General features: G+C 42.0%; 3 protein-coding genes, 4 long non-coding RNA genes and 1 pseudogene across 18 annotated transcripts; 3 read left to right on the top strand and 5 right to left on the bottom strand.

Annotated features, from left to right (window-relative positions):
- Positions 1–109207: 109207 nt before the first annotated feature.
- On the top strand, positions 109208–125778 carry LOC125432454. Its single transcript, XR_007244474.1, has 3 exons — positions 109208–109835; positions 113931–113936; positions 125767–125778. It is a non-coding gene; the product is annotated as an uncharacterized LOC125432454 (long non-coding RNA).
- Positions 125779–129383: 3605 nt separating this feature from the next.
- On the bottom strand, positions 129384–151165 carry LOC125432455. The gene is made up of 3 exons (XR_007244475.1): positions 151155–151165; positions 137784–137789; positions 129384–129489 (listed from the first exon to the last, which is right to left on the bottom strand). It is a non-coding gene; the product is annotated as an uncharacterized LOC125432455 (long non-coding RNA).
- Positions 151166–180030: 28865 nt separating this feature from the next.
- Positions 180031–185038, bottom strand: LOC125432453. The gene is made up of 2 exons (XR_007244473.1): positions 184992–185038; positions 180031–182044 (listed from the first exon to the last, which is right to left on the bottom strand). It is a non-coding gene; the product is annotated as an uncharacterized LOC125432453 (long non-coding RNA).
- A 23108-nt stretch (positions 185039–208146) lies between these two features.
- On the top strand, positions 208147–828899 carry NFIA (nuclear factor I A). 2 transcript variants are annotated; one of them, XM_048495977.1, is made up of 11 exons: positions 208147–208574; positions 403335–403866; positions 658113–658178; positions 686431–686505; positions 702940–703057; positions 708610–708737; positions 739471–739599; positions 761039–761217; positions 766419–766584; positions 783160–783251; positions 821997–828899. In XM_048495977.1, the coding sequence occupies exons 1-11, from the start codon at positions 208479–208481 to the stop codon at positions 822012–822014; spliced, it is 1599 nt and encodes a 532-aa protein (XP_048351934.1). In that variant the 5' UTR covers positions 208147–208478; the 3' UTR covers positions 822015–828899. The 2 variants fall into 2 exon arrangements, with proteins under 2 accessions (XP_048351934.1, XP_048351935.1); XM_048495978.1 differs by lacking the exons at positions 208147–208574; positions 783160–783251 and adding an exon at positions 397398–397794.
- Positions 486534–504860, bottom strand: LOC125432452. Its single transcript, XR_007244472.1, has 3 exons — positions 504724–504860; positions 489706–489710; positions 486534–486544 (listed from the first exon to the last, which is right to left on the bottom strand). It is a non-coding gene; the product is annotated as an uncharacterized LOC125432452 (long non-coding RNA).
- Positions 521946–522499, bottom strand: LOC125432451 (annotated as a pseudogene).
- An 83283-nt stretch (positions 828900–912182) lies between the features above and the next one.
- Positions 912183–937126, bottom strand: TM2D1 (TM2 domain containing 1). 4 transcript variants are annotated; one of them, XR_007244558.1, is made up of 8 exons: positions 936922–937126; positions 935545–935618; positions 934338–934446; positions 929216–929307; positions 926748–926821; positions 920746–920863; positions 920295–920407; positions 912183–914350 (listed from the first exon to the last, which is right to left on the bottom strand). XR_007244558.1 is itself a non-coding variant. In XM_048496916.1 (7 exons), exons 1-6 carry the CDS (start codon positions 937080–937082, stop codon positions 920753–920755), a joined length of 621 nt encoding a protein of 206 aa, XP_048352873.1. In that variant the 5' UTR covers positions 937083–937125; the 3' UTR covers positions 912183–914350; positions 920746–920752. The 4 variants fall into 4 exon arrangements, 1 of the variants encoding a protein (XP_048352873.1); XR_007244557.1 differs by lacking the exon at positions 920295–920407 and adding an exon at positions 918207–918270; XR_007244556.1 differs by lacking the exon at positions 920295–920407 and having other exon boundaries at positions 912183–913344; positions 913382–914350; positions 936922–937125.
- Positions 937127–940258: 3132 nt separating this feature from the next.
- PATJ (PATJ crumbs cell polarity complex component) lies at positions 940259–1151968 on the top strand. Of its 8 annotated transcripts, none has more exons than XM_048496105.1 (46): positions 940276–940374; positions 941268–941478; positions 944898–944955; positions 945058–945224; positions 951645–951851; positions 953664–953803; positions 955035–955230; positions 957411–957539; positions 962475–962696; positions 964538–964628; positions 968729–968820; positions 969455–969596; positions 971133–971267; positions 986215–986291; positions 989422–989478; positions 992838–992972; positions 996826–996993; positions 999302–999442; positions 1017713–1017922; positions 1020459–1020578; positions 1024557–1024901; positions 1025324–1025414; positions 1026733–1026871; positions 1031585–1031656; positions 1033354–1033531; positions 1037244–1037354; positions 1038014–1038085; positions 1044839–1044947; positions 1072774–1072970; positions 1084043–1084134; positions 1096967–1097039; positions 1099623–1099709; positions 1103820–1103888; positions 1104128–1104242; positions 1107355–1107491; positions 1114951–1115034; positions 1119674–1119867; positions 1122750–1122897; positions 1126083–1126169; positions 1129365–1129482; positions 1130965–1131005; positions 1131551–1131673; positions 1132667–1132771; positions 1138556–1138659; positions 1142238–1142361; positions 1149714–1151968. In XM_048496105.1, the coding sequence occupies exons 3-46, from the start codon at positions 944934–944936 to the stop codon at positions 1149858–1149860; spliced, it is 5613 nt and encodes a 1870-aa protein (XP_048352062.1). In that variant the 5' UTR covers positions 940276–940374; positions 941268–941478; positions 944898–944933; the 3' UTR covers positions 1149861–1151968. The 8 variants fall into 8 exon arrangements, with proteins under 8 accessions (XP_048352060.1, XP_048352065.1, XP_048352069.1 ...); XM_048496106.1 differs by having other exon boundaries at positions 940319–940374; positions 941216–941478; XM_048496103.1 differs by lacking the exon at positions 941268–941478 and having other exon boundaries at positions 940259–940374.
- The last annotated feature ends 1465 nt before the right edge of the window (positions 1151969–1153433 follow it).

The raw sequence follows: 1153433 nt of genomic DNA, 5'->3' as shown, positions 1-1153433 counted from the left end.
AAGAACGCTGTTTGCAAAGCAGCCATGTGAAGAACCGGGGTTCAGCCGATGTGCTACCTGTCTACGAAGCACCTGCCCATGCGAATGCTTTGTTGCTGCAGCATTGCCAATAACACCGATGGCACAACACTGTCATTGGCTGTGCAGAAATGTCCTCAGATTTTGCCCCAGGCTCCATTTTCCCTAGCTACTCCTCTGCACGCAATGTTCCCGCTCACCCACCTCCCACCAGCTGGGTTCCCAGTCAGCAGCCAGCAGCCAGCAGTCCCTTTTGCCCTTCCCTCTGGGCAGAGGCGTAGCTAGGGAAAATGGAGCCGGGTGCAAAATCTGAGTTTTGTGGGGGGCCCCCCCATGGGTGGCTGCTGTGATGCTGGAATCCACCCCCAAACAGCATCACTTGCAATGGTGTTTAAACTAGGGAGCCCAGATTCTCCTTTCAAATCCACCTTAAAGGGAGAATCTGGGGTCCCCAGTTAAAACAACATTGAAAGTGATGATGTTTTGGGGTCGATTCTCCCTCACCCTGAAACAGCATCACTTTCAATGTCTGTCTGTCTGTCTGTCTGTCTGTCTGTCTGTCTGTCTGTCTGTCTGTCTGGCTGGCTGGCTGGCTGGCTGGCTGGCTGGCTGGCTGGGACGGGGGACGGAGCTTCAGACATGTAATGGGGAGGGTTGAACATGGGAACCCCCCTTACCTATGTCCTTGACACACCCCACCACTTGTCACCTATCATCAGCAAGGCTGCCCAGTACTTCCTGTTTTGTAATGATTCCTGTTATCTGGTCCTCCAGTTGTGTGAATGATTCTTATTAGATGTGACTAATCCTACCTTTAGGGCCATTGTCACCAAGATGGAGTCTCGTACCCAAAAAGGCAGTGACTGACAAAGCCCCAGCCCAAAACCTGATCATTCAAGGAAGAACTTACCTTTGGTCTTGTCATCATGTTCCAGGACCCTTTTTTGTAATTTCTCCAACAGAGACTCAATTCTTGTAGTAGGGAGTTTCTTGTGATTACTCACAGATCCTAGCAGAAGCTGTTGCCATCCTGATAAAACTGATGGGCTTTGACATGTGTCAGGCTTGGCTCCCGCCTCGCCTGGCATCGGAGCCAAGGTCACATCTGCATTTGCAGTTATCTGTATATGTTAATAGGCCTTTCTCCCTTAATCGCTACACTTTGCAACATAGTGAAGTAGGCCTCACTTGTTCCTGCCCCCCACCCCCACCCCCGGGACTGGATTGAGTCTATCACTCAACCTTGAAACACTTGGAACACATAACAATGCTTATCTCACCTAGTTCTTCCGCTATTCATTCTATTGTGGGAAAGATGGGAGGGGAGAATTCAAAAAGTGGGAAATGTTTGAGATAAATATGGCTGCAGAAACCAGACTCACTACTTCTGGCTTTCTGCAGCAAGGATACTGACACAGTTCAATAAAAGCTCTTGAACCCTTCTTGAGTCTCAATTGTTGACTGGAATAACAGACCTTTACAACATGGTGGTTTGTGGATGATCAATGCCACAACACATAACTTGTTGTCACAAACATGACCTACCATCAGCCACATAGTTCTGGTCTTGAAAGCATTGAAAAAAATTGTTCAATTGTTCAAGCCTGCTGTCAGCTCCTGTGAAATAATGTTTGTGGATTAGACTTACTGCTCCTACAGAATGTGACCTTCACACCCAGTGTGGGTACCAATGTCCCCTCCCTTCCCTCCCTTGCATGCCACCCTTCCCCCTCCCCTCCCCTCCCCTTGCATAGCACCCCTGCCGCTCCCTCCTCTCCCTCTGCTAGGGTGGGTGGGCTGTGTCCAGATGCCAGGCCCCTTCCCCTCCCTCCCTTGCATGCCAGCACTCCCTTCCCTCTCCCTCCGCTGGGGTGGGTGGGCCATGTCCAGATACTGGGCCCCCTCCCTCCTCTCCCTTGCATGCCACCCCTCACACCCTCCTCTCCCTCCTCTTCCGTTGCATGCCACCCGCACCCCTCCCTCCCCTCCCTCTCCCTCTGGTAGGGTGGGTGGGCCATGTTCAGATGCTGAGCGCCCTCCCCTACCTCCCTTGTATGCCACCCCTCACCCCCTCCTCTCCCTTCCTCCTCTTCCCTTGCATGCCACCTCTCCCCTCCCTCCCCTCCCTCTCCCTCTGCTAGGGTGGATGGGCCATGTCCAGATGTCAGGCACCCTCCCCTCCCTTGCATGCCACCCCTCAACCCCTCCTCTCCCTCTCTCCCCTTCAATTGCATACCACATTGAGACAAATTATCTGGCCCTCACCTTCGCCAGTCCTAACTCCTCACACACATGTGAGCACTGTATTCTGCAGTCATAGATTTCTCAAGGTCTTTGAAATGGCACAACATTTCACCTTGACCTAGTGGCTAGTCTGTAATGAGGAAGCATGACTAAGCTACTGATGCTGATCACAACTTCCATGCCAATGTAAACTGTCATTGATGCTGACCTGTAAACAAACAACCCCTTTTTATTGTTCCCTGGAATCATTCTGACATAAGTTAAAGGTTTTCTTACCATGCTCAGGAAGGTGTTCTTCCCAGAGTGTCCTCATCTCAGAGACAAATATAACATCATCCTCGGTGGAGCTGTTTGTGGAGGATGATGTCTCCATTTGTACTCTTTGAGCAGTAAAAGTTGATGTCCCCAAACGATGGGTGATTTTTGTCAAATGCTCAATCTGTCACCAAAGGTCAAAACCAGAGATTACAACCTGAAGATACCTTGTTCTGTTTTTACAAAAGTATAAATTGGGGAATTGGGAAAAAAATCTCAGTTGCTATAGATACCCTGTTTCCCTGAATATAAGACATCCCTGGAAAATAAGATGTAGTAGAGGTTTTGCTGAAGTGAGTACAGAAAGATCTGCAAGCATTGAGGACAGAAGTAGGAAAAGTAGGAAATCCAAGTTTACTCTATGAAATTTCAATCCATAAAGAGAAGCAGTGATTTTATTCTACTGTACTTGTGTACAATTTCATTTCGCTTAGATGCCCACATCATATCAAGGATCTGCTCTTTTCCATTGACTGACACTGCTTTAGGGGAGATCTCGTGAACCCTTTCGCTTTATTTTGCAGGAGTAAAACAAGCTGTTTATCCTCTTAATTGTTCTCCTCTTCATGTTCCTCCTCCTCCTCCTCACTCTCCAAGATGTCACAATCAGAGACAGTCTCCTCCATGGCTCCCTCAGCAGGCACCTTAATTATGGAGTAGTCTAGAATTGCAAGAAAAGGAGAATTATTATTTACATGTTGTTATCTATGTCATGGACATGATATTCTTATCTGAAGAAAGAACCTTCTCCAATAGTGCTTTGCTCTAAGGGAAGTCACATGTTCTTGATTAGCATGCTGAATGTAAGAGATTCACAGCTGCAATGGTACTGCAGCTTGTAAGAAGAAATTGTCAAAACTGTAAACTCACCCATGTCCACTCTAGATGGAAGGCTGCTTGCAAATGGTAACTAGTGGATGTTTGAGCATGCCCGATGTAGTCCATATTAGTGGGTGCTTGAGCATGTCTGATGTAGTCCATATTCTTAAGAAAACTTCTCAGTGGATTGACTATTTAACTTGTTAATTAAAATATTGAATGAAGATTGGTGCTTCTTATTTCAGACACCAACACATTTCCCATTGATGAACAAAATTATGACTTATGCTTCCTGACTCATAAAGTTACTGAGCATATCTTCCTAGCAAAGCAAAGCAAAGGGACAATGTATAGAAACTAAACAGACAGTATCAATGCTCAAAGCACTGGACTGAGATGATGACTAATTCTTTGAGGGCAGTAGGTCAAAACCAATTGCAGAATCCATTTGAGCCAACCATTGATAAAATGTAGATATGAAAAGTTTTTAACAAGAGTTTAATTAAGCAATGTAAATGTTTCCATCTGCACATACCTACGTATTATACTGCTTAATTAATTCCAAGGTGGTGACATACCATCTCACAGATTTCTTAAATATTTTTTTTTTCGATTTCGAATACCTTTAATGGCATATAAACCGCATATACATCACAAATTTAAAACAAGTTTTACAATTTCAAGCGCATTGAAATAACACCGTTTAAAAATTTAGCTACCGCTTCCAACAGATCAAGGTTGTGGCTATTTAAAAGATATATAACCTTCTGATCATCTGTTATGCCTTCACTTCCGTACAGGGAGGGGATTATATGCTTCTTCCTATCTTTCTCATAAAGGGAACAATTCAACAGCATATGAGATACTGTTTCCACAGAACCCATGCCACAGGGGCATTTCCTTTCTTTGTGTGGAATACCAAGATGACGTCCCTGGCTAAAGGAAGAGGGCAAAGCATTACACCTAGCTAAGGTGATTGCTCTGCGCCACCGGGCCTCAACCAGGAGGTAGAGGTACCGGGCTGCAATTAACCTATCCACCGGTATTCCCAGAGAGATCGGGGAACAGGTTTTATTGGCTTCCTCTAGCATCTGTTGGAACTCTCTATCAAAAAGTCTCTTCTTGATAGCCCCATAGACCTCCTGCTCTGTTAGCATCAGCAGGTCCTCTAAGGAAATACCCAGCTCATTGAGTTTGGCTTCGATTTTAGCCCACCATCTTAAATATTTAATGATTAATAACCTCTTACAGGGACAACAAAATGCCCACTTATTCTTTCTAAAAAAAACCCCAATCCGTCTGCAGGATTCTGCTATCTAATCCAACATTTACTGCTGAGCTTCAGCGTTTGCATACCACATAATCGTATAAAAATGGCATGTCCTCCATTTCTACTTCATGTTTAATGCACTAGAGACTTGGGCTTTTTTCCTCTTCTCTTACTAATATTATTACTGAAGGTGGATCCCATTTCAAGCCTGACCAAAAAAACAAAAAAATGTCATGTGGCTTACTTGGTGATTTATGACTACCCCTTTGGAACAATAACTATTTATGCATTCATTTATTGTGTAGCTCGGTGTCACATTTTTGGCAAAGTCACCCAAAGCTCTGTAGTGTGTCCTATTTCTCTTTCCCTCAGAAAATGTTTAACAGAACTGCCATTTAATAATGATTCTGCCTTTTAATTTGCTTGAATAAAACTACTGGTTGTACCACTTTACTCAGCTTTTCTTTTGATTAATGGGAATACATTTCTGTACACGGCAAGAAGGGTTATAAGCATTAAGGACTGCAGGAATTCTAATATCAGGTTTCAAAGGTAAGAACCCAAAGGGCATAACATGTATTGTTTGGAGGCTGATCCATAATGAGTTGAAATAAAAAAAAGTGGAAAATACTTTTGTAAAAGTTTTTTTAAGAAAGGGTGTTGGCAGTACAAATGGTTTTCCTATATGCTGAAATCTTCAGCAAAGGAGAAGAGACATACATGTAATTGACAGTAATAATAGATTACCTACTTTCCCACCATAACTGACGACTGAACAATTAAGCACCATCTATTATCATTAGCATCTGGTTATCTTCAAATAATATAACAGCAATAATATTCAGTGAAACCGGGATGTGAAGTTGATTCATTCGGCAAGCTGATTCACTTGTCTTCATTATTATCACACTATCATTTATCAGATAATGGGTCTAAAGTCCAAACAGCACATATGTAACTAACTAATGGGGACCCGAAAGCTAGCACATAAGAGGAATTAATTGGGGTCTGTACTACAACCATGCAAGAGAACTGTTGTTTTCATGAACAGAAACACGGTGGACTGTGGCTGTCATAGCAGAATGGTATTAAAAAGAAAGAAGGAAACCCTTCAAATTACCAAAACAAAAATAAAAAAGTATGGAACAGTATAACCGGTATGAGGGACAACATTCAACTGAAACATCTTGAGCCAACTAATTATAAATAACAACTGTATTCTAACAATATGTACAACTAATGTAATAGTGGCATAACTCATAAAGAGAGGGCGAAACAGTTGCCCTCAACAATCTCACTCCAAGGGGTACCGTGGCAGTCCAGCAGCCTCGGACACAGGGCCGGGGGGGGCGGCGTGGTGATGCTCATCTGAGATACTATCACCTTCAGGACGTCCCCTGTCCCGGTGATTGATGGCATGTGGAGGTAATCTTAGGCTCTCTCATTAAGGACTACCAAGGAGAAGCTGGCTATCCCTGCTAGTGTACCGTGTCACCCTAAGCGCGCGGCAGATATTAGCCTCCGTCCACGGCTTCTGGAGGTGCCGTCTCTGAGTGGCCGCTGGAGCACCCTGCAGCAATTGTGCTGGGTGACTTCAACGTCCATGTTGATTCGGCCTCCTGCGTCATCCAGTGGCCGCTACGATCTGAGTGTCATCCATGGCGACGCTAGGCCTCTCTCTTATAAATACTGGTGTCCCTACTCATCAAGGAGGCCACACTCTGGACCTAGTCTTCGCGGCAGGTGTGCATGTGGTCTTATCCTCTGTAGAAAGAGTGCCGTGGTCTGACCACTATGTCCTGAAGGCTCGGATTGATGCTCCTATGCCCCCCCCATCTAGGTGACGGGCATATTTTAGCCCGCCCGCGGAGACTAATGGAACCAGAACGGTTCCAAAATGCTCTACGGGAACTCACGCCCACTGGCGCTACTCTAGATGAGCTGGTAGAGAGCTGGGACACCAGGCTCTCTGAAGCCATCGACGGTATCGCTCCAAAGCGTCCTCTCCGTACCTGCATCAACCCGGCTCCTTGGTACACCGAGGAGCTGAGGAAGATGAAAAGGGAACTGAGATGGCTAGAGCGAGGGTGGCGGCGGGTACTTGACGAGGGGTCAAGACACTCATATCGATCGTTTATGAAGTCCTATGAGAGTGCTGTGAAGGAGACGGCTGGGCATATTTTGCTTCCGCTATTGAATCTGCTAGTTCGCGCCCAGCACAATTGTTTCGTGTAATTCAGACGTTGACGACCTCTTCGATAGGTCCAAAAGAGACTGATTTGGCATTAGGCTGTGAGGCTTTTGCGAACTACTTCACACACAAAGTCCTGACCCTCCGCCAATCCCTCCCTGCCACTATTGATACGGTATGTGAACTAGAGGCCCCTGGGCCGTCTTTGGGTCCTTTCTTGGACCACTTCAGCTTACTTGACCCAACAAATGTTGACAGGATCCTGGATGCTGTACGATCTACCACTTGTCCTTTTGACCCGTGCCCTTCCTGGTTGGTGAAAGCCGGCAGGGAGGAGCTTCGGAGCCACCTGTTGGATATAGTCAACTGCTCCCTTGAGCAAGGAGTTTTCCCTGGTTGGCTTAAAGAGGCAGTGGTCCGCCCGCTCCTAAAAAGACCGCACTTAGATCCTGGAGATCCGGCTAATTACCGCCCAGTTTCTAATTTACCATTCTTGGGCAAGGTAATTGAGCGAGCGGTGGCGGCTCAGCTCCAGCGATTCCTGGATGACACAAACATACTGGATCCCTTCCAGTCTGGCTTCCGCGCTGGTCATGGGACCGAGACGGTGCTGGTCACTGTTGTGGACGACCTCCGACTACACTTGGACAGAGGCGGTTCGGCGCTGTTGGTGTTGTTAGATCTCACCGCAGCGTTCGATATGGTAGACCACGACCTTTTGGTCCACCGCCTCGCTGGTATCGAGGTCCGAGATTCAGCCTTAAATTGGCTGATCTCGTTCCTCCGAGATCGGGGACAGCAGGTGGCATCGGGGGGGTGAGATCTCCAAGCGTCGCCCCATTATGTGTGGGGTGCCGCAAGGAGCGATACTCTCCCCGATGCTTTTTAATATCTACATGCACCCCCTGGCGAGTCTAGTTCGGAGTTTTGGGCTGCGGTGTCACCAATACGCTGATGACACCCAGCTCTTGTTCACAATGGAGGGCAGCCCGACCTCGGCCCCTGATGCTCTCCAGCGTTGTCTTGATGCTGTGGCTGGTTGGTTGAGTGTAAGTCGGCTGAAGTTGAATCCCACTAAGACAGAGGTCCTGTGGCTGGGCCGGGGGGAGTGTCCGGTGGCCTTTGGCCTGCCTACCCTTCTTGGCGAGACGTTAAAACTAACTTCGTCCGCCAAGAGCCTGGGGGTGACTCTGGATCCATCTCTATCATTGGTGGTCCAGGTCACCCAGACAGCCCAGGCAGCTTTTTACCATCTGCGGCAGGCACGGCAACTGGCCCCGTATCTCTCCCGTTCTGATCTGGCCACTGTGATCCATGCCACGGTCACCTCTAGATTAGACTACTGTAACTCGCTCTACGCGGGCTTACCTTTGGCCATGATCCGGAAACTGAAACTCGTACAGAATGCGGCAGCCAGACTCCTTTCCGGAGCAACTGCACTGGCTGCCAATCGAGTACCGGGTCATGTTTAAAGTTTTGGTTTTGACCTTTAAAGCCATTTGCGGCCTTGGCCCTGCATATCTAAGGGACCGTCTCTCCCTATATCACCCTTCTAGGCCCCTCCGTTCATCAGAGGCGGACCTACTGGTAATCCCTGGCCCCAAGGCGATCTGGCTGGCCTCTACAAGGGCCAGGGCTTTTACGGCTCTGGCCCCTACCTGGTGGAACAGGCTTCCAGGTGAGATCAGGGCCCTGCGGGATTTACAAAGTTTCCGCAGGGCCTGTAAAACGGACCTGTTCCGCCAGGCGTTTGGCCAGCCGGGATGATATCAACCGCGATAAAAGCAAACATCTGGCCTCCCGTGGGTTCATAAAAGGGGGAATAGAATAGCTGAAGCCATCTCTAGTTTAATATTTTATGTATTTTATGTATTTTAATTAACTTATATATATGATGTTTTAAATTTTTATTTTGTTGGAAACCGCCCTGAGCCTTCGGGGAGGGCGGTATACAAATACAATCAATCAATCAATCAATCAATCAATCAATCAATCAATCAATCAATCAATCAATCAATCAATCAATAAAAAACAGGGTACCACATTGCTATATGCAATATAAATGCACGTGAGAAAATTGAACAAAGAATTAAATATATAAGAATTGATTGAATCAATCTAATGCAAATCCATTAAAAATCCAAGAGGCATAAGTACAGAAAAATAGCATTACTGTTTGCTAGCAGGTTATCTCCTTCAAATGATTACAATATTTTCTCACAGAATGGCACAATTAAGGTACTAAAATCTAAAGCATTTCAGTCATGCCTGAATACAGTTCAAGGTTGTAGCTGTCCTCTCCTAACTTTGGTTGCGAGCCAAGATTTAGGACAATGGCTACCGCTTGGAACAACAGCATGTTAAGACTCCATCAAGATCCATCCTATCACATGTAACAAGATCTACAACATATACAGAAAATGGCTGGAAAGATTGTCCAAAAATTTCCAGTATAGTGTCATCAACATACCTATTTACACTGAATCTAGTTCAGGACTTTCGCCATTTCAGCAGAAGTTGTTTGCAACCTATCTTGCCACCAAATGCTATTTTTTCTATTAATTATTTTCTTTTCCCTTTTTTTCTTTTCCTTTTCCTCCATTTGGTTCTAAAAATGTTTTCCCTTCACTTGGGAAAGCAATGGAAGAAAAATGAAGGGAAAACATTTTTAGAATATATATATTCTATCTGTTCCTGGGCCAGCTTTCTTTGAGAGTGCAGTCACATTGAAATGGTTTTTATTTCTCTTCCCCACCAAACACCTGGTCCTTATCCACACCCCATGGAGTCTCCAGACCTCCCCTTCATTTTCTCCTCCTCATTGCCTTCTGTTTTCAAAAGGAATTTTTTTGAAAAAAAACCCTGTCATATTACATTGGCAATGTAACGATTGGCAAGACAAAGCCAGGTCAATTGTATCAGCTTTGTAAATTTCATTTTTAATTAGTGATATAATTAGTAATATCACATCAAGGCAAAGATACACTGTGTCCATAGTTAAGAATGAGGGAAATTGACAATGGAAGTTGCTTTTGCAGGAGGAAATTGATTAGGGACTGCCACATTAATGATCATGTGATACTGCAGCTCTAACTTAGCTAGAAAATGTGGATCTTTGTGTTTGTGTGTGTGGGGGGGGGGTGGTTTCTGTTCCTTCAGGTAATTATGCCTTCTCCAGTAGGTTTTTTTACCTCTATTTTGTGCAAACACCTGACCCTTTTTCCCACCTCATGTAGTTGCACAACTTCACCTTCTGTTTTCATAAGGAATATTTAAAAAAATTCCTTGTCACATCAAACTAGTAATGTAACATTGGGACAGAGATACAAACTAACATGGTCAATTGGAGCAGCTTTGTCAAATTCACATAGCATGTATGGTCTTGAAAAAAAATCTGAAAATACAAAATGCATACATCACATGCTCACACAGGTAACATCTTCCCCTCCCAGCCACTTTTTGCCCTCACCTGAACAACAAACTTTACTGTTTCAAACAGGGGAGTTACTTACCACAGAGAATAGGTTCTTCCCCCCACCATAAGAACATAAAAAAGTGATACTGGATCAGGCCAAAGCCCATCAGATTTAGCAGTCTGTTCACACAGTGGCCAACAGGTGCCTTTAGGAAGCCCACAAACAAGATGACAGCAGCAGCAGCAGCCTGTTTGTGTCCCACAGCACCCAATACAGTAGGCACGCTTCTCTGATACCAGAGAGAATCCATTTTGACTTATAGCCATACATAGCCCTATCCTCCATGAACATGCTTATTCTCCTCTTAGAGCCTTTCAAGTTGGCAGCCATCACCACATTTTGGGGCATAATTTAACTATGTGTTGTGTGAAAAAATACTTTTGTCTGTTTTTAATATCTCACCCTTCAGTTTCAGCAGATTACCCCACATTATGATTATGAAAGAGGGAGAAAAGCTTCTCCTTGTTCACTCTCTTCACACTGTATATAATTCAATAGGTCTCTATCATGTCTCTCCTAACCGGCTTTTCTTTTCTAAGCTGAACAGCCCTAAGTGTTTCAACTGTCCCTTGTACAGAAATTGCTTTAATCCCCTGATCATTATGGTTGCTCTTTCCTGCACATGCTCAAGCAATGCAATATCTTTTTACAGGTGTAGTGATTAAAACTGTACACACTATTCCAAGTGTGGTCTCACCATAGATTTCTACAAGGGTAGTGTGATAGCAGCAGTCTTATTCTCTATTCTTTGGCTACTTATGGCCAGCATGGAATTTGCCTTTTTCATAGCAGCTGCACACTGGGTTAACATTGCCATTGAGTTATCCACTATCCCCAAATCCCTTTCTTGCTCTCTCACTGCCAACACAGATCCCATCAGTGCATATGTGCAGTTGGGCTTGTTGTCTTACAGCAACGGAGGCAGCATGTCGTTTCAGCCAGTGAGAGAGCAGGGAGCAACTCTGCAACTCTGCTTTCCTGCTTCCCTTCCAGCCCTTTTATTGACAGTTACAGGTGGAAGATCGAACATGGCATGCGGGTGGGGGGAAGCACAACACAATGGACGGGGCAAAGAGCACAGGGGGATTTGAGCAGGGGAATTGGCCTTTGCACGTGCACACATTGGAGCCAGAGAGTCTTGCAATGTCAGCAGTTTCTCCGAAACTACACTTTGGAAGGAGAGGTCAGTCGGGGGAATGTGAGAGACCCTTTTCCGGCGGTGTGTCACCGTACTCGAGCGTTTCCCAGGCACTCAGGCCCTCCAACATCTCCTCTTTTTCTTTAATTTTAAATGGGGTGCACTGTTTGCCTTGGGTTCTCCTAACTTGCGGAGGTCACCCTCAGCGCTTTGGATCTGGCCCAATTGTTTGTACAAGACAAATGCATTTTTCTTATGTAGGGGAAAAGCAGGGCGTTTCTGCCAACAGTTACTTAACAATCCTAAAACACATTGAAATAAACAGCTACCTAAAAAAAGACATGCAAGCAAACCAATCAATGTTTGAATTATAGTACCAGTAGGTGAGAATTGTCAGAAAGATTGAAACAGCTTTGCATTGTAAGTTGCCAGGCCTGAGAGGCCTATGAGGGAAAGGACAAGGGAAACATATTCTGCTTTGGGGAAAAGCTGATATCACTTTGACATGATGAATCAAGAGGGATGGTTGTGTGATGGGCGTGGCCGTGACCAGAGTGAACGGGGTGAGGCAATTGAGGCAAAATTACAGTTAAACGACTAAGACAACACACAGTCCCCGCAGTCAAGTTTGCGGGGATATAATTGAAAGTTCTTTGACCACAAGTCCAAAACCAACCGGGAGGGAGCAATATGTGTGCATTAACATAAGAAATGTCCTCTCTATGGGAGCAGTTCCATTCGGCTGGCTCAGTGAGTGGGCCAGGGCCGGGCCGGGTCCCGGCGGGAGCATAAATATGAGCACAAGTAAGTTCTTATGATTATCAACATTCGTAGAAAGGAAAGAAAAGGCACCCTTGGGAAGGGTTTTCACGATAGGGCCCCAATCAGGGCTCGTGGAATGCTTGATGGTGGAAGCATCCATGAATTGTCCCAGTCCAGAGTCATTTAGAAATTGCCCAGGGGCTTTGCAGAGCAAGCAGGAGCTCAGCAATCTTCCTGCCCCCAGATGTTGACTCAGGAAGAAAGTAGAAACGTTAGCAGCTGAGGCCAGTCTCTCCCAAAAGTTCTGGTCTTGTGGCATGGGTGGCAAGGGAGAGCAAATTGCCACAGGCATCAGGAAACAGAGAAAGCACAAAATTGTGACTGTAGAATTTGCATTTATAGCCGCAAATATTGCAATGCAGAGGTTTTCTGGGGTGACTGGTTGCCCTTGTTGGTGAAGCAATCTCTGGGGCTGTTGGTCTTGCTTCAGGGTCACCTTTTCCATCTCGGGGATTGGGTTGGCCCATCCTTGATGCCAGGCCATGGGTGGGACGAAAATGCCTTGCCGGGAGCCAGACAGGACCTGAGGGGAGAAGAACAGAGGCGCAGCCCTTCCCCCAAGTTATTAGGGGGTTGGCTCTTGCCAAGTTAAATCTGGTAGTTGATTATAGTAAATCTGAGCGGAGAGGTTCCGCTTGCTGGCCGGAGGGCAGAGTGAGTAGATTTAAATTCTGTGAAAAGGACTTTTGCTACTGTGAGTGATTCCTTGAATGATTAATGATGGGGGGGGGGATCTCCCCACATCTCCCCTTTCTTTGTTTGTTTATTTGGCCAAACTAAGCAAGGGAAAAAAGGATTAAATGAATTAGACTAAACATAACCACACGATTCAAGCATTTTGATGGGAGGAAAGCAAAATGAAAAATAAAAGGCATTTCACTAACTAAAAATAAGACAAAAACAAATGGCAAAATATTTTTCAAAACACTGGCATTTTTCTTTAAAGGGTTAAGAAAAGGGAAAGCTTTAAAACTAAGCAAGTAAATGCAAAAAATTATACCATAAAGGCAATGAAAAATCTCTCCATGAGGACATTAGAAGCTTTTTCATGGAACAAGGACATAACACAGAGCATATACAGTATAGAACACGTATGGCATGGTTGCCAGTTAACTGGAGTGGTCTGTATTGCTAAATTTTCCGTTCCTATCACCATTAATCTTTCTTTTCAAGCAAAGTCTTTCAAAGATTCTCATTTCTATGCGTTTTGGATCATGGGTGGCCTTTCCATAGTCCAAACACACAAAATGTTTTATTCTAACATTCCAAATCAGTACTTTTGTGGAGTTAACAATATGAGCTGCAGCTTCATATGGCTGAGTACACTTTCAGTACAGAATCCAATTTAGTTAATTTATCATTGTCTCAAGTGGACAGACCATGTGGGATGAGTGTAAGAGATAAGATTTTAAACAACAACTGAATGCAAAATATCACAATAACTTTTCCACCTTTTGAGCTGTTTGTAAAGTGGCAGAGATATAATACATCCAACATAGATCGTGTTTTATTTGACACACCTAAATTAAAGGAAAGAAATTGAGTTAGATTCTCTCCCCCTTCCTGTTCCTGAAAGGGTGGGGCCATCAAACTGTATTTGATAAAACACCTAAATAGAGGAAATAAAACATCTGAGTTAAATCCCCCCTCTTATTTCCAAAGAGGTGGGCTGCCAAGCTGGATCATTTTTGTTTGATACATGCACCTAAATAAAAGGAAAAAGGTTTGAATTAGTTTCTCCCCCCCCCCTTTTTTTGGTTTTCAAGGAGGTGGGGCTGAAGCTCTTCTTTGCTTGCTACAGATGGAAAAGGGTTAATCATTCTTAGACTTTTATCTATATGGGATTAGGGGGTGAGCGTTGCAATGTTGACTTTTTCAGAGGTTTCTCTAAGGCAGTTTCTCTAAGACAGAGAGTTTGTGTGAGATTTCTTAAGAATGGCTGCATTTAAAACTGGAAGCTCTACAGTTGAGCTGAAATCTGAGATTCCAGATTTTAAAAGGTACAAACATTTTTCCTAGTTCTCTTTATATTCTTCAGTTGCAATAAAAATTGTTAAGATGTTTTCTCCTGCCAAAATTTCTAGATTTTTGTCAGACAGTCTTTGTTCTTTGGGAGCTAAATGTACAGTTACATTGTCTAAAAACACTGAGTTTAAGTTTCTTTTTCTGGTGTCTTGGAACAGCTATCCAATTCTGTTCTGCCAATGAAACTTGCTTTGCAGGGGCATTTGCTAATTGTTTTCTATCTGGAGCCCTGAGTTTAGAACTTTACACATTCTCAGAGGCTATGACTTCCTTTGGTCTTTGCTTTGGGGAAACTGAAGCATCAATCATCCTCTCGTTTCCTTGAGAAGGAGGAGGACTTGGGAGTGGCTCAGCTTTACTTTTCTGCTTAAGTCTGGGATTTCTGATTTGTCTTTGAGACAGGCTCGTAATTTTTCTCTAAATTCCTGATTGCTTTTTTGTTGAACTGTACCTGAATTTTGTTTCTTGATGGGGTTTTAAAATTCCTTAATTTTGTTTTGCCTACTTTTTAGTGGGATGTTTTAGAGAAGGAAGGTTTGAATTTAGGGTTGCTGGCTTTGTCTTTTTAGCCTATGGTTCCACTCGCCTTTATCTCAGTTCTTTGCCAGATCCCAGGCACCAATTTACTGTTGGTCTCTGGCTGGAACCTTATGAACCCCAGGCATTCCTAGCCGAATTTACCTAGGTCTTGGAAATGGGTGAGAAGGAGCACAGAATGGGGCTTTTTCTGGACTTTATTATCTAGGAGAGAAGTCACCAAAATTTCTGTGGGCTTCTTGCTGCATAGGGACATTTCTGTATTTAAAACTCTTAGCTCAGCCCAAATTTTGGCAGTGTTGGAACAAGGGCTGGGATCTAACATTTGCTGGAGAGCTGCGAAATCACTCTGTGGCCAAGAGAAATCCTCAATACTGTCTTGGCTTTGCTGAGGGTGGCTGGATCCTGTACCTTGCTTAAAATCCAGTCCGTTTTTTCCTATGTTTCTGCTATCCTGATCTTGCTTCTCAGTGAAGTGTGCCGGGCACAGGGCAAGGAGATCTGCATTTTCTATACTGAGAGTTTCCTTATCTTGCAGTTCAGCTTTAAGGCATTCTGCTGTTTGTAAGGACAGCTCTCCCTCGCTCGGCTCTGCTAGAGCTGGGAGGGGCTGGTCGGATGGAGGAGAAATAACAGGGGCAGACGGAGGGTGGGCAATGGGCATAGGGCAGGCGGGGGGTGACAGCAAGGGCGATTTGGTGGGGGAGGAGGAAACGAGGTCCGCCACCGCTTTAGAGCGGTCGGGGACTTGCTGCTCGATTGCGTGCCTACACTGAAACGATGAGTGGAGGACACGAATCAGAGCGCTGGGTTCTGAGTGAAGCATCAAGCCAATACTCTGCCTGTCCTCTGGATTGGGCGTCCCCAAATCCGGGTACCAGGGGCATTGCCTGTTTACTTCCTCAACCAACTCGCGCAAATCTCTAGTTGCTACAGGACATTTCGCCTTATGAGTCAGGAATTGTAATTCCTCGACGTGCCTAGCTTCTCCTGAGCTCAGGCATGATCCCATACTCACGTTGATAAGGGGTCCAAGAAGAACGGGGTGCACCAGGGGTCTGTTCCAGAAGACGATGAGTTGGGGTGGTGAGTTCCGAGGGCCCCATATTGGGCGCCACTTGTTGTCTTACAGCAACGGAGGCAGCATGTCGTTTCAGCCAGTGAGAGAGCAGGGAGCAACTCTGCAACTCTGCTTTCCTGCTTCCCTTCCAGCCCTTTTATTGACAGTTACAGGTGGAAGATCGAACATGGCATGCGGGTGGGGGGAAGCACAACACAATGGACGGGGCAAAGAGCACAGGGGGATTTGAGCAGGGGAATTGGCCTTTGCACGTGCACACATTGGAGCCAGAGAGTCTTGCAATGTCAGCAGTTTCTCCGAAACTACATTTTGGAAGGAGAGGTCAGTCGGGGGAATGTGAGAGACCCTTTTCCGGCGGTGTGCCACCGTACTCGAGCGTTTCCCAGGCACTCAGGCCCTCCAACATGGGCTATTTTCCCCCAGTATGCATCGCTTTATACTTGTTCCCATTGAATCTTATTTGCCATTTTAATATTCATTCCTCCAGTCTGAAGAGATCCTTTTGGAGCTTTTCACAATTTGTTTTTGTTTTAAGCACCCTAAGTAATTTGATGTCATCTGCAAACTCGGCCTCTTTGCTGTTTACCCCCAGCTCCAGGACACTGATGAACAGGTTAAAAAGCACTGGTCCCAACGCAGATCTCTAAGGGACCCCATTGCTCATATCCCTCTATTTCTGTTCTCTGCTTTTCTAGCCAGCTCTCAATCCATAAGAGGATTTGTTTTCTTATCCCATAACTATGAAGTTGCTTAGCAGTCTTGAGTGGGGGGGAGGGGTCAAAAGCCAGAGTCCCTCTTTCCTGTAAATTACTGTTCCCAATCTTCCTTAATACAACTTACTGTGAAAGGGATAAAAATACTAAAGCTTAAGTAAAATTAAATAAATGTGGTAATCAGTTCCTGATAGTTCCCATGCTGGTAGTCCTGGTGGTCAAAAAGTATGAACTACCATGATTAATGATTCCATTTGGAACAGATTGATTTCTTTTGCTTTTTATCCAGAGTTTACTAGGCAAATCACCATATACTCAACCTAGGGTTGGCGATTCGGGTAGTCCAAATCGCCGAATATGCTCAAATTGGGGCTGATTTGGGCATATCCGGGCCACATTCAGCCCAAATACAATAGTCCCAAGTATGAGCCGATCCAAATACAAAGTATTCAGACCGGCTTGAATTGACATTCAAGATTTGGTGGCATTAGATAATTATTTAAACAATCCGCTGGGGGAAAGGGGGTTGGACTCTTTAGTTGGTTGTATTCTGTCCACCAACCTTCCCCAGGGAAGGGGCTACATAGGGAAATTGTTTAAAGGGACTCCCAAATACACCTGATTCCTGGGGGAAGTGGGATCTTTCAGTCCCATCCCATCCCCCGCACCCTTCTCAGCACTGCTGACTGAATACTGAACTGCTCTGGACTCTCCTAAGCAGCCCAGCACTCAGCATTGCTGGGAAGGGTGCCAGGTGTGTGTGGGGGGGGGAATGGGACAGAAAGCAAGTCTTTCAGTTCCATTCCTCCCAGCACCCTTCAGTTCCATTCCCCCCAGCACCCTTCCCTCAACTGCACCCTTAATTTTTTTTAATTTTAAAGACTACTGCATATGTGAATCCTAAAGCTTCTTTCTAAGCCATGAAAGTTTTTAAGAACACACACAGGAATGCGTACTTTACAGGAAAGAGGGACATCCAAAATGGAGTTTTTCACTTGTGTCCCATATAATATAACTCTAATATCAGCAAAACCTTATTGCGACAACTTGGATTTTTCATGTACTTCCTCTGGGATCCACAATAAGCTGATTGCCAAATAACAATGTGCTCATCTCAAATGCAAATGTAGTCTGAGCCAGGTGAATAAATTGTCTATTATTAGGCTTTTTCATGCAGTAAATGCTTTTGTTTCCTGTTCCTCTGTCTTAACACCTGCTGTTGCAATGGATACCAACTTTCAGAGCATCATTCCCCATTAACAACAGAATATAAACTAGTACAGAATTGCTTATACAGAAAGTGATTAACTTTTATAAAGGGAGCTTTGTTGAAGCAATAAGAGGGAAGGCATAGAGCAGTAGAACTGGGGCAATTCTGAATATAAATCATCAATCTCCACTGAGTTAGTGCAGCAAAGGAAAGACATTCAAATGCATAAGGTGCACTGAGGAGTGTTAAAGGCACATTAGAGGCTATTTTGGAAAAAATGAACTTTTAATGGGTGGTAATAATTGGCAGCTTGTTCTGTTTTTTGTTTTTTAAAAATCCTGTGTCAATGTGTTTTTACACTAATACAGAATGTTTGACCAGTTTGTGAAAGTGTTTGTGGCCAAAATTAAGCAGTTTAGAGAATGACATGTTTATCTTCAGTAGAACAGTTAGGCTTGTCCAGTAGAACCTTAGAGATCAACTTGTGAGAAAGTTTATACCTGGAAACTCTTGAAAGTTTATACCTGGAAACTCTTGTTGGTGTCTACAGAACTACTGGATTCAAATCTAACAAAATTATGCCATTTTAAAGCACATAATTTTATCTGTAATTAAAATGGCAGAGAAGAGCATTCTTGATTACAAGTTAATCCTGTGACTGAAATCAATGTCTGTTGCTATGCCCTAGCTTGAAAGGAAGGAAGGAAGGAAGGAAGGAAGGAAGGAAGGAAGGAAGGAAGGAAGGAAGGAAGGAAGGAAGGAAGGAAGGAAGGAAGGAAGGAAGGAAGGAAGGAAGGAAGGAAGGAAGAAGGATTGTGACGGACGGACGGACCGGACGGATATGTGACGGACGGACGGACGAACTAAGAGTGAAAGCCGAAGTTTTTTCCGCGGCCAGATTCAACTTGTTCTAGTGGGTTTTCCAGGCTGTGTGGCTGTGGTCTGGTGGATCTTGTTCCTAACGTTTTGCCTGCATCTGTGGCTGGCATCTTCAGAATGATCTTCTGAAGGTGCCAGCCACAGATGCAGGCAAAACATTAGGAACAAGATCCACCAGACCGCAGCCACACAGCCCGGAAAACCCACCAGAACCAGAACTAGAGTGAGTTGTAAAAAGGTGGCCTTGGAGATCTGGACAATGTGGCCACAAATAAACTGTTCTGGTCATCTCAGATAAACTGCCTGCAATGATACCAGCTGGATAACACAGTGAATGACCTGTGCACCATCTGATGACTTCACCCCAAAACTGCTGCAAATTTCACCAGTCAAACTTAGAAGGTGTGAAAGTATTGTTCAGATGTGAGCCAATCACCTGGTCTAGTCAGCTTATGCACAGAGTTTGTTCAAGACTAGTGAAAAAGTCATGAGCCAAACTGGTGGATGTTTAAGCATCCCTAACAATTAACTTCTAAATCAGAGGTGCCCAAACGGTGTTCAGGGGTGCCATTGTGCTTGCTAGATGTTTTTCAGAAGTGGGAGTACCAAGAGGGCTTTTTTGATGTTCTGATGTTTACTGAATAATGCTGACAGTGGCTTTAAATGAATTACTTTACCCATGCAAATAGCAGTGTCATATTCTAAAAGCACAGGGGACTTCCTTCTGAATAAACATGACAGGTCAGCATGGCTTAAATGCTTAATGTACCTAACTGGAACTTCTGCTGAATTCATCAGATCTTTCCTATTTGAATATATTTTTATTCGAGTGAAAGCTGATAATCACACTACATCAAATTTTGGTTACTTTTCAAAAACCTTTTATGTTCCTATCAAAATCTGTCTACAGTCTCACTCTTACTTCATAGGTGTACAAGGAGATCTTATCACCCCTTAAGCAAGACATCATCATGAGAAATAGTGCAAGTTGAAAATGGCTTGGCTCATGAGAGCGGGGCTCATGTGAAGCAAAAGAAAAAAAGCCAGGAGAAGCATTTCCCCCTTTTTCTTTTGGATAAGTGTGTTAGATCCTTGCAAAATGAAGACAGATACTGCCAGATGTGGCTTGCTTAGGTAGTTCAATATGCATACTTATTTTGTGTGTACTTTAAATGGTGTGTTAATTTTAAAAGCAATCCCATTAAACAGAGCTTCCATTTGAAAGCTACTATCAGAGTTATACATAACCCCATTCTCTGGCATTTTATGGTTGACGCCACCTCCTGTGGAAGCAATTTTGTGGTTGCACCCATCACCACCTGTCAGAATTCAAAATCTGCCTACAGTTTTAAAATGGTTGGGGACTCTTATTTTAAATAGGAATTAGAAATCACCAGGGGGCACTTTTGGATGTTAGATTCCTATATTTAGATACAGTAATTCTCTGAGCATGAGTGCTATAGAGCAACAGCAGAAAGACTTTTTGGCCTCCTAGAGTATTGGGTCACCATTCTATGAAATAGGATCCTGGACTAGATAATCGGATTAACACAGCTATGCTATTATATTAACCAACCTAGATAGTGTTAGTTTTCAAATTGTCTTGCAGTGTGTCACATATAAGTAGTCAAAAACAAAATGAGGAGGATCCGGACATTTATAAAGAATGGCACAGGAAGAAAGACTGACAGGAACCCCTGGTCTGTTCAAGAAAAGTACTTCTGTGTGAGCAAAAGTCTTTATTTAGTAACTGCAGTTCAGAGAAAGATATGACATTAGACATTTATTGACAGAACTGGGAAACCCTGCCAAAAACCCCTTTCAAATAGGGAAGAGAACTCATTGCCCAACTCCAAGCAACATCTCCTATCTCACAGACACCCAACTCTTCCCTCTCTGCTGGAAAGGAATGTGGCTGGCCTCTCTTATCACATTCTATTCCATCTAGGTGGGCACAGTAAATAACCCCAGGTGTCTAATGAAAAATAACAGGCTGTGAATTCCCAGGACTAAATTCAAGGGGAGGGGGACATAAACTATCTTACCCACCTCCTGTCAGGAAGGGGAATCATGGGCCTTTTCCGCACGGGCCAAATACGGCGCCCTGGGGATGGCAAAAAGGCCGTCCCAAGGGAGCCGTTCGCACAGGGGGCACAGCTGCTTTGCGAAGCCGCCATTTTCCTACCTCGCTTCCCCAGCGAGGTTTATGGAAAACGGCGGCTTGGAGCCGCTGCCGTGCAAACGGCAGCGGCTCCAATGCGCATTCCCTCCCCCCGTGTCCAGTCCACCTACCTGCTCTGTGGCCCTCCGGTGTGTCGCCGAGGCCTAGGGACACGCCCCCTCTGTCCTGTGACACCGGAGCGGTTGCGCAGGGCAGGGGGTTGTGTCCCCTGGCTTCGGCGACCTGCCAGAGGGCTGCAGAGCAGGTAGGTCGACCTGACGACGGCACAGCGCACGGAGGTTCTGGGACCGTTCATGTGAACGGTCCCAGAGGGGTTTGGTCGGTGTCATGTACGCCTACCCAACCCTTACCGTGGCCATGCGGAAACAGCCATGGTTAGGTTGGGAATATAACTGGGCATGACAAAGACAGAGAATGGCTCCCTGAGAATACCTACTTTTCACTTATCCTCAGAAAATTTGAGCTCTGCCTCTACCAGAGTTAGATGCTATCAGCACTGATCAAGATAAAGATGAAGCCAGGATGAATACTGATTACTTTGTCCCCCTTCTGCTCTACATGGGGCAAGGTACTGGGGATCTCCTTCCCTTTCTACCTATGCCTGCCATGGTCCCTCCACAGTGTCTTAGTATAAAAAAAAGTGCTGATGACTGTAACATTTTAATAACTTTTCTTTAGATTGTTTTGTAGCAACTATAATCTTAGCTATACTGTTTGTACTCTTTTTGTTCTTTGCTAAACATTTCTACAATAGGTCCTGATCAATATAATTTAAGTTTACTGCATATTTCACAATTGTGGGCCAGATGGAGTTATTATTTTACTAATGTCTAGCAACTCAGATGAAAGCCAAGTTATAAAGTCCCAATACTGGAATGTATTAAAGAAATGATCATGTACAGTACAGAGCCATTATATCTCATCCAAAGTATATATACAAAATTTCAAACTTTCTCTGCTACAAAATAGGATTTTTTCATTAAATACAAATATCTCACACAGGTAAATCAGAAGATACGTAGTGGTTCTTAAGCTCACTGATTTCAATTTGCTACTTTCCTGGCACTCCAGTCATAGTTAGTCACAGTAGAGCATGGGGAGGCAGAGGCATAGCTAGGCAAAATGGAGCCCGGGGCAAAACCTGAGTTTTCCTCTCCCACCCTGCCAGGGGCATATCTATAGAAAACTGAGACTGGGGCAAGAACTGAAATTGAGCCCCCACCCCTCTCCAAGTGCCTCACTTAACAGTTTTCAAATCAACACTTTAGAGAGGAACCAAGCTTCTCCCTAACCCCATCACTGAACCTACAGGGGCCTCTAGAAGGTTTGTTGGAGAAGGGCAGCACACAACACCAACAAACAAACAAATGACCAAATAAATAAATGACCAAATAAATAAATGCGTTTTGCTCACATCTGTGGTTGGCATCACTGATTGTCATGCCCCCCTCCCCCTACAGCACACCCAACTTTCTTTGACAGAAACTCACCCAAGTTGGGAAAGTACAACAACTATTCCCGAGCAGAAGAACTGCAGAGAAGAGAATAAGCCAGTTTTTGGAAGTGGTCCCAGTAGTATAGGAACTTGATTCTTGTGGGTCATTTTTATCATACAAGGTGTCTGCATCCATGGTTCCCCATCAATCTGCATAGGCAGAGATTTGCTGGGGCTGATGACAACAGATGCACACTGAGCAGTATAACAGATTGCACCCCAGTACTGAGAATTGTTGAGCATTAATGGTTCACATGAGCTCTGCAAATCCAGTGGGACAGCTGTGCAACAGTGGAACACTAAACAGTTTCACCCAGCTGACAGCTGGTTTATTCCACTTATTCTCAGTGGGAAGATATGGGTGGGATACTGACAAAGTAAATATTTTTGTTCTATCCAGGGTAAGGTTGCACAGATTAAGTTGAGGGACCTTGGTAAGAAATGTTTACCAGGGGTATCCCATGTCCTCAAGTGCCCATCATTTTGTCACGTGAGGGTGCACTGGGTGCTGGCCGGATCCCTGCACCTGACCTCTCCCATGGTGCAGTGAACCGCTCAGCACCCAGTGGTTCCCCCCATGCCAGGGTGCCACTCACCGGCCAAACTGCTTGCCGCAGCTGCAGGTTAGCTCCCATCCCCCCCCCGGGAGGCCAGGGAGGGCAGGAGCCAACCTGTCATCACGGCGCCCACCCAAGCCGCCTGTTTGAGCTGCGTTGCACCAAGCCCCACCCCCGTCCTCCCTGCAGGCCAGCTCCTGCCTTCCCAGGACGGCTGGAGAGGGCAGGGCCCAGTGAGAGGCGGCCCAGGCAGGTGCCACAGTGGCAGGCCAGCCCCTGGAGGGCAGGAGTTGGTCTGCAGACACAGCGCCCATCCAAGCCACCCACTGCCGAGCTGCATCCCCCAGCCTCCCTGCAAGCCAGTTCCTTCCCTCCCCAGGGAGTCTGGGGAGGGCAGGGCCCAGCAGCAGGCAGCCAAGGTGGGTGGCCTTGGCAGCAGTTCGGCCCCTGGAGGGCAGGAGCTGGCCTGCCCCCTGCTGCTGAGCACCATCCCCTGGTCTCCCTGCAGGCTTGCAAAGGTAAGTGGGGTGTGGGGGCATGGTGGCGGGGCACCCCAAGCAGGTGTTGCCCTGGCTGCCATTTTCCCCTGGTATGCTTCTGATGTTTACCCAGAGAAGAGGGAGGCAAACTCAGCATATTCAGAGATAGGATTGAATTCTGAAGGGATTCACAGAAAGACATATCATGGCCATGTATGCAAGGGAGAATCAGAGAAGAGAACATTTTTCCACAGTCTGTTTATTAGAGAGTTGTGGCTGGAGTTGTCTTTCTGTGTTAGAATTTAACATTCAAAACATTGCTTGTAGACTTCTAGTTCCTTTCTAAAATTGCCTCATATATTTGTTCATCAGTTTAAGAGATAAATCCATGTCTCTGCTGCTTAAGAATAATCACATGACCTCAGGAAAGTGGGGTCATGGGGCTTATGAATCTGCCTGAGCCACCAAAGACAAACAAATCTGGAAATTATTAGTCTTTGGGCAGCTGTGTTTTGGCACATGCTGGAAAAAAGAGTTATCAAGACAGTGTTCAAAAGGTTGATCTATGTCTTTCCATCTTCAAATGTCTGTTAAATTGCCACTTGCTTCACATGGTTTCTGAGAGTTTTGCAGTTTCTTCTCTGCTGCATTGTTTAAACTGTCAAATAATAATATGTTCCTGGCTAATTTTTTACAGTGATATGACAAGCTATGAGTAAATTGATTCTTATTTACTGTTGTTAAAAACTAGGTTTGCATTTATTAACAGCATTCCAAAGATTGGTCTTTTGTGGTTTACACACTGGAAAACAGAGAACCTACACTATTTAAGAAGTTACGCAAAATTATATGTGGTATACTTATTATCTGGTGCATCTTTTGCAACTGATTTATCAATTCACAGCTTTTGCGAAAACCAAACAGAATAATCATGAAGACTTTTCTCACAGAGGAGTTCATGTATGAACTGGTTTCATATTATGCAGTAGCTAAATAAACTTCTTGGTTTCTGTTCTAATGTGAGCTGAAGATGAAATCCAGTAAAATTCTCAATGTAAATCAAACTTTGTGAATATCCAAACCTTAACAAACTTCAAAATTAACAAAAATCATTATTACTTATGTCAGTCTTTAATGTGCCATAGTACTTCTCTTTTGTTTTGCTGCTGTAGATTAACTTGGCAATTTATCTAGAATTATCACAACTTTAGAAACACAGGTCAGTCATCCTACTTTTTCTGCAGAGGGATTTGTGCCTTGGGTATGCAGATCCTGGAACACAGGACCATGTGATTGTTTTTAACTGTAGTCAGACTTCATGTGACAAGCAAATAAATTGTACAGAAATTTGGCTTCCTCTGAGGGATAAATACCTGTCATTGGAAAGGGGTCCTTGCACTATCCCACTTTAATATTGCACTTCAACAATTTGCTTTAAACTTGGCCACTAAAAAACAGGTACTTAAAATGGTCTTTCAGATTTTCAGAAAAGATTTCAGGGTTCACTTTTGGCAAGTCTTCAGAAGAAGAAATTTCCAAAATATTAAAATACAGAGCATGTGTTTCTCTAGGTAACTGTCCTATTAATCCAATACACACAAGGATTAGTTATGAGTCTTTGAGATGGATTTGAACGTTCACTAAAGAATACAAATAAGAGATTGTCTATTAAGTATGTATCCTGCCTGTGATGATTGCAGCTTCATTTACTGAGTGGTCTTAGTTGTCTATAGTCATGCCTGTACCATGCAGAAAGTCCATACACTGTTTGGATGCATGGTTCCAGTCACAGATGATTAAATATTCACCAGATGCTTGAAACTCAAACTTCATCATTCATGTTTACTCAAAATTGAGCAGTTTGAACAACTGATTTTATATGCTCCAAATTCCAAGCAAGCAACTTTTTGAGTAGTGATATTCAGTGTGGTTGCTGGGGGAATTGACACATGCTCACAGTCTTTGTTGGATTGTGTGTGCCCAAGGTCATTGCTGAACAGATTATACATAATTTAAAATTAAGTATACTAGAGTATGCACTGCTTCTGCACCTGTGTAGTTAACATTATTATGTTAGTACATGCTCAAAACTAATTGAATCTAACTACCAAGCAGAGATGAGACATCATTAAATACAATCCAAGTAAGACAAATGAACATGCTCAGATTTGGGAACTTGGCTGAGAAGCAAAATGACAAGAATGGAACACTAGATTGGTAAACCACATGGATTGATTGATAAATCCTCCACTCCTCCTCTTATCTAGTGAATCAGATTTGTTTTCCCACTCTTACCTTCCTGCTGGGTAACCTTGGGCTAGTTACAGTTAATTCAGAACTCTCTGAGCCCCGCCTACGTCACACGGTGTCTGTTGTGGAGAGAGAAAGGGAAAGAAGTTTGTAAGCCACAAGTCTCCTTACAGGAGAGAAAGGCTGAGTATAAATCCCAACTCTCCTTTTTCTTTCCATTCTACATAGATGGCCTAGTGCAGCCCAAATATGTTAGCATATATCAATAAATTATGACATAGACCCACTCATTCAAGAAAACTAGTTGTCCCACGTCTTCATTTGAGAAAGGGTTCCTGGGACATTAAAGACACAAGCACAGCAGCTCTCCCCCATATTTTAACAAATATAAAATGCTATGCATGTTATACTTGTTAAAATATAACAAAGTATGATAGTTTAGGGACAGTATTGGGGAAAGTAGTGTGAGAATACACATGCATAGCATTTTGGGATACAATTTGAATATAAAAAAGTGAATATTTGGAAGGTTTTAATATTTAATAATGCTGCTCACAATTTGCCAACAAATCGAGATTTTAACAAAGAAATAATGAAGCATTTCTGTTTGTTTTTCAGTAGAGTATTATTTTTGGAATGTTACCACAGTTAGAGAACAAGGAGGCACTTGTGTCATGCAGTTATGTGCAAGATTTGGACTACGGCATGCAACAAACACCACAAAGCTAGTTTAATGTCTTAATGTACAAAGAAAAATGCTGCAAGAAAAATGCTGCGTTAATTGTGCACAATTTTAAATTAATTCACATTTACCTTAAATTTAATTGATCCTCATTTCCTGAAGCCAGGTAATAAGAAGCCTGAACAAGATACATAGGATCTGTACAGTTTCCGCAAATAAGAGCAATCACAACCAAAGTTATGGTACCAGGTTAGATTGCTAGTGAATTAATACTTCCTCATTTTCTTAGCTATTGTATTTCATCCATACACACGGATGAACCAGACCTTTGGATTAGTCTGAAAAGAAATTGAAAGCCCAAACATACCTCATCTGCATTAATCTCTACTATTCTCAGCTGAATTGCAGGGTGTATAGCTTTATTACTATTGCAATTCTTTTTTTTTCCTTTGCCACCATGTTACTAGTTTCTTAAATGTGGATAATGCTTTTATATAATTCTTCCAACATATTTCATCCTATGCCTCTGTTATTGTTCAGTTGTGCCTCCTGATATTCTTTTGTTTGGGGCATTGCTACCCAATCATGCATGACACAACTCTTCCTGAAGTAAATCTCCTTTCCCACCATACATCCAAGGAAACTATCAGTCTATACTTAAACTAACCAGAGTGAATCTGATGCATATGCAATATAAAAGTGCATTGTTTCAGAAGGCAGTTGATTCTGCCTGTACTACTAAAGTGCCACTTTAGCGAGTTGTCAATCTCAATTAAGACATCATCATGTCAAACTAACAGGTACAGCAGTACAGTCTATTGTTGAACTGTGTGTCAGGTGAAACAAGTACTAATTATACACTTAGCCAAATATGTCTGTTCAGAATTGCTTCAAAACTAAGGTTGCTATGTTATTATGAAATGGTAGCTTACCCTGTTCTGGTTTCTGCCAAGTGGCAGGTGGCCTTACAAATATGCAACTCAGCATGTTTTGTTTGGTCCCCACAGCTGTTCTACCAATCAGTTAAGGATGTCTGTGACCAAATGCTAATTAGCTTCTGTTAATCTGCATACTTGAACAGCTTCCCTGGATTCCTGTTTTGATACTGAAGATGCCAGTTGGATTAAGAACCAGAAAAGATTTTCATTTCATGTTGAGAAAAACAGGATTCATATCCCTTGAAAGGGCTTTTGCCACTCTTTGTATGTGTGTATTTGACACTGGCTATAACCCGATGGTAGCAAAGTCTCAGTGATAGAGGATGCTGCCTCCTTTCTTTTGAGCACAAGAGAACTTCTCCTAGCCCTATTAAAACCAGGCATTTTACCATCTGGTATGTGAACTGACACTGGTAAATACATTGACAATCATTCTGCAGGTCTGCTGCTTCACTTAGGACCCAGATGATGCCTGCATGGTGGATGAAACTAAGCTTGGAAAATAAAGTATGGTGAGATTAAAAAAATATTGTAAGAGACAAGAAAACGTCTATGTTTTTGCTGCTTTGTTTCTTTTTGCAATAGCTGGCTGGCTGAGTTTACTACTACTGCTAAGTCTGCTGAGAAAGGAAATGGTTGGAAAATAGCCCCATTGGGACCACTGTGTTTAGTCTTTGCACCTGTATTTCATCAGGACACAAACACCAAAAATGATATAATTGAGTAAACTTTAAAAAACCAATTTTCAGACATTTTACTTGGGTTTGGTATTTTGTTCCTTGCAACAATGAAATAATATTTCTTGAAAAGCACTTGTAACATGTGATAGCAAAGCAGAATTTGTCTTTTTAATCCTTTATTTTGCTTTTTGATGACTCATCAGATGTTGCTTGATAAATTATTATATATGTGTGCTAGGTGGAGCAGCAACTGAAGTTTTTTGATGTAGGTTTTTTCTTCCACACCTCACCTACATTCCATGGAAGGTATCCGGTCCTGCATCGGATTAAAAAAAGCCGACATTTCCACACTACCAAAAAGTGCTGTTGCCCTCAATTGCCAAGGATGCCTGATTGGCTGTCGTACAGCGCAGGGGCGGGTACTTTCAAATGCGTTGCCGCGTGACGTGGCAATGAAAAGGTGACACTCCTGTCTTCCTATTGGCTACCATTATCTCATGCTTTCTCATGGGGGTATAACGAGATCTCAGAAACCTTCCTTCTAATTGCCTATTGTGCGCTGGTGCTCCGCATTCCCACACATTAAGCCTTCCCTTTTTTTAAAAAAGGACATTTTCCAGCAGATCTGTTGGCAACCCAAAAGCATGTACAGAGTTCTTTTTCATTTACAATGGAGTGGCTCTCCACAACTGAGCACAAGACATCCTTGGTTGGAATGTGTCTTTTGAAAAAGCATCAAGGACCTGGCTATTTTTTTGCTGAGATGAAATTCTGTCTGCTCCAGACTAATGAAAATAACAGAATACAGAGTTGCACAACAGAAGACAGAGCTGGTACCTGCACTTTAAAAACAAACTGTAGTATTTTCACTTCACTGGGGTTATTAACTATCTTGGTGATTCTAATCTACCCTCCCTTCTATTCCAGCCCCCAGCTTGTCATGCCTGGATCCTCCTCCTCCTCCCCCCCTCTTGATGAGCATCTCCAGAGTACAGGCTGGTTGCATCCAAAGAGGGGGGCTGTCTGGGGGGCACATTTCTGAAGGCACAGTCTCAAAACATATAGTGTCTCATCAGGAGACTGCCCTGATGATCCCTTTAGGTTTGGTGAGGATTGGTCCAGGGAGACCGAAGTTATGGACCGTCAAAAGGGGTGTCCCATCCCCCATTCTTTCCAATGGGAGCTAATAGATGGGGCTACCCTTTTGAGGGTCCATAACTTTGGCCCCATTGGACCAAACTGCACCAAACTTGATGGGTGTCATAAGGACTGTCTCCAGATGATACCCCGAAATTTTGGTGCCGATACGTTAAAAAATGTGCCCCCTGCAGGAACATCCCAAAAATTTGCCCAAAAACCTTTCTTCTGCTGTGAGTTTTCTGCATTGCTGTCAAGGGGGGGTGCAGGCTGGGGGGCACATTTCTGAAGGCACAGTCTCAAAACTTTCAGGGTCTCATCAGGAGACTGCCCTGATGATACCCCCAAGGTTTGGTGCAGTTTGGTTCAGGGGGACCAAAGTTGTGGACCCTCAAAGGGGGTGGCCCCATCCTTTCCAATGGGAGCTAAGGAGATGGGGGCTATCCTTTTGAGGGTACATAACTTTGGCCCCCCTGAACCAAACTGCACCAAACTTGGGGGGTAGCATCAGGGCAGTGTCCTGATGATATGCTGAAATATGTCTAAAAACGCACCCCCTGCTGGCACCAATGACCTGGTGCAAAAAATGGGTCATGGTGGGGTGGCTGCCCAAGGGGGGGCACCAACTCAGGTTTTACCCAGGGCTCCAGTTTGCCTCATTATGCCCCTGGATAGCTTCCATCCCTCCACTGTGGCAGAGAATCCCCTTCCTTCTACAAGAGCATCTCCGAAGTACCCACTGGTTTTATCAAAAGGGAGGGCTCTCTGCCTCGAACCCCCCCCCCTAAAAATCTATACCTACATCCCTGCACCCAGCCAATGGAGTTCTTTCAGCTGGCCCAGGAGGTTTGTAATTCCTGGCTCTCCACACTGACTGAAAACCCTTTGGAGGGACTGGGGCGGCATAACAGTGACACCCCATCATGCTGCCTCAGGCTCTGAATGGGGCTTCCTAAATGCCAAAAATAAAGTTGTTAGATATCATGAGGGTTCTGGCACAGCAAAGAAACAGATTTACAGTCCTAATCTCATGGGTGGTGGTGAACAGCCAATGAAGTCAATGCAGGCTCATGCCAATGTGTTTGCACTCATGGCTGGTATAATTGGCACTTACATAAACTGGGAGGGCAGATAGGGAGGAAAGTCAGCCACTGCTTCCACAACTGTACTGGCCTAACATGGAGGCTGAGGAAGCTGGGGGTGTTCTGGGTGTTTTGGCCGCTGCTTTTGCCCCGGGAATGCTGGCGGCAGGGGAAAAGGATTTATGACACCTAAAGTGGCTTAAGTCCATTTAGCATTATAGAGGGCTTTCTGCCAGTAGGGTGTTTGGTTTTTTTTGCTTTTCTGCTTCCATGCACTGCGGAAAGCCTTCGGAGGTGGTGGAGTGGTGCAGCAGCAGCACCATCTCTGGCCACCTCAGGCTGAGGATTAGATTGCCCAAATGTCCAAATGATTTTAAAAAATTGTCAGAAACTCCCTGAGGTCCTGATACAGATGGGTAGCAATGCTAAGCAGATCTACTCAGAAGTAAATCCCATGTTATTCAATATAGTCCACTTTACTCAGAGGCGTAGCTGGGTCATACTGCGCCCAGCGCATGCTCTGTGTTCTCTGCCACCCACAGTGCCCCCCCAACACACACACTTACCTTGGGGCTCACACGGTCTCCTGGAAAGTGTAGTTCCCACCAGGCTGTTTTCAGCCTCAAGTGAACAGGCTGCTTTTTCCAGCCTCCACTTTCAGGCTGAGCTAAGGTAAGTGGTGGGGGGAGCTGTGAGGGGTGGGGTGATTTTCCACCACCCAGGTGCGCGTCCACTGCAATGCGCACCCCCACCCCTGGTAGCTCCGCCTCTGACTTTACTCCCAAAGAAGAGTCCTTTGAGTCCTCTTTAGAGGCCTTGGGGATCCTTTTTGACAATTTTTGACAAGAAAGTTTTTTTTCTGCTCAGATGTTTGGGATTTTCCAGTAGGTTCACGTCATTTTGAGATTTCAGTTTTTCTTTTTTAAAAAACCCTACCAAACATTAAAACCCCCACATATTTTAATGTAAAGATGAAATGAAGAAAATCAGTAAAACTATTGTTTTAATTTTCAGGTAAAAACTAGAGGTTCAGCAAGGTAGCAGTTTTTTTGCAGGAGAGAATATTCAATTCAGTGTGAATATTCTTGTTCAGTTCTATTCCAGTTGTGTGAATATTCTTGTTCAGTTCTGTTCAGCACCCTTCTTTTTGTCTTCTGACACTTTACCATTCTAGAATTAATCATATGGGTGCTCACATTCAATCAGAGAGTATATAGTAAAAGAGTCACAATCAGTATGCAGTGGCGTATTTGCCTAGGGATGAGGGGTACCCTCTGTCCCTAGGTGCTGCTAATCTGGTCACATGAGGGGCACAAAATTGGCCCCCCATGTGACCAGGAAGACAGTGGTGTCGTCAAGCACCCTTGGCCCCACCCATGTCATAATCTACATGGGCGGGGCCAAGAACACCCCAGGACACCACCCCAGCCTTGCCCCCTCCCAGCTCACGAGTCCCAGCTCCTAGCCAGAAGCCAGCAGTTCCTTCTGCCCTTTCCTCTGGGGAGAGCATAAATGTCTGCTGTCCCTCTCCTCCAAGAGCTGCTTTTACAAGCACTGAGGCCAGGAGCAGGGCTTGGGGAGGCATGGCCATGCCCCCAGGGGTGGCGTGGGGCATGGCCCCACCTCCTAAGGCCTGCCCCCTTGGCCTCAGTGTTTATAAAAGCAGCTCTTGGAGTACAGGGGACAGCAGTCGTTTCTGCTCTCCCCAGAGGGGGGGGCAGAAGGGACTGCTGGCTGGAAGTGGAGGGGAGGAGCCCCACCCCACCCCCAGGCGCAGTGAGGGGGCGCCCGGAGACAATTTGTCTCCAGGCACCATTTTACCTCAATATGCCTCTGTCAGTATGTCACATAGATTATGTGATGATGTCACCAGGAACTATTGGAAATGAGGCAAAAGTAAGTGAATAAGCAAACACTTTCAAAGACTGAGAGGGGAAAACAAGATAAGGCAGCTTTTTGATGGGGGTTGTCAAAAGGTCTCTGAACAACTAAGTAGCTCAGCTGTAACTTAGAAAATAATTTTCTGTTTAAAGTAGTGTGGGTCGCTGAAAATCAAAGCCTGTAAGAAGTTGCTTGGGACCCATTTAAGTCTTCTGTCAGTGAAAATGCTTGCTTCTGTCTTTCACCTATGTTCATGTAATGCAGAAATAACTCTTGTCAATACATTTTGGAATCTGCATCTAGCTCTTTGATCTGGGATTTTAGTTTTCAAATTTCTTATCCAATATTTATTTCCTCACCACCACCCTCTCTCAGGCAGAAGTACCTATATGCACAAAATAAGAAGCATCTAAAGTTTTATAATGCAGTTAAAATAGGTAGCCCCAGTTCTGTTCACATACAAAAACTAGGAAAACATTTATCATGAAACATATTTCCTCTTACAGTATTGTAGAGATCTGCAAACAAGTTCTGAGGACATATGGGGCCATGTGTTTCCTTAAAGAGGTGTTATATACTGCAGCATATGTACTGCGTGATACAGCTACTACTGTGGCAAACATTTGTTATTGCTTAGAGAGCAGGTGCATAAAAGCCCATGTAAATAGACATTTTCAATGGGCTGGGGTTTCTCTTCCTTTGTAGTTGGTGAAAGGTCAATATATTTGTATGTGTAAGGCAGTGGGGACAGTAGTTATGTGGAGGTATTTTTCCAGCTTTCAAATCAATACTAGGGGTCAGTAGCAAGTGTGATCATAGCATGTGTAATCAAAATCTCCCATTCTCTTCTAGGGATGCTGCAAATGTCTCACAAAAGCTGTTCAACAGTTGGATTTATCCTATTTAACACTCACAATTAGACTGTGAGCTGATCGTCAGAGAGATAGTTGGTTTTCATTGAGAAACTTGGAACAGATGCTGAACATGTTTGCAACTTTCTGTTGGCCAGAAACCAGTGAATAGCCACTCAGGTTCTGATCCAGCACCAGCAAAATAGCTACATAGTGAAGATGCAAAACAGTGATGAGAAAGAGTTTGTTTTGCCTCCTGGCTCCGAACTCAGTGAGGAGAGAAGTAATGTTTCTAACCTCCTCATTCCAAAGCAGGAGAAGGGGGGTGGGTGGCTGGCTTCTCTCATTTCCTGTATAGGTCAAGTAGATAGGTTGGGGTGAAGGAAAATCATCTGGGTTTGTCTCAACCTCTTCCCCACGCACAAATGTTTCAGCTGAGCAAATTCAGGTAATGCACTAGAAGCCAGATCTTGATTCCCCCTCCCAATCTTTTCTGGGTATCCAGCAAGAGTTCTTCAGCAGAGGGTCAGAAGATGACTCCTGGATGATCCATTATCAACTGAGAGTTGTCTTCTGGTGACTCCAAGGGACCTGTTCCTGTAAATACACACAAAAATATGGTTGCCAAACCCTTCTCTCAATAACTGGCAAGGTGTAGGGGGACCTACAGGGGGACCTACTGGGTGGTAGGACCCTTGCTAGCAGTGTGCAGCAGAAGTGTACATTAGGGCATTGTTGTCACAGCAGTTATCCAGTCTATGGAAGATGGAACATCTGGAAGCAGCTCCACAGGTGACTTGCAAATGAAAAAAAGAATAGCCCAGCCCAAACCTACCTGGCAGCAGACTGATAAGGAGGCAGGACTCAGAGGAAGTGACAGTCACTTTAAAGCCCACTAAGGGGTCAAGCCCAGACCACAGAGGACTTTACAAGGATTGAAAAACAGTAAGGAGGCCTTTTGCAGCGGCGCTCCCCGGTCAGGAGACAGGGAAGTGCCCCAGAAGGCACTGCAGCTGCCCCACTTTTCCATTGTAAACATCTGGTCACCTTATACAAAGGCCTCTAAAGTGTTTTAAGTGAAGTAGGCATATACAACAAAATTATTAGATCAATAAAATACCTTCTTAGATAAGCATTTAAAATTCAGTATTTGAGATTTCAAATAGCAGATAATTCTTCCTCAGACTGGTGCAGTCTAATCACTCTATTTATGGTAAGGGGAGAAGAGTTCACAAAGTAGAATAAATGTTTCCATAAATGCTTGTGGTCTTTTACTTGTTAGAAAACGAACAGCAGTAGCAGGCAAGACATTTCATATTCTCAGTGACTCTACAAATCTCTATCAACTGTGTCTGGGCCTTGGCCTTCTCTATCAACTTGTCCTTGGCCTTCTTTTTAAGGATATTTATTCAGTAGGTGAAAAACACAAAAACAGTGTTGTGAGCCAAGAGTGCAGTTCTCCTTGCTGATGTGATATTGTTCTTCCTTTGTCTGGTGCATATTAAAATAATATTTTTTCTTACCACTCTGCCTGCCACAAGAGCAAGTACATTTTCCTCAGCTTGTTAAATATTTAATGTGTTTTTATTTCAAATTCCTTCAGCATGTAGATAACATACAACTGAAGCTTTATTTTTATCTCACATTCTACAATGCCATTCACCAGAGTTTTCCTTTCTGAGGTCTTTTCCACATGCACAGTTTACCACAGATTTCCCCAGTGGTCAAACCTTGCCTCTTTGCAACATTTTCTATGAAATCATTCTGTTCACTTCCTTCCCCCCAGTTTTGTGTTTTTCCCCTCATCTCCTCAGTTGCATTTTATTTCACACACTACTGCTGGGGGCTCAGGAAGCTGTGACAGGAACTGCTTTTTTCCAGTTCAGTGGCGAGTCCAGGCATAGGGGCACATCCTTTTTGGGGAGATGGAGTTTGCATGCCGGATCTCTCGTCAGCTGGGGACCTCAATAAGAGGTCTAGGGCTCAGTAATGCAAGCTGCATTACTCTGCTTGGAAGCCTGCTACCCCTGGCAGGAAGGGGTGTCAACTAATGGGCCGGCACTCAGATGGCACCTAGTAACTTGCTTTCCAGAGTTGGGGAATTGGGGACGGTGCTGAGTGTGGTGTAGTGTGTATGTCCTCTTAAGAGGCTAGTATTTAAGGACATGTAAAGAAGAGGAATGCATGCAGCTGTGAGAGTCTTTTACAGAGTGTTTGGTTGAACTTGAATAAAGTTTGATTTCAAGGCTTGGAGGATTTATTGTAAAGACATAACATTGGCGACAAAGGATGACTTGTTTGCCTTTGAACCCATTGGTACCTTTCTGCAAAGTCCAGGTGAGCCTCCAACCTCTTCTACCACTTGGATTCATCTTTTTGATAATTATCTGCTTGCAATTAGTGACACAGAAGTGTCTGAAGAAAGGAAGCTTGCTCTGTGTGTCCACTCTTTGGGAGCCGAAGAACAACATATTTTCTACACACTTTCCCTTAGTGATGATAAATATGAAACAGCTTTGGCTGCACTGAAGAATTTTTTTGTGCCCAAGGTTAATGTGATTGCTATGCACTACAAGTTCTGCAAGTTTGGAATGCTGGCTGACGAGATGATAAGACTGGAAAAGCTTCAGGCTGCATGTTCAGCATGCTCAACCCAGCAGAAGTTAAGAGGGTTTTTGATGACCAAATGGCCTAGTAAGGAAAAGGGGCTTTGGCCAGAATTGATGCCCTATTTTAGGGTATGTGAGGAGTTATCTTTACAAAATGGCTGTATATTACGAGGAACACATTGACTGCTGGTCCCAGAATCATTGCGGCCTATGCTGATACAGCTTGCGCATGATATACATCAGGGTATTGTGCGGACTAAGCAGAGATTGAGGGATCAGTATTGGTGGCCTGGGATGGATTTTGAAGTAGAAGTGGCCATTAAGGGTTGCATTACTTGTCAATCTCATGACAAAACAGCAAAAACACAACCAGCACCATTGCAGCCAGTTCCGTTCCCCCATTCTGCGTGGGAGAAGCTTGCTATTGATATTGTGGGACCTTTTGAGAATGCCCCTATTGAGTGTCGCTATGCTATTACTCTAATAGACTATTTCAGCAAGTGGCCAGAAATAGCAATTACATCAGGAGCAACTTCTGCTGCTATAATTAAGTTCCTCTCTGTAGTCTTCAGTAGGGAACAGGTCCCCAAAGATCTGGTCTCTGATAATGGTGCTCAATTTACTTCCTGGGAGTTTGAAACCTTCCTGGCAGAACAAAATATGACACATAGGAAATAATCAGTGTATTATCCACAAGCAAATTGAGAAATTGAGCGCTTTAATTGAAGTTTGAAAGATAGCCTACAGACAGCTAGATTGGAAGGAAAGGCATGGGTTGCATTTGCCACTGATTTTCTGCAAGCGTTTAGGGCAACTAAACATGCGACAACTCAGATCACCAGCAGAATTATTGCATGGGAGAGAAATGCATACTAAGCTGAATATTAGTGGATTCCCAAAAGTAAGAACTGATGTACCATCAGAATCTGACTTGAGGAAAAGAGTGGATCAGAAGCAAAAGCAGTATAAGGCTTATGTTGATAAGCGTAAGGGTGCTAAGGATATTTCATTTGAATGTGGATCATAGGTGAGAGTAAGAAGACCAGGGATTGTGCGAAAGGGAGAATGTAAACTTACCCTTTAGGATAATGGAAAGGAAAGGATTATATACTTATAGATTATCAGATGGTCGTATATGGAATGCTTCACATTTGGTACCTGATCATGGTAGGGGTAGCAAAATGGGTTCTGAAAAAGATGATGTCTTTTGTTGCCAGTAAAGAATGAGGGTGAAGTGGTTGGTGGAGAAAATAACTCTGATTCACACCCAGGATCTTCAGGCATGTCCCCACAGAGGCCACCAGGACAACAAGGATCTTTGGATACGCTTCAACAGACACCATCATCACCATTAATCCACAATATGCCACCTGTTGTAGTGAACAGAAGTAAAAGGACAAGAAAATCACCTGTTTGGACAAAGGACTATGTTTTGGGTTTTAAAAAAGCAAAAGGGGGGAAATGTGGTGTAGCATGTATGTCCCTCTAAGAGACTAGTATTTAAGTACATATAAGGAAGGGGAGTGCATGCAGCTGTGAGAGTATTTTACAGAGTGTTTGGTTGAACTTGAATAAAGTTTAATTACAAGGCTTGGAGGATTTATTGTAAAGACATAACATTGGGTTCAGCAGGCTTGCTGCCAGGTGGTCAGGATATGCCCCTTATGATTGGCCAGTTTCCTTCCCTGCTAAGCAGAGGTGGGATCCAGCAGGTTCTCACCAGTTCCCGAGAGTGGGTTACTAATTATTTGTGTGTGCCGAGAGGGGGTTACTAATTGGGTCTGCTTTTCCATTTCCATGCCCTCGCCTCCCCGAGAGGCATACTGCCTTTGAACGTGAAAGTTCCATATAGCAATTGTGACTAATAATGTAACTCCCTGAACTGGGTTAATCCCTTTCAGGTACTGCAATTCATTGATTCTCAGCCTTTCGTACCTTTTATCTCACCAGTCTCTATCAAAGAACCTGTGTGTTTCACCATTGCTGTGTTCAGATTTGGTGGTTGGGGCATTTTCTATAATATGATGATGATTTAGAAATGACCTGGTGCAAAAAAATTTTTTGGAGTCGTGGTGGGGTGGCTGCCCATGGGGGGGCATTCAACTCAGGTTTTGCTCAGGGCTCAGGTTTGCCTAGGTACGCCTCTGCCCCCTTTGCTGTGGGGGGGCTGGCAAGGGAACCTGTTACTAAAATTTTTGGATCCCACCACTGCTGCTAAGTAAAACAGTCTATGGCTGAGTTCATTCCAATCGAAGCTTTGTTTGCCATGTTATTGAGTTAAGCGAGCCCTCCGCACATCAGCACGCAACACATTTTGCAAGTATCTCACCAAACACAATGCCTATTAAATATTTTTGAACATTAAATAGCAATATTAATAAAAAGAGAGTTTTTGGTTGAATGTGTGGTTGTTAATCCAAAATAACAAGAGTAAATTAAATTTGTGTAGCCAATGCAAAAACAAGTATAATTTTCTTCATGTTAATTTTCTTCCTATGTCTAATAACATCATGGTAAAACAACAAGAGAAGTGCAGGATTTCAGAAACTCTTTATGAACGGCATGGTGAGCTGAAAACTGTCCAGACAGATAATGGGAAAGAAGGTTTTTTTGTTCCTAAGAGGATGCACTAGTCCAAGAGATTAAGGTCTACTATGAAAGTGACACCGGCAAATAAATTCAAAAGACCACCTATTGATATTCAACATCCCCCCCCCAATACTCCAAATTAGACTAGAACAGAAATTTTAACCCTACCAGACCCAAAGCATCAAACAGACCTATGCATAAATTTTGCCACCTAGGCAGTAACAAACAGCAGACTTAAGTTACATTTTACACCATTTCCCAATCCATAAAATTTCTGGAATCCCTGCAATGAATTCACAGTAACTTTTACTACACATTTTAGGATAGCATTTACTGATTTTTTTTCTTTCAGTAAAATTATGCTGGAATATCTCTACTTGCTTTGCTACATTCTTGGTTTTAAGTAGCTTAGGAAATGAATAGCTGTTTAAGCAGTTTGGATACCAATATTATAAGGACAAGACTAGACAACATCTCATCTATGTTTATGTGATTCCCAGGTTTTTCCTGGATGGTTTCTTTATTTAAATTCTGGATTAAGATCAGCAGACGTACCAACATGCAGAGAACAGTATGTCTTTAGGCCATAGCAGAATCAGTTGAATGTCCTGGGACCACAAGCACTTTGCTCAGTCTTTTTTAATGCTTTTCTAAACATGCTAACCATTGGTGCATTAAAGAAAAACCTAGTTTCCTGAGTACAGTGATATTTAATCCTCAATTACTTAAATGCTACAGACAGACTGTCCAGAAAAGTGATGCTTATAAAATGCATTCCTCACTTCTAATACATTTGGTAGGCTGAGTAGAAGCCTATTGAAACATTGCAAAGGTATTTTCGGATACTGCTTTTTGATACTTCTGCAAGTCTGGAGTGTGAGGAACTTGAAATGGTACAGTATAGCCCAGTGATGACAAACCTTTTCAAGACCGAGTGCCCAAATTGCAACCCAAAAACCACTTATTTATCGCAAAGTGCCAACACGGCAATTTAACCTGAATACTGAGGTTCTAGTTTAGAAAAAACGGTTTGCTCTGAGGCACGCGTTACTTGGGAGTAAGCTTGGTGAAGCAACCATGCAATGCTTCGAACGGGTGAATCACGATCCTAGGAGGGCTTACTCAGAAGCAAGGCCAGCCTAGATGTATGTGTGTGGGGTGTGTGTGTGATTTTCCACTCCCCCTACATGACGAACTCTGTGTGCACATGCCCACAGAGAGGACTCTGAGTGCCACCTCTGGCACGCATGCCATAGGTTTGCCACCACTGGCAAATTTCATCATTGCCCCATTTCATCAGATTTTGGAAACTATATGGGTTAATACTTGGAGGGGAGACCTCCAAAGGGAAGATTCGGCAGAGGAAGGCAATGGCAAACCACGTCTGCTTAATCACTTGACTTGAAAATCCCACCAGACTTGACAGCACTTCACATGCTCAGACACATGTCTGGATTCCATTGCAATTGCAGTATTCAGTATATTTGCATGTGTTACTGAAAGTCTGTTGACCGTATAGTAAACTTCATTGTTATTATATATGGCAAATGGAATGTTTGAGATTTAATCAAGAAGCACAACAAGACAAACACAGTCTTGGGAGAGAAATTATCTCAGCAAGCTCCCAACATATTCTCTGGTCTGCTTTCCATGGGTATTTGTACTAAATCCATTATTAGAGTAGCAAGTGTAAAGGTTTACTACTGTGAGGTAAGTTTTGTGGTGAGCAAGTAGGATATGGAGATCACGAAGTCAGGAGTTGCATGTAAATAACACCGAAGATTTGTTATTTACAGGTTTTAAAAAACAAATCAGCAGTGCAAGTCTACAGGTAGTCAAGGGAGAAACCTGGTTGAAGCTCATAAGTTTAAGCTATTTGTGGCTTCAGGGTATGGTTTAAATTCTCTTTAATACATTCAGATACAAATAGATTTTCACTGTCAAGCCACTAGGTTGGATCCTTTCACACAGGATTACATCCACACTATTCTGCTCTTTTCCAAAAATCCAACTAAATAGTTCAAGGTCTGCTCATCACTAGAGACAGACTTAACAATCAGATTATTCCCTCCCATATATAGAACGAAACTACCCTGCCATGCTACCAGGAAAAGTTACCCTACAAACTGTTCTCTTGCTGAGGCAGACCCAAACTATTTGTATTACGCACTCTCTCTGAAAGAGATCTGAACTAACTCTTGCTGTGCTCCCCACTCCAACATTCCATCTCTCCTCTGAAAGGTAATTGGATGCTGGAGTAGTGCTCCCGTAGGAGCAGGGACAAGAGAGCTGAGTAGCTTTTTTCCCTTCAGGGGCAAGACAGAGTCACAGTGGTATGTGCAGCTACTTCTGTCTCTGTGTCTTGTCTTTCTGTCCCTCTCAATATCATTGTCCTTACTCCCTCCCCCCCTCTCAGAGCCTTTCTGACATAAACATTGTATTAAAAATTAAACACCAATTAAAACAAAAGCTAAAATATGCATAAAAACATAAAAACAGAACTTGAAACATAGCTAAGGAAAGATGGATCATTGAAGGAGTGCTAAACTAAACAAAAAAGTATTCACCTACTTCTGGAAGATAGCAACACAGGGGACAGCACAGTCTCCTGTGGAGACAGTTCCAGGGTAGTGATTCCACAACTGAAGAGATCTCTTCCTAGATTTCTACCTGCATAATCTCAGAAGGCAGGGAGACTCAAAGGAGGGGCTCAGACGATGACTATAGCAGTCAGGCAAGTTAATAAGGGAATAGGCATTCCTTCTGGTATTCTGGTCAATATACTGGCTTTAAAGTCCAACACCAACACTTTGAATTGTGCCTGGAATAAGACTGAAAACTAGAGTGGATGGGCCAAGAATGGAGTGTAATTGTCCCTATCACCAATCCAGACAATATTCTGGTTGCAGCATTCTGTACTATCTGAAATTCAGAATCCTTTTCAAAGGGAGCTCCACCCAGAGTGCCAGGCAGTGATCTAAATCAGATGCAGCCAGGGCATGAACCAGAATGGCCAGATTTTTTCAGCTTACTAGTCAAAGCTGGTAAAGTTTTTCAGCTTACTAGTCAAAGCTAGTCAAAGCTGGTAAACACCAAGGACCCTGTCCACATCCTCAGAAAAGCAAGACCTGCTGAGAAAGAGTCAGCATGGCTTTTGCAGAGGCAAATCCTGTCTTACAAACTTACTAGAGTTCTTTGAGGGTGTAAACAGGCATGTGGACAGGGGTGAACCAGTGGACATTGTCTACTTGGATTTCCAAAAGGCTTTTGACAAAGTTCCTCACCAGAGACTGTTGAGAAAACTCAGCAATGAAGGAATAAGAGGGGAAGTCCTCCTATGGATTAAAAACTGGTTGAGAAACAGGAAACAAAGAGTGGGTGTAAATGGGAAGTTCTCACAATGGAGAGATGTCGGGAGTGGTGTCCCCCAAGGATCCGTTTTGGGACCAGTGCTCTTTAACCTATTCATAAATGACCTGGAAGTAGGGGTGGGTAGCGTGGTGGCCAAGTTTGCAGATGATACCAAATTATGTAGGGTGGTGAGAACCACAAAAGATTGCGAAGAGCTCCAAGCGGACCTTGATAAATAAGGTGAGTGGGCTCAGAAATGGCAAATGCAGTTCGATGTAGCAAAATGTAAAGTGATGCACACAGGGGCAAAAAATCCAAACTTCACATACACGCTACAGGGGTCAGTGCTATCAGTCACAGACCAGGAAAGGGATTTAGGCGTCTTAGTTGATAGTTCCATGGGAATGTCAACTCAATGCATGGCAGCTGTGAAAAAGGCAAACTCTATGCTGGGGATAATTAGGAAAGGAATTGAGAATAAAACTGCAAAGATTGTCATGCCCTTATATAAAGCAGTGGTGCGACCGCACTTGGAGTACTGTGTCCAGTTCTGGTCACCGCATCTCAAAAAGGATATTGAGGAGATAGAAAAAGCGCAGAGAAGGGCAACAAGGATGATTGAGGGACTGGAGCACCTTCCCTATGAGGAGAGGCTGCAGCGTTTGGGACTCTTTAGTTTGGAGAGGAGGCGGCTAAGGGGGGATATGATTGAAGTCTATAAAATTATGCATGGGGTAGAAAATGTTGACAGAGAGAAATTTTTCTCTCTTTCTCACAATACTAGAACCAGGGGGCATTCATTGAAAATGCTGGGGGGAAGAATTAGGACTAATAAAAGGAAACACTTCTTCACGCAACGTGTGATTGGTGTTTGGAATATGCTGCCACAGGAGGTGGTGATGGCCAGTAACCTGGATAGCTTTAAAAGAGGCTTGGACAGATTTATGGAGGAGAAGTCGATTTATGGCTACCAATCTTGATCCTCTTTGATCTGAGATTGCAAATGCCTTAACAGACCAGGTGATCAGGAGCAACAGCCGCAGAAGGCCATTGCGTTCACATCCTACATGTGAGCTCCCAAGGGCACCTGGTGGGCCACTGCGAGTAGCAGAGAGCTGGACTAGATGGGCTTTGGTCTGATCCAGCTGGCTTGTTCTTATGTTCTTCTTATGTTCTAAAGGTACTCCTAACCACAGCTGCCACCTGCTTATACAGTAGTAACCCTGGGTCCAAGGGCACCCCCAAGAATGAACCTGTTTCTTCAAGGAGAGTGCAATCTCATCCAGAACCTCATCCCTTTAAGTCTCAGGTCAGACCCTGTGTTCACCAGTAGCACTTCCATTTTTTTGGAATTAAGCTTTGGCTTATTTGCCTACATCTACCCCAGACGTCCACTCCTAACTGCCTCCAAACATCAGTTCAGGATATCTAGAGCCTTCATTGGATGGACAGGAACTGCAACATGGAACTAAGAGTTATCTACATATTGGTGAAAACCGGGCCCAGATCTCTGAACTCCTGGCCCAGTAGTTTCATGTAGATGCTGAAAAACATAGGGCACATGATGGAACCCTGTGGAACCCCAGAGATCAAAGGAGAAACAGCAGTCTCTAGCACCACATTCTGAAACCTATCTCAGATTAGATTGGAACCACTGCCTCTCAGTCCTTCCAGGTAGGACCAGATTGGTATCTCCAAGTCCCAATCCAAAAGGGCAGTCCAGAAGAATACTAATCAACAGCTTTGAACTCTTCTGGTGCAGGTCATCCACCAGGGTGGCCAATATTGTTTCATTCTCATAATCAGGTCTGAAACCAGACTGGAAAAGATCTCAACATCCACTTCATCCAGGAATACTTGAAGTTTTCTACCTATCACCCATTCAGTCATCTTGCTCAAGAATGGGATATTTGATTGTTCAATAGTTATTGAAATCTCATGAGTTTAGAGTTGACTTCATTAGTAGCAATCACACCACAGTTGGTGTCAAAGCTGGAGCAACCACCTGCTCCCTCAAGGAAGTATTGATCATCTCTCAGACCCAGTCAGTTAGCATTCCCACCCCAGCTTATTTAATTAGTCAGTAAGGGCAAGGGTCTAAGAAGCAGGTGATATACTTCAAAACACCAAGGACCCTGTCCACATCCTCAGACTGAATCAGAACATAAGAACTAGCCTGCTGGATCAGACCAGAGCCCATCTAGTCCAGCACTCTGCTACTCGCAGTGGCCCACCAGGTGCCTTTGGGAGCTCACATGCAGGATGTGAAAGCAATGGCCTTCTGCTGCTGCTGCTGCTGCTCCCGAAAACCTGGTCTGCTAAGGCATTTGCAATCGGAGATCAAGCAGGATCAAGATTGGTAGCCATAGATCGACTTCTCCTCCATAAATCTGTCCAAGCCCTTTTTAAAGCTATCCAGGTGAGTGGCCATCACCACCTCCTGTGGCAGCATATTCCAAACACCAATCACACGTTGCGTGAAGAAGTGTTTCCTTTTATTAGTCCTAATTCTCCCCCGCATTTTCAATGAATGCCCCTGGTTCCTAGTATTGTGAGAAGAGAAAAATTTCTCTCTGTCAGCATTTTCATACGCCATGCATGCCATTTTATATGAACTTCAATCATATCCCCCCTCAGACGTCTCTCTCCTCCAAACTAAAGGAGGTGCCAAACACTTTGCAGCCTCTCCTCAAAAGGAAGGTGCTCCAATCCTTTCAATCATCCCTTGTTGCCCTTCTCTGCGCACTTTTTTCTATCTGCTTGATATCATTTTTTTTGAGATGTGGCGACCAAGAACTGGGAACACAGTACTCCAAGTCGCGGATTAGCACCACTGCTTTATAAGAGGAGCATGACAATCCTTTGCCGGGTTTATTATCAACTCCTTTTCCCTAATTATCCCCAGCATAGAGTTTGCCTTTTTTCACAGCTGCCATGCATTGAGTTGGAGCATTCTGCCATGGAACTATCAACTAAGAGCAGCCCAAATCCCTTTCCTGGTCTGTGACTGATAGCACTGACCACTGTAGCGTGTATGTGAAGTTTGGATTTTTTGCCCCTGTGTGCATCATTTTGCATTTTGCTACATTGAACTGCATTTGCCATTTCTGAGCCCACTCACCTAATTTATCAAAGGTCCACTTGGAGCTCTTAGCAATCCGCTTTGTGGTTCCTCACCACCCTACATAATTTGGTATCTCATCTGCCAAACTTGCGCCACCACACACTACCCACCCCTACTTCCAGGTCATTTTATGAATAAGTTAAGAGCACTTTGGTCCCCAAAAGCGGATCCTCGAGGGACTTCCTCCCAACAATCTCTCCATTGTGAGAACTTCCCATTTATACCCACCCTTTGTTTCCCTGATTCACTCAACCAGTTTTTTAATCCATAGCGGGAGGACTTCCCCTCTTATTCACCTTCATTGCTTGCAGAGTTTTTCTCAACAATCTCTGGTGAGGAACTTTGTCAAAAGCCTTTGGAAATCCAAATGTGACGAAAATATCCACTGGGTTCCCCCATATCCACATGCCCTGTTTACACCCTCAAAAAAGAACTCTGAATATGAAATAGAATTTACAGTAAAGACAAGGAACTTGCCTCTGCAAAAGCCATGCTGACTCTTCCTCAGCGGAGTCTTGCTTTTCTACATGTTTTATAATTTTTATCTTTTAATGATAGATTCTACTAACAATTTACCAAGGAACAGATGTCAAACTGACTGGCCATGTAATTTCACGGGTCCCCCTAGACCCTTTTCTTAAGATTGGTGTGACATTGTCCATCTTCCAGTCTTCAGGGATGGAGCCTGATTTCAGGGATAAGTTGCATATTAATGTGAGGAAGATCAGCAATTTCCATGCTTTGCGCTCTTTAAAGAACTTTCTTGGATGGCTTGAGTGCAATCTGGGCCAGGGGATTTGGTAGCATTTAGTTTATCAATGGCTGCCAGAACTTCTTCCTTGTCTACCACCATCTTCGCTAGTTCCTCGGATTCGCCTCCTAAGAAGCTTGGTTCAGGTGCAGGAATGTTCCTCACCTCCTCTTGGGTGAAGACAGATGCAAAGAATTCATTCAGCTTCTCTGCAATCTTCCTGTCATCTTTTAGCACACCTTTTGTTCCTTCATCATCTAACGGGCCTACCACTTCCCTAGCTGGCTTCCTGCTTTTGATGTACTTGAAGAACTGTTTGTTGCTGGTCTTGATGTTTGCAGCCATGCGTTCCTCATAATCCTTTTTTGCCTCCCTCACAGCTAACTTGCTTCTCTTTTGCCACCATTTGTGTTCTCTCTGAATAAACTGAAATGTTTCCTAAACAGCAAGATAAGACTGCATCCTGGCACCTTCTGACCTTTTTACTTAGTTATTTACCATTTAGTTATTTGTTGAGGTAGTATTTCAGTCTACCTATAATTTCTGACTCTACCTTAATTTATTTTTTTTAAACTTAAGTGTTGTCTTCCTCACCATCTCCCATTCCCAGCCCTACTCTGAGGTATTGCTCAAGAGTGTGCTTGTTTCAAGAACAGATAAAAGATCTGCTGCCTCAGAGATGTAGGAGTGAATGCATAGACAGACATTTCACTGAGCATTGTTGATAGCACCTTCCTTCAAACCTGGGATGCATGATTTCTATTGGCAGTAATACTAATCTTTATTATGTTTAATTTATTCTTTGGAAGCATGAAAGCTCTTATGTATAAAATCTTTCCTGTTATATTAGTTAGTAATACTTATTAGTGTAATTATCTTACATTCTAATACTGAACTTGGTCAAACCTTTGGATACTTAAATCTGGTGACTGAAGATGCGAACGGGCGAGAGAGATCTTTTTATAAATCTGAAATGGACCTCAAGTTTGCAGAAAAAGTTGCAAATTGATCATGGAAACATAGAGTTGGAGGAGACCACAAGGGCCATCAAGTTCAACCCCCTGCCATGCAGGAATACACAATCAAAGCACTCCTGACAGATGGCCATTCAGCCTCTGTTTAAAAACCTCCAAAGAAGGAGACTCCACCACATTCCAAGGGAGGTATTCCACTGTCATACTGTCAGGAAATTCTTCCTAATGTTTAGGTAGAATCTCTTTTCCTGTACCTTGGATCAATTTCTCCATGTCCTAGTCTCTGGAGCAGCAGAAAACAAGCTTGCTCCCTCTTCAACATGACATCCCTTCAAATATTTAAACATAGCTATAACCCTTTAACCTTCTCTTCTCCAAACTAAACATACCCACTGTCTAAGTTTCTGTTTGTAGGGCACGGATGCCAGACCTTTTACCATTTTGACTGCCTTCCTCTGGACCATTCCAGCTTGTCGATATCCTTCTTCAATTGTAGTGCACAGAACTGGACACAGTATTCTAGGTGAGGCCTGACCAATGCAGAATAAGAAGGTACTAGTACATCCCTTAACAGAGGTCCATCTAGGGAAAATGTAGCCCAGTGCAAAATCTGAGCCCTCCCCCTTTCCTCGTATGGGCAGCCACACTCCCCCACCATGATCAAACAAAGTTTTTTTTAACCAGGTCTTGAAGTCAGTGTATGGACCCCGGGGGGGAGGAGAAGAGGTGGGGGGGGGCAATTTTCCATCCCCATGTGGCTAAATGGCTGTAGGCCAGAGGCATTTGGCCCCCATATGTCCCCCTGGGTGATATGCCCCTGTTCCTCAATCTAGACACTATACTTCTATTGACGAAGCCCAGAATTGCATTGGCTTTCTTGGCTGCCATATCACACTGTTGACTCATGTTCAGTTTGTGGTCTATTAACACTTCCAGATTCCTTTCACATGTAGTGTTGTCAAGTCAGGTGTCACCTATCCTATATCTGTGCATTTCATTTTTTTCTGCCTAAGTGTAGTATCTTACCTTTATCTCTGTTGAAATTCGTTTTTTTTAGTTTTGGCCCAGATCTCTAATCTGTCCTGGCCATTTTGAATTCTGACCCTGGGGTATTAGCTACTCCCCCTAATTTGATGTCATCTGCAAATTTAATTAGCATACCTTCTATTCCATAACCAAGTGATTGATAATTATATTGAATAGCACTGGGACAGAGCCCTGTGGCACCCTACTATTCACTTCTCTACAGGATGAAGATGAGCCCTTGGTGAGCACCCCTTGGGTTTCATCAATCAACCAATTCAAGTTCATCTAACAGTAGCATTGTCTAGCCACATTTTACTAGCTTGCTTGCAAGAATGTCACGGGTCACCTTGTCAAATGTCTTCATCTACAAGCTTGTCACTCTACCAAAAAAAGGCACAAAAATTATGAACATGATGAAAGGAGTGCCTTAAACAACAGATTCCCTCAGTGGCTCTTGCTAGTCATCCACAGCATTCCAGGCTTCAGTACCTGTGAGTAAAAAGAAGGGAGAGAAGGGGACAGGACTCCTTCCAGGTCCATTTTGGGCTTTGAGGAAGGACTTGTTGGGGTAGGATTTTGGGTTTTGAAATTCCTGGAGATTTTGTCATAGAGTTTGAGGAGGGCCAAGTTTGGGGAAGATGGGAAGAGACCTCTGCAGGGTATATTACCATAACGTCTCCCTCCAAAACAGACATTTTGTTATCTGGAGTTCATTTGTAATTCTGGGAGGTTTCCAGTTCCCACCTGAAGGATGGCAACCCTAGGCCCAGCAGCAATCTCTGGGTGACTTGATATCATCTGATTTGCATGATTCAACTAGGCCTAGCTGCTTGTTACTGTTCAACAGCAGCCACCCTATGAAAGTCACTGCCGTCCAAATGACAATGATCAGTTCCCCTGGAAAAGAAATGACTCATTTGGAAGGTAGACTTGATGGCATTTTATCCTGCTGAGTTTGTTTTCCTCCTCAAACCTATCTGTCTGTGCTCCATCACCAAATCTCCTGGAATTCTCCAACCTGGAGCTAGCAACCCTAAGGGGGAACTAATTTCTATAGTTGGAAGATCTGTTGTGATTCCAGGAGGTATCCAGACCCCACCTGAAAGTTGGCAACACTAGCAGGAGAGAAGTAAGAAGAAGGGCAGAGGTTATTGGGGCTTTCAGAAAAGGAGAAAAGGAAGTAGTGGAGGAGGACAAAATGGCATGCTTCCTACAACTCCTAGCGCCCTCCCACTTGTTAGATACTTATTCATATGGTTCATATCTTAAAGTAATTTATTTTCCTTTAAGAAAAAATTACAGAAGAAGCATTTCATCTTTTCCATGAAAGTGTAGTGCCTCATGTGGTGGACATGGGCATATGTCTGTGACATTTGTATCCTGATTTCTGACTTTCCTATCCTTTGCTAAGGTTGAATTTAACACTGCATTTATGACTTGTAGCCTTTTCTAAACTACAACCATTATTTCCAGTGCCAACACTACATCCATGATTTTTGGTGCCAACACTTTAAGCGTATGTTGTACTAGATCTTTATCTGGTATAAACCCGTACAGTTACATTAACAGCAACTGGCTACTCTTTCAGACAATGGAATGTCTGGCTTTATAACTCCAACTCAGCTTTTTATTTTAGCTGAGCAACTACTATTACTGCATTTCAAACTAGGATTAATTTATTTTTGATAGTTGATTTATGGTGTATTGTGATGAGGTGCTGGAATTGACTTCTTAGCAAATTGACATAAAAGGAGGGGAAATGCACAATGCAGGAGGAAGAAATGCACTTGCTTCTGTAGAGGGCTAAGTTTATTCTTGTCTTTATACTTCATTGCTTAGGGCTACCTCAACTATGAGATTTCTTAGATGTCTTGTTTGCTTTCATCAGATGGAAGTAATACAGAATTATGTAAATCAACTTTACATGAAGTAAAGAATCATGGACCAGCCAATAATGTTTATGCATTAAGAAAGGGCATATTATCCTGGAAGAAATAACACAGGGAGCCGATCATAAGCAAACATTTCTAAACAGGCAAAGGGCTGGTCCCTGCAGCATAATATATTATCATATTTCCACATAATTAGTTTGTTTTCCACTTGAAATCAGAAAATGATTCGACATTGCAGCCTGTGCCTTAGGATGGTACATACAGTAGAATTCTCGTGTGCAGGTTCATATGTTGAATAATTAGCAAGAATTAATCTGTTGAAATTAAAGTTTCAAATATTATAGAACTCATGAATAGTGTATGCGACAATCAAGTAAATTAAACCAGAAACAGAACTTAAGAAGCCAGACAATAGCAGATGACTGCTGGCAATATGTTTTTTAATCAGTGAGTTTACAAGCCAGAGGGTTTAAATATGGTTATTGACTTTGGGAAAATATTATACAAAACTCTTTTCAGGCACAATAAAGGGTGACTTTGCTAGGTAAGCATAATTTTCTTTTAATTTTTGGAAAGAAATTAAATAACATTCCTTCAGTGGGGAGCTTTTACCATTCTCTAACACATAGAAAGCAGAAAAGTGTAGTTTGAAAATGAATTTTTTCCAGCTAAGATACAATATGGATGGTGGTAATCCAATTTTGCCATTTAAATGTATATTCCTGAAGCCATATATGCGATGTCTGTGGTTTACTTGTATAAGTCCCTTTCCAGCTATCTTTTTTAAAAGGCTAATTTTACATGGCAAACAACTAATCAACATAAAAGATTTATTTACTGTCTGTGTTTTATTGAACAGAACTGTGCCAAAGGAAAAAGAAACAGCACTCAAAATAGCATGGTGTTTATTAATGCTCAAGTTAGTGATAGAATGGATGAAACACAACATTTTGCTTTGGAAAAAAAAGGCTTTAAATCTGAGCTCAGATTTGACTTCCAGTAATCTGCATGATTCTGTTATAGTTGAAGTTGTTTCCAAATCTGTATTAAAAAAAATGGTGTTACAGTTAGCTGAACCCTCTCTGTTGAAAATGAATGAATGGAGCTGGTCCAGTACATTGGCTGTAGACCAGTCTTTAAAATACAGCGGAACAATGAACACCCAGATTCACAGCCAGCTGGTATCATGCCTGGGCAGTGAGGGTGTCAAAATATTAGTGACTTTTTTCATTTGTCAAACTCATTGCCAATATGGGAAAAGCTTGGGCAGCTTGCAAATGCAAAGCTTGCGCTGATATCATTGGGAAAGCTTGCCTTAAGAATCAGTGCTTGATATCCTTATTTTACACACTGCCCTCAGTCTGAGGACAGGGACGGCAAAATAAAATATCTTTTACTTAGAAGACAGAAGTGGTTATTGATTTATTGTCAAACATCAACAGTTAATTTATTACAGTGGTTCTGTTTGCCCTATAGTAAAAATGGATCCATCAGCATTCTTGTTCTTAATTTTCTGCTGTCGAGTAAGTCAACCGTTCAATTCATCCTAGAACTTAGTATGCAAGGTCACAGGGTGAAAGTAAATATATCTATACAAAATGTAGATAAGGGAAAAGGGAGCAGAGTGCAGAGAGAAATGTTTGCCTGTATTTCAGCTACAAGAGGGGAAATAAACATATGTTAATAGTGTCTGACACTCTTTCTGCTCCAATAAGTTCTAAAATTGTATTTTTTTTCTTCAAACAAGAAATGTTGTTGGCATTTGGAACATATTGTAGGGATCTTTTCCCCTTGTAGTTTCAAACAAAGAAACCAGAATGACTACATGATGAAACTAGAATTGGAAAGCATTAATAACATTAATCAGTATATTATTTAACAGACAAATCTATTATTACAGCTTGTCAAGTAAAAAATAGAGATGCTACTAAATTTCATAAGCTTACTTGTTCAAGTCCAAAATCAGTCAAAATGACAGAACTACACGAGCAAGCAGCACTATTAGGCAAATAAATAAATAAATAAATAAATAAATAAATAAATAAATAAATAAATAAATAAATGATGTGTGAGAAAAAATATTTGAGTTGATGACCCCTTTGAATTTTATCTATACTTCACTGGGAGACCTAGATCATAACTAGGGTTTGCAACAAGAAAAAAATTGCTACCATTTTGGATCTGCGATTTAAAGGAGGGACTTTACAATGATCACTGATTTTCAGGTAGGGCATTACCTGTTCAGGATTTGAATCTATGTGTTTTGGGGGGCAGGTTTAGAGTTTCAGAACCATTAATCTTAATGGGGAATCAATTTGAGGGTTTGGGGTAGCTGCTTTTAAAGATAATGCACCAGGTTTGCATAGAACATTGTCTTTTTTCCAGTCTAAAAGCCCTATAATTTTTAGTACATTGGACAAAGGGGTTTAATTTTACAGAATTATGAAGCTGGTACCTTTAGACTGAGGAGCACTTCTCTCTACTGATTCTTTTGGGGGGTAATGACACCAATCACCTGCATTTAAAACCCAAACCCTGCCTCCATATGTTTTTTACGTAATCTTGCAGTGAATGATTGACGATTTAAAATTTTTACTTTTCTGCTGAAAAATCGGTATTTCCCATCCTTCCTTGTTGTGATCAATGGAATCCTTTTGCGTGCGGAGGTGTGGGAATTGGCTTCATTAAGTACAGATAACCTTTATTTGTTGGAAATGAACTCGGCCGCAGCCCAATTTATTTTAACAGTATAACAACCTTGAAGCTGGGCGAGCGTATCAGAGCACATCCTGGCCCCCAGGCAGCAAACACTGAACCTGGTTATCAGGGCAGCCCCAGCTGACCCCTCAGGCCCTTCGGACAGCAACAACTGCCTGGCACATCCCCCAAGGGAACCGGGAACAGAAAGTTACTAGGTGCCACTTGGGTGGTTACCCATTTAGTGACACCCCTTCCTGCCAGGTAGCGAGCTCTCCGCATGGCCCCAAGGCTTGTACTATAGAGCTCTCCACTACTGCAGACCTCATATGGAGGCCCCCAATGCGGTAAGGTCTGGCATGCAAGCTCTGCCTTCCCGAAACGGATGTGATCTTATGCCCCACTACGACAAAAATTATACAAACATGTAAACATAACCCAAGAGAAAAACATTCAACAAAGGGAGGGTGGGAGGGTCTTTCCCGTCTGGACCCAGCCTTTAAAGGCGTGCCCGACCCCTGTCACGTTACGGTTCCCAGTCACTTGACAGGTCCTACGACCACCAGGGAGGAGTGAGTTCCACTCCTTCCTCCCTTGCCACAATGGGTGCCACCAGGGTAAGACCTGGTGCATTTAGCATTTTACAATGTAAAGAATACTTCCTTTGAAGAAAACCTTCCTCTCCACTGGCCCATCAGTCAATTTTTTTTAATTAGTTCCAATTTCTCAGACAATTGAGTATTTCTGAGTAGGACTGATGAATAAATCATCCAGTTATCTTTACACTGTTGTCACTGGGCATCCATTGTAGAGGTACTTTATAGCCCCATCAACAGCTTGAGGCACCAGGACATAGCACCACTGCCACACCACCCCGCCACCTCCAGAGGGCTATTGGGTGGCATGGGGAGGCAAAAAAGCAATAAACCTCCCCAATTGGCTGAAAGCTTTCCATGGAGTTGAATGGGTTTAAGCTTTTGGATGACATGAGTCTGGGGCTCCAGCTGCTGTGCCCCTGGTCCAAAAGCCCAGGTGGAGAACACCCAGCCCCTTCTTCTGTGTTGATGTCCAATTGGATGCCAATTCAGCTCCTAACACTGTTCTCCCTTCTGGGTTGGGTGCCACTGAGGTCCTTGGCACTCATCCACCTCCCAGTTTGCCCACCCACCAGCTCATTTGCCAAATGCACTGGCAAGGGGGACAAATGTGCCAGCTAGTGCAAATTCTATTGAGGCATCCACCCTTGTCCCTTGAATGGGGCTGTTAATTAGTAATTAGTATTATTACTGTTTAAGCAGTATCTAGAGATGAATGCAGCAGCAAGGGCCTGGGGTGTGGGGGTGTCCAAGTGTTAATCTACATGATATGTTTATTTACAATTTTTCTCCAGGTTTACCACTGTGATCAGAGTCACACATCAGCTCCAAGAATGTTTTTAAAGGCCTTAGAAGCTGATTTTGCTGAGGGGTAACATGGGTGCTGGAGCAGGCTCTTGATTCCGCCCCCCCCCCCTTCCCAAGTCTTTTTCCTGATTGTGAACAATATCCTGCAGGAAGGTGTTTGCATAAATGTGGAGTTGTACGTGGAGCAGTTTGAGCATCCACAGCTTGAAATAGACTCCTCCACAGAAATTCCTCTTCTGGGACTTGTGTCCAAAGGTGATTAGCTGAGAACATTCACCTCCTGATCACTTCAAAGGATCTGACTGGAAAAGAGAAATGCCACTGCCTAGGAAATTTGGAGAATCAAAGAAAAACCAGAGACATGCTGCAGTGCTGATAATAAGCACCTGAACACAAAAAATAACACAGTTTTTTGTAACTCCTAAGAATTCCACATTTGAGTTACGATTTTAGAAAATGATGGTTACAATCCAAAATAGCTATTTTCCATGTACATTTTCAGCTCAGAAATCTAGTGATGCATACCCCTAATAGTGACACTGCCAGAAAGCTCCCACAGCAGCCTTCAGGCAACATTACTATGTGTATCTTCCTGGCAAAACACAGGTGAAAAACATAAGGGTTGTCAAGTCAAACAAATTATTTTTCCCACCACATCATTCTTTTTTTTAAAGTGTGTAAGTCTATCTTCCCCATTTTGATTTTGTTTTTTCTTTTGTAAATGAAACCTGCGAATTTTTACTTTTTGTGCCAAATTTTTCTTGTTAAATCTATTATTTTTCAATACTAATTGTGTATCAACACATCAGGATTGTACATCATATATATACTATAAATGCATATGAAGGCCTTAAACGATAGATATAGAAATAGATATAGAAATGCATAAAAGAAACAAATGATTTATCAGTACTAGCAACAAAAAATTAGCAGAGCTAACCCATTCACAATAAACAACACATGGAACCAAAAAGAAAATGATCTAGATGTTTCTGGCTGTTGTAACCAAATAAAGAAACAAAATATTGTCTCATGTTGCTGTTTCTTGGTTATTTATGCCTAATAGTTATGCCCTGGGGGTCATTGCAGATTTTTTTCATATTTTTAAAAAAATTATTTCATGAATAGAGTTCTAGTACCTTTGTAATTTCTTACATTGCCACCATGAGAGAAAAAAAGTCCTTCCTTAATCCCACATTTTGAAGCACATTGGAGAGCATTTTTTGTATATCTTAGAAAGTGCTACAAGAGCTAAGTACCATCTATGGAATATTTTACTGAAAAAATTTCTTTTAGATCCATATTTAGTGTAAACATTGATATGTTTCCATAATTTGGTCCATTCCTCTAACTTAATAGTTCATCCTATATTCTGCGCCCATTTAATCATAACTTCTTTTACCAATTCTTCTTCCATTTCAGCGATAATAATTGTTTATATATTTTTCCTATTAATTTACCATCATCTTTACATAGTGTTTCTTGAAACACTGTTTTATCTGGTCCAAAACCACATTCCTTGTTATCGTCTTTAAAACATTGTGTTAGTTGAAGGTATGTGAACCAGTGGCATTCTTTGATTTCTGGACTTCAGTCTAATTTATCTACCTTCTCTTTCTATAATATCTCTGCAGCTTAACCAGTTTCCCCCTTCACTATCTTGTTTTATTTGTAGTGTTTCAGTCCTTGACAGGCACACTGCCATGCTCTTATGGAATTGATCTTTATATTTCATCCAAATTCTTATTAAGGATTTTTAAACATAATTATTCCTAAAAATTTGTAACAATTCTGTTTCCCTCAGACCACAAATAATCATCCTTTAATTATATTATGGCTTTCTATTTTTAAAAGTTTTGTCTTTTCTTAACATTATTCATTCATTTAGCCCTATAATGCCACAAAATAGGACTGTACATCTGGTACTGCTGTTCATCCTCTGTCTTTAGCATCTATTAATGACAAATATTTTATTTTGGGTTTCCTTCCATTCCAAATAAACTTCACTAAGTCTTTTCTCCACTGTTGAAATAAAAAAAAATCTATTAATGTCATCTATTAATGACAAATATTTTATTTTGGGTTTCCTTCCATTCCAAATATGCTTCACTAAGTCTTTTCTCCACTGTTGAAATTTAATTTTTTTTAAAAAAATTATTTAATCAATAGAGTTTTAGTACCTTTGTAATTTTACAAAATTTCACAGAAATGTTTTTCTATGAAAATAATAGGAATATTTTACAATAGATGTAATATTTTAGGCAAAATATTGATTTATATTATTGCTATTGTACCCATTAGTGAGATTGTAAGCTTTTGCCATCTTTCCATTTCTTGTCTAATTTCTCTCCAAGTATTTTCATATTTCATTTGGAAAAGTATATGATTGCTCTTTTCTATTATAATTTCATATGCTTAATAAAGGTCTCTGAATTCTGAATTATATTATCATTCTTAATTATTTTACTCTTTTAGTCAGGCTAAATTCTGACTTTTGTTGTAGTTCTAAATATTTGCTTTTAGCTAAATTTGTAGATCTCATTTTGTTTTTTGTTTTTGCTTATTAATCTTTAATCCTGCTAGTTTTCCAAAACTATTTACTGTTTCTATTACAGTACTGATCTTTTCCAAGGGCTTATCAAGAAATAACACCAGGTCAACTGTGTAAGCTTTTAGTTTAAAAATTTCTCCTTTTACCTTTACCCTTCTATCTTACTATTATTTCTTATATTTTTGTATTGTCAAAGGCTTTCACGGCCGGATTACAGACTTCCACCTGTGATACACCTCTGTAAGATGCCGTTAGGAACAAGATTCACCAGACACGGCCACACAGCCCAGAAAACCCACCAGAACCAGACTTATATTTTTGTTTAGTACCTCCAGAATGGTTATAAATAATAGATGGGATAATGGACATTCTTGTCTGGTCCCATTATATGACTTTTTTGAATAGATGACTTGTTGGAAGTAATTTTCTCTTCCCATATACTGTAACACTTTATTCATGAAGACCCAAGTTACATTATCAAATGCCTTCTTTGCATAGATAAAAATCATAGCTGATTGTTTTTCTAGAAATTCTACAATATAACATAATTCTGATGTTATCCTAAATTTGACTCTTGGGCTGTTCCACGCAGCCCAATAACAGCGCCCCAGGGATGGTAAAAACACTGTCCCTGAGGTTTCACACAGCAGGCACTGCTGCATCGCAGCAAGCGGCATGAAAATGAGGCACAAAAATGCGGCCAAGTGGCACGAAAGCGCCACTTTTTAATCTTGCTCAATGAACCAGGTTTTTCAAAAGCAGTGCCTTCCACCCGCTGCCATACGAATGGCAGTGGGTGGAAGGCAGCGTTTTCCCCCCATCTTTCCCAAATGCCTTTTACCTTCTCCTGGATTCCGTTGCATTGTGGAGGCCAGGGGATATGCCTCCTGGCCTCTGGCTCCAGAGCTGTTGCTCTGTCCATGGGGGCATGTCCCCTGGCCTATACAACACGACGGAAGCCAGGAGGAGGTAAGAGCTGTTTGGGGATGGCATAGCTTGTGTGAAGGCTGCCCCATTGGTTGTGCACCCAATGGTACCATCCATGCTAATGGCCCCAGGGGGTGTATTGGCATAAACTATGCCAATGTACCCCCCACTCTGCTGGCCATGCAGAAACAGCCTTGCATTGAAAACTCAGCTGGAACTTTGTGAATGTAATCCTGTAGTACCATTTTTTATCTATTTGCTAAAATTGCCACAAATATTTTGTATGTTTAACAGGGATTTAAGTCTATAATTTTTAACTTCCATGTGATCTTGGTCTTCTTTGGGTATTAGTGATACCTTCCATGACTGAGGTATTTTATTTCCTTTTACAATTAAATTCATTATTTCTGTTAATTTTGACCTCCTCAAATATTTTATAATATATCACAGTATATCAATCTGGGTCTGCTGTTTTCCCAGTTTTTAACATTCTTATTGTGTGTGTTACTTCTTTTGTTGTTATCAGTTTGTTAACAGGCTTTTTAATTGTTCTTCTGTTACCTTTGGAATTCTTTACTTGTCTAAATATCTCAATATTTTCCCTTCATTTATGTTTCCCCTTTATACAAATTGGCATAATATTTTACAAATAGTTTTTTATTTATTTCCTTTCAATTACTATTTTTTCACCTTCCTTAATATTAGTTATCATCTTTTTCTCCTTTTCTTTTCTTAGAAGGTAATCATTTCCTTAGTTTATTTGCTAATTCTCTTTGTTCCAAATATTTCAATTTTGTTGCAGTCTCATTGTAGATCCAATTGTTTTTTCAATCCCAATATTACTTGTTTTATTTTTTTATTTCTTGACATACTTTGTAGTCCTTTTTCTTTCTTATTATTCATCCATAATCAATCTGGTTCCCTCCTTTTTTTGTTTCTTCAAAAATCTTTCTTGCTGCTGGAGCAAATACATGTAAGCTACCAGTAAAGGCAATGAACAGATACTTTTATTTGTAGGCACCTAGTGTGCCTATTGCTGTTAGTGTATCTCTTAGTATTGCTAAAAATAACTGTTACAATCTGTTATTCTTTACAGGATTAGAACTATACATGAGGAAGAACACAAAAAACTGCACACTAGCAATGCATGATTATATAATCAGTAATTAAAATTTGGAGTCTATTAATATAGCTGTTAAAACTACTCTGAATTGAATTGAAAAAGTAATTAAATACATAAATGATGAGGGAAAGTTGGTACTACTTCTGTTCATTAAGTACTATGTAGTGAGGAAGGAACTTGGAGAGCCTGATTCAGCAAATGAGTGTGCGACAACAGTGCGGTTCAGGAAAAAGAATTTACCAGTTTTGCTGACAAATAGGATCCATGAGCAGCATTTTGTTTAGGCATTTTACCTCTCATTTTTCACCCCCAAAAGACCAAAAAGCAGCTTACCAAACACATCAAAATACAGTATGAATAAACAATTTAAACAAACAAAAAGAATACACTGAACTATATCCTGGGCAGACCTGATTCACTTGGTTCAACTCACAAAAGGCCACAGGCTTTTTAAGAGCTAAGGACCAACTTTCACTGAAATGGCAGTTCAGGTGACAAAATAACATTGAAGGCAGAAGAGCTCTGGACTCCTCCTAGTTTTTCTCCTGAGCCATTAAGGATCTCTAGTCCTGGAAGTAAGGGAATGTATGCAACATACTGCCTGTCATCCTGAAGCCACCAAAGCTATAATATCTGAGGCAGATCAGCAGAGGCTAATATATTGGGAGTGGAGGTGGAATATTATATTTTACAAACATTATGAACCACTGTGAGGGCCTTGTGGTCAAAAAGCTGGATATAAATCACGTTAATAAATTCACATATTCCTATATTCAAGTCTGCATATTAGGCTCTAAAATGGCAACATTTTCTCCTATGGGACTGCCAGAGGATTAAAATGTGGTTAACAGGAATGGATATCAGGGACCGATATCTTCTTCCTGCCCTCTCTCTGATTGGCTCACTGATGGCAGTTGGAAGCTTTAAGAAGATGAAGCTTACAAGTGGAGCTGAATCCAGACATGGTAAGCAAATAACTTGGTTGTATCTTGCCTTCCCTCTGATGACTCATTGATGTCACCAGGAACCATTTATTTACCTAGAAAATGAATCTCTAAGACTTGTCTTAGAAACCACCCAGTATAGGGCAACAATAATGATAGCTGAGAACAGTAATCTGGAATACGACATCTGTCTGTCTGTCTATGCCAAGGTGGCTACAAAGTAAAACCCAGCAACAAAGTCCACAACATTAGCTAACAATTAATAAACTGTTACAAATTGTGTATTAAAAACCCTTCCAGATGATTAAATCGGCATAAACAATGAACTGTTTAAAACAAGTTTCATAAAAGAGTTCTCAAACTGAAAGCTGGCTATAAAAATCAATGTTCAAAGACAATGTTCAAGCCTGGATTTTTTAAAAAGTAACTTTTTTTGCAATAGTGCAATAGGCAATAGTGAATGGTTCCCAGTTTATACTGTGAACTTTAATGTTTAATTCTTCCCTTTCTCCATTCCTGTACTTTCTTGAAGTGGAAAATTATGTTCCTAAGCAAAGTAGTTTCATTTCTTTCAAAATGCTTTTCATTTCATATCTTGCCTGATGGAACACAAAGAGTGTGCCAAGTGCCACTGACCTTAACTCTCCTAAATCAAAATTATCTGATGTGATATCTGGAAATCTTTGATGTGTAGATATGCTAATCAGTTAAGAAATGTCAAATTTGCATATATTTCAAGTGACCCAACAATATTTACCTTAGAGCAAAGTTTCATATTTTTCTGACAATTGCAGCATTGAACAAGTGACTCATTTAGCATATTTAAATAGCATTATGTCACGGGGATTTACCAAAGAGTTGTTTGAAAGCATCAAAAAGATGAACATCACTGTCTGAAATTAACAACAAGCATAATTTGATTTGACAAATGATGTTGATTTCAATAGGGTCAGTAGCTGTGGAAGAGGCTGAGGACAAAATAGTGCCTTGAAGCCTTGATAAAACTGAATATTTAAACAGTTCAATATGCAAATTTCCTTTCTACCTGTCAGTAGTGACAAAAAGATAGAATAGGGTTAGAGTGCTAGAAAAGCATGGAGTACTTTATTGGTACCTGATTCTTTTTTAAAAAGTTATCTATTGTTACGTTAGACTCTCTTTTTTGAAAATGACAAAGAAACCATAATTAGAGTTGATTCTTGCCTATAGCTTAAGTGAAGAAAAGTTACCATAATTGAGCTAGCAAAAAACCCAGTGATTCTACAACTTTTTTGTGTATTGGCAATCTGTGAAGTGTTTGAAAAATGAGCTTGGTTGACATCCACTGGATTTTATGCATGGCCAAGAATGACTCTACATATGCATGCAGTACTATAATAAACACACATACATGTGAGCTTTAATAGAGTGGAAGGTGAATAGTCAGCAACCCAACTTGACCTATTTGTTACTAGTTGAGAGAAAGTAGAGATGAAAATTTCTGGAGAAGTGTTCTGTTAAAATCTTTGTTGTTATTCTATTAAATAGACTTGAGTAGGATGGAGAGAAGACAGGTTTAGAATTGCTGTCTAAATCAAGTACATCTGAATAGTACCTTCAGTGAGTCATCAGAGATATGTTACGCTAGTTCTAAAAGGTCTTAATATCTGTTGAATTCTGATTCCAGTTTATCGTGCACTGGAACATTTCCCTGAACAGAAGATAGCTTTACCTTGGTAAACTCGCTCGGTGCTAGCGTGATCGATTACATCTTAATATCCCCCTATCTACACCAGTGTGTCACATCTTTTAGCGTTGGGGACTTATTGCTAAGTGATCATCTTCCACTCAATGTAACTTTTTCATTTGAGGTAAAGACTAATACAGAGGACCCCACCAACTTTAGGCATCAGAAAATAACATGGTCACCTCAGGTGGCAGCTGCTACAGAAACACTACTTAGCTCTTTTACATTTAATAAATTAAAAGAGAATATATTACAGGCTGACACACCAGAACGTGGAATACATCACTTTGAATAACTAGTTTCAAATTTAGCAGGGGAACTTCAAGCCGTCTCCTCGACCAAATCTAAGGCTGTAAACGGTCATAGAGAATGGTTTGATCGCTACTGTATTGAATTTATCAACTTAATACGATCATTATATAGAAGTTACCGCAGCACAGGTGAGGAAAAGCTACTCAGCAATATAACCCAACTGAAAAAGAATTTCCAAATTATGGTACAATGGAAACGAAAAATCAATTCGAACAGCAGTGGAAACAACTATATCAAGCCACTTTAACAAATAACATTAAGCAATTCTGGCAGATCATAAATAGAAGGGCCCAAACAAGCAGTATCCAGTTGCCCCATATTTCACTAGACCGATGGTTCAGTTATTTTTCTAATCTGTTCAATGCTAGCCTAACTGAATACCCTGATTCCACTTCAATACCAGAGGAGCTACCAGATTGGCCTGAGGTTAATCCTCAAGAAGTGAGTAAACTAATCAGTGGTTTGAAAAGCGGTAAGGCCCCAGGTCCTGATGCAATAATACCAGAAATACTTAAATCCTCACCCAAGTGGTGGGCTACAACTCTGGCTTCCTTATTTACCCATGTAAATAACACGGGCCGCATCCCAAAGATGTGGCTGGCGTCTATAGTTGTCCCAATCTACAAAAGGGTGATATTACAAATCCTTCAAACTATCGTCCTATAAGCCTATTATCTGTAATTGGCAAACTATATGCAAAACTACTCCTTAGGAGAGTGGAAGATTGGGTCAAGCAAGCAGAAGTAATAGGACCGGAGCAAATTGGATTCACTAAAAATAAATCAACACTGGATCATGTAACAGTTTTAGCACACTTAGCTAACAAAAGTATAACTCATAATAACCGTAAACTGTTTGCAGCCTTCCTGGATTTAAAAGGGGCATTTGACTCCATATCTAGAGCCCTACTGTGGAGAAAATTGACGGCGTTACACATGGACCCCAGACTACTGTTTCTTATAAAACAGCTACACACTTGCACTAGCTGCAGAATAAGAGCCGCAACAAAAGGACCGCTCACAGAAAATATCATCACAACCAGAGGGGTCAAACAAGGCTGTACATTGGCCCCCACTTTGTTCAATATATTCCTTAGTGATCTAGTGCCAACCCTCCAGAAGGCCAATGGGCATGTTCCAAAACTAAGCACTAAACACGTGCCCACGTTACTGTATGCTGACGACACCGTTCTTCTTTCCCACACTAAAGTTGGTCTCACTCGTCTCTTAAATTGCTGTGCTGAATATTGTAAGAGGAACGAACTGGTAATTAACTATGAAAACACCAAAATAATGGTCTTCGCTAGAAGACCCCCTAGTCATACATGGACCATCAATAACAGACCCATAGAACAAGTTAACCAGTTCAAATATTTGGGCATAACTCTTACTAGCAACCTTAATTGGGCAGTACATAGAAAATTAGCACTCGCTGCAGCTAACAACAGTGCCCTAGCAATTCAGCGTTCTTTTTCACTGTGGGCCACCAGTATATACCATCCGCATTGAAGGTGTTCAATGCTAAATGCGGCTCTCAGCTCCTCTATGGAGCACCCTATTTGGATCGGAGCTATAAACAAAATATAAACACAGCCCAGTCCGTTTCTTCCACAAAATTATGGGCTTACCAAATTGTGCTTCATATGCAGCCCTATGTTTAGAACTTGGGCAAATATCATATGCCACGATGGCCTGGCTGAGAACTGTCAGATACTGGCTACGTATCCACTATTTGCAGGATCACTCCAGTTTGTTACACCTCATGCTTTCCGACTATGCAAATTCTAGGTGGCTGAAACTAGTTGAGGGAAAAATCAACACTCTTGGCTTTTCATTAGAGTCGTTAGTCCCTCTTTCCCTATCAGAAGCATATAGCTTCTTGAAAACTAAGCTATTAGAACAAGAGTATCGGGATATGATAACAGCTCTTGAGGAAAAGCGTGTTCCCCCCCTGACCCTGCTTATTCCAATTGAACAAGGACACATGGCCAATTATTTACAGTGGATCACCAACCCTAAATTAAGAAGAGCTTTAACACTGGCCAGATTCAATCTAATGCCTTCTATGCTGCTCTATGGCAGATATCAACAAATTGATAAACAGAGGAGGCTATGTCCATGCAATATGGGTCAGGTGGAGACACTCGATCATACCCTCTTTCATTGTGTAAGGTTTGCAAAAATCAGAATGTCACAATCTGCACTTATCCCATCTCTGTATAACAATCTAACTGATGCTCTTAAGATACCTATGCTTTTGAACAACATGGATCCCACAGTGTGTGAGAATGTAGCAAAATTTCTGCTAACAATAATAGACGTAAGTCTAGATGAATACCAACCAATGTCTATGTATTATGACCACATATAGCCAGCAGTAATTTTGCTAGCTTCTGTCAGTATCCGATGACGTTTAAGTGAGTTAACTTAGCTGAAGGAATGTCCTATAGTTACAGAAGGACCATGTATATATTTTAGTATTTAGTATTTTAGTACCAGTGTCTATAATTGTGAGCAATAATGGGCAAATTTTGTATGCTGATTTTGTATGTTTATTTTATGCCAATAAAGGCTTGTGACTACTCAACTTTCCCCACTTCCCTCTCCCTTTTCAGACATCTGACTCCCCAGGATGCTTTTTCTATGGATACCCTTTTACCTAGGAGCAGCTTTTCAGGAGGCATTTGAGGCAGCAATGGGAGGGAAAAGTTGTGGTTTGCTAATGGAAGTCCCTTCTGCTAGTAGAAATGATACAGTGAATCCAAGCCACAGCTTTTCTGACTAATGAATAAAATTAGGAATCATTCCACAGTCTTATAAAAATTATCTGGAACAATATACAGATGGCTAAGTGGAAATAGTTGGTGTATGATAACATTTCAAAAGCATAATAATAGCAATCCACCTAGAGCCAGCACAGTGTATTGGTTAAGAGCAGGTGCACTCTAATCTGGAGAACTGGGTTTGATTCCCTGCTCAGCCACTTGAGCTGTGGATTAGCTTGTGCACTCAACACATGCCAGCTGGGTGACTTGGGCTAGTCACAGTTCGTCGGAGCTCTCTCAGCCCCACCCACCTCACGGGGCGGGGGAGGAAAGGAGATTGTAAGCCCCTTTGAGTCTCCTTACAGGAGAGAAAGGGGGGATATAAATCCAAACTACTACTACTACTACTACTACTACTACTACTACTACTTCTTCTTCTTCTTCTTCTTCTTCTTCTTCTTCTTCTTCTTCTTCTTCTTCTTCTTCTTCTTCTTCTCAGCAATGGTACTTACTGCACTTCTCGTAGAGACCTACATTTATAATTACCATCAACCAAAAGAGCCACATTTACTTCTATCCCTGTCATGAGGTCTGCAACTTGGAGACACCCACAGCTTACTCAATCCTCAGCAGCAGCTGTTTCAAGAGGGAAACCACCTGCCAATCATAAGCCCTATTGGGAAAGAGTCTTCCCCACTTTTTAAAAACAGGGTGCAGGTGTTGATGAACAGTTCTCAGAAGAACCATGAGTGGCATTTCTATGAGCCACATGTGGCTCCTGAATCACTGAATGAGGTTCACTGAATTAAAGTAATCATGCTGAACTTTTATTAATATCTGTAATGTTTATGTGTGTACTAGATCCACTCTGTCATCTTTATGAAGCGGAAGGACAAAAGAAACTAAAGGAGAACAAACAATCCTTATGGATGTATAAATGAATACTATCCTAGGGCTTTATATCTTAAATACGTATAGAATGTAAGAATATTTCACCCCTTCTGGAATTTGTTGGAACAAAACTTAGATGAGATTACACTTTGACATGGGCATTTATCATGAACCAAACTGAACTGGCTATTAATTTTAAAAGCATATAAGAAGCAGAATGAGCTGAGTGTTTAACAGAATTGCAAACATTAAATTATGACAAAAATATTACATGGGCAGTTTTCAAAAACCTGAGATATTGTGTATAATATTGAAACACAAGGAGAATGCATGAATGGAATAGATCAAGAATTGTAGCCAGATGGAGTTCAAGCGCCAGAAAGCAGTTGATATTTTAGACCATGGCCCTGAATTTGATGACCAGTTGTTTCAATGGCCTGAGACATACTTACTAAAACTCAGTTGGATTACTTGTACCCAAACTAGTAAGTTAAATAGTTTTACTATGATTTCTTTGCATATATTCAAATATCCATTATTTGAATACACATCAAGTACAATTCCTACGTATTTAGACACTTCCATTCCCCCAATCCAGATGTCTTCAGTCATCTAGGCTATAAATATATCACAATGTTAAAAACAACAGTTATTCAAATATATAATTATGTGAATGTTTGAATGTTCCCATACTACACTCATTGCACAAGCAGCAATATGTCCTAATGATAAGATTGTAACGTTAAATGTTATGCCATATTTTTCAAAAATAGGCTAGGAAAAATGTTTTTATTCTAAGACACAAGGAAGGTCAATTGAATGCCATTCATAGGTCAAACAGAAAAGCATGTCTTTCTCCAGGAAGTAAGTGTGTGTGTGAGTGTGTGTGTGTGTGTGTGTGTGTGTGTGTGTGTGTGTTTGTTTGTTTGTTTGTTTGTTTGTTTGTTTGTTTGTTTGTCCGGGTATGCCCCATTGAGGCATATCAGCACCTTTTTCTGATTGGTCTCTTGGGCAGCAGTGAGACTTCAGAGAAAACATGACAGAATATATTGTATGCCATTTTCTCTGCCACCTTCTTTGCAAACTGGCTGCCTTGTACAGGAAGAAGCAAGTGAGACTGCAGAGAAAGTGGTATGGCAGAAAATGTACTCTTGAGCACAATAACAACTTCACAGTCAGGTTCAACAGAGTATATCAGCTGCCTTGTCACCTTTTCTGCAAGCATTCATGTAAGTACTGGCACTTTGGTTTAAGCACTACTTTTCTCTATTTTTATCTTCTCAGGTGCCCAGTTGCTACACTGCCATGATGCAGAAGCTGTTTTTGCCTTCCTTCCATTTCCATAACAGGAAAATACTAAGGGTTAGGCAGGTTGGAGGCATTTGCCACAGTTAATCGGGAATTTGGCAGGAAAGTGCATGTGCACCCTGTTCTCAACTAGGCACTTGCTGGCTTAAACTCCCCCCATCCTACTGTCTCATTTCTTAGCAACCCATGTTGTGAAGTAACTGCTTTGTGGCCAAACAGGATTTTTTTTGTCTATCTTGACTAGCTTTTGGAAGGGCATTTTTTCATTAGTTTCACACTGCTGTGTTCTGGAGTTCTTAACTTAAAGAGTCTTTGTTCTAGGTTGGGTGGAATAGTACAGGTGTTTTAGTCAAGTTAAGAATATTTGGACTCTGACCTGAATAGCGCACACTAGCCCAATCTCATCAGATCTCAGAAGTTAAGCAGAGTTGGCCCTGGTTAATATTTGGAGACCACCAAGATATCCAGGGTTGCAATTCAGAGTCAGGCAATGGCAAAAATCTTCTGAATGTCTGCTGCCTTGAAAAAAAACCCCAAGGTCACTGAAAACCCCTAAAGTCAGCTGTAACTTGACAGCAAGAAAATCTTCCTCCAGCAGCGTGAGACAACACTTGATGAGGGATGGTTTCTCAAGGCAGCTTCTCATGGCTTACCAGGCTTGGGAGAGGGGGGGCATTGGAGAGAGAACTTGAACTCTACTGTTGTCCAGCAAGGGATGTTGAAGGGCCTAGTATTCTTGGCAAGCCTTTGGGTATGCAGACAAGGAAAATCTGGATACAGCATAGATGCTAGTCAGGATGGGATTGCCTGTGATGCAGGATTTTCTTTACACTTGCTTGTAAGGTAGTATCTCTGGAAGGCCTTCCTCTGATAAGTGTAGCTGTCATAGCAGAACACTATAGGAGAGGTGGCCCTGCAAATAGACTGGTCCAGAACCATGAAGGACTTTATAGCTAATAGCTAGAACCCTGAAATTCATATGGCATGTGATCAGTAACCAAGGAAACATCTGAAGAATGGAAGTAATGTGAAGATTTTGCTTCTCAGTCAGGCTACTGCATTTTGTACCAACTGGAGTTTCCAATTTGTTCTGAACAGCAGACCCATATATGGTGCTTTACAGTAGTCTAGCCTTGAGTAGTCTAGCATGGATCCACTTGGCCAGGTGAGCTAAATCATGGTTGAGGGCCATCTTTTGATCTGAGCTGGTAGAATGCCTTTTTTGTAGCTGCATTAGCTAACTTATCCAACAGTAAGGGTGAATCCAGAATCGTGCTTAGGCCCTGAGGGACCCTTGTGGTATAACTAATATTTTTTCTGTGAAATTCAATTATTGAATTTGTTTTGCAAATGCTTTTTTAAATTACTATTTCCCAAGGCCAATAGAATAGTAGAGTTAATCCATTTTTCACAGAATCTAAGAATTTCATGAGTTGCATTGTTGATAAATATTGAAACACTCATAAAACTGGTTCAAAATACCAATATGTGGGTTTTTTCACCATTTTAAAAATGGTTAAACAACACAGTTAAGAAAGAAAGAAAGAAAGAAAGAAAGAAAGAAAGAAAGAAAGAAAGAAAGAAAGAAAGAAAGAAAGAAAGAAAGAAAGAAAGAAAGAAAGAAAGAAAGAAAGAGCTATGTATAAAACCAATGAAGTGGAGCCAGTCTGAATTAACTGGAAACTGCAGAAGTTTCAAGCAAGATGCATACATCTCCGACCATTTTAAGAATGTTCAGTGATTTTTGTTATCATAATATACCTTCCATAGCTGCAGCAAGATTATCTTTTTACCTGTGTTACAGTACTGAAATGCATTTTTGACCGTACACTGGCCCTGTGGAATTCTTTGCCATCTGAGATTCTGAATGTCTGCTGCCTTGAAAAAAACCCCCAAGGTCACTGAGAACCCCCAAAGTCAGCTGTAACTTGACAGCGAGAAAATCTTCCTCCTGTGAGATGTGGTAGAGTTCCACAAGGCCCTGAAAATGAAGATGTTCTGCCAGGCCTATAGCTGAGGCTGCCATAGCTTACTGTCAAGACTCGTCTCTCCCTTCCTTTCCATTCCATTCCATTCCCTTCCCTTCTCTTCCCTTTCTTGTACTTGTTTCCCCTCTTCTTTCCCTTCTATAAGAATAGAAATTTAAAAATCATGAGGGTGGGGGAGACTTTTAGAGGGGTTTTTTTGTATTTTTTAGGAAATGGTTCCGTGTAGGGGTTTTTTTTTAATTCAGAACCATTGGGGAGTCTTGTGATGCTTTGATTATCTAAGTATTGCATGTTTTATATGTTGTTGATGTTTGTAATTAATTTAGCTGGATTTAATGATCTCTTAATGTCATCAACTTCGCCATTTTGGCAGATTCTGTAACTTTCAAAATCCAGTCCTCTTTTGTGGGTGTCAAATTGTTTTTCCTTTTTTTGCATAAAGAGTCCTTGCTGTAGTCATTATATGTATAAACAGAATTTTAAACTGCTTGAAGAATCCTCTCCCATAATTCCCAACAAAAAGGCTTCAGGTTTTTTAAAAATAAGATAGCTAAATATCAAAACCAGCAAACATACTGTAATGTTTTTGTCTACATCCAATTTCTCGGACTCACTCAGTAAAACAACATCAAAACACTTCCAGCTGTTTTGAAGTTGGTCAAGCATAACCTAAACCTATAGGCAAAGATCCACCGAGTATTTACTGCTTTAGAAGTGTTGCCAGTTTTTTCCTTCTTTTTCTGACATTAGAAAGCAGATCAGCCAAGACAACCTTAGCCTGCCAGTCAGTTTAACAAGTGTCAATGATGTTTGGCCTTCCACAAAAATACAGAAGTTTTTGACTTTTTCATGAACTGTCATGGTTGTCAAAATGTGGTATTTAAAAATCATCTTTCTAATCTAATGCAAATATTTTGCCCAGGTTACTGCCCCCTCCCACACAATGATGGCACAAGACAACAAATTTTTGAGTTAAACTAGTTTTCTTTGTTTAAATTATTTAAATTAAGTTGATAACATACATAATTGCTTATTCCAATAAACTGACAATTCTGATGGTGGGTTATGCTAGGCATCTGACTGGTCTGTCTTTTGGGCAGATCCACATCAGATCCAAATTCAGCCAGCTCTTCCACCAGCAGTTCTTATCATTGCCTGAATAGTAATATGTGCAGAGAGGTGCCAGGCTTCATCTCTCTCCTCTGATGTGCCACGGGGCTCCTGTCGGGTTCAAAAGATGCCACTCAGCACCTGGACACCCTTTGCACTACACCAGAAGTCTCAGGGTGCTTGCCCATTAACCATACTTATCCTGAGCAACTCTCCCTATTCCTGCCAACTAGTTGTAGTCTAACCAATATTTAAAAATCAGACCTATTTAAGGAGGAATACCCTGTCCACACAGACCACATGGACCAGGCAAAAAAAAAGACCTTGCCCTATGCCCACCTGGCGAGATCGTGCAAAATTCCTGTCCAACACTAGAAAAGTGACCATCTAATTTTGTGTATTAAGGAAGGGTTGGTGGGGCAGCCACAGCAAAATGCTGTGGATGAGAGAGTGCAGCTGATTTTTTTAAGTTTGCTACCTCTTTTGATTGGCTGTCCAGATTCTCAGTGAACCATATGCATTACATGCCACATTTGAAGTTTATTGGGCAATTTGATCCACAGTATGTCTTGCTATGAATTTATGTTACTTTAAAAGATTATCAGATAGTATCTGCTCTTTATTTTAGATCTCTCTGTTGGTCACAGCCCATCATTCAGAAGAGACACACTTTAACTATCCTCTTCTACAGCCATTGAACCAGTGATTACCCTATAAAATTCCTTCTTACCAGGAATCCTTATCTACCATTTGGCAGTCAGAGATTCTATAGGTTATGGTGGGTTTTCAAGGCTGTGTGGCCGTGGTCTTGTTCCTAACATTTCGCCTGCATCTGTGGCTGGCATCTTCAGAGGTGTATCACAGAGGGAAGTCTGTTACACACTGTGTCCAGTGTGTAACAGACTTCCCTCTGTGATACACTTCTGTGGACCCAGTGTGTAACAGACTTCCCTCTGTGATACACCACTGAAGATGCCAGCCACAGATGCAGACAAAACATTAAGAACAAGATCCACCAGACCATGGCACACAGCCCAGAAAACCCACCACAACCAATTTAATCCGGCCGCGAAAGCCTTCGACAAAGAGATTCTATAGATTACTACTCACAAAATTGATTATGATCTTAGTAGTTAACTTGAAAAATCAGTTCTCATAGTTCATCATTTTATTTCATTGATACAATAGATTAATGTTAAAAAATTCTGATTTTAACATGGAAGTGCTGGATGTGTTTGTTTTCTTTTCTGTTTATGCTTTTAAGTATATAACATGATGAAAACATGCTTTTCTTCTGCTTCATATTTCTGCCACTATCTTTCTAAATAGCAAATTTCAACCACAGAGCATTTTCCCTGTTCACATGCAAAATATAAGTGTAATGCTTTTGATTCTGAAAACAAGTCAATAAAAAGGCATACAGCTAAGGTACTAAACAGTTGGTCATAGATCTGAACACCTGAATTCAAATCCTACTGTAGTAGTGGTCTTGTTCCATGGCCTAGAACTAACCACTAGTCCTGCAACTTATTTTCCCTCTGGAAAATGTGAATCATAGGCCGTTTCCGCACGGCAGCGGAAACGGCGAGGTCGGCGCATTGCGCGCCGACCCGAAGACGCTGGGACCGTCCGCATGGACAGTCCTGGAAGCAGCCGGGCAGCCGGCGCCGCGGAGCGCTGGAGCCCGGCCGACCCGGCTTGTCCCTGGGCCTCCGGCACGTCGCCGAGGCCTGGGGACACGCCCCCTGGCCCTGCGCACCTGCTCCAGCGGCGCAGGGCAGGGGGGCATGTCCCCAGGCCTCAGCGACGCGCCGGAGGCCCAGGGACAAGGTAAGTGCTGGGCGGGGGAGGCGGCGTGAAGCCGCTGCCGTTCCCTCGGCAGCGGCTTCACGGCGGCGTATCCCCAGAAAGAGCGCTTCCCAGAGCTCTGGGAATACGCCGGCTTCAGGCCGGGCAGGTGGCGCGAGGGCGGCGCGGCTGCGCTGCAGCTGCGCCCCCTGTGCGAATGGCGGCCTGGAGACGGCGTTTTTACCATAGTTAGAGATGCTTTGAATTTCACTGCTAGTACATTCAACTGTTGAACTTATAAAAGTAGCAATCAGATGTGAATCAATCACTTGGTCTGCTTGTTGATCATTGGATCAGGTTTGAATCAGGTTTTCCCAAAATTGATCATGCACAAAGATGTTGCCAATTCAAACCAATTGACAACAGTTAGCATCACAAAGGACTACTTTAACAAACACCAAAGTGCAGGATTGTATTGAAAAGCAACATTACTCTATGACTATGTGATTTATGTGGGATCTAATTATCTGTTTAAGCCATTGCCTGTTGAACAGAGCAAATAAGCAGCAGGGATAGGAAGGGGGTTGTGTGAAAAGTCAATTGTGCTATAATGTTTGGTTATTGAGAAATACAGTTAAACAACCTGCTGAGCACCCATGAATAAAACAAACCACTGAACAAAATGTCAACAAATGCATAGCAAATAGGACAAAAGCCAACCGGGTGAGTATTTGAGCATCCCTAATCATTACTAACTATTTCACAAGGTAATTGTGAAGAGGAAAACAATTTGTAAAGCAATATTTTAAATGCTACAGAAATTATAAATAATTTAACCCAAATATTTTGGTTTTCTTTAAACTTGAGAAATCTTGGGTGCCTATCTTTAGCTGAATTACTGTCCCTTTAGTCTGTAATCATTAGAGAGATGCATGATGTAATTAGACAGATATCTTACCGTTGGGCTACACTAACAGACATGAGTGTTCTCTACAGAGAAGATGCACATCAATAAACAAAATCTGCAAATTGTCACCATGCCCAGACTTGTTACGAGTCATTATGAGGAAATCAGTTTGACTGGGCCTCATTCCTCAAGGTCAGTGCCAAGGTTACTTAACTTATTTTTGTGGACAGTCACTGGAAGAGTTGCCGCCTTCACCAAATAAGTAATGTATAGTGCCAGCCCTTCCGTCTTTGTTTTTCAAAAGGTGGCCTATGTAGGCCTATGTAGGCCACACTGAGTCTATCATCTCCAGCAGGTTTGTTAAGCCCCTATGTCTTCTTCAGTAGCTAGTGACCTTTAATAACTCAAGCACACAAGTTGAAAAGCCAGGCCACAGAGGGGGGCAAGAATGGTCTCATTACTTTCTTTTACATAATGATCATACTTAAGTGCTCTCACTCAGTTTCTACACTTTGCGAAGGGTTACAGCCAAATAATTTTGTCATCAAAATACCATTTACATTGGCAAAAAGGCACATATTTTCAGAAACAGATATATAAAATGCATAAATTTACAATACTATAGAAGCGCAAACCTGTACCAGGGACATAGGTATAAATTTTTTATGGAGGTTCGGGGGTGGGGGCACACCCCACCCGTCCCTAGGGCATGGCCATGCCTCCCCAAGCCCCGCCCCCGGCCTAACGCTTATAAAAGCAGCTCTCCAAGGCCGGGGATAGCAGACTCCCCTGCCATGCCCTCCCCTGCCCCCCACCAGCTGGGCTCCCAGCCGGCAGCCGGCAGTTCCTTCTGCCTTCCCCTCTGGGCAGAAGTATAGAGGGAAAATGGAGCCCAGTGCAAAATCTGAGTTGGATTCCCCCCCCATGGGCGGCCACCCCACCAGGTCATTGCAGGGGGTGCATTTTTAAACATATCAGCACCTGAATTTCAGTGTCCCTGTCCTGATGCTACCCCCAAGTTTGGTGCAGTTTGGTTCAGGGGGGCCAAAGTTATGGACCCTCAAATGGGTAGCTCCCATCTCCTTAGCTCCCATTGGAAAGAATGGGGGATGGAGCACCCCCCTTTGAATGTCCATAACTTTGGCCCCCATGACCCAAACTGCACCAAACCTGGGGGGTATCATCAGGGCACTCTCCTGATGAGACCCTGGAAGTTTTGAGACTGTGCCTTCAGAAATTTGTCCCCCCCCCCAGCCTGCATCCCCCATTGACAGCAATGCGGAAAACTCACTCCAGAACAAAGATTCTTGGGCAAATTTCTGGGGTGTTCCTGCAGGGGGCACATTTTTGGATGTATGGCACCAAGCTTTCAGGGTATCATCTGGAGACTATTCTGATGGTACCCACCAAGTTTGGTGCAGTTTGGTTCAGGGTGTCCAAAGTTATGGACCCTCGAAGGTGTAGCCCCATCTTCTATTAGCTCCCATTGGAAACAATGGAGAATGGGGCACCCCCTTTGGGAGTCCATAGTTTTGTTCCCCCTGGACCAAACTTCACAAAACCTGGGTGGTATCAGTAAGAGACTTTCCTTATGATACCTCCCAGGTTTGATTCAGGGTGTCCAAAGTTATGGACATCATCTGGAGACTATTCTGATGGTACCCACCAAGTTTGGTGCAGTTTGGTTCAGGGTGTCCAAAGTTATGGACCCTCAAAAGTGTAGCCCCCATCTATTAGCTCCCATTGGAAACAATGGAGGAAGGGGCACCCCTTTTGGGAGTCCATAACTTTGGACCCCCTGAATCAAACCTCACCAAACTTGGGGAGTATCATCAGGAGAGTCTCCCAAACAATCCCTGAATGTTTGGTGCTGATAGCCTAAACCAGGGGTAGGGAACCTGCGGCTCTCCAGATGTTCAGGAACTACAATTCCCATGAGCCCCTACCAGCATGGCCAATTGGCCATGATGACAGAGGCTGATGGGAATTGTAGTTCCTGAACATCTGGAGAGCCGCAGGTTCCCTACCCCTGGCCTAAACAATGCACCCCCTGCAGGCCAAAAACAAAAAAAACTAAAAATGTTTTTAAAACCCACAAATGGAGGGGGGTGGAGCTTCAGACATGAATGGGGGGGTTGAACCCAAGAACCCCCCTTACCTACGTCCTTGACCTGTACATACATTTAATAATTTTATATTCAGACATCTTCATGATTTAGTGTCACCTGTCTCCATATATCACAAGACAGAAAACAAAACTTCGTTTAATTCTTTCATATCATTACGTGTTTTGTACACAACACAGTCATCTTAATTACATCAAACAAATCTTGCATTTTATTTGTCAGCCTACTTATCTCATGAAAAATATGTGATTTTCAATAACTACCAAAGCACCCTCTAGTAGATTCAAAAGTACTTTTTGAACCTTCTTTGATACTGCTGCAACATAATTTAATAATAATATTTCAGGCCATCCAGAGATTGTTTGGGAAGCTGAAGAAGGATTCATTATTGTGTGGTTTAATGAAAGATTGTTCAGATTACCATCTTGGGCATCCAAAATTAGAATTGCCATTTTGACACGATGTTGGGTGGGGGACATTGGGCCATTCCTATTCTGTCGGTCTCAACAACTTCAGATAGTTGTTGGGAAAAGATAACCACATACACTACCCTTGGAGGAAAAGCAGGATGAAAATATACTAGACAGATAGTTTTTAGGATTCCCTCTGTTTCCATTAGGTTTTACTTGTACATTTGTAGATAAATACATTTTACAAATGACATGATAGACCTCCAGTGCTTTCCTTCATCCATTTGTACATTTGTAGGTAAATACATTTTACAAATGACATGATAGACCTCCAGTGCTTTCCTTCATCCAAAGGCAAGTAAAGCTTGCAACACTGCTGACTGATTTCTCAGCACTTTGGGTAATGAGCAGCAGGGGTGTCCACCAAACTTGGGGGGGGGGGGTTTGAGGGATTTTTCAAATTCAGTATATTAAATCTGAAAATTTTCAGTATTAGGGGAATATCCAAATCTCTGTACCAAGATGGGAAATTTTTCCCAGGATTTTTGGACATCCTAAAAATGTTCAACTCCATTGTAGTCTATGACCAACCTTTCCAGGGCTCTGGTAAAGGCACAAAATTTTCAGCATAGCTGCTGGTCAGTCTCCTTACAAGAATGCCTGAGTTTGGTCCCCAAATGAAGGAGAAATGGGGCCCAATAAAATTGGACCCCCTGACTCAATCTTTACCGAACTCAAGAGTTCTTGTAAGCAGAGTCACCATCAGCTATGCAGCAAATTTTGTGCCTCTGCCTTAATAACAGCCCCCCGAGCCCCAAAAAGATTTCCCATAGACTATAGTGGAGCAAAAAGGTTTAAAGGTTCCCATTGAACTCCATAGGAAATCCCCAAAAGCCAAAACAAAACACACACACACACACACACACACACACACATACACATTTTTGGGGCTCTTTTGGCTGCTGGTGAGGATGCAATTTTGTCACACACACAGCCCCCCAATCTGCACAATATTGAAAAGTCACCTTTTTTTCAGTTCTGCAAAGCCAAATGAACACTTCTAATGAACAGTGCATTGTTATAACATACAAGTTTATATTTGCTACAACTGTGTGACACAGTGTATAACAGACTTCTCTCTGTGATACACCTCTGAAGATGCAGGCAAAACTTAGGAACAAGATCTACCAGACCATGGCTACACAGCCCGGAAAACCCACCACAACAAGTTTCCTAAATGTGTTTTTCTGTGAAGGGTTGGGAACGATTGCAGAAAATCCAGGAAGGCAGAAAGTTCAGATTTTCATTCTCCCAGCCATACAGCAGCAGCCATTTCCCCCACCATTGGGAGGCTTTAAAAAAGGGGGATGTGGAATATTATAATAACATTTTCTATGCCTTTCTGCTGGAGTTGCCAACTCCAGGTGAGAAATTCCTAGAGAGGGAAGGGGCTTCAGCAAGGTATAATGCCATACAATCTACCATTGAAAACAGCCATTTTCTCCATGAGAACTGATCTCTGTAGTCTGTATTAGTTGTGTAATTTTAAGAGATCTCCAGCCCCACCTGGAGGCTGGTAATTCTGCTTTCCTCTTTAAAAGAAACAGGTCTGAGACTATTTTAAAAATGAATTCAGAGAACCAGATTTAAACAAAATAACAAGAACCAATGCTGATATTTTTTTAAAAAAAAACTGGAAAAATGGAGATGGCTTCTACCAAGAGACTGGGGGCTGGGAGATTGAGGGGGAAACTGCCATGTGAAATCCCCACTGCTATTGAGTATACCAGCAACCTCAGCAGCAATGGTGAAACTACACAAGCCTCTGCCCCTGGGTGGAAAGCTCTTTTCATGTGATACTGAGGTGACATGAGCATAGGAATAAGAAATCTAAACAAAGCCTAATGACTGATATAACCTGGCTTTTCTTTGTTTTCCTAAAAGAACCATTAAACAGATGGCTTAAAAGAGAAAAATTACAGTATCACAGAGGTGTAGCTCCAAGGGGACAGGGGGCAATGTCACCGAGGGTGTGGAGAGGGCATGGGGGTGTGTGGCGGTGCATTCCGGGGGCATTCTGGGGCATGGCAGGGGTATTCTGGGGCAGGATGGGGCCGGAGGATGCACCAGTGCACCGGGCACTTTCCCCCCTTGCTATGCCTCTGGTCTATCAGGATCTATTTGCTGCTCAAGGGAAGTAACTAAAGCCCTCCTAGCCATACCAGGAATAAATGAGAGAACAGCATGCTTTTTGTGTGGGAAAAGTTGGCTATAGCCATTTTATTAACAGAAATTGGTTCAAGGTAAACATAGCATAAGGCGCAGCATGGGGGTCTGATTTGTGTACTGGGCAGCCCGATGCTGTCCCCCAGACACCTAAATTTTTCTACAGCATGCCTGCTGATGAAAAATTACCACACGCCTGGAGCAGCAGTAAGATTCCAGATGGGCGGTTGCCACTTCCTGAAGACTCTTTGCTGCCAGGGGCGCAAGCCATAGAAGCCCACGTCTGGGCAGGTTACCCCTCGGCTTGCTCTACCCCAAACCTCATAAGGGGGTTCCAATTAAGTGGGTATTTCGCCCGCTGACCCCAAGCTAAAGATCAGTCCCGCATGCGCAAACCGCCATAGAGCTGGCCTCCAGCTCCCACCAAACGCCATCTATACCTTGAGCCAATCACATAATTTGCCACGTATGCTATGCAGCCAACAGTCCATGCCCCAGGAAGATAAGTGTACCCTGTCATCCCTATAAAGGGAGGCCAGTTTGTGTGAAATGTCCCAATGAGCTATGCACTGTCCCCCTTTTGACCGAACAAAACCTGAAATGGCACGACAAGTGTTAATCCTGGCTAAGTCCACCTGTTTTGGGCAGATAGCACGCCCGCCAGCTGTGCCTCTCCAGCAGCTTAAGCTAAAATAGCATGGTCTCAGGCAACATGCCACAAATCAGTTCCAGATCTTCTAGCATCTTGTGAAGTAATGTAATCTGCTGGCCCGCAGGTAAATCATTCTCCCCGAGATGTATGAGGAGGGTATGAGGAGCTCCCAGATGATCCACCTTGTCCTGTAGCACGGGCAAAAAGGGGGGGCATCCCACTGCAATCCTCTGAGGCCAAACCACGAAACCCGGTTCCCTGGCAGAAGACCCCAGTTCCATCTCCATCCTGATGATGACGCGTAGCAAGATGCCCAGTGGACGATGCTATGTCCAATTATCCAAATGGACCGAGGACCTGTGGAAACTGAGAGACAAGCGAGTCAAGCATGCGTGATGGACCTGATGTAAGCCTTGTAAGCATAAGATCGCCATCTACCTAAAGACTGAATGAGTTCGGCTGACCAGCCCAGGGAAGCCGCAGTGGATGCCGCCCCAATTCTAAAGGAGTGAAGGCCAAAGGACAGATGACAGAGGTGGATTCTCCTAAGACACATATGGAACACACTGGCCAACTGATAATGGGACAAGCAGGTCCCCTCCTTGTGGATGAGTAGTGGGCCCGGGATGTTGAGGTGGGCAGCTGAGTATGCCTCCATCAGTGAAATGGGGCAGGGGAGACTCGGTGGGATAGAGCGAATAATTACATCTGTCCCCCTCCCGTGCCGGTCAGTTTTTGACCGGCTAAGGTGTATATGTAAGGTCCAGCCCACAATGGTGATGTCATCTCATGCCAGGGCTCTGGCTGTATTCTCTGGAATGCACCGATAAATGCCAAAGAAAAGGCTGCCCTGAACAGTAAATTTTCGAAATGGAACCTACAAACCAGGGGGAGGGTGGACAGGATCTTTCCAAGCAGGGAAAGAGAAACCAGCCGCCACCCATCCTGTTTGCGGTGGGCCATCCTGGCCTACCCTTTTATGGCCTGGCGGGCAGCATGGGAGCATGAGGGATCCAAAGGAGAGAAGATTTTACAGTGGAACGATACCGCCGCCATGAAAATGCGTTGCGTCCATGCGGACCGTCCTGTTCATTGCATGTGAGCCAGGTAGCGAAGGACAGCTTCTTCCGTAAAAGGTGACTTGCCCCTGCCTAAAGAAGTTGAGTGGAATTCCAGGAAGTCCCGTTGGCCCTCTGGTATGCCTACCGTGTTGCTGGTGTCAACGATTCCTTGATGCCTATAGCCACTAATCTTTGCCAAGGCTCCACAGTTCCTGAGGGAAAAGGTCAGGGTTAGCTGCCACGCCAGGGGCCAATGCCCAGAATTTGTCCATGAGCAATCTGGAAAGGGCATCAGCTATGTTATCCACTTCTGTCACGTGCCTAGCTGAAAATGAGATGTTGTGAAGCAAACAGGTGGTCACAAACCTCCGCACCAAGCTCATGACCCGCTCAGAGCGAGAGGACTGTTTATTAACTACCCGGACCACCTGCATCTCCTTGAGGGTGCATTTGCTGCGCTGCAAGAAATCCTGCAAGAATGAAAGCATTTTAGCAAGTTTATCTGGCGGCAGGCTAGAAGTACCCTTTACGGTGTCCAATGTAATACCTAAAAAGACTAAAGAAGAAGCGGGGCCCTCTGTCTTCTCCGCCGCCAAAGGTATGCCCAGATCTGCTGCTAGGCTAGTGAAAGCCTGCAGCCTGTCAGCTCATTCTGGTGTGCCAGCCTTTCCTATGATCAAAACATCATCCAGATAGTGCGTTATATGAGGAGAGGAAGCCCTGAGAGGAAGCTTGGCCCTTGGCCGCCCATTCAATAAATGTGCTGAACATCTCAAACGCCGCACATGCCACAGAGCACCCCATTGGCATGGATTTATCCATGAACTATTGCCCCTGAAACTTGAAACCCAGCAAATAGAAGTCATTGGGGTGAATGGGCAGCAGGCGAAAGAAAGACTGAATGTCACATGTTGCCATCTGTGCCCCAGGGCCGCAGGAACGGACAAGGGCTACTGCATGGTCTAATAAGGCATACTTGACAGAGCTGACCTCAGGGTCGATGCCATCGTTCATCGAGGAGAGATCCTACCTGCTTGTTATTCTTTGTTCATTCTGTTTTCCACCACTTGGGGCAAAGCCCTAGCCGACTTAAAGGTTCCCGCAATCTGTGAGGGCTCTAGGGCCTGCATAAGGAATTCTCAAACCCTCGGTAAAACCTTCTAACAAAAACTGAGATGCCTGCTTGTTGGGATAAGCCTGAAGTAAGGGGAACAGGGCAAAAACATTCACAGGGGAAGAGGCCAGGCTGGTGAGGTCCCAAGATCCCCCCGCCTCAAGCAGGGGTGGTGGTCCCGGGGTCTCGACCCTCCATCCTTTCTGTTGTTGGGGCCGGTTGTGGGTCGGGCACCCCAAAAGGGCTGAGCAGTCTTACCCTTTGGGCAGTTAGTGTGTGAGTGGGGACTAGCACACTGATCATGGACAAGATGCCACCGTGTTTTATACGTATTGGAGGCACTTTTCTGAAACTGTTTGTCATATCCTATAGCTGCAGATTCCCCAGCAATTGCACGTGCCCTCAGCACATTATTATAATGAGCCATTAACTGCCAAGCCCTAAGCGGGTAAGCTACCGATATGAGCATGGCATATATTTCCCATAACCTGAAAGCCAGTTAGTAAAGGTCCGGTCCACCTTTGGAAGCTGCAAGCCCTGCTTAGAAGAGCCCCCTGGAACCTCCTGGGCCCCTTCAGGCACAACAAAGTAAAAAATATTGACATGGTAGCCATCTAAGGCCCATTCCTTAACTTTCCTAGGTGGATGCCACCCCTGGGGACCCTGAAGCATTTTGCCAGTGAACAATACCAAGTCATTGTCTGTCCCATCCTGTGGCAAGCCTCAGCTAAGATTGCGACGCTTGGCCAAAGTGGGTGGCAAAGCAGGGATGCCCTCCTGAGAAACCCAATAAAACCCATCTGCCTGAGCAGAGTCCTCATCTGAGGACAACTCACTGAATGAAGATGTGTCTCTGTGCTTCCTGGAACATCTGCGATGACTGGCCTTGCATTTTCTGCTACGGGATTGGTGATGCCGCCACTGTTTCTCCTCCGCTTCACCATCTGTTGAAGAAAACTCCCTCGCCTTCCTGCTGTTGACCTGGTCAGAGAAAGAAAAAAACTCCCCTTCCCTGGAGTCCCTGGCCGCATGATCACTAGTGCTGAGAGCGTCTGGATCTAGCAACCGATCTTGGGCCTCTGACCAGTTCTCGCTCGTGGAGAGCTGCATCATGGATTTAGCCATGTTTCTCATAAAAATGGGTCCTATGCTCAGCCAGGGGTTGTTGCCTGTCAGGGTGGGGGCAATGCTTTTCTTTCTATGGCTGTCTTTTTGCCCAGAGCTCCTCCTGGCAGGTGGCCATGGTGATACTGAACGCGCTGGGCTATTGGCCCGCCTAGAAACCTGAGGGTTGAAGCTAGCCCTGGGGATGGGGGACCCTGGCCTGCCCTTAGAACTTTTCTTGTGGGGAGGCCTGGTGGTCCCAGCAAAAGTGGCCCCACTTTTTGGTCTCCCTCAAATACCATTCAAAAAGAACTTTCTTCATCAGCTCCCAGAAGGCCAACAATGAAGGAGGTGACTAAGTCTCTTGGGGCATGGAATTCCAAAGCTTGGGGGCTACAGCTGTAAAGACCCTCTCCCCAATGTTATGTTAAGAACAAGAGACTGAAATGTAACAACTTGCATAAAAATCTTTCCATGAATGTCTTCATCAAAGAGTAGGTCAGTATATACCAGAACCCAGTAGAAGCTGAGTCTATGTATTTATTGCACTTATATCTCACCCTCTTGCCATTAATACCAAGTTTGGCTTACAGAATATAACAGTACAGCTCTAATCAGAGCTACACCCTTCTAAGACTACTAAACTCAGTGGAGTTTTACAAAGTTGTAAACCCTCATTTAGCCACTGCAAAATTCAAAAGGGAAACAAGTGTAACACCTAAAATACTGACAGCCTACAATTGCAACCTCACTATAAAAATCACAAAACTAAACAGATTTAAAAATTACAAGACAACCCATTAGACCTATAAATGCAGTAAAGAAAAAGAATAGCAGAGGAAGACACAACCATAGGTCTTGCAGTAGCAGGAAAACCAGCCATCTGCCAGTAAGCACCATCACGTACAGAAGGGCATGCTTGGCAATGAAGTCTTCTGCCCTTTTGTTGTTACAACCAGTTCTAAATAGTGGCAAAAATAAGTCAAAATCAGGGGAAGAGCTTGAGATACTGTAAAATACTCTGTTTTACAACAAAGTAGGGCAAAAACTTGGAGTCAGCAGATTGTAGATGAGCATCATGTTTAATGGTGCAAAATATCCCCAGAAATGTGAAGAATATAGCGTGTTCTATCTCTCCCATTGTGGCCACTGCCCTTACCTGCTCACATATGTAGTGTAGTGGTTAAGAGCAGTGGACTCTGATCTGGAGAACAGGGTTTGATTTCCAACTCCTCCGCATGAAGCTTGCTGCATGAGCTTGGGCTAGTCCTCAGCACACACACCCATCTCACAAGGTGTCTATTATTCATCATCAAACTTCCAGATGGATCCTCTTCCAAAACTAGGCAGAATAGCATGTTCATCCCAAGCTAATAGTATAATGTTAGTGCTTCTCATGGGACAGTTTAAAAGGATTTCAACAACTTTATATTTAAGGATCATGAACTGGCATATCTGAATGACTGCCATCACCAATGTGAACCTGCAGTAGTAGCCTCAAATCAACTGGCACTGACCGTCTTTGAATGGAGCAGCGGGCGGCGCGAGGCCTGCCCCGCCGGGCCCCCTCCCCCACCAGCAGGAGCTGGAAAAGCAGGCTTCACACAGCGGCAGGAGGGGAAGCAGCATGAGACCTGCCCTGGTGAGCCCCCTACCCCAACCGGCTGAAGCCAGAAAAGGAAAGCCGCGCACAGTGGTGAGGAGCGACGGGCGGCACGAGGCCTGCCTCACCGGGCCCCTTCCCCCAATCTGCCAAAGCCGAAAAAAGAAGACCATGCGCAGCAGCGAGCGGCATGAGATTTGCCCCACCGGGCCCCTTCCCCCAACCGACTGGAGCCGGAAAAAAGATGTCCGGGTGCAGCGGTGAGGAGCCTGCCCCTCCGGGCCCTTCCCCCAAACCGGCCGGAGCCAGAGGGCCGTGCACAGCGGCACAAGGCCTGCCCCGCCGGGGCCCCCTCCTCTCGCTGGGAAGTAAGGTAAGGAAGTATGATAACGTAAAACTATTTTTGCGATGTCCTTTAGTGAAGAAGTCCAGTAGAAGTTTAGTTCACATCACCAACTCCATTCAAAGTGTGTATGCCACTGAACCCACTCCTCATCCTCCATGGAAATGTTATCCAAATAAAAAGAAAATGATATTTTAACAGCATTCATCCTGATTTCAGTACAGATAGGCTAGCAGGTTTGATCGTGTATCAGATTGTCTCCGCTAGGGTGAGTTCTGCATTTCCAACCCCAGGATACTTCACGATCATTAGTGAGTTCTGCACAGCATACATATAACAGGTTGCAGTCATTACAAAGGAACCCATTTTCCTTTTACCCATTCACATGCATGTTCTTCAGGCAGGGAGCCCATGAAACAATGCGGGTTGCTTTTGTGCCTTCGTACCAAGACACTTCTGGGTTGTTTTTTTAATTTCCTGCAACACATGTGTAGCTACACAGGCATACAGAAATGAACTCCTGCAACCATTCTGATCATCCCACAATACAATTGACTGCGTAGCTGCACATGTGCAACACACAAAATTCAAAAAAAGAAAAAGGAAGCTCCCTGCAATGGCAAGGCAATAATGAACGTATTGCTGTAGATAGGTCATACTGGCTGCCGTGGGGAAAAAAGTGCGTGGGGGACTTTGTACTCTGTCTGGAACTCAGATCAGCCCAAAACCTGCACAGAATGACAGGCAGGCAATTTCTCCCTGCCAGTGGATGGCACAGAAATTAAAGTGAATGAATGGAAGGAAGGTAAATAAAGTTTCTCCTGATTGTTGTGTTCCTGAGAGCACCTCAAACCTGGAATTGTACAAAAGGATCGCTGGTTTAGCAATCTTCAAAAAATCCTGGGTTGAGGGGAATAAAACAGGTCAAACTTATTTTGGGAATGGGACCTGTGCAAAGTCCCCATCCGCCCCTCCCGGCCCAAACAGTTTATATACCATCCTACACCCATAAGATTTGCCCTGTGTGGAATCCACAATTGTTAAATTTACCTAGTGTATAACTGATAAGCTCATTAGTAAATAAAAATTTACTGTCAGACAAAGATGTTTTAAAGAAAACAATGTTATTTCAACATAACTATAGAATTATAAAAGCACACAGCAACAAAAGGATATGTACTTCACATGCTTCACTGCAATTGCATTCTCATTATAATTTTGCAGTTAGTTGCTATGAGCTGAGATCATGACAACATGCCAATTTTTATATGGGATTGAAGCCTGCCTAACTTTAGTAAATTGAAAGCTGCACAAAGGAAAAGAGATAACCATGTTATTATTTTTATTAGACAATTGCTATATTAAGAGGATGTGATCCAGCTGTGTTTGTTTAAATAAAAGTGTGATTTGAATACCTCCTGTAGCTCTGCTCCTGCCAATGAATAAAGATAAAATGCAGCTCTCCTTGGATGCAAGACTCCAAGTTCTAGCTGACTCAGAGATTTATTGTTTAACATAAGGAAGCAAAAAGCTCGTTGAGCAGACCACACACAGGGCTCTTTTGTGTATTGTTTCAAGCCATAGTGCTAATAGATTTGTTCCACGAAGGCTCGCAGCAATTCAGCTGTGCTAAAATCTCCACTTAACTGTGAAAAAAATAAAATAATGATCTCTAAATAGCAAAATGCAGTTTAGATCAAGGCCACAAATAAAATAAACAGGAAGCAGTACAGTTAAAAAGCTGCACTGAATCATGCTTATGATAATGAAATTAAACCTTTACTTCCTCAAAGCTTCCTTTAATGTGGTTTTCAGTTCCTGGGACTTAGGCAGCTACCAGGATACAATCTATATAGAGCATTATTTGAATTGCATTCTGTCTCTCAGACGTGGATTCCATTAAGCAGTTGAAAGAATGATGGTGATCCAAAAGGCTGTTGGAGATGTAATTTTCCTTGTGGCATAATCATGATTAAAGAATTGGAAGAAAATTCACTGTCCATATTACATTTTTTCTGGAGTACAAATTCACCTCCCCAGTCACAGCAAAGCAATGTTAATTATTACAACTGCAGCAAAATTAACCACTCATTGAACTACTGTTTTGGAAGGGTTACATACAGGAAAGATGGGTGCAGGTCTCTGATCTGTTCCTGAATTCTTAAATAATTGAGAACATTATATTTACCTAGGTCCCAAATGGCCCCTAAAGTATTGTGGAACATTCCTTATTGTTGAAGGGAATGAGTTCACATATCCTATGACAACAACACAGACATTTGGGACTGTGGACTTACACCATCTTTTTGGTAGTGTAATTCCATTAAGCCCAGTGGGGGCTTTCTGGCAGTAGAGAGAGGTTTTGTGAGCTTTTTTGCCTCCCCACAGCACTAGAAAGCACTTTTGGGAATGGCGGGACAGAGCGGTCGCAGTGCCACATCCTTTGTATGAGGCTGTTAGCTATGTGGATGTTTATCCTTCTTTTATGATGCTGATTACCAAATTGCTCTTGAGTTTTTGGAAAGGAAGTTCTAACAGACAATTTTGAGTTTTGGATATCGCTTCTTTGGCTAAGAGACAGTCTTTTTACACTTTGATGCTATTTCAGTTCAGCATAATTAATGTGTGGAGATAAATATATAGGTGAGATTCATGGGGAGAGTGGCTTTAGGGAGAGCAGTTTTGAGCTGATAAGAAGGGTAAACAATCTTTATCTGCACACCGTTCTTCTGCTAAGGTATGGCTTTCCTTTGGCTGCTCTGTATTTTTTTTAAAATCAACATATAGAAAATATATCACTGCAGCTTCAGTTCATGGCTCAGTTTAGTCCACAGAAAGAAGTAGGCATTGCATGGAACACATTGTCATCATCTCAGTACTAAATTACAAGAACAGAATTAGTGCAACAAATTTGCAGCAAAAATATCCAGCTTCTGCAAATTTGCAGGCAATTTTTTAAACCATGTATAAGATGAGCCTCCCTAATGGGGAGCAAAGGGCCACAAATCCCTACTCTAAATTTCTGCCAATGTTCAGGCTGCAACAAGAGTCAGAATTCCAAGATTTTGTCATAGAACATTAAAAACACACTACCCTCTCTTCTGTATAAACTGCAGGACAACAAGCTACTTTCTGTTTTTGTACACATGTTCACCCATCCCTGGGCCACATTTTCTGGAATCCTAATTTACACCTTACAAAATGTGCACTGCCATTTTCCTTTGTTTTCCCTCCCATGTGTAGAGTAGGGATCGTCACTTTCTTTCCTCGGTTTGTCCTTAAGATGTACTAAGGAAGAGTGTCCCCTAGTTCATGTTAAAAGAATTTGGAAATGCAAGATTTAACAATTAACCTTTGATTTTAGAGCATCTGATTTGTCTTGCCCAAGTGATAGCTGAATCCACAGCAGTCAGTTCTGCCACTGAATGAATGTGCATCGTGTACATTAAAGAGTTTGTGGGTGTTTTAGAACATTTACTTCAGTAGTTTTCATCAAGGTCATGTGCCTAAATAGTTCTGCTCTCCCAGATAAGTGAGGCTGTCACCAAACCAACAAAAACAGGTTCAAGAAGGAGCTGGCTGGGAATATGGATACTGGATATGGCTTTATTATGCCTGGCTTCAGCAGAATATCCAAGGCAACAGGGGAGGGGAGGGGAAGGGGCAGGGGGAGCGGGAGGAAATGTGAAACCATTGAAGGTACAGGCTGAGTTATGGAGGCGGGGGGAGAGGAGACTACAGAAAGAGGGAAAATGCTTGAAATGTCTGCAAAATGTAACTCAATTATCTGAGATCAGCCATAACAAGGGGAAAAAATTGCATAAGACTGTAAGAGTTATAAGTATCAAACAGCTACATTTACTGCATTTATAAACAGATATCTTTTGGCAGGAGTATTAAAGAGGCCTCCACAAGGCATGAGATTCTGGGCTCAAATCCATTCACTCTGTGAATTAATTGACTTGTTTGAACTCTGCTGTTTTCAGTTTTAGAATTCACTGTGAACATGTTGTACATATCTCAGATATCAAATAGCAAATGTTCTGAAGCCAGACTCTGAAAGGGAGCCAGAAAAATTTTCATTAATCAGGACTGTATGCTTTCTGAGAAAAGGAAATGGGACAACACCAAGCTCAATAAGGAAAACATCCCTCCTATTTCTGTTTCCACCTATTTCTCAATGACTGTTATTAGTCCATGTTTGTATCACAGCAGTGTCTTTTTTTAAAAAAACCTCAAATATGATTGCTTTGTGGAAAGAACGGTAATTTGCAATTCATGTCTAGGCTTAAAAATAAGATATAATCAGGAATTATGAAGGGGGAAACATGTATGTTTGGGTTATGTGCTGTCAAGTCCCTTCCAATTTATAGTGACAGTATGAATTAATGACCTCCAAAATGTTCTGTTGCTGCCATCTCTTTTCCTTTGCACACCCTTCCTCACAGTTGAATAGTTGTTCTGCCAAAGTAATACTGTGAGCAAGTCCCACGAGGCACACACAGAACATGGGGAACACTGTTATGTTTTGTGTCTCATAATGAACCCTGCAAGGTGGACACAGTAGAGAATTCTTGGACAATGACCTCAGAAATGCTTTCAAGGAAGCCTTTTTGGGAAAAGTCAGGAGTGCCAACAGGCCTACAACAATGAAGCCATGCCAGGATAGAAGACAAAGATGCCTCTTCCTGAATTTTCTTTTACATGATATGCAATCACTGACCATTAACACAATTTGGATGTTCAGTATCCTGTGACAGCCTGGAACCTCTCGTTCAAAGCTTCCTATTGTCCCCAAAGCTTCTGTCCAATACAAGACTCACATTAAAATCTCCACCTTTTGTAATGCTGGATTATAATTCAATCAAAAACTGGTCTTTCTGATGACATTTAGTCAGTTCTGTGGTTTTCTTCCATTATTATCAATCATTTCTTTATTCTCTGTTGTAATCTTTTGTTTTCTGAAAAGAACCTATTTTAAGCTATGGGCAAAAACTGTATAACTAACCAAATTTCAGACCCAAGAAGGAGGGTCTGATTCTGAATACCAGCTAAACTGCAAGTGACTCCTGATATGTACTGGATCCCTCCTTTTTCCATCTGATTTCTTTGCAGAATAGGACAGGTAATTTTTGGTCTCCATATGATCTATTCCCCCATTTTCCAAGGTTTTTTTTACATCTTCAGCTTAAATATTAACTCCTGTTCCAAGTTGGAGTAGCTCTGCTGAATAGTTGTTGCTATATTGATTAGAATAAGAAATATGTTTGTACTTTGAACCCTTACCACTTTTAACCAATACAAATAGTTATTTCTTCCACCCTGGACATTCTACAGATATCTGTAGAATACTCCACATGCTTTACTACCATCAGATCCTCTAAAGATGCCAGTTCCAGATGCAGGCAAAACATCAGGAGAAAATGCTACTGGAACACGGCCATACAACCCAGAAAACCCACAACACCCTAGTGATTCCGCCTATGAAAGCCTTTGACAATACAACTCTGTTTCTCTGAAATAAGGTCTCTGTCATCTGTTTCCTACTAAAGCCTTGATCACAGCCACCTCTTTAAGTAAAAGATCCTTTCCCCCTGTACTCTTTACAAGCATGCAAGCTAATTCTCATATACTCTGAATTCATGTTCATATGTTTGTGGGGGTGTGATAACATAGTCATTAACAGCCTTGCTCAGTTCTTAAAAAATTAACGTTGTAGCTTTCCTCAATGAGTTTATCTGAGTGCTGTAGACTATCCTTTAGTTCTGTTTTCCAGAAGGGAGCTCTTGAATTCTTGAAAAAAAATCGACGTTTGTTGTTGAAGAACCAGGAAAAGTTTAATACAGCACAAGAGCCAGGAAAAGTTTAATACAGTTCTTCAAATTCTATCTTGAGGACGGTTTCAATTACATTTTAGGTTTTAGAATAGAAAGCCTCTATGTAGTTATTCATCTGCCTTTCACCATCCCAACCTCTGGCTAGGGATGTTTCCGCACACTGGCGGAAACACACCTCCATCGGCATAAATTATGCCGGTGGAGGTTCTGAAACTGCTCGTACGGTAGCGTGCAAGCAGCCCCAAAGATCTGCCGAACTGGAGAGGTGGCTCCGCATGGAGCCGTCTCCAGTTCAGCCCCTCACTGACCTTCCCGTCCAGCACTGCTCTGGAAGGCTGGAGTGACACACCCACATTGGGCAGCATGGGCATGTCCCTCCAGCTTTCCAGAGCAGTGCTGGATGGGAAGGTCAGTGGAGGGGACGGGAAAAGCGGTGTCTTCCCCCCGATGCTGTTCACAACGTGCTGGTGGGAAGACGCCTCTTTTCAAAAACCTCACTCAGTGAGCGAGGTTTGAAAGCAGTGCCTTTGTGCCACTCGGGGCCGGCCAGGACAATGCTGCTGCAATGCAGCAGTGCCTCCTGTGCAAACAGCACCCCAGGGACAGTGTTTTCACCGTCCCTAGAGCACTGTTATTCGCCCATGCGGAAGCAGTCTAGGACCGTGGTGGTGAACCTATGGTACTCCAGATGTTCATGGACTACAATTCCCATCAGCCCAATTGGCCATGCTGGCAGGGGCTGATGGGAATTGTAGTCCATGAACATTTGGAGTGCCATAGGTTCGCCATCACTGGCCTAGGTGGTTCAATGGAAAGACCCCACAAGGCCATAAGGCTGGAGCACCACCTGCAGAGTTATTGGCAGGTGCTAGCACTGGGCAGGGGTCTGCCACTCAGGCTGTCCTTTCTTCTGCTATTGTTGGGACTCAGCAGCAGAAGGAGGAGGAGCCTGAACTTAGGGGAAGAGATTATTCCAGCTATACAGCTGAATTTTGTGGTTTGATTTGAAAGTTGGCTTCTCAGTGCTTAGGATGGAATTGCAGTCATTTCTTTCCCAGTGAAGAATAATAAAATTCTTTAGCAAAATTGACATTAAAATTGTTAACAGTTTCAAAATACTATAAATTGCTGTCTGTTTTCATGCTTTTCTCAAGCTGCTCTTGGGGCATTTTCAGCCAGAATTTTCTAAAGCAGATCAACAGCTTGACAGGCAGATTCAACATAAATACACACAAAAGGCAAAACTAGCAAAGAAAGTGGACCAGAAGGAGGAAAAATGAAGTGGAAATATACAAAAGCTAAAAGAAATGAAAAAATGGCCTAGTTGTGCAGCCCCTCTTGGAGGAATATCAATACATTGAGGACCAGTTTGGGTTTGTAAGAGTGAAATAGGTTTATTAACTTCAGCACTTCTTAAAATGCAATCCCAAGCAGAGTTATATCCTCCAAATTATCTGATGTTAATGGGTTTTAAAGAGTGTAAGACTCTTTAGGACTGCACCTTAAACACTTTTTTACACTAGATTATTCATTCACACCATTTTTGAAGACTAGCCTCTGAACAAGAATTGACTACATATGGAACTACAACCATCATGTCACTGTTCCTACATGACATGCAGGAACAAGTCTCAGAAGCAACCAATTATTTATCTCCTGAAGGAAGTTTCTCCTAGTTAGTGAGAAATTTCCCCTAACTAAGAATTAGCCTAGAGGCATTTAGGATCATATGGCAGATATTTCTATTCATGGCCAATGTAGACGTCTTCTCATTTTGTGTTCCTATAGTTCATTGGGTAATTATATGTAAGAGATAAATGGGCTGTGTGGTTCTGTGTGGTTTTAATCATAGCAATTCTATCAAAAGGACATTTTTCACCTTTGATAACAACATAATAGAATAATGGAAAGATAATCAATAGCATATTTTTCTAGTTAATTACAGCCCCCTGAAGTTTTTTTTCTTAATGAATTACAGTAAGTGATTACATTAAAAAAGCAAAAAGGCAAGAGAAATAACCCTGTGAAGAACTTCTCTATCATTGAAAGCTAATAAGAAAATGTCAACCACTTATTACTTGAAGGACAGCATTTTTTTAAAAATAGACCATATAAGAATGGGAAGTTTCATCTAAGCACAGCGTTCACATAGGACACAAATTGGATCCATAATTGATTTTATTAGCATTTTAACTATAGATCATTAAGAAGCTATCCCACCAGTAAGCAAAATGTGCTCCTATAGCTTAACAGAGAAAGCCTTAGAAACTTGAGAAAAACTCCTTTAACCTTTTCTTTAACACATAGGACTTATCTTGGCATTTGTTGAAGGAAAGTTAAAGGGAGCTGTGTATATTTCCACTACATGGGGGAGGAAAGCCAGTGTTTTAATGTATGTTGTGAACCATCATGGCCTTGAACATATGAAGCTGCTCTAAACTAAACTGATCATTGGTCTGTCTATTTTAACTAGCAGCAATTATCTGGGGACTCAGGCCAAGAAAGGTCTTTCCCAGCACCTTCTACCTAATATCCTTTAACTGGTGATGCCTAGGATTGAACTGGGCTGGAACACTGTGCATGCCACAATCTGCATCGCAAGCATAGGAAGGAAATAGATACTTGAGCCCAGGGGGACAGAGGATGAGCTTCAAGCTGATTACCTGATATGGACTGCAACACAGGGAGTGTGTTGAATAGGAATTAGAATAGGAATTGCTTCTGAGAAGGCCTGTATAGGACTGCTCCCATGTCATTTCAGAATAGTTTTTTTCTTGCATAATTAATTATACTGTATATTTGAAGTTTGGTGTTGAGGGCAGGTTATATGTTTCCATCAAGCAGGAGAGCTAATGCTTGGATCCTGCCAAAACTACCTGTGTAGTCACAAATCCTTTCTTGGCATGTATCCCTTCTTTAGTGACCAATGCTAATATTTACTATATCCTTTTACAACATACTTTAAAGCACTCTCTAATTAACAAAATTCCTTCTCCAAACATGAAGTCACATTCAAGAAAAAAGCAGTGTTCTAGACTTTAAGTGTTAAGATGTTTTTCTGGTACAACTTTTTAAACCAAAGCATTGCTAAGTTAGTCATAGACAGTTTTAGCATGTCCATTTTGAAAAACTTTTTGATATTTCTAAAAAATTCTATTTTATGTATTATTTATGTATAATAATAATAACAAACCTTTAATGACATAATATTAGCATTTATATAATACATGTATGTATTTTTCCATTTTTTTAGCTTTTACCACAGAAGCAATAAATTAATACTAACTTCTAGTATTTACTTACACATTTCTCTTTCTTTTTTTCCTTTGGTCTGCCTCCCCTTTTCCCCCTGGAGTCTTCCAGTTTTCACTGCCAAAAATCAATTCTGCAATTTTCCTTATAGCAGCAAAATAAACACAGCCCATTGGTCTTGGCTTCTCCTCAAGGCAGCTTCCTTTCCCCAGCAGGGGTCACTCTTGGGCAATCCAAATGATACTTGGCCTGACTCTCTTTACCTGCCTCTGGCTACCCTGAAGAACTTACAACTTCTTAGGGCTGAACTCCAGAACCTATTTCATGGGATATTAAAGTTGTTTCCATTAAGATCAACCATCAAAAACAAACAATATTAGAGCCTCTTTTCAAATGTTGTTTGTATATTCTGTAGAAAAGTCAAGATAAATGGATTGTTCCTCACTTTGAAAGATTTAAGGGAGCATAAGCAGGTTAACAAAAACTTCAGCTTCAGTTGCAAGTCACTATTATCAGCCCAAAATTTACTTCCAGGGTTTGCACAAGAGCTTTTTGCCCTTGTAATAGAGAACCAGTGTGGTGGAGAGTCTGTTGAAGTGGTTAAAGTGTTGGGCTAAAATCCAGGAGACTCAGGCTTTATATTCTCATTCTACCATGAGATGGTTTAGAGCATGGCCATTTTGAATTTAAGTTTTGCAATGTAAGTAGTTGCATAATTTATTAAGGGTTTTGTAAAATATAAAACAAAACAGAAATAAGTTTTGGTATCACTGACAATTTTCATATAGTTGATAGAAATTCTTCTCAGTTGATTAGGGGTAATGCAAATCGATTGGAGATTGTAGAGTTTATGTTAAATTAAGTAGTTGGTAAATATATATGGCCCTGACCTGGATGGTCCAGGTTAGTCCAATTTCATCAGATTTTAGAAGATAGGCGGGGTCAGTTCTGGTTAGTACTTGGATGGGAAACCACCAATGAAGTCCAGGGTTGTTAAGTCTATGGGGTCACCGTAAGTCATCTGCAAATACACCACTTTCCAACACCAATCAATCAATATACACACACAAAACATGATAATATGTTGTATGTTTTCCAGGTTAACTCTGAAACTATGACTGTATGATAAACTATGACTTGACTAAATTTTAGTTTAGTATGTTTCTGGAGGCAAGCTACCCAATAAAAGTTTGGAGCAAACCAAGGATCCTAAACTATGGGTTGTTCCTAGGTTCGTAGCTGTGATTTGTACTGTCTATTGTTATGACAAGGGAATGACATAGAGAACATGCTGAGCAGGTGAACATACTGTGTTCAACATCTATGTTCACTTGTGAGTATAGTCTCAGATCTCTTCACCTCACAGCTATCTGACTAGAACAGCTATCAAAAAACTTTGCAGACTACCTTCCCTCCCATTAAAAATACCAAACGTTAAAACCTGTTAAATGATGCCATGATTGTAATCTGATTAATTTGCTCATTCTTTATTTATATGATTGGCTGCAGAACAGCAAGAACAGATCTGCAGGAAAGGGGAAACATGAGCTCCCATTGGGCTGTGTATAAATATGCATGCCAGATACGGACATTGTACTGCACTACTTGAATACTCAAAATGTAATCTGCCAAAGTGGCTCAAGATGCTTGCAAACAGCCAAACGATTTTTCAGAAATTGATTGCCAGTCACTGGAGGCAAATAGAACAAGAGCCAAACCACTGGGTGTTTGATCATTCCTAGGCATGACTGCTGAATGCAGAAACTCCAGTTTCCACTGCCACCTGTGTTCAGGCTGGAACACACAGGCCAGCAGACAATTCTTCACTCCAGCTGTATTCAGCTACCAGTGGGGCTTTCAAAGGATATTTTCTCCCTCCTTCCCTCTATCATGCTTCTCATAATTACTCATGATGAAGCAGGGATGTGATTCAGATATCTCATCATAAACTAAAAAGGCAGTGAAATCACAGAAAGAGGTATACTGTATCACATGTATTTTGTTTTAGAGGATAGTTTATAGCACAGGTGTCAAACTCGCAGCCCTCCAGATGTTATGGACTACAGTTCCCATCATGCTGGCAGGGGATGATGGGAACTGTAGTCCATAACATCTGGAGGGCTGCAAGTTTGACACCTGTGGTTTATAGGATACATTCAAGTAGCTGGACAGAAGGGAAGAAGACAATGTTAATTAGCAAGAAAGAAAGGGGATACAGGCTATAAATGGTTTGCTTTGTTTATGTTTAAAAGTTCAGGAATTCTCTGAACTGGCTAAACAGAAAGGGAACTGGTGATCCTTAGTCAAGAACAAAGAGGAAGCTGGCAGTGAAAGGGGGCTTGGGATATGATCCAGAGATTCCACTTGGAGGTGGGAAAGGACATAAGCAGCTAACTTTACTGGAATCTAGGAACAAACTGTGGTCTGTTATTTATATATGACATATTAGCTGATGTTTGTGCAATGAACTATGGCTTATTGTGTCATCTGAATGGAGCCAGTGTAGAAAACAATCACCATCTGTATTGCTCGCCAGGTTACAGGTAAGTCCAGGGCCACAACAGATCTCCCAACAAAGGCTCTAGTTCAAAGTCAAGGTCTAGGATCCAGTTGTGCACTCCAGAATCATGGTCCAAGGTCAGGTAGCTAGATTTCAAGCTGGAGGCAGGTTGTTCTCTTCCAGGGTCTCTTCTTCCCCTGCTAAACTAGTGGAGTCCATGAAATCAGTATATAAGGAATTCCACCTTCTTTGAGAATATTGTTGGTTTATCCATGCATTGGAAATGTACAGTTTTATTCCTTCCAGATCTAGTTTCTGTCATCTTACTTTTGTATTCAAAACCACTGTGATCAAATTGATATATATCCCAAAGGATTAATTACTGTGCATTCGGAGATTAGAAATATTGAAAAAGAGAGAGAAAGGGCTTGTAGTTCAGCCGTGGAGCATCTGCTCTGCATGCAGAAGGTCATGCATTTCATCCTTGGCATCTCCAATTAAAAATATTTAGATAAATTTAAAATAGTGAAATTAATGTTCAAATAAATATATATTTTAAATATATATTTTGTGAAAGACCAGGGACACACTTTGCCAGTTAGAGTAGACAACCCCTAACCCTGATGATTTGGCTGAAGCCCATTATCCAACAGAGTGGGCAAAATGGGTTTACTTGTCAAATCACATAGTTAGTGTCTGTTGAAACATTTCAAGCAATAAGTACACCTTTTCCTGTCTGTGCATTAGCTGCCTCTTGCCATGGGAGGCATGCTTAATATTTCATTTTGCCACACAGCTGTAAAGCAGTCATGTAGCTACCACAGGGCAGGGGCACCTCACCCCAGGTGCAACCCATTGGGGTCTCATGGGGGTGAAAAATCACTCCCCACCCTCCCCCTTTCCCCTTCACACCACCGCACCAGGCTTGGCAGAAGCCACTGCAGGGCCAGCCTCTCCAGGCCAGATCCAGCGGAGGTCACCAGGGGGAGAGCTGGCTGGGCTGGGCTGGGCTGGGCTGGGCTGGGCTGGGCTGGGCTGGGCTGGGCTGGGCTGGGCTGGGATGGGATGGGATGGGATGGGATGGGATGGGATGGGATGGGATGGGATGGGATGGGATGGGATGGGATGGGATGGGATGGGAGCCGCCCAGCCAGGCTGTTTTTTCTGAGACTGAAGACTGCCCCTTCCTACATCTTCCAGCTGTTTTCTAAGAAGCATTATAGGAAATGCTGATAGCAGCCAGTTTCCCTCTTTATCATCTATGTCTCTAGATCAATTGAGAATCATCTCACCAAGAAACATTAGTTTTGATCTTTTAACATTATATATCTTAGCTTTGTTTAAATCTTCCAGGTTTGACTGAAAGGTAGCATTTTTCACAAAAATAAATCAATAAATCTGTTGCTACAAACAGTCCCTTCTTTGACAGCATATGGTCTGACAGTTTTCTTTTGTTAAGAGGCTGTAGTTACAGCATAAACCTCCTTTTCTTTTCTCTCTCTTCTCCCCACCCCACCCCCTTTTGATTTTAAACGAGCACAACTTGGAGTGTAATTTTCATTGCTTATTTGGAAAGGAGACAGCAACTGGTTTTTAATGGTTCCAGAATGGTGATTCACAGCACTGTCCCAGATGCTGTCACTGTTGCTACCCGAACAGATTCACAACATCTTGTCACAGGCACACATCAATGCCTGTGCCTGCTGCCTTCCTCCCAGAGGACAGCCCAACACCTGCTGCTGGCAGTATGCCGGGCCTTCAGGGAACAAATGTGCTATTGCTGTTGGGTGATAGGATAGGACAGACTCTACATTTCGAGTGAACTGGCTAAAGGCACCCTAAGGCTCCCTGAACCCAGACCTGCCCCCATGTGGCTCCCAGTTCTGGGAGAGCAAGAAAGCATAAAGTGGAGGGTATTCTGCCACTCCTTACAAAAATGCAGGACAGGAATGAAATACAATAAAGGGTTTTATTCCTTAACTGCAGTTTGCAAAGAAAAATATCTTCATCATCATCATTATATTGTGGATTTGGGGCTAGGTTTTTCCCCCCTTCATCAGTACATATGACATTATAAACTTATGAGGCTATCCTAATTTTTTGACAACTGAAATACAAACATAGCAGTTTATTGCAGATATAATGTACATATCATAAGGTGAACATCCTCGCCCTTGACAGTTTATAGCACTAGAGATTATAAATTGCTTATTTTGGGAGTTGCTTTGTCCTGAACTCTATTTTTCTATTGTTAGCAGAGCTACTAAGGGATGATGAATAAAGACAACAAAGGACAGATAAAAGGGCAGTCGATATTGTTTAACAGATGTTTGTTTGAAGGCAGAAACTTTTGTGGAGGACAAGACAAACATTTTTAACATAGCTGCAACATTTTTATTTTCAACATAAGTGCAACCTGCAACATTTTTCTGAAGGTCTTTTTCAACTGGCTATAGTGGGATTTCTGGATTGTGTGGCCATAGTCTGGTAGTTTTTGCCCTTAGCATTTTGTCTGCTTCTGTGGCTGGCATCTTCCCTCCAAGGCAGTATGGGGTGATTGGGTGGTGGGGTTTATGTTTTGTACACCTCACAGAGGCACATTTTTATGTTTCTGAGTTCATTTACAGTCACAAATAGCAGCCATCGAGTCACCGGTGGCAGCCATTGCGGCAGAGGTGAGCAGCACAAGGCAAAAGGAATGGGGCAGCCAGCTCTGAGGGTGCAGTTGCAGGGAGCTGCAACTATTGGCCCGAGCTGCAAAGGCGGGAACAGCAGAGCGCTTATAAGCACCACGCCCCGAGCCTCGGCCTTCTTGGCTAGCCAAGGCTCAAGAGCGATGTGACAGCGTTCTAAGAGTGAGTCGCGGCCTAGCTTCGGCACCGGGAGAAATTGCCTCTGCCAGGCGCTTGACTGGAAGTCGTCGTTTCATCGTGCAGTTAAGGCTGTGGTCCTGCGTGAGGGGAACCAGCTGCAGTATGAGAGCGGGAACAGCCGCGAAACCCCCCCTCTCTCCAGAGAGGGGCGTTAGAATTTGGCAAGTGGCTTTCCCATGGGAACAAGGGGATTTAACTGGATTTACAATGCCCCCCAAGCGTTCAGGAAGCAAGGGTCCAGCTCCAGGAGATTGGAGGGCTTCAGGCAGGGGCAGAGCCCTGTTTATTGGGGTGCGTGCCCAGACAGGCCCGTCTGTCCACGAGGTCGACCCAGTAGTGGTTAGGCTTGGCGCTAGTGCTAGGGCTCAGTCAGCGGAGCACGAGGCAGCACCATGGTGGGCTCCTGTTGGTGAAAGACGTAGCCCCACCCAGCTAGCCCGGCCAAGGGATTCCAGTGTCCCGGCCCAGGAATGGAGTTCCGAGGTGCAGCCCAGCACCTCTGTGGGCACGGCGGCCTCGGTGCCAGGCCCCAGCAGCAGCTTGATGAAAAGTTTGGCTGAGACCTTGCTGCATTTATCCCAAGCACTGGGAGGGTCCCTTCCGATACAGTCGGACCTTGCCGACCTTACAGGAGCGGGCGGCAGCACCCCGTCTACTCCAGCGGCTGTGGCTTCCTCGGTGGCTCAGAGTGGTATCAGCTGCATGGCTTCCACTTCCCAGCTATCTCCTCCCGCCGGTCCATCGACATCAGTCGATGTGTCCGTGGGCACTACAGAAAGAGAGGGGAGCAGACGGAAGCGATCTTCACGGCCCTCTCGGCCCTCTCGGAGGTCACCCAGTTCTTCGACTTCGAGTGAGTCTTCCGATGACGATGCGATACAGGCATCGGGAGAATTCTGGTTTCAGGGTGAAAAGGTGCCTTGTCTCCCGCTTTGGTTAGCAAAACGTAGGAAACTGAGCGGCCAGGAGGTGGCACCCTTTGAAGCCACCTCAGATGACGCCAGGAATCCTCCTGGGTTGCATCTACCTAGAAAACTCAGGGAAAGGGCCTTAGACGGTTATTATACTGATGTATTTAAATGTCTACGTCAGGAAGGGGAGCAAGGCTTGGCAAGCGGCCACACAGATAAGACAAAGAGGGATAGTCAGGCAGCCGTCAGGTCCTTTGACAACTGGTTGAGGGGGTTCGGGTACTACCTGGCCCTTATAGCCACCGCATACCTCCTTCGAGCCTGGCATTTGATTGCTCACATGACCCATGTTCTTCAGGCTCGGGTTCTAGCGGCAGCCATAGCCTATGATGAGGCGCTCAGAAAGAACGCTTCACACAAAAGCCGTTTCCGTTGGGACTTGATCGACAACCAGACATGGATGGTGGTGGTGCACCCCTCCATAAAAGGAGCCAGTGACAACAGCTTAAGTGATAAAGCACCGAAGGGCGCCCTGGCCAGAAAGGTCCCGTTAAAAGGGACATGTTGGGATTTTAACAGAGGTTCCTGTCAGTGGCCAAGATGCAAATACGAGCACCTCTGTTTGAGTTGCTCTGGCTCACACACCAAGGCTCAATGCACGAGGGGAACCTCTCAGCAGCCCTTTCGTCAGGGCCGGAACCCTGGCTCCGGCCCCATCTGAAGAGACAACAGTAGCCAGGGAGGAACAGCCGTGTCCCAGAAGAATTGAGGCACCGGATCCACTTCAGTTCATGGCTCCTTCACCGGTTTGTTTACCCGTCTTTGCCAATGGCAAGAACAGTACCCAAATAAGCCAGGGGCCGAGTTCTTGAGGGAAGGTTTCCTTAGGGGTTTCAGGATTCCATACATGGGTCCCAGGAAGGCCTCCTTTGCACCTAACTTAAGATCTGCAAGAGAATTCCCGGAGATAGTGGCTGAGAAGATCAAGACGGAGGTGGAGGCCGGCAGGATTGCAGGCCCATTTGTCAGCCCTCCTTTGGCGATGTTAAGGGTCTCACCAATAGGAATCATGCCCAAGAAGGCCCTGGGGGAGTACCGCATGATCCAGCACCTTTCTTACACCAAAGGAGGATCAGTAAATTACTTTATTGACCCAGCCAGGTGTTCAGTTCGGTACGCCACCCTGGACGAGGCGGTAGAGCTGATCAGGGTGGTTGGCCCCGGGGCCGAACTGGTGAAATGTGATATACAATTGGCTTTCAGACTCCTGCCCATTTTTCCTGGGGATTTTGACTTGCTGGGGATTTGTTTCCAGAATCACTGGTATGTCGACAAGGTGATGCCGATGGTCTGTTTGATTGCATGTTCAGCATTTGAGGCATTCAGCACCTTTCTGGAGTGGGCCTTTACCCGCAGGGCACCGTCAGGCTTAGTGACCCACTACCTGGATGATTTCTTGTTTATTGGTGGGCGGGGAGCAGGGGAATGCCAAAGGGCATTGCACACCTTCCAGATCTTAATGGAGGAGTTGGGAGTTCCATTAGCCTCCAAGAAGATGGAAGGACCTGCTGTCCACCTCAGCTATTTGGGTGTGCAACTGGACACCATCCAGGGTATGGCATCACTCCCTCAGGACAAATTGGCGGCCTTTGAAAGCATCATAGCTGAGGCATTGCATAGCAATAAATGTAGGCTCCATTTTCTCCAATCCTGGGCCATGTAAACTTCACCTGCCGGGTGGTTTCTCCAGGCCGGGCATTTTGCGCCCATCTGGCCAGATCCCTTTCAGGCATTCCTACCCCACATCACTGGATCAGAGTCACCAGGGGCATGAAAGCCGACCTGAGGGTGTGGCAGCACGGCCCTTAACGGCGCTTCGCTCTGGCAAGCACCCATGCAACCAGGTTCTGATTTTCAAGTTCACTCAGATGCCACAGGCAGGGTTGGCTTCAGAGCTTACTTCCAAGGGAAGTGGGCCTGGGGCTCATGGCCTCCGGCCTGGCACAGGACCGGCATCACCAGGGAACTAACATTTTTAGAGCTCTTTCCCATCCTAGTAGCGGCCCACTTATGGCACAGGCAATTTCAAAACAAGAGGGTGTTGTTTTGGTGTGACAACCAGGCTGTGGTTAGAGTAGTCAATCGCCAGTCCAGCAGATCGGAGCGTGTAATGCGTCTAGTTCGAAACTTTGTGCTCACTTGCTTGTTGCACAACATTTCCTTTAGGACAGCTTTTATTTCAGGCCTGACTAATGAAATTGCTGACGCAGGTGGATCGCTTCAGGCATTTGGTTCCAGAGGCGGAGCGACACCCAGAGATCGTGCCAGTCAGCCTTTGGGACCTTGGCAGCGAACAGTAATAGAAGGTGTCTTACGTTCTTTAGCTCCGGCGACTCGCCGGACATATGAAGGGGCCGTGAGTGCTTTCCAATCATTCGCAGCTACCGCCAGTCGCCCCCTCAGCCAAGGGGTCGGGGAATGTTTACTCCTGGAATATCTGGTACACTTGCACGATTTGGGGTTGCACGCCCGCACTATTCGGGGGCAGTTGGCTGGGATCGCCTTATTTTGCAGGTTGTCTGGCTTTCTGGACGTCATGTCGTCCTTTCTAGTACACAAGCTGTTGGCAGGCTGGCACCACTCGGTGCCCGGCCAAAAGGATCTCTGTCGCTCCATCACCAAGGGGGTGTTGCGTGCCATCATAAGAACATAAGAAAATAAGAACTAGCCTGCTGGATCAGACCAGAGTCCATCTAGTCCAGCATTCTGCTACTCGCAGTGGCCCACCAGGTGCCTTTGGGAGCTCACATGCAGGAGGTGAAAGCAATGGCCTGCTGCTGCTGCTGCTGCTCCTGAGCACCTGGTCTGCTAAGGCATTTGCAATCTGAGATCAAAGAGGATCAAGATTGGTAGCCATAGATTGACTTCACCTCCATGAATCTGTCCAAGCCCCTTTTAAAGCTATCCAGGTTAATGGCCATCACCACCTCCTGTGGCAGCATATTCCAAACACCAATCACACGTTGCGTGAAGAAGTGTTTCCTTTTATTAGTCCTAATTCTCCGCCCCCCCCAGCATTTTCAATGAATGCCCCCTGGTTCTAGTATTGTGAGAAAGAGAGAAAAATTTCTCTCTGTCAACATTCTCTACCCCATGCATAATTTTATAGACTTCAATCATATCCCCCCTCAGACGTCTCCTCTCCAAACTAAAGAGTCCCAAACGCTGCAGCCTCTCCTCATAAGGAAGGTGCTCCAATCCTTCAATCATCCTCGTTGCCCTTCTCTGCACTTTTTCTATCTCTTCGATATCCTTTTTCAGATGTGGCGACCAGAACTGAACAAAGTACTCCAAGTGCGGTCGCACCACTGCTTTATATAAGGGCTAGACAATCCTTGCAGTTTTATTATCAACTCCTTTCCTAATTATCCCCAGCATAGAGTTTGCCTTTTTCACAGCTGCCATGCATTGAGTTGACATTCCCATGGAACTATCCACTAAGACGCCCAAATCCCTTTCCTGGTCTGTGACTGATAGCACTGACCCCTGTAGCATGTATGTGAAGTTTGGATTTTTTGCCCCTATGTGCATCACTTTGCATTTTGCTACATTGAACTGCATTTGCCATTTCTTAGCCCACTCACCTAATTTATCAAGGTCCGCTTGGAGCTCTTCGCAATCTTTTGTGGTTCTTACCACCCTACATAATTTGGTATCATCTGCAAACTACCCACCCCTACTTCCAGGTCATTTATGAATAAGTTAAAAAGCCCTGGTCCCAAAACGGATCCTTGGGGGACACCACTCCCTTCATCTCTCCATTGTGAGAACTTCCCATTTATACCCACCCTTTGTTTCCTGTTTCTCAACCAGTTTTTAATCCATAGGAGGACTTCCCCTCTTATTCCTTCATTGCTGAGTTTTCTCAACAGTCTCTGGTGAGGAACTTTGTCAAAAGCCTTTTGGAAATCCAAGTAGACAATGTCTACTGGTTCCCCCTTATCCACATGTCTGTTTACACCCTCAAAGAATTCTAGTAAGTTTGTAAGACAGGATTTGCCTCTGCAAAAGCCATGCTGACTCTTCCTCAGCAGGTCTTGCTTTTCTACATGTTTAATAATTTTATCTTTAATGATAGATTCTACTAATTTACCAGGAACAGATGTCAAACTGACTGGCCTGTAATTTCCTCGTCCCCCCCTAGACCCTTTCTTAAAGATTGGTGTGACATTGGCCATCTTCCAGTCTTCAGGGATGGAGCCTGATTTCAGGGATAAGTTGCATATTAATGTGAGAACATCAGTAATGTCATGCTTGAGCTCTTTAAGAACTCTTGGATGAATGCAATCTGGGCCAGCGGATTTGGTAGCATTTAGTTTATCAATGGCTACCAGAACTTCTTCCTTGTCTACCACTATCTTCGCTAGTTCCTCGGATTCACCTCCTAAGAAGCTTGGTTCAGGTGCAGGAATTTTCCTCACCTCCTCTTGGGTGAAGACAGATGCAAAGAATTCATTCAGCTTCTCTGCAATCTCCCTGTCATCTTTTAGCACACCTTTTGTTCCTTCATCATCTAATGGGCCTACCGCTTCCCTAGCTGGCTTCCTGCTTTTGATATACTTGAAGAACTGTTTGTTGCTAGTTTTGATGTTCGCAGCCATGCGTTCCTCATAACCCTTTTTTGCCTCCTTTACAGCTAACTTGCTTCTCTTTTGCCACCATTTGTGTTCTCTCTGGTATTCTTCATCAGTTAAGTTGGACTTCCATTTTCTAAAAGACATCTTTTTTTCCCTAATAATTTCTCAACCTCCCTTGTTAACCATGGTGGCTTTCTTTTGGACTGTGCGCTGCCTTTCCTAACCTGCGGAACACATTCCAGCTGAGCTTTTAAGACTGCGTTTTTAAATAACCTCCAAGCACCTTGGACATTTTTGACTCTCTTGATTTTCCTTTTCAGCTTCCTGCGCACTATCCCCCTCATCTTTGAGAAATTTCCCTTTCTGAAGGCGAATGTAACTACATTAGTAGTTGTCACTTGTTCGCATGCAGAGATACTGAATCTGACAGCATTGTGGTCGCTGTTCCCTATCGGCTCAACAACACTGACTTCCCGCACCAGGTCCTGGGTCCCACATAGAATTAGATCTAGGATCACATCTCCCCTGGTTGGTTCTACAACCATCTGCTCTAAGCCACAGTCATTTAGCATATCCAGGAATGTTCTCTCCTTACTATGATCTGAACATGCATTTTTCCAGTTTATATGGGGATAGTTAAAATCGCCCATTACCACAACATTTTTGCTTTTGTTGGCCTCTCTAATTTCTTTTTCCATCTCAGAATCCTCTTGTGCACTTTCATCAGGGGGACGATAATATATTCCTAATGTTAAACTATGCTTCACCCCTGGTATTGATATCCACAGTGCTTCTGTAGAGGAATCAGCTCCCCCTGCATTGTCTATTTTATGTGACACTATGCTCTCTTTGATGTAGAGGGCCACCCCACCCCCCAATACGCCCTGTCCTATCCTTCCTGTAGAGCCTGTAACCTGGGATAACAGCATCCCACTGGTTCTCCTCATTCCACCATGTCTCTGTGATGCCCACTATATCAATGTCCTCCTTCAAAACTCTGTACTCCAGCTCCCCCATTTTAGGTCGAATGCTTCTACTATTAGCATAGAGACACTTGTATACTCTGTCTCTGTCCCTAACCTGGGATTTATGTGTTTTGCCCTCTAGCCTTTTGTAGACACTATCACTTATCACATTGCTATGCTCCACGCTTGTATGCGGTTGATTTAGAAAAACCTCCCTCTCTGTCTGCATCCCCATGGACTCTGTATTCCGAACCGAAGTCACCTCAGCTCCTGTCGGCTTTCCCCCAGGGATCAGTTTAAAAGCTGTTCTGCCACCTTTTTAACGTTGAGCGCCAGCAGCCTGGTTCCTCTTTGGTTAAGATGAAGCCCGTCCCTTTTGTACAGGCCTGCCTTATCCCAAAAGGTTCCCCAGTTCCTGACAAATCTGAAACCCTCTGCCTTACACCACCTTCTCATCCACGCATTGAGACCCTGTATCTCCGCTTGCCTAGCTTCGCCTCTAAGTGCGTGGAACAGGTAGCATTTCGGAGAATGCCACTTTGGGGGTCCTGGATTTTAACTTTTTCCTAGCAGACTAAATTTAGCTTCCAGGACCTACCGGCTACATTTCCCACTGTCATAAGTAACAATGTGGACCACAACTGCTGACTCCACCCCAGCACTGTCCTAACAGCCTATCTAGGCGGCGTGACATCCATAACCTTCGCACCAGGCAGGCAGAGTCACCATGCGGTCATCACGCTTGTCACAAACCCAACTCTCTATATTCCTGATGATCGAATCACCCACTACAAGGAGCCCCCCACCTCCCCGAGGGGTATCCTCAGTGCGAGAGGATATCTGACCACCAGCTAAGGAAGGGGTCCCATCTAAGGGAGCATCTTCCACTACCACAGACTGGCACCCTCCGTCACCCAGACTCTCATTCTCCATGACATCTGAAGAGATGTCACCTTGGGAGTGGGACCCGGCTGCTAGGTCCCTGAAAGCCTCATTTGTTGCCCTCTCTGGATCTCTCAGCTTCGCCAGGTCTGCCACCTTGGCTTCAAGAGAACGCACACGTTCCTTGAGTGCCAGGAGCTCATTGCAGCGAGGGCACACCCATGACTTCTGCTCTATGTGTCACTCAGTGCAAAACACTGGAAAGCCCCCACCCCCCCTGCTGGCTTCCTGCCTTCAAATTTTGTTTAGATATTCAAATACTGATTTTAATTAGTGCCTCCCTCTTAAGGTTTCTATACCTTCTACTATCCCTTAAAATATGTTCTTATTTAGTAAAACCCCTGCGCGCGCCGGTGTTCTTTCTGGCCCACTGCTGTTCTCCACTGCTCCTCTTCTCTGCTGGTTCCAGAGACTAACTGAAAAGATTTAAAAATATGAGAAGCCCCACCCCTTCAGCACTAACTGAAAAGATTTACAAATGTGAGAAGCCCCACCCCTTCAGCAGCCTGCACCAATCAGCAGCCCTAGGACAAGGAGAAAAAAAGAGAAACCCCCTGTTTAAAATACACTGTTTAAAAGATGTGGCTTTGAGAAAAGCCCTCTGGAACTCCATCACCGGGGTAATGCACAGAGTTTGTTCAGTGGACTACGAAATTCTGTTGTTCACGGCCACATTTCACTTGGCCCATCATGGGGTGTTCAGGCCCAGTGAGTTCGTCACCCCCTCCCGAGCTGTGAGGCCAGCTAAGGTGCTCCAGTTCCACCACTTAGTGGTGGCAGAGGATGCCGTGCATGTTTGGCTCTCCCATATCATATGTCCCTGTGCCTCCATAGCAGTCTGGTTGCCGTTCAGGCCCAGGTGGGAGGGCATGCTTTTCATTCATCAGGACTGTTCTCCGCTGACCAGATATCAGATGTCAGCCATGTTAAGGGGTTGCCTGAACAAATTGGGGTTGCCCTGCAAGGAGTTCGGGCTCCATTCATTCCGCATAGGGGCAGCCACTGCAGTGGCCCAGGAGGGCAGGGCCCCTGATCAGATTCAGGCCGTAGGCAGGTGGCGTTCGGGAGCCTTCAAGGCCTATGTGTGTCCTCACTTATCGCTTTAACCCCCCTTTGCAGTCTAGCCAGCATCGCCACAGACTGCCTGCCGGCAGGTGTGGATCATGGGGCACAGCATCGTGGAGAGAGCTTAGGCATACGCAACTTCTTCTGGCTGGGACCTGAACCTCGGGCTGGACCCGGTGATGGAGTTCCAGTGGCTGGGACAAAGTGGCATGAGATGGGCCGAGTTACAATGGGGCAGTGTGCTTGGCTGTCATCCACATGGGCCGCCCAGACGTGCAGCTGGGCGAGAACGACCTGCCGGCCATGAAAGGCCTTGAACTGTCCCTGAAGATGGCCAGCGACCTTCAACAACTCCATCGCCATTTGCCCAACACCAAACTGGTCTGGTCCAGGCTGCTGCAATGGATCCTGTGGAGGGATGCTGAGTGCCCAGGTAAGGTGGACTGTGCCAGGTGGAAGGTCGACAAGGCAGCTGCATAGTTCGTCCTTTCGCTCCACAGTCGCAGGGCGGGGGGGTGTCCCCAGGCCTCGGTGATGCGCCAGAAGGTCACTGGGAAGGTAAGTCAATTGGGAAAGGGGGGATGGCGCCTTCCAGCTGCTGCCATTCGCACATTTTCAAAAAACCTCGCTCGGGGAGCAAGGTGGGATAATGGCAGCTTTGCGCCACTGGGGGGAGCGAGGGCAGCACGGCTGTGAAGCAGCTGTGCCCCCCATGTGAACAGCTCCCTAGGGACAGCATTTTTGCCATCCCTAGGGCGCTGTAAACGGCTCATGCGGAAAGTTTGGAGAGGAGGCGGCTGAGGGGGGATATGATTGAAGTCTACAAAATTATGCATGGGGTAGAAAATGTTGACAGAGAGACATTTTTCTCTCTTTCTCACAATACTAGAACCAGGGGACATTCATTGAAAATGCTGGGGGGAAGAATTAGGACTAATAAAAGGAAACACTTCTTCACGCAACGTGTGATTGGTGTTTGGAATATGCTGCCACAGGAGGTGGTGATGGCCACTAACCTGGATAGCTTTAAAAGGGGCTTGGACAGATTTATGGAGGAGAAGTTGATTTATGGCTACCAATCTTGATCCTCTTTGATCTGAGATTGCAAATGCCTTAACAGACCAGGTGATCGGGAGCAACAGCCGCAGAAGGCCATTGCATTCACATCCTACATGTGAGCTCCCAAAGGCACCTGGTGGGCCACTGCGAGTAGCAGAGAGCTGGACTAGATGGACTTTGGTCTGATCCAGCTGGCTTGTTCTTATGTTCTTATGTTCTTAAGGGCCTAAGATGCAAAAAGGTCATACTTGATAGTTATTACATTATATAGAGTTACAGGTTAAGATTTCTTATTTAGGAATATTAAGAATTGATTGGTTTGTGTTAGATACTTTATTTGTACTTTGGTTCATATACTTTGGTTCACTTAAACCTAAAAAGAGGCCCCAGTTGCAAAGGCTTTTGCCCTTCAGATGGCCAGCCAGAAAGAGATAAAGAAACAGGATAAATCAGGTTAAATTCAAGTGTCAAGCAGGCATAGGAAGAAGGCCATAACAAATTAGCAGTAGAAAGAACATTTTGGCCCCAGTAATCAAAATAACAACGAGCTATAGAAGAAAACCAGAAAACATCTTTTGTTATTACAAGCAGACATAGAAAAAACATTCAGAGATAAGTGATAAGGATGGCCCAGGATGTCAGGATGGTTGTAAAAACAATTAAACCATTAAGGTGCCAGGATGTCTCTGGAGGAGTCCTTGATGGGACTCAAGGGGCACATGATTGCCCTGTGACTTATCAATTATTGCCTGTAATGTATGCTCTTGAAAGGGTATAAGAACTTTGTCTTTTGCTATACTAAGTGGGTTCATTTCCCACTTCTGAATGGACCCCAGCCTCTCGAAAATAAAAAAATATTTCTTTTATAATATTTTATGTGTGGCAATTTGCTGTTGCAGCTCGGTCTGCAGTAACACCAAAACAAAACAAGAAAATAAACCAGAGAGGGAGAATTTGATCCCTGTGTTAAACTACTGGAAACTGCAGGAAACTGTGAAAACAGCAATATCTAGTGCAGGGGTAGGGAACCTGCGGCTCTCCAGATGTTCAGGAACTACAATTCCCATCAGCCCCTACCAGCATGGCCAATTGGCCATGCTGACAGAGGCTGATGGGAATTGTAGTTCCTGAACATCTGGAGAGCCGCAGGTTCCCTACCCCTGATCTAGTGGGTAATGGCATCTACCAGAAAGGGTTCACTGTTCCTTAAAATAGCCACAAAATGGCCACTGATCTTTAAAAAGCATATCTGCCAGTATGCTAAGTCTCAAGGCAGAAATAGATTATCTGAAAGACTCTGTTAAAAACAACAGTCCCAAGATGATGTCTGAACTTATAAAGGATATTAAAGAAATAAAAATTGATTTTTTTTGAATTTTTGAAAAAAAGATAGCACAAATAGAAAAAAAGGTTGAAAAGACCAAGAGGAAATGAAAACTTTAAAACAAGGTGTGGACTCTGTACAGTGATTTAACCATTCTTTGACTGGAATATCAAATCAGTGAGACAGCCTGGAGACTTAGAAAGGTACCAGAGGGTTCAAATACAGCAAAAGAAGAATTGAAAAAGAACATTCCCTCAGTCCTGGCTGATCATTTGATGATCCAAGAAGAAATAGTGTCAAAAATTGAAAAATTCTACAGAGTCACATCAATTATATTAGGTGCTGAGGCAGGATAATGGCGTCAAGATGGAGCCCAGAGCAAATGCAGTGGTCGGGAGCTCCAGTATTAGTTTCATTAGAAACTTTTTAGGGCTTTTGTTAGAGTACACTGAACCTTCATCTGACAACCTGGTTGGTTACTTAATGAAACAATGCAAAGTGATGCAAGATAACAACGATTTAAGACAAAATAACAACTTTATTTGTCCACCACGCTGCATGGAGGGCAGCGGTGGCAGCTGGCCCATCTCAGCAGTTGCTGGTCCCTGGTCCCCAATAGGTGATGGTCTGTTGTCTTGAGCGAGCTGGGTGAATTGGATGAACTTGGAGAGGTCGGTGGCAGAGACTTCTGGATTGATGAGGAAGGGGGGGTTGGTGGCAGAGACCCCCGTACAGTGTCTGCCTTTGGCCGAGATTCAGGGCAGGGGCCAGCCGAATGTGATCAGGACAAGACAGTGGAGACCACATGGCCTGCACCATCTTAGAGGATGCTTGGACAGAGAGGGGAGTCAGTGGCAGGGACTCCCCTGTAATGTTGCAGCGCCCTTTGATAGAGTGAAGAGTATGGCAGTGAGCGGGGGCAGTGAGAAGTCTCCCAGAACACCTTTTCTAGAGTTTTTTGCCCAAATAACGTTTCGAGAGCCTCCTGCTCAAAGAATATTTGCCAGCCCCCTTTGCAGAGTGGAGAATACCAGGGGGTGCTTCTGGGACATTGCATTAGTGGTGACCCCCAACAGACGGTTAACAACAGTTAAAATGACATGGTTGGCAGCGGAGTTATCGGAGGAGGGGCTGGCCTTTCTGTGCTGAACATTTACATTGTCATTTTGTTGTCCCTCCTTAAGTGCAGCTACTATTAGGTATTAGGTACAGGCTATTAGGTATTGTTAGTGAATTAGTTAGTGTTCTTAGTTTGGGACTGTAGTCTCCTTATGTTAGTAAATGTAGTGTAGGCACTAAGTAATTCAGTAAGGTCATTCCTTGTAGCAGCTACAGGGTAGTCTAGTTTAGGGGAGTTAGTTTGGAAATGTTCATAGTCTGTTCCTGGCTATTTGTTGATTTTGATTATGTATTACCATGAAGTTTATACCATTTAGTGTATATTGGTGCATTGTTAACAATGTTGAGATGTAACCATGAAATTCTATTAGTTGTGTATTGCTACTCTGATACTGTTAAATTATTGATCCATTATATGTATTGATGTATTGTATGTATTGATGCATTTTAAGCTTTAGGTATTGCATGGATTAGTTGTATTTATTGTTAGTACTGCTGTTTAGGGTGTTAGAAGTTGTATAGCTTGTAATTTAAGTCACCATCTGAAATGAGGCTATTGTTACCATGTGTTTTGCTGTATTGCTAGTATGTATTTTTGCTGGGTTGTGAGCTGCCCTGAGCCCTTCGGGGATAGGGCAGGGTATAAATATAATTGAAATGAAATGAAAATTTTTTAAAAAGTCCAAAAGTGAAAGGACTGTGTAGAGACATTGTTATCTATTTCCACTCTAAAGAAATGGCAGATCATATTCTGGAAACACACAGGAAATCAGCAATCAAGATAGAAGACAAGGACATCATCGTGATGAGAGAATCTTTAAGAGTCTTACAAAAAAGGAAAGATTATGCATTTTTGTGGACACTTTAAGAAGAAACCAGATAAGATTTTTATGGCTTAGAGGGAAGGAGTTTTCTTCACTTACAAGGGACAACAGTAAAGAATTACTTCAATAATGATTGCCAAAGAGATCTTCAAGAACATTTTAAAAGATCTTAAATAAAATTGTTTTATAAAATCAATTAATAATTCAACACAAGGGGAAGTAAATGTGCTTATTAAAGATTAATGGTAAATAAACTTTGGATGGTAGATTCATATATAAAGTTAAAAGAAGGGGCTAAGGGAGGGAAGGGGAATTTATGTTTAAAATCTTTGACAGTGGGAGACTATTTAGGAGGATAAGATGTTTTTTTAAAATTTGTTTCAAATTGCCTCAAATTGTAAGCTGATATATTAGACAAAGTTTAAGGAAAAAGAGGAACCTATGTTGGGCTATCAGTTTAATAAGCAATAAAAATGTTATGGATAAGATTGACAGCAGGGTATAGGTAGGAAGTCAATTAGTTATATGCAGTCCAAAGCTTTGGTCCATTCTGCACAACACATATAAGACACCTCGTCTTAAAAAGAGGCAACTTCTTAATTTCACTCTGCACGTTCAAAATAAGATGTCCTGGAGACATCTTTTTAAAAGCTGCCTCTCATTCATTTTCCAGACAACACAGGCATCAGAAGAAGGAAGAGGTTTTTTCCTGCCTGACTGGTAAGCTCTCTGGCCAGTTTCACCTTCCGCTTGTGGCTTACATTTTGTGTGCTGCTGAAGGGATTCTCCCTGCCTCAATTTGCTAAAGGGTGCCCTAGGACATTTGCTCTGCAGGCTCTGATCCTAGGTGCCTTTTCAGTATTTTGCTTCTCACTGGGCAGTGGATCTGCACTCCACAATCCCAATGCTTTCCATTGGAAGTCCACCGAGCAGCTAAGATTCTTATATGTGTCTCTGCATATCTTTGAATGCAACTGCTCCAAAATAAAAAATTAGTAAATCTATAAATTGCCAGAAGCAGCAGAAAGAGCTGAGTACTACTATGTACTTTTTAGGCTGAAAGGGCACCTAGAATCGTAGTAGTAAAAAACCAGTATTTTGTAATTCCTATATACACTTTTCCACAGCTACTTGGAATGTGACAGACTCCTATGGAGGTAAAGGAATCTCTCTTTGCAGACCATAGCAGTTGTTGTATTTTTCTGGTGGGTCTGAAGACTTTTTGAAAGTTATGTTTTTTCATCAGTTTTTTCGTTCAAGAGCATCAGTGTCATAGTGGTTAAGAGCAGGTGCACTCTAATCTGGAGAACCGGGTTTGATTACTCACTCTGCCACTTGAGCTATGGAGGTTTATCTGGGAAACTAGTTTAGCGTGTGCACTCCAACACATGCCAGCTGGGTGACCTTGGGCTAGTCATAGTTCTTCTGAGCTATCTCAGCCCCACCCACCTCACAGGATGTTTGTTGTGGGGGTGGGGAAGGGAAAGGAGATTGTAAGCCCCTTTGACTCTCCTTACAGGAGAGAAAGGGGGGATATAAATCTAAACTACTACTACTCTTCCTCCTCCTCCTCTTCCCCCTCCTCCTCCTGTTTTTCTTCTTCTTCTCCTCCTCCTCCTCTTCTTCGATTAGTGATCCCCTTGATGTATGGTAGAAATACCTTCCCTATGGAGAGCTGTTTTTCCTCAGTTCTACATTTTTCTCCTGGTTGTATTCAGATACTTGGGTTTATAGCTCTTCTGATTTCTGTTGTGGAGTAGCCATTTCCATGCAGAGTCCAGTCTAGGTGACTCAGTTTATCAGGGAGAAGGTGATCCATTTTGCATGATCTACGAGTGTTTTGATTATGTCCCTTTTGGTTGAGGGTGGGGATGGGAATTTTTATGTAGATATTGGTCAGTATGGGTTAGTTTTCTATAGGCTGTGTGGCACAATCATTGGTTTGTTTTGTGGATGACCCAGGGACGGATCGAGGGGAAAAAATCCTGGTACTCTGGTGCATCCTTCAGCCCTGATATGCCCCTGTCCACCCCATCCCACCCTGGAACACCCCTGGAATGCTTTCGGAACACCCTTGCCACACCCCGCAGGGGCGCATGCCCGGTGCATCGCACACTTCCCCTGGAGCGACACCTCTGGGATGATCATGACATACAGAAATGACAGTTCTCTTTTTTCTTGTTCCATGGTAAATTGAATGTTTGGTTTGATACTGTTAAGATAGTCCAGAAATTTCATCAATTCATCCTTGCTATGGCTCTAAATTATTTTTAAATCTATAAAAGTTAATTCATTCTTTACTTCAGGTCTTGCTGTGACTCATCACTGATCATGTATCCATTTGTGAACATAAGAACATAAGAACATAAGAACAAGCCAGCTGGATCAGACCAAAGTCCATCTAGTCCAGCTCTCTGCTACTCGCAGTGGCCCACCAGGTGCCTTTGGGAGCTCACATGTAGGATGTGAACGCAATGGCCTTCTGCGGCTGTTGCTCCCGATCACCTGGTCTGTTAAGGCATTTGCAATCTCAGATCAAAGAGGATCAAGATTGGTAGCCATAAATCAACTTCTCCTCCATAAATCTGTCCAAGCCCCTTTTAAAGCTATCCAGGTTAGTGGCCATCACCACCTCCTGTGGCAGCATATTCCAAACACCAACCACACGTTGCGTGAAGAAGTGTTTCCTTTTATTAGTCCTAATTCTTCCCCCCAGCATTTTCAATGAATGTCCCCTGGTTCTAGTATTGTGAGAAAGAGAGAAAAATGTCTCTCTGTCAACATTTTCTACCCCATGCATAATTTTGTAGACTTCAATCATATCCCCCCTCAGCCGCCTCCTCTCCAAACTAAAGAGTCCCAAACGCTGCAGCCTCTCCTCATAGGGAAGGTGCTCCAGTCCCTCAATCATCCTTCTTGCCCTTCTCTGCACTTTTTCTATCTCCTCAATATCCTTTTTGAGATGCGGCGACCAGAACTGGACACAGTACTCCAAGTGCGGTCGCACCACTGCTTTATATAAGGGCATGACAATCTTTGCAGTTTTATTCTCAATTCCTTTTCTAATGATCCCCAGCATAGAGTTTGCCTTTTTCACAGCTGCCATGCATTGAGTTGACATTCCCATGGAACTATCCACTAAGACGCCTAAATCCCTTTCCTGGTCTGTGACTGATAGCACTGACCCCTGTAGCGTGTATGTGAAGTTTGGATTTTTTGCCCCTATGTGCATCACTTTACATTTTGCTACATTGAACTGCATTTGCCATTTCTGAGCCCACTCACCTAATTTATCAAGGTCCGCTTGGAGCTCTTCGCAATCCTTTGTGGTTCTCACCACCCTACATAATTTGGTATCATCTGCAAACTTGGCCACCACGCTACCCACCCCTACTTCCAGGTCATTTATGAATAGGTTAAAGAGCACTGGTCCCAAAACGGATCCTTGGGGGACACCACTCCCTTCATCTCTCCGTTGTGAGAACTTCCCATTTACACCCACTCTTTGTTTCCTGTTTCTCAACCAGTTTTTAATCCATAGGAGGACTTCCCCTCTTATTCCTTCATTGCTGAGTTTTCTCAACAGTCTCTGGTGAGGAACTTTGTCAAAAGCCTTTTGGAAATCCAAGTAGACAATGTTCACCGGTTCACCCCTGTCCACATGCCTGTTTACACCCTCAAAGAACTCTAGTAAGTTTGTAAGACAGGATTTGCCTCTGCAAAAGCCATGCTGACTCTTTCTCAGCAGGTCTTGCTTTTCTACATGTCTTATAATTTTATCTTTAATGATAGATTCTACTAATTTACCAGGAACAGATGTCAAACTGACTGGCCTGTAATTTCCCGGGTCCCCCCTAGATCCTTTCTTAAAGATTGGTGTGACATTGGCCATCTTCCAGTCTTCAGGGATGGAGCCTGATTTCAGGGATAAGTTGCATATAAAAGTGAGAAGATCAGCAATTTCATGCTTGAGCTCTTTAAGAACTCTTGGGTGAATGCAATCTGGGCCAGGGGATTTGGTAACATTTAGTTTATCAATGGCTGCCAGAACTTCATTATGTCCTTTGTGGTTCCATGGAGGAGCATGTGGACTGGACAGTACATGAATACAGCCAAAAGCAATTTCCAGTTCAATTCAATCAACCCACACCATCACTGCAATGGTAATTGGTTTAATCACTGGTTCACTCATTATATTTTTTCATGCATAAGGAGAAAAATGAAGTTGCTCACAGCTCATTACGAAATAGGTCAGTTTCACTATGTGCATATTGAGCTTCTGGTCCTCATTGAGATCATAGTGGCTGTTTTATTCTACCATTGTTGAGAAACCAGGGAAAGTGTACCTGCTCTGGGTGTTTCACAGTCATCTATTCTACCTGAGGCTGCTAAGCAGTTGTAAGGGATCATTGGCTAATTTGAATACATTCTTTTTTTGAAAGAGAGTTTCTTTTCTGGTTAAAAACAAATAATCAGCCAGAGTTTGGAATTGTACTGCTGCATGTGCTAAAATCACAGGATACATGGCTGAGTGCTAAACGTAACAAACTGAGGAAGAGGAGCCAAGTTCAGCCATTTTTGAGTGTTATCGCTGGATTTGGCAGGAGAATGAACCCTGGGGTCTTTTGGTCCTAGCCATGTTGAGAGAATATACTTGTGCCAAAGTATATTACTGCAATTTAAGGAAAATAAGCCTTAACTTTGTTACAATGTGCTAATTACATGTGTTTTCTTTTTAAAAAACTGGTTGAAAGGCTAAAAAGCATATTCTTTTCTCCCTATCTTGAATAAAAGACAAACTACCTTTCTGTAAAATATTTGCACTTTGGAAACTGCATTTAAGGAAACAAATTGTATTATGTAATAAAAATAATCAGCTTCTCAACTGCCATGTTCTGGATTACCATTACCAGATGTCCAATTTTTAGCTGACATGAACCAGAGGGGGAAAGAATGCAGACATCTGCATTTTGCAGGTGTTTATTTTTTTTTTAATGTAAGTTCACTACCTCTGATCTGTATAGTTTAAAAAAGATGATATGAGGCCCTGGAAAGCTTGAAGCACATTTGGATCTTTTTAAAGACTGGCCTCCAAATATTGTTTGCATTAATACTGCTATCCAAAGAGAGAAGGGTAGCTGAAGGACTGCCTGTGATATAAAAAGTCTCCCAGGTTTAGATCCCTCTTTTAAATTCTTCCCAGAGAGATCATCACTGAGGGATCTTCACATCTGATCATTTTTTCCACTCTCTTATGATGTCAGCTTGTTATTTTAATAGGTGATTCACATAGTGATTTTGCCCCTCATTTCTCTGAATGAGGTTAACTATATAATCACCATCATTATATGATATGATACATGAGCTGCAGCTACACTCTTTGCATCAACATCTTTATAGTTCCATCATACAGAATAGTGAGAATAGCAGCAGCTCAGTTGCATGGGGATGTGTGGAGACTCATTCCATCAAAGACACTAACACATACTTGTTGGAAAAGAAATCAGCCACAGCCCAATTTATTTTAACATATAACCAAAACCTTGAAGCTGGGCAAGCATACCAGAGCACATCCTGGCCCCCAGGCAGCAAACCGCTGAACCTGGTTATAGGGCAGCCCCAGCTGACCCCTTAGGCCCTTTGGACAGAACCCTTGTCCGGCACATCCCCCAAGGGAACTGGAACAGGAAGTTACTAGGTGCCACATGGATGCAAACCCAATTTGTGACAGCCCTCCCTGCCGGGCAGCGAGCTCTCAGCATGGCCCCAAGGCTTTGCCTTCAAGAGCTCTATCGCCACCTTGGACCTCATATGGAGGCCCCCAAGGTGGGAAGGTCCGGCATGCAAGCTACTGCCTTCCCCAAATAGGATGTCCACTTATGCCCTGACCGCCACCGAGCTGTTAAACCAACAGCTCCCACCCCAGCTTCAGCTGCCCAGAGTCACACAGCTCAGTGCGTGACACAGTTACTGCATCAGAGCAGACCGGATTTGCCCAGCTCAGTGCGGGCCACGAAGCCACTGCAGCAGAGCATGACGGACATCATGTAACCAGATGTCCTGGCCCCAATCCGATAAGTGGACTCCATGGGCAAAAACAATGCTGGTAGAGCATGAGACAAATCAACATGGGGAATAACATCCCCTCCCATGCTCAATACCAACCGGGTTGCGGACCCACAAACTTTGGACCTGGCTTTATTTACTCTGGCCGGAGCCACGGCGTTCCTCCAAGTCCTCCGCTCTAGCAAGCATGTCCAAAACAGCTTGGTCTTTGGCATCTTGCAATGGAGCAACTTCAAGTCATCCCTCATGGAGTTCTGCAACGCTACTGCTTTGGAAGCAGTAATGTCATTTTCACCCAGTTGAATCACGATTGCATCCGGGAAGCCAAATTGAAGAACTGAGTTCCGCAACTGGAGGAGTAGAGAAGGCCACATCATGCCTTGCCTCGCCAGCCAGCGAATGTCCATGGAGATGTCCAGCCCAAGGTGTTCTCCCCATCCAGACTTCTTTGCGTAATGCCCAGCCCAGTACACAATACTGTGACCAACCAGCCAAACTTGGTAACGACGGGCCACCGAAACTATAAAGAGAACAGAGTTACAACGAAAGGTGAGGCCGGACATAAACACGATAGGCCAAAGACCTCCAGCAGCCTATAGCCTGAATCTCAGCTGCAGAGTGTCCCTCTTGAGAGGCCCTGGTAGCCGCCCCAATCCGAAAGGAGTGGGAACCAAACTATTCTGCAGGGAGGCCCAAAAATTGTAAGCAAAGCTGCAGAACAGCTGTGAATTGGTATCTGGACACTGCTAATCCATCGTTATAAATGAACAGCAGACCTTGCCCCTCAGGGCAGACAGCCAAAAATGCAGCCATGTGAGCCACTGGACAAGGAGCCCCTGGTTGGGAGGGGGACAATGTTACTCTCGTTCCCCAACGTCGCTGGTCAGTTTTGGACCCCGCCAGCCATATAAGCAAGTCCCCATCAACCATGGACACATCGACCCTTTGCAGAGCCATGGGAGCCAATGATGTAGTGGACGGGGCAACTAGCTCTCTACACCGAAAGGCGCCATAAAAGGCCAAAGTAAATAAGGCTTGGAATAGCGTAGCCTCATAGGAAGAGTCACAAACTGAAACTGTGGCATTAAGTAGAGTTCCCAGGAGCTCCTTTGTAATGGGCCGCCTACTGTCTTGTGGCCCGGGGGAAGAGCGCTGCCACCCAGCCACGGCTCTTCGAGCTTCAAAAGAGCGGGAATGGTCAGTTATTCCCAGGGCCTAGCTAAAAAAGGATATGGCCGCCAAATGGACCTTCATAGTTTGGGCAGCAATTCGGTGGTCCCTTAAATCAACCAAGTACTGGAGCACCAAGTCCTTAGAGATCCCCTGCCAGAGAGGCTCACCGATGGATGCCGCAAAAGCAAAGAAGGTGCCCAAAGCCTCTTCATACACGCGACGTGCAGCTGGAGCCAGTGACTGCAAGACACCTTCAGCTATGGCAGTGATGGCGAACCTTTTCGAGACTGAGTGCCTGAATTGCAACCCAAAACCCACTTATTGTGGTGCATATAAAAATGGTGATGGGAAACCAGAGTGGACAGCAGGGGCAGTCTTAAGGTTTTTTCGTACTAAGGGAGGGCACTATGTACCAGCTGCCATTAAACTATACCAAGCAAAGATTCTGACACAACTTACGTACGGTGTACATTACAACAAAAAACAGTGGCAAACAATATCATTAGAGAGAACCCAAAGTAAATACTTGAGAGCCATTCTACAGGTTCCGCCTGGTGTACTGAATACCTTTGTAAGGTTAGAGACGGGTCAAATGAAAGTTGCTGACAGAATTTTCTTACTATCAGTTTATCAATGGCTTAATGTTTATACAAACCCTAAAGGACTTTGGCCCCTAATAGCCCAAGACTCTTTCCAACCTAGATGGATGTGTGAAGTTAGGGATGGCCTGCACAAGAGAGGCATATCACCTAGTGCTCTCTTGACACAAGACTTGTCCTCAGCTAAGACTACAGTCAAGCTGAGAGTTCAAGATATGGCTCATCAACAAGATATAACAGCATTCCCCAAATTTAATCTCAAACCATCCATTAAATACACTTTGGGCCCTTCCCCCTATCTATATAACTTGGACAGCCAGTCACTTAGGAGGGCTTTCACACTCACCAGATGTGATGCTCTTCCCTCAGCAGTGCTTGAGGGCAGATATAAAAAAATTCCATATATCGACAGGCTTTGTCCATGTGATATGGGGGAAATAGAGACCCTGACGCATATTTTTTTACGATGCCCCACTCATAAAGAAATGAGGGCAAAACTGTTTGACTCTCTTCCAACATCAATTTTTCTTGGCCCTGAGGATTGTGCCATGGAAAGACTATTAGAAGATGCCAATCCGAATATAACCAGAGAGGTGGCAAAATTCAGTGCTTATGTGGTTAAAAGGCGTGGACAAGTAGGGCAATAAAAATAGGAACTTTGGATTAATGATTTTATCTTTTATTCAATTTTATTCCAGTTTTTTAACTTGAACTTACATTAAGGTTTGGACAAACAGTCTTTGGAAACTGGTTACTTCAATTTTATTTTGTATCTGGTCTGGAAATATATTATCTGGATTTTATGTTTTATATCTGATATTTTCTGGTCTTTGACCGAAATAAAATATTGATTGATTGAACCCACTTATTTATCGCAAAGTGCCAACATGGCAATTTAACCTGAATACTGAGGTTTTAGTTTAGAAAAAAACAGTTGGCTCAGAGGTACATGTTACTCAGGAGTAAGCTTGGTGAAGCAACCGTGCAATGCTTTCAATGGGTGAATCATGACCCTAGGAGGGTTTATTCAGAAGCAAGCCCCATTGCCAGCAACCGAGCTTACTCTCAGGTAAAGGATCATGCCCAGGCCAGGCTAGGTGTTTGTGTGTGTGGGGGGGTAATTTTCCATGATGAACTCTGTGCATGCGTGCCCAATGAAACAGCTCTGAGTGCCACCTCTGGCACCCGTGCCATAGGTTCGCCACCGCTGAGCTATGGACTGTCGCCAAGATGCCACAGATGCTCTGGAAACCTCTCCGGAAACTGGCTGGCCTCGGGAGCTAGGGAGCGAAAGCGGCTGACCTGATGACGAGACAAAGCGTCAGCTATGTTGTTAGTTATACCTGGCAGGAAAACTGCCTTAAAAGAGATGTTGTTAATCAGGCATACCAGTACAAATTCTCTTACTAGCCGCATCACTCGCTCAGACCGGCTAGACTGCCGGTTTACCACCCTGACCACAACCTGGTTGTCACACCAGAATTTAACTGCGTGGTCCCGAAACACATGTGAACCTTCCAGATGTGAACCGCGGCCACCAGCGGGAATAACTCCAGGAAAGTCATGTCCCGCAAAATTCCGGTCTGTAACCACGCTGGTGGCCACTCCCCTGCACACCACTGGTCCCTGAAATAAATACCAAAACCTAGAGAACCAGCTGCATCGGTGTGAACCTGAAAACTATCCTGAAGCTCCCAGGGAACATGCCAAAAGGAAACCCCGTTGTAATGCTCCAGGAAACGTAACCAGACTAACAGGTCCTGACGAAGACCCGAAGTAACCCTGATGTGATGGTGGGGAACTGAGTAGCCTGCCATGGCCCTGGCTAGGCAGGAACAAAAAGCCCTTCCCGGGGAGACCACCCTGAAGGCAAAATTAAGGTGCCCGAGCAGGGACTGTATTTCCCGTAACTCGCACTTCTTTTTTGTGCAGGTGTCTGCAATAAGTGTGCGTAAAGTTGACAGCTTGTCGAGAGGCAGGGAAGATGTTCCTGCTACCATGTCTAACTGAATCCCTAAATAGGTTAAGCAAGACACAGGCCCTTCAGTCTTGTTGGCCGCCAAGGGAACCCCTAGCTCCGTCACTGAAAAGTCCTGAAAAGCTGACAACATCACTGCACAGTCATCAGTGCCTGCCGTACCTACAAACAAAAAATCATCAAGATAATGAGTAACTTGCGCTGATGGCATGCAATCCTTGATCGCCCACTCCAAAAAGGTGCTAAATTTTTCAAAGGCTGCGCAAGTTATAGAGCATTCCATAGGCATGCATTTGTCAACATACCAATGTCCCCCAAATTGAAAAGCCAAAAGTTCAAAGTCCCTGGGATGTATAGGTAGCAGCCGAAAAGCTGACTGTATGTCATATTTTGCCAACAGCAAGGCTGTTCCTGCATTCTGGATGAGACTCACTGCCTCATCCAAAGTGGCATACTGGACAGAGCAAATGCCCGGGTCGATGAAGTCGTTCACCGACCCCCCTTTGGGATAGGACAAACGCTGAATCATCCTATACTCCCCAGGGGCCTTCTTAGGGACCACCCCAAATGGGGGAAACCCTAAGATTGGGCAACGGAGGCTCTGCAAAGGGGCCTGCAATTCTACCTGCCCAGCATTCCTTTGAAATTTTGGCAGCCACTATCGCAGGCTTGCCACCCTGCTCCCCAAAAAGGGGATATGAAAACCAAATTGAAATCCTTCCTTTAAGTACAGTGCGTCTTCCCAATGCGGATACCTGTCCAGCCATTGACATAAAGGTTGCACGTGCACCGGGGAAGGGGCGAGACACTGCAGAACCTTCAGGACTTCAGGCCTTCTGGATGGGGAAAGATCCTCCCTGGCCACCACCGTCCTTCTTAGAGCCACCAGAGCCAGGGTTCCGGCCACGTCGAAAGGGAGGCCGAGCCAGTTGTGGGCATTGTATCCTTGTGTGGGCCCCAAAGCACCTAGAACAGCTGTGCTCAAACCTGCACTTTTCTTTTTTTACAGGAACCTTGGTTAAAGGCCCAGCAGGCGAGACACGGAGGATCTCGCTGGCCGACCCCTTTTTTTCTCAGCCCTTCAGTGCCACTAGGAGTGACCTTAATTACATTTGGTATCCACGTTTGATCATGGATGAGATCCCACCTGCGCCCTGGACAATGTGAAGCACTCTTTCGAAATGCCTCATCATACCTCATAGCTGTTGCGCCCCCTGATAGGGAGTGGGCCTTCAAAACGTTGGCCCAATGAGCAGCCAGGTGCCAAGCCCTTGAAAGGTAAGTGGCTCCAATCAGTGCCATATACTCTGCGAACCCCTTCAACCCGTTGTTGAAGGAACACTCGGCTTTTTCCCAGTGTTCCCTTTTCTTTCTGGCCGAACGGGAACCAGACTCTTCAGGATCTTCTTCCGGCCGCAAAACTGTGAAGATATCCACGTAATATCCATCCAAGGCCCTTTCTCTCAGCTTTCTAGGTAAATGAGAACCTGGAGGGCCTCCAGGATCCCATGCTGAGGAGAAAGCTGAAGCCCCTGAAGTCCCAGCACTATCCTCCCCTGCCTGCTCCCCTTTTCTCCTTTGAGTAATCCAAAGGGGAAGAGCTGGCACATTTTCTCCTCTCTCCCAATAGTCCCCTGCTGCCTGGGCAGAATCCTCATCCGTGGACTCACCCGAGGAGGACGAGCTAGGGGACCGATGGGAGGACTTAGAACAACGAGAGGTCTTCTTCTCTCTGCGCCTGGCTCTGGCTTGTGCCCCCACAGTCTGGCTGGAAGAGCCTGCTGCCACCTTGACACCGCCCGGCACCCTTGTCAAAGTACTACTCCCAGCTGTCAACTCGGGACCCTGCACTAAGGGGCCTGCAGCCACCGAAGGAGCCAAGCTTACCAAAGGCGCCAAGCTTCCCAAAGGCACCTGGTAACCCAAGCTCTGCTGGACCTGAGTCCCACCAAAAGGGATGATGGGGGAGCTTTGTACCTGAGGAGGCCAAATACAGGGAGTAACCTGCTGGCTCCCCATAAAACGCCCCGACGATTGCCCAAAGCCAGGAGTGGGGTTGAATTGACCTGAACACCCCATGGCTGGGTTCATGTTCATGCCCATATATGGAGAATATGGGTAGGGACTTGGCATAAAAACAGGACTGGTAGGAGTGGGTATGCCACTTTGAGCAAGAGGAGCCATAAAAACCGCAGGGTTGTTCATTCCAACTCGCGTGGAAGGTGGTCGAGCCGGTCCTGGAGTACCAGGCACTGGTTGAGCCAGCAACTCCGTGATGAGCTCCCGCCCCGACCTAACTGTTTCAGATTGGCTGACTGCAGGAGTAGTGTGCTCGTCTGAGTTGGAAGAGGTGGCAGGCACTCCCATCTGAGTAATAGTGGCTGGCAACCCCTGAGTTGCCTGTGGCATTCCCGCCTCAGCATCCCGGGTGACCCCCAGAGACCCCCAGAGTGGGTCCTGCCTGCCCCTGCTCAAAAACCCTGAGAGTTGCTGCCCGACCAACATTCTGTGCCTTCTTTTTTGCACCTTTTGGCTTTGGAGCCATGGCACTGAATGTTCTCAAACTATTATATATAATTGTACACTCTAAAGTACCAAAGTGGCACCAAGTGCTGGAGCTGGCCCTGGAAACCGCACCGCCACCTCTGACTACTGCAACCTGGCAACCCTTTTTTTTAAAAAAAATGGGGCTTTTTAAGCAGCCCTCAGATCAGCGAGCCTATGGGTTTAAAACAAAATGGCCACTGGTCTTCTTCCCACCAACCTGCCTAAAATGGCCGCGAATGGTTTTCACAGGTACTTAACTGCCAACCCTACTCCTCCCTGCGCTGAACCAGACCTCCAGGCCACCGCCGAGAGGTCGTCAGTTTTGGCCCTGCAGCAAACTAGCTCCTCACCCAGCTGTTGCCCTTCTCGGGGGTGGGGGTGTCAGCCAAAATGACCCGGGCGAAAAAATGAGCGCCGCTCCGTTCGCGTGAGCCCTGCAAAGCCACCCCCACACCAGACAATGCGCCTTCACAGACGTCTAAAGCATCTGACTGTACAAGGCCGTCACAAGATTTAAAATGTTGTAATAAATAATAAAAATGAAGAAAACTTCTTTTTTTACTTTATAAGCCACCCAATCCGATGCGGGGTGTATCCCCCTCTGGATGCGGCGCAGGCTTACTCTGGCAAAGTGCCCTCCCCGAGATGATTCACATGGGCTGCTTCCACACATGCAGAATAATGCAATTTCAATCCACTTTCACAATTGTTTGCAAATTGATTTTGCTATTCCGCACAATAAAATCCTGCTGCAACGTGCATTGAAAGTGGATTGATATTATTTTGCATGTGCAGAAGGGGCCATGGAGTGATATGCTGGTGGAGGGGCACTTAAACTGCTGCCCAGCAACTGCTGAACCCTGGGATGCCTAGCCAAAGTGCCCAGCTTTCCACTGGTGCTTCCCCATCACCCTGAGCTGTGGCAGCATGGCGGGGGTGTGCCAGGGCATTCACAGAGGTGGAGTTGACTTTAGTTGGCTTCCACTGCCAGTTTAGCCCTTTTGTGTCAGCAGAACTGGAATTGGACATTTTTTGTGGAGTTTCTCCCTGTGCGGAGTTAATGGTAAGATTTTTTTCCCCCACACTGTGGGAAAATCCTTTGAAGTGGGTGGGATGGCACCAGAGAAGTGCTGTCCCCACCCACATGACAACTCTAGATTGGCGTTTTGGGTTATATCTTGCCTTTCCCCAACAAGGCCAGACTTGGGACAGCTTACACATAAACAATATTAAATATGATAAAAATTCAAGCCTAATATAATCCACATCTTAACAATAATTAAAAACCTTTTGTGCCATTATGCTCTCCAACAGGGGATGACAAAAATATAATAAGAACCAACTAAAATTCAACTCTGATCCATTCAGTAAAAAAGGGGAAGGCAAAGAGAAGGGGGAGGAGGAAAAGGGAAGGAGAGGACAGTGCTGCCTACCTAAATAATCTGCATCTATTTTTCAAATTTATTGCCCCACAGAGCTCAGGACACACTTTGCTCTCTATTCCTAATTATCATCACCACAACATTTGAATTAAAAGTAGAGTGATGAACTACCCAAGATCATCTCATGATGTTAGTAACTATGGGTATCCTTAGTCTTAGGCAAGTATTGCTGTGAACAACAAAAATTAGAAGAAAGATAAAGGAAGGTTTGGGGATTCTCCATACATTATGAACTGTGGGTAAGGATGAGTGGTTGTAGAGATCGACAATTATTTTGGGGACATAGGTTCACTAATCAAAGTGCTTAAGCTGAACATTATGGTTTTCTTAACCTCATCTGAAACGATTCTGGTATATATATACCTTAAACCCTTCAAAATATGGTAAATATTATGACCTGGATATAAAATATCACAATGTTGTGTGTGTAATTTTACATAATTTTAGAATAGTCTGGACATACTTTAGCTGTTAAAAATGGACAGTAATAAGATTGTTTCATTTATAATGACAATGTGGGGGCTATGTGTTGGTTCTTTTGTTAAAGAAATGCACACAACATATACTATTTGCCTTGACTTTTTAGAGAAAGTGATTTCAGACAAATTAATTAAGCAATAAGACATGACAGTGTGTGAATCACTCTGTAATGATTTACACTTCATTGTGGTGTTAGGCACAAGGCCAAAGGCCAAATGCTGTCAAAACATCTAGGTGTAAATTATTTGATTATCTGAGCCCTGGAGTCTTCCAGCAATTAAAAATGCTTCACTGTAAAATTTTTACATAAAAATTCAATGGTACCTATTTTATAGCTATTTCACTCATTTCATGGTGGGGTGCATTAGTCATGACTTTGTTTAAAGTATAATACATACAGCTACTGTTTTATTTCACATGGCACTACATTCTCAGATGTATGTCTACCCATAAGCTCTTTGTCCAAGCAAACTACCCATTCTACTTTGCTCTTCTTATGTTTGATGTTATCCCCTGCATGTGCAATTACTAGGTACTCCCCTTAGCCCTTGATAGTGCAGAGGAGAGACAGAGATAGTGTCTTAACTATATCTCTAGATAAGAGAGAGATTACCTAACTGTATAACTAGATGAGAGAGAGACTAACAGCCCCATCCAATGTGCGGGGTGGGGAAGCAAAAGGGCTTTAGGAAACAGCGCAGCCTTGTGTTGGTGCATTTGTCCTCCCCAGAGCACTTACCTTGGTGGAGGTGACAGATTCACCAGTGGCTGCCTGTCCTCAGCCCCATGCCGCAAAACCCAGTTTTCCAGGCTGCAACAGGATAGTATTGTATTGTGGGTGGGGGTTTTCAGTCCAGGGAGTGATTCACATTTGCATGCCCTGCAGCAGCAGCAGTATTAGTGAATGCAAATCCTGTGTTTGGGTGGAGTCCATTGTTCATGAATTTAGTATGCCCTTGGGGTTTGCTTTTCGTGTTTTTAAGTACTGGTAGCCAAGCTTTGTTAATTCGCAGAGTCTCTTCTTTCCTGTTGAAGTTGTCTTGGTGTTTGTGAATTTCAATGTGCAGTCTGACATAGTAACCTTCTGAATTGTCCAGAATTTCAGTGTTTTCAAATAAAATGTTATATCCAGTTTTGTTTAAGACATGTTCTGCAACTGCAAATTTTTCAGGATGGTTAATATGACAGTGTCTTTCGTGCTCCTTAATACGAAAAGAATGTGAACTGGGAACTCACAGATTTTTCCATGCACACATAGCTTCCATGCATATTGACCAGAACACTAGTTGCAGGATTGTCCCTTCTCAAGTAATGCAAGGTCGAATGCAAAGGACTGCATATTCTGATAGTCTTTGTGACTGTGCTACTGTACAGATTGAAACTTTGAAGCATTGCTTATTTGAATATGTTACCTTTTGCAGTGTTAGAAATACGTGGATTATGCAATAATGAGGAGCTGTCAACACCAGATAAGGTTAAGAAACTCTTGGCAGCCATGAATTTAGGAGTTATGTTGGCTGTAGCTAAATTTTTGCTCTTGTAATCATATTCAAAGGATCTCAACTGGGTAGCTATTTAAATTACATACTTTTATTCTTATTCTTCTTGTATCTAGTATGACATTGCTCATGGCCTGTAGGCTAAATGAGCAGTATCATTAAAGTATTTTTAAAGGTTGCTGTTTACATATACAGAAAACTCATGCCTTGACCCATTTGCAAGAAATGGCAACTGCAAGTATCTTCATATCACATATTTACTTAGGGTAGAAGTGAGATGTGTTCCTCCAGTACATGAACTAGCTCTTCTGAAGAAAATGAAGGTGAGCAAGATGAAAGAAAAGAGCTTTCATGGAGATATTACTGGCATATACAAACTGTGTTATAAATTATGTATCTATAGAACACAAAAATCTGCAAGTGTGCAAATCTATTCTATTGAAATCCTGTCCTACAAGCATAGAGTTTATTTCTTCCTTTGGTTGTGTTCCTGGCATACACAATATGTTTTTGTTCTTTTTGTGCCTATTTTCCCACTCATTTCATGCTGTTACAAAAGACACAACATGTCCCCAATGTATCTTACCCAAAACTTACTCAATCAAAACTGTTCAAATAGCAAAAGATATGATTTTACAACCAGTTATAGAAAATGACAAAGGAACAGGCATCAGGATTAGTTTATGTAGAATGGGCGCTATAGTAGTGCACAGTATTCAGAACACTAGTTTTGTCTTTTTTATTATTAAAGAAAATGAACACATATTGGAAAGAAAGCAAAATGAAAGTGAAAAAATACGAAGAAGGAATCATTAATGTTCTGGTCTGTTTTCAAAGGCCATGAAAGATATATTCAGCTAATGAAGCTGTTTGTAGAAGTAATAGCACTATTAATTATAGTCAAATATAATCACACAAAACTGAAAATAATAGTCTATATTAGTGACTGACAACTGACAACCCACCACCAGCAAAGTCTGGCCCACTGAACTATAAAACAAGAACTGCTAAAAGAAACAAGCAGGCATCGTTGCTTTATTCCATAAGTAGAGCAGGGAGATGAAGAAAGAGGTGTGCAAGTTTGCAGCTTTGACATAACATTTGAAGGGGGAACTTGCATATTTCTGATGAGATGATATTTAGGTCCTCATAGCAGACACCATCACACTTATTAACCGGATTTTCCCTAAGGACATCACAGCCCTGTTTCTACATTGCCTCACTACAAGCTACTTCCAATGAGATAATGAATTCTATGAACAGAGAGATGGGGTAGCCATGGGTAATAGCAAATTTTTACATGGAACACTTTGAAAAACAAGCCCTGGAAACAGCACCAAAAAACCCCACTATATGGTTCCATTTTGTGGATGACACGTTCACATTTTGGAGCCAAGGAGAACTTAACAAATTTCTGGACCATATTAACAATATTCACCCGAACATCCAATTTACTATGGAAAAAGAAAACAAAGAAAAATTACCATTTCTAGATGTCTTAGTCATCCACAAACCCATCCAACAATTGGGCCACACAGTGTCTTTATCGTGTCTTTATGCCTGGCAATCTCTTTGCATTGTTGTTTAGGATGCAAATCTTTAATTCATCTTCTTGGAAGTGGAGATGCTTCAGAAGAGCCCAAAAGGCTTTATCTTTGCAGCTGCAGAGAGCATCAATTCAGATGAAACTGCTTCTATGATAAAAGGGTGTTTGGATTGCAGCTTTTCCCATGTTTTGTGGAACTCCCCAACATTTTATGGTTGACTTCAACCCCCAGAGCAGTGATTTTTGTGGTTGCTTCCACAAACCTGACAGGCATTTTATGATGGAACACACTACTCTTCCTCAGAATTCCAAAAGCCTCTGCAGGCTCAGAAAAATTGAGGACCTTGACTAGGGTTGCCTTTTATTGCTCAGGAAACTCATTTAATTTTTTGTCATCATTGAGAGCTTAAATAAATATAAGGATGCAGGTCTATTATTGTCTAAGCATGTGCAAGCATATGAACATGTAGACAATCAGTGTCAATATTATTTACTTGGACTGGCAGCAATTCTTCAGGGTCTCAGGTAAAGATCCTTCTCAACACCTACTACATGATCCTTTTAACTTGAGATGCTGTGAATTGGACTGGGACATTCTGCAATGTGCTGCATATGCTCCACTACTGTGCCATGTCCCCTACCTGAGCATTCAATAGGTACACGGTAATATAAATTGTTGCAGAATGCAACCAGTGCAAGTGCTATACACTGCAGTACTAGATAAATGCAGAGTTACATTTATCTAAGTCCACTAAAATCCATAGTCTTATAAGGGTGTGACTGTTCATGATTGAACCATTAATTTTCCATATCTCCTCTGCAAAAATAATTTCATAACTTTTGTCAGAGTAATAACTAACTTCAAATTGAGTATTGAGTTCCACCGAAGCTCTATTTCATTCTTTCCATTCTTATCATGACCAGTGGATTTTTGTTAATTACTGGTAGAGTGCTGCTAATGTAATGGTTGCAGAAGTATCACATAATGACGCTATCCCAGGGTTAGCCTAATATGCTGCTAACATTTTATTTCACATGCACAAGAAAATTTAATAGTAACCTTATATGTAAGGCTGCAATTCTAACCACATTTAGTATAGAGTAAGTCCTGCTGAACTCAAAGAAAGTAACTGAGAAAAAAATACATAGGATCACATCGCACAATGGATTTGCTCACAGGGGGAAATTCATGAAAATTTTCTTAAAGTTGAAACAGAAGATACAACAGCAAATGGCAAACTTCCAAGCTTAGAAAGTTGCAAATATTGCAAAAATATTGATCATTAATACTCATAAAGACATCAATCTCAATGGTGAGAACTGACCTTCAGATTTATATCCCCACTAGAAAATTCAATCTTTACACATGCATTCTGATAATCTAACATGTCATAAAAACATGTATCTAATCTGGAGGAACCGGGTTTGATTCTCTGCTCTGCCGCCTGAGCTGTGGAGGCTTATCTGGGGAATTCAGATTAGCCTGTACACTCCCACACATGCCAGCTGGGTGACCTTGGGCTAGTCACAGCTTCTCGAAGCTCTCTCAGCCCCACCTACCTCACAGGGTGTTTGTTGTGAGGGGGGAAGGGCGAGGAGATTGTAAGCCCCTTTGAGTCTCCTGCAGGAGAGAAAGGGGGGATATAAATCCAAACTCTTCTCTTCTTACTTCAGTTTGTGAATAAAATTGAGATTTTTCCCCCCCAGCTAAACTGCAGGTAAATGCTAAATGCAGGTAAATGCTAAATGTATGTCTTTTTAAATAATAACGCCAGGCTTTCTATTCATCAAAAATTCCAGTCTGTTCTCCTCGAGCTTTGGGCATCCTTCCCAAGTACGGAGTTATAGCCAATTACCTAGCAGCTACTTTACCGGTTGCCCACCGTCGGGCATTTATGTTAGCCAGATTCAACAGTTTTCCTTCAGCCTCTACCAACGGAAGGTATTACCAAATTCCAAAACAACAAAGACTCTGTCGCTGTGGCTCCACTGACTCTCTTACCCATGTCCTCCTAGAGTGCCAAATAAATGCTGATGCGCGTCTCAGACTAATCCACCCTTTATTAGTGGCGAGGAAAATTTCTAACCCTACCGTTGCCATACGTTTTCTTCTTGGAGACTACAATGCTCATACAACACGTATGGTAGTTCTATACCTGACAACCATTTTAAAGTGCTAATTTATTCCCATTTTATTACTTTTAACTGTATTTAAAAAATACATATTTATATATATTATACCAGTACACTAAACCATATTGATTTATTATTATTTGGCACAGAATCAAATTTTAAATATCATTATCAGACAACGTTAAAACGATTAATTTGCTTTAACAGTACAGAAGCCGAGTTATCTGAAGTTGTAGCTAAATTTCTTTTGAAAGTCTTGTGGGGTCAGAAAAATACCTCAGGTTTTGCTAAGCTTAGCCTTGTATTACGTTTTGACACTTTGTCTTTTCTTCTTTTGAAAATGCCTAATAAAGGTTACTGAACTGAACTGAACTTTAAATAATAGTTTAGCTTCAACCCCTCGTGAAAACCAGGGGAAATAGTCCCTTTTGACTACCAAAAATGTTATATTCAGGATCATAGGACCTGCATGTCAAGTGGGATGGGGGCTTTAGCAAAGGGGGTTGAGCTAGTACAACATCTGGCTGAATCCAACCCACTACTTCTGTATTTGGAAACCTTTGTCAGCAGTCAGTATAACACTACAAAGCATTTTGTGTGGATTATGAATTTATGCCATCTTTATACTAATTCTACAAAAAGATATGAATATGTGCTTTGCAATATATTGCTGCTGTTTGCACTGGTAGTGACCCGAAAAATTAATATGAGACCTGTAAAGGTAGGGTTCTAACTAAGCAACTCACATTCCCGAGCACTGGCGTAATGCCCATTGGGCAAGGTGGGCAGCTGCCCAGGGCATCACCTTGTGGGGGGCATCAAAATGCTGGGTTCGTTTTTGGGTATTTTAGTGGTTTTCCATTTTTGGCCTGCAGGGGGCGCAGTTTTTAGGCTAGGGGCACCAGAATTTCAGCGTATCATCAGGAGACTGTCCTTATGCTACCCCCCCCAGTTTGGTGAGGTTTGGTTCAGGGAGTCCAAAGTTATGGACTCCCAAAGGGGGTGCCCCTATCCCCCATTGTTTCCAATGGGAGCTAATAGGAGATGGGTGCTACAGTTTTGAGGGTCCATAACTTTGGCCCCCCTGAACCAAACTGCACCAAACTTGGGGGCATCATTAGGGCAGTCTCCTGATGAGTTCCTGAAAGTTTTGAGACTGTGCCTTCAGAAATGTGCCCCCCACAGCCTGCAACCCCCATTGACAGCAATGCAGAAAACTCAATGCAGAACAAAGATTCTTGGGCAAATTTCTAGGATGTTCCTGCAGGGGGTGCATTTTTGGATGTATCGGCACCAAAATTTCAGGGTATCATCTGGAGATGATGGCATTTAAGTTTGGTGCAGTTTGGTTCAGGGGGGCCAAAGTTATGGACCCTCAAAACTGTAGCCCCCATCTCCAATTAGCTCCCATTGGAAACAATGGGGGATGGGGCACCCCCTTTGGGAGTCCATGACTTTGGACTCCCTGAACCAAACCTCACCAAACATGGGGAGTAGCATAAGGACAGTCTCCTGATGATATGCTGAAATTTTGGTGCTGATATGTCTAAAAATGCACCCCCTGCAGGCACCAATGTCCTGGTGCAAAAAAAATTTGGTCGTGGTGGAGTGGCCGCCCATGGGTGGGGGGGGGCATCCAACTCAGGTTTTGCCCAGGGCTACAGTTTGCCCAGGGCTGCCTCGTTATGCCCCTGTTCCCGAGTCAAAGAAAATTTGTTTCACCAATCATTTTATTGGCCATATAGCCATGGTTGGCTCTGGAGGCAAGGGAACATCATACCTGGAGTCCATGTGCCTTAAAACCATGAACCTAGTCATTATTTCCATAAACAGGTTGCTTTATTTTCCACCTGAGGGTGGGACCAGTACTGCTTAGAGTCCCCAAACGACAATAATGATACAACACTCCTGTCTGTGGGATAAAAATTCTGGCCATAGCCATACAATTTTATTGGCAAAGGATGAAAAGAAGTGTGAGGCACAGCATGAGATCTGATCTGTACACTGGGCAACCCCAGTGCTGTCCCCCAGTAAAACCTTCCTCCAAACTTTCCTCTGTTGGAGGAAACCATTAACCTTGCGCAGCAATCGTGGAACTCAGCTGGGCAGAAAGCCTCTTGCTGGAGATCCGTTTTGATCATACTGGGCCCTTTCCTGACTTTTCCGAAGGCTGGACCTCGCCATGTGGCTGGGGCCTGGATCCCTCCCCACCCCCACAAGGGATCCTGCTGAGCCCATCTGGCCCTGCCAGAGGTGCCCAGTGGCTCAAAGGCTGGGCGTCACTTCATGACTGGTGGCTGGGGCCCAGATTCCTCCCCACTCCCCAAAGACGACTGAGGGCCTGAGCCTGTTTTCCCCATTGCAATCCTGAGACCTTGCCATCTGGAAAGGGGGGGTTCCCCCTCCCCGCTCCCAGGAGAAGATCACACCTTAACTAAATTTGTAGCTGTCGCACTCAAAAAGGAGTGGCCCAGAGTCGGGTGAAGCCTTGTAAAGGCTCCCGACCGGCCCCTCTTGATGATGTCATGATGCTGCACTGGCGTCATGACATCTTCCCTATAATGGGCATGGCCACCACCTGCCTTCTGCCCTTCTAAGGGCAGACTGGGCCCTCTTTCATGTGCCCTTTTCTGGGCAGCAATGGCTGCTGCGCTAAATCGCAGCCACTCTTTACCAATCCAGGTATTTGAAGATGTGGTTCACTTCATACACATCCCTTGGGGTTGCAAAGCATTACGTAGGAGAAAGACCACAAAACTGCAACTTGCCTCCTACTTCTCCCTTCTTCTCCTGCCCACCTCCTCCCATTTCTCTTTCCTCTTTTTTTTAGTCTCAGCTTCACATCTGACCTTTCATCTATGCTGTGCCCTGCTCTTCTCTGTTTTCTTCCCTGCCTCAAGACACCTGGGCCCAGAATGTCATTATTCAGCCGCCAAGGCTTGCTCCGTGCCTCCACACTCTTTGGGCTACAAGGGCAGGTGTGACCAACCATGGACCTCCTGATGTTCGTGGACTATGGTTCCCATCAGCTGGTTATGGCAAGGGCTGATGGGAATCATAGTCCATGTACATCTGGAGGGCCAGGATTGGACACCCCTGTACTAGGATATACTTACACAATGCAATGTTAAGTGGAGCATTTCTGGAGAGCTTCATATTTCTCTAAAGGGTTCACTGCCTAATATGGTAGTAACCGCTCCTGTAAATGACAAGTGCTATCTCTCCTTATATTTTTTTGCTAACATGTGGGAGGTTTTTAAAATGGTAAATTTTCTGTCAGTAAAAATTAGAAACTAATTTTTAAAAATGGTGCTGAAATAAATGTAAATCAGGGAATTGTTTTCCATTGCATTGCTTCATAATACAAAACAGAGGAGTGGAAGTGTCGTGTAGCAATTAATTTTAAATGATGGCTTTAAAATACAGTTAAAAGTCTAAAACTTCATGGATCATGAAATAAAAATCTGTGGATTTGCTGACATAGTGGCAGAAGGAGTTACAGTAACATGGCTTTATACTTGGCTAAAACCTAATATGCAAATATCCTGTGTACATTAGGGAGGGAAAATCTTTCATAAAATCCCCTCCTTCCAGAAGGTTATACAGGATTATTCTGTTCCATGATACTCCTTTGTACAACAGAATGTACATCAAGTTCAGACATTAGTAACTTCTTATATGTTTGCAAAAATTAATTTATCAAACATATGGGCAGAGGATTTATTTTTAATCTCTTGATTTTGTATTGCATTCTTGTAACTGATGTTTTGCTGCTAATAACTGATCTTTGGGAGTTAATGCATATTATGTGATATTCTTTAATCTTATTATAAACCCCTTGAGATGTTCTCGTTGGTTGGTTTGTTTTCACTTTCTCTCTCTTTACATGGCTGCTATGTTCTACTTCACATTCAATTATTTGAAACAGTTATAATCCATGTTCATCACACCAAGGGATTTGTAATTTCATAAGGAATTAATTACTTTCAAGAAAAAGTAATTATTATATGATTACTTAATAATGGGGCTGTCTAATAATGGCTTCTCTTGGTGATTTTGAAATATTGTCTAATACCAGAGACTCCTGGTCTTAATCTCCTGGTCCATGTTACAACTGATACAGTTATTTCCAGTTTGCTTTATATTTCTTTATATAGCACCTGTGGTTTATGCTAAACTCTCTGGATTATTGAAAATAAGACTTAACCTTCCAAGATCTTTTGGAAATTGATTCAACTATTAACGTACTACATTGAGGGCATCCAAATCTTGTTTTACATTCATGTTATATAATCATATACTAATAAAAAATAGAGCATTTTGCAATGTTTTGTAAAAAAAAAAGAACAAATTTATGACTTAATATTAAGGCAGAGCATCAGTCTTTGGTCTAGAATCAAATAAGTTCTCTTCAGACATTTACATCCACACGAACTTGGAGCCCACCAACTAAGCATAATGAAAACATGAATTTACACTGTGCACCTATGATGGAATTGCCCTTTTCTTTTGTTTATCAAAAGAAATATGTCAGAAATATGTGGCACAGGAGAAACTTTTTGAAGTAAAACTTAAACCAGCGTTGTCTTCTTTGAGGGAAATGGTTATACACAATTGATATTTTGTAATTCAAGATATATCTGAGGTGATTCACAGGCAAATATTGATACTTTATTAAGTATTGAGACTGATTTCTCTTGGCAGCTTTGTTTCATAACCATAAGTTTCTTCTAATAATTCTTAAGATGGAGGAGTTAGAAATATATACATAATTTCCCAGTTTCTTCTTCCTTGCTGCCTCCCAAGCCCAGGCAGAATTTTTCAGAATTTTTCAAGTTTGGCTTTAAAAGGCCTGAAGATTTTCAAAAATGACCAAAAAAGCTGTTATATGGTTTCAGTTTTTTAAAAAATGCTGGGTATTTTAAAGTTGAACTTGAAAAATACCCCTCCAAAAAAATTGTGTACACTCCTAATGTTATGAACTGTGAGTTGAACAAATCTTGAGGACATCATACACAGTTCTATCTCTTCCATTTTGTCATCCCAGCACTTATGTAGGTGAGCCTGTGAAAGGACGAGTTGCCCAAGGACATATGAGTGAGAATTTGAATCCAGCTTTTCCAAATCCTAGTCTGATCTTTTAGCCACTATGCCACGCAGGCTTCTTATGGAGGAAGTTCCATTTCAAAGTCACATGGCATGGATGCAGTAAGCATGGAGAATTGGGCAAAACTGTTACTTCTTCATGCACTAGTGGAGTTTCCCCTGGTGGAAGAGGCCCACAGGTAGAAAAGGGAGAGTAATTTTGACCAATTTCTCCTCCTCACAGTAGCCATCTTTCCAACATGGCTTATTGTCCTTTAGAGTCCTCATCATAGGGTGAAGATCTGATTCTACAAACATGTTCATGAGTCCCACTGTTGTTGTTTCATGTATGCAAAGTTAATTGGAACTCATATATGAATTATTTGTAAATTCTCCTCCTTTTTTCATTTAAATGTTTCAAAGTGAAAGAAGATTTTTTAAAACGGAGACCTAAGAAAATACAACTAAAACAAAACAAAACAAAAATCTTGTTTTATTCTGAAGAAATAGGGCTATACTGGCAACACATGTCAAAACTATGTAACTCTCGCCTAATTTAAATGCATTGTCGTTTAATGCAACATATGTTCATTTTTTAAATACTTGCCTTGCCAGAAGCTATGGAAATGGCCATAAAAATAAATTAAACCAGACATTGTCTGGTAAAGTTTAAGGGCGGCGGGGGGGGGGGGGGGGTTAGCTTTAAGATATATTTCACTGCTATAGTCACCTCTACTGTATTTTATATACTGTTATTAAGATGATTAGGTTACTGTATACATGATTAGACAGAAATTAATTAAAGTATTGCAAATGGCTTCTGATAGTACATGAAGACAAAACTGGAATGCATTTTTAGGTGTTTCGTTCCACAATTTGTATAGATAAAAATGTTTGGGACAGATCAGTTAGATAATAATGAAAGTAACAGATTCTTTGTGGGACTTCATGTCTAAAAAGACAGAAGCTGCCAATAACTTTTTGGGTGTCATGTCCTTTGTGCTAGAAATCTTCCCTCTAAAATTCCAACAAATGTCTAAATATGGTATGTGCCTCTTGCTAATTTGGATTTGGAACAAACCTTCTTTACTGACTGTTTTATCAGAGATCTGGAGATCAGAAATATAAATATAAAAGTTTTTTAAAAGTGTGGTTTCTGAGAAAGAAATTCTGGTAGAGAGACAGAAAAGATGAAATTCTGTTTTGACCCTGCATTCTTGCCATTCGCTTATACTGTTCACCGCCCTGAGCCCTTCGGGGGAGGGTGGTTTATAAACCTAATAAATAATAATAATAATAATTGGTGAGGATTTTGCAATTCCTTCAGAGAAACTTTGCTCATATAAGATAGATGTGGGGACCCACAAGAAATTTACAACAGTATTCCATTCTTCCCACCTTTGCTTTCTCCCCTCTCCCCCTACTTCTCTCTGTCTTTCACTCTTTCTTCTTCCTGCCCTCATCACTGTCCCAGCCTTCCACCTGCTTCCATCTGCCATGAGGGTAGTGGTTCTCCTAGATTCACTACAGATTTCCACACTATAGAGAGCAGTTCTCCTCAGGGTCATCAGCTCCAAGTTGGGAAATTCCTGGAGATTTGGGGATGGAGCCTCGAGAAGGTGAAGTTTAAGGAGAGAAGTGCAACTATTTTCTCCAAGTGAACTGATTTCTGTCATCTGGAGAGCAGCTGTTGCTCCAGGTGATCTTCTACAAGCACTTGGATCTTAGCAACTCTAGTTCCCCTGGAGAAAATGGCTGCTTGACAGTGGTGTCTAAAGTATTATACCCTTCTGAGTTCCCTCCTCTCTTCAAATCCCACCTCCAGGCTCCATGAATTTCCAACTTGATTTAGCAACTCTATCGCCTTTCTACCCATCAGCCTACCTACTTTAATCTGTCCCTCTGTCTTAAGGTTTCTTTCTACTACTCCCCCACCCCCGTGCCATCCCCACAGCCTCTACCTTGGAAAACTACAGTCTTTCTCCCTAGTGGAGACCAAAGTAGCCTATATTAGTCTCCTCCCCTCCTTTTTATTCACACAATAACATTGTGAAGTAAGTTAAGCTAAAATTATGTGACTGGTCTCAAATCACCCAGTGAACTTCCTCAGCAAGATGGGGATTTGAACCAGGGTCTCCAGGACCCTACTCTGAAATGTTAATGGCTATAGCACACTGGGTTGTATAGGGTGGTTGCTGTTGAACAGTAGCAAACAGCCAGGCAAGTCAATGATACAATTCAGATGGTATCAAGTTATCCAGAGGTTGCTGCCAGCCTTAGGTTTGCCAGTCTCCAGATGGGACCTGGAGATCCCCGTGAATTATAACTGAACACCAGCCATCCTCAGACTCCACACAAAAAATCTCCAGGAATTTCCAAATCTGGAGTTGCCAACCCTAGGCCTCCCCTTCATGAGTTCTCCCTCAAAGACCAAAATAGACCTGAAAAGGATCCTGCTGTGCTCTCCCACCCACCCCCACCACATTTTACTCACACAAACTGAAGCCTGGAATGCTGTGGTAGCCTAGCAACAGCCACTGTGGGAATGTGTTGCTTAAAGCAGTAGGAATTCCTTTTATCGTTTTTCGAGTTTTGAAACCCCCAGTTAATACTTTAAAAGATTTCATATTTTTCTGCAAATCTGGGGCCCTTTTCAGGTTTGTAGAAAGATGTCTTGCCTGCTCATAGCTCCAGCCATCTGATTTAAGAATCTAATGGTTTGTCAGACTTTGTTGAGAATCTAGCAAAGACAGGGATTGTAGTGTGTGTTGGGGGGAGATTCTATGACAGTGGTGGCGAACTTATGGCACGGGTGCCAGAAGTGGCACTCAGAGCCCTCTCTGCGGGCACACGCAAACAGAGTGCCCCCCCCCCCATATTTAGGCTGGCCTGGGCTGCTGGGCTTGATTATTAGCATTAAACCTAAGACCTAGTTTCGCGGAAGCAGTGTAGGTAACCCTGTAAACGCTGTTAAACCCCACTGATTTTCAACTAAAGCGCGATCCTTTACCTGGGAGTAAGCTTGGCTGTTGGCAATGGAGCTTGCTTCTGAATAAACCATCCTAGGGTCATGATTCACCCATTGGAAGAGTTGCATGGTTGCTTCAAAGCAAAGCCACCGATTACCACCAAGCTTACTCCCAAGTAACGCACACCTCAGAGCCAACTGTTTTTCCTAAACTAAAACTTCAACATTCAGGTTAAATTGCCGTGTTGGCACTTTGCGATAAATAAGTGGGTTTTGGGTTGCAATTTGGGCACTCGGTCTCGAAAAGGTTCACCATCACTGTTCTATGATCTATGTGGGAGGTCAAGATGGGACTGGGGATTCCAGTGGTTCTGGGGTGGGGTAAATATAGTGGTGGGAGAAGGCCAAATGAGAGAAAGCAGTGGAGATGCAGACAGGCTCGGCTGCCTTCTGATCTTTGTCCCATTCCAAGACATGATGGTGACAGCCTGAGGAGGTTGTACCCTTCTCTAACACTGATTTTGATCAATGCCAAAAGGTTACAACATTATTCTGTAGTGCAAAATGTTGACCTGGCATCCATTACTGAGACCTGGGTTAGGGAGGGCAAGACAGTCACCTGAAAAGAGCTGGCTCCACCAAGTTTCTTGGTCCATCAGTCTTGGAGAAAAGGTGGGGTAGGGTGGGATTGCCAATGTTTGTCCAGGAGGCTTGCCCTTTCAGAACTCTCCCCATCCCAACAATATCTGGCATTGAATAGTAGGCCTTGTGACACCCTACGCTCCTTGTCTTAGATTATTTCAACACCTATGTGAATTTGGCCACATCATCACAGGCAATGGCCCTGGTGTTTTCCATGTCAGCACTGGGACTCTCCCTGATTGAAACAGACTGCACCCATCAGGCAGGCCACACATTGGATTTCATCAGATTTGGGTGGATATAGCCTTGATGTCTATAGAGTGTCGTGATCATACCACTTTGCTTTGAAGGTGCAGATGGATATCAATGCCCTCCCCATCTATGTGATAAGCCTATTTATGCCCACCCATGGAGACTTATGGATCAAATAGGTTTCCAGAATGTCCTGTGGGATGTGCTGGTGGAGGACTGGATTTGCTCTCTGAAGCAATTGAGGGAATCACTCATCATCATCCTTTCATTTATCATACCAGTCTGGCTCCTTGCTATACTGAGGAACTGAAGCTGAATAAAAGGGAGGTGAGACAACTACAGTGAGGTTGACAGCAAAGTTGCGATCAAGCTACAAGAACATTTTATAGGTCGCTAATGAAAGCCTATGAGAAGGCAGTGAAGGTAGCAAATAAGAGTTTCTATGCTTCTTCTATTGTGACCACAAGCTCTTGCCCAGCACAGCTATTTGATGTGATTTAATCTATGATATCCCTGCTGATGGTTCTAAAATTAATGAATTGGCACCCAGCTCTGAGGCCTTGAGGAGCTTCTTTTGCAGGCAAAGTCTTGTCACTCTGCCATAACCTCCCACTGACAATTGATATAGTAAGGGAATTGGAGGCCCCTTGGCTGTCTTCTGGTCCTATACTGGACAACTTTGATCTGGTCTCCCTATCTAATGTTGACAGAGTACTTACAGCTGTAAGATCTACCACTTGCTCTCTTGACCGATGTTCTTCATGGCTGGTGAAGGTCAGTTGTGAGATACTACAGGACCCCCTGTTGGAAATTATCAACTGTTCCCTATCACAGGAAGTTTTCTCAGGGAAGCTAAACAGGCAGTAGTATGCCCCCTCTTGAAAAAGCCATCATTACATCCTCTGGATCCGGCAAACTGCTGCCAAGTGGTGGAACAGCTGCAGGCATTCATGGAGGACACATTGGTATTGAATACCCTGAATGGACTGGGACCATTGCACCTGCCAAGCCATATTACTCCATATTGCCCTCAGAGGGCACTGCAGTTAGCCGACAAAAACCTCCTGATAGTTCTTGGCCCCACTGATATGTGTTTGGCCTTGTCCAGAGCCAGGGCCATCTCTGCCCTGGATCCAGCCTGCTGGAACTGTCTGCTGACATCGGGCCCCTGCAGGATCTTAAACAGTTCTGCAGGGCCTATAAGATGGAGATGTTCCCTCAGGCCTTTGATTGAGGACTCTCGGGTGCCTCAAGGCCATCACTCCCCACAATGACCATGCAGTTACAATACAGTACCATCTTGAGTGATTCCACTGCCTACACCCACTCATGCCTGGACATTTTAATGAGAGTTCATGTTCCCAAACTGGGCTAGAGGAATTTTTATAGGTTAAATTGTTTGCCATTTTATATTTCATTTTATTGATAATTAGCCTAATTATAACCTTTTATGTTTTACTATATTGTTTTAAACACACTGTACACTTCCTTGAGCCTGAAATTGTTGGGATATGGCAGGATATAAAGCAAACAAGCAAATAAATAAATGAAGATTTATTATAAATGAATGAAGTTGAATAAAATGAATAAATGAAGCCCGGAAACCACAAAGCACCCCAAATGAAGATTTGTCAGACTATATTGTATTAGCAGAAGGCTAAGGAATAAGAAATCGTAAGAAAAGAGTGCCTTTAATCATTCACAAAATGCCTATCCCAAATTAATATTTGGGTTAACAGGATAGACAGAATAGCCTTGACCTCTCTGCTTGTGGAAATTAATTTAGAGTTGATATATGTCAAAGTACTCTGGTATAATTTCTGGTTGTACTGGGCTATTGTTAAAAGGATGTATACATATAAGCATTTTAGAAAAAAGAATGCTGCCAAGAAAAACCAAGCTGTTGCTGAAGCAATTTGCCAATCCTTTTCCAAACAGGATTCCACTTCACATCTAAATTGTGATACAGCCAAGACTCATCTAATAGCAGCTGGCTCATAAAAATAATGAGACCAAATCATCAGCCATCTCCTGACCCATATCTGTACTTACAGTACAAACCCTTTAATATAGCTAGCTACATCCTCTAGATCCCCAGACCTTTCTTTGAACTTTTGGCTGGAACACAATTGATACACAGAATTAGAATAGATATTAGACCTGAAACTGAACTGCATTAGGGGGCCTCTCTACATTCATATGCATCACAGAATTATAGAAGAAATTGCTACCAGTGTAATAGAATGATTCTGAGTATGCACTCCTAGTAATTAATGAAAATGAAACAAATTCCCCATCTGAACAGACTACAATGAAAAAAAACATGACCTCCATTTTGTTCTGCTTTCTTTCATTATTGCAATCTCTGCCTCTAACACTGCTAGAATTTTCCTAATAGAGAGCCCAGTATCCCCCCTTAGCCAAAGGGAGAAAGAAGAGCGCATCCAAGCAGCCAGTCAGCACCCATGGCTGAACCCCGGCACCAACCCCAATCCATATTGGGGAGGACAGAGAAGGTACAGGGCCACCTGGGCGCCCACCCTCTGTGGCCTCCTTCCTGCTGGGGTGTCGGGCTCAATTTCAGAGGCCTCCATGGCATGCACCATGAGCCCACCCCACCCCAAACTCTTATGGAGGCCCCCAACCATGGGGAGGTCCTGTGCGCAAGCTCGGCCTCCCCATAATGATGCACTCCTCTGCCCAAACCACCAAGGCTACGATGATATGAGCAGCAAAAATCCTGCCCAAATAGGGAGAAAGGGTGGGTCAGTTTGCTCCAGGTGTCGGAGAAGGTCAGAGCAACCGTGTGCTGCCTAATATATAGGGAGCGTGCTCCACCCCTCTTGCTTGTGCGTCACATGTGATCAGGCCGGGTACGGCTCGGCCGCCCAGCCGGCCCAGGGCACGCATGCTCACTGCTCCAGAGCTCACCATGTGCCCTGCCCCCTGTCTCAATTACAGCCCAGTTGATTCTGTGCCGTTATTTTGTACAGTTTGTGGAATGGTTCATACTTTTTATGGAAATCATCATAATATTGTTCAGTAAATACAACACTTTCTGCAAAGCAAGAGCCTCCAGGAACAGCAATATGGTTGTGGAAAGCTGGAGCTTTTAAGCATGACTGTTTTGTGAGATGCCCAACAGGGACAACTCAATTTATATGTGCACATTTCTATCAAAACATTCTGTTTGAAGCATTTATATGCAGTGTAGTTGCTTTTCCTTCCCTTTGCCTCAATTTTAGTTCTTAACCTTATATATTTTTCACAGTCTCAGTGACTAAAGAAATTATAATTCTAGGAAGTTCCGCATAATTTATATTGAAAACATTGCAGAATGTCTAAGAAAAGTGTATCATTGTCTTTTAAACTTTATGATAACTACCATTGAATCCATCCTTGAGTCATTCACCTGAGGATGGCCAAAGGAAAAAGTTATAAAGGAAAAAGTAATTGTTATTAATTATATATAAGCCAAGCATATGTAAGTATGATTGGCTTTGTCCTGCACTGTTCCTTTCCAAAGTGGTAATATTCCTCCAATAAGAATTAAATATACCAATATCACACAGAATTTCATGAAATATAAGAGTTTATAAGAAGTTAGTGATAAATTACTGGGAAGAGGAACTAGAGTACAAAGATAGAAACCTTTCTGAATCATGATTGCTCTCAGTTTTTTATAGAGATTCAAACGTTGGGCTAAAGAGAGTTTCACAGGCATTGTTTAGCCATTTCTCTGACAATGAAATATCTATAAATATCAATAAGACCAAAATGATATCCTTTGGAACTGCCCATCACCACTAAATAGACAGGTGATAGGAGAATATAATCATCATCAACACCTTTTATTGGCATGTAAATAAGTCAGATTAAGCATAAAACTACCCACTTAGTCAATGTCAGTAGGAAAAAAAACATAAAAGCTATTTGTGATTGATTGTCCATATAATTAGTCAGAAGTGACTTTGAGGTTTCGAATCTTCATTGCCCTTATTAAAATGCAGCGGCATCTGTAGTTATCTGCGAGTTTTTGTCACAGAGTAAGTATTTAATTTTTCCTTTGTCAGAAGTCAGAAGAGCTTTGTTCAAATGGGCTTTTATGAACATGTCTCTTAAGGTTGTATAAAATTACAGTATAGAAATACATGTTCGATGGTCTCAAGGACATAGGTAAGGGGGAGGTTCTTGGGCTCAACCCCCCCCCATTCATGTCTGAAGCTCCGCCCCTCTGTGGGTTTTTAAAACATTTTTAGTGTTTTTTTTTATTTTTGGCTAGCAGCACCAAAATTTCAGGGATTGTTTGGGGGGAGGCCTCTGCTGATGATACTACCCAGGTTTGGTGAAGTTTGGTTCAGGGGGTCCAAAGTTATGGACTCCCAAAAGGGGTGCCCCCATCCTCCATTGTTTCCAATGGAAGCTAATAGAAGATGAAGGCTACATCTTTGAGGGTCCATAACTTTGGACACCCTGAACCAAACTTCACCAAACCTGGGATGTATTATCAGGAGAGTCTCGTATAAATACCACCAAGGTTTTGTGAAGTTTGGTCCAGGGGGTCCAAAGCTATGGACTCCCAAATGTGGTGCCCCCATCCCCCATTGTTTCCAAGGGGAGCTAATAGGAGATGGGGCTACACCTTTGAGGGTCCATAACTTTGGACCCCCTGAACCAAACTTCACCAAACTTGGGTGGTATCATTAGGAGAAACGCCTAAAGATACCCTGAATGTTTTGTGCTTCTAGCTTAAAAATTGCACCCCTGGCAGCAGGCACCCCCCAAATTTCCCCAGATTCTCCTTTTAAATCCACCCCCTTCGGCATGGATTTAAAGAGAGAATCTGAGGTCCTCAGTTTAGAAGAAGAAGAAGAGTTTGGATTTATATTGCCCTTTCTCTCCTGTAGGAGACTCAAAGGAGCTTACAATCCTCTTGCCCTTCCTCCCTCACAACAAACACCCTGTGAGGTGGGTGGGGCTGAGAGAGCTCCGAAAAGCTGTGACTAGCCCAAGGTCACCCAACTGGCATGTGTGGGAGTGCACAGGCTAATCTGAATTCCCCAGATAAGCCTCCACAGCTCAAGTGGCAGAGCAGGGAATCAAACCCGGTTCCTCCAGATTAGAATGCACCTGGTCTTAACCACTACGCCACATTGAAAGTGATGCTGTTTCAGGGTGGGGGATAATCCACCCCAAAACAGCATCACTTTCAATGTTGTTTAACTAGGGACCCCAGATTCTCCCTTTAAGGTGGATTTAAAAGGAGAATTTGGGCTCTCTAGTTTAAACACCATTGAAAATGATACTGTTTGGGGGTGGATTCCAGCATTACCGTGGCTGCCCGGGGGGGGGGGCACAAAACTCCGATTTTGCACTGGGATCCATTTTCCCTCTATGCCTCTGCCCAGAGGGGACGGCAGAAGGCACTGCTGGCTGCCGGCTGGGAGCCCAGCTGGTGGGAGGCAGGGGAGGGCAGGGCAGGGGAGTCTGCCATCCCCGGCCTCAGAGAGCTGCTCTTATAAACGCTAGGCCAGGGGTAGGGCCATGCCCTAGGGGCAGGTGGGGGTGTGGCCCCCGAACCCCCCCATAAAAAATCTATACCTACGTCCCTGGATGGTCTCTATATGCCCCTGTGAACAAGGGCAAAGTTGCTCACTATACGGGATATTTGCAAATCTTCCCTTGTAGGTGGCCTGTGAGAGAATGTTAAGTCTGGCTTGCATAAAAATATGGCGAGAGCATGGAGAAGTAAGAGTTGAAAAGTATGCTGGAAGGAGCCCAGGTCCTGGAGAAGAGATCAAATATCAATAGGGATCAAGAAGAATATAACATGTCTGGCTATATAAATATTTGGGTGTTATCTTCTGTAACAAATTATGAACTTATATAAGCATAATGAAGCTGCCTTATACTGAATCAGACCTCTGACTCATTAGGATTAGTTCTGTCTCCTCAGACTGGCAGTAGCTTTTCAGGGTCTCAGGCAGAAGATTTCCACATCACCTACTGCCTGGTCCTTTTAAAGTGGACATGTGAAGAATTTAATCTGGGATTTTCTGCATGCAAAGCTGAGGCTCTTCCACTGAGCCACAATTAATTATAATTAAGGCCAAAAGGGAGATTGGGGCAATCATTAAATTCTTCTTCTTCTTTTTGGAGCTCAATATACCCAAAGATAATGAATCAGCTTTTATATGCAACCCCAATTTGGGTGCAAGTAGCTATTGCTCCTTTTGAAATAATTCAGTTCAAATTGTCGAGAACTTTAAGTGCCCAGGATGTACCTTCTGCGGCCCTCAGATTAGAAACTGGTCTTACATTACTCATAAATTTGGCCTGGCTGGTAGCCTTTAGATTTGGAATTCAACTTTTTATCAGTGATCTGAACAATTTTCTTTTCAGTTCCATGAACAGCATTGACTCCTCTGCAAGTAGCTTTTGATACTTGTTGGGTTAGTTAGATGGGATACAGAATTTTAAAACTGGGAAAATTAACTTTATAAAATACAAGGGCAATCCTAAGTAGAGTTATAATTTTCTAAGTTTAGTGAAGTTAATAAGATTAGAAGGGTCTATCTCTATCTCTACTTTGGGCAGTGGCATATTTGCCTACTCTTCTGGTCACGTGGGGGGCGCAAAATCGCCCCCCCCCATGACCAGGAAGTCCTGGTGTCTCATCGTTTTCGCATGCCTCGACCCCTCCGAGAGCCCAGCCCGCAGGGGGAGTCTGGGGGGGGGAGGTGGGCACCCTAAACCTTGCCCATGTCCATGGTGACATAGGGAGGTTGAGGGCAGTGAGGTGGAGCCGAGGTGGGCAGGGCGGGGGCAGAGCCTGGGGGCGTCCTGGAGACAACTTGTCTCCGGGCGCAATTTACCCCTGGTACACCTCTGACTTTGGACAGACTGTAGATTTTACACACACACACACACACACACACACACACACTAGTAAATAGACTGCATTTTAAATGCTGTCAAATTGAAAAGGAAGTTAAATGCTAAATCTTTTAATCTGTCAAGGCAATTAGCTGGCAACAGCTAGCATGGCACAGCGATTAAGAGCAATGGGGACTCAAATCTGGAGAATCAGATTTGTTTCCTGACACTGACATTCCTGCCGGGTGACTTCAGTCCAGGGGCATATCTGCCAGAAGGATATGGGGGGGTCACATGTCCCCAGGCTCCACCCATTAGATCATGTGGGGGTGCAAAATTGCACCCCACACCCCTCCTGTAGAAAGGCGTTCCCGCCCGGTGCTCCCCCCTCTGCCGGCTGGGACTGCTGCCTGCCTCCTCTGCCTGCTGAAGGAGCAGCCTAGCAAAATTGGGAGCCTGTCACAGGCCTTCCAGGCACCCCCCAAGCCCGGCCCTGCGAGGCTACATGGGACCGCCACCCCCTCCTCCACCGGCTGAAGGAGCAGCCCAACCGGGCTGGGAGCCTGCCATGGACCCACCAGGCAACCCTTGGCCCTGCCCTACCAGGTCCAGCCCCACCAGGCTGCCCAGGACCATTAACTTCCTTCTCCACTGGCTGGAGGAGCAGCCCTCTTCCTCTCCCCCCATAGACCAGCCTGCCAATGATGAGAGGCTCAAGCTGGGTCCAAGGCTGACCCTCCTTTCCTCCCAGGCTCGAAAGGGCAGCAGAACAGGGCTAGCCATTGGAGCCCAAGGGAGATATGCTGGCCGCCATAAATGGGCCATGGGGGGTGTGGTGGGGGACGCTTGAGCAGGTGTTGCCTCGGGCGCATTTTCTCCTAATATGCCTCTGATTCGGGCTAATCACTGTTCTTTGGAACTCTCTCAGCCCCACCTACCTCACAAGGTGTCTGTTGTGGGGAGAGGAAGGGAAGAAATTTTAAGCCCCCTTGAGTCTCCTTACAGGAAAGAAAGGTGGGGTATAAAACTAAACTCTTCTTCTCCTCATGTTGGGAATGATGGCAACAAACCATCATTCATGTCATCAAAAAAAGCAGGGAAAAATGTTTGGTTGTGACTTTTATATTTGCATTAATTCCTGAAATATGCATCTGAGCTGACATTGTAAGGGTTGCTGGTGCAAAATGTGGAAATTTGTAAATGGATGCCAGTACTGAGTGCTTGGGTTAGATAACATATAGCAACTATCTCATGCCTGAATTGTTTTCTATGTTACTAAGTTGCCTGATATTAGATTCTCTACATGAAAGAAATTATTTTTAACTTCTTTCCAGGAAGATTGTTTTCTTTGCACAATTACCACTGCTTCCATATAAAAAAATTGTTCTTGTCTAAATGGTCTCCATTGAGTTTCTACATTAATCTTGTGGGTAATAAAATATTTATGTATGTATGTATGTATGTATGTATGTATGTATGTATGTATGTATGTATTTATTTATTTATTTATTTATTTATTTATTTATTTATTCATTTATACCAAAACATGTAACAATGTCTAATTTATGGCCAAATATTTATAAAATTAACTTGTCCAAAACAAACAATTTTTTTAAAAAAAAATCTCCTTGAATAACCTACCAGAGGCACTGCTCCAGGAATGCAAATGCTGACATTTATGAGCAAATGATGGAAATAAGAGGGACAACTGAGCCATTTGCTTATGGAACTTGAAAATTCATAAGATTTGCCATAACAGGTCAGAATTTATTGTGATACTTGGCTTGTTCAGGACAAATAAAACATGTATTGGTGAATGAGGATTAAATGTGGTCATCAACCAAAGCGACTTAGTGATACCTAGAAATGAAAAATTTACATGTAAAAGTCAGATTTTATGATGTTTGCCATGTTCTGCCAAGATATTAGAATTCCAGGTGAGACAATGCTATTCTCAGAATTTTAAAATGTAATATACTATCTGTAGGATGTGGTGGGAAATATCACGTCACCCCAAAAATGTGCACACTATATGGTGAAAAATCTTCATTTTTACATGCATATTCAAATCTGAAATTACCAAAAATGTAGATCTAGAGCCAATTGTTGATCAGAGAAAAGAGGGCAGGGATATTGGCTCATCATATAAGATACATTTTTATTTCATGGGTGACACCAATGCATCATTACATATGCTTAAACAAGGGCTGAAGAAATCAAACTTGTTGTACAAAGGAGAGATCAAATTAATTATGCTAAATAGCTGAAAACAGAGAGAAATGAAACAAAATTAGTCCTTCAAATAAGGCTCAAGGCAAAGCCAGCAATGAGACTACTCCAGAGTGATCCTCTGATATTTACAAACCAGAATCTCATGCTATTCCCTCTGGCTTCTGCTGACACTGGTTTCCATTATCGCTATGGACCTCTGCAGACAGATCACAGCATATGGGAGCATAGAGTGCAAGCTGTGGAGCTTTTAGATGCAGTTGTCACTGGAGTTATTACAGCTGTTTTTTGATCCAGCAAATATATGTCATCCTAAATGCTATTTACATAATGGGATTCTTCTTTCTTTCTTTTTTTAGAACAAACATGTTTGAGGAGAACCTGTCTTTGATTTCCCAGCTTCACATGTGATCCATGAAATGCATACAACATTTTTAGCACGGGTTAAATGATGTCACCATGGTTGGTGAAAGAATCTCAATCTTGTTTGTGCTAAATGTATTTCAGGTGATTCCTGTGATATATATATACTCCAAACTGCAGAATTTGGTGAGAATTTAGCAACTGATATCATTTACGAAAAGAGCTGCATATACCTGAGAAATGCTTGCAATTTCCAATACAGTCTTCCTCACCGTTAAGGTATGGAAATAGAAAGTAAAACTGAAGATGTGGGACAGTGGCTGCATGAAATTTCTGGCTGTAAAGTTGCTTTTAATGACCCATAAAACTCTTTGACTCATCCCTTTTCTATCAAACACAGAATACATTATGCAAAATAAGAAAATGCACCCAGATCCACTGACATTTCATAATGTATACAAATTGCCAGATTTGTCTTTTCCTAAATTTTGGGCTACCCTGGAGCAGAATTTTACTATTACAATTCCTGCAAAATTCTAGAAATTTAGCTATCTTAGATAGTAGGAAGTATACTAAAAGTATTATGGTACATTAGACACAATGATGTATTTTCTAAGTAAGAAACTTATGTTTTCAATGTTCCCCATCAATGACGTTTTGATTTGAAAGCACAATTCTATTTTTGTCTTCAGATGTCATAGTGATAGTAAAGGGAGGTGATGCCCTGGATTGAATTTCTGTATTTCCTCTTTCATGCCTGGAGGGGGCATGGCTAAGGGTGAGGGCCATGGTTCAATGGCAAAGCACATCCTTTGCACACAGAAGGTCCCAGGGTTAATCTGTTGGAATAAGCGACTTCTGCATGCCTGGACACTGGGGGGTGCTGTATATCACTCCAACTGTGATGTTGCCTCTCTTGTTTGCCCTCCTTGTCTGGGCCAGGAGACCGCCCACTAACTTCCTTTCTTCCCCATGCTAGCTTCACTTCTGCTCTAGCCTTTGATCCGAGCGCATGGTCAATGGCAGCCTGCTCAGTGGGGCCTTTGCCACTGCAGCATCCACTCACTTCCACACACGTGATGGCGCGTTAGTTGTGCCCACTTGTCATAGGGAAAGTAATCTCTTTAGATAGGGTTCTTTCTATCTACCTTTTCTTGGAACAAAGTTGTGAACTGAAGATGATTGAATAAATGTAAGTTTTACCTTTTACGTTTATGTCTCTGGAGAAGTTTCTAGAAACTGCATTCACACACACTACTGGGCAAATCCATGACTCTAAACGAAATCTAACATAATCACCAGAATCTCCAGTTAAAGGATTCCATGGAACAAGTGTGGAGAAAAGCCCTTTTCTGCCTAAGACCCTGGAAAGCTGTTGCCAGCCAAAGTAGGCTTAAAAAGTAATAAGCAATATGAATCAAGGGCCAGTTTAAATGTTCATTTTAAACCAGAACACACGACAGTCCCATGTATTCAGTGAACATGTGGAGAGCAGGTTTACAAGTCCTGCCCCCTCCCTCTGCATAACTACCAGGTGCAACTGCATGGAGGAAGCGGACACATGTATGCCCCCGGGCAGTGGCATAACTAGGCAAACTGGAGCCCTGGGCAAAACCTGAGTTTGATGCCCCCCCAGACGCGTGCCCAATGCAAATCGCACCCCCCTTGTAGCTACGCCCAGTGGTGTATCTAGGCAAACTGGAGTTTGGCGCCCCCCATGGGCAGCCACCCTCCCCCACTGTGACCAAGCAATGATTTTTACACCAGGTTGTTTCAAAGTCATCATCACATTATAGAACATGCCCCAACTCACAAATCCGAACACAGCAATGGGCCATGCCACACAGCAGAAATAATTTTTTGAAAACATTTTCAAAATGCTTTCAAAATGTTTTATTACTGCTATGAAAACATTTTATGGTGTTGTATCCAGTACCCGCAATTGGGGGAAACAGCATCACTTTCAATGTTTCAAAGGAGAATCTGGGCTCCCTAGTTTAAACAAGTGATGCTGGAATCCACCCCCAAACAGCATCATTTTCAACGGTGTTTAAACTAGGGAGCCCAGATTCTCCTTTTAAATCCACCTTAAAGGGAGAATCTGGGGTTCCCAGTTTAAACAACATTGGAAGTGATGCTATTTTGGGGTTGATTCTCCCCCACCCTGAAACAGCATCACTTGCAATGTTTAAACTGGTGACCTCAGATTCTCCCTTTAAATCCATGTCAAAGGCGGGGGGATTTAAAAGGAAAATCTGGGGAAATTTGGAAGGTGCCTGCTGGCAGGGGTGCAATTGTTAATCTAGCAGCACCAAACTTTCAGGGTATCTTTAGGAGACTTCCCTAATGATACCACCCAGGTTTGGTGAAGTTTGGTTCAGAGGGTCCAAAGTTATGGACCCTCAAAGGTGTAGCCCCCATCTTCTGTTAGCTCCCATTGGAAACAATGGATGATGGGGCACCCCATTTGGGAGTCCATAGCTTTGGACCCCCTGGACCAAACTTCACAAAACCTGGGTGGTATCAGTAAATGATTCTCCTGATGATACCTCCCAGGTTTGGTGAAGTTTGGTTCAGGGGGTCCAAAGTTATCGACCCTCAAAGGTGTAGCCTCATCTCCTATTAGCTCCCATTGGAAACAAACCAAACCTCACCAAACCTGGGTGATAGCATCAGGAGAGTCTCCCGAAACATCCCTGAAATTTTGGTGCTGCTAGCCTAAAAACTGCACCCTCTGCAAGCCAAAAATGGAAAAACACTGAAAATACAAAAAATCCCACAAACAAACCTGCGCCCACCACAGGGCTGCACCCAGGGCAACTGCCCACTTTGCCCAATGGGAGGAACGCCTCTGATGCCCCCTCTACAATCAGTGGTGCTGCTTTGCTGTTCACAGAAAGGGAGAATTTGTGCAGTCCCTGACTCAATGCAGAAGATGCAGGAGATGGCCAGGCAATCACAGAGGCTGGGTCAGCATGCTCATGTCCACTCTCCCTTCCTGCATTTTCAGGTAAAACATGGGGCTTTCATGTGTCCTGGGATATTCTTTTTCCTAGAATGTAAGAGTACTGTTACAGCAGTATGAGCCACTTTGTATGAGACATCTCATAATGAAGAAGAGTTTGGATTTATACCCCACCTGTTTCTCCTGTAAGGAGACTCAAGATGGCTTAGAAACTCCTTTTCCTTCCAATCTCCACAACAGACACCTTGTGAGGTAGGTGGGCCTGAGAGAGTTCTGAACAAACTATGACTATGACCAAGCAGGAATGTAGGAGGGGGGGATCATGACCTCTAGCTCTGCCTGCAATTGGGCCCCCACCATCTTCTCCAAGACCTTTCCCCAAAAAAGGATGTTAGCCTCCAGGTGGTAGTTGCTAAGAACCATCAGATCTAGAGCCAATTTCTTCAGGAAGGGGTGGATCATGACATCTTTTATGTCAGCTGGTACCTCAACCACCTTCAGAGAGACATTAATGACTTGCTGGATCCACCCAGCCAACTCCTGACAGAGATCATCAGTTTCTCTGGATAAAATGGATGCTTTGGAAGGTGGACTTTATGGCACTATACCCTGCTGAGGTTGCTTCCCTCCCCAAAACTCACCCTCCTAAGAGTCCACTTTTAAATATTCAGGAATTTCCCAATCTGAAGCTGGCCACCCTAAGAGGAACTGATCTTTGTTATAGAAAGATCTGTTGTGTTCGCAGGAGAGGTGCTACTACCATTGCTGCTGAGGATGAGGGGAAGCAGGTAGGTGGCTGGCAATGCCACACCTATGGGAGGGGGAGAGAAAGCAGATGGAAGGCCAGGAAGGTGATAGGTGGTAAAAAGAGAACATGATTGGGTGAGGCAGGAGAAACCAAGGTAAAGAGTGATGGCATGGAAAGCAGAAAGACAGTGACAGGCATGAAGGAGAGAGAAAGTAAGAAAAGGGAGAAAGAGGAGGGAGAAAGAGTGAGAGGACAGGCAACTCAATCCAAAGGGGAGCAGTAAAGCAGTGGCCAGGGTCGGTGCCATGGCACGACCTCCAAAGATGAAATTGGTGGCACAGGTGCCATGGGAGAAGTTAAAAACCCCTTTCTCTCCTGAGAAAACCCATCATCAGGAATGAGTTACACCATGCTTTTTGATGGAGTAAGTCTGTGCCACAAAAAGGGGCATTTCCAGGGTGAACTCTGTGGAAATTCCCTAGGAACACCCCCATAATTTTTTTTGCATACCAGTAGAAGTAATGGAAAAGGGCCAAACTTCCAGATTTAGGCATCGTAGAGCCATGTGATGCCCTGCCTCCGTGGTAGGTGCCTTTGTGCCAGCATCCATGCCACCTTGCTTGGTGCTAGTGGTGCCAGTGCCAGTGATAGGGTCACATTACTTGCAATGAGACTTCACCCTTTGGATTGCACAGTAAGAGATGTAGGGGGAAAGAAGGGATGCAAAGGTGGGGAGAATGGGTATAGCTGGTCCTGCAAGTTTCTTGTGGGTCTCTTTGATAATGAAACCTTTAATGCCAGCCACTGGTGCAGGTGAAATGTCAGGAGAAAATGCTACTGGAACACCGCCATAAAACCCGGAAAACCCACAACACCCTAAAATGAGGTATATTAATAAAAGCTTACTGTTTGGAAATATGCCAATGAGTTATTTGGGGAAAAAATAAGAAAAATGTACTAATTAAATCCAAAAGTGGGAAGAAGGTGTGAAAAATCTGAACATAAGTTTCATGACACAAATATATGGCTAAAAAGGAAATGAGTTAACACAAAGAAAATATTCAGACATTAATTGGATTTATAATGGACTTTTCAATAGGTAAGCAAACTCAAATTAATTTTAAAACATCGGTTATTATTTTCATAAATACTACTACTATGCAGCACTGATAGAATCATATGGGGAATGTTTTTAGTATTGAAATGGATGGTCTGAGATAGAGCACATTAATACTGCTTTAAAATCATTATCTATTGTGTTTCCTCACACTACCCATATTCAGATCTTTGAATAAAACTAGCTGTGCTCTAGGCTTGTGCAGTTACAGGAGGGGGCATGTGTCCAGTTCTGGGAGTATCTAGCTAAAGGAGTCTCAGCTGATGGGATTTGGAAAGTTCTCTGGTACTGAACCATGGAAAGCTGCTGCTAGTTGCCAGTTGGCACAGACAATGTTCTGTTAAATAGACTAACAATATACTTTTAGAAGGATCGCAATTCAAGGCATTTAGGAATAGTGAAACAAATCGCTTTAATCATCCCATTGTGTAAAATCTGTAAAGCTCTTGGATAATTTTCAAGACGACATGCAAAATACAGTTCTAAACAGAGTTACCACCATTACCAATTTACTCTTGCAGTTAATTGGTATTACTGAGCTTAATGTTCTACTGTAAATAGCATTAGCTTATTATTTAATAGATAATCAGTGCCATCATTGAGGAAGTTCGCATCTATGACAGTCTTTGCTTTGATTCAGTAGTTCTGAAGTTATATCCAAGTTCCACACAGGGCTTAAAAAGATTGCAAATGATTAAAGCTGAAGTAACTACTAGTCTGAATCTTTGTCAGCATCTCCATTTATAATCATACAAGCTGAAGTCAGTAAAAATGGTTTAAAGTTACTGAATAGGAATCATACCATACAGTTTGAGGAATTGTAAAAAGTAGGTGCATGAGGATCTTGCTCTTCCAGTTTCTATGCAAAAGGTTCTGCATGCATGAATATGTGCAGTAGCGTGTAATACATATTGCCATATGTGCAGTGTTACAGACAACCAAGAACCATATCATAGAAAGTATTACCATAGCAAGCTGTTACCTACATTCATTCAGGGTCAATGCTGAAAAATAGAACTGTTTCCCTGTAGTAGATTATCCAAAATTGCCAACATTGTGACATACGTATGCAATCCTTATCCAAATATGGTTGTGGATTTTTTTCTGCTGTCAAAAGTTTTGACAGCCTCATCTAACAATTTCAAGAGAAGCTAGAATTTTGTGACTATTTCTGTGTAAACCAGTATTTTTTTTAGAGGGCTATTAGATAACCAGGTGTTATGATTTTTCTATAATCTGATGAAACATTGTCTTGACACGGCCATCTTGAACTGGTACAGTCTAATATTTAATATTGTGATCACTGCCACAGAAAAGCTATAAATGTAATGTAAATCCATTTCACCCACTTACGTTGCAAGTACCCAAGACAAAGTGCATATTATAATCAGAGTAACAAATTGCAATAAATAAGTAAACATGCATAATCTGACTCATTTTGGAATTTCACCCAATGGTCCTCCACTCCTTGCTGTCTGCCTCTCTTGATGATTTCACCTACTCTGAATGAACAATGTGACAGGAGTACTATTGGAAGTATGCATAAAATAAAATGGTAAAATTTAATTGTTTTTCCATTAGATAACTATGAGGCTGAATTGGAAGATTAGTGCACCAATGGCATCACAGTACATATGAACCCTGTTGCAGTGAATGCATTACAACCCCTGTATAGTGAACTGATTTTTTTCTTTTTACTTGTGTTGACTAACCTTCATGCTACGTTCAATGTATGAATATCTTGTTACTTAAAATGATAGAGTCTGCTCCTTTGAGGATGGGGATTTAGTGGGGACAGACTGTTTATTGCAAGAAGGGGTAACCGCATATCTTTGCCACCTGAGTTTACTTAGGTTTTTCTCCTTAGAAATCCTCAGGAGTCAGAAAGTAAAGTTTAACATTTTTATGAAGAAAATAAAATAATAAATTTACACATGCACAATAGTAAAAACACAAGTACACAGAGAATTTCAAGAATCCGAGGTGAGAGGAAAGGTCTGGAATAGAGTAAGTCATTGTGGGAAGAGGTGATTGCTACCTGCCTTCAGGGGTGTACCACCCAGGGAGACATGTGGGGGCACATGACCCCGGGCAGCAACCGTTTGGTCATGTGGGAGGTGGAAAATCACCCCCACACCGCTCCTCCTTCCCTGGTGTCCAGGGATAGGAGCAGCCCTCCCCAGCCCTCAACTCTCCCTGGCCCTCACCCAGGGCCCTTGCAAGGCTGCATGGTCAAGAGGAGACAGAAACGCTTGGAGGCTGGTGGTGGCTGTGCCTTGGCTCCCTGTGCTGGGAGCGCAGTGGCTGTGGAGCAAGGTAAAGGCTGGGCTGTGAACTCCCTCTGACACCAGCCTCAACTCAGGCAGGCTAAAGGAGCCACCACCACTTCCTCCACCTCCCAGGCCACAGCACAGCAGCAGCGAGTGGAGGATCGGAAGGAAGGGGTGCAGGAGGAGGAGTGAGCACAGCCTGGCCCAACAAAACTCTCCAAGGAACTGCCCCAGGTAGGAGGGAAGAGGCTGCCAGGGGAGGGAGCCATCCAGGGAGGTAGGCGACGGCAGGCTGGTTGGCCAGCGTGCAGCCGAGAGCCTACCGGGCTTGAGGAAGATGGTCCGTGGGGACCCTGCAGGGGAAGAGGGACAGTCTTCAGGCATGGAGATGCTTCTAGCTTAACAATTTGGTCTTTCTCAGAGCTTTTGATGCTTCTAGCTTAACAATTGCACCCCTGACAGCAGGCACCTCCCAAATTTCCCCAGATTTTCCTTTTAAATCCACCCTCTTCTGCATGGATTAAAACGGAGAATCTGAGGTCCTCACTTTAGCTGGTGGGAGGCAGGGGAGGGCAGGAGAGTCTGCCGTCCCCGGCCTCAGAGAGCTGCTCTTATAAGCGCTAGGCCAGGGGTGGGGCCATGCCCTAGGGGCGGGTGGGGTGTGGCCCCCGAACCCCCCATAAAAAATCCATACCTATGTCCCTGCCTGCCGGCCCTCCCCATTTGATGTGGGCCCCCATAAGAGGCCTGAGGATGGAGAGAGCCTGTGAACCACATGCCTAGGTGGGGGCTGCTGGTGGCTCATGCCCCCTGGCAGCAAGGGGAGTTCATCTAGAGGCCAGTACCAAGATGGCTTCCACTATCTTGCTGCTCTAGGTATTGGTGTTTTCCCCATCGAGCTGGGGGAACGTTACAGCAGACGTGCTGCCCTGTGGTCACTGGGCGACAGTAGACATGCTGCCCAGTACCGGATCTGTCTCCTCTGCTTCTCTTCTGCTTCCTTTTGCCAGCAAACCAATGAAATGGCTGTGGCCAAATTTTACCCACAAAATGGGTTTTTCTGTGTCTCCTTCTGCACCCTTGGACTGCTTCCTCCCTTCCTCAGGCAGCAACACCATTTCTTTTTTATGATAACATCAACACACCCACATTTCTACTGAGTAAGGTTACAGCAATCATACATAAAAGGTGAAGTAGGGAGCCCCTTGCTTTTCAGGATCAAAGAACAAATTGCCTTAGCAGCCTGCTCCTCTGGCCAGCTCTTTTGTGGAAAGTTATTTAAATTATACTAAAAGACAGCCTACTGTAGTGTCAACAAAGTGAAGATAATCACACGTGCCAATCTGAAATTATACATCTTCCTGTATTGAATCACTGTCAGTTTCAGGCATACACTGAAAATATTTAACACTACACATGTCATTCAGTAGCCTGTGGGCTTAACTTTGTCAAAGTCATTTTGTCCTTCAGTTCAGAGTGATAATTGTGTGGACATTTTTCTAGAAAAATTAAAAGTAGGATAGCGGTACTCCATTTAGCTTTTTCTTCCCAAAAGTATCTTATTAGATCAGTGACTTACATAGATCTCCCCATCCTTCATAGAACATGTGGAGGATGTCTTGAACTCATGACTCATTTGAAGAAGAAGAGGAGGAGGAGGAGGAGGAGTTTGGATTAATATCCCCCCTTTCTCTCCTGAAGGAGACACAAAGGGGCTTAAAATCTTCTTGCCCTTCCCCCCTCACAACAAACACACTGTGAGGTAGGTGGGGCTGAGAGAGCTCCGAAAAGCTGTGACTAGCCCAAGGTCACCCAGCTGGTGTGTATGGGAGTGCCCAGGCTAATCTGAATTCTCCAGATAAGCCTCCACAACTCAAGCGGCAGAGCTGGGAATCAAACCCAGTTCCTCCAGATTGGAATGTACCTGCTCTTAGCCACTACACCACTGCTGCTCCACCATCTTTGCCATCTTATTTATAATCTGTCAATGATGTGTTCCAAACATTCTTACCTTTGCAACATCACAAGACTGGGGGGGGGGGAGTGCCTCATACTACCATCTTGATCTTATCACAAAGTCAGCATGACAGAGGAAAATTATGTAACTTTGGCATTTGTCCATTCAAATTCAAACAATTCCATATACCTCCAAATCCATTTCCAGTGGTGGACAGGGGCCCTAAGCGTCTATCTCTCCAGTGCCAAAAAGATGTATTTAAAACTTTTGTTTCCATATACCGTATATACTCATGTATAAGTTGACTTTTTCAGCACATTTTTGTGCTGAAAAAGCCCCCCTCGACTTATACACAAGTGAGGTGGGGAGGGGAAGCTGGCCAGGCTGCACCCTGCACCGGGCTGCAGAGATCCCCTCCCCATCTCCTTTGGAGACCCTGCGGGGCCTCGGATGGAAGTGGGGAGGGAAAGCTAGTTTATTGATTTTCTTTGAAATTAATATTCAAAAACATTTAACTTACGGATGCCTCAATTTTATTGGTATCTATTTTTATTTTTTATTGGTATCTATTTTTATTTTTAAAATTTACCAGTAGCTGCTGTATTTCCCACCCTAGACTGATACTCGAGTCAATAAGTTTTCCCAGTTTTTTTGTGGTAAAATTAGGTGCTTCAACTTATACACGAGTATATACGGGTACATTTAAACAACTGACAAAAAACTGGTTGTGATTACACTCTGCTTCTGTGTCTCAGTCTATCACAATTGTTCAAATCTGGAAAATGAAAATGATTATTACACATTCTATCCAAAAATATCATTTTTTAGATTTTTCAAATAATGTATCTAATGATATTCCAGTGGTTTGAGTTTTATGACATTTTAGAAGAAATGTGAGAAGACAGTAAGAACACTTCTCTACACTTTTTTTATGTGCATATGTACCAAATGGCCATAAAGATGGACATAGGACAGAGGAAAAGAAACAGCATAGCTGTGTAAGAGTAGAAAAAAGTTTTTTTAAGTTAAGCTAAAAGTTTAAGTTAAGCTTTTTTAAAGCTAAAAGCGGCTCCTTGAATTGATTCCAGAAGGGTAGACATGTTGCTGAATATGGAATATTTACAAAAGAATTTACTCATATCTGGAGGTGCAGTATAATTTGAATTTCCATAGCAACAAAAACCTCTGGGCAATTTGAAGAATAGTGCCATAGTGAACCATACAACTGTAATGTATGAGATTTATAAATGAATATCTGTGTTCCATCATCAGTAAAGCATTTCAGTCTTTTACATGTATACAGCTTTCTGTGGATATACTTTTTTGTCATTTACTAAGAACATTAAATACAGTATGAATTGAACTGATAATTATTATTTTAAAAATTTAAATAACTTTGTTCAAAGAACAGTTATTGGGAACCATTCTAAAAGAAACAGGGTACCTTCTACTCTACTAAAAATTAAGACCACCGAACACTTTCAATAATCTCACCCATTATCAGTTACATATAATCTGTTATGGAGTTGTGTAAAATTACTTAACCACATCAAAGCAGGAGTTTCGGTTTTCAAATTCAAGAGGCAATCTTACAGGCAATTCAGCCAAGGAAATGCCTCACTAACTGTGTTTCACTTGGATCTAAACAATAAGGCCATTCTGAGACAGAAATATTAGAACATTTTTTTCCTTATTAGCTTTTCTCATTAGAAAAAAGGCTAGCAACCTATCAATTTGGTCTTTCTCAGAGTGGTTCTTAAAAAATCAACACAATGTAAAGAAAAGCAATTATTATTTCCAAGGAAGGATTTTAGGAGTTTTTAAAATGTTGGTCTACAAGGTGTTTTGTCACTTTTTATCCAATCTGAAAAATAAGGAAATGCAATGTTCATTGAACTTTTAACATGTTTCAGGGATGTTTGTAGATAATCATGAAAAAATCAGTCTGAATGGCCCCTGAATTATTCCTTACCCTGGAGCATAGCAATTGCTGCCTTTGAAGCTTTGATGGTTTCTTCATTGGTTCAGAAAAGCCTCTTTGATAATTTACTTGGGCCCTATTCAATTTAGCTAGATCTCTACTGAAGTATAAACTCATGAAAAATTTTATGTCTTTTTCGATAATCTTTAAGACCTTTATAGAACATTGACTTGGTTAAGGCCTCAAACAATCTTTCCCTAAAGATTGGTCGCATAAAAAGCCTTTACCATGAGTGACGCTAGCAACCGTTTAGTAGCGCAGTGAACTCATACTCAATGCTTCTGAGTTGATTTGACTACACAATAGGATACAGGGCATCATATTCTCCCTGTAAAAAATGGGTTTACTCCAACATGAGCATCATGCAAGATCTATGCAGCAATCCACATTTTCCTGGCATCCCCTTGCTTCAACATTTCTTTCCAGCCCCAGGAAACATTATTCCAAGGTTCACAAGACCTGCATAGAGTTATAGCTATGTTGGTCAGAGAAAGGCAAAAATCCCAAATAAATTTATTTGCTTTTACTTGGAATAAGTGTTACTCTGGTTTCCTTTTGAATCCAACAGATGCCCAAAGACCTCTCAGTTTAAGCTATCATAGAAAAATAAGAAAAGGATTAACTTTCCTGCTATGGCAAAGGCCCCAACAGACTGAATCCAAAGTCCTAATGGAGTAAACAGGGTGCAGGAGTGTTTACCTAGCAATAATGATTAATCTATGTACAGCAGCACAATATCAATTTCACGGTATTGGAACCCAATGGAGTTTTTGATTTAGCTAGCATAATGACACATATCAACTATGTTAGAATAGGAGAATGTTTATAAAAATATAATTAATTTTGTAAACAATAGACTTTTATGTATTATGTGGAATAACAAATTTCAAAACAGCTTTTCATATAACATGTTATCTTTATAATAAGTATTTTCTGTATGAGTAAAACATTTGAACAAAAAAATTTTAAGTGTTTGTGCAAACAAGCTTTTATTCTTTTCATGCAAACCTCAAGCATTCTATGTACAATCAGTATAACTGATTTCATTAAACTTATTCCATTATGACAAGTGTCCCATCAAGCATCATAGACTAGCTCACATGAAACAGCTATCTCTTAGAAGCTATTTTAAACTCCCTCCACCAGTTTGTTGCAGACAGAAGTAACTGAACATTTTCTTTTTACCTTATAGAAAAGATACCATAAAAAAACAATTTGAAGAGACATGTCATGAATTATGCCTAAAATCATTTTGATTCTTAATACCCTAGTTTTGAAAACCCAAGTTCATGATGTCCAAGCAACTAATTCCAGCTACTTGGTAAGCAAATATTCTGTTTAGATCTTTCCAGTATGACCATCTATTGGCAGATAGCATTGTACAGGTTTGGCGGAGGGTGATGACCTTACCAGGGAAGAAAGAACAATATGTTGCTTGCACCCTCTGGAAGGCAGGCAGCTAGTTTGTCAAACAGGATTGCAGGCTGTTGCAGAGCAAAGCTTTTGTCCTGTAAAGGGCAAAATTATCTTTTTGGTTTGATAATTATCTTTATTGGTTTGGCAGTTTGGCTCGCCTCGTCTTCGGCGAGCCCCGTGGTATACAGCGGAGCTCCGCCATATGAAGCAGGGGCTCAGACGTCTACACCGAGCATGGAGGAAATCTCGTGATGAAGTGGCATGAACATCTTATAGGATGTTTATGAATGCCTATGAGGTGGCGACGAAGGAGGCAAAGAGAGCTTTCTTCTCCTCCCCTCTCGCATCTGCTAGCTCTCGCCTGGCACAATTGTTTCGAGTGATTCGATCTTTGACCTCCTTGTCGGAGGGTTCTGTAAATTCTCAATTGGCTATTAGCTGTGAGGCATTTATGAGCTTTTTTGCAGATAAAGTCACATCACCCCACCAGGACCTCCCCCGCACTCTGTTTACAATTAGTGAACTGGAGGCTCCCTTGCCGTCTTCAGGCCCATGTTTGGCACAGTTTTCCCTGCTCTCCAAAGCCACTGTCGACAGGGCCTTGGCTGCTGTTAGACCTACTAGCTGTCCTCTGGATCCGTGCCCCTCCTGGCTTGTCAAACTCTGCCAGGAGGAGCTACAACCCCACCTGTTGTAGCTCCCTTGAGCAAGGAGCCTTTCCGGGTGGGTTGAAGGAGGCAGTGGTCCGCCCACTCTTGAAAAGACCATCATTAGATCCTGGCAATCTGGCCAATTATCACCCCATCTCGAATCTTTCGTTTCTGGGGAAGGTAATTGAGAGAGAGGTGTTGGAGCAGCTTCAGGGTTTCCTGGATGACACAGCAGCTTCCGATCCCTTCCAGTCCGGCTTCCGTGTTGGGCATGGAACGGAGACCCATGTCGCCGTCACAGACATGCTCCATATGCAGCTTGACCAAGGCGGATCGGCGCTGCTGGTATAGTTAGATCTAACCGCAGCATTTGATGTTGTCGATCACGACCTTTTGACCCACCGCCTGGCCGCCTCCAGGGTGCGGGGCATTGTCCTTCAGTGGATTGTCTCGTTTCTCCGGGGCCGGAGTCAGCAAGTGTGGTGTGGGGACCAAGCCTCTCAGAGGTCCCTACTTCATTGTGGGGTGCCTCAGGGAGTGCTATTGTCCCCACTGTTATTTAATATCTATATGCGACCCCTTGCTCAGCTGGTACGGAGCTTTGGGCTGATCTATCATCAGTACGCTGATGATACTCAGCTCATTCTGTTGATGGAGGGGGGAACGGTAGTCGCCCCTGCAGCTCTACAGCATTGTTTGGAGGCAGTTGCTGGTTGGTTGCAACAGAGCAGGTTAAAACTTAATCCATCGAAGACGGAGATCCTTTGGCTCGGTGGTGGTGGGGAGATTGGGAATTTTCAGCCACCAGTGTGGGAGGGGGCCTCATTGGTGCCGACCTCCTCCGTTTGCAGCCTGGGGGTCCACCTGGATTTGTCTCTTTCCATCTTCGCCAGGCCCGGTGGCTGGCTCCCTTCCTCTCCCACACGGACCTGGCCACAGTGATCCATGCAACGGTCACCTCCAGGCTGGACTATTGTAACTCGCTCTATGCGGGCCTACCCTTGAGGTTGATATGGAAGTTGCAACTGGTCCAAAACGCAGCGGCCCACTTACTCACGGGGGGTGCCTTCCGTGACCATATTTGACCTATATTGTGTCGCCTGCACTGGCTCCCGGTTGAGTTCCGAATCATCTTCAAGGTATGGGTGCTTACCTTTAAGGCCTTACGCAGCCTGGGACCCTCATACCTTCGGGACTGCATTACCCCATATGTCCCTACTAGGCCTCTGTGTTCAGCAGAAGCCAACTTGCTGGCAGTCCCTGACCCCTCCATGATGTGGCTGGCCTCCACTCGGGCCAAGATCTTTACAGCCCTGCCCCCTGCCTGGTGGAACACTCTTCCTCCAGCTGTCCGGGCCCTGCGGGACCTTGGTGAGTTCCACAGGGCTTGTAAGACGGAGTTGTTCCGCCGGGCTTTTTGGGTGTCCAGCCGCTGAAAGTGCCCCCCTCCCCACTTTTTCATTTTATAGGTAGGGTCCATTCCATCTGCAGGACCCACCCTTTTTCTCTCCCCCCTCAGGAGGGTCTAAGAGGGATTTTGCGGGCATTGCTACATTATCTATTAACTTGCTGCATTTTAAATATGTTATTAGTAATTCATCGATATTTGATTTTATGTTTATTTGTATTTGAATTTTATGTTGTTCACCGCCCAGAGCCCTTCGGGGGTTGGGCGGTATATAAGTTTGAAAAATAAATAAATAAATAAATAAATAAATCTGTAATGAGAATGAGTGTAACAACAGTTTCTCTTATTGAGAAATCAGTGAGTATCACATTTCAGAGATTGCTTGATAGTTTTGAATTCAGTTAATAGCCATGATGTCATTTTATTTATTTATTTATTATTTAATTTCTAGCCTGCCTATAGACAAGATCTATAGGTGGCAACAGCATTAGACACATCCCCTTAAATCATCTGTTAAAAATGGCATACAAAAGTTAAAAGCAGCATACATCTGTTAAAAAACAGCATACAAAAGTTAAAAACCCAACCCCAACCGTCACCCCCAGCACCCCAACCAGCAGCAGCAAAGTGGGGACATCCAGGGAGACTAACCAAATGCCTACGAGACTAACCAAATGCCATACAGCCCCATGTAATCTTGAACAGGGAGACTAACTAAAAGCCATATAGCCCCATGTAATCTTGAACAAAGTGCCACTGTGGTCTGTGCCCTCATAACACATGGATCAGATTGCTCTAACTCATTTCACAAGGGATTGCCATTGGAGACTTTCTGGGAAATAGAGTTGGTAGAGACTTCTGTGGCCAAAGTGTTGATTGGAGTGGGTCATAGGGATCATACCATTCCAGCTTTTTCCATCTGAATTGGCTTCCAATTTGTTTCTGGATTCAGTACAAGGTGCTGCTAGTGACTTTTAAAGCCCTGTATGGCCTGGGACCAACATAACTCAATGACCACCTTCTTCTATACAAATTTACCTGTACACTTTGGTTATCTTCACAGGCCCTGCTTCAGTTGCCCCTACCATCTGATAGGTAGCAGCCTGATAAAGGACCTTCTTGGTTGTGGCACCAAAACTTTGGAATGCTCTCTCCAGGGAGATTCGTCTTGTCTCCCTCTAACAGGTCTTTTCTGCAGAAACAAAATAAAACATCCAGAAAATGTCTTAAACAAACCCATCTCCTCATTTTTTGTTTGCAAGTACAGACAGAAATAAAGCATTTGAGGAGACACACACACACACTGCCGGTGTGTTATTTTTCCTGTCCAACTTAAATCTTGTTACTGTCATTTTCCCCCACCAACCACCTCTATTCTTCTGCTTCACTCCTGTACCTGTTGTAAAGTTAGACTTCCTCGGCTTCATTTTGTAAAGATATTCTGGAATATTTGCTGCCTGCCTTTTTACTGAATAAAGTACATGATGGAACTCAGCTCTTCTTGCCAAATTCGGCAACATATAGTTTGCTTGGGTTTTTTTATTTTAAATGACGTGTCTTTAAAGCTTCACAGACTCAATATGAGAAATGGCATGGATTCTCATATCGAATCTGTGAAGTTTCAAAGACATGCCATCTAAAATAAAAATTTAAAAATGGACAAACTATATATTGCCAGAATCAGCAAGAAGAAATGAGTTTAGTTACATCTTTATTCAGTGTAAAGTCAGGCAGCTGTCTGCCGAGCAGATATTCTAGGAGATCTTTACAAAATGGTGGCAGCAACAGCAAATTGCCAACAGGGGAAAATGAAAGTAAAAAGGTTAAGTTGGGTGGGGAAAATAAATTAGGCTGCTCTCCGCAGAGCATTGGGGAAAGTGTCTTCAACCCATCCTGGGCAAAAAAGATCTCTAGTTTAGCGATTTTTGAAAACCCAGGTTAGGAGAAAAAACCTGACTTGAAAATGTCTTGGGGAAGAAAGCTGTGTGGAGTCCCTCCCCCAAAAAAGCTTCTCATAATGTCCTCAAGACATTATATTTGTGCTGTGCAGAAAAGATCACAGTGTCTTTCATGAGCAAATGAAGACTTTTTCGTTTTGCTTGGCATATCCTCAATAATGGTTGCTAGCCCTCCTTACTGTGTTTATGTGTTCAATTGAATTATTTTATAATTTTAAACATATTTTAAATTGCTGTTATGTTTAATGTTTTTATGCATGGTTCCTTATGGACCATGATCAGGTGGAAAGGTGGCATGCCAATGGCCCGTTCAGCAGCTGCACACCAGCATATATGAAACCGGTGTGGCCCCAAAGTTGCTCACGTGTTGAGATGCAAGTGGCCCCAGAGTGGCTGTGGCCTGCAGATGAACCTCCGCATGGAGGCGCCTTTGTTTTGTTTCCCCACACTTACCTTCTCTCCCTGTGGAGCTCCACAGGGATGAGGAAACGCACCCACGCTACCCTCCAACCCCCAGGGGTCGAAGGGCAGCGTGGGCATGTCTCCTCATCCTTGCAGAGCTTCTCAGGGAGAGAAGGTAAGTGTGGGGAAAGCAGGAGGCACCCAAAAGTGGCACCTCCAACCCAATGCCATTCGCATGGAGCCAGCTGGGAACACACTGTTTCTCAAATGTCTAGCTCATTGAGCAAGGCAGGAAAACAGCATTTCCTGACATGTTTCAGCACAGAGGCAGCAGCCATGAGAACAGTGCCCCTGGAATGGTGTTTTAACCATTTCAGGGGCACTGTTTCTGGCCCATGAGAAGTGGGCCAATGTTTTAAATACATTAATAAAATGGACAAAAGCCATGTGGGATGAGTGCTGAAGTATGTAGTAGAATTAAGTGAAATTTAGTGGGAAAGTTGGCTGGCTCCAACTCATTATATTGCAAGAAGTTCTACTCATGAGAATCAAGAGAACATAAAAGGTTTTTTTTTCAAAATTGTGGCCACTTAATGCAAAGAGATTTGGGGTAGATGGGAGATTTTTATACACTAAACTAACTACCTTTTCTGAAAGTGAAGCTCAATTGCCAAGTTTCAGCCACAAGTGAATTTCTATCACCAAGTTAATCCATTATGCCTGGAAATAAGAGCTCACAGCAGAATTGCTGACATAATCTTCACAATGGCAGCAGAACTGTTTGCGCTATTGCAGCACAGATCCAATTGCGCTTCAGCCAAGAACACCTTGACAATCTTGTTTGGGTCTTTTGATTAGTTTTCTGCTCCTGTATGTTGGAACTCAATAGAACTAATAGAACTGGGGGGTGGGGGAGTTGCAAAGGTTTGGTGATTACCCAGCACCATCGAATGCTTCTGAAGCAGAACCAGTCTGGGTGCAAATAACAAATGAATTGTCAACACTGCTTGGTGAAGTCAGTACAATGTTGTTCATACAGATGCTTATTTATATTCAGCTAACTCCTTCTTCCTTGCCCCTTTGTTAACATTATGGAGGAAAACTGACTCCAGCTGCCAACGCTGTAGAAGTCTGTGCCAACAATTTAAAAGCACACTATAGCGGAACCGAAGATAAACATATAGTCACCAGCCTAAGAGGAAGAAATGTATGCAAGGCTGCTAGTGTTTTGCAATTCTATTTCTGGCCATGTGAAATTAATGAGGCACTTCTTAGAGAAAGATTAATTAACACCTGGGAAATAGAAAGATTTATGGGGACAAATTATGTTTGACAGGATCCCTGGACAAATCCATTTGTAGCTATTTCAAAGAAATATATGGTGCCACTGAGGCTATTTTTCCCCATACCAACATTATTGATTCATTGGGTTCCTTTGAAACTGAAGGAGTTAATCTGAAAGAAAAAAATCTACCTCAAAAATCACTATAACAGATTATATTTACGATGCCAGGATTTAAATTCTGTGCTTTAGCACTGTTTACTTGCTTTAGCACTGTTTACAGCTTTAGCACTGTTAACTTGGAAGAGCAGAAAATAGAGTTTTAGGCCCAGCAAAAGTTTTTTTCTGAAGAAATTAGGAAAAAAAACACATTTGGGTCTGCATCAAGATTTCCTCAGGAGGAAATCCTCCAATCAGTAGAAAAGTTCCTGTGAAACTAAACCAATGTATTTAAATACTATGAATATGTTTTGATTTCTAATAAGTTAACTGTATACTACTTTGAAAGTAAAAAAGAAGGAAATGTAAGAATGAAGAGAACTGGAGAGCATGTTTCCAATAACATATGATGTTTCTGGTTCTTAGCATATGTAACTGAGTCTATAAGAATTGTACTAGAAAACAGAGAAAGCTATTTGTCATGTGTTGCTTCTCATTAATATTTTTATGGTTAGAGATAAAATACATGGTAGGAGTACAGACAGTTTGTGAAGACTAGAGTCTAAATTACTAGCATTATATTTTGTCCTGCATTTTTTTTATTTCCTGAGATGTCCCCAAAGACCTAACTTTGCTTTAATTTTGGCTCAGGAATATCCAAATGCACATGTCTGATAGTTAATCATAACTAAGCAAAAAAAAACACATTTTCCATGTGTTCAATATATTACAGAGTGACCCCTTCTGTAGTTTCATCCTCTGATGTGCTGTTATGGATAATACAGATCATTAAAACATTCATAAAATTAAAAATGATCTCTTGCTTCACATTTCATCCCCTCCCATTTGCCCAAAGTTCATCTATTTTCATTTATCCATTTTAATAAGAACCTATAATTAGCCTGGTTTTGTGGGGTTTTTTTAATAATTTAATTAAACATTTTCAAAACATGACTTTGTAGTATGCATTGAGGATGTCAAAGCCCAATTCAGATGATTAAAATCCAGAGGTGGTGGAATGTACAACAGATTCGCATTGGCTGTCCTCGTAAGTATACAGACTCTGCTTGCATGCCCCGGGAACTTGCATACCATGAATGTTTATTCCTTTAAGGAAGTAGATGTCCAACTGTGGATATGGGCTCCAATTTGGGTCATGGCTTTTTTGCTGATGGGTCATGAAGTTAGGAAGAAAGAGGCAGAACCAGGTGAGATGGTAGAGAAAGCTCTGGAAACCTTGGCACAATTTTCAAAATGACCATGAAACATAGCCTGTTGTTCTCCAATAACACTACATAAATACTAAAAATGAAAAACACAATATCTACTTAGTCAGCTACTTGTGTTCTATGTTAGGAGGAAGTAAGTAGTGTGGAATGAGTTTGCAAGTAGGTCCCTAAAAGTATAAGAAATTTTAAAATGAGTTATAAAATGAGGTTTGCTTAAAAACGTTTGAAAACTGTCAGAGGCATTTTCCCCATGGTCAATATATTCTGGGAGGAGGAGGTGAAACATCGCGGTTTGGCAATGACTTCTGCATGGCTTCCGAATCTAACTCAGATCCATCCCACAAGATTTCCCTTATCCCACACCTTTCAAAAAATGATAAAATTGGCAGTTCTTTTTTAAAAACCACGCCAATCCCACTCCCATGCAAACACCACGGGAGATGGACCGGTTTATTTTTCCTGCCTTGCCACCTGCAGCCCATCAGAACATCGGGAAAATGGAACAGTTCACACATGCGCAGCAATGTCGGCAAGGGGGCTATGCAAGTTCTTCCTCCCAGCCTGAACGCGCTGATGGGCTGCCATGCGGAGGGAGAAACCGAGATAGAAACATCCCAGTAAGTATGATCCTGGTTTTCCCCCGGGATATTTTGTCCATCTGGAAAACACCTTTGTCTTCCACAAAACAGTCACATGTTTTCCTGCCAGATTTCCATATTTGTTAGAATTAGATAGTCTCTTATATATTCTAGTTATGGTTTATAGCAAAAAAGTAAGGGATTGAGGATGGTTGGCACAGCAATCTTGTGAGTGAGTGAGTGAGTGAGTGAGTGAGTGAGTGAGTGAGTGAGTGAGTGAGTGAGTGAGTGAGTGAGTGAGTGAGTGAGTGAGTGAAAGATAGCAAGTGAGAGATGGCAAAAGGAAGGAGATATTCATGTTCTTCTTGCTTAGAAGTTGGGAAACCTGCTGGAGCAGAATAGACTTTTTCACTGTCAGAAAAAAGGCATCTATTGACCCAAATGCCTACCAAAACAAAAGAACATGGCTGTTCATTGTCAAACAGAATCTCATTGTTTACAATGGCATCCCAGTAACTTTAATTTTGTGTGTGTGAAATTTAAACTCTCAGCATAGATTACCTTACTTGAATTCAAACATATGTTGACCAAATTGAATAATATTTACAAGAACCTTTTCGCAATAATCCCAGAGAGATTGATTAGTTGGCCCAATCAGCTGGTCCATTCTGCTGGAACTATTCAGGGTTGACTAAGTAGGGCTGTATGCAACTAGTGTGAGGGTAACCACCTTGAATCAGCTTACCTCTTGCCCACAATTTGGTTTAGAGGGAGTTGAAGTGGTAGAAACCTCAGAGGTGGCAGCAAATGTGTGGTTCAGGTCGCAGACCTCCAAAAGGCATGCAGCCCAATTCATCTGGAAGTGCTTCTTTGGTGGTTGGACCACTATCCTAGTAGAGCTGATACAGCAGGATTTAAGTAGGGTTTAGGATACCCTACTCGAACCCTAGTCGTTTCATAAAACAAGAAATTTGAAATCAGTTGAAGGTGTTGAACAACTATTTAGAGATAAGTTACCGGTAGCTTTTTTTTAAAAGGAAGGCAGGATTTCCAGCCCTTGTTCAGTGGTTCTGTTGTAAATTTTTAGAATTTATCCACTAGGTGTAGTTCCAAAGGAAGCCCAAGGGCAGTATAGCTTGGGTGGATCCCAGCCTGAATGCTCTGCCTGAGTCTCTGGATCTGGTCCTGCAGGAACCACTGACTGCTCAGACTCTGCAGGCAGTGCCTGGGAATCTGGAACCAAAACTGTCCCCTCCTCTCCATCTGAGTCTTCCTCCCAGTTGTCCCCAGCCAGACCAGGCTGAGCCATAACATTACCCAAGAATGAAATATGTGACACTGGGCAGTAGTTGGCTGGATCAAGTGTATCCAATGATGGTTTCTTTAAGAGCAAACTTACTGTTGCCTCTTTCACACTTTCCCCCAGGAAAGCTCTGGAAAGCAGGGACAAATTGATGATATCCATTGAGGGGGGTGCACACCTTCACCACTGGCTTTACCAGTCATAAGGGGCATGGATCCAAGGGGTAAGTGGCAGGCTTCACAGTTGTCAGTATCCTGTCAATATCAGATCATTCATTTATTACGGTCAACTGACCCATACAAGCAACGATACACAGGTTACAAAATGCAGTACAAAATCAATTAACTTAACAAAATAAGTTTATAAATTAATGAAACAAATAAACTATTAATACAAGAAATCAGCTTCTGGGGTTCTCTAATTTTTAATTCTGAGTATCTCCACCAAAAATTTTGCTACCTCCAGGATGATCCTGAAGTTCTTTGGATAGTAAAAACAAGACTGTACTGAACTTCCTCTCAGATTTGTCAATAGGGAGAGAATCCTTTGTTGGCACTAACAATAGTAAAATGTACAAAATAAAAGAATGTGCAGCAGGGTTTCAGTGTCCTGGAAATTATAGGGACACAGTCTAAGACAGTATGGAACACCTGTAAACCTACCACGAAGGTTTTCTGATGGAAATACATTTAACCTTGCTTTTGTAAACTGCCTGCAAGAATGAGAAACAGTCAAGGTCTTAAGATAATTTGCACAGCAATAAGGTGCAATGTAGTTTATATGAAAAAAAAGGCTGCAGAGCAAACAACATGAGAATAGGACCAAAGATTTGCTGATGTAAGATCCCACAGTCTTTGCTCTATTGATTTAAGTGCTAAATCATACCCACAAGGGCAAGAAAAGAGAAAGAGACATTGATTGAGGGAGCTTTCCATGGATCCATTTTCATCCAACTACTGGAATAATCATCCTGGGCAAGGTAGATTAATAAACCTGGGCCTATGAGAAGATCTTTATCCTGAGCCAAAGGCTCAGTGCTACAAAAATATGCCCTGCTGGTCAGGGGACATTAAAAGACACAACTGGGAACTTTTTGGATCACTATTAAAAATCTAGCCTGGAATCTATTGAGCTCCAGTGACGTTCCACTAATTCACTTTGCTACAGCATATAACAATTGTATATATTACATATACTTCCATCTATATATATAAAAAGCAAACAGTGACTTTGTTAGTCACTCCCTAACGCCGAAACGGCTGGACGGATCGCCCCCAAATTTTCACATGACGTTCCTCCCTGTTGCGGGCAGGTAATGGGACCTTCAAATCGCCGAAAGTCCATACCTGAGCCAGGTAAAACGTCTTTTTCCTGGTGCACCAGGCCATGAAGCAGGCTGTGTTTAACTGTCACCCTTAGAATGTTCGTGCAGCCTGTCTATCTGTGGCCTGAGGGCTTAGAATGTTCGTGCAGCTGGGCAGAGATGAGCAGTGAAAACAGTAAATAGGTAATACTGGTAGGTAATATGAGTGGAAGTGAAACGATAATAACACACCCCTTTGCCGCAGTGAGACGCCAGGTGGGGTCCCCCCCTCACCCGCAGGTAACTTTCACTCTCTGGGGCTCACCCACTGCTATCACATCATCACACATCCAGCTTCCATCCTCACACATCTTCACTCTGCCCCCCCCCTCACATCCAACCACCACTTACCCACTTCCTCACCCATATTCGCCACAGCTCTCTTTTACTAAAAGCAAGCTGGAGTTTGCCTTTTTTCTTCTACAGTGAAAAACCACTGGGTGGGGGCTTAACCAACACTACTGGCTCCGCTTCTTTTGCACATGGCCCTTTAAGAACCCAGGGAGCTGGCCTCAATCTGAGCGCCTCACCACCCTGCCTCTGCTGCCTGACTGGGATAGCCTCCTTGCCCCAGTTCTGCCTTACCCAAGCCAGGACTGGGCATGTCAACCAGCCTCATGGACAGCGGGATTCGCATTCTGGACAGTTCCGTTGTGGAATGGAAAGGGTTACCTTATACTAAAAACACAAGGCACCATCATATAACAATGTGAATTGAAAAGGGGAAGAAGGATTCCATTTGACTACCCCCAAAGGCTATGCTGTGGATCATTGGACCTGCATAGACATCTGTGTGGGTTACGGACTGTGATGAGAAGGACAATTGCCACAGCAATGCGGGGCTGGGCCACGCTAATATAGAATAAGTATGCACAGGGTAGCCAACTCCAAATTGGAGTTGGGGATGGATTCTGGAGAAAGCTGGGTTTGAAAATGTGAGGGATCACAGCAGAGTTCAATACCAGACAGTCCACTCTTGAAAACAAGAAGAAGGAGGAGGAGGAGGAGGAGGAGGAGGAGCAGGAGCAGGAGCAGGAGGAGCAGGAGCAGGAGCAGGAGCAGGAGCAGGAGTTGGGATTTATACCCCACCTTTTCAACTGTAAGGAGTCTCAAAGCAAATTACAAACTTCTTTCCCTTCCTCTCTCCACAACAGATACCCTATGAGGTAGGTGTGGCTGAGACAGTTCAGAGAGAACTGTGACTAGCCCAAACAGGAATGTAGGAGCAGGGAAAAGAATCCAGTTTACCAGATAACAGTCTGCCTCTCATTAAGAGGAGTGGGGAATCAAACCCAGTTCTCCATATTGGAGTCCACTGCTCTTACACCATGCTGGCTCTTTACTCCAGGAGAAGTGATCCCAGGGCCTTTCCCCACTTACCTTAAGCCCCGCGCTACTTGAGGAGGGTAGCGCGGGGTCCCTCGGCACTCCCCACTGAGAGGGGCGGCGACAGCGCAGCCGCCCTGAAGCTGCTGCTGTCGTGCCCCTCAGCGCGCAGCATCCCAGGCGCTCTTCTTAACGGCGCCTTTTTTTTAATTAATAAGTTTATTAGTAAATTAAAATATAATACAATAATAGATAACTTGCATTATACATAAAAAAAACCTTACTGTATATAAAGTTGGAAATAATACATCGTCACGGCGCCTTTTGATGGCCCCGCACAGAGCGCGGGGTCGTGGGGACGGCCGGGCGTGCGCCTGGGATGCTGCTCGCTGAGAGCAGCGCGCGGCATAGAGGGGAACGATGGGAGTGGGGAAAGGCCCCCAGTCATCTGTAGATCAATCATAATTTCAGGAGCATTCCAGGTTCCTGCTGGAAGTTGGCACCCATATAGAGCACCTAAACTCATGTATTCTAAGTGGTCTTACAGTTTAGAATAACTATGTTACTGTTTATAAGCCCTGTTTAAAATAATGTCAAAGGTTGATAAATGTCATTTTGGAAGGTATGATTGGGTTCACTTTCCTCCTGAACAGTAAGGGACAAAATTGATTATGAGGCAAATTCTTTTTTCAGGCAGTAGAAAGTAAGGGCATTGCACACAATGGAGGTGAGGAAAGAAAATGAAACTATAAAATAGTACCTGACACTGTCTTTTCAGCACCAATTATAAGATGCTGTACAAGCAAAAAGAGAGCAAAGAGGAAGGATCGCAAGATGGAGGGAATTGTTGTCCCAGCTTTTAATACAATTATATTTATGGCTTCTAGCACATACAAGTATATAAATAATGCCTATACCTTATGAGACTAACAGTGCAATCCTAAACAGAGCCATGCTTTTAAGAGTACATCAACTTTAAAGGACATGACTGTGCTAATTATTGCAGGATAAACAAATACAGAAGTCCAGAAAACTGATCTAACTGCTAGTAGCATATCAGAAGTGATATAGATAAGCTTTGCAATCAAATTCATTGTAATTTATAACCACTAATCTGTTTCTGACTTTTCTTTGTTCCAGAAACATTTATTACATAAGGAAGATTCTGATACATTTTCTGAAAATGATGTAAATGTTATTGCAGGATCACACTCTCAAAACATGCTGTTTGTTGGGTAGTTAACAACATCCCTCCACAACAGAAAGAAAATATTAGAGCATTTCAAAAACTTTCATGTGAGACGGGGATGCTAATTTGAAAAGTGCTTTGCCTGAGATGGAGGAGGGAATAAAAAATACTTTTCGTTTTCTGAGCCTTGCTTTCAGAAACTTAAAAAGAGAGCGAGAGACCAGGTTCACTGCATCATTCCAGAGACCTCAAACAAAATAATTCTTTGTTCCCTAGTGAAACATATCTGCAGAGAAGCTGACTTGCTTCCTGTGAAATACAGCCCCACAGATGTGCTTTGCTGCGAGTCACCCTGCCTTTGCTTCCTTTGGTCAAGTCGTCAAGAATAGGCACTTTGTGCTACAGTGAAAATGATGCTGGTGGACTCTCCTGATCTCTACTGAGATTAAGCCCTTCTTGCAAATCAGCCCAACTTCCTGATGACTTTTTTTAGTTTCGTTTAGGGGTTTTTTAATTTGCAAAGTAAGGTGGAAGAGCAGAATCACTCTAACAAAAAGAAGAAAGAGGTTAAAAGTTTTCAGACTATTATAAATGCAAAGAACTGGGTGACAGAAGGCCTGATGCTGTGATGCTGTGAAATATGCAACAAACTGCACACAATGTTGCATGAACTGTTGCAATCATGGAACTCCAACATCAAACTGGGTAATAAAAAGTATCTCTCAGTGTTCCCGATATGGGTCAGGGCCAGGGTGCTGGGGAACCAAAACCATTTGAGTGTAGACTGCTGTTGTTTTAAATCCCAGAAGGCAACAGACAAACCCAGTAGACATATATTTCTCCTTTCACTACCAGGCTTTAAAGGAATGTTTTTGAAACTCAGTGGTTAAGTTTGAGTTTGCCTCTGTACGATGTGCAGAATGGTCATGAAATACAGACTGTTGCATAGTAATGATGTGTATTTTTGTTAAATGATTTTGTTAAATGTTGTGAGAAAATTGTGGATTGAAGAAAAATCTTGATTTTTATACAGCACAGAGAAAGGGATTTGGGCGTCTTAGTTGATAGTTCCATGGGAATGTCAACTCAATGCATGGCAGCTGTGAAAAAGGCAAACTCTATGCTGGGGATAATTAGGAAAGAAGTTGATAATGAGGGTGATGACACTCAGCTCATTCTGTTGATGGAGTGGGGGGCAGTCATCGCCCCAGCAGCTCTACAGCACTGTTTGGAGGCGGTTGCTGGATGGTTACAACAGAGCAGGTTAAAACTGAATCCATCAAAGACGGAGATCCTCTGGCTGGGCCGCAGGGGGGAGGTGGGGGATTTCCAACCGCCGGAGTGGGAGGGGGCTTTATTGGCACCGGCCTCCTCCGTTCGCAGCCTGGGGGTCCACCTGGATTCGTCTCTTTCAATGGAGACCCAGGTGGCCCATATAACCCAGGTTGCGTTTTTCCAATGGAGACCCAGGTGGCCCCTTTCCTCTCCCAGGCGGATCTCGCCACTGTGATCCATGCAACGGTCACCTCTAGGTTAGACTATTGTAACTCGCTCTATGCGGGCCTCCCCTTACGTCTGCTTCGGAAGCTGAAGCTGGTCCAGCATGCGGCGGCGCGTGTTCTCACAGGTGGTGCCTTTAGAGAACATATCCAACCTGTGCTGCGCCGCCTGCACTGGCTTCCAGTTGAGTTCCGAATCATTCATAAGGTATGGGTGCTTACCTTTAAGGCCTTACGCGGCCTGGGACCTTCGTACCTTCGGGACCGTCTTACCCCATATGTCCCTACACGGCCTCTACGTTCGTTAGAGGCCAATTTACTGGTGGTCCCTGGCCCCTCGATGATGCGGCTGGCCTCTACCCGGGCCAGGGCTTTTACAGCCCTGGCCCCTGCCTGGTGGAACACGTTACCACCAACTATCCGGGCCCTGCGGGATCTTGGAGAGTTCCGCAGGGCCTGTAAGACCGAATTGTTCCACCGGGCATTTGGAGGGGCCGGCCGCTGATGCCCCCTCCCCTTTTCCCCTCCTTTTATTTACATTCTGGGTTCTCCGCTTCTCTGTTTTATTTTCCAGGGTGGATCTATGAAGTTCTGTTTTATGATTGGATGCCAATATAATATTATTGATTGTGGTTTTAATGGGGTTTTTATTGTAACTATTGTTTTATTGTGTTGTTCACCGCCCAGAGCCCTTCGGGGGAGGGGCGGTATATAAAACCAATAATTAATTAATTAATTAATTAATTAATAATAAAACTGCAAGGATTGTCATGCCCTTATATAAAGCCATGGTGCGACCACACTTGGAGTACTGTGTTCAGTTCTGGTCGCCACATCTCAAAAAGGATATCGAAGAGATAGAAAAAGTGCAGAGAAGGGCAACTAGGATGATTGAAGGATTGGAGCACCTTCCATATGAGGAGAGGCTGCAGCATTTGGGACTCTTTAGTTTGGAGAGGAGGTGGCTGAGGGGGGATATGATTGAAGTCTATAAAATTATGCATGGGGTAGAAAATGTTGACAGAGAGAAATTTTTCTCTCTTTCTCACAATACTAGAACCAGGGGGCATTCATTGAAAATGCTGGGGGGAAGAATTAGGACTAATAAAAGGAAACACTTCTTCACACAACGTGTGATTGGTGTTTAGAATATGCTGCCACAGGAGGTGGTGATGGCCACTAACCTGGATAGCTTTAAAAGGGGCTTGGACAGATTTATGGAGGAGAAGTCGATCTATGACTACCAATCTTGATCCTCCTTGATCTCAGATTGCAAATGCCTTAGCAGACCAGGTGCTCAGGAGCAGCAGCAGCAGAAGGCCATTGCTTTCACATCCTGTACGTGAGCTCCCTAGTGGCACCTAGTGGGCCACTGCGAGTAGCAGAGAGCTGGACTAGATGGACTCTGGTCTGATCCAGCAGGCTAGTTCTTATGTTCTTATGTTCTTAACTTTACAAGTGGCGCCTCAAACACACAATAGGTTTTGAACTGGGTTGCCATTTTTGTATGTTTGCTGTTTTCTTTATTCCTTGCTTTAAACCAACCCAGCATTGTATGGTCAAGTGGAAAAACAGCAGAGAGGAAATGCCTGCTTTCTTCTGTAGCATGGCTATCATGCAGATCATGACTACTTTTTAGAGACCAGTTATGTATCTGGATGTCCAGTCACAAGATTTCTCTTCACATGTAATTAGGCCTTAACCCTTCATCTTAGATTAAGACTGTATTCAGCTATTGCATTAAACCCTACATTAAACCAACATTTTTGAGTAACTGGCAATGTTATAAAAGGGATTGTTAGCTTCTGTGACAATTACTAGACAATGCTTTGCTCACACATCTTGCCCCCCCTTTCCATAGTCCATGTGCAAAGAATCCTGGTTAGAAGTTAACTTTGACTACCATGATGAATGCTGATGCATGCGCTAACAAGAGTTGATTCCCATCCCCTGCAAGGACTCTAAAGTATAGTTTAATACACATGTATAACCCCCGTGTGTGGGCAAAAAACTAAGCCTGGTTAAGGCATGTGCCTATTTTCATACCTCAGTATAAGTCAGATTTAATTTCTAACCAGAATTTTCCTTGTGAAAAGAGAGAATGAAAGAATAATGCATACAAGCCCAACAATAAGCTGATTAGGGAATCTTAGCATGATATCTGAATACATTTTAAAAAGCAGATTCAAATAACTCTTCTGGAAAATATTCCAAATATGACTGCAACTTGCTAGAGCCTGTCACAACTATGTAAGCTTTGCCACCTCAGCTATTTGTATAAAGTTGCCACAGTATCTTAAGGGCACCGAATGATGCTTTGCTTTGAGTGCCACCAGCACTGGAGGTTCAGTAGATGGCACCATATTGCAGGGCCTTTTTGATAACAGCACCAAGACTCTGGAACTTCCTCCACATAGAAGTTCATTTGTCACCTTCCCATTTTACAAAAACTTCAAGAGAACAGTTATATGTTTCTTTTAATGCCTATTGGTTAATATTTTTATTTGGTTGCTGGGACTGACTGATGGTAGATTTCTTCCTTCTAATGATTCTTCATAACTTTTAATTGCTAGTTTGATGTTTTTGTTGTGATATTTACACTGCCATCCCTAGCAATGTTACATTGACCCTTTCCGCACAAATTCCCCAAAACATTTGTAAAACATTTTCAATCCCCCCCCTTTTACCATGATGTGTGTCTGCACTCATCCCCTCCAATCATTCTATTTCACTATTTTATGCTTTCTCTTTTTTCTTCCTTTTCATTTGAGAACATTGCTTCAGTGCTTTACAGCAGAGTACTGCGATTTTCTGCACCTTCTGTAGTTCATCCTTCAATGATTACCTCTCCCCCCCCCCCAAAAAAAATGCAGAAAGATGCAGGGAAAACAGGGGAGGTGCAAGGAGTGAGCTGAGAAAATGATGCCAATGAGGAACTGCAGGGAAGCCAGAGAGGATTGGGAAATGTCTTAAAGGGACCACATAGGCAAATGAAGCCATTTTGAAAAGTTTTCAACTGAAGAATCATTTTAAAATGGCATTCATTTAAAATAATTTGACACTGCAAATGAAGCATTTGGGGGTAAAAACAATGTGGAACTCCACAGAGGAAATGTTTCATTTCCTGCCTCAAAAGTGTCTGCAGAAAGGCTTATTGACTTCAACGGGTTTAAAAGAGCGTGGTCTGCTCTGCACAGTCTAAATAAGACACCCTGGGGATGCTTAAAAAGGCATCCTGGGAAGGCACTCCGCATAGCTTTTTTCCAAAGACATCCTCAGGATGCCTTATTTTAGCTCAAGGCATCTTTTTAGAGAACGCTTCAAAGTGTACCTTTCCCCCCTAAGCTTCCTGCAAGTTGTCTCCTGCCTTGCTGTGTGGAATAGGTGTCCTATTTTTCCCACCTGACCATTTTTTAAATGTTCAATGAGCTAACTGCCTGTCTGCAGTTTCACTGCCTTGAGGCAGGCGCAGATAAACCTCATGTTTGGGGGTATGTGTATCCCCCCAGTGTATTCACCCTTACCATTCCCCCCCAAAAAACATTGCCACTGCTGCTTCTCCCAGGCCCAGTTAGTGTCCAAACTTCTATAGCTGGGCCTGTAGCAGCTCCCTACTTCCAACTACCATAACTGTTCCTGAGCCAGCAAGGAGGTACAATTTTACATTGCCTGGACATGGGCAGTCAGTGGTGGTGGGGGGGGGGGGGAATTAACCTCCCAAATTATTGTTTTAAGGATTTCAAATGTTTCTGCAAACATGGGGGTTTCCCAGGTTTGCAGAAACATCAGTTTTCTTTCTATGTGGCCCTGATCCTCAGATTTAGTTATCAACTAATAGGGGGCATACTTGGAAAATAGTACAAAGATAAATCTTCTATTCCATTCATGACTTCCTCTTCTTCCTAGTGTTGTCCCACTAATGCAGGGTTCCACTAATGCAGGGTCCGCCACTTCTCTCGATCAAGTGCATTGTCTCATAGCAAGCATGTAACTTTCAGATCCGCATTGATGATGTCTTGCCATCGTTGCTTTGGCCATCTGATTGGCCACTGACCAGTAACCTCAATGTGATAGGTGATGCTGGCAACAGTGTCCATTCATGACTATTAATTTTTAAACCTATTGGCAACATAGGAAGGCAGAGATTCTTGGAGTGGTAACATATCAGCAGACTTAAAGCGGAGCTACTTAGAGTAGAGAAGAAGGTCTAGTAGTCTTCCTGCACACACTGCAGCCTCCTATCACTTTAGGAAAAGAAAACTGTCCGTGCAAGATGTTGTTTCCAATAGGAAGCTTTTACTTAGCAGTTGCAAGATTACACAAGACTATACTAGATAAGACTACAATGCTATACAGAACACTTCAGCAATACTATAACTAGAACAGACGAGAGGAGAAGAGAATACTGCATATTTACAATGCACAGCTTTATACATTCAAACTAGATACTTTTCCCGGCAACAGTCTCCCATTGGACCAGATTCACAGTTGAATGCACCAATCACATTAAAGGTCAACTGTAGCTGGTTGCCCCCAGACTTCCCGGCTCCTAGCCCTTGTTGCTGGGCAAACCTTTTTGCTGACTAGAAAATGACCTTGTGTACCTTTGTTTTATATATCATGACATACCATTCATGTGCTGAGTCATCAGTATCATGTGTCAGAAATGAAATGTTTACTACAAACACACACCTGCTGTTCCTTCCATGTGGAACCTGTTTGAGTGATAGTGGGTGGGTACAAAAGTTGCAAATAATCTTTGTTGAATCTAAAGTGAGGCAGACAAGCCTCACTGATGATTACAATTAGCAGAAGCTGGCTTCAAAGGCTTGTAACACATTGCAGATCTTCAGTCATCAAGTGAAAAGATACTGAGTGAACATGCATGTCTGAATTAACCATAACTGAGGAGCCTGCATTATACTTTCAATGTATATTCATTGGCTGTGACATAATATATATTATTAAACTAAGAAACTAAACTGTCTCCAAGTTTAGAGACTAGTTGTAAAGTGATTTTCAGGGGGCAACTGTGACGAGGATATGAATAAGAAGGAGCCCATGTTACAAAAGACCTTCACACTTCTGATTGGGAAAGAGATAAATTTTCCTTTCTTGCTAAAACCACAACCCCAACCCTTAGTAAAAGGACTGAACTCTACAGTAAATTCTCAGTTGTTGAGTTTAGTGGTAAAGATCTAGACAAACATTCATTTTGTAAAACACCATGGTGTACATCAGGACCAACAATTTTTCTAATTAACCCTATTAGTTAGGCACCCTGTGTTCTAATTTATACTGTCCAGATTCAAATGTGGTTAAGACTATTTGTTTTGTTTTTTAAGTCTTTTGGTGCCATGCTAAAATAATGCAGGGTTTTTAAAAAACAACATTGTTAACTGCTGCGACTCAGCTTACATTCTCTCTTGTGGCATCAAAGCAGTCTGCTAGTAACCTAGATATATACATTCCAGCCATTCCTACAAGACAAGCTTCAAAGCCCATCAGGAAAGGTTTCAGGACCATTTTCAGTTACACAGAGAACATCTAATCCCAGCTACTGAGGCCAGTTCATTTTATATGATTGGTCTGTCCAAAGAGATAAAAGGGCAAGCCCTAGATTCTTTCCAGGGTCACCAAACAGCAATTGAAAAGAAAACTGCAGTACTGCACAGGGAAAAATGAGGCTTTTTTTAAAAAAAGGGGGGGGGGTCAGAAATCTGCAGGGAGAACACAAGCCATTATTGCTAGCAGCAATCCTGGGGAAGCCAGGGGCCATTTAAAAATGCTCTCACCGTAGGCAGCCTCCCAAAGGTGAGTGGCAGTGTAAACACCACTTGCTGCCTCTGATTTTATACTTCATCCTTTTCCCCAATGTGGACACGAAGTTGCTTATATCATCCCCCATCCCTCATTTTGTCCATTCAACAATCCTGTGAAATGGGTTTAGCTGAGATTGTATGACTGCCAAACTCACCCAGAAACTCTGCATAGCAGAGTAGTGATTCAAACTTGGCTGACTCCGATCCAGTCCTACACTCTAGTTTAACCACCACACTGCACTGGCTCTGTAATATATGCAGAGCTGGACCCAAACTGCTGCTTGCACAAATGAAAGATTCTGAAGACTCCTTCCTCCAACTGCAGAACCTTACACCACATCCCATCTTGATCCTGAAAACCACAGTGATTTAGGAGGTAAAGAATAGATTCATGTGATCCTGCATATAAAAGGATGATGATACTAAATGATGCTTTGCCTGTGATGTCACTAGAAGAAAGGTCTGTGGCTGACATTAAAACCGGTATTTTGCCTTCTCATAAGGGTCAGTGATACACTTCATAAGGGCAAAGGCAAGGAACTGAGAGCACCAAGTGTTAACAGGCAGCAGAATGTAGATCCTAGTCAGAGGAGGGATATGAAGGACCATGGATGTAATTTTGCGGTACAGACATAGATCCAACAAGAGTCATAGCTCACCTGCATTCTTTGGTTCTACAGCAGATTTTATGCCTTCCCAGACTTGCCACCTCAATGGTAAATTGACATGTCCTTTAAGAAGAAATGTCCTGCATGAAGCCTTGAATTCCATTGCCTCTAAGTGCCATTTGTCATTTCAGGATTATTCTTGCAGCTGATGTCAGCACCAGGGTTAGAATGGAGACTTAGCAATTCTCAGGTATTAGTAGCTGTTGCTTGAGGAGAGGGTCTGCCTTCATGATAAAACCAAGTTACAATTTTCAGAGAAAAAGTCAGAAGATGCAATCTCTTCCTGAAGGAGTGTCATGGGATGTCCTCCTTTGGACTGACGCTTGGGTACAGCAGATATTACAAGGTCTGTAAACTAGATTTTCCATCTTGACAGTATTGAAGGCATCTGAGGTATGAAGAAAGGGGACAACAATTTTCCAGACGTGCATGATCTGTGTATGTATGTTAAGTGCCATCAAGTTGCTTTCAACTCATGGCAACCCTATGAATTAATATCCTCCTATTGCTAGCCCCCTTGGTCAGATCTTGCAAACTAGGGGTCATGGTTTTCTTTATAGAGTCAATCCAGGTCATGTTTGGTCTTTCCCTTTTGTTGCTGCCTTCAGCATTTTTTAGAATTGTCTTTTCCAGTGACTTATATCTTCTCAGCATGTGACCAAAATAGAATAGCCTCAGTTTAATCATCTTAGTTTCTACAGAGAATTCAGGATTGATTTGATCTAGATTTGTCTTTTTGGTTGTTCATGATATTCTTAAAACTCTCCTACAACACATTTCAAAAGAATCTACTTTCTTCCTGTCAGCTTTCTTTGTTGTCCAACTTTCACTCTCATAAAGCATGAATTAACTTGATCTTGCCAGTGACACATCCTTATGCTTAGGTATCTTTTCTAGTTCCTTCATGGCTCCCCTTTCCCAATCTCAGCCTCCTTCTGAATTCTTGATGGTGGACCCAAGAAAAAGAAAATCTTAAACAATTTCAGTTTCATCAATGTCAGTCTTGAAGTTCAGTAATTCCTCAGTAGTCATTATTTTTGTCTCCTTTATGTTCAGCTGTTGTCCTGCTTTAACTTTAACCTTTAGCAGTAAACATTTCAAGTCTTTACTATTTCCTGCAAGTAATGTCCTGACATCTGCATTTCTTAAACTGTTAATGTTTCTTCCACCAACTGTCGCTTCACCGTCATCTAAATCTAATCCAGTTTTCCCTATTATTGTTCTGCATATAGATTGAAAAGAAAAAGAGATTAATAAAACCTTGTCTGACACATTTGCCAATTGGAAACCATTCTATTTCTCCATATTCTGTTTTAACAGAGTACAGGTTGTGAATCACAACAATTGGAGTCTGTGACACACTCATTTCCTTTACAACCAGCCACCATTTTTAATGATCCACACACTCAAAAGCTTTGCCGTAATCTGTGAAACACAAGCCACCACCTTAAAGCCTATCTTGGCTAACTGATCCTGATTGGGCCCACAGTACAGCTAGAGAAGGCACTTTTGTCACACACATCCCCCCCCCACACACACACACACACACTTATGCTTATTAAAGTGCCAAAACAGTCATGGAGGGCAATTGTTTTGGCAATTGCAAAGGTGCCAGAGGGAAACAAAAGTGCCTCATTCTACTGTGCTTCGAACTTGATCAGCATTGGAACCTCACAGCATTTTAAAATCTCTTGTTCACCTAGAGAAAATGGATCAGTTCTCCCTGGAGAAAGTGGCAGCTTTGGAGGAGAGACTATATAATATCACATTCCCAGTGAGCTCCCTTCTTTCTCTAACCCTGGTCTCACCAGACACCACCACCAAATATCTAGGAATTTCCCTACTTGGAACTGGCAACCATAGCTTACAATAAGTATGAACCTCTATATATACCCCATAAGGCCAGTGGCATATTTGCCCGGAGACACGGGATAACCCATGTCCCCGGGTGCAATTAATCACGTCATGTGGGGGCATGAAATTGCCCCCCATGTGACCAGATGCCTACTGACCCAGCAGCAGCATCACGAGAGAAACTTGAGTCACAGCTGCTGGGCAGGGAGGAATAGCTGCCTTCGGCTCCTCTTCTCGGCCCAGCAGCCTGGGCATGAAAATTGTGCCACAGATGCTGTGCACTTGGGAAGGGAAAGGGGCTGCCCTCAGCTCCTCTTCCCAGCCCAGTAGTTGGAGCACAAGAGAAACTCGCATTTCAGATGCTGAGCAGGGAAGAGGGGCTGGAACTTCCCTGACTGAGCAGGGCTTACCTGCAAGTAAGCAGGGCTCCGCAAGGGGGGGGGGGGAAGCGCCCAGAGGGGTTCTTACCTCTGGGCACCTCTGCATAAGACTCCTTCCAATATTTGTGATTCTGAAAGTCTATGATCTAGGCATTAATATTGCAGCCAATCACAAATCAGTTTCTGTTAAATCTGTGAAATTAAAGAAAAATGATACAGTCTTCTGAATAATTTGATTCCTAATTGGACAAAGCATACCAGAAGGATAATTCTGTGGTTACCAGTGTGTAAAATATGGCTGCCCAATAATAGCAAAGAGAGCAACTGTTCCATAACTTTGCCAATGTTTATCTAACACAATGACATCTACCACATCATTAATCAAATAGAACATTGGAAATAAATTCATTCCAATGGAATGGCATCAGTGGATACATGTTGCTGCATTTGGCAAAACTTTTCATATTAAATTTGCCATTTTCTTTTATTTTTCAGTTTTATTATTATTCTTATTAAAAAAATATTTTGACATTGCCAAGCACAAATTCAGGAGACTGATACCATAAATTAAGGGATGCTTCAAGCAAATGTCAATTTTTCTGACTTTTGAATCCAAAACGACTCAGAGATTTAAACATGGTACATGTAACAAATGTTCATTTATTTTAAGATATGCCTAGATACATCAACAGATTTGTAACTCTTTTTGAGCTAAGTAAAATGCAAAAACTCCACAGCTTGCTCATCTTTACCTTTTAAAATATTATTAGCAAAGACAATGCAATTGTTATTTAATTGGTTTATTCAACTGTGCCAGGTGAATGAACATCTACCTTTCCTCCCTCAATTATGCTTAATAAAACATATATTTTACATTACAAACCCCATGAAGATTGTAATTAAATGCACAAGCAAGCTGTCTTTCAATACAACTTTAACAAAAGCGATCTGAATCTTTTAAGTCTCTTTCCATACGGATTATGGCTCCCCTGCTGTTTAGAAAAGATAATTTCACTTGTAACCCTAATAACTTGAGCATGGTGAAGGCTGACTCTGTGAAAGGAATGCACTTCACTGCACATCTTGGCTCAGTTAGAAATCGGAAACAGATGGTCCTTGCGGCTGGCTTCCCACTCGGGTCCGCTCAGTGCCAGCCCACGGTCGCTGGCTGGTTGCTGCTGGCACTGTGTGACTTGAACATAGTAGGACAGTGGCAAAAGAAATCAAATCTTTTTCATTGAGCAGTGAACTCTAATGTGGTTTGACAGATCTGACATTCTATACCCAACATCTAGTTAGAATATATTAACCTTTCAGTTTTCTTAAGCACCACTCTTACACATTATAAAGCCACTTACTGAGAGTTTTGTGGATGGGAAAGGGCTTTGAAAAAGTTGCCATTCCAAAATAAGGCCCTTCAATGTGCCTCTTGAAATTGTGAGAAGAAATACTGTGATCACAAAAACAAGATTATTAATGTGAAATTCTTGACCTTTACTTTCCTTCTGTCTATTGGGGTCCCTAGGGATGCATCCATTATCTTTTCTGTTTTACAAATTAGCATTGGACTTCCAGTTCCACCTGTGTGCTATATACTCCTCCCATCATTATCTCTTTGCTTCTGAATTTTCTACCTCCTTTCAGTCTTGCATTTTCAGTTTTCCACTGTCCCCAACTAAGTATGTCTAAGGCTGAACTTCTCATTAGTCCTTTCAAGCCTTCCTTTTGGGATATTCTCCATATTGCCTGACAAATATAGCCATGCCCCCTACAGAACATGCATGGAGCCTCAGGGCTGCTTCAGCATAAGCAACTCAAATGGCATGTGAGGAGGCAACAGATGATGGCAGTCATCACCTCCTGTGCTACATTTATGCCACTAGGGTTTTAAGACAATCTGCAAAGGTATTAAATGCACATCAGCTTGAGCCTTACCTAGGTAGCAGAAGAGGAGGCACTCGTTTCTTTCATATCAAGTTTGCTTGCTTGGGGTTACTGTTGCAAACAGTCCTAGCGAAAAATGTCCTGTGCCTTTAACAAAGGATAAATGTGCAGAAGTTGGCAGCTGAAGCTTTCCAAGGCATGGAAATAAAAAGCATCACCTGTTAAATAACAGCTTTCTCTGAACCAAACATTTCAAAAATTTTGAAAAGAATTGTTTTCATGATTTTTGTCCACATAGTCAGTAAAAATAATATGTTTCAGGTAAAAACCATTCTTTTCTTCACAAAAATGTACATGTGGCTTCAATGCTATGGAGATTTGATATCTGAAGCCTTGTAAATTCTGATGTCGAATCTAGGTAGCATCAAATCCACCACACATAAAAAGAAAAGATGGCATGTTCATATAATCAGCAGGGGAAACTGAATTTATTAGTGTACAGCAATGACAAAAATGGCACACATACACACGATGCACTCTAGCTATGTCCAATCTTATATATTGATCTTACATATAATTAAACAACTTAACACTTCTATTTGTATTAACACTTCCTTATTTCTCTGACAAAGTTCTTAAAGATACAGCATAAGTCTTCCAACTCTTATAACTAAACATAAATAATCACTTAGTCCATTCAATTCTTTGTTCAGAAACAACACTTCAGTTCCATAGTCCAAATTCCAATTCTATAGGTTCTACATAAAAACGTCTCGGGCGTATAGAACGTTTTTCGTGTGTCTTTCTCAGTATGCCGGTACGTTCAATCAACTTCCAACAGTTCTTTGAGGCTTCTAATGGGTATATCTGAAATTAAATTTACACAAATTAAATTTACACAAATTTACTCATTTACTCATGTTTTATTTTTCTGCCTCAAAATGTTTTATTTGTGTTGTGTGGAAAGGACCTTTATCTCATGAAATTTCTGTTCAAGAGACAGCACATTTTTCTTCCTGCAACCCTACTCAGAATCCATCAAAAGTGAGGTTCCAAAGAAGCTGGCTACCTTGGATTGAAGAGGGCCAGGTGGCCAGCAACAAAGGTGTGCACCTTATCTGCTGCTGCCTACCCAAGATATTTCCACCTTAGGCAGTGGCAAAGCGCCAGGGTGTGTGTGCATGATGCACCGGGCGTGTGCTGGTGCAGGGGCATTCTGGAGGCATACTGGGGGCGTTCCAGGGCATGACGGGGGTGGGCGAGGCGTGGCGAGAACTCAGGGTGCATGCATGCCCCTGGCACAGTTTCCCCTTGCTGTGGCTCTGACCTGAGGTTGGCTGCAGTGGCATTTACTCAGCACCCTGATTTGTAGCTTTCCAAGGTTTCAGAGAAGAAGGCGCTTGCAATGACTTGATAGTTTGAACCAGCTGTGCATAACCTTGGGTTTTATCTTTTACTTTTTTATTCCCAATATTCCCTCTTTTATTCCCAATATTCAATCTGTTGCAAAGCTATGACTTGCTCCCCTACAAAATACTGCAAAAATATGGGTCTTTCTCTGCTGTCCACTGTGAAAACATACATGTAAACAAATAATAAAATGTTAATTTCTATATTTGAGCAAACCCAAGGTGATCATGTCACACACACACAGGAACATCTGCCATGTGTCAATCCAAGAAGGAAACTACGCAGAAAGTGTTAACAAATGCCAGCACTCTAGTAAATTCAATATGAATTATTATCCCTATCAGAAATAGAATCCTTTCCTTTTATTAATTAAAGTCATATTCCTTTGCCTGCTGAAACCCCACCTTGAGCCAATGTGTGAGTGTGATTACTTGTATTGCCAAATTTTCAAATTTTGGCCAGTCTTTCTGGAATATAGGTTTATAATTCTGGAATACCAATTTATTTCTGGAGTAAATTTATAATAAAGCTTAATCGCAGGCCTGCTTCATACATTTTCAAAGTTTAAAAGTCACTGCTTCCCTATCACTGGATTCCATATCACTTAAGTAACGTCTGAAGGATAAATCAAATAGATATGCCATTCCCAGCCCCCAGTACCCCAAATAGGTCAAACAGAGGAATAAGCAGTCCCTAGATGTTTTACACATCTCTGATTATTCAGATCTTCACATGTTAACAAAGTAATATATAATACTGGGAGAATCCATTAGTATATAAATGGTTTCAAAAACTGGTCCACACACACACACACACACACACACACACACACAGAGAGAGAGAGAGAGAGAGAGAGAGAGAGAGAGAGAGAGAGACACACACACACACACAGAGAGAGAGAGAGAGAGAGAGAGAGAGAGAGAGAGAGCGCTCTCCATCCCTCCATAGAGCCCAGCAAGAGTTGACTCCTGCCCCCTGTATAGTAGGTACAAATCAGGGGCGTAACGAGGCAGCCCTGGGCAAACTGTAGCCCTGGGCAAAACCTGAGTTGGATGCCCCCCCCCATGGGCTGCCACTCCACCACGACCAAATGTTTTTTGCACCAGGACATTGGTGCCTGCAGGGGGTGCATTTTAGACATATCAGCACCAAAATTTCAGCATATCATCAGGATACTGTCCTTATGCTACTCCCCATGTCTGGTGAGGTTTGGTTCAGGGAGTCCAAAGTTATGGACTCCCAAAGGGGGTGCCCCATCCCACATTGTTTCCAATGGGAGCTAATAGGAGATGGGGGCTACAGTTTTGAGGGTCCATAACTTTGGCCCCCCTGAACCAAACTGCACCAAACCTGGGGGGTATCATCAGGGCAGTCTCCTGATGAGACCCTGAAGACTTTGAGACTGCACTCTTTCAAAATAAATGTCTCCAGCCTGCAACCCTCATGGATCAGCAATACAGAAAACTCAATGCGGTGAACAAAGATTATTGGGGCAGAATTTCTGGGATGCAGTTCACTGCAAGGGTGCATTTTTGAATATATCAGCAACCAAACTTTCAGGGGTATCATCTGGAAACTGATCCTCATGGTACCCCCAAAGTTTGGTGCAGTTTATTTAAAGAGAGGAATCCAAAGTTATGGACCCTCAAAGGGGGTGCCCCATCCTCCATCTCTTTGCTAAGAAGATGGGGGGCTACCGCTTTGAGGGTCCATAACTTTGGACCCCCTGAACCAAACTGCACAAAGCTTGGGGGGTGCCATAATCTCCAAATGATAACCCCTGAAGAATTTTTTGGTGCCGATACATCAAAAATGCACCCCCTGCAGGAACATCCTAGAAATTTGCCCAATAATCTTTATTCTGCATTGAGTTTTCTGCATTGCTGTCAATGGGGGTTGCAGGCTGTGGGGGGGCACATTTCTGAAGGCACAGCTGATCAAAACTTCTTTCGGGGGTCCAGTCTTCATCAGGAGACTGTCTTTACGGGATCGATACCTCCCAAGTTTGGTGCAGCTTGGTTCAGGGGGGCCAAAGTTATGGACCCTCAAAACTGTAACCCCCATCTCCTATTAGCTCCCATTGGAAACAATGGGGGATAGGGGCACCCCTTTTGGGGGTCCATAACTTTGGACTCTCTGAACCAAACCTCACCAAACCTGGGAGGTAGTATAAGGACAGTCCCCTGATGATACCCTGAAATTTTGGTGCCGCTAGCCTAAAAACTGCGCCCCCTGCAGGCCGAAAATGGAAAACCACTAAAATACCCAAAAATGAACCCAGCATTTTGATGCCCCCCACAAGGTGATGCCCTGGGCAGCTGCCCACCTTGCCCAATGGGCATTACGCCAGTGGTACAAATGGCTACTACTAAGTGGTTGTCTGAGTCCTGAACAGGGTGGGCATGAGCGGTCATTACTGTGAAGAGACGGCCTGAGTCCTAAACATAGAAGGCCCAAGTAGTGGAGGTAGAAACCTGCTCTTCTTGTTGTTTGCCTCCTCTATTGTGGAGCAGGGTCATGGGGGGTCACACACACGCCCTAGCACAGAGACCAGGGCAGCTGCCCTAGTTGCCCATTGGCTAAGACTGTCCCTGCTGATCCTGTTAAGATTTCTGCCCCATCTTGGGACACTCTGAGAAGCAGCAGTCTGAAATGCAGTGTATTAACAATGTCATGTTGTGTGGGATTTGAGTGTGTATGCATGTGAATGCCCTACGGATGCATCTGCACTGCGGGATATACTGTTTAGACTGGAGAAGATAAGACGAAAGGGAAAGATGGTTTCAGTCTTTAGAAATCTGAAGGGCTACCACATAGAAAACAGAAGAGAAATGTTGTCTTTTGCCCCAGAGGGCAGGATTACAACTAATAGGCAGAAGTAGTTTTCAGTATGTATTAGGAAAAAAAAACTTCTTATTAGTAGGAGCTGTCCAACTGTGCAACGGTCTCTCATGGGAGGTGGTGGACTTTCCATTGCTGGAAGTATTTAAGTAGAACCTTGAAGGAGGTAGCCATTAGGATTACATACATGTGTAAGATATTCCAATTTTGTTGGATATGGGGTAGGGCTTTGCCTTTTCTCCTCCCAGTGTCTGTGCTGTTGTGCCAGATTTCTCCTTGAAGTCTGTACTCACCTGCTTGCCTACTGCTCTCCAAAGCTTATCCCTTGTCCAAGAAAATCTTTTTCAAGGTTCTCCTGCTGTTGCCTGTTTGCCCAGATGCCTTACCCTCCTTCAGCCACCAAATGCCCTTGCCTTGTTAATCTGTTTCATCGTGATACCATTCTTCAGGCTAAATGGCTACAGTGCCAAATTTCTTCACTGTGCACTTCTGTCTGTGTTATTGTGCATTTAGAAACTTTCCATGGACATAGGTAAGGGGGGTTCTCGGGTTTGAACCCCCCATTTATGTCTGAAGCTCCGCCCCTCCATTTGTGGGTTTTTAAAACATTTTAGTGCTTTTTTGGTTTTTGGCCTGCAGGGGGCGCATTGTTTGGACTAGGAGCACCAAACTTTCAGGGATCGTTTGGAGGACTCTCCTGATGATACTACATTTCCCCAGATTCTCCTTTTAAATCCACCCCCTTAGGCATGGATTTAAAGGGAGAATCTGAGGTCCTCAGTTTAGAAGAAGAAGAAGAGTTTGGATTTATATCGCCCTTTCTCTCCTGTAGGAGACTCAAAGGGGCTTACAATCTCCTTGCCCTTGCTCCCTCACAATAAACACCCTGTTAGGTGGGTGGGGCTGAGAGAGCTCCAAAAAGCTGTGACTAGCCCAAGGTCACCCAGCTGGTGTGTGTGGGAGTGCACAGGCTAATCTGAATTCCCCAGATAAGCCGCCACAGCTCAAGTGGCAGAGCAGGGAATCAAACCTGGTTCCTCCAGATTAGAATGCACCTGCTCTTAACCACTATACCACATTGAAAGTGATGCTGTTTAAGGGTGGGGGATAATCCACCCCAAAACAGCATCACTTTCAATGTTGTTTAACTAGGGACCCCAGATTCTCCCTTTAAGGTGAGAATCACCATTGAAAGTGATGCTGTTTGGGGGTGGATTCCAGTATCACAGTGGCTGCCCCGGGGGGGGGGCGCAAAACTGAGATTTTGCACCAGGCTCCATTTTCCCTCTATGCCTCTGCCCAGAGGGGAGGGGCAGGGGAGGGCAGGGGAGGGCAGGGCAGGGCAGGGGAGTCTGCCATCCCCGAGCTCGGAGAACTGCTTTTATAAGCTCTAGGTGAGGGGCGGGGCTTGGGGAGGCATGGCCATGCCCTAGGGGTGGGTGGGTGTGTGGGCCCACCCCCAACCCCCCCATAAAAATCTATACCTACGTCCCTGAATCTTTCCTATCAATTTTGCAATAGTCAGTGTTAAACAGGAACACTTTCTGTTCTTCAAAAAGGAACGTACCACCCTAGGAATATGGGGAAACCCATGTTCCCGGGAGCATGCTTTTTAGTCATGTGAGGGGACACCAGATGCCCCCCATGATGGAACAGTGTGCATCCGAGCCACCCACTGTGGCACCCCGCTCCCCTCCTTGCAGGCTGGCTTCTGCCCTCCCCAACCTCTGGGAGAGCAGGAACCAACCTCCAGGGGCGCAGGGGGACTCTGCGGCAAGCAGGGGTGCCCTGCCCTCCTGGGCTCCCTGCAGGCCAGCTTCTGCCCTCCCCAGGGCCTGGGGAGAGCAGGACCCAGCCTCCAGGGATGCACGGGGAGGCAGGGCTCCACGGCAGTGGAGTTCCGCCCTCCCGGGCTCCCTGCACTCCTTTCACTATTTGGGAGTGACCTTTCAAAATAACCCTAAATGGACAAACCATCTGAGACAAATAACCATTTTGACCCACTGTAACATAGCAGCCATTAAACATTTCTTCTTCATCAAAGGAGGCCAATATGTACCATCGATCATCAAGGTCTGCCAATCAAAACTTAAGTGTATATCCATGCCAATAAATGTTATTTTCAGTGGTGGGATTCAAATAATTTAACAACTGGTTCCAATGGAGGGATTCAAATAATTTAACAACTGGTTGTTTATAAGCACCATTTTAACAACCAGTTCTGCCGAAGTGGTGTGAACCTGCTAAATCCCACCACTGGTTATTTGTATATAACAAAAATGAAAGAAATAAAACAAACCCACCCACCCCACTCCACAGTGTACAAGTCTAGCAAATAGCCAGAGAGTATCCTTTGCAACATCAGAGTCAATTCAATGAGTATATTGTCTCTAAATTCAGGAAACACTGAAAACTTAAAATCTGTGGTAGCCTGCTCTCTTAGTTTTCTTTAACATGAGTATGACACACAGAAATTAAATAAGTGAAACTTTTTCCTGTTTCTCAGAGTCTACGTTGGAAAATATGCATTTGCTAAACTGGCATGCCTTTTGTTAAAAGAATCAATAAAAATACTTCCATGCTGGGAAGAACTAGACTGAAGTGCAATAGTCTTTAGGTCATTTGCCATTACTCTTTTTAAAAGTTTTGCTCTCTCTTTTCCACTTTCATTTGAAGCACTTCTGTTTTTCTTCAGTCCCATTGATCACCTTTTCTAGTAGAAAGAGGTTTTTTATAGGTGTCTTACTGCTTTATATCTTACTGCTAAACTTGCCAACTGTGTTGTGGAAACGTTCCCATGCCCTTAACTACTAAAAGAGATTCAGAAACAGGCAGGTGAAAAGTTAACCTAGCAATTAATCTGCATGCCTAGTAATCTCATGCCTATTTACATCCCAAAGAACTCTAGTAAGTTTGTAAGACAGGATTTGCCTCTGCAAAAGCCATGCTGACTCTTCCTCAGCAGGTCTTGCTTTTCTACATGTTTTATAATTTTATCTTTAATTATAGATTCTACTAATTTACCAGGAACAGATGTCAAACTGACTGGCCTGTAATTTCCCGGGTCCCCCCTAGACCCTTTCTTAAAGATTGGTGTGACATTGGCCATCTTTCAGTCTTCAGGGATGGAGGCCGATTTCAGGGATAAGTTGCATATTAAAGTGAGAAGATCAGCAATTTCATGCTTGAGCTCTTTAAGTACTCTTAGGTGAATGCAATCTGGGCCAAAGGACTTGGTAGCATTTAGTTTATCATTGGCTGCCAGAACTTCTTCTTTGTCTACCACTATCTTTGCTAGTTCCTCGGATTCGCCTCCTAAGAAGCTTGGTTCAGGTGCAGGAATTTTCCTCACCTCCTCTTGGGTGAAGACAGATGCAAATAATTCATTCAGCTTCTTTGCAATCTCCCTGTCATTCTTTAGCACACCTTTTGTTCCTTCGTCATCTAACGGGCCTACTGCTTCCCTAGCTGGCTTCCTACTTTTGATGTACTTGAAGAACTGTTTGTTGCTGGTCTTGATGTTCGCAGCCATGTGTTCCTCATAACCCTTTTTTGCCTCCCTTACAGCTAACTTGCTTCTCTTTTGCCACCATTTGTGTTCCTTCTCGTATTCTTCATCAGGCAAGCTGGACTTCCATTTTCTAAAAGACATCTTTTTTCTAATAATTTCCTCAACCTCCCTTGTTAACCATGGTCTTTTTGGACTGGGTGCTGTTTTTCCTAACCTGCGGAGCACATTCCAGCTGAGCTTTTATTACTGTGCTTTTAAATAACCTCCAAGCATCTTGGACAGTTTTGACTCTCTTGATTTTCCCTTTCAGCTTCCTGCGTGCTATCCCCTTCATCTTTGAGAAATTTCCCCTTCTGAGGGCAAATGTAACTACATTAGTAGTTATCACTTGCTCGCACACTGAATCTGACAGCGTTGTGGTCGCTATTCCCTATCAGCTCAACAACACTGACTTCCTATACCAGTTCCTGGGTCGCACATAGAGCAATAGGGAAGCTTCTGAACCAAAGGCACAGCAGAAAGTGGTGGAAACAATCTAGATCAGCCATGTGGAAACAGTTGAACCCTTAAGAGTCTGAACTATTGTTTTCTTGTACTGGGTTTTACTGACTATTTCTCAAAGCTCTTAGTCATAGGGGTAATCCTTGTTTTATGCTTTCAACTTATTTTCCTTGAGGTAAGAAGAGTTGTGGGATGTGGAATTATATAGTATAGCCCAATTTTGGAAGTTAAGCAGGGCTAGTACTTGGATGGGAGATCACAAAGGAAGACAATGGCAAACCACCTCTGCTTACTCACTTGTTATGAAAACCCTATGGGGTCTATATGAAAAAGAAAGAAGAAAGGGGTGTCTTGCGGAATATCAAATTTAAAAGAAAAACCTACTATACCCGGTCTACAGATAACAGAAAAGCTACTCCAAACAGTCAGATCCACACAGTATATGCACTCAAATGTGCTGTATTTATACATGCCAATCTTTAAAGTGACTAAGTGCTGCAGATATACATAATAATCAAAAGCAACCAAATAACATACATGAGTACCAGCCGGTAGACAAGCACTGAAATGAAAATAATAACCGAAACCTGGTACAAAATTCTCAGTGCAGGCTTGGCTGAATAACTGGCATTCAAGCAGTTGAATCTCAGGTAAATAGTGAGGGTGCAACCAATTCCTGGTACATACAGTCTCAATATGATGGTTTAAAGGCAATGTCACATAAAGCAAACAAGCAGATAGATCCCAAGGAACATGAAGATGGGAAACTCCAGATCATCCCTGTTTCACTGACAGACAGCTTTGCCAACAATTATTTATTTTCAAGTGCTTGCCCCCAATAGGGGTTATAGCCCATGGTGCTATAATCATGATATAAAAATATATATTAAATTAATTAGCTGCTGTGAGTTACAATATGTATGAATATGCATGATTTGATTATGTGTCCCTGCATTTCAGTGGGTTGGACTTGATGGCTCTTGTGGTCTCTTTCAACTCTATGATCCTATCATGAAAAATACAAAGATAAGGATAAATATGGTATAAATAGGATGGAATAAATAACCTTGTAAAATTCATAAATATTGGCTAAAAGTCTAACAGTCTAAGGCCATTTCTACATGGTCAAAATATCCTGGGTTGAGCAAGAAAAATATCCCTGTTCAGCCAAGATGTTCACATGGTTCCTGATCCTAAAGCAAGTTTGCCCCATGATATTCCCCTCATCCCAGGGTATTAAAAAAACACCAAATTGATGGTTCTTTTAAAAAATCCCACGGTGAGCTTTCTAGAGCCTGCTACAGTGCAAACATCAATTGGGAGCAGAACTGGTTTATTTTTCCCGCCCAGCCACCTGATCTCCCCACCTGATGTTCATTCAAGCTGTCACTCAAAAACAACACCCAATCAAGACACCGGGCATGCTCAGATATGCTTGCAATGTAAATACAGAAGTCCTGGGATCGTGCAAAACAAGCTGAAGTATTTCCTGCCAGTCTTCACTGGATTTCTTCAAAAAATGGGCAGCTATGCAAACGGGGACACCCCGGGATAAAATAGACCCAGGTTAACAAAAACTGGAGTTACACATGTATAATTTTGCTGTGCAGAAACAGCCATAAATAGTAAAAGTCCATTAAGTATAAAAATTACATCTATCAAAAGAGTATACATCAAAAAGAATAGAAATAATTACTCACAGCAAAGTGCAGCTTGTAAAACTTCTCAGAAAATAAAGGGCTAAGTAACAGAATGTCTTCTTTATAATGTGCAGTAAGTTATGTAATAATATATATTGTGAACTACACCATTATAAGGTTCAGCTAATAATCAGCAACAGCTGTAGATCTGATGTAAGTAACTGATACTTTGTCTTTAATCCACAGATTTGCAAGAACTCAAAACCACGAAGATGCACCCATCAGGAGAAACACAAGGAGCAATATATATAATACAAATAAAAAACATTATAAATAACAGGAAAAGTCTATCTAATTATTAAGTCCATATGGATGATAACGTTCAAAGGTGAAAATAAACTTGATCTCAAGCTGGAGCAAATGTTTATAGATATCAATCTGTTTAAAGAAGTCACCCCTATAGGAAAATAAGACACAAAACTTGATGTCATTTCCTGTTTCGTCTTGTTCCATGTCATGCTGACCCACGGAGGCTTCTAAAGGACTTGCTCATACTTTGTATTTATGTTCTGTAAATCTGGTCTGACTGGGTTTCTGACATAAATTAGGGCACAAGGACATTCTAAAAGATAATCACATTATCCAAATTAAAATGTGTATATTTTGATATATTCATGGACATAGGGCAGATGGAACAGTGTCCACATTTGTAATGCCCCTTCACTGGTTCACTTCAGGATTGGGTTCTAAAACAAATCAGACCTAATCAAAGAATCCCATAAATTGGTTTTATGTCTATTCTAGGTTGTAATGCACGTATCTGAAATGTTTTGCCAATGGTTCAGATTGATTTGTTTAATTATATTAGCCATAGGAGTGTAGTCCATGGCACAAATCATTCTGGCTTCAGAATGTAAGGGTTTATTGTGGGGGGGGGGGGAGCTCTTTTCTATCTTTTTATACAGCATTATGCCAAACATTATTAAGGATTTACTCTGGTACAAAATTTTAAAAGGTTGCCCCTTACTCTATCAAATTTCCTCATATCTCAGGAGTTACTTTTAATTCTGAGTAGCTGGCTATAGGAATGTCTATTGTTGCTGGCTATTTTTAAGATGCCTGGGATGATAGGAATGGTAGAAGAAGGCGATGCTGTTGTCTACTGGCTTCACATAAGGTTTGGCTGCAAGAGTGCCAGTGGAAGGAACAAAAACCATAGTGTCCGAAAAACTGACAGGTGAATGATCTGCAATGTGAGAAAACCGAATAGATGGACTGTATTCATCCATTGCATGAAATTATTAACTAGAGTAAAATCAGACAAGATGATAACTACATCATCAATGTAACACCTAAACATTATAACTTCATTCCGGAAGAGGTAGACCAATGGATTTCAGTAATTGCAGAAGTTCTCTAGATTATCCATATTCAAGTTAACAACCCCAGGAGCCAGAGGATTTCCCACGGCCACACCTCTAATTTGCATATAAAATTGCTGGTCAAATCAGAAGTAATTTTTTCAGCAATAAGGTCTATAAAGTCTATCAGCTCCATACGAAGAAAGGTTGGTGGATTGTGATCTACTTTGTTAACTGTAATATATGTTTTAATATCTGGTGCAAATGGTTGAAAATAAAAGCCTATGATTTTGGCTAAAGGTTCCAAAATTGAACCAGAGCCAGATGACCAGACTTTCAGGCAGAGGAAATCCCAGTTTTGCACATAAAGCACAGGGATTCTCAGATATTTGTACACCAAGGCCCCTTCTGCACAGCAAGGGTAGAGCAGATAAATCCTGTTTTCGCATTCGCATGCCTCTGTGAAGACAGCGACCGGAGCCTGCAGAAAGAATATAGGTTGCTGTCACGCCTTCGTACAGAGGCATGTCTTTTTTTAATTTACCTCCCTCTGCTGTGTAGCTACATGGGCAGGCACAACTGGACCTCCACAGCCATGCTGACATCTTGTGAAGCCACGGGATGTCCCTGTGGCCCTGTGTGGCTATGCAGCAGCGAAGCAGGAAATTTTTAAAAAGGGAAGCACGCCTGATCAAAGCGCCTCCTGACCAACTGTTCACAAGTGGCTGCAACTGGGTTTTAGAAAAATAATTGCGGATAGTGCTATTCTCAAAAAATCTGGTTTAGGGGACTTAACACAGGGCAGCTTTGCTTTAGAGACAGGATCCATGTGAAGTTCTCCCTCCCCCACCAAAACAGTTTTTTTACCATTCGTAGCCTGGGTTTATCGGTCCATGCAGAAGGAGCCCTAGAAGCGTTTGGTAATTTTTATAACATTTTATATGACTGGTAGGATCCCCAGGAATTTTCTGATAGTAATTAGCATCATTGAGTTGTCTGTTAATACCTCCTTTGCCCGCTACTTTAATTATGATTTGTGGATCATCTGCTAGCTGTCTAATGATCCTTCTGTCTTGTATGGAGAGATTCTTGGGGCAAAAGTAATTCTTATTTTCACCATAAGTTGGGTCACCATAAGTTGGTTGTCAGTTAACAACACTTCACAGACACACCGAAAGGGATCTGTGAACTGCTAACTTTCAGGGGCAGGATCAAAGCATTTAATGACTAGTACAAAGTCTTTGACACCACAGTTGTTATACTATTCGCACTCCTGTTGGTCAGCAAAGGCATCATAGGTTTGCCAGCTCCATATGAGGTTTGAGATCTCCTGGAATTCATATTATATATATATTACTTCCCCTGCAGAAGTGAGTGTACTTACAGCATTATATCCTGCAGAGGTCCTTCCTCTCCAAAAACCTCCAGGCTTCACACCCAAATCTCCAGGAATTTCCCAACCTGAAGTTAGCAATTTTGACAGCACATGACATTCTTTCTGATGTGATGATATCTGTGATTCATACACACAAGTCACATTGTAATGAAAGCCAGCCCAAAATGTAGGGAATGACTTCAGATATGGAACCTGAGAAGGTTTATCATTCAGGTAGATTTAAATCAAATCTGCGATTTAGGTAGAATTCTTACTGCTTGTTATATTAGAATGAAGAGGAGGTAAGATGCTTCACTGTAAAGAAACCATGTTTGGATGTATTTATTGTATACTTTACAATTGAAGTTTGTTCTCCTCTCCGATATTTGTGTATATTTGTTTAATCTCGTGATCAGTATTTTTGTTTGTAAATTAGAACTGTAGACAGGATAAGTCTCCCTATCTTGAAACCAGTAGGGAAAGGAAGAGAAGAAGAAAAACAAGGTATAAATCCAAACTCTTATTCTTCGAGTATTCTACCCCTGATTTGCAAGCAAAAGGGAACATCACACATGTGCCACTGAAGTACTACTTTTGGCTGCTATTGCTATGCAACCTTCCAACATCAATGGCAGCAGTCCCCTAATCCAATGAGCAAGCCTGGTTGCATGTAAACAATGTTAGGGAAGTGATCTGTTAACACAGCCAAAATGGAAAAGAAAATTATTATTCAAATGACACGTTCTGCCCATCACCAGCAGTCTAAGTGGTAACTCATCATCATGTCAGGATCATTACATTAAAATGTGGAATAAGTGAAAGACACAGAGTGCTCTGTACTGCAGATAATAGAACCCTGGATAAAGGTCTATTTTATATGTAATACTATATAATACAGAATTTCACCGATGAAAACTCTCTTAAAGAAAACATGTTGTCTCCACATAAAAGAATCTCATTCTTTATTTATTTATTTATTTATTTATTTATTTATTTATTTATTATACTTGTATGCTGCCCTCCCCTGGAGGGCTCAGGGCGGTGAACAACAAGATAACAAGATACACAGAGAGAGTACAGATAAAATCAATAAATATCAAAGTTAATTAATAATAATTATAGCTCTATATTCATTAAAACCAAACCCCATTAAAATGCAGCTTCGAAATACCAAGCACTTCTAAATACCAAGCGACCTACTATCAAATCCCCTAAAGGAGGGGGGAGGGGCGGTAGAGTCCACTGATGTTATAGGGGGGCATCAGCGGCTGGCCTCCCCAAAGGCCCGGTGGAACAGCTCAGTCTTGCAGGCCCTGCGGAACTTATAGAGATCCCGCAGGGCCAGCACAGCTGGAGGGAGAGTGTTCCACCAGGCAGGGGCCAGAGCTGTAAAAGCTCTGGCCCGGGTGGAGGCCCACCGCATCATTGAGGGGCCAGGGATCACCAGCAAATTGGCCTCTGCCGAACGCTGATTAGGGACATATGGGGACATATATATATGATTAGGGACATATGGCTGATTAGGGACATATGGGTGTGTGTGTGTGTGTGTGTGTGTGTGTATTATATATATATATTATATTATATTATATAATTATATATTATATAATATAATATAAAATATAATATAATATTATATTATATAATATATGTAAAATAGGGACATATTATCTCCTTATCCTGATTAGTTCCTGATTAGGGGTCATGTTCAGAACAATCATTGATTTAATTCATTAATTTATTTTATTGACTTCATGGTAAAAACTCACAGGTCATTTCATAATAATTCATAAAGGCATCATTGATTGTTAGCAGGTGGTTTAAGTTGCTTTCAATACAGTTATATGTTAAGAAAATCTTTACTGATGTACATCCTTGTGATCTTAACAATCACCCATACCATATTCTCTGGTGCATACTACTAACAAACCTATGTTTGTCCAGAGATCAATGATCTACTTACTTTCAAATTTTTGTTTGGACTACAGGACATAGGTCCTTCAAAATATTTCCACAGGAGATTTCTTAGTTATGACATCACAAATATTAGTAGCAATGAAGCAAAGTCAGCAGGACCCAGTGGTGGGATTCAAACATTTTAACAACAGGTTCCAATGGTGGTGGGATTCAAATAATGACCGTTTGAAGTATTTAAAAAGTTCTATATCAAAAGGTAGTGTACTATTTCTTTAATACACACACACACACACACACACATATACATACACACACACACACACACACATACATACATACATACACACACACACATATAAATATACATATACATACATACACACACACACACACACACATACACATACACATACATATATATACATATACATATACATACATACATATATACACATATACATATACATATATATATAAATGATGACATAAGTAAGGCTTGCAGGCAGCAAAGAGGGGCTGCCCGCCACCTGCTCCCTGCCTGTAAGCAGTGGGGCGGGAGAAACTCGCTCCCCAGCTTGCAGGAAGCAAAGAGGGGCCACTGCCACTGCCTGCTCCCTGCCTCCAAACTGGGGGATGAGGGAAACTTGCTCCCTGGCTTGCAGGCAGCAAAGAGGGGCTGGAGCCCAAGTACACCTCTGTCCTTTTATGCCATGTATATTTATCTCTTTTGTAGCACAATAAGTTAATCAGGTCTAGATACTGCAGTTCTGTTTACCTATGTATTACTTACAGTTAGTAGAATTATAAGAGGCTAAGGAAAAGTCAATAGAATATAGGTTACACAAGCCTTTTGAGAGAGAGAGAGAGAGAGAGAGAGAGAGAGAGAGAGAGAGAGAGAGAGAGAGATTCATCTGTGCTCTACTTAAAATGGACCACATGCTGAATCCCACCTGAATCCCACCTAATGGACTGGTCATTATGATCACCAGGTCATCCTCCCCTCATGGCTAAGCCATTTCAGTAGTAAGAAGGGCCCTCATGGGGAGACAACACTCAATCCACCCATGTAAGGAGACCAGCTCACTTGATAATCATACAGCTCAGGGGAGAGTATTCATTCATTTATTTATGTCATTTATAGTCCATTTTTCTCACTTGGACTCAAGGCAGATTACACAGAAATCAACAGTAAATATACTGTAAACAATATGATTAGGGTTATAGAACCAATCAGAAATCTAAAACAAGAACTGAAGCAAAGAATAAGTCTTAACATGATATTTCAAATGATGCAAAAATTACATAGTATGAACCTAGTTTCAGCAAGCTGAAAACAGTAGTATACATTATTTAACATCTATATGTGACCCCTTGCTCAGTTGGTGCGGAATTTTGGGCTGACCTGTCATCAGTATGCTGATGACACTCAGCTCATTCTGTTGGTGGGGGTAGGCCGACAGCTGCCCCTGTGGCTCTACAGCATTGTTTGGAGTCAGTCATTGGTTGGTTGAAGCATAGCAAGTTAAAATTGAATCCATCGAAGACAGAGATCCTGTGGGTGGGTCATGGGGGGGATTGAGGGTTTCCATCCGCCAGTGCTGGAGGGGGTCACTTTACCAGTGGCCTGCTCGGTCCAGATCCTGGAGGTCTACCCGGACTCCTCTCTTTCTAGGGAGACCCAAGTGGCCCAAGTGACCCAAGTAGCCTTTTTCCATCTCCGTCAAGCCTGGCGTCTGGCCCCTTACCTCTCCCAGACTGACCTGGCTACAGAGATCCATGCCACGGTCACCTCCAGACTAGACTATTGCAACTTGCTCTACACAGGCCTTCCCTTGCGGTTGATTCGAAAACTGAAACTGGTCCAGCATGCTGTGGCATGGCTTCTCGCAGGGGGTTCATTTAGGGATCATATCTCCCCTGTGCTGCACCAACTGCACTGGCTCCCAGTGGAATTCCAGATCACCTTCAAGGTGTTGGTATTGACCTTTAAGGCCCTTCATGTCCTGGGGACCTCATACCTTAGGGTGGTCAATGGAGTGAGCGTAGAACGGAAGCAATATGTGTTTTATCTATCTTCTGATAATAGCTGAGCAGCAGTATTCTCTACCAACTGGAGTTTCCAAATTGATTTAAGACCAGTGTACAGTGCATTACAATAGTCTATTCTATATAATATCCAAGGGATAGGAGATGGGGGAAGGACCCAACCAAGACAATTTCCCCATCCCTGTCCACCTATGATAGTCAAAGAATTCTGAAGAACATATGTCAGCTGTTAAATATTTCCTTCAGTGAAATACAGTTTTGTGGACTGATTGATACAGTAGGTCCCAATGACTCCTTTCTGTTAAGTAAGTAAGCTTGCTGTGACAGAAGAAGCTTTCCTCACAGTATGCAAAATGATTTTTTCTGAAATAAGAGTCCTTGCATAGCAGAAAGAAGTCTTTGGGTCTACTTTCATAAGTCTCAATTCCAAATATCCATGTTATGTTCCCTGTTATATTTATTCAGATAGACATGTATATGCTAGTACCATAGGTGGTTACATGCAGTTCTCTGCAATTTTCTTGCAAGAGACACCACTGAATATCAAACTAGCAGAAAATGGGCTCTTTTGTGGTTATAAAGGATAGATGAAGCCAATGACTGAAATTCAAAGAACTGTACTACTTGTCTACACACCCAATGAGATTTTAGAACCCCTATTTTTAATAATAGCCTTTGCTGTTATTATGTACAATAATGTACAATTATGTACAATAATGTACAATGTAACCGTGAAATCCTCAGAAAATAATAATCTGAGAACAAGACCATCCAAGTAGACTTGAGTAGGATTCTGTATAAACCTACATTATTCTCTAAATCTAAATCTGAGACTGCTCTCTAAATCTGCTAAATCTGAAACTGCTCTCTAAATTTAAAATCTCTAAACTTCTGAAACTTAATTTCACAACCTATTTATGATTTGGCACAGGAAACCGCAGTTTAAAGGAAATCTGATCGGCCATTCTCAGACTTGTGGGCATATCTAAAATAGTTCTCCAGATACTAGACACAATTTATGGTGCAGAAGAGATAAGGATTCGGGATTTCTTTGCCTGTTTGGCAGAGAGTATCTGGGGACTAACTGGATATTGGGGTGCTGTATGGCCATGTTCTAGCAGCATTCTCTCCTGACGTTTTGCTGCATCTGTGGCTGGCATCTTCAGAGAATCTGAAAGATCTCTGAAGATGCCAGCCACAGATGCAGGCGAAACGTCAGGAAAGAATGCTGCTAGAATACGGCCATATAGCCCGGAAACCACACAGCACCCCAGTGATTCCGGCCATGAAAGTCTTTGACAATACATTTAACTGGATATTGATTAAGAATTAGTATCACTTTTTCCAGATTATGTCCATGAAGAGTCTCCAGAAAATTTCATTCATTTATGACTTGCAAGTAATAATATTTTATTAATTTTAAAAATTGCACCCAACTTTTGTACACACAAAACAACATTATAAGGTATTAAGATGTAATTCCAGAAAAGCAAATATGAATTTTGCAATGTTGGTTGTGTTGTTTTGTGGATTGCATGTATTTGTCTTCATACGTCTACTGTATTTGGTGATTGTTTTTCCCCTTCCATGTATATAATGGAGCTAAACAAAATAATGTTGTGTATGTGTGTGTTTACATGGGACACCATCAAGGAAGATCAGGGTTGTGATGCAGAAGAAGGCACTGGCAAACTACCTCTGCTCATCGCTTGCCTTGAAAATCCGATGAGCAATTACTGTAAGGCAGTTGCAACTTGACAGCACTTAATTTTACACACACACACACACACACACACACACACACACACACACATTCAACTTCATATATCTTGTCTTAGTGAATGTTTTCAAAATATCTGCATAGGTCAGATTAAAGCAGATATAGAATTGCCAGAGGGCCTGGAGAAAAATGTTCTGCCCCTTAGAGATCTAATGTGTTGAAATGGACAACTAAGAGCCCCATCCAAATTGAGGTCTGAATCTGAAAATGGGAATAACATGTGGTTTTGGCTTTCCTGGCAGATTTGGCCTTCCTGGGGCACTTGGTTTAGGCAGAGGGGTAATTCCACTGGGGTATAGCTGCTGTGGCTCTCCCAAGGACTGGGACATCATGCTGGATGCAGTGCTAATATCCCAGCATAGCGGGGATAGGCTTGGAGCATGGCCAAGGGAGGAGTTGACATTAGTCAGCTGCCTCCCTACCTTTGCTGGTATTTTGCTGGCGGCCTGTACTACACACATAAGCAACCCAAAATGTGGTATAAGTCCATCGAGGCCCATAGAGACTTCTTGGCAGTGGGGAGGCAACGCATCGACGCTGCAGCCCACCATCTCCTGTTTGGATGGGGCTGTAAAGCTTGTCATGGCATGGAGGAAATAACATGCCATTAAGCCTCAATTAAAGGGACAGGATATTTTTTTTCCTGGCAGGTGGTAGCTCTGGATTGGTGCATGATTAGAAGACAATTGTTTGAATCCAGTCAACCTTTCAGTCAATCTCATCTAATTCCCCTTCTTACTGTAACGCTGTCCCATATAACTTTTGTTCAATAGGTCCCATGATCCCCAGAGTAACTCTCCCCTTTTCCCTCCCCTTTTCACCAGCAGAAAAATTGATTAGATACAACCTAATGGCTGCAGTCTTGAAAACAGTTTGCTGGATGTGGCCCCAATGAATACAATAGACTTACTTCTGGATAGTTCTGCTTAGGATTGTTCTCAATACTACTATCTTCAGATGCTTCCGTACTTTTAATTTTTTTAATTAAGCAGACCTTTGAAAAATGAATATTTTTGAATGTTTATGCACCAAATATTTAACCATTTGGATCTTTAACCTAATCGAAGAAAAATTTCCTGTCATTTTTTCATGTTTAATAGTTGAAGCTTTCCACGGCATGAAAATAAATAAAATAACCACGTGACACCTGCTGCAGATCAAACCACTATTAAAGGGACAGCTAGGTGAACCATTTAGAAGTTGGCAAAGACAGACAATTAGATTTTTTTTTTGCAGGGATTCACTCTCTTCTTTGCTAATGGTTATCTGCATTTCTCTCAACTAGAGAAGTTATGATTGTCACTTTTAAATGAGTGAATTCTAGTATTCAATGTTAAGACTCATGTATACACAGATCTATTGTTGTGTATGACTTCTTTTTCATAGTCCTCATTAAGTAACAAAGGTGTGCTTAAACACTAATTAGAATTCATACATGACATATTTTCTGGCTATGGAAGTCTAAAGAGCTTCCACAGAACAGGGCTTGATAAAAGAGGAAGGGAATTAAGGGAAAGGAAATACCCTGTGTAAGTGTAAAATACCAGTTGGACACATCTTGTGGAGTTAAAAGTACTTTACAGGCCTTGTCTCTCAGTCTGCTCATTGTAGTTCATTAAATGAAACATTACCATAATTATCTTTACTTCTCCTAGGTAAAATTCAGTGCTGCAAGCTCATTTCATTCCGTACATAAAGTAGTGCACTTTAGCAGCAGAAGGCATTCTTTTCTGTGGCAAATGCATTCTGATTTTCCTCCAAAGCAAGTGTATTTGTATGTGGGTTATTTATTATTCAGCATTAATTAATTTTAAAATAAGGAAACACTGGCACAGGCAGGTACTTGCATTAACAAAGAAGCACTTCGCTTGGGGATAGCCAACTGCTTTATTGTGCCTTAAAAATATAAAGAATTTAAGTTAGAGGAAAAACATCATTTGTGATTAATTAGGTTTCTAATGATAGTATTTTTCATTGACATTCACATGTCATATTTTACAGAATAGTGATTGACAAGAGTTAAATTCAAACCATGTTGACGACTTTTAGTGTGTGGGGTTTATTATTTCATTTTTTTCTTTTTGTGTTTGAAGGAAAACTGTTTAGATGTTTGTTTCCAAAATGGCATCTGTCAGCAATCAAAGGGGGAAAAATTGCATAAAACAAATGCAATTGTTTAGAGTAGCATTTCCTGGATCATGTTAAATGCTTGATTTGCTCCCCATTATGTTCACTAAATAATTTTGTTTTCCACAATAATTGTAATATTTAACATGTTGCATTTAATCTTCTTTCAGGGCTATTAGTAACAGCTCACTTAGAAAAGGAGTAGTCACTTGACAAGAAAGACCTGCTGCCACCCACATCATATGGAAAATAATGGTAAAATCAACTGTGTCCTAATTGTCCTGGATCGAAAACACAGCTATTTAACAACATTGATTCTTCCTCTGCATCAGACTACTGTACTGTCCAGAATCAAATGATTTCATGCTCTTTTCACTGGTAAAGCTAAATTTTATATTCTTCCCTAGTGATTGTTGGAAGTGTTTTTCGTGGCTAATTTGATGGCAGTTCTGGATCTGGAAGAGAAGTGAACTACTGACAGAGTAGAAAACAGAGAAATGTTTTCAAAATATAAAAGGTATTAAGAATTATGCCATCCATACTAAGACGCATTGGCGAATTTTTTAGTCCTAGCTAAGTGCATCTGGAGTGCTTTATTACCTACATTTTGTAATAAGAGAGAGAAAGCAGTGTTGGCTCAGTGCCTATACACAACTCAATTAACAATCACAAGTGCAGACCAGTGGTTTACTTCGAGAAGCAGGGAAGGATGAAATTTGATCTGATGTTGGTTCAGATGATTATTGCTTAATCTTTTTACTTCATATTTACAGTGGTCTTTAGATCACCAAGCAGCGAGCCGAAGAAAAGACAGGTACTTTCAATGAAGATAAAATGAACATACTATGTTCTGGGCCTTCTGCTGCAAGGGCACCTGTTGTCAACATTCACTTTTTTTCTGGATTCTAAGTACAACTTTAATACTTCATGTGCTAGCCAGAGCTTTTCTTATAAACATGACTAGTATTAAACTTACATGCTGATGTTATCATAGATACGTAAGCTAACATGTACACAGACCTAATCATGTTCTTGTGTACATGCCCACATGCCTCAAGCAAAAAGAATAAAATATGTTATTCAGAAGTAAATGCATGCACATAATTTTGTCTGATCATAAGAACAGTATCAGGAGAATTAAGTATAATATTTGTTCTTTTTGGCTCAGAGATAAAATCTGGTAGGATAAGCCAAAGTGTGCTCATTTCATCTTCTCAGAATTTCAACCGCTGAATAAAACCTAGTTCCCAACCATAGGGAATGACTATTATATAAGTTGTGCAATAAGAATCTGCAATGCATTTTCAGAAAACAAAATGTGAGATTCTTATCATCGAAAGATCTGCATATCTTCACAATCTCCCATTTGCGGTGTATTCTTTCTTCTATGGCTAGGAAAACAAATGGAAAAATCTATAAAAATGACAGCCTGTTTATTATTAGAGTCAAATTCAGTTTTGAATGATCCTAAAAAGTAGAACACCCACCTCTTTTGTAGGTTCAAATGTTCCTTTGCATACTTCTAAATAAAATATCTTCCTTAAGCATTGCCATTTGGATTCTTCATAACTGTTTGTAGAAGCATATGACCAAAAAATCAAAGTACTGTAAAATGCAATGGGATAGCCACATCCAAAGTTCTTCAGCTGCAATCCAAAGTACCCTGATGGGAGTATATCCCATTCAACTTATCAGGATGTACTTCTAAGTAAACATACATAATGTTGAATTGCCACTCAACTAAAAACATAGGCAAATTATACACTTGACCTTTAATTTCATGTTTCAGCCATTCCACACAAGGTGTCTTTTTGGCACTTAACCAAAAATTTCTGTCCTACTTAACCAAAACCATTATTTTCTTCTTTTTATAGTCATATCACTTTGTTGCACAAAGGGGTACATAAATGGAAAGTGCTGAAGACTTACATGAAAGGCATTCCATAATTGCTTTGGGTGTGGTGCAATTTGAATGACCGAAAAACATGCTCCCAAAATGTTTCATTCATGTTCAATTTGGGGTCTGTGGAATACCATTTCACTGGTATGATGTAGGGCACAGTACATTTTGACAGCTCGGTATTTTTGATACACAAAATTTGACAGAAAAGTTAAGGTCCTGGTATATAATTTTAAAATTCCATCAAAAATAAGGGGAATTTTTCGAGTAAAAAAAAATTAGGGCTGTAGAATAGATCTTTACAATAGACACTTGACATCCATTTCCATGTTTCAAGGACAGCTATCAAAAACGCAGGATGGAGTCATACCTTAGATATTTTTTTCGGAATTGTAATTGACAGAGCATTTCAATCAGAGATAAAGATAATGTTTTAAATAACTGAAAAGAAAAAAACCTTTAAACTATTTTTATTTTATTTCCTGAAAAGATTATATTCAAAGTTTTTAATAGGTTTTTTAAATTAAATCTACATTCAAAGGGTTTTTTTTTCCCTTGGTCACGTTCATGGGAAAAGTAGCTGTGATAAACAGATACTGAATCAGACTGAAAATTCTTTTTTGAAAAAAACCCTCAAAACATTGCATGATAGTCTCTAAGCAGTTCCATCTGTCAAGCAGAAATTTTAGGCTAATAGCCTGTGGCGATCTCCCTCCGCAGTCCACTACCTGCCTTTGTCCTAAGTCTCTATTCATTTTTTTTAAAGCTGGAAGGGGTGGGGGAGAATAAAAAGGAAAGAAGAAAATCTTGCAGACCAAAATCATCTGAGTGATGAAGCCCTAATTTTATCCGCTCCCCCTTTGATGTTCAGCGGTGGGTTCTTAGTTTAGAAAAATAAAGGGAGAGGGAAAGAGGGAGAGGGAGAGAGGAGAAGAAGACAGTGCTAGGAGCAGATGACTTTTCATCCCCACTTCACCTTGCCACTGGGTCTGTGAGAGATTGGTTCACTGTCAAGGAGATTTTTTTTACCCATGATTCCATGTGGTATGGACTGGGCTACATGTTGCCCAACATGCCAGTGCAAATGTTTTCTCAATTAGGTGTCTTATCTCCCGTGAGTTAGCATCAGATGAAGCTTGCTGACAGCATAATGGCAGGGAAAACCTCCGACGGATCCATCAAATGGCAGCTCTGCTATGACATCTCGGCCAGAACTTGGTGGATGGTGAGTTGGCAGCATGACTGCTTTTTTTCCCCCTTTTTTTCTACTTTCCCTCCCTCTTTGACAAAATGTCCCAGACCTCACATTTATCAAATTAACATTTGGATTTTTTTCACACTCTTCACTGGAGGAGCCTTACACTTGTCCCACTTGTGTGTTTTTCCTCTGTAACAAGAGACCGTTCATATGCCCTACAGTTAAGACAGTGGCAGCTCTCCCCCCCCCCCCCACCCCTTCCAGTGTTCTTTATACATTTGGAGAAGTAGTTTGTAAAGCTTTCCTTTCAAAGGATAACTTTTTCTCAACTCCTTTTGGTCCCTGTTGTCTTTTGTCTAAGTGTGACATTTTAGTTTTTTGTTCTCTGTGCATATGAGGCTGCATGTTGTAGAAGTATTAAATACGTCAACATGTAATTTTGCCAGGCAATATTAACCAGCAATGGGGAAAGGAAATTGAAGGCATTTCAGAATAGACCAATTTTAGTAAAACTCACTGGTGGTATTGTTGGTGGAACTGTTTGAATTCATGACGTTTCAGCATCTCATCAGAAACTTGGTCTAACTTTTCCCTTCATTTGCTTACGTTAGAATAGATTCCCATCCTGTTATGATCTGTTTCCCACTCCAATGTCGCTTGGGCTTAATTAAAAGTTTTAATAAAGTTCCAAGAGACATCTTCAGAATGAGTTAACTCGCATGTCATGGTCACTCAGGCCAGACAACCTTTGACATCTTGAATCTATCAAGAGGTGAGTTAGGAGGATGCACAATAGCCCATTGTGGCAGAAGATGCGAGCTCTGTTGTGTCAAAGAGAGCCCTCAAATCATTACTGCACTCGTTAGCTTGCTGTCCGTTAGGGATTAATTTGTTAGCAGGGCTTTTTTTTTAGTTTTCTGTAATTATTATTCTTGCGGCAAAGCGTGAATTTTTTTCAGTGAGAGAAATTTTGCAGCCAGGACAATGCACATATTATCTGCTTCTAACTGGACCGTGAACCTCCGTTCAGTTCACATACATATCAAGAGGCTTTTTTGTTGTTGTTGTTGTTTTAAAAGGGACTGGTGATTGGAATTACAATGAAAATGATCATGCCATTGTCTTGTATGATATGCTGAAACAAGTAAGTGGGAGCAGAGAGGCTTATGCATATACACACAAACTCAGGAAACATCTCCCCGATCAGTTTGGGGGTCATTTGGAGAAGTAAGCGTCTGTGGACTTAGAGAAGAGGAACAAGTGAAATATGGAAGGCTTTCTTTCTGCAGCTTGGCGGAATTCATTGCTTGCATCAAAAGGTGTTTGTGCTGTTAGTTTTTTGTTGGGGTTTTTTTTTGAACTTTTATTCATTAAAAGGGTTTAACTGGTGGTTGCCAAATAAATGTTGTGTACTGATTTTGGTTAATTAGAATAGAGGAAATCTAACCGCTTTATTCATACTATGATTTTCCAATTAGACTTTCTGCCAGTAGAAAATGCAGAAGGTATGTTCTTGGATGTTCTTGCAATTTTTCCTGAATTTAGCCTGTTAAAACTGAAATGTGACTGTTCACTGTAAGTTGTTTGCAGGGAAAAGCTCTAAATGGCACTCTTCTGTAAAGATATTTGATGCCACTCTGTGATTTTAAACCCACTTTGTCCTTATAGTTCTCCTTTTTAAAAATTGTCTTCTTGTTATGATGAAGTATATTACTGTTCATAATTTCCCCAGAAATCTTAACAGCATTGCCTCGTTTTTTGAAAGTCTATCAAGAAGTTTTGTTTCTTTTAAAAATCCTAGTTACTTTGCAGATGTCTAGCTGCTATGAATATAATATATAAAAAATGCTGGAAACATTTAGTAATGTACTTGACAAGAAAATAAACAAATTTCATAACCACACAGGCTGTTGTTTAAATGAAACCTTATAGAAAGTTCTTCCTAAAGTTTTAATATGCCACATAACTTATTTTCTGAAAGTACACAGTCACAAAAGGAGCATGTTAAAGCACTGCACTAAAAAAAACAGCGGTTTTCATTTTCCCTGAAATGAAACATTCAAGCATTTTTACAATTGATATGTCTGTTTTTAGGCGATTCAGATTTTGATAGAAAAGTAAGCCATTTTCATACACACACACACACACACAGCATATTCTATCCCCAAACCTCATAGCATCTGATAAGTTCTTTTAATCAAAATTCAGCTACAAGATACATTTTAATGTACAAAGACAAAAAGGAAGCTTTGAAAGTTACCTCATGTATCGTCTGGCTGCACAAAAAAATCTCAGCTACTGCCTACTGCTAAACTTCAGTTTGGTACTGCCAGCATACAAAGAGATGAGTGAATGCCCTCTTTCCACCCGCATGGACTCAGCTGCCAACACTGTGATGTGCAATTTTGCTTTTTAATGAGTCGTAAACAATTTATGTGTGTCAATGGAGCGAGTTTGTTTTATTTCGGGGAGCAGGTTTGGAATCAGTTTGAAGTGGCTGCTGTCTCTACTGTACAAGAGTATGTGATCCAAATGTAAAGGTTTTGTGGCGTTTTGATGAAAAGACCTATTATAATGAAAGAAATGCTTGTATAAAAGGGTGGGCACAGTAATCTCTCTCTCTCTCTCTCTCTCTCTCTCTCTCTCTCTCTCTCTCTGTTTCTCTGGCTTGATTTCATTGCAATCTATGGTGTCTTTGTCACTAAATAGTTGCTTGCTGGGATGCCCAGTGAAAATGCAAAGGTTTTTTTAAAAAAAGTTTTTGGTTAATTGTCTATGTATATTTGGAAAGAGTGATAAAAATGACTTTATAATACAAACTTATTATTATATCTTCTACTCCATTCTTATGCATTATCTTCCTGCACATATCTGACAGAGTGGTTTTTAAATCTGGCCTTTTATTGACTTTAGTTGGACGTAACATCAAGTAATATGTTCAAGAGCAGTCAGACATTTCACAGTACTGTAAGCAAGGCTCACTACATGTGTGTGTTTTAGCAATAATTACATTTGTGGTATTGACTTGCAAGAAATCTTTTGAAATCTAACCCTCTCTTCCCTCATGCTTTAATCATGACATTCTTGAAACAGTTATTAATTTAGGTCTAACACTTCTGTGACACTTTTGGTTTAAAAACTTCTCATACACATCATGCAGACTCCAAATGGATATTTCCCCACTAAGGTGAACAAAGCTGGAGAAACATTTTCATTTCAAAATAAAAAGTAATATCCACAAAGTATTAAAATATAATATAATATTGAAATCAGTGTTAAATGGTTCTGTATTGCTGCGTATATAAGAAAAACCAGTACAGCTAGCTTGGTCAACATTTGTTTCTGGTTGTTAATTTAACTTTTCATTCATGCTTGCTATTCTATATAGGATAAAGTGATAAAGGAGTTGCAGATTTGGATACAATGCCCCTTGGACTTTAGTTGCTGAACCAAATTCAGGTGCAAGTTTAGGGCAAACTTGGACTAACAGAAGAGATGGAAGGAATGATTCTCAGGCATAGATTATATGGTTCATATCAGGATCAATAATTATTTCAAATGTTAATCATTTGTCTTCTTCTGGTGCCGTAAAGATCAATCATACTTCTTTATTACAAAATGAGGAATTTTGAAACGATTTTGAAGAATAAACAGAAATGCTGTTATTTAAAAAGTAGCCAACACTGTGATATGTGCAGAGTTTTATTTAATATACTTGCTTGTCACTTATTACATCTGCAGTTATTAAGAATCAACAATAATTTAGGATTGCACTGGTTTAAATGTTCAGTGACATCTTATTATTGTGCTGCATGACCATTTTTCTAAACTGTCTTCTTTTTCCCACTACTATTAATATTTTAAATCCTGGAATGAGTTTTCTTATGTGTAACTTGCAGCCCCTACATTTCTTCCAAACACATAATTCTTGGTGGACATTTTTGCTGCATGTATGTTTGTTCTTAGTTGTCAGTAGAAGTGATTAAAATTGCTCAAGCAGTATTTCACACACCTAAACACTCAAAGAGATTAAAATTAGCAGTTCTTGAATTAAGAGCACATAAATCTTCAAACCAAAGTATCAACAGTAGCATGTTTCACAAGTGTTTATCCCATGAGCTAATCTATAATTATTCCATTAAGTATCATAACTTTTTGTTTCGTGTCATGTAGATATTTGATCTAGACTGCATGTAAGCATTTGCAAATTGTACTTGGCTGCCTTAATTTGTATTTCTCATCAAACTTAATACCATGAGATTTTCATGTACTAACATCTTGGCCTTACCACTGGGGAAAAAGTAACTATAAACAAAATAATATCACCCTAAGAACTTTTATTACAAAATGTTTGAAAAAAATTATCTTCTTGCAATACTGTATAATATCTATAAAAGCAAATTATCCTGTTTTATAATATAAACGTGTTTTTTTTTCAATTTATTAGCAACCTTTTCTTTTTGTTATACTTTGCTAATTTATACAGAGGATATTCCTGCATTTATTTCTTGATGCGCTAAATATTTTGTTCTTTCATCCTCCCAACCCAAGATATCTTTCAGAAGCATACTTTTCCTCCATTTCATTTTTATCCTCTTCCTTCACCTGTCCTAAATATTGTCAGGAATGTTTCTAATTTAAAGCCAAAAGAGCCAGTGGCTGATTAGAAGACAGGAAATTGGAGGATTAAACTGTCTGGTTGAACTTCCTTTACTTATCAGCACTCAGTAACTTACACTGGATTATAAACTCAACAACAGTTACAATGTTATTTTCCCTGCTGTGCTTCATTTTTCTTTCTTTGGAAAATCTAAAAATTAGGCAACTGATGACTTTGAGCTGGGAGGGGGTTGAAAACTGGTGGAAGAAGTTTACATAAGTATGGTGTCCACTGCTTTACATTTCAGGGTTTGTCTGAATTTGTGTGTGCTTGTGATAGATAATGTGAACATGTAAACAGTTGACAGGGCAGAAGCAAGCATCATGTCATATTTTTCAAGGATAGTTGTATTATTTGGTAAGATAAGAATGCATCACATTAACTTTTCTTCTCATAAGCACTGAGAGTCATCTGTAATATAATAATGGTTTGTGTGAAGTATCCTGGAGGAGAAACAGAAGAATTCCAAGAGATTCTTTTTTGAGGCAGAAATCCCTGAAATAGCATTTTGTTCCATTGCTTGACAAGGGAGGGAGTTGACTTCTTCCACTGAGGAAGCATAAACACTAAAATGACAAGGGGCATTGCTTATTAATAGTTCAAGCCCACCTTCAGACATTGTTGACTATATCAGGAGAGCAAATAGAGCTTTCTGTTCCGAAGTTGCAGCAGTATGGGGTATTATGAAACCTCTGCATCCCACATTGTATCCCACTGATTTAAATTAAATCCTGTGTGTAACTTTAAAAAAAACAAAACTTCTGCCTTTTTGATTGCAAAGTTAAATTTGAACATACTGTGTCGAAAGTATCTAATATAATTGATTGGTGAATAAATTGGCCCATTCACACTCTCACCTTCCCTGCCACACATGCACATTCTCATGCGTGTAGCACATGAACATAACACAGTACTTTAAGGAGCTCAGGACTGTTTGATGGCAGAGCATCTCTAGTATTAAAACAGGAAGTTGACACCACCACCACTGTCTTCTTCAGTTTTGCACAAACATGCATACATACTCATATGAACTCCACCTTATCAGTCTACACATTTTATGCGGGATAATTTCTAATGGTTAACAGTAAGATAGTGCTGGCAGCAGAAGGAGGAGCCAAATTAATTTTTAATTTAGTTGTTAAGATTCTCTATGGCCCCTTCCACACACGCAAAATAATGTGTTTTCAAACCACTTTCACAACTGTTTGCAAGTGGATTTTGCCATTCCGCACAGCTTCAAAGAGCATTGAAAGCAGTTTGAAAGTGCATTATTCTGCATGTGCGGAATGAGTCCCTGTGTTGTTTGTATAATAGTTCTGTGCTTTGGGTTTCAGAAAATGTTTTAGCCTTTCCTTGAGCTCTAGTAAAACAATGGAAGAGCAGTGCCAAAAAAACAACAGATAATGAGGTACCTGGATTTGAAACTGCTAATATTCAACTGATTGTGTACAGGTTGAATAGTTAGACATGGCTGCTGGCAACAACAGATAGCGAAAGATATTCTGAGACCTTCGGACACCCACTTATTTAGAGCAGCTATCAACCTTTACTATGATACCAGTAATTGATTTAGACAGTTTGGTCAAGGAATGTGTACCCATACCCAAGATGTCCCTACATTCCTGGTATCTTCAAGTGTATGAAGATTTACTTATTCTATTGTTTAATGTCCTTATATACTTGCTTTGTGTTCATCAGTATTTGCCATTGTTACAGGGACCACATGTTATGATATGTCATTCAGACCATTGTTGTTTTGCAGGAAGTATAACAACTTGTGTGGTATGCTCATACTTTGATCATGAATTAGTAGTGACACAAAGCCCAGTATATAAACTATTGCCTTCTATAGTAAATGTAATTGCACAAGTGTACAGGAACTCTTCCTTTCCTTTTACTAGGAAAGGACATTTTGGGCTATGTACATTTTTGGCTGTGTAGAGCAGAACAATAGAAACAGAAGGGGAAAACTTTTAAAAGTTCTGAAAATTGACAGTGCCAACAAACAGTGTTAAAACAGAAATATATTGTATTTGTGGCTGCATGTGTATTTGTGGGTGCATGCTATACCAGTGGTGTTGAGGTTTTCTGAATATGCGCATGAATTCAAGGGGGTAGACCATTAACAAAAGGTGTCTATTATTAATGACTTAACAATCATATCAAAACCATACTCAAGGGCTCAACATGCAGTGTCTAGTAATATTAACATAATGTATATAATGACAATTGTCCCAAAGAGCTTTGCATTTATGGCCACTGAAATCAAATCTCTGGACTATTTCCTATACACCAAATTGCTGAGACATAGTTTGGGTAATCTATGCATCCTTGGAAGAGACAAAACAGATATATTAACTAATGGAACTAAATTCAAACCATTTGCTACATGTAAACATAGATTTTTCCAGAGGGCTGTTAAATATAAACCATCATCCAGCTTCAGACATGTCATGGAATGGTATAATGCAGACAACACATGCTTTGTAGATTTTACTACTAAGAAATCACATCACTCACATTTAAAAGAAACACATGCTACATTTAGGCTACAGTCCTAAGAAAACCTTCCTGGGAGTAAGTCCTATTGGGTCAAATGGGATTACTTCTGAATAGATCTGCTTAGGATCTTTCCCCTTAGTGTGCACCAACCACACCAATTAATTTTGAAACAAAACTGGATAACATGTGGGATTGAATCAAATGCAGGATCACAGAACAAACCCCATTGCACAAAACATGCAAGAACAACACAAAAGAAATAGTCTATTCTAGTAGAATCTAGTCTAGCAGAACTTTAAATTCTATGTAAGTTTTTTATACAGATGAAAATTTTGTATCTGCTTTTGGATATGTGGAATGCCATCAATGGTACCCCATGTTGTCCTGTTGCCATAGACACAATATCTCTTGAAAGCCAGACTTATCGCTGTTGAGCTACTCTGGCAAGATCTCAGAGGAGGGGAAACTACTACACAGCAGTTCTTTTTCTGACATTTAATTAGCAAACTATTTTAGAGAGCAATGACTTAAGGTGCATCCAGATGGTACTGTTTCCTTGAGAGATTGGCAAATTGACTTTGCAAATCCTGGAGCCAAGTGGCATTGTGGCTTTTTAGCCCTTGCTGTTGTAATGTGGAAATCAGATGGCAGCCCTATATAAAACTCCAGTGGATCATGTGGCTGATGCCTGCATAGAAGCACTTGGTATATCATTCTGGGTAGTTCCAAATAGTATCTTTCCGTGTAATGTGGTGCTGAATACTTCTCATCTTATTCTCCTGTTTCTGTGTAATGAAGCAGCTCAAACAACTATTGATATTTGGGGCAGCTTGCTGAATTTGTTTGTGTAGAATTATAGTCTCTTCTACCCTAGATGCAAAAACCTTGTGGTTAAGAGAGAATCAATATGAGGACCTGCAAGAAAATTGCAAAGAGAAGATTACTCCACCTTTTTTCTTCAATTCTTCCCCTTCTCTGCCTCTCACTCTCCATCCTCGCATGCCTTCACTTATTCTTCTCTTTCTGCCTTGCTACCTCAGTTCTCTCTTTCTCTTTTGGATCTATTACCCTAATTCTCTTTCTTACCCCCCTACCCCAACTCTCTTTTTAACTTTGTGCTCTGCTACGCCAGCTCCCTGTTTCCCTCTCTTTCTGCCCCACTACCCCAACGGTCTTTCTGGTCCCCTATCCCAGCTCTCTCTCCCCTCTTATTCAAACTCTCTCTTTCTCTCTCCTTTCCCCAACTCTCTCTTATCTAGGACCCCTTCTGCACATGCAGAATAATGCACATGCAATCCACTTTCACAATTGTTTGAAAGTGGATTTTGCTATTCCGCACAGTAAAATCCCGCTGCAAAATGCATTGAAAATGCATTATTCTGCATGTGCAGAAGGGGCCTAACTCTCTGCCATCCAGCCACAGCTTTTGTTCTTTCTTTCTACCCACCTACTCTAACTCTCTCATTCTATTTATGCCCTTACCCTAACTTTCTCTTTCTTTCTTCCCTTCCCAGCCCAATTCTTGGTAGGCTGCCTGGACTGATCTGATTGGGCATGCTGAGGCATCTCCCCGCAAAGACCTTCTCTCACTCCCACAACTGTAACAATTGTGGATGCGACAATGCCTCCCCCCCACACACACACACACAAACAGCCTGAGGTGGGACGGCCCCAGCAAGTATGATGGTGAGGCGGCAGCTGTTGCAGCTGGGCAGCTCACAAGTGTTGCCTTCTCACTTTCATTCTCTCTTTCTAACCACCTACCCTAGCTGTCTCTCTTTCTGTCCCTCCCCAGCACTCATTCTCTTTCTGCCCTTACCCCAATTCTCTTTTTCTCTCTTCCTCTCCAGCCCAATTCTTGGTTGCTTGCCTGAACTGCTCTGGATGGGCATGCTGAGGCATCCCCTCCCCCTTCCTGCAAAGTCTTGTTCTCACCACCTCAGTCAGAACAATTGTGGGTGCAGTGAGGCCTTACCCCTCCCCCCCAAACAGCTTGGGGCGAGATGCCATCTTACCCCTCTACCCAGCAAAAAGAATCACACATGCTCCACGCAGTCTTCTTCAACCCCTCCCCTTTCAGACCTTTGCCCATGACCTTTTTGAGGGAAAGTGAGCTGTCACCAATATGACTAAGCCTTTATATAATAGGATGTATGTTTTGAAGGATCAGAGAGATTTTTGCTGTTCTTTAGATGATTCTCTTGAGCTCATTGTAGCAGGTGTAAATGCTATTTATCCAAAAAAATTAGTCATTTTAATGTACAATATACAATCTAGCCAATTTTTCATTCCCATTATGAACACACAGGGATTTGTTTCCTTTGTCTTTCCTTTTTCCTTTTTTTTTGTGATAGGACTCACCAGTACTACCAGTATACTTGTGGGTGGGGGAGCTTTCCCAAGTTCTGATCCTTGTGCCCCATCCCTCTCCACTTAGCCAGAGAAAGAGAAAGTGGACCTTCAGGAACGGTTTGGTTGGGATCTGCAGTGGGAGGAGGGAATTAGTGGAAATCATCAGAACTTTATATATAAGAACAGACACCTTTTTAAGTACTCTGAACACATACTTACAAAAAGAATTCAATGCTTAACATCACATGCATTCACTTTTCATGTGAGGGTAGTATAATCATATATGAGCAAGCTGCGCATTTATACTGGACAGAGAGCTCTCTTTTTAAAAATCAGTAATCATATAGTTTAGTGGTTCAGAATGAAGAGGGAGCTAAATTCAGCAAAGAGTACTTTTTGAGGATATCATGAGTTCTAAGTGTAGATCAGTAAAAGTAACCATGTATGCAACTAGGGCTTCTGAGAGCCACCATAGGCCTTCAGACAATGGTTCACTCTGGACAGGAGTTCAAGGCCACCTAGGCTGTTACTTTTTGACTAGGGCAGATGCATAGAAGAAGACATCAATGCATGTATTCGTAGTTGTATGCAGAGCTATATGAATAGCTGTTCTCATCTCTGCCTATATTTTACACCTTATTGATGGAGCTAGCAGTCTTCCTGCTGGGGGAGGGTTTTTTTAACAGTGGGCTTGCGGGGTGCCTTTGAATTTCTGAAATCTGACATTTGAATTTGATTTTAACCACTGTTTTTAAAAAGGGATTGGTAATTTATTTGTTTGGAAGTTTAATTGTTTAATCTTGTTTGTGTTTAGCTGTATTATGATTTGATTTTGTTGTGCTCCGCCCAGAGCTCTCCGGGGATAGGGCGGTATATAAGATTAAACAATCAATCAATCAATCAATCAATAACATAAACAAACAAACAAACAAACAAACATAGTTGCTTTTCCCCAAACCAGTTGCAGGAACATAGATCTCTGTTCTGAACTGCTGTCACCGCTATCTAACTTTTACCTGAGTTAGATCTCATAGCCTATTCATATGAAAGAATGAGAACACCTGCTAGAAATAGCAGTCTGATCTTGTAACTGATCATTGGAATGGTTTAAAATGAAGAAATGGTTAAATAGCATAATACGGCCTAGGAAAGGGATGACCAACCTATGGCAGTCCAGATGTTCATGGACTACAATTCCCATCAGCCCCTGCCAGCATGGCCAATTGGCCATGCTGTTAGGGGCTGATGGGAATTGTAGTCCATGAACATCTGGGCTGCCATAGGTTGGCCACCCCTGGCCTAGGATAGATCAATCTCAGAAGATCTCTGAAGCTAAACAGGATTGGCCCTGCTGAGTATTTGGATGAGACACCACCAAGGAAATTCAGGGTTGTGACACAGAGGCATGCAATGATAAACTTCCTCTGAATGTCTCTTGCCCTGAAAACCCTATAGGGTGACCATGCTGGCTGCACCTTGACAAGACTTTCCACCACCATGGGTAAAGGATAAAATGCCCTATGACATTAATGTTTGAAATTATTTTAATCAGTACACTAAAGTGCTGGTTAATGCAAACAATTACATGTATTACATGACTATATGCATTGCATTTTTTAATTAAAAACCCCTCTATTCTATTGCAATATGCAGAAGGGGCTCTTGCCTCTCTCTTGGGGTGATTTTGCACTTACCGTGTGAATTCAAGTTCAATGTATGTTCAACCCAAGTGTTCCCCACATCCGGTGAATCCGACGTGGGTTCATCCTGCTCTGTTCCGTTCTGCCATTAAATTTTCGACTCCACCTCTGAGGTGGGGTAAACCTGCGAAGCTAGGTTGAATTCAAGCGAAGTGGGGAATCTTCATCGGGTCGATTTGCCAGTTCAACCAATCACAGACTAATGTTTTGAGCATGCGCAGAATGGAAGACTCGCCCTGGCAAAAAGCGCGCCTTTCCCCCCCGCTTCCGCATAACACTGACGACTATGCGCAGTAACGAAGGGTAGATTGCCTGCCGCTCATAGCAACGAAACGGCAACATTTTTCCTTCACAGCACTGTTTCGCCCAATCAATCGCACCTCATCCCTCCCTCCTTTCGGGTGGTGCGTTATAAACGTTTGGCATTTTGGAGGGGACGTCAATGCTACGTAGCTGTAACATTAAAAAAATGGGGAAAGGGGGACGCATGTTCTCATTCCCACCCAAACGCAGCAGCCAATCAGGCACGACGAGTGAATGACATGGCGAGGTGATCCCGCCCGCTGAACTCGGCTCCAGCAGGACAACCTCGGCTGCTGTGGGAAGCTACGAGGGATTGATATAGGTCGACTCTTTTCAGCCTGATGAGTCGACCCTATGTCGATTCTCAAGTGCAAAATCGCCCTTGGAGTTCTTAAGGTTTTCTGTTCTATGTGTTATGGTTATCTATCTAAGGGAAGTTGTAGAAGGCATTATTTTAAATGACAACCATAGACACAGAGACAGGTAGTCTCCCTTCTTTCAGACAGTTTGGAATCAGAAATCTATGGACATCCAGTCATACAATCTTGGGAGTTTTGATTGCCAGATCACATGAAACCATCATGGAATTCTTGAAATAGATCCGTGAGATGGCAGCTCAATATGTCAGCTGCTCTTGGCGGCTCTTATAAACAAACAAATGTGTCCCATAAAAACAAAACTTTTCAAGTGATTCAAGTATCATCTAGACTAGACCTACTTTATAATTTATACCAGGTCCATTCACATCTGAACATGACCATAATAACAACTATAGGAATCATCTTATTTACATAAATCAATGTTAACAGCAATATGAATTAGATGAGAACTTGGCACTGCCATTGGCAAGAGTGCCCTTCTGTTCTTGGGCTGTTTTTACATGGCCCAATTATACTGGGGTTGAACTGGGATCATGTATACCTGGGCTTTTTTATCCCAGTTTCTCCCTTTGCATGGCTCCCCGCTTCTGCCCAGGAGCAGAGTTAGATCCAATAGGAAATGCTCCGGTTTGTTCCGCATAAGCTGGACTTCTGTATTCAGTTCGGAAGCATGTCTGAGCACACCCAGTGTCCCGCGTTCTGATTGGCTGTTGTTTTTGAGTGGCAGCTTGAATGAACATGAGGCAGGGGGCAGGAAAAATAAACTTGGTCTGCTCCTGATTGGTGTTTTTGTGTATGTGCTGTGGGAATGGAGGAAATTGATCTGTGTTTTTAATGATTTAAAGTAAGATTTTCTGTCAGAAAGAGAAAACCAGTGAATAGGTCTGCTAATTGATTTAAAATAAAGCTTGTACTGAGGCAAATAGACCAAGTGATTGTTCTGATTGGCTGTCGCTTTTGAGTTGCAAGCACCTGTGAGCTTGTCCCACATTCTGACTGGCTGTTGTTTTTGAGTGGCAGCTTGAATGAACATCAAGCAGGGAGATCAGGCAGCTGGGCAGAAAAATAAACCAGTCCTGCTCCTGATTGGTTTTTGCACGGTACAGGCACAAGCAGGGCCGCACTGGGATTTTTAAAAAGAACCTCCAAACTGGCGATTTTTAAAAAGCCCTGGCTAAGGTAAATATTACGGGGCAACACTGGGGCAGAACCTGTGCAGCTTTGGGGACCCTGTGAATGCCTGGCTGCACAGGGATATTTTCCGTGCTCACCCAGGGATATTTCGACCGTGCAAAAACACACATAGTGTATGTGGAGGAGACATACAGGCACTGACTACTGCCATTGTGATTTATGAACTTCTATCTTGCACTCTTGTATGGCCAGTCAGCCAGAGTCTTGGGGACTGGAGGCAGTGGCAGCAAGAACAGACTCCAAAGGAGACATTTCCCCTTTGGTTAGACCTGGGGGAAACATATGTGCAGCCTAGTTCTAGCTCAGCAGTTAATGTCTTTTCTGCTAAGTCAAGATTGAAGCAATCATTGATCAATAAAGTTGTGTGTTTGCTCCCACTGCAGTCATGTTGAAGGATACAGAGGGGTACTGATTTACACTCAGAGAGACCAAAAGTCAAAACCCCACTCTTAACTTTTGAAATAATTAATGATAGTTACATGTTTATATTGAAGGGAAGGCAACATGGTATAGCCTGATCTCATCTAAGCTAAGCAGGATACATACTTGAAAGGGAGACCTCCCAGGAAGACTCGGCAAAGGAAGGCAATGACAAACCATCTCTGTTTCTCATTTGTCTTGGAAGCCGCTTGCTGGTGTCACGTACGTTGGCTGAGACTTGATTGCACTTTACACATGCACGCACGCACGCAAGCATGCACACACACCATACACATTTATTTTGTAGCACTGAATTTTCTGATTTACCAAAGTTGGAAACAGCCTACATATGATGTGCTCAGATCTCTTGTAAAAGGTAGGGCCATTCAATTGAGACAGAGTGAGCCACAAAGGGGAAAAAACCAGATGCAACACAATGGACCCATTGTGCAAGAAGTTCAGGTTATTCCTGTAAATGAGCTAAATCGCACAAGAAAATTGAAGCAAAGACAGTATTTCCACAGACTTTTATAGATTCTGCCCTAAGGGAATATCACTCCCATGTTTCCATATCTAACATCCTCTATAGAGGTATTTGATGCACAAATACGAATACTAAAATACATGTAGGGAAGGGACCTTCCTGATGCCACTGGGCCATGATTAAGCAAAAGGGATAACTGAATAGCCATTTGCACACTTCTGATCTCCTTTGCATTGAGTACATTGTTTTCAGGTTTGATTCTCGGTTATGCACGTGTTTCTTTCTCTTCAAAGGGCACCCCGTCTTCAGAATCCCCACAGTTCCCAAAAACTCTGAAAGTGCAATTTTACCTCACCCTTTACAGGGAAAGTGAAAGAGATTAGCATGGGTTTAGCTTTCTTTGGGTTTTCTTGCTCCTTCCTAACTTCTCCTGCCTACACCACAGCAGTTCTTTCCACTCTTTGGGCCACCATTTCAGAAGGATCAGAAGGGCTTTCTTTTTTTATTATTTTCACTCTAAAGGTCTATCGCTGGAACCATTGACCCAGTAAAGAAATTGATATAGTCCAACAAACTAATTCTAGACCAAATACAGGAAAAGGTGCAGGGGGGTGGCAAGCACCCCCCCCCCAAATGGAGATTGCACAGAAACAACAAGGAAGCAGCAGGCAGGAAAAATGATGGATAGGTTCAAATAGGGACACTTCACACTGGTAGAATTCCTGTGCAAAAAGAAAAGCAGGAAACCCCACTGTGAAGCAAACAGCCGCGAAGTAAGTAATGCATGCATAGATGGCCATTTATTCTGGTCATTCAGAGGTATCCTTAATAAATATAACCAATATTAGGCATGTAAAACAGGCCTAAATACTTTTGTGTTACTGCTCTATTTTCACACTGAAAGATAAAGGAAAAGATTTTTGCAAAATCACTATCATACTATGATAATTAAATACAGAGTTAGTGTATAGTTGTATTAGGTAACATAAATTGAATTTAAAATTCTTCCCACATTGCAATTATAAATATGTTTTCAACATCAGCTCTCAGAACTGCATACTGACATTTTATGGAGATAATACTCTGCATTAGCATTGTATCATAATTGATGTGAGGTTCAAATCTATACCAAACATTGATAATTTGGAACACAGCATGTGGGACATAAAAACAATGACTTGGGCTATAGCTCCATGCATTCAGGGTTTTGGTGCTAGACGTTAAAACCCTTTAAAAACGTTTAAAAAGAGTTCCAAGTGGTAGGTGGCCATCTGCCAGTGTGGCCCACCCACCACTTGGAACTCTTCTCAGCCCACTGCCCCCCCCATCTAACTGACCCCTTGGCTCGCCACCAGTGGTGTTGACCACTGTGAGCAGAAGTGAGGCAATGGTGGCAAGAGGTGAGGCCACTCAGAAACAGCTGAGCATTGGGATGACTCCCCATGCCCTGGGGAACCATTCACCTGAACATAGCTAGGGAGTGGGGGTGGCAGGGCACCCTGGCAGTCACACTTACCCTCTCTTCCCCAGACTCCGGCGACACAGAGCCCCTCATTCTAGGCAGGGACAGACAGCTGTGCCAAGGTTTCCAGGTCCCAGACTCTCAAGGTTGCAGAGAGATGGAGCCAACTGCAGCACTAGGAGGAGGAAGAGTCAGGGGAAAACAGATTGGGTCACAAGTCACTGAGCCACCTGGGAGAAGGGCTAAGGAAAGAGTCAGGGTGGGGATTGGATAGCTAGGGGAGGGGTGGAGAAACTCCCTATAAAAAGAAAGGGCTTAGGAGGCCAGGAAGGAAGCTGGTGATGGAGTTGCCATCAAACTGGGTACCTGCAGTGTACCTGCAGTGACAAGGCTTCTTCAGACCCTGCTTCTAAGGCCAAGCAGAAGAGTGAGAACTGGAATTCAACCTGGGGTGACCTCCCAGCCCAGACCCAGGGTGTCTGGCTTGTTGTAGGTCACGAATTCTCAGGTCCACATGGGAATCACCTGCAGCATCTGTTCCAGGACCACCTGGTCAACTATGCATTTCTCTCCATCCATCATTGGCTGGAGCCACCAGTAAGCTACATTTTTCAGGCAGTCATGAGCACTCTGGGTCAGTCAGTTTTCAGCCAGAGTATGTCTTGCAGATTCTGCCTATATGCCTCTGGGGAGATTTCATACTGCTTTAGGTTGACAGCCTTTAACTTGTCATAGTCCTCCCCCGCTTCTTTGGGGAGTGCTTTAAGGGCAGCTTGTGCTGGGTTTGTGAGGGACCCAGGATGAAAGTCCATTTGTCCTTTGGCTAGCTAGACATCTTGTTCTGGGACCTGGACTGGGAGATTGCCCAGGGCTGGGTTCCAGTTCTTTCTGCCTCAAGTGGGCCTCAGAAGTGGAGTCTAAGGAAGCCTTGCCACTCCTGATACAGTGTGGCCTTCATATCTGAGGGACAAATTCTTCCAATATACCCCCCTCCCTGCAAGAATACTGTGTTCAACTGTAAATCATTTGCTGGTGGTCCCTGACCTGAAATTTATCTGTCTGTCCTCAACCTTCTCAGCTTTGGCCCTGGTCTAATGAAATTCTCTTTCGAATGAGACCAGGGCCCCCATTTCAGTCGATTTCGAATACCTTTAATGGCATATAAATAGTTTAAGATTAACTTAGCAAGATAATAACAGCCTTTACAACTTCTGACGAGTTAAAATAACACCATTTAAAGTCAACAGATTTTATTTCATGAGGACTAAGCATCCTTTTTGGCCTCATAGTGATGAGAATAGTTGAGAATCTGTAAAGGGAGGGGCAGAATAATTAATGGATTTGAGAATGAGAGAACTGTGGGTAGACATTTCTAGTCATTTATCCCATCCCCCAGTAATTCTCCATGGGCCCAATTTGTTCCATCGTTAAGGGTATATTACAAAGGCAATGGGGTCACAAACTGAAAAGATTGTGTGGGATCGTGTTCATGGGAGATTCTTTTTGCATGAATTACAATATTAGTTTGAGAATTAAAAAAGATGTCTCCACTCCCAAAAATGGCCTAAGGAGAACTGAGCATCTGTGTCCTCGTAATATTCAGGTAAGAGCCAGTTAACATTGGGGATGTTGGGAAATGGGCCTGCTAAAGCAGTTAAGAGTTTGTGGGTGGGATACACTGTAATGTATAACCATGGCCTGAGAGGGGTCCAATCTGTAGATATAATAAAGCAAGACATACTTGATCAGGTTGTTGTAAGGAGTATCTCAGCATAATGTATGTAAAATACTTTAAAAATCCTGAAGTGGTACCATATATACTCGTGTAGAAGTCGAGGCACCTAATTTTACCACCAAAAACTGGGAAAACTTATTGACTCGTGTATAAGTCTAGGGTGGTAACTCCAAAGCAGGTGGGGGCAGGGAAGAGCCGGGGCACCCGCTCCCCACCGGATTGCTCCCCTGCCGCCTCCTGGATCCCCACAGCAGCCCCAGCCCTTTTCTGCTCTGGTGTTTCCTTGCTTGTAAGCAAGGAAATGCCAGACAGAGCATTTGCCTGCTTTTGGAGTTTCCTTGCTTGCAAGCAAGGAAACCCAAAAAGCAGACGACTGCTCTGTCTGACATTTCCTTGCTTGCAAGCAAGGAAACACCAGAGCAGGCGGGAGCAGGGAGCCAGGACCACCCATGATGCCGGGCGCAAGCCTGTGGGGTGCCCAGCAGACTCCTGCCCACCGCCCCACCGCTGCCCATCCTTCCCCTTACTCACTCACTCAGCCACACATCTTTTCCTTTCCGGCTCTGAGGCTTGGCCGGCTCTGAGGCTTGTCTTTTCCTTTCCCCAACTGGCTCTGAGGCTTGGCTCCAAGGAAGCTGCTGCTTGGGCAGGGTGTCTCTATCATTCTCTTAAAAGGGAAATGCTCCAAAGATTGCTTAAGCCAGCTTAAGGAATCTTTGGAGCACTGCCCTTTTAAGAGAATGATAGAGACACCCTGCCCGAGTGGCAGCTTCCCTGGAGCCAAGCCTCAGAGCCAGGGAGGAAAGGAAAAGATGAGTGTGTGAGTGAGTGAGGGGAATGACGGGCAGAGGCGGAGGGTGGCTCGTGTATAAGGCGAGGAGGGCTTTTTCGGCACAAAAACTGTGCTGAAAAAGTCGACTTATACGCAAGTATATACGGTATATAAATTATCCTATTCCATGAGATGCTAAGTATGTCTACTTGGAAGTAAGTCTGTTTCTATCAGTGGCACTTACTCCCATGGGAAAGCTATACTAAGGCAAACAATATATGAAGGATCTGAGTTCCCTGTCCTACTCACTTTCTCACAGCTAGGTATAGAAGTTGCTGTGCTCCTGGCCACTGCAGTTTGTTCCCTGTCCCCATTCAATTGTCATTCCACTGAAAGAAAGAGCAGCTCTCTCAGGTTGCCAGAAGAGCAACAGAATCACCATTTCACCTTCTTCCCATACTCATTCTAGAAGGAAATGAGAGACCACTTAAGGTTCCTCTTTTCCTAGGGACATCTGGAAATATCCCATTTCTCAGTGGAAAGCTACCTGGAGGAGACATCAGAGCATGACTCTTGCCCTCTGGTTATTCCATTGCTACACTTCTTCAATCAGGAAATGGGAGTTTAACACAGTAGCTCTGTTCACAAGTTACAGTGAATGCAATCCTTGTGTACAGTTTACAATCAATTGTTATTTGTGTGTGTGCGAAGTAATTTCCCTGTTACAGTGTATTGTCGAAGGCTTTCACGGCTGGATTCAACTGGTTCTGGTGGGTTTTCTGAGCTGTGTGTTTGTGGTCTGGTGGATCTTGTTCCTAAAGTTTTGCCTGCATCTGTGGCTGGCATCTTCAGAGGTGTATCACAGAGGGAAGTCTGTTACACACTGTGTCCAGAGAGAAGGAAATGTTTGGGGTATATATTGTCCATGTCCCTGTTACAGTTGATGCATGTACAGTTTTGTGTGTTATTAAGCCCACATTTATTCTGGTATTAGTTTTATTTATAATGTGGTCATATGTTTGCTTTTAAAAAATTTTACAAATGTATACATGTATAGGTAGGATGTATGTTCATATTGCATTCACTGTAGCCTGTGAATAGTAGTAGTACTGTTAACCAGGGTTGAGCCCTTGGCTAGTGCCTATGCCATTCTCTGAGGTGACCTCAAGTGCATTCTCTCTCTCTCTCTCTCTCTCTCTCTCTCTCTCTCTCTGAGAATCATATTTCTATTAACTCTAAGTGCCTTTTATGTACACAAAAGTATCTTGTATGTATGTAAAATCATCCAACAAAGAACCTCCCTTTCATCTATAGAAAGCATGTTGGGCCCACTTTTAAATTGACTACACTTTAAAATTCCTTTGCTCGTTTTCTTTCAACACTTTTATTCCAGCCTAATTTCTACTATTGGAGCCTGATTGAGAGAAAAATTCCTAGAAAGCAATGATGTAAGACACAAGAGATGCTACAATTTAACTTCTGTTGTCTATGAAGAGAGGAGGAGGTGCAGCAGACACTATAATAACCAGTTGGTCTCTTAGAAGGAATGTGCAAAAACAATATCTAAATGGATTCTATGACCATTATGCAAGATAAGGGAAGGCTGCCTGAATATATAATATAGATGCACAAGACTTGAAAAGATAGTTAAAGCTGTTTTTTAAAGTGGTATAACAAATCAGACCTCAGTTTTCCAAAAAGTATGTGAAATTTTAAAGATTGCAAGGGGGGAAGGGAAAATGAGTTTGTGACTGTGCTGGTTTCAGCCAAGCACCACTGTCTGCAACCAAACACAATCTATTCAGATTAAACTTTCTGAAAAGCTGCAGAATTGGGGTGCAGGGGAGGGAGTTCAGCATTTGCCCCAGGAAGGGGAACAAGGATTTCCAAACTTTTCCTCTTCCAACTATCTATGAACTACCTCTGCCTTTACCTTTTAAATAAGTGTACCTTTGCTTGTTACTTCAGATTTAGTCTTAACCTTTTTCTTTTAGAATTTTACGTTACCAACCTCCAGTTTTACGTCAGTGCTACATCTATATTCCAGTAGTTATTTCCACCTTGCAGTCTGTAACATTCAGACTTCTACACAACCAGGTGAATAGATACTGCTGGAACATAAAATGCCCTTCCAGAATGAACTCCAATTCAGTAATCTAGATACATTTTCATGTTATCCATGACAGTATTTCATTCAACTGATTTCCCTCAGCTATATCCATTCTCCTGATTGCAAGTTGTAGGCTCCCATGATGCATCTCTGACATGTTGATCTATCCTGGATCTTTACCTTTGCACCATTATACTTGTTGCTGTCTCCCTCAGTTAAGAAGTACAAGTAGCCATGGCATTGCCAGCTGCAATCCCAGACTGGATCATTATTCAAGATCTGAGGTTAATCAACTGCAAATTCCATTAGCTTCATACAGGGTGAAAATAAAGAACAGACGGTCTCATGTGCAAGCCAGAAGTCAGGTGCAGTACAATGAAGAAAGCCATCAGGTATAAGGCTTTTTCCATTCCTCAAAGGAACATTCCTTATGATAAGAAGGAAAAGATCAAATGGACATCTGGGGGGAGGAGGGCCACAGAGGGAGCAGGATTTGCAGAGAAACATCTGTAGAAATGTTATTAAGATACTTCTTCTCTTCCAGTAAGAAATAATAGTGAAATCCTAAACAGACTTACATCCTGCTAAACCCACTGATGTCAGAATGCACTTTGAATCTCATTTGTGCCCCAAGTGTTCATTCTACACGTGTGCGCAGAACTATTTTTCTTAATACTTAACATTAGATGTCAGGTATATTTCCAGTCTTCTGAAGTGAACGAAGATCAGTTTTTTGCAAATTATGCTTGAGGAAAAGTCAAATCTCTACATGTCCATCCTGTTCATCAGGAATCCCACTGATTCCAGTGAGATGGCTTAATAGCACTGTGGCGAAACGGGCTTGCTTTTGGCTGGCAGGCCCTATTTCACACTCTGCACACCCCCAGGAGTTACTGACTTTTCCTGGGGAGGGCTAATTTTCTCTTTGGGTATGCTGCCACCACCTGATCAGTTGAGGACTGCCTGCTGGGGAAGATCAGGATTTCCCAGCTTCCTTTCCCACTGCACGAGGCCCCTGCCTCAGTTTCCCCTTGGTTCCCCTCTCCTGGGTTCCACAGGGTAGACTGGAGATCCTGGAGGAAAAGCTGCTCAGCCTTCCTCTACCTCCTGGTTACATAGCGTGTCCAAGACAGTAGGGCATAAGTGGTACAGAGAACTTTCCTCCACAGCTAAGGTTTTAAAAGTATTTATTAAAAGGAAAATGATTACCATATGTTTTAGCACACACCAGATTTAGCAAGGGTTACAAAATAAAAGGAGATAAAACGCAAATCCTCTTTTCCTATCACTAATACATACCCTGGCTAAAGATGGTAGAAAGCAGGGTAGGTCCTTAAAGCTTAAAATGTTGCCATTGGCAAAGAGCTCACATTACCTGGCTGAGCACATGGTCCAGAAAATGGATGCCGCCTTCCCAGTTCAGGCAAGAGCTCTGCTCCCCTCCAGAGAGACCTGAGCCAAGAGACCTCGCCCCTCTCTTCCCCTCAATTTATCAGATCCCAGACCCCACCCTCCTTTGACCAGGTCAGGCTGGGTCAAGATATCATTTCCCCCTAGGTCAGGTAGCATTTCCTGATGTATCTCTGGGATTTCTTAGTCCTCCAAATCTCTGGTACCTGGTTGGAGAAGGAGAGGATGAAAGAAAAAGGAAACAGAAGGGGGGGGGAGGAGCCATTTCTCCACAAGCACAGTCAAATGAATGTGACCTAAAAAGTAAAGATCTACAGTGGGGTTTGCTACCAAGCAAGCATAAAGAGTCATGCTACTAAACAGCTAAAACGTAAATATCAAATTCAGTGATTAAATCCTTTTCCACTGCTTTGATTTTGTGGTACATTATTCCCAAATAAATAACTGCATAATAGATGTTTTCCCAAGAGTGTTCTCTGAAAAAAATCTGTTTCCTTTTAACATATTAGTGCTGCTTAACTAGCATATACAAGTTTGAAAAAAAAATCCTGATAAAAATTAATGAAGGATTAAAGTTGTAGTTCAGACTGATGTATCAAATACGTAACTAAATAATATTCAGCTATATATTTTTTTTAAGTAATGAAAGGCGTTTCTGGCAGTTTACAGTTACCATTGATTTATTTGTTGGGTGTAAACACATTAGTAGTAAGGTTTCACACACACACCCTTTCCATCTTTCTGCAATTAACTATTTACATGAAAACACCTAATGACACAGGTTTGTTTTAGGAGCTGATTTTTGCTCTTAGTCCTCTTTGTGTATGCTCCATGCCTTCAGAAGTATTAATAATAATATTTTGCTAGATGATTATTTGCATCCCATAAACAAAGGACCAAATGACATATTGGTACCACCAAAACAAAAGGCTAAATAATCTAATCTCTGGGAACTGTAAACTAACAACTGCTATCACAAATAGTCTCTTTCTGATCATCATTTGTGGTAAAATGAAAGATGCAATTGTCTGAAAGTGATGAATATGGGATCCATGCTGGCAGAAGGGTCAAAGGTCATTTCATGCAAAGGTCTTTTTCTCTCTAGCACCCTTTCTTTTGTATAGCATAGTTTGGCAGCTATCCCCTTGCACTTCGGCTACCTGCCAATGCATCTGGTACTGTGCAACTCTCTGGTACAGACTACAAAGCATCACTCAGTAACCAGCAGCTTCACATGGGGCCCCTTTTACAGGATGACAAAGAAAGCTGGGCTATACATTCTACCGTCCATGCCCATTAAAAAGACTCTTAAATTGCACTGCTGCAAGTTATTGTTAATTATGTAAGTTACTAGATCTGTATGATCTGTTCTGAGAGCAATGATTACTTTTGCTGTATATGCAAACGGCAGAAATTTAGAATCAGTTGATTGGGGATCAGTACATAAATCTTTGATGTGAGAGTAAAAATGGAAATGCTAATGGTAAATCACTCAAAGGTATGCAACGAAGAATGAAACTCTTTTTAGAGTATCTGCGCTAATGAAAGGTGGGACTTTCAATGAAAAAGAAAACTGAACTGGAAGAAGTCACTTTTGAATTTGTCTCATATTATATCACCATGCAAATGACATTAAAGTGACACTAAAAATAACAGTATTTTAAGCCATGAGGTGTGATGTGTGTGGATGGAGTAGCAGCTGCTTTTAAGAAGATAAGAATTGTTATTTTAAAGTGTGAAACAGGTAATACTGCACCCATTTCTTCCACTGGAATAGAACAAACTATTTAGAATAGCCAGTCAGTTTTTCAGTTATATTTTAAGAAGAAAAGGAACAATATAATTCAAGCTTCCCAAAAATTCAGTGCAGGGGGTTCAGGCTTTCTTTCCTGCTCTCATATTTCAGGTCTTTTGTGACGTGTTATGCCAAATGAAAGGGCTATTTTGGCTATGGAGAAGTTTAGTGAACAGAGTTTCTGTTGCCTTTTGCACACAAGCAGCATATATTGTCTAATGTCTTGTTATAAAGAAAACCAAATTCTTTTTGAAGGTCAGTTGAAAGATATGTTAATTTTTCCCAAAGCCAGTTTTCCTTTGTTGGACAACAAGTTGTTCAGATTTGAAATTTTTAAAAGGTTGTGACTCTTGAGAACTAGAAACGTTACTGATTATTAATATAAATCTTTCAGTCAGCTATTGATTTTATATAACAAATTTTACTCATTGGTGAGACAAATCTTCAGGCAGTGGGAATCTGCATTGTTGAAATAAAATTACTGGGGCAGATCTTCCCCCAGCTTTCATGTAGGATGTTGATGGGTGACTTCTAGGGTCACTTGAGATAACATATATTGAATCCATTCTCTACCAATTACAAAGCTTTCAAAAATAACAAAAAGCATGAGTAACTACAGAGACATTTTCCTTGTTGTTTTGTCTTACAATACTGATGTATGCCCATTTATGCTCTTTCATAGTCCTCCTGCAGGGTTGGCAAGACTCCTGAAATGCACACCAAATTATAGATAGAAATAGGCAATACAAGTTTGCTGCAAGGTCCATAAGCAGTTTATTCCCTCTTCTTTTCTCTTTTTAACAAAGTCTAATAGACTTAGAAAAACAAAACACAGTGAAGGGGAGGTTACACCCCCAAGGTTTTGGTTTCTGGGTTTGTTTGTTTTGTTCCATTTGTGCCTGATATTCTGTTTCCCTGCTTGTTCCGATACCAGCTACTTAAAATTGTTATTTATAATTTAACGTTATACAGAAGCATTGTCATATCAAACATAGTGAAATGGATTCCAAAAACACCATCTGGTATTTGGGAATGCACTGTGAGTTGGGAACGTGAGAAGAGATATTCTTTGCCACTTTGCTTGGGACTCAGCCATTAGCAGTGTAATTGCCAAGAAAAGGTGACAGGCTTCAGGCAAGTGGGTGTTTTTTCTTCCTCAGCCTGTTAACTCTTTGAGTCCTAAACTAAATGCAGCAGCCATTTTCAGAACATGCCCACTTTTTTATATCAAAAAGGCAAGTACTCCCTATTTTTTGAGTATTGAATTATTGAGCTTCTTAAGAACAGAAAAATAAAGAAAAGAATTAGAAGAGCTTATTAGAAGCAGAAGAATTAAGAGAAGAGAAAAACCAGTCATTTCTGCCTTAAAAACCCCAGTGTACATAATAGAACAGTCTACATAAGAAGTGGATTTGCAGTGATTAGATTTTACAAGCTTTATCCAAACACTCATTTAAAACCCATCACTGGTTCCTTCTAATCCATTCCAAATTGCAAAATCCATATTGTGAAGGTCATCTGTGACCATTCAAACCCACATTTATTTGATGCAGTCTGTGGCCAGAATCCAAAGAACCATGAAACTAGTTCCAAGGGGGGTGTAGGTTTTTGTTTTCACTAACAACACCCCCTACCCCCATTCCTCACAGCAATCTTCAGGAAATTAGCAAACGAGTTTGTGATATGATGTGGGAATAATATGGCATGGGGGGTGGGGTGGGGTGGGGAGGGGAGGGGAGGGGAGGGGAGGAAGTCATACATTGTACTGGGTTCGTACAAACCAGTTGTGACGATCCAGCAGCTCTTTAGAACTTGGCCTGTCTTTTTTTCTGTCTTTTAAATATTTTAGGTCTTTAGTGAACACTGAATTCCAAGGCTATCTACAGCAACTAGAGCATTTTGTATGAGAATGAAGAATAAATGTGTTGGGCTGTTTTTATTATATTTGCTTTCACATTGAAATTGTTACAGTCACCTCTATTAAAAACTAATTGCAACTGAAAATTCAGGCCATTGAAATGAACAGTTCTTTGCAGAAGAAGGTCTTTAGTTCATGGTAGATGATACTGAAGATCTGTATCACAATTTATATAACATCAGCATTTGTATTTTGCATTTTAGAAGGTCAATCTACAGAACATAATTTCTGAAATGTTGTAGGTTTCTTTTTATAAATATAATATGGTTTGGGTTTCCTCCACTGTGTTCCCCCATATAGCAACTGTTTAGAAAAAGTAAGCCTATAACAGGAGCCAGGATGCATTATTTATGACAGGGAGTGTGCATTCTGAAGGAAATCACTTTCATGTGGGACTCACAGAGGATTTGCCTTCCCATGAAGATCCACCAAAGCCTGAACCTGAGTATTTTTCTGGAAACAATGTTTTATTTCAAATATTACATTGATCGTTAAATAGTCAAAACATCCTTAGTGTACAATTGTGACAAGCCTTTTTTCCTACTGAGGGACACACACAACCTCCTAAGGTTTTTGGGATCTAGGTTTGTTTTGAACTTTAAACCTTCCCCTAGTATCCAGTTGTTCTACAGGTAGTGCCTGTATAGGCTTCGAGTTGGCTGCTGTAAGGTAAGTTTTGTGGTGCATAAGGAGATTATTGGGATCACTGAGGTTGGATTAATATATAAACAACTGGTTTTAAAGGAACAAACCAGCAGCACTGGTCTCCATGTAGACAAAAGTGGATTCTGTACAGCATATTTATAACTCATTATAAATACGCTGTGCGGAATCCACTAAAATAGAAATCTGGCTGCGGCACAAAAATGTAAACTGGTTATGGCTTCAAAGTACATTTAGATTTTTCTACCATACTTTCAAGCACACACTTTCATTGACTAGCTACTAGGTTGGATTCCACCCACACCAGCCTGCTCATTTTCCAGAGTCAGTACAAGGTCTGCTCATCACCAGAGACAGATTTAACAATCTAGCACTCTCTTCTCTTCCAGAGACTGAGTTAAACCATTCTGCCATAGAACCAGGCAAAGCTATTTTTTCACTCTGTTCTTTTTTCCTGAGCCAGACCTGAGCTGCCACTGAGGCAGAACTCAACTCTCTCTTTCGTGTGTTCTCTCCAACATTTCATCCCCCTTCTTGAAGGTGATTGGATCCTGCAGCAGCATTCCAATGGGCTCCTATGAGTTGCTTATTTTCCCTTCTGGAGCAGGACAGCCTCCTGTTCATCACACCAATGAATTTAATTAAACCTATGAATAAAATGAAATCTGTTACAATGTATATATGGACTGTATTAAATGAAGTTTCTGAATCAGTCTCAATGGCAATCCTGAATACAGTCAATTACAGTAGTCTAGTCTGGAGGTGAGTGTTGCATGGATCACTGTGGCTAGGTCAGGATGAGACATATAGGGAGCCAGAAGCCTGGCCTGGTAAAGATGGGAAAATGCCAGCTTGGCCACATAACCTGCACTTTTGTAGACAAGGAGGCATCCAGGATCTCATCCAAACTCTTGATGTGGACATACATGTTAGTCTGACACTGTCAAGAGCCGAGAGCTGACCTCGTCTTCTTGAATCCCCCCAGCCCAGCCATAGTACATCCATCTTTGATGGGTTTAAACAGATGGCTCTGTTTCAACCACTTCACCATGGACTTCAAACAGCTGACCAATGTATCTGGGTCCAATCCAGCCTGAAACTCTGGAACAACTGGACAAGAGGGCAAATGTAGTTGTTAAATAACATTGGTGAGTGGGGCTCCACACAGGTGACTTGTGCTAACCTTTGTGCCTGACCTGGAGAACAGAGGTCAGTAACTGCAAGGCTACTGTCCCACGTATCCCAGTCCCATGTATCCCAGTGTCAACAGTGCAGTGAGTCAGAATGTTGTGATTGAATGTCAAATCAAGTAATAGCAGCAGCACTGACCTGCCCTGATCCAGCTGTCTCCTGACATTGTCTTTGATTGTGACCAAATCTGTATCTTGACATTGTCTTTGATGGTGACCAAAGCTGTCTCCATCCTGTGGCCAGGTCAGAAACTGGACTGAAATAGGTCCAGAGATGATGTCCTCCAGAAAAGCCATGAAGTGTTCTGCAGCTGCTCTCTCGGCTACCTTATTCAAGGACAGAATATTTTATACTGGTCAGTAGCTGGATGGATCAAGAGGATCCAGGAATGATTTTTTAAAGACCAGTCTTACCACTGCCTCTTTCAATGCACCCCAGAAAAAAAACCAAGTAGACAGGGATTGATTAATAATGAACACATGGGACTGCCAACCTATGAACAGGCAGTGGCACTAAGGGAAGATTATGATGCTCCACCCCTGCCCTATCCAAGCCTTTCAGGAAGATTTAAGGCATTTAAGAAGTCTCTCTCACTTCCTGGCCCTTAATGAATCAACATGACTTCTTGAAAGATCGACTAAATCTTGACTATCTGTCTCACTGTCTTTCACCAGCCAGGATGGGCATGGTCAGGTGGTAGGGTTTCACAGCCACCAGGACCCTGTTCATATTGGACTGGAAGAGATGGCTGAACTGATCAAAAATAGGATCTGAAGATGGTCCAGTATCTGTTTTACTATTTTGATTATGATGTTTCAATGTGATACACTTGGATTAATTTATTGTATTTTTTTGTTGTTCACCGCCCTGAACTCTTCAGGGGAGGGCCGTCTAAACATTTAAATATATATTTTTTAAAAAACCTTGATGGGGAGTTGGAGCAACAAGATTTTATTGCAAAAAAGCTCGCAAATGTCTCACAGCTAATCACCAAATTCCTGATATGTGAAGATCTCACAGTGAAAGCCTCAATGATCTAAACAACCTAAACCATTGCACTGGGCAAGAGCTAGCAGATGAGATGATGATTACATAATCCTTTTTGAGCCGTCACCACCATCTCGAAGGATTTCATAAGCATCATATGAGATGTTATTACCACTTCATCACGAGTACTCCTCCAGCCCTGCTCTAGTCATCTAAGCTCCCTTTTTTCCCTCTATAACTCCAAGGTGTACCAAGGGGCTAGTTTGGACTGGGGATGAAGAAGATGTCAGGGAGTGATCTCATCAATGGCTTCAGAGAGATAGCTATGTGAGTCCTCTATCTGCTCATCTAACAAGTTGCCTGGAAGCACTGGATCCTACAGAGCATTCTGGAAACCAACTGGATCCAGAAGTCTCTGTTGGTTAGCATATATCAGCTGATACAAGAAAGAGCTGGGGTGCTCAGACAGACCTTAAGGGAAAAATGTTCCAACCATGGCACTGTCTCAACAGATATCAGGCTAATATCCATCCCCATCCCCATGCCAAAGGCAAAGCAAGGTGTAACCTGCTTGGAGCATAAGGTCTGTTATAAAATGAGACAGTCCCAGTGTCACTATGGAAGATGACAGGTATTTGGCCTTTATGGAGGCAGCCACATCAGCATGAATGTTAAAATCCCTCAAGACAATCAGCTTGGGGAACTCCAAGGCACAACCCAACACCACCTTCATCAGGCTCAGTAGGGTATTGGCTTCTGCGTTAGGTGGTTGTTATACCAGCCAGGTAGCCAAACTCTCTTCAGTATTCCACATGAGACCCACACAATCAACACTTAGGATATTGGGGATGGGGATTGCCCTGAAATAGAAAGACTCTTAAATAAGCATTACCACCACAGCTCTGCCCTTTTGTCTGAAACTGATGATGGACCAAGAAGCCAGATGAGGGCTGATTCTTTCAGGGCAATTGTTTGGCCTTCCATCACACATGTCAGGTCCACTTTATGACCTGCAAAGTGAGGCCCGTTCTGCATGGGCCAGAATCACTGATTCTGGCCCAGTAAAACATCATTTGGGGGGACCCTTCGCACAGGCGGCGCTGCCAAAATGATGCAGCGCCACTCTTCCCCCCAAAAAACAATGTATTCCAACCTCACTTGGGAAGCAAGGTTTTTGGAATACACCGACTTCCATCCAGTGCCGAGCAAACAGCACCAGGTGGAAGCCAGCGTATTCCCTGCGCCGGCCCCAAATGTCTCCTTATCTCCTCCTGGCTTCCGTCACTCTGTGAAAGCCAGGGACATGCCTCCTGGCCGCCGTCCCTGCAGCTATCACTCTGGTCATGGGGGCATGTCCCCTGGCCTCCACAGAGCGACGGAAGCTAGGAGGAGGTAAGAAGGCATTTGGGGGGCTGCGCAGCCATGCAGAACCTGCTCCGCCAGCTGAGCAGCCAGCAGGGCCGTTCGTGCGAACGGTCCCGGGGCTTGCATAGGCATGAACCATGCCAATGCAGTCCCGCTGCTCTGGCCATGCAGAAACAGCCAAAGTTTGCAGAGTAGCAGTCTTATTATTCAGCTGCAACCTTGAACCATGCATGAGCTAGAACCATGTACCAAGTAATCAAATTATGTATTTGCATGTGTAAATGTGCTCTTTAGACTTGCTTCCATGTGAATTAATTCAAAAATTGGCAAGCAATGTTCACTCAATCAGAAACACTTTTCACCAAAAATTAACACCCTTGCATAACTCTTTTTAACTTGTAACGACAAGAACTCGGAATGCTAGTGCAGTTGCTTTTTCACACTATACATACAGGTTGGTGGACGAATGCATGTCAATAAAACCCCAGAGGTGGACCAGCAGGTAATTTAAATTGATTTCCATATTAATATTTGATTTTGTTTTGTCAAGGGCTTTCACAACTAGAATCAACTGGCTTTTGTGAGTTTTCCAGGCTGTGTGGTCATGGTCTGGAAGTACTTGCTCCTAATAGTATGCCTGTGAAGATGCCAGTCATAGATGTGGGCGAAACATGTGGAAGCAAAACTACTGGACCATGGCCACACATCCTGGAAAACCCACACAACCAGTTTCATTTGGTTCTTTGATTTTTTTAAAAAAACCATTAATCATTATCTGAAAGTAAGTGTGTGTGTGTGTGTGTGTGTGTGTGTGTGATGTATGTATACAAATAGGAAAGCATCACAGTTGAAAGAAATAAAGCATGCTCCCCAATATGTATGTGTTTGATTTATGTCAATAATAAACACAAGTTTTATTCGTCTAACTACATCAAAAACTGTGATGTTCTAATAATCTTTTAATTCCATCACACTACAGTATGCAAAATAAAAGATCTGAAATGAATGTATCTATTGCCTGCCAAATTAAAATGGCATGAAAGCTAACTTTCTTGAGCTTGCTCTTGGTTAAAATATTTATATCTCCATCAGTCCTTTGCATGTGCTCTGAGAGGGTGACTGAGAAGTCATTCATAAGCATAAGTTCATGAACAAAAGTCGTGCCATCACAGAGCTGGCAAAATCTTTAGTTCAATTTTCACTTGGGATTACATTGCATTTCATTTCAGTCTGCAATATTTCTAATGTAATTTTTTCCATTTTAATGAAATATTAGTATCAACAAGAGAAATGCAAACCATTTCAATTAGGCCAGCAACTCTAGCTCTGCAGCATCACTTATTTTTGACAATTTGGTGTTTTCCATATTATTAACTTCAAAGGCACCTTTAGCCATGAAATCAACACATTTGTAATTATTATATATTATCATTATTATACAGGAGCTTCTTATGCAGAATATTTAAAACTAGGCATTAGTTTCAAGAGTCTGAACCCTTCCTGATATCTACCAGAGTATTGTTTACATTGGGTTTCCATTAGGATTGCCTGCTCTGGGTTGAGAAATACCTGGAGATTTTGGGGTGGAGCCAGAGCAGGACAGAGTTTGGGGAGGGGAAGGACTTCAACAGGGTATAATGCCATAGGGGACACCATCCAAAGCAGCCATTTTCTACAGGTGAACTGATCTCAGTTGCCAGGAGATCAGTCATAATAGCAGTAAATCTCCAGCTACCACTTGGAGGTAGGAACCCAAGTTGCCAAAAGTCAGAAAATAACTTGACCACACTTAACAGACACCTATTTTTAAATGCTCCTCAGTGTAGTGTCAAAATAATAGTGCAGTGCCAATAATAAGACCATGGTCCTGAGGTATTTCCTGGAGGACCAGAGGGTGGACCTGGCTTGTGTCACAGAGATCTGGGTGATGGAGGGCATGCAAGTGGCCCTCAGTTAACTCACCCCATTAGACTCTGTGGCCATCCGTCAACCTCGGACTCAGAGCCAGGGTGGGGGGTTTGGCAATGCTGATCCGGGTTTCCATTTCCTTTCGGACAACCCATACCCCTGGGCCTTTGTTGGAACTCCTTGGAGAAGTTGGTTGTGCTGCTGGTGTACCAGTTGCCTAGTGCACCAGCAGCCAACCTGCCACAGCTGTTCGAGGTCATGGCAGAGTGGGCCTTGAGGTATCCCAGACTGATAGTCTTGGGGGACTTCAACATCCACCCCGAATCAGTCACCTATTCAGCAGCTGCGGAGCAAGTGCCATCCATAACAATGCTCGGCCTCACTCCTGTGAATATCGGAGATCCCACACATCAAAGTGGCCACACTCTGGATCTGATCTTTGGGATGGGTGTGAATGTGGTCCTTGGCTGGGTGCTTAACGACCACTTCATTGTTAAGGCCCAGATAGAAATGGCTGCGTCCCCCATCTTAGACGTCGGGCAGTTTTTGGCCTGCCTGCACAGGCTTATGGACCCACTTTGGTTCCAGAATATCCTGCGGGAGTTTCCAGCTGCTGGAGACTGTTTTGAGGAGATGATAGAGAGCTGGGAGACCAAGCTCTCTGAAGCGATTGAGATTGTTGCACCAAGATGCCCTTACACCAAGAAAGCCACAGCAGGGGGGAGGAATGACACACCCTCTCTATCCATGCTCCAAATCAGCTCTCTGGTATATGGAGGAGCTAAGGAGGATGAAATGGGAACTGAGACGGCTTGAGCGAATGTGGCAGCGGTGTTGTGGTGAAGAGATGAGACACTCATATAGGATGTTTATGAAGGCCTACAAGAAGGCAGTGATGGAGGCTTAGAAGAAATTCTATGCTGCTTCCATTGCCTCTGCAAGCTCACACCCAGCTTAGGGTAATTTAGGGTAATTTGGACGCTCATGACCTCTTCTATAGGTCTTAAAATGCAGGAATTGGCTTTTGATGCCAAGGCTTTTATGAACTACTTGGCAGACAAAATCTCATCTATCCACCATGACTTGCCCACCAGTGAATGAACTAGAGGCCCCTTGTCCATTTTCCGGCCTGCTTCATGCCACTGAATTCATCAGGATACTGACTGCTATTCGCGCAACCACTTGTTCTCTTGATCCGTATCTCTCCTGGCTGGTGAAAGCCAGCGGAGATGTGATATGGGACCCATTATGAGCAAGGAGTGTTTCCAGGGCAGCTGAAAGAGGCAAGCCAACTGAAATTGGATCCAGCAAAAATGGAGGTTCTGTAGCTCGGTGGGGGAGATTGGTCAAGGAATTCCAGCTGCCAGCTTTGAATGATGAGGCTCTCCATCTTGCCTTATCAGTCAGGTGCCTGGGCATGACCCTGGACTTCCCCCTTTCATTGGAGGACCAGGTCACCAAGATCAGGTCACCAAACCCAGGTAGCCTTCTTCCATCTGCATCAAGCGCAGCAGCTGGCCCCCTACCTTTCTCAAACCAAACTGGCCACATTAATCCATGCAACAGTCACCTCGTAATTTGCTCCACACTGGCCTACCTTAGAAGTAAATCTGGAAGTCGAAACTTGTGTAGCATGCAGCCACTAGGCTCCTTACTGGAACTTCTAGCCAGGACTACATTACACCTGTCCTGAAAGATCTCCACTGGCTGCCTGGCAAGTACCAGATCATCTTCAAAGTTTTGGTATTAACGTTTAGGGCTGTTAGCAGTCTTGAACCTGCATATCTGTGTGACCGCCTCTCCCCATATTGCCCTCAGACACCCATCTGGTTTACAGAGGGGAATTTGTTGGTGGTCCCGGGCCCCAGGGATGTTTGACTGGCTTCGACATGAGTATTCTGAAAGTGAGTATTCTCAAAAAAGTCATGCCTCCATGCGAAGGCGTGTTGAAAGCCCACATTGCTTCCTTGGGCTCCGGTCACTGCCTGCACAGAGGCATGCAAACAGGGCAGGAGGAAGAGTGGGTTCCTTTATCCTGCCTGCAACCTGCTTTCCCTGTGCCATGCGGAAAGGGCATTAGGGAACTGGGTACTTTTAATCTGGAGAAGAGAAGGTAAAGTGGTGACATGGTAGCCATGTTTAAATGTTTGAAAGGATGTCATGCTGAAGAGAGAGAAAGCTTGTTTTCTGCTGCTCCAGGACAAGGAGACTAGGACAAGGAATAATGGGTTCAAGGTACAGGAAAAGAGATTTCACCAAAACATTAAGAAAAACTTCCTGATGGTACAGGTTTTTTTCCCAGTGGAATACACTGTCTTACAGGGTGGTGGAATCTCCTTTGGAGATTTTTAAAGAGAGGCTGGATGACCATCTGTCAGGAGCACTTGGGCTGTGTACTCCTGCATGGCAAGGGGTTGGACTCGATGGCCCTTATGGTCTCTTCCAACTCTATGATTCCATGATTCTATTAATTCTGAAGACTTAAATTCAGATTTGGATAACAATTACTACAAAAACAAGATTGAAATGACAAATCATAATAGAAGCATAATATGAAATATCATGCAAATATTTCATTTTCTGTCCACATTCAGTCCTCAGTCACTACAACTGTTTCCTACCCATTTTCAAGACTACTTGTCATACAGTTTGAGTAATCATAAAATGAATGGTGGCTGCTGTAAACACACTTAGAGCAGCCATCTGTAATAACTCCCTGCATGTGGTGACAGTCTCTTGAGAGCAATTGCAAAACATTCTACGAAGGCTTAGGGATGGCGTACCAGCATCATGGTTCTTTGCACAGTCACTGCATAAGATATGTTTAAGTGGCCACCACATGCCCAGCTGGTTATGTGAATCAGCCATGTGTCTAGTGTCTTCTAAGGAACTCTTTGAACTGAAAATAAAAAGCAACAATAATCTCTCTCCTCTTCCATACCCCAATTCCTGTTTCTCATTTTGATAACAGTCAGATACTCAGCTGTGGAAGATATTTTTAAAACAGCAGCATCTGGCTGCTTGGCAGAGACTCGACAGACAGTTGGTTGGATTGCTTTGGAGCTGCTTCTGGATCTGTCACATGTTTTGGCTCTGGAAAAAATAGTGTGCGTTTTTTGGATGTATTTCTTCTTTGACTCACCTTTTGAATCAGTATTGTGTCTTTCCGTTTATTTGCCAAAGAAGGATGACTTCAGTCTATCTCCAGCTTTGTTTACAGAAAAAAAGTCTTGCTTCCTCTATTCTTTCTGCGTGCCTCACAAGCAAATCCCAGCTCATATTACAGCTGCTTAAACCATGCCAGCAGAAGTGGACTCATTTATGAAGGGAGCTCTTGGCTTGGCACTCAGACCTCTTACAGGCTTTCAAATGTTACTTCCCACTGAGAAGTAAATTATCATTCTCAGAGAAGCCAATAATGCTAGCCTCAAACCAACAAATTTTTAAAAGTTCACAAATATTTTTTTCTTGCAATAGATAGTTCTCTCAGAGCATTCAGTTTCTTTTTGTTTTTTAAAAATGTAAGTACAAGCAAACTACTATCTTACAAGAAAATCTGTGGCTTCACAGTCATAGATAAAGGGCCACAACTGTAATCTAAATATGTGATTTCATCATTCAGTGCTTTGCACAAGTAAAAATGGCCTTAGAAACATCAAGACTTTCTGATTTAGTTTCACATAGCTATATTTGATCTCATTGGTTAACTGACAGAATGAATTGTTTAACTGGAATTTAGGCTGAAGGAGTATCACATCATTGGCCTGACCTCTTTCATTGCCAATATCTGTAATGGTACAATGCAGGAGAGAAGGCATTACAAACTTAGAAATGTGGGTGTTCCTTTTGTCTTTTTCTTTCTTAGCAAATGTTGTAAGTTTTACAGAATTGTATTTCTTTGACCTACTGTAGCTAGCCAAGATAACCCAGACTTTTATAGCTTATCAAGGCACTGAGGCTGACAGAAACAGGTGGATTCACAGCAGGGAGTAGAGACAAATTCTTCAGCTCGAGTTCTGTTGGGATTTTTTTAGGATGTTCAACAAATATAATTAAACCAAGCATCATTAAATGAGCTTTATTTAACATGTAGAGACTAGAGTTTCCCTATTAATACTAACTGCTCCGTTTTTCATATTGTTTCTGTTTTCAAACAGATGTATCATGTAGGGAAATTCTATGTATTTATCACTCTTCTCTTACCTCTACACTTTTGGAATTAACTACAAGCGTGAACATTTGAAATAAATTGTTGCTACAGTTTTGATATTCAAAAATAGATTCAGGATTAAAAGATCCTATTTTACATTTTTTTCTTTTTTCATGTAAGAGTTTTCATTATTTTATTAAGATCCATGTGAATATCTGTTTTGTACGAACAGTAATATTCAACATCCTGCTATGTGCTTGCTCAAATGCTGGTAACATCCCGTACCTATGACAAATCTCTCCATGGCTTACCAGTACAATGGGGAGGCATAGGACACAAGTAATGAGACATTTTTAGGTATCACTGCCAAAAATACCACTATTTAGGGAAGGTTTTTTTTTAAAAAAAAATGGCAGGGTAGTAATTTGAAACTGGGTCAGATAATTTTAGGACCCATGTGGCGTAGTGGTTAAGTGCTTGCTCTGCCACTCATATAGTCAGGAGTTCGAGCTCCCTGTGGCAGAGGCAGGGCTACCAGGGGGCAGGGGTGCACCACACACAGGGCGCATGGTTTTGGGTCACATGGTTTTGGGTGGGGGCACAAAATTCCACCTGACCCCTCCCCCTTCCCCAGGCCCCTTCCCCATAGCGCCCCCTTGCAGCGCCCCCCACTTCCTTTCCCACACTTACCATAGTTCCTTTCCTTTTCCTAGAACTTTTTCAGGCTGAAAAAAAGGCCTGTTCACAGTACAGGCTAAAAATGGCCTGAAGAAGTACAGTTCCCAGGAGACCTTGGGGCTCAAAAGGTCTCCTGGGTATAGTTCCCATCAGGCTGTTTTTAAGCCTGAACTGTGAATAGGCCTTTTTTCAGCCTGAAAAAGTTCTAGGAAAAAGAAAGGAACTAAAGTAAGTGTGGAACGGGGGGGCGCTGCCGAGGGCACTGCTGGGGGGCCATAGGGGGTGGAAAATGTAGACTGTGCACTGGGCGCAGTTTGGCCCAGCTACGCCTCTGCCCTGTGGGTCAGATATCCTGGCAGCTGGCTCATGGTCAAATCAGCCATCCATCCATTCCTTGGCCAGTAAATGAGTACCTAGCACATAGCTAGGGGGTAAAGAATAGCCAGGGAAAGCAATGGCAAACTACCCCACAAAAATAGCTTGCCTATGAAATCACTGCTTGCAGTGGTACCCCAGAGTCAAACATGACTGAAGGGGAAACTTTATTTATTTATTTTATTTATTCGTTCCACTTTTATACCGCCCTCCCCCAAGGGCCTTCTTTTACCAGATAATCTTGAAAGGAGGTGCTATGTCTCGCATCTATGCTCATCTAGTCTCCAGATAATTCACAACCTTCTCTGTATTTTCCATGCTGCTCACAGATACCAATTCTGACATAGCATACAAGTGACCATGTTCTGTGTAGCAGCACTTGAAATAGGCTGCAGGATGACCTGTCCAATAAAGTGGGCTCAATTATTTGATTTGACAACCAATTTGATTGTTTATTATGCCTGTTCCCCTTCTATAGTTTTAAAGTTTTATGCTCTTTTAGTATGTATGCTTTTATTCTGTTTCCTTTATATTCCCATATATGTTGGGGCCCCGAATTCCTTTTACCAGAAGGTTCTGCTTTTATTCCTTTTAGATATATTTTTATTTTATCCTTTACTTTATTTACTTTATGCTGGCATATGACTGTAATAAAGGTTGATTTGACTTGACTTCTCTGTATTACAGCATCTTTTAGGTCAGGTTTACAAAGCATAAAGTTCAGGTGATGATTACTAGCCAAAGTAAAAGCATTCTCATAAAAGAGGCCTCCCGCAGGCCATGTCAAAAATTTGTCAGGCATACAATATCTACCTTTTGAAGAAAATGTCCGTTAAATGTTATGATGAAGTTAAGAAAATACAAGTAACACAGATAGAATTGCCAACCTCCAGGTGGGATCTGGAAATCTCCCAGAATTACAAGATGTGTCTGCTAGGGGAAAAAAATGATTGCTTTGGAGGGTAGACTCTATGGCATTATTTTCAGCTAAGGCCTCTCCCCATCCAAAATCCTGCCTTCTTCAAACTCCATCACAAAACCTCCAGGAACTTCCCAACCTGGAGCTGGAAACCCCAATCACACACCATCTGGCTGTCACTGGTTGTCACAAAGGGACTGTAAAGCTTTAGGCCAAATAGCTATTAAAAGAGATGTAGATGCCCTCAAAATGGAGACTCTGTGGTCAGTAAATAACATCTGTTAAAGAAGTTTTAAAAAGCCTTTGGAACAAATCAGATGCCCAGTTTTAGAGCCTTTCAGTGGAAAATCATTGATCCCAGACGTTTCATTGCTGTTTTTGAAAGGTAGTTTCCAGTTGGTTATCAGATCACTCTGCTTGGCAATATCAGGAGAATATAATACAGTCTCTAATTCTCTTCTTCCTTCAAGAATTCTTGCTAAATTCTGACTGTTCCTGTATACATAGGTTGGAACAGAGTGCTAATCTTATAGCATCCCATAACTCTTCTTGGTGTCAATGAAGAAGCTATGTTTAGATGGTTGACTCTTTTGACTAAAGGGCAGTGGAAGGAACTAGAGGAATAAATTACACAGACTAGTTTCTTTGCCAGAATTTTTTTTTATTCCCAGTTTTGCCAAACACTAAGACCAAGATTATGACTCATACTAATGTGACTGAAATCTTGTGGCAGGGCTTCCTCTTGGCATAATCATCTAACTTAACTAAAGCCAAAACATCAATCAACTTTACTAATTTCACTTCTGGTCTGTGGTCCCAGCTTGGTGAATTTGTGTTTAAACTATGCTTAATTATGAATTTGCTCTGTGGTTTCATGTATGTGGCCAAAGAAAAGAGTTCATATTTTTTTTCTGACAGGTGAAGTTCTATTGATCAAATGCCCCAGGGCTTTCACATGTATATTCCTTGCTGTATGAAAAACCATGTATGCTAAGAAGTGTAGCCTGCCCTGTCCCTCCTCTGACCAGCTACCAGGACTATATTAATGTTAAAATTATCAGTAGCAGTGCTGAACAGTGATTCATGAGAAAAATATTGCTACTTGTTTGTCAGGGCTAGAAATGAGTATGCCACAGAATCTGATAGTTTTAATGTGCAACCTATATTCTGTTTAAACAAATGCTGTTTGGATAGAATATGGAGAAACAGAATGGTTTACAATTGACAAAGGGGTAAGACAAGGACATATTTTATCTGTTCGATCTGTATGGAGAACATATAATAAGGAAAGATGAATTAGATTTAAACAAAGGTGGAGTGAAATTTGGGAGGAGGAACATTAACAATTTAAGATATGCAGATGATGCCACATTACTGACAGAAAATGGTATGGACTTGAAACAACTACTAATGAATGTTAAAAAAAGAAAGTATCAAAGCAGGATTACATCAGAGCATCAAGAAATTAAAGCAATGACAACAGGGGAATTACACAATTTTAAGGCTGAAAATGAAGAAATTGAAATCAAAATGAGACTGAGATTGGGAAGGACAGTCATGAAGGAGATAGAAAAGACTCATATGTGTAAGGATGTGTTGCTGGTGGCCCAGATCAATTCAACTATGGGCTGGTGCCCCATAGTTAATTCATGCCATAGTATTCCCCCTTACTATGTATGGGTTTAAAAGTTGGCAGAAAGTAACAGAAAGAAAGTAGATAGAAAGAAAGTAGATTGTATTAGAGGAAAGTTTTACAGATACCGTAGACCACCAAAAAGACAAAAAATGTATTCTAGATCAAATCAAGTCTGAACTCTCCCTAGAAGCTGCAATGACTGAACTGAGGCTATCATTCTTTGGTCACATAATATGAAGACAAAAGTCACTGGAAAGGACAATAGTGCTACAAAAAGTTGAAGGCAGAAGGAACAGAGGAAAACCCAACATGAGATCGATTGACTTCATGAAGGAAGCTACAGTCCCCAGTCTGTAAGAACTGAGCAAGGCTGTTAACAATAGGACATTTGGGAGGACAATAATACATAGGGTAGGCATAAGTCAGAAGTAACCTGATGTAACTTAACACATACATGTGTGTGAATAAATATGGGATTAGGTTGACTGACAAAGAGAAATAAGAAAATGAAAAGTGAATGTGCAAAGTACCAACAACAGTGTGCTGATGTCACTTCTGAGAAAAAGCCAGAACCGATTATGGTTACCTTTAGGATTTGCTGGAACTCTACACTGCCACCCCACCATGTCCCTACCACAATCCTTCCAATGTGGAATCTTAAATCGGTATCTCATGGTTTTCTGTTGTCCATTGGCCCTCGGGCTGCTATAATATCCCTTGATAGAACACCGGAGGCTTCAGATCGTCAGTCAGCTCTTGTTAATTCTCCTGGGGTATTTTTGATTGGGGGGGGGCGTGTGGGGTGGAAGGTATTATACCACCTTTTACCCTTGCATTGTATTTTCATTAAATTACTGTCCCTAAATATCAGAGGGCTTTTCTCCTGGCTAATTTTAATGCTTTACCCTCTTCTGTTTTGCTGGATACATTCTGAGACGTAGCTTACTGGGGCAGATTGTGTCCTTGTAAATCTGGTGCAATTGAAAGTTTCACTCATATCTTCTCTGTTGGCATCCCCTTTGAGATTTCTGGATTGAGCCTGTTATAGCTTTGATTGCTTCTTCTGCTTCCCCAGCTTAGCACATTGGCGCCGCTGCTCCGTGGGCCCCCAGAAGCTCTCTAGCCTCCCATCCCCACCCTCAACAGCCAGCCCAGGCCCACGAAACAGCTGTTCTGCAGGCCTGCAGAAGCCCTCCCGCATCCTGCCACCCCCAATAGCCAGCCCAGGCTATTCCAGCTGTTCCATGGACCCTCAAAAGGACTCCCATGCTCCCAACCCCACCTCCAACAGCCAGCCTAGTTCATGGAACAGTGGTTACATGGGTCTCCCCCCTCCCCCCAACCCAAGCATCTCCATACTACCTTCCCCTCACTCCAAGCCTCACCTTTCCACCCTTCCCCATCCCAGTATTCAGCTTCCAACTCTCCCCCCACATCACCCAACCCTGCCTCACCCCAAGCATTACCTTTCCCCCCTCCAAGTCTTACCTTCCAACTCTTCCCCACCCCAAGCCACACCTTCCAACCCTCCCCCCACCCTAAGCCACACCTTTCCCCCCACCCCAAGCCACACCTTCAAGCCTCCCTATTCCATCCTCCCCAAGCTTCATATTTCCACCTTCCCCACACCCCCAAACTCACCATCCATCCTCCCTGCCACCCCAAGTCTCACTTTTCAATCCTCTCGCCACCCCAAGCCACTCAATTCCATCCTCCCCCACCCCAAGCCACTTCTCTCCACCCTCCCCCTATCCTCATCTTCCCTCCTACCCCAAGCCACACCTATCCAACCTCTCCCACCCCCAAGCAACAGACCCAGAACTAGGTAGGTGGCAAGCATCACACCAGGAGTGGGGGCACTACAGACCCAGTAAAGCCCATTGCAGGGGGAGATGCTTCCACTTTTACCCATTACTAGGGCCCATTGCATCTCCCCCACAATGGGCTTTGCTTCTAGTCTGAAATAAAAGAAAAACAGTGTTTTCAGTGCCTTTACACCACAGCAGGGACGTAGGTAAGGGGGGTTCTCGGGTTCAACCCCCCCATTCATGTCCAAAGCTCCGCCCACCCATCTGTGGGTTTAAAAAATATTTTAGTGCTTTTTTGTTTTTGGCCTACAGGGGGCGCATTGTTTAGGCTAGCAGCACCATACTTTTAGGGATTGTTTGGGGGACTCTCCTGATGATACTACCCAGGTTTGGTGAGGTTTGGTTCAGGGGGTCCAAAGTTATGGACTCCCAAAGGAGGTGCCCCATCCTCCATTGTTTCCAATGGGAGCTAATAGAAGATGGGGGCTACACCTTTGGGGGCCCATAACTTTGGACACCCTGAACCAAACTTCACCAAACCTGGCAGGTATCATCAGGAGAGTCTCTTACTGATACCACCCAGGTTTTGTGAAGTTTGGCCCAGGGGGTGCAAAGCTATGGTCTCCCAAAGGTGGTGCCCCCATCCCCCATTGTTTCCAATGGGAGGTAATAGGTGATGGGGGCTACACCTTTGAGGGTCCATAACCTTGGACCCCCTGAACCAAACTTCACCAAACCTGGGTGGTATCATTAGGAGAGTCTCCTAAAGATGCCCTAAAAGTTTGGTGCTGCTAGCTTAACAATTGCACCCCTGACAGCAAGCACCCCCCAAATTTCCCCAGATTCTCCTTTTAAATCCACCCCCTTCGGCATGGATTTAAAGGGAGAATCTGAGGTCCTCAGTTTAGAAGAAGAAGAAGAGTTCGGATTTATATCCTCCCTTTCTCTCCTGTAGGAGACTCAAAGGAGCTTTACAATCTCCTTGACCTTCCCCGCTCACAACAAACACCCTGTGAGATGGGTGGGGCTGAGAGAGCTCCAAAAAGCTGTGACTAGCTCAAGGTCACCCAGCTGACATGTGTGGGAGTGCACAGGCTAATTGGAATTCTCCAGATAAGCCTCCACAGCTCAAGCGGCAGAGCAGGGAATCAAACCTGATTCCTCCAGATTAGAATGCACCTTCTCTTAACCACTGCACAACATTGAAAGTGATGCTGTTTCACAGTGGGTGATAATCCACCCCAAAACAGCATCACTTTCAATGTTGTTTAACAATGTTGTCCCCAGATTCTCCCTTTAAGGTGGATTTAAAAGGAGAATTTGGGCTCACTAGTTTAAACACCATTGAAAGTGATGCTGTTTGGGGGTGAATTCCAGCATCACAGCGGCTGCCGTGGGGGGGGGGGGAGACGCAAAACTCAGATTTTGCACAGTGCTCCATTTTCCCTCTATGCCTCTACCCAGAGGGGAGGGCAGAAGGAACTGCCAGCTGCCGGCAGGAAGCCCAGCTGGTGGGGGCCAGGGGAGGGAAGGGCGGGGGAGTCTGCCGTCCCCGGCTTTGGAGAGCTGCTTTTATAAGCGCTAGGCAGGGGACGGGACTTGGGGAGGTGTGGCCATGTCCTAGGGGCGGGTGGGGTGTGACCCCACCCTCAACCCCCCCATAAAAAATCTATACCTACATCCCTGCACCACAGGGGCAGCAATTGAGTTTAAAATACAATATGATTTTCAAGGCCTTCTGTTACTTGGAAATAAATAAAGGCTGGTATACTGGCTTGCTTTAAAGTTACCACATCCTCTATTTTCTTGCCCTGATGAATCAAGGGTTCCAAAGAACAAATTAAACAATGTACAAGTTACTACAGCCCAGCTCACCAAATTATAATTATTTGTTTTTGAGGTTTAAAGAGTGCTATAGAGTTGTAGAGTTTAGAGTTGTGAAGTAAGTGGGGCTAAGAGAGTTCTGAGAGAGCTGTGACTAGCCCAGTATTACCCAGCAGGCTTCATGTGTAGGAGCAGAGAAACAAATTCAGTTCACCAGACCAGAGTCCACCACTCATGTGGAGGTGTGGCAAATCAGTTCTGCAGATTAGAGTGCCCCACTCCTAACCATGACACCACTACAAATTAGAGTGCCCCACTGACTAACCACTTATACAGGTTCGTTGGATCTCATAAGATCTTAGAAGCTAAGCAGAGTCAGCCCTGGTTAGTTTGTGGATGGGAAACCACCAAGGAAGTGCAGGGTCACATTGAAGAAACAGAAAATGGCAAACCACCTCTGGATGTCTCTTGCTCTGACATCCCTATGGGGTCATTGTAAGACAGCTGTAAGTTCAGATCACTTTCCTCCACCACCACCACAGCAGCACACTGACTTTACTCCAAAATTATTTCTGTCCCTTCTGAGTAGCCAGGTACAATTCAAGGTGCAGAATTTTATTCAAGCAATTACTACATATTAAATTATTTTACAAACAAGAAAAAAGACCTTTTTTACTTATGTCAACACCAATTTGGTAGCCACCATTTTGGTCTTCCACTCTTCTTCCCAGTTTGATGATACTTGGGTTTGCAGATCCCACTTCCAGGATGTTAAAATAAACCCTTATGGAAGGAAGGAAGGAAGGAAGGAAGGAAGGAAGGAAGGAAGGAAGGAAGGAAGGAAGGAAGGAAGGAAGGAAGGAAGGAAGGAAGGAAGGAAGGAAGGAAGGAAGGAAGGAAGGAAGGAAGGAAGGAAGGAAGGAAGGTGCTTGTGGTTGTTCAGTATCAATGATAGTCTACTGAATGGACACACAATCCATTCCTAATCTCTCAAATGCTCTCTGCCTTGTCAAAGAAAATCCTGGCAACAGTAGAGAGTCATTTGAGGCTACTGCTTCTTCCTTCAGCCAATGGAACACAAACTTCCCACGAATGTTCAATAAGTTTCAGTATAGTATACTGTTACGAGTGAATGGAATCTTCAGAAATTCTGTAGTAGAAGATACTCTGCGAGTAGCAGAGTGCTGGACTAGATGGACTCTGGTCTGATCCAGCAGGCTAGTTCTTATGTTCTTATACAGCTATATGGTCTATACAGTGATTGCCATAAACAGTGGAATATGTGTTCATACAAACTTAACATTTTTTGTAATGCATGACATAGTTCTTTGCTTACATAAAACTAAAGGTCCTTGACAACCAAATGTGGGCAAATAATCCTTTGAAACAAACAGAAGTACAACCAGGGAGATTATTCTAACAGAGAGATTATCCCTCAAAGAGACGGAGAAAGTATGAAATCATGCAATGTCATCATAGCTTTAAAAATACCAGCTGCCATCCAGTTGTTGCTCTTCTTTTCAGTGGAGTTAGCCAGTTAGCAAAGGGACAGATCACATATTGACATAATCCACCTTGACCAGCTACTTAAGCCACTTTGGTGTAGTAGGATATTTCTGGTTTATTTTTGTTTACTGTCATGGGAATTAAGGTCACTTTTGGCCTCACCTCAAGCAGCAAGGTGATTTCAGTTCTATAGTCAGTACTACAGAGATCAGTGGCTACTGCTAAAATGGACTATGACCTTTTCTGCTTATGTCAGTGGATGACTCTGAAGTGAGTGCCGAAAGCTCTTCAAGAATGAGGATACTCATGCATATTACCAAGTGGTGAGTCATCGTTGCTTATGATCACGCATCTAGAGATTAACCCTATTTTATGTGGCTGCTCACCGCACCACACCAAAGGAGCAAAATTCTTCAAATGGGGCACATTATTCCCTAACAGAGAAAATGTGAGCAAAGTGTTCTTTTTAATTACTTGGGAAGGACCAATTTACATCTGGAAAGGATCCACTATAGTTTTAGACAGTGGTTTTTATATTTTCAAAAGGGGCCAGTACTCACATACAAGGTTGCACTGATTTCCAATTTTTCCCCCAGGACTTGGGAGAGCCCCCCCACCCCGGGTGATAGTACTCAATACTATCAAGTACAGCTACAATAAATCCTTGTTTCGGACTTAATAGTTATAGTTACAAGCTTTTTTTTTCCCCATCTACAGCCTAAATCCTGGCCATTGTTATGTCTATTTATGTGTCTATTTTTCTCTGAGGATATAGACTGGAATGTAGCAGATAACAAAACTGAGGACAGACGTGCTTTTCTACACATTTGTAGCCTTCATGTAGCACAGCTGATCTGATGCAAATGATTCTTCCTTACACCAGATGATTGGGAATAATACTTTCAGGTCCATGAGTTTTTGATTTTCTGGAATTACTGCCATGAGAGGAAGTTCAGGAAAGGGTAAATATTATAATCCTCCACAATGCTGCTACTGGAGAAATAGTTGCTTGTTTGCCCTGATGTCAAGATCCTCCTGGATATAGAAAGGTTACATATTAATATGTTGGGGGATTTCTGATGTATGTTTGTTTAACACTGAAGACATTTTTGACACATTTCAAAAGTGCTCTAAGAGGACTTTAGACAGATTTTGTTTGAACTAGCTCTGAGACTCAGTTTTTGATACTTCCAATCTTGGAGACAGACATATTTTCATAAATGCTCGACATCATGGCAGAGTGAAGCTGCTAAAATGTTGAGTAATTTCAGTCCTGGTCTTGATAACGGTGGCTGTCTTTGCCCCCATTTTTTCAAAACAAAATAATAATAATACTTACATTCAGAAGCCCAAAGACACAGCCTAACAAACTGTCTATTTAAACCCAAAAAAGGCTTTTTTCGCACAACCAAAATAAGATCTCCTAGGGATGTCTTAAAATAACCTGTCTTCTCATTTTTTTTTATCTGGACAACACGGACAAAAATAGTTTGAAGAGACAGTGAGTTTTTCTCCCACCCATCATGCATTTTATTTTTCCCACCTGATTTATAAGTTTTCTACTTTCATTGTCCCCTGCCCATCATTTTCTGCCGCTTGACTCCTCCATGCTGCCTGCTATTTGCTGAAGATCCCCTGGGATGTTTGCTCTGCAGGCATCACAGCCACTCTTCTTTTTAGTCAATAAAGTACATGATTGAATTCAGCTTTTTCTGACAATTTCAGCAATGTATAGTTTTTCCGTTTTTAAATTTTCAATGGTGTATCTTCGAAGCCACGACGACTCAAAATGAGAATCCATGCTGATTCTCATTTCAGATTGTCATGACTTCAAAGACACATCAAACATTTAAAAACCTGGGGAAACTATACAAAGTCAGCAGGAAAAGCTGAGTTCCATCATGTACTTTATTGACTAAAAAATCAGGTGCTTGCCAGCAAATGGCAGGCGGCAAGGACGAGTCAAGCAGCACAAAATGGCAAGTGAGGGGAAAATGAAAGTAGAAAGCTTATAATAAATTGGGTGGGGAAAATAAAATGCATCTTGAATCCATCTTGGGGGGGAGGAGATTGCTAGTTTAGCATTTTCAAAATCCATTGAGTTGAGCAGAAATAAAACGTCTTGAAGACATTTTGGTGGGAAAGCTGTTCAGAGGTCCTCCCCAAAATGCTTTAACGTCCTCAAGGTGTTTTATTTATGCTGTGCAGAAAAGACTAAAGCTGACATTAATTCAGTAATAGATTGTGGCCAGATTGTTGGTATTAGGGATGCCAAACTCCAGGTGGGACCTGGAGATCCCCCAGAATTACAGTTCATAGCCAGACTACAGGGATCAGTTTCCCCAGAGAGAATGGATGTTTTGGAGGGTGGACTCTATGGCACTCTTTTCCAGGCTCCACCCCAAAATTTGCAGGAGTTTCCCAACCTGGAGCTGGCAATTCTACCCCATCATCCCCCGCCAGTGGCCAAAGGGGTCCTGGCAACCCTTGTTGGTATCCCATTTTTGTTATGGACTAAGAGAGCAAGCCAATGAGTTCAGTCAGGCTTAATAGGAGAAAAGTGGATATTATTCAGTCTCCTGAGAACTATAAATATTCCAAAATTTATTTTATTTGAAGGTCTCAAAAGATATATGTATTTGTTTTGTTGTTGTTTAGAAAAAGTTTATTCTCTCAAAATATTTTAATTACCGTATATACTCGTGTATAAGTTGACATTTTTGTGCCGAAAAAGCCCTCCTCGACTTATACGTGAGCCACCTACCGCCCCCACCATCCACTGCTGCACTGCCGCCGCCCGTAATCCCCCTCACTCACTCACTCGCTCGCTCGCTCGCTCATCTTTTCCTTTCCCCGGCCAACTCTAAGGCTTAGCTTCAGGGAAGCTGCCGCTCGGGCAGGATGTCTCTATGATTTTCTTAAAAGGGCAATGCTCCAAAAATTGCTTAAGTAAGGAAACCCCAAGCAAGGAAACCCCAAAAGCAGGTGAATGCTCTGTCTGGTGTTTCCTTGCTTGCCAGAGCAGTCAAGGGCTGGGGCTGCTGTGGGGATCCGGGAGGCAGCGGGGCGAAGTGATCCGATGGGGAGCAGGCACCCTGGCTCTTCCCTACCCTTGGCTGCTTTGGAATTTCCTTGCTTGTGAGCAAGGAAATGCCAGACAGAGCAGTCGTCTGCCTTTTGGGTTTCCTTGCTTGCAGGTGAATGCTCTGTCTGGTGTTTTCTTGCTTGCAAGCAAGGAAACAACAGAGCAAACAAGGGCTGGGGCTGCTGTGGGGATTGAGGAGGCGGTGCGGGGGGAACGATCTAGTGCGGAGCACGTGCCCTAGCTCTTCCTTGCCCCTTTCTGTTTTGGAGTTACCACCCTAGACTTATACACGAGTCAATAAGTTTTCCCAGTTTTTGGTGGTAAAATTAGGTGCCTCGACTTATACATGGGTTGACTTATGCACGAGTATATACGGTATCACTTTTAACAACTGAACCAACATGATGGTCAAACTGAAGCTCACTACATCCTATTTAGTGTTAACACACTGGTATCTGAATAGAAAATAGATTTTATAGATGGTTCAAATGTTAATTCTGAATTCCCTATCTTCTTTTTCAAAACTGACTCCTGACATCATTATGTTTCCTGTTTTCACTTGGTCTGTTTTTATTTACCAAAAAGGCAAAATATTTGAAGTGGAAATAAATGTTTCACACAAGTGTTGACACGACAGGAGCTATATATAGCCTCAGCCACTTCTTAAAATATGGGGAGGGGGTGGCCAGATGAAGATTAATAGCTCTAAACATTTTTGCCTGCTAGTGAATTGGAAGTTTGTCATTAGATCTGTACATACTGCTATGAAACTGTTGGGAGTTTATATAAACTATTCATACATTTCCCTACTCAATAAGATTTTGATTTTAAAATGATGCCTTATTACGTACTCTGCCATTATGTGCCCTCATGTGCTTGTGTTCACTATGTTTTAGAGCTAAAAAAAGGTTTGAGAACAATGATATTCCCAAAGAGTTGTATGTTGAGACTAAAATTAAGTGAAAGCGACTAATTTAAAAAAGAAACTTTGTCACCTCTGTGTAAAAGCAGATACTTTACACTGATGCCCAGGAATGCATCTCACCCAATTTGCATGATATTATGCACAATAACAACTATCTGGGTCTTTATGTTGCAGTGTCTCCTGATCCTATATAGTTATCTGCACAGAAGGTAGCTCCCTGGAAGCATTTCAGATTGGGAAACTGGTATGGGGAGGGAGTTGAACCCTCTTCTCCCCACATACTGCAGTCCTCATTCAAACTAGGCCTATGCATATCTGAAAGTTGAGTTCCAAACACAAAATTCACAAAATCCATCTATCCTTCATTTTCTCTCCTCTCTTCCCTCATTTTCCCTACTTTCAGGTTCAAACTACAACTTACCGTATTGAATTATTACTGAATTTGTATAAAAACTGAGCATGTGTGTCCTAGGTCTCAAAATAAAAAGAGATAAGAAGCTCTCCTACTGAAATGGGTAGGCGTTATATTGGTTAGATTTGTAGGACTGTGTCCATAATAATTATAAATGTGATCAAAAACAGAAATCTTTCTTACTGTTTCCAATACTGTTTTATAAGATGGACTGTTCCAGATTGTGCAGAAAAATGTAAGAATCAACTTTTAAAAAATGGTTTACAATGTATAAAACATGTTTTTGCCTTTTATATTTTTGTACTCAAACAATTTGCCTTTTCCTTGCACTGAACTGTAGCTTATTTGTGAAAGACATGAAGGCTGGGTGGACATAGAAAATTAAATAGTTATCTAGAAGTCATTTGTTCAATTTGGCTCATGGTAAGGCTGACCTGGCAAACCCTTAATTTCCATGCATCCTTCATCCGGATGTACCCAATTACATCCACTTTCCTTTTTACATGGTCCTGTGAGTGTGAGCACATTTACCTATGAACATTCAAACATGTTTCACTTATCATTGTACTTACTCAAAATTCTGGCTTGCATCTTTAAAGTTCTTTTCTGTCCAGTAACTCTTAGTCTTCTGTGAAAATTATTACATTCATAAAGCTTCTGGTAATAGAGACTTCCCTTCCCCCATGTAGCTGTGTTTCCACAATGAGTGATGACACTTAGATTTTTGAAACTATCACTTGGTTAATAACTTTCCAACCATTATTTTTGGATCAAATCCATGGAAACAGAATGTGAGAAGTGAAATCTAACGAGTGTCTTGAAGAAAGGATAAAGAGCTTCTGTTATTCCATTAGAGTCCTAAGAGTTTTAACTTCTGGCACTCCTGTCACGTTTCCGAAGGGTAACAAAAGGTTTGTCAGAAGGGGGGTTCTTTTCAATTTTGTCATACTGTGTAGCACATTTCATCAATTAAAACAGAAACGGCCTAACAATTACAACAGGGGCAGAAATAAAGGCTGTTACCGTGTGATTTTGCCTTGTGGGCTGATGTAGGTAGGGTTTGTTAAATAGTGTGCTAAGCGGTGACAGCCTTGCGAGAAACAACTTACACAATACAGTTTTTGTGCATCATATAACAACTCTGAAGTCACATAGTGATTGGTTTTAGCAGGTTTAAATGAAGATGAATGATTTATGGCCCCAAACTCTTCCTCTACACATGTCTCAGAAGTCAACAGGAACACACTAAAATAAGATTTTAAGACTTCAGCCTAAAAGTACGCTAGAAGTAGTCTATGCTTGATGCAATGGGTTTGCTTCTATCATGGCCAATTTAGCCCTTTATCAGATGTATTTTTTAATGAGCCTCTTCCAAGAATATAAAAAATGCAGGGTTCAATGTTAAGAACAAAAAGATCATGCAGATAAGGTGTGATGAAACCCTACCTGCAGCTTATCTCACCATAGCCTGTCCCCTAGCCTGGAACTACTATTTGGGACCACTTCCTGGCTGAGATGAAAGCATCATTGGAGGAACAGAATCATGGGAATCAAGCAAGGGTATGGGTTCTGTCTCACTCTGTGGTGAAACAGGCCTCACAAGCACCTGTTTCTGCACCTCAGAAAATGGGAAATTACTCAGCCAACCTGGGTCTCTTCCTCTACTCCTGCACATTTCTCTCGGGGTATGACCACAAGCAGTAAGCCAATTTATTGTCGAAGGCTTTCACGGCCGGAATCACTTGGGTGCTGTGTGGTTTCCGGGCTGTATGGCCGTGTTCTAGCAGCATTCTCTCCTGCGAGGCTTAAAACGCAGTCAGGAGGAGAGAATGCTGCTAGAACACGGCCATACAGCCCGGAAACCACACAGCACCCAAGTAAGCCAATTGTCATAAATATGGTCAGAATGATAGGGGAACAGTTGCTACACTTCACCAGAAAGATCACAGAGGATGTTGTAGCACGTATAAACAGAGCAAAACTGGTCTCTCAGAGACAGTGGCATTCCTGCCTAGGGACAGGGGGTACCCTATGTCCCCGGGTGCCCCCCATTTGGTCACGTGGGGGGGCGCCACCATTTCAGGGTCATTTGTGTGATTTTTAAAAAGTTTTAGTGTTTTTTACGTTTTGGCTTGCAGGGGGCACATTTTTAAGGCTAGCAACACCAAATTTTCAGGGTATCATCCAGAGACTGCCCTGATGATACCAACCAAGTTTGGTGATGTTTGGTTCAGGGAAAGCAAAGTTATGGACCCCAAAGAGGGTGCCCCCATCCCCATTGTTTTCAATGGGAGCTAACAGGAGATGGGGGCTACCCATTTGAGGGACCATAACTGAACCTAACTTCACCAAACTTGGGTGGTATCATAAGAATAGTTACCAGATGATACCCTGAAAATTTGGTGCTGCTAGCCTTAAAAATACACCCCTTCCAGGCACCCCAAGGAAGTTACCCAAGATTCTTTGTTTTGCAGTGACTTTGCTCCATTGTAGCCAATGGGGAATTTCTGTGTAGGCAGGCTGCACATTTTTGAAGACAGAGGCACCAGATTTTCAAGGTGGCTCAGGAGGCCCTCCTTGTAATAGCATCTAGACATAGAGACCTTTGCTTCTGAGGGTTCAATTTTATGGACCCCCAAAAGGCTTATTTTATTTCCCCGCTCCTGCACATGAAAGCCTGCGGGCTGAGTTCTCTCAGAATTCTCTCAACTCGTCCCCCCCCCCCACTCCAGAAGCAAAGCTCACCAAGCTTGGATGCTATTACCCAAGACCTCTTGGAGCCACCTTGAAAGTCTGGTGCCTCTATCTTCAAAAATGTGCAGTCAGTGCTTACACACTCAGAAATTCCCCAGAATCTGCCAGGCTCTTCAGCAAGTTCTGTGGTGGGAAAAATTACTTTTACCACCATAGACTTCAATGGGGCTTTCTGTTATGCCCAGATGGCTCTGTGGTAGAGGTTTCAATGGGAGGGCACTGTGGTAGGGTCTTGCTCTGGAGTGGGGGTGCATTTCCTGCCAAGGGCTGCTGGTGTGAGTCTCCTGAAAGGAACCAACCCAAATTCTGCTAAAATGCTGCTTGGGAACCAAGTTGAAGAGAGGTGAAACCCTGATGCCCACAGCATTCAGCCATCCCAGGCAAACTTTTAGTGCCCCCACCCAGAGCAAGACCCCACTACCACATTGCCTCCTGTTGAAACCTCTACCACAGCACCAGCAGGGCATAACAACAGAAAAGCTCCCATTGAAGCTCTATGGTGGGAAAAATAATGTTTCCCACCATAGAGACTTGCTGAAAAGAGCTCTGGCAGATAGTGGGGAATTTCTAGGGAGGTGTGTAAAGCACCGACCGCACGATTTTTAAGATAAGCCAGGCTGCTAGACTTCTCAAGGTGGCTCCAAGACGTCTTGGGTAATAGCATCCAAGCCTTGGTGAGCTTTGCTTCTGGAAGATGGGGAGGGTCGAGTTGAGAGAGAGAGAGTTCTGAGAGAACTCCAGCCCAAGCAGGCACTTCATGGGCAAGGAGCGGGGAAACAAAATAAGCCTTTGAAGGGGGCCAGCTTGGCAAATTGAACCCTCAGAAGCAAAGGTCTCTATGCCTACGGATGCTATTACCAGGAGGGCTTCCCTGGAGCCACACCTTGGACAGTCTGGTGCCTCTATCTTCAGAAATGTGCGAAAGCCTGCCTACACACTCCAGTGGAAATTCCCCATTGGCTACAATGGAGCAAAAGTCACTGCAAAACAAAGAATCTTGGGCAACTTTCTTTGAGGGTGCCTGGAAGGGGTGTATTTTTAAAGCTGAGTGACAATCTCCTGCAAAGATTTTCAGGGTATCATCTGGTAACTATTCTTATGATGCCACCCAAGTTTGGTGAAGTTAGGTTCAGGGGGACCAAAGTTATGGTCCCTCAAATGGGTAGCCCCCATCTCCTGTTAACTCCCATTGGAAACAATGGGGATAGGGGCATTCCATTTGGGCATCCATAACTTTGCTTCCCCTGAACCAAACATCACCAAACTTGGTTGGTATCATCAGGGCAGTCTCTGGATGACGCCCTGAAATTATGGTGCTGTTATCTTTAAAAATGGCCTCCCTGCAGGCCGAAAAACACCAAAAATGCCCCCCAAAGCCCAAATACTTTGCATTCACATTCATATTTGGGCAGGACATAATTGGACACTTTTTGTCCAAATGTGCCCAAATTTGCCCAGATTCTGGCTGAATCTGGTATTTGTTTCATCTAAATCTCCAACCCTCAAAAGTGATGTTGTTTCAGGGTGGGGGAGAATCCACCCCCAAACAGCATCACTTTCAATTTTGTTTTAACCGGAGACCCCAGATTCTCCCTTTAAGGTGGATTTCTAAAAAGAAGAATCTGAGCTCCCTAGTTTAAGCCAAATCTTCACTTATGAAAGTGATGCTGTTTGGGGAATGTGGATTCCCACTGGAGGTAAGTTTCTTTGTAGAGAGATGATGCTGACATTTGTTTGGTAAATGTTTTGCTGGTGGTGGTTTGTGAGAGATTTACATGCTTAATACCCACTTGCACTGGCTTGGAGTTGTTTCTCAGGCTAACAACCTACCTCATAGGGTTGTTGTGATTAGGAAATTAGGAAAAGAGTTGGTGGGGAGAGAGCCATGTATGTTTTGCTGGGAGTGGGAGGTGTTTTGTGAGCTGGTGCAAAAAATAATTGTTTGTCATGGTGGGGGAGGGTGGCCGCCCATTCGCCGTGGGGGGCGCCAAACTCAGGTTTTGTCCACGGGCTCCAGTTTGCCTAGGTTCGCCCCTGCTCAGAGAAGCATATCAAGAAGAGAGTATAGAGCAGTGGTGGCGAACCTTTGGCACTCCAGATGTTATGGACTACAATTCCCATCAGCCACTGCCAGCATGGCCAATTGGTCATGCTGGCAAGGGCTGATGGGAATTGTAGTCCATAACATCTGGAGTGTCAAAGGTTCTCCACCACTGGTATAGAGAGTCTCGTTCTCAATGGTTCCAATATTGAGGCATCTTCCCTTGCTTTCTCAGGATCATGTCCTCTTGTCTGCTCTCTTGTGTTAAGATGGACTCCTTTTGAATGTGTGTACAGAGCCTACTTCATACACAAGCACAGAAGTTTTATTTCGAGCCTTTCCCACACCCCATCAAGCTCTCATTCTTCTCCTGGTTGCCATAAAATCCACTGTTACCTTGGCCTTCTGTGGCTCTATGGTTTAGGCATGACACAGTCCTCCTTTGGCTAATATCTGCATTTCCATGGCCCCAAATGGCTCTACATTAGGGAGGAAATTCATACCCATTTGAGTTTTTTTGTTCAGCTTTCCTCTTGCTAACCAGCAAGGACTCTTCTTTGGCATTAATCTTAGAGTGGAAGGTATTTCACCACACTCCTCACCTACATGCCCTTTTGCCCTACAACATCAAAAAATAATTTACTTGCATGAAATAGCCATTGGAGACCAACTATATAGTTTTAATATCACCTCCAGCACAATTCCTCCAGATAGAAGCAATTGACATATTCCTTTATTAGTAAGTAATCAGTAATCAGTAAGTAATCAGTAATCAGTAATGTTTAGTAAGTAATCAGGTGACATCTGCACCTGTGGTATATCTGCATATTCCATAAGATTTGCCATAAGATTTCTTTTCTTTATAAGAAATTGGTAAAAATCAGTGGACTCCAATCTGTAGAACCAGGTTCAGTTCCCCACTTCTGCATGTGAAGCCTGCTGGGTGACCTTGCTAAAAATATTTTCATGGACCAGTCACACAGAGGAAGGCAATGGTAAACCACCTTTGAATATATCTTGCCTTGAAAGCCCTTCTGGTCACTATAAGTCAGCTGTGACTTGACACACTTTCTACTAACCCCAATCTTCAGATGAAAGGAGACATACAATATTTCTGCATTGTCCACAACTAAATCTTTGTAGTAGGTCATCTTCACTATGTTTTGCTTGGAGAATGTTGCAGTTTAAGAGCATTTGAATGTTACATTAATGTGTCAGTCTGTTGCTGTGAAATAATGAAACTAGTAAACACACTGTTGCTGTCATAAAAAGCAGATACACTGGCTTGACTGCAAAGGAATGCACATGAGAACCAAAAGGGTTTTTTTTGCCTCCTATCATTCCAGTGTCTGTTATCCCACAAATGTTTTACATACTTTTTCAGAGCGTAGGATACGATCCCCAATTCTGCCCAGTCAAGTCTTGGAGCCAAGATATACCATCACAACTGCCAAGGATTCTGTAGATTCATGGGGTAGTCAAGTTGTTCTGCCATAGAAAAGCAAGATTCAAGTCCGGTAGGACCTTAAAAACTAGCAAGATTTTGGGGCATATAAATTTTTGAGTGTCAAAGCTCTGTTCATCATAGTATCTGATGAAGGGAGCTCTGACTCAAGTAAGTTTATACCCCCAAAATCTGGTTGGTCTCTAAGATGCTCCTAGATTCAAACATAAAATCCCACTTCTCCCATGGCAAGACATGGGTTTCCTCTTATCAATTGCAAAACTATCTGTAATTGGTGTCTTGCTGCTGGACTACACAGTATTCTCATTCCTAATATCCTTAGTACTTGCTGAGGTTTGGGTTGCATGCATAAATGCTGGGTGGAAGGACAAATGATTTATGCACAGTGCACTTAAAAATTCTTGGCAGTAGGGGTATGTACCATTTTTTCCAGTGTATTTCAGGTTCAGGTTTAATAGTCCTGCAAATTTTTGAAAAAGTTGAATCCCCATACTGGCTTTTTTCAGGAATTCAAAATTTTTCAGGTCTATTAAACCCAAACCTGAAAAATTGCATCTTTCACGGAACTCCTCATGATCTTGACAGTGGCAAATGGTGCAGAGATGAAAGCTGGGCTGAGTCCCACGGAGTTCGGAAACAGTTGAAATTTTTTAGGTTTGGGTATCACCAAACACTTGGCTGAAAATACCAGAGCCAAACACCTGGTTGAAAATACACTCAGCTCTGCACTGCCTGTGCACTCTGAGCCCACACAAACTTTGGTGGCAGTGCACACGTGAATACTGGGCCCAGCCCAGCCAAGCATTCATCAATGCGAAGCCTGCCATTTCCAAGATCCAGCCACCAGATAAGTGAGGGGGAGAAAGAGAGAGAGGGGAGAGGGGTTTTTTTATGGTGATGGAGCCAAAGTGGATTCTATAACACTGGAAAAATGGTATTATTCAGGATCCACTTTTCAGCTCCCTTAAATCATCACCATTTTTTCAATTTTGCTTTGCTGAATGCATACCCCTACTTGGCACTTTAAAAGAGAAGAAAACAGAACTTCAGAACAGCTCCCAGGAGAATCTCCTTATTTGTCAGATAAACTATACTTATTACTAAATAAAAATGTATATGATTTATGAAACATCAGTCTTTAGTCTGCAAATGCAAAAAAGTGGTTTATTTGTTCATATTGAAAGTTTTTTGTTAACAAGTTAGCTGATGTAAATGGAACTGGGGTAGTTTACCCACTTGTGTTTTCTTCTTGAGGACAAGGCCAAGATTGCAAAGGAATGGCGTATTGGCAGGCAACTCGGTGAATCTTGCACAATAAGCAAATAATATACAATTACTGCATTTATCTATATAGACTGAGATCTCCAGTTCTTGTGGTACTCAAGATGTTGAATGAAAGGGAGTACTGTTCAAGTAGGATTTCTTCTTTAAGATAGGCCTACATGGGAAGCATATTTGAAAACCGTTTCTAAGAATGGGGACTTATGTTTCTAGGTTTGTTATCTGAGCCACAAAATATGTACTAGGTGATACATTAGAACCAAACATTTTATTTAAAAATAGCCATAATAAATACAAATATTTCTTGCTAGAATGGCTTACGTGGATATCTGTCTTGCACCCATTCATAACAATTGTAATCTTTATAAAGCCATCCTAAATAAAAATACACTCTTCTAAGTCTTTTGGTTTCAGCTCTGCTTAAGACTGCACTGTTAATGAGGCATGGCAGTATGCAGTAAGGTTTGGCATTTATCTTTGTTCCCAATGTTAATTCCCAACCAACTATTAGAACGAAACCACACAGCTAAAATGTAGCTGAAATGCCACTTACTGCATTCTTAATTTTGTGTGGTTTTCAAGATTCTTTCAAAATAAAAAAAAATTATATTTACAGACAGGGAAAGTTTGTTCATTATCTTTTATAAATCAGACACACATCATCTTAATCATCATGACTGCAAAGTGGATCAATAGGAGAACTGGAAAGCAGATATGTAACTTGCTGATCTATAAAGGTTCTCCAACAGCCCAATCCAGATGGAAGGGTCAAACTCACTTAGGGGGTAGCACAAAGGCCCACTCCACACAAGCCAAAACCAGCACCCCAGGCACAGTAAAAACACCATTCCTGGGATGCAGTTTGCATGGTGGCCGCCTCCCAAACAAGGCAACACCGTGCTTTCCCCCCACAACTGGCGGGAAAATGCTGTTCTTGAAACTCGTCCAATGAACAAGGTTTTTCAAAAACATCATTGTGCACTCGGTGCCATGTGAACGCTTTTAGGAGCCTCCTGTTTTATAAAAACCTACCTTCTCTCCCTGCACAGCTCTGCAGGGATGAGGAGGCACACCCACACTGCCCTCTGACCCCTGAGGCATCACTATGGCCATGGGGGCATGTCCCCTCATCTCTGTGGAGCTCCACAGGGAAAGAAGGTAGGTTTTTAAAAAAACAGGAAGTGCCTCCATTTGGAGGCACCTCAGCAGACCGCGGCAGCTCCGGGGCTACCCACATGGAAGCATGCAAATGGTCCCAGGGCTCCACCAGCATCATGTATACCAGTGTGCAGTTATTTCACTGGTCCATGCAGAATGGGCCTGAGCCATGTATGGGAAAAGGGGTATCCCCTCAGCTCTATGGTGGGTGAACCTGGAGGTCTGGGCTGCCACAGGGCCGCGCTGGAATCTGGACTAGACATCTGGCATGGGGTGGCATTCCAGGAGCAGAGCTGACATCAGTCCACTTCCCCCCTGGGTTTGCAGCCAGTTGTACAGCACCATGACCCTTTTGGGTGGCATAAGTCCATTTGGCCCCGTGGAGAGCTTCCTGGAGGGTTTTTGCTTTTTTCTCCCTTCCTGTGTCTCTGGAAAGCCCATTGGTGGTGGCAGTGACATAGGTATAGATTTTTATGGGGGGTGGGGGCAAGGCCATGCCCCCACCTGCCTCTGGGGGTGTGGCCACACCTCCCCAAGCCCACCTCCAGCCTAAGTGCTTCAAAAAGCAGCTCTCCAAGGCAAGGGATGGCAGACTCCAGTGACCCGCCCACTCCGCCTCCCCCACTGGCTGGGCTCCCAGCTGGCAGCCAGCAGTCCCTTCTCTCTCCCCTCCAGGCAGAGGGGTAGCTAGGGAAAATGGAGCTCAGTGCAAAATGTGAGGGTTTATGCGACTCTCACCATGTAATGCGACTGCTGTGATGCTGGAATCCACCCCCAAACAGCATCACTTTCAATGGTGTTTAAATTAGGGAGCCCAGATTCTCCTTTTAAATCCACCTTAAAGGGAGAATCTGAGGCCCCCAAATAAAACAATATTGAAAGTGATGCTGTTCTGGGGTGGATTATCCCCCACCCTGAAACAACATCACTTTCAATGTTTAAACTGGGGACCTCAGATTCTCCCTTTAAATCCATGCCGAAGGAGGTGGATTTAAAAAGAGAATCTGGGAAAATTTGGGGGATACCTGCTGTCAGGGGTACAATTGTTAAGCTAGCAGCATCAAACTTTCAGGGTATCTTTAGGAGACTCTCCTGATGATACCACCCAGGTTTGGTGAAGTTTGGTTCAGGGGGTCCAAAATTATGGACTCTCAAAGGTGTAGCCCCCATCTTCTATTAGCTTCCATTGGAAACAATGGGGGATGGAGGCACCCACTTTGGGAGTCCATAACTTTGTACCCCCTGGGCCAACCTTCACCAAAACGGGGTGGTATCAGAAGCAGACTATCCTGATGATACCACCTAGGTTTAGTGAAGTTTGATTCAGGGGGTCCAAAAATATGGACCCTCAAATGGGTAGACCCATCTACTATTAGTTTCCATTGGAAACAATGGGGGATGGGGCACCCCTTTGGGGGGTCCATAACTTTGGACCCCCTGAACCAAACCTCACCAAACTTGTCTGCTATCATCGGAAATGTCACCTGACAATAGTCTGAAATTTTGGTGCTGCTAGCCTAAAAACTGCACCCTCTGCAGGCCAAAAACCAAAAAAACGTTAAAAATACAAAAACCCACAAATGGGGGGGTGGAGCTTCGGACATGCAATGTGGGTGTCTGAATCCAAGAACCCCCCCTTACCTACATTCTTGGGAGGTGGCACAGTATCACCTTCACTGTGCCGCCCCTAATCGCCACAGGGGTCGGGACAGCACTCTAAGAACGTCTAGATGTGACAGCTGCACTTTGTCATTTTAATAGAAGTGATGTAAGTGTTAAAAGAGTTTTGAGTGAAAACATTTTCTGCTGAGCTATGACATTCTCTCTCCACACACAAATATAATACATATCCATTCTCCCCTCCCCCCCCCCATACTCCATTTCAAGGGAGAAGGGGTTTGATTGTTTAACCAGTCAGCAACTCTGTATGAACACAGCAGAAATCACAGAACCCCAGGAATTATAGTTTTGTGACATGCCCAAGGCATTCTTGGCAGAACTACAGACTACAGAACTATAATTCCCAGGATTATTTGGAGAAGCTATTATATGTAAACTAGTTTCAAATCAGTTTAAAATTATAATGTTTAATGTTGGTGCACATTTAGGTTACTAAGATCTTGCTTTGAAATCTGCTGAACTCTTTATACCTCTTATCCTACCAGTTATTTGAAACCTATCACAGAGAAGGCATACATACCACTGATTACCTAAAAGTGTATAGCTCAATTTAAACTAAACCTTAAAAAATAGATGTTTGTGGCAAATTGTATTAAGGCTTGATGTCTGTGGATAAGTGATCTGTTTACTGTTTCTGTGTAAACAAGATGTTCATTTACAGATAGCTGATGTATACTTTTTGGCCATGACTTCATGTGTAGAGAACCAGGTTAGATTCCCCACTGCTGGGTGACCTTGGGCTATTCACAGTTCTCTCAGATTTATCTCTCAGCCCCACCTACCTTACAAGGTGCCTATTGTTGGGAAAGGAAAAGATTGTGATTGTAAGACACTTTGAGACTCCATTCAGCAGAGGCGTATGGGGGCCATATGGCAGCCCGAGGAAAAAAACCCTCTGGGAGCCCCTCCAGGCAGAGCCCTGCTTACTCACAAGTAATCCCAGCTTACTAATGAGTCAGGCTCCAGCCCCTCTTCCTGGCTCATCAGCAGTGGCATGACTTTGTCTCACGCCCCAGCTACTGGGCCAGAAGAGGGGCTGCAGCCCGATTCACAAGTAAGCGGGGTTTACTCACAAGTGAGCACTTACTTTTAAAAGTGCTTACTCACAAGTAAGAGCTGGGGCCAGCCCCTCTTCCCAGCCCAGCAGCTGGGGCGTAAGAGAAAATCGTGCCGTGGCAGCGGGGCCAAGAAGAGGGGCCGGAGCCTGACTCACAAGTAAGTGGGGATTACTCATGAGTAAGCACCTACTTTTAAAAGCACTTACTCATGAGTAAGAGCTCAGCCCCTCTACCCAGCCCAGCAGCAGCGGCGCAACTTTCTCTTGTGCCCCAGCTGTTAGGCTGGGAAGAGCGGCTGGAGCCCGACTTGTGAGTAAGCAGGGCTTACTCATGTGTAAGCGCTTACTGGTGAGTAACAGCTCTGCCAGTCCCTCTTCCCAGCCCAGGAGCCACAGCATGAGAGAAACTCGCACAGGCACATGGGCTGCTGGTCCGGAAGGCATCTGGTCAAGTGTGGGCCAATTTTGCACCCCTCACATGACCAGATTAGTTGCATGTCCCTGGGCAAATACGCCACTGCCTTTCAGTACAGAAAAGTGGAGTATAAAACCAACTCTTCTTTTTTTATGATCATCTTATGATAAACCATTCTTGTGCATGTTCCTATCACGTGAATCAGGATATCTCACCACAAATCCATTCCCCCTCCCCAGTGCATTTTGTGACATGAAACCATAGAATACTATGAAGACTTCCCATGCCAATGAGAGATACCTGGGGGAATATCTGGAATTATTAGGACCCACATGGCAAATTTAACTCATGATTACAGGAAATTTGTCACACAAAAATCTCCTACCATAACAAGAAGACAGTATATATGTAGTTTCACATGTATCCAAAATTACTTCCATGCATAGTATCAGTGACTCTAGTCTCAACCCTGGTTTTACCCATCTGTGTGCCCCCACATGTCAGCATCTCTTTAGGTGACAACAGCAATTTCTTATGCCCCTGCTACAACATACCAGCAGTAGGTTATATGTTAAAGCATTATGACAGACATATGGGTCCAGAGCAAAGTCAAACTTCATTTGTGTATTCCCTAAATAATACTAATACAAATTATGAAAACAACCGAACTACATCATTTTCTAATGGTATTATGTTCCAATAATTTGTTGTGGTGGTAGTATAAACTGGAAGCAAATACAGATGGAGGTAACTAGAATAGGAAATATGAGCAAAGTGGTTACATCCTTTTGCAATCAACTGTTAGAAAACCTGGCCATCATCTGTTCAATTAGATGGCTTTTCCAGTTTCCACTGAGCTGAGTTTTTAATTTACTTAATTGCAACCATCTAGGCTTGGCAGTTAAAACAGAATGTTACCTGTGGGATGGGATCAATTAAAGGTTTCAAAATTCAATTTAGGATCATGATTAGCCTGCTTTATATGGGTTGAATTTTTCCTAAATCATATAATTGCATAATTCAACTATTTTTGATACATAATGTAAATGAACCCTTTATTTCATTTTTAACTGAAAACAGATTTTAGCATCCTACTAGTAAGAAAAAAGCAGCCTTCAGAAAATATGGAACCCTCTGTTCAGTTAGAAAAAATGAAGCTATAATATATGGAAATGCTGTGTATGATGTATTTGGCAGCTGCAGTTCTTTAGAACTTAACTCATTTCAAGAACTTCTCTATATATTTTATACACCTTTTAAGTTACAATCAGAAAAACAAGAAAACCGACTGCAACATATATTTCATACTATGTCTCTGGAACCAGCTTCTGAAAATAGACAAAGAAACTTCATGTTCAGACGTAGAAAAATGATAGCAGCAAGAGGCTATTACAGGGGTTTGTGCATCTTCCAAATTTGCTCTGACTCAAGTACTTTTGTAGTGGAAGTAGGAGGGAATAATTTGTCTAAGGTAAATGGAATACTTAAAACAAATGCAGCATGTAAGGCATAGACTTTTTTGCAGGATTCTGTAATTTTACATGGGTCTGCCTCCCATGTGCCTCTCTTCAGCAAATTAATTGTATGGGAAATGAGAAAAGCACCACTAACACCCCTTTCACAAATAATGAAGAGAATACAAATGTAAAAAGAAAAATCAGAAGTGCCTCATTCATACTGACCTGTTTTCCTCTGGAGTTCTTGACAGGTTCCTATATATAGGCTATTGAACTATAAGACAAGACTCCAGAATGTAGTTGGAATGCAAAAAAAGGATGTTTGTTTTTCCAAACCAAGAAGTGTCAGTACCCCTTCCAGCATCAGCAGTACTGATCAATTTTTAAAAGAGCATTTCAATGATGGTAGTCTTAGTAAAGTTGTAGAGTTTTCTGACAGGGGCTCATTCCGCACATGCAGAATAATGCACTTTCAAACTGCTTTCAGTGCTCTTTGAAGCTCTGCAGAATAGCAAAATCCACTTGCAAACAGTTGTGAAAGTGGTTTGAAAATGCATTATTTTGCGTGTGCGGAAGGGGCCAGAGAGTCAGAAGCCTTCATAGTTATCAGTTTGGTGTTAGACCCTCCCTCTTTCTAGATTACTCTAGATTACTTTCTAGATTACTCACACTGCTATTGTGCACATAAAGGACATATTGTTACTAATAATATTAACTATATGAAGTGCTTTCTCCCTAATTTTTCAAGGAACTGCCCATACATTATCAGAGTAATACTTATGCATAACTCTGTGTGGTAATTTACTGTTGACTTCCCAGTTTAGGATTGGTAACATAGTATGACAGATGGACATTTTGAGTAATATTATGGTCAGAAATATTTGACACTCAAGAGGCTTTTTGAAATACAATCTAAAATGGTACTGTTTCTTTTTGTGAGATTTAAAAGTCAGGTTAGCAATTGTGCATAACCTTCAAATCCCATAACCCCAATTGTGCATAACCCCCCAATCTCCCCAAAAATGCTTCTTAAAACGTCCGCAAGACGCAAAAATCAACTGTGTGAAACAGCAAAATTCACTTGCAAAAAATGGTTAAAATGCATTGGAAGTATATTGTAAGTGCATTATTCAGGTTATGTGAAAGTGGTAGGAGAGTTATAGAACTTCAGAGAAGAAGTAGGACATTGCTTTGTCAGGCCACGTCGTGTATGGCCCTGTGCAGTTGTGTTTATAAAGAATGGTAAGGAAAGAAACCCAAGAATCAGATTTCAAAATAGATAGATTTTACTGTGCAGAATAGGTATTTCACCCACAGGGTGAGCTCTCTAGAGAAGAGTTACCCTTACCATACAAAAGACCTCATCTTTTATAGTTTCCAAGAATACATACATCATAATTCATAATCATACCTGCATACATAATCCATATAATCATTTTTCCCATACATGCTTTCTTATTGGCTAGTCTACCTATTTCTTGTTTCCAAACGCTGGAATTTTCATTCTCTCTACCCATATTCAAGGGGCCGTCATAAACTGAATTCTGTCTTTCTGGTTTTCAATCTAGATAACCAGCTCCCAACATTCCTAAGTGTGGGTTAGAATCCTGAAGTTCCCTTTCACAGGGTGAAAGATTTCACATACAACTTATTCACATTAAAAGATTAAAAATGATTTTAACAAATATACTATGTGATTCTAGTAGAATATAAATCTCTCATTATCATTTCAGTATTCATTAAAATATAGAAAAACACATTTTCAATTAATCAAATTCCTTTCTGGTCTAACATTTGATCTCTTTATTGTTGCTATGTTTATTTTTGCTATGTTTATTTCACATAGACCATCACATATAGCTAGTTATGCCAAACAGGTCTATAAGATATGTCTTTTGTCATGTCTTAGCGGCGCCCTTAGTGACCATATCATTCTTAGTGATATAATCTTTTGCTTGCCTACATTACTGCTATGTAACAGCATAACCAGTTGACCTAGAGAGAAAACCCTTTTGAATCCTTTGATTCTATAAGCCCCTTATTCTTTAATTTTAAATACAATTTTTGGACATATGGTTCTCCAATCTCACAGCTGTAAGAATAGCAATCTGGAGATAAAGAATGACACTAATCACGAAAGAAAGTGCTGACCTCACCATCCTATCTAACCGGCCTTTCGTATTGCTGCCTTCTGGAGGGCCTTCTTTTTGTACACCAGGCATTGTTTACTACAACAAGAAACTCAGAGGTTCAATTTACACTGAATCAATCTTTAAAGCATACAAGGAGGTTAGGTAATTGGGGATTGTTAAAGTTTTGACTCAGTACCTGCAAAAGCAAAATACTGGATCCTAACAACGTCCAGAGTTTGGAGTTCTATACTATTTACTTCCAGTTCCTTTCATTGATTTGGTACCTTCCTACTGCATTAAGATATATTTTCATAAACATTTATGTTTCACATTTACATATATTGTCCAAAAGATCTAAGGATCTTGTATACATTATAATAAATTCAGTTTGCGGCTTATAAGAAAATACTTTTCCATTTCTGTGCCCCTTTTGGCTGTTGCCTCATTGTTTTTCATTTAGGTCTCCCCTTCTGGCTTTTGATGTTTCGATGTTGCACTAGGGCAGAATAGCCACATTTCTCCATTGAGCTCACCAACTCTGAACCAGGAGCATAGTTATGTGCCATGTCAGCAGTTGACTCAATTTTTAAAAAAACTTTCTTCTATAGAAAGTTTAGAGGAACAATTCACATGCGGGAGAACTCACCTAGTGCTCTTTTGACACAAGACTTGTTCTCAGTTAAGACTATAGTCAAGCTGTGCGGAAACGGCGAGGTCGGCGCATTGCGCGCCGACCCGAAGACGCTGGGACCGTCCGCATGGACGGTCCTTGAAGCAGCCGGGCAGCCGGCGCCGCGGAGCGCCAGCACCCAGCCGACCCAGCCTGTCCCTGGGCCTCCGGCACGTCACCGAGGCCTGGGGACACGCCCCCCTGGCCCTGCACGCCTGCTCCAGCAGCGCAGGGCAGGGGGGCGTGTTCCCAGGCCACGGCGACGCGCCGGAGGCCCAGGGACAAGGTAAGTGCCGGGTGTGGGAGGCAGCGTGAAGCCGCTGCCGTTCGCTCGGCAGCGGCTTCACGGTGGCGTATCCCCAGAAAGAGCGCTTCCCAGCGCTCTGGGAATATGCCGGCTTCAGGCCGGGTGGGCGGCGCGAGGGCAGCGCGGCTGCGCTGCAGCTGCGCCCCCCCCCCCCGTGCGAATGGCGGCCTGGAGACGGCGTTTTTACCGTCTCCAGGCCGTCATTTTATGCCCGTGCGGAAACGGCCAGAGATATGGCTCGCCAACAACATATAACAGCATTCCCTAAATTTAATCTCAAACCATCCAGTAAATACACTTTGGGTCCTTCCCCCTATCTATATAACTTGGACAGCCAGTCACTTAGGAGGGCTTTAACACTTGCCAGATGTGATGCCCTTCCCTCAGCAATGCTTCAGGACAGATATAAAAAAATTCCATATATCAACAGGCTCTGTCCATGTGTTATGTGGGAAATAGTGACCCTGACACATATTTTCTTACGATGCCACACTCACAAAGAAATGAGGGCAAATCTGTTTGTCTCTCTTCCAACAACTATTTTTCTTGGCCCCGAAGATTGTGCCATGAAAAGTCTACTAGAAGATGCTAATCCTAATATTACCAGAGAGGTGGCAAAATTTAGTGCTTATGTTGTTAAAAGGCGTGGACAAGTAGGGCAATAAGGATATGAAGTCTGGATCACTAATTTTACTACTTGTAAGCAGGCAATGCAGGCTGGCTGTCCCCGTGTGTGGTGAGTGCGCAGGAGCAACCGGCTGCCCCTGAGGCCCCACCGCCGCTGCCGCCGGACATACAATGGGGGGGTCCAAACTCGAGAACCCCCCCCCCCTTGCTTATGTCCCTGGGGTTTGGGCAAACAGTCTTTGGAAACAAGTTACCTCAATTTTATTTTGTATTTGGTCTGGAAATGTACAATGTGGATTTGATATTCTATATTTGGTACCTTCTGGTTTTTGACCGAAATAAAATTGATTGATTGATTGATTGATTGATTGATTGATTGATTGATTGATTGATTGATTGATTATATGCCGGGGGGGGGACCAAAACTCTATCTTCAAAACCTCCTAACCTCTTTTTGGCCCATTCTGCACAACACTAATAAAACATCTTCAGGATGTTAAAAAAATGTTTTGGGATGGAGTTCCACACAGTTTTCCCTCAAAATGTTTGGAAATTTTTATTTTTGCTCAAAACAAACTTCTCATGTAGAGTCTTTATAACTTCTAAGACACCTCACTGAAAACAAAAAAGGAAAAACGACACATGAGGAATAGGCAGTAAAAACTAACTTTATTCATGTACTTTACAAACAGAAATGGCAGGTGGATGATTTGAGCAAACATCCATGGGAACCTTCTGCAAATAACGGGTGACATGGAGAAGCCTGAAGCAACAGAAATGGCGGGTGTGAGCTGCACAAATCAAAAGGAAAGCTGTGGGGGAAGTGGACAAAAGAGTCATTTTTCCTCTGTAATGCTTTTTTCCCTGTGACATAACAAAATATTTTATTTTATATGCCTAATAAAGCTTGCTGCTGTTGTTGCTATAACAAAAGAAGCCAAAACCGTTCTTTTTAAAATGTCTGCAAGACGTTTTATTTGTGTTGTGCAGAATGGGCCTTTGACATGTAAAGTGATGGGCAGGTCCATCAATAAACTAACAAGTTCTAACTAACAAGAAGTCCATTAATTTTTCTAAATATTCCTCTTTTCTGCCCTCTAGCTGGGGCAAAGAAATGCTATTCCTTTAAAGAAGATTTTACTAATTAATTTATTCCATCTGTTCTACAACCATGACAGGAAAATTTCATAAACAGATTTGATCCTTATATTGATAACCAGGTCAGAGAAGAATGAAAGGATATGAAAAGAGAGAAAGAAGGAAATAAACTAGGGATCATTTTTATAACTTCATTCTGAATGGCTGTAATCCAGATTGCTGATCTCCACAGTAGGATGAATTCACTAGAGCAATCAACACATTGACATTATTTAGGGAACTCAGGGGCATTCTGTACATGCAACTTATTTCTGCTTTTCTTAGCAGTCAATCTGTTAGTACAGGAATTGTGCTGAGCATGGGGGTTCTGCATATTTTCCCACCCTCCCCATTTCTATACTTGCCACATCAGTTTATTTTATTACAGACATGCCTTTAAAAAAATCAGAATTTTGATGCTGTCCTCATCAATTTAAAAAAATGGATGGAAATGCATGTCCCTGTGGGAAAATGTGGGGAAATGTCCTCCACATAAAGGTTTGTCCCAATTTTGGGATGTTTGGGGAGCAAACTTGTTTTTTAACGTTCTCCTGTCAACCAACAGCAGTCAAAGGAGTCAATTTTTCACCCATTTAATCATTGAAAAATAAATATATTAAGAGGACTGCTGGACATCAAGACATTACTATCAGGAAGATTTTTAAAAAATCAGTTACTTGCCTAAGCAAGGGGGGAAATCCTCCTGTCTGTCAGAAGAAAGGAAAAGGGTTCAGGGCCTATCAAAAGAGTCAACCACAAAAGCAAAGAATGAAGGCTGAATGGCCAGAAAGAGAAATGGTTGCACACGTGCCTTCTGGAAATGCAAAGAAGAAAATGGCTGCTGCAAAAAGAAAAAATCAGGGCAGAAGAAGGGGGGGAAAGTATAAATTGCTGTAAGTACACAAGAAGGTCAATCATTGCTCCTGTTCTTTCTTAACAGCAATACACAGTTATATCTTGCTATTAGGTGAATGTTGTTGTTTTTTTAAAAAACATACACACACATGTACACACTTGAAAATTTGCTGACGCAAAGGATTACAATTCTGCATTTACCGAGATGGGAGAAAGAGAATACTGGAAAGTCCAGTCAACAGAAAGTGGGTGGGAAGAACCAACAAAAGCATGGGAAACAGAGCATACACAAACAAATGTGATTCAAATCTGATCACTACAAAAAGATTAGAATAAAAGTGGTCCCAAAAGAGCTAGTAAAGAAACAGGGAAAGTGCAAGGCAAAAGCTAATTGCTCAAGAGACTGTATGGAAGACAGGGGGAAACTGAAGCAGTACAGGCCCAAAACCAATGCAATCATGCCATGTGGAAAACCTCTTAGCAAAAGAAAATCCAGTATGCCTTAAGTGAGCCCTGAAATGTAAATAGTTTAAAATTGTGATGGTGTGATCTTGGTCAAATTACAAGTGTGTCCAGTTGTGTATGCTTGGATTAAAATGAATGACTAACATTAAGCAAGCATCAAAAATAGTTTCTGATGTTTTTGTTCAGCCCATTGTGATAACACACTACCTCAGAACACATGGAATATTTGTATCAATTTAACTATTCTACATCTCATATGATTTCTACATTATTAGCATTATTATGAATATAAAATGGAACAGCCCCATATAGTGTTCCTTGCCATACTTGGAAGAAGAATATAAGTAACCCTGTGACTTCAGTCTGAAAGGTGAAATGTACAACAAGAATCCATTTTAATTTGAGATGCAGCATACATAAGCCTTGACCTTTGAGAAACAAACAAGGCTATCTATCACAAGCAACAATGTGACAGGATCCAAGAAAAAAGGAATAATCACAAGCCAAATTTTTGAGACATGATCTAGATATTTTACTTTCACAGTTCTGGCCTTAAACATGACGACACTCCCAAGGTAACAGTAGGAACTGTAAACAGAAGTGTTACATATATCACACTGCAGCCTAATGGCCACATCCAAAGTGGGGGCCGAATCTGCCCATGGGAGCAGCTCATGGCTGCTTTGGCAGATTTACCCTCTCAAGAGCACTTACCCTGGTGGTGAGCCAAAACTGCCAGTGTGCGGCCGCTGTGCCTTCCCTGGCAGTGAAAAGCATCCCTGTACCTCTACCAGCACAGAAACAGGAGCGTGGCTGAGGGAGGCTGTTCATCACCTTGCACCAGCAGTAGCAGCAGTTAGTTTAGACTTAAGCCACTGAAAAGGCAGCGAAAGTCTATTAAGCTCCAAAGAGGCTTCTCCACAGCAGGGAGGCTTTTTCTCTTCACAAGCCTCCCCACATCACTGGGAAGCCTCTCTGGGATCGGTGGGGTGGCGCAGCTATGGCGCCAGAGCCCGCCACCTGGCCATATGGATGGGGCTGCCCATCAGTTTGAATTTACTGCTACTAAGAAGTAAGTAGTACAGATAGCAAAAATTACACACTAGCATACTTTACAACATTATGAAGTATTCTAATGCCACGTTGCTTTATTGGTTATATAGTATGACATTTTCCCTCACTAAAATGGTCATCTCAAGTGACAAGCTGAATGTTTTCTTGTTCCACAGTAACAAACAACATGGGAACGTTTCTGAAACTGTTGTGCCAGTTTAGGTTTAGGTAGCTATAACTGGAAGTGGCAATAGGTAGATGATCAAATATTTCTGAGTTTTTACCTTATGAAACATAGGCCGTTTCCGCACAGCCCTTTAATGGCGCCCTGGGGATGGGATAAACGCCGTCCCCAGGGAGCCATTCGCACAGGCGGCGCTGCTGCTAAGCAGCAGTGCCGACCTGGCGTCGCTCCCCCTCCCCCAGGGCAGCGTCAGGCCGCCCTGAAAAACAACCCTTTAAAGGGTTGTTTTTCCCCCGACAGCGTGTTCCCGGTGGCACGGTGCGAACAGCACCGCCGGGAACACGCTGTTTCCCTTCCCTGTTGCCCAGCTAATGCTGAAGTTCGCTTCACGCCGTCCTCCGACCCCTGGAGGTTGGAGGGCAGCGTGGGCGGGGCTTCGACGGCCAGCAGGCCGACGACTGGACAAGGTGAGTGGGACGGGGAAGGGGGAAGAGGCGGCTCCATGCGGAGCCGCCTGCCGTCTGCCGGCCTCTCCGGAGGCCGCCCGCATGCTTGCATGCGAACGGCCTCCGCCTCCACGCCGGCAGAATTCTTGCCGGCATGGAGGCGCCTCGACGGCCGTGCGGAAACAGCCTTGGAGATTCCTCTTCTAATCCCCAATATGGCACCTGTCCCATGTTTCAGAAAAGCAGGCAAGACTCTTGTCCAGTGGGGCTTGTGGTTGGCAGGTAGTTCCCACCTTGAACCAGTCACTGCCAAAGGAGCAGGTAAGCTGTGAGCCTCCCTGAAGTGCAGGTCTCATGCCAGGGATGGATATAAATGTGATTCCTTTGGTTGATGGTAACTGTGAATAAAGCTCTACACAAGCCATAGAATAAATATTACTGTTTCAGCCAAATGCTTATTAATTGAGAGAAAGTAAATGAGAAAATTGACTGGAAAACCATTAGCAATATGTGAACAGAATTTTGATTATTTCAAATATACTAAGAGCTAGATTTCTACAGTTGTTCCTTTTTCCTGAATGTCTTTGGATATTTTTTTAAAAAGCTGTGTTGTTGTGTTTCTATGGTGCTTTGATACTTGTGATTTATACTGTTTTATTTTTCACTGCTCACATTTTCTCATGCTAATATCGTCTTGTCAAGGATACTTCACCCTTTCAGTTATTTTTCCAAGACATATTACTTACAGAACCCAATTTACTATTTACAATTGACTTCACCTTTCTGATGATTCTGTCACATTGCCAAAATTGATTGGTTATACCATACCAGGGACTTTAGTGATGGGTGGATATTACTATACTGAAAATAACTAAAACAAATACATTAACTGTATGATCCCTGCTTCACTAAGATAACCCATGAAACTTATTCAAAAAACATTACACTGATTCTCAATTTCTCTCAGACTTGTAATTATTTATCCAATTTTATTTGGCTGCATATTCATTGTATGTTCTCTAATTGTCTGGAATCATCCATGTGACACAGAGCAATAAAGAAGCAACAGTAGCAAATGAAGCAATTGCACTGAATACTGCAATTTATATGGTGAACTTTTGCTGCATAGCGCATACACACACACATTCCAGAAGGTGAGGTCCATATTACTTCAATTTCATCTATTACATCCTAGCACTTCTGTAAAACATATATGCTCATTGCAAAAAGCACGGCTGATGGAGATCATTCCTAGAAGTAGAGCCAAATATTAAATTTTGATAGTTCCTTAATGAAGGATAAATTGAGGGTTGGCTCTGCAACATAATGTGGCACCCACATGCTTCTGGGATTGCTACAGTCTTTCCCATGTGGTTTACACGGCTGTATTCATCATATAGCACCTAACCACTAATTATATGTTAGCAGTGTTGGCTTCCCCACTGTTGATATTATCCAGCCACAAAAGGGATTAAAGGTAAATAATATGAAAATAGTTGTAACACAGTTTTCCCCAGGCATACATGGTTATTTCTTCCAACTGACATCTAATCACATACAGCTCTTCCTATGTAGAGTATGCTCATGATTTTTTCTAGAAACTAGAAAATCTGAAGGAGACCTAAGATATGCTCCCATGTGAATAGCAATGTCCATTCTAGATTGCTCATAAACCAGACAGCCCTTACAATTTACAGAAAAGACAGAGCCATCGTTTTAAAGCAAGGATGAATTAGCATGTAAAAATCATATCTGCCAAATCTAATGTATGAGCTAAGATTTCCAGGTGTATTATTACACCTAACCCATTGTATTATCATACAGAACTAACATTTTCCCCCTTCATTTCTAAAGAGAAAGTCCAAAATATTTCAGCTATGTTTTGTTGTAACATGTTGGGCTGGGAATTTATTATCTCAGCCCCAGTAGGTCTTAATAAGCCTTACACAACTGTTTAGCCGTTTATTCTATTAACGGCTGTTCATTCCAGTCGTTACACCTGAATATTCATGATCTTACTATTCCCAGTGCTTCAGTGTAGCAGCTGTTTGAAATCCACAGCAAATGTTCAAGAGAGTTCCACAAATATAAACACCCTCACAGCTAAATGTTTGGAGCCTGTGCATCACCAAGAAGAGACATGAAACATTTATGTGAAATGATTTTTTTTTAGGACAGCATTTATAAAGCTTAAATAGTTCTTGTCCTTTGGGGAGCACTTCAGTGTGATTTGGGAGCACTTCACTGCAGAAGAGAATATGTCTGGAAAAGCTTATGCCCCACTAAGATGTTACTTACCCATCTAAACTATAATTCAGCGCAATAATGGAGGATTTCAGGTTTAATTACAGATTGAATTGGTGGTATCCATTGCTGGAGGTTATTTCAGAGTTAATTGAAGTGGGCTGACAGGGAGGTGGGAGCTGAAATAAGTGAGCTCACCCAAGATAAATGTTCATAGGTCTTTAATACAAATCTCCCTCATCCCACTGATCATATTCTTAATTTGAGCAGCTCCACACTTTACAAAGCGAACAAGATTGCTGCATATTACATAATGTTACACCACTGTTTTTCCCCCAGCGTAATTCAAAGTGTTGGTGAGGACGTACAAAGACCGAGCTGAACTGCCAAGGACAAGCAGATCATGAGAAGAGATGCTTCTCTATGTTGCTACCTTCTCCATACTGGCATGAGCCAGCCCCTGAGTTCCATTTCTTCAGTCCCCTCCCTTCTGGATTATGTCATCAACGGGAGAAAAAACTGTTATCCACACACTCATGTATTTATTTATTTATTTATTTATTTATTTATTTATTTATTATTTATTTATTTATTTATATTTATATACTGCCCTCCCAGAAGGCTCTAATACATTATAACTATGTGAAATTTTTACTTAGACAGACAGACTCATAGCATAGTGATTTTCCAGTTAAGGAAAATAGTAAGCTGTACTACAGTTCAGAATGCTTGAAACAGACCCCTGACAAAATCTTAGCGTTCTTTCAAACAGCCCCTATAATCTGTTTCAGCAATTGGTTGCTAACAGATTTTTTTTTGTCATTTCAGACACAACTATTTTTGATCCTGGATGCTAATGGATTTTTTTTTAACCTTTTCATACAAAGCCACTTCTGTCCCCTTGGTCAAGTGGGGTTGAGCAGGTTTTATATAAACTGCTAAATCCCATTTTCAGGTCTTCTTTGCAGTTCTGATCTCTGCACTGTGCTGTTTTAAATATCTGGAGCACTTCTGAAAGGATTGCTTTGCATCTGCCTTTTATCATGGTATTTTTTTTTGCATTTTTGAGTGTTCCAGCTTTGAGCTACAGAGTTAACCAATGCAGAAATGCAGTGCCATATCATGAACATTCAGATGAACTGCTATATTGGTCTAGCACTATAGGGCAAAATTTAGAACAACAAAAAAGAAAAGAAAAGAAAAAGAAAGTGTCATGGAAAAAGGGGGGAGCGGTGTTGTTTGAAAATGGCTAGAGTGATTCAGAGCCCTTTAGAGATGACACAATGGACTGAAATGTACTCAGAATTGGGCCAACAACAGATAATATCCAGTTTAGAAGAGTAATGTGAAAGGGGCTATAATGAACTACAATCGAAACTACAATCGAAAGGAACAGATATGAGTAGATATCCACACGAAAACTAACTCAGTTACTAAAATATGGGGTCTTAGGAACATATTTTTAAGTTTACATTGTTTCTAATATAGAGTCATAGAATCATAGAGGTGTAAGAAACCACAAAGGCTATCAAATTCAGCCCCCTGCCATGCAGGAACACACAATCAAAGCACTCCCAACATATGATCATCCAGGCTTTGTTTAAAAACCTCCAAAGAAGGAGACTCCACCTCTCTCCGAGGCAGTGAATTCCACTGTCGGACAGCCCTGACAGTCAGAAAGTTCTTCCAAATGTTTCGGTAGAATCTCTTTTCCTGCACCTTGAATCCATTACTCCATATCCTAGTCCAGTGATGGTGAACCTTTTCGAGACCGAGTGCCCAAATTGCAACCCCAAACCCACTTATTTATCGCAAAGTGCCAACACGGCAATTTAACCTGAATGCTGAGGTTTTAGTTTAGGAAAAACAGTTGGCTCTGAGGTGTGCGTTACTCAGGAGTAAGCTTGGTGGTAATTGGTGGCTTTGCTTTGAAGCAACCAAAGCAACTTTGAAGCAAGTGGGTGAATCACAATCCTAGGAGGGTTTATTCAGAAGCAAGCCCCATTGCCAACAACCAAGCTTACTCCCAGGTAAAGGATCATGCTTTAGTTCTTCACATGAAAATCAGTGGGGTTTAACAGCGCTTAACAGGGTTACCTACACTGCTTCCCCAAATCTAGGTCTTAGGTTTAATGCTAATAATCAAGCCCAGCAGCCCAGGCCAGCCTAAATATGGGGGGGCACTCTGTTTGCGTGTGCCCGCAGAGAGGGCTCTGAGTGCCACTTCTGGCACCCGTGCCATAGGTTCGCCACCACTGTCCTAGGCTCTGAGGCAGCAGAAAATAAGCTTGCTCCCTCTTCGACATGGAATCCCTTCAAAAGTTTAAACATAGCTATCATGCCCCCACCCCCTTAACCTTTGCTTCTCCAGACTAAACATCCCCAGATCCCTCTCTTCATAGGGCATGGATTCCAGACCTTTTACCATTTTGGTTGCCCTCCTCTAGACATGCTTGTCAATATCCTTCTTAAATTGCAGTGCCCAGAACTGAACACTGTACTCTAGATGAGGTCTGACAAATGCAGAGTAGAGTGGTACAATTACTTCCCTCGATCTAGACACTATACTCTTATTGATGCATTCCAGAATTGTATTGGCTTTCTTGGCTGCCATATCACATTGCTGACTCATGTTCAGTTTATGGTCTACCAAGACTTCCAAATCCCTTTTACATGTACTGTTTTACATGTATCATGTGTCACCCATCCTATTATCTGTGCATCTCATTTTTTCTACCTAATTTTAGAATTTACATTTATCTCTGTTGAAATTCACTTTGTTAGTTTTGGCCCAACTCTCAAATCTGCCCAGATCATTTTGAATCCTGCCCATGTCCTCTGGGGTATTAACTACCCCTCCTAATTTGGTATCATCTGCAAATTTGATTGATATGCCCTCTATTTCATTATCCAAGTCATTGATAAAAATATTGAATAGCACTGGGCCCAGAACAGAACCCTGTGGCACTCCACTACTCACTTCTCTCCAGGATGAAAATGAGTCATTGATGAGCACTCTTTGTGTTTGGCCAGTCAACCAATTACAAATCCATCTAACAGTTGCATTGTCTAATCCACATCTTTCCAGCTTACTTGCAAGAATATCATGGGGCACCTTGTCAAAGGCCTTACTAAAATCAAGGTATGCTACATTTACAGCATTCCCTTCATCTACCAAGTTTATCACTCTATCAAAAAAGAGATAAGATTCGTCTGGCATGACTTGTTTTTCAGAAACCCATGTTGATTTCCAGTGATTACATTATTCCCTTCCAACTGTTTACAGACTATCTCCTTAATAATCTGCTCTAGAATCATTCCTGGTATCTGTTCATACAATCAGGACTGCCAAAAAGGAAGAGCTAAAGGGATAAATATTCTGGGGAACCCAGTCCCTTTGATTTGCTTTCATAAAATATTTGGGTTGGTGTTCTGATGGTCCCTTGTGGCTTTCAGCACTCCCTAATGCAAATAACTTCTCCCCTTGCTCCAAGAGACCATAATACAATACAACCATAAAACTCCACTCATTATGTAACTCATGATTCTTTTGGGGGGAATCTGGAGTTCAGTCAGGTTTCTCATTTGGGAGACATCCTGTCATTCTGCTCAGCTTTAGTATTCACTTCATAATTCAAATTCTTGGCTTCACCTTCTCACAACTTCACCTTAATGCCATTCTTCAAATTTTCTGAAGTTGTTCAAGAATTCTTTCTTTTGCAATAATCTACAGCATGGGTCCCCAACACTTCTAAGGCCATGGGCACCTTTGGAATTCTGACTTAGGGTGATGGGCTCAACCATAAAATGGCTGCTGTAGGGGTAGAGCCAATCACAAAATGTCAGGGTGTGAGGTGATTTATGAGTCTACTAATAACTTTTCAGAATTTCAACCTGGAGATCAATTTAGCAAACACACAAGTTAACTTCAGTTCAACAGCAAAGATTATTGTGCTGTGATGGCTGCAGCTTATGGAACTTTAACAAATCTGCACAATCAAATCTCCACTGGCCAATCAGAAACTCTGTTGGGCAAAAACTCCACTTGCCTCTGCCCACTCCCTAAAAACATTTGGTGGGTACCAGGAAAGGGTACCCATACTACTAAAGTACACATACTAGTCCCTTTCCTGGTACCCACCACATTAGGGACCCCAATCTCAGTGTTGAATCTCATCCATCCCCATATTAATCCACATGTAACAAAAACTGAAGTCAAACAACATGATTCTGATTACTTAACATATTTGAATCTTCAAAATATACCCAGGTGGGAAGGGCAATTTCATATCATTCATACAGGGAGCATTTTTTGTTAGGGCAAAGAACCATTTGGAAAAGTCAGTCACATGCTAATCTTACCACAAGAGTTTAAAGAGTCTGCAGCAAAGTTTACAGCATCACTGGGATTTCCAGTGAGACACCAGAGAAAGAATTGTTCATACACAGACCTGATCTCTGTGAACAGTAACGGTTCCACGATAATAACGAAATAATCCATTTTTACCAGATGAAAGAAGGGGGATCAGGAATGTAACTTGAGCTGAGGCCCATAATGGTGCCAAAAGCTTATAGTGGAAAATATCTAAAGAATCCGAGACTCCCTTTGTTGGATATGAATGATTTCTTTTTTCTTGTGAAAAGTGTATGAAGAAATTGAGAAGGGCCTGAGCGGATTTTATGAGAAAAACCTCTGTTTGGGAAAGAACGACTGGTGTTAGGTTGCAAGCCAAACACATCTCACTGTTACGTAACAAAGGGCGCAGCTGAAAGATGTTCAAAGAAAGATGCACTGCAAGTTTGAACTTTTTAATCTCTTGCATCTTTCATGGCCAAAAACAGTGGAAGGAGCTAGGTTGGATCATTCAATGAAAAGTAATCAGCATAGCTAACTGCCCCTTTGAACAAAGCAGAATTTAGTCATTCATAATGTAATTATCTGCAAAATAGATGACTGCAGAATCAGCTATTCACTTTGCATTTTTCACTCATGTGAATTGTAGTTATTCAAGCTGTGACCAAACTGAATTAGTGGAGCTTCTCTTAGTTTATAAAAGATTGCAGTACTACGTATGGTTACTTCATTGTGCTTTCTTTTCCCAAATAGCTTTCATACACTTAATAAACAGATGAGTGGGGGGATATTCTATTTTAATACTTAGCTTTTTTAAAATCTGTCAGCATCAGAAGTAGGCAGTGTTAGACTGTGGATAAGCCACTACTGATCACACTCACGGGTCCACTTCTCTCCTTGTGCTCACACAGTAGTCTTCCACACCTTTGTAGCTTACAAATGCAGAACTCATAAAGGTTTCAAATAAGAGATTCTGAACAGGAAGTAACTTTTGTCTGTTGGTCGCGGGAGGGGGTCACTCTACCACCAACCTCCTTGGCCTGGAGCCTCGTAGCTTTTTTCCATCTGCGCCAAGCTGCAGCGTTTGGGACTCTTTAGTTTGGAGAAGAGACGTCTGAGGGGGGATATGATTGAAGTCTATAAAATTATACATGGTGTAGAAAATGTTGGCAGAGAGACATTTTTCTCTCTTTCTCACAATACTAGAACCAGGGGGCATACATTGAAAATGCTGGGGGGAAGAATTAGGACTAATAAAAGGAAACACTTCTTCACGCAATGTGTGATTGGTGTTTGGAATATGCCACAGGAAGTGGTGATGGCCACTAACCTGGATAGCTTTAAAAGGGGCTTGGACAGATTTATGGAGGAGAAGTTGATTTATGGCTACCAATCTTGATCCTCTTTGATCTGAGATTGCAAATGCCTTAACAGTCCAGGTGCTCGGGAGCAACAGCCACAGAAGGCCATTGCTTTCACATCCTGCATGTGAGCTCCCAATGGCACCTGGTGGGCCACTGCGAGTAGCAGAGAGCTGGACTAGATGGACTCTGGTCTGATCCAGCTGGCTTGTTCTTATGTTCTTATGTTCTTAAGCTAGGCAGCTGGCCCTTATCTTTCCCGGGATGACCTGGCCACTGTGATCCATGCTATGCTATGGACACCTCCCGGTTAGACTATTGTAACTCGCTTTATGCGGGCCTTCCCTTGCAGTTGATCCAGAAACTGAAACTGGTCCTGCATGCAGTGGAATGGCTCCTCCCAGGTGGCTCCCAGTGGTGTATTTGCCAAGGGACAAGGGTCACGTGGGGGGCGCCAAAATTTCAGGGTCGGTTGTGTTTTTCCCTTATTTTTACTGTTTTTTTTTATTTTGGCCTGCAAGGGGTGCATTTTTAAAGCTAGAGACATCAAAATTTCAGGATATCATCCAGAGACTGTCCTGATAATACCACCCAAGTTTGGTGAGGTTTGGTTCAGGGGAGCCAAAATTATGGACCCCTAAAGGGGGTGCCCCATCCCCCATTGTTTCCAATGGGAGCTAACAGGAGATGGGGCTACCCATTTGAGAGGCTCCAGACTTTCAAGGTGGCTCCAAGAGGTCTCCTGGTAATAGCATACAACCTTGGTGAGCTTTGTTTTTGGGGTGGATGGGGGTGTGAGTTGAGAGAGTTCTGAGAGAACTCAGCCAGCAAGCTTCATGTGCAGGAGTGGGGAAGCAAAATAAGTATTTTGGGAGGACATAAAATTGAACTCCCGGAAGCATAGTTCTCCAAGCCTGGATGCTATTACTAGGAGAGCCTCCTGAGCCACCTTGAAAGTCTGATGCCTCTATCTTCAAAAATGTGCAGCCTGCTCACACACTTAGAAATTCCCCATTGGCTACAATGAAGCCAAGGCATTGCAAAACAAAGAATCTTGGGCAAATTTCTTGGGGTGCCTGTCAGGGGTGTATTTTTAAATCTAGTAACACCAAAATTTCAGTGTATCACCTGTTACCTATTCTTATGATACCACCCAAGTTTAGTGAAGTTAGGTTTGGGCGGGGGGCAAAGTTATGGACCCTCAAATGGGTAGCCCCCATCTCCTGTTAGCTCCCATTGGAAACAATGGGGGATGGGGCACCCCCTTTAGGGGTCCATAACTTTGCCCCCCCCCCTGAACCAAACCTCACCAAACTTGGGTGGTATCATCAAGACAGTCTCCGGATGACATCTTGTAATTTTGGTACTGCTAGCTTTAAAAATGCGCCCCCTGCAGGCCAAAAAACATTAAAAATACCCCAACAGTCTGAATACCTTGCATTTAGATTCGTTCATATTTGGCCAGAAATTCTGCCCAAAATTCGCTCAAATTCACCCAAATTCTGTCCAAATCTGGTATTTGTTTCATCCGAATCTCCAACCCTAGAAAATGGTGTTTTTTCGGGGGGGGGGGGACCACCCCCAAACAGCATCACTTTCATTTTTTTAACTGAGGACCCCAGATTCTCCCTTTAAGGTGGATTTAGAAGAAGAATCTGAGCTCCCTGGTTTAAACACCATTAAAAGTGATGCTATTTGGGGGTGGATTCCACTGGAGGTGTTTTGTGAAAGATGATGCTGACATTTGTTTGGTAAATGTTTTGCAGGGGGTGATTTGTGCGAGATTTACATGCTTAATATCCACTTGCACTGGCTTGGCACTATTTCTCAGGCTAACAACCTACCTCATAGGGTTGGTGTGAGGACAAAATTAGGAAAGAGAGTTGGTGGGGGAGAACCATGTATGTTTTGCTGGGGTGCGGGGGTAATTTCGTGAGGGATGATGCTGACATTTGTTTGGTAAATGTTTTGCTGGGGGTGATTTGTGAGAGATTTACATGCTTAATATCCACTTGCACTGGCTTGGCACTATTCCTCAGGCTAACAACCTACCTCATAGGGTTGGTGTGAGAACAAAATTAGGAAAGAGAGTTGTGGGGAGAGAGTCATATATGTTTTGCCAGGGGTGGGGGGTGTTTTGTGCGAAAAATCATTGTTTGGTCATGGTGGGAGTGGATGGCCGCCCATACCGGGGGGGGGGGGCACCAGCTCAGGTTTTGTCCCCAGGCTCCAGTTTTCCTAGATTCGCCTCTGGTGGCTCCATAAGGGATCATATTGCCCCTGTGCTATATCAGCTGCACTGGCTCCCAGTAGAATACCAGATCACTTTCAATGCCCTTCGTTGCCTGGGGCCCTCATACCTTAGGAACCATCTCTCCCCATATGTCTAAAACTACCTACTTCTGATGCTAACAGCTCTGCGATCCACGGAGGAAAATCTGCTGGTGGTCCCCAATCCCTCGATGATGTGACTGGCCTCCACCTGGACCAGGGCATTTACTGCCTGCATTGGCCACCATGTGCTGTGCTGGTCCCCTCCCAGGGGGGGTAGGGTTTTTTCTTCAGGCTGCCAATTAATGTTAGGTTTTTCTGTTTGTTGAGATTATTTAACTAAGTTTGTTTTAATTATTAGATTGTGATTTTATTGTTCTTTTTATTCTTTGTACACTTCCCAGAGCCCTTCAGGGGTGGGCGGTCTATTAAATTGATCAAATAAATAAATAAATAAATAAATAAATAAATAAATAAATATGCAGTCTTAAGACAAAGCCCTTTGTGCAAGAAAATCTTACTGGTAGCTTCTTGCCAAAGGACCTATAAACATTTGGAGGGTTTTAAATGCAGTAAGTAGACTAAAAATGTCTGAGAGATTTTAAATCCTAAATCATCAGTTTTACGAGTAAAAGATTATTTGTCAATTCTGATATTCTTGATCCCCTAGCTGTTTTTATTTGTCATTCCTCTTTATTACTATAGATGCAAAAACCGTAACACTCTGCCTTGCTCTTCCCCTTTCAGTTAGCAGGACGTATGAGCTGTTTCTTCTTCTCCTCTAGTCATTTCATTCTTGCATGCTAATATATTTTTGCAAATTATTTACTTACCTACTTCATGTACAGTCTACCTTTCTCAATGAAACTCAAAGCCTCTGTCCTGCACATGGGAACTGGCTGGCTTCTGGGCTGTTACAAGAGGGCAACAATTACGTGCACACACACACTCACACACACACACACAGCTCTGTTATCTGTCAGTGCAGACAAAGTATTTAGAAAGAACTCCTTCCCAAAGACTGTGAAAGAGTGCCAATTATCAAAATGTAGAAATACTTTGGGCAGAAATGCCAATTTAGATTATTTCAACTGGTGAGAATACCTGCTAATTATTCTGGTTAGATGATGTCTGTTCCATGCACATATTTTCTGAGTCATTTTCTCTGCTCATGGTTCCTTCTACCTACCACTTTCCAGGAAAGCAGAAGACACCAAAGTAAGCAAATAACTGTCAAACTGGAAAGTTTCCATCTTGAAATAATTCAGTCCATATTCTGCATATTTTCCACACTTCATTTGTTCATTTGTTTGTTTGTTTGTTCATTCATTACATTTATAGTATGTTCTCAAGGGGGCTTCCAACAATACAAAAATACAATATCATTTGGCAGTGATTCAGGACAGATCTTCATTAGTACATTTCTGACTAAATATCCCTATTAACAGAAGGAACTTCATAACCTGTGTGCACTGGTGTAGTGAGGGGACATGAGGGGGCTAGAGCCCCAGGCACCACTTCCAGGGGGGCACTTTGCAGGGCTGTGCCCCCCTTTGCAACTGCACCTCAGCCCCAAACTCCCTGTGGAGTTCAGGGTAGGAGTGCAGTTAAATGCCAGCCAGCAGGGCTGACCCCACTTCCAATCTCCATGTGGAGTTTGAGTGCAGGGTCAGTTGGCTCACTCCACTCTCACTCCTGATCTTTATGTAGAGTTTGGAAGCAGCATGGCCCATTTGCTTCTGGCTTCATCTCACCTGGGTCCAATTTTAAAGGTTACTTCCAGCCTGCAGTTTAAAGCTGACCTCCAGCCTTGCTGAAGCCAGCAGCAAACTGATCACCAGGGGCTGACTGACTCTAGCTTTATACTGTTGGCTCTGCCCCACACCCAATTCACCTGACCAGAAGTGGAGCATGGGGATGAAGCCAACAGTAGAGCAGGTCAGCCACCAGTGCTCTGGTGCTAGCCTCATTGAGGCTTACAGCAAGCCGAGGCCAGCATCAAATGGGCCCATGCAACTCCAAACTCCATGTGGAGATCAGGGTGGTGAGCTGGCTGGCCCAACATTTGAACTCCATTTTGAGTTTGGCCTCAGGGCCAGTCCAGCTGTGCCATCACCCAGCTCCACAGGGTACAGTTGTAGGGGGGTCAGTGCTCAAGTTGAGCCCCAGGAACCATTTAAAAAAACTATGTCCCTGCCTGTGTGCTCCCTACTCTTATCCTGTTAACAACTATTTTCTTGTCCAGCCACCTCCATTTTGGTCTGTACCAGCATTATATTTTTAATGTGAGACATTATATTGAGTAAAAGAGGAAGAGAGAGAACAAGTGTGTACCAATTTATATAGAAACAGCACCTTCCACATTTCAGTTTAAGAATGTCTGAGAGTATTTAAAAATACAGTGAAACTTCAGCTGTAAGGGAATATGAGTATGACTGTGTGTTTTGTATGTACACAAAGGCAGATAAATCTTTTGACTTCATTGACTACTGCAGAGTATAATAAGGAATAGCCTGTTGATTAGTAAAGCAATTAAAAGGATCATCATATTGATTCCCACCCAGCTAGGCCCAGACCTCAATAATGAACACAGACTGGTTTAATGAGAAGAAGGGCAAGATTTACTAGACACATGTGCCTTGCATTAGAGAGAGCTGAAAGGAAATAAAATGCTGACCCATCCAGTCATGGGCCATCATGCCTCTTATTCCAATAAGGAGATAGCAAAAGGGCATTGGAAAGCAGGCCACAGCAATAAAGGAGCTTTGCCTGTTGAAATCATTGAAGGAAAGTGGTTTTAAAAAATGTTATTCTGCTTCCAAACGTTTGTCTTATATTTTATTTTATTCTTCCTCGCTTTGTGCTTGACAATCGAACGCCTGTTAGGAATGAAAAATACTCAGCTCTACAAGAGTGCTGTTATGATTCATTGCAGAGACTCAGACACATTCCAGCTTCCACTTCAGGAGTAATAGAAAAGGGTGTCAGAGTGAACAGTGAAGAAAGGTACTGGAAAGAGCAATTGCAATTGCTTAGATGAATTGTCAGCTGATCTAGGAGATGTATAGAAAAATCTTGTATGTAATCTTGCATGCTATAGCAAGATTGTTTCTCCCCCCTCAAAGTCTTTAACTTATACTGCTGGTTAGTAGATAAGTGACTTATTTTGTGACAAGAGTTTGATTTAAGTCACACGTGCATTATAAAAAGTGGGAAGGTAGAAATAAAATTGTAAATCAAGCTTCCTTCACTAATCAATACAGAAACTCAGTTCAAGGACATTTAGAATTGCCTTTTGATTTGGGGGGTGGGGGGTCTACATCAGCATCAAAGGGAAAACTGAAAATATGTTACCTAGGAGTTCAGCCTTTGGTATGAATTTGAAATTCCATTGACTTTCACTGAGCTGAGTCTGCTCATTGTTTACCAGCATCAGATGGTGAAGCACAAAAAGGGGGTAAACTAAAATAAAATGCAACACAAAATTAAGGTATATCTCAATGTTTCCAGGTATGAATCTATTTGTACTTCTGCATTGACATACATCTTTTTTTCAGCATGAATGAGAACGGTCCATTGGTCACTTACCGGAAAGGGGCCTTCTCTTGGTAGGCAGGAGGCCATCTTGGTGGGTGATTTCCACCCCATCTCAGGGAGGCAGGAAAAAGAATCTGTCATGTCCTTTCTTGCCTTGGACAAGAAGTGGGGTTTAGCCAGTTCGCAACCATTTGATGGAACCGTTCGTTAAATTTTCTTCAGTTAGGGGAACCGGTTGTTAAAGATTAACTTCAACTTCTTTGATAAATTTTCCTCAGTCCTGCAAACTGCTTGTTAATGATTAACTTCAACTTCAACTGACCCGGCATATCTGTTAATGATTAATCCCCCTCTCTCCAATGGGAGTTAGTGGTGTGAGGCACTGTTTTAAAAAGTATCCAATGAAATCCCTTGGAGGAGGGGCATACAAAGCCTCAGTTGCGAGAGGAGTGGGTGAGCGGCAAGAACACCAGGAGATTATTTAGCTGGTTCCTCCTGGCTATTAAAGTAAGTAAGTTTTGTTAAACTGTCTACCCTGGTGCCATGGGGATGGGGAGGGGAGAGTTTGCCCAGTGCTTGGGTTCTACTGGCAAAATTTTCTATCCTGGTGACATGGGGATGGGGAGGGCAGAGTTTGCCCAGTGCTTGGGTTCTATTGGCAAAACTTTCTATCCTGGTGCCATGGGGACGGGGAGGGGAGAGTTTGCCCAGTGCTTGGTTTCTGTTGGCAAAACTTTCTACCCTGGTGGCATGGGGATGGGGAGGGGAGAGATTGCCCAGTGCTTGGTTTCTGTTGGCAAAACTTTCTACCCTGGTGGCATGGGGATGGGGAGGGGAGAGTTTGCCCAGTGCTTGGTTCTTGTTGGCAAAACTTTCTACCCTGGTGCCATGGGGATTGGGAGGGGAGAGTTTGCCCAGTGCTTGGCTCCGTTTTGCAAAACTGGCTATCCAGGAGGCATCGGGGCAGAGAGGGGAGATTTTGCCCATTGCCTCTGCTTCAGTACCACCCACCCTGCTCCGGAAATCCCCACACCCAGAACGCCCAGATCACGCCCCCGCCATGTTGTGCCCCACCCTGCTCTGTTGGCACTACGCGACTGTTTGAATCCCACCACCATCAGAACCTGTTGTTAAAATTTTTGAATCCCACCACTGCCTTGGACTCCATTTTCCCCAGTACACTCCTGACCGAGCAGTAGTAAAAGGTGAAAACAAGATGTAGGGAATAAGAAACAAGATACATAAGAATGTTCTGATGGAGACAGCAATATGAACGAACAACAACTTTAACTATAACATTACATTAACAGGAAGTGATATGTAACACAACTGTTGGGTGAAGAAGACCATAGTCCATTCCAGATGCTAGCGATGCAGTGGGAGGGACAAGATGGCCTCCTGCCTACCAAGAGAAGGCCCCTTCATGATAAGTGACCAATGAACCATTCTTTTGGAGGCGGAGGCCATCTTGATGGGACCTCCCCAAGCAGTGTCCCTTAAGTAGGGTGGGCTAATGCTAAGCATCTAGTAGGTCCTCCAGCACTCTTCGCCCGAAGACGGTCTCAGCAACTCCCCATGACTGCAGCTTGTAGTGCCGCCTGAAAGAGGATGGGCTGGACCAGATGGCTGCCTTACAGATTTGCTCGACTGAGACATTGTGGTGGAAGGCTGCATTTATCAAGAAGATTTTACGCCTTATGTACTTCTACTATGCATGTTTTAAGTGTTGCGCGGACATTTGCAGACCACTCTGCCGGTGAGATTGTTTGTTGACTCAACCAGTCCACACTCAGATTCAGTTTCCCTCTGGTGTGTTCGGCCTGTAGACTCAGAATCTTCCCTTCAGCCCAGGAGAGTATCTTGACAGTTTCTCTGTGAAGCCGAGAGGATCTGGAGCCGCCCTGATGGTTCAAGTAGGTTTTGGCTGCCACACTGTCTATTCAAATCAACACATCTTGGTGTTGAATGGAGGTGTGGAAGTGTTGGAATGCCATGTAGATTGCTCTGACTTCCATAACATTTATGGGAAGCTTGGATTGTTGTTCTGTCCACTTCCCCTGAGCAAATTCCTCTTCCAGGGTGGCACCCAATCCCTTAAGGCTTGCATCGGTGAAAATGTGAACCCAATGGTTGGTTAGGAAGACCTTTCCTTGCACCAGGTTCCGTCAGATCATCCACCAGCGGAGCTCTGACTTGAGGAACACTAGGATATTCAAGGACAGTTCTTGTTGATCATTTCCCACTGGTATGGTCGGAGAAAGAGTTGAAGGCTCTGAGAAATCTGCCCCACTGGAGAAGATCGAAGGCGTCAGTTAGTACATTGAGCAGTTTGGCTTGGAAAAGAAGCGAGGCAGACCTGACTTGAAGCACGGTTGCCACCATCTGCTGTATTTTCAGAATCTTGTCCTCTGGCACGAACACAGTGTTTATGGTGGTGACGATAATGGCCACCAGGTGGGTTAGTCATTGTGTGGGAGTGAAGTTTCTTTTCTCCTTGTTTATTAAAAAAGCTGTTACTCTGCAAAACCTGCATGGTTAGGGCTAGATCTTGTTGCGCCCTTTCCCTGGACTTTGACCTGACCAGGATGTTGTCCAGGTATGGGGGAATGTGTACCCCCTGGTGGCGCAGAAGCATGACCAGTGCTAGTAGAAGTTTCGAGAACACACGTGGGGCAGTCGCCAGTCCGAACAATAGAGCTGTGAACTGATAGTGTGGATCCCCCATCGTGAATCAAAGGAATCAGCGGTGAGTTTCCCAGATAGCAATGTGCAAGTAGGCCTTGGTGAGATCCAGAGATGCTAGAAAATCTCCCAAACGAAGGGTCTCTGTGGATCTCAGAGACGCCATCTTGAACTTGCATAGTTTGATGTATGAGTTCAGTGTCCGCAGGTTCAGTATTGCATGCCAGTCCCCCTTCTTCTTGGGCACTGTAAAGAAGTGAGAGTAGTGACCACAGAACTTCTCCAGTGTGGGAACTGGTTCCATGACCTGAATGTATAGCAGGTGACGAATTGCAGACGGAGTTCAAGAGGCCTTCTCTGGTCTGGAGCTGATTGGAGAGGGAAGAAAGTTAGAAGGAGGTAGACAGGTGAACTCTATTGCATATCCTACTGACACCACCTCCTGAGACCAAGTGTCGACATGGTCCCCTTTCCATTGAGTTCAAAAGTGGAGAAGGTGACCCCCTACAGGAAGGTCCCCAGAGTCAGGATCTGGGAGGGGTGTCCACCCTGGGCACTTTATCAAACTTGGATTGGGGACAAAAACCACCACAACAACGGAAGGAGCCTCTGGGTTGCCAGTTGGAGGCCCTGTTGTCTCTAGAGGCTCAAGGGAAAAATCTCTGGGGGTGGAAGGATGGTCTAGGCCAAGAAAAACTCCTCTCTGTCCATATGGTTTTAGGCATGGCCCTTTTCTTGTCTAGTTTCAGCTAGAATTTGTTCTAAGTCCTTTCCAAAAAGCATTCCCCCCTGGAAGGAGTAGGCTGCAACTAGTGCCATAGACTGGTTGTCTGCTTGGCATGGCCATAGCCAGGCATTCCTTCTGGCTACCACAGAGGAAGCCATGGACCTAGCCGAGAGCACAAGCACATCTAGGGTGGCATCAGCTATTAAAAAGGAGGCGATCCTAATCCTCTCTAGACCATCCCTGATTGCCCACTCTCCAGGTGGTAGCAATTCCATTATGCGGCCAAGCCAGACCAGAATGGCTCTGGCCACTGTAGAGGCTGGGGCAGTTCCCTTCATAGCAAGGGCTAAAGATTCATAAGCACGCCAAAGTGCTGCATCTGATCTTTTCTCACGTGGATCTCTGAGGTTGCCCTCCCCATCTTTGGACACTAGACCTGAGGATTGGACAGCCGCTTTGGGGGCATCCACTAAGGGCACCTTAAGTAAGCTATCCACAAAATCAGGCACCACATATTGTTTCCGGGCCACGAAAAGAAGATGCTTGTTAGAAGTGGGTGCCTCCCATTCCTTTCTGATTCTTTTAATAAAGTACTCAGGTAAGGGAAAGACTTTCTGAGAAGTCTCATCCTGCGGGAAAAAGACCTTGCTACCCTTTGTGCAGCCACTATTGACTGGCAGTGGATTGGAAGCCGTTGCCTGGGTCCCTTTAGCATCCGGGAGTTCCAGGGCTGCAACAGTTCTTGCAATGAGGAATTCCAGATCTTCCAGGTTGAAACACCTGAAGGATTGATCTGACGTGGAGGCTTGTGGCTCTTCAGAGTCTGAAAAGTGCTCTGCTGAGCCTTGTTCTACATCCTCCACACTGAGCTCATCTTCCTGCTGATGAGAGGAGGGAACTTGTGATGGGGACCTAGGACAACCCCTAGTATGCCCATGCAGAGAGGCGGCTGCTGCTGCTGCTGACTCATCAGGGGGAGGGGGAGTACCAGTAACCCTGGGTCCCCTGCCCTGCAAATATGCCTCAATATGTTCTTCAATGGCACACTGGAAGACAGAGGCAAATTCAGAAGAGAGAAGAGCCTGCCATTCCATAAGCGAACCTGGGATCAAGGGAGTCTGACCACGTCCGTTTCCCCCACCCCCCCCTTCACCAGAGCAATCACTATTCTGAGGAGGTTGACCGGTCTCTTCTTCTAGTATGGGGGGGGGCATCCCTGTTGTCTTCTGTTGGAGCCATGCCAGGCGTGAGCCTCCTAGAGCAAGTCACGATCGGAAGGGACAAGGTCTTGCTGGTCGCAAGCCTGCCCTTCTTAGGAGGCACCTTTTGTCTTCGTTTTGCACTTGCCACCCGCAGGCTGCTCGAGCTGTGGCTGCCTGCCGCGGCTGAGTGCTCCAGCTGTTCCCTCCGGTGTGGTAGTTGCTGTGGCGGCGGTCCTTTTGCCACGGAGAGTAATGCAGCTTGAGTTTTAAGGGGAATGTCCCTTCCTAGCAGTAACCCTAGTGACTTCTGCCGCAGTCCTGTGGAAGTTTTCCCTCTGAGGGGAGAACTCTCGCTCCACCATTTTGGCAGGAAGCGGCTGAAATGGCAAAAAAACCAAAAAGCCCTAAAGAGACTAATATTTCCTTAACCTCTCTCTCTCTCTCTCTCTCTCTCTCTCACACACACACACACACACACACACACACACACATAGAGGGGGCAGGGTAGACACTAGACATAAGACCAACACATTAGATGAGAAGAGAGGTAAAAGGTAGATAATACGAAAGTCAGGATGAGGAGTTCAAAAAAATCCATGTACTTTCTGTTGAGCAAGGAAAAATACTGGGAAAATGGAGTCCAAGGCAAGACAGGAAGTGACTGATTCTTTTTCCTGCCTCCCTGAGATGGGGTAGAAATCACCCACCAAGATGGTCTCTGCCTCCAAGAGAATGAATTGGTTGCATGCATAATTTGTGAGTGAGAACGAGTACCCTTTTCTTAGGGTAGAACTTTTATTTATTTATATATTTATGTACGTAGTTACTTACTGATACTATTTCTGTGTTGCCTCTTCAGAGTCCTGCTTGAGGCAGCTTACGGTTTAAAACCCCAGTATAAAACACAAGCCATTAGAAATAAGCAGCATTAAAATTGTCTGTAAAGTAGCACAGACTATTAAAATCCTGTTAAGATAAACCCTAATTAAAACCTGGGGTAAAATGTCTTGTAGCCTCACACATAAAAGAAAGTAAATTAGGCACTAGGCAAGTCACAAGGGAAAGGGTAAAGGTATACCTGAAAGAGAAAGACACAAGGCTCTGCTTGGTTCCCTTGCTACCTGTAGACTGATCCAAGTGACATCTTCCAGGCTGGGCATGATACAGCCTAGCTCCACCCCAAAGTCAATTTAACCTGCGAGTGACAAGCACATAGGTACAGTTGCCCTTCAAATGGATCTGGCCCCATGCCTAAAATTGCCACAATAGGACTTGTGGGGACTGCTGAGGCCTGAGCTCTCCTGGCTGCCAATCCATAGGGGGTTTTGTGCCAACATAGTCCTTGAGGAGGTTGGCTGCTTGCCTGAACTAGAGTCCTTCTTGGATTCCATAATACAAGTCCATGGAAAAGGAATGCAAGACCTGAAGAATCTGATATTTTATTTTATGTCTTAATTAAGCAAGACTTAATTATTTTATTATATCTATTTGTTGTCTATACTACTAGTACATTATTATAATTTGCAATTTTCCAATGACTGAACAGTTATAAGCTACACTGGTGCCCTGTAGGCAGCCCACTGTACAATGGGTGAAGCCTGCACTATGCCCACAATGGCTTGAACTCAGAGACGTTCCTCCCATTGGGCAAAGTGGGCAGTTGCCCAGGGTGCCACCTTGTGGTGGGCGCCAGAAATGCAGGTTCGTTTGTGGGATTTTTTTGTATTTTCAGTGTTTTTTCCATTTTTGGCCTGCAGGGGGTGTAGTTTTTAGGCTAGCAGCACCAAACTTTCAGAGATTTTTCAGGATAATCTTTTGATGATATCACCCAGGTTTTGTTAGGTTTGGTTTAGGGAGTCTAAAGTTATGGACTCCCAAAGGGAGTGCCCCATCCCCCATTGTTTCCAATGGGAGCTAAGAGGAGATGGGGGCTACACCTTTGAGGGTCCAAACTTCACCAAACCTGGGTGGTATCATCAGTAGGGTCTCACGAAGATACTCTGAATTTTGGTGCTGCTATCTTAATAATTGCACCCCTGATAGCAGGCACCCCCTAAATTTCCCCAGATTCTCCTTTTAAATCCACCCCCTTCCTGCCAATGCTTGTTTTCTTTCTTTCTTTTTTGTTTTCTCTCAATGCCTAATAAAGGTTGTTGTTGTTGTTGTTGTTGTTGTTGTTGTTGTTGTTGTTGTTAAATCCACCCCCTTCGGCATGGATTTAAAGGGAGAATCTGAGGTCTCCAGTTTAAACATTGAAAGTGATGCTGTTTTAGGGTGGGGGAGAATCCACCCCAAAATAGCATCACTTTCAATGTTGTTTAAACTGGGGACCCCAGATTCTCCCTTTAAGGTGGATTTAAAGGAAGAATCTGAACTCTCTAGTTTAAACACCATTGAAAATGATGCTGATTGGGGTTGGATTCCAGTATCACTTGTTTAAACTAGGGAGCCCATATTCTCCTTTTAAATCCACCTTAAAGGGAGAATCTGGGGTCCCCAGTTTAAATAACATTGAAAGTGATAGTGTTTCCCCCAATTGGGGGGACTGGATATAACACCATAAAATGTTTTCATAGTAGTAATAAAACATCTTGAAAGCATTTTGAAAATGTTTTCCAAAAAAAATTTCTGCTGTGTGGCATGGCCCATTGCTGTGTTCAGATCTGTGAGTTGGGGCATGCTCTATAATGTGATGGTGACTTTGAAAGGACCTGGTGGAAAAATCATTGCTTGGTCAAAGTGGGTGAGGGTGGCCGCCCATGGGGGGGCATCAAACTCAGGTTTTGCCCAGGGCTCCAGTTTGACTATGTAAGCCACTGCTTGAACTACAGCTGAGGCAATCAGAAAAAGGTGGAGGGCCCTTTTATGCCCCTTTCTTTCCTTTCCTTTTTTTAAGGGGAAGAATCTTTGGTCTGTTTGATCGGTAGTGGGGGGAAGGTGCAAGATCCAGGCCCGTTGGAGTATTTAGTAGTGCTTCAGCTGGGGATACCAAGGAGAGAGGATGGTGGTTGGTTGGTTTTTAGCCATACTGGGCAAAGAATTCAGGAGACCAGAAGCTGGCTGCTTAGACATCCTCTCCCCAGTGTTACCCCCAAACCCTGTAACTCACTACTGCCACTTGCCTTCTCCCCCGTCAGCCACTAGTTTCAGATCCCTTTGGCTGCTCTCCCCACTGCCTGCTCAGAGGAGCTCCTTGCAAGTGGAAGGTCACTTGAGGGCAAGCCCTACCTGCAGCTGCACCACCACTTCCCTTGTCTATCAACTGCCCACCTGCCTGATCCCTTTTGGTTGCTCTTCCCTTCACCTTGAGAGAGAAGGCAAGAATGAGTCAGGAAAAGGAAAGAGGATTTGGGGGTAGCCAGAAGAGGGAAATAGTGTGAGGGGGGAAACACAGGGCAAAGTAAAATGCCTCCCACAAGTCCTCAAGCATTCCCTACCCTGTAAGTGGGTCTGTCCCAGCAGCTGGCACTATACAACTTGGCCATAGTTTTCCTAGGCAGAGGCTGCCAGAGTGGGGTGGAGCTGAGGACAGGATGTCAGATGAAGTTAGATTGGCTGCTTGGTTAGAAGAAAACAGAAAGAGTGGCTACGGGGGCTATCAGGGGGGAAAAGATGACATAGTGGGAGAGGGAAAATTAAATGACACCCGAAAAGTCCTTGTGAGTTCCCACTTGTATATTTTAATGGGAAAGTTAGCCAGATCTGAGTGTACTTAACTTCAGTGATTGGAGCCATAAAGACAGCTCTTTCTACAAATCTAAAAAAAAGGCTTGCAGAAAAAACTGCAATCTAAAAAAAGCAAGAAAAGTAAAGAAGTCATGGAAGCTTTCTGAGAAGGGAAAGAGGAAATAGTGGGGAAGAGGGAAATGATCTTCCCCCCCCCCCCGCCCCCAAGCAGGTCCTTCCAGGGTCCAATTTTTTCTGAACTAATTCCTGAATCACCTGGATTGTTGATTGTACAGGTCTTGGTTAAAAAAAAATAAGCTGACCACACGTCCTTCTTTTTGTATTTTTTTGGTAAGTGCTGCTTTCCATTTTTTCATGAACAACATTCCAGGGGATGTCATTGTAAAGCAGATAAACTTTGATTAAAATCTCAAATATGCTGACTTCTGTTTGAAGAAATAAACCAAATAGACTTTGATTGCTTGTACAATATAATACCTGTTAGAAAATGTTCTTATCCTTCACACAAGATTTTTAAGAGTTCTGCAAGAGTGCAATGATTTGGAAAAAGTCCTATAAGAAGTTTTAATTTCTGAACTTCTTTTATAGGGTGTTTTTCACTCTCTGCCTTTCCTAAGTGATTATGCATTTATATTAAACCCTGAAAATAATGGAATTATTTTTTGTAACTCAATCAAACCCAAAGTCCATTAAACGGGCATCCTTAAAGTATTCTAGTTAAATGAAATTTAGTAGAATATTCATCTATATCCAAGATTTAGGTCAACCACATTGTGTATACAGCTTATTGAAGCAAAAAATACTTTTCACTGGAGACTTCAGAGGCTACAAAAAGCACCACCTGGTGGAAGGGGAGGGAGGCGGCCCATCAACTGGTCGAGGCCCACTCACCTTGGTAGAAGAGTATGGAAAGGAAGGGTGATAAGGGAGGGGGCCCATCATCTTTTCAGTGATTATCTTCTTCCTCTTCTGTGCCTCATTCTCTTCTTCTCAGACTCAACAACACATCTTTTATCTGTCTCCCATCTTCACCTATGTTGATCATTTATTTACTTCATTTATACCCCCACTTTCTCCACAGTGGCCCCAAACAGGGGTATGTACTCCAATATAAGTTCACTGATTTCAAAAGAAGAAGTAGACTGCACTGAGAATATATTGATTTGTCCTACTCTTAATCTTTTTTTCATGATTTATAGAATGCTATACATAAGCATGTATCTGCAAAACTTTCACATGACAGTCTATACAGCAGGCAAGACAGCCTCCTGATTTACTGTCACACAGACTTTTGTAGGATTGCTGACCAATATGTGGTAGTTGTGGACAAAAAAAGGGCAGGGAAAACTTGCCATTTTTTCATGCAATGCATTATAAATCTTTACCTAAATCATACTGGGTAGGGAAACAACATTTGCATGAAAAATAGTAAGGAAAGGGCAACTTTATGTCATGTTCCAATGAGGGGGAAACAACCTTTCATTGTCAGATTTTGCCTCCATGAGAACAGAAGGTTGAGCCCAAGGTGAACTGCCAGAAGGAAAAATTGAGGGAATCATAGAGAAGATGGGTCTTGTACATAATTGGTCTGATGGAGTGCTGCCCACTCTATCATCACGGCTGAAGTGTGGCTGGCCCTCTCTGCAATAATGCACGTGCATTTGACAGCTCAAGACTCTGTGTATTAAGGACTTTGTTTAATCAGGAAGGCTGCCCTGCCTGTCAGCTCTTCAATCCACTGTGCAAATCAAAAGATCTGGTGTTAAGCCTTATGCAAAAACTGCCATCTTAACAACAGGGAGTTTCATTTCTCTTCCTAAAGAACTAGTATTTTATTTCTTTTCTTTTCCTTTTTTTCTTTTTGCTGTATTTTTTCTGGATTATTTTTTCTTTGTACAGAGATTTTATTTATTTATTTATTTATTTATTTATTTATTTATTTATTTATTTATTAAATTTATAGGCCGCCTCATCCCCGAAGGGCTCGATTTGTTGAGTAATTACACAAGAACATATTTTAGTAATCTTAGAAATATGGTGTACAGAGAATATTGAGGCCTTTTCCAGCCAACTGTGAATTCTCAGTTGAAAAGTAGACTTGGCGCAAGTGTTATTCACTAATTACTGAACGGCACAGCATTCATATTATTCCTCTTCAGGCCTGGGGCTTGTGCAAGTCCATGGCAATGCCAGCTATATGACTGCACCATTCAGGTCTGGATGTCTGCTCATACATACAAAACTATGGCATTATTTGTAAAGTTCAGCTGAGTAACAGCATAGAATCAATATTCGACTCACTAATAAAAGAAACCCTGCGTGACACCACTTTCATTCAAAACTGCATTAGGAGTGGTTTCAAGATATATAAGCTGTATTGGGAAACATTTGTCTAAGGAGCTGTGTTCAGTTAGGATAAACTACATTACAGACATACATAGGCTTAAATAAGTCTGCCCCAATCAGTGAATCCTAGATACTGTAGTTATGCAAGGGAAAGAAGGTTTGCGATCACTCACATATTTTAAAATTCTTATCAAAAAAATTCTGAGAATTTTCCATAGGGAATTATGAACTAGTATAACTTGTATAAACAGTACAAAATTACAATATGTGCCAGCAGCTGGAAAGTGTCTTCATGCTTCATCTGAAGCATGTCCAAAAGTACCAGATTTTTAGTGGCTACTTAAACATCATTTTCTTTGAAATCAAAAGTTCCAAGATATGTATTAATTTAGGTACCAGCAAAACAACAATGCACTGTATACTCAGAACTCTTATTAAAATTTGAAAGTATCAGGCATAATATATCTCAAACCTTGATCTGTGGAAAGCAGCTACTAGTTCTTCCGTTATTATGCTAATTTTCCAGCAGTCAGGGTGCAGTAACTGGAGGCCATATATTACTCATCCAGAAAATGTACAATCACTACTCATATATGTATCCATTTCCTGGCTCTATACTGTGATGCAGACAGGAGTTGGGCTTAGATGTTATACCAACAGGGAAGGCCTGTGTTCATAGTTATATTTGCACATTTTTTTTGCTTTGACTCTCATTTTGTCTTTTACTGTGTAAGCCAGAATCATCAGACACTGCTCATCCTCTTGGCATGACCCAGTTTATGAATGGGTTTACTCCTCAAGCAACAGGTCTGCCTTTGTTAGAAATATATGTGGTTTCAGTTTCAGTACCAAAAGCTATGAACAGATACAGTTGAAGGCTATGAACCTTCATTGGATGTTAAAAGGCTATGAACTGTCATTGGATGTATAATGGAGGAACTGTATCTGTCATCTATTTACTTCAGGAAACTTACCTTCTGCTGAAGTAGCAGAGTATTTTCAGTTAATCATTTTCATTGCCATTTTGCACTTTGGTGATAATTATAAAAACCATCAATATTTCAGCACCCATGCAATAATATCAAGTTGTTAAAAGTTCAGTGTATTAATCATCATATATTAACCAAAATAAAATATTTTAAAATGCACTAACTTCTTACCACAAAGTAGATGAAACCAGATAAAATAACAGCGAGCTAATTAATATTTACTAATGGACTCATTAACTTTCTATCCCAAAGTCAAATGGGAAGATTTTCTTCTGACACTAATAATGCCATCCAAAGCAGAGTTTCACTCTTCTAAGTTCATGGAAGTCAATGAGCTTAGAAGTATATAACTCTGCCCATCCTAATGAGGTTTAAACAAACGTGAAATTAGAAGTTCCATATATGTTCCATGCCACTTGCGCTGTGGGGGCTTATTTGGCAAACCAGATTAGCTTGTGAAAGCCAACATCTGCCAGCTGGATGACCTTCAGCTAATCATAGTTTTTCGGAGCTCTCTCGGGCGGATTCCACATGGGCCAAAAACAGCTGTGTGAAAATGCTGTGAAAACGGTGTAAAACCCTTTACACTGTTTTAAGCTATTTTACAGCATTTTCACACTGCTGTTTTTGGCCCATGCGGAATCCGCCTCAGCCACACCCACCTCACAGGATTGTTGTGGGGGGAGGGCAGGAAGGGAAAGGATTTGTAAGCCCCTTTGAGTCTCCTTACAGGAGAGAAAGGGGGAATATAAATCCAAAAGTCTTCCTTTTCTATAGAAAGTTCGGGGGGGGGGGTGTTGTTTTTTGTCTGTGGAGCGTGTCTTTTTAAATGATAGGCATTAATGATACACATTTGGATTAGGGGCACAAGGGGAAGGGTCCGCGTATTTACCTACGGGACATGGGGTATCCTATGTCCCCAGGCGCCTCCTAAGCCCTTTTCACACTGGCAAAAAATGTACAGCAGATGTGGATTAATGCTATGTGGAGCAGCATCTGAAGCTTTTTGTTGTATATATATATATATTTTACACACTTCAAACACATTCCATGGAAGGTATCCAATCCTGCATCTGATTCTGGAAAGCTGACATTTCCACACTACCGCAAATTTGAATTGTCCTTGATTGCCATGGATGCCCTGATTGGCCGTTGTGCCCTGGCAGAGCGGGCACTTTCTAATGCTTTGCCACGTGATGTGGCAACAAGAAGATGACATTCTTGTATTCCTACTGGCTAACGTTATCTTATGCTTTCTCGCGGGGGTATAACAAGATCTCAGAAACCTTCCTTCCAGTTGGCTATCGTGCACTTGTGCTCCGCATTCCCACACATTAAGCCTTGACTTTTTTTTTTAAAAAAGGACATTTTCCAGCAGATCTGTTGGCAACTCAAAAGCATGTACAGAGTTCTTTTTAATTTAATAATGGAGTGGCTCTCCACAACTGAGCGCAAGACGTGCTTGGCTGGAATGTGTCTTTGGAAAAAGCAACAAGAACCTGGCTTTTTTTTTTCTGAGATGAAATTCTGCCTGCTCCAAGACTATGAAAATAACAGAACACAGAGTTGCACGACAGAATACAAAGCTGGTGCCTGCACTTTAAAAACAAACTGTAGTATTCTCACTTCACTGGGGTTATTAACTATCTTGGTGATTCTGATCTACCCTCCCTTCTATTCCTGCCCCTAGGATGTCATGCCTGGATCTCCCCCCACCCCTCTAGAAGAGCATCTCCAAAGTACACACTGGTTGCATCCAACCTCCAGCCTCCCCCTGGGATCACTGGGGTTATTAGCTATCTTGGTGATTCTGATCTACCCCAAATGGAGAAATAAATGTAACCCTCTCAATTCTTACCCCAGTGGTTAGGGAACATGTTTCACTGCCAGTTCATACCCTAAAGCTGGAGCTGAGTCAAAAAAACCTTAAGTCTCTCTTGATTACAAGAATGTGCTCTTCTCCATGAGTTTGGGCAAGCTAGTAGATTTTTTAAAAAAGGAAAGTGCCAATAGTATGTAGATAGCCCCCCCCCCCTCCACTGTAGCAGAGAATCCCCTTCCTTCTACAAGGGCATCTCCGAAGTACATGCTGGTTGAATCCGAAGGGGGGGGCTCTCTGCCCCTTATGGACAGCCTCCCCCGATTAAATGGTATAACAGTGAGCCCTGTTCCCTTCCTGCTGATCCAACAAGTGCTCAAGATCTCTTGTTCTTGCTGTGTAAAGGTAATGGAGAACGTGACCGACCGCGAGGAGCAGTTAGAGGGCGAGTGAGAGCAGATCGGAACCTAAAAATCTGCGCTCGCAACTCCATTTCAGTAGTGGCTTCTGATTGGCTAGGTCAGGGGTAGGGAACCTGCGGCTCTCCAGATGTTCAGGAACTACAATTCCCATCAGCCTCTATCAGCATGGCCAATTGTAGTTCCTGAACATCTGGAGAGCCGCAGGTTCCCTACCCCTGGGCTAGGTCGAATTGTGTCAGTGCTTGGGCGGGCATTTTGAAAGTGGAGCAGTCGCAAGGTATAACACACTAGCCGAGCACATCTGGAGTTAAACCATGTCTTTTGAAAAAGTTGTACACACATCCAGGAGCAGGAAAAAAGTGAGGTAAACGGTCAGATGTGGAGCAAATCAGAAAGTGAGCAAAACTGATCCGTACTAAGGGGCTCGAAAGTGTGGATAACTTGTAGAATATGGAGCAGCCTCAAATAATTGTTCTAGAACAAACCTGTAGTGCGAAAAGGGCTGTAGAAGGGGTGCAAAAATTTCAGGTTCATTTGTGTGTGTTTTTAAGTTTTTTTCAGTTTTTGGCCTACAGGGGGTGAGGTTTTTAGGCTAGCAGCACCTAAATTTCAGGGAGCTTTCAGGAGACCCTCCTGATGATACCACCCAAGTTAGGTGAGGTTTGGTTCAGGGGGTCCAAAGTTATGGACTCCAAAAAGTGGTGCCCCATCCGCCATTGTTTCCAATGGGAGCTAATAGGAGATGGGTCTACACCTTTGAGGGTCCATAACTTTGACCCCCCTGAACCAAACTTCACCAAACCTGGGTGGTATCATCAAGAGAGTCTCCCAAAGATACCATGAAATTTTGGTGCTGTTAGCTTAACAATTGCACCCCTGACAGCAGGCACCCTCCAAATTTCCCCAGATTCTCCTTTTAAACCCACCCCTTTTGGCATGGACTTAAACTGAGAATGTGAAGTCCCCAAAGTTTAAATATTGAAAGTGATGCTGTTTGGGGGTGGATTCCACTGGAGGTATTTTGTGAGAGATGATGCTGACATTTGTTTGGTAAATGTTTTGCTGGGGGTGATTTGTGAGAGATTTACATGTTTAATACCCACTTGCACTGGCTTGGAGCTGTTTCTCAGGCTACCAACCTACCTCATAGGGTTGGTGCGAGGACAAAATTAGGAAAGAAAATTGGTGGGGAGAGAGCCATGTATGTTTTGCTGGGGGTGGGAGGTGTTTTGTGAGCTGGTGCAAAAAATCATTGTTTGGTCGTGGTGGGAGATGGTGGCCGCCCATACGGGGGGGGGGGTCACAAACTCAGGTTTTGTCTCCAGGCTCCAGTTTGCCTAGATACACCTCTGGGAAGGGAACTTAAGCTTTTTTCTCTTACACTATTTTCCTGACTGGATATGACCCCACAGAACTTATGTATCACTGTTCTAATTGCATCAGGGTCCTGAGTGTTTGTAATTCTTTTTTTAAAAAAACTGGTTGGAAATTCTATATGTGGAACTCGCAGTGTCATATCTGTTTTGAACTTTGTAGATCTGTGAATACTCTATGTGTTTAAAATGTGCTGTATAACTCAGTAGGTACTAAGAATGAATAAAGAACCCACCCACTGGGTTCAAGGTCTTTTTGAAGAACAAGACCATTGCAACACAATTGCAATTGCATCTGTATAAAGAAACATTATTCTCTTTTTTGGCAAGAAGAAGCCTATATATTGAGGCAAAGTGTATAGAAGGGATCCCTATCACTTTTGATCCTGTGGGCACCACTGGAATTCTGATACAGGCTGGTGAACACAACAACAGAATGGCTACCATAGGAGGCAGAGCCAACAACAAAACATTAGGGATTAAGGTTATGCATAGCTCTAACGGTCAGTATTTCAGGCAGAAATGCTGCCTGAACGAATATGCTGTTTTAAAATATTTCCTTGCATACACTCAACTTATCATGCAGTGAAGCTCCTTGTAACCGTTTTTGCTGAAGTAAGTGTTTTCTGAATCTGCACTGCTAACTATATTTCCAAAGGTCAACTAGAAATGTTGTGGCTACTTTCTAAAAACAGTTTCAGGCACTAAGAAAGGTGTCAGCAGGGGCATGGTGCTCACAGGCACCATGTTGGGCATGCCTGATTAACACAAACTCACAGAGGTCAATACATAGACCTAACCTGGTAGGTCAGTGGGAAAGAGGACTAAAATTGAATATTGGCACAGGTGGTTTGAGCATTTCATAAAATTCTGAAATGACTGTCACTGGGGAAAACATGCCTTTTTATCTATTTAATTCATGCATACCCCATTTCTCTCTGCCAAGGGGGACCCAAGTAGCTTACATTGTTCAACTTTTCTCCATTTTATCCACACAACAAGAAGGAAAAAATAATTGACATAACTGCCATAGATAGAACGTTCACTCTTTGAAAATTCTCCCAGTGTGCAGTGCAGTGCTTGTACACCACTATGAAAAACCCAACGCAATGCTGTGAGGTAGGTTAGGCTGAGAGTGTGTTACTGACCCAAGGTCACCCGCCAAGATTCTGTGGCACAAGCAGGGATTAAAACCCAGATCCTCCTGATACCAGTTCAACATTCTTAACCACTTACCAAATCGGTATGTGGATAAGGGGGAACCAGTGGACATTGTCTACTTGGATTTCCAAAAGGAAAGGTCCTCACAAGAGACTATTGAGAAAACTCAGCAATCAAGGAATAAAAGGGGAAGTCCTCCTATGGATTAAAAACTGGTTGAGAAACAGGAAGCAAAGAGTGGGTGTGAATGGGACATTCTCACAATGGAGAGATGTAGGGAGTGGTGTCCCCCAAGGATCCGTTTTGGGATCAGTGCTCTTTAACCTATTCATAAATGACCTGAAAGTAGGGGTGGTAGCGTGGTGGCCAAGTTTGCAGATGATACCAAATTATGTAGGGTGGTGAGAATCGCAAAGGATTGCGAAGAGCTCCAAGCGGACCTTTATAAATTAGGTGAGTGGGCTAAGAAATGGCAAATGCAGTTCAATGCAGCAAAATGTAAAGTGATGCACATAGGGGCAAAAAATCCAAACTTCACACACACGCTACAAGGGTCAGTGCTATCAGTCACAGACCAGGAAAGGGATTTGGGCGTCTTAGTTGATAGTTCCATGGGAATGTCAACTCAATGCATGGCAGCTGTGAAAAAGTGCAAACTCTATGCTGGGATCATTAGGAAAGAGAATTGAGAATAAAACTGCAAAGATTGTCATGCTCTTATATATAAAGCAAGTGAGATGCTGACCGCAAGACTTGGAGTAACTTGTGTCCAGTTCTGAGTCAGCATACATCTCAAAAAAGGATATTGCATACATAGAAAAAGTGCAGAGAAGGACGATGAGGATGATTGAGTGACTGGAGCACCTTCCTTATGAGGAGAGGCTGCAGCGTTTGGGAACTCTTTTTTTTAGTTTGGAGAGGGAGACATCTGAGGGGGGATATGATTGAAGTCTATAAAATTATGCATGGGGTAGAAAATGTTGACAGAGAGAAATTTTTCTCTCTTTCTCACAATACTAGAACCAGGGGGCATACATTGAAAATGCTGGGGGGGAGAATTAGGACTAATAAAAGGAAACACTTCTTCACACAACGTGTGATTGGTGTTTGGAATATGCTGCCACAGGAGGTGATGATGGCCACTAATCTGGATAGCTTTAAAAGGGGCTTGGATAGATTTATGGAGGAGAAGTTGATTTATGTCTACCAATCTTGATCCTCTTTGATCTGAGATTGCAAATGTCTTAACAGACCAGGTGCTCGGGAGCAACAGCCACAGAAGGCCATTGCTTTCACATCCTTCATGTGAGCTCCCAATGGCACCTGGTGGGCCACTGCGAGAGAGCTGGACTAGATGGACTCTGGTCTGATCCAGCTGGCTTGTTCTTATGTTCTTATGTTCTTATGATACTATTAATTTTGGACATGCACACTGGTGAGACTTTGGGCACTCATTGTGGCTATGCCAGCACAAATGTTGTGCAAGGAAAACAGTAGTGTTAGTCCAGCGTACATACACACTGTTTTGGTGCTTTCAGTACAAGTGGACTTCATAGAAAACCTTTCCTGATCCAACTAGTTCTGGTGGGTTTTCCAGACTGTGTGGCCGTGGTCTGGTAGATCTTATTCCTAATGTTTCACCTACATCTGTGGCTGGCATCTTCAGAGGTGTATCACAGAGGGAAGTATGTTACACATTGTGTCCAGTTAGGAACAAGATCTACCAGACCACGGCCACACAGCCCAGAAAACCCACAACAACCAGTTGAATCCGCCCATGAAAGCCTTCAACAATACTTTTCCTGATCCAGGTCGTATATGGCATTGACTCATCTAATATCCATTATTACAATATAAGTAACTGGTGAATATATTTTCTTGAAATGTATTCTGTGGTATTTGCTTTCAAAAATAATATATTCTCTGGATTTCACTTTTATAAGGTTCCCAATTATGGATTCTGCAGGCAGCATTACACATAGAATGCAAGACATTAAATATGATAGCATAATACTTTGTTTCCTTAAAGTTTGACAATGGCTAAAAATATACATGCAGCAATTCTGAATTTCAGAAAAAATATATAGCCAGATTTTATGTTTATACATATTCCTTTTCACCCCAGTCAACAGTGTTTTTTCGAAACATAATCTCCACTTGATATGGAAATTAATTTCTTTCACTACTTTTTCATCATACAACATACTGAATAAAATTCTCAGTGACATCAAGGCAGGAACAACCAAACAGGAAAACATTTTCTGTGTTATTACATCATCAAATTGCTTTAAGTAATAATACCAACAAAGAATTATTCATAACACTAATTGTTGCCATTTCCAATACAATCAAACCAGAGTAATTTTCAGAACACTATAAACTTTTTCTGCTGTTCTGATACTGTCTTCAATTATTCTGTTTCTACAGAAAATATACTGGGCAGAATTCTCTTCTTGATAGATTCTATAATGAATAAAATTTTAAAAAAAACTTGCCATAAAAGGTCTAACAGTCTTGGTCTCCTGTCTTTGTGAGGACATGAATAAATTAGCATCCTGAGTGTAGAACATTCACTTTTACAGTAGGTGGTGTTCTTGTTACACTTTCATACATGGCAAGCTAATTAACTGTCTTAAAGAGAACATTAAATTATTCTCCCCCCATGCCTGCCTAGAACATTTAAACATTTAATGTGCCCTAGCAATTCAATTATATTTAAGTGAACAGCTTAGCCACAGGTTTCTTCTATAATACCATTAAGAATAGATTTCACATTTTCCTGTAGATACAGATAAAATGAGAGAACACAAAAAGAGAAAAACCTTTTGTTGCACTCAATATAATTTAAATAATATTTTATAACTAAATCCAAAGATTGTTTAAACTAAGGCAGCATATTCACGAAATATCAAAATCTGAGCCAGCATACTTTTAACCTCAGAATGTTATGTGGCCCAAATGAAACATCATCTTTTAGCTTTTGGACCTGGACTAAGTCATTTGATTGTGACCATTTTTCTAGTGGCACTTCATTCTGATTTCTAGTCCAATTTTCAAATTTTATTTCCCCAAGGCAGTGGGGGAAAGGACAGGGAGAATACCGGTATGTTTGAATATATGAGTCTGACAGGCACATCATCCAACCACAACATTCAGCTCATATAGTGTGGTTCCTGGTCCAACTTTTTGTTCACAGGTCCCCTGCTCTCTGCCATCCATCATATTTTAGGCTCACTTACTTGGGGAGAGCTTTCATTCTGTACCACAAAGAGTGGTCCTTCTGATGGGGGGAGTGTGCAAATACTTCTGTTGTAGCAGATGGTACTATGGCAGAAGAGCAGAGGAAACACAGGCAGGGATGTTCCAACAAATGCCCATTTCCTCTCCTTCCAGTAAACTGACTGCATGCCTGGCATTTTAGGGGGGAAAGGAAAAGGCTGTGTTTGTTTTCTCTGTAAGGCAGTAAAGCTAACACCATTTGGACTTTAGGGTGCTTTTTTCTGAGACAGTTTTCTTTTAATTCACCTGTACTTGAGACAGGTGTGTTTTTTTAATGTTGTCAGAAGGAGGTAATGCCCATGCCTTCCTGTTCCTTAGCTTGCTAAGTAATGGTACTTAGGTTTCTACAAACAACTGATCTCATAGGCTTCTTAGTGGACAGACACACACACACACCCCTCAAAACAGCATTGGGGGCAGTGGTTGGGGGCTGTTGTGGAAGGTGGGAAAAATTGCTTCCTGAAGTTTGAAGTTTTTGTGCCTGCAGAGACAATAGTCTGAATCTAAGTCCATGGCCATTTATGCATGCAGAGTTTACCTTGCAGCTGTGTGCTTCACAGTGGTTTTTTCCGTGGTTTCCTGTTTCAATGGGTAAGCTGGTTTGTCCTTTTGCCTGCCCTCAACTTCCTTGATCCATCCGCACAGGGAAGAACTGTTGTTGTGTGGGCAGGAGAAACCAGGAGGAGTGAAGAAACCCAAAGAAAGCAAAACACATGCTAATTCCCATCACTTTCCCTAAGTGGGGGAGGATTCATGTTTTGCCAGGTTTCAGAAACTGCAGGGCTTCTCTGATCTGTGGCACAGTGAGCTGGGGGGGGGGGGAGTATGAGCAACCAAGAATCTGACCCAAAGTGAATGTGTGCTCACTGTGGGGCAGACTACAAGTGCATAAATGGCCCATGTCTCCACTGACTCATAGCCTGCAAAAGGGAGACCTTTACCCAATTCTTTCCACAATTTGGCAGTTAAAAACCCTTGAATATTGGCAATGATACACACTGGTAAGCATTGTAAAGGTATGGATTCACACTGTAAACTCAACAACTGTGTCCACTACACAGCCTTGGTTGGACAAGTTACTGCTCCCCCCTATTCATACTATACTATTGTGCACCTCCTTACCACTTCCTCAGACTAACAGGAGGATACTTGGCTATCACTACAACCCCCTCCCTGATAACTGTTACTGTCCTCAACCACTTGCCTGGCAGAACCATGGACCTTTCTTGCAGTCCCTGCAGAGTTGCAATAAATCCTGCAGAGTCCTGGTCTCACTCAGCATAGCATTCCACCACTCAACAGAAGTTCCACCAGGCCAGGGACAAAAGGGGCCTTGTTCTAGTCAGGAACAGCTTTTGGACCAGACTGGTTATTTGCTGAGTGCAAGACTCATTGGGGGATATATGATGAAAGTGGTCTTGCAGTTGTGATTATCTTGGACCATTTATGACTTTGAAAGTTAACAATACATCCTTGAACCTGATCTGGTGCTCCACCTGAAACTAATGCAGCTGGTGAAGCAGTGCCAGATATGGCCATGCAAAGGAGTATCTGTAGGGACTCAGGCAGCTGTATTTTGAGCCAGCTGGAGTTTCTGAAGTAGTCTCAACAGTAGACCAGTGAGTTACTGCAGTCCATTCTGAAGGTGACAATTGCATGGATCACTGTGGCTAGGTCAGATCAGGACAGATAGGGGGGTGGTAAAATCAGATCACGACAGCTAGGGGATGGCACACAATATTCATGACCTGGACCTACTTAGATAAAGAGTATACTGCCTATGTGAACCACTGTTGCATGAATAAAAGGAAATAAAAAGACTGAAAAGATTATGACAGAAATTACGAGATGCAAGCTAAAATTGATTATTCCAGAACAGGAATCTTGCCAATTTGTAGACAGCAATCAGGTCTTTATGTACAATGATGCATTTCTTTGCACAGTAAATCCATAGTTCAAATGTTTCCAAACTCAAAGAGGGAGTCTCTGCTTTGCACCCATATACTTAACTAAATAAATTTGGTAATTTTTTTCCCCACAAGCTAAGTGCTTTTAACATCTGCATGATAGGCAGAAATTCAATAGAACTGTACTTTTTTGTCCTGGCATGGAAATGTACTAATAGGGAAGTTGAACCCGGAGGTTATTTGTCCATCATTCAGCTGGTGAAGCTTAATGAAGTACTAAGTTTTAGAAGTGGGTGAAAAAGTGGCTCCGGGAGATAGACCTGGGCACCATCACCAACTCCGAACGGTAGACCAGGAAGTCGTCGCCAACCTGAAGGAAGTTTGTAGCCTGAGGGTAATAATGGATATTGACCAACAGAGGCCCAAGTCTCCCATAGGGCACTTGGTGCCTTTTATCAGCTTTGGCTAAAGATGCCATCTTCCAATTGGGACCTGGAGATCCCCCAAAATTACAGCTCATCTCCAGACTACAGAGATCAGTTCCCTTCTAGAAAATGAATGCTTTGGAGGGTGAAGTCTATGGCATTGTACCCCACTGAGGTCCTTGCCCACCCCAGCTCCATCCCCAAATCTCCAGGCATTTCCCAGTCTCGATCTGGTAACCCTTCCCCTACCCCCAGTCAGCAGGATTTGGCAACCCTAGCTTTGGCTGATATGCCAGCTACAGCCATTCCTTGAAAAGTGTGATCTGGCCATAGTGATCCATGCTCTAGTTACATCTAGGCACAATTTAAAGTGCTGGTTCCTACTTTTGAAGTCTTTGGAGTCGGAGTACTTGAATAACAACCTTCTCTCATATTATCCTGTCTGCTAATTAAAATCTGTCTCACATGGCACCCCACTTTTGAAATGCCCTTCCCTTGAGGCTATGTTGCTTTCTTTTGGGTGCCAGGCTAGAACAGTCAGTGGTCTGTGTTTTATGGCCTATGTTTTTATGTTGGGCTGGGTTTTTAATGTTTGATTTTAATTAGTATCTTCTAATTTTTTTTAATTTTGTAACCCACCTTGGAAATATTTCTGGTGATGTGACATAAAATTTTTCTAAATAAATAAAATAATCCTGGCCAAGGCTGTTCCAAAAATATCCCTCATGCTATATGGAATCCATGCTAAGACTATCTGTGGCAAACAGGGATAACACATGAGAAAATAAAATTAGGAAACTGGATCATCATGGCCCAGATTATCTCTTGCTAAGTGACCTTGACCCAGTCACGCTATAAGCCGAAGCTGTTCAACATGGTTGTTGTTGTGACAATAAAATAGAGAAGAAAAGAATGTTGTAAGGGAGAAAGGGAGAATATAAATGAATGAAATCTGTAGTCTAAATCTAAATACATACATTCACAGATATTCCCCTTATTAACACATAATACTACTAATACAACTTTAATACTACCATTATATGTTTCTGCTGCCTCTTTCACAGGTTACAAACTCTTCTCTATGTCTACTCTGCAAGTCAGAATGTTAATGGTCTACTCTCTAACATGGGAACAAATTTTGCAAGATGAATCCTTTATGAAAAAGATCAATCCTTGACAATTTCATTCCAATTTTATGACTGGAAGAGAGTTAGATCAAAGAATTTGCTTCCCTCTAAATCTCCCAAAATAAAAAAAGGACTTAATTTTTTTTTAAAAAAACCCCTAATACATGAAATAACTAAAGAAAGAAGTATCTTTTAAAATTAACAAATTAACCAATTAAAATGAACCAAAATTAACAGAAAATAAACATTTAAAAACTGTGTACATAGTTTGTCATATGCACAGAGAAGGATTGCTTTGATTTACCAAACGGTTATTCCTCCTCTATCCCTTTCTGCACACTGTTTGGAGCACATTTAATACCAATCATAAATGAAGAGGTTTGAAACACTCATAATCCCCTCAAAAACAAATAATCCCCTCAAAAACAAATATGTTTTCTAGAATTTTAGAATGCAAGGGAAAGGACTGTTTGGAGAATTACTTGATTTGTGATCATATTTGCTGGATGTCTGATAAGAGATATTCCTATAGTTCCATGAAAAATCTTATAAGGAAGGTTGGTCAAAATTTGTAACAAGGATTGGAAAGAACAGGGTCAGCCAAACCCCCACAATTACTTGCCAAAACAAGAGGAAGCGTTACAATAAATGTATTGTGTTAATTGCTCATATGAGAAATCTTATAGTCAGCAATCAATGAACAGAAATTCATGTCAAATACACAAGAAATATTTCTAACACACAGTCCATTTCTACTCATTCATAGTCCATTGAGAAAATGAGTCAAAGCGCGATGAGACCATAGTCCACTCACCAAAGTACGTAAAAGCCGGAAAAAACCAGCTGGGCAGGTTGAAGACGTGGAGCGGTGAAGATGGTCTTCTAAAGCAGCATGCAATTTCACAAGCAGCAAACAACAAAACGCCTATGCGCTAAAGTGCGTTTTCACAGGTCTTCTTCAGTGCAAAACTGTTGTAATAATACTAGTTTCCATTCAGTCATACAAAATTGCTACTAGTTACCAGTCTGTGCTACAAATCCTTCACTGGATGTTACCTCTTGAATCCGTAGTAGAACTATGAATGAGTAGAAATGGACTGTGTGTCCTCGCTCCTCCCCAGCAGCGCAAAGCCGCTGTTTCCCAACCTCGCTCCCTGAGTGAGGTTTTTGGGAAACAGCAGCTTCCAACCGCTACCGTGCGAATGGCAGCAGCTGGAAGGCACCATCCCTCCCCCCTTTCCCAATCAACTTACCTTTCCTGTGACCGTCCAGCACGTCGCCGAGGCCTAGGGACACGCCCCCTGCCCTGCGACTCCGGACCGGTCATGCAGGGCAAGCGGCGTGTCCCCTGGCCTTGGTCGCAGAGAAGGTACGCAGGGAAGGTACGGCACCATCTTCCCGGTAGTTTCCGGGACCGTTCGTGCGAACAGTCCCGGGGGGGTTGGGTCGGCGTCATGTTCACCGACCCAACCCCCAGGGTGGCCGTGCAGAAATGGCCATAGACTGGAACTGAATACTGTACTTTTATGTATCATTTGGTGTAGCCCTTGATCTAGCAGTATCATTTTATGTAGCTCTCTGGAGTATCCCAGGGTCTAATAAGATTTTTCTTACAGCTTTGTTTCCTTTTTTAGATGAAAGAAAGTATTTAGGTAGAAACAGCTGAATTACAGCCTTGAGGAGAAAATGCAAAAAACTAAGTCCTATGAAATGATTTCTATCCTGCTTATCTGTTCTTTCATAGTTTTGAAGAACCTATTTTTTCTGACACCTCTAGTTTCACACTTGTTTTAATTGGCGCAAATAGGCTCAGAGGTAATTTAATGAACAATTGTTATGGCTTCTATAACTGCTGGTAAGCTGGTTCTCCCCTTTCCTCAACCTCCAACATTCTTTGAGTGGTCCACATACCAAATGTATATTTATGTAAAAGCAGCCCATGTTTTTTTCATATGACTTCTGTCTAGTTTTAAATGCAGTATGTCTGGCCTGAGTTATGTTATTCTGTCAACATGCTTTAGTTTGGCCTATGCTCGAAGTAGCTCTCTGTACATCTGGCTCATGAAAAGTAGATATCTGTGCAACTAGTCCAATAAATAGAGAGAAATTCAATGAAATATTGTTTCATTCTGGGGAATGAAATAACCCCTTGCATTGCAAAATACAACAAAGGCAGACATTTCTTGCTTTCTCCAGAAAAGCTTGACCATAAATCAGCACCAAGGAAAAGTGAGAAGTTTAATACGGCTCTCATTCCAAATGTAAACACACTCATTCATATGCCAAATAATGCGGATTAAGTTAAGGTAATTTATCATGCATTATGGATTATTTGTAATTCATTATGCAGTTTCGTTTAAAACATATTGCCATCTGTAAACAATAATAGCAACGACAGCTATGCATTCAGTTACTTTTTTTCTTGTTAAGTCACAGGTGATATATGGCTAAAACAAAAGGTTTTCAAGGCAAAAAACAGTCATAGGTAGATTGTCATTGCCTGCCTCTGCATTATAACCCTGGATTTCCTTGCTGGTTCCCCATTCAAATGCTAATCAGAGCAAATGTTGCTTAACTTCCAAACTCTGACAAGATTAGGTGAGCCTGAGTATCCAGGTCAGGGCACAGTTATCTAACACAGTGTATATTTTCCCTTGAAATCAATGGGACTTAAAGTTGCATAATTTTGGCTGCATGATGATAATGTAATTAGAAAAACTGGCACATTAATCCTTTGATAACTTCTTGCTGAGTTTCTACTTTCAATACTGGATTTGCTGGTAGATGAAGGCACAGGTCTTACTCTGCATATCTAACCTTTTCCTTCTGAAATGATCAGGGCCGGAGCAAGGGGCGAAGGGGGCCGGTGAGGAGGAACTGTGCCCAAAGCACACGTGCACCCTGCGCCCCCTGCCACACCTCCACCCCCCCCAAGAATGTTCCTGGAATGCCCCACCATGCCCCTACCACACCTCCTCCATGCCCCCGCACCGGCATGCACCCAGTGCGTCACGCAAGCCCACCCCTACCCTCTTGGTGCGTCACGCACGTCCACGCCCACTGGAGGTGACCCATGTACCTCAAAACTCTGTTGACATACTTGCCAACAACTGTCTATCCCCAAAGTTACTTTAGAGCTCCAGGATCTGTGCTGCAATATCTTTCTAACTTTATAAGCATAATAAAAAAATAAAATCCATGCCATACTGAATTCTTTGGATTGTTTTGTTTTACACTACAGCAGTCATCCAACCCCCAAAGCTAGAACTCAGTAGGTTGATGACTTACAGTTGAGAGGCATATATTCAGAACCAATTTGCTCCATTTACTTCATTTAAAAAAGTCCATCCATCACCAGAATTAATATTCATCTATGTGGTACTCATTTAGTATTCAACATGGGTAACAATGGGGAAATGAACATCTATCCTAAAAGAAAAGCTCAGAAGAGAATTTTTGCTTTAAAACAAGTGCAAAGTTTGAGGTAGGGAGTAATTGAGATAAAATTGCCAACTTTTTATTTAAAATGCAGGCATCTTCAGCAAGATCCAAACAATTGTCACAAGTATGCAAGCAGATATAGACACAGAGTTATCTTGTTTGACTTTTATAACTTCAAAGTTTCCTGCAAGCCATGAAATGGCACCAGAAGTCCACTTACAGAAGACAAGCACCACTTAATAGTTTGATGTCTTCTGCATGCACACACATACAGCAAACTGTTGGACCTTAATACCCATGTATACTATAACTATGTGCTGCATATTAAATACAATTTCCACAGTGGGTTAAAAAATTGGCTTGCAACCCTTGTTTATAACTCTTTAAAATTCCCATGTTGTCTTTCTCAGAGGCCCTTTCTGCACTGCAGAAAGGGTGCTCCTCCAACGGCAGGAATTCTGCCGGTGGAGGGGGGGCCGTTCGCACGGGAGCATGCGAGCGGCCCCCGCAGAAGCCGGTGTGGGAGAGGCGGCTCCACACGGAGCTGCCTCTTCCCCTTCCCTCTCCCACTCACCTCATCGCCTTCGTTGCTCTACTGGACTGCTGAGACCCGCCCAAGCTGCCCTCCGACCTCCAGGGGTCAGAGGACAGCGAGGGAGGGGTTCCGCAGTCCAGTAGAGCAACGAAGGCGACAAAGTGAGTGGGAGAGGAACAGGGAAAACAGCGTGTTCCTGGCGGTGCCATTCGCACAGCGCCGGCGGGAACGCGCTGTTTTCCCAAAAACCTCCCTCCAGGAGGGAGGTTTTTGGAGGCGGCCTGACGCCGCCCTGGGGGTGGGGGAGGGGAGTCAGGTCGGCGCTGCTGCGTTTTAGCAGCGCTGCCTGTGCGAACGGCTCCCTGGGGACGGCATTTTTGCCGTATATGGCCCGTGCAGAAAGGGCCAAAGCTACAACATGAAGTCACTAATGAAATTAATGGCAATAGATTATGCTATGGGTGGTTATCTTATTAATTCATTGCCACAGGTTATGGTGAGATCCATAAATTCTTGTTTTGGGGGAGGCTACTCTCTTCCCTCACAGTGGGGACTGCTTGATCCTTTTAACTGGAGCTGTTGAACCTGGGATTTTCAGTGTATCATATAAACTCCAACGTCCCTTAAAATCCTTTTAGAATAGAATAGAATAGAATAGAATAGAATAGAATAGAATAGAATAGAATAGAATAGAATCTTTATTGGCCAAGTGTGATTGGACACACAAGGAATTTGTCTCCGGTGCATATGCTCTCAGTGTACATAAAAGAAAATACATTTGTCAAGAATCATAAGGTACAGCACTTAATGATTGTCATATAGGTCTAGTAAGCAATCAGGAAACAATCAATAGTAATAAAAACATAGAATGTAAAATCATAAAATAAAATGAAATGTCAGCACAGGCTATAGTCATACAGTCATAATTGGGAGGAGATGGGTAATAGGAATGATGAAAAAAAGTAGAAAAGCAGTTATTATATAATAAATATATAATAAATAGTTCTACATTATCGAGGGAATTATTTGTTTAACAGAGTGATGGCATTCGGGAAAAAACTGTTCTTATGTCTAGTTGTCTTGGTGTGCAGTGCTCTGTAGCGACGTTTAGAGGGTAAGAGTTGAAACAGTTTTATGACCAGGATGCGAGGGGTCAGTAAATATTTTCACAGCCCTTTTGACCGCGTGCAGTATACGAGGTCCCTCAATGGAAGGCAGAAGTTAGCAGCAATTGTTTTTTTCTGCAGTTCTGATTATCTCCTCTGAAGTCTGTGTGCGATCTTGTTGGGTTTGTTGCAGAACCAAACCACACAGTTATAGAGGTGCAGATAACAGACTCAATGATTCCTCTGTAGAACTGTATCAGCAGCTCCTTGGGCAGTTTGAGCTTCCTGAGTTGGCGCAGAAAGAACATTCTTTGTTGTGCTTTTTTAATGACATTTTTGATATTAGGTGTCCATTTTAGGTCATGAGATATGATGGAGCCTAGAAATTTAAAGGTCTCTACTGTTGATACTGTGTTGTCTAGTATTGTGAGAGGAGGTAGGATGGGAGGGTTTCTCCTGAAATCTACCACCATTTCTACGGACAGATTGTAAGGGGCAATAGCTCCTCCTCTTTAAAGGATGGCAGAATACATGTTACAATGTACATGCTGGGTGTATATTTGGTTTGACCATTCAAATGAGCAATCCACAGAAAGTAGTGCAGGACTGAAAATCTTTCCAGGGATGAAGCCGACATTAGTCAGCTTCCACCGGACTTTCACACTGGGAACACCTCCAGCTCACCTGTCAGGCTTATACCACAAAAACATCAGATGACAGCACAAAAATGTAAGTCTAATCCTTCAACAGGGCTCTTTGGGTGGCAGGAGGGATTTTGAATCACCTTCATGCCTGCACTGCCTGGAGCCCTCCATCTTTGTCATTTCATCCCCACCTGCCACAGCACTCCCCCCACCCCCGGTCTGGATTGCCTTCTTTGTCTCATGTTCTAGCTCATTCTTCAATATGCCAACATGTATGAATAATATCTTTTTGCTCACTACATTTGTTTGTTTATTTAAAGTATTTATATTCCACCTTATATCCTAAAATTCAAACTTACAATTCAGGTTGCAAATTCATAAAAACAACATTAATCCATCAACAAGAAAAAACAACACACAAAATACAAAAACAGCTAGCTATGCCAAAATAGTTTACTGCACAGACTGCCCTTGGAAATAAAACCATTTTCCATTCCTTCATGAATGAAGGTGCCATTTCAAAGAACTGAGGTTATCACACACACACAAACACACACACACACACACACACACACACACACACAATGACTTGACTATTGCCAGACAACCCAAAGCAGAAGGTTTTCTGAAGAACACAGCTTGCATTTGGGAATACATGAGTTTTATATGAATCTGCTGAACTGGGTTTCATAATATTACCTTCCTCCTTGCTTGAATGAAGATTTGGACTTTCTTATCCATTAAAAGTGTTAACTAGCTTACCAAAACTAGCTTACTGCTCAACATAACTGGTATATGTCTCTGCATTTTTCATGATTGGACTTGTATTTTACATAATTACATTTCACTCTGTACCTTCTGCATTTCATGGCCCCTTAACACTGTTACTTGTTTCATGTTTCTGTATTATTACATAAACTCACTGCATAGTGTGGCTCCATTCACTACATCTGAAGAAGTGAGTTCTAGTTCATAGAACATATTCTGGAATAATAAAAAGTATCACAACTCTCTTGCTTTGTTTGTATTAGAAAGCATGGAACTCCCATATCTTGTTCTACACAACTGGCATGGTTTTTTTCCCTAGAAAATACTTGATATATGACATTATTGACTGAATTAAAAAATGCCCCAAAACATTATTTCCAAAGATCAGGTGTAATATTATTGGTACTGCAATACTAGAGATGGTTTGACCTGTAAATTCCAGATGTTCTATAGTCCTAAAAAGATCGTTATAAACCATCTGGGAAGTTATACAACATAATCTAGTGCCAACTCTCATAGTTCTGCATAAAAGATTGTTATTATCCTTGTTCCCTTCTTTTTTACTATAGTATTTATACAGCAAAGCTATTAGAACCTATTTATTTTTCATATTGACAGAAGTTGGTGAGTACTGTCTTAATCTTTTCAAATTCTCCATTTACAAAATTCAGTGGAGACTGTCTCAATTAGGGTCATCTGGTCACACATCCCCTGATCCTTTGATCGCTAGAGCTGCAAGACTATATCTGTAATCTGTAGGCCACCATTTGGGTTAATGAATCGGCTTGGCTTTAATTCTTGCCCAGATGTAATCTTTTAGTTTTAATGATTTAGTCATTCTAATTGACTGTAAACAGCATCTTGAATATATGTAAAATGCTCTCTTTTTTAACATTTTGTCTCTATCTCTAATTAATTGTAGAGCAATTAAATTAAACTCTGATCTATTGGGATCAGGATTAAATCACAGAGTGGGCTATACTTCTTCCATCTTTGGTGAGATCATTATTGCCAAGACTAACAGTAATCAGGAAAAGAGGAAGGAACTGATGTAACTGAAGAACACTGTCCAATCCCATTTTATTCTGAATATTCTTTTCTCATTAAACATCTGGTTTGGCTTAATGCACAATCATAGCTTCTCTTATATAACAGCTTTACTAAAGGATCGCAGAACACAGCCTCATCAAAACAAATGGGAACTAGATTACAGATATCTCTAATGAAGAAAGAATGAGAGAAGTACAGAAGATGCAAAGCATTCTTGCAAGGTCACTTCAGGTCCAAACTCAACAAAACAATGTCTGCTTCCATACATCAACTTCCCCCCACATAGAAAGTAGATCCTCATGATATCATGCTTGTTCTGAGTATGACTCATGGCATTTCTGGGGTCTTTGTCTCTGGATTAAAGAGGATCTTTGGAATAGCTGTGGGGGGCATCAGTATAGGCACTCCCTAACTAAGAACTAATTATATTATGCTGTCAAGTTACAGCCAATTGACAGGGAACACACAGGGTTTTCAATATAAGTGACATTCAGAGGTGGTTTGCCATTGCCTGCCTTTTTGCAAGAACCCTAGTATTCCTTGGTGGCCTCCCAAATACTAACCAGGGCTGACCCAATTTCAGTTCTGAGAGTTGACAAAATTAAACAACTCTAGGGTATTCATGTTAGGACAGGTACAAGTTATGCTTTCAGAAATAGCACAGGACAACTTCCACGTACCACTCCTTCCCTTTGAAAAGGATTTCTTGTTCTTTCCCTGCCAACTACAGAATGGCAGAGTATGGAAAGGGAGGGGAAGAGGCATGTTTTCACCTCTAACGTGGCTGCAGCTGTTAATGACAGATAAATGTTTCTTATCCTACATTCTTCATTCATACTTAAAGTCAAGCATGGAAAGTTTAGATTAACATTAAATGCAAGAATGAGGTGCTGAACCTGTCTCGGTCTTGTATCTTTCCTCCCTATAGTGCTGCAGCCATTCAATCCTCCAGTCATTTTTCTGCATTCCCAACTCACTTCTAGTACAGGGATCAAGAGAAGTAAGAGTAGCCAACCACAGGAACGTAAGGTATGAAAGGTTAATTGCCTTTTACTGTGGAATACATATCTTCCCATCCAACAGGTATATTAAAATAGAACCATAACACCAACATACACCTCTCCAATTTTGAGTCACTGGTTGCATCTCAGGGTGAGAGGAAAAAAGATGTGTTTTTTAAAAAAACTGAAAGGGGTATGAAAGGGGTATGGAAATGTCAGACAAAAAATGTAGGAATTTGAGGAATCCAACTGGCCCCTTGTTACTTGTATATCCTGCTGAGCTGGCATCCCAACACCACCCTCTAACTACATGGAGGATATGGCCTCTGAATCCCACTGACATAGCTTGAACCCTTTGCCACCTTATACTGGACTTTGCAAGGTGGGAGTGACCTATGTAAATCAGCAGAAGGAATTAATATTACCCATCCCTACTGACCAACTGCTTAAGCTAACTGGGAAACATTAACTTTAGGTGGAATGATTCTGTGTTCTTGGAGTGCTTGACACACTGGCAACAGAAATTAAACTTAATTCACAATAAATAAAACTTGTTTAAATGTCCATATTTCTGTACTAGCTTTCAAAGGAAAATAGAGCACTGTCACCTTCAATCTAATTTTATACTAAAAAGTCAGCAAATTGATTAGAATTATGCATTTTTGTGCCAAGTGATAATTTACTGCAATTAATTTTTTAAAAATCTATTTCTATCAATTACGGTACTTGCTCTTTGGTAGGAAAGAGCTATTTCAGTGTTGCTCAAATTGTGTAGTGTTTTTTATTTTAACTCTTAAGGTTTTCAATTAAACTGTTATAATTTGCTTTCCTTCTGCCAAAAACAATAAAGACTTACTATGCACTAATAATGTTAGCATAACCTTTTCTTTAAGAAAAAAAAGATCCAAACAAATTCCAGTCACAATTCAGACTTCCACTGAATCAACACCCCTATTGTTACACCTGCAAACTCTACATAGAAAAGCATACTTCAGAATTAATGAGCACAGCTGCAGTCTCTTACATTCAACACTTGTAAAATAGACCTCTTTAAAGTGCCATTATCACAATATTGATAGAGTTATTTATAGTACTGCAAACGTTCCCAGTCATAACAGAGTCCTTGTTATTCCACACAAACCAAATCCCCCATAGTAATACATGCTGTTGCCATCTTCTGGCATCTTTCCAAAGCCCAAGATAAGGCAGCAGGTGGACAATTCTTCATAGATGAGCTCAAAAACACATGAGGAAAGTTGACAGTAGCAAATTTTATAGGAAAGGATGGGTCAGAGTGTCAGGTCTCCAGCCTGCAGCAGAGTTCTTAGGCTTATTTCATGTATATCTCTTCCCACCCCCACTTTCAGAATGGTCTGTGAAAAGGCAGCAAGAAGCAATTGCACAGGTACAAGTGATCTGACCAGTGCTGACCAAATGACAGCTGCTTTTCTTTCTTTCTTTCTTTCTTTCTTTCTTTCTTTCTTTCTTTCTTTCTTTCTTTCTTTCTTTCTTTCTTTTTGTCGTCTGTATTACCATGGCTCAGCAAAACAGACGCAAGACATGGTTGCTGAAAATAAACCTCTCAGGTGCCAACTTCTGTTGCAAGGGGAATAACAGAAGTGCTGGCTTTGCGTTATATGAGCACACAGCTCATAATGTTGCATGAGGTGTTGCACAATGTGTGGTGTTCAGACTAGCACAGTCCCTTAGTTTTTGGGACTGTGTGGGAACCAACTTAATCCTGCTAGTAAACTCAGTTGTTTGGCTAATGCGTCAGACTCCACAATATGCGCTTGTGCAACTGTACTCCTGCTCAGTTTTTGATAAAAACAACTCTGCAGGAGGAGTTTGAGCTTTTAGAATGGAGATGAGATCTGCATGCCTGACTGTAACTGACCATAACATAAACGCATTAATGTGCCATTCAGAGAAAGCTAAACACTTAAATCTCACAGAATTCACATAAAGTATGTCAGAATTTTTAAAAGTCCCCCAGTCATTATTTTGCACCATACTAACCAATGTGTAATCCCTGTTACAGTAGATGTTTAGTATTGGTTTTCTTGATTTCAGTGGAATTTAAACACCATACAGTTAATTTTATCTGAACTGCTTTTTTTCTCTACAGGCTATATACAGTTAAAATCTTGGGATGTTTTTTAAAGTAGTCATTATTCTATTTTTAGCTGTTGTAAATTAACAATTTCATAATGTACTGTTCAAATCTGAAAGGCAGCCCAAACCGTGTTTAATTATAAGTTCTTATTTGCATAGTTCCAGTAGTCACAATTCATGCTACCTTGGTTGTATAACTTTTTTTTTCTTTCCACATAACTGGTATTCTGACATGAGTAACTTTACAGAATTTATCAGCAGCTAAAGCCATCATCTGTTAAGGACATTTTGGAACTTCTTGACCACAAGGACTTCTGGATAAGAATTAAGAACTAATGAAGGTAAAACTAGGTATTTTCATGCAAACATGTGGTCCTAGTTCCACAATTGCTAAGATATTAGGACAGGTCATGAACATTAGCACACGAAAAAGGGCTGATTGATGCCTTTACAGTATTGTCAACCATTAATTCGGTTTATTTGTACAAGTAATAACGCACAATCTGGAAGTTCTCTTGCACAGATTCTACTAAAATTAGGTGGAGTTGTACAAGTTGGGTTAATTAACAATAATTAAAAACTATATAGGACAACCATATTCTTCAAAGATTCTTAAAATATATATACAAAATAAATGATCCCATTATATAAAGGAAAGTGAGAAAATGGCAAAGAAGAAAATGAACACTGTTGTTGGTTTTTTTAATGTACAGACATAAATGATAATTAGTACTTCTGAATATAAATAGGGAACACCAACAAGGCTTTCCTAGTAAGTGATAGAAAAGTAATGTATTTATCTGCCTTTCTCCGCAGTCTTTCACTTAGTACTTAGTTGATCCTGGAGGCCCCTGTTCTGGTGCAGAAGCAGGGTTGTCAACCTCTATGTGAAGCCTGGAGATCGCCCACTATTACAGTAGCTTTCTGGATAACAGAGATCATCTCCCCTGGAGAAAATGGCTGCTTTGCATTGTACCCTGCTGAGGTCCCTCCTCTCCTCAAACTGTCCCCTCACCAGGCTCCACCCCCCAAAATCTTTAGGTATTTCCTGACCTGAAGCTTATACCTAAATACCTTATAAAGGTATTTAGTCAGCCAACTTCCTCTTGGTCATCTGCAGGGGATGACTGGGTTGATAAATCCTGGAGATTTGGGGATGGAAACTGAAGAGGACAGGGATCTCAGTGGTATACAATGTCAGAGTCTACCCCCCAAAGCAGCCATTTTCTCCAGGGGAGATGATCTCTGTAGTCTAAAGATGAGCTGTAATTCTTTGGGATCTGTAGATCCCACTTGGAGGCTGGCATCTTTATGTTTAGTTATGGCTGATTCAGCATCAGTCACAGACTTGTATGCTCTTAAGAAATAGCCTGCTGTGTCTCAGATCAGTGGGCCAATTCACCCTGGCAAAAAGGCCACTTTCTCACAAGCAGAACTGGACATTGCCTGTGCCAAAAGGATCACTTAATTCACTCATTAATTCATTAATTCAAATCACAACTTTGCATGCCACCTCAAACATTCCTAAAGTAGTCTGACACATTAATCATAATGGATAATGCATTTTGTGAAAAACACCCATGTTCAGAAAAGTAGCATGAGTCAGCCTCTAATCAGGTAAAAACAATTATAATTCATGTAGTTTCTGTCCAAAGAATTCATTTCTTATTTAATTTTTCAACAGCAGTTTATTCCAGCACAGTTAACCACAGCAGTAGCACTATTCATATCACTTGGACTATTCAGCAGAAAAGCAAAAGGGTGCTTTGTTCCATATTCTGAGAGCTCCAGAAATACATGGATGCCCACCCATCAACTCTGAGCAATACAGTAAAAGATATACATTCACTCATTTCTACTATGGCAACACAATTAAACTCAATCATAAACTAATCCCCATGTGCTACCCTCTGCTGCAAGGCAGGAGCTTTTGGGAGGCTGGTACAGAGGCAGCAATTTGCATCCCCATGTGATGACATCACCTCTGGCATGATACAGAAATGCTGGCATCACACTGGGTAATGCTCTAGCTTCCTAAAACTCTATGGGCAAAGTCATAGCATGCCCCCCTGGTATGTTGATGGCACTTTCACCAGAGGCGTAGCTAGGCCAGAGTGCACCGGTGCATACTCTGGCTTCCCCCCCCACAGCCCTCCGTCCCCCCTGCAGCACCCCCCCATGGCAGCACCCTGCGGCACCCCATTCCACTTACTTTTAGGAAAGGAGCAGGCCAAAGAAGCCTGCCTGCGTTGCCTGGGCCTGGTGGGAACTACATTTCCCAGGCAACGCAGGCAGGCTTCTTCTTTTGGATGTTCCATTCCTAAAAGTAAGTGAGGGGTGCACTGTGGGGGTGCTGTGGGGGGCGGGGGGCACAGCGGAAGGGGGAAGGGGGTGCTGCGGGGGGAGCGGGGGGCGCAGGGGGGCCACAGGGATTTTTCTGCCCCACATGTGACAAGAAGCGGTGCGCCTGGTGCGTTGTGCACCCCCTTTCCCCTGGTGGCTTTGTCACTGCCTTTCATATTGCACTGTAACTGGCATCACCATGCAGGAATGTGGATCACTTTCTCCCCCACCACCCTTTTAGCCAGGCTGCTTCCACCTGCACTACAGCTGACTGTCAGCAGGCAGAGGCAGGAAGCACTAGGAGAATGCTCACAATAAGCAGGCACCTGAGAACCCTAGGCCACTGGCATGAAGAAAATGTGCATGAGTAACTCTTGTTAAAGTCAACTAGTGTGGGGTGGAGCATGTGCAGTCTGTAAGAAAAGGCCTTTACTAGACATGCTCCTCTGCTCTGCATAACTCTTTATTTTTCTGCCAGCACCCAGACACTAAAATTTATTTACTATTTATTTAAAAAGTTTTAATCCATCTTTTCAGCAAACCTGCCCAACGTGGTTTACAAAATAAAATATAATAAAATTATAAAACATTGTTATTAACATCTAAAATTTTAACAATGTACAAGGAAACGAGAAAGGGAGAGATCAGGCAGTCGGTTTAAATGCAAAATATTAATTATTTATTACATTTATATCCCACCTTTCCCTTCCAAAGTCTGGGTCAGGGCAGCATACAAAAATTTTAAAACAATTCCACTGATACATAAAATTTAACTATCATTACAACTCAGGATAATATCAAATTTAAGCCTATTAAAAATCTGCTCAACCAAGATCACACATAAGCCTTTGCGGAGCTCCCCCTCCCTCCCCTTCCCTTGCATGCCACCCCTCCCCCTTCCTTCCCTCCCTCCGCTAGGGTAGGTGAGCCATGTCCAGATGCCGGGCCCCCTCCCTCCCCTCCCTTGCATGCCTCTTTCCCCTCCCTCCCCTCCCTTGCATGCCACCTCTCCCCCTCCTTCCCCTCCCTCCCCTAGGGTGGGTGGGCCATGTCCAGATGCTGGGACCCCTCCCTACCCTCCCTTGCATGCCACCCCTCTGTCCCATCCCTCACTCCCCTTCCCTTGCATGTCACCCCTTCCCCTCCTTCCCTTTTAGCTGGGGTGTGTGGGCCATGTCCAGATGCTGGGGCCCCTCCACTCCCTCCCTCCCCCTCCCTCCACTCTTTTGCATGCCACCCCTCACTCCCTCTCCTCCCCTCCCTCCGCTAGGGTGGGTGGACCATGTCCAGATGCTTGGCCCCCTCTCTTGCATGCCACTCCTCACTCACTCCCCTCCCTCTGCTAGAGAGGGTGGGCCATGTCCAGATGCTGGGGCCCCTCCCCTCCCCTTCCTCCCTCCCTTGCATGCCACCCCTCCCCACCCCTCCCCTTCCCTCCCTCCGCTAGGGTGGGTGGGCCATATCCAGATGCCAGGCTCCCTCCCCCTCCCTCCCCTCCCCTTGCATGCCACCCCTCCCCCTCCCTCCCCTCCCTTGCATGCCACCCCTCCCTCACTCCCCTCCCTCACTCCCCTCTTCTTGCATGGGTGACATCAAGAGAGGACAGCATGTTGTAGGGAGGCCAGTAAATGGTATCAGGACATGCAATGACCCTCAACCAAAGACCTGGTGGTGATGTAAGATGCAGACATTAACAGCCTTGAAGACTGAATGTCATGAGAAGTAGAACATACTCTTCAGCAAATTTACATACATTTCTGAAATTACTGATCTCCAGGCTGCAGAGATCAGATTCCCCATTATTGAGAATTGCAGTTTGGAAAGGCAGGCACTATGGTATACAGAGGTGGGATCCAACCACTTCTCACCACTTCTCTAGAAGTGGTTACTAATTTTTTCTGAGTGCCGAGAAGGGGTTACTAAAGCAACCTCCCTGCCCAATAGGGACTGGAGGTGCGTGTGTGCGGCGGCCTCACTGTTTGAATCCCACCACCATCAGAACCTGTTATTAAAAATTTTGGATTCCACCACTGATGGTATACCATAGATTCTAGATGAAATACCTCCCCAAGTTGCGTCCTCCATAGGTACCACCCTGAGATCTCCTGAAATTTTCCACGTCAGGGCTGACAACATAAACACATGCACACCTTCTCCTATTCCTTTCACACTACCTTGGCCTTGTAAATGTACAATGTAGCAGTGAGGCCTAAAAACATTTTCCTTGGCTCACAGAGGTTCACTACGACACAGTTTGAGACCTTGATAAAGCAGAATGCTTCAGTTATCCCACAGCACTTACTGTCCACCAATGATTGGAGACACCCTGAACTTCCATCAAAGGACTTAGAGTAGTGTACAAAGAACTCCCTAGCAGTCCACATGTTGGGCCACTCTAGGCAAACTTGATTTTAGAAATGGAACGTGTGACCCATTCACAGTTTGTTCTATTGCTATTTCAAATCCTGTCTTCCGAAGTGCACAGCTTGCTGCGTATATGCTACAAAATTAATACACTTTAAAATCAGAGAGGGAGTCCTCATAATTCACATGGAGCTGTTTTTAAAATTTGGACATTGGTCAAGGACAGCTTATTGATTGAATTTAACTGCATATATTTTCCTGCCCATTTTATAGTAGCCTATTTTTCACGTCACTTGAGAAGGCTGCTAATGTTTCAGTAAGAGAATATGCCAACGCAGTGCTTTAATTCATTATCTTTTGGACACACAGTAGTTGCAGCTTGGCCTGAATTAAACCCTATGGAGAATGTGATAGTGTAATTACTTGCAGGTATCCAAAATTGCTTTTAACTGAATTCTCTGGGAGAATATTCTTATGATTTGTTCTGCACTCAAATCTGAGGTAAATGTCTGGTGTTTCAGTGATATTATAAATATTTCATCAACAAAGCAGAGACTTCTTTAGTTACTCAGGAACTTAAAAAGTCAATGATTTGGTGAAACCTTGCTCAATTAAGAATGCCTAATTACATAAATAAAGCTGTCACCAATTAGTTTTGCCCCTTTGTCATAATGCATACACATGGTGATTTCTGAGGGAACAAGTTGTGATTTTTCTTGTCTTCTCTAAGCTGTTCAGAATCTCTTGAGATTTTTGTAGGCAAAACTGAGTATTAGGCAGATTGCCTTATGCACATCCAAAAATTTATGTCATTCTGACACAAATTGTAGTTAAGATCTAGATGTTCCCAGATTAGAATGATCTATAGATGGTTTAAAAGGGTGAGGTAATGTTGACAATGCTTGTGGCTGCAAAATGGAGCAATTTTAAAAATGTATTTCTTTATTCAAAGTTGCTTGTGAAACATCTCAAGTTGCATGGAAGGGGGACTTCAGGTGCCAAAGTGAAAGATTCATTATAGGTCCTATTCTTAGATACACTGAAAATTAGCCCTCTATTCCTCACAATAACCATAGCATAGCATAGCCGCCCTGTCCTTTGGGAGTGTGGGCGAGGTATAAGTGTAATAAATAAATAGTAACCATTAGGGACAGTTCCTAGTGCAGAGGTATTGTACCTTCACAATTGTTTTCTTTAGTTTGCCTATGAATTCAAGAGTATTACTTCTCCTTAATTTCAGTTTATGGGTGTTTACTACACATTTTTTTACTACAAATAAAAGGGGGCAGGGTGTTATGGCCCTAGTGAGGGGTACTAAACTGCACACCCACATTAACATGTTTAATATAAACATAGCACGAATTTATAAGGGAGAATTAAAATAATGTATTCACATTTCTGTTCCAAATCACTCCCACAAAGCTTCTAAAATTTTCTCAAGGTTTCTTTGTCTTGTGAGATTTTGGCGATCATTTTGATTGCCTGATTAGCCAAAGCACAAGCTTACTTGTTACAAGTTTGCAGGGCAATCAAAATGATGCCTACCACTCAAATGAGAGGAAGAAAGTTCACAGTTCCTATATCCTATATATGGCTTGCCATACTGTCTTACAGAGGACTGTGGGAAAGCTTTTTTTAAAAAAATAGCTGCTCTCACTGGGGCTGCCAACCTCCAGGTGGTGCCTGGAGAGTTCAGAGAATTGCTGTCCAGACTGCAGAAATCAGTTCCTTGCCCTGGGGAAAATGGCTGCTCTGCTTTGGTGAGTGGATTTTATGGCATTATACCCCACTGACCTCCCTCCTCCTCCCAACACCCCACCTCCCCAGGTCCACACTCAAATTTCAACAGGAAATTGGCAATAATAAATAAGACTCTTTCCTGGCATTCCTGTCTCCCTCACTATGGCAGGGAAATGAAATTTAAAAACAGCATGGGAACAGCACAGCTGAAGAAATGAAAAAGCTGTCTGCTTGGTTCTAGTCCTGTTAGAGGTGATTTCATTTGGATGTTCTTAGTCTTCAAGAGTTAATGAACAGTGTGTGCCTTTTGATTATTTAGTTTTCAACTGCATATTTCTAGTAATTTCAGGCATTGCCTGACTTTACAAATTCAATTTTTTGAACTGTCATGGATTCCAGCAATTGAAGACTCCTTACCTTATTTCTGCCTGAAAGTACAGGAAAGTTTACAACTGACTCATATTTAAAGCCTATTGAAGAGTCACATTTCACTGGCCCTTTCTTCACAATTCACCAAAAATGTTTGCAAAACATTTGCAAAACATTTTTAATTCCCCATTTGTTAGCACTCAAAGCAATTCTTGGCTGCCATTTTGTGATTTTTTTCCAGGTTTTTAAAAAATTCAGTGCTTTAGTGTTCTTACTGCGATTTGCCATAGCTTGAGTAATTGATGCTTCATAGATTTCACCCACCCACCCCCATTTAAAGAAAACTGATGAAAATAAGTAGGCAAGATGGAACAGCTCAAGCTCAGAAAATGGTACTGAGGAGGAAGTCTGGAGACTGCAGAGAGATTCATGAGAAACATCTTAAAAAGGTCGCACAACAAGTCAAAAAGTTTTTAAAATGTTTCAGCAAAAGAATTTATATTCTTGAAAATGCATTTAAAATGTTTTCAGGCTGGAAATAAAATGGTTTGGCATAAAAACTATGGACAACTCTTTGAAGGAAACATTTTATTTTCTGCCTCGAAATGTTTTAAAGTGTCTGTGCAAAAGATCTACTATGGCTGGTACTTAGAGTGTTGTTGTAACCCTAATAAGAGTTTTATTTATCTACTAGCGGTACCCGGCCACGTGTTGCTATGGCCCAGTCTGGTGAGATGGGAAAGAAATAAAAGCGAAAGTGCATGTTTGAAGATGTTTGATGTAACAATGCTTGTAGGTATGCAATATTTCTTGTTGTCGTATTGTCTGTGCAGATGTAGAGATTGTGTGGTTTGCCGACTGTGGGACACGCAACATATGATTGGCCATGTGAGGAAGAATCCGTGTCTAATGTAAACCACAGAATTTTAAAGACTGGCCCTGAGCGTTGCTAATGGTGATTGCCAACGGCAATCAAATGGGGAATTGCCATCTGTCAAATTGAAATGGGATATCTATTGGAATCCTCTGTTGATGTCACTAAATTGCACGGTGGTCACGAAAGAACTGTGCGAAAAGCGAGGATGTTGCATTGTTGAAACAGATTGGGCTTTGGGCAATGCAAGGGGGGTCCCATGGTGCTTTTACCCCCACCCCCCAGGTTTCCCCAGCTACAGCTTGGGGAGCCTGAAGGAAACACAGTTGGGGATAGTGGGCTTCCTGACCAGGCGGGCAAAAACTTATTATCCGAGAGAGATTGAGAAGTTGCAGGTCTCGGAGTTTGAAACAGATACCCGTTTGCATTCGTTGTGGCCATTTGACCTCTCCCTGCCAGATTTCCCAGTCTGCATTGGTGAGGCTTCAAAACGAAGATCTGTGATTATACTGTGTGTCAGAGAAAGTTGTGTAATATGGTCAGTTGAAGTGTAGATGTTGAGAAAACTGTCCACAGTAGAATAGTCCCAAACGAATATGAGCACAGGCAACCAGAGCACAGGTAACATCAGAATTTATGAAAAATAACTGTAACAATGCAATTGGAAACATTGAAGTAGAAGCGTAAAAGTGGAAATTTGGGAACCATACATGGTTCATAAGTCGGAAACATTGAGATGGAATCATAAAGTAGTGAGTATAGCGTGTGTTGCTGTAACGTTCACTGTTTTTAAAGAAATGCATGGTTTTACCTGTCACAGGTGTGACACCTGTATCATAGTATAATAGTAGGTATATAAAAACATGCGTGTATTCAAATGCAACATTGTGTCAAAATTCCAAACCAATCGGTGAACAGCTTTCGGAGATTTAAAGGTTGAACAAACGAACATTTACATTTTTATTTATATAGATGGCAGGTCTGCACAATCTATAATCCACCAAGTCTAACACAGATATTTAGAGTAGCATTTCCCACTCTGTAGGTCCTGACCAAATGTGGGTCATGATGTCTGTGGGTCATAGGTTTTTGCAATTGTATTGATTTGGATCTGCAGGGAACACAAGTCAGATCCAGGAACACAAAACCAACTTGTTAGAAATCGTAACATTATGTTTGAACCTTAGCTTACAGTTTTTTTGACTCAGTATTGTCTGAAATTCTCTCTACTTGCAAAATCCAAATAATAATCTCACATAGCATTCTCCAGTCAATCAAATGGGGAATAGGGTGGGAGTGGGGACAGTACCTTAGCTAATGAAGTATTTAAGCACCTTTGAGTAAAAGAAATTAGATCACAGATGATATGTTATTTTCAGGGCTGCTGAACATTGCAAATTCTCCAGTGGAACAGTACTAACAGAATATACTTGCATGGCTGCATTTGCAGACTCAGCTTGCTGGTTGTCTGCCTAAAATAACATAACACCCACATGTAACTGTAATTGGTTTGCATATTAAGCAACTCTACTGCCGTTCTATTTTTTAAAATCTCATATTAAAAATTAAATTCTCAAAAACCTTTGAATCTAAAAAATGCAGTTCTTTTTAAGTGCTGTTTGATAATGCTTTCAGGTTAGATATTCCTAAATGTCAATTGCAGTTGCGTGCGTTAATAACTCCCTTTCTCTATCCAAACCACTTTGCAGTTGTATTATCACAGGTATGAACTACTACTTACTACATGGGCCATTAGGCTTATTCACAATGACCTTATGTAGCACAGCTTTCAAAGGAATCATATTAGGCATCATGTTCTTTTATGCTATTAATATAATACTATGAGAACCCTGTGCAGAATGCATAGGATCACACATTAAGTAGCCTTTAGTTTAAATATCAAGACTTGGAACTCTTATAGAGCAATCCTGAGGAGAGTTAGCCCTTTATAAACCCTATTTGAATGGGCTTAGATTTAGGATTGAAGTAATTCTGCATAGGATTGCCCAGCAAGTCAGTCACTTACTTTAAGACCTAAATATTAGAAAAGGGCATGACTGCTCACTCTTGTTCAAAACTAATTTAGAATAAAACATCTCTTGTATGTATGTATTTTTATTTACGATCAAAAAATCCATAGTCACAGGTTAAAAGAATTTAAAATTTTTGAACAAGTTAAAAGGCAAAATTCTAAAAATAGAAACAGATTAAAAATATACAGATTAAAACCAAGCCTGTTACTAGCCAACAAATAATCTTACAATCCAAGTTAAAGGTGGAAGCCCTAATCCTTGCTGCCACAGACAGAAATTTAGCAACTGCAAAAGTGATATAGTTATGTTTGTCCTCTAGGAGAGTCTTTACCAGCTTTACAGGCAGATAGTATTGCCAGCCTAGTACCAGCGGTATTAAACCATCTTGATGTATCCTCTGGTATAACTTACAAAAGAGCAAAACATGTGTCAATGATTCCACTTCATTTCCATTACACGGGCAGAATCTTTTAGAAAATGAAATACCCAGAAAACGACGATGTATAACCTCGGAAAGAAGCATGTTAAATCAGGCCTTTGCAAAGATTACTCTTTATTGAAAAAGTGATAAATTTGACAGATAATTTGCTGGACTAAATTATTATAATTCAGTCACAAAAAACAAGGAGAGCAGACAGATAATGATTGAATTCAAAGTTCGGCCAAGGTAAGATCCTTGAATCTCTGGATCATGGTTTTCAAAGCCATATCAGGCCCCAATAAAATAAGAAAAGATGGAGAAAGGTCACATGAATTTACTTTGCATTCAATAACCCTAGCCCATTTAGAATAATCTTCAGTAACTAGGTGCTTTAATAAACCTGTCCTTTTGGCAAAAACAAAAACCTTTCATCATAATTTTATGGTGGCAATCCATATCCTGAATAAAAGTGGAAACTCTCCAGTTTCAAGAAGAAGATCAGAATTGGGAACACAATTGGGGACCTGTAAAAAGGATGTGAAGAATTTTGCTTGCACTCTATAAATTTCAGCATTAGCCCCCTGAATCCAGACAGGTGCAGCATACACAATTTGAGCCACGACCTTTGTATTAAAAACCTTGACAGTGGATGATAAATGATTACCTCCTTTAGTATGATAAAAATGGAGAATACTGTTAATATCAATTATTGCTTTTTGCTTTGTTACGTTCCTATGAAAAGACAAAGATAGAGCATGTTGAAAGTTAACTTCCAAGTATGAGAAAGTTCTGACCTGTCCCAGGATTTGGCAGTTAACAGATCATCTCCGAGACACAAATTTCTTCTCAAAGACCAGAATTTTGGATTTCCTATAATTTATTTCAAGGTGATTTATCTGGCAGTATGAAACATCTCTGGAACAACTCTGGAACATCAGACTTGTTAATGTGATAGGCCTAAATTATTTACTGTAGCTTTGGTCCTCCAGGTTTGGGTCCAGCCCTGATGCACAAGTGCCTGTCACGGATATCATCATCCTGCTTTATTATTCTACACCTCACTGCAAATGTAGTGATGCCCCGTGGAAGTGGAATTACAATAAAATTTCTGAACCATATTCTAGTGGTTCAAAAGAGTTTCCTTACTAAGCCAAGTTTCCTTACCAAAGCGGGGAGGCAGAGTGTGGGGGCGGAGCCCTGCTCCACCCTGCCCCCAGGCATGGCGGCGACAGCAAGGGGCGGAGCCCCTGCCCGCTAGTGGTGCGCCTGGAGACCATTTACCCCCGGTACGCCTCTGGGTAGCTGCACCTTCACATCGTGTCCCCAATATTCAATCTCCACCTGTATAATATCAGCTTTCATTGCAGAGCATTTCTAGATTAGTGAAAGCAACCCTCCACACCTGCAAGAAGCAAAATAATTTTTTTTTTTGTTGAAGCAAGTCTTGGTTTTAGATTTAGGAGACCATTTTATTAATAGTCTATTTGAAATCTGTGGAGCAAAGGTCTCAGAACTGGAGCCCAGTTACCAGCCTTGAATTAACCATAAGCACATGCTTAGGGCACCAAGGGAAAAAGGGGTACCATAGAAAGTGAAAAAGGGCATCACCACTACAAAAAAAATTACCATGGCTAAAAAAGGGTGTGTGAAAAGGGGGGCATTACCATCACAAAAAAAAGTTAGTTCAACTTCAGGTGAACTAGGGGTCCACAACAAAGGCCCTCGTCACATCTATGTATATCTTACAGATAGAAATGCAGCCAATACCCTTAACTAAAATGCAAAATGTCTCTATCCCATCTTAATGCCAAAATGTCTCTATCCCAACTTAATATTGCCGCCTAGGGAATGTAAATTCTGGCAGCTAAAGTTACCGACTATAAGTCGAACTCGTAGGAACCCTAAGAGCAGGCAGTTTTTCTTGTATATGCATATTATCACCCTGTAAGTTTTAATATTTTGATTTGCATTGTTCCTTCATGGCAATTATAAATTCTTGAAAAATTGTATTTTTCTACTGTCCGGCCCTAGTTAACAGCAAATAAATTGCTTTTTGATATAAAGTGTTAAATAAATGAAATAAAAAAACAGGTTATATTGTGAATATAAATTATGAAATCTGGTCAGACTGTCCTACCAGTAATCTGAATTATGAATCTTGCAAATGGAACGGCCAAGGCACCAAGATTGGACAGTGTTTATGGCATCAGTCGGATTTAGTCCCAACCTGGCAGTTATCTGCACTAACATCTCCAGTCTAGCCTGTCTTAAAGCTTAAAACTAACAGCCAGAGTTAGACCTTCTTCCTGGTCCAAAATATCCATGGGGAGAGATTTCAGCCTCTTATGCCCTGTTGTTAGACCTCAAGATGAATTGGTTGGCCACTATGTGAGACAGGATGGAGTACTAGATGAACCACTGGTCTGAAGCAGTAGGGTTCTTGCTATGTTCTTGTTTCAGGGGTAAGATGGGATTTGAGATTGTTGCGAGGCAGCACTGGCCATTTCTGCACGGCCACGCTGGGGGTTGGGTCGGCGTACATGATGCCAACCCAACCCCCTCCCGGACCGTTCGCACGAACGGTCCCGGTAATGAACGGGAAGACAGTGCCACGGAGCGCCATCGTCTGATCGACCTACCTTCTCTGCCACTGTCTGGCATGTTGCCAAGGCCAGGGGACATGCCCCCTGCCCTGCGTGACCGCTCCGGAGTCGCAGGGCAGGGGGTGTGTCCCCAGGCCTCGGCGACGCGCCGGACAGTCGCACAGAAGGTAGGTTGATCGGGCAAAGGGGGGAGGGATGGCGCCTTCCAGCCACTGCCATTCGCACAGCAGTGGCTAGAAGTCACTGTTTTCCCAAAACCTCGCTCGGGGAGCGAGGTGGGAAAATGGCGGCTTCGCGCCGCTGGGGAGGCACAAGGGCCGTGCGGCTACAAAACAGCTGCGCCCCCCATGCGAACAGCTCCCTGGGGACGGCGTTTTTGCCGTCCCCAGGGTGCTGTATTTGGCCCGTGTGGAAAGGGCCACTGTTTTGTAAAGGAGTTTCTAAGAATTCAAGTTATTGGATGTGAGGAACTTTGAAGAGTCACACAAAAGAACTTTGAGCAATATTCCCATGGAGTATTCAGGCCATCAAATTACTTCCTCTTGAAAGCTCTGTAACTGAGAGACATGCCTTGATATCAAAATGGATGTGCATGAACACCTGCAAACCACACTGCCTCTCATCATTAACCATTCTTTACAAAAGTTTAGGTATATCAGCAGGTCAGGGCAGTCACAATTTGCCACCTGTCTTGTTTCTTTTTAATAGGTAGAGAACCTTGACTCTTTTCAAACATTAGGTCTCCTCTCTCCTCTTTCACAGAGACATCTCCAGACAAAGCAGCCCATTCTCATTATTATCCACTCTTCTCCTAGCTACTATACATGGCTACTGATGTTAGGGAACCCAAGACTTGTTCCTCTTATTCATTGCCACCACAAAGTTAATTGAATTCACTGGTTACTGCCATCAAGATGCATGTGTGTGTGGTATTTTCCCTGAAAAACTAGACTCTAATTCAGTCAGAATTTCAACAGAGAAAAACAGTTAATTTTTATTTATAACTTCAACAATATGAGGGGACTTGATGGGAAGAATATATAAGATCCTGCTGAAATATGAAACAGAAACAGAACAGGTAAAGGTCCACATGGTGAAATAGATGCAAAACTTCAAAGAGATAACTTTTCAGCAATGGGAAGCAATACAGTCAAAATCATATTAAACTTACTGCATGCAAAATGTTAAAAGAGAATTGGTATAAAATGTTTTATAGATGGTATATAACTCAAGAAATTATTAAGAAGATGAGTAAACATAGTGATGGTCTTTGTTGGCGATGTTAGGAAGAGGTTGGGTCTTTTACATGTGGTGGACTTGTAAGAAAATCAAGAAGTTCTGGATAGAAGTACATATGAAAATGCAAAAAAAATACTTGAACTAAAATTTCCTTTTATTGCTAAAACTATGCTATTAGGCATTTTGCCTAAAAATCTTCCAAAGAAGCTTAATGAACTATGCTGGCAAGGGTAATAGTTGCATCCCATTGGAAAAAACAGAACTCTGGGAAAATAAAGTTAGAGAATATGCTACAATGGTTAATTAACAAATCTTCTAAACAATAATCTTATGAGAAATGGAAATAGTATTTCTTATATGAGGCTGAATCCATTATGTAAGAATAACAACAATAGTAAGAATATTAATTTGTTATCGATTAAGATATAAATAACTGCTTCCCATATACTTACTGTTGTTTTGGAACTAAAGGTTAGAAAGTAACAGATTTGAAAACTATGTAATGTTTTCTCTAAATTACCGGTACATTTGTGCTGTAATTCTAAGATCCAATGAGTTAGAGCTAAAATATATATAGTTTGTGGGTAACTGTATTTTCTTTTTCCTCCTTCTATATTTGCTTATCTGTTTTTAAACTATATGTGAGAAAATTAATTAAAATATTATTAAAACAATATGAAGGGACTCAAAACAGCAATATGCTGTTCATAATATTTGAACTTATGGTTTATTGAAAATGGACAAGCTTATTATATACAATAAATAGATAGTGTTCATGTACAAAATCAACTGATTATATAATCCTAAACAGAATCATTCCTTTTTTAGTCCAGAGTTTAACTCGGTTTAGGATTATACAGAAACACAACTTATGTTGTCTGTATTGCACTTGACATAATATTCTGCATTGTGATAGGCCTGCTACTGGGGGAAAAAATAAAGTCTCTTGCAGACGTGAGGGTTCATACAATGCTCTGAATACCTTGCTGTTGTCCTAGACATTAATTTTGCAGCCTTCACAAGCACCTGTACAAATATTCAGGCACTTGGGACTATGTTAGGCAGTCTCTGTTAATTCTATGATTTTTAACAATAAGTGATCTGGATCCATATTATAAGCATTTAGTCAAGAGCACAGCAAGGGGCCCATTCTCCTGTCTTTACTCATGCGTTAACTCCTATTGACAGGCATTAATAGGAGTCACTTGCACATATGGGGAAGTGAATAGTCCCAAAAGGAGTAGTATAAACTACTCTGTGCATATAGAGAAGGAGCTTCAATAGGAATGTTCAGGAATGCTGTGGTGAAACAGAGACATTTTTGCTTTTTGTGAAAGGAAAAAGCAATATCAGATTTTGCTCCTCACACACATAGCCCTAGAATATAATTCAGCCTGAAAACAATATCCAAACCAATGTCAGACAAGATTTTCAACTGTAATTAGTGCTTTAGGATGAACATGATCTGGGAAGAAAAATAAAGAAACTGACCATGACTAACAGGAGAATCCAATTTATGAATGGTTAAAGCCAAATGTCCACATTATATGGAAGCTGTGGATACCACTACAATCCCAAACCATATGGACTCCTTTCAGTTACTGTTTTATATATAAATTAAAAAACTAGTTTTGCCCTCAAGTCCTGATTGGAACCTCAGCAGCTCTTCATTGTAGATGGATTTTCTTCTCATAGTAGCATGGAAATATAGCAATACCTTTCAATGCAATAACCTAACCATGTGGAATGGTTTGGGATTCCTGCAGCACTCTCATCACTAGGAAAACTGGGCCTAAATCTTACTGAAGTCAAAGGGATTTAAATACATGGGCACAGCTATGCCTTTAATTTTGCACATTATATCGCTACAGCCTAAAAGGTAGAAATTACCTCAGGAAACCCACAGTGGCTTCAAGCCAGTGTTCAATCATACATGCCTAAGGTTAAATGTAGGCCACACTAGATCCTTGCATGGCAAGTTTCCAATTCAGTTCCAGCAGAGGGAGAATCATGCAGCAGGTGCACCTGCTGTTAAAACAAATAAGGTTGGTGCACATTTTGTGATGGGTAGAAAAATGTGCCCTTCAGAGTATATAATTAGAGGGCTGTGGACTGGAATTTTTTTAAGAACATACATATTCTCTAATCCTTTCTTTAAAATCCATGAGAATTGGGAAAACAAAAGCCCTAAGAAGCATCCCAAATGTAGATATAAGTGATGGACAGTCCAGCCCTGGGGAGCAAAACAAGACCTGAGGAAAAATATAGTTGACTTCTACTCTATTTTGGCATTGCTGTAATTTCTCTAATAGTTGTGTAACAGCTGGCAAAAAATTCAGTAATGTTTGTGTTTTATCCTGGGAAGAGCAACTTTAAAGTAAAGTTCTGGAAGAAGGAGGAACTCTTTACAAAAAGGATATTGTTTCCACTGAGCTTTGGTCCCAGGAATGCCGGTGGCAAGAAAGATGGACTAAGTCAGTTTAGCCCTATGGAGGACTTTCTAGCAGTGGCAAGGGGGTGGGGTTTTTTGCTTTTTCTGCCTCCCCACTCTGTCAGAAAGCTCTCTGGAGGTGGCAGGGCAGGGCAGGGCAGGGCAGGGCAGGGCAGCAGCAGCCCCGTCCCTGCTTGCCTCAGGTTGTAGATTGGGCTGCCTGTTTTGAATTTTTCCTGTTTTGAATCAGGAACTTACCAAGCTTTCCTCATCTGCATCTTAAGAATATTACAGCCCCATCCAAACCCGCGTATGGTGGGATGAGGTGCCACTGCAGCTCTGCCCTGCCACCTCCAATAACACTTTCTGGTGATGTGGGGAGCTTGGAAAAGCCCCAAAACTCCTTGACACCAGAAAGCCCCATAGGGTTTAAAGGACATATGCCATCAAAAGGGTGGTGTAAATCCAAGGGCAGGTGCACCATGCAACCAGCCCTAAATCCTGGGCTGGGAACACCTCAGCCTGCCCCCTGCCATGCTGATGTCTAAGCAGGCTGCCAGCACAGCTCCACCGTGGCCCAGACTTCCGAGTTTTGCAATGGTGGGGCTGTGAGACTAGAGTGTTTGCTCTACTGGGGTAAGTCCCCAGGGAGGGCAAATGCACCAGCATGAGGTTGCACCTTTTCCAGGAGCCCTTTTGGGTGCCCCCCCCCCTGCTTTTTGGATGGGGCTGTCAGATGCATAATTGTACAAGAGTGCCAAATACCCAGAGTCACTAACTGATAATCAGAAGTCACTCTTGACTCAGTATGCAAAAGGGAGGATAGGAGGATGGGACCATGAAAGCACAAGAAGTTTTCCTTTAGCACGAAACCATGTGTAAACCTAATATTTGTAAATATGCAATGAAGGAATGTTTGAGACACTCCTTTAAAGTTAATATCCCTGCACTCAAGTCATTTGAATGCTGGTCATGCAGAATATAAAATTGCAATTGTGTAAGACTGAAAGGTTTGAACTCACTTAGGCTGAATGGGATTTAAATCTAAACAAGCCTGACAAACTGATGGGCAGGACAGTTATTGGAGTTAGTATGTATTCCGCAATTCACTGCTAACTCTTTTCAAGTGCACAATTGGCTGAAGAATTTGGCATACCACGGGCTCTAAAATTTAGTTTTCTTTAAAGTACCAGTAAGCCACTTTGAAAGTAGACTGCACAAGATTTCCAGAGAGTGGGGGTAAGACTTCTACGTCTTTTATTTCTCCATGAACATAAACAGAAAAACAGAGTAAATTGCTGCAGATGGTGAGACCTTTCTTCGCTCAATAATCACACAACAACGACAGGCTGGAAAAGGAATGGGCCGCAGCCCAGTTTATTGAATATATAATAACATAATCAAACCAGAACTATGTACATAAGAGCTGGGCGGCAAACGGGTCACACATCACATCCCAATATCCATCGGGACTGACGGGAAGGGAAGACCCAGAGATAACACTCCGGCTTCACCCTTCCCGCCCCTGCTGAGGAGACGGGCACCGGCTAAGCCCATGGCCGCCTGACAGCCCGGCCTCCTCCCGTGCTTGCTGGGGTGTCGGGCACCGGCTAAGCCCATGGCCGCCTGTCGGCCCGACCCAACCCCACTCCCTGGGGTGTCGGGCAGCGGCCCGGCCTGCCGGCCTGCCAGCCTACCCGCCCCACCCCCGGCCCTTCCACAGGGCACAAGCCTGAGAGACCCAGCCGGAAGGCTCGTTTTCCCCCCAGATGTGCGAAACCCGTTGCAAACCCGCCAGGACTGCGACAGTAAAGGACCACAACCACCAACCCCTAAACCACAGGGAGGGCAGGTGGGCCACGCCTTGCTGGGTCTTGCCGCCGGGAAGGGCGCGGACTGAGAGAGGCGTCCTTATATACCCTGGCTCCTCCTGCCTTTACGGCTGGGAGCCAATCATTGCACCCGGTTTTGCAGCATGCCGCCAAAACCGTGCATGCCCATATTTTGCTCCGTTGCTCACCCCGGCAGCAATGGCTGCCCCTGGTTATTCGGGTGCATCTAATTTGCTGCAGATGGTGAGACCTTTCTTCGCTCAATAATCACACAACAACGACAGGCTGGAAAAGGAATGGGCCGCAGCCCAGTTTATTGAATATATAATAACATAATCAAACCAGAACTATGTACATAAGAGCTGGGCGGCAAACGGGTCGCACATCACATCCCAATATCCATCGGGACTGACGGGAAGGGAAGCCCCAGAGATAACACTCCAGCTTCACCCTTCCCGCCCCTGCTGAAGAGACGGGCACCGGCTAAGCCCATGGCCGCCTGACAGCCCGGCCTCCTCCCGTGCTTGCTGGGGTGTCGGGCACCGGCTGAGCCCATGGCCGCCTGTCGGCCCGACCCAACCCCACTCCCTGGGGTGTCGGGCAGCAGCCCGGCCTGCCGGCCGGCCTGCCAGCCTGCCCGCCCCACCCCTGGCCCTTCCACAGGGCACAACCCTGGGAGACCCAGCCGGAAGGCTCGTTTTCCCCCCAGATGTGCGAAACCCATTGCAAACCCGCCACGAGCTGCCCCCCTTGCAGCTCCCCGCCCAAGCTCCTCAAGCCTGAGCCTGTCTGGACCGGACCCAACAGTTAAGGGTGTACCGGACCGATTGAATCCACAAGTCCATGCCCCACCGGGACAGGCGGACGCCATCCGGCTCAAAAAGTTCTTTGTTGTCCCGGGTGATTTCAGCGTGGTCCACCACCGCTCCCCCGAGGGAGAGCACCACCTTGGCGGCCGCCTTATTTACTTTCCTGCAAGCCCTGTCCACGGCGGTGGGGTCCACCGCTCCCCTCCAGTGGACCCGCTGAAGCAGCTCGGACCAAACCAAAGTCATGCCGGGCCGATGCCTGGCGAGGCTCCGAAGCGTGGTGGCCACCGCATGACGGAGCTCCAAGCCCGACCTGGCCGGGAGATCCTCCTCCCCCAGGTGGATGACCAGGAGATCCGGTGTGGCCAACTGGAAAATGTACTCGATGAGCTTGGGCTCCAGCTCATGCCAAAGCATGTGCCCTTGCCCCCAGCCATGTAATTCTTACGTGAGCCCCAAGTCCGAGATGCTGGCCCCAGTCGGATGAGCAGGCGTAATCCCTGACTCTGTTGACGAGGCTGTGCCCCACGACCCACACCTGTCGAATAACAGTCTGCGGCGTCCCTGGAGGCACTGTGAAGGGAATCAACAAGTCAGATGGGGGCGGATGTAAGCCCGAAAGGCCCCCGACCGCCACCTCCCCAAGGTGCGGATGTCCTCCTGGGCCCTGCCCTCCTGCGCCGCGGACGTGGTGGCCCCAATTCGGAAGGGGTGCAACCCGAAATCGGCGGCTGGCAGCCCGGCCCGAGCCAAGCATGCCCTGAACACCGCCAGCAGCTGGAACCTGGGGAGGGGGGGACCGTCCTCGTGTATCAGGAGCATGCCACCCAAGCGAGGCCTGTGCCGGAGCCAAGAGATGAGGGAGGCGAGGGGGCAGGTGGCGTCGCCTGGCAGGACTGGCATGGTGACCCAGGCACCGCGGCCTTCTTGGTCGGTTTTGGAATGGGCAAGCCACGCATAAACCATGTCCCCAGACAGGACTAAGTGCTCCCTTTGCAGCGCGGTGCTGGACGGCCGGTCCCTAGTGGGGGCAACTAGCTCCCCAAGCCTGAAAGCCCCATGGTGTGCCAGGTGAAAAGCGGCTGCGAAAAGTAACCGCTCATAGCGTGAAGCGCACACCTGCCGCAGCTCCCCGGTGACCGCCCTTAACACCTCCCTGGTGACTGGGCGCCGGAGGTCCCTCTGACTGGGGCCCACCCGCCGGCAGCCCGCCACCAGCCGTCGAACATTGAACGCCTTGGTAACATCTGGGAAGCCCGAAACCCTGCAGTAAAAGGCGATGCCCGCCAAATGCACCCCCATGGAGCGTGGGTGCATCCCCCGCCCATGGAGTTGTACCAAATACTCAAGTAGAAGGCCTGTGTCCACCCCGCCACGGACAGGGCGCCCCTTAGACGCTGCATAGTTCCGGAAGTCGCGCACGGCTCTGTCGTACTGCCTACGCGTGGCCGGTGCCAACGAGTTCAAAACACCTGTGATGACGGCTCGCTGCCAAGGTTCCACAGGGACGCCGGCACTGTCGCCGGGAACAGCTCCGCCCCGGGGGCCAGGCGCCGGAATCGATCCACCTGCTGGCGAGATAAAGCATCAGCGATCTCATTTTGCAAACCTGGAACGAAAGCAGCTTTAAAGGAAATGTTATAGGTGAGGCAGGTAAGAACAAGATTGCGAACCAAACGCATGACCCGTGCAGATTTGCTAGACTGCCTGTTCACCACGCGCACCACCGCCTGGTTGTCGCACCAGAAAAGCACCCTTTTGTTGAGCCAGAGATCGTGCCAAATGTGCACCGCCACCAAGATGGGGAAAAGTTCTAGGAAAGTGAGGTCCCTGGTGATGCCCTGCGTGTGCCATGCTGGAGGCCAGAGGCCCTGTGCCCACTGACCCTGAAAATACACACCAAAACCGTGAGCCCCGGAGGCATCAGAGTGCACCTGCAACTCCAGGCCGGGCTCCAGAGGTGTCTGCCACAAGGAGATGCCGTTGAAGCCTTGAAGGAAGGACAGCCAGACCTGCAGGTCGGCTTTTTGGCCCCGGGAGACCCTGATGTGGTGGTCAGGGGACTTGCAGCCAGACAACAATCTCGCCAGCCGGGAGCAGAAAGCCCTGCCCGGTGCAACCACCCTGCAGGCGAAATTGAGGTGGCCCAGTAAGGACTGCACCAGGCGCACTCTGCATTTTCGCAGGGGGAGAACGGACTGAAGCAGGTTGGTTAAGGCCAAGAGTTTATCACCAGGGAGTGAAGACGTGCCTAGTACCGTGTCCAGGTGGATGTCCAAGTAGCTGAGGGCGGGGGAGGGGCCCTCTGTCTTGTTAGGGGGCCAGGGGGACCCCCAGCTCGACAGCCATGGTCTGGAAAGCCTGCAGGGCGACCTCGCACTCCCTGGTGCCCTGCCTGCCGATGAACAAGAAGTCATCTAAGTAATGGGTCACCAGCCCGGAGGGCACCCGCTTCCTGAAGGCCCATTCGAGGAAAGTGCTGAAAGCCTCGAAAGCGGCACAGGCAAAGGAGCAACCCATGGGCATGGCCTTGTCCACGTACCACATGCCCTGGAAGTGGATGCCCAGCAGCTCGCAATCCAGCAGGGAGATGGGCAGGAGCCGGAAGGCCGACTGGATGTCACATTTTGCCAAGGAGGCACCCGTGCCGGCCTGTCTGATGAGGCAGACAGCCTCGTCCAGGGTGGCGTACCGGACTGTGCAAAGCTCAGGGTCGATGTAATCGTTCACTGAGTCGCCCCGGGGGTAGGAGAGGTGTTGAATTAAACAAAACTCCCCCGGGGCCTTCTTAGGCACTAAGCCGATGGGGGAGACCCGAAGGTTAGGGAGAGGAAGGTGGCTGAAGGGGCCGGCGATGCGACCGGCCTTGATTTCCTTTGCAAGCTTGTCAGCCACCACGCCCGGGTGATCGCGAACAGATTTTAAGTTGCTCGCCTGGTAGGCCTTCCTGAGGCCACAATAGGGGATCCTGAAACCTGTCGAAAAACCATCACCCAGCATGCGCGCCGCGCGCCTGTCGTGATAATATTGCAGCCAGTCCAGCAGCACCCCCACCCGGACAGGTGTGGGGGCCAAAGACTGCAGCAGGGCGAGGAGTTCAGTGCTTCTGGGCGGCGGCGGCGCTGCCCTGGCCACCGGCATCTTTTTGGGAGGGCCCGGCGCCAGGGGACCGGGCCTGCCGAAAGGGAGGGCGGCTGGCTGGCTTGGGGCAGCCCGCCCGGCTGTGATTTCCCGAACAGTTGGAGCAAACGTGCTCAAACCTGCACTTGGGCCGCTGGCAAGCGCCTCTATTGAATTCCCAACAGAGCCCCTTGACCCCTGCCCGCCCTGGGTAAGCCCTGGCGGACTTTCATGGCAGGCTGGACCACGACCATCCATGTTTGGTCGTGAATGAGATCCCAGCAGAACCGGCTCTTATGGGAAGCGTTCTTGTGTATCGCCTCATCGTAGGCTATAGCCGCGGGTTCGCCGGCCAGCGCCCGGGCCCGCAGCACATGGGCCATATGGGCCGCCAAGTGCCAAGCCCGCAGGGGGTAGGCGGCCCCGATGAGGGCTAGGTATTCAGTGAAACCCTGCAGCCAGTTGTTGAAATTCCGCTCGGCCGCCGCCGGGTCCCTCCGTTTTTTGTCGGCCTTCCCGCCCGACAAGCCATGTTCCCCCTCCCGCCGAGGAAACTTGAAAATATCCACATAGTACCCGTCAAGTGCCCGCTCCCGGAGTTTCCTGGGGAGATGGGACCCGGGAGGGTTGCCGCTGTCGTCAGGGGCCGGGCCAGGGGACGGCGCCTCAATCCCCCCCAAGCGTCTCCGCTTCGCGAGCCAAGGGGGGAGGGCGGGCACCTTCTCCCCTTGGAACCAAAACTCCCCGCTAGCCTGCAAGTCGTCGTCCTCGGTAGACTCACCCGACGATGAAGAGCTGGGAGACCGTCTGGAGGAATGGGAACGCCTCGATGACCGCTTCTTCCTCCGGCCCTCTCGCTCGGAGGGACTGACGGACGCGTCCACCGACGTGGACGCGCTGACTGGTGGGGAAAGCTGGAGGTCCTCCGCCGTTCCACTTGTGGTGCCCGCCCGCGCCGCGCCAGCCGCCGCCGGCGCGGTGGGTTCAGATTCCCCTGCGCCGCAGGGGGTCCCCGAATCCCCCGCCGCTCCGCCGAGGGCTTGGGAAAGGTGCAGCAGCGTGTCCGCCAGGTTCCGGACCAGGGCGGAATCGGGGCCCGGCTCACAGGCAGGCCCGGGCCGGGGGACCGATCCGGCGCCATCAGAAGTCGAAGGGAGAGCCTCCCCAGCCGGGGAGGACTGCACCCCCCAGTCCCACCGGCCTGCCCCTGCCGGTCGGGGACAGGCCCAAGGCCGCGGCGGTGGCCGCCCATGCGGCCACTCCGATGCGACCCACCACGGGGCCCTCGTCCGAAGTCCCCGGGCCGGACTGGGCCCGGACCCTGTTGAAGAGGGCTTGGGCTCTGCCCGAAGGTGCCGGCCCCCCCGCAGGGAGCTCCTTGCTCTTGACCCGCTTTGGCCCCATTCCGAACTTCGAGACCGGCTGTCGACCAAAGGAAAGCAAAGAAAAGGAGAGGAAACAAGGAAGGTGAGTAAGAATGGAAGCGAGAGAGAAAAAGAGTGAGCAAAGGCCGCAACCAGTCTCCTTCCGGGCCTTACACGAGACACCGACCAAAACTACCACGCCTTGCTGGGTCTCGCTGCCGGGAAGGGCGCGGACTGAGAGAGGCGTCCTTATATACCCTGGCTCCTCCCGCCTTTACAGCTGGGAGCCAATCATTGCACCCGGTTTTGCAGCATGCCGCCAAAACCGTGCATGCCCATATTTTGCTCCGTTGCTCACCCCGGCAGCAATGGCTGCCCCCGGTTATTCGGGTGCATCTAATTTATCCAACAGAAAAAAATATGCATATTTATTTGATTTGCATAATTGTTGTTGGTTGCAAAATTTTGCTTACTGGACAGAATTAGAATCTCTTGGTGCAAAATTTGATTTCAAAAAATCCTTTTTTAAACAAAGTGTATGTACAGGGTCAGTAGCAGGTGATGTAGACAGTTCTCTCAGGAACTAATTACAAACCTGATTCCACAAAGACATATAAAGTTTTCATGAATGCAGTTGGTGTTATTGATTCAAACCAGCAAGATGCTTGTTCTCTGCAGGGTTTCATTCACTTCTCACACCTGTGGTTCTGCAGCACTGGTTTTATGTATACTATGCTCTATCAATACACCTAGTGTTAAAGCAGCACTGACACTGATGTATTTGTCCACTTCATTCCTTGTGGTTATTTTGAGCTTTCACCACTCTAGATAGCAATATTTTCTGCCCAATTGACAGTGGTAATGAATCACAGGTATGTAGATGTTCACCATGGTTAGTAGCCACTGAAGGACCTATCCTCCAAAGTTGTTTGTGTCTTGTGTGTTTTATGGATTTATTTTCAAGGTTGAAGAAGAGTTTGGATTTATGTCCCGCCTTTCTGTCCTGCAAGAAGTCTCAAAGTGGCTTACAATCTCCTTCCCTTCCTCTCCCACAACTGGCACCTTCTGAGGTAGGTGGAGCTGACAGAGTTCTTGAGAGGACTGTGACTAGCCCAAGGTCACCCAGCAGGCTTCATGTGCAGGAGCAAGAAAACAAATCTACGTCACCAAATAAGAGTCTGCTGCTCATGTGGTGGAGTATGGAATCAAACCTGGTTCTCCAGATTAGAGTTCCCTGCTCTTAACCACTATATCAAGATTCATTAGTTGAAAATGAGCGAACATTTAAACAAGGAGGTTCATGATAAGCAGTGCAGTCCTAAGAATAGTTACACCCTTCTAAGCCACTGAAGGCAATGGGCTTAGAAGGACGTAACTCTGTTTAGGATAGCAGTGTAAATCTGCAGCTTCTTTAAGCTTATCTAAATAACAACTATAGGCCCATATTTTGGATTAGGCACCACTGTGCAAGATGATAATCAATCTTTTCTCTACCTGCACCTTTACCTCTAATCATTTCCAGAAATAAATTCACCCTCTGACAGCATTATTTTCATCAGTATATTTTTCCTTCAAGGATTGAGAACACTAGTGTGTGGGCGGGGCGGGAGGGGGGGAGTGATGATAAAATTGTACTAGGGGGAGAATTACAGCTGTTCCTAATACTATGACACCAATCCAGGTCAGGGATTTCCAGCAGTTATTACTTAGAAAAGTTTAACTGGATAGGGAATGGATACCCAGCATCTTGCCTAAGTTTGACCTCTTGACTCTGCCTAGCACCTCTATTGTCCTTTAATCCCCAAAACAGTGTAGACAACCTCAGATTATTTGTCAAGACTGAACCTGACAAAACGTTGCAATCGTGTTTAGCTTCCCACAAGTGAGTCTGCCGAGTCATAATTGAAGGTTTGAAAATCAAATGATTTGAGTGCTAGTTTTAATTACCGTTTGGTGAACTTTAGCGTATGAGGGTTGTCACAACTTTCCTTGAGGATTAATTTCAAGCCAGGCATTATAGTGGGAAATTATTAACTTGTACTTTGGTTCAGCAATTATCTGCATTGCAAGGTTTATGCAATTAGCTGTTTAAGATGTCATTATATTTTGCCATCTGGTACACAGGAGTTTATGCATATGAACAGGCATGTGCTGAAGTGATTCTGACTATATGATTCTTGTTCTCACCCAAATCATCAGTATAATGAGTCAGAGGCATAGTGTACACTACACTAATGGCAGGTGCATATCATCAAGCTTTATTTTAATAGACTTCTCCCTCCCACTCTCTCTCTCTGTGCACTTCTGAAGTACACTGAACAAGTGCTGGAAAATTAATTACTCGTTTTCAATTTAGCTGAGTCTGAGGACATGTTATTGCAAAATGCTAAGGAACATCAGTTTTCAGACAGAGAGCTACTGGATTTATCTTGAGTTCCTTTCTCTTACCTTAGGGCTGTATTCTGCTTTTTTGGTATCAGTGAGCATGTATCTTTGGAAGTAATGGGAGACATGGGTTCAGTTATGTATGTAGGCAATTTCAAAAACAGGATTGAAGTGCAAATATCTGGAAACTGAACACCAAATTTAATCAGTACAGCAAGCGTGGCATTTGTTGCATTCAGATAAATGTAATAAAACATTTTGCATTCTAAATACAGTTGCATCTTCTTTTTTCTTCTTCAGAGACTGAGTCTTTATCAGAACGGCTTTATGCTAAGAAAAGTTATGCAAACTAAATATTGCTTGCAGTTGCACTGAGATGCTTATATATAAATCCAAAAGGAATAAAACAAAAACATTTCCCTATAATGCTGTTCTTAAAGGCACAGGAGCTTGGTGATTAAGAAGGGGGAATCCTATTGTCTATGCTTTTCTTGTGACACCAGGAAAAAATCCATTTTTTAACCTAGCGTGAAAGCCAGAATCATTTTTAGTGTAGCAACTCCTTCTTTGATTGTAATGTAGGATGCAGTGTACATTGTGCCAACAGGCATTTGATAAGATTGTTAATATCTACTTCTAGGAGCCAAACAATATACCTGCATTATAATGTTGTAAACTGAAATTAGGACACATAAATCCTCAGTGCTGTTCTTTAAATTGACCTGTTGTTGAGGAAGCAGTGCCATGATTATTACTGTGTTTGCCTCAAGTTTACACAAACTCTGTAGAGAAACAAGAAGCCAACACTAGAAATAAATACTCTATGGTGCTGTTTCCCATGTAATCTGCACATTTATATAAATCTCTAGGGGCTCATCTCCAAATGATTTACAACCACACTCCAGTGGGACATGTATGCCATCAAATATGTTCTTAAATAAGAAGTGAAGAAATATTCTATTCAAGATGCCAGAGCAGAGATGATTCACAACAGGAGACCCCCCCACCAACCTCCCACAAATCAGTCTCATGCAAATGTCTCCCATTCCAGTTCACTCTGCTGATCACATATTCACAGTAGTGTTTCTGTTTGCATGGCCTGCCTGCTGTAGTTCCCCATATCCTGGTATAGAAAACGATGATCCAATCAGTATTCATTTCTCACAGCTGTGAAACTTGGGTTAGTTCTAGTACATGTATAAATATTTTATTTTCCCTTTACTTCCATAGTACAGTACTCTCAATTGCTTGGAGCAATGAATTATATTTTAGATGTTGAGAGGGAAATAGAGGCACCCTACAAAGTTTGTTTCCAATTAGAAACCCTGAGAGTCACAGCATGAGAATTACATTTTGTGTAATTGTGTCCAAGTATATCTGGCACTTCACTACTGAATTACATTAAAAGAGTGCCCTCTACTGTTCCACTATATTAAGTGAGGAATGGGTGTTCAACTTTGGCGTACAAAATGAGTGGTAAGTTATAATGGGCAATTTATAGTAGGCAATTTTTCCCCACTACTTATAAAACTCTACTGGCATATAGTATTTCTATGGAATACATTTAATGTACTGCTTTAGATTAGATCGCTCAAAATTGTTATTTCCCTGCTGAGGTTGTTGGATTTCCTCTCCAGGGAAACAATAAAATATTATTTCAAATCCAGGAATAAACCATAAAGTATTTGCCTTGTCTCTTATGAAAAACTTTGTGTGATTCATTTTTCTATATGTATTCTGTGCAAGAGAAGTGTTTTCTACAATTATTCATCAATTAAGCCATAGTAGCTACCTATTCATTTTCATATATAGAATCACAGTATTGTGGTAAAATTTGGAGGACCTAAAAAGAAATCCCGTAAGCACACACAGCTCCTAAGAGATACTAGGGAAGAAAGAGTTGTACTTTGTACAAAGTTGTACTTTGATTAGGATTTAGATTTTAAAACAATATGTGTAGCATTGAACTGCTAAGGAAAAAGGTGGACCCAGTTAATGGTGCAGGAGTACCTAATGCTTTAGCATTGTAAAAACTAAGCAGATACAGGCATCATTAGAGAAATCCTGGCAGCCCCATAAAAAATTCTATGAACTTTCTAAAGGAAAAACACAATGCAGATGTAGTACATTTTTAAAGGATATTATTCTTTGTTTCAGCTTTCCTGGATAAAATCAAAGCTATGGTCTGTTTTGTTAACTTTTTATTTTTCTTTAATTACTGCAAAAATACGTTTAAAATATTAGTTAAAAACGTGATTTTTAAAAAATCATTATAAAACCATTCCAGATAGGACAATACATGAAATGTAATTCTAATAAATCAATAGGATGACAGTTTCCTTGGACTGCTTGCATTTCTCTAACAAGTGTTTATAATGCCTCAATGGGGCAAAACATTTTTACTGCTTTTTTCTCAGATTTGCAACAAACTGAAAAGGAAAAAGTACCTTAAAGTACTGGGGAATTCTTCACCAAGTGAATTCACCAAGTGAATTTCTGCCTGTCAGAAAACAGCAACAAAGGTGTAGGAATCCTGCCACAAAAGGTTGAAACTGAGCTGGATATAAAAACTCTTTACTACTGTGAATAGCTGCTCCTCTGATAGTTGTCTAACAAGCAAAGCTTCTCAAAAGAAAAGTAACTAATCCAAATGGATAGGTACAAAGCATATTCAAAAGATGTGAATCTATCCCAATCCTTTATTAAACTGCCATATCATGGGAATTTGGGAGGCATCAATTGCCCTAGTTTTGTAGCCAGAATTCATAGATGCCATTTAGATATTTTTTTAATACTGAAATGTTTCCTCCATGCAGAGGCGTATGGGTAGGAAATGGCAACCGGACACAACTCCTTCTCTGGGTGCGCCCCCCCCCCCCCGCACATGGCCCCGGCCCCATATCAGCTGGCTTTCAAAAGCTCTGGTTTGCCTGCATGGAGGTTAGGCCCTGCCCCTGAGCCCCAAACCCTGGTCTGAATGGAGGACAAGGGCATGGCACTCTATTCCAGTTAAGGTGATCATTTCAACAATGTACGCATGAGTCTTTGCTAAATATGCAAACTAATAGTTTGCAAATTTAGCAAAGGCTCATGGATATGTTGTTGAAATGATCACCATAACTGAAAAAGATCATCCAAGACAGGACTGGGCCTGCTAAAGGGCAGGGCAGGGCTCGAGACAAGGCCATGTCCCTGACCTCCATGCAAAGCGGAAGGCGAACCCCACCCCGATATCCGTGCAAACTGGAGCTTTTGAAAGATGGCTTTTCAAAGTACAGAGGCAGCAGGGCTCTGTTCAGGCCAGGGGTGTCCCCCCCCAGCCACTGTGCTTTAAAAAGCCAGCTTCCAAAAGCTCTGGCTTGCCTGCACTAAGGGGGGGCACCCCCTGGTCTGTACAGAGGTTGGGGGTGTGGCCCCACTCCCCTTCATGCTTTCAAAAACTCCAACTTTGGAGGCAGGAGGGGCCGTGGCTTGGTGGCTGCAGTGCACGCCATTTGGTTACATGGGGGGCACCCATGACCAAAACTCATGCCCCAGGGACATGGGTGACCCCATGTCCCCAGGCAGATTTGCCACTGCCTCCATGTGCTAAATCCTGGCTACAGCAGCTGTGTACAGAAAGTACTCTGTGATCTAATAGGCTCTCCAGAGAGGACCAGGTCACTTCCAAATTTTAAAGTCCCTATGTGTGTTAAGTGTTGTCAAGTTGCTTCAGTAACCAACATAAGTTTTCAATATCATCTCTAGTGCCTCTTTCTTTTCTGGATCCAGCTTGAGCATCAGATATTTCTCATTACATATGTGGCAACAGCCTTTGTTAAAAGACTTTGAGCATCACATGCGAAATTAAAGTGATGGTTTGATAGTTGCTGAACTCTTTGACATCTCCTTTTTTGGAATTGGAATGTAAACTGCCTGTTTCCAGTCTTTGTGCCATTGTTTTGTTTTCAATTTTTGATGGCGTATTCTTGTTAAGATTTTGATGTACTCCATTTCTGGAGCTTTGAATAGTTCTATTGATATCCCATCTACTACTGACCATGTGTTTCCCCCAATTGCTTTGAGTATAGTTTTCATTTCACTTTCTAAGACTGTAAGAACATAAGAACTAGCCTGCTGGATCAGACCAGAGTCCATCTAGTCCAGCACTCTGCTACTCACAGTGGCCCACCAGGTGCCTTTGGGAGCTCAAATGCAGGATGTGAAAGCAATGGCCTTCTGCTGCTGCTGCTCCTGAGCACCTGGTCTGCTCTCTGCACTTTTTCTATCTCTTCAATATCCTTTTTGAGATGTGGCGACCAGAACTGAACACAGTACTCCAAGTGCGGTCGCACCACTGCTTTATATAAGGGCATGACAATCCTTGCAGTTTTATTATCAACTCCTTTCCCAATTATCCCCAGCATAGAAAAAGTTTGCCTTTTTCACAGATGCCATGCATTGAGTTGACATTCCCATGGAACTATCAACTAAGACGCCCAAATCCCTTTCCTGGTCTGTGACTGATAGCACTGACCCTTGTAGCGTGTGTGAAGTTTGGATTTTTTGCTCCTATGTGTATCACTTTACATTTTGCTAAGCATTGAACTGTGCATTTGCCATTTCTTAGCTCCATCTTCACTCTGAATTCTCCTATAAAGGTCTGCTTTGGGAGCTCTTTCAAGCGAATCGCTTTTATGGCGGTTCCCTCACCAACTCTGCTATAATTTGGTATCATCTGCAAACTTGGCCACCATGCTACCCACCCCTACTTCCAGGTCATTTATGAATAGGTTAAAGAGCACTGGTCCCAAAATGAATCCTTGGGGGACACCACTCCCTACATCTCTCCATTGTGAGAACTTCCCATTTATACCCACTCTTTGTTTCCTGTTTCTCAACCAGTTTTTAATCCATAGGAGGACTTCCCCTCTTATTCCTTCATTGCTGAGTTTTCTCAACAGTCTCTGGTGAGGAACTTTGTCAAAAGCCTTTTGGAAATCCAAGTAGACAATGTCCACTGGTTCCTCCTTATCCACATGCCTGTTTACACCCTCAAAGAACTCTAGTAAGTTTGTAAGACAGGACTTGCCTCTGCAGATTCTCTTCAGAAGATTCTTCTTGGAAAATCTGTCATCCTTTCATCTTTTCTGTATATTTCTTCAGTGTATTGTTCCCATCTTTTTTTTTTCCTGTTCAGGTAGTCTATTTCCATGTTGCTCTTTCAAGATGCCAACTGTGCTTTAAATTTCACTTTGATTTCTTGGCTTTGTGAAACAGATCTCTTGTTCTTCCTTTTTCTTGTTCTTTCATTTTTCTCATGTTCTTTCTTATTTCTTTACACTGGTTATTATAATAGTTCTCTTTGACTCTACATGTAATTACTTAAATGCTGCATTTAGACTTTTGATTCTATTTCCTGTCATTTTTTACTTTTGCTTCTCATTTGTCTTTAGCAATTGTCCTCATTTCTTCCCAAGTAGCTGATTGAGTGCCAACTCACCTGGGGGTACCATCTTTTAGCACTATATCTTTTTTCATTTTGAATTGTCTCATTCAGTGTTTTCAAGGTAAGGGCTGGCAGAAGTGGTTTACCATTGCCTTCTTCTGCGTAGGGTTAGCTGAAGCGGCACTGCCATTGTCTAGGAAAGATCTTACACCGGTGTCATCTTCCATTTCTACTACTGCTGCTGCTCAATAACTACCTTCAAAGATTCTTTTGCCCCATCATCATTGGAACTGTCTGCTAGTGTGGCCTTTGATCCCTGAAGCAGATGGATTCTTCTTACAGCCCCATCCAATGAGGGTAGGGGGAGAGAGACAGACAGACAGACAGACAGACAGACAGACAGACAGACAGACAGACAGACAGACAGACAGACAGACCTGTTTGGAGCAATGCAATCCTGTGCTGGCACATTTGCCCTCCCTGGGACACTTACCCCGGCAGAGGTGGCAGAGATGTCAGTGGCCACCTGTCCCTTAGCCCCACTCTGCAAAACCCAGAAGTTCAGGCTGCAGCAGGGTTGCACTGGCATCCCATTTGGACACCAGCATGGGGGAAGGACTTTGGTATTCCCAGGGGCGGGCCCACCCCTGGCCTGAACAGAGCCCCACCGCCTCTGTGTTTTGAAAAGCCATCTTTCAAAAACTCCAGTTAGCCTGCATGGATATCTGGGTGGGGTCCACCTCCTGTTTTGCACGGAGGTCAGGAACATGGCCCCGTCTTGAGCCCTGCCCTGCCCTTTAGCAGGCCTAGGATTTACAGCTGGGAGTGCTGCACCCCAGCCCTTGGACTTATACCACCCTTTTGGAGGCATAAGTCCTGTAAGCCCTATGGGGCTTTCCAGGAACTGGAGGATTTTGGAGCTTTTTTTTGCTTCCCATACCACTGGAAAACCCTCTTGGGGGCAACAGGGTGGCACTGAATTGGTGCTGCATCCCGCATCTCTGACTTTGGTGGGACTTTGTCTGGTGTCTTAGCTGAAACCATTCTGTCTTGAGTGACTCCACTAGGAGTTGACCTCTTGATAAAGTCTAGGCTCTTATAATATTGCTGTTAGCTTTGCTTAGCTGTTAAACTCAAATGTACTAACTGTGAACGTATCTTTGCTAACACACACAACCCCCTCCCTACATTATTGTGTAGATTAGTTACACCATGCCTTGTGTCACATTTTCCCAATTCACTCACTCATATTATGCTTACTTAAGACTCAAAATCTGTCATTTTGTAAATAATTTCACAGAGACAGAAGATCTTAACAACAAATTTATTCTCCAGGTACCTTCGTATGAATTCCTTGATTCTGCAGTGCTCTTCTTTGTTACTATGAAAAGGAGAAGAGTGGGATTTGCTCATATTTGGAGTGGTTAGCATTACACGGATGTTCTGTCTTCTAGACCAGCCCATCTATTCAGTAACGTTTACAGAAATCAACCTGATACAGTTGACTCTTCAGGATTACATAGTCCTACAGTGTGTTTGTATATGCATGTGGACATTTTCAAGATTAAACTGGGGTTGGAAATATAAGTGAGGGATAGTGTGCTGCAGATGCTTATAAAAGAGAAGTAAAGAGTTTCCTGCTGAAATTTTGAGTTACCTTGCTCATTTGTTGTTTAACTACAAAATAACTTGTATCATAAATACAGTCAGCACCATCTATGCTGATGAAAATTTAGTTCTTTATATATCTAGGTTTTGGAAGCAGTTTCCTTTTTGTGTTAAAATTTTGTCATGTTCTGTTGCAGTAAATTCCGCTTTCATACAACTCAGTACTCAGTTGCTAAAGTCATGATTTCTCAGAGCTTCTCTCATATTCTTTAGCATGCAAAAACCATTTTACAGTCTCTGAGGGGACACTACCAAAGGTTCACCTCTAGATGGCGAGCTAACTGCCTCACTGAATTTTTCGAGAAGATAACTCAAAGCATTCCTTCAACTGTCATGCATTCAAGACTCCAGAAATGCTTAGCTGTTTCCCTTTAGCTCCCACTATTGATTTTTGTTGTTCTTCTTGTTTAAATATATAGATATACCCCAGCCCTTAGGGCCTAGCGCTACTCTTGATGAAGAAGAATGTTTTCACTCAAAACACATTTATTTGTAAAGTGGAGTGACACCCTGACTGCTAAAAGCCACATTAATATGCAAGCTAGTGAGCTTTTGCATACCATTTACTATCCCAGACAGATTTCCTGCTTAGCGCTAGAAGAGGGAAGGGGAGGGGGGAATAGAGATTGCCCGGAATCAAATGAGCAAGACCTTGTCCTTAGAAGTCGTCATTATATGAAATAGTAGAGACGTGAAGAGGAATTAACAACTCTGAAAAATGTATGAAAATCTCAAATTGTACTTGTTTTCCTTAATTCCATGTAGAGTGTACAGAGAGCTCTATCTGAAATAGCAATATAGGAGGCTGGTAGTAATCTTCTCAGTGTCTGTAGTACTTCCACTGAAATTCTTTAACATATGTTTGTTATTGCTGTTGTAATTCTTGTTATTAACATTATTATCTACTTTACAGTTATCCAGAAGCTCTCCAATTACTGTCTGTTTCTCTTTCATAGAATCCATCAAACTAAACACAAAGATTTGGATAGTCCTGATGTATATAATGTGAGCATAGATGTACACATACACTCATCCAATCCCCTATCCCCACACAGACACACTATATTGAAATTACAGGTTTTCTCAGAAGTTTGAAAGCTCAAATAATCATGTATACCTTTCTTTGTTTTCAGTATCTAACTACAGTTCAAATTTTTTTACAAAAATCCACAGTTCATTCTCATTCTTCTTTCAGTTATGAACAGTAGAGAAACTATTCAGAAAGGTTTAGAAAGTTCCTTGTTTGTCTTTCTGTCTCCTGCACACAAACTCACACCCCCACCTTCAGACAGAATATTTCCCTTACTGTTTTGATGATCGCAATCATCCATAGGCTGGCAGATAAAGATAATCAGAGCTAATATTTCTTCAGGGTTTCCAATCTCTGTGTTATATTACCTCCTGCTAAGGTGAGTTAATAAGCAAGTAGCTTGTTAGCTGGTTATTACAGACCTCTATGCAAAGTAATCAATAATAGGAAACAGAATACAAGGGACGAGGAGTATTTAATGCCAGAGCTAGAAATCTAACCTCAGAATTGCTTTTCCTGTCTTGTCGGTGTCTCTGTGTGGATGGTAGTGTTTACTTTCAGCTTAATTGCATAACCTCACCTAAGGGACGCTACCAATTAATTTGCTCTTTACTTTTTTTCTGCGTGAGAAACACATCAATTGTTTGTTGCATATAAGTCTATATTCTGTGTCCTAAAACTTTAACATAAATTCTACTTTCTGGTAATGCCATCTGTGAGTTAAAGTTAGTCCCACTGTACTGGTTTTGTCTATGCAAGCAATGGCATCATTCATTCAAGCCTGGATAAACATAATGTGCAAAGTTGGCTATTATGGATATTATCAGTAGCAACTCCTGTTATCAGGTAAAAGCAGGACTTAGGTCTTCACTTCTTGCTTGCTTGCTAATATGGCTAAGATAAATCTCCTAGTGAAGATAAAGGAAGGCTTTTCTGACTGCACCATCAAGATCTTCTTTCGCATAGAATATTTTTAACAATAGGAATAGCAGGTTCCTATCAAGCATGAAAAGTGGGTTCAAAACAATCCCTTCCTGCAGATGCAGATAAATTTTGAGGTGAATGATCAAAGCTGTACTTCTTGGAATCTGGCATTTTCTGTGTTCTCTTACCTTGCCTGTGTTTTTATTCAAAGGTGCTTATTATCAGTAATCAGAATAACATCTTTTAAATGGTAGCATAATTTTTGCTATTTTTGGGAACACAATATAAATATAAGCTATAGTAACAGTAAAGTATGCGAGAAAGCTAACTGGAAAAATGTACTTTTTATAATATATAATAATATACAGTATACATGGTTGTTAAAGTGAGCCCAAAAATATTTTTATCCTCAGATTTTCCATCTCCAGAATATATTTATTTACTATACAGTTTTGCTATTTCTATTATTTTAAATAAATTATGTTTAATTTAAAAGGCAAGCTAGTTAGAGATCAAGCACACTTACGCTTTGTGGTGTGTGCATATATATTATGGTGTGCGTGTATAAAATCTTTATTTATTTTAAACGTTTTACTGTGGATTTAAAATATTTAAACAATTAAAATACAGTTTAAATGATAGAATTCAATTAAAAACACATAAACAAACAACATTTGAAGGAAAGTCAGTAACTGTTATTGAGTATATGCCAATGGGTATAGTGTTCACCCTAATTCTTAACACAATTATCTCAGCTAGAGACCTGCATATCACATTTGTTCATAGATTTTATTTGCATATGTGATTTCTTTCTACTGGAATGCACAGGGAAACCATTTCAGAAGAAGTTCCAAAGTCTTACTGCAGGTCCTGTTGCTAGACTGGTACTGGTAAAGGGAAGAAAGTTATTAAGGATTTCCATATAACATTTCTTTGTGACTTCTTTCACTTATTGTTCATATCAAAAAGAAAGCTATTGGAATATCCCCTATACTGCAGACAAATGAAGCAGCCAAGAGCTGCCCCTCTACCCCCAACAATAACATCCCAACCTTACATATATTTATATGGATTACACGTTGAATGACTTACATCTGTTATGCTTTCAGCTTCCACTCCCTTGAATTTGTGTTAAAACACTGAATTCAGCAACTTCTGATACCTGTAAAATAGAGTGTACTATACTTTCTGTCCCACATAATTTACTGGAGGAGAGGGTAGGATGTACTTAGAAATAGGAGCAAAATCAAAGGTTATAACCCATTCACACACTTCAATATCTCATGTTTGCTACACAAATAATCAGTGCAAGTCTTATTCTGTATGGATCGTGTTAATTGAATAAATACATTTAAACATAGTAAAAGCAAAAAAGAAAATACAAGCATATCATTATGCTCCAAATATAACTGTGAGCAATAGAGATTAACAACAGTACATAAAGTAATGAGAGAAGACCATCACCAGTAACTTGATAATATATAATAATTCCAGAAGGGTCGTTGTATTGGTCAATCAAAGAAAAATAATGTGGGAGGCCCATAACACCTTAAAGACCAACAAAGTTAATTTCATCATGAGCTTTAATGTAGTGACTCGCAAAAGCTCATGCTAAAACAAACTGAGTTAGTCTTTAAGGTGCTACTGAACTCCTACACAATTTTGATAATATATAAACATTCACCTCTAACAGTGATGGGTTAATGCAGACAAGCAGTGAAACCAGAGTGAATGCCAATTATTTCCTAGACTCAATGAATGTCCTGAAACCAACAATGGAGATTTATAAAAATACAATGAACCAGACATTTTATTTATACCTTTCAATAATCCTTTGGCCTGAAACCAAATGCAGCTCTGAATGAACTGTGACTGAGGGATTTGGGTTTATTTTAGCAATCAGAGTCAGCAGCTAGGCAAGCCTGTTTCGTATCCTCTGAAATGAACAGAGAATATATGCACTTTGGGCAAACATTTAGGAGTATTTGTTTCTTATTTATTTATGATATTTATATTCTGCCTCTCTTTGTTAAAAGAAAAAAATACAAGGCCACTAATGAAGACTATTACATACAATCAATAAAAAGGAACTTAGAAGGGGCCTCTCTAAATTCCATACCCTCTTCTATATAATGACTAGTTGTTTATGGTAGGAGAGGAAACACTTAGGACAGGCTACTGTTTTGTGCAAGCATGAATTACTATAAAGTAGATCAATTCAATATTGTGCATGTGTTTCAATCATAAATATATATCACGCCAACACTCAATTTTTATGATCTAAATAGGTGTGATCAGTTTAAAAAGTACCTTTTTAGCCTAAGCTTCCTACCAAACATTAATCCATACACTTAGTCCCAGAAAGAGTTAAATCATACATGCTCATAATTTTTATGACTTCAGTGACTTCATTGGACTTAGAATGGTGTAACATTATTTATAATTGCACTGGTAAATTCTCCCCTGATATATTGAAATTAATATGTCCTATAGCTGCAACTGCAGTCACAGATTATATGCATTACCAACTACACCATTAACATATGCACACAATCACACTTCAGTGTTTTACAGCTATCACATGGAAGGAAATTGATATGGGATTATATCAGCACAGGCTGACAGGAACAGGAAAAGGAAGCTGAGATTTAGCATTGCTCTGCCATTTGTTCCCAGTTTCACTCTCTCTGCATATGAGCGTATTGTACATGTGATACATCACAAGTCAAATCAGCAGGGAGCATTGTAGCCTGCTGTGCAGTGCACCAACATTGGGGTGGAGGATCTCTCTCTCTCTCTCTCTCTCTCTCACACACACACACACACACACACATACACACACACTATCCTCCACTCACCCCCACCCCTCTCTTATTTATATATGCTCTGACTTCAATGGCCCAGTTTAGTCCTACTTGCCATATCTCATACGGCATTCTCCACCATCTCAGCAAATCCTAGATACCTATCTTCTTTCTGTTTTTGCTTTGCCCAGTCCTTTTTAATTGTATCAGCATCATTTTCCAACCTTGACTTGTGCATTGAGCTTGGCAAGTATAACTGAAGTCAGCTGAGATGCTGGAATGATGCCCTCCCATATGTTCTAGCTGGAAGCTTCATCATAATGCTCAACATACATGTAACATTGATAAGCCAGCTGGAAACGCTCTGCTCAGGGAAGAGTTTGAACAGGGTTCTTTGTATCTGTCTTTTGAAGTGATTTCCATCTGTCCCACAACTTGCAATGGCTTGAATAACAAAATCTTCAGTTTAGGCACAGGCTGCCAAATCAAATTAAGGGGTTGTGATAGCTGTTTATAGGACAAGAAGCTTGGTGGCTCATCTTGGAGCATTTTGAATGGAACTTTAGCCTACAGCTTGTGTAGGAAAGTAACTGCCGATATTATTCTCTTGTCTCATCATTCAAGAGGTATTATACTGGCCAATCTTACAGGGGTCTGTTAAGGAAAGTTCTGAAGCAGCACTTCAGGTGCCACACTATATCATTAAAGCAGAAAGTGGAAAACAGGAAGGTGCCATTGTCCTGAGATGAATTGTGATGACACAGAAGGTCCTATTTGATCTCTAGAGGCTATAGGATCGGTTGGCCACACAAGTTACCATACCATAAGACAGCAAAGTCCAGAAGCAACACATGGGGAGCAGCAGTGGTATAGGAGGTTAAGAGCTCGTGTATCTAATCTGGAGGAACCAGGTTTGATTCTCCGCTCTGCCACCTGAGCTGTGGAGATTTATCTGGGGAATTCAGATTAGTCTGTACACTCCCACACACGCCAGCTGGGTGACCTTGGGATAGTCACAGCTTCTTGGAGCTCTCTCAGCCCCACCTACCTCACAAGGTGTTTGTTGTGAGGGGGGAAGGGCAAGGAGATTGTAAGCCCCTTTGAGTCTCCTACAGGAGAGAAAGGGGGGATATAAATCCAAACTCTTCTTCTTCTTATCCTGCCTTCACATCTCATTTCTTTGTGTTTTGCTTTTTTTAAGCTACAGATGAGAATGTGATTCTGGTTTCCATCTTAATTAATTACTTGAGTGTTACATTGTTTTGATGCTGAGCCTTTTTTTGCATTCAGGTTTTTTTTTCTTAAATTGCTTATAGGTTTGTCAATGTAGTGTAAAAATTGGTCAAACGTTTTTATTTATTTACAAACTTACAGCCCCATCCAAAGAGGGGGGTGGTGAATCCACTCATGGGAACAGCATGCAGCTGCATGGGTGGATTTGTCCTTCCTGGGACACTTGTCCTGGTGAAGGAGCGATTTTGCAAAGTGCGGCCACCGCAGCCCTCCCTGGTGCTGGGACACAGTGCTGGGAGCTGTGCCGACATCCCAGGGGATGGGCTGAGGGTATGGCCAGGGGAGATGACATTAGTTGCCTCCTGGTCTTTGCTGGCATTACGCCAGCCGCTTGGACCTGCTGCAAAAAGGCTGCATAAGTCTGTTCAGCCCAGTGAAGGCTTCTAGGCAGCAGGGATGCTTTTTTACTGTTCATGCCTCCTCACACTGCTGGGAAGCCTTTATAGTAATGGGTGGGTGGTGCCATATCAGCACCATGACCCACTGTGGCTGAGTTTAAAATGGGACTGCCATTACTTAATTATTTATGTGTTTATGTATTTATTTAATGGTTAAAATATGCTGGGTTGTCAGAAATATATTTGTACTCATAATTCCAGTGGCGTAGCACTCAGGGAGACAGGGGGCATCTTGCACTGGGCACACACTGGTGTGGGGGCATGGCGGGGGTGCAGGGCACACATGTGCCCCGGGCCTCACTACGGCTCTGCGTAATTCTATTTTATATAGAACTCAGTGGTATATAGAACTCTGTATCATATAGAATTCAGTAGTTTAGGAATTCAGTAAGCTGGTACACCTGTTTGTACATAATACAGAGTGGCAGTTTTTACCTACAAATAGTTCTTGTGGCTTACTCCTTGACATTAAGCCTTTGAATATCTTTTTAAAGACTAATTTCACACAGCGTCTTATCCTATCTGTTCATACACATACACATGCAAGCACAGTGTAGGCATACAGAGGTTACATTATCTCATATACTTCAAAAGGACTAGAAACTGCCTCAGACAAATACAGAATGTGTACTGCGTGGTTTGCTTGGGGTTGGTTTTAAAGTAGTTACCGTATATACTCATGTATAAGTCGACTTTTTCAGCATATTTTTAATGCTGAAAAAGCCTCCCTTGACTTATATTCGGGTCGACTTATACTCAAGGAAATACAGTAACTGGTGCTCTACTATAGCTAAGCTCTGTTTTTGTAAGGCAGGGTCCATTAGGGGGAGATAAAGAGCTCAGATTTTCCATATAAGGAAGAAAAGGCTCCATTTCCTCAGAATTCAGTTCCTCAGAGTTGAGTTGTTATGAACTGCATTTGCATATTTCAGGTATGAGAATGTTTGTTGAGAACTCCTTGACTTGAACTCCTTTTCCATTTCTGATAATATCCCTCTTAAAATCTAAGTTGCGTTACTTTTGGACATACAGATGAGGAGGAGGAATCCAGTTTTGAAGGATTTTAACTCTTGTGTGTTATCTTGGTTGCTGATTGAGCTAAGGTTTTTGTACTTTTAAAGTTATTGTTGATACCATATTGTTCTTGTTGACCCTTTTTCCAATTTTACAGAGCTTTTCAGTTTTTTCTTTGAAATAAATATTCAAAAACATTTAACTTACTGATGCCTCAATTAATGTAATTTTATTGGTATCTATTTATATTTTTGAAATTTACCAGTAGCTGCTGCATTTCCCACCCTAGACTTATACTCGAGTCAATAAGTTTTCCCAGTTTTTTGTGGTAAAATTAGGTGCCTCGGCTTATATTCAGGTCGACTTATACACAAGAATATATGGTATGTAATTTGGAAGCATATACTATGGCTACAATCCTGTTCATAGCTAAGAGCTTAACAGCATGATCCTACATCTGCTTACTCATCCATAACTCCCAAGTGGGTGTGCTCCTAAGTTAGTATGCCCAGGGGTGCAGCTATGCAGACTGTTCCGATCTGTTCCATGTTCCACTGATATCACCCCAGACTTCCCTCTGATGTGGCATATTTCCATACATGGGAAGATTTTTTAAAATGAGGAAATGTGAGCTACACTATATGCTATGCCAGAAAATCCATAGTCAATCTCCCAACTTTTAAAAATTTAGAAGCATTGAGGGAGCTGTAATGTGGGCAGGATGTTCATTCCTGTACCTTTTCCTGATCTAAATAATTACCCATAGGCTGCTGTTTGCTCTGTGGGAAGCAAATAAAGATGAGACAAGCATTTCTCCCCCATCCCTTAGGGCACATTACAGTGTGAGGGGTTTATTTGAACTGAGGAAATAATGTACAGAAAAGGGGGAAATCTCCCACAATCCCACACTGATTCCCTGTTCTTCTGTAGCTGTAGGTGAATCGTCAGTGTAACATGTAGTTTGGATCTAAATCTGTGGGCTCTAATATTTGTAACCCATTCTTCTGCCAAGAAGCTAGTCAGGGCAACTCGTATCTCATCCTCACAGCAGCCTAGGAAGCTGGGCTTAGCTGAGAGTGATTTGCCCTGCTGCATTAGCCTGTGAGTTTTGTGGAAGAGTGGGGATTTGAATCCAGATTTTACTTGTCTGATGGATTGTAGGATATAGTGTTGATAAAAGCTAACACTCACATCTGTCATAATATTCCACACTATTTGGGGTTGGGGGGGATACCACCTCCTCTGAACACCAGCACCTGGAGCTGCCCCCAGCATTTTCTAATGCAGCCTTGCCATTAACCAGTTATATTCTTTCCTAGGGTGAATAACAATTCCTTCTGCCCAAGCAGCTTGCTCTGTTCAAGGTGGTGTAATGGCCACTCAATCACCCAGTGGGCTGGGAGGTTTGTATTGATCTGCGAGGATGCGCCAATGAAACATGGGCCAATCAAGCAGTTATCTATTACAGGCGGGGTATGCAATATTTTTAATGCTTAAAATAGCCAATGCTGTAAGCATTTCTATCTTCTGTCCTTCTAAATACTGTTTCTCTTGTAAGCCCTTTCCTGACCAGAGCATATGTTAACTTCTTAAGAATGAGGGCGGATACGCATTGTAAACTGTGGTGGTATCAGTTCAATGCTTCCTTTTGTGTCCCAACCAGAGAATATGTGTAGAACCCCACCAAAAGCAGTGGACCACGAGTGAAGTGACTTTGCAGGGTTAGAATGCTGCTGGCCTTCGCCCTTTTGTTTGTACAGCACCAGGCTCAGGGCACTGGGTCCAGTGATGGTAGGGATGGCACAAAGTTAGCAGCTTTAGCCTTCTCTTCATTCTAGCTTTAGCCTTCCCAGATTCTACTCTTGTTTAAGGCTGCAATCCGATGCCCACTTCTTGGGAGTAAGTCCCATAAAACTCTATGGGGTTTACCCCTGAGTAAACATGCACAGGATTATCCTGTGTATCTAAACAGTAAACACCCCTCGAACATGGGCTATAGGGTGCCTTAAAAAGTACGAGTGAGCAGCAATAGCTGTGACGGAGGCGATAGTGAGAAAACGAGCCTCAGATGCCCACTGAACCCGTCCTTCCTTTGCACGCCTTCTGCGGTTCTGTGGCTCCGCGCTGCTTTCCTTCCAAGCGCACACGCATGCTCGCTTTTCTTCCCCGGCTCCATCCCTTCCACCTTCGTGTCCGGGACTGCCTTGGGACTCTTTTCATCCCTGTGCCTCTGGATCACAGCAGGGAGCGGGACGCCAGCAGGTCTGTTTGTCGTCGAAACCCGGGAAGCCCTGCTGCGATCGCCAGCCCACCCTCGCACCCCCCCATCCCCGGCAGGACAGGAGATTGGGCCACGCTGACTGCAGAGCCGCCGCTCCCAGGGATTTCCCCACCGACACTCGCCTTCTGCAGGCGCCGGGGTCGTCGGTTCTGCGCTTTTCTTTGGCCGTCGGGGTGGGCGTGCGCGCCCGCGAGGAAGAGCGGACCGCCAGGGCAAAAGCGTGTCCTGCTTGCCAGTGAGCAGATTCCTGTAGGGGCTGCCTTAACGTCAGATTCACCTTCCCGACGTGCCTGTCTCTCTGACTAGGCTCTGCCCCGCCATCACAGACACAACCGCTTGCCACTGGCAGGAAAAGGATTCTGTCCTCTCCCCCACCCCCACCCCCCCACCCCGCCCATGCTAATCTACCTGGATTCCTCTCCCCTCCTCCCAAGGAAAAGCGCAGGCTGTCTCGCCCCGCCGCCGTGCTGCATCTCGTCTCCCCATCGGTGATTTTTTTATACATATATATATATATATAGTGACCTAGCGGGGACCTGCGATGGAAGCGGTGCGTGATTCGCTGCGATAAATCACCTTGGCTATCCTCAGTGCTGAACTTCCATTATTCAGCTGAACGTTGGTCGGTATCTTTTAAATATATATTTATATAGAGGATGGACTGCGGCAAAAAAAAAAAAGGAGGCACTCGATGGAGCCGCTGCAATTCTGCAGCAGGAGCGATTGGCACAGTCTGGACTGGATTTCCTCACCCCCTTTCTTTCTGCAAGTTCCAGCCTGCGTTTCTCTCGGCTCCGTCATTCGAAGTGACTCCAAACCAACCGCTGGATTTACACGAGGATTCGGTTCTGTACCCGAAGCTCCTTTTATGTGTTTTGCAATTGGTGTATGTTTGTGTTTGTGTGTGTTGCTTATTGTGTGGCTTTCCTACAAATTTGAGAAGCCCAGCGTTTCAGATTGTGCAGCCCTATGTAAACTTTTAGTATACACGCTTCTCTTGAGGTCTTTGTACAACGGGGGGCGGGGGTGTGTGCAATAGCTAAAGACGTATCGGGGATAAAAAAAATATCCAAAACGCTTCCGTCCTAATCAGAATCCAGGTATTATTTTGCTTGAACTGAACCTCCAAACGCCCTGGCTGCATATTCAGGAACCGAATAGGAAAATATCGATGGTGCTAATAGAAATCCTTGTGAGCTATGTGACTATCTGCTCGCCCCCTCCTAATCAATATCTTCAAGATGTTGATGCTAGGGGCGCAATGGAGGATCTTGCTGACCCAGCAGTTCCTTTTTAAGCATATACCATTACGTAGGCAGTAAAAACGGGGTGGATACCCACATTCTTGCTAGTGGCCATTTGACACTTAATAATGATAAGCTCATGTAGGGAAAGATCATTGCAATAAAAAAAAACCCAGAAAATCATCAGCTTTCTATTCTGTAGAACTGATTTTTAAAGTGACACGTTCATACCATAGAAGCCCCTGCAAAATGCCTTCCATACTAAGCAGATAACAGGCAACAGATCTGCCAGCCTCAAGCCTTAATTGTGGTGTCGGTGAAAACCTCATCACATGTTGGCACATATCATTTTAAACCCCACCTTTTTATTTACTTCTCTGTCAACTTCCTCAAAACGTAAGTATGGCTTTAAGAGATCTTAACTGGAGAACAAATTGCAAATTAGTATCCGCCAGCTCCAGCCATCCGCAAGCTCCAAGGCTGCTGGAATTTCTATACTGAGCTGAGCAACAGTCCAGATCGAGGAAGGATTAATGGAGGCCAGGGGTTGGGGAAGAGACCTTCTGCAAAACAAAGTCATTTCGGAAAATCAATAACAATGCTTTTTCTTTCTCTTTTAAAGCTCTTTCAATGAACATATTTTCCAAAAGAGCCATGAAAGAATTGAGAAGTGCCATTTCAAATATGATAATAATAATGACAATAATAACAACAATAATAATACCCCCCATTTTTTTGTAAATGACAGTTTTGTCATCACACTTATGTAACTGTGTCCACTGTGGAGATGTGTGTGGATGTCAGCATGGCAAATTCAATCACCCTTTTTAGATTGGGTCCACTGGGCCCTATTTAATTATTTAACTGGGCCCATCCTTTGCTGTATTTTCATTGAAGTAATTAGAATTAAGTGGCCTATCATCATTCTCTGTGATACGAGGACATTATGCTCATTTAGCCACTGCAATTGGTACCAGAATGCCTATATTTCTATAGAGCCTGGTTTCTTTAAGTTATTTCTTCTTATTAAGTAATGCTAGTAGTGATCTAGCTTGAGGTGGAAACTCAGCGTGAACTGAAACACATGAGAAATTCTCTCTATGGGTATGTGTAGTTTTCCAACACAGATTGGTTTGCAATTGGCTAAAAACATTCCCAAAATTGAATTTAAAATGTTACTTGGTCAATTTGAATCCAATCCAACCATCCGCTGCTGGTTTCAGAACTGCAAGCCAAAGGAACATTCAGCCTGATCCTAATCAGAAGGATGTTCCACTACATTAACATTTCCCAATAAGTGTATGTAAGATTATGGCTTTATAGAACTGAAGAAAAAAATCAGACCCAGTGAAGGATAAATGTTTATTAGCAGCTATTCCAAAATGTTAATCCTAAATATTTTTGCAGGTAAGTGGATCATACTTGGTTTGGATAAAATTTGCTGCCAAGTGTGTCCTATATGTTATTTACTTATTCTTCAGTGACTTTTCTTCAAATACTAAAAGGTGTATACATATTAAAACAGAAATCTAAAAGTCTCTTGGAAACATACAACAATCACAAGTTAAACATTAATCAATATATAAAAACTGAATGTAATTTTATTTCTTTCAGAAATCATGAAAAGGGCTTCTATTAAACCATGTGATAGCTCTTCATGAGCATAGTAATATTCATATGTTTTTCATAGTTAATAATTATTCTATCTCAGCCTGACTGTATATCTTAATGCTTTCAATTGGGAGGCTAGAAAATAAAATTAATTTCTGACAAGATCCATATGTGCCATTATATACAGCATTATGTGTTTTGCCTAATCCTATAGTCATTAAAATGGAAATTATCTGAACACACTCCCAGGGATAAGTTATTGGCCATTAGTTTAGAAAGAATTACTGTCTTCATTGATTTTGGAAAAGTTTTTCTCTGTGGGTGCAATCAGAATGTTTGTGTTTAAATGATGAACTCGCCATTTTACTTTTGTGTAATGGGAAAATATAACCATAAATATTCGCATTTTGAAAAAATATTTTCCCTCTTATTCTGTAGAATAACCTATATATGTTGTAGGTATCATACATTCAGAAATGAATTCAGTTCATGATTTTAAAAATTAAAGCAGAGTATGAATTAACAATAATTAACTATGTAGTGTAATGAAATACTCTCTCTGTCCCAGAATATGCATTAACTTGTACTTGTTCCATGAAGTTATTTATACTCTGTACAATGTATTTTTCACCAAATTCAAATATGGAATTATAAATGGAGTCTTGAAACACACACTTTAGTCCATTTTTGAAAAAGTAGCAAGTGAACTTTGCAAGTGCAGCATAAGACTTCAGCTTCTCTGTGCTTTTATTGAAAAGCCTATTATCATTAGAACTGTATAAAAAATTTTCAGATACTTTCCAGTTTTTACATATGGCTATTGCTCTTGGATATTGTTCTTGGTGATGAAGTTGTCTTGCTAAATTCAATTATATCATTACAAGCCACATTTTCACTCTCATGACTGAATTTCAGCTTCAACAGAATATCAAGTTGTGTGTGAATACAATAGTTGTACTACCATTTTCACTTGTTCACACTGCAGCAAAATAGTCATATAACTCAATTAACTATCATATCAGGAAATACTGTATACCATAATTTCACAGTCTTGCAAATGGTAAAAAATGGTGCAGATTTTATGTACATATTTGAATATCACATATAGTTTATTACTCAGCAGTGGAAGAATACCAGAGTAGGTCCCATATTATCACCCGTTTGTCAAATGATTAAATGTTTCCTGTTGCTTTTTACTGCTTAATATCCAAATTAGATATGTGATATAAATTAACTCTGTGCTTCACAATGATCAGATCCACTGCTGGAGAACATATATACTGATTACTTTGCTGTCAGAATTGATCTCCTTTTTTATAAGGGAGTTCCAATTAAAAACCCAGTGTTTTATAGAGACAATGAAAAGTTTCATTGCACCAATAGTTGATTAGCACTTGGTTAGTATAGTAATAATTAGCTTTTAGTTAACTTTAGTTATGTATAATCTCTGGATGTGTGGTACAAAAATTAGTTTCATTTTATATAACTCGAGACCTAGCATTTTACCTCAAAGAAAGATTAGTCCCTACTTCAGGTATGCTGTATTTTTCTTGGCAAAAAAGGGTGGGTGTCATATTATCATACAGGTTACAGTTGAGTTTAGTGATATAAAGGTTTCTGTGTACAACATTTTAAATGGGAATCATCTTACATTCAGGGTTGCCTTCCTTTCAAGTAAATAAAGTATGACTTCTAAAATATGAGGATAAATGTATATAAATCCAGGTAAATTATACATCGACAGTACACTTTTCTTGCATGTGGGAAGAAGTATAGTCCTTGGCTGGCTAGCTGATTCGGTAACTGACAATTTATTTTAAAAGCCTTTGAAAATTTTGATCCAATAGTTAAACAAAGAATGAAAGTTCAGACTACAAACTATGGTATTGCTCAGTCCATTCTATCATTCATTCTAGTATTCAATTTAAAATTTCAAACCATGTATGACTTTCCAAATATTTTAGGGCAAACTACATGTTACACTTTCTTTCATAACTGTGCGATTCGGGGGGAGGGGGTTAAAGCTGCACTGCAAGTGGCAGAAGGGTTTCACCGGCGTCCATAATACCTAATGCCATGAAAAGTGACACAAACGCCAGCACTGAGAGACTTATCTCAACAGCTGGCCGCCACAGTGCCCAAACCCAGAAGCTGGGCTGCAGAAATTCACACCTGCATTCCAGGGGCATTCCCATGATGTTCCCAGTGCACTTTCAGATTGGGAATGCCCCATTCCAGAGGCACAAACTTACACCACCCAAAAGGGGGTGTAATTCATTTTCTACTATGGGCTTTCCTGGGAGAGAAAGGAGTATGTCTTTGTCCCCCAGTGCATACGCTACCAATTGCCCAGCTGCCACTCTACTCTCTCCCCCCTTTGGATTGGACTGTCTACGTTCAATAGTCTCTTCCCCATTGCAAAGGGTATTCAAAAGGCTGAAAGTTTGCTATAAACAAGGGTCTAGATTAAAAGGCATGCTTAACTTCTCCTACATTTACTTTTCTCTGAGACTTTTCATCCTAAGACATTTTTCCTTCTTCAGGTTTACATGTCCCCTGTGTTTCTAATGAAACAAAAGCCTCCCTTGAATCAGGTGTGTGGGGGGGAGCAGATTTCCAAGGGAAATGTAACTGGTAGAAAAAGGGGTCAAAAATAGTTGCTTTGCTCTCCAATGCAAACTACCATCTGATGTGCTTTACAACAGAGAAGGGGTTTTCTCTGGAGCATCTTTACATGCAGCTGTATTGTAATATGAAATTTACCCTTATATATCACATCCATGTAAGATTGGTACCACTTGCCCTGTTTGTGAAGAAAAAAATCCGTAAAAACTTTGTCAACCAACTATTTCTGCAGATAAGATTGATTAACTCTGAGATAGCAATGCTAGCTAGCTCTTTTGATGTGACACCATTTATTTCAGTGAAATTACAAGTGACGTTCAGTCAAGTTACAAGAGAAGTATTTTTTTTTCGGTTGTGAGTGTAAACTGTTGTCAAGTTACAGCAACCCCATAGGGCTTTCAAGGCAAGAGATGAACAGAGATGGTAGCAACCCTGGACTGAGTAGCAACCCTGGACTTTCTTGGTGGTCTCCTATCTAAGTATTAACTAGGACCAGCCTGCTCAACTTCCATGATCTGATGAGACTGGGCCAGCCTGGGGCATCCAGTTGAAGGCACTTTACTGTTAGGATTTCCAAAACCTGTAGCTTTCCTTCTCATTCCTTGTCTAACCTTATTGGGATTCTTACTGAGAATTTGTATTAATTCTTCACTTAGCAAGGAGATAATGGTAGGTAGGTCCCCCCCCCCCAACCTTTAAACAGCAGTTCTATCCCTCCTTAAACATTGGGATTAGTTCAGGATAAATCCTTCAAGTTTGATGTATGCCTCCAAGAGGTTTTAATTTAATTTTAGGCCTATCTGGATGATGATTCTGGAATGTTATATTCCCAGAGCCTGCTTGTTAGGATTATTAATTAGTAAAGTACAGTGACTGATTAACGTACCTAGTATTAACCATTTTGAAAATGGATGGGACTATAATTTGGTTTAACCTGAAATATAGGATTTTCCCTGGACATACATCAACACTAATTCCAATGTCTTTGGTCATTTAGGCATGCATTACTTACCCTGCAGCTGTTTGGTTTGCATTAGGTTTTTCCTGTGTTATTTTATTTACAAAGGGATTCTCCCCCTGCAAAGTGTCTCTAGCCAACTGATCTGCCATTTTGCCCACCCACAGCTTCCTTGTTCCTTCCATGCAATGTCCATTTGGGAAGTTGCCTTCCACTTTTTGTGTGTGCACGCACACACCATCTTTGGTGTAGTGTTATTTTGTTATCCTATCAATTTCTGGTCATTTTGAATTCGTCGACCAAAGAGTGATAAAAACTGCTGTTGTGTGGGCAGGAGAAGGTGGAGAGGAACAAGAAAACCTGAAGACACCTTAATGCACAGGGATCTCCTTTGCAAAGGGAGAGGAAAAAGTTGCACTTTAACAGGTTTCAGAAACTACAGGGATTTTCTGAGCTGAGAGGGTGATGAGTTCCAAAGAGAGGAAAATGTATGCATAACCAAGAATCAACCCTGAAGGGAATGTATTCTCAATGTGAAGGAGATCACAAGGAAGATGGTGTATAGTGTTGTATTTTTTGTTTTCCTTCCTCTTCTCAAATCATCTGTGGAGAACAAGTCAGGAGGGATGAAAATACACTCAACTGACAAAACCTTGAAACATCATTCTTCTGTGACCCAATTTTACATCAGATTTTCCTAGTAGTCTATGGAACTATCTTTATTTTTTGTAATTGACAGAAGAACTTGCCAAGTGGAATGCCAAGCAGTTGTGCTAAAGCAAATGCTTCATTTTTCTTAGTCAGTTTACTCTGTCTACAAATGAGACCACAAATATTGCATAGTTTTGGTCATCCTGGGCTAAAAACTATATTTGTTCATCTGGATTCTTTCTGAAATGGTGGAAGTTCATTTCACAAATCTAGATTTTTTCAAAGTTAAATATTGTAAGAGTATTATAAATAAAACTTAAAATATAATTGCTCTATAATATAATATCCACTTAGGCCCACTAACTAAACTCAAACCCAAGTAGGAATGTTTCTGGGTGGAATGTTGGAATGTTGCTTTGGTGGTTTTTGGAGATACATCCTTCAATAACCATGAGAAAATCAGTGAAAATATAGATTTTATTTATTTTTATGTGAGTGTACAGGATGTGATGTACAGATGGTATAACCAAGAGTGCTCAACCCAGTATAGAGACAGCACCAAAAGGAAGGGTTAGATCACCTGTGGCTGTTCAGAACAATATTATTTCCTTTCATTATATTGCAAATAGTTGTATTCTGGGGTAACCTTATGATATAGTTAGATATAGCCCCAGTGGAGCACTTCGTTTTATTGTCTAGCCTCAACATTAGAAAAAATGAGTAATGATTTGCAGTTTTAGTCCTGACATAACAAAGATGCACCCTCTGATGAGATTGTGTGCATGAATACTTTCAGCCACCAGCACAATTTGAAGGTACATTTATTTATCTGCCTTCACCTGTGCTAACTTTGCAAACTTGCTCCCTTGTTTTATCCAATAGTATTGTGAACTGAATGTGGTGTGGTGGTTGTTCTCAGACTTGATCCAGGAAAGTCTGGGTTCAGATCCATACTCAGTCGAATGATCATGGGGCTTTTTCGCACACAAGGTTTGTTCTGGAATTAATGAAATGTGCAGCGGCATCCCGACCTTTTTGTTGCCATTTTGTCGCTTGACAATGTCCGCACTTCAGCCGGTTGATCTGGACCTGCATCTTACTCCAGAAACCCCGACAGCTTGCATTGCTGCGGAATGCAATACAAACGGAAGTCCTGATTGGCTGCTGTGCCGTCCTTGGGCGTGTTGTTCGTGACGCTTGGCCCAGTCGTCATGTTCTCACACTGTGATGTGGCAATGAGATGATGACACTCCACTCTTCCTATTGGCTACCGTTATCTCGTGGTTTCTCGCGGTAGGTATAATGAGATCTCAGAAAACTGTCTTCCCATTGGCTATCGTGCACTTGGGCTCTCACTTCATTAATTCCCCTCATATTGATTTCTCACACGAGCAAAATGATGCTCAGAATCCTCCAGCAAAGAATGTTAGCTAATGGCCCTTTACGCACTTTCAATGAGATGTTACTTGTGTAAATTACTGCTAAATTTGTTCGACTCTCGAACGTGGAAATAACAGAGACCGTAGAAAAGTCCTAAAGCAGTTCATTCCAGGTAACATGAAGAGTAACAATGCAAAGCAGGATCTGAGCTCTCCACCCTGTTTCATCCTACACCAAATGGCAACAGTTTCTACAGAGCTTCAAAGAACCTGGGAACCTTTCACACCTCTTTGAAGAAGAGCTGGCGCCAGGAGATTGCCAGGAAGGGAAGGGGGGAAACAGGGAAACATTTACAATTCATATACAGCAAGACCTCAAGGCACTGACAGGCATCCTGACAAAAGTAATGTGTGGGTAGTATTTCAAGGATCTCGTGCAGCACAGGGGAACGGGAATGTGCGAGGGCGGGAGGGGGCAGGAATCAGCCACTCTGCCAGCCTTGCACATCTCCCCCCTCTTCTGGAAAGACACTTGCAGCCCAACTCCAGGCAAGAGAGTCAGCGCGCCCCTCCCTGCCCTAGCTCCCCCAGTATCCTGCAAGCTGCTGTGCCACCAAGGGCCCCGGCAGCTTTGCAAGCAGGAAGGATGGGGCACAATGGAAGTTGGGCGCGCTGCTTTGGCTGCTTCCCCCTGTTCTACTTGGCCAGGCCCTCCCCTCCCCTTCCCCTCCGCCTTAACGTTCCTGGCGTTGGCCGAAGCTGAGCCCATCACAGCTGCCGCTCTGCCCGCACTTCCATCGCCTCCTGTGGCTGCCGTGAGCCCGCTCCCTCCTGCAGCGGCCACCGCACCCAGGGCTCCTACGGTGCCCACTGCTGCCCCAGCTGCCGTCGCCGCTGCTGCCGCCAGGGCTCCATTTTCTTGCTCGTCCCCTCTGCTGTTGGCGCGCTTGTTCTTCTTGCCCTTGTTGCTCTTCTGGTTCAGCATTGCCAAGGGAGGAGGAGGAAGAGCGGGTCGCAGTAGGAAGCTGGTGGCGGCTGTTGCTACTTTCCCCACTGCTGCTCCCACCAGCACCACGGTGGCTTAGTGCAGCCCCATTGTTAGGTGGCGGCGAAGCAGCAAGCAAGCTGGGCTCTGCCTCTCCCCCTCCAGCCCAGCCGCATGCACCCCACCGCCGCCAGGCCACAGGAAAGAGCGCCAGCCCAGGGAAGGAAAGGCGTGTCTCACTTGTTTTGATTCCACTTTCGGCCCTATGCACTCTAGCCCCAAAGTGTGGCTGACTGCTGATGCTGAAAAGACAGAAGAGTAAATTCCCCCCCACCCACTTCCCCCAAAGTGTGGCTGAGTTATTGAGCTCTGGAGCTCTCTGTTATTATACACATTTTAGATTTCGTCACCAGATAAGTTGATGAGCAGAGCAATCTTATGCATGACCGACCACCATGAGCTGGGGGAGGCAAGTGAGACGGAAACGAAACTTAAAAATCTGTGTGCACATCAGCAATTGCCTGGCACCTTCCGATTGGCTGGGAGAAATTGCATCACCATGGGGGCGTGATTCTTAAAAGTTGCTCATTCGCGTTGCGTTTTGCACATAGGCACTGGAATGTGGAGGGAAACCGTTTTATAGAGGAAAGTTGCACAAGCATCAAGCGACAGGAAAAATCTGAAGTAAAGTTTTGAATGGGAGACAGATTAGGGGTCAAAGCACATTCCGGCGCAAGTGTGTGCGAACAAATACTACAAACCGTGACGACCACATATATTTATTCCAGAACAAACCATGTGTGCGAAAAAGCCCTTGGATCAGTTACCATGGCTTAACCAGTCCACTTTACAATGATAGCCAAATTGAGGCAATCCCCACGAAAGTCTCCTAAATCCCCTGGGAAAATGGGCAGGGCAGGGCACAATGGGCATGTAATAAGTAGATGTGAAAGTCATTGCCCAGTTAAACACTGGTGCTCTGCCCTGAGGTGAGTTATGTCTCCTTCAGGGCAGAATTTTTATTGCAGACATGCTCAGACTTATGGCATGGCAGATTCCAGAAGCCTCACAAGAGTGGGCAAGCACTGATGTTTTCCCTGCCTTCAGGGTTTCCACTTTTTCTGGTCTTTCCCCCACCCCTCATAGGCATTCTAGGGGATCAACAGCTGGCTTTTTCAAAAACCAAAAAATAACCAAAAAAATTAAAGGGCTTGTTTGTTGTTTTTTTTAAAAAAAGGCAATCTTGCAACTGACTAGGAGATACCCAGAAGTGGGGTGGGGGGAGCAGGCAAGCCACATAGGAGGCAGTGGGGCACTTCCTTGCATGTAAACAGACATGTGAGGACACCCCACTGCAGCCGCAAAACAGAGCAAAGAACCTCAACTAAAGTGTTCCTTGCATAATGGGCCATAGATAGAAGTAGCTTATTCTGGTGAAAGTTTAGTTGATATAGACTGCCCCATCCTCTCTCTGTCTCCCCTTTGCTGTTTACTGATGGAGCCTATTTGGAGGTATCCATCTGCATGCCTTAAAATCCTTCAACTGTTACAAGTACATTTGGAGCAACAGTAAAGACCACGATGTGGGGAGGTTGGGTGGGTAGCCTTTTTCATGAAATACCAAGTGAAAGGCATACTACAGTGGTGTTCTTTCTTAGCCATGCAACTTGCATTGACTGCCCTTTATTTTATTCAACAAGTATAGAGCTGTAGTAACCCATACCTTTGAAACTTTTTTTCAGCTTGGAGCTTCTGTAATTTGTATACAAAATAGTAGCATATGAGGTGGCACTCATATTGTCTCTAAGGAATAGCATGTTGAATTTAAAAGTGCCATGGACAATAAAGAGTTAAGTGACTTGGTCTCTGGTCATACCTAAGATTTTCTGTTGGTCCTGCTACTGCTGGATATAAGCACCACCTAATGCAAGAGCAATTGTCTGTCACATCTGAAATCAATGGCTGTTCTGTAATAGTAGATTCTTCAAAACAGATCTCACTTCTTTGTGATGTCTGATATTGCCATCTGTCCCCATTCCAGAAAAGTCTGAATATTTTATAAATGTAATTCAAGTTTTAATATGCCCCTTACAACCTGCTTTGTCTGGAAGTAAATGTTTTATTTATTTATTTATTTATTTATTTATTCATTCATTCAATCAATCATTTGATTTGGTAAACCGCCCTACCCCCAAAGGGCTCAGGGCGGTGCACAACAAACAACAATACAATAAAACAAATTGAATAACCCCAGTTAAAATACAAAACCTTAAAACTATAAAACTACGGCAGCAGTAGTAGCCTTCAATAAATAATTTGATTAATAATAGAAGACGTCTGGCACCCAATCCCAGTGATCAAACCCTGGGAAGGGAGGGGATTGGCAGATGGTCCAATAGATAGCCAGTGTGCAGGACGACACGAGGGGCGGGCTCAGCGGCTGGCTCCCTCAAAAGCCTGGTGGAACAGCACCGCTTTTGCAGGCCCTTTGGCGGAACTCTCCAAGTTGTCCCACACAGGGCCCTAACTGCTGGAGGGAAGGGCTGCTCCACTGAGGCAGGAGCCTGTGGGCAGTAAACGCCTCTGGCCCGGGTAGGAGGCCAACTTCGCATCATGGGAGGGGCTCGGGACCACCAGTAAATTTGTTCTCTCCGCAGAGCGGTGAGTAGGTATGACTTTGGGACGTAAGTGGGTGAGATCGACGGGTCTCCTGTAGAGGGTATGAGGGCCCCAGGCAGTAAAGGGCCTTAAAGGTCAGAACCAGCATCTTGAAGACGTGTATCTATACGCAGTTGCCAGGCCACCAAAAGATACATATGTTGGCTGCTTCAATACTGATCCAACCACTCTGTTTTCAAAGACTATAGAAAACCATTAAGACTAGCGAAAGGGGAGTGCGTGAATGTGTGTATCATTAGTAAATACACTCACCATGTCCAATGACTTTCTTAAAAACTATCTTCTGCATATATAGGCATAAAAAGGAAAAATTGCTTGCTGAAGAACATTCTCAATTTTACAAGGGAGTGAAGTCCCCCCCCCACACACACACACACACACATTTTCTGATAATTTTTGGATTATTGGGTGGAGGGAGCTTGTGTTGGCAGGAGTATTGTGGTAGAGAGTTCACTGTTTCCTTTTATCAAATATAAACATACCTAATTCTCAGTGTAGTCAAATCTAAGAAGCCCTGGCAGATAGAAAAAAATACCCCTAATTTGCAGAAAAATCTTTTCAAAAAAGGAGAGTGCCTGTAGCTTGGGGAAATGAATATCGTTGCTGGGCAACAATACTATATTGCCAGCCTTCAAGTCTTGGTTTCTGTCAGTACAGCGGAACCTCAGTTTTCATTGGTAATCTGTCCGATAAGAATTGATGAAAACCGAAACCGATGAAAACCGAGGCAAACTTTTCCATAGGAATCAATGTAAATCCAATTAATCCGTTCTAGGCACTTTAAAAAACATACCCAAAACACAAGAATTACATAAGCTGCTTTAGTTCCCACTGCGAAGAAAAGTGGGGCATAAATCAAGTAAATAATAAATACAGCTAAGTATGGGAGGAAGACAAAAGGTAGATTAGTGAATGCCTGAGAGGGAGACAATGAGGCAGGATTAACAGGAAGGATGTGGAGGTTGCAGGAGGAGAAGAGGAAATAGTGCCAGGATATGAGGAAAAGTAAGCTGCCCCTCCATAAGTCTTTGCGAGATCCCAGCTTTGCAAGTGGAGCTGGCCCAGCAGTGGCCCTACCCAACTTAGTCATAGTTTCCCTAGGTAGCGGCTGCCGGGGGTGGGGAGAGAAAATCTGAAGATTGGCATTCGAAGGGAAGCTGAAAAGGACTTTCAGGGAAAGAAAACAGAAAATAATGGAGGAGGAAAAAATGAGACAGCCCCCACAAGTTCTTCCAGGTCTCCTGCTTGTATTTCTAATTGTCAACATGGGCAAACTGGTGGATACATACATCCAGAGACTGAAGCCATGAACAGACAAGACAGATCTTTCTACAAACCTGAAAAATACTTCTTTCAAACTTTAATCTCATTTTAAACATTGTGGAAAGGAAGGGAGGGAACGTCCCATCCCCCCACCCCCCATCCCCCAGTGCCAGAAACACCTTCTCCAGTTTTAAGAAAGAAATGGCCTTGCTAGATAACTATTTATTGCCAACCTTCTGTTGTAAAAGGCAGGGGGGGGAGGGGTACAGCCATTTCCAGGGGTGGTTTCACCTTTGAGGGAAGAGGAAGGGACAGACTTGGAACAAAACATCATACTGGGAAAGGGCCCCACCCCTGACACATTTCTCAAATGAAGGAGGGAGAGAGACTATCTTCCTTTCCTCTGCCCTGCTTTCCCAATCATCCAAACACTGCCTCCTTCACCTTGGATGGGCCAGGTGCCATCTCCCTCATCTTATGTGGGGCTTGAGTAGGCTAGGCAGCAGGTCACTTATCTCAGGAGCAGCAGTGGCATAGTAGTTAAAAGCAGGTGCACTCTAATCTGGAGAACCGGGTTTGATTCCCCACTCTGCCACCTTTGCTGCGGAGGCTTATCTGGGGAACTAGATTAGCCTGTGTACTCCCAACACATGCCAGCTGGGTGGCCTTGGCCTAGTCATAGTTCTTCCGAGCTCTCTCAGCCCTACCCACCTCACAGGGTGTTTGTTGTGTGTGTGGTGGGGAAGGGAAAGGAATTGTCAGCCCCTTTGAGTCTCCTTACAGGAGAAAAGGGGGGGATATAAATCCAAACTACTCCTCCTCCTCCTCCTCCTCTCACACAGGGCTTGGGTAGGCCAAGTACCATATCACTTTGCTTGAGCCAGGAGCTGGCTGGCTCCCTTGCCTTTCATGGAGCTTGGACAGACTAGATGCTGAATACTTCAATGTGCTTTGCACAAGGTTTGGATGGGCTGGGTACACCCTATCCTTGCACAGGGCTTAGATGGGCCAGATGTTAACTTACTATCAAGTGACTTTCATGACTCACCCAGGCTAGGCTTCTTGTCACTGTTAAAAACTGCTACTGCACAAAAGCCAGTGTGGTATAGTGACTACAGCGTCAGACTAGGATCTGGAATTGTGGAAGATCAGTGGGTGGTCTTGGACCAGTTGTTTTCTATCAGCCTCACCTGTCTAACAGGGTTGTTGTTTGGATAAATAGGAGAGGATAATGATGTGAGCTACTTTGGGTCCCCATTATGGAAAAATGATGAACAAAATAATGAATACAGTTGAAGATAGGGATCAGACAAAAGGTAATTTGGTAGAGGGTGCAAAGGCGAGAAAGGAACAGGGAAAAGTAAGGATATGGGGTTGCCAGGATTTTTAAAAAAGAGGAAAAATTGTGGGGAAGGGAATGTAGGGAAAAATGTGATGCCACTTGCAAATCCTTGTGGATACCCCACGGTGCAACTCAGTCTGTCCTAATGGCCTGAACCTTGCCACTAGGTCAAACTTTTCCTAGTGAAAGGCTGCTAGGGTGAGGTAAGAAGTGGGAGGGACAGATAAGTGTAGGTTGGCTGGTGAGTAAGAAAGGAGAGAAGGAAGCCGGGGAAGTGGAGAAGCTAAGGGTGATTTCAGCTAAGGAAAAGAGGAGATAGCATGTGTGGGGATTGGGAATGAGATGGCCCCAGCAAGCTCTTAAGGGTTCTCTGCTTATATTATCTAGTCATCTAATCATAGTTCCTGAGCAGTGTAGTGAGGAAACAAGCATGCAGCCTCTGAAAGATTCTCTGTATTGCTTTCATTGCCACTGTGAACACATAGGCATGCATGTGTGGGAGTTTCCAGTACCCTTTTTTCGTGACTTTTCCAGTTCTGCCCATTTTTTGTGGCAAATCCACATTGGTTATGGGGCATGGTCCTCTTGGCTACTGTGGTGACTCACCACCTTCCTCTTGTTCTTTTATTCAGAGCACACACTACAGCACCATAATGGACTATTTCAGATTGTGACAATAGATTGTTATCTATATATATAAAAAGCTAACCATTCGTTTGTTGGTCTTGGCTCCTTAACGCTTCTAAACAAGTTGGACCTGGATCGCCCTTCAAATTTTCAAGGCATGACGCTCCTTCCCTGCTTTATGGCATGTAATGTCAGGACCTTCAAATCACTGAAAAGTCCAGTTTACACCTGGAGTTTCCAGGTAAAACCGGCTCTTTTCCTGGTGGCAATTCAGTGCCATGAAGCTGGCTCCTGCTTTTCAACTGTCACCCTTTAGACAATGGGTTCGTGCAGCCTGAGGGCTTGGTATGAGGGCTTAGAATGTTAAGAGTTTGTTCGTGCAGATGGCCAGAGATGAGCAGTGAAAACAGTAAATAGGTAATACTGGTAGGTAATACGAGTGGAAGTGAAACACGTCAGGTGGGGTCCCCCCCCCCCTCACACGCAGGTAACTTTCACTCTCTGTGCTTCACCCACTACTACCTATAATACATGCAACACAATTGCATACTCTCATCCATAGACATCCAGCTCTATCCCCTTCACACACCTCACTCTGCTCCTCCCTCACATCCAACTTCACCTCATACTTCTTACCCACTTCCCTCACTCCATATTCACCTCATACAGCGCTCTCTTTTACTAAAAGCAAGCTTCTGAGTTTGGCTCTTCTTTTCTTCTAAGAAAATCCACGGGGTGGGGCTTTTAACCAACACTATTGGCTCCTGCTTCTTTGCACGTGGCCCTTTAAAAAAAACCTATAGGGAGCTTTTCTGCCTCCTCATCTGAGCCCTCACCACCCTGTCTCTGTTGCCTGACTGGGATAGCCTCCTTGCTCAAGTTCTGCTTTACCCAAGCTAGGACTGTGCGTGTCAACCAGCCTCATGGACAGCGGGATTCGCACTCTGAACAGTCCCGTTGTGGAATGGAAAGGGTTACCTTATACTAAAAACCAAGGCAGCACCATATAATAATTTGAATTGTAAAGGGAAAGAGGGATTCCATTTGACCACCCAAGAAGAAGAAGAAGAAGAAGAAGAAGAAGAAGTAGTAGTAGTTTGGATTTATATCCCCCCTTTCTCTCCTGTAGGAGACTCAAAGGGGCTTACAACCTCCTTGCCCTTCACCCCTCACAACAAACACCCTGTGAGGTGGGTGGGGCTGAGAGACCTCCGAAAAGCTGTGACTATCCCAAGGTCACCCAGCTGGTGTGTGTGGGAGTGCACAGGCTAATCTGAATTCCCCAGATAAGCCTCCACAACTCAAGCTGCAGAGCTGGAAATCAAACCCAGTTCCTCCAGATCAGAGTGCACCTGCTCTTAGCCACTATGCCACTGCTGCTCCCAAAAGGCTATGCTGGGGATCGTTGGACCTGCATGGACATCTGTGTGGGTTGCGGACTGTGATGAGAAGGACAATTGCCACAGCAAGGCGTGGCCGGGCCCAGCTAGTAGTGCTATAATAATTGCTATTTTTTAAAAAGACTAACATAACAAGAAAAATGCTAGAAAAATAATGTTCCCATGGGATTTACAGCAGGAAAATGGGGCCAACATTAGTAGCACATCTGTGAGGGTGGAAAACATACACCATTCTTTCCAAAGAGAATGCTAACATGCTTGGATTGTGCTATTTCCAAAAGGATTGCAATTATGCAGGTTTGAGAAACAGCATTTTGAGGGCAGGGAAAACCTGTAAACGGGACAATTACATCATGTTATGTGGAAGTTCAGAAAAAAACCATTCCATTTAGAAGATGGGGCCTGGGGGGAGGCAGCAGAACTTCTGTGTGAAAACAGCCCTAAACAATTAAAGGTACAGGTTGGTAACCTTGGACTTCTTCTGGGAAAGCAGGCAGCAGTGGTGGCAAGTTCATCAACTGGTGAGGCAGCTGCAGTCTTTCCTGGACAAAACAGATCTTGGCACTGTAGTACATGCCCTGGTTGCATATGGATTAGACTACAACAATATGCTCTCTGTGGAGCTACCCTTGGAAACTATCCAGTTGCAATATATGTATGCATTTCTTTAAAAGCATGTGCATATGGGTGATTAAGCTTGCTTTAATGTTTTTATTATTTACTGCCTTATGGACCCAGAGTTTGCTGGAAAGGTGGAACAAAATCAAATAAATTAAACACAATGTTTATTCAAGACAAAATTGTATCCACATGAAGTGGGATCCATGCTTGTTATCAGTGATGTCACAGCTATTATTCAATACACTATTACACTATTGCCATTCAAAGTACTGTCTCTTGAAAAAATGCTAAATGGTTGGAAGTAGGGAGAGGCAGGCTGGAGCATTTTACTGTTGTCTTCACCATAGAGAAACTATTTGAAAATAAGAAAAGCGCTACCTTGAGAAGACATCATGGATAGTTTTGCAGGAACGGAGTAATGACTTTCCATTACATTTTGTAGTAAAATACAAACATCTGGAAAAGCTCTCAGCTTCCATTTTGTGTGCATACCAGCAAACTAATGTACTATGTAGTATTTTTACAGTGTACAGTAATGAAACTGGTGACTATCAAATAAGTAACCTCTCAACAAACATAAAACTTTTATGAAGCTCTAAGGTTTCAGTACTTTTCAGGAACGGAAGTGGAAACTTTCTGCATGCAAATAATCACTGTTAATAAGCTTTCCAGGCCTAAACATTTTTACAAAGAAGTCATCTGATTTGAACTGTTTGCAGTTTAGGAAAATACCTTATTGGCCACCCTGACAAGTAATAATTTTTATCATTGTCCCTGTCATTAACAGTGCTGTGTCCATTCTAATTCTTCCTATCTCTTCTGCCTCCCACATACTCCAACTTTGTGTAGGCCTGATTCTATTAGCCATTAAGCTGAATCCACAACTCAGCAAATGAAGCACTGGAGTGGGTCCAGGGATTATTCTGGAGAAAGGTTGGCATATAAATATTTTAAATAAAAATAGAATGTCAGTGCTAAAGTCATCATTGGTGGTACCATACTAGCAATGGACTTTACCTTGGCCATACCTCAGCCATATTTTGCAGAGGCAGACAGCTGTGCTCTGGGATGGCTATCAAAAGTACAGGACTTTAGGAGAACATCTCATGCAGGTAGGCATGGGACTGCAAACATTGAACTACATTACCTACTGCAACACAGACCACTGCTCCTATCAGAGTGGCTAACCTTCTTCATATCCATAATCTAACAATTCTTCTAGTCCTAGTACAAACGGAATGCTAGCACCTCATTAAGATAGGTGAATGTCTCACATAAGGTGTCAACCTTGAATCAGTTAAGTTTACTCTCTAATTGCAGAACCTGGATTGCCATCTGGATATTTAGAATTTAAAGAAATGACAGAACTGCATAGAATTCTAGACACCTGAAGTGGGATGACTTAACACAATAATAATACTTACAGATAATTACTGAGAATGTGATCTTATAAATCTAATATCTCTTAGGTAAACAAACAACATCCTATTAATTTACCCTTACTTACAAACTCTTCAGATGACCTAGCACAGCTTTGTACATGAATACTCATATTAATTTAAAGCGTATCCTCTATCGGCATAGCTTTCTGCTGTACACATACAGCTTTAAATACGTTTTTTAAAATGTGGACAATTTTAAATTAACAAAGAAGTACTTCCAGCATACACTGTAAATCTATCTGTAATGCAGTGTAATTTCTACCAAAACAAATTTCTACCTAAACAGGCATATTCTGAAATGGTAACTCCATAAAAATATTTCTTTTATTCCAACAAAATTTGGTTCAGGTGCAACAATTATGATAATTGTGTGGCTGCCATTGTTTGAAGACAGAATTGAGGGACTGATTTCACACAGTAGTTGCCCATCAAAATTTTAACCACATGAAGCGCAGGGGCGGAGGGGGGGTTCAGAATGTGCAAAACTAAATATTCTTTTGTAGGTTGACATGCTATTTGTAGGTTATGTTCACACAGTATGTGTTTCCCTCACCACTCTATAAAACCCCCAAACCTTCCTTGCCAGAATCTATAGCAGCAGCTAAATTGAAAGTATTCCTTGTGTGTAGTAGCTCCCCCTGACATGACAGGAAGTCTGAGGAATGGTGTCTGACCAAGGGAGCTTTGACTCTTGAAAGCTTATACCCTGAAACTCTTGCTGATTTCTAAGATGCTACTGGACCCTAACTGCAGACCAACCTTTGAAACTTTCCACTAAACAGTTATTGTATAGCTCTAACTTAAGGTCTAATCATTCTTTATTAGACATACATGCCACCCTTCTCCGCAAGCAGGCTTAAGGCAGTTTACAGAAATCAATCCCAATAAAACAAGTTCCATGCAATATTCCAGCAACTTACTTACTAATAAGCAATCAGAGGGGAATGAATTAATAGTTACAGATATAACAATAAGCCATAAACAAGTCTTGATAGATACTGTTGCTGCCGTCAACCATAGGCCTGGTGAAACAGCTCCGTCTTGTAGACCCTGCGAAACTGCAATACATCCTGCCGGGCAGGGGTCTCACTTGACCGAGTGTCTCACCAGACTGGGGTCAGAGCAAAAAAAAACCCTGTTGAGAACAGCTGGACAGTTTTGGGGCCAGGGACCATCAGTGAGTTTTTATTGGCTAAGCAAGGGCTCTTTGGGGAATGTATTGGGAGAGGCACATTCAGATTAGGTGGCACATTCCTTTTTGCCAAACAAAAGAAGACCAAAGGTGTAATTTTATTGCTTCTCTGACTCTCACTAAAGTTTCCTCTTTTAGAACTATTCCAAATACACTAAATGGAAACTTTCAAGGATTTTTTTTTGTAAAAGTAGGCAGATAAAATCTTTTCATACCCTATTTTATAGGTTCAGTACACTAAACCCTCTCACACCAAAAGATATCACTATGGTGAGTAGTGGTGTGGCAGTAGAGGGTGCTTCTGCAATAGAATACATTCCCAAAAGGTGAGGGTGGGTGGGCAGGGGAATGGGGAGGGTGTTGCCAGGCCTGGTGGGAGAGTAAAGTTTGGAGGCAAAAAATCCAAACTTCAGTCACAGACCAGGAAAGGGATTTAGGCGTCTTAGTTGATAGTTCCATGGGAATGTCAACTCAATGCATGGCAGCTGTGAAAAAGGCAAACTCTATGCTGGGGATCATTAGAAAAGGAATTGATAATAAAACTGCAAAGATTGTCATGCCCTTATATAAAGCAGTGGTGCGACCGCACTTGGAGTACTGTGTCCAGTTCTGGTCACCACATCTCAAAAAGGATATTGAGGAGATAGAAAAAGTGCAGAGAAGGGCAACAAGGATGATTGAGGGACTGGAGCACCTTCCTTATGAGGAGAGGCTGCAGCATTTGGGACTCTTTAGTTTGGAGAGGAGGCGGCTGAGGGGGGATATGATTGAAGTCTATAAAATTATGCATGGGGTAGAAAATGTTGACAGAGAGAAATTTTTCTCTCTTTCTCACAATACTAGAACCAGGGGGCATTCATTGAAAATGCTGGGGGGAAGAATTAGAACTAAGGAACGAACTGGTAATTAACTATGAAAAAACCAAAATAATGGTCTTCGCTAGAAGACCCCCTAGTCATACATGGACCATCAATAACAGACCCATAGAACAAGTTAACCAGTTCAAATATTTGGGCATAACTCTTACTAGCAACCTTAATTGGGCAGTACATAGGAAATTAGCACTCGCTGCAGCTAACAACAGTGCCCTAGCAATTCAGCGTTTCTTTTTCACTGTGGGCCACCAGTATATACCATCCGCATTGAAGGTGTTCAATGCTAAATGCGGCTCTCAGCTCCTCTATGGAGCACCTATTTGGATCGGAGCTATAAACAAAAATATAAACACAGCCCAGTCCCGTTTCTTCCACAAAATTATGGGCTTACCAAATTGTGCTTCATATGCAGCCCTATGTTTAGAACTCGGGCAAATATCATATGCCACGATGGCCTGGCTGAGAACTGTCAGATACTGGCTACGTATCCACTATTTGCAGGATCACTCCAGTTTGTTACACCTCATGCTTTCCGACTATGCAAATTCTAGGTGGCTGAAACTAGTTGAGGGAAAAATCAACGCTCTTGGCTTTTCATTAGAGTCGTTAGTCCCTCTTTCCCTATCAGAAGCATATAGCTGCTTGAAAACTAAGCTATTAGAACAAGAGTATCGGGATATGATAATGGCTGCGAGGAAAACGTGTTCCCCCCTGACCCTGCTTATTCCAATTGAACAAGGACACATGGCCAATTATTTACAGTGGATCACCAACCCTAAATTAAGAAGAGCTTTAACACTGGCCAGATTCAATCTAATGCCTTCTATGCTGCTCTATGGCAGATATCAACAAATTGATAAACAGAGGAGGCTATGTCCATGCAATATGGGTCAGGTGGAGACACTCGATCATACCCTCTTTCATTGTGTAAGGTTTGCAAAAATCAGAATGTCACAATCTGCACTTATCCCATTTCTGTATAACAATCTAACTGATGCTCTTAAGATACCTATGCTTTTGAACAACATGGATCCCACAGTGTGTGAGAATGTAGCAAAATTTCTGCTAACAATAATAGACGTAAGTCTAGATGAATACCAACCAATGTCTATGTATTATGACCACATATAGCCAGCAGTAATTTTGCTAGCTTCTGTCAGTATCCGATGACGTTTAAGTGAGTTAACTTAGCTGAAGGAATGTCCTATAGTTACAGAAGGACCATGTATATATTTAAAAGAACTAATAAAAGGAAACACTTCTTCACGCAACGTGTGATTGGTGTTTGGAATATGCTGCCACAGGAGGTGGTGATGGCCACTAACCTGGATAGCTTTAAAAGGGGCTTGGACAGATTTATGGAGGAGAAGTCGATTTATGGCTACCAATCTTGATCCTCCTTGATCTGAGATTGCAAATGCCTTAACAGACCAGGTGCTCGGGAGCAACAGCCGCAGAAGGCCATTGCTTTCACATCCTGCATGTGAGCTCCCAAAGGCACCTGGTGGGCCACTGCGAGTAGCAGAGAGCTGGACTAGATGGACTTTGGTCTGATCCAGCTGGCTTGTTCTTATGTTCTTAAACAGCCTCCCCATCCCCCACCCTGGGTGTTTAAGGTAGCTTTGTATTAGGGGCAGTGCGAAGGTGGGGGGTGGGCGGGCAAAGGGTAGGTTGCTGCCGGGCAATAGAACCCAACAGGAGCATTCTATAATGAACAAGGTCCAGGGAAGTGGCGGTGGATGAATTCAACATTTTACTTGGATTTTTCGGTGGGAAAGGGTATAGTCCCTTTGCAATTACAGCAAATCAAATGGTTCAACATGATCCCATCCAAGTTTACACAGAAGGATAATTGACCAATAAGGTGACTTCCAAGTCCATGTATACATGACAATGCTTTACTCAATAGCTTTTTTCTCCGAAGTGCAAAACAATTACACCCCAATCACAAACAAATTTATTTGGGAGGAAACGCCTATGTAATTGCGTTTACAATCACAGCAAAGGTCAAGAGGGATTCTGGGGATGCTCTAAGAAGCATTTCTTAAGAGTTAAGGGAATCGTTTGCTTCTGAAGAGATCCCTAGGGTTGCATGTAGCAGGTCTGCACTCGTCTAGGCAACCTCCCACCCCCCACCCCCATTCATTGCAATGTCCTTCTGCAGAAAGGCCTCGCAGTGAGCATAGAGAGCTCCTCTCCTTTTCTCCTTCCTTCCTGCTGCCGCTGCGGTGTCTGGAATGGAGCCTAGTCTCTTGGAAACGTTGTTCTGGCCGGTGCACGCGCTGAAAGGAATGCCTGCTGCTGCTGCTGCTGCTATTGGCCCGGCGTGGTCCTCCGTGAGAACGGACCTCCTCCGTGTGCGGTGGCTATGCAAATAGCAGCGATTGCGGAAATGCACAAGGCTGGCGGGTGGGGGGAGGGGGAGTCTGTCGAATCGATTGCAACTTCTGCAAAGTCTAGCACCATCCAAAGCACACAAGGCAAAGCCAGGGAGAGAGAAAATCTGAGAACGCAATCAGGCCTGCTTGGATCGCTTTCAAAACAGAGGGACTAGTTAGCCAGAGTGCCTCGCAAACCGTTGATTTGGAAGGGTGTTTTTTTAAAAAATATATCATACAGCAGCTTGTTAATGCTTAATTTAAAAAAAAATATCTCTGAGATTTCAACTGTTTTAATTTCAATAGGATTCTGGTGTAAAAATAGAAACATGTAACAACCAAAGAAGCAAAGCGAATCAAGCTTTTTAAAGTTTCTCACGTACACTTTATATATTGCAATGGTACGTGGTGCATCTTAACCCTTCTTGCCTTTCTTTTTGAAAAGAAAAATAATGAGTGAGATTTTTAATGGCTATTGTATCGCGGACGGTTGCTTTGTAAACTATTTTAATGTTTAACTATGTTCGCGTGTCTGCACCATGCAGAAGATAGTGGCGGGGTGGGGGGCTTTGTGTGTGCTTTCGTTTCCTTTTTTCCCCCTAGTGATTCGAGAAAACCGCTGAGCTTGACAGATTTTTTTTTCCTTCATAGCGCTTGGTTGGTTCAAAAAAAAAAAAATTAAGGTACGTGCTCAGCTCCATAAAAAGACGTCTGGGATCGGCAGCCAGCCCAGCACAAAAGGAAGCGTCTAGACTGGGGATGTAATTGACAAGTCCCTACGCTAATCAATGCAGCCAAGCTCTATGATAGACTAGAGCGCTGTCCAATGAGAGAGGAGGCTGCATGTTGCGCCATTCGAAATAACCCGAATAGGAGGCGGGGGAAAGAGACGAGTGAATTGGATTGATCCCGCCCCCAGTCCCAAAGTTTTCGGAGCGCAACGGGATAGTTGGGAGCTGTCAAAATGGGGGTGGGGGGCGGACTCATAAACAAGAGACGGCAGGGATTCCCCTGGTCATGCCAGTGTTTGAATCAGTGTTTCGCTGAATGTTGTCTTCGCATTTGTACTTCTCATAGCTTACAAAAAGGAAACCATGATTGCAAAAGCTTTACTGCACTGGTTAAGGTTTCTTATGAGGGAGGGGGCATCAGTGAGCCCTTCCCTCCACCCTGCTAATTCTTTTGGTTTGGATATGCTATCCCACTGTGAGATGTTTAGATGAGGTTTAAATTGCCCTGCGTGGGTTCAAGGGGGGGGGGGAGTCTCTAGGGATCAAAGTTATTCGGCGGAATCGAGGGTGCCAGTTATTTCCCCTTTCCTCCCCCAGCATCATCATGTTTACTGAAAGTATGTCTCTCTATTGTCAGTGGCTCTTGCTTCCAAGTAACTACATTTAGGAGTGCATCTTAGAACGTGTTTGGAAAGAACTGCGCTGCTAAAAGCCTCTTGTATAAAATTTCAATATAAAATACTAGGAACTGGTAACCGTTTAAGCAGTCAGTTATCATCTTCTGGATGTCATGTATGTTTCTCTGGGAGGCAAAATGGAATTTAGGCCCTTTCCCCAACTTGAAAAAATACATACCGGAAGCAGGATCCAGCCAAACTTAAACTCTTTTAAGTTCTGGGGAGAACGTCAATCACGGGTGCTATCAGAACTGTAATACATCATTTCGCGGGGCTTAAAAGTGGTTTTACTTTTGCCATATCTTATAGAGCCTGATTACGTCGATAAAGTTGGGTACTCCATAAAAAGGCTAGTGAGGGAGGAGAGATGTGGAGGATGCATTATATGCATCTTTCTGAGTGGGAAGAGTGGGGGGGGGGGGATCCCTCTTCCTTTTAGTTTTTCCTTGCCGGAACATGGGGGATCCACTGACAGGACGTTTGCTCAGCATCCATCGGATCAAAGTCTCTGTGAAGGAAATACAGTACAAGCCAACAAAGGCCCATGCCTAGTAACTCTTAGGAGACCTTAGGCCATGCTGTCCTGTTTGAAACTTGCTAGTAATGGGATGGAGACACGTAACTCCTCCTGCCAGGCTCCCTAAGCTTACTTTCTAAACACGGGGTTCACGTTGAGTACAGGAACCCAATCATGCCCTGCCTCAGAGGCAACAGAGGAGAATCTGGTTTTAGTAGCTGGGATCTCACCTTAAAGACGAAGCATCGTCATCTCCCCTCCAAGAATAACCGGAGAAGAAACAGTTGCTTGAAAGTATAAGAAGTTAATGAGAGAGGGGGAGAGAGTGAGAATTGTCTCGAGTGGAAAACTTAGATTTGTGCTTCTTGTTCACTCACTGAACACTCCTCAGGATAGTTCTACTCAGGAGTAGCCTCGCTTTCAAAAGACGGGACTAATCCGGAGGAAGTGGTTTAAAGATCCCAGCCTGAGAAGTTTTAAAATCATAGTAATGCGATTTCCCGTTAAGTCTCTCCTGATATATATTCAAGATGGTCCGTATAAGTGAACTCTGCTCGACGTAATTTATATATCTAAGAGGATTTCACTGAGGCTGGCGAGGTAAAAGTCCCTGCAAATAAAACACTGTAAATGCAATGCTGGGCAGCGTGCCAGGTAGAATATGGATAGGAGGGATCATGGCAGAAAGTCTTTGCGCACAGACATATACCATTTCATGATAGCAGCCTATAGCACTTTTTTCGAAGTTCTCATTTCCAATAGACATGTTGGCTTGACTTAGATCTTTGTCTGCTGTGTTTTTAATGAAGCGATCTGCTTTAAGTGTATTTCTCCCTCCCTCCCCGGGCTTTTTTAAAAAATAACATCTCTTTATACACTCAGGACGGAGAATGAACTTGCAGACATCCATCCTCTGTGCTGGAATCTTCCTGTGGAAACATTTTCCTGTGCTTTGAAGAAAACTTTCTGCTTATGTGGGGGGGGGGGGGGGGAAGGAGTTCAGATTAAGTTCTTATTCCGTCCAGGCTTTCTCCCGTCGCGATTTGCTCTGCCTACAAAGAGGAGAGTGTGTGCGTGTGTGCCTTGTAGGAAAGCGAGAGCAGAGCGCGCGTTTCCCCCCCTCCCTGTAGGTTTTGCTGGAGGGAGAGGGGGAGGCGAGGAGGAGTCAGCGGATGTAAACGGCTCGGTGCTGAACTTGGATGCAACGTCTGCCTAGAGGGCGCAAACAATCATCCCACGTCCAAAAGTCTTACGAAGGGCGCCAAAAGTTACTTAAGATAATATTGCTAACCACAAAGAGCTGGAAATCGTCGAGCAGAGCTGACTGCCAGCAGAAAGAGCACAGCCAAGGGCTCGATCCTACCTCGCTGGCGAATCTGTCTTTCCCTTTTGGTGTGCAAAGAAAATAGTTTTCACCTTACAGAATGTGTGTGGTGTTTTTTAAACATTCAAAATGGAACATTCCATAAGCCCAAATGTTAACTGATTTTATTTTAAATATATTTAAAGCCTGCCTTAAAAGAAACTCCTAGTGTTCTGTCAGCATATTGGTACAATAAAATACCATTTACACCAACAGTCATTAGATGCTATGGTATTGGGATTCTCTCATAGTTAGCTGTGTACACTTGCTGCAATGAGAGAACTTTACTTTCAGCATCTCACCACAAATGCCACTTTTTGACTATTTGTGGTTATAGATACATGCCAAGCCTTGTACATAGCAGCAAATGTCATGGCTGATTGCCCTGGGAGCAGCCACATGTTCTGTGGCCACTGCGCCCAGCAATGTGGGGGAAAGGCCCTCTGTTTAAAAATGGAATACATTGCAATGAAGGAACTTTTCTTGGCTCAGCAGCTACTCCTGGGGTTAGAACTAGATGACCAAAAAGAGCTGTTAGGGGACAAGTGAAAAGTAATAAATCACAAGTGCTGCATTTAAAAACCAACAACTGGACTCATTTGTTTTTCTTAGCATTCTTTGCTTTTTGTGAGACCTTCAGCCAGAAAATTCTGTCGAGGAAAGTTGGAAAGCTCAGAGATGCCAGAGAAAGTTTAGTTGGGTGTGTTTCCATGTAATTATTTAATTGACAGGTACCAGGCAACTGTTTTGATTTTGAAGGGAAAGGGTTGAATGAAAACTCAGCTCTTTTGCACTTATGTCATTTCCCATCTGCAAATGACACAATTAGTGAGTCACTCTTGGGGAAAGAAAGACCCTCCAGAGCACAAAGCTGAAGGTAACACAGTCACTTAGGCCTCCTGTGATGAACAGCTATTTCCTTTGAGAAATCTTCAGTGTTTTAAATAGCCTCATAATTCTTGACTCTGAAACACCTAAATCTCTTCCGCAGAAGATTTCCATGCAATATGTGGTATGCCTTGTGGTATTCTCTTCCCCTTCAGGGGTGTGTCTGTGTTTTATGAATGGTTGTGGATGTGTCTTAAAGGCTGCATCTTATTGGGAAACGGAAGGAAAACCAGAGAAGACTGTCTTCTTAGGCAATTTACAGAGCAAATCTAAGAAAAAGTTGACTGACTGGCAACTTTCCAAACCCCCAAAACCAAACCTTTTCTTGTGCCAAAACAATGCATTATAAGATAAATAAAGGACAGGAGACTTAGTTCTAAGTTAGAGCACTTTTAAGTAGTAATTTTTATTGCTAGATGGGTTTAACCCAGCCATGAAACAGTACATTTTTAGTAAAATAAGCATCCTTGCCTACATATACCAAGCATTTAAGAAAGATAGAAAGGTCTGGACAAATATCTTCAGCTCCTGTAAATCATGCTCTTGTAAAGGGTAAAGAGTGTAAGAAGGCCACCCCACAGCAGAAGAAGAATTTATATTTCTACATATGCATACAGTTTTATGCATAATTATCAAGAGATTAAATAATTAATAGTCTTAATATTTAAAGAAAATCATATGGGAAGGGGGGAGGTAGTGATAATTTCGGAATGGGCTTTGTGGAAAATAAACTGAAAAACCTATATGCAGTTCTCCTGCAGTCTTCAGAAGTGTGCCTACAAGGAGGAAAAAAGACTCTCCAATTATCTTTCGCGGTATATAAGTGGAGCTGCAATCTATATAATTTATGGATGTTGCTACTGTAATATTTTGGAAAGCCTCTGGTCGAGATCTTTTTGCGCCCGATTAATAATGGAAGTTTAGCCAAAAGTCTTTATGGCGATCTCCTTGAAGGTCTTTGAAAAAAAGCGGGGGGGGGGGGAGCCGGTGGGGGAGGGGAGAACGAGAGAGTCAGAAACGTGGAAAAGTAGTTTTGTTTGCTTAAGCACATCCTGCATAGCCTATAGCCGCTCGGGAGCCCTGCATGCAAGCGGCTCCTGACTGCGTTACCCAGTAATGCACTGAGAGCAGGGATCGGGGATTGGGAGGGCTGGCCGATCAGTAGCACTGCAGCCCCCCTCCCCCGGGCAAGGCAGCCAGCGAGCGAGAGAGCTGCTGCCGCTGCTGCTGCTGCTTCTGGTGGAGCGGTGCAGAGCGGAGCAGAAGCAAGAGGCACGCTGGCAGGTTCCCGGGGAAGCTGGAGCCTGGGGCTTGGTGCCGCTGCAGCTGGAAGCAGGGGAAGTGTGCGCTATGCCTTTAACGCCTGGGTACAGTAGACATGTATAGTGTGTAGTGTAGGGAAACTCTAGGCGGGGTTAAAGTTCAGCTCATGGAGCTGATCAGAACTGGCTGCAGTTTAGCAGAGTTGGAAATGTGAAAGCAAGAAGCAGGCTTGATTCTCCCCCCTCTTTCTTTTTTTTCTCTCTGTCTTCTCTCTCTCCCCCCTCTCTCCCTCCCTCCCTTTCTCTCTCTCCCTCTCACTCACACACCTCCAAGCCACAAACCCCCCCACAGCAATCATGTATTCTCCTCTCTGTCTTACCCAGGTAAGAAGCTCTTTGGATTCATTTGGGGGAGGGGAGGGGGTGTTGCTAGACTTGTGTGTGCTTTGCGATCGGGGTGTGAAGAGCGGGAAGGTGAAATCCGGCTTGCGGAAAGTAACTTTCTTTCCCATTAGGTTACATGTCTGCTTTCGCACGGCCATTTGTATAGATAGACACATGGCTAATGGCGCCTAGTTATTAAGGCTTTAAGTAATATTGGGGTGTGTGTTTACGGTGAAGAAGGGGGCATTAAATGTCGCCCGGGGGGATCGTGTTGAAATGCAGTGTGTGTGCTTGTGTGAGAGTTTAGGACGATCTGCACGTGTTTAGCAGTCTCGCAGCCTATTACATGCTTGGTCATCTGAAATCAATACTCTCTGCTTGTGCTTCCGAGGTGATGAATGCATAGAAAAAGAACAACCCAACAAGATATAGTTAGGTGCTTTATGTGGGGTTTTGAAAGTATAGCATTAAGTAACTGCGTGCTACATGCGTTCCCTCTGCCCCTCTCCCCCCGCCCCATATCGCTATCGCTGCATTGCTTCGCCTCCGTAAACTCCTCTCACACTTTTTTTTGTTCGGCAGCCTTGGGTTTGTATGATTTGAGCTTTTCTATTTGAGTCCGCCACGGAGAAGTGAAGGTATTGAGAAGCATGGCACCTATGTCTAGATCTTCCCCTTCTGGGCATTGTACCGGGCTTTGAACTAGAGCTGTAAGGCACCCACATTGCGCTGCTGCTCCTGCAGCAGCCTCCTGCATTCCCCGCTTTTCCGTTACTCTCGTGCACAACTCAGGTCGGGATCCTCCGAGTGTACTGCAGCCTTCCCACCTCTGCCCACCTCTTGCCTGGGCGGGCTCCGAAGGGCAATCCCAACCCAGGTCTGCCTTCTTGGCTGCCTTGAACGCGCCTTGTCACTTGCTCGGGTGTCACGTTTGCCTGAGGTTGTTTCCTTTGGGAAGTTGGGTTTGCACGTCCTGCCTGGGGAAAGCGGAGGGCGGGGAAAGGAGAGGGCTTTTTTTTTTCTTTTAAAGAAAGTTAGTCGCTCTCTTTTGTTTGCAGCGCAGCTAAGTTCCTTATGGGCTGAAAAATAATTTCAAATGTGATTTCCCCCTCTCTCCCCGCCTCCCCAATTCTCCCTTCTCTGGCTGAATTCCTCTAAATCTGAAGAGTTATGTGCCTGACGCCAAAGCTACATATGCAGCCAGTGCTGGGAAACTGCTGCTTCTGCGCCCAAGAGTTCGGGCAACTTTTCCCACCCTCCGATACTCCCTCTGCGTTGGCACCCCTCTGCCCAAAGAAAACTCTAGCAGCCGTAGTTTTTAAGATAACGTGCTCCCCTCCCCCTCCCCTCCCGGCTTACTTTACATGACTTTAAGGCAGAGGTGTCCTGAAATGTGTGTTCTAAATCTAGGAGGGGGGTTTAAACCCCATTTTCCCCCAATAGCTCGGTAATTTTGGCGAGCGTTTTGCTGCTTTTCAGCCTTAATAATGATGGATGAAAGTTTCTATGGAACTCAAAGTTTTGCCCTTCCCACTTCAGGACTTCTGACTGGCATGGACTTGTAATTACACACCTTCAGTTAAGCAGGACGTGATGTTGGTTTAAGGAGGAAACACTTTGGGACACAGACCCCCAGATTATTTCCTGCTTTTGTATAGGTTTTTCATTGCATTTGAATACCTTTGTAAGGGGAAGGGAGTTTATACAAGACATTTTCAGAATGTCCAACTTAACAGTTTAGATGCAGATAACTTTTTGAAATTCTCTGTACCTTTTTGACTTACCTTTGTCATCTATAAGGAATAAATTTGTGGTGACAACAAACCAAATTGCCACATAATGCATCACAACCATGTTAATAATTTCAGCATGGATTATCAGTAGATGTTTCTAGTCATATATTTTGGAATGCCAGAAAATGTGTGGCGTTCAAGATGAACTTTAGTGAAAAATTCTGCTCACTTATGAAGCACCTAGATCAAGATCTGTTTTTTTTAATCTACCTATGGTAGCAAAGATTGTTTCTATTTGTATTTCTGCCATCTCTGCTTCTGCTGGGCTGCATTTTGATACTCTGATTCATAGTAGGCCTTAACATACATTATGAAGAGTTCATTTATTAAGAGTTCAGTTATATTTTCTTTTTTATATCCACTATTGCTGTCATAAAATCATTGTACACTTGCCAGCGTTGTTTAGGGATTTCACAACTTTTCAAGAGAATCCCACAGATGTGGAACCTCACTATAGATAATCTATAAACACCAATGTTGATAAATAGTTAAGTAATTTTAACATTTCAGAGGTCTTGTCTTCTTTAAATTTGTCCAGCATGATTTAAAACATGACGGTAAAGAATATTTGCTTCAGCTGACGGAACTGGAAACCTAGCAGAAAGTACCTGTTAAGGAATTGTTTACTTACTACCCCATGCATGTGATTTACCCACTTGCAGTCTATTAAATATTGTTTGGACTTTACAGTGTCAGGTCATATACATAAAACTATGGTTCATAGAAATCTTAACGCTATGATATTTTTCATAGCTGGCTAACTTTGAAGTATAGGAGCTTAAACATGTTGTTTCCAAAGATTACAGGAACATAGTATGTTTTTATTTAAAGGGAAAAAACATTCAGCTGTTATTTTTGTGACTTTAAAAAAAATTCCCAGACAGTTGGGGTTTTCAAATACGCTTCTATTTTGTGATTCAAAATTTAGACACACAATTGTGACAAAAAAAGCTATTTGGAGCACAATACATACGAGCAGCGGAAAGGTGTATATGTTAACTTTTATTATTTTTTCTTTCCATAAATGTTGTAAGGTGCATATGTGAAGGCTGTGATAGTTAAAAGAATTTGTAAATGTTAAGAGTAATAGATCTTTGATCAAACTTTGAGAACTTTTTGTTTCATCTTATTGTACAAAAAGGAAGCCTCATTTCTTTTTTTGGTGGCATCTCCTTTTATAGATTCATCTATGGTCATACCTGAATATTCTTAAATACTCTTGGAAAACCTCATTGATTCAGTAACTTTGGTTCAAATAACACTAACACAAAAAAAATAAATCAGCCATTTCTCTCAGATGTGCGTATTGTGTTATGTTTGTTTTTGAATATCTTCGAAGTGAAATATTGGAGGGTAGGTTCCCCCCCCCCCATTGTACTTGACAGTTAGTTGTAAGTTTTTAAAAGTGGAACAATTATCCTTTCATACATCATTCTGAGATTCCATTTGATTAGAAGCCCTTATATTAACAATGATCAACCACTTGACTATCATCACTATAAGGCTGTTCAGTGGCTTTTGAGGCTTTTAGATAAACCTTTTAACTATCTTTCCCCTAAACAGCGATTGCCCTAGCTTTAGAATGTAGAGCAGTGGTTGTACAATTTGAAAGTAGATACAGAAGCGTAGTAACCATACAAGGATAGTGATTATGTTCTTGAAAATGGAAAGTTTTCAGCATACTACTAGGATTTTTAAAAGTAAGTTATTTTGAAATGAATAATTTTAAAAATTACTTCATGTGTCACAGCAGATGAGCATTCCAAAAGGTTCCTTTTGTGCTCTTAGCTATTGTGTGTCTGTGTGTGTGCATGTGGAAAAGGCCTCGAAATGTGTTGTAGCAGGGTTCAGAGTTTGTGCTTAGTAGCAGCGTCTACTGGTAATATTTTTGTTTTCTTTCTGTAAATGTGGTTTCCAGATTGGGCTACTCCTGTCTTTTGTCATCCCTCCCCTGTAGCCATTATTATAATATTTCTTTTGTGCTGCTTTGAAATGTAAAACTGTGGTTTTCTTTTAAAAGGGAGGAGTAAGGAAAAGTGTCATTTTGCCAAATATTTTATATGTTAACACCATCTGAACAGTCTTTTAACACCTATTCCTTTCATTATCAGTACAGTCATCTTTTTTCTGTTGTTTCTAAGAATTCTTTCTATAAAAATGTACATCACTCTTTGCGTATTATATCTGAGGTACCGTGTACAGCAGTTAACCATTTATAGATCATAGAAGAGCTTAACATGTGTTCCATTTTGTGAGTTTTTCAGATAGTATAGTTTGGGATTTTTCCCCTTTACTGCTGCATTTGCCGGAGTGGAAAACCGAACTTCAAAGATGTGCTAAATAAGGGTGCTACTTTGAAATAAGACTTTGATAATGGATACATGTAATAAACCCAAGAACTACATAAAAACTAGAAAAAGAAGTTGCCAGTGTCTTTAGTACATTCGACTAGATACTTAGGCACAACAGAGAGACTGTGTTTTGTCCTCCAATACCCAAAAATGTGTGCTGGCAAAGATCTTACCTCTTATAAAGACAAATCTGCTCAGTGAGAGAAATATTAGTTACCTTTCATAGGCATGCTTGCTCAATCAGATATTTAAATTGCATGAATATTTCTGTACATGGTTTAGTAGAAATCATATACATATAAGTAACATGCACAGATATTATAATATGATTTGTTTTTTATAGGAGGATTTGCTAAGCAGATGCCTTTTTATTTAAAAGTTTATTTTGTTTTTTGCAATATGTTTATTAGCATGGAAGAAACTTTGAAATAGCTGATTTGTTCCTATTTTTAAAGGGGTATCTATAAAGCCAAGACATTTTCAGTAAGCAGGATGAAACTTACTGTTTATTCAGAAATGTCATAATTTTTTTTTACTTGAATGACCGAGTATTGTAGCATACAGTTTTCAATTCAGAGGATACAATATTTCATCAAAGGTCAAAATACATGTGTGTAATAAACTTTAGGCTGTATTTCTCTGTATACATTTTAGAAATTTAGACACACGTTCAGCAATTAGATAATATATAGTCAGTTTAAATGATATTCTGTTAAAATATAGATTGTTTTTTTCAAACATATATTCAGAAGAGTTCTTATTGTACATCAGGTTTTGACATATCAATACTAGTTGGCATCCAAATGTTTGAATGTAGCTAAACTGGCAGGTACATGATGATCATACCATTTGAATCAGGGTCAAGGAATAAAGAAAGATGCCTCTTCTTTGCAATTGGATTAATGTCAACCCAATCTTTTTGGAGGTCTTAGATCATTGATTCTGGAGTTTTCCTATTGACTAATGGGTTTATTGTGAAGTCAGCAATTTAAAGCTTACAGCATAACATCTCAATCCTAACTACATTTACTTTGAAGGTGCTCCCATGGATTTTAGTGGGATGTGTTCTGAGTAATGGTGATAATGATTGGTATGCTGAGTTGTTTCCTGTGATTATGTTTGAATAACTTTGTTTTGTGATTTCGGAATGAGGCCTAGCTAAAAAAATTGGTTCTTGAATATATTTAGAGTCTACATCCTTTTTTCCCCAGGAATATGCAGTGAGAATATAAATGCTTATGTTGTTATTCGGAATAGGCATTGCAGTTGTTTAGTGTTTTCCGCTAATGACTTTTTGTTACCTGCCTGTAAGTTATATAACATATGAAGGAAGTAATTAGATCTTCATGATGCTAAACTGTTCTGTATTATAATTCTTCATTTTGATTTCTTCCAGGATGAATTTCATCCTTTTATTGAAGCACTTCTTCCCCATGTCCGAGCATTTGCGTATACATGGTTCAACTTACAAGCTCGAAAGCGAAAATACTTCAAAAAACATGAGAAACGCATGTCAAAAGAAGAAGAGAGAGCTGTGAAGGATGAATTGCTAAGCGAAAAACCTGAGGTCAAGCAAAAATGGGCATCCAGGCTTCTGGCAAAGTTACGGAAAGACATCAGGCCTGAATATCGGGAGGATTTTGTTCTAACTGTCACAGGGAAGAAACCTTCATGTTGTGTCCTTTCCAATCCAGACCAGAAAGGCAAGATGAGAAGAATTGACTGCTTACGCCAGGCAGATAAGGTCTGGAGGTTGGACCTTGTTATGGTGATTTTATTTAAAGGTATTCCGCTTGAAAGTACTGATGGCGAACGCCTTGTAAAGTCCCCACAGTGCTCAAACCCAGGGCTGTGCGTACAGCCACATCATATAGGGGTTTCTGTTAAGGAACTCGATTTATATTTGGCATACTTTGTGCATGCAGCAGGTAAGTGCTCCCCCCAATTTCTCAAACTTTGCATAACTTTTTGAATTTGTGAAGTTAGTAATGTAATGGTTCAGCTGGTCAGTTAAATCCTTGAACTTGACTAAGATGATGAGCCATATCAGTTTGGTTGTCAGCATAGCTGTGATTGTGTTTTCCAGTATTAATGATAAAGGAAATATAATATTCTGTAGCACTGTAGCAAGTTGATCACAGAAGCATGATATTGTCACCCGGTGTGTTGCACATTCAAACCATTTTCAGATATGTGAACATCAGCATGAAGACAAAATGCTTAGTGCGTAATTTGCAAAATATTGGGGGGCCTAGCCAAAAATTGGATTGAGGAATCAGGATACTGAGAATTTCTTATAAATTATTGTCCTAGATGTGTTCAAATTTGACCACTTATGAGATACAGATAAATTAATAGAAATATCTATTCTTTGCATAAGACCAACCCACAACACAGGTAGGCATGTCCAAAATTTGGTCACAGCTAAAGAGACTGAGTAAGGATTTATAATACACCAGCTTTTGATTTTCGCAGTCATAGACAGAAGAAACACCTGTCTAATGTAAGCCACACAATTAAAAAGTTTTCTGTTGCCACCTGTAGTGAGGGTATGGTTGTTAACCTGCTAGTCTACCCTTTTAAAACAGTGTGGCATCCATGAAAATGGAAATGAGTTTGCTACTGTTCTGCACTGTTCTGTACCCATGAATATCAACATATCTGAAAACAGATGAAAACTGTTATTGAGCAGAATGAAATTTTCTTTGTTGATTGTTTTGAGCAAGCACACAGTTTATTTTAGGCAAATTTGTAGCTTCTGATCCATTAGGCCTAAGATTGTAATAGCGTGACCTTTTGTAGCAACCTAATGGTCTTACTGGAATTTAGCCATGCTGAGATTTTAGTTTTGATAGATTGAAGAGTGAAGGAAAATTTAATACACTTAAAAATATTCATGTTGTTAACCTGATGCAGCTTTATTTATGAACTAGTATTTTCGGCAGGTGCTGCGGCTGCTATTGGATGATCTAATCATGCAAAAAACAAAAAAAAACCTTGATGCATAGTTGGCGTGTTATCACTGTAATATTGTAAAAACAAAACCCCACCTAGATGCATTGTTGGTGTGTTATCATTGTAATAACGTTATTGGTATTTGGGCCTTCATATTTTTTGTGCCATTTTATCAGATACGTTGGTAGCCTTTTACTTTAAAATTGTACGTGATACAAAATATTACATTGTGTACCTCTGCTGAATGCGTCTTTAAGATACTGGTAAAGATGAGATTTGTTTTGGAGGCAATGTGATGTAGAGGCTTTTTTTTTTAGTTGTGTGTTTTATTAATCAGCTACTACAATAGGCTGTAGTCCCAATTTGTAGTCCCAGCTTGTCTTTCAGTCTGCACAGATGTATATAATGCTGTGTTGGAAATATGTCAGAACAATTACAGATTTAATATATGGATTTCAAGTAGACTATCTTAGTTCTGAAATCACATTGCAAACTACCTTTGTATACCTGTAGATTCTAATCACGACTTTTATGTTGGTGTTATGTTTCTAACAATCTATTTATTGAATTGAAAGTGATCATTACATTTTACTGTTATAGCAATTTTAAGTGATGAGTACTTTACCTAAAAACTGCATAGCTAATTGATGATAAAGCCATTACTTTAATAATGTATGCAGTACAATATAGTTGGAAAAGCCATGAGATGCAAAGCAATGAAGAATATCATCATTGCAGGTTAGCATGATGTAGTAAGCTATGTCCACTATAAATTTAGGTATTAAAAAATAGTTTAGGCTGTTAGGCCTTATTGTGTTAATAGTGGCAACACTACTACTAATGAGAACGATTACATTTTAGAATATCTAAATACTGAAAAAGTGAGCTTTTAATTGAATTATATTTTATACATGTTTTTGCATTTATTTTTGCAAGCCTTTTGAGCAAATAAGCAATGCATTCTAATTCTTATTTCTATATAAAATACTTTATAAAAAGCATTTTGTATTATAGGAATATGTCAGTAGCACTATGTATGTAGCTATTTTTTGGATATCCCAAACATCATTCATTCATCAAACCACATTCATGGGGGTGGGATGGTTGGAGCGTCTTTCTTTTTGGTTTTGTTATATCCCATTATGTTATACCTGCATGTTTGCCAAGTTGATAAGATTGGCTGTCACAGAACTGCAGTAATGGCAACTTGTATGCATAACAAGAGAATTACAAAATAATGTCTTAAGGGTTCTTTGTCTTCAGATGTTCTTGATTTGCTGTAAGAGATTTACTATCCTGTTATTTATAGTTGTGATCTTGCCAGCATAAATCATAGATAGATAGGGCAACTCGTATATAGCTGCGGTGGAAAGCATTTGTAATAACCCAAAGGCCTGCAAACAGAAAACAATGGGGTTTTTTTTGTTTACATAAAAGATTGAGAAGTTGCCACTTACAGCATGAGGTATAGACTCCAAAACCAATTTCCAGAGATATGCCAGAATTACTGAGACCCTTCACCCACAGTGCTGTTATGTTGTGATTTGTTCCAAGACACTTTACTTCTCAATGATTTGTGCAGCAGGATATCCTAGTCTTCTTCACATATAACAATTCCATACTAGGAGCCAACAGTCTTTTAACATTGACAGAGGCTGCAATCCTAAGACACTTTCCTGGGACAGAGCTTTACTGAATAAAATAAGACATTTCTGAGTACACCTGCTTAGGATTTTTCGTCATCTGCAAGAAAACCCGTGTGCTCAGATTTAAATAATGTTTCCTCCAAAGAAGTTTAATCCTTAAAAACATATTTTTTTTTCTCCTAAGGAAACTGTATAAAAGCAGGGATGTAAAATTTGGCAATAGGTATGACCTGCAACATTTAAAGGAATTCTTAGGAAATCAGCATCTGTGGGGATAAGAATGATTCAAATGTACTGAAGTAAAAAAATTAACCTTGATTTATAGTTTTAAATAAAAAGGGAACTGCAGAATGCTGCTCTTAACTTTGGGTTGCTTTTTGCCTTTCGGTTCTCCAGCCATGGATCAGATGACAAGTTGGAAACTATTGTGGCCAACAGTTAATTCTTTGTGGGAGTATAATACTGAAGTAAATTTATGACCAGTCCTTTACCAGATGATCTGTATCAGAATCTGCAATATACTAGGCACGTGGCAGGATCACTATTTAAGTTGTTAGGGTCATAACCTTCGCCACCAGCCATTTGACCTTTGAGATAAAGTTAACCTTTGTTCATTAGTAGGCACTCAAGCGAGAGCTTTCTTGTTTTTTACTGCAGCGCAGCAACTTCAGCTAACATGATCACATTGTAAAAACCACTTGCTCAAGTAGTTGGGTTTTGTGAGAGGTTAAAGATTTTTTTCTGTTTGTTTTCTGAGACTTTTTCTATTGGACAAAGCTAACTTGTGTTTTCTTAGGCTGCACAATAGCAGATGTTTTTGACCATTATCTTTTACAGGCAGGAACTTATGCTTAACAAGTGCTCTTGGTGAAATATTTTTAAAAGTATAAACTTGCTGAAGGATGTTTGAAAATGCCAAATCTTTTTTTTAAAAAAAAACATCTGCCCATGGTATAGTATTTGAACTAAGTCTTTTACCTGTAGTTGTTAGTTTTCAATAATATTAAGACCAAAGAAGCAACAAGATCACTTTCTTCTTTGGTAACTATGAAAATGTATTTAGTTCTGTAGATAAGTGACTGTGTAGTAGACTGTACAAGTAGTCTTCAGGCAGAATTAAACCGATATTATGTATTGTTTTCGAGAGATGAGGACATTTATCCTCAGGCTAATAAAATGCCCCTTAAAACAAATGAACACAGTAATGAAGCACACTGGTATACCTTTGAGATACTGTCACAGGTGTTTTAAATCAGAAGGGTACTTACTATACATTATAATTTTCTAGTATAACTGATTGTAACTGGGTTCATTTTGTTAATAGTTGCAGACTATTTGATGCTTAGCAGTATTGTGGAATGTGTTGTAACAATATTATACTCTTCAAAAAGAGCTGTTACAGCATCTTAAAATCCTCGAAGTTTCCTGCAGAAAGTGTTTAAGTGTTTAAGTATCTCAATTACGATGTGTCAATGACCATTTTTTCTAAATATGTAGTCCTCACAAATGGTTCGTTTTGTAATATAGCATTTAAATTAAAGGAAAACAAAAGCTCTTTCCTAAGATGATGTTCATTGGGTTTTGACCTCTGTTTCCATTCTATGACAAAATGGTTTTCTATAATTTGCTGATTAACCAGATGGTCATAGTAACAGATTGAGATCCTGTTCCCTACAGCTCAAAAGTATGGATAAGATCAGGAAGGTTTTCAGTTTTTTCTCTCCAAATTGATCAGAAATGCCTGTTGAAACTGTATTGGATAAAACATGATCAACTGTAAAGGTAATGATATTCTGTATTAACTGTATAGCATAAGTATGCTGGATCCCCATTATGGAGACCATATTCCATATCAGGGGTAGGGAACCTTTGGGCGAATCCCCACTTGAAATTGCAAGTGGATCCAAACCTGTTCCTTGTGAATCCGTGTTCTCCTCATCACAGTTTCTCCCTCCCCACCACAGCGAGCACACAGCAGACACTCCCGGGTGCAGGCATCGTTGCAATCCCCACAGCCATGTGATCGCGCTTCATTGCCCTAATCAGATTGGTCGGTGTTCAGTTGGGCGGGACCTGTTAGCCACTTCAGAAACACTACCTATTTTTACCCATTAAAAAAAAACTCCTGTCGCGAACGGCTTCGAAGTGCAATCCACACTATGAATACTTGTCATTTTACAGTAAAGCCAACTTTATATTTCTGAACGCTTTTACTGTTAAAATGTCCGGTTACCAGGCTTACCGCTTAACTTGTATTGCACATGCCTCAGAAACTTGTGATCGCTCCATCAACCCGGAAGTAGACTGGCGCTAAGGGTCAAATCAATCTGATTGGCTGCGCGAAATGCATCGTCATGCTCAAGCGGGAACAACTCCAGGTTGCAAACCTTGTTCCTCCCCTCGAACGAAGCCGCAGTAAAGCTGTGATAACGTGGGCTCTGAACCACTCTGCATCCAGAGTTCTGCCAGAATGCTGGATTAACAGGGCGAACCAGAGCCGCCAGGAAATTCCGGCAGTTTGCTGCTTCACAGAAGTCATTGGGAGGACGCTCGATGAAACCGGGTGTTAGTAGAGAGTGGCCCGGAAAGAGCCGTGCTAAGGAGGCAGTAGGGAATTCGCTCGCTTTAACACCTCAAAAGAGCCATTTGGACCCGTTTTCCGGGGGTAAAGAAAACACTTGGAGCCGCTAATAATTTTTTTTTTTACATTTTAAAATAAAGCATAACTTGCACTGTATATATTGGGGTTTTACCTTTTTACTCCTGGCTCATCTCTGGAGAAGTGCATGGGATGCTGGTCTGCCCTGCTGCCTGCAGGGCGGGCAAGGATGGGGCCAGCAGCTCGGCCTCACCGGCCGCCGGGAAAGCGCCCACCCCGCTCCAATGGGGCAGACGAGAGGGAAAGCCCGCGGCGCAGCCCAGCCGGCCGCAGGCATTTGTTGCGCCTGCCCTGCTGCCTGCAGGGCGGGCAAGGATGGGGCCAGCGGCTCGGCTCGTGGAGCCGCAGTGCAAGGGCAGAAGAGCCGCATGCAGCTCTCGAGCCGCAGGTTCCCTACCCCTGTTCCATATGGAACTTAATGCAACTATATCAGATTCCCAAGGACTGTCTGAAAGGACCATCTCTCTCCATGCTATCGAACCTGCTGGTTAAGACCTGTCTTTGTCATTTCTTTAGAATGTAGGTAGAGACAGGGCATTGTTTTTGGAGTGCCTCATCTTTGGAATTCCCTCCTCTTGAGGCTTCGCTGTTTCTTACCTCATTTTCTTTTAGGCACCAGCCCAAAACACATCTTTTTGCTCAGGCTTTTAATCAGGAGTCTTCTCTTTTCAATATTTTAATGTCTGCTTCTGTTTTATGGATAGTTTTTATGCTGCTTATGTCCAATGTCCAATTGCTTTTAATGACTTGTTTTTTATATTGTGATGTGGTTTTGTTTGTCATGAGCAGGAATCTAAAGAGGCAGAATAGAAATAGAAATATGCTAAATTAATAAATATCTAAATCTAGGTTATCTCCATCCTTATCTTCTGATAGTGTACATTCTCAAGTAAGCTCCTATATCTCCCCTCCCAGTTCTTTCTGCTGGTACCCTAGGCCTTTTGTGCACTTGTGTCTGCCTCTCACAGAATTGGAACTGTAGGGTTGGATTCTTGATTATGCACTCATTTTGCCCTGTTCAGAAGCCACTGCACACTCAGATCAGAGAAGCTCTGCAGCTCCCAAAGTGTGATTTTCCTTTGCTTCGCAGGGAAGGCAAAGTGAACCAGGAAATATTATTCTTGATTAGGGCTATCCATCTTCTCCCCACCTCCCCCCACCTACACAACATCTCTTCTGGGCAGGATCTGTCAGGCTGTTTTTATTTTCATAATTTGAGCCCAGTGCTGGACCAATAGATCTGTGAAATTGACATGGTCTGTGTGCTCCTGCATGTGCGTGTGCGCGCGCGCACACACACACACACACACGGCGGCAAAGGGAGATTGCCCAGGAAGAAAAAGAAAGTGGCAGGTGGGCAAAATGGCAGATAGGATTGGGGCAGCTGGGGACATTTTGCAACAGGGGACTTCCCTTTTGAATGGAACCATGGGAAAACCCCACTGCAGCTGTGCCAAAATCAGTGAGTGCACAAAAAGCCCTAAATCTCTTCAAAATCTCTTGGTTCCAACCCTCTCCAGTTGTACAGTTTAGTCTCTTGTTTTGGTTCCCAGCATACCATTTCAGAATCATCAATGTTCTGTGGTTGTAAAGAATCCATCTTTTTTTTTCTAGTATAGGGAAGGTATAGTTATACTGTTTCTCAAGGGAAAAAACACTCAAGATCTGTACTTTCTTGCTGGTTGCTACTATGGTTCAGGAGTGACAGCAGTTTGTCAAGTATATACATTATGTGCTGCCTCAGGACTCTTTCCGAATTGTCAGAATTTCCTTCTTACAGGTAATGACCCAGCATAATTGCCCCACTCTTCTGTTGCCATTGCTATCCCATTCTAGACCTGAGTGTTCAGTCTGAAATTCATTGCTTTATGGTACACTGTGGGAAAAGGATCCTTCCTGATCAGAACTTTCTGTCTTGATAAACAAAGAAATCAATTTCTGCTGCTAGCTGAGATAGATTCTAGTTGACAGGAGCAGGATTTAGATGGGGACAACTGCATTCTCCCTGCTGTTGTAATTGAGATGGTAAGCATCCAAGTTAATTTGAACCCTTATGGTAGTGGAACTTATGAGTACTTGCTATATCATGAACTACTGGCAGTAGTTCAGTCATGTGGCTAAGCTTACTCCTGTCTCTTCAATAAGAAACAAATAAAGCTGTGCAGTATTTAGGCTTTTAATATTTCTTAGAATACTTCCAGATGTTGTCAGGAAAAAACAGGCACATAATTTGTCGGCTATTTCCTATGTCCTGCAATAGCAGATATACCCAGAGAGAAAAGAAAAGTCACAGTATAGCAAGGGAGAAGGAGAAAATATGGAGGTCGAACTGCTTACAGCTATCAGGCTTCTTTGATGATGATTTAAAAAAAAGCCAAGTTCTACTATTCTACTAGTCAGGTCTGACTTTTATTAAGTTAGGGTAATTTTAAATTTTCCTTTCTTTTCTATCCACTGATGAATACCATTAATTTAAATCTATTTAAGGCGAATGTGGAAGAAACCACAAACTTTGTTGTGGTCAATGATGTTCACAACAGGGCTCAGTGTTTTACTTGATTGAGACCTGAAAACTGACTCGAGGAGATCTGAAACACCGTGTCAGCTTTTCCAAGTCTTCCTAAGGAAGCAGTGTTATACACAAATGCTTTGCAAATGCCAATAATCTTGTAATTGTGTCTTATTTCTTTACCTTTCATATACAACTTAAGCTTGTGGTGATGGTGGTGAGTGGCTACACAAAAGACAGCATATGCACGTTTTTGTAAAAACAGCCACCCTACAGCTTTTGATTTTGGACATGCCACATTAGCCACTTATTAGTTAGGAACTTAGGACCAAATGAGCAGCCAGGGAATATATATATATATATGTGATTGTCCTATTGTTCTGTAAAGAGGAAATATGATGTCTGTGTTTTATATGGAAAGGATTGCACAGTGAGGATACCTACACCCTCCCCGTCTTTCTTTTGCTGGGCTCTATTACTTGAACTACTTTTCTCCCAGCCAGCTCTGATACTGGACGTGAACTGGGCAGAAAAGTGCTTAAGATAGTTCATAGTGAGGCAAGGTGGGGAGAGGAGGCTGTGGCTGTCCTATCTTCAGTTAAAAAAATTGCACACACCAGCCCTAATTCAGACAGGAATTGGTACAACACATGCATAAATAGACACAGTTACTGCCATCGTGTGCAGCTATGAAGCTATTTGGAGATAAGATTTGGAGTGTAAAGTGGTTGGTATCCTGATAACACTCAAGGCTCTGTTACTTTTAAAATCTCATCTGTGGAGTAGGATACTCTGGCCATGAACTGGAGGGCAGATTTAGGAGTGGATGAAGGTAGAGTTGGATATAGACTAAATGGAATGGAGATTGCCCCACATGATTGTTTGGTTGTTCTACTAAAAACTCTAGTCCATATATTGGAGTACTCTTTAAAACTGTCTGTTTTGTAGAAGCACTGTGACAGCCTTGTCTGGAAATGCTTTTTCTCATTGTTATTTGGTAATCTGGCTCTGCAGAGCTCTATAGAACAGGGATAGAGTAATACTTGTCTATTTTCTTAAATGGGAGAATTATAGAGTATACTCCATTGGTCAGTCCTGGTTCAGGCACTGTATTTAATGCAAAATGTATCAGCCCACATTGATGTTTGACAGTATGATGAGAAAACAAAGCATCAGCCTCAAATGCAATGACTGCCACTTAGTTTACTAGTACAGTTCATGGTGCTAATGGTTGCATGCACTTCCTGGACCTGGTTATCTTACAGATTACCTTGTCCTATATTAGTTATGTTGATTGAGATCTGCAAGTGAGATCCTGTTCTATATTCAGACAAATCTTGAAGTTTTTCTCAGGTCTGGAATTAAACTGTGGTTTAGAAACCTGGTTTGTATACAAGAAACAAACTCCATTTTGTCTGAGCATCTGTAGCTAGATGACATACAAATTACAGTTTGATTCAAGACTTTTGAAATCAGGATGCATTCAGTTCTATTGAGGAGGGGAGGGAGCATGGTCAGAAGCTGTGCTCATGCCCTTCATGATGCCTGAATGCAGCCATTGTTGTCCAGTATTCCCATCAACAACCAAGACGGCATTCCTGTATGCGGTTAGGCCATTTTAATTCCTTTTGAAGTTGATGGCAGTTAAGAGATATAACAGAATTGCAGCCCTAATCTTGTATTAATTCATTTATGTTTTCCAATTGTTTGCATATTATTTTAAGTGCATTCATCAGGATTTATAGAAGGCTTAGTTGTAAATAGGCACAGCTCTGTCCACAGAGTGGTAAGCTGCAGAGGTGCAGTCCAAGCTATGCTCATGACCTGTGTTTTATTATGATGGAAGTTGGCTCCAGGTTGACTCAGCCTTCAAACCTTCCAAGATTGGGAAAATGAGTACCTAGCTTGCTCGGATAAAGTATAGATGGCTGGGGAAGGCATTGGCAAACTACCCCATAAAGATAGTCTGCCTAGTAAATGTTGTGATGTGACATCACCCCATTAGTCAGTAATGACCTGGGGACTACCTTTACTTATTTTTTAATTGAAAATGTCTAGAATCTAGGGAACTCCTTGTAAACTGTATAGCACTGAACAGGAAAGTAAATGATTGGTAAATGATTGGTATTTACAAATGCCACTGAGTACTACTACATACTGCAAATAAAAAAACAAACTTGAATAAATACTTGGTGTATTTAAAGGCCTTGACTACTGTGCTTGCTTTTAATTACACTTGCAGGATAAGGGCAACGTTCTTTGCTGCTGAAGGTTGTTGCAGCTAGCAGTACATTTTCTATGTCCTGTGTAGTCAACAGACAATTCTTACTTGTGTTTAGTTCTGTGTGAGGCAAGCATACCCTCTCCTACTCCTTGATGTTAGTTGTATAGTAGACAGAATCTGTTTGATTGCAGCAAGTGTACAACTTTCTAAAAATGCCGATTTGTTTAGGGGTTAATAGGTTAGACTGGAGTTGGAACTGTGTGGCCAATTTTTTAGTCAATAAGTATTAAAATAAATTGGATGTTAATGGTTTAGCAGGTTGAAGGTTTGGCAGAAAGTTTCTTACTAGTTGATTAAATTAAATAATAGTGATTGTATGTAAAATCCAGGAATGAAGTAATTTTCTTCTGGGAAGCATTGACTTGCATAGATTCTTGATAAGTATTTTATGCAGGATCTACTGAGAGGTCTGAATCCTAGGGAGTTCACCTTTCAAAATATTGTGGTATTAAAAAATCCATCTGATGTATCAGTGACAATCATAAATAAGATGCATTGAAATGGGTTAGTGCGGAGGTTAACATATGAGCTCCATAGGTGACTTTTATTTTTATATTATGAAATTCAGATTGGCTGCTTCCTTCCCCCTCCCCCGCCCCCCCCCCACACCATCTGGACTCATTTTACTAAATATCTCCCTGGTTCCTAGTCACATCCGCCTGTGACAATGCACCTTTTTCCTCTTCCAACATATGCTGTAATCTGGATGATGGTAGACTCTTCTGCTCCTGTATGCATCTCATGTCCCAAGGCTTTCTAACAGAAATCCATTCTTTAGCTCATTCTCTAGTTGCTTAATAAGCCATGTGCAACCATAGTTGACCAATTGAGTGCTGATGTAGGTTGGAAAAGAACCAATGAGTGCAGTCCAATGATAGGTTGCCTAATGGGTGCCAGATGGGGTATTTGATAATGCTGCATCATCTAGTGTGCCAAATGGACTCCCTTTTTTTTTCTCCTCAGAGTCTCTGTATTCCACATAACTGAGAAATTACTACCTTTTGTGTTGTTTAACACAGAAAACATCATAAACTGTAAAATCCAGTTAGATTTAATTCTGGTAATTTTGAATAGGAAAAAGGTAGGTTGACATATTGAAAGACATGCTTCCATGTGTGTGGTTTTAGTCTGAAATTATTTATCATATCTGATAAAAATTTTCATTGTTTGGCCTGCAATCATATTTACTTATTGTCATTTATGCCATTTATTGTATATTCTGTTGAGCTTTTATATCAAGAACAATTCTGATGGCATACATGATATAATTGGTCACCTACAGCATTTACATTTGAAGTGAGGATATTGTTAACTAGTGAGTTCTAAAACTGCCTGAGAAGAATTAAGTTGCTTCTAAGAATGGTGTGCAAACTGGGGAAATTTTTTCTCAGAGGTGCTCATATATAATAGAGGAATACACTTGAGAGTTGCTGGTTCCAAAAGCCTTGTCACAAAAAAGGACCTTGTCAATGTGGTGAAGTGATTAAGAATAGTGGACTCTAAATCTGGAAACCTGTGTTTGTTGTCCCACTCTTGCTTATGAAGTCTGCTGAGTGACCCTGGGCCAGTCACAGCTCTCTCAGAACTCTCCCAGCCCCACTTCATGAGATGACTGTTGTAGGGAGAGAAAGGATTGTGATTATAATCTGCTTCAATACCCCTTAAGGTAGGAAAAAGCAGGATAGGAAAATCAACTCTTCTTCTTTAGAAGAAATATGTTTGTGTATATTGACATAAATGATTAGCTGAAGGTAGAGCTCTGATACTGAATTATAATGAATAAGACAAGTGGATAACAGAGACTTTGTAAACTTGCTCAGTACTTTCACAGAGAAGAAAAGAATATGTCCAGGAAAGCATGAAAAGAAAGAAATTGTTCCATGGCTACAACAGGCTTTCATGGCTTGTAATATTACAGCAAGTATTTCGAATAAAGGTTAGTTCAGGGAGGAAATGATTTGACAGTCATGGCAGCTAATAATTTGCATGTGTGAATGAGCACATGAGGATCTACTACAGCATGAAGTCTTTCCATGCTGTTTGAAGAATGGAAGAGGCTTTGTACCATAAACCCAACTGAGTTCTCTGTATCCCATTGTTGCCTAATTTCTGGGAGATTTAAATCTGGAGTGGGCAAGAGCCAGAGTCTGGGTTCTACCATGTAGCCTTGGCTTTCTTATGATGTTTAGTGGAGTGTTAAAGAGCAGTGGTTTAGCAGTTTTCATGTGACCAGAGCAATTTCACCCTCCAATACCATAAACCATTCTTTCTGGAGCAGTCTACATACTGTAGGTCTAGGCCCCTGAGTGATGTTGTTCATAGTATGTGAGCCAGATGAAATTATTTATTTTCTAGGATTATTGCTAGGAATTTCACATGTTTGCACACAATTTGGAAAATGGGAGATAATGTTAGAAATAAAAAGGTACCATGTTTCATGTCATTTTGTCATTTTCCTTTTGACAGTGTCTATCAGACAATTTCCTCATCTGCCATGTAGATGTGCTTGGGTTAGTATGGGTTGATTACATGTGCCAAATCTGTCCATCTAGAAATATTATTCATACCTACCTTGGAAACTGGATTTTATTTTTTAGGGAGACATAAGCAGGTTCTGTAATCCTCAACTACATTAGATTTAGTGTTATGGATCTTTGTGCCAGATCATTCTACAATCTCTCTCACACAAACTTTGCCTTTTCTTGTACTGCCATCTGTTTGGGAATTGTGCTGTCTTGCCCTATCAGAATATTTTTCATGTTAGAAAATAAGAAGTGTGTTACTAGGGTCAGATCTACAAAGATGACTAGACAAGAGAAAGGAGTGAGAAGTTTGCAGGACATAAAAGTTCCCATCGTTCATGTTTTCTAATCTGATGAAAACTGCCTTAACCATGTGGTCTGTAGACTTGCTTTTAATAATAGTTAAGGTTTTCAGAAAGTCAAACAGTGACAGTTTTAAGGGCGTGAATGTGGGTGTGTATATGTCCACAATTCTGTTTCTGAGTGTGACAACACCTCCCCCTGTACAAGCAATGGATTTTAGAATAACCTTTTTGGTTGCTTACTAGATCTGCATCCCAAGAGTTCCATGCATTTAGTCTGCCTTGGATCTCAGTACTGCTATTTCCCAGTGTCTAGTTACAGATCTGTCTGTAATACTTATCTGTCCCTTTATTGTCTGTGTTGCTTAGCTCCCCTTAATCTCTGTCAGAATGCAAAAAATCCATGTGTCCGGTTTCAGTGTCGCTCACAGTACTTTTAATAACTTGGTGTTCCCTTTGATTTCAGTTAACAGACACTGCACGGATGGGTTTTCCTGTATCATGCTTGGTGGCAGGTTTATAATGGATTGTTCCTCCAAAGAGATGATGCAGTACCTGTGTTTGTCTAGTCTTTCTGAACCATTTTTCCTTGAAGATATACTTGATCTGTTGCTAGGGTTTCTTTTCCTACTTCAGGATACATTTTTGTTTCTGTTGTTCATAGGAAAGTCTCTGGTTTATTTTAAAGAATCTTTTTTTTTTGCATTTTAACCCTATGTGGCATAAATCTGTAAATAATACATGTGCCATTTGATTTACCCTATAACTTAATTGATTTTGGGCACAAATACCAGCCCAAAAGCAGAAATGGAACTTGTTTGAGGTATTGCTACTCAGGTTAGATGATATACTTTATCCTAATTTATCCTATTTTATTTTTATTTTATTAGGTTTATATCATGCCCTTTCCCTTCTGTTGTCAAGTCCAATTAAAAATACACTCAATTAAAATACATAATATAGATGATACGATTAAAACATTCTCAGATTTAAAAATTCATCTGCTCCTTATCAACTTCATCTGGGATAACCAATCCGTGAGGGAATGAAACAAGAAAGGCAAAACCCAAAGCCAAACAACTGAAGAAACAAAAGCAGATAGGGGTAGGGAGGTCAGCTAAGATGTAGCTGTCACTGACTCAACCATAGGCCTTGTGGAACATCTCAGTCTTTTAATGGCCTGTGGAATTGAGCCAGATCCTACAGAGCCTGGATTTCATTTGACAGAGAATTCCATCAACCAGGGCCATAACAAAAAACAAACAAACACAAAACCCTCTGGCTCTGGTTGAGGACAGCCAGATGTCTCTAGGGCCAGGGACCAGCAATTTATTTTTATCAGTTGAGCATAATGCCATCCCGGGGGCGGGGGGGCAGTATATTGGAAGAGGTGGCCCAATGGGTACAACAGTCCCAGACAATCTAAAGCTTTAAAGGTCAACACTAAAACCTTGAACCTGAGTCACTGCAGCTGGTGGAACACAGGTTGTATGTGCCCCTATAAGAACACTCACCACTGTATTCTAGACCAGCTGAAATTTCCAGAGTAGTCCAAAGAGTAGCCCTGCTTAGAGAGTTATTGTAGTCTAATCTAGAGGGGACTGTTATATGGGTCACAGAAGCAAGGTCCAGGTGAAACAGATAGGGCACCAGCTGCTTAGCCTGATAAAAATGGGAAAATTCCACTCTGGCTATGTTTGTGACCTGGGCCTCCATGGACAGGGAGGCATCAAGAGTTGCCCCAGGCCCTTGATGGTTGGTGTTTATCACCCTGTCCAAAGTTGCTAACTGGTGTTCTCAGCCCAGATTCCCTCCAACCCAGCCACAGGACTTCCATCTTTGATGGAAGCCTACTCTGTTTCAATCATCTCACCTGACCAGTGTATTTGATACAGTATTGGCCTGGCTATCTATCAACAGATACAGCAGGTTATTATTTGCATATTGATGATAACCCAGCTCATGGCTAGTTGAGTGAGAGGGCCTCATGTAGATGTTAAATAACATTTCAAAAAATGTTTGGCCCCTGAGGGACCCCACACATCAGAAAGTGTTGTGGCAACATCTTTCCCCGCAAGCAATACCCTCTATCCCTGATCCTGGAGGAATTAAACTGTAAGACTGTCCCATGTAATCCAGAATCATAAGGTCCCATATAATCCAGAATCATAAAACATATAATCCAGAATCATAAAACTGTTCTGTAAGATCAAATAATAGCAACAGACATTGTCTACAGAAATCCTCTTTGAATACAAGAAACACAGGCTCCATCCCATGGTCAGATCAGAAACTGGACTGGAATGGATCCAGGGCTGATATATATTTTATGAAAGCCTCAGCTTTCTGCCACCACTCTCTCAACTTCCTTACCCAGGAACAGAAAGTTCGATACTGGGTGGTAGTTGGTTAGATCAGAAGGATCCAAAGATGACTTTTTCAAGAGAGGTCTCAACATTTTCTCCTTTAATCTCTTTGAGAAGACTCCTGAACTCAGGGAAAAAGTGATGATATTCACCATGGCCCCCTGGATCTCATCACCACTGGTTTTCACCAGTCATGATGGGCCATGGGTATATGAGAAAAGTAGTTGGCTTCATAGCAGTCATATTTCTTTCCACATCAGCTGAGGAGAGATGGCTGAAATGGTCCATCATAAGATCTGAAGACAGCCAGGAGGCCTGCATTTCACTCACTGTATCAATATTGGCGTGGAGGTTTTGGTGGAGTGACAAGAGTTTATCCACAGAATATTTCGTGAAGTCCTCACAGCTAATTGCATTTTAGGACCCCTCAGAGAGAAACAAGAGGGACCTAATTACTCTAAATAATTGTGCTGGGTGTGAGTTAGTGGATGCAATGAAGGTGGCATAAAACTTTTTAGCGGCCTTTTCTACCATCTCATAGGATCCAAAGAAGAGGCTGCATTGGCATGAACACTGAAATCCACCAGAACAGACATTCTGGGAAACCCAAGGCCCAACCTGATACAGCTTCTAACTGGTCTGACAGGGTATCAGTTGGTGCACCTCACAGGGAGGTGGGGCACATTTGAATATGTCTGAGTAGAGTTCATTTACAGTTGCATGTGCTATTGCATTTACAATCACATTCACTATGGCATTTTGCAATTGCATTTGCATTCACACTTGCAACTGCACTAGCAATTGCATTCCATGAGCATGTGTTTGGGTGGCCTTTGAATGCTTCTGGTTTTTGCAGTTGTCTTTGAATGTCTCTGGGTTTTGGTATTTTTTAGTACTGGTAGCCAGGTTTTGTTGACTTTCAGACTCTTCCTTTTTGTTGAAACCACCCTAGTGTTTTGGATTTAAATGTCTTCCCTGTTTAGTCTGACATAGTAACTGTCAGAGTTATCAAGAATTTCTGTGTCTTCAAATAAGATCTGATGTCCTTCTTGTTTTAGAGCATGTCCAGCCACTGCTGATTTCTCAGGTTGGATTAGTTGGTAGTGTCTTTCATCTTGTGTCAGAATGTGTTGTTTTGTTTCATGTGTTGTCAGAATGCTGTGTTTTGTAGTCCCTATGTGTACTTGTCCACAGCTGCATGGTTTGCAATAGACTCCTGTAAGGGTATCTCTCTTGTCCTTTGCTGACATTAGCATTTGTTGTATTTTTCTGGTGGCTCTGAATGCTCTTTGAAGGTAATGTTTTTCCATTGGTTATCCCATTTGATCAGTGATCCCATTAATGTTTGGTAGATGTTTTGGGGGTGTTTTTCTTCAGTCCCTTGTTTCTCTTTTGGTTTTATAGCTCTTCAGAGCTTATAAAATGAACTCCAAATAAACTCCACCCAGACACATACTAGTGCAGTTGCAAATGTGAATGCAAATGCGGTAGTGAATATCATTGCAAATGCAACAGCAAATGCAGCTGTAAATGAACTCTTTTCAGACACATAGAAATATGCCTCACCTCCCTCTGAGGTGTTCAAAATATATACCTCACCATACACCACTCTGCACTGTGTCACAGACAGAAGCACATCTCGCTATGACATACCTCTGAAGATGTCAGCCATAGATGCCATTGGAAGCACAAACTACCAGATCACAGCCATACGGCCTGGAAAACCCACAGTAGCCAGTTGATTCTGGCCATGAAAGCCTATGACAATACTTTTAGGAGTCTGTTTGACAACACCTGATTTTCTGTCTGAGGTTGGTTTCTAAGCTTTGCAGCAATACCATAAAGTATTGTGTTGGAGCATAATAATGGCCTACTGATTTAACTTTGAGGTCTCAAGCGTCCATGGAGATTCCAGTTTGAATCAAGCAGCTAGATTTTCCTTTTTTTCCTTTCTTTTTTAGCATATTATGTATGTGCCTTATCCTTGATTGGCCTTATCACACAAACAGGCCATTCTGCATGCATGTTAAAACTGGCATGGTGACATTTTTTGCAAGGGTAAAATATTGAGTCTGCTGTACTGGGTCTAGATTGAAATATTTGCTGCATGAAGCACTGAATACCAAGGGGGCAGCATGCAGCTGCTGATGGACTGCATTCCAGATGTTTATGACCATCAATTTATATTTTTTCTAACACTGTTACATTCTTGGGTATTGTGGCATGACAGCCTCAGTCCACAAGCTGTTTACTCTGTTGCAGTTCGGTAGAATCACATAAACGTCAGAGTACTCCAAAATACAAAATTTGTGGATTATGGTTTGTTTCTGCATAACTTGTGTTAATGAGCATTGGCTTAATTCAATAGTTATGACATATGGAATATTTTTTTGGAGGGAGTGTACTTTTTTGTTAGTTTCTTCCTAAAGCAGTTATGGTAACAAGGCATAGTTATGGATTAATTAATCCATAATTATAGATTAATTAACTGGCTATATTTGTAAATGTTGTGTGTAAGTTCTCACTTATAATTTTCCCCATGTCAGGGAAATACTATTGAACCAAGGGATTTAGTGAACTTTGCTGTGAGTGCCTGTGATAGCAGTCTTTTCTTATATATCTTGGAATTTTGTCTGTATACACTGATGTTGCTATTGGTCTCTCATGGATATCTTCTGAAAAGAGTAATTGTGCTTTACAAATAATATTCTGAGAGAACTGAAAGTTGTACAGTACACCTTTTGTTTTCTGAATGTCTGTTATCAAGCAGAACAAACTACAAATATATCATGTACCATCTCAGTCCATAGCTCTTTCACCTTGTCTAATTCATATGTCTAATTCTCATCTGGCAGATATTCTTCATAATCCCAGGAGCCTTTCCCCACACTGCTGATTATGCTAGAATTGAGCTCCAGAAGACATTATATATTCAACCACTGAGTAATGTATGATATCTGAAAGCACTAGTGGCGGGGAGAGATCAAAGCAGAGTTCTCTTAAAAGTTTGGTATCAAAATAATCCATTGTTAACATATTGATGTTTTGGGATTTTCCCAAAATGCAAACCAAAACTTCAGCCTGGTAACCAAGTGTTTATATATTGAACGGGTCTTTAAAGCCATGGCAGCTTTGCTTTTTTGGTGCCTGGCAATTTGGGGGAGGGGGGGATGGCCTACAGGAAAAGTGATTATTATTCTGAGACCTCATAGTACTTGATACCCTGAAGTTAGATGTTTGCATTGTCAGAATAACTATCACTTCTCTCTTCTATGGCTGTTTCTGCACAGCCAACAACAGCGCCCTAGGGACAGTAAAAACTTTGTCCCTGAGGTGCTGTTTGCACAGCTGGCGCTGCTGCATTGCATTGCAGCTGCGCTATGCTTGCACCCCCCAAGTGGCGGAAAGACGCCGCTTTTGAACCTCGCTCATTGAGTGAGGTTTTTCAAAAGCAGCGTCTTCCCACCTGCGCGGCGTCAAACCACATCAGCGTGAGGGCGCCGCTTTTGGCCCCTCTAGTGTTTGTGAGGCTGCTTTTCTGCAAAGACACTTTGCAACTTCCAGAGCTGCACAGGAAGGAAAGGTAAGTACCTCACAAACACCCTGGGCTGCTTCGTGCAGAGCCGCCCCTGCAGGCAGTGGCGGCGTCGGGACTCCCTGCACGGGACCGTGTGAGCGGTCCCAAAGCTCCATTGGCTTTATTTAAGCCAATGGGAAGCCACTTCTATGGCCGTGCAGAAACGGCCCAAGATTATATCTCCTTTTCCCTCCCTGATCTTGGCAATACAAGAGACTGATAGTGCAATCCTAATCAGAATTATATCCTTCTACTGAAGTCAGTGGGCTTATTAGAGTTTAATTCCTACTGTGGTCTACTAACCAAGAAGTTGATCTAGTGTTCTACTTGCGTTACTCATGCTTGGTAATGAGTGCCTTTTAAAAAAGACCTCGCAACACACCACCTTCAGGAGCAAGATGAGCTGACCTGGCTGTCAAATCTGAATAAGCAGCATGAGTGAAAAAGGTAATGGAGTAGGATTGGTAATGGCCATAATTTAACAATGTGCAGTGGACTAAAGTTTCACTTTGCCGTCTGAGTTGTTTTGGTATGTTTCTAAGTGTCCCAGTTTTTGTAGAATTGCTTTCTTAATATCGTTTCTCCTTTCGGTTAAATTCTTAAATATTTGGAGTCACTGGGAGGGTTAAACAAGGCAAAATTCTCATTTCTTTCCCTTTTTCTAAAAAAAAGAAAGAAAAAAACTATTTGCTGTGATAACCTGTTTGTTGGAATAATATATTTTCATATTTGAGAAAAAAGATAAAGGAAGTATAGTGCTAAGCACAGACCAGTTATTAAAAACAGTTGGAAAGCATATAAAAGGTTCGTGTGTGTGAAAAACAGGACAGCTGTGATGGTCTATTGGGAAAGTATGTACAGATGGTGGTAGGGAGAAGAATGATGACTGCATGGCTGATAAATGAAATTGCAAAAAGAGAAAGCGTGCATTATGTTGATGATCTTTGTAAATAGTATATATTGGGAGTACATCATTATAATTCTTGGTCTCTGAGCCACAGTCAGAAAGTGTGACTGTCTGTGCAAATCTTCAGGTCTGAATTTGTTTACAGATTTTTTTAAAAAAAGTTTAATAAATTATATGCCATGTAATTATTAGAGGAGATAATTAAACATATGGTTTTCCTCACATTTAAAATGTCATGAGATTGTCATAATGGCGTCGTAATACTCCAAATAAAATTGGGCCTGAATTAGTCACAGTAACATGTGGGATTTTGTGAAACAGATTTGTTTGTTTTGTATTTCAAGAAATGGAAAAAGATGAAATAAACTGGATTTGGCTTAGAGTTATGTTAGAATTTTGAAAAAGCAAAGAGGAAATCAACTTTCACAAAGTTTAAAAAAAACAAATAATTAAAATATTTGATATTTATTTATGTTTCTTTATAACACTTATATCCTATTAGGGTATCAAATCTACCCAAAGTGGCTACAAGGACCATACATGCATGAAATACATACTGGTATTATCATGTGATACATTTTATTATCAGAAATGCTTTTTAGACACATTCAATTGCATTTATTGAATATTAATTTTTCTGATATATTAATTCTTTCCAGCAACTCATGGTACTATTTTAAGTCCTTTTTGTTATAGGTGGTGCTCGTTAATGGAAAAGTTGCTTGGGGACTATGGGGTCAGCCTGCCCTGAAGAGTGTTGCACTCGCCCTTGAGTAATTAATTAAATTTATTATTACAGTTGTAGATACAAATGCACGCTCCATTTGTGACCAATAATCTGATCACTAAAAGTAAAACTGTAGCCATACATAATTAAACATATATTAATATTAATAAAATATACACAATATAAACAATTTTAAAGTAAAAGTTTTTTAAAAGATTAAGTCGTTTTTCAGAATCACATTTAACTTGCTTATTGTGATCTTGGTACACATGAGCACAAAGTTAGCCCCTTTTCTTCATTATGTGAATGTCTTCAGCTATTAGAACATTTTCTACACTTAACCAATTCGAACAACCTAGTAGTTTTGCTAATATTGGGGAGATACTTAGTCCTCATTATACTGTAAAATGGGCAACATAATAAGGTATGTCCTAGCAATTCCACTTCTCTTCTGCCAGCCTGGAGTAGTGGTTAAGAGCAGGTGGATTCTGATCCGGAGAACTGGGTTTGATTCCGAGCACCTCCACAAGAGCGGCAGAGTCTCATCTGGTGAACCAGATTTGCTTCTGCACTCCTACATTCCAGCTGGATGGTTGTCCTTGGGATAGTTGTATTTCTTCGGAACTCTCTCAGCCCCACCTACCTCACAAGGTGTTTGATGTGGACAGAGTAAGGGAAAGGAGTTTGTAAACCCCTTTGAGTGTCCTTACGGGGGGGGGGGGATTAATTCAAACTGTTCTTCTCCTGTTAAGCAGGGAGAAAGCTTCTACAATATGGTTTCTTTTTATACCTGTCATCCAAAACAACTATGCTAAAGCCACAAATGTTGGTAAAGTATACACTCTTCTAATAGGGTGAACTTCAAGCTGGAAAAGATGTGCAGCAGGAGCTGTAATATATCTGTATTTAGAAGACAAAAAATAGAGTGATCTCATTAAGTCCGGTTGTTGTTCAATATCATTTACCCTTTGTTAGGGGAGAAGCCCAACCTCACTAATTTATTCTTAACTGCCTTAATCCATTTAGGTTGAAAGGTATCTTGAACAATCACGTTTTGGGATAGGTTTATCTTAATCCATTGAAAAACAGACTGAAGGAAAGTCCTCAGCTCAGTTCTCATGGTACCAATTTCTAACTTTATCCAAGTACTGGACATGCAAGAACCTGAAGAACTGCTCATAAAAGTTTTGATTGCACTTTCTTTTAATATGGCAAACTAAGAGTTGAAATACATAGATGAATGCCATACAGTTATTATGCCAAGGTTTTAGTTTGATATAACTTTAAAACTGCTGATACATAATATGATATAACTTTAAAGCTGCTGATACATAATTACCTCCCTTAGAGGAAAAAAATCAATATTTTTTGCACTGATCTTTCAGCATGTTCGGTCACAAAATGACAATGTGTTGTGCTGGATCCTGAGGCCTGCATTGTCACTCCCAAGTATTTAAATTGATTAACCTGAGCAGGTTTATAACTTGGGGATGCTACCAGATCCTGGCCTATGGTTGGAATGTTGGCCTCCTCCAGGCACACTGCACCACTTATCAGATCCAGCTGGTTTGCCAGCATCAAGAGAGAAGCCTTCCTTATAGAATTTTCCAGCTTTTGTTGTTTTTGTACATTTCACTGTCACTGAACTATATGCCCTTGTTTTAACCTTCACTTACATTTATTTAATAAAGCCTTCTTTGGTTTTATGGGGTGTGTGACTCATTGGAAGCATATCTGGCCACAGTGATCCATACCCTGATCATTTCCAAGTTAGACTACTGTGATGCACACTATGTGGGACTGCCATTGAAGATGGTTTGGAACATCTGTTGATCCAAAATGCAAAATGTCAGGGGTTGGTTAGAGGGATCATATTACCCTTACAATTAAAGATCTGTACTGGCTACCCATCTGTTTCCAACCACAACTCAAATATATTTTTTCCCTTAAGGCCCTGAAAGATTTGGGGCCAGAGAACCCAAAGGACTTGTGCAAAGCCCTCCTCCAAAATGGGTTTTGTAGCATCCTAACACCCACTATACCTGTGCAGAATCAGCCATAGAAACATTTTCTTAATAGAAAATATTATGGGTTTTGTTTTGAAATAACATTCCATGCATATAGTGCTATGGCAGCTCTGAATTATGTTTCTACTAACCACTTTATAGCTGCTTGGGTAGCTCAGATTAGCCAGAGCTCATCAGAACTTGGAAGCTGGCATGGTTAGTATTTGGATGGAAGACCTCTAAGGAAGTTCCTGGGTTGCTACACAGCAGAAGGCAATGGCAAACTGTCTCTTGTTCATATTATGCTATGAAAACCAAATGCCTTGTGGTCACCATGAATTGGTTGTGACTTGATGGCACTTAATTATTGTTAGCCCCTTTATGGAGAACCAATGAAATGAGAATTGTGTTTTCATAAAGAGGTGGCCATTCTGAATAAAGTTATGTTTCTGTTCTTGAGGTTTCTTTTTGAATCTGTAGTATATTTCTTATATGAATTTGTCTCCTTCCCATCTATGCTTTTGTCATACTAGATCAGGGGTAGGGAACCTGCGGCTCTCCAGATGTTCAGGAACTACAATTCCTATCAGCCCCTACCAGCATGGCCAATTGGGTGATGGGAATTGTAGTTCCTGAACATCTGGAGAGCCGCAGGTTCCCTACCCCTGTACTAGATTGTGAACAAAATACCGGGATCTTTTGTATTGCCTAATATAGTTACAAGCACATACTTGCCATCATCATTATTAATATCTTTCTGTGAATATCTTATAGTAAGGACAGAAAGTCTCTACTAGTGATGACAATCTGTTATCCTATCTGTCAAGAGTGGAGCTGTCCAGTTGGAATGCTCATCTTCTGCTACTTTGACTACTTTGCCATCCCCTTTTCAGAGTGGTGGTTATTCATGCAGGTTATCTTGAGAGTTGGTTAATTTATTCATACAGTTCAGCTGTGAATGTGGTATGGGAGGGGGAGATCACTCTTAATCCAGAAAGTTCTGTGGAGACAGCCCTGTGGTTGGTTGAAAAGGTTAGGAGGATATGACTGGCAATGTCTGTTTAATAAAGTCTATGATAGAGAGAACATTTCCCTTCTTATCTCCTTTTTTTGACATCCACTTTTGTTGTCTGAAGATACTCCATGTAAGTGCTGGAACTTCATGCTTCAGCTGTAAGAGTCAGAATTGTTACTGTTAAGCCAGTTAGTTTTTTATACATACATGTATGCATTATAATTCCACTGAACTATATGTCTTGTTTTAAAGATTTTTTCCTTGCATTTTTCAATAAAGCTTTCTTGTTTTGTTTATTTGTTTTGTGTGGGTTACTGCAGAGTGACTTGAACCTACCTGGGCCTAAGTTTGGCCATGTTACTGCAACAAAGCAGGGTGAGCTTGATACCACCTCACTTTCTATTTTCTATTCTCAGATCATCTATATATAGGCTGGCCAAGTTCAGAAATGTTTTGGCTGCTGATATTAATGTCTTACGTTGTCATATAAATTAAGCTTAGGAGTGAGGTTAAATTCAGCTTTTTTTAAAGGGTTCCCAGTCCCTAGGTGGGCCTGAAGATCTGCTAGAATTACAACTGATCTCCAGATTACAGAGATCAGTTCCCCTGGAGAGCTGCTCTGAAAAGTGGACTGTGCAGCATTATATTCTCTCTGAGCTCCCTCCCTTCTCCAAACTCTGTCTTCCCTAGGCTCCCCCCACCTCCCAGAAATCTCTAGGAATTTCCCAAGCTGGAGCTGGCAGTCCTATTTTGCAGGCTTAACTAGGAGTACTTCTTACCAGTATACAGCGGAGTGTCTTGTTCATGACATATTATTATTTATATATTTTGAGAATTTGTATGCTACCTTTTCAGAACTCACTTGAGGCAGCTCACAGTTAAATCACATCCTGGAGGCTGGGCTGAAAATTGTGTAGTATGGAGTTACTGCTAGGTCTGAATGTGTGAGAGAGGGAATGGGAACATGTGACCAACAAAACAACACACTTTTTGCATGCTCATTTAAGTTGAATGGTATCTGAGTATATAACCTATGTCATGTGTCAAGCTTTTATTGCAGACTATAAGTTTTCAGGGTAAACCGGACAGGAACAGAGCGGGTCTCGCTGCACAAGTCAGATCTGCCTCTCTTATTGTGGGTAATTAATACTGTTTTTTTTATCTACATAAATCGTTAGCTTAAGCTCACACCAAACATAACCTCTCTGTGGCATTTCTCTTCCTCTCTCTGTGTGTGTGTGTGTGTGTGTGTGTGTGTGTGTGAGAGAGAGAGAGAGAGAGAGAGAGAGAGAGAGAGAGAGAGAGAGAGAGAGAAGAGGGTGTTTCTCTTTTTAGCACCATCACTAACTCCCCATTTGTATGTTATTTGTGGTAGACTGCCAGAAAGGATGTCTTCTAAGTCATGCTCTTTATTCACAGGCTGTCAGTATGTGTGTCCAAGGAGATGCTTTTGCATATATCAGGTTATTCTACCAATGATGCTCTTGTTTTGCCACCCTGTGTTGTTTGTCATTCTTTCATGAGCTGATGTATGGTGACCCTTATCTAATCTTCCCTCTTAAATATTTTTAACCATGTAAGAATCATAGAATTTTCACATGCTGCAAAACAGCATCACTACTAGGTGTTTTGCTTAAATTTTCTTGTACATCCAAGTGCTTCTATGCAGTTTTCATTATAAACAATAAACAAAGTATTTTCTGTTATGATAAAATGGACCCAAGTAATGCTGCTGCTTTCTACAAATATGCTGTCCAGCCATATTACGAACTTCAATTACGTCATCTTCTATTTCGTCCTTGTGTTTTACTCAGGAGTGAGTTGTTTCACCATAGCACATTTCCAGATCCCTGCCTAACACCTGGCAATTGATTGATTTTGTTTTAAATTGGAATATATCCAAAATTGCTTGCCAACATAGCATTTCAATATACTAATGCACCAGCCTTAGTGCTTTGACTTTCTGATCTCTGGTATTTTTAAGTTCACGTCATACAGATAGGAATTAAATGGGTGAGTTTGGAGCAAGATATTTAAGTTTTCTTATTAACAGTTCCTTTTAAACATGCATAGTAGTTTGGAGGTAGGATGAAAAACAGTTCATTAACACTGAGGAAGTAGCTTTTAAAGTGTCACTTTGGCAGGGTATTTAAAATTGGGATGGATCAAGAGGTCAGTTTTTGTGTAGTTATATGCTTCAGCTTGTTCTGTCAGTGTTCAGTACCACTTACACCAATAGACCATGTAAGATGAGGACAAGGTTCTTTATGGGAAGTTCCTATAAATCCTCATATAGCAAAATTTGCCTTTTGTGTTAAGTATGAAAGAATTCATAACACAGTGTATGTTATTTCTTGAACTCTAGTTCTGATAAACAGCATACCTAACTGGGATCCTATGAGGTACCATTTCAGATTATTGTGGTTGCTTGATAACTTTGCATGGTAGATTGATCCTTTGGTTATTTATGAACAAAGTTCTTTATTATTCTTATATGCTATTAATGTGAAGTTCAATTGTGTGCTTCCCTGCGCTTTAAAATATATCATTCTGCTTTTTCTGGAACTCTGACAAGAAGGAAGGTCTGATAAGGGGAACATTCATGACAACTGTTGATAAATTACTTAGTATTTTAGCACAACAGTTATAAAAGTAAGTTGCAAATTAAAAGAATGGATGAAAATAACCACTAAATAGAGAGAATATGCAAAGGAAGACATAATAACCATTCTTTACAAATTTGTTTCAAATTTCTGTTACAAAATATTACAAAGGTTGCATATTTTAGGGACTATGTAATTTTAAAAATCCAAACAGGGCTTAGATCATTTATTTTTATTATACAACAGTCCTGCTAATAAAACTCCAGTGAAGAAGCAATCTCACTTTATTTGTAATTTGTTTTATACTGAAGGAATGTAAATATCAGGTAGGCATAAAGCATGTTGGGGCATATAATAATTTATCTGTTAAAAAGTCATTCTTTTGATACCAGTTTGAAGCCCTGTGGTGATGTTATCACTTTAGATAACATTAAAGTGCCAGTGACTCAGTCAATACTAGAGAAATTGGGCTACTGCAAATGTCCTTGGTAACTGACCATTCTTTCTGTAGTAGCTTAGCATACAAGTTAACTTTCAAAATGGTTCAGAACAAGGGTACGCATCTCACTCTTCATTGACATCAAAATAAGCTTCCGAGCATTCTGCTGTGTCTGCCTACTTGCAGAAATATCCCTACTTGCAGAACTAGGGCGTTCAACTACTGAATGCTTTCCTTCAAAGCAGTTTCTGTCACTTGGTGATCCTCAGAATGATTAATGTCCAACTAGTACCTTTTATGCCTGTTGATCAGAGTCCGATAACTGAGGAGCAATATCAATTCTATGATCGTTCTGAGGAGAGTTGAGCAGTCAAGAAGGTTTATTTTAGCAGTAGCTTGCATAATGTCCTAAAATACTGTTATTCAATGTTCTCTGATAAAGAGGTCTGCTGCTGTTGGCTCAAACTGGGGCTTGCCACGCCAAAGTACCATGGAGCTATTTCCGTAAGTCCAAGATGTATTTGTCTTGAATAGCAGTCTTCTATACAGCTTTCGGAAAAGTTTCAACAACATGTAGGTATGCCAGCTGTTCAAAAAACAAAAGAAAAATAATCAGTTGGGCTGGCACAAAAGTTATGTGATTCTATAGAACTTGCAATCCCAACTTAGCTTTATCTTCATCATGGAATCATAGAGTTGGAAGATATCACAAGGGCCATCGTCCAATTTCCTGCCATGCAGGAATACGCAAAACACTCTTGACAGATAACCATCCAGCCTCTGTTTAAAAGCCTCCAAAGAAGGAGACTCCACCACCCTCTGAGGCAGTATATTCCACTGTCAAACAGCCCTTGCAGTCAGGAAGTTCTTCCTGATGTTTAGGTGGAATCTCTTTTTCTATACTTTGAATCCATTTCTCCTTGTCCTAGTCTTTGGAGCAGCAGAAAACAAGCTTGCACCTTCTTTAACATGACACCCCTTCAAATATTTAAACATGACTATCATGTCATCCCCTAACCTTCTCTTCTCCAGACTAAACATACCTAGCTCCCCAAGCCGCTCCTCAAAGAGCACAGAATCCAGACTTTTTACCATTTTGGTTGCCCTACTCTGGACCCATACCAGCTTGTCAAATATCCTTCTTGAATTGTGGTGCTCAGAACTGGACATGGTATTCCAGGTGAGGTCTGACCAATGCAGAATAGAGTGGTACTATTACGTCCATCAGTCTGGATGCCATACTCCTTTTGATACGGCATAGAATTGCATTGGCTTCCTTGGCACACTGCTGATTTATGTGCAGTTTGTGGTCCACTAAGACTCCCAGATCCCTTTCACATATACAGTTGTGAAGTCAGGTGTCACCCATCCTGTATCTGTGCATTTCATTTTTTTCCTGCCTAAATGTAGCATCTGGTATTTATCTCTGTCGAAATTAATTTTGTTTGTTTTGATTCAGCTCTCTAACCTTTCAAGATCATTTTGCATTCTGATCCTGTCCTCTGGGGTATTAGCTATCCCTTTAAATTTGGTGTCATCTGCAAATTGGATTAGCAGTTCCTCTACTCTATCATCCAAGTCATTGATAAAAATATTGAGTAGCACTGGATCCAGGACAAAACCCTTTGGCTCCCCACTAGTCACTTCTGACCAGGATTAAGTGGACATTGGTGAGCACTCCGTGGGTTCAATCAATCAACCAATTACAAATCCATGTAACAGTAGCATTGTCTAGCCCACATTTTACCAGCTCTTTTGGAAGAATATGATGAGGGACTTTGACAAGGCTCTTACTGAAATCAAGGTATGCTATATCAACTGCATTCCTTTTGTCTACCAAGCTTGTCACTCCATCAGAAAAAGAAAAGAAAAAAGAGAAGATTAGTCTGGCATGACTTGTTTTTGAGAAACACAATGCTGACTTTTAGTGATCTCAGCATTCCCTTCAAAGTGCTTACAGATCATCTATTTAATGATCTGCTCTAGAATCTTTCCTGGTATCAAGTACGTAGGTAAGGGGGGGGTTTCTCCAGGTTTGATCCCCCCCATTACATGTCCGAAGCTCCGCCCTGTTTGTGTTTTTTGCATTTTAAGTGTCTTTTCAGTTTTTGGCCTGCAGGGGGCGTGAGCTTTCATAGGCTTAAGAGGCACCAAACTTTCAGGGTATCTTTAGGAGACTTCCTTCCTGATACTTACCACCCAGGTTTGGTCAGGAGGTTTGGTTCAGGGGGTCCCAAAGATATGAACTCCCAAAGGGGTGCTCCCATCCCCCATTGTTTCCAATGGGAGCTGGCTAGGAGAATGGGGGCTGCACCTTTGCGGGCCCATAACTTTGGACTCCCTGAACCAAACTTCACCAAACCTAGCTGGTATCATCACGAGAGTCTCTTAAAGATACCCTGAAAGTTTGGTGCTGCTAGCTTAACAATTGCACCGCTGAAAGCAAGCACCCCCCCCCCCAATTTCCCCAGATTCTCCTTTTAAATTCACCCTTTGGTAAGGATTTAAAGGGAGAATCTGAGGTCCCCAGTTTAAACATTGAAAGTGATGCTGTTTCAGGGTGGGGTAAAATCCTGGGAACTGGGGACCCCAGATTCTCCTTTAAAGGTGGATTTGGGGGTGCTGTTTGGGGGTGGATTCCAGCATCACAGCGTCAGCCCATTAGGCGAGGGGTGGCCTTGGCATAAAAACCTGTGATTTTGGTACCCGGGCTCCATTTTCCCTAGCTATGCCTCTGCCTGGAGGGGAAGGCAGAAGCGACTTCCAACCGGAGCACAGCCGGTGGGGCGGGGCAGGGCAGAGGAGTCTCTGCTGTCCCTGGCCTCAGAGAGCTGCTTTTATAAGCACTGAGGCCAGGGACAGGGCTTGGGGGGGTGTGGCTATGCCCCCACAGATGGGTGGGGGTTTGGCCCCTCCCCCCAACCCCCCCATAAAAAAATCTATACCTACGTCCCTGTCTGGTATATTGATGTTAGGCTGACTGGGTGGCAATTATGTGGGTCCTCTGTTTTCCCTTTTTGAAGATAGGGACAACATTAGCTCTGCTTCAGACTGATGGGACTTCTCCTGTTCTCCAGGAGTTCCCAAAGATTTTAGCAAGTGGTTCTGAAATTGCTTCTGCCAGTTCTTTTAATATCCTGGGATCTCACTTTTAAGCATAAGCATTTATTGTCATTGTGCACGCACAACAAAATTTACAGCAGCATTCCTCGATGCACACAATTTCAGACTCATACCCCATCCTCACTTTCCCCTTCCTCCACCCATCCCTACACAGCCCCAAACACATCAACACGAAGCCAAGGGAGTTGCTATGGCATACACAGCTCCTAGAGTAAAGAAGCTGTCTCCTAAGCCTCTTTGTCCCTAGTTTTGATAGACCTTGTATCGCTCTGCTGGATGGTAACAGTAGTTCAAAAGAGAGAGTGTGCTGGATGAAGAGCGTGGTCCTCTCCAAGAATATTTTGGGCTTTTTTTAGGCTTCGGGAATTATAGAGTTCTTCCAAGGACTCTTCCTTTTGTCTACCAAGCTTGTCACTCCATCAGAAAAAGAAAAGAAAAAAGAGAAGCAAGCACCCCCCCCCCCAATTTCCCCAGATTCTCCTTTTAAATTCCCCAGATTTTTAAATTCCCCAGATTCTCCTTTTAAATTCAAGGAGGGGAGAGGGCAGCCGATAATCCTCTGTGCAGTAGTGATCACCCTTTGGAGCGCCCTCCTATCTGCCACTGTGCAACTGGAGAACCATACACAGATGCAGTAGGTTAAGGCACTCTCTATAGCACAGCGGTAAAAGGACACCAGGAGTTTTCCATTCAGCTGTTGTTTCCTTAAAAGAACCTTTTAAGAACCTCCCATCCATCATTCACTCTACAACACCTCCCACTCTTTTCTAGTAGTAGGAATTTATGGGAGACTCAGATAGTAGATCATACTCCCATCAGGCCCTGCCAGAATAGCCAATTGGCCATGCTGGCAGGGGCTGATGGGAATTGTAGTCCATGAACATCTGGAGTGCCATAGGTTCGCCACCACAGTTCTAGAGAGACAGAGGTCCAGCAGGGGAGAAGTGTGTTCCTGGGGATGGTTGTTTGATAGCTGTCTTTTGCCTAGGCACTCCCCATTCAAGCACACTCAGAAGCCCCTTTAGTTAAAAATCCTGTCCGGAAAATTAATAATAAGCTGCCATCAATTCTGAGGTAAAAAACATTGAACTTAGAGAGGTTTTTGAAAGATAAAACAAAACTAGATTTTATTTTACAAGCTTTCTTCTCAGAGAGGTACTTAAGCGTTTCTGGTTTCTTTAGACAGATATTTACTTAGATGTTACAGAGCAAATGCAGTTTCTCTTAAATGGCTGTTTCTGTTACAAGATAACTTCACACACGCACAGGTGTATCTGTTTAGCGTGAACCTTTTCAACACGGTCCTGAATAATCTCCTAAAGTTCCCACCCTTAACTTCAAAGGGAACTCACACTGGTTTGGGACAGATTAAGCTCTGGGGTTTCACTAAACCCACACTTAATTCTGCCAGTTAAGCTAAACATACCCTCATGGGCTCTCCAGCTCAGCATCTAGATGTGGTCTCCTCATGAGACAATAGTCAAGTCCTTTGTGTGATCTTAGTGCCCCCATGAACTCAGTTTCCCTCTTGTTTTCTGCTTATACCAGGCCTCCTAGCTGCTGGTGAAAACAAGCATCTTTCCTCTCAGTCTTTGAGATCTCTTTGAGAACACTGGCCCCTTAGTTCTCCCTCTGTCTCTGTCTCTCCCTGCCTTTAGACACAATCTCCACTGACTGAATCTGAAAACTGACGCAATCTGTGTGTCACACAAGCTCACAAGCTGCTTCATACCTCTCTGATTTGTTCAAAATCTCCCCATCTCTCTTTCTGACAATCGCTTCCTGCTTATACATTGGTGAGCACATCCTGTCTGTGGCTCTTGGCTACTGCATCTCAGCCAGCCAATCAGGTGGTGCTTTGATTAACACTTGGTGCTCCTGGCTGAATTGCAGCCTTTTAGATTAACCCTTTTAAAGCCTAATCGGTCACACACTCCCTTCTTTTTTAGTATTCTTTACATGGTCACACCCAGTAGTTTCCTAAATTTACTGAAATCAACTTTCTTAAAAGTCTAGAATGTGTGTCTGATTACACTTGACATCCCTTTTCTACTGTATAATAAACTCCAGGAGAACGTGGTCACTCCCACCTAAGGATCCTACCATTTCTACCCCATTAACCAGGTAATCATTATTTGTTAGGAGCAGATCTAAAATCCCCTTGTTGCCTCTTTATCCTGCTAATTGTTAGGAAATAGTCTCGACGTCTTCCAGATGTTAGGATTCATGTTCTTGACCACAGCATGATGCTGGCAGGGATGATGGAACTGCAGGGATCCATATCTGAGAGGGATTGGCCTATCTTCAAACTAGATGGAATTGTCTGCAAGGTAAGTGAGGAATTAGTTGAACCTCATAGTCTTGGCAGAGTTTGACTTCCAACAAATATCAGGATAATTGAAATCTCCCATTAGAACTACTTCAGGTTGAGGTCATCAGCAGTTTGGAAAACTGAGTGATCCAGTTTACTCTAAAATATTTCCTCAGAGTTAAGGCACAGTCATTTCATTGGTATGGGCTTCCAAATCGATGTTTTTAATATTGCTGATACTTTTTTCTTGAATGTTACTTTTAGGTTTGAATACAGCAGTGGTTGGCAGGAAAGCAGCTATTAAAATTAGAAAGGTATTAAGCAATCAGGTTTTTTATTATTCTTTAGCAATTTGTTTAATCCTGTTCTTAATTGGATGATTAATGTAAGTGACGTTCTTTCTGTTTCTGCATCTCTACAGATGGCAAATGGTAGGTCCCTCCTGTCTTTTAAGGATAAAGACAAGCAGTTTTAAACTGCCTCTCATCTGCTTGAGTGCCGCACCCTTTTTTTTTTTACAGCACTCCTTTCTGCAAATGACTTGTCATGAGGGACAGAAAACCTGAATTCTTTTCTTTCACCATTCTTCATGGAGGAAATCAGAAAAGGGATTTTTTTTTCAAGTTGGCTTTTTTGGGGAAACACTAGCAGTGCCTTGCAAAAGACGAATGGAAAGGGAGAGGAACTACCTTTAGTTTTTGCCTCAAGACACAAAGAATTACTGCTTTCTTTCCTTTCCTGTTGGGCTTTTGCAGGTTGCAGTGGAAGCAGACACTGGCACTTTTTGTAAAAGCCAGTTTGCAGTATGGAAAACTCCTCTCCTTTCTCTTCTTTTCCATTGAACTTCTACAGGAAGTAGCACCAGGAAGGTGCTTCTGCAAAAGCACAGTACAAGGAAAACCCAAGAACTTCCTAGGAACCATAAATATCAGGATTAGAAGGCAGAGTTGGCAGTAACTATAAATGATGGACTCAGCTGGTATGTTCAGAGCTATAGCTTGTAGGCCTTTGCTCTCAGGAATCCTGCAAGTGTTGGACCATATTGCTTCACTGGCATCTTGGGAATCATTTCACAATTATCTCACAGAGAAATCCCTTATGAAGGTTTGTATGCTGCTGCCACAGGTGCTTAGAAAGTATTAAAAAGTAGGTTATCTGCCACCTGCAAAAGCCTGATAAGAACGTAGAGAAGCCACTCATACCTTACTTCTTAAGGATGAGTTGACGGCTTTCCTTTACAGTAGTTGGTGGTTCTTATTATGAAGACTCAGTGTAGACATCTGTGGCCAAATCCTGGTTTAGGACATGGTTCAGAACCAAAACCAAGGTTAATGTGACCTTAAAACCCTTTGATGATTTCATTTCCAATTCTCTTAATGCTTTGGTCTCTGGATGTATTTTCTGGTACAGAGCAAAATTTGTAACTGTGGTTGTCAATTAGTCATTATACTGAACCATAGTTGGCACAAACCATTTGCAAATTGCTTTCAACCATGGTTTTTGATTTCAGTATGTCAGTTGCAAAATGTGGTATGTCAATTTGCACTAAATATAGTTAAGCTTCCTTAACTATAATTTGGTATGATGTGTGAATAGAGCTAATATATCATGCTTGCAAGAAAAAAAGTTTCTGAAAATGCTTGTGTAAATGTGATTATTTTAGAAATCTTGATTTAACTATTTTCATCACTGCATACACATAATGTACTTATAGCATTTATCAGAGACTTGAATGAAGGAATCTTATTAAGGCTCACTTTGTCTTCAGGATAAAGCATGGAACTATTTTTAAGTATTGATCCACAAAAAGGATTTTTATTTTATTCATACCATAAAAGTGCTTTTAATTGAGACACAGTGGTAATTGAATCTAAAAAAAATTAGAGCCTAAACTTTAGATTCTCAACCATGTAAAAGTATTATCTGAAATTATTTTGCAATGTGATACAATAAATTTAAATCCCATGAAATGGGGAAGAAACATTATGTCTTGTAAGTGTAACATATGTTTCTTTTAATATTCTGACAGTGGAATGCAGTTTAAAGGCATTCTTTAGTTGAAGATGGGGGGAGAGGAAGATTTCATTACATTCAGCACAGTATGAGACTAAGTTAAAGTAGTTTTACTAATTAAATTCAATTGCCATCCATTAGACCAATGGAATGAGATGAATCTACTATATACAGCTGACACAGCACAGGTATGCAATTTGGCTAAATGGCTATTTCTAAACTGCAGCACATATTCCTTCACTTGTCCATTTTTTTGAGACTTGGAATTTCTGCATGCACTCTGTCCCTGCTTCCAAAACAAGGGTGAATAAGAACAGGAATCTGCTGAAGGTCAAAGATACTAGTTTAAATAATCTCCAAGCACCATATGATAGATGAAATGGTTAGAGATTTAAGCCTACAATGGTGATGGGGTCACTGAAAGGGAGGTAAAGTATTTATGGACCCCTTGGCTGTTTACCTTTTGTTCTTTAATTGATATGTTTTACTTGCACAGGTATTTGGATAATTCTGTAAAACTGCTTCAACTAAGTTTGTTGCATTGAACAATTCAGTTTATAAGGTTTCTATTTACCGTAATTAATAGAATGCATGCTGTGAAATTGAGCAAGCACTTTAACATTTTTTGTATGCTTTTTTTGAGAAAAGATGCTTTTTTGAGAAAAGATGTATTCTTGGACGAGGAGTTGCTGACCCTTAGGCATTGGCCAAGGCAATCCAGAAAGACTATAATGTTTCCAAGTACACAGATTTACACATTCTGCCAAGATTAAAAGTGGTTTAAATCAAGAAGGATATTGGGGATTGACACTTTGGGATGGCATAACAGGATAGTACTTTGCATTGGTTTAAGAAATATGACTTTCCCTTGAACTGTTTTATTTCCTGGAATCATTGTGAGGGGGGGGTGGGACCTTCCAGCCGCCGGTGTGGGAGGGGGTCACATTGGCGCCGACCCCCTCTGTCCGCAGCCTGGGGGTCCACCTGGATTTGTCTCTTTCGATGGAGACCCAGGTGGCCCATACAACCCGGGCTGCTTTTTTCCATCTCCGCCAGGCCCGGCGGCTGGCTCCCTTCCTCTCCCAAGCGGACCTAGCCACTGTGATCCACGCAACGGTCATCTCCAGACTAGACTATTGTAACTCGCTCTACGCGGGCCTTCCCTTGCGTTTGATCCGGAGACTAAAACTGGTTCAGCATGCAGCGGCGCGTTTGCTTGCAGGTAGCGCCACCTGGGCACATATCCAACCCATATTGCGTTAGCTGCACTGGCTTCCAGTAGAGCTCCGGATCATCTTCAAGGTGCTGGTGTTGACCTTTAAGGCCTTATGCGGCCTGGGACCATCGTATCTTCGGGACCGCATCACCCCATACGTCCCTACACGGCCTCTTCGATTAGTTGAGGCCAATTTACTGGTGGTCCCTAGCCCCTCGGCGATGCGGCTGGCCTCCACACGGGCCAGGGCCTTTACGGCTCTGGCCCCGGCCTGGTGAAATGCTCTTCCTCCAACTGTCCGGGCCCTGCGGGACCTTAGTGAGTTCCGCAGGGCCTGTAAGACAGAGCTGTTCCACCGGGCCTTCGGAGGATCCAGCCGCTGATGGTGCCCCCCTTCTTTGGCCCTTGACATCTGGGCCAACTGCCATCTAATGAGACTCGCCATTCCTCCCTTTTGGGGGGGGGAGGGAACTTATAATCAGAATGCTGGACGCCACCCCTCCCCTTTACGGGAGGGGAGGGAGCTTTTAAAATAGACTGTTGAATGCCATTTACTTTATTGGGTTTATGGTATATCTATTAGAAATAGTTTTATGGTTTTATCGCTGCTTTTAAAATGTTTTAATTATCCTACATTGTTATTCCTATGTTGTACACCGCCCAGAGCCCCTCGGGGATGGGGCGGTATAAAAGCTTAAGGAAATAAATAAATAAATAAATAAATAAATAAATAAATAAATAAATAAATAAATAAATAAATGTAGTAATCAATCTGATTTCATAGTGAATTCTAACTAGCTACATCATCCTAGTGTGAAATAGTTGGCTACTCCTTCCTCTAAAGCTGGACACTTGGACACCCAAAGGTCTGTAATTGGCCTGGTTTCCTGGAGAGAGACTTTATCGTTGAGTCTACAACATATGAATGAAATTGAGAATTATATTTGATTTTTCTGTCTGCTATTTTTAGAACTCCATGGAAAAACTAATGAAAGCTCCATGGAAAACCTAATACAACTGAATGCACAAAGTACCAACTGAATATTATTAACTGAAGGATGACACTGCCATACAGCGTTTATTCTTTGATCTTTTCCCATGTCACAATGTATTGTGTTGATGTTTTTACGATGAGTTACTTGGATTGGTCATCTGAGGTTCATAGCTTATAGGTTTGCATGTAGGAACAAAGAAGTAATGCAGAAGGTAAGCAACAAATGAACTCCTGAATCTATGTTGTTGCTTGCAGTAGCTACTCCCCTCCCCTTTGTCTCAACAACTGTCTAGTTTAAAAGGAAAAAAATAGCAATGTGAAGCATGATCTACAAGTCTGAAATGGGGAAAAACTGCAATTCTTGGCCTTTGTGCCCTCTTCACAAGGAGATTTTGCATTCTATTAAATGCTGATACTATTATTAATTTAAAGGGTTACATTTTACTGAAGCCCCATATGGATGGTCGCAGTTAACCTGTATTCAGTGATAGTTAAGAGTGTGTACAGCATTTATCAAAACTTTCTGTAGCCTCTTTTGCTTCATTAGCATCTCAATCTCTATTCAGTAGTTAATGCCAGTTACAGCAAGAGATCTCAGTTCTTGTTTTCAAGAAGTCAGTTGTAAAATATCAGACTGTCACTTGCAATATAAAAGAGCAAAAATGATGGTATTTGAAAAAAATGTTATCACCTCATAAAATAAATTGTAAAGACATGAAAGTGATATTGTTATGCTTCACTTTTTGGAACAGTTAGTACAGCTGCTTCACATACCAGTTGTCTGGATTCCCACACTTTCCTACCAATGGAGAGGTTTACACAAGCATAATTTAAGTTACAATTACCCTAATTTACATCTTATTTGCATAAAATGTTGATGGCAGAGCAACAAAGAATTGCCTAAGAAGCTGAACCCCTGGTATACAAATGGGCTTTCAAGTTGTTTTGCAAAACATGGGCTGGTGTATTAAAGTATCATCTATGATGCAGAACTGTAGTCATACTGTTAATAGTCTCTCACACAGGAGATGTTCTCTTTTTGCTTATTAGGAGTATTTTTTTTAAAAAAGAACTTTACTTGAAATTAAATGCACATAAAATTGAAAGAGAATATAATTTTTCAACTTGGTGATGAAAAATGCCACATTGGTTAAAATAAAAAGAGTTTTCCCTTGTTACAAAGATTAAAAATAATTCTATTGCTACCAGTTCCATTTCTGACATATAAAATACTTGGGCTACAGTAATCATGTTTGAAATCTGTCTTTTAGAAGAAAGGGCCATAGGAACTGATGCATAACTTATACAATTATAGTACAATGGAGTCATTTTCTCCTTTCCCAGCACTCACTTAAAGTGACATGTTTAGAACGTTGTGGACTGGAGCCCACTTTTGATTCTCCCAAGTGTTTTTAGACTTCACAAGGTGATTGCAAGCATTGAACTTCATTTATCATATATATCCTTTTTCAGAAAAAGCTTTTCCAAAAAATGAAAGATTGCAGGCTATAGATTGTAGAAATGCAGCAGTTTGCTGTTTCAGGGGTTTAAAAATATTAATTTATAGATGTCTGTTAAACATTAAATGAAGTGTGTTATTCTTGAGAAGTACAGTTGGAGGTAGATTCAGGAGAAAGAAACATATGTTTGGTGTATTTTAGATTTATCTTTAGGACTATGCATTTTGGGACCTCAGATATCCACATTCATAACAGCATCATGATAATAAAGACAAACTGATTTTTTTGTGTGACAGGGGGAAAGATGACCATCATTGATGCAATTTGATCACTCATACTAAAATCAATCATTTCCTCACAGGTTCTTGATTTTAAAGCAGAAATTCTAACATATTATCATAAAATGTTCAGAGGATAAGAGAGAACCACCTTTTGCTGTGCATCTACTATAGCATTCTGAATCTGGCATGGCAGGAGATCAAGAGCGCAATCCAGATCCTCTGTGATGGCTGGAGGCAGTGTGGTGAAGGCTGCCTGCAATGGAGGCGTGGGGAGGGAGAAACAAGCAAAACCCCTCCCCCCACTGGGAAGCCCTCCATGGGGCCCAATGGACATGCCACATTAGCTCCACCTCTGGGAGAACCTCAGCCTGTTCCCCTCCCATGCTAGTGTCCAATCCTTACGCCAGCGCAGCTCCACAGTGGTCTGGATTTCCAGGTTTGCCCACCATGGAGCTGAGGAGCTGCCAGCTGCTGGCACATTTGCTCACTGCACTGGCAGGAATGCCCCTTACATGACTGAGGGGCAGACACACTGGTGTGGCCCTGTGCTGCTCCTTAAGTGTGCTTGGCATCCCCATCTGGATTGGGCTGCTATTCTCCATTGCAGTGACTCATACTATTAGGTCTAAATAAAAGTCCAGTTCACGCTGGCTTTTATGAATACCAGTTTGTGGTGCAATTCCACATGGGAAAGCCATTTATGGGAAGTGATTCCTCATGTCATTTGAACGTCTTATGTCTTCAAGGATTGTAATGATGTAGTTATAATGGCATATACCACAAGGATAAACAATTAACACAAGTGTCTTGTGATATGAAACTGGACCTAAGCAAAAGCTTTCAAGCCACCATCAGATCTGCAGCTATACATATGAACTTCATCCCAGGCAACACTTTAAAAAACTCATTTGGCAGGTTTTAGTTTTTCCCCAAACACGGCTAAGCAAATATGAAAATCTCTGAAGGAAAAATACAAAGCAAGCTTCAAAAATAACTGGTTATTTCATTGGCTTCCAGCATCATCAGTTAAAATAATCAGGGAGAAATGTTCAGTCGTCCAGAGGTCTGTGCTGTAGTCTCCTGCTCCAAACAACAAGCAAACATTTGATTGTAACTAGAGTGGATGAATGAAGGCTTATCATATCCTGTGCCGTTGGTTGGTTGGTTGGTTGGTTGGTTGGTTGGTTGGTTATTCATTCATTCATTCATTCATTCATTCATTCATTCATTCATTCATTCATTCATTCATTCATTTATTTTCTTCGACTTTTATACCGCCTACCCCCGAAGGGCTTCAGGAGCCAACTTTGCAGTTTAGAAATTAGATTCTAAAGGATATTTAATCCATCAGTTATTTTATTGAATTATTGATTTTTTAAAATCTAATGAATATGCAGGTGGGATTGTATTTTATCTTTCACTTAAGTATTGCTAAACATGTGGGTTAGTTAGTTGAATTTCTCCTCGAGGTGGGGCCATCTTGCCTGGGTTATTCTCCACCTATCTCCATGGAGGCAGGAACAAATTTTTTTCACTTTCTGACTTGGACTCCTCCTCTCTTCTAGGTCCAGTATTGTTCCTGCCTCATCACAGAGAACAGGTTTTTTAGATTGGGTTCCATTTGCTCCTCCAATCCTTTCTTCTGTGTGTGTATGTTTAGCTGTTAATCCCTACCCCTGCATGTGTCTTGTGAGTTCATTTTTGTTGGTGACTCCATAGAGTGGCAGAGATCCCAAGCAGCTGTGAGTACCATGGCTTAGAGGCTTCCTGCCTTTTTTCCATCTCTCTTCAATCCACTTAGACAATATGGCGGACCAATCATTCTCACCCCCTTGGTCCACTTTTCATAAAGGCACGGCCAAATTGACAGGATTGGCCCAGAATCCTAATCAAGAACCTCCCAGTAGGAGCTTCCAAGCATTCTCAGTTGGGGAAGCTCCAGATGGTACACAGTTCTCAGCTGCAGTCAGTCAAGTGGCAAGGCACCAGGGAGCACACCTAAGAAGAGGCAGCTAGAGGACACTTGCCAAGCAACCCTGCGAGAGTTCTAATGCTCTCTAAGGGAGTCCCCCGCAATTTAGATGATCCAACCGATATGGAGACAAGCATCCTGAAGAGTGAGACCGAGGCATTGGGCGTGGAGCTGCACAGCAGGCAAGAGCCATCCATGGCTGGGGGACCTAGTTTGGAGGGCAGAGAGCCAGAGGGTACTGAAGTGGGACCAGAAAATCTCCCCCAGAATTGGCAGGATTGGCTTCCTCTAGTTTTTGCCAAATTGTGAGGGATGAAGTCAGAGCCCTGCATGAGCAGCAGGATCACTCCCTACCTGCCTCCCATACTAACACTAATAGACTCCCAACCAACACCAGAGTAGAGAGTAGAATATAGGACTGCTTATACTTTCCTGGTGATGAGGACATGGAGCTTGAGGAAGGGGTTGAAAGAAAGGAAGGGGAACGTTTTTCTGATACTTAAGAATCTGCCTCAGATGGTTCTGAACAATTTTCCAGGCTTTTCAAGTCAGAAGATTTATCCTTTTTGATTACCAAGACCATTGCAGCCTTGGAATTACACAATGAAGAAGGGGTAGAGGATCCTCTTGAAGGTTCCTCTACAGCCAAACCAATTAGGGGATGCCTTCTTTCCACATAGAGAGGACCATCTCCAATACTTCCCAATGCCTGAGTTCTTTGAACACAAGATTAGAAAGGAGTGGAGCCAACCAGGCATTAATAAGACTCTGCCAACTTATATTTAAAAACTGTATGTCGTCCCGGAATACATTAATAAAACACTGCAGACCCCCTTGATAGATTCCTCCGTGGTGGCCTTGCAATCGAGGGGATTAGAGATGGCTCCATCAAGGACCCCCAGACAAACAGTCTGATGCAGCATTAAGGAGAACTGATGAATTGCTTTCCACAATGATGAAAGCCCTCGTACCATCTGCTACAGTATCCAGAGCAAGTATTGTCTGGATCAAGCGACTTCTGGACATGGTGTCACTGGAGGAACAGGGTATCTGAGAGGGCCTAGCAAGAGTTCTCTTAGGGGTTTCATTCTTGGAGAATGCCACCTTTGATTCTTTCTTACTGGTAGCCAGAGCCATGGCAGCAGCGGTGGTCGCCACACACAATAGCTGGCTTTGACCATGGTCTGCCGATACACATTCTAAGATGGTAGTGTCAGGTTGTTCCTTTCAGAGCAATATGCTCTTTGGGCCTGACTTGGACCAGGTATTAGTCGAATCAAAAGACAAAAGAAATCAATGCCTAGGTTTGTTAGGTCCAACCATACCACCCCTTTCCTAGAGCCACTTTCAGGTCTCAGCACACCCTTCCCAGAGTGACCAGAGAAGGCCCAAGAACCCCTTTGTGCCCCTGGGGTTCCTTTCAGGGGAGAGGTAATTTTTGTGACCAAGGAAAATTTGAAAGATTCAACAGATCTGACAAAAACCCTAGAGCATGACTCAATAACAGCTCCACTGGGGGTCAACTGACACTGTACCACAACTTCTGGAAAAACTCAAATGTTGACCTTTGGACACCAGATATACAATAGAGTTTACAACCAAACCAAAACCGAGATTCTTTCCGTCCCCTCTCAATCCGACAACTATCAAAGAGAAATGCAGTCTTCTGGAAATTCAGCATCTGATTCAGAAACAGGCAACAGAACTGGTTCCGGAGTCAGAGAAGTTCTTGGGCACATGTTCACATTTTTTCACAGTGCCCAAGAAAAGTGGGGATTGGGGTGCCATACTGAATCTTCGGTACGTCAACCGCCATATCTACCTCAGACACTTTCGCATGGAATCCCTATGTACCATCACAGAGGCCATGAGGCCAGGGGATTTTCTAACTTCCTTAGACCTTACAGAGGCATATCTTCATATCCTGTGGTTCAAAACCGGTATCTGCATTTTCAGTTCAGGACGCTTCCCTTTGGACTGGCCACAGCACCTCGGTTGTTCATGAAGATACTGTTTGCCCCCATCACCCAACTTCATCGGAGGGGCATTCATGTCCACCCATATCTGGACGACATATTGGTGAGGTCCAGATCGGCGGAACAAGCCAGTAGAGATGTCCAGATGGTCGTGGAAACCCTTCAACAACACGGGTTCTTGGTCAACAGTGACAAAAGCTCACTGACACCTCTACAGAGGATGGAGCATTTGGAAGCAGTCTTCTCTTCCATGGACAATGCTTTGTTCCTCCCCAGGTACAAAATCCTGAACATACAATGGAAGACTGCAGCGATGATCAATTCCCATTGCACTTCACTGCTAAGCCTCGCCAGCCTCCTGGGCAAGCTTATAGCTGCCATGGACATGCTACAGTAGAGCCAGCTACACGCCAGGCATCTCCAATGCTTCCTGCTGCCCTACCAATATGAGATTATGCACAAGAAGGATTGTTTGATCACAATTTCTTCAACTCTCAAGAACAGTCTTCAGTGGTGATTATCTTGAGACACCTTGAACCAGGGCAAGGTGTACTTGATATAGGAAAAGATACAGATCTTCACAGATGCCAGCTTAGCAGGCTGGGGGTTACCCTGGACCAACTGTTCATCCAAGGGAAATGGTCAACACAAGAAATGTCTCTGCCGATCAATGTACTGGAGACACAAGCGATTCTTCTTGCCCTCCAGCACTTCGAAAAGAACATTCGACGGCAACAAGTCTTGGTCCGTACCGACAACACCACAGCCAAGGAATACTCAAACCATCAAGGAGGATCCAGATCTTTACAACTGGACCACAAGGCCACACGAGTTCTCATCTGGGTGGAGGCATATCTATTATCATTCCAAGCCGATCACATACAAGACAAAGTGAACATACAGGCAGATTGGCTAAGCAGAACAATGATTCTAGAAGCAGAATGGACACTGAGCCGTCAAGCACTCCAACTCCTGACAAGAACTTTCGGAAATTTGGCAATAGACCTATTTGCCTCAGCTGAAAACATAGAACTTTGCAACTTCATGACGAGATACCCAAGAGCCATGGTGACTGACACCTATCGGCAACCTGGCCACACGCCCTCCTGTACGCCTACCCTCCATTTCCTCTCATTCAACGTCTGTTGAGGAGAATCATATCAGAAAAAGCCAAGGTCATACTTGTAGCCCCTTTTTGGCCCAGGATACCTTGGTTCTCTGGAATACAGGAGCTGTAGTCAACACATTATCTGTCCCTTCTGGTAACTCCAGATCTTCTCAGTCAGGGTCCCCGTAGTCCACCCAGACCCAGGTTAGTCTCACTTGGAAATTTACTTGACGGGGAAAATTGACGGGGAAAATTAGCGGCCCTGGGGTATTCCAGCAAAGTCACCGATACACTACTTGTGTCCAGAAGACCATCTACAAACTGAATATATATAATTCCACATGGAAAACCTTTGTACGCTGATGTAGAAGACGGCATCTCCGTCATTACCAGAGGTGTTAGAATTCCTCCAAAATGGCTTGGACACAGGGTTGTGATGCGCTACCCTACGGAGACAAGTCTCAGCCTTAACTACAGTTTGGCCCTTGTTTCAGTGCCTCCCGGCATCCAAACGTCTAGACATTTGTCACTTCCTCAAGGGAGTCAACCAATTGCAACCCCCAACAGTGCATAGATTTCCCTTTTGGAGATTACACTCTGTACTGTCTGCACTCACACAATCCTCACAAGACCGTTTTCCTTTGAAGAAAAGGGCTGTTGATTCTCTCTCTCTCTCTCTCTCTCTCTCTCTCTCTCTCTCTCTCTCTCTCTCTCTCTCACACACACACACACACACACACACACACACACACACACACACACACACATTAATGAAGTATTGATTCTTTCCCTGACTAATCATAGCTTCAGTGCAACCACTGACCTGTTTAGGCTGCTTTTCAGATCTCTTCTTAGCATGTGAACTGGCCTGAATAACACTTTATCTTCTGGAAGCCTAATCACTTGTGTTCCATTTGTAAGACTGATTAATTTGGTTCAGAATGTAATAGGTTAAGGATTGGGACCTTAGTGTTCTAAAATGTAAACACAGTAAATGCACTAGGTTATTTGTTAAATGGTTGTTGCTAAAGGGAAGCAATCCTAATAAATTTTACAAGCAGCATGCCTATTCTGAAAGTTTTTCCATTCATGATGGTATGAAAGTTTTGATGAGCTGACTATTGTGTTTAATTACATATTGAAGCCCTATCAGTTAGATCATGATAATTGTTAAATATATAAGAAATATGTTATCTTATTAAAGCTTCATTAATTAAAGTGATAACTTTGTTCTCCACCTGAAGATTTTTTCTCATCAGAGTATTTTAATATATCAAAGAGTCATTGGTGTCCAGATGATGGTGATTAGTTATTTCCTATGCACATACCTGGTTAGTGATCTTCATAATTTGTAGAGAACAATTACTGAGGGCACAACTAGATGATACAGAGTGCCCTGGGACAGCCAGAGGACACTATAGCAATTTTACAGCATGGACTGGGGTTCAGAGGCAGGAGAGTGTACTTTTTCTCTCTGAGTAGGAGGCCATCTTGTAGGTGATTCCCCCCAATTATCCAGTGAGGCAGGAACAAAGTAACTGCATCCTGTTACCTGTGGGAGTCACACCTTCTTCTCTAGTTTCTTTCCTGCCTCATAGGGAGAAGCAGTAGTTAGTTGCCTGCTCTACTTGCTTTAAATTCTTTGCATCTAGGATTTTTTATTTGCTATCCAAACCGTCTATCTTTTAATATTTCTAGCCTTGTGTATGTTCTCCCATCCCCTTGTGACTCTCCCTCTGTTCTCCCATCCCCACTCCTGTGTGTCATGGAGAAAGCCCTCAGATGCTCCATCATATCTTGAGCCTTACTGGGACTAGCCAATGACTTTCTATCCAAAGAGCATTTGAATGCACCAATCACGGCTCAGGAGAAGAGCAACACGGGCCAGGTGGGTTACGCTGCTTGGGGCTGCCTCCATGTTAGAGAGACTTGCAATTGCTGCTGCATTGAAGCCACACAAAAAAGGCACTAAAAGCACCAAACGCTCCAAAATGGTGGTTGTGAGTCACAGCAGCTTCCCCACTCATGAGCCCTCTGCCTCCTAAGGATCCCTGCAGATTTTGCTAACTAACCTAGAGCAGCCTGTGGATATTCCTGATCAGCCAGAAAGAATGCAGGTCACTCAGTGTGAGTGTTGGTCCCCTTCCCTTCTGGGTGAACTTTTGAAGGCTATGAGAGCCACTGTGAGAAAAGAGATGACAGTAACTGTACGGGTGGAGCTGGCAGGTATTTTACAGCAGGGGTTCCCCATTAATGCTTTTAGTTTCCATTTCCATTCCACCTCTGGCAGAGAAACTGGCCCTCAATCCTCTGTGTATGAGGGGTGGAACCTTGCCTGGCTGATTAATGCAGTCAGTTAAAGGAAAAAAATTAGCCTCACTAGAGACTATGATCAGTCCTCCGACAGCAGGGAGGACTCCAGGGAAGAGGGTGAATTCTTATCTGAAGAAGAAGAAGAGGTTCCCAAGCAGGCTCTTCAGTTCTTTAAGACTGAAGATTATCAGTACCTCCTTTCCATCACCCAGGCAGCTCTTGGTCTCAAAATGACCTGGGGCGGGGAAGCAACAGGCCCAGTTGGTCACAAAGTCCAAGCATAAAGGAAAAAAAGGAGTTCCTCCCCATTTGGCTCCAAATGAGAGGGTCTTCCCATTTCCCCAATTTTTAAAGGAGCAATTGAAGGCAGAATGGACAAAGCGAACAGGCAGATTCCAAGAGGCAGATTCCAGGGTTTGTTAAGAAGCTTTATACAATGCCTTCTTACACTAATGACCTGTCACAGATTCCCTTAATAGATGCCCATACAGCAGCCCCTGCAGTCCTCTGGTCTTCTTTCTGAAGATGGAAAGGGCCACAGAGACAACGTGGACCATAAGGCAAACCAGCTTCCCAGAAAAATGCACAAAGCTATAGCCATATCTATCTATACCTTGGCCATGGCATCCATTATCTTTTGGGTGGCCATTGTCCGGGCACAGAAAATTCTTCAACTGCTTCCAGAATTGAAGTACTGTCTCCAGGAAGGAGCATCCAGAAGCCTTCTTGGCAGATGCCCACCTCCACAACTGCAACAAGACATCTGCACTAGCTCAGGACTTGGCCAGTCAATTTTCATTTGTCTATAGTCACAGCTTACCCCTTCAAGGGTGATAAGCTCTTTGGGAATGCTTTCAACTGCATCCTCATGGGAGCAAAGAACAAGACAAAAGCGATATCTCAAATCCTCTGCAGAAGGAATAGATGTGGACTCAGCAATCATTCTTTTTGAACCCAACGTTCTCTTCCTTGCTTCTGACAGGACAGTTGGAAAGCCAGCTGGAAGTCTTCCCACCAGTTCCTCAGGAAAGGAAGCTTCAACCACAGGTTCACCCTCTAAGGGGACCAAACTGGACAGGAGGGGAAGAACAAGTCTTTACTCCTAAGGAGCACCAGTGGTAGTGGGGAAAAGTGCCACTATTTCAGGAGGCCTGACAAAGCTCAATACAGGACATCTGCCCTCTCCAGAGGAAGAATTCTGAGATCGACTTCTGGAGCAATTCTTCCTGCCCACCCAGCTTGGCCAACAAGGTTAAAAGGTACAGAATCTTCACATCTGTGAAATCTAATAGCCATTCAGACTGTACAATCTGTTCCCAGTTTCAGAGAAAACTTCTTACTCTTCATGGTCCCCCCCCCGGGGAAATTTAGAGCAATTCTAGATCAAGAGTTCTTGAACAGGTTCACAAAACTGTGACACTTTCTCATGGAGACCCTACAATCGACCTCAGAAGACTTGCTGTCCGAAGACTTCATGATTTCTGTAATCTCATTGAGACCTATTTGCACATAATGATTTACCAAGGACATCATGTGTTTCTCTAATTACGTGTGATGGGACAATACTCCCAATTCAAGGCCCTTGCCTTTGGCCTTTGTACTGTGCCTCGAGTGTTTACAAAACTAATGATCAGGGTGGCACGCTTCTATATCATCCATTACCTTGCAAAAATTGTTTGGATCCACCAGAGCATTTCTATGGATGGAAGGATTTCTACCTATAAAAAATGACTGTCTCCACCTCCTCCCTCCAGAAATGCTGCTCTTGAGGATCAGGAGACTTGTTCATCAGGAGGAAAGGCGAGAAAGGCACTTAACATAGGCACAAGTCATTCCCTTTGCAGAAATTCTCCAGAGGATGTAATCTAGTATATGCACTTGTCTCGGAGGAGGGGCCCAACTAACAAAGTCTGCTGGACTAACCTAAGTTGATACATACAATAGTTGCACGTGGGAATATATTATGGTTCAAAGAAGCAAAGGGTAGAGCTGTCAGTTCAAGGGGCACATGGAAATGGAGCTTTCCCATTTCTGCATCAGCCCTCTACATCAATGGAATTGGTAAACCCCATGCACAAAAGGCCAAAAAAGGCATGGGGAACTGCAGTGAAGATGAGAAATAGGGCAAAATTGCCAGTTCTTCCTTTAGTGCTGGTGATTCTTTGGCTAATGCCAGAAGCTAGGCTGGTGTAAAAGGAGAGAGAGAAAGAGAGGTTTTGTCTGATGTCCTCTCCTGACTGTAACCCCCATGCCAAGAAGCTGGGATCCCATGCGTTTTTGTATCTGGTACCAGTGCTATCCAGTACCTCTCTCCAAGAAACCTGCAGCAGCATATTTAAGTTTTTTTCTTATCCACATTTTATCCACAGGTCTCCCACATCTTAGTCCAATATTCTCATTGCACCCTCGTTGGTTGTCCATGACAGTCCAGAAATTCCCAGTGGTGTTTTTTTTGGGGAGAGGAACATTAAAAAAGAATGTCCTTAAAAGGGACAATTGCTCCTTAAAAGGAAAAGGTGGGAAAATTGGTTTCTGTGAGCACCTTGCATTTATAGTACATGGAACTATCATGTGTCCATTGAAGAATAATTCTGAATAGAATAACTTTAATGCAAATTTGTCACCATCTTTTAAAGTACTGTACTGTTAACGTTCACAGCAGCAGCATACACAAATTCCAGGTGCTTTTATGACAAAGGGGGCATACCTGGCTGATGATCATGGAAGCTATATGTATAGAACTTAAGCTTATAACCAGTTAGAGTTCTAAGAGAAGAAACAACTAGCCAGACCTGTCCAAGTCTTATTAACTACAATCAACAGACAGAAGACTTTGATTGTTACTTTGCTATGCCAATTAAGGATTGCAAAGATCCTTCAGCTTTCTGTTCCTATACAACTGTACCTGTCACATTTGAAATATAGTCTTTGCTTATCTATCTATCTATCTATCTATCTATCTATCTATCTATCTATCTATCTATCTATCTATCTATCTATCTATCTATCTATCTATCTATCTATCTATCTATCTATCTATCTATCTATCTATCTATCTATCTATCTATCTATCTATCTATCTATCTATCTATCTATCTATCTATCTATCTATCTATCTATCTATCTATCTATCTATCTATCTATCTATCTATCTATCTATCTATCTATCTATCATCTATCTATCTATCTATCTATCTATCTATCTATCTATCTATCTATCTATCTATCTATCTATCTATCATCTATCTATCTATCTATCTATCTATCTATCTATCTATCTATCTATCTATCTATCTATCTATCTATCTATCTATCTATCTATCTATCTATCTATCTATCTATCTATCTATCTATCTATCAATCATCAGTTGGTCGGTCTGTCTGTCTATTTATCTAATTTCCTTTCATTCAATTTGTAGGCCACTGTAATGATTTAAAATGTGCATGCTTCTTTAAAATGAGGAATAAGTTGTAGAAGGAAGGGTGGTAAAATGGGTTGAGGGTGAGGTGATTGGTTGACACTGAAGCGTGATTGTGAAAGGTTTTGTACAAAGAGCGAGAGTACAAAAAACACAGATAGTGTCAGTCTGTGGTGAACTGAAAGAGAGTGAGGCTGACTGCTAAACTGATAACGAGAAAGGGATTTGATGATGTTAATAACCTAGTGTTATACGAAGCGAAGAACTCTGGTAGAACTACTAGAGCTACTGGAAATAGTCAAATTCTAGTTGGGTCTCAGAGTTATAAAGGAGTGAGAGAGTGAATTGATAGGAAGCAAGTCACTTCAGCAGAATTTCTTGACTCAGAGGGTAGTGTTTAACTTCAGTTGACAATAAAATCAGTAAAATCCATAAATTCCAACAATATTTGGTGCCAATTACTTCAATAAGGGGAATAATTAAAATATAAATTATACCCTCTTCAAACCGCACTCAAATCAAAGAAAGGGAAAGGAGGGAGAGGAAATAATGAAGGAAAGGGTGGGAGACAGTAGGCAGGCCAGTTTGATCGATACTGTTGCTGGCCTCACCAGTAAACCTGATGGAACAACTCTGTCTTACAGGCCCAGTAAAATTGTACCAAGCCCTGCAGGCCCAGGTTTAATTTAACAGAGCTTTCCACCAGGCTGGGCCCAGAGCCAAGTAGACTCTGGTCCTGGGTGAGGACAGCTGGAGAGCTTTCAGGCCGGGGACTTATCTGGAACATACACAAGTTGTCACTGTGCTAGGTACATGCACATCTCCAATTCAGGAGAACATGAAACAGGAAACAAAGGAAATTTCTGTATCCTGGCATGATCAACTAGGTAATATCCAAAGCATTACTCAGACAACAAAATGAATTGAAAGGGAAAGCTAAAACACATCTTGGTATCAGAACTACCTGCTGCAGTGGGAAAGTACTTTGAAACTAGACCATACAGTCAGTTGCTGTAGTACAATGAAAATGTCTCAGTTGTCAGAAGATCAGAGCTTGAATTCTGCTCTCCCCCCTCCCTCATGAATGGTTAATAGAAGCTGTTGGACATATGAACATTTGTTGGTCCAACAGCAAAGTCCCAGGTGTATGTCTTTTGCAGGTTTACATAACTCCTTTCAAACGTTAAGAGTATTCACTGGAAGATAATTATGAACTGGACTTACATTACATGTCTAATTTTAACACAAATATAATTGAAGTATCCATGAGGACTGACTATCATATCTGTTGTATATAATGTTGGCTGTATTTGCATCCAGATATTTGTCCCAACATAGTTCAAGTACCCATGGGGCAGCTGCCATGCGTTGGCAGTTGGAATGCGCCGGGGCAAGAAACGTTGTACTGATGTGCTTCCTCCCTGGTGCGTACAAGGAGCGGAAGCATGTCTGGTCAAAAAATCTTGTCCCAACATTCTTTCTCCCTGTGGCACACCTAGGCCCCTTCCGCACATGCAAAATAATGCATTTTCAAACCACTTTCACAACTGTTTGCAAGTGGATTTTGCCATTCCGCACAGCTTCAAAGAGCACTGAAAGCAGTTTGAAAGCGCATTATTCTGCATGTGCGGAATGAGCCCTAGAGAGGAAGCGTGTTGAGGGTAAGATTTCTTGTCCTGATACGGTTCCTGTTGCCTCGCGTGTGCTTCTCACTTTCCCTGTGGAAAGCAAGAACACTTCTGGTGTGACTTTTGCAGTGCAAGGGTGGGACAGAGCTGGCTATGGTTAATCGACCATAGACTGAAGGGATTCATCCTCGTGTTCAGTGTTACTTCTCCTCATGCTAGCTTGCAGTGCTGCCATCTTCATGTGGAACTGCACATGCATCTGGGAAAATGCAGCACTGTGCTGTTTACATATAGCAGCATTTGTTCCACTGTGGAAGTGTGCTTAATTGCCTCACAAACTCTGGGGGAAAACACAGGCAAAAATCAATAGTGAGAAAATATTTCTGAAGTTGCTTCAGAAAGTGGCTTTTAGACCAAGATTCAAATGATTTAGGACAACGAAAGTATGTATGTAGCACTATTTAAAGTAATTGGCTTGAAACCAACCAAACATGTTTGTTTACCTGTTGCATCTGTATGCCACCGTTACGCTACAGCATTCAACCCAGCATGCATATTCTTATATATTAGGCTATCCTCATAACCATAAGAGATTATATCATATTCAGGGTCTATCAGTCAACATTTTGATTGTGTTGGATTGAAATCCATGTCATTTTTGGTCCAGCTCTGACAATTCTGTGCACTATACTGTTTATTTTTTTGCATCCTGTACTTTCAGCCCCTTAAATTTTGCAAGGCAGCGCAAAATCATAAAATGTACAAAAATATAATACAAAGCATCTAAAGCAACATCAATAAAAATCCTCAGTAAAAGGAGCACAGAACATGGCCTGTGGGGGATATTCATAACTGAGTAAGAACATCCAACAGAAGGCAATCTTTATACCTTTCATAAAATGAATGCTAGTGTACAGTGGTAGGAGATAGTTTCAGCAGGTAGCTGTGTTGCTCTGCAATGGAAGAGCTAAAAGAGCTTCATCAGGGAGCACTGAATCTCTAAAGCTTATTCTAAAAAAAATCTTGTAGGTCTTTGAGGTGCTGCTGGACTCAAATCTAGCAAATAAAAAAGTTTGTTTGGAGGTCCCCCCCTCATTAATTCTATCCAAGGCTCCTTCCGCACATGCAGAATAATGCACTTTCAAACTGCTTTCAGTGCTCTTTGAAGCTGTGCGGAATAGCAAAATCCACTTGCAAACAGTTGTGAAAGTGGTTTGAAAATGCATTATTTTGCGTGTGTGGAAGGGGCCCAAGACTCATCTCTGCCTTTACTATATTTAGAGCTCCTTGAGCAGTCCTGAATGTCTAGATTGGTTCCTTTGGATGGTAATGGAAGATACTGTCACTTTACCAGGTTGGCAATAAATTACTGGTTAATAGAAGAGTGTACAATTGATCAGTAGAGTGAGTTATAAGCAATGAAAGTGGAAGGACTAGAAAGTGATGTAAGGTCCATAGTGTTTGGAGGAGGGGAAACCTGAGCCTTTTCCGCATTCACAGCTTACAACAGTTTTCCCCAGTGGTCAAATCTTGTGTCTTGGAAAAATTTTCTTTGAAATCATTCCTCACACCTCCCCACTCACTATCATTGTGGTTCCCTCCTTGTCTCTTCAGTTGTGTCTATTCTTCACTCTACTGCTAAAAATATGAATGATTCTTGGTGGTAGTGGGATGTCATCTGTAACTCAGAAGAACAACCCTCTCCCGTTTTTTCTCTTTAATGCAGGTTTTCTAGCACTATTTTGCAGTTTTATTTTGGAACAGCAATTCAAAAATGTCTTAGGCCGTTTCTGCACGGCCCCCCAGGCGCCTCCACGCCGGCAAGAATTCTGCCGGCGTGGAGGCGGAGGCCGTTCGCACGCACGCGTGCGGCCTCCGGAGAGGCCGGCAGATGGCAGGCGGCTCCGCATGGAGCCGCCTCTGCCCCCTTCCCTGTCCGACTCACCGTGTCCCCGTCGTTGGACTGCTGGCCGTCAAAGCCCCGCCCACGCTGCCCTCCGACCTCCAGGTGAGTCGGACGGGGAAGGGAAACAGCGTGTTCCTGGCGGTGCTGTTCGCACCGCGCCGCCGGGAACACGCTGTTGAGGGAAAAACAACCCTTTAAAGGGTTGTTTTTCAGGGCGGCTTGACGCCGCCCTGGGGGAGGGGGAGCGACGCCAGGTCGGCGCTGCTTATTAGCAGCAGCGCCGCCTGTCGCGGAAGATAATGGCTCCCTGAGGAACGCAAGCAGTTTTTTTTACCGTTCCCAGGGCTTCATAAACAGGCTGTAGAAACGTCGCGAAAGCTTGGCCTCAGTCACCGAATGATCTACTACTCCGAGAACTACTCCTGGAGCCAGCATCATTACCTGAAGGAAGAGAAACATGTAGCCCTCTCTCACACAAAACCACCACATATTTTTGGCCAAATATGATCTGCAGTAATGCACAATTGTTCCTTCATCAATCTCTAATTGTATGCTGTAGTTACTTGAATACTTTTTAAAATCAACCCACAACGTCAGTGTTCTATTGCTGATGCAGTTGCCCCCCTACTTCAAAATCATTCTCTGCCCTAATGTTACATGGCTAGATCAAATATGAAATTGACAAAGCTGATCCAATTGACTTTGCTTCTTTGTATCTCTTCCTGAATGTTAACATTGTAAGTTTTATGTGAAATTGACAAAGCTGATCCAATTGATCCTGCTCCTCATATCTCTGCACTAATGTTACATTGCCAATTTGATATGACAATGATAATTTTAAAAAATCCTTTTGAAAATGAAGGAGTAGAGGAGTAGAAAATGGCTGTAAGGAAGGTTGGGCAACTACACGGGTTGTGGACAAGGGCCAGGTGTTTGGTGAGGTGCAGAAATAAAGACTGTTTCAATATGATACTCTCAAGGGAAGCAGACTACGAAATGGGTCAAAAAGAACATTGCACCTAAAATGCAATGTAAGAAAAATGTTGAGAAAGCATGTCCAAAACCAAACAGAGGTAAAAAACCTATGGAATAAAAGTAGCATTTTGCAACAAGAAACATTGTAAATGACGTGTGTGGAAAAGGCCCTGTTTATCCTTTATTAGAAGCAACAATGCAATGCAATGCAACTTATGATCACATTAATCAAAGAAGTTGTTGCTGTTCCAGACCATTCCTCATTTTTATTTGGCATGGGTAGCATGGCATTTGTTAATTTAAGTAATTAGTATACCTGAAATAGCTCCCTTTGATAGTTAATTAATAATATGGATATTTTGAAACATTTGCTCAAAGTTATAAAAGTCAAAGACCAAAGTACAATATCCTGACTCACAATACTTTATCAGAAATACTGATAATTAAAAAAACTTTATACATGATTATGCATAAAATCATCAGTACACAAGAACATTTTATTATGTCATTTGATTTCAGAGAGATATGCTTGTTTATCACGTGGTAGAATAACCAGAGTTAGGCAGAAATGTTAGTTATAAAAGTAATCTCCAAAGTGGGCTCAGACACTCTGGGCTCCCTGAAAACTTGTCATGAACCACAGATCATCAGTTCTTACAGTCCCCAATAACCAATTCTGTGTCCTCCCCACATTTGTCCCAGCACAGGCTCAAAGTTGACAGGCTGCAAAAAGACTTGTCAGAGACTTGGACACTGTGGTTTGCTCAGTTTCATGATGCTCAAGTACTTAAATGTTGTTGAACCAATATGCAGAATGAAATTTATGTCACTCAGATTCAGAAACTGGATTCCCCTCCCATACTTAAAAACCTTTGCCTTGGAAGTTGCCCATCCAGCATTACTCCAGAAGTGCAGTGATTGGAGAAATGAGCATGGATGTAGTGAAGTGGCTGCACCTTGTATCAATCTTCTGATAATAAAGAGGCTATCCCCTTTTATCAGGCCACCTACAGATGAGATAGTAGTTTTTTCTAGGCTTTGGGAATTCTTCTGGTGTAGAAAGAGATATGACTTTAATCCCTCCCCATTCCCACCCCCAATCTAGTACCAATTAGAGTTTTGGAGATATGGAATGCTGAAGTCAAGTGTCAGCTGAAAGAACAAAGAGTGAGGAGAAATAAACATTTCCCCTTTTTGAGAGCTTATTATATCCTACAGGAGCAGAAAATTGGATGGGGCGATTTCCTAGTCTTCTCCTTGTGACCCCTCATAGGAGACCTCAGTTTGTAATACTTGAAATCTGCATTAGATTTTATTTGTTACGAACAGCTGGTGAGAAAGGGAATCGGATGAGTGAATGCTTTCCTGTTCCAAAATGACTAGATTAATGGAGGGGTGCTTTTTATTTTATTAAATGTTTATGCTGCCCTTCCTCTTGCAGGCTCAAGGCAGCTCACGACATATAAAATTTACAGTATAAAATATGGGTCCAAAAGGCCACATACACTTCAACATAAAAAACATAAATAATCCATAAAAACCCAGATGGCAATTTGCATATTACTTGCTTTTATCCCATACATACCCTGGTAAAAAGCCCACTGGGGGAAACAAGGAAGAGGGAGGTCACTTCGATCTTACAGCCATTACTACCTCAACCATAAGTCTGGTGGAACAGCTCTGCCTTACAGATCCTGCAGAACTGCAACAAGTCCCAGAGGGCCCAGGTCTCACAAGATCAAGCGTTCTACCAGATGGGGGCCAAGGCCAAGAAAGCCCTGACCCTGGTTGAGGCCAGCCAGATATCCTTTGGGCCAGAGACTACCAGCATATTATTATTTGCTGAACGCAATGCCCATCAGGGGAAATACTAGGAGAGGTGGTCCCACAAGTACAGGGCCCCAGACCATTTAATTTAAAGTGCTGTAGGCCATTTTAATGATTACAGACAACACAACTATCCCCTTTGTTGGTATGTACACAAACTGAAATTTTAAACAAAGTTATACCTTTGAAAATCCACTGAAGTCAATGGATTAGAAGGGAGCAACTGTTTAGAATCATTCAGTTAGTCTTAGAATGCTGCTGAAAAGTCTTCTCTTGTTTGTCAAGTGGAGCTGATATTTGGGGTTCATAAAGAGAAAGTGAAACAAAAAGTTATAAGTGCTGTAATTTGTAAAAATGTATTAAGAGGTGTTTTTTTAAAAACTCATGTATAGCTTCTATAAGCTCCCATATTCATCTTGTTATCTCAGCCATAATTTTAGTCTTTACAGGTCTGCAGTGTGATAAAAGAAGCAATCCTAAGCAAGTCTACTTGGAAGAAAGTCTCATTTCATTTAAAGGATGTTGCTCCCAAGAAAGTGTCATTGAGATTGCAGCCAGTCTTGTAATAGGTTTCATAATATGGCGGCTGGGGGGGGGGGGGGGGGGGGTGGTTGCAATGAGATGCAGTCTTGTAATAACCTAATTGGTTGAACAATAAATCTCTGGATGTCTGACTGCTGAATACAGATGAACATTGTGAACAATACCTTCTTAAAATGTATGTAAAAGCTCTTTGTGACCTTAATTGATATGAGATCAGGCCCAGAGCCAGGACTAACCTTTTGGAAAAGCCGTATGTCAAAAAGACAGAAAATTCCCATAAAATAAAGTCCTGTGTTATTAATGTGAGAAACTGTCCCATGGAAAAAAATAATCTAATGAACTTTTTTGAAAAGAATCATGTGGGATAATTGACACCCTGGATTATATGCACACACACACACACCACGCACGCACGTACGCACGCACGCACGCACGCGCACACACACACACACACACACACATCCTTAGGGAGATACCTTAGGGACTGCCAGACTTGACCAAATGCAGTCCAGATGTAAATAACTGAGTAATGGGGAAGGAAGTTATGCTGGTTTCTTTTAATTAAAAAAGTGCTAATTGTACTGTCTTGTGACATGTCTTGCATGCATTTCCTCTGTCTGCATTATTTTAGTGGGGAAAAAGTCTGATGTGGAAAACGTGATGTTTGCACACCCCATGTATTGTAGGCCTAATTGTTCATGTGCAGTATCTTTCTATCAAGCTCCCCCCCCCCCCCCGTTAGTAATGGGAACATTCTGTTCCATAACTTATTCTTTTGTTGTTCATCTATTCATATACTTTCTCATTCTACTTCTATATTGCCACATGTGCAAGTTACAGAAAAATGTCAAGTTACAGAAAAATGTCAACCATATGTAACATACAAGATTAGTGGCAATAAGACTGAATTAATTGTGGTTTTGGCAGTCAAGACAACATAAGGGCCATGTTTTAAAGCTTTAGACAAATCCACATGTATCCTTTGCTACAGATCTACAGTACGTGTGGCTCATTAAATGCACAGCCTGCTTGGTAGTCTGGTCTGTCACACAAAATGGATGGCAGCAAACTGGCATCCTGGAGGTGTTGGTAGCACTACAGATTTTAGTACTGATGGCAGTCATTGTATATCAGGAACCTTTTTTTGCTGGTTGAAGTATGTATCGGAGGGCCAAAATGCTAATTTCAAACATTCCATGGTTCCTGATGTGTATAAAGGGAAATGATAATGGAAAGAAATGTTATTGATTCTGTAGTGCGTTCCAAAGCCAGACTTCCAGGCTATCCTGAGCAGAGTTAAATCCTACTAAGCTAGCTGAAGTCATTATACTGTTTGTATATGAAATGTGTGTTCTGAAAAGCTTTAGTCCTCTTTCAGGATGTATAATGGTAAAAGGGACAATACCAACTGATCCAAGAAGGAAAGCATCTCAATATTTGCCCACTGCAGAAAAAGGCATTACCCTCATAGGAAGCATGAGTTCAGCACTTCCTTTTTCAAATGTAATTTGTGGAAAAGTTATGCATTTATAGCTCTAGATTATCAGTTACTTTTGTGTTTGTTTTTTGAGTGGGGGTTGGGGGAAGTAAAAGTTAGCTGTATACATCTACATTTCTACTGTACAAAATGTCAGATGGTGTCAGGAGATATATTTTTGTTGATTAAGTGCCCCCCCCCCCCCAAAAAAAATCCTGAATGCTTTTCAATCTCTTCATGCAAATAAGCCTGCTGGCAGACTGAATTCATAGTAGAGAATACTAGGCAATGTGGAAAAGGGAAAAAAATGAAAGGAAGCCTTAAATATCTGTTGGTTTGACATCTTTAACAGAAGTTCCACATTCTTGCTTCAACTTGTCTGAGTTCAGCTGAGGCAAATTTCATTGCCTCCCAAAGCACTGAAATGTAGGTGACGGAAATGCCACTTTACTAATTTCAGCGGAATGTTTAAAACAAAGTGTTACTGTTTAATCTGAGCACATGACGTGCAAATGAATGTTTGAATGAAATGACATAATTGCTGGTTAGTCTGTATAATTTGGAGAGGGAGCCTGGCTCAGCACAAGTTTTAGTTCATGAGTGCTGGGCAGGATTCTCATTCCGTCCCTTGGACAACAGAACCTTTCCTTTACCTTGTGTTTGTAAAACTTTTAAAACAGACTTATCTCAAATTTGATATTTCAGATGCATGTTATTTAGTCCTTTGTTTTAAACAATAATATAAAAGCTATTGCTGACAGTTGATGATCTATCTGGAAAACAGGAGCACAGGTCATGGAAATATGATAATACATGAATACAACAAAACATTAGCATTAAAGACGAACGTTTAATGGAACGTTTCCTGGAAATACATTTGTAGGAAAGACGGTTTTACTGAGATGAATTCCAATAAGATTGGTCAAAATAGATTTAGTTATTTCTAATCAGTGTGAACCAGTGTAGATTTGATTTAAATCAAATTGATTTAAAACACAATTTTAATCACGATTTTAATTGCTTGCCAGTAAGACTAAATTTAAATCATGGTTTTCTACTTAAACAGTATTTCGCATGTTGTTGTTTCTTTCAGGCCCCAGGCCTTGCATTTCTTTGTGCTGTATTTGTATTTTGCATGCATGCCTGCTTAACTCATAGGTAGAGGAACTTATTAAACTATTCCCAAACTGGGTATTTTTTATGGCCTGCTACCATTATAGGTTTTTTTCTGCAAGAGAACAGAATGGTAAACCTCAGGCGATATACACAAAAATACCAAGACTTGTATTCTGTGCTAAAGGCTTCGCTTTCATTTTTACTACTTGCCCCTCCCTCCTCACACTTAGTTCCTTGTGTAGATCTATTCCACTTCAAACAATCATCTATTCATTGAACTTATTGAAACTTAGCATTTAGCAGGGAATGGGTTGATTCTGTGTACATATATTTGCAAAGGAACAATAGGATTAAGGTCTTTTTCTCAATGCCGTGTGCTTATTTTATAACATTTTTGCTGTGAAGAAGAGGCATATTGTCTCTGCAGACATCAATTCACAGTTCTGAGGATTGCAAAACGAAGTATCTGTGATATCTTCTAGTTAGAAAATTTTTCTAGACTAGTCATACAGAATCCTCTGGAAGAGCATAACATTATGAATGGATCAATGTAATTCATTTCTCAAAATGTTTTAACATTTCATGAATATACAGCATCAAACTACATAATTAAAACTATTTCTTATTTCATGATTAACATTTCAACTGTAGTATATCTTAAATAGAAAACCGTATTGAGATAGATTGTCCTCAAAAATGTATTTTAAAAACCCAATTTATTTTTATATATAATACTGTGCAACAGTAAAACAGTAACTGTTAAAAACTACAGTCAAGAGAGTTATTTTAATGCATACACTGTGTATAATCAGGGACTCTGAAAAATGCTGTAGTTTAAATTCTCTCTCATAGGCTGTTTCCGCACACGTGCGGAAATGCAGCTCCACCAGCATGAATTGTGACTGTGGAGGCTCGGGGACTGTTTGCACCCTATCATGCGAGCGGCCCGGACTTTCCTCCCAGCCGGAGTGCAGAGCTGCCTCTCAGTCGGCCCCCTCCTCTGACCTTCCTGGCCAGCGTCACTTTGGAGGGCTGCAGGGACCCGTCCACGCTGCCCTCCGACCTCCAGGGATCGGAGGGCAGCGTGGGCGGGTCTCTGCAGCCCTCCAGAGTGACACTGGACAGGAAGGTCAGTGGAGGCGACAGGAAAAGCAGCGGCATCCCGCCGGTGCGGTTTGCACAGTGCTGGCGGGAAGATGCCGCTTTGCAAAAACCTCACTCAGCGAGGTAGTAGCTTCACGCTGCTCCAGGGCGGCCAGGACAGCATTTTTGCTGTCCCTGGGGCACTGTATTCCGCCCATGCGGAAAGGGCCATAGTTTTTGGAGGAGTAATGGAGGAAAGATCCATGACCAGATTTGACTGGAAAGGTTATGTCAGGTACCAGCAGGTTTTTTTTTAAAGTAGCTGTTAAATAAGTGAAGTGCTATGCTAAGCTCAACAGGAAGTTAAAAAAATTATGAAAATGAGTTCTGCCCTTTACACAGTGCTTTTCCTTTGCTGTCCATGATGTTTTATAGACATTTCCAATTCCATAAAAGCAGTAACTTTGAGGAATGCACGATAATTGCATTTGAATCCTTTTTCAATAGTGGGCTAGGTCCAGCCAAAGCTGTCTTTCTCCTATGGATTTCAGATGCATAATTTAAGCACATGCTTAATTTAGGAACCAGTGGGAATTAAAGGGTTTAATTTTTGCTAGTTCAGACTGTTTGCACCCTGTAGTTTTGTGAATATATCCCAAGAGTCTGTGGATTTTCGAAGTAGCATTTAAACAATCCAGTTGTTCCTATTTACGACATACAATGCCGCCAATATTTTGCTAGTAAAAGGTTTACTGATATGTTCTACAGCTGATATGCATGGCAGGTATTTAGAAAAATAAAACTACAGTTGTGTTTCAAAACATATTTATAGTGGGATGGTACATGTTTGGACTATGAAGACAGTGGAAAGTAAGTAGGCAAATTTAACAAAGGAAGTTAAAATATTAAACATAATTAGTTGAACATCATGAACATTTTCCTCAGATATCTATCTATGTATAATGTTTTTTCTTTAATGACTGTACATAGAGTACTGCTGAGATAGTGGAAAATTTTATGCTGAGTTTTGCTGAACAAATGGCAGTAACTCAAGTTACCTGTAGGATTCAGAGTCATATGGAAACACTTAAGGGGTTCTGGAAAACGTTTTGAAATACAGAGTGTTACTCAAAATAAAAAAGGGATATAGACTGCAGTGATTCCAGCAAGAAATGTATTTATTCCTTATGAGGTGTATTCCAATGATGATTATTCTCCAAATTTTCATTTATTTTTATGGGCAGTCTAATCCCATAGTTCTGTACTAATGTACATATAAGACCCAAAATGTATAGCTTGTTATGATGTCTGGACACTAGAAAAGTTCTCTCTCTATATTATTACAATTTCATTTATTTACCTCCTAAAAGTTTATGGTGTTGGGTGCTAGAGCATCTGTTCTCTACACAATAATTAAAACTGACTTATCTGTAAGCAATAAACAACAGGCTACATACTTAGGCAGCCAAAACTCAGTGCCAGGTAAGTTATACCCATCAGCCAAATAAAATCCTCCTCACTGACTTCTTTTGGCAAAAAGGCCTCATTAAATAATCATGCCCTAGACTAATACTGTCTTTTCTACTTGTGAGCAGGTCATTCTTCAAAATGGAATCTCAGCTCTCCATTCTCAAGGGCTACCATAAGTTGACCAGCTTGCCATTTATGTACCAGAAAGACTACGCATTTTCATTGTGTACTTATAACAGCATGTTTGGCCAACTACCCCTTTTTGGAAACACAAAACAAACCCTCCCCTTTACCTCTCCTACCCTAGGGAAGAAGTGACTTAATGACTAGAAAATAAAAGAGAATTTGCTTGGGAAAACTGTGGAATTAAAGTTCCAGATGAAACATGCACCAGTGATGCATAACATTTTTGTTAATTGGGTCTTAACAGGTTTCTGACTCAAGCTGCAGTCATTTTAGAAATGGGTCACACTAGGCAGCGCTGGCAGGGTATCTCTGCAGCTACAAGAACATTTGACTTGCAGTAAAATAGCATCTAAACTTGTACTTATCTGATTTGGGGTGAATATGGCTGGCTTCAGGGAAGCTACACCAATTTATACCCATTTGATGAGCTTGTCTGGTTATAGCTAGAAAACCCAATCCTTTGAGTGCTTGGCCATTGAAGTTCCATGAATATGTGTACAGATAGCATCTGTGTACAGCTGAAAAAGAAAAAAAATGTTCAGGCATATCCTAACCACTTGTATAACACTGGATAAAAATCTTGGTCAAATGTCTGTGTGGTATTCTCAGGGATAAAAGAAACCTTAATCCTTTCCCCACTGTTGTACAAGCTCCTTAGTGGGGAATGCAGTGATGCATCCAGTTGTCTTCCTTCCTCTTCTTAGTGACTTTCAACTCAGATATTCAGGTGTGTTTATGGGCAGTTGTTTGTGCATCCATATCAACAGAATTTTTGTGGAGCATATGTCTCCATATATCACAATTATGCTACATATAAAAAGCGTGCATACCTGGGAGAAGGCTTTCTAAGTGAACGGAAGCCCCTATTCTGCAAGTGTTTTAAGACAAAGAGTTTCCTTCCACTTTTATAGATGCTCAATTTCTGTGGAGGTCTGTGGCACATATGTGCCTATATATTTGAATTGGCCTTTGATTGTCTTCAGTATTTCATTTGGCGGTAACATGGCTAACGTGTCCACAGTTAGACCCAGGACAGTCAGCTTGGCTTCAATAAGTGCCCACCAATCTGCACAGTACAAGATGGATAAGGCTAGAGAAGAAAGGCTCTTGTCACCATGTCTGAAGCAAAGTTTTACCCAATATATAAATATTATACTCCAGGCCCTGGTCTCGAGGAGGTGTTGACCTGCCTCCAGACAAAGAATGGTATAGGGTACTGAATGGGGCAAGCCAAAGGTTTTATAAAGGAAGGTAGATTGGATCCATTCAATATCCCTATTCCAGGGATGGATCCAAAGGGGGACACCATATAAGAGTTATGTGCATGCCTTAGTGTTAAAAGCTTTGAGTGTAGCAGGAAGAAATCCATGGCCCTTGCTAAGAAAAAGTGCAGTATGGTCTTAACGGTGATTTTGCTGGTAGCAATGACCCTATTCCTGTGCGAAGACCAACCTACAGGCTCAGATATTTAAAAAGCTTAACCTGCTCACTTGATTCACCATTAAGAAACCACCTAGTAGGTTGCTGTGAACTAGAAAATATTAAAATTTTAGACTTTGTATAGTTAATATTGAGGCTGTTGTTACTGCAGTATTCAGCACATTGGTCCAAAAGGTGGGTTGCTGCCTTCGCATGGAGGTGCATTTCTTTTTTTGCTACTCACCTCCCTCAACTGCAGGCAGGCATGGACCTCCACAGCCATGCTGACATCTCTGTGCCCCTGCGTGGCTACGCAGCTGAGAGGGACTGTAAAAACAAGGGAAGCGCAGTTGAGTACGGTTCCTGGGCAGCTGTTTGATCGTGAGAAGCTGCAACCCTCATTAAAACCAAAGATAGCACAATTCTTTTTAAAAAACCTGTTTCGGGGGAGTTAACACAGGGCAGCCTCACTTTAGGAGCAAGATCCGTGCGGAGTCCCCCCCTGAAACAGGTTTTTTCCCGTCCCCAGCTCGGGTTTATCGGCTTGTGCGGAAGGGGCCTTTGAGTTGCAAGAGCCATTATTGGAAGTAATGAGAGATCCTACTGTAATAGCAGGTGTTCTATTCAGTTCTTTCCCTTGTGCATGAGAGTTGCTGGAATGAACTCAAAACCCATCTTTTCAGAGTTTCTAAAGTTCTTGATAGTTTCAGCCCTTGAACATCTCTTATTTCTTTTTTAAATTACACTAGTTATTGTAGTTATAGTTTATTTTATGTTGTTCGATTCCAAAGACAATACTTCGTATTCTTCTATCTAATCTACTACAGATTTTACGCCCCACTTTATTTAAACCAACCTGAAAGTGAAAGAAAGTGCAGACAATTTTACTGGCTCAAGTACCAACCTCCCAGTGCTTACCTTTGAAGATGTTGCTGTACTGGCAAACACAAGGAGCTCGGTGAAACAAAGATTGCACTTAGCCACACAGGGAGCAATTGAAATTGAAGTGGTTCCATTGCTACATGGTTTCTGATATGCAGAAATAAATGTGTTCTGCCATGGAAATGAGTGAAATTGTAACAGCTATGCAAGTGACCATTTATATGAGATTAGACCTAGATCTCAGTAAAGTGATAAACCTTTTCTTACCCAAATCTATTTTTCATTTAAACTCTTTTATTCTGCCCAGTCTAGCCTATATTTCCCATTTCACTCTTTCTGCCTTTTTGGTGGAAAATGGGAGAAAACGTTTGCAGCATTTTTTTCACTGTGACTGGGGTGATTGTTGTGGCACTTCAGAAGTGGCAGCTATTTCACAAGAAGTACTGTGACATGTGACATAAGGCTAACGGCTTCCTATCCAAGGAGGATATGGAAGCTCCCCTCATGGTAGGAGTCACTCTGAGGGTGATTTGGGCAGGCACATCCTGGTAATGCTGCCTTGACCCTAGCGTCTTCTGAGGTCGGTCAGCAGCTGTTGCCATTATTCGAAGGCAAAAGGTGCTTTAAAAATACCAAGTAGACAAAATGGTGGTCAGCAGTTCCTCCTCCTCGAAGGGAGTCAGGCTGCTTGGGAAGCATTTCAGTGAGTCACGGAAGACTGAACACAGCTCCAGAGTTCCCTCCTGAACTCACACCACCCAAGTAATGTACCTGCAGCCAAGCTATGTCCCTTAATGCAGAGATTATGTTTTATCCACGGAGCACTGTGGGAGAAAATGTCTGATCTATTACAGAGGTATCTTGGATGTCAAGCAGCTCATTCTTCTTATCAGGTCATCAATATTGCTTCCTCCAAAAACACAAGCAATAGGAATCTGGATGAAGCAGGACATTCTTCCTGGCCTACAAAGTCTGCATGAAAAAGGACAAAGATTAGCCCTGAACAGCATTTGTCTGACTCCTCTGAATATGAGGAAAACTCTAAGGAGGAGGGACAGTTCCACTCTGAGAATGAGAAATCAGAGAAAATACAGGTTGCTAAGCAATCTTTGAGATTTTTCAAATCAGATGACTATCAATATTTGCTTGCAAAATCTTCAGCAGCCTTAGATCTTAAGTATCCCCAAGGATGTCAGGAACAACTTAGACCAAATACTAAGTCAAGTCAATTCAATGCCTTTTATTAGCATAGACAAATGGGATGTTTTCCTAACATATGCATGGCCAAAAAGGTATTGGCATTTCCTGAATTTTTTTGCGGTTCAGCTCAAAAAAGAGTGGGAAAAGTTTGCTGCAAACAGGCCATTTCCTGGTTTTACTCATAAACTTTATGCAATGCCTTATTACACTAATGAATTGCTTCAGATTCCTCTTATAGATGCACCAGTGGCAGCACTGCAAACATCTGGATTAGTCTCTGAGGATGAAGAAATACAAATTAAAGACACTTTGGATCAAAAAGCAGATCAGATCTCAATGAGAACCCATGAAGCCATTGCAATGTCTATTAAGGCTTCTGCCACTGTCTCCATAGTGTCTTCAGCAATCGACTTCAGTGTTTCCATCTGGAAATGCTGAAGTCTAATGAATCGATTTACAAATTTTAGATTGAGAATGGCATGCCACTCTCCATTTCTCTTGGGAACTGTGAACATTCTCTATGTCTTTGGAACCTGAGTGTTAGAGACTGACCACATGGAGACTTAAAGGAGAGATCTGATTTCTCATGTATACAGTACAAAAGTCACAGACCCATTATAACCTCCAGGAGAGACTCCACTAAAAGAATCTACAGTGTGACTTGGAAGGCATTTGTGAGGTGGACTAAAAGGAAAAGAGTGGGCTCCCTTCAGCTGGGAGTCAAAGATATACTAGCATTCTTACAGAATGGCATAGGTACATTCTGCTACCTTGAAAAGGCAAACAGCAGCTATAGCCTTAGTGGTTCCTGAGATCAATGGGTGATTGCTGTCTTGGCATCCTCACATTCGCAGATTCCTGAGAGGGGTTTTGTTTACAGATGAACCTCACATGCATCATGTCCTTATGTGGAAACTACACAGTCCTCACTGCCTTAACAAAGTGTCCGTTTGACAAAAGAAATAAAAGGATAAAAGAAATTTCCTTGAAACATCTCTGTATGAAGACTATATTTTGGTCACAGTGACTTCAACTAGAACAGTCTCTGAATTAAGTTCTCTCTTGGTCAAACCATTGTCGCCCAAGGGTGGGACTGGCACTGCTCAGAGTTCCCAACCAAAATTAACGACACAACACTCTTGTCTATGGGTTAAAATTTTGGCCATAGCCAAACCGTTTTATTGACAAAGGGTTAAAAGAAGAGTGAGGCACAGCATGGGATCTGATCTGAACACTGGGCAGCCTGAGTGCTGTCCCCCCGTGAACACTTTCCTCCAACCTGCCTGTTGGAGGAAACAGTTAACCTTGTGTAGCAACTGTGGAACCCAGTTGGGTGCAGGCCACTTTCTGGGGATCCGTTTTGCGCAGTGCAACAATAGTGGGACTCAGGTGGGCGCCAAGCCCGTCTGAAGATCCATTTTACAGCTAAGGGGCGCAAGCCTCAGTAGCCCCCGGCTGGGCATTCTGACCAACGGTATGCTCCACCCCAAACCTCTTAAGGAGGTTCCGCCAAAGAGGGTTAGCTCCGCAGCTCCCCTCACCATCAGATCTCATGCTCAATCGCTGGCTTGGCTATGACAGCATACACATGGATTAACACTGTCCAAAGGGGAGAGGTGGGTGGGCAACTTGACGCCACTCAGCTCCAAAGGAGGGGCCAAGAGCCGGGTTGAAGCCTTATGTAGGCTCCCGGGCACCCCTCCTGATGACGTCATGATGGCAGGCTGATGTCATGACACTGACACCTGTAGTGGGCAGGCACCTTTTTAAGGGCAGGCACAGTGGGTCCTCTTTGCAGTGCCCATCCCGGGCTGCAATGGCGGGTCCCGCTGATTTGGGGCTGCTCTTCGTTGTGCATTTTCCACAAGAATAAAGTTGTACTTTGGACTGATCTTATCTTTATTCTGAAGGTGAATTCACACTCCCATTGACAACAGGAAATTTACCTGCCATCTTTTTGTCTGGAATCAGAACATCTGAAGGAAATCTGTTCGCACATCCTGGGCATTAGAAGAGCACTAAAGGCTTTTATCCTCAGGATTCAGCACATTAACAAATTCGAGTCATTATTTATATCTATCTACAATTCCAATAGGGAATCAAAACTTTCCAGTTCTACCATCAGCAAGTGTCTATGGGAGTGCATAGTGGAGTTATACAAGACCCAGAAGCTTCCAACTCCTGGAATTACATCTCATTTGATTCACAGTGCTGCAACAAAGAATTCTTCTGTCGAAATGATATGTAAAGCAACCACTTGATCTTCCATATCAATGTTTGTTAGGCATTATATAAAACACCTATTGTTCAGTGAATATGGCCTTCAGTATAGAGTGCTTCAACACATAGAAGAATTTGACAATGATTCTCCACACATCACATAGGGACACTGTTGTGGGAGGTCCCAAGATGTCCCCTCACTCAGAGAGAGAATGACTGTTGGTACTTACCCATGAAGAGTCCTCCTCCTCTGAGTGTAGGAGGAAATCTGCACTCCTGAACCATTGTTTTTTCATGTTTGCCAGGAAACTAAAATACTTACTAGTTATTCTTGCTTTCTATTTATGTTATTTGTTAGACTCCATTGAGTCTTTTTTTCCCTCCTTGTTTTGTCCTGTTTCCTTTTACATAATTAAATTTTAGTTATTACAGAGAGTTCAGAAGGACTTCTGTTCAGAGCTGGGGAAGAAGGAGGTACGTGCCACAGTATCAGGAAGCAAAAGTTTGGTCCTGCCTTCCTGTTTGGACAGTGGGAAACACCCAAGATTTCCTCCTATTATCAGAGGTGAAGGACTCTTCATGGGTAAGTACCAACAGTCGCTCATACAAAATAAGATGTCAGGTTAAGAGTTGTGACCCAGGTATTTTCATGTTGTGCTGACATTTTATGTTTAGAACCTCTTTTGTATCAAAGGCTATGTAGTCATGAGAGCAAATGACAATCTGAAGCTGCATAGTCCAGACACAGGTTTATCGCCTATTGATAACTCACCCTTAGTTGACCTCTTGACATCAGTGGAGTCATGCTGTTTCAATAATATGTGAACTATATGGAAACATGTGGAAGAAAAATGTCCAAGAAGTCTCCTCAGGTTCTGCAGTTGTTAGTTTAAACACTTGTTGAATGGTTTAGAATTAAGCTGGACAGGATGTTAAATAGTCTACTCCTAGTCTGTTTAAAACTTTCAATATAAACAGAAACCTGACTTGCCTGCCCAGCCCTTGCTTAAATGTATTGGTAGTTTGAAAATCTTACTATCAATATTTTTCAATGGAAAATTTCTCAAAAGATGTGGCTGTCATTTGTTTACTTCAATTTGCTTGTCCAGTGTTTGACTATGTCAATGAATTCTATGCAGCATGGGTCCAAATTCTAAAAGCAAATTAAAACACTAATTAAAGCATTAATTAAAGTATGAAAAATTCAGCCAGCTATGGTAATTTCTTGCTCTTTTTAAAAATAAAGCAATCTGTACAATTCCAGATACCTCTCCGTTATTAAATCCAGAAGTATCTTCATATAAGGAAAATTCTTCAAATGATCCTAAAGTAACCATGATATTATCTTGCTAATTAGCACTATGGAAAAAAAGATCAATTAATGTTGTAATTTAAAATAGTGTATTTAGATCTGTTGACTGTGGTAAATAAATATGTTAGCTACTTCATTTGCTGATGGTAATGTGCTCTGTTTATTCATCAAACTGTGCAGGCCTTCAATGTTATTTACATGAGAATCTTTAAGGTACAATGATATAAGGGACACATTTTTACTTTATATCCATTCTTCCTCCCCAATGAGAATCCATAGCAGCTTACATCATTTTCCTCTCCTCTATTTTATTTTTATTACAACCATGTGAGGTAGGTTAGGCTGAGAGTGTGTGAGTCGTCACCCAGCAAACTTCCATGGCGGAGTGTAGGCTTGAAGTTGGGTTTCCCTGATCCTATTCCAACACTTTAACCATTATATCTCACTGGAATGTATATGTGTGTATGAAAAAGAGAGAGGACCAAACTGTAGAAATATGCTCAACTCAAAAGTTCAGTCAGTAATTGTTCACCATGTACTACTATGCATTTCATGTAATTTCTGAGGGACTAAATCTTACAAGAATTGGGACATTATGAGTGAATATGTAAAACCTAAAGAAAGGGAATAAGCTACAAATATAGGCTGTTTCTGCAGGGCCAGAAAACAGCATCCTAGGGACTGTAAGAACACCATCCCTGGGGCGCTGTTCACACGCTGCAGCAGCACTGTGCTCCCCCCCCCCCCAACACCCAGTGTGAAAACGCTGTTCTCCCTGGTGGTAGCAGGCCATCTGGTTGGGTTGTTCGCTGCCCTGCGGCGAGTAGGCAGGAAAAGGCTCTTTGGTGACTTCCTGTCAGGTGTCCATGGTGGTGCCGCCCCAGTATCTTCCTGCCTCGGTCAGAGTAGGCAGCACTATCCACAGGCTCCTAGGCTGGATTTCACAAAGCTACCTTTTCTTCCTTGTGTTGTTGTTTTTTGTGATTCCCTTGTGTGCAGTGTACGTTTGATCGTTTTTCCACTCCTTTTGTCTGCGTGCTGACTGAGCTCTCCCCTTCCCTTGTGTTCCCGCCTTTTTCTTGGCTTGAGGAAGGAAGAGCTATGGCGTCGGCGCCATTTTCTCCACCAAGGGAGTCCTTCTACCGATCGCGGTAGAAACCACTAGGTCCAGTCTCCCACACACAGCCACTGGGCTGATAGTGAGGAGACTCTTCTCGAACCCAACAGTCTCCCACACACAGCCGCTGGGCTGATAGTGAGGAGACTCTTCAGGAGCTGTGCAACAGCCGTGGGGCTGAAGCGGCCCGGGCTGCTTCAGCTTCCCAGGCCAGCAGCCCTTCATCGAAAACGCTTGGCGCACTCCGGGAACCCCCCCTTCAAGCGGCGAGCGGGCCGGATCGACGACAGCGGACAGGAGGCGGATCGTGGCGACCCGTTCGAGCAGCGCCAGGGCATCGCCCTGCCCTCGCTACCATTGATGTCTGCTGCTTCCACGAGCCTTTTCCCCACCCCGCTCTTGTTAGGCGTCTGAGAACTTCACTGCAGGTCAGTCATCAAAGGGTGCCATGGCGGGGAGGCTGACGGGAGTATCTCTGCCTTCAGACTGGAGCGCCTTCTCCCCGCAGCAACTGGTCTCCTTACTACAGGGCTCCATAGACCAGTCAGTTAGTAGACATTTAGATGCTCGTGCCTCCCCTCAGACAAGCAGACACAGATCCCCTTCCAGGTCCTGCAGGAGAATCAGATTGCTTGATTATGATGCAAGTACTTGAGTGACGGGGAGGTAGACCTGGACTCAGACGCCTTTCTGAGGGAGAGTCTTCACTACCAGTTCAGGCAGACCAGAGCCACAGATTAATTAAGGTGGAACAATTATCCACACTTTTAGCCAAAACAATGTGGAAACTGGAACTGAGGGTCTCTGAGGTGAGGCGATCCCAATGCTCCTGCCATGTCAGCCCACTAAGGGCTGCCCTAAAGGATCTCCTACATCTTTCCTTAGAGAGTCAGGCTACTCATTTTTTTTCCCGCTCCCAGAGTCTTTTGCCCACAATGGTTAGAAAAGAATGGGTCACCCCGCTTCAAACAGAGGGACTTATCCAGTCTGGTAGCTTTACCTAGCTCGGGACTAATTTTTTTTGAGAATGATTAGAACCCCTCTGGTTATTGGGTCCCATCTCCTCCACTGCATTCAGGGGTCTGGTTTCCGGGATGGAGAGGGTGATGTTAAAGACCCCATTGATCGTGCGGAACATGGTCTCCGCCCAGGGGATTCATGATGGTCTGCGACCATGGCAGCAAAAAAATCCTGGTTCTGGCCACCGTCCCCACAGCTCTCCCCATTCTTTGGCTCCAAGCCTTCAGAGCATCATTCCGCAGGTGCCAAAGCATTAGAGGGGTGGAGAGGGTAGTCATGGCCACCTCCTTCCCAGCTGATGCCACCCTAGATGCGCTCCTAGTCTCCTCTAGACCCATGTCTTCGGCATCAGTCTCACGTGGATTGCTCTGGCTTAAGCCCTGGCAGGCTGACACCCTATCTAAGACAGCGGTGGCTAGTTTGATTCTGAGGGGGACCCTATTTGGGTCAGAGTTAAATAAGACCCTGAGTGGAGACCAAGGACCACAAATAAGCCGTGCCACGGTCCGTCAGGGCTTGAGCCCAGGTTTTCTGCAAAACCTGCCCTCAAAATCATTTGCGTGGCCCCTTCCACCAATCATGCAGGAATATAAGCTTGAAGACTAGCTGGCAGTCTGTCGTCCTTCCTGTAAGACACCACGATTTTAGCAGCTCCAACTGAAGCGGCAACCCATTTCCCAGGACCGGCGCCTCTGGCATTAACAACAAGAGGCATTGACTACGCCCAGAATTTCAGTCGGTACCGGCTTCCCTTTCCTTCAGCCCGATTGGCAAGGAGGGCCGAAGCCAACCAGACTAAAGCTGGCTGTCAAACAGCTACTTACCATCAGAGCCATAGAACCCGGTACCAAAAATATCAACAAAGGGATGGGGACGTGTGCTCCCACTTTTCCCACTGTCCCCAAAGAGAATGGGGGCGTCAGGGCAGGAAATCCTCAGCTAAAAGACATGTCAATTGATCATCTCTCGCCAAATTCAGGTTTAAGCATGGAAACCATCAGATCCACCGGTTCGCGGCTGTCAGGAGAGGGGACATGATCACCTCCTTGGTTCTGGCCAGGAGGCATACCTCCATGTAGCACCATACACCTGGCTCATCATGCCGGCTTCCTCGGTCCATGATAGCGAACCTCCATTTTCAAGTACATAGCTCTGCCGATTAGATTGGCGACATCTCCTGAAGAGTTTTCCACGAAAGTCTTGATTGCACCCATTTCCCCTGCTCCGCATGATCCAAGGAGGATGCATATCTATTAAGTATCTCGGCGACCTTCTCATCAGATCTTGATCGAATACAGGCTGTCAGAGATTGTGGAAAGGGTCCAACTGGTCTTATCAGATTTTGTCATCCATTGAGCAAAGAGTTCCTTGGCCCTTCCCAACAGATGGAACTTACTTAGGAGGCATTGATGAACATGTCCATTTGTACTCCCTTTGTACCTCGAGATTAAAAGTCCAGAAAATCCAAGAGACCAAGTCTTAAGCACCTTAGCGGTCAAAATCTTCAATTTACTACAACTTGCCAGCTTGCTGGAGCCTTTACTGTCCACAATGGACCTCGCTTTAGTGGGGAATTGAGGAGCCGCATGAGGCCTCTACAAGCCCTTCTAGGACCTTATGCCAAAGCAAATCATTCTGAAGACAGATCGATCATTGGAGCACTTACTCCCACAGCTTAGTCCGTCTCAGTCTGAAAATGGTGGACCACCCACCACCACAACCCCTACAAGGTAAGTTTTTTAAGCCACTTTGCAGCAAGATCCATATCGCACTTGTGTGGATGCCAGTCCGATCCGGCTGAAGGGTGCCAAACTGAGTCACCACCTGGCTCAGGGCTCCTGATCCGGCGCAGGCTCAGCTTCCGATCAATGGCAACATTCCTAGTAGGATCAGAGCAATATGATGGGGCCTGTAATCCTGTTCAAGCAGCTTATTCTGCAGAAACGCGTAGTGCTTCCATGCCCATTTCTTTATCTACGGCGAAGTGCCATGTCAATCATCCAGAAAGGAGGCTCCAGGAATAAGCCTGCCCTACACCCAGAAGAAGCTTTAGCGTGTGATCTCATGGAAGTTGGAACAGAATCTTGCATCCCCTCGCGAGGCGGAACACACATTAGAGGCTCACTAAACCTGCGCGGAAGCTGACCTGGCTCCAGCGGACCACGCTCTCCAGCTCAAGTGGAAGCTGAACCCAGCAGTTTTCCAGACCATCCAGGAGAGCGACCGGGATGGCGACGGTGGAAAGGCCTCTTTGCATCACTCCTCAATGCTCGAATCCCAGCGTGTTCTTCACCAGATACCACCGATTACTTGAGCTGACAGCTGACCGATGCACTTTCATGGCTCCCTGTGGCGCGGGGGGGAGTTCCTCCTTATGTTTTCCCTACGATCCAAGTTTTTCACAGACTACTCCCACGTAGCGCGGCGGTCGGAGCGGAGGAAATCATACTGGGGGCTCCGAACTGGCCAGGAGTTACTAGTCACTCAGTACTAAAACAGCTATCTGTCCACACCACCGTTGGTTCTACCACAACTGCCAGACCTGCTTCCTCCCAGAGGCCCCTACATACATCGGCCCCAGGCTGGCTCAGACTAACCGCGTACAAGCTTGGCGGAGGAACTGTTAAAGAAGCGGGAGTTTATCCTAAAAGAGGTCATAAAGAGCTATTTGGCACAGCTGCTTCAGAAAGAAAGTCCAATCAAGAATTTATGACTCCTCCTGGAAGAGGCTGTATGTCGCGATAGGTGCAGTAGAAAGAAGAAGGGTCCCTAAGGTTAAGCTTCCTGCGTTACATATTGGAATTCCCTGCCCAGGCAGGGTTTGGAGTCAGGGTTGAGAAGTTCCACCCTAAAGGCGTCCAGGTAGCTGCCATTTGCAGCGGTTCTACCTGGGATGAAGGGGATGCCTATCACCAGGCACCCAGACACCACCTTGTAAAAATTCTCAAAGGGGTTTTCTCCAGTCCCAACAGCCGGTACAGCACGACCGGCTTCCCCTACCTGAAGCGTCTCCATACGTAGGTTGCTAAGAGCAGCACCACTACCAAACCCTCCTTTGAACCTTATTTAGACACATACATTTTAAAGAGTGAAAGCTTAGGATGGAAGCTTTTTTGTTCCTGGTAGCAGCCATAACCTCAGCTGGAAGGGTATTAGAGATTAGCAGAGCCATGTCCCAACTAATCAGGTTTATACGCTTTTTTTATACTTTTAGACCTGAAAGTGGCATCTAAAATTCCATTTGCAGCAGGAGGTGGTTCCTGACAAAAAAAAAAAAATTGTCCAGAATCCCACACACCCAGTAGGCTGTTGGCATCACCTGGATGTGGCGTTCTCTCAAGGCCACCTTTCCGTCACGTACGTACTAAACAAACTCCGCCAAATCCCGAGGAGGCTCTGCTTTGCTAACATCCAACCCGCCCATACGATTTGGGCGGAATACCTATGGCAACCGGCTGCTTCTATCAACTCTACTATTAGAAGGCCTGCATCCTTAGAGGCCCATAAGGCCGAAGGATTCCCCATGCGATTCCATACAGCCCACTCCACCAGAACCCGCGGCGCCGTAATCGGCTCTCCTTAAAGCATTCCCCTTAGAACCAGATTTGTAGGGCCAGCCACTTGGGCTCCACCCTCTTCATTAAGTTAAACATTATAGACTGGCATCCATTTTGATGCCATGCGAGATAGGCCTTTGGGAGGCCCGTTCTGGAAACAGGCATTATCGAGGGAGTAACCCGGAGACCCTCCCCTTTTCTCCAGGGCACTGCTTGGGAAGTTCCCAACCAGATGGCCTGCTACCACCGGGAGAATGACCCATTTAGGATACTCGCACGTGAAGGGGTCTTCTCTCCATGAGTGGTCACTGAATACATCTGAGGCCCACCGGTTTTGCTGACCGATAATGTGTTCCTCCACTAAATATCCAGCTTTACAGTTTTGCTTATGGATTTACAGTTCAGCACTGTTGAACTGTACTTTATTGGGCTCTTTGGTCCCCTTTGCCAAATAGGATTATTACGTTTCCTTCATGGTATGTTGGGCGTGAGGTGTTGTATATTTTGGTACTTTTGTTGCGTTTGCCGTGTACTGTTTACTCACCGGCTAGTCAGATGCTGAGGCGGCACCACCACGGACACCCTGACAGGAAGTCACCAAAGAGCCTTTTCCTGCCTAACCTTTCCTGCCTACTTTCGCCCATGGGGCAGCGAACAACCAACCAGATGGCCTCACGACCACCAAGGAGAAGACCCTTCCGCGGTGTAGTATCAATGGAGTGGATTTTTCAAAGGCCATGCAGTGTCGCCCACCAGCTGGCCGGTGCCAAAGAGGGCACCTTGCCCGGCGTGAGGGAGAGCGCCACTTTCAGGCATTGCCTGTTTGCGTGTGTTGTTTACCTTGTCTTCCATGGGTCAGAGGGTAGTGTGGGTGTGTCACTTCCTCCTTCTGAAGCCTTGGAGGGAAGAGAAAGGAAAACAACACACGCAGACTGGAGGCGGCTCCATGTGGTGCGCAGCAGCAGCTTCGTGCGAAAGGTCTCATGCCTCCACTGGCATTAATTATGCCAATGAACAGCCAATTCTGCTGCTGTGCAGAAACAGCCATAGAGTTGGATGCAAAGATTCCCTTCATCATGTGAGAAGTTATCTTGTGCTTCTGGAAGGAATGATATACTTTTTGCTAGAGAATAATGTAAAATACCAATGGTCCATCTAGTCTACCATTCTCTCTCCCAAACTGGTAAGGTTGCCAGTTCTGGGTTGGGAAATTTTTGTAAATTTTTGGTGAGGGGAGAGTCTGGGGAAGTTAGGGTTCAGTAGGGTATATTGCCATACAGTCCACCTTCCAAAGAGCCATTTTCTCCAGGGGAAGTGATATTGATCATCTGGAGATTGGCTGAAATTTCAGGAGAACCCCATTTAGAATTTGGCAATCGTATATTGGATTTGATTCCCTGCTTCTCTAAATGAGTTGTAGACTTTAATCTGAGGAACCAGGTTTGATTCTCCACTCCTCCATGTGAAGCCCACTGGATGACCTTGGGCTAGTCATAGTTCTCTTGGAATTCTCTCCAGTTATCTGCACTTCACTAAGGTACTTGTGGAAGTGTAGAGAAGGTGATTGTAAGGTGCTTTGATACTCCATGGCCGAATCCCCACCAGGAAATTCAATCTAGATCAAACCAAGTTTGAAAATAAACTGCACCTTTTCATCAAGGTTTCAACCTCCCCACTCCCCAACCTCTCAGAAATGTAACAATCCCCACTACCACGCAATTGCCTTCATGGGTCTCTCCTAATTGGCTGTCATTCCTTGTTAGGGTGGGACCTTTTTTTCTCCCGTAAAAACGTGCTCATCGGTACTTGACAACTTGGCATGTCTCTCCCGATCCAAGTTTCCTGGTTGGTTATCGTTCTCTTGTGCTCTAGCGAGAACATGGCTTTCTTGCATTATGCACTAATTGGTTTTTAAGAGGTGGCTACTTTCGTCCGCGCGCTCCACAGTGGGGAAATTGTTGAACCAAAGATTAGACCCCATCCCTCCCCTCAAACTGGATCGAAATGAAGATGTGTTTTTTGAGAAAAAGCAGTACTTTCAGGCAGGGATTAGAGCAAAGATGCAGGATAGAGTGGGGGAAATGAGTGCCAGAACTTTCTGATGAATCCATGCTCGTAATGCAGTCGGGGAGTGAAAATGGGGATTTTCGCTACCTGAATCCTTGATATTTTAGGTGGTGAATTATCACTGCGTTATTGAAATTGACTCCCATGGGGAATTGGGTGTATATGGGAGAAAAATAAGGCATAAAAATAAATTCTTCTTGGTTGTAGTTATGCCATTGACTTGCATGAAGTAACTACATTGGTCAGTGTCTTTAACACTAATGTGAGAGGTTTACTTCAGTTTTGTGACAGTGATGTGCACTGCAGTGCAGAAGGATAGTATGTATTTTGCAGTGCTACTTGGTACTTCTCAGTGCTAGAGCAAGCTGTCCTTTGTGTATCTTAGCTTGGGAAAGATCTGTTGCAATTAAAAGTGCAACAATATCTCCATAGGAGCTGATCCCAAGCAGATGCAAAGTTTTAGAATGTTCCCAGAAAATTTCTACAGTGAATACTTTAGTAACTAGCTCTCCTTTCCTTCCTTACTGCTCCTTCCTTTCTTAGAACTATTTAAACAGAGCAGGCTATAAGGGAGCTACAGGGATATATCTCTAACTCCCATTCCCATTAGCTGTAACTTACTTAAGTTGTATACTCCACAGTAATAAGCACAGTTCATATTATTTAAAAAGTGTCAGGCATATCATTTATGATAGGTAGTTTCTTTTCAGATCACAAGATGACCAGTATTATATGCTAATAAAGAAATGGTCCAAAATCCAGTGATTGGAGCTGTGACCAAACAAGACAGATCTTTCTATAAACCTGAATGCCCCAACTTTGCAGAAAAATCTGATATATTTTTTTAAAAAATACCAGGTATAAATTATAATTTTTAAAAACCCAGAAAATTATAAAAGAAGTGTATGTGGCTTTAACAAACAAACAAACAAACAAACAAACAAATCTCAGTGGCCATTGCTTGGCAACCACAACATTCCAAGACTTGGTTTCTATAAGTAAAAGGTGGGGGTGGGGCAGAGTCCTTTCTAGGGATGTTTTGGCATTTGAGGGAGAACTCACCAGAGCCAGGCCTGGCAGCAACCAACTCTTTCAGACTTTCAGTGAACAAGACACTGCAAGTCAGTAATGATTGTGCTCCCAGGTCTTGCATTGCCTCACAGAAACTCATTTCTCACATAAGGGCCACTATGAAAGATGAGCTAAGTGCCTTTCTACATCAAGAAGACTGTTTGCCACAGATGCAGGCATCCATTTGCCAATCCTATCCCCCCCCCCCCCCCGCCGCCCCTCATCCAGGAAGCCCAGTTCAGGGAAATACAAAAGCCTTCTCCTGGCCAACTGAGGCAGCCTGAAAGAAAGGGTGATCCAGCCCTACCAGAGATTTGACAAACTCCTCAGATAGTGGAAAGGACTCTAAAGAGGAAGGGGAGTTATCTCTGAGGAAGAAAAGAGGAGGAAGTACAAATGCCAGAGCAGGCGGCAACTTCTTTAAATGAGGTTGGATTACCAGTATTTACTGACTAGTTGCTTTGAATTTTAAAGGGGTGTGTGTGTGTCTAAGCCAAAAACTAAGTCCAGACACAATGGCAACAAGAATTTTTCCCGAAGTTTGGGGCCCGATGAAGAGTTTTCCCCCTTACCTCAATATTTTGAAAAAGAAGTCAAGGTGGAGTGTGCCAAATCATTAGCAACTAAGACATTTCCCAGGTTTCATAAAAAAGTCATATACTATTCCAACCTATACTGATGAGCTTTTACAAGTTCCTCTCGTAGATATCCCAGCTGCTGCATTGCAGTCCTCTGGTCCGCTGACTGAGGATGGGGTGTTACCCAAATTAGTCTGGTCTGTTCCCTTTAAGTTTGGGGAATTAGCAGGGAACAGACCTTGCAATGCGAGAGACTAGTCTGGGGTCTGTACCAGTATCCAGAGTCCAGATCCTCTTATAAATCTGCACAAAAACCAAAATTAAGGAGAAGAGTTACAGTTTTATTAAGATTTAAAATAATAAAATACACAAGCAATCTGCAAACACATGCACACAAAGTTTCCAGACACTTAGTAAATAGAGAGGAGAGTGCGATATATGGGAATAGAAGAGAGCATAGAAGGGAGGGCAATATTTACAGTCTTCTAGAAGAAGTCCAAGGAAGTGAGAACCGAGGCCAGCACTGTTTACAGGAGAACAGCATTGAGAACAATGGAACAAGATCCAAGAATGGAACAGGGTCCAAAGGCAAATGACAGACAATGCCACTACTGCTCATGGGCACAAGGAGAACATCCAAGTACAAAGAGCCATGAATTTTTGAGGATCTATTTATAGAAAAAGTTGACCCTCTGTCTCAATGCTAAAGAAAAAGGCTTGATGAGATAAAGACCTGGAAGCTCCCAACTCTTGATGAGATTTGGGATGTGTTAATTAAAATAAGACCAGGGACATTCCAAATTTGGATGATCCTGGAATTTTGAAACAAAGGAATTATGGAAGGTTTATGATTCTTTAATAGTTGTACGGGAGTGGTGGTGGTGTTAGGATTAAATTAGTGTTTGGGAGAAAGGATTCAGGTGATCTAACTGGCTTGCTGACTCAGGGCATGTTCTTTGAGAGATCGAGGACAGGTGTGCCTTCACAAGGCTGCCCTGCTGTTATCCAGATATGAGTGATTGAGCCTTCAGGGAAGGCATTGTGTACTGCTATGCATACTTGAGCTGGGAGAGGGAACGCTTGTGTAAGGCAAAACCCTTCTTAGTATCAAAGTCCATGAAATAAGATTGGCATCCATCTTTGTTTGGACTGTTTATCATATCAAGATACCACTGGTAGGGTTTTTTGAAAATGCCTCCCCTGTCTTTCTGTTGATTTGCCTTCCAACAGGGGAAGGCCACATCTGTGACAGTTGGGGCAGGAGAGTGGACCAAGCCTCTAAGAGAACACATGAAGCCACAGCAATGACGATCACAGCTTTTGCCAATGCCTTGACTGTTTCAAGAGCTGTGATTGCTTGGGCCCACAAGATTCTTCAACTCGCTCCTGAAAATGAACAAAGACTACATGAGGGAGCTTCTAGAATGCTGAAGGTGGAGTTATTCATAATGAATGCCACATTAGATGTGATTACCTTTTCAGCAGGGGCTTTCACTTCAGCAGAGGCTACTAGATGACTTCATTGGCTCATGACTTAGCAGGTAGATTTTTAATCAGAGGTTATTGTTTTCACCTATCCTTTTCAGGTCAACAAACTATTTGGAGAAGCACTATTACATCCTGGTTGAGACAAGGGATAAAACAAAGGAAATGGCCCAAACTGTCAGATGGGCAGACAGACGTCAACCCAGAATTATTCCTTTCACTCCTAATACTCACTCCTGCATTTTAGACAGAATTACCACAGATCTAACTGGAACTCATTCAGACAAGCTACTAAGAGAGGGAGTTTCCCCTCCCTCCCCTCTCCTCCCCTCACTCTCTCCCCGCCCTCACTTCTCTTCCCTTGCATGCCTCCCCCTCCGTCCCTTCCCTCTCCCTCCCTCTCTTCCCTTGCATGCCACCCCTCCCCCTCCCTCCCTTCCCTCTCCCTCCACTAGTGTGGGTGGGTCATGTCCAGATGCTGGGGCCCCTCCCTCCCCTCCCTTGCATGCCACCCCTCACTCTCTCCCCTCCCTCACTTCTCTTCCCTTGCATGCCTCCCTCCCATCCAACACTTCAAGTTCCCAAGCAAGAGAGACAGACTGGATCAAGATGCCAAAAAATGTCAAGGCATGACACCCTGTCAGCTCCAGTGGAAGGAAGACTGACAGAGAAACTCTTGACGGCAGATTCTTGGATCTTGGAAGTCATCTGCCAGCGTTACTCAAAAGAGTTTCTTTTCTTCCCACCATAATGACTGGTCATCTCACCCCGCTCCCACAACAAACAAAAAAAGTCAAACCTTTACAATCAGTAGAACACCTGCTGACTTTTCAGGCCATCGAGAAAGTTCCAACATCCAACACTGGATGTTTTTTACAGTTCCCAAAAAGAATTGGAGCTGAAATGTAATTGTGGATCTCAAGTTCTTAAATCACTTTATAAAACTCTAGCAATGTCAGATGGAGACTCTCCAGTTCATTGCAAAATCACTCCAACTGGGAGAGTTCTTAACATCCATTGATCTAACAGAGGCTTCTGCCAATCTACATAGGCCATTGAAAGTTTCTCAGGTATTGTGTGGGACAAAAGCACTACCAGTGCACAGCCCTGCCCTTTGGATTTTACACTTGGGATTCCTAGATTGTTTTTTTTCCAAGCTGCTGTCGGTATCCTCATCCATCAACTAGCGCTGGGATTCATATGATCCCTACTTGAATGACCTTCCTTCATTCAGCTTCTCACCAGACAGCCTAGTTAGGTGTTCAGCAGACCATCTCTACCGTAGACATCTCATCTCTATAAGAACCGAAAACATAAAAGGAGAATCAACTGTACAAGCGTATTGGCTGAGTCGCCAAAAAATTCAGGAGGGTCACTGCAACGTCCATGTCACAGTCCATGCCAAATGCCTACGAAAGCATTGTTTTAAACAAGTAAAGTAATAAGATAATTCACTTGGGTTAACGAATAAAAATGGACATTAAAATTAAGCTAGGGACAGCATTTGTGTATATTTTTGTGAGTATGTGTGTTGCTCTTTTGCTTCAGCTTTGTGGATAGTGGTGTAGTATGGAAGTTCTTGCCAAGAACTTTGAAACAAAAAGCCATCTATTGTTCAGAAAGACTTCACATCTATATCTTCGTAAAGCCCCTACATATCTGTATGTACCATCTTGACCCCCCCCTCTATTTCGCCACCTTCTACTTGCCTTCTGTATTCTGGTTTTTATTAGTTTTCTGGTTTTAGAAATGTCTGATGTTTAGATGTTGATGTTGTTTAAAATTGGTATTTAATTTATATTTAAATGTTGGAAGAAGAAGAGTTTGGATTTATACCCCACCTTCCTCTCCAGTAAGGAGACTGAAGGCAACTTACAAACTTTTGCCCCTTCCTCTGCCCACAACAGACACCTTGTGAGATTGGTGGGTTGAGAGAGTTCCAAAGAACTGTGACTAGCCCAAGGTCACCCAGCAAACTTCGGTTGATTCCGCACTTGCGTTATCGACCTAAGTTCGAGCTGAGTTCGTCCTAAGTGCTCCGCACAACCACTGGGATTGACGTGGTTTTGTATCAGCTTCGCCCCATGTAACAGTCAAATTGCCTACTCCAGTTAGGAACTACTACTTTTTCAGGGAACCACGCTCGAACTCAGCTTGATTCCAGTGAAAGTCACCGGGAATCTACTGGCGTGCCAGGAGTCCCCCATTCGAAAAGGCAATCCCACAGCTGAGTGCATTTGGGACTCTGGCACAGCTGGAAAACGCCCGTGGCCCGAAAATCGCCTGTAATCCCCTTCTTTCTTGCATTGACATTGTGGCACAAATGGCTGGTCGCTGCGTAGGCGCACATTTCCATATTGTACCAAATGTAAGCGTGACCAATCAAAAAAATGCCACCTTAATCCCTCCATTCCTGCTGGCAGTTTTTTTATAGCGTGTATGAGTGAGGGATAAGGCGGAACATGGCTGTAGAGCACGGTAGCCAATCCGGAGCGAGGTGGCAAAGAGGCACAAGGATGATTTCCACCCTCCGAGCTGGGATCAAGCTGGTGCAGTGAGAACAAAGCAATGGCTTTGACCTAAGGTTATTACTTGCCTTCTCAGGAGGAACTGGAGTGAACTCTATTTTTACTCGTGTGCGGAATCGCCCTTCATGTGTAGGAGCAGGGAAACAAATCCAGTTCATCGGATAAGAGTCTGGTGCTCATGTGGAGAAGTGAGGAGTCAAACCCAGTTTTCCAGATTACAGTCCTTTCCTCTTAACCACTACACCACATTGGCCTCCTTCTCCCTGAGCCCATGAGGGGAATGGTGGCATATGAAACCAAGAATTGAAATATATCTATATAAAGCTCATTCTGTACACAGTATCCTCCCTTTCTGCATACAGTAACAATTGTAAACAGCAAAGAAAACAGATCAGAAAAGCAGTAGAGGCTATAGAAGCTGAGTGGGTTAGGCCAGTGCAGATGAAGTATTTTCTGGCTGTGTAAGAAAAATAACTGCAGGTTACACCAAGAGGTACTTTGCAGGAAGGATTAAAAAAATCAGGGTGCTGCGGCTTCTGCAGACAGAAACATAAAAAACCTCTTCTACTGGATGTGGGAGGCATCTTGAATGGGTGTTTCCCAACCGGATCTCAGGGAGGCAGGACTTAACCAAAGTTGTCACTTCCTGTGGTCCAGTGGGAATCTGCTTTCTTCCTCAGTAATTTTCCCTGCCTAACAGGGGAATGTAGCAGCACTCTTCGAGCTCCCTGCTCACCTAAACCTTTTTCTTCTCTACACTTTTGTCGGTCTTTATTCTTCTGCTCTTCGTTTGTCTTTTGTCTGGGAGGCTGGGCTACCTCAGGGAACTCCCTCCTTCCCAAGGCAGAGGCTTCTTCCCCCCCCCTTCCCTCCCCTCTGTCTTCTCCAATGGAAGCATTGGAGCGCCAGCCCGTTTCTCCCAGGAGGAGACCTTTTCAGAGTCCCTCGGCCGGAGGAGGACTAGAGCAGCCCACAAGGCTGCATCCCCTGCAGCGCTGGGAAGCGGCAGCGGCGGCCGAATCAAAGAGCCAGCCGTGAAGAAGCGGCGCCAGGGCCGGCGCCAGCCTAAAGGCGGCGAGAGGGAAGAAAAGCGAAAAGGCGAGCGCCCGGCGCCCAGCGACCTCTGCTGGCGACAGGGGAGCAACCGCCCGAACCTCCACAGCTGCGCCCAGAGGAGACCGGAAATGGCTCCTCCCAGCCGCGGCTCCATAAGCCATGGCAGGACTGAGGGAAGACCTCCAGAGCCCTGCTGCTTTGGGCCGGCATCAGCGACCCGAGAGGGCACGCCTCGGTCGCCCGAGCAGGAGGAGGAACCCAGCGGATGGCAATAGCGGGGGCGCTTCCCAGCCCCACGGAGGCAAGAAAACCGTGGCAGCGAGGGGAAGGGGCAATCTCAGGCACCCACCTTACCGGGGGGGGTTGGCAGCAGGCATCTGCCCAGAGCTGAGTAGATCTCTTCAAAAAAAAGTCCTATGAGGGAAAGAGATCAAGAAGAGTCCTGCCATAGGCACTTCCATAGGAAGGGACAGGTCCTCCTCATCTTCCCCTCCCTCCCACCATCCAGGTCCTCAAGAGCCAGCACCCACGGCGGGACCCTCTCCTTCCCAGGAGAGGGAAGGGGTTAGTTGAAGGGAATGCATAGAATCAGACCACTTCTCCAGAACCTAGAAGAAGCCACCCACAGGGTGGGAGAAATTGGCTCCAAATTTTTTTTCAAAACAGAGGGATATCTCACTTACTCATTTCAAAAGCAATCTCGGCGATTAGATTTGAAGGATTCTGAGGTGCGCTTGGTCGACCCCTCCTCATCCTCACCCCCTCCAAGCCCATTAAAGGAAACGTCCCCTAAAAGGGATAAGAAAATTTTTTACCATACGGGGAACCATAAAGGATTTTCTTCAACCCCATTCCGAATACTTTGAAAAGCGTGCCAGGAAGGGTGGAGCCAACCGCTTCCGGCTAGCAAAGAAGTTTTCCATCTAGCTTCAAAAGCTATGCAGCCTCTCCAGAATATATCCAAAGCCTGAGTAAGCAAACCCTCTAGTAGATGCCCCATAGCAGCACTCAATCGCGGAGGTCTGCCGTCTCCCAGGATGGCGATGGCACCATAAAGGCGCCCAGCAGACAAAGCGCTGTTGGCGTGGGGTCATAAGAGACTTCATGAGGTCTTAGCCATGGCCTTTAAGATCCTGGCATCTTAGAGGCCTACCATGGCCAGAAGCGAGGGCATGAGTCTGGCCATGAAACTCCTTGACATGATCCCAACCTCCCACAGCAAAGGGTTAGAGAGGGTGTAGAAGCGTATTTTGCTGGCCGGTATCCTTCTAGCTGATTCTAACCCGATGCCTTCCATTTCAGTGGCTTCGGGCCATGGCCATGGCCTTACTCGGATTCCCAGGAGGCTTGCACCAGCGAAACAAGCTCCTGGCCGAAGCCGGACCAACATTCCAAGCAACTGGTATCCAGGTTGCATTCCAGAGGCGGCACTCTTTTTCCGGTCCAGGCCTTAGAGAGGATCACTGCGTGGAGACCAAGAGTTAAGAAGAAGGCCATGCCAAAATATTACAGATCAAGGTCCAACACCTTCCAAGACCGGCTCCCACCTTCCAGGTCCCACAGGGCACCTCGCCAGAACTCCCGCAGAGATGGCAGGGCGTAGCTTAACCTCAACAGGGATTTCGCCAAGAGAGGCCCCACCAGGGCAACTTCAATCAGTCCTTTAGTCCACCAAGCCAGATCAGGCAAAGAACCCGGGCGCGACAGAAATCGCTTCCAGCAACACCAGCAAACCCGCTGGCTCGCCACCTAACTGTGGCTGACGCCTTAGGCCTTCCAGGACCAGTGGATGGGCCGAACCGCGGGCAGCTTGGACCAAGGAGGTCATCCAATCCGGGTTACTCACATAAGAATTCAATCAAAATTCCTCCCACGGCGTTTCCACGCCTTCCCCATCAACTCAAGGTGACCAAAGCCAAAAGGACTCCAGCGGCCATTCAACACCTCCTAACCGCCAGAGCTATCCCGAGCCGGTGCACCCTCAATGCAGAGAGGCTCTGGGTGTTCTCTCACTTCTTTACCGTTCGAGAAAGAAGCGGAGACTGGAGGGCCATTCTAAATCTTCGATTCATCAATGTCGATCACATCAAGCTGCAACACTTCAGGATGGAAACCCTCCGGCTCAATCATTAGAGCAACACCTCAGACCAGGGGACTACCTAACCTCCCTGGATCCTAACCGAGGCTTACCTTCACATCCCCATAAAAGAGCCCTCACGCCATTCAGCCAGTTTCGGCCGCGGTGGGAGAACAGCAATTCAGTTCAAGGCTCTTCCCTTCGGGCTCTCCACAGCCCCAAGAGTTTTCTCAAAGGAATACTCCTGGCTCCCATAGGTCACTCCTTGCCGACAACGAGACCATCCCGCGTCCACCACCATTGCCGGGCCGACATCCTGCCATTGGAGGTCCACCTCCAGCAACTTAGCGATGAGGGGCGTCAGCCGAGACTCAGGCCGTTCTCCGCCGGCCGCGATTCCTAATCAGCGTTCCCAAAAGCCACCTTACCCCATCCCAAAGGGATGGAACACCTGGGAGCCATCGCCGACCACGACCGTAAACACTCTCTTCATCCCACCAGAAAAGATCAATAAAATAAAGGGTTGAAGTCGGAATCTAATCATAGCAGCCAGAGAAGATCATCCCTTCTACACCCACAGCCAGCGTCCCCACTGCGGCACCATGGTCTCAGTGTTCGACAATGCTTCAGTGGGGCGGAGCTCCATGCTGGCGCCCGCTACAGGTCTTCCTCCACGCCCTTTCAATACCAAATAATGAAAGAAGGAAAGACCGATGCCTGACACTTCCTCCACCATCCTCAAAGCCAGCCTCAGAGTGGGTGGACAGGGTGAAAGCCATAATCTCTCAGAGGAAGGTCTACCTTCACCAGAGGCGCATAGAGATTTTCACAGACGGCGAAGCCTGCACCGGTTGGGGAGCCACAACCAGCGACCAAGATTCATCCGAGGTCACTGGTCCCATCGAACAATCCAAACTACCGAAATCAACCTGCTTTGGAGAACCAGAGGCGATATGCCTGAAGCTTCTGAACTGCACTCCCTGATCAGAACACTACCGTGCTGATCGTCACCCGGACAATGTATCAACCCAGCATATCTGAACAATCAAGAGTGACTCCAGGTCCTCCCTTCTCCACCAGGAAGCAACAAAGATCCTAAGCTTTGATTGTGGAACTACATCTACTTTCAATCACAGCGGAGCGCACAAGGCAGCCTCAGCGTCTCCAGCCCGGACTGGCTGAGCAGCGTAAATCATCCAGGAGGCGAGATAGCATCAACCCAGCCATTTTCAGATGATCCGCATAACGCCCGGTAGCCTCCAACTGGACCTGTTGGCTTCAAAAGCAACAATTAAATTCCAGCCTTCATGTAATCCAGATTCTACCATCCAGAAGCTGTAGGGATAGATGCTTTAGCCGGAACCCTGGCCCAAATCGCTGCAATAACGCTTTCAGCCAACACCAATCCTTCCCAAGATTTACTCAGGAGAAATCTTACGTCTCCGGAGAAAAGCTTCCGTATTGATCCTGGTAGCACCATACTGGCCACGGCGTCCGGTGGCTGTCCTCCATTCTGGACCTCTCAGTAACTCCAGGGCTATCTCTCCCGACCCGCCCGGACGAATGCTGATGCAAGGCCCCATCACCATACCGCAAACCTCCAGTGGTTCAAACCTTGACCGCATGGTTGTTGAGCGAGGAGACTGCTAACAGAGAAGGGCTACTCCGTCCAGGTGGCCAACACCTCTTGGCATCGGCGATCGCCAGCTCCACAAAATAGGATCTACAACTCCTCATGGAAGATCTTCGCAGATGAATTTGCAGAAGGAAGGGCATCAATCCTGAAAAGAGCTGGCATTCCCCAAATCCTCTGGTTTTACAGGAGGGGGGTTCGAGCAAAGGCCCTCACGAGCGCCATACCTGCGGAGACAGATATGACCCCTAACCACCGTTTACCCGCACACAGTCCGATCGGGGTGCCCTTAGCCCGACACACCCGAAGCGTCATCGTTTTCTAAAGGGTGACCCAACTCCAACCACCTACCGAGTACACCGATTTCCAACCTGGCGACTACACCTGGTTCTTTCAGCCCATACCAAATGCGCCATTAGAGGCGGTTCAGTCGATCCACCTCAAGGTATTTCGCAGCATGAAAACCTTGTTTCTCCATAGCCATCACCTCAACCAGACGTGTTTCCGGGCTCCATGCTCTATCTGTGGACAAGACATGCCTTTTCACCAAAGGACCAGAAGTGGTCCTCAAGCCAGACCACATTTTATTGCCCAAAGTAAACTCCACAATTCCGTATGTCTCACAGGACATCGTAGTCCCCAAACTTCTGTCCCAACCCGTCACATCCTAAAGAGGCTGTAACAACCTCGACGTCGCGCCAGATGACCTTAAAGGTATGTCTGAGAACTGAGCCCATGCATAAGTCCAGCTCTATGTTCATCAAGCGTGTCCACTCAAACCTGGGCCTCGATGTCCTAAGCCAGCCATCCAGCACCATCAAAGGCCTGCGCCAATAGAGGCATACAAAGCCTCGGCCAGCTTGATCCCTCAGGGATAGTGGCCCTCCCACCGCAGTGCAGCGACTAGCTTAGCCCTTAGAACTCAGTCATCAGTTTCAGACATTTTGCAGAAGCTGACCACCTGGTCCTCTGTCTCTTCTTTAGCATGAACTTACTATAAAATACACTCCGCGGCGGCTTCGAAGCTGTTTTGGCGGGAGGGATGTTGGAGCACATCATTGGAGACTGATCCCTGACCCACCCGTTTAGGGACACTGCTCTGGGGAGGTCCCATTCAAGATGCCTCCCACATCCAGTAGAGCGATGACCCATTGGTTACTCACCCGGGAAGGGGTCTTCTGCTGGATAGAGAGTGGCCATCTCAGCCCTCGAGATAGATCATTCAGTCTCCAATTCTCCGCACTCTCCCTGTCACGCCAGTTATGCCACGTTGGCTACACTACACCAACATTCCTGCAGTTCTGTTAGTTCAGTTTTTGGGTTCTTCTAGTTACCCTGTTTCCAGTTATCTGTTTGTTGTTACTTCCTTGTGTACCAATTCTACCTATTTCTCCGAGGAAAGCTCCACTGCTTGGACAGGTGTCTACTGAGGAAGAAAGGTGACGCCCACTCGGACCACAGGGTAGCAGCTTTGGATTAGAATCCCTGCACCTCCCTGAGATCCGGTTGGGAAACACCCATTCAAGATGCCTCCCTCTATCCAGCAGAAGACCCCTTCTCGGTGAGTAACCAATGGGTCGTTCTGTGATCTGAGCAGGAGACTAGGCCTGGGCCATTCTGGAAAATGGAACTATCCTCATTCAAATCTGTGACCTTTTTCTGTGTAGACAGCACACTAAGCCTGTGGACACTATCCACTGTTATGAGAAGAAGGGAGAATGATATAGTAAGCTGCTTTGGGTAAACTGATTAGGGATAAAAGTGGGATATAAATAAAAATAAGAATAAATAGAATTTCATTAAATAAGAGTAATTAATCACAGAAGTATCTTCTCTATTGCTCTGTAAAAAAGAAAGATGGAAACTCTGGACAGAAAGTGACCCTTAACACAGGGAGCTTAAAATATAGCATCTGACTCCAAGGGTTTTGTTTTGTTTTGCTTTGCTTTTGTATATAGCACATTAATGTAGTAATGGAAGTCAGTGTTGTATATTGTGATATTGAACTGGAATCTGCTCATTTCAGTTGAATTAGAAAAGTGTAAATCTGCTTAAGATGGCATTGTTAGTTCCCTATATACACAACTATAAATATATCCGATGCTACAAAAAGATGTTAACAGCTGTACTCTATGCTACCTTAGCATATGTATTTTATTTTTTTATCTGAGAGATAGGGAAAAAATAACAATTGGAAATAGAAAACAAATTTGCATTTCAGTCGTTCAAAAATAATAAATATTTTCTAGAGCTTACTTCTTCAGATGCAATGGATAGGACGAAAATTGGGATGGGGAAACACGACTCTTTTGTTAATGTTCCTATTTTTTTCTCAAGCTTTCACATCCCTAGCTGCAATACTGAAGATGGACTAGAAAAGCTCATGGACTTGTTCCAGATAAACACTCATCTGCTACTTTGATTCAAATCCACAGCTGTCAGAAACATGATTGAGTGATCCTGTTATCCTGACCTGCAAATCTCAGCTATTGGAGTTGAAAAATGTCTGCAGATTCTTTGCTAGGCAGTGTTAGTAAGGAGAGGACAACTAAAGCGCTATTCTTGGCATCCATCAGACTTTTTTTTAAATTTCAGATACTCTTAAACTGCTTTTTAATATGTGTTTCAATAGCGTTCGCTCCTGATAACTTAGAATCTCACAATTAGCTGCGTTAAAAAGGCATACAACTAGAACACCAAAAGTGTTCTCTAAACCTTGTCTGCCTTAATACTTCTTTTACAGCTGTGGTAGTGTGCATCTTAGGTTCACAAGTACAACTCTAGATCTTGATTAAGGATAGTGGAGTAATTACATTGTTCTTATCAAAAGAGGCTCTTGGCTTTTGATATGTTGCTTCAGTTTTCATGAATCTTTCATCAATTTTTTAAACAGTGTGGGGAAAAATTCCAAAGGGCATTATGAAATGGTGTGAATGCCACCTGCTTCACATTAAATCACTCAGGAATGTGATATTCTCAGTAATCCAGTTTTGTTTAAATTTTGAACTCCATTCAGTTTAACAGGTCAATGATAAGTTAATGCTGTGAGATTGATTATCCTTTGCATACTTGTACAAAATCAGGAATATTGATGGAGTTCTCTGTGAATTGATTAGCCTTGTCTAAAAAAACTGAGTGTCCCATGTCATCTTCTTACTTGTGGAAGGAGCAGTTAGACAGAAGCTAGTTAGATTTGTTGTTTAAAGTGTTGCATGAAGTACTGCACCAAGCAAAAACTAATACTCACCTCAAACAGAATGTTTTGGGATAACAGCATATTATATCTACTCCCCTTTTCCAGATAGCCCAGCATTGCTTTATACATATTTCACTATGGCTTACTTTACCAATATATATATATTTAAAATTAACCGTAAAATTTCAGAGTTGCACAATCTTGATAAAATGTTTTTTCTAGACAGCAAGAGTTTTAACAAGCAAAGATCATATAAGCTGTAACAAAAGCCAAGTTGCTTTACAGAATGTTCTGTGGGATCCAGTGCCCCCCTCCCCTGAATGACTTGTTAGATGTGCAGGTAGATTTTCATAGTTGTCTCTCTGAAGTCATGAATGAGATAACTCCCCAATGGCCTCTTTGCCTCTGCATTAGCCTAGCTCCTTGGTATGCCCTGGAACTAAGGATGAAGAAGCTGGAGCTCATGTGACAAGAGTTTGGTGATGTACTCATGATGAAGGGCATCTTTTAAGACATTTATGAAATCCCATGAGGTGGTCATGAAGGTCTGCTAAAAAGAATTTTGGGGCAACTTCCATTTCATCTGCGAGCAGAGTAATTGGGCTCCTTGCATCCCTCTTGTGCATTTGGGGTCTTAAACTGTTAGTGATATGGCAATCAGCTGTGATATATTTACCAGCTATTTTGGTCAGGAAAGGGCGGGATACAAATTTAATAATAAACAAACTTGGCGGGGGGCAGGGGGGCAGCTTTGATTCTCATTGAAGTTCACAGTATGAAGCACCAGGCTATCTGTGAGGGTGAATGAGAAAGAGAAAGAGAGATGATTTGGTGTGCCATGAGACATCTCTTTTTTACATTTAATTAGACAAATTATATGCAATCCAGTAGATGCCCTGGGAATGTAATCAACATTAGGGTCAATAAGAAGATGGCAGAGAAGGAAAAAACCCTTTGCTGAGACAAGGAATTAGCACCAGGAGCCAAACATAAAAGCTAATGCAAATTTCAATATTGATTGGGATAGTAATCATATGGTATTCTTACAGGGAGAAAAGAATGATTGTAATTTTCCTTCACTCTGTTCACGTTTGCTTCTCTCCACAAGAAGATGAGGCTGTAATACATGGCAAACAAAGTTGTAGTGATTTTTCTGTGTTGCTCTTGCCTATGGTTCATGCTGACTCATGCAGGTTCAGTGAAATACTGATTCCTTTGAACAAGCAGATGGAGAAGGGAAAGTGATGAAAGCCCTAAGAGCGAATGTTACCATTGGTTTGGCATCATGATACAAAATCAAACACACGCAGACAAAATGTAGTCAAGTATTCTCTGCATTTGGAAGGGTTTTATTTTCATTAGGATTTTTTTCTGATAACTTAGTAAACATCTAAATAGGCAATAGACGTAATCCGTGGTTTGTGCATTTTCCTAGGTTGTTCCCCCTTCCCAAGGCTGCTGACAGCACATAATCCGCTTTTGTTTACTGCATTGCCCCTGGATGCATGTTGTAGCTCAAACTGACAGAGCATCCAGGCACTGCAAGTTTCTGCCCTGTAGGGCTAAAGTGATGGGGCTCGGCTGCCTTTACACAAACTCTAAGGTTGTTTAAAATAGATTGATGTATTCATGTTAGAACTATCTTTGCACAGCCAGAGACAGAAATGGCAAAAGAGTGAAATTTGAACTCAGATTGTGATGAAAACCCCTGATAAGCTGTTGATCCATAAGATATAATTAATTGTCATTCACTGCAAGGTTCTATTTTCATTATGGTGTTTTTCATTTTTAAAAATAGGGTTTGGGGTTTTTTTAATGTGGGGATGAAATGCTAAATTAACCAGTTTCCTTATGCCCAGAAGAATGCTGCGCTTTCGTCCCTTTCGGTGTGGTTCCTGTACCTTTAGCAAATTTCCAGGCATTAAATCTTATTTGGTCTAGGACAGATCATTGATGGAATGCCAAATGAAAGAAAGCAATCTTTGCCCTCTGATGGAAAATGGCAACGTATGAATCTCTCTGAGAAGAGGGTCCCATAGCTTTGGTGCCATGACCAAGAAGGCCCTTTCCTGGGGTACCAAAGCAGCTAATGCTAGATACCTTTGGGGCAGCCAGTGACAGATATGCAATCAACATGGATCTTGTCTACATGGAAATGACATCCACACATAAAATCATTACATATGAAGCGGCTCTCAGCACAGGATAAAAAGTTGCTAGATTTCATGAACTTATACTTTCAAGACATCTAGCGGACTGCATTAAGTCCATGGAATTGATGAGAATATTCCAATGAAATTAATGGACTTGGTTGACAATGGATCAGGTTATATAAGGTAAAGAGGTGGTCCTGTACCTGTATCTTAGAAACTGACTAACTTAATTTTCATCACTTCCAAAGCAGTCTTATGTGTATGTGTAAAGTGCCGTCAAGTCTCAGCCAACTTAAGGTGACCTGGTAAGTTTTTCAATGCAAGAGACTAACAGAGGTGGTTTGCCATTGCCTTCCTCTGCATAACAACCCTGGTATTACTTGGTGGTCTCCCATTTGAAAGCTAACTAGTGCGGTCATATATACACCACATTTTAATTGGTGACAATTCTGATTCTCCCTCAGAGACAGAGAAAGCTGGAAGATGAAAAGTAAACACACAGGGAGAATGAAGTATTGGCTGCTTATTTCTCCTTTAACACCTAATTGTCCTTAGGTGGTAAGAGTGGAGGAGCAGGGACAATTAGGCTTGAAATGAGAGATTAGGTAAGCAAAGTTAAGCTATATACTGACAGAGAAAGTTGGTCAGAGGTTCCTGCTTCCCTGTACATGTGCCTATCTTTAACGTGATTAATGTAATGTGTACGCAGGCTCTTATATGCCTGGTTCATTTCTCTATACAAAACAGACTGGCTGTTCCAGATAATACAGACATAGATGTAGAAGAAAGAATGCCTAACACAGTCTGCCCCTGACCAGTAACAATCGTGGCTCCCGGTTGTGTGAATACAGGTGCATGTTTTTCAGTTATTATACTGTTACACAAATTTCTGAAGACGTATCAGTCATCCCTTACTGCTTTAATGTTCTCAGTGGCATATACTCATGTTAATAGATTAGAGACTCAGACAACCAGTTGTTTTCCTTAAAACAGAGCCAAGGTGGTGTAATGGTTAAAATGTTGAGTAGGCTTTGGCAGACTTGCTTGCCCTGGAAATTTCCTGGGTGAACTTGGACCACTCAATTTCAGCCTTTCAGGCCCCTTCATATGCAGAATAATGCACTCTCAATACACTTTCACAATTGTTTGCAAGTGGATTATGCTTTTCCACACATCTTCAAAGTGCATTGAAAGTGAGTTGAAAGTGCATTATTCTGCATGTGCAGAACGGGCCTAAGTGAGGATGAAATGGAGCAAAGAAAAATCAGGCTGCAGTCTGCTTTTGGAAGAAAAGGGGATATAATAAATAAAGAATTGGTCATTACTGTAAACAGTCTTGAACAACAACAAAAGTTGGGATATAATTTTTTAAAATAAATACACATTTTAAAAATGTGTTAAGATCTGCTGTGGTCATATATTGAGACCTTTGAAAAGTCCAGTGGAATTCTTGTTCTGTATACTGTGATAATCTTAGTTTGTCCGATTAGATTTGAGTTTGGATTCCATCAGTGATGCACTAGACTTCTTCAGCCAAACTCTCCATTTAGGGTATCAGTGTATGACAATTGCATAAAGAAAAGTCTGCTTATAAGTGGGGATGCTTTTCTTGGAAAAGCCATGACTCATGCTTTATGGATGAGTGTTTTGGTCAAACAGAATGGAGTTTTCTGGAGCAAGTTGTGTATTTTTCCTTATGGTCCTAGTGTTTTGGTTGCAGACTTTGTGCTCTCTTTAGCAGAACATGTTGGAACACCTGATTTCTGAAACCAGAAGTGTGTCTTGAAGACCCTGCTGAGATCCCTAATTTATCAGCAGTCATATTCTTTTTATGAATGTTCTTGTAGCACTGAAACCAAACATAGACTTGCTTACAGTCTTTCATCATGCTTCTGTGCTGTCAGGGTCAAAAATGATGTAATTTATTTAACAAGAGGCCTTCCTACTACCACCAAGCTCAGGAATGCCAATTTTAATTAAAAAACTTTTATTTTTCCAACACATAGTTTTTATTCATTCTTTTTACCTTTTGAACTTTAAGAACTCTGAGCTGAAAAGGACCTTGGAACTAGCAGGAAGAAGTGTTGTTTTATCCTTTCAGCAGATTCCTACCATTACTTTATTCTTTATCTGAAACAAGGGAATAAAACTCCCTCACTCAACTGCCTCAAAGATTGCAAATCAGCAAAGAATCAAACCAATTATTTGAGGTTTTTTTAAAAAATTCAAACTGCTATAAAAAGCTTTGAACTTGTTGGGAATTTTCTGTTTTGCTATGGAAGTAATTACAAGTCAAGATCATGTGTCATTGTAAAGTTAGCCACTGCAATACCTATTCAGATTTTTTATTGGTTCAAATATGAGTAAGTGGCAATACTGCATAAGAATCTTAGGAAAAATAGAAATTACAAAGCAGTTTAACCGTCAATATATTAGGGCTGTGGTTTTGCTGTGTGTAACATTATTGCCTGGTGATGGAAAGGACATTCAAAGATGGATTTTTTTCTTTCCATGTAAATAATAATGGAAGAAACTTTAGAATTCCTAGAAGGAATAAGGATCAAAAACAAAGGAAAATATATTTTAAGATTATGAGAAATTATTAGCCCTAGTCCATTGGGTGAGTGAAAATTGTGTTGCATAGGAAGTGGGAAAGGAGACCAAAGATATTGTTGAAAGCCTATTCCCACTTCACATTTGTGGCCATTCCTGCTTGGTTTATGGTTGAGACTGTTTGTGACTTAGCTATTTATGCTGCAATCTTGCTTCCACCCCATGGATTTAAGTCTCATTGATGTCATTGTTCATGATTGGATACAAGAGAAGAGAATGCTGGATTGTGTAAGTCATGGAGATACAGTAAATGAGTAGATGCCTGGTGAGACATAAAAACTGAAGCAAAACATAAAAATAAAATAAATCAGAAATTTCAATTATCATTAGTGGTTCAATTTAGATGTCACAATAACTTCCAAACCATGATTTGGAAGCTGGAAATGCTCACTCCCTCCTCACTTTTCACTTTCCTACTTCCTTCTCGTGCATGATTTTGTTTTTCTTTTCATGATTTTCCTTTCCATTTCATGTTAAGATTATTGATGTAATACTGATTTACACAGAGCACAAGTTAAACATGTGCAAAGGCACCTAAATTAATGGGGATTTTCAGGCTGATTCTTATGTACACTTAAAATCATAGCTTGTCGTTCTATTCTTAATAACCAGGCTTCTGCCTGTAAATATCACAGAATGTCCACATTGCAGTTGTCCCAGCAAAAGTACTTGCATGACTTTGGTACAGTCTCAGGAATTATCCAGCCCATTCCTGTGTATACTGAAGTGAGAGTTATAAATCTGCCTATTCCCGCACAACTATCAGTTCTCGCAGGCAGAGCTCAATTTGTGGCTGAGAGTGGAGAGTAGAGTTTCAAAACCATTAGTGATTCTAGATTTCTTGGTACAGATTAAAAGGAGTCATTTACTGATCCCAGCCACAGAACCTAGTAGCAAAAAACCAGTAGCTGCACAGACCACCATTTTACTCAGTTTTGCTAAGTATAATGTACTGCTCAATAGAAACCTTTTTGTTCTACTGCACTCAAGATCTGAACACTTAACTGAGTTCTGTTGCATTAATAAGATTCCGAACAGATTTAACTACTTGCAGACATCTTGATCTATTCAATTTTGCAAAGTAAAGTGTTTTAATTAGCACAGCATTCATGCAAGTGTGATAGCAGCTAACTGATGTAATTAATCAGCATGTCAAAGGCTATTTATTTCTTGCACATGCAACCATTTTTCTGTGGTAAGGAATTGCCTGTGCTGACACAGTGTGTATGTAAACATGCTAAAGTACAAGCCATTGCCCTGACAGTCTGCACTGTACTTACAAATTATGAACACGGATTCTACTTAAATCAAGGCTAAATGAATAAGATTTGTCTTAAACTTTGTAGGGTGCTGTTAACTGCAAGTGTAATTGCAGATGCAAGAGGCTAGGATGAAAAGTAAAGAGGGATCTGAAATATGACATAGGTAAGCGATCAAGAGAAAACCCTCCACAAAATTATTTCTTTTTTGTAGCTCAACCAAGTGTAGAAAATGTACTGCTGTACTTTTCTGCTCCATGTCCCTTCTTGCCTGTTGCTCTCTAATCTTATTTTTTTGAGTTTGTTCTCCAGTGAAGCCTGAGGGAATTCTCATATAACTGAAGTTATGCATATGTGTAAATGCTTGTGGGATCAAGATTGCTGATTTCAACCATCTTGGGAACAAAAGTTTCTGTACCGAAGGGCTGGAACATTTTGACCCTAATTCCTTTAGCATTGCAAGCCACTGGAGGAATCAAAGGATCATGCTCCTATATAAATAAATTATACGGAAAAAACTCTTCCCCCCCCCTTCCAGGAAAAAAGATTTACTGTCAGAAATGATTCTATATGCAGATTCCGTGTAGATTAAAAATGACATGTATATTATTCCTGTTTGGAGGGGAAAGAAGGTGTGTGGAATTGAAATGTTCCATCTGTGGAAGCTCCTCACACAGTCTCTCCTTTTATTGCAGAAATTACTTGCATAGTTTTCATGATGGGACAACAGAAATTATTTAAAAACTGACACATTCTTTGTACCATCTCACCATTAATAATCATCTGCACCAGTAAAATCACTTAATATGTAACCTTGTTGTACGGGTGCTTGATTTTCTCATGTTTGATTTTGTTAAACTGTTTAGCTGATTCTTGACATCATTTATAAAACAAAATCTATTCATGGAAATGATTCTTCAGAACAATAGAATTAATATCACAACATTGTCACTAATAAAAGATAAACATAAATATTTGTTAAGGAGGTATAAATCACACACTCAAGCCCCCCCCCCCCCTCCAATCAGTCACCTAATGTGTTGTTAATAGTTGGGGGAAAGGACTTTCTAAATCTGAGTCTGAATGTCTGTTACTGGATAGTTTTGTTTTGTGTGCATGCTGCTATGCCAGCAAATTTCAAAATTAACATACTTGATGTGATTATGTTGTAAGATTAAATATTAATTTAAATATTCTTTTAACAAGAAACATATTATCAATGATGCAAAACCGAGCATGAGGTACAGTGTTTCAGAATGTCTACAGTAGTCAATAAACATGCATGATCTTTGTGTCCCGTTAATAGGGCCCTACATTAGATTATATAGTATTTTCTGACAACTGCTTCTAGCACATACCAGTGGCGTAGCGCCCATGGGACGGGGGGGGGGGCGCTGCCCCAGGCGGAGCAGCAGCAGAGGCATGACCAGGCTGTCCAGGGAATGGGGGTAGGGTGTTCTGGGGCTGGCAATGCTGTGGCAGGGATGCAGGGTGCACGCATGCCCCAGGTGTGGTTTCCCCTCACTTCGCCCTTGGTCCTGACACCCCCCCCCCATTTTATTTTTCAGCAGTGCTTTTAGATAAGGCCATTGGCAGTGTTCTCGCCTGTTCTGCATCCATAGTTTGTCTTAATTGTGTGGTACTGTGTAAATAAGACTTAGTTTATGGGAGACCACCACAGAAGGTCTCATGAAGCCCAGTTCTTTGTGTGGACTGCTTGGTAGTGAAATTATTTAATAATCTGTGTGCCTATTTGAAAGAGGTTTGGCTTCTTCCCATTCAGTCAGCCCTCAGGCGTGATTTACTTAACCATATGCTGTCATAGACAGCAGCTGCATTTGATTGCATCCACCAAACTCTGAGGTTTATCCTCCACTTGGCAAGGTCTTTCTCCTTTATCTGCCACTTTACTTGGCAACATGCCCCTGAAATCATTTGTATCTAAAGGGAGGATGGAGGAAACTTTTAGCATGTATTTGTGTGTTGACAATCTGAAATGATGAATCGATCCTCTGAGGATCCATAGGCAATTTGCTGAAGCATTGGTAATGAAATACCCACTGTGTGTACTTGCTGATATTGTCTGTTGGTGTATCTACAATGGATATGCTGTATCCTTATTGAAAATTCTAACCTTCTCACTGACTCCCCAGATACAGTGGAGCTGGCTATCTTTTGCAAGCAGCTTTCAGATGCCTAATTTTTTCACTCAAATGTTCTGTGTTATTTTAGCCTCTCAAAGCTTCAGAGTGGGTAAGAATGACTTAGGTTATATGATTTGAAAAAAAACATGAAGTTGAAAGTATCATGAGCTTCAATAAAAACTTCAGTGTAATCTCTCAAATACCATGCAGAGATTGTGCCAAACATAGATTTCTTGAGCTAAAATTGTGATATTGTGTATTGGGGACATGTACTTTTTTATAGAGGAGTTTTCCATAACTGTAGCTAATGTACGGTGACCCTTTAGGGTTTTCAAGGAAAGAGATGGTTGGTGCCATTGCCTGTCTCTCTATGTGGGCTGAGAGAGATCTGAGAGAACTGTGACTGTGACTGGCTCAAGGTTGTACATCAAGCTTGATGTGTGAAAGTGGGGAACTGAAACCTGTTTTCCAGATTAGAGTATTCTGCTCCAAACGCCACACCACTGTGGCTCCCATAGGTACCTTTTAAATATTTTTTACTACATTGCTACAAAGATGGTGAACCAGCCACCCTACCCAAAAAAAGATGAAGTTTGAGTATATAGTTGTCAGCCTCATCCCCCAGAAAGTGTCTATACAGTGAAGAGAAGAAAAAAGATAAACTAAATGGCTCCCATATTGCCTTCACCCTAAGCATAGTCTTTCTAAAATATAATCATAGCTATTTTTGTATAAGCTGTTCTTATTACTTTCCCTTCATTAAAAAAAATTAACCACATCATATCATTTATATCACTACCTATTCATACAAATCTAAACACAAACTAATTTTTCTTTGGTTAACTTCAAACTGTCTCAACCTATTACTTAAACTTTTGTATATCAAAGTACAATACCAAACCTTTGCTTGTTTACTTATGCCTATTTATTTGCTCTAATTGATCCATCTTTTCCCCCTGTTTCCCTACCACCTATCTTATATCTATTTCTTCTTCTGTAATTTAAGCCCTTGCTGTTACCTTCCTCTTTTCTTAATACAGTAAGAAAGAAAGAAAGAAAGAAAGAAAGAAAGAAAGAAAGAAAATAGCACATTCAGATTGTCTACAAGTCTTTTTTATTCTTGCTAAAGAACTTCCTCACTTCTTGGATAAGTGTACTTTTCTGATAGGTTCCACTGAAGGTAAAACTCAGTCCCTTGATTAGTCGACATTTGAAGGGAATCTTCTTTTTTAAGACATCCATAAGAAATGTGTGTTCTTGTCCTTTCAATAGTATTTCTTGCGGTAGTTCTCTCATTATAATCAGATTATACCCTGGCAGTAATTATTCTGCTTTATTTAGAAAAAGAAGAGTTTGGATTTATATCCCACTTTTCTCAACTGCAGTGAGTCTCAAAGCAGCTTACAAACTCCCTACCTCTCCCCACAACAGATCCCTTGTGAAGTATGTGAGGCTCAGAATTTTGAGAGAACAGTGACTAGCCCAAGGTCACCCAGCAGGCTTCATGTGGCGGAGTAGGGAATTGAACCTCGTTCTCCGGATTAGAGTCCACTGCTCTTAACTACTACACCAGTGCACTGGGCTACTAATATGTAGGTCATTATTATTAATGACATCTGGCATACAGTGTACATGCTGTATGTAACATTTCTATCAAATATAATGTTTTCTCATATGGAATATCAAAAGTCTCTCAGCCTAAGCTAGATCAGTGGTTCTCTGCTGGTGATGTATGTATCACAAACACAGAAGTAGTCTAGGTGGGCTGCTGGGTTTTCATACGTTTTTAAGAATTTAGTCACCCTCAATCCCAACATCAACCTGAAAGCATGATGTGCCATCTCCTTCCAATCTTATTTGCAATGGATTATTCACTTGTGGCCTTTTAGAATGCTAGTAGTACTCACAGAATGTCTGCCAACATGCAAATGTCCTTCTTGTAAAAAAAATGAACTTTTTGTTTCTATCTTGGTAAGACCCAGCTTCTTTGGAAGAGTGATTGATGGGATTTAAAATTTGAAAGATTGAAAAGCATTGCCTTTCAGACAAGAACAACGCTGTGTAGCTTATGGATCCTAAAACCTTGCTTTCTTGAGTTTATTCAAGGGAGGAACTTCTGTAATTTCTCAACTTTTTTCCCCTTCACATGCTTTTAAGATTTATAATGGCATCTTGTCATCATCAAAACTGTCACCATGTTCCTACTGTTTCAGGGCTTTTCACTCAGGAATTTGGAGATTTGATGGTGGCAATCAAGAATGTGACATTCTCTTTAGCTAACTGATGCTGACTGCCAAGAACTCAAAACATAGATTTATTTCTGCATTTTTCTTGTTTTCTTTCCCTTTTTTATTATCCAAATGTGTAAGTTATCACTAAGGTTGCAATCCTAAGAATAGTTTCATGAGGGCAGGCCACAGTGCATAAAATGGAACTTACTTTTGAGTGTATTTGTTTAGAATTGCACTGTATGCTTCTTGCAGTGGTATTGTCAAACTGATGGTAAATGCACCTGCAATTTTTTAATGGGAATTAAAGTTGTACATAGCCTTTTGTTAAGTTGGATCTGTTTTTTTAGCACTCTACCCATTTCAACCAGATCACTGTAGAATTTTTTAAAAAATGTGACTACACAACATACCATTCAACCATGGTATGCAGGTATAGATTAAACACTGTCCAAGGTTCCTTTTTCTGTGCACAATTAACAATTTAATGTTTATAAAGAAGCAGTCAAACAAAACTACTTTTAATATCCTCCTGGGTAGCATAAGGATTTTCCATTGGTTTTTAATATGGTTTTAACATATTATATATTTGTTTTAATATTTTTATTTAATTTCTTGATATTGTTAATTACACTGTTGCTGTGCCCCTTGGATCCTGAGGCTCTTACTTTCCTTCTTTACTCTAAGGATGAAAACAAATTTCAAAAGCCATTTGATTTTGTTTGAATATATCTGTTTTTATTTTATTTTTGCTTGTCAGAAATGAACTGTATTTTGAAATCAGTTTTGCATTCCTCATCCTGAATTTTATAAAGACAGCATAAGAATGTTGTCTATATGGCATTATACAAACAAATGAATCAACAGTGGTAAAGGAGAAGTGAAACAATGACAGCATAACAATTCAGATTTCAAGAAAATGACTCTATGGGCTCACCCTACATTTACCAAGCATGGAAATCAAGTGAAGAACTGGGATTCATTCCTTGACCTCATGCTGTTTTTTTACAAGCATTTGGAACCTAGGAAAAAGCTCACTGTTTCTGCTTCCCAAACTCAGTCTTTTTCCGCACGGGCGGAGTACAGCATCCCAGGGACGCTAAAAACAGCATCCCTGGGGAGGGGTTCGCATGGCTGCCGCCGCTGCATCGCAGCAGCAGCAGCCTCGCAACCCCCGAGCGGCGCGAAGCTGCTGTTTCCGAACCTCGCTCCCTGAGTGAGGTATTTCGGAAACAGCAGCTTCCAACTGCTGCCGGCGAACGGCTGCGGCTGGAAGGCGCCATTTCCTCCCCCTTTCCTGAACGCCTACCTTGTCTCCTGGCTTCCGGCTTGTCACAGAGGCCAGGGGACACGCCCCCCTGGCCTGCGACTCCAGAGCCATCACTCCAGGCTGCGGGGGCATGTCCCCTGGCTTCTGCGACAAGCTGGAAGCCAGGAGACAAGGTAGGCATTCGGCGATGGCACAGCCTGTGCGAAGGCTGCACTGCCGCCTGCCGCCCTCCCGGGACCGTCCATGCGAACGGTCCCAGGTGGGTGCGGAAAGGGCTTCAGTTAATTTTAAAGCTGGGGAACTTTTCAGTTCATCCACTGAGCTGGGGAACTTTTCAGTTCATCCATTGGTTGTTAAGATTATGCTTTCCCCACACATCTGTATTTGATGTGTGATAAAATTATCCTAGTACTCAAAAGGGTAATTCAGGCAACTAGGCTTCCTAGAGGTTGACTGTATGCATAGTAAATGGATCTTGAACCATTTTAGTTAAAATGTCTGGGATGGGATTGGAAGAAGATACATTTTTCAATTGCTGATTTTTTTTAAAAAAACCTGTTGCAATAGTTCTGAGATGCTTCAAATCATGTATGTTGGGGTTATACTGGTGATATTTGAAGAGAGATTTCTCAAGAGTATGGCTGTGTGAAGATATTTAGACTTCTGACTCATGTTGCTTCCATATCCACCACAATACTAAATAATGGTATTCATTAAAGCATTACATTTTATGTGAATATTATTCCTCATTTCTTGTTTTGTTGTTTTACTCTAGAGGTTGTATTGAATTGTTGAATTGTTGAACATACAATCCTATTTTTATAACAAAAATCCTATTTTTATAATATATATATTTTGGATGATAGGTTGGAGGTCTTAATTTCCAAAGTATTCCCTTCTCAGTTCACAACAAAACTGAATTTGCTGGCATTCATGGTTCACTGCAAGGACTATCTAGTTGTGTGTCTTCTCTGAGGGGGTAACAGAGGGTTGAGGGAGGTCCTGGTCTTGGAAGGTTGGAAGGTTTATTAGTGTTGACAGTGTGTGAACTTGACATCTTTTGTAATAATGAGGTTTTAAAATCTGAATTATTCATGCCTTGCTCTGAATACAGGCTTATTGTGTGAACTAGGGCTGAGCAGTGAGTAAAGATATTAATTAAATAAATGTAACTGTTCTAGGAGAGCATGTGAGAGTTTTTCATGCCTTTAGTGCAATCACAGGAAATTAGCAGTCCAGTCCAGTCAGCCTTGCTCTGGATAAACCTAAGGACAGCAAGTGGGCTTAGATTGAAATAACTCTGCACAGGGATTGTATTGTAAATGGACTGGATCCCACTTTTGGGGTTTAGCTTGCATTTTATCTGCCGCTGAGTAAAGAAGTTAGCTGTGTTCACATTTAATGCATATTTTTTATTTACATATGAATAGTGGTTGAATTTTGATTACTAAACACAATGAAGTAAATATAGTGAAGGTACCTGTCTTATCCGGCATACTTTCTGGCAGACAATATAGGATTATAAAACAAGGACAAATAGGCTTAGAGATAGCTTCTATTCTAGAGCTGTGGCTATGCTGAATTCCATGGTTTCGTGTTGGTGTGTTTGGGGCTGTGCATGGATGGGTGGAGGAAGGGAAATGTGAGGATGTGGGGTGAGGTCTGAAATAATGTGCATGGGGGAATGCTTGTAAATTTCGTTGTGCATGCACAATGACAATAAATGCTTCTTATCTTAATTAGTTATTTCAGAAAGATGGCCTTCTTAGCAGCTAATCAGAATTGTGTTGGTTGGAATCCATTTTTGCAGAATAGCCTTCTGACAGCTGGCTGATTTGTATAGCATTTTACTAACCAGTGCCCTTTACTGTGTGGCATCAAGTAGACATTAGCCACAGGATTAATGGTGCTGCAGGCAGGGAAAATCCTGACCACCTGGTCATTAAGGACTTCCTAAATAGTGTTTGCAGGAAGTTACAATAGAATCAAACTTCCTACAGGATAGTTTTCCACCCATGATGATTTAAACTTCCCCTGAACAAGTCTTCTAAATACTATGGAGGTTTTCATTCCCTACTCAAGGTTATTTCATTCTGCCCCCATAGCAGTTGCCCTGTAGATTTGTTTGAAGTGACTGTTGTCTGAGTTTGTGGAAAGTTAATTCCATTTGTCTAGCTTTGACACAGCATTTACTGTGACTTTTATTGAAGATGGAATTAACACTATTACCAGGAAGCCTGTGCTACAAAGGTCAGCGAAAGTGCAGTGCAGAGAGTTCTGTACTAAAAATATACAGCAAAAAATATTGTTCTTGCTATTTCTAAGCTCATGATAAGGCTCTTATGGAGAAGACATGAGTGATGGTTATACAGTTGTAGCATTCAACTGCATTCTCAAAGCTCATAGGTTTGAGTTACAGTCCGTTTTGCTTATATCAGGAGGTTGTCTCCATTCCCTGCAGATGTAAATAAGTACTTTGAGTTGGGTAGGTCAGATGCTGCTGTCAAGGAGCTCATTGCATTGCATTCTCTTGTTTACCTTAAGCAATGGTGAACCTTAACTAAATATAGCCTTTGGTTTAACACTGTGTCATAGATTGCTCATTTACTATACTGAAGAAAATTATACATAGGACATAATGCAGATTTCATATATATACCATGTATTGCATGTAGAATTCACATAAACTGCATGATCAGTAACTATAAAAATAACTGTGCTGTATTCTTACATGGCAATCTCCAGATAGGACTCATGCTATACATATTTGCCTGTATTATGAGAAGAGTGGTAGAAATAGATTTATGGTTGTCAGTTGGTGGATTTTGGAAGCTACATAACGTCTGCATAAAGATAGCCTTGCCCTTTGTGAACTGTTACTTTCTATCAGTTCTCAATCTGTAAAGCTTCTTTAAAATTAGAAATGCAGTAAATTCCAGAAGAAGACTTCCAGACAGATACATCTAGTGGAAATATTCATTGTGCTGCTTGAAATATGATATCACTAAACCATATCAAACACTGCTTTGGAGACTGTCTCAAGTGTCAAAGTGGATCGACTTGTGATATGCGGATGTATTGTTTCTAGAGGAAAGCCCTGCCAGGTACTGGAGCTGATTGCATGATGATTCTGGATTATAGCTGTGATTTTCAAAAGTGCACAAACTACCATTACTGTTAAGGACATTTATGAACATTATAGCAGATGTATAATCTCATACTCTTACTTGTAAAATTGTACCACAAATTTAATGTATATTTATGAATATTATAGCAGATGTATAATGTCATATGCTTACTAGTAAAATTGTAAGAGTTTAATATATATTTTGAGTTTAATATAGGAGAGTTTAATATATATTTTGGAACAACAAATATCAAAATAATGATTCATCATCCCTTCTTGAGGTGTTGCCTTCTCACATTATTGGTTAGGGATTCATAGTGAGAAATAGTGAAAAGCAGGATTCACAACTTGATTCAAAAGAAACATGAGGTGAGGAAACTAGAACAAGAAATCAGGGGAGAGAGATGGTGCCTGCCATCTCCCTGCACATAGTGGTGTGCAGGTGCTGATAAGCAAGGACAATGGAAACACCAGCTGAGTTTGGAGGTGGGTGGATCTGTCCAGGAGGCCCTCCAAAAGTAAACCAAAAAAGTTACACTACAAACAGTTCCAGCCTAGAGCTGAAGTAGCAAAAACTTGTAGGACAATAGTCCAAATATTGCAATGGAGACATCACAACCAAGTAACTTTTCTGGTGTAATATTAAATATATATTTCACACAACAAATAAAAAAAAGAATGTCTTAAGCCTCTGTATCCTTTGTTGAACATTGATATGTGAGCCACTTTCATTTAACACTGCCAATACTCCGACATGTAGCGAGTCAGGAGGATGATTTTCACAGATGAAATGTTCCACCAAAAGGGCCTTCTCTGTTGCAATTGTATACCCGTGACACATGGTCTAACATTCTCACTTCCAACTGCTTTAAAGTTTTACCCATGTAAATTAGCCCATAAGAACACTTTACATAATAAATAACATTGGTGGTATTAGAGAATCCCGTTAATCTTTTATGGAAATTGACATTCTGGAAAACCACCTCCTTAGATTCTATAGAAAGGGAACAAACTCTACAATCCCAATGTCTGCTTTAATCAATAAATCACCCAAGGTTCTAGTTTTCCTGAAACCCGGGGGATGGGGTGGGGGCTCACATTCTGTCCATTTCTGAAGAAGTGGCCAATATTTGTAGATGACATTCCTAATCTTATTACTAATATGTGGATACTCTAAAGTGCTCACCATTCTAGATTCAGAAGGTTTAGTTTTAAGCTGTAGTAATGCTCATCTAATGGTTGAACTGGCTTTCCATCTGGCACTCTGAATTACTGTCCAAGGGTAGCCTCTGTTAAGCAATTTGACCTCGATTGATCTGATTGCTTTTTTATAATTTCTTGGAATGTATACTGTTTCTTTCTGATCTCAAGAAGAGACCATCAGGTAAGCTTTTTTTAAGTGCCATGGTTGAAACAAATAAGCATTTATGTATAATGTAAGTAAGCATTTTTGTCAGTTGCCTTGGTGTCCTTGACAAGTCCATGGTGTCCTTGACAAAAGTAGCTGCTTTTTCACATAGGGCTGCAAAAATAAATCTATATATTGAGTGATGGGTTCCAAGATTGATCCAACCCTGAACACAGTAGGTCTCCCCAGAGTGTGGCAGGTGGGTTTGTGAATTTTAGGCAGACAATATAAGATGGGTATGCAAGGGACTTATTAATGGGAAATTTGGTTGCGTTGTTATCAGTGTAGCCCAGGATATTTCCATCCATAACCACCATTTTTACTACTAGCTTAATGTCTGCTGTCCAAAGGTTTGTATGAATTAAAATTTGATAATTGTTTCTGAATCTGTATTGTATAGTCCTTGGTGTCCACAATGACAAGTCCAAGCCCTTTGTCAGCAGGCTTTATACCTATAGACTTATAAATTTTCTTTTTTTTCTTTTTGGTTCTGCTTTTCAAGAAGAATTTGCTCCTGATCTGTTGAAGTGAACAGGGCTTGTTGCTCTTTAATTGTGGACAAAGGAGCTCATTTTTACCACCTGATGAGCTAGACTAGATTACTTGAATTAAACTAAAATTACTGAAAGTATAATGAGAAGATTGGTTGACATTTGTGTCAGTACATGTATAATAACAATTATTTGTGTTTAATGCAGTAAAACTTTTCAGAATAGCTCTATTTTTCAAGATAGTGCTAATTTGGGGATCTACAGACAGCCTTTGTATGTATGCTTTACAATGACAGGGCAGCTACAGAGCTAGGTATCTTTAGCAACACAACAGTAATTGAAGATATTTAAAAATGTATGTATCCTTCATCTTTCCCATATGGACTCCTGAGAAAACATGACCTTTTGAGGCCATAATCTGACCTATTTTACACTTGGATTACAGGGTACAAAGCAAATTTATAGCTGTTTATTCTCTTCTTCTATCAGCTATTAGTGTCTAATCATATGGTCTATTGATCATATGATTAATCATCTGCCTAAAGAGCCAGTAGATCTTGTGGAATGCTGCACTGCACCACACTGAACTTCAACCTTTTATACTAACTTGAAGAGTAAAAGCATTTGTCAATGCCCAAATGTGTAGTTAGTATGCTGCTAGAATACAAGGAGGTAAACCTTGTTGGTTAAATAAAAAAATATATCCTATACTGTCTGTTTTTATCTTTAAAAATGTATAACATCCCCCATGCAAACATACATCGTTTGAAAATGTCTGTATTGTTTCATTGCATCTTATAAGTAATGACCAAGGGGGGAAATGTGAGTTCTATTATTGTGCCTATTATTCCTACCATAATTAAGTATATGTTGGCATTTCAATTGCAATGCCTTATTTTCAGTGGTTTATGACATGCCCAGAAAATGTTCTGCTTGGAACTTGGTGTGAAGACTCAGTTTAGAACCAATTTTTGTTGTTTTCAAATTGTTGCTATTGTATATAAATGCTGATTGGGCATATTTTAGTACAACACTATGCGTGTTAATTTTCTATAACAAACATTCCCCCTTGCTATCCTGCAAACTGCTATTTAAAATGAGATATAAAAACAGAGGCATGTAAAGCAGTTTGTGAGACCTGTTTCCTGAAGACTTTTCAGATCTTACGATTCTGATGCCAGTGTGCTATAAACTGCACCAGACTTTAACTTCACCCCAAAACATCTTGTGCAAATACCAGCTTGCAAGCAGCGACGTAGTCCTGCTTGGAAAATCAACTGCTTTTAGCCCAGTTGCACCTTCAGCTCCTTACCGCTTACTTTGAAAAAAATTTGGAAAAATGAGGGCTGCATTCAGAACACATTACAAACTCTAATTTGTTGGCAGAGTGTCTAAACCCTAGTTGTTGTGCTTATTTATTGTCCCTGCTTCTCTTACCTCCTGCTGCAGCTCACTGAGCCTGATTGAAGCCTTCCTGGTTTGATCAAATTTCCAGTTACACATTTTAATTCTAGCGGCTTCACACATCCCCCTCCCACATCCGGCCAGGATCTTCAACTGAGATTTAGCAAAAATTTAGAGTGCCAGTTTGTGGGGAGGTATTTACTTCAGTTTGCCAAAGCAATTGCATTCAGACATCATGGCAAATTAGAGTCTGATCAAACCAGGAAACATGCAATCACTTCCTGTAGGAAGAGTGAGGGAAGCAGAGGGAGTCCTCTGCTATGTCTATGAGTGGCTAGATGTAGCTGATATCACAACTGGTATGATACTCAGTCACTTTACTATTAGATACAGTGATGAGGATTGTCGTTCTTTGGCATGTTAATGCTTAGTATAAAAGGAGCATTAATTCAAAAATGAATAATTGTACGCTTTCTGCACATACAGTAATACACCACTACTCCATCTCTGTGTTTCTCTGTCCAGTGTTTCTTCTAATCACAAAATTTATTTAAAAATCATTAAAATGACTTTGGTGTTCCTCTCTAAGTTGGAGGAGGGCACTGTTTCTGAGAAAGACAAGTTCCTTCAGCCTATGGGTGACATTCCATTTTTCCCTGTTTTGTATAAGATTAGAAATGTCCTCCTAGCAAACTGTATGCTTCTAGGTCTGTTGGAATGAAAGGCATTTTCTGCTCCAACTTGCAATCAAGCTTCATTGCCCATCCCTTTTAAAAAAACATTAATAAGTTCATTTGAGAAAATATCTTTAGCATAAAACAGAACAAAACAGAACACATAAAACCAATACAATACCCTTACCTAGATGATTACAAAACATTTTTAAACACAAGTGAAAGGAATGAACAAGAATGAAAGCCCCCAGCAATTAAGCCTGGAAGTTTATTCTCTCACACCTGAGATCACAAACAACCTCAGAGTCCCAAGTTGTACTAGTTACTATTTTAATATCCAAGGCAGTGGTTTCCAAAGGTGGCTGGAAAAGCCAATTGACATGGCAGATTACCAAAGCAAACTTCTAGTTTGTGATCCCATGGGACTTTCCATAGCAATTAGAACAACCACAGCTAAGTTCTTTTACACTAGGGACTCAGTTCTCTGGACAAGGGTTGGCAGAGGGTTCCTGCTGTGCATAAGGGTCTGTGGGAAATCTTTAATAATATTGCCAAAGTGGCTGAATTTGTGGTTGGCTTTTCTGTAAAGTGAATTTTATATCCATCACAGTAGAAATACTGAAATGGAAACTTCAGATTTAAGCCTGATATGTTTACTACTACTTACTTAGAAGGCAAACTGTTCTAATGAATTGTGCATTTTCCATTAATACAGTTTGGTTCTCTGTATAAATATCTCATGTGAAAATTTAAGTTCTGTGGGTAATCAGGAACTAGAATGAACTAATTTCAGTTCTAAGCCTTATCCTTCTAAGAATAAATGAAACACCTCTTTGACAATCATAGTGCTTATCAGACTACTTATTTGCTATCAACCAAGGCAAACTGAATTCTCATTTCAATAAGTTAATGATGAGTTATTTGATCATGGAATGCCTTGGATTACTTGTATTGCCAACTATATTGGAAAAAGACTCTCTGAGATGGGATCAATGTGCAAGACCTTGTACAGGTAGGTAAAAAAGATTGTTTCATACTTTCTCTGGTGAACTGTTCTGTAATATTGGTCCAGTGACCAAAAATGCCTAGAATGGGAACAGTCAGGGCAATACAGTTGCAACCATGTCCAGAATCAAGGGCTGTTGTGGGTTTTCCAGACAGTGATTGCGGTCTGGTAGTTTTTGCTCCTGTCACAATACCATGACATACCACTGAAGATGCCAGCCGTAGATGCAGGCAAAATGCTAGAAGCAAAAACTACCAGACCATGATCATACAGTCTGGAAAACCCATAACAGTCCTTAGATATTATAGCTGGCAGATCCAACACACAGTTATGACTATGTTCCATAGTAAATATTTATTTTGAAAATATATCTTCTTCTTGGGCTGTGTTCCCTTTGAGGGGGTTAACACTGACATTTTCTTCACCATATAGCTCGATTTTAGGCATTTTCAGGGGTAAGGTTGATAGGACGTATGTCTTCAGCAGTGTTCTCCATCTCCCATTTCTTTGGTCTTCCACATGGGCGGTGGCCACCAGGGTTAAAGTTTACAGTCATTTTTGCAAAAGAAGTCTTCTCCAGGTGCATAATGTGCTTGTACCACCAGAGCCATGTTTCCCTCATTTTCTTTGTCATTGGTGTAATTCCAAGCCTTTGCCGTATGACTTTGTTTGTAACACGATCGGAAAGAGTCAGGCCAAGCATCCTCTGGAACATCTTCATTTCCATCACATGAAGAGTATTTTCATGTTTCTGAGTTGTTGGCTAACATTCTGTTCCATATAGGGCCACAGAGTGGATAACTGTGGTGTACACTTTGCCTTCTGATGTTCAGGTATTCTTTTGTCACACAGGACTCCTGTGGTTTGCTGCCACTTCATCCATAACTCTAGATCAAGCATCTGGTAGGGTTATCCCATCTGCTGAGACCAGGGATCTGAGATATTTAAATTGAGTGGTCTTCTTCAAGTCCTGGCCATTAATTTGAATTGTTTCATCTGTTCGAGGCCACATTCAATGTGATATCGTAGCTGGCAGAAAATATATATGCCCTCTTATCCGATACTTATTTAGGGTGGTTGACAACTAAATACAGCGACCAAAAAAAGCCATTACCAAAAAGACTCTTTGGAAGGAATCTTATCAAGTTGGCTGGCTGATTGTGTGTTTTGTGTTGGAGAAATTATATTCTTTTCTGCTGCACAGAGAGCATGTTCACAATTAATTGTGATAGAAGTATAAACAAGTACTACATTCTCACCAAAAGATGCAAATGTGGTTCTGCATTGTTCAGGGGAATTGAAAGCAGTGTAAGTCCCAATATTAAAATGGCCACTGGGTATAAAAAAACACCTGCATCTCTGGAATCTCCTGGGCTATCACAGTGGTTTTAATGGCGTTCTGCTCAGTGACCCCTAAGGACTCTCCCCCACTAGTTGGTTTTTTGAAATTCAGTTCTCCGATTTTTCTAAAATGGCCACCACAGGCAAAAATGGCTGTATCTCTGGAATACTGTATCTCTCACTTGAATATGCAACTTATCCCTGAAATTGGCCTCCATTCCTGAAGACTGGAAGATGACCAATGCAATGTCACACCAATCTTTAAGAAAGGATCTAGGGGGGAACCAGGAAATTACGGGCCAGTCAGTTTGACATCTGTTCCTGGTAAATTACTAGAATCTATCATTAAAGACTATAAAATAAATAGAAAAGCAAGACCTGCTGAGGAAGAGTCAGCATGGCTTTTGCAGAGGCAAGTCCTGCCTTACAAACTTAGTAGAGTTCTCACAATGGAGAGATGTAGGGAGTGGTGTCCCCAAAGGATCTGTTTTGGGACCAGTGCTCTTTAACCTATTCATAAATGACCTGGAAGTAGGGGTAGGTAGCATGGTGGCCAAGTTTGCAGATGATACTAAATTATGTAGGGTAGTGAGAACCGCAAAGAATTGTGAAGAGCTCCAAGCAGACCTTTATAAATTAGGTGAGTGGGCTAAGAAATGGCAAATGCAGTTCAATGTAGCAAAATGTAAAGTGATGCACGTAGGGGCAAAAAATCCACACTTCACATACACGCTACATGCTACAGGGGTCAGTGCTATCAGTCACAGACCAGGAAAGGGTTTGGGGCATCTTAGTTGATAGTTCCATGGGAATGTCAACTCAATGCATGGCAGCTGTGAAAAAGGCAAACTCTATGCTGGGGATAATTAGGAAAGAAATTGATAATCAAACTGCAAAGATTGTCATACCCTTATATAAAGCAGTGGTGTGACTGCACTTGGAGCACTGTGTTCAGTCCTGGTCGCCACATCTCAAAAAGGATATTGAAGAGATAGAAAAAGTGCAGAGAAGGGCAACGAGGATGATTGAGGGATTGGAGCACCTTCCTTATGAGGAGAGGCTGCAGCATTTGGGACTCTTTAGTTTGGAGAAGAGACGTCTGAGGGGGGACATGATTGAAGTGTATAAAATTATACATGGTGTAGAAAATGTTGACAGAGAGAATTTTTTCTCTCTTTCTCACAATACCAAAACCAGGGGTCATACATTGAAAATGCTGGGGGGAAGAATTAGGACTAATAAAAGGAAACATTTCTTCATGCAATGCATGATTGGTGATTGGAATATGCTGCCACAGGAGGTGGTGATGACCACTAACCTGGATATCTTTAAAGCGGGCTTGGACAGATTTATGGAGGAGAAATCGATGTATGGTTACCAATCTTGATCCTCCTTGATCTGAGATTGCAAATATCTTAGCAGATTAGGTGCTCGGGAGCAGCAGCAGCAGAAGGCCATTGCTTTCACATCCTGCATGTGAGCTCCCAAAGGCATCTGTGAGTAGCAGAGTTCTGGGCTAGATGGACTCTGGTCTGATCCAGGAGGCTCTTTCTTCTTATGTTCAAATCTCTTGTGATCACAGCATTTTTATCTGCCCATTGTTTTTTCAAAACTCAAACCTTCCAATTATATCATTTTTTTTACCTGGTCCCCTAAGATGACTACCACCTCCTTGCAATATAAAGAAAGCCAGGAAGTGACTGTGGGTCTGTATTACAGAAAGATAGCCCCAACATTGTGGGCCTGTCTTTCTGTAAAACAAGGTTTAGCACTGCACACTTCTCCTATGCTAACAGTGCATATAACACTAGAAGAGAGAACCAGAGAAAAACTTTATCATAAGCACTAGAGAGCTATGTTGTTTGTAAAACAGAAAATAGAGGCTGGATAGACAATGATTTTGGAATGTATGATTTTAATGATAGTGTCAATTTTGCACAAACATTTTCAAGAGAACCCAAAACATTTAGACCCAGGATAGTTGTGCTTTCAGTGGAACTAGTGCTAGTGGAACACTTTGAGGGTCAAGCTGACCTGAAGTACTACCTGTGCCATGAAGCAATGTGAAGCAGACAGGATATATTAGAGAAATGATGATGTTCTTGCCTCAGGCCAACACTCCTGACACACTAGTGTGTAGTGACTGATTATCTCTTGGAGATAGTGAATGTCTTAACTCCTCTAGAATGTAGAACTTTACCCTGGTGCAAGCATTTACCTTAAAGGCTTAGTCTTTATCTAATTGCAATTATATGCAATGACAATAATGGTTTCTCCTAATTAAAGCAGACCTTCATGTTAGCTTCAGAATAGCATACCCTGCATGTTTAATACATAGGACCTTTATGAAAAAAACAAAAATCATGGCAGACATCACAGAACTACTACTACTACTACTACTACTACTACTACTTCCTCCTCCTCCTCCTCCTCCTCCTCCTCCCAGTTTTATAAAGGGGAGTATGTGAAAGAAGTGTTCACTGTGTCCAGCTTTGCAATCATATACCAATATGACCTTGATGACTTAGCAAAGGACATTAACTTGGCTCAGGCTGAAATGCAGCCACTTAAAAACATTAATTCTTTTGGAACATGCACAGAAAAATAAAAATAAATAAAATGTACCACCTTTAAATTTTTGGCTATGTTATCACATTTTGAAAATGATCTATTGAACAAATTAAGATAAATGACATCAACTGAGATGAGGCAGTCATTTGAACTTCCTTTGGCTGTATTATAGGATGCAGGTTATATTGTTAACAAATGTTAACTGTCTCACATTTCAGTATTACAAAAGACATACCAAAGAATGGTAATCATTGCCCCCCCACTCTGACCCTGTTTAATGTGATATAGTTAGATTTATTGAAAATGTATTGAGAAAAATCAGTCTTGAAAAGTCTGTCTATGAAAATGAGCTCAACAATGACCCTGTTTTTCCTTTTTGAACCAGATAGATAAATATAGTGGAAGTGATTGAAACATGTTTTCTTTAGGTATCTTTTAAAAAGTAGTTGTTTTAAATGACAATGCATAGCAACTTCAAATACAAATATCCAACTTCAAATACAAATACAACTTCAAATCCATCCAACTTCAAATACAATATCCACCTTCAAATACAAATATCCAATTCAAATACAAATATTCAAATACAAATAGTATACTATTGTTATGCTACTGAGCCAGGGGAAGCCCCATCCACAGTGGAGGTGGCAAGCCAGCTGCCCCACCAGTCCCAAAGAGGCTTCCTGGCAGCGTGAGGAGGCTCGCAAAGTGAGACAGCCTCCCTAATACCGAGAAGTATCAATGGGCCATGGTGGACTTATGCCAGCTAATAGATAGACTGACTTAAGTCTGGATTGCAGTCCACTGGCACAATGCTGGCAAAGACCAGGAGGGAGCCGACTAATGTCAAACTCCTCCCCTGCCCCACCCAGCCCCTGGTACAGCAGTGGCAGAGCAGAGATGCTGCCGCAGAGTCCTGTGCTGTGGCCCACTGCTGGCGGAGGGCAGTGGCCACCACACAGTTGCAGTTTGGTCTTCCACTGTGTTAAGTGCCCTGTGGAAGGTGAATCCACCAGTGTGACAGCCTTGCTTCTCCCATAAGCAGGTTCACCGCCCTTCCCCTTTTGGATTGGGCTCTAAAGAATGGGAAAATTCCACACTAGTCTACAGTGTTTTGTCCTTTGTAGTAAAATGAGGATATATACTCATTCAGTTAAATGATTGAAATTGCTTTGACAAAATAGAATACAATTGTCTGAGCTACATAGTAGGACATCAAGGCATCTTAGACTTGTGTATTAGTAGTCTGTGATGCTGCTGATATAACCTTCACAATTAGGGGAGTGGTGTTTACTGAGCAGTATGAAAGAATGTGGGTGAGAAGCCATCATGTAGAAGTAGAATTTTAATGTTAAGAACAAACTTTGTATTTGTGTATACCTACTAAATTTCTGTGTATCTACTAAATACTATACACACTAAATGTATATACCTACTACATCACAAGGTATTTGTGTATGCCTACTAAATTTGTCACCAATAATTAGAGAAAAGTGTGTCAAAGATATAAAATTCAGGTTTATAGGTAGAAGGAGTGACTGGGGGGTGGGGAATCCAGTAGAGATGTTCTGGTAGACTGTTCATCCCAGTGAATTTCACGACACTGCTAGTTACTATACAAGCATATATATTTACACGGTTTGGTTAGATTCCTGTTATGTGCTTAACATGATGCCATCTTTCAAAAATTATAAATTTTAATTGGTTCATTTGTGGTTTCCTCGCTATTGTTATGGAGCTGGATACAAGGCTGCATATAACCTGTGGTGAAAGATATGCCCTGGCCATCCATCTTTGCAGGTACAAATCAAAGTGCTGGTGCTTATCTTGAATGCCCTAATAGTGAAATTCTAAACAGAGATATATTCTTCTAAATCCATTGAAGTGAAGTGGTGTTAAATTCTCTGCTAAGATTGCACTGTGAATGACTTGATATAGTACTACATGAGGGGCCACCTCCATCTGTCCATCCAGCTTACCATTAAGATCTTTCCCCAAGTCCTGTTCTCTTTGCTCATGCCTACTGAGGTGAGATGGGTGGGCTTTTTCAGTGGTAGCCCCTCAGCTTTTCAACCACCCTCTCAAGACTTTCAGGTATCTGCTTTTAACTGCCCTGTTTATTTTTACCCAGGTTTTTATTTAAGGTATTCTTATCTTTTAAAACTAGTTTTCAGTCATCTGTTGACTATAAAGTAGCCCCAAACCAGGCCAAGAAGATGTTTCACAGGACTAAACTAACACTATAAAAAACTACCCTATCCATACATTATTCGTTAATTTATTTAAAAACTTTTATACCTTATTTTTTGTATAGCTAGCAGCTGTAAAAACAGGTTAATTAAAATGATAAAAATGCTTGAGCTAATAGTAAACATGCAAATCAGATCCTTTTTTCATGAGATGCATCTTTAACTCTCTCGGTTCCAGCACATCACCAGAGGCTCAGAAATTTTTATTCTAAATGCAGGTCAGTGGTTTATTCTTCTTTTGCCAGTTCAGCTGCAGATTAATATGTGGGAGTGTCAAAAGTCAGGGTCAATACTTGGCAGCCTTTGAACTCCAGTTCAAAGTTAAAAAGATAGTTGCTGACTGGGGTGATAAAGAGAATATTTATGAAACAATCAGACTACTGGCAAGTGATGGTCATTCCTTATTATTTATAAAATCAAAAAGGATTCCAGCCTAGCCTTCTTGTTTTTCTGTGTGTAGGAAACCATCTGCAGCCCTATTTGTATCCTGTAGTGATACCTCCCAAACACAGATTTACCGGCTCCATGAAAAATAGTTCCCAGTTTCCCAGTTCTTTGGATCCTGGCCATTGCATCTTGCCTGAGTATCAATGGAAACAGAATATGTCAGTTTTGAAGAGTGCAGATTAGGGAGGAATGTGCAGTTTGGAAACGTGGCAGCTTACAGCACAGTGTATGGTTTAAATTAAACCTTTTTTTGGAAAGCAGAATAGCTGCAGGCCACATTTCTAGGGAAAGCAGCAGCAGAAAGGGCTGGCTGTGGTTTCTCCTTTGCTGTGTAACAGACCAACTTTCCCTTGTTTTAACATGCGGGGAGGGGGGGGGCTGGACTCCTTCAGACCAACCACACAGCTTCTCAACTGACCACAAAAAGGAAGCTAGGCATGGCAAGGCTAGATTAATACCCACTGTCTCTTAAGCCAAAAGGGTGTGAAAACCTTTTATATGGATTTTTTCCTTTCCCTGCCTTCTGTCAGACTGACAATGTGGTCAGAGTTTAGACATCTTGAAACAAACACAAGTTTGCATTACACTATGTTCCAGGTTTTTCTAAATTGCATCTTAAATTTGTTTACGCCCACTGCTGAGCTTTTAGCAGAGCAAACCACTAATAGCTTTTCTGCTACATGCTGGAGGGATCAGAAACATAAAAATATGCTAGGAACACTTTAGGCAATTGGCTGCGCCTGATTGGCTGATGGAGTGTCATGCTTAATGAAACAAGCACAACCAGCTCTTAATAGATCAGAACTCTTTATCATTTGCAAATAATAAGGTTAGTATTATTGGACTCAGATATTCAGTTGAACTGTTGAATCTAAACTTGTGCTTGGAATCTTTGATGCCCATGTGTTCATATTTAAGTATGATGTCACACTTTCTCACTGCAGGATGACTTAGGTTGTTGTGCAGGTTTTTTGTTTAGATGTTGGAATGGACTGTTTCCATGTGTTACCAGTGGTGGGATTCAGCAGGTTCATACCACTTCGGCAGAACCGGTTGTTAAAATGGTCCTTGTAAACAACCAGTCTTTAAATTATTTGAATCCCACAACTGTGTGTTACTTCTGTTTTTTATATTAATAAGTTTATTAGCTAAGCTAGATTTGAGTCCAGTAGCACCCTGGAAACCAACAGGATTTTTGTGGTATGACTTCAGAAATACCTGATAAAGGGAGCTATGGGTCTGAAGCTTATATCCTGAAAATCTGGATAGTCTTTAAGGTGCTACTGGACTGGCATCTAGCTTTTTTATTGCAAGCCCAAATGGCTACCCTTTGAAACTGTTTTAATAGCTGAGGCTTCCTCTCTGACTCTTCTTGGGTCCCTTTTCTCCCTCAGTCTTGTTTCCAGCTTGGTATACAGTTGCCTATGCAAATTATTATAGAGCAACATTTGAAATATCACTGTAATGTTACCAGGAATCTGAGGACAGTGTTCATGTGATTGCATAATGCAGTTTAGTTAACCTGCTGAGACATTCTGATCATAAAAGCAGTGTTAGAGAATAATAAAAGGGTATATAAATTTATACTGCTTATCTGTTTTTCCAGTGCTTCTAATTATAATAGGCAGGTAGAAAACTGGACATAGAGCTGCCATTTTTAGCACAAGTCCCGTGCTTATCACAATATCCAATTCCTCCTTTAAAATGTATTTTTAATATTGAAGCACTCTATTTCCTTCTGAATAACACTTAAAGATGTATTCAGTATTGTTTACTTAATTGCTGATTTTGTATCCTCATGGGAATATTAGTGGTCTAGATGGTCTTCTTAATGGTCTAGAACTTTCTTTTGCCCAGATTTGAGCTTGTTGAATTCTATTCCCACTACTGAGGCCTGACTATCTATTTTTAGCATTTCAGTCTTAGTGTGTTGTTCTAATTCTAGTATGTGATTGTGGATTCGAAACATCAAGTCTTTTAACTGTTGGTGTATCACAATTCCAGTATGCTCCTGGTGTCCTTTGTTGTTGTTTTTTGGTTTTTTTATTAGTTTCACAAGGTTTATTTCTCTTAGAATGGTGAACTGAATAGTGAACTGTTCTCCTTCACCTTCATTCTTTGTTCCCCGCAGTCTTCCCATATGACGATCAGCAATGAGACTCACTTTACAATCAGCTGGAGTTTCTCTTCTGATGATTGAGGGCTTACCAATGTGTTGGTGGTTACCCCCCCCCCCCACAAAGGGATGTTCAACAGGATTCATAGCCATAACACCAACACAGATCCAACAGCTTCCCTTTGCCTTGTATTTATGATTAGCTCATCCAGCTTTCAAGATTGGCTTGTCAATACAGCCACCGCCAGCAACAATACCTAAAACTGCTCTGTTCACAGAGGAGATCACTTTTTTAGAGCTGCAAGACAATTTTATTTTGTTGTTTTTGGTTTCAGGATTGTGGGAGATAATAGTGGCATGGTTTCCAGAAGCTCAAGTAGTTTACCATGGTCACCAGGTTTCTGTTCAAGACAGCAGACAATGGTGCTCTCTGGCAACAGGTAGCATGTTGCCAATGTTGAGCTGAGCCTTCTTGTGACAGTAAACGAACAGTCATGAATGAATTTCCTCAGCCACAATGAACAGTTCTTTTCATTTCTGAAGCCTGTATGGATCATGGAAAACAATCTTGGCAAGAGAACTCCTCAACCAGGATCATCAGTGATATCCTTCACAATGCTCTCAGTGTACCTGTGCCTCTCAGCAAAGTAAACAGCTCTCAGATTTGCTGGACCCTTCCTCAACACAGACCTAGCACCTTTTCTTTGGCCTTGGATTACACGAGTCATCGTGTACTGGGCCCTGGTTCAGAAAGTTGCTCTTAGGTATCCTGATCAGGCCAGCCCAGTCTTGTCAGATCTTAGAAGCAAAGCAGGTTCAGTCCTGATCAGTACTTGTCTGGGAAACCACTAAGGAAGTCCAGGATTGCTTCTCAGAGATAGGCAATGGCAAATCACCTCTGACCATCTCTTGTCTTGAAAACCCTGTGGGATTGCCATAAGTCAGCTGTGGCTTAAAAGTACTTTTCAGCACCACCATCAGATTGCACATGACCACTCTATAAATACATGGGTTAACTTGACACTCACATTCTGAAAACATGGAAAGAAATCAGTTATTTATAAATTGAAATCACTATACCCCTTTCTACCAAAAGATCTAAGTGTAGTTAGTGGTGGTGTGCAGGAAGTAGCGTGCTTCCACAGTTGAAAATGGTCCCGAATGTTAACTTCCAAGTAAATGCAGCATGCCCATCCATGTAGGATCTGCCTCAAATGTTGAAATGTTGACTTTTGAGTAAACACAACATGCCTATTCATGCACCATGCCGCGTATTCATGCAGCCTATTCATGCCTTGAACAATGAGGACAATGGTGGCTTTCCAAAGCCTCCCCACGTTCTTTCTCTAGTGCTCTTCCTGGTACTTCCTTCCAGCAAAAGCCCAGAGGAACTCTCCTTCGCTGGGCGGCCCGCGCGGGGCAGTGGTCGGGTTGGTGCTGGCTCAGCAGAGGGCATTCCACTTGCAGCCAGAGTGGAGGCGGGGAGTTGAGTGGCTCGGCTGGGGAGGAGCTGCTGCTCCTGCCTTGTCACCTGGCCTGAGAAGCTGCCGGAGAGTCCCAGCAAATGTCGGTGCCAGTGAGTCCCTGCAGGGTGAAGAGGTTGCAATAGAGCCTTGGTGTGGAGCTTCCTCCTCTGCCCACTGCAGATGGAGCCTGAGGAGCCTAGATTCCCAGGGTAGTAGGTGTCTGGGTAGTAGGTCTGACTGGGACACTGTTTTGGAGAGGCATTGCAAATTGCAGGGGGGAAGTGCCATATTTTATTTTATTTATTTTTGCATTCAAAAGGAGTGGGGGGGGGGCAGAATTCAGTAGGCACTAGGACTTCCGTGGAACATTCAACTACAAAGAAGGTCCAGGAAGAAGTGGTGGATTAATATAAAATTGTACTTAGATCTTTCTGTGGAAAAGAGTATAGTATGTTTGGTACAGTAAAGTTAATTTCTGGTTGGATATGCCATGTGCAAATTCTACATGCTGCTGTTAGTGTATGTTACTATACTCTTTCTCACTGGAAGATGACAGGAAAAGAATTAAACTGCCATTTCTTGGACCTTTCTGTTCTACAATGCTCTATTTGGGTCCTAATGCTTACCTAGTTCTGTCCCCAAGGCACCAGGACCCAAGTGGAACATTCTAAAACAAAGAAGGTCCAGGAAATGGCAGATTAATTCACAACTGTCCTGCCATTTTTTTTGGTGAGAAAGAGTATAAAGTAATACATGTATATCGTGTTTGTAGTTAATTAGAAAATCTCCAGCTATCAAACAGTTTCTATTTGATGCAGAGAGTGTCCATAAAACTTTGGTTAGGTATCATTGAACCAGAAATAATAAGAAAAGAAAAATGCTTTCTGTTAATTTATTTTGCCTACACTGAGAAACTTTCATGTCATCTTGATTTTTTAATGCACTGCTGTAGAATTATATCAAGGGCCGTTTCCGCACGGAGGCGGAAACGGCTAGGTCGGCGCATTGCGCGTCGACCCGACGACGCTGGGACCGTCCGCACGGACTGTCCTGGAAACAGCCGGGCAGCTGGCGCCACGGAGCAGCGGTGCCCGGCCAACCCGGCATGTCCCCAGGCCTCGGCGATGCGCCGGAGGCCCAGGGACAAGATAAGTGCCGGGTGGGGGAGGCGTCGTGAAGCTGCTGCCGTTCGCTCGGCAGCGGCTTCACGGCGGCGTTTCCCCAACAAGAGCACTTCCAAGCGCTCTGGGGAAACGCCGGCTTCGCAGCGGCCGGGCAGCGATGCAGCTGCGCCCTCTGTGCAAATGGCGGCCTGGAGACGGCGTTTTTGCCGTCTCCAGGCCGCCATTAATTGCCCGTGCGGAAACGGCCATAATGAATTGAAGCCACTGAAGAAGAGGAATAAGAGAAGAATTTAGGTTTATAACCTGCTTTTCTCAACCATAAGGAATCTCAAAATGGCTTACAAACTCTTTCCCCACAACAGATGCCTTTTGAAGTAGGTGGGGCTGAGAGAGTTCTGAAGAACTGTCACTAGCCCAAGGTCACCCACCAGGTTTCATGTATAGGAGGGGAAAACAAATCCCACCAGATAAGAGACCACCGCTCATGTGGAGAAGTGAGGAATCAAACCCAGTTCACTGCCACATTTTAAAATCTTCTCTAAAGTTTCACTTTATAAGGTCCTATACATTAGTCCATTAGACTCTGACAGAATCACCAAGAACAGCCAAGGCAATTAAGACCGTGCCAAATTATTTCCGTTATGGGTGTGTGCAGGAGGTAAACATAAAAGAATTCTCTTATATCCAGTAATAAGACACCTGTATAGCCATAGGGCAAAAGGAGGATGTAGGTGTTTTAATGAAAGCTAGTGTTATTAAGGCAATAATAATTAGCAACCAGATGTTCTTCTATGCAGTCTTTGCCTCAGAGTCTCTAATCATAATAGATTAGGACTGCTACTCATGACTGTTTTAGAGGTGGAACAGTGATCATAAAGTGTCTTTCCCCCACAGGATTCAGATAATGTGTTGTCTTTATGAAAGTATGAAATTTCTACATGGTAATTTTGCCAGAGATATCTTGAAAGATATCAACCAGAGTATCAGCTTTTTCAGTGCATAGTAACTTACAATCTCACCACATGGGGGTGCTTTCAAAGGACCATAATCAGAAGTCCTGAGAAGAACAATGGGGGGGGGAGGGGAAGCGTGCACAGATAATACCATTTTGCTCCTGCTCTGCAAGCTTTGTCAGTGCTGAGGCATTATTCAAAAGCAAGAAGTCACTTAGTGTGAACAGAATGTATTTTCTTTAGTAAACTCTTTCAAGCTATTATTTCATAGACATTAAAATTTGCCATCTTGAAACTTGGTTATTCACTATATACCATAAAATATTTATTAGGGTCATAGAACTGTATTGCTGTAGAGAGGAAAATGTGTAGAGCAATATGCTTGCTGTACTTTTGGGTAGGAACATTTCTGCTGGATTGCATCACTGTCTGTAAATTTTATTGATTATAATTAAGTCTGTCTGTATTGTCTCTGACAATGTATATAGCCTCAAAATCAATATTTGTTATATTCATTAGGAAACCAGCTTGAGATGGATTTGAGTAGAAATAAGCAACAAAGCTATAGCTTTCTGAGTGCATTCATATAGCTCATTGTTCTTTTTGCTCCATGTGTGTGGAGGAGTAAAATAATATGGAAATGTGTTTCCATATTGTTTTACCCATTAACCCTGTCCTTTATCACCACTATATTTCAAGCCTCTAGAGCATATATGCGTTTAGTGTATGCTGCAGGTCAACTCTGATTAGAGGTATCTATAGCTTTCATCAGATTGGTTTCATCTGCATTAATTTGCATCACACATCTGCCATGCATCTGTATCCATCTGCTTTGACAACATATGGAACTATTACAGGTACAGAATAGCATGCTGCCACCTTGCTGAAATTTGTGCTGAATTAAATGGGGTAACTGTTTTTTCTTACTATAATACAAAAAGTCATACATTCTACTGTATTCTTTTTTTGGATGTGAGGGCGATCTGGCTGCGACATCTGTCACCCCATTGATCGCCAGGGTTGATTCGGCTGATCTGGCTGGCTAGGCGGGTGTCCCCTACCTCCCTCACCGCTCCATGTGCGTCCCTCCCGAAGCTGCGCGCTCGGTGGAAGAGGACGACCATCCCAGATAGAAGGAGTGTACCGTTCTTCGGTCAAGGGTATACGATACTGTATTCTTTTCAGTTTAAGAGGTGATGATTGCAGTCAATGATTTCATTAAGTGTATCTGTTCAAGTTCAACCTCACTATATTCTATTCAAGAATGGGTCCATGAGTGCCTAGTGCTCTGTTTTGCCATATGAACTTAAATGTTTTTTTCCTCCTGAAAGATACTTGCTTCAGCATTAAGTCCCAACTGTCTCTATGAAGCAAAACTGAGCTTTTTTTTTTTAAAAAAAGTTATGGATACCAATTTAATCAGTACAAGCTATTGTGCAAATAGTTCAACTGCGTACAGATAATCTGTGATCATCTAGAAAGGAGAAGATGACCCAATAGGACAAATGTAATTGAGGACCTAAGATAAACATGTTAACAACACATGTGTTAAACATATCTTTGAGAAAACTTGTAGAACGCCAACTTCTGTAAGTTATGCAGAGATGTTTTATAGTTATTGACTCCAGCTTTTTGTAATACCTGTGCCACAATCAATGCACTCAGATCTCTTGCAAAACATAATGATATAGATTATCATTATTCTCGCACTGCAGGTAAGGAAGTTAAGGCTAAAAAACCCCAGAGCTAGTCTGTGACCACTTGATCAGCTGAGGAGTATGAGGAGATTTGAACTAGGTATATCCTGGTTTATAGACTTGTCTCATGCCCCATGTTTCAAAGTCTGTTGAACTTCTCTAGCAGAAATTAAAACAACCAGTCTTTAGAATTCAGTTAGAAAAAAATGTTGTCAATGAGTAGAATATTTGGAAATATAATTGATTGGGACACTTTTTTGGAAATATAAAACGTCATGATCCCCAACAAAGAAATGGAAAACATTTCTATAACCTTCAGAATATGTCTGAGTGTATTGTCTTCTCCTCCTTCAGTATTGCATAATACTGCAAACCAATAATTTGAGTTATTTTTACCAGCAGGCTACATTGTACCATGCCTCTTTTGGGCTGCATCTAACATGCATTATTCCACATAGTGAATTTTTTTGTTGCTATTCATCCAGATTTTACATGAGTTGTTTAGTTCTTCATAGATGATATAATGCTGACTCTCAGCAAAAAAGTATTGTTAGTTTCAGTAAAAAGAATGCATGCTTATGGTCTGTTGACAACCCTGCATTAATAAATACTTAGGTAAACCTTGTTGTTTTGTAATGTGACTGTAGGGTCATTTGACAGGGGAAAGAGCCTATAGTTAAAAGGCCCAGATGGGGCTCAAATAGCTTTTGCATCAAGCTCTGTCACCCTTGCTGGGAAACTGCATACAAAATTGGCTATTTATTTTTATTTATTGCATTTTGTATCTCCGCTTTCCTCCAAAGAGTCCATAAACATATGCAGGTTTTCTCTGTCATTGCAAGAACTCTGCATGGTATGTTAGCTGAGCTGACTGGCTCAACATCTCCCAGAGATTTCCAGGAGTAAGCAGGAATTTGGTCCTGTATAGTCATTAATAATTCTCAGCATTGGGGTCAGAAGCGTACCAGGGGCAAATGGCGCCCGGAGACAAATTGTCTCCAGGATGCCCCCCAGGCTCTGCCGCCACCACCCTAGCTCCACCCCTGATGCCCCCAGGCTCCACCCCCACCGACCTCAACCCTGCCCATGTCACCATGGACATGGGCAAGGTCTAGGGTGCCCACCTCCACCCCCCAGACTCCCCCTGCTGGCTGGGTTCCCAGCCAGCAGCCTGCAGTCTCTTCTGAAGAGAGGTGGGAGTCCAGGGGGGGGGTTGAGGGCGCTCAGATGGGGTCGAGGCACATAAAAATAACGAGACAGCAGGACTTCCTGGTCACGTGGGGAGCCGATTTTGCGCCCCCCCCCATGTGACCAGAAGAGTGGCGCCCGGGGTACCCCATGTCCCTAGGCAGATACGCCACTGATTGGGGTGCTGTGTGGTTTCCGGGCTGTATTCTCAGCATTGTTTTTACATACAGGAAAAGATCCCTGTGAGTCTCCTGAAAGTAGAATAGGTTATCCAAAGAAAGTCATCTCATTATCACTGTAATTTTCATTCAACCTCTCCCCAAAATACACAAGAATACAGAAGGCCTAAGGGCTAAATTAGAGATGAAGGTGGCCACAAGTCTGCGGAGAGGCTGTTTTGACACATCAAAAAGCAAGCGGGGAATGGGGGCAAGATCAGCTATGGCCCACCTCAGAGCTTCCTGTGGCCCACCTCAGAGATCAGCCCATCACCGGATAAGTGGGGCATGTAGACCTGTGGGTGACATGCTTCTTTCTGGTTCTCAGCTGAGACTGAAAGGGCCAGACTGAATAAATGCTTGACATTCATCAACTCTTTCTTGACACCTTATTCTTGCAGGGTTTTTTCTTGTGTGGCTACTCATCATTCACTATGATTACAGTAGGAAGCTGGTTAACAGGGCCAGGAAGAAATTTTGTCCAGAGCTAATTGGCGGATAGGTTTTAGGGTTTTTGTCTTCTTCATAGTAAAGAATATGTTTACAATGTATGCTTGTTCTCACTATTAAAAAGAGCATGACCATCACAAATGGCTTCTGGCATTTAGGCATTGGCTGGGAACATAGTGTAGGTTGTGCAGGTTGGGATATTTGCATGACCAAAAAAGGGAGTTTCCTTAAAGGGCTCTGGGCACAAAATAACCAAGCTTGGGACTGACACATTGTCTCCCCAGCCAGCCAGGCAGCCTCTGTGGAAACGAGGGGTGCCCCAGCCTGAAGCCCTCGCATGGGGGCTGCTGGCTGTGGCTCCTCTTTTGCACGGAGGTTGCCTGGCTGGCTGGGGAAGAAGGGAGATCTCCCCTCTTCCTCATCCAGCCAAGCAGCCTCCATGGAAACGAGGGGTGCCCCAGCCTGCAGCACTCCTATGGTGGCTGCTGGCTGCGGCTCCTCTCTTGCACGGAGGTCGCCTGGATGCCTGGCTGGGGAAGAAGGGAGATCTCCCCTCTTCCTCATCCAGCCAAGCAACCTCTGTGGAAACGAGGGTTGCCCCAGCCTGAAGCCCTCGCATGGGGTTCCTCCGAGGTCTGTGCTGGCTGCAGCCCTCGGCCGGTCTCTTCCCTGCCGCTCTGAATTTCTTAAAGGGGCAATTCCCCAAAGATTGCTTAAAGGGGAAACTTTCCCCTTTAAGCAGTCTTTGGGGAATTGCCCTTTTAAGAAAATCATAGACAGAGGCTCAGGCTGACTGCCTGAACGGCAACCTGGAGCCAGCCTGAGCTTCGGGGAATGAGGGGAATGAGTGGGGCTGGCGGTGGTGGCCGGGCGGGTGGGAGCTGCACAACAAGCAGGAAAGAGCCGTTTGAGGCTCGGGAGCTACGGGTTCCCGACCTGTGGGCTACAATATAGCAGATGGCCTGGTAGCCTTTGCCATCATAATATCTGTTATGTGTGCATTTTTGGTTTGCCGAAAGAGATGTTCATTGGGACTGGTAGTTGGGAATCTTTCTTGTAAAGGCACTTATCAGCACTTTCTTTTTTGCGTGGCTGCATTGCTGATGGGGAGTAGTCCATTTATTTAAAAAATAATCCTTCACTATCTCATTGTTTAGTGCAGGGCAGGCAAATGAAGCATTCATATGTGAAGAAATCCACAGCAGCAGTAACAACAAAAAATTCAGGCCAGATTCTGTAATATGAAAGGTGTTCTAGTCATAGGTAATTGCATTAGAATTATGCCTTCATAGGGATTACTCCAAGGAACTCTGATATTGTAAGGTAACAGGCAATATGCTGTAATTGAACAGCAACAACAGTGTTTAGAGTGAAGAATTGTGGTTGTGCTCCAATTGTCTTCCACCTAAAGGAACATTTTACTGCTGGTGTGGTTTTGTGCTGCTGGCCTATCTACAAGGGCCCTCCCTTTCTGCACTCTACATGCTCATTGCTGGCAACTGGTGGTGGTGGAGGGTTTGTGGGGGGAGAGTGCACAGAGGGGCATGGGGAAAGTTGCAGCAGTCAGAATTGGAACTAGAGATATCACTCACTCATTTACCTTTTTGGGATACCTGATACATGCATCCCTATTTGAAGGTCTGTGGGCTGTTCCCTTTGGTATTTTGTCCTGTAGTGAACTAGTACTTGTATAGAATCTTAAGAAGAGCAGCAGGCTTCAATGATAACAACAGGCTTCAATAATCTTTGTTATTTTCTTTGGATTTGTTCAGAATATTCCCTTTGATATAGGAAGATATAGTCTCATGTGCCACACCCTATCATCTGAACTATGGTGCCTTAATAGAGTTTTTATAGTGTGTGGGATGGATGTGATTGATAGCATACTTAGTATCCTAATCTGCACTAGCGTTTAGGCATGTGGCAGGAGACAGGGAGAGTTGCAGTAGTATTTTCTTTCTGCATGTGTTACATGGGGATTTAAAAGCTGTAAAAGCCACTCCAGGGTTGTCACTGATATGCTGTTATCTGGGGCATGATCAAAGCAGGGGAGTCCTAGCTAAGCCCTGGTCCACCCTAAAATCCATTTCTGTATAGGTACCAGTGTTGCAGTGGCCCAGTGACCCATGTAGTTATGTATCAGCGTATCTCCACATATACCAGTCTGTTTCCAGCATGTATCAATGTAATGTTTGAGATATGCTGGCGTAGATTTTAACTGTTGAGAGGTCAAGTTTTGAATGGTGACGTAAGTGCATTCTAGCCATTATTTGTGAGTTTCTCACAAGATATCTGTAACCAGGCACAGCAGAAATAAAATGCATTAAAACTGCTCATGAATCCTTTCAAAAGGTTATGACTTTTTCACAGTATAATTAATTTAAGTGAAAAGATTATTAAGAAACTGAAGCAAATAGATATATGTGTACCTTTTAAGAAATATACTTATGCAGAGCAGGTTGTAGGTCAATGAGTATTTTGTATAAATGCTTATTCAAGAATATGTAAATGAACTTGAATTAAGAAGAATCTTTGTTTCAGTTGTGAAACAAGTAGATAATCCATGGCATTGTAACAGGTTTGGCAGTCACCCTTTCTATTTTTATAGTGATTTCCACTGCAATTCATTCACTGTTCACTTTATACAATATGTGAAGTTACTGTTTATTTACTACTACGGTGAGATGGGATTCTGGTTTGTGACATAAGTTGCTCTGCTCAATGCAAAATGGTTGAAAATAATAAATGATCATATAAAGCAAAGGCTATATAGTTTAGGATAGGCTTGGTGATTCAGTAAATCAGAATTTAAAAACCCACCCTCACCCCAAAAGCCATATTGGGTTTTTTCTTTGACTTTTATTGATTAAAAAGCTGAATACATCCTGAGCCAAAAAAGCCAAATAACATTTGGTTTGGGGTTTTTTAAAAATCTCCCTCCCCTCCAGCGTGATTTTCCAAGTGTGGAGAAGGGAGAGGGAGATCCCCTGCATAGAGGATCTGTGCATGCCAATACTTTTCAAGCCCTTTGGAGCTTGGGAAACAAGAACGGGGAAAGAAACAGTACATTCCTGCATTTGGGGCTAAGCCCCACAGGGCTTTGCAAGCAAGGGAGGGAGAGAGATGGTCCAATCCTGCCCTTGCTTTCCAAGTTCTGTGGGGTTTGGGAAGCCAGGGTGTGTGTGTGTGTGGGGGGGGGAGATGGCCTGATCCTGCATGCATGTGGGATTGTTTCCTCATCCCTGCTTTCCAAGTCCTCAAATGGTAGTTTTCTCCTAGGACTCGGGATATGTGGGTTGGGGGGGGGACTAATTTTTTTCAGATGGGGGGGAGAACTAAATTTTTTCAGCCCCACCTACCTCACAGGGTGTTTGTTGTAAGGGGGGAAGTGCAAGGAGATTGTAAGCCCCTTTGAGTCTCCTATAGGAGAGAAAGGGGGGATATAAATCCAAACTCTTCTTCTTCTCTTCTTTTAACCTGCATATTTTAAGTAATATTCCAAAAATTTCGGAGTAAAAAATATTTTAGAAAAATTCTGAGTTAAAAAATCCAAACTTAAAATTTAGCAGTATTTTGTAGCGGTGCTGAAACCTGTTTAGGACCTTCCTTCTTCTTCGCCTATGCACTAAATGATTGAAATGGGAGGTATCTAACATTTTGTAGTAGTAAAGTTCGGTATCATCTTCACAACCTGCGACCAATCAACTTGCCTTTTTCCTATATCAACTCATGTAGTAACTATGCTCTGACCAGCAGCCCTTACTAAATATGCCTTCATGCCACGCTGTCAGAATAGCTGCAACTCAGCACATGATTTTTCAGTGATAACATCCTGAAGTATCTCAGATAGTCTCTCCCCTTTCTAGTTTTGGGGAAACAATAGAAGATGAAGCATTTCTTGATAGGACAATATATTATATGATTCTGTGATTCTGTGTCCTTGGACAGGAAGAACTGCTGTATTTGTATCTGTTGTTCTTATGGAATTGTGTACAGTATGGGAAAATGCAATATATAGATTTTAAAATTGATATAGAGATAAAGGTGAGGTACAGAACTTTGCACCCTGATTTCACTGCAAAGCTTCAGTAGAAGACTGATTATGTTAAATTTGATAAGTTCTCCCCAAGCTTGATGCCAGACATAATTTTGGTTGTAGCTGTGACCAGGTCTTTAATGGATGAAGTCTTGCTTTTAATGTATAAAATGTAGCACTTTTAAGTGAGTAAAAAATAAAGGTGCCAGTGAACTTCAAGAGGTTTCTCTCAATGAATGAAACAAATGTATTGATGTTATTATTGTTTCATTTTTTAAAATGAAAATGTAATCATCTGCAAACATCTGACTAACTTCAGTTATGTAGGCCATAAATATTCTTATAAACAAAAGCTATATGTCAGCGATTAATTTTTTTTGCTCCTTAAAAAGAGAACCTTTTAAAAGCTGTATCAGAAATAATTCTCTGCCCCTTAAAAATCTTATTAAATTAAATCATATTTTATATGAATCAGGTACAAGATGTTAGTGATTGTTTTTTAGACTGATATATTTTAAAAGTTCATTATTGAGATGTGCAGTATTTAGTATCTTCAGTATATTGGTTTTGGAAGGAAGAAGACAACTACTAAGATGTTGCCTTGCCCACAGATAGGTTCCTTGAAGTGTAGGGCAATGAGATGCATCTTTACATTTCTGATTCTGTTTGGGAAGGTTGCTGCTGCACTTGCAAAATATTAAGTTAAACATGTGTAATCTAAACATGTGTAAACTAAACATGTGTAATCTAAACCTAACATGTGTAATCACCCTATTATGTAAAAGGGTGTCAATGTCAACACTTCAGCCTGGCTGTTTGAGGCCTATAAGCATCATTCTTTGAAATGGGTGCTTTTAAGAAGAAGAGTAGAAGAAGAGTTTGGATTTATATCCCCCCTTTCTCTCCTGCAGGAGACTCAAAGGGGCTGACAATCTCCTTGCCCTTCCCCCCTCACAACAAACACTCTGTGAGGTAGGTGGGGCTGAGAGAGCTCCGAGAAGCTGTGACTAGCCCAAGGTCACCCAGCTGGCGTGTGTGGGAGTGTACAGGCTAATCTGAATTCCACAGATAAGCCTCCACAGCTCAGGTGGCAGAGCGGAGAATCAAACCCGGTTCCTCCAGATTAGATACACGAGCTCTTAACCTCCTACGCCACTGCTGCTCCTTTAAGTTGGTCAGACTCTTCTGATGCATTGGGCTTTTCTGCATGCTTGACTTGCTCCTGATCTTCTTGGAATCAGTTTGGGCAGGGTTCTTCCACATGTCTGCTCTTTTTCTGCATTTTTACAGTAGTCAGTTAATTTTCTTCCATATGTGCCTTAAATAATCAGGACCTTCAAGGGAGGGTGGTATCATCATCCGTGGCATCATTAATGGCATCACAGCACTCCCCTTTCATTTTTGTGCATGGTTATATTGATTTATTGATATAGCATTGTAGTGATGAGTTTAGCACATTCTCTGAATTCACAGCTTTCATTTTTAAAAAATAAATCCCTAGTGTACAGTACAGTACAGTAAACCTTTATTAGGCATAAATAATTCTACATACAGTATGTTCGTTTCATAAACAACAATACAACAAGGCATCCAACACACTAAGTTAGGATAAATTATACACAAACTTTCTGGAGACCTATTGTGATATCCATAAGTTAATTAAAGCTGATATGAACAATTTCTCATGAGCCTCAGACGTTAAGTCAATGTAATTTAGATGATTTGATACATCGAGGGACACATTTTAGTACCGTCTTTGAGATATTACTTCCGCTAGATATGTAGCGACCCTAAAGGTCCCCAACATGAGTCCGATGATGCCTGTCAACCTCTTTCCTGGTACCTGCCCAGTATTTCCAGAAAGTGGGCAGGGCCAGGTGAGGAGTTTGCCTAGCAAGGATTCTGCTTGGCCACTGGAGATTTGATTGGCTGTGCAGATTTTTAAAACCTTTGATTTTTATTTATTTATTTATTTATTCAATTTCTATACCGCCCGATCCCCGAAGGGCTCTGGGCGGTGAACAACACAATTCAAAGAACATTAAACAGGAGCAAACCATACACAATACACAAATACATAAGCTCCATCCTATTAATCATCAATAAAACTCGCTAAAATATAGAACAGCGGATAGCAATTAATAAATAAATTAACAAGAGGCGTTCAGAAAACCCCAATTAAAACCTACCCCAAGAAGGGGGACGGCGGGCCCCTCAATATGAGGGGACCCTGATGTAACAGCGCCAGGGCAAAGAGCAGTAGTGTCAGCTGCCACTACTACATAAGGATCTTCTTGGGTGACTAGAGATCAACTGCAGCAGCCATTTTGTGCCTGGTTCTGCCTCCTACAACAGTAATTTTCTGGTTGCACCCACCATGCTATAAAATTGTGAGCTGAATATACCTAACTCGCAACCTAGGCTCTTTCCGCACATGCGCGGAAACGCACCTCCACTGGCATGAATTATACCGGTGGAGGCTCAGGGACCGTTCACACGCTAGAGTGCGAGCAGCCCCAACTTTTCCATCAGCCTCTGGTTGCCCCCCTTTACTCACAGTTCCATCCAGCATCGCTCTGGAGGGCTGCAGGGACCTGCCCACACTGCCCTCCGACCTCCAGCGGTTGGAGGGCAGCGTGGGCGGGTCCCTGCAGCACTCCAGAGCAACACTGGACGGGACAGTGAGGGGAGGAGGAAAGCAGCGTCTTCCCACCGGTGCTGTTCGTACTGCGGCGACAGGAAGACGGTGCTTTGCAAAAACCTCGCTCATTGAGCGAGGTTAACAGCAGCAGCTTCACGCCACTCCCGGGCGGCCAGGACGGCACTGCTGCGATGCAGCAGCGCCTCTTGTGCGAACAGCAGCCCCTGGGTCACTGTATTTCGCCCATGCGGAAAGGGCCAGAGAATGAGAAATGTAAAGGAAGCCAGTTTGCACAAAGGGTAGCAAGTTGATTCATATTTGGGCTTTGATTTACTTCTACTTGCAGGAAAAAAGTCTAATTTTACAGAATGCAAGCTTCATTTACTTGTGTGTGTACATGTGCAAACACATGTGCTATCTATATACGTGTCTATAAATATACCATTTATATTTATAGTTCCTTATTAAAATCTTCATATCTTTAGTAGCAAAGCCACTACTTTGTTTCCTTAAAGGAAAAAAATTACTATCAGATTGTTGGTGATATAAAGTTCTGATGTTCTTCACATATCAAATTATGGATGTTTTCTAGATCTCAAGATAGAGATTCAGTGTCCAATTGAATTATGTTTCTGATGTCCTGTTGCAATAACTTGGAGAATAAAATACTCAAGGCTTGAGAAATTATATGTGAAATGTTTTCCTTAAAACCCAGTGACAATTTGAAATTCACACAGTTTTTTGAAATTCACACATAGTTCTTGTCCAGCTTCTCTCTCTTTCCTCATTCATTTTTATCCCGACTTTCTTCTAAAGAGTTAGATGAGGTGCATGGTTCTCTATTCCACTGCTGTTTTATCTTTAAAATTACATTGTGAGGTGGTCTAGTCTGAAGGACAGTGATTGCTTCAAGGTCACTGAACAAGTTTCATGGTGAGTGGAGATTTGAAGCCGTGTTTGCCATCTTAGCTTTGATCCACTAGTCTTCACAAAATGCTTCTCCTTGGTGAGAGGGGACACTGAGAAAAAGAGACTCTGGAAACTGCCAATTTAGATTGTATCCAACCCAGGCAGTTCAATCCACAAGTCTTGGAGACTGGAATTGGCATTGTTGCTGTGCTGCTGTGCCACCTCCAGAGGGCTTTCAGGTGGCATGGGGAGGCAGCAAGAACCCCGCCCCCCTGCTGCCTGGAAAGCCATCCATAGGGTGGAATGAAGATATGCCACCCTTTTGGATAGTAAAACTCCAAGGTCTGCACCAAGGTGTTCCTGGCTCAAAAGCCTGAGTAGAAACTGCCTACAGTTGACTCCATCCCCAGGAATGCCCTGTTCTGGTGTCCACTTGGATGCCAGTGTAGCTTCATGGCAGCACCTACTTCTGGATTTTGCCACAGCAGAATTGTGGGGTGCCTGGATGCCAGCATCTTTGCTTTCTCCATTTGCGAAGGTGCCCCTTATGCCAATGGCCAAATATGTTGGCATGAGCCCATACTACAATCAAAGCTCATTTTGTACCCCTCCCCCAGGATTGGGCCATTAGTCTCCTGTTATAAATTTTGGATGACTCACTATGACATAACTAACAGTAGGAGTATTATTTAAAATCCATCCAAATATGGAAAAGATCCTGAGTTCTTTAAAATTGCCCTCCCCCCATTTCCTGTTTGTGTTGTGCGGATCTCTTTAGCAATTAAAATGAATAAGAGTTGAGGTGGGCTCAGAAGATATATTCTGTAAGTAGATTTATGTCTAAAATAGAAAGGGTGTCATAATAGTTAAGGAAATGTTTATAAACCTTGTGTTGAAAATCTTAAATATACCCATAGCATACATCAGTAAGGTGTAATGAATGCTTTAAAAAATCCGCAGGATGATTCTTAATTCTAATAATACCCCTCTGTGTGAAGTATAAGGTAGGTCTGAGTTTTTAGTTCCTTTAGATTATTGGTGAAACTAGTTTATGTTCATACTTCAGTGAGTACAGGGTTTCCTCTGCAGAATTCGCATCCACCTTTGGAATCAGACTGCCACAGTTTTCTATCCTTTGGTTAAAGAAACACTATCAAGCAAAAGAATGCACCAAAATCAAATTTAAGCAAGAAAAATAGACCTTATGCTATTCATTCTTGGACAGGTTTGTTAAGTGTTCCCTTCTAATCCCAGTTGCAAGTGACTTTACCTTGAGATGTGCTATTCTTGAACAAGGGTTCACTTGTTAGTTCTTTAGGATTTTTGAAAGACCTTTATGTAAGACAGTGTAAGAGGCTAATTTAATTATTCTTTACACACTTATCTAACAATCCTCTCTGTCTCTGTACTGCAGCTGTAGAATGCATTCTCCGTTTTAAGTGGACTGGTTAGAGAGTTCATAGGGTTACTTGAGGTATTGAAACAGGGTATTTAGTTAAAGCTAACCGTAGTGTTTATTGTTTTCTGAAGTATGGTAGAGAAATTAATTCTGCATCTTGTTTTTAAAGAGAACATTTTAAAGAAATGTTTAGCACTCAAGTGGTTTTATTTAACATTAGATCAAGCCCTTATCCAGCAAATGTGAACATTTGGTATCTTTTAAAATAAATGTTTGTAATACAGTAAAATGAATAGATAAACCATATTTAGTGTGAATTTACAGTGTGGGTATATGCTATCAAGTCATTCTGACTTATGGCGATCCTCTAAATTAGCGACTTCCAAAATGTTATTTCATCAACAGTCTTGCTCAGGCCTTGCAAACTGAAGGCTGTGGCTTCCTTTATTGAGTCAATTCAATCCATCCCATGTAGGAATTTACAGTACAGCAGTCCATTTGCAACTAGCTTGATAACTATTTTCTTAATACAAATATTCAGCTTTCTAGTCCTCGTGGTTTTGTTATTTAATATTAGTTAGGTTTTACCAAAAAGTTCAAAACACAAGAGGCTTATACCAAAGTCTGTGTTCACAAATTTTGGCTATTTCTTTCCCCAGAAACAGTATATTTTATTATCAATCCCAGCACTTTTGAAAATACCATAGTTCATATGCTAGCATGAGTTATCCAACATTTGTACTCTGAACAGTTTTTAATATCTTTATCTCACTTTTTAGTCAAAAGTTGCTCCCAAAACAGCTCACAGGAATCAGTAGAATACAGTGTTAATCAAAATTCACTAAAAATGTTCCCAGAGAGGGGGGAGTTTTGGCTGCCCACCTTCTCATCTCTTTGACAGCATTAGTGATGCCAACTGGAAGTTAATGGTAAGCTGGAGCTGGATCCAAGTATAATGGAGAGGTGCTGTGTATTTCCTGATCTCCCTCTGTTGGCCCCATCAAATTCTGCAAGCTGATTTGAATAATTCCAAGCATGAAATTTGGATTCCTTAACAAACGTTAGAACTTCTAAATAAATCTTGTTTAACTAAATATGTTCCTGCTGACATTGCTTCCTGATGGAATTTTCCAGACATCCTGATTGATGTGATGAACTTTCAGTTTCTGCATATGAGCATTGTAGTACGTCTGAATGTCTAACAAAAATTGGATTTTCCAGAACCACATAAAACTGAGCTGCAAGTAAGTAATGTGATATTAGAGCTGTTTGACAGGAAGAAGGGCAGGAATGACCTCACTTGGGGACCTAGAGTGCCAGGAACAGAAAACACAGGATGAGTACTAGAAGGTGAATGAGGATCAAGCCAAGGTTCAGAGCCATGGAGGAATCCTCTAAACAACTAGGTGGTCTCTCCTTGCCATCCTCCTGCTGTTCTCCCTCTGTGCTTGAGGACATCTTTGGGTGATTTTTACTGCTTGCTAGAGAGGCAGGAAATAGAATTGTTATTCTTCCTGTTCTCTGTGGAGATCACCCTCCTCTTGCTCATTTCTTGCAGAAATATTTCCACCAACTGGATTTATAATTAAGCTTGAAAGGCATTTGTAAAATGGTGTCAGTGTAAGAATGTTGACCCCTTACACCCTAAAATATCAGCCTTATTGGAATTCCTGCAAGGTGGAATAAAAGCAGGACTGAACTCTGCATCATTAAGAAGGCAAGTGGAGGCTATTGCCACCGTGGTACCTAGACAAGGGATGGGGAACCACTAAACACCCTCACATGACTAGGTTCTTAAAGGGGGCCACTTCCAAAGATTCACCACAATTACATAGCTGTCAGGCCTGCACCATTCTCGGCCTGGCAGCTTGCATGTCCGCACTAAGGCCACAGATGACCCAACCATATCATCTCCCAAGGCTAAGGAGGCCTCCCCCTGCTCGCATGTAACTAGTCAATAGAGCTTAAACGTTCATTCTTGTCTGCCTTCCTCCAAAGGAGTGAACCACTGTTCTAAATAATGCTTCGGTTCCCACCATCTTTTGTAATGCTCGTATTATGGGAATGCGAGGGTGGCAGGATTATGGGTTGAACCATTCTGTAACTTACAGGTATATACCAGAGCCAGAGAGCCAAACTTTAGTTTCGACTATCTGAGCCCTGGGCTGACACGGTTCCAATAAAGCTCTCGAAACTTTCTCAAGTCTCATTTGATGACTGGAGTAACAGACCCTAACAATAGGTTCCCTACTTGGAAGCTGAACATTGTTTTGAATGCCCTCATAAATCATTTATTTGAACCCATAGGTGATATTCCACTCAAACGTCTCAGGATGAAAACAATATTTTTGTCACTGTCACTTCAGCAGGATGGATCTCAGAAATAGGAGCCTTGTCAGTAGAATCTACTTTACGTACCTACTACAAGGACAAGGTAGTTCTTAGAACAGATCCAACATTTATTCCAAAGGTGAACATGACCTTTCACAGGCAAGAAGAAATTTGTCTGCTAACATTTTGCCCTCAGCCTAAATATTCCAAAGAAATAGTTTGGCACAAACTCGATGTCAGGAGAGCCCTTAAAGCTTATATCATTAGAACCCAGAACATTAGGAAAACTAAGGTGACGTTTATAGTTGTCTTGCCCCCCCCCCCCCCCCCCAACTTAGGAAACAAAATCTCTAATTCTACTATCAGCAAAAGTCTGAAAGACTATATTGTGGAAGCATATAAAGCACAAAAACTGGATCCACCAGCTGGTATTACCGCTTATTCCATCCGAAGTGCAGCTACCAATGCTGTGTTAATTAGGAATGTTACCATAGACAGTGGTGGCGAACCTTTGGCACTCCAGATGCTATGGACTACAATTCCCATCAGCCCCTGCCAACATGGCCAACTGGTCGTTGATTTCAACATTTAGCAGACATTATAAACTCAACACCCAGCTCTCTGCATAAGTGGCTTTAGGGAGAAAAGTTCTTCAGCACATACTAGAATCAGACAATAATGACCCACTCAACAAATAGGGACACTGCTGTGGGAGGTCCAAAGATGTGCTCAAGCTCAGAGGGAGAACTGTTGATTACTTACCCATGAAATGTCTTTCTCCTCTGAGCGAATGAGGACATCTTGCCCTCCCATTTCATTGTCATCACTATACTTACTCCTTCCTACTTCTTTTTTGTCTATTGTACTATGTTGTCAATTTACATATTGTTGGCATTAAAGCACAAAAACTTTAATACGGTTAAAATTTAAAGTTGAAGTTTTTAATCTTATAAGTAACCTCTAACTGCTGACTGGAGTTCCTGAACTGAGCAAGAGGAGGGCAATTACCACAAGAAACAGGAAGGAGAATAATTCTATTTCCTGCCTCTCTAGCAATCAATGGAACTCACTTAAAGATGTCCTCATTCACTCAGAGGAGAAGGACCTTTCATGGGTAAGTAACCAATTGTCATTCTCAGCATATATGGAAGGAAAATCAGGAGGCATGGTATGCTGGCAGTGGTCCTTCCAAAAGGCAATGAGTGTGTGAAAAAGAAAGAGAGAGATATGGAGGCATCTAATAGGGGAAGGTTTGTTATCCCAGACTCAGAGGTTTAATAGTATTGTGCTAGATGGATGGAAATCTAATTCAACATCAAATTTGGTGATTGGCCAAGTGTGTCCCTCTCAAAGAACGTCCTGAGGATAATAGGGAAAAATGATGGGGCTATTCTCAAAAATATTCTGCAGTTGTCAGTTTGGTTGAATGGCTGTATATGAGGCATCCATGATTTCCTGAATGACCACTAGAATAATCCTAAACAAATTTGTACTCTTGTAACTTCAGTAAAGTCAATGGGTTTGCAAAGGGCATAACTGTGTTTAGAATCACACTGCCAGTGATAATTTCAAATTTGAGCTTAATTAATGAGCATATACGTACTTCAAACAAATTACAATGAATGATGTTAAAAAGCTGATCTATAACCACCACTATGAGAAAAACATATTTAAACTTATTCATTCTTAAAGGCTGCCCTCATGGAAAATATTTTGATTATTTGATTCTTTGTTACTTCCTTATATTAAAACAATATACAGCACTGATGCTATCCACTGAGTTTACTAAATGGACTTTGTGAAGTTTTAGAAAATATTTCCACATAGCCATGGAAATTAGTAGCAGAAAAGACCCATATCACATTCCTGCCTGATATTAAAAGTATTCTTCCAGTATATTTGCTCTACATTTTTTAACCAGTTCCCTTGGAGGTTCTTTTGCAAGCTACGTGATCTTATTGCAGGAAGTTTCCTTACTCTCCGTAAGATTTTTTCCTTTTCTTAACCATGATGTTCTTTCCTTTATTGTGCTGTCTTATTGTTCTGTCCTGATGTTATAAGAAACGTTTAGAGACATCTCTAGTGTTATTGCATAATCAAGCCAGAAACCTTTAGCTGTTTGAAGTGTTTATCATTTAATCCACTTTTCTAGCCCCTAATTAGTTCGATGGTTATTCTTTGATACTTTGCTTCATGGGATACCACATCAGGGTTTAATTGAAGGATTGGGGATTTTCAACAGGTTATTGTGAATGGACTGATGGTTGAAAGGTTCGCATGACTTACATTTTTTCCAGTATATGTAAGCAAAATCCATATATTGATGAATCTCACATCTTGGTCTAGGTGTGAATTCGTGCATCATCTGTATGTTTCAGAGATATAAGATATAATGTTTGGGGACCTCAAGCTTACACTGCAGTTCCCCAGGTTCAGATAAATACAAGATCTCCTCATTGGACTGTTTACCTCTCTGAAGTGGAGAGAGCAAGGAAGGGCTACATGATGGAGCATATAATACTGAAAACTATATTCGTGCCTTCCTCACATACAGACTGAGAAGGAAAATGAAGTATTCTATGAACACAGTTTGGTTTGGAGAAATCATCTGAAAACAAACTGGATTAAACAGTGATATTTCTGGTCTGTGAAATTATTGTTGAATTTGTTTAGCTGTTCTTGAGTTTTCTTAATTACTACTACACAGTATTTTTAAAGCTTTATGATTTCTAGGTTTTGCCATCCTAGTGAGGATTTCTGCTTCCAAATGTGATTCTAATATTTAAATACAATTCAAATTTTGAGGCATTCCCCCATGTTTTCCATGCCTGATACTTTTGTATCCTTCTCTGCCTTTATCAGTGTGTTCAGCATTGCCCAGCTGAATGCCATAAATTTTCACTGTTTTATCACATAATTGACAATAATGTGTGTGTGTGGGGGGGGGGCATGACTTAATGCCTTCCAACATTTCTCCTTGATGTTGATTACCTCTCCATCCCATCATATTGCTGTACCATGAGATGCAGTGCAATCTAGATGCAAAGACAGCAAGTCAGCATAATAACTTAATCCAAGAGTAGACAGCCTTCAACATCTGTGGCATATCAGACCATTTTGCTTTGGGCCCAGGGTCAGATCTCTGCTCAGGCAACCATGACATAGGCAACACTGCTTGAGCAAGTGGAGAAGGCAACAGGCATGGCTTGTGTTCACTGGCACCACATTTACTTGGCTTGCTCCAAACATTCCTGGCCAACTACAAACCCATTTTCCCTCTTGGCTTGCAGATATCCCAATCTTCTCATGTAAATGGTGATTTTTTGCTAAAGTTGAGCCCCCAAAAGTTACCTACACCTGTTTTAATCAGTTGGCCATCTTTATACCAATGTCTGTAAACACGATAGTAATTTCTTTCGAAACCAGAAATACTATTGAATACAGATGTAACATCATTGACAAAATATACTTATTATTTTTATTTTACTAGCATGGCACTGTATAGCACTCTGGCACCACTGATCTGAGGACTACAGGACAATGCCATGCATCATATGGGAACATGTACAATAAATTACACATAATGTCCTGTGTTCAAACAGATTAACTACAGCCAAGATATTATTGATCAGTTATTGGTTCTTAAACCATAAAGCTCCCCTAACATTGTTACTAACCTCAATCTCTCCACTCTTATGGTACCTCAGCTGGTTTCTTCCAAACCAAGACATATGTTGAAAACCAGTGTCCCTACCAGGAGGAACACCAACAAAGACACCGCCTGAGTTCTTCCTTTTATCTATTTTACTGCAATTTCCATGTCTATTAGTGTGATGACACAGTGTCTCCAGGCCAGGAAATTAGGAGCTTAAATTTCTCATCCAGAAAATTATCTTACATGCACACAAACATGCATACTACATATTTCTGTCTCTCTACAAACATCCCCTCCCCCATATGTATATATACACCCTTTTTATATCCAATTATTGTTTTGGGAGTGTTTATTCTTCTAGTCCTTGATGAAGGCAATGTCTGGGTTTAGGGTGCCTCCTGACATTCACTTAGCCTGTTGTGAGGGGATTATAGGCTTGAAAGCGCCACACAGTAGGATTGACAAAAACAACCAAGAAATAGGTTTATTTCAGTGATATGTGTGGTTTGGTAGTTTATTTTATTTCCTTTTTTCCAGCCCTCCCAATATTATAGTAACAAAGTTATTGGGGACCTGGGAGGTGGGAAAGCATACCAGTCACAAAGCATGTTTCTTGTTTTACTGATTCAGACTTCTAACATGAAACAGGAAGACATAACTTTTCACTCTTTTTTGACAGGAACATCACTCAAATGCTACTTGTTTTCAAAATACCTAGTCTCTAAAGGCCCACTTGCCTAACTAGCAGGCCTGTTTCTAACTTTTCTCCCAACACAATCCAACAACCCTCCAGCCTTGTCGGCTGGCCAGTAGTTAATTACCAAACTCCTCCCTTTTTCTTATCAACATACCACCGCCCCCCCCCCCTTTGAAAGTAACTTGCTGAGGATTGTAGAGGGAAGAAAGTGAAACTGTCCATCACACTTAAGGTGATATGTGTAAATTGAGGGCTCTGTTTAACCTTCTGTTCATACTAGTAGAAATAAGTTAATAAGCCCTTTGTCTGTGCATGTGCTTATGAGTTTGAAGGCAGGCTCAGTGACATTGGCTATTCATGTTCTTGCTCAGCTCAAAATATGGGACCTATTAATCAGTTGCTGATCAGAATTGTAGATCAGCTAACATTGTCTCTGTTACAGTAAGAAGCATGGAGAGATGCTGTGCCAAGAAGGTATGCCAAATTATGTGCGCTCACAAAGGTAGAAACAAGTTAATATGACCTCCAGGCCAGGTCTACCAAATATTTCTTAATGGGCGGCAGACCAGTCCTCTAATTGGTTACTATTCTAATATATACTCTGCAAAGCTATGAAGCTTGCTTGTGTAAAACAAAACAGAAAAGAAAAAAACCACATGTGCATGGGATCACCAGGATAACAAAATTTATTAATCAACTTTTTTGAGTGAAAAAGTCATCAGATGAGTTGCATGCAGAGGAAACTCATGGGGACAATCTTAAAATGGCTGCAGCGCCACAGAGGCTCCTGAACCTGGCAGAAAATGGCGGGCAGAACAAGGCAAGTTCCACTAATAGTCATTTGGGGCAATACAAATGTTCTCTTATCAAATTAAAATGTTAAAAAGTGCACAGAATGATGGTTTTGATGAAGGCTGCACTTAAAAATGTTTTTTTAATTATCATAATCACTCGAAGGAGGGGGAACAGAACTAGGTGAGCACTAGGAACACATGGAGCATTCGACTATAAATAAGGTCTAAGGAAATAGTCGTGGATTAATTCACAATTGAGCTTTTCTGTGCTGGGCTCAGAAAAGTGGGCCAAATCCCTTACAAAAAAGAAAGAGCCGGCACATTTTGAGGTCAGGCAAAGCAAAATGTTCAGAACTGATTAGGACCCAGCGTGCCTAATTTTGGGCTGTACCAAGCTTCTGCACAAGGCCTGCCTCTGCCCTTGCAAGAGCCAGCAGCTGCATACCTGTCTCCACTAGCTGATGGGTGGCCACAGTTTAGGTGGTGCTGTTAGCTAGTTGTTCCTGCATACCCCATCTCTTTGCAGTAGTTCCTTACATGTGATTCCTTTACTCAGGTGAGGTGAGACTGCAGGGCTGTCAACACGGTCAGATGACTACATGTGCATTTAAAATATTAAAAACTACTTATTTTTTTTAAAAAAACTATTTAAAAACTACATACTGCTTCTCCTGATCAAGAAAATATAAAACAATTATATTCAAAACAGCACCAAATAAAACAGTAGACAAGATGCTGACTTAAACCTGACTTAGGCAAAGCCTGTCCATACCAGAAATATGAAACAAAAACTAAAATGAACTAAAGCTGAGTGAGGCAGGAAAACAGCGTTTCTGCCCTGTTTGGGGTGGGGGAAAGCACGACGTTGCCTCATTGTGGAGGCAGCAGCCATGCGAACAGCGCCCCAGGGATGGCGTTTTACTGGTTCTGGGGCGCTGTTTTTGGCCTGTGCATAATCTGCCTAACAGAGGCATAAACCAGTTAGACTTGATGCAGGGGCTGATGGGAATTGTAGTCCATAACATCTGGAGTGCCAAAGGTTCGCCACCACGGAGGGTGTAAATCTGCTTAGAACTTCATTGTGAGTCACACTTAAGATGATATCCTAAGCTGCATTAAGAGTAGAGGGAAAGAAGGGGGGGGGCACCTGTGTTCTCACTTACATTTTATTATATGGGAGACTGTAAAAATGTGCCAAGGCTGTCAGTTGTGTAACATCATACAGATCAATAATTAGTGACTATAGCTGGAGCAGATTAGGAGACCAACTTAGTCCTTCTTCATCTATTATATGCCCTTGATTCTGTCCCATTCTCTTCTGGAGTTTCCCTGGTTTCGTGAGGCATGGTGAGGATTGGCACTGCCATGTCTCCCACATTCGCTGATGTGCTTCTAGAACAGTGGTGGCGAACCTATGGCACGCGTGCCAGAGGTGGCACTCAGATCCCTCTTTGTGGGCATGTGTGCTGTCACCCCAGTTTGGGCACTCGACAGTGGCATAGCGCCAAGGGGACGAGGGGTGCGCGATGCACTGGGCATGTGTCCCTGCGGGGGCGTGGCAAGGGTGTTTCAGGGGCATGGTGGCATTGTTTCGGAGCATTCCGGGGCGGGCAGGGTGGGGCGGGGGCAGACAGGGGCATGGCAGAGGTGGGAGGCGCATGCGTGCTCCAGGTGCAGTTTCCTTATGTTCCGCCCCTGGCACTCGGTCTTTAAAAGGTTTGCCATCACTGCTGTAGAATATGCTAACAAAGGGCTTTGGAATGGGGGCCTAGGACCGGATTGTTATTGCCATATTTGTCTCAGGGATATATGATGCAGATAATTAAGTTTGTTAGTTAGACTTGATGCAGTTATTTAGTTGATTCAGTCAGATGTCAAAAACTTTCAAGGTTCACGGAACTGTTCTTTAGGAAGGTGATAAGCTCTAATGCAGACCTACAACCATAATTTGAGCATCACCTACAAGCTTAGTGTTCCACCACAGCTCCAATAAACCCCTTGTTTTCTGCTTGCTTGGGACTTCAAACGTAGCAGAATTGTTGAGTGCAGCCCACAATACATGGCTGATAAGATGTTTGCCTTGGTGGGTCACCAGTCATGCCAATCTGTGCTCTGTGGAAATGCTTTTGATGTCGGAAAAATCATAATGCATAAAGTGACTCTTAGAGAAAAAGTTAGCCCCATGAAACTTCTGTGGGTTTACTTCTGAGTAAGGATTGGGGTAGTTTTCAGCTTTCCCATGCCAGCAGACCCAGCAGTCCAATGAACTGAATTTGAAACAGTGAAGTGGTTTGCAAAATGAAGAGATGCAGCCTTGTTTCCTTCCCTTGTCACTCATGATGCCACCTCTGTGCCACTTAACCTTTGTGCTGTTTTCTGATCCATAAAGGCTGTTTCTCCAAAAGACTTTTCCTCATGATTTTGCTCATTGTTGTTCGTGGAGTGCTTTGGGAAATACGGCTGAGAGACAGGCAAAGAATCATTATGGTTAATAATCTATTATTTAAAATATTTGGGACCAGTGTGAAAAATAATGGTATGAATGTAGTGAAGTGGTTAATGTGATTGCATCTCTTACAGGTTTCACCAGATACACTCAGTGTACAATGGATAATTGTTAGCTCTTGTTGTGCAGATGCTGTTGCAGATGGAGTCCTGTACCTGCATGCATAGCAAATGAATTAGGCTGGCAATCCCCTTTATAAAGCATAAATATGTAATTTGTTCAGCTGTTGTAATTAAATATGTATGTGTGAAACAGCCACCATTCAGGTCATTAATGATGCGCTATGCCAAATTAGAGCTTACAGACAGTAATGTACATTGTTGTGTAGTGAGGGAATTGCAAATAACATAGCTAAGCCTTTTCCTAGTAAAGTGATGGATTCATTGGCATTAAATGGAATATTTATATTTCTGGCATTTTGATTACTTCAGTCTATATTTACACTAATTCACAATGAAGAAAAAAACAACTGGATAGAATATTGATGCTGTTAGTTTTATTTGATTGTTGTTTGAACGTTTTTGAGTACCCTTTAGGTACATATGTTGCAAGATTTTGTGGCATATACCATTTTGTATCCATTTGGTGCATATGCTGATTCAATAATTTTTAAAAATATAACAACTGTAATCCAGAGGCTCCCTTATAGATGAGCAGGAGCCCAGATATATACAGGGCATTTTTTGTACTTGCATAGGCTTTTCTAGGACTGCTGTGCTAGAAACAGCCACAAGCACATGATCCTTAGACACATCAAGTCTTGCCTAACATGGATGTTCTTTGTGATTCACATTGGTTCATCTCTGTTCCTCTGGATCAAGGTGAGATGGTTCCACTTGACATTTTTTAGTGCCGCTTACTCACATGTACTTGGTGGGTAGATTTGCTGTTGATGCAGATTTGCAGTCGTTTTCATACACATGGTTGTTTTGAAATCAGAGTATGTGATGCTGTGACACCTAAAACTGGAATATATTTTACGAGTGGCAGGCACACTCTCAGCTCAGTTATGAACTTTCTAATGAATTATGCGTTTTTACAAAGAGAGATTCAAAGCATCTGGGCTGATAATGGTAGCACATGTGTACTAATGATTCTGTACACAAACACTATATTGTTTTGTACTCTTAACAATTACAATTTCATTTCATTTATTACATTTATAGGCCACCCTTCTCCTTATGGGCTCAAGGCAGCTTTCTACAATATGCAAATTCAATATAAATATAATAAAACACAAGTTAAAATCCACATCAGTTTCAATAAATTATCCTAAAACTTGATGGCGACTTGCACTCAGCATTTATAACAATCTTATTCTTATGGTTGCAAATAGGAGGGTAAGAGATGGAAAGAAGGAGAAGAGGCCATTAGATTGTACACTATTGCTGCTCTCAACCAAATGCTTGGTGGAACTTCTCCATCTTGCAGGCCCTCTGGAACTGCATCGAGTTCCGCAGGACCCAGGTCTCATCTGACAGAGAGTTCCACTAGGCCTGGAGTCAGGGCTGATCATTCTCTGGCCCTGGTTGAGATCAGCTGGATCTCTTTTGGGTCAGGGATCACCAACAAGTTGTTATTTGCTAAGCGCAGCGCTCCTTGGGGGATGAAACAGCCAGCTTCAGCCATGTTGAATAGCTCCTTGAAAATTCTGCACATCTTTCTTCCCAGGAACAAGCAAGTTTTCTAGATCTGGATTGAGGACAACAACCCTATGAACCACATGCAATAAATAATTGAGAAAATTGACTCAGATGGAGAGAAAATATCTGCCGAGTTGAGGTGGTCTCATAATGTATGTTTCAGTTGTAAAAAAAATAAGAATTTCATCTATAGTATGGTATTTAAAACTTTGCATGTGTCTAAAAAAAGGTGGTTTCATAGATATTTAATATTACAAAATTTGTGCAAATTTTTTACAAAACTGTTGTTTTTGGAACATACTGCATTCTTACCTTCCATGTAAGCATATTGGAGATTCCTGTTTTATTTTCAGAGTAACAGCAAGTTATTGGAGAAAAATGATGCCTGTTTTGTAATACATGTAGTTGTCATGGACTTCAACAATATCCCTTCCCCACCCCCAACTTGATCATCAGCATTTTCAGTTTATATTTGAGAAGTACCTTTCTTCAGTGGTCAATATTAGACGGTTGTCTTACCAATGTGTTTGGGATAGTCTGGCTTATTTCAGCATGCTTACACTTCAGTATGTGGATTGATAGAAAAAAATCAGAGTGCTTTTAAACTACAGATTTATTTGTAATACTAAGACTGCAGTGTTAAGCAAGATCATTGTAATTTTGAACTTAATGGCACTTACTTCAGGATTATCTGTTTTTGGTGTCAGTGCACATGCTGCTACCAATAAAACTAATTAAAATGTTCCCATTTCCTCTTTTAGTAAAATAAACTTTAATTTGAAAGCAATATATAATTTGTCTATATAATTTGTTTGACAGTCAATCAAGTCAAGAGATTTTTTTGCTATGATGTTTGAAATTAAGAGATGAACATCGTTTGGATCTTGCAATACATTTATTAAATACCATTATAGGTGATCACTTGATTTTAGCTTTCCTCGCTGTATGCCTAACTTGTTACCTTTCTTAACCCTGTGTCACTGGTCTGTTTAAAATAGATTAAGATTTTACACATATTTTGTTTCAGTGTCTGCTACTGAGTACACAAGAGCTAATCACCTTGACCTTTCTGACAAACAGAGCAACAGAAGGAAGCCTCTCGCAGAGTTAATTCTGTCTTGTTCTCAGTGGGAACAGAACATTCCTCTATGATCCTCTTTCACATGATTCACTCAGGCCTCCTAGAAGCCACTCTTGATACTATTAGTGCTGGGATACTTAGGTCTAAAGTAGATCGACAGTGGTGACATCACAGACCATTTGTGGATAAGAGACAGATTGGACCAGGCAAGTGGAGTTGTTAAGACTCATATTAAGGAAACAGAGTAGAAAATAAGATTAGATAGCAGAGCATTTGTGCCCATTTACAATGAATTTGAATTTGCAGCCATTTAAGCCCAGACTTAAGAAAGGAGCAGGTGATTTCAAGGTTAGAATTAACAACCTGGTTCAAGTAACATTATGGAATTTCTGAATTGACCTATATTTTGTAGCAATTAGTGAGTGCACATAAAAAAGCTGATATGTATATGCAGTTTGTATTTAAACAATTGCTGAAGGGGCCATGTTTATTTATAAAACATTCTGTCTTTGTTTTCTGCTAGGACAAAACTGGAAAGTGTTTCTATTAAAGTGTTTCTATTGAAGTAACATTATGAAAGCTGACTGTCTCAGTCAGAGAGTGAACAGCCTCAGATGTCAAGACTCTAGTGCAACAATTGGTGATTCCTCACAGGCAAAATATAACAGGTTACGGAGAGTGAAAAAAGCATTATGTGGGAGACGTTCCCACAGAACTTGCCCCCCAAACCCATTTTATTTTGCTGAACCTGGGTTGAATGAAAGTTGCTAAATTAGCAACTTTTTCCCTTTAACCCAGGTTTCACATGCTTCCTGCTTGCCCCTGAGAACTACAGCAAGCAGGAAGCATTCTATTTCCCTACTCCATCCACCATTATGGTAGATTCTGTAGGCAGTCACCATTAGAGTGGATTCTCTAGACAGCCACCATTTTGTGCTGATATGTTTGGGTGGTAGGATTCTTGAGAGATTCTCTGATGTGCATTTCTCAGGGAAACAAAGCGATTCCTGTGCGAAACATCCCACATCCTGTTGCCGGACTCCCAGTGCTCTCGGATGGCCCCTGCAGCTCCCATGCGAATGGTGAGAAAGGCAACATGGGTTCTTTTAACCCATTGGTGTTGCCTGTGCAGAAGGGACCAATGTGATTGTTTTATAAGGGAAGTATTTTCCAAACTGGTGATAAAGAAACCCAAATGGATTGCTGTGAGTCCTTCCTAGAGGACATATACAATTTACACTCATCCTGCCTGTCACTGTGTTGTCTTCTCTTTCTCATTCAAAGTCCAGGGTCAGGAAGTTTTGTAAAGTGGTGTAATTTCTGACCATGCATTCTCTTATGGAATCATACTGGTTTATCTGAACATAACAACTATTAAGATTGTCCAGCAGCATCTGGTTTCTTTAACAGTTCTTCTCTCAAGGCTTCCCAAGGCTGCTTCTGCTTCTGCAGCTGTACCAATTGCCTTTTTCTTCTGTTCTACTATTAGAAATGGAACTCATCATGTTAGCAAAAGTCCATGCATTGTATTACTCCACTCCCTTTACAGACTTAAAAAAATCAAACTAGTAGTATGTTGTGTTCGCATATACATGTAATTGCTATTGTACTGTAGTCTGTTTCTACAACTTAAAAAAATAGCAGCAGGAGTAAAGAAAGTGGACAGTGGCAGAGTTTTGGCAAACAAGTGGGGGTGGGTGGGCATGTGCCTCATCAAAAGTTATTTTCAGCTTCATCTAAGAGTAATGCTGTTGGCTAAGGAAGACTGAAAGTAAAAAAAAACCAACCTGTATTATTTATGAAAGGATTACGTTACCAACATGTGAGGGAAAACAGTAGAGAAACCACTAACTGAGACTTGGTTCTTTGAAGCATTTAGGTAATCGGGCCAGAATATATGTCTCAAGAAAGAGCATCCATAAAGTGATTCTGTTTAGCCAAACAGCTGATTCAGTGACCAGATGTATGAGACTGTATTTTGAACACTTATACTGAGAGACAAGGCAATCTTGGATTCTTTTCTGAGTTGCGTCAGAGTTTAAGGAAGGCAGGGTCTCCTAGGGATGGTTTGTACAATAGGCACAAGCTGGAAAAAAGATTATCATAAATCTAAGTTCATGTGTTTTCTTTTGTCTTTAGGAACAAATGCACTCAGATGGCAAAATGTAGATATATGACAGGTGAGGCCTGGATGTTTTGTAAATGATAACTGTTGTGAAGTTGTTTGCTTCGCTAAGATTGACAACTGGCCCCCCAAAAAACCTCCTGTCCCTTTAGTAGAAGTTTAATAAGCAGAAATGGGCAGTTGAGGTTTTTCGTGCCATTGAGTGAAATAATATCACCTGATAATTTCTCTAGGTTCAACTGATAATAAAATGCAACTAGAAAGACCAATTAAGAAGTTGGCAACTTGAGGAAAGGCTTCTTAAGTTTCATTTGAAATCAGTGGAATGAAAACACTTGCTGAATACAGTTAAGCTTCCTCTTACTTGTACCTAGTAAAGGTACTGAAATGGTTAATTTGGGGCTAATTGCAAAAGTCTTCCTTTTTAACTTTATCCATTATGACCATTAACTGCCTCTTCTGTACCTTAGTATTTATTTATTTACTTACTTCATCCCAACCCCACTTTTCGCATCAGTAGGAACCCTGATCACACATTATTCTTCTCTCCTCCATTTTATCTTTACACTAACCCTGTGCCATAGGTTAGGCTGAGGCATTGTGAGTAGCCCAAGGTCACCCAGCAAGCTTCCATGGCAAAGTAGGGATTCAAGCCTGGGTCTCCCAGATCCTAGTCTTCGAATACTATACCGCACTGGCTGTCCCACTGGTACTGTAAAAATCATGGTAATGTATAAAGAGTCAATAATCATTAAATATGACTAAAAGTGGGGGAAATAAGCAGTTTTCAGGAGGCCCTTTTTCTCTTTTCTCAAGTTTAAATATACCAATTAGGCAGATAAGCAAATGCAGGGGCTTAAAGGGATTATCTTGGTTTAAGTAAGCATGTAAAAATGTCCTCAACACTATTTGATCTTATTATACATAATACTTTCAGAGGTAGCCATGTTGGTAGCAGTAGAACACCTAGATTTGAGTCCAGTAACACCTTAGAGAACAACAAAATTTTCAGGGTACGAGCTTTCAAGAGTCTAAGCTCCCTTCATCATATATTCATCGGGTATCTGATGAAGTCTTTTTGGTCTCTAAGGTACTATTGGGCTCTAATCTACCTTTGTCTCCAGTCAGCTGTGTAATACCTATTTGCAAAAGAATTATTTGATATGGTAAGAATGGATATGGATTGCTTCACACACACAAAGTGTTAAGTTCAAAAAGTGTATCAAGGGTGAAGAGGTGGCACAGATGTTTGATGTGACTCACACTAATTTCCAGAACTGAAAAGCCTTGTAAATGAATTGATGTTAGTTATAAACATATTAACTGTGGCAAAGCCATGTTAGATTAGTCTACCATTAATAAAAGGGGTGGGAGTCCAGCAGTGGCATCTGGCCAGATACTTTATGATAAGCACTTGCATGGCTGAGCCAATGAGACTTGATTGTTTGCTGGCAGTGGCTTCCTTGGCCAACGACGCAGTAAACACTTTCCTTTGGAAGTTGGTTTTCTGTTATGTCTGGCAGCCATACTGGGCTGCTTGAACTTTAGCCAGAGGCAAATATTTATACATCAGAATATGCAGTGTTCAACTGGTCAGGCCTGTGAGAATGAGGAAGAGAACTATGGGTTTTTTAAGCAAAGAGGATGTGTGTTCTTTTTAATTGCATTCATGACATGGTGAAGTGGAACCACATTTGGATCTGTTTCAGTGTTAGCAGTATACTCTGTAGCATAAACTTTACAAATGTGTATAAACATTCAGCTTATATGTATTATTAAAAGAGGAACATCCTGATGTGAGCTCTGTTCCTTTAATTCCTTTTGGAAAGTTTACAGTTAATATTTTCTCTGGAACGCTGTCAAGCTTTTGACAGAGCCTGAGTGTATGCTGAACTGTGAAACTGAGATGCAGAGCAACTTGTGAGAAATCTGTTTCTACTCAAATCTGTAAGGTTTATAAAAACTTCAGCAGAGAGGGAGAAAGAGGGGGAGAAAAATCTGAGACTGGCTCTCGTTTTGCTTCTCATGGTGTGCAGTGAGTCCGCCATTTTAAGAATTCAGCAAAGGGTGAAGCTTTCAGACTCCTTACATGGCGGCTGTATTTACTTCAATTCCAGCCAATCAAACAGTCTGTGCCAAATCATGTGACATGCCACGAATACACTTACAGTCATTTCCTTGTTTCTAAAAACTTTGTTACCTCTACAGATTATTTTACCTTGTTTTAGATGCCAAGTGTTCTTCACCAAATGTGTCTAGCTGCCTGGCGTTTGTCCATAAAGTTATTTTAGTAGGTAAAAAGTCTCCGAGCACTTGAGCTGTGTGCATTCTTTATGTAAAATGGATTTCCCCTCCTGGCCTCAATCCAAGAGCACAAAACATTCACTGGGCGAGAAGAGAGATTCTCTGCAGAGGAACTGGTGGACTGACACACTCTAATTTTTTGGCTCTTGACCAGACAAGGGAAATAGATGCCAGAATTCAACAGAATAACACATTATTGTGCAATAGGAACAGTATTCAAAGTGAGCAAAGCTCATAGGAACTGAATGCTAGTGCTTCTTCTTTTTTTTTTTTTACAATAGACGTTTGAAGCTGGCACTTAATTTTTTTATTTCGGAGGAATAAGGAATGAAATATAACTGATGTACAGAATGAATAAAACCATACAGTTTAAAAGACAAAGCAGGAGGAAAGAGAAGGGGGGGGGGCGGACGGGACAGTAGAATTAAAATTACTTTTGTGAGAATGTTTGTCCCCTCAAGCCTGCTTGTTACTACTCAGTGTTAACCCTGTGTGTTCCATTTCAGAGTATAATTTGATTGAAGCACAGAATCAAGAATGTATGTGTTTGATTTCCATATCTGATTATAGTACTAACATTGATGCTTTTAGATGAGCTATATTTCGTATCAGTGAGGAACGTTACAGTGGTGCCCCAAACCAGGCATATTGTCATATCTGTGACATATTAAATTATGATACAGTCCTGTCATCAAGTTATACCTGCTGGACAAAAATAGAATGGTTGCTAAGTCAATTTCTATTGATGAAGATATACCATCATAGTAGATATACATCATAGTAGATGATATACCGCTGGCATTACAGTCATGCTGGCATAACCAGATCATAGTAGATCTGGTTATGCCAGCATGACTGTAATGCCAGCGATATACTGTTAGTACACTGGCATAAATTCCAGATTTGGGATGCTGTGAGAGAGGAGGAAAACTAAGAGGTCATTAACACCAGTGATGGCATATTAGTACATTTCCAAGAGAGGTAGTTAGAATCTTTTAAAATCACATTGAAATCAGAAGAAAGCATTAGACAGCTGCCTTCCATATTCTCCTTCCATCGAACTCCACAGCTAATCAGAGCACACCACCCATGTTTAAAATCTTGAGTCAGGGAACACTCATTTCAAACATCAGGATATACCATGTAAGACTCTTTCCCCATACTTAGAGACACATGGGAACATTAACAATGGACTGAGGTTAAAAAGTCCTTTTTGTAAAAAGAGATTGCATTGTATAAGTAAGGGATAGCTGAGAACAAAAATGGACAGTTTGTTGCCAGTACTTGTCTTCTTAGAGGTTCTCTGCCTCATAACTCAAAATACAAATGCCCAATTACTTGTCCAGTTGAGGCTGCAATGGCAAGGTATCATAGGAGGGGCCACTCCAGGGTGGGAGAGATCTTGACTCGAAGCAGGTGTCTTGGATATCAGAAATGGGAAATCTGCTTAGCCAACACATATTTCATTTGAAAGACATGTGCATGAGTGAAACATGTGTTGGCTAAGCAGATTTCCCATTTCTGGTTTCCCATGCCTCTCAAGAATACATGACAGACAGCAGTACATCTGGAGCAGCTAAAAGCAGAGCATGGAAGTGAAGTGCATCTGTTGTCCCCAGCTAACATGCAGCTTCAAAAATCTCAGTAGTTCAGATAAATAGAAAGAATGATGTCCACATTTGTATGTGATGTTATCGGAAAGTTCCTCTTTAACTGATGTTGTTCAATAAAAGCTATATTGATTCTACCAGTGTCCATGGTGTTATAATAGCTAGCAGATACCCTCCCATACATTACTTCCCTTCTGTTCATACAAATTGGAAGTGTCTACACTGGGAAGTGTACACACTGGGGTTGGGAGTGGGATAGATTCTTATAACTTGGCCTGAGTCTTTTTATGCCACTGAATGGTCACTGGTGGCTGTGTGGGCTGCTATGGGATTTGAACTCTTGACTGAGAAGATGCTTTTAATTTATGAATGCATGGGTTTGTTTTTGCCTTCCTCTCCACTGTGCACAAGGCTTAATGTGCTCCCACAGATATGAAGCTACACCAGTCAGCCAAACTCTCCTCAGTGTCCCACACCAGGCCTACACAATTATCCGGTGGGATCTTCAGGGTTGGAAGTACCCTGTAGGAGAAAGCTTCCTGAATAAGCATCACTATCCCCAATTCTTTCTCCAGGACTGATGGAGGACTGAAAAACTGGGGAGGGAGCTGTTTCAGCATAACTGTTTTGCCCTCCCTCACCCAGGACCTGGTCAAGCATTGTCAGGTCCACTTTCTGCCCTGCAAAGTAGCACTACAGGGTGACAGTCTTACTATTAATGGACCTGCCAAATCTGGGAACCAAAAATGCAGCCAAATGATCTGCCTGATTTCAGCTAAAACAACATATTCCTCTCAATATATCTACCTGGCAGGATATGAAAAGCACCTGAGAGTTCTGTTGAATCCAACCTTGCTTATGGAAGATGATATTGGTGCAAGAAGCACAAGATTGTGCAAGTGAACTTGCTACCCTCCCATGTGGGACTGCACTGAAGACATGACAATGAAAACAAAATTGTCCTTGCCTATAACTGTATCTTCTGTGCAGGCATGCATCCTTCCCTCCTTTCCCTGTTGGGGGTTACTGTGTTTTACAATGGTGCTCTTCTGCTGTGGCAAAGGGAGAACTGAGGGAGAAGTGTTCTTTCTGCCTCCTTTTATGTGACCTTTTGGATGGGAAACCAACTTGCTCTCAGGCTCTGGACGGGAAGGAGGAGAGCACTCCAAGCACTCAAAAGTTTCTACAGCCCTTCTGCTCAGTTCTCTGTGGCTGGTCTGTGGCTGCTCAGTCCCACACTTGCCTGAACAGAACACATTCAGTGAATAACAATTACAGGTAAGTTTTTCCATTTCCTTTTCTCAGGTTCTGGGAGGGTCATGCCTGAGAACAAGCCAGGTTTAAGCTAGTATGTGTGTATGCAGACATAACACAAAACTACAGTTAAGACTTCCTTTATGTCATACTGTTCTCCACAATGAATACACAAAGCAGCTTACAACATTCTCTTGCATTTATCCTCATGAAAACCGTGAAAGATTGGTTAGGTTGAGAGTATGTGTCTGGCCCAAGGAAACTTATAAGCTCTCCCTCAGAAGCCAAAAGAAGAAGAAGCCAGTTAGTATTCTCATACCTTAATGGTTCTCACCATAACAGCATCTTGAGGGAATTAATAGGATACTTGAGGACTGATCAAGGAGTGCCTTTTACATTTGTACTTGCCACTGACAGAATAAAATTCTCAGAGATAATGATAATATTTTCCGTTAGGGAGGGAACGGAGTTTGTCTTTTTTTGGGGGGTACTATTACCATGTATCTTTTACCAATGTGATGAAAGATTAAATGTATTCCTTTTATTGTGCTTTTATGTTAATGTGCCTTGGTAATTTTGTTTTATTTTAAGGATTGAAAATGAGCCCAGGTGCAGTTAAGAATAGCTGATACCAAACAAACAGTTATTCCCGTTTAACATTCGGGAAGGATAAAGAAATGTCATGTACATAAGCAAAAGACAACTGACATTAACGCAGCAGGCAAGGTGATTACATAGCAATCTCGTAACTATATGTGATCATTATTGCTGGTCGGTGGGTTGCTTAAATGACTACCTGAAGGTTAAGTAATAGCTATAGGAGGGAGGAGAGAGGAACAGGGAGAGAGAGAGAAAGAAAAGGAGAGGAGGTGATAGAAAGGTAGACAGAAGGTTAGCAAAGTAAAGTGGATAAGAAGCGGTGTGAATATCTGTGGAAAGAGGTGTTTTCTCTGTAATACTGGCTATTGTTCTATTTGTTGAAAGCTCATGGGGAATAATAGTAGGTTTCTGAGAATATTGTTTTATTTCTATAAAACACTATGATATTTTTTCCTGTAAAATCTTATCTAATCTGAATGGTTTTGAGCCTAGCAGGTCAGTAATGACTAAAGAACCATGTTTCCATGGCTCTGTGGTACATAGAATAAAATGGCATGTGGCATCCAGTCTCTTTATTTCTCCAAGTCCATTGACTTAGCCCCATTTGATGTTAAACAACATGGGGGAAGCCATCCACAGTAATAACAGAACATCTTTAAAAAATTCACCTCCCAGGATATAGTAATGCACTCTTTCCAAATGGCTACTGGAGCCATGTGTCATTTTTATTAATGCATTTTATGTATTAGTTTTTTGGGGGTAATCTGATCATACACAAGAGGAGATGTGTTCAACTTAAACATGCACAATGAGGAAAGGTGTGATAAATATTTTAACAAATGAAGCAAATAAAATGATAATTTAACTGTGGTTAGTTTGTGGAACCATGATCCAGTTGACAAATGATCACCTAAATCCTGGTTTGCTGGAACAACTACTGGATTCTTTTCTTTGTGTCTATAACAGGGGTAGGGAACCTGCGGCTCTCCAGATGTTCAGGAACTATAATTCCCATCAGCCTCTGTCAGCATGGCCAATTGACCATGCTGGTAGGGGCTGATGGGAATTGTAGTTCCTGAACATCTGGAGAGCCGCAGGTTCCCTACCCCTGGTCTATAATCTGGGATGGTATTACTAAATAACAGCAGGCTTAACCCAGAAATAAGGCATGATGTCTGCTATTATTTATTATACAAAACCATAGTTAAGACTGAGTTAATAAATTGAATTCAGATCCTGGTTTGATGAACATTGGCTAAATATAGGTTAACCTGATCTCATCAAATCTCAGAAGCTAAGCTGGGTACTCTCTGGTTAGTATTTGGATGGGCAGCCTCCGAGAAATACCAAGATCATGACACAGAGTCAGGCAATGGCAAACTACTTCCTAACATCTCCTCCCAAGAAAATCTACTGTGGTTAATTGTTTTGATTTGTTTTATGTCATCAAGTCACAGTTGATTTATGGAGACCCTGTAGATTTTCTTGGAAGGAGACTCTGAGGAGGAGCAGGTCTCTGTGCCAGCTAATGTCCCCTTTGATTGGTGATCCCTTACCCCAGCAGATTTTGCTGCCTTTCTTTTTTTTGAGAATCTTATAATTTTCCTTTCTAAATAGAGCCATTGAAGACAAATTACAGGAATTTCAGCAGAGCAGAGAGACCAGATCTACTACCTCTCTGCTCCCTTCAGAATCAGCACAGGTTGACAACCAGGGACAGACTAGGGGTTCCCCTAGGTCCCCTTCTTGAAATCCCCTGGATTTTCCCTGTGAGGAAGAATATAGCAGGGATGAGGAGCCAGAACCAATGGAGCATTATTACTTCTGCTCCTGATAATGCTCCATTTTACTTCTGCTCCTGATAATACCTTCAGATACTTTAAGGATGAGGAATTGGCCTTCTTAATAGCCAAGACCACTAGGGCCCTTGATCTGCAAGACCCCGAGGACGCCTAAGCCACTGCGGCCAGCGCTTCTTCAGTGTCAGGGCCAATTAAAGGATGCCCCAAGGGTAGAAAGACTTCTTCTCCCAGGAAGAAACACCTCAATTGGCTTTTTCTATTCCTGAGTTCTTCATTCGCAAGATTAGGAAAGAATGGGAGGCTCCTGCCACAAATAAACACAGCTTACCAGTGGCCAACAGACACTATGTAGTACCTGAATTTGTAGTACCTTGCATTTCTTTACAGTCCCCCAAAAGACTGGGGACTGGAGAGCGATCCTCAATTTTCGGACTGTCAACAAAATGCTACAGGTACCCTTGATAGATGCACCGGTTGTGGCAACTCAGTCACCCTGGCTGACTGCAAAAGATGGTGAGGGCATCCTAAAGGACTTTATGGGCAAAAAAGCTGAGGTTATAAATCTCATAAACGTTCTCATGAATCTCTAGCTTCAGCTATGAAAGCCATAGCACTAGCCTTCACCGTGGCCAGAGCCATATTAGCCTGGGTCAGACGCATCCTTGAATTGTTGCCTCCAGAAGAAACTGCCGTCAAGGAAGGACTTGAGTGTATCAGGACAGGGTCAGCCTTCATAGTAAACGCCAGCCTCGATGCCCTAGTTCTGTCAGTACATTCCTTAGCATCAACAATGGTGGCCCAATGCAATGCCTGGCTCAGGGTCTGGCAGGCGAATAATCATTCCAAAACACTGGTGACTGATTATTCCTTTCAAGGTCAGACACTCTTTGGGAAGGACCTCGACCAAATTCTAATCAAGACCAAAGATAAAAAGAAGACCCCACCAATTTTTTTTGCTTGGATAGGACCCCTTCTTGGCCTAGGACATCCTTTCATTCCTAGTGGACCATGCCCAGAGCCCCCCGAGATGGTTAGAGTGTGCCTTGGTTTAACAAGGACAGTATGTCCAACTCTTGGTACCATAAAGGTTCTGGTTCCTTTTGACACAGAGGTAACTTCCACTCAAGGTTCAAAAGAACCCCCAAGACAGATGGTGCCCCCAAATTCTGACTCCAACAGAGAGACAGTCCCAGTAGGCGGTCACCTCCATTTTCAGGAATTCTGGAGAGGTGACTACGTCGATTCCTGGATGAGAGAGGTGGTGTCCGAAGGTTACATCCTCCATCTTCCCCCCTCTCGTTTCCTACCCTCCCCACTCAGCTCCAGATCCGACAACTATCATGGACACTGAATGCCACAGCCCACCTACTGTCCATCAGAGCTACCGAACCGGTCCTGAAGAAAGACCTCTGCTGTGGGCATTACTTGCATTTCTTTACAGTCCCCCAAAAGACTGGGGACTGGAGAGCGATCCTCAATTTTCGGACTGTCAACAAATTAATCAGGCTTCGCAGGTTCAAAATGGAGCCTCTCCGAACAATCTCAGAGGCACTCAGAATGGGAGACTTCATGATGTCCCTTGATTTTTCCGAAGCTTACCTACACATCCCAATCCTGCCCTCTCACAGAAGGTTCCTCAGATTAATGGCGGGAATGGACCACTACCAGTTCAGAGTCCTTCCATTGACCTAGCTTCAGCCCCAAGGGTATTCTCCAAGGTGCTGTTGGCTCTGATCAAACTCCTTCATCAGCAGGGCATGCACATTCACCCATACCTGGATGACTTCCTCTTCAGGTCCAGAAAGGCTACAGTCCAAGATCTAAACCAGGTGATGATAGTCCTACAACACCATGGGTTCCTGATCAACAAGGACAAAAGCTCCCTGATTCCATCACAGCGGATCCTCCATTTAGAGGCCATCATAATTTCAACCAAGAACGCCTTCTTCCTTCCAGAAGAGAAAATCACCAAGATCCAGAGGAAGGTAGCTTCCTTACTTCAACCCTGGTCAGCTTCGCTTCTGTTCCTGGCCAAACTTTAAGGCAGTCTCATAGCCTCAATAGACCTGGTTCAATGGGGGAGATTCCACTCTCGTCCCCTCCAGCAGTTCCTTCGACCATATCAGTGGGACATTGTCAACAAGAGGGATCGGACATTACCAATTCCCCAATTCCTCAAGGAACAACTCCAATGGTGGCTCCACAGGCAGAATCTGAATCAAGGGAAGCAGTATCTGACAATCATCCCGGTTCAGATATTTACGAATGCCAGTCTGCAAGGCTGGGGAGCCAACCTAGGGAATCGATACGGTCAAGGAAGATGGACATCCAGACAGTCCAAACTACCCATCAACATCCTGGAGGTCAAAGCCATCTTGATTGCCCTTCAACAATTTCAGGCTGTAATTAAGAACCAGCATGTGTTAGTCCGAACAGACAACATTGCAGCGAAGGCCTACATGAACAACCAGGGAGGTGCAAAGTTGTCACGCCTACATCGAGAAGTGAGCAAGATACTTGCCTGGGCAGAGGACAATCTCCTGAGCCTGAAGGCCAAACATATCAAGGGAACCCTGAACCTGGATGTAGATTGGCTAAGATGACAAACAATATCTACAGCAAAATGGTCCCTCAACAAAACAACCTTTTGGAGACCAAGACTCAACAGGAAGTGATGGATTTCTTGTTCCTGCCTCCCTGAAATGGAGTGGAAATCACCCCCCAAGATGTCCTCCTGCCTACCAAGAGAAGGTCCCTTCCCAGTGAGTATCCAATGGACTGTTTTGTATTGTGTTATATTGTCTTTAAGCTGCCCTGAGCCCACCCTTGGATGGGAAAGGGTGTGAAATAAGCCCACTAAACTAAACTAAACTAAAAACTAAACTTAACATTCAGATGATCAAATAACCATAGTTAGTTTAGTTAAATTATGGATTTATATGATAGCTGAACCGAAACGTAGTTACATTAATTAAAAACATTAATGCTCTCATTTATGACAATCTTCATAATTCTGAAATGTGGAGTGTCTTTTTTCCTTTACTGCATTCCTTTTGTTAAAAGGAACATCACAAAGAGCCTTACAATTATATGATGATAACTGTATGGGTTTCTACTGATCAGGGTTTCTGAGTAATAGAGAAAGGGTTAACACCCATGTCAGGGATATGAGTTGCATTATTGTATCAAATAGTGACTTTTTTCTTGGATTCAGTGGGCTGTATGATTGAAATGAGTATTTAATATCTGGTTGTCTTGGCAATGGTACCTACCATTTCATTTAATGTCTAAGAGAAATACATTGGAGATTTTATGTGGACACACATAACTGGCGGCTCAATTAGAAAGTTTGTATACTAAATATGTGCCTGTAATCCACACAAGCTAATGGCTTTGCAGTTGTTGAATATAAACTGTAATATCTATATTTCTCAGCTTGCCACAGTGGTTTTTGAAGTTTGGGAGGACTGATGCTAATCTCCAGTTTGTTTTGTGGCTTTCCAAAAATTAACTTGAAGTAAAATAAAATGTGATGTAAATCCATTCATTTTAATAGCTTCTAATGGAAAGCAGTAGGCGGCATCAATTCTATGTACCAAGTTATTCAGTAGAACTTAAAAAGGCAAACAAGATTCCTGGTATGAAAGAAGATGAACATTAAAAATGTCAGTTGTTCATTGCATTCTTAGTCTCAGAATTTCCCTCTTTGTGTTTATTGTAACTTTGACTTATACTCTTGACCTGACTGTAGAGTATATGAAAACCTTTCTGAAACATCGGCAAGCTTTAATCACTGTGATTGATCAACTGTAGCTTTGATAGTAGTTTAAAATTTGGCCTCCACTTAATTGGTGAAGTTGACAATGAGCAAATACTAGAATTGTTCAAGACATATAAATACATTGTCTGTTTAACCTTCTACACTGGGTCCAGCACCCTAAATAGTCAGATGATTTGAAATATGTGAGAGGACTTGATACAGTACTTAATTGATTTTAGCATTTTCTCTAGTTGACTTATGGTACCACTGCCTGACTTGGAGAAACTGTGCTTCAAACAATGAGGTAAAGTAAGGTTAGATGGGTGCACGTTCAGCTCCTTTACTCTATGGCCCTTTCTGCACACGGGCGGAATCATGCCGGTGGAGGCTCGGACTGTTCGCACGCTAGCATGCTCGCAGCCCTGACGTTCCCTCAGCTGGAGAGCTCGGTGGTCCCCCTCCACTCACCTTCTTGTGCAGCGTCCCTCTGGAGGGCTGCAGAAACCCGCCCACACTGCCCTGCGACCTCAGGTCTCTGCAGCCCTCTAGAGGGACGCTGCACAAGAAGGTGAGTGGAGCCAACGGGGAAAGCAGCGACTTCCCAGTGGTGCAGTTTGCACTGCACCACCGGGAAGACGCTGTTTATCAATAACCTCGCTCATTGAGCGAGGTTTTCAGGGGTGGCTTCATGCCACCCAGGGAAAGCCAGGACGGTGCTGCTGCACAGCAGCAATGCATCCTGTGCAAACGCTCTCCCTGGGATGGTGTTTTTGCCATCCCTGGGACGCTGTATTTGACTCACACGGAAAGGGCCAAAGTATCGCAGGTTTTATTTAAGGAATATGCAACTTTACATATGAATAGACTATCTCTTGCATTTGGCTGTTCACTTGGATTCCTTTAGATACAATAAAGAATATGAGAAATCACAGATCCAGAAACAGTGGTTCTTTGTTACAAAGAGAAATTATCTCAGCCATTGTCATTATTGATGTTTTGAGATCTCCCAAGCTAGCATGTTTGTTTACTGTTATGAAGGGAAATCTTAAGCTTTTGCCCTTTCCCCAGTCCATAGGACAGGCCAGGAGATTGAAAAAGGCTGCTGAAAAAGGAGTGAAGTGGAAGTTTGGCTTCTACCTCTATCTTAACACATCTATGAAGATCTGTCTGCCAGTATGGCAAGCAAAACTTTGCCTTTGCCTAGCAAAAGGAGCTTCATGGAATGAAATAGTTAGTGCTAACATAGGGCTTAGGCTTATTTGGAAACATAGGGCCCATGCTTGTGTACAGCTCAAGTCTATAGTCTAAAGTATCCTTACCAGGTGGTAAGGAATGATGTAGAAATTGAATGAGTTGCTTGTAACAGATATAATAACTTATATACTTTTTGTTTTCCCATGTGGATAAGATGAAATGTCCATAATACCGCCGCCCCCCATCCCGAGTCCAGAAACTAAGATAATGCAAAGTTTAAAAAATCAGTTCCTCACACTCTCACATGCTCTCTAGATTAAGTGGTACCCAGAATACTGTTGTGCAAGCCAGGAGGTGGCATGCCAGCTCAGCAAAGCTATCATGAGGCAGATTTACCTTATTGCTATGAAAATTGTACGCTGTACACATCAGTGGGCCTTCTCACTGCTGCTGATTTTTACATAACTATGCTTAAGTAGTTTCCTTGTATAGAAATAGTTTGACTGTCCTGAGAATTTTAAATCACAAAGAAAATACTTGCACCAGACTACATTTTCATGCTGAGCCATAATACAAAATGGAACAACACATATCAATAGCAATATTGTGATTTCCCTTTCTTCCAGCAAAGTGGCTGTTTATAACGCAGTCTACAAAGGGTTTGAAGTTTTGAGTGGTAATGTGTCCAGGCAGATCAGTAAATTGGACTGTCTCTCTTTACCATTCTTGTCGAATGGATGGCTTTTGAAGGCATCTAAGATGGTTGTCAGTTGGACTGAACATGCCAATGGAAAGGGACCTTTATGTGTTTTTATGGCTGCTGTAGAAATTCAAAAGGAATTGAGTTGCCATTGATCCAGACATGCCAATAGAAGAAGTTTTCTCTCCCTTTCTTGACTGGCTGTTAAAATAATCAGAGAGACACAATAGTTGCACAAGAAGACCAATGGAAAGTGGTTTGTTTGCCTTTTCCAGTAGAATGGTTGTCTGCTGAAGGAAAAAGGAGGGCCTCTTTGGCTCTTAGTTTATGCAGCTAATGGGACTATTCCTGCTATCTTTCCCTGTCCTGTCTAGGTTGTTACTTGCTGTACGAGACCACAGAGCAAGAGATTGCAACATAACTGATTGAGTACATATTTTCAAGGATTGAAGCCTGGAAGAAATTGGTTATTTCTGTGTAACAGCTTTTGATCTTGCTGTACACTATTTTTTGTTTGTTTTCCGTAGGCCTTCACCTCTCTGGGTAAGAAGGCAGCACGCTTTAACAAAGGCAAGAATGCATAAAGGGATTCTTTTTTTGGCAGAGCCCTCTCCAGCCAGTCTGATCTAGCACCTAGCAATGTTCTTGGTTTTGGCCAGCAACAGCTTGGAAACCAAGGTCTGCTTCTGAACCCAGATGGCCGTCCGTTGCCATATGTCAGCAGCATATGCCATTCTCATTTTTTTTTCAAAAAATTAACCACATCTATTCTTTATACACAAATGGATCTTACACCATTACATAGCAAAAATTTTATTCGGTGCTAATTCTGTTCCTTCTCTGCAGACATACGTCTGGGGTAGCACTGTGTGTGTTATACATATAGCAAACCTTTTAGCAAGCTTTCCATTTGAAAATTAAATGGTTGTCAAGCCATTTTTGGTCTAAGTGTTGATGGGAGGAGATGCAAAGTTATTCTAATACATTAGAAATAAAATACCATTGTGGCAATTTCCAGTTGTGAATTACAAAAATAAGCCTAGATTATAGACCCTATTAACATGTACAGTCAGTGAACTGCTGTTCTTGCATATAAGGTAGCCTTTCTCTGAGGTATTGCTGCAGGGCTTGTTTTGAATCTTCCTTCCTATTCTTCATTAATTTTTCAAATTAGGTCCTAATTCTGGCCTGAGCAAAGGCAAAGAAAATGACTGTTTATGTGATTTTGGTTATCCCTACCACCGGACAAATGTTCTTAAGTAATACTGCAAATGTTCTGTCTTTTTTATTTTTGGAGCATATTATAATTTTGAATTATTCTTGACATAGGTGCTGACATTTAATTTAAGATTTAATTTACATGAAGAGTTTTAACAGTGTGAAACAGACGTGAAATTCCTTTGCCACCTCATCTTTGCATGGGTAGAATCAGAAAATGCAGTGAGATCATGAGCAATGAGATCATTGGAAGCAATCTGCTACTCCATGACCACTAGGTTGCCCAGAGCCAGTACTGGCCCCAGAAAAATGCCCTCTGGGCCCCTCTCATTAACCCATACTCAACTAAAATATTATTTAAAACAAATTACCTGACTACCTCTGTTGCATATTCCTCTAGAGTGATCAGGGTCCTCAGAATTTTACCTCCTCTCAGATAAATCCAAGAGACTGACACTCCCTTGGCATCCATTTGTTCATGTATCCTACTGTATTTCCTGTGCAGTGTGTGGTGCAGTGCAGTGCTTTGTGGCATGCTGTAAGTAGAGCAGTAGCAGAGGAAGTAAGCTTACAGACCTTGATAGCTAATGATTCATGATCCTTGACAGAGTGGGTATTGAGCTCTTTGTGGCTAAGCCATTTTTCTGAAACTTCATTCACTCACTTCTTCTTACCTAGGGCAGTATTCTCATGATCTGGAATTTATAGATAGGCAAAGGAAATACTTCGTTACGTGCAAAATAATTTCAGAATGGCCTTTCCTCTGAAAACAGAAGGCAAATTGGAAAAAAAAAACCCATGCATCCTCAAAGTAGTAAATGTACAGCTTTGGAGAGAGTGCTGTTTGAATTGGGAGATGAAGCACTTCCTCTGAATTAGAAAGAAATTGATTTCATGCACCTTATTAAATGAACCTGGCATAAAGGAAGGATGGAGATCACCCCCCTCCCCCCCATGTTTATGTGTTTGAATACCAGTGTGCTAGTATTATAACATTTGCTAAGAGCTAATAGGAAAATAGCCCATATGTTTGTATGCGTAGTATCACTGTATAAAAGATTTATATATATTAGCCAACACAGAGCAACTCTTCTCTTAACCTGTGCTTTTAGAGAGCTCCATTGGGTTTCTGTGGCTGGAATTCTGGCTCCACTGAAATCAATGCTTGTGTTTCCATTGACTTTTGTGCAGGCGGTATTTCATTCACTAGCATTTACCCTGAGGTGGGAAAGGAAAATACAGAGTGCTTTATAACAAATAAGAAATACAACCCCCCCCCCACATTTTACAATTGTTCCTCTCTCAACAAGCAAGCACAGCACAAAAGCAACATTTAGATTAATTTTGAGCTCAGTAAACAAATTTCTTAAAATCTGCATTAAGATGGCTGTCTGATAATTTTGATTTGAGGGCTGGTGTTGCATTTGGGGGAGGAGGGCATTTGGCTGGGTTTCAGAAGAGTTATTTCATTAAATAACAGTAATGAGAACAGGACTTTCTAGAATGTTTGTTTCAGTTGTAAGACCACATCAGTTGTCAGAAATGGACATTGTGTTATTGATTACCCTGATAAATTAGACCTGACAATACAGTATTTTATTTGCATTGGTATTGACCTGTCCTACAACATTATAAACTTGCCACAAGTGACCAATGATGTCCAATGCACTTTTGGTTTCTTGGCAGCACAGCTATTAATACCTAAGTAGGGATAGATGAAATAAATATATAGTTCCTAGTGTAAATCTCTGCTACATATATGACTTGAAAATAATTTTGATTTCTGTCACAACATTTTGAGTATCAGAAACACACACTAGAAGTCCAGTTTACAGCTGGGGCTTGCTTTCCATTCATGATGACTGTTTCTAAGAACAGAATGATGTTCTAAGAACATGACAACTGCCTTATCAACAATAAACTGGAATGGAACTGAAATACAGATTAAATATTGAGATAGAAAAATGGACTGTATGAGATCCTTCCATTCAGTTTTGTTGTTGTTAATAATTTTGTTCAGATTCTTTAATACTGTAATAACCTTTGTCCAGTTTTGAATTTGGATGGTGCTGTGATTGGTTTCAGTGGGGAACAAACTCCTGCCAGTAGATAGAGACCCTGTTCTGGAGGCACTAATAGAACTAATCCTAGTTATATTTGCAAAATTGCAGACTGAATTACAAAGGATATTTTACAGACTATCAAAAGTACCAGAAGAAGGACCCTTCAGGTAGGAGTCCAATGGACCGTTCCCACATTACAAAAGGTCTGACAAATTTTTGTTGAATGTAGAATTCATCCCTAATATTTAGGAACTTGATACTTCCATTGCAAATAACAAACATCATTTGGTCTTAATAACATACACACACCGTTCTTAAACTAATAATACTATCTCCCCCCCTGTATGTAGTCAGGAGTCTATACTAATGGGGGAAATGGGAGTTTTGCCTTTTGTTTTGTCCTTTTTTCTCTCCCCTTCTTTTGATATATGTGTGTAACTTCCCCTTCTCTCAGGCTGATTCTGCACAGGGCAAATATAATGGGTGCAAGATGCTATTTAGCCCATTTGGTGTGTGTGGGGGCGACACTTTGCACAGGTCCCACCCCAAAACAAGTCTGCTCCATTTTATTTCCCTCAACCTGGTTTTAAAAAAATTGTTAAACCAGTTATTCTTTTGAAAAAATCCCAGGTTGGAGCCGCTACCATGCAAATGGCTAGGCAGGAGGCGCTGTATTTCCCTCCCTTCCACTGTGTCGTTCATGGTCAGGGAGAATCTGCCTGCTATTGCCTGGCTGTTGCAGGGAGACTCCTTGTTCTTTTTAAACATTTTTTGTGGATTGCATCTGCGTAGCTACACAGGTGCAGCCAGTCATATCATGGGACGATGGGCATGGCTGTGGGGGTTCATTTCTGCATTCCTTCGTAGTTATGCATGTATTGCAGGAAATGAAAAAGAGAGAGAAGTGTCTTCATGTGAAGATGTGAAAGCAATCTGGATTGTTTCCATGGGCTCCAATTGCTGCCTGCACACACACCACTGCTGCGTGAACAGCTAGGCAAGATACGCTTTGTTTCCCTCCCTTCCTCTGCATCGTCTTTGGTTAGGGAGAATCTGCCTGCCATTGCTGGCTGTTGCAGGAAGGCTCCTTTTTATTTTTAAATTTTTTTGCAGGTTGCATCTACATAGCTGTGCAGGTGTAGCCAGTTGTATCGTAGGATGATGGCCAGGGCTGTGGGGGTTCTTTTCTGCATGCCTGCCTACCTACGCATGTATTGCAGGAAATGAAAAAAAAAGGTGAAGTGTCTTTGTGCAAAGGCACAAAAGCAACCCGGATTGTGTCTGTGGGCTCGTCACTCCCTGCATGGCACACATGTGAATGGGAAAACAGGAAAACAGGTTCCTTTATCACGACTGCAACCCTTCATTCATTTGCTGTATGCAATTGACTTCTCCCTCTCTCTTGTATTGCTTGCCTTCTGTCTGCACAAGTTGAGTACCTTGAACATCTCCCTCAAAGAGAAAGCTAAAGCATTTGGAATGTTTTATCTTAGGAAAAAATAGTATGGAGAAACATGGAAGAAATTTTTAAAATTATATGTAATGTGGGAAAAATAGTAACAGAGGAGTGTTTTTTCTCTCCCTTTTACAGCATTAGAAACTTCATGTCATCTCCACATCCATTCTCATGTTCTGAACTGTCCATTTACCTTGGATTATGCCACGGTTTGCCATCATTAGACTGTTAGGATAGCCAGAAAATCAATTTATGAAATTCATATCTGGAAAAGGAAGGGGGGGGGGCTAATGTAGGTATTTGTATTACATTTGTTCATTTGTTCAAAATATTTACATGCCACAACTCTGTTTAAACATGCTTGAATCTGTTTCCAGGCCTCCAGTGCAATTAAAAAACCTTTTTGGCTTGCTGCTCCCACCATGCCCTGCTGCTTTTGATCACCTCTTTGTACAGGAGCCTTCTCTTCTGTCTTCCGGCATGGCTACCCATCCATTATTTCTAGAGTTTGCATCTAGGGAACTATATTTATGTCTAGGGGACCATTGGTGCTGGGGTAGGGGCCTGTCTGGAGGAATGCCATTGAAAAACCAAGCACATTGAGTTATTTTCAAGTCACCTGACCCTTCCAAGGGTGCATGTAAGCGAATGCTTTGCTGCAACTATTCAGCTACTATCAAATAACAGGAAGGGTACCAGAAAAAGATCCTAGTCACTCTAGATCTTAAAATAAAAAATAAAGAAATTTGTACTAGTTATGTGTCCAGCATGTGTTCTTATTTTCTATGGTGTTATTTTAGTAACTACGTCTTTTACTAACTACTAAAATATTTTAGTAACAACAAAAGTAATTGATTGAGATCTCTGGCATCTCCGAAATCTTGCATATTACTTTCTACGATTTTTGTCTTTGTTTTTTTGGCCAACGTACCCTCATGACATACCACCGTTATGTTATGGATCATAGCGGGTTGCAGGGAAGTAGTTGCTTGTTTCTTCAGATTTTGACCAAAAACTTTAGCATTAAATTTATGAATTCTATAGAGTATTATTCCATAGCTATTTATCATCTGCAGATGGTGAATGAATGTTCTATGCTGAATGTAGATGGGTGCTCTAACTTGCAGTTCTCAACAGTAAAAAAATTATTGAAGTTGCACAACTACTACTTCACTGAAAATATATCCTGCTACTGCCTTTCTGGTAGTCAGAAACTCTGTTTAGGATTGCACTGTAAATGCACCTCCATCTTTAACTCTTTTTTTCTCATGCTGAGCACTTATTGTAAAAAAAAGCCCCCTTTAGTTTTGCACATTTTACTGTGATGTGATTGTTTGTTGGCATACTATTTTTTCCTGGAATCTGGAATTCCCCAGTGTGTATTGATGGTTTGGTTTTGACATTCTGAATAATTCATATATTTCACCTTTTTCTTTTCTGCTGATGGACTATAATTTAAAAATCTTCAGTTATTCCTGTGATTAGAATTTCTGCCCTACAGGTCTATGATCTCAGCAGACTTTGACTAGTGCATCTCTGCTTGGGATATTACTGTAAATTCTTCAGTCACCATGGAAGCGATACAAATGTTTATAAGTTCTGCACATAATTACTTGAACAGTTATTTAGTGTTCCCCTGCAGATGGTCCAAATATAGGATCTTTCTGGAGTTTTAAATTTATTGTCAGTTGTTCATGTTAGAGAATCTTTGGGAAAGATCAACCCCCACCCCACCCCTTTCTGCTTTCTTCTACCTCTTATTGTTTCACACCTTCAAAGAGAACTGAAAGTTGGGGATGACATTCAGGTCAGACAGAAGCTACTGTTTTTGGTGAAAGGGACAGAAAGTGGCCCAGTCATTCAAACATAGCACCAGAATATAATCTGAAGGGATTAAGTTTTAAAAAGCAGCTAAGGAACAGACACCCTATTATTTGCTTAACAAGGTTTTGTATGTGTGCATATTTCTTTCACAGTGTGTTCTGAGTTCATTGCAAATAGTTCTTTCAGCTGCTTCCTAGACATCCTGTCAGCAAATGGATAAAACAATATGGCTAGCTCAATGGAAAAAAAAACACCAATAAATTATATGGTGAAGTTATATATGCTGTACTTTGGGATTCCAACCCCGTTCAGCATTGTATTAATGCTGTACATTTGTAAGCTTGAAAAGGTAGAAGACAGGGTGGTGGGTTACAGTAGAATTCTACAGTAAACAACAGCAATTTGTTTTAGAGTAGTTAATAGGGCAGTTTACAAAATCATGTGTGCAGAGTTTAAGATCTCAATGTAACAACTTTAAAAACAAATGCCTACTCTATGATATCTTCATGGGTGCTTAAATGGGAAATCCTTTCTGGATTCAGCATAGTACCTGTAAATGCATGAATTGCCAAATGTGAGATGGGAGAACTTGCTGAAAATTTGAGGATATATAAACTCTTTAGAAAGGAGCCGTGTGGTGTAGTGGTTAAGTGCTTGCACTACCACTGATCGTATCAGGAATTCTATTCCCTTGTTATCAGGATATCCGCAGCAGCTGGTCTCATATGTCAACTCAGCACATCCAGCTGGCTTTGGTCGGTAAATGAGTACCTAGCTCATAGCTAGAGGGTAAAGAATAGTCGGGGAAAGCAATGGCAAACTACCCCACAAAAGCGGCTTGCCTATAAAATCACTGCTTGCAGTGGTACCCCAGGGTCGGATACGACTGAAAGGGAAACTTTACATTTTAAAACTCTTTAGCAAAACAGGAAGGGGGATGGGCTGTTTCAATCATTTCTCTTCCCCATTGATTGTTTTCCAGCCCCATGCTATTTTGTCCACAAGGCTTTCCCAGCTCCCAGCATCAGCTTGGGGAATGGACAAGAGCCTGCTGAAAATTGGGGAAACTAGGAAAGGTCTGTATTTGTGAACACATTCAGTTTTGATGCAATGTAAATCGATGAAGGATGCTGAAATATCCTTCAAAATATATGAGTCCAGAAAATAGCTTTCCTTGTTTATTGGAGGGGGACTGGAGGGGGAGGGAGGGAGAGTTTGGCCAAGAAAATTTGTCCTACATTTCTGTTATCAATTGAAATACCTATATGTCACCTTTCCCCCCTGTCTCGTCCAGTTGCTATCCCATTCACACATAGATTTTTTGTATTGCTATAATGTAGATCAGTAATGATAGAATAAATGAGGACCATGTGGTTTATTCAGATTAACCCACAATTTGTTTTGCAAGGCCTGTGATTGTTGTGTTCAGGAAACACACCGGATGACTGAAAGAAGCAGCTGTGTAAGTGTTTATTTATTACTCTTGGACTGTACTGCAATCTTCAGAGTCAGAGCATGGATGTTCGTGTTCCTGTGATTATCAAGTTTCTTGCTTGTTTCTTTTTGAAGCCAGCGTACTTGTCATTCTGTGCAATTCTAAAGCCCATTTATACCATTTGCTGCTTTTTAGAGGAGACTAAATGCCTTTCCGAAATGAACTGTAGTATGAGATCGACTTTGATCTGCTAGAGATTTCTGCAGATGTAATACCCTCCAAATCTTTTTTTTTTTCTCCTGGAGATCACAAGACCCTAGGAATTGCTTGGGGAAAGTTGGAGATCTGCAGCAGTTTGGAGTCTGCAGAAATCACCCTCACCCCTTGCCTACAAAATTATTCTATGAGGTCCAAGCCATTATTTTTCTGGAGTCATTCCAGCTAGCCATTCTGGACACATGAACAATGATTTGCCCAGAGCACCCTCACAAAAATAGTGTGAGGGACAGGGACCAAAATAATTATTTGCAGTACAGAAATACACTTGTCTTCAGATGGATAGTACAATTTACCTGCAGCTGTCACTAATTTAGCCACTGTGCAGAATAATGGTACAGACAGAAGACAGCTTAACTGGACATGATATGGCAGTGCTTACATTTTCCTGTATGGTTCTGGTTTGGGAAATATTCACATACCATCATCAAAATGTGTCTGTACACAGAATGGTTTGGTCTGCCCTTTGTCTTCTGTACATTTGTGACACTTCCTAGACAATTGACAAAGTGTAGTTAAGAACAGATGTTAAGGAATTGTTCATCTGTTGTCAGTAAACCCCACTAGTCAGTGACTTGTAATCACATAATGCTTTCAGGAGCGCTCTTTCTCAAGGGAGAGGAGGACATTGATATGCTCGACTTCCTCTTCCCACAATCTCTGTGGGCAGGAAATTGATTATATTTTCCACTTCCAGGGGACCCATCACCCTTCAGTTTTTTCCTGCCTCCACCTGACAAAGTAGCGAATTTAGCCAGCTCCCGAGAATTTCCTTTTAGGAGCTTTTGGTTGCATTTTGTTCTTTCTTTTCCATATGATCCCTTCTGTGTGCCTCTCCCTTCATTTGAAAAATTCAAAAAATCTGTTTGTTCTTTGGGGCTTGTCTTCGCTGAGGCTGCCCACTTTTTCCCACTGCCGCAGTCACATCAATGTCTTCACCTGAATTGGTAGCCGAGGTCTCCCACCATGGGCCTTCCCCAAGAGAGGGTTGGGGGTTGTGATTCCCAGGCAGCAGAGGAGAAAAATCCTGAAAATCTACTGGTCAAGCCATCTCCTGGAGAAAGCCACTGTCTGCAAAGCATCCAGCTCAGACAGTGAAGAAGATGGCTTGCTTTTTGGGACCCAAACAATGCCATCTACTGACCAGCCAGGATGTATCAGCCCATCAGGCCTGCTCAGTGTGGCCATTGAAGTGGTCTCAGTCCAGGGGAGACAATTTCTCCCTTACCATATGGGAAATCAGGAATGGATAGAGACTTGTGCTATCCTGCCAGTCTTCCAGGACTGATTAGAACAATTTGTTTCTAATCAAGTAGAAAAGAAAAATAATAATTCCGTTACCCTTGTGGAAAAGACAAAGTGAGACTTCTCATCTACTTCATCCGTCCCCCTCTAGCCACACACCTTAAAAATAGCTATTTTAGGGTCTCTGGATAGAGAAAAATGCTTGAGCTCCGCCTTACCAACAAAGGCCACTTGTGAAAGGTCCCTTTGGATTAGGGGCAATTAATTATATCTTTCAGATGATATATCTAAAGCAGGGGTCTGCAACCTACGACTCTCCAGATGTTCATGGACTACAATTCCCATCAGCCCCTGCCAGCATGGCCAATGTTCTAAAGACAGGGATTCCACCTCAGAGTCTCAGAAATCTGGCTCAGATTTAGATAAAGAAGGCGTACAATCCAATAAGGAAGTCCCACAACAGAGCAAGTCAGCTCATCACATCTTCTCTCATGAGGAGTTCCCTTCCCTGCAACTACAACTTTCTGACTTTAAGGTAGAAATCTCTAAAGATGATGATGGCTCCTCTTCTGGACAGTCTAAAAGAATGGGTACTCTTTTCCTCCTCAGGAACGGTCCCCTTTGGTGGATGACCAAAGAATACTTGCTCATGGGCCAACCTTTGCAAGTGCCCACAAAATCATAATGGATGCTGGTCTGATGGGTTTGGGAGCTCTTTGCACACTGGGACACATACAAGGGACTTGGTATGTCACCCAGGCCCAACTTGGCTTCATCTGACAGGAAACTAAGCAACTAGCCCTGATTGCACAGTGTTTCTTGGATCAGGCCATTCAAAGAAGTTCCACTTCTAGAATTTGCAATAGTTCTTAGAAGGTCTTTGTTAGATGGTTCAAGAGAAAATACAAGCAACCAGACACTCTAAAACTTCCTCAGATATTATTTTTCCTACAAAATGGAGTTTCTCAGGGTCTAAGAGCAAGTGCTGTTTGTTGTCGGATAGCTGTTTACACACCATACTCTCCTTATTTCTTGGTGCACTCTTTTCCAAGCACCTAGTGGTAAAGAAATTTCTGAAGGGAGTCACACCAACTCAGCCCTCAGAAGTTCACACGTATCCTTCATAACAACTTCATGTCTCCAGGGGTTGTGGGAAGAGGAACCAAAGGGTTATTAGAGTGTTCTCCTTGCCATTGAGAGATGGTAAGTCCAGTGTTCCATTTCACCTAGCAGTTTGAACTTTTTCCTAGGAATAGTGATACACAGAATTTAAAACATTGAACCCTGTTTGATTGGTCTTTGATTACGATGGATGCTTTTGAAATTGGATATAGCAGGGAGTCAGGGGCACTAGAACTTCTACAACATGCCCACAAACAATTGTATGTCTGTGGAGAAAGGAGGTGTGAAGGAAAGATTCAGAAGGGGTGGACTTTGTTAGGACTGTTCTTGGACTCAGGGAATCAGTATCTTTGCTGCCATTTGTCATAGGAGGATTTAGCATTATTTTTCCAAGTCATTCCAAAAAACTCTGGTCATTAGTACACTTTGACCAAAGCATCATGTGAAGTAGTATTCTTAGGCTGAACTCTGCCAGTATCTTTAAAATAATGTCAAATGTATTTGGCAATAGGATAACATAAATCACTTTAATTGTTCTTTTAAAAGTGGTAATTCTTCTGCTTTCTGTTGTCAGTGTAAGCATTTGATTTTTTCAGCAATGTTCAGTAATATGTGTAAGTTTGGTATGATCTATTCCATGTCATCTGTTGCTCCAGCTCATACTACTAACACAACTTGGCAAGTGGATTCTTTTCTCAGCTTGTATTTCAAGCCTTTATGACTACATCCTGTAGCCTGTTCAGTTTTAAAGCATCTGACGGTTGTTTCCATGAGCTCCCTCCCCTTGTTTGTGTGTTTGATTGTGTGTATTTATTTCCTCCATTTGATTTTTAGTTCTTGATTTCATAAATGTTTTGTTGTGGGTAGAACAAAAGCAAAATTAGTTTTTGTTATCTGCATACTGTGCTGAAAGCTTAAATATGTAATATTCAGTAGTGTCAGAGAGGCTAACATAATATTCTCTGTCTGCCAGTGGCCTCCAGGGACTGTTCTGTCAGCCCAGGAATGCCAGGGCAGTGGGAGCTTCCTCCTGGCCTAGACGCCTTGTGCTCTCTAGCCAGAGACGCAGTGGCTGACTGCCACAGGGATTCCCCTTTTACTTGGAACAGCAAAATAGGAAGCCACAGCAGGTCATAAAAGAATTGAGACTCACACAGATAAGCAGCAGCAAGGAAGCCAGTTCAATAGACTACAAGACAAAACCAGTTGATTACTGATGCTGTACTTTCATACCAGTGAAAACCTTTGTGACTGTGATCCTCACTAGGCCAAAACTAGCATAAATTCATTGAACAAGTGAGGAATATCATTCTACAACATAAAAATTACTTCATACTCCTTATCTTTTTAATTCTCACTGTAGTATTCCCTGTTTTACAGATGAGAGAGACACTGAGAACAGCAAAAAACCAGCCACAAACATGTAAGGACAGACACACATCTAAACCCTTTTTTTGTCCACGTTTTCATCACATGCCATCTGTTTTTAATTAATGTTGAACACACCCAGTTTCCACCTGGAAGACTCGTTAGCTCTGACTGAAACGATGGGATTTTTATTGACACTGGTCAGTTAAAGGTAATTTCCGAGGGTAGCCATGTTGATCTGAAGTAAAAGAGCAAGATTTGAGTTCAGTTGCACCTTAGTGATCAACCAGATTTTCAGGGTATAAACTTTTGAGAATCAAAAATTTTGTTCAGCTTTAACTCTTAAAAACGTATATCTTTAAAATCTTGTTTGCGTTTAAAGTAGAATGGAATGGAATGTTTAATATCTATACCGCCCTCCCCCAGAGGATTCAGGGTGGTGCACAACAATATAATAATACGATACATATAACAATAACAATGATACAGGATTGCCATAAGTTGGCAGCAGCTTGAAAGCACTTTAGAGACATGCACAAATAAAATATTTGTACATTACATGATGTTACATATTACTGTTTCAGATGTTTCAGTGTTTTAATGTTTGTTGCCTTTTGCAGTGGAGTATAATGGGAGAGGCAATCCAGCACAAATATATGGGTCTCATATCATTAAATACTGTGCAGGCAATAACGAGAATCTTGAACTGGATATGGAACAAGTCAGTAACCCATCAAGTGACTACAGAATAGGTTTAATGTGCTTCCTCCACCTAACTTTTGGTAGTAATAGCTATAGTGTACTGTACCAGCAGAAGTTTTGGAGCTGTCTTCCAGAGCAGTCACATGTAGACTGTGTTATAATAGCCTAGTCTTAAAGTTGCTGAATCCTTGCGGCCAGACTGACAAGGTCAAGTAGGGGGCCATCCTCCATGATAATTGGAGATGAAGGAAAGTATTTTTCACATCTGAATTAACTTGCTTCTACAACAGTACTGATGGGTCAAATTCTTAACCAACTTAGCAAGAGTCAGATGGACCAAATATGGGAAGCATGCTCCAAGATCTTAACCTTACTGAATAGTATCACTGTCATCTTACCAGGGTTCAGTTTCAAGTTCTAGTCCCTTGACCACAGTGGGAAGACACTGGCTGAAGATAACTGCAGCAGTATCAGATATCTAGAATTGGGTGCCATTTGGCATACTGGTGACATCCAAATTAAAAATTATCTTTCCAGGAAGCTTTTTTAACCATTAAATTGAATGGAAATCAAACCTAAACCCACTGGAACTCCACAAATACAGTCTCTCACTGATCATATCTGGTTTGTAACAGCAACTCTCCAAGTCCAATCTATAAGCAAAGGTTAAACCATTCCTGAGAAAATCACTTGATACCTACTTCTGCCTTCAAATATCTCAACAGAATGAAATATTCACAGTATCTAAAGCTGCTGGTAAATCCAGTAATAATAACAAAGCAGCATATATCTTGTCTATGTTCAAAGAGAGAATGTAAACTAAAAAAAATGTTATCTTAATCCCTTAACTGGACCCCAAATCCAGCATTTCATAGGAGACTTTTCTGGACTTTTCTGAACACTTGCAGATTTAAGAATTTACACCAAAATTTCTTCTCTATGTTATGTTACAAACTGTCCCACATATTTTCCAACTCTGAATTGTGGATATTTTTATGAGGGAAGGAATTTTTTTAAGTGAACCTGGGAGAAGAGTTATTACTCAGAGGGGCCTTGTTATGCTAACTATCATAGGAGCAAGATTTTCAGCTGCTATAATTCTGCACAGCTTCACTGACTTAAGTGGAGCAGTGCCATTTTATAACAGATAAGTATCTGCCTGCCTCATTGATTAGTAACTTTTAAATTCTAAGTGGTTCCATTAAAATTAATAAGACTGCTTGGAGAATCTTGGTGTTGAAATATCAAGACTGAAAAGATAGTTCAGCTGCAACCTTGGATAATTCCCACATCATATTTGGTTAAAAAGTTTGGATTTGCATGTGTATTTTAATATAGTATTAACTAACAAGTATAGTTTTTGCAAAATGGTTCATCTCTCTCTCTCTCTCTCTCTCTCTCTCTCTCTCTCTCTCTCTCTTTTCTTTTTTATATGAAAAGTAAGAAAGTCAGTCTATGGCCCTTTCTGCACGGGCCATTTACAGTGCCCTAGGGACGGCAAAAACACCATCCCTAGGGAGCTGTTCGCATGGGGGCGCAGCTGCATCGCAGCCACGCTGCCCTCACTCCCCCCTGCGGTGCGAAGCCGCTGTTTCCAAACCCCACTCCCTGAGCGAGGTTTTCTGAAAACAGCGGCTGGAAGGCGCCATCCCCCCATTTCCCAATCGACGTACCTTCCCTGCGACCTTCCAGCGCGTCGCCCAGCCTGGGGACACGCCCCTCCGCCCTGCGACTCCAGAGCGTTGTATATGCCAACGCACCGCCCAGCGTGGCTGTGCGGAAACGGCCTATGTTTTGGAAAAGGAGAAAGCAGAAATACCTACATTTGCACATACTTTGAGCCTGAATTAATAATTTTCATTCTCTCACTCTTATATTTCATACTTCCGCAAGGAGTTTAGAATGGCATACATTGATAGAGTATTATCCCTTCCCCCATCCATAACAAGCCCAAGAGGCATATTAAGCAGAGGGAGAACTGAACACCACGGCTTAATTTAAACTCAAGTTTCCCCTTTCAAAATGTAACCCTCAGACCTCTACACACTAGCTTTCAAGTTTGCTGACCAAAATGAGAACCTTCAGCTCTAGTCTGTGAGATGTTGAGGCACCCAGGAGGTTGCGGGGAAAGTTTAACATTCGCATAGATTGTTCAGGTTTTGCGCAACATGTATTTTTCTAATTCTGAGTTACATACTCTTAAATCAGATTGGTTTTCCATCTAAATTTTTGCGAGACTGGGATAAAAAAACTAAAAGCTATATATGTGAAGAATGAAGTAAAGGTCAGCTGAACTGGTTAAGAAAGCCCTCTAAATATTGGCATGCGCTGGTATAATTAGCAAGAATTAATTCTGCAATATTTGGGAGTTTATTATCTGGAACCATACAAGGATGCTCTTTAAAAGTTTATGATATTCTGAATATATTTAAGGAAAGTGTGATTCTGCATTTATATATCTTCAGTGTCCCTTACACCACTTGTGATGAATGATAAGTATTTTCACTGTAGCTGTAAAGAGCAGGTACCAGGGGAACCAGAACCTGGGTTCTTTCATCAGACATCCTAGAAAGTCTGGAAAACGTTACTGCCTTTATAGTTGTTTGGCTCTTTTAGTGAAAGGTCCTTAAAGGCAGCTTGCTTTTTTTTGAAAAACTTATTGTATTGCTGTCTTGAAGAACTCACTTATTCTGTTGCTGTCGTGAGGAACCTTCCAATGTCAACTGAGATCCTGAGTGTTTTCTTTTAAACAAAATTACATGGTGTCACGTACTGGGTGCAAGGGTTTAATGTCACTGTAGAGAAACAGTGTTCCATGTGGTATCTTATCATTTGTGTTTGTGTGACAATAGTATTTTTGTTTTAAAAGGTAATGTTAATATTAAGGAATATTAAAATTATGAGGTAAATGTGAATGTACTTGTGAGGAAAGTAAAGGCACAAACCTATGTAGGCCTCTGGGCAGCCTTCCAAGCAGTGAAACTGATGCCTGGTTACTGTTACCAAGGAAGTTGTTTCCCCTCTGAGGGTTAAAGCAAGTCTCTTCCATATTTATACACTACAAAAGGATTCAAAATATGTCACTTATGATTGGTCAGTTAGCAGGCTATTTCAAGACCTTTAGGTTAAAACCAGTGAGATGAAAGTGTGGGACACAGTCATCTTTAATTGGTTGGTGGTTCTAGCAGGAGAGAATAAAAAGGCCAGCCTCAGCCTGGTTAGAGTTAGGGTGTAAAGAAAATTCAGTAGTTGCTTGTGGAAGCAATGGAAAGAACTGAAGAAGATTACACAAAGGAATCACTGTCTGAAGGAAGCTTGTGATCATATGGTGGAACTTAGAGGAAGATGAAGGCTGAATAAAATGATACTAGAGAGTCAGCTGAGGAATAGAGAAAGTCTTTCAGGTGCAGCACTTTTAGTGTCTTTATTTCAGTGACTTCAATAAACTAACTGATAGAATCACTATGTTCTGATATGTGCAAGTGTCTTCAAAATGTAGAAGAAACTAAGGAAGAGCCTTATCAGGAAAATGTGTAATATGGGCAAATGAAGAAGAAAAAAAGTTTTATACCCTACTTTTCTTCACTGTAAGGAGTCTCAGAGTAAGATACAATTGGAATTGAATTTTGTTCTGCTGATATTGACTAACATGGCTACTCACCTAAAATCTGTTTATATTCTAGCATTTTTGTGGTTGCTTGTTCAGAATAAATTCTTATTTACATTTCTTACTATATCTACTGAATTGTAACTAGCTCTTTTATCATGGTGTATTTATGCTTGACAGCATTGCCAAGTTTACTAGATGATTTACCAATTTATTGTGGCAGTGTGGTATTTAGACCACTGATTTAGTGAAGTCTGCCAGTACAGTTAAAAGAAATTAGAGACACCATCTTTGCTAAATCACTTTACCATTCAAAGATGAACTGTAAACATATGCATTCATTTAATTGTAATCGTGCCAATTAGAACATGTAATACTAAGAGCAGTGGTTTTTATGTCATCATAATAATGGCAGGTATTTATCTTGGTTTGGCAAGTTAGTCTTTTGATTAATAGTTGGCTTGCCTAAATAGAATGTGGTTTGCTAAAACCCACAATAACCCCAGCCCCCTCCTCTTTATTTCACAAATGCTGAGCAATAATCATGTGGTATAAATGATTAATGTAGGCATGGGTTAGTAAGTATCATTGAGGTTTAAAGACTTTTATTTTCATTCTTTTGTTGGCCCAAGGCACATACTGTAATTAAATAGTAACCTTTGGGTATCAGAAGGAAATTTCTTCGCTTTTAGTAAAATAAACTTAAGGTATAATTCTAACCTAGTTTTACCTAATTCTGCTCCTCCTCTTCAATTATCTGCTCTAAAAACATGCTGCAGGTGTTTGAAGCTCTCTCTGCATCATACAAATCATTTAGGTTACAAGTCATCATTACTGAGTTCTATGCAAGTCAACTGAAATGAATAAGAGGTGATCATGACCACTAAAGTACTCTATTAGAATAACTGCTTATGGAATATTTTGTTCTTCATTACAATTGTACCTGTGGATAATATGCATATCTGTTGTGAACTGCATACATATGTGCAAAATAATACTTTTTCCTTTATAATAAATGGAAACAGCAATTGCTTGCTTCTTCATGAGCCTGTCTGTATACTAAGGTTTTCTGCTGACCTTGATCCTGCTTCTCTTCCTTAGAGGCAAGATGTATGGCTACTGGGTTGGTGCTTCTTCTGTCCTATCACTAAGGCTTTAGAATATTACCCTGCCTGCTGTATATCACCTACACTGTTAATTTTTAAGTACCAAGTTAAAAAAATGCTGTTCTTCCTAAGTATTTGGGAGCACTTGATGGGTCTTGTTTTTTCCCCTCAGGTTTGGGAGCTGCTCTTTGTTACTATAATAATTCTATTACTGCTGGTGCTAGCCATGCTGGAACCATAGATTTGATAAACAATATGCTATATAAATATTTTAATACATTAGTAAATAAGGGAAGAGGGAAAGGGAAGCAGCAGTTTATGGGTGCATGTGTTTATTTTCTGAGTTGCATGTTATGTATTTATTTTGTACTTGTTAGAGGGAAAAGTATGAGAAGCAGCCCTGTGACTCCTATGGACTTCAGGAAGGATGGGGAACATCTACAAAGTTTGATCCAGAACTTACAGTTGTGCTGTAGTCAGATCAGAGCAAAGAGATGACAGCAACAATTATGCCCTAAAACTGATATGGAATACTGAACCTGACCCTATGCAACATGTTGCATCAGCACAGTTGATCACATGATCACATTGTAGTAAAAATACAGTCAGTGACTTGTCTATACTAGCTGCTATTTAGGACATAACAATACAATAATAATTCAATAGAATTGCACTGAAAACATAAATCTCTTTATATAGAATGTAGTATATTCTATATAATATACTACATTGGGGGGTGGGGTGGGGGGAATCGGGATGCAATTCAGCACTTGCATTAACTGAAACTGCATGGAATATTCCAAATGCGTGCCATCTGAGGTGCAGTGCCGTTTCTTCAGTTTTTAGCGTTATTTGTACATTTGAAATTCTGACCGTAAGGGAGGGAGAGCTGGGTGCACAGAGAAAAAGAAATCTTTGTGTTTTGTGGCTGGTCTAAGGTAGGATCTCAGCACAGATCAAATTTCTAATGTAGATTGTGACATGGAGACAAGCAAATTCCAGTGCTGCTATATTTGCAAATTTCAGACTTCTAAAGAGTTAAATACATTGCCTGGAACTTGATACAGAAATTATGGCTAAAGCAGGATATGGGCTGGGGCACTTGATTATTCTTTTATCGATAAATAAGAGTGGCATACAGTTAATTTCAGCACTGTAATTGAGCAATGCATTCTGGGAAGCCAAAAAAGCACTGTAAGATGAGGAAATGTTTGAGAGGCTAATCATGAGAAGAAAGAAGTCTTTCATAGCCCATATGATGCTGTTGTCAGAGCTACAGGCAGATAATGATTCCATAATAATGGCACATTGTGAATATTTAAGCTGGAAAGATTGGGACAAAATGAGCGGACATTGTTGGTTTGAAAAATTGAACAGTTGGTCTTTGGGTATTAGAAACTTGCAAAACTTACAGAGGCACATTTTCCTCTCTAAAGTTTAAACATAAGGATATACAATATTTCTTTGAGACTTGTACCAAGAAAAAAAAAGATTGCATATAAAGTTTTGACATGGGCTCTTTGTTTGCTTTGTTCATATTACTCATGATGGGCATAGCCTTTTCACACTGAACTAACAGTTATAACACATCTGTGGAGTGTAAGTCTTTTCCCACTCAGGTGCTAGAATATATACCCTGAAAACAGTTTTAACCATGAACTAAAATACCAAATATAAAATGAATACCATATTGCAAATAAGTAGGTCAATTTCTATGTTGCTCCAAAAGATTAGGAGTAAGCAGAAAGAAAGGAACTTATAGCTGGATTATAGACATTGGCCCTTTCCACATAAGAAACTTACAACGTTTTCATGCTGGAAATAAAATGTTTCCTCTGTGGAGTTCTGCATTGTTTTCTCCTCCTCCTGGTTTTGGAAATGTTTTATTTCAGGCCTGAAAACATTTTTCCTGAAGCCCCTTTTACAACAGTTCTTTTGTGTGAAACATTTTCAAGCGGCCTTCTTTTGCTGTGTGGTCATTTTCAAAAAGTTTTATCTTTCCCACGGCTGTTTTCCACACCTCTGTTCCACTGCTCAACTTCCCCGCAGTTCTCACAGCAGTCATGAAGTGTTTGGAGAAGATGAGTATGGACAAACATCATGGCAAAGAGTGGTTTGGAAAACGTTCTTCAAAAGTTTTAGCCAACTTCTGCGGAAAGGGCCATTGTCTTTGTTCTTCATTAGTACATTTTAACTGCCTTTCTAAAACATCTGTTAAATGTAGTTTCAAGGGTTCCCATACATGGGAAAGTTAGCAAGAGCATAAAGTCTTGAACCTCTTCCATCACTGCTTAATTTTAGAGCCAATGTCTGAATAGGTAGGTGATACATATGCTCACATTAGTAGGAAAAAGTCTTAAGTTTCAATTGGTGTTGGGTTAACCTGCCAGACATCCACATTTGCATTACTTTAGAAAACCAATTAATGCTATAATTCAGGTTGTGCAGGTAAAAGCATAACTTGAGTTGAGAGCATGGTAGAAATTGAAACCAATCACTTACTCCCAGTTAATTTAATGGGGCCAATTTTTCAGTGATAGTGGGCAACCTGGATGAAAGTTGCACTGTTTTAAATGTTAATGTACTATAATTTCTCCAATATCATAAATAGTTCCAAAAGTCCTGGAGGGACATTTCTGAATTCTACTCTTTATTAGCATAATTCCATCATAATCAATAAAACCAGAAACTGAAACTGAAACTATTTTAAATACACGTGTTTGAATGTATTTTGTGGTTTCATGATATGAATAAAATCACAAGAACATTCAGTTTGGATACCCATGATTCAAGAGTCTGTGTAACTTTTTAGATGTTAGAAATGATTATATTAATAATGAACACATGAATGAAAACTGAAACCTTTAAAGGAAACTGTATATTTATTTATTCTGGTTAAATAAATAGGAATTCTGGTTCCTTACCAACACGTAGATACTGAATCTGCATATATCACATAAAACTCTCTAACTGATGTATCAAATAGGTTTCTCAAATGTAATTTTTTAAAAAAGTTTGCAGTGCAGTCTGAGGGCGGGGGTTGAAAGGGCTGTGGAGCTGGTATGACCCTGGCAATGGTGTCATTGCTACTCCACACAACATTCATGCCATCCAGGCCCTTTTAGGGGGGTACTTTCATCAGTGCTGGGGAGCCATGTGGCTCTTCTCTGCCACAGGAGCCCATACTGGCACTGCTGGGGGCATTCCTGGGGAGAAAGCCAACCTTAGTCACTTTCCTCAGCCCTTTCAGCTTAGGAACACCCCATTTGCTGGTGTCAACTTGCACCAGTAAAAAGACAGGTGCAACCCATTGGGCTGGAGAGAGGAGTTTCAGGATGATTGGTAATTTTTTTAAAAAACTTTGCTGCGCCTCTGCATTCCTCTTAGGAGGCAACACAGCTACTTTATTCTCATCTGCCGCCCATTTACTTCCCCGCACCCATAGATTGGTGTGTGTGTTTCCTTTGATGTGATTTCAGTCTTTAGCAGTGGTTAAGCTACAAGGGGAGGGGGTGCACCAGGCGCATGCCTGGGGGTGCAGAAAATTGCCCACAAGCCCCTCCCCCTTTACCCGCAGCGCCCCCTGCACCTCACTCCCCTCCACTCTCCTTTCCACACTTACCTTAGTTCCTTTCCTTTTTCTTGAACTTTTTCAGGCTGCAAAAGGCCTGTTTGCAGTAAAAATGGCCTGAGGAAATACAGTTCCCAGGAGACCTTGGGGCTCACAAAGTCTCCTGGGAAGTATAGTTCCCATCAGTTTTTCAGTATCTTGGCCTAATCATGACAATGTATAAAATCAAGAAATAGGCTGGGGTGACCAGAAAGCAGTTTTCTCTACTTTTTACCAACTGCATAATCTGTATAAATTAAATCCTGAAAGGATTTAGTTGTGTTCAAATCATGGTAAAAATCTGAGTGTCCTTTCTGCAATTGGGATGACTGAAATTAAGAATAGATTCTGGTCCCCATCCTCTTTCTGGTTTTAAATTTCAGCTTATTGATTTATTAGGCTTTTTATATAAGTACAAGAATATAAGATGCATAGAAATTTTGCCAGTTAGCTACATTGTTGGACATCACAGAAGATTTATAGTACAGAGATTTAAAGGGATCAATTCTTCAGCCCTAAGAATATGTTCCAAAAAGCATCAAATTGAGCTCAGCTTTTTACATTGAGCTAAACATGACTGGGCTGCTGCAACTTCATTGAGCTTTGTTAAATTGTGTTATACTGCAACTGACCAATCTTTCCTGAGTGCACATTATTTTAAGCGACTGCATCATCTCTCTCCAAAGGTAATTAATTTGATAGGTTTTGTTAAAACAGGATGTACAGATATTTTAGAACTTTGCATTTGGCGGAAAATGCATTTTCTTTAACAGATGAGGCCATGCAAACTTCAGTTTAAAAATATGTACACTGAGGAATGTTTCCTTTGATATAGCCTAGGAGAAGCTGAGGCTTAGGGTTTTGCTTAGGAAAAGCCACATATATCAACACAAATTTGCATCTATTTAGTATGTAGCACCTATGTCAGTGGTGGCGAACCTTTGGCACTCCAGATGTTATGGACTACAATTCCCATCAGCCCCTGCCAGCATAGCCAATTGGCCATGCTGGCTGGGGCTGATGGGAATTGTAGTCCATAACATCTGGAGTGCCAAAGGTTTGCCACCACGGACCTATGTCATGATTTTCCCGCCACTTGGCAGTGAAGGCTGGAGTCCCTTCCTATGGTAACTAGTGGATCTACTACCTAATCCCTACTTAAACAAAGACATTTTAGTGAATCTAGTGAAAGACAAAATGAGAGAATCAGAAATAATCAGCAGTGTCCCTGTTGAACTTCTGCTGTTTGGATTCTTTAAGATTATCACCAAACATTTTAATTTCTACCTCTATATTTTTGAGTTTAGACTCAAAGTCTTCTATGGAAATGTTGTTTTCAAGTTTGCTTAAACAATCTTCTACCTCTTATTTTGTCTTCACTAGAACAGAATATATTTGTTTAAGTAGGGTCTTGCTCATGTATATGTATTATATTCCAGATTTTTGTAAGAACAAACTTATATATGACTTATTGACCAACACTGAAAATAAATAGAATGGAAGCACTTTCTTATTACTTGGAACTGTAGTAGTAGTATGAACAGTAATATGAATATTTACATTATAGATACCACGCACTCATGAGCCTCCCAAGACTTGTCAAAGCCAGAACGTATCTGGAAGCTGGCCGCTTGCATTGGGTTTTCAATATTAAGTTAACAGCTATTCCTGTGGAGCTTAAGGAAGCAATTGTAGAAGTGTCACTATTACTTATAAATGTATTTATTACTGTATGAGAGCAAATACTTGAAGGCATTGCTGAGCTACAACCCCACAAAGGTATCTCTTGTAGACTTAGTAAATTCTCAAGTTATACAGTCTAACTGCTAGCCTTATTATGTATAAATAATTGTTTGATTGGGGACTTCAGTTACACACCCTCTTTCTATTGTACATATTATGTCACCTGGAAGTTGGCAACCTTACCCAAAGTGCAAGTTGTTTGATATTTGTGATATGAAACTTTATATACACACATTTATTTTAAAAAAAAACTCATTTCATTTCAAGCAGAAAACCTGACCCTTCAAATCTGAACTCAGCTCACATTGGAGTTTACATATATCTTAGTATTCTCAACAGTTCTATGTGAACGTGAGTGAGCATGGATGGAGTGGGCAAGTTTTATTTCACACAAGATGCAGAAAATCCCATCTTCTGTGACCATTATGTTTTGCTAGTGATAATTGGATCTGTAGCTTTTTCTACCTTTCCAATTGAATTGATATGGAAGAGGAACTATACACTGTACCATCTGGGCCAATCTGAGATGATTTGTAATTAGATATGTAACATTTCCAGAAATTCTAAAGATATGAAAAAGGTTTTTCTCTGTTTTTCAAAAATGCCGACTTTTGAGAAATAATAAATAGATGAAACATATCAAACTTAGCCCTAATTCACTAATTCAACAATGTAAATGATGTCATTTATAACTTGTTTAGCATATAAAATTGTACAAACTGGCATAGCGATAGGGTTTTAAAGTAGTAGCTTTCTAGCGGCAAAATTGTAAATATACCCCATATAAGCAATGCAAACTGCTGCATCCTGTGCTATCTCATCATAGTTCACTCCTTCAAAAAGAAAATAAATAATTCATAGGAGTTTTTTTTTTCAGTGCTTCCTAAAACTTTCCAATTGTAATTGTAAGAAACTTAACTTGTGAGCATATGGTTAGAGATATGATTTCTGCCTTCCTTTTCTATCCGTGCCAGGTCAGTAACAGGCTAGATGAGGTTCAATACACTGAAACACAATCATCCACTCAAGATGTATGGACCTAAAACTAGAAAATTGGAGGAATGTCTGTTTTTGACAAGCCACAGTCTCAATGAAATAGCAGCTTTATAGTTTAAGAGTTCTCTTGGATTGGGGTCTTTTCTATTTTTATGTGACTTCTACAACTAGGAGCATATTTTACTAACCCGGAAATGCCAGCTGTACCTGTTTGGAGAAAAGTAAATGTAAACTGATGTGAGGCATATGCAGAAGGTCCCATGTTCAATCCCCAGCATCTCTAGCTTTGAATCATGCAGATGTGAAAGACCTCTGTCTGAGACCCTGGAGAGTGGCTTCCAGGCTGAGTAGACAATACTGACCTCAATAAACTGATTCACTGCAAGGCAACTTCATGTGTTCATGTGCATGTTCTCATTTTTAAAGCAATCTGCTGATTCAACATGCTCTATGCTGGGTGGATAATAATCCATGGTTTTTTTAAAAAAAGTCTTTTAAAACATTTTAAATCAGATTTGTTTGTTTAAATCAGATTTTTTAAAAATTGAAGGCCTTTTGAAGAAAAAAGTATATCTAAAGATAGTTTAGTTTTCTATTTAAGGTATACTATAGTATCCATCAGGAAATAAGGATTAATTTTTAATTACATTGCTTGAGACTAAATTCATGCAATACTTACATTTTTTGATAAATGAATTCCATTAATCAAGTCACAATGGCCCTTTCCGCACGGGCCATTAACAGCGCCCTGGGGACGGCAAAAACGCCGTCCCCAGGGAGCTGTTCTCACGAGGGGCGCAGCGGCTGCGCCCCCGCGCCGCCCTCGCACCTCCCGAGCCGTGCAAAGCCACCGTTTTCCGACCTCACTTCCCCAGCAAGGTTTTCAGAAGCCCAGGCGGCTTCAAGAAACCCCGCTACGCCGTGCGTAACGGCCAGGCGGCTCCAGCTCCCACCCTCCCACTCCCCCCCACTCTCCACTGTTCACCTACCATGTCTGTGGCTGTCCGGCGCATCGCCGAGGCCTGGAGACACGCCCCCTGCCCTGCGACGCCGGAGCAGTCGCTACAGGCAGGCATGGTCCCTGTGGCCTCGCTGAACATCGTACCGGACAGCCACAGTTACACTCAGGTCGAGCCGATGAAATCCGGTCCGTCTTCCTGGCTGTTTCTGGGACCATTCGTACAAACAGTCCCAGGGGGGTTGGGTCGGCGTGGAATACGCCAACCCAACCCCGATCGTTGCCATGCGGAAATGGCCAATGTCATGTTCTTTCAAAGGTTACTGTTAGATTATTTTGGGCAGTTTTCCATTTAGAACATATTATAACACATGTTTGGCTTTGCAGTTCAAAACTATAAATTTGTGCCTGCAAAGATAACTTGCCTCTTCTTTACAGTAAAAATGTTATAAAATGAGCACCTTAATGCTTAATGTTAAGGAATAAGACCTTAATGCCATTATTCCTATGCAAGTCTATGTAAACAGAACCAACCCCTTACCTCTTAAGTGCTAAGTTTCAAGAAGTGCAATAAATAGAAAATTATTTGGAGTGGAATGAATCTGCGCAAGGAGCTAGGTGTGAGGAAGGAGGGGCAAGCAGCGTTTGATCAACTTGATTCCAGTCATATCAACCTTGACTTTATGAGAGGCTATCCTTGAAGATAAGTTGGAACATAAGTTGTTAAAGAATTTGAATGGGATATGCATTCTCTCTTTGAGCTTGAGAACATCTTAGTGTTTTCCAATCACCAATTGGGAAGATAGGATCAAACTTCTGCTTTCTAGATACTCTGGAACACGCCCACTTCTTCAGTTTTTTCCTGCCTCTGGGTAGAGCAGTTTGACAGGTTGCCTGTGTTCTCACACTTCTGATTTCTTTCCTTAACTTTCCTTTCTTGTTTGTTTGTTTGTTTATTGGATTTTAAACCGCCCACCCCCGAAGGGCTCTGGGCGGTGTACAGAAGGCCAAAACAATATTACACACAATAGGCCATTTGCATTACACACCATAAAATACATTAGGTAAATTAAAACAATTTACAAATTTCTTAAAACCTAGCAGCATCAGACAACATTATAAAAGTTCATTATAAAAGTGTCTCATTCTCTGCTACCTCCTCTCTCCTCCTTTGATTCTCTCTCCTCCACTGCCTTCCTTGTTGCTTTTGTGGCAAATGAGAAAGAAACACAGTTCCCCTCAGCAGTAACTTCATTAAGTGAAGTTCTTTGTGCCTTTTTTCACAATGGCAGTTTAACAGCTTAAGGCTGTCTGCAGTAATGGAGAAGCCCAATGTGATTTTTGGTTGAAGTACAATAAGGACTTGTCAACTTCAGCAGAGTCAGAGGTGAGAGGAATTTGGACAGACACATCCCTTGGTATGGCTGCCCAGACCCAGGCCTCCTGTGTGGAAGTTAATCAGCTGTTGCCACCACCATCTGCAGCCTGCGCCTCTAAAAAGTGTGCAAACAGGCTACACTCAGAAAAAAAATGGTGGGCGTCACTATGGCCTCCATGATTTCAGCGGCAGAAAAGGCTGACTCTCAGGAAGAAGCTCTGGAGAGTACTGCAGGTCTGATCACAGCTCTGGGGAATGTCTCTGATTCCAGTTCATCAGATAACCATACTGGTAAAGTACATGCAGCCAGGGAGATTATAGGCTTCATTAGAGGTTCACACGGGGAAGAGATGTCCGATCTCTTTAGACAGCACTTGGATAATTTGCGAGGCAATGGAAAAAAGCAGGCTAGAACTATCCCTCCCCTCCTCTGGAGATGAGGATGAAAGAGAAGAGGGGCAATACTTCTCGGATGAGAAGAATGCAGAGGATAAGGTTCCTGAGAGATTCCTTACTACCTTCTGTCTAGAACCTCAGCACCTGAAGGAGAGTAAATCGGACATCAAAAAATTGCTGAAAGCATTTCTAATCTGGACAAAAGACTTTAAGAAATCTGAGTTGCTATTCATTTCTGTTTCCAACCCTAATAAGGGCTGTAAGATTTTATATATATGTATGTGTGTGCGTGTGTGTGCGTGTGTGTGCGTGTGTGTGTGTGTATACTAGCAGTACCTGGCCACGCGTTGCTGTGGGTTATTGTAGTGAAATAGGAAAGGAACAGTAGCAGCAAATGAATTGCAGAGGCCAGCAGTATGTGCTCATGGAAACGCATAGCCTGAAACTGTGTGATGTCATTGATGTATGTGACCGTATCCCTTGGGGGGAATGGAAAGGCACCCCTCCCACACATCTAGGCTTTTCTGCTCAAAGGAGAATGACCTTTCATGGTTAAGTAATAAAGGTTGTTTATTAAACTCTCCATTTATTAAAGTACTAGTAGTAAAGCCAATTTTATGGTTTAATAAAATGGGCTCTAGAGCGGTAAGGCACACTGCTTTTCCACCTGCCCGCCTTCTTCTACTTCCACAACACTTCTGACACTGCTTTTCCACCCCCGCCCCCCCAACTCACCTTTTACTTTGCAGCTGCTGGTAAGGTTGGTGTTTGGGGAGAGGGGAAATGGGGAGGCTTGGTTGGGGTTGATGTTGAGGGGGGAGTGGAAAAGGGTGCATGGGAGAAAGAGGAGGATTGTGGTGGGTTCGGCAGGGAGGGCAGTGGGAAGCCATCCTCTATGTGGGACCTGGCTTGCTCCTGTGGGGGGGGGGTACTGGTCAGAATGTGAGGGATGCACTTTCAACCAATGGGTGCACAGGACTCACTTTCTGCCCATTGTCCTGCACACCCATTGGTTAGGAGTGCATAGTCAACTCATTCCCTACGTTAGCCAAATGTATATTAAGATTAAAGTAACAAAATACAAAAACATTGAGTATTATTCATTCATTCCTTGCTCCTTTCTTCTTACTCCTGTGCCTCCTCTCCCAGACCTTGACCACTGGGATGATTAGGCAGTTGTTGTTGCTGTTACTATTGTTGGTGTGACTTGTTATAGTGGTCAGATGCCATGCAAGGCAGCAGTCAGCCAGGCACCAAATGTGCGAGTGAATAAAGAAACTTCTATTGTCCCACCAATCTTGGTGCCCCGACACCTTCTCAAGTGTGTAAGATACTGTACTATAGTTTGGTCCACTCTTTCAACTGAGAGTTATCTTATCAGATGACTCTTCTGAGGTCTGTGTACTTTTATTATTTATTTTATTGTTTTATTATTGATAATATTATTGCTGGTTTTGTTTTTGTTTTGTCTTCATAACGTTTAATTGAAAAGCAGACAAAAATTCTGTAAGTAATTAACTTTTGCCTCCTTATTTTAAATGTCAAATCTGGCATTCAAATCTTATCCTAGATGGTACATCTATCTGATTAAATAAATCTGCACGTTCAAAGGTGGTGTAATCCTGCATGAATTACTTTAAGCTCTTATTTCTACAAGACTATAATTTTTGCTTTTAAAAATTGCAGATTTCTGTTTGTGAGCTTCAAGTGTTGAATAGCAATAAAGATAAACTCGAGGGAGTGGGAGTGAATTAAGGACCAATGATAATTTTCCCCCCAGAAAAAAAAGAGTTAACCTTTGTATATTTTAGTGAACTGTTTCTTTTTAAAACCATGATGCCTTCTCTGAATCAAATGCCTGCTCAAGGGTGTAGGAAAGCTTCCTGGGAAGAGCAAAACAATCCAAGCCATATGTATTCGGCAGTTTGCCAATATGCCTAAGCCACCTGGCTATATATGCAGCCAAATATGCCATTCTGACTAGCCAGCTTTAACCTTCAGGCAGCTTCCTTTTAGCTCTTAGAAAGCTCTAAAGACCTCCACATTGCATCCCACAACTGTGCTGCCAGTAGTCTGTTCTCATTCAAACGGGCATTGGAGTTTACAGTGGCCAGACAGCTCTCAACTCCCATTCCGAATAGGTTTCTTTTGTCTGGAGAGTGGTTCAGCTGTGTTGAACCAGGGCCTGGAGACAGCAGACTGAAACCTTTACCCATATGCCACAATTAGACACATTGACTACCAAGCTACTGTTTTGTTCCCAAGGCTGTAGAGACACTCTTTGTACGTAGACTGTACCAAAGATTTTTTTTGTTGCCTCTTGTCTTTACAAAATATTAGGATGCGTGATCTGTAAGTATGAAAACACTTAAGTGTGACTCAGGCATTAATTGATAGCAGCTTACTAACTTTTTCCAGTTTTATTTGAGTTACTTTGTTTTCAGGACAAAGTTAAGAATTTGATTAAAAATAAATACTGGGACAACTGGTGGTAATAGTTGAACACTGCATATAAATCTATATTTCAGCATTTCACAGGGATGTAGATTCTGAATGTTTTTTGTCCCAACATAAATCTATTGAAATATTAGTTTTCTTTCACTATTTACAAACTGAACAGAGTAAGCCTATAGAATTTAGGAAGCACATCCCTCAACTGAGGTATAACTCCAGAATTAAATTCAAATTCAAAAGCAAACAAAACTTTAGGTAGCATTAGTTTCTTTGAACAGGTGATGTGTGTTTTCTGAGAGGCTGAAATTCAGCAGGTGACGCTTTTCCCCAGCAGAAATAGGCAATACATGATGATTGATGCAAGTAGTTTGGATTGCTGTGGTCTCTCCCAATAAAAGTTGACTTCAGTGACTACCATTCTGGAGTTTTGCATAGAGATCATGCAATCATGTGGTTTTTTTCCTGCAGAAAATTGCTCTTGCTAGAGAAGTTAAGGGTAGTGAATTGACCTCAAAACTATTTGTGAATTGCTGTGAAAGTCAGAAGAGGAAAGAGATATCTGCAGAAATCCCCAGGTGGAGGTTTCACAGTATGGAGATAAACAATATTATTTGCCAGTGTCCATGGATCAATCCAGGCAAAGGCAGAATACAACATGCAATCATCTTAGTTTGTTTACTTCATCATCATCATCAACCTTTTATTGGCATGAGTTACTTCTGCTATGTTATGTCGTAATTAAAAGCACTGAATGTCTGTCCATAAAAAGGTGTTGACCTCAGGTGCATTACATCTTTCTTCAGGAGTAATAAAGTAACATTTCCTAGAAAAACAGATAGTTTTTTGCTATATACCTAATGTCAAACTTCCTTGTGTGTTGTAATTGCCTTTTACGATGTTTGGTAATTTGTTCACTGTGAAATGGACATTTGCCAGTCAGTGCCAACTTCATTCTTGATGGTGAGTAGTGCATCCAGAATATATTTCATATCAGGTCATCTCTGTCAGAATAATCTGTTAGCTCTCTATTGATGTAAACAGGAATAAGGGCTGTTTCATCTGGCTGTCTTCAAAATGCTCGCAGTTGGGACAGATAGCAGAAGGTGTCATAAGGGGGTGTGAGTGTGTAGATAAACAGGTGTAATATTCATGTTGTTACTTCAGGGATTTTCTGGAAATGAAGCTGGTTAACAGTGCTCCAAACATATGGTGCAATATGCCTTGACATAAAACAGACTAACAAGGAAACTAATTCTGATCTGACTATGAGGTAAATTCAATGGCTAGTATAAAGTAGTGCAGGAGAGTAGAATATGTTGCAACCTGTGGTGTCTTCTGATTTTTTTGTGTATTAACCTTGTGTACTGTGCTCTATGTGTATTGAAGGTTAAACTGGTACTTCTGTTGTGAAGTCTAACTGCATTAGATACTAGCTTCAGGAATGTTTATGTATACAGTTATGTATACAGGTCCACATCAGGTTTTAGGTCTTCATGATTAGCTCAGAAATTTGAAAGCATTCCTACATACATAAAGATTTTTCTGCAAACTTAGGGTGTTACCCAAATTAGTAGGGTCTGTCCCATCTTAGGTTGAGTAATTAGTGGGGACAAATCTTGCATGGCAAGACAAGGGGTAACTGGACAGGGGTATTTCCAGTGGTTGGATTCAGCCGGTTTGCACCAGTTCGGCAGAATTGATACCTAATTTTTTGTTGAGTTTGGTGAACCAGCTGAATCCTACTTTTAGAGCCCTGGAGCAGCCAGGTGCAAGCAGGCCTCCCCCAAAGGCCACACCGCTGGCCCAGAGGCGCACGGTCCAATCAGCAGCTGGCCGCCCCCCACGGGGGGTATCCAGCAGCCGCAGCCCAGTTGGAGCCTGCCCAGGACTCCCAGCTGCTGCCCTAGTGCAGGAAGGCCACCCTGGCAGGCCACGCCGCTGGCCCAGGCATGCACCCTGATCTAGGACTGGCCAGATCCCTGTGGGGGCCTCCGGCAGCCACTGCCCACCCGGGCCTCCCAGCCAATGCCTACGAAAGCCCCCCCCCCCCCGGGCCACGCAGCTGACTTCCAGGCACGCAGCACACTCTGAGGCTTGCTGTCTCCTGTGGCTGGCCAGTGAAAGAAGCCTGGCCCATTCAGTGGCCAGGCAGCCAGCCCGGTTGCATATGGATCAAGCCACAGCTGCCGCCTTCCCTCACCTCCCTCCAGATCAACATCGAAAAGGCAGGGTGTAGCAGCCAGGTAAATAAGTGACGGGGGCAAGGCACCGTGAACCAGTGGTTAAATCATTAGAATCCCATCACTGGGTATTTTCCTTTAGAGAGCTACAGGATACCAGAATTTAAGTGTTTAACAATTTTATTACAGAAAAAAAGTAAAAGGTATACATGCAATTTTGCAAAAACACATAGAGAGAAAGTTTCAAGGAGCCTGGGATATAGATCAAAGTGAAGAGCAGATGGAAATAGTAGAGGTCATTGAAGGGAGTATGATATTTACCTGAAGTATGATATTTACCAGTTCCAGAAGAATGGTTTGAGGAGGCAGGCTGCAACACCCACATTGGATGCAAGGGAGGTGGGCAATGTCAGGCACAGTGGTACCAATCGAGAAGCAGTTCAGGGAGCAAAGGTTGAGGGACCCTTGTTTGGGAAGCCTAGTTATAGGAAAATTTGGCCCTCTGGCTATGCTGAGAGGCAATCTTCCTGGACAAAACAGAGTTTCATTCTCAGGAGAGAACAGTACAGTGGAAGATGGCTCGAATGAGTCAGAGCCAGGGAGAGTTCAGTTCTTGATTACATTTTCGGCAAAGTTGATGAATTTACAACTCAGGACATTCCAGTTCAAAGTAAGGTTTGATGGTCCTCCAGTTGTAAGACAGGAAAGGTTATGATTGGATCGTCTAGGGAAGAAAGGACTCAGGAAAGCTGATTGTGTTGAGGTAGAAGAGCGCTTGCATACCCTTTGTGAGCTAGAGGACAGTTGTGGCTTTTCCAAAGACTATGACTTTTGTTATCCAGGTTGTGACGTTTGTTATCCAGGCTGAAATTGCAAAGGCTTCAGGAAATGCATTTTTCACTGCTATGCATAATGGGATGGAGAGGAATGTGGAAAACAGAACCCTTCCCCATTCACATCAAATTCCAGAATTTAGACTTAGCATACATCTTAGTCTGAAATTAGTCTGAACACTTAGTACTGTAGCACCATTTTACCAAAGAATGAACAAACGTGAGCTTCTTCGATTCTTAGTAATTGACCGAAACTCAACTGCTACTTTTGAAGTGGCAAATTTTTTATTAATGGTCTCTGATCAACGGTTATCTAGTCTTGTTAATAGTGCTAAGTAAAGACTATGATTAATATGTAACAGAGACTTCGATGAGCTAAGCATTGTGTCTAATGTAATAATTTTAACTATGCCATTAAACATTGTCTTGTCTATGACACTAACGGACAAGTGACTGGTAGGGCACTTCTCAGAAACTTGTCCCATTGGCTTGCCATGGGCTTGTATGCCAATAAGGGAATACCATAGATTTGCAGAAGTATCTGTTTTGAGTAACTGTAGTCCCAATCTGTGGATTTTGATATCTGCAGATGGAGAAATAGATGGTATAGGTTTTAGGAAATTGTTTAAACACATGGTCAAATAGAGTATTTTGAAATAATAACTGGCATAGGAAGCTCAGTTGCCCTCAAACCCAACTGAAGCACAGATTTATTTGTACTATTTATTTGTACTTCCAAGAACCTTCTTTTGTGACTTGGACAATACTAGCTAATCAGTCCCTACTGCAGAATATCTACCTTCAGCTTGAATTATCTTGTGCAGACATCCTGGCTAGTTGTAACACAAATTTCTGATGGCTTTAGCCTGAAAAGACCTGAGTTTGGCAGCCAGTGAGTTACAAATGAGGGTGGAAGAAAGAAATCCTATCTTTTCTGGGGCTTTTTCCTTCTTGGTTTGCCTTGTAAAAATCAATATATGTGATCGATAGCTGGTTTTGAGTTGTTCACTATACGCTGAAGTTTTTCTGATGTAAACCATGAGTGTCTGGGCTTCAGACATTATAATATGTCAAAGGAGGTTTGATAGCTGCTACAGTCATCCCAAGTTACATTTTATTTCCAGTGACAGTCTTTGTAACATGAGAAGGGAAGAAATCCAACATTTCTAAGTACGGATCAATTGGGTAGTATTACAATTGCTGAAGAGCAGAACATCTCAGAAATTAGGTCTTTCACAGTTGAAAATACTGGTAATTCAAGGGTAATATAATTGCTTCTTAAATACCTTTCTAAAGTTAAACAGCCTTCTCAATCCTTCAGCCTTCGGCATCATAACATTTACAACTTTTTAGCAAAGAAACTGCCCCAAACCCTACTTGGATAAACAGAAACATCCAATAAGAAAAACAGTAGCCTTATTTATAATAAAATTCACTGCTCTTAAAATGCATGGATGGCAAATATTAAGAACTCCATCCAAACTCCACCCCAGAGGGCCGTGACGTTGATGTAGTGCCACCCCACTGCCCCCAAAAGGGCTTCCTGGCAGTGCAGGAAGCAGGGAAAAGCCATGAAGCCTCCACTGCCAAAAAGCCTCATAGAGTTGAATGAGCATCCACTGCCAAAAAGGCGGTGTATGTCCAAGGGCCAGTGCACCATGCAACCAGCTCTCAACTCTGGGGGGTGGGGGGTGGGAGCTGAGTAATGTTGTCTCTGCCCCCGGGAAAGCTACATCCCATCCCACCCATATTTACAGCTCAGCAGGATGCAAGTGCAGTCCTGCTGCAGCCCAAACTTTTGGGCTTTGGAGCAGTGGGGCTGCAGGATGTGTGGTTGGCAGCATGTCTGCCCCCTTTGCCAATGTAAGTGCCCAGGGGAAGGTGAATGTGCTGATGCAGCTGTGTGCCATTTCCACAGACCCTTTTGGCCCCCTCTCTTTGGATGGGGTTTGGTGCAGTGGCAGGATTCAAATAATTTAACAACCGGTTCCAAGAGGACTCAGTGGTGGGATTACAACGAGTTCTCTGAACTAGACAAAAAATTAGCTACCAGTTCTACTGAATAGGTGCGAATAGGCTGAATCCCACCACTGGTTTGGTGAGGTTTGATTCAGGGGGTCCAAAGTTATGGACCCCTAAAGGGGGTGCCCCATCCCCCATTGTTTCCAATGGGAGCTAATAGTAGAAGGGGCTACCCTTTTGAGGGTCAATACCTTTGGACCTCCTGATTCAAACTTCACTAAACCTAGGTGGTATCATCAGGATAGTCTCCTCCTGATACCACCCAGATTTGGTGAAGATTGGTTCAGGGGGTCCAAAGTTATGGATTCCCAAAGGGGATGCCCCATCCCCCATTGTTTCCAATGGCAGCTAATAGAAGATGGGGCTACACCTTTCAAGAAGATGGGGCTACACCCCCTTCGGCATGGTTTTAAAAGGAGAATCTGAGGTCCCCAGTTTAAACATTGAAAGTGATGCTGTTTCAGAGTGGGGAGGAATCCACCCCCAAACAGCATCACTTTCAATGTTGTTTTAACTGGGGACCCCAAATTCTCCCTTTATGGTGGATTTAAAAGAAGAATCTGGGATGCCTAGTTTAAACATCATTGAAAGTGATACTGTTTGGGGGTGGATTCCAGAATCACAGTGGCCGCCCATGGGGGGGGGGGCGCAAAACTCAGATTTTGCACCAGGCTCCATTTTTCCCAGGTACGACTCTGCTTGGAGGGGAAGGCAGAAGGGACGGCTGACTGGGAGTCCAGCCGGTGGGGGTGGGTGGGCGTGGCAGGGGAGTCTGCCGTCCCTGGCCTCAGAGAGCTGCTTTTATAAGCACCGAGGGCAGGGGCGGGGCTTGGGGAGGTGTGGTCATGCCCCCAGGAGCAGGTGGGGGCGTGGCCTCGCCCTTGAAACCTCTCCCATAACAAATCTATACCTTTGTCACTGGCAGAAAGGATAGCATACTCATAGAACATTCCCCTAGCTGTGGCTAAACTGGGTATGGAGTTACACAGCAGTGGCAGTCCCTCCCCCCCCCATTAACTTCAGTCAGGAAAATGAAAAGAACCTAGTTGCCAATGGCTGCAGCCACTCTAAAGGGAAACTGTTTAGAAAGGATTCTATACTGAAACCTTTATCTATGCGTTTGGGCTAATCTCACAAGTCACAAAATCTGGGAGGTCCTAGATTTGTGAGTGGCACTGGTCTTTTGGCTCCCAGATGATCAGGATTCCACTTACCTTGATGCTCACAGAATATATTAAAAACCTATATCAGGAGAGGGCTGAATTCTGCATTCTCAAATCCCCTTATTCAACTGAAGTATTTTAAATGCACAAGAGTGTATACTTCAGGGCTTGGTAGTTACTGCCATAAATAAGTGATCTTGAATACCTATCTTTGCTTAATGGCATAAAAAGTTTCTTAGCGGATTAAAACAAAGTATTCCTTCAGGCCTCTGCAACTGCCCAGCAGCCAGCCTGCACCATATAACCCCAGTGGACCTCTTCCTGTATTATGAATAAAAACTACAAACACCCACAAAGCTTATGGATATAGCTTCATGCAAGAAATGGAGAATGTATAAAATATTTATCAATGCACTACATATCACTGAAGTCCAGCCTAAAGAGAAGTGCTTGCTTAGCATTTTTTCTCCAAATATCAGGGCCATATCAAACAGGGACTCAGATCAAATGCCCGAAGTGTACCAGTCTAAACAAACAGTATGCTAATAATAATTGCAAAATAAGTTTTTGAAAATAGCCTTGAAAGACACCGTTACCACATAGCTGCACTTTGGAGTACAGAATCAGGATCTTGGCACCCCCAAGAACCCAATTAGAGGCACCAGAGATTGAGAAATAGAAATATTTATTTAAGCTGCAGCAGAAACAAATAGGCCACTGAACCAAATATAGCACCAATGACACATTCACAATTCAGATATTATATAGCAATTGCGAATCTCCTTTATATCATCAATTATATCACATCAGCACAGCCTTTTACATGACATTACTGGTTAAGCCTACTTCAAGTAATGTCATACATACCATGATTCCAAAGGATGGGATTTTGGCACTTCGGGGTGGAGATTTTAGTATGATAATGAGGCGAAGGGCAGCCTTCAGCCAACATTCCACCTTGACAAGAATAACAGTCCTCTGCTGAAGGCCGTATAATGACTGACCATAACTGTTACTCTTATCTTCAGTTTTGTAAGAAGAAGCTAATTCATTGCCTATCAGTTATACCAAGTGCCTCAACAAGGTCTTTAAAGACTCAGAGCCAAGGACGTATGTAAGGGGGGGTGTTCTCAGGTTCAACCCCCCCATTCATGTCCAAAGCTCCGCCCCTCTGTTTGTGGGTTTTAAAAACATTTTAGAGTTTTTTCGGTTTTTGGCCTGCAGGGGGCGCATTGTATGGGCTAGCAGCACCAAACTTTCAGGGACTGTTTGGGGGACTCTCCTAATGATACTACCTGGGTAGAGGTTTGGTTCAGGGGGTCCAAAGTTATGGACTCCCAAAGGGGGTGCCCCGTCCTCCATTGTTTCCAATGGGGGCTAATAGAAGATGGGGGCTACACCTTTGAGGGTCCATAACTTTGGACCCCCTGAACCAAACTTCACCAAACCTGGGTGGTATCATTAGGAGAGTCTCCTAAAGATACCCTGAAAGTTTGGTGCTTCTAGCTTAACAATTGCACCCCTGACAGCAGGCACCCCCCAAATTTCCCCAGATTCTCCTTTTAAATCCCCCCCTTTGGCATGGATTTAAAGGGAGAATCTGAGGTCCTCAGTTTAGAAGAAGAAGAAGAGTTTGGATTTATATCCCCCCTTTCTCTCCTGTAGGAGACTCAAAGGAGCTTACAATCTCCTTGCCCTTCCTCCCTCACAACAAACCCCCTGTGAAGTGGGTGGGGCTGAGAATCTCCGAAAAGCTGTGACTAGCCCAAGGTCACCCAGCTGGCATGTGTGGGAGTGCACAGGCTAATCTGAATTCCCCAGATAAGCCTCCACAGCTCAAGTGGCAAAGCAGGGAATCAAACCCGGTTCCTCCAGATTAGAATGCACCTGCTCTTAACCACTACACCACATTGAAAAGTGATGCTGTTTCAGGGTGGGGGATAATCCACCCCAAAACAACATCACTTTCAATGTTGTTTAACTAGGGACCCCAGATTCTCCCTTTAAGATGGATTTAAAAGGAGTATTTGGGCTCTCTAGTTTAAACACCATTGAAAGTGATGCTGTTTGGGGGTGGATTCCAGCATTACAGCAGCTGCCCGGGGGGGGGGGGATTTTGCACCAGGCTCCATTTTCCCTCTATGCCTCTGCCCAGAGGGGAGGGCAGAAGGAACTGCCAGCTGCTGGCTGGGAGCCCAGCTGGTGGGGGGCAGAGGAGGGCAGGGCAGGGGAGTCTGCCGTCCCCAGCCTCGGAGAGCTGCTTTTATAAGTGCTAGGCCAGGCGTGGGGCTTGGGAAGGCATGGCCATGCCCTAGGGGCGGGTGGGGGTGTGGCCCCACCCCCACCCCCCCATAAAAATCTATACCTACGCCCCTGCTCAGAGCCATGTCTCCCTCTTGAGCTATGGACAGCTATCTAGGCAGAATAAGAAATAATTTAAGCTGTGGGCTATTTCATTGACAAGCAATGGGTACAACTACCTTCCTGGCCAGATGGCTTGGAGGAAGGGAGTGAGAGTTATTAAAATAACATCACACACATTCCATAGAAGATCGCTTTAAGGTTACCTAACTTTAGTAAAGAGTATAGGTAAAATTCCCTCCTAATACTACTAACTAAGTTAACACAAATGTAAACTAAACTAATACTGTTAATGTCAATAACTAAGAAATGGATTTTATTCCCAAAATGATGCCTCAATAGTCTGCCTTAAAAAAATTAAATGCTATATATCAGTAAGTGAATGCATACACAATTAAGTGGAAGTGTGCACATTTAAAGCAAGTATTTTAACCCACTACACTTTCAGATATTAATCAACCTGTATTAATTGAAAGGATTTCATCTAATCTTCTAAAGAAACAGGCAAACTCTTGGCTTTCCTCTAAAGTAAGAATATATCACTCAGGCCATCCATTACTGTGCTATAATTATGGTAAGTGAAGCAGAACTGAATCGATGGAGCAATTTATCAATGCATTCCAAACTTGTGTAGTGCAGTTGACGTCATGCTGTTGCAGATACTGTCCTCAGTCTAAAAATATCCACCATGCCTGGCATTATTCTCCTTATCTATTTAATATTTAGTATTTTTATATGTAGTGTCATTACTGTGCCCAATGGAGCTATTATGAAAGTGTACTTAGTTGTCTATTTTCAGATTTCTAACATTTATTTTTTTATTAGGTAGCATCTCAAATACTTAATGTTTCCTGGGAATTAACATATCATTAGTTTCTGATGCTGCCATGTTGCTGCAGAAGGGCTTCATGGTAGGGGAGAAGCTAGCACCTATCCTTGAGGCCTTTTGGTGAGGCAGTAAGATGTAACTATTTAAATGACGTTATGAGGTGTCTTTAATGACTAAACAATAGTATCTGTTTTTCTTATTCTGTTTAGACATGTTTTAAGCATTTGAATAGATGGTTATCCCTGTATTTTATCTATTGATGTTGCCTGCCTTGGGTCTGGACCGTGTTGAGAGAAAGGTCGAGTATATAAATGTTCTAAATAAATAAATTACCACTTGAAAACTACTATCTTGTTCTCCTGGAGGGGAAGGACATCTTGAATGGGATGTTTCTCCATCCTTCAGAGAGAGGTAGGAAAAGGCTTGTTGTCACTTCCTTTAGGAGCCCGTTGACCATGTTCTTGCCAGTATTTTTCCTATCTCCTCCTAGCCTGCCAGGAAAAGGGCCCTTCACAGTGAATAACTAATTCAGTCATTCAGATTTTACCTAATTCAGTCATTCAGATTTTTACCTAATTCAGTCATTCAGATTTTTAGAGGGATTACAAAGATATCCTAAAGTCATATGTAGGCTAGTAGGTTCCTGGTTCTATTCTAATATAAAATATTTGAAATAGAGTATACTATGTTAGGAAAATTCATGGTAGATATCCTGTAAATCTGTGACAAGTTTCCTTTTTACAGAATTTTGTTTTATCATTGAAAAAATTGCAATTTTTACAGTTCCTGGGGCAGGAGTCAGCAACTTTTACTATCAAGAGACATCCCCCTCTCCCAACATAGAATAAAACCAGTATGGTACTGCAAAACATATTTCAGCCTTATAATAAACATATAAACATATTTCAGCCAGAGCCCTTCGGGGGAGGGGCGGTATATAAAATTAATTATAAATAAATAAATAAATACATAATGCACATAGCCTATTAAGTCTACATTTGGGGTGAGGGCCTGTGGAGTGCCCCTGCATCTATCTGGGTGCTGATTCCCTTGTTCCCACTCTCTGCTAAGACTTGGCTGTGAAAAGGGGAACACCAGTCTTTGACAGCTGGCCCTTCTCCCCTTCTAGAGCCTTTGCTTGTCTTTGATTTCCTTTTCTCCCTCCCTTTCTTCCACTCAGGTATGTTATGTCCTTCTCTCACCTGCTCTTTCTCTTGCTTACTCTCTCTTCTCTCCCTTTGGTGTCTTTCCAAAGGGAGAGAAGTGGCGTAGGAGGTTAAGAGCTCGTGTATCTAATCTGGAGGAACCGGGTTTGATTCCCAGCTCTGCCACCTGAGCTGTGGAGGCTTATCTGGGGAATTCAGATTAGCCTGTGCACTCCCACACACGCCAGCTGGGTGACCTTGGGCTAGTAACAGCTTCTCAGAGCTCTCTCAGCCCCACCCACCTCACAGGGTGTTTGTTGTGAGGGGTGAAGGGCAAGAAGATTGTAAGCCCCTTTGAGTCTCCTGCAGGAGAGAAAGGGGGGATAGAAATCCAAACTCCTCCTCCTCCTCCTCCTCCTCCTCCTCTTCTTCTTCTTCTTCTTCTTCTTCTTCTTCTTCTTCTTCTTCTTCTTCTTCTTCTTCTTCTTCTTCTTCTTCTTCTTCTTCTTCTTCTTCTTCTCATTTATGCTCCCCTGTTCCCTCTCGGCCAATCCTGATGCTGCTCAACTGAGTAGCTCCCACACCCTCCCTCCAAGTGGGTCCCTCTCCCGTACTCTGGCTCTCCTTTGGCTATTACTGGACAGATCCCCCTGGGTCCTATCCTTACTCTTGGGCCCGACTGGCTGCGTGACCAGTCCCCTGTCCCCTGAGCTAGGCTGCACTTCCTGCTCTGTGTTGCTTTCTTTGCCATCTGTTATCTGCCTGCTTTGTCTAGCATCATCAGTTGTGACAGGACTGACTCCCTCCCGTCCCTTGTGCAAGGGCTGATAGGCAGTTGGGTGGGTCACAGGAAGTCACTACAGAAGGGCAAAAGAGGTATGTGCAGCTCTGGTATGTTTCAGACCCCTGTCCTGGGGGATCTGGATTTGTTTGGAAGAAACCAGTTTCCTCTAATCCACTCAGTATTTGACATAATGCTCTTCAAGCAGTTACAGTCCAGATAGACAGAAAAGAACTAATGCCCATGTAATGTGGTTAAGAATTTGGAAAGAAAAAAGATTCTGTCAACATCTTATCAATTCTAAACTAGCAACATTAGTGCTGAGGCAAAAATAACTAGCTGATCCACTGTGTACTGTGTAAATACATATCTCATATCTGAAAGTCACTTTTTGAGATATTTAGATGAGTTGAGTAGCTTATTCTTGTTTGGTTGTACCATGTTAAACAGTAAATGGTTAAAATAAATAGCAAGATCTTAGAACTGGTGAAATAATTCTGCTACAGGAATACAATTAGAATAGGAATCTATCAAATGAAAATACTTCACCAATTCTGTTTGTAAGTAAATAACTTTATAACCAAATAATTCTTTGTACAGTTCAGTTATTGCTTACTTAAACATTCTGGAAATTCTGTACCAACATGTATGTGGACTTTTCATTTTACATGAATACAGCTAAATGTGTATGGGCACTTAAACATCCAGTGTGGTGTAGTAGACTTATGTGATTGTCAAACAGCTGGATTCATTCTTCTGTTCAGTCATAGACAAATAGCTGTTTCTCTGCCTGAGCTGCTTTACAATGCTATAATGGTAATGGTAAAACTATGTGTGTTGTGCTGTACGAAATGTTTTAGAAACAGCAATAATAACAGCAACTTCTGAAACAGGGAGTATGAGCCTCTGTGCATGTGTGTGTGTTTTGATGTGATGTCTCTGTAACATTCCAGAAGAAAGTTGTTTCCTGGCAGGGAAGAGTGTGTGTGTGTGTGTGTGTGTGTGTGTGTGTGTGTGTGTGTGTGTGTGTGTACCTTAAGTGAAGGTAGCATATGTGTGAACTGAATGTGCAAGCTCCTTTCTAAATATTTTGAAGTTCAGTATGAAGACATGTGCCTTACAGTTTGTTTTTGTGTTAGTGACACTTTTGCAAACCTGACACAATTGGAAATTTTAATTCCATCCTTTGAAAATTACTGTGTCAGCTCCTTTGGTTGGCAGCAAATAAGGGCTATATGTTTTATCACCTTAGATGAAAGAGCCACACAATTTTTAAAAAATTATAAGTTATAAAAATAGTGGGTATTAATGTATTAAATTAAAACAACGAATGGAGTTATTGTAGTATTTATGAAGATAAAGTGTCTGAAAATATCTGAAAAAGCAGAACACATTATATTGTTGAAGGCAGTGCTTCTTTACATAACATTTGTCTGTTTTAGCTTTCTGATACTGTTTAAAAATTTTATCACTCTTTGCTGATGAACTTTCTTTATACGAAGTAAGAAGAATCCTGTACTTTGACTCCACTACAGTTTCAGTTGCCTCATTAAACATTAACAAAAGGAAAAGTGTATTCTGCATTTTTTGAGTTATGGTCCAGATGGACAGGAATGAACTAATAGCTAGCATTGTCCAGTATATGTTATGTTTCTACTGTAGGAGTGGGGCATCTTGTGTGGGCGTGATCTCGACCAATTGCAGAGAGGCAGGAAATGATGAAATTCTTCCATGTACTTCCTGTGAGGTCTTGGGGTCACCTTCTTCAGTATTTTCCTGCCTCTGCAGAGAGCAGACGCGTTTTTTGGCTCTGGCAAAAAACCCTATTCGTAGTCTGTTTGTGTCAGTCTGTGTTTGTCTGAAGTCCTTAGAGGGGTAAGTAAGCACGATGCCAAAATCTGTCCGGGCACCCGACAGGTCCTCTACCAACAGCAAGTTTACCTTCCGGTCCCACAAATCCTTACCCCGCACGCAACGAGACGGGCAAAGACCACACTGGCAGAATCAACATTCCTTTCGGAACTACAAACAGTCCTTCAAACAATACAACAAGCCGGGCAAGTCCTTCAACTCCAATAAGAACAAGCAATGACGATCAAAGCATCCCGGTGGGAGGCTGTCTCCAACACTTTCAGCACCGTTGGCAGGGAAACCACGTGGACAGGTGGACAAAGGAAGTCATCTCCACAGGTTATGTGATAGAATTCAACGTTATTCCACATCACCACCTGTTCATTTCGCCGCTCTCAAAGGATCCGGCCAAAGCCAGCAGAACTCTGGAGGCGGTTTCCCACCTAACCAAGATCCAAGCCATCGAACCTGTACCGACAGCGGAACATTTCTCAGGGACATATTCACATTTCTTTACAGTCCCCAAAAGAAATGGGGACTGGAGAGCAATCCTCAACCTGAAGCGCATCAACAAATTCATTCGGGTCCCCAAATTCAGGATGGAAACCCTTCGGTCTATCACGGCAACTCTTCGCCATCAAGATCTGCTGACTTCGTTAGATCTGACCGAAGCCTATTTGCACATCCCTATTCACAACTCTCACAGAAAGTACCTGAGATTCGCCATACAGGATCAACATTATCAATTCAAAGGCGTTGCCATTCGACTCAGCCACGGCCCCAAGAACCTTCTCCAAGGTACTATTGGCTCCAGTCATCATGTTGAGGGAACAGGGGATACACGTCTACCCCTACCTCGACGATCTGCTGATTCGTTCACGCTCCGTCCCCAAGGCCATTGCCGACATCGAGGTAGTTCAAGAAACCCTAGCACAGCATGGCTTTATCGTAAACAAAGAAAAAAGCTCTTTCATTCCCTCCACACGGCTAGAACACCTAGGCGCAGTGCTGGACACGGTACAAGACTCCCTTTTCATACCAGAAGAGAAGGTAGAAAGAATCAGGAAAACGACATTACTAGTCATGTCCAACAGAAGATCGTCCTTGCTAAAACTGGCAAGTCTGCTGGGAACCTTCATCTCAGTAATCAACCTGACCCAGTGGGCACGTTTTCACGCGAGACCGCTCCAACGATTCCTCCGTGCATACCAGCTGGACATTATTGCCAAGAAAGACAGAAAATTGACCATACCCCCAAGAGTCCGTCTCAGCCTTCTCTGGTGGACGAACCGCTCCAACCTCAGACGGGGAAAACGTTATTTACATGCTCATCGAGCTCAAGTCTTCACAGACGCCAGCCTTCAGGGCTGGGGGGCCACACTCAGTCAAATGTATGTCCAGGGAACTTGGTCTCCGGAAGAATCTCGGCTCCACATCAATGTGTTGGAAACTCGAGCGATCTTCCTTGCCCTTCAACATTTCCGGCCACAAATTCGTCACCAACATGTCATCATAAGAACAGACAATGTTGCCGCGAAGATGTACATCAACAACCAGGGCGGCTCCAGATCAGCAAGGCTCCACTCGGAAGCAACAAAAATCCTCCGATGGGCCGAGGAGAACTTGGTATCGCTAGAAGCCCTACACATCAGAGGAGTCCAGAATCTAGAGGCGGATTGGCTCAGCAGACAGAATCTATGCGAAACCGAATGGCGACTCGATCCACGGGTCTTCTTCAAGATATGCAACACCTTCGGCACTCCGGAGGTAGATCTGTTCGCCTCTCAGAAGAACCATCAACTTCCAAAGTTCATGACCCGACACTACCATCCACAGGCAGTAGCAACGGACGCCTACATCTACAATCTTAACAGCCAGACGCAGGTCGACGGTCAATATCTACAACTGTTCATGGAAGGCCTACGTCAGGTGGTGCCATCGCAAACGACTCGACCCCACGGAACCATCCATCACCGTTATCTTGGAGTTCCTGCAACAGGGCTACTCAATGGGACTCAAGTGTTCCACCTTACGCAGACAATTGGCAGCTCTTGCTACCGTCATCCCTTGTGTGGGCGACACCCCCATCACCAGACATCCGGACGTTCTGAACTTCCTAAGAGGGGTAAAATTGTCCCAACCTGCGGTAGTCCACAGGTTCCCCTCTTGGCACCTGAACGCTGTCCTGTCGGCACTCACTAGGTCCCCGTTCGAACCCATTCAAACTGTACACATCAAATGGGTAAGAATGAAAACGTTATTCTTAATTGCAATAACATCGGCCAGAAGAGTGGCTGAACTTCGCGCCCTTTCAATAAACTCAAAATTCTGCGTGTTCCATAAGGATAGAGTATGTCTTCGTACAGATCCAACTTTCATTCCGAAGGTTAACTCCCCTTTCCACGTGCGCCAGGAGATCGTCGTTCCCAACTTCATGCCAAACCCCTCTCATCCCAAAGAGAAATCGTGGCACACATTGGACGCGCGACGCGCATTAAAAGCATACATAATAAGAACGGAGGAGTTACGCGAAATCAGAGAGTATGTTCATCAACATTAGCCCGCCCAACTTGGGAGCGCAAATGTACACGGCAGCAATCAGCAGTACCCCGAAAGCCTGTATATGCGAAGCAGACAAAGCTTCTCACTGACCGGCCCCTCAGGAAGACACAGCTCATTCAGTTCGCAATGCTGCGACCAGCGCAGCCTTCGAAATCATGCATCGGTGGAAGACATCTGCAAAGCTGCCACCTGGTCTTCCATTTCCACCTTCATACGTCATTATAAAATTCGGTCCCTGGCCTCGGCAGAATCAGCCTTTGGCAAAAGGGTACTCGAAAGTATCATCGGGGACTAATGAAACCCACCCGAATTCGGGACACTGCTCGGGGAGGTCCCACACAAGATGCCCACTCCTACAGTAGAAGGATCCATTGGATACTCACCGTGAAGGGTCTTTCTACTGTAGGTAAGTGGGGCATCTTGACCTAGTTCTATTTGTTTCCCGATGTTACTCTCTCAGTTATCAACTAAATTCATGTTTTCAGACTGTTCAACGTTTAGGGTTGTCGTTGTTGTTGTCACTGTTCTAGTGATCCTAGTTATTGCCGAGCCGTTGTTTTTCCTTCCGTGTTTTTGGTTATATGTTCCTGTTACTTAAGTGCTATACTACTATGCCAGGCGGGGGTACTGAAGAAGGTGACCCCAAGACCTCACAGGAAGTACATGGAAGAATTTCATCATTTCCTGCCTCTCTGCAATTGGTCGAGATCACATCCACACAAGATGCCCCACTTACCTACAGTAGAAAGACCCTTCACGGTGAGTATCCAATGGATCCTTCTCAGACATTATACTTTTGATTTGGATAGGTTGTATGACAACATCTGGCTATCTATAATGTTTTGTTTTCACTTTCTATTTAGAATCCTCATCTCAGCAAAAAGTACATTAAAGGGTTAAGGAGGCTTGAACTTCCTCAGTAAAATTCTGTCATCTCCTAGGGTGATGGAATAGTATTCATTATTTAAAATATTTATAATGTGTTTTGTTGGGCAGCAATATGAAGAATGGTTTTACCTGGTATTGCACTGTATTGTTTAATTTGGACTATATTTAACAGGCATTTTGTTTAAACGGTGTAAGTGAATTTTGAGTGCTTGCCAGACAAATTTTCAAAATGGTTGCCAAGCTGTAAGATGGCTGCCAAGATCTGAATACACAGAGCAGGTTCAAAATGGTGACCAACTTCACAAAATTTTCCTGGCAGTTTTTTTTTTCAAAGCGAACAAGATGCTGAACTTGGCAGCAACCTCTTGGCACTAGAATTTATAGAGTCATGCAGAGATCCGTGTAGTAACTGTGTTCCTGTTTCACAGTACTTGGCAGAAGCCTCTATAAGAGGTGACGTGAGCTGAACGAGACAGTGTAAAATAATGTTCAGCTTTTTCATTCATTGGCTGCATTATACTAAACATGAACTGGAAGGATTTGTTATTTGCAAAGTTCTCCGAAGTAGGCAGCTTTCAATGATATTTCAGGCTGTTTTCTTTTGTTATGTGCATCTAAAGAAATGCAAACTTTATATATACTGCAGGCTGCAGATTATTTTAGTTGCCGCATTTGTTTACTTACATTTATAGCAAGTTGCATTCTGGCAGTAGAGCAACTTAGCAGATTGAAATAAAATCATAAGGTTGAATTAAAACACACTGCTGTTAGTGCTGATTAGAATTTTAGCTTAGTGTAAATACCGGATGTCGTGTCCAATTTTTCAGGGACTTGGCAAAGACTCAATAGAGTTCTCTGGGCTACAGAGAAGACAGTGTGTACTTGAATGCTTTTTAACAACTTGGAGAGGTGGAACTTAGTTTTCTCTGTTAGTGTGCTGGTTAATTATATAGTTGAATAATATGATGTATGGTTCCAAGCTAGTTGTAAAGAAGGAAGAAAAAGAATACAATAATGCAAAATATTGCTTCCTGAGAACACTAAAAAGCTGAAATGTATTTAAATCCTATCTATTGCTGACTGAATGCTGAATGGATATATAGCAAAATACAGAATGAATTCCAAAGATTTTTGAATGTTTGAGTAGGTGTCTGCATATGTATTTCTGTGTTTTAAAATGTAAGAAGTTCTGTCTCAAAGGTTTAACAAAAGAGCAAGAGGCATGAATTCATGACTTCACTAGATAAACCTGCAGGGAACTAACTATTCTGAAGTTTTACATGGCCATGAGTGTCTCTGCAAAGGAACCCTAAAAAAATCAGGGTACAGTGCTGTATCCACAAGGTCATGGTGTCTTCTTATAGGATAAGACTGGAGTAGCAGTTAAGAATGGTGGACTTTAAACTGGAGAACAGGATTTGATTTCCCACTTCTCATATGCAGCCTGCTGGGTGACCTTGGGCTAGTCACAATTCTGTCAGCTGCCTCACAAGGTGCCTGCTTTGTGGGGAGAAGAGGTTCTTCTCCTCTCCATAGCTAAGTGTGCTGGATTGCGTGGTATCTAATGGGTCATCTAACTTCCAGTATGTGCAATATAAAGTTATGTTATGCTGTGCTCTTTGGTAGGATTGTGCATTCAGCAAAGCTGGACTGGAAAATCCCCCCAAAATACCTTATTGTATTTTTCATAGTTTTTTCTCCCCCACCCATCCCAGTAATAAAATTGGGGAGCCAAAAATGGTGGTAACATAAGGAACCTGCTTTTGCTCTGCCACCATTTAAAAATAAGATTGGGAACCCCTCTCCCTCTCACTTACCTAGTGACTTCCACCACTGCTTCCACTTCTGAAGCCACATGGATCCGGTGACGGCAACAGAGGCCTTTCGATGCAGGGAGGGGACAAGGACTCATTGACCTTGCTGGGCCCACTGGGCCCGCTGATGTTGATTGGGGGCAGGTGGCAGAGGTCCCCCACCCACCGGAGTGTATTTGAACACGACCAACATGTGCAATGCCCATCCACCATCCACGGGAGCATCAGCTCACCGCCAGTGCGAGAGTAGAGGCAGGACATGCTTACTCATGCCTGTACCATCGACAGTGCCTGGAAATAACAACCCAGCAGGGGGGACTGAAGGCAGAGGCCTTCCTATTACAACTATTGGCTGGGATCATTTTAGGACTGTGGGGGCTGTTGGCTGCCTGGGAAATCTTGGGCAGCTGAGTCTGAAGACATTATAGAACAACAGGAGCCCTGGCACAGTGGCAATGAGAGGGCCAGTAGGTTTGAGGCAATAGACTACTGGCCATCGACCAGGCAGTGGAGGCATTCTGTCGTTAAAAGTCTGTCTTGGCTCTTAATTAGTGAGGATAGGTTAGTTAGTTTAGCTAGTTAGTGGTGTTAGTGTTAAGTGTTAAGTTCGTAGTCTCCTCCTGGTAGCTTAGCGGAGTTAGAGTTTTAGTGGGCATTGTTGAATTAGTGGGTATTGGATTACTGTTAGATAGTTTGGCTAGTATTAGGTATGATTGGGTAGTAAATTAATTGAGGTTAGTTGTTAGGCTAGTTTGGATTTTTGCTTGTACTAGAACCATTAGTGGTTAGATTAGTCCTGGTTTTTGTTCCCTGTTTTTTTCCTTATCGTAACTGACTTATTGTTTATGTGAGGATGTGTTTTACGGTTGCCATCTGTATAGTACTATATTTTTGGAATTTGTTTTTATATTCTGCTTAATCTGTTCTATTTATTGATGTTTTGAAGTGTTTGCATTGTAAGAATTGATTTGCTGTTCATTGCTGTTGCTGCATTTGCTGATGTTATGATTATTATCATTGTTATTGTTATTTATATTGTATTATTATATTGTTGTGAACCGCCCTAAGCCCTTTGGGGGAGGGTGATATAGTAATTAAACATTACATTACATTACATTACATCTCGGAGGTGGCAGTAGCTGCAGAACTGCCATCGAAGATTTTTTTTCAAAAACCCTACCATTAGGGGGAGCACTTCCCCAAAGCTGTCAGCTCCTTTTCCTGCCAAAGTGGCCATGTGACCTAATGTTGTTCTGCCCCCTTCCCTCAGTTCCTTATTCACCACCATCAAAGGAGGTTCTCTTAGCTGCTTCTTTGATCTTCTTGCAAAGGCTGGAAAACAGAGAAGGCAAATTTTAAACTATATAATCCTTTCAGTGATTTGCCAGTACAAACCAGCTTCCAATTCCTCCTCTCCCCCCAGAGATGCTGTAGCTGTGGGAAATGAATCTAGCACAACTCTAAAAAGCCTCTTCAAAAATGTACTTAGAGCAGTGCTAAACTTCCACTGGCTGATGAATATGTCCTGTGCCTGTTCTGTTTAGGAGAGAGGCATAATGTTGAAGTATGCTAGGCCCACCAGTAATTTAGCTAAAACATAATACAACAGAGCCTCCAACCTCAAGGCATCACTTTGGGAGAACGTTCTTAAGATGAACAGTCAAACTCGGAGGTTGCTCAGAAGGCTGCCTAGGCATTGTGGATCCTAATGGTAAGGATTAGAGCCAAAAGATGCAGAAACAAGTCCTCTTTGTCCCCACCACAGTGTTGATGGGAACTACCCTCCAAGCTGTTGTGCCCGAAGGAGAAGTGCAAGACCAAACAACGTTCTGAGTCAAGACCAGTCCAAATGTTGGATTTAATCAGGTCTTCTCCTCCACTCCAGGTTGAAGAGGTGCTACCTCCAGTGAGAACTCTCAACTTGTCTTATCATTCCTGTCTGAAGGGAAGATCACCTTTTAAAGGAGTTGGTTCTAGATATCAAGTCCAAGTTGGCTCATTCTCTACACAGTCAACCTAGACAGTGGCTACCATCCACCTCTGTACTTCATGTCTATATGGCTGAATGGGGAGACTACTGTAACCAGCTGCACCAACCCATGCCTTCAAACACCAGGTTCTCCTGTCATTTAGTTCCATCCTTTCCTGAATCAGAGGGAGAGGAATTAGAGGAAGCTCTGCCTGGATCCTAGATTGGATCCAAAATCGCCTCAGATTGAAGTCCCATTGTGAGGGTTGGTGCAATGTTCTCTGTATCCCCTACACAAGATCCCAGGAAGCAGATTATTAGGATGGCTTGCTCCCGGGAAATAGAAGTGTCTACAGTTTAACTTTGTGCTAAGAACAAGAGCCCTGGGAGTCTTCACATTCCCATTCCTTCCTGGTCTTAAGGAAGCAGTACAAGACATATAGCAAAAGCCTGCCCCAGTTTCTGCATCAGCTAGGAAGATGAAGGGATTTCATAAGATCAAACAGGACCTGGCTCCATTCTTATCTACACATCTTCCTCCTCACTCAACACTGAGGAACTTCATGCTAAAGGAAGACAGGACCACCATTTGGCACCTGTTACAATAAGAGGAAATTTAAATTTAATTATCTTTTGTATTTGTATCTGTTATAGTCTTGGCAATGATGCATGGTAGGTCCTCTGTCTTGGTGTCAGCAGCATTAATGGCCAGATGCGTCTCTCTCCTTCAGCTGGCCAGCTGTTGGGTTTGTATCTCAGTTGTAGACATGCATGCCAGACCCTTGCAAAGGTTCCTGCGGCCTTATCAGATGGAGATCATGGAAAAAGGGATCAATCCTTGAGGTTACTGGAACCAGTGCGAACAGTCTTCAGTGGTGAATGTCGCGCCAGAACTTGAATCAGAGAAAGATCTATTTACAACAGGATCGCATTCAGATCTTCACAGATGCCAGTCTGCAGGGTTGGGGAGCCACACTACAGAACCTGTTCGTACAGGGCAAATAGCCCCCGACACAGATCCACCTTCCAATCAACGTATTAGAGACGTGAGCGGTCCTTCTGGCCCTTCAGCATTTCCAATCAGCTCTACATCGACGGCACGTACTAGTTCGTACAGACAACATCTCTGCGAAGATGTACCTGAACAACCAAGGGGAGTCCAGATCTTCACATCTCCACTGAGAGGCAGTCACGATCCTATAATGGGTGGAGTTCCACTTACACTCCATAGAGGCCGAACACATCCAGGGGTGTATGAATACCAGGGCAGATTTGCTGAGCCATCAGACGGTCGTGAAAGCAGAATGGGGACTCAAACCCTCCATATTCCAGGCAATTCTCCACAAGTTTGGGACCCTGTGTGGTGGACTTCTTCGTGCCAGGAAATAGTGTTAACTTTCTGCCCCAATCCGTTGCATCCCAAAAAATGATTACGGCAAAACCTGGATGTGTGACGTTCTCTCAAGCTTTCATTGAATGGACTGAAGCCATATGTAAAATGAAGAGTCTATTTATCAGTCTTTCTCCTCCGAACCTAGGTTGCCCTATGTCAAGGGCATCTTTAGTTCCACCTGAAGGCTTGCATTATAGAGGCCAAAAGGCTGTTAGTCTTCCAATCCCAGCAGGTATTACAGCTCATTCCGTTTGCAGCACAGCCACTATTGCGACCTCCAGAAAACACATCATGGTAGAAAAAAATTGCAAGGCAAATTTGTAAAGGCCTGGTCATTCATATCATCGTTTGTTAGGCACTGTAAGTTGCAATTTATAGCCTCTTCAGAAACGGCCTTTGGCAGGAAAGTGTTGGCACGCATTATTAAAGACTAACGATGTCCCACTTGGTTTGGAAACACTGCTCTGGGAGGTCCCAGCAAGATGTCCTCTGCCTCTAGGAAAACGGTCTGTTGGATACTTACCGTAGAGAGTCCTTCTCCTGGTAGGCTAGGAGGACATCTTAGCCTTCCCTGGATCATCGTTAGACTCCAATTAAGTGTGACACTTTTTTTAAGCCTTGTTTTCTGGTGTTATGTTCTTGTTACTTCCTATTATATGTCGATATTCTGTGACTGAGCACTGCTTTGCCAGACGGATACTGGAGAAAAGATGGCTTCCGAGACCCAAGACAGGAAGTGACACAGAATAATTTCCTGTCTCCCTGAGAAAGGGCTGGGAATTACCCAGCAAGATGTCTTCCTAGCCTATCTGGAGAAGGATCCTCCACGGTGAGTATCCAATGGACCATTCTAATGAACTTAGGTCAGCATACCTCGAATTCCCAGTCACAAATGATCCAACCCAGAAAGACAAATTTCACCTGGACATACTATGTCTGGATCTCATGGCATGAAGGATTAGGGGCTGGATAAGTTTTCGGTAGAAGTTAGGGAGATTTTGATCCAATCCTGAAAATGCTCCATGAGCATTTGGATTGAAATAGTTTCTCAGTGGTGCCAGAAAAAGGATTTTTCCTTCATAGAAACACCATTGGCCAATAAATTTTACCATCTGCTAGTTCTATATTTGCCTCTATCCAGATACATTTGACAGCCAATTCAACTTTTCACAAGGGTTGTGAAGAGTCTACAGTGTTCTCTCATAAGACTTCTAAATGTTTCCTCAAGGGGGTGTTCAACTCAGATCCCTTTAGGTTTCTGGTGGTTCATCAGTGGTTGTTGAACCTGGTCTTAGCTAAATTGCACAAACACTTTGAGCCACTAACCACTGCACTGTTACGTTTGCTTTCTAAGAAGGTCTGTTTCCTTGTGGCTAACACTTAAGTACAAAGAATCAGTGGGGTTTCAGCTCTCACTATAAATCCTCCCTTACTGAAGATATATCAAACTCTCAAGCTGTAATAGAAGCTTCGGAAAGCTTATCTTTTTTTCCTTGAAATTGTTTGATGCTGGAAATTGTTATATGCTTCATGTATGCACAGTGCATTAGCATATATGTGTATATGCATTGCATACTTTTTGTGGAGTAATTTTCAGTGCAGGGCAACCCAGACAGCTGTTACTCCTTTTTATAGCTTCTTTAATCTATGTGCCAGCAAGTCAGTTTACAAAATCTGTTTTGTTGATGACTGCTGTGATAATAATTGTGGTGTTTTGTGGCTTGGCAAAAGCTGAGGGTCTCCTGCAAGGACTCTTGCCAAAACCTTTGAAGGGGTTGAGGTGGATTCCCTGCCAGAATGAGTCACTACTCTCTATTTTATTTAGTGTCCTTCTGCCAAGGCCTTAGACACTTTCTGTTTTCATTCTTTTATAGGCTTTCCTTCCCACATTGTGGTTTTCTTCACAGCCAGAGTTATGTGTTTGCCAGCATAGGTGAGAGAGGGTGACAAACTCTTCAAATGTTACTACTGGACTGAGCTTGAAGCCTAGGGGTTTTAACTATTTTTTGATTTAAGCCCCATTTTTAATATTGATGAATTTTAAATAAAAATAAACTGTCAGTTAAAACAGTTACTTGAAGTTATGAGAAAGAGCTTCAAAGACATTCCCGTGGTCTTCCTTCTTAACAAGGGTGCAACCTTTATGTTTAGACATTTTACGATGAACATATGGGGAGCTCCTTAAGTGGAGAGGCTCATAAATTGACAGAGGTGGATTCTGCAAGGGGCTCAAGAGCCCATGACACCGGTGCACTCCCAGAACCATTCGCACACTTCCGTGCGCGCAGCCCTGGAGCAGCCGCAGTCCGCAGAGGCACCTTCAGACAGGGCCTGCCGCTTTTTTCTTTTACTTACTTCCTCTTCCCTGCATCCTCTCTAGAGATGAGGGGACACGCCCCCGTGGCCTCTCTAGAGATGAGGGGACACGCCCCCGTGGCCCTCCCCTTGGCTCTGCAGAGTGACACATGCAACAGGAGGTGAGAGAGGGGGGGAAAAGTGGTGCAGGGGAAAACAGCGCCTTCCACCTGGTGCCGTTCACTCGGAACCGGGTGGACACCGCCGTTTTTTAAAAGACTCGCCAAACTAGCGAGGAGGGAATAGCAGCAGTGCAAAGTCCTCCCCCACAATGGCATTTTTACCAGCAGCATACCAGTCTTTATGGCCTATGCAGAGTGGGCCATAGACTCATAAGAGTTGGAAAGGACCGTACAAGCCATCTAGTCCAATTCCTAACTTCACTACAGTCAATCCAAACAAACTAAAGTATGTATGCCCACTTTGCCGTGATCCAGACTTGAGGACAACACATCTAGTGGATTTCATCTGCCTCCCAGATTGTTGTTAATAGGATTCTGAAAATTTCCTTTCAATCTAGACCCAGTGACCAGTCATGGGTCTTGCCTGGCATGCTCAGGTGCTTCAGGTGCTGCCTAGCACTTTGACTAGTCACTGTAGCAAGGACTCTGCAAATATGATGTGCATATGAGAATATCCAGAAATCTTTCAAGAACTGTGGTTATCATGCATGAGAGAAAAAACCTGGCACAAGAGGTCATAAGGGGCTGTGGACTAGAACCCATTAGGGGTCCCCTGTGTACACCATATTTATTTCTGCTTTTTGTGTTTATGCATTAATGTCAAGAAAATCTCTGTTAATGCAGTCAGTGATAGGCAGTGGCAGTTTGTAGGTAGACTAGCTGTGGAAGTAACAGCAACCAGTAAGAGACTATGGACCTGCTTTAAGAGTTGACCTTAAGCCAAAGGACAATGATTGGAGTAGAAAAAAGAGAAAGAAAAATACTTTTGGTGATCAGTTGTCCATAATTTTGCTTTACAGAGACAATCTATTTAATTACTCCTGATTTGTATCTTTTACTAACTTCATGGAAACATGTTGGTGTTTTAAGGTGGAGAAGTTAAAATGGTTCACAAATCTTTTTATCGCTTATGTGCAGAATAAATCTTACTTTTCTTTCAGAATAAATAAATGTCCCCCAACTCAATTGTGAATATTGTGCTGAAGATCACTGTTTCTATATTTTGTGACAAAGAGAGGTGGTGTTGCTTTGCAACAAATGGTTTGATAGGGATTAGGCAAAAAGCCACTGGTGTAACCTTGGTTCGTTATTTCTGTAAACTGTTTAATTAACAGGAAAGTTCTAAAATGTTCTGTGGAAGTTCAAAATCTTGAAGAATTTTATTGGAGGCATACCATATAACTTTTACTTTTAAAAGAATGGCAGTGGTTGGAAGTTATTCTCTCTCTTTTGATGTGATATAAATTAATTATGAGCTACTGTTAAAAAAACCTATTGAAAATAGAAACTCTGAAAGAAGAAATAGGAAAGGTGTTTTTTAAAAAAATGTGTGCTGAACTACAGAATGTAAAAGAGTACAACAGACTCAGTGAGTGACTGTTCAGAGAAAGTTTCTTTTGGTTCACCAGAAGGCTGATTATCCAGATAATGGAACTATTCACAGCTATACATTTTCCAACATAAATAAATAATAAAATAATTCTACAATGAATTCTTCATAGAACTGCCAGAGGAGAGGAAAGGAAATTTTATCAAGACCATGCTTCATATTAATTAGAAATTATGTGTTTAAAAAAACCCTCTTCCTTGGTTTCTACATCATGATGTCCTAAGCATGCAAAAGTTCACAGAATTTTTCTCCTGATGTCTTCAGGAAGAAATCTCTGCAGGCTGTAGATCTACTTTGAACTACTTTTTGGGTCACTTCCATGTATACAAAAACCCTGGTCCCTGTGTTTAATCCCACCTTAGCCTTCAGGACTTTGACCTCTGTCTGTCTGTCTGTCTGTCTGTCTGTCTGTCTGTCTGTCTGTCTGTCTGTCTCACACACACACAAACAGAATGAATGAATGAATGAATGAATGAATGAATGAATGAATGAATGAAAAATACTTTCCCGCTCAGGTCTCGTAGAGCAGTAATGCTGGCCCGCTGTAATGCTCTCTCATCAGCCATGCTATCAGGGAGGTTTGCCAAAACTCCCTATCAGCAAAGGCTTTGTGCATGTAATGGGGACTGTACAGACACTATAGAACATATTTTATTATATTGTCCCCTCCTTATGGCACCTAGAACAAAATGACTATCTCCACTATTAGCGAAAAAAGAGCATGCATCCAATATGCAGATCATCTTTTTATTAGATAACACCAGCAGCGAGGTAACAGATCCAGTAGCCAAATTTCTTGACCTATATATAATCCAGAGATCCAAGTGTTAACTTGCCTAATTCCTTTCTCTCCTTCTCCCCCTTACTTTAGCTTTCAAAGAGTGCCTGTATTGATATTTATTCATAATTTTATTTTCAGTACCTGTTTGGTGACTGAATTCTCTGTTGATAGAATTGTATTATTATGCCAAGGTTGTTGAGTTGAGAATGTAAAATACTGAGAATTTAGGATGTATTCAAATTTTTAAAATGGCCAAACCTATTAATTTCATTAGAACTGCTGAAGTGTATTAAAAATTCTCTGGTTTGAACACTGTAACCTAACTTTGTACAGTTTCAGCCCAGAACAGTGGCTCACAGAGCAATTCCTGTGGTTGCAGACATATGAACAATCTAATTGAACAGCTCCATTATGCAGTGTGCCAGTAGATAGTTCCAAGAATTGAAACTATCTGGAAAAATACAACCATGACTATCCACAAGAGAAATGCCAAGACTTATCCCAAAATGTTATGCATTATGTTTCACAGGGCAGGGACATGCTATAGAGAACAAAAATAGAGATGACTATAGGAATTAAAGTGTTTAGCTTTTTCTTCATGGAATTATGTACATCGTCATCATCTATATGCTGTTTCTCAAGCGTGGGCCCCATCTGTGGATATCTAAATCCACAGATAGGGGTCCTACTTACCAGAAACAGGTTTCTTCAAACTTGTGGGACCCCTAGGTTTGCATAATCTGATATCTTAAAAAACGGATTGCAGGAGCTTATTCTCCCCCTCCCCAAATAAAAGAACAGTTTCTTCACAGAGGTGGGGAAAGCAACAAGGGTGGAGGTGTGCCAAAGGTGGGGAATAGGTAGAAAGAGCAGCAAAGGTGAGGTAGATTGACAAACGTACTTTAAAAATAATTGTAATTGTTTGAAATATCCATTCAATTATTATGCTGTATGTTATTCTAACTGAAATAATATTAATATGATTCTATCTAGTTTAACTTTGTATTATGAAGCTATAGTGAAATACAGTGGGATCCATGTCTAAGAAACATTGCACCTTTTTTTTTACCCTTCCTGCTCTTCAACAGCAGACCCCCTATGAAAGCTAGTGTGGTATAATACTTAGCACCTCAGACAGAATGAGGCCAGGAATGGGGAGAGGTTATGGAGGTTGCCAGGAGGAAAGAGGAAATCGTGAGATGAATGGAATATAGGGGAGAGTGAGGTGCCCCACCCATAAAAGTCCTTGAGGGTTTCCTACCATGCAAGTGAGCCTGGCCTAGTGGCCAGAACCACACAACTGGGCCCTTGTTTTCCTAGTTAGGGACTAGGAAAGGAAATCTGAAGACAAATAGGCAGATAAATGTAAGTTGGTAGATGAGAGAGAAAGAAGCCAGAACACAAGAAAAGCTATGGGGACTTTCAAGAAAGGGAAACAGAAAATAGTGAGGGAGAAGAAATGTGGTGCCTCCCAAAAGCCCTTGTGAGTCCCCACTTGTATATTCTAATACCCCGTTTCCCCGAATATAAGACATCCCCGGAAAATAGGACGTAGTAGAGGTTTTGCTAAAGTGTGAAATATAAGGCATCCCCCAAAAGTAAGACGTAGCAAAGTTTTTGTTTGGAAGCATGCCCGACGAACACAACACAGAAAAATAAGACATCCCCTGAAAATAAGACATAGCCCATCTTTGGGAGCAAAAATTAATATAAGACACTGTCTTATTTTCGGGGAAACACGGTAGTGAAGTTTGGAAGCATGCCAAATTCAGTGTTGGCCAAATCCAGTGTTTGGAGCTGTGAACAGGCAAGATAGATCTTTCTATAAACCTGAAAAATGCCTCCAGTTTGGAGAAAAATATAAAATCTTAAATAAAAAATTGAGGGTTTTAAAACAAACTCCAGATGATAAGAAGAGTGCCTGTAGCTTTAATAAACTGAATCCCTACTGCTAGGCAATCACAGCATGCCAGGCTTCAGTTTCTGTGAGTAAAAGGCAATGCCCTTTTCAGTGCTGTTTTGGGCTTTGAGAGAGGACTATTTGGAGCCAGGCCTGCTAGGGGTACCAGCTCTAGGAAAATTCCTGAAGATTTTGCTGTGAAACTTGGGGAAGGTCTCATATATAATGCCATGTAGTCTACCCTCCAAAGCAGTCAGTTTCTCTAGGAGGACAGATCCCTGTTGTGTGCAGATCAGTTGCTATTCTGTACCATCTCCAGGTCCCATCATGGAGGTTGGCAACCCTCGGCCTGCCAGCAACTGCTGGGTGATTTGATACCACCCAATCTGCATCAGTTAGACTTAGCTGTTTTCCACTTTATGACAGCCAGAGGGGGAACTGCGCCCGGGGCACAAGCACGCCCCTGCCACACCCATGCCCTGGAACACCCTTCCCCCGAAACACCCCTGCCATGCCCCTACACCGCTGCACACCTGATGCATCACGTGTGCCCCCACTCCCTTGGCGCTACTCCACTGGGTTAGAGTTTCAGAGTAGGGTCTGTGAGACTCAGGTTGAAATCCTCATCAGGCTGGTTGGTTTTAGGTTAGTGAATACTTTCAGCTTAACCTGCCTCAAAGGGTTGTTGTGTAGATAAAAAGGAGAGAAAAATAATGTAACTACTTTGGTCCCCACTGAGGAGAATGGTGGGGTATGAATGAAGTAAATGAAATAAATGAATATAGCTGGAGATGGGAGTCAGATGAAAGGTAAGTTGGACAGGATTGAGGAGGGAAAGGGGAAGAAGATATGGGGGTTGCCTGGGGAAATAGTGCAAAGAAGGGGTTACAGGGGAAAGTGGACCAGTGGCCACAACCATGTAATTGGACCATAGTTTTCCTAGGTAGAGTCTGCTGATGGGGAAGAGAGAAAACTGAAGACAAGAGGAGTAAATAAATGTAGGTTGGCTGTTGGGTGGGAAGGAGTGAAAGAACAAGAAAAAAAGGAGAGACTACATGGGCTTTCACGAAAGGGAAAGAGGAAATAGTGGGGGATGGGGAAATGAGATGCCTTCTGCAAGTCTTTGTAGATTGCTGGTTGTAATCTATAATATCCACAGCAGAATGTTTCTTGGAATCAAGATAATGTTCTGGTTAGAATTTTGTGTGACCCAATGAGGAGTTCTGTTCTTATGAAAAACAAACATAAAATGTCAACCATTCTTGTGATTTCTGTGTTGGTATATGGCACCAAAGAATTACAATTTAGAAACATTTAAGGAGGGGAAACAAAGTTACATCTGTTCATAACTTTCATTGGTTCTTTTCTATTTTTCCTTTTTTGTTTGTTGATGTGAAATAAACCTGAAGTCCATCTGTTGCGAATATAATCATTGCACTATTTAATGGCTTAAAGGACAGAAGTATTGAAGGACACTAAAATTCCTGAAGCTTCACTTGTCATGGGCTTATTCAATTAATTGCACATCATCCACCAGGACTGATAAATTTGGGAGAGATACGTCTAAATTCCTTGAAGAATGAGTCTGGGATTTTGATATGGAGAACTTGAAAAAGGTAGTTGGAAACTGGATAAAATATTCAGAGATAGAAGAATTTCTAGTACTAAAAAGGGGCTGCTGGGTGCCACGATGACTGTTCCTCTGATTTACTAGTTTCTGTTTTCCCCCCTGTTTTCTCAGCTCAGCATTTAAATAAACTCTTCTGGTTATGTCTTTCACACATCACTGCTTTTAGCTTCAAAGACTCCTTTTAATAACGTATTCTTTGGTTTCATTTCCTTTTGAACATGAAATGGTTTTAACCAAACATGCTGTATTCTACACAGTTCCACTGACAGAGAGGCAGACAGAGAGTTTATATGAAGCAATCTGTGTTCTTTTTGCTTATACACCCCACTTTATTTATTTATTTATTTATTTATTTATTTATTTATTTATTTATTTATTTATTTATTTATTTATTTGCCTTATATCCTTCCCTTTCCCATCCAAAAACAGCCCAGGGACTGCTTACAGTATAAAAATACCACACAAAAATATACATTTATTGAAATACTAAATAAAATCCCATCAATTTAAAATATCACAGTACCTATTAAGTCTTCAAAATAGTTTTTATCATCACCATATTTTCAGAAATATTCTGTTTGGTTCATGTGATCTACTATTCCCTGGGCATTTAATGGTTAAAGTGAAGAAAAACATTGTGCAACAGATAGGCTGTGGGGGTGGGGGTGAATTATTTACCTGTTAAGCATGTCGTGCACATTCGTCAAGTGTAGGGATGAGCTGCTGATCCAGCAGCACCGTAAGTAGAGCGCTGGAACACCAGCGCTCCTACGATCTTCTGGTTGCACCGCTCCCCCACTCCTCACCCCCCTGTGAGTCACGGGTCATGAACTACCTGGCTTACAACCACCGGGTGTCCCAGACAAAGGGACAATGGTCTTGCCCCCAGGTGAGGATTAGGCCCAGATGCTGATGCTCCTCTCCGCACGTAGCAGCCAGGTGAGATCATGCATCACATGATGATCTCCCGACCTCCCGCTCTCCCGGATTTCCCCTCGTTCCGCCCTTCTACACGCCCCCGCTAGAATCATATAATAAAAGGTTGCCCAGGAACCGAGTACGCAGGCAGAGCTGGCTTTTAGGAACACGGACACCCGGCGGCTCCCGCTGCTGGCGCTCTCCACCAGATCGTTATCACCGCTAAGTCTCGTCTCGTTCTTCGCGCTGACCATCAGGCACGACTACAAGCTGGTTGCGCGAAACCCGGGAATCCTCAGGAACCTCCACCCTGCTTTTACCGTCGCCTGGGAAAAGGTCAGCGGCCCGGTACCCGACATCCGGCTGGATCGGCATCCAGGGACTCCGCAGCCGGTATCGCCCGTCTACAGCTGGATGTTCGGCGCATCCAGGGACCCGAAGTCCTAGGACACTCTCTCGTCCGGGCGGAACACCCGGTAAGTATGCAGGAGCTTGCAAAAAGCAGGGCTTATGACAAGCATCGTTAGCGACGAACTAAAAGCCGTTAGCGAAACGCGGCAGGGGTCCTCCATAAAGAGAGGGGAGCTGGGCTTGCGAAATTGGTTGAAGGAGATTTGAAGCTCAATGTCCATGGTACCCGGAGGGGGGGACGTGAAGATCTTAAGGATTCGCAGGGAAAACATCGGGCGCGACTCCTTCGCGACAGGGAGCCTCGAGCGCCGATGTCACTGCTTACTGACGATGGAGAACAGTGTTATGTCGCCATGCATCAGCCTGCAGGTGGTCTATGGCTCCCTTTGCTGTAGATAAGCCCACTCAGCTTTCGACCCCTTCAGCTTCCAGTTTTCACTCCCTCGAATTTTTCTCTATCACCTCTAAATTGGACGCCTGTCCTCCTTCTGCCCCCCCCTTGCTCCCCTTGCCTCCTTCAAATTCTCCACGCATGGCTCGGCGCCCTCCCCTTGTTCGGCCTTCATTTTTCTGAAGCTCATAGCACCTCCGTCAGCGCCACATAATGGCACGGGTTTCAAAACCCTCGCTTAGAACGGTATTAGCCACGAACACCTCGCGAAAAAGGGAAACCCTGACGGAAGACGATGCCGATATCCTCGCCCTATGCCCCGCTTCACTTCCACGGATACCGAGGGGGAGGGTATGGCATTATTCAGGCCGGGTTGTCGAAAGTACCGCCCTTTAGGAGTTATAACATCCTCACCGAAGCTCTGCGAAAGCGATGCGAGGCGGTAGGAGTCACTCAGCCCTATGTGAGAGAGGCATGCTAGAAGCAGTCGCCATAAGGAATGCACCCTAATGGATTCCGGATGACTGGAAGACCACGCTTTCGCGATGCTTTTGAGCCTTGCACAATAATATGTGATCTGGGGAAAGCCGAAGTTCCGCCAGGCAATGTTTAAGCGCTAGAGGAGCCAGCCTCGGGCGGTAACGCCTTACACCGCCACAAGCAGCTTTAAACCCGGCTTCGCGCCAGCCAGCCCCCAGCGATCACGATTGTCCTGCCAGAAGGCTGGCCACCCTTACGGTTACGCCTCTGAATGCGCTACTACGAAGGCGCTTCATCAAAGAGTTCCCAATGCCGACCAGCCAACCCAAAGTTTCTCCGCCGCATCCGGCAAAAACCCCCAAGAGCCCTACGGCTGGAATTTGTGAAGACAGGCTCCAGGGGAGGCTCTCAAGGAGGTGCAGGTAGATAAGCCGAAATTTGAAGGCCCAAAAGCAGCGAGCTCCTCATGCGCCTTTCGCCTTAAGGAGAACGCCTTACTCCGCTGAGTGCCGCCGAGCAATCCACGGGCTCTAAGAGCAAAGATCCTGAACTGGCCGGCAATGCTTAAAGGCTTGCCAAGGACATCGGATCCTCCTCGCCCACCAAGCTAGCCTCCTCGCCGCCTTGCACTCTCACACCGCCAGGGACAGCCCCAGGATGATTGCTTTAATTGCGGCAGGTCCGGGACACTTCCGGTGCGAGTGTAAGGCAGTCCGGCGGGGGGGCCTTACAACCCCGATGGAGGAGGGTCCTCCCCTCAAGAGACGAAAGGCCCCCGAGGCCGCCAAAAACCCGATGCCCCCGGTGCCAGAAGAGGCTTTCCACTGGAGAAGCTGCACTGCCCTGGTCGGGAAACTTCCGGCACGGGCATCATCTCCCAGCCCAGGGACCAAGGAGGAGGAGAGTACTAGAGCAGGCCCAAACACCAAGACCCACACCCAAAGCCACCTACCCCCTCTCGTGGGCATCATCACTGGCTGCACGTGCACCCAGCCCATCTCCTTCAAGTTCCCCCACGAGGTCCTCGTCAGCCCCATTTACCCAGTATGGCGACCCCATCCCTCACCGGGACCATTGGGCGTGGTGCTGCCAAAGGCCTCACGGGCCACTGAACAGGGATTGTTCATCGTCCCCGGAGTAATTGACTCCACGCGCGCAGGGACCCATCCATCTCCAAGTCTGGGGCACGAACATCCCGCAGGAGTTGCCCATGCGGAACCAGCTGCGCACAGCTGATCCTCCTGCCCCATCGCGGCTGCTCCGTTAGTATCGACACAATAAAAGCGCCACCGCGAGCCCCGGCAAGCCATCAGGGCGCAGCCAGTACTACCATATTGCAGCGGTGGAGACACTCGCATCGGAAGCTCCGCCCGATATCTGGAGCTCACCGTGGAGGGGTGTTCTTTTCAAAGGGCCTGTGGTGGACACCGGCGCTGATGTAATGACCCTGTCATCAGAGCAGCCGGTGGCTCTGACCAATGGCCAACCGAGACCTGTCCGCACATCTGGGGGGTGGGGGAAAAACAAACGCGCGAGGCACGGAGCATCCGCCCGCTCACGGTCCCACAGCCCAGGAGCTCGGCGGCAGCTCACAGTCCGCCTTCCATCGTTCTGGACATCCATGTCAACCTCTGGGGAAAAGGGACCTCATGAGCCAGGTCAAAGCGACCCTAGTCTGGGATGGATAAACCCATCACACAGATCGTTAGATCCTAATTGTGCTTTCCGAACTTCATCCTCCAGAACTACGCCAAAGAAACTATTCCCCCCTTTTCGCATTTTCTCTTCCCTCTATTTTTTTTTTTCAACCAGCAAAGGCGGGAGGGCCAATTGGCTGACCGGCCCTCCTTCCGGATTAAAATCTGGGCCCGCCCTGGTACCGCAGCACTGCCAGGACGAGGCCCCAGTTTAAAAAAAGGAGGGCTGCCGCCACTATGCCCCTAACAAACCTGTTTTGGCTTGTGGCTACCATGCTCATCGCCAGGCGCAGTCGGGCCAGCCTCCTTATGAGGTGGTTTCGGGCTGGCCAGGGCAGGCCTCTAGTCAAAGGGGATGCTGCCGCCGACCAAATTCACACATAACCTGTAATGTGGGTTAGTGCCAGTTGCCCAGCGCCCTGGCGGCTGTATGAACACAGTGTGCAAGGCCAGGCGCTTACCGAAGCCGCTTGCCTTAAGGAAGGCGGTTTCGGCGCGGCGGCAATTCCCCAAGATAATTCAATTACAAAATTCAGCACCTTTTCCAGCCTTCTCAGCATTAACCACCAAGGTCACGGTAAGTACATTTATTCCCTACAAAGAAAGGCCCCCTCCCCCTTTTGTGTAGTAGAGTTTACCCCTAATCGCATACTGATTGCTTTGCATCCCCTGGATGCATCCATCACCCAAAAGTGCATCCAAAGCCCTCCTTTATGTTACGAAATTAGCATTCATACCCACAATTCCCCAGGGTAAACGGGCTTTGCCCCCTCCTCCCTCGAGGCTCGGACCCTCGCTTTAACGCGCTTACCCTGATGACGCTCTGAAGCCAGCTTCCATCAGGATCGCCTACCCTCTGCCCTCTTCCTGTCAAACAGTATTTTAAAGAAAGAGGAGTGGGCGGCCCCCAGTAGGCTGCATTAAAAGCAACCGCTACGCGGAGGCTGCAAGACAAGCCTTCTAGTGATATAGTTGTCTTATATCCAAACACTAAAATCCAACAAAACTTGATTTTGACTTCCCGCCATAAAACCGGCTCTCCAAACCTGGCAGGACCTCGGCCCCCTCCTATAACCTGGGAGAGGGTGTGTTTCAGTCGCTTCTTCACCACTACAAGATCTCCTGTGGATCCCGACTAAAGCACATGACAGGCCAGCCCATGGAATGGCGCCATGGGAGGAAAACAACCCCATCCCATCGAGATGGAACGAATCTCTCCTGGAGGATCCCAGCCCAGCGGCCTTCTCCAACGGAAAACGCCGCCACCGAAGCCCAGGCGGTCCAAAGACCCGGATGACCTGGGGGAATGTCAAAGCAACCGCCAGCCAAGCTTCAAGAGCTGCTTTCTCGCGCCAGCAAAAGGGGCCACCCCCCCGAGGCGCCCGAGAACCTCTTGTGCCGCCCTCTTTGCAATCGCATCACTGCCAACTTTCCGGGTGGCCACCATCCTTTTGCTCTGCTCTGCTGCCCTCCCTGCCAGTGGCAGTCGGGCCACCCCTGACGAGCTTTTGACCAAACCAGCATCACTGGAAGCAATTTGCTGCCGCTGCGCAGCGTTTTGTCCTTCCTGCCTGGAGGCCAGTGTACCTACAGGAGTCGGGAGCCTGCTAAGCTCCTGCCTGCTCCCGTTTGCAGCTAAGCCCCTGGGGACTTCCCTAGCCGGAGTCTGGTTTTAAGCCCCTTTATGAATGCTTCTAATCCATCAAAGTACTCTATGGAGCTGACTGGGGACCCGTTCAAGGTCCAAACCCTCCCGGCCGGGCGCTCTCTCCACTTGTCAACCATAGACCGCTGTCGCCAATCACAAGTCCAATACTTGCGCCCACGCATTGCCGGCGCAGGCAAGAATAGAGACTCCGACCCGGGCCCATTTCTCCACCGGCCCACGGCCAGAAGCCTGGGAGAACTGCACCCGCATACGGAGGACATTCCTCCCCCCGTGTAATGCGGAAATGTCTTTGCTCCCCAAAGGGTTGGTTCTGGACTTTGCGGGGAGAGAGACTTTTCCAACTACATCCCTGCTTCGAGCTTTCTGCCGGGACTCTCTGTTGCCTTAGCCACCTCTACCATGCAGATCTCTGCCTCAGAGCTCCACCCTTCGGGAGCCTACAGGACGCCGCTTGTCGGGCCCGCCGGCTCGCGCACTCTGCCCCTCGACCCCTCTTGCGGAGCTTAATGCGGTTTGCCCTCTCCGGCGGAGTTCGTCTCCCTCGCGGACTTCCTAGTGGGAGTCCCCGGACTTCGCTTCTTACAACGCATAAGACCATTTGGCCGGGCTGGCCTGTGCCCCCTTGCGAAATCCATCAACTTCCACCTCCATTGCTCCTGCTGGATGCTCTGGCCTCCTCGAGCAGCAGGAACTTCGTCAAAGCGTTTACTTTAGATAATCGATGCCGCTATTGATTATTTGTTGTTATTGCATCACCAAGGTTGTGAGGGAATGTAGCATGATATGTGTTGTTTTAATCTTTCTGATAATTCCCATTTGATTCATATGAAAGTCGCGTTGAACTGCAAGGATGTTGTATCTAATCTGAAGGTATGACGTTTGCTGCCCCACTGGTGGTCAGCCCTCTGGAGCTGAAGCTACCCGGGGGGATGGTTAGAATGCTATTATTGTACAGCTCTGCATTTGACTTGATTGTGAAGTGCCTCATCGCTCGTGCGGGATCTTGTTTCACCATTCAATGTATATCTAATATTGCCTGCTTAACGTATGTGTAAGAAACCCCTCGACTTCCCCTTACATCGCAACCAAGTTCTAATGCTGCACAAGCAGCTTCGGCCAGCTTGGCCAAATTCGGCGGAGGAGGCGAGCGTCCCCTTAAATCGCCCCCTAACGATTCGGCCTCCCTTCTAAATGTAAAAAAGGAGGAGATGTAGGGATGAGCTGCTGATCCAGCAGCACCGTAAGTAGAGCGCTGGAACACCAAGCATTCCTACGATCTTCTTGTCGCACCGCTCCACCACTCCTCACCCCTGTGAGTCCACGGGTCATGAACTACCCTGGCTTCACAACCACCGGGTAATCCCCAGACAAAGGGACCAATGGTCTTGCCCCCCAGGTGAGGATTAGGCCCAGGCAGCTGATGCTCCTTCTCCTTGCGTAGAGCAGCCAGGTGAGATCATGCATCACATGATGATCTCTCAGTCTCCCGCTCTCCCACTCTCCCGGATTTCCCCCCGTTCAGCCCTTCTACACGCCCCCGCTAGAATCATAATAAAAGGTGCCAGGAACCAGCACGCGGCAGAGTCGCTAGGAACACGGACACCCGCGCTCCCGCTGCTGGCGCTCTCCACCAGATGTTATCACCGCGTCTCGTCTCGTTCTTGCGCTGACCTCGCGGGCACGACTACAGTCAAGTTTCATTTTTGACAATTTTGCATATGAATAGAATTGTACACATGGTAAGAGCATTAAAACATGCTGGAATGTATGCAAAAATGTCCTGGTGAGTGCTTTGCCCCTGACCTGTGACACATCTGTTTTGACTGTTTTTTTCTCCTAGAACGTTTGAAAGAAAATGTTAATCCTGATGAAAATTTAAATAATAATCTCTGATCTTATTGTTTTAAAAGAGTAAACATAGCCCAGAAAACTGTGGAACAACTAAAACTGTATTTATTGTATGCCTGTTTATTGTATTGCAGCAGATGTAGAGCCAGAGGATACCTGAACATATGCACAATCTATTAGATGGATTAAAACATGGTAGCAGTGGCTACCATGTGAGTGTACATGGTTGTCAAGAAGCTGATAGCCAGCAAGTGTAGGCCATTGATGGCAAACATTGTGATCTTGCTGATACCGGATTATTTAATCTGTTTTATTCCAATATAAACAGCAGCAGTGCCATTGGCAGAATTTTGGCCCTTTTACTTCAGGTGCTCAGTCCACAAGTAACAGGTTTGTGGGAACAAACAACTGATGCACTATTTCTCTTTGTCTGCACTCGTAGAAAATCACTGTTCAAATTAGAGGATACGCTGAGGTAAAAATTGGAAACTGATGTAGGGAGGATTGAATCCTCAGCCTACCATCTCTACTGTAGCTCATATGGCCAAGACTGGACTTTTTGGGAGGAAGTGCCAACCTATCTTCTGTGTAATAGTGGTGATGTTTATTACTCAGAATGCTTGGGCTAACTATATCATAATTCATGCCACTGAATTATGATTCCATGTCTCATGTCATCTTCCTCAATCCATAAGTAAACAAAATTAATTGCCTTAGATTACATACAATGCAGAATTTTCTTTTAGTCATAGTTATTGAGAAGTCGATTATGGGTTACAAAGGTTGGTTTGTGCTTAAACTTCAAATTCAAAGCACAATCCTAAACAGAATTATACCTTTATAAGCCCATTTGATTGGATTGGGGTGGGTGGTAGTTTCACAGCAGTTGGGGACAGTGTGGCTGTACCACCTCCAAAGAGGAATGGGAAGGTGCAGAACGGAAAGAAAACAAGAAAAACCTCAGCAATGGTTAGAAACTCACTATTCCCTTCCAATGGGCTACGCATGCAGCTTTGCTGACATAAATCCTTGGCAGCAAAAGGGGGAATTCCTGGGCTGAAACCCCACAGGAAGCTAACTAAAGTTGGCTGTACCCTGAAGAATGCCCCCATCAGCATCAACACGGACTCCTGTGGCAGGAGAACACCAGCACAGTGGCATTGTTCACACCAGGGGACCATGGAGCCATGTAGTGTTCTGTCACTAGATTTAGTGCCCCTTTTGCTGGCATAAGTGCTGCTTACACCCTGTGGGCTGGCATTGGCAGTGGGTCAGTGAAGGTCATCTTGAATTGCATTTAATGTGCTTTCTTATAGATAGCTGGAACTCATTGTATGAACTGCTTCCTTTCTTGCTCCCACATCTAATATATATTTCTTTTCCTCTCTGTCTGGAATGGTTAGTTTACTCTGGAATAACTGTACAGTGCATAGGGATTATCCAATGGCAAGAAAAAAAGAGGAAACTAAAAATTATCTGGGTCTACAGTTCTCATTGTACTGAATGATGAGTGAACCACAAGGTACTAGGATGCAGTGAGCTACCAATGTGATGGCAGATGGTCCTTTTTCTATTCAGGGTTGTCTTAAAGTAATTTAGAGGCAGCAGTATTCTCATGTGACTCTCATTCAGACAGAGATAGTAAAGTACATGTTAAATGTAAATCAAAGTATGGGAAGTTTTTAGAGGATCTTGCTATACCTGACACTTTTGTCATTCTAGTGGAACTGGTTTGTCTAGACCAGGGGTCTGCAACCTGCGGCTCTCCAGATGTTCATGGACTACAAATCCCATCAGCTCCTGCCAGCACGGCCAATTGGCCATGCTGGCAGGGGCTGGTGGGTATTGTAGTCCATGAACATCTGGAGAGCCGCAGGTTGCAGACCCCTGGTCTAGATTGACTGAACCAGGTTTAGCAATATATGCTAGTCTTGGGTTTAGCAATATATGCTAGTCTTGGGTAAGCTGTTGTATGTAAACCTCTTCTCAATAATTTTAAGATTCAGCAGCACTTGAATGTGCGTAACTCTGTGGATTAGCTTGTTCAACAAGTTCACCTGTCATCCCACTTGAGTCCTGTCTCAGTTTAGTCCTGTCTCAATTGTGATATCAGAATGCCTTCAAAACAGATCAAGGGAAAGAACTTCCTCAGTCTCTGGTAGCTGCTCTTTTTTAGAACTCTTACTGCGAGCCATATTTTAATAATTTCTTGCCGGTTGTTTGTTCCACACTTAACTGAGTAATTCATGTTGTTCATATACTGAAACAGAGGAATGTCCAAATCAGAACAGAGTGCTGATCAGTATCAGTCATGATGGCAACAGTAACATTAAATTGGGTACTCAAATGGCCAATGATCTAAGTTAACCTTTCCCAAGAGAGTGGACAGATAGTGAAGAACTGACTTCAGTAGTCAGCTGCCACCTGACTTTGCTAATTTTCACTATGTTTGCTGAATATACTGGTCACATAATCCACTTTACTAGCCCCCACAAATGACTAGTTGCATAGATACGGTTGTTAAGTGGGTCTAAAACTTGGTGTGTTCTATCATGGTTTGGTAAATATAATATTAACAGAAGCATTTGTGGGTGGGATTCTTTAAAGAAAGCAGTGCTTTTGAAATATTCTGTGTTTTGGAGATGAATGCTAAACTTTCTCATGTGATGAGGATCTCTCTGTGTACAGATACAGTAGTAACAAGCAGGAAAAGATTAAATGGTGGGGCTTAGATTTGCCAAGATTTAGGTGAGGGTCAAAGAAACCTGAAAAGTCAGGAAAAGCAGTTTTTAGAACTTGGTGCCACTTGGTGAGTGGTTGTTTTTAAAAGAAAGGTATTAAACTTCTCCTGTGATCTTTGATTCAGTATTCTTACCGTTTTCTATATGTTTTCACAAAATTGGATTATATCATAATTAGCTGTTCTTGAAAGATAATTTTCTAGCCCCAGCCATTTAAAAAAAACGACTCTTGGATGATCTTATGGGCTGGCATTCAGGGTTGCCTATAGGATTATAGCTGCCAGGGAATTAGCAGACTGGAGGCTTTGGGCTGGCTTCAATTTTGATTATTTGGTGGACTATGCAGTGACCCTTTAACAAGACAGACATTGCTTACTTTTCCCCAGGAGTCCAAATATTTGAATGCATTTAATCAGCCAGCTAGACATACACACCCAGTTTCAGAGCGAACAGTAGTAGAGGTTAGTGTTGTTGTTGTTTTTAAATTGGCATTAGAAAACAGAATGCAGAGTTTGCACACTGTGAATTGTAATTAAAGTATAAGGGGTGCTTATTATATCAACAACTGGCATGAGAACCCCTGAGCAGCTGGTGACCCCAAATATGTGATGTCCCTAACAGCTAGGATCCTTCTTTCACTGGTTTAGCAATCTGAAAGACCAAACTGAAAGAAGCCCAGAGGCTGTATATTTCATTAGGTCCCAGGGGAAGTGTGGAATACAGCTTCCTTCTGCTTTGCTGGGATATAGCCAAAAACTTTCCAGAGTCTCTATTTCTGACAGAGGCTTGTTGGAGGGGGAGGGGGACAATCTCCCAGCTATCACCCGTAGGACCATAAACCCGACAATTCCCACAGTTTGTTTGAAACAGCGATTTTGCTGTGTCAGCAGTATATCCCAAATTTTATGTTTTGTATTGTTTGCAATGGATGAGCAAATTTTAGTAAGCTTTTGCCTTGCCAAAGGCTCTTAAGAAACTGAGCAGGTTTACTGACACAATTGTAAAATTACAAAGGTGTAATAAAAAGCTTATAGATTTCATAGATTAATAAATAATGGGTTCAAAAAGAATATGTGTTTGGACTAGTGTGTACCAGGGCTGAAGTGGGTGATAGTAAGATAGTCAAGTGTATGAATAACATTAAAGCTGTGTTCACAGGTTAGTGTTCAAAAGTTAGACTGTACAATCCATGGTCAGTGTACACTTGATCTTTTTATGTGAGTAATTCTAATGTTAGATTTAACACATGTACAGCTAAACATGTGAATTTATCTACTGCACCGGCCTCTGCTTGGATGCCAGCATAGTTTCGTGGTGGTGGCCATGTCTGGGTTTTAGCACTGCATAGCTGCAGAGCTCCCGGCACTGACTTTTTCCCCCTTTCCACCAGTGGATGTGCCCCTTACACTGGCTAAGAGGGCAAACGCGACAACACAATTCTGTGCCACCCCAATTCACCCTCCCTATAGGATTGGTCTGTAAGTCATGTAAGTCATGTAAAATAAAAATACATCACAAACAATACACAAAAGCACTTTAACAGTAGTAGTAGAAGAAGAAGAGTTTGGATTTATATCCCCCCTTTCTTTCCTGTAGGAGACTCAAAGGGACTTACAATCTCCTTGTCCTTCCCCTCTCACAACAAACACCCTGTGAGGTGGGTGGGGTGGGGAGAGCTCCGAAAAGCTGTGACTAGCCCAATGTCACCAGTCTAGAACATCATAGTCAAATTCAGTCACACAGCAAAGTTAACGCCAAAGTCTGTCTAAATAAAATAGTTTTCAGTGTCTTCCTAAAAATGATGAGCATTCCACTTAATGCTGTTGCTGAAAAGATGTTGCTGTCCTCCAGTCCTGTGAAGGTAATGTCACACAAATCAGGGCTTCACCTGATGACCTCAGTGCCTGGTAGGCTGAGGTTGAAGAACATTGCCCTTTGATATCCTGGTACTAAACCATTTAGAACTTTAAAGATCAGAAATAACATTTTGGCCAAGAGACAATTTGGCAAATAAGATTGCTGGGTCAAAGCTGAAGTAACATAATCCTAGTGGTTACCCTTACAAAATAATTGGTCAGCCACATTTTGGACTAGTTAATGTTTCTGAGAACTTTTTAAAGGCATGTCCATGTAATTCACTTCATAGTAATATAATCTAGTAGTTACAAGGAGAAGTAGATTTTTGGGCAGGAATGCATCCATACAAGAATGAGAAAAGCTACTCTGCTGTGGAAAAAGCAAGCAGGATTGAAGAGCACAGAGGTGATATCCACACCCCATCCTTGAGTCACTCACAGCTAACACTGCCCTTCTCCTTCCTGCTTGTCATTATCAACAGCAAATATGTCTTGTATATATTACATTTCAGTTTGTTCATCTTCATCCAGCTCATCATTCCCTTTGAAATACTACTGCAATAAATGTATGGTCCCTTTAGGAAATAACGAAATGTGAGTTTGAACTGGAAATCATCAGCTTACTGTTGATTTTGCAAGCCAAACTTCTTGATAACCTCTCTTGGCATTTCATGTAGATGTTAGATAGCATAATGCAAGATGAAGCAAAGAAGAGTTTCTCATGCCAAAGGCTGAGAGGGAGAACTGTAGTCTTCTAGTATCATCTTCTGATCTTACTTTCCATAAAGGGCTGTAACCATTGCACTATGGTGTCTACCAATTCAGTTTTATCAATGGGGTTTGGAAGAATTGGTGATAGTGATGGTGTAAGTAAGATCCAGGCAAATCAGTAGAGCAAATGGCACCCATATATCTCCTCGATTGGGGTGTCAACTAAAGTAATTGTACTACCAAACCCATGTAGAAAGCTATAATGATGAGGATCTCATTTACTCCATGAAAATCTGGAGTTGTGAGCCACCACATGTGCTAAATAAATATGAAACAGTGCAAATTAAAGCAAGTAATTATACCTGTACAGATGCAGTCTACAGAAGTAACTCTTAGTTTTGGCATGAATTCTAAATATTCTGAAAAGACACCCAGTAGATAGCTCTTTGTGCTACAGATTATCAAACAGAGAGAGGCCATTATTTGGTTGTGTAAGTAGCCCTTAGTCCAATTTTAAATCTGTTTTGCATCCAAGCCATGAAACATGTTCTTCGAGGCCTGGTCCAATCTCAGTCACAAGGCAACTTGCTACCATGCAATTTTCCCCCCCAATTCATTCAGGTGCCATAGTGGCTATGACTTGATACCACACAACTTGCCTGGGCCCAGCAGCAGCATCTACTACACAAGCTGTGTGACTTGAACAGGCCCTGCAGCAGCCACAACACAATTTGAAGAGAGCAATTTTTCCCTGGAAAAGGCTTCCAGGGACAGGAAGGAGGGAAGAAGTGTTGTGTGGTGTCTGTAGTATCAGATTGGGATCTAGTGTGGAAGGTTGCTGGCTGACCTTGGGTGTCACTCAGCCTAATCTACCTCCCAGGGTAGCTGTGAAGATAAAGTTGAGGAAATAAAATGGTGTACGCTGCTTAGTGTTCCAATAGGGAGAAAGGTGGGGTATAAATGAAAGAAGTAAATAGTAAATTAAGCTGAAGATATAAGAGTGGGTAGGAGAGAAGGAAGCAAAGAGAAGGAGAGCATATGGGAGCTGCCAGCAGGACAGAAAATAGTATGGAAAAGGAAACACAGGATGAGTGAAGTGATTCCCATGAGTCCTTGCAAGTTTCCTGCCTGTTAGTTTTTACTCCCTTGCTGAAAAACGCAGAAAGAAGTACCACTAAAGAAGGTATTTTTCTACTCTTTCAGAAAAAAACAGCATATTTGCAGCTGTTTTAAAGATCAAGAAGCCATTCTAGAAATTAACATGTTGACATTCTCCAAAAGGACTGTGGAGATAAGCATATGTTTATCAATGCTTTATTGTTAGGTTATCTCTTGTTATCATACCACCATCACAGTGTTGGATCCAACCAACTTTTCCTTTTGTGAAAAAGGGAGGGATGTCTCCTTTAACCACAAAAAGATTATGGTGTGGTTCATGGGACTTACATGTGGGACGGAGGCGCTAGTTAGGAGAAAAACAGGATGAATTGAGCAAAAACAGTGGCTGGATCCAAGCCATTATGAAAAGTGCTGAATTTGATATATACTCAGACTTTCTGTAGTTAGAGTCACTATGTACATTTTACAATCGTTGTGCAACTCGGGCTTCAGAAATATTTATTTCTGCCTGCACATCACTGGGCTCTGGAAACAGAGACAAAGCCAAAAATATAGCAATAATGAAAGTTTTCCATTTATAATTGGCATAGTTTGATTACATTATGTCCGACCAAATTCTATTTACTGGTATTTTATCAATACAATAATGTAATCTATGAGGGAATATGGATATGACTTTCTTTTACCACTGATTTATAAAACACCTTTGCTAAGAAGTTTAATCAGCATTTAGTTGCTTTATCAAATACTTCTGTTACTAGTCACCAAAAAAGCTGGCTTTGTAGAAACAAAGTGTTATGATTTGGATAGTTCCCTGGGCACAATACCTAAATGTATTTTGTTTGAGGTATGTAACTGATAAATTTGTACTCTTTATAATTCTTCTACATTCAGTAGTTCCTGTGTAATATGTTTAACATTTTAAAACACTCATGTGATCCAAATGGGTACAGATTTCAGCCAGAATGCCTTTAAAATTATCTCTGAGCCTTTGAGTTTTTCAGCAATTTTTAACATATGTTTTATTTCCCCCCTTTTCTTCAGTCTGAACATGGCAAAAAAATCATAGATTTGTAAGCGCTATAGATATCGAGTTGAAAAAAAAGACTAATGATGCAATCTGGGGTGGGGGGTGAAGGGAGTTGTGGATGTGGCAGGGCCCTGCGCTGGCAGATTTGCCCTCCCCAGGGCACTTACCCAGCAGAGGGGCAAATACGTCAGTGGGCAGTCACTGCAGTCCTCCATGACAGCTAGATGCAGTGCAGAGTACCATGTTAGCACCTCTGCACCCATGCCAGCTCTGCCAGCAAAGTGGAGGCATTCCAGAGGTGCAGCCAGGAGTAGAACTGATGTTAGTCAGCTTCCACCCCAGCTGTACCTCCCGGGACACCGGTGCCCAGGGCTTGGAATTATGCCACCTTTTTGAGGCTCATTGAGCCAATCGGAGAGCTTTTTGGTGGCAGGGAGAATTTTTTGTTTCTTTACTCCCCACACAGCTGAGAAGCTCTCTTGAAGTGGCAGAGTAGCACCACAGCAGTGCCATACCTGGCTGCCCCAGGGCTCTGGATTTGGCTGTATAAGGGAAACATAGCCTAATACAAAAATGCTAATTGTATTGGTATAAGAAGAGACTGCCAGGCAGACAAACTACCAAATAGTTTTCATTGCAAGTGGTAGTAGTAAAATAGCAACCAGTAAGAAAATGCAACAAAGTATTCTAGTTCAGTATTCTAGTGCAATGAAGCAATTCCAATAGAAGAAAGAGGCAATTGAAAATTGCACTTCTATTTCTTTTCAAAACCCACAGAAACGTTCACTGTTAGATGTTGACTTCGCTATCTTGAAAGAGAAAGAGAAACTGTTGTCTACTGCCACTATCATCACATGCCTTTCAAAAGTTCTATTAAAACTTCTGTTTAAATTAAATTAAAAGTTCTATGTCACCATTCTTGGTTTTAAGAACTCTGAAGCTTTGCCATTATTAATTTCTGTCTCAGATTTCATCTACTGAGTCCTATATCAAGTAAAAATAGATATTATTTAATATATTTGAGACCAACATTTTTGAGCTGTTTTTTCTTTCCATATGTTTTATGGTTTTTTAAAAAATAAAATATTATTTTCCTATTGCACACATATTTGTTAGCATCTGCTGCCCCACAATTGACAAGTTATTTTTAAAATGGTGCATTTTTTCCTCTTGTAACCTAGAAGTTTGAATTTTGGCACAAAAGAACAGGACATATTGAATCTCTGGGATACTATTTTCTTTCCAAGTTTTTAACTTTATCTTTTTCATGAGCAACCTAACAGTAGGTTATCAAGCAACCTTTCTGTTTTAGGACACACTGAACCATGCTAACATGATACTGGCACAATGAAAACAGTCCCCTAATGTTATGACAGTTGAATTTTCCTCTAAATTTCCATTTAATTTTGGTTGTAAATAATAATCTTCAATGCCGTGAAATATCGATAAAACCTGAAATGATATTCTATGGACTTCTTGATATATGGCTCTTACCCTTCATGGTTGCAAAGATGTATTTGAAAAATGTATGTACACATATACATTTTGTGTACAACATGACAAAACTGTCTATTTGTTTTTTTATACCATGTGTTTAGAATCTGTATCATCCCTGTGCCCTAACATGGATAACCCAGGCTCCACAGATCTTCAAAACTAAGCGGATCAACCCTGGATAATACTTGGATAGGACACTGCCAAGGAATACCAAACCTTGTCTCTTTTCTTCAAAACTCTGACTTGATGATCCCCCCCTAAAAAAAAAATCCCTATATGGATGAACAAAATCTGAGCTCCACTGCCTAAATATGTTACCTTTGTTGCAACCCATTGTTGCAACACTGAAGAAAGCATTTCTAAAGGAAAGACAAGTATCAGAAACAGTACTGGGTAAAGCACATTAGGGAACTGATAGATTTGGAAGCTTAGAAATGGTGCTCAGAAATGACTTCAAAATCCTGCAGAGGGCTCTCCTGAGAGAATGTTGCCAGCCAGGGTATCTTAAAGCAAAACTGTAAAAAATAATAATTAATTTTTTTCTTTTAAAATGTTTTAACTGTCAGCCCCATCCAAAGGGTATGTGTGTGAATCCTCATCTGGGAGTGGCATCTGGCTGAGCTGGCAGATTTGACCTCCCAGTTGAGTGACAAAATTCCTGGGTTGCAACTCCCATGACCCTCCCCAGTAGTGGGATGCCATGGCAATGTCCCTGCGCTCCCAGTGGTGACATAGTGGGGTAGTCTGGGTGCATGGCTGGGGAAGGAGCTGACACTAGTTGGCTCCCTCCTGACCATTGCCTGGGTTCTATCAGCAGCCCAGACTTATGATTTATGCCACCAAAAAGATGACATAAGTCTATTAAGCCCGATGGGGCCTTCCTGACAGTGTGGAGGCTTTTCTACCTTTCCACCCACTCCTTGCCTCCGGGAAACTTCCATGGGAGTTGTGGGCTGGCACGACCATGGCACTGCAGCCAGGCACCTGGCCTGTAGGATAGGGCTGCCCTTTAACATGCTTGTCAGGTAGTATGACATTTGTAAATCTAACAGTATAACCCTAAACAGAATTATGCCCTTCTAAACCCATTGACTTCAGTGGATTTAAATGGTATAAATCAGTTCAGAATTGTACTTTCTTTGTAACAGTTTGCATGGAAAATATCAGTAAAGTCACTAATAATCTTACTAAAAATGTAAGTTGCCTGATCTCAGTTGATATAAGTTTTGAGTGATTGTGTTCAGAAGCTGTGAAGTGTTTTCTGCTGCTACTCCATGAACATGGGTTATTTCTCATGGCACCACAAGCTGAATAGTACTAAAGAAAGATATGCCTCTTTCTTTCCTTCAGTCTTCCTGGATGGCAAATTGTTTTTGCATTTGTTGCATACCTTTCTATTTCTAATTATGTCTGAGGTTAGAATAAGTATTGGTTCTTTCACATCATATATGACCTTAGCATAGGGATGCTCAGTAGCTTGGACACCATGTGTGTCTTTTTCATCTGTCACCTGTGGTTCTTTGGGGCACAGCTCCTCAATGTGGTACCTGTCCTGTCTTCCAGGAAAATGGTTTGGAAAGGGTTCCTACCTTGAAACAGCTGCTGCCAGAGGAACTAGCGAATGGGAAAACTATAAGTCATGGATGGAAGTAAGGGAACTTTCCACACACACATCCTGCAGTCTCCATACTCTCATCACAGCACTGATATAGTTGTTGAGAAAAGAGGATATTGTCAGTCTGGCTTCAGGCTTGGCCATGGGATGGAAACTGTACTGGTCACCCTCATAAATTACCTCTGTAGGCAGCTGCATTGAGGCAGGTCAGTACTGCTGATATTGCTTTACCTGTCAGCAGTGTTTGACAAGGTCCACTATGCTCTGTTGACCCACTGTCTTTCTGATATTGGATTATGGGGGACAGTTCTTCCATGGCTGAAGTCCTTTCTCCAAATTTGGTGACAGAAGGTGTTGCTATAGGAGATAGTTTCATCATGATATCCTTTGGTATGTGTTATCCTGCAAGGGGCAATTCTCTCCCCAGTGCTTTTTAACACCTATACTCCTTTCTCAGCTCGTTCAGAGGTTTGGACTGGAATGTCACCAGTGTGCTGATGACATCCAGCTGTATCTGTGGATGGATGGATAGCCAGACACTGTTCCAGTTAACCTGGCTGATTTGCTGACTACGAAGTTGAAATGGCTAAAACAGCAAAGATGGAGGTTGGATAGAAGTGGTGCAAAATGGGGAATCCAACTTCCCACACTTGGTAGAGTTGAGCTAACACCAACCTCCTCAGTCAAGAGTCTGAGTGTGGTTCTGGATGCCTCCCTATCTTTAGAGGCCCCGATCACAAATACTGTCAGGTTGGGGTTTCTTTACTTCTGTCAAGCCCAGCTGCTGGCCTCTTATGTGGTCCATTCAGATCTATCCACAGTGATCCACGCAATGGTCACCTCCAGATTAGATTACTGTAACTTACTTTACATAGGACTTCCCTTGAAGCTGGTTCAGAAATTACAACCTTAATGATTTTAACGGACTTATAATATTTGTTAGATATCGTATGTGATTATTTTATTGTTGTGAGATTTATATTGAAATGATTTTATTGTTAATCACCCTGAGCCCAGTCTGTGCTAGGGTAGGGTGGGACATCAGATTTAACAAATAAATAAATAAACTGATCCTAAAGTCATGTGGCTTGTTATGGGGACCCTTTAGAGAGCACGTATACAACCTGTTTTCTGCCAGTTGCACTGGCTCCAGCTTGAGTACCAGATCACGGTTAAGGTTTTTAAAGCCATAAATGGTATGGGACCCTTGCATCTAAGGGACTGCCTCTCCCATTATACCTCCACAAAACCTTAAACTGTCAAGGAAACAACTTCCTATTGGTCCCTGGTACCAGAGTTATCCATCTGTCCTTGACCAGGGCCAGGGCTTTTTCAGCTCTGACTCTGGCCTGGTGGAAATCTCTTTCTTAGTGAGATCCGGGCCCTGTGGGATTTAATTTAGTTATGCAGGACCTGTGAGGTGGAGATATTCTGTCAGGCCTGTAGTTGAGAACAGCAATGCTCTATAAATCTAAACTGCGTATACTTTTCTTTCTTTCTTTCTTTCTTTCTTTCTTTCTTTCTTTCTTTCTTTACTTTTCTTTACTTTACTTTACTTTTACTTTATTTTGGGCTTTTGTCCCACCCTTCCCCAGCCAAAGGCAAGGATCAGGGCAGCTCACATAACAACAATATACAATGTAATAAAAATTCAGCCCAATGCAGCTAAAAACCAATTGAAAACTTTGGTGCCCCTATATTTGGTACTTCTCCCTCCTTGGTCTTCCACTTTTATTCTCTCCCCTTCCCCCACACATCTGACCACAATCATTGATAGTACCAATGAGATAATGGAATCGAATCTTATGTTTTAATGTGGATGGGTTTTATTTATTCATAAGAAATTTTATTGCAAGTGCATGGTGTTTGATGTGAAATCATATTAGTGTATGATTGTTGTTGGAAGCTGCCCTGAGCCCGACTTGTGTCAGGGGAGGGTGGAGTATATAAAGAATACAAAATAAATAAAATAGACTAAAACTGCTGCTTTCATATGCAAAAGGAAAGAAGGAGGAGGAGAAGGAGGAGGAGGAGGAGGAGTTTGGATTTATATCCCTCCTTTCTCTCCTGTAAGGAGACTCAAGGTGGCTTATAAGCTCCTTTCCCTTTCTCTCTCCACAACAAATGCCTTGTGAGTTGGATGGGGCTGAGAGAGTTCTGAAGAACTGTGACTAGCCCAAGGTCACCCAGAAGGAATGTAGGAGTGCGGAAACACATCTGGTTCACCAGATAAGCCTTCTGCCACTCAGGTGGAGACTACAGTGAAAAGAAATGTTGATGTTTCTACAGCTGTCATCATGATCTCAAGAGTTTACCAGGATTATTACTCATTAGATAGAGCTTGTCCTCATGTGACACAAAGATTAGCTGCATCCTTAATAAGATCATATGGCAGACTATGGTCTGAATTCTGCAAGACTATCTACATGGCTTGTGTCTGAAGGCATGTTGGTTAGGAGTTTTTTTTTCTGGCTTATACCTCTCACCATTGACCATTCATTTGGTGTACATTTTCTTACTTTATTTAGGTAAAAGTTTCTAGATAGGCTCTACACAGAAATTGTAAAAAAAAGAAGCTTTTCCTGAATTATTTTGACAAAATCATCCTTTCAGCAGTGTGTAAGTGATCTACAAATCGGTTTTATGGTGTGGCCTGCAAGATCTTCATCTCATAGTGTCAACCATTTAGCATCCATTCCAACAAAGCCAAGGTTTTGTTGCGTGCCAGAAGAAACAGTTAAGAATCTCAAGCCTTAAAGAAACTTATGAAATGTCATTTCTTGCAATCAGCTGCACAGGTTTTCTGCATATCCTCATTTACAAAGATTTTATCAAATAGTTATTTTTCCAATGCTTTATAGGATTCCCTTATGAAGGCTCAATTTTGTGCTGAAGTCTTTGTCTAGGACTTCTTTTGAAGCATTTTAGACAGTGTTATTTTATTTTTTGACTTAAGGTAGCTTTTGTTAAAACTGTAACTAGTCACTGCCACTACTGTCAAGGCTGTTGGGTAGCCTGCCAGTTTTAAGTACCATATATACTCGTGTATAAGCCAACCCGTGTATAAGCCGAGGCACCTAATTTTACCACCAAAACCTGGGAAAATGTACTGACTCGTGTATAAGCCAGCTGGGCTTCCTGAAACCCCAGCCGGGAGGCAGGGGGAGCTCCTTATTTGGGCAGTGACATCAGGGGGAGTCACTGCCCAAATGAGAGCTCTACCTCCTGGGGACTCACGAAGCTCAGAGAAACAACTCCAGCTCAGAAGAATGCCTTGGGGTTCCCCCTTCACCCTCTGAGGAGGGCAGCAACAAGCAGCTTGTGCAGCCGCAGGGAGGTCGTCCCAGGCCACGCCCCCAGCCTCAGCAGAGGCCTGAAGAGCCGGCTGGCTGAGGGGGTTTCCCCTTTGCCCTCTGGGGAGGGCAGCAACAAGCAGCTTGTGATTGCTGGTAAGTGGTGACTCGAGGGGGCATTTTTCATCCTTAAAACAGGGTTGAAAAACTCGGCTTATATGCGAGTATATACGGTAATCTGAATAATTTTCATGGAATCACAATTGTTCTTCAGTGCAAAACAGATTTTATGTTTGAGAACCTTTCATTGCAAGATGAAGAGTGATCATGTTTGTTCTCAAGTCTGGCCCACTCACATATAAGTTAGGGATGGTGTCTGATTTAAATCAAGATGTAACTGTGTCGGGGTGAAGGAGTGACTTGCAACTCTGTGACACTGCAACCTCCCCTGTCTAAACTTGTCACATTTTGTCACTTCCGTGGCTCAGGACTAAAACTAGGTTGAGAAAAAGAAGTCCCACATTGCTGCGAGCAACAAATATGTGAGCTGGCATGAACGAAAAATGTAAATGCACCATATAATCCAGTTGATCATTATAAAGAATTGGTATTGTCATTGTTCTGCCATTATTTGTTCCATATTGCTAACTGGGATTCCCTTCCCTGATAAATATTATGGCTCACTATATATAAGAGATAAATGACTCATGAGTTCTGTCATGAGTCTCCTGGAAGAAGGAATACAGAGCAGTTTTCACCATACTTTGCAAAATAACACAGAACTGAATTCTGTCATCCATCGCAGAGATGAACAAACTTACTTCATTATTTAAAGAAAAGAACTTAGTTCAAGTTTTGGACAACTGGAAATCCTTGATGGATTATTTGGAAAAAAACAGAAAAAAATAAATTGATGACCAGGTGTTTTGATGGCTCAGGGATTGTCAAAATAAGATCTAATAGAGAGAACTCAGATGTTTATCAGAGATTCAATTTTACCTATATTATTAAAGAACAAGTGCTAATATCTTTTAGTCCTAATACTCAGTGCAGATGAAATTGGGAGTCCTTATGGTAAATGCATTTGGGGTTTTCTTCTTCTTTTTTCTGACTTAATAAAGTTGTTCAAGAACTAATAAAATATTCAAGGGAGGAAAAAGAATTAAAATGTTGTCATTTGCAAAGGCTGTCTCTAATGTTAGATGGACATCCCCTCCAGAGCTGCCTGTACTGCCCCGCCACCTCCAAAGGGCTTTTGGTGAGAAAAGAAAAGAAGAAGAGTTTGGATTTAGATCCTTCGTCTCTCTTCTGTAAGGAGTCTCATAGTGCCTTACAAACTCCTTCTCTTCTTCTCCCCACAATGGACACCTTGTGAGGTAGGTAGAGCTGAGAGTGCTCTGAAGAACTGTGACTAGCCCAAGGTCACCCAGCAGGAATAGGAGTAGGGAACCAAACTGGTTCACCAGATAAGAGTCTGCTGCTTGTGTGGAATAGTGGGGAATTAAACCTCCAGATTAGAGTCTACTCCTCTTAACCACTACACCATGCTGGCTCTCAAAGACAGAAAGGAAGAGAAAGAGAAGGGGGTAGGAAAAGGGAGACAAGAAAAAGGAAGGGGGGATGGAAAGGGGACAGAGAGTCCAACCAGAGGGGAACTGTTGCCGTTCTCAACCATAGGTCTGGTAGATGTGGACCTAACAGGAGAGGAGGGGGCGGAGGTAAAGTGGTGACACTGCCTCTTCCGTGCCTAGCCCTGCTGATGCTTGGCTCTTAGCCTCTGATCCCACCATTGTGGGGAACATCTTGTTTTCCTCTTGGAGAAAGGAGAGCAGGAGCATGGCAGCTCCAAAAGAGGTGCGTTGTGTATGAATGCCCAGACAGATTCTCTTTTGTTTTGAGTGATTTCACCTTCCCCTTTTTTTTCCTGGGTTCCAATTTTTCTGCAATCTGGAAATGCCCCAAATTTTAGAAAAATGTCTGTATATGGCTGATCTGCAGATTTAAGTATCTGCAGATGGGGGGCCGTTAACTACTATATATACTAATATTTCCAGTTTAAGAGAATTCAGATTACATAGAGATTTTAGAAGTTTGAGAAAAACCAATAGAGTGAAAAGATCTATAACAATAAGTTTTGAATACTGAAATTTACAATTATCCTTGTATGAACACCTGCTTTTTGACATAGCTCATGAAAGGCCCAATCAGCGTTTGAAACTCTTTTTTTGGACCTCATACGTAGCAGAACTTTGATGGCTTTAAACAGAATGGTTCAAATATTTCAAAGCATTTGAGATCAGTACAGTGTGAAGTAATTTAAAATTATTGTACTGCAATTAATTTTAAACTGAGCTTTTCATATGTCTGGAAAGCCATACAGATCCAATTGGAAGCTCTCTAAAAATTTTAATGACCCAATAAATTTAAATCATATTAGAATTCATAGAAGTGAATAATGGGTTGTAAAGGAGTACAGAAAATCAGTAAGAGGACAGAGTCTTTAATTTGAATATATATTTTTTCAGTTTGGACTTTATGGTGATGAAATATGAGTTTATGTTTCTCTTTGATACATGGGCAGATATTGTTTCTTCTGGTAGTTCTTTTTTGCATTTTTGCATTCTTTTTTGCATTTTTGTAGACTGAGATATTCAGGAGTCCAGATTTGCAATAATATTTTCTCTGTAATACATTTCCTTCTCTGTTGTGGCCTATTTTGGAGAAATAAGGACCTGTGATTACAAATCATATTCTAACATGAAGCAATAGGGATCTAAAAACTGTATATCATATACGTTTAAAAGTTTCTGAATGATACTTTGCTGGTTTGAAGAATTTCCAGATTACTAGTAACCAATTAAAATATGAATGTCAGTTATGTCCATTAGTAATCTACAGCTGTTGAACATTTTGTTACCACCCAAGGATGGTTTAGTGGACTGAGGGAAATCAGGTTGGTTCTATCCCTTTTGACACCACAACAAATTTGATATGCAGGGAAAGGGAATAGCTTATAAAATTTTGCATTATATTTTTTACAGCTATATTTAAAATTAAGTGTTTGATAAAGACATCCAAATACTTTCTCCCGAATTATATTTTCAGGGAATTTGCTCCATATTCTTTCTTTCAGGTCTGTCATTGAATGTAGCATTTAAAAAAGCCCAGCCTTTAAAAATTTTATTGTTGGAGCCATTGTTCAATTTTACTGGCAGAGAGTTAGCAACTGACTTTGAATTCAGGAGTTTGCTGCTAAGCAGAAATTTGTCTGTGGAAGTATACAGGACTTTAAAGATTAGCCCAAACATTAGCTGCTTACAAAAAGGGGGGCTTTTATGTATTTTTGACTCATCTTACAAGGAAATGTAGAGTGGAGGAACTACAGGAGGCTGAAGGGGGCCCCCTCAAGAGCTTCTTCCTTGAAGCCGTACCTTTCTTTTAGACAGTTGTCATTATCTTTGTCTAAAGGTCATGGCTAAATTGAATAAAAGGAAAGCTGTGTGTTCCTGTCGATGCACAAAGGCAGTATTGACTTTCCTAATCCAGTTTGCTGAGGGGTGAGAGAATTAAATTAGATATCTAAGCACAGAAATTGAGAGCCTTTGAAAACAAAGATAAGGAGACAGGCTGTATTTTCCCTTTTTTTTCCCTGGGAGCTCTGGGCTCACGATTTTGCAGGTGTGTCATCTGATCCATGGCTTGCATCGATCAAAACTGTGCCAATGCATATTTAATTAGCAAGGGGACCCTGGATGCATTATGGCCATCATCCGTATATTGAATGGACTGTCAGACTTTTTGAATGCTTCCCACCTCCCCCACCCCCACCCCCACCCCCCGCTTCGTTGTTTGGGGAGCTTCTGCATTTTGTCTGAGCAGCTAAAAGTTTCTTTGTTTTTAGTTGCTGATGCATACGGCACTACTGAGGAGAATACAAACAAGTGAAGTCTGAAGTGTTTAATTGAGTAATGGGAAGGGGAGACCTGAAAACTTCTATTTTAATTCCTTTGGGTTACAGATTTTTCTGTCCTTCAGAATTTTTTTAAAGCACAGTTGCATTATGTTGAAGAATGTTTAAAGAGAGGAACCCTTTATAATAGTCTGTATTGTCAAAAATTAATATTTGCTGCTGTAGATGAAGCCTTCTCTAGAATTAAAGCAAAGGCATTTATTTACAAAAGGATTGATAACTAAAATATATAAAAAGGAGTAATGAAAAAATTAATTATTCTGTATAAGGATACAGTGATTTATATAGGTTTTTAAGTTCCTTTTAATAATCAGAATAATTTCTTATGATTTTGCGTGCAGACGTTATAGTGGAGTTTATGGGAATTCTGTGCCATTACCTCTTACAAAGCTCAACAACTCAGACAAAGTATTGGTTGCTAAACAGATGTAATACACAAAGTCTGCTTAGAATAAAGGGCAGCAGACTGTGTGCACATGTTTTGGTTTCATTCATACTCATCAGCATAGTCTAGCTAGTTGTTTTTGCTCATCTATGTATGGGCTGGCTTAGTACAATGTTACTGGTAAAGTAATGAGTCGGCGGCAAGGGGGGTTGGTAACAAAAGTTTGTGACTAGGACTCCTGGGAAATATATTTGCATACATCTTCTCACAAAGGCTGACTGCATCCTGGCTTAGTGTGTTGCCTGATAAACAGACTTAACACACAAATGTCTGTCTAGAATAAACAACAGCAAGCTTTGATTTACATTTCCATTAACAAAGATAATCTCTTTTCCAATGTGTGGGAATTAAAAGTCCTCTCATAAAAATAAGACTGGTGTTCCTGTAATTTTGCCACTGTGTAGCACCTTTTTCTCAAGAGTTGTTAGGTTAAAACTTGTTTGCTAAAAAGAACTTTGAGATTCAAGGCTAGAACAGATAGTATATTGAACCAAACACTGAAGCTAATTGTGTTGCTGAAGGATAATGTGAACATGGCTTGAGTTAAGAGGGTTGAAGGGAGGAAAACCTTCATTTTATCCACAAACACCTATGCGGAGAAGAGAAAGAAGGTTAGAGCATTTTTAGGTAGCAGCAGTGAAAGTATCCTAACAGCCCAATCCAAATCCCCCAGGCAGCCAGGGATGTTGCCACTGCTGTGCCACCTACAGAAGGCTTCCAGGTGATGCAGGGAGGCAGGCAAGAAGGGGGGAAAAACCCTGCTGCCTGGAAACCCTCTGTGGGATTTAATGGAGTTACGGTACCCATAACTCTGAGCCCCAAGCCGCAGTGTCCTAGCTCTAAAGCCACGAGGGAAGCCAACTAAAGTTAGCTCCACCCTGGGAACACCCTCACCCCCCCACACACACACCATGCCAGCATTTAACCAGATGCTAGTGTTGCTCTGCGGTGGCCCCAACTTCTGGACTTCGCTGCCACAGAGCTGAGGGGTGCCCTGCTACCAGCCCCTTTCCCCTCACCAGCAGCAGAAGTGATCCTTGCACTGGCAGAGGGGGAAAATGTGTAGGCGCTGCTCTCCTCCAATCCTACAGCTCACCCACCCCCACCCCAAAATCTGGATTGGGCTGTAAGGTTGTCTTGCACATCAAAAATTCTCTTGAGAGAGTACAGACTTATCCCTGTGGTGTGCTGTTTGAAATATGGGTTTATCTGCTACCTAGCTACATCATGTTCAAATTGACACCCATTGTTTTCTCCCTATCCTAGTTTATTGTTTCCAGATCTTCTAGCCCTCATACACTCATCAAGACATTCTGAGAAATATTTTAGCCTAACAAATAAGCAGGAGACCTTGCTCTGTTTCAGATAACTGTACCAGCTGCTGCTCTCGGCTAACTAATACTTGTTAGGGATCAATCCTCTGTGCCTATTGGAGTGTTGATGTTGGCTGGGGAAAGGTGTAGATCACAGTTGTAAAACTCGCGGCCCTCCAGATGTTATGGACTACAGTTCCCATCATCCCCTGCCAGCATGATGCTAGCAGAGGATGATGGGAACTGTAGTCCATAACATCTGGAGGGCCGCGAGTTTGACACCTATGGTGTAGAGAGTGAGATTATTTTGGGGAGAAGTGTATTGTTTCAGTCTCATCTACTGATGAAAGATCACTTAGCACAACTCTAACATTATTTTATAATGTGAAAGTTTTTGGATTATGGACCAGTGTCATGGCACTTCAGTAACGTATTTTAAAATATCCACAGGGATGGCTAGGATGACATAATTACCTTCTATATCACTGTATATTATCCTATAAATGCTTTTGGATTTTCCTGCTCCATCATGTGCCTTGTCTCCATGAAAAAGAAAAAAGTTTACACCGTAATCCTCAACAAATTTATTCAAAAGTTGTTCTTGTTGAGTTCACTAAAATTACATTCTCAGTAAACATTCTAAATATTGCACTCTCATACCCACAACAAGTGATCATTTGGATGTTTGAAAGATCTGAGATCAAACACCACAGGTTGGATATCATTTATTTAGTTCATATTACCAGCAAAATACATTTTGACACATCCAACTGAGTGAGTGATCTACATTCTCATTTTATAATATTTTATTTCAATTTCTTATTCATAGTCTTCTGCAAATATGTATTTCAGTTTTATTTCCCTATAGAAGTAATTATTTTATGGACCAAGACAATCATGATTCCTTCTGAAGTTGATCGTTAACAGATTTATAAATTCACTATCAATGCTCCCAAATTCTTACTAGAAAAACAGAAGACAAGACTCTGAATAAAAAAGAACAAGAAGCCACCAGGTTAGCTAAGAGGCTGCAGCTTTCTGTGGTTTCAGTGACTGATAAAGTTTCAGGATTAGAGTTAGGATTTTGATATAATATTACGATGTCTGTGAAAGTTAGAAATTCTATCTGTAAGAGTTTAAAAAATCCTAGTAAACCTGAACACAGATTTGATGCTATATTAGAAGCTGAATATTTTTCTCATCAGTTACTCAGTTTATTCATTAATATAGAAAATAATATTGAATTATATTCAGTTATTACTCATTGCTTACTACACTGGTATCACTGCATAACTTTTTAAAAAGGTGCTATATAAATTCTATATAGATTTCTTAAATCTTGTGAACAGTGTGAGATTTGTAATGATCTATCAGCTAAGGTTTCTTAAAACTGGATTCCTACATAAAATACAAACATATTCTTCCACACAGTTTGCTTCAATATATTTCTTGTGGTTCCATGTAATTCAGTACTCTGAAACTTGAATACTGGTCAAAATCCATTTGAAGTATCATTAACTTCAAGAACTGAATTGTGCTTAATATAATCTCACTGAAATGAATACATTTTTTAAAAAATTGTATATTTGGTTGGATTTTGTTGATTCTGTTTATGTAATTTTGTAAGATTTGTTACTAGCCCTGTCTTAACACATCAGTGAAATCTATTTCTACAGTGAAAATGGATTTGAAAAAGATTTCCAACTAGATCCTGCATTATATCCTATTTCTAAAGCTGCTTATTATATGAGATAGAACGTAGCGGTGGAATATGATCTGGATAGCCCAAGCTATCTCATCAGATCTCAGAAATTAAGCAGAGTGAACCCTGGAAAGTATTTGGATGGCAGACCTCCAAGGAATACCAGGGTCATGATGTGGAGGCAGGCAGTGACAAACCATTGCAAAATGCCTCTTGTGTTGAAAGCCCTACAGGGTAATCATAAGTCAGATATGACCTGATAGCAAAAACAACAAAAAGTTACTGAAAAAATAGTCAAAAAGTGTGCAAGATGATGAGGTGACATGTTGTTCCTCCTTCTGCATGCATCTCTGTGTATATGTATGTGTCTAGAGGGAGGAGTGGAGAAATTAAATGTAAATGAATGGTGACCCTGGATGCAATATTAATTCAAAAGTTTATTGCAATAATCTTTAATTTTCATAACTTAAATATTGGGAAATTATATTGCAACACCATAGTAACGACAGCTGAAGTTTTGTGGTTTTTAGAAATGCAAAATAATAGAAGTTACATACATCTTCCCATAGAATAGGACCTTACCTTGTGACCACCATCACCCCCCCCCCCAAAAAAACCCCAACTGATCTGAATTGTAGAAAGTTTGCATTTTAGGTTTCTTCTTTATACTTCAGCATTGAAGTACTGGTATGTGTCAAATTATCTTTGGCGTCTGAGCACAACTTTAAAAACAATTATGTCAAGGATCTCCAACATTTTTGAGCCTGCAGTCAGCTCTGGAATTCTGATTCAGGGTGGTGGTGCAACCACAAAATGCCTGTCACAGGAGGTATTTATATTTTTGTGTTGTACACCGCCCAGAACCTTTCGGGGATGGGGTGGTTTAAAAGTTTAAGTAATAAATAAATAAACCACAAAATTTGAGAAAAAAAGACAGTTGCTGCCTTACCAGACTCCTTTTCTTCACTAGAACCCACAGCCACTTGGCACCCTGATACCCCACCCCACTAACCAAAACTGGTTGGGTGGGTACACAAAAGGATGATGGGCCAGGGATGACCTCCTTCGCCACCTTTGCCCTGGGGAGCCAGGGAAGGCAGCAGGCTGAGTACAATAGCCAGCAAGAGTCCTGGGCCTCCACACCAAAGCCCTGGGTCCAGGCTGGCCTGCTAGGCAGGCAGCTCCATCGCAGCTGTGAGAGGAGGGGACCAGCTCCATCCTTTCGGAGCCTAAAAGGGAGGTGAAACCACTGGCACCTGGGAGGGGGCAGATGATGGTCTGCAGCCTGATCAGGAGGTGGGGGAAGGTCTTCGGAAGGCAGGACTGGGAGGTGGGAGGAGATTCAGGAGAAAGATGGGGGCAGTGAGAGCAACAAGGAGAGAGAAAGAAAATGAGATAGGAAAACAAAGAGTGAGCCAGAGGGGGAGAGAAGAAGAGATGGAGGAAGGAGGGGAAAGAGAGCCAGAGAGCGATCTTGGGTCTGGACCAGGGAGCCCAGGTCCAAGCCAAGCTGGCTCACCCAGGCTGGCCACTTGCAGCTGGTCCCCCAACTGTCCAACCACGAGGTCTGGGTAGAGTAGCATATATCCCCCCCCTACTCCGAGAATATCAGGAACTGGAATGGGCCATAAATCACCCAAGAAAGAGGCTGGCCCTTCACTCAGCGCCATCAGGCTGGGGAAGGGTCACCCCCCCCCCCACACACACACAAAACTCCAATAATTCATCATTTCAGGCAGGAGCTCTGCTTGACAGAAAACCTTTCTAAACGAGCATATGATTAAAAAATATCTTGTTGACACACAATTTACATTCATTTATGTGGTGAAGAGCCTTCTGTTGCAGTGGCAGCTGTTGTCAAGGCAAGATTGTTAAAAATCTTAAAATCCCATGAGATCTCAAGTGGCCAGTGAAAAGTTCTGTTAGGCAGAGCCCCAACTGGTCCCACATAGCTGGACATGCTGGACACGCCTGAATTACACTGTTGAAACACTTTGCTTGATTTACCTTCTCCATGATTTTCTCAAGTTGAGCATAGACTTTTGGATACAAATTTCAAGCATTGGATCCTAGGACTTCCTCCTGCTAAATCTAAAAATTTTAAATGGAGCAAGCCATGTGATGTGATATGATGTGATGGATCAAAGCTCTTTCCATGAGAACAAGATTTTTCATTTAATCATAGGATCTAAACCCAAGTGAAATTTTGTGGGGCAGTATCTTAGCTCATCTACTTATTCTTCCAGAAAACAACAACATTATATGTTATTTTTAAATTATATTTTTAGATTTACTTAATGTATAAAACTTTCATGAATAAGGCAAAGTGTAAACTGCAATATTCAGATTTCATGGAGGACTAAGACTAACAAAAAGCATTCTGTATTGTATTGCATAACAATTCTTTAGGAAATGTAGCAGTTTTTATTCATTTCCTTTTTACCCCTACAATATTATTGTAGTTATATTACGCAATAATCAAAGGATGTTGGAAGGGTGAAAAGAAAGATATGTAGACTGGGGTTTTTTCATGTTGTACATGTACATTATTTTACCCCATCCCAGAAGTATGCTTGAAAGAATAGCATCCAAAATGTAAGCACTGCATGCAGTACAACTATAAATAGGTTTGAATCTGAAGACAGTCTTACTGAAATTCAGAGGAAGTTGTTCTCAAAGAAGCATGCATTAGAACATCACATTTAAATATGATTATGGAAAAATATACATGAATCTGGCACATTGGGGGGGGGGGTTGTGTGCACCATACACCCTCTTACTAACCCAGATTGCTTAAGACATAAATATAGACACTCAGGTTAACCATCAATTAATTTTACCTCCCACCCCCAGCTACCAGCATTTTAAGGCCATATGAAACCCTTTCCTACAATAACCAGGATTTGAAACCAGGGTCTCACCTGGCCTTAGAATCCTGGTAACTGACAGGTGGGGGTGGGTGGTAATACTATCAGGTTAAACATCATACCTACATTTGTACATTGTGGCAGGACAAGCTACTGTTTAACAGTTTTCAGCATGAGATAGGAGAGGTAAGAGCAAGGAATATGGTTAATATATAAACCTGGCAATAGCCCAGGTTTGGGCAATTTTATATGTAAGTTCCATCTTACAGTGATTAAATAAGCATGCTTTCCTACAATATTAAAATTTTATATAGTGGGGGATGAAAATTTAATTTTTGGAATATTCATGTTTCCTTCCCTCTCCCCCAATTAAATTAAACAATGGGGTTCTGAAAATCTGATATTCAGATGTTCTGCCTCATTTGTGTTTCAATGTGTTTGACACACAATTCCACATTGCTCTAAAACTGAAACTCATTCTTGGATATTTTTATGTTTAGATGCAGTATCTGAGATGTTTCTGTACACTTATATTAGTTATTAATTATTAATTTATATCATTGTTCTTTAATCTTTTACAAATGTATCCATAGTGAAAGTGGTTTAAAAATCCTGAATATTCAAAATGTTCTTCATAGTGCTTAAAAGCAACAAGGTTTTTTTTAAAAAAACATAATAAATTATCATTCTTCATTTCAAAATCTCCAGCAGTGTTTTTCAGTATCTCAAGGGTGGTGTTGTCATTCTTGCTGATGCAGAAGTAAAACATTCAGTTTTACCACAGGTGTATGAGCTTGCACTGACTGTTCTTCTGTTGGAAGTATGGCCAAACTGCAGATTGTTTTTGCTACAGCTTAACAACTTCTGGTGAATTAAAATATATATAATCATTTATTTAATTAATAATTACATTTAATTGAAGAAAGACATTACTAACATGCTTGTATAAGACAACATTAGAAATAAAATTTGCTGTAAAATATAATCTTTCGTAGCCCCAAAACATTAGCAGTGGTGCTAACTGTGCCAAAGTACTTGGTGATTTCAACAAACATATTGTGTTCACAGGGACTCTGGGGAAAGACGAGAGTAGAAGGTAGTAAAATTGCTGAGGTGGTTGAATGGGCTGCACCATTTCAGGCTGCAGCAAGTGAATTCAAACTTTCAATATTCTTTCACATCCCCCCCCCCCCCCCCCCCCCCCCCCGCAAATAGAATGGAGGGAGAAAAGGTTTCTCCACAATTGCTGGGCTAGTTTTCTATTTAATGTGATGATGTTCTCTTTGTAGGCCACTGTAAGAGGAGCATTCCAAAAGGTGTTCCTCCACTCACAGGTCGTTCTCCCACCACAGTATTCTGACATTATTTTTACCTTATTCTGATGCATGTGTAAATCAATTCTAAATTTTTAGAGATTGCAGCAAACTTTGAAGCATGTTCCTTAGTTATTTGGCATGTATTTGCATAGTTACAGACTCCACAATCTAAAGGGCTAGTTTAGATATCTCTAGTTGGAATTATGTTCATTTGATGCCCATCAAAACCTGCTTTTGACATTTCATTTGAATATGCAGCCTCTGAAGAACATCTGCCACCTTTCCATAGTGAAATCCTGTCATTTTTGGCCATCTTTTATATTTTTCAGATTCAAGTCAGTCAGAAAGTCCAAGCCAGCCAAGTGATGCTGATATTAAGGACCAGCCAGAAAATGGTAAGTTTGTACCTACCTGTGTTTTCAAGTTTGTTTTGTGTATGTCTGTGTGTGTGAGGGAGAGAGAGAGAGAGGTGTGTGTGTGTGTAGTGCAGAGGCAGAGCAAGGAGAAACTGTGCCCCTGCCGCGGCAGCACCCGCCCCGGAACAGCCTCACCATGCCCCGGCTGCCGCTCTACCCGGGGCGTTGTGCCCCCCCTGTCCCATTGGTGCTACGCCACTGGTGTAGCGTATAATGTGTCTCTGTATGTATATATGTAGTGTGTAGTGTGAATGAGAGGGGGGGATATATGATCATTATCCTCATGACTTTAGAAATGAAATAGGCATCAGAGGTGGAGAATGAAGACTGTGTCTTAGAATCTTGTCCATTGGAACAACTGCCCCCCAATCCCTGAGCTCCAGCAAAGGGGAATACAGTGGTCTGGGAGATGATTATTATAATCTAAGAGTTTTATTTGATTGTTTGTGTGGGAAACTGGCCTGCATGCCAAGCAAAATGCTTTAGCAGGTGGCTGTTGCCTATCTCTTCCTTAATAGTACTGGACATATTTACATACTTTAACAGCTGAATCCATATTCCTGGACTGTGCTGCAGTGGCTGGAGGTGGCTCTGTGAAGGCTGCCTCCAATGGACTTTTTAAAGGTATGGTGAAGGAGAAAAAAGCAAAAACCCTCCCTGCTGCCAGAAAGTCCTCCATCAGGCCTGTTGACTTATGCCACCCAAAAGAGTGTTGTAAGTCCAGGACTGGGGCTGCAATACAACTGTTTCAAACCTGGGGTGAAGGCCAACAAATATCAGCTTCACCCCCAGGAATTCCCCAGCCTGCCCCCACCCTTGGATGCTTCTGTTCAAGAAGCCAGCACAGCCCTGCCACAGGTGAGACTTCCGGCTTTTGCCACAGTGGGACTGAAGGGCAGCCAGGCGCCAGCACCTCTGCCCCCTCCACCAGCACCTCTGCCTCCTCTGCTGGCACAAGTGCCCCTTGCACTGGCAGAAGGATCAAACACACTGATTGTCCTCCATCTGGATTGGGCTGCCCATGTACTTATGTGTTTGTATTATCAGAGTCTGATTAGTGGCCAGCATTTGCATAGGGACCTTCAGGAAGATTGCCGTTCATATAGTTCTGCCTCTTTTCTTTCAGTTCCTTCTGGAAGGACTTATTATGTACAGACAAAGGCCACTATGTCTCTTGCCTGTCTTTGTATGCATACAGTGAGGTTAGGGCACTCATTTGTGAAAATAATTCTTCCATGGCTCTGATCCCTGGTTTGCTACTTTCTATGTACACTTCCTGGAGCTTGGCTTGATTTCTTGGTCCTAGTGTTCTTATTCTATGGTGCATGTTCCTGGCCTTGTCACCAGTAAGGACCTAATTCTGGGCCTCCTCTTCTTATCTCTTTACTTTGATGTCACGTAATTTCCTGTCATGTACTTGCACGGTTGCACTTTGCAAAGTCTATCAGGACATCGCAGAACAATGTGATAACCTCACAATACAGTAATTTATAGACAATTGAAAAGACTGGCACTGGGATAGTGAAGTAATATGTGTAAGAATGCAAGTCCAGCAGCATCTCTGATCAGCCATATATTTTTTTGCAGTTTCACAGCCAAAAGTTGATACTATGGCCGTTTCTGCACAGTCAAAATATCCTGGGTTAAGCAAGAAAAATATCCCTGTGCAGCTGAGCATTCCGCATGGTTCCTTGTGCTAAAGCAGGCCTGGCCCGATGTTGCCCTGTGATATTTCTCTTACCCCAGGATTTTCAAAAATCACCAGTTTGGAGGTTCTTTTAAAAAAATCCCTGTGTGATCCTGCTTGTGCCTGCTACCGTGTGAAAACCAATCGGGAGCAGGACCGGTTTATTTTTCCTGCCCAGCCGTCTGATCTCCCCGTCTGACATTCATTGAAGCTGCCACTCAAAAACAACAGCCATTAAGAACACGGGACACCAGGCATGCTCAGATATGCTTCCAAAGCAAATACAGAAGTCCCAGGCTCATGTGAAAGAAATTAAAGTATTTCCTCCTGGATTTCAACGGATTCCTTCAAAAAACGGGCAGCCATGCGGACGCACACCCCGGGATAAAATAGACCCAGGTTAAAAAAACCAGTGGTGCTCAGGAATAATTTTGCCATTTGGAAACGGCCTATAAGAGTTTTAATTGTAAATTTGCAAGAGTTTTTTTACCCTACAAAATGTCTTACATTTAGATGTAAATGCAAACAGGACAATATTTATTAGTGCATCTGTTCTACAGTTTTTGCTGAATTAATTTCACATTAAAAACAACAAATATTTACCTTTTTAAAAAAAAGTCTTCAGTGTACAAATCAAACATTTAAAAAATATATTAGAACACATTATTTGTGCTTTAAATTGCAAGCGTCTTAGCTATTCCTTAGAAAATGAAAGGCACCTTGTTTTTCCTAGCAGTATAAAGTTTCAAACAATGACATTCAGCAACTTACAAAACTAGTTTGTGCATCGTTCTTGTAAATTGTACTGTGCTTGTTAATATAGCTTAATAATTCATTCATTCATGTTTTTAATTATTTATTTTCATGGGATTGGGCATACTTTAACTTCATGAGTCAAAAGAATGTTTGGGGGAAAAAATCCAGCAGTCTAGCTTCAGTTCATTAATTTCAGTTGACTGCAATTTATTTTAGTGCTGTTTTGTATGTGCCTTCAGACCCTCCCATTGAATACTGAACCTTAGCATTTATATAACACTTTAAGTTCTCTCAGCCACCCTGTAAGATAGGCCACTATCTGCATATTGCAGTTGACTGTTTTAGAGGGAATGGCTTACATAAGGCAATGTAAAGTGTTTGTGGCAATGGTACAATTTGAAGGAGGAATCTCCCCCATCATTGCTAATTTTAGCCTTGATATTTCACCAAATCCATGGAATGTTAATATGGTTAATTAGTACTTCAACTTCAACTGACCTTTATTAGACATATCAGTAAAAATAAAACAAAATACAGGACAGAGCGGGTGTTAAAACAGGACATAAAACTGGACAAAGCACGTAAGGTTGGTTCAGAAGAGGTGGTCAAGCTTCCATTATGTCTTTGACTTGAGCACTTCTAATAAAAATTCAGCGGTTTTTCCAGTTATTCCGCCATTGCTATTATTCAGCAGGTGAATAGTCTTTGTATGCTCCAAACAACTTTTTTTATTCCCCAGAGCCGGGTCAAGTAGGGAGAGTCTAGGTAACACATACCTCGGGCAAGAAAACATAATATGCTTGAGGGTCTCAACAGTATCCTGACAATATGCACATGTTCTATCTTGAAGTGGAATATTCAACTGTTGGTCCTTAAGAACCGCAGAGGGGAATGCGTTACATCTAGCTCGAGTAATGATCCATCTCTGCCTAGTTTCTGACAGTTGGGATAGATATTTAGCAGTGAGGCTAATTTCAGGATAGATTCCAAAGTGCAAGGGAGAGCAAAATGTCCTGGCTGCACTCAACAGCAACTGGTATTCCTGGTCCAGTAGCCTTCTTTTTAGGGATAGCCAAATTTCATTTGCAGATTGCATAAAAAAGGTTTTTAAGGAGAGAACTAAAGAGGTTATATTGGCCTCTATACATTTCCACCATTCGGAGGATTGCCGTTCAGAGAGGGCTAAATGGGGGAGGCTTTTGACCTCAGTATTAAAGCAAAGATGAGACCAGGTTAGTAATTAGTAATATGCCTGGACTTTCAAATATTTAATTTTGATTAAGTGGTGATCTAGAACAGTGGTGGCGAACCTTTGGCACTCCAGATGTTATGGACTACAGTTCCCATCAGCCCCTGCCAATTGGCCATGCTGGCAGGGGCTGATGGGATTGTAGTCAATAACATCTTCAGTGCCAAAGGTTCGCCACCACTGATCTAGAAGCTCGCATAGATATGAAATATGGAAAACAAATTGTAGCCTTGAGTATTTTTGTGGTTGTGCAAAAGGGTGTAGAGACTATCCTCTTGACCAAAGAAGGTCACTGTGAGTATTATTGAAACTAAATGACATGATTGCATATATTCTTAACTACAGAATTCCGCATTTCGTATCAGAGAAAGTATACAAGAATAGCTGAGATAAATGGGGGACTGGGTAGTGAGAAGAAGGAAGTGTGGGAAATCTGTATCTTGCTCACCTTTTCTACAAACAGTTTAGGGTATCATACCAGGTTCAGATTCTTTTCTTTCTCATTTAACCCTCACAATAACCATGTGAAGCAGATTAGGCTAGAAGACACGGACTGACCCAAGATCATCCATTGAATTTCATTACTTTGAATCAGGCTGTCAGATCCTAGTCTGAAACTGCAGCCATTGCATCACATTGGGAAAGAGAAGCCAATAAAAAGAGGCCTAAAGAGAGAATAGTCGTGAAATAAACAATATAAAGTAAGTGAGAATGAAATGGATATGAAGCAGTTCAACATTAAGAATCTGTGCCCAACTGTATAGGTCACTGAGAGAAAAGTAGGGTGCAAGAAAGGGAAACCAATGAGGAAGAGGAAGATTATTTTTAAAGGTCAGACCCTTGACTGGAGGGGTGGTTCTTCTTTCTGAAATTTAAAGGTCACATTTGTCATATCATCATCTTTTATTAATGAACTGGCCTTCCAGAAACTGGGTGATTACACATCTGCTCACCTAGGCTTGTAGGTCAGGCTATACTGTATAGAAGCAAATCACCTATAACACATGTGTCACCCCATCCAATATCATCTTATCATCAGTTATTGTATGTCTAATTTTAAACTGGGCTGTAGAATGTGGTTTAGCAAAATGGAGCCAGGGACAGATCCTCCACACAGTTCCCTAGGAACTCCCTAGTTTGTAGAAATCTATACAAAAAATTAGTGGATTAAAACTCCCCCAAATAGAAGAGAAGAGTTTGGATTTAAATCCCCCCTTTCTTTCCTGTAAGGAGACTCAAAGGGGCTTACAATCTCCTTTCCCTTTCTCTCTCTCAACAAACACCCTGGCAGTTTCTGCACGGGCCCCGGGAGCGGCTGCCCACTGGCATTTATGACGCCGGTGGAGCCCCAGGGCCGCTTGCACTCTCCAGTGCAAGCGACTGAAGAGCGTCAGCCACTTGTGGGGCCGCCTTCACACGGGGCCTGCCGCTGTAGGTCCCTTCTTACCCCCTTTCAGCTTCTGTCATATTGCAGAGCTGCAGGGACAAGCTGGCCCCAAACAGTTGGCCCCAAACTATAGATTGAGGTCTACATTCATGCAGCAAGTTAAAGAAATGTTGTCACAAAATATACATATGTTGCACTCTGACATCTTTGATATATCCTTAGACATAATTGCCTAAAAATGGTGACAACTCACTGGCAGCTAATCACCACATGTTCCATCAGAACCCAGCATTCCAGTCCCCCACCAGCTTTTCCTCTCCACCCCCCAAAGAAGAAGCATAGCCTTGCAGGGCAGCGGCAGCAAAGCACGCTCTCACCTGACAAGACACCAGCCCACCCAGTCGCCTACACCCACCCCCAAAAGAATGAGCTGGACCCAGCAGGAAGCTGGGAGGGGGCAGAGAAGGCCCAATCCTTCACATGGAGGATCAGGCTTTCTCTGCTTCCCTCCCTGCTTCCCAAGCAGCACAGGACTTGGGAAACACAGAAAGGGGCAACATCCCAGGAGATCTACACCCCCAGTTTTCTAGTACCCATTGCATTTACCCTGCAATGGGCTTTATTGCTAGTTCGTTTATACCAACCCTTGGCCCTCATTGCAGATGAGGAATGAAGCCAACAGCTTGAATCCCATACCACGGAAATCTCCAGTTTACAGAATGCAACCATCCCAGCAGATGCAGAAATTTCCCTGGTGAATAATGGACTTTCATTTTCCCAGCTCAGCCTCAAAAAATGTTCTTGAAAAACAGGCCAGGGAAGTCAGAAGAATATAGTTGGAGGGGGAACAGGTGACTGTAACCCCTTCTGTCACTGCAGATTTCTGCTTAATTTAACCAGACCTTGCTTCTTCGCTCAAGACCATATGCCCTTCAGAACCTGTCTACCAAAGGAGGGGTGACCTATTTTCAATGGAGATATAAGTGAAAGGATAGTTGTATTATTTTACTAGAAACTGGGTATCCCAGACCCTGTAAATAGGAGATGACTCTTGGGTATATGATGGGAATTTGACTTGTCTCACTGATTTTATCATCTGGAGTCATCTGCTAGTGTGCAGTTTTAGTTCCTATGTTCTGCTTGTGGTACATTTGATTCCAGATGTGTTTTCCCTACTTTGTCTTCCTTGTTTTATCTCCCATAGTATAAAATTATCGACATTTCTGATCCAACATGAAGTGTAACGCTACCTGTATTGTACAGTTCTGGGTAACTTTGCTCCAGCATTTATTTTTTTTTGCAATAACGAGAAGCAACTGTGGGAGACTACAGTTGTGGCAGAATGCTGTGATGTGAGGAGATCCCCTTCCATGTGCTTCTCACCCGGAGTGGGTGGGGGAATGTGGTTTTCTATCTCTTTTTCCTGGTCAGAAAAATGTGGTAATTTTGAGAAAGAAAACCATCTGAAAGAAAAGTTTAAGTACTTGATCTCCAGCTGCCAGTCTTTTGCCCAAATCATAGTCTTAAAAACATGTTTTTCAGGGGGGGGGGCGGGGAGATGGGGGGGACTTTTGAGAAGAAGTGTTGTATGTAGATTGGCCTTAACTACAGAATAGTATAATTACTGTTCCTTACCCTATCTTTTTTATACTATTAGGAAAAATCAATCTTCAAAAGGAGATTTTAGTAGAAATCAGTGAATGACTTTCCTAACAACACACTTGCTGAACCTAGTTTCACTGCTTCACTCACTAGATACAGAAAGTTTACATGCATGTTTGATGTGATAAGTAATGTAGTTTAAAAGTGTTCTGTGTCAGCCTGTAAACATTTTTGAAGAATCTTATTTTAGTATTCATGGGATATCAGATCAGGTCCTTTTATGAATTATAAATTGGCTAAAAGAAAGGAAGCAGATAGTAGGAATAAATGGGCACCTCTCTCAGTGAAGGCAACTAAGGACAGCAGTGGGTGCGGGGGGGTGGGTCCCACAAGTATTGAGGCCAGTGCTATTTAATTTGTTCATTAATGATCTGTAAGTGGGAGTAAGCAGTATAGTGGTTAGCTTTGCAGATGACACCAAATTATTCAGCATGGTGAAAACTGAAAATGACAGTGAGGATCTCCTGGAAGATCTCAACAAATTGAATGAACAGTCAACAGTGTGGCAAATGAAATTTAGAGTAGGTAAATGTAAGGGAATGAACATTAGCACAAAAAATTCCAACTCTAATTGCATTTTAATAGAGTCTGAGGTTGCTGATAGTAAGAGAGAAAGAGGTCTTAGGGTCATAGTGGATAGCTCAATGAAAATGCCAGCCTATTGTACTGCAGCGGAGAAAAAGGTGAATATGCTTGGGATTATTAGGAAAGAGACTGAAAATAGAACAACCAGTATTTTAAATATCCATATAAGAATTTTTGGTGTGTCCACGTTTGGAGTACTGTGGCCAGTTCTGGCCATTGCAGAGCTGGAAAAAGTATGGTGGAATTTTTTAATGTTTTTTTTTTCAAAGTATCTGAAAATGTTTGCATCTAGTAAAACCTATCAGAAATATTTGTGGGACAGCTGCAGGTGATGATCCTTACAAGAACCTCTGAGTTTGGTGAAGATTGACTCAGGGGTCCAATTTTATGGGCTCCAGAAGAGGGTGCCCCATAAAATTGGACCCCCTGATCCAGTCTCCACCAAACTTGGGATGTGCTGCAAGTAGGCTTCAGCTATGCCATATCAGAAAGTCTGAGGTCTGGATGGGTGACAGGCATAGGTGTGGTCAGGCAGTCCAAGGTCAGGTGGGCAGAGGCGTCCTTGGGCAGTTCAAAGTCAAGGCAGGCTGGGTGGCTGGTCAGACAGTCCCAGGTCAAATGGTGGGGTGGGTTCAAGGAGACTAGACTGGGCTAGGAACAAGGCTACTTATACCCATTCATGAGTTAAGTGGAATTTAATTTATGGGAACAAAGTTTGGGGGTGTGGAGCATGGAACCGGGTGCATGGAGCATACCCTAATTGTTTACTCATTACAGCCCAATATGAGAATAAGAAGCTAGAATAGGGTTTATAGAAACAGGGTTTCACTCAGAATAGGATCCCACCACAACTTGTCCTCCCTCCCATGTGACTGCATGACTAGCTCAGGAGCCAACACCCATATCCAGAGCTTCCAATGAGGGCACTTCTTTTACTACCCCAGAATATTTTAATACTCTGCCTGTGCCATGCAATGCAGCCTGGCTCATCACTTAGCTCATCTAGGGTTTGCCCAGGAGCTCTCCCAGCTACTCTTCCATCTAACTCACTTGATTGGCAGGGAAGGGCTTGGCTCTGTTACTTGCATCTCCTCTGAATCATAGACCATTTCCTCTGGTCTGAGGGTATCCCCTGACTCTCTACATCTGATTTCCCTCATTCCTAGGATTCTGAGAAACAAGGCATGGAGGCATGCCAAATGAGTCCCATTGAGGGGGGGCGCTGGGCACCTGCTGGGTCCTTGTTTCTGGCCTCTCCTGCAGCACAGCACCCAGTGACTCCCTCCATGCCAGGACTGCCTGCTTGCAGGCCTGAAACCACTCAGTGTGGCCCAGCTATCAGAGAGCCATGAAACTTCTGCAGGCAGGCTGGGCGCAAGGACCTGGCTGACGCATGGCAGCTCACTGATATGAGGCCACTACCCAGCTAGGCTTTGGGCTTGTCAATGGCATGTGGTACATGGGAGGCAGGTGCAAAAGGTTTAGTCGGCACCCAGCTCCCTCCGTGCTGGGGCAGCGCTTGCTGGCTTTGGGCCTGCTGTGTGCCAAGCCCACAGAACCTTCTTGCTGTCCCATCCTGAGAGATTACTGTGGTGATACTAGGAACTTATACTGGTCCAAAGCCTTATAGGGCTTTAAAGGTCTACTTCAGCACCTTGAATTGTCCCAAAAACACATAAGCAGCCAGTATGGAGAGACTGGAGTAATATGGTTCTTAAAACTCAGTTACAGTCAACATTCTGGTTGTAGACTTCTGTATCAACTGAAGTTTCCTACATTTTTCAAAGGCAATTGCCCTGGAGTATATTGCATTAATCCAATCTAGATATAACCAAGGTATGCATCATAGTGGGCTGATCTTTTCTGTATAGCTATAATAGGTTGAACAGATTTCTGTATAACTTACTCAGAAACCTTTTAAACCTATTATAGTTAAGCAGCTTTTGTTTTCTCATTTTAAAACATAATTTAATATTGCATTTTAACTAAAATTGGAAGGTATAATTGCTATTAAAGCAACGCATATAGGCTTGCACTTATTCCTGCAAATCAGTAGGTTTCGTTATTAATTTTTTTAGATGAAAAAGTAAAGTTAGTGCCCTGTACAAACCCATGGGGTGACATCAAAACTATGTTTATGGGATGGTTTGCCATTGCCTATCCCAGTTATCTACCTTTCACCCCCAGCAAGCTGGGTACTTATTTTACCAACCTTGTAAGAATGGAGGGTTGAGTTGACCTTGAGCTAGCTACCTGAAACCAACTTTTGCCAGGATCGAACTGAGGTCATGAGTAGAGCTTTGACCGCAGTACTGCAGTTTAGCACTCTGCAGCACAGGGCTTCTGTGCTATCATATTCCCTTTATATTAGATTTCAGGTCATCCCTTGTAGGTACTTTACTTAGCATCACTTTTTCTAGTTGTTAGTATGACTACTGTTTTGCTTGTGGTATTCAAAAGGAATTTAGCCAGTTGTCAATCTAACGTTATATGAAATAGTAAAAAAAGGTCAGTTCTGAAACATGGAAACTACCTCATCGACAGTCTCTGTGTGCAAGTCTTGCAGATTAATAAAGGACATTAGATTTCATGGCTCCTCACAATTAACCTTTGTAAGTGAAACATGCTGATTAAAAGGAATAATCCAAAGAAAGACTGACACAAAGTACTGTAGATGTAAAACAAATACAGCTTCATCATGCAGATCCTGAAGGACATGAAACACATAAATACACAAATATTTTTATTCTGTCAGTCTCCAATTGCAGAATCAAAGTCTGCCTTACATGAAGAGCAGTGTTGTAGAGACAGGTCTAGACTTTTTCATAGGTATTGTTTCAGTTCCACAGCAACCGAATTACAAGTCTAGTTCGTCCAAAACTGTCCTGAAAAAGCTCTGCGCTACAAAGCAATGTATCTTTTGCTATCAATTTGGTAAACCCTGGTCATAAATTTGCATACTGTAGCTCCAGTTGTTGAACTGGCTCCCTTTCGTAATGCGTCTGATGAAAGTCCTGTGACTTGAAATGAAATACGATAATTAGCAGTTTAATTTCTTTTTCATGTTTTAATTGAAAGGGCTTGAACTATAAATACAGAACCTGTAGATAAAGTGCACTCTAAAATCAGTCACTTATGAAAAGTATTCATTACTTGATCACCATTTAGGAAAAGACTTGAATCAAAGGTATGTGTTAATCTTTTATGGGTCTCTTCCTTCCTCATCCATTTTCATCCTTCCTCTTATAAAGAGCCAAGCTATTGACTTTAAAAGTGCTGAGAGGGTGATTGTCTTGCAAGCAGACTTGTCATATTATGAACAATATTTCATCTAAGCCAGTGGTTGTATCTAATCAAGGACTAAATTAGAAGTAGAAAGAGGAAAACTGAAGTAGGAAATTGATTTGGTGTAAAATTCTTGTTTTTGTTAAGATTTAGAAATCATTGGGACTTCTTCATGCATGTATTTCAGTAAGTAACAATCACAAGAAGAGTTGCTTCCCAAGCAGCACAGGACTCCCCAAGCAGCACAGGACTTATGCACCAAGTGTGGTGCATAAATGCAACATGGTCCAAAGGCAAATGATGCAACAACCTTGTTAACTAGGTCTGGTCCGGCCAAAGCATGAATTGGATTGTACCTAGGAACACTGAGAAATAAAATTAGTAAAATAAAAAAAACTAAAATTAGACTGTACTGGCCATCAGGGTTCCTACAGCAGTGTTCCCATCAAGCCCCTGTGCTACACAGCTGGGTGGGCTTTTTCAAGTCAGAGTAGAAAGTTTTAATTTTATTTTTCTGTTCTTGCTCTAAAGAGAGGACACAGAAGTCACGTAGGCTGTTTCCACACAGCCCAATAACAGCGCCCCAAGGACGGTAAAAACACCGTCCCTGGGGTGCTGTTCTCACAGTAGGTGCTTGTTCCCCTCAAGTGGTGCGAAAATGCTGCTTTTGCACGTTTTCCAAAAGTGCCGTCTTCCACCCGCTGCTATGTGAACGGCAGCAGGTGGAAGGCGGCGTTTCCCCCCCGCCTTCCCCAAATGGCTCTTACTTTCTTCTGGCTTCCATCGCGTTGTGGAGGCCAGGGGACATGCTTCCTGTCCTCCAACTCTAGAGCCATTGCTTTGGCCATGGGGGTGTGTCCCCTGGCCTCCACAACGCGATAAAAGCCAGAAGAAGGTAAGAGCCGTTTGGGGACGGCGCAGCCTGTGCAAAGGCTACGTCATCGGCTGCCCCCCCAGTGGGACCGTCCATGCAAATGGTCCTGGGGGGTGCATCGGCATAAACTATGCCAACGCACCCCTGTTCAGCTGGTTGTGCGGAAACGACCTTAGCTACAGAGAACCAGCATGGCTATCTGGCCCTTTCCACACAGGACAATAAACCCAGGTGAGAGGCGGGTTACGTGAACCTGTCCTCGCCATGGGTCGTTCACATGGCTGGCTGCCCCGTGGATAGCCAACCATGCAAATGGGGGGGGCACCTTCACAGGGATGCACAACTGCTCCCCAGGGTGATGTTATGGCCCGTTCCCCATGTGTGGCTGCACAGGTGGGAGCCAGGGGCTGCAAGTCTCACATTTGATTGTGGCCCCCAAACACAGCTTCTAGCCACGGTTGTTCGCTTTCAGCCACCTTAAAATAAAAGAATTGCCGAAAGCATGATTATCAAAAAACCTGTCCTGTGTCCAACAGCGTGGGTTGGGGGCGGGGCGGTCAGATCCATGTTAGGGTTGAACCGTGCAAAGTTCCCACCCAACACAGGTTTTATCCTGCCCTTCACCCGCGTTTATTGGCCCTTGCGGAAAGGGCCCCTCTGTAATAAGGGAAATTATAAAGAATTCTGGTATGCAGATGAACAGTAGAATGTGCTGTATAGCTCTGCCTCACCCACCTGACATAATAGGTCCTTTCAACAGAAGAGAAACAAATTTCTGCTCATGTTGCAACAACTAAAGGAGCACCAGTGTCCATGTTGCTTCCCATGTACATCATGTGTAGTGACTCTTTATGTATGTGTTATATGCTACAACAGTACAAGAAAATGATGATGTTGGCAATTTCTGCTACAAAGAATGTCACATCCCCCTCTTCCATTTCCACCTTCATCTCTTCTGTGCGATATCAAATGTATAAATGTCTTTTAATATTCTTGAGTGAGTTCTTAATATTACTAGACTGTGCAGTTGGAACTTAAAGCAAGTAAAAACAGATCCCAGTTCTAAATTGCTCTGTGTCTACTGAAAAAGCAAAAGAGCAAGAACAGAAAAATAAAATTAAAACTTTCTACTCTGACTTCTTAGGCCAGGGTAAACCTTGAGTAAGTTATAATAAACAGGCTGTGGACATAGAGGCAGACAAACAGATAGACATGTTCCTCATCATGTACTGGTTTTTTTTAAATCTCTAGCTACCTTAATTTTAATGTGCTAATCTCAATTTTCACCAGTGACATCTTTCCCAACTGTTTGTAAATGGTACACGTGTACAAAAATCTCCTTCTCTTAATTTGTGCGTTGACACAAAACTGGTAGGATGGGACGTAGCATTGAATGAAAACAACACTGTGGATTCCCCATATGGACTGCACAGCCTGATCAGTTCCCTGTCTCTGCTGTTTTAATTTTCAAAGGCAGTACCTGTGTCCTGTTTAGCCAATACAGCATGCATTGTTTAGCCAATACAGCATTTAGGACACTGAATGAGAGTACCTGGAAATGATTAATGAAATTCTCTTTACCTAACTATTAAAGAGATTATTTGTCCACTTGAACAACAACTTTTCAAAGGACTACATCAAAATAACTAAATGTTAACTTCATTTCAACGGCTATAAAAGTACCCATGAACAGGCTTGAATATCTGGAATTACTTATAAGGAAAAATGAACAACATAAATAATAAACTGCTAATTAAATTGGATATTTGTCTTGATCTCTGTCTATCTATATCGATATCCATCTATCAAGATTTCAAACCATAGTTTCATCCTAGTTTGGAATGTTTCCTGGCAGTCAAGAGAACAAACCATAGTTCTGTTACTGACCCATGTATGAAGTGGACCTGGGATGCATGTCCAACAACTTTCACAAATTGACAAATGGTGACTTGTTATTCCACTGTATTGCAGCCAGTCTTTTTAATGTGCATGCTGTCACTAGCAGACAAAACATGACATTAGAATTAGCTCTCCGAATATTCTTTTTCTTAACATTAGCAACTTGATGTCACAGATCTGTTCCTTCTCCCAGAGTACCTCAAATTCTTTATCAACCCAGTGTCATAAAGAAACACTAAGGGAAATGTTGTCAGTGGGTCACCTGGTCATGACAGCGGAGCAGCAGCTTCTCGGTGTGTGTCATTATGCTGACTGATGAATCTGCAGTGGGATTACAAACAATCTAGCTGAAGAAATATAGAGCATGCCCTGAGTGAACTACATAAATGTAAATTGTTGTTATTAGTGCTTTTCTGCCAACCATAAACTGTTCCCAGGAGAACAGAAGATGCAGCATCATTCTGAAAGAAATCCTTGCTGTGAATGGGCAGCAAAAGAAGCTTAATATTCTCTCCTGGGTAATGAATTTACCTCCTTGACAGATCATTAGCCCTTTCTATGTTTGAACAGGATGATGGACAGGAACACAAGGGTAGCCTAACAGTACAGTACATGACTTTTACAACCTTTTATGTCTTAGGTTAAAACTGTGTGTCAGGAATAAAAGTAAGAATTCAAATTAGCTCTTAAGAAATGATGTAGGCAGCAGGATGTAGTAGGAGAGAACAAATTTTACCTTCTTTGTGAGAACAGAACTGGTGCTCATCTAGAAGGCAATATTTGAGGTGTAATAATAAGGTAACCCTAACTTTTTCATCTAGATGCCTGTTGCCATTTTTGAAGAATGGAGGAGACTGCCACTCCTCCACCCCTTCCCACATATTTGGAAATACATGTTTGTGGCCAGCTTAAGGGTTCCACGCCCAAGGTGAATGTTGTTAAATTGATGTCTGTGATAGATTTAAATCACCCCACTTAAAAAAACAAGGACTGATTCCTGTACTGTTTTGATAATGCTCTTACAATACATTTGCTTGGAGTTATCAGTAATATCATAGCTTTCAAGCAAGTCTTACTTGAGCATTCTGAGATTACTGTGGAGCAATGGAGTGTTAACAGAGGATGGGAAGTGTAGGGTTGGGAAATAAAGAAGAATCTGGAACCGTCTCCTGCCAAAATATAATCACTTCTAACCCTAGGTTTATTTGAAATGCGATGCTGGGGGAGTTTCACGAATGCCACGGACCACCAAAAAGACAAATAAATTGGTTCTAGATTATTTTCCCCATAAGGTAAAATGACCAAACAGCCTATTGTATGAGAAGACAAGAGTCACTGGAAAAGACAATATTGCTAGGAAACATTAAAGGCAGCAGAAAAAGAGGAAGACCCAACATGAGATGGATTGACTCAAGAAAGGAAGCCACAGCCCTCAGTTTGCAAGAGCTGAGAGAAGCTGTTAAGGCTAGGATGTTTTGGAGGTCATTAATGAACATTCCCCAATTGTAAAATAAAAGCAGCTTACTGGTACGTGAAACGTGAAAATATAATTTAGACAAACCAAAAAAAAAACAATTCAGTTTCCTGGATCCATGGGACTCCCTCAGGGCCACAGGGTGGGTCTTGCCAGATGGCTTGCACCTCTGCCCATGCAGAATCTTAAATACCTGTAACAGGAAGGGAAACAAAATCTCAGACCTGATTTCCTTCATTTTACAGATATGATCCCAAGGTTCCCTTCCCCTGAGAAAAGATCATCTGGCTGCACCCAACCTCAGATACCTCTAGCAGGTGCAACACTAAATTCATAGTTGCAATTAGTTTTTCGCCCTTGGTTTATGGTTTTACCTGTATTTGGAGGCCCTAAGTTCCATTTGGGTGTGGTTCATGTGACAGTTCACTGAAGAAATGCTGTACATTACTGAAGGCTGAAGAGGAATCCAGTACTTTTACAAGGAGTGTCAGAAGCTGAGGTACAATGGCTACTATTGCAGGACTTTGCAGATGCTTAGCTGCTGAGTGGTTAGCAGTGTCCGAAGCAGACCAGTCATGCATTCCTGTGCATCCACACCAGGTGCTGTTATCACTCAGTTTCAAAAGCTCCTATGTCTCCTCTTGGTGATCACTGGATTCTCTCTGCCTTCAGTGGCATTCAACATGGATAACTGGTAGTCTTGCAATGACTCCCAGAACAAGCCACCCTTCTCCTTGCTTAGTATATAACATCTCTTGAAGCCCTCAGATGGAATTTAATGTGTTGGTAAAAGAGAGACCAAAGCTGTTTTCTGAACTACTCAAATTGGACCAAAGAAACATGTCCTTTTCATTTCTTAAAGTCCATGACTTGAGACAGTATTAAAAAACATTTTTCCATTATAAAGTATTCCTGTCAGAAAGGCTAATATTTTGGAACCTACTAATGAACAGAAATTATTTGTTCTACCTCTAGAGATGTGACTTGCTCACAGAGAGCAACTGAGACTCTAAAGGACTGCAAGTAGTTAGGTACCCAAATCACATCAAAAGCTCCTGGGAGCAAGTGGTGCATTGGAATACTAAAACAGGAGTCCAGTGGCTTTTTGGAGGTTATTTAAAATTTATTCCATCATAAATTTTGTGAGTTGGAGGCCACTATATCAGTTTCGTTAGTCTTTAACTCTTGAAAGCTATGCTAGAATAAATGTTGAAATAAATGAAGCTGACACATGGGCAGCCCCATCCACAGGCCGGGCAGCACAGCTGCACAGCCACAACCATATTGTCCTGCCACTCCCAAAGGGGCTTTCTGGTGTTGCTGCTGCCAAGAAGCCCCATTGCCCCATGGGACTCCCAGCTGCCAGCATAACACAGCAACTGGCTGGGAAGAAGCCGACTAATGTTGCCACCCCCTTACCCCCTCTATGCTGGCAGCAGTGGTGATGACCCTGTGACCCTGGCTCCAGCTCTAGGCATCATTTTAGGCCTGTATTTGCAAATGCTTGCTCTGGCATCTCTATTCCTACAGGAGCTAGAAAGGAAAAAATAGTAAACTTTGTTGACCAACAATCAATAGATTATCAATAGAGCAAAGCAGAAAGGTAAGGCATCAATAAATCAACGACAGTTCATAAAAGTAGTAATGACAATCTCAAATCCAATGTGATTTCTTTTTTTAAAAAGTGTTGTGCCCTTCTATAGTTCCTGTTTAGGGGTTGAAGAGTTTGTGCTGGATCTTGGAAGAGGCTAAGAAAAAGGAACTCAAGATGACAGAGAGGCAACAATTCATGTAGGCAACAATTCATGGGGCTGGAAAATGCCTGGGTCTGAACCAAGAAGGCTATACTTAAGGATGTTGGAGATGATGGGAGTGAGATAAAGTTGCTGGGTTCAAAAGGTGCCTAAAAGTGTGGCAAAGGGTACTGTGTGCTGTGATAGAAAAGGAAATAGGGAAGCTGACTCAGGATGATGCTATGGGTTGGTATTTGTAGAGGGCTGGTAGGAAGTTCTGGGGCTGGATGCAATGGCAGAGGGAGAGTAGAGTTCGGGGGGGGGGAGAGAGAAAGAGAGATTAAATCACACAGATAACACTGAGCTCTACTGAGTTTAGGGGTTTGTAGAATTGCTTAACAGATGCTTGGAGGTAGTAAAGGGATAGCTGAGGGCCCAGCTCAGTCCATACAACACTGAGGTGCTATTGTTAATGACAAAGCTACTCGAGTTCTGAGGAGTCAGTCTGAGTGGAGGAACAGGTTTGTAACTTCGAGATCCTGCTGGATGTTGGTCTAGAGCTGGAGGCCCAGGTCTCTGTGGCACAGTGTTTTTTATGAGCTTCAGCTGATATATCAGTTTCAACCATTCCTGGAAAAGTGTGATCTGACCATATTGATCCATGTTCTGATTACATCCAGCTTAGATTACTATAATGTGCTTTATGTAAGTCTAACTTTGAAAATGATCAAAAAGCTTCACCTCATCCCAAGTGCAGCAGTGATGCTACAATCCATGGTAGAAAAAAGTAATTATATCACACCAATGCTGAAATATTTTCAGTGCCTGCCTATTTGTTTTGTATCTGGACACAATTCAAAGTGATGGTTCTTATGGGGTTAATCTTTTATCACCATCTTAGTGTGTTTTTAGTCTGGAAACTATTAAGCTGTTCAGCGTTTTATGCTTTTGTAGTTATGTTTTTATGTTGTGGGTGGGTTTTTATCACTAGAGTTTAATAATAATTTGTCTTGTTTTGTTTTGGTTTTTTTGTTTTATAAGCTGCCTCAGGCAAATTTTCTGGAGAGGCAGCATAAAAATTATCTAAATAAATGAAATCATATTTTGCATGATTCTCTTGTTCTTGTGCTGGAATGATGGTGGAAGTCAGTTGGAAGAAAAACTGAAGCTATTGTATGGCAATAATCCCAGTCTTTACACACAGGAACTGTGATGGTTCTTTAAGTCAAATTAAATCAAATACTATATGTGCTAGTTTTAATTTCCTTTACTATTATTTGTCAGGGCAAAAACTGACTGGGAAATACTATGATTACCTCAAACACAATTACTAGATCGTTGCTTTCAAAAGGGCTGGGGTTCAGGAACAGGAGATGAGTTTTGCCATTATGGATCAGTTCATAACAGACTAACAGTGCAATCCAGATGGTGAAGGAGCTGTGCTGCCTCTGTAGGTGCAATGAAGGGAGCGCTGTGCTGCCTCCAAAGGGGCTCTGGGCAGCACAGGTGGGAGGAAAATCCAAAATTCCTCTTGCCGCCCAAAGATCCCCATAGAGGAAACAGACTTACACTACAGTATTTGTGGCATACGTCTGAGGGCCATGCTGGTGGCATTCCCAACGCAAAAGTCTGGTGGAAGCCAACTAAAGTTGGCTCCAGCCCCAAAATGCCTTGAGCTGTGCCAGCCTACAGCCTTAGGATGACACGACTCCATGGCACCCATTCACCTCCCAATTTGTCCTCCCTAGCTCCTAGATCCCATTCCCCACCCCCAGCCTCTGATTGACTTGTCCATCACTCCTTTTGATATTTTAGGCATTGCCTGAAAAATTCCTTTAAGTTTTCTGTACTATTTGTCTTTTGTTGTTACAAATACTAGGCAATTTTTATTTGGCTAGAATGTGAAATCTGAAACTTAGGAAGGATATTTGGAATGAACTTTCTTGTAAAGGGTAATTTTAACCAATTTTCTTACCTTGTCAGATTCTGAGTTTGATTAAGGGTACTTCTCACCTTGGCCTTTTGGCATCTGTGCTCTGGGTCTGAAAGCAATGTGGGGAATACCTACAGGGTCCTTTTGCCATGTCATGAGGTGCTAGATTTCAATAGAGACTCTGGGTGTAATGCTCAATTCCTGTTTTATTTTGCTACAATCGTTGTGCAATTATCATCATTGAGTAATGCTACATATGTCAGATGTCATGGGATTGCTCCCAACTAAACTATTTAAAGGCAGCATCCACTGGCTTCCTAAAAGTGACCAGCAGGTGTACCTGAATAGACCGTATTAAAAGGGTATCTGGGTTGCTCAGCATAGCTCCTCGGCCTGGTGATCAAAGCCTCTATTCTCATGTGTGAAACATTAATCATGTTAACATTCCTGCATAGTTTAAATATTGCTTCTCATCCCAAAGAAGAATCCCTGATGCTGCAAGGAGACAACATAGTTGGAGTAAAACAGTCTCCTTCCCATTCACTCTTTCTCTATATTTTTATAGTGTTGGGATGCTAAAGAAAGAAAATGTGAAAGTTAGTTTCCACCAGCCACCCTCAAATAGTTGCTATTAACAGCAAAATGAAAATAGGTTTCAATTTCTGGCATGGGGCTTTCTGTACAGCATGTTTGTTACAAATCATGTCACTTTTTAGTAACCAGGCTGCCAGTGGGAGGCTCAAAAATGCTCATGTTAATCAAAAAATTTAATTTCAAATCAAATTGACAGTTTACACATGGTGAGGAATGCTGCTCACCATGTGGTATTTCTCTCCTCCCTTCACAAGTGTGCTACACTGGGCAAAATGGGTGCCACTTGCTGTTGAGCATGTTGACTGCTGCACTTGCAGATTTAGAAGTCTCGGTGTATTGGGCGATGAGGAGCAGCTGAGCTACAGAAGCCCCTGAGAGAATGGGAAACAGAAGGGGCTTCAGGAAGACTGGCACTGGTAAGCAGCTCTTGGCATCAGCTGCTGGAGAAATGGCAGGTATTCAATAAACATCATGGTGGCTAAGGGAAAGATTTAAAGGAGGGAGGGGCTGGGCAGCAATAAACAAGGCACTGAAACTAATGTGATTATTTCAGCTCTTGATTAGTTTGAATATGTAAATAGTCCAAAAATTAAAATGACTTCAAATTTATTTATATGTGAGCAAAATGAGAAATAAGCAAGCCATCTCTTATGCTTTTTTAAAAAAATGTACTTCAGTAATGGAGACTGTGAGGATTCTGTCTGTGAGGATTCTGTTACACTAAGTAGACTAACAGTATTTAGTTGAAGGGAAATATTAAGGATTAATATCAGAATATGTTTCTGTAGAGCACATACACTGCTTTATAATCATGGGCACAACATTTTGCTTCTGCATCAAATCAGTCACAAAATAATAATATTGATCTATTTGTGATGGTGGAATATTGAGATGGACGGATGTTTCTAACATCTAGCAAAGTTAAGAAGATGAGTGACTTTATCAAGCCGCAGCATACCTAAAATTAGCACAGTATAATAAACAGAATTTATGTATTTGTTATTCTTTTCCAGCACTCAATACCAAACACTGAACAGCAGCACAGAAGTTGTGACCATGTGGAAAAAAGGTTGTGATAGGCCCTCCATTACTTTGCATATAGTTGCTTCAAAGAACAATCGTCAACAAGTTTACTCAGAATCCTATTCAAATCTATTCCACTGGGCTTGCTCCCAGGACATTTCTTAGAACTGCACTCTAAGAAATCCTTCAGGGCCAGCATCATATCCTGTGTCTATGAGCCATAAAAAATGTTACCAGGTTGAGTGGAAATTGTTGACATCTTTATGAGAGAGGGAGAAAGAGAGGGCACTTGGGCTGTATGAGAACCATGTTTTCTAACATGGAAGTTTTGCCTTCTAGTTCTGGATGTACTGCAGTTATATTGTAGTTAGTGGCTAAAAGGTGATATTAGTGGTGCAGTAAAGTAATTTTTGGCCCAGGAGTTACTGGTCATATGGTAGAACCCTCCACTCCCTCTTGCTTCCCACCACTGCCATTTGACAATAATGTATTTTTTTAATGTGAAGCTTCAGCCTCGACTTCTGCTCCCAAGTTCCCCTGGAGAAGATGATGCTTCTATGGCATTATGCCATGCTGAAATCACTTACCTCCCCAAATTTCACCCTCTCAAGGCTCCACCCAAAATCTCCAGGGATTTCCCAGCTGGAGCTGACAACCATAAGGAGAACTGGTGTTAATCAGGGTGGTTCTTTGCAGGTTTAGGATCTAGTGTCTTCTATGGCAGCACTGGGACTTGCTTTGATTGTGTCAGGTTCCACACATCAAGCTGGGCACACTCTGGATCTGATCTTTCGTATGGGGTTGGATGTTAATCTGGTCTCTATTGATAAGAGTGCCATGGTCAGATCACTTTGCCCTGAAGGCCCATCTGGGATTCTGTACCCCCCCTTCACAAAGGCAGTGAGCATCTATGGAGACTTATGAATCCAGTTGGCTTCCAGAATACTTATTGGTTTCCTATGCTCCCCCCACCCCCACCCCGATTCTCTAGATGGGTTGGTAGATGACCGGCATAACTGTCTGTCTGAAGCCATCAATGAGATTCCTTCCCAATGTCTTCTTTGTTCCCACATCAACTTAGCCTCATGGTGTAGTGCAGAGCTTTGTGTCATGAAGCAGGACCCTAGCTGAATAGAGTGAGTGTGGTAGCGTACTTGTGACGAAGCTGCAAAAGTGTCTATAGGACATTTACAAAATCCTAGGTTGCAGTGAAGGCCACTAAAAAGAATTTTATGCATCTGCTAGCTCACACTCCACACAATTATTTCCTTCCCTTTCTGAGGGGTCCCAAAAGGTTAGGGATTTGGCAATTAGCTGTGAAGCTTACTTTTTTTTTTGCAGATAAAGGTTTTGTACTCCACCAAGACCTCCCTTCCAGTATTGATACAGTGAGTGAACTGGATGTTCACTCACTCTTTGCCATCTTCAGGCCCTGGCTCTTCTGGGTCGATATTGACAGAATTCTGGCTGCTGTGAAGCCAAAACCACTTGCCTTTTAGACCTGTGCCCATTGTAGCTGATGAAAGCCACCAGTGAGGAGGTGCAGGCTTTCCTGTTGGACATTATCCATCTATCACTGATTTCAGGGGTCTTCCTAGGCTAGGAAGATAAAAGGAGGCAGTGGTGAGACCAATCCTAAAAAAAACCCAAACAACCGCCTAGTTTTGAATCTTCTGTTCCTTGGTAAGGTAGTTGGGAGAGGGGTGACAAAACAGTTCCAGGCATTTCTGGAGGATATATCAGCACTTAATCTGTTTCAGTCCAGTTTCTGGCCTGGCCATGGGATGGAGACTATCATCCTCACAGACCATTTCAATAGACAATTGGATCAAGGCGAGTCAGGGCTGCTGTCATTGCTCCATCTTATAGCAACATTTTACACAGTCAATTATGACCTTATGGTTCACCACCTCACAGTTTCTGGATTAAATGGAACAGTCTTGCAGTGGCTGATCTCATTCCTCCAAGATTGGGAACAGAAGATAGTACTGGAGGAGAGGGTGTTGCCATGACACCCTTTGGTGTGTGGGGTTCCCCAATGTTATATAACATCTGCCCACATCCTCTTTCCTTGTTAGTCCAGAATTTCAGGATGTGGTGTCTTCAGAATGCAGATGATACCTAGCTGTATCTGTTGATGGACAGCCACTTGGAGTTTGTCCTACATATTTTGGCCAATTGCCTGGAGGCTGTTGTAAAGTGGTTGAAACAGAGTTGGCTGAAACTAAATTAATTGAAGATGAAGGTTCTGTGGCTGAGCTGAGGGGATCCAGATTTAGCATACCAGTTGCCATATTTGGATGGGGTGAACTTAACCCCAAAACCAACCATCAAAAGCCTGGGGATGACTGTAGATGCCTCCCTTTTTTATAGAGGCCCAAGTCACAGAACTTAAGACTGAACTTAAGACATTTTTCCATTTTTGCCAAACTAAGCAGCTGGTGCCCTATCTGTCTCACCCTACCTTGCCACAGTTATCTGTGCAACAGTCACCTCCAGATTAGACTACTGTAATTCCCTCTTCAGAGGGCTTCCCTTGAGATTGCTTCAGAAACTTTGGCTGGTCCAGAATTCAGCAGGAAGGGTCCTTACTGGGATGACTTTGAGGTTGCACATACAGCCAGTGTGCGATCTCCTTGAGTCAGTGGAAAACTGCTGTCAGTAAAAGGCAATATTAAAAGACCAATGATCTGACACATTCCCTGGCTCGGAGCTCATGTAATAGAATGCTTTTTAAAATACAAAATAAATGCCTTTACATAAAAATAAACTAGTATGGCTACTGGTTCACAAGGGTTCTTCATATAAAGAAGTTAAGCAGTATAGTTTAATATCACAGAATGAACTGGTAATCAAGGTTGAAATTCCACTTCAGTTGATAGCATCATGTGCTAAATTCATCAGGTATCTCAGAGAAAATTCACAAGAAAAGCAAGTCTATGAAATGGTGCATATTTATGTTTACTCCATCTGTTAAATTTTATCCAGTGCCCTGTGAAATGAGACTTTTTGCAATATATTATTAAAATTTTAAGTTATATGCTTAAACCCCACTGAATTAATCAGTACTTCTCAACAAACATGTGTAGCACCTAGGCGATTGATCTGACACAGTGTATTATATTGCTCTGTAGAAGGGTAGCTATAATATTGGCAAGTATTTTAAAAATATCCCTGTTCAGTGGTGGGTTTGCAAGAATTGCTAAAAAGACTATAAAGAAACTAAGATCCCACTAATTTTGTGTAGTGTGAAGTGTTAACAAAACTTTCATTATTACACTCTATTAAGCCAGGACCAGGAAACAATTTCTAATCAACGCTCTGATCTGAGCAGGCTTTTGTATTAGGCCTAAGATCTTGTGTTCTCTATTCACACATGCTCACTTCCAGCTGTTGTCATTGAAATCCCACATAATCTCCCCAGGTCAAAGGGCAGTCATCCATGACTGCTGCAGTTAAAAGGTTATGCTGATTTCTGTTGTCAAATATTGGTCCTTTCTTCTCTGGGCCACTTGTATTCTGCCTTTTACAACAAGAAAGATCCAGCCTAGAATTGCATTACATGACTTTAAAGTCTTAAAAGTGTCCCTCCATTGTATTTATGTATTATGTCCAACATAGTCTAATTCATTCTGTTATACTACACAAAGAATTTTCTATTGGTTTTTTAAAACTGTATTAAAAAGACAAATGTACAAACAAGCTTCAGATAACATTGGCATGTAGACACAGCAGCCTTGTTGTTATGTTTGAAAGAAAATATCTAATAATTCTGGATAGTAAAGCAGCTGCAGTTAATTGTTGGTGCAACGATTGCTAAACGTGAGGGTTTCTAGAGAAATAGGGATTAAAAATATATAACATCCATACATTTCAGTGATAAAAACATGCCTTGCTGTTAAAAAGGAATGGGCTATATTTTTAAAATGTTTAATTTTAAGAAGATTTTTAACTTGGATAAGTTAGCATTCAAATGTGGTTTTTAAAACTTCAGAACACTGATCAAAATTTGGACTAAATATATTTGTTTTTAATAAAGATGCAGCTATAACTCTCAGCAGGTTCACTATCACATTCACATAAATTATGTGAGGAAACTGTAGGAATTCTATGCTGGGATGTACAGTTTTCTCAGACTAACAGTGGAGTGCTAAGCAGTTACACCTTTCTATTAAATTCAGTATGCTTAAAAAGCTGTAACTCTCCTCAGGATTGTGCTGTAAATTAAACATACAACAGAGCTGAAATTGTTTTGGGGTTTCCACAAATAGTAGTTTTTTTCTAGACCAGGAATAAACTTTCCTTCATCATAGTGATGATGACAACTGTCATGTAAGCAGACTAACCAAAGACAATTGACCTGTACCCAACTAAACAGGGAACAAGGATTTCCACCCAGTGTAATATAATTTTCCTGAGGCCACTTAAGTTAACTGAGTGGTTGGATACAAGCCGTTAGGTTATAGAATTACATCGTGGAAGGCAGGACTCAGAGTCCAAATGAAGTTAATTTGTTATTCAGAATAGGTTTTTTGTTTTCATTTTCAATAGTGTGTTTTTATAGTTTGTTCAAATTTTTGTCCATTTATTCTGTCGTTTGTTTCCACTTATCTATATTATCTGTAGGATAAATCTAATCAACAAAACTTATCTGCAGGTTTTGCATGCAGTGTGACCAGTGGTGGGATCCAAAAATTTCAGTAACAGGTTCCCATGGTGGTGAGATTCAAACTGTGGCGTAGCGCCAATGGGACTGGATGGGGCACAACGGGGGCGTGGCCAGGCATCCTGGCGGCGGGGCATTCCTGGGCGGGGCTGTGGCAAGGACGCAGCCGCTGCGCCAGTCCATGGGCGGGAAACGAATGCATGCAGACGCAGGCTGCCATGCACGCCAGTGCACCTCCTGGTAGACTGCTTCAAGTTCTGCGCACTACTGCTGAGAGGAGGGCATAACTAAGGCAAAAATCACGCAGCAAAATCACCAATTAGTAACCCCCTCTCGGCACATGCAAATAATTAGTAACCTACTCTCGGGAACCTGTGAGAACCTGCTGGATCCCACCTCTGAGTGTGACTGGTGTACTTCAGAACCTAGAGTGGTGTAGTGGTAAACGTATTGGTCTAGCATCTGGGAGACCCTGGTTCACATCTCCACTCTGCCACTGAGTGACCTTGGGCCAGTCACTCTGTCCTTCCCCACTTAACCTAGTTCACAGTGCTGTTCCGAAGATAAAATGGAGGAGAGAATGATGATTCAAATTATTTTCAGTCTCCATTGGTGGGAAAAGCAGAGTCCAATAAATAAGTGAGATCCATTTCAACCTAACTAGAATATTAAAGCATAGAACTAATACTTGATTTACTGTACTTATTGCCAAGAGGATCAAAAAAATCTATTCAATGACTGTCAAGTGGTCCCTGGCATAGTCACTTATTTTGTAAGTACTGTTAGAAGTTAGTTGTTTGACATTGTTTGTGAAACAGAGGATTATCTAAGCAGGGGATAAAACCAGGAGGAATCAAATTGCAGTTAGAAGGGGGAAGGCTTTTCTTTCTAATCAGGCATTTGGTTAAGATAATAGGCTTGGGGTTCTAATTGATCATTACTATTTTAAGATTTTAAGATGTCACTGTATAGTGGGATACTTTATATGTCTAGGCTCTTGTAACATGTCTTAATGCTGTGATTACCTTGTGATTCAGAAAAGTAATGTTTACAGACTGTGCAATTAACATTAAAAGAACCCCAATAAAGTACTCATACATAAATATTGCATGTGGAACTATTATAAAAAGAGAGCATAATTGAAAAACGTGCACATTAATAATTGTGGAAAATAGAGGCTGTACTACTGTAAACTATATCTGAAATTTACCAACTCTTCAGTGTAAATCATGTGTGCATTTGTCATCTCAGAAAAGGATTGCTTTCATACTATTGTATGTCACTTGTTTTTATGCTGGTGTACTTATGCTGGAGAATGGCTGGAACAGCTGTAGATAGCACACAAAACATCAGTAGGTATACACTTTCACCTGGAGAGAATGTGCAGAATGACCCAGGAGAATGTTCATGTTTGCATACTTCCCATGGTTATGCTACATGTTCTCTAGTTATGCTCATCGCTTTGAACATATGCAAGACTAACATTTGGCAATGGTTGCGAAAAAAAGTCCTCTCTTGCAACTGAAAGCATGCACATAGTTTATACCGGGGTATAATTTATAATCTGAGGATATAGTTCACATCAGTAAAAGCAATATTGATTAACCTGGATCAGTACTATCCTGGAAATTTATTCAGGAGCTGAGCTCTGACCTTTAGGTCCCTGGGTATCTATCTGTCTAGGTCTAGGGACTATGCTCTTTTCCTGTTCTTGGTATTTGTTGCTGTTAGATTTGCATCCATAAAAAGTTGAGGTTAAAAGAAGACTGGCAGATTTATGATTGTAGCCAGTACCAACGAGGTTTGGCAAAAATTGGCTTCCAGCGCTGCATTATTTATTGGAAAATCAGCTTCTGTGTGTCACCTGAAAAAAGAAAGGACATACACTGCTTTCACAGTGATAGACATGCAATTGGTAATATCTGACAAATCAATACATTCTTTCAGTGTGATTAGTACGTGCAGCATTGTGTGTGTAAATGTGTATGTGTTAAAGTATGCACTATAAAATATATAACATAATGAGAATAGCAGTTCAATAGCAATAGTATACTTTTTGTAGTGCTATGACTAAATGAAGTGAAATCAAACAATCTAATAGACAGATTACTCCATCTGGGCATACGGAGCTCTTACATTCAATACTGTGTGTATATATGTGTTAGATCTGGTGACCTTAATTAGAACAACCTTAAAAGGTATGCCACTTATCCTGCAGACAAGAACGTCTTTACGGTTCTTTTAATAATCCCCTTATCCTCAGATTTCTTTGACCCTGATTTCAAAAGCAATAGGTCATGCTGGCCTATCAGCTGCAGCCTTCTAATTGAAATCCTGATACGTTCGGTATGTACTATAGTATCTGGTACAGCAGAATTTCTTGTACCCAATTTACAATTTGAGGGCTTCTTGTTTTATAATTTATTATACCATTTGGTGATGGACATGTTTTCATAGAAAAGAGGAAATACTGTTATGGAAAGTGTATTAACATTTTGATATAAAATATCCTTTATACAAGTGAGACAAGCAGGCAATCATATGTCTGTCTCTTAAAAGAAATCAGAGGATTTTCCTTATTGCTCTCTTATGCAAAATTTTTCTTTTTCTTTTGAAAAGCTCTTTTTAAAGACCTCTTCCTTTGTGAAAATCATACATTTTCAAAATTGTTTAACAGCTACTATTTTAAGGTATCTTTAATATAACCTCAGAAAATGCAGAGTACATCTTTAAATCTTGTTTTGTTTGAATGAATGAGTAGATAATCCTGATCAGATGTTTCTTTCGAGAATAATGTTTAAAACGATTATAGAATTTAGCTGTCCCATCTGATTCCTAGCTACAGTATTTTAATTTCAATTGTTAAGTCGTTAGGGTCATCTGAGGTAACTTTATTAATACTGTCTTATTTTTTGTCCGATTTCTAGCTGAAATATCTTAATATATACAAAACTCTCAGTTATTGATAACTTGCTTAAACTCTAGCCATATATCTGCTTACCTAAATAACCATCAGTGATCAGTTTCAATACAGCTAATTGACAGCATGTGCATTCTTAAATCCAGAGTCGGGAACCATGAACAGAAAAGACAGATCTTCCTTCAAGGTAGTTTAGATCTTCCTACAAACCTGAAAAATGCCCAAACCCAAGTTGCAACGGTTGCAAGACAATGGTGTAAGCTGCTTTAGGTCACTGTTGCGGAGAAAGGCAGGATATAAATGAACTTAATAAATATAGGTGAAGACAGAACATATAAAAGGTAAGTGGGTGGGAGGGTGGAAGAGATAAACAGAAGCAGGAAAGGGGGAAAGGCTGTATAGGCTTTCAGGGAAATGAAGGAAGAAACAATTACTGAAGTATTTGAGAATCGTTGGGTTCAGTATTAAAATTAATCACTTATCTGATCTTCTTGTGTTTTGCAGGACATTTGGGCTTCCAAGACAGTTTTGTCACATCAGGCGTTTTCAGTGTGACTGAGCTAGTAAGGGTCTCACAAAGTAAGTATTGTTCTTTATTATTTAAGAATATTTTATTTGATGTATTTTTAATTTGTTTTTTCTACACACATTCAACCTTTCTATCAATTTTGGAAACCCACTTTTAAAATCCATTTCTAAATATCATAAATAACTAAATAGTGTTGCAATTTTAATTAGGTAAAGAAAATAAATTGCGTATTATAATGAAATTAATAACTGATAAGTTCTGTTTTTTGCAAAACTGGGCTGTTCATTGGAATAGCAAAATATTGTCAGTACTTGACCTAGCCCGATTCTGGAAACTTCAATTTATATTGAGCACAAGTTTATTTTGCAGTGGATTCTGGCATGGCAGTAGCCATCAGCCTTATTCTACAAAGGCCATAGTGAAAGCCCTTTCATTCAACACAAAGATGCAACCTCTTGGAACAGAGAAGGATGGTATTACCAAATTACTTACCATACTAAATCCTGGGGATCGAAAAGACAGTTGGCAATCTTGCTCATGCTTTTTTTTAATGTTTGTAAATTGTTAGGTGTACTGGAATAAGAGGAGCCAGCATGGCATAGTGGTTAAGAGCAGCAGGCTCTAATCTGGAGAACTCCTCCCCTTTCAATTTCGAACTCCTCCCCATTAAACCTGCTGGTGACCTTGGATTTCCAGGACTCTCTCAAAACTCTCTCAGCCCACACAGAGGCAAGCAGTGGCAAACCACCTCTGAAATCTCTTCCTTGAAAACCTATGTGGTCGCCATAAGTAATGTGTGGCTTGACGGCATGCGCATACATGTGCACGCACACACACAGGGGAATAAGATATAAATACCGAGGTTTGCTAAACCTAAAATGCTGCTGTAGTTAACGATAGTTCAAGGTACTCCTGGGTACTCCTGGGACCTAGACATAGGGACCTAGATTCAGTGTAAATATTTAACATGAGTCCTCTCTCCCCATGACCTAAATCCATGCATACCATTTTATGATCCATGGAAGAATACTTTATATTTCATGTTTGAAATTACATAAAGGGACCTGCCTTATCATAAGGGGTTGTACACTGGACCAGGACTCCATCGTGTATCCATTTTCTTGCCGCCTCCATTTTTGGGGGGGGTCCTGGCTACCACTGGACTCTCTAGCTATAGTAGATCTGTTCGGTTAAGCTTCCAATGATTTCATGTCTGGTAAATGTTTCAGAGGAAGTTTGAGTTTTTGCAGAATTAGATTATTGATCTTCATCAGACTTTTTAAAAATATGTGAACAAGTGAAGCTGCTTTATATGGCTGTAAGTCCAATAAGTCAACATTATCTACTCAGACTGGCAAGGGTTCCTGAGAATCTCAGATAGAGATCTTTCATGTCATGGCAGATTGTTTAAGTGGAGAGGCTGAAGATGGAACCTAGGATCCCTCGCCTGCCAAGCAGATGCTGTACCACTGAACCATGGCCCTACCCCATATAACCCCCATGGCTCCATGAACATAGCACTCGAACTGTGTATACCTGCCTTGGCATGCATACTCATACTGTATAAGAATGATTATTGAAAATATCAGTTCATTCACTGATACAGGATCAGGTCTTTGGGGGAAATCTGACATTGCGTTCCATGGTGATTTACCTTGTCTTGTATAATGCAATGCTACTGCTGGAAGCTTTAGGCTGAGCAGAGAACTGGCACGTGTTAACCTCTTAACATTGCTTGTTGTTTTTGCATATGTGGTTTAGAAATATAATAAACTTCCCTTGCCCACTGCCAGTGACGTAAATATAGATTTTTTAATGGGATGGGTTCAGGGGGCAGGGCTCAGGAGGCCAGGCCAGGCCACACCTCCCCAATTTCCACCCCTGCCCCTGGGGATCCGCAATTATGTGTTCCTGCATTGCAGGGGGTTGGACTTGTTGGCCCTTGTGGTCTTTTCCTACTCTATGTGTCTATGATTCTTTGACAAACACACACACAGCCTGGCCTACCTCACAGAGTTGTTGTAAGAGAACAGAGGACGGGGAACAATGTTCTAAGCTGCTTTAGTCCCAACTGATAGAAAAGTAGGATATAAATAAATGCAAATGCAACCCCTTTTCAAGGCATCCACACTATCAACGCTTCCCAGAAATTCATTAGATTTTTTGAAAGCACTAATGGACATTGAGACTGCTGATTAAAAATAGCAATAGATCTGCCAGGCACTATATGGCCTTTTCTGCACCACCAAAATAAGACATCCTAGGGACATCTTCAGAAAACCCGGTCTCATCATTTGTCAGGACAGGACAAAAATAAAGCATCTGAGGAGACAGTGGTTTTTTCCTCTGGTCGGATCTGTAAGCTTTTAGTTTCACTTTCTTATGCTGGGAATGACCTTAAACCAACTTGGGGCAAAGATTAGTTTAGTGTGTTCAAAACATCCCACATTGAGCTAAAATAAAACATCTTGAGGATGTAACCCCTACTTTAAAAATGGGAGGTCTTGGCAGGGTTCCCAGCCAGCCCCCTCCCTGATCTTCCTGCAGGTAACTTTTTTGGGCCCCGTGGGCGGTCACTATGCGCCTGCCTGGCTGGTGGGGGTGCACAAGAGGTGGCGGCTCTGGAGCTCAGCAGGGAAACAAAACCTGGCAGGGGCAAAGGTAGAAGGACGTGGCTCCTCCTCTTCCTCCTGAGCCGTCACAGCCTCCTCTGGACACCTCAATCCGCTTGGCTGTTTCCAGTATCCGGCTGAATCTGGCCCAGTGGGGTGAGCCAAATGGACATTTCCCACCTGCCTGTCAATTTGCGCCTGTCTGTCTGCAAGTGACTGGGAGTGTCTGAGAGGCGGGACTGCACTGTCCTTGCTTGGGAGTTGGCACCGGGGGGGGCGGGGATCCAGGGTCAAAGGAAGGGGTTTGCTTGCTGTTTTGCAAAGTCTGCCCATGGGGGGTAGAGACAATTTGCTTTGGGCATATAAGGGGGGGTTGAACCCGTGAACCCTCCCTTACCTATGTCCCTGTGGCCACTGCTTGTCCATTCAAAGTTCCTTTTCCCAACTTTATTTTTTCCTATATGTTGAGAAAGAGGCAAGAGCCTATTTATTTTATTCCTTGTTGAGAAAGTCAGATCTGAAAAATTTTGAGTAGACAAATTGATAATGAAGAAAGTTTGAAACCTTCCCCAGCTACAGGTTTTCCACTCAGTCTGAAGCTACTCACATTTGCTGTGAGCAGGACTAGTATCAGTATACCCTGAGGTGGGGCAGCATCTGGGCCAAAGGTTTCTGGCAGGGTCCACTGCTGCCAGCACTCATGCCCACTCACTTGCTAGCATTCCACCATCCACTATTACTACTGCACACACTGCCCAATGGCATTGGGGAACGGTCTGCTAGCAGCCATGAGTACAAGCAGAGTGTTTGTGAGCAGACAATGGAATGATACAGAAGCAGGAGGAAGGCATACTGGTAGACAGAAGGGGAGAAAATACAAGTGCTTAGTGGGGAGCAGAGAAGGAGAGGAGGGCCCTAAACCCAGAAACCAGCTCCGGCAGATCACCAATAAAAACAGTCACAGAGCCCATGTAAGTGGTAGCTCTACCTTTCAATGGCTATCACAGTTTTATACACTCCATGGACTGAGTTGTGTGGAACTTTGTTTTTATGAAGCCATTCCTTTTGACCTTTAAACAGTGCTAATGTCCTCCACCTGAATGACATGCTGCAGGATGATCATTACCAGCTTGTCAATATTCACTAACAGTGAATTAGAAGTACTTGTCACCACCCTGTTCTATTGATCAGAGATGCTGATGTTATACTATGACATACTCCAGGCAGACCAGTGAGAAATAAATACCACTGTCTCCCAGTCATAACTTTGCTTTTATTGCAATTAAACTGGGACCTAAGTAATTAGTGACAAATTTAACTGAAATTTTAATCTAGCTCCAGCATGTATTGCTACCATTTTTAAAGACTGTGTCATGCTATACCACACTGTTTGTCTCTCAAGAGGATTGACAATATAAGCCATTGTTCCAATATACATATTGTGCTGTCCTGACCTTTATGACTGTATTTCCATATATGGTATCCGTCTTCAGGTTCATTCTCTAATATAAAATTATGGATCATTGAACTGTTTTGGGGACCCTTACATGCCGGTTCATATGCTCACTATGCAATCTTAGAGTTATGCCCCCACTGGTTTCAATGGACTTAGAAAGCTGTAACTGGTTAGGATTGCACTGCTAGAGCTTTGCACTGAGGAGAATATGGTAAAGATCTTGTCCACCCTCCCCATATACATACTTTGAGTTAATATGCCTATTGCTACCTGTATTAAAGCAACACTGTATTTTCTACATTTTTGTCCACTGAAATTCTACACAGGTTAAAAGATTTTGTAACACCTGCAAAATCCAAGAAAAGGTGGAGATTGCAAAAATAGAGCCTGTTCTCTTCATCTGTAGTTAGAAGCCTACACATATAATATATGGTAATGACCTGCTATTCTAGTCACACATGTAAGAGTACTTTACGGGGAATCCCTGACAGTAAGATTGTAGAATGGAATGTAAGGAGTTTCAGATTGGCATAAGGTGGCACTCTAGTGTTTGAAAGTTGCAATAATTCTCTTACTGTACATCATGAATCATTGTTGCTAAAAATGAAAGCAATTATCACTTGCATTTACTAGGATTCCTCACAATCAGCTTAGCCAAAACTTCTGGCCTAAAGATGTTTGAAATGCAATTTAGAGCTGTAGCACTAATGCAGCAGTTATGGGAAAGGAAGAGAGAGGGAAGGGTAGCACAAATAAGAGATTCCAATAGCATTGTGTTTGATGTCCCATGGCTGTTTCACATTGTGTTGATCATTACTAGCATTCTGCCATTTGGACATCAAATGACAAAAATGGGGATTGGCACAATCAGTCAGTCAGTCATGTCTTTATTGGCATAAGTAGCAAAATACAGATCCATTTATATAAAAGACAGATTAAAATGTGTAGAAAATACATATAATAGGTGAATAAAACAATTAGCAACAATAATAGGATAAAATTAACAATTTAAAATGGTCGTCAATGTTACCCAGCTTTCACAGATTGTGAACTTATTTTTAAGGAATCTCCACCAGCTGCTAGGAGTGTAACAGCACACAACTATTTTAAGTAGCAATGGGGAAAATAACTTGCCTTAGCAATGCGAGAGGCAGGCTGGGTAGGGATCTTTTAAAGACTATGTACACCAGAAATGGCTTGAAACGTATCTGCAGAGAATTCACAAAAGACCAAATTGCAGTTTAAATATTTTTATATAAATTTTGGTTGCAAACAATCACACAGTAAGAAGTCAAGTCACATACACACAGTTCCTAGGATATAAACAGGGAGGAGAAGATAGGTGGGAGGATAGCATGGGATTTGGGGAAGCAGGGACTATATGTTACCTAAATCTGCAGAGAAGTTCTGGAAGAAGGCAGGGATTCCTATGCCAGCATGGAGAGTGGGAGCCGGCAGCAGCTGGAGCCAGCTGAAGCTGAAGCCAGCCTGGAGGGCTTGAGCCAGCATTGAGAGCCAGCATTGAGAACTTGAACCAGCAGCAGGAGCTGGCTAGCTAGCCAGCTAGTGCTAGAGTAAAGAACCAGCATTAAGAACGTGGAACTTTGGGTTCACTGTATTTTTATACCCTTTTGCTCAGGTAGGGGCGGGAACAAGTGAGTTTTAAGTTTTCATTTTCCTAAATTCTCTGGAATTTCCCATGCTGGGCTTGCTGGGCTGAGCTAATTAGCAGCTCTTCTATTGTTCTAAGTACCCGAGACAATGGAAGTCAATTGCTCTTAGATTAAATCAGGAAGCACAGAATGGCTTTATGCAGAGTAACTCTGTAGAGACACTACCCAGGTTATTCAGATTTAGCTGAGATATTTGACTGGGATGAGGTGAGTGGTTTAGGAAAGTCATAACAATGGGTAGAGGAAATGCAAAGAAGCAACATCTGTTGCTGACCTGGTTTCCAGAAGAGATAGGGAAAAGGCAGTATCTGATATTAAAGTGGCTTTCCATATTCTTTGTCTTTAACAGTATCTTTGCAAGGTATGGTAATCAAGCATGCCCTTACACAGGATGAGACCTCCAGATTGCAGGAGTAACTCATTCTCTTGATTTAATCTTGCTAAACAGACCTTTTGCCTGAGGCCTGCTTCTAAGTGGACATACTGCTACACACACAAAAATATGAGAGGTGGCTTCTGCCTATGTAGTTTAACAGGAAAATATTATGAAATAATATATATTGGGGTGTCAAGGGCAAGGCTAACATCAAGAATAGAGCTACCATATATGTTACATCAGCGTTGTAGCCTCCTAAAAGAAACACACAGCAATAATGGGATTTTGAATTTTTCTTACCACTAGCAAAGGATGGATTAGCCAAAAATGCACATCTGCATTTAATTCGCATTCTAAAAGGATATGAAATAAACAGTCTATGGCTTGTGTCATATCCACTGAATTAGCATGCTTGACGCTCCTCAAAACTCTGGCTTGAAGGAGGCCTGAACCTGGTGGAACTTACTTCTAAAGTTGAATTAAAATGTATACAGAGTTAATATGATAATTTCTATAGATGAAAATTAGTAGAAAATAAACTTACTGCCACTGCTCTGATCAGGTATGCAGCATAATCCTGTTTTGTCACCGCTCTGATCAGATATGCAGCATAATCCTATATGTACTTACTTGAAAATAAATTCCACTTCATTCAATGATCTCCAGGAAAATGTAAATGAGATTTCATCTTGGCAGTGTTTTTTTGCCAGAATACATTCTATGTGTGTGGTCTCAAGACCCAAGTTTCACAGATTCCTTGTCCATAATGCAGCTTGTTTAATTGGTGTAGCTTGACAATTAAAAATGGCTGATGAGAATTGGTCACTAGCCAATAATATGAGTGGTTGAGCAGCTTTGTGGAATTATTTTTTTATGTATGTTGGGTGGAAGTGTTGGCAAGCAAGCCAGGGGCCTGTTTTCTGAACTGTGCCCTACCAGACACCTCTATTGGTGTCATAGACAATTCAGACTAAGACTAATTCTGGACTTTGATACCAACAGAGGGACTTCACCTGAAAATGCTTTCCCACTCCCAATCAATATGCATAGCAGCTACCTTTCCTGCAGCTTCAACCATTGCCATCAAAACAGCCCTGGAAAAGACACACCTGTTCTCTAACCCACAAAGGATATGCAAATGCTGCTCAGCCTCAACACAATCAGCTTTCCTGAGTCCTTTCTTCCCTAGCTGAACCTATCATCCCCTTCCTGTCCAACTACCAGAGGACCATCAAACCTTACTCTGAAATGGAATATCCTAAATTGTAATTCATGAACTCTACCTAAAATCTAATCAAAAACTGGGGTATCCCCATCACTGACTCATCTGAGCCATTTTATCGTGGTATTGTTTTCCCCTGAGAAAAGAATTCCATTTTGTTCAGGAAGACTGTCTCTCTTAGCATTGCCAGAGGGTCAAAATTCCCTGTATCTGGTCTGCCCAAACAAGAGCCCCTTGCCCAATTTTTTTTCTGAGCTGCCTTTGGTTGATTGCACTGAACCCAATGTTGCCTCTTTCTCTGGATCCAATGCAGGCATTGGGTTCTGCCTCACTGGACTTTCCTCATCTGAGTTAGGTAAATATCACCCTCCCCACAATGAACTCGGCTGTTCCAAGCCTAATTTTAACTTATGTCTAAACCCTAGGCTTCTTGACCCTCTGTGTGTATTTTTGCCAAACTGCCTGTGTACCTTTTATTGTTTTTGCTCTTTAATAAAATTGTTAAAACTTACTCAAATTTTGGTTTCTTGTGATTTTTCTAAAGGGAAAAAACACTGTATAAATTGGTGGAAAAGATTCCATACCCCATCCTCTCACATTGCAAAGTCTGTCCCTGCTAATTCATCAATGTAAAATAGGACAGACCCCTCTAATTTGGGTAACAGAAGTAGCCAACAGGATTTTTTTCTTTTTTGTTCTTTTTTTAAGCTGCAGCTTAGGTCTGGAATCTGCTCAAGTTCCTAGAATATGTAAAATACTACTAACAGTATCTATGGATATGTTCAAAGTATGTAATTGCAACTAACCTCCAAAATTCTGGAATTAAGCAACAGGTTATCAAAATACAAAATGTCATTTCTGAGACCTTCGGTCCTCTGATAGTAATCATCTGGTGATCCCTGGCCCCAAGGACATTAGGTTGACCTCAACCAGAGCCAGTGTTTTGTTTTTGGCCCTGGCTCCAGCCTGGTAGAACACTTTGTCAGCTGACACTAGGGCCCAGTGGGATTTTAACCAATTCCGCAGGGCCTGCAAGACAGAGATGTTCCACTGGGCTTTTGGTTGTGGCCATCCATTGTCCCTGATCCTTCTATCTTGCTGGCCTCCCAACTGTCATCTGTCAATTATGAAGACACATTGTACACACACACACACAGTTTTCTTTTTCATTGTTTTTTTTAGATCTTCCCTGTCTTGGATAACGATAAGTTTAAAAAAAACTGCTGAGAAGATCTGCAGAGAAGGGATTATTGGATGATATTGTTGACTATTATTCACCATCAATAGGTTTTTAGTCTTGGTTTTAACAGATTATTAATTTATGATAATTTTAAATTGTAATATTATATTTAAAACCCTTGAAAGCCACCTTGAGCCTGGTTGGGAATTAAGGGATGGGGGTGAAAATTTAATAAAAAGTTAAAAGCATTGTATTCTTGTTTTCAGTTCCACTTATACATACAATACAGTATTATGCCCATTGACCTCACCTGGATTTTTAATATCCTGAGTGCTATCATTTATGTGATTTACACACAGAAGTTGGCTGACTAGAAGACACTAGTTGACCAACTAGTATATTTTCAGGATATGGCTTGGGCCCCACTTAGATTTACATAGGCACATAAAGGGGGCAATTTTGACAGTTCTTCCCTATCACAACAGCCTCCCCCATCCCCCCAATACTGTCCCTTCCAAAATTCCCCTCCCCGCCCTTGAGCCTAAAGAAATCTAGGTGTATCAATTTTCTTTTATGTTCTACATCAGTTTAGCTGTGCAGTTTCTCCATATATAAGCATGTGAGATGCTAATCAATATTGTAGGAGAGATCATTTAAAGTCAGCAGCATGAAAATAAACACTGAAGAAGCTTACTTCATATTCAGTAGTAAAGCACTGTTGTTTAAAGTCTACAATTCAAGTTTGGATTGAAAAAACCAAAGCAAAATAATTACAATACAGAATGGACTGTGGACTTAGAATGAAGTGTTAGGGTGACCTTGCCTTTTTATGCCTTTACACAGTTCAATGGCAGCCCACTCAAGCCTTGTTCTCAATCAATATCTTATTAAAGCAACACAAAAAAAGTCCCCATAAACTTAGTGGTAAGTTATGTTTATAAATGGAATTCAGCACAATTTGGTGGTCAATAGCATGCTGTACTGGTAATGTTAAAATGAACATCACACATTTCATACTTGTGGTATTCTGCAATGCTCCCTTACACAAGGTAGCAAAACTGTCTAGAGGAGATAAAAGACCTAGCCACAGATTTCAGCATTGTTTAGTGGTTAAAGTGTCAGACTAGATCTGGGAAAGCCATGGAAGCTTGGTGACTGATTTTGGGCCTGTCATGCACCCTCAACCTAATCTACCTCACAGGGTTGTTGAGAGGATCAAATGAGGTCATGGAAAATGATGTAAATCGTTTTGGTCGTTATTGGGGTGAAAGACGAAATACAAATAAAGTAAATGAATTAATAAATGCTGCTTATTCAGTCAATTGAGAGAAAAGGTTACTGGTTCAAAGACGGGTTTATTCCTTGAACTCTCATCTTACTCTTACACTGTCACTTAGCTGCTTTAGTGTTCAAAATGTCTATGTGTCTATAAAGTCAAAGCCAGCTTTCAATTTTATAGGTTTTTCTGTGGTCATAAAGAGTTCAACTGAGTATCTAATTTGAACACAGAACATATAGAGTTGCAGAAACATAATAGGTTTGCCAGTTTGTAACAAAAATCATATAAAGGATGTCATGTTAGTGAGGGACTTGGTTTCTGCTGCTCCAGAGACTAGGACCAGGAGTAATGGGTTCAAGGTGAAGGAAAAGAGATTCCACCTAAACATCAGGAGAAACTTCCTGACAGCAAGGGCTGTTCGACAGTGGAATGTCAGAGTGTGGTAGAGTCTCCTTCTTTGGAGGTTTTTAAACAGAGGTTGGATGATTATATGTTGGGAGTGCTTTGTGTGTTCCTGCATTGCAGTGGGTTGGACTTGCTGGTCTTTGGGGTCTCTTCCAACTCTATTATTCTAAGTACAACAATATTTTTTAAAGACCCTGAAGTTAAAGATTGGCTGTAGTGTTTCAGATCGTCATAAAGCCTTGGCTGAAAGAGCTCTGGTTTCATTTGATTTACACAAGTCATGCCTAGACCTGTGAACGAAGCAGCATGTGTGACAGTAGATTGAACACAGACATAGAGAAGATTATTACAGGCACCAAAACACATCCATGGATTTATATCCATGAGTCTCCATTTGTTTTAGTAGTACTAGAAGTCTCTTCTAGTAGTAGAGAAGTGGGTTATAAATAGGAAATTGGGGGATGGGAATGAAAAGAAATAAAACACATATTATCATTCCAAAGCAAGACCCACATCGTTTACATAAGTACCAATCAGAATAAACATTTCTGTACGTTTACAAGATAAGTGCTCATGTTTTATGACTTTTTTTTAGACATTTGGGTATTTTGACTAAATGAGCTTGTAGTACTGGATGTTTTTAATTCATTTGAGCAAGGACCCTTTGGACCAGAGTAACTGATTCAGGGACATTCATTCTCTGATCCCAGTGACAGAAAAGTATCCCATGTATATGTAGAGATTTGTGACCAGGCCACCCTGTCAGTTGAAACTAGATCCCAAAACAGCATTAGCTGAGTTAGACAAGCTTCACATAGCTCAATTCAAGGAGAGATTGAATGGGTAGCCTGTTCTTCATCCAGCAAAGCCACTTTCCTTCACATTGATTTAGCCTACAGTTATTTCTCTCATGGAATATATATGTAGGGGAGCTATGATTCTTAGGCTTCAGTATTCTTAGACTTCTTAGATTCAATGTCGTTTTTGAATAACAGTAACTTTTTCTTTCAGGTCCTTTTCATTATAGACTACATGGATTTTTAATGGATTTTATTGCATGAAACTTTTGTACTTTGGTTGCACCTACTTCTGCTTAGTAAAGTGCTAGATTTAGATGGAGAATGGATGATAATCTGATGTTACAAAAATGAGTTGTAGAAAAATACAGATAAGACTTGGAGGAATTGTTCAAAATTAATAAAGAGCGGCCCTGAATCAACGGGACCTGGTGCCACTCTGCTCCTTAGAAGGGCAGAAGGCAGGTGGTGGCCACGCCCACTATGGGCATCAGCAGGTGGGACGGCTGGGAGCCTATATGAGTGACCTGGCCCTTGGCCCCACCCTGGAGCAGAGTGGCACCATATTTAAACCTCTGATGACCTTGCTGAACTGCTGTTTGCCTAATGAGGAATGCGAGTCAACTGGAAAAGTTGTGCGGGATTGAAAGGATTAAATTTCTTTCTGTTTTGCAGTGTAGCCCCAATCCGAACAATAGCCTCCCCCCCCCCACCAAAAGTGTTTGTTTATCAATAGAAGCTGCTTAGCAGCTCCATTCACGAGTTGGACCTAAAATGTAAAATCCCTCACTTGAACCCCATATTCAGCATTTGGATATATATGCACAAGAGATGTGCTTAGGTAAACAGAGAATTGTTCTGCTCTGCTGCAACCAGGGCTAAGTGGTTCTTTAGCAAAAACTGATGTATCCTTCTGACCTTTGAATCCATAAACTTAGTAGGGAGATGGAAACAGTAGATAGACAAAAATACTTTCCTTCTTTTTTCCTAGGATATTTATCACAGGCCAGTTTTTCACAGCGAAATTGCATCGGTGTGTATATTCAAGGATTCCTCATGGCTCCCGGAGCTGCAGCGTGTCTGCCCCGGTGTGGCCCTGATGCTGCCCCACGGTATTGCCTTTGCTTCTCGCTAGCAAGGTGGTACTTTTAAAATACCCCTGTGCGACTCTGGTGCCATGAAAAAACCACAGGAGCAGATATGGGCAGAACTTTTGTATTTTTCCTGTCTCACTGTTCTGGCCCGCCCAACGCTTTCCACACTGAAAGTGTGAGCTGGAAATGCAAATGGCAAAGATGTGGGGGGAGTGCTTTAATCACATTAAGCAGAGGCTTGTGTGCAGCCCAAAGAGGAGGGAAGGGTACTCTCTGCTGATCCGCAGTGGCAAAAATCCATCTGCTGGAGAAGAAGGGGGGATTTACAAGTGGGGGCGGAGAGGAGAAGAGGCGAGCATGAAAGGAATCACGGCTTCCCAGCCATCTGCATAAAAGGGCTCCCTCCTCCTCTCCTAAATGGAGTATTTCACTGCAGCCATTACAGAAGGGCTGCTGTCCCCCACTCACATGCTTTCCTCCTGTCTTGCCTGGCAAAGACGGTGTCATGAGCCAGCCCCTGGGTACTTACTACTGCAGAAGTACAGAAGGAGTGCTCGTTTGGCAGCAAAGTATGGGAGACTAGAAGTCTCTGCATCTGATGTGGACTAACTCCTCGCAGAATTCCAGCCCCCTGAACAAGGCTCTTTATATAAGCCTTGCTGTGAGCTTGCTTCTGCCTGGGTGCTTGTTGCCTCTGTGTGCCTGGTTCTTTGTTGATTCCTAGCCTGCTTCTCGGTTCTCCCGTGCCTTGACCTATTGGACTGTGACCTAACTATGCCTTGCCTGCCACCTACCTTGACCCATTGGACTGTGACCTGACCATGCTTGTGCTAGCCACCCACTTTGCCTTGCGGTGTCAGACCCGGTCATGCCCATGCCTGCCAGCAGCACAGGCAGACTGCTCTTCGCTCCCCCTTCCCCCCTTTCTCTTTCTGAACCCACAGTTTCTCCCTCTATGAAAGTGAATGGGAGAGAATGACGCCATTTGAGTGACACAACCAGGGGCCAATCAGAATGTGGGAAATGGAGGTTGTCCATGCATGTGTGGAATGGATTGCGGGGAGAAAATGAAAAAAGCCCTGTGCCCGTGCAGAAACAGCTGGAGCAGCGTAGGGGCAGAAGTGGGGATCTGTGAAGAATCGCAGACCAGGCCAAAATTGACCTGGTACGCGAGATCCCAGGTCCACCCAGGTACAATTTCGCTGTGAAAAAACGGCCTCAGTTCGTGATATTAATATAGAAAAGTAAAGTGTGCATAACTGTGACTTACCTTAATAACAAATGAGAAAATAATTTCTTCAAGTCAATGGAGAAATGTTCTAAAGGTGGTCTGAATACTTTTTGCTTATATATCAGCAGTTCTTAGATTTTATTACCTTATTGAGCTAACGCCATTGAAAAGAGTGGTTAGCTGACTCCATCCCTTTTCCCTGAGATGGAAAGTCCCTGCACTTGCTCATCCTCTGTCCTTATACCCTCACAGACTTTCAGGGGTCCCTAGGCCCCAATTTGAGAAACACTGGATTATATTTTTAATAAAATGGTGACTAGAAAGATGAGTAATATTTAAGTGGAGATACAGACACTTTTTATTGATAGTTAAAATACAGTACAGAGAAGCAGTTTCATTCGGTCAGTTGCTCTCTCTCTCTGCCACTGATGTCCTTGGCTAACCTCTGACATGAGATGGGTTTGCTTTCTGTAGCTACTAGAGGATATTTTAAATTTGCATGGTGGGCCATTTTACTATTAGGGATGTCTATTAGGGATTATTTTCATTCTTAGTCTAGTTCAAGGAAAGCATATTAATTTTTAAAGTAAATACATCTTAATAATTTGTTAATGTTGCTAGCAGTAGTATTAGCCGCTTTGTCCCTTTGTACACAAGTGGTCTATGTATGCCTTCCATTAAAAACTCTATGAGGATGTAAGGATAACAACAATAGAATTCTCAGCTCAGTTTTATAGAGCCTATCACGTACATTCTTCCATTGCGAATCGAAATCAAGGAGTAGAAACTACAGTCTTATATAACAAAAGTTGTGTGTCACATATGAACAAATTTAGGGCATAAGCAAATAATGTTCTCTATACTCTATCATTTAAGGAGATAGCTTAATATTTCTTGTTATGTTTTTTGTTATATTTGGTCTGCATTGTCTAATGGTATCCCACCTTCCTGCTATCTATAGATATAACCAAATTTAGCAAGGCAGAATTACACTTCATAGAATTTAAACTCCCTGAAATAAGGACAGAGAAGTAGAAACTGGCTAATTAAGGTATTTTTCCTCATTTCCACTCTCTGAAGTGAACTTGCTTAATAAATATTATAGTAGCTGGGAAATGACATTGTTATGCACCTGCTTGAAAAACACATTATTAACCTTTCAGCTGTGCCTTCCATAGGTCTTGTGTGAAAGAGAATTTATCAAGTGAAGGCTTTTAAAGCACAAATACGTTTGGCCAAGAACTTGCTAAAAACTGTGAAGCGGATGCTGCAGAGTGTACCTTTATGATTGATTTCCATTCAAGTCAGACTGACTGCAGTGTGGTCATTTTTCTAACCCATAACTGCTCGCTCTGCAGTAGTTTGCTATCTGCAGGGTGTCTGAATTATAGCAGTCCATGCCCATGTTACCTTTTACACAAATTACTTACACTGGTTTCTTCTTCCATGCAAATTCATCAGTTTTACAGCATCTTGTCTCTGATGTCAGGAAATTCTAGCAGGCAGCACAATTGATAAAATGAGTTAATTTTACAGTCTCCACTCCCCACCCCCACCAAATTTTCATTCATCCATTGCACAGGAAACATATTGTAGTTAAAAGAATATAGCAAATGAATGTAGCGTCTTTTTGAAAATTATTTCCCAAGCTAATTCCATTTGAAGATCATTACTGACTGGCTCCCATTTTAATAGAATTGTGTTCTTTCCATCCTATTCTTTTAATGCATATCACTTCACCTGTTTTCATTAAACCACTGCTTGGCATAGTTTGTTGTTTCCAGCACATTATATGCAAGTTATATACGTTTTTTTTTCTTTATGTCATCTATGATTCCCATGTTTTACCTGTAGTCCGTAGACAGCTTACTCCAAATAATATTCCCTTTTGTTGAGTAATTTAGCCATAATATGAAAAGAAGCAAGTTGGATAGGAGTTATCCAGAAAGACCTGGTGCAGGATTATACCGGGAATAATTGTACTGGAGATCCATAAAGCCCATGATGTTTTTACAACCTCAGAAGAGGTTGTTAGTTGCCACGGCAACACCGGGGCTGTCCTCACACAAGTGTGCAAAGGGCCTCAGGGCTGCACCAGAGTCATGTATACTGGTGCCCCACTGCTCTCCGAGCCCGTGCAGAAGGGGCCTAACTTAGTGGTTATACATATGGAATAGAACTCGTCCCCATTAGATTTAATTACATTTTAAACACTTTTTAGATATTAGGGTGAAATAGATTTCTTACAGATTAAATTGCTAGAGAGTTGTTGTGATATGACGTTTCTGTGAACTATGGCCCACTTCATCAGATGTAAGAAGTGTGTATGCGTATAAAAATATCACAAAATTAGACGCAGGGTTTGGATAAGGGTCATATCTGAAGGACCCATGTAGAATCTTTGTTCAGGGGCCCATGGTGGCTCTCAGCAGCCCTGATTTCTGTCACAATGGGTGTTTATATTTCCCCAAAAAAGGCATCACACTGTAATTGCTGAGGAAACGTTATTTATTTGTAACACACCATGCAGGTTACAAATATTCCCCCAGATACCTTAGAACAATCATGTACATTAAAATGGTCTTCTGCCTTCAGTCATTTGTTATGTTAATGATACAAAATCAATATTCTTGATAACAGGAAATTCACAAACTGTCCTTCTTCACAATTGAAGTCTTAATAATTAGTAATAACTCTATTAAAAAGTAGTTCGTTCTATTCATTTGTAACAGTTAAAAGACAATTCAACAAAAAAGACCTAATGATGGTTGTGTGACTATGTTTATAAGCAGCCTTGGGCTAACTGAAAACGATTGGATGTAAATATTTTAAATAAATAAATCACCCAAGGCAGCAACAAGAGGAAAAACTTACTAATATATCCAATGATACTAAACATATGGAAAAATCCATGAAGAAGCAATATTCCTTCAAGTTTTTGAGGAAAAAAGACCATGGTGAACTCAGACTTTGCCATCAGGAAAAAAACCTTCAAAGAAGATCTTCATCATAAAATTGCATAATCTTTCTGATTACAGTGTTGATTAACTCATACCTTTCTACCTACAAGCTGGATAAAGTTATTAAGGTGAAAGTAAATGTTTGATATGTAATTATTCCTTTTTCACGTGACTTACTGACTTTTCTTTATTTTCCTAGCACCAATAGCCGCAGGAACAGGCCCTAATTTCTCACTCTCAGATTTGGAAAGTTCTTCATACTATAGCATGAGTCCAGGAGCTATGAGGAGATCTTTACCAAGCACCTCCTCTACCAGGTAATTCAGTCTGTGCAGGATATTGGGGCTATGACTGATCCTCTTGTCTGTGTGGATATTTCAAAATCAGTAATGCTGTTAATTAGTATTTATGTTACCTGACAGGTTCTGCTTTAGACACTGAGACTTTCTAAGAATAAAGTGGAGTGTTCATTAATGTATCTCAAACGTGTCTTATTTACACTTTGTGTTTTGAAAGTTACTGAAGATCAAATGAATATAAATTAGAGGCAGTTTCCTGTAGATGGATTAGAAGTGATAAAGGATGGGGATTTGCCTATAATTCTAAACATTTTTAAGGGTCTTAATGACAAAATTGGCCTTATCCCAGTTAAAGGAACTGGCAGTTAATAGACTGAGGCCCAGCTCCTGCCGAGTCTGAATTGGCCTGGTGGAAATTGCTAGACTGATGCAGGGAGCTGCTGCACACAAATGACTTGCTACATAGATATGATTCCATGCAATTGTTTTTCAAGCACCAATCATGCTGCTATTTGCACATCTAAGTTAAATTGGGACTAATCCAGGAATTCCCAATTTGTGAACATCTGCTCAGGTAGCCAGTTAGGTATGTGCTTGTCTGGGGAGTTGAACAGTCCACACAGATGAACAGCAATCAGCCATTCAGCTGTAATGGCTTACAAACAATAAACCTATTGTAGGAATCTGCTAAGCTGAATCAAAGCTAGCTGAAGGTGAGCCAAACAAAATAACCAAATGGAAGGCCATTCTTCTAAAGCACACAGACGGTTTTTCATTATACTGCTGCTTGAGAGATACTAGTCCGGCAAAATAAGCAATTAATTGATGTAGTTTGTCACTCCTGCTGCCTGCCATTGAAAGAGAAGTGCATGAAACATCACATAATAGTATGACTTGTGCTTGGCTTCTGGGAAGGTCAAGGGATCATGATAATTGCAGCAAGGGGAGCCTTTTGAAGTAATACTGTTGAAGATTAGCTAACCTGCAAAGGGTGGTAAAATCCCCCCTCCCCTGAAAAAAGCTATATCGGCATTTTTAGAGATTCCCCTTTATCAAAAAAGACCAGGGTATTGTACAGAGCTGAGCAGCCCTGCTGCTCAAAAAGCCTACCTCTGCTGCCGATTTCTAGGTCCATGTCACCATCTCCCAAGTCTACCAGGACCTGGGAAATGGGGGGAGGGGGAAGAATTTGTTTTAATTGATACATTTCTGATTCAAGTTTTAAAATCTCAAAAAATGTTGGTAAAAAGCCAAATAAAGGCGATGGTTATTGGCTTTATTTATCTTTGCCATATATTTCCAGGTTTTTAGAACCCAAACCCAGAATTCACTGATAAAAAATTGTGCTCACCCCTATAACCTATAGGGCAGGCCTCTGACAATGCCTCTGTGAAAACCATATTGTGTAAGCCATAACCCATATGCCTCTGTATAAACAAATTGACTGTTTTCTGGGTTTTAGAGACAATAGCTTGTATCACATTGCAAGGTGGAAATGTAACACATTGCTTCTGATGAACTGGTACATGGCATCCTAATGTAGGGTTAAGGAGTTGCCCTTTAGAATTCTATTTGTAGGCACAGCTTTAGAAAATAATCCTTGATTCTGAGTTTCCTTATAGGTCACAGTTTCGTGGTGCTTTCCCTGTCGGCTCCACTCACCTTCTTGTGCAGCGTCCCTCTGGAGGGCTGCAGAGACCCGCCCACGCTACCCTGTGACCTCTGGAGGTCGTGCGAACGGTCCCTGAGCCTCCACCAGCATACTTCATGTCTGTGGAGGTGCGTTTCCGCACATGTGCGGAAAGGGCCCAAGCTTTTTGGGTTGGATCCTGTAATCTGTCATTAGAAAACGCTGACTATTACAGACGTTTCTCATATTCCCCTCCCCCCCTCGAGTAGTTCTTTCCAACTCAAGGAAAGTCTATTACCGGGATATGGTGAGTCTTCAAATTACAGTTGAACGCAGCTTCACATTGCAGGCTATAATCAGCATAATAAATACATGTGCGTTCTTCAGACGATCTCTTCTCCCTTCTGGCAGTGATACGTAAGGATAATATAATGTGAAAAATGTAGTTCATACAAGTATTTCACTTTTCTTTCCTACAAAGGCTGTAGGACAATATGCCATTGGTTTATAGCCTGTGCTGACTGAGAGAATACACTGTGTGTTTATACTCAGTCAACATTCTGATATTCAGCAAATAAACTAATAATTACTTGTGGCAGTAATCAGTATACTCATACACAATTTAGCTTTATTTTTCTGAGTGTACTTAGTATTTTGTATGGACAGTTCTCATTCATAGGAGTTAGTCTCAGGCTATGTTTGTTTCCATTTCAGGAGAGAAAGAACAGACAGATTATTAACAATACTTAACTTAAAAGTAAAGCTCAGCTGTCACTCCTGTGGGCTTCTGCAAATACCTGACACAGATAAGAAGCTAATTATAAACAGCGTCAGTGGTTAATAACTCTGCAATATGTTTGTTTTTTCCTCACATTAGGTTGCTCCATATTTGACAGAAAAGTCCTTAAATTACGAGCTTACAGCCCAATCCTAAACATATTTACTTGGAAGAATGTCCCTATCGATTTCACCAACATTGCCTTCCAGATACACAAGCTTAGAGCTGCTAAGGAACTGTAGTCTTAGCAGAATTATCAAGGCAGTGATTGTACTGCAAATAAAAATGTCTCTTGTTGACAGTAAACATGCTTTGAAAACAAATTTGGGGTTGAGAGACACTCTTTAGTGTTCCTGAGCTACGCTAGAGTGCCAAGGATCACTTTTAATTGTTTAAAAAATACCTTGCCCTCATGTGCTTAAATAAAATTTTGAAAAAGGCAGTGAGATCATAAGACTGAAAATGCCTTGTTGTGTACTTTTCCTGTAACACTGAATAACTTATATTTATATGTGTGTGATAAAATAAAGAACTGAAATTGTACACACTGATAGTTCTTGTGTTGGGATACTCATGGCACAGAAAATTCACTTCATTAGCAATCTGAGATTCAGCAAATTTTCAAGAAGCGGCTATTCATTTTCTGTGTGAAAATTCTTAAGCACAGGAGAAATTATGACAATTATTATTTTGTATTCTCATGCAATAGATCTTTAATATACGGAACTGTCTTCCCTGGACTCACTCAACAGGACTTTTGGGCAGGTAGTTTACCCTTGGGAGTTTCTGTTTCCATTGTGCACAGAATGTGCAATAGACTCCTTAACACCTGATGTCTGTGACACAAAATCTGCTGACCTTGTCTTCAAACATGAATTCAACGGCCCATTTTCCCCCAGAAAAGTCTGTTCTGCTCACTATTGTTCCTGAAGCTTAAGGCCTTTGGCTCTGCAATTCTCCCACATTACTCTGTCAGAGTCCAAGTCAATTGACCTTCAGAGCTCAGTAGAAGGGTTATCTTTCCTCTGAGGCTTTACTAGAATGTTTCATGGGAGATGGATTTATATGTGACTGGTGATGAGAAACAGTCTGTCTGTATTTCACCTGTGAAGAGCTCAAATTAAAAATGTTTTTGGTTTCAAGTTGTAGTGAAGCTGGTTGTTTTTAAAATCAAATGATCCTTCTCGCTTTCTAGCTATGTTTAGTTAGTCCTATTTTTGCAGCACTTTTATGGCTCCCAAGGTAATTATGTCAGATTTGTTCTCTTGCTTTCTCTAGTCAGATTTGTTCTCTTGCTTTCTCTACTCACTTGTTTATACAGTTAGTTTGTTCCACAGAGAACTGTGTGACTTTACTTACATTACACCATAACAAGTTCAAAAAATTACCCTTGCCTGGGTAATAGACACCCTTGCGTTAAAACTGAGGTTCATCACTGTCAACTTCACTGGGTATTTAGTATAAATTTGTTCCTGTTTGGAAGGTGTTTTTTTTTAAAAAAAAATGGTGCTTCTACCTTCTGGCTTTTCCCTGGCTTTCCCATGATATTATGTAAACTTGGTTTTCCACAGTTTTTTTAGGAAAGTTTACAACACATCCAGAATAGTTGATGTTTGGAGGGTGAAGTTGAGATCTTTCCTGATCCCATCGGCATCCTCTGTCCCTATGGCAGCCATTCTCTACCACCACCCTGAATCATCAAGGAGTTGGTTAAGAAGTCCAATCTCTGAAAGGTTCATCTAACTTAGGAAGAAATTAGTTACTCATGGAAATTTTAGGTCTGGGTCTGGTAGTAACTTAAAGACCAGCAAGATTTTTACGGTACAAGCTTTCGAGGGTCAAAGCTCTCTTTGTCATGATATCTGATGAAGGGAGCTTCAACTCTCAAAAGTTTACCCTGAAAATCTTGTTTAAAATAGTTAAAACTGACATCTTAACGAATCCAACTGCATGCTTTTATAGTATTAAAAGTCCAAACAAAAATTATTTATGAACAGAATAACTTCACTCTAAGTTGCTGTACAGTTGCTGTACACATCCGTTGTGCAGTGCTATCAGTGTTTATGTCACTTTGGAAAGTAGCTATTAAAACTGTCTCTGATACAGAATAATAGTGTTGGGTCTTCACATGCAGCAAAATTGTTGAATGTTCCACTTTATGTTGAAGGAGCTCAGTTCAGTTATTTAATATTCTCCATGTAAAATAGCACTCCCTGAAATGTTAAAAAAAAATCAGTTAGGAAGATATGCTAAAAGTTTCTTCGGGAACTTTTTACACATCTGTACATTGAAGTGGTACAGTCTATTATGTAATTTCAGAACTCTATGTAATTTCAGAACTTTCACATTCCTACCTTATTCTGATGCATATAAAGGCAAGACACAATTCAAAATTAGCTATTGTGGACATAAGCCTTCCTCACCGCATTCCACAGGCTGGGTAAAGGAGCAGCAGTGGCGTAGGAGGTTAAGAGCTCGTGTATCTAATCTGGAGGAACCCGGTTTGATTCCCCGCTCTGCCGCCTGAGCTGTGGAGGCTTATCTGGGGAATTCAGATTAGCCTGTGCACTCCCACACACGCCAGCTGGATGACCTTGGGCTAGTCACAGCTTCTCGGAGCTCTCTCAGCCCCACCTACCTCACAGGGTGTTTGTTGTGAGGGGGGAAGGGCAAGGAGATTGTAAGCCCCTTTGAGTCTCCTACAGGAGAGAAAGGGGGGATATAAATCCAAACTCTTCTTCTTCTTCTTCAATATGAACAACAGGTGGCCAGATCTTTTCACTTTAAATAATCTCCATTTAAAAGGTAAAAGGACCAAATGCTGCTAAAACAGCTGTTTGCTGAGGCCAGCTTCTCCTGTCTCGCTCCCCATTCTTGGTCTAAAAGTAAAAACATACCTAAAATTCTGGGAGATATTTCCATTACTCATGGAATTTCAGGAAAGTTGGGATCATTTCAGATATCCTCAAGATAGCCTAAAACAGTGAATTCGGGGTATATTTTCAACTCAGGGGTATTCAAATCCTCACCTGTTATCTCTGACAGTTTCAGAGCAAATAGAGAGGCAGGCAAGTTTCCCTTTTAATGATCCTAAAGGGTTATGATGTTACTTCACCATTTTATCACATTATTTATCAAATAATATGTTTTCTGAAATTCCAGCTCTACAAAGCGCCTCAAATCTGTAGAGGATGAAATGGATAGTCCTGGAGAAGAATCATTTTATACAAGCCAAGGGCGGTCTCCAGGAAGTGGCAGTCAGTCAAGTGGATGGCATGAAGTGGAACCAGGTAATTGTAGCTGCTCAGATGGTTTTTAGAAGGCCTATACAACAGTCACAAATGCTCATTTTCTTTATTCCTAAATCTTAGCAGCTTAAAGCCTTACTATATATGAGACACTATATAGAAACAAAAAATGTTTACAGCTGTAGATGTTTTAGCCATATGTCATTTTTGTGTTCTGGGCAAGCAAAACTTAGTGTTGAATATGCCTTCAATGATAATCAAGGCTTCATTATCACAAAATAGTAGAGTAAATTTAGGTTGGTTTCCTTCAAAAAGAAATATATATTTTAGTTGTATTGTAAAATGACAGCAGCTGAATTATTATAAAAGGGGAGAATTATAAAATCAATTTAAATATTAAGTTAAATTGATTTAATTCTACATTGACTATACAGCATCTCCATAGGAAATGTTGTTTTATATATTTTAAAGTATTTGAAAGCTTGTGTGAATTATGTGTTATTTACCTGTGTTGTTGTACCACAGTTGGATTACTAAGATACCTTTCAAGTCTCTGTATTCTTGTACTATCCCTTAATTGAGCATTCCTATAAATATGTTATTGGTTGTCTATGGAACATTTGATTTTTTAAAAAAATTAATATTAATTTGGATAACAAAGGCTCCTTAGGTGAGCAGCAGTGGTGTAGTGGCTAAGAGCAGGTGCACTCTGATCTGGAGGAACTGGGTTTGATTCCCCACTCTACCACTTGAGTTGTGGAGGCTTATCTGGGGAATTCAGATTAGCCTATGCACTCCCACACATGCCAGCTGGGTGACCTTGGGCTAGTCACAGTTCTTTGGAGCTCTCTCAACCCCACCCACCTCACAGGGTGTTTGTTGTGAGGGGGGAAGGGCAAGGAGATTGTAAGCCCCTTTGAGTCTCCTACAGGAGAGAAAGGGGGGATATAAATCCAAACTCCTTCTCCTCCTCCTCCTCCTCCTCCTCTTCTTTTTCTTCCTCTTCTTCTTTAGTTTGTTGGTTCTGTGAAATTTTTGTTTTTTACTTTATTTTATGTTATACTGACTGGAAGAACTTCACATAGATTTTTTTTTCTGTGAGTTTACTGAAAATGGGCACAAGATAAAAAGATAGTTCATTCAATTGCAACATACCTTAGGAGGTTACTATATGACAAGAAAAATTAGTATTTTCCCATTCTAGTTTGATCAGGTTCTGCCAGTGTTTTTATAGCAGAAGATACAGAAGAAGTAACAAAAGGTGATTAAGGGAAAGTTCTACTAAATCTCTATTAATATTTCTTCATAAGAGCAGCAGATTTAATATTTTTTCCATCTTGCGTTACAAAAAGGGAAGAATGATAAAAGCCATTCAAAAGGAATACCTAGAACTTTGAAAGTTATTTGAAGATGGGATTCCATTGATACTTTTTATCTCTTGTGGGGTGAAAAATGGTGGCTGTGTAGTAGTAGCTTTCCTCTTCCTCATGGCCCCAAAAATTAGTGCTAGCAAAATTAGTGCTACCATTACACTGTAGCAATCATTTTCAGCTGCCTTTTTTTAAAGATTATCCAGGAAGGGAAAGTTTACTAAATACAGTGGCCATTTCTGCACAGCGGCAGGAAACGACTCTACACACAAAACCATTCGCATGGTCTCGTGTGGGCAGCGCCGAGTCTGCTGCGACCCGCAGAGACGGCTCCACATGGAGCCTCCCACGGGTCGTCCTATTCACCTACCTCTCCTCCCTGTGCAGCTCTGGACAGCTGGAGGGACACGCCCACACTGCCTTCCGACCTCCGGGGGTCAGACGGTAGCGTGAGCGTGTCCCTCCATCTGTCCAGAGCTGCGCAGAAAGTAGAGGTAGGTAAATGGGAAACTGGAGGAGCGAAAAGCAGAGGCCTCATGCTGGTGCACTTTGCACCGTGCTGGCAGGAAGACGCCGCTTTTGAAAAACCTCACTCGAGCAAGTTTCAAAAGCGGCATCTTCGCGCCATTTGGGGGGCGAACATGGCTATGCGAACAGCACTCCAGGGGCAGTGTTTTTACTGTCCCTAGATGCTGTTTTCCGCCTGTGCAGAAGCAGCCAGAGTGAGTTTTAAAAACGGCATCTTTGAACCTCTTGGGAGGGCGAGCACAGCACTGCTGTGATGCAGTAGTGCTAGCTGTGTGAACAGCGCCCCTGGGACAGTGTTTTCCGCCCATGCGGAAACAGCTAATGACAGCAACAATGTCCTACCATGCATGCTATATGAATCCTGAAATATTATTATGAATGAGAGCGTTTGTACCAGTATTGAAATATAGTATATTGTTATATCTTTAGGAACATTGTACCATAGACACACTTTTGTTCAGTTTTTATATAATGATAAAAATGATACAGTAACATTTATTCCTTCATGCCTGGTTGCTGTCTGTCAGTGGAAGTTTTGATTTACAGCAAAGAAAGAAATACTCCATACAAAATATCACAGATTTCTGCAAAGGTAAATTTAACAACATTGCCACCTCCCATGCTCAAGCAAGTGATCTTCATGTATACAAAAATACATGATTCATATCGGATTCATATAGCATTGTGTTTCATTCAGTTAAATGCACACATGCTCCTCCTTTAATTCTCTAACAGTATAAAATGTATGCACAACTCTGTGCCTTCTCTTATAGGAATGGAGGGAAGAAGGGCTAGGCCAGGGGTAGGGAACCTGCGGCTCTCCAGATGTTCAGGAACTACAATTCCCATCAGCCTCTGTCAGCATGGCCACCAGCATGGCCAATTGGCCATGCTGGTAGGGGCTGATGGGAATTGTAGTTCCTGAACATCTGGAGAGCCGCAGGTTCCCTACCCCTGGGCTAGGCAATATTCCAGTCATGAGGAAGAAGGGACATGAAGAACAAAAGGGGATAAGAGGGTACAGAGGCTCAGAACTTCTGTGTTGCTAGGAGGACAGTTGAGAACACAGAAAAGAGCTAAAATCTATACAGAAATTTTGAGTCAAACCTGTTTGTAGAAGTAAGAAATGTAGTTCTTATTTTAGCTAAAGTTAAATAAGACATTTTCAGCTTTTTGGAACCAATAAGTATTAATGAGGTCAAACTTACTATAATGGAAATATAATCATGTATTAGATAAGCAAAACTGCCTTCCCACTTTCTTTGAGGCAGAAGGCTAAAACCCCAAGCCTCTCTCACTTTTATATCTAATTATACAACTTTTGCAATTGTTTCATTTATCATTCAAGGACATCCTATCATTAAAGTGTCATTTCTACCTAAGAGCTCTTCTACTTATTTAAACAAACTTCATTTTTACGTGTACCTGCCATGTTTTGGAGATGCTTTTTCAACTCTGTAGTACAGCTTTTTTATATTTGGCATATTTTGTCCTTAGCCACTGGGTTTTGCATAGCAATGCAGTATATCACATATAAAAAAGCCATATTTGGGATTTTTTTTAACCTTTAGAAGGATAAAGTTCTAGAGGAAATGGCCACTGGATATATCCAAAAGTTTTGCATACTAGTAGAGAATTGTACAGAAGACCCTGTAGCCATTGAGCAGTATTCCTTTTAGCAATACAGCTTTGGACTATTGTTGCAAAATGCAAAATGATTGTTGAGATTATTATGCACTAGACCAAAGTGAACAAAATGAGGTGAAGCTTTAAACTTTTTTTTAGGTTCACTGTTGTATTTCTGGTAAAAAATCTAACCTACCTTTCCTCTCAATCAGGTCAGGGTGATTCTCTTACCACCCTGTTTTGTCATTACAACAATTTTGTGATGAATATCAAGCTGAGAGGGAGACATTGTGCCAAAGTGGCCTAAGAAGTTTCATGGGTGATGGTGGAATTGACACCAAACTTGTGATTACTGTAAACATATAGAAGCTGGTCCTCTGGTACTCTATTTTTGCTTGTGAAAGGGGATTAATGTTACGGAATCCCTCCATTCTCAGAGTGTAGAGATGAATTTTTGGCAGTCTGTTTTCTTCAAGTATACCATTAAAATATTTGATTCTATCTTCAAGGATAAATTTCCCACAGATTTATAAGAAAATAAATAAGGGAGATCCTTCAAATTACTCAAAACCATACAGTTGTATCCTGCTTGAAAGTAGTACATCAGATTGGAGACCCAAAATATATGTTAACAGTACCCCTCATAGAAGATCAGTGTGACTGCATGCTGTCAGGGGTGGAGTAGCCACAGGGACATATAGGGTCATATGTCCCCGGGTGCCCGCCACATGGTCACATGGGGGCGGGAGATCACTCCCCACACTCCTCCTCCTTCCCCCAGGCAGCCCTCCTCGACTTGGGACTCTTGGCCCAGCCCAGCTGGGTGGTAGACAGCAAGCAAATGAGGAAAGAGGTAAGACTCGGCTGCCCCCCCTGCCAGGCCCTACTCTCTACCTGCCCCACCATCACCTGGAGAGCCATCCACTGCGCCCTGCCAGGCAAGCCTTCCCCACCTTCCCCCACCCGCCATAAGCCCTCCCTGCCTTCCCCCATCCCCAGCAAGCCAGCGGGCCCTTCCCTGCCACCCCACCACCTCTACAAGGAAGCCTGGGCCCGCAGAGCAGCTCCGTGGGCCCTTCCCTGCCTTTCCACACCCACATGAGGAAGTCCAGGCCCATGGAGCAGCTCCACAGGCCCTTCCCTGCTCCCCCATCCCTGCAAGGAAGCCTGGGCTCTGCCACCCCTACCCTAACCTACAGCTTCCCATCGTACCCCCACCCAAGCCTCATTTTCTAACCTTCTCCCACCCCTACCCTCACTTTGCTTCCCTCCCCTACCCCAATACTAACTCCCAACCTTGCCCACCCTCTTATTCACCTACCAACCCCCCAGCCACTTTCTACCCTCCCCTACCCCAATCCTAATCTTTCCACCCTTCACCCACCCCTAGTCACACCTTCCAATCCTCCCCAACCCAATCCTCACCTTGCTAACCTTGCACCCACCAGCCCTCACCTTGCCACTCTCCCCCACCCCAATACTAACCTGCCAAACCTCCCCACCTTCGTACTCAACTACCAACCCTACCCCAGCCACATTCTCCCACCACCCAAACCCTTTCAACCCTCCCCCACCCCAACCTTCACCTTGGCACCCTGCCCCACCCCAACACTAACCTGCTAACCCTACTCGCCCTCATGCTCTCCTACAACCATATCCCACCCCTAACCACACCTTCCACCCCACCACTCTAAGTCTTACCTTTCAACCCCCCCATGCCTCACCTTGCCACTCTGCCCCACCAGAACCCTCATCTTTTTGACCTCCCCCACCTGAAGCCTCCCATTCCACCCTCTCCCAAACTTCCACCCCGAGCGTGCCCTTTCAACCTTCCCACCACCCCAAGCCACTCTGTTCCATCCTCCTCCACTCCAGCCCTCACTTTGCCACCCTCTCCACACCCCACTCCTCTGCACTCTTTACCTATCCTCACCTTCCTTCCTACCTCAAGCCACACTCTTCAACCTGTCCCACCCCCAAGCCACACATGCCCACCCAGGTAAGTGTCACACCTTGAGCAAGGTTGAGGTAGGGGCTGCTACAGCCCCACTAAAGCCTATTGCTGGGGAGGTCCTTCTTCTTCTACCCTTTTCTATGGACCATTGCATCTCCCCAGCAATGGGCTTTGCTGCTAGTAGATTGTTTGGCTGGGGTGAGGGAGGGCAGCCACCCATGGGTGGGAGAGCAGAAAACTCAGCTTTTGCCCCAATCTCCATTTTTCCTAGCTACGCCTCTGCATGCTATGCCTACTCCATAAAAATCTCCCATCTCCAGTGTTGCTATAGCAGTTTTTGTGGTTTTTAACCAAACTCATGCACTCCATTCCCACAATTGCACGTGAGGTTGTGGGAAGAAATTAGAGTTCAATGACTGTTACTACAACTGAAGTAATTTCTGCAAGTAAGCATGCATTGCCTCATTTCTACTTTGGACGTGATATACCAAACAAAACACAGCATTAAATTCGTGATCTTAATACAGTACTCATGAACACTTGCATCCATTTATCTGCACTCCAGTGTGCTTGGGGAGCTCTCAAGCCTAAAAAGGCTGTAGTCTGCCAGAAAAGATGAATTTCCTTTTACCACAGGAAGACTCAGGGAAGTAAAACAAAGCAGACATGTAGTAAATTATTCCTGCTTTTCAAATACTTCTTGCGGTATCCTCCTCACCATTACTTTATCTGAGCACTTTCATCACATAACTCTTACTAGTGGAGAAGAAAAGCAAGAGGAGATAAGTATGCTTGGTAAGAAAAGTGGCGTCAGTCTCTAGTTTAAAAGTGGCGTCAGTCTCTAGTTTATATTCTGGCACAGTTCTGCATTGGCTCCATTTTAAAACTAGTACGAACTATTAAAAGTAAAGGTAGTTCCCACCAGGTCATTACTGACCCATAGGATGACGTCACATCATGATATTATTACATACCCATAAATTCAGCTAAAAGCTCTTGGCTTCAGAATTTTGTTTCATTTTAATCTACTATAATCAAACACACTCAGTGAAGTAAATGACATCAAACGTTTACTTTTCCCTTTCAGTTTTTTAAAATTAAACTGCATTGTCTAATCCTACACAGATGTGGTATTTAAATTACGTAGTACTTTCAAAAACGGAACATAAAGTATTGACTTCACTTGCAAGTTCCTTGAGTGTGACATAAAGATCAAATTGATTGATACATCTCTTATTAATTCTAATCTAATCTCTTAAGAACATAAGAACATAAGAACTAGCCTGCTGGATCAGACCAGAGTCCATCTAGTCCAGCATTCTGCTACTCGCAGTGGCCCACCAGGTGCCCTTGGGAGCTCACATGCAGGATGTGAAAGCAATGGCCTTCTGCTGCTGCTGCTCCTGAGCACCTGGTCTGCTAAGGCATTTGCAATCTGAGATCAAGGAGGATCAAGATTGGTAGCCATAGATTGACTTCTCCTCCATAAATCTGTCCAAGCCCCTTTTAAAGCTATCCAGGTTAGTGGCCATCACCACCTCCTGTGGCAGCATATTCCAAACACCAATCACACATTGCGTGAAGAAGTGTTTCCTTTTATTAGTCCTAAATCTTCCCCCCAGCATTTTCAATGAATGCCCCCTGGTTCTAGTATTGTGAGAAAGAGAGAAAAATTTCTCTCTGTCAACATTTTCTACCCCATGCATAATTTTATAGACTTCAATCATATCCCCCCTCAGCCGTCTCCTCTCCAAACTAAAGAGTCCCAAACGCTGCAGCCTCTCCTCATAAGGAAGGTGCTCCAATCCTTCAATCATCCTCGTTGCCCTTCTCTGCACTTTTTCTATCTCTTCAATATCCTTTTTGAGATGTGGCGACCAGAACTGAACACAGTACTCCAAGTGCGGTCGCACCACTGCTTTATTATAAGGGCATGACAATCCTTGCAGTTTTATTATCAACTCCTTTCCTAATTATCCCCAGCATAGAGTTTGCCTTTTTCACAGCTGCCATGCATTGAGTTGACATTCCCATGGAACTATCAACTAAGACACCCAAATCCCTTTCCTGGTCTGTGACTGATAGCACTGACCCCTGTAGCATGCATGTGAAGTTTGGATTTTTTGCCCCTATGTGCATCACTTTACATTTTGCTACATTGAACTGCATTTGCCATTTCTTAGCCCACTCACCTAATTTATCAAGGTCCGCTTGGAGCTCTTCGCAATCCTTTGTGGTTCTCACCACCCTACATAATTTGGTATCATCTGCAAACTTGGCCACCACACTACCCACCCCTACTTCCAGGTCATTTATGAATAAGTTAAAGAGCACTGGTCCCAATATGGATCCTTGGGGGACACCACTCCCTACATCTCTCCATTGTGAGAACTTCCAATTTATACCCACCCTTTGTTTCCTGTTCCTCAACCAGTTTTTAATCCATAGGAGGACTTCCCCTCTTATTCCTTCATTGCTGAGTTTTCTCAACAGTCTCTGGTGAGGAACTTTGTCAAAAGCCTTTTGAAAATCCAAGTAGACAGTGTCCACTGGTTCCCCCTTATCCACATGTCTGTTTACACCCTCAAAGAACTCTAGTAAGTTTGTAAGACAGGACTTGCCTCTACAAAAGCCATGCTGACTCTTCCTCAGCAGGTCTTGCTTTTCTACATGTTTAATAATTTTATCTTTAATGATAGATTCTACTAATTTACCAGGAACAGATGTCAAACTGACTGGCCTGTAATTTCCTGGGTCCCCTAGACCCTTTCTTAAAAATTTGGTGTGACATTGGCCATCTTCCAGTCTTCAGGGATGGAGCCTGATTTCAGGGATAAGTTGCATATTAATGTGAGAACATCAGCAATTTCATGCTTGAGCTCTTTAAGAACTCTTGCATGAATGCAATCTGGGCCAGGGGATTTGGTAGCATTTAGTTTATCAATGGCTGCCAGAACTTCTTCCTTGTCTACCACTATCTTCGCTAGTTCCTCGGATTCACCTCCTAAGAAGCTTGGTTCAGGTGCAGGAATTTTCCTCACCTCCTCTTGGGTGAAGACAGATGCAAAGAATTCATTCAGCTTCTCTGCAATCTCCCTGTCATCTTTTAGCACACCTTTTGTTCCTTCATCATCTAACGGGCCTACCGCTTCCTAGCTGGCTTCCTACTTTTGATGTACTTGAAGAACTGTTTGTTGCTAGTCTTGATGTTCGCAGCCATGCGTTCCTCATAATCCTTTTTTGCCTCCCTTACAGCTAACTTGCTTCTCTTTTGCCACCATTTGTGTTCTCTCTGGTATTCTTCATCAGTTAAGTTGGACTTCCATTTTCTAAAAGACATCTTTTTTTCCTAATAATTTCCTCAACCTCCCTTGTTAACCATGGTGGCTTTCTTTTGGACTGGGCGCTGCCTTTCCTAACCTGCGGAACACATTCCAGCTGAGCTTTTAAGACTGTGTTTTTAAATAACCTCCAAGCACCTTGGACATTTTTGACTCTCTTAATTTTCCCTTTCAGCTTCCTGCACACTATCCCCCTCATCTTTGAGAAATTTCCCTTTCTGAAGGCAAATGTAACTACACTAGCAGTTGTCACTTGTTCGCATGCAGAGATACTGAATCTGACAGCATTGTGATCACTGTTCCCTATCGGCTCAACAACACTGACTTCCCACACCAGGTCCTGGGTCCCACATAGAATTAGATCTAGGATCACATCTCCCCTGGTTGGTTCTACAACCATCTGCTCTAAGCCACAGTCATTTAGCATATCCAGGAATGTTCTCTCCTTACTATGACCTGAACATGCATTTTTCCAGTTTATGTGGGGATAGTTAAAATCGCCCATTACCACGACATTTTTGCTTTTGTTGGCCTCTCTAATTTCTTTTTCCATCTCAGAATCCTCTTGTGCACTTTGGTCAGGGGGACGATAATATATTCCTAATGTTAAACTATGCTTCACCCCTGGTATTGATATCCACAGTGCTTCTGTAGAGGAATCAGCTCCCCCTGCATTGTCTATTTTATGTGACACTATGCTCTCTTTGATGTAGAGGGCCACCCCACCCCCAATACGCCCGGTCCTATCCTTCCTGTAGAGCCTGTAACCTGGGATAACAGCATCCCACTGGTTCTCCTCATTCCACCATGTCTCTGTGATGCCCGCTATATCAATGTCCTCCTTCAAAACTCTGTACTCCAGCTCCCCCATTTTAGGTTGAATGCTTCTACTATTAGCATAGAGACACTTGTATACTCTGTCCCTAACCTGGGATTTATGTGTTTTGCCCTCTAGCCTTTTGTAGACACTATCACTTATCACATTGCTATGCTCCACGCTTGTATGTGGTTGATTTAGAAAAACCTCGCTCTCTGTCTGCATCCCCATAGATACTGTATTCCGAACTGAAGTCACCTCAGCTCCTGTCGGCTTTCCCCCAAGGATCAGTTTAAAAGCTGTTCTGCCACCTTTTTAATGTTGAGCGCCAGCAGCCTGGTTCCTCTTTGGTTAAGATGAAGCCCGTCCCTTTTGTACAGGCCTGCCTTATCCCAAAAGGTTCCCCAGTTCCTGACAAAGCTGAAACCCTCTGCCTTACACCACCTTCTCATCCACGCATTGAGACCCTGTATCTCCGCTTGCCTAGCTCGCCCTGCGCGTGGAACAAGTAGCATTTCGGAGAATGCCACCTTGGGGGTCCTGGATTTTAACCTTTTTCCTAGCCGACTAAGTATGGCTTCCAGCACCTCCGGGCTACATTTCCCAATGTCATTGGGACTATTGGGGACCACAACTGCTGACTCCACCCCAGCACTGTCTAACAGCCTATCTAGACAGGCGTGACATCCGCAACCTTCGCACCAGGCAGGCAAGTCACCATGCGGTCATCACGCCTCTCACAAACCCAACTCTCTATATTCCTAATGATCGAATCACCCACTACAAGGAGCCCCCCACCTCCCCGAGGGGTATCCTCAGTGCGAGAGGATATCTGACCACCAGCTAAGGAAGGGGTCCCATCTAAGGGAGCATCTTTCCCCCACCTCAGACTGGCACCCTCCGTCACCCAGACTCTCATTCTCCATGACATCTGAAGAGATGTCACCTTGGGAGTGGGACCCGGCTGCTAGGTCCCTGAAAGCCTCGTTTGTTGCCCTCTCTGGCTCTCTCAGCTTCGCCAGGTCTGCCACCTTGGCTTCAAGAGAACGCACACGTTCCTTGAGTGCCAGGAGCTCATTGCAGCGAGGGCACACCCATGACTTCTGCAGATAGTCATACATGTGACACTCAGTGCAAAACACTGGAAAGCCCCCCTCCCCCTGCTGGCTTCTTCTTCTTTTAGCTTCTCCCACCACGTATATTTGTGAAGTTGTTGTATTGTATTTTATTGTGATGTTTTATCAGTCACTAGAAGCTGCTTTACATGCAGTTAGATGTAGAGTAGAGGTTCTGCAAATAAATAAGAAAGATGTAATCAGTTCTGGGGTTGTGGTCTGAAGGTCCCCAAGTGCTCTGGTGCTGGCATAAATGCTGCTTATGCTGCATTAAATGCCATTTAGGCCAGTCCTGGAGTATGCCACATCCAAAGCCATTTCACACACATCCCTCCTCATTGCACTGTAAACCTGATTTTTGCAGCTATGACATGAAACAAACAAGGAATTCTTCTTTGAAATAAGGAATGTGTAATAAGCCTATTTAGTCATTTTAAATGATTATTAAAATTATTTTTAAAAGTCCATGAAGGCAAAACAAAATCTTCATTGCTAAATAATTCAGCAAAAAGCTATGACTGGTTAGATCAATGGGATAACCTGCTCTCAGAGCATTTTCTTTAATTGTATAGGAAAATAAATTTTGGAATGTTGAGGTTTGATTAAGATAATATAGCTGTAAGCTCTCCTAGTTGCTCATGAAATCATGAGAGGCACATTTAGAATATTAGTTACCCCGTGGCCTATTGGGTGTATGGGATGCTTAGCTCCTTTGATCTGGTGACCAGTATTCCAAGTGGTTCTGTCAGGAAATTTTATCTTGCCCAAGAAACGAACCACAACTTTGTGGTGAGATTTATTCAGGTTCTGTGGGAAACATTGAGCTTTTTCCTATACATTACCAACTTTCTTCGAACTTGGTTTTTATTTAAGTAAATTCATTAGGAGAAACATAGGTGGTTTCTGCACAGCACACTAATAAAGTATGTAACATTATTAATGAGCCCATTTTTTCCTGTTTGCCTTCACACTGGAGATTTCACCCCTCCAGAAAGCAATTGCAAGAAGTCCAGGTTTCTGTGACTCCTTTGCATGAGAATGCCTCCCCCCACCCAAGGACTGAGTAGCCACGAAGGTAAGAAACCTCCATGTATCTCTGTGGCTATGCATTGGTTGCATCCATTTTTTAAAATAATCCCTGCTGTGCTTATCTGGGCGTCAGAGATTCCCTCCCATGCTTGGGACATTATATCCAGGTGTCAGAGAATTCTACCCTACCCCACCCCCATTGCTTAAGACATTAAATTTGGCCATCAGAGATTCCCTCCCCATGCTGGATGTCAGAGAATTCCATTCCCCCACCCCTGCCCCAGCTGCTTGGGACATTAAATCCAGGCATCTGAGAATTCCCCCCACTGTGCGCTTGGGACATTTAAAGGGAGCTCAGCCAGAGAATCCCACCCCCACCCAATACTTGGTGTACTGTAGGAAGAAGAGGGGTAGGCAGAATCACCTCCTGCAATGGTGGACAACTGCAGAAACAAAAGTAAGTGTGCAGGGAGGCATGAAAATCAGGCAGCAGGCAGGAAAAGCATAAAGGAAGCTGCTTCTGTGCTGCTTGCTTGGGAGCATCTTCTATTTTGCTTCTCCAAAAAGATCGCTAGTTTAGTGATTTTTGTAAAACCCAGGTTGAGGGAAATATAATGGGCTGAACCCATTTTAGGGAAGAGCCCTATGCAAAGTTCTTCCCCAAAACAGGACAAATGGCTTCTTCAGCCCGAAACTACCATAGAAAGCAGTGGGAGACTAAGCAAATATTCAGACCTTGCCCCTGTTAATTTGAGGCTAAGCAACATGCAGAGGAGAAATAAGGTGAAGATTATCTGTAGCCAGCAAGAGTGGACTTTTTGGATGCCTAGTAAAGAGGCTTCATTGCTAGTTTGCCAGCTTCCTACAAATATCACTTATGTCACCCTTTCAAGGCCCACTACTGTCTTGAATTTTAATAGGAATGATCTAATCCTGTATCCAAAAGTATTAACTGGAACAAAGGTGTTTAATTCTCAGTGCAATAAAATGAAAATAACCCACAGCAGTATGAAGGCAATACTGAAATATAATACTCTATAGTTAATTGTAGCTGAAGTTTGTACCACGTGAAAAAATGTACAACAAATTTCATACCAAGTTATTCCTCATTTCAGAGAGAGAGAGAGAGAGAGAGAGAGAGATTATCTAAAAGAAACTCGGCAAACTAGCAAACAATGTATTTTATTGCATTTTATTTTATTAAGATTTACAGCTTCCTTTGCAATAGATTATTAAATAATATTTCCCACCTCTTCCCCTCCCTAAATGCTTAAATTTTGGTTCATTATCACTGTCAATTTGATAATTTTCCAGAGAAGGTAATGTATTTTCCGGAGCAGTCACACCAGGACCTTGGGATCACAATACATTTGTCTCAGCTAGTGCTACATGAAAGAGGATAGCTGTGTTAGCATATTAGAGATCTCTTTTTTTCACGTTCTGAATGATAGGCTTCTTAGCAAGCTCTCAGTTAGATTGCTGCATTGGTATTGACTTTGTCACCAGCACAGCCTAATTCTCTTCCCCTTAACTGCAAGTCTCAGGAGCAGGCAATGAAATAATTAAATGGGATGTTAAAAGCCACAACTCACAATTCCATTATAGAATTCATAATTACAGGATCTTCTTGCTGTAAAGAAAAGTTGTTCTAAAAGTATCAGGATACTTCTAAATTCTATATAACCGTGGTGGCGAACCTTTATTTATTTATTTATTTATTTATTTATTTTTTCCGATTTATTATACCGCCCCATCCCCGTAGGGCTCCAATTGGCCATGCTGACAGAGGCTGATGGGAATTGTAGTTCCTGAACATCTGGAGAGCCGCAGGTTCCCTACCCCTGGACTAGACCCTTAAAAGCGGGGGTGGGGGGAGAACCTCGAGGAAGTCATTGTGAAATAAATTATTTCTGGGACTGTGAAGCAGCCATGTAAATCCAGTCAGCAAATAGAGTTAATGTGGTATCTATGGCAAATGCGTGCATGATTAAAAAGGTTCTAGTTCAGTGTAAAAAGAAAAGGTTATTTATGTACAAGTACAAGATCGATATACTGCTGATTTAATATTACACCACTTATATGTTAATAACAAAGAATAAACTGAGTTTAATTCATAAGAAGCCAAATGGGAGAATTGGAATAAATATATAAAATGTAGATATAATCTGTGATCTCAGAACTGTTACTAGAAGATTTATTTTATACTTAATATTTTCTTTGCTTGAATATGTATAGTCTTAACAACAAATAATTTAAGTGAGTCTACTCTATTTTGTTTGCCAGGTTTATAGACCAGAATTTAGTCATGTATTAGATAGATTGGAGGAAGTCCCCAGTATGGAGAGCCATGGAGCCACTGTCAGAGTAGACAATACTGATCCTGATAGACCAATAATCCAGCTTGATATGTTCAGAAATTGCAAGGAAGTTTGTAACTCTTTAACAATGTACAAGAAACATCAATGTGGAGCATTAAAGGGGGCAACAGCTGAGAGTTTACATGATGCAAACTGTGCCATCAGTAGCTAATCACAGGAGCACAAATCTCTATTGTGGTACATTTTTTGTCTTTCAACAAATATATGGCCTTTGAAAGAAGTTATAGGTAATCAAAGCATGTATTTTATACTTTTAATTGCTAAGCTCTGATGAAGAACTGAGTTTTATTGCCACATTTCACTTGTAAAAATTCTGTACGTTGAACATTGTCCTTGTTCCATAATATCTTTACTCTACAATTTCAATAGTCTATGGTCAGAGGGGAAAGACCTAACTTTTTAAGTATATTCACATTCACGATGCAAACAAGGCAAGAAAAGTTATTGGTGGTGACTAAAGTAAATGCTCTTCATGTTTAGTTGAATGTCTGCGACCCTTTTTGCTGATGCAGTGCTTGTGTCACAATCATCACTGCCCTTGTGGGCACCACAGTGAAGCACTGCAATGCAGCTAAAAGCCATTTGATGATAAGCTTAAAACAGAATTTAAGCACTTATTTAAGGGCAGTAAATTCCTGGAGGATATTATATCCTGTATTATCCAGTCTGAAGTAGTGTCTGGTTAGTCCCTTCTTGATATTCATAAAGCTGAAACTGATCACCCAAAGCTCAGTTTAGTTGTTCCTACTCTCCTGTTTAATTTATTAGTGGTAGTTCATTTGGGGCATTGGTTATCAACATCAAGCAGAATTGTCATGTGTTCTCATTAGCATAAATATAAAACTATGAAAATAAAATGTTTAGTTGTACAGTTCTTTCCCCAATGACTTCTCTAATTTCCTGATTTATTTTATTTGCTTCTTTCCCACTTTTGCTTCTTTCCCACTAACTCTCAAAGCCAATTAGAATATTTTAAAAAAATCATAATTAAAATTCAATAATAACTATTATTTATGTTTTTTTCAATAGTTTGCTGTAAAATATTGTTCCAATGTTTTACATCATTAACTTCAAATAACAAGAAGATGTAAGGCTCCGGGTTTGGAAAAATAGAATGGAAAAGCCATTTTTGTAATCCATTGCTTCAGAATGAAGATGGAAGATCTCATAATTGTGCAAAGCAAACTAGTAGACAGCTGTTACAGACTTATTTTTGAGATATGTTAAGTTCCTTTGTTGCAGAGTACAGCTTAATTTTAACAGAGAGAGCATGCAATGATGCAGGTCCTCCATCTGCATTCTGAAGCAATCCAAGCCATAGTATGCGATCCTTCTAAAAATGCAGCTTGGCTCTCAGATAGTATCCCACTATTATTAGACCTCAACAATCACTTTGTTTTGAAAACTACTCTGTAAAGTAATGATTTAGAAGGACAGAGAAGGTGGGATATTTAACCCTTCCTCTGTCAGCTTTTTTCTGCTCTAAATCATCCTTCAGCTGCTTCTCCCCCATAGAGGTGCAAGCACATGCTTAATCTCACAAATATATATCAGAACCCTACAGAAGGAGGGAGAGCAGCTGGGGAAAATAGTTTTATGAAAAAATACAGTGAGGAAAAGTTGTAAACACCTATTTAAATTCTCACATCCCAAAACTATAAGCACTTTTTCTGAAACAGACATTTGTGTATAATGGAGTAGAAAAAGAGAGGAAAAGTCCCCCAAGGGTGATGATGTGATCTACATGGACAAAAGGCATGTGAGACAGGGACTATCGTTAGGAGAAGAGTTGGGGGAGGTTGAGTCTAAAAGCTGGTTGGAGCCACCTCACGGTCTGCTGTGGAACTATGATGGAACAGTATGCCAACTAGAATAAATATACCGTCGAGCCCTGGGGCCCGTGGCTCTGCCCCCTTGGCCTGGCTGGCGGGATCCATCCCATGGCCTCACAGAGAACCAAAGGCTTGTCTCCAGAGGAGAATGGTTCATGTGGTTGCTCCTGGGCCCTGTCTCAGGCATCAGCCTGCCACCCTTTCCTTCCCAGCCATTGGGATCCTGCAGCTTTGATCCCCGTTCTTTCTCTTTCCCCAACCCCCAGCTTCCACCCTGTGTCCACCTCTACGGCCATGCTCTTCCCCCTGCTGTATTTTTAAGGTTGTTTTCTGTGCCCAGACACTCTTTGCTTGTTGCAGCTCTGGAAGGCAGCCTGAGGGAGGGAAGTGCCAATGATCCAACTGTTTCCCTCTCCCCCACCCCCCCAGCAGTCATGGCTTCATTCTAGTTGTTGCTCACTCCAAGCTTCCTGCTTAGACCACTGCTCTGTGGCATGAACCCCGTCCAGCCACACTCAGGCAGTGCCTGGACCTGGCCTCCTTCTTCAGGCCTGGGGCCACTCTCTGGCTTCCCATCCAGCCCACTGCTCCTTCAGTGGCCAAGGCAACCCCAGGTAAGAGGCAGTTCCTACCCAAGACTGATGGCTCATGTGGGGCGAGAATCTGGTGCCACAGCTCCCGTGGTCCCTGGGCACAAACTATTTACACAATAGTTATAATCCTATCTTTTTTTTAAACAAAAAATATACATTTTAAGTCAGGATTGTGTTTTATTTAAATTGAAGTGAAGTATAGAAAGTTGTGATTACTAGAATACTGGGGTAGTAAAACCCAAAAGTATTTTTAATCAATGTGTACGGTTTGTATGTTTGGTAGTGGAAAGGCCTGTCTTGCATTCTTTGAGAAGACCACATAGATCCTCATTAGTGACATTTGCTTTTGGCCCAATGAATAGAATTTGAAATGTTGAACAAGAAGCCATCTTTTGGGGAGCAACCCAAAACAAGGTTAAGAATCTTAAGCCTATTCAGAAGTAAGTCCCATTTTATATTGTAGGTTTTATTCCCAGGAAACTATTCTTAAGCCAGCAACCTTATTTACCCATTATATTAACAGTTGGTGCAGGTACAATTCTTAACAATAATAGAAACATAATCATACATATGCAGATGTAACACACTGCTTTGGGACATCTGTCAACCAGAATAGTCAACAGTGATTGCTGGTTTCACTAATTGCTGTAAACACATTGAACATTGAACTAGCCAATAGTTCGCATAAAATTGGTTGTAGCAAAAGTTGTTCCTAAATAAATTAATGTTGTTATGATTGAAGTTGTATCCAGCAGGCTGCTGCCCCCAGGAAGTATGACTTGGGACCTTTCTGTATCACACATTCAAACTTATTTCCATCTGTTTCTTTAGAGGAAAGGGTGAGGTTAATTTTAGTGGCATTTCTTCAGTTTTGTTACATGCCATGTTATGTTTTTGACTTTTGTATTTGGAAACTTTCTTCCTTTGCTTGAAGCATCTACTTCTGAAAGTTAATGGTGTGTCTGAGCTCAGAAGCCTGTATATTCTCTTTCATTCCCTGCTTAGTTAAAAGTTAAAACTGAAGTACATATTTTATACAGCATTAATAGCATCAGATTTCTGAAGGTGGAATGTGAGGATGTTGAAGATAAGTGCAAGCTGCAGTCATGCAGCTTTGAAGGAAGACAAAAAATATTCAGAATATGTTGTTCCCAGTATAAGATAGCAGAGACTGTTGTTAATCAAATATTTTCATGATATGAAGGCAGTTAAGTAAACAGTAAAAAAATAACTAATTGCTCTTTTAAGTAAACATATCTATCACTAGGTTTTCAGGAAGACTGACATTGAACAGAAACACCCTACTAATCTCCTGAAGATAAGTATTTAGCGTAATTGGGCAGACACTGTCTCTTTTGTTGAATGTAGCATTAATCACTAGGAAAAGCCCAACTTTGCAGAAAAGTGCTTTTCCAGATATGTCTTTGTGTTAGAAACCTTCTTTCATTTCTTTTGTCAAGATATTATTCTTGAAGCAATGACAGATCATTTTATGGGTTAGTGGAATGAAACTCTTTACTATTTGAATGTGAAAAGAATGTACTTATTTTCCATTGTCTCTATTATGTGGTCACATGACATTCTAATAGATTAAATAAGTTGACTTTCTTTCCACATTCATCATTTGCTAGGTATGTTCAAGATATGCTGTTTGGAAACATACAGTTAGAGAAATTTGAACAGGGAAATTTGAATAGGAAATCTCTAATAAAACAAAATAGATCAACTTTGTAGGAATTGTACCAGAGAAGATTATTTATCTTCTCAAAGAATTTCAGAGCATTAACCATAATCTATATTGTGGAATCTCAGTTGAACAGAAACTGAAATCGAGTCGCTGAACAACTATATCCTGCCACCTTTTACGCAGCTCTGTAGGCTTTGATGGGAAAGAATACAGTTAAAAGATGGCAAGAGAGACCCTCATGTAGAGGTCAAGTTGGTTTATTTGTTGGGCAGAATAGAGTGCAGAGATGAAAAATGAAATGTCTTGCTGTAATAAGGGTTTAGGGGAAAATGCTGACTGGTGTAAGCTTTGATTCCAGCTGACAGAACCTTTTCTAGTGTTCATTACTTGATTTCACAGTTTGGGCAATTTTAAGAGGCTTAGCATTATATTCTTGTTCTCCATTATAAAATGTCTTGAACATCTTCTAATTTTTATTTTAAATAAAGTTATTGAGGTCCGCTGTTACATCAGCTGTTTTTTAGATCTTTTGCAAAGTCAATATGTCATCATCATATGTAAGTTACTGAGTAGTCTTTTGAAAATTTAGTTATGTTTCATAATTATTTTTTCTTGCTTGCTTTCTTCTCTATCCTCCTGATTCATAAACTGTGAATCTCACTTTTACTGCTTTTTAAAAAAGAATCCTCCCCCATCAGCACAATATCGTCACTGAATTCTTTGCAACAATATTTCATATTTAGCCTTGGTGACATATTAGGGCACTAGTTTGAATATAAATTTCTTGAGAAATAGACTTCTAGCAAACAGGCAATAATCAAAGTCAATATCACATTTAAGGTGCAGACTCCAGAACCAGAAATTAGGCATCAATGTGCTATGCAGCTCCCTGGTTATAGAGCAATGATTTTTGAAACTATGTTCTGTAAAATAACTGCTGGTATGCATCAAGAAATTAATGTGAGCTATCAGTTTAAGAACCATTGTTTTAGAGCAAAGATGTACAACATTCGCCTATGGGGTGCAGGCCACAGCCTTTTCTGGTGGCTCAGCATATGATTCTGGATTCCATGCCTCTGATTTTCTAGGCTCAAGGAGACAATCTTTGTTTTGCTATGAGGCAGTGTGATAGAGAAGAAAGGATGGTGGTGGCAATGGCATAGGGTGAAAGGAAGGAAGTGGATTCCAATGGCCATGGTCAGCTGAATCACTCTTCTGAGCCTTCTTTAGCTGTGATATGACTAATCATAATGAATACATTGTGATGACAATATGAACATATTTAAGTGTTGCCAGAGGCCAGCATCCCAAAATCTGAGAATGCAGGGCTATATACTTTTGCAATATAGCCATTTAATTCCAAACAAGAACAGTTCTGGCATATATAACTGAGTTTTGCCTACTTGTCCTGGAGAGATGGCAGACAGCCCAAGTGAGCAAGTGAGATACCCTGTAGTATCTCAAATCAGGTTGTGAAGTGGGGGAGTCAAGGAACAGCCCTAGGAAAAGCTGCACTTTAGCTTCCAGGAAGAGTCAAGTCAAGTCAACTTTATTGTAGAGCCATAGACCATTATAATATTACTACATTAAAACATCTAATCCAGTTTAATATACAAACAGATAAAAAATATGACTAAAAATCAATTATGTGGACACTAAGTCCCTCACAATCCCCCTTCCAATGTGTCTAGGAAGAGGGAAAGGTAGGACTGGGTACTGAAGGAACCTAGAAAGCAGGAAGGGGCAAAGATTGTTGTACTGGCCTCCTAAATTGTGGTAGCAACCTCAGGAGTAGAAACAGCCTTGTGAGTAGAGGCGTCCCCAAATGTAGGCCAGAAAGCCAGAGAGTGGTTGTGGCAGATGAAAGGGATGTAAAAGGAGAAAGGAAGGAGAAGAGAGGAAATAGCAGGCTGACAAGAGTGGAAAGCCAATGAACTGTCAAGGTCTGGGTCCCTTGGATTAGACGAGGTCAGGAAGTCAGTGTTCCTCACTAGGAGAGTAGGTTATTTTCCTGTGACCCGCTTACCTAAAAACAAAACTTGAGGAGCAGAGCCTTGACTGAAGCAGGTGAACAGAAGCTGTCTCCTGGTGTTTGCCTTTATTGGCAAGGCTGGAGAATGATAGAATGGCTGGATGGAGACGTAATCCTTGACCTACCAGGGCTTGACACTACAATATGTTAGGAGCTGATAGAAGCCTGGTGTGGGTGGAAAACAAGAGGGAAGCTGATCTCATGGGCACACTCCTGAAACCACACAGAGTGCTTGGCTATTGTCTCATGAGGAGACCACATGTAGAGCCTGTTGCACCCATGAGGGTGTGTTTAGCTTAACTGACAAAGTGGGTTTAGTGAAACCCCAGAGCTTATTCTGTCTCAAGTCAGTGTGAGTTCTTTTTGGAGTTAAGGGCGGGAGTTTTATGAGAATGTCTAGAGCCATGTTGAAAAGGTTTACTCTAAATAGAGACACCTGTGCGTGTGTGAAACTATATGTGAAGTAATCTGGAAACTGAAACAGCCATCTTTAAGTAAAGCTAAATCTTGTAACTGAAATGGCCATTTAAGTGATCCTGCATTTGCTCTGTAACCTCTAAGAAATATCTGCCTAAAGAAACAAGAAATGCTTGTACCTCTCTGAAACAACAACTTGAGAAGAAAAGTTTGTAAAATAAAATCTAGTTTTGTTTTATCTTCCAAAAGCCTCTCTATGGCGGATTCCACATGGGCTAAAAACAGTAGTATGAAAATGGTGTGAAAACAGTGTAAACTCTTTTACATTGTTTTAAACAATTTTACACTGTTTTCAATTTTTACCTCAGATTTTGGTGACAGCATATATACACACACACACACACATACACTGTCCTAATACTCAATCCCATACCACCTTCTAGGATTATCAGCGGACATTTTGTAATTTAGAGACTGGGTATATAGATTTGACGCCTTAAGAGACAGATCACTAATCCTGAAATTTAGTCATTTAAATTACTAAAAAATGACCATCTTACAGCTTCTACCTGGTCAATATGTCAAATTGAAACCTTTGAGTGGCCTTCACAGTTTACACTTTCAAACAATGCCAGCCTCTGTATTGGCCAGATGCTATTGTCAAACACCAAACACCAAAAGAGAGACACTTTTGTATTTGTGGATCTCTGACACTGGAGGACTTACCCCATTATATATTTATATATCCTCGGCCACAGGGAGTCACAATGGAAATCATAAATAAGGTGGGGAGAGCCAGAGTCGGTACTGTTGTCAAACCCACCTCCCACCCCACACACACCTTTTGTCCCTGAAGTAATGGCATTTATTTATGGGGCTTCTTATTTCTCAATTTCCTCTTGTTTCTATATTTTTACACTATAGACTAAGCTTGAAAAATTGGTTTTTGAACATTTGCTATGTTTTCCAAATTTCGAGTAATACATTAGCTGTTTAAAAAAAAGCACCTTGCCAGTATATAGAAAGTATGGATTATATATTCTCTACTTTTGGACTTAATGGAATAAAACAGCAATTGCATAGTGCTTGGTTGGGTCTTTTGATTGTCTATACAGACTTAAAAATGACCCTTTGCCATTTGGGTGTTTTATCACCAAGACAGCATTTTCAAAGTTACCTTTTTGTTTCTGAGGCTCAGTTCAGAATGACATGAAATTACAGTTTATTTGAACGTTAATTTCTCTTGCCTTTGATTAGCCTAATCTTAGCTTGCTCACGTGGGTTAGTGAGCTACAAGTAGGAGGTGAAGGTGGTAAAATTGCCCTTCCTGCTTCCTCAATCAATGGAGTTGCCTTCTCCAGTTACAGAATGCAAGGTATCAACATTCCTGGGTTGGAAATGGCTATGGTAGGGAAGGTTTAGAGAAGGCCCACAATTCTTACATGAGAGAATGACTGAATCCTACGATTATATCTATATAGCTGTTAATTCTTTTTTATTTAAAATAGATGTAGATTTATTTATTTTTCTGTTGTTTACTGGTACCCCCCTACATGAACCTACATCTATTTTCTCTAGTGCTTTTCCCCCTTCTAGATGCTTTACCATACTCCTCTGCAAAGGGTAGATGAGCTACAGAAATCGGAATGAAATGTGAATATATGAAGTAATTGATGGACCAGCTTTAAGTAATGTAATTGTTCATTGATGTAAGCTACTTTGAGCTTTTAGTGAATAAAAGTGGAACAGAATTGAAATAAATATAAAAATAAAATAAATAAATGGTAAAGCATCTAGAAGGGGGGAAAGCACTAGAGAAAATAGATGTAGGTCCATGTAGGGGGGTACCAGTAAACAACAGAAAACTGATGTGCCGAGGCCAAATAGTCTATAGTTGATTAAAAAAAACAAGAAGCGTATGGTTTTAAAGGCAAGGGAGGTGCCTCTATTGGATCAAAAGCTTTCACATAATGTGAAGAACTGTGCAGAAGCAATGATTATTAAGATTGCTCTTTCAGAGGCATTTCAGAGTTTCCAAAATATAGTTGCTAAATATAGTTGGATTCAAAATAAAGCTAGACCCAAAAGTGCCTTCATTTCATAAATGGGATTTGTGAAAAGAACTAGCTAAATAAATGTTCTATAATCTTATACATCATAGAGGATGTCACAGTTTATTACTCTTGATATACAATGCATCTGCCATTCATGTTTTTGATCTGTTCAAATGAATACTTCTTCACAGAATTTTTGTGATCTCTTGTTGTTTTTTCATATGTACTTTCATGTTAAGAATTGCGATAGTTGCCTGTCAGTGTGAGTACCTGGACCAATATATGACATTTAGGAAAAATGTTCAGAAATTGTTTGTATTGCATGTCAAATTATTATTATTATTATTATTTATTAAACTTGCTATACCGCCCTATCCCCGGAGGGCTCAGGGCGGTGAACAACATAAAATCATACAAAACATAAAAATCTTAAAACAGGTACATTCTACAATAGGGCCCGCGAGACCCATATACCACCCTCTTCCAAAAATGCAAAAATGAGGAGGGGTCCCAATGATGTTAGGGGACCCTACTAGCAGGGGGGGAGGGCGGGGCATTATCGGCGGCTGGACTCTCCAAAGGCCCGGTGGAATAATTCGGTTTTACAGGCCCTGCGGAACTCTCCAAGGTCCCGCAGGGCCCGAACAGCTGATGGTAATGTGTTCCACCAGGCCGGTGCCAGGGCTGTAAAGGCCCTGGCCCGTGTGGAGGCCAGCCGCGTCATCGAGGGGCCAGGGATCTCCAGTAGATTCGCCTCTGCTGATCGCAGAGGACGAGCCGGGACATATGGGGTAATGCGGTCCTGAAGGTACGAGGGTCCCAGGCCGCGTAAGGCCTTAAAGGTCAACACCCACACCTTGAACATGATTCGGAATTCGATAGGTAACCAATGCAGGCGGCGCAACACAGGGGAGATGTGTTCATGAAAGGCACCCCCTGTGAGCAACCGGGCCGCCGCATGTTGGACCAATTTCAGTTTCTGGATCAGGCGCAAGGGAAGGCCCGCGTAGAGCGAGTTACAATAGTCCAGTCTGGAGGTGACCGTTGCATGGATCACAGTGGCTAGGTCAGTGTTGGAGAGAAAGGGGGCCAGCCGACGGGCCTGTCGAAGATGGAAAAACGCAACCCAGGTTATATGGGCCACCTGGGTCTCCATTGAAAGAGACGAATCCAGGTGGACCCCCAGGCTGCGAACGGAGGGGGTCGGTGCCAATACGGCCCCCTCCCACACCGGCGGCTGGAAATCCCCAATCTCACCCCCACGACCAAGCCAAAGGATCTCCGTCTTCGATGGATTCAGCTTTAACCTGCTCTGTTGTAGCCAACCAGCGACTGCCTTCAAACATTGCTGTAGTGCTGCAGGGGCGGCGGCAGCTCCCCCCTCCATCAACAGAATGAGCTGAGTGTCATCAGCGTACTGATGGCAGATCAGCCCAAAGCTCCATACCAGCTGAGCAAGGGGTCGCATATAGATGTTAAATAACAGTGGGGACAGCAATGCCCCCTGAAGGGCACAATCGCGCCAATGAAGCGGGCACCTCGAGGAAGCTTTTGTCCCCTAATACACCACACTTGCTGACTCAGCGAGAACGAGGCAATCCATTGAAAGGACAGTGCCCCGGACCCCAGAAGCGTGGCCAGGCGGTGGGTCAAAAGGTGCGTGATCGACCATATCAAAGCGGCTGTGAAGGTGAGATCTAACAACACCAGCAGCGCCGATCCGCCTCGGTGATCTAGCTGCATAACGGAGCGTATCTGTGACAGCATGCAGGGAAGGAACTGTCTCCGTCCCATGCCCAGCACGGAAGCCGGACTGGAAGGGATCGAAGGCCGATGTGTCATCCAGAAAGCCCTGAAGCTGCTCCAACACCACTCTCTCAATTACCTTCCCCAGAAACGAAAGATTCGAGACGGGGCGGTAATTGGCCAGATCTCCAGGATCTAAGGATGGTCTTTTCAAGAGCGGGCGGACCACCGCCTCCTTCAACCCATCTGGAAAGACTCCTTGCTCAAGGGAGTCATTGATGATCTTCAACAGATGGGGTCGTAGCTCCTCCCGGCACGATTTAATCAGCCAGGAAGGGCACGGATCCAGAGGACAATAATGCATTATTGAATAAATCAATAAATGGTACTTGAATACTCCATTTTTCATTTTCATTGCAAAATGGAGATTTTTAAATTGTTTGATTATTAAGAGATAATAACTGAACTGAGATCTAAGTGCAGGAAAAAAGAAATGTGTTTAAAAACACACACATACATCAGTTTTGTATTACATGTGGGCTAGAAAGAATTGCCACAGCTACACCAATAAGTCATTAAGTTCCACCTGTGATTGACAGATCTTGGCTAAATAGAAGTTTACTTTGACAAATTGCCATTTTTAAACCATTCCTGGTAGTTCCGTAATCTTAGTAAAAACACCTTCTTGGTATCTTACATGGGTTCAGCCCTGACATAGAATTTTGCCTGCACTATGTGGCTTCACTTACTCAACCACTATGGTCATCTTTCATGATCCTGCTTCATATACCTCACCTTCTGAGATTAGACAAGTGACAACCCAGGTGAAGATTTTCTTGGTTATAGCATTAAAAGTTTGGAGCTCTCTCCCCAATGAGACTCAGGCCCTTTCCACACAGCAAATGTGAAGAGGGCTGCAGCCAAGATAAATTAATCCAGCATGGCCCTAGGCCGTTTGCATGGCTGCCCGTTCCGTGGTCAGCGAGTAAATTGGCCGGGGTGTCCACCTTCGCACAGAGATGCATCCTTTTTTAATTTACCTCCTATTGGTACGTAGCTATGCAGGCATGCTCGAGTGAACCCCTGCAGCCATTCTGTCTGACATTACAACGCTTTGCGCCTGTGTGGCTATGCAGATGGGCACTGGGATTTTTTTTTTAAGGAACGTGGTGCTGAAAAAAGCGTCTCCCTGCCTGGCTGTTCACTCAGAAGTGGCTGCAACCCAAGATTTTTAAAAAGACTTGTGGATAGTGCGATTCTTGAATAACCCGTTTTGGGGGAAATAACATGGGGCAGACTTGCTTTCGGGGCAGGATCCGTGCAAAGTTTCCCCCAAAACAGTTTTTTAACCTTTCTCCTGGGTTTATTGGCCCGTGTGGAAAGGGCCTCATCTCTCCCCTTCTGCTTCAGCCTTCTTCCAGTGATAAAAGAGGTTTTTTAATTTGTTTATTTCATCTGACATTTCTTCCAAAATCATTTATTCCTGCCATATATTTTAGTTATTGTATCTGCAGGTTGGATATATATTTTATTTTTGGTTTTAATTATTTAATTATGTGGTTTTACTTGGTTTTACTGGATATATTTTTATGCATGTAATGCCCTGATGAATCCATAAAGATGGGGTGTAAATTTTGTTTAAAAAACAACCAGGGTTCACTTTGCATTGCAAAATTATTGTGTCTTTCACACTTGTTTTTTTCTTGTAAAATTATGTTTATTATGAATTATTTAGGAGTAAGTCCACATCATTGATATTCTAGATTCCATTAATTTGCCTCTTTGAACGTTTCTTCTGTTTACTTACAGTATTTATCAGTGCTGATCATATGTATGTTAACAGTAGTATGCAGTAGTTAGATTTTACTTCTATGACAAAATACGCTGTGCTTTGAAGATCAAAAGTTCATGTTAAGGTGGTCAAGTACTTCCAGAGTAAAACTTTGAGAGTGAATTAAATTTATACTCTTGATGATTTACATTCTTTGAAGAAAAGAACTTCCCTTAAGTTTGTGAAATAAAGAAATACTCTGTACGCCATGGGTGAGATGCTAGGAATAAAGTTTTTTGGCTATGATAAGCTAATATTTCTTGCATTGACAAATATAAGGAGAGACAGCATTTTAAACTGTTGCAGTGCTTTACTGATCAGTACAATACAATGAACATGAAATATTTCTGCACATTCACTGATTAACTTGGGTTGGAGGTTTGCGAACGGCAGATTTCTGACAGGTCTTCCTATCAGGCTTCACCATCCATACCATTACTCCAGTTACCACAGGCATCAAAAAACTAAAGATTCCATTTACAGTTGCATAATGGGCAGATGGATGCAATGCATGATTTGAAATGGACATACAGTGGAACCTCGGTTTTCGTTGGCAATCCGTCTGAAAAGAATCGATGAAAACCGAAACCGATGAAAACAGAGGCAAATTTTTCCATAGGAATCAATGCAAATCCAATTACCGGTAATCCATTCTAGGCACTCCAAAAAACATACCAAAAACACATTTTTTGGTGAATAAACATAGTGTTTAATGCTGAAAACAGTAACAAACAATAACACTAGGACCAGCTTCAGAGCCAGTGGACCAATGTCGCACCAGAAAGCTGTCCAAAGAGGTCTGTTTCTGACGCCATTTGTCTGAAATGGGGCAAGACATTGTCATTAAACAAGTTGCAGACATGGCCTGCTACAGCTGTGTCTGGGTGATTTTTCTCCACAAACCCCTGCACCTTACTGCAAATCGATGAAAACCGAGGCAAATCGATGAAAACCAAGACAATTATTTCACTGAAAAAATAAATGAAAATCAAATTCGATGAAAACCGAAGGCAGTGAAAACCAAGGTTCCACTAGCTTTGCATTTCTTTGAAGAAGAATAGCTTTGCATTTAGGAGAATGCCACATGGAGAGAACATTCAGAAAGCTGAAGTTTAGAAAAAAGTACAGCAATTTCTTTTAAAAACAAAAATATCTGTGCACTCTAAACGATCATTATTATCTGCTTTTTACCATTAGCATCTTAAAGATTAACAGGGTGATCATGAACAACGTTACATTGAAGTTAATGAGTTTTTAAAACTATAACTCCATTTAGGATTGCACAGTTGTAGCAGCATCATGGGCTAAAACCCTTTTGAACATGAAAACCTTTTCATACAACAATTTATTACTTATTATTTTTTTTGCTGCATCAGACTAATGTGACTGCTGCTGTAGGATTCAGTAGACTTTATTAATACAGCATAACTAGTAGAACCACTGTCACGTGTCCGTGTTGGATTCTCCACCCTAAAACACAACTCCATTGGAAAGCTCAGCAAAGCATACAATTCCTTGGTCACATAAAGGGTTTTTATATTAATATGTACCTAAACTGAACTAAACAATCTTTTATACATGGTGTTGGACTATATCCAAAGAAGCCCCCGCATCTTAGTATCCCCTTCTTCTTCTTACACTGAGAGAGATTTAAAAGTAGGTAAGTGGCAAAATTATTTAAATCCGTAACATGCAGAATAATGCACTTTCAAACTGCTTTCAGTGCTCTTTGAAGCTGTGCGGAATGGCAAAATCCACTTGCAAACAGTTGTGAAAGTGGTTTGAAAACGCATTATTTTGCGTGTTCAGAAGGGGCCCCAGAGTGGCCTGCATTACAACTTCCATAACAGTGCCTTCTGTTAACAGCATCAGGGCATTTGATATTAAAACCTCTCTAGCTAAAAAATTACTAGTGCAAACTGTACAAAGTGTTAGGATAATAGGCCAGTGCCTGACCCATGGGTTAGGGGCTGTAGCAACTATCGGCACCCTTACCACTCTTTCTTTACCGTCCGACCTTCTTCAGCCTGTCTCTGTATCCATTATGTTAACAGAAAGGTTTCTCAGGGCCAGTGCTAGAGACTTGTGTGCTTTATTACAGAGCACTAGAGTTTAGAATAAGTTTTCTAATTGTTTAGATTCCATCCAAATCAGCACAAATGCCTTCAATTTAATGGGATTTTCAAATATATTTCCTTTCAAAGATGCTAAAAACTCAAAATGCTAATCCCATCCATGAGTATTCCCTCTGGTTGTTACTACTGAAGTAAATCAAACACAGATGGCTACTTGATTTGTGTAGTCACCATAGCAGCAACAATAAAGTTGTCCAAGTTTTTAAAAATGTTGTTGTACATAAATTGGAAGGGGTACACTAGAAACATGCAGTATATGTCAGAAATATTCACCACATGTGTAGTACTACATGAAAATTCAAATTTTATTTTTAATTGCTAAAATAGACATTCCTTGGAGTCTTAAAGATGATGTCACCTGTCTGTTACCATTTAAAAAGAGATTTTGTTTGACTTGTCCCTAGAACCTTTATTTCTGCATGCAGTCTATCTTCATACTTCACTAACCTATTCAGAGAATGTTTCAGTTCTGCTACTCAGACTAAATACCAAGCTAATGTACCATAAAATGTGAATGATGTTTTGCAGCCCTTAACTTGCCCACGATTCCTTTCCTTTCTTAAAGGACAAAGTATGGAAAACAGCAAGTGGTTCCATTTTTTGCTTCGGTCACAATTCCTCCATAGCATACAATTCAAAAGCCCGTCTTCATAGCAATGAGGAAGCAGTCATGTTGTTGGAACAAAAACCATGAATTGTATAAATACATCCTTGCTAAATACCATTTAAAATGTATATTTAATGTGTCCAAAAGAGTCTAGTGTTTTAAATACTTTTAGTATTTAACTAGCATAGTTCTGAAAGACAAAGCCAATATTATGATCCTTATGTTGCAGTTAGTAGGCTGAGGACTCCATTGTGGTAGGATGTGAATCAAGGAATTTTAGCTCATTTTGCATCATTGTTTGTAACTGAATTCCAGCCATGTTGACATTTACTGTCTTAACCAGTTAAAAGCCCTTGTAGAGAACAATAGGAGAGAAGCTGATAGTTCCACTGAATGCATTAATGCTCAATTGAAACAGCACTGGGTAAGGTGTTGGGGCTCGCTCACTTCTGGCTTAAGGCTAATGAAATTTTTGACCCAGAAACTTTACATGGTGAGAGCAGAACTCTCTGCACCTCTCTACTGTAATGATATAGCCATCTAATCTATAAGTATTTTTACTTTAATTGTTTTAAATAAAATTATTAGTTACTGAATTTGCATGGTAGGAAGGTGCTAATATCACCAGAAGATTTTTTCAGTGAACATCTCTACACTTGTTAGTTTATTAAAGTAAACTTTAAAAGGGGCTTGGACAGATTTATGGAGGAGAAGTTGATCTATGGCTACCAATCTTGATCCTCCTTGATCTGAGATTGCAAATGCCTTAGCAGACCAGGTGCTCGGAAGCAGCAGAAGGCCATTGCTTTCACATCCTGCATGTGAGTTCCCAAAGGCACCTGGTGGGCCACTGCGAGTAGCAGAGTGCTGGACTAGATGGACTCTGGCCTGATCCAGCAGGCTCTTCCTTATGTTCTTTACTCTATATATAGATATATGTACACACATACGCACCCATATGCACACATTCATTTAAAAGACCACTCAAGTTGAGCTGTGTTCTAAACAAGGTTCTAAACAAATTTTTCTTTCACTGAGTTTACCTACAGTGTAATGTCAAACTGGAGACTGTACCTCAGAAGTTTAATTAGTGCTAAAACATACTGAACTCTTCAAGCCTATCAGTTTACTCATTTGAGATTGCCAAACACTTTCAGTACATATTACCTGGCCCTTTCTCGTGTAGTGTGGATTATTGCTCCTCAGTCTCATTCAGAGACTTTAACAGGAGCAGCAACCTTAACAGGAGCAGCAATAAGGTAAAGGCCCATCGTTGTAGCCCAGTCTCTGGGTCTAGAATTCTGTTTTTCTCCTTAGTCTATTTAAATCTCAATGCAGATAGTGCAGGCTAAATTTCTTAAAGATGCATCTATTATAGGCCAATAAATTGTATAGGAAACAATTTGATAACATAACAATAGTGGTAACATGCCAACAAGTTGCATTCAGAGGTTTGAAATGAAAAGTGTGGCTGTATTTTAATATTCATTTAAAGCAACTATTGTCACCCTTTGCCCCCAGAGATAATCATAAATAAAAGTGAGCACTCAAACTTGCTGTTGTATGCAATTTGATTTGTCCTTTAAGTTTATCTATCTGCTTTCGAACCCATTTTCACAATGCATAGGCTGTTGTTCCATGACCTAGCATTATTAAATTGCACTTATCAATCATTCTTGCCAGGGATGCCATCACCAACTACATTAAAGAAGTCAGAGAAGTCTGGTTTCAGCAGTCCCTCGCCTTCGCAGACCTCCTCCCTTGGAACGGCATTCACACAACATCATCGACCTGTCATTACAGGACCCAGAGGTGAGGCCCTACCCAAAGGCACCCAAAGGCACTGTCTGGTAGTTTATCCATGGGGTCCCAAGCCACTAGACCAGTGATGGCGAACCTTTTCGAGACCGAGTGCCCAAATTGCAACCCAAAACCCACTTATTTATCACAAAGTGCCAACATGGCAATTTAACCTGAATACTGAGGTTTTAGTTTAGAAAAACCGGCTTGCTCTGAGGTGTACGTTATTCGGGAGTAAGCTTGGTGAAGCAACCGTGCAACGCTTCGAATGGGTGAATCATGACCCTAGGGTTTACTCAGAAGCAAGGCCAGCCTAGATATATGAGTGTGTGTGTGTGGGGGGGGGGTGATTTTCCACTCCCCCACATGATGAACTTTGTGCACACATGCCCACAGAGAGGGCTCTGAGTGCCACCTCTGGCACCCGTGCCATAGGTTCGCCACCACTGCACTAGACCATGCACAAGGAAAAAGAGAGTTGCTGCCTACTTGTTTGATTCAGAAAAAAAGGGAAAGTTGCTCCTTGGGTCTGAATATTTTAATAAGGATTTGTATTGCCAAGTGTTTTCAGGGAGGAAAGTGTGGATTATATTTTAATATTTTTGGTTTGAATAGGTATAGTAGATCATTTTGTCTGATTGACCAAAGAGCCCTTCATTTTGCATTCTGTTACTGTATCTGTTTAATTGTTCAACACACCTTGTTTTACATTGCATACACTTTTTAAATTTAATGTATAGGTTTAACTGCACCAGAGGACCTAGTGTTGTTAGCACTGTCTTTTCAATTTGCAAATGACTTATTATAGCCTATTGATTTTCATCAGAAGGTTGTTTGTGGGTAATGTGAAGCAAGCCCATCTTAGTTTGCATGGCCAGTTGGGTCTGGGGGGGAAAATCTCCAACTTTTGGTCAAAATATTATAACAAACTTTTAGTAATTTTCAAAGAGATATTAAGAAGGCCATGTATGTGCTTTGGAGGAAGACAAAGAAAAGTCACGTGCTTTCTCAGAGACTTAAAATCCATTCTTGCTCCCAGGAATTTTAAATATTCTTTCATGCCTACTTGGTGATATAGGAAATATTCCCCTCTTTATAACTTTTTTCTAATAAAATAATACAAAATGGATATTTCTTACAGAATTATGTTTGTTCCTATAGCATGCTAATTGTGTAAGAATAATTGGCTTGTTAAGCATTAATACTTGGGTAGGAAAGGATGATCAGATGGCTTGAAGTCTTACTATACTCTTAGGCGTACCATCATAATCTAAAGAGCATTGACGTATAAAGTCTTACCACAGTGAAACTTTGCCGAGTGCCTTGAATAGGTTTCATTATAAAAGCCTACAGGAACTATTTGCTGGGGAGGCAGAGAGGAGACTGGATAACATTATTTGCTGTTAATCACATAACCAGTTGCTCAGAGGCAAACATGCATTTTAAAAACAGCCCTTCGTAATGGGTGATAATAGCAAGGTATTCTTAGTATTAGAGTTATATTAGCAGTATATTCAGCTGTGCACCAGCTGACTCTAAACCAGACTCAGCACAATCCTATCTTAGACTTTCCCTGATGTGACTGTATTTTATTAACCAAAGCAGAATATTGTGCAGACCAGGCATATGGAGGACTGTCCAGCCATATTCCACTTGCCTATTAACATAATAATATTGTTTTTATTGTTTTCCTTTCACTTAACATTGTTTTTATTGTTTTCCTTTCACTTAACATTTAATTCCTGTATTGTATACTTATAGGTTTTTAAAATCAGTTCTTTACTATTGTTGTATTGTTGTCTATGCCAGTAAAGGCTTGCTGCTGCTGAGTTCAAGTTACTACCCATCTCAGATATATTTGGCATGGTGTCCAAAATTTGCCAAAGATTTTGAGGTATTCCATGTATCATTGGTCATATTTATGGTGTGTTTTGGATATTATCTTCAGAAATACAGTACAGAAAGCATGCTTCATATTTTGTCAGAAAACAGAAAAGGGGAGTGAGAGATATTTTTCCCCAAGAGAAACCAAGCGAAAGTGCTTTCATTTGTCTTTCATATCCCACTTTTCTCCCAGCTGGTTCATCCTTTTTGTTCCTTTCTTGTTTTCTCCCTTTTGCCTTTCCTTCATTCTCAACTGTTGAGATTTGGACTGTAAACTACTTGGGACAGAGACCTGTCTTTAAATTATGGTAATTCATAAAACAGATTAAGCATATCAATAATAAGCATAAAGCTTGTGTTATGTAAGTTTAGCCTAAAAGGTTGCAAATGGTTGGTATGTACATGCAAACACATTCTGTGAACATTTTTGAGGCCTGCACAAAACTACCTGGCAAACTAGCATTTTCAGATTTCTCAGCCTAGCTTTCCACTTCAGTGTGTGCCTTTTGTTTGCAAAGCTCCAGATGCATGAACAAGGCTCTACAAAAGGATCTTGCTGCTGCAAAGAATTTTGCTGAATGAAACAGCAGGAAAGCACAGTTCTTACCGAAAGGAGCTAGGCAAAGACTTTAGCAGACACCTGTGCGGTAAAGAGTTGCATGTGGAAATCTCAGCCCCTAGGCGGTGCTGCTGTGGGTATTCATCAGAGCTCTTATGTAGATGTCTGAAAAAGGTCTGCTGGCAAAAGTGACAGATGACTGAATATTCCAGTCCTATGCTTTGATGATTGCCTTTGCTGTGCTTATGGCAGGAGAGATTTGTCACAAGAGTCTGAATTAGAAAGGAACAGAGATTCTTGATTTTTCAAATCTCACATCTTTCATCCACGTTGCATATTTACACATGAGAGATGTGGATAGTGTTAGATCCTTTTCTGGATCTGCAGAATGAAGCATAATATGTAGTTAAGCCAGAGATCTCTGTACTTGGAATTGGTGGAAATTGTTACTAATCACCATGAAAAGGGGACTTTCATTCTGTCTACTATTTTTCAACAGTCATAAACAGTACACCTGAGTCCTGTGTAGGGATAAAGGCCATTGTGTGAATTTTAACACTTTGCTCTCCACATAAAGTTACGGGTAAAAGAAAAGTCATGGGTAAGATAGCAAGAGATAACATACTACAAGATAGGCTCAAATATAATAGCAACAGAGCACTGCTAGTGGTCACATACATCTCTCAGCTCAAACCAGTTCAATGCAACATTAATGATCTACAACCTATGCTGAACAATGATATTTTGGGCTATTGTGGGTTACCCACACTGTCTGGTTGGTTTTGCTCCTAAAGTTTCACCCACATCTACGGCTGACATCTTCAGAGGCATGTCACACTAAAATGCATCTCTCTCCGTGGCACACAATGGCACATGGAGGTAAACACATCTTACTGTGACATGCCTCCGAAGATGTTTGACTTGAAGAGAAACATATTTCCATGACATGCCTCTGAATATGCCAGCTGTAGATGCAGATGAAATATTAGGAGTATAAACTACCAGACCACAGCCCAGAAAACCCACAACAGCCAGTTGATTCTAGCTGTGAAAGCCTTTGGCAGTACAATGATATTCCTCTTTTACAGTGGCCGTTTCTGCACGAATGCGGAAGCGGCCGGGTCGGCGTTTCTGACACCGACCCGACGACGCTGGGACTGTCCGCACGGACGGTCCTGGAAAGAGCCGGGCAGCCGGCGCCGCGGAGCGCTGGCACCCGGCCGACCCGGCATGTCCCCAGGCCTCCTGCGCGTCGCCGAGGCTGGCCCCTGCGCGCCTGCTCCAGCGGCGCAGAGCAGGGGAGCATGTCCCCAGGCCTCGGCAACGCGCCGGAGGCCCGGGGACAAGGTAAGTGCCGGGTGGGAGGAGGGTGAGGGAGGCGTCTCGAAGCCGCTGCCGTTCACTCGGCAGCGGCTTCGAGGCGGCGTTTCCCCAACAAGAGCGCTTCCGAGCGCTCTGGGGAAACGCCGGCTTCGCGGCGGTCGGGCGGCGCGATGGTGGCGCGGCTGCGATGCAGCTGCGCCCCCTGTGCGAATGGCGGCCTGGGGACGGCGTTTTTGCCATCCCCAGGCCGCCATATTCCGCCCGTGCAGAAACGGCCAGTCATTGGGAGGCAAACCTTTTTCTTGCCCATAGGCAAGACCTTAAAAAAACTTTTAAAAATACTTTTAAAACCTTTTAAAAGACCCTTAAAAACTTCTCACTCACAAGTATGCCCTTTTTAACATAAACACAGTCTCTGGAAACCAGGATCTGCAACAAACCATGATGCCAGTTCTGTCCCCCTATTCACTCTGACAACACAATCAACAGATATAACAACACCAGCCATACCCCCAGGACCATTCACTTGTTCATCTTCCAGGGTTTTATATGCTTTCAAATGTCAATAATGCCCTTCTACTCTCTTCATCAAACAAACAAGTCCTTATGCCTAAGAATAAATGGACGTAAATTCAACATAAAACCCCCCACGACACTCAAAAACCAGTGGAGGGACATTTTAATCCTCCAAATTATTCCATTGCTGACGAAAGAGTGGCAGTCTCCAAACAGAGAAAACTCAGAGAGTTATAACCTGAGATTTTGAAGCTAAAATTCATTCACAAATTCAGAACAATGGACCTCCTTCCAGAACTGAATAGGGGCATAGGATTCTCATCTCACTACGGATGCCTGCAATCATTTTCCCTCTACTCCAGGGGTCCCCACACTTTTTAAACGGGGCCAATTCACTGTCCCTCAGACTGTTGGAGGGCCGGACTAAAAAAAACTATGAACAAATTCCCATGCACAAATTATTGTAGAATGTTTGATTTCACCTTTCAGCCTTTCTGTCATGGTCTATTTTTAGAACAGTGACCAAAGTACGTCAAGTACAGGGTGGGCTCCAAATATTGTTGGGGAGGCTGTGGAATACCTTCCGCTGTTAAAAAAAAGCAGAACTTTCCCAATTAGGCATTCCATCTAACCCAGGATCAGGTATCTTCCTGGGTTCTTTCCTCCCTAGCAGCCAGCGAGCGATTTGCCAGCCTGGCTGATGCCAATGGGAGTGAGGCGGAACAGAAAGCCTGAGAGCAACACATGGAGTAGCCGAGAGGGAAGGGTGGAGCAGGCGTTGCCACATGTAAGGTTTCCAACTCTGGGTCAGAAAATGCACGGAGATTTGGGGGTGCCATAATGTAACTGCAATCAACGGCCGTTGGGGCCAGTTCCTCCTCTCCCTCGAGCCCCCACTGCACATGAATGGAGCCATCGCTGCCATGCCTGGCGGGCCGGATAAATGCCTTCAGGGGGCCACATTTGGCCCCCGGGCCGTAGTTTGGGGACCCCTGCTCTACTCTAATCAAGCTAATTACTGTGTATTGTACGTTTGCATCCTGTACCTTCTTTGCAACACCTCTCTCACCTTCTGACTGAAATATGACCTAAAGATTTCCATTCCAACCTGTATCTGATGAAAGGAACTTTGGCTTTCAAAAGCTCATTGGTCTCTATGATGCTACTTGAATCTGTCTCATGAACTTTGAAATTTTTGGTAGCATTTGGAAAATCTTTTTTCCAATCATATCCCCAACTACCATTATGTAACCTTTGGTCATATATATATTTTACTGTTGTGAGGATACAGTGGAAGGGCATGCACACTGCCTGAGTTCTTTGAATGAAGGGTAGGATGTACATGTAATAAGTAAACAGGCACATAATATGACCACTGAGTTTCTGAAATGGGAGCTTCATGCAAATATCAGTCATCTTTTCCTATCTATGGCCCTTTCCGCAAAGGCCAAATACAGCGCCCTGGGGACTGCAAAAACGCCATCCCCAGGGAGCTGTTCGCATGGGGGGCGCAGCTGCTTTGCAGCCGTGCCGCCCTCGCTCCTCCCCAGTGGCGCGAAGCCGCTGTTTCCCAACCTCACTCCCTGAGTGAGCTTTTTGGGAAACAGTGGCTTCCAACCGCTGCTGTGCAAACGGCAGTGGCTGAAAGGCGCCATCCCTCCCCCCTTTCCCAATCAACATACCTTCCCTGCGACCGTCCGGCGCATCGCCGAGGCCTGGGGACACGCCCCCCTGCCCTGCGACTCCAGCACAGTCGTGCAGGGCAGGGGAGCATGTCCCCTGGCCTTGGTGACGCGCCGGACAGTCACAGGGAAGGTAAGTCGATCGGGCGATGGCACAGCGTGGCGCTGTCTTCCCAGTAGTTTCCGGGACCGTTTGCACTGTCGGCGTCATGTACGCCGACCAAACCCCCAGAGTGGCCGTGTGGAAACAGCCTATGATTCTGTGGTGATTTCCCATGCCTTTCCAGTAATTTTCTCTCTTTTGCTGTATTACAGGTCATTTCAGGTTTCCAGATTTTTCATGAAATCCTGTTTTCATTTCCAGATTTTAACCATCAGAAATGAGTGAAATATACACAATATTCAAGAACATGTGCATGTGAATAGTGAATTCTCTAGATACAATTATACAATGCATCAAACCATAAAATATGGCTTTCAGTGTATTGTGTGTAAGTTCAGCACTTTGCTGCCTTCCTAAATTAAAATCACTAGTCAGGGTAAACTTGTGCCAACTAGAATTAAAAACAATTTGTTGATGCCTCTGTTGTTGTGGCTCACTGATTCATTGCAGACAAAAACAGAGTTCTGTGCTCTGCCAGTGTATGGATTACTTCTATCCAAATAATGGATTAGATACAAAAGTTCTCTTCTGTTGATGTATATAAGAACAGTTGTACCATTGGAATGGTACCTTTTTAAAAGTTTATTTTGAAATATAATATAACATACTATAAAAAGGCTTCCCATCCCATAAACCCACCATTCTGTAGCCCTAAATAGAGGGGGGGGAGAAAGAAAGAAAGAAAGAAAGAAAGAAAGAAAGAAAGAAAGAAAGAAAGAAAGAAAGAAAGAAAGACATAAATCTTATTCCAATAAATAAAATACATTTAATATCAAGTTGATAGAGCCCTAAAAATTCAATTCAAGAAACATCCCATCTATTAAGTGGTTTGTAAAAACAGCAGTCTTTAATATCCAGAGTTTCTGGCCTGATAATAGTTCCTACAAAGAAGAGTGAAAAAGGAGTAAAGCCTTAACTTCCCTTTTTCCAGGAGGGAGGGGTTCAGATCGTGGCAGATTAGTTCACATTAAGAACACACCACACTTTGTACTAACCATAGTTTGGGATCTAAATCACTGGGTGAATCTCAGGTGTACATACAACAAATCACAGTTTGCGTTGCTTGCCTCCTTGCCTGCTTTCCAGCAGAAACCGTGGTTAAGGTGACAAGACTATTTTTTCCTCCAGGTTGTTGGTAACCTGCTTACACTTTGTCTCTTTCTACATTACTGAATCCCATAATAAGTGATATGGGAAATTATTTTATTTTTTTAATTGGATAAAAAAATCCATGTTGTGGGAGATCTCTGACCGGATCTCTGCAAGGTTATGTTCTTTCATTTAAAAGCTGGGATGTGGGTGAAGGAAAAACCTTTGTAGAAGGGCTTGATTGCTAAAATGGAAGATGCCACAAAATGAAATTTTCCAGGAGTAAAATTCGCTGTTCTGCAAAACCGTAACAAGATAAAAACTATGGTTTTGAATGCACAAAGTAGAACTGTTTTCAGTATATCGGAAAGTATATGCACAAAGTATATGCACAAAGTAGAACTGTTTTCAGTATATCAGAAAGAGAAAGGGGAAGTGTGTATAGGCTGGTTGTACATACACTAGATCTGAGTCTGCACATAATCAGTAGGACTTTCAGTAGTAGGATTGCCAACCTCAAGGCAGGGCCTAGTGTGTGTCAGTACCAACAAATGCCCTGTTGAAGTAGTATCTTTTACAGTCAGAACAACAGTTTTTTTTAAAAAAAAGTGCAGATAGAAACTAAACAATGAATATATGGAGTTCAGTTGCTCCATATTATAAAAGTAAAGGTAATCTCCTGTGTAAGCACCAGGTCATTACTGACTGCTGGGATAACATCACAATGTTCACTAGGCAGACTAAGTTGAGGGGGTGGTTTGCCATTGCCTTCCCCAGTCGTCTACTACTCGGTACTCATTTTGCCACCTCAACAGAATGGAAGGCTGAGTCAGGGCGATTCCGCACACGAGTAAAATAGGTTCGACCCAGTTCCCTGAGAAGAGTACCAACGTAGGTCGAAGCCATTGTTGTTCCCCACTGCAACCAGCTTGATCACAGCTCGGAGGGCAGAATCATCCTGTGCCTCTTCGCCGCTCCATTCCGATTGGCTACTGTTTTACGGCCATGTTCCATCTATCCCCACACACGTTGTAAAAAAAACTGCCACAGGAATGGAGGGACGAAGGTGGCGTTTTTTGATTGGCCAGCTGTACGCATGCCCAAAACACTCAGCTGTGATTGGCTGAATGGGGGACTCCTGGCACCAGAGATTCCGCACTTTACTGGAATCGAGCTGAGTTCGAGCGTGGTTCCCTGAAAAAGTAGTAGTTCCCAAATGGAGTCGGAAATTTGACCGTTACACAGGGCGAAACTGGTACAAAACCATGTCGATCCCAGTGGTTGTGCTTAGCACTTAGGTCGAACGCAGCTCGAACGTAGGTTGATAACGCAAGTGCGGAATCAACCTCAGTCTTGAACTGGCTACCTGAAACTTATTTCCATTGGGATTGAACTCAGGTAATGAGCAGAACTTTGATTGCAGGACAGCTTACCACTCTGCACCATGTTATAGGGCTTAGGAAACCTGTTACCTAAGATGCTAAGGTCAATTATCAGGTTTAATTAGATAATGGCTACATTTACCATTCAAATCTGTATCCTACTGTATACTTGCATGCCTCCCATACGATTAAAACTAGAACTAAACAAAAGTCAGGAACCGTGTAATTAAAGCTGTACCTTTATTGGATTTTAAAGAGTTGTCCTGTGACACAGGAAATATTTAAAGGACTAGGTTATTTAGCTAATTTGTATGTAAACAAACAGCTTAAAGGACTACTACCCTAAATTAACAACAAGACCACCAACTGAGATTGCCTCATAAAGGATCCTGATTGCTCAGATTTGTGATGATCAACGATTCCATAAATGCTAGATAAATCATAACTAAAAGTGCTATTACACTAATAATTTGCAAAGAGATAGATGTGTGGGGCACCATGCTGGGATAATTTGTCATCCCTATAGCAAACATCTAGGGAGGACCTTTTTAGTGAGGAACAGTATTAATACGTTGTTCCACTGAGGACATTAGCACAACAAGTTGACTTGGCCGCTTAATCTTTTAAAAGAGGCACAAAAATCCCCTAAGGGGGGAACTGGCAGAGAGAAGAATGGAATGAGAAGTGGACCTATATTTAACATTAGTCTGACAAAAGAGACTTGATTCATTTTATATAAAAAGTAAGGGACAGTAAGAGCAGAAGAATTTTTGAGCAAGCAAATAGGATTTCATGCATATCTCAAACAATAACATAAAAATTGAATAATCTTAGACCTCAATATTTAGCCTGCTGTCATGCTGATTATATATTCAGTTTCGTTCCTTTTCTTTGATGTGTCTATGAAGCTAAACTATATGATTTGAGCATGGCATTGAACTGTAGTATTTTATGCAGAGGTTCCTTTTATGCTAAATTTTCTATCATCCTTGGACACATAAACCAAAGTACATTATTATTTTTAAATCCAGAACCCATGTTTAAGTTATCACAGCTCAGGCTTTCCAACTTCTCATATTGACAGAACCATAAATCACATTAAAGTTAAGTGAATTACTGTACCATGGAACTATAGCTTTAACAATGTTTCTGTAGTATCATTTTACTATCTACAAAATAAAAGCAAGGAGAAACACTGATATTAGAAATGAGGACACTAAGTCGTAATATCTCAGAAACAATATATCATTACAGACTCATTGGTTCCATCAACATGGACTGTAGTAATGCACCGCTGACCCAGCAGCACCGTGGTCGAGCGCTGGAACACCTACGCTCCTACGGCCTTCTGGTCGCACCGCACCCCCACTCCTCATCCCCCTATGAGTCACGGATCATGAACTGTCTGGCTCAGTCACCGGGCGCAGGGACAATGGTCTTGCCCCCAGGTGAGGATTAGGCTCAGACGCTTACGCTCCTCTCCACACGTAGCCAGGTGAGATCATGCATCACATGATGATCTCCCGACCTCCCGCTCTCCCGGAACTCCCTCCGTTCCTCCCTTCTACACGCCCCCGATAGAATCACAATAAAGGTGCCAGGAACCAGCACGCGGGAGACTCGCTAGGAACACGGACCTCCGCGCTCCCGCTGCTGGCGATCTCCACCAGATGTTATCTCCGCGTCTCGTCTCGTTCTTGCGCTGACCACGTGGGTCGACTACAAGCTGGTGCCGAAACCCGGGAATCCTCGAACCTCCACCCTGCTCACCGTCGCCTGGGAAAGGGCCGCGATACCGAAGTCCGCTGGATCAGCGCATCCAGGGACCACCGTTTCGGTATCGCCTGTCCTCTGGATCGGCGCATCCAGAGACACGCGTCCTAGGACACTCTCTCGTCCGGACGGAACACCGATGAGTATGGGAGCTTGCAAAAGCAGGGCTTATGACAAGCACGGTGACGAACTGAAAGCGTTAAGGAAATGCGGCAGGGTCCCCGGAAAGAGAAGGGAGCTGCGCAAATTGGTTGAGGAGATTGAAGCTCAATGTCCATGGTACCCAGAGGGGGGGACATTGAATCTTAAGGACTGGGAAAACATCGGCGCACTCTTCGCACAGAGCCTCGCCCCCAATGTCACTGCTACTGACGTGGAGACAATGTTATGTCGCCATCAGCCTGCAGACCTATGGCTCCCTTGCTGTAGGCCGCCCTCCTTCGATCTTTCACCTTCAATTTCAACCCCGGAATTTTCTCTATCCGCTAAATTGGACGCCTGTCCTCCTTCTGCCCCCCTTGCTCCTCCGCCCATTTCAAATTCTCCAGCGGCTCAGCCGCCCCCTCCCCTTGCTCCGCCTTCATTTTCCGAAGCCACCGCACCTCCGTCAGCGCCACGTAATGGCGCGGGTTTCAAAACTCTCGCAGAGCGTATTAGCCACGATCTGCAAAGGAAAGAAACCCTGACGGAAGATGATGCCGATATTCTCGCATTGTGCCCCGTCCATTTCACAGATACCGAGGGGGGGGGATGGCATTGTTCGCTGGTTGTCGAGTACCGCCCCTTAAGCTATAACATCCTCACTGAGCTCCGCAAAGCGATGCGGGACGTAGGAGCCACTAGCCCCTACGTGAGAGGCATGCTGGAGGCAATCGCGAGGAATTACCTAATGGTTCCGGACGACTGGAAGACCACCTTTCGCATGCTCCTGAGCCCTGCACAATTTGTGATCTGGGAAAGCGAGTTCCGCCAGCAGTGCTTCAACAGGGCAGCCACCTCTGGCGGCGCCTACACCGCCAAGCAGCTTTACGGCTCCGATGCCTTTACCAACCCCAACGATCAGATTGTCCTGCCTGAGGCCACCCTTACGGTCGCCTCTGAGTGCGCCTACAAGGCGTTTATCAAGGTTCCCAATGCCGGCCAGCCAACCCAGAGTTTCTCCACCATTCGGCAAAACCCCCAAGAGCCCTATACCGAGTTTGTGAACAGGCTCCAGGAAGCTCTCAAAAGGCAGGTTGGCAACGAGGAGGCCCAGGGCGAACTCCTTAAGCGCCTCGCCAAAGAGAACGCCTCCGCTGAGTGCCGCAAAGCAGTCACAGGCTTAGGTAGGAACCCTGAACTGGCCGACATGCTCAAAGCTTGCCAGGACATCGGGTCTTTCGCCCATCAAGCCAGCCTTCTAGCTGCAGCCCTCTCCGCTGCCCTGAGACAGCCCCGAGACGAGTGTTTCAATTGCAACAAGCCAGGACACCTCCGTAAGGACTGTAGACTGCCCGGCGGGGGGGCCTACAGCCCGAAAGGAGGGGGGTCTCCCCCCAGAGGGCTAAGACCCCCAGGGAGGTCTAAGACCGGGTGCTCCCAAAGCCTGCTGGGAAGGCCCGCACCCGGGCATCTCCCAGCCCGGAACCAAGGCCCGCGACCTCAAACCCTTCCCCGAGCTCCCCCACGAGATCTTCGGGCTGCTCCAGCTCAGTATAGTGATCCCATCCCCACGGAGACCATTAGGCTGGTCTTGCCAAAGCTTCCGCTGAACAGGTTGTTCATCATCCCAGGGGTCATCGACTCCATACACCAGGGAGCCATCCACATCCAGGTATGGACAAACATCCTCAAGCAGAAACTGCCAAGTTCATCTGAACACCCTGCCTCTATGCTCTCACTGAGTCTAATCTGTTCAGCTAATCTAAATCTCGTTGCTCGCTCCCCCCCACGCCTATACTTCCTGCTCTGCTAGCCCCTTCTATTTCCAAAGTCACCATGCCTCCGCCAGTGCCACAGAGTGGCACGCATTTCAAAATCTCTGCAGAGTCCACAATCACTGAACTACAAGCAGCTGTAAGGATCAAATCAGATCTCGTAGCCTCTGAGCCTGTGCAAAGCCCTAAGCTCAAAGCTCCCAGTGGCAGCAAAATCGTCAGTACCTCAGAGAGAGCAGGATCGCAGCCTGCAAAGGAACCGCCCTGCAAGGTCCAGAGAGCAAGATCTCAAATCAGAGTTGCAATCCTCCTCATTACTTTATGCGCGCTCTGTATGCCTATATATGCTCTGTATGTCTTACCCCCTTTCAAGAGACCCCTAAAATTTTCCCTTCATCAGAGGGATTTGTCCATTGCTTCTAAGCTATGCTCTTGTGCTTCAATTAAAGTTTCTCTCCTTTTGATTATGTGTGCCAATGCCTTGAAAGGCTTCACCCATTACAGCATCAACCTTAAACAGGACGCAGCTCGTGCATGCTCCCTAGGAGGCCGATGGGACCTGCTTCAGGCCGCCTCCATCTTAGTTTAAACCCTCAAAACTCTTCTTCAAACCTTTCCTTGAGAACCTTTTTCCTTCGGTCCATCTGAGCCTACACTGCCACATTGGCGCATGCAAGTTTACATATGAAGCCAAAATCATTTTCATGCTCCCACATTCTCTGCTGAGCGCCCCTGGCTAGTCACAGTGCCAAGGGGGGTCTCTCAGCCACACCTATCTTACACAGCCTCCGCTGTGAAGGTAGGAAGCGAGCTCAAACCGGCCAAAGTCCCTTTACAGGAGGGGAAGGTAGAGCTGACTTCCAAACCTTCCCCCCTTCCTTTCGGCCCACCCCCCCTCTTTCTAATGGGCTGACGCACCCCACCTCTAGATCTAGGATCTGATAAAGGGTTTCTTGCAAACCCCTCTCAATTTGCTCCTGTGATCAAACCTCAAGCCCAGGAACTGTTTTCTTTGCATCTTCTCTACATCTTTCCTATGGATGCTATATTACGATATGACTATAATTGTGAATTGTTTAAGTTGCTTTGCAAAACACCCACACTTTAGACGGTGATTGGGATTGTTTTACAAACAAACATCCGACCTGGATGTGACCTCTCCCTTCTCCTAAGCCTTCGGGCAATTCTCTGCCTTGTGTCTCTTAACGCCTTGAATGTTGCAAGTGATCGCTGTCGGAATGGGCCAACTGCACCCAAGGAAAGCTTGGCCAAAACAAACGAAAGAAAAGGGGAGTGGGTTCCCCCCCCTATCTATCGACCCAATCAAGGTCTCATCCAGCAGATCATATCCAAAGTACTATTCTCTCTAAACTAACTCAGCCAGCGCACAAACCCTGGGGAAAAAAAAAAGCCGCTGCTTGTCTTTTCTCTCCCACACAGATTTCCAATTCGATGGGGCCAACTCAATCCCTGGGACAAGGAAAGCCGGCCCTATTGAGAGGGCACGATTGCCCCCAGCCTGGGCCGAGACAGGAGGGATCTCTCTGGAGCAAGCACACCTATTCTTCCACAAGGATCGCAGACCCCGCTGGGGCCACCACCCTGGGAACGGCAGCCTGGGCCAGCTGTGGCTCAGAGGTTGATGCCGCGTGTTGCTGCTCCTCATCTACAATCGCTATTCTCTCTCCCTCTCTGCCGCCCCCCTGGCTGAAGCTTGGAGTTGCAGCCAGGGACATTCCTGATAGATTAACCCTTGGAACTCTCCGCTGTTTTCAGCCGCTTGAATGATGTTGGAACATGCCTTCTCTCACAGCTCTGCTCGTGAGAGTCACTGGACTAGCAATGCTAAAGACTATCAGTAGCTCTCCCTACACCCTTGAGAAATCCATGGACTCTAACGCCATTGCTCCGTAACTTTGGTGGTCAAACAGCAAGAGCCACACATTGAACAATTATGCAGCCATGGGCTGCCTCCCGTCCTTATATTCATCTAGCTTATGTATTGTTTATCAATGTTCATTATCTTCATGTATATGATGGTTGAATACTGTGACCCAACTGATTGTTGAAGTTATTGCATGCCTTGATTATAGAAGTTATCCTATTTGCTGTTGTTGCATTCCCGCCTATCTGTCTGCCGGGACTCTCTGCTGCCGCCTCATCATCGTCCTGACCCCAGGCTCCGCCCAAGGAGCCCAAGCGCCGCCGTCAGCCCTCCTCTCCCCTTGAATCCCGCTTTGCTGGAGCGACATGGCGGCCCCTCCAAGGCGGAATTTGTCTCCTCGCAGTTTCCCTGGTGGGAGTCCCTGGACTCGCCTCCTACAACGCTAAGACTATTGGCCGGCTGGCCTGTGCCCTTGGCGTAAGTCTATCAATTCCACCTCCACCGCTCTGATGCCCTGGCCTCCGAGCAGCAGGAACTTCGTCAAGCGACTCTAGATAATCGTGCCGCTATTGATTACTTGCTATTACTGCATCACTAAGGTTGTGAAAATGTACATAACATGTGTTGCTCCAATCTCTCTGATAATTCCCAGTTGATTCATATGAAAGTGCGTGAGTTGCAAGAAGTTGTATCCAATCTGAAATATGACGTAAGTTGCCCCATTGGTGGTCAGTCCTCTGGCTGGCTACCGGGATGGTTAAGTGCTATTGTACAGCTCTGCATTGGTTTGATTGTATGCCTCGTCGTTGGATCTTGTTTTATTCAATGTGTATCTAATATTGCCTGTAACGTGTGTAAGAAGCCCCTCGAATTTCCCTTACCTCGCAACCAAGTCCTAATGTTGCACAAGCAGCTCGGTCAACTCGACCAAACAGCGGAGGAGACAAGCGTCCCCCTAAATCGCCCCTCAGCATTTCGGCCTCCCTTCTAAAATGTAAAAGGAGGAGATGTAGTAATGCACGGCTGACCGGGCAGCGCCGTGGTCGAAGCGCAGGAACACCTACGCTGCTACGGCCTTCTGGTCGAGTCGCACCCCCACTCCTCATCCCCCTATGCGGCACGGGTCAGGAACTGTCTGGCTCAATCACCGGGCGCAGGGACAATGGTCTTGCCCCCAGGTGAGGATTAGGCTCAGACGCTTCCGCTCCTCTCCAAGACGTAGCCAGGTGAGATCATGCATCACATGATGACCTCCCGACCTCCCGGTCGCGCGGAACTCCCTCCGCTCCTCGCATCTAGGCGCCCCCGACAGAATCACAATAAAAGGTGCCAGGAACCAGCACGCTGGAGACTCGCTAGGAACACGGACCTCCGCGCTCCCGCTGCTGGCGATCTCCACCAGATGTTATCTCCGCGTCTCGTCTCGTTCTTGCGCTGACCACGTGGGTCGACTACAATGGACTTTTTAGTATCAAAGCAGAATTGTATATACACACATGAAAAATGGGACATAATTATAGCAGAAAACAGGATTTCCATTCGTATCTGCATTTACTTATTAGGAAACAGGTAATTTGGTCATTTTCTGTTCAACCAATTATTTATAATTTAAAAAATGGCCCTAGCAGACAAAAACTTGTTTCAGATGTAGTGCTGCATTTTGATGATGCAGGAATGAGCCATGGACATGCTTGCTCCTGTCTTTCCTCCCCTTGTATATGAATTCAGTTTTCAGCTGTAGTTTGCAGTCACACCTAACCCAGGTTTATCATAGTTTTCATATCTGGTTTGGGGGCAAGTGCTGCTCATATTTTGCAGTCAAATATAACAGTAAACTGAGGCATGTCTTGAAACAGGAAAGGCTTCGCAAGGACTTCTTTTGCCTGTAATTCTTGTTTTAATACTGTGCCCGGCCCATCTTGATCCAGGTATCTTTCTCTATCAATTAAAAAACAGCAGTAAATTTTCAGCCCAAGTTTTTGCTTGTTCTTCTTGAAAATACTGCAAATAGTAGGACAGTTGTTTTTAAAACTACAGAATTGTGTGTGCAAAATTGTATTAAAATACACTTAAATAAGATCAAAGCAGCTTATGGTATGCGGGTGATCTGTTTTGTTCTGGGTTTTGGGGAAAAATAAATCCACATTAGAAGAATGTCAAAGAGGCATTTATCATACAAGTTGTGATCTAATTTCCCCTTGAAGTCAGTGGCAGAACTCCCATTGACTTTAATGGAGCTGGATTACACACAAAGTCTTTAATTTTTAAAGCTGTTTGTGCAGACTTCTGTTCTCTACTTCTTGTATTATGTTATATATAGAAATTCAAGTTCCCTTTAATCCTAGCCTTTTGTGAGCTTTCCTTATTAATCAGTCACTTTTCTTATTTCTGATAAACACAGCTGTTGCATAATGTTTGAAAGCATTTCATATCAGCCAGTGAGGTAGCTTAGCCAATTAATATTTTAATATTGTCATTTTGGAAAACAAGCCCTATTGGGGTATAAAGAACGGGACATATCTTGCATGATTGTAACTGACACTTACATTGCTTTAATGTTTTGAGAAGTTTCAGATCATAGCGAGTTAAGGCATCTCATAAGGATTGAAAGAAGAGTCTGAGTGAACTACATTTCCACATAAATGACTTTTAATAAATACTTTCTCAATAGTAATTAAGTTAATTGGCTTTGTTGAGATGCAACTTATAGAACACTTTCATTAACAGTGAGTAAACTAGTATTATTTCTAGGAAGATATATTAGGCCCTTTCTGCACGGGCCTCTATGTGCCCTCACACCGGCAAGAATTCTGCTGGCATGGGGGTGGAGGCCGTTCGCATGCAAGCATGCAAGCGGCTCCCAGGCAGAGGCCGGGCATTAGGGAGAGGCGGTTCGCGGTATCGCTGCTTCCCCGTTCCACTCCCAGTTACCTCGTATCTGTCGTCGCCCTGTTGGCCTCTAAGCCCCGCCCACGCTGCCCTCCGACCTCCAGGGTCGGATGGCAGCGCAGGAGTGGTCTTAGGAGGACAGCAGGGCGAATGCGAGGTAAGTGGGAGAGGTACGGAGAAATGCTGAGAACCCCGGCGGTGCTGTCCGCACTGCGCCACCGAACACACTCGTTTACTCCAAAACTACCCTTTAAACGGAGAAGTGCTTTTGAGGGTACGCCTGACGCCTCTGAGGGAGGGAAGGGGAGCCAGGTCGGCGCATTGCTGGCAAGCTTCAGCAGCGCCACCCGTGCATAACGTATGCGCCTGGGATGTATGCGCTTTGCTGCCCCCAGGCCGCCGTTTTTGGCCCGTGCGGAAAGGGCCAGTGTGAACGTGTTAAAAAACAGCTATTTCTTTGTGTAGCAGCACATACACCTATAAAGCTAGCAAAATTTATCTTAAGGATGAGATCATGAGCTCACTGAATGACCTTGACCTTGAGCCACAGCCTATAGGGTTTGTGTGTGGATAACATGAAGAAGGAGAAGCCTGTATGCTGCTCTGAGTTACTTGGAGGAAGAACAGGATGAAAGTGTACTAGACAGATAGATTAAGCCCAGCATGAAGATAGAATGGGTCCAAATGTAATAGCAAAATAGAATTTCAAATAAGAAGCACTTGAAGCGTATCTCCCCACAGTTTGTCCCCTCAGGTACTTCTCTTCAAGCACATTCCAGTAATGAAAATGAGATGCCAAGAAGTGCTTGGAAGAATGACTGTACATAAGTACTCCTCAAAGGTCAAGGAGAGAGTCTTAACTCAATACCCTGTTTTGAGTTTTGCTGGGGTGATTCTCTCCCCAGTGCTCTTTAATATCTATCTGTGGCTGGGTCCGGGGAGGCTCGGGTTAGGTAGTTCAGCTCCCCATTTATTTATTTATTATTTCTTAGTTTTTTATACCGCCCTATCCCTAAGGCTCTGGGTGTATTTTACTAAACATAAAATCCTAAATAACACCATTAACGAGGACCATTAAGATGCAGATTGACTGGGAACTGGAAAAACAACTCCAGGCTAGCTTCTCTTTCTTCAAATACATCTGTATTTGAGCACGCTTTCAATTCAGTTCTTCTCTCACCAGTTAGCTTCTTTACATCTTCTTTGATACGTGTATGCTAGGAATTAGTTTTACTCCACTTGGCTTACTTACACCTCAGGTATATGCTGCAGAGCTGTGGGAGTCCTACTGTTTAGGTTCCGGCCGTGAAAGCCTTTGACAATACGTATAACTTCTTTGTTTTTAATTTTCACTGTTTGTGCCATAAGGTACCCCAAGCAGTTTTTGTTGATATCCATCTCCTAACTGGATAAAACAACCATCTGTCAGCTGGTGGTGCCCCTAAGTACCCCCCCTCCCCAATGTTCACAGGTTTTTGCTATGAATATTCCCTTTCGGATGGATTCTCAATTATGCACACATTTTGACCTCTTCGGAAGTCATGGCACTGTCAGATCAGAGAAGCTCTGAAGTTTCTGAAACCAGCCAAAGTGCAACTTTGATGCATTATACACTTTCTAATTTCCACAAGGAACATTAGGATTCATTACACTTTCTTTTGGTTTACCAGCTCCCTCCCTCCACCTTCCCACAGAACAGTTCTTCTGCCTAGATTTGAAAGGGCTGTTTTTGTGTTTTTTAAATTTTTTGCACTACAGGTTTATCAGTGGAGCAGAGGTAGAATCCCAGGATGATAATGAAGCACTCTTATGAGTTGGATGCCTACTAATTATTGGCTGTACAAACTACAGATAATGTTGGACAGTACTGATGTTCATAAGCTACATAGTTGTGTTGCTAGGTAAAGTCTAGGTCTGAGCACAGAAGGCTTAAATAAGGCTAGCTGATCTCATGGGATTTCAAAAGCTAAGCAGGTCAGTCCTGGTTAGTATTTGGGTGGGCAACGTCCAAAAAACAGCAGAGTCATGGCATGGAGGCAGGCAATGGCAAATCACCTCCAAACATTTCTTGCCTTGAAAGCCCTACAGGGCTACTGTGATTTGATGGCACAAAAATTGATACAGGAGCTGCTATAGGTTTCCTCCTTTGATGTCTTGTGCTATACAGCTATAGTTGACTTTGCATTGCTGCATGAGGAACAATGGTGCCACAGTTATTTTTAAACTGCTAAAGTCTTCATAAATTATTCTTTTTAAAAGGTTCTATTAATGCAGAAATAGAAATAATCCAAGTAGCCTGTAATAAAGATCAGGAAGAGGAAGACTTATTTTTAATTACGCTCCCTCATAAAAAGTCAATGAGATGACAGCCCTTATTTTTATCTCTTTATTTGGTTTTGAGCAAATCTGTATAAGATATTTCTTGTAGACTACGAAGTTGTCGATTGATTTGGTTTCTTAACTTCATTCAACATACTTCAATACAAATACAATATACTCTTCTGCAATTCATAACTTTTTTTTCAAAGCAGTCTTTTGTGGTTTACAAGTGCAGTACACAGGCATAAATAGCCATGAATGTTTAATACAGCTGGCCCAGGGGAAATTATTATATTCTTTGGTTGGAAATACACCCTAATATGAGAGAAGCTATGTTCTATGAATCTATCAGGTTTCTGTGGGATGTAACACAAATGCAGTGGGAATTAGGAACATAGGGAATCCCCAGTGGCTCTCCTTAGGATAAGTTCTTGAACTATAATTCTTATCAGCCCCTACCAGCATGGCCAATTGGCCATGCTGACAGAGGCTGATGGGAATTGTAGTTCCTGAACATCTGGAGAGCCGCAGGTTCCCTACCCTGAATTAGAAGGTTGTAACACTAATTTAGGTTTGCACTGGCAGTGTTATTACATAAAAATCACAAAATGTAGGAACTGTGTGTACGTTTTATACCATTTTTGTGTTTAGTATAGTAGGCTTTGTTTAGTACAGTGTTTGCTGTGTGTCATTCAAACAATTGTTTCCATTTTGAATATATTGCTATGTTTTAATACTTGAGTAGCAGTGTTGTTGTTGCTGGAAAGATGCCTTGCCCATTCAGCAGGGCACTTGGAGATCTTTCTAGAACATGGTGTTATGGTTGTCATGCAAAACAATACAACCTTCTTAATGCCCAAAGATGAAGAAGAAAACAGTGTATACGCGCTTACGTATCATATTGGAATTACCAGTTTCCCTTTCTTAATATAGAGATAATTGTATTGACTGTATGTAGGGATTATTGAGAACCAATATAGAGATAATTGTAATATAGAAATAATTGTATTGACTCTTGTAGGGACTATTGAGAACCAATCTACACCTGATCTCCATCATATGATAAATGTTGGAACTGGCCTTACCACACTGGCACCATGATTTGTAATACAGTGCATCATGTCATCCATGTAAATGTGGAGCATTTGTGCACTAACAATAGCTATCAAAACCCTTTACAGTTCAAGGAAGACCAAAAAATATGCCACATAATATGCCACAATAGGATAGTAGCATGGAGAAGCCATCACATGAAGACTACTTTGACATATGAAGATAGCAGTCTGGTTCTAGATAATGTATGTTAAGTATGTTGAGCACTCAGAAGTACTGCTGTATAAATTCCAAGTATTGCTATCATCCAGGATTTTCTTAAGGGGCAAATGTAGTCTGGCATTAATCCATCACATTGCATTACTATAGTTTTATAAGACATTTAATGTTTGCTGCAAATGAATGGATGAAATCACCAATAGTCATCAAAGTACTTAGTTATTCTACTATCTTGGGATAAACTTGATATTTAAAATGTAAATATTGGTTTACATGAAAGCATAGTACTTAAAATAATAATCCTCCATTGAGCTGGAAAAGTGACATAAACAAGATCTGCAAGAGCATCGTCATTATGTTATTGCCCATTTATTGTTCAAAATAAAACTGGTCCCTGTGTGCAAACCAGAATTATATGGAATGTCAATTAAATCAACCGTAATCTCCCAAATACATTTTTATTGCTGGATTCATTAGAAAGGCTCTTAAGATAATGAATAGTCATCACTTTTACCAAGGACTGCTGGCTCCTTTATAAATGATGACCACTAAAAATGCCGAAAAGACATTTTAAAATCTGGCTTCATTTATGCTCTGCCTTTATACTTGGCTATAGAATTCAGCAAGCACTGATGTATTCTGAAGATCAGCTACATATAACATCAGTTACATACTTTAAGGTGTGTACCCTTAGTGGGAATTTGTTTTTTAAAAAAGAGGTAAAGTTATTTAAAAACAACAACAACTATGTTACCAAAACTCCAAAAATCTATAACTTCTTTTGTTTTCTTTCCTATAGCAAGTCCACATGCAACACCATCGACTCTTCATTTTCCAACATCACCCATTATTCAGCAGCCTGGGCCATACTTCTCACACCCAGCAATCCGCTATCATCCTCAGGAGACTCTGAAAGAGTTTGTCCAACTTGTCTGCCCCGATGCTGGTCAGCAGGCTGGACAGGTGGGGTTTCTCAATGTAAGAAAGCCATTTTTATTTATTCAAATATTTTTTGTTCCTATGACTTCACTAACTGTAGAATTATGTTAACAGGTTTGTACATATAAAACGGTGGGGGCCAATTCACTACAACTCCAATAAACTTGGTTTCAAGGAGGCACCTTTGGGCATGATCTAGGCCCATTTACATTCCAATCTTCGGAAGAATTAAATTAATGGAGACGTGAAGTGCTTACATTTTGCTAGATTGTGTCCATAATTTATCCATTGTGACAAATGTGATCAATTTTCATCCAAATCCTATTAGTCTCTGCAATGCCATGTAAGTGATTGGTACAGGTACAATATAATATTATTTAATGTTTTGATCCAGCACAAAGGTTGGCACTTACTAATTAGATCCAGTAGCAGGAGACTTTTTCCAGCTCGAGCAGCCTCCTTCCAATAGAACAGACATCATAGGACACATTCCCAAAATTGCATGGCGATGCAAGAGCTGTACAGATATTGCTATTCTGGGAAGGACCACGAATGCCACATGTGATGCAGTTGTAGTTCTCTCAACACAGAAAATTGTGTAAAGAATGAGATGTGGACAAAACTATGCAAACTACTATGGGACGGTTAAAGCCCCAGCGAGTCAACAACTCTAATATGATCATTTTAATGGCTATCATTGGATAGTAACATTTTTTTCAGAAGTGCAAGGCCAGGTAAAACTATCTGTCAAATTTAAAATGCCATTGTTGATATATTAAGCCATATTGCATCCTGCCAAAGATGCATATTCTCAGGACAAAGGTTGCTGCTGTCAAAAATAGAAAACTCTGGATTAGTTGATATGACCATAATATGTGAGATGCATATATGGATATCTATGGGAGCATGTCATAGGCTTGTGCAACTCCACCACTGTGAACTAGACTTATGTGAACTGGATTTGTATGAGTGTATTCCCATGAAAGCATGTATGCAGGCTCCTCTGCATACAATAGTTGTGATGTGGGAGGGTATGCAAACTTGCTACTGTGTCACAAGGTTTTGACACTGTATTTGGCCAATAAACATAAAATACTGGGTTAGTTTACCACTTAAATATTGGTCAGTATTGGTCAGGCAAGTAAAACATTAATTAGACCGTGCTGTTTATAAGTGTACTGTCTTCTCAAAGCACTACAAATCTCTTCTCTCCTAGAAGCTTTACAGACCACAATACCAAATAATTTAGAGACCTGCTTTTCATACAGCAGATACTTTGGACTAAGTCCTGTGACCATGATGTCTGCTTTCATATTTATCCCAAAGTTTCTCATTATGGTGGCATTCTGTAGTTAAAACACATGTCCAGTAAGAGAGTCTAAGCCAGGCAATGTCAGGGAAAGATGACAGAGAATATCTATGGAATTTATTGAGCAGGATATGCCTTCTCCAATAGGATGATTGTAGGTGTGCCTGTATGACCCTAATTTTTGCAAGGATGAAAGGAAAGAATTCCCACTCCTGTTGTCAGATGCACTGATTATCACTCACAAAATTTTCAACATTATGGAATTTTTGAGCACAACCAAATAATAAATGGTTAGTGAACTTGTAAATTATCCATAGCTAGGCAGAACTGACTGGGACCCTTGCTCCAAATTCTTCGCAACATTGTCATGTGTGAACCAAACCATTAATTCAGTCAGATTGATTAGCTTCATGTTTTATGACTCTAGCTCTTCTAAGGTTAACAAAATACAGGGACTTTATAATTTTTATTAATTATGTCTTTAGACAGAAGAATAAGAAACAGCTGTTTCAGATCAGCCACAGACATTTTTTATTTGTAAATGACTTTCTTATAGCCCTTTAGATTAAACTGACCAATACTTGAACTCAAGAAGTTAAAAGTATAGTTCCTCATGGTTTGTTATTCCTGCAAGTTGTTATCTTTCCCCCCTTATCTCTGAAAAATTAAATAGTGTTCCAAGATTTTGGATGAGTGATTTCAGGGGGTTTTCTCTCTCTCAAGCAAACTTAATAATTATGTTCACGTTATTGGAATATAATTCCATTTGTGTGCAGAAATGTTTAACTTTGCATACAGCTTTATCCAAAATAGTGTCAATAGACTTATTACCCCTAGTTGTTTCTACTTTTGCATTTCTGCCATACATAATGCTGAATGTGGAAATGATGGGGTTTTGCCCCAATTTGTTAACCATATTAGCTTAAAATCACATTAATATGTTTCTGATTGTGTATATTGAAGCCTGCCCAAACTTAGAGTAATGTCCCAGCTTTGATTACAAATGCACTTTTATCTAGACAATAAAACAGAAATGATTTTATTCTTAAATAGAGATTTCTTTAGTGTGTCGGTGTAACATAACACTTTGGGTAGATTTGCTATTTTATTCCAGTGATACATTTCACTGGAAAGAATATACAGTTTCTGACAAGACAAATGAACAATCCAGTCCAGTAAGTATAAAGCAGAATATTGCTACAGAAAAAGGTCTAAAAATACAGGTCTATAAAATCAAAGGAATAATTTCACAGATTACTTTCACCTGAAATTTCTGAGAGAGAAAAACAAAGAAACTTATAACAGGAGTAGTGGCACATTATTCAAGTAATGAGTTTGACACAGTTTCATATATACCTGCAATCCATGATTGATCTATATGGTGAATGAGCCTTGGAAATTTTCAGATTCCCTTTTTCTTCTCTCATGCAGGTTTCACATTATAATCATTTACACTTTAATGGCAAACTATAGTTTATTGTTTCATCCACATCACTAATTACAGTATGTTTCTTATCCTGTTTCACAATCCTGGTTTGAAGATAAGAGAACAAACCATAATTTGTGGTTTGAATGTAACAACAAATCATTGGTCTCTGCAAAGAAAGAAATTATTAATTTAGATTCATATAGATTAAACTTCAATGGTATTTGCATGGCTCTCTGGGTGGCCCTTGAACAGTGTTTGGAAGCTATAATTGCTGCAGCTAGAATTCTGGCTGAAGTGGGTCGTAGAGACCATGTAACTCTAGTCATGTTTTGCCTCCATGGGATCTCAATTTACTTCAAGGTCCTGGCATTGACCTTTAAAGCCCTATATGGCTTGGGACCAGCTTATTTTAAGGACCATCTGCCCTCCATATGAACTTTTCCAGCCACTATGATCATCATCATGTGCCCTGTTTTAGGTGCTTCTACCATCTCAAGTTAGATAGGTAGCAAACCAAGAAAGGGCCTTCTCAACTACAGTCCCAAAATTATAGTATCCAAAGAACTGAATTTCAACCCTTCTATCATTGTCTTCTGCAAAAAGTTGAAAAAAATCTGTTTTGTTTGACATTCACTACTGATTCTCATTGACCCTTCCTCCTGTTCATGTGTTTGTGCTTTAATTGTTTTGTATGTATTTATATGTGGTTTTAAATTTTTATTGTGTGACATCTTGCGGGCTCTACATTGGGTGGAAAGACAGCTTAGAAATGTTTTAAATAAATAATTTCTCATGCAAGTGAAATGTAAAAAAACAAGAGAGCATGTGTAGGTACATTTCCACAATGGTGAACCGTGGTTTGTTGTCATATATGAGTTTTACTGGGGTTTTTTTGTCATATTAGATGGCAGCATACATCCTACCCAATATTAAAAAGCAACCTCAGAAAGTCAAAGTGAACTGATGTGATGCCTAAAATCACAAACATTAATATTCTGTCTGTTTTTTAAAAAATCAGTTGATGGAATTAAAATTACAGGAGAGATGACAGACTGAAGGTTTCAGCTTCATAAAATCCTTGAAATCAATACCTAATGTGAATTAAATGGTTATGACATAAATGGTTCAAAAGTACATTTTGCAGAAATTTAAACTCTATATTAAAAGTGAATGTTTAGTGTTAATGTTTTAATATCCTGCCAGTGAAAGAAAAACATGCAGAATATTGAACACTGATCCTGCCACATTTGACAGAAACTCTGATTACTTGACTAAAAATAAGAATCCAAAAAAGAAGGTTTTGAAAAGAAAATGCTTTCTTTTAAAAAATATCAGATAGCTATTTGGTGTTTTTGAAAGGACAAAATTTTTAGGAATTTTAGAAACAATAAAGCTGCACTTTTCAGTTCAACCTTTATCTCACTGGTTTGTCCAGGTATTTCAACAAAAGTCTGTTTGTGCATGACAGATATTAACACAGCTTGTTTGCACATTTGCTCCCCTTTCTGCTTACATTTTGTTCAAGTGCAATTGGAAACTTTCTAATTTCAGTCCAGTTCCAATTTGCCTTGACATCCAAATGCAAGTGCATTTAAAATCCCAGTTTATAGAGAATAGGAAGGGGGGGGGGGAAATCCCAGATTCGGCTAGGCACCTTCATTTGGATGTTATGAAAAATCTAAATTTGATTGAAGACTAAGGCTTCAATCTCACTCTACTTATGAGGAAAGCAAGGATAGGGGAAAGAGAGGGAGCATGCAAGCATGGCAAATAAGTAATGTTTATGTTTGTCAAAAACAAGCAGAAATTTGTTGCTGTGCTTGAAAACCACTGGTAGCTAAGTACACTGAAGAATGCAACCTAAGTGGTCCATTTGGCATTACCAGGGTGGGATGAAGATGTTTTTCTGCTGCAATCAGTATCACAGGGCATACTCAGACCCAGCTGGTGTCAGCCATGCTTTTTGCCTCCTTCCACACTGCCATTGGCTAAAAGTGAACAATGATGAAGATTTTCGCAGCAGCTTTGTTGTTCTGAGAGGCAATGACAATTGTAAGCAATTCCAGTTACATCATACCATGCATAACCAGCCAGGTGCAGTAATATTGAAACCCTGCTAATTGTGCCTCATTAAGCAGTTGCTTAGGTAGAGAACCAGTTTTGAACCCTAACCATCTGAAAGCCACTTGAAAGCTCCCTGTCATGTCTGATTCAGTTCATAGGCAATTCTATGGCTCAAGAAAGCCTATACAATGAAAAACAGGTAATCTATAAGAATCCCATGTGAATAAAGGCGCTTGAGATGTGAGCGAGTCATTCAGTTTGGGCAAAATGGTTTGGGCAAAAAGTCAGGTTATATTTTAAATTTTCTAAGCCAATTTTTTCGTATTTTTATCTAGAGAGTTGTTTCTTTAGCATCTAGCAATTATAGGTAGCTGCAATATTTCCATATCATTGATATCAGCACCAATTAATGGGGTTTTTTGCTTATATTTTTGGCAGCCCAATGGTAGCAGCCAAGGCAAGGTGCACAATCCATTCCTTCCTACCCCAATGTTGCCACCACCACCTCCGCCACCGATGGCCAGGCCTGTGCCTCTGCCAGTGCCAGACACAAAGCCTCCAACCACGTCTACAGAAGGAGGTGCCTCCTCTCCCACTTCTCCAAGTAAGTACAGCTTCCAAGAAGAAAGAGAGCTGTTTGACAAAGCTTCATCAACAATTTGTTCATGGTTCTGTAAAATGAAACTAAAATGTGAACACCCCTCACTTATATCAACCCATCAAAGACACAGCAATAATACCAGGATTGAATCATACTGGACATAATCAGGTTGGACTATCAAATCCCTTTTGACTAAGATTAACTTTTTTGTAATTATTACCTGTTGGTATCCAGATGCAAAAATCATCCAGGGCCATAGGAATTTGTGGCCAGGCAAATTCATCAAACCTCAAAAATTAGGTTTAAGCCATGGTTATATCACGTGAGTATACCATATGTTTCTGAGCCTTTCTATGGCATATAAAAGTTATTTGATAGTCTACACTATCCTGCTGACTCCTTTCGATTGACATCTGCTGACTGCTTTGTCAATCTCGCTCTCCCTCTTTCTGCTAGCAACTGTTCACACAACAGCCATGATGCAAAGCCAGGAATCTATAGCAAATCAAAGCTGTTCCCAAGAAAGAATGAAGAACTATCCAGACTAGAAACTTAGCTAGCTTCTGTATCTCATACAAACAGCATAAATAGTGTACCAGAGTGTTTGTCCAGCTAGAGTAAAACGTTAAAGAGGTAAGTTTCCCCCATCTCATTTACAAATAACAGCAGCGGCTTGTCTGATAGGGCAACTGGAGGGATTCCAGGCCCCACCACTGTGATGTCCTTATCAGAGGATGTCAGGAAACAGAAAAGATACTCTAGGGTCACAGTTGTGGCACATGATGGTGCACAGCCACTTCCTGATACCAACTTCTGCTGGCTACTAACAGCATGTGAACGGTACTGCCACTGTGACCTGAACACCACCACTATTGCCTCCTGACTGCTTCCGGGAAGAATATCACAGTGTTCCCTCCCTTCAGTGGTGGTCAGTGGTGGGAGCTAGAACAGTCCATGTGACCCACCGCATGAGCCATTGCTCTCAAGGAGTGAGAAAAGAAAACACAACCAGGAAGCAACTACATGACACTTTCTGCAGCCAGTAAACAACAGCAGACTTTTATGCAGTAGCAGCTATAACACCCTGCTTTGTCACTAGGAAATAGTTTTCACTCTTCAGAACCCTGATCAGTGCTCAGTTACTACACAGTAGTATGAAAACACTGTTGAGTATTTATGGTTTTCTTATAACTGTGAGTACAGTTTATTGCATTGGCAGTAACTCTTTTGGCTTTTATGTCCTTGGTTAACAACCAAATTTTCTTGCTTTATGGTCATGGGAGAGGGCATTTGAAAAGCACCTTGTTTTTGTCCATTGATGATATATCTTCATTCTTCCTCATGATACTTGCAGGTGGAGGGGCTGTTTTTCAGTGCTCCAATCAGAATTCCCCTACTCTATTAACTTCTCACTCTGGAACCTTCTGTTGCTTGCTTGCATAATTTGCTGTGACTATTCATTGTGCTTAATCCCTGTTTGGTATGTAGTTTGAAGAATACAAATTATGTTTACACAGATTTTCCATGGGTCCATAAGTTTACTACTTACTGTCTGACAACTGGGAAGAATTATATTATCTTTAGACAGATTATTCCATAGAAAAAATTGTTTAGATCCTTTACAATGACATGATCAACAGTCACTAGCATTACTGATTTGGCAACTACTAAGGTTAGTTATATCTCAAATTCTCAAGATTATGTATTAAAGCAAAAAAATAATGTTTGGTGACTGAGTTTAGAAATCTGTATCCTTAGACTGTTATTATTACCATCTTTATATTTATAATATATTTAAAATAATTTAAAATCTTTTATTGTTATAACATGATTTACAGTGTTTAAGAAACTTTAAGTAGCCCAAGGCCAACCAGTGAATTTATGACTGAGCAGAATTATGAATTACAGTCCTCCAGTTTGAAACCTGGTGCTCTGTATAGCATGGTTGAATCCCCACTGACAATTAAAGGCATGATACTCACGCGAAATATCCAGATTTCATGCAAAACTCCCCACCGCTTTCCTGCCGATCACAGTTCTGGCGCTCCTTGTCCGCCTTATCACGGGTTGGATGTACACCTTTCTAAAAAAGCAATGATGGATCCGGATTGGAAGGGAGCGGTGGGGAGGATCGGGGGGTTGAATTTCCCGCTGTTGAGAGTAATGTGGAGCCTCCCATCCAATCAGGGTGCAGTAGACTGTGCGTAATGCGCACGCAGCCCCTTTTTAAACTTTTGCACCTGGGGAGGCGGTGTGGACACAGAGCAATATGGGACCATTTTGTTGACTTCACCTTTACCGAGTACAAGGCAGAACTAAACATTGTGCCCACGCAGTTGCATGGCACAAAAGGTTGGAGCCGCGCGGAAACGGAGCTTTGCTTAAACAAGCCGCTCCACCATTTCTGCTCCAAGTCAACCCGTGCATGTGCATGCCAACGTGGTTCCGCAATTTTTTTTAAAAAAAAATTCCTGCCACAACGCAACAGCCAATCAGAATAGCCGCTGAGCAGATCACACGTTCGATCGTGCGATAGTGGGGATTGCTGCTGCATTGCTCGAAACCAGGATAATTTGCTAGACAGAAGCTGCGATGGGGAGCACAAAACCGCGATGAAAAGGTGCCGATTCTTTTGAAGCCTAGTTGTATCTAGATTCATTTTCTAAGTGGGGATTTCTCCCGTGCCACACTGGCTTTTAAGAGAGAAAGGTCTCTCACATTTGGACTCCATGTTTCTTTTGCTCTCTTTTAATGATTTGGTATAAAGCATAACAAAAACTGCGGAGTTTTATAGAGCAGAGAGCAGCACTTGTTTTGACAGCGAGGAAGTTGACATTATTTGAAGGTGGTGGTTGTGTGTATAAAGTTCCATCAAGTTGCAGGAACCTATCCCAACAAGGGGCTTTCAAGGTACATGAGAAGTGGAGGTGGTTTGCCTTTGCCTTCCCATCCAGAGCCTTCCTCTTCAGAGCCTTCCAAATACTGACCCTGCTTAGCTTCTGAGATCTGATGAGATCTCAGCTATACAATGCCACCTTCCCTCCCTCAAAGATTGTTACTTAACATTTCTCCATTGGGATCATTTTGATGTACCAGGTCAGTGTGGGTGAACTCCAAGAGCATATCTATTTTAGCAGAAGAAGAGCTGGTTTTTCTCTACCTTTAAAGAGTCTCAAGGTAGCGAAGAAGAAGAAGAAGAAGAAGAAGAAGAAGAAGAAGAAGAAGAAGAAGAAGAAGAAGAAGAAGAAGAAGAAGAAGAAGAAGAAGAAGAAGAAGAAGAAGAAGAGGGGGGAGGAGGAGGAGGAGGAGGAGGAGGATTTTGGATTTATATCCCCCTTTCTCTCCTGCAGGAGACTCAAAGGGGCTTACAATCTCCTTGCCCTTCCCCCCTCACAACAAACACCCTGTGAGATGGGTGGGGTTGAGAGAGCTCCGAGAAGCTGTGAGTAGCCCAGGGTCACCCAGCTGGCGTGTGTGGGAGTGCACAGGCTAATCTGAATTCCCCAGATAAACCTCCACAGCTCAGGCGGCAGAGCTGGGAATCAAACCCGGTTCCACCAGATTAGATACACGAGTTCTTAACCTCCTACGCCACTGCTTACAATCACCTTCCCTTTCCCTCCCCACAACAGACACCTTGCAAGGAAGAAGGGGCTGAGAAAGTTCTGAGAGGACTAAGGCTAGCCCAAGCTTACCCAGTAGGCTTCATGTAAAGCAGCAGGGGAAACAAACCCAGTTCTCCAGATTAGAGTTCATCGCTCACATTGAGGAGCGGGGAATCAAACTTGGTTCTCCAAGATTACAGTCCACTGCTGATAACTAATATGCCATTTTGGCTTGTTTACAACAAGCCATGTCTGTGAAGTGATTGCTGCAGATTGTTTAGCATGCATTTCTGAATATATTTCCAGTGCTTTTTGAATTATATGTGCAAAAGAAGAAATTAGTGACATTTATCCAGAACAAAGACAAAGAAAAATTACACACAACAATAATGTGAATTATACAACTATCAAGTTACATTTTCTGAATGCATAAAATAAAATGGAGCATGTGCTCCGAATTCATTGATCTGGCCTGAGACAAGAGATCCCAGAGGCCGTTTCCGCATGGGTCAAAAACGGCGGCCTCAAGCGCGTAAAAAAACGCCAGCCCCCCAGGTCATTGCTGCGTTTCTCTGACAGGCGGCGCTTTCGCTGGAAATGCAGCAGCGCCCGGTCTGGCTGCCCTTCCCCTTCCTCAGGGCTGGCGTCACGCTTAAAACAACTCCTTTAAAGGGTTGTTTTTGAGGGAACAATGCCTGATCCTCGGCGAAGCAGCGGCTGCTTAACAGCACCACCGGGAACACGCTGTTTCCCTTCCCCTTTCCCACTCACCTTGTCCCTCGTCGTCGGTCGCCTGCTGGCTCTTTCCAAAGTCTCCTCATCTGGAAACCTCCTGACCCCTGGACGGGGACAAGGTGGAGTGGGAAAGGGATAGGGCAGAGGCGTCTACGCGCGAGTCCGCCTCGTCGTCCGCCGGCCTCTCCTGGAGGCTGCCCGCAGACGCTTGGCGTGCGAACGGCCTCCAGCCCTACCACCGGCAGAATTCTTGCCGGCATGCTTTGGGGCCGGGCGGAAACGGCCAGAGATAATTTTTTTTGCTACTATCTACCTAAGTACTCGGAAACCTGTGTACCTGTAAAGGTCTTCAATGGTAAGTTGGATGGGAAGGGCAGCCGCCTAACCTTGGAGTACACATTCCACAGTCTGGCGATAATAGCTTCATCGGGCGGAGACTTTATCTCAGCGCTGGAGATGAGGTCTCCGGGCTCCCATGGGAAGCCGGGAGGGGGATGGGATGGATGGAGTTATAACCTGTGCTTCTGGCGGAAGTGTCATTCCTGCCACTGCGTGTACTTGAGCTTTCTAAGATGTCTTAATATACTTTCTTTGTCACCAAAGAGTCTTTTATTTCTGCTTCTATGGAATTCCTTACATTGTGGCAGGAATCCTACTTTCTCTTTATCCCTAGTGCAATGGACCTCTGGTGTCTCGCATGGAGAGGTTGGATGTTTCTGGGGAAGGTGCGGTAGCCCCAAAAGAGGGCTCCGACCTTTCCCTTCTGGATCTGGAGGAACCGGGCGGGAGAACGGTCTCGCTGGTGACTCTTTTCCGGCCCCTCGTATCAGCACGAAGTCTTCCTTTACTCCGTTGGAACGAGGGACGTGACGACGACCATGGGGACTTACATGAGTCGCTTGGGGCGCTGTCTATGGATCGGCGCCTGTGGATCGGATATCTACCCGCTGTGCATGGATTACAAACCTCAGATGCAACTCTGTCATGGAGGAGACGGGCCTGACCACCTTTCATGCGGCAACTCCAGGAGTCCATTGAACGATTCCTGGACTCGTGATTTTGGTGATGCTCCCAAAGAACCACCGCGGGCACAGCACTGGGGCCCGGCCCGGCGGGACACTGGGACTAAACCTGGGATTGGGAGGTATCCGTGCCGCTTCCGATCGGACCCCTGATCCCGGCCAGAGGCTGCACCTGAGATGCCGGGGAGCCACCGGTGGCTACGGTGTCTCCGATGTCTCGCTTCCAGACGCATTGAAGAGTCCGAAGAAAGCCTGCACTCCCAGCCGGATCTGTTCCCTCTCCCATCGAAAGAGAGCTGGGATGAGGAAGTGGGCCGACTGCGAGATGCCCAAGAAGCATGGACCCGTGAACGCCAGCTATGGGAGGAGGAACAGGCACAGCTGCAGCAAGAGCGTGAAAACCTGCAGAGGGACCGGGAACAGCAACGCAAAGAAGTCCAACTCGAGTTGGACCGTGCCAAAGATGAGCTCCAACGACAATATGCGCCAGAATCGGTCAGTCCATGATAAGGTCCTGGAACACTCCAAACTGGATTTACAGCGGCAACGCGAAAGCGTTCAGGCCTTGCGCACGCAAAGTGAGCTTACTGCAGCTGTTCACCGGGACGAACTGACTAAATTGGAACGAGAAAAAGCAGCTCTGCATGCGCACCAGGATGCATTGACCCGCAAGGAGAGAGAGCTGGCTGCCTTGGAGAGGGAACTGAGGAAGCAGCAGACCAGGAAGCCCCAAGTTGGAGTCTACGCTGTCACTGATACTGCCGGCGCCAGAGGGGCAACGCTGCTGGGTCCTGCCACCTTCCAAGGACCAGCTCCCACCGGAACACCAGCGGCACCGGCATTAATACCGCCACCGATTCCGGCCCCCCCCCGTGCAACCGCTGCCCGCCCAACCTGCTCAACCTGCGCATCCGCCGCCCCTGCAGGCGCCAAGAGCCGTGGAAAGGGGTTACTACAGGCCCCGATACCTGCCCGCTTCGATGGGACCGCCCAAACTCCCCTACTTCATCTTACAACTCGATGCCCACATGGAGGACTATGACGATCTATACCGGTCTGAGCGCGAAAAAATACGGGACATCGGCTCAGTCCTGGATGGGGCGGCAGCCGACTGGTTTGTGACCCTTTTGGACCTACAAGATGAAGACTCTCGCACGGTGCCCGCATTCCTCCAAGCCTTAAGAGCGGCTTCCAAGATCCGGAAATGAAGCTATCCGCACCATCAAAACGATCCAGCAGGGCAACCGCCCGTTTGCAGAATTTGCCCGTGAATTTCGCGCGGCGGCTGCTCGACTCCCTCCTGAGTGGCCTGGAACGCATGAAATGCGTAATACTTCTCGGATGCTGTTGACGGTAAGCTGCGTGAAACGGTGTTTTTAATTCGGGTTCCTCGCACCATTGCTGATTGGATCCAGTTGGGATCCCAGGTATGCCTCGCTTGGAATACGCTGCCGGAGGCCGCCCACGCCCAAAACCTGCCACTGCGCCTACCAAGCCTAGCCCAGCCGCCCCTACCGAGACCACCGCTGAGCGCCGTCGCCGTCTGGGATTGTGTCTTTATTGCGGAGGGCCAGGTCATTTAGCCGCCAACTGTCCGAGAAACAAAAAACAACCGCTTCCAGCCACACGCACCCCATCTGCCAAGCCACCACGCAGAATCGGGGCCGCCTCCGGCCGGGCTCTTCTAAAGCAGTCATCGAAGAGGCGCACTCCAGAGGAGGGGAAGCAGCTGTTTGCCTTTCTTCAGCCCCCCCATGGACATGGGTTCGACTCCCTGACGCGGTGAGTGAAGGCAGCGCCCCATTACTGTCCAAGCGTTTCTGGCCACCCCCGCTAAGCATACTTGCATTATAGCCTCGGCCCTTGTGGATTCTGGCTGCTCCCATTGCTTAATGCGCCCCAGGTGGCAGAGGAGCTAGCTCTGGACCAAATTCCCTGGCTAAGCCTTCCATACCATTCACCCAAATGGACGGCAGCCCTCTCGGGAACGTAAGGACCGGCCCAGTTCAAAACACAACCGGTTCTCCTCCGCTATACCGGACCATTGGGTGAAAATTAGTTTTATTTTGGCGCCAGTGGCCAAACACTCCATAGTTCTGGGCATGCCATGGTTATTGTTACATGAACCAAAGTTCATTTGGAAAGAAAGGATCTTAGAATTCACTGACCCTCCCTGGGCGGTGAACACATGAATTGGGGGGAAAACTCAACTTCTCCTGACACCCTGGCTTCATCAGCAATTGCTCCCGATTCTATTGGCATCCCACCGGCGTAGCAAGATCTGGACAGAGGTTTTCAGGAGCAAGAATGCGATCAGTTGCCACCCCATAGAGCCACCGACTGCAAAATCGTTATACAGCCACGGGCGCAACTGCCCAAATGTAGAATCTACCGTATGAGTCCCAATGAGGAGAAGGAACTTCGTGCCTTCTTGGACAAGAACCTCGCTCGCGGGTTCATACGGCGGGCTACCAAACACACACACGCTGCTCCTGTTTTGTTTGTAAAAAAGAAAGATGGGTCTTTACGGCTCTGCACAGATTACCGAGGTCTCAATGCAGTCTCCCTGTCCAATAAATACCCTTTGCCTTTGATCAAGGACCTTTAGATGCATTGGGCAAAGGACGATCTTTACTAAATTAGACTTGAGAGAAGCTTACTACAGGGTCAGAATTGCTGAAGGCTATGAACACTTGACTGCATTTAACACAAAGTTTGGACAGTTTGAATACTTAATAATGCCATTCGTTAAGTGGGGCCCCCCGGGCTTTTATGGCCCTTATCAACTAGTTCTCCATGATTTATTGTACAAGGAGTTGTGGTATACTTAGATGACGCTTTAATTTATTCACAAACCATGGAAGAGCATGAAGCATTGGTTCGGGAAGTATTGAAACGCTTGCTCAACAACTCTCTCTTTGCCAAACTCTCCAAATGCTGTTTCCACCAGACCTCTATTGACTATTTGGGTTACCGGATCTCGCCCGAGGGCTTAAAAATGGATCCTGCTAAAATTGATGCGGTCCTCCAATGGCCTGCCCCCACCAACCGTAAAGAACTCCAATCTTTCTGGGTTTTGCTAATTTCTATCGTGGACTTCATACCCCAACTCGCTGAACTGACTCTCCCTCTCACAGACCTCTTACGCACTAAGGGTAAAGATCCACTGTCCGCCAAGCCCGGGGCCCCCCTTTCCCGGTCTGAAGAATGTCAAACAGCCTTTCAGCTCTTAAAGTCTGCTTTTACCACCGAACCTATCCTAAAGCACCCTGACCCAGATCTCCCGCTTGTGGTTCACGTGGATGCCTCGGACAAAGCACTTGGGGCAGCCCTGTTGCAGAAAAATAAAGATGGTAGGCTGGTTCCGGGTGCTTATTTATCAAAGAAATTCTCCGGTGCTGAACTCAACTGGACTGTGGGAGATAAAGAGACTGCGGCCAACAAGTAGTACTTCCACTTGGCGCCACTGGCTGGAGGGGGCTAAACACCCCTTTCAGGTTTGGTCGGATCACAAAACTTGGCGCTCTCTCCACCCCTCAAGATGTCCGCGAAACAACTCCGTTGGGCCGATTTCTTTTCTCGTTTCTCTTTCACAGTCCATTTTTTCCCCGGGAAAACCAATAAACTGGCTGACGCGCTCTCGTGCCTACCCGGGGAGGGGGGTGGAGCTGCCTTACGGGACATTCCACGCACTGTTCTCTCCCCCTCCCAGTTGGGGCTGGCTGTCACCCGATCTCAGACGTCCACTCCTCCTTCACCGCCCATTCTCAGTCTCGTCTCTCCTTTCCTGCGGGAACTCGAGGAGGCGGGGCTGCACGGAGCCTCCAGCGGGGAAGGTGACTCTCAATTCGGGCGCTTTGGAGAATGGAGTTTGGCGGAGGGGAGTGTTGGTACGTGCACTCCTCCCCTCCGCAAGCAGGTTCTTGAAGCTTGCCACGATGCCCGCCGGCTGGACATTTTGGCTTTCTGAAAACTCTGCATTTCCGGCCCGGAAAGTTCTGGTGGCGCGCAATGCGCAAGGACATTGAGGCGTATATTAAAGGTTGCTCTGTTTGTGCAGAAGCCAAAAATATTCCAGGAAAGCCCCATGGGCTGTTGAAACCTCTCCCGGTGGCCTCCCGCCCCTGGGAAGTCATCTCCATGGATTTTATTACAGATTTACCGGAAAGTCATGGCAACACGGTCTTATGGGTAGTGGTGGACTTATTTTCTAAACAAGCCCATTTTATTCCATGTGCTTCCATCCCCTCCGCTCCTAAGTTAGCATGGCTGTTCATTCAACATGTTTACCGTCTACACTCCGCCCCCGTTAGGGTGGTCTCCGATCGCGGGCCCCAATTCATTTCAAAGTTCTGGAAGGCCTTTTTAGGGTTGTTAGGGGCCGCCCCGGCGGTCGCTGCCCCCTACCACGTTCAAAGTGACGGTGAGACGGAGAGAACGAACAGAACCCTAGAGCAGTATTTACGTTGTTACACCAACTACCACCAAGACAATTTGTGCGAGCTCATTCCGTTTGCGGAGTACGCCTATAACAATGCTGTTCATATCAGTACAAAGAAAACGCCCTTTGAAATTGTGTCTGGTCGCTTCCTTCCCGCCGTTGCCGCAACTACCCGCGACAGCATTGATCCTCCAGAGCTTCAACAATGGATTTCATCCCTAGCCGAGGGGAGGAAATCGGTCCAGACCGCCTTACAACAGTCTAAGGACACCAAAAAGCTGCAAGCGGATAAACACCGCTCGATTTCCCTCTGCGTGTATGCGCTTGGGTGTATTTGTCTACCAAAAATCTCAGAGACGTGCATAAATTTTCCAAACTAGGCAAAAGATTCGTGGGACCTTTTCAGATTACTAAAGTGATTAATGATGTCACTGCCCGATTGGATTTGCCTAACTCTCTTAGTAACATTCATCCTGTCTTCCATTCCAGTTTACTGAAGGAGGCTCCCGTTTCTGATGCCTGGCACGACCAGCTGAGAGACCCCCACCGACTATTATTGATGGCCACAAGCACTACGAAATTGACGCCATCCTGGACTCTCGTTTTAATCGCAAACGCTTGCAATATTTAGTCTCTTGGGTGGGATATTCCTCTGGGTATAATCAATGGGTTTATTCCTAAAATATTGACGCCCCCACCCTTATTTCTGCTTTCCACCGCGCCTTTCCGCATAAACCTGGGGGGGAGGGGTCTTCTTTAAGGGAGGCAGAGTGTAAAGGTTTCAATGGTGTTGATGGGAAGGGCAGCCACCTAACCTTGAGTACATTCCACAGCCCGGGCGATGGGCCAGCTTCATCGGCGGAGACTTTATCTCTGCGCGGGAGATGAGGTCTCCGTTCCCATGGGAAGCCGGGAGGGGGATGGGATGGACAGAGTTATAACCTGTGCTTCTGGCGGGAAGTGTCATTCCTGCCACTGCGTGTACTTGAGCTTTCTAAGATGTCTGAATAAACGGTCTTTTTCACCAAAGAGTCTTTTATTTCTGCTTCTATGGAATTCCTTACAGTACCTCTTTCTTGCTTCTGAGATTTCATCAAGCTAGTCTTCAAGCCTGTCTTCACAACTTATGTGGGCTATAAGCTTGAATAAAAATAAATGAAATCTGAGATCCTACAGACACTGAATTCACAATCCTCAGCAGCTGTTAAATCAGGAACAATATTGTATAAACATCTCTGCATTTATCTCCCTGAATCTCAGCTTCCTGGAATTTGCAGACAGGAATCTGCAGGTGGGAGTAGTAAAGCAATATTTCATAAAGTGAATTGTGTGCCCTATTCTGGGTATCTTGTGAAGGAGGAAAATTAAAATCAGGTGACTAGACACCTGTACTGAACTTTGTTATTATACTCAGAGGCTGGGGTTCTGTCTATATACTTGCTGGAGTGGAAACAGTATGGTTTTCCTAACATCTGATTGTAACCTTTCATTTCCTCAATGTTTCTTTGATCCTTAAAATACTAAATCAACAACAGTTCCATTTCAAAAATATTTTTATGGTAAAAGGTGTTGATCCTGTGCAACCACAGTCTCTTGGGACTGTGTTCTGTCAAATTATGCTGTTTGTGTCTTAGTAGAGGTTTCTGAAGTTAATTAAATGTTAGCACCAGTTATGATCAGAACATTGTAGCTATTCATATCATGAATTTGTACATATCTTTCTTCTTGTGAAGAAGAGACTGCACTCAGTATTAGATTATGGCTACCTGGAACTTTGCCTTGCCAGCAGCCATCCTTATTGACCCCACAACTTTTAGACAGTAATAATTATGTCATGAAAGCTAGGAGTTGAATGACTTGTTTCATCACACAGAAAATTAAAAATAATTCAGACTGAAAAATATGATTGCTAGAGGATCCAGGGGTCTGCAATGTTTTGGTTCTCCCTGTCTGCCTCCAGCCAATACCCCAGGGAGGTGGCTAACTGCCTCTTCCTCTTCCCAAGTCTTTGCTCAACAGCCTAGAGAACACCTGGGCCTCTTCTCTGCCCTTATATGGGCCAGGCTTACTCATGCACATGCCATCTCTTTCTATTTTCATGATTGCTTGGCTGGACTAGCCCAGTTGAAGATGTTGCTGGTAGCTCCTTAAAGGGGCCACTCAATGATGTATAGGAGATATGAATTGCTTCACCTGGCAGTTCTGTTCCTCTTGGCATTACAGTGGCCGTAGAAGTCAGTTCCCTGGAGGATAGCAGAAAGGAGGTATGAGTCATATAGAGCACTGTTTTATGCGTGCTGAAAGTAGATACACTCACATCACAGTGATTTTATGTTTTGTCTTTATATTTAGATGCTATAGTTGTATATTTGTTGGACATTTAAGGTCTAACTGATCCACAGAGTTTAAGAGGGAAAAGGCTAACTTATTAGCCTTAGCATAGGCTAACTTATTATATTAAGGCCTTCCGCACGGGCCAATAAACCTGGGATGGGGATGGGGAAAAACCCGTGTTGGGGGGGGGGACTTTACACGGCTCCCACTCCTAATACAAGTCCACCCTGCGATTTCTGCCGCCCCCCTCCCCCCAGGGTTTTCAAGAATTATACTTTCTGCTATTCTTTTGTTTTAATGTGGGAGCAGCCACTCATAAGAGAATGGCTGCCTTGAGAAGCGCGTTACTTGGCTGCACTTCCCTTTTTCCCTCAGTTCCCACCTCTCTGCTGTGAAGCTATGTAGGGGCACAAAGATGGCAGCATGACTGTGGAGGTCCATGCCTGCCTGGCCCTATAGCTATGCACTGAAGGGAGGTGATGAGGAAAAAATGTGCCTCCATGTGAAGGCGTGATGGCAACCTGCATTGCCTCCATGAGCTCCATTCGCTGCCTGCTTGGAGGCTTTCAAACACCCCGATGGCAATAAGGGTTGCTTTATCCCGGCTGCAACACGCTGTACTTTGCCTGTACAGAAGGGACCTAAGAGTTTCAAATAAGTGGCGTTCTGTTGGTTGGTCTTTGTATATAGATTTCAATTAAAAAAACAAACAAAATTTGTGTCAGTTTTGTTGGCTTCATCTTAATTTCAGGCCTGATGCATCTGTTTAAGTGATATAATACCGCTATGGCAATAGACACTTTTGAGGAGAGTGTATCAATAATCAAAATTCATTTAGAAGAAGAAAAAGAAGAGTTTGGATTTATATCCCCCCTTTCTCTCCTGCAGGAGACTCAAAGGGGCTTACAATCTCCTTGCCCTTCCCCCCTCACAACAAACACCCTGTGAGGTGGGTGGGTCTGAGAGAGCTCTGAGAAGCTGTGACTAGCCCAAGGTCACCCAGCTGGCGTGTGTGGGAGTGCACAGGCTAATCTGAATTCACCAGATAAACCTCCACAGCTCAGGCGGCAGAGCTGGGAATCAAACCCAGTTCCTCAAGATTAGATACACGAGCTCTTAACCTCCTACTCCACTGCTGCTCCTGCATAATTTGCAGCAAACAGCATAATTTGCAAACAGCAATAATTTGCATTCTCCAAACAGCATAATTTGCATTCTATATGTTGTTCTAACAAACAAGTTGACCATTCTATTATGAAAGAAACATGGAGACACTGAAGAAATTTGTGATTGATTTTCAAGTGCTGTTCTAACTGTATATCTTCTAATCCAAATGACTTCAATGGATTTAGAAGAGTGTAACACTTTAGGGTTATACTGTTAATGTTCCTTCACTTTAGAAATTTAATTTTGAAGTACCAAAGTGAAGAGCTGTAACAGGACTGGGGATCTCAGACCTCTACCTTGCCATTTAATTTTTCCAGAGGAATTCAGTGTAGAGTGTAGTGTGATATGGCTGCTGCTCACATTAGCTTAGCAATTGGACTAAAGTAAAAGACTGAATCGAATGTCCCCTTTCTAACTATGAATAGCAAGAAAGTCCTGAGCATATATAAGTAGGACTTCATTATTTTAGGGTTATCTTGTACTCTCCATAGCAGCTGGGGGGTGGGAGTTACCAGTTACAAAGGGGGGCCAGCGTTGACATGTCAACATCATTTCCAGAAATGGCATCATCACATTGGACCTCTTGTATTTGAGCGAAAATTCTTTGACCTCTTGTATTTGAGCAAAAATATCTGTTTTATTATAGAGTTTGGCCCAAATACCAGAGTACCCCTGTGATCACTGGCAACGTGATTATGTCACTTCCAGAAGTATCACTGATACATTGATGCTGACCTCCCTTTGCAGCTAGTAAGTCCCACCAGCCAGCCGAATGGCACTGAGGGGAGGAAGTAAGGACTTAAGGCGGGAGATTCCAGCAGGGGAATGGCAAACCTACTGGTGAGACTAGGACAGTGAGCCTCAGCAACATTGGGATAAAAAATACTATAGTACTGTTCTGTTCCATTCTGTCACCTTCTACCCCATCAACTATAACAAAGAAGATTCCTTTGTGATGTTCAGCAGTTTCACATCATCTTCCCAGCCTATAGGCTCTCATGTAATGGGTTTGGGGGACAACTACTGGTATCTCACGCACATTACAACATATGTAGAACCCCATGCTCTCATTCTTGTGTCTAAATGTTTTATTGTAATTCCACTGTAACACATTATTTAACATGACATAAAAGGCTATTCTGTCTAATAATACTCTGATAATTCACACGGCATTTCCCCAACCACTATATCAGAACAATTGAATCAGATAGCATCATTTACTGATTTACTGATTTGGGACAAATAAAGACATCTCATCAATACTCTACCCATCCTGGTCGAAGCTAGGCTCAGGGCAGCTTACAAAAATGAAAACATTAAAGTTCTAGTAACAAATAGCTGATATATTCTACAAATTCTAGTAATAATCATATATATATAAAAGTCAATAGGAGTCCCAAGACCCCAGACCTACTCATTTGTATCACCCCTCATCCCAATTTAATCCCCTTTTGTTTAAAATTTCTAGATGGGAAACAGAGACAAAGGGGCACACAATAAATATGCCAGCAGGAAATTGGGGAGGTCAGCTGTTGGACTAATGGGTGGCCTCTACCAAAAGCCTGGTGGAACATCTCTGTCTTACAGGCCCTACGGAACTGCATAAGGTACCTTTAAGCCATGGTGTCAGCCAACAGAGAGTTCCACCAGGCTTGTTCCAGGATCAAAAAGACCCTGGCTCTGGCTGAAGCCAACTTAGAGTCCTTGGGATTAGGGGCCACCAAGAGGTTACTATTGTCAATATGCAGTTTCGAACATGTGTGATTTTAGTGATGTAATTGTGACCACAGCCTTCATAAAATATCACGTTGTTCTTATCTAATTTTTGGACACTTTGGGAATGATCATTTTCATTTTTCAATGTGTGATGATTCTTTTAGTTAATAGCCCAATTCAGGGGCCACCAGGGACCGCTCTGCCACCGCACCACCTCCAAAAGATTTTCAGGCAGTGCAGGGGGGCAGCCAAAAAGGAAACAAACTGGTCATTTGAAAGTCCTCCATAAAGCTGAATGGAGTTACAACACCTTTTCAGGTGGCATAACTATGAAAACTGGGCCATAGTGTTCCTAACTTTAAAGCCCAGGTGGATGCTGACTACAGTCAGTTCCATCCACAGGGACATCCCCAGCCTACCCCTGCTGTGCCAATGTGGCCAGATGTGACAGGGGAGTGCTGATGCACCCCCCATCATCACGTTTGAGTGTCCCGGAGTGCAGCAGCACCTGCCCACCAGTATTTTTGCCCTCTGCTGGGGTAAGTACCCTGGAGAGGGCAGATCCGCCCAAGTCACCTTGTGCTACATCCAGGATTCAATTCGGTCCCCCCTCTCTGGACTGGGGCATCAATCATATCAGTTTCTAAATGCATTGAGAAAAATCATACACAGATTAATTCTGGTTACATTTCCCATGAATTGTGAATGGACTATATGTGGGAAATGGTCTTTACCATTTTAAATTTTTAAAAATTAAATATGTGAAGATTTGAAAAGCAGAAACAGAGTAATATTAAAAAATGAAATCATTATTAAAATGCAATCCATTTGTTTTAGATGGACTTAATATATAATACTTAATGGTCACAGTCCACATCTCCAGTCATACAATAGCATTCATAGAGTTCTGTGGCTTTCTAATCCCCAGTCATCTGCACCTGGGGATCCACATTTGTAACAGCTACTCTCTCTTGATGTAGAGAGTAGCTATTTATATGCATTCCCCCGCCCCCACAATTGTCTTTCATTACATTTGGTAATCTTTTTAGCATTTTGAACCCATTATACAAATAATGCAGAGTTTGTCCAGTCCTGTGGCATAAAGCAGAAATTCTAATATGGAATAAAGATCCAATTATGCTAAAATGTATATGAGTCACTTCAAGCATAGAAATGACACTCAAGAAGAAAGTGTATTTCTTTTTGAAAATGTATTGAGAGCATGCTTACAGGCCAAAGATTTTTGCATGTGGAACCTTGTACTAAATACACTGTCTAAAAGAAAAAAGTTGCTTGAGTGAACTTAACATTACTTATTTACATTACCATATTTTGTCTTGAACAGAAAGACTATTTCCTACTGCCTAATTATGTCATGTTTCTATTGCCTTCATTCTGAAACAGTTGTCTCAAGTCAGATTCTTGACCCATACAGCGTGAGCTCATTTCTGTGTTCGACATCTGTTTAGGTAGTTCCAAGAACGACGTTGGTTTTGGTGTTGCTTGTGTGTGTGATCTAGTGCTGCTTCTTGAACGCATGTGTCCCTTCCCTTCACAGCCTACTCGACACCCAGCACCTCCCCTGCAAACCGATTCGTCAGTGTTGGACCACGGGATCCAAGCTTTGTAAATATCCCTCAACAGACACAGGTGGGAAGCTTTCAACTTCTGTTCTGTAATCAGTGTGTCATCCTGCTTGTTACTACTTTGCTGTACCTTAGTGTCACTAGACAGCTGTGTCTTCATCACTCAGTTCATCTTCATTGTCTGAGTAACAACAATGAAATGTCAGTTCCTGTATTTGTTTGTCTATATGGTTTGGGGGTTGTTTGAGGGTCTTCTTGTGACAACAGCGCTTCCTCCATAAGCAGAAAAGGGCATATTTCATACCATTTAATCCTGGACTATTACAATACAATAATTGTAATACAATACAATAAGACTGGGTTTCATTATTCATCTGTTACAAGACAAAGTAATAGCTGTTTGCATGAAAGAGAGTCAAAAATTGCACTACTGTATGCATGTTTAAATGTTTTGGTAGAAATAGAATGCCCTACATTTAACACACACTGTTTACTGGTGCAAAAGAGAACATAGCTTGGATGCTATTTTTCATTTTGGTCAATGAGACAGTTGGCAACTTCAAATTCATATCTTCAAGATAGCACAGGATACATTTACCAGATTATTCAAAATAAATTGCCTGATCTCTCCAATATATGGTAATACTAAAAATATCTATTACCTGCATTAAATGCGGTGTTAATCATATTTACAACATTTTAAAAAGATACAAAATGAAGTTTCTAACAATAGCAGTTTTAAGCATCTTTATTTGGAAATAAGTCCAAATGAATAAAACTTTCATCCATTTAGATATGTAGGAGTCAGCTGTTTTTTCCAACATTTCCAGTCACTTTAGTCAGTACTTTCACATACCTGTTTTATTGAGTATATCTTTCATATCCCAAACCCAGTAGAACATGTATTCATTTAGAGCAGGAGTCTGCAACCTGCAGCTCTCCAGATGTTCATGGACTACAAATCCCATCAGCCCCTACCACGGGGGCTGATGGGATTTGTAGTTCATAAACATCTGGAGGGCCGCAGGTTGCAGATCCCTGATTTAGAGTGAGTGAAATAGGACAAAGGAACCAGTGTGAGATGGAAAGTATATGTTAATGTTGCTCCCAACGGAGAGGACTGGGGCATGATTGATCCTTCCACGTGTCCCTTGGTGTGATATTTTTAGACAATGAGAGGGCGGGTTCTTGATTTTTCTAGAGGTAGATTTCATGGAGTCACAAGACAAGTCCTGGATTGTTGTCTCATTTTGAAATGGCATTTTATTATACTTTATTTCTATCATGATGAAGTGGTTTGACCAAGGAGGACTCTGCCTGCACCTTTGGCTTCTTGACCAAAGGATAGTAGTACAAGGATTTTCGAAGCAATAGTACTGTAGTGTTTACTCTGAGCTTTCTCCACTTCAGAAAAAGCATAAATAACCTTTCCAATAATCTATGCAGCTGCTATTACATATGTGTGACAATTCAAAAATACCACAGATAGCTCTTTATATCAACATTCCACTTGCGTGATATTTTCTAATCTTATACTTACACTTATTCAAATGCAATGTTTGGCTACGGTATGAAATAAGATCTGCCATGTTGTAAAGTACCTACTTATGGCAACTATAGTACTTGTGAGACTTCATTCATTTGGAATACAGAGAGGTTTATTGGTTTCTGTATGCAAGTCATAGTGCACAAGGTTATAATTTTTTCTGGTGATGGTCAGTTACACAACTGGTTTACTGACTTATATTCTGACCAGATAGAGAAATACCAGTTTCAAAGAGGCCAAAAGCTGTTCATCTGTTATACTATAAAAAGTGCGATCAAACATTTTTGTTCATCTTAAAGACTATTTTAATATGCTTGTTCCAGGGTATTTCAACTTCCCAAATATCAATCAAATAATCGTTGACATCTCTGGTCATCTGAACCATTTACACATCTTAATTTACACAACTCATGTTTTTAGTATATTTCCATCACAATACCTTACCCATTCCTTTTCTGTGAAGCATTGATATAAAAATTTTTAGCATTTGCCTAATTATCATCATCTTTTAATTAGCATCTAGCATTTTTATTTATGATGAAAAGACGTATAGTCTCGTGTTAAAAGAATTTAAAATTTTGAACAAATTAAAAAGACAAAATATACATTCTAAAAATAGAAAGATTTAAAATACAGATTAAAATCAAGCATATTATAGTCAACAAATAATCTTACAATCCAAGTTAAAGGTGGAAGCCCTAATCCTTGCTGCCACTGACAAAAAATTAACAACTGCAAAAGTGATATAGTTATGTTTGTCCTCTGTACTAGCTTTATGGGCAGATAGTTTTCCCAACCTAGTATCAGCTATATGAAGAAGAGCTTGGATTTATATCCCCTCTTTCTCTCCTGTAAGGAGATTCAAAGGGGCTTACAAACTTCTTCCTCTTCCTCCCCCCACAACAGACACCTTGTGAGGTAGGTGGGGCTGAGAGAGTTCCAAAGAATTGTGACTAGCCCATGATCATCCAGTAGGAATGTAGGAGCGGGGAAACAAATCTGGTTCACCAGATACGGCTCCACCACTCATGTGGAAGAGCGGGAAATCAAACCCAGTTCTCCAGATTAGAGTCTGCCTGCTCTTAATCACTACATCATACTGTGCAGCCCTAGTTCCCAAAGATTAGTGCTTGGTATGTATGGACCCCAGTCAAACTCTGATCAGGTATTGCCCCACATAACAGCTTCAGTTGTGGAAACATGACGTACACTGTCATATTCTTAAGGCTATTTTCTACATCCTCAGGTCCAAACTAGAGATAACAGCATCCCCAGTTTTAACCCAAGGATGCTGCCACCATTTTAAACCCTAGCACAGGCAATTTTAAGAAAATCTGACTGCAGTATGGTAGGCCTAGGCATTTTTATTTCCCTCTGTACTCCATGCCTTTTCAAGTATCAAAAGGCCACCTTCCTTGGCAGCTGTTTCAGCATTTCAAAAAATGTGGATGGAAGAGAGCATATTGTCTTACTGTGCTGTGGGCCAGATCCATCAGATCCTTATGGAATTTTTAGATCACCCATATTAGGTTTTTTAATAGAGGCACTGATGCAGGAACGTTGCCATATCTATTTCAGCCCTCAGTTACTTTTTGCTTAAAGAGAGAAGCAGAATTACACATAGGATTCAAGATATGGATGTCCCAATGATTTATACGGGAATTTTTGTTTTCTGTCCCCTTTCTAAAAATGAGTTTGCTATTTGATGTTGAAAACTGACATGTTTAAGGGAGATATCCATTTCAGAACCTCTTTTAAAAAAACCTCTTTAATTCAAAATTCCATGGTGTAAAAGTTAAGTCGGTATCATTTTTTACAAGATCACACTAATCATCATTTGAACTTTCATTCCCTTTCATGAGATTGCTCAATAAATCACATTCAGAAACATTAGATAAATATTTCAAAGAGACCAAGTACAGACATTGTGGAATACACTTATTTTTACATGTTAGAGAAAATGAACGTGTCTTCCTCTTTTTCCAACATGTCAAAAACACAAACTTGTGCAGCCACATTGTGTTTCATTTACATGAGTCTCGCATCCTCCAGCATTTGAAGATCTCAGGGGAGCATGGGGGCAGGAAGAAGCAGAAACCACTGCTTCGTAGGTTCAAGAAAACTTTTCTCCTTGGCTACAGAACAGAAAGTTGCACTAAAGTTACAGAGAAAGTTAAAGAACTCTATTTAAAGATTTAGTTTCCAATGTCAAATGGAACATAAAAATGAAAAACCACCAATAGCATCCTCAGTGTGGGCCATACTAGCTTAACCTTTGTAATGTTGTAGTAACCTTACCCTATTCAGACGTTTGTTGTATGTACTTGAATCAGAAGCTTGATCAGAAAGTGTATCCCACTTAAACAAGGCCAATTTTTGAATATGCTTTTTCTAGGCCCTTTCAAATTCCCAAATGTCAATTAAGAAAATAGTTGTTGGCAGTTTTGTTAGCAGCTAATTTGAGCCAGATGTTGAAAAATATTAATGCTGTAGTTAATATCCCACAGCCATGAGGAGTGGAGGAATTAACGAGAGGAACTTGTGTTTCAGGATGTAGCTTTTATTTAGGATGTTTTTGGTATTATAGAACAATACTTGAAAGGTCAAGAACATACAGTATTATCATTTGGCAATGATTACAAAAACATTAATCTAGTGTTAACATCTAGGGCAGGAATGTAATTGTATGCCTGTTCCCCAAATTACAGCAAGAACTCAGAAAGCACATAGATGTCACCCTCCTACATGTTAAGGGCATGCAGTCTCATGGTATTTGCCTGTTATACATATCTGATAAGATTTGTCTTGGTTGTGCATGGACTGGCATGATGGAACCTTGGACTGTTGCTTCAACATGAAATGTTGCTTATGTGAAGCAGCATATCATGTAGGATTGATGGTTTTCACTACATTATTGCAAGATAGTGAAGGGCTGTAACACAGAAGAAGAGCATCTGCTTTACGTGCAGAAGTTCCTCGGTTCAAACACCAATACGTCTAGTTGAAAGGACCAGGTAGTAGGTAATGTGAAAACCCTCTACCTGAGACCCTGGGGAGTTGCTGCTAGTCTGAGTAGATGGTACTGATGGTCTGATCCAGTATAAGGCAGTTTCATGTCTGTTCTTGTCTTCTACCCCCCCCCCCCGCCCCCGCCATCCTTTCTTGTTATTAAGTGGTGAAAATCGACAGAACACGTCAAGCTGTTTCACCTGGAACAGACTAGGACAATGTCTGTATAATTGTGTATCAAGTGGGATCATGTTACAAACAACAGCCAATGCATGTTGACTAGTTTGTGGTTAACTTGGGGTTACTCCACCCTACTGTGCCTGCAGCTTGTGATGAGATAATGCAATTGGAAATAATGGTCATGGTAGCTGAAATCAGCAATGGGTTGTCACCATCAAGAAATCACACAATAACTGCAGTTTATCACACAAAAAACTATAAGTTGTATTATGTACACTAGTTGTGTGATCTTACCTTCAGTAATCAAATCAATATTTTCCTGAACCCAGACTGTGAAAGCACTGTATGCTTTCTTGCTGACTTCTCCTTTTTCACCTTTCAGTAAGGGCTTTACTTTATAGCTGCTCAGATAGAACTGGTTAAATTGTGTTGGATTTCAAGCCTTCATTGCACTGAACAAGGTCACACAAAGTACAACAGCAACTCAGAAAATATTTTAACTCTTTGCAGTCCAATTTCACTGGTTAAGCAGCAGAAAGTCACCAGCCTTTCTGCTTCCTGCAGTTAAGTCTGTCTTGAAATAATTCCAATTTAACAGATGGATAAACAAAGTTTTCTTGTTTTTTTAATGAAACCATGATTTTCGTGGCCTTGGAAGCTATATTTACATTAAAAGGTACAGGGAAGAGACATGCATTAAAGGAAGTTTAAAATTGCAGTTTTATACCCAGTTACTTCAAAGTGCAGCCCAGTGTATACTTATTTGCAAAAAAGGGTCCTTGAATTCAGTTTAGCATAGATTTGAACTACAGAGAACCAGTGCAGTAACTACAGAAATACACACTCAGATTCTCATTCAGGTAGGAATCTCACTGTAAGGCATTGTGCCAGTCACTCTCTCTCAACCTTACCTACGTCCCAGGGTTTTTGTGAGGATAAAATCAGGAGGAAATAATTATGTATGCCACCATAGGCTCCTTGAAAGAAGGGCAGGGGGAAATGTGACAAAAGTGGCTAACTTCAACTAACTGCTTAGAGCTAGTTTTGTTTACTTAGAACTAACTCACTTAGAATTGCAGTTATTAGGTTCGTATATTTAGCTTCCTTCCTTCTCTTTGTGAGCAAATGAGTAATGAGATCACAGTAAAGGAAACAAATATTATCCTCTCTACTTCTCCACAATAACAACAACAACAAAAGGAAATGTATACAGTATAAATAATGCCCATTTATCCTGAGTAAATGGTCTTGGTTAATTCCTTCCAGATTTTCTGAAGTGACGTAATTGGGGGAAATGTTCTAATTTTATTACTATTTTATTTTAATGGTAATTGTATAATAGTTTGAAGAAGGTCACAATGATCAAAAGAGTCTGTGTTCTTGTCTTTCATTTTCCAGAAGCAAAGCAAATGCTTGCAGCATTTTCAAGGTCTGAACATAATCTTTTCATTTTAGATGAAAACTTTAACCATTCTACCAGGTTAAAAATTTTACAACTCTCAAAATCATCCTTCTAAAATATGTCAATTAGTAATATGACACTTTTGGGATTTAAAAGTTCTAGTGCATAAATTCACAACAGAAATATTCTTCTTTCAAACCTTACAAAATATTGCTGTTTATTTTCTCTCAGATTTCCTATTAGTGGTTTTTAAAAAGTGATTAGCTATGTACTCTATTCTGGGTTTTTTCCCCATAGTTCTGTACAAATGCAATCTTATCAGTAAAGGAAATGACATCCAGTGTAGATAGCCATCCACTGAAAATATTCAGACCTCCTTCCCCTGACATGTTATACTAAGGAATATATCACATGTGACCTAAGAAACACTGGCTGTGGTACAGCTCCTTTATGGCAATTCAGAGGAAAAGTGCAGCTGCGACTAAGCTGGGAGGAGGCTTGTGGAGGGCTTCTTCTATAAAGGGGGAGGCTTGTGGAGGGCTTCTTCTATAAAAAAACAAATAACTAAAAAAGAGAGAGAGAAAGGCGAGAAAAGTCAAGAGCGCGCCAAAAAAAAGCCCGATGGTGTTCCTAGGAGGGGAGGGGTGAGCGGGAGCATATAAAGGAGGCTCGGCCCATCGCCTCCTCCTCCCTTTAGCTATGGCAAGCTTCCCACCCACCTCTCCCCCTGTTTTTGGTTCTTTTTTAATGCATTTGTTAATTTTGTCATAGACAGGCGGGAGCTGAGCTGTGGAAAGGGAGAGATGGGGAGCTACCCTCTTTTTGGGGGGACCTCCAGGGGAGATTATAGGGTGGAGCAAGTCGGGGGTCGGGGTGCCCAGCGGGGGCTACTGACGCTTGCACCTAGGAGCAAGAACATTCAGCATGGGGCCTTCTCCCCAGCTGAGTTCCATGGCAGTTCAGCATGGGGACAGCTGCCAAGCTGAAGTACACCACTGTGAAAGATGACATCTTCCTCCAACGGGATTGGAGGAAAGGCTTGCTGTCCAGCGTACAGATCAACTCCCATGCTGTGCCCTCTCACTTCCTCGTTCTTGTATTATGTTAATAAACGTTTTGGCTATGGACGGAATATTTTCCCACAAAAAAGTTGAATGTTGAGTGTTATGTAACAGGAACTGGAGCAAGACTGGTACCATCATCAGATGGCAAATGACTGTCAAATTAGAATTCTTCTAAATAACTGCTTCATGGCTTTCCCTAGGACACAAGCTACTCCTCCAAGACAGTATCAGCTCATATTCTCCTCTTCAGTATGTCTACTATGAGCAGCAGTATGAAGTAGAGCCCAGTCAAAATATTCCCATTTTTCCAGCATTTTGTTCAGTGTTCCGTCATGTCTTACTGGTTTCATTTAGGCCTACCAGTTGCCCACTGATGACAGGCAAACTCCTGGTAACTGTTGCCATTGCCTGCCAACACTCATTTCCTCAGTAGGCAAAAGCAGGCCGGCCTAAGGGAGGGCTGGCAGTCTTCATTGTTGTGCAGTGATGTCACTTCCATTGTGATCGAAAAGCTCCAGCATTACACTGGGGCACTCACCCAGAAAACTTTTTAAAATGAAAACAGAAACTGCAGAGAGTGCAATTGTGGTTCTTCTGGGTTGCACCAGAAGTGATGTCACTGCACAGCAACAAAAACCAACCCCCTGCAGTAATTACCTGCCTCCCCGCATCTCTTCGCATCCCCTGGTACTTGCCAGACCATTCCTGTAAACCCTGGTTTCATTCACTCAGCATCAAACCCTACCACCATCACAGATCTTTAACAAGAACGAGAACTCTTATAGCTAATGTTTCCAACTTGTTTTGTGCAGGGATTATTTAGTGGGGTGTTTTTTTTACAGTGTAGGGTAGTCGCTAAGGCAAAGGGTTTTTTATAATATATTTATTAATTTTATGCAATAAAAATGAAAAAAGGATTTTACAAAGTGTATATAATACATTTTATACCTTGCATATACATTTGGTGTAATAAGAGAAAAAAAAGAGCACAGAAAAATAGAGGACAGATACTACATACTAGTCTAAACAACAGAAATCTATTTTCTGAATTCCTCTACAATATAGAAAAAGCTAAGGCAAAGTTGGAGAACACTGCAAACCAGCACTTCGTCAATCAAGAATTTTTTGATTCTGTACTAGGTAGACCAGGCATGTTCTTATGGACCAGCATGGGGACAATATATTGCACAGTTACTTTTGAAAATATTTAACATTTGAAATTAATTATGGAGCTTATGTGTTCACTTCTGCCAGAGAAACACATTTCAGTTTTTCTCTTGCTTAATTTAAAATAGATTAAGGCTAGCTGCACTGCTGATTTAGGGCCAAACTACATGTGTCAGAGCACAGGTGTACAGCCTGACTTGCAGTCAGGTCGGAGGAAGTCATTTTAAACAGCCCCTGCTAGTGGGGACAGTAAGCATCCTGTTTCCCTCCCATCTGGTTTTTGCAAATAGAAATGATAGTGGGGTAGATTTTCACCCCTTTTGTTTCTTACTAAGTAGGTCTTTATATAGGCTATGCCTTTTAGCTAAACAGTTGCATTACCAGATACATTAGCATTCTCTCGCTCACATTTTCCTAATGAAAATTCCTATCTTATACAAAGACTTTACAACTATGATCTTAATCTTTCACATCCATTTAAGTAGTTTCCACCAGTAACTGTATTTTACTGAACATCTATCTGCCAAACTTACTCTTACTTACCTTTACAATGTCTGCTAAAGCCAAAAGTCAGCCTCAGACCCCACCACCATCACAACAGACATTGTACTGAAATAGCTAAGACATAAGCTTTACCCAAATAATACTCTCTACTTGCTATGTTCCTAATGATAGTGTGATTTCTGGCAAGTACATACCATGAAGGTTAATTTGCACTGGATAGTGTATAGGATTATTTAAAAACTTTCCTTGGTTCTCTAGAGATTCCATATCCGATACATCATTGCTAGTTTTGTACAGGAAGTTCTAGAAAAGGAGCACCAAAGTCATACGTGGCTAGATTGTCCTCATTCTCACGGATGGTTGGGAATCATAACTTGATGGAAGATAGCAATATCATTCCCGGGGTATAATACAGTCATTCTAATTGCCATGAAATCATCAAAGTCATGAAGTAGATTCCTGATGTGGCAAACGTACAACGCATCACATTAAACTAATTATCTTTCTAAATGAAGATTTACACCTCACAGAAAAAGAATATTCTCCAGAAAGGCTGTCTCATCTAAGAACATAAGAACATAAGAACAAGCCAGCTGGACAGACCAAAGTCCATCTAGTCCAGCTCTCTGCTACTCGCAGTGGCCCACCAGGTGCCTTTGAGAACTCACATGCAGGATGTGAAAGCAATGGCCTTCTGCGGCTGTTGCTCCCGATCACCTGGTCTGTTAAGGCATTTGCAATCTCAGATCAAGGAGGATCAAGATTGGTAGCCATAAATCGACTTCTCCTCCATAAATCTGTCCAAGCCCCTTTTAAAGCTATCCAGGTTAGTGGCCATCACCACCTCCTGTGGCAGCATATTCCAAACACCAATCACACGTTGCTTGAAGAAGTGTTTCCTTTTATTAGTCCTAATTCTTCCCCCCAGCATTTTCAATGAATGCTCCCTGGTTCTAGTATTGTGAGAAAGAGAGAAAAATTTCTCTCTGTCAACATTTTCTACCCCGTGCATAATTTTGTAGACTTCAATCATATCCCCCCTCAGCCGCCTCCTCTCCAAACTAAAGAGTCCCAAACGCTGCAGCCTCTCCTCATAGGGAAGGTGCTCCAGATGAAGCCAAAGTTTGAATGTCAAGGAAGGCTGAAGTTGACATTAACTGACATAGATAGAAGCAAAATGGTTGTAGTGCTGTGTATGTGCTCCTTGTTTCCTTCACTACTGCATATTGTGAACCTGTCTGTATGTTATGCTTTATGAACAGCTGTTCCTCCCTATATGGCATTAGGCCAGAGTACCCCATGCTCTATCATCTGATTTATGATTCCTACCAAAGGTTTATATACTGTTAGTTGTATGCTATAATTAACCATTCTATAGAGTTAGCTGGGATCCTGTGCACTGTTGTATCTGTGGGAGTGAGGTAGGTGGAAGCAGTTTGATTTATCCCTCTGTTGGATTTATCGGGAATATAATTAGTAGCTATTTGCTGGTAGAAGAATTGGCTTTTTCCATGGGGCAGGATACAGTCAGGATTAAGGTGGGCACTCCTTTGCTCCTTCCTTAGCACACACCCACCTCTTCCATTTACAGCAGCAATAAAGTTCATCTCTCAAGCTAAAAACCAGCAATCATAAGAACACTTTCCTGGAGATGAGCTCCACTGAACAAAATTGGACTTACTCCTGAACAGACCAGCTTAGAACTTCTTGCCCCTATCATTGTTTAGCTGGTATAATTTATAGATAAAAGAGTCTTGAAGGGCATTTATATTTTAAAAAATTATAAATATAACGACTAGTAATTGTATGGGCTAAATTATTCATGCTGCATTTATATTCTTACCCCTGAGAAGAAAATTGGCATTCTATATTGTTCTATGAAATTCTGCATTTTTTCAGGGGAGGGGGACATTTAAATTGTATCTTGGAGGAGGTGCCATAGCTTAAACTTGTCCAGAAATACTACATGTCTCAAATCCATGAGAAGTTCTCCTGAGCAAAATTCTTTCAGTAGGAAACCTCTAGTATATTGCATTGCTGGGCTACTAAAATCATTTTTAAATGGATCAGATTTGTGGGATTGCAGCTCAACTGGATTTTTTTCCCCAAAGGAAGAATCTGTACATTAAAGAAAAATCTTAAACTCAATATGCATTCCTTACGGAAGTTTTTGTTTTGTAAGTCTTACAGCTTTCATGTTACATGGAGATTGTAATCCACTCTCAACTGCTGGTTGCTGTGATCAACATAATGAATATCAGTTGTTAGATTTCAATCTACGTAATATTTAATCATCTCAATTATGCAGTTGCCAGTTGTTTTGCACATCTCCAGATGCCTACCAAACATTTTCAACTGAGTCCAAACTGGAGTTTTGTATCCTTTGCTGCCTTTATCTTTCTTTCCTAATTTCCTACTTTCACTTCCCCCCACCAACCTCAGCTGCAGATAATGGTGTATTGGATTAGCCTGGCTTGCCGCTGCATCAGATCCCAATCGATTTATTGACTCTGTCAGAGAAGCTAGTACAGTAATTGTTACAAGAGCAGAATGGAAAGCAAGTACATGTCCACATAAAAAAAAAGATTTGTTCTTTCTTTACCTTCCTCTTTTTCTTTATTTTATGCATCTTTACGTGTTTATACAGTGTAGAGCACTTTACTTAAGATAATCAGCCCGATTATTAATTGCAATAGTTAAGGTGCTACATGACAACAGGCATATTATTGAGAACATTGATCTCATTTATTGACTGGTGGGTATTTTGGTGTTCCTTTAATGGCTGTTTTAAAGTATTATTAAATCATATTTTCTTAATTGGTTATATTGATGGTCAGCTGTCAGTCTTCAAGGTGGAGACCCCATCCCCCAAGAACGTTTTGGAATATTAGAACCCCAATCCTAGAAAAGTGCGTTATTTCATGGGTATTAGTTTGCACTAGTGTCAGTACTAGTGACATATTAGTTTGCACTAGTGTCAGTACAATCGTAGCCTGTACTTGGTTAGTGTGACAGTGGCATCCTACTGTGCTTTGTGTTCATTAAATTCCTATAGCAGTAGTTTGCTACTTTAACAGTCATATATGTACACTTTTAGGTATATAGTAGCTTAAATGCTTCTAGGGTTCAGTAATTAATTAATGTGTCCCTCTTTTTACCTAGTTATCTACCAAATGACCATTTTATATAATGCTTCTGCACCATAGCATCAGCTCAGAACATTCGCCAATAGAACATATTGTTATTCAATCAGTGCAGTACATTTCATTATTTATTAAAATAGAAAATATAAAAGTAAGTATGGAAACTGTCTATAAATATTTAATATTGCAGAAGGAAGAATCTTAATTCTTGAGGACTCCTAAATGTTAGGAACAAGCCTTTCAGACTGATTTATATATTCAGAAGCAAGTCCTACTGAATTCATAGGATTGCATCCTGAATTGTTTAAAAACTGCTACTAAAACAATTTAGAACACATATTTCTTTTTCAACATACATTTCTCTAGGAACAGAAGTTTAAGACATGAACTTTATTTTAAGCCTGGATTTACAGATTTAGAGTTCAGGATGGAACTGAAGTTTGTCTTTTTAAAAAAAAAAAAGTTAATTCATATATAGTGGATACACATGCAGTGCCATCCTATGCAGACCAGAATCTGCTAAGGCCTATTCAGTGAGGTTTACTCCCAGCAATATGTTATGTTAATAGTGTAACTCTTGAAATATATATTGGCTTTATCCGTTGTACAGTCTACAAACTTTTATTGAAGCTTGAGGAGTTGTTCTGAGCAAGAAATAGGTTGGGAACATTGCTTTATCACCACAGGAAACTCTGAACAATTGGTATACTGGGTAGTCTTGATTTCATATCTATAATACTTGGAAATACTTAATTATGATCCAAAACGATGCAAAGCTGATTGGTTAGGTTAAAATATGCCATTCGGGGGCCTTTATGCATGTACTACTTACTGCATGGCTGAGAAGCAGTCGATTCACAATCTTTGCTTTGCAACTGGATTTTTCTGTTTGCACAACCCTTTCCCCCCACTTTTTTTGTTCTCTGTACCACGGGGTTTTCATTTTGCATACATACAAAAGCTGGCTTTTGTTCTCCTGGATATTGGATGCATGGTGTCACTTGTGACATGGTAAAAGGGGGCTTTCTCTTTCTTTTTGTCTTTGCATGTTTTCACACCCCATTCATTGTCTTCCAGCCTCCATATTCATGATTACCCTCCTCCAAAGTGTCCCTGGCTGATCTGATCTGCCATTTTGCCTGCCCATCTTCTTTGATGCCACGCAATCTCCATTTTGGAAGGTTGCCTGGTAACTGTGTTTTTCGTTTTTCTGCTCTTCCTTCCTTCCTTCCTTCCTTCCTTCCTTCCTTCCTTCCTTCCTTCCTTCCTTCCTTCCTTCCTTCCTTCCTTCCTTCCTTCCTTCCTTCCTTCCTTCCTTCCTTTTCTTTTTGGACTGCCACTGATCTGTCAATAGTTCACAGAGCACAGCAGAAAAAAAACCCCTGAAGTTTTCCATTCAGCCAGCTGTTTCTTGCAGCTTCCCCTCAACTGCTCTCACCAGTCCAGAGCAGTCCAGAGCCTTCATGCCCTGCCCCCTGCCTATGATTGCTGCAAAGGCTGTGTGTATGTTCTTTTTAAAAATATTTCCTTCCATATGCTCTGCAGAGATCCTCAAAGAGGGGGCTACCATGTCAGAAAGCCACGGGATTCTATGCTGCTGCTTCCTCTTGGAGAGCTGGCTGGTAGATCAGGGCAAACCAGGCACTGGGGTTGCTTGGGTGTGCCTTCTCAGTAAATAAACCTTGTCAATTTCACCTGGTTCACAGTTCTATCAATAGACTGTTACTATGTAAATACCAATAATTTAAAAAGCACAGAGGAAACATCCAAAACTTTCTGAGCATCCCAAAATGGAGGAAGCATGGGAGGGAGGTGGTCAGTAGAGTGCAACAAACAACTGTAGTGTGGGTAGGGGGGAGGTAGGGATGGTGGAATGAAAAAAAAATCTGAGGTAATCTTTATGTATCGTTATATCATACATTTTTCCTGTGAAGGGGGGAAAAGTCACATTTAGAAAGCATTCACCAAATGTAGGGAATCTCAGGGCTCCTAGTGGATTCAGTGACAATGAGGGGAAAACATGTAAGTTAAAAAAAAATAAACTCCAACAGGAATGTATGCTGAAAGCAAAATGGAAACCTGAGTGTGTAAAAGGCCACAATAAACTGATTTCTTGAATTAGTATCCATACATACATTTCTATTTCAAGAATAGAAATACACCCTGTATACACCCTGAATCATTTATATCTTGTCTAGTTTTTTAAAACACTGTGCAGTATTTTACACACTTTTGTAAAGATTTCTGATGGATTGTGTGTGTGTGAAAATAGCTGTAAAAATCTGAAAGTAAATGTTTAGCTATTAATTTTCATAGAAATTTAATTTAATTTTCACAGTTCTTAATTTAAAAATGTGTTTATAGCCTGCTTGAAACTAAATGTGCAGAGCACATAAAGTAACTTTCATCTGTCATAGTGAAGAGATCAGCATACCCATGTGCCAACAGGCAACAACCACAAGTACTGTTTTAGTCTAAAAATTGTCTTTGTAAAAATAGTACTGTGGTTAACCATATTTATTATTTTTCATAGATTCCAGAACACTTTTGCTAAGTTAATAAACAACATATAGTTTTTCTCCACTAAGTAAGGCATCTATTTTAAGACAAGAATAACACTGACAATAATTAGTGAACCAACTAATTGGCTGTTCCCTTTGTCCAAATGACGTTTGTCTGCATAGTCTGGATAAAATTGTGCATGCCTAAATTCCATGGAGTATATCTGCACAGTTCGGTGTTTAAGGTTGCCTTCCTTAGAACACACACCTGGGAGTGAATAAAATGGCACTTATTTTGGAGTAAACATGCATAGTTGCTGCAGTTAAACTTTTTAAAATTCATTTCCAGTGTTGACCATACTATTTTCTCCTTCTGGTTTTCTCTTCTGGTTTATTAACATGAAATTTAGCTATGTTGTGCTGTAGTTTGTGTGACTGTCGAGACTCCATTCCCTTAACAACTGCCTCTCATAATCATCAGGATTATTAATAACCCTGATACCAAGAATCAAGAATTTGCTTTAAACTAGAGAATTCTTATGTTTCAAAATTATAAGATTTGAAAATTAAATAAATTCAGGATGGATTTGCCTGTTTGTCAGTCTGTACAACCACATCATTATAGCCCTGTGGACCAGAAACAATACTGAAGCAAAACAATTACAACTACTTGTATTGTGATCATTTATTAAGATATCTGTTAGTAAGTTTGTGACATTATAATAGTATTTTCAAATAATTTAAAATATCCAGGAGTCAGTGATCCTTCTCATTGATGTTTCTTCTTTCAAATGTTTGTTGTGAATCATTGTTGATTTTAATTTCCTATCATGGATGATGCATACTGGCTATATGCCCATTTTTTTTTAATTTTCCCACATCTTCAATCCATAGCACCCTTTGGTAACTAAAGACAGTTGTGTGGGCAGTGGGCGCAACTAGACATTTCTGTCCATCTGTATTAACATAATATAATCCCATTTGTAAATTAAGGATCCTTTGAATCTGGTAGAAGCTAGATTTATTTAAATTTTTTTACCCAGGTGAAAATGGGAATGTTCTCACAGTTCTGCATTAAACCATTTTTAAATTCAGTATTGTTTGTCATGAAGAATCCTTGCAATCTTGCAATCCTGCAGACTAGAGATACAACCTCTGTAAAATAGTCATTAGAAGAATAGGGTAGGTCTTCCTTTTTGATATTCTAATTAATCTGTGTTATCAAACATTTTTTCTCCTCCAGGTAAAATTACTATATTCTTTGCAGCATTGCTCCCTATTATACCCTACACTTTTGAGATGCTAATCTCATAATAGCTCCCTGTCACATTAGTTGCAGCCACTATTTTTTCACATCATCTGAATGTAAAATAAATTTAGGGTCCCTGGCCTTTTGCCTTGTTTCCACACCTTTCTTAAATTCAGCACAAAGGCAGATTCTGCACAGGCCAAAATCACTGGTGTTGGCTTGGTAAAAAAAACCATTTGGAAGGGGAACTTCCCACAGCTGCTGCCTCTAAATCAAGGCAGCACTGCTCTTCCCCACCCCCCCACACACACACAGTGTTTTGTTGACTTGCTAAATGAGTGAGTCTTTTGGAAAGTGGCGGCATCCACCCACTGCCAAGCAAACAGCACCGTGTGGAAGGCGCCTTTTTTTGCAGCATATCTCTTCCTTTCTGCGTAGCTCTGTCAGGATGAGGGGACACGCCCCCTGCCCCCCGAGCGCCGGGCCATTGCCAGGGCCATAGGTGTGTTTCCCATTGTCCTGATGGAGCTATGCAGGGAGGAGGAGGTAAGTTACAAAAAAGGTGCGCCTCCATGTGGAGGCGCCGCCGCGGGCCAAGGCAGCACCAGGGCCACCAGTACATAAGTGTGCAAATGGCTCCAGGCCAACGCCAGTGTCATGTACATCGGTGCCCCACCACTCCCAAGGCTCCTGCAGAATCCACCAAAGATAACAACTGAACCAAAATCCAAGAATAGTGGCCAAGCCTCATGACTATCTGCCTCTTTGTGCATAAATTTCCCTTATGTGATGATGTTGCATCTGTCGCAAACCCTAACTGAGACAAACTGACATGCACTGTTAAATAAATAATCCCTGATAAGTGTTCATCCAGTTGCTCTTGAAAACTGCCTGTTTATGTGGGGGTGGGGGGTGGGATCACCTCCCCATGCCACCAATTCCTGCTAAACAGATCTTACTGTAAAACATTTTTTTCTAATATACAGTCAATACCTTTCCAACTGTGCCAATTACTGCAAGTCCTATCTTCTGCTGCCAACAGGAGCTGCTCGCTGCCCTCCTCTAAGTGGCGATCTTTCAAATACTTAAAGTGAGCAATCATGTTGTGTGCCCAGCCTGAATCTCCTGTTCTCCAAACTGAACATTTCCAAGTCCCTCAGCCTTTCCACATACGGCTTAGTCTCTAGGTCTTTGATCATGCCCAATTCTCTCTTCTGCACCACTCCATTTTGTCCACATCTTTTTTGAAGTGAGGCCTGCACACAGTACTTCAGGTGCAGCCTGATCAATGCAGTGTACAGCAGGATCATTAGAAACTAGACTTCAAACTAGTAATTTAAAGATAATGCCAGCAACATTAACATGCTTTATTCATTAAATTTACTTATTTTATTTAAATCAGCCACCTTTGTTCCTCATGGAGCTTAAGGTGACTTACAGTATAAATAAAACACACACAATAAAATATGCAAACATAATACTGAAATTAATAAAATGCAATCCTAAATTGTCTTCATTTGCCTCCTGAAGATTGAAAGTGAGGTTCATCTGTGGAGGTTTTTCCATATTTGTGGGACTGCCACTGAAAAGACCTCATATACTCACCAAAGGAGTGTCTTTGGGCCTTTCCCCACTTACCTTAAGCCCCACACTACTCTCCTGAAGTAGCGTGGGGTCCCCCGGCACTCCCCACGACAGCCGTCCTGACGCTGCCGCTGTTGCGCCCCCTCAACGCGTGTCATTCCTGGCGCTCTTGTAAATGGCGCCTTTTGATGGTCGTGGGGACGCCTGGGCGCGCGCCAGAAATGAAGCGCGCTGAGAGCAGCGCGCGGCATAGAGGGGGTCATGATGAGTGGGGAAACGCCCTTTGATGGGCCATTCAGGATAGTCTCTCCTTGTTAATTCCTGGGAAGGAACACATGCAAGAAGATGGTCCTTCAACTACCCAGGTTCCAAACCACATAGGGCAGTGGTGGCGAACCTTTGGCACTCCAGATGTTATGGACTACAATTCCCATCAGCCCCTACCAGCATGGCCAATTGGCCAATTCAAAAACATGGCCAATTCAAAAACAGCACTTTGAATTGGGCTTGAGTGGATCAGTAACTAGTGCAATTGCTGTAGTCTCAGGATGGAATGCTCCGAGTAGCTGACTCCAACCAGCATCTAGCCACAGCATTGGTACACTAGCTGTAGTTTTCAAACACTCTTCAAGGGTGGCCCCAAGTAAAGTACACTGTCATAGCCCAGTCTAAATGCAACTAAGGCATGGATCACTGCAACTAGATCTGACTGACACACGAATGGATGCAGCTGATGTACCAGCTGAAGCTGGGCAAAAGCTCTCTGGAGCACCGTACCCACCTCGTTTTCTAAGGTGACTGCTGTATCAAGTAACGCTCTCAAACTAAGAACCTGGCTTTTCAAGGGGAATATAACCATGCCCAAAACAGGAGAGATCTGAATCCACTGGTCTGCCTTTCTACTAACCTCTGTTTTGTGTGAGGATAAGTTTTAGCTTGCTTAGCCTCATCCAGCTATTGCCAACTCAAAACACTGCTTTATATTATGCCCACACATGCAGAATAATGTACTTTCAATCCACTTTGCAGCTGTGCAGAATAGCAAAATCCACTTGCAAACAACTGTGAAAGTAGATTGAAAGTGCATTATTCTGCATGTGAGGGTCAGGACTGCATGTGAGGACATTATTCTGCATGTGGGTCAGGACTCTTAGGACCCTCTAGATCACATCCTTCTAGAGACCTTTTCACTGCTAAGGCTCATGCCTCTATTTATAAGTTAATTGAGATGAATGACTGGACAGCAAAGGGGGGTCACTCAGGCCCCTTCCGCACATGCAGAATAATGTATTTTAATCCACTTTCACAATTGTTTGCAAGTGGATTTTGCTATTTTGCACAGTAAAATCCAGCTGCAAAGTGCATTGAAAGTGGATTGAAAGTGAATTGATAACAATCATTTCTATTTAAATAATTGCACACCATCCCATATGAATAACATTTTCCCATTCCTTCATAGAAGGTGATAGTATAGCAAAACAGATAATTCCAGTCAGAGGCTATACTTTTGCAGAAACTTGTTGTTTGGGAACTACTGTCTATTTCAATGGTTTTGACTCTCCTTTAGGCAGTGGTGGGATCCAAAAATTTTAATAACAGGTTCCTATGGTGGTGGGATTCAAACAGTGGCGGCGGCACACACACGCACCTCCAGTCCCTATTGGGCAGGGAGGTTGCTTTAGTAACCCCTTCTCGGCACTCAGAAAAAATTAGTAACCACTTCTAGAGAAGTGGTGAGAACTGGTTGGATCCCACGTCTGCCTTTAGGTTTAAAAAATGGATTTTTAACATTTTTCTCCTCTCCTGATCATAGCAAGATAGAGATCCAGATGGCTCTGATGTATGCATTCATACTGTGTATATAGCAATCATTTCCAAAATAATATTCTATATTACTTATTGTAGGCGTGCATGTGTCGGCATACCTTGTAAAAACATCTGTTGTAGTTAGCTTGCCCCAGGAGCCCACTGTGTGGTTAAGACTGCAAGTACAGTCTTGAGGACTTACAAACAAAAGATTTTGCAAAAACAACAAGAATAGAAAGTGCAATGAAGAACAAAGGGAGTTGGACTGTGGTAAAAGCACATACTGGCTGTTCTAACCTCTGTTAGAATAAATTATGTCCTTAAAAAGAAAATTAATACTTTAACAGTAATACTATATGCAAATAATTAAGATATTGTTCCATTTCTTTCTGTCCTTGCTTCAGTCCTGTGGAAACTTTTAATACTGTAGCTTGAAACTTGTGCCTCTGGGTCTCAAATGCCTGAGAAAGCACTGCAGGCTTTAACTGTAGAACATTCCTTTAGAGGACCCTGGAAACAGAGCAAGCTCACACAAGAGAAGTTCAGAGAGATCACATGTAAATGAAGGCTGGCTCTAGACTCCCAAGGAGAATGTTATTTAGCTTAAATCTGAACTTGAAGTTTTAAATGCATTCCAGTAAAACTGGGCAGAAAGCTCTGCTGGGTAAAGCATGTTGCTATGATTATAGTGCCTTTGCAACTCTGGATTTAATAAGTAAAAAAGAGAGAGAGATGTTGTTTTGCAGCCGAAACTTGCATAAAGTACATAAAAAGTTGGTGAGGCACATACATGTCTCTAAAATATTAAGAATATATCATGAAGTGATGCAGTAATAATTGATCGTGAAGGGGATGTGCATTCCCCTTCACATTTATGTATGTAGATAAGCAACATAAAACTGCTGCATAATCATGAATTCCCCCCTAGAAGTAGGAAATTTATATGTGAGGGGGTGTCAGATCTCTGCCATTTTTGGTTTACATCATCTCAGAGGGAGAAGAATTTCGTACCTCCATCTGGTTCCTCCTTCTCTCACTGGATAGCTAGGAAACTCATTACTTGTCTCCTCCCACGTCCCATTGAAGACAATGTTACTACAATTTGTGCATGCTAGTTCCCCCCTCTCAAGAGGAGAGAAGTTCAAATGAGAGCCCAATTCCTCCAAACCTCATTAGGTGATATCAATAGTCAGATGTAGCAGTGATGATCATGAGTGATGATCATGAGCAGTCAGGGGCATAACAAGAGTGGGGGAAGGAAGGGCCCTTGCCCTGGGCTGCAGTTACCTTGGGGCACCCTGGCTGTCACCCCTACCCCACCACAAACAAAATGCCTATGGTTGCTTTAAAATTGAGCTTAATTTATTCTAGGTGAGTGGTACTGCAGCCAGGAGGGGACTGGCCGGGACAGATCAAGGAGGGCACTCTTTCCCTGACCAGTCCCCACCCTCAGTCTCTTCTGGGATGCCACTCTCCTGGAAATAAATTAAGCTTAATTTTAAAGCAATCAGACTTTTGTGGCAGTGACAGCAGTAGGGGAGGAGAAAAGTGGCCCACTTCCTGCTTGCCACCGCTGGAAAAAAAAACTGTAGTTGCTTTAAATTCAAAATTAACTTACTTCTAGATGCATGGCAACTGGGAGGAGCACCCTTCCTGGTTTGTCCCCACCCCCAGTCTCCTCCCAGCCGCTTCTCGCCCAAAAGTAAGTTAATCTTAATTTTGAAGGAGCCACAGGCATTTTTGTGATGGCAGAGGCAGCAGAAGGAAGAAGAACGTGGGAGACGTTTCCCCCCTGCCACCTCTGAAACTCTCTTCCACCTTTCTCTCTTTCCTCCCTTCTCTTCCCCCCCCCTTTTGTCATTACTAAATACGTAATTTAAAAAATAAATGAAATTGTTATCAGAGTTGTATGTTATGACAAACACAGTCAAGGTTAATGGTCTCTGATGCCTGGTTAAATAATGTTCTAATCTGAGTTGTATCCTCTGCATACTGAACTTTTCTACCATCAACTTAAATCGGCTCCCTTTCTGTATATGCTGAGTTTGAACTCAGTCTGCATGTGAGAATGTGGTTTGGCTTATGCAGATCCTCTATTTCACTGGATCTTTCTGTAGATTTCCTGTCTTTTTCTTAATTATGTTGCATTTCCAGATCTTCATCAGACATGAATGCTTCATTAATGTTTCAGCAAGATTGCTCTATCATGCAAAGTTGTCAAGGTGAACATGAGCCTATGTAAAGAACCATGATGTCCCTGAATAAAGTTTGAATTCTTGTCCACTGTGAACTTTAAAAAGTCATAACTTGATATTTTGTGGTTTAAATTAAGGATAAACCTTTATGACACCAAGTTGTAATGTTAAAATACCCAGGTAAAAATCTACTTTTTATATGTGTCTGAAGATAGCCAAGAAATATAAATGAAGTGTCTGTATTCCAGTAAGGAAAACTTTATGGTGAACAACACACAGCAAGCAATGATTTGGAAGTCCTTAAAAGATTTCATCTTGCCTTCTACTTAATCCCTTTCCTGTACTTCACTTCTCAAGTAACTTCCATACCGCTGGCTCACTTTAATGGGTAGACGCTATTTTTCATGAAAAAGCAGGAAATAAGCTGTCTTTGGTGAAAAAAAAAGATTTACAAAATGTAATCATTGTTGAAATATTCCCTTTGAACTAGCTTGTCTGCAGGGGTGTCTGGCTCCCAATATCCCTGTTTCTTTAGAATACCCTTACTAGCCCTTGGAGTTGATCAGGTACACTGGTGGCTCACTTCTTTGATGTCTTGAATGAATGAAAGAATAGCATAATAAAGGGAGCTGTTGATCAAGCATAAAATACTCTTTAAGCTGACAGAATGGCAGAGTTAACACATCCTAAGCTGCTTTTAGGGTTTTTCCTCTTCCCCGCCTCCCCCCCCCTCCGCATTTTCCTGTGCTTTGTGTACAGTGGGGGTTTGTATTTTTTAAAAGTCTCTGATCTATGTAGTATGGGTCCTATAACAAAACCAGAATAAGATTGTTTCTTTCTCATGTTTGGTTGACTACGTTTCTGTTCTTTTTCCTTGTTTAACCAGGAAAAAAAACCCTGACATTTACTGTGGCTGGCTTTGAATATGTGACATGAAAGTTTAGGACATGTACTTAAAGTAAGCTTCTCAGCCTTTTGGCTAGGAAAGCATCCTCTATATGAGTCAATCAGAACCAAACTATTTGTTACAAAGGCTTTATGAAAAAAAGAATAATAATAAATTCCTTTCCATCTATTTACACATACACATACTGTCAAATTATGTTCTTCCATATGAGAAGATGATTTTGTTTTTTGTCCCCTGCCCTCGGGGACAGGGCGGTATAAAAGCTGAAAGTATAAATAAATAAATAAATAAATAAATAAATAAATAAATAATGTAGATCTTAAATTCTATACGTAATCTATATATCATATTCAAAGTGGAAATCAGGCTTTTCCCACTTTTCGTTCTTTTCTGTGTTATATTGAATGGGATTATGTTACAATGCAACTAACCTTTCGTTCATTCTTCAGCTTTCAAACATTGGAATTATACTTTACAGACAAGGAAGTTCTGGGAATAGCAAAGTTTGCTGTGTGTTTAAAACTCTGGAACCTGTAGCAATAATTGCTGCATCAGAATGCTGATGAGTTGTTTCTAACAGAATTAGTAGAAAAGTTAAGAGCCCAAGTAAAGCGTGGTTCCGCCAGGCTGCCGTCTACCTTCCCTGGGACTGCCCCTGCTGACTGGGGCAGTCCCGGTGGCTGCCGGCCCTTTCTGGGGGCCTCAGGCACATGAGACCGGGGGACCGCGTTCACTGATGCCCTGGCGCTCATCCGGGCCAATGCTGTGAGCCCCGGGACATCCACCCCTGGGATGAGCTGCATGGCCCGGACTCTCCTGGTCGAGCAGGCTCTGCCACGCTGTTTTCTGGCCAGCTGGGGCTGGAACTCTTCTCCTGGCCCCTGGTAAGTTGCGGGGGTCTGGTTCGGGGCCAGGGAGGCATCCAGGGAGGGGGGGATCCCCCGACCCTGGACATGTAATATACCTTCAATCTCAGTGAGAAATAAACTAAACTGTAAATAAGCTCCATAAACAAATAAACTAAAGAAATAAATTAACAATTCCTATTCGTATGTATGTGTAAAGTGCTGTCAAGTTGCATCCTACACATGGTGACCTGTAGAGTTTTCAAAGCAAGAGAAATTCAGAGATTGCCTTCCTCTTCATAGCAATCCTGGTATTCCTTGGTGATCTCCCATCCAAGTACTAACCAAGGCTGACCCTGCTTAGTTTCTGAGATTTTAAGAGATCAGGCTAGCCTGGGCCACCCAGGTTAGGACAACAATTCCTATACAATCTATTGATTGACAGATTTAGATTAGTTACTTGAACTATCCGTTATAGCTAAATGTCACAATCATGGTATATCTCCACTAGAAAAGTATGGGAGATTTCAGTGGAGTTTATACAACAGATATTCAAAATAGAGGTATCCCCCTAGAAGTACATTGTAACCATTTGGCAGTACATTAGCATGGCCACATAATTATCATAGTGTTCTCTCTGATATTTAATGCACAATTAAGTATCTTCAGAACTGGAAGCTAAGAAGAGCACATTTTGGGTATCCGTGAAGCCATTTGCATTGTTTCTGTTTGGCAGAAACTTGTAGTGATTTTCCACGTAGGACTTGGAATATTAAATACATAGCATGCCTCCATGAAGTATTTTTTTTTCATTTCTAACTCTTAATTCTTAATCTATATAAGCAAGGTTCCCAGATACAGCCAGTGAGGTGTAGATATTAAGAGTGTCAGACTAATATGTAGGAGACCTGCGTTCAAATTGTCACTTGTGCCATGGAAATTCACTGAGTAACATTGGGCCACTCATATTCTCTCAGTCTAACCTACCTCACAGGTTTGCTGTGACGGTGTTGGAGGAGGGGAGAATGATGTAAGCTGCTTTGGATCCCCATTGGGGAGAAATGCAGAGTATAAATGAATTAAATAAATAAATATTCTGGGAAGCTTACCATCTTTCCCCTGTGTATGACAAAGATTGCAAACAACAAAACTACAGATAGGGAAGAAAAACAATTTTAACAGCAACATTTATTATGGAAATCAAGAAACATACACAAATTTGCATTTAATACAAAAGACCGGTGTATATATAGATCATCCATTACATGACTCAAACTCATTTACACCCCCCCTCCCTGCCCCCCCCTCAGATTTCTCTGTATTTCTCCAGAGGTTCTGAGGCAACTTAGAAAACAAAATAATAATTCAGTAGAACAACAAGAGCCTTTTAAACACAGTATATTTATATAAGACAGCTTGAGATATTAAATTTTGGTGAAAAACAAGTAGCTTTGTAGTGTTCTGACTGGTGAAAAAGATGCATGTATTGAGAGCTGGGGCAAGAGGAAAATGGTGTTTGAAGAAACTGGCATGCAGCAGAAATGTTCATTTTTCTGCTTTTTGCCACAACTCTCAATGGATACATCTTTTTCCACAGCCCAAATATTATAAAGCTTCTTTTCACCAAATCTTTACAAAAGATAAAACAGCACAGTAGTAGGCATTCATATGTTCTCCTGGTTTTGATAGAAGCCTGAAGCAAAGACGTAGGTAAGGGGGGGGGGTTCTTGGGTTTAAACCTCCCCATTACATGTCCGAAGCTCCGCCTCCCTCCATTTGTGGTTTTTTGTATTTTTAAAATGTTTTTGGTTCATTTAACCAACGCCCTTAATATTCCCTTAATCTTAGATAATCTTGACCCTTATCTTTGCAAAAGCGTAGCAAAATACCTCTTAAAGATTAATTATGTAACCCTAGATGGGTACTAAGCATTAGATTGCTAGCATTGTAATGACAATAATGTTGGTTTCACTAACCATTTGCTACTGATATATAGTGCCTACCTCTGCCAGTATCTCATAGGTTTACAGTCATCCAAAGTCAAACAACCTGTGGGTGACTTATAGAAAAATGTCGTAGTTCTACCATTGGGTGCCAGTTGGTATAATAATTGAATGCAGTGGCAACCTATTAGAGCCAGACTAATTATCCATCCATTTCCTTGTCCCCTTTCCTTTACCTTTTACCTGCTGTCACCTCAACAATTCCTGTGTTTTATAGTAAAACTATAGTAAAAACAATTCCTGTGTTTTATAGTAAAACTATAGTAAAAATAAGTCTTCTGTCTGGTCTGCAAAGAAGTATGTAGGAATGGCACCTTTGATGAGTCCGTATGGACTATACTATTGATAAGAGTCTGAACTGCAAACGTTACACACGGGACTATCACTATGTGTATATGTTTGACATATTTATCTGTTTTTTACAGACAATTGTTTTATTGTAATATGGCAGCACCAAAATGTTAGAGATTTGTTGGGAGACTCTAGTGATGATACCACCCAGGTTTGGTGAGGTTTGGTTCAGGGGGTGCCCCCATACCCCATTGTTTCCAATGGGATCTAATAGAAGATGGGGGCTAACTTTGGACCCCCTGAACCAAACTTCACCAAACCTGGATGGTATCATCACAAGAGTCTCCTAAATATACCCTGAACGTTTGGTGCTGCTAGCTTAACGATTGCACTCCTGACAGCAGGCACCCCCCAAATTTCCCCAGATTCTCTTTTTAAATCCACCCCCTTTGGCATGGATTTAAATCTGAGAATCTGAGGTCCACAGTTTAAACATTGGAAGTGATGCTGTTTCAGGGTGGGGGAGAATCCACCCCCAAACAGCATCACTTTCAATGTTGTTTTAACTGGGGATCCAAGATTCTCCCTTTCAGGTGGATTTAAAAAGAGAATCTGGGCTCCCTAGTATAAACACCATTGAAAGTGATGCTGTTTGGGGGTGGATTCCAGCATCACAGTGGCCACCTATTGGGGGGGGGGGCACAAAACTCAGATTTTGCACCGGAGCTCCATTTTCCTTAGCTACTCCTCTGCCCAGAGGGGAGGGCAGAAGGGACTGCCAACTGCCGGCTGGGAGCCCAGCTGGTGGGGGGCAGGGCAGGGGAGTCTGCCATCCCTGTCCTTGGAGAGCTGCTTTTATAAGCACTGAGGCCAGGGTGGGGCTTAGGGAGGTGTGACCATGCCCCCAGGGGTGGGTGGGGGCATGCCTCCCACCCCCATAAAAATCTATACCTGCGTCACTGGCCTGAAGACCAACATTGAAATTAACTGGGCTGCAAAATAATTAAGGATGGCTCTGTCAAAGGATTCAGAGTATACCATCCTGTCAGATTTCTCATCAAAGAGGGAAGAAATTGCTCATTCAATATCTCTTCCTGCTGTTGATGATTTCACTCTGTTTCAGATTTAGAATAGGTCTAACCACCTATTCCCATTTCTGGTCAACCACAGAATTAACATAGTGTTTCAACATGTCTTGTTGAAGTTCAAATAGTACCTCAAATATGAACTCTTTATGTAACGAAAGGAGTTTTTGAAAGTTTATACCCTGAAAATCTTGTTGGTCTCTGAGATGCTACGGGACTCAAATCTAAATAAACTAATTGCTGATATTAAATAGTTCATAATCCCTTATCCTCAGTTTCCCATAGGAGCCCAAGAATACTGACATATCTATACAATGTTTTATATGATGCAGTCTGAACACTGTAAAGGTCAAGACATGCATAAGTCTTTAGAAGACAAATTACAGCAACATAGAGGAGGATAGAGGTGGTTTAAAGTTCCATCCACACACAGTTTTGCTACTTGAAACCCCCATCCACCTCCATTTGTCATTAATCTTTTGAAGGAAAAAAAAGGCAGGCAATAGTAATAGTCCCTCTAAATGTTCCCCAGTGCTGCACGGAACCTCCCAGATGCTGCACGGAACTGACCCACCTGGGAGAGTTCCCCCTGCTGGGCAGCCCCTTATCTACACGGTACCAATACGGTGACCACATGGCCGTACGTCCACACTGCTTACAGGGAACGTTGAAGGCAAGTATCTCTGTTGTTTTTTTGAAGGCTAACAGTACAAGGAGTCCAGTTACAATTTGTGAAGGTGTGCAAAGGTGAAAGACATCTCTTCATTTTTTCATAACCTCAGTTCCATTCTGCTCTAGTAAAACTCAGATCATGCCAGGATTTCATATCATCCAATCATGGATTTCATGGCATCTCATCTATACTGCTACATAAAAGCTGTGTATGTTGTTGATCTATAACTGAAATGTACATGAGATGTGCCCAGTTTTAGCAGTCTCACAGTGCTACCCTAAGCAGTTACACACTTCTAAGTCCATTGAACTCAACTAAGAAAGTGTTTCTACTTAGGATGGCACTGACAATCCAATGACATCTGAGAACTACATCAGCCCAAAGAATTCTAAAACAAGTTCAAATTACTCCACTTCCATAGAGCTATGCCAAAGTGACGTTTCCTCTGAAGGAAATGTTGTAAGATACTTGCCAGCAATCCAGGAACTGTGTATTTGTGTATCCTTGCTATACATTTATTAACTACGTAAAAACCTGATTAACGGTTCTTGCACTGGAATCTTAAACCATTGTAGTGTTGCTTTGAAATGCTAACTATATATCCTTTCCTTTCTTATAAAAGTTACTTCAAAAGCTATCCTGACCATTGCCATTTCTTCCTGACTCTGTGTGCCAAGCATTTAGATGTAAATTTAGAAGCTGGAAACATTGCATTGTATATTTAAATATTTACCCAAGCTAGCTAGCATTGGGTTGTATTAAGGAACAACTTATGCAATCAGAGGGAGAGAGTATAAGGTAGAAACCATGAATACTTCAGATTTATTCTCCTTCATACTTGAGATGAGAACATTATTTCTGTTTCCAAATCAAGAAAAACTGTTTCAGGAAGGTCCTTGTCTGGTTCAATAATCTGTCACCAAAAATGTGTTGTGTTTGTATTATGTTGGCTACCTGCCATTCCAGAGGGAGAGGGAAGACTTTCTCTTTCACATTAAAAATTCTATGTATGTGATACTGTAGGTACTTTGTCCTCATCTATTATGTCCTCATCTAAGGCACAAGTGTCATGTATCAAATAAGATTTCAATACATTTTTGGTTTCTTTGCTTTTTAATACAGATTATATTACTATTTTAATATGTTGATTGATTGATTAATTGATTGATTGATTGATTCAATTTGTATCCTGCCCTCCCCGGAGGACTCAGGGCAGTGTACAACAATGGTGTAAACAGCAATATCAATGACAATAGCATCCAATATATTCAATAAATAGTTAACATAAAAAAAGATGAGCACTAAAGTCAGCAAATAGCAGACATCACAACATCATACATTACAAATCATAATATACCATCAACAAATGGAAAAACATCAATAGGCATAACACCATAGGATACAATATAATAATATCAACGAGATAACAACAATCATAACAATACACCTAACAAAATATCAGTAAATATAAATAAATATTGCACAGTCATTTAACAAAAAACAATGATAATCCTGGCCCAATAACAGTTCAAAATAACACTTCTTAAAAAAACAAAAACTACAAATACAACCTAGTTCTAACTATCTAAACAGTCCATAGGGTGGTAGGGCAATGGCTAAGCCTAGCACTAACTTAAAGATAAGAATAGCCACTAATTAAGCTTAATACATAAACATACTGCCCTAACATTAACTCTACAAACAACTAAGAATATAACAGCATTATTACCTAACAATACAAACTAGCTAATGCAATCAAAGTGTCTTAACAGCTGGGAGCATCAACCTCAACCCTCCCCCACTGTCAACATACCCAGTAATAACAACACTGATCTCCGTTCTCCATGGGGTATGGTAGTCAGCCGCTATGTTCTTGCCACAACTGTTGAGCAAGAGAGTTCCGTGCATGATAGCTCCGTGCATGATGGTCCTTTGCATACTGTGGGAGCCCCTACCATTGGCCCCCATTGCTTTCCGGGGGCTGCCAGCAATGGACAGATGTTTCCACAGCACATTCCCTGCTGATGGGTCGTCACCATCGCCACCCCCATGGGCCTGAACACTGTTGCCTGGAAATTTGCCTCATGCAGTCTTGCCCAGCCGGTCGCTGCCTGGGTGCCTCAGTCAAACACTGTTGCTGTTGAGGGGCGCTGCCACCAAACACCCCCCCCCCATACCAGGGCCACTCAGGAGTCAAAGGGGCATCTCGCAGCCCAGGAAAACCCTGGAATTGCTGCCTGGGTGCCTCTGTTGGCCACTGTTGGGGGGGCCGCTGCCACCGACCCCCTATGCCAGGTCCGCTCAGGAGTCGAAGAGACATCTCGTGGCCCAAGTAAATCCTGCCGCTCTCTCCTCATCTCAAAGGAGCTTTGTCGCTCATGAGATCAGAAAAAACAAACTAGCAGCAGATGACCTCCCCAGCTCCTTTCCTCTCATATATCTGCTTGCTAACACCAATCTTATAAGATTGGTCAGACTGTGACTGATTCAAAGTTTCCTGACCCATAGTGGCCTTGAAAACCTTGCTAAGAGCTAATACTAGAAATAAAAAAACATTAGTTGCACTAACACTGACTAACATCTACAAGTCATCAGGTAGCAAAAAACAGCTCCTAGGTCAAAAAAAGAAACTAATTTCTGGAGCTCTGAATCAGTGTTCCGCTCCAGACGCCCTCTTAATTCTGGATGTTGCCTATCTTGGCTCCCAGTTTTCTGGGAGAATGGTAGCCTTCTAAATGCTTTATATAAGCAAGTAAGTATCTCAGTTCACAATCAGGGCTGATGGTTGAGGTCGTGTGATCCTGTTGTTAATGCCATGTGTGCCTGTGCAAGGGCCATTTACACCAGTGCCAAGGCACTAATGCCGGCACTGAGGCACAACGTGGGAGGGCAGCGCAGGCACAGTAATGCTGCACTTGCACAACCCTTGTGCTGGCATGAAAGGAGGCAGACTCAGGGAAGGGGCCAACATTAGTTGGCTCCCTGAGACCTTTGGGCATTCCTGGGTCCAACAGGCGTAAACTTACACCTGCCAAAATGGTGGCACAGGCCATGGAGATGAACAGAGCTGTTGCAAAACACACACACATCCATCAGCACAGTCATACCCCTTCACCATTGTGCTACCATCCCATGGACCCTCATGGGGGTCAGGGATGTGGTGAGGCATTGACACACAATGATGCTAACAGTTTCACCACTGACTTTGGATGCATCGCCTGATGGCCACTGATGTAATGGAGGCAGCGGAAGTGGATCTTGAGCCAGCCAAATGCATTCTAGATGATCATTTGGCTCTTGCAGTGTGCCTGGCAGATGGCCTTGTCCTCAGACTCATCATGGTTATGAGGATGAGCAGGCATGGCAGGAGTGGGTACCAACAGTTATCTGTGGAGTAAGAAGGGTATAGTCAGCTGAGGTCCCAGGAGCCATCCCCAGCCAAGCTCCCAACTCATCCAGGACCTACTCCTTGCCCTCTGGTCACTGCTGCAGGAGATGTTTGAAACCTGAAGAGACAAATATCTGGGCATTGTTGATGCTGTTGGGGAATTTTGCCATGAGGTTGGGGGATATGCCATGGTGGTTACGGATGCCTGCATGTTGATGCTGTAGAAGGAGGTGTACCCAGTTATGGTACACCTGGGGGTCCTTGTGATGAATGATGTGGGTACAGTTCACAGTGCCAACCACATTGTGGAAGCCGCAGCTGGCAGCAAAGTTAAGCATGATATTGAGGAACCCATGCAAACATCAGTAGGCAGAGGACTGCAAGAACTCTAGGACCGTCCCTACAACATTCCCATTGCCAGAAATGACAAGGACAGTAGGACTCTCTGGAGCACAGGGATGGTGCATGGGTCACTATCCCTACAAATAAAGCCAACCTCATTGCATATCCCCTGTATTGTGGCCCTGTCTAGTCAGAAGAAGTCCAGGCAGGTGCTTTCCAATAGATGAAGAGTACCATACTGGTGAGCCTGCCACTTCCTTCTCTGCTAGATGGTGACCAAGACATATAGGGCTTGCAGGAGGTGGATGTGACGGTAGACTGTATCAATGGGTGATGGATGCAGGGCGCACCACGCTGCTGGGGCACCTGGCACTGATGTGAAGACAAGGACAATGTGCTGTTAGACTCTGGCTGGATTACCCTCACAGCCCTGGAGGTCTCCTGACCTATAGTGGCCTTGCAGATCACATAGGAGCAGTGTAAGTAGGAAGGTTTCCCATAGTCAGTTGGCCAGCCCCCACATTCCTTTGTAGCTGGGAGTTATGATGAGAGCCTTGCAGCCAGGCATCAACGGAAGCACCAACTGAACCAGACAGCCACTGAGAAGGTACTCCTGTTTGGGTTGATGGTGCCCTGGCCACAGACAGGCAGGTCAGCGCCATGGTTTGTTGGTGTGACTTCTGGTGAATGGGTGTCAAGCGAGTGTCAGCACTGGGCCATGCTTGATGAATAGTGGCATCCTTAATACATTTCTGGAATAACTCCTTCTGCTGGACCAGGAAGAGAGTATGGAAATGATGATTTGGAGGCATCTTATGATCAAGCCCTCACAGAAGATTTGGCCAGACTCAAGGCCATTGTGTTGAGCATCATTCCCTCTAGGATGGTTGGCAAACATAGTGTTAGGGTCTTCAGCTTCACCCTCTCCATTCTGGTGCTCCAGCACTCCCATCACTTTTCCCCAGCATGTTTTTTTGCAGTGCCATCCCAGCGCAACACCACTTATGAGACCGCTCAGCTGCACCATTTCTGCACTGTCCCTGGCCATGGTGTATCTCACCCCCATCCTTGGATTGCACTGCCATGATAACCACTTTGAGGGTGAAAGGACCTTGGGCCGTGGCACAGTAGCTAAAGCGGGCTTTTTCACACCTATCAGATTGCCAGGAAGCAAAGCACTGACCAGAAAGCCTTTATGTGGCATCTGCAAAAAAAAAGTCAGTTCTGTGGCCAAAGCTGCATCTCTGCTATAAATCTGCAGGTTTTACACATGTATGGTGGCAAACTTTTCTTCATACTTCTCACTAGACACAGACTTCTCTGTTTAACAGACTTCTCTCTGTGATACACCTCTGAAGATGCCAGCCACAGATGCAGGTGAAACGTTAGGAACAAGATCTACCAGACCACGGTCACATAGCCCAGAAAACCCACAACAACCAGTTTTCTTCATACTGTTTCTCAGTGAAACAGCTCCAGCAACAATTGATATATAAGATTTAATCCGTTGTCTCATGCTTGGCTATGGCAGATCTGATTTCTGGCATGACGTTTTCTGGCTACCCTGAGTTGGTATCAATCCTTCAGCCTAATTAGTATTACAGAGTTGCTTTAAAGACAGAGGGGAGAAATTTAATAGTTGGGGGTGAGTTCTTCTTTCAATAAAAGGCCTTAGTCATAAACATACTGGGGAGAATCTATTCTATGGAATTTGTCAGAGGGGTTTTTAATGTATTAATATCCTTAAATAACTTATTGTGCTTTGAGTGAGCTGTCACACCTAGTTCTAGATTGTACATTAGCAACCTCCTTCTGCAGAATTAAACTTTTGCCCTCGAGGACTTTTGTTTCCCTTTTTTGGTGAAAAAACAAAAACAGTTTCTGCAGTCCTCCCCATGCTGTTTTTGTTTATTTTGTCTAAAATGTCAGTATTCACTAGGAAAATCTTTTGAACTGGACTGGGCAAGGCTGAAATATAGATTACTTCAGCGTCAAAAATAAAACAACAGACATTTAAAGATTTTAAGAACCTTTTGGCCCATTTGTGCATTTCCAGCACAGTCAGATTTTGTACTAAAGGGTAAATATTGCTGTTCTAGGAAAGCTTTCTAAATTTCAGGCTATTTAGGTGTTCTTTGAAAACCAAGGCAGAGAGAGAGAGAGAGAGAGAGAGAGAGAGAGAGAGAGAGAGAGAGAGAGAGAGAGAGAGTTGAAACAAACCCTTCTTACCTAGCTGTAGCTATAGCCTGGCATTCTCAAAGTACCGTAATTTCCATTTCAGACTTTCTGTTTAGGATTCAGTCAAGTAGATATTGTTTATGGTTCATAAAACCTTACTACTGTGAGGATTGTAGGATACTAGCAATACAGAGCCTCAACTTTCATTGTGCTGTAAATTAGGGTGGGGGAAGTGTGATAATGCTCCTCCGAGAACATTAAAACAGAGCTCAGCAATGGTTAAATGGAATTTTATAAGCACATTCAGTGTGGAACTGCTTTGCATTACATGAGTTGAATACCTTAGAGATGACACACATCTGCAGGCACTTTATTAAATCCTTAGTCAGCACTTTTCAACCTGATGAGATTACTTCTTCATTTGACTGGAGAAAGGAAAGTGAAGATCTTGTACCGGACTGCAGAATTCTTTTTGATGTTTCACCTTGAGCACTAGGGAAAAGGACAGTGAAATCCATTTTAGGATGATATTGAACTGTAACAGCAGTAGTCACTGTATGGCACTAATTTTACATAACTGATAATGTTTACTCTAGTGAATCTGTATCATATTTTTTAAAGCAATCGGTTTCCAAAAATAGAGATCATACCTAAATGATTGTTGATCAAGTATAAACTGTGCAGTTGTAACAACCTTGTCCTATATTGGTATAATACTTGCCATTTTAAAATTGAATAGAGAAGCACTTCTAGTGACCAGCTGGTACAGAAGATTAGTTTAGAGAACATGAAGAAAAATAACATACTCTGTTGTAATTCCAAGTTTATCTGAAGGACAGTTTGACTGTTCAGTGCAACCTAAAAATAATTGACCAGGTCTGAATAAAAGAATTTAGGGATGGTAATTTAAAATAATTAACAGCATAAAATAATTACTACATATGTACTTTTTCTCAGAGATGCTGTGAATTTAAAAAATCTACTCCAGATTTGAAGTAGGTGCTTTCTTGTTTCCTCTAGAAAGTAAAGATTTCAATATGATGGTTGTGTGAAAATAGCATATAAACACCAACCCATGTTGGCATTTTAATCTTTTTTAAAAATTGTATGTGGACGTCTCAGAAAGCAATGTTTGGTGTCCCCTTAAATGTATATAATCAAAGCTCTGCAAACCTGCTTTAGTTTCCCAGTGGGCAGGAAAGTGTTAATTCTTTTGTCCTGAGTACAGAGTGCTGTGTGCAGGAGTCATATTGACACTCCCCCTGTGCCCGGTAACTCTACTCCTATATTGACATGTTGCTCCTCAGAAACACAATAGCACTCTGTCTGCTGTAAATCATGGCTAAAATCATCTTTCAAAAAAAGTTTGAAAGCCTTAAGTCTTAGACAAAGGCACGAGAGCTGCAGTGCGCAGTTCAAAACTCCAGAGTCAGCAACTTCTATTGATTAAAAACTAACCTTTAAAGTAACTCTCGGAGTGTGTGGTTAGCATTTAAATTTAAACATGTCATGAGTTGATTTGTGTTACTGAATACCAACTCTGAAGGAGTTACATTCACATTAGGGTTTTTTTTTTTTTGTAATTCCCTTAAGCAGCTGAAGTATTTTATGAAATGTCAGTAGGGCAGGCGAGTAGGAGAAAGGTGTTTATTGGGAGAGGGTGTGACTGGCGTTAGCCTTGCAAGTTTTCTTTCCCATGCAAATATTCAACTCCAGCTCCCCAACACTAAAAAGAAAAGTGTGGGGAGTGCAACACAATAATTAGCCCTTTGTCTAACTTTCCCAAGTGCCAGGGAGAGGCTGATTAATTAAATATACAACAGCGTTGGGTTTTGAAGTGGGAGTCTTGCTTGTTGGGTAGGTCATAAATTAGGCTGAATAAATACTTCAATGTGTTTGCAGTGGGCCTGCTACGTCAGAGCCACTGGAAGGTTGGTGGGAGGAGAGCAGAGTGTTTCTTGCTAATGATAGTCACGTCTGGGTCTGTCTGGTTGCTATGAGCAACCAGACATGATGTAACACCAGGATGAACTTGAACTTGGGGGACTTGAAAAGGGAACAATAGACCAGAGCAATCAATAAAGCCTATTTCAGTGAAGGATTACAGAGCTGCTCTGGGGTAACCTTGTCTGCAAGGCATACACTGAATAGTAAGATGGGAGAAGAAACTTTTTTTCCCGTTTTTGAGAAGAGTGCAGAAACACTGCAGAATTTTTTTAAACTTACGCAGTGAGTAGCAGAGAGAAAAAAAGTGGCATGGAAAAGTGCACCCCCTCCTGTCCAAAATGTGCACTGAGTATTAAGAAAAGAAATACTGAATGCAAGCTGCATTCAGGAAGAATGCAATGAGTTTCAAAACTTTTGCTGCATGTCCTTAAATGACACAGGGCATACTGGTGTGTGAGGAGTGTGAATCACGCCCCATGAATTTGGGGGAAACTGCTAAAATGTTACATAGGACCTGTTCTGTAGCTTTAAATTTAGCATAAGGTAAATAGTGTAGATTTCTCGTCATTTAACATTTGCCTACTTTAAATGGACTTTCTTCAATAGTTGTACAGTTATAAATTGGAGAACGTCTGTACAATCAAGCATTTTAAAATAATAGCATTATAAGATGGATATTCAAGATTCACTTGTAGCACTTAGCAGGTAGTCAGGCTGGTCCTGATAATAGCTTGTCTGAAAACTGTGGAGGAAGTGACCTTCAGATTTTAACCTTTGGGTTCTGGAGAACAACCCTTAGGATATTAATTCTGAACATTGTGATCTTGGTCCAATTGTAGGGTCATATTTTACACTGACATTGAGTTGGTACATGCAAAATACAATCTAAGCACTTTCAAGATGAGACTTCTGCTGTGCTCGTAAAATTCTTGTGAGCATGTTAAGATAACTTTAGGTAGGATTGAAGTACAGCCTTATTAAATGCTTTCTAACTTTAAGCATTCAAATGGCAGGAGTGTATTCCATTGTGCAAAGTGAATGGGGAATATTTCACTAGGGTAATCAGATTTGCTCTACATTAATCCAGTGAATTTTCAAGTTCCCTAATCAAGTGAACATTTTAAGCAAAAACTTACCTATAAAAGCTATTTAATTTGGTTACATCAAGTTTGGATCTGAGCTTACAAAATCTGTAGAGATGGCAAAGATATCTAAGAGTGTTTGTGAAATACCAGAGAATTACTCAGTGAATGAAAAGGAAACTAGGCAACCAAACCAACAGCATTTATCCTGCCAACTTATTTTTACCAGTATTTATTTAACCAGTCTACATGACACACTGCCAAGGCCAAAACCATCTAATCTTGAAGCCAGCAGGATTTTTGCTTTCTTTATAATAAGCAATTTAAATATTAATAATACCAGGTGCATTGGTGCAAGGGTGTTTTGTCTGGGAAATTATTGTGGCAGTAATAGCACTAGTTTCTGTCATTCATATCTACAGGAAATGATCTGCTTTTGTCAAAAGCAGGGGGAAGCTACAGTGGTTTATATGTAGTCCTGTTAGTTTGCTACCATTCAAAGAAATAGAAAAAGCCTTTCAGCTATCATGCACTGGCAAAAGGAATCAATATTGGATAACGGTGTGGCATAACGGACAATGTATCAGACTTGTATCACAAATACCCAAGTTCAGATCCCTGCTCAGTCACAAAGCCTTTTGACTTTGAATGAGTCACAGTCTGACCAATCTTATAAGATTACTATGTAGATAAAAGAGGGAAATTGTGTTTGGGCTACCCAGAACTACTAAAGGATGGGAATGCGATAAATATGGCATGGGGATATGATAAAAATCATAACAATAATAAAATGCACTCTCCAAAATTTGGTTACTCATCTTCCAATATGTAAGAGGTTGAAAAATGCTTCTGCATGGCAGCTGTCCATACAGTGAGGCATAGCCTTCTGCGTGGAGCGTCCTGAATGAGTCATTTCAACTACTTGGGCCATCTACACACCAGTGCTGGACTCTAAGAGGCACTCAGAAGCAAAAGGCACACAGAAGTTTCCTATAATTGCATGTGTTTCCAGGTGTAACCATGTTTGCCAGTTTTCAGTTAGGAAGGGTGAGGTTTAAATGATTTCATTTTCAAATGATGGAAAGGTGACCTGGGCATGTCACCAAAACTTCTCTTTGTGTAGGATCTGTCTCATGACGTTTGACATCGTATCCACTTGTTCATTGGAAAGCAGCAGACATTACCTAGCTACGGACTGAAGTGATTTGCAGAATCAGAATTGAAAATGTATACTCCCTTTTTGTGTCACTTTAATTCTGCCATAGATATATGGATTCAGGGTTTTTTTAATTCCTAGAGCAGTTTATGAAAAAAGCAGTAAGCCTAAAAATTATACAAGGGAAACAGGAAAAAAATTACTTTTTGAGTAATTCAACTCCAGCCTGTCTTGATTGACATCTATGCTCATTGCACAGCATTTTATGGAGCGTTGTTATTTGTTCCAGTTTAATTTCACATAGGAAATCTTTTATGCAGTCTTCTTCCTTCATTCACAGGCAGAGTCCTGACCAAAAGCAAAAGTTAGCACCTTTTACTGAACCCAACTGATTTATACTTTTAAAACTTGTGTACTCTGTTCTTGACTGGAGCTGATATACTAACATGTGAGTTTTCCATGTGGCAAAGCTAATCTACCTGCTATAAGCAAACTTTGGCATAGTCACTACAGGAAGGCTGTTTAAAGTAGCCCCAGTGTGGCAGTTTTTGCATATAGACCAACCCATGATCTTTGCCATTTTAGCAGACCACATATTCTATAACTGGAAAGTATGTATTTTGCATTCATTCTTCTGTGGAAAAGCAAATGTGCTTCTTCCAAGTCTTAATAGAGTTCTCAAGAAAATCTAACTACTCAGTGCATGGAATCCTGTGTGCAAATTAGTTGTCAGGAAAATTATAGGAAAACTGTGTTTAGCCACAATCTCACATGACTGAATCTTCATGTTTTGCAGAATGTGGCAGGATTTGCCAAATTTCTCTAATATTACAAGCAGTTTGTAAATTCTTTGTGTGGCAGAGGGCCATCGCGGTACTGTTGCTTTATCCCTTTTTATCCCTCATAGCCTTTCTGAGGCTTCTTTGCTTCAAATGTGGCTTGAAGAGAACTCAGGGAAGTCTGTTTCTCTGAACAGGGACTGATTTTCTGTTTCTGTTCATTTTATGAAATTATTCGGTTAGAGTCTTTGTGAATTAAACTTTGATATTATTTAAGTAACAATTAAAAGGCAAGGCAGTTGCTTGAATGTATATCCCAGAATTACCCGTCATCTTACGCAATGATTTGTAAATTTCCTGTTTCATTTTCTGACAAATGAAGAGGGAGCCATAGTATCATTTGACTTGACTGGTCTTGAAACATGAAACAGCAAAATCAGTCAGAGCATATTTGTAATTTTCCTGCAAGTCCTCACCTTACCACACAGTACCTTCCTACTCTTATGTGCTAGTATTTTGTGATTCTGACTGCTATGTTTCAGTCTGCTGGCGTTGGTATATCTTGTATTTTATTTATTTATTTTGATATTGAAATTTTTATTTTTATTTTGATATTAAGTTGATATTGATTTTATTTAGGGTTTTGTAATTGATGTTATGCTTTGAAGTTTCTCCAGCATTGTTGGATTTACAAATTTGTCTAAATAAACTAATGAGGATTTCTTTGGTAATGACTACACATAGTAAAAAGTCTTTCCTTTCTCTCTTTTTTCTTTCATGCAGTCCTGGTACCTGGGATAAAATTCATAGCTTCCCACCATCCACCAGACAGACCACCTGACCCCTTCCCAACTCTGTAACATTGGAAGCAGCAGCAACACAGTGCAGTTACTTCACATCCGTGGAAGGGGAGAAGAACAGATGTCAACAGCAAACTGATCATACTCAGAAACAGCAAAAGTTATGGTTGATTGACAAAGGCCGTAACATGGGGGGAGGAGAGGATTTTTTTTTATAAAAAGAACACCTTACTGACTGATGTAATTTCTCATATGGTGCTGGAAATGTTTGGGCTTCATAATTTTGAAGTGTTTCAATTGGTAGTGTAATCATTAGGGACACTGGGCAGTAGAGCTAGCCTCCTGGCTGCTTACTGACTTGCTGTTATAACACTTTTCATCCATCACCTGGTTGTTTTACAGTATTTTCACCGATTTATTTCCCATACAGGTGTGAAACTTCTTTGAGAGATCATGAGAAACAGACTTAAATGATAAGTTTTGTAGTAGCTGAATTCTGCAACATAGAGTGTACAGGACAGACACGGAGTATGTTTTTTCTGTAACGTATCGCTTTTTAAAAAATTTCGCAGTCAGAAGATAGATAGGTAACATGAATCATAAAGAGCATTATCAACAGGTTGATTTTCACTCAAGTTGCAGAGAAATATAAAACATCAATCTACTGCTACTCACAAGAAAAAAGAAAAAGGTTTAAAATGCTGCACTTACATGAAATGTTTTTGACGATTTTCAACAATTACATAAAATTCACCTGGAAATGGGGAAGTTGGTCTGTTTTGATAGAAACTGACAGGAATCAATCAAAACAATCGAATTTTGAATTGAGAAAAGTGCAATTTCATTGGATAGCTAAATATCTTTGTAAGATAGAGATTGTTGAAAATTCTATTTTTGTTTTCCAAGTCCTACCACCCCAGGACTCTAAATTATTGGGGTAAAAAACAGCCTTGCAAGAAAAAAGGGGGAGCTATTTTTGCTTTTTATGTTTTTTATTATTAAACTTGTATCCCTTTAAAACTGAAGGAAATTTTAAAAAAATACAAAAATTAATGGTGCTTTTACCACAATATGTTAACTACATTAAATGCTAATTAATCATTTTCTGTTATCAAAGCACATAATTAAAATTAAATCATAGTACCTGTTAATTTTATAAGCTAAAAGTCAATATAGTACATTATGCCAATTCTGACAAACTTTATGTGTTTCCAGCAATATAGGGAATATCACTTTTCAAAATTCCTTGACCAGAACCTAGCACAGAGTTAGGTGTGCTTCATCCCGTTGGGTGGGTTTTAACATACCTAACCCTAGATTGAATTGTGACCCTTGAGATAATAGAGAGCTGTCCAGAAAATGAAACGCCTTTGTGTCCCTGAGCTGGTATTGTTTTCTGGACTGTATAAGCAAAAATAATAAAGCAAAGTGTTGATTCTATATCTTATGGCAGTTCAAAGGAAGGGCGCCTTGAAAAAAGTTAGGACCCCAAATGTTCTGTACCTTATGTACAAAAAAAAAACCCTGGAAAAATGCAAGTTTTTTTTTTCTAACAGACGGCGGAGCACCCCTTTGCTTCCCATGCAACTTTAAGAAGGTTTCCTATATTATACATATATATACGTTCTGGTTGGCAAGTCCAGCTAATCAGAGAAAGTCTGTGCATGTTCTAGTGTTAGTAACTAATTTTTATATAGTTAATGTAGGGTAAAGTAGAGTGCATTAAGACACAATATTGTAATCCCTAATCCAGGCACTTGCCTTTAAACTATGTTTGTTCAGCCCTTCAGAAGGGTTTCTACTACTGTCCTATACAATCAAGTAAACTGAATTTCTTGGGAAGACACTTTGCTCCTCATCGTTTCCCTAAAACTAATTTTTTTTGTTTTGTTTTCTTGATTTGCACGAAACAAAAAAAAATTCCATATCAATGTGCCTTGCCCTGGATAGCGATTATTTGTGGAATTGTTGCACATGTTCCTATATTGAAAGGGTTTTTTCCCTAGTCAAGCATTTGGAGACACTTTTTTGTAAATGTGACTTTTATGTCAGCCATTGTCAGTTTCAGCATCTTAGAATTCAGTAGAATGTTAGTCATTTCCACAGATAGGGGTAGTGTTTTCTTGTCCTGTACGGTCAGTGGCAGTGCTATTCTGAGATCTGTAGATGCTAGATTATCAGTATTTTTGGATGTTGCTGCATTTTACATTTTATTTGGAATCTTCCTTTTGTTTTTTCCCCCCAGATATATGAAAATATGCAATACCTGCTTATATCATGTAGAAGAAAAGCTTAACAATTCTTAATTTTTCTTTGACTTTTTTTTTTATTTGACCAAAGTCAGTGCTGCACTTGACGCAGTGTGTTTTAGGTGTTTGTACTTTTTTGGGGGGGTGATTTTTGAATGCACACGCAGGAAGGGCTCTTCTTAGAGAAGCAGTCAAACTGTGAAGCACTAAGCTGAACCCTGCTTCAAGCGAGTTTTGTTTTACAACTGTTCCTTTCACAAGCAAGCCTTAACAAAAAACCTCCCTTTTCTTCAGCTCCCACACCCATTTTTATTAGCAGATTGCAATCAATCCACATTCAATAAAAGTATATAATGCCCATTTTTATATGCACGTTTTTAAAACTTCCAAGTTCTGAAAATTGTTTACTGGTTATTCTCTATTTAAGGAAAATGTTTTGGATTTTCATATATGTCAGATAAGTGGTTGAGTAGTCATTTGCTCTGTTGTATTGTGTGATTGTTAGTATTATGGTATCACATCCACTAGCCAGCATCATTTGCCTTCCCTATAGCACTTAGCAGGGCATTACTTTATTAAGACATATGTGCACTAAAAATAAAAAATTAGCAGCTTTCAGTGCTTCACAGTGAAGGGAAAAAAGCCTAGACAAACATTTTGTCAGAACCTTGCTATAAGCCAAGGTATTACCAGTAAATTGGTTGTATATACAACAAAATTGCACCCTTTTTTAAAAAAAAACAAACGAAGCAATAGTTTGGGCAGTTAGTTGTTTTTAGTGAGCATGTCGTAGTCATGGCCGCAAAGAGACAGAATCAAAGCTGCCCACTCAGAAGCGATGTAATTTGTATGTTGTATAGTTTTATTGATTACACTGATTTATTCTACCCTATTTTATAATGCAGGACTTTTGTAATGTTGTTTAAATGAGGAAAAATTTCTGTCAAATTAGCTTAGTGGAATTTCTGATTGTTCGTTATAAAGGCAGCATTCATAGAATTGCTTTTTTTTTCCTTTGGGAACTGGATTTAAGTTAAAAACTTTCCTGTTTCCTTTTTGTATGTATTTAAATACAGTTATTTTTGTTCTTTTCTCAATAGTATAGCATATTCCTATGCTTGAGAAGTATAGGCTACTGAAGAACCATTGTAAATGGACATTACAGATATGCTGTATTTTTGAAGGTGTTTTATCGTATTAAGTCTGAAGATGGTAAAGTTAGGGAATTCTGATCGGAATTGCATAAAACAAATTGTTTTAAAGGCTTTAAACTTTAGGTAGGCAGTCAAGGGTGTTTACCAACTGGGGTTGTAAAGTATTAAAGACACTAAATTAAATTTTGGTTCCTCTTATTATCATGCAGAAACACAGCAGTTCAGATCTGTTCAGGTGTGGAGATCAAACAGTGTTTTATTCCTCAGAATGGAACAGAGAATGGAGATCTTAGGGGAGACAGCTGCGTGGGGTGTGCAGTCTACAATAGAAAAATAAGCTTGGGTCACACTTCAGAATTAGATTCGCATTTGCATTGCCCATTTTGAAATTGCACTTTACTCTTTGTGCAAACAACTTTTCTTTGTGACCCTTTCTCTGAAAACCACCAGATGTACAAACACCAACTTTTGCCCCCTTCTTCCTCCTTACCCACAATCAAAATGACTATGTCTCCATGAATTGACTCTGCTATTAAATATGTTCTTTTTATCGCTTTTTAAAATTGGACTTTACCTGTTGTCACTCTGCACACCCCTGCAATAGTATATTTGTTCATAATCTTGGCCCCTTCTCTAAAAAGGAATAGAAACTTTTTGGCTCCACAGTATTCAGTCAGCCCACAGGAATATGCAAAATCCCTCTACCTAGTTTTCTTTCACTATTTCCTTTCTGTTCCATATATTTTGCAGCTTTGTAGTAACAGTGTTAATATTTACCGTACACACACGCAAACAACAAAAGACAAAAAACCCAAATACATGGCATAAAACAGTTTTTTTCCTTGTGATTTTTTTAAAAGAATGTCAGTACTATACTTTGCATTGTGTCTCTAGAAATATCTTTTTTATTATTTTCCTTTGGTAGAAGGCCTCCATAGAACAAACATTGCAAAACACAACCGGCATGAAAATGTAAGGAGAGCTTCAATGGCACCTAAACAAAACTCATCTTTCATGAGATCTATTGGGGGAGATTTCATGAAATGAACTCTGCCTACCAGGCAAGGTTTCCATTAAATCAAGCTTACAAAGCCAATTTTGTCTTGAAGTCAATGCATGTATTACTGTTTGACAGTAAAACCCAGCTATGCCATCATCAAGTCCAAGGCTGTGCAATAGTCTAATTAGTATCGAGTACATTTTCCTTTTATTTTTTCCAATAAAAAAGCAGTGGGATGAAAATTGCTTTGATATATAGCAGGTAACATTGAAGCTATTCCATAGCACTTAACTGTAGTGAATACTGTGTCACCAATTCTGAAATCAATTTAATGTTTAATGCAAATCCATTACATGGTGCTATTACAGGCTGGCAAAATGATTTACAAAAATGTGACAACTTGGGCTCAATTCACTCTGCTTTCCAACAATGTAAATGCATAGCAGTGTTTATCTGCATGAGAACTATGCACTAATATAAATCTGAAAAAAAAAAAGAAATATATCAACTTTGGTATCTAGTTTCCGTTTACTTCAATCCTTTGCCTTTTTGGTCGTTATTATAAATGCCAGCTTTAGGACAGAAAGAAATATAAGAAAACCAGCATAATACCTGATATATTAAAAATGTAGTGCCTGTGAAATCTGTATTATATTGCTCTTCTGAAGTAAGATTTTTCTACACCAGTAGCCTTCGCTGTCTGTCAGAACCTTCTGATATAGGTGATGTAAAATAACCGTACAATATTAATGCATGCTATTCCATAATGCTTAGTGAGCTGTATGAATATTACTCAAAGTTATGTTAGTCTTTTTTTTCTGACTTGGTTCTTGTCAGATAGGTTTAAAGATATTTCACTGAGAACACAAATTCTGTTTTTTCTTGATTTGGGATGTTTTCAGTATCTTGGAGATATACATTTACTTAAAATTCAGTATTACTTGTGTTGGGGGGCATTCTTTATTCTTGAAGGCAGGCATGGGATTCGAAATCAGAAATCCATGTGTGGTGGTATTTTTGCTCACAAGCTTCCATAAAAACTTTAGGAGCTCAGTCTGAAAGAACAATAAGACATATTTCAGTTAAGGGGCAATTCTCAAACTTTGAACTGACAATGAAAGTGGTTTTTAATGGATAGTATTTAAACCAGGTACCCATGCTTGGCCCTTCTTCACACCAGACCTCCTCATATTAAAACAACCTTTGAAGAACCTTTAAGACCCCAACTGCACATGGCTGTTTAGTTTCATGCACCATTGCAATTTTCTTTTCTTCAAAAGAAAACTCTGTATAAACTTTGGGCCCGATTCATGAATGATCACTAGGCATTAACATAGGATTTGGGTGTGTTTTTAAATTCACATTTGAGTTCTCTTTTTTCCCAAGACAAGTGTAAACTTTGGCATGTTGTGAGAAATTGAATTCATGTTAATCAAGGGACTTCATGGAATCAAGACTTGTCCACTACCTGCAATAACTACATCACTTGATATGAGTAAGGTAAAAGGAGACCTAGGTACTATTTCAGTGACAGCATCCTCATTCTGCAGTTTGCACAAATTTGAGATGTTCTACTGTGCTGTTGAGCAAAGATCTTGGTCATACAAAAATCTGGAGATTTTCCATATATTTTGCATTTCTTTTCTGGATTTTTCTTGCAGTTCAGGGTTTTACTAGCTATTTAATCCACACAATCCTGCACCCTCATGTACAACTATCCTTCAAATCAGTGATTTTTTTTCTAGGCTAGAAAAAAATAAAGCTAGAATAATCATAATCCCAAAGACGAAACTAGGACATAGGCAAAAGCTGAAAAAGTTTGGTTATTCACTGTAGAAAAGAGCTCTCACTGTAGTGTTAGGAGAGCACAAACAATATGGCTGGGTGAACAGGATTTGTTCTATAACTTCTCTTTTGTAGGTGCTGTAGGAAGGCAGGAAAAGATAGTTTTGCAGTCATTTTGCAGGCATGCAAAGTATGTTAGTAGGGACATTCAGCTAATGAGAAGTATCCACAATGCAGCTGCTGTTGGCTTCTTTGCACAGTTAGGTATGCACCAATTCACATGTTCAGTTCTAGCAGTCCTACACTTTGACTTTCATCTTCAATTTGATGTATCAAAGTACCGCCCATGGAAATTTGAACAATCAACAAAATCACTGAACCCCATGTTAATACCCCTGTATCTCCACTTCCTTTATGAATCGGGCCCCTTGTGCCTCTAGAATCTTTGTATTGACTCTCATAGTTATTTTAGTTTTACTGTGTTCTGTGAAAATTTGCAATTGGTTGAGAATCACTGTGGGCATCCATTCTTTTTTCAACTAAATTTCTGCAGGTTTTTTGAGCTGGTGTGGATTAGTTTTAACTCTTGTATTCAACCATTAGTGCTACCACCCTCTCACATTACAATACAATTACTGGAAGCAAGTACTGCATTTCCTATGCAACAAAAAAGGAAAATAAAAAATTGCTAATGCTAACAAGTTTTGTTGTTCTTTACTATATGGTGTGCATGTAGATATCTGTTTGTCTCTATGAAATGGGGCCAGCTGAGATCTTAAGAGTCTGATTTTCAAAATCTGTTATAGCAAGAGAGCGTGGTTTGGGAATGGACTGCAGTGAAACAGCACATTTTGAAACTATTGCAGGGTCATTATTCTAGCATCACAAACAGGTACAATGAATGACTCAGATAGTCTGGGTTTCATAGTAACACCTGTACAATTTAAGGCATTCAATGGAACAGCTTCAGTTCTATTTGAATCTTCTAGCTACAGTTATCTGTCTACATCCCAAGATCCTGCTTGAAAAACAGGAACAGCTAAACAGAATGCAACACCAATGTTATTTACTCTAGTATTTGAACTGTAAATGCACATTTCTCTCATGCTCAGTTGCAGAATACATCTTTGACATTCTTTTCTATAGCTGACATGAATGCCCAGGCAAATGGACATTTTGCATACTGCAAAGCAGGCATTGCCACCTCAGGGTTCTAAAGCCTTTAAAGGTACAGATAGATCTTCTGCTTGTGACTACCCTAAGTAAATATGGAGGCAAAAGCTTTTTGTTAAGGAACGATTATCCAGCTGAATACAGCATGATCAGATGAACTCACAGATGGATAGAAATCATTGTCTTCAGTGTATGTGTTTTATGTAATGCTTTGAGGCACTTATTTTCTGTATAAATGGATTGTACTGCACAAATCTGTTGGATGTAAACTAATAATTACAGGCCTCTACCTAGCAATCCTCTTAAGGACTAGGCATGCACAGTGGAGAATAGCAAAACCATCACATGGTTAGAAGGGCATTTAAAAGTCACTTTTATAGTGCTGTGTGGAATTGCTATGGGGAGTATGTAAGAAAAATCTGAAACAGGTCACATATTTTTCAAATATTGAACTGAATTCTTTTAAATCTAATCATATAAGAAATTCCAATTTGTAATAATTTCCATTGGTTTTGTCAGGCCAGACCCCGTATCTGGCCCTAGGCAGTTACGTTTATAAAGACTGGTAAGGAAATAATACCAAAAATCAGGCTTTAAAAAGAAAGAAATGTTTTTACTGTGCAGAACACAGGCTGTCTCTCTAAGGCCCCTTCCACACATGCAAAATAATGCGATTTCAAACCACTTTCACAACTGTTTGCAAGTGGATTTTGCCATTCCGCACAGCTTCTAAGAGCATTGAAAGCAGTTTGAAAGTGCATTATTCTGCATGTGCAGAATGAGCCTTAGTAAGAGAGTCACCCACAACCAAACAAATACCTTCATCTTTTATAGGTACAAATAATACATAGGTATCATAGGTATTCATAATCATACCCTTATCCCATTACATACATACCCCATATAATCATATTTCTCCCACATTTGCTTTCTCCCTTAAAATCAAATTGGCGTGTCTGATCCTTCTTTACACACAAGCTGGAAATTTCTCTTCTCTCTGCCCATATGCAAGGGGCAGCAATAAACTGAATTCTGGTTTTCAATGTAGATGACCAGTTCCCAACATTCCTAAGGGTGGGTTAGAACTTCAGAAAGCTCCCTCTCACAGGGTGAAAGATTTCACATACATGATTTTGACAATTAGAATATGTGATTCTAGTAGAATACATGTTATATCTCATTGCATGGGGATGTGTGGAGACTCATTCCAACAAATACACTGACACATACTTGTTGGAAAAGAAGTCGGCCGCAGCCCAAATTTATTTAACATATATCCAAAAACATTGAAGCTGGGCGAGCATAACAGAGCACATCCTGGCCCCCAGGCAGCAAACCGCTGATCCTGGTTATAGGGCAGCCCCAGCTGACCCCTTAGGCCCTTCGGACAGAACCCCTGTCCGGCACATCCCCCGAGGGAACTGGAACAGGAAGTTACTAGGTGCCACATGGACGCAAACCCAATTTGTGACACCCCTCCCTGCCGGGCAGCGAGCTCTTGGCACGGCCCCAAGGCTTGTCTTCAAGAGCTCTATCGCCACCACGGACCTCATATGGAGGCCCCCATGGGAAGGTCCGGCATGCAAGCTACTGCCTTCCCAAAATAGGATGTGCTCTTATGCCCAAACCGCCACCGAGCTGTTAAACCAACAGCTCCCGCCCCAGCTTCAGCAGCCCAGAGTCACACAGCTCAGTGCGTGCCGCAAAGCCACTGCAACAGAGCACATCAGACGTCATTTTGCTCAGTGCGTGCCGTGAAGTCACTGCAACAGAGCAGCTCAGTTTCCCTCAGTGCATGCCGCAAAGCCATTGCAACAGAGCAGCTCAGTGCATGCTGTGAAGCCACTGCAACAGAGCATATCAGAGCATAACCGACATCATTTCACCAGATGTCCTGACGTCAATCTGATAAGTGTACTCTATCGGGCAAAGACAGCGCACCGAGCGCATAGGATATATCACTATGGGGAATAACGTCCCCCCTATATCCTGTACAACCCGGGCTGCGGCCGACAAGCCTTAACCTTGGCTTTGTTTTCCCTGGTGGGAGCAACTACATCCCTCCAATTCCTCTGTTCCAATAAGCACGACTCGACAGCTTGGTCTGTGACGTCTTACAATGCAGCCAGCTCAGGTCAGGCTCCATGAGGATCCCTCCAAGTCCTCCGTTCTAGTAAGCACGACCAAACAGCTTGGTTTTTGGCATCGTACAATGCAGCAAGCTCAGGTCAGTCTCCATGAGGATCTGCAAGGCCACTCCCTTCAAGCCAGGAATGCCATTCTCTCCCAATTGTAGCATAACTCCATCAGGGAAGCCGAATTGAAGGACGGAATCCCGCAACCAGGGGAGTAGGGAATACCACCTCATGGACTTCGCTGCGTAACGACTAGCCCAGGACACAACGCTGTGGCCCACCAGCCAAACTCAGTAACGACGCACCGCCAGAACTATAAAGAGAACAGAGTTACAACAAAAGGTGAGGCCAGGCGCATTACACCACGGTAGGCCAAAGATTTCCAGCAGCCTCCAGCCTGACCGGTCTGTAGCCTGAGTCTAGTCTGCGTGGTGGCCCTCTTGAGAGGCTGAGGTTGCTGCTCCCATCCAGAAGAAGTGGGAACCAAAATGTTCTGCAGGAAGACCCAGAAATCATAAGCAACCCCACAGAACAGCTGTGAATTGATACCTGGACACTGCTAATGCAGTCATGTGAGCCACTGGGTTGGCTCCAAATGCTGCCTGCATGGATGAATGCAAATGCAAAAAACAGGAAAGTGGGACTGTAACCCGCTATACATTTGTAGTGTGGCAAGGGCCTTAGTGAATAACAGATCTTCTTCCTGCTCTGCCCAACAAATTAAAATTTTATAAAGCAACAATTTAAATGATTCCAAAGGCTTGGAGAAAGGTAATATACTCTTTTTTCTTGCCAAGCATGTCAATGACTCCCCATCAGCCATGCACATGTCGACCCTTTGAAAGGCTAAAGGGGCTGATGATTTGGTGAACGGGGCAACAAGTTCACTGTACCGGAAAAAGCCATAAAAAGGCCAAAGCAGCATTCTTAGGAGCCCCCTTTGTAATGGGCTGCCTATGGTCTTGTGCCCAGGGGAATACCGCTGCCAACCGACCATGGCCCTTCGAGCTTCGGGAGCGGGAATGGTAAGTGATTCCCAGGGGCTGACAAGTGGTCGGCAAAATGAATCCCGTACCTGGCCCAGTTTTCGGCTATTGACTGAAAACTAGGGCCTTCCCTGCTTAGCGCAGATACCTAGAGAGCCCTTTTGTGCTAGGCGCCACTGTACTAGGGCTGAAAGTGCTCCACCATGGCTGCCTATATGATAGGCATAACCCTTTTTTGGGGCGGGGGGGGCAATGGAGCTGCAGATGCAGCTCTCTGAACTGTAAACGACTAGCCTGACAACCAATGCCCTTCCGAGCAGGATGATGATTCCATTAGCTGTGGAGCCCTGGCCAGCGGTGGACCACATTGAGCAGCGGCAGCAGCACATCCCGTCGCAAACCATGCTGCCGAATCAGCCAGCTTAACGATGGAATCCCTGCCGAGGTTCCACTCCCTCTGGATCGATGAGGCAAACCAACCAGCCTGATCTGTGTCCACCGATCCACACTCCAGTTGGCTGGCTCGATGAGACTAGGTAGAGAAAATAGAGAGAATTGAGGCTGACCATTCACCTTGTCAACTGACTATATCCCTGGCTGACCGTACAAATTTGATCTGGGGTGACTGTCCTCTGCCGCTGCCCCAGCAGCACTTATGTAGGAGGAACCCCATCGAAAAAAGGCCCCGGTGATAAAATTCCAAGCCATCACTAAGAGTAATAGCACAGAACCAGGACCAGGATCGAATTTAAGTATAAGCAGGATCAATACTTATCCTGGAGTCTACTTTAAACAGCCGGTGCTGTTGGAGTGAAGAGAGTTACTGGGATCATATTCCATATTTCAAATTGATTAATTTTTGGCTGATAAGGTCAGAAGGATTGTTGTTCTAGCACTTTCTCATTTGAATAAGCCGTGAAGTGCAATAAAATCAAACAAAATCTACCATCAAAACAGGGAAAACCCATCCCCGGTGAAAGTGCCTGATATAGCCGGCCACTGAGCTGGGACCACAGCTGCCTCATTGACTGGGCATGAAGACCCTGCGGTGCAGTTTAACCCAGGTCACCAGATTCGCGTCCACCTCTCTTTGCAGATGTGGTTTGCCCCTGCCAGCCATCATGTCACCGTGGCACTCTTAAGCAGAGCCATAGTGTGTGACTGGCCCAGGGTCACCCAGCAAGCTTCCTTGGTGCCAGTAGGGGTTTTCATGTGGTAATCCCAGGTCTTAGCCCCATACCTGAAACCTTGAACCATGCACTGTTGGCAATATCCGTGCTGATACCTGGAAAAAACCAGCCTTAAAAGAAATGCCAATTAGTTCGCATAACAACACCACTCCTGGGCTAAGTGCCCAACCCTTACTAAAGTGGCTGGATTGACTGACAACCGTCCATGCCAAGCTAGGCTCTGATGGTATTATTTTGTGGTGCCATAGTGAACACTGATGGCCAAAAGCCGTATGGTCACCCATGGATTTTGCAAACTGGGCCTAAAGGCCCTTTAAAGTGCTACAATTCTGCTTGCAAATTTGGGTGTTCTAATGGGAAAGCGCCTCCATGACAACTTGAATTCAAGCCCATAAACAACACTTGTCCTATAAATCCAAGACCTGCGTACAATCCAGTGAAAACACATTTCCCCACAACTTGTTATAAAAAACCTAGAGTGTTGCTTAGTAGGCACAGAGGGATGATCACTTCCGATGGATTTCTGCATGGTATAAATGCCTACATTGAACCATATATAATTGGCTTAATCAGCAAGGAATCTGCCCAACCAGAGTCAGCCCCAGTTAACTTCTGAGCTCTGACAAGCCAGCTTCGGCTTAAATGATCCATTTGAATAAATGTGAATCTCCCAATGCCACATCAAAGGCACGTGAAGTCCTTTTGCTCACCACCAGTTATAAAAACTGCTGAATTACAGTCCCTTTATCAACTTCTACTTGCTCAGCATAGTGGCAGTTTGCTCTTCTGCATATATTCAAAGGAAGAGACTTACCTACCTTGTGACAGGTAGAAAAGAAGTGGAGCAAAGGGGCAATCAACTGCTGAACTCCTTTTATCATCAGGATGCTTAGAAAGGTTTTGATAACTACTTTTCAAAGGTATGGTCATGATGCATGGCTGCCCTATATGCATTTCAAAACCTAAAATGACTAAACCCCTACAAATCCTGCTCGTTTACATTACTGATTTCCTTCCAAGTGTTGGGGGTGATAGGGTTGCCATCTCCAGGTTGGAAAATTCCTGTAAATTGAGTTGGGGAGAGGGAGGACGAAATGGGTTCTAACGCACATAGCATCCACCCTCCAAAGCAGCTGCTTACTCTATAGTGTAGAGATCAGCTATAATTCCCGAGAAGCTCCAGGCCATAGCTTGGGACTGGCTTTTGGTGGGGAGAGTGGAGGCCTGATTTCCAGTATGAAAGCATTATTTAAGCCTCCCCAGCTCAGGCAGAGCAGGAATCAAAACCCGGTTCTCCCAATTACCGTGCACTTTACCACTACACCATGCTGGATCTCTCCATCTGTAATTGGAATCCAGGTCATCCAGAAAATTACAGCGCACCTGCTCTTAACCACTACACCCTGCTGGATCTCTCCATCCGTTATTTGAATCTGGATCATCCAGAAAATTACAGCGCACCTGCTCTTAAACCCTTACACCACGCTGGATCTCTCCATCCGATATTTGAATCTGGATCATCCAGAAAAGTCCAGTGCACCTGCTCTTAACCACTACACCACGCTGGATCTCTCCATCCGTTATTTTGAATCTGGATCATTCGGAAAATAACAGTGCGCCTGCTCTTAACCACTACACCACGCTGGATCTCTCCATCTGTTATTTTGAATCTGGATAACGAAGTGTTAAAGGCGCAGTGCTAAGCCAAGGTCCCGCCCCTTCATCCCCGGCAGCAATACTGGGCCTAACGGCCGCAAAAATGGCGCACCGCGCGGCCCACAACGAGGCCCCCACTGCCCATTTTTTCGGTGCCGCCATGGCGCGCACGATCAGCCCATCAAAGTGCAATCCCCGTCCGGGTGTCCAACCGACCATGGCACTCAGGCCAAAAGGAGGGAGGGGGTGGCAAGCCCGGCAAGCCTGCGGCTTCGCGATAAAAACGCGGCACCGGCCCTCTGGCAGACGGGACGCGGCCGCCTCCGAGGGAGGCTGAAGACCCGCTCCTGCCAAGGCTGACGAGGGAGTGGCCGAGGATGGGCACCAAGCTCAAAATGAGGGATCCCAGAACCCACGTCTGCCCGGGGAGTAAGCAACAAAACACGGCCCTGAAACTCCTCAGCTGTGGAAGAACAGGGCGGAAGGGGGGGGTTCCCGGTTGAGGAGCCCTTGAGTGCTCAATGAAGGCCGAGTCACCCCACTCTGCTGGAGGCTGCCAGGGAGAGCCGCGCAAAAGGCTTCCTCCCTTGGAAGAACAGGGCGGGAAGGGGGGTGGGGCCCTTGAGTGAGGATCGATGTTCAGCCAACCTAACGCTCAGTCCTCGGCTGACTGAACGCACGCCTCCCGGCCAAACCGGAGGCATGAGGGAAGCCCAAGAACGGGAGAACAATCATCATCCCATTCAGTCGGCTGAAGAGAGGGAGGTTCCCAAGGCAATGAGGGGCCATTAACTCGGCCGACGCAGGCAGGAGGAGAACGACCAAAAGGGGCTGAGGGGGTGGGGGGGAAGGGGTTCGCCCAAGGCAATAAGTCACCCCGCTCTTAACGAGGCCGCTAGGGAGAATGTAGGAATGTCCTCCCTTTTAAAGCAGCCGGCCTCGAAAGGATTAAAGGCGCAAAACCGTGCCAGAGCAGGGGCTCTTAACGAGGCTGGCAAGAGAAAGCGCAGCACAAATGCTTATCTTTCAAAGCAGCCGGCACAAACCCTTCCCCTTTGAAAGCAGCCAGCCTCGAAAGAGGCCGGTTCCCGCCGACACCGCCTTTTATAGGCTGCTTGAAGGCCCCTGTCACGTGCCGGCACCCGGCCACGTGACAGCCTCGGCCGGCCGGCGGGAATAATATTTTCCATTCGTTCCTCCCCCCACGCAATTGCGCCTCCCGGCTGAAGCCTCGGGCGCGATTTATCATTTCAGTGTTCATTGAAATATAGAAAAACATTTTCAATTATCTGATCAGACTCCTCTCCATTCTGACCTTTAATCTCTTCATTCCTGTGTTTATTCATGTAGGCCATCTTATCTATTTGGGTAGATCTGAAAGGTCTATTAGATATGCTCTCTCTCACGATTCTAAATCTGTTCTGCAATGTTATAAATTCCCTAGTGATAAAATCTTCTCTTGCCTGCATGACCAATTGGCCTAGAAAGAAAACCCTCTTGAATCTCTGGTCATATAAAACCCTTATTCTTTAATATCAAATACAATTTTAGGCCTATTCTCCATTCTCACAGTTTCAATTGAAAAACTATTTCTTGAGGGTAATTCCACACTCACTGTTCAAGAGAAAATGTTTAGGGCATGTGCCCCAAAGATGAAGGATTCTTTCTTGTATTTTTTGTTTTGTTTTGTTGCCATCAAGTCACAGCAGGCTTATAGGAGCCCTGTGGAGTTTTCAAGGCAAGAGACATTCAGAGGTGGTATGTGATTGCTCACCTCTACCTAGGAACCCTAAACTTCATTGGTGATCTCCCAGCCAAGTACTAACTGGGACTGACCCTGCTTAATTTCCAAGATCTGATGAGACTGGGCTAGCCTTGGCTATGCAGGTCAGAGCCTTGGACAACAGTCTATAAGAAATTAAAGCATTCTATTAGAAATTAAAATGCTTCCTTGAGATTGGGAGCTGAGAGATCAATCTAAGGTCGTTTCCGCATGGCCACGATTGGGGTTGGGTCGGCCTATACAACGCCGACCCAACCCCCCTGAGACCATTCGCAGAAACAGCCGGGAAGACGGCGCCACGGAGCGCAGTTGCCGTGTCTGTGGCCATCCGGCACGTCGCCGAGGCCTGGGGACACACCGCCCTGTGCGAGTGCTCTGGCATAAGGGCAGGGGGGCGTGTCCCCAGGCCTCGGCGACGCGCTGGATGGCCACAGATCATCGAAGGGAGCTGAAAGGGGAGGCGAAAGCCGCTGTTGTTCAAGATGCAGCGAAGCCGCCGTTTTCTGAAAACCTCGCTGGGGAAGCGAGGTCAGAAAACGGCGGCTTCGCGCAGCTCGAGCAGAGCAAGGGCAGTGCGGCAGCGAAGCAGCTGCGCCCCCTGTGCGAACGGCTCCCTGGGGACGGCGTTTTTGCCATCCCCAGGGCGCCGTATATGGCCCATGTGAGTATGCTTTTTCATCAGTTCCTGGGATACCATTTTTGAGAAGCCTTAGCAACAGCCTTGGTTGCTCCCACTAAATTGGCAAGGTAGACAAACTACCTGTTACCAAAGGGGAGAAAGCCCAAGGGTCATCCTTCTCCTTTCTCAGTAAGATAGGTAGGTTGACTGTTGCTGCCAATGTATGTTTCCCATTTGCCTCTCCTGTCATCAGCAAATACAATCAAAGCATTTACTTCTGCCCCTTGCTAGATATTTAGGATGATTTTCTCATGCGTTCATACAATGTCAGAAGCAAAGTATTCCCCTTCTGCACAGTTATAGAGAATACTTCAGGCAAAGAGAAGGTCCGTAGATAGAACCAGTTCTTCCAAAATCAGATGAGACTGTGTAGTCATGACACCAAGTCTGCTGGGACCACACAGTTCTGTCAGAACTCTCTCAACCCAAGCAGAGGCAGGCAATGGGAAACCACCACTAAACATCTCTTGCCTTGATCCCCTTATGGGCAGTGATAGGATTCAAATAATTTAACAACCGGTTCTGGTGGGAGGGTTCAAATAATTTAACAACTGATTGTTTACAAGCGCCATTTTAACAACAGGTTCTGCTGAAGTGTGCGAACCTGCTGAATCTCACCACTGCTTATGGGGTTTCCATATGTCAGCTGTGACTTGACCACACTTCACACAAAGACAAACTGTGACTATCGTATTTGCAGCATCGCTATTGTGTATATCTGATGATGCTGTGTCACTCTTGGAAGTTTCAGGCCTTTTGCTTCCTGCTTCTGATAACCAGAGAGATAACAGCCAAAATATTCATGAGTGAAAGGCTTCCCTGAATGTTGGACGTTATTTGTCTGGAGTCAGAATGTTTCTAACATTCGCCGACAATGTGCAGGATGGATTGAGAATTTCAGACAACACATTTCTACTACTCATGAGAAAAAGTAAAAGCCCCAGTTCATTACACTCACAATCTTGAAGCCGAGTAGCTTTAGAGTAATACTTTTGTTTTTATTTAGACTCCTTGGTTAGAAGCAGGGCATATAAAGCTGATAATGTTTATATAGTTAGCCATTTCCTTAGATTTACTAAACCTAATCAGTTCAGTGAATTACACTGAGCATAGTATAAATTCAGAATTAAATATTAAGGAGAAATTATTTTTACAGTTGTGTTTAACAATTTAAAGTAATAAATTGCCGTTGTTTTCTTGTCATTATTATTTTGTCCTGATCTTCAGATCTGTGTATCTCTGCTTAAATTTAAGTTCTCCCTCTTCATTCTAATGGCAAGAGAGGGTCAATGCAGACAAAGACATTTGTGAAAGAATTTACTTCTTAGGAATAGAATTCCTGTATCTATAAAAAAATACCCTATTTTTCAACATGGTGTGTTCAGTGTTTTGTGAACTATTGGGATGTAATCTGTCTTCTTTTCACCTCTGCCCTATCAGGCTGCTTCATTCCAGTTCACATATCATGAAAGAAAACTGTAGTTGCATGAATCTACCACTCCATTCAGCAAAGTCTGAAGCCTTTCTCCAATTCCAGGAGCCTTCTCCCGGCATATAGCTCTGTTCTGGATCCACTGAGTCACAGGTTATGAGCCATAGGCCAAGATCCCTTAGCCCAAAGACATCCCCAGACTTAAATGCCTTCAATTGGAAAGGAAACATAAATCCGGCCTGCATCTAACTAAGCTGGCACTGGCAGAGATGGTCCTCAAAATGGCCTCTCATTCTTATGGCAAAGTAAGCCTTCTATTTGAGTTGTACTTACTCATTTATAGACAAAGAACTTACCAGTGGAGGGGGGACAGACAATTCACAATGCACAAATAAGACAACTTTTTCACTTAAAAAAATCTCTTATTCAGTATTTTAATGCCTAGCAGATGGCAAAATGTACAACAGCACTTTGTATCCTGTACTATTTTAAACAAGGTATTCCTTGCCTAAGCAAAACTTCTTTGTGCTAATGATATATAATCCCCAGAATTTTCCATCATCATTCAAGTGTATTGATATTGCAGTGAAATCCTAAAGAGACCTCTTGGATTTCATGAAGAAAAAAAAACCCAGCCTTTCAAACTCTTGTTATGGGCTTATTGAGCTATTTAATCTCTTCCGTAAAATATAAATGTTTCTGGTGATATGGGAAGAAATGGAAAGGGAAAGCATTATTAAGGGAGTGGGTTAGTCTAATGTCTTTTATCTACCAAAGACAAGTCAGTACCAAAGATATTTATTGGTTCAGTACTTCGGCAACATGGTATTAATTGCCTCTGAGTGTTTTGATAGGTAGTTAGCACAAGGGTATTAATGAAAATAGCTCCACTTCATTTTAAAATTAACTACTTGGCCATTCAGCAACACGACCTGATAAATTATGGCAATAAATTTGAAATTGAGATTTATGTAATCGTAACTCAAATTCTACTCTGTAGGCACACTTAGATGAGGCTGTGTGATAACTACATTGCAAGCTTCCTTCTGACTTAACACAAAAGCATGTTTTTACTGCTTCTCTGAAAATTCCTTCACACTAGGTTTATCCCTAGCATTATGATTACATTCTTATCCCTTCTCTGCTTCCCAAGAGCTCCTTTTTTGTTCCTTCACTATCTTCACAACATTCTTGTGAGGTAGATCAGACTGGGAAATAGTAGGTTAGATCCAGACTAGATCTTCCACAAACAGAAGGTGTGAGGTGATTTAAACCAATTCTGCCTTTTGCTGCAAACTCGCAATTTACCTCTCATGCAATTTTTGAGAATTCCCTGTCACTCAAGAGAAGCCTTTCAGAGAGATGTGGGCTATAGTAAAACAGGAACATTCTTTTCTGCTGACAGAAGTACTTTACATAAGCAAAAATGTAGTTTCGATCCAGTGATTAGACCAAGGTCATCCAAGAACTCTGTGACTGAGGGGAATAGTTGAACCCAGTTTTCTCTAATACATTTTCATTTCTCTAATACATTTTCAGTGCTACACTGCACAGGGTCTCTGATCAACTCTTTCCTGTCTGTTGGGTTTGCTACATTCATCAAAAATGCTTTCTCATTCACAATTTTTTTTGCTTCTAGTCGCAGCTGACTTATGGTGACCCCACAGGGTTTTCAAGGCAAGAGATGTTCATAGGTGATTTGCCACTGGATGCCTCCATGTCATAGCCCTGGTATTCCTTGGTCTTCCATCCAAATACTTGCCAGGATCAAGGCTGAGAGTGTGAGACTGGACCAAGGTCACACAGCAAGTTTCCATGGTGCAAGTGGGGGTTTGAACCCAGGTTTGCAAGATCCTAGTTTGACACCTTTAATCTCTACAACCATGCTGGGTCTAATTCATGAATATAGGAATTGTATATTCCACTTTTTAATCAAACTGTTTAGCATTTCCAAATCTGTTAAAGTGCATCACAGAAAGTTTAAAGGACTGATACAGAAAAAAAAAACAAAGTACCGTATATACTCGACTATAAGCCGACCCGAATATAAGCCAAGGCACCTAACTTTACCACAAAAAACTGGGAAAACTTATTGACTCCAGTATAAGCCTAGGGCGGGAAATGTAGTAGCTACTGGTAAATTTCAAAAATAAAAATAGATATCAATAAAATTACATTAATTGAGGCACCAGTAGGTTTAAATGTTTTTGAATATTTATTTCAAAGAATAACAGTAAACTAGCTCTGTAAGTGGAAAAAAGGGTCAACAAAAACAATATGGTATCAACAATAACTTTAAAAGTACAAAAACCTTAGCTCAATCAGCAACCAAGCTAAAACACAAGAGTTAAAATCCTTCAAAACTGGATTCCTCATCATTATCTGTATGTCCAAAAATTAACCCAACTTAGATTTTAAGAGGGATATTATCAGAAATGGAAAAGGAGTTCAAGTCTTTGACAGTGTGATCCCACCTTGTGACCCTTAACATTCACCAGACTTACAACAAAAGAAACTTTAAATCTGTTTTCTGTTTCATAAACAATAGTGTGCAGTATAACAATGAAATATGGCAAACCACTACAGAAACAATAATCAACATATAATAGTTCCGGCCTGCTATGCAAAATAGACTAGCAAGGTCTCATTCCTTTACAGTTCTCTCTAGCTTGTCCTATGGCACTGTTGATGGATGTGCATCTTTGCTGTTCTTTGATGAGCCCTCTCTCCTTATTGTCAAGCCTTCAAAGGTAGCCCTGAAATATGCAAATACAGTTCATAACAACTGAATTCTGTGAAGTTGACTGGCTCCTCGTAAAATAGGCAAGTACAAAACTATTTAAATGTGAAATACTCCATACCTCTGATACTCCTGGGGTATTTTAGAAGGTGTTTAAGGAGACTGGCTCCTCAATTTTCCTCCGAATTTCCTCCATTTCTGAGGAAATGGAGCCTTTTCTTCTTTATATGGAAAATCTGAGCTCTTTAGCTCCCCCTAATGGACCCTGGGTTACACAAACAGAGCTTCAGCTATAGTTGGTGTGAGGTTATCAGCACAGACTAGGGCACATACAGTTGTATATAAATACTGTATATACTCGAGTACAAGCTGACCCAAATATAAACCAAGGGGGGCTTTTTCAACATTAAAAATGTGCTGGAAAAGTCGGCTTATACACGAGTATATATGGTACTTTTACTTCTACATTGTGATACAGAAGCACCCAAAGAGCTGCCCACATGCACCCAATATTATTCAGTCATTGAAAAGAAATGAGACTAGTGCTTGAACAGAGGACTACCTGGGAATTTTGTATGGACTTCTCTGGGCTCTTTCAAGATACAAATGTAAGACCAAAGTAACACTGCAGGATAAATATTCTGTTATCTTGGTATTGTACCAGGTGTTCCAAGGCTACAAGGTACCAGGTGTTCATTTGGATTCTTAATGGGGTGCCAAGTGTCAGGTATTAAATTCCCCATGAACAGGTGCATTCCTGCTTCTCTGTCTGTGTAGCATATATGTGTGTGTATGTATGTTATTCATTTAGAAAATCTTAAGCAACACAGATTATACCCAGTTTTTACTCCAGGTGATTGACTTAGGAAACATTTTATGGGTAGGTATATGTCTGAAATAATATATCCTGGAAGCTGTGTCATGGTACCATTACAGATTTTAGAGAGGGAGAGATTTGAGACAGGGTGAAGAACATGCAGAGAGGTTCAAAGGCAATTGCTGGTTATGATCTAGATGAAATTATTTTTAAAATTAAAATATTAAAATAAAGAGTTAATGTTTTGTGATAACTTATTTGCATTTCATAGTAAAACAGTTACATGTGCTCATCAAGAATAAAAAAAATCTACTCTGCAACACCTCTGCTTGCTACCTTCTGTAATTTTAACAAAAACACATAGTACACTCACTACTGTCAAACTATTGTAGTGGGTTCTGGACAACAGTAATTCTAATTATACTGGTGAAAGGAGTTCCAGGCATACCTTATTTTGTACTGCAGAATGTCTAATTTACTTATCTATCCCAGGTCCAAACTGCTAGTCCATAATGAGAGATTCAGCTTTTCCATTTATTCCATATCCCACATATCCTTTTTGTTTTTCACTGGTACCAACAGCGTATCTGTGGTCTTCTCTAGTAACCTGTTTCCGGACACAGTTTTGTGTCTACTTCTACTCCAAAACATCATGGAAGCAGAGAAAGCTTTGGAATCCCAATTTAATACTTTATAACAGAATTACTCAAATTCCTTTCCAGGCAGACACCTCCCTGCTGTCTCTTTGTACCTGGGCAAGCATGAGTCAAGTTAGGCATTTACATGGGTTCAAAACAGATCACCATCATATGTCTAGTTCTGGAGATAGAATGGGAAGGAAAAAGAGTGGGGGAATATATTTCCACTTCCTCCACAACTCCTTGCAAATTCCCTGCTTGTTCAGCTATTTCAGAGAGACAGAGACAGAGAGAACATAATTTTTATATGTGGTCACTAGATAACAAAAAAGAAAAGTATTTAAATGCACAAAAGAGCTACTGAGCAAAGGAAAATAAAATGTATAAAATACATCTTCTCTGCCTTAGTCTAAACTAAGGTGGGAAATTAATGATGGTGATAGAGATTGTGAATCAGGATAACAGACAGTAACATTTTAAATTTCCATTGTGAGGTAGATGGGGCTGAGAGAGTTCTGAAGAACTGTGACTAGCCCAAGGTCTCCCAGCAGGAATGTAGGCGTGCAGAAACACATCTGGTTCATCAGATAAGCCTCTGCCACTCAGGCGGAGGAGTGTGGAATCAAACCCAGTTCTCCAGATTAGAATCCACCTGTTCTTAACCACTATACCACGCTGGCTCGACTATCACTACAATTTTTTGTATTTAATATATATTTCCCTAATATGCCTTTTAAGCTCACAGCACTCTTTGCTGAACACATTGCCAAGAGAACTGGCTTTTTGTGTTGTACTGGAGCAATCATCTGCATAAGTGCTTCATATTGATCAAGGGAGTCAGTGGGAGATATTGAAGCCATCAGGTCTATCTTACCTGTCATCAGGAAAGGCAAAGTAAGAAGCTCTCTAGCTTTAGTTTCTGTGTATTCGTTCCACTGAATTCTAGATACTTCTGTTCAAGGCTGACTATCTGAGTTGGTACGAGTTATCAACTTGGCCATGTAAAGTCATAGTGGTATGTGGTCACTCCATGCTTGATGCTCAACTTGAAAGTCTTTTACTTGTTCCAGGCAGCCATTAGAAACCAAAATATATTCTATGGAACTGCTACCTTGACTATAAATATAAGTATAGTCTCCTGAATTGGCATATAGCGTCAAACCATTTAAGTGGATTAGATTGAATTGGGAACAGAATTCAACAAACTTGGATCCCACCCTATTTATTAACAGATCCCTAGAAGACCTCAGTAATGTAGGTGAAATATCCAATAGTTCTTAGTAAATATTTCTGGTATTGTATCTGTTTTTGTGCTGGTCTTTGACTGTGATAAACAATTCATTCCATGTATTTGAAATGAATGAAACAGTTTGCAAGACATTCTAAAAGAGAAAATAAGATTTTTTCAGTGCTCTCCAATTTAAAATAATTGGAAAAGTCCTCAGATATTTTCATGCTTGAGTATTAAAAATCCTTGTCTTAAGAAACATTTTATCCATTCTATAAGAGAAAATATTTCGTTAAGAGGTTGTTTTTTCAGTGCCCCAGTAGAAAGGAAATAGGGCAAACATCCTAAGGGTGGTGGTGGTAAAATGCGTCTTAAAATCTCCAATTATGCCCCAATTATGTGCAAAGTATTTTTGTACCTCCATAATAAGATACATAGTTATGCAAACAATAACCATTATTGGAACAGCATCTGAACTGCATAACTTCTCCATACAAATACTAGCTAGCAATGTCTCAAAAAGTCTAGGGCGGTTTCCGCACGGGCAGAAAGCAACTCCTTCAGCCCGGTAAAACACCATTTTGGCGGGGAACCTTTGCACAGGTGCCGCTGCCAAATCGATGCAGCGGCGCTCTGTTCCCACCCAAACGGCATTTTCAAAACTTGCTCGGGGAGCGAGTTTTTTCTGCAAATGCCAGCTTCCATCCGCTGCCATGCGAACGGCAGTGGGTGGAAGCCGGCATATTCCTCTCCCTGGCCCCAAACACCTCCTTACCTCCTGCTGGCTGTTGTCGCTCTGAAGAGCCCAGGGGGCAAGGCCCCTGACCTCTATCGCTGCAGCCGTCACTCTGGCCATGGGGGCGTGTCCCCTGGCCTCCTCAGAGTGACGGCTGCCAGCAGGAGGCAAGGGGGCTGTGAGGCTGTGCAGAGCCTGCTCCAAAAGCTGCACAGCCCATGAGGCCATTTGTGCGAACGGCCCCAGAGCCTGCATCGGCATGATTAATGCTTATGCAGACTCTCTCCCTTGGCTGTGCTGAAACAGCCTAAGGTAAGGTTGCAAGACCTCAGATGCTGAATCAGCAATTCTGTCTCACGTAGAAAGCTGATCGTTCCCTGAACAAATAAAAAAGAGTGATCTTTCCTTATCATTCATATTTCACATCTGTAATTTGATGTGTTCATGTGAAAGACTTAAAAACTTGTCACTGGTGCCCTATAGAGGGCCAACATGACAGTCTGTATACCAGGTGGTGGCCTAGGTAATGTGTCTGCAGGCACTGAAATAAACATACATTCTTCTGGTGTCCCTTTATTCTATAGGTTAAAATGCATTCAGTCATACAATCAAACATAATTTATTCACATCAAAAGCAGATATAACTATCCTTGTAATCAGTTGTATGACTAAACAAGTACAGTGAGAGTTTAGCATATGAAAGTCATGCTAGCAAAGTCTTTAATGATCCTCATGAATATGTTCCCTTCATCAACCTTTTTCTGAAAAATGATTCCTCTCTAGAAAGAAATGAATGACAGTGAACAGCCTTAGGCGTAAAGGAAAATTGGAAAATTACTCCTATAAATATGATTCATAATGTAGTACCTGTCCACCTATTTATGGTATCCTACTAGAACAAAAGATGCTCTTTCAATGACCCTGTTACATTTATTCCCTGAATGTATTCTCCATTCAGAATTGCAATTCAAACTGACATACAACATAGCAGACAAAGCACAGCTGCACATATCTTTGTACAGTGATCAGATTTAACACATTATAGTGTTGCAAACTGGTGTAGTGCAGCTTGGCAAGTTTGTAGCTCAACCATGAACTTAGTGGCTAGTTCAAAGCAAACTGTTATTTCAGAGTCCTTTCCTTCTACCTGCAAAATACAGACAATCACAGTGAACTACTTTACAAATGTTGTCAAAATTATTCAACAAAAAGTCTACATTAATGTTTTTGTTCCATACCAGTAGATGACGGAGATAAAATGGTAGAATTGTGAGAGCACTGTGAAGTAAACAGCACAGGAAATTTACATAACTGACTACAATCTCAATCAGGATATGACAGAAATAGCAAGGTTCAACCTCTGAAAGTGGTTGCTAGAAAACAGTGGCTGCTAGAAAACAGAATGGCTGAACACTCTGAAGTGGGGCAGCCCTTTTTCTGCCACGGGCAGGGTATGCCTCTCCCCCAGTCCTAGATTCCTGCCTCTGTCCTGTGGCCATTAGAAAAATAATCTAAGAACATCATCAGGTGATGGCATGACATCACTTCCAGGGAAACCCAGACATGATGTCAATCTGCTCCAGAAGTCACCAAAATTTCTAGAGAGGCATGATATCAATCAGATTTTCCTCAGAAGTAATTCAATCATCTAATGATGCTTCCCATGTCCCATGTTCCCCAGGACTCCCACTGTTGTCAGGCTGTACTGTGCAACTCTATTCCCAGGCCTTGCAACTCTTTTATATTTAACAAGGGTGGGGGGCATTGAAGCAGTGACTTTAAAAAAATTACTGGTCCTGGTTAGAGCTTATAGAGATGCCATCTAAATACACTTAGTAAACTAACATTAATTATATTCAAATATTGATAGTGTACAGGAGGGGACAACCTACTATTCTTTCTGCCACATTCAAGAGTGATAGTTGAGGATATTACCAGGCTTAGTCAGCTGACAAGAAACACAAAATTATGAGGAATATGTTGTATGTGGCAAATATACATACTTGTTTAGGGGTAGTATTATACTCCCTGTGTATTAATATAGAATATGCTGGCTAACTGATCACTTCTTAAAGGGAAATATTTTCAGAAGTTTAAATAAGCAGGAGGGAAATGAAAGGAAGTCGGAATTTTCTTACTACTGTAGACTACTGTTGGAGTTCACCAGTAACCTTGGTCTTTGGATTTTAAAACAGTTTAAAATATCACTGGCAATAGCAAATAATTATTATAAATGGACTGTCTGCTGATCATTATGAATATATTGATCTAGTATCAAGAATGCATAATTCTACAGATGATTGCTAGGATAGCCTGACTTCTGCAATGGTCAACTTGTTTAAGGCTTTTGGACAAGTGGACAACTCTGAAAATCTTTTGTACATTATAAAGTCCAATGATTATAGATAAAGGCAAATGCTAAATCAAATAATTAGAAAGCAAGGATTAGTCACAATTGCTTATTATCACTTTTTTTGTGTACTTAACAAAAATGATTACATTTCAATACAAATATTCATCATGAATAATGAAACACCAAAAATGAAAGTCTGTGAGAACCAATAGTCAGTGGTACCTTTCATGTACTTCTTTTCTTACAAAGGGAAAGGGGCTTGAATAATGATGAGGTACATGATCTTGCTGAGCAGCACAATAAGCTACAGAACTCCGTGTAAATTATTCACAGTTTCATTCAATATTGTGTTCGATTTCATCAGCTTGACTGCCAATCTGGTTTTGATAAACTCTAGGTATCTTTTTCCTTAAGTGTGCTTACTGTACATTAAAGAAGATTGGTTTGGGGTATCTTTTCCTGTCAGTCAAATTGGATGGGTGGTGGAGGAATAGAATGAAGTATTTTCAATAGGCAACCTTGATTTGTGTGATTCCCGCCCACCTGCCCCTTCCCTCTTGAATGCTAAGGCACTCCTTGTTTTTTTAAAAAAATCTCTTTCAGAAATGGCATATTTTGGTTACTGAATGAAGTATATGAGAGTTTTATGTGAAAGTCAGCTAAATAGTGCATTTATTTATAAACATGACAAATTTAATAGGGAAGGATCAGTATTTGAATTATTGATTTTGAAATATTTAAGCATAGAGTAACCATCCATCAATTTACAGGAAAGGTTCGGGGACAGATTTATGATGTTTGAGTTTTTCTGCTTTAGCTGGCACTTGGCATTTCTATTAATTATAGCCCCACGTTTATAGTTGCTGAAGAATTTGTTAGAAGTATTTATGACAGATGTCTCTATCACTGCATTTAAATATTGTCTGTGCAACTTAAACATCTTTTTCTATTGAGGATTAATAACACCAATTGAGTCAGGGAAGAAATTGTTTTTGGTGGTATAATTTACAAGGGACAATTCTTTCTTTGCAGTTCGATACAGGATTATGGCATATGGTATTATGAAATTAAAATACACCATTAGCTATGTAGCCTATATGGTCATGGCAGATATAATTGATTTTGGTGGTAGCACCATGTGCCAGTGAAACATTAATATCATACCTAAATCCCCCTCAAGGAAATGGAGGGTCCTTATTCTAAGACTGCTATAGAAGTTGTCTAAAAAACACAATCATAATTGTCCAAAAACATATTTGCCAAATGGGGTGTCCCAGTGGTGGGATTCAGCAGGTTCGCACCACTTCGGCAGAACCAGTTGTTAAAATGGTGCTTGTAAACAACCAGTTGTTAAATTATTTGAATCCCACCACCGGAACCAGTTGTTAAATCATTTGAATGCCACCATTGGATTGTCCTGATGTGCTGGTGACTGACAACACACCTGAATTCGCAAGAAAAGAGTTTGCAGAGACATACCAGTTTGAACACACCACAGCCAGCCTGCACTTCCCACAGTCAAACAGGGAAGCAGAAAGAGCTGGGCAAACTGCAAAGAAAATCCTATAGCAAGAATATCCATTCCTAGCTTTACTGGCCTGCTGTGCTACTTCAATAACTGCTACAGGATACAGTTCTGACAACAAATAATGGGCTGCCAAATCTGGACACCACTTTCTAACTTAGGGACAGCCTGGTACTGTCCGTGGCCAAATATGAAGGCTGTTCAAATTAATGACCAGAAAGTCAAAACAGGATACAAAAGACATTATGACCTGCACCATGGAGTTCACATATTACCATCACTGCCAAAAGAATCACAGTGAAGAGTATAGCTGGATGATGATAAAGAATGGTCCAACCTTGCAATAGTTGTGGAACGATGCCAAATGCCACAATCATACCCCATTAAGACAACACTGGAACTATTCAAAGAAATAGAAAACACCTCCAGTTAGTTCCAGAATGAGAGACTTCAGAACCAGAGACTCCAACATTAAATCTCCTACAGCTGATCTAGTTCAAGCTCAGCCTGCAGTAATGACCACTTCCTCTCCTTTGCCAACCACAGAGAAAATAACTTCAATAGGCAGAATGATCAGAAAACCTGCACAATATAGAGACTGATGTGTAGAAAGTAATAGCAACCTAATATGAGGCAGAATAATCCCCAGGTGCTATTGTAGTAGACAAAAAAATGTGTTTCTACTAAGAACAAGGAAATGAGTCAGGAGGATGTTTGCAGTTTGCTAGAGTAAGACAGAACTGGCTGAAGTCAGTTTGAACCAAGTATTTAGGCTAAAGGGCAAGGCTTTTGCAGGAAGGTATTAACTGAGCATGTTTAATAAAATACTGCATATTATCTTCCCTGGCTACTTCAACATCGAACTTCATTTTAATGCACATATGGTATGGGTGGGGGTGTGGAGCACATATCAAGGAGTAGTATGTATAGGTGGACCGGAAAGTTGTAACTCCAAGTATCCTTAGCCCATGGGAGAATGGAGAGGGTGTGGTGGATTCAGAGAAAGGGAATAAAAATGCTGTATATATAACAAGCAAGCGGAGTCTGCCCATGTTAGGATGGTTCCCTTTTATTTGCAAATAAAGCTACTTGGAACTCTCTCTGTTGGCATGATTTTGGTAACAAAAAATTGGGCAGCACGTTATTGAGGTGAACATGCAAGTGTGGCATGCAAGGGAGGGGAGGGAGGGGTCCCGGCATCTGGACATGGCCCACCCACCTTAGTGGAGGGAGAGGGAGGGAGAAGGAGGGGAGGCATGTAAGGGAAGGGGAGTGAGGGAGGGGTGGCATGCATGTCCATTCATCACGTCAAGTTAGGATGTTAACCTGTATACATAGTAATTATGTATATTGTTATTCAGATAATTCAAAAGCGGGGGAGGTGTGATGTGTGCCTTAAAACTTTAAATTAATGAGTGGAATTAAGGGATCCAAGAAAAGGAGTTGTAGTTGAGACTTAGAGAAGTCAAGACTGTGAGCTTCTGTGTAGCTGTTTATAGTTCTAACTAGTCTTATTGTTAAGCTGTAAAAAAAATCTGTGTTGACCACAAGGACCATCCTGTCGTCCTTCACAACACCCAGGACATACCTGGCCTCTCTCTGGAAACGGTAGTGATTCACTACTCTCTTCTTTTGGACTTCCAGATGATTCCCCCCCCCCCCACAGCCAGCTGCCCTCCCTCCTGCCCTGCTGCTTATTGTAGGGCTTGTGTGGGATAGCCTACAAGCCCTCAGTCTCTGTCCCTGCTTTTCCCTGGCCCTCCAAGTTCAGGTCTTTAGGCCTGGCTGCTGTTGAGCTTATTTGCCTTGTGCAGACATCTCTGCCCTACCGTGGCTTTTGTTCTGACTTGCCTTTCCTCAGGCCTCTCTAGCCCCACCATGGCTTCTGCTTAGGCTTCCCTTTTGCAGGCCTCTCTGGCCCTGCCCTGGCTTCTGATCTAGGATGCCTTTGTGTAGGCCCCTCTGGGTGTTGAGCCACAGCTTCTGCTTGCTCTTGGAGTGGTGATGCCAGATAAGGTCCCTGCACAGCAGAATGGGGAGCTTCCAGGATCTCCATTGGCATGGGTGTGGATGCTGGGAACTGTCTCCCATGGTGGTAGATGAGGATATGGTGGTATAGGGGTGCCAGATTCAAGTCGTGAAATACCTGGAGATTTTAGGAGTAGAGCCTGAGGAGGGTAGGATTTGGGGAGAAGAGAATGGGGTATAATGCCACAGAGTCCACCTTCCAGAGCATCCATTTCCTCCCAGTGAACTGTTCTCTGTTGCCTGGAGATCATTTGTAATAGCAGGAGATCTCCAGTTACCACCTGGAAGTTGGCAGCCCTCTCCTGGCAGCATCTCCAGACAGTAAATATATAAGGAGAATTCTGAATTGGCAAACTGAAGTTAGCACTGTTTCCAAAGGTCTTGTCTTGTGGTGATAACTAATTAATGATTTTAAGCAGGAGTCATATGACTTCACCCCTAGACCTGGTTTCAGATTAAATACATGAAATAATTATAAAGGAAGTGTATCTGACAAGTCAAAAGCACCATTCTCTTGCTGCTAAATAATCATAAGCAGCTTGCACATAGTATGGATGAAAATACCTCAGAACTTCATTGAAAATGTTAACCGCACATCTAGTTTGTCTTCACTTGGTTCATTTACTTACTTAACTATTTACTTCATATATACTTTGCCTTTCTGACCAAGGTGGATCCAAAGCACCTTACACCAATATCCTTTCTTCTTCACAACAGCTCTGAGAGGTAAGTTAGGCTGATAGTGTGACTAACCTAAGGTTACCTAGAAAACTTCCATGGAAGAGTGAGGATTTGAACCTGAGTCTCCCAGATTCCAACCACTACACAAAGCTGACTTATTTGGTTATCATCTCATGGGATTTGTCTGTTATTAAAATATTGTATACTAGACCATTCCAGATCTTGGTAATAATTGGGGTTCAACACAAGGAAATCAAGATAACTAAAATCACAAATAAAACAGCAAAACAAAATCTCAGCCCAGTTTCTGAACAGCCTTAAACAAATTCCCAAACTTTTTATACCGCCCAGAGCCCCTTGGGGATAGGGCGGTATAAAAAACAAACAAACAAACAAACAAACAAACAAATAAATAAATGGGAAGATCTTCTATAATTTTGGTGCTACCACTAAAAAGTTTTGTCACATATTGCCACCTATTCAGATGGTGTGTACATGTCTGATGGTGGAGGGCAAACACATATTGGATGATCTAAGTGATGGTCCTTATGGCATCCTGGATCCAGATTGCTTCGGGAAGTGGTTCCCAACTTGGAGTATGTGTACCCCCAGGACCCCATGCTAAGAGCATTTGAGGTTTTGTGGAAAAAATTACATAATGGGTTTGCTAATATGGGGATACAATTTTAGGGAACTTGCCAAGGGAGTGAAAAAAATTGATTGGGAACCACTGGCTTACGGCTTTAAAGGCCAAGATCAGCACCTTACAGCGCAATCCCGATCTCCGTGATAGGTGGAGGCAGTGTGGCGAAGGCAGCACCATGCCGCCTCCAAAGGTAATTTCAGGTGGCACAGTAGAAAGGGAGATTCAAAATTCCTCCTGCTGCCCAAACTGCCCCATTGACTTGAATGGCTCACATCACACAAAAATGTGGCATAAATCCGAGAGCTCAGGGACCGGTGTTCCCAGACTGGAATACCAGTGAAAGCTGGTTAACATCAGCTCCACCCCCAGGAACATCTCAGCATGCCCTTCACTTGCTGGCATCCATTTATGATGTCAGCATAGCTCTGCAGTGCCCTAGATGTCCAGGTTTCAGTGCCACTTAGCAGAGGGGTGGCAAGCCACTGGTGTGTTTGCCCTCTGCACTGGTAAGGCTGCACATTATGCAGTAGATGAGGCAAATGCATTGATATGGCCCTCAACCATTTCGTCTGTGGATTCAGCTCCCCCCATCTGAATTGGGCTATCCAAGTTTCAGAAACCTGTACAGTCAGTCTTCCAAGCAGCTGAGCCTTGCTACTGGCTGCAACGTGTAATGATTATTCTTTAAGACCATTTTTTAAAAATGCAGATACACATTGAGCATATGGATTCAAATGGAAATCACTTGGAAATGAACAATGGTTTCTAATTGCTCCCTGTTATTATGGGGGGCGGGGGAAGGGATGCACTAATGTGCGGCCTTCATATGTGCCTATCTCAAATCTAATACGGAATCTAACATTTATGTACACACAGTCATAATCTTAGGGTGACAACTTTGGAGAAAATGCAGGAAAAGTGCAACTTTTAGTTGAACTGAAATTTATTTATTGTTGCAGTCAATTGACCCGTAAAAAACTTAATTTTATTTTTCTTGAATAGAGATAAATATTTTTTTTATTTACTTCAAATTGTATCTCACTTTTCTCCCCAATGGAGATTCTAACTGGTTTACAACACCTTCTCTTTTTCATAAATGAGGAAGCAGAAGAAGGAATATTAAAAAGTTATCCAATAAAATAATCAAAAGCAAGTATATCACACAAATCAGGAAATAATCAATCAACAATCAACAAAACAGTTTCTAATGGAAGCTATCCTGGATGTTTTTCTTGTATTTTTATATCGACATATTTCTGCACAAACTCTGAAGAGTGGTTTAGTGGCAAAAGTAATATAAAGAATAAGTATCTTCAGAAATGAACAAAACATTGTTAAGCACTTTGAAGTCCAATAGATTCAAAATAGAGTAAATGCATAACACTCCCCTGCTGAAATAAATAGGACTTAAAAATAATTACGTTCTGTTAGATCACAACTTATTTTTTTGTGTTTTTTGAAAGCCCATTATGGACACTGCAGGCATTTCACCTTTTGTTTGTTGATTTATTGCTAGAATTTTGGTAAAATATGGGCACACTATTGATCACAAATATTTCAGCCTGGCATCCTGTTGCATATTTGCAAGTGCATGCAAACCAGGCATATGCCAGAAAGGCAGTAAAATATAATGAAAAAGTGGAGCCTGGAAGAATACATAAATAACACACATTCAGCAGTAATAATTGAAACGGGATGGACGAGTTATAGCAGCCCTGGGACATAAGTAAGTTACATGCCCTTGAGTTTTTCTGGTTGTAGTTGCAATTGTTATCCCATGATTCACTGATCATGAATAATAGTGAAGGCACATCAACTCTTCTGTCATATTCTTCTCTTGGTCTGAGGGACTTTCATGTCTCACAAGGGATCCTACAATCTTTGTTATGAGTTCCTAGTATCACTGCATGTAGCTTACTAGCCGGGTGCATCCTGTTTCTTATTCTCTAATATTTTGTGATGAAACTTCTCCCCATTCTAAGCAGCTTCCACTTTCAGAATGAATCTGAAAATGTTAGTGTTTCTACATTTAAAGAAGCTTTAGATTCAAAGGGAGATTTCCTAGTTTCAAACAGAGAAAGATTTCATTCATAGCTAAATGTCATTCCTTCAGCAGAACATGATAAATAAAACTTCTTCTGTATATGGTCTCATCATGTTTACATAGTACATCAGGAAAGATTCCCTTAAAATGAACATCTAGCTTCCATTGTTTTCAGACAGCACAGCTCCTTATAATCTCCTGCACATTATTAGACACTCAAATGAAAGCCAAAGATCACAGGAAAAAAAACTTTATCAAAGAAGATTTGTGAGGTATTCTATTAGTTTCTGTGGGGGGGGAGGAGTGTGCACTCACATGTGTAGGTGTGTGGTGTCAAGTCACAGCTGACTCATGGAGACCCCATAGGGTTTTCAAGGCAAGAGACATTTGGATGTTCTTTGTCACAACCCAGGTATTCCTTGGAGGTTGCCCATACAACCCTGGTTACGGATCCTGCTTAGCTTCTGAGATCTGACAAGACCAGACTAGCCTGGGGCTATCCCTATTAGGAAAAAGATTTGATGCTACTTTCACAAATAGTGTGTGTAAAGTGTGTGTGTAAAGGGCTGTTAAGTCACAGCAGACCTATGGCAGTCCCGTGGGATTTACAAGGCAAGTGACTAACAGAGGTGGTTTCCCACTTCCTTCCTCTGTTTGGCACCCTGTTATTCTTTAACCGTTTCTCATCCAAGTACTAGCCAGGACCAGAGGCGTATCCGGGCAAACTGGAACCCGGAGACAAAGCCTGAGTTTGTGGCCCCGCCCTGTATGGGCAGCCACCCTCCCCCACCATGACCAAACAATGATTTTTTGCACCAGCTCACTAAACACCTCCTACCCCCAGCAAAACATACATGACTCTCTCCCCACCAATTCTCTTTCCTAATTTTGTCCTCACACCAACCCTATGAGGTAGGTTATTAGCCTGAGAAACAGCTCCAAGCCAGTGCAGGTGGGTATTAAGCATGTAAATCTCTCACAAATCACCCCCAGCAAAACATTTACCAAACAAATGTCAGCAGCATCTCTCACAAAACACCTCCAGTAGAATCTACCCGCAAACAGCATCAATTTCAATATTTAAACTTTGGGGACCTCACATTCTCAGTTTAAGTCCATGCCAAAAGGGGTGGATTTAAAAGGAGAATCTGGGGAAATTTGGAGGGTGCCTGCTGTCAGGGGTGCAATTGTTAAGCTAACAGCACCAAAATTTCATGGTATCTTTGGGAGACTCTCCTAATGATCCCAACCAGGTTTGGTGAAGTTTGGTTCAGGGAGTTCAAAGTTATGGACCCTCAAAGGTGTAGACTCATCTCCTATTAGCTCCCAATGGAAACAATGGAGGATGGGGCACCATTTTTGGGAGTCCATAACTTTGGACCCCCTGAACCAAACCTCACCTAACTTGGGTGGTATCATCAGGAGGGTCTCTCGAAAAATCCATGAATTTTTGGTGATGCTAGCCTAAAAATGTGTCTCCTGCAGGCCAAAAACGGAAAAAACACTAAAAAATACAAAAAACACACAATTGAACCTGAAATTTTTGCGCCCCACCCCACTAGAGGGCGCCCAGGGACATAGGATACCCCATGTCCCCTAGGTAAATAAGCCACTGGCCAGGACTAACCCTGTTTAGCTTCTGAGATGTGATGAGATCAGGCTAGCTTGAGTAATGCCCTTCTAAATCCATCAACTTCAATGTATTTAGAAGGGTGTAACCTTCTTTAGAAGTGCCCTGGAAGAGTACATATATATTGTTAATGTTTAATTTTTTAAAGGAATTTTAAAATGAGAGAATAGTTTCAAGAAGATCAGGAATACTGATTTTATTCTTTGGTGATGGAAACAATTCTGCCAAAATTACACGTATTTAAGTCCTGCTGATTTCAGTGGGAGAGTTGAAATTAGTATCTAGATATTTAACCCTGAAGTAATGATTTGTTGTAGGGACTGAAACTGCCCTGCAACAAATCATTTTGAATTGTGAATATATCCCATCAGCAAGGAATACCCCAATCAGGTTTAGAGAAATCCATTGAACTGAATAGAGAAGCTCAGGGTAAAAAGCTGCCGTGAAATACATGCTTATCATTTCTACATGTGCATCTGTTTGATTTTTCTTCATTTTCCCAGTCATGATTTTAACTGGCTCTGGTCATAATGGCTCTGGTCATAACTGACACTGGTCATAATCTATATTCAGTTTGTGCATTAACGCTGCATTTCCAATTTTTCTTTATTCCTTGCAAAATTGTGGGATTTGGTCAAGGGAGCTCAAGGGAGACGGATTTGGTCAAGGGAGCTCAAGGGAGATGGGGCGCCTTGCATCAACCAGGCAGGCAAATATGTGTGCCCACCCCTTCACCGCATGCCATACCAGGAAGGAGGTGGACAGGTTGTGCAAGCCAGCTTCCCGGGAGAAGAAGGATACTGCTGCCAGGAATATGCACATGGTCTTAGCTGTGCGCCCTAGCATGCATAGGTGGATCAGGTGCCGTAACATTGCCTCTTCGCTGAAGGGGAGTGGTCCCTGGTCCGAAGGTGGGCCACTGTTGTCCAGGAAGACCTGTAGGGTTCCCTGGTAGGAATGACGTGTTGCCAGGGTGAGAGAGTCCAGGACCCCCTGTGCTATCGGCTGCTGCCAAGACTCCAGAGCTCCTGTGGGAAAGGACCTGGCCAGATGCAGGCTCCAGGGGCTAAGGCTCGAAACCTCTCTTCCTGGAAACGAGACAACGCGTTGGAAATGCTGTTCTCTGTTCCTGGAACATACTTAGCCACAAATGAAATGTTATTTACCAGACATGTCACAAACTTCTAGACTAGGCGCATGACCCGCTCGGAGTGAGAGGATTGGCCATTGATGATTCTGACGGTAGCCTGATTATCGCACCAAAACAATACTTTATGGTTCCTGAACAGCTGAGACCACAGACAAGATACCACCAAAATTGGAAAAAATTCCAGGAAGGTTAAATCCCTCAGGATGTTGGAAATAGACCACACAGGTGGCCAGTGCTGAGCACACCACCTGCCATAGAAATAGACTCTGAAGCCTAGGCTCCCTGCTGCATCAGAGTTGACCTGTAAAACCGATTCTGAGAACAAGCGGGACTGCCAAAGAGAAACACTGTTAAATGTGCCAGAAACTCAACCCAGACTACTATATCCACTTGTATGGCATTAGTGAACCTGATGAAGTGATGAAGGGCTTTGACCATTCGGGTAGAGGGTGCCAGCTGGGCACAGAAGGGGCGACCCAGTGCCACTACCCTGCATGCAAAATTCAAATGGCCAAGGACTGTTTGAATTTCTTTTAAAGTGCATTTCTTCCTAAGCCGCAAACCCCTGAGTAAGGAATGTAGCTTGACAACCTTCTCACAAGGAAGACAAGAGGTGCCCGAGATGGTGTCTAATGTGATGCCCAGGAAGACTAGGGAGGTAGTGGGGCCTTCTGTCTTCTCATGGCAGGGGGACCCCTAGTTTGGAGGCCAGTTCCTGAAATGCCCTTAGCCTAGCGCCGCACCATCAGTGGCTGCTCTACCTGCAAATAGAAAAATAATCTAAGTAATGGGTGATGTGAGGGGAGGAGGTTTGGTCATTAGCCACCCACTTTATAAAAGAGCTGAAGGTTTCAAATGTGGTGTAAGCCACGAAGCAACCCATTGGCATAGCCATATCAACGTACCAGTGGCTGAAGTATTTGAACCCTAAGAGACAGAAGTCCTCAGGGTGAATTGGTAACAACCTGAATGCCAACTGAATATCACATTTTGCCAGCAAGGCCCATGGACCATATGAGCGATTTAAGGCTATGGCATGGTCCAGGTAAGCTTACCTGACTGAGCTGAGGCATGGGTTGATAAAATTGTTCACTGAAGAACCCCTGGGTTAGGACAGGTGGTGAAATAGGCAGTATTCCCCCAGAGCTTTCTTGGGAATGCTCAGATTGGGGAGGGGAGGTGACGCGAAGTGGCCCACTATTCTTCCCATGGCCTTTTCTTTAGCTATTTTGGTTGCGACCACCGGGGCCATATCACAAGCCGACTTCAAATTACCACTATCATCAGTTACAAGTTTGCTTTATTCCTGACTTCAGCTTAATTATGATGTTGTTTGTATGTATGAAGGCTGTTTGGGCAAATGCTCTTCATACTACTCCATTCCATTTGTTGAGTTCAGTTGTGCTGGACTGATGGGTGCCATTATGGGAGGGACTTTGCATCACATGTTTCGACCATTGCAATAAAATACTTTATTTTAAGACTATTAATTAAGTTGTCTTAGATTACATATTCACCAAATTTCAGCTGTCTGCTGATTATGGAAATACTCTTTTTGATACTAGGAGGAAGAGAGGTTTCTGTCATGTGGGGACCACTGAAAAGTACTAACGTGCATGTGCTCCATATAGCTTAGCATTTAAAACTCTCTTATTAGCTTGATAGCCCATGCATATGCCATGGTTGCACAACAGTAGGACCTAGGCCACAAGATTGTTACACAAACACAGCATCTATAGCAGTGGTGGCGAACCTTTGGCACTCCAGATGTTATGGACTACAGTTCCCATCATCCCCTGCCAGCATGGCCAATTGGCCTTGTGTCCTGGACATGGCCAATTGGCCTTGTGTCTTAGGCCTTGTGTCCTGGACATACTATCCCCTCCTTTATCCTTACACCCTTTTTTGTATTTGTTCCTAAGTGATAAGGGGACTGGGAACCATCACAATTCCCGAAAAGTGCTCTTAATTTTCATTGTATGGCTGTCATGGTCCAACTGATATATAAAATATTGGGCTGTGTGATTGGGTTTAATTTGACAAAATCACTAATAGTACACTCAGGTTTAAGATATTAGCAATTCATTTTGTTGAAATATGAGCCCCTGTAGAACGTGAGCAAGCTGAGCTTATGGTATAAGATTAGTTTAAGTAGTTGACACATACACATAATCAGCATGCAGAAATACATAACAATATGCACATTCTTAACTGTAGTAGGAAGGGTTTTGTTTCAAAACACCTGGAGTATAAAATTCAGAAACAGCCACATTTAGAGTAAAATGTATTCACCCAAGTAGCCATACAGAACTTATATGAAAAGGAAATAATAGTATATCTTATTTTCATTTATTTTGTATAGGTTTCAGTGAAATGTTTAAGCCTCAGTTTCAGCTAGATTCGTACACACTTACTTAACATTAAAAGGCTGTGAATTTTCCATTGAAACCACTAGGGCTACTCAGGCGCTTAGCTTTAATCACTTGCTTAAGTGCTGTGCTGGATCAGAGCCAGAATCAACTCAAAAACTAAAAGGAAGAAAACTAGATATATCACAGGTGTGTTAATGCTTTCAAGGTTCTTAAAATCAGGCATATGTATAAACGAAAAAAAAGAGAATGGTTTGGTCTGAAGTTCTGAGACAGTTTTCTCATTTCAAATTCATAACCTGACATAGGCTGTTCAACTTCTTCAGTAAAAAACTGGCACAGATTATCTTTATGAACTTTGCTACTTAAGGTACTCATTAAAACCCTAAATTTATAAACCTATTCAGCCAGTTAACAGTGCCTTCCTATACAGAGTTTTACCCTTCCAGCGACTGGCTTCAATAGACTTATAAGGGAGTAGCTTTGGTTAAAATGGCTCTGTTAATCTCATGAAATTAATCAGGAAACAGTTGGTTTGATTCCAGTCATTTGTTTATTTCATTTATGCTTTTTATGTTACAAATTTCCTTCATCATGCAGCATAGGGTCAATCACTCGCTGATTAATGAACTTCAGAAAATGTCATCAGAATTTGTATAAATTTCACAATTTTTTCTTATTCAGTTTCAGAAGCAGCAGAAACATTGTTCATCTCAACTTTAAAGCTTTTTTCCTCTTGATTTCATCCACACCTTTCATATACCCTTCTGCAATCCGCCATGAAAAGGCCTGTCTGCAGCTGGAAGATTTAATTTTTTTAAAAAAATCCCTATGAACTCTGTCCATAAAGCCAGAGAGGTATACTGGTTAGAGTGTCAGCCCAGGATCTGGGAGAACTATGAATCATGTAAACCTACTTGGGGAGAGATGTATGGTATGAATGAAGTATTTTCTTCAGGTACAAGGCAATTTAATACTGCTTTTGTCCCACAGGCAGTGTCCTTATTTGGAACAACTATGGAACAACTAAAACATTTCCTTCTCACTCGATATCGTGTGTAACAGACTTCCCTCTGATACACCTCTGAAGATGCCAACCACAGATGCAGGTGAAACATTAGGAACAAGATCCACCAGATCATGGCCACACCACCTGGAAAACGCACCACAACCAGCTATGGCAGAGTTCCTCAGTGTGGAACACATGAATTCCATATACCCACCAGCAATTCATCTGGTGCCTGCATGGCTTGTTATTGGTTGTCCTCAATCAAATGAAAGTGTGTTCAGCAGCCGCAGTAGCAGTCACTGGAGAATCAGGATGACTAGTAGGCATTCCCTCTTCAAGGCTTTCCTTCTTTTTATTCTCTTTCTCCTTACCTCACCCCTGGGCTTTATTTCTTTTTATTCATTAATATTCTTTCTCCCTTCCTTCTGTTTGTATTTTTTGTATTGCCTTTCTGCTATTATTTTGCAAAGCAAAAGTGGTATTATGGGTGGCTCTGCCTTCTGCAGTAGCCATTTTGGGGTGATGCTTGCCAAACAATTTCAAAATTCCAAAGATGCTCACAAGCTCAAAAAGGCTGAGGGTTGAAAGGGGTGAAAGAAATCATCATAAAATGATTTCAACAGGAATAATGAATTGTCAGCCCAGCTCTTATCTAGTTTGTAGATTACACTATGTCAATCAAAATATGACAAATGTTGTTGCAATTGTGATTTGAATATTCATTGCCACCTATCTAAAAGTTGGCACTGATAAATCAGTGATTTTCACAAGCTCAAGGAGACTTTATGGTCAAGACTTCCTCAGCTAAACCCAACATCCCATCCACTACATCACATGTATATGTTCATGGAATAAGAAATGATGCCTCTATGAAAACCATTGTTATGCCAATCTGCTGTATGTACATGACTCAATAAGTCATCTTACTTAGACTGAGAGCTGCTTTCAAACTTTTGGGGAAGCAGACATATCAGTTTCATTCAGCAGTGGCGGAGGAGGTTAAGAGCTCGTGTATCTAATCTGGAGGAACCGGGTTTGACTCCCAGCTCTGCCACCTGAGCTGTGGAGGGTTATCTGGGGAATTCAGATTAGCCTGTACACTCCCACACATGCCAGCTGGGTGACCTTGGGCTAGTCACAGCTTCTCAGAGCTCTCTCAGCCCCACCTACCTCACAGGGTGTTTGTTGTGAGGGGGGAAGGGCAAGGAGATTGTCAGCCCCTTTGAGTCTCCTGCAGGAGAGAAAGGGGGGATATAAATCCAAACTCTTCTTCTTCTTCCTCTTGATGGGCCTAAACAGTTTTAGCTATGATAACACTCAGTGCAATACTGGCTGTATCAGCACCTTATTAACACCACCATCCAAAGATGTCTTTGTGGAATGAAGTGTGTCAAGTAAACAGATCATCCTGAGGACATTTGCCCTTGAAGAAAGGAAGGGCTTTATGAGAACTAAATTATTTCAATCCATCACATCAGTGAACCAGGGAACAAGAAGGATCTGCACAATAGGCAGGAACAGCACTGAAGAAACTGTTAAGCACCATCAGTCCAATAATTCATATTCCAGAACAATAACTCCCCAAATGTATATCCCTGTGATAGATAGTAATTGCTCCAACAAAGCCATTATAGCCTATTAGGTCAGTATTCTGCATTGCTAAAGTGCTTTAATTAATACACATTTACATAAGATATTGGGAGTTTCTCTCTGATCCATGACACACTAGAAAAAATGTGGCGTGCACACCTCATATGCATTGCAATACACAGCATGATTTGACATTCCTTTATTTGTTTTAATTTATTAAAAGTGCCTGTCAGAGACTCAAGGCACCAATTACAGTACTAACAGTATGAGTATCTCCATATTCATCAGCCAGTGTATTCTCATGCTTCATGAAATGAAGGGAATTATATGTTTATGGTCTGTACAAGAAAGGATGATGATCTTTAAGCTCTGCCAATTTGGCCTCCATTGCCAACTGCTCTCTTACTTTCTGGTATTCTTTTGGAGGCATAAAAAAGCGACTGTGAACTATATGACTGCTGTTCCAAGTACTCAGTTGTTTCTTATACAAATGCATCTAAGGAACTTCTGGCCTTCATGAATTTCTGTTCCAATTCTAATATTTAGGTTCAATTCTAGTATTTGAAATTCCTCAGTGTGGAATAGCTATGTGAACCAAACAATGTAGGTAATCTAATGGTTTCATCTGCCACATCCAAGGGACTGTGGCAGGTTAAAAAATATCTCATCCTGCCTGTATGAACTGGGTACAACCATGGATGTCCTAGGTTAGAAATCACTTCCTTGCCTCAGCTACACCAAAGGCTTCTTTGCATGGATGATTTTCAGGCATCATGAGCCAGCATCAAGATGCCATTGAAAGTCAATTAAAAATGTCAGCCTACATATAAAAGCAATGCAAATATCATCTTTGTAAAACAAAATAGTTGATCAAAAAGTTGTGATGTTTAGGTTGTTCATTGACCATGGACATCTTTGGGGGGAAAAGAGAGACTTTTTCTTCATATGGATATGGAAGGAGACTATGGGCACATATAAGGCAATCCTTGGGGTTGGGGGCAAAAGCGCTCCGGGAACTGACTCACCTTTATGATATATCTCTGAGATGTGTCAGGGTAAGGGTCGGTTATGCCAGTGCAGGCCCCCAGCACCCTCTGCCATTCTTAGGCATTGGCACAGCCCTGCAGCAGCCATCTGTCAGTGCAACCAAGGTATAGCCCCCTGCACCCACATTGTTGTTGACAGTTCTGAGGGCATGGCCAGAGTTAGTCAGCTCCCTGAACCCTTCCAGTCTGGGAATATTCCCTCTCAAAGGCAGAAAGTTACACCAATTTAAAAAAAACACCACAGTGTAACCCTTAGGATCCAGCTGAACTGAAAAATCAAGTGCCCTATTCTTCCACGGCTTCAGATACACATACCTCCATGCCAGACCCGATTAGGCTACAAGGTAATGGATGTGTGGTCCAAAATGACCACGAAATTACAACCATAGACCAATCTCAGTGACGCCAACCCTTATCAAAATCTCTTAGCCAACCTGGGACCAACACAGCATGGGGGGAAGTATCTCCAAATCCAAGTCAGAGAAGAGATGTGATTTCCCTCATCTCGTGGAATATAGCCGGATGGATCAAGAAATGCGATAATCGTGATTTCCTCACTTATCTACAAAATTCGTTTATAGCCTTACAAGAAACTTGGTCCAATTCAGAGCTTGCCTTAAATGGCTACCAACAATACTCTCTTCCTGCTACAAGAGTATCCAAGTTTGGTCGTTATTCTGGAGGACTTTCACTATTTGTAGCCAACAGCATCAAAGCAACTCCTCTCGACTCATGTCCCCCTCTTGCACAGGCTGTTTTGGTAGAAGGGGAAGCTCTTCACATGATTATAGTGAACTTGTATATACCTGCTGGATTGACCGCGAGACTCCTTAATCAACACATGGAGTAGGATATCATCATTTGTAGAAAATTTAGAAAATAAACAACCATCTACGGAGGTGATCCTGGTAAGGTGATTTTAGCAGCCAGAGTGGAGTCGCGGACCTTTCTACCACTTTGGCCCATTTGAATCAGGAGGATGATCATCGTACAGCTTCTTCTAACTCAGCTCTTCGCTCCTCAAAGGACTCTCTACCGTGAATGCGGCAGGAATTCAGTTAATCAAATTTGCCATCAAATTTAACAAATTATGGTTAAGCAGGCCTCAAGTGCTATAGGAATGCAGATAGCTTTACCTTGGTAAACTTCAAACGGTGCTAAGCGTGATCGATTACATCTTAATATCCCCTATCTACACCAGTGTGTCACATCTTTTAGCGTTGGGGACTTATTGCTAGAGTGATCATCTTCCACTCAATGTAACTTTTCATTTGAGGTAAAGACCAATACAGAGGACCCCACCAACTTTAGGCATCAGAAAATAACATGGTCACCTCAGGTGGCAGCTGCTACAGAAACACTACTTAGCTCTTTTACATTTAATAAATTAAAGAGAATATATTACAGGCTGACACACCAGAGCGTGGAATACATCACTTTGAACAATTAGTTTCAAATTTAGCAGGGGAACTTCAAGCCGTCTCCTCGACCAAATCTAAGGCTGTAAGCGGTCATAGAGAATGGTTTGATAAGCTACTGTATTGAATTTAACAACTTAATCACGATCATTATATCGAAGTTACCGCAGCACAGGTGAGGAAAAGCTACTCAACAATATAACCCAACTGAAAAAGGATTTTTCAAATTATGGTACAATGGAAGCGAAAAAATCGAATTCGAACAGCAGTGGGAACAACTATATCAAGCCACTTTAACAAATAACATTAAGCAATTCTGGGGGATAATAGATAGAGGGGCCCAAGCATGCAGTATACAGTTGCCCCATCTTTCACTAGAGCGGTAGTTAAGTTATTTTTCTAATCTGTTCAATGCTAGCCTAACTGAATACCCTGATTCCACTTCAATACCAAGAGGAGCTACCAGATTGGCCTGAGGTTAATCCTCAAGAAGTGAGTAAACTAATCAGTGGTTTGGCGGTAGGCCCCAGGTCCTGATGCAATAATACCAGAAATACTTAAATCCTCACCCAAGTGGTGGGCTACAACTCTGGCTTCCTTATTTACCCATGTAAATAACACGGGCCGCATCCCAAAGATGTGGCTGGCGTCTATAGTTGTCCCAATCTACAAAAAGGGTGATATTACTAATCCTTCAAACTATCGTCCTATAAGCCTATTATCTGTAATTGGCAAACTATATGCAAAACTACTCCTTAGGAGAGTGGAAGATTGGGTCAAGCAAGCAGAAGTGATAGGACCGGAGCAAATTGGATTCACTAAAAATAAATCAACACTGGATCATGTAACAGTTTTAGCACACTTAGCTAACAAAAGTATAACTCATAATAACCGTAAACTGTTTGCAGCCTTCCTGGATTTAAAAGGGGCATTTGACTCCATATCTAGAGCCCTACTGTGGAGAAAATTGACGGCGTTACACATGGACCCCAGACTACTGTTTCTTATAAAACAGCTACACACTTGCACTAGCTGCAGAATAAGAGCCGCAACAAAAGGACCGCTCACAGAAAATATCATCACAACCAGAGGGGTCAAACAAGGCTGTATTAGTGACCTAGTGCCAACCCTCCAGAAGGCCAATGGGCATGTTCCCAAACTAAGCACTAAACACGTGCCCGCGTTACTGTATGCTGACGACACCGTTCTTCTTTCCCACACTAAAGTTGGTCTCACTCGTCTCTTAAATTGCTGTGCTGAATATTGTAAGAGGAACGAACTGGTAATTAACTATGAAAAAAACCAAAATAATGGTCTTCGCTAGAAGACCCCCTAGTCATACATGGACCATCAATAACAGACCCATAGAACAAGTTAACCAGTTCAAATATTTGGGCATAACTCTTACTAGCAACCTTAATTGGGCAGTACATAGAAAATTAGCACTCGCTGCAGCTAACAACAGTGCCCTAGCAATTCAGCGTTTCTTTTTCACTGTGGGCCACCAGTATATACCATCCGCATTGAAGGTGTTCAATGCTAAATGCGGCTCTCAGCTCCTCTATGGAGCACCTATTTGGATCGGAGCTATAAACAAAAATATAAACACAGCCCAGTCCCGTTTCTTCCACAAAATTATGGGCTTACCAAATTGTGCTTCATATGCAGCCCTATGTTTAGAACCGGGCAAATATCATATGCCAATGCGATGGCCTGGCTGAGAACTGTCAGATACTGGCTACGTATCCACTATTTGCAGGATCACTCCAGTTTGTTACACCTCATGCTTTCCGACTATGCAAATTCTGGGTGGCTGAAACTAGTTGAGGGAAAAATCAACACTCTTGGCTTTTCATTAGAGTCGTTAGTCCCTCTTTCCCTATCAGAAGCATATAGCTGCTTGAAAACTAAGCTATTAGAACAAGAGTATCGGGATATGATAACAGCTGCGAGGAAAACGTGTTCCCCCCTGACCCTGCTTATTCCAATTGAACAAGGACACATGGCCAATTATTTACAGTGGATCACCAACCCTAAATTAAGAAGAGCTTTAACACTGGCCAGATTCAATCTAATGCCTTCTATGCTGCTCTCTATGGCAGATATCAACAAATTGATAAACAGAGGAGGCTATGTCCATGCAATATGGGTCAGGTGGAGACACTCGATCATACCCTCTTTCATTGTGTAAGGTTTGCAAAATCAGAATGTCACAATCTGCACTTATCCCATTTCTGTATAACAATCTAACTGATGCTCTTAAGATACCTATGCTTTTGAACAACATGGATCCCACAGTGTGTGAGAATGTAGCAAAATTTCTGCTAACAATAATAGACGTAAGTCTAGATGAATACCAACCAATGTCTATGTATTATGACCACATATAGCCAGCAGTAATTTTTCTAGCTTCTGTCAGTATCCGATGACGTTTAAGTGAGTTAACTTAGCTGAAGGAATGTCCTATAGTTACAGAAGGACCATGTATATATTTTAGTATTTAGTATTTTAGTACCAGTGTCTATAATTGTGAGCAATAATGGGCAAATTTTGTATGCTGATTTTGTATGTTTATTTTATGCCAATAAAGGCTTGTGACTGACTGCAAGTGCCCCCCCAATGCCTCAGTCACAACAATTAGGCCCTCCCCAGGGGCAGCCAAGTCCCCTCCCTAGCTCTAAATCACAGTCCCCCCAATATAAAAAAAACCTCAGCCAGAATGCCTTACAACTCAGCAGGTAGGTTGCATGGCACAGGACTCTGTCTCCAGTGGCCAGGCTGGGGTGAGGCTCAAGCTCCAGGCGCTACTTTCTAGGAGTGCACAGCAGGGCACCATCCCCTCCTTGCAACTGCACCCTGCCCTGAATTCCCTGGATGGGAAGTTCAGATGAGATGCAGCTGCGGGTAAGCTCTGGATGCAATTTATGTATCTACGCCCCTGTCTATCTCAGAGCTCCCTATCACGTGGACTTAGAGCAATGGGTGAGGCCTTTTGGTGGCAGAAAAGGTACAGAGAGGTACTTAGCAATGCAGAGCTCTAACACCCAAGGGGGAAAACAAACAACATTCTCTGTGACTGATCCCTTCCATTTCAGGATCCTAACAGGTATCCCATCTCTGGAGGCTCAACCCACAGGGGTGACCATGAATTGGCAGGTAAGCTAGGGTGAGGAACCCAAACCTGCTCCTCTGTTTCCTGTAACTTGATGCTGTGTGACAACCATGCCTCCCACACTCAAGCCCAGAACTGTGTCTCTGCAGGTATATATATATGCAGCTGATTTCTGAGAGGTTACTATCCACAAGTTGTGTCAATAACTTTTTTCCCCATTTGATATAAGTTTCACACAGGTGCTTTCCTGTCTTTCAATTCTAGACAAAAACAAATTAGATACTCCCACACAGGTGTTGCAGTGTTCTGTTTGGCTTTCTAGCCCTTTGTTAAAAAACCTTAGTTTTTAGCCTCAGATAAGTATAACTCACACAGTTCCTTGAACATCTAAGGCACTTTCCACACAGGCCCATAAACACAGGTTAAGGGTGGGATAAAATCTTGGGGGAAACTTCGCACGGATCCCGCTCCTAACGCTAGTCTGCTCCATTTCCCTCCCCAACCCAGGCTTGCTTGCTTGTTTGCTTGCTTGCTTGCTTTATATTTATTTATATACTGCCCTCCCCAAAGGCTCAGGGCGGTGTCCATCAACACTTAAACAATTTAAAACATCAAATACATAATTTACAATAAAATAATATATAAAATACTAAAACTACAGATGGCTTCAACCCCTCCTTCCCCCTTTATGTACCCACCGGAGGCCAGATGTTCTTATGGCGGAGTTGACATCATCCCGGCTGGCCAAACGCCTGGCGGAACAGGTCCGTTTTACAGGCCCTGCGGAAACTTTGTAAGTCCCGCAGGGCCCTGATCTCACCTGGAAGCCTGTTCCACCAGGTAGGGGCCAGAGCTGTAAAAGCCCTGGCCCTTGTAGAGGCCAGCTGGATTGCCTTGGGGCCAGGGATCACCAGTAGGTCCGCCTCCGACAAGCGGAGGGGCCTAGAAGGGCGGTATAGGGAGAGACGGTCCCTCAGATAAGCAGGGCCAGGGCCGCGAATGGCTTTGAAGGTCAATACCAATACTTTAAACATGACCCGGTATTTGATTGGCAGCCAGTGCAGTTGGTATAGGACCGGCGTAATCCGGTCCCTAGCTGTTGCCCCAGAGAGGAGCCTGGCTGCTGCATTTTGTACGAGTTTCCATTTCCGGATCATGGCTAAAGGTAAGCCCGCGTAGAGCGAGTTACAGTAGTCTAATCTAGAGGTGACCGTGGCATGGATCACTGTGGCCAGATTGGAACGGGAGAGATACAGGAATCGCGATATGTGCCTCAAAGCCACATTATGCAACTGGGTTTTTAAAATTAACTTACCTCCCAACTCCCATCTGTGGAGCCACACAGGGACTTCCAGCTTCAGCAAGTCTTTGCGGGAACATGGGTTCTTGCCTGCGGAGACACAATGGCTTTGCACCACAAATTTGCACCACAAATTTCCTGAACAGAAATGGTTGAGGCCCTTTTGAAATGCCCCTTTGTTGCTCCGGAGGCTTCCGCCACCATGCAAAACATGTCCGTAGCCAGTTTTCCTTCCTCGTCACTGTGGCCCACTCTACCAATGGACAGGCACTGATAAGTGGCACCCTCCCCCCCTTTCAGTGAAAAAAACAGAGGGAGAAACCTTGATTTTTAGAAAAGAGGGAGAAACCTTGGGCAGAAAAGCGGTGTGTGCAGGCATTGCAAACAGCAGGGTGACAATTCTCTCTCACATGGAAGGATTTTAGATTTACATTTTAGATGGAGTGGATGGAGGATGGCAATCCCGTCACACACACAAGGATTTTAGAACAGGGGTGGCGAGGCTGCCGATTCTCAGTGCCTGATTTGTGTTCAGAGTCATGTAAAACTAAAATAGTGAAAATGAGTGGAGGGAATGGGACGAGATTCAGCCAATAAAAACACAGGAAGCGGAGGCTGCCTGTGCATGCGTGAAAGAGACTACGGAAGAGCTCATGGTGCTTAAGCAGTGCTTATGGGAAAGCCCTGGGCTTGTGTGGATCCATTCAGGGCTTCCCTCACCAGCCCTGACTAAAGCGAAGAAAAGAGCTGCAGTGGGGAACTACAAGCAGGGTGAGAAGCCCCGTAGCAGGTATGCTCCCTGGCTAAGCCATGGAGCATTTAGGAAGTGCAAAATCAGCCTTGGTAAAATCAAATCCTACTGACTGAAATGGGCTTCCCATTAGAACCCCAGGAGGGCGGTGTCTGTGTTTTGGACAATTTCTGGGCATGGGGCATTGAAGGGGATAGCTAGCAGGAGACTGCTTTACTGAATCCATCAACAGATGCAGTCTTTGGGTTGGAGGAAGGGGTTGGAGGAGTCAAGGGATTTAGAAAGGTTTTACTCTGCTTATGGTAGCACTGCACATCTTATAGTCTTTATAGGAACTTCTCAATAATGAAACATGGATTTTAAGATCTTTCCAAGGAAATCCTGCCAAACATTTGGTTGATTAATTTAAACCATTCTGGAAATTACTTTTAAAACATACTCTCAAGTACCTAGTATGAACTTGGAATATTTATAGTTAAATTTGATCCTTAGTTCTCCTACTCCCATCCACAGGAAGCAATACTGCAAATAATTCTGCAAGAAGTTTTGCTGAATACAAGTAGTGTCTATCTTTCATACCTATAATAAGAAACCAATGGGGGACTGGATTGTGTCCACTGCATAATGTTCATTTCAATTACTGTAATAGCTAAGCTTTTGCCTCAGGCAGGTATGTAGATGGCCAATATATATCAGTAGAGGATATAGAATATGCGCATGCTTGCGTGCACGCGCACACACAAACAATTTCTCACCCTGGCTATGAAATTCATTTCAGGTAAAACAACATTTTTAACACCCATATAACATATAAAATAATTTTCCTCAGTCATGGCAGGCTGGTGAACTGTATGGGTCAAAATTTGCAATTTCCTACCGTGTAAATGCAAGGTTTATCTTTTAAACTTCAGATAAAGAAAGAAAGCCAAGAAAGGAAAGAAAATGCATGGGCAGCAATATGTCAGAGAATATATCCCAGTGCCTACATTTGTTGCAGTGTAGAGTGGGAAAAGCTGATTTAGAAAAAGTTCAGGATGATTTAGTAAATCTAAAAATGCATAACTCCTCTTGTCCTTTATACTGAATCACTTCAAGTAAAGACTTACTCTTGCTGTTATATTTTAGAGAGGAATGAGTGTTTATCAGAGAATTCTATCTTAAAGGTTTTACTCTCTGTGAAAATGGAATGTTCACTGCCTCCTTGGTCAGAGCATGAATATGACAGAGGTATAAATCATCAGAAGCAATACCAGTGGAGTTTTAGGATGCATGTGACAAACTTTTTTAGCTGGCATATCTCATCCACAGATGGAAAATAAATATCTACAACAGTTTTAAAGTGCAAGAAGAAACACCTAAGCCAGGGGTAGGGAACCTTTAACACTCAAAGAGCCATTTGGACCCATTTTCCACAGGAAAAGAAAACACTTGGAGCCGCAAATAATTTTTGACATTTAAAATAAAGATAACACTGTATATATTGGGTTTTTTTACTTTTTACTCCACTCATTCTGAGAAGCGCATGGATACGCCCGTCCTGCTGCCTGCAGGGCGGGCAAGGATGGGGCCAGCGGCTTGGCCTTGCCAGCCTCCAGGAAAGCACCCGCCCCGTTCGAACGGGGTGGGCGAGAGGGGAAGCCCGCGGCACTGCCCAGCCGCCAACGGGCAATTGGTGCGCCTGCCCTGCTGCCTGCAGGGCGGGCAAGGATGAAGCTGGCGGCTCGGCCTTGCCGGCCACCAGGAAAGTGCCCACCCCGCTCCAATGGGGTGAAGCCAGTAGCAGCCCAGATGACCCGTGGCCAATTGAATTCGCCAGCCAAAGATGAAGCCGGCCAGTTGGATGAAGCGGATGAAGCAAACGCTCGGCATCACCGTCTGCCGGAAAAGCCATGCTCCCTTTCGAGATGGGGTGGAGTGAGAGGGGAAGCCAGCGGCACTGCCCAGCAGCCAATGGGCAATTAGTGCGTCTGCCCTGCTTCGGCCTTGCCGGCCACCAGGAAAGTGCCCACCCCGCTCCAATGGGGCGGGCGAGAGGGGAAGCCCACAGCGCAGCCCAGACGACCGTGGGCAATTGGTGCGCCCGCCAAGGATGAAGCCGGCAGCTTGGATGAAGCCGGCGGATGAAGCCGGCAGCTTGGCCTCACCGTCTGCCGGGAAAGCGCCCACCCTGCCCCAACGGGGCGGGCAAGAGGGGAAGCCCGTGGCATGGCCCAGCCATCCACGGGCAGTTGGTGCACCCGCCCTGCTGCCTGCAGGGCAGGCAAGGATGAAGCCGGCAGCTCGGTTCATGGAGCCGCAGTGCAAGGGCAGAAGAGCCGCATGCGGCTCTCGAGCCGCAGGTTCCCTACCCCTGACCTAAGCAGTTAGAGCAGTCACTATTGTCTGAACCTGAATTATGTAGATTCCATGTGAATGATTCTGTATGCAGATTCCTTGATAAATCTCAGCCCAGTTTGGTGGAATTAGTTAAACTGATCCACCTTCTTAGATTTATCATTACTTACGTCTTATATTCCTCTCTTCAATTCAAGGAAACTATACCGGAATTTATGGATAAGAATTTCAAGCACAACTTAATTTTTTCCCATCCTAAACATCCTGAGAAACTTTTTTTTACAATTGCTATTTTGAAAGGTAGCATAGAAATATCCATGTCTACAAGTGAGTAGGGGGCAACTGGCACTTCATTCAAATGCCAGCTTCCCTCTACATTTCTGCCAACACTTCTTTAAGAAACATGATGTTTTCTTAACATATGTACATGCCGTAGTTCATCAAACTGAGAAGCTTTTTTAAAAAGCCATAAAAAATAGTTCTCAACAGCTCTAAATCACAACTTTAATATTCAAGGCACTCCTGCCCTGCAAATGGTCATGGTTTGCCACCGTGAATATCTGAACATTCATTTCCATTTCCCTGCCTCATCTTGCTTCTTTTATGAAGTGATTACTTAACTGTGTATACAATTAAACATATTGACATCATCCATTTTTACTAATAATTTATGATCCTTCACTAAATGGAAAGCATTCTTTTCGTATTAAAAAATTAGCTTTTTGCCTGTTTTTTTCTAAAGAGCCTGTGGGTTATATTTTCAGATCAACCTACTACATGTCAGACGAATAGGGTGGGGAAAATCAATGAACTTAAATTATTAAAATTCTAAGCATCTGTTAAGGATTCAGTCAGATGTTGTAAAACTTACAGTACATCAATTTATTTGCTGTATTAATTTTAGACATGCACCTTGACAAGAGGAAGAAAGGTGTTATATCTCTGTCTTTCTTTACTCAAACTGAATGGAACTGACTTGGAAATATAGAACCTCCTTCCCCTTTTTTAATGTTTATATTGAGTGGGTTGCTATTCGCTGAGTATAAATGCAGGTGAGTGGCAGGTTTGCATTACAAATGCCTGAGGTAACTATAAAAATATAAATGGTATAAGGTTATTGATTTTTTTCCTTGAGGCAACAAATTAGAAATGGCATGCTAAAAAATATCACGAGTCTATTCACCAAATTTTAATTAAAACATAAATAAATCATTGTAGTCTCAGCACTTGCATATAAACAATGGGAAAGATGGCATCCTTTCAACAATGTGTCAGTGTTCTGTGACAAACGAGTCACAGCAAAAATACAGCCCAAAATGATTGAAATTGAAACCAGATTCTCAAACTAACTAATGTCACATGCACGCCATTTGGAGCTATTTCAGCCGAAGCCACTGAAACCGCACATTTTGCTTTGGAAAAGGTCAGAAGGAGAGAAAATAATTTTGCAAAGTATAGCTGTACTTTAAAAAAATTAATAAAGTGAAACTCTGTTCTAATATTACATCTTTTTTTTTGGCCATGCTAGGGAGAAATAGGTTTCCGCATCCTTATAGGAAACAATAACCATATGTTGTGTTGGGTACAGAATGTTTATTTCTTCATCAGTTCACAACAACAGGTCTGGAAAGGAAGCAATTATTGTTCTAAGCACACTGCAAGGGCTTTTAATCAACCTGTAGGGAATGAAATAGTTAACATGGAAGACACAGTTGCATTACACCAAATGGTTCCCTTGTACTCCAGCAGCAGTAAAGGCTGGAACAGATCTTCTATTGGGATCTGAATAAACATGAAAGATCAACAATATATATCCCCAATTTAGACTGGAATAAACTAACTAATGTAAAGGAGATAGTGAAATGGAAAAGGTCAAACAGCCCCCCATAGGGGCTGTTCATACACTGATGTTACACAGGGTAAGGTGCAAAAGTAAGGCAGCTCAATCCAGATGGGGTGGGGTAGTTCCCAATTGTGCAAGACACTAAAAAAGAAAAGGAAAAATTTGTTGGTGGAGTTGCAAATCCCATATAAAGCCCAATGGGCTGTGGCTGTTATTCAAGTGGCATCAGTAGCTGGAAGAAAAGGGTACATTCCCGGACTGAAAGCCCTCAGGAAACTGACTAAAGTCAGCTGTGCACCCAGGAATACCTCCCACTGCTGTCAGCACAACTCCTACACTGGAAGAGCAGTGGTACAGTTGCAGCATTCATGCCTGAGCGCCACAGGGCCATATGGCTCCCCAACACTGGTGTACATGGCTCCATCACTGGGGCTGAAGTCACTTTCACCACATGAAGTGACATCTGTGTCTACAATAAGGCCACACCAGTTCCACAACCCTTTTGGTCTGCTCTTCTGGATTGCACTATATTTAACTCTCTCAGATAGGCCTCCCAGTAAAGAAATCTATGTGCATACATTCACGTCTTGTTAAACATTATATGAATAATGTAAGCAGAAGAGCATATAAGAAGATCAAGGCTCACTGAAGCCTTGCCACGTGTGGAACAATGGGTGACCAGGGCATTGGATTTTCCATAGATAGTAAAACTTTGAGATGCAGTTCCTTTTTAAAGAAATGTTGGATGTTAAAAAAAAAAACCCTAACAAGCAGCAATGGTCTGGTACAGCACTGTAAGTCATTCCGTCATATTTTTAGCCTTTCCAGATAAATAGTCATATATCTAACAAAGATGGGGTGCCGTGGGGAGCAGCAGTGGCAAAGGAGGTTAAGAGCTTGTGTATCTAATCTGGAGGAACCGGGTTTGATTCCCCGCTCTGCCGCCTGAGCTGTGGAGGCTTATCTGGGGAATTCAAATTAGCCTGTGTGCTCCAACACACACCAGCTGGGTGACTGGGCTAGTTACAGCTTCTCAGAGCTCTCTCAGTCCCACCTACCTCACAGGGTGTTTGTTGTGAGGGTGGAAGGGCAAGGAGATTGTCAGCCCCTTTGAGTCTCCTGCAGGAGAGAAAGGGGGGATATAAATCCAAACTACTACTACTACTACTACTACTACTACTACTACTACTACTTCCTCTTCTTCCTCCTCTTCCTCTTCCTCTTCCTCCTCTTCTTCTGAACAGATCGAAAAATCTACAAAAGAAATAGGGCTAGGGTACATGTTTTTGCAAATTTGGGGCAATCGCAGTATTTGTGGATATATATAAAAAGTTACATAAATAAATAACCCATGAACTATGTGCATGCACATATATTGCATATAGAAAATTACAGAGAGAAAAAAATTACTCTCTGGAGTAGAAGCAAGAGAGTCGGCATGGTGTAGTGGTTAAGTGCAATGGTCTCTAATCTGGAGAACCAGATTTGAATCCCAGCTCCTCCACATGAAGCCAGGTGGGTGATTTTGGATCTGTCAGAGTTCTCTTAGAACTCGGTCAGCTCCATCTATATCACAAGATACCTATTCTAGGGAAGGGAAGTTTAAGCTGCTCTGTGATTCATTATGATATAAGAAATCAGAGTATAGGGGTGGGCAAAAAAATACCTGTGAAATTCAGATTAGGATCTAGCAATTTTTTTCAGGCATTTCCAAATCCCTATATCAGAAAATCTAGGAGTCCTGAAAAAAATTAGGTTCATTAGACCTAAATCTGAATTTTATTCTCCCCATTTGTACTTCTACCTCCTCTTCCCCTCACTTTCCTGAACTCCAACAGTGGGGGTGGCTGCCTCCGAGTCCCTGGAACCTGGAGGATGCAGCAGTGCGTCTCTTTGCAGAATTGCAAGTCTGGCTCAGCTAGACTGAGCTGGGTTTGTTGTTCTGTGTCTTTCAGAGCTGCTGAGTCTCACATGGAACCCAGGACCATGGTGGTGGAGCTCTTCACCTATCAGGCCTCAAAGTCACACATGGAGGCCATGAAGGTGGAGTGACAAGCAGGTAAGTGAGGGGGAACAGAATTTTTTTAAAAAAATTGGCAGCAGGGCCAGTTGTGGGATTCAAATAATTTAACAACCAGTTCTAGTGGTGGGATTCAAATGATTTAACAACTGGTTGTTTACAAGCACCATTTTAACAACCGGTTCTGCCGAAGTGGTGCGAACCTGCTGAATCCCACCACTGCACAGGGCCCAAATTACGCCAAAAATTTTTGGCATGATTCAGGATCCGCTTTTTTGCTCCTTTTAAATCACCACCTTTTTCAATTGGAAAAAAAAAAACCAATGTAAGGGAACTGGTTTACAGAGTATCCAAGAGTCAGACATGACTAAATGGATAAACGGATAAAGAAGAAGAAGAAGGTTTTTTTGCTACGGCTTTGCCAAATGCACATTCCTAGTGGGGAAGAAAAACCAACTCTTCTTCAGGTAGGAATAGGGGAAAATTGGCTAATTGAGCAGACTGAAGATGGGGAAAAAAATGGGATAAGTGGATGGGTTACAGAGGGGAAGAACAATGAACAATTGCTCAGATTGGGGAAGAAGCAAAGAAACAGACTAAATGACTGGGGGGTTGGGGAGGGGAGAAAGAAAGAAATTGGTAGTTGTTAGGTTGCCAGCCTCCTTGTGGGGCCTCTAGAATTACAAGTGATCTTTAGACTACAAAAATCAGTTCCCCTGGAGAAAAGGTCAGCTTCATAGCACAGTAAAATGGGAGGAAGTGGTGACCAGTAAGGTGGAGAGAGAGTTCCTATCCTATAGAAGTCCTCATCAGTTTTCTTCTTATTTATCACAATTGGAAACATGAGCTTTAAAACACAGGTTTATAAATAACTAGTCTTACTTCAAAATAAGTGGTGGAGGGGACACGGGAGTTAATGAGATATTTCCCACAAGTTCTTGCAGTCCCCCACTCATGCTTACATAGTTCAAAACCTGTTTTTACCACCCACACCAACAGCCATCAGCTCTGACCTTGTCTTCATGATCCAATAACATATTTTCTAATTTTGTGGATAGGATTTTGCAAAGTTGAGGGAAAATAATACAGTATAATGCCAGCTGGCAAGGAACATCCTATCTTTTCTCCTCCGCTGCCACCTTCTTTAGTGCAGAAAAGCACCTGTGTTTATTGAAAGGTGAGGCTGGCAGTTTTTTGATTCGTTGTTTATACAAAGCTGTCTCAGCAATCAAGTTTTATCAAATGTATGTGAAAGAAGTACAAGCTTGGATGCCAAAGATCCATCATCGACATTCACCCAACTTCATACCCAGGTTCAAATGGTATAAAATTATGAGAATTTCGAAGTTAGAATGTACCTTCTGAGCAGAGCCATGTAGTGTACTTGTCTTAAAATGCCATTCCAAAAATTACAGTGGAATATATCCTCTCATCCTGAGCAGAAATTTGTGGACGCTCATGATTGCCCCCTTCCACAAAAGCTTGTTTCTAAATATCAGTTTATAGTGCTGTTTCAATGCAGATGGTTCTCTGATTGCCAAAAATACCTTTAGAATGCTTCATAAGGTGAATTGGCTCTCCTTCTGTCTGTATCTTGTTTTCACTATGAACTATTTTGTTTGACAGCACTTCAGCACCCTAGTATAGAGGCATTGGTGGCCAACACATGCTGCAGTACAGACATGAAGTAATACTGAGATCAAAACATTGTGCTTGAGACACCAGCTGCTACAGCCCATCCTAAACATTTTATTTGCCAGCTAAGCAGTCATAGGATCAAGCTTTCAATTGCTTAAATTACAAAACTTCAAATCATTAATTAGTCTCACAATATATGACTTGCAAATGATACAATTCATATTCATTGGTCACAATCCATGATTTACTAAATTATAAATGTGAATTATGAATTAATTAACAAAGGTTTCGAAGCCTTTTTTGCCAGGTTCTTAAATGTGATAATTTGAACTCAAATGCAACACAATTGCAAATGCATGAAATTTTCTGAATGTCTGCCTTCACAGTAGATATTGATTTGAGCCCTACCTACTATTTTTGACTATCACACTCATCCTCTTTATGCTCCTACCACTATAACTGCCTCAAAGAACCCTAATTAAAAATGCATATTGTACAGTGGCAGAAACATAGGACATAGATGACCCTAAATTCAAATTCCAGCTGTGAATGGTCTTAGCATAGTCACTTGCAGAACAAATTTAAGTCTCATTGGAATCAATGGGACTTGTTGGAGGTGGATTACAGACAATTCAGTCCAGAATAAGTGATCCTGTCAACCTTGTGTAATTACTTCCAGTCATTTTCCCTACTTGCTTATGGATGCTTTTTTTTTGGCTAAAACTATAGATCACTCCTGTGAATATACTATGCAACAACTTTTCCCAAATGCCTTGGGAACTATTGGACTAGATTGGACACCTCCAGGCTAGACTATTGCAACTCGCTCTACGTGGGCCTTCCCTTGCTGATGATTCGGAAATTAAAATTGGTCCAGAATGCGGCGGCCCGCTTGCTCACAGGAGGTGCCGCCAGAGATCATATTTCACCTGTACTGCGCCGCCTGCACTGGCTACCGGTTGAATTCCGAATCATCTTCAAGGTGTTGGTATTGACCTTTAAGGCCTTGCACGGCCTGGGACCTCTGTACCTACGGGACCGTCTTGCCCCATACGTCCCAAATCGACCTCTGCGTTCAGCAGAGGCCAACTTACTGGTGATCCCTGGCCCCTCCATGATGCGGCTAGCCTCCACTCGGGCCAGAGCTTTTACAGCTCTGGCCCCTGCCTGGTGGAACACTCTACCTCCAGCTACGCGGGCCCTGCGGGATCTTAATGACTTTCGCAGGGCCTGCAAGACAGAGTTGTTCCACCGGGCCTTTGGAGAGTCTGGCCGCTGATGGCCCCCCTCTCCCCCTCCCCCCTTCCCCTCCTTTTCCCCTATAACATCTGTGGACCCTGCTGTCTCTCTTCTCTTCTTCCCCCTTCTTTTCTCAGGGGATTCATTAGGAGGACACCATCGATATACCTGATGTTAGAATGCTGCATTTTAAATGGGGTTGGTTTTAATATATATAGAGCCGTTATTTAATGATTATTGATTTTATTGTGCTCTATCTATTTGTTAGTTCACCGCCCTGAGCCCTCCGGGGGAGGGCGGTTTATAAATATAATTAATAATAATAATAATAATAATAATAATAATAATAATAATAATAATAATAATAATAATAATAATAATAAATGATACTGTTTATATAATACAGGATATATGCCTAATAAAGGTCTCTGAATCTGAATCTATAACACAGGACACAATTTGGATTGCAGAAAGGACACATAAAAATTGAGCTAGTTAGGAACAAGATCTACCAGACCATGGCCACAAACCCTGGAAAACCCACAACCATCAGTTGAATCCGGCTGTGAAAGCCTTCGACAGTACTTGAAAATGTGATTGAAATGGTTTCACTTGTGGTTCATTGATTAGCACTTAGCCCAAGTGGTTTGCTGTTGCCTGCCTCCCCGTCAGGCCCCTTGTATTCCTTGGAGGTTTCTCATCTAAATGCTGCCCTGCTTAACTGCCAGTATCTGGAAAGATCAGGCTAGCCTGGGGCTCTCCCTGGATCCTGCAGCAGACCGAGGAGGCCCACCCTTGATTTCCCCACCTTCAAAAGGCTGAAGGATCCAGACAAGGAAGGATCCAGACAAGTAGCTTTCTAAAAGCCCTAATAACCTATTGCTCAAGTTTACTATTCCTTTGCAAGGTCAAAATAAAACAGATATATCTACATGGTCGAGATCGGGGTTAGAGGCAGAAGGTCAGTCTCTTGACTCTTGGGTTCAGGGGTGCGTGTGAAGAGTAGCTGCAAAAGACCTCCCAGAAAACAAGACTCCGGTGGCTTAGCAGCATCCTTGAACCTGCTAAAATGGTTTACGGGTTTCTTAGGGAATAAAAAAGTCTGTTAACAGTAAACAAAAGAGCTAAATAATGCTTTTAATACTTTGTTTTTTCCCCTATTAAACGTATAATTTAGGAATGATTGGTTTTTGGTTAAACATATATTTGGCATTTATCAGTGTCTTTTAACCTGGTAGATTATAGACACATCAGCCATGCTATGTGTCAATGGGACAAAATAAATAAGGTCCTAAGAAGCTTATGATCACAATATATTTAGTTGTCTTATTCTAATCATTAAACATAAGAAGGGGAAATTTCTTCATGTGGCAATATTGCACTGAAGTGCAGTTGATAGCAACATAGATTATCCTGTACCAATACCTGTACCTTATTGGTTAAATCAGTTAAAGTGAAAAATGCACAGCCTGGAGTCCCCAACCTTTTTGAGCCTGGGGACACTTTAAGAATTCTGACACATGTGGTGGGTGCAGCCACAAAATGACTGCAATAAAATGTCTGCCACAGGTGGGACAGCCAGCTACAAAATGACTGCCACAGCTTACCTTCAGTCACACAGGGAAGATCCTTGTGCTATGGTGGCAGCTGCTGTCAAAGCAACATATTCAAAAATCTGAAGAGCCAATCAAATCTCAAGTGCTCAATCAGAAGCCTTGCTTGGCAAAAGCCCCACCTAGCACTTCCTGCTTTCTAAAAACACTTGGCAAATGCCAGAATAAGAGTCAAAAGGTACAGTGGGTATCATGTTGGGAACCTCTGGCATAATCTATTTTTCATTAATATATAATTATATCTTGGGATTTATTTATTTATTTGCTTAATGTATAGTTCATGGCAACAACACACGGGACAAATGTTGACCACAACATATTGTTCTTATCCCAACACCAATACAACATAAAAAATTATCTATGTTATTTGCTGTTTTTAAATTATATTTAAATATATTGTGATGGGTTACAAAAATATGTTCCCTCACATGTTTAATGTAAACGGCTACTGAAGTTCCGACATACATGACCCTGAAAAGGAAGTTAGGAGGGGCTGGGGATCTCATGACACTATGATCGTTCTTAAACCTTCCCCCCCCACACACACACACACCCCACCCCCACCACAAAGGTATATGATGGAAATGGATGCATTCTGTTCCAGCCTTGGAAACTGAGGAACTGAAAAATCTTTTGTTAGTATATCTCTCTACATATAAAAGGCAAAGGAGTATTGGTGATGACTCACTTTTTAAAGAGATGGGCAGGCATGTGAATGGAGGGGATAGGTTGTGTTGACATGAGCATGTTGTGTAGCATAGAATGGGTGGGGCACACCGACCACTGCCGTTTACAATTAAAACAAGGTATATTGACAATGACTCACTTTTTAAAGAACTGTGCAGACACGCATGCAGAAAGGCTCCATGTCTCTTGCCTTGGGAGGATCAACATCTTGCAAAGGCTTCTACATGCTGAATTATGATGTTTCATGAACAATGACAGAAATGACCAGCAACATTTTTTAAAGCCCACCGTATTTTTTTCACACAATGGGCTTTATTGGTAGTGTGTGAATATGACACAAGAGGCTGATATGAATTCTCAACACGTAAACTGTTTTACTTTACTCTTATGGAGAAATGGTCAAGTCAGACTGTCAAGGAGATTTCAGGTTTAAGCTTGGCAAGTGAGAAGGCCACAAGAGTGAGGGAAACTTTGTATAGCTATACACAATAGATAATTTGTTAGAAGAATGTAGCTGTTTTGTTCTACCAATAGGTGTTTGTAACTTGGGTGTCATTTCTTTGATAAACAGGCATAAGCTTATTTGACACGAAATTTCTAAAGTCTGTGAAGGCAAAAGTGTACATACAGGTTCCAATTTTCCTTCTTGAACACTTGGTAAGGATTATCAGGGAAGAACTACTAGTTTCACTTTCCCCTTTCTGGATCCTGCTAGATCAAGGGTCTGCAACCCATGGCTCCAGAGCCTCATGCGGCTCTTTCAGCCTTATACTGTGGCTCCACATGGCCTGGAGGTCGGAGGGTAGCGTGGGCGTGTCCCTCCAGCCCTTCAGAGCAGTGCTGGAAGGAAAGGTGAATAGGGGGGCTGAACCGGAGGTGGCTCCATGTGTGAGGGTGCCGCTTTTCGTGTCCCCTCCACTCACCTCTCCTTCCAGCGTTGCTCTGGAGGGTTGGAGGAACACACCCATGCTGCCCTCCGACCCCTAGCGGTTGGAGGGTAGCGTGGGTGTGTCACTCCAAAGCAGCCGTCATCCCCCCTCTACCATTCCCACAGCCGCCATCCCCCTCTGCCCCACGAAGCAGGCGGCTGCCTGCTTTGTTGGGCAGAGGGGGTCTCCCTGCCCAGCGCTGCTGCCTCCCAAAGCACAAGAGGCGGCGGCACCAGGCAGGCCGCAGACACCACCCTCTTCTGCCCCACGGAGCAGGTGGCTGTCTGCTCCATTGGGCAGAGGGGGTTTCCCTGCCTGGCACCTCCGCCTCCCAGTGCTGGAAGGAAAGGTGAGTGGAGGGGCCAAACCAGAGGCAGCTCTGTGCGGAGCTGCCTCTCCGGCTCGGTAGATCTTCGGGACCGTGGAAAACGGGTCCAAATGGCTCTTTGGGTGGTAAAGGTTGCCGACCCCTGTGCTAGATCCTTCAATATTCTTCTTCGTTCACTCTAACTTCCAACTTCTAATTGCCTCAATTGCCACACACCAGGGTCAACAATTTAATTCTTTTTTGAACCTCCTGCTAGTCAGTTCTCAGACTGGTATAAGGTGTCTGCAATTAGCTGTCCATCACAGACACATATTCAGGACAGAGGTACTATTTTTTTTTCATTCAAAAGAAATTAAGATAAAGATTTCTCTGCCACAAGATGGAGTGATAGCAAGTTATTTATATGACATTAAAAGGTAATTAGATGAATACATGAAGGATTAAATCTTTTGGGAGATTTAATGGAATCTCCATGTTTTGGGGCAGAATACAGTTGCTGGGAGACAATGGGGGGGTTGGCCTTTGTGTCCTGCTTTCAGGGGCATCTGGTTGAACATTTTGTGCAATTAAATTCTGAACTGGGTGGACCACTGGTCTGATCCAGTAAGGTTGCCCTTTTATTCTTATAGCTGTTCGTGCTTTTACCTAGGTAGGAAATGTAATAAATATCCAAAAGGTGAAAAGATAAGTAATGCAAATACATCAGTTTAACAAAGATAATCTGAAAAATGCTCTACTTTGGGTTAAAAGATTTTGTGAGCAAGAATGGGTTTTGACTTGAGTGTATTGGCGTAGCATCATAAGAGCCTCCTCAACTCTGCCTGCTTCAGAAGAGGAGCAACATGGACTCTTTTGCTCTGCTGGTGTTTGGCTTGGCTTGCAAGCAGAGCATTCAAAATAAAATCAAGAGAGTCTACTTTCAACAATTCATTCCCCACCATTCTTTGGCCATTTAGGAACTTTTCAGTAAACACTCTGGCATCTGAAGAGTTAATCTGCTGCCATCTAGTGGACCACTATAATTTTACAAACTGTCTTTCTTATTTTTCTTTGGGCAGGCTGTTTGTTCAGAAAGTTGTACAGAATGCAATACTTTGTTACATCATCAGTATAATACTGCATGGGAAGGGGAAGAGCAGGCTGCAACATTTTAAATAGAATTGCTTTTCCAAAAATGCATCATTTATTGCAGCAAGAATGTGTTTCCCATTTTGGAAAAAACAAGGACTTTGGCCAAAGAGAAAGAAGTTCCACAATTTCCTTTCTTGTTTTCCTGTGACTTGGCTGTAACAAAAACAGGAAAGCATGTTTTCCCCACAGTATCTTTTCTTCAGTATCCTGCAAAGAATTTCATAGAATAGTTCTACTGTTTTCCTCCAACTTGAATATAGTAGGAAAGAGCTTGCAAACTTTTAAAACCAAAGCTTTGAGGGAGTCAAATATGCTTTATAGTTGCCACACATCAAAGTTCACTAGCAAATGGCATTTTTGAGCACAATTAGCACAACAGAGTAACAAGGGATGTACTATTTTTGTTTAATTCTAGCTTTAATATTAATAAAATCCATTTTCTTTATTGTAACTATTACACTCATATTTCCTACTCTCTTCTTTGTTTCCTTTGTTTCCTTTCTTATTGTCTTCTTTGTTGCCTTATAATGCAAAACACATTTCCAGGTGTAACTTTTTTGTGATTCCACACAAATTCCCAGGGACTGTACCCATCATCGAGGGATCCTTTGTGATAAATTTGAGCAGGTAGGAGGGAGTATTCTTATTTTATGAGCAGTCAAAATTCTCACTCACATGATGGACACTGGGCAGATGCAAACGTGGCAATCTAAGAAAGCAGCTTGGTTACATTTTTTTTAATGGAGAGTTTCAAACTAGTTCAAGAGGGGGCAGGGTTAACCTCTGCCTTCTGATTTTGTTTAAAAACAGAGGCTCTTACTCCTGCTTCCTTTACATATGAACTGGAAGCTATCAGTCTGTTTTCCTCTACCAGAACTAATAGTAGCTAGGAACATAACTTCTCTTAAGAAAAATAATGACCTCTTTTAAAAGAAATTAAAGATGTTGAGAGATATATATTAATAAACATCAAAATCACATAAACACTCCTTGTGTCAGAATAAAAGAGAAGACCAAATATGTTTTGACAAGGTCTTCATCTGCTGTTCATTATCTCAATGTAACAATACAACATATTGCCAAAGAATATATAGATGTATACAACAGACACACATATACACACATAAAGAGAGGGAGGGAGAGATCTTGTAGCCTAAATAAAAGCTTAAAAATAACAGCCACAAAATAAAACTGTTGGAACTGTTGGTATACTATAGCTTTCCCATTAAACCTGGTACATTCAATATTTCTGTTTACAAACCCATTTTTCATAACCACAGTATGGTTAAGAAATTCCAGTTGAGGTACTTAATTAAGTTGGCATCACCACACAAGCAGGATAAAAATACATCTTGGCAACATGGATTAACAGCAACACATGGTCAACAAAAGGATGTATCTAAAACTTTGAAGGAGTCAAAAATCAGTTTCTCAAGGCTGGAGAAAACCTTGGAAACCTTGGTATTATTGAAGGTTGTGTGCTGTTAAGATAAAACATAGTTCTCAGAATATCCTGATGTTTGGCATATGCTTCCACCACCAGCCGCCACCACAATCCTGTTTGAAGTGCCACCTGCCTGCAGGCCAGCACCTGTAACCCAAATGCCTATGCTTGGGTCTGACTGGCTCAGTGCTAGGAAGAACAGAATCACAAGCAATCAAAAGCCACTGTGAACTGATTCAAACTCCCCCTGCCAAGCAAGGGAGTGGTATAAAAACACTTGGGAAAGAAACTCTTAACAGGAAATCTCCTTTTTTTTTAACAGCATAACATTTCAGAGCATGATATAGTGCTGTACAACTTATATCTGACAAACAGAGGTTTGCCTCGAAAGCTTATATCCTGAAAATCTTGTTGGTCTTTAAGGTGCAAATCTAGCTATTCCACTGCAAACCAACTACCAACCTGAAAGTGTTACATTGTAATTATACAATTGAAATATAATAGTTTCAAATGGCAAAAGGACTTCTATTGCATTGTTCCAGTGCAAGCCATATAAGTATTATTAATCAAATACCTTTAATTAACAGACTTTTAAAAATACGGTGACAAGATCTGTGTGCACCTCTGCTGATTGGTAAATGTCCCCATCATCTGTCATAGTCACTCTGGCCTCACTCTCTTCCCCTCCTTCTTACATGCTTGAACTCTAAGGCCGTTTCCGCACGGGCCAAAAACTGCAGCCTGGGGACGGTAAAAACGCCGCCCCCAGGCCGCCTTTTGCACAGGCGGCACTGCTGAAACGCAGCAGCACCGACCTGGCTCCCCTTCCCCTCCCTCAGGGCGGCGTCAGGCCGTCCTCAAAAACACCCCTTTAAAGGGGTGTTTTTGAGAAAACAGTGTGTTCCCCTGCAAGCTGGCGGTCTGGCGAACTTTTACGCCGAGGGCTCTGCCGTTTCCGCCTTCCCTTTCTTACTTGCCTTGTAAGCGCCGCCGCCGCCCTGCTGCTGTCTTCCTATGGCCCGCCCACGCTGACCTCCAACCCCTGGAGGTTGGAGGGCAGCGTGGCGGCTCGCGACAGCAAGCGGCGATGGTGACAAGGCAATAAGACAGGAAAAGCGGCTCATGGAACTGCCTCTCCTAGCGCCGACCTCTTTGCTGGGGCGGCTTCGCGTAACTAGCGTCGCGGCGGCCTCCACCCACGGCAGAATTCTTGCTGGCGTGAAGCCCGGAGCCTGTCTGAAGGACTTCAAGGTAATGGCCAGATTCAATTGCCCGCTAATGTTACTGAGCATTTATTTGTTTTCTGAGTCATGTTCAGCCAATAAAACTTGGCTCCCAAAGTGTCCTATAGCAGTTCAAAATATGGATATTAAAAAATAAAATAAAAGGTGCTCAGGGAAGCAGTTCTTAGTAATGTCTGAATCCAAGCACAACAAATGGGTGCTAAACTGCCACTGCTTCTGGTCTCAGGTGTATTTGCTTCAGGTTTTCATTAGTTACTATATGACTGCACATACCTTTTTAACTGTTGGCCATATTACATTTTAGAATTTTAGTATATAATTAGACCTGGTCACAATGTTTCCTATTACAGCTTTTATTTTCTTTTACAGTCAATTCCCCGTTATCTCAACTTGCTTACCCAACTTCATGTAATGTCTTTCAGTTTAGCTCCCTGCTAGTTTTAACTTTCTGTAAATGATTATTTTTTTTAAAAAAAAATGGTGATTACCCAAATATTTTTTGGCATCCTTGGGGCCATTTAGAAGTGGCACTACATTTTTGCCTTCTTTTCCATCATCTGTCTCTCCCCAAATGTGACAGCTTTATTTTGCCTGCAATGCAGGAAGAAGCTGTGTGTGGGGAGTGAATTGTGCAATGCAATCTTTTAATGGACCACTCTTTTTTTCTTTCTATTGATTTTCAGTTAATAACTTTTACACTTCTGAACCAAAGAGTCTGATGTGTGGCTTATGCATCAAGGACTTTAGCAGCTGTATAGTAGGCTGGATACAGGTTTCATCACATGTATTAAGATCAAACTGAATGATGATGAAAAATTAGAAGTTTTAAGATAGGATTTGTACATTCTGCTTGTCCCCAAATATACTCTGTAAAATTTAAAGCATTTAATTTATACCAATAAGGTGACTGCCTTAAAATACACCATGGCCCTTTCTGCACAAGCCCCTGAAAATGTTTTGTAAACATTTTCAAAACTTTTTCAAAACTCTCCGTTAGTCGACACTAATCCCCTCAAAGAGGCTTCCTAACAGTCATTTTTGGTCATTCCATTTATAAAAAAAACTTACTCTTAGGCTGATTCCTGGAGCCAAAACAGCAGTGTAGCAGTTGGCGAAATGGTGTAAAAAGAATTTAAAACGGTGTAAAAGGGTTTATACTGTTTTCACACCGCTGTTTTTGGCCCATGCGGAATCAGCCTTAGATTTGTCGCTATGAAGCTTCAAAGCAGTATACTGTGATTCTCTAGGGGTTGTGTCTATGCAGATTTGTAGACACGACACCCCGAAATTTAAAAAAAAGATGGAAATACAGCACAAGATTTGCCTTCACAAGCTCAGAAAATGGCACCAACAAGGAAGTCCAGGCACTGCAGAGAGGTGTGGGAAACATTTTAAAGAGATCATATAGCAAGTGAAAATCTTTTCCAAACATTTTCAAAAAAATAATCTCTAGGGAATAGCATAAAAATAAAGCACTTTCAGGCAGGAAAATAAAAACTTTTTGGGCTAAAAACAATGCAGAATTCCATGGAGGAAACATTTTATTTCCTGCCTAAGCACATTTTATTTGTGTTGTGTGGAAAGCACCCATGTCTCTCTGTGTGTCATTAATCCTCAAAAAGTAGTATGCACAATCAGTGCACTAATTCCAATCCCCTGGACATAGATGTCAGGTTAAGGGTCAGTTATGACTAGGAATAAACATAAGAGTAGCTATGCTGACACACCAATCCTCCATGTATTCCAGCATAACAGATTTCAGCAGTGGCCAATCAAATGTCTGGGAGAAGCCCACAAACAGGGCCTAAGACACCTGTTGACCATTTCAAAGATTATACTTGTAAATCTGAAGGCCCCATTTGGCCATCATGGTAAAAAAAATCTGGCAAATTCCCTTTTAAATCTATATAAACAGTGCTCCTTACCACTCTTGGATTCAGCTTTTCTGCTTAGTGTTCAGGTGGCAGCCAGTGCTAGAAGTGTATTTTACCTGCAAAAAATTCCCCAGCTGTTCTTCTTTTTCTTCTTTTACCCGTGGTTTCATAACTTCCTGTCTGGACTATTTTGTCATGATGTGTGCATGGACTGTTCTGGCATGATGCTTTTGGAGAACTGTAAAAAAAATTTGGCCCATCATTTAGTGTGGAGAGGAAGTCATGGAAAAACTTATTTCTCCTATTCTTATTAATCAGTGCTCAATATTGATTAATTTCTGTTCCTAATTAAGTGACTGGATCCAGGTAGGGTTGCTGATCTAAAGGGAGGGTTGCCATATGCTCATAGAAGAGGGCAGAATTCCCACTCCCAGCAGGCCCCTTCACTGCCACTCAGTTGAGCAGCAGGAAAAAATAAGGAAGAATGAGGACTGACATGCAGTCCTGACATACCAGCTCATCACCAGTGAGCATCATAAGTGGTTAGGAAGTCTTTGAGGTCCTCATCCCTGGAATACTTTTGCCAGCCAGCAATATTCCATGAGACGGATGATCGAGAACAGTGTTCAGATAGTCAAGAGAGGGGTGTGATTTTCTGTAAGTTATCTCCGATGTCATGGAAGATACAGCCATTCCCATCGGCAGGAGGGTTTTTGCAGAGCCTTGCCATTGATAGTTGATACTCCATTGGGGCTGCTTGTGTAGATGGGGAGGGTATGTGTGGAGTTGACAGAAGTTCTTGTGCCCATGATTTTCCTGCTTTTTCCCCGGCTTGGGCATTATTTAAAACTCGACTTGACCATCTGTCAACTTCCAGCTCAAGTAAGGGTGCTGCACTCGTCTTGGTATGGTTACAGGCTTGGAGGTTTCTTGTTTTTTGTCTGCGGGCAATGAGACATCTAACAAAGAAGGAGAATCGGGCGTTGGCCAGGTCTCTTTGGAGATGGCACATCTTTGATGTGATCATACTGCTCCTTGATGGGCTCAGGTGTCAGATCCGTGTTAAGGATGCCATTTTGCTCCTGCTTCTGCTCCTGTTCCTGCTCCAGCCCTATCCTGTGAGTTTATTGTACAGGTCACATTTTTCTTGCATTTCCTTCCATTCCCTGGGACTAAAGGGGCTTCATTGTGGCCTTACAAAATTATCTGGGACCTTGGCAAATTCAAAAGTAGTTTCATTCGGGTCTTAATTGAGGTGACTGAGCTCTCAAGTAGATTAGAGGGTGGGCGATGGTATCTTTAAAGCCGAGGATAAAATCAAGCCTTTGGTTTTGCCAGCCGAGCTCTACTAGCGCCCAGTAGCTTTGCAGGAATTCTAGATGAATTGAAGGTTAGCAGAAGGGCTCTTGGTTGATGGTTTTCGCAATCCATCATTTCTACTGGCGCGGAGGTTGACCGCGGTATAAACTTCTTTCTTTTAATAGTATACTGAGGTGGTGCTTGGCCAGAGAGGGTTTGCTCCAGTCAGGGACTATGCCTCTGTGTTTACCAATGGTCAAACAGATTTTGTTGGGTGAGAGTGTTAGGTTGCAAGTGTTCCTAATTTCTCTTCTTTTTTGCTGGAAATTGGGGCTTGTGCCTTTAACAGGAGTGGTCTTTGTGACACTGGGCTGTAGCTCTCTTTGTGCTGTTGATTGGGCCTCAATGCATTCCTGCTTTTTGGGCCTCAATGCATTACTGCATTCATTTTGCCTCAATGCATTCATTGAGCCTCAATGCATTACTGCATTCATTTTGCCATTTAGCAGCTTAAGCTCATTATATATATATTCGAGTGTCGAATGAGGACTGACATGCAGTCCTGACATACCAGCTCATCACCAGTGAGCATCACAGGCGATGTGCTGATGTCACTTCTTATTGTGACCAGAAGTCATGTCAACGCATTACCAGAAATGACATGTCACTGGTAAGGTCCCACTGAGGGAGGTGAATCCATCTCCCAGAATTACATCTCCAGACTGCAGACTGGTGATCTCCAGACTGCAAACATCAATTCCCTGGCAGCTTGGGGAGTCTCTACCTTGAATTTCATCCTCCTAAGTTACATTAAGAAGGACACGTGAATTCACAAAGCTGTCTTATACCGAATCAAACCATTGGTACATAAAGGTTAGTATTTACTGAGACTGGCAGTGGATCTTCAGGATCTCAGGTAGAGATCTTTCACATTACCTACCACATTCTTTTAACTGAAGATACTGATGGATTGAACATGGGACCTTCTGCATACCAAGCACATACTCTTGTACTGAGTAATAGCTGCTGTATGGCTTTATGGGTAGTCAAACTGATGTTGTAGGACTTTGTGCCCCAGGAGATTGTCTGACTAACTCAGGTGGGGGCTTTTTGAGGGAGGGGATTGCCTTATTGGAGACCAGGTGATTTTGGTGGCTTTGTGTCCTGAACTGAGATGGAAATTTCATGTAAACTTTAACTGTGAGTCATTTGCTCTGTGAATGTTTGTATAAATGTAATGATTTTAAGGATTTCACTACTATTTAATGGTGTATTATTTTGTTTTTACATAATGCTTTTCGTACTATGATAAGAAACTGTCATAAATACATTTTAATGTAAAACTGTTAACAGCAATTTCCTTAAATAATTGATTCCTAAATCATTTGACAATCAGCATGTGTTTGCAGAAAAATTAATCTGGATACAAATCTTGCACCATGTTCAGTGAATAGCTCACCCAAAGTATTCCTGATACAAACTACTGAGCCTCCAGTGAGTGTAGAATTTATTGTTCAGCTCGAGAGGGAAAGTTCAATCATTCTCTGAAAGGTTAGGCATACATGCTGGCTGTTAGGTTTCCATGATTTCACTATCTTGCCCAAATTAAGTTATTCTTTTTCATTTGTCATATATATTGTGTGTTTCCTGTTGGTGTGCCACTAACGAAAGCAAGCACTCCTTGATTCAGAAAAAGTGGCCAGGCATATTTAAATTGAATTTGGATAGGTTGTGACAGGAATTTGCACTCATCAATGTTTTATGGAAAAGTTCGGAAGAATGTCCCCATTTGCCATATGCGAGGTTAATGTAGGAAATAGTTCATCTGCAAATTGAAGGTTTAGTTGGGAAAAGTACGGTCACCAAGGAAGAAGTGTGAAATTGCACAGTACTGCCACAGAATTAAACCTATTTCAATTATAGGATAAGGATAAAGTTTATATTTTTATTAATAATCATTCATTTGTTAGCCACTTTTCTGTTCTTTTCTGGTCAGTACACAATTCAGTTTATAAAGAAAGCACTGGATCCAGAACAGAAGCAATATTAAACTGGAATCATGATAAAGAACTATATTTGCTATGAAACAATTTTTTGCTCTGAGAGGCAGATAATTTTTGTATCTACATGTATTGGATTCAGTCAACCATGAATGTAGCAAGGGCACAGGAGGGATCTTTTCTGCTTCCTACTACAGGACCCTTCAAACTTTGAGGAAGGACAGCACAAGGGGCTGTGGCAGAAAGGAGAAATCAGCATAAATTCTTCCATGAGTTCTTGTTCTGTCACCGAAAGAGCTCAGGCAACAGTGGGGAGGGAAAATTTCTAATGTTTCCCCTTTTTTGCTACTGCCCCAAACCACTGTCCATCCACAACCCATCACACGAGCAGCTCTGAATTGGGAAGGGTGCTGAAATTTTAAAATTAATCTAAGTTAGAGTTATTAGTACATTCTGTGACACTGAATTCTACAACGGAAAGGTTGCAAAAATCCTTTTCACAAATTTGTTACATAAGAGAACATAAGAGGAGCCCTGCTGGGTCAGGTCAATAGTCTGTCTAATCTAGCATCCTTTTCCTATAGTGACCATACAAATTCTCCAAAAGACCTGCAACAAGGATGGTGTGGAGGCCAAAGCTTCTCCCCTGCTGTTGCTTCTCCAGGGAATTTATGCTTAATGTGAAGGAGACTACAAGTGCATACATGGCCTATGTATCCCTACATGCAGTGGAGGGATTCAAAAATTTTAACAACAGGTTCCGATGGTGGTGGGATTCAAACAGTCGCATAATGCCAACAGAGCAGGGGGGGACAACATGGCGGGGGCGTTGTCTGGGCGTTCTGGGTGAAGGGATTTCCAGAGCAGGGTGGGTGGTACTGCAGCAGGGGCACTGGGCAAAAATCTCGCCACTCCGCCCCAATGCCACCTAGGTAGACAGTTTTGCAAAACGGAGCCAAGAACTGGGAAATCTCTCCCCTTTCCACCCCAATGGCACCAGGGTAGAAAGATTTGCCAGCAGAAACCAGGCACTGGCCAAACTCTGCCCTCCCCATCCCCATGGCACCAGGAAAGAAAGTTCTGCCAGCAGAACCCAAGCACTGGCCAAACTCTGCCCTCCCTATCCCCATGGCACCAGGAAAGAAAGTTCTGCCAGCAGGAACCAGGCACTGGCCAAACTCTGCCCTCCCATCCCCAGGGCACCAGGAAAGAAAGTTCTGCCAGCAGGAACCAGGCCCTGGCCAAACTCTGCCCTCCCATCCCCAGGGCACCAGGAAAGAAAGTTCTGCCAGCAGGAACCAGGCCCTGGCCACACTCTGCCCTCCCATCCCCAGGGCACCAGGAAAGAAAGTTCTGCCAGCAGGAACCAGGCCCTGGCCAAACTCTGCCCTCCCTTCTCCAGGGCACCAGGAAAGAAAGTTCTGCCAGCAGGAACCAGGCACTGGCCAAACTCTGCCCTCCCATCCCCAGAGCACCAGGAAAGAAAGTTCTGCCAGCAGGAACCAGGCCCTGGCCACACTCTGCCCTCCCATCCCCAGGGCACCAGGAAAGAAAGTTCTGCCAGCAGGAACCAGGCCCTGGCCACACTCTGCCCTCTCCATCCCCTCCCATCCCAGGGGCACCAGGAAAGAAAGTTCTGCCTGCCAGCAGGAACCAGGCCCTGGCACACACTCTGCCTCTCCCATCCCCAGGGCACCAGGAAAGAAAAGTTCTGCTACAGCAGGAAGCAGGCTCCTGGCCACCTCTGCCCTCCCATCCCCAGGGCGCAGGGAAAGAGAAGTTCTGCCAGCAGGAAGCAGGCCCTGGCCACACTCTGCCCTCCCATCCCCAGGGCACCAGGAAAGAAAGTTCTGCCAGCAGGAACCAGGCACTGACCACACTCTGCCCTCCCATCCCCAGGGCACCAGGAAAGAAAGTTCTGCCAGCAGGAAGCAGGCCCTGGCCACACTCTGCCCTCCCATCCCCAGGGCACCAGGAAAGAAAGTTCTGCCAGCAGGAACCAGGCACTGGCCAAACTCTGACCTCCCATCCCCATGGCACCAGGAAAGAAGGTTCTGCCAGCAGGAACCAGGCCCTGGCCAACCTCTGCCCTCCCATCCCCAGGGCACCAGGAAAGAAAGTTCTGCCAGCAGGAACCAGGTCCTGGCCAAACTCTGCCCTCCCATCCCCAGGGCACCAGGAAAGAAAGTTCTGCCAGCAGGAACCAGGCCCTGGCCACACTCTGCCCTCCCATCCCCAGGACTTCCAGGAAAGAAAGGTCTCTGCTAAAGAGGAACCAGTGTGGCTCCCTGGCCACACTCTGCCCTCCCATCCCCAGGGCACCAGGAAAGAAAGTTCTGCCAGCAGGAAGCAGGCCCTGGCCACACTCTGCCCTCCCATCCCCAGGGCACCAGGAAAGAAAGTTCTGCCAGCAGGAAGCAGGCCCTGGCCACACTCTGCCCTCCCATCCCCAGGGCACCAGGAAAGAAAGTTCTGCCAGCAGGAACCAGGCACTGACCACACTCTCAGTGCCTCCCATCCCCAGGGGCACTTGGGAAGGAAGTTCTGCCAGCAGGAAGCAGGCCCTGGCCACACTCTGCCCTCCCATCCCCAGGGCACCAGGAAAGAAAGTTCTGCCAGCAGGAACCAGGCACTGGCCAAACTCTGACCTCCCATCCCCATGGCACCAGGAAAGAAGGTTCTGCCAGCAGGAACCAGGCCCTGGCCAACCTCTGCCCTCCCATCCCCAGGGCACCAGGAAAGAAAGTTCTGCCAGCAGGAACCAGGTCCTGGCCAAACTCTGCCCTCCCATCCCCAGGGCACCAGGAAAGAAGGTTCTGCCAGCAGGAACCAGGCCCTGGCCACACTCTGCCCTCCCACCCCAGGGCACCAGGAAAGAAGGTTCTGCCAGCAGGAACCAGGCACTGGCCAAACTCTGCCCTCCCATCCCCAAGGCACCAGGAAAGAAGGTTCTGCCAGCAGGAACCAGGCACTGGCCACACTCAGCCCTCCCATCCCCAGGGCACCAGGAAAGAAAGTTCTGCCAGCAGGAACCAGGCACTGGCCAAACTCTGCCCTCACATCCCCAAGGCACCAGGAAAGAAAGTTCTGCCAGCAGGAACCAGGCACTGGCCACACTCAGCCCTCCCATCCCCAGGGCACCAGGAAAGAAAGTTCTGCCAGCAGGAACCAGGCCCTGGCCAAACTCTGCCCTCCCATCCCCAGGGCACCAGGAAAGAAAGTTCTGCCAGCAGGGTGGGCCCTGGCCACACTCTGCCCTCCCATCCCAGGGCATCAGGAAGAAAGTTCACCAGCAGGAGACCACAGGCACTGGCCAAACTCTGTCTTCCCTCCCATCTCCAGGGCACCAGGAAAGAAAGTTCTGCCAACAGGAAACAGGCTGACTGCACAACTCTGCCTCCCATCCCCAGGGGCGCAGGAAAGAAAGTTCTGCCAGTAGGAAACCTGGGCCCTGGCCAAACTTCTAACTCCTCCATCCCTAGGAGCTTAGGAAAGAAAGTTCTAGCTGGGAAGCAGTGAACCAGGCCTCCTGGCTGGCTCCTGCCACCTCTCCCATCCCCAGGGCACCAGGAAAGAAAAGTTCTGCCAGCAGGAACCAGAGACTCCTGGCCAAACTCTGCCCAGCCCATCCCGGAGGACACCAGGAAAGAAAGTTCTGCTGGCAGGAAGCAGGCCCTGGCCACACTCTGCCCTCCCATCCCCAGGGCACCAGGAAAGAAAGTTCTGCCAGCAGGAACCAGGCCCTGGCCACACTCTGCCCTCCCATCCCCAGGGCACCAGGAAAGAAAGTTCTGCCAGCAGGAACCAGGCCCTGGCCACACTCTGCCCTCCCATCCCCAGGGCACCAGGAAAGAAAGTTCTGCCAGCAGGAACCGGGCTCCTGGCCAAACTCTGCCCTCCCATCCCCAGGGCACCAGGAAAGAAAGTTCTGCCAGCAGGAACCAGGCCCTGGCCAAACTCTGCCCTCCCATCCCCAGGGCACCAGGAAAGAAAGTTCTGCCAGCAGGAAGCAGGCCCTGGCCACACTCTGCCCTCCCATCCCCAGGGCACCAGGGTAGAACAATTAAAAAAACGCAGTTCCTTAATTTAATAGCCAGGAGGAACAAACTCAATAATCTCCTTCTGTTTCCGCCTCTGACTCACTCCTCTCCTACTGAGGCTTTGTATGCCCCTCCTCCAAGGGATTTCATTGGATACTTCTTAAAACAGAGCCTCACACCACTAACTCCCATGGAGGGGAGGGGTTATTAATCATTAACAGACTGGCTGGGTCAGTTGAAGTTGAAGTTAATCATTAACCAGCAGTTTACAGAACTGAGGAAGATTTATCAAAGGAGTTCAAGTTAATCTTTAACAACCTTCGCGAACTGAAGAAAATTTAACAAGCGGTTCCATCCAACCATTGCGAACCGGCTGCATCCCACCTCTGCCTACATGTGAGTAGGGCCTAGCTCCAAGACATGAACTGTGAAGAAGGCAAAGCACTGAAGTTCCTCCTTATCAAATATTTAAAGTTTGAATGAGCATTCTAATTCAGTAAGGCCAGCTTAGCCCTCAGATACTGATCTGAGGTATTTCCCCTTCTCCATTCTATTGATGGCCCAGGGTGCTAAAATGCTCTGGACCATTGGTATTGACAGCTGTAATCACTGAGACCTAAGCAAGATAACCAACCCAGCAGGGTTCTAATGAATTGGCCAAAATGACCTTCAGAGTCCAGTAGATAAAAAAAAAAACCCTTACAGACCAGGGCCAATCCTGATTTAAAAAACAAACCAAAAAAACCACTATGCAGTCATTAAAGTGACCCATTCATGCCTACTCTCAATAGCTGTGAGAAAGAGTGCGTGAAAGAGACTGGTGTGGCATCATGACACCTAAAAAAGATATTCCCTCAGATTTTGTGCCAGTGTGCAGCAAGACGTTTCTCCTCTTTCTTAGGCCATTCCCAGTCCTTACAGTGAGTGCTGGGAGCAATGTGATTACTGGGGTTTTCTCCTAAGCAAAAATATTCAAGATTTTACTATTTGTAAAGCTATATGTTCATGATCAGTTTTGATGGTTCTGTTATTATGGTTGCTATTTTCAGTCCCTTTCATTTCAATCCCTAAAGATTTTAAACACCAAATTTTATTTCTCATTGACAAAGGATTCAGAACTGGGGTTGCTGATGTTTTCCCCCCAAGATCTTTCTTTAGATAGTTTAGACTTCACAAATATATACAGGATGTTTTTGTAAATACCTACCATTTCCACACACTACGGCTGTTTTCGCACAGAGGCGGAAGCGGCTGGGTCGGTGCATTTTGCGCCGACCCGACGATGCTGGGACCATCCCCAGAAAGAGCTGGGACGACGGCGCCGCAGAGCGCTGTCGCCCGGCCGACCCGGCATGTCCCTGGGCCTCCGGCACGCCGTCGAGGCCTGAGGACAGGCCCCCCCCAGCCCTGCGCGCCTGCTCCAGCGTCGCTGGATAGGAGGGCGTGTCCCCAGGCCTCGGCGACACGCCAGAAGCCCGGGGACAAGGTAAGTGCAGGGAGGGAGGGGGAGGCGCCTTGAAGCCACTGCCGTTTGCACGGCAGCGGCTTCAAGCCGGCGTTCCAGGGAAAGTGCACTTCCCAGGCAAGCACTCGGAAACGCCGTTTGGCCGGAAGCGGACAGGCGGCGCGAGGTGTGCCCGGCTGCTATGCAGCTGCCAGCGCCCCTCAGGTCGGTCGAATGTGACCTTCGGGGACGGCGTTTTTGCCGTCCCCAGGCCGCCATATTCCGCCCGTGCGGAAATGGCCTACCATTCTGTGACCCAACCAACTTGGCTGTAGAGATCTCTCTGGAGCTATTCACAGTCTGCTTGGGATTTCAGCATCCTAAATTATTCAGTGTTGTAGACAAAGCTGATTACACTAGTACACTAGCACACTTATATTAATTTTTGCTCCCAAAAATGCGCTATGTCTTATTTTCAGGGGATGTCTTATTTTTCCGCTCCACAGCTGCATGCTCTGGTGTTCTGTTTGACCACCGTGCTTCCAAACAAAAACTTTGCTACGTCTTACTTTTGGGGGATGTTTTATATTTAGCACTTCAGCAAAACCTCTACTACGTCTTATTCTCAGGGGATGTCTTATTTTCGGAGAAACAGGGTATTCACAGGTTGTCTTTCATGCATTTTATATTCCTTTCCTTTCTGCATCTGTATTTCTTAGATAATTCAGACATAATTCAGGTCCAATGACTCTCTGGCCTCAAGCCAGACACTTGGTTTTCAAAACTTTCAGGAAAGACCCCAGGATTACAGAAATCACATCTTCAACCTCCAAAATTTTTCCAGCTGCTCTGATTAGCATAACCATATCAACCATCCATTTTAAATGCTGATTCAAATGGCCCCCTTCTTTCATTCTTGCACTGTAGAACTTTCTTTTTAGAAGTCTTGTTTCCTTAAATGATTTCTCACAGTATTTTTCTTCCAAGCCTTTCCAAAGATCACAAGTAGATTTGCAGCTCATAATAAGGACAGTTTCCTCATTCCCTGTTGTAGAAGCCAGGAGATAGCATGCTTTGGAATCAGCCATTTTGTACAGTTTCAACTCATGGGGATTTGGGGACATTTCTTGCTCAGTCACATGGGAGAGATTCTAAATAGCAAGAGCATGCCTCATACAAATTTGCCAGATCAACACATTTTGGTCATCCAACCAAAGCAAAGCAGGTAAAGAAGGACTGCTTGCCCAGGCATATTGGTTTTAGGTTTGTATGTACTCACATTTGCTGGAACAGTCATTGGTCGTATCAAGAAAACAGCCTAGGCTTTTGCCACCTGGCTTACATGGGTTCTTAAAAGTAAATAGACACACAGCAGACTGAATAATTTTTGTTAAGTTTTATAAAAAGAAAAAGATTAAAAAGTCAGCATGAAAAGTCCTTCAGTATGAATAATTACATATGTATAAATAGCAGAAGATAAAACCGGTGAAACACAATCTAATCAGGACAAGGCCCTCCAATTAAAGGAGACAGAAAAAATCACAGCCTGAACAATTTGACCAAAGTTCTGACAATTCTTGAATTTCTAGAGGCACTGACTGATTTTCATCTGACAGCTTGCTTCTTTAGGAGCTTCCTTTGTATAAGCAACTCACTTTGCATCAGAGAGAAAATTATATGCAGAGGAAACTTCTGGGCCCATAACCTTTCATATTACAATGAAGTATTAGAGTAAATAATACAGCAGAGTTGCAAGTGAGTTGTTTTGTAGAACTTTACTGGATAACAAATGAAGTTACACTAAATATAAAAATAGCAAACTCTATTTAGCTGCTCAGTCTGGATGTCTGTTCAATCTATCTGTGTTTATGTGTCTCTCTCTTATGAAGCAATTTGCGTGCCCATAAGTAAAGGGGGGGAAAAGTTGTCTGATAAGATGGACACAATTGAGTTTGAAATTGACTTAAGATCTACTAAAGTGCTTCAAACTGACTCAACCACAAAGCCCAAAGAGAAAACGTGGGCGCAGGAGCTGGCTGAACTTTCAGCTCCAATGGATAATAATTGCCCCTCTGGATTTCGTGATCTTTCTATTGGCCTTCAAGAAGATCTAGTTGATATTTCAGCCTCCTCTGCACCTGCACTTGGTCAAAGAAACTTCATTAAATCAACAGCTCAAGTCCACCACTTCATGACATCATCTTTCATCTAATAACGGCTCCAACTTCGCAGAAACACCGGAACAATTTCCAGAGTACCTTGATATCAGTCCACACACCCAGAACCATGAACTCCTACCAGTTAACAGAATTTCATCTAATGGATGTGTACAGTACTCTCAGTCACAGATCACACCACTGGATCGGCATAGCCTGAGCGCCAGAAATGTCCTGCACTATCGATAACTTTCCTGGAACATATACCAGGGTGGTGCCGCCGCCACATAGGGGATTCTGATTTAATGAAATTTCTAGCCAGTTTTAATATTATCTCATTACAAGAGACTTGGACCAGTAGCGACATTCATCTTGCAGGTTATGCCTCCTTCTCAATTCCAGCATTCAAGTTAAAAGCCAGAGGGAGTGGGATGAGGAGCAGAGTACTTCTTGTATCTCTAGTCTCTTCCTCAACGCAGAAATCAATGCAGTATAATTCAAGTAAACTTGCGTGCTCCGCCTTTGGCTCCAAGCCCTATTGATTTCGCAGCTCAATCTGAAATTTTCTTTACTAGTAAATGTTTATTTGCCAATTGCGAGGAAGAGGCAAGCATTCTGCGGTGAGAGAACTGGTCACGATTCCATCAATACATATTTCTTTCGCTTTTGAGCAAGAAACATCCTCCTAGACAACCCGTCGTACATTGCTGGTGATCTAAACTTACCAGGATCGAGGAGAAAAAATGATTCAAGTTCCTAAGTCAAAGATGTGGCTTAAATTTGGATGAAACCGGTTCAATCTGACCACCATATCCTCTTAACAATTGCAGGTTGTCCAGCGATCACACCATAAATCAAGCAGCTCCCCATTTGATAGACCTTTTGCCCTGTATTTCAGCAAATAGGAGTAATTTTTAAATGGTTCTTCCTCCCTTTGATTACTCTCTTGGAAAGTTCACGTTTTAGGATCTGCAACGTGGGGTGAGTGTGTGTGTGGATTGATTTCATGTAATAATATAAAGCGCTCTGAACTAACAAAACCACATTGATCACTTTGCAATTATGGCTCGAACGGAAAGTGAGCACTCTCCCCTTCTTCTTAGACTAATAAACAAATCCCTTCAAAGCAAATCGAGAACTTTCAGGAAGAAGGGTCTTCCCTGTCATCAATCCGGCTTCGCTGGGACGCAATAAGAAACTGAACTTAAACGTCGCTCATTCTATTTCTGATGATCGGATGGCTAACTTTCTTCAACAGTTAACTGCTGCAAAGGACAGCAGAGGAGGTTCTGTCAAATCTATAATGAACTGGTTTCCTATCTAACCATTCAGGGTTCCAGTAATCAATCACATCATAAATTTTCAGCATTCAGTGAATCCCTCCTACCTGGTTTGACGGAGACTTTATGAGCTGCAAGTCCCAACTCCGGAAGTTATTTCATCATTGTGAACTTAGGAGGAAAAGAGATAATGCGGCTATCAAAAGAGTACCTCGTGCAGCTAGAAAGTCCTACTCATGATCTTTTAAAGACCAAAAAAGAAATTACATCTTTACAAAGATTTGGAACAATCTCCATCAAGCTTCCTTTTAACCTCCAGAGGACAGCCAAAAGCTTTTTTGGCGCATAATTAATTCAAGTGCCCGCGCAGCCCTATACAGCCATCAGTTCTCAGATTTCAGTGGAAGCATGGAGGACACATTTTACAGTTTCATCTTTCTGCAATCCAGAACTTTTGGATACTCCATGTGCAACTGGAGCAGCAAAGCTATTTTACCTGAATGGCCTCCTCCCTGTCAGCTTACGAGGTGATCACCTCTCTATATCTGACCTTAAAAACAAGGGAAAGCGCCAGGCCCTTGATGGCCTGCCACCTGAACTTTCTTTAGAAGATTCCCGGAGTTCTGGGCCCCTATTTTGGCTACCCTGTTTACCAAAATTAACAACAGTGGCTGTATCCCTAAGCATTGGACTGGAAGCTTATCATTGTAATTTCTCTACATAAAAAGAGTGCTACATCCATCAAATCCATCTGAATCCATGCGGCCCCATACAGCTTGCTTTCAGTGGCTTCTAGTAAGCTTTACGAAAGGTACCTTTATGATATCTGGCCAGCTCCTCCTCACTGCCTGGTCCTCTTCAGTGCTAGGTCCGGAACAGATTAGGATATGCCACAGGTAAATCCACCCTTTGACCATTGTCCTGGTTTTAAACCATTTGGCGGAGAAAATATTGCCACCCTGCAAAGGGTGGGAAACTCCCTTATGGCTTTCCTAGATTTGAAATGCGCATTCGACTCTCTATCCCCAGAATCATCAGCTGTGGGAAAAATTGACTGTGTTGGGAATAGACTCAGAGAGATTACTGTTTCTTATTCGCCAGTGTATTCCTCAACTACCTGTCAAGGATTCGTTGTGATCGTATGTGGGCACTTTAACTTCACTCTATATAGTTTCTAAATAACAAAGGGAGTCAAGCAGGGTTGTATTCTTGCTCCTCTCCTGTTCAATCTTTTATTTAAGCACGAACCTTGCTCCTCAATTTTATCTCTAGACTGAAAGTCAGCACTCCATCTTTTGGGACAAAGACTCCACATGTGCACTTCTCTATGCAGCAAGGCGACGGCGACTGTGTTACTGTCTCGGTCCATAGGTGGGCCTGCAAAAGACTACTTCAAGCCTTTGCGACGTACTGCACAAACAGTGCCTCTGTCGATTAATTATAACAAAATCCAAAAGTGCTGATCTTTTTCGAATTCAAAAAATCTCAGCACGTGGAAAAATAAACGGTACATTGACTTGAATAGGTCCATTCCATACAGATATTTAGGAATCACCTTCCATCATTCCTTTTAAGCCTTGGACCTCTCTATATCCACTCAGACTCCCTCAATACAAGTAAAAATCAAAGTGTTGGCGATATCCAGATTTTTTTTCACACCAGAGGCGGTCAATTTCTTTTCCTGCCGCCGAATGGAAGTTTTTTCAGTTAAAACTACTGCCACAATTGACTTTCATCATTTGAGACTCCAAATCTGGGGAGCAAAAAACCGCTTTTGAGAAATTAGAGAGTGCCTTCAATCTTTGTTTCTTCAATAGTCAGTTTATTGGGTCTTCCAAACTCAGTCAATACATCAAGTTCCTTTGTTTAGAAACCGGAGCCAAGACAATTTTTTTTTTTCCCGGGTTCATGGCTCCCTTTGTTTTAAATACTGGCTTCTACTTCATTATAGAGCCCTCCCGGGCAGTCTCACATATTTTCTGTTAAGCGTACTCACTTCCACTCCATTCCTGGTACACTCAAAATTATCAAGCAAATAAACAACATAGGTGTATCTTTTTTGACCAACTCCTACTGATGGATCGAAAGACAGGCTTTAGGAGTTTTGAAACAAACGTACTCTTGACATTGAAGGGCAGCTTCTCACAGCTGGAGCCCGGGCAGAACTTGTTCTCCCACATTTTATGGCATTTCACCACCATTGCCGGGTTTTTTATGGCTAAATATATGAGTAATTTCAATCAATCCACATCTCCGCAGATATTTTATGCTTGCTGCGGCTAAAATGTGTTACCGACTGCCCAAACAAGAGGCAGATATCATGGCATCCCACAGGAGAACAGGACTTGTTCCTGTGCAGCGGGCCTACCCGAAACAACTGAACACGTGCTCCTTCATTGCAAAGATTTGGCAGTCTATCGGTTGCTTTTTCTCGAGGCCATCTTGAAGAAATTTTCAGTGAGATCAGACAAGGAAATAGTTTCACACCTGCTTAGTGACCATCATCCCCACACTACTGAATCAGTTGCCAGGTTTTTAACAAAGGCACTTGGATCAAGAGTGAAACCTTTGTGTAAATTTTAGTCAATTGGTTTTAACATAATCTGTATTTTACCACTCTTTATATGCCATTAAAGGTTTTGTATTTGTATTTGTGTCTCTCTCTCCTCTTTTGCTGAAAGCAGCAGCAGAGAGATCTTTTCAGAAGCTGATGTGATTCCAGGCATGTGATTTCAACAGTTAACTCTTACTTGACTGAATGAAATAGGCACTTGCAAAATCCAAATAAATGGGAATCAGTATGCATTTTGCTTTCTTTGGGTTTTCTCACTTCTCCCTTCCTTCTCCTGTTCTTCTGTTCACCACTTCAGAAGAATCGAAAAGGCTGTTGTTGTTGTTTTAAAAAATCATGCTGAGGGTTTATTGCTGAAGCAATAGACCTTTGACACTGTCATAATGCTTACATGGTCTAGTGAATTAATGCTAAACCAAAGGCAGCACCAAAAAAAAAGCAGCAAAGAACTTCAGATGGAGGTTGCATGGAAAAGACAAGAAAATACGGGAGGGGGGCAAAAAGGCATACTGGCTGAGCTAAGGATATTTCACAGCAAAAAAACTAAACAAAAAACTGCCTGAACAACCCACTGTGAAGCAAACAGCTGTGGGGTAAGTGGTGCATGTATGGCTGTAGACAAGGGACAGCCTGACTTATCTGCATGCCATTAGTTACTTGCACTTGAGTTGAATGCCATTTGAGGAAGTGTTATGCCCATTATATTTTTCTTGAATAAATTAAATAGGCCCTTTATTCTCTCAGTTAATTGTGTCTGTCCCCTTTATTCCATGGGTGGCTGCAAATGCTATGATTCTTCCAGCTATGCTATGGGAGCTGCCCAGGAGACAAAAGGATTATAGAATTCATGGTAGTTGCATCTTGCTGTCCTTCTTGTACTATGGGCTAATTATAGCTGACAGTTTGGGGATTATAGTATATGGAGGGCAGCACTTTTATGCACCTTTGATCCTTGTCCCTTGCCCTACTTCAGCAGTCAGGAGGAGCTGCCAAAATGGGCTGATGTTTGTGGCATGAACCAAAAGCACGGTATATGAATAGGAATCAAGACAATGCATTCTTAACTAACAAGCTTTATTTTTACAGATGCAACTTTAGAGCAAGCACAATTTGTATGACTAAGGTTCTGACCAAGAAAAGAAAACAAGCTGTTATGGGTTTTCCTGGCAATGTGGCTGTGGTCTGGTAGTTTTTGCTCCTAACATTTAACCTGCATCTATTGCTAGCATCTTCAGGCATGTCACAATAAGGTGTGTTTCTCATGCCAGAAAAAGATGTGGGAGAAACATTAGGAACAAAAACTATCAGACTACGGCCACACAGCCCTGAAAACCCACAATAGGTAGTCAACTCCAGCCATGAAAGCCTTCAACAATGCATAAGAAAAGAACCATGCAAAGATTGCTAACCACATGTGTACAAAGACTTTAAATATGGGCATGTTTTGTAATACAAAGTTCACCAGAACTGACTCAGTCAACAGAGAGTTATGTTTTGATTCCTGGCTGAATAATTAAAACTATCCAGGCAGATAAGGTTTTCCCCAGCCTTGATTTCACATCAAAGCTGGCAAATCATCATAATGTCCTACCTCATCTGTCCTCATCTATACAAGAGTAACAGCACCTAACAAATTATCCCACTTCACTTCTGCATTATATTTTTAGAAAGAAGGGGAAACATTTTGAAATGTTTTAGCCACAGAAAAAGTCACAGAAGTCACCCTGCTGTTTCCTCCTGACAAGCTCTTGTTTTTAATACTGGACAGGCAAGAACTCATTTGAAGATCATTTGAGAAAATGTGCTTGTTTTGTTATCACATCAACAACCTTTATTGGCATAACATTGTTTTGTTATCGTTTCAAGTCTGGTTATTATTTCTGGTTGCAATTGCCCCCTATGCTGCATCCATTGGAATAATCAACTCATGGTTGATACCATTCCAGGTAAATAATTCTTAGTCTTGTTTACTTTTTGGGGGGGGATATCTTACATATGGCTTGTGGCACTTACTTTGGGCAGGGTAACCATATTAAAAATAACGTTCTGCATGCCTAAAAAGTATCATAACTTGGTGTATTTATACTTAATAGTGCAGTCATTGCAACAGCACTCATCCTGACTTAAGGTTGACATTCATTTGTCCGTAATTTTCTATACTGAAAGAATTAACAATGCCTCAACCACATGTCTGTTCTAATTGGATGAATGTTTCCTTTGTCCTTGAAGTGGTAAAGTAGTAATAGTAACACAGAATACATCTGCTTTCAGTTTTGGCATGCCTCATTTTAAAACCTGGTTGTACTATAATTATTTATTAAATGGACTGCTTAATCCTCACTTTGATTGCAATGTACAAGAGTGGAGGTCATTATGAAGGTTTTCTAAAGCAAAGAATTGGCACAGTGACCACAGCTCAAACATCCACCCATCTTCTTATGTACTTCTGGCAATACCGTCTGCTATGGATCTATAGGGACCTTGCAGAGATGTTACAAAAGTCAAAGTTTGCAAAAATCTTGCAACAAGTAACTGTATTAGAATGAAAAATGTTTTAAACAGGGAAGTCACAAGGGACACCTAGGAAGTAAGATGAGCAGTTTTTCTCAAGACAGTATATGATCCCATTTTTGTGGGGGAGGGAACCCAGGATTGACATTCATGTCATAAACACATACTGTCTAAATACAGGCCTCAGCACAGTTTTTATGACATTGACACATCAAAGAACAGCTATGTGGAATTTTAAAGATGAATTCAAAGATCAGCTACTTCAAATAAGACCACTGTGTTTTAAACTCCATGGGCTGAGACTTAAATCTTAGCTGAATAATCTTCATGAAATTACTACTCAATTATGAACTTGCTCAGGGTGGTATTCTTAGGTATATTTATTCCAAATATATTGTGCTAATTCAGCTCTTATGAAAGTAAAATGAACCAGTACCTTCTCTGTCCATCCATCATCTTATTTCTTATAGTGTTCAGTCAAATCTGAGGGTGCTTAAATCTCATGCTTAGTTCTTTCTACAAACCTGAAAAACAAACTTGAAATCTTAAAAAACAACAACCAAGAACAAAATACCTTGTTTTTTAAAAAAATACCAGTTTGGGAAATATCCAGAGATTTGGGGGTGAAGACTGAGGACGGTGGGGTTTGAGAAGGGTCCATTGAATACTTACTGTGAAGGGTCTTTCTACTGTAGGTAAGGGGGACATCTCAGATGGGTGTCTTCTCCACCACAGTATGAGGCAGGAATCGCTATCAATTAGCTTGCCACTCTGGGTCTCCAAGGCCATGTTTGTTCAGTATCCTTGGCGACCTCCAGGGCAGTCCGTAACCATTTTGAAGGACCTGACTATGACATTACTAAACAATCCAAAAGTTGATCGGATAAATGAAATAAGTATCAGAGGCTCCCCTGCAGCTAATCAACAATCAAACCATGGCCATGCATCGGGTTTAATATGACTATCGATGTCCCTCACTACAGTAGAAAGACCCTTCAAGGTAAGTATTCAATGGACCCTTCTACTGTAGGTGGGGATATTCCCAGATGGACCTCCTCAAGCAGTGTCCTATTAGGTGGGTCCATTAATCCCCGACATGATACTGCTCTAGCACTCCGCGCCAAAGGCCATCCCCAGTTGCTGCCAGAGAATTCATTTATAATGTCTGATAAAGGATGAGCTGATGACCATGTGGTCAGCTCGCAGATCTGCTCCATTGATTTTACGGGCGGAAGGTCAAGATTGGTTGTCGCTACTAAGCGCATGGAGTGCGAGTCACGCCCCAGAGGTATTGCACCCAGGCCGGATTAAATGCTTCATGATTGTAGCTTCAGAGTTGTGCCATTGTTGCCGATTACTGGAGCCTACATTGGGCCAACATTAATGGATAGAGCTTCCGCTTTATGGATATATTCTGTCCTGATTATGAAGGCTTTTAGCCCCTCTGATCGCCCAGAGTATGCCAGGCCCGCCTTGGGGTGAGAGGGATTAGGGCATGAATTTGCACTATAATTTCTTGTTGAAGATGGAATTTGGAATATACTTTTAGGGATGAATGACGGGTCCAAGAGTAACTAATTTGTCTTTAAAGACTGTGATAACTTGGCATTGACTGATAACGCTTTTAATACCGAGACTCCTTAAGGCCGCATGTGATAGCAAGTGGGAAGAGTTTTTATGTGCACTCATCGCAATGGGATGGTTTGGATCGTCTAAAATGGTGATTTGCTAGCAGGATGTTAATACTGCAGCCATGCGTGGGGAACCGTATTACTATGTTGGGAGAGTTTAATTCTCTTAAAGAATTTGTCTTTTTAAGGTGGACATCGGTCTCCCTATCAAAACCCTTTTGGAGAAAAAAATCTTAGATGTTACCTATAGAGGAGCTTCCGCCTATCTCGTAAGGCTTGATACTTCATCTATCGCCGTCAACCTGGAGCCATCCTTGGGTCTGATGGGCTAAGGGCCCTGCTAATATGTCTGAACTAATGGCAGAGTCATGGGTTGACGGGTGGATACTTTAGTACCATGGAGTACAATTTTATTCCGCCATATTGTATGCCGGTTAAGAATGACCTTGAGCTTCCAGTCCGATTTTTTGCAAGATAAACCAAGGGATTGAGGAAGCAGCTTTGGCGGCCATGCTTCTGTGATGGCAAACCTGTGCTACTTTGCTAATTTTGGGTAGCTGAGCGTTGTCCACTGAGGCCAATAGATCCCTTTAAATGGCTGAATTGTGGTAAGTAGATGTCCTGGAAAAATCATTGGATTGAGTTCCATTCACCTAGTTGGCATTAATAGTCTGCTCAACCAGTCTGCCTTTGCCAGTTTTATTCCTCATCGTATCAGACTAATAATAGGTGCATTGGCTCCAGTTGAGAACTTTGTGGCTCTTTGTGTAATCTTGGGATCTTGAAGCCCCTGATTGTTTATATACATCTCGGTCGAGGATGTTGTCTGTCCTGATTATCAGGGTGTTGATGTTTCTGACTCTCTGTGTGGAAGGGTTGTATGCTATGGAACACTTTCGCCTCGGCCTCTAAAAGCAATACTTGATGGGAAGTAAGGTTTTGTCCAGGCGGCTCGACGTAATTTTGCTTTTGAATTTCCCACCCTCCCGAGAGACTTGAGTCTGTGAAGATTCGGAGTGTCCGGTTGTCGCGGGGTAGCATTTTCCTCTTTAGGCTAAGGTTTTATGTTAGTCCACCATTTGAGGCTTCTCTGACCTTAAGTGGTTAGGTAAAGTTTTGTCTTTTTTCAGAATGATATCTAGCTGAACGCAGTCTTAAGAATAGCCAGTGTATGGTCTGGCATGTAGCCGCGCTTTACTGGCTGAGGTCTATGACTGAGATGAGCAGGTTTAGGCAGGGCTCAACTGCAACAGAGCTGGTCATGCGACTAGAATTCCTTGTTTGACAGTTTTGTATTTTGGAGAATTTTACCAGTGGAATGGATAGGCATTTTATGTGGTATCTATAATCGCCCTAGATGTTCTAGTCTCTGAGTTGGGGCGCAGGAGCTTTTCTCTCCTAATGTGCTGGAAGAGCCCGTGAGTCTTGAAGCAATTTGTTGTACTCCTGACAACGCCTTGGAGATCCTTTGGTTCTGGTCCGAGACTCCGTTGATTAGCAGGTCATCTAAGTATGATGTACCTGGGTCCTTCCCTCCCTGGAGCTGGATAATGGGGCCCAGGAGTACCTTTGAGATTGTTCTTAAAATATGAGCAACGGGACAGCAAGGCTCCCTGCAATCGCAGGCATTCCCTACTGTGAACTCATGGATGGAATTTTGTGCCGGATTGATGGGATGTGCAGGTTTCCTCAGGTCCAACGTGGCGAGGGAACTCCCTGTGTCTCAGGGCTATCGTGGATGGACTGAGGGAGTCCATTTGAATTTTGGTAGCCGGATAAACTTGTTGACAAACCGGAGGTTTAACACTGCTCTGATTCCCCATTTCACGGACAGAAAAGAAAAGCAGAATAGGTCCTACAGATTCTCCGGGGAGGAAACCGCCTATCACTTGATCTCCAGAAGATGTGAAACTGCTTCTAATGAGTTTTGGCTTTAAAGGGTTTTGAGGATAGCGAGGGAACAAACAGTGGGACGGGAATTTGGAAGAATTCTATTACGCTAAATCCGACTCTATCAACTCTGTTAGTCCACTGAACTATGTGGGACTCCCAATAGGCTGCTGAAAAATTTTGGCAAGGTTTCACCGGAGCTGCTGGTAGTCATTGCTTCTATTTTGTCTGGCTTAGGCCTTTGTTTTTAAAAGGTGCGAAATGAGCTCTTGGTCATGAAAGGAAGACTGGTTCTGCCATGACTTGCAGCTGTTATCCCTAGTAAACCCGGGGAGCGTATTGTGTGGTTCTGAATGTGCCATGGTTTCACCTGCTGGTTGACGTACCGCACCTGCCTAACCGATTTTGGCATTGCTTTCTTCTGATTCTGGTTTGAGCGGAGTACCTGTCGAATCTTTGCCGACTTGGTCTCCCATAATAAGAATAGCTGCTGCTGCATTCTTTTGGCTTGCATCTGCTCCGCGCTGGAGCTTGTGCTGTTCTAGCCAGCATATTGACGCTTCATGGTTCTATTGCCGCGGCACTGTATCATGTGATGACCGCGAATGGCTGGCGAAGTAAATGAGCACCCGCTTTAACACAGCAGTGTTCTCTGCCGGGATCATGTACTAAATTCCTCTTTAGTCCAGGCTATACCGCCACTGTAGATGCTGGGGAAAGTGGCTCTTTAATCGCCAAGTGCCAGCCAATCGTGGGGATTCCGTGAAGAGCCACCACTGGTAGCTATCTTGGTTCATTAGCTTGGTCTCTTTTACTTCATTACTTCTTTTTGCTTTTCTACTTCACTGCCCAGGAGGCAGAATCCGCAATAGGGGCTTCCCAATTAAGCACTCTCAAATATAGTATGGAATCACAGGCAAAGGTAAACTTTTGTAAGCTGTGGGGAAGTCCTTCTAATTCGGTGTTACACGCTTTGATGCTATTTTGGAACTGGAAAACAGTTTAGCGTCTCCAGCATCTTGGGAAAATAATCTGACGGGTTCTCGAAAACCTTAGATGGGTTTCAGGATTGGTAATGTCCTCTCCTGTTAGAAGAACTCGTAGATAATTCTGGTTTTCAACGTCAAGGTTCTTCAGTGTCTGAGAACCTGGCCCTCATCCCTTCCCTCTATCTCCTCTTTCGGCCCCTCTTGTAAGCAAGGGTTTCTATAGTGAGCCGCGAGTCACGTTCCTGCGAGAGCAGGTTATGGCTCTGTAGGGAAGGAAGATGCATTTAAAGCAGCCTTCGCTTGCTCTCTATCGCCCAGCTGCTTTCGCCGCTTGTTCTCTGAGCATCTATGGAATGCAGAGGCTGCTGACGAAATGTCACGTTAGCTAATTACCTGAGATTGCGCAAGCGATCCGGGTTGCTCCGATCGCCTTCCTCCTTAATTGTTTGCCCGCTGGGGCCCCTGCAATTTGCTGAAGAGTCACTGGGCTTTACGCCTGCGGGGTGTCTGCGGCTGACACAGCACCATCCCCAACGTGGCGGAACTGGTCTGGGAGCCGCTTGCCAATGGCCGCGCTCTGGAAGGCGCTAAGCTCCCCGCAGCTTCTTCTTTTGCTTTTGGGGCGCGAGGGCCCGCTGGCCCTGCTGCTCTCGGGTTTCTTTGGGGCTGTAAAGGCCCCTCAGGTCCAGGAGGTAACTGCCGCGGTGGGGAAGGGCGCTGGCTGGCCAGCGCCTGGCGGGAGGGGGTCATCTACGGAGGGCGACGGCGCTTCTCCTTGGTCAGCGCTGGGTTCCTTCTGTAGCCACGATCTGGCTGTCCTGGCGCTGAGGAGTGAAAGAGCCCGACGACCTTTGGTTTGGCGGGTGCATCAAAAAAGCGGAAATCTAACGTTCCGCTTTAACGCCTCCGCTGTTCACAGCTTTGCCTGTCCAGGCTTTGGTAGCTGTTGTTATTTCCTTCCTTTAGGAATGCATTGCTGGTACAACATACCGCGATACACACACACACACGCTATCTACCAAGGAGCCTCTCCTAAACACTAGCACTCCCTGCTAGGCAGGAAAAAATACTGAACAAATATGGCCTTGGAAGACAGGAAGTGACACGGCTAATTTGATGACGATTTCCTGCCTCCTTGCTATTGGTGGAGAAGACACCCATCTGAGATGTCCCCCACCTACAGTAGAAGGGGAAGCAGCTCAGAGGGGTACAATGCTATAGACTTCACCCTCCAAAGCAGTCATTTCCTCCAGGATAACAAAGGCTGCCAATCTTCAGGTGAGGGCTGGAGATCACCTGGTATCACAACTGATCTCCAAAGGAGATCTCAGTGCCCCTTGGGAAAATGGCTACTTTGGAGGGGAGACTCTATGGCATTGTACTCTGCAGAGATTGCTTTTCTTCCCAAACCTAATCCTCCCAACACTCCGCCCTCAAACCTCCAGGAATTTCCCAGCCTGGAGGTGGCTACCCTAAGGGAGTTTGATCTCCATAGTTAGGAGATCCATTGCAATACTGAGAGAACCACTGTCACCACTGCTGCTAGGGGCTGGAGAGAAGCAGGTGGGAGGCTGGGAGGGTGATGGGATGGGGGCAGACAAAGCGATAGTCATGGAGGAGAGAAACAAAAGGGATAGGTGGGAGAAGAAACAGAGAAATAGGAGGTTGGGAAGAAGCAAAGCGGGGAATGGAATAGCTGCCCCCATAAGTTTCTTGTAGGTCCCTATATGTCAATTATATTATGGGGGACTAAGTTCTCCGAAGGAAGACAAAGCTTTGAGCTTGCCGGTTTTTAAGAATGGAAGATTAAAACATGATTCTTCAGCTTTATATCAGATGATTAATCGGTTAATGTACTAATCTAATTACATGTTTTAAAGTTCTACATTTATATTGTGTTCAGTAGGCATATTTTCCCATCACTGATAATTCTCTACTATATTGTTCCACTGTATTTCAGAGGTAACCACACTCCAGTAGCTGCACTTTATTTAAAGAGATTTCTTTATCATTTAACTTTATTACACCAGGCACAGCCTGGATGCCGTTCGAGTGACAAGGACTATTTCCTTAATTACTGTACATTGATAATAGCATTTACTCTGGCAGTTCTAGTGCTATTCAATCAAGCAGGATTCAATACAAAAAAAAGCTGATTTGCCAAAGGGGAGATTAGCATAAGTGCCTGCAGTCACATTCTATTTTTAAAGGTAAAGTTACTTCTTGTGGAACTTTATTAAGAGCTATAAAATGATTACTATCATCTACCAGCTATTGTAAGAAAAATAATAAAATAAAATCATACAGCATGACATCAGGGCTAAGGACATTTTACATATATGTTACCCATCCCATAGCATTTTGTGACGTCTACTTACAAAAAATAGCAACAGGGTTTATAAAACAAATGTAAATATTACGATGAAAATAAAGTTTTCCTCCTACTAATTTTTTATAGTTGCTCTTAATTATTGCCTGATTAAGTGACAGCTAAGGATATGGCTGTTTAAGATGGAGACCTTTTTGCAGGAGATCAAGTACAACCTCTTAGAAGAACGTCAAACAAGACATTAAAATAGAAAGGCAAGCTATTTCAAAGAAAACAAATGATAACTGGGCAAAAGCACTGGTAATATTTGTTAATATAAGATGGAGAAAAACACTGATCTATTTACATAATTCAGTTTACCAGTACTAAAGGCATTTTTTCAGGATCCTATTTTTCTAAGATCACCTTAAACAGCTAACACTAATTTTCACATCCTCTCCCTAAACTGGATCATGTGAATGTGATGTTTCCAAAAAGCCTTGATGGCCATCCTGTGTACACAGTCATGGACCATAATTAATTGTTCTCCATCCTTTTGCCATTGGCTGTCATTGTGGCATAAAGATAACCCTGCATAGATGTTACAGCTAAAACTATTAAGTCAGTATTCTCTCCCATGACATTCGTGCTTTCAGTGGCAGATTCAGCAAATGCAACTCCAGGCTTAAAGCCACAGAATATTCTCTTCTTTGAGCTCTTCTCAACTTTCAAAACAGTAAAGAATTTCCAGGTGGCAACATGGCTAAGCAAAGTGCAATTGCCAGCAACAGTAGCTGTGTTGAAATATTAAAACAATCTTTTATCTTTTATATATATATATATATATATATAATCTTTTATATATATAAGGATGTCAGGATGCTTTATGACTGGAGTCAGGATGCTTTATGACTGGAAGAAGTGACAAAAGGGAGAGAAGGGAAATAACAGCAATGGCCATAGTTTATTTCTGTCAAAAACAGAAAGATGAAAATGCTACAAATGTTTAAGTATGAATGAGGAAGAGGGACAGTGACGTAAGTGTTTCTAGGGAACAATATTCTTATTCTGTTGAAGGAGGTAAGCCAAGATACTTAAGCTCCAGAGAATCTTTAGCACAGGAAGCTATTTATCATAACAAGGTTGGTTGAGACTGCTCCCCATACTGAACCAATTAGAGTAGCTTATTTCGTCATACTTCATAACTTGCAATGATAGGTTTCTAGGCCTGGTACAGTATAGTAATTGAATTTTGATCAAACACACATGGCCCATAACCCACTATGTGAAACTTTCAGAGCAGTTTGGAGCTTTTAAATATCCAGTCAACTTGCTGCCAAAAGTACAGGATGTACTGGATGCAAGGGCAGGAGAGAGTGAATGAGCTGGAACTTGGTACAACTGTAAAACAGCCTTTCTTTGTTTATAGTCTCTTCTTGCTTTTAAAAAGCAATATGGAACAGAAATGCTAAATGTCAAGTCATTGCTTTTTGCCTCCGTCATGTTCATTCTTGAATGCTTTTAATCTTTAGGCGAGTATGAAGTCCAGTGTACAGTGCTGAATGGTACATTTAGCATAAATAATGGCCATAGTTCATTCTTATTTAACAAAATAAACAAAAAGTCAGCGTTGTCTTCCTGACAGGAACATGAAGTGATTGTCAAAATTACAGCTGGAAAACTAACTTTCATGTAAATAATAGCATATATAATGAAGTAGTCTGCTGCTTTTGGCTTGCATGAGGAAAAAAGGTGACACTGACGTTTCCATGAAATTATATTCATTCAAGGCAGCCCCATTCCAACATTTATTATTCAGGAATCATCCCTGCAGCCAATTCAGGGACATGATGTTTAACTCTGAAAGAAAGCAAAACATTGTTTAATTCCTGATATACTAAAAAAGAAAAATACTATTTTATTCATAATGTACTAAAAAAGTACGTAACTTCCACTACACAGTATAAATAAATCTTGTGGTGATTCTCCTGTCCCTGAGATACCCAGCTGGAGTCTACGGTGTAGCCCTTTCTTGCCTCTTGCACTGGAACAGTCAAACTGCATCCCCTCCCAACACTTGCTGCTGCCCATTAAGGGAAAAGAGGAAGCTGGAGTTGTCCTCTGCCTTGCTCTCTCCTTCATCTTCCCACTGTCTTTTGAAGGGTCATGAGACTAGCACTTAGATTCACTGCTGCATCTCTTCCAGTATCTGTCAACATCGTTGTTATTTATTTTAAACATTTCTATGCCACCACTCCATTTAATTCAGGGTAACCAACATTGGGTGCATTGAAACAAAATGTTAAAACATTTCGTACAAAATACAAATATATAAAAATATTTAGAACAACTGAAATGTAATACAGACTGGGAAAGAGGATAATAAGAGATATGAGGGAATACCCCTCCATCCCAGTCTTAAGCTGCTGGCAGAAGACAGTGATAGAGTCATCCAAATCTCCCTGGGGAGGCAGTTTTGAAGTTTTGGCACCATAAACAAGAAAGCCCTTTTTCAGATTGCCACCCATTTAGCCTCAGATGGTGGAGGCACCCAAAGTACAGCCTCCAAAGATGACCAGTGTGCACGGTAGGTTTGTATGGAAGAAGGCAACCTTGGCATATGCTGGCCCCAAGTCACATAGGGCTTCAAAGATAAATACTAACACCTTAAATTGGGAACCAGTTTAAACAAGACCAAAAGGACTGGAGTGAGCAGTATGGACCATATCAACATTCTGGCTGCTCTACTCTGTACCAAATGTAGCTTCCAGACAGCCCTCACGGGCAGTCCTTCATATAGCACACTACAATATTCTATAATAGATGTAACTTGATGTAACCATCATGTTTCACTTGCTGAAGTTAGTAAAGGGAACCCTTGCTGCCCCGTTTACACAACAGAAGGTCCAGGTCACCAGTACTCCCAATCTACAAACCTACTAATTCAGGGAGTTCAGCCCCATCCAGAACAGGAGATTCACACATAAGACCCTTCCCCAACAGTAGCACCTCTATTTTGTTGGGATTAAATTTCAGCTTGTTAGACTCATCCATTCCAAAAACTGCTTCCAGGCATTTATTCATGGGTTATACAGTCAACCTGGAACCTGCTGGAAGCATGGGATAGAGCTGAGTGTGATCTGCATATTTGGGGCAGCTCAGCTCAAATATGCAGATGACTTCTCCCAGTGGTTTCTTATAGATGTTAAAAAGCACGAGGGGCCTAATGGAACCTTGAGGGACCCTGTAGGGAACAGACCAGCCAGCAGTCCCCTAGCATCACACACTGAAACTTACCTTTGAAGTAAAACTGAAACCACTACAACACAGTGCCTTTCACTACTAACACTGAAAGGTAGTCCAGAAGGGACCATGATTAATGGTATCAAAAGCCACAGAGAGATCCAGGAGAATCAACAGGTTTTCACTTATCCTGTCCATCTCTTGGTGCAGGTCATCCATCAGGATAACCAAGACTGAAACCAGAATGGAATTGATCCAAACAATCCAATTTATTCAGAAGTCCCTGAAGTAGCCTGGTCATGCCTTCTTCAATCATCTTGCTTAAATATGGAACATAAGTTATTTAACTCTCCAGATTCCAGAGTAAGTTTCTACATTTGTGGATGCACCATTGCCTACTTCAAGGCAGAAGGATCACCCTCTCTTTCAAAGAAACATTCTACTGAACCCAATCTGGCAGACACATTCTGGCAGACTTAAATAGCCAGGAGGGACAAGGATTGTAGAAGCAGGCAGTATGTCTCAAAACGCTCAAGAACCCTGTTCAAATTCTCAGACTGAACCAGCTGAAAGGTATCCCACACAACAAAGTAAATTAGCACCATGGGACCATCCTATCCTGTCAATACTAATATAAAGCTCTAGTGTAATGGATGTGATTTTCTTTTCAAAGTACTTAGCAAGCTGCAGAGCAGTCTACCTCCTTCTGTAACCCAGCACCCACTAAGCCAAGAACCATCTGGAAGAGTTCTGCATACCTACACTAGGTAGAAACAATGGAGGGTAAAAAATATTGTTTTTTTGCTTCTATCACCAGAGTTTACTACTGTGTTAGCTAAACTCAATACCCTTCCATCACCACCAGAAGCATTAAAAAGTTGCATAGTCTCATTAAGATCAGAAAGAAACAGCAATGGTAGCACAGAGCAAGGAAGTGCAGCAGTATGGAACATTGGAAAACAGAAGCCTGCCTTTCAGTTGTACAACTTGTCACTTACAAACAAAGCCTGCTTCATTCTAAATTACTTGCAAAGCAAAGATTGCTTGATATTACAGTGCGTCATATGGAATACTCACTTTCACTTGATATAATCTAAGCGAAAAATTCTGGTCAGTAGCTTGCAACTATATGGCAAAATAGTACACAAACAGCCAGTACAAAAGTAGCCTTATGAATGATGCAGGGGCCACTTAAATGCAATTTCAACCCCTCTCCAAGCATCACATGAAATGTGCCTTATGATTAAGTGGTTCACATGAAATTTGTCTGTATCTTCTAATTCTCAATGCGTAAGGAAGGCTTTTTGGAGTTGACAAAGAACACTGGATTTTCTTGGATTCTTAGAATTTGTATAGTGATTTTGCAAATTGTCTCATACGTGGATTTGAGAGTAAAAATGAACGTAGACGCAGGCCCATAGCTCAATGACACAGTAAACTTGCCATATCCCTGCCTTCCCTAGCTATTCTTCAATGATGGAGTTTGGAAAGACTCCTGCATGAGCCCTTCAATTGGCACAAGCCACATTTGAGAGGCACTGCCAAGCAGACAAGACAGAGTAGACCAGTAGTTCTCAACCTTCCTAATGCTGCGACCCTTAACCCTAACATTTATCCATTTTACAGATTGAGAACACTGATGCAGAGAGTCTTAGGTGACCCCTGTGAAAGGGTTGTTCGACCCCCAAAGCCAAAGGGGTCGAGACCCACAGGTTGAGAACCGTTGGAGTAGACAGTCCTACGATCTGAGGTGGCATAAAGATGTTTCATGTGTCTGCACATCAGCTTTAAATATGTGGTAAAAGCATGTAAACATAAGCCCATCCTGATTTCAGCAATCAGGTATCCCAGCTGGATGGGCTTTTAAAGCCAGAGTAAAAGAAAAGGAATTCAAAGCCAGAGCAAAGCCTCTAAAGCAGCATGAGGTTTTTTTTTTAGATTTAATATATTTTTCCGTAGAAAAGGCTAAAAATGAATATAATTCTAATTTGATACCATGGCACATAAACTCAGCTCCAGGATTAAACTATCTGTTGTAAACTTCTTCAAAAGAGAATTTATACAGCAATTACACTAATGGAAGCTGACCTTAAAATGCTTGTGCATAGTATGAAAATGATGTATCATACATATCTTTAGTGGATACTAAATGTTTCCCTTATAGTCCAAAAAATTCTGAACGTTCACATGTATCAGTGGAATAGCTGCAATGGTCAGCTGCTTTAACAAACAGCAGGCAAAGAATCTTTCATCCACCTTAAGACCCAACAAGGAGAAATTCCATAAGCATGCAAGAAATTCTAAAGATAATTTGATGCTGGCTCTACAACATATTAACACTGATAATAAAACAAGCAAAACTAGCCTGCAGTAGTCACTTCAAAAGGCAATAATAGTGCATGTTCTATTTGCTGCCATAAAAGCTGAGACGGGGGTGGGGGATGGGGAGTTCACTTGAATACTGAGGTTATACCTGAGCTTTAGCATACACCACCTTCAACTGGTATAAGGTATTCAGCCATGGGGTTTGGCTCCACCTACAGGAAACAGGATGGAGAAGAGGGGAAAACAGTGTATTTGCCAATAGCAGCAAAATCCAGAGTTTTCCCGCCTAATAATCAGCAGTGTTGGAAGAAGCAGCACCCTGTTGGTTCTTACTTTCTCCCAGTTACAGCACAAATGACAGTTCCAGGTAAGCAGTCAGTATGCAAAATCCTGCAAATGAGCTGTTGCCTTGTAACGAGATCTGTAAGATACTTATTGCCAACAATCACACAAGGCTCTTACCTTATTACAGTCTGAATAGGTATGTTAGGGGTCAGTTAGTTTTGTTTGAGAAGACATCACAGAATTGATAAAAGTACAGAATTTGATGATTCAAGTCAGTCAGTTTCTGTTGTTATTTGGATGTGAATTTTTTTAATGTCAATTATTTCCACAGTTTCGTTATGAGCAAACACAGGCCAAAGGCAGGATGAAAATGTTTAAAATAAAGGATTATCAGAAATGTGGAATGCCCCCATGTATCACCTTGGTAAGACTTTGCTTAAAATGGTTAATTTGGTTTATTTCTACATGTTAGAAAATTGGCTTTACCAAAATCCACAGTGAATGTTAACACCCTATCATATTTTGAAATCATCCCCAAATTGTTTTGCTGAGCCAAACCAGATAACTTGTGTTAAAAATATAACCAAGGAGAAGAACTGAATTTGGTTAGAAAAAGACAGAAAATCTATCAGAGATGGCCTTTGGGAAATAAAATCCAATACATCACATCAGACAGCCTGAGGTAACAAAAAGATAAAGAATATGCTTAGCAAGTTAAAATACTTTCTTTGCTTAAGTCATTTCAGTTTTATTCACGTATCTCATTAGTGAGACTGGACATACTGTTTTTCAACATGTTTGGCACCTGATGTTGTATACAGCAAAAAAACAACAACCCTATTTCAGACGTTTAATACATTTAATAAAGCATGGGGAATGATAAGTATTTATTGCAATTGCCTTATTAAAGTAGGATTATAAGGAAGTTTACCTTCAGATTAAGTCCCTGTCTTGAACAAGGTCATTGTATATGACAGAAGTGCAACAAAATGGAGCACTTATTAACACACAAAAGGGCTGAACACCTGACAAACCAAATAAACAGACTCCAATATTAAAAGACCAAAGCTCTTGGCTAGCTAAAAACTGCAATTAAGGATTCACTCACTGTCAGATACCACACAGGTTGTGTGCATGGCCCTTTATGCCTACAGCTGAGAACTTACATGCTTCAAATAATGCTCTCAGCATCACAGTCACATGAAAGTTTTGAGGAACAAAAGACTACCTAGAGGAGAGACTAAACAATGTGTGATGCAAAATTTAAAAGGGCAAGATCATTGTATAGAATGGAGAACTTTATTAGACTTACAGCACAATCTTATTTAGAGTTAATCCAGTCTAAGCCCATGGAAATGAATGGGTTTAGACTGAAGTAACTCTTTAGGATTGCATTGTTAGAATAGTACACTTTGGAAGACTGAATGCTTTTTTTAAAAAAAAGGATTTCCTGAGGCTGATAAATGTGAGAAGAGAGAGCACGCAAAGCAAATTGTAGTTGTGGGCTTATCATGTTTTATATAATGAAAAAGGGTTTTAATGTAGAATAATTTTCCCAAAGAACTTTGAGTACTTCCTAGTAGATTACTGATTCTGCATTTTACTAAAATACACAAAGAAATCTTTATTTGGAAAATTTATATCCCATCATTTTAATTATAAAGAACTTAGGGTGACTTAGAAAGAGACTACACAATAATAATTAATACAAACCAAAATGATGAAAAATAAAACAAAATCAATAAAACAGACTACAGTAAAAGAGCAGCATATGGAATTCCTTCTATTCATCTAAATAAGCTTAAAATGCCAGAACTATTAAAAACCAACACAGTAAGTAAAACACAAACTTTAAAAAATCACCACCATCCTCCAAACAATCTAAGAAGCACACATATAAATGCAAAGAGCTTTCCCAAATACTGTGTTTATCAAAGAATCATGTATATACCTATCACAAACCGGGAGGGCAGCAAGTGGTGTAGTGGTTAAGAGCAGGTGCACTCCAATCTGGAGAACCGGGTTTGATTCCTTGCTCTGTGGGCTGTGGACGTTTATCTTGAGCTGTGGAAGTTAATCTGGTGATTATTGAGTCTCCTTACAGGACAGAATGGGGGGATATAAATCCAAACTCTTCTTCTTCTACTCTGACAGAAATCCAAAGTCCCAATGCATGCAAGCAGTGCTATATAAAGACTTAATAAACAACAGTCAATTTGTTCAGCTAAAACTCTTGCAGATTCTTGGAGTATCCCCTCTATTTGTTTACTTAGTGCATTGTCAATTTACTACATGAAGAAATGAAAGTGTTTCTTGGTGGACTTCACCCTTCTGTCAAAAATATTCTTTCGTAGTTAATAATCAACTGTGGAACAATCCATATTCCAAATCAAGGCACTTACTGGCAAATTAAGGATATATCTGTGGTTTTCTGAAAGTCTCGTTAGTAATACTCAGTCTGGTAAGTCTTGCTCCATAATAATCTATGATGTAACTAGAGCCATCTGAGGGTCCTACAATCTGGAAAAGAAAATATTTCAGTAAATATTATCTATTTTGAACAGAGTATGCCACAAAATGCACACTCTGTCTGCAATCCAGAAATCCTCATAGATATTCTTATTGTAAATGTGTTTGTATTTTTACCCTATAACAAAAATTGCTCAAGGTTGCTTAGATACCATTTTAAAAAGCAATAATCACATATCTGAAATAATTACTTGACAGCTTGTGTAAATAAGTATGTCTTTAACTGGGCTTGAAAAATTGATAGACTAAAGTCCCAGTCAAATCTGGGGGAAGGATGTTCCATCAAACAAGGCACCAATACAGAAAAAATCCTATTGTGCAGCCACACACATTATTTCAGCTAATGAGGACAGCATGCAGTAGGATTTCACACGTATTGAGACCTTTAGCAACATCCCCATATTTAGATAATCGCGGATCAAGAAAAACAGATCTAGGAAAAATAAGGCAAGAGTTGTCAGAGAAAGTAACCTTCATGTAAATAAAGTTCTTCATCTCTTAAATCCTAACAGTATGGATAGACAAGACAGCCAGTGCGGTATAGTGGTTAAGAGCACTGGACTAGTATCTGGGAGACCCAGGTTCAAATCCCCACTCAGGCCATCGAAGCACGCTTGGTGCCCTTGTGCTAGTCACACGTGCTCAGCCTAATCTACCTCACAGGGCTGTTTTGAGGATAAAATGGAAGAGAGGAAAATGATGGGTTGCCACTGGGGACAAAGGGGATATAAATGAATTAAACACATATGCCTTATTTTAAAAAATCTTATTAGGGCCTATCAGACACCCGTCAGATTAGTTAAATTAATTCAGCCATCAATTCTCCTCTGGAAGTGCAATTTGTCCACTGAATTAGATAGTAATCTGGAGAATTACATGTGCAGTCAATTCATATTTGTAGTTCTGGGCTAAGAATCTGTGACTTAGGTCCTGGATTAAGTACCATTAAGAATGGATCTATATGGCTTCATCAATGTCAAAGTGCCTAATTTTACAGACCTAAAAGTATGGATGATTAGATTGAGAGAGGATAGTGCACAGGAAGCTGAAAGGGAAAATCAAGAGAGTCAAAACTGTTTAAAATGCTTGAAGGTTATTTAAAAACACAGTAATAAAAGCTCAGCTGGAATGTGCTCTACAGGTTAGGAAAGGCAGCACCCAGTTCAAAAGAAAGCCACCATGGTTAACAAGGGAGGTTAAGGAAATGATCAGAAACAAGAAAAAGTCTTTTAGAAAATGGAAGTCCAACTTAACTGATGAAGAATATGAGAAGGAACACAAACAGTGGCAAAAGAGAAGCAAGTTAGCTGTAAGGGAGGCAAAAAAGGATTATGAGGAACGCATGGCTGCGAACATCAAGACCAGCAACAAACAGTTCTTCAAGTACATCAAAAGCAGGAAGCCAGCTAGGGAAGCAGTAGGTCCATTAGATGATGAAGGAACAAAAGGTATGCTAAAGGATGGCAGGGAGATTGCAGAGAAGCTGAATGAATTCTTTGCATCTGTCTTCACCCAAGAGGAGGTGAGGAAAATTCCTGCACCTGAACCAAGCTTCTTAGGAGGCGAATCTGAGGAGCTAGCGAAGATAGTGGTAGACAAGGAAGAAGTTCAGGCAGCCATTGATAAACTAAATGCTACCAAATCCTTTGGCCCAGATTGCATTCACCTAAGACAGGGGTCCCCAAACTTTTTAAACAGGGGGCCAGTTCACGCATGGCCAGAGCCCAGCCGGGGGCCGGACCAAGTGCCGCCCGCGAGGGGGGGGGTGCCATCCATCCACCCTCGCCCTGCCCCTGGCCGAGCCCCCCACCCCCGCGGTCCCCTTCCAATCCGGCCCTGAAGCTCAGCCGCCTTTAGTCAGACCTTTGCGCATTGAAATGGTCCCCCTCGTCAGGAATGAAGTAGCGAGTCAAGCCCGCACTTGAGGCCGTTTGTAAACCTTGGGGTCCGGGTGCCAAGCTCCAGGGGCCTGGAGTTTGGCACCCCACCCCAGGCTTTACAGACCAGCCCTGCCGCAGGCTTACCCACTGCTCATTCCAAGCTGCCAGCAGAGGGGACCATACCAACATTGCGCAAGGGGGAGGAAAAAGAAAGGCAGCTCTGCACGCTTCTTTCTCTCTCTCCCTCTTTGCAGCATTGAGTAATAGTCCCCTCCCGGCCGCTTGGAATGAGCAGCGGAAAGTCGCCCGCACCCAGAGGCTGTTTGTAAGCCTGAGGGGTGGGGTGCCCAGACTCCAGGGGCGCCTGGAGTTTAGCACCCGACCCCCCAGGTTTACAGACAGCCTCAAAGCAGGCGACTCACTGCTCATTCAAAGCGGCCAGAGGGGACCACCACCAATGCGACGGGGGGGGGAGGAAAGAGGCAACTCTGCGCCTTTCTCTCTCCCCTCCTTGCTGCATTGGTACGGTCCCCTCCGGCCCGCTGGGCTGAAACTTGTGGCTCCAGCAGCAACTGCTGTAAACCTGGGGAAAAGGAGATAGAGAAGGGGGAGATCCGCTTCTGCCCAGAGGGCCGGATAAATGTCTTCCGGGGGCCTGATTTGGCCCCTGGGCCGTAGTTTGGGGACCCCTGACCTAAGAGTACTTAAAGAGCTCAAGCATGAAATTGCTGATCTTCTCACTTCAATATGCAACTTATCCCTGAAATCGGCCTGGAAGATGGCCAATGTCACACCAATCTTTAAGAAAGGATCTAGGGGGGACCCAGGAAATTACAGGCCAGTCAGTTAGACATCTGTTCCTGGTAAATTAGTAGAATCTATCATTAAAGATAAAATTATAAAACATGTAGAAAAGCAAGATATGACGAATGCCCTTATAAGGCATTCAATTTCCAGGGTGAGAGTCTGCCCTAAACGGGTTAAGCCCTGGCCAGCCCTGATTGGCTAGAGGGAAATGGCAAGAATATAAAAGGAGTCAGCCAGAGTGCTGAGGGGCTTTTCTTTTGGTTCTTTGTGCCTTTTGGGTGCGTTTTGGCAGAGTGAGCAGATCAAGCAGAGATCTGTCACTGCTGTTGGTCTGGCAGGAGTCAGACAGTGTACTCTGTAAGCTGAGGAAGCTTATCAGAGACATCAGGAAGCCCTGAGTTTGGTGAAGGGTGACCCGCCACTCCAGTGTGTTTGATGGAAAACTTCTGTCCAGACTAGAGTCTGTCCTAACCAGTACAACCCCAGTCTTAGGAGGCCCAGTCCAGTGGCAGTGTGGCCAGTTTGGATGGTGGGAGAGGGAGGCTTGTGTGCCAGAATCCCACAAGGCATAGACTGGGGTGTGTTGGTTTAGTGTGGTTAGGTACAGAAAGACTAGTGTCTGACAGAAGAGGGAGTGTGATACTCCAAAGTCAAATCTTTTTCTGAAGTAAAATCTTTTCTTAAGTGACACCTGCGTGTGTCTGTGAATGTTTGAAACTGAAGTGCCAACAACATCTCTGAAACCATTAAGCTTTTGAAACCAACAAGCTTTAAAATCCTCTCAGGTTACCTGAGAATCCTACATTTAAGCCAGTAATAAACTTTTCAAGTTTTGTTTAAGTTACAACCGTTCCAGTCTATTTTGTCTGTGTGTGTTCCTTGAAAGAGTGGTGTCCATTTATCAGTTTATGGGCTACAGAACAGATTATATTTTTGGTGGCAGCGAACTTTAATATATTTTTGTTTTTATTAGGGGAGATCCCTCCAGCTAGAAAGGAACCAGTTTCCTGAGGAACCAGTTTCCTGAGGAAATAGGTGTCAGGGAAAGGGGAATTCCTTTTTCTCTCCTTCTCCTTTGCCCGTCTGTGCTTTTGTTGACATTGGTGACATAAGGGTGGCTTTGAAGTTTGGGACAAACGATCGCCTCAGACGTGGGCTGTGCCCTGAGTTGTCACACAAGACCTGCTGAGGAAGAGTCAGCATGGCTTTTGCAGAGGCAAGTCCTGCCTTACAAACTTACTAGAGTTCTTTGAGGGTGTAAACAGGCATGTGGATAAGGGGGAACAGTGGACACTGTCTACTTGGATTTCCAAAAGGCTTCTGACAAAGTTCCTCACCAGAGACTATTGAGAAAACTCAGCAATGAATGAATAAGGGAAGTCCTCCTATGGATTAAAAACTGGTTGAGAAACAGGAAGCAAAGGGTGGGTGTAAATGGGACGTTCTCACAATGGAGAGATGTAGGGGAGTGGTGTCCCCCAAAAATCCGTTTTGGGACCAGTGCTCTTTAGCCTATTTATAAATTACCTGGAAGTAGGGGTGGGTAGCGTGGTGGCCAAGTTTGTCGACGATACCAAATTATGTAGGGTGGTGAGAACCGCAAAGGATTGCGAAGAGCTCCAAGCGGACCTTTATAAACTAGGTGAGTGGACTAAGAAATTGCAAATGCAGTTCAATGTAGCAAAATGCAAAGTGATGCACATAGGGGCAAAAAATCCAAACTTCACATACATGCTTCATATACATACATAGTGCTATGAGATCTAGGAAAGATCTAGTGCTATGAGACTAGGAAAGAGATTTGGGCATCTTAGTTGATAGTTCCATGGGAATGTCAACTCAATGCATGGCAACTGTGAAAAAGGCAAACTCTATGCTGGGGATAATTAGGAAAGGAATTAATAATAAAACTGCAAAGATTGTCATGCCCTTATATAAAGCAGTAGTGCGACCGAATTTGGAGGACTGTGTTCAGTTCAGGTCGCCGCATCTCAAAAAGGATATCGAAGAGATAGAAAAAGTGTGGAGAAGGGCAACGAGGACAATTGAGGGATTGGAGCACCTTCCTTAGGAGGAGAGGCTGCAGCGTTTGGGACTCTTTAGCTTGGAGAGGAGACTTCTGAGGGGGGATATGATTGAAGTCTATAAAATTATGCATGGGATAGAAAATGTCGACAGAGAGAAATTTTTCTCTCTTTCTCACAATACTAGAACCAGGGGGCATTCATTGAAAATGCTGCGGGGAAGAATTAGGACTAATAAAAGGAAACATTTCTTCATGCAACACATAATTGGTGTTTGGAATATGCTGCAACAGGAGGTGATAATGGCCACTAACCTGGATAACTTTAAAAGGGGCTTGGACAGATTTACGGAGAAGTCAATCTACAGCTATCTATCTTGATCCTCCTTGATCTGAGATTGCAAATTCCTTTGCAGACCAGGTACTCAAGAGGAGGAGCAGGAGCAGCAGCAGCAGCAGGCCATTGCTTTCACATCCTGCATGTGAGCTCCCAAAGGTATCTGGTGGGCCACTGCGAGTAACAGAGTGCTGGACTAGATGGACTCTGGTCTGATCCAGCAGGCTCTTTCTTATGTTCTTATAAGAGCACACCAAATCAGAATATGTGGATTTGTAACCTACATTCCACTTAGCTAAAGGCAGCACATTCCTCTGGCACATGGCTCCTTGACCTAGAGGAACACACTGCCAGTAGCAGAGCATGGTGGTAGGATATACATAGCATACAAATAAATCTGAAACTATATATATCTGACAATGTTTGCACAGAGTTCTGGACAGCTTTACCTCTTAATTTTACCACAATCTTTTATTCTTTCCCATCCCTTTCAACTTTATTTCTCATAGTGACATGTGTGAAAATTGGAAGGATAAGGAATACATTTAGTAATATTTTTTTAAAAACCCAGTAAAATATTGATAATAAAAACAGGCCAAAAATCCCCAGTAAACTCGTTTTTTTAAAACAAAGAAAAAAACTCAAAAGAAGCAGTAATATTTCATATATGACAGCAAACTACTTTTGAAAATGAAGGAATTTCAAAAGCAATTTTTAGTATGAGAATCTGCTTTTTCAACACCCAAAATTTTAGTGGCTTAGCTCAAGTATTATGTCTATTTTTTAAAATTCTCAGCTATTTTAAAAAATTCTCAGAAGTGTACTTACCTGCATTGAAATTAGAATGAAATCAATCAAGCTACCAATTCCACAAAACCCCACTGTACAGAACTTTAACAAACCTGAGGGAAAAAATTATGATTATACTGTTGAGCAGCTGCACACAAAGTTTCAGAATATTACAGTTTCCGTACATAAAGACATCTGTTTTATAATCCACCTAGATTTCCTTGAGTGCAAGTTGGTGGGTGGATATTTTTACCAACTTGCCCTTCCCTTGGCAGTCCAATGCATCTCCTGAAATGATGCTCCTGGGAGATGTAGGAGCACCCAGGATTAGCTTGTGTGGGTATCAGAGGTCTCTCACAGGATGAGGAACTTCAAAAATTGGCCTTTGCAACCACAGAAACGTAGGTGGAATCCAAGTCTACACTTCATGCACAGTATTTTTAAAGGTTGAATACATGACTGTGTCTCTGGATTGTGTCCCATCTATAAATTTGGAGGACCTACTTGTGAAAGACCATACAACAAGGGGGGGGGGGGAAGAGTGCAAATATTTTTGCACACTTCCAGGGCAGAGCTAGAATACCCCTTCAATCTTGCCCCTCAAAGTGAGTGATAGAGAATATCTAACTTAAATCAAGGCAAAGAGCTGAACAGTGACCTTGAGGTGCAGGTACGTTCTCATCTGATGATCCTGCCAGATTATATTCCTATAACGCTAATTTTTATTCAGTACCTGCATCAAACCAACTAGGTTCCTCAAAGATTAAAAAAACAATTTAACAGATAAATCCACTCATTTGCTACAAATCTTTTAAAAATTGATTACAGAACATACTTGAAACAAGTTCCTAAAATAATTAGAATTGAGATTCTTTCAAATGCTGCGATTGAACACACCTGACATCTTTAAAATACATACCACTGGTTTTTAAAGCATTCCTGACAATCTATTTAGAAGCACACTTGATGTACAAACTGAAAATATGGCTTTAGTAACTTGAGTGTCAGAATTGTGTCGGTCTGAATACTGAAATAAGTAGACAATTCTGGAAGAAACATTTTCAGTTCTGTAGTTTAAAAGGGGTTTGAAATGGTGATATTTTTCTAAGTAAATATTTTAGGCAATAAAAGGCAGTTTCACTACTCTCAAGTGAATTTATGATGAAAACTATGATATATTTCACTATTGTCTTACAATTTTTATAAATTGTTTCCATCATAAGTCTGAACATGGGGTGCATATGCTGCAAGATCAAGTCAAGTGAAACTAACCAGGATCACACATCTCAATCACTTCTACTGCCCATTGGCATATAGTGTGTGTATGAGGAATTATAGAATTGGAAGGGGCTACACAGGCCATCTAGTCCAGGGGTAGGGAACCTGCGGCTCTCCAGATGTTCAGGAACTACAATTCCCATCAGCCTCTGTCAGCATGGCCAATTGGCCATGGGAATTGTAGTTCCTGAACATCTGGAGAGCCGCAGGTTCCCTACCCCTGATCTAGTCCAACCCCCTGCTCAAGGAAGGTCAATCTAAAGCATCCTTGACAAGTCTTTGTCCAACCGCTGCTTGTAGATAGCCAGCGAGGGGGAGCTCACTTCCTACCTAGGCAGTTGATTCTACTACTGAACTACTTTGATAGCAAAAAAAATTATTCCTAATGTCCAACTGGTACTTTTCCACAGATATAATTTATATCCATTATTGCAAGTCCTATCCTCTGCTGCCAAAAGGGATAGCTCCTTCCCTCATCTAAGTGACAGCCTTTCAAATACTTAAAGAGAGCAATCACATTCCCCCTCAATCTCCTCTTTTTCAGATTGAACATTCCCAAGTCTCTCAGCCCTCCGCTGAAGGGTTTGGCTTCCAGGTTCCTGATCATCCTTCCACATCCTTTTTGAAGCGAGACCTCCAGAAATTTCCTGACATTTTATGGACCAGCATAGTGGCATCAAAATACTATCTTTTCCCTCCCAGATGTACTAATTATTTAAAAGTTACTGTTCCCTAACTTTCTAGGCACATGGCTCTCAAAATGTGCAGAAAGTTTCAATAAGGATATGCCAGAATACTTCTAAGGCTAGCAGATGCTCTCTCAAGTCCTTTCAGTAATTACTACGTATGTTGGTGGGGTTCTGAAAGCCATCATGATGAACTGATACGACAGAAAGCCAATGGAGCACATTAGCGATTTTAATTAGTTTTTATATATCCTGAAATTGTGTATAACGTACTACAAACACAGAAAGCTATCCATTCAATTTTTCTCCCCAACTTAGAGTGACCCAGTAAGGTTTTCAAGGCAAAACATGTTCAGAAGTGGATTGCCATTGCCTGCCTCTGTGTAGTGATCCAGTTTTCCCTGGTGGTCTTCAGGGCCAATCCAGCTTAGCTTCAGAGATCTGAGGAGATCAAGGTAACCTGGGCTACCCAGGTCATGGGGCTTAAATGCATGTAAATATGCACATTATCACAACTACTAACAACAACAAAGAGGTACTCACCTAAGGCAGGATAGCCTAGATAAAACCTGTCGGCTCCCAACCAACCAAGAAATAAAGACAGAGCTACAGCTACCTTGTAGGAGTAACCATTTCTAAAAACAAAAACAGGAGAAAAAAGAGCTGAAGTGATTTATTAAATCATCCTCATTAATTGAATTTGGAACAGTGTTCAGTTGCTTATTTAACAAGAAATTTCACTTCAGAATCTAACTGCTTCACAGCCAGATCAAATGGAAATCCAGCCATGCTTATACACCAACAACATATGACCAAAAATACATACAGGAGCAAATGTTTTCAGAACCAATATTTGCAGGGCTACCATATTTGTAATTAATTTGTGCAATATGGACATGGAAACATTTCTAGGCTTGAACAGTCTCAGGCTTGATAATTCTTCTAGTTCAAGTCAGACTAGCTTCACATGGCCATTTTTATAGGATGACATCAACAGGAGCTGCCAATTTCAGCTGGCTACCAGCAATGAGAGTAATTCAGTAATTCTACACTTATGCAATATACTATTTACAGGCTTTTCCAAATGAGAAGTGCCACAGCCTGTGCATTCTGAAACAGTCCACAGGTGTCACAAGTGTTAAAGAGAGCAAGGAGTTACATTTTACAGGCTGCTCAATAGTTGGAAATAATCCCTACTAGACCGAGTCTTCATTCAGTATTTCTTTGTCCCCTGCAGCTCCTCAGATTCATCGTGCAGCACTGAGGAAGTTCAATACATAGTTTCTGCCATACCCAGATATTTCACTCCCTCATAATGAAACTAGTCAATATCAACAGAGTGACAAGATGGTTGAACATGGCACAAGAATGTCCACTCCCAGAAGCCAGAAGGGCTCTTGTACTAGGTCCAGTGTTTCAGTTTTTCAAATTCTAAAGATTCTTAGCCAATCATTGCCCATCTGAGCATTGCCCAAGCGAATACAAATCTCTCTAAGAGGCAATTTATTGACTTCAGTCTGGAAAAAATGATGGTATTAATTAGACAGTTTGCAAGTAAAAGGCCATATCTGCACAGGAATTTCTGGTATTCTATGTCCAGTGCAAAAGAAAAAGGTGATGTGCAGGAAACAGTATCCACACACAACATCATATTGTATACTGGGTGTTCTACGCAACCTGCTAAATTCCAGGACTGCTGTACAGAATTTTAATTGTTCAAAAGTGCCTATGTTTATGTCTGACTCACATGAACATACATGAAGCTGCCATATACTAACTGAAGCTATTAGTTCATCAAGGTCAGCTCTGCATATTCTGACAGGTAGCAGATCTCTAGCGTCCCAAAGAGAAGTTTTTCCTATAGCCTATTATCTGATCCATGGACGCTTGGAACCTTGGATGAAAATATGTTCTACTACTGAGCCAGAGATTAGGCTGAAGTTGGTTCCCTGTTCCTTATTCATGAATCCTACTACAAATATTGATGATTCCAAAAACCTCTACAGCCCTCACATAAACTATACAGAAGAGATGAAAGGATGGCAGATTCTTTCTAAGATGAGTAATTTATAAAGAACCTACAATTTTAGAAAGTGAAACTGTGCTCAAAGCATTTGAGAGAAACAAATCACACAGAGTAGCTGAAATACCAATAGAGATGGAGTGAAAATAGGGGGAAGGAACATTAATCATTTCAGATATGCAGAGGATACCACATTACTGGCAGAACATAGTGAAGACTTGAAAAGAATACCAATAAAGGTTAAAGCAGGAAGTGCCAAAGCAAGATTACAGCTGAACATCAAGAAGACAAAAGTAATAACTGGGGAAACACACAAGTTTAAAGTTGACAATGAAAAAATTGAAATTTTTAAAGATCTTCTGTTCCGTAGCTCCATGGTTAACCATAACGGAGACTTCAGCCAAGAAATCAGAAAGAGACTGAGAATAGGAGGAGCACCTCTGAAGGAGCTAGAAAAGATTCTGAAGTGTAAGGATATGTTGCTTGGAACCAAGATAATTCATAGCATAACATTCCCCATTAATATGAATTGGTGTGAAAGGTGGGCAGTGAAGAAAACTGAAAAGAAAGAAAGCTGATTCATTTGAAACGTGGTGTTGGAGGAGAGTTTTATGGATTCCGCAGAGAGCCCAAATGACAAAAACTGTGATCTGGATCAAATCAAGCACGAACTATTCCTAGAAGTTAAAATAACTAAGAGTCCAAACCGGGGGTGGGGCAGATTCGCCACTAGAGGGGCCAGATATGCAGGTGCTCAGGGGCCACGCAGGTACATGGTGCCTGACTTTAGAAGCAGCTGTCGTTTCCCAGTCCTGTTGGTTCAGGACACTACGCCTGCACGGATAGGGGAATTCCAGAGGTGTGACTGGGGTGGAGCCAATCTTAGTTGGCTTCTATCCGGGCTTTGCCTCCCAGGATGCTGGCACCCGGGGCATGGACTTATACCACTCTTTTAGGCATAAGACCACTGAGCCCAGTGGAGGGCTTCTTGGTGGTGGGTTGTTGTTGTTTTTTGTATTTTGCCTCCCCACACTACCAAAAAGCCCTCTGGAGGTGGTGGGGTGCCATCCCTGGCTGCCCCAAGGCTATGGTTGGGCTGCCCACTGAGGCTCTTGTACTTTGGTCATGTAATGAGAAGACAAGAGTCACTAGAAAAGATAATAATACTAGGAAAAATCAAAGGCAGCAGGAAAAGAGGAAGATTCAACGTGAGATGGACTGACTCAATCAAGGAAGCCATGGTCCTCAGTTTATGAGACCACAGCAAGGCTATTAATGACAGAATGTTTTAGAGGTCATGAATTCATAGCACCTGATGACACTGAACATTAGTGGCGTAGCGCCAACGGGGCGGGGGAACATCGCAGTTCCAGGGTGGGGCGTAGGGCACGCGTGTGCCCCAAGCATAGTTTCCCATTGCTCCGCCCCGCTGAACATTCACGCACATACAGACCTAGCTAGTTTCCCTTATGGTCCACATGTTCTATAGCAGAAGTACTTTCTGAGCCTGCAGGCGCCTTGGGAATTTTGAGAGGAGGGATGGTGTCACCCCATAATGGCTGCCACAGAAGGCCAAGCCAAACACAAAAGCTCCTTCTTCGCTTTGCAAAAGAATTACAGAAGGGGAATAAAGGGGAAAAAGGAGAAAGAATAAAAGGAAACAAAGGTAAGGCTGTAGGGGAAGGAGAAAGAGAAAGAGAAGAAAAAAGAAACAGAGAAAACCATGTGGGAAAGGGAAAAAGCAGTTAGATAACAAAACTTGACAGGGGAAATAGAACCACATTGACTAAGGAAAACCCAGTAACCATGGCTGTATTACAGCCATGAAAAACACATTTGCTTGAAAGAAGGTAGCCAGTAATAAGTCCTGCCTTACAATGGCCCTACCTACTTTCTGAAAAGCTTGACAGGCACCAGGAAGAAAACCTGAAGGTGCCATGGAGCCCATGGGTGTGATGCTGGGGAATGCTGTTCCAGTCAATATTTTAGGCTCCAACTGCAAATGTATTTGGCACATTATGATTTTGTAGGAAATGAAGTAAGATAACAAATAAAGAACTTGAAGACGGTTAATTCCTGTCCCAGACTCTCATAATCCAGATCACAGCAACAAATGATGGATACCATTTCAAATTCCAACTGAGTAGATAGCATCAGATAATGTGCCTCTTATTACTACATAATTCAGCATATGTAAGCCCACTGAAATCAACAACTTTTGAGCATTCCTGACTATGTCCAAAATTCAGGCAGTGAGGCAAGAAAGCCAAGTTACATGCTGTAAGAGAAGGCTGAAGGTACTACAAGTATACAACATGATGAAAAAGAGCCCTTTCTGACCTCAGACCTGGTAACCGGTTTGTCAATGTGCAAATACAGTTATTTAGCTTACACACTTCTGAATATGTACTGAAGTGCTGTAATGTAGTAAATAGTAACTGGTTTTGCAATATTCCCTGGTTACTGATAACTCACCTCTAGTTACAGCACATTCTTTTGCTAGGAGTGAATATATTATCTCTTCTGAAACTTCTATGCGTTCAATATTTTATCACCATTTATATACTGAGATGAGTGGAGTGGATGTTACAAGCCCCAACTGGGTATAATTTAAAGTATCTACATACATTTTCTATATTTATTTTTACACAATGGCTTTATATTTTTAAAGTGGTATCTCCACAGAGTGCAAATATGCACCATATCTGCAAAACAAACCAAAATAAAACTTTACACATTTAAAATCAAATTAAATTCAGTAGCTAAAATAAAAAATAGAATTCTATACAGATACAACTCATCATACAATAAACATAAAGTGGACAATAATTGCAGAGAAAAAGGAAACAGACCACTCTAGTCATGAAATCTGGTAAATTGGAAAGATATTTCCCTACTCACCATCACCTACTGTGCATTATTAATATGGAAGACTATGAAACCCTTTCCACAGTCTTTACGACAAGAATGCATGGCAAAATATGACAATATTGTTTTAGTAATAAAATACATTGATTGCCCATATTATCAGCTGTGACTCACAAAAGCTTACATCATGCCAGAAATGTTATTAGTCTTTAAGGTGCTACTGGACTCTCACTCTTTTCTACTGTTACAGACAGACTAACAGCCTATCCAGTGGGGGCGGACTAATCTGCCCATGGGAGCAAAGTGTGGTCACCACGGCTCTTCCCAGTGCTGGGATGTCGCACCGGATGCTGCACCAGTGTCCCAGCGCCATTGCTGCTAGCATACTGAAGGCAGGCCAGGGGAGGAGCCGACATTAGTTGGCTCCCTCTCAGCAATGCAAGAACAAGAAGAAGAACCTTTATTAGCCATATAGGCAGCTATTCAACGCATCAAGCCAACTCCTGGAGCTTCAGACTTATGCCAAAAAAAAGGTGGCATAAATCTATTAAGCCCAATAGAGGTTTTGCAGCAGTGGGGAGGCTATTTTGCTTTGCAAGCCTCCCCAAGCTTCTGGGAAACTTCTATGGAAGCAGTGGGACAGTGAAGCTGCGGTGTGGGCAGCTGGCTGCCTGGACCCTTGGATGGGGCTTTAACACAGCTACCTACAAGACCTATCTCTATTGATAATTAGAGACATTGTATACTGAGCATACATTGTAATCATTCACTTACACATTTCGGCATTCTATGGGTCTGTAAAATCCAATTTCTTTTCCAGTAAACTGGGTGTCATTTCCACTGAAATCCTTGCATGTAACATTTGGTGCTGGATAACAAGCAACTGAAGACCAAAAAACAAAAAAAGAAAGAATTATGGTCAATAAATGACAACATTCTGTATGGATATTCGCAGTAAGATTCTGCAATACAAAACTCCGGAAACAAAGAACATACATATTCTCAAAAGACTCAGCACAGATGAGCAACTAATATTGGCTCTAGCACAAATTAAGTCTGCTACAAAAAAAGTGGCAGTATTTTCAAGTTTTACAAGTCACCATAAAAAAATTGTTATACATCTGCAAAAACCACTTTAAATCTGTGATGTTAAATCCAGTTAAGTATACATGACTAAACTTTACAGTGGTTATTATCAAGAGCTGTAGCTATCAAGATTAACAGGAAAAAGGCTTATAAACAAAAGATATGCATATTCTATTATGGTAAATGAAGAATTCCATCCACAGTGGCCATCCACAGTATTAATTCCCAAAGTACTTTGTAATCAAGCATTTTGTAGCCAGAAGAATATAAATATTCAATCTATCAAGTTATACACTCTTACAATATTTTGGTTAGACAGCTCAAAAAGCATCAGATAGCTATAATGCGGGACTATATCTGCCCTGTTCTGTGCCGCTTGCACTGGCTCCCAATTGAATACTGGATCACCTTCAAGGTGTTGATACTTACCTTCAAGGCACTCCACGGTCTGGGGCCCTCATATCTGAAGGACAGTCTTTCCCCTTACATCCCTACTCGGCCTCTGCGCTCTGCAGAGGCCAATTTACCGGTGGTCCCTGGCCCCTCTATTACGCGACTGGCTTCTACCGGGGCAAGGGCCTTTAGTGCCTTGGCCCCAGTCTGGTGAAACACTCTGCCTCCAGCCATCCGGGCCCTGTGGGCCCTTGAACAATTCTGCAGGACCTGAAAAATGGAGTTGTTCCACCGAGCCTTTTGGGGAGCCAGCTGCTGATCTACTTATTACTGGCTGTCTGATAGTTGTTTTTAAGGTTTTACGCTGTATTTTAATTTTCAGATTTTATGATGTATTTTAACTATGTATTAGATTGTGCACCACCCAGAGCCCTTCAGGGATGGGTGGTATAGTAAATTTAAATAATAAATAAGTAAAAATAAATAAATAAATAATCCTTACCATATGCAGTATGATTTGTACAGTTCACGGGTTCTTGAGTGTCGTTGTCTATTTTAGGACTGTCACAAAGATATGTTTGAATAATTAAGGGAAACAAATGTAAATAAATTCCTGCACAAATGCCCAGGACTAGCATCACAATAAATTTTTCAGCAACCAGAAATTTCACATAAACCAATAGCCTTTTTCCTTCCCATCTGGTAAGGGAAAAAAAGATGAACACAAAATATGCAGCGGAAACAAACATTAGATCTAAAAACTTCATTAAATCATAATCTGACCTGCTGCTATTTTTGTCCTGTTTTCCTCTTTACAGTGAGATAAACAGTACACATGACATGATATTACTGGACTGTTGTAGTGGTAGCCAATAATGTGAAATGGAGAATAAGCAGCGGAATGATGTCACATCAAGCATTAGAAAGAGAAATGTGAGAAAGTGTACCACCAGTTACGAATAAATAAGTGTATTATTCGGGGATTTCAGAACTTTTATTTTACTACCACTGACAGAGTTTTCTTTCACAATGTTTAAAGCATATTTATGCTAATGTTACCCAAACATGTTCAAAAGCATCTTTTTCAAGAAATAGGTCTGTAACCTTCAGTAATGCTGAATTCAGTAATGCTGAAGTGACAATATGTTCCTAAAAGTTTATTTCATTTTATAACAAGTGACAGCAGCAGTCAAAAAACCAAAATAGTCATGGACAAGTGGTTCTCTCCTTAAAATTCAACTACTCAATCATCATTTATATAACAAAATCAGATTCAATAGATCCAAGAGTGGTTGATCTGCTGCACAAGACTTTTTTTAAAAAAAATACTTATTCCAGAATGGCACAACCAAAAATATTACACCTTCACAGAACAGGCATGACAGACATTCATAACCAATACTTCGGGTTTTGTTTTTCTTCTTAAATGATTCCTATGTTTAACGAGAAACAATCTTAATGCAAAAACAGTAACCAACGAAACGGGGGTGGGGGGTGGGGGAGTTCGATAATGGTGCACTCCTAAGCAGAGATACCCCTTTGTCTACTGAAGTCAATTCATTCTTCCATTAAAGTTAGAGATCTCACTTACGAATCTAATGCTAGACTTTTTAAATCCTATAAATCAAATCAAGTTTCCCCCTTACTGTGCCACCTTTTCCAAGCCATACCGCTGGCCCTTTCAAAGCTACACTACAGACAGAAATTCAACAGGTGCCACTTTCCCATGACAGATGTCGTGGCTGCTGGACTTTACCTCTTGAATTTTTGTTTGCTATGCGTCTTGTAAAGACACAAGAGTATCAAGCCTAAATCCCGCTATTGCAAAGCCTGTCGCTATGGTAACCAGGTACTTTGCATTCTCGCAGCTTCAGGATATTGGCCGACGCGAAGATCTTCGCACTTCAACGATGAATCACCTCCCTTGACGCCCCGTGCCATCAGACACGACACCCAGACGGTTCCCAAAGCCCACAGAACTGTCGTAGCCCCTTTCTTTCTCTTGGTGCCTGATACCGACTTTTCCAGCAGGGCAGCCATGTTGGCAACATGTCAGCTGACAACTTCGACCTATCCAAGAGGGTTGACGTCTTACTGAAGAAACTAGAAGAGGAAGTGCTAATCTCGCGCGGAAACACTTGTTTGCCCGTAACAAAGATGGCTTCCATGTCGTAAGGCTGGGAAGGTGTCTGAAGGCATAGGAATCCAGTCTCCCTTAGTAAATATGGATATCATTCTGGGAGGCAAATTATTCACTGCTCTTTTTCATTCCCCAAAAGGGAGGAGCGGTTGACGTCCATTCAAATACGTTGAGGAACAGACTGGGTTATGTGGGCAGAAGGATAACCGTTGTGTATGTTGCAGGAACTTTCTCGTACCAGTTAATGCAGAGACCAACGCCAGCTCCATCCATCCTCGAAAACCTTTAGTGCAGATTGGAATTTGGATTGTCGTTTCCCTCCTGGGCTACTATGCCTTTTCAAAGCTTGTTTAAAAAGCAACAACTTAGTCTCCCCAATAATGTGCATCTACAAATAAAAGGAAAACTGGTGGTAGTAAGTTTCAGTTTTTCAGATAGATACTAAAAAGATAGTGTGCTTTTTAAAAATGTAGATTAGGCCCCCTAACGGAAATCCCCCTAACGGAATGGTCTCTTTTCTTCATTATATTTGACTTATATAGCATCTTGCCTTGTACTTCCTGAATTTCATTGCCCTGTGGCTGGCAGAACATAATTTCATATATAAATGTCCACCTAGGGAAGAACAACTGCATGTACCCATCAAAGTGCACAAAATTTTATACTAGACTAGAATAAAAGCTTGTTGGTCTTTAAAGACACTGCAAGACTTTTGTTTATTTTTAGAAAACTTGGGAATCTCAGTAACAGAAAACGGAGGTTTGTCAATGCTGTGGAAGTATTGTGAAGAATAGCATCTCATATGGACGGTACAGCTTTGCTGAATGTAATGGAGTGTTTTATTTTGAAACACCAGTATTTGAAAATGCTTCTTAGAACAAAAACACATGCCATACAACTCCGGTTTTGAAATCTGGATTTGGCAACACTGCTGGAGAGTTAAATACGTTTGGTTCTGTCTTAGAATATCTTTGCTGAAGTAAAAACATGTTCATCTCCTAAATGGGTTTGATTTCAACCTACAGATGCCATTATTATTATTTGTTTATTTTAAGTTTTTCTAAGAAGTATCTCTTTCATTAAGCACTTCTTTTTGTTGAGGCTGGATGCTATGAAGAAAACACCATCAGTATGCCATCACTAAATATTGTAAAAAGGAAGCAAACTGCAGAAAGCAGCTGAGGAATCTTTTCATGAAACAAGAGATCATAATGTTTATCTCACATGGTTCTGGAGGGTTTTCCGGGCTGTGTGGCCATGGTCTGGTGGATTTTGTTCCTAACATTTCACCTGCATCTGTGGCTGGCATCTTCAGAGGTGTATCACAGAGAAAAGTCTGTTTCACACTGTGTCTAAGTGAGAAGGGAAAGTTTAGTGTGGTCCCAGGGTGGGGAACCAATCATTAACTGTTTGGGTGGAACTTACTATGCAAAGGTGTGGTTGAGTGCATTTTATTGCGGGTGGGGTTATCAGTCCATTTTTTAAGTACTGGGAGCCAGACCTTGCTAATCTTCAAAGTCTCTTCTTTCTTATTGAAGTTGTCCTGGTGTTGTCCTGAAGATTAGCAGGGCCTGGCTCCCAGTACTCACTTAGACACAGTGTGAAACAGACTTCCCCACCCTGGGACATGGACAATATACCACACTAAACTTTCTCTTCTCACTTAGACACAGTGAGACACAGTGAGAAACAGATTTGCTCTGTGATACACCTCTGAAGATGCCAGCCACAGATGCAGGCGAAACATTAGGAACAAAATTCACCAGACCACGGCCACACAGCCCGGAAAACCCTCCAGAACCAGTTGAATCCGGCCACAAAAGCCTTCGACAATATATTTATCTCACATATTTGCACATCAACCTACTGTTAAAGGGACAGGAGCAGAGCTGGCAAAAAGTTGTCAACCAAATCAAATGAACCAAGTCAAACTGACCTACTTCACTTTTATCTGTTGTTTACTTGTTTTGGACAATATTATATTGCTAAAATTCCTGGGTACTGGCATATTAAAATGTTAAAGTGTCAAATTTTCTTTAAATTATACTTTATTAAGAACTTTGCAGTGTTTTAGTTTTGTACTTTCATCACTTTCTCAATCGTTCCATGGTTGTATATATTGAAAACTTGCATGGCAGTTGATTATCTGCACGATTTTTCTAAGAATAATCACTCATTCATTTTTTCACAGGATGAGCTCCAAAAACTGGTTTGGGTGAGCATGAAACTTTTCATCTGATCCACCTGCTAATGATCAGATGCTAGGTTGTTTACCTCCCCCCCACCCCCCACACACACATCCCACCTCGTCTATAATAGCACTGAAATCCTATGTACATCTCATCACAAGTAAAACAATGAAATTTGCTTCCATACAAGTACATTAAGTACACCTACCAGTTTCTGAAGAACTGTGACTCTAGTGAAAGAATACTTGGCAAAGATTCTGATGACTTCAAGAAACCAATAGAGGTAAGTTGTTTGAGCAGAACAAACTTCTTTCCTCATTTGTTACTTACTGAGGATTATAAAAAACTTCCTCAAATATTATCTGTTAAACGACATTAGATTTTTTTTTCTTTGCTTGCTCAGTACACAGTTGTTGCTGGGTTTTTTTTAAAGCCTGAGTCACCATTTTTGTATATTTCAGGGTTGGCATATTACTGTGATAAACACAAGCCAAAATCCCACCCTCCTTGAGAATGTACCTACGCCTATCTCTCCCGACTCAGTCCTCTCCTGTCTTCCTGTTGAGATGAATCTCTTTGCTCACACTTTTTTTCCCAGGAAGCGGGGGTTGGGCGGGCGACGTGTTTACTGTGCTTTAATTATCTCTAAAGTCCTTTCAATTTGACTACAATTCTATAGTCATTAGTTCACAGGAATATCCCCCCCTCCCCCCGGGACGCCAAATACCAGGTAAGAAAAGGACGACTACTTTTTAAATTGGTGCCCTGGACCATGGAGGGGTGTCGACTTTACTACACGGAAGTCAAGGCAAGATTTCGCCTGTTGCCCGCTGATCCCTCATCCCGTCTCTGTTTCCTCCAATGCACAGCAGCTCCCCTGCCTGTCGGCTTCCTGTGTTGCAGGTGAGGTGCGGTCAAAATCTAAAGTCCCGCTTCCGCCCAGGTAAAAGCAAGTAAGGCTCCGAGAGTGGTAGGTGGAGCAGCAGATCCCTCTCATGAACAGGTAAGAGCGTGCCTTTAAAAACAGAAAAGAAGCAGAAGGTGCCTCCTCGCCTCGCCTCCTGCGATCCTAGTCCTCTCGTAGAGGGACACAACCAGCGTGCAGTTACGTACAAAAGCAGCAAACTGAGCCCTTCGCTTACTTCCTGTTGTAAGTTTCGTCGGAAACACCTCCGAGAACTTGTGGGTCGAGAGAAACTGTTTTGCACAGCTCTTCTCCGGCGTTTTAACTTTGTGGCGTGTGGTCTCCCACACTCCGCTCCTTTTGAGAACTGAAAGCAGAATTGTTTTGGTTCAAAGCTTGACCTTCGATCCAGATTTCCTTACTGACTAGGCTTGCAGATTGGGATTCTGGCCCTGATCTGATCAAAACAGATGGCAATAGTAAAGTCGGCTTGTTGAGAGTTCAGCGCAACAATTGCATATAAAAGCTCGGGAATGCGAAAAACAGAAATGGTAACAGGGTTATTTCGGGCTCGATGCTAAACTGGAATTCAGCTGGACTCGCTTCCTCTTAAAAACAGTATGGTGGCCTTGTGTAGGTCCCACTGAGCCTGGAAACGCATTCCTGTGAGATCGCTGACTCTTCTTTTGAATTAACTGTGGTCAGGCTTGAGTAAGATTTTGGGAGGGGGGAAGCACCACCTAGCAAACCAGAGTGAAGGGCAGTGTACCTGTAAGGTGCACCACTGTGAGTGAGGATGCTACAGAATATTTCTTGAAAGTAGATAGAATACTCTGAGTTTTGTTCCCTGTTCTGATGCTTTCTAAGCAGTGTACATACCATGATCACGTTTTGTGGTTTTTTCTTTGCAATGAATACACATTTGCTGTTTCTTATGAAGAGGAATGGAGATCTTCAGTGTTGTGGGACAAAGATGTGCTTTGACCTTGCAGAATTCTGTACCTCCACGACATTCTGATGATGGGCTACACATCTTCCTTTTGAGATGCGACCTGGAAGAAAAAGTGCAATTTGCTTCTTTGCTAGGCTCAGTGGGAGTAAGCTGGAACCCTCATATAAGACAGGATCTAATGTATCACATCTTCTTGCTTCCAATGAAAACATGAAGTAGTTTTTAGGATTGGGTTGTCTATGATAAATACGGTAAAGTAACGTTTCTTTTTTTAAAAGTCCAGAAGTGTAACAATATATATTAACATATACATATATTCAGAAGGCCCTGTTGATTCTGACCATTGAACAATAAATAATAGTGTCAGGGTATGCTCTCAAGATTTTGTAATATGTTTTTATGATCTAGACTAGGTTTAAGTGAGGGCATCACGTATTATAGGGTTGCCAACACTGAGGCCCCTTCTGCACATGCAGAATAATGTGCTTTCAATTCACTTTCACAAGTGGATTTTGCTATTCCACACAGCTTCAAAGTGGATAAAGTGCATTATTCTGCATGTGTGGAAGGGGTTCGAGTTAGGAAATCCTGAGGACTTGGCTGTAGAGGCTGCGAAAGGGAGGGTTTGAGGAGAGGAGTGATTTCAGCAGGTTATAATGTTATGGAGTTCACCCTCCAAAGCAGCTATTTCTCCAATGGAACAGGTCTTTTTAGTTTGGAGATCAGTTGGAGTTCTGGTTGATCTCTAGGCCTTCCAAAACACAAAAATATATCCCGCTGATACACAAGCCTCAATATAAAGTGCACAGTGTGTTTATTGTGCCAGTGTGATTCCTATAAGCATCCACCTATTACTATACCTAACAGACTACCACTATATACTATTGCCTAATTCTAACACATAACACATACCTATTACCAAAACGTACAATTGTACTCATACTCATAACATCCAATTTAAACATCCAATTAAATATACAAGCATCCAAGAACCCTTTAAGTATATGGAGGTTGGGGGTGTTAGTCCTTCCAGTGTATGTAATCTGTTTACATTAGCTTCCTCCTCTTCTTGGACCAAGAAAACAAAAACAACTCAATTGTCCACAAAAAATTGCAACTAGGCACAAGTTTAGGCAAAAGATAGACTTCTCGTTTCTCTCCGTCTGAGCATGTAAAACGGGCTCCACGCGTATTCCACATTTTCTAAAAACAATATTCTTCAGTAGAATCTCAGCATAAGGTAGTCAGTCATTTGATAAGGGTATCATAAACTGTTAAGCTTCCTATCCCTCTTGACTTGAATCCAAGTTACCGGTAATTCTGTAATAATGATCTCTAGGCCTTACCTGGATGTTGGCTACCCTACCTGTTTTATCAGCAGCACTGCTCTGGAGCATCATAGATGTAAAAAAAATTACCATTCTTTTTAATAATTCAAGATACCATATATACTCATGTATAAGTCTAGTTTTTCAGCACATTTTTGGTGCTGAAAAAGCCCCCCTCGACTTATACATGAGTAAGCTGTATTTAAAAAAATATTTTAGGGTTTTTACTTTGTCAGCCATCAGGGGGTGCAGTGTTTAGGCTAGCGGCACCAAAATTTCAGGATATCATCAGGTGACACTCCTGATGATACCAGCCAAGTTTGGTAAAGTTTGGTTCAAGGGGTCCAAAGTTATGACCAATTGGCCATGCTGGTAGGGGCTGATGGGAATTGTAGTTCCTGAACATCTGGAGAGCCGCAGGTTCCCTACCCCTGGTTTAGGGGGTCCATAACTTTATCCTGATGATATCGTGATGATGCCTCATCCCCCATTGTTTCCAATAGTAGATGGGGCTACATTTTGAACCAAACTTCACCAAACCTGGGTGGTATCATCAGGATAATCTCTTGCTGATACCACCCAGGTTTGGTGATGTTTGGTTTAGGGGGTCCATAACTTTATCCTGATGATGCCCCATTCCCCATTGTTTCCAATAGTAGATGGGGCTACATTTTGAGGGTCCATAACTTTGGACCCCCTGAACCAAACTTCACCAAACCTGGGTGGTATCATCAGGAGGGTCTCCTAAAGATACTCTGAAATGTTGGTACTGTTAACATAAACATTCCTCCCCTGACCAAAAATCCAGTTTTGAAGGATTTTAACTCTTGTGTTTTAGCTTGGTTGCTGGTTGAGCTAAGGTTTTTGGACTTTTAAAGTTATTGTTGAGACCATATTGTTTGTGTTGACTCCCTTTTCCACTTACAGAGCTAGTTTACTGTTTTTCTTTGAAATAAATATTCAAAGACATTTAACCTACTGATGCCTCAATTAATGTAATTTTATTGGTATCTATTTTTATTTTTAAAATTTACCAGTAGCTGCTTTATTTCCCCCCCTCGACTTATACGCGAGTCAATAAGTTTTCCCAGTTTTTTATGGTAAAATTAGGTGCCTTGACTTATATGCGGGTCAACTTATACACGAGTATATACGATAATAAAAAAATAGCAATTGATAGTATCTAATGAGGCTACTAAACTGATGCAACAGTTTCCTGTAGAAATAAAAGATAGAATTTCTTTTGGAAACCACATAATGCCATGAGAAAATACAACTAACCATTAAACAGGGTGGACAAGTCTGTCTTCCAGGCATTGCAGGACATCTCCATTTAGAAACTTAAATATTTGTCCCTGGTCTCCCTGTGCAGTGACCTTACTTTAAAAGAGTTTCTGGGTGTGAATCTTTTCAGCATCACCCTACTAATTTTTGTTAATTGAAACTATTTTAAAATCTAAATTCTCCCTGAATATGAAAGCAGTTATGTGAAGCTCCAGTCGTTTGAGCTTTTAAACAAGTGCAAGAAATTTACATTGCTTTCAAACATTGGTCAAACCTGGATCCAAGAGTTTGTCTTTGATACCAGCTGTACTTTACATATCAACAGCATTTCACAGTAGAGTGTAAAAATGAGTCAAGTTTCTATTATCTCAACAATATGACTGATATAGTTTTCTGTGATGTGTCCTATGGGCATGTAAGGGTTTGCCTGAAGCACGAATCAATGGTTAGAGATAATTCTGCTTTGTAACAGCAGCATTGCCATACTGTCCAAGGAATTTCAATCCAATGGCATTGTGTGTAGACCTTCTTTTCAAATACTAAGGAAGTTACATTGGATCTCTGAAAAGTAGAATGAGGTCACTAAAAAGGGAGAAAAATTGTGGACAGTTGACAAAGGTCATAAACCACTGATAATGTTTTGAAAAGTTATGGGATCCACTGATACCAGCACAGTCCAGTTAAACACAGTTTCTATCTTATGTATGTTTACATAGGCAGGCAATGGCAAACCACGTCTTGTGTTAAAAATCCCATGGGGCACCATACGTCAGCCATGATTTGGAAAAAAATGTTTACTAAAATATGTCCTGTTGATCTCTGTGGGACCTACTACTTGCCTTCTTAGGAGCTTGCATTGAATCCCTTAACTGTTCCATCCTAAACAAAGTTGCATCTTCTAAGCCGATTGACTTCAGGGGACTTGGAAGGGTGCACTGTCAGTTTCTCAGTAGGGTTTATGCAGCAACTTTAGATTAGGGAAAAGTGTACAGATGTGCTATGTTTGAATAATCCTGTACATTGAAGAAAAATTAACTTATGCTTTTATTTTCATGCAGATTTTTTTTGAGAGAAAGCAATACTGACAAGCCATTATGCCAGAAAATCCTGCAGCAGGTAAATGCTTTGAAAAACGTTCTTTTGGTTAGTGAATCAAATATGATTTAGCAGATTTTTAATGAGTGTGTGGTTTTTCTGTGGGGGGCGGGGTTATAACAGACAAACTACAAGTGCTGCAGATCCTGGAGCGTCTGCAAAGAAAGCTTCATGAAAATGGAGACACTTCGCAGGCTGAGAAACTGACTGTTTTGTACAGTACACTCAGGAGCCCCTTATTCAATCAGATTCTGACTCTTCAACAGTCAATCAAGCAACTGAAGGAACAAGTAAGTTAAAATTGTGCTGTTTTACTGATGTTAGCAGCTTTGATGGAAATCATTAGTTTCAATGAAGTATTTGTTCTTAGCAGTGTAATTGCCTTGCAACGTTTAAGTAAGGGTCTGTTCACATCATTTGTAATTCCTGTTGGAGTGTCATTTGATAACTTACATATGCAAAATTACTATTGTTTTTATAGCTGAGATTGTCACACAGTGCAGCTATCTAATAGTACAGGGGTAGGGAACCTGCGGCTCTCCAGATGTTCAGGAACTACAATTCACATCAGCCTCTGTCAGCATGGCCAATTGGCCATGCTGGTAGGGGCTGATGGGAATTGTAGTTCCTGAACATCTGGAGAGCCGCAGGTTCCCTACCCCTGCAATAGTAGAAAGAAAACTGCAAAGCTCTCTATCACTTAAACTAACTTTTGAATCTACCTAATTATAAGCTTTAATTATAATTAAAAATACTTTAATTATATAATTCACCTTGTATCAACATTTGGTGTTTAGTCTTGACATAGTAAACCATGACAAAGTGGCTTTTTCCATTATATAAAGTCATCTGTGGGAAGAATGTCATGAGAACCGGGCCTGAGTTTCAATGATTGTCATATCCGCATCCTCAATAAGGTCCACAGTTTTAATCAATGTGTTTGCTGAATGGGCTTTCTACCTTTTTCGTGCAACAAAAAGGCATGCAACTTTAATTTATATGCCGCATGTTCAGTCAGCTCTGAGACATGAACCAATGTTACTGAAATTTACTCAACTCAAGTTTAACCCACATATAAAATCAGGCATCACATTTAATATCAAATATCAACTCACATATAATATCAAAAATATCAAATATTGCTTAAGAAAGACATTAGTACAGTGAATATATGATTTCTCCTGTATGTCTCCAAATGTAGATTGGCAACCAAATCGTCATGGGTATAGTCCTTGACAGAACTGTACTGCCGTGAGTCTAGATAATGTGTCATCCAGATATATGGAACCTTAGAAACAACTTTTTGATTCACTATCTTTTCCAAAAGCGCAAGGCTGAAGACGATGTGCTGGCTGATCTATGAACTCGTGTCAACTGCAATTTTTGTTGCACGAAGACTTATTACTGTTTTCAGATTATTCAACACCTTATCTTTCAAAAGGGAGATAATGGTAATTTTAGTCCATAAAGGCCTTTCAGATTCTCCCTTCTATAGGTATCTGTTTTCCTTTTCCACAAATGCTTTCATGCTTTCACTAGTACAAATTCAGACTAAACTGTACACAGCTTGATTTGGTGGAACAATCTTTAATTAGACAGGGCAAAAGAGATTTGACATGCTGAATATTTTCAAATGACCTCTTTGGCTGTATATAAAATCCCCCTAATATAGGAAAACAAGACAACAATTTAAGGAGAATTAATATGATGGGGGAGATGTAAAGTGTTATGTCTCAAAGAATCAGGAGTCGGAGGAACAAAACATGGTGCTTTATTTCAAAGCTGCTACTCACACATAGCCTAAAATCACTCTGCAGCTGTGCTCAATATAACACACCTACTGATTACCAATTCCAGTGCAACAGCTGCAGACTCTTAAAACAATACAGTACCTCACAATCAATACAATACATTACACCCCTTCCCCCTAACTCCTGTAATAATCTGGTGGGATTCTCTTTCGCTGAGATCGTCTCAGCTCCCGCTCTGGCTCCTGAGTCTGTGTTTGTTCCTGGTTCTGCAAAACAATTGGACCCTTTGCTGTTTCCTTATCCTGCATCTCCATCTGTGCCCTTAACGCCCCAGGTTCCTCTGGAACAATTGGACTATTTACTGCTTCCTCATCCTGCAGCTCCATCTGCCCCCTTAACGCCCTAGATTCGAGGACCTGGGGTTCCTGATCTACTGTTGGACCTGGCACTCTCTTCCTTACTTGGTCAACATGTCTGCGGATCACCCGCCCCTCTTCAGTTTCCACCCTATAAGACAAGGGCCCTGTCGGCTGCCTCACAACTGCTGGGACCCAACATGGACCTGCTCCATAATTTCGGACATACACCGTATCATCCCTATCAAATGTCCGAGGTGCTTTCAACACCTGATCTTCTTTCCGTGGACGATCATCAACTGAATCGGGATGCATTTGGTCCAGCAACGTTGTAAGTTTCCGATTCATTAGCAACTCCGCAGGACTCCTCCCGGTGGCTGTGCACGGTGTTATGTGCTGTGTTAACAAAAAATTCGCCAACCGACGGCGCCAATCCCCCTCTACTATTCGCTGCAATGCATCCTTCGTTGTACGCACCATCCTTTCTGCCTGCCCATTCGTAGCTGGATGAAAAGGGGCGAGGTAACCTGGCGAATAACACCATTGGTCAGGAATACTCTAAACTCCTTGGATACAAACGCTGTCCCATTATCCGATACCACCGTATCCGGGAGGCCATGGGTTGCAAATAACTACGCAGTGCCCTAATAACTGTTTGTGATGTCATTGACATTACTGGCACTACTTAGCCATTTGGAATATGAGTCCACTACGATGAGAAACACCTGGCCTTGGAAAGGCCCTGCAAAATCAATATGTACCCTTGACCACTGTCTTTTTGTGGACTCCAATTGATAGGTAGGGGCCTGAGGTGGGGCAGGTCGCATTATCTGACACTCCCTGCACCTGGCCACCCATTCTTCTATTTCACTATCCATCTTTGGCCACCACACATAACTACGGGCCAATGCCTTCATTCTCACTATTCCGGGGTGCCCTACATGTAAGGCCTCCAGCACCCTAATCCTTAAAGCTGCTGGGATCACTACTCTATTTCCCCACAGTAAAGCACCCTTGTGGACCGATCTCCCGTGCTGCCTCATTCCAAATGGTCTGAATTTTTCCTCTAACTTACCCAATGGCCAACCCTTCCATGCCCAATTCAAAACTCGGGCAAGCACTGGGTCCTTAGCTGACCTTTCTGCTATTTCTGCCGCTTGCACTGGAGGCTCTGATAACGATTCCAACATCAAAACCTCCAAAAGTGGGGAATGATCTTCCTCCTCCCTTTGTACTGTCTTGCTGCTCAGCGCATCTCCATGATCTACTCTCTTTCCCGACTGGTGCTGCAAGACATAATCATATGCATTCAGGAACATTGCCCACCGCAGCATTCTAGGGGACAATATCTGTGGTGTCTGGCGCTCTGAGGAAAATAATCCCAACAGCGGCTTATGGTCTGTAACAATCATAAATGGTCGCCCATACACGTAATCATGAAACTTCTTAACCCCAGCCACTATTGCTGATGCCTCCTTATCAATTTGCTGCGTAATTTCATCCGTTGTAGACAACGTCCTAGAATAATACGCAATTGGAGCTTCCCGCATATCCCCCAATTGATGGCTCAACACTGCTCCAACTCCATACGGGGAGGCATCGCGACCGTCAAAATTAATGGCTTCCTCTCATCAAAATGAACCAATACACTTTCTGATGACAACAATGCGTTTGACATCTCGGAATGCCTTCTCATGCTGACTTGTCCACTGCCACACTGCCCGTTTATCTAATAAACGGTGCAGTGGCTCACTCATTGTGGCCTTATGCTTTAAGAATGAATGGTAAAAATTTAGCAATCCCAAAATGCCTGTAACTCTTGCTTTGACTGTGGCTGGGGCATCCTGGATGGCCCTCACCTTTGCTGATGTCGGGTGGATTCCCCTTGCATCTACCATGTATCCCAAAACTCTACTTAGCTTACTCCAAACACGCATTTTTCGGGCTTAACGCGCAACCCTACATCTGAGAAGCACTGCAGTACTTTCCGTATCCGTGTCATCAGTTCCTCCTCAGTTGCACCCACTATCAAGACATCATCAAAATATGGTATGACTCGGCAAGTTTCTTAATACTTCTTCCATCAAGCTCTGGAATATCCCAGGAGCTACGCTCACTCCAAATTGCAGCAGCTTTTACTCTGAATGCCCCTGTGAGTCACTATCGTCTGGGCTTCTGCAGTGGCATCATCCACTTCCAGCTGTTGGTATGCCTGCGCTAGATCTAATTTTGCAAACCTTTCCCCCTGCCAATGTTGCTAACAACTGACTGACAACTGGCACTGGAGTGCGGATGTTTCTGCAATGCCTTGTTAATTGTGCACTTATAATCAGCACAAATGCGCACATCCCCATTGGCCTTCAGGGTCACAATGGTGGAGTTTCCCATTTTGCATTTACCACTGGCTCCAATATTCCCTGTTCCAATAACTGATCTAGTTCTGCATCCACTTTAGAAGCAAAGCAAATGGAATACGCCGTGATTTTAGACGTATTGGGGTACTAAAGGATCAAGATGCAATGATATAGGTGGACCCTTATACTGCCCCAGTCCCTCAGCAAACACACTCTTAAATTCTCCCACTAGCACCTCCCATGTCAACTTGCTAACCTCATGAATTCCAGTAATTACAATTCCCAACCTCCCAAACCAGTCCAACCCCAATAGGCTCGTCCGCCTTCCTTCCACTATTAACAATTTCAAACATCCATCAAACATATGATATTTCACATGGACATTACACATGCCAACCACAGGTACTCTATGTCCTTGATAATCCGTGAAGTGGTAAGTCACAAGATTGAATGTCCAAATCATCCTGTGGGCAAAATGTTTTATAAGTGTCCCATGAAGCGATGGAGAATGCTGACCCAGAATCCACTTCCATCACACAAGGGACATCCTGGATCTTCACAGTCACCGACAACTTACGCTGGATCTCGGGTTGCACGTGGTTAATTACATCAGCTGCATAAACACCATCACACTGCTCATGTGGGGGTTGGCCAGTCAAGCCAGCTACATGGGGACAGCAAGGTGCATCCACAGAGTGTGTAGCAGATGAGCCGGGAACATGTCTTCTTGGTCCCTGATGCCTTTTTTCTCTGCACACTCTCCCAATATGCCCCCAACGTTTACAACAGAAACATTGTGCCTCTTTAAATTTACACCTTTCTCTCTCATGGGGCCCACCACAACTCATACATTTCTCTGTTAACATCCTCCCCTCTGTTGTGGTGGTCTTCCCATCTTCATTGCACCATGCTGCAGTCTCTGAATTTCACCATTACCCGGGTCTACAGTCCCACTGCCAGCTGTTTGCAATCTCTGTGGGCTCCTGGCTTGTCGCACCTCCCGAGTAGAGGCTGCAGCAAGTTCAAAATTCAAGGCTTCTTGGTATGCCGTTTGAAAAGTCAAGTCTGTCTTTACCAGCAGCAACTTTTGCAATGGTGCCTCTCTCAGGCCACAGACCAGACGATCCCTTAACATTTCTTCCAAATTGGAGAAATTACATTGTTGTGCCAACCGCCGTAAGACTGCAACATAATCTGCAATGCTTTCAGTCCCCTCCTGATCCGCGTTTATAAAACACTCCGTCTAGCTATTTCTGACGGTTGGGGAATGAAATGGTTCCTTAATGCAGTCAGTATCTCTACAAGCGGTGTTGCTGATAAGTCTCTTGGCGCTATCAATGCTGAGGCGAGGTCAAACACCCCTTCACCACAGAGGCTCAAAAACACGGCTCTTTTCCTTTCTGGGTCTGTTATGCCATTTGCCAGAAGATAAAATTCCAATCGGGCCTCATAACTCTGCCACTTCAAAGGAAACTCCAAATTAAACTGTTCCAGCTGCCCTTGAAAAGCCATAATTTACTCACAGTCCTTGCTTCACAAAAACTTGCTAGACTCGTCATAAGTTTATCCTCGTCGCCAATATGTTATGTCTCAAAGAATCAGGAGTCGGAGGAACAAAACATGGTGCTTTATTTCAAAGCTGCTACTCACACATAGCCTAAAATCACTCTGCAGCTGTGCTCAATATAACACACCTACTGATTACCAATTCCAGTGCAACAGCTGCAGACTCTTAAAACAATACAGTACCTCACAATCAATACAATACATTACATAAAGGAAAAAGTTTGTTGGTTTTTAAAGATGTTTCCTGACTTACACATCAGGAACATATCTCCTTCCCCACCCTGCTTCCACTAGGTCTAGGCCAGGGGTCTGCAACTTGCGGCTTTCCAGATGTTCATGGACTACAAATCCCATCAGCCCCTGCCAGCATGGCCAATTGGCCATGCTGACAGGGGCTGATGGGAATTGTAATCCATGAACACCTGGAGAGCCGCAGGTTGCAGACCCCTGGTCTAGGCCTTTCTTTGTGATCTCTTATTTGGCTATTTTTGAGAAAAAAACTCTCAGTGTAATCACAGGTGCTAATTGATTTATAAGAGTGTTTGAAAAAGTAAAGTGGTGATTTGAAAATATATCACAGGTACCCTGTTTCATAGCTTTCAAAAGTGTTCAGGCATTTCAATGTGTTGTTTTTGTATGTAATAGATTGATTACATGTGAACATTTTGCCTTGCTGTCCACAGCTCAGTTATATGCCTCCAGATCGTTCAGTGGATTTTGACTTTACCAGGAGAGGTTTGCTGGTGTTTGATGCTGACCACCGTGCTCCTGATTTTGGTAATCTTTATGTGACTTACAACAATAATAATTTACCAGTATCGAAGATACCTCCTCTGATGCCAAAACTTGCAGTGGATGAGTTTAATTTAGCAATCCAAAGGATGGCCAAGGTAAGAATATGTTGTCAGTACACCAGAGGATTAATTCTGGATGCTTTAGTGCAAACCTTCTGTGGCTGCTAATTTGATGTATATAATTGTCCTGCTTACAACAGTAACATAGTGTGGGACAATGCAGGCAGTGCAATCTGAAGGTGGGGGGAGAGCTGTGGCATGGCTAGGGCTAGCACAGCAATCGTACAGATGAACTGTCTCCTAATCGGTTAGCTGCCCTGTAGTCAGCCCTGGAATGACACAAAAAAGAGGCAGTGGTGGGGAAAAGGGGCTGTGGCACAGAAATGCTTGTGTGGAGGTGGCAGGACTGGGGCCCTGACTGACAGGCTGCCCACAGCCAGAGGGTGGATGGTTGGGGGAGAAGCAAGATGCAGAAGATCACCCTGGGGACAAGGAAGGGGTGAGAACAATCAGAGGAGGGGAGGGGGGGCAGCACCAAAGTCCAGCAAAAAAGCCACCAGGGGATGGAGCATAAGAACCCCCAGGGGTAGGTAGACCTCAGCAAATCACTGGAGGCCAGGTAGGGTGGGGGGAAGAGGGTCAATAGGGACAGCCATGCTGGCAAAGGTGGCAGGTTCAGGGGGCACCACTAATAGGGAGGCAGATGCAAGTGCTGTAAGGACACACACAGTGTGACACTTGCATTGTCTACATCCAGACCAAACAGCAGCACCCGCTCAGCACTTGTCCAGTTGGTCTGATGTTGGTCCTTAATGCTAGATCGAGAAGCAACTGCCATAACCAGAGCAGGAGAGGAACATTAGTTATGAGGGTTTGAGGTGGGCAACACCTCATGGGTGGGCAACATTTCAGGGCTGTGGTTGTACCCCTACTCCTGGGGTATGGTGCCCAGGCTCTGATGGACACATGCTCACCACACATGTCCACACCCACCTCAAGGCCCTCAAGTATGGTGCTCTTTGGTGGACAGTAGATAGTGCTCAAGTTCCCTCCCCTCATCTTCTTGCTCCTCAATGGCCATTTGTTGTGGCTGCCTTTCACCAGTTGTGGGGGTCCCCTGACATGGGGACCCATGTGACAGGCAGCTTAACATGGGGACTCAGTTCCAGGGGCCTGGAAAAGCCACCGCTGAGAACACCATCCATCCAACTGCAGTCAGAGGGGACCTTGAGGTAGGGTTGCACTGATGGCAGGGAGACTCAGAAATTGTTGTGTTATGGGTGCAAGTGTCATTTACACTGATGCTGTGGTCATGCTGCTTCCAAAGCATTTTTGGATACCCCCCTCCTTTCCCGGATTGTACTGTACTGTAAATAATGGAAAGTTTATATTTTATCAGGTTCTCACCAAACTTTGAGTTTGTGGTATCCTCTGGAACTCTTGGGTACCAAATAAGAGGGTTTTTTTTAGCATGAAGTGGGTTGTCATTTTGTTAACAGATTGTTCAGTTATATACAATGATATTTTGTGAGAACCTGTAGAAAAGAGTCTTGCATTTGAAATAACTGATCACTGAACTACTGATCAGCCAGAATTTCATTGATCTGGCCAGGAATTCATTTATGTCCTGGCCAATGGCCAGGAAAGAAATGAGAGAGAGAGAGCATTCTGCACATGGTTAAATGTTCCTTGTCCTCTCTAAGGTTCTCTAGACAAAAAAAATCTTTCTTCTCATGAGAGGTGAAAGGAGCCTTTTGCTCATAGTCATAACTTAGAGTGTGAAAGAAGCTGTTAAACATACAGATTGTCATTACACAGCTTCATCAAAGGAAAAAATGTTTTGCAGTTATATGTAAAGATTATTAACGTAGCTTATTTGTAGTATTCATGTTTTTCTCTCCTTATTAGGGAAAACAAATAGAATATATAGATATTGAAAAGCCATTTAGTGGAGGTCTTGGATTTAGTGTGGTTACCCTTAAAAATCAAAGCACTGGAGAAGTTGGTACCTTTGTCAAGGAAGTTCAACCCGAAAGCATAGCAGCCAGGTGCGGTGTTTTTGGTATTTCTAATTTTTTAAAAAAATGTATGCTATCTTTCTGCCCAAGTAGGTCCTCAAGGTGGCAAACTAATAAAAGAGACTAAAATCAGTATTGCCAAGGTATTTCAAAATGCATCAAGTAAGAATTAGCATGGTATTGAGGTTAAGAGTGGTGGACTCTAACCTAGAGAACCAAGTTTGATTCCCCACTGCTTCACATGAGCGGCCGACTCCAATCTGGTGACGCGGGTTTGTTTCCCTTGCTCCTCCACACAAAGCTTGCTTGGTGACCTTGGGCTAGTCACACTTCTCTTAGAGTTCTCTCAGTTCTGCCTACTTCACAAGGTGTCTGGTGTGGGGGAAGAAATGAAGGCAATTGTAAGCTGCCTTGAGACTCTTTTAAAGTAGAGAAAAGCAAGGTATAAAAACCAGCTCTTCTTGAATGAAGAGTATGGGGATTTTTTTTAACTTTAATTTTTTTCCGCATAATGAATCACACAACCATAGCGCTGAAAGACATTAAAAATCTGCCTTGTCTCGTTTCCTTCTTGCAAGATAGAACTACCAACCTACCCAACATCTACAAACTGGACCTCAGAATGTTCTAGAAACAGTGAGCAGATTCATTGCAAAAGCTGCTGTACATGTGCAAACAAAAACATAAAAAATACTGTCTAGCATTTACACAGCACTTCAGCACTCAGAGAGTGTCATATATATCACAACTACACCATGATGTGGATCAGTATTATTGTCCTCATATTGTATATGATGAGTTGGGGTCAGGCAGAAAGAGTGCCTTGTCTAAAGACCCACTAAGTTTATGACTGCAATGAGAGACAAAAACTTTACCTCACTAGTGCTCACCATGCTGCCATAGCCAAGCTGTAGGAAAAAGCAGCTTACAGTTGTAGGGATTAGAGTGTTTGAGCAGGTCCAGGAAGACAGAGTTTAGATCAAACTCTGTCATGAAGTTCATCAGGTGCTCTTAGGCTGATAGAGCATGACTGGTCTCACTTACTTTGCAGTGACTTACAGGGTTGATGTGAGGTTAAAATACAGGGAATGCACCCTATATATATATATTACCCTGAGCTGCTTTAAGGAAGAATAATATTTTTAAAATGACAGAATCTCTTCCCTCTTTGCTCCATTTGATCTTTGCAAATTTGTTATGAGGTTGCTGTAGTACTATTTAGATGCATTATTTCTTAAATGTCTTCTATGCTTTACTGAAGGGACCAGAGGTTAAAGGAAAATGACCACATATTGGCCATTAATCATACTCTAATGGATCAGAACATATCCCATCAACAAGCAGTTGTGATGCTCCAACAGTCCATAGGTTCCGTACATTTGGTTGTGGCTCGAGAGCCAACCCAAAGAAGCAGTAGGACCTCATCTGCATTCAGTGACAATAATTTGCCTGAAATTGTAAGTTTGTCCTTCCAAGTTTATTTTTCTTGTTCATTGTAAACCCAATGAAGAATGTTTATATGCCTGACAATTTTCACCATCTGGTTTAACTCCTCTTTTCCATACAGATCAAACTGAACACTGCATTAAAGCACATTCCTATTTGTGTTGTCTTTTATTGGAACTTTTTTAAAAGAATCATATTATGCATTTAGGCAGTAGGCGTGACACTTCATAGCTATGAAGTAATCTGTACTTAGACATAATAGACTTGTAAACATGCTGTAAACTTCTAATCCTTGCTGAGTTAAAATATGGTTTCTAGTCTTTATACTATAAGTCTGTCTATGCTCTGATAATTGTAGCAAACATGCCCATTTTTGAAGCAAACTGACGGTTATCCTGTGTGGCTGGTTCTGGGACTGGATCAAGAAAACATGTTTATGAGAATCAAAAGAGTCCTAAAACTGTCCCAAAACAAACAAAACAACCACCACCCTCTCAGAATCAAATGGGAGAAGGTGTATATATTGTGGCAACATATATATTGTGGCAACATCAAGATATGTGCACGAAGAGGCATGTTCTAAACAAGGCCGTACTTTGGGTATATTCTTCTTTTAAAGACTGCTTCTCAGTTTGAGGTCTGCTGGTTTCTGCTGATTGGTCCAGCTCTTTCAGTAACAAAATTCTCATGTAAGAAGCTACAGATTCTGTACTGGAGTTTGCAAATCTTAATGTGAGAATCAGTGATTCTGTAAATATTGGTGCGCATGTCAGACTGATATCCTTTAGCTTACAGGAAGTATTTCCAGTTTCTTTTTCTTGTGACCAGGTGGATCACATTATAAACCTTTTATTCATTCCCTCCCCCCGTTTTTCATGTGTCCTTGCTGACCTGGTATTTCAATCAAGGCAGTAAGCCAGTAATTTGGCAATGGATACATAGGAACAGTAGCCTTATTTTTCACATCTTTGTGGTATTTATAACTTTGTTACAGTACTAAACTCATAAGGTTTTATGAGATAAATGTTGCCTGAACTTCATAATTTGATATCAAGTTTTTCAATTTATTGTCATATGTTGATAGTTTTCTTTTCTTATCAGTCCTATTGTATAGTTGAGATGGGGATGGGATTTATTTAATACATGGAGTTGCTTCATCAGTTTATTGCTAGATCAGCAATTTTTGGTTTAATAATTGAACATGTGTTGAAAAATATTCTTGAAAGAGGCCTTACATAAGATATTTTATACCTTTTTATGATTATACTAAAATCTGTCAATTTGAAGTTTTTAGAAGATAATCAATATTGGTTATTGTTCTGTGAATTTAAAGAATTAAAATGTTAACTGCTTTTATGCTCATGTATCTTGCAGTCACAGAAAACTTGTCTCAGAAACTTCACTTACATTCCTCCTGATTTTTTGCAGGACACCAAGTCTGCCAAGTTAACTAGCTGAGAGAGATATTTCTAGGCTGGTAAACTTATGTTATAATGTTAATAGAGTGTACTGGAAGAACGAACACTAGAGGTATAATGAGCAAAAATTAACTGTTGTGGTATTCAATCCTCCTTTGTAGGGGCAAGCAGGGAGCAAATCCCATTTGTCACCTATGTTAGTACTAATCAGTGGTAGAGTTTTGACTTTTGACTTTTACTGCTGTAATTGACTTTTACTGCTGTAGTGGTAGCTGTTTTCAAAATGGCAGCTCATTGCTGAAAGATAAAAGTGCAAATGGATTTGAGCATTGGCTGACCAGATGTACTATGTTTTTCTGAGTAGTGCGACCTTCGTTAGTCTCCTTTTAAATTCTGCATGTTGAAGTCATAGCTACACATCAAGTGTTTTTGGGACTGAAAATCTCCTAGTGGTGAGCCTTTCTGGTTTGGCAGTCAGTGGGGTTATGAGAACAGGTACCAGTGCTCAAGGATTTCCCCCATTTGCTAAACCACAAATTTGGGGCCCTTTTCAACAGCCTGCAGTTGCAGCCAACATGGTGGGCATGACCCTCTTCTGCTCTTTTACTAAGTCTTCAACACAAATTGAAACTTGCCTGGGACCTTGACTGATGCGGAAACTATCAGACACCTCTTGAGTGTTGGGAGCGAAATGACCCTTGTAAATTCTTGGCATGCATAAAAGTATTGTGAAAAAATCATGCTAAAGGGTTTGATGCTGCATTATTTTTCAGATCAGCTGGGGTCATATTGAAGATGTTGAACTTGTTAATGATGGTTCAGGATTAGGTTTTGGAATTGTCGGTGGGAAATCTATTGGCGTAGTGGTACGGACTATTGTACCTGGTGGACTGGCAGATAAGGTAAAATGCTGCACTATGCTAATTCTTAACTTTTTTGAAATATTAGTGGATATGCTGTTACATTTATTAAACTAAAGCACTGTCTTTTCAGAATGTTGGGAGGGGGAGGGAATAATGGGAGGTGCGCCACCATATCTGAACATTCAGTGTATTACTGTATACTTGGTTGGTACCATGGACAGAAATCACAACACTCATTCTGCTTTAATATTAAATATTTATTCAAGCCATTGTGCTTTTAACTTTTCTGTTATTAAATGTGTTTTGGCATGAAAACTTTTGACTTTCTGTGAGAGAGCAACTTGGTTAGATTTTTCTGGTGTTCCATCATTCATTTGTTAAATTAGAATTACTGCGACTCAAATCTATTAACAAGTAAAGTAAGAAATTTAAGTGAATGTAAAAGAACTTTAGGTCTGCTTGATAAGACAACTGGAAAGCTAACTGAGAAGAAAATTCCAGAAATACCAACTCTTGGAAGATTAATTCTATTTTTCAGAAGAAGTGGCTGATGTCAAGAACTCTCCAAACAGTAACGTTTAATTGTAAGAGCATCCTTGAATAACCATGTAGGTCAAAATATATACACATAAGTTTGAAAGTTTTTTCCTTGCACCTATAGGTTATTTTTTGCTGATCTTCCTTTTTATCCAAAATGTATTTAAGAACATAAGAAAGAGCCTGCTGGATCAGCCCAGAATCCATCTAGTCCAGCACTCTGCTACTTGCAGTGGCCCACCAGGTGCCTTTGGGATCGCACATGCAGGATGTGAAAGCAATGGCCTTCCGCTGCTGCTGCTCCTGAGCACCTGGTCTGCTAAGGCATTTGCAATCTCAGATCAAGATTGCTAGCCATAGATCAACTTCTTCATAAATCTGCCCAAGTCCCTTTTAAAGCTATCCAGGTTTGTATGCCATTAAAGGTTTAATTTAATTGAATTGAGCTATCCAGGTTAGTGGCCATTACCATACTTGTACTGTGACCTTCCTTGTGACTCAGGGCGGCCAGCACATTACAGTTTTAAAACATTACAATTTAAAACTAATTGCTTAAATTCCCAGATAACCTGCCCCACACAAATACCTTCAGTTTAGACCCCATTCAAAGCCCTCATCAGTAAAATGACCTTGTAGGGTGTGACGAATGCCCTTATACTGCATTCAGTTTCCAGGGTGAGAGTCTGCCCTGAAGGGGTTAAGCCCTAGCCAGCCCTGATTGGCTAGAGGAAAAAATGGCAAGATTATAAATAGAGTCAGCCAGAGCGCTGAGGGTTCTTTGTCTTTTGGTTCTGTGTGCCTTTGGGTACGTTTTGGCAGAGTGAGCAGATCAAGCCGAGATCTGTCACTGCTGTTGGTCTGGCAGGAGTCAGACAGTACACTCTGTAAGCTGAGGAAGCTTACCAGAGACATCAGGAAGGTGTTTTGACAGAAAACCTCTGTCTAGGCTAAAGTCTGTCCTAACAAGTACAACACCAGTCTTGGGAGGCCCAGTCCAGTGGCAGTGAGGCCAGTTTGGATGGTGGGAGAGGGAGGCTTGTGTGCCAGAATCCCACAGGGCAGAGACTGGGGTGTGTTGTTTAGTGGTTAGGTACAGTGGACTACTGTCTGTCAGAAGAGGGAGTGTAATGCTCTGAAATCAAACCATTTCCTGAAGTAAAATCTTTCCTAAGTGACACCTGTGAGTGTCTGTGACTGTTTTGCAACTAAAGTGACAACAACATCTCTGAGACCAACAAGCTTTAAAATCCTCTCAGGTTACCTGAGAAGCCTACATCAAAGCCAGTAATAAACTTTTTCCAGTTTGTTGAAGTTACAACCGTTCCAGTTTATTTTGTCTGTGAGTGTGTTCCCAGTAAGAGTGGTGACCATTAAATCAGTTTGTGGGCTACAGTATATATTGGTGGCAGCGAGAAACAAATAAATTAATAGGAAGGTTCCTGAAACAGCTGACAGGGATCCTTCCTGTAACTGAAGCCAGCGGCCTCTTTCATTATATAGGGCCTCCTGAAGATCTCTAATAGCAGGTGATTCTTTACTTTTTCAGGGAGCCCATTTCATAGAATGGGCACTACAGTGGAGAAAGACTAGGTTATGGTTGATGTCAGGTGAGCTACCTCGTGTAACAGAACAGAATGAGCCCCTTAGTTAACACATGGGGACATATGAGAGTAGTCCTTTTCATTGGTTGGTCCAAGACTGTGAAGGATTTTAAAGGTCATCAACAATACTTTGAATTGGCCTTGGAAACAAACTAGCAAAGTAAATTTGTTTTAAAATAAGCAAGATATTTTCTCATCAGCTATCCCTGTCCATAATGTATGTGGCAGATTGTATTATGAATGAGGGAAAGGTATGCTGTTAAGAAATACTCTTGATTTTTTTCATTTGCTGACATTTTCTTTGGCTGAATCCTATCACTAGAAAGTTGCAAGCCTACTCTTGGAAGCCTTGATCAGACTGTTCCATGACTATAGATTTTTCTAGACTATTTCTGAGTCCCTGTTTCACAACCTATCAGATCCTAAGTGCATGTCAAATTTCTGGGTACATACTTGCAAGTTCTAGAAGAAACATTCAAATCCTTGAAACTGCATGGACCAATCAGTTTGATTTTCGTGCTGTCATTGCTCTCATTTGGTAGTACATAGGGTTTTTTTAATCCTTAAATTTCTAGTGCCCAAGCATTAATTTTAAATATAACTCATTTTTCCTTTAGGAAGCCCAGAACAATAAATCTGAGACTCCCGTTGAGTCTCCCATGAATGTACATGTATCTTCATCCACTTAATTGTGCCTGAAAGATTGTATATGACCTTGGTGTTAAAATTGTTCATATATAGATCAAGTTCATTTATTATTTCATTTACAAAATTGGTACCTTCCTTTCTGCACTTACAATGGCTACCAAGGCATGCATCATAAAATCACATTATTAAAACAATGTAAAAAAGAATTAACTTGTCCCAAACTGTAGAGGACTTTGAAGGTCAAGGCTAACTCCTTGAATTGTACTGGGAAACAAATTGGGGAACAGTGTAGGTGGGTCAAGATTGGAGTGATATAGTCCCTGCAACCCATTCCAATCAAGAATCTCACTGCAGCATTCTGTACCAATTGGAGTTTCCAAACTCTGCTCAAGGGCAGCCCCATGCACAGCACATTGCAGTAATTTAATCTAGATATTACCTGGGAATGCACCATGGGCTAGAACCACCACAAAATGGCACCTCCCAATCCAAGCCCAGTTAGGTGATCCGGAAGGATACTGTGATTGATGATATCAAAATCTGCTGATAGCTACAGGAGAGTACAGAGTCCATCAATTGCAGCCCTTGAATGTTTGCTTGTGATGACAGATGGGATTTTTCCCAATGGCTTTGGGGAGTTGTTTGTTACAACTTACATTTGCAGTCTTCAGTACACTTTCCTGGGAGTAAGCCTCACTGAATGAAGTGGGATGTATTTTTTGAGTAGTACTGGTTAGGAGTGCTCCATGAGTTGCTCTTTGCTTCCAGTTATATCAGCAGGCATGAAAGGACAACATGTCTTGGGATTGGCACTTCAATGCAAATGTGACAAAAGATTTTTTAAAATACAACGTTTGCCCTAACCTTATAGAAAGACAACTCTATTTCACTTTAGAATAGTAATGTACAGCAAAGAGCCAACTTGTATTTCAGTTCAGAATATAAATGAAAATGGGAGAATTAAAGAGTTGAAATTCTAAATGTTGGCTATTCTCCCTCTTCTACAAAACTGTCTCACATAATAAATGCTTTCCCTCTTACTATGTCTTTGGAACACCTGTCTTGCTGTAAGGAACAAAATGTTATGGCTTTCAATAGCATATGTCACATTATCATAATTTACAACAGGCTTGAGTGACTAAGAATAGAGGTACAGTGTAAAAAGGACAGTAACAAACACTGAGATGTTAAATTTGGAAAGCAAATATGATGACAGATTGACTTAATGAGCCAATGCAGGCCTGTGTGTGTATGTATGTATGGGGGAGGGGTCTTCCCTGTGCAAAAACCTGCTTAGATGAATGATCTGTATGCATGGGCAGTATAGTGTCAGATGAATTATGCGCAGAAAATCTCATCAGTATTTGTGTGCCTGCATGCATGCTAGTGGAAGAAGGTATCACCGTTTGTGTGGACAGCTCTTCACATGTTATCTTTTTTTTGGGTAGGCCATTCCTTGTAAGCAGTTATTAGTGCTGGTAAGGCATTCTGAATCTGCACTGGTCCTGAATTTTAATTTGGGAGAAGCCAGATTATTGACCTTTGATGGAAAACTGTTCAATATTGAGTTGAAAATCAACTTGTCTGTGATCTCCCAACCCGCCAATTACCTCTGTTCCAAAGAGCAGATTTGTAGCTTTCATCTCCATCAATGTCCAAAATTTTATACTCCTGCCACAATGGTGGATTAAAACTCACTCTTCAAATTCTGTCGCCAAGTGAGATCCTGTTTCTAACCATATTTTGATGCAAGTCTACAGAGCTCCTTGAAAACAAATGATGTAACAGTGCAGTTTGTGAGTCACATGAGACTTTTTCAGTAGCACTACTTTAAAATTTGCCCAGTTGCTGCTCTGTTCAATTGCATGTTTTTTATTTGAAATCCCAAAGCTACAGGTTGTGCTGCAATAGCTAAAAACAATGTGACTCTTTTTCTTATGAAATAACCGAGACCTCCTTAGTAGAAGAAGTGCCTGATGGCTTGTGTGGTTAAATTTTAATCACTATAAAGAAATATGATTCTTAATATTTTGTCTTTTTATGTTGCTCTACTTATTAATTTAATGGCATTTTGCATGGAGCGAGTGCCTTATGAAAGCAGGAAAAATGTATGGTTATAGTTTGGCAATATATTATTCTATTTCAGTTACTAATTTTAACTTTGCAAAACTATATTTCTTACTTGAAGGATGGGAGGCTCAGAACCGGCGATCACATTTTGGAAATTGGAGGCACTAATGTACAAGGAATGAGCAGTGAGCAGGTTGCTCAAGTGTTGAGGAATTGTGGGAACTATGTTAGGATGGTTGTTGCAAGGGATCCGGTATGTGAAATAACTGTGACGCCACCAACCCCTTTGGCCCAGCCTGTTGGTATGCTGACTCCTTTTCAAGACAGAAGTTTTGGCACAGTGAGTATCATAATACTATATTGTTAATTGCATTGCAATGCACATGACCAGAGAAGATCCCATATAGATTGCACAATTATACAGTTATTGGACCCTCAAATCTTGAAGAAGGAGAGTTAGGGTTTGGGTTTTCTTGGCTGTGTGGCCGTGGTCTGGTAGATTTTGTTCCTAATGTTTTGCCTGCATCTGTGGCTGACATCTTCAGAGGTTGCACACTGTGTTGCACACTGTGTCCAGACTTCCCTCTGTGATACACCTCTGAAGATGCCAGCCACAGATGCAGGAGAAACATTAGCCACACAGCCCTGAAAACCCACCACAACCAGTTGAATCCGGCTGTGAAAGCCTTCGACAATACAAAAAGAGTTAGTGTTTATACCCCAGTTTTCTCTATCGCAAGGAGTATCAAAGCAGCTTATAATCCCCTTCCCCCCTTCCCAGTAGGTACTTTGTGAGGTAGGTGAGGCTGGGAGAGTTCTGAAAGAATTGCGATGGTCCCAAGATCATCCAGCAGTCTTCATGTGGAGGAGCAGGGAATCAAACCTGGTTCTTGAGATTAGAATTCACCACTTTTCACCACTATATGATGCTGAGTCTTGATAAAACGTTCAGTTCAAAAGATATCTGACCCTTCCTATAATCACCAAATTTCTCTACGAAGAGTCTCATTTTTTTAGCCTCCTGCATCCCAAGGTAAAAGATTTTTCATTTCCTACGTCTGATATTTTCATTTTCCACTACTCTTCCAAGCCCGAGTGCCTCATCTTTGTGACTGCAAGTGTGAGTGGGTAGAATAATCACTTTCAATTGATCCCCACAGTTTTCACAACCTCTGTGGGGAAAACTCTAGTCTGTTGATTGTATTTATGTTTAGGTATTGTTAAACTAAAATAAATCTTAAGTACTATTACCATTTCACCCCAAGAATTGTATAATCTCAGCCTCCAAAGGCAACCCAAATGAAATTATTCTACAGTATTTTTTTAAAAAAACTTTTTGATTAGAAATTAAGCCTCTAGTACGTTAAGAACCTGACACTGGTTTGTATTTCCTGTCTGAATATTCAAGGCAGATGATAACATTTTGATGTTTTATACTCCACATTAATATTTGCTTGTAAAATCTTGCTCTAACAAATTTAATTTTGGCCATATTCAAATGTCTGTCAAAAAAAAGAAGCTTTTCTCAGTTTTGAGTAATTAAAACCAACAAATGCTACCCAAAGTATACATGAGGTCTTGAAATGTAAGCAAAGCTGTGCTTGTACTCCATCTGTTTCTACTGTGCTTTTTCAATGTCTATGTGGAATATTTTCCTGTGGTTTCTTTTCCCCCCTTTTCAATTACAGCTAAAATGTTGTGGTAGAAATATTGTGTGATCACTTACTCTGTGGCCTTCATGATGAAGAACTTCTGAGGTGACTCATATTCCAAAATGTGCAAAAAGTCTGAGAGATGGTTTACTAAAAAAATGTTATCAGTACAAAAGTAAAATAAGTCCCCAATGTCACCATTGATATTTCCAGTTGATGCTTATCGTGAGAGAACATAAAAAGAACAACTGATCTTATAACCTATGAGAATATGATTGATAATCAAGGAAAAATAAAACTTGGCAAAAAAATTAAAGGAAGTGGAAATAATGTTCAGTGACTTTTGTATTGTCAAATGGTGACAAGCTTAAAAGAACTTATAGCTGCAAGAGGGAGGACAGCTAAGAAGAAAAGTGGATTTTGAATAATTAATAGCCACTGCAGAAACTTTGTTTGGAACAAATCATTAGAAATTTATGTAATACATTCTATATATAAATGTCAACTTTACTAATTGTTTATTTCACAGGAACATGAAATACAGGAAGTTCAGCTGATGAAAAAAGATGGACAAAGCCTGGGTATAACAATTGTTGGTTACACAGGAGTTTCTGACAAAGGTGGGCTTTAAGCTGACTGTACTTTTAAACAGTAAAAGATGCTTTGAAACAAATATCTTGTGTTTAATGTAGAGCTAGACAGCTAAACTGAAATTTTAAAAAAATAAAATTTATGGCTGGTTCACCTAGGTTTTTTCCTTTGAAACAAGTTTTCTTCATCTCTTCTGCTGTTTATAAACTTGTTATCTGAGCTGAAAGTATTGTGATAGAAGCAGAGATGTAGAACATCCAGAAATTTTGAAACTGTTGGGGACGAGACAATAAGTTTTTCTCCTATTGAACAAGGAAATTGGAAGGAAATTAAATATGTGGAATACTTCATAAAGCTAATTTTACTGTGTCAGTAACATATAATACACCATTTATAACTGAGTTTCCATATACATTTGTACTACTTGACATATTTATGAAATTGAGACATATAAATTCCCTCAAGCATAATCGCAAATGCACCCAATACTAGAAAGACAGAAGAAAATAACTGTAGTATCCTCAAAACAGCACAAAGAGACCATTATTGGCTATATTTTAACAGCAAGTTTAAGAAAAAAAAAGTTCTTATTCATGCATGATTTACAAGGTCAGATCTCAGAAGGTAATTAATTCTACAGGGCCAGAACTCTAAAGACTGTGACCCAGGCTTAAGTGAATCTCACCCCTTCATTTGATGGGCCTTTGAACTAGAGATAAAAAGTTCCTCATTTGTTAATAGTTGCTGGATAGAGGCTACCTGATTGAGATGGGAAGGGACCTGGAAAAAATGTTCAGAGTGGTTGATAGAAATAAAAAAAGACAAATGTCAAAGACAATTTGAACTTCTAGTATTCTGTTGAAACTCACCATTGTCTATGAACACAGTGATCTTTCTGTTTCTAAACTGAAATCCTCTGTTGGGAACTAGAGTGAAAACAAACTCAGTTTTAAACTATTTTTTCTGTATTTGGACCTTGTTGGTGACCCTCAGCCTATTAGAGTTCCTAAAATCCCAGCTTATCTCAGTTCCTAATGGATCTCAGCACCAATCAATGTATTTTCTGGCTCTGGGGTAGTCTGGAATCCAGGTAACTGTCAATAGTGGTAATTCCTTCAGCTTCCCACACTTTGAAAGAGGGAAAGATTCAAACCAACCCCTTTCCCCTACTTTTAGAAAACCAAGAATGCTCTTTTTCCATGTTAGCTAGATTAATGCAAGAAAGGCTTGTTCTTTGTCCTTATAAAGAATAGATCCACTTGCAAGGCTCCCTGGACTTCAATGTAAGAAAGTAGTGTGGATAAACTTACATAAAAACCTTCATACCATAGATTTTGAATGAGTAAATTCTAGTGTAAGAAAGCAAGACTCATTCAACAGAGAAAACATTTCATAACATTTCTTTTCAGTATTCCCTAAATTTTCTAGTTTTTCCATTGGAAAAATTGAAAACATGTCCTTAGAAAAAAGGGGAAAAAGAAAAACGTTTTATCTAGCCATCCACCCATTTTTTCGTCTTTGCATCTCTAGATAGAACTTGTAAATGTTCATTCAAAATGAACAGAACAAAATTAATTGTCATGTGATAGTTTAAAGCATGAGGCCTTGATCCTAACATATCACAAAGTATATATTTGTCCAAAGTATAGGCTCTGGGTTGGGAAATAGAGACAGGGACGTAGGTATAGATTTTTATGGGGGGGGGCTCGGGGTGGGACCACACACCCACTCACCCCTAGGGCATGGCCACGCCTCCCCAAGCCCCACCCCGGCCTAGCACATAAAAGCAGCTCTTCAAGGCCGGGGATGGCGGACTCCCCCACCCTTCCCTCCCCTGCACCCCACCAGCCGGGCTCCCAGCCGGCAGCTGGCAGTTCCTTCTGCCCTCCCCTCTGGGCAGAGGCATAGAGAGAAAATGGAGCCCAGTGCAAAATCTGAGTTTTGCTTTCCCCCCCCCCCTTCCCTGGGCAGCCACTGTGATGCTGGAATCCACCCCCAAACAGCATCACTTTCAATGGTGTTTAAACTGGAGAGCCCAAATTCTCCTTTTAAATCCACCTTAAAGGGAGAATCTGGGGTCCCCAGTTAAACAACATTGAAAGTGATGCTGTTTTGGGGTGGATTATCACCCACCATGAAACAGCATCACTTTCAATGTGGCTTAGTGGTTAAGCGCAGGTGCATTCTAATCTGGAGGAACCGGGTTTGATTCCCTGCTCTGCCGCTTGAGCTGTGGAGGCTTATCTGGGGAATTCAGATTAGCCTGTACACTCCCACACACGCCAGCTAGGTGACCTTGAGTTAGTCACAGCTTTTCGGAGCTCTCTCAGCCCCACCCACCTCAGGGTGTTTGTTGTGAGGGGGGAAGGGCAAGGAGATTGTAAGCTCCTTTGAGTCTCCTACAGGAGAGAAAGGGAGGATATAAATCCAAACTCTTCTTTTTCTTCTAAACTGAGGACCTCAGATTCTCCCTTTAAATCCATGCTGAAGGGGATGGATTTAAAAGGAGAATCTGGGGAAATGTGAGGGGTGCCTGCTGTCAGGGGTGCAATTGTTAAGATAGCAGCACCAAACTTTTAGGGTATCTTTAGGAGACTCTCCTAATGATACTACCCAGGTTTGGTGAAGTTTGGTTCAGGGGGTCCAAAGTTATTTACCCTCGAAGTTGTAGCCCCCATCTCCTATTACCTCCCATTGGAAACAATTGAGGATGGGGCACCCACTTTGGGAGTCCATAACTTTGGACCCCCTGAACCGAACCTCACCAAACTTGGTTAGTATCATCAAGAGAGTCTCCCAAACAATCCCTGAAAGTTTGGTGGTGCTAGTCTAAACAATTTGCCCCCTGCAGGCCAAAAACTGAAAAACACTAAAATGTTTTAAAAACCCACAAACGGGTGGGTGGAGCTTCAAACATGAATGGGGGGTTGAACCCGAGGAAACCCCCCCCCCCTTACCGACGTCCTTGCTTGGAGATTTTGCAAGTGGAGCCTGGAACATGTGGGGTTTGGGTTAGAAAGGGACCTCAGCAGGATACAATGCCATACAGTCCACTTTCCAAAGCATCCATTTTGTCCAGGGGAACTGATCTCTGTTTGGAGAGTAGTTACAACAGTAGGAGAGCTCCTGACCTCACCTGGAGGTTGGCAACCCTACCAGTTAAGGGTCCTTTTGATGTAATAATGGCAGGCAAACACCTGGTCAGATGGTCAAATTGCTTTGGGTTTTGTTTTTTTTTGCCGCCTTATAGTTGCACTTTATTAATCAAATGTCGTTCTACAAGAAATGAGTGTGCTCTGCAATTTTGTCATGTTAATGTATGACAATATGAATTGTATATGCAATGCAATGCAGGGGTATTTGACTACAAAACCCTTCCTACTTTACTCATATCCTTTTCTTGTAATTTAAAACCTTTTAAAGGTTTCTTAACTAAACTACTGCAACAAGAGAAAAACTAGCTATTCCCTTGTTAAATTAGGCTTTTTACCTTGTTAGAGTCAGTACCCTCAATTCAGAATATTTAATGTTCATCTGTTCATTCTAATTGGGATGACAATTACCCAAATGTAATTTTAGTTAAATTGTCAAGGTAAATTAAAAGTAAGGTGCTTGTTATGCAGTGGCAGGGGAGGGTTATTTTTTTAAAACAAAAACTGTCTCAATTTTGCTTCACTTATGCCTCCTGATCTAGAAACACTGCAACTAGTTTTCTGTCTCAGCCAGGTGATTGCTTGTAGCAAAAACTTCAGATGTTTCTTCATCTAAGCACCTCTCTCTGACTTGCTGTGTAGCAGAGGCATAGCTCCAAGGGGGCACACGACGCACCGGGCGTCCCCCCTGTGGGGGCGTGGTGGGGTGTTCCGGGGCGGGGGCATTCTGGGGCGGGGCGGGGGCGAAGGACGCACCAGTGTACCAGGCACTTTCCCCCTTTGCTACACCTCTGCTGTGTAGTATGGAATACAAAATTTTATTGTGACATAAACCTACCTGAGCCAGTGTCTGCTTTTAACCAATTATCAAAGGATTCTTTGTTTTTTTACAAACTGTTTCTCTGGGATCTTTGCAAAATGAACATCTCCTAAAAGTGTTCTGACAATTAAGTCTTTCTTTTGGTTTTTACTTAAAGTGGAATCTTCTGGGATTTTTGTCAAAAATATAGTACCTGGCAGTGCTGCAGAACACAGTGGTCAAATAAAAGTTCATGACAAAATTATTGCTGTAAGTACATCTTTCTTGGGACCTATAATTCTTGCACTGCAAACCATTATTGGTATTGCAGATTATTTTAAGTTGTCCTTTACACAGAGCAGCTGCATGGTAGCTTCTGTACCATGGTGAGATCCCTCCTGCCCAGCTGGTTTCCACTGTAATAGGAAAACCACACACAATGTGTCCAATCAATGCATTATTCACATGCAGCTTCCACTTGAATAAGATGGCATCATAGAAAAGCAGTTACCTTATGGCCGTCTGGAAAGGGCATGAATGAAAACTGATCACAAATTCACACTTATGGAAAGTCCCTAAACTTTTATTAGAATGCCTAAACTCTTTTGTTAGTAAACCAAGTATCTATACATGAGGACATTACCTGCCACCAAAAATTGATTCTAGATTTAAGGGTGGCTAGTCTTGATTGACTTTAATGACTGAGTCCTTTTGTTTCTTATGTGGTGATGTTTAGAACTGAGTGATCATATTCCATTTCATCTGGATAGCAAAGATTTGTTGCTGTGTGTATATATAGAATTGCATCTTAACAAGCAAAACAAATTGTCATTCTCATCCATTTCATGAAGTGTGTGTTATGAGTTACAATGTAACAAATTGACTAGTTATCTATGTACATTAGGTTGATGGGATTAACATTCAGAATTATACTAACCAAGAAGTTGTGGAGGCATTGCGTAATACAGGGCTTAGTGTACACCTTACATTGCTTCGAAAGAAATGGTGTTATACTGACTTCCCTTCAGAAAGAGGCTCAAACAGAGGTAATTTTACCCTCTTTCTTTATTAACCATGAAAATATTCTAAGTTGATTTTACTGAACACCTGATTTTTTGGGGGGGAGGGGTCGTAAATGTTTCATGGCAGAAGTCTCACAAGAACATTTTTATATTCCAATTTGGATAATTCTGTAAAGCAAGGGTCCATAATCTTTCTAGCCTATGAACACCTTTGGAATTCTGACATACGGTGTTGAGTGCACGCATAAAATGGCGACCACAGGAAGCAGAACCAACCACACAGAAAAAGCCCAAGTGCCGGGGAGAAGAAGGGTAATTTTAACAAGTACACTAGGGAAAAAAGAAAAAGAAGTGAAAGATAATAAAACCAATCTTCTTGTGGCAGTTTCAACTGAAACAACATTGTTTTAATATGCACAGTCAGTTGACTGAATAAGAGCATTTCCTGGCCCCATTCACTTTCTAAAAGCACTTGGTAGGCACCAGGAAAGGTGTCAGAAGCTGCCCTAGTACTCACAGGCACCACATTGGGGACCCCTGCTGTACAGCCAATTAAGTCAGGATATTTTTTATTTTCAGTATTTATGTACTGTTTTATTACTTGAAGTGGTTGAAATCTACAAAATATCTTCCTCGTTCATAGAAACATGATCTATTTGGTACATCACAACATGCATTAGAATTGGTCATATGCTTCTGAGGGTTCAAGATTATGTTACTATACATAATCTGTTATCATACACAATTTGCCACATATTCCTGGTAACTTGTTGGTTTCTAACAGCCCTCAATGATTTCTAGTGTAATGTGGTTGCATACAACATGGCTATATACAAAATAGTAGTTTGTTCTGTTAAATTCTTCAGATGTGCCCCTGTTCTGCAAATCTTCTGTTCTGTAACTTAGTTTGATTGCTACCAGGAGTATGGCTGTCTCTGCAATAACATCTCTCCTATTCAATACTCTGCTTCAGGACACTGCTGTTTTTTATAACAAGATGAAGTGTGTGTGTGTGTGTGTGTGTGTGTGTGTGTGTGTGTGTGTGTGTATAATTCTGTAACGTTTTGGTGTTCTAGAAGGTCTAGAGAGAATGTATGTTTTGCTATCATGCCGTTTTCACTAGGGGCTTCTTATTTGTTAATGATATTTAGTGAGGTGTTTTTTCATCTTTGAACTACCTTTGGTTCATGGGAGGGGAGAGATTTAACTAAAAAACAAAACATCAGCATATGTTATGAAATAGTCCTTACAATCCTAATTCCACTAATTTCTAACTTTAAAATGGCACTTCCTGTGAGGAATATTTTAGAGGAGTGGAAAAGCCAAACAATAGTCACTCAACAGAGGAATACTAAAGGTGTGTGTGTGGAGTAATCCATAGTAAGATACTGTGTATCAAGTTGAATGTCATACCACAAAAATCAGACTCACTGTGGGGTGAGAGGAAGAAAATGTGATCATGTCCAAAATGGAAGCAAGCTCATCTGAGGGGCCTGATATTGTATACCATCACCTTTTTTCAAGTGCATAACTGACCAGAAACTTTTGGAAAACTTACAGTGCAGTCAAACATGCCAGCCATAATCCTGTCTGGAGCTGTGGAAACTGAAATGAACTTAGTTAATGAAAGTGAAGAAGCACAAGAGCAATTGGATAACTCAGAAAATGAAAATCAGCAGAAACTACTTGCAGTGGGTAAGTCAGACCTCATTTGAAAGGAAAATTGTTAATTATAATTTTGTAACGCTGTGCTACAGAAATAATATTTTATGCTTAGAGGTCAGAAAGTTTCCAGTGCTTCAAATTAGTTCAATTCTAATAGTCTTGCTTCAATAACAGTTGGGAAAATAGAAAATTCACTTCAGCTGAGACAGTGGCCTGTTTGGATTCAGCAAAGCAATTCTTATATTTCTCCAAAATCTCTGGACACAGGTCTGATTGGCTGATAGTTCCTGTAAAAGCAAAATTGATTATTTAGGCAGTTCAGTCTTGGGCGATGGGGAGAGCTGTGTCCCAGCTGGGGACGGTGCAGCTGAGACACCTTCTAAATGATTTGCTGTGCTGCGGCCAGCTCTAGGACGGCAGAGCAAAAAGCCATTCTGTGGATCTGGATCACCAGCACAGCAGCTCTGGTGTGGAGAGGGTAGGCAGGAGTCCTAACAGACAGGACAGCTGCCATCTATCAAGGGAACAGAGAAATTGGGAAAGAGAGACCCGGCAAAATCATCCCAGCAAGAGGAGAGGCAGGAGAAGGCAGATGAGCTCCCAGCCACCATCTGACCCCACCCCCCGACCCCAGAAAGGAATGAGGAGAAGGCCAGTGGACATTCCAAAACCCAAGGGGAGAGAAGGGGGTGCCCAGATAGGGGCATTCAGATCTCCATGATGATTAATCCCCCCCCCCCCAGGAGACAGCCATGTTGATATGAGGAGTTCATTCTTGTGGAAGGGTATATCAAGCACTCATATGCAGCTCCCCTCTTTACTTGTGCCACTGACAGGGTCCCTTCTCCAGATGATGTGGGTGTGCCACAAGAATTTCAAAGAAAATTCATATTCCTTTGGTTGCTTCAGTCCCTATCATTCCTTCTGGATCAACTTTTGATTTGGCTTTGGTCACCAAACAGGTTTCTTTGGAGCCCCCAGTTAAGAAGACCGAAAAGAAGGTTACAAAATCCCTCCAAGCATTTGTCTCCTCGACACCAAGGCTCATGCACTGAAGCATCCACAGTCTGATTTCTCAATTCATCCACTGGAGGTCTCCTTTTGACGTCAATTGCCATTGTCTCTAGGGCACCAAAGCTTGCTGCTAGTGCATCTCCAACTTGATTCTCCAGTTCATCTCTTGGAGATGTCCTGTCACTGTCAGTCACCATTATCTTTTTGATGCCAAGCTTCTCCAGTTCTGTCTTGTCCATCTCCTCAATGTCATCCTTTGAATTCTCCACCTGGATGGAGTCCCTCTCACAGTCATGGTTGGATTTTTGAGTCCAACCATATTGAAGCGCCTCCTCATTGTCTCCTGTCATAGACTCTGCTGTTCCTACTAGTCCAGAGGTCCTGTGTCATCTAAGGATGCCTTCCCTGATGTTTAGCAAACACTCCTCTCCCTCCTTATAGAATGAAGTTTGGGGTTTCCTCTGCCTCCTTTGGATTGGGACAAGTGCTTGATGTTGATGCATCATTCTACCTGTCAGCCGCAAAATTTCCACTCTCACTCTTGCCAGTCTTTCTATGCATGTTGCTTTGGAATGTATAGGCCCCTATTGGTGACGTACCTCCTCCTTGTCATATCCCTTCTCATCATTCTCCTAAGTCATCCATCAAACAGTCTCCAACATCAGAACATGAGGATATTGTTGATTTACTACATTTCCATCAGAATCCAGATGATGGTCATCCTTATGATTCTATTGCTGAGGCTAATGAGATCTCCATGACTTCTCTGGAGGACAATGTCAGTGATATGGCTCCTGGGTCTCCAATGGAGGACCGTGAACTCTATTCAGAGCAATTAATTCAAATGGCGAAAGCACTGGGCATAGGCTATATTCAGTTGCATTTTGACAAGACAAAAATTATTTGTCTGCTTTAAAGATCCTAAGAAGGGCAAAGCTGCTTCTTCACAAATCATTTCTAGATGGGTAGTTTCTGCCACTAGATTAGCATGTAGCAATGCTAAGATGGATTTTCCACTTCAAATTAAAGGTCATCGCACCAAGGTCCAAGCCTCTTCAGCTGCTTTTCTTGCAAGGCTTGACCTCCATGACAAATGTAAAGTGGCAACCTGGTCTGCTCTGTCCATGTTTCTCCAGCATTATTCCACTGAATTCCAGGAGAGATACAGCTATTGGAAGAACAGTTTTACAGTTGTTTATTTCATTGACAAGCCCATAAACATTTCCATGGTAAGTGAGCTTGCTACTCTCTCATGTGGAACTGCGCTGAAGGATGATGAAAACAAAGTAGCACGTACCAGTACAGTTGTTCATTGATTGTCTTCTGTGCAGGTATGCATTTCCCCCTCCGTTCCTTGTTGTGGCTGCCATTTGCCTTCCTCGTGCTCTTCCATTGTGGTGAAGGGAGAACTGAGGAAGGAGTACTCTCTCTGCCTCTATTCGTGACTGTCTAGGTAGAAAACCAGACTGTCTGAGTGGGGAACCAGTCAATCATTTCTGGATGAGAGTAGGGAGAACACTCCAAGTGCTCTGAAGCTTCTAGAAGTCTTCTGATCAGTTCCCTGTAGCAAGGCTGTGCCTGCGCAGTTCCATATATGCCTGTGCAGAAGACAAATACGATAAAGTGCAGCTTTGTCTACTTTTCCCTACCTACTGAACATCTGTTTCTGTTAACAATAAGGAAATATCAAAATTATCTCCAAGTACGATATTTCCTGTTAAATAATGAAACTTTTTCACAGGTAGGCAGGTAAGTATTATTTTTCATAAGATATACTTTTCATTTTGATGAGATACTTCAATACCAAGCTGCATCTGTATCCTTCCATTACAGATATATTACACTGTAGTATTAGTAACATTTGGTATTTGTAAGGAATTCCATAGAAGCAGAAATAAAAGGCTTTTTGGGTGCAAAAGTCCGTTTATTAAGACATCTTAGAAAGCTCACGTACACGTAGTGGCAGGAATGACTCTTCCCGCCAGAGGCACAGGTTATAACACCATTCACCCCATCCCCCCTTCCTGCTTCCCATGGGAACGGAGTCCTCATCTCCCGCGCAAAGATAAAGTCTCCGCCGAAGAAGCTGGCCCATCGCCCGGGCTGTGGAATGCACTCAAGGTTACTTCACCATCAACACCATTGAATCCTTTACACTCTGCCTCCCTTAAAGAAGACCCTTCCCCCCCAGGTTTATGCGGAAAGGCGCGGTGGAAAGCAGAAATAAGGGTGGGGGCTTCAATATTCTCGGAATAAACCCATTGATTATACCCAGAGGAATATCCCACCCAAGAGACTAAATATTGCAAGCGTTTGCGATTAAAGCGCAGAGTCCAGGATAGCGTCAATTTCGTAGTGCTTGTGACCATCAATAATAGTCGGTGGGGGCCTCTCCGGCGGGTCGTGCCAGGCATCGGAAGCGGGAGCCTCCTTGAGCAAGCTGGAATGGAAGACAGGATGAATGTTACTAAGAGAGTTAGGCAAATCTAAGCGGGCAGTGACATCATTAATCACTTTAGTAATCTGAAAAGGTCCCACAAATCTTTTGCCAAGTTTGGAATATTTATGCACGTCTCTGAGATTTTTTGTAGATAAATACACCCAAGAGCCCACACGCAGAGGAAAATCCGAGCGGTGTTTATCCGCTTGCAGTTTTGGGAGTCCTTCGCTTGTTGTAAGGCGGTCTGGACCGTCTTCCATCCCTCGACTAGGGATGAAATCAATTGTTGAAATTCTGGGGTCCAAAGCTGCCGCGGGTAGTTGTGGCAACGGCGGGAAGGTGCGAACAGACACGATTTCAAATAGGGTTTTCCTTTTCCTCCTATGAACCCTATTCTTCTAGGCGTACTCCGCAAACGGAATAAGCTCGCACCAATTGTATTGGTGGTAGTTGGTGTAACAACGTAAATACTACTCTAGGGGGCTGTTCATTCTCTCCGTCTCGCCGTCACTTTGAACGTGGTAGGGGGCGGCGATGGCCGGGCGCTGCCCCCAACAACCCCAAAAACGCTTTCCAGAACTTTGAGATGAATTGGGGGCCGCGGTCGGAGACCACCTTAACGGGGGCGGAATGGAGACGGTAAACATGTTGAATAAACAGCCGTGCCAACTTAGGAGCGGAGGGGATGGAAGCACATGGAATAAAATGGGCTTGTTTAGAAAATAAGTCCACCACCACCCACAAAACCGTGTTGCCATGACTTTCGGGCAAATCTGTAATAAAATCCATGGAGATGACTTCCCAAGGGCGGGAGGCCACCGGGAGAGGTTTCAATAGCCCATGGGGCTTTCCCGGGATGGTTTTGGCTTCTGCACAAACCGAGCAGCCCTTAATGTATGCCTCAATGTCTTTGCGCATTAAGCGCCGCCACCAGAACTGCCGGCGGGCTAAATGCAGAGTTTTCAAAAGCCAAAATGTCCAGCCGAACGGGCATCGTGGCAAGCTTCAAGAACCTGCTTGCGGGGGAGGCACGTACCAACATTCCTCCGCCAAACTCCATTCTCCAAAGCGCAATTGGGAGTCACTTTCTTCCACTGGAGGTTGCGGTGCAGCCCCGCCTCTTCAAGTTCCCGCAGGAAAGGAGAGACGAGACTAGGAAATGGGGGTGGAGGAGGAGTGAACGTTTGAGATGGGTGACAGCCAACCCCAACTGGGAGGGGGAAAGAACAGTGCGTGGAATGTCTCGTAAGGCAGCTCCACCCCCCTCCCCGGGTAGGCGCGAGAGCGCGTCAGCCAGTTTATTGGTTTTCCCAGGGAAAAATGGACTGTAAAAGAGAAACGAGAAAAGAAATCGGCCCAACGAAGTTGTTTTGCGGACATCTTGAGGGGGGGGGAAAGAGCTGCCAGGTTTTATGATCCGACCAAACCTGAAAGGGGTGTTTAGCCCCCTCCAGCCAGTGGCGCCAAGTGGAGAGTGCTACTTTGATGGCCGCAGTCTCTTTATCTCCCACAGTCCAGTTGAGTTCAGCACCAGAGAATTTCTTAGACAAATAAGCACACGGAACCAGCCTATCATCTTTATTTTTCTGCAACAGGGCTGCCCCAAGTGCTTTGTCCGAGGCATCCACGTGAACCACAAACGGGAGATCTGGGTCAGGGTGCTTTAGGATAGGTTCGGTGGTAAACGCAGACTTTAAGAGTTGAAAGGCTGTTTGACACTCCTCAGACCAGGAAAGGGGGGCCCCGGGCTTGGCGGACAGTGGATCTTTACCCTTAGTGCGTAAGAGGTCTGTGAGAGGGAGAGTCAGTTCAGCGAATTGGGGTATAAAGTCACGATAGAAATTAGCAAAACCAAGAAAAGACTGGAGTTCTTTGCGGTTGGTGGGGGCAGGCCATTGGAGGACTGCGTCAATTTTAGCAGGATCCATTTTCAAGCCCTCGGGCGAGATCCGGTAACCCAAATAGTCAATGGAGGTCTGATGAAAACAGCATTTGGAGAGTTTGGCAAAGAGAGAGTTGTCAAGCAAGCGTTTCAATACCTCCCGAACCAATATTTCATGCTCTTCTATGGTTTGTGAGTAAATTAAAACGTCATCTAAGTATACCACAACTCCCTTGTACAATAAATCATGGAGAACTTCGTTGATAAGGGCCATAAAAGCCCCGGGGGCCCCACTTAACCCGAATGGCATGATTAAGTATTCAAACTGCTTCCATAGAAGCAGAAATAAAAGGCTTTTTGGGTGCAAAAGTCCGTTTATTAAGACATCTTAGAAAGCTCACGTACACGTAGTGGCAGGAATGACTCTTCCCGCCAGAGGCACAGGTTATAACACCATTCACCCCATCCCCCCTTCCTGCTTCCCATGGGAACGGAGTCCTCATCTCCCGCGCAAAGATAAAGTCTCCGCCGAAGAAGCTGGCCCATCGCCCGGGCTGTGGAATGCACTCAAGGTTACTTCACCATCAACACCATTGAATCCTTTACAGTATTGTTGTTTCATGCTACATTTTCACCATTCCAGAACATTCATAGGCTAATGGAAATGATTCTAAAACTGAATAAGTGATCTGTAGCATAAAATTCTAACTTCAAATACTTGTCATTTGGTAAGATTCAATTTTATTATACAAATGGTAAAAACCATTTAGGGTGCAAAGATTTAAGAGTGTTTCACACTGGTAAATACATTCATTTACTTTTTCTTGCTTGAGAGCTAAAAGCAGTCATTTCATTTCAAACATGGTTTGATACTAAAACACAGTCTATAAAAATTCACCCTGGAACAGAATTTAATGGCCAAATTAAATTCCAAAAATAGTTCTTATATTAAAAATGCTGACAGGCACTTAATTATAATAGCGCTAAAGTAAAACACCACTAATGTAATGCCCTGTCTAAACTCTGAAACACCTTTCAATGTTAATGTAAAAAGTGTGTTTTATAAGATGTCTTGCTTCTCTTTTAGTTCAAATTGTGCTAAACTGTAATTAAAACTTATGGTTCCTGTGGAGGTTTTAAGCAGTGAAACAGGCTAGCAAGCATGTTTTGGTGCAATCAATGAAAAAAATTTCAGAGGGATGGGCCAGGGGCATTCCTGGGGATAGAGCTAACTCTAGCTGGCTTCCACTGGCATTCCTGCCAATGGATCCTGCCCTCTGAGCCTGCAGACTTACACCACACGAAAGTGTGGCAAAGGCTGGTTCCCCAATGGGCCTATCAATGAGGCAGGAAGGCTTTTAGATTTTCCTCCTTTCTTTGCTGTCTAAAGCTTCTTTGGAAGCTATGTGGCACCATCTTCTCCATGCCATCCCCGGCTGCCACTGTGCTTCCCCCACACATCTAGATTATGCTGCTCATGTAATTGGATATTCTAAAGAAATCTGCAGGTTCCCCATCTTTATAATTGCTGCATGTAAATATATCTGCCCAAATTGCATGTGTGAAAATAGGGTCATCAATGGGTTGGCTTAGAAGCAGTCTGCCAGTCTGGTGGCATGGCTTGGCAGACATTCGTAAGAATATTGAAATGTGCCACAAACAGAAACCAGAAATCAAAGAGTATGCAAAGTAGTACTTCCAGATGACAAATCAGTGAAGTGAGTTAAATGCATGTAATGTTTATTTATACAGAAACATTTTTTATTTCCATTTTACATCTGGAAAATTCAGATTCTTGGGAATCTCATTCTCTCACAGTTGTTTTTATGCTGAGGAGTGAGTGGAAAGGCAGAGATAGAAATGCTTCAGCCAACTCTAGATTCACAAAGGGCTGGCTAATTCAATGCTGGTAGAAAACAACAACCCTTTGTGCTTAGATGTACTCTGGTAATTAAAAGCATTATAATTATGGTTACATATTTAATATTAGTAGTTATATGTTTCATTGCTATCTATGGTGTTTGATATGGTGGTAATTATCTGTGCTATGTGGTCTCTCTCTGAGCCGGAGGACATCTATGGGTCATTCCCACTAATTAGCCAGGGAGTCAGGAACTGACTTTAACTTTCTCAGTCCTATGTGGGTTACCCTGTCCTCAGTTTCTTTCCTGCCTCACAGGGAGAAGCAGCAAACCAGTTGGCTTTCTTGCCTTTCTAATGTTCTTCACCTTTGATCTTTTCTAATCTCTGATCTATCTTCCTAGCCTGTCCCTCTTTTCTCCTCCGCCTTTTTATCCACCTTTTGGGTGAGAAAGCACTGCCCTTTTCCCTTTGTGCTCTTTGGCTGAGAGACCTTCTTTCTTTAATTCCCATGAGCAATCTGCCTCATTAATTGTAGCAGTGGGAATGGAAAAGAAAAGGTCAGCAGATGGATTTCTCTTGGAGGAGGACATGGAAGTGCCTATTGCTGTCGGAGAAGAGCCAGGTGTAAGCTGGGCAAGTACGACCTACGTGTAGATCCGTTTGCTTCTATATCAGAAACAGAAAGTGCTGGCTGTACTGCCCAAGGTTAGGGGTAGGGAAGGGCTCCCTGGGAGATACATTCCAGTTCACTTGGAACAGCCCAATGCTGTACATCTCCCCCCCCCCCTTTTGGTCTCTTGGGCAGGGTGGTAGCAAAAAATTAAACCAACAGACTCTGGACCATAGTGGATATCCTGTGCTGGAACAGGAGACCATGGTTCTCCATCCTCAGTTTCTTACCACAGGGGCACATGTACTCCTTCCCCAAGCTGCAGACCTGCTGACCAGGGGGAGGACACAGTACCATGACGTTGCCAGTCTCAGGTTAATAGCCTGGCTGGTGACCTAAAGACTTGGCCTCAGAGGATCAAGGATGTATTCCTTTCCTCAAGGAAGCCATCCATGAGGAGGTCCTGTGTCTACAAATGGTATAGATTCAATAAATGGGCCCTTGCTTGGAGAATGTCCCCTGTTTCCTACTCCCTGATAACTATATTTGAGTTTCACTTACATCTGAAACTCTCAAGTCTATCCACCTCCTTTATGAAGGTGTATGTCTCTGCCATCTCAGCATTCCACATTGGTTCCTTTTCAGTTTTTTCCCCCAACGCTCCTCAAAATAAATTCTCATAGGGTTCAATAATCTCTGCCCCTCTGTCAAGCCTCTTATCCTGCAATGGAGCTGCAGACCTGCTGACCTTGGTCCTCTTTAGACTCTTTGAGCCATTGGCCATGTGCTGTCCTGATACATTATCCAGTGGGTCTGTCTCCATTTGAGAGGCCTTCAGCAGTTTTTACAACCATAGCAACAGCCATTTTACAGTCTTTGGAAGCTATGTGGCACCATCTTCTCCATGCCATCCCCGGCTGTACCAACTCAGTATTACGAACTCAACATTTCCGTGGGGTTCCCAGACCAGGGTAGTGCAGCTTGGCCTGGTGGATAAGGAAGTGAAATGTCCTTCACGGAAAATATTAGTGGATGAAGAAGGTCATTCAAATATTCATGGATGTGAGCTTATCCGGCTGGGGGTTGACCATGAACAACATTCCAGCATAGGGGCTAGAGGTTACCCAGGAATCCAAATTGCTGATCAGTTTCTCGAGCTCAGGGCAGTCTTTTGAGGCCTCTTAACCTCCCAGGACATGATACATTGCTTTCATGTACTAAGGATGGACTGTATAGCAGCAAAGACTTACCTGAACAAACAGGGAGAGTTGAAGTCATTTGTACTCCATTGAGAGGCACTGAGGATACTGGTCTGGGTGGAGAAAAACCTATTGTCTCTGAGAGGTGAATATATCAGGTGTAGTAGGTATGCAAGCAGACCGGCTCAGCCACCAGCAAACCAAATGGGTGAATGGACCCTGAAAAGAGAAGTATTCTATTTGATATGCAAACAACTGGGTGGCCCCCAGAATGGTTCCCTTCTCCCGCAAGAACTATCAACTTCCAATGTTCTTCTCTTGATACTACCACCAGAAGGCAGAGGTGACAGACAGAGACAGAGGGGGGAAATGGCGCCCGGGGCAAAACGGAGCCTGTGCACTCCAATAAAGATGAGGTTGGGCAGTGTGGTAGCTCTGCCAGCTGAAGTAACAACCTGCCTGGGCTGCTGCTGAGTGTGTGCAGCTCAGCCAGTCCACCGCCACTCCTTCAGCTGGGCTGCCAGCCCACCCCACCTCACTGCCATCGGAGCACTCCGATGGAGGTCAGGTGGGGTGGTCCGGCAGCTCGACCAGTTGAAAGAGTGGCCTGCTTGCACCACTGACACACGCGCGTGTGGCTCGGCCAGCCGAGGCCTGCCTGTGGGGTGGGGCCTGGCTGGCTGCTTCATGCAGCCTAGATTTCATCCTCTGGGTAGGCTGATGGCCCGCCTTGCCTCGCCCCCTCTGGCTCGGCCTGATGGGCCGAGGCCTACCGGGAGAGGTGATGATTCATGTGGAGGGGGCAATTTTCCACCTTCTCCCGCGACTCAACAGGGGGCGCCTGTGGCGTTTATCTCCGGATGTCCCTATTATAGCTATGTTACTGATGACAGATACCTTAGTGACTGACTAGCCAAAGAAGCTCCTGTATGTGTTCCCTCCTCTTCCAGTTCTACCAGACTCTTCAGGAGGACCAGAGAACAGAGTGCAGAGTCATGGCACCATTCTGCCATCAGACCTTGATTTTCAGTAATTCAACAGATGGTGACAAGCCCTCCAAGGCATCAAGACCTTCTGCAGCAGGGGTCACCATTTGAACCAATATGGGTCATTTCTGTGACTATATACTTAAAGACTATATTTCTAGTTGCAGTCACCTCAACAAGGTTTGTGCCAGAGTTAGGGGCACAGTCTGCAGAAGATTCCCTATGTATGTTTCACAAAGACAAAGTGATACTTCGTATTAATCCCCTGTTTTATCCAAATAATAATTCCACGTTTCACAGAGAGGAGGAGATCCACTTATCCTTCTTCTGTCCAAGCACCAAACATGGCAAAGAAAAAATCTGGCATACTCTGGATGTCAGAAGAATGTTGAAGGCCTTTATTTTAAGGACTCAGGAGATCAGAAAGACTGATGCAATGTTTATTTTTGTATCACTACCCAACAAGGCCATCAAATTTTTGGCTCAATAGATTAGTCAGTGCCTAAGAGAGTGCATCTCAAAAGTTTACAAGACACAGAATATGCCTCTACCTTCAGGCATCACGGCCCATAGTGCAGCAGCTAACATGGCATTTGCCGAGAATGGGTCTATTAAGGAAATCTGCAAAGTGGCTACGTGAATGTCTATATCCACATTTATAAGGCATTATAAGATTAATTCCTACAGCTCTGCCGATGCTGCCTTTTGACGGAGAGTGTTTCAACACATTGTAGACGATGACCCATGATGATTCACCCTAGTTAGGGGACACTGCTTGGGGAAGTTCCATAGATGTCCTCCAGCTCAGAGAGAGAATGAACATTGGTTACTTACCTGTAAAGGGTCCTTCTCGTCTGAGCTCAGGAGGACATCTCACCCTCCCAAGTCATTGTGGTGTTATGATAAGGCAACTCTGTAATATATCTGTGTGATATAACTGTAATCTAACTTCCTGTTCTTTGCTCATTGTTACTTACGCTTGGTGTTGAGCATTGTTATATGTTGTTCATTCTGTGTTACTCTGGCTCTGGTTATCTGCTAGGTTGCTATTAATAGGTGCTGAGTACTGCTGTTCGAGGTACCAAAACTGAGGACAGGGCGACCCTCAGAGGACACAGGAATTAAAGTCAGTTTCTGCCTTCCTGACTGATTGGTGGGAATCACCCATAGAGGAGAAGGACCCTTCATGGGTAATTAACCAATAGTCATTCTTGAAGTAGTATATGTGAAAGATTTGGCAGACCATACACTGAACATGTCAGCAGTGTAGCTAAAAAGCCAAATGCAGTTTTGGGCTGCATCAACAGTACAGTGACCAGTTCATGTGAAGTGATAATATCCTTTTGTTGTGGGTAGATTTTTATTGGAGTATTGTGTTCAGTTTTGTGCATGTGGTTTAAGAAAGATGTTGACAAGCTCGAATGTATTCAGAGGAGGGCCACAAAGATGGTGAGGGGTCTGGAGTCCATGTCTTACAAGGAAAGTTGAAGGAGCTTGGTATGCTTAGCCTGGAGAGGAGAAAACTGAGAGGTGAAATGATAGCCATCTTCAAGTATTTGAAAGACTGTCATATAGAGGATGGAGCATAGTTTTCTGTTGCCCTAGTCGAACCAGAACCAGCAGGTTGAAATTAACGCAAAAGAGCTTTCAGCTATATATTAGGAAGAACTGTCTAACAGTTATAGCAGTTCCTCAGTAGAACAGACTTCCTTGGGAGGTGGTGGGCTCTCTTTGGAGGCTTTTAAGCAGAGGCTAGACCGCCATCTGACAGCATTGTTGATTCTGTGAACTCAGCAAATCATGAGTGGGAGAGCAGGAAAGTATGAGCCAGTGCTTGTCTCCTGTCCTTTATTACATGCTCTGGATAATTATGATCTCCACTTCGGGATCTGGAAGGAATTTTCCTCAAGATTGGCCAGGGATCCTGAAGGCTTTTTGCCTTCCAGTGGGCATAAAGCAAGGGCCACTGGAGGAGTGGGGGGGAAGATAGTTGTGAATGTCTTGCATTGTGCAGGAAGTTGGACTAAATGACCATTGAAATTCCTTCCTACTTATGTTTCTGTGTTTCAGTTAGGTACACCCATAAATTAGAATAAACTTTCGTGGTAGGTTTGTTTAATACATCTTAATATGTTATTTCAAAATTTTCTTGAAAAGGAAAAAATAAAATTGTCTTCAAAGAACTGGCTTTAATAAAAATTAACCCATTTAAAGATTTGTGATATAACTGAGCAGCAGTGGCGTAGTGGCTAAGAGCAGGTGCACTCTGATCTGGAGGAACCGGGTTTGATTCCCAGCTCTTCCACTTGAGTTGTGGAGGCTTATCTGGGGAATTCAGATTAGCCTGTGCACTCCCACACAGTCGGCTCTCTCAGCCCCACCCACCTCACAGGGTGTTTGTTGTGAGGGGGGAAGGGCAAGGAGATTGTAAGCCCCTTTGAGTCTCCTACAGGAGAGAAAGGGGGGATATAAATCCAAACTCCTCCTCCTCCTCCTCCTCCTCCTCCTCCTCTTCTTCTTCTTCTTCTTCTTCTTCTTCTTCTTCTTCATGAAATAATTATCTTAGTTTTCCCATTATCTTCTGGAGTCCTTTTGTGTATTTATCTGGGGCTTCCAAGGTCAAACAAAAGATACAATAGAGTCTTGGAATATCAGCTTATCTGCTCTGAAAAGAGTAATTCTAGTCAGCTATGTGGTAAGGAAGAAACTCCTTGAGATCATTAAAAATGATACCAGGTTCAAATGTTTGAAAGGAAATAAATATGTACATGTTTACTTAGAAATAAGTATGTATTCAGTGGGCACTCTTCCAAATGAAGTGTATGAATGAAATGGAATCAAAGACATGACGGATCAGTGACAGATCAGTCTCCCTTTCAAATTCTCTCCTCTAGAGAAATTTGTTTTAACCTGCATGGGAAGGAAAATCGCCCCTTTTCCCATTAGTCTTTAACTAAAGCCTGATCTACACATGCAGCATAATGACCTGATAGAGCCTTTCAGAGTGGCTGAGGGCAATACCTACTTAATGCTTCACCAAGAATAAACTCCTAACAAATTTAAAATGTACTCCTCTGAGAGAAGCCAGTGCTGCGCTGGGTGTTGTAATGCAGGTGAACTTTGAAAAATATAATTGCTTGCCTGCAGTCTGTAGAGATGCAATCCATTTTGGAGGGTGCCAACTCTAGGTTTGGAAATGCCTGGTGATTTGAGGGTGGAGTCTGGGAGGGTGGGGTTTAGGAAGGAGATGGCCCTTGATAGCATATAGTGCCATGCAGTCCACTTTCCGAAACAGCCATTTTCTCCGAGAGAAGTATAATAAATGTTTTAAATAATAAATAAGCTATTTGTGTAGACTAGAGATCAGTTGTAATTCCAGGGGATCTCCAACCCCCATTTAGAATGGTAGACCCCTCTGGAGATTGGCAACCCTAGCCACTATAGCTTTGTGACTGGTCTTTAAAACTTTCCATTGTTTCATGTGTAGATCAGGACTTATGCTCAACACTTCTATAGTCCCATCTTTTCTGGACCATGGCTTGGATACAGACTAAAGCTTCTGCATGCACAAAGATTTTTGCCCACAGAGCAAGAGTTTCCCACTTCATCCTTCCAGTGGTGGCCCAAAATGTCCCCTAAAATCTTGGGGAAGGGCTACAACTGGAGAAGGGAGGCCAGAAATTATGATGGAAATCCTTGCTTCTGTGACAAAATTAGTCTGGTTCTGAAGCCATGTTTAGTCCTTATCAGGCTATTTGGAGGTGGGTGCCATTTATTTTTCTTTTGGGTTAATTTGCTGTTTTTTTCTGCATGAGAGTCTTTCAAGTATGCAGAAGCCTTTAGCTTGCCTAATAATGGCCTGTTTTCTCTGTGACCAGCTGATTTAATGTTAGATATAATGATAACACTACAGCCTCAGTCACTTAGGAAATTATGTCGTGATTCACTAAATTTGATTTCTTGGTAGTGTAAATCATTGTAACTATAATATATTGAAATCCATTTTTAAAGTTCAAGATGGGATTTGTAATTTTTCTGTTTAACTGGCTTACAGAGTTATCTTTTTGTCTTTTGAAAGGCTTTGGGGCAATGCTGTTTCATATTTTTAAAAATTATATACATGCATTGAAAATTTTCTGGTAACTACTGAGTTCATTGGATTTTGACAGCATTTGTTGCTACTAATGGAATGTTCTGTAAATTGTCCAGAGTTGTAACAAAATCAGATATAAAACCAAATAGCTTGTGGTAAACTTATCCTCCAGTTGCTGCCACTGTTAGTTGTTTTTTGTCTGCATGTTGGGGCCTTGAATTCCGGCAAGTTAAATATTACTTATGTGAAGATCTTTTTATAAGTGCACTGAGCTTTTGGCTGAGGTCAAATGCAGGGCAGCCAGTTATTTTATGCTATCGAGCCTTGTCAGATTGCCTTGCATGACTGTAATACTGCTCTGGTTGCATAAGTAAGAAAGTTGAAAAGATATAAATGTCAAGATAGCCAAGTTCCCACAGAGGACTGTTCAGAACTGGGGCTTATATTAAAGTTCATATTACTCACTGGCCTAATTAAACCAGACAAGACCTTCATACTAGCCAAATGTATAAACAAAGACTGAATTATAGTGATGTAGCCTTGGTAAAAGCTATGCTGCATTGGGTTTTTCATCTAGAAGGTGTCGGTGCTAGTGGGAGACCTTTTATAAATGGTCATTAATGATAAAGTTCATTGACTTTCATACCCAGGATTGAGTTATTTTCCTTATTAAACAGCGCAGTGTTCATATCTAATTAACATAACCATCTCCTTTCACATACCTTCCTGAACTGAATAAATCACGTATTATTATTAACTGATCTTTGTATTGTTCTTCTGCAAAAAATCTGTATTTCTTTGTGATGTTCTGTTGCTTAAATGTTATTATTGCCATATTTTATTGGTGTATATTGAGCTAATGTAAAATGTTCTGTTATTTTTTAATTAAGGTGAAAGCTCAGAATCATCAGAAGATAAATTGAAATCTAAGTGGCAAAAAATGCTGGGACCTGACTTTGAAGTTATGGTATGTTAGCACATACTTGGGGGTACATAATTTCTTTTAAATTATAAGACTGAGTGTTAGGTTATACATAATTTGGAGCCACCTTATTGTTCTTTAAAACAAACAAAAATATTAGATAAGGAATACACTAGCTTTATCCACATTGTGACCAATGAATGCAATGGGGAGAGCAGGATCTTAACTCTACCCTTCTGATGACTAACCATATACAACTGGAACCTAATGCTTATGATAGCTCCATTTTGCAGAAGGAGAAAGCCTAGAAACACTGTTTCCAGTTGCGTAGACAGTGCATTATGTGCATGCAGTCAAACATACAGAGGTTGGAGAACCAGCATGGTGCAGTGGTTAAAAGTGGTGGACTCTAATCTGGAGAACCAAATTAGGTTTCCCACGTTTCCATCTGTAGCCTGCTGGGTGACCTTGGGCTGGTCACAGTTCTCTCAGAACTCTCTGAGCCTCATCTACCTCACAAGGTGCCTGTTGTTGGGGAGGAGGGGAGGGGAAGTGAATGTAAGCCACTTTGAGATTCCTTTTGATAGAGAAAAGTATAAAAGCCAAGGCCATTTCCGCACGGCCAGGATGCGCCCCCACACCGCCAAGAGTTCTGGCGGCGTGGGGGCGCAAGCCCGTTCGCATGAACGGGCGAAGCGGAGGCCGGCAGACGGCAGGCGGCTCCGTGCTCTTCCCCCGTCCCCGCCCCACTCACGGTGTCCTCGTCGTCGCCTACTGGGCGTCGCAGCCCCGCCCACGCTGCCCTCCGACCCCTGGAGGTCGCTGGCGGCCTGAGGCGGTGTTTTACCGCCCAGGCGTGGATGTAAACGTGAGGAAAGCGGCCCAAGTTTTTGGTATAAAATCCAAGTCTTCTGTATGTAGATGTTTAACTGGATATGGAATGATCAGGTGCTATGGTAGCTAGGTCCCCCTGACCACTGGAGAAGGATGAGGGGGGGGGGGCGGGATTTGCCATTTTTGGTTCAAAAATTGCTGGAGGTTTGGGGATGGAGTTGGGGGAGAACCAGGACCTAAGTGCGGTACAATAACAGACTCTGCCCTCCAAATCATCTCCAGGGGAACTGATCTCTGTAGTCTGGAGATGAGTTGTAATTCCAGTGGATCCCCAGCTTCCAATTGGAGGCTGGCATTCTTATCAGGAAGAATGACAGTGCATATTATTTTCTTCACTCCAATACGCATTCATTGTAAGGTGTTTTAAGGCTTCAGTTTCCCTGTACATATTCAGATGCATTATGAGATCTTTAAGAAATGTGAAATCTTTTGGATATGGAAGCCACCCCATAATAATTGATAAAGGATTTTGACTCACCCCTTAATAAACCCTCACTTTATAGAATGTAATATATATCAGCCCACTTAAATTAACATTTGGTTTTATATCGTTTATAAGCTGAGAGAGATGGTTTGGGGTATTATTCCTATTTTAACAATGTATGGTTATAAGGAGATAATGTTTATGAAACATTTGTGAGAAAAGGAAATAATTCAATTGAATAACTAGAGTACTAGATTTTTCTTATAAAAATGCTCATCCAAGCAAAGACTTTCAAAGTTTCTACCCTGCAAATAGGTAAAAACAGCAGCTGCCAGTTCACACGCATTGTCAATGGCAGCTCTGACTTTGTGAACAGCCTGTCTGAGGTGGTCAGGAAGGCTTTTGTACTTCTGTCATTCTACAGAATGAGCAGCAATGTTTCAGAGCTCTTTTTAAAAAAGAGACACCAACTTTAGTGGAATGGAACAGCCCAGGAGGGCACCTTTATAATGGAATAGGATTGTCTTTTGCTGCAATAAGATCATCTGCTTTTACTTCAATATAATGCAACTAACATATTGTTTTGGAAGCCAGAGTGGTATAGTGGTTAAGAGTAGAGGACTCTCATCTGGAAATCAGGGTTTAGTTTCCCACTCCTCCATATGAACAGCCTGTTGGGTGACCTTGGGCCAGTCACAGTTCTTTCAGAACTCTCTGAGCCCATTTGCAGGCAGGCAGTGGCACACCATCTCTGAATGTCTCTTTCCTCAAAACCCCTACAGGGTCACCATAAGTTATCTGTGACTTTATGGCATACACATACACGCAATGTATTGTTTTATAATATACATTGCTTTAGGTAGTTTGTTGTTTTGCATTGTTCTATACTAGTGCAATAGATATTTCTCTCTAGTTCTATTGCATTGCTTGTGGATTGTTTTATACTGTTTGATTGCATTGCTTCATCCTGTAATCCTCTTTGAGTCTGTGAGAAAGATGAACTATACAGTAAATAAATAAAACTAATTATGACATATAATTGTTGGTCTAAATGGGAAAAGTAGCCAAGGTTGATAAGTTGTTGTAGATATTATCTTAAGGAAGCAGGTTAGGTAAACAATTATGTCATCACTGATACTCTTTCAAAATATTTGTATTTAAATCTGTTAAAACCATTACTTTAAAAAAATATCAGTTTTTAAATGAAAGCACAATCTAAGCACAGACTTAGATGTAAATTTTTAAATATAAATTATCCAGATCTTGAATAAAATGAAGGCACTTTTGCCAGACTCTAATAAGACATCCTTTTGTTATTTTCCACAGAGGGTCAACAAAGGAGTAAAGAGGGAGAAAAGTATTGCAACAGTGCACACTTTAACAAATTGCAGCCCAAACTACCACACAATGCATCATGATATGAGGGTGTTTTTCATGCTAAATTTAAGTTTTGTCATTAATATCGTTCACTTGGACCCAGTCTTGCAATAAACCTTTAGAAGTTTGGATCTATGAATTTCCTCCCGAGTAACGATTTTTCTTATTATGGAAGAAGCGTGTTCTGTTGCAGAAACTCTAACTGAGAGACAGTGACTTGCCATGACAGCCAGAGAAGCCAGACTTTTTGTTCTAGGAGAGGGGTGTGTGTGATACATTACTATAGTTCCATTCTACATTATTCCTCCATTGTTAAAATGTGCTGTTGGAGGATGGCAAGATTTCATACCATTAACCCCCTCTCCAAAAAGTGTACTAAAGCTTATTAGTGTTAAATCTGTTGAATTCATAGCACTTTAGTTTATTGTAATAAATATGTCCCTTTAATGAGTACCCATGGGAGTCTTGTTTGATGTTCAGGTTTCTACTGTGGACATGCCAATTGCAGATGATACTGAGCTGCAGAAATATTCAAAGGTATCTAGTCTAATTTCTTTCTCTTTTTTGGAACATATCACCAATGTAACTGGATATTGATGTGAACAAATCAAGTTGAATGTAAATATTTCTGTAATTTTGATGTAGCACCAGATTTGTGGCTGTTCTTGATCTTTCAAAGATTTTTTTGTCAAATGAAAATCTTTAATTTCCCCAAAATTTGTTGACGCTGAACTGAATAAATACAATATCAAGGATGTTGCTGCTTCCCTTCTTAAAACGCTTTATGAAGATAATATTCATTCTTAGGGCAACAGCAGTGCAGTTAATATACCTGAGTTACAACAACTTGAGAGGCTTTTATTTTGAGCAATCCTTCAGCTTTATTACAAGCTGGAACTCTCCACTGACTCTGGTCTGTGTTATAATTCTGTAGTTGCATGCAGAAATTATATATTTTGAAAGAGGACAACCCAATATACACTTTTCCGCCTAGATGTACTTCCGTTTGCCCTACATACCTACCCATTCACTCTGGTCATCTTTGGAGGTCCTACTTTGTATGTTTCCCCCCATCTTAGATAGTCATAGTACCAAAACTTTGGAACTCCCTTCTCAGGGAGTTTTTTCTGCTTTCTCTATTGTCTTTTGCCAGTAAGTGAAGACTTTTTTTTCTAGTTTGGTAACCCCCATTAACTGTTATTGGCCCTCCTCCCTGGTTGTGGTGTTACGTACACTCGTGTGTTTTATATGTTTCATCGAATTGTTTAAATATTTTATATACACTTGTTTAATGTCCTGATGTTTTAATGTTGTAATGCTTTATTGTTTGCAGCATTGGGAACTCTGGGTAGAAAGGCAAAATAGAAATATTTCCAATAAATAAATATACAACTTTTAAAACCAAATAATGATCACTGAGTTCCCAGCACATGCTTATATGTGCAGCACCAAACCAGCGATGATAATAAAAGCTATAGTCACCTGTAGAGATCCTCTCTTGTGTATTTAGCTAAGATCTGTGGCCTTCTTTTACAAGCTGGCAAACTTGGAATCTGTTGGCTTTCCAGCCATTATAAAACTTAAGAGTTCGTTTTCCTTTAATGCAGTGGCATAACCCTTTAACTCCTGGATTATGATTCTGAAAATGTTGCAGATAACTTTTATCCTGAGTGTTGACTTCATATGCCACTTTAGGCATTTCCCAGCTGATGTCTTGAAATTTTACAGGTTGATTTATGCTGTGTAATTTCACTTTTAAGCTTGTACCATAGGTAAAAAGAATCAATATAGGGTCAAATTACATAGGGTCAGATTTAAATAACGGCAATATATCCTCCATGAGGTTGCCTCTGAAAATCTTCAAAACTTCAGGTGCTTCAAAATGCTGCAACAAGGCTGTTGAGAAGAATGTGCAGAAGCTAACTTGTTAATGCTGCACTTCAAGAATTTTCAGTTTGTTCAGGGGATAAATTAAGTGTGAGTTTTCATCAGGGACATAGGTAAGGGGGGGTTCTCGGGTTCAATCCCCCCATTTTATGTCCGAAGCTCTGCCCCCCCATTTGTGGGTTTTTGCATTTTAAAGTGGTTTTTTGTTTTTGGCTTGCAGGGGGCGCAGTTTTTCAGGCTATCATCAGATGATACTCCTGATGATACCACCCAGGTTTGGTGAAAGTTGGTTCAGGGGGTCCAAAGTTATGGACTCCCAAAGGGTGTGCCTCCATCCCCCATTGTTTGGCTAATAGGAGATGAGAGTCCATAACTTTGGACCCCCTGAACCAAACTTCACCAAACCTGGGTGGTATTATCAGGAGAGTCTCCTGTGTAAACCACCTCTTTTTTTTAAACATTTCAATAAATTTTATTTTTTTAAAAAGGAGAGTCTCTTAAAGATACCCTGAAAGCTTGGTGCTGCTAGCTTAACAATTGTACCCCTGACATCAGGCACCCCCCAAATTTCCCCAGATTCTCTTTTTAAATCCACCCCCTTCGGCATGGATTTAAAGTGAGAATCTGAGGTCCCCAGTTCAAACGTTGAAAGTGATGCTGTTTCAGGGTGGGGGAAAATCTACCCCCAAACACCATCACTTTCAATGTTATTTTTACTGGGGACCCCAGATTCTCCCTTTAAAATGGATTTAAAAGGGAGAATCTGGGCTCCCTAATCTAAACACCGTTGAAAGTGATGCTGTTTGGGGGTGGATTCCAGCATCACAGCAGCCGCCCATAGTGTGTGTGTGTGCAAACCTCAGATTTTGCACTTGGCTCCATTTTCCCTATTATTATTATTATTATTATTATTATTTATTAAACTTGCTATACAGCCTATCGAATTCCAGAGTGTTTCTTATAAAATCATACAAAAAACATAAAAATCTTAAAACAGGTACATTCTACAATAGGGCCCGCGAGACCCATATACCACCCTCTTCCAAAAATGAGGAGGGGTCCCAATGATGTTAGGCTACCCCTCTGCCTGGAGGGGAGAGAGAAGGGACTGCCGGCTGCCAGCTGGGGAGCCCAGCCGGTGGGGGGGGGGCAGGTCACAAGAGTCTGCCATCCCTTGCCTCGGAGAGCTGCTTTTTATAAGCACTGAGGCCATGGGCGTGGCTTGGGGAGGTGTGGCCACACCCCCAGGGGTGAGTGGGGGTGTGGCCTTGCCCCCGAACCCCCCTCATAAAAAAATCTATACCTACGTCACTGGTTTTCATCTATAAGACCAAAATTGCCTGTTGAATTATGTCTGCTGTAATATTAGCTTATATGTGCATTAAAGGTTTGACTCCCAGACCTTTTCTGGGTCCCCACACCATCCAATGTCAAATAGATACTGAATAGGGATAGGGGCTGTTTGGTTGTGGTGTAGTATGTGTGGAAAATTATTCCTTTGATTTTCAGCATATGTATTCATTACTGTTGTTAGGTATCAGGCAAAGACTTTTCGTTTACAGTTTTGGTCTGGCCTGCTATGTAGGATTTTTTTCCTCTTCAGTTTTAATTCACTGGAATTTCTGTTGTAGGGTGACTTGATCGATTCTTAACTTGAGTTTTTTTATTGTTTAATTGATATATATTGAATTGTATTAGCCTGTTTGTAAAAATAGTGATTTAGTAAAGCAATTGTCTACCTAGGGCTATGCAATGTGTCTGGCTTTTTCATTTTTTAAAATATCTGAACAGCAGTTAACCTCTGACATATTGCAAACTACTTTTGTGGCATATTACTAATTTGCTAGCTTTTCCAAATGAAAATGTTTGGCCAATGCAGCACTATTAAAAACCAGAGAATTCATTTTGTGTAAGTAATTTCAAGGTAAGCATTAGTTGAGGTGCAGTACAAAGAAAATACATTTTGAGCACTTGATTCTGTAATGTTTCATATTTTTATTTAAATACAGTTGCTCCCTGTTCACACGTTGAGGCTAGGGGTTGAACTTGATACATATGAAGGACATCATTATATATCATCATTTGCCACTGATGGTCCAATTGCTAAGCTTGGTTTATTTCAGTTGGAGGATGAACTTTTAGAGGTATGGTATCTAGTTAATATGTTGGTCTGTATTTTGTAGCATTCCAATATTGTATTACTGTCCATATTTTGAGATGCATTAGAATACCTATTTAATACAACTGTGGTTGAGAACAGCTAAAAAAAGTAGGATTAGCGGAAATAGAATGGTATTCTCTGTTGTGTTATGTAATTGGAGCTACTGTAGCAGATGTAATCAGCTTACTACTATTCTACAGTTTATTATTATTTCATAACTGCATATTGCTCACAACAAATTCATTTGTCTTTTGAAAGGTTAAGTAGATGTAAAGAATTAAAAGAATATCAAAGGGCATTTTCTTGTCAGTTGCCAAAAACATAGTATAGAAGTAATAAAGCCTTACTGTGTTCTCATTGTTAGCTTGTTGTTATTTAAGTGTGAGCTCTTTTTTGTTCATTATTTATGCAAGTCTGCAGCTATTTTCAGAACTTGTAAACTGTTGCTTTTATTCAACCCACAACACCATGCCTTTTTATTTAAAATAAAAACAAACACAGAACGCCAAGAGCACTTTTGTATAACACCAGGTAATGCATCCTGTTACATGAAACTTTGCAATGAAAAAATGTAATAAATGCACAAATAGCACCGTCAGACCACAGATATAGAGAGATTTAGGGTTAACCGAGAATACTAGTGGCTTGGATCTTATGACATTGTGTTCCTCATATTTCTTTCCAGCTGCTGCAGAGGCTTTCCTCCACTGCAGTGCTTGCTTCCTCTGCTGCTAGCACTTTTGCATTCATAAAGAGTCCTTGAGAAACACTGATCTTGCGCACACAGAATTGCTTGCAGCAAAGGAAACAAGCACTGCAGTGGAGGAAAGAGCTTGCAATGGCCGGAAAGAAGGACAAAGGACGTCCCCTTTGTCAAAGAATCCAACCAGTGTTTCACAGTAAATAACAAGATAAAAGGTTGGATAATTTCTAAAATTGGCATCATTGTATAAATTTAATAGCCAGTTACTTGCACGCTGGTAACTAATAGAAAGCAAGGAAATATATGTTTGTTAACAATGGAAAATTCAAATAATATAGAAGAACAGACATATTAGAAAAAAACATGTACCGTGTATACTCATGTATAAGTCGAATTTTTCAGCACATTTTTAATGCTGAAAAAGCTCCCCTCGACTTATATGCTGGTCATTAAATTTTTTTTGTGTTTTTACTTTGCCGGCCAGCAGGGGGCGCTGTTTTTATGCTAGCGGCACCAAAATTTCAGGGTACCCTCAGAAGACACTCATGATGATACCAGCCAAGTTTGGTAAAGTTTGGTTCAGGGGGTCCAAAGTTATGGACCCCCAAATGAGGTGCCCCCATTCCCCATTGTTTTCAATGGGAGCTATTATTAGTACATGGGGCTACCCTTTTTGAGGGGTCCCTTAACTTTGGACCCTCTGAACAAACTTCACCAATCCTGGCTGGTCTCATCAGGAGAGTCTCTTTATGATACCAGCCAGGTTTGGTGAAGTTTGGGTCAGGGGATCCAAAGTTATTGACCCCAAAGGGATGCCTTTCTCACAATACTAGAACCAGGGGGCATTCATTGAAAATGCTGGGGGGAAGAATTAGGACTAATAAAAGGAAACACTTCTTCACGCAACATGTGATTGGTGTTTGGAATATGCTGCCACAGGAGGTGGTGATGGCCACTAACCTGGATAGCTTTAAAAGGGGCTGGACAGATTTATGGAGGAGAAGTCGATTTATGGCTACCAATCTTGATCCTCCTTGATCTGAGATTGCAAATGCCTTAACAGAACCAGGTGGGAGCAACAGCCGCCAGAAGGCCATTAGCGTTCACATCCTACATGTGGCTCCCAAAGGCACCTGGTAGGGCCACTTTCAAAGTAGCAGAGAGCTGGACTAGATGGACTTTTGGTCACTGATCCGGCTGAAGCTTGTTCTTATGTTCTTATGTTCTTATGCTTATCCCCATTGTTTACAATGGGAAGCTAATAGTAGATTTTCCATTTTCTGACAATATCCCTCTTAAAATCTAAGTTGGGTTACATTTGGACATACAGATGATGATGAGGAATCTAGTTTTGAAGGATTTTAACTCTTGTGTTTTAGCTTGGTTGCTGGTTGAGCTAAGGTTTTTGTACTTTTAAAGTTATTGTTGATACCATATTGTTCTTGTTGACCCTCTTTTCCATTTACAGAGCCAGTTTACTGTTTTTCTTTGAAATAAATATTCAAAAACATTTAACCTACTGATGCCTCAATTGATGTAATTTTATTGGCATCTATTTTTATTTTTGAAATTTACCAGCAGCTGCTGCATTTCCCACCCTCGACTTATACGCGAGTCAATTAGTTTTCCCAGTTTTTTGTGGTAAAATTAGGTGCCTCGACTTATATGCGGGTCGACTTATACGCGAGTATATACGGTAATCAGTGCTGTCATATTAAGGACATATGTAATTAGGTAATTAAAAGCAGTGTATGGGTCTGATCTATTCCAAGAAGTTATGATGTGAAAATCCTTTTCATCCATACCTTTGGTAAAGCCACTGTCACAAAATACTAGTTGACAAGATGGTTGTAGCTTGGGCTAGTTTAAGAAGTCATGACTGAGCAGCAGTTTGGTCTCAGGTCTTTGATCCACAAGGCAGATGTAAGAATAAGTGGGATAAGTGGTAGCTACTCATTTTTCGATGAACTATTCTGAAGGCAAGAACTCCAGTTTTAAGTACTTGTTGCAACGCCATAAGACATTTGTATTACTGTACTATAACAGAAGCTCTGATCTGGATGGCATAGACCAGACCAATCTTGTCAGTTTGTAAAAGCTAAGCAGCGTCAGCCCTGGTTACTGCTTGGATGGGAGACCACCAAAGAAGTCCAGCATCGACAGGCAATGACATACCACCTCTGTTAGTCTGTTGCCTGGAAATCTTTATGAGGTCAGTATATATCAGTGGTGGCGAACCTATGGCACTCCAGATGTTGATGGACTACAATTCCCATCAGCCCCTGCCAACATGGCCAATTGGCCATGCTGGCAGGGGCTGATGGGAATTGTAGTTCATCAACATCTGGAGTGCCATAGGTTCGCCACCACTGGTATATACCAACTGCACTTTCCACCACTGTAACAAAAAGCTGGCTCTTTCTGACATGGAATAGAGTCCATGTGCTTGGAAACCATCGTGTATGTACTTACTAGTATTTGCATATGGGATTGTGCTGAAGCAAGTGTGTGGTACTCAGTATGTCATGAATCAACACAACGTGTGATACTTTTTAAATCAATGTGTAGTCAGTCTGAAAACCATGTTCACTCATGAGTTCAACAAAACTCATAGGAAACATAGGAAAATGCAAGTAATCATAATAAAGGAAGAGCAATAATTCTAATACATACTGGGGGCATGGGGGTTTGTTTGTTTTTGTTGTCAAGGCCCAGATGACATATAGTGACCTCTTGGAGTTTTTGAGACAAGAGACCTTTGGAGGTGGCTTGCTATTGCTTTCCCTTGCATCGGGACCTTGCACTTCCTTGATGATATTAGATATGCCAAGAAAGGTAGTTAGCAGCAAATATAGCAGCTGAACATTGGCTACAGATAGCTGTACTACTTTTAATAAATTAACCAAAATTCTGAAATCAGGGTTACAGATATAGTTTAAGGCTAATACTGAACTAAAGCCACTCTTTTACAGAAATTAATGGGTAAAGTACATGTTTATGAATAGTTTGTTCAGTGTAATTTGCCTCATCACTGTAGGAGCCCAAGAAAGCAGGAAGATATTTTAATGGCAGAACCAGGTCTATATCTTTTAAGTATGTCATTGCCCATGTATGCTGTCCTTTCTGTACATAGGTAAATGGTGTTCAACTATATGGAAAATCCCGCCGTGAAGCAGTTTCTTTTCTTAGGGAAGTGCCACCTCCATTTGCTTTGGTTTGTTGTCGACGCCTGTTTGATGATGGCACAGAGTCCTTTGTGGATGAGCCTGCAACTGTTACTATTTGCTCACCGGAACCTAAGGTAATCAAAAATATTAAAAACGTGATCTTTCAGAACTGGAAAAGTAGTGTGATTTCCCTCACAAAATTATAACCAGGAACCAAAGTGTACTAATGATTTCGAACCTTTGGGCAGCTGGCCCCCACCCCAGGCACTCCAGAATAACGGAGCCCTTCTGATGTGAAGGAGTTCGTTAAAAGGTAAGGGCAAAGGTCATCCCCTTACTGACCCATGGGATTACATCACATTTACTAGGCAGACTTTGTTTAGGAGTGGTTTCCTATTGCCTTCTCCAGTTGTCTAGACCAGGGGTCTGCCAACTGCGGCTCTCCAGATGTTCATGAACTACAATTCCCAATTGGTCATGCTGACAGGGGCTGATGGGAATTGTAGTTCATGAACATCTGGAGAGCCGCAGGTTGCAGACCCCTGGTCTAGACATCACCTCCAGCAAGCTGGGTACTCATTTTACCGACCTCAGAAGGATGGAAGGCTGAGTTAACCTTCAATCAGGATTGGACTCAGGTTATAAAAAGCAGAGCTTTAGCTGCAGTAGTGCAGCTTACCATTCTGCATCAGGGGTTGGCACTGGAAGAAAAGCAAGCTTGAACTTGCCCTGAATCATTTTACACATGGGCAGAATTTTTAAATTGACTTGTGTGTCAGGACAAAACTACAACCTTTGTTTTGAAAGCAGACGTTTAGTTTAAAGCTGGGCAAACTTTGAAACATTTGCCTCTTTTATATAGGATTTTATGAAGCACTCGTGTGTATGTTGAATTTTAGTACAAACAGTACTCTGGAAAGCGTATCTTCTCTGAGATATATTTTATATTTGTGACTTCACTACTTTTACTGTAATTGGAAACTCCCAGTAGTTTATCTAGGCAGGTAGTTAAAAACATCATTGTACTAATGATACAAGGTATGTAAATCAATGGGCTGACATGCTGACGGTGTACATCCCATTCATCACTCTTCAATTTAATAAGGGAACAAGTGCTTTGAATTATACCCAGTCTCAGCTTCCCCATTAGCTGATTGCTTCCACCTTGTGAACAAAGGATTTGATGCAAACTGGTAAATGGAAAATTACAGGTTTAGCTATTAAAATTTCAAAAGGTCTTAGATCTTTGCCTTTAGTGTTTCTATAATAAAGTAAATATTTGCTCCTGGGGTACCTTGTTTCATGATGAGGTATCCTCTTGATAGATTGCCTTTCGACTTTGAGTACTTACACATGAGAAAAAAACATTTACTTGGATGGGTATTCAGCTTTTTTTTTTTTTTGCTTTTACAAAACTTTTCATGTCAAGTAAACCCAAATCCAAAAAATACTTACTAAGCACTTTAGCTGTGAAGCTCAATCATGTTTAGTGAGAATCAAGTCCTACTGTGTTTTTCGAATATCACTCTGCTATTCTCACAGAAAGCCACTATTTGCATTATACCATAAACATCAAAAATATTAACCTTAGAAGATACTGTATTTTACCCCATTTGTCAGCCTGTTCTGATTTATATCCCCATGAGATAGATATGTCTCTACTTGCCAATAAGGTCCTTGAAAAACCTCTAGCAGTTGTTCTCCTTTTGTCTACTGGTTAATAAACAATGAATAATAACTATTCACTGCTCAGCATCTATGCACCACACAGCTTTTATTGGGTGAAAAGAAAATTGTTATTCTGGGAGATCTCCAGGCCTCACCTAGGGGCTGGCAATAGGGACTATATGCTGACTGTGTATATATCCATGGCCTGAAGCATGGTGCTACTCAACAAACTGATTTGTAAATTCAGATTTCTCAACATACGTCAATTAATGCATACTATATTTAACAAACGAGATACAAATCCCAGTTTGAAATCCCAGTTTGTTGGCAACCAGCCCCCGCCCCCCCCCCCCCGCAATTTGTTGGAAAGCATTTGGATGCCACAACTAACAGAGATTTGATCAAATCACCATTTATTGAAATGCCTGAATGTAACCACCACTGAATTAATTATAGTTATCCCTGTACTGAAAATGATGTGATGATACTGATAGTGTGGATACCTATTGATTTCCTAAGATTAGAATAAAATCAAGGACTTCCAGCTGTTTGAACTTTTAGACTGTAATGCGACTTCAGACTTACTTATGTACTTTTATGCCACAAATGAAACCTTTGAAGACTAAGAGGTTTGTAACATTATTTTAGGCTTTAACTAAATAGAACAAATACTTAGTTGTATGCAATCATTTTTAAAATTTCAGCTTTGGTGACCCTCCTACTTTGCATATTTTGAATGACTATAGCAGTAAAAAAAAATCTCTTATTTTTTAGATAATGGAGCCTGAAGATTTTGGCCCAGAAGAGGAAGAGGAGGAGGATGCAGAGCTTGCTCAATGGTCTTCTGAAATCAAAGTTATTGATCTTGTGAAAGACACTAAGACAGGCTTAGGCTTCAGCATATTGGACTATCAGGTATGCTACGTACAATCAAGTATCATGGATCCAAATGATAAAACTTCATAAATATTTTGATTAATATTTATGCATTAGTATGGAGTATAATAGGTATGTCTATGAGGGGCTCAAATACAGCTTGTTGGCATGTGTTTATTCTCAGTTCATCTCCCCCTCTACTCTTACCCCCTTTGAAGACTTGAGTTTTGAAAGCCTTGAATTAAACTTCAGTTTGTCATGAAGTCCAAATGCAGGTGCCTTGACATTTATCTTCCCCTACTCAAACACATAAGACAATACAAGTTGGAGTGTACTCATGTGACTCTAAATTCTTCAGCAGAGATCTAAGCTTGTCTACTCAGTGGGACTTACTCTTCAGTGGGACTTACTCTTAGGATTGCATCCCTAATCATTTTTCACATAACCCTTTTCTAGGAATCTCAGATCTTACAACATGGTACCTGATATCCTTTCCAGAGAGCAATAATATGCAGATTTTCTTTTATATTCTTGTATGATCAGAATCAATGGAGGCCTTGGTAACGTGTTTTTATTTACTTACAAATGCAAATGCATTACCATTAATGGGATGCAGCTAATTTTAAATTATTTGAAATGGGCTATAAGCCATTTAATTTTAGATCTTCCATCAGTTTAAGATATTGGTTTGTAAAGTACTGTGTGTCCTTGCTGATCTACTGAGCTTTTTATGTGCCTAGATATTAATGAGATATATTTGTTCACAGTAACTGTTGTGACAGGCCGTTTGGGGAAAAAAAAGTCTCAAATTAAAACGTGACCAGAATAGCAATTTCTGTGTCAGGCTGGGATGACCAGTAGAAAACTATGTTACTGTTCTGTCCACTTAGCCATAATTGTCCTACACTTTTATTGCTGATGACTGGGACAATTGGTAATTGCTTCTTTACTCCAACTGCCCAACCATTTCCTGTCTCCTTTGCCCACTTTTTGGTGTGCAAGGTGGCTTGTCTTATGGGTTTCCCTTGTAGTATGCCCATTCTGTTTGCCATATATTGTGCATCCCAATATCTCTGTCATCTCTTCATCTCTTTTTTGCATTTGTAACTAAGTATATGTTACTGTATTTGATGCACATTCCTTTCTGTGCTGATCATTCTTCCTTCTATCTCTCTTGTAATCACCTCTGTCTGTTTTAGATTGTAATCTAGTTAGAGGCAGAGATCTATTTATTTTTGGTTGTGACTTACTTTAAAAAATCATGTTTGCTGATGGCAGCTCCCTATAAGGTCTGGAAGACTTTTCGTTTTGTTAAGTAGTTCAGACCGTATATTAAGTACCGTATATACTCGTGCATAAGTCAACCTGTATATAAGTTGAGGCACCTAATTTTACCACAAAAAACTGGGAAAACTTATTGACTCGTGTATAAGTCTAGGGTGAGAAATGCAGCAGCTACTGGTAAATTTCAAAAATAAAAATAGATACCAATAAAATGTTTTTAAGTATTTCAAAGAAAAATAGTATGGTATCAACAATAACTTTAAAAGTTCTGAAGTGAAATATATAACTTTCACAGACAGGAAGGCCTGTTCTCCAGCCTGCTTGGTTTTCTAAAATGAATGGGAGTGGCAGAGGTGCCCCCGTGGGGGGGCGTTGCGGGGGGCCAGCGTGATTTCCCCCCACAGCGGCTCCCCTGTGGCACCCCCCATACTTACTTTAGGAAACCGAGCAGGCTGCAGAACAGGCCTTCCTGTTCTGGTGGGAACTACATTTCCCAGGAGACCCTGGGAAATGTTGTTCCCACCAGAACAGGAAGGCCTGTTCTCCAGCCTGCTCGGTTTTCTAAAGTAAGTGTGTGGAGGAGGGGCCGGGGGGATTTTGCGCCCCCTTCATGACCCAAATTCATGCGCCCGGTGCGTCGCGCGCCCCCCCCCCGCCCCCTGGGAACTTCACTGCTGATTGCATGCAAGGTCAACCTTGTGCCTAGATCAGGCAAGGCAAACTTACCTGGTGGACCAAACTCAGCAAGAACAAACAAGAACAAAAAGTCCTACTGGATTCCATCCTTCTAGCAAATCTTTTCAGAAATGAGTCTCTTGGGCTGGGGAGCCAGGGATCACAAGGACAGGGGTAGTGGTTGCTCCAGGAATCCAAATTTCCCATCAGCTGCTTGAAGCTCCAAGCAATCTAATTGGCCCTGCTGGCCTTCCAGCACACCATTCAAGGCTTCCACATCCTAATAAGGACAGGCAGTATCTCGGCCTAATCCTACACAAACTGACAAGGGGGCTCCAGGGTACAAGACGAACCTCCTCTCAATCAGAGCCAAGCACATTTGGGGCGTTTCCAACTCTCGGGCTGATTGGCTCAGTAGTCAGTGCCTTCAGGATGGAGAGTAGATGTTGAAGAGGGACCATGGCCTGCTACTCTACTTTATGCCTTCCTTCTGGTGCCAGTTCATCCCAAGCTTCTTCGAAGAGTGAGGGAATTTTGAGCCGACATCATTGCCATAGCACCTCTATGGCCCCAACGGCCATGGTTTTCATCCCTGCAAGAGATGACCTGTCAACAGCCTCTTATTCTCCCACTCTGTGAGGACTTCCTACAACAAGGGCCCCTCTTTGGCAATTGGCTGCATGGACATTGAAAGGGAGCTTTTCTCCAAATTAGGCTATCCTCCAGAAATCATCAAAACCATCTTGTCATCACGACACAACCCAACCAACAGAATTTATGATGTAACCTGGAAACCTTTCATCTGTTGGTGTCACAGAAAGACTGTAGATTTTCGTGACCCGGGTACCAACAATCTTCTCTGTTTTCTGCAGAATGGCATTCACTCTGGCCTGCAGGCGTCTTCTCTGTGTTGACAATTGGCAGCCATCTCTACAGTGCTCCCATCTTGCAATGGTTGGCCTACTTCAAAACATCCTCACCTGATCAGATTCCTAAAAGGGGCCTCAACCAAGGATAAACCTGTCTGCCACAGATTTCACACAAGGAAACTAAATACTGTTCTGACAGCTCTACTAAACCACCCTTCAAGCCAATCAGAGACATCCCATTTAAGTTTCTCAGGCTAAAAAACATCTTCCTAGTGGCAGTGGCTTCAGCCCGACACATATCTGAACTCCCCATCTGTAGACAATTCCCTGCGCATCTTTCACAAGGATAAGGTCATCCTTCTTTTCAACCCCCTCTTTTATCCAAAAGTAGATTCTAGGTTTCATAGACAGGAGGAAATCTATCTTCCCTCCTACTGTCTGAATCCCAAGCATCTCCATGAAAGAATCTGGCGCACCTTAGACATTAGAAGGATTCTTAATGTGCTCATCATCAGGGCAGCTCCAAACAAAGGGAAACAGATTTCAACCTAAACCATAGACCTTAGGGAGTGCATTTCAGAGGCCTATAGGGCATCAGGGTTAGTCCCTCTCAAGGGCATAATGGCACACTCAGTCAGGGGAGCGGCTACTAATGCCGCTCTAGCAAAAAATACATCAGTGGAGTAAATCTATAAGGCGGGCACTTGGTAAACACTACAAGATTAACAAGTACAGTTCGGCCGATTTAGCCTTTGTGTCCTGCAGCCCATAGAAAACCTGTAGACCATTCCCACCCATCTTAAGGTACACTGCTTTAAAAGGTCCCAACTGAAGATATCCTCTTGTTCTGGGGAGAACAACCATTGGACTCTTACTGTGAAGGGTCCCTCTCCTCTAAGCCAAAGAGAACATCTTGCCCACCTGGTTTATAATTTCTTCTATAGGCAACTGTAATTTAAAAAAAACCCAGCTTCTTGTTATTCCTTCTCTGTAATCACCATGTTGTGAGTTCAAGAGTTTGGGCTAAGGCAGCCCAAAAGGGGGGGGGGGTGGTCCATTCTCTTATCTACTCTTTTTGTTAGATATTGATTTTTTACTGTTACTGCAACCATTGCTCTTTGGAGCCCTGAAACTGAGAAGGAGGAGGGATGACTTCCACTGGAAACAGAAAGCTGAAGATTAGATCCTGCCTCTCTGGATGTGTGTTGGAATCACCCAATTGAAGATGTCCTCCTTGGCTCAGAGGAGAAGTGTGTCCAGTGGTTGTTCTATTGGACCAGGGGTCCCCAAACTTTTTAAACAGGGGGCCAGTACACTGTCCCTCAGACTGTTGGAGGTCCGGACTAAAAAAAACTATGAACAAATTCCTATGCACAAATGATTGTAAAATGTTTGATTTCACCTTTCAGCCTTTCTGTCATGGTCTATTTTTAGAACAGTGACCAAAGTATGTCAAGTACAGGGTGGACTCCAAATATTGTTGGGGAGGCTGTGGAATACCTTCCCCTGTAAAAAAAAAAAAAGCAGAACTTTCCCAATGAAACATTCCATCTAACCCAGGATCAGGTATCTTCCTGGGTTCTTTCCTCCCTAGCAGCCAGCGAGCGATTCGCCAGCCTGGCTGATGCCAATGGGAGTGAGGCAGAACAGAAAGCCTGAGAGCAACACATGGAGTAGCTGAGAGGGAAGGGCGGAGCAGGCATTGCCACATGTAAGGTTTCCAACTCTGAGTCAGAAAATTCATGGAGATTTGGGGGTGCCATCATGTAATGCAATCAACAGCCGTTGGGGCCGGTTCCTCCTCTCCCTCGAGCCCCCACTGCACATGAATGGAGCCATTGCCGCCATGCCTGGCGGGCCGGATAAATGCCTTCAGGGGGCCACATTTGGCCCCCGGGCCGTAGTTTGGGGACCCCTGTATTGGACAGTTGGAAAATGGATCCCGTACAAGGTGTCAGCTGCTTTTGCAGTGTCCTATTAAGGTGGAAAATAGGGTTGCCATCCTCCAGATGGGGCCTGGAGTTCTCCCAGAATTACAATTGCTCTCCAGGCTACAGAGACCTGTCCCTCTGGAAGAAATGGCAGCTTCAGACTATATGCAATCATATTTTCACCGAACTCCTTCTCCTCCCTGAATTCTGCCTTCCCCAGGAGCTGGCATGGTGGAGCTTTGCCATTGCTGAAGCTTTGCCATAGTGTAAGGAACGATACAAAAGTTGCCTGATCCAACTTCCCTTTCATCTTCCAAAATGGTAGTATATATGCAGTGAAGGACAGCTGTGGTCTTGCTTACATGTTGGGAATAAGTACTAAATGAACTGGTTCTTGCTGTCTGGTTGCTCTAGATAGGAGTGAAGAGGACTACAGCGAAATTGTGGCATGTGGCATGCATAGTCCAGGCCACATGTTTTGCTTCAACAGCTTACTGGAAAAAATGCACGTTCTTTCCAGCAGCATTTGCAATATATCATTATATATTATAGTGAGTAAATGGCATCTTTTGTGACATTTGTATGTCTGATAACTTAATTTAAAAGTTTTATACTGTGAGATAATTAATGAGCTCTAATATCTCTTTGCTGTAATTACATAATAAATCATACACACTAAAACTCAGTTTTGGAAAGTAGGACAGAGGTTTATTACTGGGTGTACAAAGGCCATATCTGAGGTTTCCTATATTTCTGGAATTCTCAGCCATTCCTCACTTGTCTATCTAGTCAAGTATTCTGTTTCTAACAATGAGCAATGCCAGATGCTTTTAGAAAGTGAAGGGAATCCCCAATTGGGTGGTTAGGGAATAATTTACCTCAAAGCTGTATTTTATAGAGGTGACAAAAAGATAAATATATGCATCTGGCACAAATTTTTGAAATTTGTTTTGGTTTAGAGTACCACTGTAGCTTTTGAGTAGTTTGGCTGTAATTTCCATGGGCTGGAGAGGCTTTGTGTTCTCTCTCTGCTTTTAACCATTTGTCAGAGGTTTCTTTCTAGATATGTATAGGACTAATAGGATGTGGGATAACTGAAGATGCTGTGTTGTAGGATGCAACGCAAGCTTGTGTCTACTATCTTACTCATGTCTAGTAGATAAATTTAGGGTCGTATTAAATATGCTGGCAAATCCTAGGCTGAGTAATATACTTAAATTCATTTTAATTTTTCCATCCTATTTGAACGAGTTACTTCCTAACTAACTTTTATGTAGTGTTGCTGGCACATTCATAGATTACTTCATTTCACTTGGACATGACATTTACAATTATTCCTCATATGAACTCCATAAAGGGTTTTGGACAGAAGGTCCTGTAGAAAACAGTGTTCTCTGCCAACTGTTTACAAATATTTTGCATATTAATAAATTTTTGAATTTTTTTTAGCGTGCTTACATAAATTTCCCAGCGGAAACTCTTATAAGAGGAGAGGCTGGCATGGGGTGTCTGGTGGGATAAAGAGGACTATGGAAGCTGCTGATATACCTTGAAACTATGGAGGAAAAAACAGAAGCTTAGACACCTAGAGTGAGTTTGGTGCAGTATTCATGTTGGTGGCAAGAACATCTTATAGAATGTTTATGAGATCCTATGAAATGGTGGTGTAGGCCACAAAAAGAAATATTACATCTTACCTATAATAAAAAGGCTAAGGGATGGAATGTTCCAATGACAAACCCTCCCCATTGGTGGGTGACATTCCATTCCCTCCCTGAGTAATGGCACCTTGAAGTTGCTACTCAGCGGGTGGCAGAAGCCTCCCGCCTCCTCCCACCCCTAACAGCCAGGTGATGATCCTGCCTGCTGGACTCAGGATTGGGGGCCCCATGCCTCCCTCCACCCCAAACATCCCCATTCCACCCTCCCCTCATTCCAAGCCTTACCTTTCCACCATCCCCCACCCCAGTACTCACCTTCAAACTCTCCCCCACCCCAAGGTACATCTTCCACCCCTCCTCCACCTCAACTCTACCCATTCAACCCTCTCCCCACCCCAAGCATCATCTTGCCATCCCACCCCCACCCCAAGCCTCACATTTCCGCTCTCCCCATACCCCAAACCTCACCTTCCATCCTCCCCACACCCCAAGCTTCACCTTGCCATTCTCCTCCCACCTCAAGCGACTCTTCTTCACTCTTCTCTGTCCTCACCCTCCCACCTACCCCAAATCATACTTTTCCAACCACTCCCACCCCCAAGCCACAGACCCAGAATCAGGTAGGTGACAAGCATCATGCTGGGAACGGGGTGTGTGTGTGTGGGGGGGAAGGGACTACAGCCTCAGTAAAGCCTGTTGCAGGCGGCAATGTTTCCTTTTCCACCCTTTGCTGGGGGCCATTGCATCTCCACGCAATGGGCTTTGCTGCTAGTATCCTATATTGAATCTACTAGCTCATAACAAGCACAATTGTTTAGGGTGATTGGGCCCTTAACTACCCTCATGGAGGGTTCTTCAATTATTAGGAATGCAATAATTAGCCCTAAGAAGGGCATTTCTTGGTGTGCTTCTTTTTTTTTTGTGGATAAAATTCCTTTGGTTGGCTCTTTCAGTTTCAAGACTTCGGTCCCTAACAATTTGACTCCTAGTGAGAGTGAACTGGAGGCCTCTTGGCTGTTTTCAGGTCTGATTTTGGACAAATTTAACTATCTCCCCCAGTCCAATGTCAGTAGAATCCTGAGGACTGTGAAGCCACCACCTCCCCCTTAGACCTGTGCCCATCATGACTGGTGAAAAAGAGTAGTGAAAGGGTTTGGGCTTGCCTGATGGATATTATTAATCTATCCCTGGTTTCTGGGGTCTTTCCATCATGGTTGAAAAAGGCAATGGTGAGGCAACTCTTGAAAAAACCACCATTGAATCCTCTTGATCAGTACAACTACTGCCCAGTTTCACATCTTACTGGGTAAGGTACTTGAGAGAGCTGTGGAATAGCTTGAGGCATTCCTGAAAGACACATTGGTCTGGTGTCCAGTCTGCTGAAGGGACTGAGACAGCTTTGGTCATCCTTACAGACAATCTCCAGAGGTAACTGGACCAGGGAAGGTCAGTGCCGTTGTTATTAGTTGATCTGACAGCAGTTACTTGATCTGATAGACACAGTCGATCACAATCTTTTTGCTCACCACCTATCAACACTGGGATTCATGAGACTGTCTTACAGTTTCCTCCATAGTTGGGAACAAAGGGTAGCTCTAGGAGAGAGTATTCACTGGTATGTGGCATTCCACAAGGAGCAATACTCTCCCCAGTGTTATTTAACATCTATACACCTTCTTGTCCAGTTGGTCTGGAGTTTTGGTCTGGGTTGTTACCAGTATGCTGATGACACCCAGCTATATCTGTCAATGACTGGCTGACTGGAAGCCGCCCCAGATAAGCTGGCCAGTTCTTTGAGGCCTGTGGTAAAATGTCTAAAACAGACATTAAATCCATCAAAAACAGAGATCCTGTGACTGGACTGGGGACAATTGGGAATGGAATTTCTGCTCCCAGCTCTAGACAGTAGGCAGTTTATACCTTCACTGATTGTTAAGAGTAAAAGTGTGGCCCTGTTTGCCTTCCTCTCTATGAAAGTACAGGTCACAATAGCCAAACTAGCATTTTTCCATTTACACCAGGCTAGGCAACTACCTGCCTTATTCTAACCTAGCCACCGTGATTCATGCAGTGGTCACCTATAGATTAGACTACTGCAACTTGCTGTATGCAGGGCTACCCTTGAGACTGCTCCGGAAGCTCCAACTTGTCCAGAATGCAGCTGTGTGGGTCCTTATAGGGGCACTGTGGAAAGCACAGATTCAACCAGTACTCCGTCAGTTGCACTGACTCCACGTGGGATATGGGATTAGGTTCAGTGTCCTGGTATGACATTTAAGGCCCTTAATGCTGTGGGACCTTCATATCTATGAGATCGTTTCTCCCAATGCACTCCCCCAAAGAACATTTCACTCTGCAAATAAGAATTTACTGGTGGCGCCTGTCAGGCTGGCCTCAACCACAGCCAGGACCTTTTTGACTCTGGCCTCAGCCTAGTGCAGGGGTAGGGAACCTGCGGCTCTCCAGATGTTCAGGAACTACAATTCCCATCAGCCCCTACCAGCATGGCCAATTGGCCATGCTGACAGAGGCTGATGGGAATTGCAGTTCCTGAACATCTGGAGAGCCACAGGTTCCCTACCCCTGGCCTAGTGAAATGGTCTTTCGAAAGAGGCCCAGGACCTGCAGGACTTGCTTCAGTTTCTCAGGGTCTGTATGACTGAGCTGTTCCGCCAGGCCTGTGGTTGAGGACAGCAATGATATTCAGGTGGCCTTCCTTCCTCTTCTTCTTTTCCATCACATCCCTTTTAGTTTATTGGTTGATATTCTTTCTTTACTTCTTGCTTTCCCTCCAATTGGTTTTCTACCTGTTAGTTCCTGAGCGCAGAGATTGTTGGCTTTTAGATATGATTGATTTTAGTACTGTAAAGTGTAACTGGTTGTAAACCACCCTGAGCCCTTCAATGGGAAGGGTGACCTAGAAATCAAAACAAATCAAGTCGATAAATAAAATGGCTTATCTTTTAAATTTTTGAACTATAACATCAAACAAAAGAAATCTTGGAAATAAAGTGTGATTCAGGCTAGAATCCCAAACTTCTATCAAGAATAAAGTGATAGAATTTAAAAGATAAATGAGTTCGAGATGCTTTTATATGAAAGACAATATGAATGGAGTATAAACTGGCAGATCCTTCTTATGCTCACAGTGCCAAGTGTTCTTTCAGTTTCCTGCTTAAAATTTGACAGATTTATTTTCTTGAGTCTGTAATTTTACCAACTTCCCTGTTGTCTTTATTCAGTTGGTATTCATTTATATATCAGCAAAAAAAGAGATCAAGAGAGGTAGAACATATTGTCCTTAATGTATGGAAACGTTTGCTGTGTGGAACACTAATTTACCTATACCCTTAATGGTATGGTTGTATCTGTGATTATGCAATATTGGAACATTTTGGGAGAACCTTTTATTATTTGCATTACTGGACTAAACTGTGTGGGTGCACATTTGAGTTAGCTTCTTTGTTTTTGGTTGCTCTTTGTATTGATTGTCATGGCTTCAGTTTGTATTACTTTATACATGGATCATACTCAATTTACCATTGACATTTTGGTATCTGGTGCAATATAGGGTTTTTGTTCTCTGATGATCGTTAAAAGATCGGGGGAGGCCTGTGCAATTGTATTCTCACACAATGGCTTCAACTGTGGTTGAAGGGTATCAGGTGCTAAGGTCTGTACCATGGTTAGTGCTAGCTGCAGCAAGGCTTTGAAAATTATTTGCAAGTGCCAGTGAACAGGGAACTTCATTTGCATAGTAATCATAGTTCAGGTTGAAACCGTTGTAACAGAGGAGAGAGTATGTGGTCTTACAACCCATCCCTTATCTCTTGACCATGACTGGAGTTTTGGAGAACTAGATGTCCTTTGAACATCATGTTTCATCATCTTGCCAGCTGTCTGTTTTGCTGCAGAGTATACTGAATGATTTGTCTGAATAGTCCTAATGCAAAATTATTTAGCATAGATTTCTGGAATATGGATTCTGAAAGTCACTGGTTCAGCATCTGTAATTGAAAATGTAGGTCATCTAAAGCAGATGTCACGTACTAGCACCCTTTATTGTATTAATTTGTTACTGAGTGTATAATAAATATTCTTTCAGACATGTATGCTTATTGATAAATATTTACACCTCAGGACATCATTACTATAGGATAGCAGGCTGTGTTGCCTGTCTGCTAACCTGAGTAGATAGCTAACCTGCTAACCTGTCTGCTAACCTGTGGAGACTTCATCAGCTGTGAAGAAAATCCAAGTGAAGGAAATCCAAAATATCTGTAACCCTGGACCAAGTTTTAGCTACAAACTAACTGGGAGCTATACCAACCTGTCTTTTTTTTAGAATGTTGATGTTTTTGTCCAGGTATTCCCTTATATAACCTAATTAAGCCTTCTTATTTACTAGATATTGTGCTGTTTTCTGCTGAGTTTAGGTTTCTGCCTTAAAAAAAATCTAACTGATCTTTTGATTTTACAAACTTATATGAGGACAGCCTACGGTAAGTTGAGCAGAGAATTTCTGCTCTGTTGAAAGAGACCCAGCAAAGGACATGGAATATCACCAAAGTAAGAGGTAGCCTCAGGGAGTGTACTGCTTAGAAAGAGGAAAGGAGCAGGTGTTTAGAAAAGTTTGTTGAAAGGGATGACTGGAAGTAATTCAGGAATTGATTCTAAACAGAAGAGATTAATTGGATAGAAAGCCATCTTATTTTTGGGAAAGGGGCCTGCTGTACAAAAATCTTACATATTCAGGGAATTGGCTTCTGATCATGGTGGACAATGTAAGTTGGTCAAATATGTTTCATAGACTTTCAGGCTTCATCACTTACCTTCTCTAACTGGTTTTCAAAGAACAGTCCTTCTGTTTACATTTCAGCAGTACCTTGGATAGTTCCAGTAAATCAGCAAGTTATTGCTGATTTAACTCAAGTAAAGTATGTTTTCATAGAACTAATTGCTGCTTTGAACACTACTTTCCTCCTTAGTCCAAACTGATCATATCAGTGTCTTATATTAAGTAAAACCATTGATCCATCTGTTTAGTTTTAGGGGATAGTTGTATTGCAGTCTGCAGTAGTTTTGAGTCAGATTTGAGTAGCACCTTAGATATCAATAAAATTTTGGGGGTATGAGCTTTTGCTCTTGAAAGCTCCCTTCATCAGATAACATAGATCCTTTTTGTTCAATATTGTCTATTCTGATTGGCAATGATTCTCCAGAATCTCAACCAAAATAGAGGGTTCCAAACCTGGAAAAGACTGAGAGTGAATTTTAGGTACTTCTGGTTGCAAATCATATGCTCTGAAAGGCATGGCTGCTCCCTGCTATAGAGGGTCCATGAAACAAGTGCTTTAATGTTGGCAAGCAATACAGAATAAACTACAGCCACTCTGCAACATTATTCTGAACTTTTCCCAGTTTCGTAATTCTCCTTCATTGTGTTAGAGTGGTGTGGCAGATCTGGGTAGCAGACCAGGCAATATATTTCTAGTTCTCCCAAGAAATGATTTTTATGTCACTTATAGGTCCTTCTGATGAAATACATTTTGGGATTTCATTTAGAAATGGTTGGGAATTTTTTTCATTGGCAACTGGCACAACCAATTACCAGATTAAATAGCATTTGAACATCTGCCACAGATATAAAGGATGATGTCCCAGGAACACCTACAGTTCAAGTACTGCTGTTTTGTCACAATTTAAATATGATTTCCGGGAGCACCTGTAATTGAGCCAAATAGGATTGCCAACCTTGACAAAGACTATGTACGTTTTTTGGTCAGTTGCTCTAAAAGTACAATATGTCTCTCTTGAATATTCTTATTTATTTAGTACATCTTTTTTTCATTTCCTTGTTAGACACTTTCTTTTTTGAGAATGAAAAGTCAGTGAAATTATTTCACTTTTGGAAGGGATAGGCAAAGAATGTTGGGGCTGGAAACCCATTTTACCAATTTTCCCTACAGTTAGTTTTTCTTCTTTGTGCAGTTTCTTTCTCTGAATCTTTGCTGACATTTTCGTCAACAGGAGGCATGATTAATGCCAGATGTATAGCAGAGTTTATGAAATTCATTGCTGTAGTTCCCACTACAGATCAATAAATACCTATGTTTTATTTTCCAAAGTCTGCCTTCCTCTGCTACAAAAACACCTTCAATTTAACAGTTTGAATATATTTATGAATTTTAGGGTTGTATTAAAGTCACAGTGGTAAATCAGAAGTTTTATATTATCTGGAGCACTTGGTTTTGCTCACCTTAAAAGAGGGGCTCATTCGAAGTACCTGCAGCCTATTATTCCAAAGTTGCTGTAAGCAAGAAAAGAAGTTTTGGCAGCACACAATTTTTACCCCAGTGCAAGTCCCTTCTATATATTGAGTATGACAGTGGTGGGAAACTTTATAGAAACAGCTTTAACCTGATATCGTTTAACAAAATTGTTTTTAACAGATCTTCCATGAAGTGTCTTCGGTATGGCCAAATGGTTACTGTATTGCTGCAGGATGATTCTAATGTATCTTATTTTATTTGCAGCACTTGTTCTGTAGTATCTTTGCAACTACAAAGGGAAGGCAATGAAACCCATATTTGTCAATTGGCCATGCTGGTAGGGGCTGATGGGAATTGTAGTTCCTGAACATCTGGAGAGCCGCAGGTTCCCTACCCCTGGTCAAGACAAACAGTGGTTTGAGTGATGTCTGTGGGAAAACTGGACTTTGTGGTGTCCCTGGAGATGCAGCTGCCATTTTACAGCCTATTAGGGGTCATTTAAAAGCTTAGTTCAAAAACAAAACAAAATATGGTTTCATGTGGTGTCTGAACTGGGCCAAGACTCAGCAGACAGACTACCTTCATCTGTAGTCAATTTGTTATAGGCATTGATGGACACAGGTAGTAAGATAGGCCCTCAAAATAAATGGGAAGATAAGTATTTGATGTTTATTAGTTCTCTTCAGGCTTTTAACCGTTAGCTGTGGCAAGATGAAATCTTGGGACAGACTATCCACTAAAAGAAAGGGGTACCGTATATACTCGTGTATAATTCAACTTTTTCAGCACATTTTAAATGCTGAAAAAGCCCCCTTCAGCTTATATTTTAGTCTTATACTCAAGTATATATGGTATTTATATACAACTGTATGTGCTGTAGCTGAAGCTCTGTTTGTGTAACCCAGGGTCCATTAGGGGGAGCTAAAGAGCTCAGATTTTTTCCTATAAGAAAGAAAAGGCTCCATTTCCTCAGAATTGTTAAGAGGCCTGTGGCTGCATCAAGAGTGCCACAGGACACAGCTAGAGAGAACTGTAAAGGACTGAGACCCTGGTAGTCTGTTTTGCATAGCAGGCCAGAACTATTATATGTTGATTATTGTTTCTGTATTGGTTTGCCATATTTCATTGTTATACTGCACACTATTGTTTATGAAACAGAAAACAGATTTAAAATTACTTTTGTTGTAAGTCTGGTGAATGTTAAGGGTCACAAGGTGGGATCACACTGTCAAAGACTTGAACTCATTTTCCATTTCTGATAATATCCCTCTTAAAATCTAAGTTGGGTTACATTTGGACATACAGATGAGGAGGAGGAATCCAGTTTTGAAGGATTTTAACTCTTGTGTTTTAGCTTGGTTGCTGATTGAGCTAAGGTTTTTGTACTTTTAAAGTTATTGTTGATTCCATATTGTTTTTGTTGACCACTTTTCCACTTACAGAGTTAGTTTACTGTTTTTCTTTAAAATAAATATTCAAAAACATTTAACCTACTGATGCCTCAATTAATGTAATTTTATCGGTATCTATTTTTATTTTTTTAAATTTACCAGTAGCTGCCTAGGCTTATACTAGGCTTACCCTAGGCTTATACTTGAGTCAGTAAGTGTTCCCAGTTTTTTGTGGTAAAATTAGGTGTCTCGACTTATATTTGGGTTGACTTATATATGAGTATATACGGGTATTTCTGATCTTAGGTTGTTCTCATAGGCTGATTTTGCACTTTCTAAATGCTCCGTGGTTTAGCCGGGGAGCGTACCAGCTGCGGGGCTTCTCACCCTGCTTGTAGTTCCCCACTGCTGTCCAGCATTTGCCTTTGCTCAAGTCAGGGCTGGTGTGGGAAGCCCCAAATGGTTCTCCACAAGCCTGTGGCTTTCCCATAAGCACAGCTTAAGCACTGCGATCTCTTTCATGCATGCGTGCAGCCTCTCCTGCATTCGGATTGGCTGAATCTTGTCCATTCCCTCCTCTCACTTTCACTATTTTAATTGTAAATGACTCTGAACACAAAACAGGTTCACTTGTATGCTTTTAATTTATGGAGGTTTAAAAGTTTACTTGAAAAATACTGACTTTGGAGAAGGAGTCCAAAATAGAGTTGAAGAGTCCACCTAATTCATTTAGTGCCTTAAATGATGCCTTTTCAAAATGTATTATTTTAACTTCTGAACTCTGAGGTATTTTTCTTGACTCTGGTATACAAAATGTGGCATATTGATCCTAGCAAAAGATTCCATTGGTAAAAGTGTTCAGACACTATTTGTTTTAAGATCATTTAGGTCATCTTTGCTGTGTGTATATGTGTTTTTAAAAATGTATTTGCATATAAACATTTTTGTGGCAGTGGATATTTTGTGACTTGAATGTGTCAACTTTCTTCTGGAAGTTGATCTGTCTGAATGAAGAGCTCAAAGAGTATTGAAATTAATCTGAGATCAAATGGCAAGAATTGTTATCTGCTGCATGGTGGTACATGTGTTTCTAAAAACCATATACAGTGCCTGTTCTCCATAAAGCCTTAGTTGCAAAACAATTAGATACAGATTATTGTTCTGTGGCCTTGGGGAGCGGGGGAAGGGAGATCCTAAATTGATGATTAGACAAAATATCACAAGCTACCAATGTTTAATATGGTTAGTGAAAGATGATGCTATTGGTCTGTTAGTGCCCTCTGTTGGCCAATACTGAAATCTTACACCCTTTGAATCTGAAATCTTACACCCTTTCTAATAAATCCATCCTTCATTGTTATGGCTTTCTTGCATTTGATTGGTACACCATGTTAAAAATTTCCTCAGATAACAAAATCTGATAGATAATTAGCTAAAGCTAACTGATAAACATTGTCTGTGCCACTTAATGCTTTTATCTAGAAATAAAGAATGAAAGAATGTAGATGAAGACACAGATAAAATTAATATCTGAAAGGAAAGATATTGATTATAATCTGAATACAGATTCATTATTTTAAAATGCAAGAGTTAGGAGTTCCTGGTGGCCTATATGGCCTTGGACCTACATACTTGAGGGACCATGTCTCCCTATAATACCCCATTAAGTCCCTCTGATCTTCGAAGGGGAACCTACTGGAGGTCCCCGTCCCAAAACACATCTGGCTGGCCTCTACTAGGGCCAGGGTTTTTATGGCCGTTGCCCCTCTCTGGTGGAACAGGCTCCCTAGGGAGACCAGGGTCCTGCGGGACCTACAAAGCTTCCGCAGGGCCTGTACAACGGACCTGTTCCGCCAGGCATTTGGCCAGCTGGGTTGATTACGACCCCAGGCGATCCAGGCTTGGGGGGTGGGGTGGGTTTTTGTTTTTGTTTTTACCGCCATCTGTTGTACATAAGTTCCTTTTTTTAGTATTTATTGTTAATTTTCAATGTTTTTAACTGAATGGATTTTATGATATTGTATAATTTTATGTTGTTCACCAAGCTGTGCCCTTCGGGGGAGGGCGGTCTAGAAATTAAAAATATAAACAAACAAACAAATAAATAGTTCTTGGAGTGTATGTATAATTTTAGTGGAGTCTGGGATCTAAGAAAGCTTCATGCCATTGGGAATTTAGTTTCCAATTAGAACAGAGCAGAGGACCTTTTCAGTAAGGCTTTGCTAAGTTAAAGTGCACATTTAACTCTGTAGACTAACAGAAGCCTTAAATACTGAATTCAGTAAACTCCTGTAGTTACTGGCATATTGGTTAATACAGTGTATTATAAATTTGCAGGCAGCATTCAGATTTGACCTCATTCATACTTTACTTTTTGTGACGTGGCAGAAGCTGAATCCAGAATCATACAGTTCCTGTTCCACGCTAAAAGGGATTGTGCAAAATGGCTCTCCAGCTGAATTCAGCATTTTAATTATGCCTCCTTCATTAACCAAAGATGGGTTGCATAAAGAGCTTTGCATGGGGAATTTGTTTAAAATATTTATAAGTTCCCCTTTCTCCTAAATGCCTCAGAAATGCAATTCTGTTTTTCAGTGGTTACCTGAGCTCAGAAAGTAATATAGAAGCATTTTATTAACTGCTGATCCAGACATAGGTTGCAAATGTAGTGAAATTGCCTGGAAGAGATGGCTCATTCTGTAGTGTGCATGCCCCATGCCCACAATTATGCTGCTACTACAAGGTAGGGGAAACAGAGAGGACCTCAGAGTGGAATCACAGCCCTTGGTAAGATGAAAACTACAGCTATTAGTCAGGTTAGACTTTGGCAAGCAAAGAGGAGAGGGAGCTAAAGGTTCTTGAGAAGATGTTCAAAGATATCAAGTTCTATGCATTGCTAATCTCCCTCCTTCCCTCTCCCAAAGCACCTTCTAGTCTTCCACCTGCAGGATCTTTCAATTCTTTGTCTTTCCACCCCCACCCTCTTAAGGATACTTTGGGGATTTTGGGTAAGGCAGGATTTGGGGAGGGGAGGGTATAATGTCATAGAGTACACCTCTGTGTAACTGATTTCCCTCTGTGTAACTGATCTGGATCATCTGGAGATCAATTGTAATAGCAGAAGATCTTCAGGTACCACTTGGAGGTTGGCAACTCTATTTGGAGGGTTGACTGTATTGCATTATACTGTTTTGAGCTCTTCCCTGCCCCAAAATCTGCCTACCCACGGCTCCACCCCAAAATCTCAAGGAATTCCCCATTCCAGATTTGGTAAACCTGATCTTGTGATTCCCCAGAGCACAGAAATTGTAAAATTTTTGAACCTAGTATTGCTCAACTAGAAAATAAAGTAACTATTAGTATTTTCCCCCAGCAAGCTACATTGCTATCCATATTGCAGTTTCTCTGCACAGAAGTGAGTGCTCTGGACTGATTCATTTTCCCATTATGTAGTTTCTCTTCTCTTCCTGTACAAGAGCTCCCTCTGGTTGAAAATGATAGTGTAATTATAACTTTTGGTAAATAAATCCTTTATTTTCCTTGCTGGTTATTTGTATGCTACTTTTTCTGCTTAATTAGGTTTTAACTTGTTTATATGATAGCAGCTGACTACCTCAGAACTAATAGAATATTTTTAAAGGCTCGCTTTTTAACCTGAAATAATAATTTTAAAGGGCAGCGTTTGTTCTGGTGAAGCTCTAGGAAAACCATTTTAAGAGACAAATGTGTCAGATATTATTATGCCTAAAGCCTATCACTTATGAAATAACCAAATTATTTTTTTATTAATATGGTCAGGTCCAGTAAGGGCAGGGACAATATTGGTCACCCATTTGTTTGGAAGAAGATGCTAAATTTCTGCCTCTAGTGATGAAACCTAGTTCTTCAGTCTGAAGCCAGTGTGTATGCCAAGCTTTTCTGATCAAGGCAAATGCCTACCAATACCTTCTGTGAATGCATAATATGTTTGAGAAACTCCAGAAACTTTTAACCGTTGACAGACATGGAGGCATGTTTCTGGCATAACAAACAATGCTTTTCTGCTGTGAATGAGCCTGTGAAATACCTGGAGTCATTTTGCTCCCTATTTTTCTCCTTCCTTCCTCTTCATGCAATGAGATAATTGTTTTCTGGTTGTGGTAAACTATGCTTCACTGATATGTCAGCATTAATCAAATGTGATTCTTTTTAAAGGCTGATGCTTATTTTCTTTGTATCTTTTACAGGATCCCTTAGATCCAACACAGACAGCCATTGTGATCAGCTCACTGGTGCCAAATGGAGTGGCTGAGTGTGGAGGTGAACTTTTCCCTGGTGATCGCCTGGTCTTTGTAAATGAAAAAAGTTTGCACAATACCAGTCTTCCAGAGGCTGTAGAAGTGTTGAAATCTGCACCTCCAGGGAATGTTCGTCTTGGAATCTGTAAACCTTTGGTGGTAAGGGCTGTTGTTTTCTGTTATACCTTATTTTTCCAATTCAACAAAACTTAATTTGAATAGAATTTGCTATGGATGCCAAGAGGAACTGACTGCGAGCAGATATAGTTCTTAGGTTCTTTTTCTGGCACACACCTTAGGTTCACCTCTACTTGGATATCCCAAATTGATATAACTGGAGATGGAAGATAATATATATGCTAAAAGAACAAGATAAAATTTATTTGAAGACCCTTGATGATGACTTTCCTGCACTTATTCTCAGGGTCTGATTCTATTTTTGTATGTAATCCATTTTCAAGTTGCTAGCCCATTTAGTAATTCTGCAAGTCTTTTAGAGTAGCTTACTGTACAGTTTTAAAGCACTGTATTTTAAAATCAAATTGCAACAATATAAACAAGACAACATGCCAAAAACAATCAGACAGTCAGTCAAAAACTTCTTGAAGCTGGAAAAGCAGTTTTCAAGTGCCATATGTAGCCAAGTTTGTTGAGCCTGTTCATGGTCATGAGACGCTAAAAGGTGCCACAACTGAGAAGATTCTGTTGCTAATATTGCTTCCACCCTGTATTCATAACTGAGAACATCCCCCACCCCCCAGCAAGATTCACTGGCAAGCTAGGATTGATTAAAGAGCCTGTACCCATGACATATAGCCATTTCCTAAAATGTATGGGATCCTGTTAGAGCATATTCTTCTCTTGTGGTACATGATAACTTGGACTGATCTGTTCAGAATTGAATTAATTGGAAGAATATACATTGTTTAATAGTCAGTTGTTGGACCAGATATTTCTTAGACATCTTTCAACTTGGTGGCATGACAGCTAAGGTCCTGTTCTATCGACAAATCCTCTGATGGAGCAACATTTCCATTTGCAGAGAAGGGATGCTGATTTTTGCCAATGATGTCTCTCATGCTACAGGCCCCCACTTTGCCCCCAATTGTCCTTGAAGAGTCCACTGACCTGCAGGAGCCCAATGGGTTGGGGGTTGGGGTGGGGGAGAAAGGAGACTGCAGGGAGATGGGGTAGACAAGGAAGTTGCCTTTCTGAAGTTCAATTGAAGTTCAATTCCTGAAATTCAAGTATTGTATTATGGCACACACACCACTGTTCTTTAATGACAAAACTATTTTTGTTGATAATAATTCAGAAGCACAAAGACTTAATAAAGAAACCCCAATACGGTGACTGTGGGCTCCTTGGCACCTGTTGACACTTTTTCTGGCACACACCAAGTATTTTAAAGAAGTGAATGGGGCCAGGTAGGGGTTTTGCCCAGCGAGACCTCTGATTGACTACTGGAGATTTGATGTTGCAGATTTTAAAAATGTTGCTTTGGCAGTAGCTTCCACCATAACCCAAGGATCTACAATGTGTTGCTGAGGTTAAGCTGTGGGAATCATTTTGTGGCTACTCCACCTCCTGCTGTATCCATTTTGTGGCAGCCATTTTGTTGTTGCGCCCACCATGCCATGTCAAAATGTGCCTACAGACTCCAAAAGTTGGGGACCTCTGGTTTATTGCCAAGCATGAGGTGGCATCATAGTTTCTTCAGATCATTGTAGCAATGTTTCTCTGCTTGTTGTGATGCAATTGCTGAAAATTCAACAAGATGCAACATGGAATGGTAGGATCAAGAGAAATTATCTATCTTTTCAGAAAAGAATATGAATATTGTTGGGGTGTTGGTGCTGATGTAAAACTTTTAAAATTATTCTGCTTTCCCATCAAAAAGCAGAATAAATGTTTTATTCTTCTGACCCGGGCCACACCTAAGTTAGCTTTAACAATGATAAAGAATTGGGTGCTGCTAGATCACTCGCTGAACCCCCAAGAGTTTAAAACATAACATTAAAGAGTAATTAAGAATATGTTTCTAAGTTCTTCTCAGCCTAGTAAAGGCATAGAATTAGAATTGTGTAGTGGTTAGGAGTGATGGACTCTAATCTGGAGAACCAGATTTGATTTCCCACTCCTACACATGAGTAGCGGATTCTTATCTGGTGAACTGCCTTAATTTTTCTGCTCCTACACATGAAGCCTGCTGGGTGACCTTGAGCTAGTTACAGTTGTCACAGAACTCTTTCAGCCCACCTACCTCATAAGGTGTCTGTTGTGGGGAGAGAAAGGGAAGGAGTTTGTAAGCTGCTTTGAGACTCTTTACGGGAGAGAAAGGCAGGGTATAAATCCAAACTCTTCTAAAATGTATCCCAATTTTGGTTCATTTTATTTACATCAGAACTTAAGCCAAAGCAGAGGAAGTAAAATCAGTAAGAGCATACCGTAACTTTTATTTAGCACATATGTTTAGCCTTCTTTACCATTCTCTCAACAGTTTGTTATATATTGCTATGTTTTGTACTATTCCAGTTCTGACTAGTATATTTCCAGTTCACCTTTCACAATATCGTTTTGGTTTTCTTTGCAGCTGTGTTCTTTATGAGTCAGATTCTTGCTTATTCCCTTCTGTTTCAAAATTTGGGCTTTGGTATTATGCTGATTAGTATGTGTGTTTGTGTGGTTTTTAAAGGGAGAAAGTAGACAGAGTGAAGCTTATTGCATTATGGAGCCAAAAAGTATTGCCAGGAATTCTGTATCTCCAGCACAAATCGATAATACTGAATTATCAGTACTCCTCAAAGCTTCAAAGGTATCTGTTGATTATTTATTTTCATTCAGTTTAAACTGGGATTTGTAGATACTGGAGAGTTTGTCCTTCCAGATAGAAAAGTGAAAGAGTTCCTTTTTCAAATGTACTAATCTATAAATAATTCTACTTAAATCAATGCAGTGAATGTAGCTTTAGAGGTTTAAGTTTTTCTTTTTTAGACAGAGTGTGTGTGTTGTGCGTATAGAGCTTTTTGTGAACTGCCTATTGTAGAACTGTAGACCTGTGAGGTAGTGTTCCTGGACCCTTGTTTTCCATTTTGGATATCCATCATAGTATTCTTTAAATGGGACTCAGTCCCAAAGAGAGAAGAAGAGGAAAACTAGATCCAAGAGCTGAAATTGGAATATTAGTTGGCAACAATCCAAATTCAAGAGGCTACCGAGTCACGGATCCTCAGGCCTATGATGTCAAAATTTGCAACGTTGCATACAATGTGAATACAAATTGTGTTTTGTTGCAAGAAAAGAAATCTCTAATTTGCTGGTCTTATGCAAGGAGTAGAGGGAACGTGCAAGTCTGATGACCCCTATACTTACTGCCCACAGTGGCAAACTGTGATTTTTACTTACATCCGAACTAAGCCAGTATATGGTTTTAAATTGTCTGTAACTGTTTTGGTTTGTTTAAGGAAAAAAAATACTATGACAAGGGTTCTGGCTGTAGTAGTTTTAGAATAGCTGTAATTCCAACAAGTTCTGCAAAGATTGAGTGTTTGAATAGGTACTTCTGATTGTAATAATAAAAAAAGTAACCAGTAACTGGCATTTTGAGTCCATGCTTGAGCAGTTCCATGCAAGTGTAGGACCAACCTGTCTGCTGCCTATTGGCCTTTCTCACTTAAACAAGGAGGATTACATAATGTAAACCAGTGCAATCAGCAGTATTAGGAAATGTCAAATAAACAACTAATAAAACTAGGATTGCAGAAATCTAAAACAAAGTATAGGTATAAAACATGATATGTGAAACAATATGTGAAATGTACTACATAAGTAGGAATATAATTTGGTGAGAGCAAAATAAAAACATACAGAAACAGGTAGCGCACATTTATAGTATAATCCACAGTCTTGTTCTCACTAGTAAAACATCTCCCTGAATCATTCTGTTATAATGGAGCATATTTCTATTATAAGAAATATATCCTGAACAGTTCTACTTTATATCTACAGCTGAGAGATGTAATTTCTAAGTACCTGGAGAGACTGAAATCTGAAAAATTATAAATGCATGTATTATAAATATCTTATTATACAAGTGAGAACCAGCAAGGACTTGTGGGATGTCATCTCAATTTCCCCTGCCTCGCAATGTCCTTTTTCCGTTTCTTGAAAGTTCCTATAGACCCTCCCTTTTCCTTTTCTCCTTAGAGTTGCCAGATCCAGGTTTGGAAATGCTAGGAGTTTTGGGGGTTAGAGCCTTGAGAGGATAAGATCTGGGGAGAGAAGCTGTTTCAACAGTATATAATTCCATAGAGTTCATCCTCCAAAGCAGCCATTTCTCCAAGGGAACTGATCTATCATCTGAAGAGCGGTAGTAGCTCTGAGTGATTTCCAGTCCCCACCCAGAGGTGGGAACCCTAGTTTCCCTACAGGAAATGACTGCATTGGAGGTGGAGCCTATGGCATTATACCCCCAGAGCTCCTTTCCCTGCTCAACCCCACCTTCTGCAGGCACCACAATCCCAAACTCTAGGAATTTCCTTACCAGGAGTTGGCAACCCTACCACCTTCCTATCCAACCTACATTTATCTGGGGAAGGGAAAGGGAGGCCAGCTACATGGATGCCATTGCTGTCCTCAGCCCTAAGCCTGGCAGAACAGCTCCATCTTACAGAGCTGTAGAACTGTACTAAGTCTTGCAGGGGCCAGGTCTCACTTGACAGAGAGTTCCACCAGACCAGGGCCTGAGCCAAGAAAGCTCTGATCCTGGTTGAAAACAGCCATCAGCTTTCAGACCAAGTTGTTATTTGTTGAATGTAGCGCTCTTTGGGAAACGTATTGAGAGGCAGTCCTGCAGATTCGATGGCCCTGGACTGTTTAGGCCCGTGGTGGCGAACCTATGGCACGGGTGCCAGTGGTGGCACTCAGAGCCCTCTCTGTGGGCACGCGCAAACAGAGTCCCCCCCCCCCACACACACACACATCTAGGTTGGCCTGGGCTGCTGGGCTTGATTATTAGCATTAAACTTAAGACCTAGTTTTGGGGAAGCAGTGTAGGTAACCCCATTAGGCGCTGTTAAATCCCACTGATTTTCATGCGAAGAACTAAAGTGTGATCCTTTACCTGGGAGTAAGCTCAGTTGCTGGCAATGGGGCTTGCTTCTGAGTAAATCCTCCTAGGGCCGTGATTCACCCGTTGGAAGAGTTGCCCAGTTGCTTCAAAGCAAAGCCACCGACTAGCACCGAGCTTACTCCCAAGTAACGCACACCTTGGAGCCAACTGTTTTTTCTAAACTAAAACCTCAGTATTCAGGTTAAATTGCCATGTTGGCACATTGCGATAAATAAGTGGGGTTTGGGTTGCAGTTTGGGTACTCGCTCTCAAAAAGGTTTGCCATCACTGGCTTAGGCCTTTAATAATACCAGAATCCTGAACTTGATTTGGTACTCCACCCAGAACCAGTGCAGTTGGTACAGCAGTAACTGGATGTGTGTCCCCTACGGGTTCCCAGTGAGGACCCGAGCTGCTGCATTTTACACCAGTTGGAGTTTCCAAAGCATCCTCAAGGACACTTCTGTGTGGCGTTAGTTGCAGTAGTTCTAACCTAGTGACTGTTGCATGGATCACTGAGGCTAATTGAGACAGGTAAGAACATAAGAACTAGCCTGCTGGATCAGACCAGAGTCCATCTAGTCCAGCATTCTGCTACTCGCAGTGGCCCACCAGGTGCCTTTGGGAGCTCACATGCAGGAGGTGAAAGCAAGGGCCTTCTGCTGCTGCTGCTGCTCCTGAGCACCTGGTCTGCTAAGGCATTTCCAATCTGAGATCAAGGAGGATCAAGATTGGTAGCCATAGATTGACTTCTCCTCCATAAATCTGTCCAAGCCCTTTTTAAAGCTATCCAGGTTAGTGGCCATCACCACCTCCTGTGGCAGCATATTCCAAACACCAATCACACGTTGCGTGAAGAAGTGTTTCCTTTTATTAGTCCTAATTCTTCCCCCCAGCATTTTCAATGAATGCCCCCTGGTTCTAGTATTGTGGTAGGTACCAGCAGAAGTGTCCTGGATCGCTCCCAGACTATTGACAGTTGGCATAGGTGTTAACTGCACAGTATCAAGAGTTGGAAAGTGGCAGTCTCCTTCTGCTCCTCCCCAGCTCAGGCACACAACCCTCATCTTTGATTTAATTTCAGCCAGCGCTGCTTCAACCATTTCACCACGGTCTCCAAGCCACTGGCCAAAATCTCACCTGCCTCTCAAAGAATGCCCCCCCCCCCAGGGTGATAGAAGAAATCCTGCCTCCACAGTCATGAAACAGATGCCCTATAAAAAGTAGCAGACTATATATAACAGTATTTACAGAAGTGTCACGCTTTTCAACCTATTGACTGGTGGATTTAGAATGATTTAGCTCTGTTTAGGATTTAACTGTTAGTTTCCTTCAGTTAGACATGTTCAGATTCTGTTATTTGACTTATTTTCTTACTTTGCTTAGCAATTTTATGTCCCAGGAATTAGCTGAAATTTGCTTTCTAAAGTCTTCTATGAAGTGTTGCTTCTTTGAACTTAATTATCTCCCTTTTTGGATGGTATGAGAAATAAGATGATAAATTGTTCAACTGTACATTTCTACTTTATAAATACTGTGAAATAGTTTAAGAAGAAAATAGTGAAAATATTTCCCAGACCATGAGGCAGAAGTTACAAAGTCTAAGATTTGTAAACGTTGAATATTTTTTTAAAAGAGAATTTTTAGGGCTACTACAGTGATCTGCTTTGATGTTTTATGCAGAACTCCAGAGATGTATCTTTCTCTAAAGAAGAACTCGTTGATGAACCAGTCCTGGATTTGGGGAGAGAATTTCAACTTTCTCAAAATGAGACAGATGTTGACAAGGAGGCATGGGAAATGCATGAGTTTTTGAAGGCTTCAGTGAAGGATCTTGAAGAGCGAGAGATGCTAGTGGATGAAGAATATTATCTGGACCAGGATTATTACAATTGTGTGCCATCAGATACAAATGAGCTTGCTGCAACTACTGAGGTGGCCTTTGATACTACAAGGCAAAGAGCAATGGAACTAGCATTTTCTAAGGTTCCAGAATTGAGTGACATGATGGATATTAGAGCTGAAAAGGTACTCCACAGCATGTCCAGTAAAGAGAACAGGGTAAAAACTGTTAATGTGAGATATTGGGGTGGAACAAGGTATTTCCTTTTGTCATGTCCATCTGAAAAAAGTTAATAACAGATACAGCTATTAATTTATTAATTATAGAGCTAACTCAGACATCCAAATAGATAAATGCTGAAACTAATAAAAGGATCTGTACTGGATTTTGTTGCTATTGTGACGTACAGCATAAATAAAGCAAGTTGCAGTAAATATTATATGGAAAACAGAATTATTTTTGTGGTCATAGATTTGGTCATAATAGCTTTATATTGAATTAGTTTCAAATTCATTTTTGCAGTAATCTTAGCCTGTTTTTGCAGCATAAGTCAATGCCAGTGGATTTCCATTTTAAATTGCCTTCATATTTTTTTCTTTCTCTGAAGCCTGAAGAAAACACAGATAACAGTTCACTACTCCCTGGAGGCTTAGCAAAATACAACCAACCAAACAGTATGCTAAATGGTCAGGAGACTAGTAAGTAATCAGCAAAAAATATTCAGCTGGCATTTTTTGTGTGCCTCATAAAATGAAAAGGTGCCTAAGTGTATATTTTGTAAATGTTAACTATTTATTGTTCTGATTTAAATTATTTACATTGCTCATTGTACTATGTATTATTTATAGATGGTATTGATTATTGTATCAACTACTGTATTATGTACTGATTATATTTTGACTATGGGTAAGTCACCCTGAGCCCAGTCTTTGGCTGGGTAGGGTGAGATATAAATCCAATTAAAGGAAAGGAAAGTTTACCGTATTTGGTTGTTGTGGGTTTTCTGGGCTAATCTTGTTCCTTGTGTAACACATTTTTCTTTGTGCTACACCTTTGAAGATGCCAGCCACAGATGCAGGTGAAACATTAGGAACAAGATCTACCAGACCATGTCCACACAGCCCGGAAAACCCACAACAACCAGTTGAATCTGGCCGTGAAAGCCTTCGACAATTTATTGTATTTACTAAATACATAGCTTCCTCTTCTGATGGACAATAGTTTGATAAGTTGGCTTTAATCGTAGAAAAGCCAGATTCAGTGATGATAGTACATTTTAGAAATCTGGCTGTCTGCACACTTCATTTTGCTTACAATATTCAGTATTTCAAAGAATTTTGAATTTTTGTCAGGTACTTTGTTGGTGATATGCAAGAGCTGTAACATGAGGAAATGTAGGTATGATTGCAACTGGATGGTAAAACATGAGTTGGAGTGTATTCCACCACTGAGAGTTTTGAATAGTGATTTATTAATAATAATTAGTAGTACATTTTCAGGATTTGAAATGGCACTACTTTTGTCAAAACAGAAGCAAACATTAAACTGGGCATGTTGCCAAAAACAGCACCCTTGAGTCAAGTTCTTTTCATACAGGCTTAATGAGATAACATTGCAATATTCATTGCAACATTTGGCCTCCTTTGTTTCACATTTGGCTGTAACTGGTGGGGACAGAGGAACAACGTGCATTACTGGTAAATTATGTCAGTCATCTAGATGTTGTGGAGAAAGTGAGGAGATTTAGTGTGAAGTTGCCATTTTGGTAGCTGGTCTATATCCATGGCAATGTCTGTTTCCACTATTGCTGGTGCTGATCAAATAGGCACAAATGTTATGCTTTCAGAAGCAATTGTCTAAGTTCCTATGTTTATTTTATGCAAGTTTGTCTAATGTGTATTTTGTTTCCCTTCTTGAGTTCACATTTCCTACTCATAATGCTATCTGTATTCCCTGTTTGGCCGTTTGCATCTAAATTTCACTGTAATGGAATAATAACTAATCTCTTATGGCAAGATGCGGAGACACAAAGTGACCATAAAGATCTTCTGTGCATCAACACTGATCTTGAAGTTGCTGAAAAAAGTACATCGAAGGCTAAAGACTATGACTTTTCCAGCAGCCAGGATTCTACTCTGTCTAGAGGGCTGTCTAGGTATGAAGGAGTTTCTTGGATGAAAATGTCTAGTGGATTTTTGGGTACTAAGTTAAACTAGAATAGTTTTCATGAATAGCCATAAATAAACATAAAATTCAAGAAATACCAAGGTCTCTTCAGCCACTGTACAATATTTAGCATTTATATAGAACTAGCGGGCCCAGATAACACCAATAAAAAACCTGGGTTGATGGGGAATGTTGCATGGATCCTGATCCTAACGCAGATCCACTCCGCATTTCCTCCCCAACCTGGGCTTTACAACAATTGCACTATGTATGATTCTTTTGTTTTAACTTGCCTTGCAGCCAGGGCTGAGTGAACAGCCACAGCTGCAAAGCCCGTTATGTGACTGCAGGTTTTTTTGTTCCCCTCCTGGCTCCCATCTGCGGAGCCACACAGGCACTAACGGCTCCAGCAAGGCTCTGGGGGAGCCTGTGTGTCTTCCTGCCTAGTTGCATCAGAGGAACCAAAGTTTCTGAGAAAAGCTCCCCCCAAATAAGCACACCTCCATGCAAAGTCGTGCGCCCTGGCAATGCGCTGCTGTCCATGGGACTGCCAACCTTGCAAAGGGCTCGGGGCTTTGCCGGGTTCATTCTCTGTTGAGAAACTGTAACCCGCTCAGGATTCGCTGTGTGGAAAGAGTTTTATTTTATATTTATATTATATTCCACACAGAATTTGCTGTGTGAAAATAGGTTTTTTTTAAATTTTATATTTGTATCCCACCTTTCGCAGCCGGAACCAGACACAGGATGGTTTACAAAGTTAAAAATGTTAAAATTCCAATACTATCTTATAACTAATTTTAAAATTAAATGCAAATAGATGGCAACCCAAAAGGGGTTTTAAGACTCAAGCTTAATAATATATCATCTCTCTTCCTGGTTATTTCCTTTCTAAATTTTTCTAGGAGGAGGAGAGATGAAGGGTTACACAGTGGATGTACAAACTGGAAATTGGGAAGCCAGCAAGATGGACAATTGGATTTATGGTCTGGTGTAACATCTCTATCTTACAGGTCCTGCAGAACTACCGTGTTTCCCCGAATATAAGACAGTGTCTTATATTAATTTTTGCTCCCAAAGATGTGCCATGTCTTATTTTCAGGGGATGTCTTATTTTTCCTGTGTTCTGTTTGTCGGGCATGCTTCCAAACAAAAACTTTGCTATGTCTTACTTTCGGGGGATGCCTTATATTTCACACTTCAGCAAAACCTCTACTATGTCTTATTTTTCGGGGATGTCTTATATTAGGGGAAACAGGGTAAGAAGGTCCCACAGGGCCATGGTGTCTGCAGACAGATAGTTCCACCAGATTAGGGGCAGGACTGAAAAGGTCCTGGCTCTGGTCAGGACCAGTCTAACATCCTTGGGGCCACGGACTATTAAGAGGTTACTAATGGAGGATCGAAGATTCCTCTGTGGACAAAACAGGAAGATCCAGATTTCAAACAGTTTGGAATTATGCCTCCCTTTTCTCAACTGTAAGGAGTCTCAAAGAGACTTACAAATTCCTTCCCTTATCATCCCCACAACAGACGTTTTGTGAGGTAGGTAGGACTGAGAGAGTTTTGAGAGAACTAGCCCAAGGTCACTCAGTGGACTTCATGTGTAAACCTGATTCACCAAGCTAGAGTCCACCACTCATGTGGAAGAGTGGGGAATCAAACCCAGTTCTCCAGATTAGAGTCCACTACTCTTAAGCATTATCCTACTCTGGTTCTTGTGGAAAACCAATGCCCAAGTGTTAGCTATATGCCAAAACAAATATGTGCTTTAAATTGTACCTCAGCCAGAGAGTTACTGACTGGTAAGCATCCCACTGACTCTCACCTGCTATTTATAGTATGAGAGTAATATTGACCTGCCTCACAGTGTTCATTAAATAATTATTGAAAGATTGTATTTGAAATGATAATTAATGTTTTAAAATGCTAAATATTCTATAGGATGACTGCAGGAGTCTTCCATATGGCATTCTGTAATCTTGATGGCCTCTAGTACTGTTCATTTACTATCAGATTTTTAAAAATTTACCTCCAATAGGGAGCATTGGTGTAGCTCAGGGGTGGGCAATTATTTTTTCCATGGGGCCGCATAAGAAACAGAAAATATTGTGGAGGGCCAGGCCAAAAGGCTGAACTCAATTCTGCATAATAGGGGCTGATAAGTGACAGACAGGTGCACAGATCAACTTGGAATCAGTGGCAACAGTTCTGCATACAACACTATTTGGCACAAAGAATCACAGGCTTAACCTACCTGCATAGTTGTCCACTGTTACAATCAAGCAAGTGGGGAGACTTAAGTCCCTTGACCTACTTTTTTCATCGACTGGCGCTTTTGAAAGCCCCGCAGAAGCCGATTGCCTTGGTTGCTGGCTTCTGTGGGGCTTTCAAAAGCGCCTCGCTCCCCAGCAAGGGGGTGGGGGGTGAGGCGCTTTTGATAGGCACTTTTGAAAGCCCCGCAGAAGCCGGCAACCAAGACAACCAGCTTCTGTGGGGCTTTCAAAGGAGGGGAACGCCCCAGAAGCCACTGCGCGAGGGGAGTGGCCTTTCTCAGAGGCCCTTTCCAGTGCAGTGGCAAGTCAGGGGGGAAGGGGGAGGGTTAGTGGAAGAATGAGCAGCGCGGTTCTAAACAGGTCCTCTTAGGCCAAGGCCAGGTCTGTCATACGGGCCAGTCAGGGTCATCCGGCGGGCCGGATGTGGCCCGCGGGCTGTATAATGCCCAAGTCTGGTGTAACGCAAAGGGGGAACATAATGCACCAGCCACATGCCGGTGCAGGGGGTGGAGGGGATGTGGCAGGTGGGTTGTGGCAGAGGCGCAGGGCACACACATGCCCCAGGCGCAGTTCTTCCTCGCTCCAGCCCTGATAGGGAGCTCATATTGATCCTGATGGCAGTTTTACCATACAGTCTGTCACACACCTACATATGATATCTGGTATCAATCTTCCTCACTTTTTCATACTTGTAACTGAATTACTCTGTGATGACTGAACTTAAATGTGGATGACTGCAGAATGAGAAGGATATTTGGTCATTGGCGCCATCTTACCAAGCTACTGTGGGCAAACCCTGTCTTATCTTGTAGCCATCCTAAGTACCACAAGGTAGACTGGACAACCATAACAAGAGGCAAGGTTATTTTTCCTTGAGTCAGGTACTGATGTCATGTGCCCTATCATCCCCATGAACTCCAAACTCCAGTACAGTAACAAGCATTATTATACAAGACTTTTAGGACTTATTATATATGGACTTTTTGGTGGTACTGTCATTAAAACAAATTACAGTATATGTACATGTTTGGCTCTGAATTCTATCCTTGTGTTAGGCAGTAGCCAAGAAAAGAAGAAAGCATATAGTATATGCTCCGCTCTCTCTCTCCATATCATGCAACAATTAATTACATTATCTTGAATTTGCAAAATCAACCTTTGCATATTTGTGCTCATAGGGGGCAGAAAATCTTTATTTCTTACTAGCGGGGCCCGGCCACGCATTGCTGTGGCTTATTGTGGTGAAATGGGAAAGGAACAGTAGCAGCAAATCAATTGCAGAGGCCAGCAGTATGTGCTCATGCAAACATGCAGCCTGATACTGTGCGATGTCAGTGATGTGTGGGCCCGCATTCCGGGGCGGGGATGGAAAGGCACCTCTCCCACACATGTAGGCTGGCTGGTCATGATCCTTTACCTGGGAGTAAGTTTGGTTGGTGGCAATGGGTGTCGCTTCTGAGGAAACCCTCTGAGGGGCGCGATGCAGCCATTCAAAGTATGTCACGGTTGCTATACTGAGCTTACTCCTGAGTAATGCGTGCCTGGTTTTCTTAAATGTAACCACAGTATTCAGGGAATCTAGGGTGCCTGGCCCCTCCCTCCCATCCCCTGCATGTCACCCCTCACTCTCTTCCCTCCCTCACTTCTCTTTCCTTGCATGCCACCCCTCCCCCTCCCTCCCTTCCCTTTCCCTCCGCTAGGGTGGGTGGGTCATATCAAGATGCTGGGCCCCCTGCCTCCCCTCCCTTGCATGCCACCCCTCACTCTCTCCCCTCTCTCACTTCTCTTCCCTTGCATGCCTCCCCCTCCATCCCTTTCCTCTCCCACCCTCTCTTCCTTTGCATGCCACCCCTCCCTCCCTCCCTCCCTCTCCCTCCCTTCCCTCTCCCTCATGTGTATGTGTGTGTATGTGTTTCACTTCCACTCGAGTTACTGCCTATGTACTGTTTTCACTGCTCATATCTGGCCATCTGAGTGAACATTCTAAGCTGCATGAACATTCTAAGGGTGACAGTTACACACAGGCAGCTGCATGTGCTTCACCATGGAGCGCCAGGAAAAAGGCATTTTACCTGGGCCAGGTGTGAAATTTCAGGTATGTGAACATCTAAAAACAACTCTCACCTGGCTGACTATAATGGCTGGGAATTTTCAGAGGAATTGGCCCAGCAGTTACTGAGGAATACTATCATACTATCATTAGCTTTTTATATATATAGACTAGCAGATGCTCCAGTGGCTCAGGACACTTTATTTTTCAGGTATTATTATTTTAGTAACTGTTTTTTATGAATAGACAGAGCCACATAGTGCAGGTTCTCATGAATCTGCATACTTTATATATTCATTCTAGACTTTGTTACATATGTAAATACAGCGTAGCTTATGTGAGGAGCTGAAATATATTTCTGTTTTAATTTTTTTAGTGAATTGCCTGAGAGAGAAGAAGGGGAAGGGGAAGAAACTCCAGTATTCAGCCATTGGGGACCACCACAGACGTATGTTGAGAAATGTTTCAATATTTCTTCTGCCTGAAAAAAATGTTTGAGGCTCTTGAGCATGAAGTTTTTACTTGCCTGAACTTTTCATCTTTCACCCGAGACTCTGTTATCTTGACCATATATTTTAACCTATTCTAGAATAGCAATAAAGTAGATGTAAGCTTTGCTAACTACTGCAGATAAAATTAATGCTTAGCAGATGACCTGCTGAAAAGGTTTATTATATCAGTTCCACTGATTTCTATAAACATTCCTGGTTTTCATTGCAGCTGGTTTATGAAATTTAATTTTGATAGTTCTGTGATTACTGCATGCAGAGTCTGCTTTCAGCCATTCTAATCTTGCTAGCAGCTGTCTAAAATATGGTAATTTCACACATGTATATTTTAAGAATATGCCTAAAACGAACATATGACTGCCTTATAACAAATCAGACCATTGGTCCATCTGTTCGTTATTTAAGTGGCAATGAATTTCCATTGAAATATGGAGAAATATAAACTTACCATTTCTGTCAGAGGAACAAAACTTTACTGCATTTTCTCTGCCATCACAACCCACTGATTTCCCAAAAATGCTGCTTCTGGGGAGAAGAGACCCTCAGGAATTATAACGATCCAATTGTTGTTCATTTATTTAAGGAAGTCTACATAACACAGCAGGTCCATTATCAGCAAATAACTGTTGACCACAAATGCAACCAAGACTGTCTTCATTCCATAACTCGACCAGAAGCCAGACTGGGGAAGAACATAGAAACCCTGAAGTTGCTCTGTCAGCAGCCTCTCATTTACCTTCTCAAGAGAAAGCAGGCTGTATACCATTGGAAAATTGTCCTAGAGTCCTTAAACCCATTAATGACAATTGCAAATGAAATACATGACGAGTACTTTGTAGTCTGATCTAGAATGCCTGGCAGAAAATGCAGCAAAAGAGATTAGTGGAACAGCTTTATTTATATAGTGAGAATATTTTACCTTTCTAGAGTCCTGCTTGAGGTGGTTTACAATTAAATAATAACCTATCAATATAAAAAACAAGCCATTAAAACAAAGCACAGGGGCATAAAAACTGCAGACTACTATGTATAAAATAAACAGAGCATAGGCATATGGTAAGCAGATCATAACACAGCTGGAAAGATTATTAAAAGCTAATTCAATCTTGGGTAAAAAAGAAATGTTGTTGGTCTGGCACAGAACAGACAGTAAGGCAGTTGCCAGGTGAGCCTTAAGGGACTGATGTCAGTGCCTAGACTTGCCACCAAGTTCCTTAATAGGCAATATTGCTACTGCAAATATACCAGCCACTTTACTGGTACATGTCCTGAGCATGTAATACAGAACAAATATAGAATTAGGTGATGTAGAATAAATGTTGGGATCAACATGTGATCATCTCTATGTTCTTTAACATAATTTGTCAAATGACAAAGTGCATAGTTTTTCTGCTATGGAAAGCTCTAATCATATAGTCATGTCATAACATCAGACACAGGATCTGTAGGAGCATGAATTCTGTGAACTTGCGTGTTTCAGGAGTGGAAGATGACAAGTATTAGTGAATTTCTGTTTGTCTGTACCATGCACATTGGTTCTCATTTTAAAAGGTTTATGTTACACAGTACAAAAAATAATGTATTCAGATTTGCATCAGAACTAAGTTCAGCAAAGGTATTGTTTTGCATTCTTCAGTGTTGAAATTTTCCGAGATCCTTATGTGCCCCTTGGCATTAGTATTGTCGGGGGACATACCGTTATAAAGCGCCTGAAGAACGGAGAACAGCTTAAAGGTATATTTATCAAGCAAGTTTTAGAAGACAGCCCAGCAGGAAGAACAAATTCTCTTAAAACCGGCGATAAAATACTTGAAGTAAGTTGAGACAAACTTTGTTTTAAAGATAATGTAACAGTTAACAACTATCTAACTGTGGAATCAAGCATTAAAAGTATTGCACTTTAAAGATGGCAGGGAGTTGGACTTGAGGGCCCTAGTGGTCTCTTGCAACTCTATGATTCTAAGGAGACAACCAAATCTCCTTCAGAAAGAACTACTTACCTTTGTAGGTATTCATAAAGTGGCTTCAGACACTAATACTTATGATTGCATGAAGTGCAAATGAATTATACATCCTTTTATTCATGCATGGTGTTAACGTTCAAAGTGTGGGCTTGAGCATGTCCCCTGCAGAGATGTAGGTGCTCCTCACACAGACAAGACACGCTCATTTCCCTTTTTCAGGAGATACTTAAGTCCACACTTCATATATTGATATAAAATCTGAAATCTGTGAAGGTGGGTGGAAATTGATGAATGGAACCCAGCTCCCATGACTGAAATCTCCAAAAGAGATTTGTGCAATCATTTTTCAGATCTTCCTCTCCCCAATAGATTCTAAATTGCTCTCAGTATTGTGAGTGTAATAAGAATGCTTGGTCATCACCTTCTGTTTTCAATATGAGTGTTTTTCTTTTATGAACCAATATCTTTCTGTGTACTTAAAAATCTGTCAAGTACACAGATGAAGGTCCTGTGGATGGCCTGGGGAGGACTGAAGGACTGATGGGAAATGACTGGTTGCCCAAATTGGATGGGGTGACATTGACACCTTTAGCTGAAGTCCCGAGCCTGGGTGTGATCTTGAATGCCTCTTTAACTATAAAAGCTCAGGTCACAGGGAGTGCCAAATTGGCTTTTTTCCATCTTCGCCAGGTAAAGCAGCTGGCCCTCTACTTGTCTCACCCACACCTAGTCACAGTGATCTATGCAATGCTCACCTGCAGACTGGACTACTGTAATTTGCTCTATGCTGGGATTCCCTTGGAGTTGCTCCAGAAATTATAGCTGTTCCAGAATGTAGCAGCAAGGATCCTTACTGTGATCCAATTAAGATCTCACACATCTCCTGTGCTTCACCAGCTGCACTGGTTGCCAGTTGAATCCCGGATCAGGTTCAAAGTGATGGTGTTGACATTTTGACTGGTCTGGGACCCTCATATCTGCATCTCCAGTATCACCCCCAGAGGACCTTATGTTCCTCCACCAGTAATTTTCTGAAAGTCCCTGGCCTGAAGGATATCTGGCTGGCTACATCCAGGGCTGGGCTTTTTTTGTCCTGGACCCAACCTGGTGGAACTCCGTACCATCTGAGATATTGTGGTACAGTTTTGTAGAGCTCGGAAAATGGAGATCTTCTGCCAGGACCGTGGTTGAGGCAGCCATGGTTCTGATCTGCCTTTCCTTCCCCCCTTTCTATTCCCATTCCTGTCCTTTCCTTCCTTTTTTCCCTGTCCTCTCTTGTCCTTTTTCCTCCCACTCCTTTTCTCTATCTGCCATATTAGGAAACATCCCTATGACTTAGGGAGTGAGGACTATTGAATTTTATCATATCAGAAGAGGGTTCCTAGGGGGCACATCTCTGTTATTTATATTGGGAAGTCCTAAGATACCAGTCTTGTTAGTTTACAATAGAGTTATATTAATGTTTTCACTGTCTTATGCTTAATTATTAGATCAGAGTTTTACTGTTATTATGTTTGTTATTTTATATAACTATTGTTTGCTGCCTTGAGCCCCGTTTTCTGGTGTAGACTGGAATAGAAATTAGAATGAATAAATAAATTACGCATTAAAAAAACATAACATTACACATTAAAAAAGCACAGATGCCCAAACAAACAGGCAGGAGAGCCATGACTGGTAGTGAGAAATTCCAAACACAGCAAAATAACTGTCAACCACTGGTGGAAAACAACAATTGAAAGAAACAGATGAATCTCACTTGGAAGAGAGTTCCACAGTTTTGGTGCCATTACCAAGAAGATCTTTTTTTCAGATATCTATCTCAGGTGCTGGTGATATTAAGTAGAGTCTCTGACAATGTCTGGTAAGGAAATAGGCAGTCCTTAACAGTCCAAAGGGGAGGGGTAGTAGAGCAGCGACCAAGGATGGTGCTGCAACAGTATACCTGCGCTGCCTCCAATGGTATTTCAAGCAGTATGGGAAGGGGGGAAGACAGAAAAAAAAACAGCTGCCTAAAAATCCCAAAGGGAAGACGGGCTTAAATCATCTTTTGGGGTAGTATTAAGTTAGCTAGCCCAAGGTCATCCAGCAGGTTTCATGTGTAGGAGTGGGGAAACAAACCAGGCTCACCAGATTAAAGTCTGTCACTCATGTGTCAGAGTAGGTAATCAAGCATGGTTCTCCAGATTAGAGTCTGCTGCTCTTAATCATTACACCATGCTGGCTCTGGTTAATGTGCATGCCCTTCAAGAACAGGCTGAAGAATTTGGGGTTTTCAGTTTATTAAAAAGACTAATGTGGGACATGATGGAAGGTGATAAAATTGTACTGCTGTTGAAAAACTGGTTAGGCACAACTTGTTTGTTCTGATGCATAACACTAGCACATCACTAGCACATCAGGACACCTGATGAAGTTACTAGGAAGAGAATTCAGGACAAAGAAGGAATCACTTATACACCTTATTCACCTAGTACATAGGTAACTCATGAAGCTCAATGCTACTGGATCTAGTGATGGTTATTGGCTAAGATACCTTTTAAAAGGAGTTAAACAGATTCATGGATGATGAGTCCATCAGTGGCTATGAGCTGTGGTGAGTAAAAAATGCTACATGCTCAGACATAGTATTGGTCTTAATACCAGTTGATGACATGCTCAAAAAAAGCGGGGAAAGGCTTTACACTCTGTACTCTTCTTCTAAAATTTCCAGAACATCGGGACATCAGATTGGCCAGTATGGGAACCAGGATATTGGACAAGATAGGCCACTGTCTGATTTTACATGGCTGCTCTAATGTTCTGTATAGCACTGACTTTTGTGGTTTGAGTTCAAGAAGCTGATCATGTAACATTGATCCCAAGTGGGTGCAATGCCTCTCTCTCCATGCTGTAAATGGAAGAGTTTTGCACTGAGGAAATGCATATTTGATTCTCTCTAGGGCACCAATTCAGCAGGCCAATTTTCCTTTTTCTCTCTCTCCCCCCTCCTTTAGTTGTCCTTCAGGTTTATGGCACGAAATGGTTATGAAAATTGGAAGTGCAGCTCATTTATACTTACTGGGTTCAGTCTTTCTTATAAAGAAAGCTGCAACCACGTAGAGAACTGTAGATTCATCTATCCATATATCTTATAATAGAGCAGAATTCTTTAGAAAGCTGCTTCCTCTCTCCTCTGCAGTTCACCACATAAGCTTATGAAGATAAGGTAATAGGCCACAAAAAGCAACTATAAGTCAAGTATACCCTATTAAGTCAGCTATAGAGCAGATTGCTATGAATAAGTTGAGCAAAATGAGCCAAACTTAATACGATGAAGCATTTGTCTAGTAAGCATTTCTTAGATTCTTCTGCATGTACAATTGTCAAAATCTGCATGGATGTCTTTTTTCAGGACTGAGCATCATGCTAATACTATTGAGACTAGCTTTTAATTGTTAAATATATTTGGTACTGGAAACATTTGAACACATTTTAAGGTGTTAATTTTCATTGGTGGGAAGATTCTGAAACCTCATATTGTGAAAAGTACAGAGTACCAAAAAATGTATTTGCTTTACAGGTGTCTGGAATAGATCTACAAAATGCTACTCATGAGGAAGCAGTGGAAGCTATAAAAAATGCAGGCAACCCCATTGTGTTTGTTATTCAGAGTTTGTCTACTCTACCTAGAGTGAGTTACCTGTACGATTTCTAAATCTAGATACAAAGTAGCATGCACTTTGTTTGATGATAATTTATTGGAGAGAAATTTGGTCCTTGAACATTTTTAATGAAAAATGATTTTAAGGCAAGGCAACAAGACAGATAATATATTAAGATTTTTAAAAATCAATAAATTACACCAGAATTTAAGTGTTCTAATATTTGCTAACTACTGACAATTAAAGGTAAAAATGTGTCCTGTTAAGGAAGCTTTCTTGTTTGTTCATAAGGAATATGAATGCCACCCTATATAAAGTCTTCTGAACATTTTTGGAATTAGTTAAGAAAATGATGTGTTATGTCTCCAGAGTCGTATTATCTTTTGTTAACCTCATTCTGCAAAATGAAGTTTACCACTTTTATGTGCATTTGTTATACTTTCAATGTATATGATAATAAAATATGAATGTTACATTTTGAATAATTTCCCACGTTGATAGACTCAGTAAAATTATAAAATCCTAGTGAAAATAGCAGCAACAAACATAACATTTGTAGATTAGGGTTTTATTTGGTACTTAAAATAGTATAAATGAAACTTAATTTGAACTAGGTTATTGTCTGTAAGATAAAATGTATTGCTTTTTGACTGCATTGTATGTTTAAAATATTTTATATGTTCTACAGATTGTTTCTATAATAAACCCCAAGAAAATTAAAGATCACAGTGATCAAGACACAGCTGGAGAAACTGAGCAGGTATTGTTGATGTTATTTCTAAATCAGGTTTATATGATAACTAGTACAGTGATTTTTCCCACCAAGCTGCTGATTTTCTAAAAGCATCTGTAGGACTATAAATCATATTGGAGAAGAATGAACACTTCTCTGGTAAATAGCTCTATCTGCTCTCATTTATCATAATAACTTTTATCCTAACTCTCTGTGTTTGAGAATCTGAAACATATCAAATTATTATGACAACTAGCAGTAAAGCCCGTGGTAGTAAGAAATATTGTGGGCTCTACACAGGGTGAGGGGGGTGAGGGTGGGGGGGAAGACTGTGTTTTACTTACCTGAAGTAACATGGAGAGCGTCACGGAGAGCAGCGGGCAAGTGAGTGGTGAGTTGGGGAGGGAGGCTTGGTCTTAGGCGGTTGGGAGAGGACAGGCAGGGAAATGGGAAGGGTGGTGCCAGGCCAGGTGGGAGGGTGTCTGGCTGCCCATGCCCTGCCAGGCCCAGCTTGGTCTTTGGAGCAAGGAGAAGGTGGGAGGGGAATGAGGAGGGTGGTGCTGGAGCTGGCAGCACCAGGATGCAAGTTGCTGCTGCTCTGCCATCCTGGCTTTGTATTTAGGGGGAGGGAAGAGCAGGCAGGGGAATGGGGAGGGTGGGGTAGCAGGGCAGTGGGGGCAAGCTGCTGCTGTCCTGTTGGCCTGGCTTGGTCTTCGGGGCAAGGGGAGGGGGGGTGGGGGAATGGAGATGGTGGTGCCAGGGCTGGTGGGGCAGTGAGGGGCAAACAGTCACTGCCCTCCTGGTCCAGCTTGGTCTTTGGTGTGAGGGGAGAGTGTTATGCTACAGGATATATGCTACAGGATGGTTTGTCACTTTAAAATTCAGATGAACACACAAGGATAATCAGTAGTTCTTTTTCTGTAACTATAGAAAAGGCAAATGATTGTGTATGTGTTTGCTGCTTTTTATTTTATCAGAGGCATTGGAGTGGGATACAAATAAAAGCAGTAACTTAATAACTGCTTAATTAAAGGAAGAGACATTTGGGTACATTCTTGTGTTTGAAAGAGTCAGAAATAATGCAAGTGTCATGGATCTGCCTACAAACACCTACTCGGATGAGGAAGAGACAGGGAAGCGCAGTTGTTGGGTGCCACAGGAAAAAACTGACAGATAAAGTAGAGACTCTGTCAGGTGCAGAGGTTGTGTCTCAAGTTGAAGTCAGCACACCATGCCCTCAGTCTCACAGTCCGGGAGCCAAAGCTGACATAAAAGCAGTGCAGCCACCAACCTCATCCCTGGGATTGCCAGGGCCCTTGGAACACCGGAGAAGGCAGGCTCAGGAGGAGGCACCATAGCATATGATTGGCAGCCCAGCACCAGTCAACCTCTGCTTGTAAGCCTCAGTCACCACAGGATCAAGGCTGACAACAACACAGGCTGCTCAGCCATCACTGAAGTGTACCTGACTTGGGGTGACTCAGCAGGCAGAAGAGTTGCACCTTTTCCTGATCAGGGTTTTCCTGATAAAAGCAGCTAGAAAAGGGTGAACCAGTATGGAAGCAACTTGTCTGTAGCCCTTGTGTACCAGCTGTGCTCTGTACCCTTGACACCAGTATGTTAGACTTTGGACTGGACCTGGACTTTTCTTATTGGATTTACATCTGACCTGGCATTTGCTCTTCAGATTTGCCTTTCTGGTTTGCCTCTTGGACTTCTAGATATCTGTGTTTTGATCTCAGACAGTGTTGGGACTATGCTTGCTACATCTCACCACAGGTGCCTGCCTGAAACCAGACAGCATGTTGTTGAAATATGTTGATGACAGCCAACAGCCTTTATCTGCCCCTCTGTTTTCAGCTTCCCCTTGCCCAGCAGCCTCTACCTAGGAAAGCTGTGACTCAAGTTTGTGGCCATAAGGCTGACCCACTTGCCTCATAGGAAACCCTCAAGGACTTGTGAGAGGCTCATCACTTTCTCCTGTATTTCCTCTTTCTCCTCCCCTGGCAACCCCCATATCTTCCCCCCTTTTCATTCCTCCTTCTCAGTCTTTCACCAACCAACATTATATCTGCCTCCTAGCTTCAGCTATATTTATTTGTACTCCACCTTCCCACAGTGGAAACTGAAGAGCTCCTCTGCTCCTTTTTATCTGCAAAAAAACACTGTGAGGTATGTCAGACTGAGAGTTTGTGACTGGTCCAAAATCAGCCAGTGAGTATTGTCAAAAGCTTTTACAGCTGAAAGCTGGCTGTTGTGGGTTTTCTGAGCTTAGTGGCTGTGGTCTGGTAGTTTTTCTCCTAACATACCACTTGCATCTTCAGAGACATAACAACCATAAAAAGGAGTTATAGAAAATGATGAAAAATATCATGCTACCAGTTAACAATCTGGACTTGGCTATACATAAGCCCTGTACACTGTGTATCTGTAAAATAAAAATGTTTATTCACATGAAGCAAAAGATTGCATCTTTAAATCTCCAACTTCTTTGGAAAACAAATATTTAGTCACCAGCTATGATGTGAATCAGTTATACAGTATACAAAAAAACATCTTCAGTGAATCATCCTGGTATACATTAACATTCTCTTTACAATGTGCTCTGTGTCCAAAGGTTCTATTTTTGGCGGATTCCGCCTGGGCCAAAAACAGGTGTGAAAATGGTGTAAACCCTTTTACACCATTGTAAGCCATTTTACACTGTTTTCACGCCGCTATTTTTGACCCATGCGGAATCCGCCTTTATTTACGAGCCCCTGGATTTGACACCCATTTTGTTCTTCTACACAATCAGCACTTCATCAGAACTCACATCCTTATCTTGCACACTGTATATCTCTCATCAGTGATATGTGTCTACTGTGATTCAAGGATGTCATTGCATTCTCACGATGCATGTATGCATGAAGATGCTGCTCTTGCTTCTGCCATATGAAGTGGGTTGTGTGGAGAGTGAAATAAGATGACCTTTTAAAGTAGCAGCCTTTAAAGAGTTTCCCATTACCACAGATAAATTCCTATTCTATAGATCAAATCCATTACTATAAAAATGCAAAGTTCTTTACAACATTCAAGTATTCTTTTGTTGCTGCTTTAAAATGCAGTTTCGTTGTGAAGATCATATCCAAGCAGATGTTTTTTTCAGAAATAAAGTTAAATAATATGTTGCATAAACCTCTAGGTACACACTGTATAAATTATGCATTATTCCTGACTGTTGATAACATGAACAAAATGTGGTTGGTTTGCTAATGGTTTTTCCCCTTTCTATTAGCAATCAGCTTTTATCATTATAGAGTATTATTAATAGTACATGGGGACACTTGGGATGTGATCAAAGGCTATGGAATATATGAATTCTAGAGCTGGCATAAGGTTAAGGGTCAGCTGAAGTGTCTCAATGACAAAATCCCAGAGATCAAAGTTCTAACAAACTAAAAAGAAAAATATATGAAATGCTGAATCAAATATTTGGTCCCTTTAGCTCTGAACTGGGAAGTTTTTTTCAAAGAAAAGCTTTTCCTAGCAACTGCTATCTTGGATACCTTTAATGGAAATGCCAGTGATTGAACCTGCAGTGTGCTTTGCTACTAATTCCCAACTATAATTGATTAATACATGTTCTCAAAGGCTGGACTGTAATTGCAACCTTTTTAAAGAATCCCTTCATTTTTCAAATGTTTTGCTGTATTAATATTGTTCATTACCAGGAACTGCTAGTAATAAAAAAGGAATACTTCAAAAATACCACAGGTTACATGAAACCACTCTGAAACTCTTTGTTATAGACTTAGCTTTTAAATTAAATATGAAAACATCCATTGGAAAGTAGAACTGCTATCTAACCAACATGAAACAAACTGCTGTAACTCATTAGAGTAGAGTAAGGCTTTTTGGAGTATTGAAATATTTTTTGCTGTATACACAAATTTACATGTATCTGTTTATTATTTTTTTTCTAAATATAATCAATGAGACTGTTGCAAAAATAATCAGATTGTTTGAATGTTGAATGATTAAAGTTGGTGCCCTTTCAGTATATTAGTTAATATTAGTTCATCTTTATTATTATAATTAAGAATCTTACAAGATTAGAAATGCAGATCCTCTTAATATTTAATCCTGATACAATTGTAGTATAGTAATGTTTGTCTATGCTTATTTGCTTTTTTAATTCTTTGAATCTTTTTTCCTTTTCTGTAAATTCTGTTGGCAAAATAAAAAATATTTTTTTAAATAGAACTGCTATCTATTTAAAATAGAACTGCTACCAACATTAGATAAACTGATGTAACTCAAAGGTCGAATAGTTGATTTATGGGCTCTCAAAAATGTTTATTAAGGCAAACCTTAAGAAATAGGTAGATCTGGGGAATTCAGGATATCTTGTTTGACACACAAGGAACACTGAACCTCAGATAAGACATTCCTTTTCCAGGGAACAAAATGATAAACTCCTCAGATTAAAGTTGAATGAAAATGGGTTGCCTTTCTGGAGGTAAATAGGCAGTATGAGCATGACCATTTGCCTGCCTGCCAAGGTAGATCACAATTTCAGAATAGGAAAAATAAGTTTTAAAGTCTAACACACTCTGTGAAGGGCGCTTAAGCCAAGGGCCAGCTACTGGTTGTGCTTTCTTTTGATTAATTTCTGAGCATTCCTACTAATGTTCTGATATGAGTTTCCTCTGTTTCTCTGTTTCCTAGAAATTAGAACTGTTTGTTATTGAATGTGGGTTCCTCCCCTGCCCACCCCCATCTAAAATAATCTCACTGTGTAACCAAAGATGCTAGCTGCAGATGCAGGCGAAACGTCAAATGCTACTAGAACATGGTCATACAGCCCGGAAACCACACAACATCCCAGTGGTTCTGGCCGTGAAAGCCTTCGATAGTACAGTCCCAACACTCCTGGACATTCATGCATGGTTAGGCCAAAACTTCTGACAGAGCTTGGGTTGGTTACTAGGCAGATCAGAAGAGGGATTTGGCCATTAACACGCACGCACGCACGCACACAGTATTGATAGTGAAGGAAGAGAAGAGTTTCAATGGGGAAACCTACCCTGTATGATAGAAGAGATATGAAGTTGCATATGTGTTAGTAGACTGTGTGATGAACTAGTTTTCTGGCCAGGCTCAAATACAGCTGTTAATACTGATTGGGATTTTGATCTAATCAACTCATCTAATCAACAAAACTAAACTAGGGGGAACATGAGTAAGGAAAGCAGCGAATTTTCTTCCAAAGGCTTTTTAAGAAGCCTTTACTTGGGCTATTAAAAACACAATTCGAGAGAACCTCTTTCTGTAGAAATAATGTGTTACCATAAGAACCCACACTCAGTAAATTCCTGGTGGTTTCCTAATATAATATACTGTATGAGATTTATGGGGATTAACTGGAGAATGAAGCTACCATCTGTATTACCCTAAATTCCTTGAAGAGGGTAAAATAAAAATATGATAGAAACAATTAAGTGTATAATTTATTTAAGATTACAGTTTGAATGAAATTGGAGCAAGTCTTTGCTGTGTGTTTGACAATGGTAACATCACTGTGGGGAAAAACTTATTCAAAAGAAAGCTTCTGGTTTAGTTAATGAATTTATTCTTAAATAAATTCTTTTATTCTTAAAATACTTTATTCTTAAAGTCATGATAGCTTCTGGGAGAAGCCATTCCTCCAGATGACCTGTTGCCTTGTAGCTTCAGAATTTCTCAATTGCTTCTGTGTAGTCTTGGTGCAATTTTGTTATGAAACTTATTACTGATATTTATTTTATTCTTTTTATACATTTTTGTTCTTAACTGGATAGAATTTATTCTATAAAAGCATAATAATTTTGAATCACTGTTGCAGATAAATGGCTGCTTGTTTTATTGGCAGTTTTGTATTTAGCTTCTGTCTCTCATATTGCTGATAAAAATTATGTGAAATAATATAAATGTAATTATTTTTTAAAAAGATAGGTTTGGCTTTTACCATATGCATTATGGAGCAATATCCTCCTAACATGACATGGATCCTTGATATTAACACTGTATTGCAGAAGGATGATTTTCTGGCCATTTGTGTTGATCTCATGGCATCCGGTCCCTGCATTAGTTTGCTAAAGTGCATCTTGCTATTAGAGCTGTGATTGCATGAGGTGCAATTGAGCATAATAACTGTAGCTAAAGAACGATTCAGTTAGTCTGAGCCAGACAAACAGATGCTTGGATGTAACCTGCTGTAGAACTCTTTAGTTTGGATATGTACCACTACATGCATCACTATCGCAAATGTCTTTATCTATGTGAGGTAATATTTTTAATTAAAAATTATAATTAATGGACTTTTGAAAACTGCACCTAGAATCTGAGTAAAGTATTATAGTTTAATGTGTTCAGTGTTCTTTTTGTAAAGTACATAGAAAATAGAATTCTATAAATTCTATGAAGAAAAATGGATTGAAGTTCCTGTCAAGCAGAGACGTTTTAATTTGTGTTGTCTGTTGTGTACTTTGCTGTTAAGCATTCTGTTTCTTAAGCAGCCTAATCTGAAATCCATTTTCCTCACATTCGGCTCTGGTTCAAAAAAATATTTTTTGAGCATTTGCTTTTGAGCAAAATGTTTTTGAGCATAGGAATCAAAAACCCTATTAAACTTGAAGCTTCATTTGGAAACAGTATGTACATCAAAAATATATTTATATCACTGAAGGCTTTTTCTGGCAATCAATGGAAAATAATTCTGAAGATCTTATGTATCCTGTTTTTTCCTCTTTTAAAAAGAAAAGTGGAGCACCGCCTCCCATGAAACTGCCACCTCCTTACAAAGAACCAAAAACATCTAGTTCTGAGGAGACAGAGGAGGAGGAAGAAGAGGACTTTTATACAGAGGGTAAATGATGTGATGTTTTATTAATATTGCTGAGTTAAGGATTGCTCTTCATCTGTGACTCTGCTGTGAAGTAGCAAGCAATAGTTCAGATTGTGTTTATAGAACTATGCTTAACATTTGTCAGCGTGATGAGATATCTCAGTTTTTGATAGGTTACTTACTTTTCACAAAATTTATAAAATTCATAAGACTAATGGTGGACAGTGTTTTGAAAGCTCTGTCCCAAACAGTAAAGAAAACTTTTCTTCAGAGCAAGTTAAGACGAGTGGTTTATTTGTGTACTGATGTTTGTCTACTCTTCTGGAGCAGAACTACATGTTACATATTTTTCCAAGACTTGTTTACATAATGGCCAAACAGTGGTTTAGCCCTTACATCTGAATCATATGTTGACCACTCTTTATGTTTAGAGAACCATGCAATTTCATGGTTTTTGGTTGTTTCTGAATTATGCTATATTTATAAAACCATAAGAAGACCGGACCAGTAGGTTGTCTAATCTACCATCGTGTTACACATAGTGGCCAACCCATTACTCTGGAGGGGAAGCAATAGGGCATAGAGGCCAAGATCTTCCCCAGATATTACCTCTGGGCACTGGTATTCAGAGGTTTACTGCCTCTGAATTTGGAGGCTTCCTTTAATCATCATGGCCAATAGCCATTAATAGACCCATCCTCCACAAATCTGCCCATTTTAAAGCCATTTATGCCTGCAGGCATCACTACATCCAATGGCAGCAGATTCCATTGGGTAAAAAAGCATTTCCTTTTGTCCATCCTGAGCTTACTGCCCATCAACTTTGTTCGGTGCCCTTAAGTTTCTTGTTATAGTTTTATTACTGGCTTATTGAATTTTCCCAATTTGAATTATTATAAACCATGTTCATTTAAACTGCGGATACACAAGCATGTTAATGCTGTTTTACACAGTGGTGTGGATTCATTTTGTGCAAAAAAAGGTGGAGTGAAGAGCAAATGGCTGTTATTGTATGTAACACCTCTCCTATCATTCAGAGTTCTTCATTCACTTTAAATTGCAGTGGAGTTAAACACTCTGCTCAAGGGTTGATGAGAGTGTGGCTAGTTTCTGAGCAGCAAAACTGAATAAGATGTAGTAACATTAGTGGTGAATGGGAGAGAAAGAACTAGAAAACAGTACAGGGAGAGGCGATAGAACATAAATTACAGCATCCAGTTTTGACCTGCAGGGGGAAAGAAAAATGATGGAGCCTCTGTAGGTTTCTTCAGTTCTTCCCTGTAGCATCGTATCTGTTATTTCGGCATTTTCTCCTTTTTGCTCCTAAGAACCCAAATAATATACAGTACAGTAGTTTGTCAGATCAATATGTCAGTTATGTGAGGAATGTTCTATGTGAGGAATGTTCTGTGTTGAGAGTCATCTTGCTGAGCAAGCCTGATGTGGATGCTATTTTAAAGGATCTGAGGAATTACCACATGATATTTCTCAGCTTCTTATCAACAGGCTTCCCCTGTCACTCTCATAATTCTGGATCTTTTGAAAACATAAAGTGCTCACATAGGCGGATTCCACATGGGCCAAAAACAGCGGTGTGTAAATGGTGTAAACCCTTTTATACCATTTTATGCCGTTTTCACGCTGTTTTCACACCACTGTTTTTGGCCCATGGGGAATCCAGCATAGTGTTGTAAAATGGATAGTTAATTTGAACCTGATTTGGGTTGGAAGAAAACTCTACCTCCTGGACACGTCCCAAGTCTTTATCCTTAGCATGGTAATCATGATTACCTTTTTAAAGTGTCTGTTTTCTTCGCGTTTCCTCTTCTATATTGGGACCCATTAAATCCAAGTGAGTCTATAACCTCCTTCCCATCAACAACTGGGCTGAATTCATCGCTGTGGTGGTCTGGAGAGAGGGGGCTGATTCTGTATTTCAAAAGCAATTGAGCCAGCCTGGTCTCCTCAGTCCCATTAGTTAACTTTTTCATTCCTTCTTTGAAAGTTCTGATGGCCCTCTCAGCCATTTGAAGCAGGATGCTAGGGAGATGTTCGAATGTGTTTAATTCCGTTCTTCTGCAGGAACTCCTTAAATTCCTGGACAGCGAGATCACAAAATGTAGTGTTTGGGTAAAGAAGCTGCTCTATCAGTTGCTGCAACAACCTGGAATTTAATCATAAAACCTTACACTGCAGTCCTAAGCAGATTTACACACTTTTAAGTCCATTGAAGTCAGTGGGCATAGTAGGGTCCAATTCTGTCAAAGAATGCACTGTGTATAATACAGAAGGCTCATGTACAAACCTCTAGTCAGATTCAAAGCTTACTGGGAAAACTCAATCCAGTCTCCATCTGTCAGTGTCTTAATAGCTCAATGAGTTGGGACTGTGCTGCCTTGAATTAGTTACAGAATGTGCCTTCTACTGGCTGGACAGAATTATTGTATTGCATCTTAAGGACCATGGGCAGGACAGCTCCCTGCAGCCTTCTGTGATCCCTCAAATGTGACTCCTGGAGTTTAGGAGACAAATAGAGTGCAACTAGGAGGTCTGCAAATGGGAAAGGGGAATCAGGAGATTCACCAACATGCTTTGCACAGGCAGAAGACTTATGATCTGATCCATTATTACTGATGACAATTATGCTGTTTCCAAGGCATGCTTTGTACTGTAGAAAAAGACTAGGAGTTTTTCTGCCTAAATCTAATAAAAAGTATATAATGGTATGTTCTACCCTTGTATTAATTTATTAAAATGATGGGCATGTTGAAGCTTTAGGTACTTGATTTGTATTGACAGCATGTGAAGTTACTAGAGAGTGTGTCTCTAGGGGGCTACTTAGGCAAGTAACTCGGTGAGAATAAGAAAAAAGAGGGCAAATTGATTTTTATAAAAATAGGAATGTACTCTGCTGTCATAAGGTGAAAAGGAGCCTGAAGTCAAACACGGCCTCTCCAATAGATGTCACTGCAGTCACCAGAAAGTGTTGCTGTTCAAGATGTACACAAGGAAAATATAACATAAGGATGGCTCTCTAGTTCATATGGACTTTCTTACATTTAAATAACATGAAAGCTTATGTGGCTTTCTTTGCTAGTATACTTAGTCCTTTAGTGGTGACATAAAAAGAAAGATTATTGGCAAGGAGGCTGGTGTTTGAGTTGTGCTGTTCCTTAACTCTTATTGTTTTTCATTTTTATAAGCAAAGTACAGATAAGCAAATTATTTATACAAGTCTAAGGAGAAAAAGGTATAAAAGGTATACTCTTCACATTATTTGCTCTATTTGACTTAATAGGTGAATCATTTTTATAGCATTCTCTCTTAAACTAAGACTAATGGAAAATAATAGACCAAAAGATAACTAGAAATTTCAAATTCCATAATTAATCTTGTACCCTAAAGTACATTTCTATTTCCTTAAATATTTCTGACCTGAGCACCAGACACAAGTACATAAGAAGCTATAAAATGATCATTTAGAAAAACTAATGAGTTTGGTGATTTCCATGTTAGAGTTCTTCCCTTCAGGCTTTTGTGATTTTTAATTGCTAAAAAAGAAGCAACTTTAAATGCTTCAAATGTTTAGGCTTTCCTAATTTCTCTTTAGTAACATATGCAAGTAATAAGCAGAATTTAGACCTGAATAAACTAAATAGTTTTGTTTGTGAGGAATAACTGTTACTTTGTGGTGCATCTCAGCTAATATGACTACTGAAGGGTAATAGTTGAACAAGTCTGCTAGGCTGACAGACATTCTGTGATGATTTTGAACCAGAAAATGCATCTATAAATATTTGTGACTGGATGTTATAAACCATTTCTCTGCAATTAAGAGTGGACCATTAAGTACCGGCTGTAGCTGGCTGAGAAAGAAAGATCCAGTACTGTGCTAAATTGACGTACATTTTGGGACAGGAATATTAGTGATCTCTGGCAGTGCAACAGCACAGTAGCAGCAGCACGAGCAGCAGCAGCAGCAGTCGAACGTCAGTGGGTCAGATGTGGGAAACCAGGGATTTGCTTTTCCCTGCATAGTTGTGCTGGCAGTTTTGCTGCCAGATGTAACTGTATGCTTGTGGGTAAGCTTGAAATGAAGTGTAATTGATCACATGCATTAATAGACAGAGAACGGATAGCTTGCCCTTAAAGAAAGGGGAATCTCTGAGACAGGCCCAAGGTCATCAGACGAAAGAGGAGCACTGAGCCTCTCTGTCTCTGAATGTATGTGTGTGTGTGTGTTTATGTGATGAGGATTAGAGCTGCTCACAGCATTTGAATGGTTGTCAGGAATGCAGATACCTTGAAGTGCATATTGATACAGCAATGGTACAAGGGGGTTTCCCAGGTATGTATTCAAGTATCTATCTACATGTATTGTACTCGCATCCAGCCACTCATTTTCACCATTTCATTAACAACTACTAAGAAAGAAAAGATGAGCAATAATAGTGTGATTTTTTTTCTTTTGCATTATCTGTCTGTAGAAAGATAATATGAATTTTGCTAGGGTTTTTTTTAATGCATTGATTAAATTGACATAATTATCTGAATCAGCTGGTGAAACTAGCAGAATATTGATAGGCTGCCTGAACGCTCAAAATTCTGTGGTAATTGCTGAAGATGTCCCAACTTTTTAAATTCTGAACCAAACATCGCTAAGCTGTGATAACAGATGGTTTTTCTTTTATATTTTGCCTACTAAGTGCCTGCTAGGTAAATGTTTAGAATACAATAAAGGGCTGTTGTTGAAGTCTCAATGTTCAGCATGCTTTTAATGCATGAGGCAACAGAATGTGAGTAAACAAGCATGTTGTTTTTTGTGAAGTGTGATACAATGTTACAGCACTGCTGTGAGGTGTGATTTGCTTATTCATAGCTTATCTTTTTGCTAGCTGTGTTTGTGATTGTGTTTGTGACTGTGATCCAAGTATTTAGAATAGGAGAAGATTTATGCGGGTGTGAGAGAGATATGTCCACAGAAATCTTAGGTTTAATGCTGTAAAAGACCTGGCAATGACTGTTAAATAAACCCTTCTTTTTTTACTACAAATCTCCGTCAAATATTGCACACGTATAACTTCGCAAACCGTGATTCTGCATCATTTGCTTTGGGCTCTGCACAGAGAAATGGCTTTGGAGGATTGCAGAGAAAGGATTCTTTTAGTGAAGCTGGCACTTTATCACAGAGAAACGCTTAGCATCACTGCAGTGACTTGCAATTAGAGATATGACATAACAGGTTGGGAGAGTGGATTTGTAGGCATTTGCTAGCAAGAGGGTTGACTATGGTATACTATTAACATATGTCTGAGGCTGTTCTACAGTTTTTTTATAGAAACCGCATGTACGTATCAAATAGCATCTTTTATCAGTACAATTAGTAATAATAATGCTATCATTTTGCAAAGAAAGTGTGTTGAGAACATCTGATCTAGCCAACCAGCAAAGCTCTAAAATTCTAAAGAAAACACAAAATCACACAGCTAATTTATCAGTTTTCATTGTCTAAATTGTACCTTCACTGTGTAGTTGTTTTCAAGATTGAGACGCCTGGGAATGTGAAGTGTAAATAATCTATTCTTGGAAGAAAAACTTAATATGCTGTTAAGAACTGCATTTTGTAAGTGCTCTTATCCTTTCCAGAATGTTTTCTGTAAATGCTGGGATTAATATTTTCATTTATACATTAGTTGTATATCAGTTCAGAAGAATATTAGTTAACAGTTCTGTAGCTTGAGTTGTCTATAGTGGATGACTACTGCATCACCGTCTTGGAACTGTTGTTTTTGGGTAATAACATTTTATTTTTCCATAGCGTTATAGAAAATGAATCTGCCAAAAATAACACAAGAGGGTCATAGGGCAGTCCAAGCCTCTTTGAAATGTTCTCTTCCTTATTGTAATTGCAAGCATGCTAATTTTAATGCTATGGTATGTGTCTATATACATCCATTGCACACAAACTATACTTCTGTCATACTGTGAACATTTGAGATAAAGGTCAGAATTAAGCATTGCATGCAAATGCAAGCAAATCCCAGACTGTGCAGGGACTGTTGAGGGTATTCATCTTTTCCCCATATTCTGTTCTGCTGCTGTAACTCTCCACTCCCAAAGTGCATGCTCCTTGTAGAATTCTAGAAATGTTTTGATGGTAAAAATGCATCATGAAGTTCATGGAGTCAAAATATCTGAAAGGGTGAACAGTATCATAAAAAGTGGCAGTTGTGGAGAGAATTATGGGAATGGTACAATGGTCATTTTGTGCTTCAAACTGACTCCTCAGAAAGTGAATTTTTCCAACAGAAGATTTTTCTGTAAGCATTGAGTATAGTCCTGAGCTCCAGTAGGAGTTTGCCATAGTCAGAATTTCTACAAGTTTTTCCGGGATTATTTGTTTCTACCTGCAAAAAGTACAGTTAGAACCAGTCTTTAGATGACAGCCATATTATGTCTTTCCCCAAAACACTAACTATTATATTATTCACCATAGTATCTCAACTCTGAAAACTGATAAAGGCCACACATTGGGAATCATTGCCTTACGGCAGATCTTCATCAAAAAGCATTTTAATTTCAGTGCCAGGATTTGATTTTATAGTGTCTGTTCTGAATCATAACATGATTTCACTAAAAAGAGCCTTCAAAAGCCATTATGTTGAATGTCATATGTTAAAGCAATATGGGTTAATCGTATGTCATTAGGATGGGAGGAACTATGTCAGTGCGCCATCTTCCTGTATTTATGGTTGCACAGTGGTAACACACAATTAAGAGAAGCACTGCTTTTTGTGTATCTGTGTGATGGTATTCAACAGTACTGCACACCAAAGAAGAATCAGTGAAAATTGTGCAACCTTATATATGACTTTTGGCACCTTTTTTATTTCCCCTCACCAAATGAGCATTCAATTTTAGCTGGTGCACACGTAATGGGCAAAGAAGACATTGCAGAAATGAATCAATAACTCTGTATTTAGATTGGAAGCCATTGAAAGTATATGTATACTAGAAATATGACATTTTAGTGAAGCTGGATAGCACAAGTAGATAACAACAACATTTGTAGACTGCCCTTCCCCTTGTGGGCTCAGAGTTGCTTCCATCCTAAAACCACACAATAGGATAAAAACAACATCCAAAGATTTAACAAATTTCTGTGAAAAATGATGCAGATGGCAAAAAAAAAAATCAAAATTAAAGACATTAGCAGCCCAATCTAGATGGTGAGGCAGCCAGGCCAGCACCACTGCTGTGCAACCATGTTGCATACAGTGGGCTTCCAGGTGGCATGAGCAGTCAGATAAACAAACAAAAACCCCAGCTGCCTGGAAGCCCTCCACAGGGCTTAATGGAGTTATGCCATTGAAAAAAGGTGGTGTAAATTTGATGCTCTGGTCACAGCATCCCTGGCCCTAAAGCCTGGGTTGATGCTGACTAAATTGTTCCACCCCTGGGAATGCCCCAACCTGCCCTCTTCTGCACCAGCATCTAATTGGTTTCCAGCATTCCTCCACAGTAGCACCCACTTCTGGGTTTTGTCACCACAGAGCTGAAGGGTACCCAGCCACCAGCACCTTTGCCACCTACACTTAGCTTTGCCATGTTGTGACACAGTTAAGGCATAAACCAGAGTTGAGTACAAATTTCTACTTGCCAAGTCTGTAATATGGCCATGATGAACACAGTGATGATAATTGTACTGGTTTTTGCATTCTTTTTAACATAGCCTACATATAGAAAATGGACATTGGATGGACATAACTGGTTTATATGTGAAATGGAACCCAATTATAATTTATTTTGCTCATGAATTAAATAAAAATATTGTTTAGATTGTTGCCTTAATCCTTGAAAAAAATATAATCTTTGCGTTTGGCCATTTTTGTGATCTGCCATGATTTCAAGGGGATTGGTTTGTAAAGAAAAAAGCATTCTACACCTAAAAGTGGGACAATATTAGAACTATAGCCTGAAACCATCACATACTACCAGAGAGATTATTCAATCCTGTGAGACCCAAAAAGGAAAGGCAGGAAAATCTGCCTCACAGTGATAAAAATGTGTAGAGTGGGAGTGGGGTTTAATCCCTTTTTAAGCAGTGACTAAGGCACGATCAGAAATACTATAATAAATAATGGTGATAAATAAACTTAACAAATCAAACAAATGATGGGTAATTTGATTCAACATCCCAGTCAGTGATAAGGTACAAACTGCAGTTTGTTGAAAAGTCCTGGTTAGATATTCCAACAAACGTCACTTATTTCTGCATCCAGAAGGGTTCAATCACAGCATAGGAAGGGAATGCATGAGCTTGAGGACATCCAGCTCATTCTTGTTGCAAACAAACCATGATTTGTTCATGACAGGTGAATTCAGAAAGACCCATTAATTTCATTTTCCTGTATTCAGTTCAGTCATTGTGGTAAATTTTAAAAAATGTTTTCAGAGGCATTTAGAAAGGTAGGCTAAAATATTTTAATAATTATTTACAAGATTGAAGACCCTATTGGTGAAGGTTTTGCATAAGGTTGTATGCTGTTTCGTCTTTGTAAAGCATTGGCCATGGTTTCCAATAGCAGTCAGTTCAATATTCTGGGCAGCAAAATAACTTTGTCAGCATTGTATGTCAACAAATAGTTTGTGTCTGTGGAACACTGCCTACATGCTGACATGGCCTGATTGCTGCCCAATGGGGACCAAAAACATCTGACAGCATCATTCTGTCCACCTCAATTTTATCCTCACAATTCCCCCTGTAACACTAAGAGAATGACTGCCTAAGGCACAGGTTCCCAGTATGGAATCTGTGATGGACTGCATAGGTAAATAAGATTTGGAAGTGCAGCCAAAAACAAAGAGCAGTCACAGAGCATAAAGGAAAAAACTTCATAGAAACTGGACAGCACTCTGATTGGATAAGTTGACCTGTGGTCTGATACCGAGTTACCACGATGGTCTTGACCTTAAAGGACGGCTCTCTTTAAGAGAGGGAAAGGTTGGTTTGCAACACTTTTTTTGAAGTTTGAACCCCCGTGTATTAACATCAAATCTGAAATGTGATGTGTGTCAGCGTATGCTGAGAGCAGAAATACACTGCCAAAGAAACTAGAAGTTTATTTATCGGTCAAAGTAGGTGTGGAATAGTGGTGAGAGGCTTTCCACAGTGACCATAAATAAAGGGTGAGGGGAATATATCTTCTGTGGGACAGAAGAAGAATTCCTAATGGCCCAATCCAGATGGGGGGGAATCATACTGTGGAGGTGGTGCAGCTCTGCACCAGAGGATTTGCCTTCCCTGCAGCGCTTACTCCAGCAGAGGGGCAAACATGCTGGCAGGTCTCAAAGCCTGCACTTTAAGGCTGGACCCAGCCAGGCTGAGCCCAGCATTGAACTGAGCCCTGGGTCTGCTGGCTCCAGATTTATACTGCTGGCTCCACCCCTTCAAGCTCCACCAGTCAAGCTCCACCAGTCAGTATAAATCTGAAGCTGTTCAGACCAAGTGCTTAGTTCTATGTTTGGCTCATCCAGGTCCAGCTTTAAAGTGCAGGCTTTCAGACCTGCACATTCCTGACCCAGCCAAGCTCAGTACTGAACAGGCACCCCTGCCCCTGAACTCAATGTGAAGTTTGGAAGCAGCAAGCCATAGTGCTTGCCCTGGGTGATGCTTTTAACAGGTCCCCCCTGCTGGTTGTAAACAGAATCTGGAACCACTTGCAGTAGACTATTTAATTTATTGTGCTAACTTTTTTTAGTCTTGTTGTTTCTTAAGCTATTTTGTTGTGCTCTCCTCTCCAAAGGTTTATTTTTCTTTCTCCAATTAAAACTAACTAGCAGGTCCATTTTATACAGTGATTACCGTATATACTCGCCTATAAGTCGACCCGAATATAAGTCGAGGCACCTAATTTTACTACAAAAAATTGGGAGAACTTATTGACTCGAGTATAAGACTAGGGTGGGAAATGCAGCAGCTACTGGTAAATTTCAAAAATAAAAATAGATACCAATAAAAATGTTTTTGAATATTTATTTCAAAGAAAAACAGTATGGTATCAACAATAACTTTAAAAGTTCTGAAGTGGAATATATAACTCTCACAGACAGTATCTCTTCAGAGTTTCATAGGGAAGATGCTCAACAAGACCCCCCTTTTAAAAAGTCCCTACAGGTTCTCCTTCAACGCAGATAGCTTATTTCACAGTGAAGATGCTTGTGTGGTGATGGCAGCCGCTGCCCCAAAGCAAGTCTTTTTTGCAGGTCTGCAAGCTCAGCTGGACAGAAGTCCCACCTGCTTTCCAAAAACACTGGGTGGGGGCTGAGAAAGGTGCTGGCAGTGGCTGCACCCCAGGGTACCCTATGTGTGTGTGTGTGGGGGGGGGGGATTCCTGCCACCATGGGCTCCAATGGTGTGGATTTCCCAATGAGTGTGGCTCCCTAGCATTCATGGAGCTTCCAGGCCTGAACAAAAATTCTGTAACATATAAATGTTATACTGCCCCCTAGAGGATGGGGCGGTATAAAAGTTTAATAAATAAATAAAATAAAATAAATAAATATTTAATATTCACACCTATTCGCTGAATATTCACTGTGAATGAAGCTACTGGCCACCTGTAGTGCAGTGAAGCAACAGCCCAAGGCTTACCTGGGAGCTGCATTTGTGTCCACATAGCAGGGAGCAGATGCAGAAAAACACCCTCAGCTCCCAGCCTTTTTTTGCTCGCCACCCATTCCCCCCACCTGCTCTCTACCCATTCACTCGCGTATAAGTCGAGGGGGGCATTTTTCAGCGCAAAAAATGTGCTGAAAAAGTAGACTTATACGTAAGTATATAAGATACTCTTGTTTTTCTTGTAACTTATGAATCTTCCAATATTTTATCTTGTTTATCAGGAGGGGAAAAGAGTCGTTAAGAATATTTGAAATAAAGCACATCTTACTGCAATTAGCCGATAGTAAAAATACTTAACAATCCATCTAAAGCTGAAACCTTAGTATAACTCCTTTTTAGTAAGCACATTGATTAAGGGGAATAATTAAATATGTCCCATATGTCCAGAAAATAATCTTTTTCAGTTATACAACCAGAACAAGAACAACAACAAGAACACCTTTTATTGGCATATAAATACATAAAATAGCATAAAATTATTCACTAGGGATAGCTGGTCGGGGAAGTAGAAAATGTACTAACTATTATAATTGTTTCAGTTATACTCACAAGACAATAGATCATGTATTTCACATTTCTGTTAGAGTGAAATACTTTGAAAGTAAAGATAGCTGATCAATAATATTTTGTACTAGTCTCTTTATATCACTTTGGCACATGGCCTGTTCACAGGCCCTCTAAAAATCCTGCTGCAATTTTGCCTCATTTTAATTTTAATTTTCAGAGCCAATGTAAAAATTATGGAAGCAGGCAGACTAAAAGTTTTTCAATCTTCTGCAAATCTTCTTTTAGATACCTGTATATTAACTAATGTGGTCCCAAACCTCTTGCTCTTTCTAATTGTGGAAGAAAAAGCCCAAAAAGAAGGTTGTAGTGATGTCGTCTTTCTCATATACTTCAAAAGATGCTTGTCCTATATTTTCATCTTTTTTTGTTTACAATTAGTCACTGAAATTACTTTTATGCAAAAAACTTTTGTACAGAATAGCTGTTGTAAAAGGAAATTATTCTCTCCATTTTGTTTTATTAACCTAATTTAAGAAACCTATATTTGTTCCATAATGAAGTAAAGGCACTGATCAAACTAGATTTTTCAATATGCAACCTATTTTAGTTTTCTCAACTACTCAGAAGGCATCCAAAAGTAGCAGTTTGTTTTTAAATTGTTCCTTTAATATAAAAATTGAAGTAAAACATGTAGTATCAGGATGTTTTAAATGTCACAGTGGGTTGTTTCAGAAATATTAGCAGACAGTTTCCAAAGAACTCGTGTGAAGCTATTAAATATGCAAAACAATAGAAACGTTCTTAACTAGGAGTTGTCAAACACTCTGTCTTTTCACACACCAACCAGATTTCTTTTTGTGAGCAGGTGAATATAAATGAAAAACATCAAAATGTTCCCTAAAAGGTGTGTGTGTGTGTGGGGGGGGTGTTTGTGAACAAGTTGCTTTCAACATGGCTATCCTATGAATTAATGTCTTCCAAAATTGTTGCAGAGTTGAAATAGGAAATAAAGAGAAATGAAGTGTCAAAAACTAGGATAATTGAGAATTAATTCACATCCTCCATGACCTGGCAATACTGACCACCAAATTTCTTGCTGGTCTTGCCTCTTCTGTTTTGGTTGATAACCTGCCCAATAGTGCAGTCCAAAGGAGTGGGGGGGGCTTACTGAGGAGGTAGCATGACCAGTGATGTAGATATAGATTTTTTATGGGAGATTAGGGGGCGGGGCCTTGCCCCCACACCCTGGGGGGCATGGTCATGCCTCCCAAAGCCCCACAACCGGCCTCAGTGCTTATAAAAGCAGCTCTCTGAAGCCAGGGATGGCAGACTCCCCTGTCCCACCTGCCTCACCCTCCCCCCTGCCCACCCCCCCCCGACTGGGCTCCCAGCCGGCAGCCGGCAGTCCCATCTGCCCTCCCCTCCAGGCAGAGCCAAGCTAGGAAAAATGGAGCCCAGTGCAAAATCTGAGTTTTGTGCCCCCACCCCATGGGCGGCCACTGTGATGCTGGAATCCACCCCCAAACAGCATCACTTTCAATGGTGTTTAAACTAGGGAGCCCAGATTCTCTTTTTAAATCCACCTTAAAGGGACAATCTGGGGTCCCCAGTTAAAACAACATTAAAAGTGATGCTGTTTTGGGGTGGATTCTCCCCCACCCTGAAACAGCATCACTTTCAATGTTTAAACTGGGGACCTCAGATTCTCCCTTTAAATCCATGCCGAAGGGGGTGGATTTAAAAGGAGAATCTGGGAAAATTTGGGGGGTGCCTGCTGTCAAAGGTGCAATTGTTAAACTAGCAGCACCAAACTTTCAGGGTATCTTTAGGAGACTCTCCTGATTATACCACCCAGGTTTAGTGAAGTTTGGTTCAGGGGGTCCAAAGTTATGGATCCTCAAATGTCTAGCCCATCTCCTATTAGCTTCCATTGGAAACAATGGGGGATGGGGCACCCCTTTTGAGAGTCCATAACTTTGGACCCCCTGAACCAAACCTGGTATCATCAGGAAAGTCTCCCAAACAATCCCTGAAATTTTGGTGCTGCTATCCTAAAAACAGAGTCCCCTGCAGGCCAAAAACAAAAATACAAAAAATAGAAAAAACCACAAACTGGGGCAGAGCTTCGGACATGTAATGGGGGGTTGAACCTAAGGGAACCGCCCCTTAGCTATGTCCTTGAGCATGACCACTGTGCTGGCATATCTCTTACTTAAGTCAGCATAAGGAGCATTACACAGGCACATGGGAGTTTATGTTGGTGGTAGGGAGCCATGCAGCGGAGCGACACCTTATTACAGCTGCATCGCTAACACTCCTCCTGTGCGGGAACCCTTACCAGCACCAATGGGAGTGTTCCCAAAGGCAGAGATGCCTATAGTCCACTTCTCAAGCCCTTTTAGGCTAGGAGTGCCCCCATTTGCCGGTGCACATTTATCAGCAAAATCCGTCGTGTAGCCCATTGTTCTGCATAGGTCATTTACACACAGAAAAGGACTTTGTCACTTTTCACGTGCTGTCTGTAGCACAGCAAGCCTCTTAGAAGGTGGTGCGGCTGTGCCATTTCCAGCTATGAGGCAACTCGCCCCCACCAGGATTACACTGCAAAATGCATTACAAAGGAATACATAATTTCAGAGTCAAACAGAGAAGTCTGCTCTTGATCTATCCTGTTTCCCCGAAAATAAGACATCCCCTGAAAATAAGTAGTAGAGGTTTTGCTGAAGGGCTAAATATAAAGCATCCCCCAAAAGTAAGATGTAGCAAAGTTTTTGTTTGGAAGCATGCCTGTCGACCAGAGCATGCAGTTGTGGAGCGGAAAAATAAGACATCCCCTGAAAATAAGACATAGCACATCTTTGGGAGCAAAAAATTAATGTAAGACACTGTCTTAAACAGTGATAATACAAAGTGTCTTGATATTTCTGATTTTGCATAAATTTTGGAAGCAAATATTTTAAATATCCTCCCCTAGTTATCGGCTTTATCTTCAACGTTGTTCAGGAATTGTTCAACATTATGTTCCTTGGAAGAACCAAAGACTTGTGCTGGGCTGCATTTAGTGGTCACCAGGCCAGAATGGAATCTAGGATTGTATAACGTCTGGGCATGGATTCCAGAGTTATAATTTTTAATTAAAAACTGGATGATGTGCCAGATAATTCAGTTTAGTTTGGAGTTTGACTTTTACTCACATTACAGGGAATAAGGAAGGGGCCACATGGGGCTCCAGTTCCAGGAGAAAATATATAATTAACAATTTCATTTACTGACAATTGACCTATTTTGTGGTTCAGGATATATATTTTGATTATGATAATCCATCCTTTGGGAACATAATGCTTAAAAACAAATGTTTGCTGCAGCATTACTGCTGAGTAAAGCACTATCAGTGCAAAACAACATATAAGGTGGTGTTACTGTATTTTTAATTTACACACACTGAATGCTAGTTTCCCCAGTTATTATAATACTGCTTAAATTGCCCAAATGTAAGTCAATAGAACTTTAATAGTAGACCCTTTCACATGTTACAGTGAATGTATTTACATCCTGCCTGTATTTGTATACATCTGTTTGTAAGAAAGAGCCGATGCGAGTTCCCTTTATAAATGAAACCAGAACCAGTACCACCTGCTCAGAGGCATGATTACTTTTATACAGAAGTATCTATTAAAAACCTAAAAGAATCATCCTGTGATGTCAAAGTAGTTTAAATGATTGTGCATAATTCACAAGTAATCTAAGATAGTTGTATTTGTATTAGATAACACAGAGTGTCTGATGAAATAGTAGCCTAAAGAGAAAAGGAAGTATACAAATGTGTGATGTAGTGCTTAAAGGATCTGACAGCTCTGGAACATCCACGTTCAAGTCCCTACTTCAGTGGCGTAGCCACCAGGGGATGGGGGGCGTGTCGCACCGGGCGCATACCTGCAGGGGGGCGCCAAAACTCAAACATGTATTTTTAAAAATATTTTACTGTTTTTACTTTGTTGGCTGGCAGGGGGTGCACTTTTTAGACTGGCAGCACCAAAATATCAGGTTATAATCACATGACACTCCTGATGATATCAGCCAGGTTTGGTGAAGTTTGGTTTAGGTGGTGCCCCCATCCCTCATTGTTTCCAATGGGAGCTAATAGTAAATGTGGCTTCCCTTTGCGGATCCATAACTTTGAACCCCCTGAACCAAACTTCACTAAACCTGGTTGATATAATCAGGATAGTCTCTTGCTGATACTAGCCAGGTTTGGTGAAGTTTGGTTTAGGGGGTCCAAAGTTATGGACCCGCAAAGGGGGTTCCCCATCCCCCATTGTTTCCAATGGGAGCTAATAGTAGATGGGGCTTCTCTTTGAGGGTCCATAACTTTGGACCCCCTAAACCAGGGGTAGGGAACCTGCGGCTCTCCAGATGTTCAGGAACTACAATTCCCATCAGCCCCTACCAGCATGGCCAATTGGCCATGCTGACAAAGGCTGATGGGAATTGTAGTTCCTGAACATCTGGAGAGCCGCAGGTTCCCTACCCCTGCCCTAAACCAAACTTCACTCAACCTGGGTGGTATCATCAGGATAGTATCCTGAAAGTAGCCTGAAATTTTGGTACTTCTAACTTAAACATTGCTCCCCTAACTGGCACCCTCAAATTGTCCGCAGTTTCTGGTCCCTTCTGAGTGGATTTAAAGGGAGAATCTGGACTCCCTAGATTAAAAAACATTGAAAGTATTGTCGAAGGCTTTCACAGATGGATTCAACTGGTTGTTGTGGGCTTTTTGGCCGTGTGGCCGTGTTCTGGTAGATCTTGTTCCTAATGTTTCGCCTGCATCTGAGGCTGGCATCTTCAGAGGTGTATCACAGAGAGAAGTCTATAATAAGAGAAGTCTGGACACAGTGTATAACAGACTTCTCTCTGTGATACACCTCTGAAGATGCCAGCCACAGATGCTGGTGAAATATTAGGAACAAGATCTACCAGACCACGATCACGCAACCTGGAAAACACACAACAACCAACATTGAAAATGATGCTGTATTTTGGGGGGGGGGGATCCTCCCTGAAACAGCATCACTTTCAATGTTGTTTAAACTAGAGAGCCCAGATTCTCCCTTTAAGGTGGATTTAAAAGAAGAATCTGGGCTCTTTAGTCCAAACAACATTAAAAGTTATGCTATTTCAGGGTGGATTCCCCCACCCCCTCAAACAGCATCACTTTCAATGTTGTTTCAACCAGGGAGTCCAGATTTGTGAGCTGGGGCATGTGTTCAGATTTGTGAGTTGGGGCATGTTCTATAATGTGATTGTGACTTTGAGATGACATGGTGCAAAAAAAATTGTTCTTTGGTCGTAGTGGGGGAGGGCGGCCTTTGGTGGTGGGGAGGCCGTCCATAAGAGGGGCGCAAAACTCAGAATTTGCGACGGGCTCCATTTTCCCTAGCCACACCTCTGCCCTACTTTGCCAAGGAAGCTTATTGGGTGACCGTGGACCAGTCACACATTCTCAGCCTAATCTAGTCAATGGGTTGTGAGGTAAAACTGAGGAGAAGAGAATGATCTAAACCAGTTTGGAATCCCAGTGGATAGATTGGCTGGGTAATGAATAAAGTGAATATATCTGGTAATGCTTGTCAGAGCACATAGATTGTCAATAACTGTATCCTCTTCAAGTCCTTTACTACCCCGTATATACCGGCGTATAAGATGACTGGGGGTATAAGATGACCCCCCCACTTTTCCAGTTAAAATATAGAGTACCACCTGCTCAGTACCACCCACTCAGTACCTGGCGTATAAGACGACCCCAGACTTTACAGATGATTTCCCAGGGTTCAAAAGTAGTCTTATACGCCAGTATATACAGTAATACTCTGAGCTAGATGTGTACATGTTCCTTGTTCCTTGGAGGACAAAAAACAGCAGTAAGCCCTTCAGCATCTATCTGATTGTGTGAAATCGTACAACTCTGATATCTGTATTGCAGACATCTTTCACATATTTATTTGGGAGTAAGCTCTGATGAAGGCTGTTGGTCTTCTATATATCTGCTAGCGTCACCATTAACCGAGCAAAAATTACAACTCAGAGCCCTAAAACACAGGATTTGTTTAACAATGATAAGGCTGTAAAATATTGTTCATTTAGTTTTATCCCACATTTTTCAGTCAAGGTGTGTGCCATATGAGGAAAGCAGTCTACAGATAAACCCTTGTAATACACAGAAAATATTGTAGTAGAACATAAACCTTGTTTTGTTCCCTTTTCCTTTTCCAGGCTTCTTCTTTGGAAACATAGAAAACAATGAGGTGTTAATGTACTGGGGGGAGGGGGTTAAACCGTTCTGTTCATATTTATTTTTACATGTACTTATAGTTTTAAAATTTGATGTTTCTGACTAAACGCCTTTCAGGAAATGCATCAAATGCCAGAAATCTATTTTGTTGGATGTAAAATGGCTCCATGGAGCTCTAAGAAAAAGACTAGACATCTTGTTGAAAATGTAATAACATCAAAATTACAGTTGTTTTGCACAAAGTATCTGGTAATGAAAGCAGATAATGGAATTGTTTACAAAAACAGATGCTAACTGGCTTCCCATTGGTAAAGCCCAGCACTGAAAAATTACATTATCTGGATGAGGGAGGAAGGTGGGATTGAAAAATAACTGAAATATATCTATTTAGTCAATAAGCACTTGTACAAAATGATGAATTGACATTCATGTGAAGATGCAAAAATCTGTTAAATACTGAATTGTTAGACAAAGTAAATTGGAAAGCCCACCTGTGGACATTAGTATGTAGGCATCTAAAGCCCTGTACCTTTGGATTCATTTGACTCTCAGGTGGCCTTCTGCTGTTCGGTGTCTTTTATTTAAACCCCTGAGAATGTAATTTTCTTCCCCTTGTGATTTCACGTTAAAGCTCTCCTGGTTTCTGCCAAACACATTCTTCCTCAACCTTGATAGGTGAATATTGCGTGCTAGTAGGCCATCTTTCAGAAAACCTAGCCCATGATGCCAGAATCCAAATGGCTCTTGCCAGCACCACCAACACAACCAGTCATTCACCTCCATTTTCTTTTGTTCCCATTGTGTTTCCCTTCCTCTGATGGAAAAATCAAACACCACCTGGACCCACATTCTCTTCATCTTCCTCCCATAAATTCATAGTCATAATGCTTTAATGGTGTTCATAGCATTTTGTTCTTCCCACATAGACCATGTAATGAGTCTTTAGGTTTGATCAACTTGATCAAATGGGTATTGGTCTGTAGGTTTGATCAGTTTTCGTATTTGGCTGCACTATCTTTAATCTTTGCCCCTGACAAAGATCACTGTTACCCAAAATGCTGGGGTCTGCCTTTTCTAGAGTGGGGAATTGGTGAAGGGCAGATCTTGCTTAACAAGAGGTGGACAAGCTCAGAATCTTGGTTGCCAAAGTTTATGGAGAGTTGCCTTTGTAAGAAATCCACAGGAGAACTTGATAAAAGTCTATCAGGTTTTATTAAAAAAGAAATACTAAAAATACAAGCACACAATAATCAAAGCAACAGAACACCCACACAGCCCTAGGATATATGTAGAATTGAGTGGATACGTTTGGAAGAGTGGAGGGATTTGTGGGGGGATGGGTTATATTACCTTGTCTAGAAGCAGAATCATCTGATGAACAGAGCTTAGTGATCCCGCTAAGTTCTGATAGAAGAAACAACACATTGAGGACAATATCAACAGACAGAGAGGTGTCCAGAAGATATTGAACACTGAATGTTTGGCAAGGGGCTACTTATAGGGATAAATGAGCCCTCAGGGTTATGCAGAGCGACGCTTAATCTCCCAAGACAAAGGGAAGCCTTGCCTTTCTGGGGGAAGACAAGAGAGAATTGATCAACTTGATTGGAGATGCTCAAGTTGATGGGTGAAGTACTTAAAATTAATGTTTGGACACTTGCTGCTAATGTGCTAAGCCAGGAACTGTTTAAAGGTGACAGGGAGTTAACCCAACCACCACTGAAAAACAAAGGGAATGTAAATAAGGTGGTCTTTTTAAAAAGTTTGTCAGAGGGAAAAATTAAAGTGTTGTGCTGTCAGAAACACTTGGAGCAATCACATTAGCATTCTCTTTGAATTAACAAGGTATATAGTCCAGGGCTGGATGTTTTCTGACAGAGGGTATTGTTTTTTCTTTAATTCCTCTAGGAAGAGAAAGGCAGGTTATTTTGCAAGGAAGATATGGACAAGGACAAATCCAGACAAGATTTCTCTCATTGTGGGTATACTAGCCAGTGCAGAGAATGCACCCCACAGGATGGGTAGAGACACTGTTATTTTCGAAACAGAGCCCCTCCACCCACCCATGGGTCAGCCTGATCACAATACTTTCCTTTTCCTTCCAGTGTTATTTCTTCATATTTCCATGCCCACCACACTGTCTTTCTTGTTCTTGTGGCTCTTCCTCTGTTTCTGTCTGTGTCACCACCACAAGGGCCTGGAATTGATTATTGAGTTCCAGTGGCACTGATTGCTGTCTCACTCAACACCTCCCAGTTCATGCTGTAGTGCTCAGAGGAGTCTCATTAGGGAAGCCAACCACTCTGTGGTCCCTTTGACTGGTCTTCCATGTCTATGCAGGGTCTCATAGCTTCATGTTTTAATGAAATCAAAGTAATTGCCGGATAAAATCGTCTGTGGTGAAGCATAAATTCAGAATTGGAATGAGAAAAGGGGGATGAGCTGATGATGAATTAGGAAGAATAACTGTCCCACTGAGGCACCACTCAGAAAAGACTTCTGGAAATACAAACATCAAGGGACATAGTATAAACTGTCCTATTTCCTTATCAATAGCATAGAGTGCTGTTTTGTTGTTGTTTTAGATAAAGCCTCCCACCAAATTTGGGCTCCATAACCACACTAGTGAAGTACAAAAATCAGAATTAAGAGATGTCACATTCATAGCTTGAATTATGAGTTTCATCCTTTGTACACTTGAACATTTCCCTTTCTTTATGAAAGCATCACTTTGTAAAGAGATTCCATTTCGGCACCTTTTGGGCTCAGGCACTACATAAAATGTTTTGTGCTGGATTATTTAAATAGAATTAGACTGAAATTGGAATGTGTATTCATATAGCTTGCTTGGTCCTATCCCAATGAGCAGGGTGCCAAGTAGCAGCTTCTCCTGCCTTTACATTTGCTCATTCCATATTCATTGCTATTTTCTGAGTTCAGATTAAAATGCTACTACCTGCATTCTCCAGCAGTAAATTCTTGAATTGTTGCGTAAATGGCAAACTTTATCCTCTGTGCCTGCTACCTTTCACCCAATGAAATGAAGTAAGATGACTTGAAAAAACTCTACAATACGATAACGGAGTGGGAGAGGTTGCCTCTTTCACTGTGATCCCATTCCCTGAAATAAAAAGAAAGGACAGTTAAGCTACCTTTGTCTGGCTTCTCCTGAGTACAAATATCTAGCAGCAAGTTATTGCTGCTTTCTCAAAACCATTCTTAGATTTCATATAAAATTTGTTTTATGCCATTTGTAAAATGTGTACCATAACCACAAAAGTTTTCTGGATTAAGTCAAATTCAAACAGAAAGACTGTTGAAACATAACCAATTGTCCGGGGTACAGACCTGGATGAGGGGAGCACTTAATGTTCCACAATACAGCCCACCTTCTTCCAAAAGGAAACTGGACAATTTAAGAATAAATCAGATACTTCCCTAAATAGGGTAGAAATTCCCTCAGTTTGCTGGTACATTGTCTAAATGACAGCATCTATCGTTACCTCTGGGTACATTTCCATAGTCATCAGGTGATGGTCATGTGAGTTGACTCCTTACATGTATGAAATCAGCAGTCACAAATAAAATACAAATTCCTATCATATCTAGAGAATTTTGGGATCAGTTGCAAAATACTGAGTTGCAAAATTCTGATATGTGTATTTGTGAATCTGCTATGATGTAACAAGATTAAAGAATTGCTTGTGAAGGCTTGTGTTTGATGAGGATCTCTCCAAAGTACTTCCTTTCAGTGATGAAAGTTGTTAAGATATATTTCAGGATTTTCCTTATCGGAGAACATTCTTAGATTGTATCAAAATAACCCTGATCCAGCACAAACAGATATCATGGGCAGGCTTCATTTAAGGATTTGGCAGATCACCATTTTTCTTTTTGTATCTTTTTGGGAAATGAGGGCAAATAGCATATACTGCATGGAATTTGCTTATCGGGACACCTATCTGGCATCAAGATTTTTCAACAAATGAAAGTGAAAATTTTCACTTACTGTAACACAGTGATGGGAAAAGGAAAATATGGGAAAAGAAAAAAGTATTGCAATATGAATAAAAAAACTATTGAAGGAAAAACATAAAGATAGTAGTCTTGTTTTTCAGATATTAAAAATGAATGCAAGATTATTGTCTTAGAGGTGCAATAGTAGGACTCCAAGGAGACACACAATCCTAATAGCACCTTTTGGAGTATTTTGTTTATTTACAAACTGCAAAATGGTGCAAGCACAGAGGCAAGTTGTAACTTATGACTAGTTTTGTCATAGACCAAAAAAGTATCAATTAAGAAGATTGTTCTATTCAGTATACTAGCTAGTGTTAATTTGTTTTACAAGATCATAAATGCAGATCCACTTTTATAATTTTTAAAATGTATTATTACTTTTATTGCTATCATGGTTAACTTTCTTTTCTTGTAATTTTTTGTTGATAAAATTAAAAATGTTTTTTTTAAATGTCGTCATGAGAATGACAGTGTCATATTCCACATGCAACTGCAAGGGTACCAGACAGGGACTAGAACAGTGGTGGCATGCTGGCAGAGGCTGATGGGAATTATAGTCCATGAACATCTGGAGTGCCATAGGTTCGCCACCAGTGGACTAGAAGAGCTGTGTTTCTATGTTTTGAGAGCTGAGCATGTGTGAAATGGAAATGTGTGGTATAACATTGTATTGATTGCAGAGCTGATTTCTTGATTCCATGAAACAAGCTTCCTCACATTTTTCACTATAAAAAGAAAAGTCCCATTCTGAAGAGCAGTCTCCCAGCACACTTCCTATGCAAGTTGTACTGTAAACAAAAAGTAAGAAGAAATTGGTGAATGACATTCTCACACTATGTAAAACTTGATTAATGTCTTTTAGTTGCCTTCACTTTCTTTCCAAGAGTTCAATTCCTGCTGGCTCTCATTGCTCAGGCATTTAATTTTTATTCATTCATTCAGGAGAGTGAGCTCTGAGGAAGAAAGGGCTGTCTTTTGCTTGTCCAGTTTCATACCTGCAAGTCTAATAAATTTAAACTCATCATCTTATTTCCTAATTGTACAATGTATGAGAAGGCCAGATTTATCTCATCTGATCTCAGAAACTAAGCAGGGTCAACCCTGGTTAGTACTTGGGCGGGAGACTACCAAGGAAGTCCTGTACTGCCATGCAGAAAGAAGGAATTGACTGTTGCCTTGAAAACTCTTCAGGACTGTCGTAAGTCGGCTGCAACTTGGCAGCACTTTCCACCACCACCACATTTCAAAATAATCGTATTGACTCTTGTGAAAGTTATTCTGAACTAGGATACTAAAGTAGTCAAGTAGGAAGTGTGAACCTAGAAGTCCCTTTTAAAATCTTTCCAATAGGTGTCCTTATTGGGCAAGCCACTGTCAGGTTTACCCCTGGGACTTGGGTGTACCCCACCCTTTTAAGTGGCATACATCCATTGAGCCTAATGGAGAGCTTTTCTGCAGTGGGAATGTTTTGCTTTGTATTTTGCCTCCCTGTGCCACCAAAAACCCTCTGGAGGCCATGAGGCAGTGCTGCAGCCATACCTGCTCCAACCATTGAGAACTCTAGATTGGGCTATACGTCTGGCAAGATGGCCCAATGTGGGATGGAAATGAATGGGTTATTCTAATATAAACTCAAGGTATCCCAAATCCCAGATGCTGTAAATTGCTTTCTGGAGTCCTAGTAAGGTTTGCGGTTTCTGTCATGTTCATAACAGTTCCTGTACAAGATTATGGGAACAGTAACTGAAAGAATGTATATGAACTAAATTATGTTAGGTAAAGGCTTATGCTTACATTTACTATTAATCTGTTGGTACAAGTGACGACTTTTCTTTTGTATAGCAGGCACTCACATACACACCCCTCTTTCCTGATGGGATATGGAATACATGTGCTGAAATACAGCAATATGTGTGTGTATTGTGTGTGCCTGAGAGAGAATGGTAGAGCCGAGCTCCTGAGGAGGGGAGGGGCAGACAGCCTTCGTAGACTTTTCATGTGTTTTTCATGCGTTTTGTTGGTGGGGTCCGGAGCTCCCTTCAGCTGCCTCTGGCTTCCAACCCTCGGCAGCAAGGGCTGGAGACAGAGCTGGCTGTCATAGGAAGAGGACTATCCAGAGGATCTGCAAACCGTTGCCTTCAAGGAAAGAGTGAAGATTCTCTCCCAGCACCGTTTACCAAAAGCGTTCAAGAAGCAATTGACAACTATACATTTGTTTCTGTTTCATCATTGTCGTCTAGTGGACAAACAACGCCCACAGACTTGAATTGTTCCTGGTCAGGGATACAGAATTATACTACTGGCCCTTCTACTGAAAGAAGCTCGGTTTATTCCTGGAGGGATGATGAATTTGATAAAGCTAACACACAAAGAGTGCACCAATTGTTTTGGGATGTGGTAAAAGTGACTTGTGTTTCTTGCAGGCCTCCCAAACGAACCAGGGCACAATGCATTCTGATCACAGAAACACACTCATATACAAAATTCACAGTTGGTGTAGAAATATATAAGGGGGACTTGGATCCTAAGCCTTGCTTTTTCTTGTGTGGCACCCTGTCTACTGTGAGGGCAGAACTTCCTTTGAAGTAGAACATCTTCCTTTGGCATTAGATTATTCTTGGCTCATGAAAAGATAGTGGTCTTGTGAGAGCAGAATTCTTAGCATTTGAGGAATGTGGAAGACTGACGGCCCAATCCAGGGGAGGAGGAGTTGTGGAGGCGGCAGGACCCTATGCTGGCAGATTTGCCTTCCCCAGGGTACTTACCCTGGTGGAGGGGCATATCCACTGGCAGGCAGCTGCTGTGCGCCTGCACAATGGCCAGACACTTCAGCACTTCAGCACCAGTTCTGCCAGTATAGTGAGGGCATTCCAAAGGTGGGGTTAGGGGTGGAGCCAATCATAGTTGACTTTCATCCCAGCTTTGCCTCCCAGAATGCTGACATTTGGAGCATGGACTTGCGCACCATTTTGTGTAGTGTAAGCCTACTGAGCCCAGTGAAAGACTTCTCAGAAGTGAGGAGGTTTGTTTTGTATTTCACCTTCCCGCACTGCTGAAAAGCCCTCTGGAGACGATGGGGCAGTACTATAGCAGCACCATCCCTGGCTACCCCAGAGCTCTGGATTGGGCTGTAACCCTGAGACAAAAAAGGGTGCAGTACAAATGGAAGCAAGGCTTATTTATGCCACACATCATCTTAGTCTAAGGATGTAAATTATTCTTTTTTAAAAACCAGAGACTTCATGAAAACTGATCAATGAATGTAGCCTTGACTTGTTAGACTTTCAGTGTCTTGTGTTATATCGACAATATCTGTTTTCTTTTTCTCTTTTAATTTGATAGGTTCTCCACTTTCCCCAGCAACTCTGCCTACTGTTGCCATAGAAACATTCACTATTCACAGTTAACATTGTACATCTATCACAATTTCCCAGGGTAATGGTAATTCCTACAGCCGTGCCTGCATAGTGCGTGGTTCTGTATTTATGTTGTCATTTCATTCTTTTTAATAGGTTAATTTCTTTCACCTGGTCTGGTTTACGAATTTTTCTTTCAAGTGATAATTTGAATACAGTTCTGATTGCCTTTTTTTAAAAAAATCCCTGCTGGTATGTGGGCGCTGGTTTTAGAAAGTGTGGTTGAACTTGTCATGGTTGAAGTAGTATTAGTTGAAGTCACAGTCTTAATTGGGATCTTTTACATGAAACTAGTTTGCTTTGTTTTAAGCTCATTTTATTTTGCTACCTGATGTCTAATTATGTAAAGAAAAGAATAATGATTTCATTATGCATGCTAAGTGATGTGCCTATGTATAGCATGTTTGCTTTTGTTGCCATGTTATCAATAGTGACCCATACCAAGCAATATATATGAAAGAAAGCTAAATATATTTATTTAAATATTACAGACTCAGTAAGATATCAATTTTCGATTTGTAACTCTTTCAGGGACTTCCTTGTCAGAAGGGGGGGCTTTTCTTTGGGAAATGGTGATATTTCTATCTATCTATCTATCTATCTATCTATCTATCTATCTATCTATCTATCTATCTATCTATCTATCTATCTATCTATCTATCTATCTATCTATCTATCTATCTATCTATCTATCTATCTATCTATCTATCTATCTATCTATTTATTTATTTCTATTCCACCCTTCCCCTCTCAGGCTACAAACAACAATTTCATACAAAAATAAATGCAATAAAATTTAAAGCCTAAAACCATACTTTGCATCTACAATTTCATCGATGGCGATAAAATATTGAGATTTCACTAATTAGTCAAAAAAATCAGAGAAAAGGGGGAGAGGAAAGGAAGGCCAAAGATTTTAACTGTTGTTGCCTCGACTGTGTGCGTGGTGAAATAGCTCTGTCCAATAGGCCCCGCAGAACTGCACCAGATCCCTCAGAGCCCTGATCTCACTGAACAGAGCAGTCCACCTAGTCAGGGCCAGGGCTAAAAAAACCCTGACCCTGATCAAAGCAAGCTGGACTTCCCTTGGGCCAGGGGCCACAAGTAAGTTCTTCCACAGTGAGTTCAGCAGCCTTTGGGGGACATAACAGGAGAGATGTAAGTACTGTTTAGGACTTTATGTCAGTACTAAAACCTTGAACTTGACCCGGTGCTCCACCTGGAGCCAGTGCAGCTGGCAGAGCACAGGCTGGATATGTGTCTGACACGAAGTTCCAGTAAGGACCCTGACTATTGCATTCAAGACCAACTGGAATTTCTGGAGCAAGCCCAAGGGTAGCCCTGCATGAAATGGGTATAAGATGAATTCATAAAATTATAACTGTCCTAGATTCTTTTGCCCAGAGATCCCCACCCCCACCCTCCTCCATGAGGACACAACAGTGTTGGTTTATCTAGCTAATTTAAACAGCTGATCTACATCATAATATTAAATTTTCTTAATGTGTTTAAAGGGACAGAATTCACTAAGCAGCCTGTTAATGGCTGCCTTGGTGGGCTGCTCCACCTTGACTCTGCACTTAGCCAGTGATTCCTTACTTACACTCACTTACACATGCAATGTGCCTGAAGGTCCTAAGCCTCATTCCCCTTCCCCAGTGCACCTTAAGAACACTTAAGAACACCAGCCAGTCTGGGAGAAACCTAAAAGCTTCCTGCTTGGCCCTTTATAAACAACTGGCTAATATCTGGACATCCCATGAGCCACTGGTTTGAGTCAACAGCATTCAGAAAATTCCTGTTTGGGAGGGGCATAGCCTATTAAAGTAGCTACTGACCATTTGTCAGAAGGGGCCAGGACAAATATATTTATGCCTGCCAATGCCATAAATGCTTCCTTTAGGCTGGAAACAGCATTGCACTAGGCATCCTGATTCACTGCTGAGCTTTGACTGTGCCCCCTGCACAATCAGGAATTTATTGCATCCAAAAACTTATGTTTGTTTACAATGGGCATAGACATAGCTTGTGTACTGTTTGTGAGCTTCCCTCCCCTATTTGTACATGATTCCCCATCCCACTTGAGAAGCTTTGATTCAAACTCCAGTGCAGGAATGGAAACAGTGACTGGAGAGGGTTTTAGTGGGAACAACTGTGAGGGTTTTTACTTTGTGAGAAAGTACAACACTTAATAAAACCTAAAATGTTATTTGAAGTAGTGTATCACGTATCTTTGGAAAGATGAACACTAAGTCTCCCACACGTGCATCCATCACAGGATAATCTCCAAATAACTGAGTGTCCAGAGAATAATTTAGAAACTGGCCTAAAAGTGATTGGCCTGTATGGCCCCTTCTAGCTCTATCATTCTATATGTGCACTCTCATCTTCTTAAAGTATAGTGTGGAAATATACTTCACCTTTCCCTGCCTTGATCATTGAAATAATATTCTCCACACTCGAGAACCCAGTTGATCAGAGGTAACAAAGGCTAGAAATGTATTTATTTCTCTTTCCTCACTGAATCTGGTTGTCAGTGACTTTAGTGATGGTCTGGATGCTCTTCATACAGCCTTGACAGGACATAGCAAAGTATCAATGCTGATGCACATTAAACCAATTTATGGACTGCCAATAGTAAGTATAGGTTGGCAAAAAATATAAGCAAATTCACTGCTTGTCATGAACTGCCAGAGGGTGACTTTACACCACTGGGCAGGCTGTGCTGATCCTGCCGCACAGTAGAGCACAAGGGACATTGGCGGTCAGTATCAGTGGGTGAATGCACACAGTGAGAATATGAGCTCCCATGCAATTATTTGTTTGTCTCTTCTTTGCCAAACCCAAAATGCAAGAATCAATCACAGCCCACTGGTATGTTGCGCTGAGAGTAACCCCCTAACAATATATGCTATTGATTTGTTTTATTTGCAGAGAAAATCAGACAAAGATATGCCGAACTGCCAGGGGAGTTGCACATTATTGAGCTTGAGAAGGATAAGAATGGTCTTGGACTCAGCCTTGCTGGCAACAAGGACAGATCTCGCATGAGCATCTTTGTTGTGGGCATCAGTCCAGATAGCCCTGCAGGGAAAGATGGAAGAATGTTCATTGGAGACGAACTGTTAGAGGTAATGTTTCTTTTTCATTTTGAATGCTTTGACTTGTAGTGGTAGAGAAGATCAAGAATCAAATACAAAATAATGCTCTGAATCTCTGGATAAGGCAAATATGCCAACAGGCAACCCTTTTGCTGTCCAGTAGTTTGAAGTTCTCTTTACTTCCTTCCAAAAGCAAACTTCACTGTCAAATTCCTTTGGGGCAGTGGAAGAGAGAGGAAGACATAAACTTTCAAAGTGAGTGTCAGTCAGTAAAGCAGAAAAACAGGCTCCTCCATAATCAAGGAATGGGTTGAGGACACTCCAGATACGTAAAAAAATTACTTTGTAAATTGAAAAAAAACAAACCGACAGCACCTAACCTGATGAATACTGAGCCAGTCCCATAAATTACAGGAGTCAAATCACTGAGTAATATCTGACAGGGGGTGGACCTCTACATAAGAACATAAGAACAAGCCAGCTGGATCAGACCAAAGTCCATCTAGTCCAGCTCTCTGCTACTCGCAGTGGCCCACCAGGTGCCTTTGGGAGCTCACATGTAGGATGTGAACGCAATGGCCTTCTGCTGCTGTTGCTCCCGATCACCTGGTCTGTTAAGGCATTTGCAATCTCAGATCAAGGAGGATCAAGATTGGTAGCCATAAATCGACTTCTCCTCCATAAATCTGTCCAAGCCCCTTTTAAAGCTATCCAGGTTAGTGGCCATCACCACCTCCTGTGGTAGCATATTCCAAACACCAATCACACGTTGCGTGAAGAAGTGTTTCCTTTTATTAGTTCTAATTCTTCCCCCCAGCATTTTCAATGGATGCCCCCTGGTTCTAGTATTGTGAGAAAGAGAGAAAGAGAGATAGAGATACATGATAGACACTGTCTTCAGAGCAGGTGTTAGTACTAGAACCTGTCCCTTTACAAATGGAACAGTGTTCCATCAAAGTATAAACTTGTGATCTGTGAATATAAGGAGGATATTTTCTTGTTTGCACTTGGGTCCATTCTGCACAGCACAAATAAGACACCCTGAGATGGGGGGAAAAAGGTGTCTTGGGGAGGAACTCCACACAGCATTTTCACCGTCCTCAGGATGCCTTGTTTCAGCTCAAGCCACCTTTTTTTGAAATCACTAAAATGTGGACTTTTTTTCTAAAGTCATCTGCAAGTCATCTCCTGATAACTGTGCAGAGCTCAGGAGCTGAGGACTTGCCTGATGAGCTATCTTTGAAGCTGAAATTGTATCTGTGAAGCTTCAAAGTCAGCTCATCGAAAATTAAAAAAGGGGAAACTATATATTACCAGAATCAGCAGGACAAGCAGAGTACAACCACGTACTCTTGTAGGCTGAAAAGGTGCCCAGGAGCCTGCACAGCACATGTCCAGGGTAACAATCACTAACTAGCTGCACACATGGAGAACCCCTGCAGCACAAAATGTCGGGCACCAGCAGCAGAGGAAACTGACAAGAGGCTTTAATGTTTGGGGGCGGGGGAGAGACTCTTTCTCCTCTGACATCTTTTTTATCTGTGCTGTCTGAACAAAACATTAGGAGACACCTTTTTTAAAGATGTCCCCAGTACATCATATTTGTGCTGTTCGTGATGGACCAGTTGTTGTTGGCCGACTGAAGGATACTAGATCACTAGATACTTTATTTACAGTCAGTGGCCAATAATAGCAAATAATGGTGACAACTGACATAAAAAGTAATAAAACAGAAATAATCATATCTATGTCTTTATAGTCATAAATTAACTAAAATCAGTGAATACAATTGATTAAAATCTTAAAATCACAAAATTTACAATTCGATCCCAACAACAGCATGAAGGAAAGGGCAAATGAAGGGGGTGAAGAAGGAGTATTTCTCATCCTCTCTCGCATCTGCTACCTCCCACCCGGCCCAATTGTTTCGGATTATTCGGTCTCTTACCTCCTTATCGGAGGGTTCTACAAATTCTCAATTGGCTATTGGCTGTGAGGCATTTATGAGCTTTTTTGCGGATAAGGTTGCGTCACTCCGCCCAAACCTTCCATCCACGCTTGATACAATTAGTGAACTGGAGGCTCCGTGGCCATCTTCAGGTCCATGTTTGGACCAGTTTTCCCTGCTCGCTGAGTCTGATGTTGACAGGGTCCTGGCTGCTGTTAGACCTACTACCTGTCCTCTGGATCTGTGCCCCTCCTGGCTTATTAAAGCATGTTGGGAGGAGCTACGACCCCACCTGTTGAACATGATCAATTGCTCCCTTGAGCAAGGAGTATTTCCGGGTGGGTTGAAGGAGGCGGTGGTCCACTCACTCTTGAAAAGACCACCCTTAGATCCTGGCAATCTGGCCAATTGCCGCCCAGTTTCGAATCTCTCGTTTCTGGGGAAGGTAATTGAGAGAGTGGTGTTGGAGCAGCTTCAGGGCTTTCTGGAAGACACATCAGCATTCGATCCCTTCCAGTCCGGCTTCCGTGCTGGGCAAGGGACGAAGACTGTCCTCATCACCGTCACAGATATGCTCCACATGCAACTTGACCGTGGCGGATTGGTGCTGTTGGTATTATTAGACCTTACCACAGCGTTTAATGTGGTTGATCATGACCTTTTGGTCCACCGCCTGGCCGTTTCCAGGGTCCAGGGCATTGTCCTTCAATGGATTGCCTCGTCCCTCCAGGGTAGGGGTCAGCAAGTGTGGCGTGGGGACCAGGCTTCCCAAGGTGCCTGCTGGATTGCGGTGTGCCCCAGGGGGCCTTGTTGTCCCCGCTTTTATTTAACATCTACATGCGACCCCTTGCTCAGTTGGTGTGGAGCTTTGGGCTGGTTTGCCATCAATATGCCAATGACACCCAGCTCATTCTGATGATGGAGGGGGGGCGGCCTCGGCCTGCGGCTCTACAGCATTGTTTGGAGGTGGTCGCTGGTTGGTTGAAGCAGAGCAGGTTAAAACTAAATCCATCAAAGACGGAGGTCCTCTGGCTGGGCCGTGGTGGGGGACATGGGGTTTTTCAGCCGCCGGTATTGGAAGGGGTATCTCTCACCCCTACTTCCCTGGCCCGCAGCCTGGGGGTCCGCCTGGACTCTTCCCTCTCTATGGAGAGCCAGGTGGCCCATGTTACCCAGGTTGCCTTTTACCATCTCCGCCAGGCCCGACAGCTGGTCCCCTACCTCTCCCAGGCCGACCTAGCCACTGTGATCCATGCAACGGTCACCTCTAGGCTGGACTCTTGTAACTCGCTCTACGCGGGCCTTCCCTTGTGGCTGATACGGAAACTGAAACTGGTCCACAATGCGGCGGCACGGCTGTTTGTGGGTGGTTCCTTTCGAGAACATATCACCCCTGTGTTGCGTCGCCTACACTGGCTTCCAGTGGAATTCCGGATCACTTTCAAGGTGCTGGTGCTGGTGTTAACTTTTAAGGCTCTTCGCGGCTTGGGATCCTCATATCTTCGCGACCGTCTCACCCCATATGTCTCGGGTAGGCCTCTCCAATCAGCTGAGGCCAATCTACTGGTGGTCCCCGGCCCTTCAATGATGCAGCTGGCCTCTTCCCGGGCCAGGGCATTTACGGCACTGACCCCTGCCTAGTGGAACACCCTTCCATCAGATGTACGGGCCCTGTGGGACCTTGGTAAATTCCGCAGGGCTTGTAAAACGGTTTTGTTCCACCATGCTTTTGGCGAGGCCAGCCGCGGATTCCCCCTCCAGGATGCCCCTGTGTTGCATGCTGTTCCGCTCTTGGCACGCCCAATATAATATCTAAAGTGCACTGCTGCCCCGCCTGGCCTTAGGACCAAGCGTCACACTTTTATAATGTATTTTATAATCCTGTCTGATGCTGCTAGGTTTTAAGAAATCTGTAAATTGTTTTAACTTATTTAATGTATTTAATGGTGTGTAATGTAATGGCCTATTGTGTATAATATTGTTTTGGCCTTCTGTACACCACCCAGAGCCCTTTGGGGGTGGGCGTTTAAAATCCAAGATATAAATAATAAATAAATAATAAATAAATAAATAAATAGATAGATAAATAAATAAATAAATAAATAAATAAATAAATAAATAAATAAATAAAATAAAGCTGCCCCTTCCCAAATGCTATTTCCCCAATATTGTAAACAACTATATTTAAAAAAGGAAAATACAGGTGATCCTGATCTCATGGATTTTTGATACCGTATATACTCGTGTATAAGTCGACCCGCATATAAGTCGAGGCACCCAATTTTACCACAAAAAACTGGGAAAACTTATTGACTCGCGTATAAGTCGAAGGTGGAAAATGCAGCAGCTGCTGGTCAATTTCAAAAATAAAAATAGATACCAATAAAATTACATCAATTGAGGTATCAGTAGGTTAAATGTTTTTGAATATTTATTTCAAAGAAAAACAATAAACTGGCTCTGTAAGTGGAAAAGAGGGTCAACAAGAACAATATGGTCTCAACAATAACTTTACAAAAATCTTAGCTCAACCAGCAACCAAGCTAAAACACAAGAGTTAAAATCCTTCAAAACTGGCTTCCTCATCATCATCTGTATGTCCAAATGAAACCCAACTTAGATTTTAAGAGGGATATTATCAGAAATGGAAAATCTACTATTAGCTTCCATTGTAAACAATGGGGGATGGGGCATCCCCTTTGGGGGTCAATAACTTTTGGATCCCCTGACCCAAACTTCACCAAACCTGGCTGGTATCATAGAGAGACTCTCCTGATGAGACCAGCCAGGTTTGGTGAAGTTTGGTTCAGAGGGTCCAAAGTTATGGACCCTCAAAAGGGTAGCCCCATCTACTAATAGCTTCCATTGAAATCAATGGGGAATGGGGGCACCTCTTTTGGGGGTCCATAACTTTGGACCCCCTGAACCAAACTTTACCAAACTTGGCTGGTATCATCAGGAGTGTCTTCTGAGGGTACCCTGAAATTTCGGTGCCGCTAGCATAAAAACTGCGCCCCCTGCTGGCCGGCAAAGTAAAAACACAAATTTTTTTAATGACCTGCATACAAGTCGAGGGGAGCTTTTTCAGCATTAAAAATGTGCTGAAAAATTCGACTTATACATGAGTATATACGGTATTACAGTTGTTACCCAAATTTGGGAGAGGGAGTGATATCAGACTCTTTTTTGTTATTTCTCTGTGTCAGGGTTTCTCAACTAGGGTTCTGCGGAATTCTAGGCTTCCATGAGAGATAAGGGATTCCTTGGGAGATTGTGATGTTTTTAAAAAATTAATTCAGATTCCGACAATGTTCTCGTGCAAGGATGAGCAGAGACTGAACAAAGATCTAGTTACAATTCTTTCTGAGCTCCTTGGCAGTGCACTGTGAGACTGTGTCTATTTGGTTGAATCTATTCTTAATTTTTGATGTAGGAAGGGGAGGGTGAAGTGCACTTTTCAAGAAATTAATGGACTCAACTAACTTGGCCTGTGATGTCAATCTCTCCTTCCTGCCCATTTTTCCTATGGTTTTCCTGTAGTTATTTTATCTATATCTCAGTGGCATGGTAAATTGGAATAGGAGAGAACTGCTTGCATCTTCCCTTTTTGGGGGATGGTTAGTCCTTGGATTATTAAATGTTTGAATATCTCTTGAGTGCTTAAAAGCAACTAAAAGTCTCAAAAAAGTTCCATTGGTCATAGTGACACAAACTCCTTCTGGCCTTCCAGTGACAAGCATATGATTTGCATGCCTAAAATCCAAGTACAACCCATTGGATTCTGAGTTTAAAGGTTTCTGTTAACAAGAATGGGAAATCCATTAGGGGTAGAGATTTGGTAAACCTGAATCACCCCCAACCCCAAAGAAACTGTTATCAGGATTTTTAGACACCCCCCCTCCCCCAATCCAGGCCAGTTGGCAGAGCCAAAAAATAAGTTTCAGCTTTTTGGGCTTTTGCTAGGAACCCCCCCCCCCCGCCAACAGCACCTAACATGATGACTATCGAGCCAGTCCCTGCCTTCTCCCTGCCACTTCTTCTCCAGTCCATGTGGTCTTGTGAAGCAGCAGCTGAGAGAACTGAAAAGCCAAATATAGCTGTTGGGTATGAGCTTTATTAGATGTTACTGAACTTTTTTAGTTTTTAAAAACCTGAACCCGAAATTTACTAAACCCAATTATTTGTGATCAGCCCTAAAATTCATTCCAAAACCAAGTACCAGTAGTCAGGTTTGGACTGAAATGATTCATTCAGTGCAGAAGAGCTTTGTACTCCATTTGCTTCTAAATTTTTTCTTGCCACCTTCACACATTTTGCTTTATCCCTCTTCTATTTCCCATTCTGTTGGCATTCCCTCATGGTTACTTGGGTCTGATAAAATGGTAACCCATAGTGTGCTGCTATGCTAATGAGACTGAGGAATCCTGAGGCATTCTCACTCATTTCTGTCCTCATGCACATTGAGATAATTACGTAATTGGGGTTTTCACCCCAATTTATATTTAAATATGTACCAGTGAACTATGACTTGTGCTTTCCATCACAATAGCATAACCAGTTTGGAATGCTGATTTGCCCAGGATGTGCAAACTGTAGATCACTGGTTCAGATGTAGTTTGCTGTAAACATCAAAATAACTAATTATCTCGCTGCACATGAGGAAGCTGGAGGAGGGACTGGAACATTTGAACAGAAACATCTTCCACTTTTGTTGATGTAGCAACAAACTCTGGTTTGTCATTATGCCAGAACTAAGACAGAATGTAGCTGTTAATTTTTAAAGAATGCCAGGTTTTATTTCCTTGTATTTTGGCACAGTACATGAATATGGATTGCTACCCATTGAATGTTATACTACTGCTTGGATGACCAGCCATGTGGCAGCATCAGTTGAGAAACATGTTGGTTTATTTAGATTTTTATATCTAATGCTTCTTCCCAATGGGAATCCAGAGAAGCTTACATTGTTTCTCCTCCTCCATTTCCTCCTCTCAGCAACCCTGTAAGGCAGTAGGTTTTCACATTCCTGTTGGTGGTTGTTACCCTAGGTAGGCAGGCTCCACTTTAACTGGGGAAATTAGCTGTGGAGACAGACTGAGAGGGGGGTAACTGGGATAGATAACCTATGAACACCAAGATTGTCTAGCTGAGAACTCCTAAATGAACAGTCAGTTGTACAATTAACAACAGTTTTACTAATATTAATTATTTTAGGCAATATGCACACCCATGAAAACCATACACAGTCTGAAAAAGAGATAAATAGTGGAAATTGGATAGGGTTCTATGATGGTGATAGTTACCAGTCTTGAAGGGATGTCCAGTGAAACCAGCACTGAAGAAAAAATGACCAGGAGCTAAGGAAAGCATCTCTATGGAAGTTTGGGTGCATGCACAGATCGAAAACATACACAAAAAATGGCCAAAAAAACCAATAGTTATACCCCCAAATGGATCCTGAGACAGTATGAGGTAAGCTGGCAGAAAAGCCAGAGACAAAGAATTGATTGCTTTGCTGGGGTTTCAACAATAAGGTAGGAGAGGCTTGATGAGTCATTAGGATGCAAGAGAGTGCCTAGGCTATTCTCCTGAATACCAGTTGATAGCTGGAGTGGATGCAGATAGGATAATTAATGGTTTGATTTGAGAGATAATTAAATTATTTCAGGGTGACACAGTGGAGATTAACTAGTCCCATCATCCAGCCAGGCACACCTTAGTGCCAGGGGAATAATTCAGACACCAACTGCCTTCTTGTGCACTCTTGTCACATAAGATGGATCCTAAAATTCTCTGAGAGGCATTCATTTAGTGTGGAGCAGTGCGTTGCTCTTATGACAGTTGTGATGAATCTAAGAATTCTAAGTTTAAAGTGCAATCAGAAAGCACTAGCAACACTTGAAGAGTTAACCATATTGGAATGGATAGCTGTTAGAAAGGGAGAGAGAGAGAGCTGGCTTCTGATTGATTGAGCCAGCTCCTGGGTTGTGTGGGTTTTATGAAGGTTTTGAAAAAGAAAAAAAAGCAGTTTATTATTTATTTTATTTTATTTATTTATAGGATTTTTATACTGCCCAACCCCCGGAGCGCTCTGGAGGCAGAGATTGAAAGCTTTGGAGGCAGAGATTGAAAGTGACCTCAATACCCAGGTCTTAGTATGAAAGTTAGGATGCTAACCTTCCTAGACACCCATTGGTTTACAGTACTTCCAAGAAACAGAACAGAAATTATAGAAGGGTGAGGCACTATTCATTCAACAATATAACAACATTCACATGCTACAAACCTAAACAAAACCAAACATCATCAAAGGCTACTCAGTTGCTAATAGGACTATATTTTTTTTTAAAAAAAACTTCCACATAGAGATAGAAAGTGTAGGGACATCACACCAATGTTTGGTCCCCATAACTTTATGGTACCTACTGTTTGCAATGGCAGAGGGTTTCCAATCCCCACACTGTCACTTAGATGGGCAGCAGGATGAAATTGGGGGATAAAATGGGGGTGCAACTGACATCCTTGATATAATGACATGACTTCCACTGTAACCCAGATGTGATCCCATCCCATCAGATGATACTCTAGCATTCTACAGTCAAATAATAGAGTTTTAAGTCAATGGTAGAATGTTGTCCTTTGTATGACAACATCACTTTCAGATTTCACCAGAGTGTCCGTCATCACAACAGGGACGTCGATAATGCCCTCCACCCCATCCTAAGTCCCTTCTTCCTCCATCTCCTGCCAGTTGTTAGGCCATGCCAATAGGTTAGGCTGAGAGACAAAGTGATTAGCCCAGAGTCACCAAGTAAGTTTCCGTGGCAGAATGGGAATTTCAGCTTGGATCTCCTAGATCCTAATATATTCTAAGCACTACAGCACATTGAACTAAGACATTTGGTTGTTAAAACTTACCCATTCTTCTTTATTGAAAAAGGGATCTGTACTCTGTTCCTGAAGTGGGCTGAATGCAGAGATTGGAGCTAATTTTTTAAGGGAGGTAAAAAGGTTCAGTTTCCTTTAAACATGATTCCCAGACTAATCATCCTCCAGATTTTGATGTGCAGCCATAAATAATTTCCTAATTTGTCAAATACTTAACTGGTAGTTGTATTTATCTTTTCTTGCCTTTTGTTCCATTACCTTTCTCTGACTCCTCTCATTTATACATCTGTTCCTCATAAAAGCTGATTTTAATGTTACAGTAGGTAATGGTTGCTTTTTTTGAAACCTATGAGAATATGCTAAAGCAACTGAGTCTTTAATATCAATATCATAAAATCAATATTATAATATTACTGTAAAAACAAACATGTATTCTGCAAAAATAGATGTTGATAGAATGTTGATGGAAATTCTGCTGGTACTGTAAATGTTGGTTGTTCTGCATTCACTGCTGAAGACACAATGGGACTCCTGCCTTGCATTTTGCTTGGTTTTCTCTGTATTGGCCTACTGCTTGGGATTATGAGGTAAACTTCATGCTCCAAATTTTGATGGATACACACACAAAATGCCCCACTTGAAAAGCTTTACAAAATGAGACATTAAAATCCATGATCAGTTCTCCCATATCTTTTAGCAGCTGTATGGAAAAGATCAAGACATATCTCTAAAGAGATTCAGTATTTCTCATGTGTTGTTTTTAACATGTATCACCCAGATATTTTCAAATTTGAGTAAAGGTATGGTACAGGAGAGGGTAGCTGTCTTGGGATGTGAGAAGCCTGCTTAAGTTCACTTTTCATCTTTGAACCATACTGCCTGAATCAAATTTGAAACAGGTTAAATGTCACAAGATACATGGGAATATGCACAGTATTACATGAGGGTGCTGTAAGGTGTTAAATCCTTAGTTTAACAATTAGTGCATTTCTCACAAAATAATTTAATTTCCGTTTTGGAAACAGAATTACTCCTATTATGAATGTGGTCAATCTACCCAAAGATTACACTGAAACATGTGGGGCTCTGAACTGCTTTCTTAGGTTAATAATTTGTATTGATTACAGCTTGTTTTCTGAATTTTATATCCTAATATTTATTGAATAAATTGCTGGGTTTTGATTGAATGTGTTCATTGCTGTTTGGAGGAAAAGTTTATTTATAACTTCTTAAAATTTGTGTTAGTCAATATCAGTATCCCACTGCTATGTGTGTAGAATTCTTTCACTTTCTTACAGAAGGCTATATTAGCCATTTTTCTGAATTGGCCATTGTGATCCTGTTTCCTTTAATTAGTTTTGTTGTCATTTCCTTGACACAAGGAATGACTCTGCTATCACTGAAAATTAACATTTTCTTTCCTTAGGTTTGTGGCTGTCATTTCCTGTGAATCAAATGAAGTGGTCCTGAAAGCTTATGCCATAATAAACTTGTTAGTCTTAAGTGCCACCAGAGTTGGTTGTTATTGCAGAACAGACTAACACAGCTACCACTCTGGAATATATCAATTCCCAGTTGTGCTTGAAATATTTATGGAAAATGTTAAATTGCTTGTGTGTAAAAGTTTTTCAAAGGAAACCACATTAAAGCTAAGTTTTACTTTATGTGGAGCCATGGCAGGCTGATTGGTTTCTGAGGAGGTACACTGAAAGAGGTTAGCATTGACTATTTCAATCCAGGTATTTTTGTACTCTCTTGCTAAAATGCCATTGTGTTTGAGGAAGATTCTTGTAGAATACTGATCTGTACTCCTGCCAGGGAAGAAACGCAATATACAGCAAAAATCAAACATGGTTTAACATTGCAGTAGGTTCACAGGAAATGAGATTACTGTCTCCTCCATTTTATGGTGTGCGTGTGTGTGATTTTTATCTCCCCCTCTCAAGTTGTATTCGAAGTAGTGAATGACACAATCTTGGTTTATATGATCAGTCTTATTCTGCAGATATAATTATTCCAATTGATCAAAACTTTATTCACACAGAGAGTTATCAGAGTAAAACTAAAACCAAAATCATGTTTCTCCAGGAAGCAAAAGTCTCAAACCTTTTAACTTTATCCTTGCTTGCTGTCTGGAAATGAGTTTAAAAGAAAAAGGGCAGAGAACATTTCCTGCAGAAGTATGTGATGAAATTATAAAGCAATACATAACCTTTTGGTTTTGCTTGATTTGTAATTATGTTAAATGTTCTTTTTTATAAAACAGATAAATAACCAGATCTTGTACGGGAGAAGTCACCAAAATGCTTCAGCAGTAATTAAGACTGCCCCATCAAAGGTCAAACTGGTATTCATACGGTAAGAATGGCATAGGCACTATCTATTGGTGTATCAGATTAGGGATCAGTGACTTGGTAAACTGCTAAAGCCAGCTTTCAAGGACAAGCCTTTTAAACACTTTGCAATTTCTTACACAATTGTTATGACAACCAGTGTGATTAGGTAGTCAGAATGTCTGACTAGCATGTGGGAGACCCTGGTTCCAATCCCCATTCTGTTTGGAAACTTGCTAGGAAACCTTGAGCCATCACTACCCTGATCCAATTTAAAATGCTGTATACATGGAAATAAGCTTATACACACACATACTGCTAATTGAAGGTGAGTCATATGCATAAATGGGTCATCTGTATGCCATTCCCAATTGAATCAAACAGCAAGGCAGGAAGAAGCTGGGCATCTGGATTTCCTGTATCTTCTGCTCCCTCTGCTGATTTTGATCTTTTTAAAGGATTTATAGGCTGCCACTTCTATGAGAAAAGCAATTGTCATACTACTTTATATTGACTGGACAGTGCTCAGTTCTTGTTTAGAAGTGTAATAAATATTACAGCTGTTATTAATCCCTTAGTGACCATTTGTATTTGTTTATTAAAGTATTTATGCTGCTCCCAACCCTTTTGGTTCAAAGTAACTTACAAGTCATAATCAAAACATTTGACAGTGAAACCAAATAAAATAAAAACTCCAAATACCTCCCTCCCTCCTAAAAGATCCCTGCTATTTATATCATGTAAGCATACAGAATGGCTAGAGGCCAGTAAGAAACTGGCTTGCTGATTGAGAGCAAGACAAGTTAAAAGATTTTGGTCTGTGAAAATCATTCTGATGTAGGAAAAGAGCTTCCATCATGGATGAGATGACGGATATGTGGAATACAAATAGACTGGAGAATTGGACAGCACATGATTATTTGATTGATACAGATGAGGTTTCATGAAAAAGTTTTCTGAAATGTGATGTTTTGAAGGAGTCTAGGGAATGAAAGTGAACTATTCTAGGGGCAACACCGGGGCAGACCCTGTGCAGCTTTGGGAACCCTGTAGAATTCCTGGTTGCAGAGGGATATTTTCTATGCTCACCCAGGGATATTTTCACCATGCAAAAACAGCCAAAGAGTGCTACTGAATTAGCTCCATTGTATTAAAAATCCAACTGTCAGAAAACACTCAAACAATCTTGTGCAAAAATGTACAAATGACTTTCCAGGATCATATGTGCAAATGGGCTCCAAGTTAACAGAGTAGGTTCCTCACTGCAGAAAAGTGAGGTAATGTGCCTGTGGACAGGGTGCTTAAAATAAGATATTCATAATTCTGGTTGGTGTCTTATTATAGTCTGTGTGCTTCTAGGTTGAAATGAAAGGAAAATCTTTGTATCTCTTATGTAAATATGTCCTGAAAGTAAAACCTGCTGTGTCTATATTCCCTTATAACTGTGTTTTGGGTTGCAGCACTTGTTTGTGATCATGCATGTGTTGGCTTTTCCAGAAGTAATATTTATAGAGGGGGTAACCAAGCTTTGCTAATTCTTAGAAGCTGAACAGAAATTGCTGTAGAGTTGAGGTAATTATCTATGATAGTCAGTAATCTACATTATGATACAACTCATTTTTGATCATGTGTTCTTGAATATATACGTATCGTTCAGCTCCATCCAAGGGGGAGCAAATCTGCTGTAGGGAGCAGTGCATGGCCACACCAGTGGATTTGCACTCCCTGAGTCATTTGCCCCAGCAGAGGGGCAAATTTGCCGGCATCTGGGCATCATGGCCCTCTCCAGTGGTGGGACATGGTGCCAGCATCCCTGTGCTCCCATCACTGCTGGTGGCATAGTGAAAGTAGATTGGGAGCATGGCCAGGGGGAGGAGCCAACTCTGCTCTTTCTTAGCCATCGCCCATGTTGTGCCAGCGGCCTGGGTTTAGGACTTAAACCACCAAAAAGGTGATGGGAGTCCATTAAGCCCAATGGGGGCTTCTTGATAGTGGGGAGGATTTTTTGCCTTTCAAGGTTCCCCATGCCACTGGAAAGCCTCCATGGGAGAGGTGGGCTGTCGCGACAATAGTGCCACTGCCAGGCACTTGGCCCAGTGGATGGGGCTGCCCAGCTTTCCCATGTACATTTGAGAAATTTACATCTAATTCTGTGTTTACTAAGCATTGTCTTACTGAGTTCAGTAGGAGTTTCTTTTATTAATTATAGATCAGCTCCATTGAACACCTCAAGATATTTATGAGCAAGTGTGCGTTGGATTGTGCTGCTAATTATGTCAGCTAAATTGCAGTCCTCTGCACATTTACTTAAAAGTAAGCCCCACCTGTGAAATATGCAGTGCAGTTCTGTGCATGTTTACTCAGAAGTCACCCCTATTGACTTCAGTGGCTCTTACTTCCAAGTAAGTGCATCTTGGATTGCAGCTTTAATTATAAACAAAAATGGGTAAGACTATCTTTTCCATTTAAGCATATCATTTTAATTACTATTAGAATTTTTCTGGTTATTCACAAAACATGTGAATCAGCCTTCTGGACTTTTCTTATCAGCTTCTATGAGAACTGATAATGTATGAAAAACTCTCAGGTTCCCTGCTTATAGCAGTTGATTTCAGTTGTGACAGTCCAAAAGTGAAATCCAAAAACCCAAGAATATGGGAATCGTTTTTATTCTACTTGTTTATAGAGAGAGGGTGTTCAGCCCAGTGAAGCTTCCTGCTAAGTAAATATATTTGGACTTGAGGGGGTTTCTTTTTAGTAGGTGAATAATAATCCCTCTGGATCCAGACTCTTGAAATACACATGAGTTCTCGGTGATGTTTCTGATTAATTAACAGTTGAAGAGAATGCAGTTTAGTTACCTAATAGCCATCTCAATAGTTACTGTAAAAAAGGTTTGTAACTCATTTCAGTTCAGTTCTTGTTTTGCACTGTTTACCTGATTGCATTTTTAAAAAAATTAAATTGTAATTTTAAATAGCTTTTTAGAATTATTTTTAATGAGTAGGGCCCTAGATATGGTATAATGACTAAAAGAGAATGCCATTGTTTAAATTTTTGTCGAAGTAATCTTAACAATCCCCACCCTTCTGAAATACTCAGCCTTTAATACTAAGTTCAGTAAAAGAGCTGCTGTAAACAATGTTTTGAACCACATAATATAATAATTATATTTAATATAATTTTTCACATGCATTGTGTTCCAGAATGTATTTCTCTCTCTCTTTTTCTAACAGTAAGCTATGAAGTCCTGTGGATGATCTAAAAAACTGGGCTTCAGAATTAATATGGATGTGTTCTTTTCTACTGTTATCATTCAAGGGGTTATCACTTTTCCAAATCCTCTTTCTGACTGAATATTATATAATTATGTTTTTGCTGCCCAGGCAAACCCATTTTGTTTTACTGTAGTGCATCCTTGTGACATTCACCACGCATTAAAGTTCATTGTTTTCTATGGCATGCACAGATTTTATAGCCTCATATTTTGCACCATTTTGAAAACATGGCTCAACTATCTTGATTGATATTCAAAGATTATAATTCTTTTGATACATTGGAAGGTGTCTGTGATTGGAAACCAAGATTTTGGATTTTGTTTTCCTCAGTCTCAGAGCATGTTAAGGAAAAATATTTAACCTTTCTTGATTCACATCTAGTGAAACCCAGAAGAGAATTTCCAAATATCTTGATATGTTGTCCTCTACTAAAATAAATAGAAGAAAGATGTGCAAGGCAATACTGCACCTATTTTAAGTTCCCAAAGATTAATACTGAGCTTGATCTCTGTAAAATTGTAGAATATTAGCAGTGACTAAATTCATATCCTGTGTGCTTCTGTCTTTAAGAGACAATGAGACCAATCCTATGCAGGTCAGGAGTAAGTCTGATTTTTTTTCCAGTGGGACTTACTCCTAGTTAAGTCTTCTTAAGATTGCAACCAATATTTCTTATAGTTACTGTGTTATACGTCTTTAGATCTAATGTAGACCATAAATGACAGTAGTAAAGAACAGTGCCAGTAAAATGAATTACTTGCTATCTCTATGCCAATAAAGGCTTGCTGAAAAAAAATTACTTGCTATCCTTAGCAGAGCAAGTCATTCAGAGGAGATTAATGATCTTGCCTATAGCCTATTCTTACTTTATTCAGCTACTGAAAATTAAATGTCATGTACAACCACTTAAATCTCCATTACTTAATTGCATGTGGAAGATCTCTAGTAAATAGCTGCCCTGGCTAAAGCAGAAATATCTGAAATTGGATGTGGAAGGATTCGTTTTTGCATAGTTCTATACAAGACTGAAAATACATGGCTTCTGTAATACTGAACCCACAGAATTTGTTTGCATTATTGGTTTATTGTAATCAAGATATAATGGTGCTTGAGATAAAGAATAGTTAGTTTTGCATAGTAATGGATAAACTCCCATTTCCCTATCCTTAGTGGACCTGATTGAAACACATTTACTTTTAATGTTTCCCAGGTGTTCAAATATATTTATGTATTTTATTTACAAAATTTATACACTGCCTTTCTGCTCTCATCACCAAGGCAACTAACAGGTTAAAAACATACATAATAAAAACCTATCTTAAAAATAATTAAAACAATTAAAATTAAATGAAAGTACATATAGAATACAATAAAATATGCAGACAAAAGAATAGGACAGGTTGGAGGGATCACTGAAGGAAGGTCAGACAAAACAAAATAGATTTGGAGCCAGTATAGACTGGAAACAGACTGGGAACCAGTGCAGATGAGCAGTGATTTGATCTTTGCCAGCCACTCCAGTCAACATCCTGGTTACATCACTGAAGTTTCCAAACACTTTTCATGGGAAGCCCCACAAAGAACTCATTGCAGTAATCTGTTCTAGATGCAAGTAGTGCATGCACATCAGATTTTCTTTCCAAGCAAGGCTGCACCTGACTAACCTGTCAAAGCTGGTGAAAGGTACTCCTGGCTACAGTTGCCATCCACTAGGCTGGGTACAAGAGCACCCCAAAATTATGCAGCTGTTCCCTCAAGGTGAGTACATTGCTATCCAGAACACATGACACCTTAAGTCCTGGTGCTATCTGAATTAGTGTGAGTCTGTCCCATTTAGGTTGCGGAATTGGCAGGGGCAGACCTTGCAATGAAAGAGGCAAGGCTACTGGGATCTTTACCACCAACTTATACAGGGTTTTTCCCCTTTAGAAGCCTACAGGAAACCAGATTTTGAGTGAAGTTTTAACAATTTTATTAAAGAGCAAAGATAATAAAAGGTACACACACAGTTTGGCAAAAATACAAGAAGCCACACACATGCACACCCACACCCACACACAGAGAGACTCAAGAAGCCTATAATTTAGATAGAAGTTAAAGATAGGTTTGGAATAATAGAGGCTATTTTGGGGGAGGGTGATATTTACCTAATCCAGAAGAAGATCCAAGGAGGCAGGATCCAATACCCACATTGGATGCAGAAAGAGGCAACATCAGGCACATTGCAACTGAACCAAAGGCAGTTTAGAGAATGTTGGGCAAGGGACTCTAGTTAGGGCAGACTAGATATAGGAAATTTTGATTCCCTGGCAATTCTAAGGGAGGCAGTCTTCCTGGACAAAGTGGAGTTCCATTGTCAGGAGAGAACAATATAATGGAAAATGGCTCAGTTGCGTCAGAGCCGGGGAGAGTACAATTTTATTTATATATTTCATTTATATGTTTGATTTTTACCATGCTCTACCCTGCTGCAGAGATGATGAATTTACAACTCAGGTTTAAAGGTCCTCTCATAGTTTGACAGAAAGGGTGTGATTGGATCAGCTAGGGAAGAAAGGACTCAGGAAAGCTGGTTGTGTTAAGCCATAGTAGCATTTGCATATCCTTTGTGGGCTAGAGAACAGGTGTGTGTTTTTCAGAGCTGTGGCTTGTGTTATCCAGACTACAACAGCCAAGGCTATAGGAAATACATCACTTGCTGCTAGGCATAGCTGATTCAAGGAATGAGGTGAAGAGGAACGTTGCAAGCAGCAACTCCTCTTTAGTATCAAAGTCCAGAATTAAGATTTGGCTTCCATCTTAGTCTGAGTTGTCTATGACATCAACATAAGGTGTCTGGTGGAGCACAGCTCAGAAACTGCCCCCCCCCCAACTTGCCATGGGCATGCATGCCACCACGTGGTCGGACTTTCTGTTCACCTAGGGCTGCCAGGCCTCCTGCCAGCAACTAGCCTCGCCCATCACTGCTCCAAGTGGTGGTGGGAGAATTTTTTTAAAGTTTACGTTGTCTGTACCACTATGTTACTTCTGGGGCAAACCCAGAAGTGAGATATAGTTTTTGTAGAAATTGCTGAAAAATCTATGGTACAACCATAGAGTTTCTAGTGATTCCCAGAGGTACCTGATATTGAGCTTTTCTTTAGAAGTGATGTAGTGACACACATGACAACATGCTCCTCAATGTTTCCTGCCCCAGAAACTCCTGTCCAAGAGACAGCAACCCTAATCTCACCGCTAACACTTACATCAGAATTAACATTTAATTTATTAGCTCATACACACTTCAAAACTGCCTCCACGCACCAGTTCAGGGATCAGCCAGATGCGCAAGATAGAGCTGAGTGTCATCTGCATGTTGGTGACAGCCCAACCCAAATATCCAGATGACCTCACCTAGCAGTTTCATGTAGATGTCAAAAAGCACAAGGAATAAGATGGAACCACAGGCCAGAGGCCAAGGGACTGGGTTGCTGTTCACCAACTTGTTTATATTTAGGATTCAAGCCTGCTGTATGCTCCTAAACGTATTTTTGAGGAACTTTGTTGTGCGCACCTCTGCTGCCCCGGCTTCACCCAAGGCCAGCCAAGTTGTCACTGACAGAAAAGGTAGAAACAGATCCCTTCTCTACCCTGACTGGAATATTCCCTGTCACAAAGGAGAAGTCCAGCAACTTCTTCCTTGGCCTCAGACTCTGGCTTCTTTAAAGGGTGATGCCCTTCCCTACATTGGTCCCCTGGGTTACCTGAGCCAGAAGAGAGCTCACCCTTGGATTTGGGTCCTCTTCCTTTCTGTCCTTGTTTTGCCTCCCTTCCTGTCACTCATCCCACTCCCAGGTGCTGCTTCCCCTAAAAGCCTCTTCCACATCCTCCTTTCACCTGGGTGACTGCAGCTGCCGTTAGTCTGCCTGGCAACTCTACAGATGAGGGTGGAGTCTGGCTATGGTCTGCTTGGGATTTTGCCCCACCCTCAACTTTCCAGCCTGGCTTCTGCTGTGCTGGCTGAGTGAAGCCATTTTCCTTGTCTTCCACTGGTCTAGGGTCTCTCTTCACACTTAACCAGCCTCTCTCTACTCAACCCTGTGGCATCTTGATGAATTCTGGAACTGTGCACTGCTGGGTTAGTGAGGGCCGGGAGCTCCGTAACTCTTGGTCCTGGACATTTGTGATAGGGGAGAGACCAACAGCAATAAGGAGTCATGACTAGGAGAATGTCCGGTTATGGACAGCTACCAAAATGGACAGCCACCGAATATACTGTGAAAAAAATGTGACAGCCTTAGGTTCCTGCTTTTCAACTCATCTGTACTCAAAATTAATGAGCTCAAACTCAGTTTAGAAAGATTACATGTCCAGCAGTAAGCCTTCAAGTAACTAGTTTGTGGATATGTGAACTGCCTCTATTAGTTTACTATTAGTTCACATGTGCAAGGAATTCTTTTGAGTATGCTGAAGCAGAGTGAATAATGTGTATGTATGAATTCATTTAACTACAGTTGTAGCACCTCTGTAGAAGACTTGAATCAATTAGATAGCTTTATGCGGAATTTTTGTTGTCACTCTTGACATTCAGCGTATTTATTTAAATATGAGCATGTTACTTTCAGTCTAAACAGTCACAGGACAGGTAACAATCAAATGTTAAATCAAATGTTAAAATTACAATAAAAATATAAAATTCATGAAACAATAGCAGATAAAAATTAAATGATACAAATTACTGTATTCAAAACTAGAAATGAAGTAGAAGCCATTTAATAACTGCAGACTTGTAAGCATAAATTCATATGCAGGGAGTGGGTAGGGGAGAGCCATTCATCTAACAATTATTAAAGAGATTGTTGTCTTCACTTTGGTTATAAATAGATTATGATTTACAGCTGTAGAGAGCACGATGCAAAGGCTGTTTATTGTTTGCAGTACCATTTAAAATGTTTTTTAACAAGCCTCCATTGAAGCAGGACTCAATTTATTTGAATACGTACAGTTACAGCAAGAGAATATTATGAGCAGCAACCTCTTTTTACTCAGTGTTTTAAAACCTGCGAGATATATGATTACATGAATAAGAAATGAGTATTTTTTAAAATGTTACACAATACAAATTTAATAGCAATAGGAGAAGGCAGAAAGCAAAATTGCACTTTAAAAGCATGAGGTATCTAAAGGTCACCTAAAGGAGGAACTAGAGATGTGTATTCAGAATGTGACTATTCAAAATCTGACCCCTAAATAAGGCCCCCTCCATTAATCTTGAAAGAGTAGCCAATATGAATGAAATTATCTGTCTTCAGCAACAGAAGCAACAGAACCAGATCTGACTACTTTTCTGGCAGCAGCAGTGTCTGCATTGCATCCAGTTTTGAGTTTCTATTTTCCAACTTAAAATGTCACTTTCTCATGGGCAAGAGGGTGATTCAGCTAATACAAGTCTGGCAGGAATGCCATTCCCATCCCACCTTTAGTCACATTGCTAATTGGTTCAGGCCCTTTTCCTATGGCAAAATTAATGCAGGTCAGCCTTGGGTTTAAACCGGTGTGTGTGTGTGGGGGGGATTTTGCATGGTTCCCGCCCCTGCATCAGGTCTGCCCCGCATTATCTGCTCCAACCCAGCTTAAACGACAATCACATTATCTGCTATTCTTTTGAGGAAGGCCAGGTTAAAGCCGCTGTCTAGTGAATAGCCCCTGCATGGAAGGCACGTTACTCGAGCGTGGCTTTCTTGTTTCCTCCTCCCACTCGCCTCTTTCCTGCGTAGCCACACAGGAGAGTACCACCCTGGTATGGCTGCAGGCGTGGTCTGTGCCCAGCTGCATTGCAGTGCAGCGGAGAGGACCAGGGACAGCCACAACAAATGTGCCTCCATGTGAAGGCACATTGCCCAGCCGTTTTGGCTCCAGAGCCGCCTGCCCGGCACTGTGCGAAGGGGCCTGGGGCTGCACCGGGCTCATCTATCCCAGCTGCACCCCACATTAATTTTGCTGTGCGGAAGGGCCTCAGAGAGGACTGTCATTGTATGTAAGCGGAGCCATTCCATCTGTCTGATGGTAGATTGAAGATAAGAGTATGCAAAAGTATTGCTTTCATATACGTAAAGAAGATGTGGGAATAGAGAGGTCTTGGGCTTGTCCAAAACAAGGTCAAGTGTAGATGGACCTTACAGCAGGTTAGTTCTACATACCTTTCAGAATACCTTCCATCCTCCCAGAGATTTACGAAACAACAACACAGGGCTAGGTGAGAAGTTATTAGCAGGTGTAGGATGATAATCTATTGTCCTGCTTTGGCCAGAGTCATTCGGATAACCAAGGGATTGAGCAGTCTGTGCTTTGCATTTAATGGCTCTTTACTCCAGACCCTTCCTTTATATCAGCTATAAGTATGCAGCTGGATTCCTGACGATAAACAAAGTGTGGTCCAAAAATGACTGCAATATGAGGATGAATTCTTGAGTGGCATTTCTCCCCATCATCTAAATTTGCAAGGTGGCTAGCTCTTCACATATGTTCTTTCCAGGAATGGCAAGGAAGAAGCCAGTACCCACAATACTGCCTTCGATAGTTTTTAGATGAGTGGCTCTCCCCTACCCGCTCCCTGCATATGAATTTGTTCTTACAGGTCTGCAACTTTTAAATGGTTTCTACTGAATTTCTAGTTTTGAATACAGTAACTTGTATCAATTAATTTGTATCTGCTATTGTTTTGTGAATTTTATATTTCATTATTGTAATTTTAACATAACTGAACTCACATATTACTTGAAGGCAAGAGAAACCCAGAGAGATTTCAATCCCAGAGACCAAGTTTGTTTTTATTCTCTCAGGTTTTAGTGCTACAGGAGCAAAATGTCGATGTATCTCTGTTTATTTGAAGAAAATGTTGATGGATTCTCTGATTCTGGATTTTATAGTCAGTACTTGAAAACTGGGGTTATAACCTTGAGATGTAACCTGTGGCATAAAATATGAATTAAAGTAACATTAAATTAGCCTGACTAGGAGAGACCCCAGTTCAAATCTCTACTCATGACCTCACAATGTTTTAAAGTGCCTCTAAAATGGTGACCACAAGTTCTCATTCAGTCACATTCACAATCAGTTTGATTCTTTTGAGGCCTCGCAAGGAAAGCAAACCTGGTATACTGCTACCACTCTGCAACTTTTCATTGGCTGTTTGCCTGCAGCAGCCTTATATTGCAAAGTATGTTACATTCTATGGCATTAGCCAGGTGCTGTTTTATAAAGAACTTCTAACTTGTGAGAATTTTCGACTTCAGGAACAGAACTCTTAAATATTCACAGCTGTTCTTCTTGACTATCCCTAGTGCCAGTTCAAGGCTGAATCATTGAACCTGCTGCAGACATTGAAATGACTGATTATAGCCCTACATGTAGATTCATTTGCCACAATTTTATTTACTAATAAGCACCATCATATCTGATTCTGACGTCTAGGCCCTATGCAGATAACAACAGCCTTATAATGGGATTGGGGCAGAGGGTAGATAAATTTATGCATGTTGGGGGGAACCTCCAGGCATGTATAAGGATACAGCTGGCCTCCCCTAATTCCATTTTGAGATAATCCCCTCCTAAAACGGGGTTGCTCAAGAGTTCTGGTATGCTGTCAGTCTCAAGTTGAGATGAAGAGCACAAAGGGAGATCAGAGAGAGTGGTGAGTGGGCACTGGGAGTGCTGGGATCTGAGGGAATGTGACAAGGGAATCTAAGGTGTGAGGGATGGGATCTGTGGTGAGTAGTAGTCTGGGAGGGAAAGAAAGAAGGGAAACATAAAGGCTGCAGAATGGGGAAAGGCAGCCAAGGGTTTTTTTAGAGGCATTTGAAGGGTGTCAGCTATATGCTGTGTTCACAAATTCTGAGTCCTGAAACTAAATAACAAATCTGGGAACTTGTTATAAATCTTAGCCAATTTCTTCATGTAATTTCAATGTCTGACCATGTTGTCAAGTTTTGCTGGGGATTAGTGGTTGTATGTTTTCAAATGGAATGTTCAACTGAATCCATGGTCATTGAAGTGTTTTGCAAATATTGTATATTTGAAAGTGTACAAAAGGAATGCAGACTCCAAGTCTTTTTTTTTAGCGGTGAATATCATGCCTTGCTTTGTAAAACATGAGATGAATATTTAATATGTAAAACTAAAGTGTTAGCCATCATCCTGTTAAATTTAATTCATCAAAGTTACATGAGAATAAGTTAGTGTGCCCCAGCCACTAAATGACACAGTCACATCAGTTCGGTTCCTAAAAATGATAGTCAGTTCATGTAACTGCATATGTAGTTAACGGCCCAATCCAGTGACCACACTGCCTCCAGGGGGCTTCCAAGCAACCAAAAACAGGGGGGAAAGCCCAGCACTCCATACAGCAAAATGGAGTTATGCCACTGGGGGTGCTCCAGCCTGAAAGGACAGTGGAGTCTGACTAAAGTTATCTCCACCCCAAGGAATCCTCCCACCCTCAGCACTGCCAGTGGCCAGGTTAGGCTGGGACAGATCTTTAGAGAGCAGGTATTTCTGGATCAAGTGCTGCCAACTGTGTAGCCTCCCTATCTCTCAGTTTGCCTTCCCTGCCAGCATAAGGTTCCACTTACACTAGTGGCCAGAGCAAATTGACTGGTGCAGCATTGCACCAGCTCCATAAGCCCATTCCCCCTCCCTTTTGGATCAGGCTATAAAATATGCAAATGACTGCAGCCCTCTAGATTTCCATTATGGCTCTCACTTTCCTGTTTTAAGCAAAATAAAGGAACATAGGCTCTTTCCGCACGAGCGGAATAGAGCGCCCCAGGGACGGCAAAAACTCCATCCCTGGGGAGGTGTTCGCATGGCGAGGTTTTTCAAAAGGGGTGCCTTCCAGCCACTGCCACTGGAAGATGGCATTTCCCTCCCGCCTTCCCCAGCCAGCTTACCTGCTCCTGCTAGCTCCTGTCACGTTGTGGAGGCCAGGGGACATGCCCCACTGGCCTCCGTCTCCAGCACCGTTGCTCTGAAGAGCACCCCCCTGGCCTCCACAATGCGACGGGAGCCAGCAGGAGCAGGTAAGCCAGTTGGGGAAGGCGCAGCCTGTGCGAAGGCTGCACCTTCCCCTGTGCCCTCCTACCCGGGACCGCTTGCCGTGACAGGTAACGAGATCCCGGGGCTCTCCAGATGTTCAGGAACTACAGATTCCCATCCAGCCCCTACCAGCGGTGGCCAATTGTGGCGACCTGGCAAGCTGATGGTGTGGACCCTACCAGATGTGAAACGATCACCAAGGTGCATGAGCGTGTTTATGCCGACGCACCCCCACTCAGTGCCCGTGCGGAAAGGGCATAGTTACAAGAAATAAGTATCTTATTGTGAAGATCATAAACATGGCACAGTAACTTTGATGAATCTATAAATGTGGTCAGTATCTGGATAGGAGTCCACCTGGGATTTAGGTTAAGTTCTTTGAAGACAGTACTGAATGTAAGTGTAGTCTGAATAAATGAAAGTAAAAAAGAGGAAATGGAGAACTTGACTGGATATTTCAAGTTTGTTTAGCAGGTGTTCTATTGATTTTTTGTTCTTACTTTTCAGCAACGACGATGCATTTAACCAGATGGCTGTTGCTCCTTTCCCATTACCCTCTAGCTCCCAGTCTTCCATTGAGGTACGGTGCTTTTTAGAAACCTGTTTCCTAATAAAAAGAAATTAATCCTAATTAGCAAATTGATATAATTCCAGATATCAGTCGCATTAAACCCGTCAAAAAGCACATGAGTTTTGCATCATGATAAAGCAGCTGGTATGGTACAAAGCAGCAGATACTGCTTTCCTTCATGCAACTGTTGTTAGATAACTCCAATACTGTTGTTGTTGGTTCAGGATTTTTTATGTTGCAAATTAGATGTATTTGAGTTCCATACTGTTCAATCTAAAAACGCTTCCCTGGGAGTAAGCGCTGCTGGATAGACCTTAGTAGGATATGAAATAGATTTGCTTTGTCAGTAGTTAACTAGTGATGAACTTAGCTAAGGTCATGGCCTCTCATGTGTTTTTACTCATACAGTTTTTACTTTGTCAGATCAAGAGGACAGCAGACCAGTTACCAGAGTCAGCCAATATTTTCAGAGTTTTTTTGATGGTGGATCTTAGGGTTTACTGAACATATATTCAAAATGTGTTAGGGATCACATGCTTACAGATACCATGAAACTGGTTTAGAAAATCTCCATGTATAGTGAAGGAATGGCTGATGTTGGTAGATTACTGTGGTATCTAAGATAAGAGTATGAATAACATTAGTATGAATTTCAAACACTAAAAAAAACCCTGAATTTTGAAAACTGGTGGGTTAAATCCTCATTTTGCTTGTGTTTCTCCCTTTATGGGATGTGAACCAATGATTTTTGCACTAGTTTCTGGGTTTTTCCTGCCAAATTTTCCTTATTAAAATTAACACATTTTTCAACATTTTTTTTGCAACAGTCACCAATAAATTCAGCATCTGCCTGAGAAGTTACTTATGTGTCAGCAAACAAAATGTGGGGTGGGGACAGAGACAGGGAATATTCTTGGCCAGACAGCTCTGAACAAAGGTCCCTCCCAATGTACAGACTTGTAGCAAATCATATATCTGTATTATATAGTCAATGAATGGATCATGTGGAAAATATAAACCATTTTACTAACTTATGCAGAGAGAACAGGACTGGCCAGGGACAAAGTACAAAATACATACAAAACCCCCACTGACCCAAGTGACTGGTTTGCTTGTTGCTAACTGCTCTTCTGCAGCCAGTCATGCTGGCAGCAAGCTTGCTATAGGTGGCCAATAGTTAACATGAGTTACATGCTGGACTGGCAAAGGTCATAGAACCTGCCTGACTTAAGTGACTTTAAGCTACAGTATCCGTGACAATACACTTCTGCAATTTGCTGGAAGCTCCTTCCTACCACTGAACTCCTGAGTTATTACCACTTTGTTCTCCCTGTTGCTATTAGAATTATACCTTGTCTAGGCAATATGGAAGTAACTGTGCCAGTGCCACTCTAGCCAGTGACAAGCACCCATTTTACAGCTCATGTTCCACTGAACTTCATGTGTGCAAAACAGTGCCTCCTGGGTCTGACTTCCCCAGCACATTCATGTACAAAGAAACAAAACTAATATTAAAAAAATATTATGTGTGGAAGTGGCAACTATTGAATGAAAAATGTAGTCTACTTCACTGATTTCTAGTCAGACTATATTAAAGAAAAAATTGTTGAATTGTTGTCTTCTGGTTAGTTAGCAACCATATCAATTGTCCAAGCCAGTGCTAACTAATTATAAATTGGATTACTCCAGCATTAAAAAGATGTGACCAGAACTGATCTTCTCTTCTATGTGAAGAGAAAAGGCTCCAACAATGTTTTTGGAGCTGAAAACATAACTCTTATTTTCTGACTCCTTTTATCCAAGCTGCATGATTTATTTTGCATGCTGCGTGTCTGCGCTGGATAGTGCAGTAGGTAGTTGTAACTACATACAGTTTCATGTCAGATTCACATTTTAACCTCACAGCATTGTCTTTGGGGAAATGTTTTCTTGGACAATGGCCAGTTCTTGCCTTCATCTATTAAAACAAAGTGGTATTTGACAGTTTCTACAGTTAGGAAATCCTGGGATTGTTGCCAGATTTATTGGAAAGCTGGCCAAAATTGTATGACTGGATCTAAATGTCATTATCTGGAATGCAAAAGGTGTAACAATAGGTATTTCATTAATTTTGTCTTTACAACTTAAAAGTCCTGTCATCATCTTTTTAAGAGTCTTCCCCCTCAGTTCATTCTCTTATTGTGTTCCCTTGTGTTTAGTACTGGTAAATTGAGTTCATTTTAAACATGTAACTTTAATCACCAGGAGAGCAGCGTGTAAATCTTACATTACATTTTATAGTTTTCTGGATTATGGCCAGGATTATCAGTTGGATGCGGAATGGTCCACAAAATGGTCTACAATATAAATTACAACCAGAGCAATTACAACACACACTGTGTGTACTGGCATGTACAACCAATAAATTGCAATTTGCAGGTGCATTGCAATTTATTGTTTGTATGTGCCAGTATGCAATAAGCATGCAAGTAAGCTTATCCGTTGAGTCTCTTCCATACTACAGAAGGATTTACCTTCTATAGTTGTGTTGTTCAAATTTAAGTGAAATATACTATAGTTTCATTTTCTAAATTAAAAAAACTTTTTTAATAGGACCACAGTACCAGTGCAAGTGGTGAAGAAGATGCCAATTTGGACTTTCTCATGAAAGGCTCAACAGATGAATTGTACACTAAACTAGTAAGCACTTTTTAAGAAACACATTAATTCTCGTACATAATTCTCCTTCAAGCCATGGCATGGGCCTTCGCAAAACACTAAAAGCCTGACCCACTGGAAATCTTACTGGGCTTCTCATCTCCACCCCTCCCTTTTCCACAGGCATTTAACGACATATATTTGTAATCATAAGAGCTAGAAATGTCTTTTTTGTTTTTAAGACAGGAAATATTAAGTTTTCTAGATGATAAGGTCCTGAATCCATTATTTAAGTAGATGCTACTGGGGTGAAAAAATGGCACCCGCAGCCCCGCCCCAGCCCCCACTTACCTTTTTCTGCCAGCTGAAAACAGGCCAGACTGGTGGGGTGGGGCAAGGGGGCAATTTTCTGCCCCTGCCAGCACGCGTCTGGTTCATGGCGCACCCCCGCCCCTTTATAGCTACTCCTCTGTGCTCCTGCACTATAATCATTGTACAGAGCATAGAGCTTTCTTGTTGGCTTCAGAAAGATAATATTTCACTTGTGCCAGCTTACATAGTCACACAATGGGAATGCCATATTTTTAGGATCTTTAGGTTAACAGGAATTGGTGGGAACCACACTCAGTTTTCTGTGAGTGAAATGGAACTTTCCTGCCTCCATTCCAACTTCCTACTGATCTCAATGAAATAGTGCTTTTGCGTGATAGTTAACTGTGAGGAAAGACCCAAGAGGGGTATTGAAGCGAGAAGGAAGAATTGGTGGAAATTGCCAATTTAGTCTGAATCCAAGCCTTTATGTCTAATCACAATACAACCTTTCTGAAAGGACTGTTTTCCCCTTCATAATATGACCTTGAATGTTTTGCACTTCAAAAGTAAAAATTCATATCACTTCAAAAGTGCAAATTCACATCACTGCAGGACTTGTAAGAGTAGAAAGCCTGTAAGAGTAGAAAACACTAGAAAAATGCCATTCCTTCACAGTTTTGTTGATATATTTCCTGTAATATATCTGACGGTATTAAAGATGAACTAAGAAAACTGTTTGGTGTTTTTGAAGAGAAGGCTATGTTATACTGAAACCAAAACCAAAAATGTTCCCTTCTTCCCATCAAGTAATTTTAAGCCTTCAGTGTTGACTGAACAAGGAAATAGCTTGAGTAACAGCTCGCTGTGCTTTTGAAATGTTTTTGCTTTTCTGCACCATAACAGGATAATCAAATCTGTGTTTAGCAGGAGTCTTTTAAAGTTTGAACATTATTATAGCTGCAAAATGTCCATATGTCCTTGAATCAGAGTCCTACCCAAGCATCAGCTGAATTTCTTTATTTGGAAGCTTCAAGAAAGGGGGGCTATTGTTAATATTTTCCAGTATTTCTGTGACATAGTACTACTTGGCACAAGAACTACTAGTATGTCTGCAGAGTACAACATCCAGTAGTTTTTCAGAAGTATAATGTATCTTTTAAAATGATGCAGCATCACATCAGATGACAGCAGACTATGTGTAGGAAGTATTATTTGATTTTTTTTCCCTTTCTCACAATATGTCCGTTCTTATAATATGTTATAAAACAGCATTACACATTATCTACTTTATTCCTTCTATAACAATATGAGGTTTTTAAGCAGTCAAAAATATAATGTATTTGAAAATTCTTATAGCCTTCCTCATCAGGCCTGCGTTTACATTCTGCTTTTTTAAAAAATTCCCAAGGACCATGTCATGATAGCTAAAATCCATCGCAACCAAATTGTGTACTGGAACTCAAAACAAAATTGACAAAAAATAAGTGAATAGGATAAAATTTCACCAGTAGGGATGAATGGGACTCAGTCAAGCTTGGCAACTCCAACCCCTCTCCAATCTGTCCTGCTATCTTATCTGTCATAGCCATAACCAAATCAATGGCCCCTTCTGCACATGCAAAATAATGCGTTTTCAAACCACTTTCACAACTGTTTGCAAGTGGATTTTGCCATTCCTCACAGCTTCAAAGAGCACTGAAAGCAGTTTGAAAATGCATTATTCTGCATGTGCGGAATGAGCCAATGATTCTTTAGTGAATGTGCTGAGAAGAAAGCTAAAAATCAAAATTTTACATTTACAATGGGTGATTACAGAAGCACACAATATCTACTACATGTTTTCAGTATTATAAATTATGCATATGGCTTTAAGAGACAAAGTTCACATTAATTTTCATGTAGTCGCATTATCTAGCTGGTTGGATAGTTAGCTGTATTTCCATGGGTTGCGAATGGGTCTTGCTTGATTTCAGTGACATTTTTCAGACTAACTTTGTATAAATAGCTGCTTGATTCATTGATGTAAGAAAGATCAAAGGTGGTTAAATAAGTCTATCCATTTTCAGGACCAAAGTTGAAGTACTAATGGTTTTCCTTGAAATGTGTTCTGAAGAAATTGGAAATCTTGCTACTTTCAGCTCCGATTTTGGATTAGGTGCTGCAAAGTCAGTTATCTTGTGCATGAGGTTATTTTTATTTAAACTATTTTTTTTCTTCCTGATGTTTCTTTTTCCAGTCATTCAAAATCTGGCACTTTTCATTTACATGGTTACAGGAGATCAGGCATCTGGGCATGAAAAATACACTGTTTCTGCTCCCAACTGGTATTGCATGGTAGCATGCAATACCAGACTCACCCCCGGGCTTTTTGAAAAGAATCACCAATTTGGTGATTTTTGAATACCCTGGGATGAGGGAAATATCGCAGGGCAAACTCGCTTAAGGCCTGGGAACCGTGTGAACGTCTTGGCCACACAGGGATATTTCTCTTGCTCAACCTCAGATATTTTGGCCGTGTGGAAACGACCATTCTGTATTAAAAATGAAATATATTTTTGGGCAAAAGTGAAACATAGAGCTTAGCCTTAGAGCATACAAGTTGCTCACTACAAATTAAAGACAACATTATATTCCTAACTCTATGTGACACTACATCTCCATTGAAAAGCTTAATCAAAATATAGCAGTGACTTCCATTGTCTACAAAACAACAGTGTCTTATTTCTGAGCAGATTTTTAACATGGAATTTAAAAATACTGAAATACTGAAATATCTTAGGGACCGTCTGTCCCCATATGTCCCTATTCGACCTCTGCGTTTGGCAGAGGCCAATTTGCTGGCGTTCTTGGGCCCCTCCATGATACAACTGGCCTCTACCCAGGCCAGAGCCTTTAGTGCCCTGGCCCCAACCTGGTGGAACACTCTCCCCACAGCCATCTGGGCTCTGTGGAACCTAGAACAGTTCTGCAGGGCCGCAAGATGGAGTTGTTCTGCCGGGCCTTTGGGTAGGTCGGCAGTTGAAGGTGCCATCCCCTGTGTCCTATATTCCACCTTGGGGGCTTGCCCATATTATGCCGACCACCAGAGGCGAAGCTACAAGGGGACCAGGGGATGCGCATTGCATCAGGCTCACCTGGGGGGGACGCAAAAATTCAGGTTTTTGGTTTTTTAAGTTTTTGGCCTCCAGGGGGCTCAGTTTTTAGGCTAGCAGTGCCAAAATTTCAGGGTATCTTTAGCAGACTCTCCTGATTATACCACCCAGGTTTGTTGAGGTTTGGTTCCGGAGGTCCAAAGTTATGGACTCCCAAAGTGGGTGCCCCCCATTGTTTCCAATGGAACCCGAACCAAACTTTACCAAACCTGAGTGGTATCATCAGGAGAGTCTCCTAAAGATACCCATAAGTTATGGTGCTGCTAGCCTAAAAACTACACCCCCTGCAGGCCACAAAATGAAAAACACTAAAAATACAAAAAACACAAACAAATGTAGGGGGCGCGTACAAAACTCAAATTTTGCACTGGGCTCCATTTTTCCTAGCTACGCCTCTGCCGACCACCCAATGAGTCCATTGTTTATGTCATCATCTGATTTTAAGATGGAGGTTGGAGCTGGTTGTTAATTGTGTTTAACTGGTATTTAAAAATGTTGTTTTATTGATCATAATTTAATGTGATTGTTTTATTGGTTTTACACCAACCAGAGCCCTTTGGGGATGGGACAGTATATTAAATCTGATACATAAATATAAACATGTATAAATGAAATCAGTAGGTTGCATAGTTTTGGAATGGTCTGTCAAAATAATCTTTAACTCTATGTGTATTGTTTGTGCTTTTAGAATGTTAGTAACAAGGCTGAAAAAGAGATGATGGAGAATCAGCAAGTCCTATCAGAACAACCAGAAAATGTGTGTATTTGAATTCCCTTTGTTTCTTAAATTTGAAACCATTTTAACATAAAATAGATGATCCTACTTGCAAATTCTTAAAATCAGGAAACATATATGTTTTTTTCTTTTGTGTATTTGAATACACTAAGTGGCCAAAAAAAAAAACCTGTAGAACATTCAGTTAAGTTTAATGAGTTCAAAAGAGCTTAATAATACAACTACTTTGGATTCTCTCTCTTTTTTTTCTCACCTTCTAGTTCCGTAACCAATTAAAGCAATCCAAATCTTCAGTAGTAATTCCCATCAATTTACATGAGATATCTTTGACACCTGCATCATCGTTTTCTCCAGAGACGGAGTTTAGAAGACAAAGTATGAATCTTTTATTTACAACTGAAGAATACCTTGCATTCATTATGAAATTTCTATTGTATAATCTCAATAATTCTTTTTTAAAAGTCTAGATTAAATTGTAGTTTTTTGGATATCATTCGCCTTTTCAAAATAATACTTTAATGTAGAGAAAAAGATGTATTTATTCTCAAAGTGCAATTATTGTAGGTGAACCTGCCTCAGATATGCACTGCTGTTTTTGAAGCAGTGAGTTCCCATCAGGGAACACCATTTAACAGTGCAATGGGACTGATTCTGGTCGGAACAACCACATTGGAGGAGGAGGAGGTACCCATACCTCCCAACTATACTGTTTTGCCACCCCAAAAAAGGTGACATGGGAAGTATTTCTGATACGTCCCTCTGATGCTGTTTTGGGTTGGGGAAAGTGATGGCAAGAGTTTTTGTTCCCCTGTGCTGTGGTGGTCCCAACCAGAATTAGGCCCATGAAGTGCTATTAAAAGAAGCTCCCCAGTGCGGACTCACTACCTCAGAATGGTGGTACATCCCCAGGCTGGACTGAGGGGGTAAGGTCTTATCTAGTTTGGCCTTTGTAACACACTGGTGGTTCATAAAAACTCCACCACAATGGACACTCTACATCTGTGACCAGAAAATGGTCATAAGCCAGGATCTTGCACTTCATTCTTCCTGTGATCTAGAATTTTGATCATCACATAAGGAAAGGGACAAGAGGATATATGGCTAACTGCTGACCCACTGCAACTTAGTCTTATTATAGGATGAGGTATGATCTTAAAGGGCTTGGTTACATGCTTAGCTTAATGAGGCAGAAGTGCCCTAAGACTGAGTGATGGGTATCTAAACTATTTCTTTAGAATATTTATAAATCCACCTGCACATACCACTTTTGATTGTACAATATACAGAGAATAAACAGAATTGTATAATTGTCAATATGGTGCTGCTAAAACTGTTCCTCCTTCAGGTGAGAATTTGTTTATAGGAAATACATAAAGGTTTTGTATCTTTTATCCATTGAAAAAATCTGAAAGACTATTTAATAGTTTTATTTTCTGCTGTCAAAATGGATAATGTCTTGCTAGAACTGCATATTGTATATCATAACAAAGATAAATGGGAAACAGATTTGCAACTGACAGTTTCAAAAGATGCAAAGTATACACCTAATTCAAAATAGAACTTCTGTAAGTTATGAGTTAGATCCAAATGTTCTGTGCCAGTCACAGTGTAGTCTTCCATTAGTGCAAGAAGTCTTATTCTAGCAAAAGATATACATGGACACTTGGGAAGCAGTCCATTATCCTTGGTATTATACTCTTATTTAAGATAAGATTGTGTGGAACAGTGAAATCTAAGTGTTAAAGATTTATCCATCCAAACATGGATTTTAAGCATATTTGCTTGTCATGTAAATCTACAGAAAGACAGAAAGCCATAAGTACCATAAAATATTATTGTTAGTTATGAACTTCTATTTGATCCAGCGGTACTCTTTTTAGGATTTCTTAAGAATGTGGTTAGGAAAAGCCATCAAAAGCTAGAAGTTTATTAATACTGCTCACATCCTAATTATAAAATATTGGAAGTAATATAAGCTCCCTTCAAAGGAAGAATGAAGGAGATTTTGGCACACTATGCTAATGAACAAACTTACACACTGTAAAAGACTACGGGAAGGCATGAAAACTAACCATCTGTCATTCTTGGAACAATGGACTCCTTTTATTTCTTGCTGGAACAAATTCAAGCAGTATGAGAATGTGAAACAAGAAATATTGGCTGTTGTTAAAGATGTACTATATGAAGTTTTGTTTATGAGGGGTTTTTCTGTTTCTTTCTGTAATGTTTTATAAGAACACTTAATACCATTTAAATTAAAATTCTGCTCTAGACTATAAAAAACTTCTTGCAAGTAGAAAACAAGCATAGCAGGGAACACATTGGGATAAATCCTTACTCTGTGTGTGTATAGACATTTTAACACAAGGAGTGAATTCAAAAATGTCATTCCCTTCTCACCTGAAGTAGCACAATCAGCTCACCACCTCAGGGGTGTCACCTAATTTTGAACTCCAGTCCATAAGGCTCATGTGTTACCTTCCCATTTCTCTCTTTGCTCACAGAAGGCTATACTTAAATGAGCAAAGTAATATGTTAGCTACGGGCTCAGAAATCTCAGCTGTGGGAATTTCTTCAGTCACCAGAGTTTCACTGTGCACCTTGTTGAGCACAGATGCTGCTGCAGCTAAGTTCATGAGTTCTTGTGAGTGGAACTACCAACTTGTAGCAGTGAAGAGCAGCACTAAAATGGCAAGAGATTCAGGTGGCTTGGTTTATGAAAATGTCATGTGATCCTTTCCAATAGTCTCCCACAAATGAACCAAGAAAATTTATTGCAGGGCACCATTATTGCATTTACCAGGATTGCTGCAATTTTGAGAGTTCTAACTATTACTAAAATGCCTTGAAAGCAGTTATTTGAGATTATTCTCAAAACAGAAAAACCCCTCATAACAATTGGGAGTACTTCTGGAGAAAGCAGTGATTCAATTTCACTTCTATTAGATGACTCAACGTGAACTTATAAAATCTATAAATGTTTCCTTTTAATTGCTCCTCTTCTTGTCTGTGTTGCAGGGAGCCAGCCTGTTTGTCTTTGTTGCTCCAGTTGCTCCATTTGAGTAGGATACACACATAAACTTATGCCTTGTTTCTTCCTGGCATAGTTAAGGTGACCAGATGGTCACCTTTGTGAACCGGGACGGGTGGCTGCGCTCGCGCATGTGCACGCAGCCGCAGGAGCGCACTGCTTTCTGGGGCGCTCCCATTTCCCGCCCTGTCACAGGGCGGGAAACGGGAGCGCCCCAGAAGGCCGTGTGCTCCTGCGGCCGTGCGCGGGAGGCTGCAGCCTTCCAGAAGGCAGTGCAGCAGGCAGTGCAGAAGGCACGCAGAAGGCAGTGCAGCAGCCTTCCAAAAACCAGGACACTTGAGAAAACCCGTGGGACAAGTTGTTTTAAGGCGGGACTGTCCCACCAAAAGCGGGACATCTGGTCAGCCTAGGCATAGTGCTTGTGCTTTCACTGTCTACAACCTTTTTTCTTTGCAGGCAGCTTTCCACCTCCTGTGGTAGTACTGGATCCAGCAACGTGCCCAATAGTTCCTGGTCAAGAAATGACTATAGAAATATCTAAGGGGCGATCTGGCCTTGGCCTCAGCATTGTAGGAGGAAAAGACACACCACTTGTAAGTTCCTTTTGGTTTTATTTTAACCTTGTTTTCTTTTGTTTTCACACTTTGGTTTCCTGTCTTGAGATGAAAAAATGCACTACATGACATGGCATAACATTTTCCCCCTTAACAGTTATTTCCAGTAAATTTAGCGCACCAGAATTTTTCAGTTCATAGATCTCAAAATGGTACCAGTTTTGGATATAACTTCAGGAAATATTATGACAGGGCTTATGAGAATTCCTGGGTGGATTTAGAAGCTATTTTTGTCATTAGAAATTGGTCCTCAGGATTGTGAACTCCAGGTTAAGAAATTACTGGAGATTTAGGAGTAGAGTCTGGGGAAAACAGGGTTTGGGGACAGGAGGAATGACTGCAGGATATTATGCCACTGAGTAGCCTCAAAAGCAGTAGTTTTCTTCAATGGAACTGATCTCTGGAAAGTTATGAGGCTCCACCTGGAGGTTGGCAATTCCAGTTCCTCATACTGCTGTGAAATAGCAAGCAGGGGCTGATGTAGTTTTGTGCAATCTTTTAGCCCTCAGGAAATGTGTGGCAAGCGGGGGGTGGGGGGGGGTGGGCTTTTTAAGATGGGACTTCAACCATACCATGTAAAGTGAGACTCCATTTGTACATTTAGATCTTCCCAAAGAACACTGGTGAAAACGTGTGTGGCTTCCAGCTCCATTAAAACATACTACCAGCAGTTAGGATTACATCACCTTCTAAGCATTTCTGCGTGTGTTATTTGGCACTAGAGTATAATTCTGAGTTAAACCATTTGACCAGTTCTGTCAACACTGACTGGCAGAGCTTTCCGGGGTCTTCAAAGCAAAAATCTTTCCCAGCCTTGATCTCTGAGAACTATTTGTCCAGAGATACCAGGGACTGAACCTCAGGCCCTCTCTATACAAAGCACATACTTTCTGGAGGGCAAGCCTTCTGCTTTAAATAGTTATCACTGCCTGTCTTTTTGCTGTCATAAAATGAGTTCTGTCATTTATTGGAACATCCTCTCTCCATATGTTGGTGTTTCATATTCATTCTATTCCTTTATCACATGATTTAAGAAGGTTGCAAGGCTATTTTGTAAGTTCTTTACGCCATTACTTTAGAGGGCACACATTCCATTACTTCATAGTTACCAATGCAAGCTTGCAGCAACTTATAAAAATACTTGTTCTTAGGCAAAACATTAATGTTTCATTTTTGGTGGCGGAAGTTGAAGGAAAGGCACAAAATACAATCACCAGTGATAGCATATCTATAATTTGTGCTGCTGTTACTCAGTGTGAAAAGGCAGGTTTGGTTGACTCTGGCTGTCATCCCTGTTACCTAGCACATAATAGAGTCTTGAAGCAGAATCTGTGTTTATTAGTGAATGGCCTGGTACAGATCTAGCCTCCTTTCCACTACCCTCTTTGATGGGTATTCCTCTTCCCTTCACTTTTTGGAGATTAGGTGAAAGGAACAGCATTGCTAACATTAGCTGTGAAAAGCAAACAGAGAAAGAACTTGCACAAATGAGCAGAATAAGAGGGAGGGAGGAACACCTGGCCATATAGTTAGAAGATTGCACATGTTACAGGTCAGAAGAAAAGATATCAAAAGGTAAAAAGAAACTACCCTGAATTCTGTATATTTGGAAAGACCAGTAAAAGTGGTACTGATAAGGCAGCAAATTCTTGTTAAGATATGGTTACATTTACTGAGGTTCATTCCGCACATGCAGAATAATGCACTTTCAAACTGCTTTCAGTGCTATTTGAAACTGTGCGGAATGGCAAAATCCACTTGTAAACAGTTGTGAAAGTGGTTTGAAAATGCATTATTTTGCATGTGCGGAAGGGACCTGAGATTAGTAACAATTTGTTTTTATGCAGTTAAGGACAATTTTTGTTTGTGACCTCTAGTACTTACCGTATATACTCGAGTATAAGCTGACCCGAATATAAGCCGAGGCACCTAATTTTACCACAAAAAACTGGGAAACTTATTGACTCGAGTATAAGCCTTTGAACTTGACTCAGTAACAGCTAAAAACAGAAGATTTAGGAGCAAGATGAGATAGAGTTGCTTGACAGAGTTTGCATTAGGGATGAGCAGCTTTCCAGCACTCTAGGAACACAAATGAACCACTGTTTTCCTCCAAATGTAGAATAATTCTAAGATTCATAGCCATGCCAGCCGAAACTTTGCTCCAAAGAAAATCTTCATCTTTAGCAACATCAGTATTTGGCAGTAAACTACTGTACGAAGAATTTCTCTCCTAAGGGTTATTGGTGTGTTGCATTCTAGATGAAAACTCATCTAGAATGCAACACACCAAGAACCCTTAGGAGAGAAATGCCTTGGTTTCTTTTAACACACACACACGCAACCTAGTTGTAATGCAGCCTGTCCTTACAGCTTGTCTTTACGGCTCTCTGGTGAGTTAGAAAAAAAGCAGCAACATGCTTACTGCCACAGCAGCCCCAGCTCCGGCCACCATCTTGGAATTACTGTATACTCGATTATAAGCCGAGGGGACTTTTTCAGCATTAAAAATGTGCTGAAAAAGTCAGCTTATACTTGAGTATATACGGTAGTACCTTTTGATTTTTTTTTTACAGAGGCATCTTTCCTCTTTCAGTCTGATAAACTGTTCTGCAAGTGTGTCTTTTATATATTTAACTGTTTTCCCAAAAAATTGGCCCAAGTTGTTTGTTTTTGTGTCAGATGGGAACTTGAAATGATTGGTGGTTTTGTATATCTGGTTGAAGCTGTCACTCATATTTGTATATCCATGTTTCTAATTCTCAATGTGGCCAAATCTGTCAATGCATAACTCTGAAGACTGGAGCCATAAACAGATGAGATCTTTATTGAAACCTGTGAAAAACCTCAGGTTTGCAGAAAAATCTTAAATCTTTTTTTAAAAAAACCCTTCAAAATGGCAGAAGTAGTTTCTCTTCCTTTAAGAAATGAATAACCTCAATGGCCATTACTAAGCCACCACAGCAGTATCACCAACCATTAAGCCTTGGTTTCTTTCAGTAAAAGTTAGGGGATGGAGAGGACCCATTCCATGGCTGTTTTGGTCTTGGAAGAAGGATTCATTGGTGCCAGGCCCAGCAGCAATCACCACTGAACTTGCTATTACACAACTGTGCCTGGGACAACCGGGCCAGCACAGAATGGAGCCCAGGGCAAAATCTGAGTTTTGTCCCACTCCCCCCTCCCATATGGGTGGCCGCCCTCCCCCACCATGACCAAAGGTCACTCTCCCCCACTATCACCAAAGAACAATTTTTTGCACCAGGTCATCTCAAAGTCACCATCACATTATAGAACATGCCCCAACTCACAAATCTTGAAAGACCTCTTCCTTAGATAGGGCCAGGACTGCCAAACAAAAATTCCACCTGCACCCCATGACCTTGTTCCAAACCAAACATCATAACAAAATGTATCACTTTGCTGTTATAGAAATCTATAGAAAAAAATCACTTTGCTTGCTGTTACTTTTGTGACCCACCCACCCTAGAGGAAGGGGGAGAGTGGAAGGGGGGGTCATAATCTGGCCATGGCCCACCCACCCTAGAGGGGAGGGGAGGGTAGTGAGGGGGAGGGGAAAAGGTCCTGCCATGCCACAGGTGTATCTGTGAGAACAGGTGTTCTCAAGGCAGGCCACAGCAAAGGAAAACAGTTTCCTTTCATCCACCTCATCTTGCCTTCATCTCCCCTCCCCCCACTTCTTGTGAGTCACCACTTGTTGCTTGGCCATTTCCAGGCTTTCCCAGCTCTTCTGAGCATGTGCAGGGTGCTCTGTGAAGTGCTAGAGAAGTTGATGGCACCAGATAAATCACACAACCCCCCCTTCCTTTCACTATGGATTGAAGGGTAAGATTGGCAGCAAAAACTGTGAGCTGCCAGGACTCATATGGTACTATGAACTTAGGCAGACCCTGAGGGGGAAGGGGCGAGTCAGTGCTTGGCTCCTGTGGCCCTTTCTCATGTGTTCAAGGTAATGGTACTTGCCGCTTTGGTGTAAGCAAGACATTTTCCTCTAGGCCAGATTGGCCCAGGCATCCTGAAGGATTATTGCCATCTTCTGGCCATGAAGCAGGGGTCACTAGGGGGAGGTATTTGTGCATTTTTGCATTGTGCAGGGGGTTGGACTAGATGACCCTGGAGGTACCTTTCAATTCTCTGTTCCTATGAGTCTCTCTTCCAAGGAGCCACCCCCTTCAGAAAGGAATCTGCTTCCCAAGGCACCATTAGAAAATGGTTCAACTATTGATGACTCAAGGGCCTCCAAGGGAGGAGGTTTTCAGAGGCCCAAATCACATTTGCACCACTGCTGAACAATCCCCAATCCACTTCAACCACACAGTTGGCATTAAGAGATGCTGTCTGCCTATAAGTCTCCCTTGGCCTTTCCTAACTCACAGATGATAAAAAGCAGAAAAAGGGAAAAACCCTGAGGTTCTTGAAGGGAGAGTGGAAGAAAAATGCACCAGATGCATGTAGATGTGTGCTGTGATGGAGTTCTTACTTCATTCTTCCCTTCTGTTTCAGACAGAAGGAAAAGGAATGTTCTATGTGTGGATCCCCCCCCCCCCGCAATTACTCGGAATAGGATCCTGGAGATGCATAGTGTTGTGTTCTCTTAATCCCTCATCCAGAAAAGGGTTTTCAAACATAATGCCTTTGTTGTTTTATGGGGTGGTTAATGACAATCGGGGATATCCATAATTTAATGGGGAGGCAATTGGGGAGGGTAGATCAGCAGTGATGTTCAGTCGAAATTTGGTAGGGGAACGCACTCTTTAGTGAGAGACTCTCCAGAAAGATCCTTTTCTTCATTTGCCAGGAGTGGGGGACAATTTCTAGGTGTGGAGAACTGGCCAGCCCCATTCTTTGGGGGGACAACCTACTCACTGAGAGGGGCCACATTCTTGGAGGTGGGGAATAGAATCATTTTAGGTGTGGATCCCTGGCAAGGGGAGGCTGGCCCTCTGTGCTGCTCCCCCGCCGGCTCTGGGCCGGGGATGTAGGTGGGGGGGGGGGGTGTCTCAGGTTCAAACCCCACCCATTACATGTCCGGCTTGCTTGAAACAGTGTATGGAATGGAACAGCCGGAAAGCCCTCAGTCATCAAACCCACCCCATAAAAATCTATACCTACGTCACTGCCGCTCCCCCAAACTCATTTCCATAGTTAAAGCACTCTGACTGACTTCCCAGTCCTAGGTGGGCATACTCAGAAGTAACCCCCAATTCCTGCAGGGCTGCACAGTGAATAGCAGGAAGGACAGATCCATTCACTCCTTCCTTGGTTTGGTGAGTGGATCTCAAGAAGCAAAAGAAAAGGTTGTGTGAAAGCTCCTTTAGTCAAGGTCGATCCAGCAGTAGCTTGAGCTCTTGCAGGCTGAAATCCTAGGAAGGCTTCCTCAGGAGTAAGCCTCACAGAACTCAATGGGACTTACTTCCGAGCATGCGATCAGGTTGGTTCCACTGATGTCTGCCCTAGAGTGCAGCATTTAGTGAGGATTTCTCTTGGTCGCCTGATCCCCTTCTGAGTCCAAAACAGAGCCAGAGCAGCCCAGAGGCGGGGAAGCCAGGCTAGCCACTTCCACCCAGGCCACCCCCCTCCCCACTTCATCTCCCAAACGCCCCCACCCCACCCCCTGCCTGGGTCCCAGCAGCAGGTCCATGTGGTCCAGTCGCCTGGTGTCTCCCAGCCTGGCAACGGGACACCCCCCCCCGAAGCCAAGCCAGGCCAGCCCCTTCCCCCCTGGTGGCTGGCTGGCCGGCCTGCTTACCTGAGTTGCTCTTCACTGGACTCAGTCTCCACTCACTGTCTCCAGGGCTCTGTTCAGAGGTGGCTTTGCTCATGCATTCTCCAGGAGAAACTGCACAGGACGATATGTGCTGCCTCTGTACACACTGTGGCTCGACCCTTCTGTCTCCCCTGCACTCCTGTAGGCAACAGCTACAGAGTACACACACCAGAGCTGGCCCAATCTCAAGGGCCTGTTTGGGTGCTGCACACTGAACACGTAGCGCCAAGGCAGGCCCAGGCAGGCAGGAAGTGTGAGGGGCAATTTTCCACCCACCACATGACTCAACAAGGGCCTGCCTGGGGACAATTGTCCCCAGATGTCCCTGTGGGCACTATGTGTCTGGGCCAGCATCACATGGCGCAGGTATGTGAGGCCAGTGTAGCATGACATAGTGAGCACAGCACAGTCAACTCAGTACAGCTAGGCTTAGAGTATTTGCAATCCCTCTCAGTTTTATATAGCAAATAATTAGGAAGTCTAGTTAAGAAGCAATCCATGGGTGCACTTGGCATTTTATTTCCAAGTAAATTATATCATGGATGTTATGATAGCATATGCTGTTCTCTCCCCCCCCACACACTCACACACACACCACCACTACCACTACCCACAGACACACACTTTTTCCCGGCAATATGTATATATCTGAAACTTTCCCTAGGGCAGTGGTGGCGAACCTATGGCACGGGTGCCAGAGGTGGCACTCAGAGGCCTCTTTGTGGGCACTCGTGCACAGAGTTCATCATGTGGGAGGGCGGTGGAAAATCACCCCCCCACACACACACACACATCTAGGCTGGCCTGGGCATGATCCTTTACCTGGGAGTAAGCTCGGTTGCTGCCAATGGGGCTTGCTTCTGAGTAAACGGTCCTAGGATCGTGATTCACCCATTTGAAGTGTTGCACGGTTGCTTCATCAAGCTTACTCCTGAGTATTGCGTGCCTCGGACCCAACTGTTTTTTCTAAACTAAAACCTCAGTATTCAGGTAAAATTGCCGTGTTGGCACTCTGTGATAAATAAGTGGGTTTTGGGTTGCAATTTGGGCACTCAGTCTCAAAAAGGTTCACCATCACTGCCCTAGGGCAACGTCTGCTGTTGCCTATATTTTAAAACCTCAGTTATAAAACCAGTACACTTCTGGTTTTAATGTTTTCTGGGGGATTGAATTGCACTCAGAACAAGGCATCAGTTTCCTAATTAATGTTGAATATCCCTGTGGCCTTTACAATAGTTATTATCCTGTAACATTCTGCTTCTACATTATATAATAAAAGTTAAACATGATTAACATGAAAGTTGACCAAGAGTTCATGCATAACTGATGTCTGAGAATATTATGAGTAGATGTTTCTGGCAATAATATTAGCATAGGATTACTTTTAGACAGTGGGGGGAAGCCATGAAATGGTGGTCTATATTGTAGCATTGGAAAGTGGTATTTTTGCTGCCTGAGGCCTTAGCAGAACTCTACTGTACTTTCTGCAAAACTGTGTGGTACACTTTATACTGCCCTTCTCTTTCATAGTAATTTTAATATTTATTGCATTCAGTAGCTTGAACAAGAAAAGTATTGGTGAAAAAACATTATAATTCGGAATATGTTCTAATTTGTAAGCATTAATATAGAGTTACTTTGCTCCACTAGGATGCTATTGTTATCCATGAAGTTTATGATGAAGGAGCAGCTGCTAGAGATGGTCGACTTTGGGCTGGTGACCAAATTCTTGAGGTAAGGCTAATCTTTATTCATCTTCCATTCAACACTTTATTAACTTCATCTTCCATTCAACACTTATGTTTTAGTTTGTCATTGGTTTACAATAATTTAGTTACAATATTTTAATTTAAGAACTGATTATTATTTCTAGTCAATTAAAATCTTAAATATGTTCACTTCTTAAGCCATTCTCTGAAACCACCCTCCAGAATTAACTATGTTGGCATAAGCTTTTTATAAGCTTTGTTGATTTGCAAGTGCTTTCTTTTGGCTGTTAGATAAAGAATGGTTAAGGGAGGGGGAAGTGTGGTAACAATAACAGAAATGGTACCAAACCACTGTGGTCTCAGAGCAGTTACAAATGTCTTGATGGGAAATGAACAAAAAATCCCCGCACAATTATTATGGGCTGTAAGAAAGAAGGTTAGGAAAATATTGAGAACTGTTTGGAAGTTACTTTTGCTGTTCCACAGCATGGGTACTTTTGTTGCTGTTCTACTAGCTTAATGGTATATTTATAAAATGTAATTAATAATGTGGAATTATTCATGAAACCTGAAGAATTTTTATTTAGAAAACATGTTTATCTGACCTGTGCAGTTTGTGGTCATTTGAACTGATCTGAGGAAGCTGGAATACAGCACCACATTCATTTGAGCCTCATTAAATTTTCTTACCTGAGGCAAACACAGTTCAAGTTGTGCATTCAAAGGAAAACAAAATGCCATCTTCTGGGGGGTAGGCCATGGGAGTGATTTAAATCCAAATTTCAATGACAAGTGCTATAACTGGAGGCTTGTTGTGTCTAGACTGTGATCATGATGAACTCTCCTGTCTGTTTATAATTCATGCTTACACGTACGTACCCATTTTGCAGGTAGACCACTCACTCTGGGCATTTTTGCATGATGTCAGATATTTACTTAATTATCACAGTCTACATATAATGGAGTCTTCAATGAACCTTGGTTCCCATTCTGTCCAAACTACAGAAACTGGAATTAGTGTAGGCTTTACAGCAGGTTTGATGGTGTTGGTTAGAATCACTTCGTGCTAAAGAGTTCCTGTTCAAGACTTAGGAAAGTTCAAAAGGAAAATATCAGCTTTCTGCCCTCCCTTTCCCTGCCCTAGGAAATAGAAGAAGAGTTTGGATTCATACTCCCCTTTCTCTCCTGTAAGAAGACTCAAGGTGGCTTACAGACTCCTTTCCCATCCTCTCCCCACAACAGACACTTTGTGAGTTAGGTGGGGCTGAGAGAGTTCCAAAGAATTGTGACTAGCTCAAGGTCACCCAGCAGGAATGTAAGAGTGGGGAAACAAATCTGGTTTATCAGATAAGACTCCACCACTCATGTGGAGGAATGGGGAATCGAACCTGGTTCTCCAGATTAGAGGCCACCTGCTCTTAACCACTACATTGCTCTGACTCTCTAGTATAGAAAGCATATTGGGAAGACTTGCCTGCTGATGGGAAAATAAGGGAAGTTGGTGCTCTGGCTCCTGAGCCTGGAGAGATTGAGTGGCCTGATGGATCAGCTTCTGTGAAAGTGCTTATTGCTGGAAGCCCCTGCCCTCTTGAATTACAGTCAAAAATATAGATTCTCACTTTATCTCCACTAGTTCTTATAGGATTTAGGAGTTAGCAAGTCCTCTAGGTCATATTAATCACATGATGATCCTTTTGTAAGAAAACAGCAAGAACAAACTAGGAAGTGCTGCAGACACTAAACTTGTTCTTTAGAGGTTGGATCAGTAAGAGAGATAAGGTTGCCACCTCCAGGTTGGAAAACACCTGGAAATTTGGGGGGGGGGGGGGGAGGCTGAGGAGTGGGAGTTTGGAGCGGGGAGGGACTTCAATGGGATATAGTGCCATAGCATCCACTTCCCAAAATGACCATTTTTTCCAAGTGAGCTGATTTCTGTCGCTTGGAGATCAGTTGTAATAGTGGCAGATCTCCAGCTATTACTTGGAGGTTCAACCATAATGCGAGTGGGGTAGGTTGCTCAAGAATTAACCATTCAAAAAGCATCTATATGGCTAATTGTATTAATATACCAATGTCTCTATTGGTAATAATATACCAATGTCAATATACATATACTTAAACAATTACAAATAAGCTTTCATACTGTACAATGTAAGCAATATCTACACAGGCTTATTTCAAAGAAACATAAACAAAATAATTCCTATACAAAGGGCTCACAACACAATTAACATTAAACAATATCCACATGGGCTTTCATTCCCCAGTTGTTGAATTACTTTGTATACCTTCACAATGGCTCGTTATCTTGCAGTTTTTCAAAGAAATCCTTTCCCAAAAAGGCTATAAAAATCCTGTTTTGCTTAGCTATAGAAAGTATTGATACCAGAGCAGAGAAATAGGCCAGAGTCTCTATCCTGGAGAGCCAGCTTATATAGGTACTTTTTGGATGGTTAACCACTTGGAGCTTGGCAACCCTAAAGAGCGGTCTGGTAAGGATAGGTTGCCCACCCCAGAGCTTTTTCTGTAGGAACTCCAAGCTGAAACCAGACATTGAGCTGCAAGCCCAGAAGAAAATGAATCCCCTATCAAAGATCGACAAATCACAGGTTTCTTCAGCCTTCCAAAACAGGTTGAGTCCAGCCACATGAGTGTCTCTCCCAGAACAATTCAGTGAGATTTTATGACAGATGCACAACCCTTTCCCAGTGTGGAAGGTTCTCAACCTTCCTCAAGTTTGATCAATTTATTATGCACTTTCTGGTCATGGTAATTGTTGTGGGAAACAATCCTGTGAAGAAATGTGAAGGCTTTGGGTTTTTTTACACAGAGAAAGTGTATGAAATCTTTCTTAACATTCTGCACAGACCCTCACTTTTGAAGTATTCGGTGCTGATGCTACCCATTAAATCCACCCAGGGGAACATTATAGTCTGTGCCAGGAGAAAGTAAAGAACAAATGGTTACTGTTCCTTTACTGTTGTTGAAACTTTTATTTTTGTTGAGCATTTTTATCATTGAATTTAAATGCAAGAGGGGGAAACTGTTTTGTGTCACGAAGGAAGGAGAAGAGACTTTCCTAAATTGCTGGCTTATTCAGGAATGGTAAATCATAAGCGTTAGAGATATAAAATTCAGGAGAGGAATAAAAACCCTGGAGAATATACATTAACAAATTTATGAACACATTTTAAGATGTAAATCCCCAAGGGTGTAGCAAGACTTGATTATACACTCAGATTTAAAGGAAACCTACATCCATGTCCCATACGCCCCATAATACTGAATTTTTATACATCCCAAAATGTTTACATGCTAGTGACCTACCTACTGTTTGAGGGCCATATTCTCCAAAATTGTTTTATCCAGTGCTATATGGTATGTTTAAAAATGGGTATTTTGTATTCTCATCTAAATTAAGAGGCTTCTTACACCTGCAAAAAGTGTTGGGAAAGATTGATATGAATGGTAACCCTAAATCCTCCAGGAATTACAGTACAATATATGTTTCAAGATTTTAAAAATTTTTTAACAAAAGCAAATTTTTATTTTGTCAGGAAAATTATATAATTATGTCTTGTCTCCATTTATTAAACAACTATGTTTTATCATTAATTTTAAGAGCAAATAATAGAAAACTCCAAGATTAGTCTTGTGTGCCCTCTATTGGAGTATATAAAATAATTTTCTTGTAGCTTCCACTGCAAAATATTCTTTTAAGATTTAGATGTGATGTCTAGATACAAATGAAGGGTTCTTAATTTACATCTGAATATTCATATAGTCACAGAAATTAAAACCCTTACAGTGCAATTTTATGCTCAGTTACTCCAGTTTAAAACCACTGATTTCAATGAACTGAAACTGGAGTATCACTGCACTGTTGGTTCATCAAACTATAATCAAGTTAACGAGACTGTTCTTTGGTGACAAAATGTAGGGAAATCTCATTTATACTACACATTGCTAAAGAAGTGTCTCTTGTTGCTTTAATGTCCATAAATAGGTATTGGACTGAACACAAGTACACACACACACACAAATCACTGTTGTTTTGGAAAATTTTATCTCTCCCTTCATCAGCTGACCTCCTTATTTATTTCTTTTTTTCCCCATCAGTTATAACACTATTACCTGTAGGGTGCATTTTTCCTTATCTATAAGTTCATAAGAAACTTTGAATGTGATGGAAATTCAGGATCCTTGAGAAGGCAGAGAGAGGTTTCATAAACTGGATTTTGCCCTAGTTATATATACAAGAACCAACCTAGGATTCTTCTGTAGAGCCATACACCCACCCACCCCACTGCAAATACTTATAAGATATTGCTCTTCCCCTGAAAAATATAAGGGAGCCAAAAAGTAGTTGCCGAAAAATGCTGAATTTAGAAGGCATTTTTCAGGCTACTTTTTAGGTCCATTGACATAATTATAATTGCATTGCACAGTAGATAGAATGGGTCTTCTTATTGTTCCTGGGTCCTGCATAGGGACTGTAAAAATATGGATGAAATTTTGAATATCTTGCCTTGTTAAGCGAAATGCTTTCCTACAAACCTGGTCTCATTAACAATAAATGAATTGATTATTCTGTTTTGTAAGCTTACTGATTAAAATCCAATAAGCAACCATTTCTGTGAATATAATATTTTAATTTCCTGCAGGTTAATGGCATTGACTTGAGAAATGCTAGTCATGAAGAAGCTATCACAGCCCTGAGGCAGACTCCTCAGAAAGTGCAACTGGTTGTTTACAGAGATGAAGCTCATTATAAAGATGAAGAGAATTTAGAGATTTTCCATGTAGAGCTACAAAGGAAAATGGGCAGAGGGTTAGGGCTAAGCATTGTCGGCAAACGGTAAGGATTATACTTAAGCACAGATTTGTTAAAAGAAGAACGTTCAGGCTTCATTTGATCTAGAACCCGCTGATTTGTCTTTTTGGCAGTCCATATTACCTGTGAAACACCGCATTTCTTCCTTTCAGCTTTCTTCATCATCCAATTTTCACACCCTTACATATTAATAAGTAATACCTTTGGGTATACCTTCTACTAAAATACATGTAAAGAAAGAAAGAAATAGAAAAGAGTAAGGATGTGTACACTGGCAGTCAAGATCAGATTAATTCATGGTGTCCTTACTTTTAGGAATCTTTTCTGTTTTTTTATTAATATATATATATTAGCCTACCATATACCCAAAGGTCCCAGGGTGGTTTACAACATAAGAAAAGTAATAAAATATTGATAAACCTAAAAACAATTGCAATATATAACAATAAAACTTATTTTGAATCCATAAAACCTATCAAAATTCATAAAACATTAAAATTCATAAAAACCCATTTAAAAATTCATAACACTTATTTAAAATTTCATATTACCAGAAGGGGGAAACCATCTCTTTGGCCAAAATACCAAGGAAAATGGGTGTGTCTTTATTAGTTTTCTAAATGCATATAAAGAAGATGCTTGATTCACCTTTAGAGAAAGATTGTTCCGCGGACTCAGGGCTACCACTGAAAAATCCCTATTTTGGGTCTCCACCACTTTTACCACTGAAGGTGGAGGTACCACCAGGAGGGCTTCATCTGCTGATCTTAGGGACAGGCAGGTCAGTATGATAGAAGGCATTCCTTTAGATTCCTGGGGTCCAAGCCATTTTGGCCTTTGTAAGTCAAAGATAACATTTTGAATGGGACTGAATTGAACTTGTCCACATCATCAGTCCTTATTAAGTGTAACTGATCCAACATAACTGGACAAGATGATTCTCTGGACACCTCCTCAAGAGCATTCTCTATTGTAGTATCCAATTCCCTGTGGATCTTAGCAACTTTCCCCACAAAAGTTGTCACAGCAGGAATTATTTGGCCACTGCCCTTGTCTTACAATGCTGTTCACAATACAGAAAAGTTCTGCTGGATGACTACTTGAGGATACAATGGTGGTGGAGAAAAATCATTTTTGCCATCACCGCTACCACCTGATAGGCATGATAATGCACTCTAACTCAGGTTTGGTCAGCTTCGCAGTGGGATTCTAGCCATCAACCTTCCTGTTTCATAGACCAGAGCTCTGTAGAATACCACAGAGTTTTACGTGATCTACAGGTAAGGTGAGGGCACTTGGGAGTGATTGTGTTGAGGGCCCTGTTCATCTCACCATTCCAGAGAGAAACCAAGGCCTCAACATGAGGTCCATGCCAGCCAGAAAATCCCCCAAAGCATCCAGGAACCTCTCAAGTTCCATATGTCTCTGAGGGCAGACCATCTCAATAGGTCTTCTTCCTCTGAGGGGGGGATGATTATCACTGCAAGGGCAAATCTTGCCAAGAAATGGTCAATCCATGATAACAGGCTTATCATCAGCCATCCTATTAACTGCCCTTCACTACCACTTTCTGTGGCAAAGACTAAATCAAGGATATATTCTGCTGCATGAGTTGGGCCAGTCACAAATTGAACATTTACAAAGTCTCCTCTGTCTCCCAACTCTAGTATCTTTCCCTACCCTTCACCTCAGTAATGGTAGCCCTCTGTGCCCGTCCCCTCCCCATCATCCTGTCTATGTGCATTATTCTCCCTCCAAAAGAGGAAAACACTATATAAATCATGCAAAAACCTAAAAATTCTAAACATGTTAAAAACAACAGTCAAATAGCAATCCACCTAGTCCAACCCCTCCCACCCCTAAGAAACTGGACCATAGGTGGTGGCCTTCACCCTCGTTCTTTTTCAAACTGGCTACTCCCAAGGGCCAACACCTTTGTGTATCTACCTCTTGGTGGTGCCCCACCACAGGCAGCTCCTGCTATATAATCCCAGCAACAACTGAATTGTAAGGCCAAGTGTTAGTTGCAGAGCTTTGCAGGGCCCACTCCTGCAAAGAACAAATAGTGCAAACACCTCTTGCAGCCAGCAATTCCAGTGGTGCTGAGCAAAAACAAGAGCAGGAGCCAAGTTTCTTCTCCCTCTGTCCCTGGGGGGTGTCTCCCAGCCAGGCACTGTCCAGACCCACATCTGCGTACCTTCAACAAGGTCACCTCTTATGGCCCACTTATTTTACACCAGTTATTGGACCTATGCATTTGGCTTCTTTCCTGCAAATTAGGCATACTGTAATTACATATTCTCTTTCTAAATAGCATTTCACATTTCAGAGGAGAGTTCTAGTAGCTGAGAGCTTCTGTAGGTGTAGGAGGAAATCTATGACTCTTCTCGGGTTCATATTTTATCTCAGTTTTAAGCTCACGAGGTCGCCTTGGACAAATTGCTATATTCTCATCTGGAATATAGGGATAGAAGCATTGACCTACCTTACAGAACAACTGTGAGGTTTACTAGAGTAATCTATATAATTATTACTATTGTTCCGCATAGCAAATTATGTCTGAATGTTCATTTCAAGCCACAAATGTGGGAAGCCAGGATTCCCTTCAGTGAATGTGTATTCCAAATCTCCTGATGTGGTCCTGCCATTTGAACATAAGGGATCTAATCCCAACTGCAAACTGCAGGTGGAGATTCATGCTTTGTGAAATGCTATCTCCAGAAACATCATGATGTGGGGGCTGCAGTGTAATAAGAACCTATTGTATTATGTGTTGTATCTCTGAAGCAGGTAAACATCTATATTTCTTGAGTCTATCACTTTCTTTGAATATCTTGTGTGTTTTTAAACTGCATTTAGAACCCATTTTTGATAGTTTAATAGCTATTGGTTTCTTGCATTGTTAGAAATGGAAGTGGAGTATTTATCTCTGATATTGTCAAAGGAGGAGCTGCAGACCTTGATGGAAGACTAATTCAAGGGGACCAAATCTTGTCTGTCAGTGGGGAGGATGTAAGACATGCTTCACAAGAGGTTGTTGCCACTATTCTCAAGGTGAGCTGTGATATATTCTGCTGTGCTAAAGTGCAGCTGTAAACATTTTACAAGTTAAATCCACCAAGAATTTCCATGGAAATAAGAAATTTCCATCTATGATGTTGAACTTCTCCACCACCTCCTGTAGTCCAAAATTACCCTTGAAATGCTATTTCTGGGGAACAGAGAACCTTCCAGTAGAAGCTTGGAGAAGTTAGAGGTTTGTAGCATGAAAGTGGAGTTGGTAAAATCTGCTCCCTTCTGTCCATAGAAATCCTTCATGGAATCCGTGTCCTTCATGGAATCCGTGTCCGTGTCCTTCTGTCCATAGAAATCCTTCATGGAATCCGATCGTCGCCGTCACAGATACGCTCCGTATGCAGCTTGACCAGGGCGGATCGGTGCTGTTGGTATTGTTAGATCCAGGGGTAGGGAACCTGCAGCTCTCCAGATGTCCAATTGGCCATGCTGACAGAGGCTGATGGGAATTGTAGTTCCTGAACATCTGGAGAGCCGCAGGTTCCCTACCCCTGGTTAGATCTAACCGCAGCGTTTGATATGGTCGACCACGACCTTTTGACCCACCGCCTGGCCGCTTCCGGGATACGGGGCACTGTCCTTCAATAGATTGCCTCGTTCCTCCGGGATCGGAGTCAGCAAGTGTGGTGTGGGGACCGAGCCTCCCGGCGGTGCCCACTTCATTGTGGGGTGCCTCAGGGAGCGCTACTGTCCCCGCTGTTATTTAATATTCGCTACATCGCGACCCCTTTGCTCAGCTGAATTAGTCGAGACTTTGGGCTGATTCCTGTCATCAGTACGCTGATGATACTCAGCTCGTTCTGTTGATGGAGGGGGGAGCGGTCAGTCGCCTCTGCAGCTCTCCACGCACTGTTTTGGAAGGCGGTTGCTGGTTGGTTGCAACAGAGCAGGTTAAAACTTTATCCATCGAAGACGGAGATCCTCTGGCTTGAGTCAGTGCGTAGGGGAGGGTGAGAATCCCCAACGCTTCGGTGTGGGAGGGAGCCTCATTGGCTACGGCCCCCTCAGTCCGCAGCCTGCGGGTCCACCTGGATTACTGCCTCTTTCGATGGAGACCCAGGTGGCCCATATAACCCGGGTTGCTGCTTTTTTCCATCTTCGGCAGGCCCGGCTGCTCGTTCCCTTCCTCTCCTTTTGCCACAGACCACTGGCCACTGTGATCCACATGCAACGGTCACCTCCAGAGCTGGACTATTGTAACTTCACTCTATGCTTGGGACCTGCCCTTGCGGTTGATCCGGAGGTTACAACTGGTCCAAAATGCAGCAGCCCGGCTGCTCATTATCACGTGGGGCGCCTTCGGTGATCATATATTCAACCAATACTCGCCGCTTCTGCATTGGCTCGGTTGAATTCAGGATCATCTTCAAGGTATGGGTACTTCACCTTTAAGGCTTTATGTGACCTGGGACTCTTCCATACCTCCAGGACTGCAGATAACCCCATATGTCCCTTACTAGGCCTCTACTGTTCATGCGGAGGCCAATTTGTTACAGGTAGTCCCTGGCCCCTCAATGATGTAGGCTGGCTCTCCACGCGGGCACAGGACTTTTACAGCTCCTGGCCCCTGCTCTGGTGGAACACTCTTCCTCCAGCTGTCCGGGCCCATGCGGGATCTGGTGGTGAGTTCCGCAGGGCCTGCAGTAAGAACAAGGATTGTTCCACGGGGCCTTTGGAGATGTCCAGCCTCTGATATAAGTGCCCCCGCCTCCTACCTGCATTTCTGGGCCCATTACCATCTAGTGGGGCTCCACTCTTTCTCCCTTCTGGGAGAGTTTAACAGGGATTAATCGTGGGCATTGCTATTTATTAGTCGTTCTTAATTGCTGCATTTTAACTTAAATTATTTACAGTCTATTATGTAACTGTTATTTTATGTTGTTCACCGCCCAGAGCCCTTCGGGGGTTGGGCGGTCTATAAGACTGAGAAATAAATAAATAAATAAATAAATCCAAACAATGTTGTATGCCAATCCAACAATTGTATTTGACACCAAAGCAGTAGAAGTGCTGGTACCTTACTAAGGTAAAGATTGGGCGGGGGGGATGTTTGAGATCCATCCCCTCCCCCACAAACTAACACCTACTATGGAGATGCTGAGGAAACGTTCTCATTCATCAAGCAAGATTTCAATAATTTAATTGTTGTTCAAATAAAGAAGGGAAGATGCCTCATGACTGGACAGTGTGAAATATTACAAATTAACAGCCCGGATCTTTTTCATGTTTATTCAGAAGACCTTCTGTGTGCACTTGGATTTACCCCCAGACAAGTGTTCATAGAATTGAAACCCAAGGATTGGATCTAGGAACCAGTGTACATGAGGATCATCAGTCTTTCACAAATTTCCTTCCCCCAGCAGTCCTTGCTGACCCTGGGAAAAATTATTCACAGGTTCATTGGGTCTCAGTGGACTAATAACCACATGCATTAGGAGTTTGTAAGGTGAAAGAGGCAAAATCTCCCTCTGCACTAACAGAAGAGTCAGAAAGGAAAATTTAATCCCTTGCAATCTCCCAACCCACATGGCTGTTGATCTATATAGGTCCTGCATACCCAGGAATAAGGATTGCAAGGAGGAGAGCAACCGGAAAAAAGCCATGAGTATCAGTGCCTCCCACTGACGGATTGCTGGGTCTAGCCCAGGGGTAGGGAACCTGCGGCTCTCCAGATGTTCAGGAACTACAATTCCCATCAGACTAATTGGCCATGCTGGCAGGGGCTGATGGGAATTGTAGTTCCTGAACATCTGGAGAGCCGCAGGTCCCCTACCCCTGGGCTAGCCCTGTCTCTTAAAACAAATGTCCTAAGGGGGGAAAACATGTTTTACTTTTGTGATTTGAAGCCATTATGTGTGTTATTAAAAGGGCAGTCTTAGAGGGACTTTGAAATTTAGTGGTGCTGGATGCTTCCGTACATTGAAGATCTCTCTGCGCAGAGAACATTAGCCGTTCAGACTGAAGGTAAACTAATTATAGTGTTGGGGTCCAGAAGTAGAAAATGGATTATTTAATCATGTGGTCTCCTGTTCAAATAGTTAAGAGTTATTTATTATAAAATGACAAGGGTAAAAATTTGCTGTGTGGGTGAGGTGTGCCTGATAAATGAATACTTTCCAAGAGGGACCTAAGAACTGCCTGGTGTATTTCTTCCATCTCTTAAGTGTGCTCAAGGGCTTGTGCGGCTAGAGATTGGACGACTTAGAGCTGGGTCTTGGCTGTCATCCCGGAAAACATGTCAAAGTAGCCAGGTTAGTGGCAAATGGTGGTATGAAAGAACTGGGAAATTGATGAGATAAAGTTTGCTTTTGATGTATTTACTTTGTACACAATGGCTGCAGGGAAAAGGCTTTCAAATCTAACATACAAGTGTACTTTTATTGCTAGCCAAAATAATAATTTTGACTATTGGAAAACGTGTTCACTTTATTGGCACAAAAGGGGACTTGGAATCCTATCTATGAAATATATGTATATTCTTAGAATTTAGTAGTTATTTTGTCATGTACTTCATTTTTCTTGAAGTATTTGTGAAAATAACAATTGCGTAAGCAATCTGATTTTTGTATTTATATCTCACATTTTATCTCCTTTGAAGTTTTCAAAGTAGATAATACATTTTACAGCAATAAAATGATTTCTGTAGACAAGTCAACAATATTGTATAGAAGATTATCTGGACTATGCTCCACTGTCACAGCCCCATCTCCATTTTCACCTGAGATTAAGAGGAACGGTGTGGTTTTTGGTTTTTTTTTGCATTCTTGGATTCCTTTTATTGGCTTTCTACTCACATGACCTGGGGCAGGTCGCTACCACCCCAAGAGCTTCCCAGCCCCTAGATACTATGACAAACCACATATGCCCTATCAAGGTTTCCAGTCTCTTACAAGAGCTTCCCTTTTAGCAAGAGGCACAGTCCTTTCATTGGCTTTCCACTCACATGACCTGGGGCAGGTCGTTACCACCCCAAGAGCTTCCCAGCCCCTAGATACTATGACAAACCACATATGCCCTATCATACTTTCCCAGCCAGTGAGAAATGTTACTGTTTGGTTTGTGGGGACCCACCATTCCAGAACAGCCAGCAGTAATGTTCCCAGGCATTATATAACAATGTATGACAATGATAAAGGGAGGAGTATAATATATTCTGCTTTCAAAACCAGCCTAGTAATCACTGTGATTTGATGGGAAGGCATGAATGCTTTAGCACAACCATTTCTCAGGAATTCTTATTTTCATGTAGTCTCCGTGCTCTTTTGCTACTGTGTCATGTGTGAAGTTCTGAAGCATGTTAAATATTTTGCTTCTTCTGAACTATTGAACTGTGCCTCGCTTGGTCCCTAGGCATATTATTTCTTTGCCTTGTTCCCTATTAGTATGAAGCGTACTCTAGAGAACAGAGAGGAGCTGCTAATGAATTCTCCATACACCCCAAGGAGCACTAATCTAGATTCTGTAGAAATTTCATTAGTACTCTGTGTCCTGAAAATCTATTTAGCAAGCAAAGGGGTTGTTTTTTTCAGATGCAAGGTATGCTCAGCTGTAGCTTGGCAGCTAAATCTTTAGGTACGTATGAGTGAAATTTGGGGGAATACTCTCCCTGTGTAGAAAAATAGGATTTCTATCACTTTACTATTTCTATTGATAAAATTTTGCTGAGGTTTAACAAAGATGAGATGGAAGTGTGTAAGACACATTTCAGCTTTATCCAATCAGCAGGCAAATCAGAACTGTGTTTTCTATCTATGTGTATTTCCACCCACAGTGCAATCCTGTGCAGAGTTACTTCATTATTCATAACTATCAAAGGGCGTAGACTGAAGTATCTCTGCATAGGATTGCATTGCCAGTCTCTTTGAACTTGATCTGTGCACATATTTGGGTATCCATTTGCAAAAGAAAACAAGACGCTCCTACATAGTAATATTGCTCCTGTTTAATGATATAATCAGTAGTTTTTCAAGCAAGTAATGAGTGTTTTCTTGGGATCCCTCATTATCATACTTCATTTTTACTTGTCCACTGATTCTAGAACAGGGGTCTGCAACCTGCGGATCTCCAGATATTCATGGACTACAAATCCCATCAGCCCCTGCCAGCATGGCTGATGGGATTTGTAGTCCATGAATATCTGGAGAGCCGCAGGTTGCAGACCCCTGTTGTAGAAGTAATGTCCCGTGGGAACATCTTATTTTCTTTTGGAAATGGCTGCCCAAGTTTATGTAAGGCAATTTAAAAAATTAGATAATTCTTGTGTAGACAGAAACAATATATTTTAAAATATGTTTATTGTTTATCTGTGAATAAATTTGACAACAGTTAATATACTGTAATGTGTATGACAGTACATTATTGAAGAGTTTAATGTTTTCAGAGTTATGAAGTATAAAATATGCCGGTAATCCTTCTGTGACTATATTAAATTGTGTCTCCAAATAATACACCTTTTTTTGTTCATTACCCAAATCTGTTTTTGAATTTTAACTTTTATTTTTCCTACTTCTCAAGTGATAAAAATTGAGATACATGTGCTCAGAAAGCACAGGCTGCAGCATTTTGCAGTTTTCTCTCTTTCATATTGGTATATCTGCAATTTTCCTTATGAAAAGTTAACAAAGCATTCCTCAGCATAAGAACAGTCGTTGAAGTCCATTGAAGTCAGTGAGCTTAGAAGGGTGCAGCTCTGCTTACTATTACGCTGTAACACATTTTATTTTGAAATTGTATGAATATGCCAAATAGTATAATTTTATATGCTAATTATATGCTAATATGTTATTAAAGCAGTATAATAAGTTTTGCTGTGATCGAAAGTATATATTGCATATCTTCCTTCCCCCACACCCCATTTTTACTTTCTTTCTTTTTTTAAGGAGATGAAATAGGGTTTTCTTTTCATGGCTTCAAAATTTATAGAAATGTTATGTCTTTGATAATAGGTGATGGCTATTAAGGCACAGTCACTTGAAAAAATAGTAATCCCTTTAAAATCCAAATTTCCAAGTCTGAGCTGCACAAATATTTCGGGGTGGGAGTTTGTCCATTTTCACTGCAATGATAAATATTCTGGGAAGAATCTGTAATACTGGAACTTATCTGACCTTTTACATAGACTGAAGTGTTAGCGTAGAAAAATTCACTATAAGCTATGGTGGATTCCGCATGGGCTAAAAACAGCGGTGTGAAAAAAGTGTGAAAATGGTATAAACCCTTTTACACCATTTTAAACCATTTTACACTGTTTTCACACCGCTGTTTTTGGCCCATGCGGAAACCACCTATGTTTTAACTTCACTGTGCAAGCATTTGTACATCCATTCACACAGTAACATCATTATGTTGTTTACCTCTGTATTCATTTGGATGGTGCTCAAATCAGTGTGCTGTAAAATCTTTTACTTTCTTCCTTCTGCCTTACCATTTTTACCTCTGATTTTCAGATAGGCCAACACACCATTCATGGTCACTTTCACCCTACATTTGCTCCAGTTATCTCCACCTTACAGAATTTTGTCAGTGCTAAAAGATCATCTGCTGATTCCTCTCATAGAAACTCAGGTATGGGATAGGAAGCGCAAACAATAATAACCCTGTAGTTTATGCTACTTTACTCTATTTTATCAATGCTATCTTACTGTGATCACACAGAACAATTATTAGCATGTTCTTTTGTATGTAACAAAGGAACAGTAATTGCAATAATGCCTACACTTGGGGAACACACACACACACACCACCACCACCACCACCACCACCACCACCACCACCACTGAACAGTCCTGCAAAAAACAGGCTGTCCTTCAGCAAGCCAGAGTGTGTGAGTGTTAAACTAATGAGTTGAATAATCAAAGCTGGCTGTGGGTGGGGTATTGACTGAACAATCAGAAGAATCCCACCTAATTCTGAATGTGACCCCAGAGTGTGTAGCTGCTCTGCACAGTGAGGCCATGTACAGATATGGGGGTTGTTTCTGCAACTCTGGAAAAAATTCAGGTTTGCAAAAAAAATGAAAACTTTAAAAATTAAAAAGAGGGGTTTAAAAGCCCAGTTCAGATTAGCAAAGTCTATAGATGCAAAGACACTGCATCCAAGTATGAAACAACCCAAAACAATGCACATGCATGTTGAGCTGAAGTTAAGGGGGGAAGGAGGGAGCCACTTTGAGCAGTGGGCAAGGAGAGTAGCAGAGAGATGGAAGTGTGACATTGTAGTGACTGCAGGTGAGGGCAATGTAAAGGTGGGAATAAATGGAATCACTGGGGGGAGGAGGACAGAAGGGAGGCTAGATTGCGGGGGGGGGGAGCTTCACGGGAAGAAAGGGCTCACAGATCTCAGCTGGCAGGCAGTATCCCTGGGGTTGAAATTGCAGACAGAACACCCACTTGTGTAATACGAGTACTATCTCTAAATCTACATTCCATTTATGGTGGCCCAAATTCTTTCTTAGGCCTTGCAACTGACAAAGTTGGCTGTTATCTACTACATCCAACTCAATACTGCAATACTATGAAGAATTATTTCAGTCTAAGCTTATTGAAATTCATGACTAAGACAGGAGCAGCTCTGCAAAGGATAGCTCTGTTTTTGATTTGTTATAGGCATATGTACTATTCCATTGCTGAATGCACAAACACTGTATGACAGTAACTGGATTTTATCTATGGTATTTTCTCACATCAGCATGAAGGATAAGCATTGAATTAGTCATGATGAACCTAATGAAGAACAAATTAACAAATTTAATCAATACAGTGGCATTATCTCTAGGCCAAGCTATACTATAGCCACTTTTGGGTTTCTGTGTGTAAGTAAGTGTGCTTTAGTGGAGGAATTCATATACACACAGCTTATTGATTAAGCCAGGTGTGGCTGATCTGCACTGGACAGCACAGATGACCCACCTCTTCCATGGTTATCAAGTGCTTTGGCATGACCAAGTTTTTTGTTCAATGATAATTTTGGAAGGATAACCTGGAGAGGCCCTAATCTCCTGGCAGTGTTATCTCTTAATTACAATCTTTAATTGTTTTTCTTTATTAGTTGGAGCAGATATGGGTCTAAGAACTGTGGAGATTACAAGGGTAAGCTTTTCAAAATATTTACCTCTTCTCTCATGCAAAAGCTATTTTCTGCTTTGTTAGTATTTAGTATTGCATATATTAGTATCTGTATATTCAGGTCAGAAGTTCTATTTACTGCTTTGAGTGTATATGATTGGTCTAAACTATGTAAAACCTGATCTTTCTACAAAGCAAACATCACTAATTAGATACAACTCTGCAATCATCTTTTCTCAGCTTTACATATATACATGTTGGGAATACTATGTGTAGGGGACTGTCACTACAGGGTTACTGTTTATAGTTGAACAACCTAAGCACCGGACCAACCCAAGCCTCAAGCACCAAGAAGTATTGTGTGGGTTTTTGCTTCCATAAATGGTAATGTTTTGCATGCAAGGTTTTTTGTGAGGCATTGTTTCCTTTAATCAAGCACATGAATTGGAGATTTTACATCATAGCCCATGCTTCCTTTGTTAAGAATGCTTCATAAGAATTGCAGTGTTAAATAAATATGGATAAATACATATATTCTGAACTGTTGTAACAATCATTTTTCTATTAAGGGGCCAAATGATGCTCTTGGCATCAGTATAGCTGGTGGTAAAGGGAGCCCATTGGGAAACATTCCAATCTTTATTGCCATGATTCAAGCCAGCGGAGTAGCAGCACGTACACACAAGCTCAAGGTGAGTGACACCTTCCCTTTAAATATATGTATTTTGCTGCTGCTCCTTATATTCTTGTCAAAGAGGATTTCTTGCTGTTGCATGGATTATATCTTGATGAAGAAATCCTGATAGTCACTTGCATTTCCAAGCGTGAAGGCCAGTTCCATTCTTATTTTGTCTTTTGATCATATTTTGTCTATTGATCTTATTTTGTCTTTTGATATGCCTGTAGGTATCAGCTTTGTGACTGACTGCATAAAAATAACCAAAGCATAGTAGCTACTTTATGACTGGAATCAGGGCCATAAACCTGTGTTCTATAATCTGTAAATAGAGAAGAGAGCCTGAAAGATAATGGCAGCTCTCCTGACATATAATGTCAGTTTATCCAAATATTTGGCAAGTTAAGGACAAATCAAGACATTCAAAATTTTATGCATGCAATGGTCAAGTGAATGTGGCTTGTGTCCTACCAGTATGTTCTGTTGTCAGAAGATACTTCCATTAGCAAAAAAATGTCTGGGTACTCCCACCTATAGTTCTACAATGAATACTTTAAGAAAAAGAACAGTTGTTTTTTATACCCCATTTTTTCCTATTTTAGTAAGTCTCAAAGCAGTTTACAATTGCCTTCCCTTGTGAAGTAGATGGGGCTAAGAGAGTTCTCAGAGACCTGTGATTAGTGCATGGTCACCCAGCAGGCTGCATGGGCAGGAGCAGGGAATTAAACCTGGTTCTCTAGATTACAGGCTACTGCTCATGTAGAGGAGCGGGGAATCAAACCTGGTTCTCCAGATTAGAGTCTGCCACTCTTAACCACTACACCATGCTGGCTCTCCCTATGAAGTCTCACTATGAACAATGCTTATTAATACAGCAGATCTCTATTGTCGTACTATCACTGAGAAACGTGAATGTGCATCACCAAACTTGCAAGCACTGTTAAGCACTCCTCTAATTTCCTTTAATGCTAGTAATTTTCTGTTGCCTTTGTTGCTTTTTTTTTTAAAGGTTGGAGATCGGATTGTCAGTATTAACGGGCAGCCTTTGGATGGGCTGTCTCATGCTGATGCAGTTAATCTACTGAAGAATGCTTTTGGGAGCATTATCCTGCAGGTATGATGATAAATCGAACATGCAGCTGCACAAGGATAGATAAATGGTGTGTTAAAAAAAAAAGATTGAGCATCACTGGCAGAAGACATCACAGCACAGCAGGATGAAAGCAAGAAATTATTTGCTGAAGAGTTCTTTATTCTTGCTCATATAGACTATAAACATGATTACATAAAATAAACAAGAGGATGGAGGGAGGAAATGACTTGTTGCAACACATGAAAAATCATATATGATTAAACTTTGTCAGGTTTTTTTTTATTTAAACCTCTCAAAATGGTAGGAATTGAAAATTATTCCCTTTCTTGTACAGCATAGTTCTGAATGAGCTGTCCATCATGCTAACTTCCTTGTTCTTCAAAAGAGAGGGCAAAAGAATCAGCATGTTGAGTTGCAATTTCCACCTGCACAGGACTGGTTATCAACCAAACTGCAGTTTCTATTAAAACTGAATAGTTGTGTTAATTATATATAGGAAAATGTATTATTGCCTAAGATAGTCTCTGTTCTGTGTGTATTTTATTTTTCGTTATTTATCCCCCCAAAACCCTGATCAGTATACCTAAAAAGAATGAGCAGAGATCACACTTTTAAATGCCGTTAAGCTCAGTGAAGGAGATCAGGAAGACCCAACAGGAGCTGAATTAGTATAGACTGGATTATTATATGCACACCTACAATAACAGCCCAAGGCAAAATCATACAGTAAACAAGGATTTGTTAATGAGTGATCTACACTCACCTACCGCTGTCCTGATTTTTACTGTAACTGCTAATAGCCTATCATAGTATTTTTGAGGAAACCACCCTGGATTGAAAGCTAGCCAGTATTGGCCTGCACATAAAATGGTGCTTAGAAGTGTTAAGCCTTATCTCTTCCCCACCCACACATGCTGCCCAAGCAACAAGGGGCTTGCTTATTTGTTTGTTTATAAGAATACTCTTGGTTGACGTACAGTAATATTTCCACCAACTCCATCTAAAACCAAAGATAAAATAGCAAGCCCCAAATCCTTCCCCCCTTAAAATCTGTCTGCCATTCAAACCCCTTCAAGAGTCCTGGCAAACCGGCAGGCCTTGTAGTGCCTTATTAAGATCTCAGGGGGAGGGGGGCTCTCATGTCTTCAGTGACCCCATGACACAGAACCAGAAGCATGATGGAAAAATTCTGCATTCTGTTTGATGCCACTTGGGCGAGCCAAATAGTAGGTAGCCTGGTGACCATAGATACTGCTTAGTAAATGCTGCTCAGTGACGTGAATTTCCCATCCTCAACCCACCCACCTATGCAAACCAGTTATGGGAACACCTCTGTCATCCTTAGATATCTCAGGGTGCTCACCGATTAACCCTGCCTATATACTACAGCCCACTCTATTCCTGCTACACCTAGCAGCTATACTAATTCAAGGCCAAGCTTAATTATTATGAAAGCACCAACCCCTCAAACAGTGCAGAGCAGTTGGGAAAAAAGGTTTCCCATCCTGCCAGTCTGAAGACTCCCTCCCTCTCAAAAAATTCTGCTTAATTAACTAATCCCATAATTTATACAGCTGATTCATAAGCCATTTTTCTGCAAAAGCATCCAACAAGGAGTAAGTTTTAAAAGCTTTTCTTAACTCCCTGGTCCAACCAGCATCTTGTGTCACATTTAAAGCAGAGGCTGGGGAAAACTGCACCAAAGCTTGATAATCTGGAAACTAAGATATTTAAGACAAAAGTTGGGATTCACTCAAAAGGAGGGCAGCTGCTGAAATTTGCAGTCCTTGACCAGGGCTATTATCTTCAGCCAGATAGAAAAATGTATGGTCTTTAGCTGGCAAGATCTTTGAATGGATTCAGATTAGGATGGTACTTTACCTTTTCTGGGCAAGTGATGCAAGTAGTCGCACAACTGATTTGCAATACCTGCAGATCCTGATTTGGAAGAATATACAGAGCACACAAATGTTGTCATGTGATGGCTCAGAACATCCCCTGAAAACTACCATTTACAGACAGCTGACTCTGAAGCAGAGCAAAGCTTCAGCAGACATGGTTTATCCCTATTAGTTTGAAAATGTAAATCCTTCACAGTGTCATGTATGGTAGCATAATAAAATAAGACTCCAATAGAGTGTCGGCAAGTCACAGCTGACTTACAACAATCTCAGCGAGGGGCTTTCAAAGTAAGTGAGAAGCAAAAATGCTTTGCTATTGTCTTCCTCTGCAGAATCTTCCTTGGTGGTCTCCCATCCAAGTACCAACCATGCTTAGCTTCCAAGGTCTGCCAAGGTTGTGTTATACCATTCTGCCTTCCCTCCAGTGGAACCTTAAAGACACACAAAATTCATTCCCATATGAACATTTGTGAATCCAGAACTCACTTCCTGAGAAGCAGTGTCTGCTACAGACTAATATGGTTACCTAAAGGTAGCAAGCTCTGAATAGGATGTTAAAAGAGTCCCAGCTGCATGTATTTATGTGGAACCTCTCCTTATAATATATTCACAACATGCTAGACATGAGTACTTTGGAGCTGGAAGCCGCTAATCTTGTTGTGGAGGCTGTATCATGTGAACTGGTGTGGGGGCCGAATAGCCATAGAGTGAAACAGATGACTCTGATAAATGGCATTGTCAGTTGTTTGGTCAATTACTAACCAATAACATTGAAACTAATTCAATGTGACCTTTTCATTGCTTGCTTTCTGTCAAAGATGCTCTGTCATACATATATGTTCCCAAAACAGAACACAGGGAGTAATACATTGGAATCACAAGAAAGTGAGTGTTAATAGCATGGCATGCAAGGTGCCAAAACTCTTGCTTATTATATGAATGGCTCCTGAGAAGCATACTGTTAAATGTTCTTGTTTATAAGGCTGCTGCTCCTCCTGCAATAGACTTCGAAAAATAAATGTTGTGGGTTTTTTTCCACATTGTAATTAATTGGAAATTTCTTAATTCCACTTTCAGATGTCAAATATTCTCAGTGAAATTTTCCTTTGAAAGAAGTTGTCATAATTAGACAGCTGTATCAATGCTAAATATGATAGCAGAAAAATAGGGAATGTTGAGCAGGAAATGACTATTTCTTTTTTGCTTTCTCTTTTTAAGTGACTGTACACTTCATTTCCTCAACAGTGGCTTTGAATTCAAACAATAGAAAGTGCTCATGCTATCAATGTGATAATCATGAGTGGCACATCATTAAAGAATTCTATTATCAGTTAAACCCCCTCCTGGTAACTGGCTAGGAAAGGTCAGATAATTGTATCCAGTGGTGTGGAAAGGCTTATGGTTGATATGTCCTGGGAAGGATGGCAAAGGAGTTTGTAAATGTTGTTTGCAAATGGGATATTTGGATCCCAGGAGAACACAGGCCTCCTGGCTATTTGGTTGCCATTGTTTAATTTAATCTATTGTCAGCTGGAGTAATTATAAGAAGCGTCTTTTTGCAAGGTTGTTGAATTTTAATGCAGTCTTATTGCCAACTACTGATAGGTAAATATAAGTATGTCTTGCTGCCAATTATATTTTTAAAAAACAATAAACATGAACAATTGTTCAATCTTTCTGAGAAATACAGTATTGTTTCCATTAAGTCTTTTTGCCTTTTCAGAAATATACAATATCACTGTTGGAACAAACATATAAACTACCACATATAGTTTATTTAGAGAACTTTGATATCGGTGCCTTATGCTAATTACAGGCCCATCTGAGGGGGGCTGAATCTGCTGTCATGTGGCTGCCACAGCCCTCCCCAGCAGTGGGATGCCATGCTGGATGCTGTACCAGCATCCCTGCACTCTCCCTCTGACACCGCCAGCCAAAGACATAGGTAAGGGGGGGAGTGTTCTCGTATTCAAACCCTCCCAATGCATGTCCGAAGCTCCACCCTCCATTTGTGTCTTTTTTGTATTTTTAGTGTTTTTTGGTTTTTGGCCTGCAGGGGGCACGGTTTTTAGGCTAGCAGCACCAAAATTTCAGGGATTGTTTGGGAGACTCTCCTGATGATGCTACCCAGGTTTGGTGAGGTTTGGTTCAGGGGGTCCAAAGTTGGGGACTCCCAAAAGGGGTGCCCCATCCCCCATTGTTTCAAAGAATTAGTTAAATTTAAGCCATTTGCACAATAAATCTGCAGTGAGCTTATCATAATTGTATTTTTTCATTTTTCTATTTATTCTCCTCTGTGTCTTTTCCAATGGAAATATAACATGTTGCAAGAGCTCTTATTTTTGGATGAAGATGTAGATTTTTAATAGAGCAACTTGTAATTCCAGTTGACTGACTTAATCAGGGAAGTCAATCAAGCAGAACCAAAAATAATTGCTTTCCATATCAGGAACAAAGAAGTGAAGATGAAGAAGAAAAGACTGAGCTTGAAAAATATGTGTGTAAACCAGATCACTGGCAAAAAAAAAATTGCAGGTGATCTGGTTCACTCATAAATTTGGCATCTATAACTTGAAACTGTAATGCAAAAAAAGGGGTGAGGACAAATATAGAACAACAAAAACAGGGTTTAAAATTAAAACATAAAACTATGTTTAAACATCTGCATCAATTACTACTAATTTAAATGTCATCCATTGCTAACCAAAGGTTTGGACTACTTTTCCTACGCTTCACATAAGAATTGGTTAATAGCGAATTAGAAAAGAAATGAAGTAAAAAAAGAGATGCATAGATTTCTACATATTGAAAGGTGTTACCAAGATATACTTTTAGAATGCATTTGAGTCCACGTATTTTTCATTTAATGTGGAATATCACACTTGGGTCTTAAACTGCTTTTCCATTCCTGCTTGCAGACAGAAGGGAATTTTCACCAAGTTCTTCTCCCTTCAGCTCCCCACTTTGTCCTCTATGATGTTCATGGGACTTCAGTTTCAATTGTTATATAATTGGTAGGGAACTCAGACCACTGAAGTAGGAGAAGGAAGAATAATTGTTTATACAGTATTGCTCCACTCATGTTGCATAGGATCAAATTCCATATTTTCTCTTTGGTGGCAAGTCCTGTTTCGGGTTGCTTCTCCTTCTTTTCCATAAACAGCATCTGCAAAGCTTTGTCCCTTAATTGCATTATCTTTGAAGTGTGCGGGATGCTGATAAATGTCTTGCCATGCAAGTCTAGAAAAAAGGAAGTGAGAATGCATTAATCTAACCTTCTGGTTAGATTAATGCCTCTGGGATGGGGCAAGCCAGGGTGTGTGCCCCAGGTGTCACTTGTCTGGGGGCGGCCTGGCCATCCTGTTGCAAAGTAGGAAGCTGCTGTGCCTCCTCCTCCACACTACACCTCCTCCAGCCTCCACCTTAGAGAGCTGATCTATCCACTGTTAAGAAGAACTGGTAGACCTGGCCTCCAATGATCAGGTCTGCCCATTGCTTTCAACTAAGGGTAAGCCAACTGGTCTATCTGCAGCTGAAAGCATTGGGTAAACCTGGCCACTGGAAAGCTGGTTACCAAGATGGGGAAGACCTGTCAGATTTAGGGGAGTGCAATTTCAGTGCTTTCCCTGGATACATTTTCTGTGGGTACACCCCTGATCTAATGGTTCATTTTGCTCTGCTTTTAGAAATATTTCATCCTTCTACTAGTAAGAGCTATATCTGCTGAGCTTTAAACTAAGCAAATATTGTTAAAAACATAGCTTTATTGCACACCCATCATTCACTGGCCTTCTCTGTTAAGAAGGCAACTTATAAATGGGGAAATTTGGTTTGTTAAGAATTCAAAATGTCCTGCTTGCTAGTATCCTGGCAAACTTTTTTTCTCTTTCGCACTTACCTGTAGGTTGTAGCTGACACCAACATCAGTGCCATAGCCAGCCAGCTGGAGAGCATGACCTCTGGCGCTAACCTGGGCCCACCTACCAAACATCATCCTGAAGATCTAGAGTAAGTATGCATGCATTCTTAATGCTCTGGGTATTCTTCAAGAGGCAAATTAGTGCTCCAAAGAATTAAAATGCTTTCAGTCAATAGTAGTTGGATTTATAATGTGATTCTGTGGCTTCCTCTTTGGTGTTTGAGCATACATTATGTTTCATCCTTTGGTTTCTGTACCAAGAGATTGTGGATTTCTAAGTTTTGTGCAGCTGTCTTTTCAAGGCTTGTCCTTTCTGCGGCTCTATGCTCTATGTTGATACTCGTCTTTTAACTGTTTCTATATTTGATGGTTGGTAGCTGCCTACAGAGTCAAAACTGAGAATACAAGATACAAATGTCTTAAATAATAACAAACAAATAAATTTGTCAGGGCTAGAATATAGAAATTTTGAGTTTCTACCATTATGCCAACTGTGAAATTTTGAATCCCATTAATTGCTGTCAAGGTTTGCATGTAGATAATTTGACAGGTTTACACTTGGTTCCATCTGATGGCATATGTTTGTGGCATATGGTATGGCGGTAATGATTTGTTAGTGGTTTGCTAAGATCAGGGAAATATTTTGGAAAAATGGGGTGGCAAAATTCTGGTTCTTCCCCATGTAATCTGAAATAATAGAGATATATGTCACAGGAGATGAAATAGGTAGATTGGTTTAATGCTCTGTATAGCTTTTCACACTTTAGTAGGATAAATAATTTGATTGATTGGCATATTTGGGGCAGATTGTTTTTTCTCCCAGGTTAGACTGTGTGAAAATACACTGGAGTGTCTTCCCATTTGGCTGAGCCACTTAGGAATGTTGTCTTTTATCTGTAGCACAATGCATCTTTCTTTTGTACTTCACCTGTATCACACAGTTACCTGAGTAATCTTTTATTCTCTGTTTCATTTATTCAAAAATTCAGCCTAAGGACCATATATTTCAGGATTTTATAAATACAGAGTCCCTTTTAAAAATAGATTTCTTAACCTTGTTGGGGGATGAAGTGTGGGTGTTACTTTCTAAAGTCTTAGCAAGGAGAAAATCCATAGGTTTTCTAGAGGTCAAGCAATGCTACCAAGTCCATGCCTTACTTCTTCTCCTTTCTAACAGAATAAATTATACAACTAAGCAACTATATACAAATTTTCTAATTTTCATATATCGCATACAGTGCACAGTTTTGCTTTTGTTTGTACTGATGTATATAGCTCTGCCCTTTGGAAACTGGATGCAGAACATCCTGCCTCTGTGTTCAAAGCTGGCTAGGTGACTTTTGAGGTACATCCAAGACTTGTTGTTTAATGAATTTGGGTCTGATATGTACTCTTAATTTTCCCTTGTTGCCACAACTTACAGCATTTGTCAGAATGCCCATGTCCTGTCCCTTGATGGATAATGCAAATATTTTTGCTTTCAACTGCTAATAACACAAAAATATGCAAGTGTGAATCTCCTAGACTGCTAGAATATTTTTGTTACTGCTCTTTTGATTGATTTCTGACAACCCTTCCCCCAGAGTTTTCTCCCCTGATGTGTTGTCATTTTGATTATGCTCCTGTCTGTTTTTTCACTTGAGATGAGTTATGACAACTACAATTCCAGATGATCTGTCCTTAGAGAAATTTAATGAGGAATGGCTTACAGCATTTTTTTCTAAGAAAACTTTAAGTTACGTGCTGTTTGGAATAATTTTAAATCTTTTCCTCCTTTAATTTATAAAAATATATATTAGACATTCAGTAAAACTTGGTCACTGGAATTAAAATTATTGCCTGAATAACACAAATGGGGCTTTTTCATTACCCCTATCATGCTGAACCCCATGAGCCTTCCCTTCAAGAGAGTTCCAGCCTCCAGATGGGACCTGGAATTCTCATGCCATTACAATTGTTTTGCAGACTAAAGATATTAGTTCCTTTGGAGGCAATGGCAGGACTGGAGGATGGATTCTGTGGTATCATATATCTGTTGAGCTCCTTCCCCAAACTCTGCCCTCCTGAAAAATGTCTCCAGGTATCTGTGAATTTCCCAAGTCACAGTTGGCAGCCTTATCCCCTATGCTGCTCCTGGGTATCAAGGAACCCTCACAAACAGGATGGGGGAGGTGGGGTGGGTTGAAGTCAGAGTGTTATTGAAAATCAGCTCCCACTTCTGTCAATGAAGGGACACTTCTATAACTGGGATACAATTTCTCTTTGGGGTGTCTATCTACCAGAAACCTTGGGTGGTATATATGGCTCTCCATTCCTTTGTATTTTTCTTTCAATAATATTTTGTTGGACAAACAGATTGTGTGAATGACCCACAGTCACGCAGTGAACTTGAAGACTAGGCAAGGATTTGGACTTAGAGCTTTCCCACCCTGGTCCAAAAACAATACCAATTTTTTAAATCAAATGGTTTCCTGTTTTTATATTGTTATTTTTGAAAGCTACATCACATCTCCATTGTTGGTTTCCCATGAATTACATACACATCTAAGCTTCAGGATCAGCAGCTTACTAGTCTTCCATGTGTACTGATGCTGAGAATCAGGCATAGAGCTATACAACCACTGCTACCCAAGTGTTAACACTTTCCTTGTCAAACAAACACTGGCACTCCTCTTTTGCATGTGGCCTGTAGGAAACCTCACACCTCTGTTTAAGCAATGATTGGTAATATTACTTGCTTTAGCAATAAGTTCCACGTACTTTTGTTTTGAATGGTAAGAACCAGAAGCATATCGAGGGGAAATGGTGCCCAGGGGCAACACCTCCGGGTGCCCCCTGCTCCCGCCCTCCCCCCATGCTCAGGAGTGGAGCTCGGGGGCTCAGCTCAGACCAGGCCCTGCCCCCTGCCTCTCTGCATGCCAGCTCCTGCCATCCCCAGGGCCTGGGAAGGGCAAAAGTTGGTCTGCACAGAGGCTAGGGCGGGGCTCAGCAGTGGCGGGCACTGATGCCGCCTGCTGCCGAGTTCCACCCTCGACCTCCCTGCAGGGGGGGCAGGGCTTGGTGGTGTGTGGCTGGGTCATGTGGAGGGTCGCCTGGCACCCCCCCCCCCCCAGTGACAGAAAGGTGTGCACTCAAGGTCATGGGTGATCCTGTGTCCCTATAGGCCTCTGGTAAGAACACAGATCCAGAAGAGCCATGAAGGTGTTTCAGACTGTACCTTGACTTTCAGGTACATCTACATATTAAGCCATCTCAACACTAGTCAACTGCTCCTACAAATTAGCTCATACCTAGAATAAATTGAACAGAATCTTACAAGGAGTATCACACTGGAGATTTCTGTCAGGAAATAATTTATTTTAACTAAATGGTCCAAGGAAATAACCTCATTCATGTGTCCCTTGCTACTATCAGCCTCATTTTAAATGGCAGAGCTTTCCAGCTATTAAAAGTCACAAAATGTGTGCATGTGCAACTTTTCCAGCCATGGAGATTTAGTAATGGAACAAGTTTCACCTGCTGATTTTGACTCTTAACAGCTGATGCAGACCGAGGAGCCTCGCCAGAAGAAAGTGGGCAAATTTATTAAAATCCCACATCACCAATTAGGCTGCTTTCCCAGTTATTAAAAAGCACTGTTCTAAGAGGCATTTGCTATGTTTTTCAGAGCACCTCAGCCTAAAATAATTGTGTTGGAGAAAGGCTCAGATGGATTGGGATTTAGTATTGTAGGAGGCTACGGAAGCCCCCATGGAGACCTCCCCATTTATGTCAAGACCATTTTTGCAAAGGTAATTTTAAGATAAACATAAGTATGTATCATATGTCTATTGGTGTTTCAATTTAAATGAAGAAACAAATATAAAAACATCAATAACACCAGGAAAATAAAACAAAAAAATATAATATCAAACAACTCACAAAATACTTAAGATACAAATATAAGAAAATAAAATTGCTTGCCCCCAAATCAGTAAATGAACAAGCTTATTAAGAGTGAGAAAAATAAAAGTAGTACAGAGGCCTGACCAAAAAATATGGTTACAGCCAAAGGCTCACAGGAAGAGGAAGACTTACCACAGAAGGGCCTCTTCTGGTAATCCACTCCATAGAATGTATGCCACTACCAAAAAGGCTAGTACTTTAATGGAGGCCAAACACTCCTTCCAAAAGTATAATCCAAGTTAAGATGGCAGGTGCATCTGTGTAGGAAGACAATCTTTCAGAAATATGGGTTCCAATCAATGAAGAGCTTTCAAAGTCAAAATTAGCTCTGTTATAAACAGACAACCAATTCAACTGTTGCAAAGTAATATGCATCTGATGTCTGACAATGGCGAACAAGCAGCAAGCAACATTTTGCTCTAGTTGAAGTCTCTGAATTGCCCCATGTAGTTTAATCTGGAAATTACAGAATCGTTGGTCAGTGTGACTAAATCAGTAATGTGAAGAAGGTGAAAGAGCTTTCAAATCATACGTTAATGATAGAAAGTAATCCTGGGAACATCACCATGTTGCCTCTCAAAAAGCAAAGCAGGACTCAAGAGCACACCAAACTCTTCACATGGTATAGACCATAAGAACATAAGAACATAAGAACTAGCCTGCTGGATCAGACCAGAGTCCATCTAGTCCAGCATTCTGCTACTCGCAGTGGCCCACCAGGTGCCTTTGGGAGCTCACATGCAGGATGTGAAAGCAATGGCCTTCTGCTGCTGCTGCTCCTGAGCACCTGGTCTGCTAAGGCATTAGCAATCTGAGATCAAGGAGGATCAAGATTGGTAGCCATAGATTGACTTCTCCTCCATAAATCTGTCCAAGCCCTTTTTAAAGCTATCCAGGTTAGTGGCCATCACCACCTCCTGTGGCAGCATATTCCAAACACCCAATCACACGTTGTGGAAGAAGTGTTTCCTTTATTAGTCCTAATTCTTCCCCAGCATTTTCAATGAATGCCCTCTGGTTCTGTAGCTATTGTGAGAAAGAGAGAGAAAAAATTTCTCTCTGTCAACATTTTTCTACCCATGCATAATTTTATAGACTTCAATCATATCCCCCCTCCGACGTCTCCTCTCCAAACTAAAAGAGTCCCCAAGCGCTGCAGCCTTACCTCTCCTCATAAGGAAGGTGCTCCAATCAACCTTCAATCATCCCTAGATTGCCCTTCATCTGCACTTTTTTTCTATCTCTTACATTAATCCTTTTTTTTGAGTATGTGGCGACCCAGGGCAGCTGAACTGTACTCAAGTCGCGGTCGCACTAGACGTATTTTTCTTATATAAGGGCATGACAATCTTTTGCAGTTTTATTCTCAATTCCTTTCCCTAATTATCCCCAGCATAGAGTTTGCCTTTTCACCGCTGCCAGCTGCATTGAGTTGGACATCTCCGGAACTATCAGCTAAAAGGCGCTCTAAATCCCTTTCCTGGTCTGTGACTGATAGCACTGACCCTTGTAAGCGTGGGTATGTGAAGTTTTGGATTTTTTTGCCCTCGTGCATCGCTCTTACATTTGGCTACATTGAACTTGCATTTGCCATTTCTTAGCCCACTCACCTAATTTATCAAGGTCGGCAGGCTCTTAGCAATCCTTTGTGGTTCTTACCACCCTTTACATGGTTCTTAAGGTATCATCTGCAAATCTTGGCCACCACACTACCCACCCCTACTTCCAGGTGTTTATGAAGACGGTTAAAGAGCACTGGTCCCAAAAGCGGATCCATGGGGACACCACTCCCTACATCTTCCATTGTGAGAACTTCCCATTTATACCCACCCTTTGTTTCCTGTTCCTCCAACCAGTTTTTAATCCATAGGGAGGACTTCCCTCTTATTCCTTCATTGCTGAGTTTTCTCAACTTGATCTCCTGGTGAGGAACTTCTTGTCAAAAGTCTTTTAAAATCCAAGTAGACAATGTATACTGGTTCCCCCCTTATCCACATGTCTGTTTACACCCTCAAAAGAACTCTAGTAAGTTTGTAAGACAGGACTTGTTCCTCTACAAAAGCCATGCTGACTCTTCCTCTCAGCAGGGCTTGCTTTTCTCTATGTTTGCATAATTTTATCTTTAATGATAGATTCTACTAATTTACCTAGGAACAGATGTCAAACTGACTGGCCTGTAATTTCAGGTCCCCCCTAGACCCTTTCTTAAAGATTGGTGTGACATTGGCCATATCTCTTCAGTCTTCAGGGATGGAGCCTGATTTTCAGGGATAAGTTGCATATTAATGTAGAGGAACATCAGCAATTTCTGCATGCTTGAGCTCTTTTTTTAAGAACTCTTGGATGAAGATGCAATCTGGGCCAGGGGATTTGAGTAGCATTTAGTTTATCCAATGGCTGCTTGGGAACTTCTTCCTTGTCTACCACTAACCCGGCTAGTTCACTCGGATTCACCTCCTAAAACTTGGTTCAGGTGTGGGAATTTTCCTCACCTCCTCTTGGAGTGAAGACAGATGCAAAAGAATTCATTCAGCTTCTCTGCAATCTCCCTGTCACCTTTTAGCACACCTTTTGTTCCTTCCATGCGTCTAGCGGACCCATGCAGCTTCCCTTGGCTGGCTTCCTGCTTTTGATGTGTACCGAAGAACTGTTTGTTGCTGAATCTTGATGTTCTGCAGCCATCGTTTACTCATAATCCTTTTTGCCTCCCTTACAGCTAGCAGCTTCTCTTTTGCCACCATTTGTGTTCTCTCTGGTATTCTTCTCCATCCAGTTAAGTTGGACTTCCATTTTTTCTAAAGAACATCTTTTTTTCTAATACATTACCTCAACCTCCCTTATTAGCCATAATTTGGCTTTCTTTTGGACTAGGCTGCCTTTCCTAACTCTACGGAACATTGCATTTCAGCTGAGCTTTTAAGACTGTGTTTTAAATAACCTCCAAGCACGGACATTTTTGACTATCTTTGATTTTTCCTTTCAGCTTCCTCGCGCATATGGCCCCCCTATCATCTTTGAGAAATTTCCCTTTCTGAAGGCAAATGTAACTACATTAGTAGTTGTCACTTGTTCTCGCATGCAGAGATACTGAATCTGGACAGCATTGTGGTGGCTGTTCCCTATCGGTATAACAACGCTGGACTCCTCTCAGCACTCAGGGTCCTGGGTCCCACATAGAATTAGATCTGGGGATCATCTCCCTGGTTGGTTCTACAAACCATCTGCTCCTAAAACCACAGTCATTTACCTTATCCAGGGAATGTTCTCTCCTTACTATGACCTGAGCATGCATTTTTCCAGTTTATGTGGGGATAGTTAAAAATCGCCCACATTACCCGCTGGTATTATTTTGCTTTTGTTGGCCTCTCTAATTTCTTTTTCCATCTCAGAATCCTCTTTGTGCACTTTGGTCGGGGGGCGATAATATATTATTCTAATGTTAAACTTTTGCTTCACCCTGGTATTGATAATATCCACAGTGCTTCTGTAGAGGAATCAGCTCCCCCCATTGTCTATTTTATGTGACACTATGCTCTCTTTGATGTAAGAGAGCCACCCCACCCCAATCGCCCTGTCCTATTCCTTCCTGTAAGGAGCTCTGTAACCTGGGATAACAACATCCCACTGGTTCTCTCCATTCCACCATGTCTCTGTGATGCCCACTATATCAATGTCCCTCCTTCAAAACTCTGTGCTCAAGCTCTCCCCATTTTAGGTCGTAATGCTTCCTACTATTGGGGCATAGAAGACGCTTGTATACTCTGTCTCTGTCCTTAACCTGCAAGTTTATGTGTGTTTGCCCTCTAGCCTTTTTGTAGACACTTCTTATCACTTATCACATTGCTATGCTCCTGCCAGGCTTGTATGTGGTTGATTTAGAAAACCCTCTCTCTGTGTCACCCATCCCCATGGACTCCTGTATTCGAACCCGAAGTCACCTCCAGCTCCTAATGCGGCTTTCCCCAAGGGATCAGTTTAAAAGCTGTTCTGCCACCTTTTTTAGCGTTAATGCCAGCAGCCTGGTTCCTCTTTGGTTAAGATGAAATACTGTCCCTTTGTAACAGGCCTGCCTTATCCCAAAAGGTTCCACAGTTCCTGACAAAGCTGAAACCCTCTGCCTTACACCACCTTCTCATCCCGCGCGCATTGAGACCTCCTGTATCTCCAGCGCACAAGCTCTCCCAAGTGTTTGGCAGTGGAACAGGTAGCATTCCGGAGAATGCCACCTTGGGGGTCCTGGATTTTAACTCTTTTCCCTGGCAGCCTAAATTTAAGCCTTCCAGAACCCTCCCGGCTACATTTCCCCAATGTCATTGGGTACCAATGTGGACTCACAACTGCTGACTCCACCCTAGCCCTGTCTAACAGCCTATCTAGGCTAGGCGTGACATCCATGGCTTAACCCTTCGCACCAGGCGAATGATCACCATCGCGGTCATCCGCCTGTCACGACCCAACTCTCTATATTCCTAAGGATCGAATCACCCACTGCAAGGAGCCCCCCACCTCCCGAGGGAATCCTCAGTCGCGAGGAGGATATCTGACCACCAGCTAATGGAAGGGGTCCCATCTAAAGGAGCATCTTCCACCACCTCGAACTGGCACCCTCCGTCCCCAAGACCTTTCATTCTCCATGACATCTGGAAGAGATGTCACCTTGGAAGTGGGACCCGCAACATAGGTCCCTAAAGCCTCCTGCTTTGTTGCCCTCTCTGCCTCTCTCGAAGCTACTCCAGGTCTGCCACAGCGGTTTCAAGCTGAAGCGCTGTGTTCGCTTTGAGTGCCAGGAACTCGATACAGCGAGGGCACACCACGACTTCTTCTGCCCTGAAGTGGCAGATAGTCATACATCACGACACTCAGTGCAAAACTTGCTGGAAGCCCATCCATCTACTGGCTTCCTGTGCTTTCATATCTAATTTTGTTTAAGATATTCAAATGCTAATTTTAATTAGTGCCTCCCTCTTAAAAGGTTTCTATACCTTCTACTATCCCGCTTAAAATATATGTTTTATTTAGTAAGAAAAAAACATACGCTAGTTCCATAGAGAGACTAACTAGAAAAGATTTAAAATGTAGAGAGGCCCCACCCTTCAGCACTTCTTTAGAAAAGATTTACAAATGTGAGAAGCTCCCCACCCCTTCCAGCAGCTTCCACCAATCAGCAACCCTAGGACAAGTGAGAAAAAAAGAAACCCCTGTTTAAAAGATACACTGTTTAAAAGATGTGGCTTTGAGAAAAGCCCTCATCTGTCCGAAGCTCCTCAGCCCCTTTCTGGCCCACTGCTGTCCTCCACTGCTCCTCTTCTCTGCTGGTTCAGAGACTAACTGAAAGGATTTAAAAATGTGAGAAGCTCCCACCCTTCGGCACTAACTGAAAAGATTTACAAGATGTGAAGGCCCCACCCTTCAGCGGCTTGCACCAATCGGCAGCCCTAGGGACAAGGGAGGAAAAAGAGAAACCCCCTGTTTAAAATACACTGTTTAAAAGATGTGGCTTTGAGAAAAGCCCTCTGTCAAGCTCCTCAGCCCTTTCTGGCCCACTGCTGTCCTCCACTGCTCCTCTTCTCTGCTGATGAAGTTTCATTTTGACCAGTGGTTCTTGAAGTAGGCAGTACCACCCTCAAGAAGGTAATGGGATCACCTGAGGGAGTGTTAAAAGGCAAGAGGGTGGTAGACTGTGCTAGAGTTGGGCCTCTTTGACTGCATTGTTTGCATATTTACAACGGGTCAAGCTATGGCACCATACTGGCAAATGGCACTTCAAGTTTATGCCTCAACATGGGTACTGAAATCTGGTGGAGAATGGTACACTGGCTGTATTAAAGGGGTTTGTAAGGCACTTGACTAAATGACCACTACATCCTTAAGAGGCAAGTTTGTACATCTTTCATAAAGTTATAGTTTTTATCTTGTTTTTGAAAAAAAATGGGATTGACGATTGGGAACCATATTCCTTGCTGTCCCTTCCAATATATTTTGAAGACACATACTATCAATCATTGATATTTCATACAGTATTTTAATAGTTATATTCTGCTCAAATCAACCATGTAAAGCAGGCTGCACAGATACAAGGGTTTGGGGTTTTTTTTAATTTCACAGTCCTTGGCATTTTAGCATTGACCTGAGGGCATTAGTTTCAATATTTTAAGATCAAATCACCATTTTAAACCTTACAGTTTTTCTGTAAGGTCATCCCTCCCTAGGTTTTAACAGTGCCACTTATTCTAGATTCAGAGGATAGCTGTGTTATCTGCAGTAGAACAGTTGAATCCCAGTCCAATAGCACCTTAGAGATGAACAAGATTTTCACAGTATGAGCCTTTGAGAGTTAAAGCTCTTTTCGGCAGCTTATTTTAGAAAATCTGGTAATGTGAAATGATTTAGCCAAACCTTGGAAAGTGATCATTGTTCCATACAGGTGGGTATACCTTGGCTCAGCAAGATATAGAAAAGCGGTCATGGTGGCACAGCAAGAAACGACAGCCGCTTCTTTCCGCTGTTTAAAGAAGTCCTGATTCTTTTTTAAAAAATGCATCTTGCATCAGAACCTTTATTCTAAGTGCTATTAAGCTTGCTACCTGGATAAAAGAGCATTTTAGTTTAGTGTCTCTAAAGAATATTCGTGCAACTTGCCCATTGCACCTGCCATTTTGAATCAGTGTCACAGGGAGCCTGCAGATGCTGACTCAAAATGGCAGATGCAACAGGCAAGTTCTACTAGTAATCTTTAGAGGCACTAAAATGCTCTTTTATCAAGGTCGTGAGGTTAACAGATTCTGATGCAAGAGGCACAAGTGGGATTTAAAATAAGTTTTTAAAACCTACCAGAGAATTGGAAGAGCGGGGGGGGGGGGGGGGGGGGAGAGAACTGGGCAAGCACTAGGACAGCAGCGGAGCATTTGACTGCATGAAGGTCCAAGACGTGGCTGTGGATCCATTCATCACTAAGATTCTTTCATTCAGTGAGACCAGGTACAGTAGAATAGCTCTGTTTTCCTTCTCCTTCTTCAGTGATGCCTGGGGAACAGTTCCCATTGCACATACTCCAGGAAGCTTTAATAATGCGAATGAAATATCATTGTTCAAAGTAGCCTGTGTGATGTGTGAGTGTGTGTATGCACGTGCACGTATCTTTTTAATTAAGACCTATCAAATTTCTTGTCCTCTGATGTAATGTTTTTGTTGTTTGCAGGGAGCAGCTGCAGAAGATGGCAGATTGAAGCGTGGTGACCAAATTTTAGCTGTTAATGGAGAATATCTGGAAGGCGTGACTCATGAGCAAGCTGTAGCTATTCTGAAGCACCAAAAAGGGACTGTAACACTAATTGTGTTGTCATGAGCTTTGCTGCAAATGCAATCTTAGTTGGATGCCATTATTTTTGAGCATTGATAGAGCTGCTATAAAATGGTATACAGTCCTTTCCAAGTAAGATGAAAACCCAACTCTCGCTAAAAATAGTGCGCATCAACCCTGTTGCCTGTGAGGTTCATTTTGTCTGGTCACTGAAAGTAATTGTGAAATCATTCTCTGCACTAATGCTTCCTTGAATGTTCTTCCTCTCTGCAAAGTTGTTTGTGCTTTACTGATAATGGTATAATCACTGAGGCTAGAATTTGCACCTGCACAAAAAGGAGTTTAGCTCATTATTGGATCCCATCCAGTGGTCAGAAATAAATACTGAGTGACATTTTTATTTCACTCATGGTTTGCTTATGCTAATCGTCTTTTCAACTATGCCAAAAAAACATTAAAATTGAATTAAATTACTACCATTCCAAACAATGAAATATCAAATTCTCCTTTGAGAAATTGTTTATTAAGTTCTAATGATGAAATGCCTACCCGCTTGCCTAATCTTCCTGGGGTTGCATGTTGCTGGTAATTATGATGAGTCAGTTTTCAGCCTCTCCACAATTTGGATTGGTCATGTTTCAAGTTCTCTGACTCCCTCAGCTTCTTTTTGTAGATTGACATAAGCTTCATGGAAAACATGTCTCAGAGAGCTGGACAGGTGATGGAAGATAGTTTGTGGAATCTAAAGCTCAACTCTGTGGAGGTTGCAGAAAGCACCTTAGTTTGGAATAGGGCTAGTCATTGTTATTGATAATTATAATAATAGCAACAGTGTAAAGAGAATTTGGTGGTTCCGGTAACTCATAGTCAGTTTTGTGGTACAGTATCTAATTAATCATCAGAGTAACAATTCATGTCCAAAGCCTGGAATGTCTACTTGATCTACTGTATGATTCAGTAGAATACAGTAACATTCATTTTGATTGTCTTGAATAAATGTTACATGTGAAATTGGTCAGAGGTGGGGAAGCAGTAATCAAAGGAAACGTGGTTGTCTTGTCAAGAGTATTGTCTTTATTTGTTTTCTGTCCTGTGTTTGGAACTAGCTAATCACAAAGTGCATTAAGCTATTGGGATACATTGTAAGTATTCCAGAATAGTGCCTGAAAGAAAGCTGAATTTTAAAGGATTTTTACTCAGTCTTCAATGACATTACTAATGATATTTATAAGGAAAGCAAAGGAAAATATTCCATGAAGAACTTTTTAAGTCAAAAGGCATTTTATTTGTCAAAGTATGCTGAGGTTAATACACATATGTGTAATAAGCACATGTGCTGAAGTTATTACACATATGTGAAACTTAGAGATGTGGTACTTTATACAATTAAGAATAGTTACCAAAATTGCTCATCATTGTGATTGTACATGCTTAGATTCTATGACATTAGTCCCCTTGCAATACTCTGACCACTGCAGAGGGCTTCCTCTTCTGCTAGCACTCTTGTATGTATAACGGCTCTTTGGAAAAACTTTGATCTTACACAGTGCTAGTGACAGGAAAAGCAGGCACTACAGTGGCTGGAGGAATGTGCATAAGGAATAATGTCATGGGATCCAAACCATAATTGAAACTGTTATAACAATTATTCTACATTTAATGCAAGCAACTTTCCTTTCACACATCTGTGATACAAATAACGTAGAGCTTGTGTGATTATGTATTTTGCACTTATCACTCAAATGAGAGATCCTATAGTTGCTTCTTGTCATTTGCACTCTACATGTCACATGTTGTACTGCAGAAGCTGCATTGAAACCTACCCGTTAACTGGTGACAATGTCGAGTAAGTTCTATATGAAAATGATCAAGGGTACAATCCAGTGAGAAGTCCAGTGTGCAAGTCCCAGTAAAATGAATGGAAATGTCTAAGAGCTTGTTGGGGCTTTCATGGGCTAACTTCACAGTGGATTATGAGCCAACCATTTAAGCTGCTTAATGCTTTTCTGAGTACATGGGTTTCAGGTTTGTTTAATAATGCTGCTGATTTCTGTTATATAAGGAAAATAGCAGTGAAATGTATGTTTATGTATATTAGTAAAATAAGATGTTTTATGACTTCCAAAGATTCAAAATAAAATTCACTTCCATAAGTACGGTGATTGAAGAAAAGTTAATGTACCTATGCACGACATTCTAACTTTATTTTAGTACAAGCAATATCCATCCCAAAAACTACAGACCTGTTACATTTTCCCACAACATTTTTAGAAGAATTATAATGTGGAAGAATGTTGATATATATTTGATGTCTTGATGCTTGGGAGTGTGGGCAGTGCATGACTATTAGTAGAAATTAGACATACCACATCTTGATGGGAGTCAATAATATTTTTTCAAGTAATTGGGTTTCCTCAGCATGCAAAAGAAATATGAACTCTGATGTTCTTGACTACTCATACAGTGTGTATGAACCATTGCTACAGATGGGAGGGGATGAAAATTCAAATCTAGGAGCCAAAATTCAAATCTAAGAGCCAACAGAAATAATGATGGTGGACATTTAATTTACACAATACGAGTGTATGCCTTGCCAAGTAGAATTAAATGCACTTTGTACATATTGACATTGTTAACAATTTATAATGGTAGATTTAAAATGTGGGAGGCGCCATAGCAAGCCATTATCTAAAGACTCAGGTGTATTTTTAAAGCATAGCAAAGAGAGTTTCTAAAGCATGGTGGTTTTATTATTACTAGTTACTACTACTGCATTGTTAATAGTATCGTATGCTCAGCCTTTTAAAACTCTGTTTCAGAATGCTGAGCATACGGAGTCAATGCATTGTTTTTTCTTGGGTCTTTCTGACCCAGCCAAGGATATTCAAAAATTCATTAAAAGTGCCAACAAGTGGCAATGTTATATGAGCAACATGACCAACCATGGAAGCATGGGCAGAGTATGAAACATGTCCTAAGTTCTGTCCTGCCAACTCCATTTATATCAAGGACAAGCATCCACCCAGTCATGGAGCTCACCCACAATGACATGATGGCAGGCAAGATTCCGCCCTTCTTTTCTTTTGATGGAGGTCAGGGTCATAGTTATCACAAATTTTTATTATTTTATTTTTTATTTTATGAGGCTTTTATACCGCCCCATCCCCGAAGGGCTCTGATGAAGGCTCTGATGAAGGCTACTGATGAAGAACTTACATGGATTTCCAAAGAAACTGTTCAGCTCTCATTTTGGAAATCACAATTTTGTGGTCTGATTTGTTAGCAGTCTTAATATTCAGATGTCTTTGATTTTTGCACATTTTTGAATCTTAAAGACTGGAAGCAAATAAAATCCTGTTATTAAGTTGTTAAAATTTTGTTATTTGCTTCAAGTGTATGTCCTTTTGTAAATCAGACACAGATTCTTCTCTAGTTTCAGTCACAATGTGTTCAACTGGGCGTGGATGAATAAAATTGGATTAATTTACATCTATGAGATATCCAGCATTAATCTGATTTTAAATTAGACCTATTCTTAACCAGTGAGGCCTCTAGACTCCAAACTCATAGCCGCAACCAGGCATTGAATCCTGAGGCTATTCACAGGAGTCTTCCCCA

Source organism: Sphaerodactylus townsendi, linkage group LG05, assembly GCF_021028975.2.
Source record: "Sphaerodactylus townsendi isolate TG3544 linkage group LG05, MPM_Stown_v2.3, whole genome shotgun sequence".
In the NCBI taxonomy this organism is placed as follows: domain Eukaryota; kingdom Metazoa; phylum Chordata; class Lepidosauria; order Squamata; family Sphaerodactylidae; genus Sphaerodactylus; species Sphaerodactylus townsendi.
Note: the sequence above shows the minus strand (reverse complement) of the source record. Positions and strands in the feature narration are given on the sequence as shown.

What these genes read in the sequence shown, in the direction of transcription:
- NFIA (XM_048495977.1), top strand. Translation starts at nt 208,479, where the DNA reads ATGAAGCTTGCTGACAGCATAATGGCAGGGAAAACCTCCGACGGATCC. An exon ending in TAAGGACCAGCCAGAAAATG is followed by an intron (nt 658,179 to 686,430) that starts GTAAGTTTGTAC and finishes TGTGTTTTGCAG; the next exon opens with GACATTTGGGCTTCCAAGAC. An exon ending in CCAAGCACCTCCTCTACCAG is followed by an intron (nt 703,058 to 708,609) that starts GTAATTCAGTCT and finishes CTGAAATTCCAG; the next exon opens with CTCTACAAAGCGCCTCAAAT.
- PATJ (XM_048496103.1), top strand. Translation starts at nt 944,934, where the DNA reads ATGCCAGAAAATCCTGCAGCAG. An exon ending in GTTTGTCTACTCTACCTAGA is followed by an intron (nt 1,037,355 to 1,038,013) that starts GTGAGTTACCTG and finishes TATGTTCTACAG; the next exon opens with ATTGTTTCTATAATAAACCC. An exon ending in GACGGAGTTTAGAAGACAAA is followed by an intron (nt 1,104,243 to 1,107,354) that starts GTATGAATCTTT and finishes TTTTCTTTGCAG; the next exon opens with GCAGCTTTCCACCTCCTGTG.
- TM2D1 (XM_048496916.1), bottom strand. Translation starts at nt 937,082, where the DNA reads ATGGCTGCCCTGCTGGAAAAGTCGGTATCAGGCACCAAGAGAAAGAAA. An exon ending in TACAAATCATACTGCATATG is followed by an intron (nt 934,447 to 935,544) that starts GTAAGGATTATT and finishes TTTGGTCTTCAG; the next exon opens with TTGCTTGTTATCCAGCACCA. An exon ending in TCTAGGCTATCCTGCCTTAG is followed by an intron (nt 926,822 to 929,215) that starts GTGAGTACCTCT and finishes TTTTTCCCTCAG; the next exon opens with GTTTGTTAAAGTTCTGTACA.